Source organism: Thermobia domestica, chromosome 9 (genome assembly GCF_964235325.1).
Source record: "Thermobia domestica chromosome 9, izTheDome1.hap1.1, whole genome shotgun sequence".
In the NCBI taxonomy this organism is placed as follows: Eukaryota; Metazoa; Arthropoda; class Insecta; order Zygentoma; family Lepismatidae; genus Thermobia; species Thermobia domestica.
The window spans coordinates 117,397,625-118,551,057 of record NC_137462.1 but is presented as its reverse complement, the minus strand read 5'-3'; the positions used below and the strand labels follow the sequence as shown (position 1 = coordinate 118,551,057).

At 35.5% G+C, this 1,153,433-nt stretch overlaps 6 protein-coding genes across 6 annotated transcripts; 2 read left to right on the top strand and 4 right to left on the bottom strand.

The window, feature by feature from the left end:
- Positions 1 to 23,522: 23,522 nt before the first annotated feature.
- Positions 23,523 to 46,801, bottom strand: LOC145694069 (carboxypeptidase Q-like). The gene is made up of 4 exons (XM_081770210.1): positions 46,362 to 46,801; positions 33,958 to 34,108; positions 32,152 to 32,401; positions 23,523 to 25,444 (listed from the first exon to the last, which is right to left on the bottom strand). The coding sequence occupies exons 1-4, from the start codon at positions 46,688 to 46,690 to the stop codon at positions 24,750 to 24,752; spliced, it is 1,425 nt and encodes a 474-aa protein (XP_081626336.1). The 5' UTR covers positions 46,691 to 46,801; the 3' UTR covers positions 23,523 to 24,749.
- A 17,816-nt stretch (positions 46,802 to 64,617) lies between these two features.
- On the bottom strand, positions 64,618 to 71,311 carry LOC145694965 (uncharacterized). The gene is made up of 2 exons (XM_081771779.1): positions 65,293 to 71,311; positions 64,618 to 64,746 (listed from the first exon to the last, which is right to left on the bottom strand). Exon 1 carries the CDS (start codon positions 71,065 to 71,067, stop codon positions 65,317 to 65,319), a length of 5,751 nt encoding a protein of 1,916 aa, XP_081627905.1. The 5' UTR covers positions 71,068 to 71,311; the 3' UTR covers positions 64,618 to 64,746; positions 65,293 to 65,316.
- A 188,000-nt stretch (positions 71,312 to 259,311) lies between these two features.
- On the top strand, positions 259,312 to 809,169 carry LOC145694068 (transmembrane protein 151B-like). Its single transcript, XM_081770209.1, has 2 exons — positions 259,312 to 260,220; positions 806,330 to 809,169. The coding sequence occupies exons 1-2, from the start codon at positions 260,179 to 260,181 to the stop codon at positions 808,064 to 808,066; spliced, it is 1,779 nt and encodes a 592-aa protein (XP_081626335.1). The 5' UTR covers positions 259,312 to 260,178; the 3' UTR covers positions 808,067 to 809,169.
- A 117,901-nt stretch (positions 809,170 to 927,070) lies between these two features.
- Positions 927,071 to 928,024, top strand: LOC145660971 (52 kDa repressor of the inhibitor of the protein kinase-like). Its single transcript, XM_081726421.1, has one exon. The coding sequence runs from the start codon at positions 927,071 to 927,073 to the stop codon at positions 928,022 to 928,024; it is 954 nt and encodes a 317-aa protein (XP_081582547.1).
- Positions 928,025 to 1,066,506: 138,482 nt separating this feature from the next.
- Positions 1,066,507 to 1,086,294, bottom strand: LOC145694067 (venom carboxylesterase-6-like). Its single transcript, XM_081770208.1, has 10 exons — positions 1,086,074 to 1,086,294; positions 1,082,649 to 1,082,798; positions 1,081,686 to 1,081,839; positions 1,079,819 to 1,080,004; positions 1,078,050 to 1,078,240; positions 1,075,957 to 1,076,122; positions 1,073,385 to 1,073,569; positions 1,071,333 to 1,071,486; positions 1,070,037 to 1,070,169; positions 1,066,507 to 1,066,963 (listed from the first exon to the last, which is right to left on the bottom strand). Exons 1-10 carry the CDS (start codon positions 1,086,266 to 1,086,268, stop codon positions 1,066,792 to 1,066,794), a joined length of 1,686 nt encoding a protein of 561 aa, XP_081626334.1. The 5' UTR covers positions 1,086,269 to 1,086,294; the 3' UTR covers positions 1,066,507 to 1,066,791.
- A 51,668-nt stretch (positions 1,086,295 to 1,137,962) lies between these two features.
- On the bottom strand, positions 1,137,963 to 1,139,393 carry LOC145660970 (uncharacterized). The gene has a single exon (XM_081726419.1). It carries the CDS (start codon positions 1,139,391 to 1,139,393, stop codon positions 1,137,963 to 1,137,965), a length of 1,431 nt encoding a protein of 476 aa, XP_081582545.1.
- Between the last annotated feature and the right edge of the window lie 14,040 nt (positions 1,139,394 to 1,153,433).

Here is a 1,153,433-nt window from a genome sequence, read left to right as displayed (position 1 = left end):
CATGTTTTACAACTTGACACGATTCGTAACTTATATTTCGGGCTCTGTCAGTCTTTACTTACATATGGCATAATCTTCTGGGGAAATTCTCGAAAAAGTAATATGTTGTTTGTAATTCAAAAAAGGCTTTTAAGAACTATAGCAGGGGCCAAAATAAACGACCCATGTAGGCCAATATTTAAGGAATTTAAAATTTTGACGTTACCCTCTCTTTACATATTTCGACTGCTGCTCTTCGTCAAAAACAACATTGACTTATTTAACACACCATCAACACATAAATATGATACCAGGCGTAAGGATAAAATCCCCAGCAAACATCACTTCACTAAGTTATATGAGAGGAATCCAATGTTCATGGGTACTATATTGTATATACAATAAACTACCTCAGAATATTCGAAGGACAGAACAAAAAGGAGAGTTCAAGAGGTTAATGAAAAGTTATCTGATACAGCACTGTTTTTATTCTATAAACGAATTTTTAGATATGTAAATGAATTTGTCTATTGATAGTTTTGGGTAGCATAGTAGTTTAATTCAATTGTCTATTGATAGTTTTGGAAATATATATTGTTATGTACTGCTTTTATATCGTAGATGTAGCATAGTAGTTTAATTCAATAGGTATGTATTTGTCATTACTACTTGTTTTATATATTTGTACCCTTGACGAGTCTTATTCATACGCACATAATCGTGCGATATGTATGACTAAAAAGACGAAATAAATGAATTGAATTGAATTGAATATTAACGAAAATGGCGAATTATAACTAACTGACTGTGGATAAATACTGAACGAAGTTTCAATTTTAATAATTAATGGCATTTTTTATTAAGAAGTAGAAGACACTACTTATATATATATATATATATATATATATATATTGACAAGAGCAATTGAAACATAAAAATCGAAACAAAAAAGAACTCATGAGCTTCAAATCAAACATTAACACATGTTTGATTTTGACAAAAGGTATGCTTTTATGCTTCATTAAAAGCATAGTTACATGGTATTTTCTAATAATACAATTATGATAATTAGCTTAATTTCTCGTTTTCTTTAGTACTGAAAAATTCATGTTATAGGCCCTAAAGACACCTTTCTGGTTTTCAATTTGGCAAAATTTCCCGGTGGGAGTTCATATGGTTCGGATTCCATGTTAATCAGTAGGTCCCGTCTCATATAGCCTCACTGCTGAAAGGAACGTTTAAACTCCAAATTAACTCAACTCAATTTGGTAAAACCTCTTATTATTGCATACATATCCACTTCATTGAGTATTTCATTTTGAATGGCCATCAAAGCTAGTTCATATAATCGTTCTTGCGATATAATTGATCTCAAATAATTCTTTATTAATTTTAGCTGAACTTGTTTAATACAATACAAATGGCAAAAATGTATGCTTTAATCGATATTTAATTTGTCTTCGATCCAGTGGCGGAACTTCAAAATCAGGCCCCCTCGCAAAAATTCTATTCAGAGTCCCTTAGGCCTATAAAACGATTCAGTCCTTTCATGCCCCTTTCCAACATAGACGTTCGAAATCAGGCAATGAATAACACAATGTAAACACAAGCAGTGGTGCACCAAAGATTTCTCTTTCGGGTCCGAAGATTTTTTTGGAGTAGCTTACAAAATGTAAATAATTTTGTGTATTTGCTCCTTGGAATTGTACAAATTTTCTTTAAAAATTAAAAGTTCTGGAGGATCCAGACTCTCGGATGACCTCCATCGGTGCATAATCAAAACTCTACTTTGCATTAGGACTATTAGCAAATATTTAAAAATATCGCTCCATCTAAATTTAATACGAGAGAATGGGTTGATAATGATTGTTACATTGTTATAATATAACCAGCATGTGTATATGCTGCTGTGATTGATAGTAAGAGTTCTTTAAAAAAAAGTGTTACATATAATCTTAATTACCGTACCTTTGAGTACTATTTCGATTTTGATTACAGTTACCCTTTCGAGTTATATGCTCATATACTGCGTGAAAACTAATTGTATTCAAACAAATTTTGAAATACGTTAAATTTAACTCAGACCCGTAATCGAAAAAGCAGTATCCATTCCATTTTAATTGTAACAATTAAATTATTGCAATCAAGTACAATAAACTTACAGCTGCAAAAGTTTGTCGAGTTGCAAATGCTTCGTTAACAGTATCTGGTATTGACGACTCCCCCACCTCAACATTTGTGTGATTATCACTTTCGAAGTCGAAAGATACTTTTTTTTTTACAGCCTTCGCTTGCCTCTCATCTTCTATCAAGTTTCGTAGCTTTCTTTTCCGATAAAATACTCACTTGTTTTTTTTTTTTTTTTTCATTACATTGGCCATTACTACATGAAAAAATAAAATACTATTGAAAAGTGAAATTACACATCATTATAAATAAAATTAAAAAAAGAAACAACTCAAGATAGAAAAGAAAATGTTGATGAATGACACATGGACTAAGAGGCATTAACAGAATGAGCATTAAGCAGTGGGCACCGATTGTGAAACACTGATATTAGGAACTTAAGTTAAAATTTCCCTCAGAAATGATCAAAAATCCACTTGTACCGTCCGTCTTTTCTTAGTATTCACCCCCCTCCCTTGACCAATAGGCAACAAAAGCGTAGTCGCTTGAACTTCGATAATGTGCATTTCTTTTACGCTGACCTTTCTCATCCCTTAACTGTGGTCATTGAACAGAAGCACTAAGTGGGGACATTGTTTATGACAAGGCAGATCACCCCTAAAGACATTTCTTTTTAGTGTGGTAATGCCACCCAATCCATAAACAACACGTATAGTTGCATTCCTTTTGTTTGTTGGCCCATTCCCGTTTCAAAAACATAATTTGGCAATGATATTCTCTAGCAAGGACGCGGAAGACTTGTTGGGAGAGGAATGAAGAGTCTGGTATATTTGTATATTGTGCATATGGTGGGATTGTGGAAAGAATGCCCCTGTCTTAGTCGTACTGCCGTACTTCTTAATATAACATTTATTAAAAAGCTAAATTTCCCTTCATTTTATCTCACACTCGTCAAATTTTCCTTTTTTCCCTCTTTAAAAATCCTTCCTAAATCTCCCTGCGCCGCGGGAAGTTTTCCTCAAACTAGAATAACTTGTGAATGTGGCATTGGCGCCTATTGATGTACGAGTCCATTACATTTGTAAAATATTGTTTTACAGCCAACCACGCAAAGATTCGACTTTATTGCCCTTTTGATGTATTTTATCTGTATCTCAGTCTGTACAATATTTATTTAAAGCTATTTGGGAAATTTTTCATCATAACATTTTCCCTAATAAAGATTCACATTTAAAACACAAACTTCATTTTCCAGTTTGGCGCCCTATTCACCTGAGGCCTCTTGCGAACGCGTAGTTCGCAGGATTGAAGATCTGGCCCTGGATGGAACCTATTCTTGGTGCACTGAATCGATTGTAGAAACCATCTCTCACCACTTTTGTCTGCAAATAGATTGACGTACGAAAAGAGGATGGATGGATGGAGAGTCATTCACCATTCTAAAAGGCTTCCGACACATAGTATGAAGTCTATGCATATCATAGTATGAAGTTTAAAAGTATGTCATGGTTCGTTTGCTCACGATTATTCACTTAAAACTATCTCTTCTTAACAATTTATGTAAAATTATGAGCAAAGAGTTAAAAAAAAAAAAAAAAAAAAAACTAAGATATGGTTTCTACCGAGTCGATGAAGCAGAATTTATTTTCAGGTTTGAATTTTCTTTTTACCTCCTAAAGCTAGTTACAGAGGTAGTTACAAAGGTAAACTAAAGGTAGTTACAGAAAGGTAAGAAAATGTGATTTTTTTTTCGAAAACGTCTCTAATGATTTCATTTATATTTTATATATCAATATTTCATTAACAACCATATACCTTTTATCTAGGCAAGATCTACGAGAGGTAATTAATGCATAGGAGGGAGTTCTTTCTCGATTATTTTCTCAAAAAGGACTTAGGTGTTTTCATAAGGAGTTTTTTAAATAATCTGACAATATAGCACAACTCATTTGTCATGAAAAATCTACGAGTTTTAGTTTATTGGTGGGAATTTCATGGATTTTATTGTGTAACGTGCACAGCATTTTTCTCCTTTTGAGTAAAACTCTACAATACACAGGATTCATTATTGCGAACTTCTTTTGGCCTAAATTAAGAACCAGAAAAGCACATGAGACAGGGGCTCCGTACATCTGATTTTAAAATATCGTACAACTTTGCCTTCCTCCCACCGTCCTTTATACACCACAGGGAATTTGTAACAACTTTTACAGTTACTTATTGAATTTTACATTTAATTACTGAAACATGCAAAAAGAATAAAGTTTCATTAAAATATAAGTTACATTTTCTTTCTGGAAAGCAAATATCATCTAAACTAAAAATAATGCCTCTTTGCTACTGCATAACACAATATTTCCATTTGTAGACAAGTTTGAATGTCCTTTAATCTACTGTCTCCTTGAACGTTTTAAGGCATCCTTATTCATTGACGCTAGTAGATAATACAAGTTCCCAAACAATTGTGATAATCCAGTTGGTAAGGTTTAAGTATTATTGCAAAGCGCAGTGATTCATTCATCCCGAAGGAGAGAAATCTAGGAAAAATGAAATGAAATCTTTGTTTTACGTCCCACGGTTATGCCGGTTAGGCTAAAGGAGACGACGATAATGAGAAATGAATGAAATGAAGACAGTGGGAGGAAACGGGAGAACCCTGAGAAAACCCACGCACACTGTGTTTGTCCACCACAAAGTCCACATGGCGCGAACCAAGGACCCCAAGCACCGGAGGTGAATGAACGCTCTCCCACTGAACCACCTAACAACACAAACTCACAATAACTAACCCATGACCAATACACTGAATATCATACTGTAGGTTATCGTACATTTTAATTTGTTATGTGATATTCTTGCCATCTGTGAATAATGTATATCAGGGATGCAAATAACCACTCGCCCGAGCCGAGTGGTTCATCGGTGCGGGCGAGTATTTAATACCATACCGAAGATAAGTAAATGATTTCTAGTGTGGGATGTGGGCTAGTAGGTTTTTTTCTTGGACTAGTAAAATTTTGTTGCTTATTTGCATCCCTGATGTATAGTACACATTATTCACAGATGGCAAGAATATCACATAAAAACAATTAGAAATATACAATAACCTAAACAAAATATAAAAACTTTTTCTTTTTTATTATTTTTTAAAGATACAATTTCATGTTCAACCCAATTTTGAATACATAATATGTACTATTTCTCTATTAAATTGTGAAAAAAGCACATTTTCAAATTTATTATTGTAATTATAAAGCCTTTGTTTTACATAATTTGTGGCATATTTTTTAATGATCGGAATAAGTTCTTTAGAAATGGTATCAGCATCACGATTTAGGTTAGGTTTCTTTCACAATGAAAAAAAAAAGGTCTTAGCAACTAGATTGTTCATCAAGTTTCTGAATGTATCTTTTAATTTTGATTCTTCTATTGAGTAAAGTAAGAATAAAGGAGCATGTGAGGGAAATTAAACACGCTAAACAAAAACCGGTCTCATCTCTGACTAAACATTAAATGAATCTAACCACTCAACAGAAGAATCAAAATTAAAACATAAATTCAGAAACTTAACCAACAATTTAGTTTGCTAAGAGTTTTTTTCGTTATAAAAGAGAAACCTAGCGTAAACCGTGATACGGATACTGTTTCTAAGGAATTTGTTCCGATCATTAAAAGAATATGCCAAATTCTGTAAAATAAAGACTTTATATAGTTACAATAATGAGTTCGAAAATGTGGTTGTTCACAATGGGATACGGCTGTTTTGGTGTACGGGCGTCTCGGGGTAAGGACGTTTAGGTGTGAGGCTGGTTCGGTGTGAAGGTTCCAATGTTTACACCGAAACGTACGCTCTTCATAATGAAAATTATTCTTTAAGGAGAAATAAATTCATGAAAAAAATATAAATTAATAAATAAAATAAAAATTCAATGCTGCCATTCACATTCTGTAAGCAAGTAGGTAAGTAAAAGAGTTGGTTCCGAATGCTAAGACTCTGTTCGATGTATTTGGTGACTGATTCAGGACTGTTGGAGAACACTCGTAGCAGCGGAAGAGGGCCTGTAGAGCTCTGGATCCGTGTGACATTGCAGAAATCTACGTTGTTGTTTGTGCATTATTCTTTTATTTCGTCGATGGTGATGTTAACACCTTTGACCACACAGGTATAAGTGTGCATTTTAGACTTTCTGGTGGATGGTTTTCCAGAAAGGGGCTTTCTTCTCATCTGCTATGTCGATTTCTTCTTTTGTAGCCACAAACGACCATCTAGGTTTCGGTCCGAAGTCTAATGGATGGAACTGCTCTTCGAACGCATCTGTTGCTTCTTCAGATTCGATAACGAGATAAAAGCCCTCACCATTGAATATAGGTTGACCTCGTAAGCAGCGTTGGTATTCTTCTGGAATACCTTGTATTATATAATTATTAAAAGCATTTTTCTCATATAAATGGGCGATCAAATTGGTGAAGACGTAGAAGAAATACTGTCTGAGTTCAAGTTTATATTCTACGTCATTTGTATTGGGTGAAGTGTTCTTCATTGTTTGTGGAGGTGTCGCTGGTTGTGTGGTGGTAGTATTCTTCTTGTAGAAACAGTGCTTTATGTGTTAGATGTTGTAGTCTTAACTGCGTTACATCTGTTTCCTTCTTCTTTTTTCACTGCCTTCTTTTGGCTCTTGCGCACCATGGTTAGCTATTTGTATTGAGTGTGATTTATACAAGGTGGTCTGGAAGTGGGTGTACCCCCCCTTTAGTTTCAATAATATAGTGTTAGTTATGGTAGAATGTCTATACACAGTTGCCTTGAAGTCTTAAGAGTCTTAAGAGTCATAAACATAGGTATGATCACCATCCATGTCGTAACACAGCTGAATTCTCGCAGATGTTTTGCGGAGATACTCCGGAGTCACGAGAATGAAGACGTGTTCCACAGCTGCTCGTAATTCCTGCGTTGTGTGATATCGAGTATTTCTTACTTGTTGCTTTATGAAACCCCAGAGAGCATTGTCTGGTGCCGTCAGATTGGGACTACTTGGAGCCCAGGCAAAGCGAGATAGTGAAGATGCACAACCTCTTCCAATCCAGCAGCCAGGAAACGTCAGATTCAGGTAATTGCCAAGCAGAAAACAGCAGAAAACAAATGAACATGGATAGTAATGTTGCCAGACAATGCCAAGCAATGTTACCAAACAAATGTGGGTAAAACCTAAAACCGTCAGAAAACACCAATTAGAGGTACGCCCATTATTGCATTCTAAAAATACTTATTTTAATTATTTGATATATTTATTCTTAAGCTGAACCCAACAGCAACACAATTAATTATTTTCCATGTATTTAACAAATACACGGACACTAACAATACACTAACAATGTTATACATCACAATCTTACTCAAATTACCAAAACATACTTATATCATCCGTCGAATCTTGTAGTCACACATTCTATCTATATTTGCACAGGTTATTACTATTTTCAACGTTCATAATAGTATGGGTTGTTTTCGAAAGCACTTTGTGCCAACTTCGTGCCACTGCAAACGCCCACTTCCGATCCACGCTGTATAACACTTGTATAGAGAGTATGTGAGGAAGAAGGTGGTTCTGAAAAGTGCCAAACTTGCTAGTGTAAAATTGTTCTGTATATAGAGTCAATACTCAAAAATGTGTGAAACAGTGGAGGCAAGTGGCACTGAAAAGAACTGGACTTGCGGTAATTAAAACTGAATTCGAACTATGTAGTGAGGTTTCAAGTGACTCTGAAAAGAGCCGGACTTGTTGGTGTGGTGGTTGTGTGTGTATAGTGTCAGTCTGTGGTGTGGGAAGGAGAGTACTTTACGCCAGACTGTTGGCAAAGCCTTTACAGCTAGAGAGTCAGTGCGAATCTTGACGTCCCTAGGAGCCTATAGCGCCGAGTGCTTCATTTCCACACCAAGATCTGGCTCTAGTGTGTGTGAGTTGTGGCAGCGTGTTTTTTTTTTTTTTTTTTTTTTTTTAATGTAATTCACAGGGGCGCTTCTGTCCTGAAGTGAATTGTGTACTATGACTGTCTTCTGAAGTATTCATTAACTGGTTGTGGGAACTAGGATACGCTCTGTCCGCCATCTTCCACTTCTGTTCCCGAACTAATCACCGTACACATTCTGTGTGAACTAATTCTCTTTTGTGCTCATTTCAGTGTCTAATGAGAAGCAAGCCAATCAGAAGCAAGTCTTAGTTGCATTTTGATTGGCTGTCTTGAGAGCAAGGAGCATTCTGATTAGTTGTTAAGACCGTAACGGCCAATTGTTTGAAAAGCAAACGCGGTGGTGAGAAGTTCGTTGATGAGGGATATATCTACGTGAAGGAAAGGCGTTACAAAGACAAGGTATGTTTGCTTAAATTGTATGCATTAGTAAGATATTTAGGATGTACAGTATGTGATTGCTGCACATTTTAAAGCCGTATTGCACTTAACACTTGGAAAATTCGATTCATATGTAATTGTTTATGTACATTGTTTAATGAATTAATATTGTAAAAATACACCTTGCTGAGTAACCACAGTTATGTTTCATTATATTGGTTTGTGTATTAAGCCATAATGAGGCTACTTTATTTATTTTATGAATCTGACTTTTAAAAGGAACTCTAAACTCTTTTTCCAATTAATTTAGGGCCGCGGTGGCTCAGTGGTAGAGCGTTCACCTCTGGTGCTTGGGGTCCCGGGTTCGATCCCAGCCCCCGCCAAGTGAACTTTGTGGTGGACAAACACCGTGTGCGTGGGTTTTCTCGGGGTTCTCCCGTTTCCTCCCACTTTCTTCATTCCACCATTTTACTCATTTCTCATAATCACCGTCTCCTTTAGCCTAACCGGCATAACCGTGGGACGTAAAACTCAAAGATTTCATTTCATTTTCATTTTCTTTTTCCAATTATATCATTTTTATTTCAAGTGTATTGGCAGTGTGAAGAAAAGGTTTCTTGTAAAGCACGAATTCATACCTTAAATGGTATTGTCATAAGACGAGTAAATGAGCATTCTCACGCTCCAGATTCAGCAATAGGCTTTACATATTCGGCAATGAAGGAGAGAGCTGTGAAAACATCCTAGACTAACCAATGTATTGTTTCGTCTGCATTGTCACAAATAAACTACCAAAGATCGACAACATAAAGAGGAGGCTCAGGTAAGATCTATTTTGCTACTTTCTTATATATGTTTGTTGACTATTAAACTTGTAATGCCATATTGTTAATTTGCTGAAAAAATATTTATATTCAGGAAAAGTATTTATATTTATATTATTGTAAGCAGTACTTGAGCTTGTAAACATATTAAATGGATATGAATTGTGAAAGAAATTTTCGATGAGAGATTCAGTTGGCCAAAGTATTGGGAAAAACCCATAACTATAAAATAATATTGTGAACATATTTGTGAACACATATTGTGAACACATTTTTTTCTTCTTATTATTATTGTATAATTTCAGGGCGGTAAGGTCAATAAATGGTTGTCCAACTCCTTTGCCAAAACACATAAGGGAAGTTGCTATACCTGAGAAATATCAAGTGATAAAATCTGGGGTACTTTCTTGTGGTTTGATTCTGGTACAGATGACGATGAACGGTTCTTGATTTTTGGAACTAAAAAGGTATGGAGAAATTGGAAAGAGAGTCATATTCGTATGCCGATGGAACGTTTAAAGTGGTCCCCCCTCCATTTTTCAACTATATCATACATGTCAATCATTATTCGGTGGTTACACCGGTATTGTATGCACTACTAACAAGAAAGACTGAACGAGCCTGTAGCAGGTTCCTGGAAGCAATTATGCAAATTATTCCATCTGCCGATCCCGAACACATTATGCTTGATATGGAGATGGCTGCCATAGCTGCTTTCCAGAAGACATTTCAGTGCGAAATTCATACCTACTTTCTTCACCTTACGCAAAATGTATGGGGGAAGATTCAGGCTGAAGGTTTCCAGGGATTATACAGTAGGGACGCAGAATTCACCATACAGTCCAGAATAATACTTGCCCTTGCATTTGTGCCAGAAGAGGACGTTTCTACTGCTTTTGAAGTTTTATCTGGAAATTTAGAAAACACATTGCAGCTTATATTGGACTACTTTGAAGACTATTATATTGGACGATCGCTTGGGAGAGGAGCACAACGAAACCCAAGGTAAGTGAATGTGTAAGTGTAGTCTACATAAATTAATCGTCACATTTTGTTCGATTTCGTCTTTCACTGAAGGACTAGAATGCAATTTTGTCACCTAAAATCAATGACAAAAGTTAGTTAGATGCCTCTATATGTTCTAAGCGTAAGCGTAAGGTATTATACCGTAGATACCTTAATTAACGCTGTATGTATTTACAGTGAGTATTGTAGGCTTATATAGATAAATTAAAAGACTGAGATGTACAGAAAAAATATAAATACAAATTAATATTGCACAATCAGTACATACCGTTTGAAAAAGTACACTGAAGTATGTCTTTGAATATGCAATGGAATAATATATTATTTTCCTATTTATATGTATAGTAAGTTTCTACGATGGGCATGTTTACTAATATTATATGAACGTATTTTCAGATATCTCATACACATCTGGAATCAACATTTTGCAGCTGTGATGAAAGTATCCAGAACGAACAACAGCATAAAAGCTTGGCATCAGGGATTAGAGTTGAATGTAGCACCTGCACACCCTTCGTTATGAAATTTCCTAGATACTTTGCAAAGAGAGGAATCTCTTAGTGCTGTTCGAATGGAACAAATAACTGGCGGACAAGAAGTCAGAATAAATAAAAAAGATACGCCGACGTTAAGAAGAGACTGAGCAACGTTTGTGAAAATTACAAATCTGAAGATGTAATTACATTCGTAAAAGAAATTGCATACAATTTTAGATTTTGATTTAAGTGATTCTATGTAAACTGATTCTATGTAGTTTTAATTTTTTTTTTTTTTCAAGAAAATTCCTTTCAAGTATTATTCAGTTTATAAAAAACTTATAAACTTGAAAGAAAATTGACGTGAAGAAATGAATAGGATAAACTTACAGTTTCGATGGTTTCGACGATAGTTTATAAACATAAATTATTACTTTTAGGTTCACCTTAATGAATTACAGTTGTCAATAGAACAGAAACAACCTAATATGTACAAAACCTAGCTGCCAAAACTAGTTTATAGTTTCATTGATTTAAAATTATAAAGTACTAAGTTAAAAGTGTATTAAGTTATAGAGTGTATTTTGGTCTTGCCATTGTTACTTTCTGTGCTTATGTTCTCATATATCATAATTGACAATGAATAAGAGATGTTATGCTTACTTATGATTTTTGTGCGTAATATATGAAAGACTTTTTGTAGTAACTAAATATATGTATTTTAATCAGGAATAAATAGAAAATGAAAATTAAGTCTTTTTTTATTATTGTTTTTGTAATTGTTGATCATAGTATCCTATTCCCTGTTCAAATTTCATATCTCTATGCTATATTCTATTTTCTTCGTTCTTATGTAAAAAGTTTCAAACATACTTCTTTCTACGATGGAGAATGTTGTAAAGCTTTAATATTTTGGTTATTGTGATTGGAATTTTGTAAATTTTAGAAAGGCCAGTGACTGCAACATTTCCTTTGCATCTGTAATGTGTTCCTGGATCTTAATATCTATGTTCCTTTTTGTCTTTACATTCACTCCTAATTTTATAAACCCTACTTAATGAGGGCTGGTCTACAAAATAATCCTTACAATTTAGTGCAACATGTTACCGTATTTTTAGCGGTGTAAAAAAATCAATTTTTGTTCCAAATTTTTATTTCTCTTGTTATTGTTAGCTTTAAAAGATCTTTACGTTAACTGACACCATTTTTCAAGAATGATCATGTCGTAAACATTTGATTTTTCCGCTTTGATAAACATAATTAACTTATTCTAGTAAACAGAGCAATTGATACGTCCTGAAAAACATATTAATCCAAATATTGGCTTTAATCATCTTAGAATGTGCAGTTTTTTTTTTTGTGTGTGTGTGTGTGTGTGTGTGTATGAATATTTTACTTCCTTTAGATTTTTGTAAATGGTGGAAACAAATGTGTGAAAGATTAGGGCCAAAACATTAATAAATTCACTTTTTCGTATACCAATGTAAATTTTATTTCTGAATTTATTTTATTTTATCTTTTTCAGTCCCGACAGAAATGTTTGCATTTGCAAGGACATTTGCCAAAGGGTTTTTATACTATTAAGGTGTCGTCAGCCACGATATATGTTATTGAATAAGTTTAAATTACTTTTCTCCAATATTTTAGTTCCAAAATGGTTAAATAACTATATTAACTAACAAAAGAGGGAAATGAACTTCCCATAGTTAGACCATTCTTTTGCTTGTAAATGTTCTCTTGAAACCTAAAATAATTAGATTGTAAGCCCGCTTCTAGAATATTTATAAGTTCGTAGGTTTCCAAATCATTAAATTTTTTGTACCTTAACCAAGACTGCTGACAGCCAACTTCAGAGGAATATAGTTGAACATATTCTTGATATCGTCATAGAAAAATGTAAGTTAAATCCTCAATCTCTCACTGCAGAAGAAGATAAATCAGTCTTTGAAATGAATAGCAGATGATTAATCACAGATATCTGTCCTCAGGAAACACAGAAGTGAGTATTGAAAATGTAAATACGTGTTCCTTATGTTCTTTGAGTAAGTAACTATGTTTAAACAGTAAGTAATTGGCCTGTCTTGAATGAGGACATCATAAGTTTTTACAGTAACAACATTCAGTGAATTTTACTAAGGTTTTTGAATAAGTCCGGAGCGGTGGAAAACATCATTTAATGAAACAACTGAAAGCATGATTTCATAACTTTTAAATTTAAGCGCTAATAACCTCCATGTTTTATGTGGATGATAACTAATTTTTTTAAAGTTATTGTTAAGCATCATTGTTATGAAAACAATTGCCATCCCGGAATGAACCAAAATTTTTTTTATAAGATAAACTATAAAATCATTTAGTTGCTTTGGTGAAAGAATATGGTGTTGAACTATTTCAAATAACTAAGTTGATGATTATCCATTATTCAGTTAAGAGAATTAGTTAAAATTGTTTGCTAATATCTTATTTCTGACACGATTTTGTAGATTGCTAATTTCCGATTTATGATATACATATGCTGTAATTTAGACTCGTGTCCCAGAGGCAAAATATCTTCCTTTCGCATCTCTGGGAAATAGTTGGCATGATGCAGGTTTGATCTTTTACCTCGAGGAAAATACAAGTAATTAGCTGAGAAACATGGAACATCATACCATATTACGGAGACGAAACAAATAACTGGATTTGTTTAGAATCTGTGAAGATTGATGGAAAAGTAATAGAAAATTTAGGTTATTACATTTGAGAATTTGAAGGAACTGTAGTCTGGGATTGCTAGCTTGAAGTGGCATGATGGGATAGATGCATAGGTAAACACAATGATACATGTCTTTCAATAGATTCTAATTGAATATGCTAATGAGACTTCGTCCATCTTTTGAAAAATTGAGACTCATGATTCGTTTGGCCATCCCTTTAGCCAAATGTAATCTACTAAATTGCTGCGATGGTCCTTCACGTATTTACTGAGTATTCGAAAATTTCTTCATCAATGTTGTACTCAAAGATTAAATTGAAATTTTGCTTCAACCGTGGGAAAAATTATATGTATAGCGCTTCAGTTTGTTTCGAACCATAAAGGAAAATAGCAACACCCAACTATTTAGATACCCACTTGCTCGTTGTAATTCATATTACTAAAAAAACTAAAAATTATATATATTTTAAAAACGTTTTAATTTTCTTTAACAAGTTCTCAACCTTTGTTAGTGTAACCTTCATGTGGTTTGGATGTTTTATATTATGCCATAGTTTTCCCCCCAAAACTATCTAAAATAAATAGTAATTAACTAGGAGAGGAAATTAAATTAAGTCTGACTATTACCAGGTCACCTTCCTTTATTACCATTTTTTCCAGACTTCTGAAATAATGTTGTCTTCTTTCTTGGTAAGAACATCATGGCAAGTCTCAAAATTCTTGAAAGTTTTCTAAGTTGTAAGCAACAAATATTGGTATGTTTACATTTAAGATTTATGTCACGGTAATTTATATGTCACATTGTGTTTGAATTAGAAGAAAAGAAGACAAATTGGAAGGTTGATTTGGTACAACCTCAGATATATATTCCTTGTCAGATTATTTGCTTCAATTTATAAAATGCTGATGAATAACGGTACACAGCAGGTAAAAGATCCTAGATATTATGTCGGATATTGTTACCTCAGTAAGATTTTCATCCCTTGCTAAACTCTGAGCTCATTTATTAAATTCTGAGCCAATTCTCTCCGGGAGCAAAACCACCCAAAGGACAAAGTTATCTTACTAGGCCAGAATTAGAAACGCACTTGCACTTTGGAAAATTAAAGTTTCTTCAAAAAATGTTTGGCAACATTGTACTTATTCAAAGGTAAGTTAGTTTGTACAGAAACAAAACCAACTCTTTTTCTTGAAAATTAAGACCTACGGATGGCATTATCTAATGGGAGAGCATGTCTTCCTACTGCCTCCTGAAGACAATGAGAAAGGATTAATCCTTTGTAACAATCACAACATTCAGATCATTGACAAACCCTTGGATGGCCGCTAATGCTCTTTTCAGTTCTATAATACTTCTGGAAGATAAAGTTAGTTTTGTTTGTAATTCCACTAAAAGAACACAATTTAACACACAGTAATCGGTAGTACTACTCCTTTTAAGTACTTACTTTCCAGACACTCAGTGAATTATGTATTCTATATAACTTTCCATTTGATCTTGGATTGTTCTGAACAATACAAACTTTCTCTTCTACACTGCATTGGGTTTGCCACTATTATACGAAAAAAAAAAATTGCATATGTTGGCAAGAGAAAACATTTTCTAGTTTAAGTAACTAACTAACTCTATGGCCTATGGAACCCGCAGGTTCAGTGCCGCGTTCACAAAAGCTCTCCACTGACTTCTATCCTTAGCTAATTGCATCCAGTTTCTACTTTGTATTCCTATCTCTGCAAGATCCATCTTAATATTGTCCTCCCATCTGCGCCTAGGTCTTCCTAATAGTCGTTTTCCTATGGGTCTTCCAGTCAAGACTTTGAAAGCGTTTCTACTTTCTTCCATTCTAGCTACATGACCCGCCCACCTAAGCCTCCTAGACTTGACGACCCTAACAATGTTGGGTAAACCATATAAATTATGTAGTTCCTCGTTATGAAGTTTCCGCCATTCCCCATTCTCGTTCCTCTTGGGTCCGAATATTCTTCTCAGGATCCTGTTCTCAAATACTTTCAGTCTATGTTCTTCCCTCAGAGTAAGTGACCATGTTTCGCAACCATACAGAACAACAGGCATGATTATCGTTTTATATATTTTAAGCTTCAAATTCTTCGACAGAATTCGCGACGACAAGAGATTTTGAACCGAATAGTAACACGAATTCCCTGCTTTTAGTCGACATTTAATTTCTTCGTGAATATGATTTTCGTCTGTTAATATTGATCCTAAATATTTGAAAGTATCCACTTTATCAAAAGTATTATTTAATATTTTAACGCCTCCACAATTTGCCGTATTACGGTCCCGACGCACTTCCATGTATTTAGTTTTATCTGCATTTACTTCTAAACCCATGTCCCTGCAAGCATTTAATAAGATCTCTGCATTTATTTCTACTGTTCTCCTATCATCCCCTATTAAATTTACATCATCAGCATATGTCATCACCTGGTAAATACCGTTCAACTGTAGGCCCTGGTTGCTATCTTTGATTTTCCTTATAGCGTATTCCAGCACAAAGTTAAATAATAATGGCGACAACGCATCTCCTTGTTTCAGGCCATTTTCGACGTGAAAGCTCGTGGACAAAAATTTTCCTACCCGGACTTTACTTTGGGATTCACTTAAGCATATCTTAATTAATCCAATTAGCTTTCTTGGTATTCCAAGTTCTGTAAGAACGTTGTACAATGTTTCTCTCCTAACCGAGTCGTAAGCCTTTCTAAAATCAATAAATAGTTGATATACCGGGATATTGTATTCCCACTTTTTTTCGAGTATTTGGCGAATGGTAAATATTTGGTCGATAGTTGATCGATTTCGTCTAAATCCGCACTGATAATCTCCAATAATTTCATCTGCGTATGGGATCAGTCTTGCTAATAGAATATTTGAAAGGATTTTATAGGATGTTGACAGAAGAGAAATGCCTCGATAATTATTACAGTCAGTTTTGTCGCCTTTCTTGTGAATTGGAACAATGATTGATTCTTTCCACTCTTGTGGCAATTCTTCCTTGTTCCAGATAAGGAGAATGAGTTTGTGTATCTTGTTCCACAACTTTTCGCCTCCAGCTAAAATTAACTCAGCCGGAATTTCATCCACACCCGGAGATTTGTGTTTCTTTAATTTCTTTATAGCGGCTTCTACTTCTATTCGATTGGGTTCTGGAATATACGGTTCTGCGGTGTGTATCTCCTTTTCTCCACGCGCATTAGTTTTTGGCTGCGTGTTCAGCAAATCGTCAAAGAAATCTTTCCACCTTTTTAAGAGGCTATCCGTATCAGTGAGAACTGTTCCGTCAGCTTTCTTTAATATATAAGCACGAGGTTGATAGCCTTTCTTAAATTCGCTTATTCCCTTATACATATCCCGAATATTTTTATTGTTACTATTATCTTCAAGTTCCTTAATTTTAGCTTTCAAAAAATCGCGTTTCTTTATTCTAAAAGTTTTGGAAGTTTCCCGCCTGATATCTGCGAAATTTTGTGTAGTTATTTCATTCGGATTTTGTAGCCAACGTAATTTTGCCTGTTTTCTCTTCTCTGCTAGTTTAATGCATTCTTGGTCGAACCATGGTTTGTTCCTACGTATTTCCGCGTGTCCCAATTTTTCTATTGCTGAACTTTTAATGCTATCTCTAATTTCAATCCAAGTATCCTCAACACTAGTGCATTCCGAGTCTTCTAAAACCGAGAATTTATTCGAAACTTCAATCTGGTATTCCTTTCTTACATGGCTCTCTTCTAATTTCTTTAAATTAAATCTCTCCGTTTTCGGACATTGAATATTACCTTTATTGAACGATAATCTCTCCCGTATTATCGCTACTACCAGGTAGTGATCAGTGTCACAATCAGCCCCTCTAAACGACCGGACGTCAATTATGCTAGATTGCCTTCTTCTATCTACTAAAACGTGATCAATTTGATTATGTGTTTTTCCGTCTGGTGATGTCCAAGTGTATTTATGAACGTCGCGATGTGGGAATTTTGTACTCTTCACGATTAGGTTTTTGGATGTTGCAAAGTTCACGAGTCTAACACCGTTGTCATTACTTTCCTTATGCAAACTTTCGTTCCCTATAATCGGTTTAAAAATATCCTCTCGTCCTACCTTCGCATTGAAATCCCCTAATAGAATCTTCATATGGTATTGCGGGAGTTGGTCAAATATCCGTTCCACTTCTTCGTAAAAACTATCTTTTATATCGTCACCCTTATCTTCACTTGGAGCATGTACATTTAAAACAATAATATCACACCACCGTCCCTTGAGAGTAATAAAAGAAAGTCTGTCAGTAACAAATTCAACCCGTTTAATTGCTGGTAATATTCGTTTGTGAACGAAAAACCCTGTTCCTAACTGGTGATTTTTATTTCCTTCCCCGTAAAAGAACGTAAAATTTCCGGAATTCTCAGATCCATTTCCTTCCCACCTAACTTCCTGAACTCCTACTAGGTCCATCCTGTATTTCTCTAACTCACTCGTAACAGATTTTAAAGCGCCTGCCCTATAAAGACTTCTAATATTCCATGTTCCAAATCTCATGTCCATTTTCTTTTGCCGAGGTCGTGCCAAGTTATCAGTCCTTGTCCGAGGCTTTTGTGAATGTTTCTGAACAAGTACCTTTTTTACATGATGAGGGTGTTAGCCTTACCCAAACCCCCAAGCTGGAGGACCACTCCTAGTCGTCTGTCCGCGACTGCTTATTCAGTATATTCGCAGCAGCTAACCTCTATATCTAGAGGCCTTTTCCTCGATCCGCAACCTGAGGACGCGCCATGCCGTGGTGACAGGAACCCACGTTATTCTAGTTTAAGTAACAATATAATTAATAATAGTTAGTCTCTTTTACTTTCTTATTCAAGTAAGATGAATATTGAGACCATGGTTAATTAATTAAAGTACACGTCTCCTTCCTCGTAATACCCAGGAAGTAGAGACGACTTCGAACTTTTAAAGTTGAATATGCTAATCTTTGACTGTGACTAAATGATTTGCATTTTTGCTTTGTTAGTGCTTGACTCGTGGTGGTGACTTGAGGTAGGTGACTGAAGATAGTAGCTCATATTCTGATCTTACAATAAACTATAGATTTTCACCTCATATAGTCTCGGTGCTGATAATGAACATTATTGTCCAAATAGGGGTAAAAGCCTGACTGAATGGACGAACATTAGACTGCTAGTACTAGATGAACCTGAACCCTTCAGATAAACGGAAGATGGCTGTAGTCAAGTAGTCTTACTAAATATGATTGTACATTGCTTGGAAAACTTTCCTTCAATTTATCGTTTGCTATACTGTACTTTTCCGCTGCCTTATCTTCTCATTGAAACTTTCTCGTTTAATTTGAAATGCTCTACTAGGCCCTGAGCCCACGTATCTCTTACATTTCTATGTCCTAAAGAACATTGCAGGTTCTTCTAAGAGCATAATTTATATTCATAGATACTAGGTACGTAGATACAGTGAGGAGGGTGAAAGGGAGAAGAGACAGTATGAAAAGAAAAAGAATAAAAAAAGTATCAGTGAAGCACAAGGAAAAAGAATCTACCTAATTGGACACAATGGGTTTAAATATGACCACTAATTGGTCCTCTACAATCATTTTCCTGTTCTCTATTTTTTCTCTTCTACTACCTTTTTACTCTCCACATTTGATGAAGCATATAGCGAAAGTTTAAACAGTATTCCTTTTTCATTTTCGAGCGACATAGGAGAAAAGAAAGTATGGTGATTGTGAAAAAATATCGAATTTGAGATTTCAACGGAATTACACATTTCACGGCCTCTACATGCCTAAAAACAGGTTTTCTAACAGGTTTCCGTTCATCCGTCCGTTCCGATGCAAATATGTTCACTCGCCTAGAAGCCAAATCATTCATCATCTCGAGACCAAGTTTTAAACACAAGGATTTAAAAGATTCTTTTCATTTTGAAATTTACTTTCTATCCACCAAAATAACGGTACTTTACTGAAGGATGAAAATTAACAACGCTATTTTCCCGAAAACGGCTCTGACGATTTTGTTCATATTTCAATCAATGTTTCACTAAAAACCCTATAATAAGGTATAGCTTGTTTACTTAAAAAAAAAAAAAAAAAAAAAAAGTTTATTCTTAGAGGTACAGTACCGTGCTGTGGAAGCGGCACAACGGCCCCGGGCGCTGAAGAATGGGGTGCAAAATTCGGAAGAAAAAGGTAAAAAAGAGTGGAAAAATTACTTGGAATATATGTATGGGGCGCCATCGTGTACTCTCTTTCCGGGAGCTGATTTTCCACGGCACGGCACTGTAGGAGTAGATTCTTTCTGGACGAATATCTCTAGAATGATTCAGGTGATTTTGTTCATATTTCATATATATATATAAATATATATATTATTAATAATAATAATAATAACATTACACGGTTGCTTAAGTGGTTTCCCATTTAAAAATCTACAAGAAAGAGTTTACTCTCATTTTTTAAGAGAATTTTTTTTCAAAATCGACTCAGGCGATATTGTTTATATTTCGTAAATAAATGTTTCATTAATAAGTCTACAATACAGATAAGTCTACATTTCTCATGAAAAGGTCCACAAAAGATAGTTTGCTTTTGGGAGTGAATTTTTTTTCGAAGAAAGCTTTCCAAAAACATTATTTTGTTGTTATTTTTCAAATAAATGTTTTAGTAATAACCTGCGGCATAACATAACTTACTTGAACAAATTGAAGAGAGAAAGCTCAGTGCTGTACCTTTTACTAAAGTTATGTGATATGTATTTACTATTCAAAAAGTTGTGAAAGTATTATGTCACACAACACTAATGCAAAAGCAAAATGTTTTCCATATCCAGCCCGAGATTCCTTTGTTTCATTTTAGAGCATACGAACTTAAAGTGTTTAGTTTGACATGAAATGGTCTTCCAATCAGAAATTCAATTTCTGCAGAAAATAGATCTTAATTATAAAAACCTTGTGAATGTTATAACAGAGTACTTTTAAAAGGACATTTTTTAAAAGTAAAATACAGATTCTATCTTCGCTGCAAATAACTAAAATAGTAAATAGATATTAGAATTTAGCAATTAGTAGATTTGGTTTCTTAGTAGATTTGGTTTCTTAGTAGTCTCTATATTTAATAGAACTCGAAGTACGTTTGCAAGTCATAGTTTTACATGTAAAAATATTCTAGAGGCCATAATTATATTGATGATTGTATCTGTAGAACTTGTGCACTTGTTGAACTGGTTTGGACTATATCCTGCAATATCCTACTCAGGTGATAAAGAAGTAACTTAGGTTCATTATCACATTACGCTGTTAAATAAGGAAAAGAACTTAAGGCTCAAGTTTGCAGCTGCAAGAGGCAGCCCGGTCCAGGTAAGTATTTGATTCCTGTGGACACTACGTAAACAAGATTTTGATGGAAGAATTTGACTAACGGAGATAATGCTAGGTACAAAATAAAACAAAATATTGTCAATAAATTCCTTAAGAGAAAGAATTTTCCAGAAGTCTCACGAGTTTATCTCGAAGTAAAGCCCGTCAAAAAGTACTATAATTCCCTTTTAATAGAGTTTCACTTTCAGATAGCCACGTTAAATACCTTGCTTGCCAAGTCAATGAAACTATATCGACTATAATCTTCTTTTAGATTAACATCAGTTTGCATATAACCTTCCCTCGAGTCTCCGCTCACTGAGGCTCCCACACATTCAGTTAAATATCACTTTCATTCATATCAATGGAAATTGATAAATGAAATTCTAAACTGAAAGCAGCTTATGATTTTAATAATTTTTTTTCTCAAACAAACAAGTATATCATGGGGAATCACAAGCAATATAACTTCTCATTGTATAAACCTACCTACTTATCTTTTTTTTTTCCTTTCACTAAGTATAATATGATGAAACCGAATTGTTTTCTGCTTCCGTATGACAAGTATTTGTAGTGCAGAACGATACCTTTTAATATTACTAGACCTGAAGTGTCTCAAATGTTTTTTTATAACAGGCCTGACTATGATTTTTATGGCGTTCACACTAAAACGAACTTTCACTTCTCAGGGGCGGATCCAGGAGAAGCAATCGCCCCCTCCCCCCCTAGAAGAGGAAATTTTCTTATTTTATATATAAATAAAACCCATCTCAGAGTTTGGAGCTCTTAAAAGTAGCTCTAAGTAGCAGTATTACAACCCGCCGGCCCCCAGAAGTCCGTCCTGGATCCGTTCCTGTCACTTCTCAAGTTCACTACACGGGTTACTAGCAAAACCTAACCAGGATTGATTCTAACGAAGAGTTAACTAAATTCACTACTTGTTGCAATTTCCATTATTAATAATCTGAAGTAATGATTTCTTTATCATTCGTGTTTCCAGTTATCCACTTTTTCTCTATTGTATCACGGAGGTTAATATGAGAATGTTTGCACATAACTAAGTTTTCGTTGAGTCCTCCTTAGTTGAGCTTCTATAAAATTGTTTCAACACGTTATACATTGTTAATATCGGTATCGTCTTGAATTAAGGTGAATTTTTGTTGACTTTTCTACTTTTCTCTCTAATCACCATATGACTTCTCTGTTTCCTTTCTTTGGCAACAACGTTGCTAGCTTCAAGCGTGTAGAAGGATTCACATGAACAATCGCTACCACAAAGCGACATTAACTGAGTATGGAAGATTCGAAGAAGAAAATTTTCTTTTCCAATGACCGAGTAATAAGTTTATGGTTTCGATTTTCAATTCAGAAATTTTGTTTCTTTTTGACAAGATCTAGATAAAAATTAAATAATCTGCTGTACTTATGTATATATATACACTGCTTAGCTAATGCACACTTTTTCTCTTAATAATGGAAGATTCGTCTGTGTGGTTGTCCTGGTTACGCGAGGCTTTAAGAAAATAAGTTACGGACCTCTCACTTTTATATAAGTCTTTAATGATCACTGGTTTCATTGAAACCGAGTTCACAACTATTCAGTCAACTGACTTTTCTAGAAGAGAGATTATCACATCATAGGAAAATTTTCATTTCCTGGGACTTAATGTTTCGTTTCAACGCTGCGATTATCTGAAAAGTAGACCTTCATTTTAATGTGTGATCCGAATCACATATATTTTAATCGAAGTGTTCAGTATAAAATCTATCTTGTTGTCAATGGAGAATCAACCTTGCCCCAACATTCCGTTATACCCAAGATATTCATATAGGTTATTATGTACAGTCTTGTTTGAAAGATTGATTTTTTTTTTTTTTAAGTAAAACTCTGTATTTTTATTTATGAAAGTAAATGAGCAATTGAGACCTTTGGCAGTTTACTGTTTTAATTCAAAGCAATAAATGATCATACTTTGGTTGTTAAAAAAAGATAAGTAGTCAAATTTTTAAAATAAGATTTATACACAGAAAAGAAATCTTAATTTTTTGTTATGTAGTAGAAGTATTTGCTAGAACAAAAGCCCAAGTTTCTGTTGTCTACCTTAAGTTCTTCATATTCATATTTTGTTTCGAATTTAATTATAATCTCAAATTTGTATGAATTGTTTGTTTTGTTTTTTATCCCACGAAAGTACAAAATATTTATCTGATTACGAACCAGTACTTGCTTTCCGAAATATCCAGAAGGAATATGCTTTACTGTTTTAAGCACAATTTGTTGAAATGATCTTTTGGAAAAGAGAGTTGTTTCAAATTTATAGAACAGCAGTAAATCTCTCCCTACAAATAGAATATTATTGTGTTGTTATGAATCTAGATATATATATATAAATGTGTAGGCTTTTACCACCTTGTTGTCCTTATATTTTTACATTTCAAATCGCAAAAGAGTTCTCGAATTCGGAAATTTATTATGAAGGTAAGTACTAGTCATAACATTTTTATTTTAAAGTTTTAAAGTAACCTAGTGATATATATATATATATATATATATATAAAATAAACAAACGATGATAAAAGTTTTTTTATTTTATTTATACTTTAGCTCTGAATTGAATCAGGAAAAGGAAAAATTTCTTCTATATATGAAATAGATTTTATTCAATTGTTCATAGTTTATTTTGTACATCCAATATTGATTTACACCGATAAAGGCAATTGGGTTTGTGAGATCGATACATTTAAACGTAATTTATGATAGTTAACAAATTGATTCGTCTGGATTCACATCAGCATTAAAATTTCAGGTTTCATGAACATTACTATTGCTGACATATTTTGAAATAGAAGAAATTGTATTTTGGTTTTATATTATTATTTTTTGAACGATTTATGCTCAATCAATTTACACTAATTTGTGAAACGTAATTTTATACATTCGACATTTTGAAGCAATAGCGTATCACTTTACTTCGAAAGGAGGAGCTCAGAAGTCAAGATAATGGTATTGTGTGTAAAACAATAATCTGCATATTTTATGGGAAAGTATAGAAACCTTACCTTGAACCTTTTGAAACATTGTCGCAAAAGGAATTGAATGCTTGAATATTTTTGTACTTATAACTTTGTGAGTAATTCAACAACAGAGGATAAATGAACCACGCCGATCAAGGGAGTAAAGTGCATTCTTTATGATTGTATGAAAATACAACACCACGCATCACATTGAGAAATTAAATTTGAGAGTCGATTTAATTATGTTATAAGGGATTCAAATTTTGCATATTATTCACCTCAGATATGATGGAATCTAAAGAAAATTGAATTACACAGGGATATTTTACTAATCAAGACTTTTTATTAATTTTTTTAATATTCGTTTGACTTAGTAAAATGGAAGAAACATCTATCAAGAAACTAAACCATTTGTTTTTTCTATGTGATGAAAGCAATAAATAAGTAAATGCTATCATATAGAAATGTTATTGATAAGCTTATTTGAATTTAACTAATTTTATTTTAGTTGAAAATGTATTAAGTTTGTTAAAATTAATTATACGTTTAATAATATTTATGCACTTACTCATATGAATGGTATACTCGGCATTCCCTTCATCCTTTCCTTCAGTAAAGTGCTACGTTAATTTGAAAAATGTTACGCTGAACTTGAGTATATATTCAGATAAGGTTCTGTCTCAATTGTTATCAGTCTCTTGACATATCCTCGAAATAATAATAATAATAATAAGATTCTGAATCCGTGTAATTTAACTGGAGTAGTAGAAAGAAAGGATTTTAAAGGCAATTGTGCTTCATAGTTCACAACGGCAGGTCGATTGAGCATAGTCTCGCCAAAACTTTCGTTATTATAAACTGTTTCTTATTGGTTCAAAATGTATTATTTATGATAACTTAGGATTCTCTTTTGGAATCGTGAAACTAAGATCTGCAGCAACATACGCAACAACAGCATGAAGAGCTGTGTTTAAATCTAAATCCCTTGGATTTTCCAGATCAATAGTGTCCCCATTTGTATGATGAAACCAAAAATATCTGCCATTTTCAGTGTTGAGGAGTGCCGTGGGAATTCCTTTATCAGCAAATACCCCAACATCTGTTCCTGGAGAACCTCCTAAATAATCAAGAGCTGTGGCATTAATAGATTCCAACAGATTCAAAATTTCCTGCATGACACATGCAGCTTCATCTGTGCCATAAAATCCAAGCCCAAGCGGTGTGAAGGTTCCTTCATCGGCTTGCATTGCTAATACAAAATTATCTGTTTCATTCGCGTGGTATTTTATATATTCCTCTGCTCCTTTTATTACTTGTTCATCTCCAGTCCACAAGATGGCTCTGATTGTTCTTCTTGGTCGCAATCCTAAGCTTTTCAATAAGGCCAAACTATGCCATGATACAAAGGATCCGCTAGCGTCATCATCTGCCCCTGTACCCACATCCCAGCTGTCAAGGTGGCCAGACACAACCACAATTTCTTCAGGATTTGTATTGCCTTGTAGTTCAGCAATTGTGTTTCGAGATATGAATGGCGGTAAATTCTGGGCCTCCATTGTCAGTCTTACTACTATTCGCTCACCTAAAAGAGAAAATAAAATATAAAACTTTTCATGTATAATTGATTTTAACCTTTTCTTTAATAGTATAACGTTTTGATTAAAATAATTGAAACTAAATATCCTAATAAACTGAAAACGTCTAAAGGTGCGTCTTCCTACTAGATGTCGCTTCCTGTGGTTTCAATTGTCTGCCTGATGCTAATAGATGTCGCTATCGGGTATTAATTTATGCAGGCAATTTGCCAATTTAAAACTACTAGCTTTTTAAATACAGAAACTTATAAATTGCAACTATTAACTTTTGACAACGTAACTTTACAACGTAATTCATTTCTACAGTATATTTATTTACTAAATACTTACTGTAGAGTTAATAGTGGAATTTATAAGACTGCTTTCTATTGTTTAATGTAATATAAATGTGTACAAGTTGAAACTAAATATGTATAGAAATAAAATTTGACTATCGTAAGATTATTAAACTTCTAATGTTTTTTAAACTTGATCGGTTGCAGTTAACTGAAAATTATTTGGCTCATGATGCATTACACATGGAATGAATATAACTAATACACAGTACATACCTAGAACAATCGTCGAAGTAAATGTAATACAAAAACATTCGTAAATAAAGTATAAGAAATATCCTAAGAGCTCAAATATGTTTCTAACCACTACCTGATTGACTTCTTCAAAAGTCTAGGGTTGCATAGAATAAATGAGGATGAGAAGACACATACGCAACTAATTTAAACAAGAAAACGCAAATAATTGATTAATTATGGATTTAAAGATGACGTCAGCGCAAAGGTTACATGTTCCGGTCATGGAAAGGTCAATAACTAAAACAAACCCCTCTTCCAACATAAAAACAAGCAACAAAACACGATTTTTAAAAACAAAGAAAAGGCAATGGAACTTCAATCATATATAGATTAAAAATAAATAATTATTGAAATATTTACCATTAGGCACACTAGTGAGACATGTCCGTGTTCGTGGGTTTTCTCTGAGTTCTCCAGTTTCCTCTCACTTTATTCATTCCGCCATTGCATTCATTTCTCATTGTCACCGTCTCCTTTAGACTAGCAGGTATAATCGTGGGACGTAAAACTAAAAGATTTCATTTCAATTTCATTTCACTAGTGAGACACAAGAGTTGCGTTTTTCCAAAAAAGAATCCTCGCTCAGGGAATACACAATTGTAAATATTGTTTGTTTGTGTTTAATTATTTATTTATTTTTCTTGTTTAATTTACTTCTTTTATTATATATATACACACACAGGAACTTATTGTATTTGGAAAGGTTTAATTATGTGTTCTCAGTCTAGGAAAACCTTTTCTTCTTTCATAAACCGTTTTTATGAGTTCTATTTCAGTTGTAGCATGGCATATATTTCCTGTCTATTGTTTTCGCAGATTATCAGACACTACACAATATTAAATATGTGCAAATATATTGATTCTGCGAACATTCCATGTGAGTACTCTGAGTAGGCACGTGTTTTCTGTCAATTGTTTCTGCAGATTGTTAGATACTAATAAAAGAAAGTTTAGGTAGATTGATTCAACACATACAATCTGAGGAATTTGTGCACTGTGTGCAGACACATTTAAAAGAATATTTGTATCTAGTTGATATGAAAGAGAGCAATGTTATGATTGAATAGAAAAAATTCCACTAAAAAGAACATATTTGAAATCTTGAAAATGTTGTGTATAATGAGCTTAAGTATATTTTATTGTTCAGCTATAGCTAGAGATGCAAGGGCTCGGAAAAAAACCGTCTTTTTTGGAAAAAAACTCGGTTTTTTTCTGCTTTGCTTTTTTGCTTGGGAAATTTTGGGCTTTTTTCAAAATTCTGCTTTAAATCGATAAAGCAGACTTTGTTTCGCTTCTCTATAACACAGAAAGTCATTTGATTAGTGGTTGATGCGGATAATAATATAAAACCTCGAAAGTAAACCATGAATTTCGAAAAGATATTTTAAACAATTTTACTTCAACATTTTTACATTATGAATTCCAAAGGATTAACCAATGTATATAATAAACACATTTTAACCTCCTATATACAAAAGTAAGCAGAGCTGGCAAGAACCATGGTTGTTTCTGAAAATGCCAAAAACCCGTTTTGGGGGGGCAGTTTAAACCAGGCTTTTTTTTGGGGTTTAAACCAGGTTTTTTGATTTAGATATTTTGCTTTATGTATTTATATTACATATTCACAGAAATAAGTTTGTTTCGCCTTGGTGTTATTATTCAACAACGGGGTTATGCTGGAAGAGGTCCCATAAGCTTAAAGAAGTCCGGTCAGTAAATTTCTTAAATTGAGAAACTCCCGCCCTAGCCATCGGGAAAATCCCGTCATTCTTTTAAATGTAAAACAATAACAGGAAAATCCTGTAAAATTTAATTTGCATGTAAAATTTAAAGGTCAACGTATTATAGTCAGTACGCTAAAACTGAGTGACACACAATCATAGTCAACGTCTTACGTATAAAATCAGAAAAATAAACACACTGCTGAACAAGACTGCACTTATTTAATATAAAAACACATTTACACGTGACGTTTCGATCTTCTATCCAAGATCCTCATCAGACGTGAGTGTACGTCTGATGAGGATCTTGCATAGAAGATCGAAACGTCACGTGTAAATGTGTTTTTATATTAAATAAGTGCAGTCTTGTTCAGCAGTGTGTTTATTTTTCTAAAACTGAGGTATTAAATTACAAATTTAGTATGTAGGTATCATTGAAAGTCCAATCCAAGCTAATGTTGGAAGCTAAGTAGGCAATCGATAAATTTTACCAATTTTAATCAATATATTTAAGCAACCTTCGCTTCTTTATAAAACAACAGGCATGCAGAAATATATAATTTGGTTTCGTTTTGTATGTTTAGGCTTAACATCCTTACGTAATACCGAGGTTATCAAGGAGAAGACTTTCGCTTAAAGTGACATCCGAAAGAGAACTTGGTTTACACATGAAAAAAGGGTTGTGGTTCGACCGAGAATTGAACATGGGATACCTTGATTAAAAGGTGAAAAGGAAATAAGACTAATGCAGATGGTTTGACATGTGAAACGTCACCATGAAGTTCACACGATTCGCATTTTTGTTCTTTTAATTTTTTTTAGTTTAAACCAGTTATTTAAAAAAAAAAGCTGGTGTAAACGAGCCAACCCTAAGAGTAAAAACTTCTTTCAAAAAATACACAAATAACTAGCAAAATTGTATGTAGTATTTTTACTTCAAAATATTCCATACCCTCTTTTTGAAACAAAATAAAATTAAAATAAAACATAAGAGAAATACTTAGATTTGTATGATACAATTAAAGGCTGCACATGGTTCTGTATATTCTTGAAATTCTACAGTCAAGTTTTTTATAACCACCATCAAGGGCGCCCATCAGGGGGGTTAAGGGGGCGCTTGCCCCCCCTAGAGGAAAATGTACTTCAGCATATTGAAAATCCAATAGGATTTTTACATTAGTTACAGCAAAATTTGAAACTATTTTTGAAACGTCGCTTATACTTGCCCCTCCTTGGAAACCACAACATGGGCGCCCTTGACCGCCATCACGGTTTACCCAGTCCTCAAGGTTTCTTAATTTTTAACAAGAGGGATTCAACATATCATTACGGAAAAAAAAAAAAAGACTACGGAATATATTTAAGTTAAGCTAAATACAACTGCACAACAAACGTGACTGAGTGGTTGGCTTTTGCGCTTCTATCGGGAAGTCCGGGATTCAACCAGCATTCGACCATTCTGACAAAGCCTTCCTTCATTCCATCTGAGAATGTAGAAATAGTGCGTGTACTGGCCGACTAGGAGTGTAGGAGTTGGCCGACTTCCTTTCTTATTGTTTTTAAATCGTTATTATTACTAATTACCAGCAGTGACGGTTTTGCGAAGGTTAGAGGATCGGTCTTTCGGACTGAAGCCTGTTCTCCAAAGTTGTGGAATGTCTAAAACGAACGAAATATCTATTAGTTATGCCTTTACTCATAAACTTTAAGCTCCCGTCAAATAAAAACTACGAATGTTTAGAAAAACTAAACATTAGTAGTAAGAAAACCCCTCCCAAAACACTTTTTTAAATTCGCGACTGATTCTCAGTATAAAATGATCTTCAAGGTTGTATCCGGAAGATTATTGCTAAACATATAAACGAAACGAAATATTAGTTATGTCTGTACTCATAAACTTCAAGCTGCTCCCAAATAAAATTAGGACTTTTTAGAAAACGAAACAATCAGAGAAACCCCTCCCAAAGTACTTTTCTAAATCCGCTATTGATTATTTGTATAAATTGGTATTCAAGGTTGTATCTGGAAAATTATTGCTAAATCATTGCACAACTACAGTATAACAGAAATGTGGAAATACGGTTTGACGGACATATTGAAAAACGTATGCTTTGACGGATATATAGAAAAACGTAAGTTTAACTTTCGTGCTAGAAGCTGGAGTACTAAGCTCTTAGAAATGAAACACGGATGACAAACTAAAATGATCTAGAGAAGGAAAAAAATGTCGATAACTCAAAAGTTAAAATAAAGTTAAATAACCTGTAAAATTGCCCTCAAATACTACATTCTTCATGTTAGCTTTAATTCGTAAAATATGTGCTCCATCCATCTTGATGGTGAATTACAGAGCTAAATATGGCATTCAGGTCGTGGAAATCTTATCTAACTATAGAATATACTATAAGAAAGCTATTTGGATAGAAAAATCATGAAAATGAAAAAAGCCAAAATTTCCAAAATTCTCGGTTTTTTTCCAAAAAAGCCGGCTTTTTATGTGAAAAAAACTATCGATTCAAAAAAGCCGGCTTTTTTGCATCTCTAGCTATAGCATACTAATATTTCTTGACTTTTACTTAATTTCTCCTAATTAAATCTATGAATGATATGTACTTTTGGTCTATCGTTTTGCAGCTTATCACCTTTGCCCTTATTCAATGTGAGTACTCTGAGTAGGCACGTGTTTTCTGTCAATTGTTTCTGCAGATTGTTAGATACTAATAAAAGAAAGTTTAGGTAGGTTGATTCAACACATACAATCTGAGGAATTGTATACGCAAGTGAAACATTTAACATAATAGAGAATTATTATGGCCTGGTTATTGTATAAACATAGATATTGTATACACATAAACACTGTATAGACATAGATACGCTTTAGACATGATACTGTACGAACGGAGACACTGTATAGACATAGATACTGTAAAGACACAGATATTATAGAGACAAATCCAGTATAGACATAAATGCTGTATAGGCATAGATACATAAGTACTGTATACATGTAGATACTGGAGAGATATAGGTAAAAGTGTAGTAGCGTTTCTTCTGAACAACAGTGGTAAGTCTAACTCAAAATTCGATTTTCGGCTTGCCACGTGGATAGTCTACTATTCGAACTACAGCAACATGACCAGTTTTCCCTTTCACTTGTTTAAAAATATTTATTCCTTGACTCATTATTTGGTAATTATTTAAGAAAACAATCCACTATGACGGGTATTGGATTGGGATGCTGTAACATAAGAGTATATATAAAGTTTTTAACTTATGTATGCACTTTTATACCAGTAACTTATATACCAATGTTTGAAATACCTAGAAAAACTTGATTGTTGAACTGGTAAGGAACACTAGCCTCAACATCCGTCTGCTGCTTGGATGCTTAACAGAAAAAGTAGATTTAATATACGTAGTTCGACCTTAAGTACTCCCAATCTGAGTAATGACATGTTTCGAAATAAAAAGATCGTTTGCAGAACAACAGAACAACAGAAATTCTATATAGAAGCAATAATTTTTGACATATACAAAAGCAGATTTATTGTTATAATTAGTTGAAAACGTTAAAATTTTATAACGTTCTTATATTTTTAGTTCCTTTCCTCGGCGTTGAATTTATGCTTTCTCATCTTATTTTATTTATTTATTTACTTTTGTATCCAATATAAAATATAAAAAAGTTTAAGAAGGAATTAAGAGATGTTTATGTTTTTTTATTTCGTAAATGAAAGTGATAAACCATCATGATATTTTGTACATATGATATGTGAGTTTACAGGTCGATTTTTAAACTTATAGCAAAGGTTAAACCTTATACACGGTAGTATATGAAATACTAACTAAACTAACTAACTAACCCTATCGTCTATGAAATCCGAAAGTTCAATACAGCACTCACAAAAGCTCTTCATTGATTTCTACTAGTAAGCAACTGCATCCAGTTTCTATTTGGTATTCCTACTTGTGCAAAACTCTTTTAATATTTTTCCCATCTGCGCCTAGGTCACCCTAATGGTCTTTTTCCGTTTGGGTTTCCAGTTAAAATTTTGAAAGCGTTCCTACCTTGTTTCATTCTGGTTAAAATTATCAGAGAGGTACAGTACAGTCTGCGTAAACCTTAATTAAGATCAGAATATATATGAAAATATTATTATATGGTTTAATGTTTAAATAAATAATAAATAAACACTCGTATGTATTTCAATAATTTTAATCAACTACGCGCTTTTATGATTTAGTATTTTTACTTTGCAAAATTGGTATAAAGTATATAGGAATCATTAAGTTTAACGCCGCGAATAATTTATTTATCCTATTAAATTCTCTAATAAAACTTAAGCAAAACATTTGACTTTACCCGAACAATTACTAAAACTCTGGGTTACATATACGTACCTCTTTTATACATTCTATGAAGTAAACCAGCATCTTCAACTGTGATAGCTGCAGCAGGGATTTGTGGCGCGTTTTCATCATATTGCAATGCTCCTGCATGCGGGCTGCTAATAGAGAAGCCAGTTACTGATCGCACTAGAGCGGCCACAGCTCCTACTTCCGCTGCTCGACTCGCTCCTTGATAACGATAGACAACACCTTTTCCATAGCTCTGATATTCATAATTGTATACCACTATTTTACCTTTAGCCTGCAAATAAAAATATTAATAATCGTCAATTATACCTAAAGAATAGAAGAATAGGTAAAACAACATAGATCCTAATTCAGTTTCTTCTTCTTGTTTGTTAAAGTTTCCTTTTCAGCACCGAGGCTACACGAGACGCATAATTGGAAATGTTCAGGAAAAATATGACGAATTAAAATTAAAATTAACTTAAAATTAATCGATTAACGGATTTAAGAACATAAAATAATCAATAATAATAATAATAATAATAATAATAATAATAATAATAATAATAATAATAATAATAATAATAATAATAATAATAATGCTCAGGTTAAAAGTGTAAGATAGTAAATGTCTACAGATAAGCAGAAACAGCAATTTCCACTATTAGGCAACGATAATTGTCTTGAGTTGTGAAAGTTCGCATCAAATTTAATGGATAAAATTAAGGACATAGAAAAATTAATAGGTTATTATGAAATGTTACTGTTTTCCATCTAAACTGATAATAACTATGACTCCAAGGCAATTTGGGGTAATTTTTGAAAAAGGGAAAATGTTGAAATAAAATCTTTAAGTTTTACATCCCACAGTTATGCCGGAAAGACTAAAGGAGACGGTGATGATGAGAAATGAATGAAATGGTGGAATGAAGAAAGTAGGAGCAAACGGGAGAACCCCGAGAAAGCCCACGCACACAGTATTTGTCCAGCACAAAGCTCACTTCGCGCGAGCTAGGATCGAACCAAGGACCCCAGGCACCAGAGGTGAACGCTCTACCACTGAACCACCGCGGCCCCTTTTCGGAAAAGGGATCGGTATTAATCCACTTCTGTACTGGAACCGCCCATGAACTTTTTGAAATAAGCCTCAAAATAGTTTTCGGAGAGTGTATATTTCACACGCTTTTAGGTGAAAAATCTTTCAATTGTTACGAATTTATTTTAACGATTATCAATCCTGCTGCAAAATTTAATTAATTAAGTTATTAGTACTTAAAGGAGTATCCCTATACCTCAATTTCCTTTTTACAGTTCGTTTCGCCGATAACGGAGGATGGTAAAACATGGATATTTAGATAGTTCGCATACTAGTTCCTTTGTAATTCCTTAAACCGCTTGGGATCGGTCCTGTAGTTTCTAAGGCAAAGCGTTTCGAAACGTGAATTTTCGAATTTTCGGCGGTTCATAACTCTGAAAGGAGACGTTTTTCGTCCCATGTTTATTAGAACTTTTTTCTTTCATTTCATATAAGGAATCACCTCTCAAAGTTTGTCAGTGGAGTTACCTACCACCCTGTATAGTATGTCAGAAAAGTAACGAAACTTTTTTCTCTACAGATAATCACTAGCTCCATCTATTGATGCAACTCTATGCTAGCATTGGTTGAACGTGCCCAGCGGTGTATTGATGCAAAATGAGTATATTTTGAATAAAAAGAACTACAGTTTATAAAATACCCAATTCGTTTTGTTTAATTTAAAAAGTTCCGTTATTTTTCCGACATACTATATATATATATATATATATATATATATAAAGAAAATAATGTTTTTAATATGGAATTATTCTTACCTCTTCAGCTTTCGACAGTAATTCATCAAAATCAGCAACCACAATGACTTCAGCTGTTATACCTTCCGGCGGCGTACCCACACTTCCTCCAAGACCAAGCATAGGAAGAACATGGTAACGTGGCTCTAGAAGCACTGCTGATTCGTTGCCTCTATATTACAAATAATACCACGTTTGTAATTTTGAAATATTCATGAAGTTTTAGTTACTTGTAAATGAACATTTAGCCCTATATAAAACAATAGAATATTATGATATTTTTTTAAAGAAAATCATATGTTATATCAAACGGTAAATTCTGCTGCATTGCTTCGACAGTATATGTTGTTTCCAAGTTTAACAATGTATAATAATAATTTTTTAATACAAAATTGGTTGTTTTAACGTCACCGAGGTTATATAAGAGACTTTGACCTACGTAGCATCCGAACCACGAGCTCTCACCAGAAATGAAACTTGGGGTTCGCAAGTATGCTAACTATATACCCACGAAGAAGCTCGAATATTGCAACATTCAAATATATGTTTACTACTGTAATTATACAAAATACTGGTACATATTACAAATTGAGTGATCTAAGGGAAGAGTAAAAGCGAAAGACCATTTTCTTTCCATCTCTTGAATATATATGGACCCTATTGCCTCATGTTTCACGGGAATTTTTGTTTTAAAAAAAAAAAAGTTGTATCGCTGGTAGGTAAGTTGGTAGTACATCCAAGCGGTAAGAAGTCAGCTTTTTTTAAAGCTATTCCAGTGCATAATGTAAGTGAACAGTATTTATAAAGTGATGTAATAAACTGAATGGTATAACGTAAAGTAAATAATGATAATGAAAATAAGTTCAACTTTTTGCTTTCCAAATATAGGGGTCAAAACGTCAAGTTTTGTGAGCACCCTTACCTTATTATTATTATTATTATTATTATTATTATTATTATTATTATTATTATTATTATTATTATTATTATTATTATTATTATTATTATTATTACTATTATTATTATTATTATTATTATTATTATTATTATTATTATTATTATTATTATTATTATTATTATTATTATTATTATTATTATTGTATGAGCAACACTCAAAGTATACCAAATTCATACGTTCCTGAAATCACATCCACCATAAAATATCCCAGTGTACAATTAACGAAAGTGCTTAAGTACTAGTAGTAATTATATTATTATTTACTATATCAAATTGTCATAATTTGATCATATAACTTTACAAATAAATAATAAGTAAATAAAATCCACATTCTAAATTTAAATTTGTATTTCATCTAGGTGTTACCTTTTTTCTTCCAGGTATTTTCTTATAATAAATTAAAACTTGTCCTTTCTTTCACAAATTGAAATATGTGTGGTAGTAAATTGTATGGAAGTTTACCTGAATAAATTACTATATTTTAATAGATGGTAGTTTTCTCATGGTCATCTAAGTAAAAACTAATTTCTATTGTTGTGTTATTACTGGGAATTTTACTGTTTACTACATAATTTTCTTTTCCATTTCGTGTATGAAGAAAAATTGAAACAAATATACGCAAATCACTTTTTTAGGAGATAATTTCATAGCTCATTATGGAGTGAAACTTGCCATAACAGGAATCTACAGTTGCTTGTTTGTGTATAACATAGTGAAGTTGTCATTTAGAGAGGTTGATACGTAGCACTGCTCTGCAATTCTGCCAAAGTGAAAAAGAAGAAGAAGAAGAAGAAGAAGAAGAAAAGGAAACAGACCGATGAACCGAGATGGTCTAAAATAAAAATGCAGCAATTCTTAATGGAGAGACTTAAAATTATTTAATATGCAGACATACTCAATATATTTGGAAATCTCTGAGAAGAAAATGTATATGTGTGGGAGGAGAGAAGGGAGGGAAGAAGCGTGTGTTCCTCCTAATATTTTCCACAACGTGATTTCAACATCGATTGATTTTAAGAGACTAAAGTAGTTTCAGTAATCAGGGAAAGCAAATAATAACAGTGACTTTACCCAAACGTAAACAACTGGATTAATTAAAGTATGCTTTCCTCTTTCTCTTTCTGTTAAAATTGTTATATGTTTTATAAACATGAATGTCTGCACATTACAGAGCGGATGTAGCTCATGCAAACTGAGGTAAAAGAAATACATATATGCTCTGCATTACACATATAGGAATTACGAGTCTGGTTAAATTACGCCAGATTATCCTAAGCAAGACTTCTGACCGACCCTTAACCTCCATTTTACTAGTTTTACTCTATCCTTCCAACCTAATGAATGCACCTTTCTCATATGGACCTCTATCAGAAAAAAATATATACTTCTTTAAAGAATATTGCGATTTTAATTTACACATTGCTTTTTAAATGTCCATACAACTTTTGAAGAAAGAATTTTTAAAAAATGTGACTTCAGTCAACCAGATGCGTAAAGTTCATTTGGAGAGTGATGCACGGTTTTTAAGCGTTTTATAGAATTGTCAAGTATAGATGGCGCCAGTGTGCAACTATTTACTCTTTTGGTACAGTATTATAACCTTACATGCATTAAATTTTAGATTTTGTAAACATGTTTTTAAAAATATTGAAACAATTAAGTTTAGAGGAATAAACATTCTCTTTTTTTCAGTTTACAAGCTCCAATTATTAAAAATCTTGTTGTTTTGGTTTTACATTAATGCACTTGTATGACAATTCTGTAAGTTATTTGAAGTTTAAATAGCCATTAGTAATCCATATTTTCTAAGGTACAACGTATATCTATTTTATCAGTGCTGGAATTTTCTTCAAATGAAATCGTACTTACTAACGCAGTATTTCAAAAACAGTTCCTCTGTCTCTGATGATGTTTAGTTTTCCTATTTTGAAAGCAACGTAACGCTTTTATTTATTTATTTATTGTCTTTAATCTGAATACATTTCGTATATGGAATGTGCGTCAAAGCTAAAATCTATTATAAAATGTAAATTTATTTCAAGGTGAATTAGCTGGCTAGCTACCTTGCTAATTGAGTCAACGTAATTCAGTTGCTTCCTAATAGCTTCGATATGCTGTTCAAAACTGAATCATGAACTCTTCTTTTACGCAATACCAACGTCTGGTTTTATGAATTTTTTTGGAAAATATTTAAGGAGCAAAGTTGATCTTCTATATATATATATATATATATATATATATATATATATATATATATTGTGTATTGTAATAGGAATCATATACCTTAGCATGCTTATGAATATATTAATTATAGTTTAGTTTAGATCAAGAAACACATTATGGGGTAACTCGATTACTTCCGTTGGTAATATTAAGAATTAGGATGGTAACATGTGTTTCTCGCGAAAACAATCAAAATCAGTATTAGTACATTAACCAAAAGAATGTATTGGAACAATAGTGTGTTAAAGTAGGTTATGCTGGTTAATGTTAGGTTAGATTACTTGAAAATAAGTACCGCTCCAATTTCAATAAAAGTGAAGTGTGCTCACTTTAGCTCGTGTACACAGTTGTACAGTCTTACAGTCTTTGTCGTTGACTAAAGAGAGTACTAGAAAACAAAGGACTTTTTGACAGAAAATTATAGTCGTTATATGTTTTCTGAAAAATAGTAGAAGAGAACCAAGTTCGTAGATAGTAGCAAAGCAAAGGTTAAAGTTGTGTATGAAGAGCAATCAGCTTCGCGAGTTGCACCTTTTCCCTTATAAACATTTTGCAAATCATAATACGTTTAAATTATTTTGTAAAGTATAATATATCTTGAACCAAGGCTCAAGTAACCCAAGCTGCTTCCTCTCTACTTTCCTAAATTAATCTCTTTATCTACTTAACGATTCTGGCAAAATTCTGCCCCTAAATATTACACATGAGAAAACAAATATGAAAGTGAAACTTTCGATTGTCGACAGGTCATTATCAAAGCACAGGAAAGCGCAAAAGAGAGCATAATTGAAGTATATGTCAGCTTTTATGTGCATCAATTTTCAAATCAAAACATCTTGCGAGGACAACAACATTTGGGCAAGACAGTATTGATTGATCGTTCTGTCAATTCAATTGTTTTAGTCAATGCATCTCAGAAAAATTCGGTAAAGTGAAAGGTAATAGAAAATGAATTTTAGTTATTTTGCGTTTAAACACTGTATTTTAAATGATATGGTTATTTTATGTTCTTGATTTTTGATTTAATTCAAGTATTTTCTGCTAACAAAGATAGGTATATTTCATCCATACACAACAAACACACGTGTACGCACACACAAACCACACACTCACTCAAATGGAGAAAGAAAGAAAGAAAGTCGCAATATCGTAGTCCATACAGTAAACGTCTACATAGCAACTAGAGAGAATAGTGTCGATTTTGATAGTGGCGAGAATCTTCTCTCATTCTACCCTCAACCTAATGCCGTTCAGAGCTTCATCCAGACTCTATAAAATGGATACCTGAGAAAATATAGGCTTACCATGGCTGGAACGCAGTGATGACTGCGAACTACATCGCTTCCTGTATGTACCAAAATCTTGAAAGTGTGGAATTTTGAACTCCATATAACCCTTAAACTAGAGTTATCATATTCTCAAATGACAAAATGTGGACTGACTAACTCGTCATATAAACAGTAATCATTTAGAACGTACTGTTCTATTTACCTGGCTACAATAGTACATACTATACAATAATATTATAGTGCCTGGCTACGTAAGCACAATAGTAATAAATAGAATCATGATGTGCCTAGATGTAATCATTTAAGTATTTAATATGACAATATGTTTACAAAACATTATCACACCAAAGTTCGGTAGAAAGAACGGAAGCATAGATTCAGAAGGAACGGAGAAAGAATATTTTTATCCCAAGATAACCAACCCCTGCATTCCCATTTGCACGCTGTTACCAGTATAATAAATTACATTCTTTAAGAAGACAATATACCTGAATTTAGAGTGCGCGGAGAAATTAGAGAATTTCGGTGTCCCAAAAGTCCGGTAACACTTTTCTTAATATATTACACAAAAACTACAAGTGATATAGCTGTCGTGTATATGTAATATGAAAGAATATCTCAAATGTTTTTTATTTATGTATGTATTTATTTATTTTTCAGGCAATGCTTGTAGTTCCTACATTCAACGCAGTTAGCGTTGGCGTCGGCGTGTTGTAAATATGGCGACTTCTGGTGCAGAGAGTACTTTCTGTGTGTTGGAGTTCGATAAAAACAAGAGTGCTACAGATTTGCAACGGAAGTTTAGGACAAGGTACAAGGAAGAAGCACCAAGCAGGAAGTCTATTTATGCCTGGCATGATAAATTTGTGACAACTGGTTGCCTGAGTTCTAACAAAAGAAGTGGCCGTCCTACAGTGAGTGAGGAGACCGTTAACCGTATGAAAGAGTCATTTTAAAAAAGTGTTACACATGATTCCCATATCGAGACATTGTGAACTCATACAGTAAAGAAAACCATTTGAGATACTCTTTCATCTGACATATCCAAGACAGCTATATTACTTGTAGTTTTTGTGTAATAAATTAAGTGTTACCGGACTTTTGGGACATGGTGTATTTGCAGACGGAAATTTTTACTCTCAAAATGCGGACATATGCCTATAAATACATATAAGGAGCGTTTTTTTTAACTTGATAAAGCAATTTTTATTTTTTTCTTATAGGAATTGCATTTTTGAGATTGTGCATAACCTCTATCGAGATTGTCTCAGATGGGAGACACCCTTACCTTTTTACCTTTATACGTACGAGATGTGAAAGTTTTTCTTTGTTCAACTAAAAAAGTACTTTTCTGGTATGATATCCATCGTTCCTGCGTTAATCTTTCTCCTTCCTCTTCACAGATGTATTAATCGGAGGATAAAATAAACTCAGAATATATTTTTCAAAGCTACAGCTTCACACTCTATTTCATTGTGATTTATTTTTTGATTCAATAATCTACTGGTTAGCGAAACGAATTTACTAAGCAATATACAAATTATGTGTACTCGGACTTTTCAGATTATTCCTGTGAGTAATATATAATGATTTCTTCTTCGTATTAGAAAAGATGCATTCTTGATCCTACATTGATCCTACAAGAGAAAGATAGCAGAGAGGACAAATCCTCCTTGCTTTCAGAAAGAAGGTCTCTGTAAGTGCTCTGTTTTTACTGAAAGGAGGAAACCTAGTAGAAGGTTTACTGAAGATTTATGAAACCTAGTAGACATCCAGTTATTGTCTTGTTACATCCAAAATTGCTATGAGACAAAGTAGTCACTATCTTAAAGATACTGGTTATTTCGTCCCATAATATTTTCTTGTACCCCATCTTCCCTTGCAGTATGTAACAATGAAGATGTGGGGAGAAGGAGGAAGGGTATGTCTATGGTGTTGAAACTATAAATCAAATAATTCACATTAGATTACTTGGGTTAAAAATTAGCAATAGTTTCAGTTAATCTTCATACATTGAGCAAGTAGTTTGTTTCATAAACCATTAAAAATAAAATTGGTTACACTGATGCTATAAATTTATATTATACTTGTTCAGTTTGTATTAAAATATGAGATTCTATTTTGGGGGATTTTCCTAATAATAATATAGTGTTTGAGCTTCAAGAAAAGAATAATAACAGTACTGAACGATGCAAGACTAGGAAACCCATATCAGGATAAAACTGCAAATACTGTTTATGAATTAGAGATAAAATAGCTGTATGACTTACTAACTACAAATAAAATTTCAATAAACTATATAAGTAAAGGATTTTAAAAAATAAGTTTAAGATATTGTTTTTATCTATTAAAGAATGTGTTACATCCTATGCATTAATTCATATGAATGTGTGAATATCACTTTTGTGTATTACATTTACAGTGGTACTCAAAAAGGAAAATTTATCTCTAGCGAGAAATAGACAACTACGTTGGTCCCCATGGTTTATTTTATTTCATATATAGTGCATCAAGTAGTCGTTAGATATCACGTAAGTTTAGAGAAGATTATCCTATGACAATCCTCCTGATATCAAATGTCTTTTTCTTTTTTTCTTTTCTCTTTTTTACGTTACCTTTTCCCTTAATGAAATTTTGAAGAGTTTGATAGTAGAATTGTTTCATAGATCTCTATAACGTGGATCGTATGCATCGGTTATCGCAGTGGCGTATTTAGGATTTTGTTTCGGAGGAACTGTACCCAACACGGGGAAGCAGGGAGAGGCAATTCCCCCTGAGTTTGAGAATTAAATATATTTTAATTTATGCATAAATTGAATAAATTAAAATATATTGCAGACTGGTGAATCTTATGATATGGTAACACATAAAAATTTAGCAGTGAATCTAACCTTTTATTCTATTCATAGGAGAAAAAGAAAGCATCCTCTTGGCCTACCTAATTTCCCAGACTACTTACTTCGTCCTCTTCATATTCTTTAATTCAAATATTTACATAACTAAAAGATGTAAATATTCCTTCGTTATAATAACTAAAGTCCCGTTATGTTGATATCTATGCAAGTTGGTGTGGAACACAAGTTTTACTTATCAACTTCTCTTAGTTTTAATGATACTGACGATCCGGGACGGTCGAAAGTATGATTTGATACTTGAATCACAACTAAGAATGGTCGAAAGTATGACAGGAGAAACGAAAGAAAGAAACAACTAAGAAAAAGAAAGAGAAGAGTAGAATGGACGAAAGAAAGAAAGAAAAATAGCAGTTCTTACATGGAATGAAATTTAACAAACACAGTATTATTTTTGAACCAAGAACATAAAAACTGAAAGTCAATGAAATTCTTAGAAATTGTAAGAAGGATTATCGTTGTATGTGGAATGCAAAAAACTAACAAATTTATTTCGAGGACTTGAGTCTAATAGCCCCTTCCCCTAAATATGCCACCGGGTTATCGTATCTAGACTAATTCTTTTAAAATTAAACATTGATTGTTACTAATTAATTGAAGATACAGATTGAAAAGATGCACCAAATCCAAGACTACTTTTTAAGATTAGAAATTAAAGATTCCTATATATTTAAAGGTGCAAGTTAAAAAAATAACCTCAGACTTTATTATTATTATTATTATTATTATTATTATTATTATTATTATTATTAATAATAATAATAATAATAATAATAATAATAATAATAATAATAATAATAATAATAATAATAACACTAAGATCTCCTCATAACCGAAGTTTCAAATTGAAAAGAGAGGGAAAATATATATATGAATGGAGAAAACAACTATCCGTCGTACGTTATTCTGCAATACAAATTCTCATTTTCCAGTAACAATATGTATTTTACTGTAATTAATATGAAACAGTAATTTAATGCATTCTACAAAATATTTAACGAAATGTACCAATTTTTTAAATTACATTTTAGCACCGTGATCATCAAGATAATGGAGTCATGATTGTAAATAAGATATAAAATGGTTTTTATCATCATCCTTTTCAACAAGTCCCATTTTGATAATTTTTTGAAATATACTACTAGCAGAAATAAATCATGCGTAAAAAATAATAAAGGTACAAAGCCTTAAAAAGAAATGTAATTTTTATAATTCGTTGAATTTAATGGATGTTAAAGAAAGTAGCCTAAAATATTAGTACTGTATAAAGAATAAAAGCAAATATTTGAAGGCATTGAAAGTAGATATCAAAATATAAATAACTTCATACATTGTTTTGTATTTCCAAACCTTTTCATGATTAACTATAAAAACCTTTGACAAAATAAAATGGGAATCATTTAATTTAATTACGTATCTTAAATAATAGTGTACAATTTTATCAATTTAAGTTTAAAACAAGCTACTTACAGAAAAATAATGTCTTTAGTTTCAAATTATTTACAATTTAAGTTTAAAATTTTCTCTTCCTGTAATATTTAAACTTGCTGTTTCAAATATACAGAGTCAATTAATTCAAAGTTATTCACTTTGGTCTTTCATATTCTTATAGATCATTCAAAAAATATTATTAAAAGTCGAATTTTCGCTAATAACTGTCAGCAATTTCAAGACAGGGAAGAAGCAATATTTTGGCAGAGACAGAGCTCTAAAAATTAAATGTTTACACTTATAAATAAAGATATATATATATATATATTGTTTTTTCACAGAATATATACATTAAATCTTTCTTCTTCTTCTTGTTCTTCTTTCTTAGTGATTGAATCATATTATTCCAGCTTCTGTCCAGAGTATTAATGTCAAAATTTAATTTTGGCTTCCTCGTTCGAATGAAAAATGTCTCATACCTGTTTCTACGAATGATGAAGATTTTTTTTTGACCAATTTCACTTTATAAAAATCTTAAGCTTTGGGTCTTTCAGATGTTTTCCCTGATTTTGGAACTTTGGTTCCCTGATTTTGGAACATCGTTGTACTTATCATCCTGAATATGTTCTTTCAGCCTAGGGAGTGTGTTCTTTTTGTCATGTTTATATGAGGTCTTGCCAGATACAGTAAAACCTGTCAGCTTGGCCATCTTTCTAAGTTGGTCACCTGCTCATCTTGGCCTGCTTCGTCTTGAACCTGTATTTTCCCATAAGATATTCATTACTTATTATCAGGGCTCAGAAGTTGAAGACCTAAAAATTGCCTAAAAAAGACCTATAAAAAGACCTAAAAGTATCTATAAAAAAAGGCCTAAAAACTGGAAAAAAGGACGTAAAAATAAGACCCAATTTAATTAGAATTACATATTTAGTGAATATAATGCTCAAGAAATACAAACTTCTGGTAGGTTAACGGTCTGTCCTTCCACAAACTGAAGTACAAACTAAAATAAGAAAACTTCCCCATCCTCACCCCACCCCCCGTACTGGAGGACATTGTTACGCCTTCTTATGTGACTTGTGATTGTTGTAGATCTGGTCTTATCAGTCCAGTCGTTGAAGAATGTCTTATCATTGGAATTCTCTTTACTAAAAAAAAAAAGATGTTTAAGAGGTGGTGGTGATTCGAATTAATGGCCAGTAAATTTATTGTCGAAAGATGAAGTGCAAAAAAAGACGTTAAGACCTATGAAAAGCTTAAAAAAGACCAATAAACAAACAAACAAAAAAAAAAAAAAAAAAGCCGAAAAAGGCAAAAAAAGGACAAACAAAATCTACCATTTTCTGGCCTACAATGACTCAAAATGAACATATATTATGTTAATCCTCGTCTTCTGGCACTCGTATAAAGAGGATTTTTCCTCAACTTCCGGGCCCTACTTATTACTCTATAAGTTGGCCACCTGTCTATCTTAGAAGTTGGCCGCATTGAAGCAATGTTTACTCTATGATGTTAATGATAAGTTAAGTTTACCTGCGTATCTTGGCCACGCAAAATACCCTTTTGTTTTCTTAACTCTTTCGTATTCCCATATCAGGGGCAGATGTTTTGTATTTGTGACTGGAGACAAAGAGGCATAAATTTTACCACCAAGTAATACAAGAAATCCTATTCTAAAAAAAATACACCAATCACTCTTATTTTCTGTAAATTGCCCACCGAAGTTGGCCACTTTTCAATGCAACCGATGCTGGCCAACATAGACAGGTTTCACTGTAAATGAAATTTCATAGAATCCTCGAACTCAAGGATTGATAAAGAAACGTTTATAGCATGTTAAATTTTTCTCGATGTTCTTTGGGGTCATTAATGCTGTATTAAAATTATGCTTTCTGTAAACTTTTGTTTTAATGATAACGACAGAAGAGCTGTAAATGGTCGCAGGCTTGACATTTTGCAAAACTAATTACATCAATCCTCAAAACGAACATTATTAAAACAAATGATGATACTAAGAGCTGAATATGTATAGCTTTGTCTCGTTCGTTTCTAAACAAATTACGAAAAGTTTTTAGGAAAAATAATTTTAATATCATTAGTCTCCTCCCCCCAAATCATCGAGAAAAACTTAACATGCAATAAAAATTTCTTTTGCTTTAGTTTGCATATGTCAGAGTTGGATGAAAATTTAAGTACATGCCAAGGCCATAGACATGACAAAGAGGAACATACTAGACTAAAAAGGATATTTGAGATGTCAATTACAATCATGTCTCAACATCGTGCCTTCCAAAACACCTAAAAGGCTCAAAGCGTAACATCGCATAAAGTGAAATTGATTTTTTTAAAAATCATCATTCATGGAAACACAGACATACGAGACATTTTTCATTCAAACGAAGGGATCAAAATTAAATTTCGACATGGACACTGGACAGAAGCTAGAGAAACATCATTGACATCTTCATTGTCACCACTAACCTCTGAAGAAGAAAGAGTTAAGGTGTGTATTCTGTGCAGCAACGATTTTTTATTTACGAGTGGAAACATTTAATTTCTGTAATCTCTATTCTTGCCAAAATACTTTTCCTTCCCAAGTTTCGAAACTGTTGACAGTTAACAACGAAAATTTGATGTTTAATATATTATTTTGAATGATTCGTAAGAATTTGGAGAAGTGAAAATGTGTATTCTTGAATTTATTAGTAAGATTACTCTTCAAGCTGTTCATATTATAAGGCATTTGTAAAATTCGTTTGCAATGCCTGGGTGGTGATTCTACAAATAGAAATAAACAAAATTACCTACAAGACGGACATTACGAACAAAAAGTCGAAAAGTGTTCCTTTCTGTATTAAGGACGTCTGAAACAGCGGAAAAACTGTTGGTGTGAATAGGGGTAAACGAAAGTTCAGAGAAACTACGGCGACAGACGAATCTGCAGAAACATAATATAGAGTGAACAAAGATATAAAGATCAGACATGTACTGTTAGTAAGCAATGTATTCCCCAAATGACGCTAGGAATTGCAAGAGCGTTCTTGCTTAGTAAGAAAGTAAGGTATCTATTCAAGTTACACCTACCCTGCATCTAATACTCGTTCCGAATCGTTGCAAAACGACCTATCTACATACCATCTTCCTTGTGGTTCAGCATTTCTCCTGTTGGGTTATGTAACATTACCGAGTTCCTCTGCAATTTTACACGTACTCGTGATTTACCATATTTATTGATAATCATTGATGATTGATGATTATGTGTTAGTAGTCATTCAAAACATAAGTTCTCGACCAACTCTTCTCAAATGACGCTCGCACAATCCCTTGCGCCCTGTAGTGAATCTCTTGCCCGCTCATTGTACAATTAATCCTTGCATTTTTTGACAGTTCATTCTATGTTTATTCGTGCTCCGACTATCGTCGTAGTTCTATGAATTGTCATTTTGCCACTATTCGCATCGAAAATTCATTTCCCCCCATTTTCGAACAACTGTAATACGGGTTTGCTTTCATCTGTAGAACTACCTCTAAGCGTTGTAAGCAAATTTTAAAACACCCTATAAATAACAATTCGATAAAAAAAAAAAAAAAACTCAATAAATAATATCTTACCGTATCCAATAAGGTATTGATGCATTTTCTGCGTGCACATTTTCTAGTCCAGAATCTTCCAGTTCACCCAGAATATAGTCTATAGAATTTTCCAGTGCTTCACTTCCAGTCAAGCGAGGACCAAACGTATCAACAAAGTATGCTAAAGAATCATATGTTTTGCTTGCATAATCCGTTAGAGCGCTTTCTATAATGCTGTTAGCTAATGAAGCCTTATCTCGGATTTCATTTAGCCATTCTTCAGGCACTGATGAACAATCAATATCTGCACTGTATGCTAATTTTTCTGTTACCAATAATAAAGTTAAAAATATTTGGATGAGTTCCATATTTAAGATGTCTGCACTTATACACAATGAAGTTTTCTAATTGAATGAAGCTTGTATTAATTGCAAATAGAATTGTCTTTGCGACACCATTCGCGAAGGACAATTGATACTTTATCGTTCATTGTCATTATTTGTAGATACGTTGGATAAGATAATGATAGTATTGCGCAATCATGAGTTGCTACTTACGCAAGATTTAATCAATGTTATGTCTGGTAAAGTTAGGTCATATTTTGATAATGCAATGACTCAGCGCAAAACAGACAATAGAAGAATGATTTTCAAAAACGTGTGAAATACGAGATAACATTTGTCTTCTTTATTGTTTAAAAATAGATGGCAGATGTGGTAATGAGATCAGTGGCGGTTCTTGACGGAAATCACATGGGTAAAAATTAAAATTTTATGACTACAAATCAGGGAAGAAAACTTAGCTAATATATTAATTCCTGTATACAAGAATTAGGCTACAAGTTTTTTGCCCTTCACAAGTACCGAAAAAATTTTAATTTTTACCCATGTGACTTCCGTCTAGAGTCGCCACTGAATACGATTTTTCTTTACATACGAGTGTGAGGGCGAAATTAACAAAAGTCACGTGTAATATGAACGCTAGGAAATTAAAATTTGAAGTATTTGAGTAGGAATACCAAACTCTTCTGGAGCAGCTAGTTCTCGTGTTTATATAGACGGGTTAAAATTACAATGGTCTAAGTCACTACAGTATTGTTAAAAAGAAAAGAACTTAAGACATCAGATCTAGATAAGTCAATCTGTGAATAGAAACGGAGCTGAGCTTCATCCAAATGCAAACAGATGACAGTGTAAGTTCTTGTGGTGCAGAAAACACCTGCTTTGTCTCCGAATTTAATACAGTACCTTTTGAGTTAATTTCTGGAAAACAAAGGAAATGTTACTTTATCTGTAACATTAACCCCTCCGTATGTACCAATATAGTTTGTGGAAATTGTTGCTCTTTCGCTTAGAACATACAGTCTCAAAATTAGTGGATGATTGCTTTTACTCTTCAAAATGCATTTTCAGGAAACAAGACTTTGTTAGGTTTACCTTTACTACTTGGGGTACCTCATATAAATTCGCAAGATTTTAAAATTCAAATCATGTATGAAAACTATATAATGTTGCTATTATGTACATGAAGAAAGTAGCTGAAAAACTTATTGTAATATATATATTGTAATGTCGTGTCCAACTACTTCGTCTACTCAAGAGAATTAGAAGACAAGATTCTCATTTCGATTAAACTAAAGTTTCTCCTAGGGCCTTTTCTTGTTAAATAGTTAACGTTCCCAGCTTTTGTGAGGGAGATCAGCTCACCAGCTGTTTGATGTAGACTCTTGTTGGCTTGATCCTGGAAAAAGATGTATAATCCTAAGCAACTTATTTGTTTTGTGCTAGGAAATGCGTACTCATACACAGAGTTGCCAGATCTCCAGACGACTCCCGGAATATAAAGGTTTGAAAAACATTCTACGGGTCTACGGGCTAATGAACAAAATCTACAAGCTCCAATATTCAATTATCTACGGTATTTACATCTTATAATATATGTTGCACTTAATTGTTGTTAGTTATTTACAAGAATTATATTTTTATTGTAACAAATAGTCAGGTTTAAATTCAAATCATTGTTGCGTCTATTGCATGGCAACAACATTGTCTTCATTTAATGATTTGATAGAAGTTTGGCTGAAACTAAAAATTAATTTCAATAGAAATTAACTATATAACAAGTTTCCTGTTTCGAAATCTGTAATATCAAGAGTTGATAGGAAGAGTAGTAATAATTGCTACAAATTATGGGGTACCCTTAAGGAAGCATATGAACCAAATTTGATCAAAGTAGTGTAATATATCATCGTTATACCAGTCAGTAATGCACATGTCAAAGGAGTGCTTAGTGTAATGAAAGCTTTATAGTCTGATGATAGAATGTCAAGAGAACTTACGATGACTGAAATTTCTGTACAGATAAACATGAAAGTAACCTATCTATTTTTCCATAGAACGGTTCTGGAACTCTTATTCACCAGCAAAGAGTTAAAAAAAAATCACGCAATAATAAGATAGGCGTCTATAATCACTAATATTTTGTGTTATTTTCAGTTAGTTAGGAACAATGTAGTTTGGTTAGTACTTGGTATTAGTGCCTATAAGAGTTGGAAGTAACAGTGATAATAATGTGAGATAAAATCAAAAATAAGTGAAACTTCATTTTCAAATTTATGTTTCCACTTGCACAAATGCTGTTGATCTCCAAGTTTGTTTTCAATTTCATCTGCAATCCTACTTGTATATTCTTATGAATTCAGCATACGCAAATACAATTTATATTAAAATGTAAATTTGAGAAAGCTTTGATTTTGACCGGGTCTAGATGTGAAAAATTGCTTGAGTGATTCGACTCGTGAGTAATGCTGAAAATTACTTGAGTGATGACACTAAAATTTTCCGATTGTATCGACATATCAAGATAACAACTACTTTACAATTCATTAATAAATTATGTACTTTAGTCAAATGCTAACATTCAATGATGTTCATACTGTAATGAAAATTAAATCTAAGTTTTACGTCCCACGGTTATACCGGTTAGGCTAAAGGAGACGTGATGATGAGAGATGAGTGAAATGGTGGCATGAAGAAAGTGGGAGGAAACGGAAGAACCCCGAGAAAACCCACGAGCACGGTGTTTGTCCACCACAAAGTCCACACGGCGCGAGCTGGGATCGAACCAGGGACCCCAAACACCGGAAGTGAACGCTCTACCACAGCCACCGCGCTCCTCATACTGTAATTATAATTATTTGCAGACAAGGGTGTTCCTTCGATCCAAGGATTCGGGAACAATTTTCTCGAATTTACCATTCTTCACTCCCAAATTTACCATTTCTGCTCAAATTTACTATTTTCTTCCCAAATTTACTATTTTGCCATTCAAATATATTTTTCTTCTCCCAAAAGTTACCATTGTTCAATTTAATTGTAACATTTTCAATGAAAAATTTTACCTTCCTCAAATACTTTTGTTGGTACCACTTACGCCCTAAAACCTGTCTTTGGGCACCATTGCTTGCAGAGCAGAGTCGAGAAATAAAGTAAAATCCGAATCATTCATTTAACTTACACATATCACAGTTGTAAAAATATCAAACGTGGGATGTTATTAGAAGGGTTATCCCATTATATAAGGATTCCCCAGAATTACCACAAAATTGTAATTAAATTGTACAAATATTCAACATATTCTGTTCAAGAAATGAAAGAATCCTCAAGTATCTATGGAAAAATTATTATTTACACGAATTGTTCGCCAAGACAAGGCATGAAAAAAAAAGTTTTTGTAAATATGCTTCATTAGACAGGAAGGAAAATTTCAGAAAGGAAATTTTATAGTAAAGACTACACCCTAAGAAGCTTATGAAGCGAGTCGGTTGACATCCAGAGTTAAGTAATAATGATGTCGAATTGAAAGTAGAGAGAGTTGGATTAAGAAAACTGGTGGAAAAGGTTGATTGGAAATGGTTTGAAATAAAAATAGTTAATAAAGAGAAAAATATCAATATATTTTGACAAAAATGAATTAATATTATGAAACAAATATGTAAGTAATAATTAGATTAAGTGTAATAATAATAATAATAATAATAATAATAATAATAATAATAATAATAATAATAATAATAATAATAATAATAATAATACGAGTGGTTTATTTATATTGTTGAGAACAGCTATCAGCCAAATACAGCACTTTCTAAAATTCTGACAGTGCATTCACAGCCATAAATGTTTAAAAATAAGTAAATGTAGTGTTAGCTAACTACAGCTCTGGTCAACCTTAAATATATAACTTGATATCTTATATATTGTTGTTTTATTTAAATACCTGAGAATACAATACAATTTTTCATGTTAATTTTCTGGAGTTTTTCTCGTTATAGTTTCTTCGCACTATATCTAATAGGGTGGAGCGTTTTGCACTTTTGTTGGAAATTCGATGTCTGCTAGTGTGGAAAAGGTGCCATTAGTGGCACTGACCCTACTGATTTTTTATTTTTTTTTTTTTATTTTTTTATTTTTTTGGACAACCCCTTACCCTACCCAACGGACTTAAACTTTACAGCTGAAAATTAGTACGACATGATTAATTGGCCTAAATGTCTAACAGAGCCGCCGATCGCACGAAACGTAACGGATCAGCAGCTTAAAGAAAACATCCGAACTTCAGCTACTCTAACAACAACATTCCCTTGCCATAGTCAAGCTGTGGAACGCACAGTGAAGCTGGTGTCCGAGGCAGCGTCAAAAAAGTGCGGCCAGAACGCAAGAGATATCTGCGTTAGAGCCAAACTGAAGTCTAGAACAAGAATTCCCCGTTTCGAGACCAAGAAGAACTACGTGATCTAAGGTCAAATGTCAACGTATGCATACTGGGTGGGTGGGTGGGTGGAACTCGATGTGCAACCATCTTTCCGTGGTGAGTTCTGGGTTATTTTAAGTACAGAGCAAAATAAGCGAAGAGTTGCACAAAGAAAATCGTGTTATATCAAGAGCTATGCCTATAATCATCGTTAACATGGCATTCCAAACAAAATCTGGACATTAATTCCAACAACTGAGCTAATATGGCTGTACTTTGACTCATAAACATTTTAAAATTATTTACTGGCATTGCTATAAGTTTCTTTTAATAAAATAATTGTATTATAGCCATCAGGTAACTTTAAAAACGACCACAAGTAGCTTTTCTGTCAATGGTGTTGTGTGTGTTGCCTAACTAAACACTTAAAAAACTTTAAGTCCGTTGGGGCAGGGTAAGGGGTTGTCCAAAAAAATAAAAAAATAAAATCAGTAAGGTCGGTGCAACTAATGGAACCTTTTCCGCACTAACCGTCATCGAATTTCCAACAAAAGTGCAAAACGCTCCACCCTAATATCTAAAGTAGACTATTGGGCCTTATGCAGAGTCATTTTGACTTATGATTAGCGTCATACTAAAGGCCTGACTACTGCAAGAAACGTATGTTAGTAGGATCTTTAGTGTGGCACTAATCATGCGTCAGAACGACTCTGCATAAAGCCTATTATGTCTTATTCTAAAATTAGAAACATTCAACAAGAAATTTTCAAGTAAATAACTGCTAGACAAGTTTTGTACTAGTTTCCGATCATTTAAAATGTGCCTGGTTTTTAATGTTTTTAAAATGTCCATTGTTCACAACTATATGCAGTAAAACCATATCCTGTTTCAAGACGTAATTATTTGATAAATTTATTTTTAATTCGCTCTAGTTTTCGTGAATTAACTTTAACCAAAGATTTACCATACTGCACACTCAAACTAAACTAACTTTGTTCTAACTAAAACTTGTACAGTGAAATATAAGTTTCAATATTATTAAAATTCTTGTATTGAGATTATAAAAAGTCTAATAGCCTTGTTTTCGACGAAGGAGACCTAAGTTTGAGTCCCAGCGGTAGTTCATGTGGTTCTCCTGCGTATCTGTAGGTCCACGTCTTATATAGCCTTGGCGCTGAATGAGATACTAAACTACAAAACAAGAAAGCGTTCCTATTTTTCTTGTCCATCAAAACAATAGTTTTTCGTGTATTTTTATTTCTAACCTTTGCTAAGGTTTCCATATTTATACAATATCCGGCATCACATAATTTGATTTCCTACTATATTATGTTGTTTTAGTCTTATTTGCATTAAGAAGAAGAAGAAGAAGAAGAAGGTGAAGGTGAAGAAGGAAGAGGAGGAGGAGAAGAGAAATTGTAAAAATATATAAAATATGATATAAAATTAAGACAGTAAAATAATAAAATCCTGGATGAAAATGGGAATAAATGTGTGACAAGTGGAAAGTGTGCGTAATGGAACCTTTATAAACAATCAGGACCATGAAATCGTTTTGCAATGCATGTATCACTGCCCCTCTCTCTAAAAGATGTAGAAGAGATTGCGTAAAGGTTTCGGCTGCTGAATGTGTTGTCGAATATAGTGCTATGATGGGCTGTGTTTTCTAGGAGAGGTAGATCGGAAATCTGAGCATTGCAGAAATATTGGTGATTTTTGACAATGATAGAAAGAAGTGTAAGAAACTTGCTGACATAGAATGGTAGAGTGAATATATTTAGTATGAAAATGTGGTTAAAAGAATGAACAACTACTAGAATATTGGAATATGTATATTATCTTTGTGATGGGATGTTGTAAGGTTAGACTGGTGTCGTATATATGACGAGTTTTACATATAGGTTTCTTTTATTTCTTCAGTGGAGATGAGAGTATTTTATGAGACCAGTTCTCGTAATATGAGTATGAAAGCTGGTGGCCCTCTAGAAAAGCTCAAGGATGGATCACGAAAGACTTTCAGTTTCAGGTGAGGTAATTAATATGTGAAATGCGATATTTGTGAGGAAATAGAGGCTAGGATTGTATTGAGTGAGGAAGTTCGGAACATAGAAGTTAGAGTTTTAAGTAGTTACTTAATTAATTACTTAACTTATTTATTTATTTATTTATTCACGCGGAGGCTCAGTGGTAGAGCGTTCACCTCTGGTGCATGGAGTCCTTGGTTTAATCCCAACTCGTGCCAAGTGAGCTTTGTGGTGGACAAAGACCGTGTGTGTGGGTTTTCTCGGGGAGCCATAATCGTGGAACGTAAAACTTAAAAAGATTTCTTTCCATTTCATTTTATTTATTCATTCAGTATAACCGAATATATGCAAAAAATATTGACACTATACTGGATGTTGATACTGCGTTGAACAATAGTTACGGTATATCAATATCTCTAGCTCTGGATTCCTTAAAGAATAATTCCTCTGTTTCCCATTGATTGATTGATTTCATATTTCTTTTTACAGCACCAAAGCTATATGAGATGGTACCTACTGGTTTATATTGGAATACCAAGTAGTATTACGGTTTGTATCGTGTCAAGTACTTCATCAGGATTGAATTATCTGAACCCGTTTTCAGAGTCGCGCCTCTTCCCTTGCCCAACCAGCAGGTAACAGTGTACCAACATTGAGACAAATATTTTATTTTTTATTGGAGCTTTGTCCAATGAACTATGAATTTGTAGAAATATTGCTACCGTACTAGGTCTATGTTATACAAACTTGGTCTTGTGAACTTGTAAGCAAATCTGCTGTATCCAATAAAACATTGCCATATAAAACGTTATGCAAATGAAAAATATATGAAGAGGAATCCTGAAATTATGTTCACAATAGGAAATCGAACAAAACATTATTCATACATCATGTAACGACATTACTCTATCATTCGTTCTGTTTATTTATTCACTTTAAGCACAATCTTCGTATTTGTAGTCGACACATTAAATAATCATTATTATTTACACACCTTCAAAGTTCATTACATATAATATTTCATTAGTAATCCATTCATTAAATTAACATTTTATACATTACATAAAACGTAAATAGGATGGTTTAAATTTCACTTGTAGAGCGTTAGGATCTAACACAATTCTTCAATCATCTCAATAGTTTTTCAGCATTTGAGAAAAATTTGCAATAACGTATTTGATTTTCGATATAATACATACGACATCACATCGGAATTTACTTGTATTCTAGGAGTCATAGCATCAAACATCCCCAAACGACAGAAGAACAGTATATAAGTTGAGAACATATTTTGTTCATTAACTTTCCTATATAGAAAGAATTTCACATTATTTTCTCTCAAAATAATTTCAATATTTAGATGGTTAAACGTACAATGACTTAAATCTATCAGTTTCCAAGAAGATTATACGATATCTCAATTTGTATTACAAATCAGTCGTTTCTTTATACCTTACAAAATTGTATATATCAACAATAACAAGAATGTAACTAAATTAAAGTTCTGCAGGCCAGCGGTAACATCAAGAGTAACAGTCAGTTACCGGCTGTTAGAAGTGTGCATTTTATCATATTCCTCAGAATACAATTCTTGTTAATTAAAACTCTAATCTATTTACCTTTACTCTCTTTAAAAATTTCAAGCAGGTCCTTCTTTTTTCCCTCCTGCCATTTCTCTTTGATTTCTCTTGCATTCCAAGGAAATTTACTTCATCTTCCTTCATGTCCATATTTTTAACGTTCCCAGTTTTTTTTTTTTTTTTTTTTTTTTTTTTTTTTTTTTTTTAAGGATCTACGTTTCTGGTCAATACAGTGCAATACTCCATACAGTTTATGAGCATTTTCCATAGTTTGGTGCAAGAATGGCTGCAAAGAAAGCAGCGGTGGGAAAGGAAAGCGGAAAGTTTGAAGTGAAAAGTGGTAATGGTAACATGGACACATCCAATGTACATGGATCACGGACTTCTTTTATCCTCAAGTGAACATAGAACAATAGTCACAGTCAATAAGCTTATAATGGAAGCAATACGGAGGAAGTCACGACGCCACCGTTGGGAAGGAACAGGAACAAAGATCAATTAGTAACATGTTTGCACAGATGATTTAACAGTCTACAACTCCTAAATCACCTGAAAATTTAAACACTTAATAAACCAATTTCAGCCATGACAATTACTTTCAACACATAACATTATTTAATGACTCACAACATACCTTTCTTTATTCTCAAAAGATTCTTTTACAATATCAATTATTTGTAGTTATTTCCCGCTTACATTTCATATATTCATTAGCAATACTACTACCCAATGCTAAAAAGTTGTTACCTACGTATTTGTAGTTGTCAGTTTCCTTCCTTCTATTGACCATTGCTTTCGTCTTTCTATTATTGATTTATTCCATACTATCCACATTTTTCAACATTATCTTTATTGTTGATTCAGAGTTATCTACGACAGATGTAACATCTCCTAAGCAAGTAAGTAAATTCTCATACTGAAGTACCTCTTCAGTAAGGACTTCGTTCTTGACTACTTTCTCTAAATAGGTATTAAACAAGATAAAGAACAAAATCCTTGTCTGTACTCTTTCAATTTTATTTATCAGGCTATTTTCGAGAAAATTTTGTCCGGGGCCACAAAACTTAAAATGTGAGAGGTCTGCAGTGGAACAAAATTTTCTAAAGGACATGCACTGCACTAGAATCATATGTAAATTTAATTGCAATTTAATTAATCTTAGTTCCAAGGGGGTAAATCCCCTCGAAAATATTAATAGAAGTATTCCTAATGTTAGTTAATCTTCTGTTCTAACTCTTAGTTTATATTCAAACTCTAACATTGCTCTCCTACTACCTCATCAACAGAAACTAAAACTATAAATAAAAAAAAAAAAAAAAAAAACCCTTCCTCTACTGATTATCCGATCTACATGTTCTACTTAGGAAAACCAGTTCATAGGAATCCTAAAATAATCAATACTTTGCTCGTACTACCGCAATCTTTTTTTTTTTTTCTGGGTTCGATTCATAGATGACATTTTCCCAATATGGATGCACTGTCATTCAACGCTGGAACTATTCCGAAAGTTTGTAAGAAACAAGTGCTTCGTGATATTCACCCATACTAACATCTTTCTGCAAGTGAAAGTCAAATACAGGACGGATCTCTACTTTAGAACCTCTCAACTTTACTACATCAACGTGTGTCTACGTGTTACGGAATTATACGTGAACATACACATCATATTAACACTATCAGCTGTTGAGGAGTTTCATAGTCTAGACCTGAAGATTAGAATTAAATCCTTTTACAGGGACCACAAGAATAGAATACTCTTTCAACCAAAATAATAATAATAATAATAATAATAATAATAATAATAATAATAATAATAATAATAATAATAATAATAATAATAATAATAATAAAAATAAAAATCGGTGTACCTATGTTGAATTATGCGTGGACATATGGATATTAAAATCAGTTCATTACGGTTTGAACACTAAACCCATTGAAGTGTTTCATGGTCTAACTCCAAAGACTATTTTTGAATCCTAATGAAATTTATGTGGGACAAACAGGAAGGTATGCTCTTTCAAACACAGAAAGGAATCATTAAACAGTTCATCTATGTTGAAGTTATGTGCGAAGACAAGCACAATACACACACACACACACACAAAGAAGTCGGTTAACAAATGGAAACTAGTTTATAAATCATATATCTTTAAGAGAGAAATACCTAAATTTTCTATTAAAGAAGTTTTCTTTAAGAGAATCCTTTACTATTTCTTTGACTAATATGAAATCTCTTGCCCGTTGAGCACACAAATCAATCTTTCCGGTTTCCTAAACGTCTTCTCTTCCTAAGTGATTAATACACAGACAAGAACAGTAAACTGAGACTGTGCACAGTTGTTTGCTTTTTCTTCTTTAGAGATTACCTCTGATTTATTTTAATCTCTCGTGGTTCTCCCATTTTCATAATCTGCTAATTCAGTAATTTCTCTTTCTTTCTACGTTTTACTTTCTGTGAAACCTTGCCATTGTTCAATTACGGTGTATGTGTAGTTCAAAATGCATTATACAGCACTGCAACTTCTAGGAGGCTGACATGCGTTCATCAATCCACACATGCCTTCGAAGCCATCATCTAACATAATGCCATAACACAAATATGGTAATTTTCTAAAGCGATATAAATTAACATTTTCCTTATTTTCTTTCTTTATTATGATATTTTCCATTTTCTCAGCATTATTTGTCTTAAGGATCAGAAACGTAGCATCCATTTAACAGAGTTAATCGCAAAAGGGTTTAATTTTTTGTACAATATAAAATTTTCATAACTTATTAAAGAAATATTTCTAATAAAATCTGTTCAAAAGAATCGTGTTTTAGTACTTCTACGTATTTCGTTCTTAAAATTGAATATTTTTTTTTTATTGTCACTCTATGCGCAAACTAAAATAAGTTTTTAAGTGTGGAATCATAATAACAAAACAATAATAATTTTAAAATTATAATAAACACAAAGTAAAATATAATAATAATAAAATAAAAAATGAGAAGAAAGGTAGATGAAAAGGTGTTTAAGGAATTTACAATTATTTCTCTCACATACTTTTCATTCTGCCTCATCTTTCTTATTTATTATTATAGTTTCTTTTCTTATTTAAAATTACTGTTTATTTATTAGTACTTTTATGTTAATTTCTTCATGAATGTTTTATTTTTCAATCCTTATTTCCCCATATTATATTGAATTTTTCTCTTCATTTATTGTTTCTCCGTTCTTCTGCACTCTTACGTACTCACCCATCCTATCCGTTTTATTTTTCTTCACCAAACTACTCCATCTACTTTCAGCCTGGTAAATCTACCACAAAATCATGTGATCTGCATTTCAATAGGACACATACCAGCACACTTTACAGTATTTTCTCTTTTCTTTAATTTTCTTTCTTTTTTCCCTACGTCTTCTTCTACCTACCTGATGAAGTAATTTAACGAAAGTGCTTATAACTACTTTTCTAATAAGTATGATGTATCTTAACAATATGTGGTAGTACTTCTTTATATATAGGAGTGTATATATATATTTGAGTATACTTCTAGGTTTCAGGTAGATTTATCAATTACCTTAATCTGTAAATTTAAACAACATTGTATTCAAAGGAAACAAATTTATCTAAGGTCGGTTTCGAGCTGATAACCAAGAATTCAGATCCAACCGATGTTTGAAGAAAGGAAAAATTATACAAATTATCCTTGAAACTATCCAAAATTGAGAGTAATATGATTTACTTTTCCCTCTTTTTTAAAGCTTTTTGAATCGCTTCGAAATAATGTAACAAGAAAATAAATTCAAGTAAATATTACCACTGTATTGCCACTGCATTAGGAAACCGCTATTTTTCTTTTAATATTCTTGTCCGATAGTTTTACCCTAAATGTTTTCTTAGAAAATAGTACTGATGAAGTTAACGGTAAATTATTCAGCTTCATTTTTGTGATTATTGTTTTAAGGAAAAGAAGGATTTGTTTTAATTTGCAAAATCAATACCTACTTCAGCAAGAAATTATTGTTTTCTCTTTGAAAGAGGAAGAGGGACGGGGGAGGTGTTATTTCGCTCTAATTTACACCAAATTATTATTTTTTTTTTCAATAGCATACCTTCATAAGTGAAGATCTATTTTAAGGACAGTTTTATAAATCATTACTAAACTTGAATTTTTATAAGTTTCCTTTTCCTCCAAATATGAAAAATATTATTCAGTGTTAAATAACAATCTGATCCTGAAGAATAATAAATAAAATGATTTCGATTTTCTAAAACTTCTTGAAATATTTAGGAAATTACCTGTTGATAATATTAAAATAATGTACGCGCATGACAGGATGATCGAGTTTAACAAAAAAAATTGGTTACTTATCAATACATCCTTCCGTGGGAAAACTAAATATTCTCCAAACGTATTGGAACAACAAGCTAGTTCATTCTTCAGTGTTAAGCTAACAAGGACAAAAAAGGATGAGAGATTTATGGTATGGACAAAAGAATATATACCATTAAATAAATATAACGTGAGAGACGGATACTAAAAACAACTAGCAGAGCTAGTGGACAAAAGAAAGAACGAGCTAAGTTGAAGGAAGCGCAGTGTCTATGCTACGTCACTATTGCCAGATCCAAAATATGCATCAAAGGAAGGTAGCCAGATTTTATCAATTTTACCAAAATCCAAATTTAAAGTCGGTTTATATTTATGAATAAAGAATGATACTTTAATCTCCCGTTGCTTTTTGTTTCTCCTAAGCCTTTCACGTTAACCTGTTTCATATTGTGTTGTTTTAGGTGAAGTAAAAATCCGGACATTCCATCTCCTTGTGACTTTTTTGATTGTCTAATGTGTTCTTTAATTCGGGTGTTAATATTATGTTTGGTTTGACCTTTATATGAAACGTCACATTCACACTAAGCTCGGCAAATAATTGACCTACTTAGTGGATCAACAAAATAACTTTTAAAGTCGGTGAACCTTTTCTAAACCTTTTAGGAACTGGAAGCAGATATGTTATGCTTTGCAAGAATACATTGAATAGTCGATAATTGTGGAAAGTAAGTAATTCTTATCCAAGTTTATACTTCTTTGGGACTGTTAGTAATACTATTTTTTCAAAAATCGTTTGTATACGAATGAGTGATAATACATCCAATAAATAGACAGAACTTGGGCCCTCTTTTAGCAAAATACAAGAATTTATATTTTTTTATTACTCGCTACACCTCTTTAATTTATTTTATAATAGTATTTTATTAATTTCTGTTACACTTTACTGGTATAATTAATACGAATGTCACTAATTTAAGACTGAAATTATGTGTTGGCCCTCAGTGTGCCTAAAAGGCTACAAACTCAAACCGGTGGAAGAGCATCGAATCCCCTACATTGGTTCGTATCTACCGACACTAAACCGTAAAAATAAATCACTCAATCTTTCATATTATATGAAAATCCCTTCTTCTTCTGTTCAATTTTAAGCGCGTTTTGAGTTAATTTGACAATGGTTACCTTATATATTACGAAAACGGTAATGCTATTTAAATTGCTTTAAATATTATTATTATTATTATTATTATTATTATTATTATTTATAATAATAATAATAATAATAATAATAATAATAATAATAATAATAATAATAATATGTTTCCAGCACACTTCTTCTAACATTAATATTGTAATATAATATCGATAGCAAGTGGTACGACCATAGTTTTTGATTCTAGTTACCATTTCTTCCGACCATTCCGATAACCACACGGTTTTAAGAACAAAACATTTTTTGTTCTCAGTAGTCATGGTATCCAGCACTCATTTCTTTTCACCTGCACATCAGTCGTCTATAATCTGTTCCACGCAACCTGATAGGAAAAGAAGTTTTTTTCCCAACCACGCTCAAGTACAGGTGAATGTTGCTGTTCCGTCTTCCACCATCAGCCCCACACACCGAAGTATATAGTGTACCTAAATATGTCTAAATAATAAATTACAACTTTCATAATAACACTACGTATTTTAAAATAATTAAATTTGCCTTATTATAATGAGATAAGTAATACGTGTTATTATAATGGAAATTTGATTGAACAGTCGGGCTTGTGGCATAATGTTGGAATGGCAACGGATGGCAGGGTTGGTAATTCAAGGGGTATTTATTTATTAATAGAATAATTTCATAATAATATAAAATTGAAAACCAAGTACAATATGTAGCCCCTATGGGTAAATTATCACAGCGTTAAGATGATAACCATAGAACCTGAAATGCTTAAAAAAAAAAAAAAAAAAAAAAAGAAAGAAAGAAAGAAAAGCGCACTTCTCTTTTCCTCTCTTATTAACAGATGTTCTTACATTAAAAAGAACTATATATATATACACACACTGATAATATTGTTCCAATAATAATTTTCTTTGCTGAGCACGGGGAAATGACTTTTTATTGTCTTAGAAATATTATCTATCTCCATTAATAGGAATAATCATTTACAGTAATTAACTTGCAAGAGAGAGACGTTTATGGCGTGCAGAATATAAAATGAGTTCGACGATCCACGATTATTTAGGATTTAGATTTCTGGGCTTTCAGCATCTAGGGCCATTTAGCCCGTCATGTGCGCTCGGTGAGCACACTATCCGGGGAAAGGGAAGGAAGGAAGCGGCCTGGGACCTGTAAGTTAGGTACCATCTCGGCATTTGCCTGGTGTGAATGAGGAAAACCCAGAAAAACCTCATTCAGGGTGGCTGGCCTGAAAAAGCGTCATACACTTTTTCGACCGAGTGGCCCCTCCGGGAATCGAACCCGGGACCGCTCGCACCGAAGGCGAGAGTGTTAGCGACTACGCTATCCCATGGTTAGGCCGGCTAGGCTAAAGGAGACGATGATGATGAGAAATGAATGAAATGGTGGAATGAAGAAAGTGAAAGGAAATGGGAGAACCCCAAGAAAACCCACGCACACGGTGTAAAATCGAAAACCAAGTACAATATGTACGGGTAGATATTATCAAAGCGTTAAGATGATAACAAGAGAAACTGAAATGCTAGAAAAAAAACCTTCTAGATTCCTCTCTTAATAACAGATGTTCTTACATTAAAAAGAACAAGAAGAAAAAGAATTATATACAGTGAAACCTGTCAACTTGGCCACCTCTCTAAGTTGGCCACCTGCTTATCTTGGCCTAGTTCGTCTTGAACCTGCATTTTTCCATAAGACATTCGTTACTTACTATTCTATAAGTTGGCCACCTGTCTATCTTGGAAGTTGGCCACACTGAAGCAATGTTTACCCTATGATGATAATGATAAATTTACCTGCGTATCTTGGCCACGAAAAATACAGTTTTGTTATTTTTCTTAACTTTTTCGAATTCCCATATGAGAGGCAGATGTTCTGTATTTGTGACTGGGCACAAAAGAAGCATAGATTCGCACGATTTGTTCTTGGAGGTCAATGGCCAGAACACTACCCTCATAAAAGGGTGGTGAAGGAAGATGTGAATAAGAAAAAGCACGTACAGGAATTCAGGAAATGGTTGTACGTATTTGCTTACCCTGTTTGTTTTGGTAAAACCATTAGCTATATCGGCGCCTTTCATCAGTGGGAAGCTTTAGTAATTCCGGAAAATTCTCAAGGTTAAAGCTCAATTGTCATTTATTGGCACCTGACTGCATGTCAAAAGGTAGCGGAGGTTTTGAGATATGAATTCCCTCAAGACTTTTGCTCCGAGGGAAACAAGAGGTAGTTAACTACAATATTAGAATGTGCATATCTGCCAAAAAGAACAAAGCAAATATGTCTAGAATGAACCATCATTCAGTAACAACTGAAAAGAAGTCATATAAATTACATATGAATTTCTCAATTTATAACTGAGCTTTTCTTGTTTTCAATCTGAATAACTCAGTGTGCTATAATATCAATTTCAATAAACTGCATACACAGGCTTCTATTTCATAGTTGTTTGTGTTATTGTGTTTTCAATCCGAATAATACAATGTAGCAGACTATTTTTCAGGAAGAGGAAGGTATGCATATATATATATATTAAACATACTAACTTATCAAGAGTGCCGATCCTGGGGGGACTGAGGGGGCCCGGGCCCCCCAAAGCTCATGTGGCCCCTATTTTATTTATGAGTATACAATATTTGGTATAATTTGAGTGCAATTTGTCTTAAAATTTTCACATATATACCTTCTGCATCTGAATGCCCCACCCCCCAATTTAGAGAGAAATCGGCGCTCTTGCATACTATAGTAATATTTTATAGTACTGTATATTTTTTGATTACTCTATATACATTATTTATAAGTAGCTGTCGTGCGACTGCTTGTTAAAATTTTACAATCAAGTAATACTAGAAATCCTATTCTAAAAATACAGAAATCACACTTATTTTCTGTAAGTTGGCCAACTGTCTAAGTTGGCCACTTTTCGATGGAACCGATGGTGGCCAACATAGACAGGTTTCACTGTATATATATATATATATATACACTGATAATAATGTTCGAATAATAATTGTGTTTGCTGAGCCCCTATTCCAGAAGACGGGGAAATGACTTTTTATTGTCTTAGAAATATTATCGGTCTCCATTACTAGAAATAACCATTTGCAGTAATTAATTTGCAAGAGAGAGACGTATGGCGTGCAGAATATAAAATAAACTCTTTGAGTTTTTCGTCCCACAGTTATGCCGGCTAGGCTAAAGGAGATAGTGATTTTGAGAATGAATGAAATGGTGGAATGAATAAAGTGGGAGGGAACGGGGGATCGCCGGGGAAATCCACGCACATGGTGTTTGTCAACCACAAAATTTACTTGGCGCTAGCCGGGATTGAACCAGGGACCCCATGCACCATAGGTGAAAGCTCTACCACTGAGTCACCGCAGCCCCAGGCGTGCAGGATAGTGTAATGTTGTGACAAGAGTTGATTATTGTGTAAGAAAGAAAGAGTCACAATAAATACGAGTTCGTTCAATTATACAAAAATAAAGAACGCTTTGGCTTAAAGATCTCAAAGGCTCATCGCAGCGGAAACAAACTTTTTCATTAGATTTTAACCTGCAAAAAGTCAATGTACCCATCTTTGTTATCAACCATCCATTAAAGATTCTGCTTTACATTGTCGAAGCCTTCTCTTTCTCCCAGCTAATAGTTTCTTTCGCCTCGGCTTTTTGAATAGGGCTTGGTGACTTGGTGCGTATTTCCCATACAAGCAACGTGTCATGCTGATTTTATACATATTAACTTTACTATCTCTTTAGTACACGGTGATCAGTAGTTGTTGTGAAATAAAAGCTTGTATAGCGTTGTAATTTACCTGAATGTATACCTCTTTTGCTCCAAATATTTTTATCAATGTTTTATTTTCGAAACCTCGCAGTTCCAGTTCTTGTATTCGTCTTAGGGATCAACTTCCACATTCATACAAAATTGGGCAGATTGAGCTCTTATTGATTTTAGTGTTTTCGATATTTGTAAAGACAATAAAATGTTTTACAGTAGTGTAAACTTTAGTACATAAATAATATGCAATACTTTTCTACAAACAAAAATTAAAAACAGTAATTGTTTGTTACTCGGGGTTGATGGCTGAAGGGAACAGCAGTGCTTTCTCAACATTAGGTGCGAGCGAATTGATGTACGAATTTAGAGTTTACACGATTCTGTTTATTGGAAAAGTTTCCCTCCCTGTGAAGGTCAACGATTAGCTTTCCCCTTCTGCAGTGGCAAGTGGTGGGAGGTAGGGGAGTTTCCTATCAGGTTGCCTGGAACAGACTTTAGTTTCTCTTTTTCTTTTTACCAAAGAAAGTTGGCAACTCTATGTATACATGTTTCCTGCAAATAGTTTCCTTTTCTTACTTTAGATATTTTATAAATTGAAAATTCTGGCTGTGAAATAAACTTATGTATTTATTTTTCTCTTTCAAAGGGTTTATTTTGCTTTAAATGTTTACAAGATATTGTTTGTAGTCATTGATAATAGAAATTTTCATTGCATATCTTCAACACATTAACAGCCACAATTTGGAAACAGCTGCACATTCAAAATTATACATGAAGTATATCTGGTGAAAAAAAAAGAATAATATATGATATAGAATAACATAAAAATGATAGCATATTGTGTTTTATGATTTAAAAACTCGTAAAGTAAATCGATACTCCTTTATTTATAATGCTTATAAATTTCCGAAAAATATTAGCAATAAATCATTCGAATCTTAATGGAATAAAGAGAAAATAGTAACATCTATCTATCATATATATATGAAAAAGACTCGATCTCGATAATACTTATTATATCTGTCATGTAATCACAATATGTAAATTCGGTTCAATTTCCGTTAAATTCCACCAATCAAATTTTCCTGTACTGGACCAAAATTCTTTCATGTCCATTAGTTTGGCGTGAAAAGTAAAATAATTCGAATTTATCTGAGTAATTACCTGAAAGAAGTTTTATTGACACCTAAAATATGAGAATTCTTACATTGAATCCATTTTTTTTAGGTAAATTGAAGAAAAAAGAACATTTGAAATCTTATAATGACCATATAAAGCACTTAATATATATATTGAAGAACTTGAGAAAGAAATTCAGATTCACATACCTTTGTACTGCAGTGAGGTCATGTTTAGAAGAAAAACCAAGATCTTCGATTCCTAGATTTTAGCAGTGTATCAGGTTCCCCATTCTCATCAGACAAAGCATCGGTTGGAGTACTTGTCGTATCATCATCACTTTGATATCTCTCCTGGCTCTTCATGTTGTTTTCTCGTCTAGTTGATTTAGTTGTTTCCTGTGTTGAAAATGTCTCATATTGTTCACTCTTTTCATTGCATGATCCTCGTTTCGTACCTTGATCATCAGATCCCTTACTTGTACTTTGGAGTTGGTCAACTGACTGAATTGTAGCTAAATTGTCAGATTCCATTGTCTTTTGCTCCTCATCTTGCTCTCTCTCTTTCTCGGAAGATGATTTACTGGTAGACGACTGTGATTGATCATCTGGTTGTTTTCTAGTAACATCAGATTTCATTGTTGTCTGTTCCCCATCTTGCTCCTTCTTTTTCTCGGCAGATAATTTTTCGATAGATGTCTGTTCATCATCTTTCTCATTGTTTTTCTCAGCGGGTGATTCTTTGGTAGAAGTATGTTCCTCATCTTTCTCTTCGTTTTTCTCAGCAAATGATTTTTCAGTAGATGTTTGATATTCATTTTTCTTTTTCTCCCTCTCAGTGGATGAATTTTCATTAAATATATTTTCCTCATCTTTCTCATTGTCTTTCTCGAGTGATGCCTTCTCGGTAGATGTCTGTTCCACAACTTTCTCATTGTTTTTCCCAGTAGATGATTTCTCGGTAGACTTATGTTCTTCATGTTGTTCTTTCCTTTTCTCGACGGATGGGTTTCCAGTTGATGTATGTTCATCATTGATCTCATCGTTTTTTTCAGTAGATGCCAGCTGTTCATTTTTCTCAGTGGATGAATTTTCATTAGATGCCTTTTCCTCATATTTCTCATTGTTTTTCTTGGTGGATGACTTTTCGATTGATGCCTGTTCCACATTTTTCAAATTGTTTTTCACAGTAGATGACTTTTCGGTAGATGTATGTTCTTTATTCTTCTCTTTCTTTTTCTCATTTGATGATTTTTCGGTAGATGTCTGTTCTTCATGTTGTTTCCTTTTGTCGGTGGATGGTTTTCCGATAGATGTATGTTCCTCATTGTTCTCTTCGCTTTTCCCAGTAGATGACAGCTCTTCCTTTCTCTTTTCCTTTCTCTCAGTGGATGAATTTTCGTTAGATACCCTCTCCTCATCTTTCTCATTATTTTTCTCGGTGGATGACTTTTCGGTTGACGTCTGTTTTACATCTTTCTCATTATTTTCCTCAGCAGATGAGTTTTCGGTCGATGTATGTTCCTCATTCTTCTCTTTCTTTTTCTCATTTGATGATTTTTCGGTTGATGCGTGTTCTTCATTGTTCTCTTCGTTTTTCTCAGTAGATGCCACCTCTTCGTTTCCCTCAGTGGATGAATTTTCGTTAGATGCAATTTCCTCATCTTTCTCATTGTTTTTCTTGGTGGATGACTTCTCGGTTGACGTCTGTTTTACATCTTTCTCGTTGTTTTCCTCAGCAGATGAGTTTTCGGTCGATGTATGTTCTTCATTCTTCTCTTTCTTTTTCTCATTTGATGATTTTTCGGTAGATGTATGTTTCTCATTATTCTTTTCGTTTTTCTCAGTAGATGCCAGCTCTTCCTTTCCCTCAGTGGATGAATTTCCGTTAGATGACATTTCCTTATCTTTCTCATTGTTTTTCTCGGAGGATGACATCTCGGTTGACGTCTGTTTTACATCTTTCTCATTATTTTCCTCAGCAGATGAGTTTTCGGTCGATGTATGTTCCTCATTCTTCTCTATCTTTTTCTCATTTGATGATTTTCCGGTAGATGCATGATCCTCATTGTTCTCTTCGTTTCTCTCAGTAGATGATTTCTTAGTAGATACCAGCTCTTCCTTTCTCTCAGTGGATGAATTTACGTTAGATGCAATATCCTCATCTTTCTCATTGGTTTTCTCGGAGGATGACTTTTCGGTTGACGTCTGTTTTACATCTTTCTCATTATTTTCCTCAGTAGATGAGTTTTCGGTTGATGTATGTTCCTCATTCTTCTCTTTCTTTTTCTCATTTGATGATTTTTCGGTAGATGTGTGTTTCTCATTATTCTCTTCGTTTTTCTCAGTAGATGCCAGCTCTTCCTTTCCCTCAGTGGATGAATTTTCGTTAGATGCGATTTCCTTATCTTTCTCATTGTTTTTCTCGGAGGATGACTTCTCGGTTGAGGTCTTTTCCACATCTTTCTCATTATTTTCCTCAGCAGATGAGTTTTCGGTCGATGTATGTTCCTTATTCTTTTCTTTCTTTTTCTCATTTGATGATTTTCCGGTAGATGCATGTTCCTCATTGTTCTCTTGCTTTCCCTCAGTGGATGAGTTTTCGTTAGATGCGATTTCCTTATCTTTCTCATTGTTTTTCTCGGAGGATGACTTCTCGGTTGAGGTCTTTTCCACATCTTTCTCATTATTTTCCTCAGCAGATGAGTTTTCGGTCGATGTATGTTCCTCATTCTTCTCTATCTTTTTCTCATTTGATGATTTTCCGGTAGATGCATGATCCTCATTGTTCTCTTCGTTTCTCTCAGTAGATGATTTCTTAGTAGATACCAGCTCTTCCTTTCTCTCAGTGGATGAATTTACGTTAGATGCAATATCCTCATCTTTCTCATTGTTTTTCTCGGAGGATGACTTTTCGGTTGACGTCTGTTTTACATCTTTCTCATTATTTTCCTCAGTAGATGAGTTTTCGGTTGATGTATGTTCCTCATTCTTCTCTTTCTTTTTCTCATTTGATGATTTTTCGGTAGATGTGTGTTTCTCATTATTCTCTTCGTTTTTCTCAGTAGATGCCAGCTCTTCCTTTCCCTCAGTGGATGAATTTTCGTTAGATGCGATTTCCTTATCTTTCTCATTGTTTTTCTCGGAGGATGACTTCTCGGTTGAGGTCTTTTCCACATCTTTCTCATTATTTTCCTCAGCAGATGAGTTTTCGGTCGATGTATGTTCCTCATTCTTCTCTATCTTTTTCTCATTTGATGATTTTCCGGTAGATGCATGATCCTCATTGTTCTCTTCGTTTCTCTCAGTAGATGATTTCTTAGTAGATACCAGCTCTTCCTTTCTCTCAGTGGATGAATTTACGTTAGATGCAATATCCTCATCTTTCTCATTGTTTTTCTCGGAGGATGACTTTTCGGTTGACGTCTGTTTTACATCTTTCTCATTGTTTTCCTCAGTAGATGAGTTTTCGATCGATGTATGTTCCTCATTCTTCTCTTTCTTTTTCTCAATTGATGATTTTTTGTTAGATGCGTGTTCTTCATTGTTCTCTTCGTTTTTCTCAGTAGATGCCACCTCTTCCTTTCCCTCAGTGGATGAGTTTTCGTTAGATGCCATTTCCTCATCTTTCTCATTGTTTTTCTCGGTGGATGACTTTTCGGTTGACGTCTGTTTTACATTTTTCTCGTTGTTTTCCTCAGTAGATGAGTTTTCGGTCGATGTATGTTCTTTATTCTTCTCTTTCTTTTTCTCATTTGATGATTTTTCGGTAGATGTGTGTTTCTCATTATTCTCTTTGTTTTTCTCAGTAGATGCCACCTCTTCCTTTCCCTCAGTGGATGAATTTTCGTTAGATGCAATTTCCTCATCTTTCTCATTGTTTTTGTCGGTGGATGACTTTTCGGTTGACGTCTGTTTTACATCTTTCTCGTTGGTTTCCTCAGTAGATGAGTTTTCGGTTGATGTATGTTCCTCATTCTTCTCTTTCTTTTTTTTATTTAATGATTTTTCGGTAGATGTGTGTTTCTCATTATTCTCTTCGTTTTTCTCAGTAGATGCCAGCTCTTCCTTTCCCTCAGTGGATGAATTTTCGTTAGATGACATTTCCTTATCTTTCTCATTGTTTTTCTTGGAGGATGACATCTCGGTTGACGTCTGTTTTACATCTTTCTCATTATTTTCCTCAGCAGATGAGTTTTCGGTCGATGTATGTTCCTCATTCTTCTCTATCTTTTTCTCATTTGATGATTTTCCGGTAGATGCATGATCCTCATTGTTCTCTTCGTTTCTCTCAGTAGATGATTTCTCAGTAGATACCAGCTCTTCCTTTCTCTCAGTGGATGAATTTACGTTAGATGCCATTTCCTCATCTTTCTCATTGTTTTTCTCGGTGGATGACTTTTCGGTTGACGTCTGTTTTACATCTTTCTCATTGTTTTCCTCAGTAGATGCGTTTTCGGTCGATGTATGTTCCTCATTCTTCTCTTTCTTTTTCTCATTTGATGATTTTTTGTTAGATGTGTGTTCTTCATTGTTCTCTTCCTTTTTCTCAGTAGATGCTACCTCTTCCTTTCCCTCAGTGGATGAGTTTTCGTTAGATGCCGTTTCCTCATCTTTCTCATTGTTTTTCTTGGTGGATGACTTTTCGGTTGACGTCTGTTTTACATCTTTCTCATCGTTTTCCTCAGTAGATGAGTTTTCGGTTGATGTATGTTCATTATTCTTCTCTTTCTTTTTCTCATTTGATGATTTAACGGTAGATGCGTGTTCCTCGTTGTTTTGTTCGTTTTTCTCAGTAGATGCCAGCTCTTCATTTCTCTTTTCCTTTCTCTCAGTGGATGAATTTTCGTTAGATGCCCTCTCCTCATCTTTCTCATTATTTTTCTCGGTGGATGACTTTTCGGTTGACGTCTGTTCCGCATCTTTCTCGTCGTTTTCCTCAGTAGATGAGTTTTCGGTCGATGTATGTTCTTTACTCTTCTCTTTCTTTTTCTCATTTGATGATTTTTCGGTAGATGTGTGTTTCTCATTGTTGTCTTCGTTTCTCTCAGTAGATACTAGCTCTTCCTTTCTCTCAGTGGATGAATTTTCGTTAGATGCCTTTTCCTCATCTTTCTCATTGTTTTTCTTGGTGGATGAGTTTTCGGTTGACGTCTGTTCCACATCTTTCTTGTTGTTTTTCTCAGTAGATGTATGTTCTTCATTCTTCTCTTTCTTTTTCTCATTTGATGATTTTTCGGTAGATGCCTGGTCTTCATGTTGTTGTTTCCTTTTGTTGGTGGATGGTTTTCCGATAGATGTATGTTCCTCATTGTACTCTTCGTTTTTCACAGAAGATGACAGCTCTTCCTTTTTCTCAGTGGATGAATTCTCGTTAGAGGCCGTTTTGTCATCTTTCTCATTGTTTTTCTCGTTGGATGATTTTTCGGTAGATATCTGTACCTCATCTTGCTCTTTCTTTTCTTTGTTGGATGATTTTTCTGTAGATATCTCTTCCTTATCTTTCTCACTGTTTCTCTCAATGAATGGTTTCTCGGTAGATGTCTTTTCCTCATTTTTCTCTTTGTTTTTCTCCGTAGATGAGTTTTTGGTAGAAATCTGTTCTTCATTTTTCTTTTTCTTTCTCTTAGTGGATGAATTTTCGGTAGATGCCCTTACCTCATCCTTCTCATTGTTTTCCTCGGTGGATGACTTTTCGGTAGATGTCTGTTCCTCATCTTCCTCACTGTTTCTCTCAGTGAACGATTTTTCGGTTGATGTTTGTTTCCCGTCTTGTTCCTGTTCGGTTGATTTCTGTTTCTTATCTTGCTCTTCCTTTTTTTCGGTGGATGATTTTTCGGTAGATGTCTGTTCCTCATCTTGCTCTTTGTTTCTCTTGGTATATAACTGTTCATCGTCTTGTTCTGTCTGTTTCTTGATTGATGAGCTCTTGGTAGATGTCTGTTCTTGATGAACTGATTGTTTTGTAGTATCGTCAGATTTCATTGTTGTCTGTTCGTCATCTTGCTCTTTCTTTCTCTCGGTGGATGGTTTGTTGGTAGATGTCTGTGGTTGATCATCTGAATATTTTGCAGTATCATCCGATTCTCTGTTGTCTCGTTGTATGTTCGGTCTTTGATGTAGTAGTGGTTCTAATTTTGAATCTAGATCCGCATGCTCATTATATTTTGTATTAGTGGGACTTTTAGGAGTCAAAGTGGTTTCAATTGGTTTTGATAATACAACTTGAATACACAGCTGAAAGAAACAGAAAAAAGCATGTTTAATTTATGGATTAAGTAACTTTATATTATCATGATCCCAATATTATTTTCACTTACGTTTAATTGAGAGTAAATTTCTCAAATTTCTCAATCGATAAATTCTATTATTGTGAAAAATATGATATGGTTGAGCACAGGGTTCGCCCGCATAATTTTTTGCCCCAAAGAGAGTTAAAAGACTGAGTCATGGGGTGGGGAGACCGACACATAAACACAATAGCGAATACCCAAACACTTTCATGTAAGCATACATTATACAAAGCAACAATTACTTACTGACATGTTCTTATTAGCTATAGTAAATAAACGATAGTACTACATGTATAGTATATTAAAACATGTGTAATATAGTATATTAATTTGCTCACATACTATAGTAATTAATATATTTGCATTAACTACTATAGTATGTGAGAGAAAATTAATATTTTTTGACATACATTTACAAGAACTGAACACTTCGAAAATCCAGAGGAAGCAACTGCCTCCCGCTGTAGGCGCCAATGGTTGAGTATAAATCTTCATGGGTAGTTCTCAAAAGAATCGACACACCTTTTTTTCTTTTCCTTCTTTTTTTTAAAAAAAGAAACTTAATTGAATGAAATCTTTTAGTTTAAGTTCTCACGATTAAGCCCTTTAGGCTAATGGAGACGATGATTAAGGCAAGTGAATGAAGATGGAAAGAATTGGTGGAATGAGAAAGTAGGAACAAACGGGAGTACCCCGAGATAACTGACAGACACAACGATGTTGTCCACCATAAACTTACTTGGTCGGGGATCAAACCAGGGACCTTTTTACACACCAAAAGTATCGCGCTCTACCATTGAGCCACCTGTGTTCCTATTTAAACACTTAAAATTGTTGCTGCATTATTACTGCGCCTCTTTTTAAGATGAAACTTTTAGTGAAGTATCTAGTGAAATGACAGTACGTAATATTGTTAATGAAATATCGGTTAAATTTATGATTAATATGATTTATAATTTATGATTAATTTATGGTATACGATTAAACTTTAATGTTTGTTTAACTATAACATTAATTGGTAGATCATATCGAACTGAAGAATACTATATACTTTGAGAATAAGTTCTCATGCTTAGTTTTTTTTAACCCAGAAAACTTAATTTTATATGACGTAATAAAATATGTTGTGTATTTCTAAGAATATTTAAAAAGTGTTTATGCTGCTGGAACAATTTATATATGTACTGAGTATGGAAAAAAAAAGAAAAAAATTAGTAGAGAATTGTATTTGTTATTGTTTGTCTACTCTTGTGAAGATGATACACAAACTTGTAACAGTGGTGTACTGTACTTGTTCCTAACAACAGCGCATGTACCACGGCATGTAATATACATGAAGTAAAAATGAAATTACAATTTTCAACGTCTCGCGGTTTTGCTGTGTGTGCTGTGACTAATACAAGTGAATGTGAACTAACTGAATATTATTCATACAAGCGACTTTAGAATTACATACAGCTAAAATAAAAATAAAATTTGACCAAAGCTTCTACTTATAATTACTAATCTGTGTTACACTTTCGGCACTATATCATTGCCGTCATCAGGCATTTATGAAACTACATAAGGTGTCATCATCAGTTCATGAAACATCATCCGCTTCATAATGCTGTATATCTGATGAATGCAATGTTATATCTATTGCTGAAAATGTATATAATAAAACATAATTAATTATAAGTGGTTCTTTTGATAAGATTTTATTTTAATCATAAAAAATAATTGATGGAATAATATGTGTGAAAAAACTGTGATAGAGCTTCGATATATAGCAAGGATACGATAATGTTTTTCATTATAAACTTACATGGAGCAGGATCAAGACGTGACTAGTTCTAGTCTGTTTACTGTATAAAGGCAATCTAATCTAGTCAGGGTTGCAAAATACCTCTCTCTAAGTATCTACAATTATATTAATTTTTATCTGCTGTAGTTCGTGGTGAGTCGAAGATATTATTAAGACTTCTCAACTAGAACTATATATATATATAATATATTCTCCACTTCAACAACGTGTCAAGAATATTTTACAAGTATCGATTACATATTCAATGTCTTGAGATGAAATTTGAAATTATGCTTGAAAAACGTAATTATTGTTTAATGGAACTTCTAAGTAGTATCCTTGTAACTGTTAGGAATAGCTATGTCCTTATTAGGAATATATGTGTCACTGTTAGGAGATACAACAATATAAAATCTGCTAGTTAACATTGTATTTTTAGTTTACATACGTTCAGAACATAAATAAGTAAATAAACAATCTTTTTCTTTTCAGAAGACTAAAAACTAACAGTTATTTATTGGCAACGAACGCCATGCTTTTTGATACCACAAAAATTAGTTCTCTTCGATTTTCTCGAAACCTACACATGGGAATTTTGTTTTTCTCAAGCATGTCATTTTGCTCAGGACGATGTGATCTATCGGTTGAATAATATGTATCAACTTTTTGACATTATTTTAGTTAAACAAAAGTTTTAAACTTTAAGAGTTTTTTATAATTTTTGAACCGTGATTTCTGTGTGCTGTTATGTTGGTGAAGTTATAACGAAAAGAATTAGAAAATGAGAGGTTTGAAAATAAATTCTGATATGCAATTTTTTGAAAAACAATTGAGGAAAGGATTTTTTTATGGTGTCGCAGGCCAACAAAAATTCATATATTTTATTCGGAAACATATCCCCATTTTATTTATAGTATTGTATCCCATCTACAATTCACATTCTTCATGAGAGAGTAGGTTTATAGAAAGTATTTAAAACCCTTTACCCTTTCAGGATATCTATTTCAATGAAAGTGTAATGATTTAAAAAAAAACATAAGATAATATATTTTTCGTATAAAATTTTGAACCTCCCTCCCTACTTAGGATACGCCTTTAATAAAAATGACATATGATAAAAAGCTAGGTACTGTGCTCTAAAATTCATTTCAAATGAGTCAACCGTTTTCTCGTTTTACAATCACAAACAAAAGACAACCTCAATTTCAATGTGGCAACAAAATACCCCTCTTCCCTCTCTTCTTAAAATAGAAAATTTCAAAAATATCGGGTCACGTTTCTGCTTACTTGTAATAAGGAGTTTATATACCGTATTTTCATGTTTCTAATTTAAAGGGCTCATGAGACAAGTCTATTTCCCGCATAAATTTTCACCCCCACGTATCTCCGTTAGGGTATGCGATCGAATCAAAATGCCGTGATCTCCGTTAGGATATGCGATCGAATCAAAATGCCGTGATCTCCGTTAGGATATGCGATCGAATCAAAATGCCGTGATCTCCGTTAGGATATGCGATCGAATCAAAATGCCGTGATCTCCGTTAGGATATGCGATCGAATCAAAATTCCGGGATAGAAACTTAGCTCAAGGTATGTATTATGTTCCAAAATTTATTTCACACTATTCAGTAGTTTTCCCGTGATCGCAAAATCAGACAATGTCTTTTTTTATATATATAAAGCAAAAAATAAACTGTATATAAAATGCTCTCTTCTTCGACACCTCTCTACCCCTTTCTCCTTGTAACAGGGAGTTTCAGAAGCACTGATGCATTGGCCTGTTTTTTCTTCCTTTTTTTGTATGAGGAGAGTTTCATCTTCCTAACTTGATGGTCTCGCGATATGTATTCAATTTTTCGCGTTAATTATGGCCCTCCTACTAACCTCTTAAAATACACATTTTAGTCAAATTGACATAATAGCGAACCAGTTCAAGGTAGTTGATAACTACATTTCAAAGTTAATTTCATAACAAAGTAACAATGTTTCGCAGGTAGATCTTAAGTATAAATCTGACATATCAATAATTTAACAAAGACGTTAGTGCAGCTAAATTCATATCTTTTACTTAGCCGTTTATTCATTTGCTTATAATTAAATTTAAATTCCACTATACTACCGGTTAATCTGTAAGACTACTTGTTTTTCTAACAATATCTAGTTTTATTTATATTTGCTCTCTCATTAGCTCTATTTCCATGCGACAATCATGTGAAAGTGGCAATGTTCATTATACATTTATAGTTTACTTCCATTCTCATGAACTTGCCCTTGTATTGTAGTGTTAAAAGTTCACTGCTCTTTGTCTCTCTTAGGAAGCACATATATTGCATTGCATTGCTTTATTAAGTGTTCAATATGCTCCTTTTAGCTAAGGTAGAAACAGCATTAAAAAGTGTTCTTCATTACAGTTCAATTATAAATAAGGTAAGCATGCACCGAATTACTGAAGAAGGTAGCTCCGTATCTGTTGTATATATACTTGTACCCTTAGAGTGATAGCGAATAGCACCTGCCTCTGCGCCCTGACTCTCAGTGCTACTGTATGCATTTGCTTGTTATTACTTCTCCGGCTCTTACAATTCCTCTGGGTCACGAAACAAAATAATTATCTTGTGTTATACCTAGTAAAGAGAACTGTAAGTACTAGGATAATCATTTTCAAAGCATAAGACTATTAGTTTGTATCCATATTAAATCAATACCTTGTTGCTGGACAGACGCCAAAAAAATATTCAGTAGTATTCATTAGAATACTATTGCTACCAAGAAACATGATATTAAAGAATTGTCTATTCTTAGTCTGTACGAATAATACTTCGAAACTTGTTTTGACGTCAACCACTTGTAGGAATTTCAATTTTAATTTTTCCTATAGTGTTAATAAATATTATTAATATAATATAATATTAATATACGAAATTTACAAAATAAATATGATCATATTATTTAAAAAATATTTATTTTTCCCAAGTTTTCCTTTACTTCAATTAGTTAGTCATGTGTTATTTAACTAGCTTATATGTGGGCATAGAGTAAGGATGTAATATAAGAGGTTTCAGCTGCTTTTCTCGTTAAAACTAAATCACACGAGTAGAGATTGTAGCGTCACCACTCAAAGCACGAACTATTGAAAATAAGAACGAATCAAATCATTCGGAGCGTGCGAGTTTGATAGAATTAGCCAATGATACAGTTAGTTACTGTCAGTAGCAGACGATGCAATTAGTTACAACTCTAGCCGGCAGTGTCGCCGATATCATTTTCGTTGCATTTTCGTTGCATTGAATTTCAATTAAGTATATAGGGAGTAATGCATCAGGGTGATCAGTATATGTGGGCGTAATGATTTTAATGATCAAGTTTGTTACTCATCGAAATACAATAGTTAGGAAAATTCTTCTAAATTATATGAATTTATACTATTTTAATATTGTCTTATCCTAAATGCTCGATTTCGTTTATTATGTAAAATAGATTATTCATTCAGAAACTTCGATGATTATTAGGAATAGGTGAATTATATTCATAGTCTTGTATATATTTACTTTTCCATATGTTTTAATTTAACATTGCCATGGAAATAGGCTTGTGATCCCCGGATTTGCTGAACGTCTGGCGTTGAGACTAGGTCCTTGGTGATGGCTTACCAGTGAAAACAGTCAATTTTCAATTTTGCTGCTTTTAGCAGAAGTGAGATACCTTATACTCCTGAAGTATAATAGTGCAAAAGCATATATTGAACTGCAATTGTGGCAGAAAATCTACTAAATAAAACAATTGGAAGAATATCTCAAATGCAAAAATACCTATAAATTCTTGTGAGATTCAAAATTTCATTAGTGATTTAACTTGTTTCATATATTTGCTGATTAGTAAAGTTTGAACAGTACAGTAAGATAAAACATTATATTGGTTGAAAATTTCTTAAAAATTAAGGTGAAACTAGATATAATGTTTTGGAGGTTCTAATAGTGCAGTTCAAATTACTTTTACTAGGTAGAAGTTGAATTTTGAGAGCATGGAAAAGGGAACGAACATAATTCGTAGCCAGTTTTACTTCAGTTCCTCCTTCCACAGAGCGAAATGGCTGTATTTTTAGGCATGACAATATTTTACTACATATCTAAATTATTAATATCTCTGCAGAATGAAAGACTCTTGGTGAATAAAAATGTATTTTTTTTTAAAATTCAATGTCTTCAAATTTATAATAATGACAAATTCTTCGAACCAGTTTTGTTCCGCAATAATAATACTTATTATTGTAGATATCTTCACATAACTTTTATTTTATTTAAAATTATTCTTTGTTGGTGTTTACAAAACTTGATTCCCACAAATATTTAGACTTGTGAAGAAAGCATGATGTTATAGTTTGTATAGACACGCAAGACTATTACCCTATTTTTCATTTGGTACATATATTGACATTGCATGTATAGAAAATAGTACCGGTATTTCATAAAATATGCGTATAAGCACAACCTTGTATGAAAATGTGAAATTTATTTTATTTAAAATTTGAGAATTACATAACTATTGAAAATCGATTACAACGACAACTATTAACAAAATTGTAAATTATCTAGACCCGTTGACACTAGAAACTCATTGCGAACTTTCTTTATCTTTTAAAATGCCCATATATAATTTGTTGTGAATAAAGATTAACCTAATTATTATACAATTTTATTTTCGTATTTAGTTAAGAAATTTTCATGATTTTTGGACCTTATTTCATAAGAATCCTTCAGTATATTTTCAATTATTAGAAATTAGTTTTTTTTTAAACTAGTAGACCCCTTACAGCAATAGGATTTCCGTGTGTACAGAGGTGAACGTGGAACATATATTTTGAATTATAATTTGACATGTTTATAATAAGTCAAATTTGCAGTTGTGAAAGTGTTAATTTTTATTTTAAATAGAATTTTGTTTTTAGCATTTGTAGGCATATATTTGCTAATAATGGCGGCCCTATATTAAATATTCAATTTAATATTCAATATTCTTATTATTATCAGCACAAATACAGTTTAAGTATTAGGTTACATACTGTTTGTTAATCACTATCACCTCTCTACTTGATAAGAACATTCTCATTTATCAGGCGTATTTCATTACACCAGTACCAGTGACTTTCTTACTCACTAACAACACTCTGCTTAATAATATCTTTTGCTATATAATATTCTGTCAAATCGAACAAGTAATGAGTTTCCTTTCCTTCAAGACATAGTGGATCACTCCAATGTTGTGGAACCAGGGTGGAAAAAAATCATGATTTTTTTAATAAAAATCATTTTTGTTGATTTTTTTGATTTAAATCGATTTTTTTGATTTAAATCAAATCTTTCTCCTCGTATAATACAAGTCACGAACTGGAGAAAAAACATTAGGAATTAATATTAAATGACAATTATGCCACTTAAGTGAAAGTATTTTGGTTTAATTTCGAATTAATCCTCAATCGGTAAGCTATTTCAATCCGAAACAATATTTCTTAAGCATTAAGGAAAAAACGTACAGCAACGTTTATCAACATGACACTTTTCTTTTCACGAATGTTCCTGATATTTGGCAGGAGTATATTTTTAAAAAATCGAAACTAGCCAGCGGCACGAAGTACATGTAAAGTACATAAATTTCGCCCAAAATTAACTAATTAACTCTATGGCCTATGGAACCCGGAGGTTCAATGCCGCGTTCACGGAAACTCTCCACTGACTTCTATCCTTAGCCAACTGGATCCAGTTTCTATTTTGTATTCCTATTTCTGCGAGATTCATCTTAATATTGTCATCCCATCTGCGCCTAGATCTTCCTAATGGTCGTTTTCCGATTGGTCTTCCAGTTAAGAATGTGAAAGTGTTCCTATTTTCTTCCATCCTGGCTACATGACCTGCTCACCTGAGACATGATGACCCTAGCAATGTTTGGTAAACCGTATAAATTATGTAGTTCCTCGTTATGAAGTTTCCCCCATTCCCGCTCCTCTTGGGTCTGAATATTCGTCTCAGGATCTTGTTCTCAAATACTTTCAGTCTACGTTCTTCCCTCATAGTAAGCGACCATGTTTCGCAACCATATAGAAGCAGGGTGTCTACCAGTCAGGGAAAGTCAGGGAATTTGCAGGGTCAGGGAATTTCATTGTGTGTCAGGGAAAAATCTTTTCCAGGCTGTGACGGGTGAAGGGATGCCACTAAAATAGTCATAAATTACAGGTAAATGAATGGGTTCGTTTGTACGTTCGTAGAATATTGTATAAGCACATAAACAATGGTGAAAACTTACAGTTCACTTTAAATATACGTTGGGGGCGCGGTGGCTCACTGGTAGAGCGTTCACTTCCGGTGCTTGGGTACCCTGGTTCAATTCCAGCTCACGCCGTGTGACTTTGTGGTGTACAAACACCGTGGTCGTGGGTTTTCTCGGGGTTCTCCCATTTCCTTCCACTTTCTTCATTTCATTCATCACTCACCCATCACCGTCTCCTTTAGCCTAACCGGCATAACCGTGGGACGTAAAACTGAAAGATTTCACTTTCATGATTTAAATATAAGTTACTTTTCATGAGTTACTAAGAAAAAAGAATGACAGAGTCAGGGAAAATTATAATTTTGTCAGGGAAAGTCAGGGAATTTGATTATGCTTGCTTGCTAGACACCCTGAGAACAACAGGCATATATATTTTAATCTTCAAATTCCTGGACAGGATTCGTGACAAGAGATTTTGAACTGAATAATAACACGAATTCCCTGCTTTTAGTCGACATTTAATTTCTTCGTAAATATCGTTTTCGTCTGTTGATATTGATCCTAGATATTTGGAAGAATCCACTTTATCAAAAGTATTATTGGATATTTTAACGCATCCAAAATTTGCAATATCCCGAGGAATTTCTATGCTTTGTATTTAGTACATAAATTTCGCCTAAAGTTTTATTATTATTATTATTGGAAAGGGGATCGGGCCCCTCTAAATACGCTCCTATTATCTGGAAACAAACAAACAGACGTGGACATAAAAAAATTTTTGGCTTAAATGTCGATGGTGATTTCTCCGTTGGATTAATTAACGATTTAAAAACCCTATGTTACGAAGAGAAGAAAGCAGGATTTTCCCGTTACCCGTTCAAAACAGGATTTTCCCTAATCATCCTCTACAAGATACTCGTTTTCATACTGTGCTGTACATACATTTGAGTCTTATTGTATTATGATTATTATCTTCCATAATCGAAATAACAGAACAGAAACGGGATTTTACTTATTTTCACTTTAAATTAATTTATTTCAGAATTTGATTTAAATCAACGATTTTTATTAAAAAAATCAAGTGATTTAAATCTTGATTAAAATCGTGATTTAAATCAGACTAATTTAAATCAATCCACCCTGTGTGGAACTGACCTTTACTTTATAGAACACATGCATGAACTCGTTATTCGTAACTGCTTGAATGGCTTCGGCCTCTATTTATTTTCCTCCTTAATTACATTTAACTTGTACTGCTCAACGCAATTCTTCGTAAAGCATCTAAACGAGAGAGAGGGAAGCACTAGTCGAGTCTGAATTAAATATTTTTCTACTTATTGGTGACTTAGCAAAATCGCTCGTTTCTGACGAAGGTAAATCCCCGATGAAAACGACCCTAAAGGAGATGGTGAAGATAAAATGAACGGAATCATGGAATGAAGAAAATGGGAGTAAATTCGAGGAAAAGCAACGCAGATGATGACTGTCCACCATGAATCCCATTTGGTTCGAGCGGGAATTGTACCGGGACCACAAACGTACCAGAGATGAGTTCTGTACCACTGAGTCAGCGCGGCTCCAAGCAGAGTTGCCACATTCGAGACTCGCGATGATGCCAAACACGGGTCTGAATTATGCTAGATTTTTGTAAATTATGCCAGATTTTCAAATTATCTTTCCTAACTAATTTTAAAGACCCGACCCTACTTATCTTCATTATTTTAATGACGTGTTTCAACTGTATTCATGTACAAAGCTAATATGACGCTGTCAGGAATGGTAATGAAATAGATTGGTAAATGGCACATTATAGGGGAGGATGGTCGAATTTATAATTTATGAATAGATAACAGTTTAAGAAATATATACACATCATGCCGCTTCCGACACAGCCCTGATGCATTTCTTTTAGTGTATTACTGGCTGTCCCTGACACTCATATCCCACCCCTCTCAAGTTGTAAATTGAAAGGGACAGAAACATCCCAGATACCCACACATTCAAGTTTCAGTTGACAGTAATAAAACTATGGGTAAGTAAATATGTTTTGTAGAGTCACTTTTTGCTATTTTTGAACATTTCCCTGAATTCAACAATGGGTAAGTAAATATGTTTTGTAGAGTCACGTTTTGCTATTTTTGAACATTTCTCTGAATTCAACAATGAATTACAACCGCCGAGATATTGACTAGTTTCATTGCACCAACCATCGCTTCAACTAAGAATAATAATTCCAGACGGTCCTTGAACATCTAAATTTTCGTTCTTTTTCTGTTCACCAGAGGGAAGAATGAAATTATGCTAGATTTGGCCAAGATGCTAAAGTCAAGATGCTAGATGCTAAATGCATGTGAATTATGCTAGATCTAGCACCAAGATGCTAGATATGGCTTCACTGGCTCCAAGGTTTGTCAGCCTGTTCACAGAAACAACTAGGCCATATTGTACTCCCACAATTCTCAAATACATTTTTAGTATAATATTTTTAAGTCTCTGTAATAATGCTTTTAAAGATAACCATCTCAGGATTTTTAAATGGATACAGCTTTGAACTTAATATTATACATCTATATTTAATTCATTCTAGTAAAATATATATTAATTGTTCTAGTTGTGTACAATTGTCGGGTTTTAGTTTGGTTTAAATCAGTCCTTAATTTTCATTATATAAACTATACAGTAACTACTTATCTTATTGTCCACCACACAAATCCATGCCATATCTCCCTTTGAAATGAGTTCTTGAATATAACTAGTTTTGATCATATCACTTCCATTAAAATGTGTATCCTAACGAAGAAGAAGGTTCAGAATTTGTCAAAAATCGAGTATCTCAGGTAGAGAAATGAAACTTGGTCTCGTTAAAATGAAGAGTAGATTCGTGATAATACTTTCGGAAATTCCACTCCTAAGAGGAGAAGGGAACAATTTTCATAAAATATTTAATTTTCTGCTTTTGTATTCATAAAAATGGTAAAAATAAGGAAGCGTTTGAACCGTTTAAAATATATATATATATTTTTTCAAAGTTAGCATTTAGATGGACTGAGGCTTTTATTAGTTCATTTGCATAAAAATACCTGTTTTAAAGGTAAAAAGAGCATCACAGAGAGTAACAACTTAACTGCTTAAATGAATCTGTGAACACAATTAGCACTTTGGTCGAGCTGGTTTTTTTATAATTTCATTTCGATTCAAATACGCATCCTAACATGGGAAAGGTGTTTCAAATATTTTCCATAAAACTATTATTTTCGTACGAAGGACGGGCATTTCAGCCAGTATGAATCATTTTTTATAAATAAATAAAGACAGAAAGAATGGACTATTGCACTTACCAGTAAACCCAAAACATCAGCTGTTAGGTGCCAAAATAAAGTCATTTTTGTTCCTACTCTTCAAATAGAGAAATTAAACCATCTGCTGGTGATCAGTTATGAAAATATAATAGATACTATAAAGCTACCTTTTATACAGCTACAAATATTTTCTTTTACGTAATCGTACGTATTGTAGAATTACAAAGAACATAATACGAACATAAATAATAATAACATATTTTAATACTTCCTCTCATTAGTTTTAGTAAAGTGCACTCATAACTGTATGTATGACCTTTCGACATATACCGTATTGTATTTTAGTATTCAGGGAAATCATTTACTTTGAATGGGAAGTAATTTCCTCCAAAATGGTTCAATAAGTGAAGTAGTGCGGAAGGAAGTAAATCATCATCTTTATATATTTTCTTAAAATGCTTTATTTGTTCAGATATTCACGCAAAATTGTAATTTGACATATTTCTTGAAAAACCAATGTATTCTCAGAAGATCCTAAAGGGTTCTTTTTCTTTCTAGCGTTTGCACGTTAATATCTCGTACCTTAACTGACGTGGCGGGAGCAGACTAACAAAGGTTATAGCCAACTGAGCAACTTTTAGTTGTAGTATTGTTGATGTCCATTGTTGTTTCTATCTTTCTACAGAATGGACAGAGAGCAACACGCTAGATTTAAAATTTTGTATTGTAAATATTACAACCACACTTGTTTTCTCGCTTATTGTTATTATTTCTTCTATGTTGCTGTCAGCTCTTTCGAAGGCAAGAAACATTTTCTACAAGTTCATTTTTTTATATACCATAAAAAGGAAATGGATAAATACGCCATATATCACTTCAAATATCTTGTTTTCAAGTTCACGAAAAATTTGAATGTATGTTCCTTTCTTCATTCCACTTCCAGAAAAAGTAACATGAAGTTTAAGGTCTAAGCATTGTACAGAAGACTTCTATCGATTTTCAGGGGCCTATTCACCGATTTGGAAAATGCCAAGCCGATTCTCAATCAGTTTTTTTCATCAGTTTCTGATCATTATATGAAAATATACCTGTAGGAAGATACCTGTTTCTACTTTTTACAAAATTCCAGAATTGACTAGGATCCTTCTTTGCCTTGTATTTTAATTCATAAATGAAGAATTTATACGCTAACATTATTTCTGTTTTCAGTTCTTTCCACAATTTATGAAGCACTCATTTATGAAATGAAACATCACCCATATCGTTTCATCATTGTTTTTTTTATGGTGATAGGACTTACATTTCTGGTTTTAAATAATATTAGACGGAAACCAACAGGGATAATTTTTATTCGAGAATGTCATTTCAGATTTTGCTTGGGGGGTGGGGGGCAAAACCCCTTCATATAAGTAACATTTCGCGTATTTCACTGATTTACTACTATTTTATTGATAAAGTCTCTGGAAATCTCAAACTCGGGGGGGTCAATTGCCCCTCCCTGCCCCCCCTAAATGACGCCCCTGATCTTAAGAGGAACACTTCGCATTATAAATAATTTCATAGAAATAACGTAAGTAAAAGGCTAATAGTCACCACAAGAAACAAACCACATCACTAGGAAGTACCTTCGAAGAACATCGTCTTCATCTTCAGCCCAGGCACACTTCGAAAAGGATTTAAATCATAGGAAAGAAATTATGAATAAGTAAAAATGCTTAAAAAGAATTTTAAAATTATGCGAAGCAAAAATTTTCTTGTCACTAGAAATAGATATATGTTAATAGCAATTCACTTGTCACTGTTCACTGTTATTTACTGTTTTTTCTTTTTTCATTACCTTCCAGACGGCGAATATGAGTAGCAAAAACATTGCTCCAAATGACATTTTTGTCATCTTTATCTGAATTGATTGCCGGTTTCTCCTTATGAATGTAATAAGCTTCTTTAATTTTCCGTTCAGTTGCTGTTTTTGCTTTTCCGATCAAACATGAATTAACAATGTTGTGGTTATTTTCTTTGAGATGTGATGCGAATCCAGATAACTGTTGTAAGCTACGAGATTTGAACGTGTGAATGTGCTCAGTGATTCTGGTACAAATATTCCGTTTTGTTTGGCCTATATATATATATATATATATATATATATATATATATATATATATATACAGGGGCGGATCCAGAGGGGGGCAATCGCCCCCCCCCCACAAGAGGAAACTTTCTTATTTTATATATAAATAAACCCATCCATAACAAGTTTGGAGCTCTTAAAAGTAGCAGTATTACCGCCGACCGCCCCCCCCAGAAGTCCGTCCTGGATCCGCCCCTGTATATATATATATATATATATATATATATATATATATATATTGGTCATATTGACATTTGACCCGATAGACGCCACTACTTTGTTGGGGATCAGTAAAAAATGATTTAAAATTTGTAATATATTTTTCTATAGGTTTAGGAGGAACTTCGGAGACCTTGATGTTATATTTATGCATCTTGCCGAAATACGTGAGACTAGGGGGACGCCAATCCATTTGTCCTAGGTTGAAAATAAAGACGATGTTCTTCGAAAGTACTTCGTAGTGATGTGGTTTGTTTCTTGCGGTGACTATTAGCCTTTTACTTGCGTTATTTCTAATTATTACCGTCGCTCGCAATACAGTGATAATTTCATAGAACTTGTAAACACTAATGCATTTGAATCAGTCCCAGTTGGAGTTCTAAAGTAGCTCATTGGCTATTTTAGAAAAAAAGAATGCTTTTCTAAAGTTAAAAACCATCTGAATTGTTTCGCAGTTTATTTCTTATTAATGGTCAATTCAGATACAACGTGCCTCTCAATGCAGGATGATGCCTATCTTCAGAAAAAAAAGCTCTACTCTTTCAATAAAGACATCATCAATATTTGTAATTACTAAATCCAATGTGCAGAGTCAAGGGCGCCCATCAGGGGGGGCAAGGTGGGGCGCTCTCCCCACCCTAAGAGGAAATTGTACTTGGGAATATTGAAAACCCAATAGAATTTTTACATTAGTTACAGCAAAATTTGAAACTATATTTAAAACGTCGCTTATACTTGCCCCCCCCCCCTTGGAAACCACAACATGGGCGCCCTTGTGCAGAGTAACGGTCAGACAGATGTACTAACATAACAATCTTATAAGTCCTCCTAGCGTGAATCTAATGAAATACAGGATACTTGCAAACAGAAGTCTAGCAAAATTATCAGTAATTATGCAAGAGTATTCATGTTTCAGGACCAAGAACTATTCGCAATCAGCAGTAGAAAGCTAAAGAATATTCTTAATTACAGATTACATGGTAGGCCATCAGTGCATGACCGATAAAATCAAAATTGTCAGGTCGAGAATTCATGCTATTACCGGAGAACATGAATATCACGAATCGTGATGAATTTTGCCATATAGTTTATGGTTTCCGCTTACGTTAGTGTCGTAAATGGTGCGTAACAGGAAACATAAATGTAAATTACCTTCTTTTTTCCGGATCATTGCTAATGAGTGTATGCATGACCTCGTGCAAGATTTTGTTTCAAATTCTTATAGGTTATAATACAATCCTAGATGAAATCATCAATACAGAGCGATATTTTTTTTTTTAAAAGAAGTATACAGGGTGGGCCATTTATCTTTCGTGAAATGCTCTTGTAACTTTTAAAGTAATAGAAAGAAGATATTGAAATTTTGCATCATTGATATATCAGCAGGGCGAAATTATTTGACATACTCTGCAATATTACTCAAGTAACAGTGTTTCCAACTCAACATAAAATTGTATTTTTTTAAATGACACTACGTCAGATTATTACACATTTCAAATCTACATGTAAAACGAAAACTAACAACACTGCATTTTTTTATTCAGTGCTACAAACTAAGGACGTTATGATACTCTTTTTAAGAATGCATAAGTATTCATTTTAAGGGTAGGTACTTCTGTACTCTCTCCTCTCTCACTCTGTTTTTTTTTTTTTTTTTTTAGTAGAGTACTCTTTTGTACTCTTTTTCACGTTGTGTGTGTGTGAGTTCTGAAGGGTCGTGACGGGTGGGCACAATTTTACGCTCTCTACATCACTTTAGAGATGGTAACACTGCTCAAAAGAATTTTCATACGTCGCAGTTCATGTTATTACGTATCGTATTACTGCGATGTCATATTTTCCTCGCTAATAGTTTAATAAAATTTTCAAATTCAACTTTCTCTGTCCTATTTACTTTATAATTTAATTCATTTTTTGTATTACCATTTTCTACTCCAAATTAGTTAGAGTACGCGTCCTTGGAGTGGGAGACCCGGGTTCGATTCCCGGTAGGTGCTCATATGGTTCGGATCCCACGTTAACTGTAGGTCTTATGTCTCACATAGCCTCGTTACTGAAACTGACGCTAAACTACTTCAGGTGTATTTATTATTAATTCTACAGTAATTTTGTTGAAGGGTTTATAATAATAATAATAATAATAATAATAATAATAATAATAATAATAATAATAATAATAATAATAATAATGTTCTATTATTATTATTATTATTATTATTATTATTATTATTATTATTATTATTATTATTATTATTATTATTATTATTATTATTATTATTATTATTATTATTATCTGGCTATATTCTCTCAAATCAATGAAAAATACACTCTATTTTGGCTTTTGCAATCTGATAACATTCCTTTTAGCAGTATTAGAAAATTTATTATATATATATATATATATATATATATATATATATATATATATATATATATATATATATATATATATATATATATATATATATATATATATAAAAACAGGTACTGAATCAATCTAAATAAACTTGCAAAAGCGGGACACTCGTATTGCTTCGGTAAAACCAGGTCGTATAGAGAATAAAGAGAAATGATGTAATTTGCTATCCGAACAGTAGATGGCACCTCGGTCAGCAACACTTTCTCTTACATAGTTCCCCCATCTAACAGCCAAAGGGACAACTACTTCTGTGATTAAACGCTCACGAGTTTTTGCTTTCCGAGAACGAAAAATAGGCTATATTTATTACAGCATGTAGGCCTGTAAAATCAAAAAATATAATAATTTATTACAATAAAGTTAAAAAAAGAGAACATTATTTGAAAACGTTTTTATCGTTATTAAGTACTGTATAATTGTCAATTATATTTCACTAATTTTTTAATTCCTTTGATTATTTTGAATCTGCAAAATGTGTTAGCTAAAATCTACTAGCTAAAATAATAATAATAGTAAAATCCTCTTAGCTAAAATCTTTTGCTTCCAACTTGCTTCATAATTTATTTTACACATGTAGCTCATATATAATAATCTGTTAGTTACTTCGCAGTTTAAGATCTATCTTCACTACGGAGGAAATATTAGTCATATAGTGAGGCCCGTAGGTAGAGCAATGAGACGGGGAGGGGGACGAGATTTTTTTTTTTTTTTTAGCGGAAAAGTACTGAAATTCATCTCATACATATAGTTTCTTAGTACATCAATGTTACCATTATTATTACAAAATATAGTTTTCTTAAGGTAAATATAAAGGCTTGACTCTCACCAATAGATGGCACCTTGTTTTAATATTCATCTTTTGAATTTGAATTATTTTTTTTTTAATATTGTCATTTTCTATCAAAACAAATTGCAGAGAACGTACTGCTATCTGTTGGTGATATCGGGCACATAACGTAGGAGTTTATTTCAGGAGGAGTTCAGAGTTTTTGGTAAGCACCTCCTAAAATTAGATAAAAAAAAAAAAAAAAAAAAGAAAAGTAGGGATTTCAGACCCAGCAGGACCCACCCTTTGTGTACGTCTCTGATTAGCACACATTTAGCTTTTGGGCTATGTAGAAACAAAAACATTCCAGATTAGAGGTCTGCAAGGGCTACAAAGAGAGGCCTACAAAGCATATATCACTTCGGACCCGGGCCTGGCTCGGGCCGTAAATTTTCAAATATACAACCATATTTCTCGGGCAATTTGGGCCTAACTTTGTAAATATACTGTAGAACGATATTTATTGTACCGTTCTTTCTGGAAAACTTTTAATGCATAACTGCATAATTAAACCTTTAATTGCTGTAAATAAGAATACTATTTTGAGTTAATTATCAAGTTTCTATAATTCGGGCTTATTTCAGACTCATTTGATTATCGCACGAGCTCGGGCCGGGCTCGGACCTAAATGCTAAAGTATATTTCGGACTCGGGTCGGGCCTCATATTATATATATTCACGATCCGGGCCGGGCTCGGGTTAAAAATTCCCGCCCTTGCAGACCTCTATTCCAATTAAATTGAAAAATTAGTATAGTTTAATGCCACTTTAAGTTCTTGAAAGTTGAAAATTGATTACAAACTGAACATGTTAACTCTATCAAAGTGAATATTATTCACGGTGTAACAGTAGAAGACGAACCCACCTGCAGCGTAGGCACGGTGTAACAGTAGAAGATGAACCCATCTGTAATGTAGGCATGGTGTAACAGTAGAAGATGAACCCATCTGCAACGCAGGCACGGTGTAACAGTAGAAGACGAACCCATTTGTAACGTCATGAAGAAAAAGAAAGAAAGAAATACAAGAGCAGTCAAATTAGAACAATAAATGACAGTCGTCTTTCGTTCATAATAACGACTATCAAATGCCCTCCACATCTTACAATGGACAATATCTGCGTTCTTACTTTTACACCTTTCATATAGAATACACCTATGAACTCAAAGTCTCTAACAAAGTTTGAGTGTTTCTTATGGACATTTTAAGGAAGCACTAACCCCACCCAACCCTTTTTCTTCCATTCTAGGTCAAAGATCTAAAACCGACGAAACTTGTATTTAATTATTTTGAGATGAAAACTCCAAATATTTCATGTCTGTAACCTTAACGGATTTCGAGATACAGACATAGCCCTATAATAATAATAATTGTAATCCTCATCCCTCTTTCTTCTCACATATTTTCTTCCCTACTAGGACGATTATTGAAAAAAACGCTGATTACATGTTAAATTATTTTAAATAGGAAGTCCAAATACCAAATTTTATGTCTTTAACTTAAAGAGATTTCGAAATATAACAACCATCTTATTATAATAACTGTAATGTCACACCTTTTTCTTTCTCATCCATTTTCTTTCTTTGTAAGTCAAATATTAGAGAAAAACAGCTGAAACGAGAAGATCTATACCGAATTTCATGTCTCTAATCCTCAGAGATGCACATTTTAAAGGTGGATCACTACCCGGAAGTGAGTATAAGCATTAGTTTATTGCCTTAACCAACGCGTAAAGAAATGGCACATATTATAAGTATTACACTATAAAATAGAGTTATGCGTCAGCTACAACATGAGATACTATTATTTTCTGTGCTTATGTATTCTGTTAGCTAAAAAAGTAAAATATAAGAGGAAAACTTGATCAGTTTTAAGATGAGTACGCAAGATGGCGTTTGCTGTTAGATTTTGCTACTCCTGTGCTCAGTTTTACGAAATTTTTACTTACAAGCATAAATTAATCTACAAGTAGTTGTCTCATTACAGAACATGAATATTATATTACCATTTTTCGTGTTATGTTTTACATTTTATCCAAATATTATTTTGTGTTTAGGGAAATAGTTTTAGCGGCTGAATCTCATGCTTACGCAGGACGCCATAATGCTTCGTTGCCAAACTTACATGTGTACTGTTGCAGTCACAGTGGTATTGCAATTCCTTGTTAGCGTTTGAAGTCCAGAGGCGGAACCTGTGAACTGGGACAAAACTATTACAAATAATAAAAGTGGAAAATGGGGAAACGGAAGGAATCATACACAAAAAGAGGAATCCAACTCAAAGTAAAAGATCGAAGAGCCAAGGGAAGCGAAGAGAAAGGGAGAATAATTCGAAGAAACAGCTAAGCGCTTTTCAATTTTTAACTGTTTGTTTCCACGTAAATATTATACGCACGTGTAATACGAAGATAGTTTATTTTGACGATCATTTTGAACGTTAAATATGTAATATGTGTTCTTTCTTTTTCTTCTTTTCTTTTCTTTCTTTATTTTTTCTGAAACTCATTTTGGCTAGGTAAAATATTATATCTTCTTGAAAATAATTTATATATGTTTTTGAGCTTTCATACATCCCCGTTAGTGTCTGAACCCGTTAGTGGAAAATAGTAATTAATTCCACTTACTAGAGAAGGTCGTGGGGTTTACTCTGACTTCATTTTGATATTGTCCGTTTACTATAGCTTGACGCTGTGTTTTGATACAAAACCTGGCTAGCGAAGCTTAGCAGTCCTTCCCCTTGTTTCCCCTTCTCGCAGTAGGAACAGTGGCACTAACTCATCAACTTTAGCACTAGTATTTGCAAGTTTCGTAAATTTCGAAACAATTTACTTCTTCTCTAATCATGGCCGTAACTTGTGGGGGGCAGGGGGCAACTGTATTCCCAGGGAGGCTTCTCGCCGTTCGAAGGGGGCCATTTTGAGACAAAATTTTCTTAATCCATATACGATACGAACATGAAATTATACATTAGGCATCAAACAGGTTCACTACATTTCATAAACAAAGCAGCACACGAAAGGTACATAAAGCAAAAATGAGTCGTGTTGGGATGCGCACAAGACAAGATTTGTCTCGTATCGAAAATGTGCTGTAAAAGTGATGTCTCGACTCGAAAAATGTATATTTCACTATTGGAAGAGCCGTGTCTCGACTGTAATTTTGTCAGGAAAATCCTGTATCGACTCGACTCGTGCGCATCCCTAGAGTCGTGGGCCCATTTTAGTAAAAATGTCTACCATTAGGGGCCCTAGAAGTTACATATATTCGTATGGCTTTGAGATTTGTCAATATTGTCCCCTTAATTAATTTGTCATGTATGGAACGGGCCCAGGTGCATAAGTAACGGTCCCGCAGACCTTGCCGTTCGGGAGGGCCAAAAGGTCCCGGGGGGCCCATGAAGAGTAAGAGAAAGATAGAAAGAGGGAGGCACAAGAATTAGAAAAAAAAAACACTTTCTAGCGGGCCCAAATACACGTATTAATGCTTGCCCCTCTCCCAGGAAAAATCTAAGTTACCGTGCCGGCGCTATCTCTAATGTAAATTTATTGATACACTTCTGCTAATAGTTAACTATACCAGGTTGGTCTCTTTAAACCTTGGGCCGTGGAGAAAAACACAGTCTTACAGGAGGACAAAAATGAAATGAAATCTTTAAGTTTTACGTCCCACGTTTATGCCGGTTAGGCTAAAGGAGACAGTGATGATGAGAGATGAGTGAAATGATGGAATGAGGAAAGTGGGAGGAAACGGTACAACCCCGAGAAAACCCACGAGCACGGTGTTTGTCCACCACAAATTCCACATGGCGTGAGCTGGGATCGAACCAGGGACCCCAAGCACCGGAAGTGAACGCTCTATCACTGACCCACCGCTCTCCCTTTACAGGAGGACAGTATTCAGATTTTAGGAAGGTGGGGAAATGAGAGCGAGGATGAGCAAGACGAGAAGAAAGAAAGAAAGAGAATGAAGTAAGCACTTCTACATTTACTTCATACCGAATTTAAGGAGCCATAAAACGAAAAAAGGATATCGGAACCCACCACCATAATATTTGCGAAAGTGTTGGTACATAATATTCTGGCGAAATATATCTCCCGCCAATTTTGGAGCTTTAGTGTTTGACCCAATTCTGGTCTTACAGAAGCTACCACCTAGGCATTCACCTCGTGGGACTGAGGAAAACCTTAATAAGGAGGACCAGCCAGATCCGGGTTTATGTCCACGCTCGATCTACCTATTTCAATGCCTTTGTGTGTGTGTGTGTGTGTGTGTGTGTTGTATAGTCTAGTAAGGACACCCAAACTGAGCAAATGTGTATGTTTTAAAATGTTTACATGTTAAAATTCGCATTATACTGTACTTTGAACATGTAATTCAATGTGTATTATATTCTTCTTACAGCAGCATGCTTTATTTCCTAGTACTTAAGTCTATGGTTTTTAGTAATTATAATTATTGCATCATAACAATCCTTCTCAAAGCTCGTTCAGTTAGTATGAAATTCTAGACTTGGCAGTTTGCAACATTGCAAACCTTCACCAACAGGCAATATGTAGCGAGAATATTTCCACCTATACTCGCATCGAAATTCCCAGCCCTTGTTTACAATCAGTACAATATGTTTCTGTCGCCTTATCATGAAAACAATGCTATCCAGCGAACCTAACGGTCTTTGCTCTCTCTCTTTATTATTTTTACAACACAAACTGAATTTCCCAATGTTGCCAGGCGTACAAGGCTTTCGTACACTTTCAAGCAAGAACACTTGTACAAAATTGAGTGGGCATTGTATGTAAGATTGTTTTACATAATAACTAACTCGATTTGTCATAACGTTAATGTCAAAAGCAGCAATTTATATAGTAATAGTAATTGGTCCATGGCAGTGCAGAAGTAGGTACATTCGGTTCGGCGATTCATGTGCCTGGCAACCATGAATTAACCATGTAGGGGTGAGAAGCAAGGTGTTGACGCTCGCACTACAATTGTTGTTTGTAAACAATCTTCCATCCTAGAGTGAACGGACAATACTATGCTCAGTCGACTCCTTTTTACATATGAAACAATTAGGCAACCGGAGAAATCCTCGATCGCAAGCTTCTGCGAATTATGGACGTTAAAATTTCAAAATTGAACAGATTTTGAAAAAGGTTTGAAGAAACCATTTTTTAAGATACACGCTTCATTTTTGGTACTGGGGTGTTTTCTTGGGTACTCGACGGAATGGTGAGGTCAAAACGTACGCATTTTGCAAGATAAGAACTTATTGGGGAAGGGATGAAGGGTAATGGCGTCTTACAACTTGCAAATTGCATCCTATTTGGCACACCGGATAAATAGGCTAATAAAATTTATTTGAAACCAACTGTATTGTCATTCAAATGTCACTTTCTGCGTGGTCATCTAAACATTAAACAATGACATGTGTCTCCGAAACGCTTTGCCGCGGGACTAACTTCAACGCGACACTCAACCCAGCCGGCCTCTGTGCATTGTGGAAAAAATGAAATATTTCAGTTTAACATCCGATGATTATACCCTTTAGGCTAAGGAAGACGATGATTAAGGCAAGTGAATGATGATGGAAGAATTGATGGAATGAGAAGAAGGGAGGAAACAGGAGTACTCCGAGAAAACCCATGGATATGATGGTATCCATTGTGGAAGACGGTGTTTCAATATTTCATCGCTAGCCATTTTTTAAAATTTTCAACGGATTTCAATGGCGATTGTTTGAAAATAGTGGCCAAACTTCAGACAATACTTTACGGTATTTCGCGAGAAATGTGACCAAAAAACAAACAATCGGCTAGAGGTGATGTATTTATTGAAACAGCGGTTTTCTCGAGAATAAAAGTTAGGGATGCGCTCGAGTCGAGACATGTCTCGAATCTCGACTCGACTCGACTCGAATTCGAGTCGAGATTCGAGTCGAGACACTCTTTGTAAAATTCGAGACGAGTCGAGACAAACGTATTTCTCGACTCGAATTTTCGAGTCGAGACTCGAGTCGAGTCGGGACAGCTGGTAAAAATCTCGACTCGACTCGAATGTCTCGAAAATCTTTCTATAATTTTTAATATTATTTTGAAGAAAGTACTCGCTCAGAAAGACTCGGCACGTGAATTTCGGAAACTGCAGGACTTGTCAGGTGTTCGAGGAGTGCTGTGGTGATTGTCTTCATCAAGTAGCGAAACCAAGAGAAAAAGACGTCCAAATGTCGAGGGGTTGGGCGCCCCCTACTTCATTAAAGATGTGGAGGATAAGAACGAGGACAGAAAAAGAGAAAGAGAACGAAAACAGAAAAAGAACGAAAATTTAGATGGCTCACTGACCGTTGGGAATTATCCCTTAGTTGAAACGATGGTTGGAGTAATAAAACCAGTTAGTATTTCCGCTGTTGTATTGTTGATTTCACAGAAATGTTCAAAAATAAGCAAAACGTGACTCTGCACAAGATGTTTACTTACCCATAGTTTTATTATTGTCAACTGAACCCTGAGAGTGTCTGGGATGTTTCTGTCCCTTCTCACTTTACAACTTGAGAGGGGAGGGGGTATTATCATCAGGGTACCGCTAGTAGTACACCGCTAAAAGAAATGCTTTAGTGCTGCGTCGGAAGCGGCATGTTTTGTATATATTTTTTAAAATGATATCCATTCATAAAGTATAAATTCTCCCTCCCTCCCCTCATTCTGTTTCCAATACAGAGAACCGACTCTTTAAATGAAGAACGAACCCTGAACCTTCCCGAAAATGCTAAAATGATTGATGCGTACAAATAACAAATCTGTGGATGAATCAGAAAATGCAGATACATGAGAAGATGCTTGATGCCGTGCAGAGCAACACATGTAAATAGATTTGAAGTGTTCATATTTGTGTATGTGTACGTGTGTATGTGCTTGTTTCTGAGTATTTATATGCGCGTGTGTTTCATAATTGTTATATTAATATCCACTGGATTAAGTGAAAGTATAAAATGGATTTGATGACTGCCAAATTGACGTCACATTGGTAAGTCATTATTTTTTAATATTTAGTAATATTAAATTAGATTATAGTTTAGCGTCGTTTTTAAGAGCAAAGCTCTACAAGACGTGAACGTACAGTTTAATGTCGGATTTGAAACACATGAGCTCCTACCATGAATCAAATCTCGTTCGAGAAAGGCGCATACGCTAACCACCAGTGTTGGGTAAGTTACTTGTAAAAATGTAACGCGTTACAAGTTACTTTACTTTCTCTTAAAATGTAACGCGTTAGTAACGCGTTACTTGCCCCAAAAAGTAACTGTTACTTTACTTCGAAAGTAACGCGTTACTAACGCGTTACTTTTAGGTCCGAAACTTTAAAAATGTAAAAAAAAAAAAAAAAAAAAAAAGAACTTCAATTTTCCGTACTACTACTACTACCGCTATTATTATTATTATTATTATTATTATTATTATTATTATTATTATTATTATTATTATTATTATTATTATTATTATTATTATTATTATTATTATAACAACACTGTATATAAAAATGAAAGATAGGCGGTTTGTATTTGAATACTAAAAAACTAGTTGAATGCCAACCTCGGTAGTCGTGAAGTCTAGGAGTCAAGGACATTGTTCACGAGCTTCTGAATTTGGGTTGAGGGTCTAGGTTGAGTATTCGGGCTTGAGCCAAACACTTTTAAAAGTTATAAGGCACTGGCCAAATATCTTCAAAACTGCTCGGCCCGGGTTTAGAATTGTCAACTACTTGAGCAGCTCGGCTCACAGCTCATTCACTATCGACCCGAACCGAGAAGTGAGCCGAGCAAATAGCTCACCCAACCGACGCGGCTAGAACCCTCGGCTCAATTGAGCCGAACCGAGCAGATGGCTCATTCCTACCAAGCCAGGTAGAGCCATCTTCTCTGTTGACCCGAGCCAAGCTGAGCTTGTTATAAAAAAAATCTCTTGTGGTCTCTCTACCGAGACGAGACGAGATGCGAGCAGTGTCCCCTCTCGTGAGCAAAACTAAAAGTATTCTATATTACTGTTTAGCTTACATTTCTCATGGCTTTCGTTTTCAGTGTAATCAGGCCATGATTTCAAGACGAGTTAAAACGAACGAGCCATTTATCAAACTCGACTGGACTCGAAACTCGACGGGGGGCCGTGGTGGCTCAATGGTAGAGCGTTCACCTCTGGTGCTTGGGGTCTCGGGTTCGATCCCACCCCCCGCCAAATGAACTTTGTGGTGGACAAACACCGTGTGCGTGGGTTTTCTCGGGGTTCTCCCGTTTCCTCCCACTTTCTTCATTCCACAATTTCATTCATTACTTATCATCACCGTCTCCTTTAGCCTAACCGGCATAACCGTGGGACGTAAAACTCACAGATTTCATTTCATTTCATTTCATTTCGAAACTCGACGCGAAAACCTGAATCGGCTCGGAACTCGACTGGAGGATTACCTTTACTTGACTCGAAACTCGACTTGAATTCGAGTCGAGTCGAGTTTTATCTTGAGTCGTGCTCATCCCTATGCCTTAGAAAAAATGGTTGCTTATTATTATTCTGCTAAACTAATTATATAATAATAACAATGTTGTTATGTAAAATTAACAATACAGAATATAGAGAAACATTACACTACAACTAGTAAAATGAGAACACATGAACTGGGAATGAATCAAAACTTGCCAGTAACTCTAAAATCGACACATGCTTTTTAAATCTAGTTTCAAACTCTATAATCAACGGGACTCTAGGATAAGCAAACTGATCTGAAAGAACTCCAATATTACATACCATCAGCAAACTATTTTCTAGTAATAAAGTAGACCTGCTCATCAGAAGACAGTTTATTCATATTCAGGACCGTACCGTGCGGGGGGGGGGGGAATTCGGGAGAAAAAAGGAAAAAAGATAGGAAAAATTGCTTGGAATATATGTATGAAGGCGCCGTCGTATACTCTCGCCCCAGGCACTGATTTTCCACGGCACGGCCCTGTTCATATTAACCCTTTACTGTAAATCGTTAATTATGGCACCCTAGTTGTTGATAAATATTTTCCACCGGGGCACTTCAGACACTTTACTTGTAAATTCTGTCCACTATCATCCTCAGTTCTTAAGAAAAAGTATTCTTTCAAATGTTCGAACGGTAAAAATTTTCGTTCTCCATCTTTATAAAAACAACACCAAAGTAAAATATACTACCGGTATCATTGCACTCCTAGTTCGCTCACTAAATGTATTGATTTGGAGCTGTCAAAATCTACGACAAAATCTTCCAGGTGCTTGCAATCAGTACACGTGATTTCCCTAAGGCTGTCCTCATCTTCAAAAAACAGCAAGTGGCACTACGAACTTATCTGTTTCTCTGTGTGTCTCTGACTGTCGGTCACTGACATACGTAGTTCATGCTCGATTGTTTCATTCTGAGAAATTCACTTACAGGAAAGAAACATTTTTTTCCGAAAACAAATATACATATATTACAGTTACTCATCCGGAGTGTAACGCGAAAAAAGTAACGCAAACTATGTACGTTACTTGAAAATTTGTAACGCGTTACCGTTACAGTTACTTTGGAAAAAATGTAACTCGTTCCTAGGAAACGTTACTTAAAAAGTAACGCGTTACAAGTAACGCGTTACTTGCGTTACGTTACTTCCCAAGACTGCTAACCACATAGCAACGGGGAGCTCAACATTAAGTGATATGTATATTAAGTTGCAAAATTATATTCGTTTAATTTTCACTAATATAATCTTCACAATGTAAAGCATTCGCTAGACACGTTATCTTGTTTAAAAACAAAAAGCCTATCTCTTATGTTTTCGTCTCGGGGTTGGACTGCGGGATGATAGAAATCCGAAAAAGATGTTTTTATTATATTTTGTACAGTAGATCTGCTCCTTCATAATCTCCGTGTTTGATAAGAATGAACCTCCCTGGCTCACGAAAATGTATACGTAATATAACAAACCATGCACATTAAATGCCAGACTAATATAGCAAACATTGAAGATGCCCCCCTAGAAAATTTTCTTCGGCCGTCCATGTCTGGAGGTAAACAATTTCGCAACTCAGTGGATACGATGTGGATGTATTCAAAGTCCACTGATTTACCCATCAAATTTAAATTTTATAAAAATATTATCAGTGAATACTCACCTGAGGAGAACTATTTGTTTAATTCGATCGCAAAAGTTTTTTTTTTTTTTTTTTTGTTCACCAGGTCTCGGTAATCGTCCGGTACGAAAACTGAAGTTTGTACAATTCTTTGAGAAAGTGGTCCCCAGGAGCGTTATTTATGGGGTAATTCCTGCGTTTGTTATAGATATAAATATAGATATACTGTATACATATAAAGATAAGTAGGAGCGGGTCTAAAATTAGTTCGGAAAGATAATATGAAAATCTGGTATAATTTGCAAGAATCTATCTAGTCTAATATAAATAAAATAAACAGTTTGTTTGTGTGTTTGTCTGTCTGTATGCGGCCTGGGGACCAGACGAGTGGACCGAGAGTTACCAAATTTTGGTCAGGGGTACCTTGGCCTAGGCCCGAGATCAAGACGAAAAGTTGTTTTCAAATTTCGAACCAGGGGAGTCTCAGGGGGAGGCGTTTACCGGAACCGGCTTGGGAGCCAGACAAATTGACCGAGAGTTACCAAATTTTAGTCACGAATACCTTGGTCCAGGCTCCAGACCAGAGTTAAACGATTTTGTCAAAATTCGAACCAGGGGGGTCTCAGGGGTTGTTTACCGGGACATGTAAAAGTAGTAGAAAATAACAGATATTAGTGTTGAATTCATAGTTTTCGCGGTCGCTGAAATCAATGGTGAAACTCCGATCGCATTAACTTCCAAATTCATGCTATGCGGCACCGGGTCGGGGGTCAACGGGAAGGGGGAGTTGAGATATCGAGACATATAAAAGTAATCCACAATGACCGATATTAGTGTCAAATCCATAGTTTTCGCGGTCTCTGAGATCAATAGTGACACTTCCATTAGCGATGATTTGCAAATTCAGCTACAATCACATGTGGGCCGGGAGTCAGCGGGGGGGGGGGGATACCGAAACAAGTAAAAGTAATCCAAAATGACCGATATTAGTGTCAAATCCATAGTTTTCGTGGTCGCTGAGATGAATGGTGACACTTTCATTAGTGATCACTTGCAAATTCAGCTACCATTGTATGTGGGCCTTGAGTCAGCGGGGGGTGGGGATACCGAAACATGTAAAAGTAATACAAAATGACCGATATTAGTGTCAAATCCATAGTTTTCGCGGTCGCTGAGATGAATGGTGACACTTTCATTAGTGATCACTTGCAAATTCAGCTACCATTGTATGTGGGCCTTGAGTCATCGGGGGGTGTGGATACCGAAACATGTAAAAGTAATACAAAATGACCGATATTAGTGTCAAATCCATAGTTCTCGCGGTCGCTGAGATGAATGGTAACACTTTCATTAGTGATCACTTGCAAATTCAGCTACCATTGAATGCGGGCCGGGAGTCAGCGGGGGGTGCGGATACCGAAACATGTAAAAGTAATAAGGTAATTTGGGGCAGTCCCGGCACGTTAAGCATATATTCATTCCTACAAAATATATTTATGACGCGATCATGTTGTTGTTAAGATATATGATACGTTGAGCATTCCTTTATATTTTGATAGTAGTTCTATACCGTTAATATAGTTTCCATAGATGTAAGAGAGACCTAAATACAACTCTACATCCTGCCGTGTTTCCCCAAACTTGTTGGGGAATTCCGTCACGCACTATGGGGAACTCCGGCACCAACAATAAAACGACACTAGTTGAAGGTGCAAAAGAAACAAAATATATGTATTGCATAAAGTGATTATACAAGTGTAATGAATACAAATCAAGGCATATGATGTGCAACAGCAATCATTGTTGCATAATTTTAGGATAAAATGAAAATAGCAATAACAAATGAAATATAGCAGTTTCTAATGTGAGTCTATAGACAGGCTTGCTAGCTTACTGACAATTGTGGCAGACGAACTGTGGATTACAACCATCTATCACACATTTCTCATGAAACCAGTAATAACATTTCGTGCACTGCACCCATTGCCCTCCTCGAAAGCTGGAATAGTACCATTGATGACACTCTCCACAATAATCCTTCTCTTCCTCACTGGATTTTGTCTGAGATTCCGCACGATTTAACTTTCGCCTACAGCCATTACGAATAACAACTGTCTTCTTAGACCCACATGCTTTCTGGCGAGGTGCTGGCTTTTGTCGCAGCTCTTGAATATATTGAAGAGATGTCAAGACTCTTGCTCCTGCTGCGATTCCTCGATGCATTCTGGAAGTTCGAACACGTTTCTTGGGTGTTGGAGCTAATGCTTGAAAAGATGTGCCAGAGTCTTGATCAGCAGAACTTGGAAGCGATCTTTTCTTGTTTGGTGATGTACACCTATTGTTGTCATGTGGTAGGCACAATATTGTACTGCTGTTGTTATGTTGTGATGTTGAACCAGAGTTGGAGACAGTAGCATGATGGTCAGGTAAATCCAAGTTTGCACTACATGATGCAGGCTGGGGTTCTTCACCACTAACAGAAGGAGTATTTATAGTGGCGCTGTAATGAGGTAGTGATGGCTGGAACGCACTGTCTGGAATTTTGTGGGGATCTATGGGAAATATTCCACATGCTTCAAACCCATTAACGGCATTAGCAAGTGTAGCAGCCCTTACCCATGCTCTCCTAAGAAGAGTTCCGAAAACACATTTTGTGATGGATAAGTTTAATCCTGCATTTGTACGCAACCACATACGGCATTCTTCATTGTAAAATTGCTTTAGAGGTTTGAAAAAAGAGACATCTAGAGGTTGAAGCTTATGCGTTCCATGAGGAGGTAAGCACAGAAGGTTGATATTCAATTCGCAGGCTCTTTCCAGCACCTTGAAATCCTTAGAATGTGACCCGTGTCCATCAAGAATCAAAAGAATTTCACCTTGAGGTTTGTACTTTGCAAGATGTTCCAAGAATTTTGCAAAAACTGTAGTTGTCATATACCCAGAATCGGACATTTCAACCACTGCTCCTGGAGGCATTCCATTACTGAATTCGCTCTTTTTTCTTTGGCCCTTCATTACTACAAAAGGAGGAATAAAATTTCCAGAAGCATTTGCACAAGCCATTACAGTCACAGTCTCCCCTCTTTCTGCATTAGATTGACTGTACACGTCTTTCTTCCCTCTTTTGGACAACACTTTTCCTGGTTTAGATATTAATTGTAACCCCGTTTCATCACAATTAAACACATGTCCAGGCTTATCCCACAAATCGTATGTATCATAGCAATCTTCAAGAATTTTGTAAAACGCTTCAACTGTTTCTTTTGTAAGACCCCTAGCCCGAGCGAATGAGAGGTTTTCAGCTTTCCGCACACTAACAGATCTATGTCTCTTTAAAAACCCATAAACCCAATCATAACCAGCCATCTTTGTTTTTTTATTGAAGCGGTTTTTAATGTTGTTTCTTTCAGCGAAAGAAAATGCTAATCGACGTAGGTCTGTAACTGTGAGTCCAAATCCTACAGAATCTAATTTCAGAATCCTTTTCTCCAGTTCGTCTTCTTGGACTTTCGAAAAGGTTGAAATGCCACCAAATCTTTTATCCATGTCAGATCGCTTCAGTCGATCACTTAGGGTCATTCGTGGAACATCATACGCTCTGGCGGCAGCTGCAACTGGCATCCCTTGCATTACAGCTTCAACGGCTGCTTTCATATTTTCGAGGGACCAACTACATTTGTTTGTCGTACGAATGTAATTTCTAACCATTTTTTCCTGGAATGAGAAAATGTTTCTTATTTAGAACTCGCCTTCAAGTGTACACATTAATTTTAGCAGCACTAACTATAACACTCTGATATCACCAAGTGACGAAGTTGCCCCAAAGTCATGTGCCGGGATTGCCCCAAATGCTGTTAATATTAACATACATTTTTATTTGCAATTAGCAACACTGATTCTGGAGATTGGCGATATGCACCTGTTGTGCAATGACGCATAGAAGATTCCAGGCCATAGTTTTCTCATCTACTCGTTTTTAGCTTTATGATACAGATTAGCTACTGAAACATAAATCTTACATCAGTGTATATATTCTGAAAATTCACAGACAACTTACCTGCTTCTTCAATTTTTGTTTTCCTTATAAACGGACGTAGATGTCAGGAACTCACATTGCAAACAGCAACACACTCATGCAAATCACACTACACTAATGGCAAGTGCCAGTCTTGAAGCGTTGAAAGCCAGCTGTGTTGCAAGCTTAGAAGTGACGGAATTCCCCAAATGCCGGGACTACCCCAAATGACCTTACAAAATGACCGATATTAGTGTCAAATCCATAGTTTTCGTGATCGCTGAGAACAATGGTGACACTTCCATTAGCGATGATTTGCAAATTCAGTTACCATTGTATGCGGACCGAGAATCAGCGGGGGGGGGGGATATACCGAGACATGTAAAAGTAATCCAAAATGATCGATTTAGTCTCAGATCCATAGTTTTCGCGGTCGCGGAAATGAGGGTAATACTTCCACAGGCCTTGACTTCCATGCGAAGAATGGGTATATTTATCTAATATATATATATATATATATATATATATATATATATATATATATATATATATATATATATATATATATATATATATTGATCAAAAAATTAGGGAATCAGATGAAAACACGTGTAAAACTTCTTACGAATAATGTGAGAACACTGTATCTTGTCCAGTTCAGATTAAAATCCTGAAGGCCCAACGTGCAAACGAACCGTTTGAAACATCTGTGCACGTGATCAGTGACGTGGCGCTAACAGATATAATTTTGCAGTGTGGCGCTGCCAACACATTCCAGCTCCAGGATACCTTTGTTCTCATTGTGTTTAGTGCGCCACAAATCTACGTAGTGAAATTGCGCAACAACGTGATTTGCCAGAATCGAGAAGGTGGTCTCTTCCTTCCAGAAGGTGGTGCCTTCGAGAAGGTGGTCTCTACGCACGTAGGCCTATGGTGTGTGTCCCATTAGCTGCACGACACCGTGTTGCTTGAAGAGCGTAGGCAGAGGAACATCGTGGGTGGGGACGCAATGAATGGGGCAATGTTTTGTTCTCTGACGAGTCTCGATTCAGTGTGGAGCCTGATAATCGACGTGTTTTCATCTGGAGAGAGTGTGGAACACGACACAATCCCATGTTTGTGCGAGAAAGATCCCAGTATCATGGTGGTGGGCTGATGGTGTGGGCAGGAATCAGCATTGGTGGGCGTACTGAGCTCCACATCATCCGAAATGGCTCTTTGATGGCCCTCGGATGAGATATAGGGATGAGATCATGAAAACTCTTGTTCTTCCTTATGCTGGTGCCATTGGTGATTCCTTTTCATGGATGACAATACTCGTCCTCACAGAGCTCGGTTAGTGGATGAAATGCTGGATGCTGAGGGTATCGCTCGGATGAAGTGGCCAGCATGCTCTCCGGATCTCATTCCAATTGAGCATGTCTGGGATATGCTTGGCAGACGAATTGCCGCTAGGCCAGTAAATCCAACAACTATTCCAGAGCTTTAAGTCGCTCTTCTGGATGAGTGGCACAACATCCCCAAGAACTCATCGATAATCTGATTGAATCCATGCCACGCAGGTGCGAGACTCTGTTGGCTATTCGAAGTGATCATATGACATATTAAGGAACAGTCAGTGTTGTTGCCTTGCCTGTTTGTGAGCAGTTCGAGAGGTACACACATAACCGTCTTGTGTCATGAGCCATGTGAACAAGGTTTTCCGTGCCCCAACACCAGTATGTGCCCCATTTTTCTAGTGTATCTTAAAGCATTCCTTCTTGTATGATATATATGAGTCAAACACAAGCTTATTCATACACTATCTTAAGGTCTTGTGTGACGTTACAGCTGAACCCCTAATTTTTTTTGAGAATTATATACAGCATAGTGGCGGATCCAGGATATGATCAAGGGAGGGGCTAAACCATAGTTTGCAGTTTTATCCAGTGTAAAGCAGGATTGAGGCCCATTTTATGCAGTGTATACTTGAGTGTGAAGAGAGGGGGGCGATAGCCCCCTTGGATCCGCCTCTGTGTATATATATGTATATATATCTACCTATATATATATATATATATATATATATATATATATATATATATATATATATATATATATATATATATATATATATATATTCGAAAATGGCCTCGAATCCATACTCGCTGAGATGAACAGAAGATGCCGTTTAAATCTACAAATTCAGCCCCATTAGTACTCTAAGGGGGATGGTGACATGTAAAGATAATTGAAAATTATCGGTATTAATGTCAAATTCATAGTTTGGGGCTCCACAACTTCATTGGTGACAGTTTTGGTGCTCTTTTGCGTCCAAAATGAAACGTATTCTCACCGTGCGAAGAACGGATATTCTGCTAGTCTGTAATAATAACTAACGGAAGTTTCACTTAATATATTTCTCGCTGCTCAAATTTACTCACTTGTGCGGTATATGTGTGCAAAGTAGAAATAAAACCTGTTGCTTTAAGTACTTTTCCGTTAGCGAAATACATTGTATATATAGTAGGACGTCGATAATCCTAACGTCAAAAATCCGAACGCGGTCCCTAGAAGCTTTTTACATTTTGTCTTAACGCTATAGCGAAAAACAATAGCGTGTCCATCGACGTTATGTGAAGTCAGTGTTTTTACAAAAGTTCATTTATATGTAATTGTTCGTCATGTATTTTTATTTTTATTTTTTTCTTAGGCCTATAAGTTTTAAGTGTGACTTACAAGAACAGTGTTATTTAGAGTACAAGCAGGTTCTTCAGAAACATTAAATGTAAGTAGCCTTACGTACGGTATTGTAATTACTGTATGTACAGAATAACCACTGTATCGATAGAGGAACATACAGTACAGTATATGTAAGCCTAAATGGCATTTTCTTGGTCATTTTCGAAAATCCGAACAATTTGAAAATCCGAACTACCTGTGGTCCCAATTAGTTCGGATTTTCGACTTCCCACTGTATATGTTGCAGACATGTTACAGCAAGTAAGATTACTAGCATTAGGCCAACAAATAGTTTTTAAACTATATTTTCCTGTTTTTGCCAATATTTCCGAACAAATGATTTTTTTCTAATGGTTTCAAAATTTCCGGGATTTTACATAGAACAATGAAGATATCTCTATGATTTAACATATTAACTAAAATGACTCTGTGATTAACAAAAATGATGATTCTGATAATACCCAAATTTTCCGTTTTTTCCCCAGCTCGGGAAAACCGTAAAATAACTGTTTTTTTTTTAACCCAAAATTTCTGTTTTTTTTCACAGACCTTCACAACACTAGTCTGAACACACAGTGTACCGAACACACCTAACGATGGCGAATGTTAACACCACGACATCGGCAACTACAACTGAAATGAATACGTTACGATCGCCACTAGAGCTTGGCACAATGGCAGAGCGTTGCATTATCTGATGAATCCCGATATCATCTTCATCATGACGATGTGAGAATGCGAATCCGTCGAGTTCCAAGGGAACAGCTCCTTGATATCTGTACTGGGAGGCGAAGACAAACTGGCTGCGGCTTAATTATTATCTGGAGAAATTTCAGGTGAGCATCCATGTGTCTATTGGAGCTCGAGCAAGGCACCATGACGGCCGAGGCGTCGCACGCTGCTTGCAGACTACGTACATCCCTTCATGACGGCCATGTTTCTCATCGGCAGTGACATTTTTCGACAAGATAATGCACCACGTCACAAGGCCAGGAATGTGATGGAGTGGTTCGAGGAACACAGGAGCGAGTTCCAAGTGATGTGCTGGCCCCCAAACTCTCCGGATCTGAACCCAATCGATCATATTTGGGATGTGATTGAACGTGACCTGAGGGAGCATCACCCCCTTCCCGGAATTTACGGGAATTTGATGACCTGTGTGTGCATATGTGGTGCCAACTCTCTCCAGCGATTCACCGAGGAACATTGCGACCATGCCAAGACGCGTTGTCGTTGTTATTCGTGCCAAAAGGTGGACATACTAACAATTAGGTAGGTAGTCATAATGGTCTGGATGATGTGTGTGTATATTTTAACTGGTATATTTTGTCTCGACTCGAATTTCGAGACGTCTCGACTCGAATTCGAGTCGAGTCGAGACAGAGACTGTCGAGTCGAGACACGAGTCGAGACAGCAACATATTTTCGAGTCGAGACAGGCTTAAATCTCGACTCGACTCGACTCGTGCGCATCCCTAATAAAAGTCACCTAGTTCACAACTTTGAGTGCACATTTCCGCTAACCATTTTTTTCTTCTTTAAATTTTTTGGTCTATTTTCTCGTTGAATATCTTAAAATATTTCCTGGAATTTGACCAATATTTCCCCATAATCGACATTCCAATTGCTGAAAACTAAGCACATGGCTAGCGATGATGTATTAGAACACCGTATTCTGCGATGCATAAGCATATAGGCCGACAGAATTCGGAGTACCGCGGCAGGGGAAGCCTGTCTGACGCTGCTCGAGCTGTTTGGACCTAGCTACAGAAGGGGAAGTACCAGGCCAGTAGTCAGTCCAAAAATGCGGGGGAGCGGTAGAAGTTAGGGGGAGCCCGGCCCCCTAGACCCCTAGGGATACGGGCCTGGGAAGAACAACAATATAGATCATCACAAGTTTAATTATGAATATCACGTCGTTCTTCATTGAATTTTGCACGCCTGGCAAACCGTTCAAGACAAATGTGATTGTTCAATTTGAAGGTGGCCACACAGGAAAGTGATATTTGAATAACAATATAGTCTAATAGGAGTATCAAATACATTTTATTAGCCTATTGGCCCCAAGGGTAAAAGTGAAGGAGAATGCGCGGACGCTGTACCCCCACCTCGAAAAAAAGTTAGGGCGTCCCCCAGCTTCGAAAAAAAAAACTATAATGGGTATACATAGGCAGGGGAACGGCATGGCGTCATGCTGCTACCTACCGTCCTCCCATCCTTTCCGATCCACTTTTACCACTGGTTGGCCCAGTATGTCAAATGGGAGGCAATTTGCATGGTGTAAGACGCCATTACCCTTCACACCATTCCAAATAATTGCCCTTACATTGCAAAATACATACGTTTTGAACTTACTACTGTGTTGGGTATCCAGGAGAAATCCCTGATATAAAAACTGAAGCGTTTATATCAAGAAATGGTTCTTCAAACTTTCTGCAAAATCTGTTCAGTTTTGCACTTTTAACGTTCATAATTCGAACACGCTTGCGATCGAGGATTTCTCCGGTTGCCTAACTGTTTCATATGTAAAAAGGCGTCGACTGAGCATAATATCGAAACGAAGTCAGAGTAATATCCCGCGACCTTCTCTAGTTAGTACTTAAAAATTCATAAAACCGTAAAGCTTGATTTTTTTTTTCTATAATGAAAAGAAAGTATTCAGACCCTATAGCTTCACTTGAGAAACGCAACAACTCATGTAGAAATCCTTTTTCTACTCCGGAGCTGCAGTGACTCCGTGGTAGAGCATTGACATCTTGTATGCGGGGTCACTGGTTCGATCCCAGCTTAGCCAGGTGAGCTTTTTGGTGGACACGCACCATGCGTGTGTGTGGATTTTCTCAGAGTTTCTTTTTGTGTTCCTACTTTCTCATTCTACCATTTAATTCATTTTTATCATCACCGTCTCGTTTAACCTATATGGCATAATCGAGAGACATGAATGTTTTTGTTTCTGTAACGTGCTATCATTGTGCTTCGAAGGAAAGATAGAAGGTGAAGATGACAACGAATGAAATGGTTGAATGAAAAAAAAGGGAGGGACCCGAAAGAAACTCCACTTATGGTTTGTTCACCACAAAGCTCACTTGGCGCGAGCTGGGATCCAGCCAAAAACCTGACCCACCAGAAGTGAGTGATCTATGTCTAGCTCTTATTGATCCAATATTCTGACGAATATTGTCCGTGAATTCCGATTTGTAAGTGATACGTTTACCGCTTGCGGTTGCAACATAAGAATAAGGAGCGGAGATGGAACCCATGCTTGGGACGCTGAATCTATATCAACAAATAATTTCTTGTTATCGCTTACCGTTTTGCTCTATGTAAATTGGAAGTGTGACAAGGAGCAATGCAGAATGACTGGATGAAGTAGCTACAATCATTGGCATAAGTCACTGTTCAATCTGTAATATTATCCACGCTGTACTCAGATTTCGAAATGTGTGTGCAAAGATGGTATCACGCCAGTTGATAGACGAACTGAAGCAGCGATGTGTTGATGTGTCACGAGATTTTGCTACGCCGTAAACGAGAAGGTAGTGAGTGACTTTCAGAAGAGATTCGTTACTGGGTATGAAACATGGGTGCACTACTACATTCCAGAAGTAAGAAAGCGAGCATGCAATGGCAGTGTCCATTATCGGACACAACCATCTACAGGGAAGTTAGTACTTTCTTCTGGGACCAAAAGGGTGACATTTTGGAGCGTTACAGCATAGGGAACGCATAGTCAATAATATCTTGTATTCCGATCTCCAAAAAAAGTCCTAAACTCACTATACGAAGTAATACGGACTTCTGAACACAAATTTCCTCTATAACATAACAATACTCGCCCTCATACCAGTGCCTGTGCAATGGCTGCGATCATTGAAAATCTTCATTTCATCCTCCTTTCGTACCGAATCTCGCCTCAGTGGTGAAAGGCACTAAAGATAAAGAAGTTGCAATCTGATGAAGAGGTGCAGCGAATGGTGAATGACTGATTGCGTATCCAATTAAAAAAAAAAAAAAAGATCTTTAGAGACATTGGGACACTTTGGAAGTAATGGGAAACTTATATTGAGCGTAGAGTGGATTATGTAGAAAAATGAAATTCATTTGTTCCATGCTCTTTCAATATTTTCCTTTTTTAAGTTTTAAAGGTTTTTTGACACCTCGTAACACTAGAAAATTGTTGTTCCCGTAAGTACCGGATATGGAAGTGGAGATACGATTTTAACAACCGGTTCCAAGAACCTGAGAAATTTTAATAACCGGTTCGGGCGAACTAGGTGAATGACACCATTGAGTAAAACAATAGACCCGTATGCTCTGTCAACGATCAGACTATGAGCGTACGCAATGGAGGCAAGGGGACAATCGCTTTACCCTGCATTTTCGAAAGGTGTTTGGTTCTTTCAAAACGCTTTTACCCAGAAACACACATGAAGGAACATTATATTTGGTTACACCTACTAGAATATTTAATATAGACCTATTTAATGTAGTCCACAAAGATATGCAATATGCCTGAATAATAACTGTTTTGCATCATGCGTTATGCGCATCAATGTATGTCGGGCTTTTGCCCCTTCCCAGGCCTTGGGAAAATCTTGCGGGTGTTTCTGGATAAAAGTGTTCTTATTCGGAACTGTTATTAACTTCAGGTGTGCATAGTATCAAGTATGAACCAGTACTAAAAGATAGTGTAAAATTGTTTTGAATACATGCCACTATAAACAAGAATCACAGAATTCATACTTGAGCTTATTATTGTTGAAGATCATGTGATATATGAAGTACAGCATTCAAGGTTCAAAAGCAAATACTTGCAAAACACATGGAGAAATGAAGTAGGTTGAATATACTAGTAGATTTTAATAAAATTAGCTTGGTAGGTAGATCACCACTGGCGCACGAGATCGCGGGTTCGATCCCACTTTTCGACAGGAAGTCTTTCTGTAGGACCCATAGTGTGCATGGATATTCTCGGTGTTTTCCCACTTCCTTCAGTCCACCATTTCGATAATCATCATCACTGCTCCTTTTAGATTCAGACTATAATCGTGGAATATTAAACTAGAAAATTTCAAATAACGCCTAACACCCGTGCTAATCGCATAGTTTTACTCGCTGCAAGAACTTATGCAGAGTCATTCTGACGCGTGATTACTAAAGAGTTCGACTAACATATGTTTCCTGCAGTAGTCAGGTCTTTAGTATGACGCTAATCATACGTCAAAACGACTCTGCATAAAGCCCTATCTCAGTTTCCTCATTCCACCTGGATTGTGGAACAAATCTGTATGTAAGTAAGCAACCTAGTAAAAGTTGGTGATAGTTTTCATCTAACGTAGCCATGTTTGGTCCAGAAAACTCTGGAATTTTAGCCATAATGATTATCATCCCGGTAGCCACTCCAAAATTGTAGGGGGGGCTCGGCTGAAGTTAGAGGGGGCTCGATCCAACAATATTATAGTTCATTTGCAAGCCTACGGTGAAAAATTTAGAGGAGGCCCGGCCCGCCTAGACCCCCCTGGATACGGGCCTGATGATTATGCCATCTAAAGTAAAGTTACACTAAGGCATTCAACTTACAAAATATATGCACTGGGGAACACAACTTACAAAATACCTGCACGGGAATACAACTGACAAAATACCACGCTTGAAGGAACTAAGTCTGTTTTGTTGAAAAGATCGGATTTGTTTAATGGTTTTGTATTTGGATACTTATTATTGTATTTGGGCATGTAGTTATAGATAAACGTATATCTTTGTAATTTGCAATGAAAATTTTACCATGCAAGTAGTTTTCGTTACCCCTAAATGCAGTTTGAGTCGAATTTTGCTTAAAAAACGCTGGAATGTTAGCCATGATATTTAAGCCCCTAAAGTAAAGCTGCTCCAAGGATTGTCACTTCGCCTATAAAATAACATTTTTGAACCTACTAAGATTATGTTTTGTCCTATCTACCTAGGATTTTGTATTTGTACACGTATCCTTAATCTGCACCGTAGAGGCATCTAATTATAAATAAATGTATAACGTTTAACTGCCGTTTTCTAAGAAACTATTACCATAGAAATGATATGATTTCCCCCTAAATACAAATTGAGTTGCTCTTTGACCAAAAAACAAGGGGATTTTAGTCATGATATATTAAATCTCTAAAGTAGAGAAGTTTTACACCAAGGATTACAACTAGGCTTATAAAACACCAGTTTTGAGCGTACTGAGAGTCTGTTTTGGCCAAAAGATGAAATTTATGTCATGATTTTGTATTAGTATAGGCATTCTTAATCTGCACCGTAAAGACATCTAGTTTGAGAGATATACATAACGTTTCATAAGTTAAAAATCACTTTTGATCAAAGAATATAATTAATTCAAATTTTAAAGCAGGCAGTATTGAGTAAAATGGAAATAAAAGCTCTCATTTCTCTTTGTTGTAAATCATGTATAAAATGCGGCCGCGTCTAAAAACTTTTCTATCCGTAACTCATGTGGCAACATCGCATGTATCGCAATGAGCTCTGCCATCTAGTGAGAAAGTTTTACCCTAAAGGTGACTAGCGATCCAGCTTAAATATAATAATTGCCACTCTTATTCCCACTTTCCTCGTCTAATTTCCAAGAATTCTTCCTTAGTGATACTTTATGTCCCATATCCTATGTACTGTCTAAATTTCAAGTTTCTAGCTTAAACGGTTTGGCCTGGGTGTTCATCATCAGTCTCTCACCCCCTCAGGATATTTTAAAATTAAGAATATGTAAATATTTTCGCCTGAATCTGCAAACCTGTAACTCTTAAATGTTCTGAAATTTCCATATTAGCACCTTACAGACTTACATTTTTGTACTTTATAATAAGGATTACTATTTGCTTGGAACGAAACAAGCTATAGGAATTTGTTTAATGCTTTTCCTGGGAACATATTTATTTAAACAAACAACTGAAAATTTCAGTAGCGGGGATTGAAGATGGTCGTAGGAGATTGAACTACAGGCCTGTGTATAGGGTTGCTTAAGACTTAAAAGCTGATACTGTTTCATCTTAATATAGTGTTGTGAAAATGATATATCGAAAAATGAGTTAGTTTTGTATCGGTTAAGTGTTTCGTCTTTTGTGTTGGTGCGAAAATTATATATCTTGCGCGCAACCTTAGAGACGTGGGTTTATAGCTTAATGTGAAATCCGAACTACATAACATCACTCCAGAATAGGTCCAAAATGTTTCTCTCGCATGGCGTGTACGGTAACCATGTAGCCACGCGGCAGCTAGATTCACTATAAATAAATGCTAGAAGTTTATGAAGGTAACAAATTTAATATACAGCACTTTAAAAATTATTAATTGTATCAAAAATACATATAAAAAGTCATTAGGTGGCTGTGAACAACTTAGCGTAGTGACTTTTCTATGACAAGTGGCATTAAACGTGTCTCCAATGGAAGATATATTATTATTTGTTACAGCAATTATGATTATTAAGTATTCTGCCTGTGGCAGGTCCTGGGGAAAGTCTTTTCTTTTTTCTTATTTCTTTTCTTTATAATTTTCAGTTTGGACTTGGAAATGTTTCTTCCATGTTTCTCGATTATCAGCTTCCTCTTTTAACTCCAAATATTATTTTCTACTCTTCAAATCATCGATCACTTGTGTTCTTCTTCTTCCTATTCCTCGCTTTCCTACCTTCTTTCCTTCTATGGCGGTATGAAGAAGAAAATTTCTTCGCAAGATGTGTCCAATCCAATTGGCTTTTCTACGAAGGATGGTGGCTAGAAGCGTTCTCTTCTCTTCTATCCGTTTTAAAACGTCCATTTTATATTCTCCATCTTCCTCCAACACCACATTTCGAACCTCTCTGAATACATCTTCTCTACCTTCCGTAATGTCCAAGTCTCTGAACCATAAAGTCCAATACTTCAAACATAGCACTTGACCAATTTCTTCCTTAGTCCAATATTAAGACTGCCAGTTAAGAATAACCTTTTCTTATTGAATGCTTCTTTGCCTATGGCAATTCTAGACCTGATTTCTTTAGTGCAGTACTCATCTTTCGTCAAAATACTTCCCAGATATTTGAAATGGTCAACCTTTTCAAGTACTCTTCTCTCGTAGTCGGTCTCTCCAGTTAACCCAATTTCTTTTAGTAATTGCAAAAGTTTCGTCCAATTGACCTTGTCGGAAGCTTTTTGCCAGTCTATGAAGCACAAACACAACTCCTTCCTTTACGTCCAGTACTCGTTCTGGGATAATTCTCATCAACCAAATGGCATCTCTGGTGCCTTTTCCTTTCCGGAATCCGAATTATCTTCGTCCAACATCTCTTTTGTCTCGTTTTCCAGCAGTCTGTTCAGTATGCGCGGAATTATCTTTCCAGTGTGAAAAATAAGGCTAATGGTTCTGTGACCGCTGCACTTCTTTGCTTCCTTTTTCTTGTGTAATGCTATCATTGTAACATCAAGAAAATCGTTTGATCATTCTCCGCTCAGGTAGATCTTGTTAGTAAGTGAAGTCAGTACTTTCATTGCATTGTCTCCTAATCCCTTGAGCAAATCTCGTGGTATGTCATCATCTCCAATGGCCTTCCTCCTTCGCATGTCCTTGATGGCTTGTATTACTTCACTTTTCAATATACTGGGTCCTCTTTCTTCATAATCCACCTCTTCCTCTGCTTCGGTCGCAATTTCTTTGGGGCGGTTCTTCTGGTCATACAGATCTTTTATGTACTCTTCCCAAACTCTAAGAATTCTTTGATGGTCAGTGACTACATGGCCTTGTTGATCTTCGATTCCAAATATGCGTATGCATTTGTTAGCTTCTCCTCCTAATTCTTGTGCTTCCTGGTACATTAGATCACATCTGCCGCACCGTTGAAGTTCCATTATTTCTTCACATACTTGTTCCATGTACTTTTCTTTGGCTTTGTCCGTCTCTCTTCTCAAATCATTACTCAACCTTCTGTATTCTTTCATGTCCGTGCTTTTCGCCCTTCTGCGTTCTTCCATGGTTTTCTCGGTGCTTTTTCCATCTTGCCAATGTTGTTGTGGAGTGTCAAATAGCAATTATGATATAGGCTATATATTCCAGAGATGGCGTGGGTCAATGAAAGCTCGACTTACTGTGACTCACTGTGACCCACCACCCACCGTGACCTACTTTGAACCACCATCCATCATTTTCCATTTTGAACAACCACCCACCAAAATCCATCGACATCAACTCTGATCCATAATCTACGCCCCCACTTCACTGACTAACAAGTTTACACTTGTAATGAAACAAGGCTATAAAATTATTACTAATCTTAGTTTGAATTTCTACCGGTAATCGCTCAAAGACCGCTCTGTTACAATACTGGTGTATCTGACCTTTACGATATGAAATGGTAAAGTGTTTGTCGTGAGCCATATTACGATGAACTTCAATTTATATAATTTATAATTACTTCCTCGTTGAATTACAGATACTTTTTAGTGGAAAATAGGACGAAATTTGAAAGTCTCAAATCAAGGTAAAATAGTCCAACGTAAAAGAAAAAAGTGTAAAATTCGACTGTCTGGAAATCCAATTAGTAAGTCCTATTGCTATTATTATAATTACAAATATCAATATCCAAAAGTACCTGAAGTTCTTTTTTCATTTAGGTATATTCATCTAAGATAAATAAATAGAAACAAATGAAAAAGGAAGAAAAATGGAGGAATTGAAAGTAAAACATAGTGTGTGTCCAGAAGATGCTGTCTATAATGACTGGATCGTGCCACATCCTGTTAACCAACGTTCCACTGACCAACTCAGAAATCTTGATCCGCTCCATCTCTGATATAAGGTAGGCTACTGCGTCCGGCAAATAAGACCCAGTGCAAAATTTGGGGACGCGGCAGAAGTCCTAAAAATCATTTCGCGGCACAAGTCCTAAACGGCAGAAGTCCTAAACTGCAGAAGTCCTAAAAGGCAGAAGTCCTAAACGTCAGAAGTCCTAAACGGCAGAAGTCCTAAAAATCATTTCGCGGCACAAGTCCTAAACGGCAGAAGTCCTAAACTGCAGAAGTCCTAAACGGCAGAAGTCCTAAAAATCATTTCGTGGCACAAGTCCTAAACGGCAGAAGTCCTAAACTGCAGAAGTCCTAAAAGGCAGAAGTCCTTAACGTCAGAAGTCCTAAACGGCAGAAGTCCTAAAAATCATTTCGCAGCACAAGTCCTAAACGGCAGAAGTCCTAAACTGCAGAAGTCCTAAAAGGCAGAAGTCCTAAACGTCAGAAGTCCTAAACGGCAGAAGTCCTAAAAATCATTTCGCGGCACAAGACCTAAACGGCAGAAGTCCTAAACTGCAGAAGTCCTAAAAGGCAGAAGTCCTAAACGTCAGAAGTCCTAAACGGCAGAAGTCCTAAAAATCATTTCGCGGCAGAAGTCCTAAACGGCAGAAGTCCTAAACTGCAGAAGTCCTAAACGGCAGAAGTCCTAAACTGCAGAAGTCCTAAAATTTAGGTCTAGTGCCTATATTTTTAGGACTTCTGCTATTTAGGACTTCTGCCGTTTAGGACTTCTGGATGTCACCCCAAAATTTCCTGTGTTAGAAGCACTGTAGGAGAAATCTGGCAATGTCGCAAGTAGCGACACAATGCCAGCTTGCGAGAGCTCGTCTTCCTGTCCCTGGTTAGACGGAACACTGGCAGTATTGAATCATCGAGAAGTCAGTTTCCATGTGTTGATATAATTTACGGAGGCAAGATAAATTCATCTTTTGTGTGTAGAATAAACCTAATGCGCAATATCTTGTATATTGTGATGATCATAGTGTTAAGTATTTGGGATAGTAGTTTCTTCGTTTTAGTCCGATTTGTAAATAATGATTTATAAAATGACGAGTACATGGTCGGTAAATAAGGCCCACCAAAAATTTACTGGCCCTCATTACACTCAAAACATGTAGCCTATACGTTGTTAAATACTTAGAAACTGGCAACGTGAATGTGTGTTAGTTTGTTATTCTTTCTTGGCCAATGCCAACCTCTGTAGTAGGACGGCCTATCATGTTCAGATCTAGTTGTTGACTATGGGGGTTCGCAGGTTCGAGTTCTACATTGGTGTCTTTCATAATGTACATCTCTAATTATAAAGCATGCGAATGGCTTATACCACTGTTTTGGGGTATATTCTAAGCACGTTTCCGTGCGGTTCTGGGCGTTCGAGGTATCGTGATATCGTTCATTATGCGCTAAGAATGGATCGGTGACATGCGAAGCTGTAAACGGTGCGGTGCAAGGGCGCCGATCCTGGGAGGCCGGGGGGCCCGGGCCCCCCAAAGCTCATGTAGGCCTCCCTATTATATTTATGAATATACAATATTTGGCATAATTTGAATGCAATCTGTCTTAAAATCCTCATATATATCTGTAACTTCTGGATATGAATGCCCCCCCCCAAATTTATAGAGAAATCGGCGCCCTTGGTGCGGTGTATTGATATATGACGAATGCATTGTCTTGGTCGACGTCGATGAAGAAGAATTTATTTACTACAGGTGTTATCAAGTGTAAACATAGTAGAAATTTAGTGTGAAATGTGTTTTCAATGGTGACTTCTTTATTATATGTGCAAGCTTATTCTTTAAGATTCAGTTAGTTGCCACGACTTAATTAACGACTGCATAACACATGGAAGATTGCCTATATCCTTGTTATTTCATATTCATATTGTTACTAAATGTCCTTTTATTATTAGTATTTAAAGTGCTATAAAGATATTACGTGTTAATTGAGTTCCAGTGATCTCTCATGTCGTAAAATATTACTTTTCAAATAGTGGGCCTTATTTACCTACCGTGCGGGTAATAAGGCCATTTTGAATGTTTCTCTTTCAATACGTTTTTCATACAGTTAGTTCAATGTTTAACTTCAAGTAAATATACCATAAGATAGATAAAACATTGACAAATAAAATGAATATTAATTTATGTCTATTACATTACGGTATAAGAATTTATGTAATGAAGCAATTTTTCTTAGATGGGCCCTTATTTGCCTAAAGTACCTTATTCTAAAAGTCATATAAGTAATAGGGTATATCGAAAAAAAACGTTTTTTTTTCGAAATCTTGTTACCCTTAGTGGCCATTTTTGGCCAAATGTGGTTAATAAAACACAAAAAAAAATTCAAATCGATACCTCAATTTTTTGAGGTGCCGCCATCGGCTTGAAATTTTTTAAAAATGATGAAATCGTAGATTTTTTAAGACAATAAGTGAAATAGTTTTTTTTAAAAAAAATGACGAAATCGTAGATTTTTAAGACAATAAGTGAAATAGTTATAACTTTATACTATGTTCCACTTACGTAGTAGTAATTGTTCTCCAAACAGTCCCAATATAATGTAAAAAGATTTCAAGACTCTACTTCAACTTTTTGAGTTGCCGCCATCCCTATTACCTATGAAAAGTCTTAATATCTTGTATATTAATGTATATTTGTAAAAATTTCGTAAAAAAGTATTTAAACATGCTAGTGATTTTTCTGTCAGGTATCAGACACAATGGAGTCAAAAATCAATCAAATGAAATGTATTCAACTTTTTATATATTTGGAAAACGTATAACATTTTAAAAGTTGTAGAAAACTAGCTGAGATACAACATTATAGTTCCTGCACGTCTTAGTTTATTAACAAGTAAATTTATTACATTGGAAATAGCCCACAACTCACCAAGAAGAGGTGGCTTCAGTTCAAGTTCCGCTCTCCCTCCTACTCCTGGATTTATCTTTGATTTTGTATTTGCAGATTATTGGTTTCTCAAATGTCGTCTAATATTTACGTTCAGTTATTCTTTTTAAATTTGTTTTCTGATTTCTTTACCCCCTCCCAAGATTTTAAAGTTGCCAAAATAAGTCCACGACGGGCGTCTGCACCACATACAGAACTAGCCGCTTCTGTCACTAATTTTATCATGAGCTCTATTGCTTGAGTGTGGCAAGGAAAACTTGTTATTTCTTCACTGGCAACTGCGGCAATTTTTATGTTATGTTGCAGCTCATCTTTGCTTACGTGTTTTGTTCATCAAGACACACTCCGACAACTTTATCATGTTAATGTAGGTTTTCACGTCTGATTTGACCTCAGGAAATTTGCATTCTCTCACATTGACAGATAAGGATAATGTTCTTGCTTTCAAAATTCTTCTCCAACCGAGCCTTCTTATGTTCGCATCTGTGTCCGATATCATTGCGAGAAGTAAATTGTCACGATGACTAAATCACACATTTCGGATTATCACTGGATCCTTGATTGATTTAGTATTTTAATCCATAGATCTAGAAAATGGCATAAATTTCAATAAATGTTTAGCTCCTTGTGTGCACGATGGTTTGCTTTTAATAAAGAACCATACAGGAGCATAAACATTCATTATGTAGGAAATCATAATCTTGAACTCTGTTGATGGATTTTCCGTTCCGTTGTAAAGGAGCAAAATTCTATTAATAGCAGTTGTCACCCAGCTTGCCTGATGTAGCTTTCCAGGATTTTGACTAGTCGAACTTGCAGACAATGGCCCAACGGAACAGGTTGACAAATATTCAGAAGATATTTTAGATCCATGCTTAAAATCAGAGCACTGAAGTTCTGAATCCGGTGAACAGCTACAGGTTCAAAATCAACAAGTGGTAAGGACTCACAGTTTTGTAAAGTCAATCCAATTCGTCCGTATGAATTTGGTTCCGTAGTCTTATCAACGATTTCATGAATTAAATTTCTAAGTGGAAGTTCATTTTTATGCAACAGACAATTATTCTTTGAAGTGGCTTTCCTAAATGATTTTCAATATTGGCTATTACTCCATTTTTCTTCCAGTATTAACTAGCATTCCATCATAACCTAGAACAAGTTTTGATGTCAAGATATGTCAAGAAACGGCATTACTAACTTTGACACTCGTCTCTCTTTTTCACATTTAGAATGAATTAGTCGATCAGCTTATTTCCACCAAGCAATATCAAATAAGGTTTCTCTGGGAAATCTTTGATATTGCATTATTTTAGTATCACATATAGGGTTTGATTTTTTCACTGATTTTTAGGAGCTGACGAACTTTATCGTGATACTGAAGAATTAAGGCAACAATTCGTTGTTGACTTAAAGTAGCTTTTCACATATACATGACTTCTTCCAAACGAATTATTTTAGAAGCAACTATGTAAGCAATGTGTGGCTGGCGGATCTTTTCTAGAACTGGAATTCCTCTTCTTTGTTTCCCTTTCCCATAGGAATTATTTCAGCACACTTTTTATTGTAGGCAGTTGAACACAACTGAACTCTTCTGGAGACCCAATAATATCGTGAATAATGTTTTTATGTCCTCTGACTGTAATCGAGTCTTATTCTCCAACTTCAATGATGATTCAAGCAAGGAAATTGCGCATTTACAAACATATATGGGTCGTACTAAGTTAACCCGCTACTTTCATTACTGAAAATCGTGAAAAATTAAAGTTATTGTACAAGACTGAAATTTTGTCTTATATTAGCTTATGATTCAAAGAAACAGGTGCACTATATGATTCCATGAAATATCTGGTACGTCGCTGGGTATACGCACGTCTTTCTGTGCTTGTTTTGAAAATTGTAACGGAGTTCACACTTTCATGATCGAAATAATTTCCAATCAAAAAATGGATAATAATTATGATCCATTTTTGTCAATATTTTTGTGATTTCTTTTGAGCATTTAATTATATAAAAATTTGATGTAGATTGTCAATAAAATGTAAAAATTCATTGTTTTTTTTTTTTTTTTTTTTTAGAAAAAAGAGAAATTTAATAGTTAATTTCCTGCAGTTAATATCGTTGCTAGTGGACCGATTGCTTTTTTTTTTTTTTTTTTTTTTTTTTTTACAGTAAAGCTTTGCAAACCAATTACTAAAACAGTAGAACATTATTAGAAAGTAAAAACCCAATTTATATTAATTATATTTCTTGTGTGATCTCCCGTTACAACGTGACCGCTGTTACAATGCCTGTGACATCCTGTTACTTACCCGTGACTGCTGTTACTTCGACAGTGACATTGATACATATTCATGATTATCGTAACTTTATCAGGTGAGTAGGTCTGTTCACAAGAAGTATTTTACTACCTAATAAAACATTGAACTGTATATGTTAAATATTTTCTGCTTATATTTTTCTCATTAGTTACAATAGTGAAGTACTACAAATTAGTTTGTCTTCAAAATATTGCCCTCCAAAGTTAGTGATGCATTAAGAGATTAAAATGAAAGGCTACTTGTTTCTTAAATAAAATAAAATAAGTTTAAACAGAATACAAAATCTTTGTTCCGAACACTTTCGCAGCTAACATGGCAACTTCATCTCTTTACCGTCCTTAAGTCTAACTTAGAAGAATTACAAAGCAGAACACACTTAGGAAATGCATAATGAACTATAAGCTTCTTTGGTGTCATGACTTTCACTGGGGGATCTATTATAGCCTTCACATCACTTAAGCGATAAGAAGGTGTATCCTTTTTCTTAGGCCAACTGAACTGTCCGGGTCCTGAATACTGCATTACATTTACATGTATCACATTACAGCTGTCCAATTTAGTAATAGTCCCAGGGTACAATATTCCATCGAGCTTCACAATTACCCATTGTCCAATGACTAGATCTTCTGTCGTACTCTCTTTTCTTTTCAAGTTCATCTTGTCATTTTTGCACGTCTTCTACGTCGCCTCTCTCGATCCTTCCTCGTTTTTTCTTCAAGTGCCGAACCACTAAGCTTAATTCTTTGCCTGGCTTTCTTCTGTGAAAGAAGATTTTCATTTCGATCGTGTAAATGCCTCCGTAGGGTGGATTGTGATTTTGAAGATATTGGAGTCTGAACATCCATCTCTATATAGGAAGTAAAAAGAAACAAATACCTATAAAGCAGTGGTTTCAAATTTTAACTTATAAAATGTATTCGTTTAAAAATACTGATCATCGTCTGAAAAGATCTACAAAACCTCGTAGCGTAATCAGTGTTTTGCAGAATAATTCCAGCAAACTAGAAGCAGGCCCTTTTTCCTACCATACACTGTAAGACGAAATAAAATAAAATATCAAACTGAACGCAGCGTCTTGATTCTTTGTTTAGGAAAATTATGGAAAATCTTCATACCATTCTGTAATAGTGCAATACTACAAACTCTGATGCGTTAATAAATTATACTTTCAATTAATATTACATGCACTCACAATAAAATATTAAAAGTGCTATTCTTAGAAGGACCTAAATCAGTTTTCAGTGACCTCCGCTTCTGTCTGTATTTCACTCCACAAAAGGCCGAATGGTTTCCTAAACTTATTTGTATTTAAAAGAAAGTAAAGCAATCAATAAGATTCTGAAACATGGTAAGAGATAAACACAAGCCTCTAATCCATCTCGTATCTCAAATATTTCTAAGAGACTTTTCATTACTCTTTGCAATCTTTAATTCTGTAGTTTTATATAGCTTGATCATTAGAAAGAATCTTCTAATTGAAACATGAAGTATCGGCGGTCACGCATGTAACAGCGGTCATTTTTTGTATCGTCGGTCACGAAAAAAAGTAGCCAATTCGTGACCGCTGTTACAGTGACCGCCGTCTCATTTTCGGGCTATAGCTTCAGCTATCGTTCTCACGTGGGCTTAATCGTGCTGGCCTCTTCAGTAGTGTTAGCATTGTGAATGCGATTTAAAAAATAGTAGTTTATTTTACATACAGGAATCAACTTATTCTTTGAATCAGGCGACCGTTGTTACGTTTTCAAAAGTCATGCCTGAAATTTTTAATATATGTTGCACTTACCTGCGTAATTGATTGCTTATCTGCTCGATTCAGCTGCAGTCACTAATCACACGCGCCATCTTCCTTCACTAGAAAGTGTTGCCAGTTTTGAACAGGTTTCGTGCGGTGAGTAATGACATCGCTTGATGGTATGACCTCCGTTACACAGAAATATCGAGACATTACTTTGGAGGTCTGTGCTATCCACATAAATTGCTTGCGGAGATTAAATGGTACATAAGTTTATATTTCTATATGTTTAGTAAACTGTGACATCAAAAGAATATACTTTCAATTTAATGTTTAATTTTAATAAGGTGCAGAATATCCTATTTTGTGTATCGGGACACGTGACCTTCGTTACATTTCTTAGATTTATAGCTTCACTAGCAGCGTTCACCCCGCTTCGCTGCGGTCACCCCGGAACGCAATAAACCTTGTTAATTAGATAATTTTTACTTTTTCGCTTTCAAGTGATATGATAAAAACCATAGTAGATTCCAGTAAATGTTAACATTATATCGCCTGTCATTTATGTTAACCCGCCGAGTCACATGGTCATGCGGGTTGCATATAAATACGTTTATTTTTACCTATGATGAACTAATAACAAAGGATTTGTACGTATGGACACTTGAATGGTCAATTATCTCAAGACACTGGTAATTAAAAATTAAAGTGATATGATAAAAACCATCTAGGGTCCAAATCCTAATAACCCCCCAAAAATGAAAGAAATTGGTTCAGCCGTATTAGCGTGATGAGTTCACAAAGGATTTGTGCGTTCTCTTTTATATATATAGATAATATAGAGTTCGGAAATATTCTTTGTCATTCACTTGTCTGTAAAGATAAGGACAACAATGGGGATTGTCAATCAACGAAAATCTACTTAACTTTACAATTCAGTAATCCTATGGAAGCCTAGGACTGAAAGTGGCGGGTTAACTTAGTACGACCCATATGGAGAAAACCACAAGCTTATGAACAATAGGATCAAGTAAAAAAGCAGTATCACGCGTCAACGCTACCAAACTAGCAGAAGTACAACACTCAAATGTGATAACTCACCACAAACTGTTATGTCTGAGAAAGGTCAGTCCATTTGTTTAGATAATTGAGTTGGAGGGGAGGCAGCTGCTACAACAAATATTATAAGTTTATCGATTTTTCCTCCAAGTCAAAGCGATGGCGGCACATGAAAAACAAGAGCTAACAATTTTAAATTTCTTTCCTCATTATATTTGGACTATTTGGAAAGCAGTTATTACTAAGAATAATACTATATAAAGTAATAAATGTTTCACTTGTTGTTTTAAAAATCTACGATTTCATAATTTTTGTCCGAATTTCAAGCCAATGGCGCCACCTCAAAAAAATTGAGGTATCGATTTGAAATTTTTTCTGTTGTATTAAACACATTTGGTCAAAAATGGCCGTTAAGAGTAACAAGATATCAAAAGAAACGTTTTTTCGATACACCCTAATAAGTAATCATTATTATTAGCGAAAGAGAGTCTTTATTTTTTATTTGTGTTTGATTATGAATTTAATATTATTCTCATTTCCTGTAATTGTGGAACTGACAGATTTACTGAAACAGGAAGACGGGAAATAAGATTAGTTCTTGAAACTCAAATACCCATGAAACGATCCACATAAAAAACATCTCTGGCTAATGACGAGGCGTAGTCCGTCCTTTTTTTCTTTCTTTTCTGTTCTTTTTCATTGTTTGTTTTGAATGAAGCCCCATGGAAACCAAAGCCCTAGCAGTACGAGAATAACACTTATCGTGAGCGAAGTCAAACTGCCAAGTTTGGTTCCAGGAAAAATGGAATTCGTAAACACCAGATGATGTTGGAGTTGCTTCTTACACTTAGCTCTGTGAGTTCAATCCGGGAGCTTCTTGAAAGGAGTAATTAAGACCACGTTTCCATTTTACATGAATCTTGTAGCTGTCATAAAAAAAATCTCGAAACTCTATAATATTTCTTCATGTAAACATGTCCCTTCTTGAAAGGGACATACAACATTTTTTCCATCTTGCAAGGAGTTGAACCATGTGCAAGTTTCTGGGTCGTCTTACTTGCTACCTGCTATCGCCCTTCCACTGACATACGAGGGTCACTACGAAAGTTTTGAGATGTGAAATAACTTACATACTTAAAATCAATTTAACACTTACATTTTCTCAAAGCATTCGCCATTACACTGTACACACTTTTGCATCCTCGAAAACCACTTTTGGAAGCAGTGTTGCCAGTCTTTTTCTTCAAATGTTGAAATTTCATTCTCGTAAGACACTACAGCTTCTTCAGGGCTGCAAAATCTCTTCCCACGCATGCGATCTTTGATCCTGGGGAACAGAAAAAATCACACGGGGCCAGGTCAGGGCTATACGGCGGATGAGTCATAAGTTTGACCTCCGTAGATTCTAAAAACTAAATTGTGATGTTGGCCGTGTGTGCGGACGCGTTGTCATGATGAAGCAGGATCCCGTGCAATCCAGTTCTTGGACGCCGTTCCCGAAGCTTCTGGAACACTTTTGTTAGGCAAACAGTGGTGTATCACTGAGCAGTAATAGTCCTTTGTTCTTCAGATGGAACAGATGCAACATGGCCAGATTTGGAGAAGAAAGTTGCGACCATCTTCTTCCCCACACTTCGCGGTCGCTTCACTTTCGTGGGTGGATTTTCGTCTGGAAAGATTCAAACTGTAGACTGGCGTTTATTTTCAGGGTCAAATTGATAGATCCAAGTCTCATTACCAGTAACAATGTCAGAGACGCGTCGGAAATTGCCTCCATCAAATCTTGCAAGCATTTCTTCACACCATTCCACACGCATGCGCTTCTGCTGTTCAGTCAAAGTGTGAGGCACCCAACGAGATGAAATCTTCCTGAGCCGAAGATGATCATGAAGAATTTTTGTTACTGCTGGCGATCCAATGTTCACTGTAGATTCAATGTCCTTGAAAGTTGTTTGAGGATTTTCTCGGATCATTTGTTCCACAGCGGCAATGTTTTCATCTGACACAGCTGTTGCCGGACGTCCAGCTCTCTCTTAATCTTTAAGCGATGCCCGGCCTCTTCTGAATTCACCAAACCACCGAAAAATTGTAGCACGGGAAGGAGCAAGGTCCCCAAATGCCCCCTGCAAACGGTCAAGGCTTTGTGTCTCGTTCAAACCACTTTTGAAATCGTAAAGGATCATTGCCCGAAAATGTTCCCTTTCGAGCTCCATTCTAGACAGCCGAATACTGCTCACATCAACAAACAAGTGAAGGCGATACGGCCTCGCCGATAAGCGAGGCCCGTAATATAAAGAAAAAACAGTTTCGCCACTACCGAAACAACGGATTATTTTGGACAGAGAGGGGAAGCGGCCAAATTTTCAAGTTTTTAATGAGGAGGTTCACTATTTGTGCACTAGAGTGCAGTGGTGCATGGGTGGAGATATCTTTCTTACTTTTAGAAAGTTGTAACGTGTAAACAACAAATAAAAATATCGGGTTGCAGGATTTTTTAATGACAGCTACAAGATTCAAGTAAAATGGAAACGCGGTCTAATTCCGATCTAGAAAGGTCGCATTAACAGTGAGGGAAGGTGAGTGTTCTGACCACACATCATCCCAAAAGGGTGAGTGCCACAAGCCAGCTAGTAGGCCATGGTGTCCCAAGGAAATCTTTAGTTTACGTTTAACGTTCGATGACTATGCTTTTCAGGCTGTGAGAGATGATGATTAAGTCAAGTGAATGATGATGAAAGAATTGACGGAATGTGAATGTGCAAGGAAACGGGGTTATTTGGGAAAACGCACGAGCACGAGGTTGTCCACCACAAAAACTTACTTAGCCGGAGGTCGAACCACGGACTCCACGCACAAGAGGTAAGGACTCTAGCACTAAGCCACCCTGTTCCCTGCCTGACTTCTTAAGGGTTGTTGCTCTAGGAGTTTAGTATTTCTATTAGTCTATTTTTTAAAAAAGAAAAAAATGCAAAGTATTTCTTCTTACAGAAAACGAAAATGTTAAATAATTCTAATAATAATAATAATAATAATAATAATAATAATAATAATAATAATAATAATAATAATAATAATAATAATAATAATAATAATAATAATAATAAGACCACTATTTATTATGTTGGTTATTAAGGAAGAGGTTTCATGAGGATTCAAGCGAGCCTTGTTGTCCTAAAATTCATAGTTCTGTGAATGAAACTGTATCTGAAATAATTTGTGTCGGTTTTGTTGTACAATTTCAGAGTTTTCACTATTCTCATTTCTAAGATAAGTAGCAGTTAAATGTTACTCTCTTTTATTGCCAGCGCTGTAACAGATTTTTTTCTGGGAGGGGGACAAGCATTAATACGCGAATTTGGGCCCCCTAGGTGTTTTCTAATTCTTGGGCCCCCCTCTTTCCATGTTTCTCTTAGTCTTTGTAGGCCCTCGAGGCATGTGGGCCCTCTCACACGGCAAGGTCTGTGGGGCCGTTACTTACTCCCCTGGGCCCGTCCAATGCATGACAAATTAATTAAGGTGACAATATTGACAAATCTCAAAGCAATACGAATAAATATTATTTCTAGGGCCCCTAATAATAGACATTTTTTACTGAAATGGGCCCACGACTCATTTTTGTTTTATTTATCTTTTGTATGCTGTTTTGTTTATGTATTGTAGTGAAATTGTTTAATGCTTCATTTAAAATTCCATGTTCGTATCGTACATGGAGAGAGAACATTTTGTCTTAAATGGGCTCCCCTCGAATGGCAAGGAGCTTCCCTGGGGAGCAGTTGCCCTCCTATCCCCCCCACAAGTTACGGCCCTGTTTATTGCTGCTGTACACCTGTCAAATCAAATCATAACCTGGTGACTTGCTGATGAATATCGGAAACTATCAGTGTTTTTCAACCTAATTCCTATCACGACACCCATTTTATCACATCCTGTTGCCAGTGACCCCGTAATAATTTTTGGTTTGTAATAAGCTTGTGTGGGACTTTTAATATACCTAACGCGAAGATCTCACGATATCCACCTTTTTCTATACACTCTAAAAACTATGGCGCTTAACCCCTTTCAGCATGATTCTTTTTCTTTTAGCGAAAAAAAATAATCAGTATTGCAAATCCTCATATGGGAACTTGAAAAATGAATTAAAACTTGAATTTTAGATTTTTCAATTAATTCCGACGAGAAATAAGTAAGAGCCATATATGACACACTTACAACTCACCAAGAACATGCCAGATGACACCAAAATCTCTTATTCATACACGTCAATATCTCACACAGCAGGTAAAACAGTCATTTGGTGCCTTTGATAAATCACACAAAAGCTAAAGTGAAAAAAGGGTATGTGCCATATATGGCACGGCATGCGGTAAGGGGTTAAATGAGCGTTTTCTTACATATAAAATGAATGTAATATTGTTACTTATAAATGGAAGGTCTCATGTTAAATATAAACTGAGCACAATATGACGCTTAAATGAACGTAACAAACTTGATGTATGTTACATATAAATAAAAATGACAACCGTTACACATAAATAGAATGCACACCGTTACGTATAAATAGAAAGAAGATCTCATGTTGGTATATAGGGAACAAAATTTAGGTATATTTATGGTAAACGCGTATGGTAAATAACCCACATTATTAATCACTTGCACTGAAATGACGAGTCTAGCTCGTCATGGCTTCCCGGTGCCAAATCGCACAATTACGAGCTACACTCGTTATAAAATTTAAACTATTGTAGCATGTTAACTTTACAATGCTCGCTCCAGCTGGTATACTCACTCAGAAACAAGACATTACAGTCTATTAATTTTATGAAAATGGATCAAAACTTCCCTAACCTTAAGCTAACCCGTTCCTATTAATATCTTACTCTACCCTACCCTACTATATTATACCCTTTTAAAGTGCCTTACTTATCGATGCGCAGCTGGAGCATGTATTGTAAAATTTACCCAAACTGTGCATCCCGAAATAATGTACTGAACGTAGTGATTCACCTTCTAGGAGAGATTGTAAAGAGAATTCCTACATGCATTTCACCATTATTCACTAACTACTATCAAACGTTATTTTCACATACCTTTATTTAATGTAACAGGTGTCATTGGAGGATAGTCGATGCTGATGCTAAACTTTATCTTTTTCTCTGGTACCGTTATAATAAACGCAATCTCACAATTAATCTCACTGCATCCTCTTGTAATGCCCTAGAGTCTGGCAGAGTCCATTGACGCCTGTTAACAGAAACCACTATTTAATAACTTGTCCAAGGTATATAAAATAAATTGACAAACTACAAATGGTCCCTGTTCGGGTTAGATCGACTTCTTTCAGATTTTCACGAACATTTCAACATAAGGACATGTAATTTATAAAATTTTATACGTCACCGTAAATGCAAAGGCGTGATACATAAACTATTCTTAGATTGCCGTGCCTCTTACGTCTAGATTGTTACGTTCAAATTTTACTATTTGGTGTTTAAATGTAACCAAGTTACATCCATTTTTTCTAGCAAAGCATATTTATACGTTACATTCTATTTTACATATATATTTCTTCTTCGGTTACGTCTATTTATAAGTCATACATGTGAATGAACGTCACAATTTTTCTCTGTGTAATAGTAGAATCAATTTCTTGTGTACAGTGGATACAGTAACTTCCCTAAAAGCGAATGGATTAAAATCAAATTTGGTGAGTTCATTCATATTACAAATATCGAATCCGATCCGTCATACTGTTTCAAAATGGAGATCGTTTGAAAATTTTTTAACTTTATAACTGGTTTAATTTTGGGTCATATGTTAAAAAGTAAAGTGATTTCTAATTTTGTTTTTTTAAAAATACAGGACAGATGTTAAAAACGTTATCGAGTGTTTTATATATGACTTGATAATGTGCGTCACGAAGATTGTGCCGTACTAGTGAAATCACACCATGCTCATACCAGGTATCTCATTAGCTTTCAATAATAATTGTATTTCAATATACAGGTTTTGTTGCATCTGTATATTTCTGGTATTTCAATATGTAGTTTTCATTAGTTTCATATCGTACCTCTTTCATTTAAATTGATTTTTTAAAAATCTCTGCACCTGTTGAAAATGTTTAGTAAACCAATTTTGTTGTTGTTCTTAACAGTATGTATAAAAATGAAAATATGCCTATAAGAACAAAATTCAAAATAATATTTAAAAATACTTTCCGGTATTAGATTCTAACTTTATTTGTCTCTTCCGCTTATCGTTCGCGACCCCCAGGTTGAGAAAGCCTGCTGTATATTTTCAATAATTCCTGTTTCAATAGAGGGATAAAAGTTGAGGAGATGAGAGCTATTGCTGGGACACTGAATCCGTATCAAAAAGCCATTTCTTGCTTTTTTTTTAAAACCATTTGGCTCTATGTAGATCAATATGGAAGCTGGAAATTGCTGCTGGAAACCCTTCCTGTTTCAGTAGAGAGATAAGGGTGGATACCGAATTTATTATTGTGATGCTAAATCGAATGCAGAAAACAGTTTATCGCAGTGACGCTAAATCGAATGTAGAAAATAGTTTCTCGCTGTGACGCTGAATCGAATGCAGAAAACAGTTTCTCGCTGTGACACCAAATCGAATGCAGAAAACAGTTGCTCACTATCTTATCATTTTTTGTCTTACGACAATTTCAAAACCGGAAATGATTAATTTTTACCACCTTCTGGTTTGAATATAAGATTAACGAAGAAAGACGGAACTTGGGACTTGCAATCGATTTAAGGAAATCGCTTCTCATTATATCTTTACTGTTTTTGCTTTAACACCTGTCAATAGACAGATAGACAGACAGACGGACACAGCCATTCTATAGGATTTTTGGTACTTATGTACAACACATTTTGGAAGTCTAAAGTTAAGAAAAACTAATCACTATGAGAAATATTTGCCAATTTACATTTTAAACTCCTCCATGGCAAATTTACGTTTTCTTTTTTTCCTTTTTCTTTTTCTTTTCTTTCTTTTTTTTTTTTTACACTCATTGAAGGAAAATGTACAGTATACTGTACAAGGTTTGCAATTGTTTGTTTTAACAATAAAAACCGCCCAACAGTCACTCAAATAGATTTGTGCTCATTTAATTGCAGTGTTCGGTATTCATTGAAGATTGTTCATAGAGAGTGTTGTTACTTGTTGGTCAATTATTGAACTACTAATGTAGCACTGTCTGTACTTTGTGAAAATTGTGCTTTCCTTGTGTTTTAAAACTGTGTTTCTATTGAGTAATCAGGGATGATCAAAATAAACAATTGCTCGTTTGTGTATTGCAGAAGACTAATTTTGAATGTGATATGTCAAATAACACTCATATTATTTTTTATTTGAGTTAAAGCATATTTGAGAAAAAAACATTACAATATACTGTACATTTTACCTACAGCAGTTCTACTCTGTAAAGTGTATTTTTTCTTTGATTCTGGTTGCAAAGCAGGTAAAAATGAAAAAATAAATCGTTCAGTTTTACGTCCCACGATTATGCCGGCTAGGTTAAAGGAGACGGTAATGATGAGAAATGAAGGAAATGATCGAATGGAAAAGCTGGAGGAAACGGGAGAACCGCGAGAAAACCCATGCACACGATGTTTGTTCACCACAAAGTTCACTGACGAAAGTGGAGAAAGTAGACCATTCTCCTACTCATGATGGTCAGGATGAACCAACCCGTTGCAAATATGAGACATACGGAAAATTCAGGTCTCACATTCTTTGTCAAAAATACCAAATACATTTGTGTTTAAACCAAAAGAGAAATTGTTTCTATGAATTCCACCAAAAGTGATTTCTTATGCTGCGTAATCACAAAAGAGGCTTTTCCATAGTACACTTTTTTATACTCGAAAATCTAGTACAGTGTTCTGAAATTGGTCATTTTATGTGTACTGTATACAAATGCTACAGGGAATATGTACAGTACATTATAGTGAACATTTTGAAAAATATATGTAGATGTATCTATTTTTAAAATTTTCATTATAAAGTGCTTTAAGGGTCCAAAATAAATGTTGATGACCAATAATTATAATTTTTATCTCAACTAAATCAATAAGTGTCCTTCGATGTACAGTATACTGTACAAGTCCACTGAGGAGGTTAAAGGTTTCTTTACATGAGATATTTACATATCTATTTTCACTTCTACTTAACAGATTTAATTAGAGTAGCTTCTCCAAATACTTATGTGATATTACAAAAATACATCGTAACAGCAAACAAATAACAAAAATATTTTTTAAAGTACTTCACTGAGAGAACGATTGTTTTAAGGTTTTCGTTTTTAAGAAAAGCAATTCACTGTATCCAGAGCAACATCTATTAACGCATATCGTTGCTTCTCATTTTGGTTTTCTTTCTATCATACTCTAACAGTGGTTCTCAACCTAATTCCTATCACGACCCCCATTTTATCATATCCTGTTGCCAGCGACCTTCTTATAATTTCTGATTTGTAATAAACTTGTATGAGAATTTTAATATACCTATTGCTGAGATCTCACGATATCCATCTATTTCAATAATAATGGAATCCATTTGTTGTATACAGTGGATACAGTAAGTTCCCTAAAAGCGAATAGATTAAAACCAAATTTGGTCAGTTAATTCATATTACACATATCGAATCCAATCCGTCATGCTGTTTCCGTCTCAGCTACGTACTACATCATATAGACTATCTCTGTATCAACCAAGTACCCCATTTAGATATCCACATAAAACACTAAAGTAGAAAGATTCTTTAGATCTTAAATTAAATCCTCTATAGATCCAAAATTCATTTAATTTTGTTTCACCTCAAGGTGCAACTATAATTTGCAGATATTAGCTCAGCTCAGCTCAGCTTAGCTCAGCTTGAAAGTGTGGTTTTGTGTCGAGTATCGGACAAAAGTCCCTGACTCGATGACAGCTATAGAAAAGAAAATGATTAGACCTGTGGGGGGTGAGTTAGAATATGAGATACGACGACGTCATGTGACCTTCAGCTGCAACTGTCGCAGTGAGGGGGAAAGTGTGGGTAAAGAGTTATGCTACAACCGTGGCGTCCTGTAAGTTCGTCGGTGTGTATGCGCTGTGCCAATGGCTGCTATAGCGGGGTTGACGTGGCGGGGGAGGTTGGCCCAAAAACGAGTATGGTGTTGATGTAACACGTCCCGGATAGGATATATGTTTAAGTCCTCTAAAAGTTGACGATTGCGCGTATATCGGTCATGGCCTGTTATGATACGAGCTGCCCTGGTTTGCACACTCTCGACCGTGCGCAAGTGACTGAGTGCCGCATGTTGCCATGCTGGACATGCGTAGGTGATTGTGGACAAAATTACCATTTTAAAGACGTGGAGTCTTGTTTCATGACTTAAGGCACTGCAACGCAGAATAGTATAGAGGGCAGACAATTTTCGAAGGGCTCGGTGTCGGTGTTTAATGTCCCTGATATGAAGACCAAAAGTAAGACCTCGATCTAATATAACTCCCAAGTATTTAGCATGCAGACGGTGCGGAACTTCAATGTTGTCATAGTATAAACGATGGTTGGCTCTGCTGCGTCTTTTGCTATAGCAGACTGCAACGCTCTTATCCGCGTTGATTTTTAGGCGCCAGATGGTAGCCCAACGTTGAAACACATTGAGTTGGCGCTGCATGTAGTGGTAGGAAAGACGAAGATTGCTGCTGTTCGTAAAGAAAGCAGTGTCATCGGCGTATGTTGCAGGGAAACAGTGTGGCACAATGGGTAAGTCTGCGGTGTATAAGGTGTAAAGCAGAGGCGAAAGAACCGCGCCTTGAGGCACACCAGCTTGAATTGGTTTGGGAGCAGACTTGGTCTGTCCCACAGAGACATGGAAAAAGCGATGAAAGAGGTATGAAGTGAGGAGTTTGAGATAAGGTAAAGAGAAGCCTTGTAAGCGAAGTTTATAAATGAGGCCTGGTAACCACACTTTATCAAACGCCTTCGAGATATCAAGGTATACACCCACAACATATTGTCGTCGATTAAAAGAGGTAGTCAGGTGGTCGACTACCCTCACTAATTGGCTTGTTGTGCTGTGGTTAGCACGAAAACCAAATTGATGGTGGGGGAGTATATCTAGAGTGGTGACGTGCTCGTGAAGTCGGGCGAGAAGCACTCGTTCGAAGAGTTTGCTCACATGAGATAATAGGCTAATTGGTCTATAGTTTTCTGGGAGAGTCGGATTTTTAACTGGTTTAGGGAGAAGAATGACTTTCGCTTCTTTCCAAGCACGGGGAAAATAGCAAACCTGAAGGATGCCTGTAAATAAAGCGGCAAGATAGAGGAGTAGCTTCCGTGTCCCATGTTTCAGTAGTTCTGGGCGGATTTGATCAACTCCAGGCGCTTTGTTGTTGGGCAAGTGACAAATTTGACGCTCAACTTCCCTTGGTGTTACGACCTCAGGCAGGGGAAGTATTGGTTGAAAATGGAGCATGCGCATAGTGGCCCGAACGTCCTGCTGAATGTGGGGAACGACAAGAGTCGCATTAGGTGTAAACTGGCGCTCTAGAGATGCAGCAAATAGGTCTGCTTGCCCTTGGTCGTCATGTATGACCCCATGCGGACCTTGCAGTATTTGAGTTTGACGAGAAGTCTCTCGGCGCTGGAAAAGGCGGGAATACTGCCAGATTTTAGTGTCATTAAGTGTGACCCCACGAAAAAGTGTCTCCCAGTACTGCTCGGTTTGTCGTCTAGTGATGGTCTTGATTTTGCGGCTTAAGGTGTTCCATAGTGTTTTGTAGAGTGGATGTCTGGTGCGCTGCCAAGTACTTCGAGCCCAGCGTTTGAGATGGATATAAAGACGAAGTAATGGAGAGTCACATTGTGGATCGGACTGCGAGTCAGGAATTATTGATGTGCTGAGGGAGTCAGCCGTACGTAGAGCAAGTGTGAGATGGGCGACCGCCTGATCAATTTCCGCAGGAGAATTTGGACGAGCGGCTATGTCGAGCAAAGAGTTTAATTCCTGCTTATAGACATCCCAGTTCGTAGTTCGTGTGATATGAGCGGGTGCAGGACGGGAGATATGACGATGCGAAATTTTGAAAAGGACCGGATCATGATCTGAGTCCAGTGCTGAGATCACGTAAGGACGTGTAGCTAAGATGGTATCTTTGCTTAGAACTATGTCCAACACATCCGGTTCTCCGCCTGCTTTAGGATGGTGAGTTGGATCAGGTGGCCCATAGGCAATGAATGGAGATGTGTGCAGATACCGGTGTAATATTCGTCCGTTTTCGTTGGAACGTCTGGAGTGCCATTCCCCATGTTTTGCATTGAAGTCCCCTGCCAATATGATTTTGGGGCCCAAAGTCATTGGGATCTAAGTCACGTGCTGGAGAACGGTAGCCCGTACCAAGATGAGAGGAATCCCGGGGAGGAAGACTTCTATAGCAAGAGCTTCTAGTGTGTGTAACGGGGGTAAAAGGAGTTGTCTAGCCTTGAAACTTCGTTTCAGGGCAATCAGTAATCCTCCTTTCCGTCCTTGAACTCGATCGAGACGAAATAATTGGTAGTTGGGCAGTCTCCAGTGTGTAACCTGGGCAGTGAAGTGAGTTTCCTGTATGAGTATGATATCGACCTGATGTTCTGCCAAAAAACGAATTAGGAGACGCTTCTGGTCGGTAAGACCATCTGCATTCCAGGTGACAACAGTTATGGTGTGATGAATGAGTGGTTGGTTAGAAGCAGCCATCAGCAATCATGTCAGCGAATGTCTCTATGACGACAGCAGCCTTAGACGCAGGATCCGTGGCTTCCCGAAGTCTAGTAAATCCCTTCTTGAGATGAGAGATAATACGGCCAAAGTTGAAGGTTTTGATGTAAGTGAGGAGTGAGTGGAGATTAAAGTCATTAACGGATGGTGTAGACGCACTTTCTGGTGTGCTGGACGTAGAGGGAGCATCCTGATTTGGTGGTGGAGGACGGTCGCTGCGAGGTGCCTTATCGTCCAGTGAAGTTGATGCAGTAGGACCGGAGCTGCGGCTAGAAGGAGTTGATTTCTTGAGAGCATCTGAGTAGGAGCGAAAGACGGGACAACCGCGATAATTGGCTGGATGGTCCCCTCCGCAGTTTGCACAGGTTGCTGGCGTGGATGCATCTGGTTTGGCACAGGCTTTTGTAAAATGACTTTGCCCACACTTGACACATTTAGGTTGAGTTTTGCAAGTGTCCTGTGAATGACCAAGGCGTTGGCACCGGTAACACTGCAGAACACTCGGCGGTCGATATGGCTCAAATGTAACTTTATAATGAAGCAAAGCTGATACGTTATAGATCTCTTGTATATTTGGAGTTTTCTCGAGGGAGATGAGAAAAAGGGGCATGAGAACCCTATCTCCACCAGTGGGGCCCCGACGAGACATTTGATGAATCGTGAGTGGCTTAAAGCCTAAGGTGAATAGTTCAGACTGAAGGTCGACGACGTCCGTATCAATGGGCAATTTGCGAACGACAACCTTTAGGGGTCGGTCACTTTTGGCAATGCCAGTAGCGTATTCAGTTTTCGTCTGTTCGCAGTAGTTTTTTATAGTTGTGAAGTCGTCCCTAGAAGATACCTGAATCACGATGCGTTCTTTGTTATGCCGAACCTGAGGCGATTCTCTGAGGGTCTTGGAAAGGCTTTTGGTGAAGTTGTAAGTGTTTTTGATGCCGTAAATGTAAATAGGAGGTGGTTTAACCTCTTTGGTGCTTTTGGGCCGTGGCTCTATCACAGGAGACTCGTCAGCTGTGAGAGTAGAGAGAGGCTCAAATCGGTTCCTCATCGGTAAAACAGGGAAGTCTGATGAATATTGTTGGCTCAGTGTGGACTCCAAGGACGAGCGACGTCGCTTGGGTGTAGTAACCAGGGTAAAGTCCATGGCATTGTCGTCCTGCGGTGGAGCAAGGGATGGAACGTCAGTCGTTGACCGGTTAGTCGAGGATGATCGTGACTTGGCAGTAGCGCCGGAGGTGGTGGGCCGCCCCAGCGGGACAAGGAAGTCCTCAGGCCGGTATTGAGATCGGCTGACTATCTTCGTTGGGATTTTGGTCTTCTTTTTCGAGATGACTGGCTTGGACGTTGCCATCATAGGAGCTCGGATGATGAATGAAGCTGAACTGTCAAAAGTATAAGCTACCCTCCGAAGAGGAGAGTAACTTAATAAATCGTTTAGCCAATAGTAATAGCTAGGTCGTCAACAGAAATAATCAATTTGATGTGTTAACCTCCGTGGAGGTATTAAATTAAATTCGACGGTTGTTTCCTCAGCCTCAAAGAGGCAAGTAATCCAACCGTATATACGAAGATCGCGAATAAAATCAACAAATGGGGATGGACACACTAAATGACTTGATTATTTTTCTCCGCCAGCTACGGATACCCTATTTTTTTACCTGGTTAGAGATTCCAGGTGGCCAGTTCAACCAGATATTAGTCCAAACACTCTGTATTAAAATAGAAATTGTATCAAATTAATTGTTGTTTAAACAAGGAATTCATTTGGTATGTTTTATACATTCATTTAATGTTTCAAATTATACATATTTCTAATTGTTCATATTAAGATGTGTGAAAAACTAACAAATATGATAAGGTATCCGTTCGTCATTTTGTATGGCTCCCTCTCTATCAATCTTATTCATTAGTTACATCGCAAGATGTAACTATAATGGCACAAACACAATGATAACACTAGAAAGGGGAGGGGTGGGCAAGAGAGCGGGTGCCTCTCGACGGCGACGCCTCCTCCAACTGCCTCTTAGATATTTTATAATGCAGGTGAAAAAATATAAAACTATCCTCTTCGGTCTACAAAATCAAGTTCCTGCCCCCCGCCCTAAAAATTTGAAGGGTGTGAGGCAAGAACATGGTAACCAACAAATTTTCAATTTCTGAGTTATCCAGCACCCAAGCAAAGCATACCGCTTCAAATTGTGCTCTATAGATCGCAGTAATATTCACTTATGGTAAGCCTCTTTGTAACTTTTTGGAGTGCATAAGATGGTAACCAACAGTTAAGATGGCGGCAATAAGGAACCGTGTATCTAGTGATGTGAGGTGGAAAATTTTCTGCTATATTTTTCCGGAAAATTTTCCGTTCTAAAAAATATCAGTAATCAAGTAGCAATTCCTCAGTAATCATAAAATTGATCGAATTTATGTATAGAAATGTTAAAAAAGTGAAAGATCGTTTAAAGAATCTGAAAATTCTCATGTCTCAGACAATTTTCAGTACTACGTATGTAGGAACAAGCGAAACAATTTTTCATGAATCGAAATATTTTCTGTCTTCTATGGAAAAATTGAAAAACATTTTTATGAGTCGGAAAATTTTCACCATTTTGAAGCAAAAAGTAAAACAACTTTTTGTGAATCGGAAAGTTTTATTGCTTTGTAGAAACAAGTGAAAGGAATATTCATAGATCGGAAAATTTTCATTACGATGTAGAAACAAGTGAAAAAACTTTTCATAAGCTGGACAATTTTGGATATTATATATAGTAATGTTAGGTGGAAAATTTTCAACTATATTTAACTGCACATTGAGCTACAAAATTGAATTTCTGTAGAGGAAAGTTAGTCAGCAACAAATTATAATTTTCCAATTAGCTTTCGGGAACCAGAAAACTTTCTAATATTTCAAGTTGGGAAGTAAAAATTTACATAGTGTTTCTCCCCCCCCCTCTGCGAGCTCCTTTGTTGCTAAGCGGTTAGCATATATACCTTTGGCATGGGAGACCTGCTTCGATTCCCGGCGGGAGCTCATGTGGTTTGGATTCCACGTTAATCAGTTGGCCCCGTCTCATATAGCCTCGCTGCTGGAAGGGACGTTAAACTCAAAATCAACTTAATTCAACTCTCTCTCTCTCTTTCGTATATATATATATATATATATATATATATATATATATATATATATATATATATATATATATATATATATATTCGGTGTATATATATATGTGTGTGTGTGTGTGTAAAGTGCCGAGAACATACATCGAGTTCGTAAAGTACAAATATATATCCCATTCTATTATTTGAAATTTAAATTTATTAAAAGAGATTAATATTTTCCGACTCATAAAAACATACTTTACTTATTCATACATCGTTGGTTAGCCGTAAAATTTATTGGTAATAAAAATTGTCTTAAAAAGTTTCATGAAGTGAAAATCTAACGATTTCTTCATTTCTTCAAAAATGTTTCAAAAACTTCAATGCGTTCTTCCCTCAGAATCCACCTTTGATCTCACAAAATTATATTTCGTCAGTTTAATACGCGTAAGACGAAGTTTTCTCATAGCTTTATTTTTCTACTACTTTTCTAGATTTATATACTGCAATATTTATAACTAAGTAGCGATAATATAAAATGCCTACTGTAAATTTTTGACTATCCAAAATTCGAGTTTAAGTAACTCATGAAAACAAATACTGACCATTTTCTGGAAATAAACATTTATTTTTTCATATATTCATTCAGAAGAGAAAGTGAAATATAACTAATAAAGAAGCTGATTTGTGTAGTTGTTCTTCCAATAAAATAATAAAAGAAACGTAAAAAGCTGCACTATTACCGCTGCGTTCTAAAAGCAATAAATAATTTCATTATAATTTACAAAATAAAAAAAAAAACACAAACATATATTTCTTTTTATATATGTATGTACTTGTTCTATCGAATCGTCATTATTTCCGATACATTTTTATACATAATAATGGTAGTTTTACAATACAAATATCTGCTCTAAGAAGTTGATTATACAAAATTCCAATATTGAAATTGTGATTTACGAGTGTTAAGCATAATAAAATCAAAGCATTTCTTCTTATTTTCTGTTACAAAAATAATCTTTATAAGGAACTTTTATGTAGTTATTTCATTACATAGGCAGGGCTATAAGTAAAGAAATAGTGGAATTTATTGTTTTTCAAATAATTGATAAATTCACAAAGGTTTGTTTTCGATTTATTGTTAAATTTTAAATATTGGAATTGGATACTTATTCTCTACGAACTCGATGTATGTTCCCTGCTCTTCACACACACACACACACATACAGAGAGAGAGAGAGAAAGAGAGAGAGAGAGAGAGAGAGAGAGAGAGAGAGAGAGAGAGAGAGAGAAACACTGTCTAAATTTTTACTTCCCAACTTGAAATATTAGAAAATTTTCTGGTTCCCGAAAGCTAATTGGAAAATTATAATTTGTTGCTGTCTAATTTTCCTCTACAGGTATTGAATTTTATATCTCAATGTGCAGTTATCCAAAACTGTCCCGTTTATGAAAGTTTTTCATTTGTTTCTACATCGCAATGAAAATTTTCCGATCCATGAAAATTCCTTTCACTTGTTTCTACAGAGCAATAAAACTTTTCGATTCACAAAAAGTTTTTTCACTTTTTGCTTCAAAATGATGAGTTTTTTTGACTCATAAAAAGTTTTTCAATTTTTCCATAGAAGACAGAAAATATTTCGATTCATGAAAAATTGTTTCCCTTATTTCTACATAGTACTGAAAATTGTCTGAGCCATGAAAATTTTCAGATTCTTTAAACAATCTTTCGGTTTTTAACAATTTATTTAGAACGGAAAATTTTCCGGAAAAATATAGAAGAAAATTTTCCACTTCACATCACGACTAAACAACGATGTAGGAATAAGTGGAGTATGTTTTTATGAATCGGAAAATTTTCCGTTTCAAAGTTTTCCAGAAAATTTTTATCACTGCGTGTATCACCTTAACATCCAAACGGAAAAGAATTTGCACATTAGATGTTTCTTACAGGAAATTCAATGAAGTTGATTTATTGTTGAGTGACTCAGAAAGTAAGTATTGTCCCGAAGATGACACAACTGAGTCGTCGTGGGGAAATAATGAGGTAAGTTGCACTGTGTTTTCTGTCACGATCTATACGTTGCTTACTATGTTCTGTTTTCATGATTTTGCAGAATTTCATCTGGGTATTTTCCATTTGCTTTTAGATAATCCATTATTGTTTTCGGATAAGGGTTACCATTTGGTGCAATTATGTTGAGTGAATCATGCAGTAATTATAATAATAAATTAATGCGGGATATCAAGTTTTGTATTGTGGTAGTTGCTCTGGGATATCAATTATTGCATTTTAGTAATTTCAGTATACCTCACCCAGATTTTTTTGCTGGACCACCAAGAATCCAGTATGTATTTCCAGCAACACTGCGTGTCTTTTAACACTTACGAGGATCCGTTGCTGGTCCAACAAAATCCCAGGAAAGCATTTTTTTTTTCGCACCAGCAAACTTCCATTAGCACAGTATGTTTTCGCAAATATTCTTCCGGATTCCAGACTGCGTTGCTGGAAATTCATGCCGGATTGTGGCTGATCCAGCAAGATTTTGTAACTTAGACAAACAAATGAACATCTGTGACGCTTGTACTTCAGAAACTGAAAAAGAAAACTATTATTGTTACTTCGCCTCACGTGTTTTTCTTTTATTAATAGTGCTTTCCTTTTTAAAAAAATGACATCTTTTAGTTTTAGTTCTCACAGTTATGTCGGCTAGGCTAAAAGAGACGGTGATGATGAGAAATAAATGAAATAGTATAATGAAGAAAGTGGGAGAAAACAGGAGAACCTCGAGAAAACGCACGCACACGGTGTTTGTCTACCAAAAAGTTCACTTGGCTCGAGCTGGGATCGAACGAAGGGCCCCATGCAGCGGATGCTTTCGTTTTGAGAAGTACAAGGGCATGTATCCCATTTTTCGCATCCCAAGTAACTAAGTTTACGTTTGATTTAGAAAACAAATCTAGTTGTGACAAGCACTCAGGGCTGGCGGAGTGGAACAGGACTACCGTTAGAGTTGGGTTAGCTTGTGTTAGAAATGGGTCTCCGTTGTGATAAACGGAAATAGCACCAATATTAATATTCTAACATGTGTATCAAATTGACATAGCAGAAATTGACGCCACAGAAAAGGACCAACATATCATGGAGTAAAAGAAATATACTCCAAGATTCATTTTTGTGTAAATTTCTGTTTGGATATTGTGAAAACAATTCGTTTTTATATTATATTTTCTTCTTAATTTAGAATCGATTTCTTTAGTTAATAAGGTTTCTCACAAAGTTTGTAATGTTTGCATTACTTGAATTAAAACTCCACTCGTTCGAGTTTTCTTTATATCGTTACCTACATTTCTGTAATACTCATGTTTTTTTTATTAATGAGTCCAATAAATATTTGGTCTAGGAATTAATTCGTGCGGTTGGTACGCACACATTGAAGCTGTAGTACAAACACAAAATACATAAATACCTTAAGAAAAATATTGTCCATCACTAGCCACCACTTTCGCCCATCTGTCAGGCAATGTACGGATTCCGTTGGCGAAAGAAGTCCTCATCCTTGGAAGCGATCCAGTCAGAGACCCATGTTTCGATATCTTCTGAAGAAGTAAACCGCTGTCCAATCAAATCGTTGTTCATGCAATCGAACAAGTAGTAGTCCGAAGGAGCAACGTCTGGTGAATACGGCGGGTGGGGTAAAACTTCCCATCCGACATTTTCTAAATAGGTTTTGACCGGTTTTGCGACATGTGGGCGAGCGTTATCATGTTGAACAATAAGTTTATCATGTCTGTTCTCCCATTCTGGTCGTGTTCTGCCCAGAGCTTGCTTCAAACGCATTAATTGTCGTCGATAACGTTCTCCATTCATAGTTTCATCCGGTTGCAGCAGCTCATAGTACACCACACCTTTCATATCCCACCATATGCACAGCATAACCTTTGCACAGTGAATATCTCGTTTTGGTTGTGATGGACCTGGTTCACCTGGTTTCACCCAGGCCTTTTTTCGTTTAGGGTTCTCGTAATGGATCCACTTCTCATCACCCGTAATAATTCGATGCAGAAACCCCTTTCTGCTCTGTCGTTGAAGCAGCAATTCGCAAATGGTTTTTCGTCTTTCAACGTCTCTGTCTTTCAATTCATGTGGAACCCAATGTGACATCTTTTGAATCATTCCCATGGCTTTCAAGCGTTTGGAGACTATTGTTTGATCAACGCCTAATGCTGCTGCAAGTTGTTCCTGCGTTTGACACGAATCCTGCTCGAGCAATGCTGTCAATTCTTCGTCTTGAAATTTTTTTGGCTGTCCAGCTCGCTCTTGGTCTGCCAAGCCGAAATCACCACTTCTAAACCGTGCAAACCACTTCTGACACGTTCGCTCAGCTAGAGCATGGTCACCGTACACTTCCACCAAAATACGATGACTTTCAGTCGCACTTTTCTGCATGTTAAAGTAATGCAGCAGGACACCCCGCAAAAACACTTTATCAGGCACAAATTGCGCCATGTTCACTTAACTACAAACTGGTGTTGACGCTTTAATCCACTGCCCTATACTACGAACGATACGCGATGACAGGGGTTTGCAACACATGTGTGAATACACGGAACTGTGGGACGCTCCGTTCGTTGCGCCATCTCTTGTCCACCCGCACGAATTAATTCCTAGACCGAATATTATTTCCTCATGTGAAAAACCAATAGAAAATGTAAACCACGATACAAAGTAAATACACATGCTTCAGAAAATAATGTTTGTATCAATTATGGCCTAAATGTTAAAACATGGTAACCCACACAGCACCATACAAAATTAGAAATTCGCTATTTTGATTTGATACAATTATTTTAATCCTTCATGTATACTCTAATGTGAAAAATCAACTTAAAAAGTTTCTTTCATGTATGCCAACAGCTTCAGCTTTTCCGTATGTGCAAATATTTGTCATTTCGGATCTTTCACACGCAGATTAACAAGAGCGGAGCGTAAAGGCAATACCTATATATATATATATATATATATATATATATATATATATATATATATATATATATATATATATATGTGTGTGTGTGTGTGTGTGTGTGTGTGAGTGAGTGTATGTGTTGTCTTATGTGCGCAATAAACTCGCAAGAGCATAAAAACTACTAAACTATTGGCGATGTTCTATTTTATTACTCAGTTATGAACCAAACCCCTCGACCAAGTGTAACCATAAAAAATTAATACTAATATAATAGGAATTTTATGAATATTAAGAGACGGTTTTATGAAAAAATACAATATGTATGTTATGTAATGGCTCTCATTGTTCAACTATACGGAAGGAATTAATTTGTTCATGATCGTTTCATAGTGGGTACAAGTGGCGTCTTTAGGGGGGCTTCCGGGCTTAAGCCCCCCGAAATCTTACTTACTATATTAAAGTATATGAAATATCTTGCAGAATTTTTACATTTTCAGGCAACCCCCCCCGAAACAAATTTGTAAATACGCCACTGGTGGGTACAGTAATGGGATTATATGAATTAAGAAGAAGGCAAGTCTTTACTTTGGCCATTTCATTCAGTAAATCGTTGAATGAACCGAGTCGTAACGAAGACGGAAAAGAAGTGTCCTGCAGGGCTCTAACCCGCCTTCACTCGCTAACGTTCGCTCGGCAATACTATGTGAATTAAATATTAAACTGTGGTACAAAAAGGAACCAACCTAGCTATTAACCTATATATATGGGCTAACAGGCAAGTTCTCAAAACTGGAATTGAAAGATCAAATCATTGAATCGGAAAAAAAAAATGAATGAAATGACCAAAGTAAAGACTTACCAAGAGAATTTGTGAAATCTTTGATAAATGTGTAGAAAGGAATTTTTGATCTGTGTATCACTTTTAGACAGCTGTCAAAAATACAAAATATATGGTAATTGGCATATTACAGCCTCTCACAAGTGCAAAGAAATATGGTTGTTTTAAAAGGAATTTGTTTAGAATCAAAACTAGAAAATTAAATCTATCTACCTACGAATTAACATTTGCAGCTGTAGCTGTAGCTAGAGAGAAATGAATAATCTAGGTGTTCATTATTCTATGCTAGAGTTTAACATTTTAATGCGATTAAAATGTTAAACATACGCGATTAAAATTTGTCATTTTGTGCAAATAGCTGCATTAACGGTATTCTAATTATCACAATTAAGCTACATAATTTATGTAATATTTAAGCACACATGCATTTGTAACATTATTAAAGAAACTATTTGCTTGCTTTCTCTGCATTATTTTAAATTCCATTGCATACTCAAAGAACATAACGTAAATACTTTTGTTACTTGTGTAACATATTTATATTCCACTTGTAGAACCACTAATTTGTATATTTATGAAGTAAATTATTATTATTATTAGATCAGCTCAAAAATATATTCACCTCAACAAAAATATTAAGAATATGCCTTTTAAATTTTATTGTCATTTTACAAGAAAACGGCATGTTAAGCACACAAGTGTACTAACGTAGTGTACATCCTCGCACCCTATGCACTAGGGCTGTTCCGATAATCGAGTAATCTATAACAATTCGATAAAATTTCAAAACCGTTTCATCGATAAATAATTTTAATTTTATCGAATTATCGAACTTTCGAGACTCCCGAAATGTTCGAGACTCCCGAAATGATCGAGACTCCCGAAATGTTCGAGACTCCCGAAATGACCGAGACTCCCGAAATGACCGAGACACTCGAAATGTTCGAGACTCCTGAAATGTTCGGGACTCCCAAAATGTTCGAGACTCTCGAAGTGTTCGAGGCACTCGAAATGTAAGAAACATTAGACAACTTCGAGACACTCGAACTCTTCGAGAGTCTCGAATTGTTTGAAAGCAGCAAATACAGAAATATATCAATATGATCGCATTTGTCGAGTCGCTTGAATATTTTGAAAAGTTCGGGATTATCGGAGTGTTCGGAAGAAACAATGAATTCGAGGTTATCATTGTTGTATATAATATGTATTACATATATGCAGAGTGTTTATTTTAAAACTTCTCTCCTTAGCAATGAAGTGAAGGAAAAGTTTTTTCCCCACAGATCTGTATAAGGTTTAAGCAGTCTGTCAGAAGAGAGAAAGAGGAAGAGAAAACATGCATCACCTGAATGGAATTGGAATCCAAGACACCATTAGTCTACTAATAGTCACTTTGCCGATTGCGCCAATAACGGGGCAGGCAGAAAAATAATTTTAATATGACTTCGAGGGTTTAATTTAAAGTTCTGTATAGAGAGAGCTACTGATATAAGTAGAGGTAAGGAAAGTCGATAAGGCTGAAGACTTATCAAACTTCCGTTTCGAAAATTTACTCTCCGGTGCTCGAATGCCTTCGAGTATTTGAGATTGTCGTGAAACAAACCTTGAGAATTTTGGGTGCGAAGCTCCCTATTACAGGCCGCCCTGTCTGTCTGTTTGCATGTGGCATCCGACGATAACTTTCGAACGGATTGCCCGATTTTGATGGAACTCATTTTAAAATGCTCTCTTTTGCTTTCACCAGACACCTATTGTTTTGGTAGCCATACCACAAGGGGATTTTTCCCGAATTGAAGTATTTGTTCTTACTTTGGGCGTAGGCGTGTGAAGGCTACGATAACTTTCGAATGAATTATCCGATTTTAAAGAGGATTGGTCTAAATGCATATGTCAGGTATCTGTTGCTCTTGGTTACTTTACGATATTTGATTTTGTGCATAAGATGCCGTGCGGCTCTGGGCATTACCAACCTCAGATTCAATGCGTACCTGGGAGGGGGGATGCGGCCGAAGCGTGGTGCCAACAACACCACATTCATCTACGACTGAGGGCACACTCCCTATATGCCCTCATGGCATGATGCTATGCACAAGGGAGAACTTTACATATGACAGAACGAAGACTAAAGAAAAATGAAATGAAGTGAAATCTTCCAGTTTAATGACCTACTATTATGTCTGTTAGGCTAAGGGAGAAGTATGATTAAGGCAAATGAATGATGATGGAATAATTGGTGGAATGGGAATGTGGAAGGAAACGGGAGTACGCCGAGAAAACCCACGGACACGATGTTGTCCACCACAAACTTACTTGGTCGGGGATCGAACCAGGGAGGGACAAAAGGGATGAAGGGGAAAGAGGAGAAAAACACACATCCTCTGACTTACATTTCAATGGCTCTGATTCAATTTCGATATCAAATTAAAATAACTTCCGATCACTTCTTAAGGAAAAATAGAAAACATTATTTCCTCAAGAGTTCTCTCAGCTGCTTCGTATATTGTTGCAAACAGACTTTCAAAGAAAGATGGTGTACAGTTACTTGCTTTGCAGTTGTTGAAAGCAATATTAGACCCTATCTCTCCTGTCGTGTCCTGCATACAATAGACTACTTATCACTGTTTCTTTCTTTTCTGAAACAAGAAGCCAATGTCTTTGAAACCGATTACAATTACATTGCACTTCGGTTGTAATCAGATTTTTCTATGGGAAACAAGGTTATACTGCTAATTCAAGCTGAAACGGTACTGGAAAGTGTGTTCAAGTCACTGAAGTGAAAATGTCATCGAAAAGATCATATAGGATATTTGGATCATTCTGAAACTTGGATATTTGGATAGAGCACATACTAGTTCCTAAATAAAATCTTGACCGGACTACGGTAGATCCTGTAGTATTGGAGCTATGGACCTCTAAAGTTCATTTATTCATGTTTTCGGCAGCCTATAACTCCAAAAGAAAGCATTTGTGCACCCAGGTTGGTCTATACTTTATGTTTTATCTTGGTCTCAGGATAGGGTTGCCATATTTTGAAATTAGAAAAGCGGGGGATTCAAAATCGTAAGTACTGATGTGAATTTGTGTATTAGAAATACTGACGATCCTTCTCACCATTTTTTTTAGTGATTTCTTTGTTAAGTGACACTTCCAATGTACTTTTCTAACAAAACTAAAGTAAAGAAAATTTAGTTTTTGCCTTTAATATTTTATTAAGTTCAACAAATGTGAGTCTCGTATTGTAAAGTAAGTATTAAATAAGTATTACAGTAAAATATCTCTAATAAGGATTTCTCTAAGACAAGTTAAAAAAAAAAAAAAAGCAAGCGATATATGGCAGATGTTCATACGGTTTTCTCTCTAAGGAATACAAAATAATTTCTAAACTTTTATCGTAAGAAAGCTAAAACATATTTAGGAGTCTTGGTCCATCTCTTATAAAATTTCTGATCATTTTCAAAGATTTCTACTTGAAATCATACTAACATACGAAAATACCAGTTTCACAATATATGAAATATACAGTATAAACATTTTAAAAGAAAAAATACTAATAATGAATCTAAACAATATGCTAAGGATCCGTAGGTTCAATTTGCAATCATTTCTCAATATATAAAGACTAGTTGAACATATAGATTACGTAACAACATAGACGTGTTCAGTTGAACTGGACAGAATGTTATCAAAGAAATACGCACCCACGAGATCATACATTAGTATTCATGGGTTGAACCAAAATGTGTATGATTATGCCAAATTTTTTACATTTTTCATTCCCTTTAACTTCCTTTAAAAAATCTCGATGGCATAAAATCTTATCATAAAATTCTACGCATGATACGTCTTTCATATTGTACAAGACCAGTAGTAATAATTTGACAGTTTTTGCGTTCATCTTGTTTCTGTCATCTGCCCATTCGCGATTGAGATTGACACAGAAATGTAGCGGTTTACGTTGAATATAACAACACTTTATCAACAAAGTCGTCTTAGATTTTTCTCCAATCCGAAAAAACGGGTGGTTTTTCATGATTAAGAGATGATTAAGCGGGGGACGAATATAAGACCTGAAAATCCTGTGGTATCCGCTAAAATTAGGTAATATGGCAACCCAAACGTTGGCGGTGTTGTTTTGAAACACTCTATATAAAATAATGCACCACGTTATTCTAAATTGATGCAAAACTCTTACGTTTTTAAAACCTACATCATTCGTCCAGGAAGCAATCTGCCTCCACGAAACGACGCTTCTGAATCCGCTAGTGTGTGGATTCATCATAATGTACAAACCAACTGTATAGAACATATGGTACACTGTATATTCACTGTCGAGGAAATAGATTTATTTCCGTTTTTCACCTTCATTAAACTTAGTGATGATTTCAAGGTTTCCCCCGCGTAGTTTTATCATACGTCCTAGATTCAAGCCCGATCTGGAAAATTGTCTGGGATTAACTAATGCCCGAAATTTTAGGGAAAATGGAAGACTGGGAAATTTCGCTGTGTTTGGTCAAGTGCTTGGCTTGCAATTCTGTGTGCTGATATTTATGAAAAAATCAATAACGATAAGGTGTTCTTCGCAAGAATACTTTACTCAGGAAAATAATTAAGACAATAATATAAAAAATATATTTTAAGTATAGAAAATGAGCATAAGCATTTTAGGAAGTTAAGATAGACTTTTCTTAACTTCTCAATAAACACACACACCATTCTTAAAAATATCCAGAAATTACGGTAACCCTACCCCGGGAGATTTTGAATACACGGGGGGTGAAAGTAGCAAAAATACTGGTAAACCACGGTGAACATGATCAGAGATATGTTTGTGGGGAAATATTCCTCCTAAACAACCCCTGAAATCACCACTGATTTGACTAACATTTATTTTACTGAAAGGCTAAAGGGGAAGTTTGCGCCCAAAGCATCATCATATCTGATTGCGGCAATGTGTGAACTAGTGGCCATTAAGAGAAAGCAAACACGACAGAAGATAATACATTTGGCTTAAAAATAAAATTTTGCTATAACATTTTAGCAACACCATGCGTGATTAATATGGTTGAGGTGTTGGGCGTATACTATATCGTATGAAGAGCAAATTACCCTATTTGTACGTTTAAGACCGTATCTCTGGCAACACTAATACACTAGCTGTTAGCAAATAATAAACAAGAGATAAAATTCAGGGAAAAATAAACGCTTTCTGTGTGTGTGGGGGGGGGGGTGAGGGGACGAAAAAGCAATCCCTTTGTGCACGCTTTCTTTTCTCCTCACAAGTACAACTTTGCAATAACTTATCAGATAAAAAAAGTTGTTTGACTAGTTTGGCTGCAAGAAGGAATCATTGGAAAGGTGAAGGAACCGAACTGTCCATCACTAGTTTTGATAATACCCGAAACTTTGATAATACTCGGAATTTCGATAATACCCGAAACTTCGATAATACTCGAAATGTCGATAATACCCGAAACTTCGATAATACTCGAAATGTCGATAATTCCCGAAACTTCGATAATACTCGAAATTTCGATAATACCCGAAACTTCGATAATACTCAAAATTTCGATAATATCCGAAACTTCGATAATACTCGAAATTTCGATAATACCCGAAACTTCGATAATACCCGAAACTTCGATAACACTCGAAATTTCGATAATACCCGAAACTTCGATAATTTCAAATACTCGAAAGGTTTCGAGTAACCGATGACAACTCGATAAATTTTCAGTCCCGAAATTCGATAGGTCCTCAGCCTTATCGAACACCCCTACTATGCACTAGAGGTCTGCACGGGCTCGGGTCGAGCTCGAGGGCCTCAGCGACACCCACCCGGCCCACGGACCGAGCTGGAGCCTACAAAGTACATATCACTTCAGGCCCGGGCAGTAATTTTTTAAATATACAACCATATTTCTCGGGCCTTTTCGGGCCTAACTTTGTAAATATACTGTACAACGATACGTTCTTTCTGGATACCTTTTAAAGCACAACTGCAAAATTAAACGTGTAATTGCTGTAAATAAAAATACAATTTTGCGTTTATTATTAGCTTTCTGAAATTCGGGCTTATTTCGGGCTCATTTGATTATCACATGAGCTCGGGCCGGGCACGGGATTAAATGCTAAAACATATTTCGGATCGGGTCGGGCCTCACATTGTAAATTCACTGGCCGGGCTGGGCCCGGGGTAAAAATTCCGGCCCGTGCAGACCTATGCACTCAGACTTGCGAACTTGGACCTTTTGACGCACACTAGGTGACCTCAGTTCCGGAAATAAGCGTACTTCGAATGCACACTTGTATCTTTTGGACACGGCCTCTATTATTCAACTATTTTCGCTGTAAAAAAAAAAAAAAAAAAAAAACCTACGCAATTTAAGTGTTTTTCTGAGGCACATTTTATACTTAGCACAAGAGAATAAATCCTATGAAAGAATTTCAATATGTTGTGCCTGTAATCATTCACATAGTGTAGACTTACATGTAGGCGTATGTCTATGCTTGTCAAGAGAATAGGCTCAATACAGAACTAGAAATTTTAAAAATAAATATTACCATACAAATTCGTAAAAATTTCGTGGCATATCAAATGAAAAGCTATTTTATCCTAATAAATTTTAATAAATGGTTTTAATTTGAAAATAACTACAAAATAGTCAGGCATTTTAAATCATTAATATGAATAAGTCTTAGTTTAACACACTTCATCTAATGCTTTAATTCTGCTTCTTAGGTATGTACAAGGGCGCCCATCAGGGGGGTAAGATGGGGCGCTCGCCCCTCCCTAGAGGAAATTGCTCTTCAGAATATAGAAAACCCAATAGAATTTTTACATTAGTTACTGCAAAATTTGAAACTATATATTTGAAACGTCACTTATACTTGCCCCCCTTCCTTGGAAACTACAACACGGTCGCTCTTGGATATGTAAACATAAACAATTGAATTCGCCACAGGTTTTCACTTGTTCATTCAGGTCTCAATAACAAACTGAAATTTGAATTTTGATTTATCATCTTTCTCAGACGTTACAGTCATTTACTACTAAACATTTTGTGTTTAAGTTACTTTCTTAGTTGTATGAAAGTGAAATATTATATACATACAATATTCACCCAAGAAAGTTGTAGCGCAGCTTAAGCCACATGACCAAACGCTCTTCCAACTATTACAGCTACCATTAATTTCTGACTATTAGAGGGTTTGTATTTTTCCTTTAAGAGTCTTCATCCCGGCGAAATTAAAATACCGCTAATTTTACAGTAATTATGTGATATCTTCAAATAGATAAAAGATAGTCGAAATGTGGAACAAGAGCGCCCTAGACAATATTATTTTACATGAGAAACCGTTATCACGACTCACTTATCTGCTTTCGATTTCGAGCCATTTTGAAAATCGGCATTTATTTTCGAGTTTCTAAACAGCTGAAACGGAAAGACACTAGGTGACTTGTGATAACGGTACCTCACGCAAAATAAAATTGTCTAGGGCGCTCTTGTTCCATATTTCAATTATCTTTTATCTATTTGAAGATATCACATAATTACTGTAAAATTAGCGGTATTTTAATTTCGCCGGGATGAAGACTCTTAAGCATTTTTGACGAGAGATGTTGACTGTACCAAAGAGATCAGATCAAGAATTACCATAGCCAAAGAAGCATTCAACAAGAAAAGATTACTCTTACCTAGCAGCCTTAATATTGGACAAAAGAAGAAGTTGGTCAAGTGCTATATATGTAGCATTAGACTGTATGGCACAGAGATTTCGACATTAAGGAAGTTAGAGAAGAAATATTTATACAGCTTCGAAATGTGGTGTTGGAGGAAGATGAAGAAGATAAAATGAACAGAGAGAGAGAGTAATAAATGAAAATGTTTTGAAACGGATAAGAGAGAAGAGGATGTTTCTAGTCAGCATCCTTCATAGGAAGGCCAATTGGGCTGGACACATCTTTCGAACAAATTGTCTTCTTCATACCGCCAAAGAAGAGAAAATGGAAGGAAAGCGAGGAATAGAAAGAAGAAGAATACAATTGATCGATGATTTTGAAGAATAGAAGAAAATTTTGGAAGTTAATCCTTTTCTTGGCAAGGAGACTTGTGTTGCTCAGAAAAAATACTGGATGCGACTTCCGTGTTATTATAAAACAATAGATAATTGCACATTTTAGTTACATGTTTTATTTAGACAAGGTTGTGATGTAATGTATCCCATAGGATACATTGCCAAAATAGGTAGTTAAAGAACGAAAAATGTTCAAAAAATTATGTATTCCAAAGGATACATTCTCAAGAAGAGGGTTAAAGGAAGAAGCTGAAAGTCGAAAAATTTGGAAAAAACACTTCCAGACCCAAACCTAAAATTAAAATTTTTAAAAAAATCATTACTCCCAGGACCTTTCAAAGGGCAAAATACTTAATAATAATAATAAGGCGAGAACGTTAGCGACTACTCTTTACGGAGCCACTCAACACATGAGGATTTATATTCACTCGTATCATTTGGTTCAGCTCGATGAGGTTTATTGTTTGATGCATTGTGTCCCATAAAAATGTGCTCAGTTTTCATCCTATTACTCACATACTTCTTGTTTTGTTCTGAAATGTGTAAACAATTTGCGGAAAAGACTAATCTACTCCATAATGTCATTACTTTCTGTTAATGTATTCTATTAGACCTGGTAATTTGTCAATTATTACCTTAATCAAAGTTGAGTATATCTGTAATGCTTGTTAAAGTGTGAATACATTTTTATGGACACCCTGTATATACACCTCATTTTTTATTTTTATTCGTTAAATGGTAATAATAGGGCTCGTATTTCAAAAACAAATGCATATGCACAAATTCAAATGCATGATTTGAAGGGTAATACATATTCTATGTGTATTCGTATATTTCTGTGTATATTTGAAGATACAAATCGTTTTAATATTCTTAAAGTTTGCAATAGGCATTTCGTGCGTCACTGTAATACTCTGTTCTAGCATGTCTTTAAAAAAAATCCTCTAAGCGATCAAAGAAAATTGAATGGTAGAATAAATGAATGAAGAAGTTGAGGAGGAACAGTTCTGGTTTAGGCTTATTAGGAGTAATCAGTGAATGGTATATAAGAAAGAGGAAACACTTGTATGTAGTGTTTATTGATCTAAAAAGGCTGAGTGAACCAAGAATCGTTAATGGGAGTTCCAAAGAAGGTTGGTTTGTAATGAAAAAAATCGAAAACTTATAAGAAACTTATATATCAACCAACAACATAAATAAGTGTTAGAATATGAGGAAGAATGAAAGAGAAAAGTTTAATTGCAAGGTGAGTTCAACATGGATGTTGTCTCTCGTAACGTTACTTAATATTTATCTAGAGAAGGTAGAAGGCTACACAATGAAGCTTTAAAGCTGGTAACTTATTTCTGATAGTAGCAGTGTTGCCGAGTGAATGTAAGTAAACGTTTTATCATGATAATTTCAAAGTTTGTTTTTCATTGTTTTCAGGAATTGCATAATGTAGACAGATCCTTAACAAACCTTTTGATGCACTGAAACATCAGCAGGGTTGCCAATTCAGAGTGTTAATTTATAAAACTTTGATTTTTCTAGTTCCTCCTTACAGAGGCCTCATCCGATTAGTTATCGGTGGAAATGAAAACTTCTTTTTTCTGCTCCATAGTTTCCAAGCTAATCCAACTAAACAAACTGAAAATTGACGACAGAACATCCATACGAATGAGTTATGAGTCAATTTACATGTTTTGCAAAAAATAATTGATTTACACCTTCGGATACATCTGGCAACACTATGCGGTTCCTAGTGTACTTGAATCCTTGCTTCCTAGTTTAAAAATATATGCATGAACAAGGCTTCATTTTGGTATAGCCATTATTTGTGTATCACTTCAGGTTCAAAAGTTCTATTATCCCAAACTCCGGGTTGCATTGTATATCGGACACCCTATAGAATTGCTCAGTTTTATGAAATGTTATTTGTATATGTAAAGTATTTTAAAGTAACGATCTCATTATGAAACAGATATATTTTTTGACCGTTTTTCGTGTTATGTTTCACGTTTTATTTGAATAATAATCTATATTTAAGGAAATAGATTTTGAGAAGAAACTTGCGCAGAACGCCATAATGTGTCGTTGCCAAATTTGTACGTTTACTACGGTAGTCACAATAAGAAAATTTCTGGATTCTTGCGTTGCAGTTCGAGAAGTGGAACTTAGCTGAGGGATTGTAAACTAATTTCTGCGGTATGTATCCAAGCATAATTCCATGATTACTAAATTTATTATCTGGCATCAGTAAACACTCGACACTATCTGGCAACACCGCACTATTCAAGCAGTGTTTAGCATAGCACCGAGAACACCTAGTGATCCACCTTAATTACTATTTGAAGAAATTAAGAACTCTAGTCTAAGCTTTGGATTTCAGGGCTAATGACTATTAATGTACTGAAGTAATTCATTCTCTAAAAAGTAAATAATGAAAATAAGTGAATCTGAAATTAATAAGCATTATTTTATTTATAATCAGGGTAAAAGTGAGAAGGAATACGAAAGGACGCCATTCTCCACTTACAAAAATATCTATGGCATCACTGCATTTCTTAAAAAGAAATACAATGAAGAAGATAGGCACGGAGGACGGCATATCATCTGTCCCCTACCTTTTTAGATCCACTTTTACCCCTGTTGTTAGTGCATTTTTCTTTTTAAAGAATAGGTTTGCATGCATATTTTGGTTTTTCCCAGTGCTTATAAATCCGGGCCCTACTAATAACATTACAGAGGCGGCTTGTGAAGGAAGTCACTGGTAAAAATTTAAAGTTTTATTGTTTGAAGCTAAGGAAATACAAAGTTTATTTAATGTATTAGTTGTTATATCCAACAATTAATAAATTTTAAAAATTTCAAGCGAAAAAAATATACTGGCGTGATATTCCTTCATGAGCTACCTCTATGAGAATTCAGTCTCATTCTTTAACATGCCTAAAAAATCAATAAATAATTGAACCAATGAGATTAGAGCGTTGGTGATACTCATTGTGTTTTTGTTGTCATTGATGTTTATTGCAACAGTTCCTGTTGGAAAAGATGCCACAAAGTCTAGAGGACGGAAGCTAAAGCCTATTCTTAGTTATCTGTCTGGGGGATAAATGGCGTTCTCAAACAATTTCCCCCGGCAACAGTCAACAACTCTCCGATTCCACTTCGATGCCTTAATCTCAATTCTGGGAACCAATTGGCCTTCCTCCTCTAATCCGGATTACAGTCGCATCGTACCAATGTTATATGCTCCTTTCTTTTGTCTTGCTCTCTGATTCTTCTGTAGGGGAGGACAAAGGTTGCCAGATTTTCGAGAGAAGAATTAAGGGAATGGATTCTTGTGCGAAGTAGTACTAGGAATATCATTAAAATTGAAATAATGTGAAATTATTTGCAAATCTAATTAGAAGTGTAGGATTGAAATAGGAAGAGGAGAAATTACTTTCCCAAGAACAGAACGATCGCCTCTGCTGCTCAAGATCCCTCAATCTTAACCCATGAGATATTGTAGTAGAGGGAAGCATTGGGTCTGTGGATTGAATCCAGAGATGGCTATTTGGTAATAGGGACATTGATATAACTATTTTTTTTTTTTTAGGGGCACCATAAGAAGTCCAATATTTCTTCAATGAAAACATTTTCAGCATGTGGACCAACCATTAACATCATTCAAATTTCTAACAACCGGTTCTGTAATTAATTAATACGCCAATAGTAAGATGACTTCATATTGTTACTACTATATGATTTTATATTATTATTATTATTAGGTCCCGTAGCTAGAATGGAAGAAAGTAGAAACGCTTTCAAAGTCTAGACTGGAAGACCCATCGGAAAACGACCATTAGGAAGTCCTAGGCGCAGATGGGAGGACAATATTAAGATGTATCTCGCAGAAATAGGAATACAAAGTAGAAACTGGATGCAGTTAGCTAAGGATAGAAGTCAGTGGAGAGCTTTTGTGAACGCGACATTGAACCTCCGGGTTCCATAGGCCATAGAATTAGTTATTATTATTATTATTATTATTATTATTATTATTATTATTATTATTATTATTATTATTATTATTATTATTATTATTATTATTATTATTATTACAGAAATAAGCTTCCCAAATTTGTATACGAGTAAAATAAGACATGAAGGTCTACTATACTACAAGAATTAAATCACAACCGTTTCTGAAATATCAAAGTTCGTATATGATACGTCAGAATTGTAATACTATGCTCTTAATTTCGTAGTGGGTCCGCTTAGTGTAGTCGCTAACGACCTCGTCTTTGAAGCGAACGGACCCGGGTTCGATTCCTGGTGGGGGACACTCGGTCGAAAAAGTGTGAAAGATTTTTGAGGCCAGCCATTCTGAATGAGGTTTTCTGGATTTTTCTCATTCACACGAGGCAAATGCCGGAGTAGCATCTGACATAAGGTCCCAGGCCGCTTCCTTCCCCATCCTTTCTTCCTTCCCTTTCCCCGAATTGTGTACTCGCCAAGGGACGTCATCCCTCATACGTGATGGGCTAACATGGCGATAGACGCCGAAAGCCCAGAAATCTAATTCCTAATCCTAATTTTAGTTTCGTAACAACAAATTCCCTTCCGAAGCCATATAGTATGTCCAGATTAGATGCTAAATTTCCTCCTACCTAAAATAGATTATTGAAACAAAGCAGCGGTGCAGGGAGCCAAGGGAGTCAGTGGTTGGGTGCTCACCTCTGTTGCGTTGGGTACGGTTAGATCTCTAGCATTTGCATTGATGACATGCCAAAAGAGTTTCATGTTTTCTGAAAATTCTTAGAGAATTACTTTTTTTTTTCGAGAACCTGAGAAATTTTAACAACCTATTCGAGCAAACCGGTGGGAACCGGCTGAATTGACAACTGGACTCAACGGTGCTCCATGGGGCAATGGTCTTTAAAGGGTTCCTTGCCCCCTATAGTTATGCGTATGAAAGAGTTCACTGGGGCTCAGCCTCTCTATCTTTCAAGGAGTCCACGTTAGCTCTGGCCCTCAAATGTTTACCCTATTGAAATTAGTACGTGCCCTTTTGTTCTAAAGTACACATTTTTTTTTTTTTTGGTAATTTCAGGAAAGCAACTCTAGCTGCGGAGACCTCTATCCTTCGTCTCTAAGCAGTGCAAATTTGTTGTAGCAGGAGTCGAGTGATAGTGACTGAACGAATAAGACGAGTTTCTGATACTGCCCGTGGACATGAAATTTTCGATTGAAGAGCAATGGGTAATTGTGAAATTCCTCAATACAGCTGGACGTTGTCAGCCGACATTCATCGTCAGTTGAAGGGTGTGTGTGTGTGTGTGTGTATGTGTGTGTGGTGATAGTCTTCTTGCAGAGAACATTGTTAAGGAAGTAGATGAGTGAGTTCAAAGGAAATGCGAAGAGTATGAAAGATGAGTAGAGGTCTGGACGTCCACAATCAGCATCAACTGACACTAACATTGCCCGTGGTGCTGAAAATCTCATCATGGAAGATAGGGGTGTCACCATGTAAGATTTGTGATACAATGGGAGAAATAGGACAAATAAATACAAATGAACTGGGCCTAAGGAAAGTTTCATCTCTCTGGGTTCCACGAATGCTTAATAACAATCAAAGAGAGACAAGGATTCGATCAAGTGTTGTACAATTTAACGCGTTTCAGAAGAGAGGGACGCAATTTCTTGAGAAGTGTTGTGATAATGGATGAATCACAGATTTTACTATTCAACCTAGAAACAAAAGGCAGTCGATGCAGTGGAAACACACAGATTCACCCCCCCCCCCCAAATTTCATGAGGTGGCATCCAATAAGAAAGTGCTGTACGCTATCTTCTGGGTAATATTCCAGTGAATAATGTTGTCCCATTCTGTTTCGAACGTCCATACAATTACGGACAAGTATTTTCGTATATTTTGGATACAGAATTTTTGCCAAAATCGCAGACAAATGACCACAAATGGCATTGGCACAAATCTCGGGTGGAGTGAGGGTCACATGTCCCCTCCAATCTTGAAACTAGGGGACTGTCCCCTAATAATCCGATTTGAAATGTGTTTTTTTCGGGAGAAATGTGATTATTTATATCCGATTGCCACAAAGGGAAGTGAGTTGAAATTGATGTCTCACCAGAATGAGCCTCCCAATGTTGCAAACAACTCTGCTCCCCTTATCCTCCACAAAAATGTTTTTCAATTTCATAAATATTTTGAACATCGCTTTAAAAAAATATGTGAACGGTCCTACCCGTCCCTCCAACGTTGAAGACAGATTTGCTCCGCTGACAAATGGCAAAAGGCATTTTCATTCTCCACATGGGTAATGCACCGCCAGAACATGTTAATGTTGTGACCTTCTTCTTGACTGACCACGGTATTAAACTTCTGCCATGCCCAGTCTACTCACCAGATTTAGCACATAACGACTTCTAGTTGTTCTCTAAACCTTAAGAATCATATTCGTGGACGTCATTTTGCCAGCAGATCATCTCTGAGAAATGCTGTATTCCAGTGTCTTGAAACAATCTCAAAGATGACTATTTCACATGATACACAGAGAGATGACAACTGTTATCAACAAAGAGAAATAGACATAGGTTAGTTCCCTTTATTACCTTCTTGGAAATTAGATCGATACGGCATGCACTTTTGGTGTCAACCTCGTATATATACAGGGTGTTTCAAAACAACACCGACAACGTTTGGGAAGTGATTCCTGACACAAAGATAAGACAAAAGTATAGACCAACCTGGGTGCACAAATGCTTCCTTTCGGAGTTATAGGCTGCCGAAAACTTGAAAAAATGAAGCGTAAAGGTTCATAGCTCCAATAGTATGGGACCTACCGTACTCGGGTAAAGACTTCACTTAAGAACTAGTATGTGCCCTATCCAAATATCCTTGTTTCAGAATTCTGTGGTACTTCTGCAACAGTTTTTACAGAGGTAGTTGGTGGGTACTTCAAATAATACCCCTTAGTCAAACTCCCTTTATAAAAATTGTTGCATGAGTACCACAGGATTCTGAAACAAGTATTTTTGGATAGGACACATATTAGTTCCTAAGTGAAGTATTGATCCAACTACGATAGGTCTCATAGTTTTGGAGCTATGACCTTTAAATAAATTGTTTTTTCATGTTTTCGGCAGGCTATAACTCCGAAAGAAAGCATTTGTGCACCCAGGTTCGTCTATACTGTTGGTCTTATCTTGGTGTCAGGAATCACCTCCGAAACGTTGTCGGTGTTGTTTTGAAACACCCTGTATAGGGTAAGACCCCCTTATATGATGACAGGCACCTAAATTGAGACCCCCTACCTATCTTGTGAAGCAAAAGCTGCAAGCTACTGGAGGCTAAAACAAAAGGAAATAGCCCGCCACAGCACCGGAAGTCACGTAAGCTCGTTATGTGGAAAGTTGTTAGTATAGTGGAGGCTGGAAGAAACTGTGTCCCTACAATTTCTTTTTTTAACGTGCACATCTCAGGCGCTGAAAATGAAGGAAAGTTGATATTCATTCCATCTTTACTTTCTTTTATACCACTGAATATGTGTATTGTAACATATAATGAGTTACCGATTTTCTTCCATTTATATTTGAGATGAATTTAGTCCAGGGATGCAAATAAGCAACAAAATTTTACTAGCCCAAGGAAAAAACTACTGGCCCACATCTCAGAATAGAAATCATTTACTTATCTTCGGTATGATATTAAATACTCGCCCGCACCGATGAACCACTCACCCCGAACTAGTGGGCGAGTAGTTATTTGCATCCCTGCTTTAGTCATTTGTATATCGGTCGAATGTCTTATTATGAGACCCTTAACGGGTTCAGTATATGAGACCGGTCTCAATGTGACTCGTATAGTAATATTGGGCCTTATATTAGGAGCTCATTTGTATCGCTATTTCTGTATTCACAAAGTATTCTCTGCCTAATATTTGACTTCGCTGTTCATTGTTGATTACCTATTGTGACATTTACGTTGTACATTAAAACGTTAATTATCTTTACCTCCTGTTTTATGTAGCAAAACACAAACAATGTGGGGCGATTCGGCGATATTTGTCTATAAAAAATGAAAAGAAAACTTCCATTGTTTGAAAAATGTTCATATTTTGTAGGACATACATTTTCGAAAATTGTTTCTAGTTGCTTATAAATCTTAACTAAATGCAGATAGGGCCTACACATTTCTAATTTGAAACCAATGGTGGAAGTTATTTCTCCTTTCTTTTGATGCAAATGATATGCCAAAATCGTCCTAGTAAATCTTTAGCAACGAGGAGTGACTTAGTCCTGTGGATAGAACCAGTAATTCCCTTAGCATTGTGCTATCATTTTGGAGATATTTCTTACTTATTTGCAGTGGTGTCTCGTGACATAATTTTTCGGTAGTTCACAGTCGTTACAAAATTATAGTCTAGATTCTTTCAGTATTCTAAATAAGAAAAACTATAAATAATAAGAAGCACCCATTCATAAACAAATGGTTTATTTCATTCGTACATCAAGTCACTTCTCATGCTATTCTGGACAATCAACTTGTTAATAACTCTTCTGAAGTTTAGTTTTTTCAATTTTTTCTCTATTGATATTATAGCTAACATTTTAAAACACATTTTTCTGACCAGAACAAAATGAATTATTTAGTAATTATACGATTTTTGTTACAGTTTCAAGGACCTAACGTCCTCTTCATCAGACATTGAGAAAAGACAGATGACAGCAAATCTTATATCTTCCTCAGCCGTTAGTTAGCATTTTCATTTATCTAACGGCTGAGGAAGATATAAGATTTGCTGTCATCTGTCTTTTCTCAATGTCTGATGAAGAGGACGTTAGGTCCTTGAAACTGTAACAAAAATCGTATAATTATTAAATAATTCATTTTGTTCTGGTCAGAAAAATGTGTTTGAAATGTTATTGTAATTATCCAGAACCATGGAGTATATTTAATATTATAGCTAATGCACTGAGACTATTTAGAGCTACGATACTCCTTTAAATACTTTCAATATGGTAAAACAACGTTCAGTTTCTGAAGTTAACTTCGGATTATTTGCTATGATTTTCACGAATTTTGTTATATGCCATTCTCTTTCTACAGACTCACCATCAATTTCACAATATACTAAATGTATCAAGATTGCAAACGTCTGTTATCTCATATATTTGAAGAGCTTCTTTGTGGCTAAGTGGTTAACGTGTGTGCTTTTGGCGTGGGAGACCCGCATTCGATTCACGGAGGAGCTCATGTGGTTCGGATTCCACGTTAATCAGTAGGTCCCGTCTCATATAGCCTCGCTGCTGAAAGGGACGTTAAACTCAAAATCAACTCAACTCGTATAGTTGAATTGCCATGTGTGCTCTTTAGTGAAGTGTTAACAGTATACACGAAACATGCAATGTATCAAATTATTATGATAGTTGCTGAGGCACTTTTAATCAGGAACGCCTTGTCCATATACTTTTGCATTGTTATCTCAAGACACTTCACTACTGCTCCGCCCTCCTCCAAACAGAAAACCTTTCTGGTTATAGCTGAACGTAAGTTACTGCAAACCTCAATACTCATTTTTTTCTATTTTGCATGTGTTAAAGATGAATGTTGAAAAAAATCAATTCCAAAATTTCCTTCAGGTTCCCACAATACAGAAGGTAAGATTTTGCCATTGTAGTAATATTACCAAGTACAGCATGTTTTGATAAGCTATTCGCTTTTCTTACAAACATTTACTTTATTTAGGTAGAAAAAACCGTAGAATAAAGAAAAATCAGAGATTATAATATTTTAAAAAGTCTTGAAAATAAATTGAAATTTAATTTTATTATGCGTTAACTTAAAAATCTCTGGGGAAGGGTTTTAAACCTCCCATTCCTCTTGGTACGACCTCAGAAAGCCGTAATTTTATTTGTTCCATTAGTGTATTTTCATTATGAGAAATTGAGATAAAAAGAAATGTAGATAACTGATTGAAAGAATGAGTTATATAATACTACTACATATATTATTCTATATATTTTAAGTTGCAGTTCATTGTTTGATACTGTTTAAAGCGCCAAGTTACTGGAAATTAGTAAACAACAGATGTAAACGCAGAAGTTCATTCTTTGATTCTGTTTAAAGACCACATTACTGGAAATAAGTCAACAACAGTGCTGTCAACGTTGATCGTGCAAATCTTGATTTCAACGTCAGGAGACCGTAGTTCCTCCTCTCAGCTGCCCGCGTTTCCCTTCTGTACTACACAGAGCAGCCTATCACGCTCGCTGCTCTGTTGTGAACGTGATGTGATGATGAAATGCATATACGCAAGGTGTAAAGCAAGCGAAAAATAGAAACGAAACAACAATATAATAATATTCTAAATATTATTAAATATCTTAAGTAGCAACAAACAACCCATGATACTTGGTGGTTCACGTGCTCTTGCGAACTGCACAAGGCGACGCCACTGCTTATTTGATACATATTTGCACATTAAAAGAAGAAATAAAAAATCGTTGTAGTTTATGCGTACAAAAAGTGTATTTTTTTTTTTACACTGTGTACTATATTCTAAAATTGAAGAAAATGAGGTAGATTTAATATGTAACGTTTTATATTTTTGTGCCATCACAGGATTTGGCTTAAAGACAGTGTTGAATGATGAATTAATAAAAGAACTCTTTTAATATTACACAAAAAGCCGGGGTCTCTTATTAGGTACCCCTCATAAAAAATGGCAGTGTAACAATTTTGCTCACATTTTTCAATATATTTTTTTATTATTATATTTTTTATGTATTCCAACAGTTTGCATCGTAAATTAGACACTCCACAGAATATATTAAAGTAACAACAGTATTTGTTTATGCTTTAATTAACCAGTATTAGCATCCTAAATTTTAGGGTCTCATATTCGGGGGTCTTACCCTATATTCTTTCTTATAGAAACTATCGTAAGTTTAAGGTGGATCACCACCCGGAAGTCAGTACATATTTTAGCTCATTTCCTTAACTACTGCATAATGAAACGTTACATATTATAAATATTGTACTATAAGATAGAGTAATGTTTCAGCTACATCACAAGACACAGATTCATTTGGTTGTGTCTCGTGATATCGAAAAATCTAACAAATAAAAGAAAATGATTCGTTTTACAATGAGCACACAAGATGGCACTTACTGTAACATCTTACTGGAAGTGTTCAGTTCTACGAAATGTTTATTTCTATGTGTAAAGTATTTTAAAGTAACGATTTTATTACGAAATATATATTGTTTGACCGTTTTTCCTGTTATGTTTCATATATTATTTAAATATTAATTTACATTTAAGGAAATAAATTTTGAGACGAAACTTGCGCAGAACGCCATAATGCGTTGTTGCCAAATTTGTACGTTTACTGTAGTAGTCATAATACGAAAATTCCTGGATCCTAGCGTTGCAGTTCGAGAAGCGGAATTGCGGTAAGGGTTGAAAACTAATTTCTCTAGTAAGTATCCAAGCAGCATTCCATGATTACTTCTTTTATTATCTGACATCAGTAAACACTCGACACTATCTGGCAACGCCACACTATTCAAGCATCATTTAGCATAGCACTGGGAACACCTAATGATCCACCTTAATAACTAGATATGTTCGACAATATGGGTATAAAGAAGAAAGAACAACGTTAGTGGGTTGGTGAGAAAGATTTAGGAATAGTAAGAGAGAAAGAGAAACATATTAGGAACAGTTCAAAAGAAAAAGAGAAAATAAACCTGGTAGCTAAGTAATTGAGGGATGTAGTGGAGTATATATGGTGAAAGGTAAACGTCAAAGTTGATGATCAGTATTAACGTTGCTAACTCTGACGTCAAGGCAAGGAAGTTAGATATAAACCATATTGCATCGACGCCACTGGTGGATCCACTGGGAGGGCTGTGGAGGGCCCCCGCTCCCCAAGTGCTAACTTTTTTATAGGCGTATATACCGGTATAAAATATTGCACTACTTTATTGTGATTTGATATAAAACTCAGTATTTCAAGTTAACATTAATCGTCCTGGAGACCATCTACCCTCTCCAAACTACTCTTCTGGATCCGCTGGTGATCGAAGCGTTAATATTTCTGACAAATGATCCGGGACTTGGTGGCCTAAAAATACGCGTTCTAGCCACTAGACTACGGATAAAGCAGTGATAATAATGAAGATTGAATACACTCTTGGAAGGAAATACTTGCAAGGGATAGGTTTAAAATTACATTTGTTCTTGTTGAAGTCTTAAAGTAAATTCATTTTCCCTTTCTTTGACAAGATAATGCAGAGATAATTTTTTTTAATTAAAAATATTGAAAACAGAATATGCAAGAAGGATGCAAATATGGCTTATTGATGGCGCCAAAATCACATTAAAAACTTAGCGTAGTTTCGAAACAAAGCTTCAGTTCTGCAAAAAAATGGAATACAAATAAAACGAAATAAAACAAAATAAAATATTTTTTTTATTAAAAGTAGAAAGTAGAAGCTATATCTAAGGTAGTTAACAACAAAATGGAGAATAAAGACAGGCGGATTTAACACAAAATCCATACAAAAGTAAGAGGCGGTTGGTATTAATTTCATACTTGAACATCATAGGTTATATTCCTCTCTCAACTCGGTCTCATTATTAACACTTTCTGTAGCCTTTGTATCCAGTGTAGATTACAGTAAATATGGTTTCATTTTACAAATGTTTTGTTACCTACACTTGTGGGCAATGATAAGATTCGTTTTTTAGTTTATTGCCCCGTTTAGCAGCGAGGCTATATAAGACGTGAATCTACAGTTTAATGTGGGATCCGAACCACATGAGCTCCGCCGGAAATCCAACTCGGATCTCCCACGCCAAAGGCGCGTACGTTAACTGCTTGATTTCGAGGGAGCTCCTGATAAGAATGATTACATTGCCATGTAAGTAAGAGAATAACAATGTTTTCGATTCTTTAGTAAAGGTATTTAATAAGTAGAGCACACTGTTAGTTCAAGCATGGTACAGCTGTTTCTAGCAAAGATTTTTTAAAAACTTTTTTTTTTTTTTTTATCAAATCTATATATATAAAATTGAAAATCACTATGTTTGTGACTCTAAATTTCCTGAACCGCCAGACCGATCTTGATCAAATTTGTAACATGGATGAGGTTCGAGGCTGGGCTGGTTTTAGGCTATTCACTTTGATGTTAGAACTGAGGGACGGGGGAGGGGGAGGAGATGTAAAAAATAAATAACACTTAATAACTTCTGAACCACTCGACCGATCTTGATCAAATTTTTAACATAGATGAGGTTCAGGCCTGGGATCGTTTTTTTTATTTAAATTTGACGGAGCAACTTAGGGGAGGGGAAGGAGGGGGAGATATATAAAATCAACTTATATAAGACTGAAAGTTACTATTTTCGTAACTTAATAATTCTTGAACTATCCGACCGATCTCAATTAAATTTTCAAGATATATAAGGTTCGGATCTGGAAAAGTTTTTGTAATTTCACTTTAACGCTAGATCATAGGGGAAGAGGAGGAGAGGGGGACAAATAAAAACTAATAAAACCTAATAAGTTTTGACCAACCCAACCAATCTCGATCAAATTTTCAACATATATGAGGGTCGGACCTTGGGTGTTTTTTTTTTTTTTTTATCGTTTCACTTTAACATGCGAACCTAGGAGAGGGGGAGAGGGAGATATATCTAAAAAAAAAATAAAATAAAAATGACTGCATTTGTGACTTCATCACTCTTGAACCACCCGACCGATCTCAATCAAATTTTCAACATACATGAGTATAGGGGCAGGGACTACTTTAGGCTGTTCAATTTGACGATGCAACGTAGGGAAGGGGGAGGGGAGATAAATTTAAAAATGATCAAAAATGATCAAAAATGACCGATATTAGTGTTGAATCCATAGTTTTCGGGGTCGATGAAAGAAACAGTGATACTTCTGATGTTGTTTCAATCCAAGTCCAGCCCTGATCGTTGGAGAGGGGGAGGGTACAACGTAGAGGAGGGAGATAAGCATTTAAAAATGATCGAAAATGAGAAATATTAGTGTTGAATTCATAGTTTTAGAAGTAGCTGAGATTAACAGTGACAATTTTGATGCCGTGTGCGGCAGCACGGAGGAGGGGGAGGAAGAGCTAAATATAAGAATGGTCGAAAATGAACAATATTAGTGTTTAATCCATAGTTTTTCGGGATCATTCAGATGAACAGTGACATTTGCGATCCGGTTTAAATCCAAAATCAGCCCCGCCACTTGGGGGAGGGGGAGAAAGAGATATATATAAAAATGATCAAAAATGGCCACTATCAGTGTCGAATTTATAATTTTCTGGGTCCCTTAGATGAACAGTGATACTTTTGATCCCGTTTAAATTCAAATTCAAACCCGCAACTTTGGCTATAGGGAGGAAGACATATTTAAAAATGATCGAAAATGACCGGTATTAGTGTTGAATCCACATTTTTTGGTGTCGTTGAGATGAACGGTGACACTTCCGATGCCATGGACCAAACGTGGGGTATATATATATATATATATATATAGTCGAAAATGAGCGATATTAGTGTTGAATCTTTAGTTCTTGGGATCGTCGAGATGAACAGTCACACTTTTGGTGCTCTTTAAATCCAAATTCAGCCCCGCATCTTGGGAGAGGGGGAGATAATAAAATGATCGAAAATTACCAATATTAGTGTGGAATTCATGGTTTTCGGAGTCGCCGAGATGATCAATGATCTTTCCGATGCCGTTTAAATCGATGCCATTAAAAACGAAAACAGCATATTTCACGGGTACTAAACACATGATATACGCAGTTGTGCATTTAAATTTTATTTCAACCCAGCGAAGCGGATAATATATGCTAGTAGCTCATATAATAAGCCAACTCATTGTAATTTGTCATTTACTCTGATTAAACTTCTGGAATAAAGAAATCCGTACTATTACAAACAACTAGAACACATTATTCTGCAGGACATGATCTGGCCACGATATCGAATAAGCATTTGAAAGGACCCTATTTCTTCGACGGCTCTATTATTCAACACTCGTATCTCACAATGCTAAAGGAGTGGTTTCTTTCACAATTTCAGACGTTGAATGTCAATGTGAACGATTGTTAATTTCAACAAGATAATGCTTTACTCCACCGTGTTATTCGGTTGGAGAATATCTGAATTAAGTTTTTCATGATAGATCGATAAGACGAAAATTGTAACAGCTTCCACAGACCTCCCGATTGGCCTCCCTGAAGTCCAAATTTGAGTTCTTGCAACAACTTCGTATGGGATGATATCAAGGAACGTGTTTCTTAAGAGTGATACCAGGCAGCTCAACATTTTTCAGGGCACACAGAATATGGCGTCACATCACTTTGCGCGATGAGAGTGGTGACAGTGAGACAGTGATCAACTAAATCCGATACATATATCTGGTATTATTTTATTGTTCGTACATCTTTCTGTAAGGGGTGACAAGAGATTTGAACCACCCTGTATATTTCAATTTTTACTTATAACTTCTAATCTGATATTATGGATAATAGAGTCACGGGAAAACAGCTGAACCGCTTGAACTGAAGTTCGGAAAATAGTTATCAACTACCTTGAACTAATTTTTGCTAAAAAATTGATTACCTTACTAGCCCCTCAAATTTGGAAGATGGTACTCGGTACGCAAACTTCTCATTACAAATAAACATACACATGTCACACACTGAGAAAAATCCGTTATCTGGACAGCGGTATGTTGTACAAATATATGGAATCCATATGTTTGCTGCGTAAATATGTACGGAGCATACATTATCTATATGCTACATATGTACTGCCTTTTTCCCGCGTAGATGTTACATGATGCAGCTACAGGATGTCTGATATTTAACAGTCTTCCGTACCTTACATACGTCAGCTAGCCTATATGTAATATACGTCCATTTGTATGAGATCCTTAACGTCTATATAGTCATACGGAAAGTAAGTATCTATGGAATGCTTATACGATCACTATTATAAAACATATGTTTTCAGTTACACAATTGCTGCAGGATGTTATGCTATTCACAGTCGTACTTTTAAGTTCGAAAACTACGGGATTTACGTATGTAACCTACGTTTTACGTACACCACATACATTTTTCCTCTGTGCAGCGTTCTTCAATATTCCTATTTTAAGGGAGAGAGAGAACATGGGCATGATCTATCTATTTATCTATCTATCTATCTATCTATCTATCTATCTATCTATATATATATATATATATATATATATATATATATATATATATATATATATATATATATATATATATATATATATATATAACCACATTGAAAGGAACGACATCTGATATTTGTGATCGTATCAGGGGGAAATGTTTGAATAGTTTGAAATAGTAGCGTGGGTGCTGTTTCCGGCCGGCAACAGATCATCCTTCTCCATCAGGACAAACTCTAAGGTAATGTTAACCCTCTCCTTTGGTGTAGTGGTTAGCGTGTGTTCCTATGTTGCAAATGATCATGGGTTTGATTCCCGGAAATTTAATGACACAATCATTCGCTCTCATTAACCATCCGTTTCTTTAAGTCCGAAGGCGTAACTGTGATACCTTACACTGATAAATAAATAAATAAATAAATAAATTAATTAATTAATAAATAAAAATAAGATAGGTAATATCAGCATCCACGTATGAACATCATGTGCGTGTGTTTCCTTGGCGTTCTGACATTTCCTTCCAGATTCTCAATCCACTATCTATATCACAATAATTCAGTTTCATTTATTATTCCTTACGTCTAAATAACTAGTTTGTGGGACTTTAAATTGAAGATTTATTTACCTTTTTACATGTAGTCTTTCAAAACTGTAGCTGATCGATTTCCAGTAACATCTGTAAATCATAGGAACCCTTTTTCCACCATCCTTATCACGCAGTGTAACAGAGTTCAAAATTGTAACTTATATTTGCTATGACTGTTATTTTGTCACGTAACATTGCTATAAAGGAAGAACTGAAAATTTCACCCTGTATTTCGTCAATAGTAACTCTGCTCTATATAAAGCTGATTAGGTCATTTTGAATTTATTGGAACTTCCAGGTAAAGTCCCTGCGTTTGGCAAATGGGTGGTAAGTTTTGAATCATATTCTGGAATCGAACTTGGCAGTTCAATGTAGTTCATTTTGTTCATTGAATCATCACTCTTCTAAATGTCACACTTTATGTCTTCTAAATTTTAATTTCTGCTTTGTTATACAAGCCTGTGACACCAATCAACCTTTTTTTTTACATTTTAATTACTTATATTATTCAATATTAGTTATCCACTTGAATACCGATCGAACTTAACCGAATACTTTTAAGACAGTAGTAATTAGAGAAGGTGGATGTTAGATGGAGATGCCTTGGGGACAATTCATATGACCCATTATCTAAATGAAAATGATTTTATCATTGATTTCTGAGAAATTCCAATCTCATTTCTCTTAATAAAATAAATTACGTATTTGATTTGAGTTTTAGCTTCTCTTTCAGCACCGAGGGTATATGAGATGTTGACCTACAGCTTAGTATGGGATCCGAACCACACAATCTCCCGCCGGGAATCGAATCCGGATCTCCCACACCAAAGTTGCGTATGCTAACGAGAGAGCTAATCACAAAATAAATGCGGCAAATATTGTCATGTATCCTTAATAAGCATCTGTTTTAACCATCTTGCAGAATTGTAAGTACTTTGAAAATGCCTACTGTAAGATTTTTTTTTTAATTCTGTAAGGTGAAGTTTAAAATAAACCTGTCATTAAAAATATATATTTTTAGTATAAAATTCAGTGAACCAAACGGACACAATTTCATCACTTTCACACATTAGCTGGTTGAATTTTGTCATTGTCTGTGATTTTATGCAAAACAATATTTCTGATCTTATGAGCTTGGAATATTCACCGGCTAGCTATTCTGTTGTCGTCTTGTTTGGAAAAATATATCTAGGAGTAGGGAAAGCTAAGTACTCTTTCCGATACTTTTTTTTAAAGTGATAAAATATCATGCACAACGTTTATAATGAAGGATTAACAAATTGCCTTATTGATTGTAAGAAAGTAAAATTACATGATCGAACTGAACTGGATGCAATACTAAATGTTCACTATGTCCAATACATCAAAGGGAAGCGTTCGACGATACAGATTTTCCACAGCTTTTTCGCTATTCGCTATATTTGTTAAGTTTGTATGTGCTCGGTTTTATTCAAAGGTAAAACATCTTTCTTATTTGATATTGGAGTGGACACGACAAAAGTAAACATGAATTGCTTGTAGTAAGCCAGCAAATTGATTTCTTTCCCTGTAGAAAATGTATTTTTTATGAATTTTAGAACTTTCAAATGAATTTTAGAACTTCGTACCTATATTGAGCTAGATTTTTTAAAATCAAGCCCCTTTGAAAAAGGGGCGTATCCTAAGTTGGTAGGGGGTTCAAAAATTTATGCCATTAATAGATTATCTTAAAGGTTGTTATCATTATACTCTCATTAAAATCCTAAGAAGGGAGGAAGAAGAGGTTCAAATATTTTCCATACAAACCTATTCTCTCAGTGCGAAGAACGGACATTGGAAATAGTTGTCCATATCTAGATGTTAAAGTAACGTAACATTCACTTTGCTTACTATACAATTCAATAGACAACTTAGAATTTTGTTGTTTATGGCTCGCTCCGGGCAAGAACAGAGTCTCTGGCAACACTGAGGGAGGGTAGTTTGAGATGAACATTTTCTCCCCTTCCACTTTCCACTTCAATTTTCTGCACAGCCTCCACTTAATGCAGATGACTGTTTCATATATATATACCTACACTGTATTCTTTACTGTCAAGTCCAAATCCAAAACTATTTACCAAAATCTATGTAATACCTCCACAAATCCGTCCACACGGAATGCAGTCAGATGACAGATAACAAAACGATGTTATTACGCGTAGTCGAGATGAAAACGAAATCGAAAGGACGAAAATGCCGAAGTGGAGGGTTTTGGGAAACGACTGTAGGATAGGGGGCGGTGGCATGTGATGAGGCGAAGATTGCAAAAGCATGGCGGTGAATTGTAATATGCTTTTGCATCTTAGGAATTCTAGAAATATTTTTTTTTAAAGATTTTACTACATTCATCTTTTTTACTATTTTTACTTCCAAGTAACAATAAGAAAAAGGTCTTTTTTTTTTTTTTTTTAAAAGAAGAAGTTGATTTTGAGATATTAATGAATTTGCATGCTTATAACTTCTACAGATCAAGAAAGTGATTTCTGGATGACCGTTCTCTCGATTTAGGTACACAATAAACAGTTATACTTTTAAACGTAATCAGCCAGGATTTCAAACTTTACTTTTTTACTTAAAGAAGATTCTCTTGAAGTATTTTCCAATTTTCTTCCTAATTACCTCCCAAAATTATGATTGGAGGATGAAAATCGAAATAGAATTCCGTCTTTCTTTTTTTTCTCTAATATTTTATTAAGAACCCTATAATCATACTACAAGTTAATTTATTTCTCTGAGAAAATCACCACGGGGTAGTTTGGTTTTGGGTGTGTTTTGTTTGATTTTCTATATAAAAATAGACTCAAGGAATTCTTTGTACACATTTCATAATAAATATCTTATTAATAACTCTACAGTGTTGAATAAGCCATATCTCATGAAAAAAAATCCACCCACCGTAAGTATTTTTACAAACAATTATACAAGTGATTTTCCTTTTAACCTCCTCACGGATATGGTATCAAATGATGCCACATATTTATCTGGAAAATAATCCGAGTTTTTTTTTTTTTTTTTTTTTTTGCACGAAGAAGAGTGAGAACTGAAGGTAAGTAAAAATAATATTCTGAAGCACTTGTTTTTACTTACCTTCAGTTCGCACTCTTCTTCGTGAAAAAAAAAAAATAGGATTATTTTCCCGATAAATATGTGGCATCATTTGATGCCATATCCGTGAAGAGATTAAAATAATCATCAAGAGGTAGTTAATGTGAATGATTAGTATTGTGGATGACTTTTTCGAACAACAAGCATACTATATAGCATGTAGTTCTTGTTATGGAATGCCAGAAGGAATAAATTAGAAGTTGCATGAGTTTTTTTTTCCTTTTAACTTTCAAGCTAGAATATGAAATCTTTGAATTTAACGTCCCATGATTATACCCATTAGGCTAAGGGAGACGATGATTAAAGCAGGTGAATGATTCCGGAAGAATTGGTGCAATGAAAGTGGGAGGAAACGGGAGTACACTGAGAAAACTCACGGACACGATGTCCACCACAAACTTACTTGTTCGGGGATCAAACCAGGTACCCCACGCACTCGGGGGCTAAGCACTCTACCACTGAGACACCGTGCCCTCTCCTTTCAAGCTAGATTAGTAGCGAAGAGAGATAATAGAATAAACAAATTGGAGATTGCACGTTTCATGTCCTGTACATGAATAAAACATGCTTTCGAATACTGTCCACTTATTCGTTTGCACATACTAAGACCTACACCAGAGGCCATAGTCTATCATTCAACTATCAAGTTTAAATTTTTAAGATAATGTTTGAGACTATAACATTTTTCAGGGAGATTTTGTTTGTTTGTTTGTTTGTTTATTGAACTTTTAGTGTCCCTTTTCAATACCGATTCTCTATGAAAAGTTTAAGATAGAATTCGAACCGCTGTAATGCGTTCATTGGTCCCCTATTGGGAATCAAACACTGAACCGCGGATATCAAACGCGCTTGCTACACAACGCACTAAACAAGATGAGAGAGAAATCTTCAGAAGGTGTTTCGAAGTTTCCTCTTTTATATTTAATTATGAGGGAAGTTTATTAATAATAAAATGGAAACCTTCATTTTACAAAGAAAAAAAACTATTACTTTAATATTTCATAAATAAATGGTTGTACTGATGCTGAGGTCCCCATTGATCCTCCTACTCATTACTCATTACTAAAAATATTAAATATTTTTCTCAGAAACTTCACAGAGAGAGAGAGAGAGAGAGAGAGATAGAGAGAAAGAGAGAGAGAAGGAAAGAGAAACGAGGTAGTTTACTAATAAGCTAACTAAACTAACTAACTAACTCTATGGCCTATGGAACCCGGAGGTTCAAAGCCGCGTTCACAAAAGCTCTCCACTGACTTCTATCCTTAGCTAACTGCATCCAGTTTCTACTTTGTATTCCAATCTCTGCGAGATCAATTTTAATATTGTCCTCCCATCTGCGCCTAGGTCTTCCTAATGGTCGTTTCCTATGGGTCTACCAGTCAAGACTTTGAAAGCGTTTCTACTTTTTTCCATTCTAGCTACATGACCCGCCTACCTAAGCCTCCTAGACTTCACGATCCTAACAATGTTGGGTAAACCATATAAATTATGTAGTTCCTCGTTATGAAGTTTCCGCCATTCCCCATTCCCGTTCCTCTTGGGTCCGAATATTCGTCTCAGGATCTTGTTCTCAAATACTTTCAGTCTATGCTCTTCCCTCAGAGTAAGTGACCATGTTTCGCAGCCATACAAAACAACAGGCATGATTACCGTTTTGTATATTTTAAGCTTCAAATTCCTCGACAGAATTCGCGACGACAAGAGATTTTGAACCGAATAGTAACATGAATTTCCTGCTTTTAGTCGACATTTAATTTCTTCGTGAATATGATTTTCCTCTGTTAATATTGATCCTAGATATTTGAAACTATCCACTTTATCAAAAGTATTATTTAATATTTTAACGCATCTATAATTTGCTGTATTACGGTCCCGACGCACTTCCATGTATTTAGTTTTATCTGCATTTACTTCTAAACCCATGTCCCTGCAAGCGTTTAATAAGATCTCTGCATTTCTTTCTATTGTTCTCCTATCATCACCTATTAAATTTACATCAACAGCATATGCCATAACCTGGCGAATACCGTTCAACTGTAGGCCCTGGTTGCTATCTTTGATTTTCCTTATAGCGTATTCCAGAACGAAGTTAAATAATAATGGCGACAATGCATCTCCTTGTTTCAGGCCATTTTCGACGTGAAAGCTCGTGGACAAAAATTTTCCTACCTGGACTTTACTTTGGGATTCATTTAAACATATCTTAATTAATCTAATTAGCTTTCTCGGTATTCCAAGTTCTGTAAGAACGTTGTATAATGTTTTTCTCCTAACCGAGTCGTACGCCTTTCTAAAATCAATAAATAGTTGATGTACTGGGGTATTGTATTCCCACTTTTTTTCGAGTATTTGGCGAATGGTAAATATTTGGTCGATAGTTGATCGATTCCGTCTAAATCCGCATTGATAATCTCCAATAATTTCATCTGCGTATGGTGTCAGTCTTGCTAATAGAATATTTGAAAGGATTTTATAGGATGTTGACAGAAGAGAAATGCCTCGATAATTATTACAGTCAGTTTTGTCGCCTTTCTTGTGAATTGGAACAATGATTGATTCTTTCCACTCTTGTGGCAATTCTTCCTTGTTCCAGATAAGGAGAATGAGTTAGTGTATCATGTTCTACAATTTTTCGCCTCCAGCTAAAATTAACTCAGCCGGAATTTCATCTACACCCGGAGATTTGTGTTTCTTTAATTTCTTTATAGCAGTTTCTACTTCTATTCGGTTGGGTTCTGGAATATACGGTTCTGAGGTGTGTATCTCCTTTTCTCCACGCACACTAGTTTTCGGTTGCGGGTTAAGCAAATCGTCAAAGAAATCTTTCCATCTATTTAAGATGCTTTCCGTGTCAGTGAGAGCTGTTCCGTCAGATTTCTTTAATATATAAGCACGAGGTTGATAGCCTTTCTTAAATTCGTTGATTCCCTTATACATGTCCCGGATGCTTTTAATTTTACTATTATCTTCGAGTTCCTTAATTTTAGCTTTCAGAAAATCGCGTTTCTTTGTTCTAAAAGTTTTGGGTGTTTCCCGCCTGATATCTGCGAAATTTTGTGTAGTTATTTCATTCGGATTTTGTAGCCAGCGTAATTTTGCCTGTTTTCTCTTCTCTGCTAGTTTAATGCATTCCTGGTCGAACCATGGTTTGTTCCTACGTATTTCCGCGTGTCCCAATTTTTCTTTTGCTGAAATTTTAATGCTATCTCTAATTTCAATCCAGGTATCCTCAACACTAGTGCACTCCGAATCTTCTAAAGCCGAGAATCTATTCGAAACTTTAATCTGGTATATCTCTCTTAACTGGCTCTCTTCTAATTTCTTTAAATTGAATCTCTCCGTTTTCGGACAATGAATATTACCTTTATTCAACGATAACCTCTCTCGTATTATCGCTGCTACCAGGTAGTGGTCAGTGTCACAATCAGCCCCTCTAAACCACCGGACATCAATTATGCTAGATTGCCTTCTTCTATCTACTAAAACGTGATCAATTTGATTATGTGTTTTCCCGTCTGGTGATGTCCAAGTGTATTTACGAATGTCGCGATGTGGGAATTTTGTACTCTTGACGATTAGGTTTTTGGATGTTGGAAAATTCACGAGTCCAGCACCGTTGTCATTACTTTCCTTATGCAGACTTTCGTTCCCTATAATCGGTTTGAAAATATCCTCTAGTCCTACCTTCGCATTGAAATCCCTAGTAGAATTTTCATGTGGTATCGCGGGAGTTGGTCAAATATCCGTTCCACTTCTTCAGTTGGGGCATGTACATTTAAAACAATAATATCACACCACCGTCCCTTAAGAGTAATAAAAGAAAGTCTGTCAGTGACAAATTCAACCCGTTTAATTGCTGGTAATATACGTTTATGAACGAAAAACGCTGTTCCTAACTGGTGATTTTTATTTCCTTCCCCGTAAAAGTACGTAAAATTTCGGGAATTCTCAGATCCATTTCCTTCCCACCTAACTTTCTGAACTCCTACTACGTCCATCCTGTATTTCTCTAACTCACTCGTTACGGATTTTAACGCGCCTGCCCTATAAAGACTCCTAATATTCCATGTTCCAAATCTCATGTCCATTTTCTTTTGCTGAGGTCGTGCCAAGTTATCAGTCTTTGTCCGAGGCTTTTGTGAATATTTCTGAACAAGTGCTTTTTTTTACAGGATGAGGTTGTTAGCCCTACCTAAACCCCCAAGCTAGAGGACCACTCCTAATAAGCTAGTGCTTCTATTTTATGTTTAATTTCTCCAAATGCACTAATGATTTTCCTTGATATTTTGAAAATAAAAATTCATCATTAACCGTTTAATATACTCGTTTATCAAAACACCTTCATACAGGGTGGCACCGAGCCGACTGATACATTCCAAAGTTGAATATTGCGCAGGCGCGTTAGCTTAGAATGGGTTGCGGCTGGGGGATGGAAAATGGATAGGATGCCATTTTATAAGAACACTGCTACAGTTACAATGGACCCTTAACATAATATGAGGTAACAATGAAATATTTGAACAACCGCTGCACTTTAATAAGTACGAACACAGAAAACACATTGTTCAACGCTCCATCGCTGTCCATGGTAAGTGTTATGGTATTGCTATAAATGGCATCCTATTCTCTTCCAATCTCCCACTCGTAACCCATTCCAAGCTATCGTGCCTGCGGAATATTCAAGTTTGAAATGTGTCAGTCGGCTCCGTGGCACCTTCTACGAACTGAGGCAACACGATGTTCTGTGCTCCAATGCCCATTGTGACTAACCATATAACGTGGCGTTTTTTCCTTCTTCAGTTCCCATTCCTCCAACCAAGTAAAGTTATTACGCCTGTTCAATATTCAACTTTGAAATGTGTCAGTCGGCTCGGCGCTACCCTGTATATTTATTATATCTGTTCGTGTGTCTATTCATCTTGGAGAGAAAAATCTCAACAACTATTTGATTGATCACCATCAATTTTTGCCAGAATATAGAGGATCAAACGTTATAGGAATCAAGTTCGTTTATGGACGTGATCCATAGAAATTGATCTCAAGATAGAGACAATCGGAAAAGATTGGTTTTCCATGTATTCCTATGAGAGTAATTATGAATATTATCCTTGTTGGTTAAATTGCCTGCAGTGCTGCAGTGATTAGTGTGTTAGTATAATGTTCAGGATAGAAAATATTAATCTCTTCGTAAAATACAACGCTAAATGAAACTGAATTACTTTCTACTGGACAAAATCTCATTTTCAAAATATTGATTCATCTTATTTGGATTTCAACCTAGTATATACTATAGCAAACCAAACTTCTAAATCAGGTGTACAATGTGACACTACTACTTGTTTCTGAAAATCGGAGAAATAATGATCTGTTTTCAGGACGAAGTTTTTGGCAAACGCCTGTTACAATTTTTTCTTTATTTTTCGTTGATTAATATATATAAACTCTGAAAGAAACTATAGATGCCTTTCTATATATAAAAAAAGTAACCATCAAATTTGTTTTAGTTAACTAACTAACTAACTCTATGGCCTATGAAACCCGGAGGTTCAATGCCGCGTTCACAAAAGCTCTCCACTGACTTCTATCCTTAGCTAACTGCATCCAGTTTCTACTTTGTATTCCAATATCTGCGAAATCCAACGTAAATAGCTAATTTGTGGAAACCTCGAATCGATATCCTCTTTACTACAGAAAACTTAGTTCCTGTAATAACATTTATGTCAAATAAAAGGAAGCTAAATGTATCGACAACTTAATATAGCTCTATGGCCCATGGACACAGGAGGTTCAGTGCCGCATTTACAAACTCTCCATTGATTTCCGTCCTTAGCCTACTGGACACAATTTCTACTTTATATTTCAATCTCTGCGAGAACCATTTTCATATTGTGCTCCCATCTGCGCCTCGGTCTTCCTAATTTTCATTTTCCTATTTGCATTTCCAGTTAGAACTTTGAAGGCGTTTCTAATTTCTTCCATTCTGGCTATATAACCTGCCCATTTGAACCTCAAAGACTTGATGACTCTAACAATGTTTTTGTAAACGGTATAAAATTATGCAGTTCATCGTTATGGAGTTTCCCTCTTCCCCATTCCCGTTCCTCTTGGAGTTTGAATATTGGTTTAAGAATCTTGTTTTCAAATACTTTCAGTCTGCGATTTTCCCTCAGAGTCAGTGACAATGTTTCGCAACCATACATCACAACAGGCATGATTATCATTTTATATTTTAAGCTACAAATTCCTCAACAGAATTCGAGACAACAAAAGATTTTTAACTGAATAATAACACGAAATCCCTGCTTTCAGTTGACATCAATTTTTTTTGTGATTGTGGTTTGGTCTGTTGAATAATTCTAGATATTTGAAAGTATCTACTTTGTCGAAAGAAAATATTATTTGGTATTTCAATGCATCCATAAAATGCAGTATTATGATCCCGACAAACTTCCATTTATTTAGTTTTCTCTGCATTTACTTTTAAGCCCAAATCTCTGCAAGCGTTAAGTAAGATTTCTGCATTCCTTTCTATTGTTCTATCATCACCTATTAAATTTACATCATAAGCATACGTCATAACCTGGTAAATACAGTTCAGCTCTAGGACCTGATTCCTGTCTTTGATTTTCCTTATAGTGTTCTCCAGAACAAAGTTAAATAATAATGGCGACAACGCATCTCCTTCTTTCAGGCTATTCTCAACGTGAAAGCTCGTGAACAAGAATTTCTCTACTCGAACCTTACTTTAGGATTCATTTAAACATATCTTAATTAATCTACCTTTTTCGGTATTGCAAATTCTGTAAGCATGTTGTACAATGTTTCCCTCCTACCCTAGTCTAAAGTCAATAATTGATGTGCCAGTATATTGTATTCCCATTTCTTTTCAAGTATTAGTTGAATAGTAAATATCTGGTCGATAGTTGACCGATTTTACCTACATCCGCTCTGATAATCTCCAATAATTTCATCTGCGTATGGAGTCAACCTTGCTAATAGAATGTTTAAGAAAATTTATTGGATATTGACAGAAGAGAAATGCCTCAATAATAATCAGTCTTGTTGCTTTTCTTCTGAACTGGAACAATGATTCTTTTCACTCTTGTGGTAATTCTTCCTTGTTCCAGATAAGGAGAATGAGTTTGTGTATCTTGCTCTACAACTCTCTCCCCAGCTAAAATTAAGTCAACCAGAATTTCGTCTACACCCGGAGATATGTGTTTCTTTAATTTTTTAATAGCGATTTCTATTTCTGTCTGGTTAGGTTCTGGAATATATGGATATGCTGTATGCATTTCACTTTCTCCACGCACATTAGTTTTTGACTATATGTTAAGCAAATCGTCAAAGAAATCTTTCCATCTATTAAAGATGCTATGGTGATCAGTGAGAACTGTTCCTTTAGCTTTCTTTAATATACGAGCACGAGCTCGTATAAGCACGAAATTGATAGCCTTTCTTAAGTCTGTTGATGCATTTATACATGTCCGGAATGTTTTTATTTTTTACTATTATCTTCAAGTTAATTAATTTTAGCTTTCAAAAATCGCGTTTCTTTGTTCTAAAAGTTTTGGAAGTTTTCCGCCAGATGACAGTGAAATTTTATGTAATTATTTCGTTCGGATTTTGTAGCCAACTCTGTTTCTTCTGTTTTCTCTTCTCTGTTACTTTAGTGCATTCCTGGTTGAACCATGCTTTGTTCCTACGTATTTTTGCATGTCCCAATATTTCTTTTGCTGAAATCTTAATGTTTTCTCTAATTTCAACCAAATATTTTGAACACTAGTGCACTCCGAACCTTGTAAAACCGAGAATCTATTCGACACTTCAATCTGGCTCCCCTCTCATCTGACTCTCCTCTAATTTCTTTAAATTAAACCGCTCCGTTTTCAGATATTGAATATTTCCTTTATTCAACGATAGTCTCTCTTATTATCATAATCAACTCCTCTGAACGACCGAACATCAGTTGTGCTAGACTGTTTTCTTCTATCTACTAAAAAGTGATCGATTTGATTATGTGTTTTTCCGTCTGGTGAGGTCCAGGTATATTTATGAACGTCGCGATCTGGGAATTTTGTAATCATCACGATAAGGTTTCTGGATGTTGGAATGTTCACGAGTCTAACGCCGTTGTCACAACCTTCCTTCTGCAGACATTTATTTCCTATAATCGGTTTGAAAATACCCTCTCGTCCTACTTTCGCATTGAAACCGCCTAACTGAATTTTCATATGATATTGCAGGAGATGATCAAATACCCGTTCTATTCTTTCGTAAAAACTTTTTTTATTGTCATCCTTATTTTCTGTTGGGGCATGTACATTTAAAACAATAATATTACACCACCGGCTCTTAAGAGAAGTAAAAGAAAATCTATCATTAACAAATTCAACCCATGTAATAGCTGATATTACGTATTCGTTTGTGGATGAAAAGCCCTGATCCTAGTTGGTAATTTTTAATTCGTTCCCCGTAAAAGAACGTAAAATTTCCCGACTTGATTCCTCCATTTCCTTCTCATCTAACTTCCTGATATCCCACTAGTACCATCTTCTATTTCTAAACTAATTCGTTACACATTTTAACGCGTCTGCCCTATAGAGACTTCTTATCTTCCATGTTAAAATTTTCATGTCGATTTTACTTTGCTGAGTTCGTGCCAAGTTATCAGTTCTGATCCGAGGATTCTGCTAATATATCTGAACAAGCCTTTTTCTTTTATATTGGATGAGTTGTTAGCATCACACCAAATCCCCAAGCTGGAGGATCACCCCTTGTCTTTCCACGACTGCTTATTCAGTATATTCGCAGCTAACCTATATATCCCAGAGGACTTCTCCTCATCCATTACCTGAGGATGCGACGTGCTGTGGTGACAGGAAGACCACATTTTACGGAAATTAATATAGCTATATTTTAGAATTACAGTAGGTACTGATTATCCGAACACTAATTTAAAACACACAGGAACAATCAATATGCTCGGATATATGAATGCATATTAAGACTGTAAAAGCTTTGATGCCGTAAAAATCGTAAATTAGAGACTAGTGTCAGTGTAGTATTTCATGAATGCTCGTACGTTTGACTATCCGAACTATTCTTGATGTATCACGTTGTTTCATTTTATAGCTACATAACTTTACAATATTTTTGTAAGTGATTATACTCTTTACCTGTTCTCTGTCAATAGCAGCTGTATGAACTGTAAAGGGCGCCTTGTATTCTTCATAGCTTCTTTATTAACAATCACCATTTGAATTTATTATATAAAGCTGGTACACAGGATAACTAAAGCCACTTATCTATAGTGTGATGTTTCGTAGGGCGCCTTATGTAAAAGGCGCACTGTACCTTTCACGGGTTCTTTAAAAATATTAACTGTATGTATTTATTGTACAGAAATGTGGTATACAGAAGAGTAAATAAAATCGTTCATCTTTGATGTGGACTCGCAAGGGCGCCTAATGTAAAGGGTCCACTGCACCTTTCACGAGTTCATTACCAACAAAACTGTAAGAATTCATTACTAAAAGCTTGTACCTTTATTTATACTGTGATGTTTCGGAGGGCGCACCGGGATACGTCCCGGTGTCCCGGTGGGCCAGCACGGGCCTGGACATGACAGTGTATGTGGTTCATGCATAATGGCGGCCCTGCCCATTCATGTCACACCATTGGTACATATCTAAATGAAACATTTCCATGCAGGTGGATAGGTCGTGGTGGCAGCAGGGCCGGATTTCCCAATAGGCCCGGTAGGCCCGGGCCTATGGGCGCAAGCTCCCAGAGGGCGCACGGCCGAGAGAAAAAAGTTTAAAAAATATCTAGAAATAAAAATAAATAGCCATAACAACATATTTTTTGAATTGATTAAAAAAATCAGGCTAATAAAGCATTCTGATTTTGAAGTTCATTCGAACAAATAATTGTTGGTAAAGTTAAACTATTTTTCAACATTATGCATCAACTTCGTTACAACATTGATCTCAAACACGGGAGAACTGGCTGTATTTTTTACTTACTTACTTATTTTTTTACTACAGGTTTTTTTATTTATTTGCCCAAATGGCTAAATTGAACAGAACCAAAGTTATTCACCAATCTTTTGTTAATACATTAACGGTATTTTGTTAAGCCCAGAACCAAGTAAATTCCACAAAAAACTTACAATGATAAAATTGCATCGTGGAGTGGTGTTTAAGCAATTAACATATAGGCCTGATTTAATTTTTTAATAAAGGTTTTTAGGAAAGTAACTTTAACCAAACTAGGGGGAGGAAAAAATATTGGGCCCAGGGGCGCCAAAATGCTAAATCCGGCCCTGGGTGGCAGACGAGCATGGCCCCCACGTTCAACCGACCTGAATTCCCTCTGAAGAGACTCGTGTATACACGGCTCATGCATGCCGTTGAAGATCTTCGTCAGCGTGTATGTGCTGCATTTGCCACACTACAACAAACGCCAGCGATATTGCCACCAATCAGAGAATCCTTACGCCATCATGTAACTGTTTGCCTCGAAGAACAAGGAGGACATATTGAACAGCTGCTGTAGGACGGCATTATGTTGACCACGGTAAGTACAATACCTCATGTTTTTACAGTACAGTGGATCTCATTCTTTGTAGTTCCCATGCGCCGCCACTATTCCGCAGTACGTGAGCATAATTTGATTGTTCGGATAGGGTTTCCGTTTTGTCGCAACATTTCTATTTCCCTCCGTTACCAAGATAATCCGCCTTCCACATCGTCCTTACAGCGTAGCCATTGTTGCCTTTGTTCATTAACACTTGTTGCTGTGTGTTCCATGTAACATCCCCTCCTACAGTTTGTCAGTGTAAATTGTTCATTTTTCTCTGCGTTTCATTCACTTTCTTTGTGCCCCCTGGCACCGCCACTGTTTCGGCATCACTTATGCATAATTGGATCCTGCGGATAGGATGTCCTTTGATATTTTTGACCCGACATTCCTATTTCTCTCCGTTCTCGTGATATTGCAAACTGCAGCCTCGGAAGGTGACACATCAGATGCCTCTAGCGTCCAAACGAACCCGCATTCACCCAATATTCATATGACATTTTTGCTTGTTTTTACCCGTAGATTCATCTCCCAAATTTTCCACGATCCATTGATGCACGACCACCCTGTATGTATATACATAGAGACTTACAACATTTCAGTAAAAGGTAAGAAGCCATTTCATTTTGCCTCATCAGGAATTATAGTACGGTACTTACGGAAAATACATTCTAACTGGAAGATAAATTCTTTTGTCAAGGAACTGACAAAATCATGGAAAAACGGCAGCCTAGATTGCCACCAACCTCGCTCGTCGTTCTTCGAAAATTCATGTACATTTTATTGAGACTGGAAGAGAAGACCAAACGAAAGCATTCCTTTGTATGAGTATTTATGTGTGTGCTAGCACATTCAAAGAAACAAATACATCTGTTTCTATTTCGCTCTCTTCTTTCAAGCCATAGAGGCCACTCCTTTACGAGTATATACATGGACGTACCGCAGTAGGTGACATACAAATACTACCTCTCTTTCTTTATACTTCTGATGTCATTTGACAATGCCTGTACGAACATAAATTTTCTTGAACAGTCATCAGATGACACGTTGTGCAGATAAACTAAAACTTGAAAGAAATCAAAAACCCTTAGGAAAGAATCCGAATTCCAGCCAAATATTTTACAACAATTCGTTTTCAACTACATCAGTCAATTTAAAGACCAAGCTATCTGGTTCATTTTTTATTTTTCATATTTTATTTCACACGTTACGTATGAAAAAGCAGAGAACTACAATTTGTGGATTTTGTAATTCTAGTAGTGTACAAATTTTAAAAATCTGCTAGATCTGGAGAATCGATTTTGTCATTAATTTGATGTCACGAAGTAGAACCATAGTAGAAAGATGTGATTAAGAATAGGATGTACTGATTTAGGCCTTAGCGAAGAGCCTCAAATAACCTACTTGATAAAGAACTTGATTTGCCTAAATAATTTTATAAGAAAATCCGAATTTTGAAATAACTTGATGGTAAAGAATAGATATTAATATAAGGAACTACTCTAGATTTCAGCGTTATAGACCCCTGTGTTTAAAGCCTTGTTATGCTAAAATGGCTGTCAACTATTCTATACATTATACCTTGGTTTAATCGTTGAAGTATTTGCTACAAATTGGTGTATATTTAAGAGATTTACGTGTAACTAGGAAAAAGTTATGAGTAAAAATGTACTCAAAACTGTGTATTTTTTTTTAGCCATTTTCATAAACTAACCAGTTTCATATGATATATTTCAGAAACGACGGGCCTCTTAAAAGCGCCATTCACACAGTTCAACATACTATTATTACTGATTGCAATGAGTAAGTTTGGTCATGTTTACTCCTTTCATCTTCATGCAAATACCGATATTGTGATCCCATGCGATTTCCAAATCTAACAAAGCTGCAGGCATATTAAAACGATTTAGATAAAATATGTTATATCTATAAAACAGAAGTTAGTGTAATGTTATAATATCGCAAATAATAAATTATATATTTAATCAAAAAGTTCCGAGCTCTTTCGCAAAAAAAAAAAAAAAAAAAAAAAAAAAAAAAAAAAAAAGCACTGCCAGCTGATTCCCTTTGTGCGACGTTGTTACAGAATTCGCCTACAGAGAAGGCTAACGCATCACCAACATGGGAAAGGACCTCTCTCCGACTTCGCTGTGGCAACGCTGCAGTCCCTCTATTGCCGGACATTCTGCCTCTCTCGAGAGAGCGAGTGTGATTTCGCAGGAGAAAAAAGATATGTAACAAATACTACCTTAAAAAAAGTGCTGTGCATAATTCTATAAACATTTTTTTTTTCAAGAGAATTGTACACATTTAATCAAGCGGTGAGCGTTCACCTCTGGTGCTTGTGGTCCCGGGTTCTATCCCTGCTCCGCCAAGTGAACTTTGTGGTGGACAAACACCGTGTGCGTGGGTTTCCTCGGGGTTCTTCCGTTTCCTCCCACTTTCTTCATTCCACCATTTCATTCATTTCTCATAATCACCGTCTCCTTTAGCCTAGCCGGCATAATCGTGGGACGTAAAACTCAAAGACTTCATTTCATTTTTTTGCATTTCTCCATACACTGACGGGAACATTTTTAAACGTGTCTTTGCAAAGAACACACACATCATCGATACGAAACGTTTTATTTTTCTTTGCAACCTTATTCTTTATATAATACCATATCAACTCTATAGGGTTCAATTCGCAATGTGCCACAGGAAGCCACAAAAGTTTGATTGTTTTGTTTTCAGTATTTCGCACAACTGTTTCTAGAAGACGTTCCTGCTCTTTGAAATAAGGCCTGTCGGTATTCAATAGCACACTTTTGTGAAGTTCACTGAAAGTTTGAACGTAGCACGAATAGGAACTTGATTTTTCTCCAGCCATTTAACTATGTCGCCTTTTTTCCATCGCATAGTTGGATTTCGAGTTTCAGGATTCAGCATAGTATGATATGGTACTTGATCTAAAACCACGACTGATTTGTCCGGCAAAAGCTGAATGATGCGTTGAAACCATTCTGTATAGTGCTTGGCGTTCATCTCGGAATGGTAATCCTGAGTTCCCTTTTTTTTTTTTCCAACAAAACAAACTTCGGCTCCATCGAGAAATCCCTCCTCGTTGCCAATATGCAGCATAATTATTCTCTTCCCAGCACCGGAAGGAGTACGAATGCCCCCTCTCCAACCCGAAACCTGTTGAACAGCACTCCGCTAGTAGTCATACACTGGTGTGTCTTCTTCTGGCAGAATTTGCTCTTGCCATCCATACTTGGCAGAGTGGTTCGCACCTCACCAAGACTCATCGGTGTAAAAGACACTAAAATTATTACGTTTGTAAAATTTCAACAACCGTAGAAACTGATCCCTTTGCCCAGCAATCTTATCACTTTCCATTAGAACTGGTTTCTTGTTCAACTTTTTATACTGAAATCCCAGTTTTCGCAACATACGCCAGAACGAAGTTTCACTCATTTCTGGAGCATCAGTAAAGTCCTTTCTTATGTGTTCCAAGAGCTTCTTTACCGTTGGATACTCTTTTCGCACATAGAATTCGTGGAGCTTACGGAAAATACACCCTTGAAGGAATTCATCTATAACCAACTTGTTTGACGGTGAACCTGTTTTTTTCGGAGATTTTAGGACACTATTATTGCGAAACTCACTTGAAACACGCTTCATAGTTTTTTTCAGACGCCTTTAAGCATTCGGCAGTTCTTTTGACGGATTGGGAGAACGAAAATTGTGGAGCATTGTTTTGTTTCTCCAAATCAAAAAATGATCTAGCATTTATTACAAACTGTTTCTCGAAACTTCGAAAATAATGCTTTTCCATTGTTTATATTACAACCTAGCCAAAAACACACACACAAAGATGAAAAAGAAACCACACGAGAAAAAGTAACGACACGAGAACAAACACAGCCACAATTTCTGTTTCCCGCGCGGCGCGCAACACTGACTCATGAAGTTCCATGCGGCAACGTCGCAACAGCTGAGTGGTAACTGATCGTAAAAAAATATGACTATTTTCATATTGTAATTTCGGACCTTTTGTCTGTATCTGAACTAAAACTGTATACGTTGTTAATATTGCCATTCAAAGTAGCGTACTTCAGTGCTTTCTGTTCTTCACTAATTGAGTTACGGGCAGAAATCGGTACATGTAACAAAATAACTTATTGTAAATTAACTATAAAACTAATTTTAAAAATATTGCTGCACTTTTGTTTAGTATACTTTCGTTCATATTCAGTAAAAATTTCATTTTTGTATTGCAAAAAATAACTGAGATATTTCTCTTTAAACTTCAAGGAAACCAATTTATTGCAAAAAAAAAAAAAAAAAAAAAAAAAAAACATTTTTAAATACATTTTTTATTTTATAACGTAAAGTATTAAGCGGAGAGTAGCAAGCAAATAACCTGTTCAAGTAAACACTTCAGTGAGTAAAATGGTGCATATCTCGTGTCTCTACCTTAACTGGGCTCGAAGATACAGTTGTTTGAACCCAGGGGTCTATAACGCTGAAATGGAGTAGTAGTAGTGACATTAGTCAATGAATCTGTGATGGTACATCCCATGCAACTGTCCTACTACTACATATTTGATTCAGCGTGTTATTGGCAGAATAGATACCTCCAACACCAACAGTCTGTAGAAAGGGGGACAAGCACAATATGTTTGTAACATCTAATATAGAGAAGTAATTTTCGCTTTAGAAAATTGATAAATAAAATATTCTTTACACTTCTGACTAATGTACTTTATAATATTTGGAAAGTATACTGTTTTACTTGTGTATTATATATTTTTGAGTGAGCCAGAATGAGAAAAGTCTAATGTTGAAGTGGGACATAAAACTTTATAACGTAGGGAGTAGGTGCAGCTACTTTGATATCTTGGGATATCAAGCACGTAGCCAAGGGGAGGGGGTCCGGACCCCCCTTCGAGACCAGAAATAAAAAAATTAAGGAAGGAGAAAACAAATTGAAATGACAAAAAGAAGGATCAGCGTTAAAAATTAAAAAGAAAACTACAGGAAGCTTTTGCTTACTCTTTCTTATGAGGAGATTTGTATTACTTGCAATATGGTGGCGAGGTAAGCAAGGTATTCTGGAAAGGTCAGGGAATTTGAAATTTTAAAAAAGTTATGGTTAGAATTCCTGCTACTAGTCAGGGAGATTTCAAGCTTTCGAAAGCATAAGTGCCGTTGTGTAACAGCGTGGATATTTTTAATCATAACTTTCCGTCATCGTATCCTTGCAGTATCAAACATGTTATTTCAAGAACAATTTTCTGTTGCTCCTTTAACCTGTCATTTGGAACCGACAGTAGTTGACGGAATAATAAAAACAAAAAATTATGTTGAAAGAAAGCTCTGTTAGCATTTGATTCAACAGAGAAAGGAACGCATATATTGTAAAACTAGTTGAATATACACATGCTTCGCACAGGGGTTGTATTTGGAAGTCAACCTGTGGGAAGTCAACCTGTGGGAGTATCACCATTGATCTCAGCGACCGCGAAAACTATGGATTTGATACTAATATCGGTCATTTTGGGCTATTTTTTTACATGTCTCGGTATCCACCCCCAGCTGACTCCCCGCATACTTGCAAGTCATCGTTAATGGAAGTGTCACCATTGATTTCAGCGACCGCGAAAACTATGGATTTGACACTAATATCGGTCATTTTGGATTATTTTTATATGTCTTGGTATCTCACCCCCCTCCGGTCACCCCCGGCCCGGAGCCGAATAGCGTGAATTTGGAAGTTAATGCGACTGGAGTTTTACCATTGATTTCAGCGATCGCGAAAATATGAATTCGACACTAATAGCTCAAGTGGTAGAGCGTTGGCTTCGCATTCGGGAGGTCATGGCTTCGAATCCCGCTGCCTACCATCCTGACTGAGGTTTTCCAGGGTTTCCCTCAGTCCTACCAGGCAAATGACGGGATGGCACCTACTAAACAGGCCCTGGCCGATACCTTCCCAAATCCTTTCCATTGTTAATGTTGTTGGATATTCAATGTAAAATGGCCTCTGAGCTGTATCTGGTGATTGTTAAATAAATAAATAAATATCGGTCATTTTCTACTACTTTTACATGTCCCGGTAAACGCCCCCTGACCCCCCTGGTTCGAATTTCGACAAAAACGTTTAACTCTGGTCTGGAGCCTGGACCAAGGTATTCGTGACTAAAATTTGGTAACTCTCGGTCAATTTGTCTGGTTCCCAAGCCGGTTCCGGTAAACGCTCCCCTGAGATCCCACTGTCTCGAAATTTGAAAAAAAAAAAGTTTCGTCTTGATCTAGGGCCTGGGCCAAGGCACCCCTGACCAAAATTTGGTAACTCTCGGTCCACTCGTCTGGTCCCCAGGCCGCAAACAAACAGACAGACAGACAAACACACGAACACACTCTTTATTTTATCTATATTAGAAGATAGTTTACAAGACAGTATTCAGTATGTACTTTTTATAATAATTGAGGTCATAACGAAAGGAAAATTGTTATATTTGAATAAACAGGAGAAGGACGTAAATATTGCAAAATCTTTTTCAATACTTTTTTTTTTTTATTTTGCTCGAAATTTCTTCATAGTTTGTTATTAAAATACTTGTGAACATATCCTCATTTGATTGTCCTAACAAACCAATATATGTTGATAGTAAAGTAGTTTAGATTGATCGAGCTCCTGGGCCTTCAGAATTTCATGTCACCCCGTTACGAAATCCTGGTTAAACGAACGAATATATGTTCCAGCAAAATAGTTTAGAGTGATCGAGCCCCTTTTGTGATGACCACAGTATTTCATGTTACGGACCCCCCCCCCTTCACGAAATCCTGGCTACGTGCCTGGGGATACTTCTTGTTTCCTGTAACAGATACCGTCAGTTTATTGTGAAATACAAGCTTGAAGTTTCTATTTTAGAATTTCTGTTTCCTTTTCTTCTAGTCAAGAGAAAATATCTTTGTGAAAAGGATCTTTGCACTGTCTACTAGCTGAACTTGAATGATGCTGAATAGAAAAAGAGTTTACTTCTTAGTGACTAAAAAAAAATACGCCGATCTTCCGTATTTTTCTGCACATCCAAAATATCTTTAAAAGGTTAGTGAAACGCGAGATTGCGTCTGGCTCTATGTTAAATTAGCCACTGACATGTGAAATAGCAAAGTGAAAAGATTCAATTTCACCTACCCATCCTGTAATTTTGCCAACATTTTTAGTTTGCTTTAAATAAACTATACTCTTGCAATCTTTTTTTGAGATGAAATTCACGACCAAGGGCAAAGTATCTAAATGATCTAAAACTATAGTGCTAAATGTTCCAGTTCATAAAAATGTTATTTCGTTTCTCGATAGAACTAGTGGCTAGGGAGCAATGTTTGTATCCTTTGAAGAATTTAGAGGTTGTCTAAGTACCCTAGAAAGAGTGGATTTCGAGATATCAAAAAATAAAAATAAACGTATTTCTGGTCTATATTTAATGAGAGATGGAGCTGATACCATTGCCTAATTGATTTCATTAATTGCAATTGCCTGTGATACTTTCCAACAAAAGAATGGGTCCATTTTTAACAAACAAATAAGCGGTTATGTCATGTTACTAAAATTAGGAAAAAAAGAACGAACAAAACAAGCTATTCTTTCAAAAACTTTAGACATTCCTGTTGTATTTTTATGTTTATATTAATAACTAAATGAATCTGTTACTCTTTTTCCAAGTGGATATATCTCATGTCTATTGAATGTCTACAATGTCCAATGTTTACTATGTTTTGGTACAGACATTTCTCAGGACAGAAATTAAGACCTCTTTCTTTAATTCCTTAAAGTAGCACCCTATTTAATTCTATGCAGTGTTGCCATACTTGGTACAATTGTACCAAGCTCAGACCATTTTGTCATTCATCGGCCTGTTGGTACCACGCTAACATTTTCAGCCCCTTTTGAGAAAAAGTTCGTACAATTCTATCCAATTTAGCACCATTTATTAATAATGTATTGTGATATCTTTTAGCGAAGGTTCTAGGACCATCGACCGGTTTTACATTTTTTACGAATGTCAGTTTACTTATATTCTTCTTACAGTTTATTATCCTCTATCGGTCGTGAAATAAGCGAGAATAAGGTACAATAATTTATATTTTGATATTTTATTATAACGTAGGCCTACTATTTACACACGATATATACGACCTTGTCGTGTTCGTCGGCGGCAATTCAAAACCTGCTATGTGCATTTTGCAGGAGAAGCGAAAAACAGTATCCTGGTTAGCTTTTTGGCTTTATAAAAGTGATGTTATAAGTAATATTTGATGCTGCACGTAACTTGATACCTTTTCAAGTAACTTGAGATACAACTACTACATGCAAAATGAAAAACGTGAAATAAACCATAAAACAATACATCGAGAATACAAAAAGCGCAGTAGGGAACTTCTTTCTCTGCAAATGTTCATTTTGCATGTTGACCTGTGCACACCTAACTGTATCTGACTCAAGTCCCAGACGTGGTTCGAAGTATACGTTAATAATATATGCTCTCCTTTTTTAACCACTATGTTGCATAAGGATGCAAAACACAGAAACAGAAAAATTTAAACTCAGATATTGCCTATAAACTGGCTGAATAGAACTCATACTTCAATACTTTTCCCCCCAATCCTATGTGCGGCCTCTATTAAAACGTGTTGCTCTGGTATTAACTGTACTTATTTTAAACATATCTTTAAGTTTCTCATTAATTTCAATTAAATTTCTTTTGAAAGATCCTCTCAAATTTCAATGACTCACTATTAACCCATGTAACCTCTGCTGGAAATTACAATCTTAAATCTTTGTATATAAATATAGAATAAGAAGTTCTGACTGATTGATCAACTCCCAGGCAAAACAAACTAGAAACGAAATTTGGACAAGACATATAGGACTTGTGATTTAAGGTCCCTTTGGAAATTCAACGGGAAAAGGGGAAAGAGTGGGTGGTAATTAATATTTTAAAATGTCAATATGGAATTTCTGAATCTTACAGACATGAAATTCGGTATTTGGACTTTCGTTTTAAAATGATTAGATATGTGTTTCACTGTCCTTTTGATATTTACCTTAGGAGACAAGAAAAAAGGTAGGAAGAGAAAATGGTGGGATTTCAATTGTTATAATTGAATGGTCGTATCTCGAAATCGAAGTGAGAAGTGTAAGGCCGTAGGCGGAGCAAATTTGTCGCTCGGCAGCGAAGTTCTCAGTTAACTGAAAGTTAGTATTCAATAAAACATCACGGTATTTGCCAGCTATCCGGACTGTTTCTACATTTGACTTTGTGAAAGAGTGTTCCCCTGTAGCACGTAGGGTCTCTGGTTTGTTCGCAGCTCGCGCCAAGGGGTTTATGGCAAACATCTGCGTGGGTTTTCTAGTTAGGTCAAAGTAAACACTAAATTCATCATTGATACTTTGCCAAAGGAAATGATTAATTAGCTTTTTCGGCAATATCTTGAATCATTTTTTCGGATATTGTGAAACCAGATACTTCACACGTTGATATAACGTGAATGTGCTCACTTATCTATTTAAACCTCTATTCAGCTTTGTCCGTGCATTCATCTTCCAAATCACACGAATAAGTAACGTCCATTTTCTTCCACTTTGGCAGTGATTGTTCTTGCTCCGTTTTAATTTTTTTCCTTCTGGACAACCCTTTATTTTTAGAACATGCTCCATTGTCTACAACACCATAAATTTAAACTGCTCCAAGAATTCTCTTGGAAAACGCTGGATCAGGTTCAACATCACAAAAATTTTCTTCGCCTGCAACTCCATCTCCTGAAGATGGGTGAAAGCAATATCAAATGCATTTGTATCGGTGTCCATACATTCTGTTTCTAATTTGTCACAAAATTTCTTCAAATAATAGGCACTGAAGATGTAGGAATGGGTTGTAAACTGTGCGGAAATAGAGATTTGTAAATTTTCCTCCAGTTATCTCTAAGTTGTCTCTTATGTTCATTCTAATACAAGAGAAACGCGAACCAGAAAATTACCCTCATGCAAATAACTGTAAACTCAGAATCAAAAAAACTATAAAGACTGTTAATGAAATACTTTTGTATGTTTCATATTATATAAGAAAGTCTCTTTAGTTCGGGGTGTTGGAGTGAATTATGTAAAAAAGAGTGGAAGAGTGAGATAAAGTTGGTAGATGGGAGCAAACACACCAATATTGTTTTGAAGTTATAAAAATCGAAGCAATTTTGTGTAGCTTAACTTGATACTGAGTTATAGAATTCTACGGTGCAAGATTACAACATACAGAGATATCTATGTGACATCCTGTAAAACAACAATCTAAATACACACACAAGGGTGGAGCGAAAAAATCAAATTTTCGAGTATCGAATTCTAATAGGGCTCAAATGTTGCGTATTCGCGTGCTAATCAATGAAAAAATAACGAAAAAAAATCACACTTTGTATCTTCAGTTCGCTCAAACGGATTAAAATTTAAAAAAAAAAAAACACTAAAATTTACCTTTACGCAAGAAATATACAGATTACATTTTTCATTTCTATAGCGTCTAAGTATTTTATTTTAGTTGTGTGAGGTTATGCTTGTTAATAATTCGTTAATGTGAGTGATTTTATACACTCTATTTTCATAATGATTTTGCAGCTCTTCGCCCATTTCTCTACGTATTTTTTATGAAATGGCCCAGAATTCATCATGAGAAGGTAGCTGCAATTCGAGTTCCACCTACATCCTAGCCAACCATACTACCAATTAGAGTGTGCTAAATTATGTTGATATAACTCAAACTAATTATGTTAAATTATATTAAATAACTTCCATCCATTAACCGAATTTTACATAGAGAATATCGAACACTGATACACATATCTTCGGCTTGCCTCTCAGGGCCGATTCGGATTAATTAGGGATTAGTTACCTTCATGACCTGGGTCATGACTCAGATACACACATGTTCCATTAGTACACATACATATTAAATATTATTACTTCATATTAAACTTTAGAATTCACCACTTAAAACTAGAGTTACCATTCATTCACACATATCCACACGTATCGGACAATGTATTGGTACAGGTAAACAGGTTAAAACTTACTTGAAAGGGAACTATCACCTAACTACAGTTTTGTAACATTTATTACATATACTAAGGATAAAACATTAGGACAGATATTAATTACATGCATGCATATATATATATATATATATATATATATATATATATATATATATATATATATATATGTGTGTGTGTGTGTGTGTGTGTGTGTGTAGGTGTTTGTGTATGTAGGTATATTAGTATACATTGAATGTTAAATTATATCAATCAACATTCGAAGATGAAGAAAGATAAAATTATAGATTGAACATTTGTAATACTAAATCGTGTCTCATTTGTTAAAAAGTTTAAAAGACAAAGGAAAAATTGTTAAAAGAGTCCTTCTCTCGTCGTTTTAGATAATGTTTTATTTAACGTGTCTATAGTTCACCTATTTGGTGTCCATGCACGCAGTTCTCTTTATTTTAGTATATACATATCGTGATGCTTATTTATTCTTAACACATATTCAGTCTATATAATTATCCATATATCTATATCTGTCTCTAAAACAAAGAAAAACACTTACATTTTTATCATTCAATTTAATTCGACTGAATCATTAGTCTCATTATTTGGTGGGTTACTTTATCGAAATCGATGTCACTAAAGTTCCACATCGAAGTCACACTTGTGTAACTTAGAAAAGAAGAAAATTTAACGAATTCGTAGGGTATTTATTATGGTAGTTGTCCAGGATGAACTTGTTTCAGGATACTTGGTATTATATTATAGACATTACTGATCACTTTTGAAATAAAATCACGATCATTAAGATAGAAGCACTGTTCGGTTTCTGGAGATTCACACATAACAAGGGAAAAGAGATACAATTACATAGTAGGGTTCCAGGTTCACAAGATTTACGGATACACTTTATATTAATTACAAGTTACGATAACCTACCTCCTTCTACATGCATCATGCGATTAGTAAGATAATACTTAGATGTTAGGTACACATATAGGTTAAATTACATTATGAGGACAAGGATATTTAAGTGTAAGGCGGTATACTAAAAATCTGCGTTTTATATTTGTCGAATTTACGAAACTATAGGAACGAACGCAACCGGTCGGGACAGGTAACGAGACAATTTGCTTCTATGAACGGTAACGAACTCAACTTAGTAAAGTAACATTGAAGGGGAAAGAAAAATAATCTCAAAGAGCAATTAGGTACTGTCACGAGTCGGAGGTTGAGGACGAGTATACTTAAACTACCCCATAATTTACGAATCAGTTATACCGTTCTGTACCGCTCTTGAACTGTACGAAAATATTTACTGCACAAACACCACCCACGTCGTCACACCAAATGTATCAGTAACGCATGTAAACATTCACAAATCCAATTTACTTGACTGATTAATATATATATATATATATATATATATATATATATATATATATATATATATACAGGAAATATTTTTATAAAGATTACAAAATATTAAACGTTTCTCGCAATACGATTCCTTTAAAACATTTCTTGGCATCAATTTAAATAATTACGATTAATCAATAGGTTGCGCAGTGTAAACATAGTCTGTCATTTGCACACAACATTCCCTTCCATACGAATTTTGATGTGGAGGCCACTGCTCGAACATTTATTATCATACATAAACAGTCACACAACTGTTTTAAGTCACGACCCTAACCAGTGGCAGGAAAGTAAACTAGGGTCACATATACATTAAGGTGTCCTATGATTCAATTACAGTTCACTATGTTATATGTATATATTATTGCTTACTTATATTGATTCAGTTTTCAGACACCAGACTTTTACACACGCCCAAACCGCAACGGCATTACAAGTAAATATTTAAAATACTTCTTATAACTCATATTAACATTATTCAATAACAGTCATGGAGTAGGTGCTATAAACTTAAATAAAATTTCTTAAGCACTGGCTACGACATGAAAACTGGCATGAACCAAGGTCCACTACTTCCAATACGATCCACACCATATGTTTACACTCTGCAGCCTAATAAACGTATATATACAAGCAAAATTCAGTATTATTTATTTTATTTACACTTCTAACATGCACATTGCTGTGTAAAACCATTGGTATTTCTATACGGTACTCATTTATAGATATATTCCGAAATCAACAATTGGAGTATTTGTACAAAGAAAGGGAAAAGTTTAAAACCGTGATCTAACGAAGGAGTAGCGCTCTGTATAATGGCTTGTAGTTAAACGCGAACGTAAAGTTTAATTTCGTTAACTATTTGATTATTTAACTACAGAATTGATAACAACTTTGAGAATAGGTCATCGGTAATGTACTTTAACGATTTAGCTACTCACTACTCACATAGATTGTGGCCATCAAACAATTCCAAATATGAACGGAAAATAGGCAATTTCAACTTCACAAATTTTCATAACTATTTTGATCAACAAAACACTCACGTTGCTTACTAACGTTAGATGGTGCTGTAAGGTGACAATAAACTTTGTAGTGGAAAATGGTTTGTGCACTATTTACAACAAACTACCCCATGCCGTAAGCGTCGGTGGGACCACCGATAGGCAACTAGCAACATCTCGCAAAAAATTGGAGGCCTCGCAGCAACAATTCGCGGTGTCTCCTCTTCCGTTTTGAAAATTATACCACCAGCGGCAGAGACGCGACAAAACGCCAATGAACCACAAAATTACTCCCCCAAAATATGTTAAATCGCCTATATGTGTGATTTGTTTACATTAAGGTGAGTCTAAAAAACACTAAAAAAGTATCAAAGATGTACCCCGGAGTAGGCTCGAACTACCAACCTTATGATTACTGGGCGGGTGTTCTACCGACTTCGCTACGGAGGCGATGAAGTAAACGTCGCTTGTAAAGGGGTAAATCCATGAGATCTTTCTAATTTGGTCAATCAGAGTGCTATTTTAACCGTGTATATGAAACGATAACTGTTTAGGTTAGGATAAAATGCGTTCACCATGTAATTTTATAACAAAATGACGCGTGTCTATTTACTTTATTTCATAGTTCTCCCATACTCTCTTTCAAATGATCGACGAGAGTTGCCATCTAAATTCATACTATTATCGCACTTATCTCAAGATTATTCACTTCATGATGTTGAGGCAGAGGTTATTCTTGACCCCCGAGGCTCACTTTAGGAACAATTCGTCAGCAAAAAATAACATATAATAATAACCGCATGCACATGACTGGCGATAGTTCGTGTTGGTCTCTTCACGATTCTCCGCAACGAATCGAAGGAGCGCGGACCAAAACGAAGTCCTCGCTGCTATGCGGAAGTAACTTCAACACCCCGACTCAAGATACCTGTTTCGACTCGACGAAACCCTGCCGCCAGTGAGACACTAGCGGCAATCCTTCGACTCGTCGCTATATTGATGATCTACGTTTACCCGCAAGCAGGCCACTAGGTGTTGGCGACGTTTATGGCATGGGGTATCTATTCCATATCACCTGAGAAATCTGTAATATTACAACGTCCTTAATTCAGGGATGAGTTAACTATTAGGTTCGATCGAAAGATACGAATAAGTAATAAACCAGCAATACATTGTCCTTAAATAAGTTAATAAAATTCTCATCATACATCTTACATCGGCTCACAACAAGCTAAAAGTACACATATAATACATATTACTACAGAACATCATATCCTACATATCCACACTAAACACTTCTCAACATCATCACATTTTTAATCAGCTCTGATGCTAAAAAGCAGGGGAATAGCTAGAATCAGGCGGTCCTTGTACCAAAACTAATCCATTCTCTCAATTATATTATTATTATTGCAGACCTAGGAGGGACATATCAAAGAAGATTCCCTTCTTAAGGAGAAGGAACCTTCACGAAATTATTCAGTCAATACTACACTGGAAGCTAGGTCAAATCAAGAGTAAAATAGGAGTAGCTAAAAATGCTAAGTCTGACATTTTAACGTGTAGTTTATCTGATAAAAGAAAATCACGTATACAGCCAGGTCTTAAAAAAATCAAATATACTATCCACAAAACTATGTATGGACAAGGTACCGCAACTTAACTGAAATGTGGATGGAAAAGGAATATTTTGAACGTTTTCAAAATCTCCAGATCTTAGTCTGAAAAGATCACAACCGGAAAAGAGACCGCACACCTATCCTGGAGTGTTCATTATTTCAAACATGGCGATCACGGCACTAACTTTCATATTTCATATCTTCTTATTAGTTTCACAGGTAAAATCTCAATAATTCAGGATTCCTTTTAATGCTGGGTTGTTTATCTAGCTATTTAGACTAATATTACCTGCATATCCTGTAGTTTGCTGCTAAATTTATTGAATTTTACAGCGGCGATGCACATGGCGTTTTTAACTTGACGATGGATACCAGACGAAGAACAAGGTAGAGACGCACCAGAATACTAAGGTGGCATATAGTTCCCAATCACGGCGCAGAAAATTCGCGGCGGAAAATACAAAACGAATGAAAAATAGTAAAAACTGGATCAAACCGGATTTTAGCAGGACGTGGTATCTCATCGGGACAAAAGGGGTCTAAAGTATCCTACCCAATACTGGATTGGTGGAAAAATTCAGAAAATTCTATCCAATTGCTTACCTATGAATTACATCGAAATAAGAATGTATATTTTATAATCATCCAAATGAAATGCCCATACACAAAAATTTACGGAGAAAAATAATATATAAATAAAAGAAATTATTTCCCGAAGATATATTTTTCTTAATTATTCTAAAACTTCTGAATTAATTTTATTTGCAGAAAAAACGGATTTTATATATAAACTGAAAAATTATGCAGTAAGACATGATAATACACAACATTATTACACAGTACGGGCGAAAATTATTCGGACCGAAAAAAAATTATAACACCTCAGCTGTAACTGAGGGTTACAACTTAGGCCTTTGCGCGATCTGAAGATCAAAAGTGTGATTTTTTTTGTTATTTTTCTATTGATTAGCACGCAATTAGGCAACTTTTGAGCAGTATTAGAATTTGATACTCGAAAATATTATTTTTTCGCTCCACCCTAATACCCACTGAGCGCCAAGAAGTTCATGCATTGCGGTGATTATCATTTCAGCCATTACCCAGTTAATTTGAGACTTCACCCACTACAGAGCGTGGGTCACAAGTTGCTTGACACTTGCATTTATTCAGTTCTCAAGTGATCAGAGTAGCAGCTCCAAACCTCGGGGGCGGATGCAAGCTACTGACAGAAATAAACTATGTTCGAAATGTGTGATCGAATTGCGGGAAAACAGCTGAACCTTCTGAAATTATTTTTTGGATAAAGTTATCAACTACCTCAAACAGGGTTTTTATCATGTTACTTTATTAAAATGCGAAATCTAAAAGAGGAAGTGAGGGAATCATAATTTGAACATCTCAGGAGCCCATCAAGTTAAAGAGTTCAAACTCGGCATAAAAGTTCTTCATTAAAAACAATGGGAAACATGTGCCAGTGTTTCTGAAAATTCTGGTTTTAAGGGGGCATTTTCTATAATTTCTTTCCATCTACTTTGGCTAAACAAAGACAGAAATACTTCTACGCTACCCCAAAACACGTAGACTGACTTCAAGCCTAAACTTGAAGAGACGTCATCACCTTATATCATAGAACGCAAAGAGCGGAAAATGCATTTTGTTATAACATTACACCAGTGGCGTTTTTAGGATTTTGTTTCGGGGAGGGCTATGCACAACACGTGAATAAGCACTTATATTTTTTCCCTTTTGGTTGCCGACAAATTTTAATAAAAAGTTGTGCATATAACAAATTTATTTCGAGGAGGGAGGAGCTTAAGCCCGATCGCAACCCCCTAAATACGCCACTGCATTACACCCTCTGCACATAAGACAAACTAAAATCACTTCAAAGTAAGCATATATACCTACATTTTAAGGGATAATTGAAGATATGTGCGCGTGACACAGAGTTTGTGCCAAAAAGGTTAAAAGAAAAGCCGCTTTCTTTCATCTCTAGCTCCTGACTTGAGGACTGACTGGTATTTGACTTGCATGTTTATAGTGAAGTAAAAGAAATCTTACGTCAGAACGTCTGCTCTTGAATCCTGAGTGTAATAAAGGATTTTTATTCCTATTCTATATTATATAGAATTACTCAATGTACCTCACTGTCTACTTCCCCCTTTCTAGAAATCGAAATACAAGAGAATGCCAAGTTTAAAATATGTCCCACGAAACGTGGATGGGTCTTCACTGATTTCCTTTATGCCACAAGAAATCCCAGTTTTTCATTTTAAATATGTACAATAGAACATGAGTGCTTAAGTAGTATTTTAAGTAGGAATACAGTTTTAAATGTAGGATCAAAATTTAATAAAACCCAATTTTGCTTAATAAAACTCACTGGGCTGTGCTTTTTAAAAAATAAAAACTGAGGTTTTTACAACCCTGATAATAATAACCAGGGCCCTCGCGTGGGTTGTAAGCGCCCGGGGCGAGAATTCCTAGGCACCCCCTCGCATTGTGTTGTAAAAAACAACTAGAGTTTATTCTGTACTCCTAGATTTAATAATAGCATAGAAATAACGATACAAATATTAAAGCAAATTGTGTAAGTGATAGCAAAAAGTTTGTAGTTTTATGACTGTCGCTAAAATCCAAAAAAAATGAACTTTTCTTTCCTTGCGATTATCACAAATTTTTCAGTAAAGTTATCATAGCATTGGATAACTAAAGTTACTTTTTCAGGTGACATTTGTAACTATTCGAGAGTATTTGCTTCAATTCAATCCTACATTTATAATTTGTGTTCAAAATCAAAATGTGCGGTTTGTTAATGTTTGTTCTGCAAGACAATGTGAACGATACGTTATTTCAAAACATATAGTGTACAACTCATATAATGATAACATAAAAATACTAATAAATTACAATAGAAGAGCAAAATTAACGGCACAATGACATACACACACTTCATTCAAACACTACATGACATTTTCCTGACTTTTTTGTGAGAAAATGTGGACAATATCTCCTTGAAATCTATCTTTCTGCCTTCATCATTTTCAATAGCTATTATGGCCAATGAAGTAAGTCTTTCTTCGGCCATTGTTGAGCGTAAATATGTCTATTACTTGAGCATTTTTTAAACGGATTAGAAATAAAGAAATGTTATTGAATTCTGTTGAAGTTTCTTTAGTTTGTACCAAACTGTCTTACGGATAAGAAATACGTAGTAGCAAATCTCGGTCAGTTTTCTTAGATAAAAACTCTTTTCACAGAGGGCTGGAGAGAGTTCCAGTTGAATAATCCTACACGATGATTTACATTACCGTTAATTTACTTAGCCGTGGTCTGATCATTAATAAAATATCTGAATTAACATTAAATTTTAAAAGAATTCATTTACTAAGATGACAGAAGAATCTGAATTACTTGAATTTTGTTTATTTGTCGCTCCAGCGCCCCCTTGGTCGCCCCGCCCACGCCACGGCCCTGAAGATAACATACCCTTCGTGAGAACAATCTGATGAATACTGGCTTGTGGCAGGTATTTAATAATCTGGTTAAATAGAGGGTTTTCATAAAGTCTGGACGGATTTAATTTGCTTATAATTTTCATAAAAATGCTCATAATGAAATCAAATAAAGTGCAAACGATAGCGGAAGAATTAAATTTTTAGTTGGCAACACTGTTAGATAAGCGGCAACTCTGAACACGTTGAGAGAGAGAGAGAGGGAGGGCAAGGGTCAGTTTCTTACCAAATTCCATCCATTGTTGTTTTCATTGTTGTTTCAATGTTGACTGTTAAAAGTAAGTTGTAAGCTGTATTGGTGTGTGTGTCTTTTAAAGAAATAAATAAATGAAAAACTCCTCTGAGAAGACTATTTTTTTTACCATATCAAAGATGGCGTCGGTGAAAGAGAAAGCGCAATGTGTTCTGTGGTACGCAGAGCTAAAATCACCAATTCTGGTGTGTCGAAAGTTCACCAAAGAGTTCAAAAAGCCTGCACCGACTGAGAGTGCAATCCGAAAGTGGCATGCTAAGTTCTTGGAGACAAGAAGCGTCCTGGACCGTCCTCGAAGTGGGAGGCCGCCAACATCGCCTGCAACAGTGAGCAGGGTAAGGGAAAGCGCTGCAGCCGTCCAGCGCCGCCTACGCGAATGTGTGGACGTAAATGGCGCCCAGTTGGAGGTGTGGCGGTGAATGAACTGAGCTGGTGCAGGTTACAGGTAAAACTTTAATCCTTCCGCTACCGTTTGCACTTTATTTGATTTCAATATGAGCATTTTTATGTAAATTATAAGCGAATTAAATCCGTTCATACTTTATGAAAACCCTGTATATGACGGAGTTAGATATGGTCACTATACTTGAGTTCGAAGTTGGTCAAATAAACGAGTACAGTTTTGTCCGAGCAAGGACAGTTGCATATAACTGTTGCATGCCAACAGTGGACATGTTAGGATCTGATACGGCGTCCGCATCGCTTCTTGTTCTTCCAGGTTTTTGATACAGATTCGAGAACGAGAGTATGATCTCTTGTAAGTAGGCTCTATGCTTTCCTCAGACAGCTGCCGACTGCAACGACAAACAAGAAGACTAAAAGACGTAAGCTACTAGCACCCGTTTGGATAGATACTAGTTAGCCCCACTGAAAATCAGAAAATAGTAACTAAGGTCCACGGCTTAGTTGCACTCTTCCTTTCACAGCCCTCTATTTGCTATTTCCTCTTAGTTAATGCTTGCTTGGTTTAAACTCTGATCCGTTCTTTCCGATAATATCCTGTGGTCAAATGGGTTTATTTTTGATATTGAGAAGTTTGTTAACCACCACAATTGTTATTATTGGGCAAAAGTGGATCTGAGAGTGCTTGTTGAAAAAAGTCCAACGTTAGAATGTGTTGCGGTATAAAAGTTGTGGATTCATACGTCATTAGTTCGGGACACAATGCACTGCAGAACGATATCTTGCTACGCTTGAAGATTATGTACACTGTATTGTATCCACATGGGACAATTACAACGACCTAATCTTTAGGCAGGATGTGGCCTAGCCCCATTTTGCAGATCCTGCCCATGCGTGGCTCGATACCCATTTTTAAGGACGCTGGCTGGGACGTTGTGGCCCTCTTGAATGGCCAACAGGGAGTCCTGGCCTAAGGCTCTGCGAGTTCAACTTCTGGGGGTGGGCAAACGAGGATGCTTCAGTAAACTTAAGAGACCTCATCCCGGCGAATTTAAAATACCGCTAATTTTACAGTAATTATGTGATATCTTCAAATAGATAAAAGATAATTGAAATATGGAACAAGAGCGCTCTAGATAATATTGTTTTGCTTGAGGTACCGTTATCACAAGTCACCTAGTGGCTTTCCGTTTTGAGCCGTTTAGAAACGCGAAGATAAATGCCGATTTTCAAAATGTCTCGAAATCGAAAGCAGATAAGTGAGTCGTGATAACGATATCTCATGTAAAATGATATTGTCTAGGGCGCTCTTGTTCCATATTTCGATGATCTTTTATCTATTTGAAGATATCATATAATTACTGTAAATTTAGCGGTATTTTATATTTCGCCGTGATGAGGCCTGTTAAAAAGAACCTCTTGATGAATTGGAGGAGTGAATTCGCTAAGAATTCAGAAGTCTGTCGAAAATATCCCGTATCGTTTACGAAAACTGGTGGTGCTTATGCGGGATTTTAGCAATGTATAACAATAGCAATGTATATCATTGTAAAGAACAAAATTATTATATTTTTTTGTATCGTGAAAATTGATTAAGTATTCAAAAAAGTCATAAACAATTTTCAATAGGGAGTTAATTCCCGTAAACCTTGTATAAGCTATCGTATAGCTACGCCACGAACTAAAGGAAAAAAACATTTAATGAAACATGAAGAAGGAATCAGTGAAATTACGCCCTTAAAATTTCAGTGGATTTGAAAGAAAATGGAATAATAATTTCCCATATAGATCAATGGGCCAAAAAGCGAAGATGGCATTGGTAACATCGTTAAATATTTGATTTTATTTGATTTTTTTTTTTTTTACATCACCTCTGACCAGCCCTCATCAAGTGTCCAACATAAATTAAATATCATCACCCAGATTAGTAAGTAATTTGCTATTTCAATTAAGCTTGGAGTAATCTAACACTTTCTATAGTTACAGTACTCATAATTAATTGCTATGATTGAGAGAGGGTGATTTTGATCTAATCACAAACTTGGTGATTTGAAAACAATGAAAAAAATCTTAGTTTTGCACCTCTGAAAGATTAAAAATTCCCTCCGTTTGTTCTGTCTATATATGATTTTTAATACATCATACGAAAATTCCTCTGTCAATAAAAGCAGAGAGAAGGGAGGGAGAAAAGTATGGATGTCATCGTGAACTGCATTCAAAGTCGGAACACTCAATGCCTGGTGGTATTTGTCGTTGTACCCTTCTACATGAGTGGTGCGTTTGAACACCCACTGAATTATGCATGAGATGTTGTCTTTCGCTACCACCGGATGCTGAATCTGCATGTTAAAGAATCTATTGACGAAAATTGCTCTCTCTCTCTCTCCCTCGAACGGAGACACGAAATTTTCCCCTTTTCATGAGTATTCCTTTGCAGTTTCGACATACTATTTTACTTAAGCGCATTAGTGGTACCGAATGTATGGATATATTTTTATTACTAAGCACATTTTTTTTATATTTGTGTATGCGAATTATACTATACTTTTGGAATAATTTATCAGTTACTAGTGTTCCCAATACCAGAGAAAGAGAGAGAGATTGAGGGTTTTAAAGCCGCGGTGACTCAGAGGTAAATAGTTCGCCTCTGGAGCTTGGGGTTGCTGGTTCTAAACCCGGTCTTAAGCCAATTAGTCTTATTGCTTCCAATTGGGTCTCGCGTTAGAGTGTATAATCTACTTTCGGCATGTCAAGTACACACAACATATTTCAATGAGGCATGGACCCGCAAGTTAATGAACCCCTCGTTTTACGAACAATTGGTAGGTTTAGGGACAGGTTTTGTGAACAATAATTTTTCTCTCGAGTTACAAACAACATTTCGGGATACGAACACCCATACACCCCAGTATCAACAATTTCACGTTTTTAACAGTGCTTTGCGTGTTTACCGCAAACATTATCTGCTAGAGTTTTGCATTCAAAATCTACTTTTCCTTTTGAAGTTTTTGTGTTTTTACTCCTCATATGGCTTTGTTTAATTCAATGTTTCTACTTTCTCTTTAAAAAAAGGACAAGATTTTTAATTTTTGATTCTTCATAACATAAAAACACTTTAAAATTCAAAATAGATAAATAATAAATAAATAATGTTTCTGTGCAGTGGCTTATTTAAGGGGGGGGGGGGCTTTCGGTCCCGAAATTTTATATACTATATTAAAGTAAATGAAAAATCTTGCAGAAATTTCACATTTCCAGGAATAAAGTTACCAAAGCCCGCCCCGAAAAAAATCGTAAATACGCCACTGTTTATGTAACTAGAACGGATTCATTGTATTTTCATTAATTTCAATGGGAAAAAATAATTGCTATTTACGAATATTTCTGTTTATTAACAGCGTTACGGAACAGACTAAATTGGTAACCCGTGAATGCATTGTTAATGTAACACCAGGTTTCATGTTTACAGAGAACATTTGTGATTATTGTAATAAAACAACACAAGATATGTTTTTAAGACACTGGGGACTGAACACGAGTGATTTTTAATTGATACCCTAAAATGAATTGTTTCTTAAGCTAATATTAATCATTTGTGGTATAACATTTAGTAGTATGACTATAGGTAGAGATTGATTAAAATTTATCCTGTTGGAGCTACTGTTACCATACTGATAGTTTTAAATTAATATGCAATATTCGTATGATCTCGCCCTTCATATCCTCAGATGATCAAAAGAGGAGGTCTCGTTAACCCTACAAAAGTTATTTTAAATTGTGTTAGCCCATAAGTATACATTTATTCTGGCGCATGAAACACATAAGACTTATTTCGTTTCCTTTACAGGAAGCTCCAGTATTCTTTCTTGAGATATCGAGCTGACAAGTGAAGTGTGTGAAAACAGAAACACCTGCCGCCAACAGTACAAAACTGTAGCCTGATTGGCCAGTGTGGCCAGATACATAGTTTATAAAGGAGACATGAGAAATAAAAATTACATTTGATATTCTGGCTAGATAATAGTCATGTACTTAAATTTGTTTCGAATTTCAAATGAAATGGATTCGGGTTGTCCCAGGAGGGAGAGGGTTATGGCTTCATGAACTCATCACTACCCAATTTTCTATGCTATACAGCTGTTGTTGTTGCTGTTCTTTTGCTGTTGTAATATGGTCGACGTTGAGAACTTGAGTTCGACTCAGGTGACAATAATCCTTAAACTTTCATCCTTTTCAACATGAAAACAAATTATCTCTTTTCTCTCTTATTAAAATAAATAGTCTTGATGTAGTCTAAAGCTCCTTTAAAGCATGCTGTTTACACTCTATTGCATTTCAGGGGGTGCGGTGGTTCACTTCCGGTGCTTGGGGTCCCTGGTTCGATTCCAGCTCGCGCTGTGTGGAATTTATGGTGGACAAACACAATGCTCGTGGGCTTTCTCGGGGTTCTCCCGTTTCCTCCCACTTTCTTCATTCCACCATTTCACTCATTTCTCATTATCACCGTCTCCTTTAGCCTAACCGGCATAATCATGGGACGTTAAACTTAAAGATTTCATTTCATTTTCTCTATTGCATTTGATAAAACTTAGTGCGTAAACAGACTCCTTTTTCTACAGATAGTCCTTCTGACTCCGAGGTATCTTCTGGCGTAATTCGTGCCACTTAGACATTATGTTGATTCCCTGCGCTGTTAGGCGTAGTTTCACAATAAACTTACATGCTCATGTTGCAGTTTTTTTGCTGCGGACTGTACCAATCTAGCTAACTTCATATTATGTGTCAGCTATGTCACCAGCAAGTGTCATCAAACAACGCACCTTTATTGTTCTTGTATGTTAGCAAACACTGCTATCTCATATTTAGTGGTGGGCACAAAAAGAAGTTTTTCGGTTTCGGGTTCTAAAAACCCGAATCTGGTTTTTGAAAATTAAAAAACGGTTTTCGCCGGAACCGATTTTTTTACCGAAACCGGTTTCAGTTTTCCCAAAACCGGTTCAGTTTTCACTGAAACCGATTTTAGTTTTTCCAAATCTGGTTTTATTTCTGACCAGAATAGTGCTTCGTTGTTCTCTGGAAACCGATTTCGTTACCATATAGTTTTATGTGCTTTCCAAAACAATTTTCACTGAAACAAAACCGAAAACGGTTTCGGTGAAAAACCGCATCGGTTTTGAAAAACCGAAATGTAGTTTTTTCTGGTTTCGGTTTTTCTAGAAACCAGTTTTAATATAAACCGGTTTTGCCCATCCCTAGTCATATCTAGATACCAAAGACCTATATTACTTTCATCAATCCTGAGGCTAAATTCTTCAACGTCTATTTTCCTCAAAGTAAAGACATGTGTTTCCTTGTGGTCGACATCCAGCCTGGATGTTTTCTACATAACTGTGGATGAAACCAAGTTCCGTAGCCAGTTACCTAATATGAACTAGGGATGGTATCGAGACGAGACGAGACGAGACTTTGTACAGTCTTGGTCTCGTCTCGGTTGATAAGTAGCGGTCTCGGTCTCGATCTCGTCTCGAGTCAAAAATTGCCGTCTCGGTCTCGTCTCGGTCAGCAGATGTTTGTCTCGATCTCGGTCTCGGTCTCGAAGGACAAGTCTCGGTCTCGTCTCGGGTCTCGTCTCGAAAGTCTCGAAATAAATAGTATGAAATTAAAATTGTGAAAGTATTATTATCGTACAGTCTGTCGTTTCCGGTTCTTACTTTTTGCCTTCATTCTTGACAGAATTATGGTATGATGTATTTCTTCGTAGCTAATTTGCTAGCGCTAATGCTTTCCATGCGTGTGTTCCGGGTTCAATCATCAGTGGGTATAACATACCTGGGATAAAACCCTAATAGTAACCCATATTTCACTTTCAGCAATAGACTTTGTCTCAAATAGCCTAAGTACTGCCTATACAATTAAACTCTATTAAATTAACTCCAGTACTATACAGTAGTTTATTTACTTCCTTTGAATCAGAATTGTTCAATACCTCCTAACAGATAACGCAAGACATAGCAGCACGAATGTATATAATCGTACCGACATTGAAATTTTACAATTTTTCAGTTATTATCCAAAACGCTCTTTTTTGATTGTCATTTTAAAAACAGAATATAACGTTCATTATCTTTGTAATAGAGTAAATTATTACTACCATATATTTTGTTTCAAATTGATCAATTGCTTTATTACCGTTTCAAATTTCAGTGTTTAATTGACACTTTAAAATAGACACTTCCTTAACCTTATGGTGGTAGCTACGGCACTCAACTTTGCTATCTGTGGTCTCGGGTTGGATCACCAAACAAGTTAGATTCAAAGTCTTATGTTTCGTATAGTTCGCGTCTCACTTTAAGTACATTCTGTTTCTTATACAAGTTTATAAGGTCGTAATGTATTATATAAGCATATATCCAGTGCCGTAACATAGATTGAACTTATTTCTGAGTTCTCAGCTGTGCATGGGGCCACGGTGGCTCAGTGGTAGTTAGGCTGACAATCGTGAGGTGAAATCCATTGGGGGTGCGAATCCCTCTGAAGAGCAAGGGTGGAATTTTAACTATCCTCGGTGGTTCTGTGTTCGTGTCCCTGTCGAGTCTAGTAGTCCTGAGAAGTAGTGGAAGTAGAAAATGTCAGGAAGTTAAAAAAAGGGGTAGAGCGTTCACCTCTAGTGCTTGGGGTCCCGGGTTCGATCCCAATCCCCGCCAAGTGAAGTTTGTGGTGAACAAACACCGTGTGCGTGGGTTTCCTCGGGGTTCTCCCGTTTCCTCCCACTTTCTTCATTCCACCATTTCATTCATTACTCATCATCACCGTCTCCTTTAGCCTATCGTGGGACGAAAAACTCGTTTCTTTTTCCTTCATTCATTCGAAATACATTATTCCATAATCATAGTATTTGACGCTAAGATACAAATGATGCGCATTGCACCGTCTATGCTATTTGAGTTATTAGAAAATGTTGATGTTAGTGATACTGTATTGTCCTTTGTTACACTGAAATAATATATGTGGTATTGTGGTTTTATTTAATATCTAAATTAGAAATAGATAATACCTTACATAGTGCAATTTGAGAAAATATAACTTTATTTTGCGTTGGTAACACTGCTTGTTTATATATAGGCGCGGATCCAAGGGAAGGGCTATAGGAGCTATAACCCCCCCCCCCTTAATGTTCAGGTATACACTGAATAAAATGAGCTTCAATCCTGCTTTGCACTGGATAAAGAGGCAAAGTATGGTTTAGTCCCTCCCTTGATCGTATCCTGGATCCGCGCCTGTATACATGCCTGTATATATATATAGGCCTGATATATATAAATAAACATAAATAAACTAAACAAAAACTCAAATTGGAAATACTATGGGGCAAATCGAATAATGATGTCATGGTGTCCCTGGGCCGCTCTTCAAAGGTGCCCGGGGCCCAACTTTAAAATTTTAAATGAAAAAATGGGGCAAGTGACACCTCGTTCGATAGATCTTTAAAAACTGAAAAGGAATGTGGCAAAATATTTTTTTAATATCGGTCACCGTTTTCAAACTGGCAGCCAAGATAATTATGTATGTTACCTGTATCAGTTAATTGTCCAGTAGCACTAATATGAAAACGGTTGAACAAAAATGAACCAAACAAAAGTTCAAATAGGAAAGCCATGGGGGCACATCGAATTGTGTTGTCGCGGTGTCCCCAAGGGTCGCCCTTCATGGGGGCCAGGGCCCAACTTTAAAATTTTAAATGGAAACATGGGGCAAGTGATACCTCGTTCGATAGATCTTTAAGAGCTAAAAGTGTTGCGGTAAAAGATTTTTCATATCGGTTACCGTATTCAAAATGGTAACCAAGACATGGTGCCTGTATTAGATAAAACACCCAGTACCACTAATATGAAAGCGGTTAGAGATAAATGAACAGGATAAAGCTCGTATAGGAAATCGCAGAAGGTATTTATCATTCCAACGGAGAAAAATATTATTAAAGTATAAATGAGATAATGCTAAAGAGGAAATCTAATTCTTAGAAAATTATCTTTCCGATCTCCCTCCGTAAGTGGGTGAAACGGAAATGAATGGTAAAATCTCAAATGAGAACCCCACTTTTACTTGCAATAGGTATGGTTTGTCTGAAACACTTGGGTGTACAAGTGACTGGTACTGTAATGAAGTAATGAACCAATTTTGTGCAGACGACTTTTGAGCAAAACCAACATTTGTACACGTTGTTTTAAAATTGCATTGTTCGACAAATTGGTTTCGCATTTCAGTTGATTCATTTTTGCACAAATCATTGCCTGCAATCAAAATGGAAAGTAATATTTAACAAGAATTTTACCTACCTTTTTTTTTTTTTTTTTTTTTTAAAGACACCTATCTGTTATAAAATCACATTTCAGATAATTTTGTTGTGTAGATACAATTTGCAAAAACTAAGGTTCTCATTTACAATTTCACCGTTTCTTCCCGTCCCGCTTCACCCACTTACGGGACGTTGGAACGATGATTTTCTAGGAACTAGATTTCCTCCTTTGCATTATGGCACTTTTACTCTAGGCATCTTCTCCTCTGTTGCAACATTTTCGAGTCCTGGAATGATAAATACCCTCTGTGATTTCCTATAGGAGTTTTATTCTGTTTATCCGTTATTATCTTCAACCGTTTTCATATTAGTGGTACTGGACGTTTTATCTGATACAGGCACCATGTCTTGGCGGCCATTTTGAAAACGGTGACTCATATGAACAATATTTTGCCACAACGCTGATTAGTGTATGAAGATCTATCGAACGAGATATCACTTGACCCATATTTTCGTTTAAAATTTCTAAGTTGGGCCCTTTGGCCATTCGATCTGCCATTCGACATCGCCATTCGATCTGCCCCATGGTATTTCTTATTTTAGTTTTTGTTTAGTTTATTTATGTTCAACTATTTTCGAGATATTTCCGTGGAAAGAATAAAATGGGCCACCCTATATATATATATATATATATATATATATATATATATATATATATATATATATATATATATATATATATATATAGAGAGAGAGAGAGAGAGAGAGAGAGATATTATATACAACAGCAGTGGATTTTGTTTCGGGAGAGGCTGGATGAACGGGTAACAAACATTTGTGTTGTAGGCCTACTTGCAATGCGAAAAATGATTACAAATTTATTTCGGGAAGGGCTTGAGCCCGATACCTACCCCCGAAATACGCCACTCTGCAGGTACATCAGTCAACTGTTTCCATATTATCTCATACAGCAACAAAAAAAGTTTGAGTCAAGGCAAAATAACTATCAATATTCGAGACGAGACCGAGACTTACGAGACTGACCATGGTCTCGTCTCGGTCTCGTCTCGATTTATAGAGGTCTGTCTCGGTCTCGGTCTCGTCTCGGTATGTAAAAGTCCGTCTCGGTCTCAGTCTCGTCTCGGTATATAAAAGTCCGTCTCGGTCTCGGTACCATCCCTAATATGAACATGCTTAAATATTAATGATGTGCCTTGACTAACAGACGTCAAATAAAACCACCTTATTGTCACGAGTTCAAGAGAGTGCGTTAAAAATTTAACAAAAGATAAATCGTTATCATCAGTGGTTGATCTAGTGCGGGGTTGGGGGGTCCTAGGCCTTGCCAGTTGTTTGAAAAACAAAAACAATTTAAACTATTATTTATATATTTTTGAAAGTTTATAGTAAACTCATGATGTACTTATCATGGTCTGTTTTCTGGCTGCTTCTCCAGTTTTTATCTTCTAGATCCACCTCTGGTTACAACATCAATCTAAAACATAAAATTTCATCTTTGCTTTAAGGCAACGTCCCCACAGCTAACACATTAAGTTATCTTACACTAAACGTTCAATTATTGAAATCCTCTTTTACCCTTCCTATTTTTCGTTGCACTTATTTAGTCAAAAATCGCATTCATGTTTTATTTCAATGCAAACTTATTAATTTAGTTTCCTGAGCTACATCTGTCGCAAGGCAATTAATATATTTGTTTATAGTTAAATGGAATGTTTAGCATAGTTAATTTCCATCAACTTTTGTTGATGGTGGAGAACATCCCCTATATTTACAAGCAATTCAATTAAGGTATTATTCCCAGTTTGCCTTCACGCTTATTTGGCAAAACTAACATTACTAAGCTCGTAACTTAGACCTAACATAGTGAAATTGATGTAGATCGATTCTCTGTAGTACCGCACAGCTCTTAAAATATTTGTTTCAAACTTCTTATAAACTTTTTTTTTACTTCACTATGGGAAATTTTCTAAGTAACTGTAACTAACAAATAACTTTAAAAAGAACAACTGACTGATAATATTTTGTTAGATTTTTAAAAACAAAAACTCCTATGGGATCGGGAGACTCTCTCTCCTCTGGGATTTATAGCGTAACAACGGTCTACTATGAACCGAATATCTGTATGAGGAAGAAAACGGGGATCGTATTATAAAAATGTTAAGTAGAAAGTGAAAACAGCTGTTAGAACGAAATTCAAACCTTTCGATGAGCAATGTAGCCGAGAAAGTAAATATTTCGGAATCTCAATTTTCCAAAGAATTAAAAAAAAAAGCTATTACAATTAACACATTTAGCGACACGTAGGTCCCATGGAACCTACAATTACTTTTAATAGCGGTCCGAATATGCACAGTGGGAACCACACATATACTCTGTTTTGCTACTTCCTTAGGAGGTCGTTTGTCAGGTCTTGGTGAGATTTTCCCATTAGAAGGCGACCTCTTAGAAGGGTTTTGAGATAATGGTCGAGTAATATAATAAATCCTCTTAACTTGGATACTTTTCTTCGGAACCAGAAAAGCTCCTATCGATTTATGTATATTGGAAACCTCTGTAATTTGGGTAACCCACTATCTTGCATCTTGGACACACATCATTTAAGACTTTGGCCAGATACTATAAAACACTGAGAGGACATGAGAATGTAATTATGCCTTCCACAAACGATGGTTCTTTCCTGAATATAGGACATGTAAATAAAAAGCAGGTTGATGTTCTCCCACGCACAAGAGAAGGTGCTTGAAATGTACTTTAAAAAAACATCTGATATCTATTTTGGACTGACCCCCAAAGAAGTTTACGAGTACGCAATAGCTTTGGCTGTTAAAATTCCTTCAAACTGGAGTGATAAATGGCTTGCTGGACCCGACTGGTTTACATACTTTTTAAAACACCATAAAGATCTATCTATTAGAACCTCTGAACTCATGAGTTTAGCCCGGGCACCTGGTTTCAACAGGAACAACGTGAGTGAATTTTTTTCGAATCTGAAAACTGTATTGGATTGTTTGAAGTTACGTCCAAGTGAAGTGTGGAGTATGGATAAGAATGGAATAACTACTGTACAAAAACCTGACAGAATAGTGGCATGAAAAGGGTGGAAGCTAATAGGAAAGATAACATTTGGTGAAAGAGGACAGTTGGTTACCATAGCAATTGCAGTATCTGCTACTGGCAACAAAATCCATCCTTGTTTTGTATTTCTTCAAGTACACTATAAGGACCATTTTGTGAGCAGAGGTCTCTTAGCAAGTGCTGGTGGATAAAATTTGTCTAGTTGAATGAATGAAGCCAACTTCGTTGAATTCATTAAGCATTTTGTAAGAGAGGTGAAGTGCAGTAAAAGCTTACCTGTTCTTCTTATACTAGAGAATCAGACTCCCACCTTTCTTTACAAGGTTTGGACTACTGCAAGGAAAATGAAATTATGACTTCCACTTCCCCTCCACATTGCTCCCATAAGTTAAAGCCCCTAAACCGAAGCGGTTTTGATCCTTTGAAGAAATATGCAAATTCGGCTGCAGATGCTTGGATGAAGAACAATCCTGGCTTTAATATGACGATTTACGACATTCCCGAAATCGTTAAAACTTTCTTGCCTTTAGCTGCTACTGAAAATAATATTCAATCAGGATTTGAAGCCAAGGATGTCATGCCATTCAATCCAGATATCTTTCAGAATGTAGACTTTATGCCAGGATATGTGACCAATAGGCCGAATCCTGAGGAAGTTATCTCTCAGCTCTCTGACCGATGTTCAGCCTGTTGCCGGTTCATCAAGAATTACAGACTTGAGTGTTTCTCAGCACTCTATGTGTACATCGCTTGAAGAAATAAGGCCACTTCCGAAAGGTGGACGACAGAAGCCGTGTCGAAATAGACAAATAAGAAAGCGTCACTCGGCTATATTAACAGATACGCCTCTGAAGAGAAAGTCAGAAGAGTAGAAGGGAGTGACAAAATCCGGAAATGTTTCCCGTAGCAGGAAGAGAACAAGAAGACATCTTTATAAGGATTTCAATATCTCTGAATCATCAGATGAAGACTATATTATTTGTTTGGTTTGCACGAACTTTTACTGCAATAGTAAACCAAACGAATCATGGATCCAATGCTCATGTTGCAAGAACTGGGCTCATGAGGCATATACTGACGGAAGCAAATTCTATTCGTGCAATAATTGTGTTTCAATGGACGATATGTCTTAGTCAAAAACACATGCATGTAACGTTTTGTGATTTAGTGCGGCTAGACCTCCTTTGTTGTGGAATAACTAGTAGGTCTACGTTAGCTATAGGTGAAAATATTACGCATCTTGTTCTGTTTTAGTTGTGGAAAGAATAACCTAAGGTCAATTGTAGACTTATTCCAATCTACAAATATAATTCTTTTAGTTGTAGGAAGAATTAATAAGCGGTTTTGATAATATTTTGTGGTTGTGCTTGTTAGGCAGGAAGCAAGAACTGATTTCTTATTAAAGAAATTGTGAACATTAACGTACAAGTTTTTAGTTGCCTACAGTAGACCTACCATAACACTCTATTTGCATTATTTTTATTCAATTGATTAAGATAATAGTCCTAATAGTCATTTTCGTACTTATCAACTAGAATGTATAAGTTGGAAATACACTGAGTATGAAACAAACAGGTACAAAATATTCCAATATATCGTGTCCTCTTACCCCATATAGTGAGGCAGCCAACCCAGACTCAGGGCTAGTTGACAAATTTCACTTAATGCTATTTTCACGTCTAGCTCCCATAATATAATACAGATAATATTCCACATAGCTATTTTTAGTAGGAGAAGCTGTAAAGAGTTTATCAATACATTCTTTCCTTCTCTAGAAAATTTACCTCACTAGTTATAGCCGACAAATGAAAAAGTGTGTCAACCATGTCCGGTCTCCCCTAATTATGATGTGTAGGTTTCGTGAAAATTGTAAAAACGAATTTTTATGACTTTAAAAATTAGCTGTATCTTTGATTGCTAGTTTGATGCAGTTGATTGTTTTTAAACTGCTAAAATATTATTTATTTATGTACTGTATACAAAAATACAGTATTAAGTAGCAGAGTGTATCTATTGATGTTTCATCCCTCCTAATAGTGAGACACACATACGCCTAACAGTGACACACACTACTTGTAAAGTATGCTAAAAGAAAAAAAAAACTAAAAACTGATCATTGTTCTAAGGAAAGCGTTTGTACACATACACACGTACACAATCAACATACTTTCACACAAATAATAATAAGCTGAAAATACTTGCTCACAGGTTGCAGGAGTATTTTTTAAAAACATATTTTGCATCATAGCCTGGCAAGGAAAAGCACTCGTAAATGGAGGTACCACAGTATATAAATATCCATATACAATATTGTGTAGGTCTATATAGAAAGAAGCCACAATTATTTATTTTAAAGTTTCAGAGTACACTTATTATGCATTTTACATTAAATTTTCGCATGTAAACTATGTTTAAAATTTACATTAACTGAACATAAATTCAGTGTGGTTTTAAGTTCATTTTTTTTCCATTATTTTTTAGCATGTGAACACACATTTTATTCTGTCTACTTCCATCATTCTCACTGTTAAATAAACTACGTATTTTATACGGCAGAACGAAAACGAGGCTACTTTTGCGTGAATTTAGACAATAAATTTTAACTATACTTTACAGTCCGAGAGAATATATTATTTTGTATTCTGTGCTTCACCCAGAAATCCTGCAAATGCTGAGAAATGAAAGCGAACATGTAAATATGATACAACTTTAATATTTACTGTAGATACACACACACACACACACACACACACACACACACACACACACACACACACACACACACACACACACAAACGAACACAAGAATGTTGGGGAGGAGAGAGTGTTATGTTCCAGATAAAATTGGAAAGACTGTTTTACAATGGAGCACCAAAAGTGACTGATGCGGACACACGTAACTACCTATAGGCCAGGGGTGGATCCAGGGGAGGCGATCACCGCCCAGAAGAAGAAACTTTCTTATGTATAAATAAAACTCTTCCCAGAGTTTGGAACTCTTAAAAGTAGCTCTAAGTAGCAGTATTACAACCACTGCCCTCCCAGAAGTCCGTCCTGGATCTGGACGGACACACAGAGTCTCGGCACTGGTATGGGCACACAGTCTCGTCCACCAAACGTTGACATGGTCATGTCCCATAGAATGTTGAGAATATTATCTTTATATTCATAGCGTGCTTTAATAGGTAAAAGTTCTGAAAGGAGGAAAGGAAGGGCTAAGTTTTCAATAACATCTCACAAAAATTAAAAAAGAAATCAAAGAAAATTTCCCACGTTGACACTCTGAAGAAACATATACGGTAGACTACGGACTATTCAGTTTAATGGGTGGAAGGGCAGATCGGATAATAATAATAGTGAGAGTAAAAAAGCCAGTACTGTCAAAGTTCTGTAACTACTTACTTGCAGCCCCCTCCCTACTATTAAAAACACTTTTTATACCAAAAACATGCTATTATTATTATTATTATTATTATTATTATTATTATTATTATTATTATTATTATTATTATTATTATTATTATTATTATTATTATTATTACGATCTGTTCCGGAAACATTGTAGCATGATTGGACTAAGCGCGTGACACATGATAAAGCGAAGTGAAACCAGTTTGAGTGTACAAATAGATGGTAGGTTGAATCTCGTTTGCGTAGTGCTTAAGGTGTGGGAATGGGTAAGCGAAGTGGGCAGAAGAACGTAGAAAGAATCTGTCATTTCTTTCAAAATGTGCGTAACAGAGATCGGAAAGTGACGTATAACCATTTCATCAGTGAAGAGATTGCCCGAAATACTATTTATCGTATTCTACGAAGGTTTGAGAACACCGGCAGTGCCATATACAAGAAGCCACCAGGTCGTCGGGCGCGGGTGATGAACCAACAGGTAGTGAAGAAAGTTGAATTGCAACTCTTGAAGAATCCCAGTGTGTCTGTCCGCCAATTGGCCCGAAAATTGGAGCTATCGCCTACTACCATACACAGAATCAAAAAAGAGAAAATGGGCTTCAACTGTAAAAACAACTTCTGAAAGTGGGAAGAAAAGGCGTTTATGATCCACTAAAATAGTTCTCCATATTGTTAAAGATAATACTAATATGAGTAAATAATAGTTTTGGCTTTCTTTTAGTATTTTTCTTTTCAGTTCCTGCTCGTGGCTTTTCTCGGGTTCTCCCGTTTTCTCCCACTTTCTTCGTTCCACCAATTCACTCATTTCTCATTATCACCGTCTCCTTTAGCCTAACCGGCATAACCGTGGGACGTTAAACTTACAGATTTCATTTCATTTTCTTTTCAGTTCTTTCCAAATGCATACTATATATCTTATTATTATGATTACACTATCTAACAAATTTTGACCTTTGTTCGGTAGAAGTTACACTGATGGGTGATCTTAGCTAATTTCGACCTCCTAAGTACGCCAATGCAGTATGGTAGAAATATTCCAATCAGTATGCCTGTAACTGAAACAATATAGTTCTACTACCACAACTACAATGTCGTGGTTGTGTAATCTACCGTACAGGAAGCAATTATATACAATACTCTCTCCAATGAAGTTCGTGAATGCAAGCAAAAGCGAATGTGAATCCCAGTGACGATAGCGAGTCCGAAACCAATAGGGTAAATGAGTGAGTGCTCGAGCCTCATTGAAAATAGCGAGTCAGAGGTTGAACGAGTATGAGTTTGAGCTAAGTCTCATAAGAGCGAGTGACCTGAGCCCGAGTAAGTCTCAATTATAAAATGGCCAGTTGTAGATAGATTGGTTTTATTTGCTACACACGTTAATGCTTGTGCTTAGCAAGAAATGGCTATTCTATGGAATGGCTGGAATGGAAATTCTTCTTGTCGGATTTTTTTTTTTTTTTTGTATGTAAAATTCAGTTCAAAATTTTTTTGTGCTTATTTTTTAATCAACATAAAATGCTATGTTTTGAAGTTTTTCGTTTGAATCTTTTTAATTGTTTATGTCATGTTTCAAGTCGACAAAAATGTTTCTTATACAGTTATGTTTGGGGTGACATCCAGAAGTCCTAAAGTGCAGAAGTCCTAAAAGGCAGAAGTCCTAAAAATATGGGCACTAGACCTAAATTTTAGGACTTCTGCACTTTAGGACTTCTGCCTCGGTATGATTTTTTAGGACTTCTGCCGTTTAGGACTTCTGCCGTTTAGGACTTCTGCCTTTTAGGACTTCTGCCGTTTAGGACTTCTGCCGCGATATGATTTTTAGGACTTGTGCCTTTTAGGACTTGTGCCTTTTTCATTCACTTGCTTTAGTTCTAAAATTCGCCACCACCACACGAAATTGGGACGATGCAGCAACTAGTTGGCAATAATGTTACGAACGTATCTAATTCCAACAGTAACAGCTATATTTGTACTACTAAGATTATTATTATCACTATCTGTTCTGCACTTATACACGAATTACATAATACAAGCTATTTCATTCTAAGAATTAATTACATAATTAGTTAAGAAATTCGTTTCTTTCGAAAGGAGATACGAGAATCTCAAGACAAATTCCTAAAACAAAAATAAATAAATAAATAAATAATAAAAAAATGTTTAAAAAGCATATTTTACCAGACTTCTGAAACCAAGCAAACATTCAGAATTGCAATATATACTGTGCGGAGCGTATTTTATTAAGAGTAGGACAAAAATCCATCGAAGTTTACTAGGACAATCTAGGACAAAAGCTCACTAGACATTTCACGAATGAACATTAAATACCAACTGTATACATAAAGAACGCAGTAAATTTAAAATTGAGCAAAGAACATTTATTATGCAATACAGAGGGTGACATTCATAAGTCTTAAACGGCACAAGTCCTAAAAATATAGGCACTAGACCTAAATTTTAGGTCCTGTGCCATTTTTGCAGAAATTACTACATAGTCATTTAGGGGTGTAGCCTGCAAATTTTTCTAGGGGAGCATGATTTTTATATAGGCCTATTAAAAGCAAATCAAAAGTTTATTTCCAGATTACGAAAGCTTCAATAAGACAATAAATTTATACATTTTACACATGTACACAAATACATAATATTATTATATTTCCAGTTAGCTCCTTTTTGAAACCTGGACCTTGACAGAGCGTAAATTTAAAATCACAGCTTGTGGGAAATGTACGAATCAGGTAATTATAAGAAATCGGAAACTGTTCATGGAAATCCATTTGTTTGACTATATTTATCTTCTGTACTCTTATATAAAAGAGTAAAGATGAGTAATTTTTTGGGCATACTATTACAAGTAGAGTCGTTAAATTTTAATTATAAAATATAATTTTCTTATGAAAGCAGGACATAAGAAAGAATTTTTGGAAATAAGTATAGTAAAAAGGGTGGGGCAAGATTTTTTTAAGGGTAGTGTATCTCGCAAGTTTCTGAAGCTAGTAAAATGAAACTTGGCATATAAACTTTCCTGTTAAAAAAAACTGAAAATTGAACACATAAAAAGGAAAGAGCAAAGGGAGCACTTTTTAATGTTCGAATTCCCCATTACTTACTCAGAAAATATGTAAATAAATTAAGGAAGGATTTGTTTAAGCTAGATGCGTGAAACTCGGTATTTGAACTTTTAACTAAAAGTAATAAAATACTATATGTTTCAGCATCTTGAAAATTACACTTCTAAGGGGAAGGAGGGTCAATTTCTATAATATTAAAATATCCCACTGCTTATAAGATTTGGGCAGAAAACTCTTTTCCTTTAGGCCTCAGTTCATCCAGTTAAGCAAACGAGAGTACAAAGTGGCTAATTAATTAGGTTCTTTTAATTATTTTAACATGTTGACGTAGTTTAATTCTTTTAAAACTGTATTCTTTCACATTCTATTATAAACATCCTTCATTTGCTGTAATTATTAAACACGTTTAGTAAACATAAAACAGACTAACTCCCGGTCTTGACCAGGAATGTGTTTTTGGTGTTAAGCCATCATTATTAATCATTATTATTATCAAATGAAATAAGAGAGAAAATATATAATGATGATGATTGTTTATTTACATAAGGTATACATACAACAAAAGGGAATCTGTTGGTCACTACTGCGTATCTGCTAAACCAGGGTCAAAATCTGTGTGTCACAAAAGTTAGTTTAACAGAGTTTAAAATAATATATATTTTGTTCCAAAGCAAAATAGGCTTTGGAACAGTGGGTGAGATCCAAAGCTATTGCTAAGAGGTATCAAAAAACTAAAAAAGATTGGCTCTGAGAAACAGAAACGCAACTTCTAGAGACTTAAACATTAAAATGGCTGAGTATGGTGTAGACATTTCGCCTGAAAATGTTCGAAGGGTTCTTTGTGTTAAGGGAATAAAAGCACTCAGGCCAAGAAAGAAAGCAAAAATTACTCCAATCATTACAAAGAAGCGCCTCGAATGGGCACGTGGCAAAGAACATTGGACTGCTGATGATTGGAGAATAGGAGTTTCAGTGATGAATCATATCTTCGTGTCTGATGAATGTTCACAATATGTGCGACTAGTGTTGCAAAGGTCTAGAAAAAACAAAAAAGGAAATTTGAGGTAAAAAAACAGTTTTTTACCGTTTTTCCCGAACCTGAAAAAAACGAAAAGATTGGGAAAAATTGAAATATTCGAATGTTTCACACATTATGCTTTTAAAATGAAAACTACACTATTTTATATTTACTGCTTTACAGTTAAGATCATTGAGTAGTTATGTTTCTTGTATTAGAATAGGGAAATTTAATGGCAATAAATATATTTACACCATTCCTTTAAAGTTAGCACCGTGACAGAATGGAGTTATGACTATAAAAAATTCTGAAATATAATCGAAGTTAGATTAAATAATATAGACGTATTTAAATTATCTTAAGTAATCTTATAAAGTTACCGTTTCATGGCAAGGAAATGTTAAAATAACAGGGCCAGAATCATTTTAGTTAATACCAGTATGTTAAAATCAAATATCTATTTTATGGATACACGTATCTTCCTTGTGCTGTGTAAATTTTTGTAAATTTTGAACCCATTAGAAAAAATCATTTGTTCAGAAATATTGGCAAAACCCGGATAATGTAATTTAAAAACTATTTATTCGCCTGATGCTAATCTTATTTGCTGTAACGTATCTGCAGCATCTATACATACAACGTATTTCGCTAGCAGGAAAAATAGTTAAAGCAACATCTTTTAATTTTACTTTTTAGTTTTCTGATAAAAAAAATACCTCTTTATTATTTGTATACTTTTCGAAGAACTCAAAAAGAGAAAGGATTTTCTTTACATATACACACATACACTGCATAAGTGCGTAAATTTGACCAGCGACAAATATATTAAAGAATTTAACATGTGAAACTTCCGTTCGTTATTCTTAAAGACTAGCAGAATACCCGTTCTTCATACGGGGAGAATAGTTTCATTTTCGGTACAAGGAGCATCAAAACTGTCACCAGTGAACTTAGGGACCCCAAAACTATGAGTTTGGCACTAGTATCAGTCATTTTCACTTACTATTACATGTCATCCTCTCCCTTTAGGAGTAATAATGGGGGCTGAATTTGGATTTAAACGGTATCGGATGTGTCACTGTTCATCTCAGAAACCCAGAAAAGTATGGATTCGACACTGATATCGACAATTTTCGACCATTTTTATATACCCACATCTTCTCCCCCCACAAGTTGCGGTGCTGAATTTGGATTTAAATGTCATCGGAAGTGTCACTGTTCATCTCAGGACCCCAAAATTCATGAATTCAACACTAGTATCGATCATTTTGGATCATATATATATCCGCCTCCAAGTTGCGGGTATGCATTTGGATTTAAAGTGCATCGGAAGTGTTACTGTTCATTTCACCGACTCTAAAAACTATGGATTCGACACTAATATCGGTCATTTTCGATCATTTTTATATATATCTCCGCCTCCAAGTTGCGGAGATGAATTTGGATGTAAACGGCATCGGAATTGTTACTGTTCATCAAAGCAACCCCAAAAACGATGTATTCGACTATAATATCGGTCACACACACACACACACACACACACACACACACACACATATATATATATATATATATACCCCTCTCCTCTGTCCCCAGGTCACGGCGCTTAATTTGGGTTTAAACGGCATTAGAAGCGTCACTGCTCATCTCAGCAACCCCAAAAACTATAGATTCAACACTAATATCAGTCATTTTCGATCATTTTTTAATATATCACCCCCTTCCCCCTCCCTAAAGTTTCGGCGTTGAATTTGGATTTAAACTGCATCGGAAATGTTACTGTTCATCTCAGTGGCCCTGAAAACTATGGATTCACACTAATATCGATTATTTTCCAACATTTTAATATACCTCCCCCTCCCTCAATTTGCGGGGACAAATTTAAATTTTTTAAACAGCATCGAAAGTGTCACTGTTCACCTCAGCGACCTCGAAAACTATGGATTCACACTAATATGGATTATTTTTCATCATTTTTATATACCTCCCTCAATTTGCGGGAGTAAATTTGAATTTAAACGGCATCGAAAGTGTAACTGTTCACCTCAGCGACCCCAAAAACTATGGATTCACACTAATAACAATTATTTTGCATCATTTTTATGTACCTCCCTCAATTTGCGGGAGTAAATTTGAATTTAAACGGCATCGAAAGTGTAACTGTTCATCTCAGCGACCGCAAAAACTATGGATTCGACACTTATAGCGGTCATTTTCGATCATTTTATACATCTTCCTCTCCTTCCCCCAAGTTGCAGTGCTGAATTAGAATTTAAGCTTCATCGGAGATGTCAGTGTTCATCTCAGCAACCCCGAAAACTATGGGTTCGACACTAAGATCGATAATATTTTATATATATCCGCACTTCCTTCCTCCAAGCTGCACCTTCAAAGTGAAATGATAAAACCATCTCAGGCCCGAACCTCATATATGTTGAAAGTTTTTGTCGAGATCAGTCTGGTGGTTCAAGTGTTGTTAAGTTACAAATATAGTTACTTTCATATATATATATATATATATATATATATATATATATATATATATATATATATATATATATATATAGTTACATTCTATCATTTCTAGTCTAGTTAGTTACATTCTAGTATACTTTCATTTATATATATGTTTATAAAAAACTCAGCTATTGCTTCTGCACTATTTCAATGGTTCGTACTTTAATACATCCCTTCCTCAACCATGGTTGCGGAATTGATTAAACATAATGTTCTTGTATTAAATAAATGTATTTTAAATATATATTTCTCATTAATTTCAATTAAGTTGCTTTTCAAAGATCCTCTAAAATTTCAGTGACGCACTATGGGCTATAAGCCATTAACTTCTATGGCCACCCTGCTACAAACTAGACTTAAATATTCGATAAAGCATTTCAGTACTAAGTAGTTGCCACAATACCAATATGAACGTATTTAATTCCAACGGTAACAACTATGTTAGTAACACTAAAATTATTATTAATAATGATAACCAGTAAGGGTTTAGGATGTTTCGGTGTAGGACGTTTCGGTGTACGGATGTTTCAGTGTACGGACGCTACGGTGTAAGGACGGTTCGGTGTAAGGACGCTTGCTGTAAAGGACGTTTCGGTGTATAGCCTAATATTTGATTGCATTAATCATATGCTTGTAATGAACAGGCATGAAGTGTCATAGTGTAGCCACTCTGGAATAGTGTAAACTGATTAACATTGTTATTGAGTCTCATTGTTATTGAGACAGGATGATAATACAACACCAATCCATTCGCAACAATAATTTCTATTCAGAGATGTCCATAGGCGAGTTTTATAGAATAATATTCAAATTTACTGCAAAATATTCAGCATTATTTCTAAATTGAAATAAATATATTGTACAAAGTTCCTGAGACACAATAATAATATATACAAACTGAATAATACCTCAAAGGAATTTTTGGCGTGGGAGACCCGGGTTCGATTTCCGGTGAGAGCTCATGTGGTTCGGATTCCACGTTAATCAGTATGTGGACGTCCCATATAGCCTCACTGCTGAACGGGACGTTAAACTCAGAATCAACTCATCTCAACTCAAAGGAATTTTGTTGAAAAAAATATAACTACATAGAATCACTCAACTAAGAATCTAAAATTGTACACAATTCCTTTTAAGACTGTAATCACATCGTCAGATTTGTAATTTTCACAAACGTTGTTCAGTCTCTTCGTAACATCGGCGTATTTTTTCTTTGTTCTGACTTCATATCCGCCAATTAACTTATTTTTTCCATTTGAACAGCACTAACAAGGAGACTTACGGAAGTGTAATTTACTTATTTTAATGATACTTTGCATACTTGTAGAATATCAAAAAATAATCGTCACTTTTTTTTTTAATTTTAGTTTTGGCAATGGTGCGGGTTTAAGGGTAGAAACCACTCTTTGAACGTTAGAGGTGGCCTCCAAGCATAAACAGAAAGCAATCATTAAAATAGAAGATTAAATGATACGTCCAGCTTACTGTCAAGGAGGTTTTAGGACAGGTGATTCAAACCTGACGTTGAAATTACAAAATTCAAATTGGCGGATCCAATATGATGATTACAATTACAAATAGTCTTCTGGTTTGAAATGTTCTGCAGTTAGCCAAGAACAATTATAATTGGCAGGGGCTACTGAGAGAAGGTGCAGACTGATTTGAAACCCCTTTTTGTACTTATTTTAACAGGACGTTTGATTAAATCTATAACCAAAAAGTTAGAAGCCAATGTCAATGCATTTGTCGCGAATGTGAAGCAACACATATTGGAAAATTAAATATTTATAACTCTGATCAATAGGTTTAATTTTTAAATGCAGACGGGACGTACTCTAGTGTTTACAGGGACGCAAACAATAGAAAGGGTGGTACAGTCAGTAAATTCTATGACTCGTAGCTACATCATACAGCCTTTAATTTCTGCAAATAGTGTTTTGTTATCACCACTTTTAATTGTTTTGTAGGAAAACAATGGAACATTTGGTCTTATAGTCCAACACAGCCTCTTTAAATTTGAAGATATCCTTGTAAAAGCATCAAATCCGGAAAAATTAACATCAAGTCTTGTGAGATCATGGTTCCAAGAGATTTTTCTTCAAGCGTCTAATGCAAAGTCCATTTTGTTATTAGTTTCGTGGAGTGGTCACAATTCAACTTTGACCTATTTTAAGAACAAAAGAGTAACTCATAATAGAAACAATTTCTGCAGGAACAACTGGTAGGATTCAGCCTCTTGTTGTGTTCTTTAGGCCGTTAAAAATTTTCTTGAGACATATTTCTGACACTGTCCTTCTCTACAACTATAACATGAATTTACATCTCCGTAATAATATAATTAAGATCTCATCACTGATTCATAATCAGTTTTCTTTTCCTAGATTTGCTAATCTTATTGGGTATGCATGATATAAAAGCGGTTATTGGAAGAAAAACCACCTGTGTTTGAAAAATTTCTTTCAAAGATTGTGCAGCATTTTGCGATTTGTGCACAGTTATTGCCGTAATAAGGTGTGTGTGGTGTACACAATGTTTATGCATCACACACTTTTTTACTATATATCATTACCGTAAAACGTTTTCCCAATCAGTTAATAATTATAACATTTGAGGATATAAGAAGTTCTGACATAGAGTGAAGCGAGGGGACTCACTATAAATAAGTAACCCTTGCCAATTACAGAAACATTTGATTTTTATTTTATTTATTAATTTATATATTCTACTTCGTGAATTTATTTCTCCCTAACGAATAATTTTCATTTTGAAGAGTGGACGTTTCGGTGTAAACATTAGAACTTTTACACCGAACCAGCCTCACACCTAAACGTCCTTACACCGAGCAATCCGTACACCGAAACGCCCTGCACCAAAACGTCCTACACCGAAACAGCCGTTTCCCAGGAGTAGTTAATTACGAGTATGACAATTATTTGCTACAGAAAGACTTCTGTACAAGAAATATATGTGTAAAAATAATTTACTTCAAAACAACACAAGGAAAGCAAAATTTATGACGTACATAACTAAAACACAATATTATGTTGCTAATATGAAGTCAATGGTGTGGAAATAGAGAAAAACAGACATTATGAAAGATCTGGGAATCACATTTGGTAGAAAGTTAAAGTTTTGTCAACATAGAAATATATCATGGAAAGAGTAAGAAAGAACAATAGGCTTTATTTATTTATTTATTTATTATTTCAGAACGATAGAATATGTATTTATACAAACTACTTGTAAGAACTAAGCTAAAATCTGGCTCTGTAATATGAAACAGTATACCTAAAACTTTGACTAACAGATTGACAGTATTCTTCTTACGGACGCGATGGTAGCGCCACAAGAGATTTTTAGGACTTCTGCAGTTTAGGACTTCTGCCGTTTAGGACTTCTGCCTTTTAGGACTTCTGCCTCGGTATGATTTTTAGGACTTCTGCCGTTTAGGACTTCTGCCTTTTAGGACTTCTGCCGTTTAGGACTTCTGCCACGATATGATTTTTAGGACTTGTGCCTTTTAAGACTTCTGCCTTTTAGGACTTCTGCCATTTAGGACTTGTGCCGCGAAATAATTTTTAGGACTTGTGCATTTTAGGTCTAATTCCGTTTAGGACTTCTGCCTTTTAGGACTTCTGCCGTTTAGGACTTCTGCCTCGGTATGATTTTTAGGACTTCTGCCGTTTATGACTTCTGCCTTTTAGGACTTCTGCCGCGATATGATTTTTAGGACTTGTGCCTTTTAAGACTTCTGCCTTTTAGGACTTCTGCCATTTAGGACTTGTGCCGCGAAATAATTTTTAGGACTTGTGCATTTTAAGTCTAATGCCGTTTAGGACTTCTGCCTTTTAGGAATTCTGCCGTTTAGGACTTCTGCCGCGTCCCCCTTTTTCCTAAGTAATTTTTTACTATAGGTTTACCTTGTAAATACTGTACATACAGTATTATCGCTCTTTACAATAATAATAACAGATTTGTGAGTTTTTTTGCAATGTTTTTACTGTAGAGAACAATACAGTCAGTTTTGAGTTCAGGGATTGTTAATTTTATTGTACATAAATCCGCATTTTTCTGTATTCTCTGATAATCCGAGCTTTTTGAGTTCTGAACATAACCCCAGTCACAAAGGTGAAGCATTAGAGGGGTTCTACTGTAATTTTTTTCTATTTGTATAATTTTTCTAAATTGTTAAACATTTTTTGTATAAAAAGTTTGCTTCCAATTTTTTGTTTTCGAATTTTTCAAACTTTCTTCATATGAGCTACAGAAATAATAAAAATAGATAAATTGATTACTTTTTTTTCCTACAATGTTACGGGACTTTTTTTTTCAGTGTATATCATGGGTATCTCTTGTGTACAATGACATGTAAGGCGATGGTTGTGTCAACCATATCAGACAGGGTCTTTCTTTGTCTCTCCAATCTCTCCCAATTTTAGTACGATTCTTGTTGAGGGAGAAAGCGAAATTACAAGAGATATCGTCCCTTGAAAAAAAAGTACACTCAGTTCTCTATCATTTTTTTTTTCATCTCCCATTACGTTTATTGTCTATTACAAGATTCCCTCTTCATTTCACCTTTACTCCACTAAAAACGACTCCCATTTTCTTTTCTCCACGATATTTCTTTTCTTTTTTTTCGTTTGTTTCTTTCGTTCTTATCAATCCGAAAAGGTAGCTCTGAGCCAAAAATCCAAGAAAATGTCTTCAAGCCTCTTCTAACATCGAAGGCTCAAATAAGGTCCCAATTGTCCTGGGATTCGTCCTTTTTTTCTTCTTTCGTTTTCAGAAAAATAAAAATCTCTCTTCTCTTTCCCGTTACATTTCTTCTCGTCTTCCCTTTCCGGCCAGCCATTTCTTTGTATTTTTCTGCTTTCCTTTGTCCTCCCCCATTCTTGAGCTATTTTTTAATCTTTATCTTGAAAGAATCCCCCACCCTCTCCAACAATAGTCTGCTGTCTGTTGGCAGCCGTTGTGTCCTGAATGCCAATAACAACAATGACATCTTCAGGGCGAGTCTATGCCAGAAATGGCGGTATAGGAGCCAACCAGATTATCTTTACTTTCTTAATGCACTTAACGTTCCGTTATCATGAAAGTCTTGGCAATCAAAGATGCCTCTTCTTTAGTTAAATTGAAAGAATATAATGGCTAAAGGAGTGGAATTAAAGAACTAAGTAAAACTTCTTTTAGTCAGTGATTTTTTAACTTTATTTCAATATTAGAAATACTGTTGGTTAACCTTATGAAGGCCATGCCAATGCTAATAATTAAGGACACAGCGTGAAGTGAGAGTATTCTTAACATTTAGTGGACGAACTATTTTCCCCATCAGACTGAGAATTTTGTTTTTACAAAATTCGTAGAAAAAATAAACCCGCTTAAATTAATTTTGTTTTAAAGACATGTCTGAAAATTCCAAAGCTTGCTATAAAAAATGTAAAGCAAAGGTAGTGCTTTGCTCGTTTTCCTGCTTACTGTATATTAGTTCCACAAAGAGCAGAGCTCAGGTTTCGTTCGGAACATACGAGGGTCACTACGAAAGTTTTGAGATACGCATTGTTGTGGCACAGTATTTGAATTCCAACAATTGCGTTCGGTAGTGGTATCCAGAGCGAAGAAGCGAACCAAGTTTCAACTGGCCTCGCTTATCGGCGTGACCGTATCGCCTTCACTTGTTTGTTGATGTGAGCAGTATTCGGCTGTCTAGAATGGAGCTCGAAAGGGAACATTTTCGGGCAATGATCCTTTACGATTTCAAAAGTGGTTAGAACGAAACACAAAACCTTGACCGTTTGAAGGGGGCATTTGGGGACCTTGCTCCTTCCCGTGCTACAATTTTTCGGTGGTTTGGTGAATTCAGAGGAGGCCGGACATCGCTTAAAGATGAAGAGAGAGCTGGACGTCCGGCAACAGCTGTGTCAGATGTAAACATTGCCGCTGTGGAACAAATGATTCGAGAAAATCCTCGAACAACTTTCAAGGACATTGAATCTACAGTGAACATTGGATCGCCAGCAGTAACAAACATTCTTCATGATCATCTTCGGTTTAGGAAGGTTTCATCTCGTTGGGTGCTTCACACTTTGACTGAACAGCAGAAGCGCATGCGTGTGGAATGGTGTGAAGGAATGCATGCAAAATTTGATGGAGGCAATTCTCGACGCGTCTCTGACTTTGTTACTGGTGATGAGACTTGGATCTATCAATTTGACCCTGAAAATAAACGCCAGTCTACAGTTTTTATCTTTCCAGACGAAAATTTACTCACGAAAGTGAAGCGACCGCGAAGTGTGGGGAAGAAGATGGTCGCAACTTTCTTCTCCAAATCTGGCCATGTCGCAACTGTTCCACTTGAAGAACAAAGGACTGTTACTGCTTAGTGGTACACCACTGTTTGCCTAACAAAAGTGTTCCAGAAACTTTGGGAACGGCTTCTAAGAATTGGATTGCGTGGGATCCTGCTTCATCAAGACAACGCGTCCGCACATACGGCCAGCATCACAATTCAGTTTTTAGAATCTACGGAGGTCAAACTTATGACTCATCCGCCGTATAGCCCTGACGTGGCCCCGTGTGATTTTTTCTGTTCTCCAGGATCAAAGATCGCATTCGTGGGAAGAGATTTAGCAGCCCTGAAGAAGCCGTAGTGACTTAAGAGAATTAACTTTCAACACTTGAAGAAAAATACTGGCAACACTGCTGCCAAAATTGGTTTTCGAGGATGCAAAAGTGTGTACAGTGTAATGGTGAATACTTTGAGAAAATGTAAGTGTTAAATTGATTTTAAGTATGTAAGTTATTTCACATCTCAAAACTTTCGTATCAACTTAGAAAAGGCATTGCTTTTAGACCAATTACCCTATATTTCTGAATCCAATACGATGTTTTTTTTAAAAAGTAATTTCGTGTTCAAAAAATGGGGTTGTTTTGTTTTCGCTATATGATGTGGAGTTTTTCTTTACTGAATAAGATCATGAACTTTCAGCAAGCTCTAGCTTTAAACTCGTCCTCGCCTACCGCTTTAACCTTGAACGTTCACACGTTCAGTGGGCCTTTTCAGTGCAGGCTATATCTGATTTGATTCTTAATCAAAGCAATTTCTGAAAACATACGCAGTATGAGCTGTAGATGTACTTTTATTTTTTTTTTTAAAAAATGAATATATGGGGTCGAAGACATCTTGGATTCAGAAATATACGGTAATAATGTTTCCTTAGAATAATTTTTAGGGATAGGCGCGAATCGAACTAAAACTCGACTCGAATTCGAGTCGAGTCACTGTTTTTGAGTTCGAGTTTGGAGTCGAGTCGAGTTTGATAAATGGCTTGCTCGTTCAGCTCGTTTTAACTCGTTTTGAAATAATGGCCCGATTAGATTGGAAAGCGAAAGCCATAAGAAATGTAACCGAATATTTTTAGTTGCTATAGAGATGGGACACTGCTGGCATCTCGTCTCGTCTCGATAACGAGACGACAATAGATTTTTATAAGTCAGCCTCCACCAAGGGGGAGAGAGCAGATACAAAATAAATTGAATTATATTTATTGATGGCAAACTGCTATCTATGGGTGATGCCGTTAATAAGGAACGTTATGAAAAGGTAGCAGGCAGGATCATTTGTGTAGAACAAGATGTGCGGTATCGTGTGACCATGTGTGCACAACAAGACGGGCAATTCTTGAAATATATGCTACAATTTCCGCATTTACGGAATGTTTCAACGAGTACGTGACTTGTTCTGCACTTACAAGTTCGGCTTGGTTCGGCATCTTTGTGTGAGCGTTGCAGTATTTTCTCCTGATACCATTCATTTGACATAGGAAAAATCACGTTACTCTATTTTTATATAGAAATCGATGTCGGGATGGTACCTTTATTAAAATAGCCCTGACCTGCTCCTTTCTCTTTCCAACGGCATAAGCCAAGATGCCAGTTTGCTGTAATTAAATTTAATCCAATTGCATTTTGTACCTATCCCCTCGCCCTTGATGATGACGTCAGCGCTGTGGAGGATGGACATTGAGTTTTGCATATGATTTTTAATCTTTCATATGCTCGTCCCTTACATTCTCCTTGGCCCAGACTACCTGAAACTACATAAAGGATTTGGCTCGTTTTGGCCACATGACGTAATCATGAAAGTAAAATTAGTTTCTATTGCAAATTCATGTTTTAATTAATTGATTCCCAAACACAGGGAATCACAACTCACAGTTTCAAGGGAGTCAATTAATTTAGAGGAGGGGGGTTACCCCCACTGACCCCGTCTGGCAACAGGTCTGATACTTCTCTGGAATATAAACCATTTGAACGACGGGAGAAAGAAGCGATAGAATTCGGTGGGTCCTGGATCATTTGCGTGGTAGCAAGAAGATTACGGCCTATATCTTGGAACTATTGATGGTTAGGTACCATTTACAACACTACTGCCAAAACGCAAGTTTACTGCAAATATTTCTGCAAGTTTACGTTGATATGTCTGGTGGTGCAGCCAAGAGCAAAGAGGGCTGCATCATCGGTATACTGGAAAGCATGGACATCTGGGAGAAGAGAGGGGGAGTCAGAAATGAACAGTAAATAGAGCTTGGGGACGAAGCTGAGCCTTGAAGGACACCATAATTCAAGAAGATAGTATGTGATAAATGATTGTTGATATTAACATACGATACGGCAGACTAAAAGGAGGCCACATATAGATGGATGTATGCGACATTCGGCGGACATATATAACAGATGTATACGTATATAACATACGGAAAGCTGTTAGCTGTTAAATATACTGCACCAGCATGATGTAACATCTTAGGGGGAAAGGACAGTATGTATGCTTCAAATTTAAGTAGTATCAAATATACGTAGTAAATTACGTATTCCGTACATTATTTAAAGATATAGCTGTTCGGATAAGTGACTTCTCACATTGTTAGTTTTTTTTTGAATCAATTCAGTATCCCAAGAATAAGTTCTATCTCCTCCGTCAATCCTTTATTCAAACCGATGGAAATTAACTGTTTCCGATTTCGTTGTTGATTGACATAGGAGAAAAACACTAATAAATAGCGACAAGTAGTTTTTGCAATCGATTTAGCGTCTTCAGATAATATACTACCACCTCCTGCAACATTCAACCAAAATAGCAAGTGGATAAAATTTACTAGTACTTCTGATTTCAATAGTTATTTTCCTAGTGCAAAACAGGTAAGATATATTAATAGTGTTTTTTTTGGGGGGAAGGGGGCACAGATTCGACGTCTGAAGAATGAGTTTTGTTTCGACTTATCTATCTGTTCAAACCAATAGAAGTAAACAGTGGCGTAGCACACTTTTGCGGGCCCCCCCCGCAAAGTAAAGAGATGGGGCCCTAGTCGTAAAGCCGATAGAAGTAAGGTTGAAGTTCTACTTCTTTAAATCTTTATTCATCGCAAGATTTCAGGGCCCTCTATACCTCGGGGCCCCCCGCACTGCGGGGGTTCCGGGGGCAGCTGCTACGCCACTGGAAGTAAATATATATAATTTCACGGTACAACACTGATCGTGTAGTAGATAAAGTTGAAATAGAGAACGACATCAGTTTTATCTATTGAGTCAGTACCACAAGATATGTTTTACCTAGGATTTTATTCTTATATGGCAACCGGAAGTGATACACATCAATTAACACTTCCGGTTTCAATATTAATCTTCATAGAGAAACAAACAGTAAGAGAGAACAAGCAATGACTTTTTAAATATGGATTCAGCGTCTGAGGAACAGGTTCTATCTTTGATCTTATTCCTATATTGAAGTAGATATAGATGTAGTACTTCAAGTTGAAGTATTGAATTCGCATAGTTTGTAAATCTACTGTAATTTCACATTTTCTCTCTCAATTTTATTATTTTATTTTAAATTTCACTGGCTCCCAATATTGGTTCTTGTTATGTCCTGCTCTCAGTGTAGCATTAATTGGACATTAATGATCTACAGGATACAAAATGTTTGGTTTTAAGTGGCAATTAAGAAGGAATTGAACAGGTACTCAAATTAAGGGACTTAAATAATACCGTATGTTACTGCTCAGGCACATACACACACAGTTCGTATTTTTTAAAGAAAGAAAAAAAACTTACATTGTACTTCTCGTACTCGTGAGAATAATGTAAAAAAAATAAATAAATAAAAATAAAAATAAAATAAAATATCTGACATCAGCAGTAGCCTTGAAGAGGAAGATGTGATTTTTCGGTTTTAAACATTAATGGAGATCATCGTATGAAACCAGCACAACTACTCAGTAGTGCAGAATTGTCTACTGTGCAGGGGTTAACTTTCGGGAGTAAACAATCTTTGAACTCAAGTTTTCAACAACCGACAACAAAAAACACTTAAAAATAGAAAATAATAATATAATAAGAAGAACGCTATTAGAAAGAAATAATAAAGAGTAATTCGAAAGATCTGAAAGCAGAAAAGAGTGAGAAAAGAGTTTAAAAATTACTATTACTGACATATAACTGTATTGTTAATCTAAAATATACAAGGTGTTTCAAAACAACACCGAAACGTTTGGGAGGTGATTCCTGACACCAAGATAAGACAAAAAGTATAGAACAACCTGGATGCACAAATGCTTCCTTTCGAAGTTACAGGCTGCCGGAAACATGAAAAAAAAAAAAAAAAAAAAAAACGAACTCGAAAGTCTATAGCTGCATTACTATAGGACCTACCGTACTCGGGTCAAGACTTCACTGAGGAATTAATACGTGCTCTTTCTAAAAGTGCATGTTTTAGAATCCTGCAGTACTTCCGCAACAATTTTTATGGAGGTAGGTGGTGAGTACTTCAAATTACATGCCCGTAACCAAACTCCTCCAATAAAAATTGTTAACTGAGTACCGCAAGATTCTAAACATATTTTTGGATAGGGCACATATTAGTTTCTTAGCGAAGTCTTGACCCGACTATGGTAAATCCTACAGTATTGGAGCTATGGACCTTTAAATTTCTTTTTTTCACGTTTTCGGCAGGCTATAACTCCGAAGGAAGCATTTGTGCACCCAGATTGGTCTATACTTTTTTGTCTTATCTTGGTGTCAGAAATCACCTCCCAAATGTTGTCGGTATTGAGGGGTCGTTAACTATAATGATGATGATTTGTGTGCGAAACGGTTTGGGAAGTTAAAAAAATAATTTAACTAACCTTGTTGCTAATTAAGAAAAGAATTTAAAATGAAATTAAATTCCAATGAAAATCGTAGACTCTATCTTAGAGTTATTCTCTTTACTTATATTAATCATCAGACTTCCGAAGGTTTTTATTTAATTTCAGTTAAAAGAGCGTGCATTATAGTACACGACGGTATAGACTCAATTATATTTCTTTTTACATTAGAAAAACTAGAAGAGAAAATATACTTAAGAGGAACGTAGAAGAGGAAAAATAATAAGAAGAGTGACTTTTCTAGAAATAGTCTATCTCGAAAGAATAGTAGACAAGAGAATGCAGAGAAATAATTTTGAGTAAGATGGTAAAGATAAAAAAAATGGACAGGGAAAAAGAAAAAGAAAGAAGAAAAGTACGGGATTATTGCCGAAATATAGTCGAAAACCTAATAACATATTACAGGTGTGGTGTGTTTCCGTTAATCTTCATGAAAGAATAGAAAAATCAATGTTAAAACTGTTACAGTTTGACACATGTTAACTCATCCAACAGTGACCTGGATCCAACTATGTACTCAATGTAAATTCACTCAAACCCAACCCAGCTGATGGGAAAGATGAAATTAGTTACTGTAATCATTGTTTCTAACTAGATTTGATCCATACATTGCATTCGCACTTCATGTTCTAGAATCTAGATAACTATTGGAAATAATGGAGAAAAGAAAAAAATCAAACTGCCAAGAGAATGAAGGGAGAATTGATATCGAGTTGGAACTTTGTGCATACATCAATCGAAAGCACTGCTGATTAAGAATTTGTAATAAACAGTTTCCACATAAATGTATTGAAGGAGTTATTTCGATTTGTCACTTTTCACATTTTGCGAGATTTTGTTGTTTTGAAATTAGTTAAGTAGGTGAAAACAAAACGATGAACTCAACTCACAGAGCTTGCTACCTTCTAAAGCTGATCATCTATGTGAAATGCATAGTGAGAAACCATTATAAGCCATATTACACGCATAATAAAGTCCCTGTGTGGTACTGCCATCTATGCGGTAAAGTGCGCAACAACTTCGATTCTCCCATGCCTAGCTTCGGACTGTAAACACACGCGCACAATTGTCAGTGTGCTCTCGCCGAGGTAACAAGGTGCTTGTTTTGATGTGTACTCAAATGTTGTTAATTTGTTACGTCAAGGTGCAAAATGCCTCAAATGAATATTGCCAATGTCTTGGCAATTGTAACTGAACAAGTCAGCGACTATATCCAGCGGAATCGGATGAAGTCTGCTGAACAAACGTCAAGTGAAATTGACTTCGCATCCGCCATTAGTGACATGATTATTGAAGGCTGTGAAAAAGGCGATGTCATATCAGAAACTTTGGTTTTGACAGACTTTCGCGTGATTGACGGTGATTCACCAGTGGCACATTTACATACATCACGAAGGAGCTGTTCGATTTTGGATGAAGACCCTGATTATGAACCATCGACATCAGCAGGTCGTCCGAAAAATTCAGACACTCGGAAATACATAGACGACGAGATTAGGATGGTTCTTGATTGTGCATGGACACCGCGAGGCGAATGCAGAAAAATCACTGCCATCCGTAAGAAACACTCTTGGGCACCAGACTGGCCTGTCATTCGTGCGTGGAAAAGGCAATTCGCATCTGGTGGCAATAGAGAATTGAAACTGAAGCAAATAAGCGACGACACGTTTGCCGATTTCAACGCAACTGCTGCGGCTGGGCATGTAATTCACGACGACGACATACGAATCTGGGCGATGAAAAACGCAGCCAAACTTGATTTCGCTCATTCGTTCGAGGCTTCGTTTTGGTGGGTACAGCAGTTTAGAAAAGCCCATGGAATTACCAGACGCCGAATCACGAGTCGCGTGACGCAGCCCTGCTTCGAAGATCAGGAGCTTTTGAAAACGGAGGCAGACAAATTTGCATCCCGCATCAGCAACACAATCAATGAAAAACGCATCGCTGCCGCAAACGTTTTGAACAGCGATCATAGTGGTGTTCAATATGAAATGACATGAAATCGCACTCTGGCGTTCAAAGAACAAGATAGAGTTGGAAAAGTTGTGCAGTCAACAAATGCTACAACCCACTCTTTCACTATGTTCCCAATAGTTGCGATGAGCGGAGTTGTTCATGACAAAATGATGGTAACACTCCAAGAGTCTAGCTGAAAATTTGGACCAAGGGTGTGGGAAACAATGATCAAACCCGAAAATCTAGTGCTTGATGCATTGAAAAGTGGCATCATGACAAGCGACGGCCGCGACAAGTTTGTTAAAGACTTGCTGTCTGCAGCGATTTCAGCGAACGAAGAAAATATCGTTCTACTTGACAATTGGGGTCCGTTTACAGACCACACGCGAATTGCCGCGTGTTTGTCAAATGGCGCAATGGTGAAGGTTGAGAATATCCCGAAAAACTGCACGCGATTCTGTCAGCCGTTAGATGTTTATGGGTTTGGTGTTTGGAAACATTATTTGAAGAAACTTGAACACTATGTGAAACTCGAACTTGACGGGTATAAAATATTTCAACGAGACCAGCGTATTATATTTGCTTCGATTCTACACAATCAGATGAGTTCGCCAAGATACATTGGGTTGTATCAATATGCATTTAATAAAGCTGGTTATAAGACTGGTGAATATCCTGCTTTTGATTCGCCAAGCAAATTTGGTTTCAGGTTTGGTGTCGCCAACTGTAAGCATTGTGAGAAACTTGCGAGAATCTGTTGCTCTTGGTGCAAAGACATTTTTTGCTTGAACCATTTTCTTGTTGATAACCCTGAGTACGTGCTGAAATATCATTACTGCACATCTTATGCCAACTAATACATTTGATACTCTTATTTATTTATTTGCCATCAACACAACAGGCATAAGCCCAATTATAGTGTTGGTGTATTACATAATACATTTAAAACAGTTTTCTTAAACATAGAGTTCATATTGCAGATGTCGATTTCTTTGTGTTTGATACATATTTTGTTATAAGTAGCACACATTCTCCAAATTGGTGATTTCAATAATACGTTGGTCCTTGCTTTTTTGCAATAAAACAGACCAGAGTTATTAGCACGAGTTTTAAGTGTCGGGACGTGAAAATTTAATGTTGATATGAGATCCATACAATTAAATTCGTTTTGTACTATTTTATGGAGAAAAATCAAATCTGTCACATTTCGCCTTTGTTCAAGTGTAGGGATACAGAAGTTGTCTATTAATGTTAGATAATTTTCATAATATGGATATATTCCAGTTGTCTTGTACGTCAAGTATTTGATAAATTTAGATTGGACCTTTTCCAGTTGGTGTCTGTATTGCTGTTGTGATGTGTTCCAAATCACAGCAGCATATTCCAGTTTTGATCGGACATAGGCATAATACATTTTTGTTGGTGCAGTATTATTGTTAAATTCCTTTCCAGTTCTAATTATGAACCCTAACACTTGAGAGATTCGTTAACTATGTTCTCTATATGGTTATTAAATGTCAGTTTCGTATCAAATATAACTCCAAGATCTTTGAATTTAATCTATTTAGTAAGATCTGATTCATTGAGTAATCAAACTATATTTGACTTTTGTTTCTGGTAAACGATAAAATGTTACATTTGTTTATGTTTACATTAAGTTTGTTAAGAGAACACCAATTAGCAATATTTTCCATGTCACGTTGTAAATCGAGACAGTCATGGATGGTCCTTATCCTCCGTATATTTTGAGGTCATCAGCAAAAAGAAATTTGTTACTTAATAATATATGATCAGGGAGATCGTTAATGAATAAAAAGAACAATAATGGACCTAGATTAGAGCCCTGGGGAATTCCAGAATATGCAATATAATCAGATTACTTATATTCCTTGTAGATAACAGTTTGTTTTCGATTATTTAAATACGATGAAAAGAACTTGATCAAGGGAGAAGAGAAATTATATTCGCCTAGCTTATGTAATAGTACCTTGTGATTGACTCTGTCAAATGCCTTCTCAAAATCTATATATATTACATCAACCTGACATCCTACATCTAACGAATTTGCTATAAAGTCTGTGATAAGTGCAAGGTTTGTTGTTGTTGATTTGTGTGGGATAAAGCCATGTTGATATGGTGAGATTACGGGTTGGATGTGGTCAATTATCCGTCGGTATAGGATTTGTTCAAATATCTTTGCAAAAGGAGGTAAAATTGATATAGGTCGGTAGTTATTTATTTCGTGTTTATCATTGGTTTTTGGTATTGGGCAAACTATAGATGATTTCCATTTATCCGGAAAAACGCATGTTTTTAAAGCGAGATTGAATGCAATCCTTAGCGGATATGTAAACGCATCTATACAATTCTTTACGATATATGGAGGTATTCCATCAGGGCCAACAGCAGTTCTCGGCTTTAATTTTTTGATTGCCATTTCTACTTCGGATTGAGTGATTTCCTCAATGGTAAGTGACTCTAGTTTGTTACTTACATAAGTTAATAAATTGTTCGTGGGAATGTCAGTGAAACCTGTATCTGACACATTTACTGACGAGAAATACTGTGCAAAAGCATTGGCTATAAGTTCGCGTCCCTCATAATTTAATTTGCCCCCAAGAAGATGCTTAGTCTTATTTTTTATAAAGTTCCACAATTCATTGGCATTGTTATTAATATTATCTTCAGAATCTTGTATGAACGCTCTGTATGCCAACTTAATTTCTTTCTTTATTTCCCTACGCAATTCATTGAATTTATTGAGATAATTCACTTGTTTATTACATTTGTATTTTTTATGATACCTTGCTTTAGTTTTGATTTTTTTGATAATTTCATTTGTAAACCAGCATGGATAAGCTGTTCTTGAGTTGTTTATAAGTGGCTCGCACTTGTCAAATACACTATAAATAATATAATAGAGATTATCAACTAGGTCATTGGCGTTTTCATATTTCTTCAGGCAGTTCCAGTCAATAGATGAGAATCCAAGATACAACTCTAAGAAATTAGCTTTCCTAAAATTATATCCTGATATATTAGTTTTCTTTTTAAACTTCGCGGTCCCCTGCTGCGTCACGTTTATTACTAAGAATGGATGGTGTACATCTTCTGGAATTAGTGGACAATATTCCCTACTGACTTCTATATTCGTTATATTAGACAGAACCAGATCTAATGTACGATTATTTTCGTTCGTCACATTATTTAATTATTGCAAATTATAATAAGACATAAATTCATATAAATTCTTACGTTTAGAAGAGCTTGTTTCAAAATTAAATTCCGTACCGTTTATTTCCGATAAATTGAAATCACCAATCAGGAGAACAGGACAATCTTGAGGACAATTAATTTCAAGTCGAGTAAATAAATCATTATACAATTCAATATTAGATCCCGGTGAGAAATACACAACACAAATATATGCTTCAAACGTTATGTTTCCTGAAATATGAGTAACGAAAACATTTCCAAACGATTTCTAGTGCGTAAATTAGTCGTTTGTATGAGTTTGGTAGCGATTGGAATTGAAATAACGTGAAAAAGTGCGAAAACTGTGAATAGTGACAAATCGACATAACTCCTACAATACATTTATGTGGAAACTTTTTATTACAGATTCTTAAATCAGCATCATTAGTGCTTTCGATTGTTGTATACACAACGTTCCAACTCGATATCAATTCTCACTTCATTCCCTTGTGAATGTCACAATATTTAGAAGCAATTAAAGTTCTCAGTAGATCCTCAGGATTTGAGGGGTATAGTCACTAGTTTCTATTCACACGCTCCAGTTAAAGTTGAAGAGCTATAATTTATCAGCAACGAAGCATTTATATTCAGCATATTTGTATTCTTCATAACCTATAACTTGAATCGATAACTGTAAATTCTATGTTATTAGCTATACATTAAACAATTACGAATTCTTTACACTATCGTAGGCTCCTTTGTTTAAAAATTAAGTCACACGCACACCACCATTCATAACACATCAAGACAAAACATTTTCGAACATTTTAGATGTATTAGGTTAGTCATATTTTGAAAAGGAAATCCATTAACTACAGTTTTATATATTTTATTACAATTAATGAAAGAAAAGTAGGAAGAGTAACAAAATTTGAAAATTCATACCGTCAAATGGGGTGAATAGAAACATGGGGGTGAATAGAAACAAACACTCCCAGATTAGTTTTGGATTTATCTGGACGTTAAATTAATCAACAAAACTGAAATTTCTTAACATAGTCTTATATGACTAAAGTGTTCACAGCAGAGACAAAATGTTTTAGTGAGTTGGGAACACTGAGGTAGATGGCAGCAGCGTTAATATATTACTGAAATCCTACACGGTATTTTGGCACTCCGCAAACTTTCTTGGTAAGTATGGCATTTTCATATTTGTTGCGTTTGAACATATGCCTATTTTGTAGTTTGCTGTTTCATTTAATGAGGTTCATAGTAAAAGTTTTCCTTTTGTAAATTATTTGTAATCAAAATTTAACTTTGCTGGGTTAATGTTATGATTTTTAATTAATGATGTGAATAGAAACACTTCTTGAGGAGTGGAAAATTCTTGAGGAGCGAAAAAAAGGTCCTGATAGGAATGAATCAACCATCTGTAAGAACAAATTTCCGTCTTCTTTAAAAAAAAAAAAAAAAAAAAAAAAAAAAAAAAAAAAAAAAACTGAAGGAGGTAAATATAAGGGCTGGATTTGAAAAGTGTGGAATTTTTCCCCTTTCTCGAGACCAAGTACTGAGGATGCTGCCAAAAAGACACACTGAACGAGAAGAAACAGAACAGCAAGAAACATTTCAGACTGTAGACCGTTCCCTTATGAGTCTTCTCAAGAGCATGCGAGAAAATGAAAAAAATTAAACAAGGAAGAAGAGAGTACGAATAGATATTGTTTCTGGTAAGAATTTTGGTTTGTTTTCTGAAAACGATACTTTCATCAAATCACAACGAAACTTACTGGGCTCTCTTACTCCGACAGCAACGGAACGAACGGATCTCTCACGAACAAGAAAGTTGATGCATGTAGAACACTCGTCATCAGAGAGCTTCGACTATTATTGTCTTCACGATAGTGACAAAGATTTAAGTTTAACCCGTGTATTGTCGGAAGAGGATAAAGGCAACACTCCAGAAGACAACATTCCAGACGATCACGAACTAGATGATGGTTTTCTAAAGCTGGTGATTTTGCTGTGGTAGAGGTTTATGGGAAGCTAAAATACTCGGTGAGGCTATTCACTACCCAAGTGCGAAATTGTGAACATGGTGGATATATGGGAGTGTTTTATAAGAGCACCAAAAACAATGAAATTTTCAGAAACTTTTGAAGAATCGTTCTTACTACATGAGGATACTGTGAAGAAACTGTTGGGTCCTATTAGGAGTTGGTCAGCACGCTTTAAGTATATGATAAGTTTCCCTAGTAATTTCAGTGGTTAAGTCTTTTTTTCAAATATCATCAAAACTGTATGGTCGTTTGTACCTACTTTGTACATTGTATTGTTTTATAAGTTTGTAACTTAGATAATGTTGGTCTTATTGAACTTATATCTTGTAGATATCAAATAAATAATTCGTTTCAACAAACACACTGTTTCTTTTTACCTTTCCAATAGTATAAAAGGAACAACAATGAAAATAAAGTCATTGTTTCTATTCACCCCTACCCATGGGGTGAATAAAAACATTAAGAAAAATCAAGGTGAAGAAAAGTGGAGTTGATAAATTAATATGATGTTTACTTAACTTCATTCGCATATTAAGACCGGTTTTTTGGAATACTTTGATACGCGAAATCTTTAACGTCACCAAACTTATATACTCATATAGCCAAAAATGTGTTTCTATTCACCCCATTTGACGGTATATATATATATATAATTGTACTATACTATATATATATGCAATTTCTTTCATGAACCATTTAAGTTATTTGAACTTTTTTCAACATTCAAAATCGACGCTTCGGAATATTGCCTTTTAACTTTGTTAAGATTATCAAGACAGAAATATCTTGCTACTCAAGGTAGGTAGGAATATAATCTTTATGGTACACTCCGCATCAAAAAAATTGTGACAGCTAAAGCCGTACAGTTAGGCCACCCAATATGCACCTTCTTATCCCATAATCGTGTCAATAAAAGAGAGCCCCTCTCTCTCCTCCTTTCTTCTTTCGCACACTAAAATTAGCTAACAACATGAGCGCAATTCTGATTTCAAACTATACGTATATTAGTTTCGATAAAATGAAATAACAAAACCGAGACGAAACAAGATTCATAAGTTGATGTAGGGAGAAACTGAAACACACAATGAAAAGTTGAAACCAATGGATGTCTATTACACAAAGATTCAAAAATGAGCAGAGAGAGAGAAAAAGAAGAAGAAGAAGATTAAGAAAAAGAAAAGGAGAACAGATAAAACTGTGGAATTTACACGTAGTAAGAAAAGAACCTAACATTATAAAGTTCCGTTTCCAGAAATCCAACATTAATATAGAAATAACGTTTGTTTTCACATATTTTTTCAGAATATTTGAATATATAGACGATGATTCAAACATTCATTATGTCACTTTCATAATGGATAGCATACTCAATTTCCAGCAGAACTTTATAACTCCGAGACACATCTAGGATAATGTCAAAAGTTGAACACACATGCTTTGTTTCCGCCTGGTTCGATTGCAAATTCGGTTCTGTTCATTGGACGTACTGATCCAAAAACACACTCTAATATACCCAGTACATAGCCATGGTCATATCATCCATTTCAGACTACTAATGCAAACTGAACAAAAAAAAAGGAAAGAAAAGAAAAAGAAAGAAAGAAAGAGAAAATTGAAGAATGCTATTTTACTGCCAAATTTCTATCAGAAATACCCTATATTAAAAAAAGAAACTGTATCGTAATTAAAGTTACAAATGTTCGAAAGCAAAAGTTTATGTTCCGCTTAGATGTAGCATGTTTCAAATTTCAACGTGAATAAAACACATTGAATTATAGGATGGAAATAAATTTTGTGTCGAACTAGTATAAATAAAATTCTGTTTTCAAATAACGAAAGAGGTTACCATTTTCTAGTCTTTTCCGAAGATTTATCTGTTCCGAACACCCAGCATTGATTTCATCTCTTACGGATATAACGTAATTTGCACAGATAAAATGAACACGTTAAGAGCTCAAACGTATCATGGTGTCAGTCGGATGATGTAGACCACCACTGGGGGTCGATGATTCAAATCCGTAGTGACCCGGTAATTCGACTGAGAGTCGGTAACCCAGAGGATAAAAAAGAGATTTTACTTATTTCCGTGCGTTTAAACAGTATTTCTATCAGAGTTGACCAGGACTGGAGATGTTATCCCCAGAGCAGGAAAAACATGACGCCGAAGTTCCCAGTTAATTAGATTCTCCAGACCAGATATATCGATCTCTTGCTCCGTTTTAACTTTGGAACATGAAGTGCGTGTGTGCGTGAGAGAGAGCGGGGGGAGAAGTGAAAGATGTAAAGACAAGATAGGAAAACATCAAGAAAGAGAGAGAGAGAGGGGGGGACGAATATAAATATAAAACATACTTATCATACGGAATAAAACATACGGAATCTAACCAGGATTTACCATTAGGAAGTCTAGCACGCTACCACTACACCACCGCTTGCTTTAGTCAAACTTTGTTTAACAAATGGTGTAGTATTTCTTTCTGAGAACGATAACAGGAAAAGTGTATACTGCAGATCAATGACATCTTTGGAATGTCCTGGTAATTACCTTGCCCTTTCCCAACCAACATTCGTAAATTGTCTGTATCATGATACATGTGTTTGCGTCCACATTCTTACGTATTGCTTGTCCAGTATGATAAGTCGATTCTTCACAATCACTTTGTAAAAAGCTAACTTTGGCGTGAACAGGATTTGAACCTATGGTAGATAGCTGTATTGTTCATAAGGCCAATACGTTACCCCTACACTATCGGGCCATCTGAAATTACAACCCAAATATTACTTAGTTTAGCTCTGATCTTTGGAACGAAACGGCTTCTTCCTGTAACGTTATTTGCACCAAAGTGCACAATGAAATTCATTTATCCGACGGCCTAGAGAGAAATTAATGCCCACTAATAAAGGAAAAACATATAATTCAGGAAAAAGTAGTGAAATAAAACATATTTTGCAATAAATTCGCCGTGCAAGTTCAATAATTCTTTGAACCACCCAACCGATCTCGATCAAATTTTCAACATTGATAAGGCTCGGAAGCTTTTTTACCATTTTATTTTAACGGTAGAACTTAGGGTTAGGAGGAGGAGAAAAGGATTGATTTATAATAATGAATGAAACGTAATAACTCTTGAACCACCAGACCGATCTCTATCAAACTTTCAACATAGATAAGGTTTGGATCTGGGACGACTTTTATCATTTCAGTTTGACGGTGCAACGTGGGCCGGAGAGAGGGAGATATATGTTAAAAAAATGAAAATGAAAGTGACTGTCTTTGTGACTTCATCACTCTTGAACCACCCGGCCGATCTCGATCAAATTTTCAACATAGATGAAGTTCGGGCCTAAGATGGTATATATATATTTACTTTGACGATATAACTTAGGTTGAAAAGAAAGTGGAGTTAAAAATCATAAATAAAACATGATAACTCGTGAAACAAACGATCAAACTCGTTCAAATTTTTAACATAGGTGAGGTTAGGACCTGAGATGATTTTTATCATTTCAGTTTCACGAGAGAACTTGGGGAGGGAAATGGGAGACAGAAATATAAAAATAAATAAAACTTAATGACTCTTGAACCACCAAACAGATCTCGATCAAATTTCCAACCTAGATTAAGTTTGAACCTGAGATGGTTTCTGTCATATCACTTTGACTTAAGAGATGGGGAGGGGAAGGGGCATTTAAAAAATAACGAAAAATGACCGCTATTAGTGGCGAAACTATAATTTTTGTAGTTGCTTAGATTAACAGTGACACATCTGATCCTGTTTAAATCCAAATTCAGCCAAGCAACTTGGAGGAGGGAGACATATAAAAATGATCGAAATAACCAATATCAGTGTCGAATTTATAGTTCTCCATCTCACTGAGATGAATAATGACACTGCAGATACCGTGCCCCACAACATGGGGCGGGGAGGGGATATATAAAACTCATCGCAAATGACCGATATCGAAATGCGTTTTAGTAATACTAAACAATGACTGAGTAACGGAACATATTACTATTTTTCTCAATTTAACCCAACGAAGCGGGTAATCGATGCTAATAATAATAATAATAATAATAATAATAATAATAATAATAATAATAATAATAATAAATGTTCACATTCACAGTAGTTGTCTATTATTATTATTATTATTATTATTATTATTATTATTATTATTATACTGGAAATAAGTAAAATCTCTTTTTTATCCTCTGGGTTACCGACTCTCAGTCGAATTACCGGGTCACTACGGATTTGAATCATTGACCCCCAGTGGTGGTCTACATCATCCGACTGACACCATGATACGTTTGAGCTCTTAACGTGTTCATTTTATCTGTGCAAATTACGTTATATCCGTAAGAGATGAAATCAATGCTGGATGTTCGGAACAGATAAATCTTCGGAAAAGACTAGAAAATGGTAATCTCTTTCGTTATTTGTAAACAGAATTTTATTTATACTAGTTCGACACAAAATTTATTTCCATCCTATAATTCAATGTGTTTTATTCACGTTGAAATTTGAAACATGCTACATCTAAGCGGAACATAAACTTTTGCTTTCGAACATTTGTAACTTTAATTACGATACAGTTTCTTTTTTTAATATAGGGTATTTCTGATAGAAATTTGGCAGTAAAATAGCATTCTTCAATTTTCTCTTTCTTTCTTTCTTTTTCTTTTCTTTCCTTTTTTTTTTGTTCAGTTTGCATTAGTAGTCTGAAATGGATGATATGACCATGGCTATGTACTGGGTATATTAGAGTGTGTTTTTGGATCAGTACGTCCAATGAACAGAACCGAATTTGCAATCGAACCAGGCGGAAACAAAGCATGTGTGTTCAACTTTTGACATTATCCTAGATGTGTCTCGGAGTTATAAAGTTCTGCTGGAAATTGAGTATGCTATCCATTATGAAAGTGACATAATGAATGTTTGAATCATCGTCTATATTTTCGAATATTCTGAAAAAAATATGCGAAAACAAACGTTATTTCTATATTAATGTTGGATTTCTGGAAACGGAACTTTATAATGTTAGGTTCTTTTCTTACTACGTGTAAATTCCACAGTTTTATCTGTTCTCCTTTTCTTTTTCTTAATCTTCTTCTTCTTCTTTTTCTCTCTCTCTGCTCATTTTTGAATCTTTGTGTAATAGACATCCATTGGTTTCAACTTTTCATTGTGTGTTTCAGTTTCTCCCTACATCAACTTATGAATCTTGTTTCGTTTCGGTTTTATTTCATTTTATTGAAACTAATACATGTATAGTTTGAAATCAGAATTGCGCTCATGTTGTTAGCTAATTTTAGTATGGGAGTGAATAAAGGAGGAGAGAGAGGGGTCTCTTTACCTGACACCTTTATGGGATAAGAAGGTGTATATTGGGTGGCCTAACTGCACGGTGTTAGCTGTCGCAATTTTTTTGGTGCGGAGTGTGCAATGAGGAGACAAATTCTTTTTTAATCCTCTAAAAGAACGAAAAGAAGAAAAAACGTGACTTTTACTTGGTCCAATTATCATTGAACTGTGTTTATTTACAGCCTGATATAATAATTAGGAATCAAGTTGAAATAAAATAAGCCGCACCCCCACCTTATTGAGAAAATAGTGAACGAAAAGAGAGCAGAGATAAATTATAGTAATAAGAGGGATTAAATAGAGCTAGGGGCAGATGGGTTTGCCAGAAAGACCACAAGAAGTGGCTAAGGCAGTGGTAGTGGAGGAAATAAAAAAAAAAAAAAAACTTGAAGCAAAAATCTTATGTGAGTCCTTCATGCTCAAAGATTTAACGATACATATTAAATTGTATTCACTCTCGCGCTAGTCTTAGCGGCCATTCACTATTTATGTTCACTATCTTATTCCTTTCTACAGAACTCAGAATTCAGAATCGACCATCGATTCATCGATCTGAGAACTATTACTAACGCTCTGCGAGCAACTGATATTTTTGTTCACTCAGGGAGGATTGTTCTGGTACAGACAATCGACATCCCCTTGCAGTCCGTATTGTTGACTCAAGTGGGAGCCCGTGGCCATCATCACCTATTATTTTCTTCATCTATTTTGTGGAGGGCCAGTGCTTGCACTGACCGACATCTCGGCGAGGACGTATTGCTGCCTCAAGTGAGAGCCACAGTGGGCTTCCCCTAGCACCTACTCCATACGTTTGCCTCGAACATTCAAGTTATATTCTCCGTTAGGTTAAACCATCATCATGCCCCCCTCCCCAACGGGAGCGAAGGGTACAGCCAAATCCGGTCACTCTGTTGGTACGAAGACTTCTAAAGCAGATACCTCGAAACAACCTGAGTCCCGATCTCGATCACGATCTCCAATTGGACACTCCAAGCAATCAGAGTCTAAGAAACCACGGCATTATAGCTCTGATGGAGAAGGTTCCACTGCCTCAATGAAAGTGAGAAACACCGAGATGGACTGGGCTAATGCCCCACCATCTCCAACTTTGCCAACTAATCAGGATACAATGTATAATTTCATATTAAAGAACTTCGACACTAAGTACCGAACTGCACGAGCAATATTCATACAAATCAATAAATATGTACCGCGCGCAGATGTGCATCAAATTATACCTACGAGAGACGGCATCATCTTAAAATCTCCTAATCCTAATTTTCACATACATGTGCGAAATAAAGCTACCTTTGAAATCTTTGGACCGCAGGCTGTGTTGACGCCTCTTACACCGAGCCAACGAAAATCACCTCCACCTCCTCGTCGTCCACCATTGCTATCAGTTGTTATCAGGGGCATTGAACCTGAACTCACCGACGATGAGATATTTGATGAGCTTCGCTACGAGGGACTCGAAATCAAGAAATGTATCAGGATACGTAACAACACTGGTCCTACCTACCTCGTTCGTGTCTTGACCGACCAACAACAAATCATTGATCCTCTATTAGCTAATGGGGCCTATGTCTATCGCCGCCGTTACAAGGTAGAACCGTCTCGAACGCCTCCTCCGCTTCCAATCCGCTGCGAGAAATGCCAGACGTATAATGATCATTACACTCATAACTGCACCAACACTGTTAAATGCGGATATTGTAGCGGGAGTCATCTGACCCGAAATTGCCCAAATTCAAGTGCACCTCCTCAATGCACTACGTGTCCGGAAAAACATCCAACTTACAGTTATCGCTGTCGTGGCAAGCCTGCACCTACCCCTGATAAGCCAGAATTAGTAGCTCCCATCAAAACTTCCGATGACCCCACTCCACCTGCAAACTCGCTGACACATCCTGTTACAGTAGAAGACCTCTTACGCTTCTTAACTCTCACCTTACAAAACATTCTGCCATTTCAACGTCCGCACGTTCTCAATCAAATCATTCACTCTGCTAAACTTCTCTATAATCTCCAACTACACGCCACATACAGCGGATCTAATGTCCATTTCCAAATACAACCTACTGAAACAACTGTTTGAACATGGCTTATCATCTCTATAGTACTACCATTCTTCTTGTTCTATACATTATGGCATACAACCTGTTATTTCTTAACATACGGTCTCTCCTCACACATCAAGTGCTGTTTCAGCAACTTCTTTTGGAGGAGAATATCGCCGCTTTTGCACTTAATGAAACCTTTCTAGCTCCTTACATTACCTGCTTTGTTCCCAAATATATTCTCCACAGACACGATGGACCTAGCGGCGCACGTCTGCACGGTGGAACAGCCATTGGTTTACAATATCGCATACCACATCGCACTATTACCTTACCACACACATTGCAGCTGCCAGAATATAATGTTGTATTATTATATCTCAAGGGTCATACAATAGCCTTCGCAACCATCTATGTCAGGCCGAGACACGATATACCTTACCAATTCTTTCAACACCTCTCCGATACCTACCGTAAATTCATTATCATGGCAGACATCAATTTTCATAGTAGGCCTCAATATGAGAAACAGCGATTTTTGGATTTTATCAGTCTTCATACCACCGGCACCTTTCATGTTCTACCACAGCCAACTCGCCCTTCTAGCAACTCCACACCAGATATCGTAATTTATTCCACATCGATCAACTCTCACATCACTATTGACGTTTTAGATTCTTTGGGGAGCGATCATGTTCCCATCAAGCTATCATTAACTACCAATACTTCTCCACAGAATACTACATCCAAGAAGAAAGTGTATCTATATCATCAGGCTAACTGGCCAGCCTATCATGAGACCATTACACACTCACTCTCAGATAACTTTGACTTAACGTCACAAGATGACCTTGACAACGCCGTTACCCGACTCACTCAGACTTTACAAACAGCAGCCGAACAGCATATTCCAACTACCTATATTACTCCGCATAAACCTAAACTTCCTCCACGATACCTACCTCTCATTACTGCAGCTCGGCGTGCTTACAGAGAATACACACGCAGTCGTAACTTAGAAGCACTTCGCCTCCATAGACAGTATCTGCGCATCACTCACAATTATATCGTTGCATACAAACGCCTTCTCTGGACCAGAACGTGTAACAAACTCAACGAAAACTCACATCCTACCAAATATTGGCGACAATTCAATCAGCTCATCGGAAAATTTCAACGGACGCCCTATCCATTAGTTGTTAATCAACAAGCACTATCTTCTGATCAAGACAAAGCTAACACATTTGCCCAACACTTTCAACATATCTTCACTCCTCTACCTGGTTGGCATACTCCATTACATCTAAACGAAGCTGTCGATAGTCGATCTGACCCAAACTTACCACATTTACAACCTAATCTCAATCACACCCTGGAGTTAGATCATCCACTTGCAGTAACGATTCAACCTGCTGATATCCAGGCCACACTCCTCAACAAACGAAATTCCGCTCCAGGCTTTGACGCTATTACCTATACACTGATTAAGAACGCCCCTCCTGTTGTCTTCACCATACTAAGTATCATTTATACATTCATACTTCGAACTGGTTTTTTCCCCATAACTTGGAAGTACTCAAAAGTCTTACTTTTTCCAAAGCCTAATAAGCCTCCATCTGACCTCACGTCTTATCGGCCGATACAATTAACATCTACCCTAAGCAAAATTTTGGAACGCATATTAGTTCGCCGCCTCCATGACCATTTGCAGAATCACGAGTTACTTCCGTTGCACCAAGCTGGGTTTCGACCTAACTTTAGCATTCTAGATCCCCTGTTACGCCTCAGTACTTCTATATATAACCAATTCAATCGAGGCAATCCATCTAGCCTGATTACCTTCGATCTAGAAAAGGCGTTCGATAAGGTTTGGCACCAGGGTCTTATATACAAGTTATACTCTTTTCAACTTCCCCGCTCTTACATCAGAGTTATACATTCCTTCCTTACAGCCCGACTTGCCTACATCTCCATCAATGATGCTCTGTCCTTTCCAATCTTTTTGAATTCTGGCGTACCACAGGGATCTTCTCTTTCACCCCTATTATATTTGCTGTACGTATCCGACTTGCCCACTACTCCTAACGTACAACTTTTCCAATTTGCTGACGATACAGCATTTCTGGCTATCGGTCGGACAATTACTTCTATTCAATATAGCCTTCAACTGGCCATTGATGCTTTTGTCGATTGGTGCGACATCTGGCGCTTGGCAATCAATGCTACGAAAACGCAAGCGATCGTTTTCTTACCATCTGGACGACGATCACGGGTCCATCGAAATCCCCAACTGCTACGTCTTCATGTTGATAACAGCCCGGTTACAATCCATAGTACTCTTAAATATCTTGGCGTTGTATTTGACTCCAAGCTCACTTGGATGCCTCATCTTCTTACTGTCATCGAGAAAGCCAAAAACCGACTCAATTTACTAAAGCGCCTAACAGGTACCACGTGGGGTCTAAATTCTTCTCTCCTTCTCAATACATACAAGGTTTTCATGCGCCCAATTCTAACCTATGGTCACACAGCCTGGATATCAGCTCCCTCTAAATATTATCTTAAGTTAGCCATTCTTGAACGCCATGCGTTTCGTTTAGCCTTTCGCATCCGTCTTCCGCATCCGACACGCCTTCTTTATGAACGCATCAATTTTCCTCCACTATTATCACATCTCGAGGCCCTCCGCTCAAAGTACATTCAGAAACGCATTGAAGCTGCTCATCCCATATTCCTGAGCATTCTCCGCAATGACCGAGACCATGACACTCCCGCTGTATATTATCCCACACCTCTTCAGCATCTGATGACCCTTTATCATCTCAACATCGGCCAAGACAACATTGATCCAGAAGTTTATGACATTTATCATCCTGGCACAGTTTCACCACTCATCTATCCATCTCATGCACAGTAAAACCATCCACTAACAGGGCTGCCTTTGTCTCCATCAGTTCCTGCGTCGCCCCAGGAACAGAAGATAACAGCATTTGTCTAACTAACATCACCCATGTGTTGTGGCGTCGTAGCACTTCACCCTCATACCATCCATCATTACAGATCTAATGATTGTCATATACTTAGCTGTTAAAAATCATGCTCTCATAGCTCTTCATGTATTCAACTAACCACTATATGTTTGCTGTATCTATTCATTTCAGGCACCGCAGTTCCAGCAAGATCATAACTTGTATGCCAGCCAGCCAGCCAGTCTGGACCAGCACCCACCGTAACTGAGGCTTGTCCTCACACAATTGATGACCCTCCCTATGCAATATGAAATATGAATAAAGTTCCAAATGATTTGATTATTAAATAGCACCTAGACCCGCTAATGATACCTCTGACCTCTTATGCTTTTCTGTCTCTTACCGAAGAAAGGGCGCAACCCTTTGAACGGTTAAACGTTAAAAAAAAAAAAAAATCCTTTCTACTTAGTACATAATTCAATTCGACAAGAGGGAGAGCGGTGCTCAGTGGCAGAGTTCAATTCGACAAGAGGGGGAGCGGTGGCTCAGTGGCAGAGCGTTCACCTCCGGTGCTTGGGGTTCTTGGTTCGATCCCAGCTCGCGTTGTGTGGACTTTGTGGTGGGCAAACACCGTGTTCGTGGGTTTTCTCAGGGTTCTCCCGTACAAACAAAATCTAAAAGAACATAAATATAGCAGCGAATACGCTAGTCGGGTAGATACTAACCGGGAACTACGAAGCATATCGTTTTATCGACCGATGCGTTAAAGAAATATATCATACATACATTGTCACATATAAACATACATCAATAAAGTATCATCATTTTCATAAATATGACTATCTTTAGTCGCTTCGCTGTTGCATACCCAGTTTTTCACAAATTTTCATATCTATTACTCAAGCATTAATCTCGAAATTCACGACTAGAAAATGAGTAACGGCGTGGGGTCTATACAATGCGTACTTCGAAAACGCATATGTGTAATCACTATACTATATACGTCAAGTCCGGAAAGTGCCACTGCATGTTCACATTCGAACACCAGATTGTCTAAATTACAGATGCGCATATACCCAGGACAAAAGAAAAACATGATATTTGTTCTGTAGTACCATCAATTTATCTATACTTATTCATAATTGTTCCATTCGCGAAGCTATCTAATTTCATGAAATTGCTTTGACATATCAAGTTCCGATCTGTAAACGTAGCCCGCAATAGAGACACATAATAAAAACAAACTTTCAATATCGCGAGCCAATGTTTAAGCACTCATAAACACATACACTTTCACGCATACTCGCACATTGTACCTTACTATGTGGCTAAAAATATAAATGGGCTTACACAAATAATGCTGTCTACATTATGACGCGCAAAATTACACACACATATATAATCTATATATATAGGAAGAGAAAATCTATCAGCTCTTCATTCATTATACAAACATTTATTTACTTAAAGGGGTTCATCCTCAAGACTCCTATCAACTTAGGACGCCAATTAATACTCAGCGCATCAACGCCTTTACATATACTTATGCCACGTTATTTGAGTATCTACTACTCGAAACTATAACTCTTAGAGTTCGTAGTTGTCGGTCCTTTACAGGACAGCCAATTAGAAACTCTAACTCCCGGATAAACATTTCTGTTAAACATCGAATAACGAAACGAAAGTTTTGGAAATACTGATACTGATTGTTACCGAACAAATATCAACATTCCTCTACGTTTACACTTCGAAACTCGGATATACCGTAGTTATAGATTAAGTTATTTACTATTTATTTGCATACATTTCTTAAAAACAATAATCAAAACCAAAGAACTTTTAGGCCTGGTCGCGAATCGAAATTGTCTACACTCGAAAATGTCAACAACATTGTCATCTACCTGTAATACAACTATGAATAACTATTCATGGATGTACTGTTAATAATTATTTACTATTTACATAGTTATACTGGAAGTATAATATATTACCTTTGTTATCATACTACAATCATTTTCACAGTTTCCATGCAATTTGCCGTACTGACGACATGGTTTCAAACAATCACTAAAATTTACTGTTCAAGCTACTCGAGATCAGCTGATTGCTGTTAAACATGAACATGAAGTTGAATTTTACGTATTTACGAGCTATTAATGTTCGGATTGGAACGTAATTTGTGACATAACTAACTAATACAGTCTAGTTACTGATTCTACACATACCTTAGCTAAACTATTTCGTACAAGCTCGTAATGTTGACAAAAATCCTGTTTTAAAGATTGCTTTCGCTATCATAGCCTCTCTCTCCGGGTCAAGAAAGAAAATTAATCTCGCGCTTGAACATACTATGTTAGATCAAAAGTTTGACTTGTAGCACGAACTAAATTCACTCCAATATCTACATAACGATTTTATGCGTATATATTAATATAGGTGGCACTATATCTATTCACATACGGAGTTATGTTCTCTACACAGAGATGAAAATTTTTGCACTAAATAAATATCACTTGCTAACAAATGTGTCTTCACTCACTTAACATTTTCACTAAAACTACATACTACTTTATGCATATAAATAAACATAAATACATCCATACAAATAAATATACGAAACGTAACAGGAACCTATGTATCCTGAACTGAATTACTATTTCAATTTAGGTCATCATATTATTGTCTCAGGCTGTCGTGGGGAGAGAAGATAGATGAAACAATCATTTTTTTTACTTAAAACTTTCATTTTCAAAATCATGCCGAAAGTTTATACGGATGTTTTTCTCTCCTTATGACAGAGACGTTGAAAATGTGGAAATAATTTTGGTACTAGGCGATCACTGACAAGAATCTGAGTAAACAATGTGAGCACTCTTTACTATAATGTGAAGACAGTGTCTTCATTCGTCTTTCTCTCTTCATGTCTTTCTTGACATTTCTTTATTATGTCCTTGTTTCTCTGTCTTCTCTCTCTATCCAACTGTATCCCTATCTGATTAATTCTCTCTTTTACATACATTCTCCCTTCTTGCGCCTGTGCTGTGCCAGAGATAAACCCGGGCCCCTTTGCAAAACGTATTGACGAGGCCTAACCTAAAGATAAGCGTCCCGGTCCACATTTTCAACTTCTCAAAGAAAGAACATTTGTATAAACTTGTTGTAACGGAAGCACTATACAAATTGAATAAATTATATCTTATTTAATGCTTCCTCGTTTTCATTGTTTCCCTTCTCTAATATATGTCACTGGAATTTTTACCTCGTTTTCACTTAACATACTAAACGGGTAATACGCTTTCTTTTACCACCGATCAAGTGCTGTATGCATTACTAACAAAAAATACTCCTTGGAGTGGACGTCCTTTGGATTTATAATCTAGCATCTTAACGACTACCCCAAGATCACTGCTTGATAAGTGTTTAGTTGCTGGTATATTTGTTCACATTTGTATTTTATGTTCCCACTTCGACAATTTTTACTCTTTTTTTCTTCGTTTACCAGCTGTTTTGGATTTTTCTTTCGGTGTTGTCCTTTATTTACACCATGTACTATTCGTATTCAAAGTTTGTGCCAATCTTCAACGTCTTATTTAGATTAGGTTTTTCTCCTTACCCTTCACTACACATTTGATTAATTTATGGCGTGGGAGGCCCGGGTTCGATTCCCGGTGGGAGCGCATGTGGTTCGGATTCCACGTTAATCAGTAGGTCCATGTCTCATATAGCCTCGCTGCTGAACGAGACGTTAAACTCAAAATCAACTCAACTCAACATTTGATTAATTTAATTCTCACATTCTCCATGGTTAGAACGCAAGAATGCTAGACTCAAAAAAAGAGATGTACATTTACTTTTCTGATAGAGAGTATCTAAGATAAACTTCCTCTCATGGATTCACGATGACTCATTTGATGAGCGCTCTTCTCTTGTGTGAAGAGTGCCTCCAATGATCACTTCAGATTTTTCCTGGGAAGGAGGAGGGAAATTTGAATATATATGGGGCAGGGGTGGAAATAGAGTTGCGAAAATACTGGCAACTCATGGCAAGTATGGTCGAAGACAACCCGGCGAGAGTTTTGTTGCTCCGGGAAGAATTTAGCACTCGGACCAACCTCTGAAATCATCACTGAGTGCCTCATTCGGTCTCACATCATGTGTGTTTACGATGGGTAACATCGTGTCCGTGGGTTTTCTTGGGTGTTTCCCTTTTCCTTCGACATTATCATTCCCTCAATTTTTAGTAAGTAATTAAATAAGTCCATGGAGTATCTAGTGCCTCCTTTCCTACCAGAGTCAAACTGTTCCATTGCAGCTTACTCTTCTTTTGTCTTTATTCGACTATATTATTAGGATTAACGAAACATATGTCAGAACTATATAATGAGTTTTTAGCTTGAAATATTCATATTTAACACTTCACAGAAAGGATTATAATAATAGTAAATTGTGGAGTGAGTTTTTCGAGAAATCAGTTGCACCAAACCTGCTAAAAATAGTACAGTATATTCTCACTATATCATAATGCAAATATCGAATTAATATTTGGTGTAATGAAAGTTCTGTGTACAGATGATAGAACAGAATGTCAACAGAATTAGTGTTGCCAACAATTTACACGTTTCCTTACTGTATCAAACAGGTAAAAACATCAGAACACCACTAAAAAGGTTTTAAAATCACTAATAAATGCCAATAGAAGGAACTGATAGCTAAGAAAGAAGTATATCTTTTACGCAATGAAGTCTTCGATTTATTACCGTATTTGATTAGTGTAAATACAATTGTAAGATAAAACAAATTACTTTTCTATCTGGAAGTCAACAAGTAAATCAAATCAGACCATCTTAATGCATGAGATCACAGAATTATGTCTAGCATGAGGCTTCACCACTCTAGCTTGTCTAGGGGCCTTTAATGTTGTTAAGACGGCACTGTTTCGATACCCACTGGACATTCAATGGGTCAATTACTTGTAGGACTACTCCATAATTGATGCATACAATAGACACTTAGTAGAGATCCTAAATAGGTGATCAAAAGTACTGTGTTTTGTAAATTTCTGTTGATGAATACATCAATAGACAGTTATATATTTTAATGTACGATATACATTATGCATGATCATATTCAATCAATGTCGAAACAAGTACTTTTATGGACTCCAAGCAGTGAATACCTATCGGATGCCCACTCTAATTATTCATGCACTCATTAAATAGAGGAATGGTTATTTTTTGTTGATAAAATACCAATGCATTTCTCTCAGAGGAGAGGATCAGTAATCCAAATACTTAATAGAATTGGAAGAATAAAAAGTGTTAGTAATAGGCCATCTTAACACATGGAGCTAATGGTCACTTTCCCAGAGGACCAATGAGCAGAATTACATGTATACCTGTAAAATTTAATCGTAGGGTCTTCAACACACTGTCTATGCCGAGAAGCCCAAATGCAAGACCAAATAATGTAAACTCTCTTTATCTTCGATTGTCTGTACAGTTTGAGACGAGAAGGAATGTTCCACTGCAATGCATAACTTGTAGAGTTATCAATATTCTGCATAACATATTTGAGAACTTCTTACTAGTTTCAACATTGTATCTTCTCATAGAGTCCACAACGAGTGTTTAAAATTGAGTTTACACTATATGAAGTCATTTTGTTTCTCGTTTTCGTTTGTATAATATTTATTTAGCTAAATATCTGACTTCTACATCTAACCAAGGAAGTACAAATACAAACATTCTAAGCGATAATAATTCATAGAAAGTATAGTCAACATTAGCATCTGAGTGTTTTACATCAGAAACCAATAATCTGAGTACTGTATTGCCACTTAATGAGAGTTAAGTTTTGCCACTGAAAAACGAACTTAAACGAGACGTTTCAAGAGAGCCCACCAAAAATTTCAAGTATATTTAAAGCTCATTAGAAAATGAAAGAAGACATACTGAGCGCTTCAACATTGTCTGGAAGTCTCTGATACATTTTTAAGAATAAAATACAGAGACTAACTCACCTTTCTAGCAAACTTTTTTTTTTTTTTTTTTGGTGATTTTGAAAGATCTTCCGTTCTCTTAAATGAATCTCATCGGAGAGTTTTGTTTACTGTTGCTTCACTGAATAAACTGAAGGCAAAATCAAAATGGAAGAAAGCATATACTATGTTTCAGGTGATCTGTTCACTACACAATATCCACAAGTTTTCCACCAAAAATGATTCTTAACTCACTAAATTTTCCCACTAGCTACCAGACTGAAAATTTACCCAGTAAAGAAACATTCAAAACCAAAAGATTTGGTGGAAAATGCTGCTTTTACTTATTTATTTATATATTTCTGGGCATCACAGGTATCTATGGCCTTAAGCCCGTCACGTATGAGAGATTACGTTTCTCGATGAACACGAACGATGCTTTTAATGGTTGAAATTTATGTTCTGATGACTTGGAATGGGCTGCGAGATGCTTCATAAAATATTAATAATATGGTAACCACTATAATCACCAATATTTTGTTATTTTCATTTAGTTTAGTATACTATACGTTTGATGACTATAATACTATAGAAGCGTTACTAGTTAGTAATGTTAGAAACAATGGTAGTAATAACTTGCAGAAAACTTGCTTAAAATTTGTGTCCCTAATTACACTAATGTCATTGGATTCTGGGCTTGCCCCTTATTGAATCTGGCAATACTGTGACTTCAGGGATGGGGTCCAGAACTCTAGTGAGTTCGACTTTGCCTTAAAAAGCTCCCAAAGGATAGGTTTCTGTAAGTTGGGAATACTTTCTTTAATCTTATCGGACGTAATAGGAGTTTATAATTGACATAGTGACATTTAGATACTTCGTAGGCCGAGGTGGCTTAGTGGTAGAGCATTTACGTCTGGTGCGAGATGTCTCAGGTTAGATTCCAGCTCGCACCAGGAGGGTTTGTGGAGGACAAACACCTTGTGCGTGGATTTTCTCGAATGTTCTCCCGTTTCCTTCCACTGTCTTAATTTCACTATTTCATTCATAAATCGTCTCTTTTATCCTGCACTGCATAATTGAGAGATAAAATTTAAAGATTTAATTTAATTATTTTAAATTTAGATTTTTAAAATGCTTTTTTTCTTTGCTGGATGCTTTCCTCAACTTACTGATTTACTTTTCGTCAGTTATTTTAATCAAAAGTAATACATATAGATAATCTGTATGTCATTTTGAAAATTCATGTTTTAGTTTTATTCGGATAAGAGATATATTTTCTTTTAAACTTGCAAATTCTAATATCTAAAACCAGTGCATACGAAATGATTTCATTCTTATTATGTGAATATGATAATTGATTTAAAGTTACAAATGCTAAATATAAACGTTCACGTGCTGTTCAATTATCATGTGCGAGTGGGGGGAGCGACAAAGCGCATGCATATAATATGTGTACGAGAATAGTTTTTATCCGTGTCCCCCTCTTGTTACAAAATGGAGTGCTTCCGCGCGCTCTCCTAGCAACCACGCAACCAACTAAACATTGCCGTCAGTAGGTTGTCTACCCGCTAGGCGAGTGATCAGTAGGAGCCGTGCGCATCGTGGTAGCAAGTCAACAAGGGAGAGGTTTGCCGCGCGTTCTCCCTTTACGTTCGCTTATGTTTGGAAAAGAAGGGTGGCGAAACAACTCGGAAGTTGGGTGTGAATGGAAGAAAGAAAAACAAACCCGTGAGCGGAAAAGGCAAAAGACAACTAAAATTTAAATTTATTTTGTTCTGTGGTATAATGTTACCACGAAAGTTTATTTACATTTTCGTAGCAGTGCAGTGAATTAAGAAGTAAACTATCAAGTGGAATTGAATATACACAAAAGTATTTGTCCGCAAAAGTTATTTAATTAATTTGATATATAAAATTGATTTAGAATATTTGTATTTTAGAGCTTGTCGATAAAATAATTTAAGCTCATTAGCACAACGTAAATAATTTAAACCACGTTTCCTCGCATTGAATAGCGAATGAATGCGAATATGGTATTAAAGAGAAATTTACAGAGTACTTTTCATTGTTTGTGACATCTTGATTGGGAATATGGAGAATTTGTAAGAAGTGATCAACTGGATTCGTATTACCCATTCACAAAATAACGTTAAGAGATAATTAGTTACTCAATGTTGCCAAATCTATTCGTAATAATGAAACGGAAGGCTTTATTTTTAGTGTTCTGTGTTATATATTAAGTTAACGCTACAGTTCTTTCTTTTCCCCCAGCGTATAGTAATGGAGACTAGAAAAGTTTTATTATGAGAAATGAACTATATCATTAACACTGTGAAAGATTATTTCAAAATATGTTTGGTAATCATATACGATAGTGCTGCATAATAACACAACTTTGGGAAGAAATACTTATGAATGGTTTTACTTCGTACTATGATGGAAAATGAGTAGCGGTACCAATCTTCTAGAGCAAGAAGGAGAGGAGGTAAGTGAACATTTTGAGAAGTGTCAGTTTATCAAATGAGTTTTTATATCCTAAAATTTTCTTCACGCAATTTTTAAATAACATCCTACTACAGGCTCGTAATATTGATACGTTCAAATTAATTAACATACGTTAGAACATTTCTTCATAAAGTCGAATTGGTTGATGTCTTCGAAAATTATGTTCTGAGAAACTTATAAATATATGATTTTCTATTTACTATATACAAGCACGATGGGCCAGTGGTAAAGCGCTCATCTCTGATCCTAGGAGACTCTGATTCGATCTCCGGCCTCGCGAGTTTGCGTTGGGCAACATCCTAACCATGGGTTTTCTCGAGGTTCTCTCTTTTCTTCCGACATCCACATTCTAAAAATTACTTCATAATCATTGGTATTCATTAATTTGTTAGTCCCCTTTAATTCAAAGGGCATAAAAGTGCGACGAAAAATAAGAAATTTTATTTCATTTCTGGTTATTACATTACTTTCAAAACATATTCTAAAAAAGTAAACTTAGGGCAGCATGGACAGTGGTAAAAGCATTCAGTCCCAACGTATCCTTTTAGACCTGTATTCGCTACATTATATTTCAAGTTGTTTCTCAATTGTTTCATAATGTTGCGAGAACACTGGAAAGTGTTCCCCAACGGGAACTAAACGTGGTACCATGCAAACGAAGAGCACTAATTATTCGAAATTGGAACACTTAAATCGCATTATAGAAATGAGTGTAAGAACAACCTAAATATATTTATGATGCTATAATTTAAAAGAATGCATCACAGCTTCCAACTATTTTGTTTTGGAAACAAGAGTTTAAACACTTAGTTTCCTCTGGAAATAACAGATTCATTTACTATGTAGAAAACAAAATAGCTTCTATAAATGCGAAAAAAAACATTTCATGGTCTGTTTGGTTTGCTGAGTTAGTTTCAGAACAGAAGAAGTTATAATTCCCCAAAAGTGAACGGATCTTCGATTTTTCCAAGTTTGATAAAAGTTAGTTAATACTTGAGTTTCAATATCTTCTCCTATTTGAAATGAATTTCTTGGAACTAGATCGAAACCCATATTTTCTTATCTTTAAAAGTAAGTATTTTTTCAATGTAGAATGTATGTTATTGAAATTCAAGGATTCATGGATAGTGAATTATGTTTAGGCTACAGGTTTTGATGCTGAAACGTATTTTTAAAACAATCTGAAACAAAACAAAAACATGTAAGCTGCAATTTATGTATATTTATGTCTCTATAAAACAGGTGAAATTCTAAGTACGTGGAAGAAGTCTCGAATTATTATGTTCATGTCTAATATGCTTATATATCCATGGCCTTCACAATGAATTTAAGTTATAATGTATTGCTTCTGTTGACTACTTAGTTCGTAAGTAGGTCAGTATTGTATTACACACTTAAGTTCCCTTTCCTAAGATAACATTTTTTAAAATACTATTTAGCACAGACTTTGAAATGTTTAAGAGGAACAACTAATGGTTTGGTACAAATATTTGCGTTACGTGTCACTTTTTTTGGTGTTACTAAAGCTGAAGTATCACTGATGTAAAAGATATTTTGTGCCTCTGGCACTAGGGTTAGAAGAAGTGGCTTTATCACCTGTACTGATAATGAGTACTATAGAGTGGTTCAAAAATTAGGGAAAAATATTTTTTCCCGAATTTCACCTGCGGCACTCCTAACATTTATTACACGACTGAAAATAGATACATTGGTAAAATTTTAAATTTTTACAACAATTTTTAATGGTTACGCAAGCCGATTGAAATTTTGAATACTATTGGTATATACACTTTGTCATATATATATATATATATATATATATATATATATATTGTTGTATATTTTGTATACATATCGTTATATACATATTTCACAACTCTACATAAAAGCACATAATTGCTGATTGTACTTGTATTATTAAAACTCTGTACAGTTTATTTCTTTACACTATTTATACACTTCACTTTCGCATATTGAGTTTACTTAGATAGGGTATTCTTTGAACAGTATGGATATTGTTTCCTGTGTTCCGCAACAACTCCTAATAGGTACTGTTTCTCTTTCTCGTTTTTTGCAATAATACCGTTATACTCTTTTGTGAGGGCACTGCGTGTTCTGCATGGTCTTTAAGTACTTCATAACCAGCTAAGCAGCCAGTTTTTGATTTCCATGTCCCCGTATTTTGTGCAAGAAAAATTGTTCGAATACTCATCCGTTCAAAAAACTGCATCGTGTTTTTCGTTATCAAATTCTCGATCTCGACATCACTGGCGCAAATCCTGGGGGATGATGGGGACATGTCCCGCTCAATCTTTGAAGTGAGGGATTGTTTCCCCAATAATATTATTTGATTTTTGGGGGGTGGGGGAGAAGTGTGATGATTTGTGTCCGACTGTCATTTCATCTACAGCGCCTGATATATAATATACAACAGGTTCACCTCAGAAATCAGATTCATCTACTGTAATATGAGTTTCATGTCCCCTCCCCCAGAATAAGCCTCAAATCTGCCCACCTCCAAATGTTGGAGAAAACTGCTCCCCAGATTCTCCACAGCATTGTTTTTCAACTCCATGAATATTTTAAACAGCGTTTAAAAAAGAAAAGGTTAAGGGAACGGTCTTACCCGTCCCCTCCCAATGTTGAAGACAGATTTGCGCTTCTGCTTGGCATCCTGTAGTGAAACAAGAGCATCTCGAGGTATATGCAGACGCTTTGGAGGCTCAACATTACAGGTGTCTGTGTTTAAGTTTTTCACCATTTCTTGCTTTGTTTCTGCTGCCAGTTTGTCGTCCAAGAAGCCAAGCCCATGAGCTCTTCGCTCTAGTACCAGAGATGACCACACTTTTTCCGTAGGCTTTGTAAACGGCTAGATTGTCTGTTTCATATTTAAGAAAAATTTTCAGGAAAGATTTCCTATTACCATTGCATTTATGATTTCAACTCGTTTGAAGAACGAACGACTGAGGGTAACTTCTTCCAGATTGTGGCCCAAACCTTTGGCCGCTCCTACTATAAGAAAAATTGCTTTTTCGTCAGTTAATTTCGAGCTGCCTAGCATAGAAGCAAATTCGGGAGTAACAACTTTCCTTCAGGTTTTCTGCTTTTATTTTTGCCTGAGGAATTCTGCAAAGTACGCTGCTGTGTAGGTTTCTATTCGTCATAGTTTTTACTTGATTCCAAATTGCTGCTACTCTCACTATCGATGGAAACAAACAGCGTAACTGCATTAGTGTCAGTGTTAGCATTAGTATTTGCATCCGTCAATTCATGTTTTCGTTTCTTCTTGTTTGCCATCTTGGCTTCCTTTTGAGCAAGAGTTCTGTATACTGACACCGTATAACCACATCGTCCCTCTTCCATGTGAGTAACGAGAAAATCCTTGTCTTCCTTATTTCTGATTAGTCTAAGGGCATCCTCATGTGTTATATCAAATAAATTATTCAAACCTGCATTCATTCTCTTTCTGTTATTGTAGATTTTCGGTTCTTGTTTTACTTTAAATTTGCCCATTGGCCCCTTAATTTTTCGAGTTTCACAGTTGCACGCTTTTCCTTACAAATTGGAATATGAGCCTTTTCCCAAAATTGTACAGTTTCTCATAAAACATCTCTAGCACAATCATGGATTTTTTAAAGGTTAGATGTTGGTGAAAAAACGCAAAACATAGCCGTTCGAAGGTATCTTACTTCAGGTCAGAGTTTCCTTATCTTTTCCTAGTAAATAAAGTCTAGTATTATTTCTAGTGATTTCTATTTCTAGACAGTAACGAAGTATATATTAACTTTATCCCAAAATCACTGTCACACTACAGTCCAAGACAAAACTGCATCACCACACTTCTACCTTTTATTCTGGTAAATAAACGGGAACAATCAGCAGCTATAATTCGGCATATCAGCTTACTACCACCAAATGTCTCACCGACTGCGGTGTTCCTGGATTATAATCGTAAAACAAATGAAATATGATTTCCGCCACCGGAAAACAAAGTATGGCTGCATTTTACAACGCAGATGGTAACAAATTCATCATTGCAGTGAATTGTTTAACATTTGTAAAGTTTACATCGTTTTTTTTTAAATTTGTAAAGTTTACATTGTTTTTAATGGCATGATAAATACAAAACGCAAGGGATGCATCAAAGGGAATGATATACTAATATAACGTGATAAAACAGCCTTTGTTGATCGTTGTTGGAACAACATCTTGTGCAGTGGCATGGTTGATTTGTAATAAATAATTACATGAATTGGATATAGGAGAATAAATGCACAAAACCAGCCATATAGTTACAATAAACCACTAATTTTGTTAAACTTAAAGTGGATTGCGCAACCTCTAAATATTGAATTATTGATTTGAAATTTTGCATGGATAATTTATTTGGAAGGGAGAAAAAATTTAGGGGGTGTCACGATAAAATTTCAAACTTTCGAAATTTTGGACCACCTTAGCGTACTAATATATTAATTGAATTCTATCTTAAAATTACTAGAGATGCAACACTATGTGTTTATGGATCAAAATTATTGGGAAAGACACAAATGTCTCCAGATTTAGAAAATAGGCTTACCAATTCCTGTAGATGAAATTTCCGAAAAACATTATCGTGACTCATAACTGTTTGACTATGATCCGTACAATGCGGAATCGGAGGAAGGCAGCACAGAAAATATTTCACACACAACAATATAACAAACAAAATTATAAGATAGTAAAGTTTAAATAAATTACTTACATTTAAAAACTGAGCAAAATAGTTACTCTCACATTTTTACCTTGATGTTATATTTTTTTCTGTAACCCGTACATATGAGTAAGGATTTTTCTTTTCTTTCCTTTCTTCTACTTAAAAATATTTCTTTAAAAGAAATTCCGGATATTGTACTGTCCAGATAGAGATTCGGTTTGTTGTTGTTGTTTTTGACAGAGACATGTCAATTCCTGACAATCGGGAAAAATTTCGGACGGTTGACAACCCAATTGGAAATAAGACTATTCAAAATCAGTAGTTAAAGATCCGAGCATCCCTCGGATTACACCTATCATACAGAGATGCAAATATATCCTTTGAGTCACCAAAATCCACAAATCCTGCATATATTTATTATGTTTCTCCAGATTAAATTTGAAAAAAGTTTCAATTGTGCGTTAGTGAAGGAACAAACTTATCATCAATGAAGTTTGTCAGCTGCTTAAATTATTATTAAATTCCTTCTGCACGAGATTCAAGAATTAACTAATCAGAGTAAAACATAAATAGCATCTGCTCAACTGTAGAAAACGCTCATCTGGATGTGATGAAACACAAGTTTATCACTTTCCTTATGTATTTGATTTGATTTGATTTTAGTTTAGAGTCCCTTTTAGCATCAAGGCTATAGGTCTATGGGACGTGGATCTACAGCTTAACGTAAGTTCCAAATCACATGAACTCCCACCAGGAATCGAACCCGGATCTCCAAGCCGCTTTCCTTATGGAGATTTCTACTTTATTAATACAAGGTGGCCCATAAGTAGTTATACAGCACCGTACTGATCAGCTCATTGCTTTTTATATCATTTCTTATTGTTATTCATCAGGTAGACTTAGTTTCTTTATTATTTGTTCTTAATGTGTTTTTACTTACACCTTAATCTCGGAACAGCCGAAGCAAGAAAACCCATAAACTAGAATATTATACTCGATCAACGCAGGGGTATATACCTACCTTTCGGCCCTTGCATAATAAGTTACAACTTGAATATGCCCTATGAACTTCCATTAGTACACAGAGAAAAATCCGTTCTCCGGACAGCGGTATATTGTACAAATATACGGAATCCTCTTGCTTACTATAGAAACCAGTATGGAGCATACCTTATGAGTATGCTACATGGGCACTGCCCTTAGATGTTACATCATGCCGTTACAGGATGTCTGACATCTAACAGTTTTCCGTATATCACATGCATATACTTATGTTACCTTCTTCAGCTATATGTTATATACGTCCATATGTATGTGAGATTCTGACCGCCTACATTGTTTCATACGGAAAGTACGTATAGATGGAACACTTATACAGAAAGTATTATAAAACATGCGTTTTCAGTTATACGTCTGCTGTACGTTAAGTCCGAAACTACAGGAATTACGCATGTAACCTATCTTTTTAAGTACGCCAGTGTGGATCTGTAGTTTAAGGTGAAATATCATATAGCGTCATGCATTCAAATTTTAATACTCTCCCATGAAAAGAACCCTGTGAGCAAATACACAAAAGGTGTGCGCTCTAGCCACCAAACCAGCGTATAGAACTAGATAGAAATTAGTATATCTACGGGATAGAAATGGAGAAGTTACCCACCTTATTTGTAACGATAAAAAATCTGGATTCGACTTATGGGGCTGAGGATTTAACTTACTGCTTTTCTCAATGCATGGTATCTTCATCCTTAAAATCAACTCGTCAATCCACTGCTAGAAGAAGGTCTCTCAACTTTAATCTATAAATCTTCTATCCTGAGCAATTCTTTTCTATGTCCCTCGTCAGTGTTTCTTGGCGTCTTCATATCATGTTTTATGAACAAGTTTCATATATTGCATTCTATCTCTTAGTATCAAGCGATAAAGTATTGCTATAATTTTTGGTACGTATACGCTCAAGCGCTTTTTGAAAAGTCTGATTTAGAGTGAGTATATGCAAAACTGTAAAACTATTAGTTGGGTATTCGCTTTATATATATTATACCCTTTATTATATCTCTGATAACAAATCAAGAATTACATTCGCCCTCCGATAATTAGTTTTCCTTGCAATATTATCGATTCACTGGCAGTAACTTCTCTGTACTTTCACGATAATATTCTTGGCGCCTGTTACTTTATTTATTTATTTGTCAATGTTCCAGATACAGCAAGGCAGCCATTTTACACTGAAACTATATAACATAGAATATAAAATTAACAATAACAAGTGTAAACAAAAAGCTATATAAAGGTCTATAAGTGTAGCAATAATTTCCAGTCGGAATACATTCTCAGATTTAAAAATATCCAGTAGAAGCAACGGAGTTAAATTCAGAACCAGTCTATGGAACAAAGAGCGCTGAATAATTGATAATCGAGGCGTGTTGCAATGAAGTAGTTCACTATTTCTAGTTATTCTTGCAGGTACCCGAATATTAAATTTAGAGATTAGTTCTTCAGTTCTAAGTTTCCCATTTAGAATTCTATGAAGAAACATCATATCAAGTAGCATGCGACGCGATGAAGGTGTATGGATCCCAAGAACAGTCAACAATCTAGGTTTACTTAAACAGCGTGCAGATAGTATTCTTTTCCTGACAATGGCAAGAAAGAAATTTAGAACTGAGTCAATGCAAGAGAGATTTGATACGCTAGCCATACTCCAAATGGTGGAACAGTACTCTTTTTTGGTTGAAATAAACGTTTTATAGAATATACTTAAGGCTGTAATATCCCTAATCTCTGTAAACCTGTACAGGAGACCCAATAATCGCATATCTCTCTTGGTCATGGCACTAATGTGATCAGTAAACAGAAGTCTTTCGTCGAACACAACCCCGAGATCTTTCTGAGATGAGACCTTAGCAATGGGATCATCTCCAATGAAGTAGGTAGAAGGGGTTTTGTTTTTCTTTAATGAAAATGTAATAGTAGAAGATTTTAAGAGATTTACTTTTAGATTCCACAACTAAACTTTACTGATGCATGTAATTTTTCCCCTATCTTTACCGGTAATTTCTAATGTACATTTCTCCAGGCTTCTTCAGGCTGCAGTTTAGAGACGGCGAGTATCTGATTTGGTTACCGTTCGCGTCCCCGATCCTTCTGTATAGTCAAGAATACGTTCATTAGAAAAACTTACGCTTTAGACTATGTTATCCACTAGGCGAGACTAGAAGAGACGAGAAATCTTTATTCTGTCATAGCGGAAATTTTCTCGTTCCTTCTCGTAAATTTTTATCGAAATATCACCTCGCGTCTCGTCTCGATTCTCGATAAGCATTTCTCGTCTCATCTCGTATTGCAAATTTTTGTATCAAATCTATATCATGATTTTTCTCTTCACAACACAAACAAGTGGTCCACAAAGGGAGTTATATAACAACATTTAAACCGTATTTATTGTTAAAGTAAATTGCGTATCTTTAAACATTGATAAATCCTCTTTATTATATTCGTACCACCACTTCTAATTTATATATGACATACCGAATCACCCTAGAACAGTGTTTGTTATATAAGACCTGTGTGAACTAGTGTTGCCCACTAGATTTGTGAATTGTGAGTTTCTCGTGTCGTCTTGAATTTGAAAATATACTTCTCGAGTTGTTTTTCGTCTCATTTTCGAGACGAAACTAGAAGTTTCTCATTTCGTGGCCAACACAACTTTAGTTATATTGACCTTTTATTTCTTTTTATTTATTTAAATATAATATGGTTTCTTCCGAATGCACTCTAGCTTAATTTAAAATACGTCTTGATTTTCGAATTAGTTCTTGTACTTTCTATGATATCTTGCAGTCTCTGTGATTTCGCGAAAAAAAAAAGTCATACACGAAGCTAAGACGGGTAAGATGTTCTTCGTTTATAACAACCTCTGTGTTCTCTCTGTTTAGAGACCGAAACACGTATTCAAGCACGTTTGTAAACAGATTGGGATAAATAGTAAAACGGATATACAAATTCTGCAGTAGCAACTGTTCGTTCTCTTTTACTGTTGTTACGAAGAAATGCTTTCGCCCATACTTCAAGTAGAACATAGAGTTGCATTCCGTTATATAATTCAAAGAATATAATTCAATTAATTATTTTGACTGATTTGGAGTTTTAACATCCCATTTCAGCTCCAAAATGTTATAATACAACGTGAAATACGAACCACATGAGCTCCCGTCGAGAATCAAACCGTGTGTTTCACGGCGAAGGCACCTTTGCTAACTATATAATAGTAAAATGGTAAAATCCTCTTGCATGTGATCAGAATCTTCTGGTTGAATCCTTTAATTTGACGGTCCACATTTTTTTTTAACCTGATGTTCGTTTCTGTATTTTAATAACTAGTTATTCATTCCCAAGCCTGCTCGCTGTACGCTTGTTTAAAATTGTGTATAATAAAAAGTTTTAATTCTATACATACAGTTAACTTTTTTTTTCTAGTTTTCTGGCTAACTAACTTACGGTTGCACAAATATTAACTATTGTTACGGCCTGCTTGACATGGAATAAATGCTTCTGGATTTTATATAAGTAATTAGCCAATAACCTTATTTGCATTTAATTTGGCCCTTGTCTTAACAATAAATAGCAAACCTCGTTCATGTTTAGCATAATTACTATCCATTTCTAAATAAATAAAGGCAGACAGGCAGTAGAAGTATCGGAGCGACTACTGTTAACTTAGGAATTAGCGTTGCTTACAGATTGACAGGTTTTCTTTTATAATAAGGATATAGGGTTTAGTATGCTTTATATTGAATTTTATGTGACGTCACATTTTCAGTGCTAGTTACCAGATTACTAGGAATATATCAACACGTCACTTGTTAAATTCTAGGTTCTTTGTGGGAATAAAGATATCCTCATGAACTTAGGTACTTAGGTACCTTAGAAATTCTTACGTACACAATTCTGCAACACTTCTTCGCTCCGAATGCAACATCAACTCCTTCAAAAGCTGGTGTGAAGGATCTATCAATTACAAATAACTCGCAATCTGATTGTATTCGAATTTATCTTAAGAGTAACATAAACATTCTTAAGCTTAAGAAAGATTGCTGGGGTATGGATCCACAATCGAAATCGTAAGGCTATGTGATGATGACTCTCCAGGGCGGCAGGACAAATAACACTTGTAAACAATAAACAGATATTTGTGCTATCACTTTAAATACATATATGAGGTAAACAGAAAAATACACATGATTCTTCTGGTTCATATCCTGTATTAAAGACATTTTCATATCTCTTCTAAATAACTTTGGGAGTTTTCTGGGAGTGTTTCCTGAATATCTCGAATAATGTCAAGTAGTTACCCTTTTAAGGTGGATATTAGTATAGGATTTACTTATTTATTTATTTATTTTCAATGGGTGCTCATGCTTTATACTTAAAATGTAAATCGTAACGTTTCGTATTCTAATTATTACCTCAAATTTAAAAGGCTAATTGTTTTCAAATTGCGGACTCCCTCTGGGAGGTGTGAAAGATAATTAAGGAAACACAACCTACTAAATTAAAATGAACTGCGAAGTGATTTTTAAACATGTAGCAATGTCATTTTTTCATGATTACCTCAAATTTGTTTTGACAAAAAAAAAAAAAAAAAAAAAAAATCAAAAGTAGATATTGAGATTTAGTTTCTCCATTTCAAATGCGGTTAGTAATACTGATCACTGTTTCAAATTAACTTTTAAGCTTGGATCATGTAATAAAATACTAGTAGATTATATTCATTTGTGAGGCTTACACTACGTGGCCTAATTTCTTCATGGCTTTTCCAAATTAATAACTAACTAACTAACTCTATGGTCTATGGAACCCGGAGATTCAATGCCGCGTTCACAGAAGCTCTTCACTGACTTCTATCCTTAGCTAATTGCATCCAGTTCCTACTTTGTATTCCTATCTCTGCGAGATCCATCTTAATATTGTCCTCCCATCTGCGCCTAGGTCTTACTAATGGTCGTTTTTCGATGGGTATTCCAGTCAAGACTTTGAAAGCGTTTCTACTTTCTTCCATTCTAGCTACATGACCTGCCCACCTAAGCCTTCTAGACTTGACGACCCTAACAATGTTAGGTAAACCGTATAAATTATGTAGTTCCTCGTTATGAAGTTTCCGCCATTCCCCATTCTCGTTCCTCTTGGGTCCGAATATTCTTCTCAGGATCCTGTTCTCAAATACTTTCAGTCTATGTTCTTCCCTCAGAGCAAGCGATCATGTTTCGCAACCATACAGATCAACAGGCATGATTATCGTTTTATATATTTTAAACTTCAAATTCTTCGACAGAATTCGCGACAACAAGAGATTTTGAACCGAATAGTAACACGAATTCCCTGCTTCGTGAATATGATTTTCGTCTGTTAATATTGATCCTAAATATTTGAAAGTATCCACCTTATGAAAAGTATTATTTAATATTTTAACGCCTCCACAATTTGCCGTATTACGGTCCCGACGCACTTCCATGTGTTTAGTTTTCTCTGCATTTACTTCTAAACCCATGTCCCTGCAAGCGTTTAATAAGATCTCTACATTTCTTCCTATTGCTCTCCTATCATCCCCTATTATATTTACATCATCAGCATATACCATAACCTGGTAAATACCGTTCAACTCTAGGCTCTGGTTGCTATCTTTGATTTTCTTTATGGCGTATTCCAGCACGAAGTTAAATCATAATGGCGACAACGCATCTCCTTGTTTCAGGCCATTTTCGACGTGAAAGCTCGTGGATAAAAATTTTCCTACCCGGACTTTACTTTGGGATTAATTTAAACATGCCTTAATTGATATAATTAGCTTTCTAGGTATTCCAAGTTATGTAAGAACGTTGTATAATGTTTCTCTCCTAACCGGGTCATACGCCTTTCTAAAATCAATAAATAATTGATGTACCGGGGTATTGTATTCCCACTTTTATCAAGTATTTGGCGAATGGTAAATATTTGGTCGATAGTTGATCGATTTCGTCTAAATCCGCACTAATAATCTTCAATAATTTCATCTGCGTATTGGGTCAATCTTCCTAATAGAATATTTGAAAAGATTTTATAGGATGTTGACAGAAGAGAAATGCCTCGATAATTATTACAGTCAGTTTTGTCGCCTTTCTTGTGAATTGGAACAATGATTGATTCTTTCCACTCTTGTGGCAATTCTTCCTTGTTCCAGATAAGGAGAATGAGTTTGTGTATCTTGTTCCACAATTTTTTTCCTCCAGCTAAAATTAACTCAGCCGGAATTTCATCTACATCCGGAGATTTGTGTTTCTTTAATTTCTTTATAGCGGTTTCCACTTCTATTCGATTGGGTTCTGGAATATACGGTTCTGCGGTGTGTATCTCCATTTCTCAACGGACACTGGTTTTTGGTTACGTGTTCAGCAGTGAGAACTGTTCCATCAGCTTTCTTTAATATATAAGCACGAGGTTGATAGCCTTTCTTAAATTGGCTGATCCCCTTATACATGTCCTGAATATTTTTATTTTTACTATTGTCTTCGAGTTCCTTAATTTTAGCTTTCAAAAAATCGCGTTTCTTTGTTCTAAAAGTTTTGGAAGTTGCCCGCCTGATATCTGCGTAATTTTGTGTAGTTATTTCATTCGGATTTTGTGGCCAGCGTAATTTTGCCTGTTTTCTCTTATCTGCTAGTTTAATGCATTCCTGGTCGAACCATGGTTACTTCCTACATATTTCCGCGTGTCCCAATTTTTTTATTGCTGAACTTTTAATGCTATCTCTAATTTCAATCCAAATATCCGCAACAATAGTGCACTCTGAGTCTTCTAACACCGAGAATCTATTCGAAACTTCAATCTGGTATTCCTCTCTTACCTGGCTCTCTTCTAATTTCTTTAAATTAAATCTGTCCGTTTTCGGACAATGAATATTTCCTTTATTCAACGATAATCTCTCTCGTATTATCGTTACTACCAGGTAGTGATCAGTGTCATAATCAGCCCCTCTAAACGACCGGACGTCAATTATGCTAGATTGCCTTCTTCTATCTACTAAAACGTGATCAATTTGATTATGTGTTTTTCCGTCCGGTGATGTCCCAGTGTATTTATGAACGTCGCGATGTGGGAATTTTGTACTCTTCACGATTAGGGTTTTGGATGTTGCAAAGTTCACGAGTCTAACACCGTTGTCATTACTTTCCTTATGCAGACTTTCGTTCCCTATAATCGGTTTGAAAATATCCTCTCGTTCTACCTTCGTATTGAAATCCCCTAATATAATTTTCATATGGTATCGCGGGAGTTGGTCAAATATCCGTTCCACTTCTTCGTAAAAACTATCTTTTATATCGTCACCCTTATTTTCAGTTGGAGCATGTACATTTAAAACAATAATATCACACCGCCGCCCCTTAAGAGTAATAAAAGAAAGTCTGTCAGTAACAAATTCGACCCATTTAATTGCTGGTAATATTCGTTTGTGAACGAAAAACCCTGTTCCTAACTGGTGATTTTTATTTCCTTCCCCGTAAAAGAACATAAAATTTCCGAAATTCACAGATCCATTTCCTTCCCACTTAACTTCCTGAACTTCTACTAGATCCATCCTGTATTTCTCTAACTCACTCGTTACAGATTTTAATGCGCCTGCCCTATAAAGACTTCTAATATTCCCTGTTCCAAATCTCATGTCCTTTTATTTTGCTGAGGTCGTGCCAAGTTATCAGCCCTTGTCCGAGGCTTTTGTGAATGTTTCTGAACAAGTGTCTTTTTCTTTTTTTCTTTTTTTTTTTTTTTTTACAGGATGAGGTTGTTAGCCTTACCCAAACCCCCAAGCTGGAGGACTACTCCTAGTCGTCTGTCCGCGACTGATTATTCAGTATATTCGCAGCTAACCTCTATATCTAGAGACCTTCTCCTCGATCCACAACCTGAGGACGCGCCATGCCGTGGTGACAGGAACCCACGTTAATTTCTTTCCAAATTAATTCCCAAACAAAACTACAATGAGTGCTGAGCACTTAATAACAATCTCCAATGGGTTCTTAAGCCCAGAAGCACTCATGTGTTGGTGCCTATAATGCAGGAAACAGAACGACATTACCTTTTTTTCGAGGATGTATTTATATAAACATAATTCGTAATCTGTGGCAATACTGTTTAAGAATGCTGTATCATTGACGACTGTTTCCTCCAATTCATTTTCGATGATAATACGATTGTCCTCTTGGTTCTGTGTGGAAATCCTTGGCCCCTTTTTCACAAATACACGCTGCATCTCTCTAACTAAGAACCAGGAGAAATGCAATTCTACATGTAACTCCAATGTAACAACGCAATTTCACTGACAATCAGTTAACAATCGAATATGAAATTGCATTGACCTGAAAAACTTTTCTCCTTATTACGACTCTCCAAAAAGCTGCCAGTGCGGGGAATATCCACCACAGACATTCTTCCAGCTTGGAAACCTGCAAATCACTGAAAGGTTGTTTGTGAGACTTGTTGGTGCATAACTGAATACTACTTGGAGCATTTCGAGGGTCTCTGTATTTCCAAATTTATGATCAAATTTAACGCAGCTTCTTTCTATCGACATTGCACAATCCGATGAGGATGACATAACACCCCACACGTAATCACGTTTTACTTTGAACGCTGTCTGACTTAGGTGAGCGATAATGCTGTGGCGCCATGTTGAGATGTTACCATATGAAGCTACTGTGAGGATTCCGAGCTACAATAAATACTTTAAAAAGTAGACAGTTTCGGAACTAAATGAACAGCCTCTTGCACAACGATAGAAGGTAGGATATGATGTTTTCCATATGATATTTTTCAGTCAAAAATAATTTGTTCAAAATTCTTATCTTTCCAGTTAGGATTTCATGCACTCTAGGGTGCAATCTTTTCCAAATTTTGACATTGTATTCGCTTTATGTTAATTATTCTTAACGTTCTCACTGCAAAATAAGTTTAGTTTTCTATACATATGAATGGACTCCTAATAACAAAAATTAAATATATAATAATAAATGCAAATTAGAAATGAACCTATCGTTAAAACAACATAGTTGAATTAACTCAGACTTTCGTTGCTGAGAATGAAATCATGTTACGTGTCTCTATCGAACAGGAAATCTCCTTAAGGAGACGACGATATAATTAAAGTCACTTGATTAGGAGGACATAATGAAGTGAACGACGTGTGCCTTAAGGGCAAATGACAACAAAGGTGACAAAATTATATAGCTCCGATAGATAACTGGAGGGTAGAGGAAGACGACGGGAGGGGGATCTTGTAGAAGAAGGAGGTATCCTGAATCTTCTCGTCTCGAATGACGCAAACACCATTGTAAATCACTTGGCTTCCAAGTTCAAACGGATGTCTCTCCTTCCCCCTTCTTTACACGTCAGCTGGAGGAGACGTCATTATCGATGTCAGAAGAGGAATTGACTTCAACAACAACTTGCAAAAGCCTTGTTCTGTTCTGTTCTATTTGGTAGACGGCATTCCTTGGTGTCAACATCTCTGTGATGCCTGTCAGAGCATTGCGGTAACAAAAGGATAAGTTTCTTAAGGAAGAAATTATTATATAATTATGATTCGTTGTGGTAATGTTACAATCATCAGAATTGTTCTCACGTCCTAGTTTGAGAAGGCACTTTCGCTAAATTTAATTTGACCCTTTTCGTTAGTTAATTATATAGAAAGAACAGCGCGGATCAGTTGTTTGTGGTGGCTCAGTGGTAGAATTCTGACCTCTTGTGACAAGGATTTTATTACTTACGTGATGACAGAGGTATTTTCAAAATCTCTATCCTTTATTGTTGGTAAAATCTCCTTACTTAAGTATAAAGTATATTAGATTTAGCTTCAATATAGGTCTGTAATCAGAACACTAAGACAGTAGGGGCAAGATAAATTTTCGGGAAGTTAGCTTAAGTTCACCTGTTAACCGTTTATTTTTTGAAAAGAAAAAAATAACAGAAATTTTCAAAGAGGCTGAATTTGGTTGCGTGAGCACTGACAAGTGAGATCCCCTGGCTACCCCGTAACTGCAGACTTACTTTAGTTTATGGATAGTATAGGTTTGTTTCGAACTTCGTGGTTATACAATAGTGAATAGACAATAACTTCTACTGTACTCTATAAAGATAAGAGCCAACAGAGCCGGATTTGGGTTTGATGAATTCCGAAGTTATTAAAGCTAATGGAGGCCATTTATGTGTCCAACCGTTCTCTGTCCATGACAAATTGTCTGCACTGCAGTCTTCAGCTTTATGCTACGTTTTGCCGTATGTAACCAAACAAGGCACCCCCTATATACAGAAATGAGCAAACTAGTGATATTTTAGAAAACTAGCAGGAAATGTTCAATTCTACATCATAAGAGCTTACAGAACACAAAGCACTGTTAAGACGTAAGGCTAGATAGATTTAATTTTAATTGCTTTTATCTTATATTTTCGAAATGTATATCCAGGTTTCTTTCTTTTAAATTTTTTGGGGGTCCCCGAGAGAAAAGGGCCCTAAGGTATAGCTTGCTTAGCTTATACGCAAATCTAATACTGGCAGTCAACTTGTGAGACATTATTTATTTTACTTGATCTGGACTTCCATCCGAAACATACAACCACACTACTTCATCCCGATTACCATAAATCCACTTATCATACGTAATTGTTATTAATCTCAATAAATCCTCTCTGGATTTTCCTACAAACCTCAATTACGGAAATCAATCGCTTCTCCGATCACACATAATCCACAATTCTTATTCAACTATTTCCATAGATCATCTGTTTACATCAATCAGCAGAAAAAGAAATATAAAATATTTCAGTTTTACTTCCAAAGTTTATGCCCTGTAGGCTACAGGAGATGGATGATTATTGAAAGTGAATGATTATGAAAGGAATTAATAGAATGAAAATCTGGGATAAAATGAGGATGAAATATGTCCATAACTCACCTGCCCAGCTATAGAACCAAGGACTCCTTCACACCAGACGTGAGCACTCTACCACTGAACCACCGTGCTCACATCAACTCGTAGAGTACGTGTTATATATTCATAAGATATTCTTTTATGGCAAAACCCGATACTGATTCTCCCATCCAACAGCTCCCTGGTTCAATTTCCAGCCAGGTGAATTTATCATAGATAAAACTATGTTGCTTTCTTCCTCGTTCACATTTCATTTCACCAATTCCTTTATCCTCATTCACTTGTTTTAAAGTTCAGTTCCCTTAGCCGGAAGATTGATCAATGATAAACTTAAAGAAAAATCATTTACTTATTTCTTTTAGTGCAGATATTGTACGGAAGCCACAAAGTAATACGGAATCTGTTCCAGCAGTCTCGTGGCAAGATAGCTCATTGCTTGTACTCCCGTTTTCAACTTAAAAACGTGCTGGAGTACATTTCCTCAGGTGGTAACATACAAACAGTAGACACATCAATGGGAAACGGTAAACTAGCTAACGTTGGCAATAAGTTGCAGTTGACGGCTTCGGCAAGCATTTGCTAACCAACTAAATTGCCAACGTTCCCCTCGTCACAATGTCAGCGGAGGAGATAAGAAGAGCGTGAGTCCTCCGGAAGCTAACTCTGTCCACTTCCGACTGCCCCCAGACATGATATATTTTAATGACAATCAAGTGATATAAACGACACACAAAAAATTGCTGCCACCAACAAACTCTGCCGTCCACTTGCCACCCAAAAGTAAAGTAGCGCCGTCACTGGTATACCTATCAACAAGTAAAAATTTGAAGCCAGAACTGTTCGACAAATGACGCTAAATTATTAGTTGAGTCACAATCTACATTGGACCAATCATTACCCTACCATTAGCCTACGTAGGACTTACTATATGTTTTGCACATGTACAGACACATTCTATGCTGCGAGTTTCGCTTGATATGACAATATGGTGTGTGTCCTTAAATAGGTGTGTTCGTAAAAAGGTGTTTATAGGTGTGTTCTTGAATTAGTTTCCCCCCACTGTATGTCCCAATTTTTTTTTTTACTCATATGCATCAACATGAATATTTGTCAAGAAGTGTTCCGGTGTCTCCTTAAAATAATATAATTTCTATGTTTTTTTCATGTTGGTGTATCCTGGTTTGTATGGATGCATATTAATGAGGAAACACAGATTCTTGAGACACTCAACATAGGTGCAGACCACCAAACTAAATTTGATTGCTCCAAATTTCTTAAAACTAAATCATGTTTTGCTGCAGTTATTACTGAAACACTTATTTGTGAAATACGAACAAAATTATAAGGCATTTTCGGAATACTTCACCCGAAGAAAATACCCCCAAAAGTAAGTTATTCTTTGCGGATTCTTTAATGAGAAACGACTTGTCATATATTAGGATTATTAACGAAAGATGTATTTATGAAACAGGAATAAAATCTCGTAGATGTTTTGAGAAAATCACCCGCAAAAACTCACTCCAAGAGAAAACTACCTCTTGGGCTTTTCCCAGAACAAGTGAACTATGCCACATGGTCAGCTTGTTAATAAAATATTCATTTACTAAATAAGAACAAAATCGTCTAAGTCGGTTTTGAGAAAATCGACCGAAAAAGCGTATCCCTAAGAAAAAAACACCCTTGTAGATCTTTTAGAATTTTAAGGGATTTTAAAGAAGTTTTGTAACATTGTCAGTCGGTTGTTGAAACATTTGTTTATGAAATGTGAATAAAATCACATTAGTCGTTTTTGAGAAATCATCAGGGAACATTCACCGTCAAGAATAACTACTGCTTCCGTTTCCTTTTCAAGAGAAATGACTTATACCATGATATAGGGTTCCCCAACCCTTTCTTCCTTCCTTTTCCACGGTTAGTGTGCTCGCCGGAGGATGTCATCTCTTAAAACGTGACGGGATAACATGGACATAGATGCCCAAAGCCCAGAAATCTAAAACCTAATCCTACTCTAAATGAAATATTAATGTGTGAAATATATACAAAATCATTAACCATTTTTTAGAGAAATCGAATTGTTTTTATTTTCGACCGTCACACAATGACGCCAAACGCTCGAATTCCTAGCAAAAAAAACTATATTTGAGATTCGTTCTTTATAAAATGTAATGGTTGAGTTGATTTTGAGTTTAACGTCCCGATCAGCAGCGAGGCTATATGAGACGTGGACCTACTGATTAACGTGGAATCCGAACCACATGAACTCCCGCCAGGAATCGAACCCGGGTCTCCCACGCCAAAGGCGCGTACGCTAACCACTTAGCCACGAAGGAGCTCCTAAAATGTAATGGAAACACGTATATGCATTAGTAGGTACTTCTAACAACGTTTTGAACATAATTTTATAAAATTTAACACATTCGAGTTGGAGCCTGTTCCTGCAATGTTTTTCCCTTAAGTCGCCGGGTTTTGCGATATTTTCGATTTTTATTTAAAAAAATAGTGTCAAAACATTGGAGCAATGAAATATTTATTTTCTTGAATATGAACTTAGTACTACAGAATACAATATTATCAACCTGTTTTCTCATTTTTATGTACATTTTTATATTTTTAAAAAAATAAATGTATCTTTTTCAATTATAAAAATATCCGACAAGCAATATAATTGATTATAAGTATGTACATACGAGCTTTCTTGGCACATTACAGATCTTGAAATGTAACAAACCATAAATACAAACATTAAATACTTTGAAATGGCAGAAAGGTGTAAGTATAAAATAAATATATAGTGCAAGGCCGACTATTTCTATTTTGAAAGATACCTATGTTTTTGTGATTCAAATCATCAAAGTGAGCAATTTGAAATATGTATGGAGGTTGAAGTTATCGACGCTACACTTGAAGTAAAAGACAGTCTTTATAAACATTATTTGTTTATAGAGTTTCACTACCCTTAGGCACATAGAACATGCAAATGTTTCACTACTGAAACATTTATACTATATTACTTTTCATATCCAGCCTTCTGATGATTGTATATTGAAAAAATCTGGCATACATAGAGGTACCAAGCATTGATCCAACTTCTAGCTTGTTTCTTTTAGTGCTCTTTTACTTATTAAGTAGCTTTTCCTTGATCAGCACATATTTTACATGGACGGTACATATACTTCCTTGTTTTTCCAGGACCAATACTCATTTTGAGAAATGTTTCCCAGCTAACTGATGATATGTTTACAGTATTGTGAGAAGATTCACCACCTTTTATACCTATTTGTTTCAATCTTCATGTATTTGATGTCATTTTCATTAACAGAGTACATGAACAATTCAGCTTTGAACTAGTTGCATTTAGAGGAGCCCGTAATCCCGATTGCTCTCCGAAAACATGTAGTTTTGTCTGAGTGTCATTTTTACTCTAACCACCCGATTTATTTGCATTGATTTGGGCACCTGAAAAGATTTGGAAAATCAGTTTCGAATTATATATTACCTAACCATAATTAGATCAGATTAGGTAATATCAAATTAGGTTAGATCATAATTAGATCAAAATACTTGATAGCTTTTCAACGTATTTACTCTTTCGCAAACTTACCTGCTCCTGTAGATGTCCCTGCACCTGTTGCTTGTCTACCTGGCCTTCCAGCCGTTACCCAGACACTTGTTCTTGGAACAGAGAATACTTTTCTGAACTGCTCCCTTCATCAGATTCAGTCATCACCTGAAAAATAATATAACATCGATATTTCAGTGTACACGTCAATATCTGCACCTAAATGTTTCTGACAAAGTGATGGACTATGCCTTCATTGTAAAAATACTGTTCCTATATAATATTTTGATACTGGATATTTTATTTTATGATGTGCCTAAAACATAACTGAATCAAATCTAACCTAACCTAATCTACCACCTATTTGTAGTCGCTATTCTGGAGTCTCCCTTCTGTCGTTCACCCTTTTTGCATTCGCTCTTCTGTTGTGCTACCATTGTGAGAAAATGTATAAGAATATAAATAAATTTGATTGTTGTACCTAAGAAAATATTACAAAGAGAGATTCCATCCACTCACATAAATGCTTATTGTTACAATCACCTTTATTGGTCTGTAATTACAAGGTAGAAGGGAAAAAAAACTTAACTTACCTGCTATAGAAGCGCCGTGCCAACATAATCTGGGTCAATATCTGAATCATCAATTTCAGATCCAGAATCAAGAGCAAATTCATCAAGCATATTCCGCATTTCTTCTACGGATAAATCTCCCATTTTGAGTCAAAAACGCAAGGGTCTATAAAACCCCGAAAGCTATGACTCACAGCCTTCTACTGGCAAAGCGAGAATGCTACTAAACGCGCGGGAAACGTATACCAAATGTTATCGCTCTAACTCGCTGTGTACCGGATGCACTGCCACCTGGATTTTTTTTGTTTACGAGTATTAAAAAGGATCACAAAGTATATCTGAGAAGTCGAACTTCGTCTACGGATAGCCATCCAGTGTTCAAATTAACGGAAATTTCAGAACGTCGGGAAGACGTAATCCGTCCACTGAGGAAAAAAAGGAAAACCACAGCTACGTGACGTGTTGAGACCCGAATGACGTTACTTCTCTCTAAGTGTTCAAAATTTTCAAATTAAAGTTTCAGATTCGAACTCCCTGTTGTCGTTTTAAACTAAACTTCTGTTGACGATCACATCTCGATTAGTTTCTTCTCAACCAAATGGTAATGTTTTTTTTCTTCGTAGTTTCCCGCAAACTTGAATTAATCGAATCTGATGAAATAGTGTTTATTCTGTCAGTTGAACTATTGGAATTAGCGCGTGTTCGAGTACTTTGGAGGAACATCTTGTGAAGAGTTGAAGCATTAGGTCATCCAAAGGCATTTCTCCACAAAAATACTTGTTGTGTCCAGAGCGTAAATGCAAAATTTTCCTACCTTATCTGGTGACAGTGGCGTATTTACGATTTTCTTTCGGGGGGGGGGAAGCTTTGCTAACTTTCGGGGAGGGCTTTGCCTGAAAATGTGAAAATTCTGCAAGATATTTCATATACTTTACTATAGTAAGATTTCGGGGGGGGGGGGCTTAAGCCTGGAAGCCCCTCCCCTAAATACGCCACTGTCTGGTGACCACTGGAAATATCTTGTAGCACAATTTCTAATTATATTGACATCAATGCCATAAACTTTTGCAAACATTTCTTGATTTGCAAACAAACGTAGGGAAATGATACCATTTTTATTGCTTTCAAATCTTGGCTTTGGTTTGTCGACTAGTAAGCTCACTTCCTTCTTAAATTTGTCCTGAATGCATTTATTTCTTTAGGCAACAATTATGTTATTTTCTGCAGGGCGAACTGGCAACTTTTTAAGAGGTACTTTGTTGCTAGAGTGTAGAAGACATGCGAAGAATCTGATAGTGTGTGAATTACCGACAATCCAAATCCCAGGTTGAGATATCCAGTATTTCTTTATGCCATTTTTTATGCCAGTATTTCTTTATGCCATGTTTCAATGCCATTTTTTGTTTGTGTTGACCTATAGAATCATATGCAATACATCGGAAAAAACACAAACGTGCGCAGCTGCTTTCAGCACTTTTGGCACAAACATGTCTCATACAAAACGTCAGCACTTTTCTTAAAGGCATGATATGCCCTGATATGAAAGAAATCTACGAATCAAGAACGTACATGTAAACAATATTCTATCTTTAACTTCATGTTTTAAATAAACAGAATAGAACAAATGGAAATGCATTACACGATATTTACGAGGGAGAACGGGTAGGAGTAGATAAGTTTCTGGCCTAGGAGTGAAAACATGACGCCAGATACACAGTGATAACATTTTATTCAACGTAGTTGCCTTGTACGTTGATTGATACATTTAATACAACCACCCTGCAGCAATTCTATCCCGTGATAAGAAAACATTTTATCTTGTGCTGCAAACCATGCTATGTTCTGCGGCTGTTATGACATCTTTAGTGTCTCTAAATTCAGTTCCTTTCAGGTGCATTTTAAGTTTTGGGAAATGATAATAGTCTGAGGAGCCAGATCTGGAGAATAGGGGGATAGTCAATGATATCGAACTTCAGTTCACATAGTTTGTGCATTGCGATAGCTACTTCGTGGCAAGGAGCAAGAATGCGATGCATCTGAACAGTTTTCCTCGCCTTTCTTCCTTCAATGTAGTATGCAATTGATCCTGTTGGTTCACATATCTTTCAGCATTCAATGTAGTGCCTTTTTCCGTCACAATCCTTAAAAATGACAACCATCACTTTCCCATCAGATCTTTCTCTGCGACATTTTTCTACCTTGGTGACCCACTATGGCACCACAGCATATACTGAGTTTTGGTCTTGCGTTTCATCAAATTTGTAAGAATTTTTTCAATAAAGTTGGAAACACACACTGAAAAACGGCGCAACACACTCTGTGGACAGCCCCGTCTTGTCCGCTTCCGAACAGCTGTAAGGAGTTTGGGCACCCACTTTGCCGACAATTTTTTCACACCAAGTTATTCATGAACGATGTAATGTACACGTTCTCCACTGATCCCTAGGGTCTCTGCGGTATGTGACAGATCAGTTCACCTGTCTACAAGGGTCATGTAGTGCGGACACGATCCACAATTTCCACGATCACCACTGTTTTAGGTTTTCTTCACCTCTCCTCATCTTCGGTGATCCTCCTGTCTCTCCTGAACTCTCCTAGCCACAATTTCACTGTGATATATGAAGGACAGTCGTTGGCCATTGTCTGTGTTCATTCATAAAAAAATTCCTTTGCTTCCGTATTCTTTGAGAACAATTATTTGATGACTACTCTCTTCTCACATTGGTAAAAGTCACAATGTGCTCCACCGTCGTCACTTCAAACCTGCAACGAAAGAGAAGTATTTGAAATACAATTATGATTTTTTGCAAAGCATCCTCTAAAATATGGTTATATAACATACTATAATTATTTTGAAATATGAGTTCAATTACTGTGTTAGGCCGGAAACACTATCTAATCACCCTAGTAAAGATTAAATCATGGTCTTATTTTATATGTATCTTCAAGCTTAAATTTATCACAAATAGCACTCAAGAAATATGAGCACTCGAACTCTATCTCGAAGGAAATGTTTAAAGGCAATGACGAACAAAACTGTAAGCACTGTTACGTTTAGGCGTTCTATCTACACTTTGGAACTAAGCAGAGCCGCCGCCTAAGGAAAATTAATAATACATTCCGTGCGTTACTTCAATGGATTTCCAAAAACTATTTGTTTTAAATTTTTACCTCAAATTTGAACGTTTGACCCCATTAGATGTCAGTAAACTACACTTATTTCTGGAAGAAGGAAGAAAATTTGTAAAAGTCTTTTGGAGAATCTTCTAAGCGGGCTAACATATTTAAATTGGGTCAGACGGGCAAACAGATAGATAGACATCTAAAAATATCTTTTCAACATGTGAATTCTGTCAAATGTAAACTTGAAGTCTCGATTTTGATTTTTTTTTCAAACACCATAGTTTTTCTCTCGTTTCGTAGTTTCGAATTGAAAAATGTGTCTTTTTATTTTTATTTATTTATTTATTGAAATCTACAATTATACTTGTAATCTTTTATATAAAGTTAAAAGTTTGTTTGCGCCGCATATAAATCGACACCGTTGGCTTGGCATAGATAATAGACTATTTATAACTTTTTATATTCAGGCTAAGCGGAGAGAAGGAGATTCAAAATTTAAGCCTGCCTGTGATCAGGTCAGAATGCATATCTTGTCTGTAATGTAAACAACCCAAACTGCGTTGCCAGGTTTCAGGTTGTATACTGTTCATGTAATTTCGACATATTGTTTCAATAGGTCTTAATCTTCCCGTGCGAAGAGCGGTCTCTCCTGACAGTGCAACTATGAGCTTGTCTAGACGAAACTGGAAGGTATAGAGTTGGACTTACATCAAACTTCTTCTTTTTTCTTTCTCTCTTTAAAAACGTTCAAACAGTAGTAAGCAGAATTATTTGCTATTATTATATTGATTTGTCATAGTCATGATTAGACTGAATCGATTGTTTGTTTGAAAATCAATTGCTTAATAAGAATAAAGTCATCAAAATTTCTTGTTTAATCGGGATAATAATTCATTTAATATTTTGTTTAATCTGGGTATGAAAATCTTTCAGTTTAACGTCCCACGTATAAGCCCTTTAGTCAAGGGAGACGTTGTTAAGGCAAGTGAATGATGATATACGATTTGGTAGAATGAGAAAGTGGGAGGAAACAGGACTAACCCAGGATATCCACAGACACGTTGTCCATCACAAAATTCTTTGGGCGGGAATCGGACCAGAGATAAGCACGAGGCACCAGAGGTAAGCGCTTTAATACTGAACCACCTTAGACGATCTGATTGATCTGAACGAAGAGATATTAATAGAGAAAAAAAATCTCACGCTCAGTTTTGTAAAACGTTGAAAAAAATTGCTGTTCATAGAAATAGGAAGTATGTCGTTCGTTAGGATTAAGATTAGGAATTGGATTTCTGGCTTTCGATATCTATGGACATGTTAGTCCTTCACGTATGAGGGAAGAACTCCCTCGAAGATCACACTATGCGAGGAAAGGGAAGGAAGGAAGTGGCCTGGACCCTGTATTTTAGGTACCATCCCGGCATTTGCCTGGTGGGAATGAGGAAAACCCAGGAAAATCTCATTCCGAATGGCTGTACCGAACAAGCTTTTACACTTTTTATACCGAAAGTCTCCGCCAGGAATCGAACTCGGGACCGTTCGCACGTGTGTCGTTGGTTATCAATAATAATCGATATAATTTTTTATTATGTCAGAACACCTTATTTATTTATTTATTTATTTATTTATTTATTTATTTATTTATTTATTGACTTTATGTGTAAAAATGCAATGTTAAGTGCCAATTTGTATCTATTGTTTGTCCTTTGTTAACGGTAGCACATATCCCTCTTACAATGATACACAATCATAACAGTGACACACAAGCTACTTTGTCTATGCTTATCTACAAAATAATGTGATTCATCAGATTTTCACACAGAAAGTAGTAAACTGGAGCCACTAAATTTGTTGCAGAGGTGAGTCATCACCATATATAATGTTGTACGAAGCCTTTTTTCTCGATTTTTGGTTCGGCTGTCGGATTTGCGGGTGAAAATGTAAACGAAAATATACACACGTTTCTAGAGATTTTTCAGAACGCCTCGTGTATATGCAACCCCATCACACCAAGATCGTGTGGGCTTATATAACAGCAAAGGATAAACAGCGGGGAATGGAGTAAAAAAATCTTGTCTTTTAATCGGTAAGTTGCAAATTAAGTGTACTTACTCGTTTTATATATTCAGGTTCTGAATTAAGACCTGACAACGACGAGTGCTTACTGGTAGTAAATAAATAAGGTGCTAAAACCCGGGAAACTCTTTCTTGTGGTAGGCATTTACAAGATAAATAGAAACGTCATTGAGCTTCTGTTTCGTTAATGATTTTACATTATTTCAATTCCAGCATCACAATTGCATAAACACATTAGTTACGCGTGATTTATTTAGCCCTACATAATGTTAAAGATATTTCAAGCTTTTCTTTCGACCTGAAACTTATATCATAAACTCTTCTGTAAATGTAGAAGCCAAATCTTACAAGTAAGGGACCATATGGTTGTCGCGCAAATCAGATGCAGACATACGCCATCTGATTGAGCAGGAAAAGATATGGAGAACACAGAAATTTAAGGTGCTAAGGGCCATAGGAAGCGGAGCAAGGAAAGAGGAAACATTGAATGTCGGCAAAATTGGAGAAAGTCAGGAATGACGGGAAAAGTTAATTTCTTGCAAACAGGGAAAGACAGTCAACCAAAAGAAAGAAACTAAACATAACAAGGGCATCAAGGACGAAGAAAGATCATAATCAGGGTTGCCATCCGGATCGCAGTGTTGCCAGCTCTGCATAACATTGATATGGAAGATATAGCACAGTATAGCAATTCATGCACAAGGAAAAATATTAGTAACACAAAAGACAATTGAAAAGACTCTGTACAAGTGCGTAAAAAGGTTTAACGTAGTCGCGAGTGAATATTACACCCGCGTGAATACAAATGGAGGAAAATAGAGAACAGTACGCACCATTTGTAGTTTAATTGCAGTTGACGTGAAGATCACGAATGCATGCGTGGTCAACACACAAACATTTCTCTCAGTGAGCACAGCAGATAAAAGCAAGCTGGTCACACGCGCCTCTGCAGCATTCCTCTGTGAGTCCTTTTTCAAAGCAATATACGGAAGGTGTTTCAAACTGTTCAGGATGTTCATTGGAGTAGCCACATTTGAAAAACGAAAAGCATATCATCTTTTGGAATCGCCTAGAGGAAAACTGGTAATGAACAAATGACTGAAGGCGGAGAAAGTTCTCACGTTGCCACACATTAATACTGGAGAACACTAATGTATCTGTGATGAACGATCATCATCATCATCATGGAACGATGCTCCCAAACACTTTCGTTTCTGTGTTATCATGTGTACCCCCTTCACTTTCATGTCTATATTTGTCCTCCCCCATGTACATTATTCACTTACGACTATCGTTAAACCTTTTTACGCACGTGTACAGAGTCTTTTCAATTGTCTTTTGTGTTACTAATATTTTTCCTTGTGCATGAATCGCTATACTGTGCTATAACTTCCATATCAATGTTATGCAGCGCTGGCAACACTGCGGTCAGGATAGCAACCCTGATTATGATCTTTCTTCGTCCTTGATGCCCTTGTTATGTTTAGTTTCTTTCTTTTGGTTGACTTTCTTTCCCTGTTTGCAAGAAATTAACTTTTCCCGTCATTCCTGACTTTCTTCAATTTTGCCGACATTCAATGTTTCCTCTTTCCTCGCTCCGCTCCCTATGGCCCTTAGCACCTTAAATTTCTGTGTTCTCCATATCTTTTCCTGCTCAATCAGATGGCGTATGTCTGCATCTGATTTGCGCGACAACCATATGGTCCCTTACTTGTTAGCTAAAAATATTCAATTACAAGGGTTGATGTAATGCTAGTATTTTTTCTTAGGTACAATATGTTCGACCGTTTTCAAAAGTATTACATTATGCCCACCAACATATACACTCGTTTCTTCGTAACTTTAAAGGTAAGTACACTCTGGATTGTGAAAATATTAGGTTGGTATAAGCCGTATACTTCCTCATATGTACAATATCTATACCTATCTATCTATCTATCTATCTATCTATCTATCTATCTATCTATCTATCTATCTATCTATCTATATATCATTACACCCCTGGTTACAAGCCATTTAATCTCTACAGCAGTTCAGGTTTTATCTGTAGCATTGTTCGAATTTCACACCAAACCAAAGAGAGAGAACTTCATTAGCGCCGAGAAAATCGAAAAGTAGTTGTCAACAACCTGGAAAGAGAGAAAGGATGAAAGAAATGAACCTATTTCCGGTTAGATTAGAAGCAAAGCAATTGGTCGATGCCGAAAGCCAGCTAGTCTCTCTCCTCTGTCTGTCTCTGTGTACTTACATGCGGGGAAAAGGAAGGTGAGCGAGGGAGAAAGTCTCTCTCTCCAAAAGGAGCCAATTAATTAACTAGGAAAGGAAAGGAAGTTCGTGTTACAACGTGAGATGTTTGTTAGCAGTAGCGCTCCCTCCTTCTGTATTCAGCCGGTATCTACAGATCTACTTACATTTCACCTTCTGAATACAAATCCAATGCTCCAGAGATGCCACAACTACGATTAAAGATTCTGAACCAATGTTAACTGAATTTACTAGATTAGTTAAATTAAAGGACATATATAGTCTGGATTAATAATACTGAAATAGTTCATGCTAATAAACTTAATATTTCGTATTCTGCGAAATTTGAAGGTGTTTGTTTTAGTTTCGCTAATTGATTTATTTTTTTCTGAAAAATTACTTAAAGTATTTTTCTTTTTCTTCTTCTTCTTTTCGTTCAGACGAAGCACAAACTGCTTAATTCTGTCAAAATTCTCAAATAGGAAGACATACTCAATCCATGATCCAAACCGACTAATGGACGGGAAATTTGGAAGAATCAGAGATGGTTTCTTTGTGGACAGGAACCACATATGGGGACTTTGGATCAAAAAGATCCGGAGCCAATTATTTTCTTTGCCTGTCTTAAGGTACTAAAATAAAATTAAATCTTTGAGTTTTACGTCTCACGGTTATGCCGGTTAGGCTAAAGGAGACGGTGATGATGAGTGATGAATGAAATGGTGGAATGAAGAAAGTCGGAGAACCCCGAGAAAACCCACGCACACGGTGTTTGTCCACCACAAAGTTCACTTGGTGGGGGTGGGATTGAACCCGGGACCCTAAGCACCAGAGGTGAACGCTCTACCACTGAGCTACCACGGCCCCACCCTTAAGGTACTAGTGGGTGATTTCTGGCTTAGAAATTTGCTCTGAAAACTGTTATTTTTTAGGGAGGGGGAGGAAATTTGATCACGGAAATCAAAGACCACCGAAAAACTACCTTATACCAGAAATTTACGAATAGATTTAAAACGTTTTTTTTTTTTTAAATATATAGCCTTCTACATAAGTTGTTCAGAATTAAATTTTGAACAAATTCCTATTTACACCTTTTTGCCCTAGACTTAAAAAGATTCGGGAAAGTTAAGTGCTGATTAGGTTGTTGTGTGTTGTAAAAGTTCCACCCCAGACCTCTCCCTCTAATAGAGCTACGGGGGTAAACTTGAACATTTCATTTGGCAAAGAGGATCGAGTAATTTGAACAGGCTCGACAAAAGACCTTTTGCTGTAAGGTCTATATTTGCTAAGTTGCCGACATTGAAATTGGCGGTGAAATCAAATTTCGGAATAAAGATCTTTGAAGACTTTTAGTTATCTATGGTATGTAAATGTGATTCTTCTACGTTTTTGTGACTTGTATGTAGGGTGTAAGTATCGTAAATACGTTTGTAAAACGAGAGAATGATGAGTTATTGTATGGAGATTTTGTGTCTGTGCATGTTGCCCCTAGTTTGGGAAACGGAGGCCCATTTTGCTGTTATACTTTATTGCCATGAGAGTAAGGTTTTACGAAATGGTTATGTCAAAAGCGGGAATAAAGAGTTGTAAAAATATAGACATCAGAAAAAGGGATTATTACTACCGGAGTTTAGAGAAGGTTATACCCGTACCCCTTTTTGAGGGTTCTCGGGTGGAACATTTTCAGCACACCATTGCAACCACTTAAAATAATGGCAGATGTTTTTGTTTCTTTCTTTTCTACCCATCATCTTTCTTTATTACCTTCTCCTTTTTCTATCTTTTACAATGTAACAAAATTATACCAAAAGCGATTACATATGCATAGAAGCAGAGTGTACGGGCATCAAATGGAACAACCACCCGAGGCCCCGCGCTTATGGCCCCCCGCTTTTTGAGCATGTTTCGTCCAAGAAGTAGATACAAAAGCACATCGCACAAAATACACACACACATATTATATATATATATATATATATATATATATATATATATATATATATATATATATATATATATATATATATATATATATATATATATATATATGTGTGTGTGTGTGTGTGTGTGTGTGTGTCATACATAAATTTTGAATTCACATGTTCGGCGATTTTTACCAGTATTCTGGCCGCCCGGGATCATTATTGGCACAATGCCCCACCCGCACCTAACGCCGTTTCTGTCTACATCTATAAATATCTATTTATAAATATGCCTATATTTCATTTTCACTATTATTAATATGGATTATTGCAAATTAAAAAAAATCCATATGAGTGAAAAAACGTAATTAAAGTTCTGCTACTCTAGAATGTGCAGTGCGCTTCGTAATACCAACGCAAATTTACTATTGCAGATTAACGTATACTCCTGAAATACAACGGTAATAAATGAAAGCCTTTATGTTAGGAAGAAACATAAGGGCATTTAAAAAGTCATTCATTAAAAATGAAATAAATCCATTTTGTTTTATTCTCTTCACTTATACTCTTGTAGGCTAAAGAACATGGAAAAATCACGAATAAAGGATTATGAAAGAGTAGTAGAATGAGAATGTGAAGGAAAATGATAGCACTCCGAATTAAAATCTACGTATACAATGCTGTCCACCACAAGTTCACATGGTCTGGGATTAAATCAGAGATCCTCTCACTAGAGTTCAGCACTCTTTTACTGAGCCATTGTGACCTATTGTGAAAATGAAGGAGAGAATAAAGCATTGCATATTTGAAATCTTCTGAGTTTTACGTCCCACGGTTATGCCGGTTAGGCCAAAGGAGACGGTGAGGATGAGGACTCTGCATATGGCCCATAAAGATTAGTTAAAAAAAACCTTTGGAATAAAAGAAGGAGAAACTGGTGAGAAACTGCAAATTGAAACACCAGAAGCAAAAAAAATACAACTTACAACTGTAAGCGATTGGCAGCAATAATGAAAAACTTATTGGAAACCCGAAATTAATTATGGGGATTATAAGAAGGGGATCTGATAAAAGGGGTCGTGATATAAAATGTGATGAAAAAGCCCAGTTTATTGTATCGTTAGTAAGTCTTTCGTAGTATTTTATCTTCAGTGATTATTGTGTTAAGGAATCAAACTGCACGAGAATTTAAATTCATTATTATAACAAAAGAATAGCAGCATATATACTTGAACGTGCCGGTATACAGTATATACTTAACGTACAAAAAACTCATACAGATCCTAAATACTAACAGACACATGTAATTTGCAAACAGCTTTACAAAACAAACTGAAATTAAATTTTGTATCCACTACAAACACAATGTCAAATGATCCTGAGTGAACAGAATCTTTCGCCCTTCTAATCTTTGGCGTTTGGGTAAAAGGAAGAGCGAAGGTTGGAGAGGGAGGGTTGGGTGAGAACATGGCAACACCGGCTTGTCAGAGAGAAAGTGGGGAGTATTCAGAGTGCCTAACTGACCCTAGCGCCACGTAGAAATTGGTGTTCAGACATAACGTCATTTGTGTCGTACTATAGCATCACATTGAATTGAAATTTGGAACATAGTTGGTACCAGAGGCTTAGTGACAGCCCCCTCTTAATCGTAGGGGCCACCTACGCAGAATTTTACGATTCACTACTTACATAGCAAATACAAAAATAACGGAGCATTAAAATATTTCAACAGTATTTTTCTGTTTATCTCTCATTATAACTTTTCGAACAATGGTGCTCTTGCAAAGACATGTTAAAGGGGAAAAAAGGCTGGCTGTATGTCGTCTAGGCTGAGTATTTATAAACCACAGTCGCCTCTCCTAATCTTTGGCTACCTTTGAAATGATCATGTTTACCTTAAACAATGTTCACGTAGGCGTCTTTTCTTATAGTCATGGAAGCAAAAACTGAAAATAACATATCTGCTATTTCATAGTGAGACAAACTGTTTTTCGCGATTGTTTGCATAAAGCTGAACTACTCTTGATAATTCTCTTTTTGAATTTGCTTTGTTTGTGAGGTGTCGTTTATGTGTATTTTATAGAGAGAGAACTGGAGATTTTGTTGAGTTCCTTGACTCTGTGATCTAGTGTTTAGTGTGGGCCAGCTGAAATGTCTGGGTCTACCAAAGAACATATTTAAGTGGTGCTATGAAAAGAAAACTGAAACAACAGAAAGAACGTTCTCTTTAAAAACAACCTAAACTTTCTCACTTCCTGAACACAGTGACAGTGGATAGTGCAATGCAGGATTTAGGTTTGATGGAGTCCTAAGCTATTGAAAAAAAAAGTAGCCCTTTATACATTCATGCTTTACTGCCTTTATACGTCAAGCTTTGTTTTTCTGCGACGTTTTTTAGGTTTGAATACATGCCATATGCTAATTTATGAACCTAATGGAAATCTAAATGGAAACAAGGACCCATTACAAACGGGGCTGGATAACAGGGACCTCATTACAAGTGGGGCTGAGAAATAGAACCCAATTACTTGCTTCATAAAAGCCTAGTACATAACAATACAAAACACCATTGTTGTATGTGTGTCTTATCTAATTTGCTTTTCCTTGTTATTTGGAAATTACATTACAATCAGTTTACCTTTAATTATTTTGGGCCCCCAAGCGAGTGCGGCCCTACGCTATAGTTTGTTCAACTTATATGTAAATCCGGCACTTTGGTAGTACAAAAGTCTCAACATCTAATGAAAATCAAGAGTACAGAGTAGTGTCGAGTGCTAGTAAACCAGACTCCTATGAGGTTGGTGCTTCAGATGATATCAACAGAAGAGATGATAAATTAGGTTTCGAGAGTGAGGAGAGTGAGAAATATTGTGACAGAACAAATGATGGTAAGGTAGAGAACGTCGAAACACCTAAAATAAATCCAACAAACAGAGGTCACTTTGAAGCCAACATTACCGATCCTGATTTTTAAATACGTATTACGTTAAGCAAACATCAATTGGTGAAAATATTCCTCGGTTATGTTATGTTATTCCCCTGTTGCTTATTGTTAGCCTTTTTGGTTATTTGCAGATAGAAATTCGAAATATTAGAACGCTGCCTGGGTAAATGGGATTCGAGATTGGCAAGGTCTATCGAAAAAGGTCAAAGAGCATGAACAAACACAAGACCATGTACACGTTTGTATAGCATTTTCGATGTGGAAAGTTGACAACACTATTGATGACATGATTGATTCAGAATACTGGCAAGAAAGTAACTTTTGGAAAGAGGTACTGAAGCAGATAATTGATGTAATGCTCACTTTGGCATCGTGTGATCTTGCCTTCAGAGGGCATAGCGAAAATCTTGGTGAAATAAATAGCGGAAATTTTCTGGCTATTATCTATTTACTAGTGAAATATATTCCAATTCTATCCAAATCGCTTCATATAAGTCGTGAGAAGAGAAGCAGAACATACTTAACTACTAAAATTCAAAATGAAATAATGTGCATGTTGGCTTCCGAAGTGGAATCTGAAATTGTTTCAGAAATTAAGAATTGCCCTTTTTTCTCCCTTATACTAAATACTACTCAAGACATATCGAAACAAGATCAGCTTAATTTTATATTTCGATATGCTACTGTCGAAAACAACATGAATGACGCACCAGCAGAATTGAAAATAATTGAAAGTTTTCTTGGCTTCCTGAATATTTCGGACACCAGTGCAGTAGGACTCGCTAATACATTCTTAAACTTTATTCAGGATAGACATATTTCTATGTATAAGTGCCGAGGTTAAGGATATGATGGGGTATCTGTAATGAGCGGTGCGTACTCTGGTGTTCAAGCCCGAATTCAGAAATTGAAAAATACGGTATCTTATGTCCACTGTGTTGCACATAATCTCAATTTAGTAGTGGACGATGCTGTAAAAATTCCGGAAGTAATCTCGTTTTACAAATACATTGAAGGATTATATATTTTCTTTAGTAACAGCATAAAAAGATGGAAACTTTTGCAAGAACAAAGTGACCGTCTCTAAGCGTATCAGGAAATCCTACATTGAAACGTCTGTGTCCGACAAAATGGTCATCAAGACATGATGTTTTAAAAGTTGTTCGCCATAGATATTGTGACATTATGAAATGTTTGTCTCTTATAGCTTAAGAATCCAAACACTCAGATGAACGAAGAGAAGCCAAATCCTATGAATTTCTTTTGCTCAATGTAATTCAGTCAACTATCCTAGAAACGATAAACTTGATATCAAAAGTATTGCAGTCAAGACATGAAAGCCTAGCAGGAGCATCTCAACTTTTGGGCAGTGCTACAGAAACCCTAGGGGAATTCCAAAACAATTTTTGTAAGGTGAAGAATGAAGCAGAAGAATTATGCAAGTTGTGGGGAGTAAAATCTGAATTTTCATGGAAGCGAGTAATTCGTACGATTTTTTTTATGAAGATCAGCGGCTTACTGATCCTGAACTGTCTCTTAGATTCAATATGTTTTACGCAAATTTGAACATTGTTCTTTCTCAAATGAAAAATTGGTTTTCTTCTCTCAGAGATATACTACACAAGTTTGATTGCGTTCAGAGAAAAGTTTTGTGGAGAAACTGTATGAAGTAAGTACCTAGAAGATTTATCTTCTGCTTTTCCTGACCAGGTGTTGTTAATCCGCACGCAATATTCTAGGTAGAGATGTAGTAACCATGAAAAGTGCTTCGGTTTATGATCTGGCTAACCTAGTGATTATTAGGAATCATCTAATACTTCCCAGTGTTCCCGATGTTGCCGTAGTCTTCAAATTTTCCCTAACGTTTCAGTGACTGTTACAAACGCTGAAAGGTCGCTTTCCAAAATAAAATAAATTAAGAACTACGTTCGAAGTTCCATGATACAAAAACGTGTGGCTGCTTTCAGCATAAAATCTCGCCGTGCCCATAGACTGAATATAGACTCACTAATGGAAACATTTGCTGAAAAAAAATCTTCGAAAAGGCGATTTTTCCAACAGTAAGTTAAGAATTCTTGTTTATTTTCCTTTTAAATTTGAGTAATCTAAAATTGACTTGTTTAGCAATAATGCCATAATTTTAAGCTATACCGATATTATGGTATTCACTGTTTCTTTTCACGTCTATTTAACTTGTTATAAGGCGTTAGGCTATGTTCGGAATGGGGCCCAATGTTCGAGTTCTGCGGGGGAACACGAAGTTTCCGCTACGTCACTGGTTGGTACCTGTGTCAACGATCTTTATCTAGTCGTATTGATCAAAGGGCGTATCCTAAGAGACCAGGAGAGTTCAAAATTTATACCATAAACAGAGTATCCTAAGAGGGGGTTCGAAAAATATAAAAATACCTTTATTCCATACGACGAAAAATCATTTGGATGCTAATGTTTAGCAGAAAGGGTCCAGGAATTGCTTCTAAAAGTGTAACAATTTCGATAATTTATGTTCGCATTAGGTTAGGTTAGTTTAAGTGAATTTGGGTTAGTTTAGGTTAGTTTATGTTAGATTATATTAGTGTATGCGTTAAGCATAATTTTCCAAAAAGATAGAATTTCGCTTATTTCTGTTCAGGTTAGCTTAGATTAGTTTGGGTTAGATTTGGTTACGTTATGTTAGATCTAAGTACTTGTATCTCCTGTAAAATTTGTGTTTTTTTACTTGCTTGTGGACCTCGTCTGCTAATCATAACCCCATTTGAATAATAATTTATAACAATTAATATTAAATTTTTTCGTTTTAAAATTGTCAATTAATATTATATAACAAATTATAAGTGGAGAAACTACTTTCGGATATAAAACTCATTAAAAATGAAATTAGAACTACAATATTATTTTCAACAAACAAATCACAATCTATCTATATAACTACCAGATAAACTAAAACACTTTTCTTTAGACTGATGCTACAGGTTCTACTTTCTTCAGGTTGTCTTCAGGTTCTCCTTATGCCAGGTTAAAGTGTTCTATCTAAGGTAAAAGATTTCTTCAGGCTTATGGGAAGAAGGGAAGGAACTCAAAATACTGACAGCATTGCCTTTTTGTATGGCTATGCTTATACGTTGCAGTAAAAATTGATAGCTTCTAGGGTCTCCTGTTTTTGCTGTCAGACTTGCTCCTAGTTCTTTCAAAAAATCCATTGCTTCTTTGCTGAAGACACCTGTTGTTTCGGTAGCAAAGGCTATAAAATGATGGTCTTCTTTAAGTTTAGAGTATTTTGAGTGTTTGCGTGAACAAGCCGCTTCCGCTGCACTCCCTGCTTTTATACTTGTGGATTGTAGATAAGATGGAGCAAACGTATCCACACATGTGACATCCCAGACTAATCTTAGAACCTTTTTCCACGGAATTAATGTTATTCCGTCTGGCCGTTTACCATCGTTCCTGAACATTCCTGGAGGTTCTAATATACTCGGAAAGTAGATGCTTGCAAGAGTTCTTTTGATTATGTTGTTTAATTTGCTATGACGTGCAAATCTTCCTCCACTTTGTTGCAGCTCAAGGCATGAAGACCTTTCTTGTCCATCTTGTTGTTGCAGGTGCAAATAAATTCATGCCAAATATTCAGGCCTAAGCGCAATCCTATGCAGATTTTGAAAAAGTTGTCATTCAAGAATGTTCCTATGTTTATAGATGATGTTGACTGTAGCCATGCTCCTGATTCCTTCTCTCTTAAAGCTTTGATGCGTGCACTTTCAATGTTGTTTTCAGCGACTATTTCGTGTTCTATTACCTCATTTAGAATAATTTGATCCCATTGTTTCTGTGACTCTTTTAAAATCGGGGTTTTTCCATCGTAAATGCCTTTCCAAATTTCCAAAGCCTCTGCCAAATGGCTTATTCCCACTTCGTCAACTGGATACTTTAAAGTTTTGGAAACGAGTGGCAACGCTCCGTGGCAAGAGGAAATGAAGGCAGGAAGGCATAGGTCTGAAGCTTTCTTATGCCTAAACCACCGACTCGGATGGGAAGACTAGCTTGAGTCCATTGCGTTTCGTTGATATTGAAGTTTATTGTTGATTGTAACGCTTTCTTCAGTATGTGATCCATTTGTAGAAGTCGAGGGATTGACCCATGTTGGAACTGTTCGGAGAAAGAAGGTTTGTTTAGGAATGCCGAAGCAATTTTTGAGCAAAAAGAAAGCAATGTGGGCTGGTAAACTTTCTAATCGGAATGATATTCTATTGAGGTCATTCAGGTCATTAAGGTCATATTAAATTCACTTATTGTTGTGTTTTCTTATATAGATTGTAAAGCATATTTTAACCAAATTCCTCAATTTTACAACAAACGCTCAAAATGTCACATCTATAGATCTAAATTAACATCACACAGTTAAGCAATTAAATAATTACGTAATATCCAAAAAAGTAATGGGAGTTCTTGCCCCGAATAAAGAAAATGATTTAAAATAACTTAGAACTCTAAAATTAGGTAAAATAAACAAGAGACTAAATAATAAGCAAAGTAAAGAATAATAAATATGATATTAAAAGTTAAGTAAGATTGTGAGATTGTATGATCGTTACAAATGGTTTGCAGAGCACTGTATATTATTGTTTGTTTAAATATTCCACCTTAATGTGGCAATCAGGTAGAATATGCAAATTTCGGAGATGAGATAAAAAGGGTAGATTGAGGATTAGGAGGGTGATTACTGATTATAACTGCATTATAACACGTGTTTACTCATTCGTTGTAAGTTAACTTTTAAAAAAAAATACTTCTGCCAACTTGATATATATTGAAACTATTGATCTATTAAAACTTTTTTAGTGATCAATCGATGTATTAATCTATTATATCATAAAATTGAAAGTGACTATACTTGTGACTCTTAATCTCTTGAAGTGGCCGACCGATCTCGATCAAATTTTCAACGTAGATGAGGTTCGGGCCTGTGATGATGGTTTTTATCATTTTACGTTGTTTACTTTGTAGGTGCAACTTAGAGGAGGGGGAGGGGAGAGACACTTAAAAATGTTCGAAAATTACCGAATCTATAGTTTCGAGTTAGTGTCGAATCTATAGTTTTCGGGGTCGCTAAGATAAGCAGTGACACTTTCGATGGCGTATTTTTTGAGGTTGCTGAGATGAATAGTGATACTTCCGATATCGTTTAAATCCAAATTCAGCCCCGCAACTTGTGAGAGGCGAGGGGGAGAATGATAAAAAAATGATCAATGATAAAAAAATGACCGATATTAGTGCCGAATCCATAGTTTTCGGGGAAGCTGTGATAAACAGTGACATTTCTGAAATCGTTTAAATCCAAGTTCAGATACGCAACATAGGAAGGAGGAGTGGGAACAAATATAAAAGTGATCAAAAATTACCGACATCAAAGACAGCTTTAGTAGAATAATAGTAAAAAGTGAGTGACTAATGGAACATATTACTAATTTTCTTAATTTAGTCCAGCAAAGCGGGAACGTGATGCTGGTATCATGCATATATTTATTTGATTTGTTCAAACTCTTATATTGTTTAATTTGTCTTCCTCTGACACATTCACAGATTACAGAACTTCAATACTTCTTCCCTTTTCATTTTCTACCGGTTTTAATGATTTTGTCGTAAGTTCAATACGGTTCGTGTAATTTAGGGCCTGTTTCAATTATATTGCACCGTTTAGAATTAATCTTGGAAGCTCCACCCAAGATTATCATTAATAAACCCAGTTATTTTACTGGTTATTTTTCTTTTAAATGATAAAAATCTTCCGAAATCATATGATCGACTTCTGTAGGTATAAAGTAATCTTTTCTTCTAAAAAAAAAAAAAAAAAGTGAGATGATAATAAATGATTGTACAGTCAGTGACAAAAATTCTTTCAATTTGGCAAAAATTTTATGGTGTTATGGCTAAAACGAACAGAAAACTACATTCTTTTTATAATTTACTGAAAACTGTACTGAAATTATCTTTCCATTCTGAAGTTATTTACGAAAATAATTTAATCAAACCAAAAGAACTTTTTTTTCTCTGTCTGTGCCATCATGAAGATCTGTACATTAATACAACTACTAAAAATACTATGTACAAATACAGTGTGATCAGCGATAACGATTAAAGCGATAAAATTGAGCTATTAGGGAAGTTTGGCACCGAAAGTGTTAAAAATTAATGTTATCTATGATACATGAAAGTCTCGTTTCGAGACGAGACATCTCACAAGTCTAGCGAGCAACACTACTTCGCGTAAATTTTAGATTTCAAACACTTTTTTAGCCTTACATGATTCTTAGTATAAAAACTATAAATTAATAATGTGATTGAACGAACACTATAAAGAAACATTTATCACCGTTTTAAAGATTAGCAAATGCTTACGTAATAGTATATTTCAATAATAAATACGTTTGAGATCTTCTTCCATCGCACATCTTTGGTGGTCGTTTCGTAACGCGGAAGTAGGTAAAAAAAAAAAAAAAAAAAAAAAAAAGAAAGAAAAAGAAACATAACAAATTTTGTATCTACATAAATTTACAAAACGTGACGAGAAGATTTCCAATAAGACTTTCTATATTTCACAGAAAATATTTCAAACTCCTCCTCGGCAATAAAACCTGATTCAAGAAGGTTCGCGTACATAATTAGTTAAACAGTTATTGAAAATAATGGACGTTATAGAAACCGGCAATCAATGTAGAATTTTATAAAATCATTTGATATGCCATCTTAGTTTCGTGTTTTACGTCCTTATGAAGAACAGGATTAGCCTACATCGTCATGAAGGACAGGATCTGCTATTAACGTTACATCCTTGTGTAGGACGAGTTCTTCTATTAACGTTGCATCCTTATGAAGGCTGCTTTTACTATTACAGCAGATTTCAGATGAGAAGCGGCATGGCCTTGAGTTGGCTTTACGCGGCGTCCAATTGGCTTTGAGCGGTGTTGACAATTCGCGACAAGCAGTTCTGCACGCTGACTTCTCGCGCTACTGCGAATCTTGACAATAGCAGAGGCGCTTATTAGTAATATTGTATTAGCACATTAACTGCTCACTTTACGAAGTAGAGAAAAGAATTACGAACACATACGTGAAAACTACATCTTTTTATGATAACTGGTTGTCATGATACACGCTTTGAAAGGTTTCCATATAAAACAATTAGTAAAACGAGCGTTGAGTCCCGTCTAATTTCCAGTGGATTTTTCTTCGATTTGGAAATGGAACTCAACTTTTATTAAAGGATAATCAGGGGTGTAACCAACAGGTTGTTCTAGGGGAACATTACTTTCAGGGGGAGGAAAGCTTTTCACACATTAAAAACAGAACAAATGACCTCTTTCAGAATATGAAAGCATTTTAACTCACCATGTATACTATACACATATTATGTTTTCTCGATGCTACCTTAACAAAAGACGGATCTTAACAGTACTGAAGTTGAAAAGCGGATTGTAAGAGAAAAATCAATAAGCTATTCATAAGAAAACAAATGCTGTTTCTAGCAGTCTGTTTATCCGACTTTGTGTTTATGTAGGTTAAAATACTAAAAGGAAAAAACTCGAAAAAATATCAACTCAGATATTATTATGCAATAATATAGTAGTGAGAGATCCTGGGGGGACTGAGGGAGCCAGGGCCCCTCATTTTATTTGTAAATATGCAATATCAGGCATAATTTGAATGCAATTTGTCTTAAAATCATCATATATGCTTTCTGCATCTGAATGCACCCCCCCCCAATTTACAGAGAAATCAGCGTCCTTGTAATTAGGTACAGAAACTGTATTGATGATGTTTTCTTTTTTCTTTTTTTAAAAATCTTATTTTATTATAAACGTTCCTAATTTGCATTAATTATTAAATAAGTTTACTAAACATATACTAGATGAACCTCATTTCGGGGCTGGAAATAGTTTGGAAAATCAAGGCCCGCTTTTCCCCCGTTTCTACACCCTTGAGAATAGTAAGCGATCGAATTAAATAACAAGCCTCTGCAATTTGATTCATATACATATATATATATATATATATATATATATATATATATATATATATATATATATATATTCGATTCCCGGCGGGAGCTCATGTGGAAGAACAGAAGGTATGGGACATTCGTAATATTGTTTTGAAATTGCCTTCATGCAAGATTCTTCCTTATTCGACAGAAGAAACGCAGTATGATTTTTTTTTCTTCGTTTCAATATCTTACGTATGTGTGGCCAATTACGTACTCCTTCTTTACTCCTCTAGCAGGGATGCAAAAGCACCAGGCGTCTGAGTGGTGTCATAAATTATTGTAACCCAAAACAAACTCGACCATATCGTGTTGCTTACGAATCAGATGGATTGTTGTTGTGAGACCTACATCAAGTATAAGAGTATGTTATTACATGGAAGCAAAGGAGCTGATTGTGTGTGTAGGAACGCAACTTCTCTTCTTCTAGCATAAACAGAATTCATCAGTGTCTAGGTTGCTTTCTTTCGTGGTAGTTCATTTGTTCTTCAAAATTATAGTTGACAATGTCTTTAAGGAAACCGAGTACAAGTGCGGAATTTTCTTTAAAAAAAAAAAAAAGTGCTACGAAGTGAAGCTCGAAGAATTATTTTTTGTGTTTACAATTTTTGGAACTCATAATAAAAAATTTACAAGAGTCAGATTCAGACAATGGCGAAATATTAATTGACATAGACGATAGTGAAAGTAGTGTTGAAGACGAACGTTTAGCAGTTCCACTGGAATAAGTTAATAGGTAGGTTATTCAGTTGCTATATATACTTCTAGGATACACAGCCAAAATCTTTGAGTTTGCTGGAATAGTATATTTACATTGTGAATAATGTTGCCAATGTATGTGTAATAATCTCAACTAGAGGAAGAGCGAGAAGGGAAAGGGGAGTCCGAAATCCGGCAACACCGCGCGGAATATCGCACAGCATTGGCTACTGCCCGTGATGCTTTACATCTGAAAAACACAATAGCATTACATTCTTATGAAAAACAGGTTCTACTATTAACGTTACATCCTTATGAAGGACAGGTTCTCTATTAACGTTACGCCCTTATGAAGGATAGGACCTACTATTAGTGTTACATCCTTCTGAAGGACAGAATCTACTATTAATATTACATCCGTATGAAGGATAGGATCTACTTTTAATGTTACATCGTTATGAATAACAGGTTCTACTATTAACGTTATATCCTTTTGAACACAAGTTATACTACTAACGTTACGCTCTTATAAACAACAGGATCTACTATTAACGTTACATTCTTATGAAGGACATGATCTCTTATTAACGTTTCACCATTATGAAGGATAGGATTAACTATTAACGTTATGCTCTTATGAAGAATAGGATCTATTATTAACGCGGGCTCTGAACCACGACTGGGGCTTCAATCCGGTCTACTTAGTGAGTGTGCGCAGCCCTCACAGTTTATGCTGTACCCCATCGCACTATCTCCCCTCCAATAGAATTGGATTACAGTACATACTACCGGTCTTGGCTTTTATTAGGATCACTTAGGGGGGCTTATACTCAGTTTACGCAGTGTCTATTAGTATGTTCGTATGTTACTCCACACACTAATACTTGCACGGAAACGATTTTTTTTAATTCTGTCTTTTGCAATAGATAACTAGAATGGTTATGTCGTCCATATTCGTTAACGAATTTAATCCGTTAACATCTTAACGGGTAACGGCGACTTTAACGTACTTTATAGTTTAAAATTTACGATATTCCGTAGCTTCTACACAAGCTTACAGAGCAAAGAAGTTGGTTATGATAAAGGGACAAGTAGTTTTCGCATGATCATCAGCTTTAATATATTTATCAGAGTTTATTTCCTATACCATAATGTACAGTGGTGGATCTAGTCCGGGACCGGGGGGAGCCTAGGTCCCCACTTTTTTGAGTGACAAAAATAATTGAAACCATTATTTATATATTTTTAAAATTTTGTAGTAAACTCATGATATATTATCATAGTCTGGATTCAGGCTGCTTCCCCTCCCCCCGTTTTTACCTTTTAGATCCACTACTGTCAATTTATAAGTAATAACAACTATGTCTTTTTTATTTTTAGTGATTCCCTTTATTAGAATATATCTATTTATGTATGTATGTGTAATTTTGAATTAATTCTACCAGTTAAGAGTCAGTAGCTTCCATGTCACTCAACTCAACAATAGAGTGTTTCACTATTGTAACAGAATGCTATTGTAATCGTTTTGTTGTTGTATCTTCTACAACAATACAACGAAACTTTGCTTAGTTATGCATTCTCATGCTTTAACTGGAGAACCAACTCTGCACCGCACACATACACACACATACAATACAATTTACCATTACAATTGTGACTATGTTTGTGTGTGTGTGTGGCCTAAATCGTCACTTGTGATCTCTTGAAACAAGTTGGTATTACGAGGCGTCGACGTATTGATTGCCTGTTTGCGAGAATAACATTTGCATTTAGTGGAGTGTGCTGGTAAATTGTCAACACACGCTATATAAAAGTTTGTCCTCTAGGGGTGTGGCTCACTAGATATGTCAGCTTGAAATATACGTAGGATTCGTATGTGTTTGAAATACGTATATATATATATATGTGTGTGTGTGTGTAACGAACGATCACGATGATGTAATTTCTCTCTGAAAGAGATAAACCACACAAACCAAATTAACATGGCTTCGTTTATTTGTGTGTGCGTGTAAATAAATATGTAGCATACGTACATCGAGACAAGAATTATAACACACTTCTTAGGCTTCAGATAAATTGATGGGTTTGTCAAGTGACTTTCTCATAGAATTGCTGCTACGTACAATAATCTGAAAATATGTATGTATAATGTACATACAATATATTGTGCATTTCATTTATTGTTCTTGTATAGCAGATGCGAAAGTGTTCTAGTTAATCCAAATCATTCGTCGTTTGGGACCGATGTTTGTGAGATATAAACAAGTAGCGATGGCACGTGTACATCATGGGAATGAGTTTGGTTCGTATTTTTCCTGATATTTTCTCAATATTGAAACCGGAAGTGGTAGTATATTTCTACTACTTCCGATTTTAATAGAGAATTTACAGTGGCAATGAAATATAGTTTTGGTACGATTAATTGTTTACAAAAAAAACAACTTTTCATTATCTATTACTGTTTTTACTCTATATTGATTTATTGTTCTGCTACTTTCGGTTTGAACAAAGGATTAATAAGAAAAATTGTTCCTACTCTTTGGACGCTAAATCGATTCAAAAAAATTTGCTTCCTGCTGTCTTTAATCGTTTTTGCTCTATGTAATTTGGAACTGGAAGGCGAAGGAGATTTCTGTCATTTCCTTTTTTAGTAGAAATCTTTCAGTTTTACGTCCCAAGGTTATGCCGTATTAGCTGAAAGACAGGGCTATAATTAGAATGAATGAAATAGTTGAATGAAGAAAATGGGAGAAAGCGAGCGAACCCCGATAAATCCCATGCACACGGTATATAAGCACCACAAAATCCACTTGGCTCGAGCTGCGATTGAACCAAGGACCACATGCATCAGAGGTGAATGCTGAACCACTGAACCACGTCGACCCTTCCCCCCGGTAAAGAATTAGGAATGAAAGTGAAAGGTATTCTTAGGGCTCTTTTAACGATGGCAGGAAACCACTTCAAGCTCTCTATTATTTTTTTACTCTACAGTAATTAATATTAAAACCGGAAATGGTTGATTTCCTCCACTTCCGGTGGATGGACCACCTCCTTCAACGGTGATCCATCAAGTAATTCATGAGAAATTTTTATCTCTCTTGGTGAAACAAACGGGCAGATTAAATATTATATCTAGGTAGGGCTATGAAGGAGTTTTGATAAAACAAACTCCTTAATTATCATCATCATCATCTCTCGATTGGTTTGATGCAGCTTTACACTCTTCCCTATCTTGGGGCAGACTCATTTCTTTGTAACTTTTCTTCCCTATATCCTGTCATTACTGGTCCGTATATTTCAATTGCGGCCCTTCTCTAGGTATTTATTCTTCTGCAACTCCCACCATCTAATCTAATCTAATATAAATAAAATAAAGACTTTGTTCGTCTGTCTGTGTGTCTATGTGTTTGTCTGTCTGTGTGCGGCCTGGGGACCAGACGAGTTGACCGAGACTTACTAAGTTTGGGTCACGGGCACTTTGGTCCAGACACCAGACCTAGACGAAGCGTTTTTTTTTTAAATTCAAACCAGGGAGTCTCACGGTTACAGTTTACCGGGATCGACCTGCGGACCAGACAAGTGGACCGAGAGTTACCAAATTTTGGTCACGGGTATCTTGGTTCAGGTCCCAGACCAAGAAGAAGCAGTTTTTCAAAATTCGATCCAGAGGGATCTCAGGGAGGAGTAAGACATGTAAAAATAATCCAAAATGACCGATATTAATGTCAAATCCATAGTTCTCGCGGTCGCTGAGATGAATGGTGATACTCCCAAAGGCGTTGACTTCCAAATACAGCCCTCATGCGAAGAATGGGTATTTCAGCTAACAGTTAAAAACTCCTTAATAAAGTGATAAAAGAAAATCCCTTTTCTTGGAGAAGCCCTCACTAGGGATAGCCATTTTAAAATCGAGGCTCACTCGGACTTGGGCTCATTATCCTCAACTAGGCTCGTGCTTACTAATCTCATTAGCCTTTCATTAGAAATGCTTTCAAAATCTTTACTGTAAACCCAATTGGGAAAGGATCATTGGGAAGACTTAAGGAAGACCTAATCGTACATATAAGACAATACGTTAAAAAATACTTTCTTAATTCTGAGAAACCGTTTCTTATCTATGCACCGAGAATATCCTTTCTTAGAAACAAGAGTTTGAAACTCTCATTAATGAGAAATGAAGAAAAGTAGAAGACGTTGTATAAAGCGAAACGATAAAATACACTGTTATTTTCCTTATGAATGGGAATTGCCAAATCTCATTTCTAAGAAAATATTGTCTCGGTGCACAGATAAGAAACGGTTTCTCAAATTTAAGAAATTATTTTTAACAGTGTATTAAGATAGATCTTGCAGAAAGAGAAATACAAAGTAGGAACTGTATTCACTTGGCGAAGAACAGAAATCAATAAAGAGTTTTTGTGAATGTGGCATTGGATCTCGGAGTTTCGTAGGCTATATAGTTAATTATATAGTTAGTTTTATGAGCATGTGTGGGGCCACTTCATCTGTAGCAGTGACGCCAACCTGAAAAATAATGAAATCCCATGTCGAAAGGCAAAGAATCCCATTTTACATATGCATTTCCCACGTTATACTAAAAGTATGTTATAATATTAAAAATTAAATTTCTCTGTGTTAGGCACTTTTTACAATACCTAAATGAATAAGCTGTAAATTTCGATCTTCTCGAAAAATCCCGTACATGTCGCTTTTTTATCCCTTTCCAAGAAAATAAAGTCAAAAACTCCCATAATGTGGGATTTTCCTCACAGGTTGGCACCACTTATTCGTATGCAGCCGGCGCACTATTTACACACCAACTATTACTGCCCTGATTGTATTCATCTGTGACCACTGCATTAAATTATCCAATAAGATAAATGAACTCATTCTAAAATAAGAGGCAAATATCCCAATCTGTGAGATTATGTGTTACGCTAATCCCTAATAGTAAAGTCACGCAAATAGATGTATCTATCAGTGCTATTACTTCCTGGTAAATTATGTAAATCATAACTGCTAAATACAAGTGAGATTTATTTATAGGAAGTATGCTTCAGCTTTTGGTATGCGGTACAATTGTGATTTTGCTGACATCTCATGCCTTTAACTACAATAAGCAATACATATGTATCCATTTTCTCTATATAATTAAAATGAATATAACTATTTAGTGGACAACTGCTCCTTGACTACTGCACTGACTTTGATAGTTTTTGGCAGTGTTGAATTCAGGTATGTTCAAGAAGGGGCTGAGCCTCCCCCTAGAATATATTTGCGCACCCCTAGAATATCTATATAGTGATGGATAAATTCCCGGGAAAATATTTTTCGGGGATATTACGGGAATTTATGTACAACACAAAGAAAATTACATTCTGTTACTATATTATGATTTCGAAATAAAATTCGTTTTTATCACAGTATACTTACTTCTGCTGTCTCCAGAGGATTCTTTAAAATGTATATTCTCAACGGTATTATGTTATTTTATTATTATTTTATTTATGCTATTTACAGATTACGCATAAATATATGTTTAGATACAATATGTTTTATGCGAGTAAATATGTAGGAAAAACACGCGTGTCAAGTTAGACCAACCACCAACACTAAAACGACAAGAACATATCTCAGAATAATTTGCTATTTATGGGTTAATTAGTTGCTATAATCACAATTTTTGGGCTCCTAACGTTTAGCGGGAAATCGAAATCAAAATGGGCGAGTCTAGCCTGATATCAAGCTAGAACCCCCATATAGTTACAATCGTCCAATCAAAGCAATTCAAACGCCAGAACTATGGGCTATTTATGGGCTAATTAGCTGCTCTAATCCTAATTTTTGGGCGCCTACTGTTTAGCGGGAAATCGGAATCAAAATGGGCAAGTCTAGCTTGACATCAAGCTAAAATCCTCTATTCGGTTACAATGATCCGATCGAAAAAATTCAAAACCAAGAATTATGGGCTATTTATGGACTAATTAGTTGCTCTAATCCCAATTTTTGGGCTCATACTGTTCAACGAGAAATCGGAATGAAAATTGGCGAGTGTAGCTTGATATCAAGCTAGAACCGCCCCCCATTCGGTTACAACGGTCGGATCGAAAAAATTCAAACGCCAGAGTTATGGGCCATTTATGGGATAATTATTTGATCTAATCACAATTTTTGGGCTTCTACTCTTTAGCGGGAAATAGGATTTAAAATGTGCGAGTCTAGCTTGATATCAAGCAAGAACATCCCCATACGGTTACGGTTACAACGGTCCGATCGAAAAAATTCAAACGCCAGAATTAAGGGCTATTTATGGGCTAATTATTTGCTCTAATTCCGATTTTTGGGCTCGTACTGTTTAGCGGGAAATCGGTAAAAAGCGGGCGAGTCTAGCTTGACATCAAGCTAGAGCACCTCATGCGATAACAATGCTCCGATAAAAAAAAAAAAAATAATGCCGGAATTATGGGCTAATAGGTACTCTAATTCCGAGTTTGGGGCTGATACCGTTTAGCAGGAATTCTTCAAATTGTGGGATTTGGCTTAACTTCTAGCTATAAACCTAGGGCTATAACACTCCGATCAAATAATTAAAATGCCGGAATTATGGGTTATTTGTGTGCTAATTAGTTGCTCTAATGTCGAGTTTTTTCTTGTATTGTTAGCAAGAAATCTCATCCAAGATTGGTATTTATTTCTAAATAACGTGGGATGATAATTTCAAAGTTGCGGTGGAAAAACGCCGATGTCTATTCACGGAACATTGATTTATTTGCATTCTCGGAAAAGGTAAATATACAGTATATCTCTACTAGTAAATCCATGAATTCTCTTCTCACGTGTTAATGTTCATTATGTTTGGAAGTAAGTAGTGTATATATAGAATTTATATAGTGAAATATTATTTTTTTAAAAATATTTTTTGTTTAAAGGAAATGCCTCTTCTCCGTTGCTGGGGACCGCAGTGTCACAGGGGTAGAATGTTTACCTCTTGCGCATGTGATCCCTGGTTCGATCCCAGATCGTGCCAAGTGGTCTTTGTGGTTGACAAACACCATGTGCTTGGGTTTGGTCGATGTTCTCCCATTTCCTCCCACTTTATTCATTCCACCGTTTCATATAGGCCTATACTACTTACTTCCAAACATAAGGAACATAAACACGTGAAAAGAGAATTCATGGATTTACTAGTAGAGATATATATTTACATTTGCAGACAGTGCAAATAAATCAATTTTAGGTTAATAAACATCGATATTTTCTCACTGCAACTTTGAAATTATCGTCCCCCCTTATCTAGAAATCAATACCAATCTTGCATGAGATTTCTTGCTAACGATAGAAGAACAAAACTCGACACTAGAGCAACTAATTAGCACAAAAATAACTCATAATTCCGACGTTTGAATTCTTTTGATCGGACTATAATAGAACTAGGTTTATAGCTAGAAGTTAAGCCAAATCGCACAATTTGACAAAGAATTGTGATAAACTGTAGCAGCCTCAAACTTGGAATTAGAGCATCAGTTGTCCCATAAATAGCCCATATTTCTGGCTTTTGATATTCATCGATTCGAGATTTCTAACCTTCTAGCTTGATGTCAAACTAGACTCGCCCATTTTGATTCCTATTTCCCGCTAAACAGTAAGAGCCCAAAAATTGGGATTAGAGTAACTAATTAGCTCATAAATAGTCCATAATTCTGGTGTTTGAATGTTTTCGATCAGACCATTGTAACTGTAGCCGTATGGAGGGTTCTAGGTTGATGTCAAGCAAGACTCGCCAATTTTGATTCCGATTTCCCACTATACAGTAAGAGCCCAAAAATTGGGGTTAGAGTTACTAAGTAGCCGATAAATAGCCCACAATTCTGGCATTTGTATTTTTTTGATCAGGCCATTGCAACCGAATGGGGGGTTCTAGCTTGATATCAAGCTAGACTCGCCCATTTTGATTCCGATTTCCCGCTAAACGTTAGGAGCACCAAAATTGTGATTAGAGCAACAAATTAGCCCATAAATAGCCCATAGTTCTAGCGTTTTAATTTTTTCGATCGGACAACTGTAACCATATGTTTTTTTTTTTAGCTTGATGTAAAGCTACACTCGCCCATTTTAATTCCGGTTTCCCGCTAAACAGAAGGAGCCCAAAAATGGGATTAGAACAACTAATTAGCCCATAAATAGCCCATTATTCTGAGATATGTTCCAGTCGTTTTAGTGTTCGTGGTTGGTCTAACTTGACACGTGTAGGAAAAACACTTGGTATAGAAAGTCCACATAGCTTTACACAGCTAAAACAAATTAGGTTTGTAACTGCCAGAAAACGTATGTAGGCTCTCGAAAAATTCTTAAGGTTGCCAGTGCATGGGATGGCATATATAAAGAATGTTGATTTGAGGTACACTGTGCTTTGTTACTGTGTTCTTATGTGTACTATTAAATCTCTAATTTAAGAAGATAGGCTATTTCGAGCAATATACACGATGTTACAAAAATTCGCATAGGAAGCTTGGTACATGAATACAGACGTAAAAGGAAACAAACAAATTTTAATTAACACAGGGCCGGAAGCACTGGTACTAATGAAGTATCCTGAGAAGCAATCCTAATTTTGTTATGTAAACATTATATTTTAAAAGTATATGTATTTACAGCTACAGAGACTTCTTTATTAATATCTGATTCTGCCTCAGAGAGCGAAATTCGAATCAGAGACAGCAGACAGACTAAGGATGTTATAAAATAGAGGATCTGTCCATATAACAAAATCGTGAAGCTATACGTCACAGTTTCGCCACACCCACTCTGCCCGCTCCGCGTCCCTAAGATCGCAATGTTACGAGCCAACAATCATGGTGGAAACAGTGGCGGATATAGCTCGGGGCCGGGGGAGCGTAGTTCCCCCAGTTTTCTCAGTAACAAAACTAGTTTAAGCTATTATTTATTTTTTGAAAGTTTATACTAAACTCATGATATACCTTTCATAGGCTGGGGTCTGCCCCCCCCCCAGTTTTTACCTTCTAGATCCGCCATTGGGTGGAAATGAGGGTAGCCTATCAGATGCCGGCTCAGACGACGCTCGGTTGTTTTTTGGCTTTAGTGAGTTCATATGATGAAGATACGTATGGGCAGATTTTATTTTACAACATCCTTGAGACAGACCGATATCTATTAGTGACGGTGGTTCGGGGTGTATTGATAGTACTTCAGCTCTATCTCTACAAAATTACTAGATTACTTCACAAACTGGTTCCTTTTCATCATTTATAAATTAGTACTTTGCCACTTTCTAGTGCAAATGGAAATGGAAATTTAAAAATCATATTATTAAATATTTACATAAAGTACAGTCAACGAATTTCAATTTTTCAACGTCCGAATTATTTAAAACCTAGAAGTAAATGATAATAAATGAAAAATAAAGTAAGTAGTCATATGGTTCTTACAATTTGGAAAATAAAGTAAAGAAATAGAAATAAATTCCTCTCCGGGAATTTATAAGCCAGGGAAACCCCGGGAATATTCCCATTTTGCATTTTCCTTCCCACCGGGAATATTCCCACTGCCTATCACTATATCTATATATATGCATTGAAATATTTGTTTTTTTTTCTGTTTAATTTTATCAGAAATAAAAGTCTTAAAAGCAAAGATTTTTTTAAAAATAAAATTAGTTTCTTCTTTTGCCCAACCTAATTGTTCTAATTAACAAACCGAGTTCTCGTATAAAGTCGAAGTTAAATAATAACTTGAAAACTAGATACAGACGCACACAAACGCTTTACCGCATTAGTTAGGGGAAAATGGCAATATGTTGGTTATTGCAACCGACCAGAGAATAACAAGTCGCGAGTTTTGTTGCGACAGATTCCTGCTGCTCTATTGCAATCTAGAACAGACCCCCCCTTAAATTTTTATTGCCCCCTCTTGTAAAAAAGTCTGAATTCAACACTGGTTTTTGGTACATTATTGCACCATGCCCTAAGTTAGATTAGTTTTCCCGAGAGGGTTCCCTATAGGGAGAAAATGCCCGCAGCAACGACATCTCAATACTAATTATTAGATATGTTTTCAATAGGGTTTTTTTTGGGGGGGGGGGGAAATGCGGTAGCAACTAGTTATTATTTTTTTCATTTTAAACATTTATTTCTCGGATATTAACGCCAATAATTAATTATTACCTACCGCATTTAGATTCTTCTTGAAATATGCAACTACAAGATCATTAACTGTGAAATTAATAATAGTCTTCAGTTCGTACAGGCGAGTTAGAGCGGAAAGCTTTGTATACAAATGAAAAAAAAACTGCATCACTTTCACTGTACCTTTATTGAAATAGTCATTATAAGGGAAGAAAAGTTGTTCAAATGTTTTCAGGAAACCAATTTCCCTCGTGCGAAGAATGTTTAGTACGGTACCGGTAGTTTAGTACGTAACGCGTGTCACTTTGGAGTACGTAATTCTGGGTTCGATTCCCGGTGGGAGAGTACGAAAAATTTAATTTCAAAGTCATTCATTTTCGTAATTTAATTTCACAATCATTCACGTATTGATATCGACTTAGATATTGATATTAATCATCCATCTCCATTAGCCCATTTTTTCCGTGCGAGAACGGGTATTTCAGGTAATATATTTATTTTAACGGAAAATCTGACATAATATTGGGTCTACGTATTTTAATTATATTGTATTTTCAATATTCTTCCTCTGTTGATCATCGCTAGTACTTACAAAGCAGTGTTGATTTCAGAGAGTGACCCAGGAAGAAATTTCCGCCCGGAACCAGCAAAATTCCCATCCGGGAAATCTTCGATAATTTTTCATCCTCTGTGTATTGAAATTTTCCCTCGAGGGAGTGAGAACGAATGAAATCAGCATTGCTTACAGTGGCGGATCTAGAAGGTAAAAACTGGGGTGTAGGATAGCCAGAACCCAGACTGATAAGTATATCATGAGTGTACTATAAACTTTTAGAAATATATAAATAATATATAGTATTGAAATTATTTTTGAATTATTAAAATGTTTTTTTTTCACTCAAAAATCTAGGGGGCCTAAGCCCTCGTCCCTAGGCTAGATCCGCCACTGAATATATGTGTAGCTGTTAGGAGAAATCAAACAACAGTAGATACAGTAGTTAATAATGTATATTTTCCCTATAGAGTACATAAATACATAAATAAACAAATAAAATATTCCAGCAGAATAACGAATGACATACTTTTCAGCCCCAGGAAAAATCCATTTTTTTTTTCATTTTTCTTGAAACTTACGCATGAGAGTTTACTCTCAAACAACACCATTTTGTTCAGCTTGGTGTGATCTATCAACTAATGTATATAATATCTTTGGAGAATACTTTATTTCAACAAATATTAAAGTTAATGACTTAAATCAAGATTTAATGATGATTTTTGGGTTTATTATCCCACTATACCATATTACATACTGTTGTCTTCCTAGCATCGTAGTGAACGGGTTTATTGAGAATATATTTAAGTATGAGTTTCGCCTTGACAGGTGGCATGATGATCCTTGTAGGGCATTAATTTTTAGGTTAATAGAAAAATGTCATTCTTGTTAACATTGGAAAACAACGGATGGGCTTTTTTATATTAGTATAATATCGGTAGACTGATATAGTGACGTACAGGCCCGATTGCATAATATTTTGTTGCGAGGGGTCTAATGCTTGAGGAGGATCAAATTGTACAAGCCAGTACGTCTATCTAGTATTGAATGTTTATTATTCTCCATCCGAACAGGCAATAAGTCCTTGTAATTGTAAAGTGCTTCCAAATACGTATATACTGTATTCAGAAAATTAGATTGCTTTTGTAAAAAGAGAAAGGGTACAAGTGAAATGTAAGATTAAATCTTCATGTTACATCGATCATTTCTCTGCTATACAAGTATAGTTTTATTAAGAAAGTATACAAATATATGTTGAGCCAGGAAATTTGGAGCGGTCCGGCGCCGGTAGACTTCCAACATGGGTGCGCCTCTGGTAACATCTATCTCATTATTTCGTTGCTGTGTTGATTTAAGTAAAAACATATTTTGAGATAAGGCAAAAAACTTTGAAGTCCTGTGAGACTACTATTTTCCAGTTTTCAGATGCAACATTTGTGTGGTGATAAATACGTATGATCATGTACTACGTCAAAGTGGCAAAAACTCAATTTCGAGAAAAAAATAGACACGTCATTATGTCAGGTTATCGACAAACTTTTTTTAAGCTCTATGATATTGGATTGGTATATGTCTTGTTTCTGGACCTTTTTCTTTTACGTTAATCGCTGATATTGTTATAGCTTTTTATTTTGTAAATAGTCTTCAAATGGATATCTGTCCTTTGGAAAATGAGTGTTTAGTTTGGCGTCTCTTACAAGTGTGACTTGTTGGGGTGAAGAAGACGGATGATGATAAATGAATTAATGGAATGAAAACTGAGGGAAAACGGAAGAGTTTACGGCGACAATGTTATCCACAGGAAAGCCAAATGTCTTGAGAACAAACGAGGTATTCTTTGCACTAGAAAGAAGAGATTTACTACTGAATCACAGAATCTCTTCTACCTTTTGGATATCCGTAGATATCCAAATTAGAACATCTATTAAACATAGACAATTAGCTTTTTTTTAAAAAAAAAAAAAATCAAACTAATTCTATGATGGGTTCATAGGATGGAACAATTGTTTAGTTTGTTAAAATTATATTCATTGTATTGTTTGTTTAATGAAGTTTAGCGAACGTTACCAACACCAAGGCTATATAAGACTTGGGTCTACAGTTTAAAGTGGAACGGCAACCAGGAATTGAACCCGGGTACCAAAGGTACAAATACTATCCATTAAACTAATGGGAAGGGGATATTATATTCACAAAATTATTTTTTTCTTGGAGGATCTGTTATTCTTAAGACTATTGACTGACTACATATTGTATAAGTACACCGCAAGGATTTGCACTGGATACCCAATAGATATTCTATCAACACTTGCACATCATCTATTTTTTTTAAGTTTAACGACCCAGGATAATGCTCCGAGCCTAAGAAATACGGTGATGATGAGAATGAATGAAATAATGGAACTGAGAGGAAACGGGAGAATCCCGAGAAAATCCACACACAGTGTTTGTCCATCACAGAGGCCATTTGGTGAGATCTGTAATCAAACCAGGGATCACCCATATTAAAATGACGTAGATGTATGCCCATATAAACTCTTAATGAAAGATTTGGAGGTACAGGTATTCTGGGCATAGAACATGATAAAAATAAATTTATTTCACCAAAAGAATACATCTATAAAGATCTACCACAGTTAAAATATGAAAATACGAGTGCACGTTAGTTAAGTCTGTAATTGCATTACGTATGGGCCATATTTTTGTACTGTGTACTATACCTCCATATATACACATTTGTTTACGTTTATGATGCTACGTATTTTCGACGAATTCGAATCTGCACATGTGTTTTATTAACGTGTCTTTCAGTCATATGCACCTATCAGGCCCGTACTGGCGCCAAAATTGTTAACCGAGCAACTTGTATTGAAAGGGGTGTACCAAAAAGTATTTGAAAAGGCATAATTTTCGTCAATAACAAATGTTTTGAGAGCATTGTCTGACTTCAACTAACTTTAACTATCCTCTACTTTTACTATTCTTTTTTCTAAAATAATGATCAAATTCCAAAAATGTTTATTAGACATTTCAAAATTTACACTTTATATACATTACAAACTTCTAGCAAACAATGTATCGATTTAGAAAAACTTATGGATATTTTCATATTTTCAGAGTAAAGTATGCTAAAATCCATAGAAATGATAGTTTCTACGTTATCACATGAGAAACACACAGTACACATCTGATTTTTTATACGCTTTATTACATGCTAGATTATAACTAAAATAAATTACAAAATTCATATATTTCTACGTTATAAATTACCGGGTAGAGTGCAAAATGACAAACAAAAGGCAACAGGCTTCTCAATATTTTCCTTCTTAACAGAGGAAAGAGTCACGGATTAAGATATGTAGCAAACTCTTTACTTGTAGAATACAAATAGTCTATCACTTTTTTCTGATTCGATTTTACTAGTGAGCTGTCTCTCGAAACTCGTTAGTAACAGTGTTCCCAAATGGACCTGTCTGTCACAATGAACTCCTCAAATTGTTCTTTATTAATTTTAGTTTCGGAAAGGCCTTTTCGCAACAAACCTATGTAACAGGAATTTTTAAAATGAATTCGTACACTTTGAACAAGGTATCAAATTGTGCATGAAATAGTCTGTACTTTAAGAGAACAAGAAAAGCACAATAAACACAGTTGGTTCAAAATTTCTTCTTGTTACATCTTTGATCTCTTTGAACTTTCTCTTGTTCTGAATCTGGTACCACAGAATTCACCTCAAGGAGACCATCAATCTCATCATAATCACCATCTTCGGAGCACCAAATCTAGTAACGGCGTTGAAGCGCGATGAGTAGCTGATGGTTAAGTTCTACGAAGATACATTTTCCTTCAGATTGTTTTCGATCATTAACACCTACTTCATCAGTCCATTCAGTGAAGTTTCCAAAGATTTTTGTTAGAGCTGCTTCTTTACTGAAAAACTTTGTATCGCTGTTTGCAAGTAGGGCGTGTTAATTTCGCGCTTCCAAACCGATTCTCCAAAGCAATTTTCCCTTTCACATGAATCACGGGAAAAAGAACATAACTTCAGATTTTCAAATAAGGAAATTGTTAGTTCAACTGAAGAAGCAACATCACAAACAGATTGAGCATATCAGAACTGCACTATACATGGATGATTTATATTTTCTTTCTTTAATCTACAACACACTTGTGCCGTCCTTGCATGTATCTTGTCCCATTCGAGGAGTCATCAATGCATACAGAAATGTGAATGTCATTTTCCATGCCGATCCAGATCACCCAACACCTCTGTCGCCTCAACACAATTCTTATATATATATATATATATATATATATATATATATATATATATATATATATATATATATATATATATATATATATATATATATATATATATATATTTTTCAGAACAACCGAGAACACTACTAGTTTGATTTGAAAGTCTCATAAGTTTCAGTTTAAAACACTAATCCAATGTGGAAATTCATTGGTTCATACATCTTAAATTGAGTAAAACTAAAGCAGGTGCTTTCTCAATTTATTTCAAACAAGAATCAGATTTCTACACTTTCTGCAAGCCGAGAAATTCTTCCAAAAAAGAAACGTAGAAACGCTGACATCATGCCAGCGAAGAAATGCAACTGACCCTCACATTGTTTCAAAATCCTTGTGAAAGCATCTTATTTCATAGACCCAAGAAACAACTTAAATTAAGTCAACAGTTTTTGATAAGATAAAAGCTTTTAAAAATAAGCCTTGAAAAACGAATCTACCTTGTCTCTAGGCGCTACTTATTGCACTATTATCCACGCTATTCAGATTCCGCCCACAGCAACATACTTCTATCCAGTGGCGCAAATCTGTCTTCAACATTGGGGGGGGGGGTGAGACCGTTCCCATATTCAAAATATTTATGAAGTTGAAAAACAATACTGTGGAGGATCAGGGGAACAGAGTTGTCTTCAACATTGGGAGCCGGGCAAATTTGAGGCTTATTCTGGGGGGACATCAACTTCATCTCTTCTTTCCTTTGTGGGAATCGGACACAAATAATCATATTTCTTCCGAAAAAAAAAAAAACATATTTCAAATCAGATTATTGGTGGGGCAGTCCCCCCAGTTCCAAGATTGGAAGAGACATGTCCCCATCATCCCTCCGGGATTTGTGCCAGTGCTTCTATCCTTTTCTTCGGAATCCAATTCTCTGGTTTGAAGCCAAGAGCATATACACCAAAGACCTTTAAATAAAATAGACTGACCAATGGCGCTGATGTCATGAACGATGGAAGTACTGAACTACATCATTATCGGGTGTATCTAGAGTTCTCCATATAAGCGCGGCGCAACAGCACTTGATATTTCGGAACCATATTTGAGTTTTGTGCAACAATTAACTGCATCCAGCCCCTAATAGGGGAGGGGCGTAGAAAATACCATCCAATGCCTGGTTCCGCCGCCCCCTTTTGAGCAGACTCTGCGACCGGTGGCGACATATGAGGTATCTTGCCACCTGTGCTTTCACATATTCTTTTTCTCTTTTCCTTTTGATGGGGCGTACAGGGCATTTTCCCGATAGGCCAATACGGGCCTGGCATCTATCGTTTTGATCTTTATAAAAGTAAATAATACCGGTACTGTGTTTTTCATCTCGCTGTCTCCTAATTTAAGAGTACTGTTACAATTGTACTTTAGTAACGTATCTTCTCCCGTGACGCTGAAATGAAACACAGAGGGGAGATATTTTCGCCAATGTCTTAACCCCTAAAGCCTTTTTGTATAAGTTAGTAAGTTTCTGAGAATTGCGCCACCCTCTCAGTGTTGTAATTCATCCAATTTCAAAATGGATAGGGAAAGAACATATCGTATATATTCTACTACTTGTCAGAAGACTACACGAATTGCATGAAAGGGGAAAATAGCCTTCATTTCGTTTTCCCATTTTTATTCGTTTCCCGTATAGCAATCAATTCTCTTATGCTTGACGGAGAAAAGAAGAAAAACGCGGATAGTAATAGAAGAAGGGAAAGGAAAAGAAGAAAGGAATAAAATTACTAACAAAACGAGGTCCTTCTTGGGTTGTGAAACATAACAAGTATCCCTCCTCCACCGTTCTTTTGTTTTTCAATCGAAATGATGGGAAACTATACGAGAGAGGGGAAACTTTCAAATGAGTCTTAACACGGACCAACCAATCAGAGAGAGAGACAGAGAGAGCAAAACTTGAAAGGGTTTGGTTGGTTGAAAAGCAAAGGAGGTAGTGGTAGTGTAAGTTGTTTCTAAAGCGGGAAATTCTCTTGAAGCTTTTCAGAAAAAGGGGTTAAAAAAACACCTCTCTCTTTCTCTTGGTATTATTGAATGAAATGAGTGTAAAGTAAACTCGAATAGCGTCAAGAATATAGATCTGTTTTTCAATTATCGTGACTGTGTTTGTTTCTTCCCGCTTTTTAAACACCCATTCATCAATTTCCTATAATGATGACTTGGGGAACCAATTAAACAAGCATCCTACTCCGTATAAAGAAGATATAGAAGGGGGAAACAAATTAACAAGGAGGGATTTTTTTTTTTTGAAAGAACTTTGTGGCACACATAACTCTCTTAATTTGTTAAAGTGCTTTTCTGTATTACAAGAGGTCTTTTGGGAGGGAGGGTTGTCATTGTTATTTTGCTGTTTCCTTCTTATTTATCCTCTATGTCTGTCTCTTCTTTGTCACATGCATTAATAAATGCATTCATTTCTTAAAATCTTTATAGCTGTGTCAGTCATTTTGTTCTACTTCTATCGCCGCAAGATGATTACATGCTTTTCTGCGAGAGATAGTTTGAAAAGTTTTGCTAACTGATGTTTGTTTTTCATGCTAATAAGGGAGGTTTAATTGGGCCTTAGAGATGCTTTTCATATTTACATGTGCACTGAGAAAAAAATGTAGGTGGCGTACTTAAAAAAATAGGTTACATGCGCAATTCTGTAGTTTTTGAACTTAACGTACAGCAGACGTGTAACTGAAAACGCATGTTTTATAATACTTTCTGTATAAGTGTTCCATCTATACGTACTTTCCGTATGAAACAGTGTAGGCGGTCATGAACTCACATACAAATGGACGTATATAACATATAGCTGACAAAGGTAACATAAGTATATGCATGTGATATACGGAAAACTGTTAGATGTCAAACATCCTGCAACCGCATGATGTAACACCTAAGAGCAGTGCCTATGTAGCATACGGATAACGTATGCTCCGTACTGATTTCTATAGTAAGCAAGAGGATAACGTATATTTGTACGATATACCGCTGTCCGGAGAACAGATTTTTCTCTCTGTGTTAATTTTTTGGTGGCCATGCTGACTCAATGGTAGACTGCTAATCTCTTGAGCGAGATCTCTGGTTCGATCATCGACCACATGAGTTTGTAGTGAACAACATCGTGTTCGGGAATTCTCTCAGGGTTCGCCCATTTTCTCCCAATTTTTCAATTTACTGCTTCTTTCATAAACTTTCATGATTTGCATTCGTCTCTTTTAGTCTAAAATACTGTGAGAACGTTATATTACATTTTTTTCATTTCATTTACGATAATTCTGTAAAATAGATCATTCAATTAGGATTGTGGATTTAGGTTTCTGGGCTTTCGGCATTTATGGCCATTTAGCCTGTCACGTATGAATGACGTCCCTCGGTGAACACACTGTCGGGGAAAGGAAAGGAAGGAAGGAGCCTGAAACCTGTAAGTTAGGTACCATCCCAGCACTTGCCTGCTGTGAATAAGGAAAAACCAGGAAAATCGCATTCAGAGTGGTTGGCCTGAAAAAGCTTTTTACACCGGTAATCGAGCCCGTGCCTCTCGCACCGAAGCCGAGAGCGTTAGCAACTACGCTACACGGGGCCACTAGCATTCAATTAGGGTCATACGAGGAGTTCAGAATCAACGGCCGCTACGTGTATAAAGTTTAAGGTACACCTTAACGGCTGGCTGGTTCCATAGATTTTTTGTATTTACTGTATAAGAGCTGACTCCAAAGAATCTTAAAGCAAATATGTCTAGGCTTTCTAACGAGTATACAAATATATACCCTAGTAGCATAATCAACTTGCAAGCCGCTTGCTGTAAGCTTGAATTGTAAGGCGGCCAAGCTTGCATCAAGTTTGATTGGAAAACGTGCACGCATGCCGCAAGCTGTATTCCAGTAACGAAGTTACATGGGGTCAAACATGCATTCAGTGTTCCATTCAAGATTGATGCAAGCGTTTTACAAGTCAAGTCAAATCAATAGCCTATGAACGGCCAGTTATGCTATGACGCTCTGCGAAGGGTCTAAAGCACCGCTTGCAAGTACAAAAAAAAAAAAAGAAAAAAAAGAAAAAAAAAGAAAAAAAGAAAAAGAAAAGAAAAGAAAAAAGGAAAATTGTACGAAAGCAAGCTTTTCAAGTGCAAGTGTAGGAAGACAAAAGCCAAGCACGCGCCAACTGGTCGAAAACTTTCTTACTACTAATAATACAGTACACACAAACACACACACACACACACACACACACACATATATATATATATATATATATATATATATATATATAGGTTCAACCTCTAGAACTCGAAGTTGTGAAAGTTCCTTACACTAAATAACATGAGTAGTGAAAATAAATAATGTATTGTTTTGGAGGAGGCCTTTCATATCTAGACATGAGTAAAACATAATTTCAATACACATTTGTAACAATGACAGTTACATAAAAGCATAGCGCTATAGCTTCGAGTTATCGACGTCATATCAAGAGAAATTCGAACTATAGAGGTAAACTTCGACTTGTAGAGCTTCGCAGATATGAAAGTTAGAGTTACCGAGGTTCTTGAATATGACTATGAAACCCTTAAAATTCGACTTATCGAGGCTGTAATTTTTAAACATTCGACTTATAGACGTTATTTTAACATTGAGTGTTATGGAGGCAGAGATGGAGTGGGCCAGTGGGTCGTGGGTCAAGATTTGCGAGTGGGTCAGTCGGTCCAATGTCAACAGGACGTGATCCACGGCTACTCACCACCCACCGTGACCCACTCTGATCCATTCTAACCCACCGATACACCATGACTTATTACTCTGAACCACCAACCTACTACGACCCATCGACCCATTACGGCCCGCTCTGCTCAGTGCATTGTAGACAGAATCTTGTGAATATTGGTGAATCTGTCTACGATTTACCTTCAAGGTCTTCATTTTTCTTCCTTTTTTCATTTGTTTCTATTTATTTACCTGAGATTAAGTATATTTCTGTAAAAAGAACTTCAGGCACTTTTGGACATTGATATTTGTAACTATAATAGTAGCAATTGGACTTACTACTTGGTTTTCGGGACACAGAACTTTACACTGCTTTTGTTCTTTACGTAGGCCTACTTTACCTTGATTTGAGATTCAAATTTCATCCGATTTTCCACAAAAAGTATCTGTAATTCAACAAGGAAATAATTATGTATGGTAATTAAATTGAAATTCATTGTAATATCGCCAATGACAAGCATTTAACCATTTTATACCGTGAAGTGGGTGGTGGGTCATGGTCAGAGTGGGTCACGGTTAGTGGTGGGTTAGTGGGTCATGGATGAAATTTCCTTCGATCCACGCTATCTCTGATGGAGAATTCAAGGGATAGTACCTTTTAGTCGAATATCGATTAGGAAAGAAGGAAAGAGAATAGATTTGTGTGAGGCAATGATTTAGGCTGTAAAAGAGTCGGGAAAGACAGAATGTCTTATCTCAGAAAGTGTATCAGTCTCTACTGGGAGAGCAGCTCTGTCTCTTCTCAAATCTCAGCACGAAATATCTGTCTTAATTCGTCTCGTATGCAACCCTACAGGGGATAGCCGTGAATAGTTGTCTGGAAAAGAGAAGTAAACAATAACGTGTTTAATAAAACATTATATATACAGTGGAAATGAGAGAGACTATTTATATCTCGCTTAGCGTTTGCATATACCACCTTAACGGTTAAAGCGTTTTCATCTAATGCATTACAACTTACAAAGTTAGAAACTAACTAGTATATTTAAATACCACTAAATATTTCGTCGTAGATTTAAGAACTAACAAGTAGAAGTGCCATATGTATACCACGCGAAGGATATTAGTTTCTATAACGTGCTACTAAGGATATTAATATTAGTAGTGGAAAGTGATACTGGTAGAATGTTATACTAGCTCTGGTTTTAGCAGAGAGATTAGATTAGAGATGGAATATACAGAATGGCCCAAAAGTAGGTATACAGACCTACATATGTAAAACACGCAGGACTGTATACCTAGGGCTACTTTATATATATATATATATATATATATATATATATATATATATATATATATATATATATATATATATATATATGGGGTAAATCTAATAGATGTGCATAAATTCCGAGAGATAATTCGTGACATCAAAAGAAGACAAAAACTCCTATTGCATGTTTTCGAATTCCGCATCGTGCACGAGTGACAGGGGTGGACTTGGAATCGAAACTCGAATCCTGACAATTGGAACGGAATAGAAAGATATGCATATCGTACACGACGCGGAATTCGACAATAAACAACAGGACTTTTTGTCTTCTTTTGATATTACGAATCATCTTCCGAGGTATGTGCACATCTTATTTCTGTTCCGTTCAAATTTTCACGATTCGATTTTCAATTCCAAGTTGGCAGTCCTTTCACTCTTACACGACAACACTCTGAATGCTTAATTGATTGCAGGAAAACAATTGTCGCTATGTGTTACCATTTTTATGATTAATGTTAAGTCAAAATAGGAGGTTTCTTGTTTCTGACATTTTCGGTTTTAGTAGATAGATTAGATTGCAGATGAAATATATTGTTGAGACGCTTCATCGATCACATGAAATCACTTCTCGCTATATATTACGGTTTATACTCAATGGTGATCCGCGTTAAAACCGAAATTGGCTAATTTCTTCCACTTTTGGTTCGAATACGAGGTTGAGAGAGAATATGGTACCTAACCTTGGAGCATTAAATCGATTTCAGGAAACCACTTCTCGCTATCTCTTATCGCTTTTGCTCTATAGATTAATTTTAAAATCGCAAGTTTTACTGGATTTCTACTACTTCCAGTTTTAGTAGAGAGTTAAGGATGGAGAAGAAGTGTATTCTTGAGACACTTAAATTATTGTAGGAAACTACTCCTAGCTATATATTGCCAGTTTTGTTCTATAGCGATGATTATCGTAAAAAAAAAATAAAATAAAATAAAAAAAATAAAAAACCGGATATGATGTATAACACTTTCGGTTTGACTTAATTAAAAAATAAAAATCTGACTAAATCAAATTATTTTTAATTAATAATTGTGCTACAGTTTCGGCAATGTATCACTACCTTCATCAGACACATTGTCATATAAAACGGCATTCCGGTTTAAATATTGCCACCAGAAACGAACTTCATTCCTAACGTTTGACTCTGTACATTCTGCGTAAATTTGGTGATGATTCATTAAGTAGTTTTTTCAGATTTTTTGTCCTCCGGACGGACGGATGAATGGGCGAATACGCATAGATAGGGTAGTTTTTGTAAACCAAACTCCTTAAAGAGTAGTTTTTAAGCTACTGTGCCACTGTATACATAACTCATGAGTAACAAATTCATTGCTGAACTTATCTTTAGTGTTCGTGGTTACGTGTTCGATTTCCAATAAAAGGATGGAAATTTTCAGAGTTGACCTGGGATCATGAGGCAACTGAAGGAGTATTTGAATGAAAAGATAACGCTGACCATATATTACTCGATTTTTAAAAAAAAATGATAGGAAGGACTGTGCATCCTTGTGCCGAAATGGCAAGTAGGGCATAGATTGACCAAGGTAGTGGTTCACAATACCACAAATGTACACACACAAGAGTGTATACCTGCTTTGGTGTTCTCTGCTTTCTCTTCAGTTCTCGACCTGACTCTTCATGGCACACTACCGTTATTTCTACACTGAGGAAAATCCGTTCTCCGAACAACGGTATATTGTACAAATATACGGAATGCCCTTGCTTACTACAGAAATCAGTATGGAATATAAATTATTCATATGCTACATACGCACTGCCCTTAGATGTTACATAATGCCGTTGCAGATTTCTGATATCTAACAGTTTTCTGTATATCACATACATATACTTACGTTACATTCCTCTGCTTTATGTTATGTACGTCCATTTGTATGTGAGATCCTGACCGCCTATATTGTTTCATTTGAAAGTACGTATAGATGGAACACTTACACGGAAAGTATTATAAAACATGCGTTTTCATTATACGTCTGCTGTACATTAAGTCCAAAAATTACATTAATTATGCATGTAACTTGGTAAGTACATTATGCGGTAGGTTACACTAACCGTAACCGTGACTAACCTACCTTTTTTAAGAACGCTACCTACAATTTTTTTTCCCCAGTGTAGCCTACTTGATCAGATCTACCTTTTAATCCAGGCAGTTCCCCCAGTTACCTAAGGATGCTAGGTTAAAACTGGAAAATTTCTAAACTCTCGTCGGGAATAGAATCCGAGACTACATATACCGAAGGTATGCGTACTAACCGTTCCGGCAAGCAAGAGCTTGCAATGGCAACAGTAACAATCAACATCAGCAATGCCTAAAAATTATAAAATATAGCCGTGAAACGTTAAGTTTCGTGTATCAGAAATCTAATATGGATAGAAGACACACATGAAACACAGCAATTAAAACGAATCAAAAGGAAATAAATAAAAAATGGGATTTTTATAATTTATTTACATCACTAATAATGGATATTCCACTCGAAGGTAGCCCCGATAATATTCATTTAATGTTGTAAATATTTTAAGGATTTCGTTTATATTTTTAGATAATGTTATGTATAGATAGATGGAAAGTGGATGAACACGAGCTCATAATGTGTTCTTAATACGAACAAGATATGACCACAAGCTGAAGTTGAATATTTTCTCCCGGAGGACTATGGCTCCCGTCAGATCTAACCGCACCCGACTTTTTCTTGTGGGATCATCTAAAAGGGCATGTCTACATATAAACAAACTGGGCACACTAAGTGAGTTACATGAGAACATCAGCATGAGATCCAGGAAGTGACACCAAAAGTTGTGATAGGAACCTTCAGAGACACGCAACGTCATGTTTAATTGTGTTTGGGCTCTTAGAAAAGACATTTCCAGCATCTTCTGTGAAAAATTCATTTCATTTCATGATATGTATATGCTGTGTTTTATTTCCTCTCTTGCTTTTTTCTACCAACTTTCATGGAGCTACATTCGAATAAAATACACTGTATATTCAATTATTATAGGTAAGATATTCATAAAATATTATGGAGATAGTGTTGTGGTTCCGGTTAAGAGTTCAATTAGGATGTTAATTGTTCACATTAGTATTAACAACATTGAAAATGATTGTTTTAGTATTGTAACAGATTCTTAGTCTTTTCTGAGTATTCCAACGTTTTCCCTCCTGCTACTGACGTGTCTTCGTACGAATTTCTGTATACATTTATAAACACATTACAGGACATATAAATGTTATATTTTAATGTACTATACCTTCAATTCATAACTCTTTTACATGTCTCTTAAACAAGAACTCTTTATTATTAACTTTAAATAGCTTTACGTAAATTTTATAGTTACTTAGTCATAATATAGTATCTAAGTTAAATTATAAAACTCTTTACGTTATACCTTAAAATGTTGCGTCCTTTTTTGAAGTATAAAAATTTATTTTATTTTTCTTCCTTTAAATGGCATCACCCTTCAAATTAACATTTTAGTTACCCTTTACTTACAAAATTACTCATAATGGAAACATTACTCACCAAAATCACTATAATTTTCCTAAAGCTACTTTTATAATTGTTATAGGGATCTCAAGGCATAAATTGGGACATATTATATCTACCGTATCTACCGTAATTCGCTGTCTATCGATCCTATTAATTACTACAAAATATTAAATAAATTAATTGGAGAAAATATGCTTTAACAATATTTGTAACTATATTTATTCCCGTGTAAATATATTTATTCAGAGATAATTAAAACTTTGAAGCTTAAAGAATCTCATAGACGACGCAAACACTTTACTTCACAAGAATTTTATTCAATTGGTAGAAAATTTAAGTCAACGATATTCTGTGCTTGTAATATATATATATATATATATATATATATATATATATGTGTGTGTGTGTGTGTGTGTGTGTGTGTGTGTGTGTGTGTGTGTATATATAATTTTCAGAGCTCTATTAAAACTGATCCGAAAAGAACAAGAAAAAATCACGTGCAACCTGTAATCAAATGAAATATGGTTCTAATGTTCCTAATAATGACAAGTCGATAAGTAATGCTTTTGTTTATTATTTTGGTAGTATGTTTAAACTTTCTACTCCTTCAGATGCTATGTATTCAACTAAAAATTCTACAATATGTAAATGTAAAAGATGTATCTCTTAAAGAACGTATAAAATCAATAAGAAAGTTGAAAAACATCCGATGGATCCGATTGTATTCTCACTTATATTTTTAAAGGTTGTGCAAATGTTCTTAAAAATCCATTAACTTTATCTATAATATTTTATGAACTACTAGTATTTATCCTGATCCCTATAAACAGAATAAAGTTATTTCATTCTTTAGTTAATTAATTATTTACATCAATATTTATATAAGTGAAATCGCATATCACTCCACCCCAACATGGTTTTTATACTAAACAATTCACTTTAACTAATATTCTTACATTTACTTAGTCTCTATCATAATCACTAAATGCCAATTGCCTGTGTGTGAGGAATGTATGATTTTGCTAAGGTATTTTATAAATTAAACCATTCTCTTTTATTGGATAAGTTAGATTCCTTTGATTTATCGAAAACTTCTTAATATTGTCATTCTTATATTTATGCCATCGGAAATGTTCAGTTATTTTTTACAGACATATCGTCTTTCCATTACATTGCATCCCCACAGGGTTCTAATCTAGATCTTTCGTTATTTGTATTTTTCATTAAGGATTTAACATCTTTTGTCAAATACAGTCATTACTTCATCTATGATCTTAAAAAATGATAAAATATTAACTCAATTACTGATTGTAACAAACTACAACATGACATTGATTCTAGTTATCGGTAGAGCAAAATTAGTAATTTATTATTTAATATTAATAAATGCTTTTCATTACTTTTAAGATGTTTGAAAAAATATTATTATGATAATATCAATTAGAATTCAGTAGGACAGGAACGATGTTAGAATTAATTAGGGTATTACACTTTCTACTAAATTTACATTTGAAAAACTTTGTAGATATACAATATAAACGTCTTGCTTTTATTATAAGAATAACGAATTGTATGATTGACATTTCTTCATCTAAAATGTTATAGCTATTACACATTTTTAAGATGTAATTAGAACATGTTTGTGAAATTTGGACGTCTTACATTCAAACTTACATCGATAATATAGAACATGTTCAATATGCATATTTGTCATTTGTATTTTAAAAAGTATAACAGATCAGCTAAACCAAGTAGGATATCATATTCTGCTATGTTGTTGGAATTGTCTCTTCCTACGGTATTAGTTAATTATAGATTGTCTGCTCCAAAGATACTTTTCATTGTATAAAATTGTTAATTATTTTGTTGATGTGTAATATTTATGCAATATAAATAGAACATTTGAGGTCATAAAGTGATAAAGAAGAATTTTTCTATGCCTTATGTGAACATATTTCTGTAATTCGCAATTATGAAAACAATAATATCCAATGTATAATATTGTGTGCTTTGCTATTCTACGAAACATTGAAGTCACTTTTGTGTCTCTACCGTTTTCTCTTCAATTTTTTATGTAATCAGACATAATTTGTTTTGTTTGTATTGGTTATTACTTGTACTTATTTGCATTAGTATCTATTATTTTTGTATTTTTAGTATTAGTTCCTCGTATTCTAATTAATATTACGCTTTATTTTATTTGACACTTGATAAATGGAGCATCTGGCTTTGTCAAGGGCAATGAAATAAATAAAAATATATTGCTAGATAAATTCAAATACTTGCAACATTATCAAATAGCATATAAAAATAGATAGAGAATTTCGAACATAAGAATACAATTTACTTTTATCAGTTTTGGACACAAATTATTCTAATAATATAAATTTTAAAAAATACTTTGCCTGAGGTATGGTTAAACATAGTCAATTAGGCCTCATATTAAATGTCTTATTTACATTATTGCATACACTATTTACACTGTACAGGGTGTTCCAAAATGTACTTTACAACTTCAATGGTATGTAACTCGATATCTGATCTTTTTGTTCTTTAATCAAGTTCTACGTGCGCACCCCCGTGGCACGTACAATATGTAGTTGATATTCCAACTCGGTCCATACCCGTTCTAACATGTCTACGTCTTCTGTCTCAATAGCTGCTGTTATTCTTATCTTCAAATCAGTAACATCATGCACTGACGACAGTACACTAGGTCATTCACATAACATGAGAAGAAGTCAAGTAGTGTAATATCAGGGGCTCAAGAAGACGAGGAAATCGGACCATCTCTTCCGATCCAACGTTGTGGGAAAGTCTAGTTAAGGAGATGTCTCACTGGCAAAGCCCAGTGCGGAGGTGCACCATTTTGCTGGCATAGAACATGAGGTTGCCGGTAATGCAATTGCAATATTAGGTACAGTGCAAGCATCCAAAATAATTTGTGGCATTCACTGTTTCTTCGCTGAAAAAGAACGGTACTATAATGCGGTCAACTAACATGCAGCACCAAATATTACTTTTGGGACTATCACGCACCACCTCCCTTACAGCACATGCAGTGGTCGAGACCCAGATGCGTACGTTGTGTTTATTAACTTTCCCCACACATGAAAAGTTAATTCGTTTGAAAATGCAAAGTGCGTCAGAATTTGTTCATCCTTATATATACGTGCAATAATGTTATCAGCAAATGCAGCACGTTTTGGCTTGTCATTTGGTTTGATTTCCTGTAATAACTGCAGTCTGTACGGAAACAGATGAAGATGCTTTTAGAGTACCTTGTACACTGTCACACGAGGAATTCGCAGTTCTACTGATGCCTTACAAATAGACTTCGGTGGTGAACGCTGGAAAACCTGTCGAATTCTCTCCATATCTTCTTCACTCTCACACTATCTGTTTCAATGTAGTTCCTGTGTCATTTTCTTATGGATGGCCTAGAGGGTAGTGGTTTTCCGTATCACAGTCCAAAATTTCTCTGAGCTTGGGTGTGACTTAGTTTCAAAAATAAACCAAGCCTCAAACTGAACCTTTTTCTGTGCTGACTCCATTTTTCGATTTATTTATGGTGCTCCTACCACGCTGTAAAAACAAAGAAAAAATGTTTTTCACTTGTGTTGCTCCTCTCATCTGGAAAGGCAAAACATTTATTTATTTCCTTTCACAACAAAACTTTTTGAATTAATGCATTAGATGAACTTTACTTTGTTTTTTTTTAAAGTTAATTACAAATCAAGCTATATGACATTGAAGTTGTAAAGTATCTTATAGTACACCCTGTACTTGGTTTCTATTTTAAATATGAAATTGTTCCTTAAGTCAAATTGTATAGCCATAATGAATTTATGAATATGATTCCTGGTTTAATCACAAACAAAAAAGAAAAAGAAAATGCATTTATTGTATCAAAATGCTTGAGCGTTTTGGGAAAGCAATCCCCCCTAAATTCTTACATCTAAGTCACTAATCCCCATGGCCCATCATCTTTGCCTGTGTGATAAGGATTTATTTTAGTACTGAATATAAACTTTCTTGATTTTTACCAAAAAAGATGGGCATACATGTGTCACATAAATAACAGCAAATGTTAACATCATTGCTTGTGAAGTCCATATGGTCATTGATTCACCAATAATCTTTAAAGAAGCTCAGTAACGTACCCAGGGTCAAATCTGGAGCCTCAAGTATTACAGGCATGTATCCTAGCCATTAAACAAGCTGTTAAGGCTAGGGAAAATTTACGATATGGATGAAAAGTGAGGGTGTTATATCTGACAATTGTGGACGAGAGAAATAACTGGATGTTTCGAAACATGTCTGTTACAATATCGAGCGTTTTTGTAAAATATAATTGATTATATGGTGATGTAATATATGCGTACTTGGATGTTTTCAAGAAATGGCAACAGTTCCTGTATTGTATTCACTATACTATAACTCCGACATTACTTGATCACTGTTACTTGACTGTAACTTTTGACTCTGTGTTCTTAGGTTAGTTGGCAATCAGTCATGTAAGGACATTTAGATGGCAGCATTCACTGACTGCAATTTGCTGTATAGTATTCCTTCATTGCAGACTCAAATGCTTTGTGAATGATTTGAAGAAGATATAGATTATTGGGAGTATTTGAGTAGTTCTTACTATTTCTGTTAAAATATGGATAATCTCTACATACAAAAGAGGAAGTCCTTAGTGACTAACTGGGTGAGTGGGTAACTCATCAACGAATGCCTGACCTAAAGAAAAGAAACTTAAAATTTAGACAGCAGATATGATTTGTGATGTGAGGTACCACTACGGAAGGATTCAAAGAAATTAACGTGGAACGGGTAAAATTAGGGGAAGCAGTTACTATAATAAGATTTCCACATCTTGAAGTCCCTTGAAGTTACAGACGTTAAAATTGTAATTAGTTACTAATTTAAAATAATTAAACGCCTGTTGTAGTGCTTTTTGATCTTTGTCCTAGCAAACAAGAGAAGGGGTAGGAAAAAGAATGGGGTGAGGTTGCAATTACAGTGTTATGATCAGTTAACAATATCTCGGAACCCCTTAAGATTAGAGACATGAAATTCTCAATTTAAACTTTTAATTTAAAATAATAAAAGAAGTGTTTTTAGCGTTTTTAAAAATATATTTGCCCTAGGAAGAAAGTAAAAGGCGGTTCACAACGATGCCCATGACTATGATACCAATTTATTAAACGATAAACTAATTTTAAAAATCGTGTTTCTTCAAAATTGAAGCTAAGGAAAGTTTTATCCATTTCCCTTTATTGAAATATCCAGAGTAAACATTGCTGTAGAGAGAATTACATTCTATCTACGTCAAAGAAACAATTAAAATTGCTCAACTTGTTTCGCAGTTATTATAAAACAAACATCTAGAGTGCAATATACTTTTTGTTCTTGCTGTGACTATATTTCCCACTCTTTCACAGAAACTACTTTGTATTCGACAAGATATCGTATCCGAAAACATCCATTAAAACTGAATAGTTTACGGTAATAACGTTGGATCTATTGTTTTACAAATTAATTCATATACTCCAAGGTAATATTAATTTCCAGTTCTGAAAATGGAAGCAATGCCCTGATTAAACAATTAATTATTTCTCTCAGATGTTGCAATAATTGAAAGCAGGTTTGTTATTGATTTATATGAGTTGTTACATAATAAATCGCTTGTTCTGAGCCAGAATCACGAATCTTCTAATTATGTTATTGAAACAGTAGCATTTCAAATGTTACATTTTGTTCTAAAACAAAACTAAAAAGCTCACAGTACTAAAACTCTCCACTACACATGAAAAAGTGAAAAAAATACACTTAAAATGAAAATAACGGCATTCAAAAACACATTAAAAAGCAGAAAATAAAAGCGTTAAAAACAGAAAATAATAATAATAAAACACTTAAAACCAGATAATAATTCATTACTATTATCTATATAAGAAAATGAGGTCTGTGCTGAGCTATACGAATTAATGTCTCATAAAACTACCATCCGAATATCTTAGGTATTCATTTTTGGAGGCGATTGACACAGGCTTAAAAATTTTTTATAGACGATAGTAATGATTTATTTTCTGGTTTTAAGAGCATTTTTTATAATTTTTCTGCTTTTAGAGATTTTGTTTTCTGCTTTCTAATGCGTTTTTGAATGCTATTATTTTTCTTCTAAGCGTATTTATTTATTTATTTATTACTTTTTGATTACCACAATAGTTTAGTTAGATACCTACTAGGACACTGATTTCTTATAAAATGGCAGAGTCTACGAAATATGTGTGACCAAACGTATTTGATTAAATTTCTTTGCGCGCGTTACGGTTTTAACACGATTACCTGTTGAAGAGTTTTATGATTTAACTTCAAAGACTGTTAATAGAGCTTAATAAAATTTATACGGTACCTTTGAGAAAGTGAACTCTTGATCTCAATCAAGTACTCAATCAAAAGTATCTAGTATTACTCAATAAAAGTCGGTTTATTACAATGTTAACACTGTTATCCGTTGAAAAATTTCATGATTTTGCTCTAGATTAACTATAACGAGATCCTACTGAAATTTATATGAAATCACCGTGAAAACGTACTTTTTCAAGCAAATAGTAAATGAATACAAATTGAAGAAGTTCCATTTTCTAACTCCGACGACTATTGTTAGATCCTCATGAAATTTGTGTGAGACCGCCTGGTAAATTCTATTTCAAACAAACACAAACACACATACAGACAAAAAAAAAATATCAAAATTGGTACACTTCGCAGCAAAAAACCTGCAGCATGAGCATGTAAGTTTATTGTGAAACTACGCTTAACAGCGCAGGGAGTCAACATAACGTCTAAGTGGCACGAATCACGCCAGGAGAAACTTTGGCGTCCTACCCTGACACTTACTTTGGAACAAAAGATTTCGTCGTTTCACAATAAACTTACATGCTCATGTTGTAGGTTTTGTTGCTGCGGACTGTACATCTAGTCGAAGAAATACGTAAACATATGAATATTGAAGTCAGTTAATAACGGTTTTCACCGTTGCAATGTTGCGGCATTTCATGATCTAGCCCTGAAGACTATGGTGTTTCATAGTCTAGCTCTGAAGACTATTGTTAGATCCTCATGAAACTTCTGTGAGACCAACTGGTAAATTCTATTTCGAACAAACACAAACACACACAGACACACATTCAGACAAAATATCATAAAAATGTATGCGTCTTGTCGAAATTATAGGTGAACAAATGAATATTGAAATAATTTAATTGCGGTTTTCCCACTGCATCCGTTGCGGTGTTTTATGATCTAGCTAAGAAGACTATGATGTTTCATGGTCTAACTTCGAAGATTATTGTTAGATTGTCATTAAATTTGCGTGAGACCACCTGGTAATTTCTATTTAAAAAAAACACGCACACACACATAAAGAATCATCAAAATTGGTGCACCTATGTTGAAGTTACTCGTGAGTATATTCACAACACACACACACACACACATAAGTTCCAATAAACATAGGGCAAAACCCCATCGTTTACGTGTTATAGGCTGCCGAAAACATGAAAGAATGAATTTTAAAAGTTCATAGCTCCAAAACTATGGGACCTACTGTAGTCGGGTCAAGACTTCACTTAGGAACTAGTATGTACCCTATCCAAAAATGTGTGTTTCAGAGTCCTGAGGTGCTTCCACAACAATTTTATAGAGGAAGTTTGACTACGGTAATATGATATAAAGTACTCTCCAACTACCTCCATAAAAATTGTTGCGTGAGTACCTTAGGATACTAAAGCATGTATTTTTGGATAGAGCACATACTAGTTCCTAAGTGAAGTCTTGACCCGACTACAGTAGGTCGCATAGTTTTGGAGCTATGGGCCTTTAGAATTCATTTTTCCATGTTTTCGGCAGCCTATAACACGTAAACGATGGGGTTTTTGCCCTATGTTTATTGGAACTTTTTTGTTTGTTTTACTCTCAGGAATTACTCTTCTGCTTTTGTACAACGAGTTTAGTGCCATACTGTATATATATTCTTTTTTTGAAGTCTGTTAAAAACAATAGCATTCATACTTGTATGTAGTTTGATTTGAAATTTTAAATATGGAAGTTACGTTGATTTTGACTCCGCATTGGCCTTTTTCTGAAATGTTATACGAGTTTTAATTTTCCATGTATATGCATGCTCCGATGACAAGTGTAGGAACCTCATTTTCATTCTTCTCCATAGTATTAACTTTTAAATCATATTATATTTTGGTATACATTTCGAATATTAATAGTATTTATTCAATTTTTCCAAGTTTTCGTTTATGGTAATTAATTAGTCATGTCGTTATTCAACTAGCTTATATGTGGGCGTAGTGATATTAGTGATCAAGTTCGTTACCCATTGAAATGCATATATTTAGGGAAATTCTTCTAAATTATGGAAACTTGTATTAATTTAGTATTGTAGTGTTCTAAATATTTGATTTCATTAATTGAGATAAGAATTTTCAAATTACTCAGAAAATTCGATGGTTATTAAAAATAGGCAGATCATATGCATAGTCTTGTATACGTTTATTTTCCCGTATGTTTTAATGTAACGTGGCCATGGAAACATGCGTATGAGCCCCTGATTTGCTGAAAGTCTGGGATTGAGACTAGGTACATAGATGGTAATGTTAAATGGAGACAATAGTATGGAATTTCTGTTCCCGGATATATATATGTTTCAAATTTTACTGGTTTTAGCAGAAGTAAAGTATATTACATACCCGAAGTTTAATTAGTAATGTCCAAAAGGAAGGCTTGAACTGAAATTGTGAAAGAAAATGTATTAAATAAAATAACTGAAAACCCAGGGAGATAATTTGTTTTCTATAGTAGTAGGGGCCGCACTATATGCAACTGAGCCAGCAAATTTTTTTTTGACGTTGTAGGTCAAAAGTCAATTTTTGGAGGGGGTATCTTGGCTCATCCACTCAGTTTTAGAAATTGTTTAATATAAGCGTTTGGTATCATAGTACAGGGCTTCAATATGTACCACTATAAATTTGGATGGTCCACATCGTTCCCTTTCATGGGTAAAGAACTACCAAAAATCAAATTTCGGAGATTATTGACCCCTTTGATAAGGATTTAGCACGTTATATGGATATGTACAGAAGTTTATTACCTTTATATGTTTATGTTCCCTCTTAAATTTGGGAATTATCAAATATCAAAATTCGGTAAACGTTTTCTAGGACCGGTTCATTCCCGTTGTGCCTACTTCCCGTTCTGCCTACAGACCCTCCAGCACTTTAAAGAAAATATTTTTAATTATCTTATCTCTAGGCAGAACGGTAATTCCCGTTGTGCCTACTTCCCGTTGTGCCTACTCTTTCGAGACGGGGAATTATGTGCAGGGAGGAATTTTTGTAGGGAATATTTCTTTAGTATTTCTAAAAGCTTCTGTAAAAACAACCACCACCTCTACAAGTTTCATCATACATGGAAAATTGGTTGACTCAGTTGCAAGAATGTTAGACATTGTATGTGAAACAAACATTAAAAAAAAAAAAAAAAAAGATCTAATATCAAGCAATTTCAGAACAAAATTTTATTTGGGTTTCCAGTAGTTTACCTCCAGCATGCTAAGACTTGCAGTACTAAAAAATGCCACAGTTCACATCCCCAAGACATGTCCAGTTCACATCCCCAACACAGTAGCCAATCACCTTCAAGAGTACCAAACTGAAACAAAATCTTATAAATCCCTTTCCCTCCCCGATTATCTGACCTTTTGATTTGAGTTGAAACTCTACAAAAACATTCAATTATGATATTTGTATTTTGTATTCCTGCTATTTACATTGACAATATAAATATGAAAATAGAAGTATGTATGATATTATGGCATATAGTATAGAATCACGTATAGAAGACAAATCAGCTGATAAGGTGATGCCGAAAAAGTAATTTTAATGTAGGAGACTAAGACCCTTTCTTAAGGGCCCCCTTATGCATCCTGTTGCATTAGCCCTATTTGTTTAATATATGGCCATCAAACATGTCTTAAGGATGTGAACTGTGGCACATTTTACGTACTATGAGTCGTAGCACGTTGGAGATGAAATACTGGAAAACCGAATAAATTTTTTTTGTGAAATGACTTGATATTAGACCGAAGAAACTTCGTTTTATGTTCGTTTTCGTTTCAGTTTCAATGTCAAACTGTTTTTTTTTTCAACTGAATCAATTTTCCATTTTCCTGTAGGAATTAAAAAGAAATAATATTCATATTTACTAAAGTAGATGCAAACAACCCTGCTAATAACAGAACTATATCCCAGCAATTTTTCCCAGAAGAAAAAGTAGAATAACATCTAAAATTTATGATGAAACTTGAAGAAATAGTTATTCTTCTTACATAATTTCTTAGAATTACGAAACAGATTATTGCGAATGCAAGACAAAACCCATGGAAAATTTCTGATAAAACTGACAAAATTCAAGGAACAGAATCATAGTTGCAGTTTAATAAAGAGATTTTTTTTTTTCAGCGGCCATGCATCTAAAATGTTATATATAATTCTTCACTTTATTGAAATAACATTTTCTAAATACTGAAAACCCAACGAAACACATAAGACTGTTATAGTAATCAGATGCGTAGCTAGAGGGGAACGAGCGGGGCTGTTGCCCTGAGCGCTAATAGTAGGGGTCGCCGAACAAGCAAGAAGAAAGAAAAAATATGGGAAGTCAGTAAACGACGCGTCGCCCTGAAAACGTATTGGCGTCCGATTAAATCAATATTGTTAGTTTGCAAAGAAATAGATATGATAAAAATTTTCTTGCTTGCTCCGCTCGCAACATAAACGTTTCAATAAGAATCACAACAAGCTTTTACTTATTACGTTAAAAAGTTATTATATATGATTTGTTAGTGTCAGTGTGATAAGCAAGGTGCCTAGTAATGACTTATAGTCTACACAGGAGTGTTTTCAAAATCAGAAACGGTCAAAGTATGAAATACGTGTTCGGCGTTTTGTTGGTGATGAGTTTGCTTAGATAATCACGCTTCTCTACCCAATCGGATTACTCACGACGGTGAGAATGAAAACTCTGAGAAATTCGCAAAGAAGGCTCCTTCTGAATTTCCATTACATTTCACAGAATATTTTTACCGTAAAATAATCGAAATTAAAATGCTATTTGTGTGGTCACATACAGAATAAAATCACAGATATTTACGATTATTAGGAAGGCTGGAACCACGTGTAATAGGCTTGATGGCTTACATAGATGTGGTTGCATACTGTTTACATTTTGAACAACGATTATGAGATCTTTATTTAAATTACATTGGGTATATTGACGATATGTGGTATTTAGTATTTACATTGACAGTATAAATGAAATGAAATGAAATTTTTAAGTTTTACGTCCTACGGTAATGCTGGCTAGGCTAAAGGAGACGGTGATGATGAGAAATGAATGAAATAGTGGAAAGTAGGAGAAAACGGTAGAACACCGAGAAAACCAACGCACACGGTGTTTGTCCACCACAAAGCTCACCTGGCTCGAGCTGGGAGCGAACCATGGACCCCATGCACCAGAGGTGAACGCTCTACCCCTGAGCCATTGCGGTCCCATTTTTTTCTTTTTTTACAATATAAGTACGACATATTGCGTGTAATACAGAATCATGTATAGAGGACAAAGCACCTGATCATATATAGAGGTGATGCCGGAAAAAGATCTGTGATGTAGAAGACAAAGGCTTTTTTTAGAAAAAGAAAAGAGACCGAATTATGCATCTTCTTGCATTGTTTGTTTAATATATGGCCAAATATATTTTGAGGATGTGAACTGTAGCACCTATTACGTACTGCGAGCCTTAGAATGTTGGAGATGAACTACTGGAAAACTGAATAAAATTTTGTTGTGAAATGACTTGATATTAGACCGAAATAAGTTTATTTTCTTGTAACTGAATCAATTAATTTTCCATTTCTCTGTAAGTATTAAAAAAACACATCTCTACTAAAATAGACGTGAATAACGCTGCTAATAACAAAACTGTACCTAGTCATTTTTTCTGAGAAGAGCAAGTAAGATAACATTTAAAATATATGATGAAATTTAAAGGAATAGTTATTCTTCTTACAGAATCTATTAGAATTACTAAAGAAAAAATCCCTAGAAAAGATCCCTCCCTGCACAGAATTCCCCGTCTCGAAAGAGTAGGCAGAACGGGAAGTAGGCACAACGGGAATTACCGTTCTGCCTACAGATAAGATCATTAAAAATATTTTCTACAAAGTGCTGGAGGGCCTGTAGGCATAACGGGAAGTAGGCACAACGGGAAGACACCCTAGGACCCATTCTAAATGTTGGTGTTCCTCTTATGGCCAAATATTCAAAATTTAAAGGTTATTGACCTGTTTTATTTTTTTGATATGGCTATGGAATTGAATGAGTACAGGATTTATTACTTTTTCATAAGACACAGGTGTATATGTGTACCAATCTTAAATTTTGGGAGGGGTACGTTTCTTATTATCATATCAATAATTGGTATTTATTCTTAAAATTGGATAGTATTTCATTCATTGGGTAAATCATTGTCAAATATTAGTATGATCACGTGATCAGTTATTGACCTATGATGGGATTAGGAGTCCAGAACATTGGTACATTTAAACTTTGTAGGACAATTTGAGAATTGTCAAATGAAATTGCGTCATTGGTTATGATTATTCCCGCCAAATATAAACGTAAGCAATACGATGTACCACGTGATTGACCTTGATGAGGCAGTGTACAGGGATTCATTTCCTTTGTTGTGGTACTTCGTAAGTTTGAGTACACACTTCTAGAAAACAGTTGTTCTACTAAGGTAAACAATTGACGGACATTATTGACCTTATTGAACATATAATGATATGATTAATTCTAAGACAGGTATATCAAGAGAAGTATTATTCAAATTTGGGAATTGTGTTAAACAGAATTTTAACATAAGGCGCGAAATTTGAAACAATACTTTGAACTTTAATCACAGCTCATAGTCTAAGATCATTTGTGGTGATTGATTTGACCTTGAGCTTTAGAAATCTGATAGCTAACCTTATTGAATCTTATGACTCATAGTCTTAAGGGAATACATGCTACAACACTGAAATTTAGTCACAAGGTGATGTAATCTGACACTGGCAAAGTTATTGTTGATGCAATTTGATTGGTTGATCACTATCTTTCGTGCAATCTGATTGGCTGATCACAATCTTTCGTGCAATCTGATTGGTTGATGATTTTCAAATCTTTGCTGCATTCAGTTTTAAGTTTTGTTTAACATTTAAAAATCTTGGTTTCGTTCAACATTTTGCACTCATTGATAAATATGATCAAAATCATTTATTTGTTAATCGAATAGTTAAAAAACGGATAAAGTTTGACGGTTAACCGTGAAATTATATTAGTTGAAATTTTTGGTTTGAAATTTTTTTCATTTGAAAATTTTTTGTTTAAAAATTTTTGTTTGAAACTTTGGTTTGAAATTTTTTCGTTTGAAACTTTTAGTTTGAAATTTTTTGTTTCGAAATTTTTGTTTGAAAAATTTTTGTTTGAAATTTGTTTCAAAATTTTTTGTTTGAAAAACTTTTGTTTGAAATTTTTTTGTAAAATTTTTTGTTTCAAAATTTTTGATTGAAATTTTTTGTTTCAAGCCCCTCGAAATCTTACTTACTATAGTAAAGTATATGAAATATCTTGCAGAATTTTCACATTTTCAGGCAAAGCCTCCCTTCCCGAAAGTTAGCAAATCCTCCTCGGAAACAAAATCGTAAATACACCACTTTACTTATTATTTCCAGTATGTTTATTTCAGATAAATATCAATGAAACAAACACAGTTTAATAGATACTTTTATTTAATTTAAAATTGTTCTTTGCTCGTGTTTACCAAAATAATTTCTAGAAGTATTTAGACTCGATTACCTTCCTATTTTGATTCTGATTCAGATGCATGCTTAGTGGACCAGATTTGATATGTATAGAAGGGTCCTAAAACAATGTACTCATTGTTTGTAATTAAATTGTTTTTGGAACAAAACTACTTACACTCATTAATCTAATGCGTAGTGTAGTGTAAGGTATTAAATTTGTCGTAACATGCGGAGTTGATAGTTTATGTCGCGCATGCGCGGGTGTTTGGTGGTGGAACGAGCCAGTCATGTTAGCATTCTGAAAAAGGCAAAGTAGAAAGTCTTATATTCCAAGACTGCTACACGCAATGAATAAAGACGATCCAGATCGAAGGATGGAGCACTATGAATGATTTCACCACATGGTTAGCGAGGAGGAAGGATTTGCAGGAGAGTTTGTGAACCCGGACATCACCCCGTATATACATTTTCAGTAACATACTGTATGTATATTGGAAAAAAAATAGTAACAAAGTAACATAATACGCGAAAAGAAAATGTGTGGGATTTGTCTTAATGAAACAGTAGAAGATCAAAGTTTTAAAAAGTCGTGAATTTCCCCGAGAAATGTCTCGTGTCCTTCAAGAGGTTCTCGTGTCGTGCGGTTGTCAAGGAAACGCAGCTAATCCGTATGTTGTCACCGACTTTTTTTTCTTTCATTCTTTCCTTTTTTAGCTGCAAGTGAAGAAGGAACGAAAGGGGTGGTTTTATATTTCGTGTTCTTCTTCTTCTTCGGCCCTTCGTAAACATCTTTAAATTCATGAAGAAAGGGATCTCAACACTCGTGTACTTTCATTTTTACTTTAATCTACGGCGCATAATGAAATTTTAAGTGGAAGAAGCTTTCCTTTTTTTTTAAATAATAATAATAGCTCTTTTCTTCAAAAGTCAAGACTAAAAAAATTAGTAGTTAAAAAAAAGATTCCTCTGTCTAATGCTGTGTCTCCAACACTCTTTTACCCTCTTTATTTTGCTACCTGTTATGAAAGAACTTAATAAAAGTCCTCGAAGTGGCAAATAAAAGCTTAAAGTGGGTTGCACGTGGCTCCATCTCTTGTTTTGTGTTTCATCTCAGCTCTTTTATTTAGTAAAAAAGAAACGTTAAGTTCATTGACCTTCAGCCAGCGCTAGCTAGTCTTCGTCATTACATGGCGATGAAGATTATCCGTTCTTAACATCAGAGGCGGAGTTTCATATCTTTTTTTCCCCTTCAGACGCATGCGTTTGACGTTTCATTTTCATAACATCGAGATTATTATCTATCATACTTCCCTTCTATTTTTAAAGTTAGATAACAGGCTGTATTAAAATAGATTAATACAAGAAATAGCGGAACAAATATTAGGCCTAATGTAAACACAAACTAGTGACATACGCAACCTTAGAAAATATCTCTAGAACTCTTTATTACCAATTACATTTTTAACAACTTACATGTTGGTTGGATTGGGGTTTAGCAGCTTTTTCAGCACCGAAGCTATATGAGACGTGAGTCTACAACTTAATCTGGGGTCCAATCCTATAATTCAATGCTTCAATAAATGTAAAACTACAAATTCTACAGTATAAACATACACTCAATCCTAACCCTTAATTCTCTAAAGAATCCAATCTTTCAATGGATACAAGTGACGCGGAAGTAGTTACATTCGCAAGGTACTAGAACAGGTGACTGGCACAGACCAGTGACCTAGACAGATCCATTAACCGAACACATTCGGTGTGATCTAATGTAATTCTGACAAGCATGGTACTCTCTTTCTCTTTTTTTTATCATTAAATGTATAATACTTTTTCTCCCTTGCTGTGTGTCTGGGTGTGTGCCAAAGCGCTACAATGAAAGATAACTACAAAATTTATCAAAGTATGACCACTTTGAGAATCACAGAGAAGAAAAGCTACTTATTTTTCTTACAAGTGATATCAAAGCCTAACACAAACCAGCGAGCCTACAGAAATTGAGATGGAATATAACAAATGTCGCTTAGCCCAATATTTGCTTAAATATTCTTGTATGTTGAAACCGCTATATTAGATCATTTTTAGTGTGAGAGGACGAGTATACAAAAATTAATATTTAAAATGTCCAACAGATAATACCTTGATTAAGAAGTGTTACATCGGGAAATAAAATATGTGAATATTCGGCCCTTCGATTAGTTACATAATTAATCAGCTATAAAATATTGCAATGGTGCTGGGGATAAAGTTGATGTCTAGGCTACTACCGAGTCACCCAGTGACCAATAAGTGAAACCCAGATGCAGGTGACAGGTGACCCATTCACTTTTGTAGGACATACAATAGCACCTCTGTTGGAATGCAACGGAAACCGAAACCCTGCATTATTTGCGTTTACCGTTGACTGTACCGAAGCTATGCAACGCACCAGTAAATTTTCGTTTCTACTAGACCGAAGTATACCGACTTTCTCATTGCTTCACTGATTAGTATATGAATAAGATTAAGGCTAAGGATAGTTAGAGTAACTCTGTCCCCCTTCCTTAAGATGTTTGTTGCTGATATGTTTGAAATATAGATGAGAAATTTACATGCACAATTGCATAGAATTTTTCGCATTCATTGTGTCAACAGCATTGAATTCATGCAAGTACGTAAATATAATCATATTCTATGCATTCAGTACCCGTTATATAAAAGTTTGTAATTTCTTGTCCATTGATTTCAGATTTTTATAATAAAAAGAGAGTCTTTTACCCAACTTCCAGTACTTAAGGTGCTGAACTTCTCAAAACCCCGTTATACCAATAGTTTTGGTACGATTCAGTTCGGTTAGTTTAGGTTAGTCCAGGGCCGGCTCGAGGGGGAGTCGAGCCGTGCCACTGCTCAGGGCGGCAAGTCTAATGTAGGCAAAGTTTGGAAAAGAAAAGAATACTATTAAAATACAATGCTTCGTAATAGGCCCACATGGAAAAATAAAATTATGTTTACCTAATAATGTAATTGAACTTACTTCACTCACATTCAGCAAAATACTCACTCAGGAAGTTCAGAGCATTCCCTATCATTTTCAATTATCAAACTACTAGCCACATGTATCTCGTTCAATATTTTCCTTGCAGCGGCGTAGATAAGATTTTCAGCTAGAGTGGATAAGATTACCAAGGTGTCATTTTTTTCCTGTTCAGCAATGTTCTAACGCTCCACTCCAAGTATACATTTCTGTAGCTTTCCCTAGTCATGATAGGCCTCCTATTCAGTTTGATTAGCAAAGAAGGTGGATGGAGCTATTGATAGGAGTGAGGAGTGGTCTTAGAGTTAACGCGGAACACCAGAAAATGTTTAATGCCAAAGCACAGCATTGAAAGAACGTAAACGGCTAGTTGCAATAATACAACTTTTCGGTGAACAATGCCTACCGTTACGCAGAACATCAGATACAAGTAATAATGGTAATTTTCTGAAACTGGTAGAACTCTTTGTAAAGTTTGATACCATCATGGCCAAACATCAAACATTAAAAGAACCATCGGAGGACAAAATAAATACTACCATTACTTATGAAAAGATGTCCAAAATGAAATTATTCAAATTCTTAGTGAACACATTAAAAGTAAACTTTTTTGAAAGCTGCAAAATATTATAGTAATTATAATAACAGACTGTACGCCAGATATTCTGGTACAGAGCAAATGACAATAATAGTTCGTTTTGTACAGATTACATACAATAATGGAGAGCACCTTGTAAAAATTTGCGAACACTTTCTTGGTTTCGTGGTGGACAAACACCGTGTGCGTGAGTTTTCTCGGGGTTCTCCCGTTTCCTCCCACTTTCTTCATTCCACCATTTCATTCATTCCTCATTATCACCGTCTCCTTTAGCCTAACGGGCATAACCGTGGGACGTAAAACTCAAAGATTTCATTTCATTTTACTTTCTTGGTTTCGTACCGGAACAGACATCACTGGTCTAAGACTGACAGAAGTAACAATTAAATAGCTAAAGGAAATGAACATTCCTATTGAAGACATGAGGAGCCAGGGATACGAAGCGGTTCCAATATGAAAGGCAAACTTTCAGGTATTTAGAAGCGAAGTTTAGAAATAAATTCTGGAGCTTTCTATATTCCTTGTAGTAGTAATTCATTAAGCCTTATCGTTAACGATGCAGCCACAGCACCTCAGTACGCTGTTTCATTTTTTTGTATAGTTAAAAAAGTTTGACTTCTTTCTGCGTCAGTTCAACATTGGGCCATACTAAAAGAACATATTAGCAGTCTCACTTTTGAGAGGCGAGTTGATGCTCTGACTGCACTTAGATATCAAAGAGGGGAAGTTTATGATGCCTTACTTCAAAAAAGTAACGGTAATAGAACAGATAGAATGATCGCCCTCTATACTATGTGTATAGCAAACCAACTGCGTGACTTTACTTTCCTTTGCTCACTCGTTATCTGGTATGCTTTTTACCTCACATAAACATGGTAAGCAAAAGTCTCCAAAGCATTGATTCTCATGTGTTGGATGTAGTCGGGTTTCTTGAAAATATATCTGAGTACTTTGAGAGGGGCAGAAATGATGCAAAGTTTCAATCTTACATAATTGATGTGATGCAGTTGCCATCAGCATTATATATGGATGATCCACGGATAGGTAATATAGTGCAAGTTTGAAGTCGAAAGAAGAAACAGTTTCAGTACGAGGCAGAGAATGAAACTATTGAATATCCACAAACAAGATGCAAAGATTGATTTTTATTACAAAGTTCTAGACATGATTGTGTTAGCTTTAAGAGAAAGATTTGAGCAACTTAAACATCACAGCAAGTATTTCGGTTTTCTTTACGATATAAGAAATCTTAAAGATACACCACCTGAACTTTTATCTGAAAAGTGTACTAAATTGCCAGCATTTTAACATACCAAGAATCTAAAGAAATTAATCCCATTGATTTGAAAGACTAACTGAAAGTGTTATCCGCTATAATTAAGCCTAAAAGTTTACCGAAAGAGACTTTAAAATTAATTAAAGAGCATGACTTTAACCCATATATGAGAGTTGCACTTAGGATTTTGTTAACCTCACTGGTAACAGTGGCAAGTGGAGAAAGAAGTTTTTCGAAGCTTAAGAGTCTTCATCCCGGCGAAATTAAAATACCGCTAATTTTACAGTAATTATGTGATATCTTCAAATAGATAAAAGATAATCGAAATGTGGAACAAGAGCGCTCTAGACAATATTATTTTACATGAGAAACCGTTATCACGACTCACTTATCTGCTTTCGATTTCGAGCCATTTTGAAAATCGGCATTTATTTTCGCGTTTCTAAACAGCTGAAAACGGAAAGTCACTAGGTGACTTGTGATAACGGTACCTCATGCAAAATAATATTGTCTAGGGCGCTCTTGTTCCATATTTCAATTATCTTTTATCTATTTGAAGATATCACATAACTACTGTAAAATTAGCGGTATTTTAATTTCGTCAGGATGAAGACTCTTAAGCTTATTCATCTACGTTCTTCCATGTCTGAAACACGCTTGCGTGGTCGTCTAGAGATGATATCAATAGAAAACGAATTGGCTGAAACATTGGACTACGCGAATGTGATAAAGAAATTTGCTCATATCAAAGCAAGAAAAGTTTCTTTCAATTAAGCTGTGTTAAATTTATGCATCTCTATTGTGTTTTGGTACATTATAAGACTTAGGCTAATTAGTTTTACCATAATATCTGATTCACTATATTGTGCTCCATACTTTATTGGAAACACCTTTTAATATAAAATATGCTTAAAATTAAAATTCTTAGTCGTGACTAAAGTATATCTTTTTAAAATTTTATTTTCTGTATGCGCTGCTGTATATCACAGATATACAGCGAAATCGGGCATACTGAATATTGTGTCATGTATGGAGTCGTTTAAATATTACGTAAGCATTCGAGAGAGGTAGTTCAATTTTTTGTTTACTTTTCCATTTCATGTTTTTAAATGGGGCATCTTACTTTTTTCGTGACACTTGATCGTCTTCTGTCAAAATAAGGTTTGCGGATTAAAGAGGGGTGCCATATGAAAGTACCGCACAAGGAGGCAAAACTGCTAGCGCCACACAGTGGAAAATTTTAGTCTTCAAACCCGGACAAAATATTTATTATTTAGTATCATATATATAATAATCGATTAAATTAAATTAATTTGTGTTTACCTACAGTTTTAAAGATATATTATAGCCAAAACCTGTGAAATCAGGGAAATTACATTATATTGTGTGTTAATTATTTTTTTTATTGCGTTAAACTATTTATGATAAATATTTGAAACATTTATTTAAGAGCTGCTACATCACATAATGGATAAAAAAAGTAACAGAAACATAAAATAGAAACAGCAATACACTTTTTTTTAGATATACTGTAGAATGTGTGGCCAAACGTCTGGACCGAGCTAAATATTTAATAAACTGTAAATGCAGTCGATCTGAAGTCAATTGTGGCATGGAGAAACATTATGACGCGGTTAAAGTTGTCGTCCGCCATATTGGAATCAACTTGTTTATTTTAAAATGGCAATATGGGCATATGACATATGAAACAACATCCGCGCTCGAAGAGAAACTCAAGGGTAAAGTTATTTTTCCAAAATCTGCAACGGTTTTGAAGTTGTAAATGAAGTTAGGATAGGTTATGTTGTTTCAGACTTAAATTTTGTTATATGGGTGGGTGGTGTGGAGCATTATATGGGCGAAAACTGATTGTCTCTATTTTTTCTTGTAGGTAGGATGGGATGTTAACTTGAGAGAAAAGAATAGAAATTCTCCTGTTGGGCGGAGGACTTAATTAGGATTGAAGACGGCTTATTGAAAACGGCTGCTATTGTTGCTGGACTGCGTTTTCTAAGTTGAAAATGTTTGTTCCTAGCCTCAGCTGCCTCTTCTCGAATTGCTCAATAGGAAAAATAGCATGTTTTATGATAGCTGGGCCATGAGTTAAAAACTTTATATAGGACTGAAGTCATCGGGTACCAATTATATAGTTCCAGATAAAGTTCTGCAGTGGCAGTAGCGAAGTTCTGAAATTTCTCCACGTCTGTTTCATGGCCACTAGAAATTACCTACGGAATAATCTTGATTTTTTTTTATCAAGCTTAAATCCGCACCAGTTATTCGGGCACCAGTTTCATGGCCAGCAAAAATCCTCCTTGCAGTGTTCTCATCGTTCGTATTGCCCTGGTTTTGCTTAGGGACGTCCACTGACAAACTCATCTCTTCTCTCTCTTCTCTTAAACTAGTTTGAATTTCTTTTCTTCGTCTCTTCAACTATGATTTTCTCTTCTTCTGATTTCCCTTGCCATTGTTTAATAGGGATTTTTTTTAGACTAAGTGTAATATTAATTCGAAAAACCTGATCCTTGTATGAAGGACAGAATCCAAACAAGGACAGACATTAAATTTGATGCGTCATAATTCATGATCCAGTTTATGAACTTAAAAGTTTCAGTAAATGTCATTTATTATAGAGTTAATTGCATGAAACCCTACTTGAAAAAATAATTCTACTTTTCTGTATAAACTCAATGAACTAAAGATTAAACTCATAGGTTTATGTCAGAGAACTGCTGCAAGGTCTTCTGAACTCACGTAAAAAACAAATTAGATATAATTTATAAATATTTTTAAATATTTTTTTTATTTTCATGGGACAATTTCGGGCAAAATTTTATTCTTGGACTAAGTTAACAAAAGATTGAATTTTTAAACGCAAAAGGAATCATAGATCAACTAGAATCAGAAATAAACCTAAAACACTTCTTAACTTGTAAACTTTATAATTTTTTTCTTGCAAAAAGCTCTTGACATTTCATTACATATTTAACCACCAAGACTTAGAGGTAAAATGTTAACGTATCATAAAATTAAAACTTCTATCAATGCCCTTTAAAACAATACAGTTTTTGTTGATAATGATCTTAATACAATTACTAAAATTAATACCTCCAAAACTGTACGCGCGTCCACACTAATTTAAATTCGCATGGCAAAAAAAGAGTGATTTTAACAATTATTATTTGCGTTCTTTTCATATTTTAATAACGGAATTTACGTTTACAAGATTCGCCAGTTATCGAAGAAGAAAACAAACAAAAAAATATTTCAGAAATTTTTCAAATTTTATTTTTTCTTCTTTTGTTCGGGTTTTAAGGTCAAATACTCCACTGTGCACCGCCCCTTGGTTAGTCTAGTACAAATCCTTCCAACTCAGATGCCATGATACTCTAGGATATTCCATACTAGCATCAAGAGTGTCACGAGACTTTTATTTTTCGATGTAAATTCAGATATTTAAATGGATAAAGAACTTGTCATGAAGCAGTACACGTCGCTTTTTCGTTTATCGTATTGACTGCGTGATTTAATTTATTCCTACAATTTTATGTGAGTAACATTCAATGATACCACTACACAGATGTCTCTGTTATTTGTATAAGAACACTAAGCGATGAAGAACGTTTTTTCCTTTTCTTGGTGCATTTGATAGTGGAGAAAACCCTGTAAATGAATAGAGTGTCACCATTAGGGATCAAAAGCACTGGACTAGGTCAAAAGTTAGCTGTATCACACTAACAATTTCAATAGCACTCGCCAATCACTAAGCTGAAATATAGTATTTACAATTGTTCTTAGATTTCAGCCGAAACTTTCGTGTTCTCCTCCATAACTTGATCGCGAGGTCAAGAGATTTCCACTTTACTTGACAACACTAACTCATTGCTCCTCAATGATGGAAGTCCCACACATTTTACTACTGCTACTGGTACCTACTCTCATTTGGACCTCTCCATTTGCAGTCCTCAACTTGGTGCCCATCTTACTTGGCGCGTGCATGATGACCTCTGTGGCAGTGACCACTTTCCTATTCTTGTGCATGGTCTTCCGATCATCCATTCTGCTCCGTTCACTGCCTACAATCTACGTCGAGCAGACTGGGATCATTCTTCCGGCATTTTTCATTTCACTTTAGAACCTCGTTTTACTGTTGATGGTCATTGTGAGGCCTTTCAGCAGCGTATCCTGGCAGCTGCACACGACTCTATTCCTATCTATGCTGGTTCCCGGTGTAAACGCACCGTTCCTTGGTGGTCTGAGGAGATTCGTGACGCTATTCTGGCCCGACGTCGAGCACTCCGTACTTTTCATCGTGCTCCTACAGCTGATAATTTGGCTCAATTTCGTCTTCTTCGTGCTCGAGCCCGCTATCTGATTAAGCAAGCTAAGCGTCATAGCTGGCGCACTTATGTTTCTTCTCTTACTGCGGGCAGCTCCATGACAGCGGTCTGGTCGCAAATTCGTCGTCTACAGGGACATGTTTCCTCCAATGTGGATCCATCCCTTATTATCGGTGGTGTAATGGTCACTGATCAGGACAGAATTGCTGCTGCATTCGGTCGTCATTTTGCGGATGTCTCCAGTTCTACTCACTACTCCGCTGGATTACTCACTTATAAACAACGCACCGAACGTACGCCACTTCAGTTCCGCTCTGCAACCGCTGAAGCTTATAATCTGCCTTTTACTACTGCTGAACTTGCTGCTGTTTTGGATTCTACGAAGGACAGGGCACCTGGTCCTGATGGCATCTGTTATGCTATGCTCCGGCACCTACCTGACGATGGCAAGCAACATCTTCTTGACCTGTACAATCGCATCTGGCTTGAAGACTCCTTCCCCGATGCCTGGCGTGAAGCATACATTATTCCTATTTTGAAGCCTGCTAAACCTGCCACATCGAGTGGAAGCTACCGCCCGATCGCCTTGACTAGCTGTCTGTGTAAACTTTTGGAGAAGATGATCAATACTAGGGATGGCCAAAAATTTTCGGATCCGGATCCGGATCTTGCCGGATCCGGACCTAGATCCGGATCTCGGATCCGAAACTCAGATCCGGATCTCGGATCCGAAACTCAGATCCGGATCTCGGATCTGGGTCCGGATCTCGGATCTGGATCCGAAATTCGGATCTCGGATCTGGATCCGAAATTCGGATCTCGGATCTAGACCCGAAATTCGGATCTCGGATCTGGATCCGAATCTCAGATATTGATTCGTATCCAAACCTACATCTGAAATTGTGATGATAAAATTGAATATCTAAAATTCGTCAAAACTTTTTTTTGGATTCAGTAATATAGTAGGATGCTGTGCTTTTAAATGTTTCCATAACACGTTTGTGCTACCTTTGTTCTTTATGTTATTTTAACCTTGCAATATTTACTTTCTTATATAAACTTTCTTATTTTCTCATATACAAATGAAATATCTTTTAGATAAGACCCTTCTAATCGCAGGAATACTGGACAAAACAAACTCTTTATTAATAGTAGTTTCTGACTCACTAGAGTCCAACCATCAACAAATCTTTCACTTCGAAGGTACAACAAAAAATATAGACTGGTTGGCGTGGAACAACAGTAGATCTTTAAACATACACACGAGAATTTCAGGAGAGCGATATGGTTGTGTAGTATTATTAGTATTAATAAAAGTGTTCGTTGTACGACTTTATTACCTAACTTATGGCTTGCCCTTCTGAGGTCAGGAGTTTGTTGAAGGAGTAAATATAAAAGAGATTTCTGTTATTTCTACTTCACCCTCCAGGTTTCTTTAATCATACATTGGAGGACGTAACCAAAACATATCCATGCATCGTATCATTGAAGCGTTTTGTGTTTTGTATATTAGTGTTCAAAAATATTTAACATATTCGCATTTGTTCATGTGATCTCAGGTTCAATTCTCGGTGGAACATACATGAGATAATTGAAAGCTGAAACAATATGAAAATAGTATTTAAAAGTCAGGAAATTAATATTAAAACTTTAGCTATCTATTGTGACTGTAAGGCTATAGTTAAATTAACCCACACGTTTCGTGAAGATATATTAAGTCGTTATTGTTTATTTACTATAAGCTACCAGATACATCCTCAGAGGCCACTTTACACTGTAATAATCAACAGATGAAAACATTGGGAAAGGAATGGAAGGAAGGTCTCCAGAGCCTTAGATCAAGGTACTAATCTAGCATTTGCCCAGTATAACTGAGGAACAACCCTGGAAAATCCTCAGTCAGGATAGCTGGTCTCCGAATTCGAACTCGGTATAATCCAATTGCGAAGCAAGAATCCTAACAAGTAGCCTGAGCTCACTCTGTATTATTATTATTATTATTATTTAATTAACGTAATGTTCTAAAATTAGTGCAAATTAAACCCTACTTTCTTTATTGCTGATGATATAGTTAATAAGCCTACATGAGACATTAGTCTCCCATTACATAGGCCTTGCTCAAGAAAGAATACCAGAACTGGAATTCAGGAAGCGGGGGTGAAGAGATTAATGAGGATGAGGAAACTATGTGCGATGCAAAAACTGAGAAATTATGACTTCATCACAGATATATTCACTTACATACGTCAATTAATATTTCTCTGATACAGGGCACTCTACTTTCTATAGTGGCAGGGAAATGGCCCGCTTTTGTAAACGAACACATTAAGCACGTGCATATAGGCACAATATCCGTGCAAAGAAACATAGGTAAAACTAGAAAAAAAATAGGGAAAGCGAGGGGAAAGTGATAAAACGCCATTCAGCTTTTCTTTTTTTTTTAAAAAAAAAAAGCTGAAAATAACTTAGAGCTACGAAAGACGCGAGGCGAATTTTATTGAAATGATTGTTTTTTCTTAGTGATTAGCTGTGCTAACTATGAATATGAATTAAAAAGAAAACAAGTAGCTAGCTCTGAGTTTCGCAAACTGGTTGAAAAGAAAATATTGGATAAAATTTAATAATAAAGAAGGCATTTATGATAATTAAAACAAATTAAATTCTTGGCACCACAGTCCTTTGGTTCCTACCATCGGGCTTACGTTCATTTGAAGCGGGATTTGAATGCAAGACATTTACAGTAAAAGGATCCACAGCCTAATGCCGCAGACCACTCGACTATGGCTGTCGGGTTTTCTCGGCTAATCTGTAGCACATTTACAGTAACTGATTATTTTAAAAGTTGCTCCTAAATACTGACAATCTAAGTTTTATGTATCAAATATTTCCTGCGATAATACCATACACTCTCCGACTTCTATAGACGAAAAGCTATAGTTACCCACATTATCTAATACAGAAATAAGTTCTGATTCTCTAATAGCTGCTGATGGTGATAGTCAAGGTTCACCGAAGCATGATCCCAAACCCAAACTGAGATATTGATGTCACTGGAACGCCTGAAAAGTCATTGTGGGTAAGTGAATTGCCCACTTGTCAGGATGAAGGGCGATGGTGATGTGAAATGCAGGGCTGTCAGAGGTACTACTTATAATAATTGGATTTGTAATATTCTATGTTGCCGTAAACCCTCTTCAAGAAGATAACTGTTAATTTTAGCTTTGAAAATGTTACATAAAGAGTTTTATTGCTATCATTAGGTTGCATATAAATCTCTTTATTCCGGAATTATCGGATTTATTTTACCGCTTAACTTTCACATCTCTTCTGATTTACGAATATTTAAATCACGATTATCCCCTTAAGGTCAATTAGTGATATTTTAACTTATTTCGAACCAACTATGTATATGGCTAGTCTTGTTATATGGGAATAATTGAGACTAGAAGCAGTCTACAGGCTACGTTCAAAAGAATCTTGTCCGACCTCCTGATAAACCACGTCTTTCAGCAAGGTGAATTGTGGCAATCCGATACTAACATGAGGAAATCTTCCGGTTCAAATGAAAGCTTCCATAAGAATCAGCACCCTAATCAGTGGTATGTGCCTTGCTAATTTTTCTCCAATGTGAAAGTACCTAACTTTATTGTTAAAAATGAAAAGGTTTTTATTTCAAACAAGTTGTCATTACAGTTTTCATATTTGAACACAACACTCATGAAAAGTCATGTTAAAGCGCGACTTACTCCTGAAAAAGAATATTTATCTGTTTTTAATTTCTCATGTTCCTCAAACTACATGCGGAATTAGTACAAGTGCCTTCCGCTCGCAATACCTAGGTACAAACGCAATGGCGTATTTAGGGGAGAGGCTTCCGGGCTTAAGCCCCCCCCCGAAATCTTACTTACTATAGTAAACTATATGAAATATCTTGCAGAATTTTCACATTTTCAGGCAAAGCCTCCCCCCGAAAGTTAGCAAAGCCTCCCCCCGAAACAAAATCGTAAATACACCACTGTACAAACGGCTACGATCTTGGTACTAGCATATGTTTCGGTTTCCAGATCTCAAATATTTATATTTCAGCCTGATTCTATGTATGAATCCGAAATTTCAAATCTAGATAAGAGGCACCAAAATTCATAGTTTATTCTCGGTGCTCATATTGTGATTTACTAAATAATTATTAAAGCTAATTGTAGGGTATACATTTGATATTTTGAGCAGACTGAGCAAGATAAATTTACGTAAAAAGTAGTCAATACTTGTCTTAACTGTTTATGTTTTCTTAACTGTCAATGAAATAGGTGCATTGAGGAATTTTAAATATTCATCTCGGTCCTGCAACCGAGTGGAACTAGATTCGACATTTGAGCTCTCATCCGGATCATTTTTTTTCTTAAGTAAGCCAAACATTTGATCTTTAGAGTAGAATGAAGGAAACAAATAGACTTGTCAATATTCGTCTTAATTTTCTGTTCTCTTCTTCACTGTCAGGACTTCGTGAAATTACTTTCGGCGAATTTTAGATATTCATGTTTATCATAATTTGGATGGGATGTGGATTTGGATAAGAATCAAGATTCGAGATCCGGATCCAGATCCGAAATCCGAGATCCGGATCCAGATCCGAAATCCGAGATCCGGATCCAGATCCGAAATCCGAGATCCAGATCCGAAATCCGAGATCCGGATCCAGATCCGAGATCCGGACCCAGATCCGAAATCCGAGATCCAGACCCAGATCCGAGATCCGGATCCAGATCCGAAATCCGAGATCCGGATCCAGATCCGAAATCCGAGATCCGGATCCAGATCCGAAATCCGAGATCCGAATCCAAATCCGAAATCCGAGATCCGGATCCAGATCCGAGATCCGGACCCAGATCCGAAATCCGAGATCCGGATCCGGCCATCCCTAATCAATACCCGCTTAGTCTGGTTTCTTGAACACCATGGCCTCATTTCCAATCTTCAGTGTGGCTTTCGGCGCTTCCGTTCCACTACTGATCATTTGGCGCATCTTGAAAGTGCTATTCAGGATGCATTTCGTCATCAAGAACATCTGATAGCCATCTTCTTTGACCTTGAAAAGGCCTATGACACCGCTTGGCGATATGGCATTTTGAGGCAACTCCATCTCTGGGGCTTACGTGGCCACTTGGCTCTCTTCATCCAGAATTTTCTCCAACAACGTTCTTTTCGAGTCAAGCTTGGAGCTACTCTCTCTGCTTCGTTTCCACAAGAGAATGGCGTTCCACAGGGTAGTGTGTTGAGTGTCACATTGTTTGCTATTGCAGTGAACAGTGTGATGTCGCAGCTCTCCCCTTCTGTTCATGGGCTGCTTTATGAGGATGACTTTACTATCTACTGTCGCTCACGTGATCTCCGTACGGTTACTCGCCAGTTGCAGTTAGCGCTTAACCGCCTTCACCAATGGTCTACCACTACTGGTTTCAGCTTTTCTCTCACCAAAACACACTGCGTACATTTTTGTCGCCTTCGTCACTGTGCCTATGATCCTGAGCTGTTCCTTGGCTGTTCTCGATTGTCCTATGTGGATCATGTTCGTTTTCTGGGCTTGGAGTTTGACCGACGACTTACCTGGGCGGTTCACGTTCGAGACCTGAAGTACAGCTGTCTCCGCTCCATGAACTTACTACGTCTGGTGTCCCATCTTTCGTGGGGTGCTGACCGTGTGGTGATGTTGCGTCTATATCGTAGCCTCATCCGCTCCCAATTGGATTATGGCTGTGTTGCATATGGTTCTGCTCGACCTTCCATCCTACGTCATCTGGATTCTGTACATCATCTTGGCCTTCGTTTGGCGCTTGGAGCTTTCCGAACTAGCCCTATTCCTAGTCTCTATGTCGAGTCTCATAAACCATCTCTTTCCCACCGTCGGGACTGCCTGCTCCTGCGCTATTACATCCATATCCGTGCCGTACCTGACCATCCTTCGGCCTTTGCCCTTGAGGCTGGTGCTCGCTATGACAGATATCAAGCACGACCTACTGCTACCCGGCCTTTTGGCATTCGTGCTATAGACCTTGGGGCTTCTCTTGGACTCGATGTCCCTTCCATCTATCCATTGGGCCTCCTGCCCATTCCTCCATGGACAGTTCTTTCACCAGTTGTTAGCTTTCATCTAACGCAATTTAAGAAGTCTGTTACCAGCAATCAACAATTTTGTCAGGAGTTCTTCTCTTTTCTGGACGCGTACCGTACCTACGCTGTCTTCTACACGGATGATTCGAAGCATGAAGATTCTGTTGGCTGTGCCTTCGTCACGGATGATCATAGCGCTGGCTTGAAGCTCCATCCTACTTCCACTGTGTTCACTGCTGAATTGGTTGCTATCCTGGAGACTCTGCATTATATTCGTCGACGCCATCTCCGACATGTTCTCCTGTGCTCTGACTCCAGCAGCGCTTTACATAGTCTCACGGATGTGTCAACTGTGCACCCTATAGTTCAGCAAATTCTACTCTCTTGCCATTCCTTACGACTTGCAGGTTGCGATGTCCAATTTTGTTGGGTGCCTGGCCATGCTGGTATTCCAGGGAACGAGCGTGCGGACCGTGTTGCCAAAGAAGCTGCCCTTACAGGACCTGAGTATCCGTCACCGCTTCCCAGCTCTGATATTCGCCCTGTAATCAACCGTCTTCTCCTTCAGCGCTGGCAGACAAACTGGGATGAGCACCTCCAGAATAAATTGCATGCTGTCAAGCCGCGACTTGGTGTTTGGGCCACGAGTTCTCGTCCTTCAAGACTGGAAGAACGACGATTGGCACGATTACGTATTGGGCACAGCCATCTGACCCATGGCTACCTGTTACGTCGTCAGAACCCGCCTTCCTGCACCCAGTGTGGTGCATTCCTGACCATCCGCCACCTTCTTGTGGAATGTGTTCCTCTTGCTCCTGAGCGAGCCCGCCTTGGCTTACCAGCTGATCTGTCTACCTTGCTTGGAGACGATGTCCAGATGATCCAGAAAGTTTTCACCTACTTGCAGCTTTTGCACGTCTTGCGTGATCTGTGAGTGCATTTCTCCCATTTCTTTTAATTAATTTATTTCTGCTTTTATCTACCGTTTGTGTTTTTCATGGTGGTTTTATGCTTGTCATAGCATTTCCTTGCTTTTATCTTCTTTACTGCACTGTCATATTCATTACTAATTATGGGCTGCCCCACGTGTGTGCACCTATTGCCGAGCTGCCCCGGCAGAGAAGATTAACATGCTGTTGTGTACTAACCTGTCCTTGTGTTTGTGTATCGAGTTTGCACATTTCTTGAATGCTATGACATTTTAATTCATAAATGACCGAACACCTTTTACTTACTCCAGACTTTGCTTTTACTTCATTCTGTCTGTGATACTATGCTTTTTTGTTGTTGGGTACTTCATTTTACTGTCAGAGAAGGGTGCAAAAGACCTCGATGTCGACTCGCCCATATAAACCCTTTCAATCAATCAATCAATCCATACCTTGATAATTGAGATGTACATGATTAATCTAAATCACGAGAATACTTTTGAAGATCATTAAATGTTTTGTGAGTGCATAAATGTTCTTACAAAAAATATATAAGTATGTATATTAAATGTCCATTATTTTATACGTTGTTACGACCAAATTTCAAGTATAAAATACCTATTATATTTAGTTGTGTTAATAGCAGCCAGTGACGTATTTACAATTTTGTTTCGGGGGGCTTTGCTAACTTTCGGGGAATGGGGCTTTGCCTGAAAATATGAAAATTCTGCAAGATATTTCATATACTTTACTATAGTAAGTAAGATTTCGGGGGGGGGGGTTAAGCCCGGAAGCCCTCCCCTTAAATACGCCACTGATTGCAACATTGAATTGAAATTAATCGTGGAACAAATTCTTACCTTTTAGTTCCCATCCGTCCATTAACTGTTGTTTCAACTTCAAACTTGATCTGTGAATTTGTGGAGAAAATAAAGGACGATATCAAAACTTGGACTTAGTTTTATGATTTCATATATTCCGAGGAAACACCGACGTCTTTGAGACATTGATTTTTAGTGGCAGGACTGTATAAGTTGGAGATAGCTAATATCTTTGAGACGTTGTTACACGCTGATGCATTAAGTACATGCCCATGAGGATATCGTTTACCATTATGTGATTATCAACTGAAGGATTATATCAATAAATACTCGCTGAGTAGATACGCAAATTTGATATTTATGTAGAAAAAAGTAAAAGTGTCACGTGTACATCATGTGGAAAAGTTTGACTTGTATGCCAGAATATTTTAGAATATATATACTAGCTATAGAAGTCGTAGGAAACGTGAATATACATTTTTGTATTCACTTTGACTCCTCTATAAACGACCTCCGAGCCTAAAATCGAAAAATAAAACGGCTTCGTACACGATTAGATCTGATGAGTATCCATCTGTGTACAAAATTTGGCCTAAGGTGAATTCTTTCAATTCAAAATGGTAATAACAGAGACACACTTTATTTAATAATAATTCTAAAGATTTAAATGTTGAGAAGAACTTATCGCTTAGTCTTTGACAGGTTTTAGCTTCCCGAATAGAGGTAATCTTTACATATAAAACAATGAACCATTCGTAACATGCGTGGAGGTAGATGTAAACTTGTTCAGTAGGCATTTTATAAAGGTAACCAAAACAGTTCTGTCCTTTTTTACCCACCGCCTTCGAATATCGATATGCCACCTATGACGTACCTGGAAGGCAAGGGCGCCGATCCTGGGGAGCCGAGCGGGCCCGGCCCCGAAAAGCTCATGTGGGTCCCCTCATTATATTTGTAAAATTATAATATTTGGTATAATTTGAATGCAATTTGTCTAAAAATTCTCATATATGCTTTCTGCATCTGAATGCCACCCCCCCAACTTTGCAAAGAAATCGGCTCCCTTGCTGGAAGGTCAAAAATAGTCCCCATCAGTATCGAGGAATTACTGCCGATATTCTGGAATGCTATGGATTCCATCGCGGTAGAACTTTGTGGGCCGTAAAGAGAAGGTATCAAGTGCGTTTTGCACCTTTACTAGTGATTTAAACTGGCGTCCTCTAAGGTGATTGTTCAAGGAATGGAACAGGTGATAATAGGACGGCGCAATGTCCGGGGAGTATGGCGGATGCAATAGTATTTCCCATCCAAGGTGTAGAATGATGTCGCGGGTCATCCTAGCCACGTGGGGCTTAGCGTTGTCCTGTAACAGGAGGGCCCTTTTGCGATTCAGAAAGACTGGCTTCAGAGTTTTGAGTTTTTCTTGAACACAGCTCAACTGTTGACAATACACAGTTGAATTGATGCTCTGACCAGCTGGTAGCAAAATGCCGCGAGCAATCCACCAAACACACAATAGAACCTTATTCTTGTGCAGTGCTGGTTTTGGCTGTTTTGGAACAGGTTCATGGGATGATAACCAATAATGACGGCCCCGTGAAACTTCGTACCTCATCACATGTCAACGTCCTGTCCAGAAATGGCTCCTTCCTCAGACGAGACAGAAAAAAAAGAGGTGTCTGCTCGCGTTGCGTTCTGGCCTGGAGTCAAACCATGTGGCACTCATTGACCCAACTTGTACTGCTTCCCAAGTTTATGGAGGTGCTGCCGTATGGTTTCTCCGCTCACACTGAATTGTAGTCCCTGTTCCTCACATGTCTGGCCACTGTTCGCCTCAATTGCTGCCTGAAGATCTTCATTTTGTACATGTGTTGGTCTTCCGGCACGTGAAGCGTCTTCGAGTGTTTCGTCACTGTCTTTAAACTTGTTAAACCACCGCTGCACTGTCCGCATAGTCACGACACCCTCACCAAAGGCCTGGCATATCTTCCGGGCCATTGCAGTGGCGTTTGACTCCAATTTGAACTCGTACAGCATACACGCCCTTATGACGGTCTGTGGAGGTCCCATGTTCACTCACTCCTTACAAAAGTTTACGGTGTAACTGAACTGCCACAACCAGATAGTATGTTGGATATACCCACACCAACAACTAAATTTCGCCTTACCTCCATTCGCATTCAACTTATGGTGTGAGGGCCAATTGAATACAGAACACCACAAAAAACGACAGGACTTTCTTGGTTACCTTTATAAATATTAGGGAGCTCAGAAATTTGGTCCCCCAAATATGATCCTTCGAAGTTCAAGTTTGGATGCAAGTTAAAATTTTTAAAAGGAAAAAATAAAACATTATTTGCTACTTACAACAATAATTAGTGAAAAATACATGGAATAAATCTGATAAAATGAATGAGGGATGCTCCCCGCAATCGGAAAACACTTCTGTAGTGCTCTTTAATGTAGATATTAAAGTTTAAAAAATACGAATTTTTATTTTTAGCACAGATTCTTGCAGTAGACAATAGATGTAGTAAGTTAAGTGATTGCACATACAATTAATGTATTTTTATTTTTTGATCTAGCTTTAATAAGCCAAATATGACATTTTTTCTTACTTAAAAGTGGAAATTCCATGTATATCCGACGTGATACTGTATACTCAAAAATCACCTATTAACAGTAACAACCGGGAATGGGCAGGAAATTTCTGAAAGGAAGTTGGTGAGGATTTATAGATATTTGGAGGCACTATTCATCATTCAGGAAGTAAATTGTATAAGCGGAATTTGAATACAGAACCAAATACTGAAATTGTAAAGTTACACTGGTAGCTTTTTCAGTATTACTAGCGGAGAAGCTTGAAGTGACCGAATAACGATCCCCATTTTCTCTTCCATGTAAAAACTTCCCCATGTTTACATTTTTTATCGATAAAAGTTGTTTATTAATTCGTTGAAATTTAGCGTGTGTTTTCGGCGTCCAGGGTTATAGAACGTGAACCTACAGTTAAGGTGGAATGCGTAATACCCTAATAGCTGCAAATTTTAATGCCCTTCCACCGGAAGGCGAACCCGTGATCATGTTCACAAAAGCCGGGTGTCCTAGAAATCAGAACAGTGGGTAGAGCAAGCACTAAAATTATATTTGAGCTTGAGAACAAGTACGTTAAATCAGGGCCGTGCCGTGGGAGGGAGGCTAGCGGGGCGACGGCCCCAGGCGCCGAAGTAAGGGGGCGAAAAATTCCGGAGAAAAAAGGAAAAAGATAGGAAAAAATGCTTGGAATATATTCTATGTATGGGGCGCCGTAGTATACTCTCGCCTCGGGCGCTGATTTTCCACGGCACGGCTCTGCGTTAAATATAATTTCAGTACAAATATTTCGAAAACCTTTGCAAATATTTTGAAGGCATACCAGTTCTTCCTGCAGGTCTATTGACAAGTATGGGCGCCTTTCGTATCCGAGGTCTGTAGTTTGATTCCCGAAAAGCAATAAAATTAGAATACATTTTATCTTTAGGTATATATCTCTTATGGTCTCAGTGTTGAAATGAAAAGATAAACTTGAACCAACAATCCAAACAATCGAAGGCATAGGACGCCGCGATGCATAGTTTGGGGAACACTATTTTACTAACAGCTGTTTTATTGTATTACATGTTCATGTAATTGTGTACTGATGGAATGTCAGAACCCTTGTCAATGATTTGGTGTAATTCAAACATTTTAAAATTACATAGATTTTTTTGACTCTAAACAATGAACCAATAACAAACAACGACAAAACATAAACACATCTAACGTCGGAAATAAACATTAAAAGCAAATAGAGATAAAATATTGTTATATTATTGTGGGTATACATCCAAAGTCTCACAGGATAGTCCTCAACATTGTTGTTATTTTCGCAGTTCGTCCACACATAAAGTTGTTGTTTTCTGTGTGTGAAAGGAAATTCGCGTTTTGCACCTCCTTTTTGCCAGTCTTCCACAAATGAGACAAAAGAGAGCAAAATGAAATAAGAGGAGCAAAAATTTCGCGTGGTTGGTGGCTTAGTGGCTTCTACGCGGGATGTTAGATATCGATCTTAGAGCGCGAGAGAAGGGAAGAGAGCGGGGAGGAAATGACCTAACTCTACCACTACTATCTCCACCAACGACCTCCAGGCATGTCTCCACCCTGTTATACGCCTCACACGTTTCTACACTATTTATACACACATACAATACACGCTTACTGTGTAGAAAGATATATTCGTACTCATTTGGTGTCGGTTACATTCATGATACTAATGTTGGAAGTAAGTTTGGTTTGAAAGTAAGTGAAGAAGTGTATCAAAGGGTTGGATTACATTAAAAAGGCAGTATGAATTATTATTATTATTAATATTATTATTTGCTTTATCTGCATATTTCTCTTAATATACACACATGGAAGTAGAGAAATAAATTAGGTCTCTACAAGCAATTCTATACGGGAATATCTTGGATATACGGGGCACCAATCCTCCTCGTAGGGACATGACCCCCGTATTTGTATTAAAGTCACCATATATGTTGTTAGATAAGATTCAACAACGAATACACTTAATTGAGTAAATCTCTTCAAAGTAATACAGAAATCTGTATCACTGCTTGCATAACATGATTTTCAACATTGAGAGTATTCCCTTTAACAGTTTTTTTATATTGTTATACATATATTTACGGATTGGCAATAGATTTTCCAGTTTATTATTGTTTTTAACAAACAAATAAATGTATTAAATGGTATGCACGCACACATTTGTGGATGGAAATTCGGTACAAACCAAGTCAAGTATTAGCTTCTGATATCGTCGTATATTAACTAGAGTTTTAGAGTGGGGCAAGATGGCTCAGTGTAGAGTGCTCACTACTAGTGTGAGGGGCTTCTGGTTTGATCCCAGGTCATATAAGTCTGTGGTGGACAACATCTGTGTCCCAGAGTTTTCTCGGATTTATCCCGTTTTCTCATTCCATCAGTTCTGATCTTTTCATATTCATTCCCTAGTAGCAAGAAAGCTTTCGGCTAGTTGTCACGTGCTTGGGTTTTGGTTTTCTACGCTTGCACTTGAAACGCATGCTTTCATACAATCTGCCTTTTGTTGTACTTGCAAAGGGTGCTTTAAACCCTTCGCGGAGCGTCATAATATCACTGGTCGTTTATTGGCTATTGACTTGACTTGACTTGACTTGTAAAACGCTTGCGTCAAGCTTGAATGGAACACTGAATGCAAGGTTGCCCCCATGTAACTTCATTACTGGAATGCAAGTTGTCTCTGCTCCTAGGGTTATCTTTCATTAATCAGTCCTCTTCTTTAGCCCACAGGGGGTAATCGTGGAACGTAAAACTAAAAGTTATCTTATTTCTTTAAAATTCAAGAAGTATTTATTTATTTTGTTTACAATTTTTATATTTTTAAATAGGATTATCTTTATTATTTGCATCACGGAAGTGGGATTTATAAGATTGTAATGATAGTTATAGATAATGATAGATATAATGATAGATATGTATATACGAATGTTACTCTACACACAATAACTTTTGAACAAAAGTGGGATTTATTAATGAATTTTGTTTGTCGCAATAGATAATTAGAGCGACACTATCTCGGCCGAATTCGTTAATGGAATCTATTCGATAACATCTGAACGTGTAAGGGTGACTAACAATATCCCATTTTCTGCTATGGAAACAAAGGTATACACGTGTTGAATGGTAGAAGATATGTATCGCGCCATTAGATGGCAGCATATATTCTCCAGCGGTTGCCATCTATCGGACGAAACCGCATCTTCTAGTTGTAATACTCTCTTTAGCTAAATTTATTTGATTAATATTAGACCCTATAGAGATATTTAATTCTCATTTTTAAACTTTTTTTTTTACCCTAAATATTTGCGGTAAATAAATTCTATTAAATCCAATTGTATTTATAGCACATCTAATTGGAAAGGAATATGAAGGAATTAATATGTCTTACAAAAATACGTAGGTGAACTTTTTCTGGACCAAGAAAAGTGGTATTAACCAATCTAGGACCAAGAAAGTAAAACGAAGATTGGTTAATTTAAAAAAATACTAAAATATGTGTCACATCAGTGTTTTCCCAATAGACTTTTCCACTTCTATCCGAGCTAAATAGAAGTTGTTTTGAAATTTTCTACAATTTTATGAAGGAGTTTGGTTTATATTTACTTTGTCTATATGGCTGTTCGTGTTTTCCGAGAGACAAGAAAATCTCACGAACTACTTGATGGATTAGTATCAATTTTGAGCAGGAAGTACACGATGAAAAGTTAGAAGTTGAGTTCCTTGGCGAAGATAATCTATTCACCGGAATTGATAGAAATTAATCATTTCCGGTTTTAATGTTGATCACTATAAAGCGAAAACGGTAAAAGATAATGAGAGATGGCCTTTTGGAATAAGTTTATAACAATATATTGCAACAATAGGTAACATCTTGTCTCTTAACTATGCATTTAAACCCGGAAGTGGAAGAAACCACTTCTGGTTTTAACAATGCTCGGTACAGAATAGAAATAGTAACAGATAGCGAAAAGCGATCTTCTGCAATCAATTAAGAGTCCCAAATCTATCTTCACTCCAATCTCTATACTAAAATCAGAAATAGTAGAAATCTTGTATTAGTTTCAGTTTCGATATTAATAGAGAAGTTTTTCACCAAACCAAATTTATTCACTTAGTGAACAGATAACACTGCTACTTTTTTTTTTTTTAAAGTATGTTTGTTAATTTGTTAAAAATGATATAAAGAAGTTTCAGTTGACCAACCATAATATTTTTTGTTATTATAAACGTGATACATTAAACTAAATATTTTCATTCCATTTTCCATTTTCTTATCAATGCTTTGGAAAGCACTGTTGATGCTAGCTCTTAGTTCTATTAGGTTCCTTGATTTAAAAAATATATCTGCAGTTGACAAAGCGCTATTATTTTATAATATACTTGTTCTGTTCCTTTCCTCCATAATTATTCGTTATTTCCATAGTTGTTCGTATAATTATTGCTATTCGAGTTTTTGGTATAATTATTCCTCATTTAATTTTTTATTTTATTTATTTATTTATTTTTGTCAAGTGAAGTAGATCGACAAAACAAAGAAACATATTATAGTACAGAGAACATAAAATATTCTACTTTATTTTCTCGAGATCTGTACAAGAACTTTCTTTTTAAATTTGGAATGAAACAGACAACCGCATCATTCAGTTATTGCTTTTAATAATAACAAATATTGCTGATATCTTCAATCTTTTAAGGTTTTGTATTTCTCACTTACAGAAGCTCATTAATTTTAGCGTATAAGAGGGACTCTAGCATATCTTCAATATATTTTTAATTATCTTGCCTCCAAATTAGTGGGACGTTTATTTCTGTCTCGGTTTCTTCAACTTGAAATACATTATACATGTCATGCGTGTTTTCAGGGTTAGAACGTTTAAGTACACACTTTTTTCTTTTAGAGCAAAAATGAGCTCTCCAAAAGTAGTACAGGTGTCAAATGTTGCTCTTAGTTAGGAATAAAGATTATTTTCTAACATCTTCTTTGGCTCTTTATCGCTTGATTCCTTTATGCTGCCTCCGATTCCTCTTTCTTCTCTTTCAGTGTTTTCTCGTGACTACATGGTTTGCGTACGCACTTTTAACGTGGGAAGCCAGTGGAGGCCCATGTGGTTCGGATTCCAAGTTAATCTGTAGGTACACACTTGATATAGACTCTCTGTGGAAATAGGCGATAAACTCAAACCGAATCTAATTTTTCCCACTCTCCTTTTATTGTTACTTTCTAAAATTGTATTCTAAGTATCTTGGTCATCGGGATTGAGTGTTCTGGTTCTTATGCAAGACCTTTAACAAGATCAAGTTGTTTGTGTTTCCCTGGATAGAAACGGTGCAGGTGCAACTTCGAAGCAGTTTCAAGTTCTTCAGCCTGGAAAATTTTCAGTTAAATTGTTTCGTTATATATATATATATATATATATATATATATATATATAAAGGCTAAGATTAATCTTCAGAATATTGTCGAATTTCTATTACGAGTGGTATTACGAGTCTAAAGACCTGGTATTACGGGTGAATACAAAGTTTACCCCAGTCGTCTCTGTATACACAGAATGAAGCTTTAGCTAAGGCTACTATATTTTCGGAGCGTGAAGTTGGGACAGTTTTCTCAAAATTTTCAACTGATTGATACTAAGTTATTACCACATGGCAATGATTGGTAATTTATCCATTAAGTTATAGTATTAGTAATGAACCTTACAAAAGTGAGATATTTTTCGCGTCCCAACGAAATCTGGGCTCTGATAACAATAATTTTAGCATGTATTTCTTTGATATAGAAACGAGGCGAATAGGACAATTGATGAAAATACAACCTATTTTCCCCCTTTTTCGCCATAATTTAGCATATTTTTCGTTATCTTTCTTTTCTTATGTAGAAAAGCAGCCCCTAAAAATCTTATCCCTGCTTATCTCATTATACAGTAGTCTTGGTCAAACTAAATTTCTTCACAATATACACTTTTTAAATATTTCGTCTCTATAGCATTGTGAAGTAGTAGTAGTTTTCTACAGCATACCTCACGGTGCTATATTTTGGTTTGATACCTTTTGATATCTCATAATGATTTGTTCTTTACATATCTCATTGTGGCTCTCATCACACGCTCTTTTTCACGTGTTTTGGGTCTTCACGGTTTTACAATATAATTTTATTAACATTTTAAGTGGCTTTGAGAATTATATGGGAGTTGTTAGTACAAACAAACACTAAAGAAAACAGTGAGAATTTAGCACTTGATTCTACATTCATTTTAGGAATTCACTGACAATTATGCTTGGCATTTTGATAAATGACTATGTTTTTCTTCTCGGGTCCCAACGAAGTTGTCTCGAAATGGAACAACAGAGAGGTAAAATTGTTCACGCAATGCTGTCTGTTTTCTGGAGTGACTTAGTGGAGTACTGAGACTTAATTTCAGCACATGAATGGAGGCTGATTCGGTTTAATGGACAGTTACTCGCATTTTCCCAGCATTTCCTGCAGATTGGTTTCAAAAGGAGCTATCAGAATAGATTAAGTTATCCAGTTGAATTCACTTCTTTTGTTGTGACTCACGTTTCAAGATCTGAGTTTCTGGAACCATATATAGGAGAAATTCAATTACTTATGGCCAGCTGGCCGAATGTTTTCTTGCTACAAAGGTGTGAATCCAGTTTCAAGCAAACATTAAAACTGCAGGAATGCAATATTGCCTTCACAATCCGAATGCTTTCTAGAACACGAACAACTTGAATTTAGAACGAAAAATTAGTTCAATTTTGTGCCCAGAATGCAAAAGCTATTTTTGAATCCGAACACCCAACATGTTCGAATGCATTTTTGTCTGTACATATCCTCACAAGCGGAGTTAACAATGTTATCATGGAATGTGACTTCACTTACAAGAAATACTCTCTTTCCTCCTCCTCGAGCTTACATATATTCAGATTTCAAGGTATAGCTGTGCTAGTTTTGAGCTGACAGAGTGTAAGGAAACTCCTGATTTTTCATTTTACTTATTATATAGGCGTTTTAAAAGACTAAAAGGGCAACTGTAGTGGACAATATTGTCGATTATTCGTAAGTTTCGACACCAAGTCTGAAGTACCTAATATCTACAATTACATTACGAAAGAAAGAGGAATAATACGGTACTGTGTTTTTAACTAAGCACACTACAATATATATATATATATATATATATATATATATATATATATATATATATATATATAGTTTAAAAGCAAAGAATAGGCTCCTTCAGTCTTTTTACGTTGATCCTGGTATCCAGTAAGTCGAGGTCCGTAAAACCGAGTAGTGAGCTTCGTGCGGGCGATTTTCTTCGAAAGCGGCATCAGCAAGTTATATATATATATATATATATATATATATATATATATATATATATATATATATATATATATATATATATATATATATATATATATATATTTCGGAAATCTCCACTGTTAGGCATGTTAGCGTTTAATGAATAAAAAAGTCTTATGATGAGTCAACCGATGGATAACATTGTGCTGAAAAAACATGCGATGCTTAAATCTAACCTAGGACAAAGGTGCTGTATGTCCTACTTCCGTGCCATGCCAGCGACCATTCACACATAATCGTTCCATTGCGGTGCCGTTACTGCTTTTAAAAACTATTTCCAAAGATGGGCTGCTCTGTGGAACACCATGAGTAAGGGTGTAGTACACTGCCTTCTACATCCGTCCGCTCCCTCTAAGTGAATCGAGGAGGCGGTGGTGTAGTATAAGAGGTTTCAGCTGCTCTTCCTGTTGAAACTAAATCACGTGAGTGCAGACTGTGGCACTGCCACTCAAAACAGTTGGGTAGCACGAATTACTGAAAATAAGAACGAATCAAATCATTCAGAGCGTTTGAGTTTGATAGAATTAGCCAATGATACAATTTGCTACTGCGAGTAGTAGACGATGTAATTAGTTACGACTGTAGCTGAAAGTTTCGCCGATGTCACTTCCGTTGCACTGTGGGAATGATTTGAATTTCAATTGGGTATATAGGGTATATAGGTGTATCAGAGTGATCAGTGAGAAAGACGTTATTGTTGCCTCTAGTCAACTTCGTGACCATTCGAGTATTCCGAGGAAAGTCTAAAAGATTGTGGCCGTCGAACCACGACTGGGGTGGTTTCGTTTAAAGATGGCACTGTCATGGCATGAGAGAGGAACGACAATGATTCGACATGGACACGATACCTGATGTGTGAACTAGGGATGGCCAAAAATTTTCGGATCCGGATATCCCGGATCCAGTGAGATCCGGATCCGGATCTTGCCGGATCCGGACCTAGATCCGGATCTCGGATCCGAACCTCAGATCCGGATCTCGGATCCGAACCTCAGATCCGGATCTCGGATCTGGATCCGAAATTCGGATCTCGGATCTGGATTCGGAACTCGGATCTCGGATCTGGGTCCGGATCTCGGATCTGGATCCGGAACTCGGATCTCGGATCTGGATCCGAAACTCGGATCTGGATCCGGAAATCGGATCTCGGATCTGGGTCCGGATCTCGGATCTGGATCCGAAACTCGGATCTAGATCCGAAATTCGGATCTCGGATCTGGATCCGAATCTCAGATATTGATTCGTATCCAAACCTACATCTGAAATTGTGATGATAAAATTGAATATCTAAAATTCGTCAAAACTTTTTTCGGATTCACTAATATAGTAGGATGCTGTGCTTTTAAATGTTTCCATAACACGTTTGTGCTACCTTTGTTCTGTATGTTATTTTAACTTTGCAATATTTACTTTCTTATATAAACTTTCTTATTCTCTCATATACAAATGAAATATCTTTTAGATAAGACCCTTCTAATCGCAGGAATACTGGACAAAACAAACTCTTTATTAATAGTAGTTTCTGACTCACTAGAGTCCAACCATCAACAAATCTTTCACTTCGAAGGTACAACAAAAAATATAGACTGGTTGGCGTGGAACAACAGTAGATCTTTAAACATACATACGAGAATTTCAGGAGAGCGATATGGTTGTGTAGTATTATTAGTATTAATAAAAGTGTTCGTTGTACGACTTTATTACCTAACTTATGGCTTGCCCTTCTGAGGTCAGGAGTTTGTTGAAGGAGTAAATATAAAAGAGATTTCTGTTATTTCTACTTCACCCTCCAGGTTTCTTTAATCATACATTGTAGGACGTAACCAAAACATATCTATGCATCGTATCATTGAAGCGTTTTGTGTTTTGTATATTAGTGTTCAAAAATATTTAACATATTCGCATTTGTTCAATCTCGGTGATCTCAGGTTCTTTGTGAGATCTCAGGTTCAATTCTCGGTGGAACATACATGAGATAATTGAATGCTGAAACAATATGAAAATAGTATTTAAAAGTCAGGAAATTAATATTAAAACTTTAGCTATATATTGTGACTGTAAGGCTATAGTTAAATTAACCCACACGTTTCGTGAAGATATATTAAGTCGTTATTGTTTATTTACTATAAGCTACCAGATACATCCTCAGAAGCCACTTTACACTGTAATAATCAACAGATGAAAACATTGGGAAAGGAATGGAAGGAAGGTCTCCAGAGCCTTAGATCAAGGTACTAACCTAGCATTTGCCCAGTATAACTGAGGAACAACCCTGGAAAATCCTCAGTCAGGATGGCTGGTCTCCGAATTCGAACTCGGTATAATCCAATTGCGAAGCAAGAATCCTAACAAGTAGCCTGAGCTCACTCCGTATTATTATTATTATTATTTAATTAACGTAATGTTCTAAAATTAGTGCAAATTAAACCCTACTTTCTTTATTGCTGATGATATAATTAATAAGCCTACATGAGACATCAGTCTCCCATTACATAGGCCTTGCTCAAGAAAGAATACCAGAACTGGAATTCAGGAAGCGGGGGTGAAGAGATTAATGAGGATGAGGAAACTATGTGCGATGCAAAAACTGAGAAATTATGACTTCATCACAGATATATTCACTTACATACGTCAATTAATATTTCTCTGATACAGGGCACTCTACTTTCTATAGTGGCAGGGAAATGGCCCGCTTTTGTAAACGAACACATTAAGCACGTGCTTATAGGCACAATATCCGTGCAAAGAAACATAGGTAAAACTAGAAAAAGAAATAGGGAAAGCGAGGGGAAAGTGATAAAACGCCATTCAGCTTAAAAAAAAAAAAGCTGAAAATAACTTAGAGCTACGAAAGACGCGAGGCGAATTCTATTGAAATGATTGTTTTTCCTTAGTGATTAGCTGTGCTAACTATGAACATGAATTAAAAAGAAAACAAGTAGCTAGCTTTGAGTTTCGCAAACTGGTTGAAAAGAAAATATTGGATAAAATTTAATAATAAAGAAGGCATTTATGATAATTAAAACAAATTAAATTCTTGGCACGACAGTCCTTTGGTTCCTACCATCGGGCTTACGTTCATTTGAAGCGGGATTTGAATGCAAGACATTTACAGTAAAAGGATCCACAGCCTAATGCCGCAGACCACTCGACTATGGCTGTCGGGTTTTCTCGGCTAATCTGTAGCACATTTACAGTAACTGATTATTTTAAAAGTTGCTCCTAAATACTGACAATCTAAGTTTTATGTATCAAATATTTCCTGCGATAATACCATACACTCTCCGACTTCTATAGACGAAAAGCTATAGTTACCCACATTATCTAATACAGAAATAAGTTCTGATTCTCTAATAGCTGCTGATGGTGATAGTCAAGGTTCACCGAAGCATGATCCCAAACCCAAACTGAGATATTGATGTCACTGGAACGCCTGAAAAGTCATTGTGGGTAAGTGAATTGCCCACTTGTCAGGATGAAGGGCGATGGTGATGTGAAATGCAGGGCTGTCAGAGGTACTACTTATAATAATTGGATTTGTAATATTCTATGTTGCCGTAAACCCTCTTCAAGAAGATAACTGTTAATTTTAGCTTTGAAAATGTTACATAAAGAGTTTTATTGCTATCATTAGGTTGCATATAAATCTCTTTATTCCGGAATTATCGGATTTATTTTACCGCTTAACTTTCACATCTCTTCTGATTTACGAATATTTAAATCACGATTATCCCCTTAAGGTCAATTAGTGATATTTTAACTTATTTCGAACCAACTATGTATATGGCTAGTCTTGTTATATGGGAATAATTGAGACTAGAAGCAGTCTACAGGCTACGTTCAAAAGAATCTTGTCCGACCTCCTGATAAACCACGTCTTTCAGCAAGGTGAATTGTGGCAATCCGATACTAACATGAGGAAATCTTCCGGTTCAAGTGAAAGCTTCCATAAGAATCAGCACCCTAATCAGTGGTATGTGTCTTGCTAATTTTTCTCCAATGTGAAAGTACCTAATTTTATTGTTAAAAATGAAAAGGTTTTAATTTCAAACAAGTTGTCATTACAGTTTTCATATTTGAACACAACACTCATGAAAAGTCATGTTAAAGCGCGACTTACTCCTGAAAAAGAATATTTATCTGTTTTTAATTTCTCGTGTTCCTCAAACTACATGCGGAATTAGTGCAAGTGCCTTCCGCTCGCATTACCTAGGTACAAACGCAATGGCGTATTTAGGGGAGAGGCTTCCGGGCTTAAGCTCCCCCCGGAAATCTTACTTACTATATTAAACTATATGAAATATCTTGCAGAATTTTCACATTTTCAGGCAAAGCCTCCCCCCGAAACAAAATCGTAAATACGCCACTGTACAAACGGCTACGATCTTGGTACTAGCACATGTTTCGGTTTCCAGATCTCAAATATTTATATTTCAGCCTGATTCTATGTATGAATCCGAAATTTCAAATCTAGATAAGAGGCACCAAAATTCATAGTTTATTCTCGGTGCTCATATTGTGATTTACAAAATAATTATTAAATCTAATTGTAGGATATACATTTGATATTTTGAGCAGACTGAACAAGATAAATTTACGTAAAAAGTAGTCAATACTTGTCTTAACTGTTTGTTTTCTTAACTGTCAATGAAATAGGTGCATTGAGGAATTTTAAATATTCATCTCGGTCCTGCAACCGAGTGGAACTAGATTCGATTTTTGAGCTCTCATCCGGATCATTTTTTTTTCTTAAGTAAGCCAAACATTTGATCTTTAGAGTAGAATGAAGGAAACAAATAGACTTGTCAATATTCGTCTTAATTTTCTGTTCTCTTCTTCACTGTCAGGACTTCGTGAAATTACTTTCGGCGAATTTTAGATATTCATGTTTATCATAATTTGGATGGGATGTGGGTTTGGATAAGAATCAAGATCCGAGATCCGAATCCAGATCCGAGATTCGAGATCCGGATCCGAAATCCGAGATCCGGATCCAGATCCGAAATTCGAGATCCGGATCCAGATCCGAAGTCCGAGATCCGGATCCAGATCCGAAATCCGAGATCCGGATCCAGATCCGAAATCCGAGATCCGAATCCAGATCCGAAATCCGAGATCCGGACCCAGATCCGAGATCCGGATCCAGTTCCGAAAACCGAGATCCGGATCCAGATCCGAGATCCGGATCCAAAGGATCCGGACCCAATCAGATCCGGATCTTCGGATCCGGCCAGATCTGGATCCGGCCATCCCTAGTGTGAACTAGCCTTAAAGGTATATTCTCATGAGTAGTTTTCGAGAAAATAAAAAGTACGAATTTTTATGGCTCTAGAAACTGTTATTCGTTACCAATAATAATTGATTGTATATGTAAAATACATTGGTAAGTAGCAGATTGTATGTACTTTCTGTATTCTTCTAACGGTGACACCCATCTTTCTAACAGTGACGCATATACTGCTTGTAAATATCTCATTAACAACTCTTTAAATAATATGGATTAATTCATTTTCTCACAGAATTCCCGAAAGTTTATTTCCTCGGTGGAATGAGTTCAGTTCGGTCGAATTTCTCTTCAAATTTCATTAAGAATATGAAAAAATTCATCATATTTCATTAAAAATCAGTGGTGAATCTAGCTCGGGGCCGGGGGGCTTAGATCTCAATGTTTTGAGTGACAAAACTAATTTAAGCTATTTTATTTAGACTATTTTTGAAAGTTTATAGTAAACTCATTATATGTCTATCATAGTCTGGCTTTTGGGTGGCTCTCTTAGTTTTTATCTTCTGGATCCGCCACTGTTAAGAATTCTGCAAAATGGCATGATTCATTTATCTATAAAATTAATCTGAAAGGGTCGTTAACTGAGTTCATTAAGAGCAAGATCGTGGAATGAGTTGAGAATCGATATTGCATCAAACTTCAACAACAACAAACAGTCATCACTGTGAAATCATTCATTATCCTCCAGAGAAAGGAAGGCACGGTAGCTTCGTAGCGAAGTCAAATCCAGTCAAGAATTTTCTTTACTTTATGGGTTATTATTGTATATACGCGATAAGTATGTAATATTCTGTGATTTCTCCATCTTCATACTCCATCGTGCATATATACAGTTAGCATTCGGTGCGGGAGACCCAGGTTCAATTCTCACTATATAGTTCGGATCCCATGTTAAGTTGGAGATCCACGTCTCATTTAGCTTCGGTGCTGAAAGGCACTTTAAATTCCAAGTTAGCCAACCTGCTTATTCATAATGCTGTGCAGCGGAGCCAACTGACTGTGCAAAAAGAAAACTTGGCCAATGAGTTATTTAACAAGACATTCTATGCATTTCATTCAGGCCTTGTTGATGAATTACAATGTTTCATTGGTCTCTGAGGGCCTCTTTTCTCCTGACATGATTTCTTTTGATCTCTGTTCCAAAAGTTAAATGTTGCCCTGGCAATGACGTTATTCTTAACAAGTAGACCAAAAGATGTACTCCACTCCTGAAGATATATTCTACGAATGCTTCCCTAAATTGCGGGATGACTGAGAGAACTTTGTGCAATCACAACAATATATATATATATATATATATATATATATAGAAAGAAGATTAGGATTTATATATCCAGAAAAATAATTGTACTATTCCAAGCCAAAAAGTGGAATCCGATTTTAATGAGTGTTGCCAACGTGAAAAGCTATAAAATTGCACCATTAGAGGCAAAAAATCCCATTTTGCGTCTTAATTTCCCTGGTTGTATAATTATTATTGCTAATAATAATAATAATAATATTTATCAAATATGAAAATAAAAATATGTATATCTCGTGTTACTTTTTCAATCTCTAAGTATTAAATTTTGATCATCTACATTTATAAAATAGTTTCTGAGTAACTATTTTCTTTAATCGAAAACAAGTATATTTTGTTATGTTGTCAGAAGTGCGATCCACGTCTTCATATCATCCCATTATATTGAGCCGAATGATAAAATAAAAGTTTTGTTCTCCACACATTTCATGTGGAACGTTTGCAAATTGATTGTTTGTTTCTCGTTTGGTATTTTTTACTTTTTCTATCTTTCATTCGTTCATTATTTCTTTTCTTCTTTCTTCAAATAACAGAGCACAATTTTCGTTTCTTGGTACTTAACCTTTAAGAATTATATAAAGTTAGGTCACTACTCACTAGCTTGAACTTTGCAAATAAAAAAAAATAAAAATAAAAAAATACTTGACTAAAAGTTGACAACATTGACACTATTATTAATCTCATTATGTCTATTTGCTGCTGGAAGAGAATTTTGTTTTCGTGGATTATAGCGTACATAAAGTTATAACGAAAAATCCCATTTGTTTCCAATTTTAACGAAAATTCCCTTTATCCCATTCCGAATAGTTAAGGTAAAAATCTCACAAAATGGAATTTTCCCCACAAGCTGGCATCACTGATTTGAAAAAAATGAAATGAAATATTTGAGTTGTACGTCCCATGGTTATGCCGGTTAGGCTAAAGGAGACGGTGATGATGAGAAATGAATGAAATGGTGGAATGAAGAAAGTGAGAGGAAACGGGAGAACCCGGAGAAAACCCACGAGCACGGTGTTTGTCCACCACAAAGTCCACACGGCGCGAACATCACTGATTTGAATTGACCAGTGAGACATCAATATCAATCATAGGATATTTGTACGCAATTATTTCTTTCCTCGGAACTGCTCATGAAGGGTATGTAGATGTTTTTATTCGAGAAATTATAATAAATGAAATAATAATGAATAAATGAAATAATAATGAATGCGAGAGTCTGAACTTAGTTTATGAGTTGAATTGAATCTTATTCTCCATAGCACTTCATCGAAAACGATCGTATGCTGTTGATCCCTGGTATATATTAAATAGTTCGCGGCTTGGCTGGTTCACTAGGATTGGATTTTTAGCGTTCGTTTCAGTATCGAGTCTTGATGACATCTAGACTTATTCCTTATAAGACAACAATAAGATAACGAACTGATTGTACTCAAGTCCAGATTTTTTTAAAATAAGAAAGGGACAGCCTTTATGGAACAAGCGACGGATATCCAAGGACTATGTGTGAAAGTAAAGGCTCCATAATGTCTTCACATTTTCACTCATGGAGGTAATGTAGTAACGTAGCACCACCACCACTTTACAGTTCAATTACTTCCCAAGAAATACAAATGTCTATTTTAAAAAGGCTAGGAAATCTCAGAGCCGCATAAGAACGAGAGTAGAACGAGAAAAATTCAACCCCAACTGGGGTCCGAACAAGAGTAACGCGACCGCATCTCTAGATATTTGAAGCACTTTTCCTCTAATATACAGATGAGGAGGTATTTTATTCTGATCCTTATCAATAATTGGAAACATGAGGAGTTGGAAACACATAGGATGTCTGAGTTGCCAGCGATCAGGCATGCTTATTTCCCGAAGAAGTATATGATTCGCAGTGTGTTCCTCCAATTGTGAAACATGGCAGCGGCTTCGTGATAATGTGGGCCTCGATATCCTGGTTTTCAGTGAGTCCAGTGCTTATGTTTCCCGGACGCATTACTGCATGTGATTATGCCATCATTTTCGGGGGACAATGCCATCCTATGATCCAGATCTAGTTTCCAGACAAGATGTCATATTGACGCAGCTGGAGCTGTTGCATTGTTGTTTGAAGAACATCGAGCTAAACACCTCCCTTGCGTCCCATAATCTTTGAACCTGAATATAATTGGACATCTATTCTACGTTTTGGCGATACGAAATAGGTTCAGATTTCCGCCTTCCCTCTCTCACACAGAACTGAATGATGCGCAGCAAGCAGAATTGTGTAATATTCTACTTGTTACCATTCACGACTTCTATGACTCCAATCCATTTCGCATCAGAACTGTTCTGTCGGTAGTCCAACGCCATATTAATCTCGTAAACTGAACTTTTCAGATGTGCCAATTGAATTGATAAACATCTATACTTGATATATGCAAAAGTATAAGTTTATATTTGCTTAAGCAACAGTACTGGTGAGTTACTGCTTCTTTTTTTGAGTATTTGTTTTCTCCATCCATTTAAATTTCCTTCCCTACATTTTCTCTCACTAACATTCTCCTTTTTTTTTCACTGTCCTCTGAGTACCTCTTCTACCCTGTCTTTTAGATAAATATCCTATTAGATATTTGAAACTATGGCAATGTCCTTCATTAATTTTTGTCAACCTTGTTTTTTTCTTGTACAAGGTTAACTACTCTGTTATTGTAACTTTTCAACCCACGCTGTTTAAAAATCTTTTTTCTGTGGCTAACAAAAGCCCTCTTTTTTCAACGTGTTTTAATCTCACGTTATTGATTGCCACCTGAATTCATTCAACCATCGATTTCTCTATGTGTACCTACGGATATGCCAGTCCTCTGACTCAGTATCCTTTTTAGACATTGTTTATAGAGAACGCGCATACATTAAAAGCCAAGCGTTCTGCCTCACCTCAGTGAAAATTTCATTTTTCATTCTACTTTCTAACTAGTTCGTTTCTCAATGTTTTCCATTCTTTTTTTAAAAAATAATCTGTCCCACATTATACGAAGTTAGGATAAAAAGGACAGGATCGTCATTTGTATTATTTTCTTTTGTGTTCTGCGTAAGATTACGCCGTCTCTCTAATAGAGATTTTTTTTTTAAAAAATGTATTATTTAAGCACAGTTTACTCCGTCTAAGAGATCACATACTTCGTTCTATCTAAGAGACACGTCTATTGTGGAAGATGAGCGCATTAATTGCCATAGATATTGTTAATTAGTAATTAGTAATTATGCAGTTGCCTGTCCTATAATATCAAAGTAAGTAATACTTTAATATAATACACTGAGTCCTCACTGAATTGCAATCACCTACCTAATATTGTCTTGGTCCACCTTTTGCTCAGATGACGGCCTTGACACCTTCTTAGTACGGATAGTCTAGTAGTAGTCGCTGATATATCGACTAGTAGTTGCTATCTCGTCTAGTAGTTGCTGATATATTTCCACGGGGATCTGACACCATATGTTCCTGATGGTATCCCACAATGAGCCACATATGTCGGTACTGGAGTCATGGTGCGAAGAGCTCGTTCCACAACATCTCATAAATGTTCTACAGGATTAAGATCTGGTGAGTTAGGTGGGAAGATTCATACGCTGCAGCTCAGTGGAATGTTCTTTAAGCCGAGCAAGTACAGTTCTGGCTTGGTAACACCGTACATTGTCGTCCTGGAAGATGCCATCTTCGTATGGATAGATGTGTTGCATTGTAGGGTGTACGTGATCCTCTAATACATGCAGGTATACAACGGATGTCTTGCTGTGGTCCATAGGTCCACTAACGGTCCCAGTTCATGCCAATAGAACCATGCCCAAACCACACAGCCAGCCCCAGCTACCTATACATTACGCACTATGCACGAAGGGTCCATAGCTTCGTGTTTTTGACTCCACATATGCACATGCCCGTCGAAGAAGAGTAGCACAAACCGCTGTGATTTATCGGGCAAACATATCCTTTTCCCAATCATCCTCGGTCCAATTAGCTTGTTTCTGTGCCCAAGCGCGATGAAGTCGGCGGTGACGATTGGCTCGTCTGCTGTGGAACCTTATACATGCCAATGTACTCCGTATAGTTGCACGTTGGGTATTGTACATCCATCATTGTATTGGTCAGGTAATTACCGGGCAGTGATGGTTAGTTTGGCTATCACGAGCTGTTTGACGCGACACTCTGTCCATGTTTTGAGCTTCTGTACGCCCCTGTAGTTCTATCTCTTGAAATCCTTTAGCCCGTTTTCTTCCCATTTGTTGTACATCTTTACTACAAAGAAACGGGTGCATCCGACAAGTATCGCTGTCTGGGTTATTGACGCATCTATTACTCGGGTACCCACAATCATGCCCTATTGGAATGCGGATAAATATTGGCCATCTCCTATTATAACAGTGTACTGTCTGCCTCGAGTGTGTTCTTTCTCGGCAATACTACCAATCGGAGTGATTATATAATGAGCTCGACTGCTGGCCACACTTCCATGTGTGTAGCGGTAGTCGCAATTCAGTGAGCATTCAGAGTAAATACTGGTGATTTTTTATGCAGATAAGAATGCTTTACTTCATATATGTATCATGAAAATGATGTATAGATAAATATCAAAATACCTATATTTTTCAGTACATAAGATATGCGAGGTGATAACAATGAATATGCTTGTGCTGTGCATGGACGTTGTTAGTGATATATTAGATGGTTGTCCATTGCACGTGAAACAAAATAGAACAGAGCCGTGTGTTGAAGCAGGCAGACGGTTGTGGTGCGAAATGGAATACCTTTGACTTTCGAAGACACCAAATGGTAGACTCACAGTTAGTTGGCGTTCGTAAATACTGGCGTATCTAATATGACCAGTATGTCAGGTGTAACTCGAGAAATAGTGTTCAAGGCAAAGACGACCTCCAGAACCCATGCCATAACAGCGGCAAAGATTAATAGTAAACGAAAGAGCAAACTCAGTTCAGATGATTGAGGAGGATTTTCATTAAGAATCATAGTGAGTGTGGTAAAAGTGATTGTGTAGCTCAATCAGCTTCTGGAACAATCTACTGCGACAATCATGTCTGAAGGCTTCTTCCAATTTTCCCAAGAATCACAGAGTGGGTGCGGTTAAAGTGATTGTGGAGCTTAATCAACACCTGGAACAATTTACTGCGACAATCACGGTCATGTGATCCCGAGTCTCGTCCATTTTTTCCAACAACAGATGGTGTTTGTGTACAACGAACGCTCAAAGAAGCCGATGCTCCGAACTGTCCTTTGCGTACAATGAAACATGGCAACAGCTCTGTGATGTTGGCCGAAACTTCCTGGTATTCCGTGACTTCTGTGATTATGCCACAGGACGCATTACTGTCAATGATTATGTAGAAGTTTCGGTGACCATCAACATTTGTGGTCCAGTGAACTGACCCAATTAGCGAAATTTTCCAAGATTAAAATATGCTAATTACCGTTACTGGAATTGTTGAGATGTTGTTTCATGAATATCGGAAGGACTATAGTACATTATGTCCTATTGTCTACATAAACTCCAGTCCTCAATATCTCTGGTTAGTTTTCGAGCTCCAACTTCAGACTAGATATCATTCTGCACCCTCACTGACAGAAATGAGCACTACATTGCATGAGGAATCCAATAATATTGGTATGGAAACAATGTATGACTTATTTGCCTTCATCCCACGACGGACCAGATTTGTTCTGCAGGCTAACGATGATCCTACTCTGTACTATTATAGGATAAAGTAAGCAGAACACCGTGAACTTATCTTCTGGGTTGGAGCAACTCACCACTCACACGAACATAGTGGAGGTTGAAATCAATTAAATCAACACGTTAGTTGCTATATTGGTGCGATCGGACCCACTGAAGTTTTCTAAGAAAATGTCCTCATAGGTTCGATCTGACCCACAATTTCTAATTCGTCGAGTTGTCATTAGCGTACTTGTAAAGTGCTGCCGCTATTGTTAATGAACAGTGGGGTTCCTATCACACACAATACAGAAGAGATTTAAAGCCAGTCCTACAATATCCTGATATTCTTTCTGACTACTATCAGTCAGAATTAGATATCAGGAAGTTGTCAGCTACTTTAACCCGTGGATCGTTCTACAATGTACTATTCCTGATAAATACTCTGTCAGATAGTTAACCCGAAGCAAGGTTATAACAGACCATTTGATTGATTGGTTTTATGTTGCTGATACTGAAAACATTTGAAACGTCAAGTGCGTTTTCAGTGTGCTTGTTTAAAGTATCCTATTGAAAATATGGGAAACAGAAATGAGTACCGGTCTTTTTGTTATTCAGGTAATAGTCTAGGAGCACATTATCGTAAAGGCAAACATTTTTTAGGCTACACTTACATATGCATTGGTACCATATTCATAGAAATGTTGCTGTTTGTCCTTACAACCTAAGAAGCAATACTAAAATATTCGAACTAAAACTTACCTATCGGATTGACCGTGAAACTGGAATCCAATATTCACATATCCCTATCAAGTATCCCGACGTTGCACCAATGGACTTTTTTGCTTTCGGGCGTTTGAAGCAAGCGATTTCCTTACGTCGCCCATGCACATAGACTGGCTTGTGTAAAGTTTGCAAGGAGGAGTGGTCCAAACTTGATCAGATTTCTCTAAACAGAAGCCTACTCCAATGGAAACTTTGGTAACTTTACTGTACCTTTAACCCCTTTTGGCTCATATCCAATTTACAAATAACTTCCGCCACTTACGGCTCCTTTCTAACTTACAAATACCTTCAGCTATCCGATTATTCATTAGAAAACATCTTGCCTCAAATAATTGGTATAATCTAACAGTAGGGATCTGAATTTTTTGTGAAAATACGTTGTTATGTACACAATATGTATGCAAAATTTCAATCTTGTATCTTGAAAACAAAAGGCGGAAGAAATTGTTGAAAGTCTGGATTTAGTCTCTCTCTCTCTCTCTCTCTCTCTCTCTCTCTCTATATATATATATATATATATATATATATATATATATATTCATTATAAAAATTCACTGCATCATTACTATTTGATCCAGAGTCATGGTTCAAATGCCAGTTTCTTCAGCACAACGAGTCCTTTCAAACGGTACCACTCATATGTTCGTATCATATACCTGAACCGAAAAAATCTGGAAAAACCGGAATTTTTTCTGAAAAATCACTCCCTCGGAACACTTTTGCCCCTTGGGCACGGCCTCGGTTTCACGTAAGGATCTCGAAAAAAATTTGAGAAATACCCAAAGGTACACACAATCTGTATGCGAACCTTCAATCTAATATCTTGAAAACTAAAGGCGTGAAAAAAATTTTGAAATTTACCTTAAGAAAAAATAAAAAAGTCACGCTCTTTCGCCCACACTTGGCGCCGCCAATTTTACCATCCGGCTCCAAAACACACCTGGAGTGTTCTTTGGTCCATCCTTGACTTGACTAACAAAAAAGCCCGCTTAAATACCTGTTAAAGGACTGAATAAGCGGTCAAAGACGATACTACGCCTTGGTTACAAAAGTTACCAAAAATCCTAAAAGGGTTAAGAGAATTAAAAATTACCGTACCCTTTATCTGTATGCAATTTTCATTCTGGACTGCTATGTGGTTGCAGAGATCACAGATGTTTCCAAAGTCTTTTCTATTTGGAACAGCTGTAAAGTTAAACGAATTACAAGACAATCGACATGCTAATTTTGTGATATCAGCATTTCAATCAAAAAGTAGTTTAACTTCTTGTTTGTTGTAGATGAATATTTAATGTGCAATTCCCAAGAACTTTTGACGTGATTGCACTTCTTGTAGTAAGTTCTAGAAATATTTATAAGAAATAGATAATACATGGTGTAATAAAATAAATCGGGACGAAATGTGTTATTTTTTTTTTATGAAATCGGGACAACATTTTGTATTCTAAAAACGAGACAATCCCGATCAATCGGGATGTATGGGCACCCTAGACACAGGGAAATAGGTCATGTGTAATCACTTAGGCGTTGAGCACTTTCCATTTTGAATTCTTGAATAAGGATAGTCACAAGTAACCATTTATACAGTTCGTCGATTAGGTTTCGCTTTTTGAAAACGCAAGTCATTTAACCAACAAAGGTCTATGCGATATTGCAATCGATTAATCGATGTTTTAAAATATCAAAAATATTACTAATCTATCTTCAGGTATTGCAACAGTTACTAAATTTCAGTGGTAGTTCGGTAACTTTCGGTAGTAGATCAGTAAATTTAGTAGCAGATATGTAACTTTTAGAATCCGAGTTTGTAATTCTAACAATAGTTTGGTAAATTTGAGTAATAGTAGTACTTACAAATTATTGGGGAAAACGCTGGTTCTCAGGTTGGAGGTTGATGACAGACAGTCGGTTGAAAATACAATTGCCAAATCAAATATGGATCAAGAAAGGAATGTGACTGAAGAAAAGCCAATGGAGTATCCTAGAAGAGATGTACGGACCACCTTAAGGCCGTGAGGAATGAGCAAAGGTTATCTCTGGGCGGCAGGGGCTAAAGAAGTGGGCCCAAAAACAGCATAAGATCAGAATAGCTACATGGAACGTTGTGACCTTGATAGGTAGGAGCTATAAGTTATAAGAGACACTGGTAAGTAGTGTAATATAGCATGGATCCAGGAGAGTAAATGAAAGGATTCAAGATAAAAGGAAATTCCAAATGGTTACAAGCTAAAATACACAGTGAAAAACGACAGGAAGAATGACGTTGGAATTGACTCGGATAAGAATATGAACCAAAAACTGGTGGACTGAAGATAGTAAACGAGAGAATTATTACAGTCAGGCTCGTGCTAGTAGAAACAGAAACCTTGAATACAATCATTGAATACAAACCTTGAAACAATGAATACACCTATGCCCCACATGTTGGGTGTGATGATGAGCCTAAGCAAGAATTTTGGATAGTGTTAGAAAGTACCCTGCAGAATTATTCATTGCATGAGAAGTTTGTACTTGCAGAAAATATAATGGGCATGTGAAACGGTCAAGTCAGAATATGAAGAATGCCGAATATGGTCTTGACAGTCAGAAAGAAGAAAGCCAAAAACATACTACAAGGGGTGGAAATACACGAACTTGCTACCCTAAATACTTTTAACCTAGGTATAAGAACAAACAACAGATTATTAGATATACGAGCGGCACCTCAAGGTCTCAGATGGATCTCATCTTATGTAGGAGACAAAACTTAGGTGATGCAAAGGATTGCAATATAATACCAGGTGAGAGTCTAACGGAGTAACAAGGCTTTCTAGTAGCTGATGTCTGCATCAAGGAAAAAGTAGGACAGAATTAGGTAGTAGACAGAATTAAGAATGAAGTGACCCGGAGAATAGTCAAGGTGAGACTAGTAATAGAAAAAACTGCAAGAAAGTAGACTGAGATGATTTGGGCATGTAAAAAAGACTTTGGGAATGCTTAGTTCATCGAGAGTGGATTCTGTAGAACTGAATAGGAAACGAGCGCGAGACCGAACAAAGAAGAAATAGGGAAGAACAATATGGTACAGTATGGTTTCACAGTAGATATAACACAAGAAAAGCACGTGGAGGAGAGCGATCCGAAAAGCGGATTCCAGCTAACTGAAAAAAAAGGATTTAAAAGAAGAAGAAATAGAAAAGGGTCTTAAACATTGAGGTCAACGTAAAGGGCTCAATTTTTTCCGAAGATTTTTCTCTAGTATAGATTTTGTAACATAAGATCTGTCAAGACTTTACAAGATATAGAATCATGTCCAGTTCGAGGTGAGACAGGGTTTCCAGTATGCGAAGAGTTTTCTTTGATGTGCTCACAAGTTATTTAATCTAAACTTATTTGCGGATATCAACCATAACTTTTTTCTGGCAAGAAACTAAAAGAATAAAGAGTACATTAGCAGGAACTAACCGCCATATATTGGACTTTCTCTCATGCTTTAGAATTTTACACGCCACTTGTGTATTTCAGACTACTTTCAACTTTTCTAAGTTAGAAATATACGGTCTGCATCACATAAAACAAAACTTTTTAAGCCGGTAATACGTTTATATGTCTTTCGCATTCATCTAGTTGAGGGTTCAAAATCCTGTAATAACTTGAGACGTCTTTATATAAAGTTACATAAGTAAGTTTAAAAAATAAAAGAAACAAGAACTGACTTGTCGTGCTCTAAATTTATTCGGAGCACGGCTTTTCTGCAAAAGTTCACCGCATCGATCCTTGTTAATACAGGTTGGTCACTTGCTCAGCGTCGTTCTAACACAACCATAAAAGCTAACCAAGAAGGAAAGAGCCGAAACGAAAGGGAAGAGAGAGAGAAGAGTAGAAAAAGAAAGAGATAAATAAAAAAGAAACCGAAAAACATGCACGCGACGTAGTTGTCGCGTGTCTTGTATAAAATGCCGATTTATTACCCTAAACAGCATTGGTGAGGGGATAGAATCGTTACAGCACTCGGATGTAGCCTACTGTATTACCTATGAGCTGGAAAATGTGCAACAGACACACACACACACTGTCCTATAGAGAACTAATGCTATTCAACTGCAATATCATAAAATTTATACTATATAAGTACATTGGGGAAAAAAAGAGAAGGTTATAACTTTCACGTCAGAATTATTAACTCATAAATTTTCCACCCTTACTTGTTCCCAGATGAGTTAATGGCCACTAGCGGGAAATAAGATGAGTTAATGAATGAAATGAGATGACGAAGACACTAACTGATCTACTAAGTTTTAGTTTATGTCATGGAGAGAGAGAGAGAGATATGAAATGTGTTGTGTAATTTATGTATTCCAAAAGGCAAGCGAGGTGAAATGGCAAGCTTTATTAATGGGTATATACGTTTATTACGCACAAAGAAGGGATAGGGTTAATGCATTTAGTAGTGAGATACACTATCTGTAGATAATGTCATGTAAAAGTAGGTGTGTAATTTTATATATACGCTGTTGTTGAGGATATGTGTGTGTGTGTGTGTGTGTGTCTATGTGTAAATTTTGTTTAAATTTCGTACTGAATTGAAAGTTTGACACTAAAGCGACAATGTTTTAGCACAACTCCTTACGAAAACTTTAAGACCACCCCTCTCTCTCTATTTATGTTTATTTTTTTGTAGGCCTTTCTATACAGTACAAGCAAGCCTATTACGCACTTTTTTTTACTTTTATGTTACTAGTATAAAATCCATTACTCTTACTAAAGGAGGTTTAAAATGCAATTTTATTTCATTGAGTAATAAGTTTTGCGTTGCCACATTTCTTATATACAGCGGCGCAAATTAGTCTTTAACATGTGGGGAGGGGACGGCTAAAACCGTTCCCATAATCGTTTTTTAAGCGATGTTCAACATATTTAAGAAGTTGAAAAACAATGTTGTGGAGGATCAAGGGAGCAGAGTTGTCTTCAACATTGGGAGGCTGGCAGATTTGAGGCTAATCCTGAGGGACATCAATTTCATCTTACTTCCCTTTGTGGCAATCGGACACAAATAATCATATTTCTCCCCAAAAAACACATTTCAAATCGGATTATTAGGGGTGGCAGTCTCCCTCCAGTTCCAAGATTGGAGGGGACATATCTCCCTCATCCCCCCGGGATTTTCGCCAGTGCTTATATATATATATATATATATATATATATATATATATATATATATATATATATATATATATATATATATATATGTCGAAATAATTGGTTGGTTGATTTGTATCTAAGTCCATTGTCCATTTGCAGCGATGTTAATAGGGCAAGATTTTGAACTGAAAGTGTTATCTGAGTTACTCTATAAAGTTTCAAGTTGTTTTCTTCTTTTCAGGGATATTGACATAGACCTTTAGAACGGCTACCAGTGGCGTATTTAGCATTAACAGAACCTAGGGCAAAGTGAAGAATTTGCACCCCTACCTTCTTTCCTTCTCTCCCTCACCAACATTTATATTAATCTCTTGTTTTCTTCATCTCTCAAGAGTAAAAAATAGTATTAATTCAATTAAATTTTATCGTAGGCCAGTACTCAAAGGGCGACTACTACTTTTGTATGTTATGTCAACACCAGGGTTCCAGTGTTGCGATTAACACAGTTTCGTGTGCTACTATTTGACACAAAGACGGTGTTGGAGCGGCGTTACAGAAGTTAAGTGATTTAGAGAAGGAACGCGGAAATAGCATGATCGCGATAGCGATCTTTCTATATAGTATATCTTGTGGTGTTACTAACACCACAACTAGCATGTTAAATAAGATCCAATAATATATTAATACTAGAGTCAATTACCCGTTTCGCTGGGTTAAAATAAAAAAAAAAAATAGTAATATGTCCAGTTAGTCACCTTTTATTATCACTGAAGCGCTCTCGAATATCGATCATTTTCGATCATTTTTATATATACAATAGAGCGTCGATTATCCGAACGTCGGTCAACCTAACGACCGCTTAACCAAACTGTGTACTCGCTCGTACCTGTTACTCTCCCACCCTACCGTCCATCGTCCCCCTCACTCCCAAACCAAGTTTCCCACAGTAGTCGCCGCACTGAGCCACCGCTGGCGGAACATTGCTTCTAATGGGGCCTTCATAAGGCGCTGCTGACCGGCCAAGCCTCCAGTCGCCGTGTTTCAACAATCAGCACACTTCTGTCGGTTTGGCACTGGCTGTAGTAGTACAGTACAGTATAGTACAGTACAGTACAGTTCGATTATCCGAACAAACCAGTTTTCCGAACACCCATGTCCCCCAATTACTTCGGATAATCGACGCTCTACTGTATGTCCCTTTCCCTACCCGCAAGTTGTGATTCTGAATTTGAACTTGAACGGCATTGGAAGTGTCACTGTTCATCTCAGCGACTCCGGAAACTATGGATTCGACACTAATATCGGTTATTTTCGATTATTTTTATATAAAGGAAAGTCATCAAAGTCCGCCCCTTTGGTTTTTGGACCTATCTCTAATGTTATTATGTTTTTAATTGCATTTTATTGGAATAATATCTTTGGCACGTTGTCAACCATTAGACATTAGTCAATACAGCTCATAAGATTTTGCTAAGGAATTATTTAATAAAAAGCGACAAAAATGGCGTTTAGGAAGGTCTCCAAAGTCGGACCTCCCGTAATAACTAACATGAAAGTCACAAATGAAGTATCAATAGAAAAATACACGATATACTAAGTCAATGAAAAACAAAAACAAGCCTCATAAGTCCTCACCTCTGCGACAGAAATCACAAATGTATATCTCACAGCCATTTCCCGTGCACACATCGTGTACCCACATACATTGAACATTGCACATTATATCCATAGTTCATTCCTACAATCCCCACAAAACAAGCAATCAGCGTCATTGTCGTTTGACAATTCTGCTTGTGGAATATCCAAGTCGCTGTCTCCGCTAGGAAGGAACGAAACGTGGCCATTCTCCGAAATGTCGTCCTCCAGATCACGAACTGTGCATGTAAGATCTCTAGTTCGCTTGCTGCACCCTCGTAAATACTTGTAGTGTGTTGTCTTGAGAAGTGTTGTTCTGTTTGTTCATGGGCACCCTTCCTGTAGTGGGCGAAGGTTTCTTTCCCTTTCCCTTTGAACTAGCCACACATTGTAGTAGATCATGTTTGTATGGAGAGGAAGTTATGGCAAAAGATGACGTTGCCTTCCGATCTCTTCTGGACATTGTTTTGCACATAAAGTGTATTGGGCTGATGTTCAATAAACCAATCTAATCGCTCGCTGAGAAGTTAGACGGACCTGGCTGATGTGAGGTTGATGGTGATGCAGACATGAAGGTTATTTCTTGGCAATGAATGTCTATCACCAGGAATTTCTACCTCATCATTGGGCAAGGGGCATGCAGGAGTCTTGTATGCTCCCAGGAAGGAAATTGGAATCCTGGGACATAGGTCTATCGACCTTGAATGCTTTCCTTGACCTTTTCTATTCCATTGTCTTCTTCCTAATTGATTCAATTGCCCTTTCCTTGTTCTGAGCATCCCACTTTCTTCCACCAGCACTGACATTTGTTTGGGACATCTGAAATAACATGTACGATGGCTTTAGTAGTAGACTGCAATTCTTCGTTTACAATACAGGAATGTCTTGTACAAAGAAATCAGGGGGCCGACTTAGGCAAACTTCTTGTTTGCATTTCACTAGACATTTAACCAGTTTCAACGGTATGTACTACCGTTGCACAGTTACAAAGAATAGTACTTTATAAAGATTAAACTGTGCAGTCTGCCCACTAACCTTCTAGAGCTTTCCCAAATGACAGATTTTTGCACGGACGTTAAAACTTCCTTCCTTACGAAAACAAAGAATGTCTCAATTTTGGCGAGTGTTAGTTACAGTTTAATACTCCATCCTTCACAACATAACGATTACGTCGTTGTCTTTTCGTTCCTATCCGTTTTAACACGCAGGGCTACTTGTCTTGCAAAATAAACGGGGGTCCGACTATGGTGACTTTCCTATATTTTTCTCTTCCTCTCGCCTAAGTTGCACCGTCAAAGTGATATGATAAAGACAAGAAAACATTCCCGGCTCGAACCTCATCCATACTGAAAATTTGATCGTGATCGATCGGGTGGTATATTCACATATACAGAAGATTAATAACTTTGTTATTCGTCAACGCTTAGCGAAATCTTTTATAAGAGAACAATGACTTCGTAAAGTTATCACAATCATATCGAAGACGGAGGATTGGAAAATGTTAAGTTCAAAGACACGAATTGCCTTGGATAAATATTATAAGTTTCTAAGCAACTGACATTGAAAGTCTGTATTAGTCCTTACTTTTTTCCATGAGCAAAGCTTTACGCGATACATTTGACTTTTCTGTCAAGTAACTAACAACATACTATATTTCTTGTAATTGCTCACGAAAATAGTTTTGTGAACGAACGAATTTTCTATAACAACACTTTTGTGAGTAGAAATACTGCTATCTGTTGTACCAATGTGCATCATGTTTCATCCTAGTCACCATTTCGTTTCCTCGTAACTGTTTAATAATTTACGACATATTTTATTATCATTCATAAAAGTCATGTCCGTTTAATAAGAAAAACAAAAAAATATTTGAAAAAGTAGTGTTTGGCAATTGTTTATAAAACAACACCAATGGTGTTACTAAAAAGACTACGCATCATGTTAGGAGGTTGATTTAACTGCTGCCATTGTGAAACTGCATTCAAAAGTACGAGGGAGTAAAGTAACAATAGGTTTGTGTTAAAATTTAACACAAGTTGGGTAACAACATGCAAGGAGTACGAAGAGGGTGGTCCTAGGGGCCCAGAACTAATCCCCAAAATCCTGACTTTTCTGTAAATTTAGTCTAGTTTTAGGGGTCATTTTACAAATTTTAATATAATTTTTCCCCATATTGAACTTCGATCTCCAGAAAATTTTTGAACCCTCATCCTGAAATAAATTCCTGGGTAAGTCCCTGATACCGACTCATTGTGTTGAATTGACACATTCATTATTTTAAACATGATTATTTCAATTCTATTTTTTCCTTCTAATTTATTGTTAAAAATTATGCAAAGATAAGATTATTAGCTTGTAGATTGACGAAAATAGTAGAATCAGTGATAGATGGGGATTTGGGTCTTTTGACCTCCTTTGACTAAATGCTGTTCTTAGTTGCAGACACCGTTTCAGAGATAGGAATCACATGTTTGCTACGTTTTAGACTTTCACTTAACTATCAAAGCAATCAAATTCAAATGCGTTCTAGAAGGAGGTAAATTCAATCGAGTTTACTCAGGTAAAGAGTCTACAGGAGAACCAACGTAGTCGTGTGTAAATGATAAGACGAACTACAAGAAGTAAGAAGCTACTCTTGTAAACTCGAGCATATATTTTTCCCCAGCATTTTATCACTTTTACGCTCCTTCATCACTAGTACCCAAGGCAGTGTTCGTAGTTTAAGGGAAATATCCCTAATCTAGGTAAATTAAGTAAAAAGGGAAAAAGGGATTTTTTCGATAAAACGTGAAGATCCAGGGAAATTCTCGGGCTGACTTATTGACCAATATAAAAGCTTATATTTTTCTTTGTTCTCCAGGAATAAACTAACAGAATAATTCGTGTCAGTGGCGGTGATTGGACGTTAAAAGTGGGGGAAAGACATGATAATATTTGTATATCAATCTTAGTTTCCCTAGCTGTTTCTAACACTTTGTTTAACGAAATGTTGTATAACTAATAGGATACTATATTTTTTCAGTTAAAATACCATATATCGTATTTCATATCTTATTAAGTAAATTGACAAGACCAACTCAAGTAGGCACTAGACCTTTGTACTATTAAATAACGAAAGTGTGAGAAAGAAGAGATTTGATTCCTTGCTCATGAACATCTTAAAATTCTGTCTGAAAAATTGTGTAAATTGTGTGATTATATAATAAATTTCCAAACCAAATAAATAGAAAGGATAATATTAATTATAGTAACGAATAACGAGTCTTGTTTTTGTAGATGTTATACTGAAACTGGGGGTAATTGAACAACTTAATTTTTAACTCCACACATGCTATTAAATGTATGTTATTACTCTTAGAAAATGAAAGACAGTAAATACTATAAGGGGCATTCAAATGAAACCCGGTCATTAATGTAAAGTAACGGTAACGATTGTATTAACTCAAAAAAGTAGTTATACACAGTACACTACTCACACATGTAGTGATACACAGTGCACATACTCAAAAATAGTCGCCAAAACTGTTGGCACATTTATCCAATTGCAACACTAGCCTGTCAATTCCATCCTTGAAGAAGCTAGTAGACTGCTGTTGGGTCCAGGCCTGGACCCAGTCACATACTTCGTCGTTCGTTGCGAATCGATGTCGTCCGCGAGTAGCTTGTTTTAGAGGTCCAAACACGTGAAAAATCCCGTGAAAGGTCGGGACTGTACGGTGGATGTTTCAGCGTTTCGCACCGAAACTGCTGCAATGTCGTCTTCACTGCATTGGCCGTGTGTGGACGAGCGTTATCGTGCAGGAGGAAGACGCCATTAGACAACATGCCTGGGCGTTTCGACTTGATGGCTCGTCTAAGGTTCTGTAAAATGGCTTGATAACGCTCGGCATTGATGGTGGTACCCCGTTCCAGGAACTCAACAAGCAGTGGGCCCTTGTGGTGAAAAAGAAGGAGATCATGACCTTACCAGAACTGATGTGCACGGCCTTTGATTTCTTTGGAGGTGGTGAAGTCGCCTGTTTCCACTGCTTGCTCTGACCCTTCATGATAACGTTTCATATGACTCAAAGACAGCGCCATTCGAGTATTGACCTGTTCGGCGGTCAGTTGGTGGGGAACCCACTGCTCACAAATTTTTCGAAAGTTTAAGTGTTGATGCATTATGGTGTGGGCTGTGCCCATGCTAATACCCAGTAACCGTTGGATCTCGTCCACGGTGATTCTGCGGTTGTCCAAGACTAAAGCATTCACTTCTGCAATAATTTCCGGTGTGATGACACGATGAGCCTGTCCAGGACGAGCATCGTCTTCCAGTAACTCGCGCTCCTTAAGGAATCTTTTGCGCCATTCAACAACACTTGTACGACTCAGACTGTACTCACCGTACACAGCCTTCATCCGTCGATACATTTCACGGCCTCCAACGCCCTCCGTCGCGAAAAATCGAATTACTCCTCGTTGTTCCTGCTTACTTGCCTGCGTGTTCGGTAGTGGACGATAACTTGTGTGACCACACTGTCTCTATGCAACGTCAAGCGGTGCGCAAGCGTCAGTCTCTCTACCAATCGATGGCGCCACCGTACCCGCAGTTACGTGATGCTACCTTATATGTAAGGCAAAATAAGACATAAGGCATATGCTACGACATTTAAAGTAATATTTGCTTTTGCAGCTTCCCGAAATATGTTCGTTACCATTAGGTGCAGGTTTCACTTTCTTAGAACACATCAAAACACAACAATACTTACAAGTTAGTATCACTCCACACTCCAGCTATACAAAATAATCCTAAAACCTAGAATTATGTTGAATTCACTAAATTTAATTTTATATACACTTACACCCCTAAACACACACCACTTCACTCGTATATTACATTACAAAATAATGGAAAAGGTAAAAGTTTTCTTATTACGCTCTTTTTAATCAATATTTCTTACTTTAGAAAGAAGAGAAGACATTTTAGGAATTGTCAATTTTTGTGCAATTAAAGAATAACTTGTGGAATACTTTTTTTTTTTTTTTAACGAAATATTCTCTCAATTAGTTTCAAAGCGGCTGACTAACATATCAAGCCCTTGCAAGATGGGGATATAGAAGCAAAACCTGCTAAATCCATTCTTGAATTTTGTCTGGGAACGAAGAAAAAGTGACGCCCTCATGTTTTCAGAATTGTTGAACAACTTTTATTTTTTGTTTAGTGGTTGATTTCGTTGATTAAGTGGTTGATTAAGTAGGGAGCACTAAACAAGAAATTGTTCAACAATTCTGAAACATAAGGGCATCACTTCTTCGTTTCCTGACAAAACTGAAAATGAATTTAGCAGGTTTGGCTTCTATACCTCTGGATTGAAAGTATGCTCGAATTTTTGGATTGTTTTCTGTCGCACTTAAAACGCAATTCCTGTAGCTTTCTTAACTTCAAGGGAAGACAATCAATACGTACTCACGCAACGGCAAATATTATATAGCACTATTTTTCTATGAAACAGTAATACATACAAAAACTTTATATTTCCAAATGAAACTACGGTATAATCGTACATTAATGGGTTGTTCAAAAAAGTGGGGGGCTTTGCAAAAAACTGTTCCCCTTTGCCCCCATAATCGCCACCCATGGTTCGTGTGTATGTCTATTGGTTGAAACAAGCACAATTTGCACCCATTGTTGGCTGGGTGTGTTTATATATATATATATATATATATATATATATATATATATATATATATATATATATATATATATATTGCTAGAAAAATGAAGGAAAAAGTGAAAATTTTGAAGCGAAAAGCAAATGAATAAAACAAGAAGGGTAAGGGGGGGGGGGGGAAGAAGGAATGTCACAAAACTGCATTTTCGAGAAAACTGCGATTTAATATTGAAAACCGCGTAAGAAGAATAGTGTTAGTTACATCTTTTGCTCCTTTTTACATGGACATTTTTACATCTACGTATGCATGGCATACCGTCAAATAGTACCAAGAGTCACCAACAGATAGGACAAAGCACCCGAAAAAGCACATACATGGACATTAATTATTTTTTCCCCTTACCCTTGGCACTCTTTTTAATGTAGCTAATTTTGATAAGAAAAGGGAAAATTTTGTGTCAGTTGAGGAAAATTTTCTTAAGAAAATCTACGAACACTGATCCAGGGCACGTGCTCTACTTGTTTCACCCTAGATACGCCTCTGATGGCTACAAGTAGTCTCGATAAGCACAGCATTCAATAGTGAAACCACTAGCGGATCCACAAAGAGTGCTGAAGTGCGACCCATCCCCAATGGGTGCTCTTTTATAGGCCTATCTATAAATTATTGCATTATATTCTGATTTGATGCAAAACTCCCTATTTCAAGTCAGCATTAATCATCCAGGAGGCGATCCCATCCTCCAAATGGCTCCAGTAGTGGTGATAACGAGGGTTTTTCTAAAGGCATGTAGTACCACCGGCTTTCTACTAAAAAAGCAACTTCTACAAGTCGCTTTTCTTAATTTTTGTCGCTAAAATGAATATTTCAAATTAAAAGACTGAATATTGTATGAATTAATAAAATAATACCGTCAATAGGCGGCAGCATATGTTATTTTTTCCCACATTTTGGGAAACTACAGGGTGTCCTGTTTAAAACGCAAGTTGGAATCAGGTATAGGCTAACTTTTGAACGGAATGAGGTACACGTATAAATGATAACACCAATTTTTAGCTTGATCCATGTAAATATTTTTAAACATAAAAGCAGGTAATGAAATCTACGTGCGTGCATGCAGTGTTGCCACATGTAAGTAAAAGTGTAAAAAAAAATTTACAAAACATGCTTACTCGCATGTTACATGTGCATGGACAGGCAGCCTACAAATTTCAGCGCGGATTTTGTGATTGAATCGGTACTTATCGTAGTCGAAGAAGAACGGATTATTTTCACCGTCAACTTATCCAGAATTCTGCCATTAATGGCGTACCCGCGAAAACGTGCTATGCACTGGCAACATTGCCTGCATTTAAGCAGTGTTTCTTCCAGACCTGTTTTTTTTTGGGTGGGACTGCCTCCCGAAGCAGACCAAAATAATACGTCTACAATAGAATAATAAATAGAATAGTATCAGCAGTGTTCCCCCGGAATACTAAGTGTGCCCCCCCCCAGAAGATTGTTTCTGAAAGAAACACTGGTATTTAAGTGCAACAGCACGTGTGTTTAGGTACTGTTTATCACATGGAATCATTGAAAACACTAAACAAAAACATTAAAAAAAGTAGGAAAAATAGCGTAGCGTCCGAACACCATGTAGAAAGAAGTCAAACCACTTAAGAAAATTACTAAGTATCTAGTAAATTTTTTTTATAGGAAATTCATAATTTAAATAATAGTAATACGTTTTAATTTAAAATAAACTCAAACGGGGGATGTTAATGGAGGTTACAACTCTATTTTAAAGTTTTAAAAGCAAGTACCACTTTTATAGAGTTATATATCAGGAGAATTTATCGAATTGTTCTTCAAGGCTCATGGATGTTATAACGAAATACTTTAGTTTGTATAATATTAACCTGTACCGTGGGCAAAAAGTGCTCATAAATATGTAATATACTTAGTAGAATGTTCATTTTAAAATTAACAGAAAAGAAGAATGTTTTTAATATATGTAAGAGATTATTATGGGATAGTTGTGGCTATGTACATGTTATGTGTTGACCTAGTCAAGTGAATTTATGTATTTTACGGTCTTAAAGAGAATATTTAAGACATATCAAGCAATAAAGGTGAGACTAATAATCTTTGAATATCTGAGTTGATTTTTGCATAAAGAAAAGTAATTATCGCTTCGTAACTGATATTTTACAAGACGAACCAGGTTGACGACGCTTTTCTATAGAGTCGTTATAAAAATTTGGTTTACCAAACCCGGGACTTTTGAAAATTCAGTTCCCGAAGAAGGAAAGTAGGGCTGAATTTACTTGGATATTACCATTTATGAATACGAACTTAACCGTATTACGAAGCGGTAAGGTCATCAAAAGAAAAATGGATAGTGAAATAGTGCAACAGGAATCTAATACCAGTAATCCAGGTGAAATTAGTGCAACACCAAGTTTGTCATCTGAGGATCGACTTTTGTTAGCTGTGCAGCGACAAATTATGCAAATGACGACTGAGATAAAACAAACCATGGAACAGAAGCTCAATGAATCTAACACAAACATGGAACAGAAGTTTTATGAAGCTAACCAAACCATGGAACAGAAGTTCTCTGAAGCTAACAAGACCATGGAACAGAAGTTCTATGAAGCTAACCAGACCATGGAACAGAAGATAGAACTGAAGTTCTATGAAGCTAACCAGACCATGGAAAAGAAGATAGAACTGAAATTTAACGAAGCTAGCAAGCAGTATGAAGAATTAAGTAAACGAATAGAACGGATAGAACTGAAATCAGACGATACGAAAAAAACAATCGTCCAGGTGATGAACGACATATCCTCGCAGTTTGAAGAGAAGTTAAAAAGGTTAGCCGATGAGTGTCAAGAAAAGCACGATCATCAAAATCATGAAATCTGTGCTGTAAAAAAGGATTTAACGTTAATAGAATCTTCCGTTAAACATCAAAAGATCCAGTTGGCTACTATGCAGGAAGAAATTAAAACGTTACAGGCTAGAGATAACATTTATCGCAATAATCTGGGCAGTGATCGCTTCGAGTTTCCCCAATCACCGGATATAAATACGCCTTCGCCGGAATCTGAGGAGGATATTATATTAGAGGAAAATTGTCCGAAGATCACTGATGAACGAAATATAAATGGTATCATGACACAGCACGCTACGGACCGGAACAATCACACCACAAGAACAAGGAGTGAGAAAAGAAAGGTAAAGTTAAGTGTCAACATGAGCGAAATCAAAGCCATGAGTAAATTTAGTGGTAAGTGCAATGAAAATGCTAGTTCTTTCTTAGAGAAGTTCCAAGATTAATGCAATATAATGTCTATCGACCGATCACAATACATGAAATTAATACCCCATGTATTACTCCCACCTTGTTCCTTATGGTTTAAGGCAATACGTGATCACATTAGTACATATGAGGAATTTAAAGCGGCATTGATCGCGAATTACGAAAATGACTTTTTGCTGGCAAACAGAGATGCCACTCTTAGAAATCAACATTTCAATCCTCGATTGCACAAATCTATTGTAGAGTTTGTTGTAAATGTCTATAATGAATTAAAGGTTGTTAATCCCTTGCAATCGGAATCAAGAATAATTGCATCGATTCGCAATTTGCTTCCATTTAAATTACAGCAGATCTTATTTTCCACACAGTGTATGAGTTTCAGTCATTTATTAATGCTTGTACAATGCTACGAAACTCAATACCATGCTATGAATCTAACACAATCAGGAATGGGTAAAAATAAGAATAATACAGATCATTTGGTCCCTGTTCGGAATTTGAATATCCGAAGTGTGAATAATAATGAACCGAACCTAAGACGAGTATACTCTAGCAATCAAAATGAACAAAATAGACAAGGTTATGTAGGGAATCCGCCTAATCTAATCAAATGAAGTAGACACAAAAATAATAGAAATACATGTCGAAATCCTAGAGATGCTACCAATCCTATGTATAGACATAATCATTGTTCACGAGATGGTACTTCGTATCCAAATTCAAATCACGATGAAAGACATGTACAACCTAATGTAGAACCTAACCACGATTGTGCGGTACAATGCACTTTATTAGATTCATATGCCAGTGCGAATGTAACATGATTACCGTTAACGAAATTAGGTTAAACCCATGTTGATTATAGATTCTTGTGAATTTTCGTTTTAAAGTTTGTGTTAATATTAATAATGAAAACGATGGTTATAAATATTTGAAATGCATCTAGTTAAAGAGTTAGTAGCACCCAACATTCTTGATCCAATAAATAAGAATGAAAAATAATAATAATAATGAAAAATGTGTTTATTTAATAACAAAAAGGTGTCTTTTGTTTCTGTAAAATAAATTTATTTACTTCCATTTGATTATTCAAACGTAGGTTATGTTTAATTTTTATTCTTTCTTATTAATGTGAAGAATCATAATTCAATTTATAATTAGTTAAAGGCAAAAATTATTTTATATTAGATTGATTTGTGTTTAATTATCAAAGATTATGTTAAGAATAAGATCCATTCTATAAAATCAATTATTCAATGACTACCTTGAGTGAAATTCTTCTTTATTTTGGACATCTTAGTGCTACTATGTATACATTACAATTGCAACATCTAACTTATTTGTTATACAATGCGCCCGAAAAGAACAAGTATTATTTGTCACATCATCGTTTGTAATAATGATCGAAACTAGTAATCTTGATAATTTGTGTTTCACCCTCGTTAATTATGTTTCTAAGCGACGATGTTTTTAATGATAAAGAATAAATAATAATGTTATAAAAGAGAAATATTAATGAAATCAAAGATTTATTGTAAATGTATTTATGTGAATGATAATAACTAATATTTTATATATATATGAGGGTTAACCAAAAAGTAATGAAGATATATACGAGGTGTGATCAAAATATAAAGAACATATGTAATTTACGAACATTAATCTAATCAGACCAGTGGTTCTTGAATATAAAAGCCAAGCCTACTCATGACTTTTATATTCAGTCCCTTTATCGGGCGACATTTTCTATAACGAAATACTTTAGTTTGTATAATATTAACCTGTACCGTGGGCAAAAAGTGCTCATAAATATGTAATATACTTAGTAGAATGTTCATTTTAAAATTAACAGAAAAGAAGAATGTTTTTAATATATGTAAGAGATTATTATGGGATAGTTGTGGCTATGTACATATGTGTTGACCTAGTCAAGTGAATTTATGTATTTTACGGTCTTAAAGAGAATATTTAAGACATATCAAGCAATAAGGGTGAGACTAATAATCTTTGAATATCTGAGTTGATTTTTGCATAAAGAAAAGTAATTATCGCTTCGTAACTGATATTTTACAAGACGAACCAGGTTGACGACGCTTTTCTATAGAGTCGTTATAATGTTGGGGACTACCATGTACTTAATTTGACAGGAAAAACAGACTCTTTCACTAGATGTCATGTTACCACCTTGTCTAGGCAAATTCGCGCTTACCAATTTCAACTGCGATTACCGGTATTCGATAGAATTACTTGAACTGCAATTATTATTATTTAGTACTATAAGTTTGTAAAGCCTCATGTAGGGCGTTTAGAGCACAAGGGAACCAAGTCCAATTTATAAAGTTATGGAAAAAAACAGATAAAACTTTTACGGTAAGATATTCGTACGGCACTTAAGTAAATAAAAGAGTTAAGAGTGTAAGAATTATATACAATATATGAGCATGAATCTTTTAAGGTCTGAAAGAACCTTAAGACAGCGATTTTAAAGATGAAATGTATCCAAAATGGCCAAATTGTGGACTTGATACTCTTGTGTAATCAACGCGGTGTGTGCATTTGGAACACTGGATAAAAGAAATGAGTCCGTTGCAACATTACTGTTTATACAGGGTCTTCCAAAAGTCCTGCAAAAAAGTAAAATTCTGTAACTTTGTAACCATTTATTGTATTTGTACAAAACTTTTAGTGGACTTGTAAGAAATTCTGAAATTTTGTTTCCAATCATTTTTTCAACGCCAAACCTCCAGCTGAGCACCATTTACGTCCAAACATTGCTGAAGTCTTTTCGGGAATCCAAGAATGGCATTTCGACGTTCATTGAAACGGTACACCACACATTTAACTTTGGAGAATCACGAACATGTGTCTCAAATTCGTGTGGATTCTCAATTCCCCAGATTCTACAATTGTGTCGGTTTACCTTACCAGACACATGAAACGTTGATTCATCTGAGAACAGTAACTTTGAAAGAAGCCCTGGATCACTGTTCAACCGTGCAAGCATCATTTCACAAAACTCACTTCTTATGTTACAGTCTTCTTCCGTCAATTCCTGCACAAGTTTCAACTTGTAAGGCGCTTTATTTTCTTACGAACGATATTGTGTAGCGTTGTCATTGGCACTCGCAGCTTCAAGGATCTGCGTTTCAACGATTTCTTTGGACTTCGCAACACGCTTTCCTGTACGGACTGAATCACACCAACACTGGTTGTTGGCCTTCCGCTACGAGGCAAGTCCAAGACACGTCCGGTACTTAGGAACATCTCTTGATACTTGAACCTGCAGGTGGTTGTTTCTGATATTTTTGTCGGCATTTTCTTCTCACCAAAACACTAGATTTTAACTCACAAAACCATGCAACACACTGCGCTTTCTCTTGAGTAGACGCCATCTTTGTCACGTGATTTGCGGTCATGACGTCAACGTTTACATCCGCTCATTGTTGCCAACAAAAATTTTAACCATTACAAACATTAATTTTAACCATTAATTTTAAACATTAGAAATAAAATACAAAATTGTAAGAAGTACTTTCAAAGTTACAGCTTTTTACATTTTTGCAGGACTTTTGGAAGACTCTGTATTCCATAAATCGCTGTCTAATTTGTCCTTGTTCTAACGCACAGAAATGTTTCCTTTTTTTAAAGAAAGATGAATTGCAAAAAGGAAAATAAATTGCAATTTTAAAAAAGGAAAAATGAATTGCAAATGTCTTTGGATGACAGTAAAAAAAAGGTAAAAACTAGTACGAAGCAGAGCGAAGCAAAATAAATATAAAAGAAATTTAAGTTAAAAAATTAGATTATTTTCATTAAAAATAGATTAAAAGATTAGATAGATTCATATTAACATCATCAATTTATCCTAAAATCCGTATTGATTTAATTTCATTAGTTTTTTTTTTTTTTTTTTTTTTGTAAAGGTTGCATCTATCTCCAAATTCAATTAATATTCCGACAGTTCTTTTGTTGTATTGAGTGAACGCTTAGTCGAAGTGGGGTTAAAGAGTCAGGCTGATACCCTTGAAAGCTGCACACATATTGAGCTTTCATAAATCAGATTTCATAACGATTATAAGAATGCTCTGCTCCCCCTGTCATTCTGAAACGATAGGGGGAAAACGACGTCAGAGCTTAAAAGCACAAGAGAGATAAAAACTATAGAAATTTAGAGATTGAGAGAAAAAGACGCAACTAAAGAATGGCTCCGTAAGTTAGTTTCTGAACTCCATCCACTATCTTATCTTTTATTACTGTCTTATCGTCTAATTCCCTTACCATATTCCGTCTTCTTTCGATCTAAAAAAAGAAGCAGCCCTTACTCGAGTGAACGTCTTGTGCCAAGTCAGAAATGATTGGACCAAGTGGCTCTTGGGCTCGACTTTGTGACAAGTGAGCTGTATAACAGGAGCTCTGGCAGACGGCCAGAAGGAGCTCCCAGAAAAATATCACAAAGAAATCCATCGACAGTGGAAAAAAAAAGAAAAGAAAGAAAGACAGCAAAAGAAAAGAAAAGTAACACTGAAAACCGTATGAATCGTTTGCAAGACGTTACTTAAATGTCAACTTGTCACCGCTAACTGTCTATCGTGTATTTTTGAAGCAGAAAATCCGTTGAGAAACCAGATAGAAAAAAGAAAGAAAGTGATTTCATCTCTCCTATTCACCCATTGTTACTTTTCGAACCATATGCTTCAATGCTCCACTAACAAAAAAATGTGTCAAAGAAATATATGTAGAGTTGGTTTTCGAAGGAAATGTTTTAACCAAATATTATTTACCTTTGTGTAGGAATGACAGTCTTCCGTTGCCTTTATCGTCAGATCGTCATTACAAAACAGGTTTTAGAAATTTCGCATTCAATTCTTTGCGAATTGGGATTTTTATGTTAATGTGTGCTTTTAGGTGTAAATGAGGGGTGAGCGTAACAATGGTCTAACCCACATTTTTAAAATGGAGAAAAATCAAGTTAAGCTTAAACACATGTGGTTTTTTGTACAATATATACACGGGGATTCAATAAGAACGCACCAGGCCTATATCGCAGCTGATACTGCGTAGAGCCTTCAAAAAAAAAAAAAAAAAATGCATTACCAAATCGTATGTGTAGAATACAATAAAATTAGTAGCGAGACCAGTGGCGTCTCGTGAATATCTCCAACGGGGTTCATCTGGAAAATTTGACATGGAAGCAGGGGTTGGTTGTGCCTCCATTGAAACAAGCGCACAATGGGAGAAACGTCGAGAGGAAACATGTTGGCATATTTCTTCCTCTGTGGCAGCAACACGATCGCATTACGAGGTCAAAGTCAGATGATGCGAGGGTTTCTGCATGCGGAACCAAAGGGAAGAGTAAATACTGGTCTGAAACGAACGGGACACACAATTGTACATACGCGGAATCACACCGTGTAAGTGGCGACAACAATGGCGTCAGCAAGAGACCACGACGCTGGGATGGTATATACTGTAACAGTAAGCAGAGATACATTTGCTGGTGTTGAATGAAGCTCTAATAGGGAACCAATGACATACGCAATATTTGAAGAGAGTGGTTTCCGTATGGCTGCTACAGAAGCGCAGTGGATGGGGAGAACTATGATGAGGGACAATGTACGATGCTATAACAAAACGGAAGAACAAACTATTGGTTGCAACGAAGAAAGACGAACCGAATGTGCTGTTGCCAAAGCATGGAACAAAACATGGGGACAGAAAGCTGAGGCGTTGCAATCAAGCCATTGGAGAAAGGTGAGTAAAGAGCTAAAGAATCAGCTTACCTTCTGCGGAGTGTAGTCGACGCCCCCTGGCTTTCACAAATGTTCAAAGTGATGTCCCCGAACAGCAATACAGCGATATATTCGCTGTACGTAATTGTGAGCAACAGCTTCCAACTCGGCCATGTTGATGGTCCGGAATGCGATTATAATGCGGTCTTGCATGTTGTGAATTGTAGTTGGTCGGTTGACATACACAAGATCCTTAAGTCGATCCCAGAAAAAATGGTCCATACAAGTAAGGCCGGGCGACCGCGGAGGAAACTGTGGATTGGAACCTCTTCCGATCCAGCGTTGTGAAAATAGAACATTTAGCTCTTCCCTACACATGGTAGCATTATGGACTGGACAACCATCTAATTGAAACCACCGGTCTGACGTATATGGAGCGGTACGTTTTCCAATAGCGGCTGTATATGGTGTCTCAAGAAATCACGAAACATTGCACCTGTTAAATGACCAGCAAAAAAGCATGGCCCAATGACCTGAGTCCCTACAATGCCACCCCATACATTAATGCGCCATCGGTGTTGCCGGTTGATTTCCCTCATTCAGTGAGGGTTCTCCGCTGCCCAGTAATGTGTTGTAAAGATTCACGTTGCCATCACTGCAGAATGTTGCTTTATCAGTCCAGAAAATGAAGTGAATGAAATTCGGATGTTCTCTCACGCGATTGACCACCCAGTTGCAGAACAGAAACCGTAAATTACAGTCCGCATCACTTAGTTCTTGATGCAGAGAGAGGGTGGTAAGGGTGAAAATGTGATTTCCACAGAATACGCAGGACACTACCTTGACTGATACCACGATCTCGTGCGATTTGCCGCGAAGATACATGAGGATTTACTGCAATAGCGGCAAGTACATCAATGGTAACGTCTTGATTTTGTACGACTCTTCTCCTGACACCATAGCGTCCACACATGTTGCCTGTCTGCCGCAATCGTGCTGCTAATCTCCGCAGAAGATCGCGGGAAATAGCTTATCGCTGTGGATAGCGTTCAGCGTATAATTGAGCTGCAGCCCTATAATTTTACCGGCATTCCCCTAAAATCATGAGCATTTGGAATTCGTATACGACATGAATGTTATTTACTACCGACACTTCCTACTATAATCACTCAAACATCAACACAATCAAAGAGGTTTCACTGCTTGTGGAAGTTTCGTATTCATCCCGTCACGAGCTTTTAATGCACAGGAGTAGTAGAACTCAATGCACGACACCTTGTCCAGACACGGACCAATTTAACTCACTGCAGAGGTTAATCACTCTCGGACTCTACACGCTTGTGTTACCTGTTTTGGCTACAGCATCGCTCCTTCTGCCTTCTGTCGGACATAGCAGCAATCGCAAGTTCGAGGCCGCATAGACTATGTCTTGAGCAAGGTCATGTATGTATTAGCTACTGGATCTACAAGAGTACCACCATACAATCACTGGCAATGATAAATGAGCGTGCTGTACGAAAGAACAACAAACAAGCCCACAACACATGCTCCCAGATTAGGAGATATTCATATTGTACGTACGCACACAAGATACATCGCGCGTCCACGTCATTGTGGGTCTGGGCTACCCTTGCTTAGGCCCCGAGTTAATCCTGCAAAGGCGTCGGCGGTTGTTTGCCAGAGCATGGTTTGCACGTACTCTCCCAGCATTCGCCTGGTGTGACTGGGTACACCCTCGCACCATCTGACTTTCACCTAGTAATGCGACCATGTTGATGCCAACGAGGAAGAAATATGACAACATGTTTCCTCTCGACGTTTCTCCCATTGTTTCAATGGAGGCACAACCAACCTCTGTTTCCATGTCAAATTTTGCAGATGACCCCCGTTGGAGATATTTACTGGTGTCGCTACTATTTTTATTGCAATCTACACATAGGATTTGGTAGTTCAATTGTTTGTTTGACGGCTTTATGTGCATTATTAGCTGAGATAAAGGCCTGCTACGGGTAGTCAGATACAAGTCTACAACAACGCCTCTAGCGGCTAAATGGGAAAGAATATAGCAAAGTTTGTCCTCTAAAAGTCGCATGACAGTTAATGTCCTTTCGAACGATTCCAACAGTTATACCACTTTCCATTTCAAATTTTGAAGTTGCCCCCGTTGGAGGTATTCACGAGACGCCAGTGGTCTCGCTACTATTTTTATTGCATTCTACACATACGATTTAGTAATGCAATTTTTTGTTTGAAGGTTCTACGTGCAGTATCAGCTGCGATATAGGCCTGGTACGTTCTTATTGAATCACCCTGTATATGTATAACGTATGACACATTCAACCACTTGTGGTTGCTTTTGGTATATTGTACAAAAAGCACATATGTTTAACTTTAACTTGATTTTTTTTTCTATTTTTAAAAAAAATGTGGGTTAGACCACTGTTGCGCTCACTCCCTCAAATGAAACCACGCCACGTCTTTGCTCGTTATATCTGTTCAAAAGCAACAGTCTCATAATCATTATCACAACAATTTGTGTTCACTGACAATACATTTCCTACAATTTCTTTCCTAAACTCTTCATTTTGATGCTAGAATCAAATGCTTTACTATCGTTCATTAATTTCAACTTCCATGTTTTTCTTAATATCTTTATCACATACTGTACTATCTATCGTATCTTCTATAAGACTGTTTCTTCTCAACTAATATAATAGCTAGTTTCTCTTAATCGCTTTCAAGATTCTCTGACATCATCTTTTTCTCTATATTTAACTTTCGATAAGATTTACTGAGTCGTTTATCTTTATCCTTCCAGACATTCTTCTTCGTTGATTTCCACTTTTCGGGCGCTTCCGTTCATTTTTATAGCAATTGTTTCTCTGTTAATACGTACAATTGAATGCTACATACAAACTTTATGAATATTTTATGAATCTTTGTCGTAACGTAAGTGTTGGTCACATCTTCAAACAACTTCATTGCTGATAAGAGATGATTAAACTTTAATAATCAACTTTATCACTTTGACTAGTCTCATGATTTGAACCCTTCGAGCTTACTAATTTCGAAGCGAGAATTCTAAGCTTTAACCGTCATCCTCTTGCCATAACTACGCTTTGTAATATAGAAAAACCTTGCCTATTTTGGTTTGTATTCACCCATATATGCCCTTATCATTTTTGTTCTATATTTTGATTTATTTTGGAAAATAGACAGTTTTTAACCTATTCTTGGTGCATTCAGGGTCATTTCTTTTTGTTGGTCTCCCATTTGCTAATTATGATACCGGGTCGAAAACGACCCGCGAGGCGCTTTAGCAATAACAAAATACTGAGATAATTGCTCAAGCTATCTAACTAAAAAAAAAAAAAAAAAAAAAAACAGAATTCAAAAAATCCACTTACATGTGTGGGCTATAAATGGTCACAGTTAAGGCTTTTCCTAAGTTCATTCCCACTTTCTTTGAATTTTAGTGAACACCTCAACTGATATTCAGTGAAGAATATCAAAAATCTAGAAAGTAAGCAAGCCAGACCCCCCCCCCCAAAAAGAAAGAAAGAAAAACAGAATTCAAAAATTCACTTACATGTATGGGCTATAAATGGTCACAGTTATGACTTTTCCTAAGTTCATTCATTCTCACTTTCTTTGAATTTTAGTGAACACCTCAAATGATATTCAGTGAAGAATATCGAAAATCTGGAAAGTAAGCAAGCCAGAATCTGCAAATGCTATTACATAAACTACTGTTGTTATCAAAACCCACGGTATAGTTTATGAATATGGGTGCAGAACATGGCTAAAATGCCATAATTTGCGCGCACAAATTTCTGGTCTACAATAAATTATTTTAAAACAACTATTAGTTTGTTTAAAAGTATTTTGTAGGTATTAGCTAGCTCATTTTACATATTTTTAATATTTGTCATTACCTGTAAGTTATTGATTAGGAATATTGAAAAAAAGTGGGGTAAACTTAGTGAATAGCCGTCGCTGTCCGTTAATATGTTAATGGATTGATTCCACTAACAAAGTCGACCGATATAGGTCTAATCATTCTTTCGTTATTTATTACAAAGGAAACAGAATTGAATACGTTGCTGACATGTTATGTGAGATACTTTAATACCCCATTTGTAAATTTCACGTTTCTCTTCGTAATGATTTGATTGTTCTTTCATAGTTTGTGTAATTAAAATCAACACTAGTGAATTTACAGGGTTTATTGCGATGTATTTCGTAAATTTCATTTTTTTTTTTTTTAGATTTTTGTAATGAATAGTAACGCAAATAAATTTATTACAGGACTTATTGTGATTTATTTCGTAAATTTATCTTCATCATAAATTTGGTTTTATTAATCCTTTATGGGATTGAGTACAGTCATAACTTCGTTATAGTAAAGATATTCTTGCATTGAATTTCTGAGATTTAAGATGAGAACAAGGTATACTTACAATACATGATTTCCATTGAAGGAAATGAAAGTGAATTCAAGATGGCGTCCATCGGCACCACTTTTAATGAAAGTTTTTTTCACCTCCTGTACTACTAACATACAGTGTTAAGTCTGCAATTCTTTTTAAATTTTGCCTTTTATTTAGGTGTTTCCACACTTTTGCACCACCCGTAGTGTATTAGCAACTACGTAAATAGAACACAGTAAGCAGATAATGCAGGAAACTTTTACGAGCAGAAGAAATGTTAGGTTTATAATTAACTTAAACGTTCTTGTCTTTTCGCTTGAAGTAGAAAAAAAAAACTGACTGCTTTCTATTATAAGTGTACCGTAAAAGACGTTCCTATGAAAGATCAGGATTATCTCAAAATGTTGCCATTACAACGTAGCAAAGCGTAAAATTGGAAGAACAATTTTCTTAAGCTACATACTTCTTCCTTCTCTAGAAGCGGACGTCGTAGGAGTTTCTGAAGTACGGAAACTTCTTCTTTTCTCTCTCTTTTGAATTCATTTTCCCTTTCTTCTCATTTCTGCTCTACCTCCTTTCAGTTCCCGTATGACTCATTCTCCTTCGCTTTCCAATTCAAAGGAAGAAGGAGCTGCTATGCTATCTCTCTTAAAAAAAGATTCTTATGTGATATGGATAGGATTTACTGTAAGTGCTCGTAGCGTTCTCGCTCTTTTCTCCGTGTGCTTCAATCTTCTGATTAAAATAAGCGGGTAGGTTGGTTGGAGGGCAATGCAACGTAGGGAATAAATTGTATTTTGCTTGCTCTACCTTCCATCAAAGAAGAATTAAAATAGCTCTACCGTCTTCCCTGAAATTCCTTCAACCATTACTTCTTTACCTCTTTTACTTCAGTACCGTATATACGATATTAATATTTTATATTTTTTTTATGTGTGTGTGTGTGTGTGTGTGTGTGTCTTGGTATGATATTTCCAAGTAATAATGTATCCCATAGTTTTATTTCAAAAGAAAGTAACGACGTGCTACTTCATATGGTAACTAATTGAAATGCCCATTCTAACTATGGGAAGAATAAAATTTAAAGAATATATTTCAAGATGTATTTTAACCCACTTTCTTCTAATGATACATACTTCCCCTATTATGATAATTGTTTCAAGTTAATTTATAAAGACTGGAGGCAAGTGGTACCTATGTTCACAAGTTAGTTTCAAACAGTTCAGCCTTTTTTCTCGTGAAAAGGCGACGTACAAAGTTAAAGATTTTATAGGAAGTGCCCTCTTCCCTTTTGGAGGCTGGTTTTCGAAAACGGTTAGTTTTCGAACCGATTCGCTTAGTTTTAGTGAGAAGTTTATGAGTCGATTGTCATCTCTCTAACGTGAGATACTGTATTTTAACCAAAAGTAAAAACACAATTCTTTTTTTCTCCCTTTCGAAACGCATTTTAGTACAAAAGCCCTACTTGAGCAACTTCTTTGTTCAGATAAGTTCATCCATTTCCAAGTGATGAGGTCCTATCAATATCGGATATTGATAGGATATGATAAACCTGATTTTACTTTAATGTGTAGTGACAAAATATGATTATAATCCCTCCATTCTCCTTTTAGAACTCAATATTCCGTAATTTTTTTCTTTCCCACATCCAAATACGTTTGTGGTGGACAACATCGAGTCCGTAGGTTTTCTCGGGGTACTCCCGTTTCCTCCCACATTCTCACTCCACTACTTCTTCCATCATCTGAAATTTAGAAATTTAATTTAAAATACGCTCTTGTCCTGGGTTCAATGTTCTTAATAATAGCGTCCCTTATGTTGAAATTTAGAACAAATTGTTGGAATGTTCTAGATTTTATATTTACAATATTATTACAATGGTTTTATTCACCTCAAGTGTGTGGGGTCTGCGATTCGAGCGTGGGTTCCAAAACTCGCGCCAAGTGGGCTTTGTGATTGACAAACACCGTGTTCATGGGTTTTCTCGAGGCTCTCTAATTTCCTCCACTCTACTGTTTCACTTATTCTCTGCATCACTGTCTCCTTTATCTATACAACATAACTGTGAGAAATAAAACTGAAAGATTTCGTTTTCCACATTTTATTAGTTTGTTTTTCAATTTATTTGCTTAATAGAGTACAGTAAAGTCTCGCAACCCAATTCCATGCACTTCCCAGTGGCTGATCTAGTTTGAGGGCGCAGGCCTAGCCCCCAGTTTTTTGAGCGACAAAAATAATTGAAGGTATCATAGATAGATAAATAGATATATGGGGTGTCTCAAAAGTCCCCTGACATATGGTAATTCTGTTATTACCAGAGTTACAACGAAATGTAAGACGAGAAACTGCCTCGAAATGTGATGTTTTCAGTCTAAATTGAAGGAGTTTTTTTTAAATCGGACGATTTGGACTGTACACTCTTTATGCTCCCAATGTTAAACGAAAATGCGAAGTTGCCATTTACCTTGACCCACAACATAAGTGAAGGAAGGTACTGTCTTTTACGCTAACGTGTCGATGGCCAGCCCCCTTATCAAATATGCCCCCATTCACCATACTCTTACTAAATTTATCCACTTCCTGGTAAATGGCAACGTTGCATTTTCATTTAACATTGGGCGCATAAAGAGTGTACAGCCCAAATGGCTCGTCCGATTAAAAAAAAATCTTTCACTTTAAATTCAAAATATCATATTTGAAGACGGTCTCCCCTCTTACATTTTGTTGCAACTCTCATAATAACAGAGTTACCCTATGCCAGGGGACTTTTGAGACATACTATATATATATGAAACGAAACAATATATGAAACATTAGATGTAGTTTTAGTTGCAGTTTTTCTGTTATGCAATGTGAAAACACACACACACACACACACACACACACACTTGAGGTCCATAATGTCAATGTTCAGCCTGGTCATAATATCCATTGGGAGAAAGTGAAGTTGGAAATTTAATGAAAAAAGGTAAACTCATGACGTATCTATCATAGCCTGGGTTCTGGCTGTCCCTTTTCCCTAGTTTTCACCATCTAGATCCGGCACTGGCACTTTCATACTAAATAGAGCTCTTAAAATTTTGAACGGACACGTAAAATCAATGACCATAGAAAGTCGTTTTTACGTAATTTTCGCTATAGCGTATCGTTTCGCTCTAAATTTAACTCTCTAGTAACTTTCGTTATAAACCAAAAATGCTCTGGAGTTCACATGAACACCATAACATCCAGAAGATCTTGAAATACGCTTCACATCTGTGGAAGTAAGGTCGAATTCAGGAACTGATTGCATGTGAAATATCTTATAACCAAAAGTAAATTATTATTATTATTATTATTATTATTATTATTATTATTATTATTATTATTATTATTATTATTATTATTATTATTATTATCATTATTATTAATAATAATAATAATAATAATAATAATAATAATAATAATAATAATAATAATAATAATAATAATAACCTAAAATGAACTTTTAAAATCAATTTTTTAATATGAAAAAAAGAAAGTAGTTTTTCGGGTAGGGTAGGATGAAGAAATAGGACTAACACTATGCAAAAGTTGATGGCGATTGATTAAGCAATCACTTAGGGTGCCCAATACTTTGGTTTTCTTAGCCTCATCCATTTCTTCATTTCACTCCACACACAAAAATTATTTTATCCTTTCTTTTGGCGTATTTTATAAAAGCGTTATTCTTGTTTTTCTTCAAAGGAAAAAGGTTATTATTATCGACTCGAGACGTCTCTGATAATGTTATTTTAAACATGAAACTTGATGCCGCAGGCTCCACGAAAATACATACACGATGTTGTTCAACAAAACTCACATGATCTGGGATCGAAATAGAAATCTTTCGCAGATGTGATGGGCAGTCTATCAGTGATTTATGATGCCCTTCTTTGTTATAGAAGAAATTTTTGCTCCCTATCTACGGTTCCAGTAGTATGTTATAATACTTATCAATACTAATACGAATATTTGCAACTTTTTTTTTAAAAAAAAAAAAACTTTTCTTTTTGATTTTCTCTCAGATGAGCAGGTGTACTCATAAAGATTGATAGAATGTTTAAGGTTGCTGACTGAAAACTAGACTCTGCATTTCGTATGCAGGGTGTATCATTTTATTAGGTTAAGTGCATCTTATCACCAAGTGCTTTCGTCACTTCTTCAGCATCAAGAGCATGTAGAATTGAATTTCATCGAGGAGAAGAGGCTCAAGCTACCTCACATTTTTTGCACCACCATCTTATTGAATAAACGTCCTATCAATATCACTGTGAATACTAGAGACATCTAGCAGTATACGAAACTTCAGATGTAGATAATTGAAATAGAAGCGTTGTAAGTTACTGCCGTTAATCCTTTCTGAGTTATTGATGAGTAAAATCCAACAGACTTTTGATACCCACTTTCTTCATGATCACTCGTAGTATTATTTCTGAATTAATAATACATTTACCATCCCTCCAAACTTATCATTCTCTCCTTGAATGTTCATTTCTCTCCCCTCGAAAAGTTACCATTATCATTTTCATTGAAAAATTATGTTACCGCAAGTAATCTCAAAGGGCGTAACCTGCGACCTAAAACTTACCTCTATGGGCATCGCAGAATAGTATTAAGTATTAGCAAAACCACTTGGTGTAAAAACCCTTCTTGTGGGCCTAGGCCGTTCCAATGCCATCTATCAGCGACCACCTGAACTACGTCTAGCCTAACTACGAACATGCGGTCAGCGCGCTGCGTCGTCCTGTCTCTTAACAGGTATATCAAGAGCTTTCTAGAACTAGTGGCCGTCACGTCTTTTATTCAAGTCATTTCCCACTTTGCATCGCTGTGGGTAAACGCTAAAAAATGGGGAAGCACCGGCCAGGAGTTGAACCCGGGACCACACGGGACACAAGTTCAACGCTCTAACTACTAAATTACGATGTCCGCCTAATATTAGGTATTACACACTCTAAAATAACTAAATATACAAATGCTAGCTCAAAAGACGTTTACTTTGGCGTGGGAGACCAGGGTTCGATTCCCGGCGGGAGGTCATGTGGTTCGGATTCCACGTTAATTATTAGGTCCCGTCTTATATAGCCTCGCTTCTGAAAGGGACGTTAAACTCAAAATCAACTCAACTCAACTTAAAAGACGTTTTGAAAAGAATATTTGTAAATGTATATGTAACCAATAGACCCGCAATCAGGTGAAGATATTAGAAGTCACAGCGTTCTTTCACGAAATTCCGAAGTTTATGCAGAATAGAATGGCATTTTAATCCTCTAAAGCGAAAGTGTATTTAAAGACAATTAGTTTCCCCATGATTTTTTCGTGGGTATTGCGATGAAATATAACTATATTTTGCGTTCCTTGCATCTTAAATGCGAGGAAACGAATACCAATTAAAAATAAATTACAAATGTTATATAATTTTGCATCATTGATAGCAAGTAATACGTGGTTGCTGTACTTAGTCCGCAATAGTCTTTTAATGTTAGAACACAAATTGCACAATAATGTATTGTGTATATACATAACAAATTGGAAAGGTTCAAATGCTGATGGAAGCTCATTTGAAGCTAGTACGTAATAGTGTGTGCCCTATTGCATATGTAATACCTTTCCTTTTCTCCCTCTCCCTCTCTCTCTCTCTTACACTCTCTCTCACTCTCCATGCGTGTGTGCTATGAAACCAGCAAGTTAATTAACCTAGGTGGTCGATAGAAAAACACCAAATTTCATTTAGTGGTCACTGTGTCAGGTTAGTGTATAGAATATTAAGCAAATATTGGTATCAGTCTCTCATTAACCCTGCTCCGCACACACTGGCTTTCCTATTATGACCAACTCGAACCATAAAGCAATTTCTGCGTTTAATGTAATTTCCTATGAAAGCTGTATAGTACTGTCAGAAGCTATATAGGTATGATCGACGATACAAATTGGATATAACAATAAGGGTATATGGTTAGCGTAATGTAAAGTGGAAATCTTGTACCCATAAGCTTTTATATCATATCTGAATAAAATATACTCTAATACAGACGGATAAATTTTGAAGTCAGTGTAACTTCCAGAAATACTTCCCAGGAATTGACCTACCGTACCCCCGCCCCCTTTTGAGCTAAGATAAATTAAATTGTAATTACATATCACTCTTGTATAGAGCATGTCCTTCAGCAAATAGTATTCCGATGCATCCCCCTCACATTTTGATTTTGGCCCCTCCTCCGGACAAAATTCTGAAAGATATTCTGCTTACAGTCTTGTAAGACTGTTCCAACCTCAGATATTTGTTTACAGAACAACAATTATAGAATCTTAACTACCAGTGATAAACTACAATTGGTTTTTCTCTCGCTTCTCTTCTTCAAGAATTTTCAGCGTGTAAATATCTAACTTATTTTCTTCATTTTTCTTAACACTTCATAGTATCGTGCCCAATTTCTTCGTTTCTATCCCCATTTACAATATTATTGAAGATTTGTTTTACACAGGGCAGGGAGGGAGTCAAATTTACTTTAAAGGACATAGTACATTAATTGATACTAACAATGCAACAACTATTTGCTATGTACTATGCGCTCTGTATTCACCAGACAATGCTCCACAATAGGCTCTCCACAAATTTTTCTGAGTTTATGGCAGGAGCGGATCCAGGACGGACTTCTGGGGGGGGAGCGGTGGGTTGTAATATTGCTACTTAGAGCTACTTTTAAGAGCTCCAAACTCTGGGATGGGTTTTATTTATATATAAAATAAGAAAGTTTCTCTTTTTTGGGGGGGTGGGCAATCGCCCCGATCGCCCTCTGGATCCGCCCCTGGTTTATTGTAACAAACGCAATAACTGCGTACAGTATGACATGTCATTTCTTATACATAGGAAAGTACAGGGCTGCGGTGGCTCAGTGGTAGAGCGTTCACCTCTGGTATATGGGGTGCTTGGTTTGATCCCAGCTCTCGCCAAGGGAGTTTTGTGATGGACAAACACCGTCTACGTGGATTTTCTCGGGATTCTCTCGTTTCCCCCCATTTTCTTCATTCCACCATTTTATTCATTTCTCATCATCACCGTCTCCTTTAGTCTAGCCGACATAAGCGTGGGACGTAAAACTTAAATATTTCATAAGAAAATACAGTGTCATTTAATATTTTTCTAGTTGTTTCCTATACATCAAAAAGTAGGACTCCGTGCCCATACTTATCGGAAAGTAGACATACATTTAATAATTTTTCAAGCCCTTTTATAAGTTAGGTAGCCATTTAACACTTAAAAGTCATTTCTTACACGTTACAAAGTAGGCTGCCATTTAAATTTTAATACTATTTGTTATACATCAGAAAGCAGAGTTCCATTTAATATTATACAAGTCATTTCCTATATATCAGAAAGCACGTGGCTATTCAACACTTGTCAAATCATTTTTATACGTTAAAAATTTTGTCAGTGGTTTCGATAAAGGTATCAATAAACGAATAGGGTCTACAAATTTACAAGAAAGTTTTAAAAAATTCATAGTAGTGATTGATGGCGTTTCCATACAAAACTACAGGTATATACAATATAACTAAATTTATATGTTAAGTTACTAAAATGGTTACCAAAACAAAGGAAGGATATGAGAAGAAACGACTGTTGGAGAGGAACAGTATCTTTCTTATGCCATTAAGTGGAACAACTGACTTGATATTTGCACTAAGGCAGTTGATGGAACTATATACGGTAATATACGGTAATACTGTAATATACGGCAATACGGAACTATATACGGTATACTACAAACGGAGTTGCACTTTGTTTTCATAGGACTGGAAAAGATGTACGACAGAACCCACGCAAGTGCTATGGCGATGGGTAAGAGAGAAGGAAATTTCTGAAAAATTGGTTGGTAAGGATCACGAACAAAGAAACAGGTGTGAATGAAGACGTAAGGCAATCTTGAGATCTTAAAAGGAAATTTAAGCTCCAATGAAATAACTAACATTTTATAAAAGAGTAGACCCTCTGATTCACTCATTACCAGAGCTCGAAAACCCATAGTGTCTAGGACCTTGGAATTTGATACAAATGTTCTCTTCAAATTCCTTACCATAGACAAAATGAGATTTTTTAAACATTAGAACTCTGGAAGGATAAAACAAGATTAGAAATTTTCCCCGTCCTCTTATTATTGGCCAGAATTGTTACCTTAGTAACTTGAAAGAACACCATTGTGCATATGATACTACTAAACTAGAGAAATTTGCTCCTAAAGGGTTAAAGGGCCTGAACGTTGTTTACTATTATTAAATGTTTCTTATAAATACTAACAACTGAGTGTATAGTCACCAAATTTAGTATGTTTGAATATATAAATGTTATTAACTTGAACATATTTAGAAAATTCCATCCCAATACATGTAATAAATTATAAGGAATGGAATAATAATTTTATAAGTATTACAAATACTTTTAAACACAATAACATGAAATTGATCATATAAAGGTATTTTGCTTAAAGAAGAATACAAATTCGTCACACTGACTTGCTCGAATTTAAGTAAAGCAAGACGTAACGATGATGGAATGGAAGAGGGTTCACAGTATATTGACAGGCACAGGAGCAGACGAGAGCATTTGCTAATTTCCCATATAATTTATTGTCTTTGCATTATGTATTGAAACACTAAAAAAGCAGAGAGGATCATAAAGAAAAGCTTCTGACTCCTTTTTTAAAACTTTATCAAGTTCAGTCGTACAAATGAAATCTTCATCCTGTAACAGTGCCTAACAAATGTTTTACAATAGAATAATATTTCCAAAAACCAATGCTAGCTGACATTCTATCATATCGACTATTTGATGTTCTTAAGGCATAATAAAATAAAATGTGTACTTTTTTTATTTTTGTATATGTAAATATAAAATTTTGTATATACTGGATTTGCGGTAATTTATCTGGAAGCTACACGCTGGCAAATTATTACTTTGGGCTAGAGGTTTAATTTCTGTAATGAGTTCCATTAATTTATACTGTTATAAAGTATTTTTTGTTCATTTTTTTAAAATCGGGACAGTTTTTCATTTTTATAGTTTTAATTTATTTCCTATACGTTCTGGTAATTATATAACGTCCATTCATTGGTAAATTAATTAAAAACGAGTATGAATACAAATATTAATTTATATACTTTTCAAACAAACAGATATTTTTTAAAAAAAACTCTTATCATTCAAACTACAGAAGTGCAGGAAAATTGAGTAATCGCACTTCTTCATTTTAACAAAGTAATGACATTGTTGGCAGGTATAATTTGATTGGATTATTATCCACAAAATTAGAAGACAATTACGTAAAACAATTCTAACTTAAGTCATGTAATCAGTAAATTTAAAGCTATAAAATTAGAAAATAATAGAAAATTATAGGTTAGTATTTTCTATCTTAGAAATGATGGTATTCGAAAGATGGTGAATAGTTTTTCCACAGTTTTAGACTTTCAGCACAGAATATTTTTTTTAAGTTTCCAAATAGAAAATATCTTCTGAAAACCAACTATGTATATTATTAATTTTTTACTTTCGAGCGACAAATAGAAAGAAGAAAGTATTATGACAGTGAAAAAAATTGAATAGGAGATATCAACGGTTTTACACTTTTCGTGGCCTCTACATGCATATAAAGTGGTTTTTCGATGTTTGTCTGTGTATTCGTTCGCCTAGTCTTGGTTCGCCTGTCCGTTCGTCCTGCTGTAAATGTATCCCTTCACCTAGGGGCCGTACCGTTCAAACTATCCGTACCAAATCTTAAACTTAAGGTTTTTATAAGATTGTCTAGGGGCGTTTTTCGATTTTTCCCTACTCCCAAAATTAAGAGTAGTTTACTAACGGGTGAAAATTGAAAATTAGGATTTAAAAAAAATGATTCTAACGATTTTGTTTATATTTCATACATTAAATGTTTCATTTAACAACATAATACTGTGGCATAAGTCGCTTTTCTGGGAAAGGTCTAGAAGGACTAATTTGCTCGTAGGGGTGAGTTGTATTAGAATGATTTTCTCAACAAGAGACTCAGGCAATTTTATTCATTATTAACCTGAAAATATGGCATAACTCATTTGCCCTAAAAATATAACCAAGGAGTAGTTTACTATCGGGAGTGAATTTCTGTTTTGGCAATATTCTCAAGAACTACTGAGGGGATTTTCTTTATTTCATAAATAAATATTTCATTACTAATTTGATGAGATGGCATAAATCATTTACCCTGAAAATGATGGAACATACATAGAAGTACTTTATACTTGGGAGTGAGTTTTTTCTCGAATGATTTTCTTCTAAGCGATTTTGTTCAAATTTCATAAATATTTCATTAAAAACCTCATAACGTGACATATCTTAATTGCTACTGAAAAATCTGCAAGTAGTAGTTTAGTGTTGAGGATGAAGTTTTTCAGGTGATTTCGCATTAAGCAATCAACAAAGAGTAATTTACTCTTGTATGGGGGGTAAGTTCCTTTTCGGGCCTGCTTTCAGAAACGTCTTGGATGGTTCTCTTCATTCGTATTTCATGTTGATGTAGTTGGAAGCAGAACGGGAAGATTTGCTTCCCTTGTAGTCGAAAAATTAATATTCTAATTCTTGGTCCGAAGTATGACGACTCATCCTAGCTGAAGTTGTAGATATGTAGACTAAACGCTGTGTGTTTTAATGTATGTTCCTTTTAATTCAAATTTACGAATTAGTTTTCCATTGCTTAGATCAATAACGTATCATTTCTTTTTACATAAAAGGAAAATACATTTAACTTTTCTTAATTTTTATTTTTCGTTTCATTTTGATTTTTAACAACACAAAGACTAAGTAAAGTACGAGCTCTATAATCTTAAAATTAATGATGAAAAAATAGTCTGGGCCTAACTTCTGAAAATACCCCTTATATCATACAGACTAAATTTAAAAATTTTTCAAGGCGCTAAATTTAGAGAAAGTTTTCTTTGGTGTAATCAAGGATTAACAAAATTAGAAAGGGTTTGAAAATAAAAACGGCAAATTTAAATTAATTAAATTGCGCTTATATGCTAAGTAACTTACGTCTAAAGAACGGAAAAATAGATTAATTATTTCTTTGACTTCTATACTTGTAAACATTAAATTATATGACCATAAAATGCAAAATTATTGTTTTGGTTGCCAAAATGTCAGACATATGAATTGTTCATGAAGTGTTGAACATTAAATTTCCCTCCTGCAATATATATATATATATATATATATATATATATATATATATATATATATATATATATATATATATATATATATATATATACATATATATATATATATATAATATATTACTTTGGTCACTTGGCATCAGAGTGGCCCAATTGTTAATAAATAAAACATGGCATATGATTGACTGGTAATATAAAAAAGATATAAGTGGTGGCAAATCTAGAAAATATGTCGATGGATATTTTTCCGTTCGGAAAATATACTTGATAGGGAGATTATAAAAATGCATAATTGATTTTACGTTGTATCTCTGCAAATAGCTAAATATTTTAAATAATTATCACAGTGGTTTATTTTCATTAAAATATTAAATTGTTTCACATTTTTCAATATTAGTATTGATAGATATATAGAGTGATATTGTAATTTCGTTCTTTCTTTCGGTAGGAGAAGGGAAAATACCTTCAAGCAGATAGCGAACAGTCTTCTGACCATTTATGAGTAATCACTGAATCCCTTGTTTCAGATTGCCTCCTAAAGACTAATGGTTGAAACAAGATCTATATATTATTAAGTATAAAACAGAGGAAACAGATTCCTAAAACTCAACGCTAGAACAATTTACAGCTGTTATTCGTACTCGGATTGAAATTCGTAGAAAAATAGGAAGTCAAGAGAGAATAAGTCATTTATATGATGGTACTTTAAATTCTGCACCCATACATAATGCTGCTACAGACTTTGGCTTGATGCAACATGATGTATAAAATACCTCGTATGCTAGGTTTTCGATTATCTCAATTCTCGATTAATCGCGCTTCATAAATTGATTCAAAAATTGCAGTTATTGCACTCCGAATTCGAAGTATTGCGGCCGCGAGATGTATCCGATATTTACGCAATCAGAATTACATTTTGTGCGAGTCTTCACTCTACAGGTAGCCCTCCTATATGATGTTGGAGCACGGTGGCTCAGTGGTACAGCACTTACTTGCGGTGCATGGGGGCCCTGGTTCGATTCCTAGCCAAGTAAGTTTGTGGTAGACAACATTGTATCAGTGGATTTTCTCTTGGTACTCCCGTTTCCTTCCACTTTCTCATTCCACCAATTCTTCTATCATCTTTTACTTGTTTCAATCATCATCTCTCTTGTCCTAGAAGGCATAATCGTTGCACGTTAAACTGAAAGATTTCACTTCCTTTTTCTTGTATGATGGCATCTATTCACCATTCTACACTAACTGTCCAACGTTGCCTGAAAAGCATATGAATATTTATTTCTCCTTATGTACTACGTATTTATGTATGTTTATTATATGAATATAAAAGTAAAGATTAAAATAATTTTGTTTATTTAATTAAATAAGTTAACTGCAGGTATATAAGCGAGTGCAGCTGAATATGCCAAAAGTTCAATGCTGGGACATTTCTGACGAAATCCGCCAAAATGTGCCTCCAATATGTGCCACGGTCTTGTGCAAGCCCAATTTGACGAATACCCCGAGAGACAGCGCTGAGGCCGTCACGCCATGCAGTCTTGTTTGCTTCGGGAAGGTTCCGTGGAAGAACGTTATTATTTCAGTAGAGGTAAGAATCTGTTATTAGTACCGTGCTAACTCAGAATATTGCCAAATGTTTACAGCAATGTACGCCTTATTTCGTGTCCGTCTAGGAACACTTTGTTTTGTGAGTGTAATTTCAGTATTTGTGATTCCATGGCTACTAAATCAATATCAAACGTGCTGCAGCGAAATACGCTAGGGCTTGTGCAGGACTGACTGCAGAAGACAAAGATGTTTTTAGTTGTCCCACATGTTCCATGTAATATCGGTGGAGTTTCTTAAAGTCCCAGTATAGTGACATTGTTTGTTTATCTTCTTATGAACTAAAACTTTTCAGTTTGGAACTTCATTTCAACTTTGGAATTATCGTTTTTACATTTTATCTTTTATCTTCATCTTGCACTTTGGTTATTCTATTTTTTGCTTCAGCTAGGTTGTGTAGTAATATTTAAGTTCGTATAATACAGATTATGTAAGCAGTTGCAAGATTTATTACAGGTTTATAGTAGTATCCTAAACATGGCGTAATTACCTGCACGTGGTGGTAAATACGCCACTTTGTAACACTTTTTCTTTTATTCTGGGTAAAAAATAGAAGTGAGTCGCAATCATCATCATCATAGGTATTCTGCCTTTATTGGCAGGTCATTTGCCGCAGCTGAGAAGCTTCCATGCTCCACGGTCCTCCGCTAACCTCTTCGTCTTCACGTATGATCTTTCTGTTTTTATATCATCCCACAAAACAGACTTTTCTTTCTCCTAAAGGCTTCTTTCGCCATTTCTATCCTTGCTTTTATTTCACGTTTACACTTCATGTTATTACTAAGAATACTACCCAGATATCGAAAACTATTCACTTGTTCTATTTTCTCCCCTCCTACTTTTATATTTGACACAGACCCCTTCGTTCCAATCACCATGGCTTTTGTCTTTCTAACATTTATTTTCATCCCATATTCTTCAAAGCCCTTTCTCATTTTTTCTAACATTTTATTGATTTTCTTTTCAGATTCTGCAACAAGCGCCATATCATCTGCAAATCTTATGCATCTAATCATCCTACCTCCTACCGAAATGCCATCATCATCATGTAAACTCTTTTTCACTATCTCTTCTAGATAGACATTAAATAGTGTTGGCGAAAGGCAGCATTCTTGTCGAACTCCCCTTCCAATTGCACTCTCTTCCGTCAGTTCTTCCCCTATCCTAACACTTACTTGTTGGTTCATGTATAAGTTTCTTATGAGTCTTCTATCTTTCCATTCCAACCCTATCTTCGTTAGAACTCCCAACAACAATTCCCAATTCACACGGTCAAAAGCCTTTTCTAGATCAATAAATATAACATACACCTATTTCCCTTTTTCTATAAATCTTTCACCGATCGCCCTTAATAATCCAATAGCATCTCTTGTGCCCTTGCCTCTTCTGAACCCGAACTGCTCCTCCTCAACTTCTTTATTTGTTCTTTCATATAGCCTTCTGTTCAGTATTCGGAGCAGAATTTTAGCTGCATGAGATATGAGACTAATAGTTCTATAATCCTCACATCTCTTTGGGTTCGATTTCTTAGCCATCGGTATCATGATCGTCTGCAGAAAGTCTTTTGGCCATTCTCCTGTTTCATACTGTATATTTCATTGCATAGTCGGAACAATTCTTTCTGTCCCTTGTCTCCTATATTTTTAATGAATTCGATTGATATGTTATCTATTCCGGTTGCCTTTCCATTCCTAATCTCGGATATAGCCTTTTCAAACTCATCCCTAAGAATACTAAATCCTTTATCATCCTCGCCTACTTCATTTTCTACTTCAACATTTAGGCTACACGGTCAACCCTACTCTCATATAAGTCTTCAACGTATTCTTTCCACCTTCCTATGACCTCACTTCTCTCGCTGACTACCTTCCCATTCTTATTTTCTACTGCCATCAAAATACCCCCTTGTTTCCTCCGAAATTCCATAGATTTCACCTCCTTGTACATTTCCTCATATTTCTCAACTCTTTCTAATTCTTCTATGTCCTCGCATTTTCTTTTGTAAAATTCTTCCCTCGCTCTGTCTGTTTCTCTTCGTAATTCATTATTTAATTTTCTGTAAATCTTACTGCCCTCTTCTGTATCAACCTCTTTCCACATCTTCCTCTCCCTCATTTTCTGCAACATCTGCTCTGTAACCCATGGTTTCTTAGCAGTTTTGTGTTCTCGGTAACCTACTGCTTCTTCTGCAGCCTGCTGTAAGCAACGTTTAATATGTTCCCACCGTGCGTTACTACCTGCACCTATTCTTTCCTCGTTTGAACATTTTTCTTCGAATTTTTTAACGAAAAGATTTCTTATTTCCTCGTTTTTCAACTTTTCAGTATTCAACACTTTGTTACCTACTTTTCTTCTGCTTACATTTTTCAGTTGAATATCTACTTCGGCCAGCACAAGATTATGATCAGAGAAAATATCAGCCCCGGGAAGGGTCTTCGCGTTCTTTAAGCTATTCCGATACCTGTCCTGAATCATAACATAGTCTATCTGATATCTTCCGCCGTCTATTGGTGATTTCCATGTATATCTTCTTCTCTTGTGCTGATTGAACCAAGTGTTCCCAATTACTAGTGAATTATATCAGATAATGAGTCGCAATATTACCACATTATTTTTTACAAGCGGAAAAGGCTACTCTGCAACGCACATATTTTGTTCTTTGCGTTTCATGAAAATAAAGGCCATAAAAAATCCAATAACCTTAACATGACATATTTATCTGCACCTAACTTAGTCATTTTTACTTAACAGGTTTAGCACACTTCTCTTGAAGGAGTTTGTTTATAGAACTCCTTTATACATTTCCCGCGTCTGTCTGGGAGATAAAAATTTCAAGAACCACTTGATGGATCAGCATCAATTTTGTCCAAGATATAGAGAGTCAAATGTTACAAATCCAATTCGTTGATAAAGGCAATATTTCTACCAGACGTGATAGAACTAAAATATTTCCGATTTCAACATTGATCACTATTAAGTAGTGAGACGGTAATAGATAGCGAGACTGTAATAGATAGCGAGAAGCGGTTTACTGCAATCGATAAAGATATCCCAAAAATATATTTAATTTCCATCTTTAACTCTCTACTAAAACCGAAAGTAGTAGAAATCTACTACAATTTTAGGTTTGAATATTGATCCACATAGAGCAAAGACGTTGGGATAGCGAGAATCCGTTTTCTTTTGCAATCAATTTTACGTTCTAAGAATTCGCTCTTAACCCTCTAGTCAACTGAAAGTGGCAGAAATTAACCACTTCAATTTTCAATGTCATTGTTATAGAGTAAAAAAGGATAATTGACAGCGAGATGCGTTTTTCTGCAAATCAATTATGCGTCTCAACAATATATTCTGTCTCCATTATACTCGCTCTCTACTAAAACTAAAAGTGGTAGAAATCTATTACCATTTCGGTTTCAATATTAATTGAAAAAATATCAGGTCATAAAAACCAAATTCTTTCATATAGTGCACACATGACTCCGTTATTTGTTTACATCTCCTATGGGAGGGTTTTCATCTTTGTACCAGTTTCCTTTTTTTTTCTGGCGTACACCAGAAATGAAATCTTGAAGTGAATAAATTATTACCGAAACCAAAAGCCCATTATATCATTATTTATGACACATACTGTATTTGTCTTAATAAAGCATCAAGAAGTAAATTTATATCACAGAAGAATAAAACTAATATCATCAGTTCATTTATGAAAACTACGTGTAGTTTCCTAAACTGGACAATGCGTTTCTCAGAATGGCTTATTTTCAATGTCAAATTATCAGAACCTGTTTGAACTTCCAAAAGCAATTCTTAGAGAATAAAAGTAAAAGTTGTGAAACCAACGGATCTCCTATATCAAGAAATGTTTAAATGAATTACGTGTAAAGAATATTAATATAAAATTAAAACCAAGTTGAAACAAAATTCTCATACTGTTAAATATTTGCTATATAACATATCCGCAAAAGAAAATAATAATTTTATTGTTTTGGGAGCTGTCAAAGGAAGGAAACACATACTGGTCCGAGTAAATAGCTGGAAAGTTGAGGCTGAAAGATATATTTCTGAACATAACGTAACACTGCAATCTTCAAGTTGAGCACTACGCTAAAGCTTTACCAATACACTTGACATTAATATAATGTTAAATTTTGGGTCTGGTATATTGCTGATGTAAATAAAATATATTACCAATCCATATATTCGCTATTCTCAGCCACACTGGTTTATGGACGAGAGACTATTCGGGAAATATTCCTTTCCTCTCCTGGGGTAATGTGCCTTGGGAGAATGTTACTTTCTTCTCTTGGGGTAAGTAACTCTATTCAAGAAAATATTAAGCAATCCAATTCGAAAACCAACTCTCCACTATGTGAAAAAGTTAATTAATAGAATTGATAAACTTTTGGCAGTAATCTCTTATTTTATACCGGTTGTCTATCCCGATCATCAAGGATTCGATTATTGCAGTATTTTTAGTGACAACACAACCCGTGCTAATCGAGGTATATATATATATATATATATATATATATATATATATATATATATATATATATATATATATATATATATGTGTGTGTGTGTGTGTCAATTGTGTCAAGGATAAGGGATTAAAAGATCAATTCATCCGTAAGTCGTATATTTCGTCATATGATGCGATAACAATATTATTTTCCATTATAAGTTTACTAAATCTTGTTCGACTTTAATGGTATATGATACATATTTTCTCTGTGATTTTAGAATCTTCCTCAGTGCAAGCCTCTATATACATAGAAGTAATAGGAAATACTTTGGGTTGGAGGCTACGTACTTAGTTGAAGACTTTATGATCTTAGGACGTACATAATTTTGTCCACAAAATATGTATTATTGATTCTAAGCAACCATCAGCGTACAAACTAGTATAAAAGTTATAACTGTTCTAAATTGGGCTAGAACTGTTTTGTTTCTCAAAGCATCTGATATGATACAAACTGGGAATTTAAGAATAGGATAGAGCTACAAAGTCAATCGTAAAATCTATTTAAAGACTATTTAACAGCTGATCCAAGTTATTTGATGAAAGGGATTTTGGAGCTGTAAGGTTAAATTTCTTGTGTTTGCACCTTTTTTGGAAGAAACACGGTAAAGATAGAATATCCAAATTTTAGGGGCTCAACCAAGTTATTTTCGATAAACTTATTTAGTGTAATCTATAACGTTATTGAGTGACTTAATTTTCAAAATGACAAGCTAGTTAAACTATCATAGCTCGCCTTCCTCTGATGGAGATGTCTTGCACTCAGATCTACTACACAATGAACTAATACGATACAGTACAGTACTTTACAATGCTTTGAGCAACGTCCTAGCCAAACCACCCCAATTTATCAAAATTCAATGTTTTAAATTATGCAAAATTCAGTGGAATACTTATTTTAAATTAATTTCATATAAAACAAATAAGTCTTGGAGGGCAAAATAAATTTATTGGGAATTGTTTTAGCAAGATATGTTCTCGGTTACATTTTATTTCATGAACTATTCCAGTTATTACACCTTGTTTCAAAAAGAACATATCATACGTATTACGAAGAATTGTTTTGTCCCAACTATCGATCGCTGCGCCTCGGCTCGGCTATTGGAGAAACGAATACATAGTCTAGTTTATATTAATAGCCGCTAGATGGCAGTTGTCTTCTGTTTTGCTTGGTAACCGTCATATGTTTAAAATGGCTACTCCGCAGCAGAAATCATTTTCTGTTCTCGAGTTTGCGATGTGCAATTCCGTGATTAGAGTGCAAAGACGTTTCAGGTTGAGGTACCAAATTATCCTCCGAATGGGTGGAACATTCGCAGATAGCATCGACGGTTTGTAGATACAGGATGTGTATGTAGAGGAAAGAGTCCTGTCCGCCCTCATGTTCCTGAAGAAAATGTTGCACGAATTCAAACTGCTTTCCAACGTAGTCCTTCAAAATCAACTCGTCGTGCCAGTCAGGAGTTACAAATGCCGACAACAACAACTTGGCGCGTTTCGAGACGTCGGTTGGTTATGAAGCCGTACAAGTTACAGCTGTTATAAGCTCTGCGTCCTGATGACAAACGCAAACGTGTTACATTTTGTAAAGAGATTCTGGATGCTATTGACAATGATAACACTTTTGCACAACGCATCGTGTTCAGTGATGAAGCGACTTTCCGTGTTAGTGGTCAGGTAAATAAACAAAATGTTCGAATTTGGGGCCTACAGAACCCGCATGCAGTCATTGAACATGTACGAGATTCGCTCAAAGTCAATGTATTTTGTGCGATATCCCGATCATCTGTTTATGGCCCATTCTTCTTTAATGGAAACACGGTTAACAGTCAGCAGTATCTCGCTATGTTACAAAACTGGTTGTTTCCGAGGCTGCACGAAGACAACTTCATTTTTCAACAAGACGGGACACCCCCTCACTGGAGTCGTCAAGTGCGTGAATATCTGAATAAAACTCTACCGAACCGTGGGATTGGTCGTCAAGGAGTTGGCGACTTAGCATGCCTCTCTGTGACTTCCTGTGACTTCTTCCTGTGGGGTTTCGTTAAAGACAACGTTTATGTACCACCACTCCCACAGAACCTGGAAAAGTTGAAGAACCGGATCCGTACTGCCATAACATCAGTGACGTAGGACATGCTTGCCGGAGTATGGGAGGAATTTGAGTATCGATGTGGTATTGTTCGTGTCGCAGATGGAGGGCATCTTTAACATCTGTAATTTGAAATTTGAACTGTAATTTGAACTTGTGAATGTGTGTAAAATTTCGTATTCGTATGTCTTAAAGTTTAATAAATATATGCATTCGAAATAGTATATTATTTTTGAAAGAGGGTACTTTGAGATAATGAAATAACATGATTGATTTATCGACACTTTGCTTTGATGGATATAGTTTATTTTTTCATTAGAAATTCCGATCTCACTAGATTTAATTCCAGATCTGATTCGTAGCAGTACTAGTTTGTAATATTGCGTATAAAAGGCTCTATATGATGTGTATTTATTTCTCTTAATATGTGTGAGTGACTTATTAATGTTGGAATATGCATGATACTATACTAAAAGATGTGTGTAATTTCATATATATATATATTAGTAAGATGTCAAAGTAATCACAGGACATACTTTCCTGATTACTTTTTTATTTAACAGTTGAGGGCCTTAATTAGATATTATAACGCATATTTGTAGTGTATGGTGCATGAAAAATAATTTTTATTTACGTTAATATTTGAAATGAAACCTTGCCTGTAAACGTAATTTACATTGTAAATTATAGAGATAGCAACTTCATTAAAATAGGAATATTGCTTCTACATTTGATTTATAGCAATTAATATGTAGATGTAGAGATGTCTGTTAGCTAATGTTAAAACTAACCTATCACAGTCAGAGAATCATAAAATAAAAGTAAAAAATGCCCGCATTCAAAATTATTTACGTATCTTATTTGTAGGCCAATAGTTTGTTCAATAACCATACGGTCTACAGGGTGATTTGGAATGAATCTGGCATCATTCTAAACTTGTAATAATGAGAAAGAACGACAAAATTCACCCCCCTGAATACTTCATCTCTAAATTCCGTGTATTTTTATGTAGTCAGGTCTCGTTTACATCAAGAAATATCATCTAAAGATGAGTGACTTATTAATTTATTTTGTTTATGAAACACTCTCTCTTAAAAGTTACGAGTAATTTCCATTTTACTCTTTGCGAAGTAGAGACTTAGATTAATTACCAATTTTATTTGAATATTTATTTATTTATCAATTGTAAAATATTATAAGCTACAACCATTTTTGTTGAATGCTGTCTAAGAGCCCCTGACAACTCTTTTGATTTGTTCATCAGTCTCAAGTTTTGTTATATCTAACACTTTTTCTTTATTATTTAAAATTTAAAATAACCAAAAACATGTGGTGGATAATTTGTATTATACGAAGGTTTCAGTACTACTGTGATATTCACTTCTTGCAAGTAAAAACTAACTGATTGGCCTATGATATATATATGACTGATTGATATGTAGTCTGGTGCTGTCATGATGCAACACACAATTAATTTTAATGTGCGATCATTTTTGTGCTTCCTGTTTCCTCAATGTCTGCGTTACTGTTCTATTGGTCCTAAAAATTTGTCACGAGTTCATCGTTCCGTAGAATAGCGCTTCTAAGATTGTTATTCACCACTACTACAATCATTGCAGACCTTTTTGTGAGTAGGAATAAATCAGGGTTTTTTACGACCGTCCACAAACTCTTTGAGCCACTTTTATTCTTCCTTGTAAGCTCCCCCCACATTCAACTTAAATAAACAAGAAAAGTTAATGGCATATCTCTGCTCTTCTCTGGTATCCAATCATTCCTGGAAACATAAACCGCAAACACTTGTAGGGATTTTGAAAAGCGCCTAAACAAGTTTATTTAAGAGTCAAAATATGCATGATAAGCACCTGCTCTATGTTTATGTAGAATAACCAATCTACATCTACACATTGCAAAACGTGTCAAGGGTATACATAATGTTGCCAAATCTCGATACGGATCCTATTGAAGAACAGTCAAATAGCTATCAATTAAATCGTGTGCATAACGTTTTGCCATAAGTGAAGAATAAAGTAACTGTCTTTATTATTGTTCATAACCAACAAATTAAGAAGAAATACTGTTAAATGTTTAGCTTTACGAAGCTTTTAAGTTATTACTTCATTTTTTTAGTTCAGTTACCTTCCAAATCAGTATGGATTATAGTACTAGGTTAACCCTGAGAAACTCCATCAGCCACACGTTTACAGAATGCAAAACCATTCATATCAAAAGCACAGAAGGTAATAACAAAGTTACTTAAGCATACAAGATAAATTTCTCCATAATTAAAACTTAACATATTTTTCTCTGATTATTTGTTAATTAATATCTTAGTGCTTAATACTCATAAATTCATATGATTTTTACAGTACATGCTCTTTGAGAAGCCCTAATTTAGAAATACTTAAAAAAAAACGATTTTAAAATTCGTGCCATTGCAGTAAATGCATTAAAACTAATTTGATAAATTAGATAGAACAGACAGCCACCAACTCAATTAAGTCGTGTGGTTAAAACACTGACCGAAACTCATTCTATCGCTTCAGTCATTTCATTTTCCAATTAAATTTTGAATATTACATAAGCCACAGAATTAAACTTTTTTTGCACATTCAGCTGCTGTAGATAATTTTTAAAAAAATGTTCAAATGATTCCCTTGGAACATGGTATTAAATGGTTTGCAGCTAAAGTTTTGTCTGCATGATGTCAAGGGAATCTAAAGTTCGTAATGATCGATAATGGATCTCGTCCTTAGCCAGTAGGGAAATCTACGCTTATTTGTTAAAAAAAGGAGAAAAAGATGGCCAGCATGTAAAAGGATTAACAGCGCTGTCGGATTAAAAATTGTACTATTATTATATATATTCTCCTACATTGTAACATTAACTGTTCAATATAAATGCGATTCATCTTCTGAAACTATGGTAGGATTTTAAATAACATGAATGGAAGATTGAAACCGAAATGGTATAGATGCGCATCCAGACATTTTTGTTGGGAGTGTCGAAAGTTTGGAGGATCCAACACTACAAGACACTACTACGAGCACAATGGTGATTCTATGCAGTAGTAGACTGATGATATTCTACACTCGGAAAGACGTTAAAGAATTGTTAAGTACTGCCAGCTATGTTTTCAGATAAAAGACTATAGATTGGTTTTGTAAAAACAGAAAGAGTATAGATAAAGTACACTATTAAATCTTTATGTTAGATAAATAATTGAATCCATTTTCTTAAAATGGCCTATCAAGATTTGGACGAATATTATTTATTTTATTTATTATTATTATTATTATTATTATTATTATTATTATTATTATTATTATTATTATTATTATTATTATTATTATTATTATTTTCCTGTACTATCCATATAGTTCTATCGATTGTTATGAAAAAGACACTTTGTTCATCTTTGGTCCAGTCATAGTTTGAAGGTTCATATTATATATTTGCTTTTAAACGGAAGAATTTCACTGATTTACGGCTATTTAAATATACGTATATACTGTACATAGCAGACGGCAGCACCACTGTCAGTATGCTGTACTTCCCGTGAAAGTTATCACTAGTTCGCACTCAATTTCGTAGTGAGGTAGGTAGAAAAAGTTAAAGCAAGAAATTTTATTCTTAAATACAGGGTAAAGAATCTGAAGAAGGAGCAAAGTCATATTATATCTCTGGCAATTCACTTCATGCAGAATGTAAGTTTGCCGAAGATTCCCATTCAAGATCCTTTTTTTAAATATTTGAGACAGATTACAGTGAATGTGTTTTGTAATGCTGATATTAAGGCAATAAAAATACATGTATATTTACCATGAAGGAATGGAAGGAATCTCCAGATGAGTGTGGTCTTTTCTAGCAGATTATATAAAAAAGATTACAGAAGACAAATTCAAAATATAAGTAAAACGTTTTGCTGCTATTTTTTGTAATTAACAGATGCTGGTCGATTTCATAAAATACATTATTTCCTCATCAGACGTCACAACATCCTACCATGTAAGCGTGATTTCGAAATCATATCCAAACGTCTGGAGAAGCAGGAGAAAATCACAAAATTACTGTCCACTCACGCAACAACTTTTATGGAGGGAGATTTGCTACCGGCATATAAATTGAAGTGTTCAACAACTACTTCTATAAAAATTGTTGCGGAAGTACCGCAGGATTCTGAAACCTGGATATTTGGATAGGGTGCATACTGCGATAGGTCTCATAGTTTCGGAGTTATGGACCTTTAAAGTTGAATTTTTCATGTTTTCGGCAGCCTATAACTCCGAAAGGGAACATTTCTCCACCCAGGTTGGTCTATACTTTATGTCTTATCTTAGTGTCAGGAATCACCTCCCAAACGTTGTCAGTGTTGTTTTGAAACACCCTGTATATAGGAACAGTTTTACCCGTCTCTTCCAAAGTAGAAGATAGATTTATACCGCTGTTAAAGTATACGTAGCAAACTATATTTATTCCATGCACTTCTACTTTCAATCATTTTTTACTTTTTATATGCATAATTTTCCTAAATTTTTCCAATACGAGTACGCCCTTTTTTTTAAAAAAAAAATCAATTTATCTGTTAAAGAAGTATAATTTTACGAGTATTAAGAAAATAAAAATGATGCCGAGTTATAAAGATTTCGGGATCCAGATCCGGTGGATATCTCTGGTTTTAATAGAGAGGCATAGGGTCACGTTGGCTCAGTGGTAAAGCGCTTACCACTGGGGTCCCTGGTTCGAGCTCCGTCCAAGTAAAGTTTGTAGTGGACTATATCGTACTCGTGCGTAATCTGGGTACATCATACATCATACTCTGGGTACTCCCGTTTCCTCCCACTTTCTCATTTCACCTATTCTTCCATCATCAGTCATTTGCTTTAGTCATCGCCTCCCATAGCCTAACAGGCAGAATCGTGAAACTTCCGCTTTCATAGAAGGATAAGGGGGGCATGAAACCGACGACCATCTTGGCATGTTACCAGGAACCCCAGGGTATCATACCAAAATATTTCTTATATGCATTAGTCTTTGAATTATATTATATTTTCCTTTTGGCTTTACATTTTCCATAATATTATGCCTCAGAGCTCATAACCTATTACTAATATTCATTTTCTATTTAAATCAATTGCCATTGCTTTTAGTGGCAGAGGAAGCTTCTGACTAGTTGTCGTTAGTACTGTATTTATTTTGTTTGTGTTTGTTTTTCAAGGGTTTCATGTCTTAAATTACCAATTGTCGACCAACCAGATTCCTAAACATTTAAATTAATTTATTATTTATATTGCATTATCCTCAAAAATCTAAAATCATAATTTTAATTTTGATTACAATTCTATCACTGACTACAATTCTAGTTTACGACAGTACTAGTCCACAATAGAGATACTTCTTCTTTCTCATTTTCTGTCTCCATTATAACAATATAGTGCTTTACTGATGATTTCTGAATCATCTTTATGAATCAAATTTACCGAAGTATGTTGATGCACTTGTTTTAAGCTTTTAAACCATAAATAGTCGCCAGAAATAATGGGAAGTTCCAGCTATGTATACAAATATTTAATTGCTGTATTTATCTCGATTTCTTCTTTTTTAAAATCTTAATTTGTTTGTGATGTCAATTCTTGTTCATTTATAATACATTTTCCATTTCTTGTTTAAAAATTTGTTTTCTTATGTATGTATTTCGAAAGTGTCATCTAGTAGTGGTGTGTTAATTAGTATTTTTATTCTTTCTTAGCAGTGGTTTGCGCATTTTTTTTAGATTAGTCTACTTTATAGGGTGTGGAAAAAGTCTCTAAACGGTCCAATATCTGGCGAAATATACGGATCACCGAAACAAAAATAACACATGTTAAATAGTTTTGAGAAAGCTATCCAATGATACCAAACGCAATGCTATCCCCATCCCTTCGGGGGTACGGGAGATAACTTTAAAATTTTAAATAGGAACCCCCATTTCTTATTGCACATTTGAATTCTCCAGAATAACTGACAGTGATTTGACGCAAAATTGAAAACGTTGTCTTCACTGATGGCGCTTGAATCGACACACAAAGAAAGGTGGTGCACCAAAACGTTACGAATTGTTAGTCATATGCACTGGTTAGCGTATTGCACTGCGGAGTCAGAGGACCTGAGTTCTATCCCCGTTCAATTCATTTTTTTCTTTTGTTATTTCCCCAAATAAATTCCATGCGTTTTATCTTCAATTAGTACTTTATTGACGTTACATAAATACAAATTTCAATATTTGTTTTGAAAACTAGCTTTATGAAGTGGTTCTTAGTAATAGGGTTAGAATTCATAGGGTTATTTACAACAAAAATAAACCATTTTTGTCGCCATTTGTATATTCTCCCAAATGAATAAATATGGATAAATACATTATTTTTATCAAAGTTAAAATGTATAAATTCATTATTTGAGTACAAAAATTCACATGAAAATGTTACTAGGCGCACAAATCGAACTCAGGAACACTGAGTCCTCAGTCCAGCATGGCCACCGTATGTGACTGACAGTTCACATTTTCATAACGTTTTGGTACCCCTTTTTTTGTGTTTCGATTCAAGCGCCATCCGTGAAGGCACCGTTTCCAATTTTGGGTCAAATCACTGAAACTTTTTCTGGAGATTCCCAATGTGCAATAAGAAATGGTTGAGTTTGATATCATTGGATAGCTTTTTCAAAACTATTTAACACGTGTTATTTTTATTTTGCTGATCTGTAAATTTCAAGAGATGTTGGACCATTCCGGGACTTTTTCCGCACCCTGTGTAAGTTTTGTAAGTTCTATTTTACGTGCAAATATAGTACATTTGATTGCTGTTGTGGTGGATGATGTCGGTTGACAGTTAGAAAATATCAAATTAGCCAACAGTCGTTTGATGGAAAGCTCCAGTGTCCATGCTTGTTCAGGGATGAATCTTTAACAGTCTCTGACATCTATGCAACCTCCAGAATAGCAAAGAAATGTTGGTTGCCTATAAGATAGGGATACGTAGCTTTCAATCCAAGTATATTGGCCGAGTTCGTTAATAGAATCAAGGTGTTGGGTTGGATCGGATGCAAGTTTAGCGTCCCTTTCAGCACCAAGGCTAAATAAGACGTGGATCAACAGCTTAATGTTCGGTTCGAACGACATTATCTCCTGCTGGAAATCGAACCCCGTAAGTTAATCTGTTAATATCTTCACGGGTAACGGTGATAATCAATATTTCATTTCCCATATTCGTTACTTACTTTAGTAGAGTTTATTATGTAATAAGATTAGTAAATTGTTTTTCCTTTCAAAGTCAGGTGACAAATATTTTTATGTCTACAGAATGCAGAAACTAAGTATTTATGTAATTATTCAATAATTGTTGTACCTATCTTGATTGTTTTTTCCTAATTCAATGAGTTTGCACATCCTCGCTTCGGAACGGAAATTGTTGCCACTAAGCAAAATAGTACATTGATCCACTTTTGAAATAAAATAATTTTTGAGCATATTAACATACATTTCGCAATTACGGACCACAATTTATTCCCTAAAATACAAACTATAAAATACTCTGGACATTTTTAGTATGGGACAATTAGACGGTTAGAGAGAAAAGTTTAAGGAAGTGATCGCAGAAATAGAGTGCAGGCTGTAAATATCATTGTTACCGTTTTCCTGTTATGATAGGTCAATTTACCACTCATACGGGGAGGTAATAATCAATTAATTGTAACGACAGATCCTTATAGCAATAACAGCTAAAGTAAAAAATCGAAGTCCAAAAATTTATTTAAAAACGCTCTCTTTTCTCGAACTTTGAGCAAAGAATAACAATATTATGTTCGAAAATAGTATTGTCCAAGAGACAGGACGAGACTAAAATAATTTTTTCTCGTCTCCCCTCGTAAATGATATAGAAGTATAATCTCGTCTCGATTCTCAGAAAGCATTTTTCGTCTCGTCTCGAAATCTTCTTGGGGGAGGGCATGGTGGCGCAGTGGTAGAGCGCTTACTTTTGGTTCATGGAGTCCGTGGTCCAATCCCGGGCCACGTAAGTTTGTGCTGTACAACATCATGTTTATGGATTTTTTTCGGGGAATTCCCGTTTCTTCCCACATTCTCATTCCACCAGTTCTTCAATCATCATTCATTTGTTTTAATCATCCGTCTCCTTTAGCCAAAAGGTTATAATCGTGGAACGTTAAGCTGAAAATTTTCATTTCATTTTATTTCTTTTCGAAATCTTCTGGTTTTGTTTAGTAAATTTATATACTTTCTTAATATCATCTAGAAGATAGCAGAATCACGCGAGTCTACAAAGTGTGTGTGATATAACATTTTTGAAATCCTATTTGTTATTGGAGTCTATTATGCATATGTTTCAACGTTGACAAATGCTATTAACTATGTTCGTTCAATCACTTTATCAATTTATAGCTTTTATAATATGCAGTGGCGTATTTACAATTTTTGTTTCGGGAGGGGCTTTGCTAACTTTCGTGGGGGGGCTTTGCCTGAAAATGTGAAAATTCTGCAAGATATTTCATATACTTTACTATAGTAAGTAAGATTTTGGGGGGGCTTAGGCCCGGAAGCCCCCCCCCACCTAAATACGCCACTGATAATATGATTCTTGTATCACTAATAAAACAGTGTTTCAGATTAAAGATTTAGATGAACTAGTGCTGCCCTTAAGACTCAAGAAATTTCTCGTCTTGCCTGAAATTTGAAAAACGTACTTTTCTACTCGTTTCCGATATAAAACGAGAAAATTTGTTGTCTCATAGGCAACACTACTGGAGAACATCTACGTTTAAAGTATCGTATTTCTCTCTCTCATACACTTTTTAGTTACAAAATACTTTCCTTAAACATTTTTTTTAGAAAGTTCAGCCTGCAGGGTTGGTCCCTTATTACTACCCAACTATTACATCCATTCCACACGATAGACATAGTTTGTAATGCTTGCTCCACATTATAGAATATTTCCATAATACACATACATACATACATATACTGTAATTTTTACTTACTTCTGTATCCATCAAATTTTTAGTTGAGTTGAGTTGATTTTGGATTTAACGTCCCTTTCAGCAGCTACGCTATATGAAACGATACCTACTGATTAACATGGAATTCGGACCCATGAGCTCCTACCGGAAATTGAACCCGGGCCTCCCACGCCAAAGGCGCGTAGCAAAAGTTTTAGATATGATCAGAACACAGACAATTTTAGATTTTGGAAACATCAACGTCCTCCATTTCATTTGGTTCTCCATCTCTCAGCAACCTGAAAAGCACTAAGAATTGAACCTATTGGTTGGTCAAACGAGCCATCATGACAATTGAAATCAAGAAGAAATTGTTAGATCGGTTCGTGACAAGTCATTGCAAGACCGCACGAAAACCTAGTATTCACAATGCAATGTAGAAATCTAAGAACAGACATGACATAACTTGTTTGTTGATGAAAATTGCTAAGTTAGAACTAATAGAATTGACGTAACAAACTAATTTTTATCTGAACAAAATTTATTTTACTAGAATCAAAGATGTAACTGAACAATTAATTTTACAAATGTTTAGGATTCGAATATTTAGACGAACAATCAAATATCCAGCATCTCCATAAGTAAACATTTTAATATATCAGGGTTATTGTTGTTACCGTAATGTAACTTTAAAGTGAGTCCAAACTTTAGTAAGTTCAAACTTCAGGATATAGTATACGTAAGACCGTCTGAGTTCCAGAAGAAGCTGGACGCTCATACTTTTAGGGATTATTCATTGAGTATCTACGAACTTAGAAAGGGGGTAACAAACTCACTTTCATTTACTTATCCACTGATACGAAAATAAAAAGAACGTACCTATTTGCCCTTGTACTTTATATGCTATAGCGCATCTCATTATATGCAACAAGGATTTTGGTCTGCCTCATGATATAAATTTAAAAATATTTAACATTTTTCGAATCGAAATCAACAAAATTTATTCTAGAAAGTAAAAATAGAATGTTAAGCACATATAATGAAGACAACGCAGTGATTTAATTTGGTAACGTATAAATATATAATATGAAGTATCCTCGCGCACGGAAGACAGGGGGTTCTCATGTATACTATTACCAAACTTCAATTTCAAACTTTAAAGTAAGTATAAATAATTTTAAAGTAAGTATAAATAATTTTCAACTAAGTATTAACATTGTTATACGTATTATGTTGGATCAGATTAACTTTGGCCTATTTTTGGAAATCTTGGATTAATTATACCGTGATTTTTTTCTGCATATCTAAATTCCTATCTATAGAGAAGCTACATTAAAAATGTGCAGTTTGCTACCATCATTTTGGAACAATAAATTATTCCATTGCATATAGAAGTGTTACGTTTTCGTATTTACAGTTTATTTACTTTTAACACACAAATATATTAACTAGAATAGGTTCACGTAACACCATTAAACTACCTGGTTCAATATGTAATAAGACAAGTCAATATAATTATTTGCTTTTATTTTATTTAATTATTAAAACTTACGAATAATTCTATTCGTTGACTGATTCCTTACACAACATGTCGGATATTCCAACTTATTACATTACACATCACCATAGCAACGGTATAAAAAAATGACAATCGAAAATAAGATTAACACATATTTCTTTCAATTACAAATAGCTGCTCACACAGTTCGCCTCTGATCCATATTCATAATAGCTGGTACAGGTATATTTTAAGCACATTTACAAATAAAATATAAATTAATTACAAATAAATTGCAACGTTATCGTTGTAATTTAACACAGAACGTGACACACTATGATGTTCGTGTTTATTTTATTCATTCTTATTGTTTCTACAACCAACATTACACATTCTTAGGCAGGGCTGTATAACATTCTAGGACATCAAATCTTAAACACAGACTGACATATGGTGCATCCAGAACGCATGAAAATGAAATCACATTACTAACACTATGCGAAAAAGTATATGTAATGTTTGTACAACTAATAAAATACTTAAATTCAAGGAACAATTTACACCGATCTTTCTTCTCTTTTTTCTCCTTATAAGTCATTTGCAATGCCTGGACATGAATCATATAAGCTCTGAAATGAGCTTTAGACAGAGATGTTACAGATGAAATATATCTAAAATGACCAAAAAGTGGACTTGATTTCTGTGTGCACTGAACACCTTATGTATTTGCATTATAAATAGAATTTCTAAATACTCACATTCAAATAATACTTTTTATTTTTATTAAAGTTTTAATATTCACGATTATGTAGCAATGCTAAAGGAGACGGTGATGATGAGACGGATGATAATGGTTGAATGACGAAAGTGGAAGAAAACGGGAGAACCCCGAAAAAATGCACACCCACGGTGTTTGTTCACCACCAAGTCCACTTAGTGAAAGCTGAGATCGAGCTAGGAACCTCACGGACGAAGGTGCCTTTGTAAAATGAATGTGGGAGTATAATTGTTTCTAATCGACTATTATAGTCAAAATTATAACATATAATAGTTAATATATTCCATTTCAATTTATTTCAGTTTTCGAATGAATCGAAAAAAAAACATATTACAAACCAGAAAAACACTATCTTCATATTAATATTACAATTGTACAATTGTTAAGTTCGTCGTATTCGAATTTATTAAAAATATGAAAAAGTATTCCAAAAATGAAACAAATGACTGCATCATAGCCCAAAAATAACCTTTATCAAATTCACTTTTTTACTTCCAATACATGAGTTTAATTCCTTAGCTTATTATATAGTTTAAAACGAACATGCTACACTTAACGTTTTAACGTGGTTTGTTTCACATCAAAATAGTTAATATTGAAAATACAGCTCAAAAAGCGTGAAATAGTGTTACCTTGGTGTCAGAAAAGCATATTGGTTAATATTAAACCCAGAAATCGAGGTTTCCTCGCCTATGAACCTTTCGCAGATGTTGTTTCCCTGGGACCTCCCGTTTGGACGATGAGACGCTAATCCAATGATGTCGCTGGTCTTTCGATATTTCGTTCCTCGAACAGCAGCTGCTCCACCTAAAATATAGACCTAATCTTGTTTTCTTCCGGTCGCATCTTCATACCCTTCCAATTTCCCTTTGCTTAACCCACCTCCATTAATCTTAAGCTTTGGAAGTTATTAAGAGAGAGAGCGCGCGCCTTTAGAACTGTTCGTAGAAACAAACAATATTCATGTTATATGAGAATATTGTATTTTGCTTAACATAATACGAGAGAAATATAATTGTTACAGTTGCAATGAATTACCGTTTCACTGAATAATTGTTATACTTATAAAAGTGGGTAGTTACTACAAAATTCTTATTTATATTTTACTTTATTGTAAATCTCATCCTCCAAGTTTAAGTAAATATCATAAATGGTAAACTGTGATGTAATAAATTTAATCCAGAGTTCTACGAGGTCACCACTATACTACATCAGAAATGATCATCCAATAACTCTAAAGAAAGGATAAAAAACACTACTGATTGAAAAGAAGACGCAATCTTTTGGACCCCATTACACTTTTGGAGAATCGAGGTGGCATTTTTATCCTTGACAGACTAAAATTACAGGTGCCCTTCAGATTGACCCTGTCTCCAGGCTATCTCCACTTTTCATATTACAACCTCCTCTTAAAATTATCATATCCTTATACTAGCCATTCCTATAATTAATTTCTGATTTGTAGTAAGCTTTTTGATTATTGCTGCGTATCACTTGTGAAACCCAGTGAAATCATACCAAGCTCCTGTTTCACACTATCTTTTATTTTGAATTGTATTCCAATTTGCAGTTTTGTTGGATTTGCACTTTCTTGTATTTCAATATGAAATTTTTCACAATTTTCATTTCTCTGTTATTTAAATTGTTTTTAACGATTATTTATTGCTTAATATTAATTGCTGTATTTGATAATCCGTATGGAAATAAAAGATATGTTTATCAAAATATAAAAACTCTAAATCGTCTTTTTAATTTCCGCAGCTATGTAGACTCTAATTTCATGTATCTTTTTCACTTCTCTCCGTGACTCTAATGTATTCTTCTCGCGAATCCCTAAGGAGCCCGACTTCTAGGTTGAGAAACACTCTCTTACCACTTTAAACTGGTTCGTAGTTGACAATGGATGGGAATATGACTCTTTTAAAGTTTCAGTACAAACAACAAACTTAATAAGAAGGGTAATGGAATAGGTTCACTGGTGTGGAGAACCAATACACATCTACAAGGTATATCTAGTAGGAATACCTCGGTACATCCAGTGTTATCGTCAGAGCGTTAAGGCAAGCTCATATTCCCGTTTTGGTGTCAGGAAGTGTCCAAATCTTCAAGGTACCGAATTCCACCTTATAACGACAACCCGGCAGAGTCCAACCCAAAACCCTGAGATCTCTCCAAGCCAAGAGAGTTCAATCTCAGAACCTGCCTATCTCAGATTACGATGAGGTATCTCTTTTTTTAAATATATGATGTATGTATGTATGTTTGTATAGGCATACATGCAATCATAAATTATCAAAACATTTTTTTACCAATAGAGTGCTTAACTGACTCAGTAAACAGCAATAGCTACTTTGGTATATACATAGACCTCTACAGAGGATGCTTCTACCTTATCCATTAATTGAACCTAATAACTAACCTCCTAAGATTTGTGCATCTTCGATGGAAAAGAAAGCAACAAATCTTCGAGTATGAGTTGAACATAGATCATTCATGGATCATCTATCGACGTACCCATAGTATATTCCTATTTTGCTGGTATTTGGAGTAGTAACATGAACTAAATCGAAATGAATTCAAATTAGATCCAAGCAACCTCAGATAACTACATTTGGCTTAAAGATATGCCATACCAGAAAATTTAAACATTTACAGCTCACAACTTACAGGATCACATCTTACTCATCAGGATACCTTAAAATATCTTTGTAACATGATAAACATCTTTCCCCTGACCTTGGATATCAATAATCGATATTCAGGTCAACTTTTTCAGGCATTAATTCTCCAGTATTTATTTTTTTCACGCTTATAAGGCTTTTCCTATGACCAACTCTCATTCACGAACATATAACCTGAGTCTTCCCATCATCAACATTTTATGGAGACCAAGAGTTTCAAAACATCATACAATTCTCCATAAATATTCTCAGCAGCAACGAACACCTATCCAAGAAATCACTCGTCTCATCGAAATGACAAGGATTCTACCTACTGTGCATCCATGACACGGCTTCGACCATTTCGTCAACTATACAATCAAATGTATATCCAGAATCGAAAACAAGATCGTACAATGCTCAAATACGTATATTCTTCAAAGTGAAATGTATAAAAGCACGTACCGATAACGAACTGCTTCATCTTCTTTGTTCATTACAAATCGAGTAGTTTCTCCTTAAGTTTAAAAGTTAAATTATTTTTTGGAAACATAAAGGATATTAATTTTAATGAAATTACTAAATTTTTAAAAAATCAGAACATTTTATATCATCCTCTTACTTTCCAGCCGGAACTCTTATAGCTCTGTAATAAAAAATCCTTGATTGAAAATAGCAAACATATATATATATATATATATATGGCTCTTCAATCAATCTTATCTTTCATATTATGACACAGAATAGAAAGCACAAATGTACAGCCGTAAGTGATTTCCCTCAAATAATGATTTCCATAACTTTTGATTTTATGGGCTAACCGATTGGCAGGAAATAGCATTTTGAAATTGAAACAAGAAATCATTTAAGAGAATAACTATGATCATTCCTGAATTGAGACTCCAGAATAATCAAATAGATAGAATGCTTTCTTCCCATTATTTCAAAAGACTCACATTCTTTCTGTCACGATGATCCCGTTTCTGAAGTCTGCGAAAATATATGATCTTTTCCTTGGTTTAGTACTTGTAATTTCGTGTTCGATTTCAGATGGAGAACCATAGAATAAATAGTATGTTACTCGTCATTTCCTTGAATATGTGGTGAATAAGATGCATCCTCTTCCTGGCCTTTCACACACTCAAGGTTGGAAATTACTGCGAATAGTCGATCATCCGTTGTATTTCTCTATTGAACCCAGTATTTCTCTATCAAACTAATATAAAATTCGGTGATATTGTTAAGTGGGAGACAAAAGAAATTGTGCTGAGCGGAGGCTAGTGCTTCTTGCATAACAATTCAGAGATTCTGGATTAAAATCTGGTGACCATTCACTTCGATTGAAATCCTTGCAGTGTTTTTCCTCAGTTTCATTAGGCGAATGCTGGAATTTTAACCCCCTGTGTATTGAAATTGCTCCTTAGGGGAAATCGCCTGAGATCATTACTGTTTTGAGTAGTGCGGCAACTATCACTCTCATTTCAGCACAAGACGGGATTTGTAAGTAGCTGGTAGGCTTCATCGCTGTGGATGTTAGGAAACTATCAGTCCCGAAGAGAATCTCCCTCATTATAGTGTTCAAAACTGAATTATTGCAAATGAGTTCTAGCAACTTTATTTATGTTTCATAAATTAATACGTTTTTAAGAACCTATTCGGCATAATTTATTTTTTCTTTAAAAAAGATATCTATAAACAGTTAGTTAAGTACAGTTAGTGCAGTTAGTTAACTGGTAGAAGAGAGATACTTTTTAGAATATGTCTCTACCATGGGAAAAGTTTTATTTGTGCTTTTTCACTTTTCGAAAACGGCTATAACAATATTGTCCGTATTACATACGAAAATATTTTATTCGTTGCTCTATACAGTATAGAATGATTCATAATTGAATTTGAAATTGACTTATCTTTAATCCGAAAGTTTGTTTGTTTGTTAAGAATTGAATCTGTGAGTGGTCCTACAACATCTTTTTGATTGTGCTTCTACAAAGTCCATTTGTGAACTAGAAATGGGTATGAAATTGAGCACCGATATCTACCTGTTACCAAACCAGAAGAAACAACAAAGACTGATTTCAGACAGGTAGGCAACTATCACATTTGATGTTTACTCAGGGACAATTCCCGACAGGCATGTTGGTTTCGAAAGGAAGTAAATGGATTTTTTTCATGTTCTTTGAACAAATTTGTATATGACTTCTTATGGATATCATTTTGAGTCATGTGGAACATTTTTCGGTCGTTAGGCAATTAATCCATACAGCCAAACGATATTAGATAATTATTATTAGGAAGCTTCAAGTTTATAGATAACACCTGCGACGATTTCTGTTAACATTTAATTGCCTATAAAACAAGCCGCAATTGGAGGGACTTATTGTAAATCCATAAGCGCTATATAGACTAATCACAATAGAAATCAGAATATGAAGACTCTTACTGTTAATCCATAACCGCTAAATGGACTAATTACCATTTAGCACAAGAACAGTAACATTCTTAGAAGACAAAAAATTTTACACATAAGTCTAAACATAAGCAATCAATCATGTTATTGCTCACTTTTGACATTGGCCTCGAAAGATGTCAGCGGTAGTACTAGAAAGATCTTAAATAAATAAGAAATCTTTTTTGACAGACATTGTATTTATATAACCTTTAAAAGTACTTCGCATGGAAGATAAACAACTTTTTGCTTTTTAGCGAACACAGAAATATCTCCGATTTACGTTGTACCCAACATTGAATTTTGGGCTGTTTTCAAGTTCTAAAGCAGCCCACACACAATAAAAAAAAATATAAAATATCCTGACACTCTTATGGATCCTTTTTATACTAAGGTAATTTTTGTAAGTAATAAACATCTACCTTAGTTTCGAGTCAATACACTGAGTCAAGATGTCAGTAAACTTAATATAAGTTAGCACAAACTGTGTTTTGCTTTTGTTCTCTTCTTTCTTAGAGGAACTTGTTTCAAGTAGAATGTCATAAATACAGTTTCTAAGTTCTCTTTTTTCCCGAAATGAAAACTCAATTACTTACAGTGAGCTTTATAAGCATTGAAAGGAACATAAAATACAGTTTCTTATATATATATATATATATATATATATATATATATATATATATATATATATATATATATATATACGAAGAGGCTTATATATATATATACACGGACACATGTCTTCACAAGGAATCTATAAAATTTCATAACAAGTTTGGATGGTCTTTTACATTACAAGCGGAAAACAATATTTACCAGGAAAGCATTTAAAAGAGACACAAATATTTGCAGTAAGTTGGAAAGCATCGAACATACAATTTTACAGCTTGTGTTTCATTCAGTACATTAAATGCAATGCTCTTTTCTCTTTCTCTCTTCTCTTTTTCCCCCTTTCTCTCTTCTCTCTCTCTTTTCTCTGTCACACAAGCACAAAAAAGTAGTAGAGGTAGACAGCACTTCCGACAGCCAGGCAGCAATTCCATTTGTAAAAAAAAAAAAGGGGGGGCAGGGGAATTTTTCTGAGTTCTGGAAAAAGTTTCCGTCAACTATGTTGACATCAAAAGGAAGGAAATGGGATTTTTTACAGTTTCCCTTCACAATAAAAAAAAACGTAAAATTGTAAGATTTTAAAGAAAAAATGAAAAATAATGTTTTTTTTTATAAAAAAAATATCAAATACGTAGATAGTTGAAATAGCTACGCAGATATGTAGAAATTACATTTTACAAAAGCAAATTAAACTTGCTAATCGTAAGACAAAATAATTCAACATTTTAAAATCATTGCCGCTTTTCTTGAATACATTTTGAGAGCGTTTAGTGAAATATCTTGACTTTCAAAGTAGGTATATTTCGGCACCTCCTTGCTATAATATTAATATAAAACTTAATTATAGTCAAATAAGAACTCTAAATTAGTATGAATCAGTCATTAGCAATTTATAATGTACTGCAGGACAAGAAAACATTTTAAAGGGAAAGTTAAAAATAAGTAGATAAGTAAAAACAAGCATACAAGGTGCGTTCAGAAAGTACGTTTCCCTATAGCGGCAAAGTCTGAAAAAACAAAATAACCTTAAAACATTTATCGCCACAGATACACAATTTTCAACATGTTTACCACCGCAATTCAGACACATGCCATGCCGTAGGACCTACTTTTGTATTTTGATATCGTTAAAGTCAGCCGCCTAGGGGTGGAATTACAAGTAGTATCAGTTGCTTTGATACTTCCTGGCACACAATTTAAGGAAATCCAAGTTGCTATGTCGTGTCGGGAAATCTGTGGGAACTGGCTTCTGAGTAGCGAAGTGAGCTGTCATCTCTTTCGACAGAGGACCTTGTGAACTTAATGTGACATGGCATTTTAGGGAAACGTCGCGATGACCTCAACAGACAGTTCCCACAAACTTCCAAACCCCTGTTCCATAAAATTGTCTCAATACAATTGCGCTTCAAGAAATTCTGTGCCATATAAGAGTTGAAGCAACTGACGCTGAGAATCTAGTTCGGAGAGGCTGACCTTTAGGACATTGGAACACAAAAGTTGTACCTATAGTGTGAAAAGTGTCTGAACTCGTTAGTGAGTATGTTGAAACACAGTGTCACCTGAGCTGTAGGTGTCACATTCTAAATGTTTCAAGGTCTCTGTCTCTATTCTGGGTTTAACGCCCTAGGGAAACTTAGGGTAAAGACATACCGAAGATACCTCGCGATCGAGGTCGAGATTTAAGTCGCGGTCGCTATCTCGACTTAGGCACAAACACATGAATTCAAGTGAATAATTGCATGCTGGAGATGTACGCTACATCGCGACCTAGAGGTTGACAGTGATGGTGGTGAATTAGTGATCGTGATTATAAACAACCGAGTTTGTTTTGACATCGATGTTCAGGTTAAGTATCGCTGTGGCTCGTGTTCTGATTGGGTTTCTTTGAAGTGCTTCACGTAATAAACTCTTAATTTGTTCAAAATTTCGTCTGCAGATGATAGTATCTATGTTTACGAGGTTTTGCAGCACTTCCAATTTGATTTTAAAAGACATATTAGTAGAAATAATTTGGAATGTTCCAGCAATATGGGATAAGAGGCACAAACAACATCATAATAGGCATGTTTTAAATAGAGAATGGGGGGAAATAGCAACTCAAATGAGAATGTCAGATAAATTATTCATACTTATTTGAGAATTATACTGTAGCTTATTATTATATGAGGCAGTGGTGGGTACAGGGAGGGGACTTTCGGGCTGAAGTCCCTAAATTCCGGAATTTCTGAAGAAAAAAGAAACTAGTGTTAATTGTTTAAAAACTTCATACCCCTTCCCAAATTCCACGATTAATAAAACAGAATTTCTTCTAAATTCGTTACTGATATAAGATAAAGAAGTACCTGTAAAGTACTTCCGTGGGGAGGCAACGTCAAATAATGAGATTGCAGTGACAAAACTTCATTTGGTGAAGTTGATATCCCCTCCACCTCGAAACCTGAAGAAACCTGTTTTTTTTATTTTACTAGGAAATGATTTCTCGCCTGAGTGCTGAAGAGAGCATTTCTTCACAGAAAAGTGAAAAAAGGTTAGTTTTTGATTTATTAACAGAGATGGACAAGAGATAAGACTGAAATATTTTTACGAAACAAGAGATGAGACTTTGGCATTTCTCATGTTTCTTTTCGCGTCCATCCCTGTTTATAAACTGTTTGGTCCATTCCAATTTCAAAATGTGTTTTCGCAGTGATTTTTGTGCACTGACGAAATAATTTCACACGCGTCTCAGTAATGTTTCTCCTCAAATTGAGAACTTACATGCGACCTCTTTGGTATGTGCGCCCTTCACCCACCTAGACATCGAGGTAGCGACCACGATTTAAACCTTGACCTCGATCACGAGGTATCTTCGGTATATATTTACCCCTAACATTGTAGAATCGTACAAGACTGACATTTAACAACATTTTAATATTCTATTTTGTAGGTTTCTGTTTGATTTTGCGTATCCTGCTTCTTGTTTCATGTGTTTAGGCCAATTAAGGTCTCAACTACGGACGTTTGAAAACAACACCATGAAATCTGTAGTTTGCTAAAACTCAGCTCCGTACTAACAGCCTTACTTTATTGGAAACGGCCTGAAGACCAAACGGTTAAAGAAAATATTTTGAGAGTTGAAACTCAACAGTCTCGATTCAGGTATATGACGTTTTATGATGAGCAGCATGGAATTAAATAAGTAGTAATATGATGTGTACAGTACGTAAAGTGAAAAATATGGGTGATACTTTTATTAATTAATACTGAAAACGGAAATAATTTTATATTTCTACCAATTCCGCTTTTAGTAGAAAGATTAGAATGAATATTAGGGAACTTTTGAGACCCCCTGCATATGTTACAAGTGATAATTGATAATTTATGTGACGCGTTTCTAATTGTATCAGGGGTTTTCAGAGGGTTCTCGAGCAACTAATACCCCCCGTCGAAAAATAATGATATAGTAAGGAGGGGAGGTGAAAATACGAGAAGTATTTCATGATCAGCAACGGTAAAATCGAAGAAATCCATGGAGATAGGTCACTGATGTCGGTAGTGTGGCCTTCAAGGGGATATAGTGTGGTGGGGAACGGCCTAAGCTGTGTGAGGGTTGATTTTATATAATGGTCTACACATTCACCATCTGCTTTGGGTTCAACCCCTGGTCGTGTTTCGGAGCCCACTTTAACAGTCTGTTCTGTCTCTCATAACCTCGGTGTTGGGTAAGAACGTAAATTACAAAATGTTATAAAGAGATCGTAGGCTAAGGAAAACATAAGATAAGTACAAGAGAATGAAAATGGAAAAATGATCGAATGAAAGAAAATGTGAGAAAACAAAAGTGATGCTTTTCTCAGGGAAAGCTCAGATGGCATGCCAACGAACCAGAGACTCTTTTCACCAGAAAAATGCGCTCTATTTCGCAACCTCCGTGCCCTGGTAGTGCCCAATTGTCTAGTTTTAAGGAATACCACTATTATCCACATGCTTATCAGTACTTCAAATATGTAAATTATTGCAGGGGAAATAGGGATATTTGGATATTTAGAAAATAAATCGTGTAGTGTATACAAAACGCTAGAGGTAAATTAAGGTGAACGATATCTTTAGTATGAAGATTTCTGTTTCCTGGCCAGAAAGAGAAGAAAGTGTGCAGAACATGACAGGTCAAGCACTTAGCTTTAAAAAAAAGCACCAAAATGTGAAATAGAAGCCGTTGGTAACTGTGCAGGAAGACATTATATGCGTCATGATTTCAGCTGGATCTAATGAATTATCACTATGATGTTGCATTATACTGTAATAGTGAATATGTACTGGTATATGGGAAGTTCAGAGCACAAGGGAGTCAAGTCCAATTACCAAAGTTCTGAGAAAGGAAGAAATAAAGTTTGAACGGAAAAGTTCAATTACCAAAGTTCTGAGAAAGGAAGAAATACAGTTTAAGAGGAAAAGTCCAATTACCAAAGTTATGAGAAAGGAAGAAATAAAGTTTGAATGGAAAAGTTCAATTACCAAAGTTCTGAGAAAGGAAGAAATGAAGTCTGAACGGAAAACTTCAATTACCAAAGTTCTGAGAAAGAAAGAAATGAAGTTTGAGAGGAAAACTTCAATTACCAAAGTTATGAGAAAGGAAGAAATGAAGTTTGAGAAGAAAAATCCAATTATCTAAGTTCTAAGAAAGGAAGAAATGAAGTTTGAGAGGAAAAGTTCAATTACCAAAGTTATGAGAAAGGAAGAAATGAAGTTTGAGAGGAAAAGTCCAATTGTCTAAGTTCTGAGAAAGGAAGAAATAAAGTTTGGACTGAAAAGTTCAATTACCAAAGTTATGAGAAAGGAAGAAATAAAGTTTGAACAAAACCCTTAAGTACATGGAAAAGCTAACCTTTTTTACATTATAAGAGTCATTTACACCTTTTAAAGTTCGAAACGAGCTTCAGATAGAGGTCTCAAAGATGAAATATGTCTAAAATGACCACAACATGGACTTGATTCCTTTGTGGACTGAATACGCTATATGACATTATACTTATATGCTACTTCATAATTGTTAGAAAAGGTTTTGTTTAATGACTACAACTTTTCTTTTTATACCAACTTATTTGAACTTTCTCTAATACTCATTCATTTCTTTTTACAGGTGAGTGAAAATTTAAAATAAAACATGTTTCAGTTCCTGTTCCTGTTAAAAAATGAAATTTAAATACGAGCCAAATCTAGTCAAAAGTATATATTAGACAGCGGCCGTAGTGTGAGTGTGGTAAGTACAAAGAGAAATTCTAACTTATTTTAATATTTACCTATGTTCACAATATATCATTTTAGGCTATACTTTGTATATTTTCTGCATTGAAATATTTAGAAGAAGTTTTTAAAGTATTTCTTCCAAAAATATGAATTAATAAATATTTCACTATGTCCTGACATCTTTGTTTTTTTTTTCAGAATATGATTGAAATGGTTCAAGGTTTTTCAATATCAGCATAACTTGTTTTTAAAAGAAATAATTCCATGGAAACATAATAATGTTTAGACTTTTTGAATGGAGGTCATTTAGCACTACAGTAATCTTTCGGGGAGCAGAAGCGGATTGGGAAAGATATTTTGCAGGTGCACCTATTTTTATGTATAGCGAGAATAATACTTTAATATTAGTTATATTACAATACAATATGTGTAGGGGCATTCGGAGGGGGGTGTCGAAGATACTACCAGAGGGCACCTGTTACTTTACCCTCTGTAGCGTCGTTACTGCAACACTCACAAAATACAATAGTTGAAGTAATATTTGGTTTCAAAGAATTTTACATGAAGTACAGAAACTTGAGTGTCATAAACTGAGAATCTAAATGTTAGTCTATAATGAAAGACCTGGAAGCAGCTGTTATATCAGTTAATAGCATTTCAAAGACACTATGTAGTTCAGTTTCTAAATTTTACCTTTTTTTCATTGTGTCTCAATTACTGAATAAACTTTTAAACGCTAGTTTGTTTAATTAAGCTTAGCACCGCTTTCTAGGGGCAGAAGCTATATGAGACATGGACTTCTAGTTTCAGGTAGAACTCGAATTCAACTCCTCTAATTGCTTTCCTCTTCTCCATGTTTAGATGTTAAATCTTTCCTTTATTCAACGATAATCTTTCTGTTATTATCGATGTTGTCAGATTGAATGATCAGTGTCACAGTCGGCTCTTTTAAACGACTGAATATCAATTATGCTAGACTGACTTCTAATATCTATTAAAATGTAATCAATTTGATTATGTGGTTTTCCATCTGGCGAGTCCAAGTACATTTATGAACGTCGCGATGTAGGAATTCTGTACTCTTCACGATACATGGATGTTGCGGAGTTCGCGCCGTTATCATTACTTTCCTTATACAGACTTTCATTTCTTATAATATCTTCTCGTTCTACCTTCGCATCACTAGCGATGAAAATCGTGGAATATCAAATAGAAACCATCTTTTCTTTTTTTTTTTCAAAGTGTTAATAAGGAAATTCGGTTGGAAATAAAAATATAATACTGTATTTCCATGAACTTTTATTCATAAATGAGCGTGAAGTCATAAACATGAATCTCATTTATGATCTTTTACTTCCGAGTTCTAGTCTGCTCATATAGATTTCGAATAGCTGAGATGAGTCTCTGGATTTCACTGCATAGCTAACATGTTGGCTCGTCTTCTGTGATTTATTGGAAACCGATCAATTTCAATTCTTATAAGTCACCATTAGAAATAAATAGTTTATTTTAATTAGGATTCCATATGATATAATTGATGTTATTTATTTCCATCGATGACTGTACTACCAAATATATTTCTCTCCATATCTTCCCGTTAAAATTACATATAAGAACTTTCATGTGTATTTTGGACACTGGTCGAAAACTTATTCCAGTTCTTTGTAGAAGTTGAATTGAGTTGAGTTAATTTTAGTTTAGCGTCCCGTTCAGCATCGAGGCTATATGAGACGTGGACCTACTGATTAACGTGGAATCCGAACCACATGAGCTCCTGCCGGGAATCGAACCCGGGTCTCCCACGCGAAAGGCGCGTACGCTAACCGCTTAGCCACGAGGGAGCTCTTTGTAGAAGTTGACTTTAATGAAATCTTCACTTTCTTTCGTATGTTTGTGATACAATAATACAGCGGTGCAACGACATTGTGCATTTGTTTAAAGATTAGACCGTTGATAATCTCTGTAATCTATGACTTATTAACGAGGAGCAGAAAGTGCTGAAATTGCGCAAATTTCCACCGCGATGCTGCCAACAACAGGATTCAGCGTAATGTGTGAAATTTTGCACCGAAATAAAATGTATAAATGCATTCCTTTGTGAGATATACTTGTATTGAATTCTAATATTTACAAAGCAAAATATATATTTACAGAACATTTCCCGTTTACAGCTTGAATCCTTCGAAATTAAATTCTACAGCTTTTAAAAATATCATACCCACCTTCTCATGATTTGTCTATGAATTCCTAAACTTAGCGTATTTCCTCATGACGAACTCGTTCCTTTTGACTTCTGCCGGTCATTGGGTCTTTGAAATTCCTTTCACTATCGACGTCATTTTCATGGCAGTTTCCGTTTGGATCTCTTGCAAAACAGAAATCACCATATAAACATCAAGAACAGGGAAGTGAAATTGACTATTGTAGAATCTATGAAACTCTTCCGGTCCATTTGTTGTTGTTTGTGCATTTATTGTTGACGCAGCGCGAATGGTGAAAGGACAGTTACTAACATACGTGGTAGATACATCATCTGAAATATATAAACAAATGCTTGTTTGTGATTGGTCAAAACTGGAAAATGTAAACAAATCTTTATCTCTGATTGGCCGAACGCCTGTCCACGATATTTAAAGGGAACTTCTGGAAATATATTTATATTTTTTTTGTTTATTTTATATAAATTTGTTTTCCTTACAGTTTTCCAATAACTATTTGCTTCCAATAACTATTTTCTTACAGTTTTAATCTTACAGGCAATCTCAGATTTAGATATGATACAAAAAATTATTGACTGGGGCATGTTCCCCAGTCCCCCACTCTAACGATGCTCGTGCACACATACAGGGTGTTTCGAAACAACACCGACAACGTTTGGGAGGTGATTCCTGATAGGAAGATAAAACGAAAATTATAGACCAACCTGGGTGCACAAATGCATCCTTTCGGAGTTATAGACTGCCGAAAACATGAAAAAACGAATTTTAAAGGTTCCTAGCTCCAAAACTATGGGACCTACCGTAGTCGAGTCAAGACTACACTTAGGAACTAGTACGTGCCCTATCCAAATATCTGAGTATCAGAATCCTGTGGTAGTTCCGCAACAATTTTTATAGAGGTAGTTGGAGAGTACTTAAAACTATATGCCCACAGCCAAACTCCCCCTATAAAAATTGCTTCGTGAATACCTTAGAATTCTGAAATATGTATTTTTGGATAGCGCACATGTTAGTTCTTAAATGAAGTCTTGACCCGACTACGGTAGGTCCCATGGTTTTGGAGCTATGGACCTTTAAATTTCGGCACCCTATAACTCCGAAAGGAAGCATTTGTGCACCCAGGTTGGTCTATACTTTTTGTCACATTTTGATGTCAGGAATCACCTCTCAAACGTTGTCGGTATTGTTTTGAAACACCCTGTATAATAGCGATAACTGAAAATGCTATTGTTATACATTACTTTGTGTTTTCTCCCTAAAATGACTTGCTTTTTGGTGACTGTTTTTATTACTCGAAATGCTTATGGTAATGATGGCAACGTTACACAACATTTTTTGAGGAAACTTCCAGTTTTGTCACTTGCTCCCTAAGGTTTTATCTGTGTCAACAGATAAGGGAGTGAAAGTTTGCTCAATTTCATTGCACCCTAACACTGATTAGGAGGACTGATACTTCCTTTCAAACTCTACCTAATTTTGTGCCGTGTGTTGAACCGAAGTTCACTCTACCCTCTACCAATCATTTCCGTTTCTCTTAATTATGCTCATGTTATTTAAAGTTAGCTTCGTTCTTTCTAATCATGAAAAGCCCACCTCAACCTCAGTTTCACACCGCAGTAATGGTATTTCGAACTCATTTGCTTCCCACCTAATGAAACACGTATGCTTTAAACTCAGTGTCACTTCACCCTAATATACGCAAATATCTAGGACTCTTACACGTTCCTGCTTAGCGGGATATTCCCAGATTAGTATGATATATCCCCCTGTCTCTAATGAATTGTTTGTGATTCCAAATGCCCGGTTTACCTTCAAATCATAGGTAAATATAATTTGTGATATATATATATATATATATATATATATATATATATATATATATATATATATATATAAACAATAAACATTATGCCATCGATAGTCATCTAACTGGAATAATCTACTATCTGATCAGTAGTGATGTGTATGCAAGAGTCTTGGTCTTGCAGTTTTTGCAAGACCAAGGCCAAGACCAAGACCATACCTGCAAGATCAAGACCAAGACTAAGACTCTTGCGCAAGAGTCTTGCACAAGTACTGATAGTACTTGAATTTTTCATAGAATGTAAAAAAGGAGAAAAATCATTACATCTTTTACCTGAATTTTTTGGCTTTAGTAAAAATGCCACAGGAGTGAATGTGTTCCCAGTAGTTCTATGCAATCCGTTTGAGTCGATCTGCCCCTGTAGCATATAGCTACAGTATATCGTTTCCTGAATTGGTTGTTTGCGTTTTCTGTCGATATTGCTCGTTTTCAAGCCACACAGGTGTCATCTTGCGCCACGTAAGCTATGTTGGTGAACAAACATCGTGTGCGTGGGTTTTCTCAGTTTTTTTTCGTTTCCTTCTACTTTCTTCATTCCACTATTTCAGTCATTTTTCATCATCACCGTCTCCCTTAGCCTTAATGACTTCATGGGCCTTGAATCCGAGACTCAAGCATCCGTTGGAAATTTTTAATGTGTGCTCATAAAATTAATATCGAAATAACATTTTCATGACATTGACAAAAACTTAGTGCATCTGGCCGCAAGTTTGATTTCATGGGCGGATGGTTATACGTTGAATTGTTTATCAATATAACTTTTAGCCTCCTTAGGTATACGGCACATCGAGAATTGAGCTATACAACATTATACTACAACAGTAAATCCATATTATACCAGTTGAGAATGCTCAAAGACCATTCCCAGAACGAGCTTAAAAAGAATGGAGATATGGAGCGGGAAGGATAACTGTTATTGTTCCTAGATGTAAAAGTCCGCACCTTCTTCTCTTTCTCGCAAAAATTAGCAAAATATCATCTCTCTATGATTCACAGTTCTCTAGATATGGCTGCTTAAATATCTAGAAATTCGAACTTTTTTGGCCAATATCTGGGGAAAGGTAGCCAGTTGTCCAGTAGGCAGTTAATCAAATGGCCACCGGTTAATATTTCGTACCAAAATATTTACCATCCTCTTAGGTATTGATCAACATCAATATCATCTCTCTACAACTTAAGGTTCCTCAACTATGACTTTTTAAAATCTAGAACTTGGCCATTTTTGGCCAATATCACGAGAATGGTAAGTCATAGAGAGATATTATTGGTGGCAATCAATCCCTAATATTTGGTCTAGGAATTAATTCGTGCGGGTGGACAAGAGATGGCGCAACGAACGGAGCGTCCCACAGTTCCGTGTATCCACACATGTGTTGCAAATCCCTGTCATCGCGTATCGTTCGTAGTATAGGGCAGTGGATTAAAGCGTCAACAACACCAGTCTGTAGTTAAGTGAACATGGCGCAATTTGTGCCTGATAAAGTGTTTTTGCGGGGTGTCCTGCTGCATTACTTTAACATGCAGAAAAGTGCGACTGAAAGTCATCGTATTTTGGTGGAAGTGTATGGTGACCATGCTCTAGCTGAGCGAACGTGTCAGAAGTGGTTTGCACGGTTTAGAAGTGGTGATTTCGGCTTGGCAGACCAAGAGCGAGCTGGACAGCCAAAAAAATTTCAAGACGAAGAATTGACAGCATTGCTCGAGCAGGATTCGTGTCAAACGCAGGAACAACTTGCAGCAGCATTAGGCGTTGATCAAACAACAGTCTCCAAACGCTTGAAAGCCATGGGAATGATTCAAAAGATGTCACATTGGGTTCCACATGAATTGAAAGACAGAGACGTTGAAAGACGAAAAACCATTTGCGAATTGCTGCTTCAACGACAGAGCAGAAAGGGGTTTCTGCATCGAATTATTACGGGTGATGAGAAGTGGATCCATTACGAGAACCCTAAACGAAAAAAGGCCTGGGTGAAACCAGGTGAACCAGGTTCATCACAACCAAAACGAGATATTCACTGTGCAAGGGTTATGCTGTGCATATGGTGGGATATGAAAAGTGTGGTGTACTATGAGCTGCTGCAACCGGGTGAAACTATGAATGGAGAACGTTATCGATGACAATTAATGCGTTTGAAGCTAGCTCTGATCAGAACACGACCAGAATGGGAGAACAGATATGATAAACTTATTGTTCAACATGATAACGCTCGCCCACATGTCGCAAAACCGGTCAAAACCTATTTAGAAAATGTCGGATGGGAAGTTTTACCCCACCCGCCGTATTCACCAGACGTTGCTCCTTCGGACTACTACTTGTTCGATTGCATGAACAACGATTTGATTGGACAGCGGTTTACTTCTTCAGAAGATATCGAAACATGGGTCTCTGACTGGATCGCTTCCAAGGATGAGGACTTCTTTCGCCACGGAATCCGTACATTGCCTGACAGATGGGCGAAAGTGGTGGCTAGCGATGGACAATATTTTTCTTAAGGTATTTATGTATTTTGTGTTTGTACTACAGCTTCAATGTGTGCGTACCAACCGCACGAATTAATTCCTAGACCAAATAGAATGTTAAACATTTTAGTACAGATATTAATTGGTGGCCACTGGCCAAACCAGTGGCCATAGGGTACTATTTGGTACCAAAAGGTTTACCATCCTTTTAGATATTGATTAACACCAATGTGATCTCTCTATGACACAGTTCCCGAGATATGGATCCTAAAATTTCTGGAAATCGGACATTTTTTGGCCAATATCTCGGGAACGGTAAGAGTGACGCGAAAAATTTAATCACTTTCTCTGATAGTTTTTGATGCTCTATCGAATGCAATGTTCAAAATTTAAAAAAATGCAAATAACAGACAGACAGACAGACAGACATAGAGAATTCAGTAACGAACTTTTTTAAGTTCGTTGTAAATGGAAAGTGACTGTTTTTGTGACTCATAATCTCTTAAACCACCCGATCAAGATCGATCAAATTTTCAATATAGATCAGGTTTGGGCCTGGAATGTTATTTGTCAGTTCACTTTGAAGGAGCAACGTATGGGAGGAGGAGGAGGAGGGGGAGGTATACAAAAATCAAAATAAATAAAAATAAAAGTGACTAAGTTTGTGACTTGAACCACCACACCAATCTTAATCAATTTTTTTAACATGTATCAGGTTCGGAACTGGAAAGTTTTTTATAGTTTCACTTTGATGGTAGAACATAGGAGAGGAGGAGGTGTATATATAAAAATAAATAAAACTTAATAACTCTTGAAACACCCGACCGATCTCTCAAATTTTCAACATAGATGAACCTCAGGCCTGGCACGATTTTTATCATTTTACTCTGATGGTGCAACATAGGGGATGGGAGAGTAGAGAGACATATGTAAGAAATAAAAGTATAAGTGACTGTCTTTGTGACTTCATCACTCTTGAACCAGTCAATCGATCTCAATGAAATTTTCAACATAGATGAGGTTAGGACTTGGGGTGTTTTCTATCATATCACTTTGACGGTAGAATTTAGGGGCGGAGGAGGGGAGGGGAAGTGTACAAAAATAAATAAAACTTAATAACTCTTGAACCACCCAACCGATCTCGATCACATTTTCAACATAGATGAGATTCGGACCTGAGATGGTTTCTGTCATATCACTTTGACGATGGAGCTTAGAGGCCAGGGAGAAGAGAGATATTTAAAAATGATAAAAAATGACCGATATTAGAGTGAAGTCTATAGTTAAGGGGGTCACTGAGATATACAGTGACACTTCCGATGCTGTTTAAATCCAAATTCAGCCCCGTAGCTTGGCGGTTGGAGGGGAGATATCTAAAAATGATCGAAAATTAATATTAGTGTCGAATTCAGAGTTTTTTGGGTTGCTAAAGTGAACAGTAATACTCCCGATGCCGTTTAAATGCAAATTCAGCACCGTAACTTGGAAAGGGTGAAGAAGGAAATATGTAAAAATTATCGAGAATGACCATTATTGTCAATGTCAACTTCATGGTTTTCGAGGTCATTGAGATGAACAGTGATACTTCCGATACCATGCCTTGCAACATGGGGAGGAGGAGATATATAAATTTATTGAAAATGACCCAATATTAGTGCCGAATCCATAGTTTTGCGGTGTCTCTAAGATAACATTGACGTTTCTGATGCCGCAGTTTAACAGAGCAGTGCTTGAGGGATTGACCGCAGAAACTCCAACTCCGATTAGTTAGAATTTCACAACCTAGTTTTATTACAAGTGTATACTCTTTAGTCAGTGAAGAAGAGGGTGTGGATCATGGGTCAGAGTTGATGACGATTGGGTTTGTAGGGTGGTGAGCCAGATTCGGACTGGGTGGGTGACGGGTCACGGTGGGTAGTGAGTCAGAGTGGGTCACCATAGTGGTGGGTCAGTGTGTCATGGATCAAATTTTCATTGAGCACGCCATCTGCAGAGTACTACTCTACAAGTCGAAATAAAGCGAAAACTATATATATTATGCTATGGTATTTGGGTTCAATTATTGATAATGCTACGATACATTATGTTATTGAAAGTAATTTAACTTAATTTTATTTGCATAATCACTTGTGTTTATTAAAATCATGTTATTTGACAAAGGAAGGAGGAAATAGCGTTATGAAAATTATTTACTTTGTTCATGAATTATCTTTGTTACGAAAAGTAAAAACTGCAACTTAGTAAGATTACGTTAAAGAGAATTTACATAATGAGGTTATTATATAACTGTTAAATAATCACTATTAAATCAGCATTTTATTTTCAGAATTGTGTACGGAAATGTTTGTAACACTGTAAGAATTTTGTATTCATCTTTTCCAGAAATTTCTTAGATTGAGTAGAGTAGACCAGGCTAACAATATATATAATTCTATACCTTTTGGGCCCTCGTGTAGAGACACGATTTGCACTGTGTGGCAGATAAGGAACCGCAGGAAAGAGACACCAATTCATTAAATAGTCACATTGATTCTTTCCAGATGGCAGTTAAAGTCAGTAAACGTTGACACTAGCACCACTTATAAGTGTAACAATCGATGTAACCGCTTGATGGATTTGCAGAACAATGCTAATGGTTCCAAGTTAATCCACAACGTTGGTGAAATTTTGATTGTTCATAGTTGCTTAAGGAGACCCCATCGTTATATAGCATCTTTATTAACCACAAGATTCGCGCAACCGGCATGGAAAATGGAATTTTAATTTCAGATTACGTACACTCCACAGTTTTTATTTAGTGATGTTAACCTAGACATTAAAATTAGCGTCAAAGGAAAAAAAAAAGTGGAGAAATAATAACGAACAATATTAAAAATGTAGATTGTGTATGATTGAATATTTAAATTACGGTTCAAAACTTCTTATATTAAAAAAAAAATATTTTTTTAATTACAAAGTTGTTTTTTCAACATTATTTGTTCGTAATTAAAAGATAATGACCATTTGATTTTCACCATCAGAAAGTTCATGCTTCTGAAGGCCTACTGTATGCTTCTGACTGAGTGGTTTTCCAATTTCCACATGCTGCTTTGTCATAGAATCAAAAATTTAATGTATAATAGGAGAGATTTTTAAAAAGAAATCCTAGTGAAAAATGACTCAAAAAACCTGTATTGCTGTGCACCCAGTGAAAATAGAGTTGCTAGTACGTACTTCAAAAAAAAAAAAAAAAAAAAGGAAAATATTCGCAGGAAACTATAATTACCTCCTTTTTAAGCTTACAGTCATTACAAACTAAATAAAAGTTTTCTAATGAAAAATAATAAATAAAACATTAGAACAAACTTTTTAATGACGTACGTACATATGAAAGCACATTTTGCCAGATGGAAGTTACTTACTCATATCGTATATATCAGTTCATGTGTGAAAACAGGCTATGGAAATTAATTCACTAAAAAACATGGGAGAACCGAAAGCCTTATGAAATGCACAGATGTGTAGTGAATATTAGTAATTAAAATACAAGAAAAAAAAGCTAAATATAAAAAGGCAAATGAATCTAAAACAATGATAATTTGATAAAGTTGGATGGAGGATAGTAATTTTCTAGACTAACTGCCAGAAAAGTTTTAACAGATTGGATAGGAAAATGTAGCGTTTACACCACATTAACTTCGTAAAGTAGGTTTCTCATTCACCTCCATGTGGAGAGAATCTTCTCTATCAGCCTCTCCCCTTCCCCATTCCAACCCTCTACCCCCACCTTGCTTAAGGGCTTGTTCGTTTACAAGGTACTAGATTCGGTATTAGTCTAAAACATTGTTAGTTAGTTAGCCGTAGGAACGAAACTGGTTGCAGGAAGTTTTTGTTTCTCTTCTAGTTGGTTGTCCATGAATGATAGCGACATGTTCATGATGGAGAGAGAGGGGGGGCGAGAGAAACAAAAGACTCTCACCTCACGCCTATCTTTCTCTCGTTTTCACACACACATACTCACATACGACTTTAGCTACACATGGATTATTATGCGCATCAGTGCTTAGACTTCTCTAATAAGGGTAATATCAGTAGTAACAAAGACACGCTGCAATAGTAAATTAAAAGTGTGTATCTCGAGTGCAACACACGCACACATACACACAGATGTTTGTTCATTGTTACCACATGACGATGTGGATTACATAATTAACTCACTGTGGGGTTTGAAGCTTGAAGACTAATCAGGAACTTGATTTATTAGGAGCAGATGGGAACACTTGTTCTATATTAATTTGATTTGATTTTTACTTTAGCGAAACTTTCAGCAGCGAGGCTATATGGGAAGTGGGTCTAAAGCTTAACGTGGGATCCAAACTACACTAGATTCCGCCAGAAATAAAACCCGGGTCTCCCATGCCAAAGGTACGTAGGGTAATCGCTTAATCGCGAGGGAGCTCGCCCTATACTAATAACCAGAATAGTAACATCGTAGTAATGATAAAGCGCAACTTTGTTTATATCGCTGGAGATCCCGCCTCTTCCATTTTACAAGCATAAAACCTGAATTTACGCTATGGAGGCTAGTGGCATGTGCAGAATTTCGTTAAGAGGTAGGTTCAAGTTGATATCATTTTAGGGCATGCGAAAAAAAAATCAACTGTTGTCCAACATTCCTTAGGGAGCCAGAGCCTATTTTTTATTTTATTTTTAGTTTAGAGTTCATTTCAGCAGCAGGACTATATGCGACGTGGGCCTGCAGCTTAATGTGGAATCCGAACCACATGAGCTCCCGCCAGGAATCGAACCCGGGGCCTATGAACCAACTTGTGTCAGTCATGACTTTGTGATGACTTGTGGTCATCACATCGCTTCGCCTCGCTGTTAATGCTGGCGTTCCAGATTAGAGTTCGATACGTCTTTCTTCCAAGTAACTTCCCATTTGTTCCCACGACGTTGAATAAATGCTACAATGCCAACACTGTCTGGTGAGTACAAATGGTCATTCATCTTCGCTCTGACCCAGACTCAGCAATGCTTGATTTTGCTGATCTCAAGAGAAGCGATATTTCACTTCTGCTAGGGCATTCTCATGTGATCACGCAATTGGAACTTGTGAGATTGTAATTTTAGCACGTACATCCGTTACTCCATACAATAACTATTGAACGAAAGACAAATCTTTCAATTCTATGTTTTGCAATGGATATAGCTAGAGCGATTATCTTGACCGAATTCATTAATGGAGTCAATCGGTTAATACTTTAAAGACTAACGTTGACTTATTTTTGTCCGTTACTTAACAAGATATTTCTTAAACGAAAGAGAATGCTTTTTTTCTTAACAGATAGCTAGAGTGATATCTCGACTAAGTTATTAAATGGATTCAATCCATTAACAACTTCACAAGTAATGGTAACTTTAACTGTAGTTAAGTATATACATCCGATTTACCACTCTTGAAACAAAGACGTTATTTAGACGTTTTACCGCTAGATGTCAGGAAATATCAGTAAATATCTAACGGAGGAAAATAAAACTTGTACTGCTTGAGCCATCTACTAAAGTTTATTATTTTTAAAAACACAGAGCCATTTTAATCAGTTAAAACACAGAACCCAACCTGATTAAAATTAAAATAAAACCCACTATGGATCAGTCCTGTGCCAAGCAAAAACCAGTACAGTACCCAATCAAATCTTTAGTCTACAACAATCATTTATCTGCTAAACAAGTATTTTTATTAAGAAAAATACAAGTGTATGCCGAATTACGAAGTTTTCGGGTGTCTTGACTCAGTCCCTCCCCCCGCGTGGATGCGTGCGTTGTACTGCTTGATTGAGTGAGTGTGAAGGAGAGACTTAACTGTGATGTCCGTGTTGAGGCTGTGGTGTCCGTTCTCGTTACAATGAGGCTAGTGTCAGATATTACCATTTTCCTGAAATGTTTCTTAACATTATTTCGCAATCTTGTTCAGATCTGTCAAAAACTTTTCTTTCTCAAAGGTTTGTCATCTACATCTTTGTAAACTCGCATACTTTTCTATGTACTTGTAAGCGACTTGCAAAACCTGTTTTATAGATGTTTTGATTTTATTATTCCTAAGATGTTAGGAAAACTATCAAGTTTATTATCTTGAAGTTTCACATTGTGCAACTTTGTTCATTATACTCATATAATCTTTAGAAGAAAGCAATTTGAGTGATTTTTTTTTATATTACAAAGATAAAATTGCTTAAATATTTCCAGTTTCTTATCGATAACTTTTATATTTATGATCATGGCTGTTCTAAGGGCTGCGCAAGCAAGTGAGGGGGTTGTCCCAGGCCCCGCCGAGTAGGACGCAAATGTTAGGCTCTTCAGCAAAAGTGTCAAATATACTCTTCATAATTCATTCTTGAAACTCAAAACATTTAGACATGATGAACCATTATTTTGTAAGGTGTTTTTTCGTCTAATTACTGAAACACCTTTGATTGAACGTACGCCAATTAATGTAACATACGCCAACAAAATGAACGTAATCCAGGCTATTGCTAATATCCAATCACGTATTAAATATCAAAATCAAATCATATCAAATATTAAAATAACATTTCAAAATGACCCAAACACTTAGAAGTACAATATTTTACTATGATAACTATTAACGAATACGCCTTAAATTCTATGATTCTTCATGCATCTACATAGAAATCTTCCGAAAAAGAAAAAAGAATAATACATGCAATCGTTATTTCGGAAATTGAAATATTGCGTTTCAATTGTCTTGGAGTTACGAGAATTAGTTTTTCAAATTTCTGTCATGACAGATACATAAGGCCATTTTGAAATGCGAATTTTTTGTTTCTTTCAAATTTTACCTCCTTTATTACCAACGTATCTATACAAGGCGTATAACTATAATTTAGTGTGAGATTCAAATCAGAAGTTTTCCCAGCGGAGTGGACCCCGAATCCAACGTACAATATGTAAATGTACAATTGTTCAAATGTAGGGTTACCATACGACACAATTTAAAAAAGAGGATATTTGTACAGATTCTACAGAAAGATACACTACTTGACAAGGTGTATGGCCGGATAAGGAGGTGAAAAGTATCGTTACACAGATTGATGTGATATTTATATCAAAGGTACCTCATAGCCAAAGATAACTTTGATCAGAAAATCAATTTTAAATTCCTTCGAATTTCCAAGTTATTATTGAAAATTCGAAAATTAAAAATTATTCATATCCCGGAAACGGTTTGAGTTACAAGGGTGAAACAAAATACTTTGCTCGATGGACCATACAGGAAACAAGAAACCATGTATGTCACTCTTCAAATTACTACTGAAAAGCGAGTCAAAAATATTAAAATTCAAATCTTTTTGCTTTATGACTGAGTAACCACCCTTTGTTTTCCACCATAGAAGCAGCACCAACCCATCTATAATATATTTTGACCACTTTTTGATACCTTCGGTGCAACTTAAGGTAAAATGAAGAAAACCAAAGTCGCAACTCTGTATTTTGCCTACAAGATAGACAACCCTCGTTACGCCATAAATTTTTGCTCGGCACGAATACTGTCAGAAGTCAAAATGGGAGAGTCAGAGTTTCTGACTCGTCTTGAATGGTTCTACATAGCAATATAACTCTCATAAGTACACTCATGTCCAAAATATTGTCGCATGTCTATAAATATGTTGTTGTAGAAATATAATTTGATAACGAATTCTTCCAGTATTTCTTATAATGTTAGTATGTGTATAATTGACAAAGACATGTATGGGGCAAATTTCATGTCAAAAGAGCAGTAAATAAGAACAATAAAACGAAAATAAAACTTTATTGTCCATTTAGCAACATTTTGTTTTACTCATTCTAATTTTCGTATTTATAATTCTTTTCCTATGAAATTTACCACAAATATACATTTCCCGCCTGCAAAATCATTATCAAATTATATTCTTACAAGAAGACAGTTATAGATATTCGGCAATCATTTTGGACATGAGTGTACATCTTCCAGAGACTGTGTGAGAGAGCTAGCGCCACTGATTTTCAGTTTTCCTCAGTACGATATCAATATTTTTAATCGTGATTTACAGAAAACAACTTTTTTGATTATCCCTATTTACAATGTACACCAATAAATAATGCAGAAGATAATGATATTACAAAAATATGCAAAATATTGTCATTGCAATGTCTTTCCTGAATTAGAAAACATTACAAGGAAAATGAAGGACACTATATGTTGAATCTTTAATCTTCATCAATATCTGCTTTATTACTGGAGCAACAAGACCGGCAGCACATTATTTGCTTAAAAATCTGCAGGCTGAACAATCTTAGCAAGGTATCGAGCACTTGAAAGGTAATAAATGATTGCAGAGACATGTGAACAACATCCAATTGTTCGATTCGTATTTGCATATTCACAATAACGCCGCTGTAGACCCGAATATCCTCTTGTATTTGGAACATAATCAATATAAAACTTTTATGTCTTCTTATTAATGTCAGATCGTACCTCGAATTTAAATATGTGGGCCTTCGAGATATCTATCTATCAAAAAATGGATATTGATGCTGTTATCTTCGTTCATCACTGCAACCAAGTGGGAAACAGCCTGAGACACCTGATACGAGCCAGTAAAAATAATTTCTAAGTCTTTTTCTCTAATCTTCGGGAAGTCCAGGATATTTGCAGACGTGATATTTGCGAAAGAACGTATACACTTGTTCCATCCGTGCTCTTCTATTTCTAATCCTAATGTGTTCTCAGGATGTGTTGTCGTTCCATCTGTTGAGCTACCTCATCAACGAGTCCATCGTCAGAATTAAGGCGATTCCGACAAGTATTATGTAGAAAAGAAGCTATTCAGCATCACAATACAACCAGAGGAAGGAACTTTTTGTCCAGTTAGTGATGTAGAAGATGATACTTCTGTCCAAGACTACCGTGAATGGCCTCAACAACCCAGCAAATTTTTGTAACAGCGCGGATAGTTCGTCTCAGCCGTAGTCAAATGCTTACGCATACCTTTCAGTGCAGGCGTTAAAACATGTTTCTTATTTTCTTTGTAACGTTTTCTAATTCTGTTAAGACAGCAATAACAACATTTTGCATATTTTTGTATTATCACCATCTTGTGCATTATAACGTGCAATAGCGATAATCAAAAAAGTTGTTCCTGTAAATCACGATTTAAAATATTGGTACTCTACTAAGGTAAACTGAAAATCAGAGACACTAGCGGTTTCTGAAAGAGGTACAAATATGAGAGTTTTATTGAGATATAGAGCCATTCATTCATGACTAGTCAGAAAAACAAACTTGACTATCTTTGATTTCTGATAGTGTTTGTGTTGAGCAAAACATTTATGGCGTACCGTGGGTTGCCTATCTTGTAGGCAAAATATTGCGTTGCGACTTGGAATGTTCTCATTTTACACCAAGTTGCACCAGAGATATCAAAACGTGATCGAAAGATATTATCGGTAGCTTGGTACTGCTTCTATGGTGGAATATATAAGGTAGTCACTCAAACATAAAGCAAACAGATTTGAATTTTAATAATTTCGATACGCTTTTCGCTAGTAATTTAAAAAGTGACACACATTGTTTCTTGTTTCCTGTGTGGTCTAATGAGCAAAATATATTCGTATTTTGTTCCACCTTCGTAACTCAAGCCGTTTGATATGAACAATTTTTGGCTTTCGAATTTTCAACAATAACTTGGAAATTCGAAGGAATTATAAGTTGATTTTCTGTCCAAAGTTATCTTTGGACATGTGATACCTTTTGTATAACTATCACATCAATCCGTGTAAGGACACTTTCCACCCCCTTTTCCGGCTATACCCATTCTTAATATAGCATAGCAAGAAAGTATAACTTATGCAGCTAACTTTTTACAATAAAAAAATATGGGCATATTGTAGCAGCTTTTTGGATTAAGATCTATTTTATAATTTTTAATTAAAATTTACGTATGTAATATTTCTTCATCTTTTACTTAAATATTTGATATTTCAATAATAATAATAATAATAATAATAATAATAATAATAATAATAATAATAATAATAATAATAATAGAGTAAACATTTTAAGTTGTGTATTACTACTCTTGTCAATTTTAATTTCTAAACTTACACTGAAATTTTAGCATAAGTCTGATCCCCTTTCCCATTATCGTAGAAGATTTTTCTAATTTCTTTTAAAAAACATCTGAAGGGATAATCCGATGTAGGAAACTTTACCAGTTATTCCTAGTTCTCAGAGAGCTGCACACCAGTAGGTTGCAATCCTTGTTGGCTGCTTAAATATCTAGAAATTCGAACTTTTTGGCTAACATCTGGGGAACGGTGGCCAGTTGGCCAGTAGAATTTAATCAGTGGCCACTGGTTACCATTTGGTACCAAGATGTTCACCATCCTCTTAGGTATTGATCAACATCAATATGATCTCTGTGTGACTTACGGTTCCCGAGATTAGGCTCCTTAAATCTCCCGAAATCGGAACTATCTTTTGGCCAATATCATGAGAACGGTAAGTCATAGAGAGATGATATTGGTGTTAATTAACTAATCCCTAATAGAATGTTAAACGTTTTCGTACCGATATTAATTGATGGTCACTATCCAACTGGCCACTGGCCAAACCAGTGGCCAGTTGGAAAGTGGCCACCGGTTACTATTTGGTACCAAAATATTTACCATCCTCTTAGGTACTGATCAACATCAATATCATCTCTACACCTTATGGTTCCCGAGCTATGACTCGTTAAATATCTAGAAATTGGCCATTTTTGGCCAATATCACGGGAACGATAAGTCCCACAGAGATGATATTGGCGTTAATCAATATCTAAAAGGATGGTAAAATTTTGGTACCGATAACAATTGGTGGCCACTGGCCAAACTAGTGGCTAGTTGGAAAATGCCCATCAGTTACTGTTTGGTACAAAAATATTTACCATTCTCTTAGGTATTGATCAACATCAATATCATCTCTCTACAACTTATGGTTCCCGAGCTATGGCTGGTTAAATATCTAGATATTGGCCATTTTTTGGCAAATATCACGGGAACGGTAAGTCATAGACGATGGTAAACATTTTGGTGCCGATATTAATTGTTGGACAGCGGCCAACTGGCCATTGACCAAACCAGTGGCCATCGGTTACTATTTGGCATTAATATTTACCAACCTTTTAGATATTGATCAACACCAATATGATCTATCTATCACTTACGGTTTCCGAGATATGGATCCTTGAATTTCTGGTAATCGGCCATTTTTGGCCAATATCTCGGGAGCGGTAAGAGTGATGCGAGAAATGTAATCACTTTCTCTGATAGTTGTTGGTGCTGTATAAAATGCAGGGTTCAAAATTGAAAGAATCGCAAATAACAGACAGACGGACAGACAGATAGACACACAGACATAGAGAATTCAGTAACGCACTTTTTAAGTTTGTTGAAAAGAAGGTAATGCAAACACAACACTTATGTGCCTATAAAATATGTACAAGTCTAGTGTATATTTGTGTGTCTGTGTGTTATGAATATATTAACGCATTTTATTTTCCACAAATGTATAGAAAATGTATAGAAATGAAGAATGAGAGATAGAGACAAGAATGGAAAAAATAGAAAAATAAAATGTCTCTGACGTTTTGGCTTATTTCGCATTCTTTTGAAAAAATAGAAAAAGAGGAAAGAATTCATATAAGAGAAACACATACACACACATATATACAAATGCAAGATGCAGAACAGCTCTTGAGAACACTCAAAGCGCTCAGAATGGATTTTTGAGTCCGAATAACATTGGGTTTATAATATCTCAGAAGCATCCAGAACTTCTCAAGCTATGGTTCGAATGCATTCTCACAACCTCTTCTTCTACGAGCTTTCGATGAAAAGAAAAACTAAGCATAGCTTATGTTAAATCTGAGACTTAGAGGGAGATATATATAAAGGAAAAGAACTGTAGCCATAAAATGAAATATGAAAAGAATTTTTGACGGAAACAAATCTTTTTTTGTGTGTGTGTATGGTGGAGAAATACAGTAGTAGGTGGTTTGCTCTGAAACTTAATTATTTTTGTTTCACTCTTCGCTGTGTTACACGTTAAAACTTGTAAATTGTCATCTCACTTCAGTTTTCCAATTGCATTCGATGTTTTAACACTTGCGTAAACGTTTCGTTTTGGCTAATTGATTCGTATTACCAAAGGCGCATACACTAGCCACTTGATAACCAGGGAGTGTTCTTGTTAATGAAAATGATGTATAACTTAATAATATTAAGTTTTCGCGATTGGTAACCCTGGACGTAATATCTACTGCTTCTTATTTCCTCCACTACGCTACCGTAAGACTGGGAGAAAGTACCGTTCCCTCAACGGACTGGGCACGAAGATAGATTTCTAACTTGTTAATTTACAATCCTGCAACGAAGAAACAAATACTGTGTCCTATTTTTTAAATCTCTTCTAGTAATAAATATAACAGTGAGAAAACTATAATTGAAAACTTCAGTAATTATTTTTTTTTGTAATGTAAAAAGTACGTATGTAACAAACAATAATTTTAGGAATGATAAAAAAAATGGATCAAAAGATTCTGATCTTGGCCAATAATTAGTTTTTAGATCAGTCGCCACAGATTTTTGAACGTCCCCTACATCGAGTTTTCTTTTTTTTCCTACGGAATAAACACATCATACTGTGTTGAATGATAGTTGAGTTTGGTTACACTATATGTAGTTCTACAGATATAATTTGTACAAGAAAATTTTTGATTGAAACACCGTATATTGAAGTTTTTGGATCAGTTGCCACAAAATTTTTGAACGGCCCCTAATCGAGTTTTCGTTTTTTTTAACGGAATAAGCACATCTTACTAAGTTAAGTGATATTTTGGGTTTCGCTACACTATATGTAGTTCTCGAGATACAAGGCCTACAAGAAAAATCTTTGCCTGAAATATATTGGATCTATTAATCCAAAAAACAAACTCAATTTTTTTAAAGAAATAAAAACTTTCGAAAGAAATTAGTGAAATCAGTGAACCGTGGAAAATTCTTCTTAATTTTAACATAGAAAATAACTTTAACTCTAATTGTAAATCAATTGGTTATTCTTCTCTTTATCTAACAATGGGTATCTTGTATGCAGTGTAGGAGGATTAAATTTCTTTTCAAAAGATTTTTTTTTCCTTTTACATTAAACATGTCAAAACCTTTCTTCTTCCCCCCTCCCCCACCGTTTATCACTTTGCCTTTGAATTTTTTCTTCTTTCTTAATTTCAAGTACCTCCTTGCTCCTGAAGAAAATGAAAGTGTTATTTTTAAAAGAGAGAAATGGAACATTGTTCTCAAATTGTGTTGTGCGCAAAAAGACTAGAAACTGTAGGGAAGAAAGTCATTCAATAAGAATTTCTATTCTATCGTACTGTATAATGCAAGCCCACACAAAAGGCAAGAAAATATATTGTTTAAAAAACGAGTTAAATAAAAAAAAGTAGACTTAATGAGAGAAATCTGTATCTCTTTAGCTATGCTAATTATGTTGCGTTTTTCTTCTTTTCTTTCTTTCTCTTTTTAAAGCAAGAAGTTTTGTTTTCTTTGTAAGAAAGAATAAGCAAAGTAAGATTGATGGTGTTTTACTTTCTCCTCATTTAAGTGTGGGAAGATTTCCTTTCTAGAAATACGAAAAGAAACTGCTACGTGGTGAATAAAAGGAGATAAAAAAAAGAGAAAAGAAAGCAAGAAATTAATGAACACATGATAAAGGCTAGCATTGCCTTTGCAAAAGAAGACTTTTATAAAAAAGAAAAAAAAAGAATTAAGTTTAGTATCAGGGGCTCACCCATGGGGTGATCTACCAGGTTCGAACCCCTAACAAACTTAGTTACTCGGCAGAGATTTCTACGTTATATTGAGAAAATTATGCCCACTTTAGGATAAATTATTGATGCCTTAAAGATTTGATCTTACGCTACATCACTACTATTTCTTTCCTTATAAAAACAATTTAGTTTTGTTTTTTTCTGGGAATATAGGTGGCGGCACTTTAAAATTACGTATCGTTCTATCGGGTGTAGAATAATACCTGTTCAATACTACATAAAAGAAATTAATTACTAGTGCTGCACTCCTCCTCCAACAAACCGGACTTTCCCCAACGCAAATATCAGGGTACGCGCCTGTTTAGTATTTTACTCATACGCACACGGTGTATGTATTTCTTTCGTAGTAATGTTAATGACGTGATTCTTATCAAAATAGAGAAATTAAAAGGAAGTTCTATGAAACATATACCAAAAACTGCATCCTTTCAGTCATAGTAAGTAATATTTCAGTCATCCTAATTCAAAGATTATGAGAACAAATTAAGTTCAATTAATTATTTAAAAAATAATCAAATTGGTAAGAAAAACTTTGTAGATTAAGATCAGGTTAAAGAGTCACTGCCTTTTTACTCTGCTCAACGTTTGCCTGCCATTTTTATTACCTGCTTTACTCTAAATTTTAAAGTTCAATTACTGATAACGAAATGTAAACAAAAAAAAAGTGGTTAGTAAATCTTTGTTGATAAAGATCACATTGGAAATTCGCTCCGTTTTTGCTCTGCTCTAAGTTCGGCTGGCGTTGATATTCCCTGCCTTAAACCAAGCATCTACTTTTTCCCTAGGCTCAAACTAATAGTCTTATAGACATCATGTTATTGCTGAACGTGGCAATGATGTACAGTTGCAGCATGACGTTGAACTACATATTAATTTCAAGCTGTAACTTTAGTCATATTAAAGAATGAGTAACGAACAGAGAAAACGTTAGAAATGTAGAGAAAGCTAGCATCTGAGTCTTGAGGAAGTTTATTAGTTGCTACTGGGATGTTAGATATAACAAATCAATCTAGTGTTCAATAATGAGTTTAACGTGCAAATATGAACATTGATTGATAATGTACGTCGTTGGGGCATCGTATAGACAATGATGGGTAACTGAATTAAAATCATTTCTTCTACAACGAACTTTTACCTGTATATAGCTTACGAGTTATAGAACTAATCACAACGAGCACGATCAGTTGAGTAAAATTAGTGAATCAATCCGCTTATTTTGATTATCGCTGGTCAAATACAGTAATTTGCAAAGAGGGAAAATCACGGTGTATTCTGAACGTGGAAAATACCTAAATATATAAATTTTCTCGAAGAAAGTATATCGATGTGTTCTTCCCTATCCTCGTGTGGAAGTCAGTTCCTATATTTTTTAGAACTTAACGTAGACAAATTCTCAACGACGTAAACAGATGTGGATGCAAATTAAAAATCGAGTTGTCAATGTTTAGAAAATTTACTGACAAGATATGCTACGTCCAGAGGCGGTTCTAGAAGGTAAAAAGTGGGAGCGGGGTAAACATAACCCAGATTATGATAGGTATTCATGAATAGTTTACTACAAACTTTCTAAAATATGTAAATATTAGCTTCAATTGTTTTTGTTACTCAAAAAACTGATTATGCCTAGGTTTCCCGTCACGGGCTAGCCTCTGACTATGCACACTGAAAGACTAACATTTAAGGAACTTACTTAGAGAAGTAACATGCCTATTAATAAGACAAAAATAACATTATAATTACCACATACTCCTCTTTATATAATACACATACTCTAAAAGGTTACTTTTTTTTGCATGCACTGTATCATACCTATGCTGTAAGTGGCAGAGACTGCAAATAGCGCTTGCTCTTACGTAGTGTTGTAAAAAAACGGTTTTTTCTGTGAAGTTTTTTTTCAATAAAAAACATCGTTCTTTTTCATGTTTTTTTCAAAAGTGTTTTTTTCTGGCAACTATTATTTATTGATTTATGTTGCAGATTATTGAAATAATCAATAGAACTTGAGTCGAAGCCCTCGTAACTTACAAATCGTTTGTTTCTTTGTACCGATACGAGCAAAATTGTGTGATTATTCCTTTCGACCCCAGGTCATTTTTGGCGTTTTCCTACATTTCCAGTTAGTGACTTATTGCTCAAAAACTATTCATTCGATTGATATGGTTAAGGCCTTGTTTTTAAGAAAATGGATGTGGCTACTTTTGGTGTAAGTTGTATTGCAGTGTTTCCAACGGGGGGAAATTATTGAGGGAAATGTAGGGGTGAAAATTTACAAAAAATTCCCTAAACGAAATTCAAAAAAATTTTTTTCTAGCACCACTGCTCCTATATGGGTTCAAGTCACCAAAAAGCATCTTTGGTGTGTTGACAAGGCACAGTGAAATCCTGAAGTCGCTGGCTTCCATTCAAAGAGGGAAAGAAAAAATTCTGTCATACACATGAAATTTTGACACTTTTTACGCCTCAGAAGCAAAAATCAAATATGCCGGGGTACAGCTTCTCTAATTATCCTATTGAAACTTTTTATGGTGCGTTCTGTAGGGCAAAGAGGAAGCTTTCAGGTAGTGGTAAGTTTGTTTCAATGTAGCCAGTAAGAGGGTAATGATAGAGGGGAAAAGGGAAATTTTCCGAATTTTTCACCTAATAGCGGGAATTAATTGTTTTGGCTGGAAACGCTGCCATCAGATAGACGAAAACTATCTGAAAATAAACCGTAGTGCTGCAAGAATATATCCTACTAGTATCATGGCAATATAGAACAAAATAAGCATGAAATTTAAAAAAAAATCTCATTCTACCTCAGAAATTCACCATTTTCTTACCATTTCCAGAACATGGTTTATTATAAACCTCAACTGTACTTCCCCTAATTATTCTAGTAAAACTTTTTATGGTGCGCTGTGTAGACTAAGGATGAGGCTGTTAGACACTGGTACATTTGTTCGAATGTAGCCAACAAGAAGGAAATAATAGGAATAAAAACGAGAATTTTTTCCAAAATTTGCCCGTAAAATCTGGAATTAAAATTTTTTGTACCTAGCAACACTACTATCAGACACACACAAACTATCTTAAAATAAGCTTTGGTATCCCTTTAATATATCCTACAAATATTGTGACGATATCTAATAAAGTAATCATGTCAATAAAAAATATCTCATTCTACCTTTAAAAAATCACAGTTATCTTTCCAATTAGAGAACAAGGTCCATTGTAAACCTCAACTGTACTTCCCCTAATTATCCTATTGAAACTTTCTATAGTGGGTTGTGTAGAGCAAAGATGAAACTTCCAGATACTGGTACGTTTGTTCCGATATAGCCAACAAGAGGGAAATAACAGAAACAAAACATATAATTTTTCCAAAATTTCCCCCTAAAATCTGAAATTAAAATATTCTGTAGCTGGCAACACTGCTACCAAACAGACGCAAACTATCTTAAATTAAACATTGGTACTCCACTAATATATCCTACAAGTATTATGGCGATATTTAAGGAACAAAGCTTCTAATTACCAAAAATATATTACGGTAAACAGAAAAGTAAGGGAAAATTAGAAAAATCAAGGGCTAGAACCTAAATACGAATTTTACGTGCGCCCCCTAATTACCCCATTGTAACGATCTGTACTTTCGTTTGTTAAGTGAGAACAAATGTTCGATTGGCGTAAGTTGACTTGCACTCGGACGTATAGGTACGGATTTATAAACAAAAATTCCTAATTTTTTGCCCAAATTTAGGAGAATTTTAATTTCCCTAATTGACAACACTGCGCGCAGGCCCGCCCATTTGATGTCAACAGTTAGGTATCCATCCGAGGTATCTACCTGGCAAGTCTTAAGGATGTCTTTCTACAACGAAGGAAGCTACAGGGGGGGAAAAAAGTAAAGGAAATTCGAAATTAGAAAATTCTCGAATTTTTGACTGGGGTGAAATTTGAGAAGGAAATTAGACACCAGAAGAAAAAGAAATTAATATGTTAAACTATAGTCCAACCACATTTTGCAAGAATAATATCCCGATATCTTAGTGTCCACATTGGAGCAGATTAAACAAGTGACACACCTGTGTATGCCACTTTGGCCACCTGGGCCACCGAGTATACATTTGATTACATTTTTTGACTACTAACTCGTGTTGTTGTTGTAGTTATAGTCTCGACTAACAATAATATCGTTGTAAACAATAACTTTATAAGGAAAATTTTCTCTCCTTTTTACATCTTAGTTCCAACACTGTTGGTGAGAAATGTAGGGTGTTTCAAAATAAATTTTTGGTTTTAAGTCTTCATAGTACTTATTACATTTTACGTACAATTATAAGCAATGCATCAAGTAAAAGAGCACCTCAAACAGTCTTTGCTACAAGTGTTCAATGTGAGATTCATTCGTCATAGGCACACATCTGGTCGATAGGCGAGAAAGGCCCATAAACTTTCCGCCACATGGCACAAAACACATACAATTTAGGGGAGTTTCGTCTCAATTGTACCATCTCCTGAGGATTTGCTGACGTTCAGATGCAAACATTATGAGTGTTCACATTAGCTCTTAGGTGAAAAGTCGATTTATCACTGAAGACGACACGATCCAGAAAATCTTCATTGTTATGCAGGAATATTTCACTTGCGAAATTGGCACCTAAACCGTAGTCTGTAGGCTTTAGACCTGTAGCAACTGCAAACAATAAAGACGTAGTTGCAAGCGTCTCCTTAATATTCTTCACACAGACAGTTGCACTGTACAGGTTCAGTCTTTATTAAAACACAAAAAGCTTTCTGCTCTCTAGTCTCCATCTTTGCTACTTGCTCTTTCTAACGGCAGACAGAAGAAACAATGCATGTACATGCGTGCGTACAAAACTGTTTGAGTTGCTCTTTCATTTGATATAATATTTATAATTGTAAGTTAATTGTAATAGATATTACAAAGTTTCAAAACCCTAATATTAATTTTGAAACACCCTGCATTACTTCAAATTGAGTCATCCTATATTCAAGTCCTAGTCAATTTGTCGCCTCGTGCAATGGCATAATTTGCCGCCTCCCCTTTTTTCCAGAAAGAACAAATCTTTGAAGTCTTGATTTTAAGTATGTTACTCCAGCATGAACAACAAAGGTGAGGGTAAGTGCAGTCGCACTCAGAAAAGCTTAAATACTTACTAAAAATGCAATTCTGTCTGTTTTTTTCTTTAAATGTTAAACTATTATGATAGTGAAAGATAAAGCAAACACACCTGCAGAGGAAAGATGGTAATCCTTTTTATAGAATTCACTATCGAGCTTCAATCTCAATGTATCAGTTTGCAATTCCAGTGCAACGAGCTCTTTTATCTTTATTTCTTGATTTTTCTTCTACATCTTCTAACATTAAAAAAAATATTTCTGTCTTCAATGATAAGGAACTTGCTTCTGACAAAAACAAGACTACTTTCATATCAAAACTGTGATAACTTAATAAATGGAACAGATATTCACTACTATTCGAGAATTGAATTCTTGCATTTGACAACAATCAAGCAATTTGTGCTCGGATTTATTCGACCATTTGCTTTAGGATTGTCCATGTGGCCTTAAACTAATGCAACCTAAACATAATTTATGAATGTAGTATTCTAATAGGTCAGCTTAGTAAATGTAACTATCATCATGAAGTCTGTTTTAAACAAGAAATATTTAATTTAAATAATATACTTATGACAGATTTTGCCGGACCATCCAATCTTGCCGTTCCACGCAAATGCACGTGTTGCATATATAACAGTGGTGTCCAATTATAATGAGCCTGAGGGCCATAACCGTCTTTGCTAGCAAGGTGGAGGGCCGCAGCTAATAATAATAATAATAATAATAATAATAATAATAATAATAATAATAATAATAATAATAATAATAATAATAACTATTATTATTATTATTATTATTATTATTATTATTATTATTATTATTATTATTATTATTATTATTATTATTATTATTATTATTATTATTATTATTATTATTATACTACAAAAGAAAAATATAAAAATGTATTTGAAATATTACATTCAATGGGATAAATGATGGTAACTTGGAGAGTTTACAAGGGCTGGGATATCTACATCCAATCCTGTTATTGCGAAGCAGCAGATGTAAAAGAGAAGAATCTCCAAGGCAGCTTCCGAAGAGATTCTTCACAATTTTCATGGTGAATTGGTATGGTTGGTTTGATTTGGTTAATTGAAGTAATCGTTCCTTTTAGCCTATAGCTACATTACCGACTCAAGTGTTGCCTTGGATGTCCGGGTCTTTTTGTTGTACAGAAGCACTAAATGGATGCCTTATTTCGAAAGAAGAGTGGAAACATTAAAAGAATGAACATAAATGTAATCAGTAATAACAATCGTATGTCGTGAGAGCTTTGTGGGCCGCAGAAAATGGTCTGGCGGGCCGCATGCGGCCCGCGGGCCGCCATTTGGACAGCTCTGATTTATACGGTGGCGTATTTAGGGAAGATTCCGGGCTTAAGCCCTCCCCCCGACATCTTACTTACTATAGTAAAGTATATGAAATATCTTGCAGAATTTTCACATTTTCAGGCAAATCCCCCCGAAAGTTAGCAAAGCCCCTCCCGAAACAAAATCGTAAATACGCCACGGCATATATGGTAGAGCCGGCTCTGCATATCTCATATATCTAGTCGACAAATTATTTATGTATGACATTTAGAAAATACTATTAGGCAAATTAGTATTAGTTTTTACCTTTAGACAAGTTATTGGAATTTTATACTGTTCGTGACATTATTTTCGTACTTATTAAAGGCCTGCATTCGCGAAAAAACAAAATTTCATTTCTACTTTTATTTCTTAGTTGATATTGATGAAAACTGCTGAAGCCCGAATTGTTAATTGGTATGGTATTCATGTAAATTGTAAAATATTTGTAGCGTATCAGTATCTAGCGGTTAATTTATGTTGCATTTTACGGTGATTACACCTACATAAAAATATTTCATACTTAAATAGACGTAAGATGCATTACAAATGACTGTTTGAAAAAAAACGAAATTTAGAAAAAAAACGAGAGCCAATGTTTTTTTTTTTCTAAAAAAACGTACATTTCTGAAAAAATACGAACCGTTTCTTTTTTTTCTATTTACAACACTACTCTTACGTCTTCGGAACCTTAACCCTTTCTAACGCTTGCATTTCTCCTTTCAATTTAACTGAAAAACAAATCCCTTCCTGCAAGTCTACCTAGTCTCCACTCCCACTTATTTCTCAATAGTAATAAGTAATATTCTTTTTTAGCACTTCGCTTTCACTATATTCTAATTGAATAGTAATACTTAACTCGCACGTTTAAAGGGAGGGAACGGCAAATTTATACACGTACCTAAATCTAAATCGTTAAGAAGAGCAAATAAAAAACTGGAATTATATTATTAAATAATCATGTCTTTTTCTTTCTTACAATTATTCTATCAACTCTGCAGAAAATTTAGCACAGGTAACATTGTTTATGGTCAATTTAAAGTAAGGATGGAACAGAAGTTAAATGGTAAAAATGTTAAATGGTAAATATATATATATATAGGATGGTATTTCTTAAGATATTAGACGATTTACGTAAAGAAATTGTATATTTATAATCATTACATAGTAGAACCTGTCTTTATCTGTGTACTCTTATACTAAAAGTGGGAAGTTGCTAATACAATTCATCATCATCATAGGTATTCTGCCTTCATTGGCAGGTCACTTGCCGCAGCTGAGAAGCTTCCATGCTCCACGGTCCTCCGTTAACCTTTTCGTCTTCGCGTATGATCTTTCTGTTTTAATATCATACATTAATTGTAGTCTCCTTCGCCCCTCCCTCTCTTTCCCGCCACCATACTCTCTAGGACGTCCCTCATGATACAATCTCTTCTTAGACAATGTCCCAACCAGTTTCTCTTCCTCTTCCTAATAATATCTAAAAGTGTTCTTTTCTCCCCCACCATTTCTAACACACTTTCGTTCGTTTTCTGCTCGACCCAACTACTTCTTTCCATTCTTCTCGAAGGCTTCCAGTCGATTTTAATAACTTTTACGTAATGTCCACGTTTCCGCCCCATACAGTACAACACTCCACACGAAGCATTTTATGGGTCTTTTTCTCAACTCTTTATTCAAGGTCTCACAAAACAGACTTTTCTTTCTCCTAAAGGCTTCTTTCGCCATTCCTATCCTTGCTTTTATTTCACGTTCGCACTTCATGTCATTACTAAGAATACTACCCAGGTATCGAAAACTATTCACTTGTTCTATTTTCTCCCCTCCTACTTTTATATTTGACACAGACCCCTTCGTTCCAATCACCATGGCTTTTGTCTTTCTAAAATTTATTTTCATCCCATATTCTTCAAAGCCCTTTCTCATTTTTTTCTAACATTTTATTGATTTTCTTTTCAGATTCTGCAACAAGCGCCATATCGTCTCTAGATCTTATGCATCTAATCATTCTACCTCCTACCGAAATGCCATCATCATCATGTAGGCTCTTTTTCACTATCTCTTCTAGATAGACATTAAATAGTTTTGGCGAGAGGCAGCATCCTTGTCGAACTCCCCTTCCAATTGCACTCTCTTCTGTCAGTTCTTCCCCTATCCGAACACTTACTTGTTGGTTCATGTATAAGTTTCTTATGAGTCTTCTATCTTTCCATTCCAACCCTATCATCATTAGAACTCCCAACAACAATTCCCAATTCACGCGGTCAAAAGCCTTTTCTAGATCAATAAATACAACATACACCTCTTTCCCTTTTTCTATAAATCTTTCACCGATCGCCCTTAATAATCCAATAGCATCTCTTGTGCCCTTGCCTCTTCTGAACCCGAACTGCTCCTCCTCAACATCTTTATTTGCTCTTCCATATAACTCTCTATTCAGTATTCGGAGCAGAATTTTAGCTGCATGAGATATGAGACTAATAGTTCTATAATCCTCACATCTCTTTGGGTTCGATTTCTTAGCCATCGGTATCATGATCGTTTCCAGAAAGTCTTTTGGCCATTCTCCTGTTTCATATATTTCATTACATAGTCGCAACAATTCTTTCTTTCCCTTGTCTGCTATATTTTTAATGAATTCGATTGGTATGTTATCTATTCCGGTTGCCTTTCCATTCCTAATCTCGGATATAGCCTTTTCAAACTCATCCCTAAGAATACTAAATCCTTTATCATCCTCGCCTACTTCATTTTCTACTTCAACATTTAGGCTACACGGTCTATCCCTACTCTCATATAAGTCTTCAACATATTCTTTCCACCTTCCTATGACCTCATTTTTCTCGCTGACTACCTTCCCATTCTTATTTTCTACTGCCATCATAATACCCCCTTGTTTTCTCCGAAATTCCATAGATTTCACCTCCTTGTACATTTCCTCATATTTCCCAACTCTTTCTAATTCTTCTATGTCCTCGCATTTTCTTTTGTAAAACTCTTCCCTCGCTCTGTCTGTTTCTCTTCGTAATTCATTATTTAACTTTCTGTACATCTTTCTTCCCTCTTCTGTATCAACCTGTTTCCGCATCTTCCTCTCCCTTATTTTCTGCACATGTGCTCTGTAAGCCATGGTTTTTTAGCAGTTTTGTGTTTGCGGTAACCTACTACTTCTTCTGCAGTCTGCTGTAAGCAACGTTTAATATGTTCCCACCGTGCGTTACTGCCTGCACCTATTCTTTCCTCGTTTGAACATTTTTCTTCGAATTTTTCAGCGAAAAGATTTCTTATTTCCTCGTTTTTCAACTTTTCAGTATTCAACACTTTGTTACCTACTTTTCTTCTGCCTACAGTTTTCAGTTGAATATCCACTTCGGCCAGCACAAGATTATGATCAGAGAAAATATCAGCCCCGGGAAGGGTCTTCGCGTTCTTTAAGCTATTCCGATACCTGTCCTGAATCATAACATAGTCTATCTGATATCTTCCGCGGTCTATTGGTGATTTCCATGTATATCTTCTTCTCTTGTGCTGATTGAACCAAGTATTCCCAATTACTAGTGAATTCTGTCTACAGAAATTCACCAGTCCCTCTTCCCTTTCATTTCTTTCGCCTAAACCATATTTGCCTACGATACTACCTTCCTGTTTTTCTCCCACAACTGCATTGAAATCTCCCATTAGAACTATACATGCACCCTTCTTCTCCCTATCTATAATTTCTTCTATTTTCTCATAATTTTCCTCTACTTCTTCATTTGCATGCGAAGTCGTCGGTGCATATGTCTATATCACCACTAGATCCTTCGTTTTCCCTTTAAGTCTTAACATCATAACTATCATCAATAAATTCTACTTTCACTACCTTCTCCTTTAAGCGCTTACCGAGAATTATTCCTATGCCATTATGCCCGCCCTTTTCATTACCTGACTATAACATTCTATATCCTTCGCTGTTCAGTACCCCATTATCTTCCCATCTAACTTCACAAACGCCTACCAAATCTAAATTATTTTGTTTCATTTCTTCTTTAAGATTTTCTAATTTCCCCACTGTAACATAGTACGTACGTTTCATGTCCCTATCCTAAACCTTTTGCTCTTCCTTGTCTTTCTTTCTCTGTCTGTCTTCCCCCCATTATTACTTTCTCGTCCAATAGTCCTTCCCAAGCCATCCCCCTCCCAGAGATCCGAATGGGGGGATATTTTACCTCCGGAACTACATTTTGACCTGCGAAAGACCATTGTTCATATGTTCTATTTTTGCTGCCAGCAAACTAGGGAAAATAGAGTGGTGGTTTCCCGTTGCCTTTCACCCCGCAGTATCCCAGCCGTTAAAGTCACTCTGACCACGCCTGGGACTAATGTCCAAGTTGCCGTACCAATCACTATGATTTCCGCCAACTTGGCTACTGGAGAACTGCTGCCTTCTCGCAGAACACACTTTATCTGGCTACTCCATTTAGACCAATTCGGCAGGGGTGGCCCTTCTGGTAGTGAACTACCACCGACACAGCTCTAAATTTCACTGTAGCACGCAATCCTCCCCACCCGACACATAAGTGTCTTCGTAAAGGTGGTGTTTATCGGGGAGTGCTAATACAATTAGGCATTAGAAAATGGCGTGTGTAAAGAAATAGTAGATTTATAGTCATTACATGATGGTATTAATTTATATTACGTGTTTGATACATTTATGCAGATGAAATGATATGGAACAAATTTCATGATTTAGAGTGAAAGTGTTGCTGCTTTTACATAAAATTTCTTGCATGTTTACAGATTTAAAAAATAAAAACAATAAAAAGGATAACTTGAACTTAATCAAATATGCATAGGAAAAGTCATATACATACTTTAAATTGTATTGCATTAAATATGTAAAGCTATTTAAAATGGGATCAAATATTAAGCTATCTAAATGGCTGTTAATTTACTTTTCATATGCAAGAAAAAGAATTTCAAGCATTATAGAATATATTTTTGAAAAGCATTAACATTAAAATTATACGTTTACAGTATAAATTTTTACTTTTCTACAGAATTTTAATACTACTTTACATTTTTTTTTTTTTTTAGTATTGAACCGAATTACTTTGTGTAACAATTTGTCTTCCGTTTCCATTTTCCTCTTCAATTAATTCAAAATTGTATATAAAATAAAATAAACGACAAAATGAATATTAAGTATACTGATGTTTACTACTCTTATTTTGTCGCAGCCTTGCAAGTGGTTAACAAACATTCATGTCTCTCCTTCCTTCCTCTAGTAATTCCACATAAACAGAAACTTGCAACTGTACAAACCAAATACAGTAACGCATCAGACACACACTATTTATCTTACGTAGCATCTTGACACCCTTGTACAAATATTGAAATGGTGTGGCAACACTACGACAAATACTGTATTTAAGATAAGACTGTTTATTGAAAGGATTTAAAATACATCATTCTCATCACTTGTACTTTGTAAATAGAAATCGCTGTATACACAGAAGGTTGTTCAGTTTATACTGGGCCAAGAATTTCAATAATATTTGCCTTAGAAGGAACCACGCCACCACCACGTTGGTGTACTATATTGGGGCCCCAACACTGTGGATTATCGCTCGACATAGCAATATTTATTGCATTAAACTATGCTTGAGATTAGGCATAGGAATTTCATCTCGTTCCTAACTGCTGGTTTTCCATAGGCAATGAGCCAATGGTCTAGACGTCGTTTTAACTGTCGAAATGCGCTAAGGTTAGTTGGATGGCATCAGAGATTTTGGTTTAAAAAAAATCCATGAAAGAAAATAACACGGTATTCAATTTCTTGTTTCATATCATGATAAAACTTTGGGGAGGGGGATGGTGGCTCAGTGGTAAAGTGTTTACCTCTGGTGAGGTCCCTGGTTCGGTTCCAGTCCAAGTAAGCTTGTGCTGAAGATCATCGTGTCCGTGGTTTTTTTTAGTACTCCCGTTTCCTCCCACTTCCTTATCCCACCAATTCGTCTATCATCATTCACTTGCCTAAATCACCGTCTCTCTCAGACTAACAGTCATAATTATGGGACGTTAAACTGAACTATTTCATTTCATTTCAAAACTTGAGTTGGGGGATGAGTTGGAGCTTTGTTTACTTGGATTCGCACATGGTTCTTGTTAGCTCAATGGAAACAAGGGACGCATTTATGACAGATTGGAACACGGAGGACTGGAAATAGAGAGCGTTCAGTAGAGAAGATCTTCCGTTTAGTTCGCAGTACATAGGGTACAGCGGGGTAATTAGAATAGGCGGGGAATTTGAATAATGTTAATCATTTTGCTAGCTGGAGTGGAAACACGGTTCGCTATGTTAGTGAACCTGCGGTGAATTTGTAGGTGGTGGTTTGCAGAAGTCAATCTCAGAAATACAAACGATTCTTACAGTTCTGAAGGCCTACATGATTTTTTGCTTGTTGCAAGGTTAAGTACGAATATGTCTATTTTTAGGTCGTTATAATTTTAAACGTTGTTTCCTTAAGCTTTCCTTACTATTAACTGGATAAAATAAAACCGCTCTGGATTATAATCGTATCAGTAACATGTGGTGCGTTGATATACTGTACGCTGACGCCAACCATTGAGCAGTTTTCATTCCACGTTCGGAATGGAATTTTCGTCGACTGCGGGGCAATTTGGATAATTCAGAACGGGGCAATTTGAATGCCAGTGCGATTAGAACTATAGGCCTACTATTTTATATTTGTTTATGCCTCGATTCTGATCAAGCATTTGTAATGATTCCTTATTTCAGATGGTCAGAAATTCCAAGAAAGATAAACTATTAGAATGGAACAAACAGTGTATGAAACATGCTGTTAAATCAGTTGTTAATGGTGGCCTGTCGATACTAGGAGCATCAGCGTTAGTGTCCCTTTCACAAGCTTATACAGACGAGTTAAATATCAAGAGAGGGTACTAATTGATGTTCCTGCTGTAGGCAATAAGTCTAAAATATCGTTCGGTGATATTGGGAGGACAAGAGCTTTTCCGGTGATCTAGAGAAAAAAAAAACTAACAGATAGGGTAAAGTATCTAGAATCCAGGTTGTTTGAAGTTACTCTGTTGGAAGTGCCTGTAGCAGCATATTTATATGTGTCTATATGTGAACTTGACATTCCTCAACCCTGGACTAAAACTAAAATGGCAAGGAAGGATTGGTGTCAAAAGTTTTGTAAGTGAAATAATCTTAGTTTGAGAAAACCTGAAGGTTTGTCAAAAGCGAGAGTTCCTGGTGTTAACAAGGAAACTGTGAATTCTTATTTCGACTTACTGGGGAAAGAAATGAACGAGTATGATCTCCATAACCATCCTAGCCCTATTTACAGTATGGACGAAAATGGATTTCCTCTCAATAACATGTACGATATATACCCCTTTAGACCACAAGCTATTGAGGAGTATCGATTCGCCCCTTCGGAAGCGTATGGCCTTGTTACGAGAAGAAGATCTTAACAACGCACCTCCTTCCGGACATGTCTCTCAAAACGTTGCCTCAACGAAGCCTATAGATGAACCCACACTACAAGTGCTTCCCGGCTCAGAGAGTAAAACAACTCCAAGGAAAGACTAAAGCATCGGGTGCAACAAAATCCAAAAATAATACAAGAAAGAAGAGAGCAAATACAGAACCTGCCAAGGAAAAAACAAATGAACGTTCGAAAGAAACTGATATCCTCTATTTCTTGCAGTGACGGAGACGCAGGCCTAAGTCTAAAGGTGGCTGCAGGGAATAAAAATTGAACATGGAATTGCGGTTTTTGCCTTCTTAATTACTATTCAGAACGTTTTGCTAGAGAGGGAGACTGGATTCGTTGCCAGCGTTGTAAGACATGATTCCACGAAGTCTGTGTCGGTGCAGAAGGTCTAAAATAGTTTATTTGTGGTCGTTGTCGTTAAATACGAATGATGGAAGATGAATTAACCTATTACGTCTCTTTGCCTTAGTGTTCCTAACAATTTTTTTAGCGTACATTCAAAAAGGTGGTTACTGGCGACGCATATTTACAATTTATATACTTCTTTTCATTTAAAATTAGCATATTTCAACTACCGTAGAATTTCCAATCTAACTATTAAATATGCTATACATTATTTCTAGGTATATATATTTTCCTTATTTAAGGCTTTGTTATTTTGTTAGTTATTTATATTACCCCACTTGTTACTCAAATTGCCCCTCGCATTTACGTTTTTCGAAACTTCGGCGGGGAAATTGAATACCTAAATTTTGCATTGATGTATTCCAGATACTATCTTACGAAAAATTGCTAAGTAACAGTAAGATTCAAAGTTTTTGTTCAAAATTTTGTATCTGAATACTAATTACAGTTTCTGAGCTATACAAGAAAATGTCTGAAATTATTAAAATTACCCCACTGTACCCTATCTCAAACTTCCCTTTGTTGGATAATCACGAATGTATCCCATGACAATCACTAATGTTTACGAGAAATTTTCTCTGTGCTTGTAATACAATTTGGTACATCCTTTGCGAGAGGTGTCATGGTAAGTAATCGCACGAATTTTACCATTGTGCGTGAGATAAATGTAAACACCATCCAGCATGACAACCGTCTTCCATTTTTACCCTTCCCCAAGTGTCTGAGTGTCTTTCCTACTGTTTGCACCAGTTTGTCTAATGTTCACTAATGTGACTTCTGAGAAGGTTGTAACTGATGGTGAAACAGTCGAACAGTCGACGAATTCCACGAAGCACTTTAGGCGTCAATTTCTTCCTATTGTAATCTCGAATGGGCCACTTTATGTTGTCGAATGTTTGTGCATGTATGCTTGTACTGTATGGTCATGATATCTTTATGTTTTCACTCCGATCGTTCAACGTTTGCCTGACACTATTTCTATATTCGGTTGTACAAAAATTTTACGTGAAGAAAAGCCATAATATATCTTCCCTAACAATGATTTAATGTTGACGGCATTTCACTAATATTAATACGACACTCTAGCATCTGCAAACTGAGATCAGGAACGGATTCAGGACGGACTTCTGGGGGGCGGTGAGTTATAATACTGCTACTTGGAGCTACTTTTAAGAGCTCCAAACTTTGGGATGGATTTTATTTATATAAAAAATAAGTTTATATAATAAAGTTTCCTCTTCTGGAGGGGACGATTGCCCCGAGGATCCGCCCCTGACTGAGATACCACATTGATAATAACACCGGTTTCATATTTCTGGTGCAACTACACAGGTAGCAGCAGCATTGCCCCAATATAACCAAATAAATGGTGATCTTAAAATTACTGTATATTGAAACAACAATATGGTTATTTGTAGATTTGTGAAAGAAGCAGAAGTTCTTTAGGGAAGTTAACATTTTTATCTCAATTTTAAACGAACATTTATGAACTATAAAGTTACAAGAAAATATTTTGCATTTATACCCGTTTTTGTGTTCTATTATATATATAGAAACTTGTATAAAGAAGACACTTAAGTTTCATAACTTTGTTCCACCAAAAACTTCTACAATAACACGAATTAGTTTCCTCTTGATTAAATTTATGGGCAATGGAACAAACTTTCGTAAAACACAAAACACTCAAGTGCCATCTTTCAGAGGCTTCTCTCTCCCACTCTCATTTGTTGCAACAGAACAAAATTTATAGAAATAAAAAAGAACAAAAAATGTAGCATCTTCAATGTTTAAGTCGTCCTCATTGTTTACAGCAAAATATAATTAAAATGGAAGATGAACACTGGAGAAAAAAGAGAATTGTTTTTAACCAGATGCGTTGGAATAGTTTAGTTAACTTTCACATAATAAGAAGATATACAATGTACTAAGTAGATGCATTGTTTTCCAGGGACATAAAAGTATTGTTTATAAGAAGAATGTACGATGTCATAGCTAATAGCAAAAGTAATTATTCGTTCCTTTCGTAACTTCTTTGATACATAATAAAAATAGTCGAAACTTCTTCTTACTTATTTGTATTATTCATTAACGTCTACAGTTTTTGTTTTAAAACAAATTTACTTCATACATCATAATAAGTTTATATTGTGTTTGAAATATACCGTATGTATTGAACTGGTTCATCGTTATAACAGTGATACCTGCCAACTTCCCTAATCCTTAAAATCTCAACGTAAGAAGCTCAAAACCCGTGCAAACTTTGATGGAGTGCGCTGAAAAAAGTTCAGAAGTAGGGTTTGCGTTTGTTTTTTTCAATTCCGGTTTTGTCGGAATGTTTTAGGCTACTCAATTATCTCACACCTGGGCGGTCACACATCTTCAGTGAAACTGAAATCGCTGTTCTCTGAATGTTGTTTCTCCGAAGACTAGTTCAAGGAAATTATTTCTCCCAAAAAGGCATTTCCCATGAAGGGAAGGAGGAGGTAAGCGTAAGAAAGGGTTAAGGATACGAATTGCTAAAATCAGGAGAAAAATTGTGCGTATTGCATCATTACCATTATATGATGATAGAAAGTTATGGCGGCCAGCAAGTAAACATTTTTGAAGTAGATACAAAGAATGACAGAAAATCTAGGCAAGAAAAGTTATTTTTCTTTACTTTGATGTAATATTATGATTTGGGAATTTAAGGTATATCCGGCAAAATTGACAATATATTTGAATATGCTAGTAATTTTCAGTTTTTACTACATGTCATATAGCACACCTTGCACTTGTTTTGCAATGGTGTCACGAGATGGGTATGCACTGTTCTGGACTATTCCGTTACATGAACAGGGGGAAGGAGTACGCAAGTATGGTTTTGGTGAGAATACGCGCACGTACTCTTGTTTTCAAAAGCTTATTAAATGGATGCAACAATTGGAAATGCTGTGTCTGATTTTGAACAACGTGGTATGGTTCCACAAGATCCAAACATATTCTTCGATGCAATTTTTTTTTCTATCTCTTCTCGAAAGTGAGTCGGGAAACAATTCTAGTGGTCCCGATGATGAAAATATACCTTCAGTTGCAACAAACTTTCCTCATCTCTTGAAATTCAACAATCAGAAGCTGGCTCTTCATTAAAAGACACCATCACTCCCGAACCGTCAACATCATATTGTCAACTAGTTTGAATAAGCCCTCCACCAGCAGCTACACGTTCCTCAACTGTTGAGCGCAAAACCACTAGTGGAATATTAACATCATCACCTTTTAAAAAGAATTTGTCTCAGAAACGTTCTCGTTCGAGGGTTACAAGTAATGACAAGCTTGAAAACATTAAATGTGTCCAAAGAAAATTGAAAATGAAAAGCTCTTCTAATCAAATAAGCAAGAAACGTTATAACGTTTTATACAAGTGTCTAACATGCGATGGCATCTACAGTGATCCTCCAACAGAAAATTGGATTAAATGCAACAAGTGTAAAGTGTGGTGGCATGAGCAGTGTGCATCATCTTATGAAGGAATTCTTAATTATGTTTGTGACTTACGTTAAATTTTCTTAGTGCGTATTTTTACCCCTTCAGATTCGTACTCTTGCCAATCATATAGGAGCAAGTGTACACAAGTGTATGTTCTTGTTTCTTTTACTCCTGCATTGTAAATATTTTATATATGTACGTACGTTACAAATATTTGGTGCTCTAAACTTTAAAGTTCAAAAAGCAAGCAAAAGTTTTTTTCTTGTAGACATTATTTTCACTAATATACTAATTAGAATAAAATTTGCGTATTCTTGCTCCTGCCATGCTTATGCCGCACATAACACTCCACTTAATTGATATTCAGTAAGAATTTTTCTCTTTTTTGATTTCCATGAAATTTCAAAACTAAAGTTGGGCTACTACCTTTTGATTCATTGAACACAAGTTTATCATTAAATTTAGAATCTTGATTTTTATTTTCCGCATTTTCTTATTTCAAAGGAATTATTGTATTAAATCTATATAGCTGACATACATTTAACAAACGGACGATAAGAGAATTCAAGACGTTATTAATTCTCTAGGTTTCTATACTAGGAACAGTCAGAGATTTAAAAAAAATATATATGTTATATATATTTTAGTGCATAATTATTTGGTGTCATTCTGGGATAATGAAGGAAACCTTGTCAGGCAAGATTGATAGTTACGGAATTTTAACCCTCAAGTCACAAAAAACAAAGCTCGCATGTTATCTCCTATATTCCACATTCGTAATCTTCATCAAGACAACTTGCTAATCTGATGTAAGAATCAGGGCTAGGATTTTTGGTGGGAAAAATGACTGAAATTGATGAGTGGAAAGGTGCAAATAAAACCCGCTTTTGGTGGAAATTTGATGGAATGAAAACTATCTTAATTAATAATTAAACTTCATCACAATCATAATTTTGTCACTTGAAAAAGTATGTATTTAATTAAACATCGAAAAATGTAAATGAACATGTCAATTTGACCTTCGATTTGTTGACGTTTCAAGGAGTGAAAATAAAATATGTAGAAAAAAATTAATTAAATTTGACAACATTCATCTGAAGGCTGGAAAAAGACTTCCTCGGTTTTCCAGGAATACTTTGTTCTTTATATTGGCAGAAGGAACATTCAACATCTACAGACACGAACGGAGCATACTTCGTTTCACGGCAAGATCTAGATCTGTCACTTTAGAGTTATATCTCCAACTTCTAAGAGGTCAAGGTTTTTCGCCAAACTATACTTTTAAGTCTGAGTTTGGTAAATTCATGCAGGCTATCCTTTACAACTTGAAGTATGTTCCATTGTCCTTGCTTGGAAATGCACTACTTCGCGATGCAATCAACAAACATTTTGTAACCATAAACTCTATGTGGTTTCTTAATAGCGTCTTCTTTAGCAAAATAAATTTCTGAGCATTTTTCGCAGACTCTGCCTGTGACAATAAGCTTCAACAATTCTTTCAAGAAATGTGAGGGGAGCATAAATATTTGCGTATCTCAGTTCTCCAAATCTTCATCACTTTTTATGTGAATACATTTTATTATACTGGATCTAGAATTGTAAATGCAGAATGTAACCAGTGCCGAATTTAAGTATAAGCTAAACAAGCTATAGCTTAAGGCCCCACTCGCTTGGGGGCCCAAAAATTTTAAGAAAAATCTGATTGTAATGTAATTTCGAAATAACAAAAAAAAATGATAAAACGCACATACAACAATGGTGTTTTGTATTGTTAGGCTTTTATGAAGCAAGTAATAGGGGAGCCCTATTTCTCAGCCCCACTTGTAATGATCCCTCTGTTATCCAGCCTCGCTTATAATGAGGCCCCTGTTTCGCAGCCCTGCTTGTAATGGGGCCTTGTTTCCATTTATACATCCTTTAGATCCATAAATTAGCATAGAACATATATTTAAACCTAAAAAATCTGCAACATTTTGTCGCTGAAAAAGAAAGCCTGAGGTATAAAGGTCCCCTTTCAATAGTATAGGGCTCCGTCAAACCTAAATGTGGCACTGAATGTAACGGATATTAAAGAATATGTACGTGTGTAACTTACAGGTATGTTAAAATACAGAATAAAATTTCTTCCACCAGTTTTTCTATTACAAAGTTCTCTTCTGCTCTGCTCCCTATCAACACATTTGCTATGGATGAGATTTTTTCTAACTTTGATTCAAGCCCTTTTATTTTATCAAAGATAATTTGTGGTTTTTAGCAAACTTTCATAGTTTCAAATTCTTTTTATATTGTCGCGTTATTATTTATTTTCTTTGCAGTCTAAGAAAGACTGGGAAACATTTCCATTTCTAGTCATGCTTCATGTCTTTCTGAGCTTTTGTTTCGATATCTTTTCTAGTTTTTCCTGTCACATTTTAAACAAAACTACGTGCATTGTTATAGATAATGTAAGGACGCAATAGATCAATGTTAATACTGGCGGGGAACATGAAAGAACTGAGACAATATCGGTACCATATGTACAAATTACGAACGAAAACAACATTTGGTGCTTTTTTTTTTTTTTTTTTTGATTGGGTGGAGAAGTTTATTTTAGTGGACATAAATCGCGAGTTTGAAACCCCAAAAAGCATGTGCTAACTTAAAGATATGGTTTCATCAACTTCCCACCACCAAATTCTTTGATTTGACGGAGCACCAAAAATCTGAACTCTAATGGTAATTGAATCAGTCATTGCGTAAAGGCCATGTGCCCATCCTCACCATATTTTCATTATAGTGCAAAGTCGAGACGTAGCCTACATAAAGAAACGCACATCCCCTGCGGAAAGACCATATTGTCTGGTCACATTATGTTACATATCCCACACTATTGTTCAATATCATCGATGTTATTGTACACGTCGAGTTTGCTATCCAAAGTTTTTTCTTTCTCCTCACCAATTGACTTTTGGTGGATATCCGGCCTTTCTGAAATGACCGATTCAATTACACACCAAATCATTTGAAAAATGTTTTGCGGATTAGTACAAGAAAACCGCATGAAACAAATAATCACTTGCAGGTTATAACAAGAAAACAAAAGTCTTGTCAATAGTAAAAAGATTTATTTCTGACAAACTGAAATTTAAATGTAATATAAATGACCGTAATTTATGTAATTTTACAATAGCTTGATATTTTCTACCCAAAAAGGATGCTTATAAAATAACAACAAAATTACATGAGTGGTATTTTACAAAATAATTAAATAAACTCCCCCAAGAGTAAATTATCCCTTGTAGATATTCTAATGGAAATATTTATACCTTATGAAAATAATAATGAAATATTTATTTATGAAATATGAACAAAATCAGCTGAGTCGTTTTTGAAAAAGTAGTCTTAAAAGACTTATTCCCAAAAGTAAACAACCCTTTCTTTTTTTCTTTTTTTTCTTTTGTAAGGATTAACTTACACCATATTATAGGGCTATGATTAAACTAACTATTTATGAAATATGAATAAAATTGCCTGAGTTGTTTTTGAGAAAATCGTCCCAAAAGAAACTCGCCTCCAAGAATAAACAACTCCTCGTAGAATTTTTCATGATAAATGAGTTACGCCATATTGTCAGATTATTGATTAAACATGTATTTATGAAATATGACCAAAATAGCCTCAGTCGTTTAATGAGAAAATAGTCCGTAAAAACTCAGAGTAAACTACCGCTTCTAGATTTTTCATAGAGAAATTACTTATACCACAGTAAGAGGTTCCTATTGAAAAATTGTTAGAGCCATATTTGAGAAATTTGCAATTTATGACTTTTATCCTTCAGTAAACTACCGTTTTTATAGTAATAGGAAGGAAATTCGAAATTATTTCATGGAAAATCGCATAAAAACTTAATATTTGGTTGATATTCGTTGAATGATAAGGCCTCTAGGTGAATATAGGCCTATATAAGAATGAATTGACGAAAAGAAATGTCAAAAACACTTTGTCGGTAACTATGTGCCATAAAATGTGTAAATTTCGAATTCAATTATTTTTCACGATCACATTGAGAAAAATCCATTATCCGTACAGCGGTATAGTGTAAAAATATACGAAATCCATATGTTTATTTGGATAAAACATACGGCATTTGTTTACGTTTCAGTCACTGGCTCAATTCCCGGGGGAACGAGGGGGATATGTCTCCCCAATTTTGGACCTGTGGGGAGACTGTCCCCCAATAATCTAACTTAAAAAGTGCTTTTGGGATAAGTGTGATGATTTGTGTCCGCTGCCACAAAGGAATGTAAGATGAAATTGATTTCTCTTGAATTTTCCATTTTTTTAAAAGAATCGTATTCTGTAGTATTTCAAACTGAACTTCGTGCTGTAGTGCGTTTAGTAGTTTCACCAATATGTGTTAATTCCACTTCCGCTACTTGGGCACAAATTGCAATAAATGCCAGAGGAGGATATGCCCCTCTCCTCATGCTGGAAAGTTGTTCAGCTGTAGATACGGACACAAATTCCGGGGAAATGGGGAAACATGTCCCCCCCAACATTGGAACTGGAGACTCTCCCAATAATCCGATTTGAAAAATGCTTTTTGCAGATAATTGTGATGATTTGTGTCCGACTGCCACAAAGGAAAGTGAGATGAAATTTGTTTCTCTTGGCTTTTCCATTTTTAATGAAAATGAAGGCGTGCGACTGTGCGTGATATAACTTGATATGAAATCTTATCTCCTCCTCTCCCCTAGGCCCTAGCACACGAAGAGTATATAGGCTATCCAATGTCAGTAGAACCCATTTTTTCAGTAAATGCGCATTTTATCTATTTGTAGCATCAGCCTAGGCATCTACTCATGCTTCGTAAGCTAACTAACTCTATAACCTATAGAACCCGGAGGTTCAATGCCGCGTCCACAAAAGCTCTCCACTGACTTCTATCCTTAGCCAACTGGATCCAGTTTCTACTTTGTATTCCTATTTTTGCGAGATTCATCTTAATATTGTCCTCCCATCTGCGCCTTGCTTTCCTTATGGTCGTTTCCGATTGGTCTTACCGCTAACACTTTGGAAGCGTTCCTAGTTTCTTCCATCCTGGCTATATGTCCTGCCCACCTACGCCTCCTAGACTTGATGACCCTAACAATGTTTGGTAAGCCGTATATTTTATGTAGTTCCTCATTATGAAGTTTCCGCCATTCCCCATTAACGTTCCTCTTGGGTCCGAATATTCGTCTGAGAATCTTGTTCTCAAATACTTTCAGTCTATGTTCTTCCCTCAGAGTAAGCGACCATGTTTCGAAACCATACAGAACAACAGGTATGATTATCGTTTTATATATTTTAAACTTCAAATTCCTCGAAAAGAGATTTTGAACTGAATAATAACACGAATTCCCTGTTTTTAGTCGACATTTAATTTCTTCGTGAATATGATTTTCGTCTGTTAATATTGATCCTGGATGTTTGAAAGTGTCCACTTTGTCAAAAGTATTATTTAATATTTTAACGCATTCATAATTTGCCGTATTCCGGTCCCGACGAATTTCCATGTATTTAGTTTTCTCTGCATTTACTTGTAATCCCTTGTCCCTGCAAGCGTTTAATAAGATCTCTGCATTTCTTTCTATTGATCTCCTATCATCCCCTATTAAATTTACATCATCAGCGTACGCATAACCTGGTAAACACCGTTCAGCTCTAGACCCTGGTTACTATCTTTGATTTTCCTTATAGCGTATTCCAGGATAAAGTTGAATAATAATGGCGACAACGCATTTCCTTGTTTCGGGCAATCAACTAATCAAACAAAGCAGGGCAATTTGAATAAAATATTCATTAAATATGCTAAGGAAAATACGGCAAACGTATCATTTTATTCCTTTGAATGTACAGTCTTATTTTAAAAAAATGGCCACTGCCATCTCCTAAAAAGGCGCTGTACTCTCTTTTACAGCTGCAATGAAACTAAACAAACATTGATTTTCTTTCATCAGTTGAAGTGTTTATTTAGATCCAAAGTAGATAATAGAATTGTCTACGTATAATTGCCAAAATTTGACTTTTCTGGTAAAGCAAAGTGCATGACAAAGATTATTTATACAATACTATACATTGTCATGTATTTTATGACAATGTATGAATTACCGTTTTATGAATTACCGATTTTGACTAAGACTAATGTGGTTCTTATTGGAAGACTAACGTGGTTCTTATTGGAGACAAATTACGGATTTTGTGTTTCAGAAAAGTTACTTAGTTGCGATTGTTTGCTTGAAGTTTAACATTCTTTTTTTTTTTTCAACAGCAACGTTAGGGATCCGTAGCTTAACGTGAAATTCAAAACTGTTGTATATTCTAAGTAAGGATCGAACGGAAGATCAAATGTACAGAAAAAAACAACCACCTAGTAGCAAATCTTAATTTTGTTCTCCACAAAACAGCTTGTAATGAACATAATTCCAAAAATACTGAATTAGTTATCATGAATTGTCCTGATCAGAATCCTGCTTTTATTATTTATCCTATATCCGGGGATATATAAAGCAAAGAATATCACTAAAAGTTGGGAAAAATAGAAAAAAAATAGCTGAAATGTTTGAAAGCTACCTGACTGAAAATATGTATTAGACCTTTTTTAAAAACAAGAATAATTACTGTTTTAATCTTCACGTATTAATCTAAGCATGTGGTTCCGGGTTCAGAAAATTTAAGTAAATTTAAAACCAGGTATTTCATGTGTGCAGAAATCGCATGAGAAGAATTTATATAGCCCTTAAATTCTCTTTACATCAGGAAAATCTTTACTTATTTTAAACTTATCCATGTTTCAAATTGCAATAATTATTCCTTTCCTAACTAGACTTTGATTTAAACGTTTAGTTTAAACTTGTGAAAAACAAGGATTTGAAACAAAACGTGTAGTTATCAATGTTTTGGAAAATTCGCAAGAAAATCCTATATTGACATTAATAACTATTTACACTTCCATTCGTAAAGCTTAACAACCACAATCCCTCGCTTATGGGGGCCTCTGAAGCACTGAAGAGGTATTGAAAGGAAAAGTGGTAGCCATGCTAAGAATAATGTTATCGACTAAGTATCCCAATAAGAACTTAAAAGAGAGAGAGAGAGAGAGAGAGAGAGAAAGAAAAAAGAAAGTGTGCAATTGTCCCAGCTTGTGGGGATGTCACCGTATAATCATGTAAACTGATGCGATGGTCTTGACTCGACTTGATTTTAAGTGTACCGTCCCTTTCAGCAGCAAGGCTATATGAGACGTGTATCCACAGCTTAATGTAGGATTCGAACAACATGAACTCCTGCCGGGAATTGAACCAGGGTCTCCCACGCCAATGATGCGATGGAATTTATCGCGATTATCCTTTTAGGTTAAAGGAGACGGATTGTTAATAAAAATGAATCATTATGAGAGAATTAATGGGGTAAGAATGTGAAAGAAACTGTAGAACTCTAAGAAAACTCATGGACACGATGATCTCCACGACAAACTCACATGACCTGGAATAGAACCAGGGATCTCTTGCACTGGAAGAGAGCGGCCTACTACTGAACCACCGCCATATCTCCTAACCGAAATAAAGCTTTATGATTTGCATTCATGCCTTTCGCGTGGGAAATTCGAGTTCGATTTCCCTTGGGTGTTATGTGGTTCAGAAGCCCCATTCATGCACGTACCGGCACTGAAATGAGACGTAAGCTTTGAAATAACGAACCGAACTGAATTTTTGATTGTTAATGGCTAAATAAGTCTATACTATCATATATTGTATAATACAAGCTTTGTTATAATCTCCCTGTATCGCTAGGCCTTATTCTGTAACTGTCAGTGTATATATCACTCCTAGAAAGAGCAAAGATCAATATAGAGTTGTGTTGGTGTTCGGTATCAATTGAAATTCCATCACGTTCCATTGTTTCGGAAATTTCGAACGACTATTACAAGTTGTACCCTGTCTACTTCAGAATTTAATATGCTGCTTTTGTGACTAATGTCATCTTGACAACTCACTCTTTCCATTATACGTATGGACCCATATCCTCCCTATATATATCCTATAGGACAATATCCAATGTATATCCAATAGCACAAAAGGATGAGTGTTTGTCTTTGGAGGACATTTTTCAAACAAAGCTTTTATTCAATGTCAATTTATCAAATTCTTCGCCCAATATGACTGTTATTCTTTTACGTTCATTCCCATCACTTTTTTTTAAAAAGTCTCTCTCTCTCTCTCTCTTGAAATATATATATTGGTTTCTCTTGTTTTATTGTGTATGTTCCATTTGCTGACATCTATTGATTAGTGTGGTTTTGTATGATTCTGAAAAGGCGATGTCATGTGTTATTGCTGTTAATGTTAAAACTCGGTTCTCTTAATTAAAATATGTATGTCAAAGACTGTCAGACTGAACTGAGTTTTTTAAAAAAAAAATCCAGAAAGAAGCAGGAATTACAGATAGAAATGCTTTTCCTCTTTTATTTTATCTCCTTTAACAAAATGTTTTACCATTTTGTTTCTTCTTTCTTAATGAAATTAAATCTTTGGATTAAAGTCCCACATTTATGTCCATCAGATTTTGAACTTTTGTATCGTTTCATTGTTATGCAGCACTGAGATGATGAAGAACTGATCCATATTAACGTGTGGGCTATTAACCACTCGGTGCAGTTGACAGTTGCACAGACTGTCATGCAAGATCACCCCTCATGGTGCAGATCGTTTTTAACCACGCCATCTCACTTCCAAGAGAGCTAGTTCACAGGGTCACATCACTGAATCCGGCTTCTGGCTATAACGCTTATTTATTGAAGATTAGCTTCCCTTTTTTACCACCGAAGCTTTATGAGACGTTGACCTAAAAGTCCGTGCTACTGCTTTGCGTTTAAAGCGCTCTCACCACAAATCGAATCGTGGGTCTCATGCATAACGGGCTCTTAGTAGTCACTAGACCAGAAGGAAGAAAGACCTTTTGGCTAAAAGAAGCGAATGACTAGTGAAAGCAAATTATTATAGAAAAATTATTAAGTAGGAAGCGAAGACAATGAGAGGAACCCCGAGAAAACCCATGAACATCGTATTGATTCAATATAAAGTTACATAAATAGCCTCCTCCGTGGCAAATTTACGTTTTTTTTTAAACATTCATTGAAGGAAAATGTACAGCATACTGTACATAGTTTTCAACTATTTGTTTTAATAACGAAAACCGCCCAACAGTCACTCAAATGCATTTGTGCTCATTTAATTGCAGTGTTTGGTTTTCATTGAAGATTGTGCATAGACAGTGTTACTACTTGTTAGCCAATCATTGAACTACTAATGAGGCACTCAATGTCTGTGCTTTGTGAAAATTGTGCTTTACTTGTGTTTCAAAACTGTGTTTTTATTGAGTAAACAGGGATGATCCAAATAAACAATTGCTCGTTTTAGTATTGCAGAAGACTAATTTTGAATGTTATATGCCAAATAACACACATATTATTTTTATTTGCGATAAAACGTATTTGAGGAAAAAACATGTACAGTATACTGTACATTTTACCTACAGAAGTTCTACTCCGTGCAGTGTATTTTTTTTTGTTGGATTCTGGTTGCAACGCAGGTAAAAATGAAAAAGAAAATTAAATCTTTCAGTTTTACGTCCCACGCTTATGCCGGCTAGGTTAAAGGAGACGGTAATGATGAGAAATGGAGGAAATGATCGAATGAAAAAGTTGGAGGAAACGGAAGAACGGAAACGGAAGTTGGAGGAAACGAGAAAACCCAGGCACACGATGTTTGTTCACCACAAGGTTCACTGACGAAACTGAAGAAAGTAGACCATCCTCCTACTTATGATGGTCAGGATGAACCAACCCGTTGCAAATATGAGACACACAGAAAATTCAGGTCTCACATTCTTTGTCAAAAATACCAAATACATTTGTGTCTAAATCAAAAACGAAATTGTTTCCATGAATTCCACCAAAAGTCATTTCTTATGGTGCGTGATCACAAAAGAGACCTTTCTACAGTACACTTTTTCATACTCGAAAATCTAATACAGTGTTCTGAAATTGGTCATTTTATGTGTACTATATACAAATGCTACAGGGAAAATGTACATTATAGTATACATTTTGAAAAATATATGTAGATGTATATATTTTTAAAATTTTCATTATAAAGTGCTTTAAGGGTCCAGAATAAATGTTGATGACCAATACTTGTAATTTTATCTCTACTAAATCAATAAGTGTCCCTAAAGCATGTCTAAGTTTGATGTACAGTATACTGTACAAATCCACTGAGGAGGTTAGTAGCAAGAACGCCTCACACATTAGAGGTGAATCTTTCATCCTGAATCACCATGACTTGTTTTTATTACGAAGTTTCTAATAATAATATCTTTGTACATTTTATGTTTGTAGACGTATTTGCTGTTCCTTCGTTCTTAAAACACTACGGTACTGAGGTGGGGCTGTTCTTGCGCAGTAACTGCTTACCAAATATTGCACAAAGGTAATCTATAAGATGCTTCGTGTGGCCAAATAGTTCGCGTGTCTATTGCTATTGCTTGTTCTCTCGGGTTCGATTTTCAGTGAAGTTACAATATTCTCGGTTTTGAACTAGCATTGTGAGAGAGCAACTTTAAATAAGCTAAAGCGGATCTACGCTCATGGGAACATAATTCTTTATTTGTCTGTTGCTTTCTAAATTTAAAGCTGCTTGCGACTAATCTACGCTCATTGAAAAATAACTTTATTGTTATTGGTAGTCGTTTCGTATATATGAAGTTATTGCGTCTCACGTACGTTCAATGGAAAGTAACTTATTTGGCTGTTTTTCGTATGTCTAATGTTATTTGCGCTCAATCTACGCTTATTGCGCTTTCATTTGGTTTCGTACATATAAGATTGTTTGCATTTATATTGACGAATGAACGAAACAACCTATTTTTGGCATACCAACTCCTCTATAGATGCGAATTCAATGCTAAACAAAGAGGGAAAAGTGCTTTTCTGGAACGAGACTCAAACACGGGATCTTCTGCATACCACGAGAAAAAACCACTACCAGATGCTTTAAATATTATGATACCCAGTCCGCTCCCAGAACAGCAATACACTCTTTCATTCTTGGAGGCCGGTCTTATTTCACTCAGACTACATGTTCCATACCACAACTATTACTTTTGTGCTTGGACACTCCAATGATTATCTTCGGAATACCTGTGACGGTTGTATTAGCATTATATTAATGAATGGAGGAAGCAACCTACTTTTAACACACCAACACTGACTGGTTAGCTTAGTGGTTACGTTTTGGCACGATTCACGAAACTTATCCATCATCTGCGGCATATATTCGTCGTTGTGCTTCCGATCACTTTTCACCATAGAGTAAGTGTTTCTCCACAGTGACGTCACTGGTATTTAACATTTTTTCTCACCATATACAGAAAGACGCAAGAATCTTATAAAATAGAGGATTTGCCCATATGTATCTTCATCCTATTGAATGAATGAAGCCAAAAACCATCCGAGCATCGGCACGTCTGATTGGCTATTTTCATTTTCGCCATCGTCTGGTTGGCTACTTTCGTTTCCGCCATGATTGTTGGCTCAAAGCATTGCGATCCTATTGGGCGGAGTGGGCAGAGTAGGGGTGGCGAAACTATGACGTATGACTTCAAGATTTTGTTATAAGGGCAGATCCTCTATTTTATAAGATCCTTGGAAAGACGAGAAAATGAACTGGTCAATTCACAGATTTTATTCTCCTCCCTCACCGCGGGCGTCACATGGAAGTTGCATGGAAATCACGTGGTAATTCACGTGATGAACACTGTTGCCATATCAGTGATCAACATTGGGGGTTCGAATCTTAAATATCTTACCATCTTACATTGTAACACGCATTTAGTTCGGGTGTAAATTAAATTTCTGGCCACACTGTATATAGAAGTCAATATTGAAACCGGAAAGATTGTACTATTTCTTACTACTTCCGGTTTCATTTGAAGGATAAGGCTGAGTTTGAAATCTGTTCTTTAGATGTTATATCTCTGTAAGAAACAATTTATCGCCTTCTATTACAGTTTCCTCCCTATGGGAACCGGAAGTAATAGATTTCTACGATTTTCGGTTACTGTAGAGTCGAAGATGGAACTTATTCTTGAGGTACTGTATCCATATGAAAGATCTGTTACTTAATACCATTTCTCAGTATGGTGATCAGTGTTGAAACTGGTAATCGCAGATTTGGTTCCGGTTCCACCAATTCCGGTTCGAATAGGGGAATACAGCTGGAGATAAGACTTATTCTTGGGACGCTGAGTAGATATTAGAAACTCATAATATTTTACTGTTTTTAGTAGTACATTTAAACCATTTCCGGTTATAATACAGGGAGTGAAGTCGTTCTTTCACTGGGTAAGTAATCTGATTCTAAGGAAGCTTGTAATAAGACTAGCAAAACGATCGTAAGTTTAGAATTAAAAATGCATTAGGTATATCTGAAGATCATAACAGAAACTTTAAATTGTCGTTACTTAATACAAGGGTCGTTCAAGGTTGACCGGAACTTTTATTTCTTCAGAGGAAACAGATAGCACAAGAAGCACCAAACTATATCAGCTTTTCAAAGTATTTTCCGTGCGCGTCGAGGCACCGTTGCCATCGTTGTGGCAGCTTCCTGATTCCTTTGGCGTAGAAAGAATTTGGTTGTTGTCGTAGCCACTGGAGGACATTGTTCCGCAGTACTTCATTTGACGTGAATTTCTTCCCTACCAGATGGTCTTTAAGGGGTGAATTGTACAACCATGTTTTATCACACGTGATGATGAATTGCAACAATTCATCACTTTCGGCTCAAAACTGATTCAGAAATTGTTCACAGATCGTCATGCATGTCAACTTCTGATCAAATGTCAGCTGGTGGGGAACCCACCTTGCACAGATTTTGCGAAAGCGTAAGTGGTCGTGAATGACTGTCTCAACACTCCCGAGACTGATATTCACTTCGGCAACAATATCCCGCACTGATAATAGCCGGTTTTCAAGAATCATTTGCTCAACAAGTGCGATATTCACTGGTGTGACTGCAGTCGGGCGAATGTGTCCTTGCGCTTCATTTGTCACCAGCTCCCGTCCTTCGCGAATCTGTTCACACCATTCGTACACTCTTGTCCGCGACATCGTTTGTTCACCATACTGTGCTTGCAATCTTCTGAATCTAGATAGATAAATAGATAGATAGGTAGATATGAAAGTGATTATGTTTGTAACTTCATACCTCCTGAACTGCAAGATCGATCTCGATCGAATTTTCAACATGGATGAGGTTCGGGCCTGAGACGATTTTTATCATTTCACTTTGACGATGCAACTTAGGACTCCGGGAGAGGGGGAGATATATATAAAAATGATCGAAAAAGACGGATATTAGTGTCGAATCCATAGCTTTTGGGATCGCTGAGATGAACAGTGATACTTCCGATGACGTTTAAATCCAAATTCAGACCTGCAACTTGGGGGAAGGGAAGATATATATATCGAAAATGACCGATAGTAGTGCCGGATTCATAGTTTTAGGGGCACTGAGACGAATAGTGACACTTCCAATGTAGTTTAAACAGACATTTGGCCCTTTATGTCCAAAATCAAATGTATATTCCCGGTACGAAGAACGGGTACTGTGCTGGTATTATATAACCACTTCATTTAATCATGTATACCAGTATACGATTCATGATTATGCATAATTATATGAAGTAGCTATATAATATTAAACATAAAGTATATGTTTAGTTGACAAAAGACTTACATTTCACATTTTTTAAAAAAATAAATAAATAAACTTGCATACATTATCATATTCTGTAATTACTTCAGTTTTAACATTTTCTTTCTGAGAATATTCCCTTTAGCAAATAGTGAAAATTAAATTCTGTTTAAACCATTTCCTAGAACTTACGTTAGTAGTCTGTGGTTTTCCCGCGAGGCACAAAATCTCAAAACTTCTGTTTAAAGCCTTCAGCCATTCATTACTTAGGAGACTTGCTTCGTTTCTCGTAAAAAAAAAAAAAAAAAAAAAAAAAAAAAAACTTTTAGCAAAGTTTAAACAGATTAGAGTCAGCTGTATTAAATGCAAAAGCTTTAGATGAAGACGGAAACAAACAAGATTAAACAGGAAAAAAAAACTTGCAGCTGAGAAAGTGAGTTCGTTCTTTTAAATTGTTAAACTTGGTACTTTATTCTCTGGATATATATATAGAGTGACTACTTTTGAAAAGCAGTGGTAAATTTGAATGCGTGAAGAAGCTCTGCTTTTCATTATTTTTAATTATCCCTTTCGAAATGTCAATAAGTCGATATCGACGTTACTGTTTGCGCTGGGTAAATAAGAGCTCACAAAAAAAAGGAGAATTGGAAAGTCTTTTCGATATTTGACAACAAAATTGCTTTTCCAAACTAATTTTCAACAAGATAGAAAATTAACAAAGCTTGTTTGCTTAATATTGTTACCGTTCAATTCTTCAGGATGTCATTTTAATTGCTTGATAATTAACTTAGCCTCAATAATTAGCTTGATACATTTGTCTGTTTGCCTAAAAGAATACATAAGAAATAAGTTTCTTTAAAAGATAAACGGGAATATCGCCTTTATTATTATTTCTTACTTTGCAGCGGGAAAGGAGAGAAGAAAGTACGTGCACAGAGAGAAAAAAACGTATGTAAAGCACGTGAAAACGTAGGGTAAATGAGTAAATCCTGTAGTTTTTGACTTAAAGTATGACTACATACAACAACCTGCAGCAAATGAGCAAATGTATAACTGAAACCATCGGCGCAAATCTGTCTTTAACATTGGGGGGGAGGGGACGGGTAAGACCGTTCCCATAATTTATATATATATATATATATATATATATATATATATATATATATATATATATATATATATATATAAGGTAAACGCGCCGGATTTCGACAGGTTAAGGACCTTTTTCAAAATCAATTGCCTATTGTGGCCATAATATTGGTCGGTGTTGGCCCATTTTTTTTCCTTGAAATGTACAGTCCCTACTAATACTAAAAGTCACTTCAAGGCTCAAATGCTAATGTTAAATTTTTTTATGAAACTGGAACTCGCCAATGGAACCCGAATTCGACACACTTCACCTGGTTTCGACAGTTACGGTATCTGAATTCGACACCTCCAAGTATATCCATGTAAAGCATTAAGTCGGCATTATTAGTAGTAGTAATCTCTTCTCAGCTTCAAATATTGTTTTATTATTATGCAGAAATTATCAGACGGGCAAAAGAACACAACTTAAATTTTCTGAACTGAGTAGTTACTTCGATGATCCTCAATTTGACATGCAGGAACCTGATTTCGACATTCCATATCGAACTAAGGTTACAACTATCGGAGAATTATGCAACAAATAGCTTTATGAAAGACTTTGAACGTACTTGTACGTTTAGATATTCAATTAAAATTATATTTGCACTACTAAGTATGAATTCGACAACCTTGTCGAAATCAGGTTCACGTTACAAATAAAGGCTCGTGTTTTCGACAACCCCCCGTTCATGTTACATCACAACCTTTGTCCTCACAGAAGAAAACAAAACGCAATGATTGAAACTCCTTTACAACATTAAAGTACCACTATTTGCTTGAAGCAAACCTAACTTTAATAAAAGTCTTACGAAAATAGCCTGCCGTCTTATGTTTTCCTTAAGATTATGTGTTTTTTCTCGAAGAGTGTATCACACACACAACAATGTGCTTCTTTTCTCCATGCGTATGACTCATCTACTGTAACCGCACTTCTGACACGAGAAAAGACACTCCCATAATGTTGCCACTTCTATTCACGATCGCAGGGATGACATCTTACGCTTATTTCACAACATTTAAGCACAGGTATGTCGAATTCGGGTGCCTGTCGAATTCAGGCGCGTTTACATATATATATATATATATATATATATATATATATATATATATATATATATATATATATATATATATATATATAAGCGATGTTCAAAATATTTATGAAGTTGAAAAACAATGCTGGGAAGGATCAGGGGAGCAGAGTTGTCTTCAGTGGAGTATTTTGGAAGCTGTCGGGCTAAAACTCCCCCCGAAATAAATTTGTTAGTTTTTCGCATTTCACGTACAACAATAATCCTTCTTACCATTTCTAAGAATGTCATTGACTTTCCATTTTCTTATGCTCTTTGTTCAGAAATCATACTGTATTTGTCAAATTTCATTCCATGTAAGAACTGCGTCCCTTTGTTCTTTCTTTCGTCCTTTCTACTTTTCTGTTTCTTTTTCTTGACGATACTTTCTTTCATTTCGCCTATCATACTTTATCGACTGTTGTCAGTTGTGATTCACATCGGCCGTAATCAGTAACACCAAAACTAAGATGAGTTGATAAGCGAAACTGGTGTTCCACACCAACTTGCGTGGATATCAACATGACAGGACTTTAGTTATTATAACAAAGGAAAAATAATATCGTTTAGTTATTTTTAAAGGAAGGAAATGTTTGAATTAAAGAAAATCAAAACGGGGGAACAATTAGCCCGGGAAATTAGGAAGGCCAAGTAGATGTTTCCTTTTTCTTGTATGAATAGAATAAAGGGTTAGATTCACTCCTAAATTTTTGTATTATATCATATAGGATTTATCGGTGTGTAATTCTTGCCATTATATCTTCAATTTATGCATAAATTAAAATATATTTAATTCTCAAACTCAGGTGGGCAATTGCCCACTTCCTTCCTTGTGTTGGGCATAGCCCCTCAAAACAATATCCCAAATACACCATTGGTTGTCTTCAACATTGAGAGTGGGCAGATTTGAGGCTTATTCTAGAGAAGGGAGATGAAACTCATATTACGGTAGATGAATCTGATCAACTGTTTTGTAGAGTATATTATATATTAGGCGATGTAGATGAAGTAGTAGTATATATCAGTATTACAAATCACTGCCGTGGACACATTCCGAAATCTGAATACATGCATATTTATAATTGGTATGTTTCTAATTAGGCATCCACAAAGATCCACGTTAATTTTTTTATATTAGTATAATAATATAAATAATGATTTCCCAAAACTATGAAGAAAGAATATCAATTATGGATGACGCAACAATACTCTTTGAGAAAAATTATGATAATCTCAATAACATTACAGGAATCGTTACAGAAATCTGACGCATGTCATATACGGTACTCTTTAGTTAACAGATGTAACCTTAAGATTATGGAGAAAATTATTTCAGCAATTGAATTCTTTTCTTTGCTTACGAAGCATCCTCTCTCAAAAGAAAAATTGGGACGCGCGGAAATACGTAGGAACAAACCATGGTTCGAACTAGCAGAGAAGGGAAAACAGGCAAAATTATGTTGGCTAGAAAATCCGAATGAAATAGGTACACAAAATTTTGTAGACATCAAGCGGGAAAATTCCAAAACTTTTGGAACAAAGACACGCGATTTTTGAAAGCTAAAATTAAGGAACTTGAAGATAATAGTAAAAATAAAAACATTCGGGACATGTATAAAGGGGTCAACAAATTTCAGAAAGGCTATCAACTTCGTGCTTATATGTAAAAATACATTTCTCGTTTGTCTTAATCGAAATCAACTGTTGTTGAAACTAAGAGACTAGTTTACACACTAAAGTATATTATACGACACACATGAGTATTTTAAATTTTTGTTTAATGCAGTTGAACCTACTGAATGACTATATATGGTATCTCAATTTCTAGTTACTACGATTAATGGCAAATCTTACATTACAATAGTACTCTCGTGACGCCATCGTCACAATTTCCGACATGAGAACTATCAATTGACACAGACTACTATAAAGTATAGACTATTCATCTTCACCATTAAACAGACAACACTGTTTATATTAAACAAATTACACCCATTTTTGTAATCTATATATATAAAAGAGAACGTACAAATCCTTTGTCCGCTCATCACGCTAATACGGCTGAACCAATTTCTTTTATTTTTGGGGGGTTATTAGGATTTGGACCCTAGATGGTTTTTATCATATCACTTTAATTTTCAATTACCAGTGTCTTGAGATAATTGACCATTCAGGTGTCCATTACGTACAAATCCTTTGTTAGTTCATCATAGGTATAAAAATAAACGTATTTATATGCAACCCGCATGACCGTGTCACTCGGCGGGTTAACATACATGACAGGCGTTATAATGGTTTTTATCATATCACTTGAAAGCGAAAAAGTAAAAATTATCTAAGTAACAAAGTTTATTGCGTTCGGGGGTGACCGCAGCGAAGCGGGGCGGGTTAACATAAATGACAGGCGATATAATGTTAACATTTACTGCAATCTTCTATGGTTTTTATCATATCACTTGAAAGCGAAAAAGTAAAAATTATCTAAGTAACAAAGTTTATTGCGTTCCGGGGTGACCGCAGCGAAGCGGGGTGAACGCTGCTAGTTAATATTATAAATCTACTTTTTTGATACATTTCATGTGCTTCCCGAATCCTGAAGTTATTAATAGCGGAAACGAAATAAATTTAAATATTTACAAAGTTTTTTTTTTCACCGTAAGTACAGTTATCTGTTTTCATCAAATTCAATTTTGTTCCCATATTTAATTATTTTAAGATTAAATGACTGTGTCTTATTGTCATAAAAATAGTAACTAATAAGCAAACTAACTTCGAAATTCGAATATGTGAAATAGTTGCCTTCAGGGTTAGGGAGACAGGTTCGATTCCCTGTGAAGCTAATCTGGTTCCGATCCTACGTTAAGTTGTAGGTTTACATCTCATATAACCTCAGTGCTTGATGAAGACACTAAACTTCAAATCAACCTACCAAGGTAATATATGAAGATCCGAAATCAAACAATATTTTCGAATAAAGTGTAAGCTTAATAATGCCTTCTGTTAAAAGTAATGTTAAACGTTTTCTTTTGGCTTGATTCTTTGTATTTAGAACTCAAATGCATCCTAGAGCTCCTTCATGGCTAAGCGGTTAGCGTACGCGCCTTTGGCGTGGGAGACCCGGGTTCCATTAGCGGTGTGAGCTCATGTAGTTCGGATCCCACGTTAATCAGTAGGTCCCGTCTCACATAAAATTGCTGCTGAAACGGACGTTAAACTCGAAATCAAGTCAACTTAATTTATCATGCATCCTACAAAGATTTGAAGTACTTGTGTGTAATACGAAACACGTTAATATATAAAATTGGTATTTCAGTTTTAACTGCATTGCCCCAATTGATCTCGATAAGACAAACGAAAAGTTTTCTCTACTAGAACAGATTAAACACATTAATTAATCGACTAAGGTATTTCTGTTAATAAAATATACGAAGAAAAAATGTACCTAGTGCATTATTTTGTAATTTCATAATAAATTTTCATGGGAAGAGAGACGTTTGTCATGCACTTTTCCTTCTGATCTATACATACATAGTAATATCCTGACGTAGTAATTAAAATCTAGAAAATAAACTTCTTTCCTAGGTCTCTAACCAATGGATTAAACACACCTCGTTCTATGTATGAATCAAACTTAAGAATCTCTTGCTTCCTGGAAATAACCTTTAATGCGCTTAACTTCTGAGTAATTCGAGATGTCCTTTTGTCCTCGTGGTGTATTCATTCAATGTCAGTCATGTGGCTGCGTCGTTGCTGTCATTCTTACATCGTTTTCTTAAGAGCCTGCCTTACTACAAATAATGCAAAATTTACAATTTTTCTTTTGCTTGTTTATTCATCAGTGAAAGGAGATAATGAAATGCAACTTGCCACAATCATAAATAATGTTATTCTACAACAGAAAATATGAACCTGAAGAATTTTCAGTGTTGCCATCCATAGAAATTACAGTGCTGTCAGGAAAACAACGCCTCTAAGATCTAAGTTAAGGCAGCGAGTAGAGGAACGAACTCAACTGCATTTGGTTACGTATCATATTGTTTTGGTTTCGTGTGAACTACTTATTAAATACTAGTTGTATTTAGTTTGTAATAAACAAAATAGTTTTAACCTACAGTTATTAAAACTAAAGAATAATGTTATTTAAAAAGTAGTTAACAGGAAACCAAAACAACATGATACGTAACCAAATGCAGTTGAAATTGTTCCTCTAGTCACTGTCTTAACTTAGATTTTAGGGGCGTTGTTTTTTTCTGGCAACACTGTAATTTCTAATGATGGCAACACTGAAAATTCTTCAGGTTCATATTTTCTGTTGTAGAAAAACATTATTTATGATTGTGGTAAGTTGCATTTCATTATCTTCTTTCACTGATGAATAAACAAGCAACAGAAAAATCGTAAATTTTGTATTATTTTTAGTTAAGCAGGCTCTTAATACAAGTTCAGTGAGGATCGAATAATTTAAGTCCATGTTTTCAGCATCGCATCTTTTCAGCAAGAAAATTAACTATTAGAAAGTCTCTTTAATTGCATAATATTAAATAATATGTAGTTATTGTTATCATTTTTGTAAATAAATATTAAGTTTTCCCTTACCAAGTATTTATGCCACAATTTGGCTACTAAGACCTTTGAAATTTACTTTGTATCTGTACTCATGTTCCTTGTGTTTAAAGTATAGCTATTTGGAATCCAAAAAGATAAAAGTTTTAGAAGTTAACCATTTCCCTATGATTATAAATCAAGGAAATATAAAATTTACACTCCTGTTTTTTCTTCTTCTTCTTTTTCTTCTTCTTCTTCTTCTTCTTAATAATAATAATAATAATAATAATAATAATAATAATAATAATAATAATAATAATAATAATAATAATATAAGGACTGTGCTGGCTCAATGGTAGAGCACTTACTTCTGATGCTGATGTATGGGGTCCCTGGTTCGATCCCAACCCTGCCCCAAATAAACTTTATGATTGACAAACACCGTGTGCGTGGGTTTTCCCGAGATTTTTCCGTTTCACCCCGTTTTCTCATTCTACCATTATCAACCTTCACATCATCATCGTTTCCTTTTGTTTCGGTGCATAATCTTGGGATATTAAACTAAAAATAAATATATAGTATTATTATTAAGTTTCAGTACTTTTCAATATACTAAACTTTATGAAATAGAACCTTCAAAGATTTTAATACAGTTTTTAGGGAAGAAACTCAAACAAACGAAAGAAAAATGAAAGAAGCTGTTCTATATTCATACGAAGGGAATAGAGAATTTCCTTCTACTTTCCCCCAAAGTGAAAATAACAATAGGAATCACTATTTTTCCCATGTTATACGAAAGTTGTTCTTGTTCAGCATTGCATGCAAATCGTTTCATCAATAATTCGTAACAACCAACCTCCTTTTGCCAAGAAAACGAAAAAAAGATACAGAAGGGGAAGAAAATAAAAAAAGAGACCATTTCTTGGACCCTTTCCCATTGCAAGCCTGAACTTGTACTTATAACAAGAGTGCACCAGCGAAGGACACATTCCGTGGTGTGTCTGCGCCAAGCAAATGACCTGGTTGCTATAGACTGCAGATGCTCAGTGCAGTCAACTACATAGAAAATATACGGCATACAGTCCAGCACAACTACTCTCATGCATATACATAGAAGTAGAGAGAGAGAGAAACGGCATAAAATAAAGACAACCACATCCAAATCAATTCAAATAGATTGTAGGTTCAAGAGCTGTTCCAACTTTCCTGAAGGGAATTGTACATAATTACAGAAGTACTAACTGGAATCACATAGGGGAGAGTTGCCTAGTTTGTGCCAGTACCACAAATTTCTCGTATAAACAAGAAAAGAATGGTTGAAGTAAAAAGAAAATAATTACCGAAATAAGAATCCTATTCTATTAGCACTTACGACACATATTTACCTTAATTAAGAAGTCACGCATTAAGTATATATTATTGGAAAAATAAAACTAATGCCATCGATCCATTTAAGGAAACTAGTTTCTTAAGTTGGATCGTTTTCAAAATTAAAAAAAAACATAACCTATTTGAACTTAATATCCTTAAAAAAATATATTTAGTGATCGAAAATAATATTTTGAGAATAAAAAAATAATTGTTTAAAAAGCGGACCTCTCATATAATGAGAAATTGAAACGAAAAAAGAAAATCTCGAATCTTAATATAAAATTGAAATCAATCTGAAAGAAAAAATCCCAGATAACTAGATTTTTGCTATGTGTAGCATGTCTGTCAACCACGCGAAATATATTAATGTTTGTGTTTCAGTTTGTATTAGTCTTAACATGTTCAAGCCACAATATTGAATATAGTAGTCTATCTTCCTTAAAGGAGGATCTAGGGGGAGATCGGGGCAACCGCCCCCCCCCCAGAAGAGGAAACTTTCTTATTTTATATATAAATAAAACTCATCCCAGAGTTTGGAGCTCTTAAAAGTAGCACTAAGTAGCAGTGTTATAACCCACCGCTTCCCCCAGAAGTCCGCCCTGGATCCGCCCCTGGTCTTCCTAATGCGTTAATTTCATTAACATTCCTATATTTCTGATAAACGTGTCCCCTGATCGTTTCTTGGTCAACTTCATACACCCTACTGCACTCATTCGTACAATAATCCTCATTATGGTAAGCTAAAATGGCCATTTTCAATATATCTTCAGGTCCATTCTCCATATGTTCCCGTTTGAGCTGTCCTGGAAATGAGAATAAGAGCTGAAATTGTGTTCTGTTCTTTTCAGCCAATAAGGATACCATAGTTTATTTCATGATATTCATACAACTTTCAAAAAGTCATTATGAAACGATTGCCTGAAATGGACTGGTCCAATTCCAGAAAACAAAGGTGCAAACTAGGCAAGTAATACAGTAGGTTCAGACTGAAAGACGCGTTTCTAAACTTAACGTTTCGCTCCATCTTGAAGCACAAACACAATGTTGTAACTAAAATAATACACTTGAAGTTAATATAAATTTAAATTGTGTGTCTTGCCTTTACTGATGCAAACTCACTTGTAGTAACACAATAAAAGATATTACCAATCCAGACATACGCTGTTCTCACCTATATTGCGTACACTGACTAGAGAGTGTCACTGAAGCATTTCTTTTCCTTGGTGTGAGCAGTGTATCCAACTAACGTACTTCAAACAACTTTATGTTTCAAAATATTAATTAGTCCAATTCAGGAGACGATCCAAATACGGCAGCCGTCAACTACATTAAAATCAATTCTATTATCGACAAAGTTAAAATTCGTTGCAGAATACTACAACAAAAGAACTAATATGAAATTTACCTAGGTCTACTAGAATTATTGTTATTATTATTAGCTGAAATACTTGTTCTTCGCACGTTCAATTTTTGAATCCTCAACGCTCCTTGTCCTAGGAAAGTGTCTTTGATTTGAAACGAAGTAATAAAATTCCGGGTGACCTAAATGTAAAGATTCATTTCAAACGGTGCAGTTATTGTTCTACACTTACACTTCTTTATCCTATTCGAATAAGCATTTTAATAAAAATGGCATGATAATAGCCCAGGTCTACTCATCTGTTAACTGTTTTTTAAAGTAGATTTTAAACTGCTCAACTGTTTCCTTATATTTGCTAGTTTATGAATACAAAATAAGAAATTAAAATATCTTAGAATTACCCCCTTCTCCCCTATAAAAGTAGAATTTTCAGAAACGCTTCATCAGTTATCAACTTATTTATAATGAGAAATGTATATACCAAGTTTCATCTGCCTAAACAGAAGGGCTCGTGAAATGCTCTATTTTTGGGCATAAAATTTGAATCCCACCTTCAGTCCCTTAGGATACATATTGTAATGAAGGTGATGTAATAAGAAAAAGCGATCCGAGTCTATGTTCAAAACTTAACTTCAGACGAAGACAGGGAGTGGATTTAAGTAGTTTATATATCAAGTTCGCCATTTTGAGGATTGATTCCTTCGCAAACACGTCTGAAAAGTGTAGTAGGATATTACATGCAAGAAAGTGAGGTAGGAATACAAACATAACAAGATATCTCCAAGAGTTAAACTGAAGAAATTCTGAACACCACTAGGAAATCACACGAGAATCCACCAGACTAACAATTAGTTAACTTTATGAGTACATTGCAGCCCTCGATTAAAGAAAGCTCTAACGAAGAAGAAGTACAGCATAGCAGCTGAACTGTAAAATTTTCATAAGAATTGAAAGTGATTCTGAAATAGATGAAGCATGAGAATGATTCTGAAATAGATGAAGCATGAAAATAATTCTGAAATAGATGGAGTATAAAACTGATTCTGAAATAGATGAAACATAAAAATGATTCTAAATTAGATGAAGCATGGATATGATTCTGAAAGAGATGAAGCACGTAGGTATACGAAGAAAACCACAGGCATTGCTACTACATTTATTTATCGTCTTCACTCGATTTTCATAACATAATAATCAATCAAAAAAGTAGAATATATCATACACGATCGATTGAACTTTGACTAAAATTGAGATCGCAATACAACTTTACGAGTTTAGTGTATTTATGAAGTGTGAGAGTTACTACTTGTAACTTCTCATGTACACATACGACTGTAAAATATATATTTGGTCTAGGAATTAATTCGTGCGGTTGGTACGCACACATTGAAGCTGTAGTACAAACACAAAATACATAAATACCTTAAGAAAAATATTGTCCATCGCTAGCCACCACTTTCGCCCATCTGTCAGGCAATGTACGGATTCCGTGGCGAAAGAAGTCCTCATCCTTGGAAGCGATCCAGTCAGAGACCCATGTTTCGATATCTTCTGAAGAAGTAAACCGCTGTCCAATCAAATCGTTGTTCATGCAATCGAACAAGTAGTAGTCCGAAGGAGCAACGTCTGGTGAATACGGCGGGTGGGGTAAAACTTCCCATCCGACATTTTCTAAATAGGTTTTGACCGGTTTTGCGACATGTGGGCGAGCGTTATCATGTTGAACAATAAGTTTATCATGTCTGTTCTCCCATTCTGGTCGTGTTCTGGCCAGAGCTTGCTTCAAACGTATTAATTGTCGTCGATAACGTTCTCCATTCATAGTTTCACCCGGTTGCAGCAGCTCATAGTACACCACACCTTTCATATCCCACCATATACACAGCATAACCTTTGCACAGTGAATATCTCGTTTTGGTTGTGATGGACCTGGTTCACCTGGTTTCACCCAGGCCTTTTTTCGTTTAGGGTTCTCGTAATGGATCCACTTCTCATCACCCGTAATAATTCGATGCAGAAACCCCTTTCTGCTCTGTCGTTGAAGCAGCAATTCGCAAATGGTTTTTCGTCTTTCAACGTCTCTGTCTTTCAATTCATGTGGAACCCAATGTGACATCTTTTGAATCATTCCCATGGCTTTCAAGCGTTTGGAGACTGTTGTTTGATCAACTCCTAATGCTGCTGCAAGTTGTTCCTGCGTTTGACACGAATCCTGCTCGAGCAATGCTGTCAATTCTTCGTCTTGAAATTTTTTTGGCTGTCCAGCTCGCTCTTGGTCTGCCAAGCCGAAATCACCACTTCTAAACCGTGCAAACCACTTCTGACACGTTCGCTCAGCTAGAGCATGGTCACCATACACTTCCACCAAAATACGATGACTTTCAGTCGCACTTTTCTGCATGTTAAAGTAATGCAGCAGGACACCCCGCAAAAACACTTTATCAGGCACAAATTGCGCCATGTTCACTTAACTACAAACTGGTGTTGTTGACGCTTTAATCCACTGCCCTATACTACGAACGATACGCGATGACAGGGGTTTGCAACACATGTGTGGATACACGGAACTGTGGGACGCTCCATTCGTTGCGCCATCTCTTGTCCACCCGCACGAATTAATTCCTAGACCAAATATATATATATATAAAATACGGTAAAACTTTGCTCATTACAAGTTCTACACTAGTATTACAAGGCTTATAACTTCTATGAAACAGACCCATGAGGATTGTAAGCTAGAAACCATTGGGTTTCGTAATGATTCAGTTAAAAATATGTGTATGATGTTAAGTTGCACCAGTTTCTCAATTTATCTGGAGAAAAAAAATGAATTATGAAGCAGAAGACTCTATTATTTGCGAATGTGATTTGTACTCTACGCCTTTCTCTCTCTTGTTCTTCATTCTCCTTATGATGGGTTTCTTTTTTTTTTTTTTTTTTTTGTTTCTGTTGGCATTCAAGAGCTTTAATTAAAAGACTCCCTCTCGTCTGTTTGTTCTTGCGACTTAACAAAGTAGGGAAAATCTTATTATACACTTTCTGTGTCTCGTTATGCGATTTATCCAAACGGAAGATTCGAAGTAGATATCATCAAAGTATAAATAGCTTATAAACCATGACAGATAATTATAGATTTTATCAATACTACGTTAAAGTTGGCTACTCTTGACTAAGTTGGGAAAAAATCTCTTGAGTGCTTGTTAAGAAGATTTTTGCCCAAATGTCTTGTAAGGAAATTTATTTTTTCTATACTTTAGATGCCTCTTAAGACTGCTCCACTTAGATTATTCCATTCCGTTAGATTATTTTAAATAATAATTGATCATTTAGAAGAAAAAGAAACGGCAAAAATCCTTCGCCAAAAGTTTTATGCGACTGAGATTTTAGAAATGGTTGAGAAAAAATAGTTGAAACAGTTCGAAAAGGTTGCAATTTATAGTTTTTATAGAAAGTCCATCATCTCTGTATATAAAAGAAGTCCTAAGTGAGTGAGTGACAGATCAACGCCCAGGCCAAACCACTTAATCTAGAAACTTGATATTTTGATAGGGTACAGGATTTGTGACGTAAGTTACCAGTAAATTTTGAAAATTCGACGAGGAAGGGGGAAGAGAAGTGGCAGCATATTATAGTAGTATGTTCATATCTCCGAATCTCTTAAGAGTGGAGACATGAAATTTGGTATATGGACTTCCCATTTTAAATATAAATAATTAGACACACCCTTCACCGTTTCTTGATATTTTCCCAAGAAGGGAAGAAAAACAGAGTGATGTTACAATTGAAATTACAGGATAGACATATCTCGAAACCCTTTAAGGTTTAAGGACGTGTTTGAGGATTGTTTGACATTTCCCCTAGCTAGAAGGATAAAAAAGTGGGAAGAAAAACAGAATGGGATTTTCAGTTGTTGTAATAGCATGACCATGACCACATCTCAAAACTCTTAATGTTAGAGACATGAAAATTGGTATTTATGCTTTTTTTAAACTTAAAATAATGAAAGACGTATTTGGGCGTCCCTTGATGTTTTTCTTAAAAGAAAAGAAAAAATAATGTCGGAAAGAATAAAAAGTGTAAGGGTTGCAGTTGTTACAATATGGCTATATCTCGACTCCCTTGAAATTGGAGACATGTTAGAAATATGAAATTTTGCATATAAATTGCTTCAAGACAAGTGGGAAATGCCACACCGTTTCCTGAAATTCTACCACAGTATTTCATTTTTAGCGAGGAAAGGAGGTAATTTCTATTGTTTGCTGAATATATAAAAATTATTGCAAGGTTGCCAGTCTCATCACCAGGAGAAAACGGGTGAACCACTTCAAATGAATATTTGAACATAGTTAGCACTGGAATCGACATAGGTTTCTATTATTTGACTTTGACTTTGCAAAAATGCGTATTCTAAGAGGTCATAGGCCGGACAAATGCTGGAGTCTGGGGTAATGTCCTCAGCTAGCCGAAAGCTAGTTTATGTACTAAGATTGAGATGGTGGTATTACTAATTTGAAATAGAGACTTACCAGGAGAATTTGGGCTGATGTACATTGAAGATGATGAACACCTCTTAATCCATACAATCTAGAAAAAGGAAAGTTGTATAAATTATTTCTGATTATTAACTAAATTAAATTATCTGTCAATGCTATCTACTACAAAGTTGCTGTTTATGCTAAATTTGTACTTAAAAGTATCTTCGCGTTCCCCAACTTCCTTTATACAACTCATTGCACCGGTACCGAAGGATTATGAAACATAGAAATTTAGACTAAACTCATTCTAGTTTCTCAGGAACTCTGAAGCGATTACGATGGTTTCCCTAGTTCTCAAAATGTGTAACTTTAAACTTTATTTCCTGTAATTTCGGTGGCTTAAGAGTATAACTTTAAAAGGACGTCATGTTTTTCGTAACTTTCAAGATCCACTTCAAGACGACTATCTCAATTTTCGGCATTATTTTAGCACCCCGTATGTCTGTCGAAAAGAACTCTCTCGGTTGGTTTCACGACAATGGAACAAGAGTGGAGAATGCGTTAAAGTTACTCGTAAACTTACCCTTCTTATATGAAATGAGTTTAAATCCCCATTTTGCAGTAGTCTTGCTTCTGTTATTAACCGCTATTGAATTCAAACTTCTGCACAGTTATTTTCTTTATGAACAATTAGTCCTGATATAATTGTATATAGCTGTTAGTATACGTGTGGTACTTGAACGTTTTGTCCTGGCACCAAATATATAATACGTTTAATTTGAAATCAGCCTCTATGTACCCTCAAAGGATAATACATTGGAAATTTCATTTTTTATTTTTTTAAATTATTATTATTATTATTATTATTATTATTATTATTATTATTATTATTATTATTATTATTATTTTTGGAAATTGTTGTTTCAGTGTTTTTCATTTTTGAATGAGGAGTGTGTGGGGGGGGTGAATGAGGAGTGTGTGGAAGGGAAGGGAAAGAGAGGGAGGGAAATCCTATATTTATTTATTTATTTTACACATTTAAACTCGGGCCGACTTTAAATTAAGCACACTATGTATGTATAAGACGTGGAACTACTGCTTAAGATTAAATCCAAACTGTGTGAGCTCTAACTAAGAAGCAATACTGTCGTCCCACTCTAAAAGTGAAAATCTTAACCAATTACCCATGAGGATTGGTTTGCTCATAAGATGAGACAGCGGCGGATCCAGGGAGGGGGCGATCAAGGCAATCTCCCCCCCCCCCAGAAGAGGAAACTTTCTTATTTTGTATATAAATAAAACCTATCCCAGAGTTTGGAGCTCTTAAAAGTAGCTCTAAGTAGCAGTATTACAACTCACCGCCATCTCCCCAGAAGTCCGTCCTGGATCCGCCCCTGAGACGAGATGAAATTGAATTTTTACGAAGAGATTTGTAGTGATATAGAGCCCCTTCAATAGAAATAGATATGTTTTCGAGACGAGACAGCTCTTATCTCGTGCGCATCTCTACATGAGAATTCGAGTATAGTCCAGAATTTGTACTAATCTTATTCCCTTAGGAACACTTATGAATCTAGTCTTTACCAATATATATATATATATATATATATATATATATATATATATATATATATATGTTACCATACTTAAGTCAATTACCTTAACAAACCGTACGAACAGCGTATGATTCCAAAGATTTGAGCTATATTGCATTTACTTAACACATTAAACAAATGTTTGTATTCTTCATTATTAGATGTTAAAATGTACATTCTCAAACATATAGAGAACATAAATATTTTTCCGTCAGAGTAACGAAAAGAAAAGCCAATTTACTGACTTCAATTGTACGCAAATGCACAATTTCGAAACCAAATCTTATATAAAAAAAAAGAAAAAAAGTTTGTTAAACCTAGCAACTGTTCTTGACGTTTATAGGTAATTTGGTTTCAGGTAATTTGATTCCGCTGTTGCAGAACCAAGGAATTGTAGGCTTCATCCTCAGATTTCTCTCTCTTCGCGAACTACATCTAATTCTAGCGAAGAGAAAGCGACGTTGTAACACAATGGAAATTCTCCTTTTCTGTCGTAGCAACCTCTTCATGTTCTCAGAAATGTAATTCAGAAGAAAGGAAGGAAGGGCGTAGGAATGTACGAAGACTGAATTCCTCAAGAGAAAGAATATGTATTCACTGTGTCACGAATTACGGAGGAAGATAACACTACGACTGTATGAGAAACAGATATTAAATGCAATTCCTTTTGTTAAGATTGACTCTGAATATTTTAACAAAGATTTCGCAATCTCCTTAAACGAAAATATGTAAATGTTTAAACCAGGAATCAATAATGAAATACAAGTTCTGCAATTTGAAGTTTGGCGCAGTTAACCCTTAAAAAGCGGACTTTTAAAATACACTCTTTAAATATGGAGTGATTTAAACTTGTTTTGGATGGTTCATATAACTTGAGACTTAGTTCAAATCTAGTATTTCATCTCCGAGTAGACTAAAAGTCACCAAACAGAAATAATTTTAATCTGTTTGGTTAATATCTTTTTTTAAAAAAAATTGTATCAAGTGTTTTCGTATAAACTCGCTGTTTATAGATTTAAAACATTAAGATCAACCGTAATAAGAAATACAAGACAAAAGACGTGGAATTAATTAACTGCAGGCGGGCTATAATTTACATATTACCACATGACTTACAAGAGAAGTAGGTGAATGCTACGTGGGTATCTGCATGTGTTATATATCGTTGAAATGATCACACCTAGTACACTTCACATGTAAAATATCTCGCTTGAATGAGGCCTGTAAGGGACGTGGTGACCACTTGAAGATCCGAATAAGATACGCTCCGAAACATCAGAAAACGTGGATAAAATAGGAAGCGGTGATGAAATTATTTTGAGATATGGTATACGTAGGTTTAAAAAGTAACTGAATACGAATGTGACATGAGATGATGTTTACAAATCAAAATGGCGCATCTAACATGGCGGACACAAATTACAAAAAGTAAGCCATGGATCTGAATTTGCGTGTATAGAAATATTCGACGTCGCTAAGTACGGGTAAAATCCAAAATGGCGGACAAAATGCAAAACACTGCTATGAAACTTAAAACGGATAGGTAGAGGTTTACGTGGTCACTGAGTACGATTTCACTGTTAAAAGTGCAAAATGCAATACGACGGTTCCAATATGGCGAACTTTTTTGGCTAATATCTGGGGAACAGTAAGAGTGACGCAAAAAAAAAAATGCCATTACTTTCTCAGACAATTTTCGATGTTCCATCGAATGAATGGATCAAAGTTGAAAACAATCGCAAATAACCCATACACACAAACACAAACAGACATAGAGACATAGAGATTAACACATACAGACATAGAGAATTCAGACGTAAAGAATTTTAAGTTCGTTGAAAATTATGATACCACAACGTTTTAAATAAACAATTAAAAAATAGTTTGTAATTCACTCGTACACTTGTTTCTCCAACATCTACAGTTCCATTTTCGTATCTTATTGCGAAGGACATGAGATTGTTCTGTTATATCCGGTTTCAGCTTATGACAAAATGTTTTCTTATACTTCCAATACATCAACATAACTACATGCAAACTGATTTATAGAGAATGCAAGTTTGAAGAAAAATCCTAACCATTGTTACCTCTATGTTTATTTAATATAAAATGCAATTAACAGTTACTCTAAAAGCTCAGAAAATGTCCAAATGTTTAGTTGCATATGAAATTTATGCACCACTTTAAAAGGTACTTCCACAGCAAAAGTTTTCCCACAAATTGTGACCAAATTTAAAAACATCGTCAACCGACATAACAATAAGCAATCATTCATATATAAATATTCTTCGATGCGATTAAAATACACAAATAACGTGTATAAGTTTCAAAAAAGGTGGATACCTGGCTAGTCAAAGCGATCTCCCTCTGTAGCCACCACTTTTGACATCTCCAATGTTTGGATCCATAACGAAAGAATCTGGAGTCGGCGATTCCAAGACGTCCTCAACCGTATGATGTAGCGCGTGATATTCAGGGAAGCTTTATTTCCTACTAAGAACTAATCGGGATGCGGAAAGACATGTTAGTCGGAAGGAGAGATGTCAGAAGAATATGATGTTTAAAGAAGACTCATACTGCAAGTTATGGAGAGTCTGTATTGTTCTTTGAGCACATGTTGGCGTATATTCTCTTGAAAAATGAGAATACCATTACTTATTCATCATTGCTGGATGATTGCGGAAAAATTTGCATCACATGGAGTTCAGAACCGTAATGATCCACAGTGATAGTTTCGCCTCAACGGAGGAATACACAGTATGGAATACTCCAATCTACCAAGAACAACATCTTCTGTAAATTTGAAACATAGATCTGGACTAAACCCTGTCCTGACACTTTACGATTGTCATGATAGTTCCAGCTCTTATCAGAAGTGAAAAATCCCTTGCAGAAGGCCTCATGAGTCCAACTTTTTTGTCTTTACCAATTGCATGGAGCTGCCTACCGACAGTGGTATGATACATGGCTGATTTGACCGCAATTGCAAGTGGTATGGTAAGTGGTTTGGAGGGTTAAATTCATGAGGAACTCATCAGAAGATGCTGTTGGTCGGTAACTGTGGGTATCATTTTTCAACATTGGGTCACTGGAACGAAATTTTACAAAGCAACGACGTATTGCAACCACTCCTGGTCCCAATGCAATGTTGATGTTTTTCGCGGCTAGATGTGTAGCATACCCCACTTTGAACTCGTAAAGGAAAATTAGTCTCCATTGTGTCCTCTCCATACTGAACCCCCACATGGCCCTGTTCAAAATCACAATGCTTTGTAATGACTCGACATCCATACCTATTTTCTGAATATGTACAGTGTTTGTGACATCAACCCACTCATTAGTTGCATTACACAGAGAATTGTTTCCCACCAGACATAAAACTTGACATTTCAATCACACCAATAAAATTTACATTCACTTGTGATATTCTATCTTCGACACTTTTACTTTTGTTATTATGTCAAGCATCTGGCGAAGAGCTCCACAGTATATTTTGCCTTAGACCCCGCAAACGCTAAGGCGGCTTCGGTCTACGGTTAGCTAGCAATAGCTATATGATATTAATTATACAATTTTCTGCGATTCTGAAGAGAATACCTTAAACTTACTCAGAAAAAAAAACTCCCCAAATTGAGATTATTTCTGTAACGTTGTTATATAAACTTTTTTGTTGTTTGTTTAATCGGACATTGGTATCCTACTGTAGCATATGTTATAGTTTTAAGACAATACAGAGCAGAATAATGGTTATGTTTCAGTACATTCTATGTATATTGTTTCCCGTTTCTGACCTTTGACCACAATCGATACAAGTAATGTCGAAGACGTCTGTTATAAATGTCATTAAAACCAAATTTCGGAAGGCAATATTAAAAAAAAAAAAACGAATCTTGAAGGGTTTGTATTGATTTAAACTCTTGTTGTTCAGATATGAGAAATCACTCAATAACAAGGGCTGTTGGTCTTAATATATATCTCTCACTTTATAAATAAATATGAAAGTGACTATGTTTGTGCCTTAATTCGACCAATTTCGATCAAATTTTCAACATAGATGAGGTTCAGCCCTCTTTTTTCTTTAATCATTTTACTTTGACGGTGCAACTTACGGGGAGGAGTCAGTCATATAAACATGATTGAAAATGACCAATATTAGTGCTGAATCTTCAACTTTCGGGGTCGCTGAGATAAACAGCGATACTTCTGATGCCGTTTAAATCCAAATCGAACCCCACAACTTGAGGAAGGGGGATATACAATGATCGATAATGACCGATATCAGAGAGCACTTCAATAATAGTAAAAAGTAACTGAATAACGAAACATGTTACTAATTGTTTTTATTTTAACCCAGAGAAGCATATATATATATATATATATATATATATATATATATATATATATATATATATATATATATATATATATATATATATATATATATGTGTGTGTGTGTGTGTGTGTGTGTGTGTGTGTTATAACGTTTTAGTAGGATATGTACATAAGGAGAAAACTTTCGGAAGATCTACAAGTATTCTACCACTTACATAAAAGTTTCTTGTGAGAAAATCAAAACATCACATCACTTTACCATTTCTTGTATTTCTTTTTAGCCTCAAACGTTTTTCTTATTACTGAAGAGGGAGAGAGAGAGAGGGGGGGAGTTCTTCAAATAAATATACTCAAGTCTTTCTCTGTCTATTTATTTTACTCTATTTTTCAGCTTTCTTTTGTCTTGTATGTTACCCTGTTTTTCTTATTTTAAGGGAAGAATCTCAGTTTACACCAAGAAACCTGTGAACGACTGTTGAAAACACAGTGACGTCATTGGATAAAAATTGTCAACACAACCCAAGTGGAATTCCAAGAAGTGTTCTCTCTCTCTCTCTCTCTCTCTCTCTCTGTTTATCTGCCTCCCTTTGAAGCAATATAAAGATCCAAACAAAAGGAAGGAATAAAGTGCGGAAACTCAAAGGATTCAATTTCCTATACGAAAAGATCAGAAAAAGACAAACGAAAGCAAACAAAAAATAACTGCAAGTCTTCGCATGTTGTATCCTTCAATACAATTTCTAGACAAGGTATTCTAGAAAAAAAAATCTCAGGTGAATCAGAAAATGGATTCCTTTTTTTTACATACGCGAAATAAACAAGACAATGGATGTAGGAGAGTAGTATTGGCGTATCTGATGTGAGGTTCAGTGGAACGAGACTTTTGTTCTTTTCTGAAGAAAAAAAAAACTTCAATTTCTTATCTTCCATCAGCAGATTCGAGCTCTTTCCTACTCTTATACATCATGTATAGTGTTTCTTATGACCACAATTTTCTTGCCTTCTTTGTAGATTATTCAAGTATGAATACCTAAGCAGACACTAATCATTATTCTTACATCATCAAAATCATCGTCACAAGGATTCTGAAGCCTGTTATATATTTGGATTCCGTATTAGACTACGTTGTCCGTTATAATTTTCTTCTTTCATTTTGACATAAGAATCATCTTCTTTAATAATCTTTACCAATTTCACTATTCTTCATTCCTTGCCTGTTTTATCTACTATCACATTCTAAATAAATCATTTCTTCTCACCCATAATATTCTAACAAGCATATTTTCCTCTACCCAAGTATCTAGTTTTTGTGTTCTCCCCCCTACTTAACCAATATTTTTTTAGAAATATTCTTTTCTTTTTTTTCTTTTTCTTTCTTTCTTTTTTTTTTTTTTTTTTTTTTTTTTTTTTTTTGTCCAGAGAGCAAAATTTCTTCATACACACATTTCTACCCTATTTCATATTTCAAGAGTTTCGAACATTTCAAGAGTTTTTATAGCCCTCCCTTAATGTCCAGTTTTCTATTTCAGACAAAACAGCGCTACGCACGAATTGTTTGATTAGTCCCTTCCATTAGCCGATGTTGTTGTACTGCTGAAAGCAATTGCTTACCCAACATTTGAATAATGCACTGCCCAGCAATTTTTCTCCTTGGTATATGATTAGCCAGAGTTAGTTCTTTTGTCACAAGGAATGGTGTAAAGAGCTTCCTTATTCGAAGGAACGTGGTGAAGTTTTCTGGATACAAGTAAAGAAGGAGTATCTTCAATGTTTAGACTACCTTTCGTGTCAGGATTAATGAACGATTCATCTATTAAAATAGCACGGATTCTAAGAGTTACCCATCGATAAGACATTTCCTTGTCAGAAGACCACCGGCAATAGTCGTGCGAGAAATCTTCTTTTCATCCAAATGTTGAGAGACCCAATGCGTACTGATCCTAAGATCCTTTAAATGATCTGTCAAAATTAGTTCCACAGTGCCATAAGAAGATATTCTGTAAGGGTGCAGGCAGATATCCTCAAAAGTTAGCCTGACCAGGGACTAAACATAAGTGATGTTCTCTGAGGTTGTTACACAGAGTAGGAGTCTAGACCATGACATACGTTCAGTTAACCACTCTGTCCCGTAAATTCAGCCATCCACTTCCACGTAGGACAGTCAGCAAGGGTAGTATCCTCACAATCATCTTTCAACTGGCGATAAATATTGACAGCTTTTTCACGAAGTCCAGGCAAAAACTTTATCATGTCACGTTCCTCCTCTACTGTGAAATCTGTCATTTCAGGCTTTCGTTTATAGGTGGACAATGAAAAAGTAAACTGTAAAATTGTTTAGGATTTATTGTTCGAACTTGCAGTATGAAATGTATTTTCTCCCGTTTTACCCTTTATACTTGATGAATTACAACCTAAAAGAGCAAGATACTGAAAGTACATACAAGTTTCATTCAAATCAGATAAGATTTCCTAATATTATAGTGAAACAGACGGGTGAGTAGATGCATAGATACCGATTGAATCGAATAGTAGAGGCTTCGCTACTCTTACATGACTTCAAACAACCAAAGATTCTGGTAATAATGCAACAGATTGGACAGGTAATACTTCGGATACCATTACATGCAATACAATACAAATTAGGTTATTACCCTTATCGAGTCGTCTGTTCTTGTTTTCTGATATTAATCATCATCATCATCATAGGTATTCTGCCGTTATTGGCAGGTCACTTGTCGCAGCTGAGAAGCTTCCATGCTCCACGGTCCTCCGCTAACCTCTTCGTCTTCACGTATGATCTTTCTGTTTTTATATCATTCATTAATTGTAGTCTCCGTCACCCTCTCCCTCTCTTTCCCGCCACCATATCTTCTAGGACGTCCCTCATGATACAATTTCTTCTTAGGCAATGTCCCAACCAGTTTCTCTTTCTCTTCTTAACAATATCTAAAAGTGTTCTTTTCTCCCCCGCCATTTCTATCACACTTTCGTTCGTTTTCTGCTCGACCCAACTAATTCTTTCCATTCTTCTCTACACACACATTTCGAAGGCTTCCAGTCGATTTTCATCACCTTTACGTAATGTCCACGTTTCCGCCCCATACAGTACAACACTCCACACGAAGCATTTTATGGGTCTTTTTCTCAACTCTTTATTAAAGGTCCCACAAAACAGACTTTTCTTTCTCCTAAAGGCTTCTTTCGCCATTCCTATCCTTGCTTTTATTTCACGTTAGCACTTCATGTCATTACTAAGAATACTACCCAGATATCGAAAACTATTCAGTTGTTCTATTTTCTCCCCTCCCACTTTTATATTTGACACAGACCCCTTCGTTCCAATCACCATGGCTTTTGTCTTTCTAAAATTTATTTTCATCCCATATTCTTCAAAACCCTTTCTCATTTTTTCTAACATTTTATTGATTTTCTTTTCAAATTCTGCAACAAGCGCCATATCGTCTGCAAATCTTATGCATCTAATCATTCTACCTCCTACCGAAATGCCATCATCATCATGTAGGCTCTTTTTCACTATCTCTTCTAGATAGACATTAAATAGTGTTGGCGAGAAGCAGCATCCTTGTCGAACTCCCCTTCCAATTGCACTCTCTTCAGTCAGTTCTTCCCCTATCCTAACACTTACTTGTTGTTTTATGTATAAGTTTCTTATGAGTCTTCTATCTTTCCATTCCAACCCTATCTTCGTTAGAACTCCCAACAACAATTCCCAATCCACGCGGTCAAAAGCCTTTTCTAAATCAATAAATACAACATACACCTCTTTCCCTTTCTCTATAAATCTTTCACCGATCGAACTTAATAATCCAATTGCATCTTTTGTACCCTTGCCTCTTCTGAACCCGAACTGCTCCTCCTAAACTTCTTCATTAGTTCTTCCATATAACCTTCTGTTCAGTATTCGGAGCAGAATTTTAGCTGCATGAGGTATGAGACTAATAGTTCTACAATCCTCAGATCTCTTTGGGCTCGATTTCTTAGCCATCGGTATCATAATCGTCTTCAGAAAGTCTTTTGGTCACTCTCCTGTTTCATATATTTCATTATACTGATATTAAAAGAGAAAAAATTAAACTATTTTAGTCTTCCAAATATAATGTGTATAGATATAGGAGTACCTAAAATTACTTCCATCTGTTTGTCAAATAACAGAACAAAAACTATCAGACATATCGACAAACATATTTTCTAGCGTTAAAGAATGATGATGAAAGTGCAAAACCTCGTATATCCACTTTTTATGGAATTTTAGATTTTGGTTGCATTCAATTCCCGACATCTGAATCTACGTGTGTGCAAAAGCTCGCAAACGAATCCCCCCTCCGAAAAAAAACGTGAAAAACTAACTTTAAAACCTCGTATCGCATATAAGATAATGTAAAAGCAGAACGGTTTGATTGGCCTCCTGAAAAGTTTGGTTTTGATGAGTTACGAGGTTTTGCACTTTTATTCTTCTTCAGGCCTTATCACCCCACATTTAATAACTTTTATTTTTAATGTTGAATCCAGGTAGAGAAAGAGCAATAAAAGAGTAGCAAGAAATGTTTCTAATTTATCGAGCAACAGATTTTTAAGTGTTTCAAGAATAAATTTTATTTTAGGCTTTATCACTCTACATTTAACAACATTTAGTTTTGATGTTGAACCCCAATAAAGGAAAAGCGATAAAAGAGGTAGCACGAAATGTTTCTGATTTAGATTCCGAGTAACAAAAATAGTCTATTTTCTACCGATCTTTCTACTGAAATCAGAATTGATATACTATTCCAAGCTGATGTTAATTGCATCTTAGACATAAGGATATTTGTAAGAGGAAGCATTAAAGGCGCGGCTCATACACGAAAAAAAAAAACGATAGTCTTATGAATTTAAGATTGGATATATTTTTCTTTTCTTAGAAATTTCTCCATGAGGTAGGAAAAATGCTACTGAATTACGAAATAACTTAAATACATTTTTTCGTTTCTCAGTTTCCTTAATTTTAGTGATTATGTGGAGCCTTGGTAAATTCAATAAGACATAGTGTTCACACAGGGAGATCCATTATTGATGTTTGCGGGGGGAGGGGTTAAGAAATAGGATGTTGGAAGGAGTTTCCTTGTGTACAGCACGCTTCTCAAGTGTTGTTAGCAACCGCCGATCGCAGTTCGGGTAATCTTCAGCATCTAGAAAATAGGGAAGGCGTTGCCAAGGCAACACAACAAGCTGGGGGGGGGGGTTGAATGATGCGGTTAGGAAGGGGTTGGGAGGCTCAAAACGGAGTAGCATGTTAAGTTGGCCCATCCTACCAAACTTCTAGCATCGCTTATATAGAGACTTTCCTTCCCTTAATATCTTCCCTTCCAAGGAAGAAAGGACAGAAAAAAAAAATAAAAAGTTTTGGAAAGAAGTTTTTTCTTTTCCTGTCTGCTTTTTTCCATGAAAACTTGGCTTAACTCGGTGTTTTCCCTGAGTCTCCAAGTTTACTCTTTTATCTATTTTGCGATCCTTTGTTCTTTTTTATGTTTTGATCTGAGAAATAAGGTAAAATAAAATCTCTACTGGGAAAAGGGTAAATGTAATATATGGTGACCATGTCAGAGTTCAAAATCTGCTCATTTATTTCTTCTTTTTCTTCTTCTGATAACTTAATTTGTCCAATGTTTCTCTCTAATTTATCTTCAGTAAATAAAAGTAAACAAAACACACTTTTTTTGTTTTATTTTGATAAACTTCATGTTTCCCAAATGATGATATGAAACAACTTCTAAACAAAAATTAGTACATTTATTGTCGTAAAGTACATAGTTTGTTTTAATATTTAATGTTCGGTATTTTAATACGAATTATAGAAAGAATGAGAGAATAAAAGCAAGGAAAAAAAGAAGGAAAGCATACTCAGAAAATGGATGATTGACAAAAATTAACACGTACATGCAGAATGAATCACTGAAAGAGACACGTACATAGAAGAATGGATGAATAGCACAAAGAAAAGCATACATAGAAGAATGGATGATTGAAAGGCAGAAACGCATACCAAGAAGAGTGATCATAAGCAGAAATAAATGTATACAGAAAGCAGCAGACACGTACCTAGGAGTTTATTTCGGGAGGGGTCTAAAGCATTTAGTGAGGGTCCAAACTCAATATGAGAATAACTTGTATTAAAATTTGTAAAACTAATCTGATATTAGACATAAATTACGGAGAAGTCGGAATACGGGGAATTTCCCGATGCCCAGAACCAACCCCCTACGTAAGTCTCTGCATAGAAGAACGGATAATTAATAGAAAGAAATTCATACATAGAAGAATGGATGATTCACATAAACAAAAGTTGCATATCTTCGCATTATATACATTCGCATCACATATAATGTCTTTGTAGGTAAGTTTCCTGAAAGCGTATAGTGCCGAAAAAATGGTATTGCGAAAACAAGTAAACAGAAAAAGCTGCTGGAATACCGCCACACAATAGGCCGCTACAAATGTGGAAATTTTAGAGCCAAATGTATTATTTTCCTTAGGAAGACGATTTATGCTCACGACAAACCTTAGGATAGAGTCTTAACTGTATTTTAACCTAATCAATCTACTCCCTACCCATTATTCTACTGTATTCTGAACTTCTCCTTGCTATTACCTTAACGTATCGTACGCTGTGTTGCTCTTCATTACTATCCTGTTCTTCTCTAGTCTTATACTTTCTCGTGGTCGAATAGCGAAAACACATGGTTACCTAGTCCCAGGGTTCGAATCCCAACGTGGGGTATTTGGATAGTAGTTCGAATCCCAGTTTTAAGCAATAGGTTATCGTCATATTTAATCTCGGTGCTGAAAATTGACGTTAAATCAAAATGAATACAAATAAAAAAGAGACGAAATCATGAATGAGGGCTCATTAAACATGATAAAAAGTTATCGAGCTAGATGGACTTGATTGATAGTTGAAAAGGGAGCTAACCCCTAGTGCAGAATGTATATAAAAATGACTAAATAATGGGAATTCCTTCCCTCAGATTGCGTTTCTAAGAACTCAATCCAACTTCAAGAAGAAAGTTTAACTATTCACAAAACTGTACACCAACTTCAAGAAGAAGATTCTACTACTCACAAAACTGTTCACCAACTTCAAAAGGAAGGTTCAATTATTCACAAGGCTGCTCACTTGATCTAAGAGGAAGGTTCAAGTATTCACAAAACTGTTCACCAACTTTAAGAAGGTTCAACTATTCACAATATTGTTCATCAATTTCAAGAAGAAGGATCTCCAACTTTCCTGAAAGAAATCCTGCAACAAAATTAAATGTATTATGTTGTATGTTTCATTTACTACTGCTGCTTTTCTTTATAGTTACTGATTTACTGGTAGTTTTTAACGTATCTACAGGAACGTCTTCGTGTAAAACATAAACCATAAATGACGTGTGCGAAAGATGTAAGGTACGGGAATTACATTAATTAGGTAACATTATTTATCATAAACATTCAAGCACTCATTATAGTGTAATGCAAGTTCTTGTATACCGTAATTTTTGCTGCGTATGGATCCAAATCCAAGTATTACATCTTTTCGTTCTTTCTTTGAATTATATATATATATATATATATATATATATATATATATATATATATATATATATATATATATATATATATATATATATATATAAACGATTACAAGGTTTTGTGTATGAGATGCAGAAACTCGTCTAATATTGAGCGAACTTGGCATGGGTAACTTCAGTTGCTTAGTGTATGCATATGAAATATTTTCCCGTGTAGATTTTGGATACCCAAGCTGTTGACTACCAAAGTTGATTTTTAGACTTACAAGGGAACCTTCCGAAAATGATAGTTGCAGTGAAAGATGTGACCTATGTCAATTGAAAGAGCTGTAACAGAGATGAGCATTCCCGAAAAATTAGCTGCCCATAGCAATAGGCTCAAGAAATATAAGGGGTGGAAGTTCGGGAAACAGCAAGGTTGGACATGGGCGGAAAAGTGCAAATTCCACAAAAAAGGGGGGGGGGTACGGTAAAATACAATGCTGACAAGTGATGTATAGAAAGAGACTTACCACAATAAGGAACGAATGAAGGCCACCAGTGGGGTTAACAGTGTTGCCAACTGCAATGAAAAGTACATGTTTTGCAAAGAGCACTATATGAAGTGAGTGCAATATTCAGTGTCAATCTGTCATGTAGAACATAAGATATGGCGTGTATAATCAGTGGTACAATCTAACAAAAGAGAATTCTAGAAAAAAAACAGAAGTACGAAAAATACGAAAAAGACGGAGTTGGCCATAATGCGCCACATTTGATCACGGGCTGTGCATATTAGAATGAACAAAACAAGAAGCACCGAATATGCAGGAAACCGACGTACCTAGAGTCGAAAAGAAAAACGAGTTCCAAAGTTTGCAACACTGGCCATGAACATCCAGACAAGTCTAATATAGTTAGGCCACTCGCTTCACAAAAAGAAAATTCCGGCAACAGGCATCACTCGGAATGCATCAATGCTAGAGTGATTGAGGCAATGTCAAGTCGGGGAACATGAAATGGTTGGGTTGAGCCAACAACCGATAATAGAAGTAGTGAACATTATGTCATGGTTGGGTCATATGTGGGAATATGCAGGGTGTCTCACCAAACTTTGTGACCTGAAAGATTTGCGAAACGAACAAAAATGTGACGGATCCAGTTGTGCAGGAATGTACCAATATCAGGGGGTGATAAAAGTCTGTGAGAAGCAAGTGCCCCCAGGATCCCCATCATAGGGCCCCAGGAGCCAACTTCAAATTTTGAAATGGCAACAGGGACCGAGTGGTACCTCTCTCAATAGATCATGGAATGTGCAACATCTATAGGAAATATTTGCTATATGAAGCATGTTTTTCAAAATGGCAGCCACAAATATATGTTGTGTCTTAACATGGTATCGAACATTGTGATCTCAAATTGCTGCGAAGCGAAAAGAGATGTTGGAAATCCAATTGCACAGGAATGTACTCATGTCTAGGGCCAAGAGAACATTGTAAGAAGCAAGTCCCTCAGGGCCCCCATCATAAGGCTCGAGGGGTCAACCGCAACATTTCAAATCGGAACAGGGGGTGGATGATATTTCTCTGGATAGATACAACACTGCCTATAAGAACATTTGCTATATGAAGCACGGGTTTCAAAATATCCGTCAAAAATGCACGTTGTTCTTGTCACCGAGCAGATATTTTTGGCGGCCATTTTGAAATCCCATATAGTAAATATTTCTGATATGCGTTGTGGCATATTCCAAGATTTATCGAAAGAAATACAACTCGACCGATGGTGCTATTTGAAAGTTTGAAGTTGGGGCCCCTGGGGCCCTATGATGGGGGACTTGGGGGCACTTGCGTCTCACAGAAGTTTGTCGCCCGCTGACATGGGTACATTCCTGCACAACTGGATGTGTCATTTTTTTCGCTGTGAAACTATTTCAGTCGCAGAGTTAGGTGGGACACTCTGGATATATCATATAGGCGGTGATAGTACTGCAGACAGCAACACATAGCAGATCAAGCCTTTCATTACGTTTGCTTTCTACAGGTGTGGATATGTGATATAAAGACCACCAAAGGTTCCGACACCTCTAGAGTACTGTTTCGAGACATTTACAGGCGATCATTGTACCATGTGTGACGGATTGGCAGTATTCCGCTGTGCTCACTGCAAATATATCTTCTGTTTGGATCATTGTCTCATCGAACAATTGCACGTACAATGTGGACGAGCATGTACAAATGATGCGAAGGCTAATGCCTGTTGCCGGAATTTTCTTTTTGTGAAGCGAGTGGCCTAACTATATTAGACTTATCTGGATTTTCATGGCCAGTGCTGCCAACTTTGGAACTCGTTTTTCTTATCGACTCTAGGTACGTCGGTTTCCTGCATAGTTGGTGCTTTCTTGTTTTGTTCATTCTAATATGCACAGCTCGTGACCAAATGTGGCGCATTATGGCCAACTTCGTCTTTTCCGTATTTTTCGTACTTCTGTTTTTTTTTTCTAGAATTCTCTTTTGTTAGATTGTACCACTGATTATACACGCCATATCTTATGTTCTACATGACAGATTGACACTGAATATTGCACTCACTTCATATAGTGCTCTTTGCAAAACATGTACTTTTCATTGCAGTTGGCAACACTGTTAACCCTACTGGTGGCCTCCATTTGTTTCCTATTGTGGCAAGTCTCTTTCTATACATCGCTTGTCAGCATTGTGTTTTGCCGTATCCCCCTTTTTTTTGTGGAATTTGCACTTTTCCCCCCTTGTCCAACCTTGCTGTTTCCCGAACTTCCATCCCTTATATTTCTTGAACCTATTGCTATGGGCAGCTAATTTTTTGGGAATGAACACCTCTCTTACAGCTCTTTCAATTGGCATAGGTAACATCTTTCACTGCAACTATCATTTTCGGAAGGTTCCCTTGTTAGTCATTTTCGAAAAAAAAAAAAACGAAAAAAACAGATCGCTGTTTAGAACAAAATACATGGAATATACTTGTAACACGTAAAGCCATACGAAAATAAATAGTGAGATAGTTCATTATATATGTTGTAAATCGCAGTATGTGCTTACAATAAAAATTATCTGAAACAAATCAATGAAAGACCATTTCTGCACTTAGGTATCTCAGTACTTAAAAATTTATTTACAGTAGCTATTCATTGAAATAATATTTAAGTTATGTTTTCAGTAGCAGACTTTGCCAACAGTATTACAGCTACCTTTAAAATAACCTAATTATGCTTAACCATTAATTAATATTTTTTAGTCATTCAAAAAAAAAAAAGCAACTATCTACACTGTCTCTTTCATATTTTTCTTTAAAATTGTTCCAACTAAACAAAACTACCTGAATATATTTTTTCATTTACTATTATATGGTCTTCACATTTGCAAAAGCCAACAAACTGTATTATTTCCTTTTAAATAAATAGAGACAAATTATTATAATGGAGTATTATGGGGATGTATATAACCAAACGACAACTGACGCACGAATCTCGTTCCTATGGAAACTGTGTTTCAAAAAATAAATTCTGGTTCTTTTGTTTATTTATTTTTTTCTTTTTCTGTCTGTTTTTTCAACGTTAACCATTTCTCTGTAATATGGTTTCTAAAGAAAAGCTAACTAAAACTACATGACAAAACCAAACTAATATAAAATAAGTTACTAAAAATAAATACTGTGTGTCATCAACTGAAAACATATCACATTATCTGCCTTTCAGCAAAATACTCTTTAAGTATTTTTCTAGTTAATGAGTTTTTTTTTAAAAAAAAGTACTGTAAAGTTATGTGTAAAATATACATGTATGTTTGTATAAAAGAAAACATAGAAAAACAGACATTTTGATGGAATACATGGTGAAAAGCGCATTTCACAAGATCATCTCTCTGCTTTGATGATAGCTCAACCCTTCAAGAGGAAACTTCGTAATGTTATTATTACACGTCTAGTAAATTTGTGCAGACGGAACAGTAGCAAAAACTAATTCTATTGTTTAAAAGTAATGTGTAATGTATGATACTGTTCAGAGTTGGCGTGGGTCAATGAAAACTTGACTCACGACCCACTGACCCACCACCCACCGTGACCCACTCTGACACACAATGACCCACCAGCCAAGGCATTTGACTAATGGTCTCCTTATGTATAATGGTGAAAGTCTACAGTGTAACAGTGATATTGCGGAGGCTTTAGCACATTATTTTAAGTCTGTTTACAATCATGAACCCGTGAGTTATAACACTGATGCTCTAATATCACACGAACCTAGAAGTGTATCACTCGATATTTTCCAAATCACTGAAATAACAATATCAGAAATAGAAAATGCCATTAAAAGATTGAAATCTAGAACTGCGTGTGGCTCTGATGGTATCTCACCCTACATAATAAAGGGAACTATTGATATCATAAAACATCCTATACATATATTATTAAACATGTCCGTAAAATATAATGTTTTTTTCAGACCGAAGGGAAGAAAGCTTGATATGTTCTATTCCAAAAACTAGCAATGCTAAAAATATAGAAAGCTTTAGACCAATTGCAATTCTATCCCCATTTGCAAAAAGTTATGAATATATAATACACAATCACTTACTTAATCATGTTAGATCCAGCATCTCTGTATACCAACACGGATTTCTCAAGAATAGATCCACTTCAACTAATTTGACAATTATAACAAACTTTATAGCTTCAGAACTAGACAAAGGAGGGCAGGTGGATGTAATCTATACAGACTTTCAGAAGGCGTTCGATTTTGTTAACCACGACATTTTACTTGAAAAACTAGCTCTTATGAATCTTTCTAAGCAAGCATTAGTACTTTTCACATCATACTTACGTGATCGTAAACAATCTGTAGCTTACAAAGGTCATATCTCCAACAATTTTAATGCTACATCGAGAGTACCGCAAGGATCAAACCTTGGATCTTTATTATTCCTCATCACTATCAATGACATAACTAAGTACATCAAGAAATCGCATACTTTACTCTTTGCAGATGACTTAAAATTATATACTCAAATTAAATCACTTGAAGACTGTAAAAACCAGGAAGACTTGGAAAATGTAAAACACTGGTGCAAGTGAATAAATTCAGTATAACATAACTAAATGTAAAGCTATTCCATTTACTAGAAAAGGAAAATACATAAATTATGATTATACTTATTGACGGTATAAATCTTTATAGGCCGGAAACTATTCAAGACCTTGGTTTTACCTTCGACCCAAAAGTGACTTTCGCAAATCACATTGAAACTATTGCAAACAATACTTATAAGAGTCTTGGATTTGTTTGTCGTGTAAGTAGAGACTTCCGTAGCCACATGACAATTTTGAAACTATATTATTCGTATATCAGACCCCAACTTGAATACGCTTCTGTTACCTGGACTCCTCATAATGGAAAATATATCCAAATGATTGAAAGAGTGCAGTTCAAGTTTTTGAGATTATTAATGTATAAAAAAATTATTGTACCCAGCATACATATCATACCCAGAACTAACTAACAATTTCAATATACCGACATTAGAGAAACGTAGGTATGTTAATGATTTATCTTTTCTACATAAAATAATAAATAATAAAATTGATTGCATAGAACTAAGTTCTAATTTATTTCTGCATGTTCCGACGTCTAGAACGAGGTTGAGCAATAGTAGTACCATGTATTGTAAGAAAGCACGTATAAATCTCCTTTATGGAGAATGAACTCTCACTACAATAATATTGAAGAGAAGTGTGAAATGATAGACATATTTAATATGTCTGAAAAAAGTTTAGGAATACAATTTGTAGTATGATGAGCTGAGTTAACTAATGAAACAATAAAAATTTCTGTGTTTTTCTTTTGTAAAAATAATGACATTTCACCATATATGTAAACAAACACTGTAAATGGGCAGAACGCCTGTTGTGTTGTTACAATAAATAAATAAATAAAACAAGACTGATATTGTCACTAATGGAAGTTTGAATTTCCAGCCAATCGCTCAAGCACCATTCTCTTACAATAACGGTGGATCTGACCTTTACGATATAAAATGGTAAAGTGTTTGTCAGTGAGGAAATTGAAACAGTTCGAGGTGGGGGGGAAATTAGTGTGTGCCTAAAATATACTTGTACTAAGAGAGTATTCTTGCAAGTGTTGATTCCTGAACGCATTCCAAAAGAAATTTCTATTCGCAGGAAAATACGGTACCCCTGTACAATATGGAAAAGGTTATGGTTTCTCAGTTCACAGTATTTTTCTTACAAAAAACTTGAAAAATCAGTTTTTCATAGTGTATAAATGTGCTCGGGTACCCTATGTGAGAGCATCTCCATAAAGTATGCTCATGATTGTAATTTGTGTAATCACTAAAACACCACGTTAAATTTAAGTTACAAATATGCATAATTGCAATTATTACGAATATTTATTCAAAGTAGTTTACCTAACTCAAAGAAGGGACTTACTAAATATTAGGTACAAAGTTGAATAACACAAATAAGCCATTAGTAATACAAGTATACATTTTCCATAACTCGTAATTTTCCACCTTAATACAAATCTGAAATCGGGTTTACTTCCTGTTAGTAACTTTTTCGTGGTAAATTATCCGCAGCGGAATGATGTCCATCCTTCAGCCAAGAAATAAATAGCTCGTCTATTTCCAGCTTGTCTAGCGGTGGGCCATTAACATTGATGAACAACAAGTTAGACAATGTTTGAGCACTTAGTCTACTTTTAATATCAGTCATATGTAAATTCATAAGGAGAAATCCCCGTTCGCACTCTGTCGTGGAAATTTATAATACTTCTACCCGATTTCTGCAACTCCTCATCGACAATCTGCTTGTTAGACTTAAGTCTGATAACGATTTTTCTTGGTCAGTTTTGAAATACTCAGCAAGAAGTATCATCTCTCTATCACCATACAACATGTTTTCCATATCGACCATGTCAGTTGGCAATGTCGACTCATGGAGAACAGAAACTTCATCTACCAGGCCTTCGATAGGGAATCTTGTGAATAAATTATCAATTAAAGCCTGATAAACTGATGATTTCTTATTTGTTTATAAATTTAATTTTTGTAATTACACATGAAGGTTTGATGCCATTACCAAGTTCCCTACCCCGTCTAGAAAGCGAAAGGGAACGAGGTTCCTGGAAAGTGTTCAGAGGTGAATGGGAATTTCCCTTCTTCTCCCCCTTCAATTACCACACTGCTGTTTGCCATGTGCCAAATTACGATGAATTTCAATTAAATTATCATAGTATAATTATTTCCTTGTTGAATTATCGATACTTTTCACTGGAAAAAAGGATGAAGTTTGAAAGTTCCAAATCAAGGTAACTAGACCAACGTAAAGGGGAAAAAGTGTAAAATTTTCCATATAATTATGCGTACAATCTAAACTTAAAATTTCCGTGTAATTTATGCCTATTTTTCTCACAACTTTATGGGTTGATTGCTCTGTGCTGTAAGCGCTCCATATAATAAACATAAGCTTCAGCAATTATTATAGTAGAAAGCAATGGATATATTAAGCCAAGCAGTGTATTTTTTGTTTCTGTTTTTCCTTAAATAACATCGATCGTTTTCGATCATTTTTACAAACCAATTCACTACCAATTTTCCATATATAGAAAGTGCCCCTCCCCCCCATAAAGGAGAATTTAAAAAAATGCTAGGACACGTTCTGTTTATTTTTAATAAAGAATTAATACACTGAATTTCAGCTCCGTAAGTTTAACGGCTTGCGAGTTACTCATTTTTTTCTCAAAAATTCGGATCCTTACTACCTCCTTAGGATATTATGCATTATAATGAAAGCAATGTAACATCCCAGTTTGGATTAAGGCCTAACTATATACCAAAAGTAATTTCATTTGACTTCGCAATTTGACCGTGATGATCAGGCACACATAGTTACTTTCAGTTTTTTATATAATAATTTATATATTACAGTGATTCAAAAACGTATTTTTTCAGTAGTTAGCTCATCTAAAAACTCACAGGTCTCGAAAGCCAAATAGTAGTATAAGTTCTACTGCTATTATTACAATTAAAAATATCAATATTCAAAAGTGCCTGAAGTTCATTTTAAACTTGGTTAGATATACTCACCTCAGGTAAGTAGACAGAAACAAATGGAAAAGGAAGGGAAATGAGGGTCTTGAAAGTAAAACGAAGACAAATTTACCAGCCTACAGAAGATACTGTCTACAATGCTGTGAGCAGAGTGCGTCGGTAGATCATACTGAATCGGTGAGTCGCAGTGGGTCACGGTAGGTGGTGGGTCGCAGTGGGTCATGGTGGGTGGTAGGTCGCAGTGGGTCACGGTGGGTGGTGGGTCACAGTGGGTCATGGTGGGTGGTGGGTCACGGTGGTTGGTGGGTCACATGTTGTTGACCCACGACCCACTGACCCACTCAGAAAACTTGACCCACTTGACCCACTCCATCACTGATACTGTTGTCAGAGGTATTGCTTTTAAATGAAATTTCTTCCATGACCATAAGTTTTTTTTTTAAATAAAAGGATATGGTGAAATTAATCACATGTGGTGAGACCAATCATTGCACCCAAATTTCCCGTTTTTCTAGCTTTGAGGATTACAGAGAGGAGTGTCGGTATAACTTAAGTTTATTTATTTAGGACACACTACGGTTGAGTACTTACATATACGACCTATATATCCGGTGGATCTGTATCTTCTTCATTGTGCTTTATATGCAGATGTATGCCTCTCCATGACATGTTGCATAGCATCTGAAGAGTTATCATTAGAAAGGCTTCTTCCACACTTTTACGAAGTTCTTGATCTGTCCTGCACCGGCGATGGGAGACACGTGACTTGAGTATTGCCTTTAATAACTTGTCTGATGTTGTAAGATCCGAGTTTCGTGGGGACCATTTCAATTGGGCATAGAATGTTGGAGTCATTCCTAATCCAACGGCATGGAAATTTTCATTAAGGAAATCACGCACTTGGAAATCAAAGTGATGAGCTGCAGTTTAGTTCTGCTGTACCCACACACGATCCTTAATTCCCTTCTCTTATAGCTAGAGATGCAAGGGCTCGGAAAAAACCCGGCTTTTTTGGAAAAAACTCGGTTTTTTCTGCTTCGCTTTTTTGCTTGGGAAATTTTGGGCTTTTTTCAAAATTCTGCTTTAAATTGATAAAGCAGACTTTGTTTCGCTTCTCTATAACACAAAAAGTCATTTAATTAGTGGTTGATGCCGATAATAATATAAAACCTCGAAAATAAACCATGAATTTCGAAAAGATATTTCAAACAATTTTACTTCAACATATTTACATTATGAATTCCAAAGGATTAACCAATGTATATAATAAAAATTGTTTAACCTCCGATATACAAAAGTACGTAGGGTTGGCAAGAACCATGGTTGTTTTTGAAAATGCCTAAAACCCGTTTTTGGGGGGGAGTTTAAACCAGGTTTTTTGGGGGGGGTTTAAACAGGTTTTTTTTACTTAGATATTTTGCTTTATGTATTTATATTACATATTCACAGAAATAAGTTTGTTTCGCCTTGGTGTTATTATACAATAACGGAGTTATGCTGGAGGAGGTCCCATAAGCTTAAACAAGTCCGGTCAGTAAATTTCTTAAATTGAGAAACTCCAGCCCTAGCCATCGGGAAAATCCCGTCATTACTTTAAATGTAAAACAATAACGGGAAAATCCTGTTATTGCTTTGCATGTAAATTAAAGGTCAACGTATCATAATCAGTACGCTAAAACTGAGGTATTAAATTACAAATTTAGTATGTAGATATTGAAAGTTCAACCCAAGCTGAAGTTGGAAGCTACGTAGGAAATCGATAAATTTTGCCAATTTCTATCAATATATTTAAGCAACCTTGGCTTCTTTATAAAACAACAGGCATTCAGGCATGCAGAAATATATAATTTGGTTTCGTTTCGTATGTTTAGGCTTAACATTTTTACGTAATACCGAGGTTATCAAGGAGAAGACTCTCGCTTAAAGTGACATCCGAACCGCTACTTTGTTGTAGTTCGACTGAGGGTTGTGGTACAATAAAGAAGGGTTGTGGTTCGACCGAGAATTGAATATGAGACACCTTGATTAAAATGTGAAAAGGAAATAAAGCTAATGCAGATGGTCTGATATGTGGAAACGTCACCATGAAGTTCACACGATTCGCATTTTTCGTTCTTTTTAATTTTTTGGTTTAAACCAGTTATTTAAAAAAAAAACAGATGGTGTAAACGAGCCAACCCTAAAAGTAAACACTTCTTTTTTTAAAAAAATACAAATAACTAGCAAAATTGTATGTAGTATTTTTACTTCAAAATATTCCATACCCTCCTTTTGAAACAAAATATTAAAATAAACATAAGAGAAATACTTAGATTTATGTGATACACTTAAAGGCTGCACATGTAGAGCGTTGCCTTCTGTTTATTCTTGAAATTCTACAGTTAAGTTTTTTATAACCACCATCATGGTTTACCGAATCCTCAAGTTTTCTGAATTTTTAACAAGAGGGATTCAACATATCATTACGGACCCCCCCCCAAAAAAAAGGACTACGGAATATATTTAAGTTAAGCTAAATACAACTGCACAACAAACATGACTGAGTGGTTAGTTTTTGCGCTTCTATCGGGAAGTCCAGGATTCAACCCAGCATTCGATCATTCTGACAAAGCTTTTCTTCATTCCATCTGTGAATATAGAAATTTGCGTGTACTGTGAGTTGGCCGACTTTCTTATTGTTTTTAAATCGTTATTGTTACTAATTACCAGCAGTGACGGTTTTGCGAAGGTTAGGGGGTCGGTCTTTCTGACTGAAGCCTGTTCCTCAAAGTTGCGGAATGTCTAAAACAAACGAAATATCTATTAGTTATGCCTTCACTCATAAACTTTAAGCTCCCGTCAAATAAAAATTACGAATGTTTAGAAAAACTAAACATTACTAAGAAAAACCCCTCCCAAAATACTTTTCTAAATTCGCCACTGATTCTCAGTATAAAATGAGCTTCAAGGTTGTATCCGGAAGATTATTGCTAAACATATAAACGAAACGAAATATTAGTTACGCCTGTACTCATAAACTTCAAGCACCTCCCAAATAAAATTAGTACCTTTTAGAAAACGAAACAATCTGAGAAAACCCTCCCAAAATTCTTTTCTAAATCCGCTACTGATTATTTGTATAAATTGGTATTCAAGCTTGTATCCGGAAAATTGTTGCTAAATCATTGCACTACTACAATATAACAGAAATATGGAAGTACGGTTTGACGGACATATTGAAAAACGTACGCTTTGGCGGATATATAGAAAAACGTAAGTTTAACTTTTGTCCTAGAAGCTAGAGTACTAAACTGTTAGAAATGAAACACGGATGACAAACAAAAATGATCTAGAGAAGAAAAAAAATCGATAACTCAAAAGTTAAAATAAAGTTAAATAGCCTGTAAAATTGCCCTCAAATCTACATTCTTCATATTAGCTTTAATTCATAAAACATGTGCTCCATCCATCTTGATGGTGATTTTCAGAGCGAAATATGGCATTTAGGTCATGGAATTCTTATCTAACTATACAATATACTATAAGAAAGCTATTTAGATAGAAAAATCGTGAAAATGAAAAAAGCCAAAATTTCCAAAATTCTCGTTTTTTCCCAAAAAGCCGGTTTTTTATGTGAAAAAACCATCGATTCAAAAAAGCCGGCTTTTTTGCATCTCTACTTATAGCTCAGGTGTTACCTATATTTATAAAAGAGAAAGAAATAATAAAGATAAACGTCCGAGTAAGTGTTGTGATGTCATTAGACATTAACTGAAAATAACACTTGTGTCTGTGATCATGAAGACATTGGTAGCAATACCACTACTAAAAGTGGTATCACATCAGGAGGGTACGAACGGAAGGGCGAGGACAGAAAGGCCCTATTCAAAGCAGTCCCGTGTCAAAAGAACTTGAGTCAAAAGGGCCCCCATACGTCAAAAAGAAATATAACCTGAAATGTCTGAAGAGTATAAAAATGCTTTAAAGTAAATTTGTAAGAGCGAGAAATACTACCTGGTTGTTGTTACTCATTATTTTAAATATCTTTTCGAACCCCCTCTATAAAATGTTAAATTGTTATAACGTGCCTTTGAAGAACGGTTTTCAAGTACATTTGTATTTTTGTGTCTAACATCGCACAAAAAAAAAAAAAAAAAAAAAAAAAAAACGGAAAAATTAGATATTGCATTAGCAATGCTACTATTGTATATTTCGCGAGAGTAGAAGTGAGGCAATTACAGTGATTTTCTTCTCTGCGTGTGAGTGTTTACAGTACATTGTATTAGGGATGGTACCGAGACCGAGACTAGTCTCGGTCTCGTCTCGGTATCGTCTCGAATTATCGAGACGAGACCGAGACCGAGACGGCCTTTTATATACCGAGACGAGACCGAGACCGAGACGGCCTTTTATCTACCGAGACGAGACCGAGACCGAGACGGGCCTCTATAAATCGAGACGAGACCGAGACGAGACTTAGGTCAGTCTCGAAAGTCTCGGTCTCGTCTCGAATATTGATATAGAAAACTATTAAAATTGACCTTTACTCAAAATTTCTTTCGTTGCTGTATTAGGTAATATGGGAACGGTTGACTAATGTTCAGTGGCGTATTTAGGGGATGGCTATCGGACTGAAGCCCCTCCCGAAATAGATTTGTAATCATTTTTTCGCATTGCACGTACAACACAAATATTTCCTTATCGTTCTCAAGCCTCTCCCGAAACAAAATCCACTGCTGATGTGTATAGTCATCTCTCTCTCTCCCTCTCTCAACACACACACAAACACACTTATATATATATATATATATATATATATATATATATATATATATATATATATATATATATATACTAGCGGATCAAGGATATGATCGAGGGAGGGGCTAAACCATAGTTTGACATTTTATCCAATGTGTATAACCCCTTTAACACTCCCCTTGGATCCTCGCCTGTATAGATATCTAATATAAGTAAAAGGAAGAGTTTGTTTGTCTGTGTGTCTGCGTGCCTGTCTTTCTGATTGCCTGTGTGCGGCCTGGGGACTAGACGAGAGTCCAAGAGTTACGAAATTTGAGTGACAAGTATCATGTCCCAGGCCTCAGACCAAGAAGAAGCTTTTTTTTTTTTTTTTTAAATCGGGAGGGTAGAAAATGACCGATATTAATGTCGAATATATAGTTTTCGCAGTCGCTGAGATCAATGATGATACTTCCATTAGCGATGACTTTCAAATTCAGCTACCAGTGCATGCGGGCCGGGGTTCACCTGCTGGGGAGGGGGTACCCAGACATGTAAAAATAATACAAAATGACCGATATTAGTGTCAAATACATACAGTAGCGGTTGCTGAGATACTCCCACAGGCCTTGACTTCCAAATACTGGTCCCATGCGAAAAATGGGTATTTCATCATAGTAATAGTCATATATATTAAAAATGCTGATTTTTTTTAACATGCTGTGTGAAATATGGAAGGGGAAATTCTTCCAGATACTCTGCAATACCACTAGATAAACAAGCAATGTTGCCAACGCAACATAAAGTTGTAATTTCTCAAATTGCACTACGTTTGATATTACATATTTCTGTTCAGTTAATTTAGTTTAGTGCGTGAGTTTTCTCGGGGTTCTCCCGCTACCTCCCACTTTCTTCATTCCACCATTTCATTCATCTCTCATCATCACAGTCTCCTTTAGCCTAACCGGAATAACCGTGGGACGTAAAACTCAAAAATTTCATTTCATTTTTAATTGAATTTAACACCTCTTTCAGCAGCGAGGTTATATGAGACTGAACCTACTGATTAACGTTGAATTTAAACCACATGAGCTCCCGCCGGGAATCTAACCCGGGTCTCTCACGCCATAGGCTAACTGCTTAGCCACGAAAGAGCTCTACATATTTCTAATTTAGATATTAAATTAAACCACAATCTTATTCAGTGTAACAAAGGACAATACATATCACTAACATCAACATTTTGGAAATCTCTAATAACTCAAATGGCAGGAACATTATAACATTAGTGTTCAGTAGTTTTAATTACAACAAGTCGCAGTTACATCATTTTAAGCAGTGTTGCGAACTTAAATAAATTGCTAAATATTATTATAAATATAGTGCAAATAACGTACCTAAAGTGCAAAATATTTTTAAATTACTCGTAATTTGTTTAATGATGCAAGAATGTTTTCAAAACACGATGTTTTTCATAGTCTTTGGGCTACTTATAATGTTAATGTCAAAGTTTTCGTTCCAGCAATACATTTAAAAGCAAATTGTAACTGAAATTAAACGTAACTGACAACTTTTCAGTAGCACTAGTTGTTCTCCCTAAGGCTTAGGCCTGGTGTATTTTTTAGATTAAAACACGCTTTATTAAAATTTTAATTACACCCTAACTGCATTTCATTTGTTATAGTTTGACCACCGACCACCTCAAACTCGATCCATACCATATAGCTATATGCAATTATTCAAAGACTTACAGTTAGTAATACACATTGTGTTGATTTTTGGTTTGTTTTGTTTTAGTTTAACGTCTCACGATTATGCTAGGGCGGCTAAAGGAGACGTGGAGTTACTGATCATAGTGGAATCCGAAAAACTTCGGTCGTTGAACATTACCGCCACCGGGAATCGAACTCGGGACCATGCGAATCAAAATCAAGCGTACTAGCCATTACAGCAAATGGGGGTTCTTACATTGTGTTGATTTAAATAATTGAGTCCGTGTTGCCAGATCCGAAGATCAAAAAGTAGCGTGTCTGTGCTCCAAAAGTAGAGGATATGAACTATTTGTAGCCCAAATATATAGAAATGAATTATTTGGCAACTAATGACTGGTACTAATGAAATAATGTTTAAAATAGATCGGAAAATCTTATGGACATATTGCAAGACGAAATTATGATCGATAGACAAAAACAATTTTAGATTGTTTGTATACCACGTGACAAAAACAGCCTAGGAAATGTCCGCATACAAGAAATTGTGACAAAATCAGGAACCACTGGGAAGTAACCTGGAAAAGAATTACCCAAGTTAGATAGTTGTAGAGAAAACTTGGGAAGACTTCATCCAGCAGTGGATTGATAATGCTTGATTATGATGATGGTGATGATTTTATATCAAGACCTGAGAGGTAAACTAAACCAAGTCATAATTTCGTAATTTTACAGGAGAAGCGAAAAACCGGTTCCTTAACTAAGATCTATAATACTGTTTTTCAAACTATACTAAGTAGTTACAAAGTAGTAAGGTGGCTTTAGGCTTACATTATTACATCACTAGAAAGAACATAGTCTATTAAAAAAAAATATTCTAACTCAATTTGACCAAAAAGTGACTTAACATAGTCTACCATTAATGTTATATATATATATATATATATATATATATATATATATATATATATATATATATATATATATATATATATATATATATATTTATACTGTATAAATTTACTAGGTAAGGTGGGATAAAATTGGATCCAAAATTTAACGAAAGTCATACAGCGAAAAAAAAAATATATTTTTGACTATTTAATACTTCATGTTGCTGCAAAACTAAGAAAATGAATACAAAAGAAAACTAGAAAGTTAATAATCACTTGTTTTGGCGAGAGAGAAAAAATAGATACAGCTAGCTCGAATTACCTATATACTTATATAATATGTATGTTTATGTTTCGCAAGTAATTTTCAATCAATATAAAATTTCAACGTAATGAGCGCACAATTGGTTTTCTCGAATAAAGATCACATGCACCGCTAAAAGCTCAGGAATAAGATTAATCTATGTTACGGGAGTGGATATACGTATGCGTATGTAATGCATTACAACTTTAGGAACTTGTATAAGAAACAGAATGTACTTAAATTTAGAAGCGAACTATGCGAAACATCTGACTTTGAATCTAACTTGTTTCGTGATGCAACCCGAGGCCACACATAGCAAAGATGAGTGTCGTAGCTCCCATCACAAAGTTCAGGAATTTCGTGTTATAAGGTGTCAATTAAACACGTTGATGTGAAACGGTAATAAAGCATTTGATCAATTTTAAACAAAATATATTGTAGTAATAATTTACCCTATTTGTTCAGATAATGAACGTTATATTATGCTTTTAAAATGACAGTCAAAACAAAATGTATTGGACAATAAATGAGAAATTGTAAAATTTCAATTTCGGTACGATTAAATACATTCATGCTGCTATGTGTTGCGTTATAAGTTAGAATGTATTGAACAATTCTTATTCTAAGGAAGGAAATAAACTACTGTATAGTACTGAAGTTAATTTAATAGAGTTTAATTGTATAGGCAGTACTGAGGCCATATGAGAAAGTCTTTTGCTGAAAGTGAAATATGGGTTACTATTAGAATTTTACCTCAGATATGATATACCCACTGATGATTGAAACTGGAACACACGCATGGAAGGCATCAGCGCTAGCAAATTAGCTCTGAAGAAGTACACCATACTATAATTCTAAGTCAAGAATAAGGCCAAAAATAAGAAGCAGAAATGACAGACTTTACAATAATAATACTTTTACAATTTTAATTTCACCTATTTATTTCGAGACTTTCGAGACGAGACCGAGACGAGACCGAGATTTGGCCCTCGAGACCGAGACCGAGATCGAGACAAGCATTTGTTGACCGAGACGAGACCGAGACCGAGACGGCGATTTTTGACTCGAGACGAGACCGAGACCGAGACAGCTATTTTTAAACCGAGACGAGACCGAGACTGTACAAAGTCTCGTCTCGTCTCGTCTCGATACCATCCCTACATTGTATTTAATATATTTACTGCAGTTTATAAATTTATGCGGTGTTCGACAACAATAATTGTTCTACATGAAGTATTATGTGCATTAAAGTCTGTATATTCGCGACTCGCGTATGTGTCAGTCTTTATCCCCCTTCGAAAAAAAAAAAATGTTAGTTTCTGACGATATTATGAAATCGATGTGTAAAATGCTTCAAACTTTTTTTTTCAGTTTAGCGTCCCTTTTCAGCAATGAGGCTATATGAGACGTGGAATCGAAACCACCGTAATGCGTTCAAATTTTTAACACTCTTCCAATAGAGATCGAAACCAGTACTATATCAAAGACCCACGCGCTAATTACTATACTAGCCGGAAGAGCTGTTTCGAAAATTCCGTTATTAGTTCATTTAAAGAAACTATTCTTGCCATTGTTACAAGTTACTGAATGCATTTTAAGAGCTTATGATAAAATAGTTTTTAGCAAGCTTTGATCCTTAAAATCTAGATTCTCTACCCATTAGTTGCCTTTACACGAATAGCAACCTGAATTAGCATTGGAAAATAAGCTTGTTAGGTTAGTTTAAGTTACTATACGTTGTAGAAAAGTATTGTTTGCCGACAGCTGATTAGAAAAGAAAATTTAAATTTTGCAACCCTATAATTTACCTAAAGGATACTACAGGATAAATTGAAGGCCAACATGACTATACTGAATATATACGTAGATGCAGGCCAAAGGCGGATGTAGTCATCTTGTGGCCCTAGACAATTTATGACCCGGGGCCCACCACTACACTACCCGATAATGATTTTTTTCCAAAATGTTGATTTTTTTTAAAGAGAAAGAAATAGTTATAAATATAGTATAATGCATTTTTCTAGAACTGAAGGTTCCCAGCACGTTTTCAGTTGCGTATAGCTACATAAGGATGCATACATGTAATTGTATTGAAAACTTCATTTCTTAATTTTTTACATTTCTGGTTCCGAATGGGGGTCCGGACCCCCGGACCCACCCCTTAGCTACGTGTCTGATCCTACGTATGAATTACTGTAATAAATTTGCAAGCTTCTGATAATAATGTAATTTTATTCACCTCAGTAAGTTTTAGTGAGGGATAATTTTCCTCAGTAAGTGGGAGAATTCACTCTCATTTCTCCCAGGATTTCGCAAGCTGCAGAGCACCTCACACGACAATTTTGCTTGTAACCTTTAGTTGGTGAAAGTTTCTAGTCACCTCAATTTGCCTGACCATGATATCATTCAATATGATCACTTCGATAGTTAACATTTTCCGCAACATTTTCGCACTATTCGGTTGCACTAAAAACGTGCGTGAAGAAGAGTCATAGTGAACTCTTTCCAATGACGGTTCACTCTCCGTGGCATTTTATTAGCACCAACTCGACACATAGTTACAAGCAAACTCAAGAGACCACACTGGTAATAATGCCGGTTTCATGTTTCTGACACAATTACATAGATTACAACGTTGTTAATTCGATAGTATATAAGCCGATCAATCTTCTGTATATGTAAATAAATCTTAACAATTTATAATCCAAACATATTATGAAGTAAATATTTCCCTACTGTACGGCAGGGTTTCTCAGCCTGGAGGTCGCGAGAGGGTTTCATGGGGGTCGCCAAGATAAGCGGAAGAGATAAATATAATTAGAATCTAATACAGGAAAAATTTTTAAAAATATTATTTTGAATTTTGTTCTGATAGGCATACTTTTACTTTTATACATACTGTTAAAAAGAACAACAAAAAATAGGTCTACTAAACATTTTCAACAGGTGCAAAGTTTTTTTTTTTTAAAAAATACAATTTAAATGAAAGAGGTACGATATTAAACTAATGGGAACTGCGTATTGAATTAACCAGAAAAATACAAATACAACAAAACTTGCATATCAAAATACAATTAGATCCCAGCCCCCGCCAAGTGAACTTTGTGGTGGACAAACACCGTGTGCGTGGGTTTTCTCGGGGTTCTCCCGTTTCCTCCCACTTTCTTCATTACACCATTTCATTCATTACTCATCATCACCGTCTCCTTTAGCCTAACCGGCATAACCGTGGGACGTAAAACTCAAAGATTTCATTTCATTTTTTTCAAAATACAATTAAAATTGAAAGCCAATGAGATACCTGGTTTCACTAGTTAGGCAATGTCCGGTTCAATTTTCGTGACGCACACTATCAAGTTATTTAATATATTCAATAACTTGTTTTTAACAACTGTCTAAGTTTTTTTTAACCAAAATTAGAAATCACTTTATTTTTTATCATATTACCCAAAATTAAGGAAGTTATGAAGTTTTAAAATTTTCAAACAATCTCCATTTTGAAACAGTATGACGGATCGGATACGATATTTGTAATACGATGAATGTATTGACCAAATTTAGTTTCAATCCATTTGCTTTTAGAGAAGTTACTGTATCCATTATATATATACAAGAAATGTATTCTACTATTATAGAAATAGATGGATATCGTGAGATCTCTGCAATAGATATATTAAAAAAGCTTATTAGTACAAGCTTATTACAAACCAGAAATTATAAGGGAGTCGCTGGCAAGAGGATGTGATAAAATGGAGGTCATGATAGGAATTAGATTGAGAATCATTGCTGTACGCTATTGAGATTACGTGCACCGTAACAAAGGTTTGAATAGAAAGGCAAAAATTTACACAAATATCCTTTCTGATCAAACTTTACTTTTAAATAAGTACGTACTTGATTTTACAAGTTGCTAGGAAAGGCAACTGGAGAAACATTGACTCCCATGGCACGCCAAGGAAGGGAAACAAGCCACTCTGTCTTCTAGCCTCATTGCCACTGAATAAAATAATCAAGAAGGCAAGAGAACGCTTCTTAATTCTTTCTAAATAAGGAGAGATAAGAACTTTTCTCTTTTTGGTCTGTGATTCCAAGGATCGAAATTTTAATTAAGGGTGGCTCTTGGATCTCACCGGAATTTCATCTCATTGATCTAATGACGAATCTTGGTTCTTTCACTTCTCTCCCTCTATTCCTCACACAGGCTTTTCTATATTTCATTACTCCGAACGGAAGGAAGGAAATTCCGATGAGGTTCCATTCAAAGAGGACGTGGGAGGAAGAGAAATAGAAGAAAATATGATAGATTAAAAAGTACACAAGATGACAAAGAACTCGTTGCACCTTTCTTTCTATCTTTTATTCTGTATACACACATATAGCTATCTAGTTAATTAAAGATGGCGTTTTAGTGTTTCTCCCTTAACCTTACTTATAAGCCTCATACGGAGCATATGAGTGCTTCCTATTCTCTTTTTCAACTTTTTTTTTATTTCTGTGTTTCACCTTAATAATCTACGTGATAGATCACTAGACGCAACGTAAATTAAACTGGGAGTTTGGGAGTTGCCATCCGACTTATGTAATAAAGACATTTTAATTAAGTAAAATACAAAATGTTATATCACCTGTGTTATTCTTTCATTTGTATTGTTTTCCCTCGTTGTCTGACGTAAAATTATGAATTGATGATGCAAGGTCTCCAGTTTGTCATGTTTCCAATTGTATCAACCAAGTAGGTAATTCTGTTGAAATTCATTATTATCATTGCTTTTTGAGTGGCGATACTAAGTCTGAATTTGCTATTGATCAAGTTATTTCTTTACTTTTTTATATTTATGACATTATTCTTTCAATTTACATAAATCTTTGAAGACTAAAACAATACTACTAAATAGGTATAATATATATGCATTTAAGAGATAACCGGTTAATAAATGACAGTACATACTAATTTCTTCCAGTTCTTTAAATTTCGACAGTTCATCAAAAACCGATTCAAACAAAACTTATTCCAGTGGCGGATCTAGCCCAAGACCGGAGGGGGGCTAGGACCCCAGTTTTTTGAGTGATAAAATAATTTAAGCTATTATTTATAAATTTTTGAAAGTTCATAGTAGACTCATGATGTATCTATTATAGTCGGGGTTCTATCTGTCCCCACCCCAAGTTTTACTTTCTAGATCCGCCTCTGACTTACACTAAAAGTTTGTGCATCTTACAAAACCGAAAATTTTTCAAATTAAAATTTTTCAACTGAATGCCAGGAATGAGTTCGCAAAAGCACAAAATCGGAAAGACTTATACCAATTTTTAGGATGAGTCTTGTGCACGATCTCCCGAGTTCTGTGCACCTCAAACAGCAAAGACATAGACACTTAAAAATAGTTATGTCAGACACTAGAGTTCGTCTAGAACCATTTATGCAACCGTTAGCATTTATTTCTTGCAATTTTATGCACCACCTCCTGAATTTTTTGTACTTCAGATAGCCGATATATAGTCCCTATAAATTAGTCTGTATGCCAGATACTAGAGTTCGCCTAAAACCGTTTGTGGCAGTAGTTATTAATCGTTAGCATTCATTTGTGCAATACCTCCCGAATTTCGTACATTTTAGATAACCGAGATATAGCCTTTGGAAAATATTTCGTATGCCAAATATGGAAGAAATTCGTATAAAATCGTTTACGGGATCACATTAATCGTTAGCATTCATTTTGAGCAATTTGTGCACCACCTCCCTAGTTTTGTGTACCTTAGATAACCGAGATTTAGGCAATTGAAAATAGTGCGTATCAGTATTCAAAATACTACGATACACATAATACCATTTACAGCAATAGTTATCGATGGTTAGTACTCATCTTGTACGATTTAGTGCAACATCTCTCGAGGTTTACGATAAAACTCCTTAACGGAGATAAAATCCCTTGAAAATAGTGCGTATGCTAGTTGCCCAAGTGTGTACAATGCCGACCAAGGCAATTAAGATGTCAAACATTAGTACTCGTTTAGTGGAGTTCTGTGTACAATCTCCCAAGTTTTGTGTACTTCGGATCACAGAGATAGAACTACTAGAAAACAATGTGTATGCCAATTGCCTAAGTACATACATACAACGTCAACCAAGGCAATTGTTATGTCAAATATTACTGCTATTATAATTTTGTGGATTTTTGTGCTCAGTCTTTTAAGTATTCTGCACTTCAGACAACGGAGATAAAACTCTTTGAAAAGAGTGCGCATGCTAGTTGCCCAAGTGTGTAAAATAACGACCAAGGAAATTATGTTAAACATTAGTACTTCCGTCTTATATGGCCTCTCTGCTAAAAGGGTCGTTAAAATCAAAATCAAAATCAACTCAACTCATTTCGTGGAATTTTTTGCACCGTCTCCAGAGTTTTGTGCAGTATCCCAGTGCTTAAGTGCGTACAACGCCGACGAAAGCAAGTGTTAAGTAAAATATTAGTGCTCATTTTGTGGAGTTTTATGTACCATCTCTCGAGTTTTGTGCAGCTCAGATAACGGGAATAAAACCCCACGGGAAAACGAGGAAACGGGAATAAATAGTGAGTATGCCAGAGATGCACAAAACGCTGGAAATGGTGCATAAAACTCCACAAAATGAATACTAATACTTGGCATAACAATCATTTTCGTCGGTGTTGTACGCAACCGGACAATTAGAATACGCACTATTTTCAAGGGGATTTGTCTCTGTTATCTGAGTTGCACAATGTTCGGGAAATAGTGCACAAAACTGCATAAAATGAGTACTAATATTTGGCATAACATTTGATTGTGCGCACTCAGGTTGTTTGGATACACATTATTCTCAAGTGACTATATATCGGTTATCTGAGTTGCACAGAACTTGGGAAATGATGCACAAAATTACAAAATACTTTGTAAATGCTTATTATTGTCATAGCTTGCTGTAAACGGTTTTATACTAATTCGAATGTGTGGCTATTTTTAAATGGATTTATCTGTGTTGCATGAAGCATACAATACACTGGAGGTAATGCACAAAACTGCACAAAAATCACCCTAGAAATTGGTGTGTGTTTTTCCGATTTTTTTTTTTTTTTTTTTTTTTTTTTTTTTTTTTTTTTTTGTTTCGACAAATCCAGGCCTGACATACAGCTGAATAATTTTAATTAGAAAAAAATTGCGATTTCTTAATGTGCACAAAACTACACAAAATTTTTGCTTAAGTTTTGTTGACATCGGTAATGTGAGAATAACTGATTCGCAAGAAAAGTGTGCACTAAAACATGTGTAATTCAAAGCTAAACATTTTTTTTATTATTGAGAGTTTTGAGAAAATACAATCGTATCAAGATAAGACTTAAAGAAAATATCTGATACAATAATAATTCCAAGAAAGATGCATACCTACGTAGGTATTACACATCCAATATTACAAAATTTGCTTCTTAAAAATTGAATATGAATTGTTTACCGTTTATAGTGTATAGTGTCATCTATGGAAGAAATAGAGTATCAGTTTCAACTGTGTAGTTGCTCATTTTGGTAAGTTCGTTAGAGACACATTTTAATGAATCACTGTGCATTATACTCGGATACTGCATGATAACGTTCCAGTCCACGCGAAAGTTGATCCCAAAGTTACAGAGCTAAATTTGGGCTGCACGATGTGTCCTGAATTATCTCGAAGTCACAGTCTTTCACTGCCTGCAGCATTGGCAAGAATAGCCGCGTGGACTGGAGCATTGGTTAAGATGTCTGCCTCCAACGAATTGATTCAACTAGTCAGTTGAAACTGATACATTATTTCTTCCATAGATGGCACTATAGACCATAAATGTCTTACTAGTAGTGGCACAATATTTTAGTGTAGACTAAAATACCCTAGCATTTTCGACGAAGTGGATGCAGTGAATTGGCAACCACCAGCAATCCATTTCCGTAATGGTTTCGTATTTCCCCAGTTAGCAGTACTTAATTCAACGGAAGAGTGAGAAGAAAGTGGGAATGAATGTTTGGCAAAACACAATTAGGTATCGGGAAAAGAAGCTAATACAGTACGTAGTACAAACAATTAAGTTCGAGTTATTTTCACGAAGGCAGAGATAGTGTTGTGTAAAATGTTCTGAATTTGTTTTTCTTCCTGCAATAAAATTTTCCACTTATTTTATTGTAAGTATGTCTGAAGAATGTGGTATGCTCTTGTTTTCAAATCCGGAGATGAAATGGTATATACATACGTAATAATTAATTTAACCCCTTTGCAAACCTTGGGAAATATACTTCCCACCCAATACTGGAAAGGGTTCTTACTATTTTTGTGGCTAGTATAGTATTACTAGAGAACCACTATTACGAGAAACCTATTCGTTTTCTGATCCCGCACTCGGTCGGTTTATTATGACACAGGTTTTGACATGAAAACGTTTCAAGAAAATGACAGAAATAGTTAATCTTCACGACAATGAGATCAATCCTTCAAAAGATCTTTTAAATTGTAATAAAATTCAAAAGTTCAAGCCACATACTTGAACAATGTCATTGATAAGGTATAGAATACATGTTCTGGGCTGGCTGTTGTTGGAAGTATGATATTTTTCAGACACGTCATCACTGGGAACAATACATGCCGTTGCAATCTTTGTAGATAGAAGACGTGGTGTCAAGTCGATTCTAAAATTGCGAATGTGATGATTCTACCACAGCCGTCGGAAGGAAGAACAAGAATGGAAAAACTTGTCAGATGAGCTGTGATACTCCTATTGCTACATACTGCTATAATGAAATTATGACAAGCGTTGAGCACGTTTCAGTTACTAGAACGTTATCCAATTGGTCGAACGTTATCCGAAAATGGTGGTATCGTGTGCTGTATATCTTCATTGAGCTAGAAATTCTAAACGCATTTGTACTCTGGAAGGTGATCAAAACAGATCGCTGTTCTCAAGACTAGCCTAGTTCCCGTCCTTGTCTAGTAAGATATAATTGATTACAAATTTCTCAAATCTAAAACATAACGGGCGATCTTTCACTTTCTAAAACAACAAGAAAATTGTCCCAGAGGAAGTAAAGTTAAACACAGTTGTTGATCACATAATTGTTTTGGATAAAGCTTACTGATGTTGCCATTGGTGATCACGAAAAATAAAAGAAAATAAAATCCGACATACCCATATGTCAGAAAAAAAAAAGGGAAGCAAAATGTGGTTATTACATGCTAAATTATCTCATTAATATTATCTGTGAGGATCTACGTTGTAATAAGCTCCGTAAGTATCATTTGTTTTTCTGAGACTTTAAAAAAAGAAATAAGAAACGGCTTATATTTATAAAGTAACGCACTGTGGGAAGTATACTTCCCCTGCTAGATGTCAAGTAAACGTCTCCTAAGTCAGATCAATGTCTTTCGTTTCCTACATTCATTCAGATCCCTACTGTAATGGCGGTTCTAGAGGAAAAATTGGGGGAGGGGCAGCTCTCAACGTTGTATATTATATGCTGTTCTGCTGTCCATAACATAAATTCTCTTTCTTTCCTCTTTTGCCTTCTCACCATTCGTTCCAATGCGTTTTTCAGTACAAGCTCTTCTCAGACAATGATCCAACAAATGTTTGTTTGTGTGGGTAGGTGTGATACACATTAGTCATTTTCAGTCATTTTTTTTTAAATTGCATATTAATACCCCTTAGGTATATCTATGAAGGCTTCCTACACACAAGCACACTTAAAAATTTATAAATACCACACTGCATATATGTATTAGTATAATTCAATACCACTTTAGACCTAAATAAGACGATTTGACAAAAAAGCAACAAAGATCTCCACTTTTTATTTGTATAGGTCGAACTAGAATTTCTTGTATTATTTTTATAGTAAGAAGTAAGTCGGACAACAACTAGCGTTATGTCATTTTCGGTATAAGCTGCTGCTGGTATAATTTCGAAATGACACCACATTGCCTACAAGCAATAAATTAAATTTTTATATGACGTAGTCTTCCCTTGTTACAACGAAGTTGATAGTGAAGACTTCTAAAAGGTTTTAAAAACAAAAAATACTGTTACATAACTAAAAAGCAATAAAATCAGTAGGGGAGGCCGGGGCTGGTTGGGGAACTTTTCATTCTTTATTTTTTATGAGCAGCTTGTATTGCAATGTAATTGATGTGTACGGACAAACCAATGTTTTCTCTAATAAATTCAATTTTTGTTTTTGTTTTGTTACTTACGGTTTTCGAGAAATAATTTTTCCTTTCTTTTAAAATGGAGTATGCCAACCGACCCCTAGTAAGGGGCTGGTTGGCTGGTATTATGGGGCTAGTTGGCATATTTTTTTAAATATAGCAAAACAAACAAAAATTGTATTTATTAGTAACAAACGTCAGTTTTCTAAATTCTATTATATATATTAAAAGTAGGTTATTTGAAGTTTGAAATGACTTCTATTCACAACATTTAAAAGAATCAGTATTATGAAATATGAAACATTCTTTCTTTCATTCTTGTTTGGTTTTCATGACATTGAAAGCTACAAGATTACCAAACCACATCAGTTTTAATAGGATTTGGTGAAGGTTAATTCATCATATTATTTCAAAATGTAATTAAAATAACTGAACTATCATCAAGAAACGCAGTTTATTTCCTACTGTTCACAAAGTTGTTAAGAGAAACTAAGATACTTTTTAGCTGAATTATCGAGAAACGCAGTTTATTTCCTACTTTTCACAAAGAAAGAAAAAGCAATAGCTAGGCCTATATTTTTGTAACAAAAGAGCACATATAAATTATTATTTTGATCCTGAGAATTAGGCCTATTCAGAAAATTCAGAGTCCGAAATCCAGTCTTTTCTCGATTTCTAAAGTTTGACAGTAATCCAATGGTGCATGTTATTCTATAACATGAAGTAAAAGATTGATAGAACTGTAAACAACATAACAATAAAACAAACAATGTAACAATAAAAGTAAAATAAAATAAAATTCCACACAGGGTTGGTGAGCACACTTGCCAATCAGCCCCAAATGTTATACGCCAACTAACCCCAAGCACATGTTGTGCAACAAAGTCGTAATTACTCGATAATTGTTTGGCATTTACGTTTAATTGTTTGAATATCCATAAAAACAAAGTTCAGAACTAACTAATGTTATATGACGTACCTCTGTATTCCAAGTAGTGACGGTTCTACGATGTTGTAACGGAAAACTGAAAAAAAAATACTTCAGACTGGCAAAAACACTCTTTATGTAATTAACGCCATTATCTGTAAGATATAAATTCCGTATGAAGGTGGCAGCTGCATCCATAGGTCGCTCTTTTATGATAGCAGCAACAATTCATGTTAATTAATGGAAGAGTTATATGCAGTTCGTCAACCAGCCCCTGCTTAGGGTTGCCAGACGTCTGGCGTTTCGATATAAAAATTGATGTCCGGCTTTGTACCCAAGCCGGACGCGCTTTTGTCCTCCTTTTCGAGTTTGGAGACTATTTAATGAAACAGGTTAACTAATTAATCGAGCAGGAATGAATCAGGAGATTAATCAATGAACAGGTTTTCAAGATGCTTAAAATATTGCCTGAATGCAGACAGGATAAATAAGTTGTTAGTACCATGACTTCATTAAATACCATAACTTAAAGTATCAGTTGCCTGCAAGTGAGTCATCATTTTGTAGTTTTACTTTTTGTGTTAGTTTACTTTAATAATGTATTAATTTCTATAATTTTTTTACTTTTCCTTAAAAGGTGATGTTTGATATAATCTGGAAGCAAACTTAAGTTTTGGTAAAAAGCAACCTTTTTAGTGATTCTTTTTAAATTCAAAATGTCCTCCTTTTTGATTTTACAAATCTGGCAACCCTACTCCTGCTGCCAACCAGCCCTGATCTCTCCTACTTGAAACTTGTTCCAAGAAATTAAAAAAATCGTTTAAAACTCTTCCAAATACAGTTTCTAACATACACGGTGACTTCTTCCCCCACCCCATGTTTATAGAAGAAGCTTTTCATGGTATACTCCATTTCATGTTCAAGTTTCGATAACATAAACCTTCTTTCAAAATAAAGTATTAATTATACTAAATATTTCAAGACAATTGAAAATATTAGTTTATCTTCATTGCAAAAAATTGGGGGCAGGCCCCCTGGCCCTGGCCTAGAACTGCTACTGTCCTACTGCTCATTGTTGTACCATTTCTAAATTAAAAAAAAAAGGCTTTTTAAGGGTTAACTAGTCATTTAACTAGAATTTACTAATGAGCACGGTGAATAAGCACGGTGAGTAAGCGCTTACCTCTAATCCTGGGGGCTCCTGGTTCGACTTTAGACAATGTGTGTTTGTGGTGGACAGTATCGTATTCTTGGGTTTTCTAGAAATGCATTTCCTCCCACATTCTCATTCCCATAATTCATCACTCTTCCCATTCCCATAATTCTCATTCCCATAATTCTCATTCTCATTCCCATAATTCTCATTCCCATAATTCATTTCACAATCCATCACTTTCATCAGTCGTTTAGGTTAAAGAGGATAATCGTGAGACGTTAAAGATTTAATTTAATTTAGTTTCGATTTTTATCAAGGGAGATCGTATAAGCAGAAAACAGTTTTGTGTGTTAAGTTGGCAACCGCGCATGAGAAAAACAAGTTAAAGAGTAATCGTGGAAGCACCTAGCTGTGTCCGCCTCGCCTTTACGACACACTTCAGCTGTCAGTGTGGCGTTGCAAGCACTTCAACAGCCGGGGCACCTTCTCTCTCTCTCTCCCTCTCTCTCTCGATCTAACGTTCTCTCACTTTGAGTGTGTCTCTCTTTCCTTACAAAGCGGCTGAAGAGAAAGCTATCAACAGCTAGAAGAGGCAGCAAAAGCATGTAACAGAGTCGCTCAGAGATACTTTGGTGGGAAAGAATTTCGCTCTGTCTGAGATATTTATTCTTCGAGATATTCTTAAGCATCATTTCCATAGACTCTTACAACGTGAAAGGGTTACCCAAAATAGATATTTATGATTTTTCAACTAATCTTATACGTACTTCTTTCCTAGCAGCATTTTCTACATCTGCAATTGTATTTAGAGCATTTCTTAGTACAATGTTTATGAAAATCTATACTTGTTTTGTACAGTCATGAACATAAATAAGTAGAGGTAAAAGTTTTTATTTCTTATGGCTCCAACCTCTACTTACTTATGTTCGCGGCTGTACATGGAAATACAAATCAATACTTGTTTTGCACTTAGAAATGCAAATTTATACTGGTTCTGCACATAGGAATGCCACTCTATACTTGTTTTGCACGTAAAAAAAAAAATCAAATCTATATTTGTTTCTAGTAGTAGTTCGAACCTTTACTTTAAGCACTATGCCTTGTCTTATATAGTCTCTGTGCTGGAAACGGACGTTGGATAAAAATCAATTAATCTTTGCAAGGCGTTCAATAACAATAACTTTTAGTTTCACAGGCTTTTGTAACCCTGTAACAAACAGTGTAAGCGCCCCTTTAATTAATATAGATGGTATTTATTTTCCTTGCAAAGTTGCAATAACCACTTCTCATATTAAATTTCTTTCCTGTTAAATTTATTGAACAAAGCGATCAGACCTTATGCGTACGAAATTTAACAGTTCTTGACATTTTGTTTCGTTTCGAAATGCTGGATGAATCTTGACCAATATTTGCGTAACGGTCAAGGCCATTGATAAAAGAAAAAAAAACGTCAATTGAACAAAGCAAAGCCTAACATATACAAACTATTTATGCGTGTTCGTTTTCAATAATGTATAGCTTATTGAAGTATGGTATTTAACAAGCGAATAATACTTCCTGAGCCATTGGAAAGCCGGAGTGAATGAAAGCGAGTAGAAGAAAGCAAGCATTTGACATTTCTTAATTTATTAATTGTTATTTATAATTATAGTATAACATAAGGTACATATTTAACATTTCTTAAATTTCTTTTAAGCCTTCAAAAAATCGGAGTGCTCTAAATATTTACCTATTTGTTTTCGAGATAAGTATAGAAGTGTGTGTGATTTATAAGAAAAACAAAGTTTATGAGATATTGTTGGTATAAAATCAGTTGCTAGCAGGAACATATTTTAACATATTTTACACCCCTGGGCCCCAAAAGATTTTACCTACCTTTTTTTTTTTTTTTTTTTTTTTTTTTTTTTTTTTTGTATTTAGTAGAGACTTAAATAATATCACCGTGTCCGTGTACATTGAGTGTCACCAGCAATGAAGCGGGACGCACTACAAGAGCAAGTGCACGACCTTAAGCTGTCATCTTCGGCTTCGTCTAGCACCAGTAGCGCCGTAATACGGACAGTTTACGTCTGCCTTAAACCCTTATCTCTTTGACAACGCCCTTGTCTTTATGTACTTAAATCTCGATTTTTAAAAATGTACTTTCCCTGGAAATTTCCCGCTCTGGGCTCTGAATGTAATTTCCCTGTGACCCGTAAGTAAACACGGACCTGATTGTTAGGATTATTCGTTTATCAGTTAGAAGTTACGAGTAACGTGTACAACTGACGAGAAATATTCCACATTAATAACCGAACTCTGAGTCATATTTAAAACTGTTTATGAATCCTGATATTCGGGTATTTTAAAATATAAATAAGGGAATTTCATCAAATTAACATTGTAATATTTCAAATGTGTGAGAGTTAGGGGTATTGAATCTTATGTCTGTGACTATTTTCTATTGAGGATATTAAAAAAGGTCTATCTTGATGTGTTTTGTTGGTTTGACCCTTGATCTGTAGATGTTAGTATTCCATAATTAGCTCAAGATTGCGTTAAGAAATCATATTAAGATTAGCTTTTTTATGGTTGGAAGAGTCTTCTCTAGTATTTGGCAAAATCTCGAACTTTTCTACAGTTATCGTGCTCTTAATCAGTCAGAAGTAGTTGTGTATTAAATTTAAATATGAAAAAAAGTATGAATAAGAGAAGTTGAATAAGCGAATCTGGAAAGAACAAATCGTCGCATGAGAACCAGAGGAACATAACTCGAAAAATGCGATTTTCGTTTTCTTCATCTTTGGACATAATTTTGAAAGCCCCACTTGGTGTAAATGGAACGTAGCGCCATCTGTTCTCCTTGTCGATCATCTGTTGTAATGTAGCTCAATTGCCATCTTATTAAAAACACACCTTTCTAAGAAAATAATATTTTTGTCCTCTCGCCTGTAAACCTACGGAAATGGAGTTACGTTCCTCTGGCTCTCATGAAACGAAATGTTAGCAGATATCCAAATTTCTTTCTTTCTTAACTACTAACAGGTTATAATAATAAAAGTAACAACTATAAGCCAAAGTCAACTTTACCCTTAGGTATAGATTTAAGTGCGAATTCGTTAAATTTTAAAAATTGAAACAAAGGAATTTAATATACTAAAGTAATAGTAATTTTGACGCAGATATATTCCATAAGATACATTATAAAATGTTACCTAGGAGTATAAACTGTCCAAAATAGTAGAAATTGTATCATATAGCATAATAAAATTGTATTAAATTAAACGTGAGTTCAAAATTTTTGTACTGATCCCTCTTCCTTTTTTTTCAAAACCTTGAATTGCATTGTGTATTTCCTGGGAACAGTGTCAATGACCAGGCCCGTAGCCAGCCCAAAAATTAATGGTGGGGGGGCGATCCAACCATATTATAGTTCGTCACCATATTATAGTTCATTTCCAATCATACCGCGAAAATTTTAGGGGGTACCAGCAGAAATTTATGAGGGCCCGGCCCACCTAGACCCCCTGTATACGGGCCTGCCAATGACGTTCCAGAACGTTTTCTCAAGATTTTGCACTGTTTCTCTCGACTTTATTTTTCCTTTCTTTTTATTACACCCAATTCAAGGAACTTTCTCAGCTTCATTTCTTATTGGATCAAAAGATCCAATATATTTCAGGCAGAAATTTTTTTGTACGCCTTATATCTGGAGAACTACATATAGTGTATACAAGCCAAAACTACCACTTAACTCAGTATGATGTGCTTATTCCGTAAAAAATACGAAAACTCAATTTAGGGGCCATTCAAAATTTTTGTGGGCCCTCATCCAAAAAATTCAATGTTTTTCATTCATTATAAATTTTCTTGTAAGAATTAATATCTGGAGAACTACATATACTGTATCCAAACCAAAACTACCACTTAACTCAGTATGGTGTGCTTATTCCGTAAAAAATGTGAAATCTCGATTTAGAGTCCATTCAAAAATTTTGTGGCCACTGATCCAAAAAATCCAATATATTTCATTCAATCAAATATTTTCTTGTACGCCTTATATCTGGAGAACTACACATAGTGCAGCCAAACCAAAACTACCACTTAACTCAGTATGATGTCCTTATTCCGTTAAAAAAAAAAAATAATACAAAATCTCGATTAAGGGCCATTCAAAATTTTTGTGACCCCTGATCAAACAAATCCAATATATTTCATTCAACCAAACATTTTCTTGTATGTATTATATCTGGAGAACTGCATATAGTGTATCCAAACCAAAACTACCACTTAACTCAGTATGATGTGCTTATTCCGTAAAATGTACGGAAACTGATTTACAGGTCGTTCAAAAATTTTGTGGCTGATGACCCAACATCTAATTATTGGCCAAGATCGCAATCTTTTGATCCATTTTTTGGATCATTCCTATAATTATTGTTGATTTTTTAAACTTCGTTTATGTCTTTGTTTTATTGCGATCAGTACCAAACTTAGAATTAAATTAGTTTAGGTAATGTAAATTTAAAAAACTCAAAAATGAAGAGTAATTAAAGATACTTCCTGCGTGTGGAGCCAAAAGATATCTGTTAACAGAACGCTACTAGATTCACGGACAAAAAAATTATATGTGGCGTGACTAAAAACGTAGGTCATGTGTATATTTCCTGTAGTTTTTGGACTTAACGTACACTCCTATGTTACGTCGAGTAGCAAACGTATAACTGAAAACGTATGTTTTATACGTACTTTCGGTATAAGTGTTCCGAATTAACGTACTTTCCGTCCGAAAGAAACAACTATGTATCGGCGGTCAGGATCTCACATACAGACGGACGCATAGGATCTATAATTTATAGCTAACGTAAGTAACATATGTATGTGTATGTAGTATGGAAGACCGTTAGATGTAAGACATCCTGCAGTGGCATGATGTAACATCTAAGCAAGAAAAGGGCAGTATGTATGTAGCATATGCATAACGTAAGCTCCTTACAGATTTCCGCAGTGAACATAAGGATTCCGTATATTTGTACAACATCCCGCTGCCTGGATAACGGATCTTTCTCTGCGTTCTTGGAAGAGATTACATCTTTAGAAGAATAAAATGCATTCTTATTGAAATATAATTATTTGTCTATTGAAGTTTAGCGTTTTTTACCCACAGCTTAATAAGAGGTTCGAATCACATGAGCTCCTGCCGAGAATCGACCCCGAATCGCCAGAACTGAAGGCCATATTACAACGTGAGACTTCTTGGTAGGGTTTAGAGATAGGAGTGGAGTCTTACAGAATATACCAAATTATAATTTTGTGTACACTTAGAACATATTCCTGGACTCTATGTGAAAAAAGAAAACTGATTAACTTACAATAGAGAGATAATTGTATTCCTCGTTCTTTTAATGCATATAATCCTTTATTTTCTCTTCACATGTAAACCGGTATACAAAATGCGGAATCATGATTGCATCCGTTCCGCATAGTAACCCGCCAAATTGGAGGATAATGGGTCACGTGACTTTAATTATCCCCTTCATGCACAAGAATTGGCAGAGCTCCAGTTCACCAAATGCGAAAGGGAGGGAGAGAACAGACGTACACCATAGAGGGACACGAGAATAGAACAGAAGGTTTCTCCCCCATTTGACGGTACAAACGCTGTTAAATAGCCATGACGTACGAACATGCTCCAATGGGAACGGTGCATTGTTCCGATGGTAACTGCCTACCATCAGCGTGAATACAGACACACATATACTCTACGATTCAGGTGAATGTTACTGGGGCATTCCACAGCAAAAGAGGAAAAAATAGGAACAATAGTAACATTAAGGTATAGGGGATTGATAGAAAGCTGAAAATACCGAAGCTAGACAGGTGATTACTTGCCTTCAATAACTACAACATTCCACGAAAATTGTGGGGGGAAATCTTGTTTTCGACATAACCACTGTCTTTGAACCGCATGTGGCCGTAGTCAATAACATGACCTTCGCTATTGGTGTGAACTTGTATGTACTTTTTTTTTTTCATTTCGAGACGCCATAGGGGACTCTCACAACTCAATTTCAAATGTCCACATTCACAGTGAACCCTCACTCTTCACTTCACAAACTATGTATTTTCAATGAAGTGTCAACAAATTTAATGTTAAAATTGACATTCAATTATTAATTGTCAATTAGTTTATGTATCGGGAATAATATATAGATATAAGCATTTGCCTCTGGAGGAAATGTATTCGTCATTTTTACCGAGATGATAAGAAAGATATTTTACAATGAAACTATGTAATATAATATATAACTCATACCTGTAGCTTACAACTGATTGATTTATGGTGTGAAAGCATGGATTTCTGCTCGAAGCATTGACTTCGAAAATCGTTAAGAGACGAGGATGGAAGAAGGTGGGGTGATTGGTAACTGTTCAAAGGTTGCCAGAGTGTAAGAAATCATGAACCAACGAGTGGTGTGCTTGAAAGATCGCAAACACCAATATCGAAGTTATAATTTACTGCCAACACTGGTTCTAAACGGTGAACTTGGTCTGCCTGTTCGGTATACTACTTTTTTGAGTTTACTGAAAACACTCTTCCGAATCTAATGAAATCTAAAGAAATTAGATCTAATTCCGGAATCTAAAGATATTTTCTGATAAAAATAAGTTTCGGACTCGGTACAAAAACAAACTTTTTTGAGAATTTTCTGAAGTTCTTCTGAACCAAAAGCAATATCAAAGTGGAAACGAATTTGCAGAGAAAAGAAGAAGAAAAGTTTGGTAACAAAGCTGCTGTAGGTGGTTTCGTGAGGTTACTTCACAGTTGATCACCATGATTTGCTGCTTGTGATAGAAACTCACCAAATTATGCATTTTCGGTTTTGTGAACAGATCCAACACGTCGATGTACACTTCGATTCTCTTTTCGAAGCTAACCGTAATAAATCGTTTATGTAGATCACTTGATTTTTTGGCGCCGTTACTATACCAACAAACCTAAAGAATGGGATTAGCGAACCATGATGTCAGAAAAGAAGAACTAATAGCAATCAAGTGGGTGGGATTCCTGGTTCGATCCTAGCTCGCGCTAAGTGGGCTTTGTGGTGGACAAACACCGTGTGTGTGGTTTTCCGCGGTGCCCCCTGTTTCCTCCTACTTTATTCATTCCATTAATTCATTCACTTCTCATCATTACCGTCTTTTTTAGCCTAGCCGGCATAACCATGGGATGCAACTGAAATATTTCATTTTTCTAATATGTAGCAATCAATTTGATAAATGGAAATATCGTTCAGAACAAAACAGTGTTTGATAATTGAAGCACACATTGTGGAAATTGGTGGATTATTTGTCCATTACATACCTTCTGTATTTTTTTTTATTATTATTTATTTAGTTCATGTTCTTTCCGTTGAGCCACAATTGGTAACACGTATATACGGTACAGACAGTATAATAAATCGACCTAGAAACGAAATCTGCGGTTCACTACAGAGTAGCTTTCCACAATTTCATTAGCTACTAATGGCCAGATCATAACCCATAATGGATACCTCACAACTTACTTTCACATTTCTCCGATGGTCACAGAGGGCGTTAAGAGTTGAAAATACGTGACGGTTTTAGCAACTCCAACAAACTCTGCTGAAAATTTCCTCAGTTATCTGCTAACATTTCTATTTAAAAGGAATCATACATATATTAGATGTGTTTTTCACGAAAGTTTTCATACATTTTTAAAATACAGAATGTGAATAAAGGGTGAATAAATGGTTTAATAAAACTAGGTGAAATGAAATGCATTTTATTTATTTAATTTTAAGTTGAATGTCCCTCGGTAATGTATTTTAGACTAAAGGAGATGGATGAATATTGAAAGTGAATAAATGTGAAATTAAAATTTTGTGTTTCCCCGCCGGAAGTCGAACCCAAACCTGAACCGCGAGCCTCTAGACAAGGGGAAAATTAGGAAAAGTAGATGTTTTAGCAACTTGTACAGAATCGGAATTTTATATGTTGGATTTACCGTTACTTCTTCTTCAGCAAGTTATTTATTATTATTTTCAAGCAGCAGTAGCGATACCATTCTCGATTCCCATTGAAAAATCCTTTGTTTCAATCATTCTCATTCGGACAGATTTCACTAGAGTCTAACCTGGTTCTCCTCAGCTTTATACAGGGTGTTTCAAACTGAATATCGAGGTTTTAAGGCTTTGTTGTATTTATTACATTTAATGTACAATGATATACAATACATCAAATGAAAGATCAACTCAAACAGTGTTTGCTACAGGTGTTCAATATGAGCATCATTCGTCACATGGCACATATCGAGTCGACAGGCGAGAAAGACCCATAAAATTTCGGCCGGGACATATCACAAAACACATTCAATTTATGAAGTCTCGTTGCAATTGTTCCGTCTTGTGGGCATTTTCTGATTCTCAAAATGTGAACATTATGAGTGTTCACATCGCTAGTGAGATGAAATGTCGATTCATCACTGAAGATGACACAAGCCAGAACATCTTCATCGTCATGCAGCAACACTTCATTTGCAGAGTTGGCACGTCAACCATAGTCAGTAGGTTTTTAAGCTTGTAGCAACTGCAAACTGTAAGGACGTAGTTGTAAGCTTCTCCTTAAAATTCTCCACACAGACGGTTGCACTATAACTACAGGTTTAGTCTTTGCAAAATGTAAAACACAAGAAGCTTTCTGCTCGCTAGTCTCGATCTTTGCTACTAGCGCTTTCTAATGGCAGATAGAGGAAACGGAGCATGTGCATGCGTACTAAACTATTTGAGTTGCTCTTACATTTCGCCGCATGAAAACCAGAGGAATGTAACTCCAAAAATGCAGTTTTTGTTTTCTTCATGTTTGGACATAATTTTGAAAGCCCTACTTTGTGTAAATCGAACGTAACGCCATCTGTTTTCCTTGTCGATCATCGGTTGTAATGTAGCTCAATTACCATCTTATTAAAAACATATCTTTCTAAGAAAATAATATTTTTGGCCTCTCGCCTGTAAACCTACGAAAATGGAGTTACATCCCTCTGGTTCTCATGTGACGATTTGATGTATTGCATATAATAATAAGTTAATTGTAATAAATACTGAAAAGCCTTAACACCACGTTTATTATTCAGTTATTCATTTTGAAACACCTTGTATAAATCATATCAGTATTTATTATATAATAAATAACATATATCAGGCGATGAAAGCATGAAACAAAAAAGTAAAATAGGGAAATGTCACAGGGCACAAAAATTGAACGGGGCGTTCAGCTTGCCCTACAGGGCTCCCTTAGTTGTTTAACGGAAACACACGTCTTGCGATACATCAATGAACAGATAGTGGAAAACAACTAAATTTGCAGGATGAAGTTTGTCATGGTGAACCATTTACAAAATGACCACCATTTAAATCTTCCCGAAGCTCACCGCGACTTATCTGGATATTAGTGAACAACTTAAAAAGAGAATAAAAAATACACAAATTTAGAAAGTAAGCCTACTATTGTGTGTAAAATGCTATTACATAAATTAGTAAAATGTTTTGAAGACTTTTTGTAGAATGTACAAATTTATGTGTCCAAAAATTATGTTATAAGCTATAGGTATAAGCGTATACGGTACTGTGCACCAAAATATCTGGTCTATAGAAAAAGATTTGGAAACAGTTATTTATTTAATAGCATTTTACAAGTATACCTGGATCATTTTTATTTTTTTTTTTTTAAAAAAGTTGCTTAATAACATTGAAAACAAGTTACAGATTGAGCTCAGCGAAGACCATTTAGCTGTGAGTTTTCCCTGACTAATCAATGTAGGTTCCATGTAATTTTGAGATCTACCGTAGTTACATAATGCGACACAAAACTCACTTATAATTTAGGATTAGGAATTAGATTTCTGGGCTTTCGGCATCTATGCCCATATTAGCCTGTCACGTAATGGATAGTGTCCTTCGGCGATCACATTATCCGATGAAAGGGAAGATAAAAAGGATTGGGGAAGGAAGGAAGCGATTTGGGACCTGTATGTTAGGTACTATCCCGTCATTTGTCTGGTGTGAATGGGAAAAACTCAGGAAAACCCCACTCAGGATGGCTGGCCTGAAAAAGCTTTTATACTTTTTCGACCGAGTGTCCTCACCGGGTATAGAACCCGGAATCACTAGTATCAAAGACGAGAGAGTTAGCGACTACGTTACGTGAGGTCACTCTCTTGTAGTTTGTAGAAGCACTAATAATAGGAAATAATACCAAAAATATTCTACAAATTCTTGGGTAAATCTAAGATTTTAACAAATCTGGAAAAAGTTCATAAAATTCTACAGTGGTTAAGTCACTGCACTTGTATATGCCCTACACAGAATTACCGCCTTAAAAAAACTAGAAGTCAGTTCAAAACTAGATGATGCGTAATAGAAAGTTACTTTCTTACTTTCCTGATTCACAACCCACTAATTATTTAGGAATTCAAATAATACCTCGGTTGCTTTACAATCGGTCATCATTGTAAATTATACCCTCAAAAGATATCGAGCTTAATACCACGAGGAACGAAAATAACGTGCACTGATCACTTGATTTATTTATCTATTTATTTCTAGGCACAATAAGCTACATGATAGGGGCGGATCCGCCCCTGGTTGTCCGTTAGATGTATTAAGCAATTATAACACATCCACACATTCATATTGTAATACACTTAGTATGGTTGCAATATCATTAATATTCTTTCATTTACAATTATTTCTTATTACAATACGAAGAATTGCCATGAATTGATTTATGCCACATATATTAATGTCAAATCTAATCTGTATTTTGTTAACCTATTGTAGATTGTATTCAATCTCCATACTGGTAACCTCTTGTTTGCATTTCTGTATAATCTGCCACTCTAAAAGAAATTGAAATTTTCAAGACGAGTTATATTTGTAGGAGTGCGTATTTTAAATTCTTGAAGTAAGTCGGTGCAGTCGATTTTATTATTAAATAACTTATATAGAAACCACATACAGTACAACCCCTCAAATCCGAACCCCGGAAATCCGAAAACCCGGCAAAACAGCTGGAAAATAAAAAAAAAAATAGATTTAATCACACAAATTTAGTTTTTTTTAAGGTTTTAACATATTTAGACTTAATGCTTATTCAAAACGTTATAAAATACAGTTAAGTTTAGATAAAATAGGAAATAGTTTACGCTTACTTACGTATTTCAAAAAATCCAAAACAATGAAATCATTTTAGGTTAACTGGATTACGATTCACACGAAAAATAACAACACAAGATTAAACAAACACTGATTTTTCACTTGAAGTCAGTTATCTTTAACTGCCGAAGATTAGAAAATCTTCCCGCGGAGGCAATTCCAAGCCAGCGTCGCATGAACATCACGTCGTTTGGAGTGCCTGACGGGTGTTGTTCCATCATTTTTGACATGAGTGTACACCCGCCAGTCAAGGTCACTGCCCTTTCGACCACTGGGCCACCCTGTCTAACCTCAGTCGTTGTTTACCGCCAATTCAGTGACGAAATAAGTACGTAATATTATTTCCCGGGTAATCCGAACTTCCCGAAATCCGAACAGGCTTCAGCCCCAATTAGTTCGGATTTGAGGGGTTGTACTGTATCTTGCATCACACCGGCCTGCGAAAATTTTCCGGCAAAAATAATTTTATGTGATATACGTTAGATTTAGCATCCTTATGTAAAAAATAATACCAGTTGTTTCGTATTATGTACAGATTTGTAACAAGTCCTTCTCATGTTTATGCTAATGGAGCTTCGTTTTAGTAAATAAGGTTTGGATTGGGTGTATGGAATGCAGGTATGGACATGTCTGACCCCGGATGTACTTGAACCTGAACCTACAAAGTGGTGGTGATGTACATATTTCCTAAAAGCTTGGGTCAAGGTAAGATCAAAACCAGTTACCAAAATTGGGGAGGTATCTTGCATTCCGATTGGGGTCAGCACATTACTCATTATTATTAAAATCTTTAAACGGGTGGGGTGCTGACTGCCACAGCCAATTATTGGTGCTGATTGCCACGACTGGCGATGATTGCCAATATCAAGGTGCTGACTGCCACGATGGCGTGCTGACTGCCACGAGCCTGAGAGAAAGTTGCTAGACGTAACATTACCGGACGTCAAGAAGCATGAAAGAAACTAGATGATCCTTAGGATCGTGTTGTTCAGACCAACATCTAACAAAGGTAAACAGGTCTCTGTATGTACACTCATGTCCAAAATTATTGTCACATGATTATAAATATGTTGTTCTAGTAATATAATTTGATAACGAATTCGCCCGGTATTTTTTATAATGTTAGTATGTGTATAATCGGCCAAGACAAGTATGTGGTAAATTTCATGTCAAAAGAGCAGTAAATAAGAACAATAAAACGAAAATAAAATTTTCTTGTCCATTTAGTTACATTTTATTTTACTCATTATGATTTTTGTATTTATAATTCTTTTCCTATGAAATTTATCACAAATATAAATTTCTTGATTATACACATAATATAAGTATTAAAAGTACTCTGCAAAATTATCAAATTATATTCTTACAAGAAGACAGTTATAGATATGCGACAATAATTTTGGACATGAGTGTACTTTCAGTTTTGTCAGGGAACGGTACGTACAAAATTGGTACGATTTATGTATTCTCACTTGAACTCCCTATGTCAGCATGAACTGTGAAAGTTCTCTTGAAAGTTCCATCAAGAAAGCACTGCTGCCTGTACCTCACAAGGGAAGTTCAGGAGAAGGCACTCGCCTGCAGAGAAACTAAGCATGCCATTTAAAGTCCCAATTCATGCTGATTATAACAAGCTAATACAATTCCTGTACGGTTGTGAACGGTTCGAGATATTCAACTTGGAAGTTTATATGAGAAAATGAGGATATACGCATTTATACGCGTTAAGTACAACATAATTAGTAACGAATATTAACATACGAATTGAAAGCTATCGGAAGTAACAGAAAAAAGTGTTTCGCAATAACTAACGGGTTTGTTAGATACAATTAGTCATTACATTGTTTACAATAATCATAGGTTAGAGATGAAAATTGATCACTGTTGTTGTCAGGGGTGCCCATCCCCCCCAAAGCTGATGGCGCACTTCCCCCCAAAACTAATAATCTCTTCCCTCCTCAAAACTCAAGTCTTCTAAAAACAATTGCCCAGTGTAGCAGTAGTTTTTATAGTACTAGTAATTGTTATTTTTGTTGTTGTTTTTATTTCCTGTAGTAGTATTATAGAATGCTTGTAGTAGTAGTAGGGGCAGTAGTAATTATAAAAATGGCATTACTTTTATTAGTAGTCTTGGTAGTGTACAATACCAAATATGTTCTACAAGGATATTGAGGGGTATAAAAACTTCTACACACTGTGTATGGCACAGGTATTCTTTTTTTACAATTAGCAGTATTATTTTTTTCTTTACAAAATATTGATATAATTCCCTTGTACATGAAAAGTAAGATGCAAGTTACAAGTTATTGAGTTTGATACCAAAAGAAAATGTTATCCTCGAAATTAGCCTACAAAAAGAAGTGATATCCAACAAAAAATATTCCTGTAAAAGAGCCAAGTACGAGTGGCCTTAAAAAGAATTGAAATCACAAAAATAGGCGCCAAGTTCTGGTGAACAACAGTCACAAACACTCACTGGCTCACTTCAAATTTAGATTTGAAACTTGACTGTTGTCTGTATGGTTACCACTAGCTCACAATTATGTCAAACTACTTTATAATTTTCAACAGACAAGATAGGAAAGTTTCAAATCTAAATTTGAAAGTGATTCCTTGAGTGTTTGTAACTGTTGTTCACCAGAACTTGGCGCTATCCTTTCATATAGCAACTTGCGCGGTACTTCATTCATAGAGTTTCTAAGCAGGGAAAGGGGGATTCATTCTCGAGATTAAAAAAAAAAATCGCATCGTGTTCCAATGTTATTCTGACGACAGCAAAATTACTTATTCGACATTAGAGTAAAATTCTTCCCCATTTTTTTTTTCTCGATGGCACAACTTGCGCCATTAATCCTTCTCTCTTAAAACGAACCAACCTTTCCTTTCATACGGCTACTTGCGCGGTACTTCATTCATCGAATATCGAAGCAGGGGGTACGGGGGTTCACCCCGGAAAATTTTTGAAAATTAGCTTCTCAAAATCGTGTTTTAATGCTATTCCGACAGTAAAATTGCTAGTTCGAAAGTAGAGTAAAATCCCCCCCAAAATTTTTGTCAATGGCGCAGCTTGCGCCATACATCCCCCCTGTGGGCGGCCCTGGTTGTTGTTCTGTTTTATGAAGAAATGACGCAGGCAAAATACTCCCTTGCACCATGAACATTTTATATGCGCAATTGTGTTGCATCCGTCAAGAGAACAGTTCGCAGAACCCAAGCAAAAAGCAAATTCGACAAGTGATTCAAAAGTTATAGGCCTATAATTTGATCGTAACCTGCCTTACAGAACGCAAACTGAAACAATCAAATGTATCGCGGTGATCGGAAGTGATTCATATGGACACGAACTTTATTTGATTGTTTCGTTGGTACATTATAACGTCCAGATGAAGAAGATTCCTACTATGTAAAATGTATCATAATCTTTGATTGATCGGAATCAAAACACATCAAATGGTTGCACAACTCGTGTGCAATTCTTTGGTATCTTTTCAACCATTAGGTCTTTGCCATCCGTCATGCAACTTGTAGGCCTAATGGACAATTTGTCTGTGAATGGACCCCAGTGATCACGCAATAGCAAGTTCAAACCATCAGGCTTCGCCATGGGTGAGAATACTTAACGCATTGAAACGTGCATCCACTCATTTTCTCATATAAATTTCCAAGCTGAATATCTCGAACAGTTCTCAACGTACAGGAGTTTTATTCCTGTTGTGGCCCATGTTCCGTTTAGGGGGTCCAAAACTACACTGGGCCCCCTTAAGCTAACCTAACCTGACCTAACGTAACCTAACCTAACAACCTAATATAACGTTATTTTATGTAATCAAACGAAAATCAATAGAAAGAAGTGGTGTCAAAGAGACTGGACCCCCTTAACGGAACATTGACCCTGTTGTAATCAGCATGAATTGGTCCTTCAAATGAATGCTTATTTCTCTGCAGGCGAGTGCTTCTCCCAAACTTCCCTTGTCAGCTGGCTTCAGACCATCATATCCATTAAATAATACAATAAAACAATTAATATAAACAATGAAATGTGCAAATTGTACATATAACAGAAAAGACAATCCCTTTATAAACATCCAAGTGTATGTCGTTCCACTTAGTGAGCAACTTTGTAACTTATAGGATGCCACATAGATTTGCTGTGATGATTACTACATTAATCCCTACTAAATTAATTAATAATCATAAATTTAGTATGAGGGATAATTCCTCTCTTTCCAAATAGAGTTTCTCCCAGGCTCGTGGCAGTCAACACGCCGTCGTGGCAGTCAGCACCTTCATATTTGCAATCAGCGACAGTCGTGGCAGTCAGCACCAATAATTGGCTGTGGCAGTCAGCACCCGTGGCAATCAGCACCTATCCCTTTAAACGTGTCCATAAAGTCCGTTGCAACTCCGAAAAATCTGAAACGGTGAGACAGATATGAAAACAGAAAAACATGTCTTTCATCATTTCGAAAGTACAACATATCAAAGTAAAATAAATTGTCCCGGGGTCCCCGGAAGGGGCCCTGACCGAGTCCAACTCAAAATCTTTAAATGGAAAGGGGGTCAACTTGCATATCGTATGAAAGTTGGTGTTAAACGAAAGAAGATAAATCAAGTCTCGGCTGTCCACGATAAGCCTGTGCAAAATAGCGATGGATAAAAATATCAACAAAGTCTTCATTGCCAAGTTTATAGCCACTCGTATGAACCTGAAACGGTGGGATAAGTGTAAAAATAAAAGCACCAATATGTCATTATTACAAAAGTATAATGATTGAAAGTAAAAATATATGTTACATAGTCCCTCGCAGGGTCCCAGACGGGGTCCAACTCAAAATCTTGAAATGGGAAAGGTTATCAAGTTGAGCTTTCACATGATATGCTTATTTGCCCCCTTCCTATTTGAAACTTTATAACAAAATACTTTGGCTTGAGTAATATTTACCTGTACCCTGGGCAGAAAGTACTCATACATATGCACTATACTTAGTAGAATGTTCATTTCTTATTAACAAAAGAAGAATGTTTTTAATATATGTAAGTGATTATTATGGGATAGTTGTTGATATGGACATGTTTTATGGTTACCTAGTCAGTGAATTTGTGTACTTAACAGTTTTAAGAAAAGGATACTATAAATTATATCAAATAATAAACCAGTTTAACATCGTTTATAGACGTTGTCAGTTTTATTAAAAAGGTGAGATTAATGGTATTTAAAGATCGAAGTTAATATTTTTAATGTCAAAGAATTACTACCACTTCGGATTTTTATCTCAGCAAACGAACCAGGTTTACGACTATCTTTTTGATAAGTCGTTGTAAAAATTTGGTTTACCTCACCCGGGACTTTGTAAATTCAGTTCCCGAAGAAGAGTAAGATTGAATTTACTTTTATACTACAGTTAATGAATAAGAACTTAACCATATTGCGAAGTGGTAAAGTAATCATAAGAAAAATGGACATCGAAACAATGCAGCAGGAATCAAATACTAGTGACCAAGGTGAAACTAGTGTAACACCAGGTTTGTCATCAGAGGATCGACTCTTGTTAGCTTTACAGCGACAATTCAGGCAGATGTCTACCGAGATAAACAAGCAAAATGAAGAATTAAGTAGACGAATAGAACAGAAGATAGAATTGAAGTTTGACGAAGCTAACAAGCGATACGAAGAATTAAAGCAGACCATGGAACAGAAGTTTGTGAGGTGCTAGGTGGCCAGAGCCGAAGCTACTATATACCTAACGACACCAACACAATAAAACTAAAAAAAAAAATGTTGAAGGAGAGTGGCTGGGAATATTTAATTAACTGAAGATTTACATAAACTGCAAATATCAAAAATACTATAAACGTAGTTATTTATTCCCTCTTGGAGATTAGGTTCTCTCCTGTCAGGGCCGCCACTCTCTTATGAATTCGGTAGAGCAAATATTAATTATTTCTGTAGAACAGCAGATCTCAGGGCCATCTGCATAACAACCATGCTCAAGGATGCTATAAATAGTGAGTCTGTAATAAGTTTCAAATTTATGTGAAAAAAAAAATCTATAATTTAAATTTTACAGGTAGCAGCCTGTAAATGATCTCACTATTTCATGGCTGTTAGTTGTTCTTTTGGGCAGTAATTTCTCTCTGAGCCCCATGCAGAGAGATGGTCAACATACACAATCAAGGGGAAACTGTCTCCTTGAATCACACTCCTGAAACAAAATTGACATTAGTGCAGGTACTCACCCTACAGCAATTGAATACACAGTTGTTCCGGTAAGAGCTGACAGATTTATTTTCCATGAAGAAAACAGGTATCTCAACCATGGTAGATGAGATGATATCACTCATTATACACTATTTCTTATCACCCTTTTAGTGCACTATCACATAACCACTTTACTTGTAAATGATATATATTTGATATTTAACACACTTAAAAAGAAATAAAATGAATGAGAATAAACTGATAACTTGAAAAGGCCTGTCTGACCTTTAAAAAAAAAAAAAAAAACTTATATAGAGATATTTATACAATTATTTTTATCTCCTCATACTTTTCTAGTTTCTCGTCTCTAACAGTTCTAGAGGAGAGATGTATTAAAATGTTGATGAAAACTATTTCACTATTATTTGTCACTTAAAAACACCGAGTGACGATAAAAAAAAAGAAAATTTTAAATGCTGATACACTGTTCCAAACCGTTACTCAACGTACTCAAAGTTCCAATTCGCTGACACAGTCTCCTCCAAGATGATCATTCCACCACATGAAAATGTTCTGCTACAAAATAAGGTACACTGAATGTGAAGCATTCTATAAAGGAATGTTCAGTAGCTCCAATTTTAAACAAGCAAATGGTTACTTGTAAGCCTTGTGCTAAAGTGTCCAAGGACAGGCCCAGTAAAATAGCGTTACTGGCCTCGATGTTGTATCTCTATTTGAGATATGTAACGATATATAGATTTCTCCCATATTGGGGAAACTCCAATTGTCTCATATTAACTCTGGGGTTGTGAAGAGATTTTAAAGTAAATGATCTCCACTGAGAGTCCTAAGCACCCAGAGATAGATGAATGTTAAAAATGATTTAGAAATTAAATTTCCATTATCACTGAAGAGAATAGCACCACTGACGTATAACTAAAATAAGTTAAGTTATACACTGTTTATCACTGTACTATTTTATGTTCTTTGAAGAATTTTGTACAACTCACTCGCGATACTGTAGTTCACAGGACAAATCCCGGGGAACCGAAATTGTTCTCACCGCGTCCTGGGTCTTGAACTCTGTACTGGAAGTCGGATGACTCCCTTTAACACTGCAAAACTACCTCTTGGTACTTCACGAGTCTAGCTTCAACTGCCCCGTTCTCCACAGAAAACGAGTATATGTTTCGGGCAAAACACAGGAAACGAAGAAACTCGCTTCTTCCACCACCCTTTGACAAAGGGTTCATGCCTTGCGGCGAATATTGCGGGTGGTCTCCCGTGTCAATGCCCTTCTTCCAGCTACCATCCGTAGCCAACTTTACCTTTCTTGGCTGATACGTGCTGCCCCTCCCTGATAGCGGACAACACGGAAGCTTATTGCTCACAGCAGAAACTATGTATGATTTCCGCCTACTTTTGTTTTCCTTTGCTAGTTACATATGAATGAAATACAGAAACATATGATATTACACATAAAAATAAAGTTAAACATACAAAGATTACATATTGATACAATTTATTAACTGACATCTCTCCCAGAAGCAGAATTCTACCCAATTACTGTGGCAGTCGTTCAAACCGTCTGCTTACTAATGCAGCCATGCTTTCTTGGAGAGAGATTGAAGGAAACATCTTTGATAATTATTTAATTTTCACAAATACAAGATCTAAGTGTCTTGTTCGATAAGGGAAACACGTTGTTAAAAATAAACAGAATTTTATGCGGTCTTTCCAAGAACGATTATAGCTTAGTACGTAAATATTAATATTAAACACATAAAATGAGTCAAATTAAAGTATACATTTTCAAATTGGTGTTGCCTACTGGGAACCTAGCAAGAGGCTCGCTAGCCAGGTTACTGGTTTTTGGTGAACAGGGGGGGAGGAAGAGACGCTGATGCTAGATGCATTGGAAGTCACACGTATAGAAACCAATATTTTCACATGTAGACGTGAAAAAGTTTATGGCATTTTAAACAATAAGGAGTCCGTGTTTCAACACATTGTATCAAACCCAGTGTAAATTCACCAACGGAAGTCTTTAGGCTACTTCCTGGGTATACGATACTTATTTAGTTTCTATTCTGGGTCTTTCTTTCCGTGTTGAGTTGAGATAGGCCTCCCAACCTGTAGTATAGGCGACAGTCAGTCGGGAAAGAAAAAAAAAAACTTTTTTCAGCTCTAGCTCTCATCCAAGCGTTCTGAAAAATCAAGTATGATTCTAATAGATTCTGCTCATTTCCTCTTTAATTAATCCTTCATCTCTGATTTTATATTCATTTTCTTCCAGCATTCCCTGTTAGTTATGCATTCTGCAACAATGACGTAATTATATGCAACCCATAGTACATTATCTAAGGTCTATAAATGGAGTAAACACAATGAAATACATACAATATATTACAATATTGTATTAATATTTACGTACTATGCTAGGTGTTTCACACTTCATTACTAATAATATCAAATAGATATGCACAGAATGTGCTAAATTAAGCAAATAATTAAATCACAAATTATCCTATTTACATATACATATGCAAATGTGCCCCTCATCTGCATTTTGATATGCAGATGATGTAGACGGGCATCGGCCCTCTACAAGTTCCACGAATCTAACAAGACCATGGAACAGAAGATAGAACTGAAGTTTGACGAAATGGAACAGAAGTTTGACGAAGCTAACAAGACCATGGAACAGAAGATAGAACTGAAGTTTGACGAAATGGAACAGAAGTTTGACCAAGCTAACAAGCAAAATGAAGAATTAAGTAGACGAATGGACCAAAAGTTCGACGAATCTAATAAGCAATATGAAGAATTAAGTAGACGGATAGAACAGAAATCAGATGAAACGAAACAGACAATTGTCCAGGTGGTGAACGACATGTCCTCACAGTTCGAGGAAAAGTTAAAAAAGATATCCGATGATTGTCAGGAAAAGCATGATCACCAAAATCAAGAAATCTGTGCTGTAAAAAAGGATTTAGAAGTAATAGAATCTTCCATTAAACAGCAAAAGATCCAGGTCAGCAACAACTCTAATAACATACGTGTAAATACACAGTTGTTAGCTACTATTCAGGAAGAGATTAGAACGTTACAGGCTAAAGACAACATTTACCGTAATAACTTGGGTAGTGATCGCTTTGAGTTGCCCCACTCACCAGAGATGAACTCGCCTTCGCCGGGGTCTGATGAAGATATTATACTAGAAGAAAGTTGTCTGAAAAGCACTGATGAGCGAAACATAGATGGTGTCACGACACAGCATGTCACGGATAGGAACTATCACTCAACAAGAACAAGGAATGAGAAAAAGAAGGTAAAATTAAGTGTTAAGATGAGTGAAATCCGCGCTATGAGCAAATTCAGTGGTAAGTGTAATGAGAATGCTACTTCTTTCTTAGAGAAATTCCAAGACGAATGCAATATAATGTGTATTGATCGAGCACAATATATGAAATTAATACTCCATGTATTACTCCCACCTTGTTCCTTATGGTTTAAAGCAATACGTGATCACATTAGTACATATGAGGAATTCAAAGCGGCTTTGATCGCAAATTATGAAAATGACTTTTTGCTGGCAAATAGAGATGCCACCCTTAGAAATCAACACTTCAATCCTCGATTGCACAAATCTCTTGTAGAATTTGTTGTAAATGTCTACAACGAATTAAAGGTCGTTAATCCTTTGCAATCGGAATCGAGAATAATAGCATCGATTCGAAATTTGCTTCCATTTAAATTGCAACAGATATTATTTTCCACACAGTGTATGAGTTTCAGCCATTTATTGATGCTTGTCCAATGCTACGAAACTCAATACCATGCCATGAATCCACAATCAGGAATAGGTAAAAATAAGAATAATTCAGATCATTTGGTGCCTGTTCGGAATTTAAATATTCGGAGTGTGAATAATACAGAACCTAACCTAAGCCGAGTATACTCTAGCAATCAAAATGAGCAAAATAGACAAGGTTATGTAGAGAATCCGCCTAACCTAATTAGTCGTAGCAATTCATATGTTAGACCATATAGTCAAAATAGATTTAAAAATCGACGTAATGTATGGCGAAATTCCAGAAATACAGCGAACTACGTGGATAGACGTAATTGGAGATCAAGAGATGGGACTTCATACCAAAATCAGAATCACGGTGAAAGATATGTACAACACAATGTAGAACCTAATCATGATTGTGCGGTACAATGCACTTTATTAGAACCGTATGCAAGTTCGAATGTAACCTGATTACCGTTACTGAAATTAGGTTAAATTCATGTTAGTTGTAGATTCTTGTAAATTTTCATTTTAAAGTTTATGTGTTAATATCAATAATGAAAACGATTCTTAAAAATACTTGAAATGCTTAAATAGAGTTTTAGGTAGACTGGAAAATTAATTTTCAAATGATTTTTATTCTTTCTTGTTAATATGAGGAATTATAATTCGATTTATAATTAATTAAAAGCAAAGATTATTTATATTAGATTGATTTGTGTTGAAAATTTAATTGTCCAAGATTATGTTAAAAAGAAGATCCATTCTATAAAATCAATTATTCAACGACTACCTTGAATGATATTCTTCTTTATTATAACATCTTAGTGCTACGATGTATACCTTTAAATGCAACATCTGACTTATTTGTTATTTAATGCGCCCGAAAAGATTAATCTTATTTGTAACCCACGTTTGTCCTTTACGATTTTTGAAATCGCACCCTGCGACGACTAATTAAATAAGCGACGATATTTTAATAAGAAAATATATTAATAATATAATGGATAATAAATGAAATAAATATAATTAATGTAATTAAAGATAAATAATGATGAAATGAAAGAATTATTATGAATGTATTTATATATATATGTATATGTGAAATATAATGAATAGATATACAAGGTGCGATCAAAATATGATGGACATATGTGATGTAAACAACACTAATGTAAACGGACCAGTGGTTCTTGAAGATAAAAGCCAAGCCTACTCATGACTTTTATATTCAGTCCCTTTGTCGAGCGACATTTTTATATAACAAAATACTTTGGCTTGAGTAATATTTACCTGTACCCTGGGCAGAAAGTACTCATACATATGCACTATACTTAGTAGAATGTTCATTTCTTATTAACAAAAGAAGAATGTTTTTAATATATGTAAGTGATTATTATGGGATAGTTGTTGATATGGACATGTTTTATGGTTACCTAGTCAGTGAATTTGTGTACTTAACAGTTTTAAGAAAAGGATACTATAAATTATATCAAATAATAAACCAGTTTAACATCGTTTATAGACGTTGTCAGTTTTATTAAAAAGGTGAGATTAATGGTATTTAAAGATCGAAGTTAATATTTTTAATGTCAAAGAATTACTAAAACTTCGGATTTTTATCTCAGCAAACGAACCAGGTTTACGACTATCTTTTTGATAAGTCGTTGTAACTTTTGAGTCGAACCCCGTCTGTGATCCTGTGGGTGACCCTTGAACATTTCTTTTTTACTTTGATACGTTCTGTTTTTTTCTTACACCTGTCTCACCGTTTCAGATTAATAGGCCATAGACTTTTCAATGACGATTGTGTTGACATTTTGATCCACTGCCATTTTGCACAGGCTTATCATCAAGAGTCGAGAATTGTTTCATCTTTCATTTAACATTAGCTTTCATGTGGTATTCAACTTCAACCCCTTTCCCATTTCAACATTTTGAGTTAGACCCCGTCTGGGACCCTACGAGGCACCCTGGGACATTTTTGTCTTTGAATCATTATCCATTTGAAATAGTGATGTATCAGTGTTTTTGTTTGTACACCTATTCTACCTTTTCAGATTCATACGAGTGGCTATAGACTTTGAAATGAAGATTGTTTTGATATTTTGACCCATCGCTATTTTGCACAGGCTTATCGTAAAGAGTCAAGACTTGATTTATCTTATTTCATTTAACACCAACTTTCATACGATATGCAAGTTGATCCTCCTTTCCATTTAAAAATGTTGAGTTGGACCCCGTCTGGGATCCTTCCGGGGACCCTGGGACAATTTATTTTACTTTAATACGTTGTACTTTTGAAATGTTGAGAGACATGCATTTCTGTTTTCATATCTGTCTCACCGTTTCAGATTTTTTGGGGTTGCAACGGACTTTATGGACACGCTTAAAGATTTTAAGAACAATGAGTAAAGTACTGCCCCCAAGCAGAATGCATGAGACTTCTCCAATTTTGGTAACTGGTTTTGGTCTTACCTTGACCCAAGCTTTCAGGAAATGTATACATCACCCTCACTTTGTGGGTTCAGATTCAAGTACACCCATAAAATATTGTATGTCCTCTGTTTTGGAGGGGATTAGGTAATTATAAAGTAACACCTGAACAATAAATATAACAGTTCTAGTTCGCGCATGTGCAGTGCCAGACAAAGTCAATATTCCAATAGTCTGAGAGGGGATTCTGGGAATGTATATCACGCCTTTGTCTACTAGTTACAACTTGCACTAGAAGTCGATCCGTCAGTGAGTTTGTGTTAAAAAGGCAAGTGGCCCTGATGTTCGGAGGCGAAAATGTGTGAACAATCCAAACTCTTTCTGTTATATATGTGGTCATTATACAATTAAAGGCCAGAAGCGAAATACTACGCCATTTATTGTACTTGGCATATTTTAACATGAAGTTAGATGATCAAGAGAAGAATTTTGCACCTCATAGTGTGTGTAAAATGTGTGTAGAAAACCTGCGGCAGTGGTACAAACGAACCAAAGAAATCATGTTGAAGACTAAAATTTTTGTGTATGTAAAAGTGTCCGGTTTCAATACGAAAAACAAAAAGCACATTGTGTATCCGAACCTACCATTAGCCATAACCCCCGTAGCACATGGGTCCGATATTCCTGTCCCAAACCACCAATATAGTTACCAGAGAGTGTATATTCGTCATCTTCAAGTGCAGAGGATGGTGATGATGATACCTTTATATCGGATGTTGAAGATAAAACTTCACTTCTTTATAATCAGTGTGACTTAAATGATTTGGTGCTTGACCTAGACCTCACTAAAGAAAAGAATGAACTTTTAGGATCAAGATTAAAAGAAAGAAATCTTTTACTTCCTGGAACAAATCCATATTATTACAAAAATCGAGAGTAAGAATTCAGGAAATTTTTTGTTCAAGAAGAACTTGTGTTTTGCTGTGATATCCCTGGCTTGATTCGTCATCTTGGAATAGTTTGCCCAGCATAGGACTGGCGTCTATTTATTGATTCGAGTAAAATAAGTCTCAAAGGTGTTGTTCTGTACAATTGGAAAAAAAAAACTTGCTTTAGTGCCAGTCGCCCATTCAACATCTCTTCGTGAAAACTATCAAAAGTTATCTATGGTTTTGCAGAAACTGAAATACAATGAACACAGATGGTTACTGTGCTGTAATATAAAAGTGTGCAGAATCATATTTTGACGGGAAGCAGGTTATACAAAGTTCCCATGTTTTCTGTGTGAGTGGGAATCTCGGGACAAGGATAAACAATGGTTTGTTTCTGAGTGGCCCAAGTGGAAACAATTCTTGCCAGGAGCAAACAACATTGAAAATCGACCATTAATTGATCCTCAAAATATGTTATTGCCCCCATTACATACAAAATTGGGAATTAATAGTTTGGTTAAAAGTAGTCCCTGCTTTCGGTACCTCTGTCAGAAATTTCAAGGACTGTCGGATGCCAAAATTAAGGAAGCAGTTTTTGACGCCCCCCAAATTCGGAAGCTTATGGAGGATCCTACATTCACTACGACGATGAATAAAACACAGCTTCAGGCATGGGAATCACTCAAGGATGTTTCCAGCAAATTCCTGGATAATGTTAAAGATGACAACTACCAACAGATTGTCGAAACCATGCTGTACAACTTCCAGAAATTAGGTTGCCACATGAGCTTAAAATTACATTTCCTGCACAGTCATCTTTATTATTTTCCTGCAAATTTAGGAGCATTCAGCGAAGAACATGGCGAGCGGTTCTATCAAGACATAAAAGAAATGGAACGAAGATATCAGGGGCAATGGGACGTCTCCATGATGTCAGATTACTGTTGGTGTCCAGTGAAAGATAACCCTACTCAGGAACACAAACGCAAATAAACACAGCGTTCATTCAATCAAAGCGCAGCAAAAGATAGTGTTCTTGTAGTGAGATTCATACTTTCTAGTAATGAACATGTTACATTAAGTAGTGCTTTTTTCTATATTTGCTACAATTTGATCATGTTCTATTCACATTGCAGATATTGTCTATTATGGTGAACTGTGTCTTGAAATTAAAATAGTATGAAAAAAACTGATTTCATATAGTAGTAAACTGTATGCAATAGGCAAATATACAGTGTACTTTTGGTGAGATTGATATCTTTTACAAATGAACCTGTTACATAAAGTAGTGGTTTGTATATTCGTTGCAATTTGATCATTTCCCATTCAAATTACACATATTCTCTATTATGGTGTTTTCTATCAAAATTACAATAATATATAAAATTTCGATTGCAAATAGCCAAAAAAAAAAAAAAAAAAAAACAACTCTACGTGATAGGCATAAACGGTTTCGATATTTGAAATCAACACACCTAAATTAGATTAAATCACCTCTTCAAGCTTTTACCAGAGAAAAAAGATTTTATGTCGCAATCCTGTGAATATTCGTCGCTGTTCTAGAAGTAATATATTGAAGTTTAAATTTAAAGATTGACTATTGTATGTCTTCGGATATATTTGTGTCTCTCTATATGCCAAATACCTTAAATATTTATTCTAAACTGTTTCTATATCATTTATGTTTGTTTTTATGTGAGGGTTTCATATAGTGGCTGTGTGTTCATGCTTGGAACGAACGAATAGATTTTGAATAGTGGTAATACTTGTAAATTCTTTTCTAATCTTTATAATGAATCCAAGGTTTCTATACTCCTGGTCAATCATATAGTTTATGTGATTGTTAAATGTTAAATTTCTATCATACACCATCCCTAAATCCCTGACAGTGTCCACGGTCGGTAACATAATGTCATTTATCTTATACGAAAATTTCTGTGGGGTTTTGCTATTTGTAAAGGACATTACATTGCATTTGTTACTGTTCACGTTCATGATATTCTCTTTGCACCAAAACATTAGCTCATTCAAGTCATTTTGAAGCATTTTACAGTCTTTTAATATTTCTATTGCCATGTATATTTTAATGTACCGGTAATCTGCAAATATCAGCGTGTGAGAGTATTGTGTACTTCTCGGTAGATCATTGATAGTAGAAACAATAGTAGAAACAACAATGGTCCTAAGATTTATCCCTGTGGCACCCCTGATAGCTCTACATCCTGTGGAGACTTACCATCTTTATATAAGATGAATTGTTTTCCATTTTCCAATTAAGATTTATTAAATGGATCAATTAGTTCGCTGCTGAAAGTGACCTACTTAAGTTTGCTGATTTGACAGGTGAACTATCTACAACTTACAGCAATACGACGACTCTTATTGTCAGATATAATAGAAAAAGAGAATAAAAATGGACAACTAGATACGTAGGGCCTATAATATCCCCTGAAAACCGTCAAGAAATCCTAATAATATATCGCAAACGTTTCAACCTGTGAGTCACACATAATCGTTACCTGCTGTATCGCTAACTTGCTGTCGCTATCTACATTGCCACTTGCCTGTATAACGAAGTTCTTTAATAATTGTGTAAATATGGGTGTTGCATGTCAACAATTAGAATTTTTAATTAAGAACCATTTTAATTTAGGCCTATAGTGTACAGCGGGCTGAAGGCTTGGATGCAACAGCTACTAGTATACCAGAGTATTGTCAGACGATAGATCATTTTATTGAACTTTTAACAAATGTTAATATAACAAAAAGCGCTCACAACAATCATAAATTGTCTTGCTTCGTTAAATTTCGAATTGCATGTTTCATACTAACTTGAGGGCGCTGAACTCAATAAAAATATTTTAAAGTACATTTTCCTATTGTGTTATAAGGAGAAATACCTCATAGTTGTGACACTTATTTTCAATTTTTATAAATTTCTACCTTGATTCATTTTTTATTATAAAATTAATTTTGTTCTTTTATAATTTCAGGTAAGAAGGACAGTTTCTGCAATACATTGTGTAAACATTGTATAAGTAAGTACTATTTCATAGTTGTAGTAAAAATCAAAATTCCTGAATATATTTTCATATACACGAAATAAATACGTATTTCTTAGTCACATTCACAGCATTTCAATTTTGCTTGTTATGAATATCAAATTACTAAACAGGCCCGTATCCACCGGGGTCTACAGAGAGCCGGGCACCCTAAAATTTTCACAGTAGGATTGCAAATGAACTATAATATGGTTAGATCGGCCCTCTAAATTGTATGGAGCCTCTGGCTTGTAACAAGGTCTCTCACTCTTACACAATTCGACAATTAAACTTATAGTGTGATGTTATAGTCAAAATATGTTCTTTGATAATGAGAAACATCCACAAAACAGTTTATTTGGAGTACGTTTAGTACAAGGGGTCCAGAAGCACGTAAAAAACACAAAATTTACAGGAGAAATAAGTAATGCAAGTACTTAGACGTAACATAACGTAACCAAATCTAACTTAACCTAACATAAACTAACGTAAGCTAACCTGAACTAACCTGAACTAACGTAATATTAGTAGAAATAAGCGAAATTCTATCATTTTTTGGAAAATTATGCGGGACTCCTACACCAATATAACATAAACTAAACTAACCTAACGTAACCTAAACTAGCCTAACCTAACTTAAACTAACCAACCCTACCATAAACTAACCGAATGTGAACAGAAATTACTAAAATTGTAACATTTTTAAGAGAAAAGAGCTGGACCCCTTCTGCTAAACATAGGCCGTTTATTTTACTAACATAAGTAGTAACTTAATACATGATTTAATTTTTCTCTTAATAATAATCTAATAAGAGTGTTGCGCTTCACTTTGTTAAAACTACGGTAGACTTTCAAAATTATGGAGAATGTGTAGGCCTACAATTTTTCGCTAATAATTTTCTAGCTTGTTATCATATTGAAACCGGATGTTGTATAACTTCTGGTTGTAGTACAGAAATATGATCGGAGATAGAACTTGTTCTTTGAGACGCAGAATCAATATGTAAAAACAATTTCATGTTATTTACGAGGGTATTTCTAAAAGCCTCGGAACTGACACTTAAATATCGCGACACTGGAAATAAGCCATCTACGTTATAGAGTTGCCATCTATGAGATAAATACGAGGGCGGGGTAAACAGTTCTCGATGTGACCCAGAGATGGCACTCCAATCACCAAAATTTTATTGTTCTTACCTGGAGGGCGCTTTTCAGTTGTTCGTACAAGTGTCAACTTGTTCTCTCAAGTAGTTTGTGTGCAGGCATTGTTGCAGTTAGACGTCTTGCGTATTAGTTGTGAAAATGGATAAACTTGAATATCGTGTGGTAATCAAAGTTTTCGTTTTGGATGCGGATTCATCCGAAGTTGACATAAGTTTACGGGGGCTCTGCTCCTTCCATGTCAACCATTAAAAAGTGGGCAGCTTAATTTGAACGTGGTCGCACATCCCTCGAAGATGACCTACGTTAAGGAAGGCCGAGAACCGCAACCACACCGGAAACAATCGAAAAAGCGCATGATAACGTGTTGGACGACAGGCGAGTGAAGGTGAGTGAGATAGCTGAGAGTGTGGGGATATCGGAGGAACGGGTGCGAAACATCTTGCACAAAGAACCAGGGATGCAAAAGCTCTGCGCAAGATGGGTGACGCATTTACTAACTGCCGCCCAAAAGCAAATGCGAAAACGATTTTCGCAGCAATCTTTGGACGGATTCAAAAGGGATTCGACCGATTTTGTGCGACGATTTATGACAATGGATGGGGTTCACCGCTACACACCAGAAATGAAACAGCAGTCCAAGCAGTGGGTGGAAGCCGGTGGTGCAGCGCCGAAGAAAGCGAAGACGTTCGTATCGGCCGGAAAGGTCACGGCCAGTGTGTTTTGGGATGCGAAAGGGATCCTGTTAATTGATTATCTTGCAAAAGGGAGAACAATTACAGACGAATATTACTCCAACCTTCTTGACCAGCTGGATGGCAAAAAAAGCGAGAAGAGCCTGACCTGAAGAAGAAGAAAATCATCTTTCACCAGGTTAACGCACCTGTGCACAAGGGTGCGTTGACGATGGGAAAACTGTGGGATTTGGGGTACGATTTGCTCGGCCATCCCCATATTCTCCTGATTTGGGACCCTCGGACTTCTATCTGTTCCCAAACTTTTCTCTGGAAAGAGCTTTCCATCGAATGAAGAAGTTGAGAGGGTTGTGGACGACTATTTTCACAACCTTCCAGACTCTCACTTCCAGGGAGGAATACTGTCGTTGTAGGAACGCTGGACCAAGTGTGTTGAAGTTGAGGGAAATTATGTCGAAAAATAAAATAATTTTTGAACTGAAATACACAGTTTTTCATTGTTAAGTCGAGAAATTTTCGCCCGCCCTCGTAATATATCAATTTGAACTGTGTAGCTGCGTCAGTTCGTTGAAGTTAATCAAATTTGAGTCAGTCGCTGCATGCTTTGAGCTCGCATAGTGCATACCAATGCTACAGTCCACACTGCTGTTCTTGCCTGGCTCAGTGTAATGCAATTGAATATCCGTTGTAAGGCATTGTCTTTCATACATTTATATATATATATATATATATATGCAGTGGCGGATCCAGGATATGATCAAAGGAGGGGCTAAACATAGTTTACAGCTTTATACAGTGTAAAGCAGGATTGAAGCCCATTTTATCCAGTGTATACCTGAGCGTCAAGGGGGGCTATACCCACTATCTATATATACATATATATATATTATATATATATATATATATATATATATATATATATATATATATATATATATATATATATATATATATATATATATATAGGGTGTTTTTGAACTATACTAGGTGTAATTCTCAGATATGCTCTCAATAGAGTTTTCAGATATACCCTGATTTCAAGGAGGGTCTAAGACAATGGATACCTATTGCTTCAGAGGGAAGGTGGAAGTGTTAGGAACCAGCAGACCCATGTTTTTTTTTGTGTGTGTGTGTGTTCAGAATAACGTGTGATGATACGTATTTCGTCACGGTATATTTCACGTTTTCTTCACTTATAAGCGTGAAAGAAAACATCGCAGCATGCGTTTTCCCGAGTACGAGAGACCCTGCTGCTGACGATCCTTAACACTTCCGACATCGTGTCAAAGGATTCCGTGTTCACTGCTATCAAGGCGAAATTCTACACTACTGAATGGCTACATCATTTGGCATATTCTCATTTGATCCGCCTCAAGTTCAGGAACATGAATTTCTTTTGTCGAATGAACATGATCCGCCAGCAGCTGGAAACAATTCCTTTTCTGTTTCATCATACTCATCCCCAAGCACGTCTCAATCGCCTTCAGAGTCCTCAATTAAACAGTTCCCATCTTTCCCTGCTGTTCCTTCTTCCAAACCCACATCCCAAAGGCCAGGTGTTGGTAAAAGATTAAGTGTCACGAATTGCAGTTTGTTTCAAACTGTCTCCTCAAACACAATCGAAGGTATGGATGGAAACAATTGTGGATTTTGTGGGAAGAATTATTATGCACCATCATCTAGCAAATACCTTTCATGGGTGTCCTGTACTGTGTGTAAGACCTGGTTTCATGAAAGATGTGTGGGAGGTGATATGGAACTTTATTTTATCTGTGGACGATTTGTCTGAATTATGACTAGTGTTTCACGAATCTGGGAAACGTCATTAACGCAAAAAAAATAAATGCTAGTCTCAGTGCACACATACAAATTGTACTAATAATCTAGTTCCTACTAGCAAAAAATAGTAGCACAATGTAGTTCTAATGCAAACAATGTGATTACTATGTTTAGTGATTAAACACTATAGTGGTAGTTACACTACTGTGCATTTAACTTACAGTTTCAACAGTAATTAGTATGGAAATTGCTATGTTAGTAATTTGTATGTATTTATCATGTATTTGTATTTATATTCTGTACTTATCATGTTAGAATGTTAATGTAGCAAGATGTATGCTTTTTTAATATATATATATATATATATATATATATATATATATATATATATGGGGGAAGATAGAAGATACTCTTACGACACCCAATCTATGTATTTAAATATATAAACTTCTTCTCGCTATCAATTAACGCTTTTTTCTTTATGATAATTAGCGTTGTAATCAAAACTCGGAGATTTTTATGACTGGTTTTAATAAAGGGATAGATGTGAAGAAATAACCTGTCCTTCAATTGATGAACCTTTATCAAATAGTCATTCCCCGCTCTCTATTACCATTTTTGTTCTATAAGAATCGATATTGCAAACAGAAGTAAATTAAATGCAATCTTTCAGTTTAACATCCCACGATTATGCTCTTTAGGCTAAAGGAGACGGCAAGTCAAGTGAATGATTATGAAAATCGATGGAATGAGAATGTGAGAGGAAACGGGAATACCTCAAGAAAATTCACAGACATGGTGTTCTCCACCACATACTTACTTGATCGGGGATAGAACCAGGGACTGCAACCAGAAGTAGTACTACATTTTTTCTACATCTTTCGCTTTCAGGAGAGGGTTAAATGACCTATTCTTGGAACGCTGTCTCAATTCCAAAAATAAATAAATAAAATACATTAAATAAATCTCTCTAAATTTCACCGTTTTTTTCCTCAGATACCCATCGACAAACAGAGGGCTGGACATAGCTGTTTTGTAAGACTGATCCCAGTTAACCATAACAAGTAGAATGCTACAGTGTATGCCACGTGAAAGAGTTTGGTTTGGTCACAGTGCGTACAATGTGTGAAAATTAAAGTTTCAATTTTTGCGCTTCAGCTCATATCCTCCATTTTCCACTCAATAACTTGAATAAAATGAATGAATAAATATAAAAGAGAATAGTTTTAATCCTTTAAATTTCTCGAGTAGAAGGTCATTTAGTTTGATTATAATGTTGTACTGCACAGACAGATTAGTATTTTGTATCCTGAGCAATTATGCTAACCTGCTAATTTCAACAGTACAGCGAGTGGTCTATAAAGCAAGGATAATACCCATAATTACTCCCATACGAATACATGAGGAATCCATTTTTGATTATTCATATCTTGGGATTAACTGGATGGGTCACGTCGGTCAACAACCTCGATCCCTACCTTCTGATCCTCTATCTTTTGGCCAAAATTAATGGAAGATCTATCAGTTAGTTTTTCAGATTTTGAGTTGCCTAACGGACGCACGAATAGACAGAATAAATATAAAAAAGGAATTTTTGGTATGCCAAACTCATTAAAGGAAATTTTCTCTCAAAAAGCTTTTTCGATAAAAATTGCTTCATATACCGTATTTACTCGAGTAATTTTTGGCACTTTTTTAGACGAAAAAAGTTGTTTTGAAACAAGGGTGCGTAAATTATGCGGGGAAAAAATTACGAGCTTGTAACTGGAAGTGGGATGAGAAAAAGATAAGACGAGCGAAACAAGCTCCTTCGCACAGCAGACAAGGGGTGGGGATGAGTACGGAAGTACTTGTTTTGTTTTGTTGACAGGGCTCAATGAAATGCAACAATGGCTTTTCTGCGTTCCCAATTGTTCATTAGCTACCGTAATTGATTCCTGGAAAAATGCTGTTTCATAAAAAGTTTCCGCGTGCGCAAATTACGCGAGGAAAATAAAATATACAGAAAATGCCCTTCAAAATTGGGATGCGAAAATTATGCGAGGGCGAAAATTACGCGCGTATTTACGGTAAATAAAATTAGTTAGTTGTAACCATCGAAAATCAGTCATACGAAAAAATGTTTGTAGCTTATTTGCATATAAATTAACCAATTAATTAAAAGATAATTTAATCAAATACAGTTATCAAATTATCGTTTTATTCATCAACCTGGTATAGAAGAAGGAAACAGAACTCGTATCAAAACATTTATTATACCTTCTACTTTCAAATGAAATGTTTTTTGCAATGTTATATCCTGTTTAACGTTTCTAATAAAAAAGCTTTGAATGTGAATATGCGCAGTCAAAATATTGCGAAGCTGTGTAGTACAAAGTAAGATTCGCTTTTAATTTATTTTCTATGAGGTAAAGTCAATACGTATAATGTATTTTAATGTGTTACAATATAAAGTGAAACTATGAGAAGCGTTTAGCAACATTGAAAACATTGTGCAAATAAATCGACCAATTAACAGACCTTTTTTTTTAAAAGATGATAAAGTAAACATCGAACATTCACATTCGCAAAGTTTAATCGTGTACACTAAAACATAGGAATATTCTAAATAAGTAAACATTAATAAGCAATTATTTATATTTTTTAGACATTTTGTCACAAAAAATGAACAAGCTTGTCATTTTATACTTTTATTCTTTCAATAATTTGTTTAATTATAATTAATTATAATTATCCATGATTATCATTTAGTTTCAATCAATATTTTCTATCGTAATAATTCCACTTTTGAAACAAACCTTCAAAATTAACTCAATCATTATACTACTATGTTAAGCTACTGAAAGTAAAATGAGGTGTAGAAGTGGAAAATGCATAATTCATATATAGATTAATGGTAGCAACTGGGATTTTGATATAGCTAAAGATGGTAGAGCTGGGGATAGCAACTTTATTTTAGAAGTCTTACCAAAGTTGTTGTTCCATGATCCTTCCTCTAGTTGATGCTGTTGTACGTCATTGTTGAAGTTTAGAAATCTCGCAGAGCTTGCGTTCAAAATGACCAACTCAGAATGACCAGAGACGAAAGGACCATCCAAATGACCAAGATCATGCTCGCTCAATATTGTTTTTGATCCGACTGTTTCTTGATGTCATAAGCGTACTTTCTTGTCGCTGCGATGTGAGGCAGGTCAATGTTAGGTTGTTATATGACTGCGAAGGCCAGTAAGATACAAATTCATTCAGGAAGCACCTGATCTAATCATAATTAAAGTTAAAAGCAGCACGTGTGAGACTCGTAGACCTGATGAAGCAAAGTGGAAGGTGAAGACAGGAGTGAAACGTTTGGAAAACTGCTAACACAGTTTCGACGTGCTAAAGCCGAAAATGCCCTCCACTGCCCTGCATCACGTCAGGTTTTCAGACAAATGAATGATTCCCTTAAAATTCCGTCAATTTTTTCGTGTTTTGTGTAAGTTTTTATTTAAAGACCTATCACTCCGCCCTTGATTATCGTAGAGGAATAAATCATACCTCATTTTAATCATCCAAGACCGCACCTTTAGAAAGTGTACGAATAGTTTTAGGCAGATGTACCGGTGGGAAGTTATGGGCTGAAAACTGGAAAAAAGTGTACTTTTCTAAAAATTAAAAACAACGATTTTTTGTGGGCTAGCAACCCTGCGTGGTAAAAATATAATTTATATTCGAAAAATAACTTTTAAATACTGGTAACATAATCTGCAAGTTTGGTCAGGATCGGATTAAACTGAAGTGGGGAAAATATTATATTTTGTACCTATTTCATCCTGAAATTTTCCCCAGTACATTCTAATTAATTTAGAAATTTCCTGTGCCCTCCGTGATTGCAGCAGAGAAATAAAGTCTATATCAACTTATTCCCCTAACACAATGATTCCATACAATATTACAATCATTCCGGTACCCAATACCAGGAGGGAAATTATTTACCGAGAATATATTAAATACGAAAAAATCCTTTTCTTTAAAAAGATGTTTATTTTTGGTTGGCAATCCTGTGCTATACTTGGATGTGAACAAAATGTCACTCAAATCATTCTACGCATCACGAAATATTATACCCAATATCCTTCCAATACCTATCGTAGATCCAGCGAAAAGATTATATTAATAACTACAAGATATTTATGAAGTTGGAATAAAGCTTACCTGTCATTGATGGTTGTGGAAGCGTTTCTTTTTGCCTTGTAGACTTCTCCCGGTAGATTTCTGTTTTTAGGATGTTACTGGAATGTCTCTGACAATCATCCAACATCAAGTCCACCATCATGTTAAAATTCCATTTGCCTTGATATCTTCTTTCCATTACCCTTAAGTCCTGATAGAACCGCTCCCTTAGTTCTGAGCTTACCAAGTTTTCGGGGAAGTAGTCTCCATGAGAATGCAAGAAATGGACCTTTAAGCTCAATTAACAACCAAGAACTTTGAACGCTGCCAACATATTTTGAACACTTTCCTTGTAATTTCGCGCTTTCAGATTGGCCAAGAACTTTTCCACTTCTGAGGTTCAGCGATGTCCAACCAAATGCCCTCCTTCAGTTTTCCATCTGATAAACCCGAAAACTTGGCGCATAGATAGGCTACTTGAAACATTCACCATCTTTAAGGAGAACTTTGATGAATTGCTTTGTAAGATCTAACTTGATGTGGAGCGGTGGTAGCAGAACTTTATTAGCAGGAATTAGGCCTTTCCTCATATCATTTGCCACAACATGTTTGAGAGCATCTCTTTGTGGCCACTGTTCGTCAATACAATGACTTTCTTTGTCACGACTGTCCCATAAGCAAAGGAAACATGAATACTTAGTATAACTCGCTTGTTGTTCCAATAATATATAGAGCACTTTAAAGTGACCACATACCAACCACCCGTGTTCTTCATTTTCTCCAGTACTAATTTCAGACTCTCAAACGTTTCTTTCATGTGAGTGGAGTGCCCAATTGCAAGAGATGCATATGTATTGCCATTATGCTGAACGATAACTTTTAGACTGTTTTTACATGAATCGATGAACAACTTCCAATCAGATGCATTGTATTGTATTTGATACTATCCCATTAAACCACAAATATCATTGCAATATACAATAGTTTGGTCTTCAGCGAAAAATGGAGCAAATAGTTTTTCACGAGACCGGTACCAAGAAAACGTTGTACCTGTGGTTTTCTTTGATTTCAATCGAGATCCTAATAACTCAGCAGAACCCTTACGCAGTGCAAGAACTTTTTTTTTTTTTTTCAAAACTGTGTTTTTCTTAACTTTGGCAACACTGCTACTGCTTTCTACTTTTTCTAAGGGTATGGGACGGCGGGGCATGAGTGATACTTCGTTGGAATCTGTGTTTCATAAGTTTTCGAACGAGGTATCATTCATGTCGCTATGACAATTTGGCGTCGCCAGGGCTGCCAAACGAGGGAAAATGATGGTGGTGGGGAAATACAAGATGACCATAGTAAAGTCGATGTTCCGAATTTTTTTCTCCCATGCCAATGCCATCTACACCCCTCATTTTTTATGTGCGTGGACCCAATGTCTGATCTACATGTGAAATTCTTTTTGCGTGCGTACGCCAACGATCAGGGTTGCCAGCACCCCGAAAGTAAAAGAAAATAAGGAAAACAGTCTTCTTCTTCTTCTTCTTCTAAGGGTATGGAACGGAGAAGCATGAGAGATACCTCGTTATAATCTGTGTTCCATAGCTTTCCAACGAGGTATCGTTTATGTCTCTGCGACAATTAAGGACGTTGCAAGGGCTGCCAACGGAAAAGTCTACTAAGCTTTTGAAATCCCTATCCGGCGTCTCTAGGATAATAATAATAATGATTTTTTTTAAGGAAAACGTGACGTGATGCGCAAATTCTGACTTCATTTTCGGACTCAACGCCCAAAAATCTATAAGAAACGACCAAAATGTTCAGGGTATCATTTTGGTCTCAGAACTGCGATAATCAAAGTTGCGAGTAGATTCGATACTTTTGGTCCCAGATTTCCTTTTCTTATATTTCCTTTTCTTCCTCTGTCTAAAGTCGCAGTCTAGCACAAAATCTGAACGTCTCGTGTCATGTTTTAGTGAAGAATCCCCACCCCTTTTCTTCAATTGTAAGTCAAGTATAAGTTCTGCTTCAAGACATATCTATTCGTTTATATTTGCTTATTTAGTTGATCGGAGTATCACTTTTTGATTTGATTTGGTTTGATTTTGAGTTTTAACATTCCTTTCAGTAATGAATCCACATGAGACGTAGACCTATAGCTCAACGTGGGATCTGAACTACATGAGTTCCTGTCAAGAATCCAACTCAGCTGGAGTGTTGCCAACTCAGCATAAAATATTTTGTTTGAAATAGCACCATATACAAGTGTCCACAGATTTAAAATGCACTATTATCACTAAACATAACAGTTAAGTGTAGTGTTACAGTGTTGCTCAGAATTGAAGCTACATGTGATGAAAATGTACAATAGAGAAGTCTGATATGTGGCAACAAAGAGTAATAAAGTAATGCACTAGAAACAGTGTGGATTTTGAATTATACTTCTGGAGCCTCGATGAATAAGCATACAACTCACGAAAACACGTGTTTTCTAATTCTGTAAAATGGTTCTTGGTTATCTTACCAACACTTGGAAGGATACTTTCTTGGTTTCTGTCTTTCGTGTTAAGTGACATATTCTTTTACTTCCTCCCCTACATACAATATGATTATATTTGTACGCTGTAATATTACCGTATTCACATTGCAATATATAATTATTTTATTACTACCTCATTTCGCTTTTAGTCGACCAGGATAGCCGTGTGGTCTAGAAGGCTAGAGAACCGACATATTAGGCATCGCGGGCTCCAATTCCGCCTCGGACATGTTTTTGTTGTACTTTCCGCCTTACATTTTATTGTAAACTTTCTCTTTCATAATGATTCGGATCCCATATAGATTCGGAGCTGACACAGGACGTAAAAATGGCATAACTTAATTTCGTTTTTCAAATGTATCAATATTTTGTGACACTGCTGACATTTTGCTATGTTATACTATCTGTATTATGCATTTGAACTAAAGTCATAGTATGAGACCCAGATTCCTTTATTACCATCTGTTGCTACATATCAGACTTCTCCATTGTACATTTTCAGCACATGTAGCTTCAATTCTGAGCAACACTGTACCACTACACTTAACAGTTATGTTTAGAAATAATAGTGCATTTTAAATCTGTGCACACTTGTATATGGTGCTATTTCAAACAAAATATTTAAGCTGAGTTGGCAACACTCCTTCACCTATGGCAACACTGTTTGTGGTTTTCGATAAAACATTTTGTTCTCATTATATTGTGCAACTTTTGTTTTGATTGCTTTAACGGTTTCAAAATACTTACTTTAAACGTACATAATCCCATTATATAATTTTTTGAATATTCAAATTTTGAAGCCCCGTAGCTCCTATCCTTCTGGTCCATAGCACCTTAAATTCTGCTCATGTTTATTTCTCATGATGCTGTATCAGATGAGCTATGTGACAATCAGATTTTACGACAACTTGTGGGACCCTCCCATGTGAGTCGTCACACACGGCCTCAAGAAGACGAGTACTCAGAACACTTGGTTTTACAAAATTAATAACTATAATAGCCAATGGGAATGCCTTCGTCAGGTTCTCTAGTCAGATTTTTGCAGCTAAGATTTATCTGTGAATTAAGCAGTGCGAACCAATAATTGAAGAATTTCTGTCCTTGAATATTGTGTTTTAAATCGTTAGAGAAAAATAAACGGTTCAATATATTTGAATACATCAAATTAAATAGTGCGAATCTTCACAAAGGAAATGCTGGTTATTGAATATGCACGAATAATAAGGTAAGACATTTGAGAAGAACAGAGCCATTTTTTCTATCCTAATAATAAATATGTACGAACAGTGACGTATTTTGGGCGGCTTCTAGGCTTAAGCCTCCCCCGAAATTTTATTTATTATATTAAAGTAAATGAAATATCTTGCAGAATTTTAACATTTTCAGGACTAAAGTTAGCAAAGCTCCCCCCGAAACAAAATAGTAGATACGCCACTGTGTACGAAGTATGAAGGATTTTAGTTAGATAATTCATTCCTATGGGAACGAGATGTTCAAAATAAGGCAGAATATTGAGAAGTGCGTAATTATCGTCCATAAACAGTCTTTGAGGTAGCATAGTGGCAGAGTAGTAGTGAGCTTATGTCTAGTGTGAGGAATTCTTGGTTCGATACCAGTCCATGCGAGTTTGTAGTGGACAAAATCGTGTCTGCGAATTCTCTCGATGCCTTCTCATTTCCTTTGACGTTGTTATTTTACCAATTCTTTCATAATCATTCATTTCCATTAATCATCCATCTTCTTTAATAAAATAACATAAAAGTGTTAAGTGTTTCATACAATTTGTATATTGCAGGATGAGATAAATGTTTCTCTTTATTTATTTATTTATTTATTTATATGAAAGTACACAGGCTTTCATATAAAGTACACAGGTACAAAAGTACACAGGTATGAAAGTACCTACAGGCTTCTTGAGGCATAGAGTTATTGTTTTGTTATCATCATAATCAGAAAGTAGGATACAAGGTATGAACAAAAAGTACGGTGAATGTAGTTGCACAGTGCCATCTATCGACGTTATGTTAATTTCAACTAGTAAGCTCGGTAGCCTAAAGCTTTGGTACAGTCAGTGTCGAGTTTGAACTAGTTGTGACATGTTAGATGGCTTCAAGGGACAAAAGAGTGAGAACGTGTTAAGAGTGTCTGTCACGCGCCAATATTAAGTTTTGTTCTTTTTACTAACATTAAAAACGTGCTTAAAGGAAAACGTTTTCATGCCATTCCTGACACTGAGAGGGCCACGACAGAGCTGCAGAACGCCCTTCCAAAGAAACTTTCCAGAAATATTTCCAATCATGAATTCAACGCTGGAATAAGTGCATTGCTGGCCAAAGACAGTACTTTGTAGGAGATTTAATTAAATTCCATTCTAACAAAAATGATTCACCGCACTTTTAGATCACACCTCGTGTATTATTAAAACGTTACACTTTTCAAAATATTGCAGTTAACGTCAGATGTAACAGAAATTCATGTGTTGAAAATTATATTCGTTGTACTAGCCAAAACAATAGTTAGAAGTAAGTGATACTGGCATGAAGCTAATCTGTGCTCAGCAGAAGTTTGTGTTACTTTGCTAACAACAGATTTTAATATCCATCGTGAAAGTATAATTAAGCATTTAAATGTTTAGAGAAGAGCTACATTTGCTTTTAGCGTTGCTTTATGATGAAGCAAGCAATACAAAAGATTCTGAGAGAAATAAATGTCAAGGAAACGTCACATATTTCTTGCATTTTATGTGCAATATATTTCGACTACAAGATTTAATTAACTTATGTACAACAATGAACTTGGATGATAAATTTTAACTATTATTCTCACATTTACCTATATCCTACTAGACTCTTCTCATTTATTTCCATTTCATAAACTACTACTCTTATATCCTCTTTTGATACCAAAAGGAAACGAATCGTGTTTGTTTATATCGCAATGTTGCCAGTTGCAGTTGTAAATAATACTAGGATTTTTTCATGGAAATTCTATTTTAGTAAATGGAAAAGTAAAAGGAACCAAACATTTCCTGGATTGAGAACATATACTTGTTGCAAGTAGTATGTAGCACTATTAGAAGTATATGTATCACTGTTAGAAGTATGTATGCCACCTTTGAAAATGAAATGAAGTGTTTAACGTTATAATAATTGTGGCATTTAGGCTAATAGAGACGCCTAATTAATGAAAGTGGATGATGGTGAAATTATTATTTTTCCTTTGTGTTCTCTCAGCGTGAATCGACACCAGGACTACATGCATCAAAGACACACCACCCATTAGACCAGAGGGGAGTGTCAAGAAAACATGAACAACAAACATTACAACTTGTTACTTAACAGACAAAAATATAAGTGTTTACATTTTACTTATACAGTACACGTAAATAAATAATTAAATGAATAAATAAATATGTTTCTACATTTTTATACTTAATGGCTATAAAATTACTATACGTGCCTTTGGCACGGAAGACCCGGTTTCAACTACCAGCGGGAGTTCATGTGGTTTGGGTTTCACTTAAGCTTAGGTCCACGTCTCATATAGCCTCGTTGCTGAACTCAAACCTAACTATAGGGAAAAATAGTAGAGTTTCAGAGTTAATTTTCTTTTGACCTATAACTCGTTGACACATTATACTATCCTCTATATATGATTGCGTTCTACGTGATCATCTATAACAACAAAGGAAAGACGAAGATCAACAAACAACATGTGATCCGAAAAAGGGCGAACATCATCACCATCCGGCGAGGTACTACGAAAACTCTTGAGAATAGGGTACATAAGAAGTGACACCTTCGAAGGCATCAATCTGCTATAAAACTGATTACCTTTCCTTATCTGTACGGACCTTGAAAACTACCTTACCCTCTCTTGGCTGTGGCTGTGGGTGGTCTGTGAGACTACCAATCTATATCCCTTGGCTACGACTGAGGCCTGGGAGATACCTATCCTTTTCACTTGGCATCTGCAACTGGGTTTTGAGAATCGTATATCACACGCTCTTGGCAGCGATTGGGACCTGGGAGACTCTATACACACACCTCCTGGCTGCGAGTGGACCTTGATGTTCTCCCAAACCTAGCTCTGGGGTGAGACTGGGTCTTGCGGGACATCCCTAATCAGCAACTACCAAATTAAGGGGCTCTGTTTGATCTTCGGACTCCCTTTAGAATTGTAACTACATTGTATCATAATAAATTTCATAACAAATGTGGTAAAAGTCCAAATCCCATGTACTAATTGCTTTACATACTGTCTCAGCAGGTTTTTTTTTTAATTTTGTTTACTATCATCTTGCTATTATCACAATGAGAACCTTGTGGGTACGAATATTTCTGTATCAATTTCATCTTAATATGTGACGTGATTATTTTACAGCCTCATATTTTTAAGGTTATAAGCGAAGTTTGTTTATGTTGATTTTCTCTGAAACTACGCATGAATACTTAAGCTCACCTCAAAAAGATATGACGATTTGTTTATAGTTCAGTCAATATATACATTAACCCGGTAAAGAATATATAAGTTGAAATTTTGCACACACTTTTGAAAAAGTGTAAATAACAGCATAGTAAAAGTCCTTAATTAGGTGACAGGTTTGGCCGCCATATTGGAAAATGGCCGCCAAACTGTGGTTTTTAAAGGTAATAACTGGTTCTCACTTGCACTATTGATATTTTTACTTCATTCGAATAGCAAATGATTGTGTTTAAAGATCATGCATCACACTTACCAGTTACTGCACATGCGGGAAGAAACAGAGGGATTTTTTTTTAAAACCCCCAAAATTTCCCTTCTTCTAGTGAGTTTTCTTATACATTAATCTAGAAAAAATCATAACAAGCTAAAATTTTGTACATTCCTTGCGAAAGGTGTATATAAAAACATACTGAAAGTCCTTAAATATCCGGTGACCGGTTTCGCCGCCATATTGGAAAATGTTGGCAAACTAGTTTTAACTGGTAATAACTGGTTCTCACTTTAATAGCTATAACTCACGTTGTATTTGCACTAGTGACATTATTTTTACTTCATTCGAATAACAAAAGACTACGCTTACAGAACATGCATTACACTTATCAGTCTACTCCACACGCGGGAAGTAAAGGAGGGATTTCTTTAAAAAAAAAATACGTTTTCGGCAGCCTATAACTTTGAAAGGAAGCATTTGTCCACACAGGTTGGTCTATAATTTTTGTCTTACCTTCGTGTCAGGAATCACCTCCGAAACGTTGTCGGTGTTGTTTTGAAACATCCTGTATATGTATACATGTACTAGGATAACTCTGGGACGCCTGGAGCATTTCAACCAAACCTGGTACATGTATGATTTGCAATATGAAAAATAATATTGCGACGTAAAACAACCCTACAATTAGGGATAGAAAGGAGGGGTAATGTAGAAATAATCGACTGATGAATTCATAGGTTTCGTGGTAACTGAGCTGATTGCTGACAATTCCGATGATGTTTAAGCTCGCCCGAGCTACGCTAGACAATCAGCTTTTTCATAATATTGTTCACAATTTTCCTCTAATACTCTAACGATTTGTTAATTCTTGTCTGATATTATTCTGCAAAAGATTTCGGTAAACAAAAACACACAAGCCATCATCGAAATACTGTCTTCACTAACAGGACGATCCGTAATTGTATCTATTAGGTCGTTACACTCGAAATGTCTCTTTTATTTGTATAATGATAAACTTTTATCACTTATTTAGAATTTACAAAGTAGCACCTTTCTGCTTCAATGACCATAGTTTTCCCAATGATTTTATTTCATTGTGGTAAATGTCTTTGTATTTAGAAGCAATGAAATAATTAAGTGTATTTTCCATAGCTTCCTCTTTTCTGAATTGTCAATTTCGAAAGAAAAAAAGATGGAAATTAGTTGGAGAAGTATCTGAGTGGTATGGGGAAGGTGAAAGAGTTTCATTGCCACATGAGGACTTGATTTATTATACAGTGCTTGCTGTGTAATAAATACTTAGTTGTCAATGCTCGCATTTTTATGCACAATTTCCCATGCTTTTCTTCAGTATCATCGCAATAACTTTGTGCTGTTATGGTTTGAACTGCTTGAAGAAACGAAAAGTGGACAACACCCTTAGCATTCCACCTGGCTGTCACCATAATATTCTTGGTATGGAATGTAGCTTTTGAATATTGTTTAGGTACTTCTTTAATATGAAATCATTATGTTGATCTTCTACAATTATCGTATAGAACTCATTTTTCATCACAGGTGACAAATCGATTCAAAAAGACTGTCTTTGATTCCTAAAATTGAAAGAACTGCAGATTTCGAAGCGATGCGTTTTTAAGTATCAGTCAGTTCATGGAGTGCTTTGCACAAGATAACCAGTTTACCAGTCACAGTTGCAGAAGAGAGATCAAGGTCCTCTGAAATTTTACAAACGATTGTTTTAGGATCTTGTTAGATAGTTCCTCTAAATCCCCGTACAGTAACTTCAGGGTGCATTTTCAAGATGCGATCTCTACTCTAAATTTGGTAAACCAATGTTAAATGGTGCACACGCTTGTTGCGCCTTCAGTAAATGAGCGGCATGTGTTTGAGATTACTTTTCCAAAGTTATTTCTAATTTTATGTTCATATAACATAATGATTTATACATCCTTCGTTTTATCCACGGGTCCATTATGCTTGAAAAAAATACTATTAGAGTTTAAAACGGTAAATATTATTGAATGAACATGATTTCAGATTTTACACAAAGTATTGTTTCATTAAAAATAGAATTCGTTTAAACTGCTCATATTTTCAAGTATAATAAAAATTATGTGAACCAATATATCTCATTTCAATTTAGTTTTGTCAACAATGATGTTTTGGTAATTAATTTCCTGTGTGTTGATATACAGAAAACCTACAAGATATTTGGTTGCTGCACGAATAAGAACAAATAAGCAAGTTCGTGGCAATTTTCTTATTTTGTGACCATATTCGGGTTGCAGCGAGGATGGTGGTCTATCAGTTTCGCTCTAGTATCACGGAAATTGTTTGAAGATGCTTTTCCACTTCGAAGCATCGAGGACATTTTGAGTGGTAAGTGAGTTAACACTATTGGATTTTCCTATGGAGGTATCTTAAAGAAGAAATGTTAGGCAAAAAGTGGATACTTTGGAGAGTATTATTAGGTAGGAGTATCAGGAGATCTGCTTTAACAAACTTTAGACAAAGTTCGTCTCATTTGCTAACTAATGTTTACCTAAAAACTGAAGAATTGTGGACCATTGTGCATCTTATACGTGAAAGGATCTCTGCAGCATAATTAGCGAAAGAGCTAAACGTCAATAAGAGTAGGGATAGGAGAAAGTATGCATTAAGTTTTATCGGATCCAAATCATGTTTACGTAGTTCCTACCAAAAAATGATATTCTTTAAATTTGCTGTATGGAGGGGATTTTATTCCGTTTTACTTCCCTATTTTTGATAGATTCTTGCGACATCAAACAATTAGGTTATTTTCAAAGATTGGAAGAAGGTGTATCCCAAGTTTCAATAAAATCGAATAAATCTTACGAGAGGTATGGTGAAACAGACAGATGGTCGAACAGAGATACAAATACTAGTTGAGTCAATTGGTAGGTAGTTGCTACTTTCGTTTCAATTACGTGTATATTTAGTTTCCGATGTACTTGTAAGCTTATGTCTATATTATAAAATCTAGAACATCCTTACTTTTGATTTAGAATCGTACTTGTGTTATTGTTATCTTAGAAAAAATATGAAAAATCAAACAGAATAAAACCATATCTTGATCTTCAATACTAAATTAAGTAGTTGCTTCTTCGACGAAAAGAAAAAAATATACTTGATGAATATTCGAACACGAATCAGCTTATTGGTAGGTAAGAACGTTACGAGTAAACCCTACTCTATTTATGCACGTGCTGTGCTTTTAGTATAAACTTTCAATTATCAAGTGATTCTTATGTTTCTGTTATGGTATTTATCATATAACAGTTCTTCTGTTTTCTCTGCTTGTTAGACTATTTGTGATATATATTGACCAAATTTCATTTGTAAACGTAATATATTTTGTTATTTTATCAGGATCCAACGCTTTTAAAATTTTAATAAGGTCAATTACATTATTAAACGATCTGATTTTCTTATATCTTCCATTGTCTTGTAGGAAAATGGATACTATCCCGCAAAGAATAATGCATTTTCTTTTGTGACAGATAATACGTATTTTGTGGAAAAAACATTTATATTTAAATGCCCTTGAAGACATCTAAAAATGTCTCCAACCCTGCACATTCCTTATGTACATTTGGTTGCATATATTTCAAGGGGAATTGCATCATAAGTAAGGCTGCAGACGTTGTTAGCAACGAGAGACACTGCCGTGCCGTAAGCAAAGAGAAACCATATATTCAATTCAAAGTAATTTATGGTGTTTGTCGTTGCTGTTGCTTTTTCTAGTTTCTTCTTTCCTTTTCTACTTTTTCTAACACTAAACAAGAGGAATGAGTTAACAGGATAGAAGGTAAAACACAAGAGACATCTTTTGTAGATAAATTAGATCAGAGAACACCACCACACATTAACATAGAGGAACTAAATAAAGAAAAAAAGTAATGCAAGCATAATTACCGTCACTGGATTGTAATGTGAGTATAGCAAAAGGCAACATAGAATGGGGGAAGAAACTTAATTTATGCACATTTCCACAACTAAATAAAGAGTTAGGTAGCAACAAAAAGAAGGCCGGAAAATTTAGGAAAAAAAAAAACTTTAACAACACGGTGTACTGAAGTAATGTTCTCTGTTTTCGTACATTCTCTTAGCAACCAGGACAGGAAATGTATATCTTGTGAGGAAGGAACTATGTAGAAAGAGGAAGGGAGGGAGAGAGATAGAAACATGTAACGGTTAGAAAGCGGAGTGAATGAAAGAAGTTTAAAGAAAAAAAGGAGTAAAAAGACGGTATAGAGGGTACTAGATTTGAATTTGCGGTTGATGGCTGGTTAGGAGAGCGGGTGGTTGGTGGTTATTATGAGCATCTAGGGAGCCACTTGACAAGGCTCAGCAAGAGTTCGGAATTAGTAGACTATTCTTAGTTCTCGTTCTCCAGCAAACGCAAGAATAGGGTTTCTTATCTTTCGTCATTAAGATCTGCTATTGTGAAGCAAGGCCTTTCTCTAGCAAAATAATATTCTCCTTGTATCTAACTTTTCCCTCTTTATCCCTTGTACAGAATTTCTTTTCAGACTTCCAGGATGGTGATAATGATTATGCCTTTATTGTGCGTATATCTTTTTTTTTTTTTTTTTGGTAATATAAGCAGAAAACAGCAGTGAACTATTTTGTAGTTTCAACGCCTCAACTTAACGATGTATTGTTCTCGTATGCACAGATTCTTCCTTTGTATTGTGAGACCAACTTGCTGTTTCATTATCCCTTGGTGCCAGATTTCAACTTTCGTCTTCATTTAAACTCAGTTCTCTTGATTCTTACTCACTGTTTTCGTGAGTTTTTTTTTTAAGAAAATACTTTCCCATACTTTGTTTAAGACATCTTTATTTATAGTCAAGTTATTTTCATACATTAGATTCAATAACCTTATATATATATATATATATATATATATATATATATATATATATATATATATATATATATATATATATATATATATATATATATATATATATATATTAGTTTCATATATCGTTCAAAATTGCCAAACTTTCAACTGGTAACATGATCCTGAAATTCAAGTGTTTTGAAGGCTACATTGCCTCATGGTATGGGGCATTGATCGTGGATGATGATCTGTACACCCGACAATTTTACCTGATTCTAATTTAAGTCTTGGTTCGGAACTCATATTAATAATCTTTTATAACTTCTGTCTTCCATAACGAAAGAAATCATAAAAATACTCAAACTTAATTAAGATACTAGCACATTTTTTTTAAAAAAAATCAATTTTATGTTAAAACTATTTTACTAATATACCTAGATACAAGGAATGTAGATAAAATATAGCTAACATGGTACGAAATCAAGATTAAAATAATAGTAAGGGTATACTAACATAAAGTGACATCTAAATGACTTCGCCAATAAGTTTTAAATTAACTTTGTACTTTACGGTAAGATAGCGTAATTTGGTGTTTGTTTTATACGCGCAGAATGGTAACATATTGTGAACTTTTCTGTCTCCTTGCGATGATAAGTATATTTAAGTTGGGTCAAAGCAAAAAGATGCTTTAAATGTTTTCGTTCTAAAATTTATGTCGTGTATATGGGGTTCTCAATGCACAATGAATTTCAGTTCACTTTTGGTCATTTTGGACATATCTCATATTTAAGATATCTACCTGAAGTTCCACTCAGTACTTAAAAGATCCATTTCCAGAAATTATAAATAGAACTTATAATGTAAAAAACAGACTTAATCTTTCCATGTATTTAACACTTAGCTGCCAAGGGTGAATTTAGTTGTTCACCGCTAGAATGCCAAACGTATTTAATTATATTATTTTTGTTTTGTTCATATTTTTTGTAATGTAATTTTAAAGCTGAAATATAATCTAAGGCGATGTATTGAATACGCGCACATAAAAATTGGGGATACGATCAGACCTACTCGTGTATTTTTTTATATGGGCAAGCGGATAAATTACAGTTGAACTGGCAACTCTGTTTGATAATCATTTGTTCATTATTATTTGAAGAAACTAACTTTGTGTGAGAAGTGTAGATGAGTTCCTATTGGATTTAGTGCTAATAAGTAGTTTCTTTATGCAATGAAAAACGAAGGAATATGCGCAGAACTTGATATCATTTGTAATAACAGTATAGTGATCTAGACCTTTCTGAAGATTTAGTAAATGACGGACTTCACAATACTGGCATCTTGTCAAAATAAATTAGAGTAAGTCATTCAAAAAGCAGTACGTAGGCCCGATCGGCCCTACAGAAGCAGCGAATACATCGTTAATTGATATTCAGCGCCTCTAGCGGCATTAGTCAGCAACATCTAACAACAGAACCTACAGCATAAGTATCTCCTATATTGTGTGTGATTAAAACATTACAGTTCATTAACACTTGAGACAGCACTTTAAAATACGAGTTCTCCAACGACAACTCGACAAATTAGAAATTGTGAGTCCGATCGGACCTATGAAGAAATTTTCTTAGACCAGTCCAGTGGGTCCGATCGGACCCATATGGCAGCTAACGTGTAAAGGAACTTTGTCTTTTTCAAGGAGTTTACTTTACCAAAAAAGTCCTTTATATATTTACTCTCTCTCTCTCTCTCTTTCTCTCTCTCCCCATGTGTCCGTTCGGAAGACAATGTCCGTTCTCTTGATGGATCAACATCAATTTCGGTCATGGTGTAGATGGTCAGACGTTAAGAGATTAGTTCGTTAATAGAGGTGATTCATCCAGTTGATTCCAAGATATGAACAATAAAAAAATAGTATTTTCCTAAGGTAGTAATTACGGATATCCTCTTTGGTTGATAGACTATCTGCAGTGCTGTTCAGATAATAGTTTTAGTGTAATACTTAAGTAGCAAAATATAAGTCTGCTCATGGGATACAACGCTAAAATAAAACTAAATTACTTTCGACTCGACTCTTAAATATTTTATATTTTTAAATATACAAAATGCCATTAAAATTTATGACAATTTTGGTCGTTTATTTTGCGTTCCTTACTTTAGATCATGAGGAGGAAAGTTAAATATTTACCGTATTTACATATTTTTCGTAACACACTTACCTACATTTCCGACTTTAACATGTAAAATTTGCATGAAAAGTGAACCTGGTTATTCAATAGAGAATTCTCGTATTATAGATAAGATATTCAATCCGTAAATTATCTCGTTTGATTTAATTAGCTATCTATATAGATTACTTAATTTAAAGCTTCCTTTGTTACAAAATAATAAATTATTTCCAATAATTGTTGTCAATACGCACAATTATAAAGGTAACCAAGAAAATTCTGTCGCTTTTTCACCTACCACTTTCGAACATCGATATGTCACCTAAGACGTACCTGGAAGATCAAAAATAGTCCCCATCAACATCAACGACTTTCTGCCAAGGTTCTGGAAGGCCATGGATTCCATTGTGGTAGGACTAGGCCGTGAAGCGAAGAAGGTATCAAATGCATTTTGTACCTCTACTGGAATTTGAACTGGCGTCCTCTAAGGTGATTTTCAATGATTGAAACAGGTGATAATCGGAGGATAAAAGGTTCGGGGACTACGGTGGGTGCAATAATGTTTCCCATCCAAGGCGTAGAACGGTGTCCCGGGTCATCTTAGCCACGTGGGGCTTAGCTTTGTCCTGTAACAGGAGGACCCCATTGCGATTCAGAAGTGCTGGCTCCAGAGTTCTGAGTTTTTCTTGAACACAGCTCAACTACTGATAGTACATAGTTGCATTGATGCTCTGAGCAGCTGATAGCAGTTCCTGATGCATGCTGCCTTGAGCAGGCCACCAAATATACAGGAGAACATTCCTCTGGTGCAATACTGGTTTCGGCTTTTTTGGAACCGGTTCATGCGATTGATGACGGCACCGTGAAGCTTCGTACAGGACCCACTTCTGATCACACATATTATTATTATTATTATTATTATTATTATTATTATTATTATTATTATTATTATTATTATTATTATTATTATTATTATTATTATTATTATATTAAGAGTGACCAAGGAAGCTCTGTCGCTTTTTCACCCACGGCCTACGAACATTGATGTGTAACCTAAGACGTACCTGGAATATCAAAAATAGTCTCCATCAGCATTGACGACCTTCTGCCAACATTCTGGAAGGCTATGGATTCCATCGCGGTAGAACTTAGTGGGAAGTGAAGCGAAGAAGGTATCAAGTGCATATTGCACCTCTACTTGCGATTTGAACTGGCGTTCTCTAAGGTGATTGTCCAAGGAACGGAACAGGTGATAGTCGGACGGTGCAATGTCCGTGGAGTATGGCGGATCCAATAGTGTTTCCCATCCAAGGCGCAGAATGGTGTCTTGGGTCATCTTAACCACGTGGGGCTTAGCGTTGTCCTGTAACAGGAGGACCTCTTTGCGATTCAGAAGTGCTGGCTCCAGAGTTCTGAGTTTTTCTTGAACACAGCTCAACTACTGATAGTACATAGTTGCATTGATGCTCTGAGCAGCTGGTAGCAGTTCCCGATGCACGATGCCTTGAGCAGGCCACCAAATATACAGGAGAACATTCCTCTGGTGCAATACTGGTTTTGGCTGTTTTGGAACCGGTTCATGCAATTAATGACGGCACCGTGAAGCTTCGTACAGGACCCACTTCTCATCACATCTCAACACCCTATTCAAAAGTAGCTCCTTCCTCAGAAGATACAGCAAAAAAAAAACATAGGTGTCTGCTCACGTTGCCTTCTGGCTTAGAGTCAAATCATGTGTAACCCATCGACCAACTTCCAATGTTGATGGAGGTGCTGCGAGTGGTTTCTCCACTCACATTGAATTATAGTCCTATTTACTCACCTGTCTGGCCATTGTTCGCCTCAATTGCTGCCTGAAGATCTTCATTTTGTACAGGTGTTGGTATTCCAGCATGTGCTGCGTCTTCGAGTGTTTCGACACCGTTCTTAAACTTGCTAAACCATCACTGCACTTTCTGCGTAGTCACGACACCCTCACCAAAGGCCTGGCATATCTTCCGCCCCGCTACAGTGACATTTGTCCCCAGTTTGAACTTGTACAGCATACATACCCTTAGGACGCTCTGTAGAGGTCCCATGTTCACTCTGTCCTTACGCAAGTTCAAGGTGTAACTGAACTGCCACAACTAGGTAGTATATTAGATATACCCACACCAACAACTGACCTTCGCCTTATCTCCATTTGAATTCAACGCACGGTGTGAGGGTCTATTGAACACAGACCTCCACAAAAAATGACAGAACTTTCTTTGTTACCTTTATAATATATATCTATCAAACATTGTTATTTACAAAAATCTCTTTTCTAAAATCGCTCTGTCAAAAAAAAAAAAAAATCTACTACAATTGTTTCTTTAAATGAACTTCTGGTGCTAAGAAACAAAATTACTTTTATAGATTCCCCCTTTTGCTCTGTTTCCTTTAGAATTTTACTTTCTTTGTTCATGAGTCTTCTCGCACACTAAGGTGCTCCCATTATAGTAAGAGAAAAGATTATCTTTATATATATATACGTATGTATGTATGTATATATGTACAGTTTAAATGTATTATTCATAAGTTTTTTTTAAATCTATTTTCGGGAGTCTAAAATGGTTGGAAGGTAAAACCGAAAGAGTGAAAAAGGGTGATGTGCTTCTAAAATGCCAGCCGTTTCTTTTTTATTTTTTTATTTTTCTTTCTTTTCTTTTACAAAGAAAAGAACTTTGTTTTAATTTATCTTCAAAGATCTCGGAAGCACTCAGTATAAAAAAGAAAGGAAGGAAATAGATAAAAAGAAAAGAAAGAGAAAAGAGTGCACATAAAGGAGGATAAGATGAATTTCAAATACAACGAGACCATCCCCCTTCTGATCCCCTCTATTTGCTAATTTAAAGAAGAAATGAATGTAAAGGTGCGTGTGTTATTATTACACACCTTTTTCTCTGCTTCAATTTGATTTTATAATTTAATATCCCTGAGGTGTGAAATCTCACAAAAGAAGATGACAATGAAATATTTACGTCTATTTTCATGAGCTTAGGACTGTTTTTTTTAACCATGAGAATTATCAAGTACCTCGTAAAAATAACATGGACAAAAATACACATTTTGTCGCATTGAATCGTGTCAGAAACTGGTTCATCCATTCGGAAGTTCTCAGTATTTTGAAATACGAGGAGGGATCAAAATGTAATGTCTCCTTTGTCATAAAAATGTCTTAATGAACATAGAACAAGACAAGCTATTGCAAAGCATAGTCTGAACTGTCCTCTACAGAATCCTACTCTTCAACATATTCTCCATGAATTTGAACACATTTGCGCCATCTTCGAACCCAGGCGTCAAAACCTTTCTGGAAAAATTCAGGAGGTTGCTGTGTATCCCAAAAGACTGTTGCCATAATCTTCTAGGTTGATCTGGAAGACTTGAATTTCTTGGGACGGGGAGAATCACTGTGGCGTCATTCCTTGGATTGCACTTTGCTCTCAGGGTCGTACAGGTATGCCCACGTCTCACCTCCAGTGACCACATTTCTGAAGAAGTCTTGATTTTCAACTGCAAATGCGTCTAGGAGCTCTTGACAAATGTCCACTCGCCTCCTCCGATTCAACAGTCAATTGCTTAGGTACCCACTTAGCACACACTTTGTGATACCCCAAGTCAGCAATTATTCCTTGAGCAGAGCCATACGAGATGTTCAAAGCATCAGCAACACTCTGAGCTTTAATGCGTCTGTCTCCTCGAATCAATTCCTCAGCACGTTCTCGATTTTCATCTGTGATCGATGTTGTCGGCCGGCCGCTTCTTGGTTTATCAGCGATTTCTGTTTCTTCGTTGCTAAACTTCTTCACCCAACGCTTACATTGCTAATGTCCATTACCGGATCCCCATAAACATTCTTCAAGCGCATATGGATTTCCTTAGGTGGACAACCTTCTTTCGCCAAAAATTCGATTACGACTCTTTCTTTTAGCTTCAGATCCATGGTTCCAATAGCTCAATCTGAAAAAGAAAAGACTACATTAGTGGAGGAAGGCTACCTCTATAACGTCATGCATAGATAAGTCGGTAGCTGTAATAGAAAAAAAAATGTGAGGGAGGCACAACTTTTTGATCCTCCCTCGTATATTGTATAAATTGTTTAAAATTAAACTACCTCCAAATGTTCGGTTTGCTGTACACTATAGGCCGAAATCATGCTTAATTAAATGCTTTAATAGTTTATATTGAACTATTTATGTAGGCCCTATTTATTTTTGGGAGTACTCACTCATCTCAAATTCCACCATACCATATGTACAGAACTATCCAAGGATTTCGTTATTCACAATATCGTGTTGATTTAAATCATTGAGTAGCAAGTGATATTGAGGGTAGTGACATCTATTAGCAACAGGCAGGAAGCTATAGCACAGGTAACGATATCAATTAGCATCAGGCAGAAAGTTATAACACAGGTAGCGACATCTATAAAGCATCAGGCAGAAAGTTATAACACAGGTAGCGACATCTATTAGCATCAGACAGACAGCGTAGTTAGAGACATGTATTAGGACCATTGTTAGGAATCAGCTAAACGCAAAGAATGATATATTTTGCTTTTCAATTAAGGATAATAATGTTTAATTTCAAATACTGGTTAAAGAATATTGAAGTGAAGTCCTTTGTCTCTTATTTTTGCTTTTGTATTATTAACTACCTGATAAATTGAGTGCTTGAGAGTGAGAAGGGGCTATACCACAAACAGATAGTTTTGAGAAAAATGAAGTTTTATTAGACTAAGTACAAAATGCATAACGTATGGTTATTGTTATTGGGCAATGGCTTATTTGCCTTCAAATATCAACAGGGTAATTGGAAAAAATGTTAGCAGCACCAACAGGAACTGTATCTACATCAAAATTTCAGGTTGTGTGGCATAGCCCCTTCTCACTCTCAGGCACTCAATTGAATTTCAATATTTTTTTTGAATAGGATTGTTTTTATTATTTTTATTTATATGAAATATACCCGTGAATTATTTTCGGCAATTATTCCATTCATTAACACTAATGGAGTAATGTTTTCATGTTTAAAAATGATCGTTATTACCGCGAAGCCTTAACTGATGTGTATATTGAGAATTCCCGCTATTTTACTCAAGGCTTCGTATTACTTTCGTATTTGTAAATATATTCCTTTCTGAAATTATTGAGAGTCTGTAGTGGACAATGTTTCCTCCATCAAACATAAGTGTGATGAATGAAAGTAAATTAGTATTAATAAAGCTATACTATAAGATTTTTCCATTCACATCACAAGAAAACTACTAGGAAATTGTCCTATTTTATATAATACAATTAAGCATAAAATGAAGAATATGGTTTTTATGTTAAGTTAGTAAGGATTGATACTAATCAAATAATTAATTATCCAATATTATTTATTATCAGTGTTCGATTTTAATGGGAACATACGAAGCTGTATAGTTAGTGCCTTCAGAACCCGGATTCGATTCCAAGTGGTAGCTTTTTTGGTTCAGATTCCACATTAAACTGTAGGTGCGCTTTTCATCTCATATACCTTTGGTGTTGAATGAAACGCTAAACTTAAAAACAACCAACCGATTTTAATGAAATAAGACATTTCTTTTCATTGAAGTTTCGCATATAGGCTAATTGCTTGAAATTGGAATTAGTCGCGCAGAACCAAAACTGGTTTTTGAAAACTTTCATAAAATATTCTTTTAAAACAGGTTTGATTTTCAATAAAACCTGTTTCGATTTTCCAAAACATTTTTGATTTTCTATCAAAAATGTTTTGCTTCCTCGTTGACTTGCTCGAAAATGAGTATTACAAGCACAAGAACAGATACTGGATTCGGAAAAAAAATACGGTTTGTAAAAACCCGAAACTCTTTTGGGAGAAAACGAAAAATGTTTTTCGTGAGAAACCGAATCCGGTGTCTATGTAAAACTGAATCGGTTTTGGAAAAAGCTGAAAACCAGTTTCCGATTTTTATTTAAAGGAAACTATTTTGCCTTTTGCTAATAATAATATAACAACGAATCAGGAAACAGAAAAAACATTTCCAAACTATTAATTTATAGAGATAATTAAGAGGTAGAAAGTATATGATTTCTTACAAAACTACCGGTAAAAAGAAATGCCAAGTAAATGTTCTTACCGGTAGTTTTGAAAGAATCATATACTTTCCGATTCATAATTATCACTATAGCTTGGTTTTAAAATCGGTAAGGAATATAAAGCTAAGTTTAACCCCCTCATCTAAACAAAATTCTGCATGACAATTGTATTTTTTTTAAAATATTTGACTTTCCTGAAGCATTCATGCGTGTTTCTTGAAAGTTAGTTTGAGGTTTAAAATTAGTCGGAAACAGTGAGAACGGAACGCTCAAGTTTCAAATTAATAAAACATCATTAGATGACACCCTTTATACACATTAGGCGATTATTATTATTATTATTTATTTATTTATTTCTTTTGGTAAATATAGCACGTTCTTTTTTCAGCTTTGTAGTGGAAATCATTGTTTGGGATTGAAATTGGTCAAGGAAAATGGGTGAATGTCATCAACGTTTTTCTTAGAAACCGTTTTTACTTGATCTCAGAATTTTAACTTAGCAGCATATTTTCCAGTGATTCCAGCATATTTTTATGATGAACTACTTATAAAAAGGCATGAAAGTTAAAAACTATTACTTGTTTAATATGGAGATATGCTTATCTCATTATAAACGAAATGTTTTGCGTTTTGCTCTTTGCATCAATGGAGAATGGATCTATTTATTTTCTGAGAAAGAAACTATTCAAGAAGAAACCCTTCTTGCTGTTGATAGCATTACATGATGAGGTTACCCTCATTCGTAGAAGGAACAATGTAAAAGTTTATTTTCGAAAGGCTTACAATTTCTTCGAGTGCTATTGTGACATAGATAACTGCAGCAACATTACGTTTCACTAAATGTGTCTTACGCTCCCTATGCTTCACTAAAATAATAATAATAATAATATTAATATTAATAATAATAATAATAATAATAATAATAATAATAATAATAATAATAATAATAATAATAATCTGTCTTGGTTTGGAAACATTTATGAATCACAGAACAACAAGCTATGCAACAAAATAGTACGTTTCATTAGAGGACAGTAAAACGACTTGGTAAAAGCGATAATCTCGTGCTTATTTCTATTTGAAAAAAGAAAGAAAGAAAAACAGCAGACAGGAATTGTTCATTCAAGGATTCGCTGCGCAAATTACCTGAAAATCTTTGCACGTCAGCTGAAACTAAACGTATTATAATGATAAAGTACTGTTTACTTTTAGGTCAACAGAAAATCTGGCGTAATAACCGTGAAACATTAGATTGACATTTAACAATAGACTTCCAAATCTGATTGAAAAATGTTTAGTGTGGAAGGTCTTAAAATACTCACTTTTCTTCTCTTTTTCTTCATTAAGTCTAGTAAACAAACGACACTAACCAGTTTACGAACCTTGAAATAGAGCAAACACTAAAAAAAAAGTATTTTTTAAAAAAAATCCTTCATTACGCTATGTAAATTGCACCCATTATCTGAACTAGGCAAAGCAGCTAGCAACACGCTCTTTCTCTCTCTCTCTCTTTTTCCGATTCCCGAAAGAAACTTCATTATATTGAGCTGTTTCGACAATCAGGAAGCTGAAGCTGTTATTGAGGAAAAGAAGAAGAAGAAGAAGAAAACGTATTTTGAAACTAGAAGATTAATGGTAGCAACTGACACTCCTCACGTTTTTCATTATTGCCTCCTCGATTCTCTTTCTTTTTTGTCTCCCTATCTTCTTTCTTTCGTTTTCTCTGTCTTTCGTGAATCTTCCTGCAAACGATATAGAAGAGCCATTGTGAAAAGATCTCATAGCCTTTAGTCGTTAAAAAAAGAAAGTATAGGAAATATATATATGCACATGGAGATTGAAACGAAAAGAAAAAAGAATGCAGTATTTTTTTTTGGTCTAAAATCTTTTAAATAGGAGGCTATTTGCCTGCCGATATCTCTCGTACATCAAGTCCGCTAGCTTCTTCAATGTAATCACTCACTTCTTCGGGTTAAAGAGGCAACTGGCGACCTGAGTGGCTGGTGATTGATTGCTCCTGACAGGAAAATTTCCTCTCCTCTTTTTAAACGACTGCTGAAGATGATTTTGAACATCGCGTAGACAGTGGTTGATAGGCATTTGCTAGTGGTTGTGATAAGGAGGAAGCAGAGAAGCAGCAGCCAACCATATAACCCTCGATTTTCTCTTATGTTTACTCTTCTGCTATCGAACGTGCTTCAAAGTCAAAGGCCCTACTCAAGAAATTTTAAAATGGAACAGGCTCAAGGGTTAGTCATTCTTTCTCATTTTCGTTCAATATATGGTAATTCCACTCCCCGCCATACGAATTTCAAGTTGGGAGGTTGTGTTTGGACTTCCCTTGCAAATGGTATATAAAATATATAGCCAATGACATTTTTCTTCGAAGAGTTTGTGGGGAAGCAAAGAAAATACGATAATGATAAAACTATTTTATATATATATATATATAGACCCTATATATAAAGCATACAGTTTTATAGCATGAATTCTTCATCTAGATTTTTCTTGAAAAGAGAATATTATCAGACAATGCAAAGTTATAGCCTTAGGTTGCTAAATCTAACTTTATTGCAGCTTATACGAATTGATAATGTTAAAATTAAAATAAATAAACTCTGGTAAAGATAATACAGAGGATCAGTATATATACAGGATATTGGTAGCTTCCGGTTTCCGTTAAAATGTTAAGAGCTTCATTTTATTAATGAACTCGTCCGAGATGAGCGTTCTAACTATCTATTGCAAAAAACATAATTTAAATATTCTGTTATATGTATGGGATATGGCATGTTGGCTCACTGGTAGAGTGCTTGCTTCTGGTGCGTAGGGTTCCTGGTTCGATCCCAGATCAAGTAACTTTGTAGTGGACAACATCGTGTCCATGGGGTTTCTCGTCCTTTATTCTCATTCCATCAATTCTCCCACCATCATTCACTTGCCCTTAACCTAAAAAAAAAACAAAATTATGATTCGATGAACTAAAAAGATTTTATTTCATTTCATTACATGTATGGAATATGGACTCTAGATTGTCACCGTTAAAATCGCTGTTATCTGTTAATTTGTTAACGGGTTGACTGCAATAACGAATTCGGCTGAGTTAACCGCTCTAGCTATCTATTGCCGAAAGCAGAATTTAAAAATTCCGTTATATAAATGGGATATTTGATTTAGATACCTACCGTTACAGTCATCACTTTCCGTTAATATGTTAACGGATTAATTCTACCAGGGGTAAAATGAATCTGAAAAGGTATGCGGACGCATGGCGTCCCCCGTGCCTATCTTTGTCCATTGTATTTTTTTTAGAAACTAGAGGAACGCGAAAGATATTTTCTGGAAGTGGGGGAAAGGCGTACCTCGCGTTTCCCCTCACTTTTACCCCTGAATTCAATTAATAAACCCAGGCGATATAATCGCTCTAGCGCTTTGTCGCGAAGAATAGAATTCAAAATTTCGCTTACATGTATAGGATATTGGCTACAGATAGCCTCCGTTAATCTGCTATCCGTTAATACGTTAACGGATTGACTTCATTAAGGAATTTGACGGAGGTAATAATTCTTATCCCTTTAATAGTTCTTGCGCGAGTAACGGACGGATGGATGTAAGTACTAACAATGCAATCTTATGTCTCACTGCGTGTTCGTAGTTTAAAAAAAAGCAAACTACTTTATAAACTCATGTGATAGGCCCCATCACGGCGAAATTAAAATACCGCTAATTTTACATTAATTATGTGATATCTTCAAATAGATAAAAGGTTATATAATTATATAATTATATAATAGATTATATAATTTTGCATGAGGTACCGTTATCACGACTCACTTATCTGCTTTCGATTTCCAGCCATTTAGAAAATCAGCATTTATTTTCGGATCCCTAGTTTAGCTGTAGGTCGCGTCCTTAGTTGTCATCGTCATCCCATGGAAGACAATGGCAAACTACCACGGGTTCACCTTGCCCAGGGACCTTCAGGCAGAACACCATGCCAGAATCATCATTGAGAAAATTAGGCCACTTAAAATTGCGTTGTAACTTTTGTAACTTGTAATACCTAAACTGCTACTCAATAGGAACTGGTATGTTTATTTCCTTATTTGAGACATAGATTTGTGTGGGGAGGGGCGGTTAATTATTTAGAGCATACGGGCGCACAATATATAAATACGGGCCTGCCAATACGCAGTCGAGTTAAAACTATTTTTTTACGATGAGACTGTCGGGAACTAGAGATCCAGACTCTGAGGCGTGGTTTAATGGCATGCAATTTGTTGACATGTGCAAGATCCCATTCCGACTGCCATTGTTGAAGAAGACGAGATGTCAACACCGGGTAAAAATCAGTCAAGAGTGAAACACCGTGAAGAGCTGCATTTTTTGCCACGGAATCCGCCTGTTCATTACCAGGAATGCCACCACGGCTAGAAATCCAACAAAAGTGGACAACTGAGCCTGCACAAATTAGAGAGTGACATTTTAAAGAAATGCACTGAACCAAAGGATGCCTCGTGTAAACATCACTTAGGCTGGTAAGAGCACTCTTGGAGTCAGACTGGACCAGAATACGGGCAATATTATGGGACATAGCATAGTCTAATTCTTCAAGAATAGGCAGTAGCTCAGCACTGAAGATGGATGCAAATGAAAGGAATCGGTGATCATAGCGGGCACGGCCAAAGACAAACCCATAGCCAACAGAATCTTCCTGTTTCGAGCTATCTGCATACAATTGTGAGAAGTCTGCATAGTATTGTAACAAAGAGCGAAATTTCTGCTGATATTCGTAATCAGTCGTGCTAGACTTACTGAAACACGCTAACTGACATGAAACATGATTACTCTGGAGCTGCCAAGATGGAACGGGAAAAAAAAGCACAATGGATAAAAATTGGTACATCAAGAGCTAATTCATCTGAAAGTTCTCATGCACGAATCCCAAAAGGTCGGCTGACACGAGATCGCGCGACATAACAACGATAGCGATTATCTGCTTCAAGAACGAAAGAACAAGGGTGACTATGAAGGGCTTTAAGACATGCAAAATAACGGAGGATTGAATATGTGCTTAAGAGAAGAGATAGAACCTAATCTCGGAAAGCTGAATCAAGTTCAAAAAACTGCATCTCAATATCAATATCTTTTGTTCTACGGGAATCGGGTTCTCTTGACATACAGAATCGATTGCAGAAAACCGCTTATCGGTATATATATTACCATTTTTGTTCTATTACGATACATGTTGAATCCAGAAATAGTTTATTTAAACCACTTCTAAATCAATAGAGGGTTTAGGGGGAAGATAGACAGTATTCAGATCGAGAGTAGTAGAAAATTTCAACCACTTCCGTTTTCCGTAGAGTGCTGCGGGTTGTGATGGTATGTTCTCTTAATACTCTTAATCGATTCCAGAAAAACATTTCTCGCTATATATTATCATTTTGTTCTATGACAATAAATATTGAAACCGGAAATCGTTAATTTGAACCAGATAATAGAAGATTATATGGAAGACACGAATTATTGGAACGATGAATCGATTGCAAAAAGCCGCATCTCCATATTTCCTATATTTTTTTGGTTTATGGAAATCGTTATTGAATAGTAGTGAATTTCAACCATTACTAGTTTTAGTAAATTGTTATGAATTCTACTGTTAGAAGGCTGAATTGGTTGCGAAAAGCTGCATCTCAATATTTCTTACCGTTTTTGATCTACGGAAATCAGTATTAGAACCAGAAGTAATAGTAAATTTGAACCAATTCGGGTTTTCGTAAAGTGTTGCAGATTGTGATGGTATGTTGTCTCGAGACCCTGAATCATATACAGAAAACCTTTTATCGGTATCTAATACAATTTTTGATCTATGATTATAAATGTTGAAACTGAAAATGGTTAATTTGAACTAATTCCAGTTTGAATAGACTTAATGGTGGAAACAGAACATATTCTTCGGACGCTGAATCAATTGAAAAAAAACTGCTTTTCGATATCTCTTACTGTTTTGGTCTATGGAAATCAATATTGAAACCAGAAGAAGCAGTAAATTTGAACCAATTCTGATTTTGGTAAAGTGTTACGGGTTACAACGATATGTTCTGTTGAAACACTAAATCGATTGCTGAATTTCGCTTGCCGCTATGTATTACCATTCTTGTTGTATGGCGATAAGGGTTGAAACCAGAAATAGTTCATTTTTACCACTTCCGGTTTGAATAGAAAATTAATAAAGAAGGTAACACATATTCTAATGAATCGATTGCAAGGAACTGCGTCTCGATATCTCTTACCTCTATTCTGTGGAAATCAGTATTGAACCGGAAGTATTATCAAATTTGAACCACTTCCGATTTTGTTATAGTGTTTGGTATAGTCATAGTAGATTTCCTTGAGATGCTGAATTTGTTTCCAAAAAAAATCTGTGTTCGTTATCTGTTACCATTTTTGTTCTAATGGAATATTCGTTGAAGCTAGAAGCTAGAAATAACTAATTTTAACCCCTCCCGGTTTGAATAGAGAGTTAACGGAGAAGGTGGAACCTATTCCTGGGACGCTGAATCGACTGTAAGAAACACATCTCGATATCTCTTATCGTCTTTGCTCTGATACCTGTCGACAGCGGGACGGACGGACAAAGCCGTTCTACAAGACTTTCAACACTTATGCATAGCATAGTTCGGAAGTCTAATAATTTCAATTATTCAATGATCAAAATTTAATGAAAGTAATATCAAATTTATTGTATATAATGAATATATGGTTTTGAAAAGAAAGGGACATTTCACTAGAGTTGAAATGGAAATCAATGGAAACCCACATCATTATATACAGATTATTTGAAATTAAACATCGAAACAATTCCTCCTCATATGTAAATGGACTGGAAAAACAAAGCTACCCAGCATCGTTAAGGTTTCCATCTCAATTTCCGGAATTACTTTTTGTTCTACTCTCCTGGGGTGTTGTTTCGTAAGTTCTTTACGTGTACGATGAAGCAAACTTCGATGCACTTCAGACCATTTCTTGTTACGTAGAATTACCTGATGTTCTATAGTAGTTTAAAGTTATTTATATAGAATCACATTTTTAAAGAGTTTAGTTTACCAGAAAGCTTAATATTATATATATTTATCCCGTATGTCTGAGTTTCCGTCCGTCAGGGAGACAAGAAATCTCAAGAACTATTCAATGGATGTCCATCAATTTTGGCCAGAGTGTAGAGATTTAAAAGTTAAAACTCGAGTTCGCTGATGCATCCGAACTGGTAGAAATCAACCACTTCCGGTTTTCAGTTGATCACTATAAAACAAAAATAGTAACACAAGGTGTGATCAAAAAGTACGGCAAACGTAGTTGCATAGTGTCATTTATCGATGGTGTTCGGTAGTCTAAACTTTTGGTACAATCAGTGTCCAGTTTGAACGAGTTGTGACACGTTAGTTGGCTTCTAGTAGCAGAAGAGTGAGAACGTGTTAAGAGTATCTGTCGCGCGCCAACATTAAGTTTTGTTCTAAGCTGCAAAATATGTGCCAAAAAGCTTACGAAATGTCAAAATCAGTATATCGCGATGAAGTGGTGGCATTCGAGACTGTTTACAAATGGTACAAATACAAAAGCGGCAAGGAGTCGGTTGAAAACAAGCAACAATCGAGAAGTACTTCGACATCAAAAATAGATGAAAACGTGCAAAAAGTGGGACAAATGATTTTTCATACGGGCGAATGACTATTCGAAAGCTTTTTCGAAGAACTAAACATCTCGTATGGGTCAGTGGAAAGCATTTTATTGGCCGATTAAATGGGCAAATGGCTTCATTCTTCACCATGAAAACTCGCCGTGCTACACCTTGCTTTTGATCTGCGAATTTTTAGCCGAAAAGATATTCCTGTCTGTCCGCACTCACTTTGCTCTCCAGATATATCACCATGCGACTTTGGCTCTTCCCCAAAATTAAAAATGACCTTAAAGGAACACGTTTTGACACCATTCTTGACATTGAGAGGGTCACTTCAGAGCAGCTGAACGCCCTTTCAATACAAGTCTTCCAGTCATGGATTCAACGTTGGGATAAGTGCCTTGCTAGCCAAGGACAGTGCTTTGAAAAATATTAAATCAAATTCTATGTAATCTTATTACTTTGTTTCTAATTAAATTATTCAACATATTGTTTGATCATATCTTGTATTCAGACAAAACTGTTTCATAAAATCGATAAAGAGACCCAAGAATCCATTTCCTTTCTGCTCGCAACAAAATAAGCCATAAAAATTTCGTTTCTGCTTATTTGTTTTAAACCATGTGTTCATCTAGACCAGTGTTTCCCAACCGGTGTGCCGCGAATGGGCCGCTGGTGTGCCGCGAGAAGATCGAAACAAAAATTATTAATCAAATTGCAAGATATTGGAGAAAATGTATATTTGTATTTCACATTACTATGAACTTCTACTATAAATCTACAATTTTTAAGTTTCATGCTGTGTTACTTTTCTGTACATTTTTAATGTTGCAAAAAGTATTTGTTATCATTGTTATGACCATTATCGCTTCTTTACTGTTGCAGACTATTTCGTAACTTGAAATTTTAAAATATCATTCAATCCTTTTGCAAAGCAAACATGCATACAAATTACCTACATTTATGTTTTGAAAGTAAAAGAGATTTGTTTGTTCGTTCCTTGTTTAGTGATCTTCGTTCTTAGTGAAAGGTTGGATACAGTTTTCGAAAAAGAAAGTGTATTTTTAAAAAACCTGAGTCATTTTTATTTCATTGCAATTGTTTTCTATTTTTAAATTAGAATGAAAAATAAGCATAATGATTTACCACGGGTGAAAAACAGTGATCGAGCTTTCTTCTCTGTGAAAAGGATATCAGTAATCACAGAAAAAATTACCACTGTATTTTATATTTATAAATAATAAAAATAATAATAATAATAATAATAATAATAATAATAATAATAATAATAATAATAATAATAATAATAATAATAATAATAATAATAATAATAATAATATCTATATGAGTGTGCCGCGAGAATTCAAGTTACACCTTTAGTGTGCCGCAAGTTGAGAAAGGTTGGAAAACGCTGATCTAGACGAATAACTGAGGTTTCAGGAGAAGTGTTAATTCGCCCTGTCCACCTGAGTACGGGACTGGTGATAAGGGTTATTGAACTGACGACATAACATTGCTACACGTCTTGCAAATAAGAACAGAAGTAAAACACTAAACTACTCAACAAGACTGTACTATTCATAAAAATAAATACTTTACATGTTACGTTTCGATCTTTTAACCAAAATCCTCATCAGGCATACACTATTATCATATCTGATAAGACATCAGAGTGTATGTCTGATGAGGATCTTGGTTAGAAAATCGAAACGTAACATGGAAAGTATTTATTTTTATGAAGAATTATTGAATTCGAATTTCTGGCAAAATTCCACTAGTTTTGTAGTTGTCCTGCAATAAGCAGATAACTAACCATCTTTGGGACCAGTCTCAAAGAGAATAACCTAAGAATATTTGATAATCAGTTTTTGGAGAAAGAGAACTCTTATTATCTATTACTTTGATCTTTCTAAAGTCTATACAGTATTTGATTAATGTAAATTTTACGTGATAATTACTGCAATAATTCACCAAAATCATACCAACTGCTCTCTTTTTTTCTGTATTGGAAAATAAATATTACATTTCCTATTGCAATATCATTCCTTTCCTATTGCGTGAAAGTTCTCCTTGATTCCCACGCAACACACACACATACACAATGACACAGACTCGCACACGCGCGCGTTCTTTCAGTGCCCTTTCCGATAGAGGTGGAAATCGGGAGAGAAGAAGGGGGAATCCCGAGGGAATCTAGTTATTCCGACACATGTCTCTTGACATCAAAGAAACTCTAGGAAACCGGAAAGTAACCTCGGTAACTGGAAGGCCCTTTTGGTCACGGCTCTGAAAGTGCATGTCTTCCAACCGTCTTAATTCTAAAAGCATATAGTACTTTTCCCTTTCCAAAGCGTGTTCTGCTGTTAGCTACGATGTTATAAATCTCTCTCTCCAACTGACGTTATCATTTCTTTAGAAGAAATATTTTCATACTCGAACACGAGCATAAAAATAGAGTAAGTTCTACAGAAAACGCTGCCGACAACCATCGAATGTGTTTCATTGTGTTTCATGGCATCGAGAATTCTAATAGATTTAGTTAATTATTCTAAAATATCATTACTATCTACAATAACAGTTTACAATCATAATTTCTCTTCTTGAGAAACTCATACGAAAGCAACTTATATCTCTAACATAACTATTTTACTTTTTATCATTTTTTTAGTTTTTTTAAAAATAATTTAATGTCCAGTTCTATCACCAAGAGTACATATGACATCATCGGCGCAAATCTGTCTTCAATATTGGGGGGGAGGGTAGGACCGTTTCCATATTATATATATATATATATATATATATATATATATATATATATATATATATAAGCGATGTTCAAAATATTTATGAAGTTGAAAAACAATGCTGTGAAGGATCAGGGGAGTAGAATTGTTTTCAGTGGCGTATTTAGGAGGCTATCGGGACAGTCCCTTCCCAGGTCCAAGATTGGGGGGACATGTCCCCCTCGTCTCCCCGGGATTTGGGCCAGTGTATGACATACATCTTCAGATTTTATTTTATTTATTGTATATTGAACACAACACATGTGTACCCATTGACAGTGTTCAGTAGTATACCTAGGTACATTAATGATTACATTACATAATATTTATTCTACATGCTAAAGTATGAAGTCAAAGTATTTTTATATGTACATCAAGTATATCTATCGTAGGGCATATTTGAACATTATTATATATTGTGCACATTCTCCTAATAGGCGATATACTTAATCCGTTAGTACTGTGGTGGTTTATGTGTTTGTAGACGTGAGCGCATTTTCATGTTCGGAACATGAAGAGACATTTCGGACAATAATATTGGCGAATCTATTTCATACATAAGTTTATGTAAAAATACACAGAAGGAAATTAACTCTTCTTGTTTTCAGAGAGTGGTTGTTGGTCTTGTTGGTCTATAACTTTTACATCCATATTATTTCTACTGGTTTTAGAAATTGGACAGATATCAGCAATTTTCCACCTTGTTGGGAAGTGAGAACTAGCTAGTGACTTATTGAATATGGCTTGCAATGTATGTTTAAGTGAATGACAACAGTGAATGTGTGTTTAAGTGTATGTATGGTTGGATTTTGTCAGGTTCTTGAGAGGTTCGAGGCCTGAGTCGCTTGATAGAATCTACGACTTCTTAGACTTTGAGATGAGAGAATATGAACTGATTAAGTAGTTCAGAGTCAACATGATGCGATAAAGGCTCACGATCATACTCGAATTTGTTATATGAGACTTGAAAGGGTTGCATAAATGCATTAACAATATCTATTTCGGTGTTTAATTTGAAGTTCTTCATAAATCAAAGTATTGCTGTCGAAATTGCGGTTTTTGTTCTTAACGTAAGTCAAAACAAAAATTGGATTTGCTAATATATTGGATTCGCAATCGTTTACGTATTTATCATGAGCACTTGAAGTTTCCCATTTAGGTATTGCCCGTTTAGGTTTGACGAAGGATCCGAACTACATGCACTATTTCTGGAAATTTCAGCTAGATCTCTTGCGCTGAAGAACAAAATGCTTATCATTCAGTCACGAGAAAAATTTACATTTTATACTCCTATTTCGTTTACTTTCTTTACTTTTAAGTTGGTTTTGAGAAAGAAAACAATATGAGAATGGGTTGTCAAATTAAGTAAACATCCTTTAACTGTGACAACAAGTCAGTTATTTATCTTATATTACCAAGGAACAAAGTAAAAAAGGGAAAGATCAATTTTTGCTACAGAAAAGAAAATTGGATAGGGGAGGAAGAAGTAGTAAGAAGGTTTCCAATTAAAGTCAGTCTTAACGTAAATCTAATTATGCATGGAATCTCCATTGATTACTCTTTTACCCTTGAAGACTTTCTCTCCCTCTTTCGTGGAGAAGAAAAGTTTTATGTGCGTAGTAGTAAAAACAGGATGAAGTGAATGGGAAGAGAAAATGAAATAAAAGATAATAACAAAGAAGAAAAGCAATTCACGAAAATAGATTCCTTATCTTTTCCCCTTAAAACGCTTTGTACAAAATGAATGTGTTTAAAAATTTCTTTTTGGCCAATCCAAAGGGAAGGAAAGAAAATTAAAAACTATATATATATATATAGTGAACTGTTAAGGAATTTAACAGCTTAACCTGCTAATGAAGTTTCACTTTTTATACACAATATAATAAAAGTGTAAAGGGAAATGAAAGTGAATTTATAACTTATTTTAGGTTAATTATTTCAATGGTTTTCTTTTTTATATTATATATTTTCCTTGAATGGAAATTTTAAAATTTTAATTCACATTCAAAAAATATAGATAATCCTTCAAAAATGGAAGATTAAGACAAATTAAATTAATAGAAGAGAAATACAGTAATTTATTTTTTTTTTTTCGTTTCCAAATTTCTGTGTGTTTCATAGATTGCTCTGTGAGAGGGAGAATGAGGAGTAGATGAAATTTTTTTCATAAAAAAACAAGAAAGATTATTTAAATGAGTTTCTCCGAAGCTGGCCCTCAAGGCAAATTGCCTTGTTACTCCCGAAAAAAAAAGAAATTTAAATGTAGCCTATTACATAAATATTAATAGTCTATCCTCCCCGAACGGTATTTTTAAAAAACTGTCTGTAAATAAATTTTCTACACGTGTCCAAACCTAGGCTTTTCTTTTACTCTCACTTGCAAATTACGTCATCATATTTCATGAAAAGTTTCTTCCTCTGTCAAGAAGACATCCCAAAATAAATTTTGAAATCTCATGCGATTTTTAGGTATCCATATGTCTGAATGGTTAGTTGCTTGGTGGCAGGACCGCCCATAACGGGGTGGGCAACTCGACAAATTTCGGGGAGCCTGTGAAAATGTTTTCTTTCTTTCTATATATATATGTGTGTGTGTGTGTGTGTGTCAATTGTGTTTCTTGAAGTTTCTTGAAGTCTTCCCGCTGAGTTACCTTTGATGAACGGTCATACGTACATACTTATATATATAGTCACTGTCAAAAGTGCACACTAACCATTCTTCAGAATTTTCCAAACAAAATACTGTAGCAATAGAAACCCCTGTTTGTTGGACCTATTTTGCAAAGTAAACGAAAACACATAGTTCTGTTTTCATTGATACAATTTTATTGAAGAAGTTTGCGTTCATCGAAGTGCCGATTCTTAGCTTTGATAAAATCATTACAAATTGCAAGCATTTGTTTGATATATTTACCCAAGTGATTCTAACAGTTTTGAAGAGCTTTTCAGAGATATTCAGTATTCGCTCGCGTGTGTTCACCGACTGTTACGTGAAATTTCATTCCACAAGAGCTCGATGGATGACAAATCTTGCGACTATGCCGGCTATTCCATTTTTGTGATGATGTGAGCCTATTCTGTGCTTTGCATATAATTACTGCATAGCTTAAGAGAATGTTCGGGATTGTTATCCTGTTGTAGTACTAAGTTATGGCCCAAAATTCGCGTTCCTAGTGGAATTCCATGCATCACTTAACCGTTGTAATTTACGTTTTTGTCAATTATTTTGTTGATTTGATTTAAATTACCAACTTAATTGCCTACAAAACATTCCCACACAATGACATTTTCATTTCGTGCTATTTTCGGAAGAGCAACGCAGAAATATCTGGCATTGGGAAACCAAAGGTTGAAATTTAGATTTGACAATGTAGAGTACCCTCTTCCATTGTTCATCGATCCATTCTTTAAGTTTTGCCCAAGAGCATGTTTTTGCAATATTTTATGCTCGAATGAGTGGTTTCGTTACTTCAATCCCACCCGAAGACCATAAATCTACAGGTTTTGGACCACCGTCCCATCTGATGTTGATTTGGAACGACTCTTGTGTAGTTCTGTTATTATTTCCTGAGTTGTTAAACGTCTTTTCCCTCTGCTTTTACGTCTTTTTCCTTTGCTTTTAGTTATAATGAACTTGTCTTTATTGTTATTGTTTGCTATTTGTGAAAGAGTAGTTTATTTCCGTGCAATATTCACATCAGTTTGTGACTGTCCTTCAAGAAACAAGACACGTTGCTACGATTGATACCTGCAACCACTAAACGATTTTCCGCATTTCTTCTGCATTTTACAAAGGGTGTCTCAAAATGAAAGCCGGATTTGAAGCTACTATAAATCGAATTTATTAATTTGAAAGAAACAAACAAAACACACCATTCTCTTCAGGAGATCTTGAGGTTTAAACATGAAACACAATATCGTTCATATGACATCCCCTATTAGCCCTACACGCTATCGCTCGGTCCATGAAAATAAACCACCACCCGCTCGCACATTTCCCCATCAACTTTATCGAGGACACGTCGAATTTATTGTTTGAGTTTCAACAGGTCACGAGTTTCATTCTGGTAAACTCGTGACTTAGCGTATCCCCATAGGAAAAAGTCATAAAGTGTCAGGTCACAAGATCGAGGTGGGTAGGTTTGGCCTCGTCGTAACGAGATTAGTCTGTTCAGGAACTTTCCACTCAACAGAACGATTGTGTCTTCTAAAGTGTGGCAACTTGCACAATCTTGTTGGAGTCATAAATTGTCGATGTTCATTTGATCCAAACGGTGCCAAAGGAAAGCAATGAGCATCGCACCATAACGAACCCTATTCACCGTGACAACCTTCTTTGTTCATCTTCAAAAACGTAAGGACCGATTAAGCCACCAAACCGTAACTCGGTCAGAATGCGTATCTTTTTCGTGAATTACTCTTTGGTTTTCTGATCCCTATATTTGGCAATTATACTTGTTCACAAAGCTCTTTAAATGGAAGTGAGCTTCATCTGAGAAAATTATGTGCTTGGTGAAACCATGTGTTGCATATCCAAACAAGCTGTGTTATTTGGATACATTTGATTGCCAGAGAGAGAGAGGATCTATCTCAAGACCAGCTGCCTGGAACACCTACGGTTAATGCCCTTGCCGAGGACATCACCTATCCATAGGACATTGTGTAGAGTCTTGTCATCATCAGGAAGACATTATTCTTCATAAAAATTGTAGTCTCAAGCATCAGTTGATGCATGAATGTAAAATTCTTTAAGAAACAATAAACTTAGAGCGTCAGTGACTTCTTCCTTTGCCTATAGTTTCTTGTACTTTCTTATCACTTTTCTGTTTACCTTCTGTCTTTATTTCTTGCTATTTATTTCTGCTAAGTTAAGTGGTCCTGTATTTACTGCATGTCATCAGGTTCAATACTTTTGGTTTTCTGCGACATTGTCACAGCGTCGAGGACAGCGTCCTGCGAATCGATGACCAACTTGGAAGCAGCCGTCGTTAGTGCACTTGTACTAAGCCCATTTTGTGCCGCCATCGAGCTGAATTTGAATTTTCATCAGAAAGATACCACGAAGTCAGGGCAACAACCAATTGCACTCGAAAGCAATAAAATCTTGTTATTTTCGTAAATCTTGGGGAGATCTATTCAGAAAGAGGAGAAGAAAGCGTCGCAGCTCACGTCGAACCTCATTCTGTCGTGAGAATAAGCCTTGTCTTATATCTCACAAACAGGACACCTTAACGTTTTATATCTTACATATCTTAGACTTATAACTGACTCTACTTTCATCCCCATGCTTTATTAGTCGCTCTTGTCTCTTAAATTTGAATTTTGTTTGTTTTTATTCCAGTATACCTTATTGGTGGAGAACACATTGGTGTGTAAGATGCTCGCAGTGAGCAAGAGTTAAGGTACAAGTACGGCATTCATCCCATACTTTATTTTAAAACAACTCATGCTATTTCTGGCATGAACCCATAGTTTCGTACTGTTACACATGGCTATCTCGTTCCTTCTCCAGGATCCATTGCACAAGTATCAGTCGTTTTCTGTGATCCACTGATTTAAGTTCCTGTGTTTACTGAACTCTGTAAGAGTGTAAGTGCAAGTCTTTTTTTAAGATTCTATGCATTGTTGCTGGACACATGCATTTCTTGAGCACGAAAGGGACATGATTTTTCGGGACTCACAGTAACAGAATCACGCACAGCGTCAACATTTGCCTCACTTCGGCCACTTCGAGGGCATACAGGACTTTCGATATCTACTGTTAAACCGATTTGTTCAAATTTTTTGATCAACCTACGAACAGAGAATTCATTTGTTGCATTGTTGTGTCCAAAATCGTACAGAGTTTTCGAACAGTTTTTTGCGGAACTTTGATCATCCTTGTAGTGAGTTTTAATAATCAAGCCTCGCTGTTCCGTACTGTATCTTTCCATGACGATATTACACAAGGATTGACCTGGAAAATAAAAACACATTACCAAACATAACCTCAATGATCGGCAAAAACAATGTTGCCAACAACAATAAATAAAAATAACGGGCTTTTCACGTCATTTGAGCAAAATAACGAGCTTTTCTATTTGAGACACCCTTTACTACTTTCACGTTCTTCACATTAACTTACCGATTCACGCTGCTGAAAGCAGCACGATCGCATAGTACACATTCGCACCTAACTTTACCCATACAAGATTCTATTAAATAGAACACACAACTGCTCATGGTAATAAACAGACAACCACTGATAAGGACTTGTACGAACATTACCAGATGTCATTGTAAAGAAGCATAATCAGATAAAGTTTGACATTAGTTGCCTATTCGTTATTTGTTTGTTTACTGTACAACGATTTCCTCAATAAAGGTACCTCAATGTAAACAGGATCATGCAATTTTGAATCCGTATATGAACAACGTTGCTCATTATACAAAATAATTCCAATAAACATGTCACAATGTCTTTTAAGCTTCCTTTGCAACCGAAGATTATAGAAATTTATTACTTCCAAGTTTCAATATTGATCCATATGCATACCAACATAATAAATATATAAATCAAATGAAAACAGGATACAATAAAATAGTTTGTGTGAAACACTGAAATATTTTCCGTTTTCTACCTAACATCTCCTTCTGGCTTCTCACAAAAAGAAATTACAAGTGTACAATATATTTTACTTCTTGTTCTTTAACACTATTTAATGTTGTGATTTTTCTCACAAAGAACAAGTAAACTAACTTTTATACTAAAAGTAGGTTAAGAGAAATGAAAGAGCAATTCCACATACGTAGATGGCCGAAGATTTTCACATCCTGAGATAGATCACTGAAGCAAAAAGTTTGGCCATACCTGCTTTACAATATCTTTGAGTCAAAGTTGAAAGTTATTTGAAATGTACATAATCTAACTCATTTAAATCAGTGCTCACAAACTCGGAACTCATTACACACTTAACCTTAACTCACTAAGTGAGTTCTGAAGTTGAGTTTGAGCGAGTTCCAAATCATGAGATGAGTATGAAGTAGAGTGTAGAGTGTAGGTAGAGTAGTTTCGAAACGACGTAGGGAGCTGGATGTAAGCATGATATCGAAATAATGTGAATATGAGATCGAGTGAGCGTTATATGAAATGGATAGCGTGATCATTAGGTTGCTGACAGGGTTACATCAAAATACGTAATCTGATTATGGAAATTCTGTAGAATTTTACAAACTTACCTCTGAAAGTTCTTTGAAAACAACACGCGCAACAGGAGAACATTGACAAATAAAGGAAACATTTCCGTCATTTTATACACCTTTCCTCATTTACTTGTTTATATCATTTTTTGTTTAGTTCAAAGAATATTCCCATCCTAGAAGAGTATTATTTTATAAACATATTTTCTGTAACTTCATATAGGATCTTGTGTGTATGTCTTTTCCATCCCGCTAGCCTTAAAAGCAAAACAAGATAAAAGGAAAAAAATATGAGAGAACAAGAAGAAAGGGAATTTTTTCTTATTCCCTGAAGGAATTCACATACAAAAGAACTTATTCTGTGGAGAAAAAAAGAGGGACTTACCATTCATTTCTTTTGCCCTTCTTTTCTAATAGAAAGGACGGGGAATTATATTATAAAAGAAAAGTTCCCTTTTTCCTTAATTTCATTTTATCAGAAGAACAACTTCAAGTCGACAAAATGAAAGAAAAAAACTAGGAACTTTTTTAATTTAAAAATATTATTATAAGAAGCCTCACAAAAGTCTTGTTCGGGCAAACTTACAATATTATAACCTTTAAATTTCGTCGTAGATTTTGTTCGAATGAAAATTATCATTCTTTTTCTAATATATAAGAGAATATTTGTAACAGTGTTTTTTTTATTGAAATAGTAGAGCATACTCGTAGCTAAAGATTATTATTAATGTGAACATGGGATGTAAGTAGTGTAATAAGTGTTACCACGCAGAGCAGCATCACCGGATCCTTGGCCTTTTCAATTTAAGGCCAGCCCAATAACCCAAATAGAAGTACTTTTTAAGAAACATGGAACAAAATATAGACCTATATGCCGTTTCGCACAATGGAATACTTTTTATACAGAGTATTTGGTCGAACTGTGAATTCCGGAACTTTTACGTTCTTTTACGGTAAAAGGAAATAAAAATCACCAATTAGGAACAGGGTTTTTCGTTCACAAACGAATAATATCAGCAATTAAGCTGACTGAATTTGTTAATGACAGACTTTCTTTTATTACTCTTAAGGGTCGGGGGTGTGATATTATTGTTTTAAATGTACATGCCCCGACAGAAGATAAGGACGACAATATAAAAGACAGCTTTTACGAAAAAGTGGAAAGGATATTTAATCAACTCCCACGATACCATATGAAAATTCTATTAGGGGATTTCAATGCGAAGGTAGAACAAGAGGACAGTTTTAAACCGATTATAGGGAACGAAAGTCTGCTTAAGGAAAGTTATGACAACGGTGTTAGACTCGTGAACTTCGCAACACCCAAAAACCTAATCATGCAGAGTACAAAATTTCTACATCGCGACGATCATAAATATACTTGGACCTCAACAGACGGAAAGATACATAACCAAATCGATCACGTTTTAGTAGATAGGAGACAATCTAGCATAATTGATGTTCAGTCATTTAAAGCAGCTAATTGCAACGCTACCTGGTAGCAGCGATAATAAGAGAGAGATAATCGTTGAATAAAGGAAATATTCAGGGTCTGAAAATGGAGAGTTTTAATTTAAAGAAATTAGAAGAGAGCCAGGTAAGACAGGAATACCAAATTGAAGTTTCGAATAGATTCTTCGTTTTAGAAGATTCGTGCTTCGTGCTTATATATTAAAGAAAGCTGATGGAACAGTTCTCACTGACACAAATAACGTTTTAAATAGATGGAAGGATATCTTTGACTGATTACTTAACACGGAGCCAAAACTAACGTGCGTGGAGAAATGGAAATACACACCGCAGAACCATATATCCTAGAACCTAACCGAACAGAAGTAGAAATCTCTATAAAGAAATTAAAGAAACGCAAATCTCCGGGTGTAAACGAAATTCCGGAGGCGAAAAGTTAATTTTAGCTAGAGGCGAAAAATTGTGGAACAAGATACACAAACTTATTCTCCTTATCTGGAACAAGGAAGAATTGTCACAAGAGTGGAAAGAATCTTTCATTGTTCCAACTCACAAAAAAGGCGACAAAACTGATTGTAATTTTATCGAGGCATTTCTCTTCTGTCAACGTCCTATAAAATCCTCTCTAACATTCTATTAGCCAGATTGACCCGATACGCAGATAAAATTATTGGAGATTATCACTGCGGAGTTAAACAAAATCGATCAACTATCGACCAAATATTTACCATTTGACAAATACTCGAAAAGAAGTAGGAATATAATACCTTGGTACATCAACTATTTATTGATTTCAGAAAGGCTTACGACTCGGTTAGGAGAGAAGCATTGTACAACATTCTTAAAGAATTTGGAAAACCGAAAAAGCTAATTATATTAATTAAGATATGTTTAAATGAATTCCAAAGTAAAGTCCGGGTATAAAAATTTTTGGCCACGAGCTTTCACGTCGAGAATGGCCTGAAACAAGAAGATGGGGTGTCACCATTATTACTCAACTTTGTTCTGGAATACGCTATAAGGAAATCAAAGATAGCAACCAGGGTCTAGAGTTGAATTTGGTTCACCACATTATGGCATATGCTGATGATGAAAATTTAATAGGGGATGATAGGAGATCAATAGAAAGAAATGCAGAGGTCTTATTAAACGCTTGCAGGGACATAGGTTTAGAAGTAAATGCAGAGAAAACTAAATACATGGAAGTTGGTCGGAATCATAATACGGCAAATTATGAAGCCGTTAAAAAAATCGAATAATACTTTTAATAAAGTGGATACTTTCAAATATCTAGGATGAATATTAACAAACGAAAACCATATTCACAAAGAAATTAAATGTCTACTAAAAGCAGGGAATTCGTGTTATTATTCAGTTCAAAATCTCTTGTCGACGCGAATTCTGTCGAGGAATTTGAAGCTTAAAATATATATAACGATAATTATGCCTGTTTTTCTGTATGGTTGGGAAACATAGTCGCTTACTCAGAGGGAAGAACATAGACTGAAAGTATTTCAGAAGAAGATTCTGAGACGAATATTCGGGCCCAAAAGAACCGGGAATGGCGGAAACTTTATAACGAGGAGCTGTATGATTTATACGGTTTACCAAACATTGTTAGGGTCATCAAGTCTAGGAGGCTCAGGTAGGCAGGTCATGTAGCCAGAATGGAAGAAAGTAGGAACGCTTTCAAAGTCTTAACTGGAAGACCAACCGGAAAACGACCATTAGGAACACCTAAGCGCAGATGAGAGAAGAATATTAAGATGGATCTCGCACAAATAGGCATAGAAAATAGAAACTGAATCCAGTCGGCTAAGGACAGAAGTCAATGGAGAGCTTTTGTAAACGCGGGATTGATCCTCCGGGTTCCATAGGCCATTGAATTAGTTTTAATATATGGTCAAATAGACAAACATAGGCAGAAATGAATGTCTTCTTCAATGGTAGAAACTCATTTTCGGTTGCTTCAATCCATAAACGCTGGATTTAGCACATACTTATAAATGAACATATTTCGTTTCTTTCGTGCATGATTACAGATGCAAAAATGACTTTTTGGAGTGGTGTTCTTAATAAAAAGTCAGACAGACTTCTTGAGAAAATTGGGCATTTTCGCTTTTTGGGCTTGTGACTTTTTTATTTAATCCAAGCATCACTTTTCTTTCCCTGTAGTGGGTTCTAGAATTTTAAAAGGTTCCTTTACAACATTCACTACTCCAGAGCCCTATTTTCAGTCCGAGGCTGGCTATTTTTGATTGGTTTTCAAACCGAAGTTTAATCGGTTGCCACCATATGTGTATCTTATGCAACCCAACATATCAAAGTGTCAATTTGGTTGCCTAACAACCTCACTGAGTGTCTGAAAGATATGCACACACTTTGTCATTTGTGTTCACGAATTGATTAAATTCAAACTGAAAGGAAAGAAATAAAGTATCATAAGCGAAGAAAAGAAATAAATGCAAAACAAATTAATTTTGTTGTAGAAATTTTGCTTATATTTTGTTCACTGTTGAGTTACACTATTGTGCGTTCATTTTTTTTAGTAGTAGCTAACACAAGCACATTTTAACAAAATTAAATCTATTAAAGGCAGTTTTGGTCATGATATTAGTTTAAAGATAGTAAAACTTCGTTATTTACCCAATAACTTCTTTCTTCACTGTTATATCGTTTCAACATACAGTAAAGCCCAGATTACCGGTAGAATTGGGAGGCAAGGGCATGTGGATAGCGAAAATCACGGATTGCCCGGAAAAGGTAAAAAAAAAAAAAAAAAAAGCGTGATGCAAACAAGAAAAAATACAGTATTATTTGTATTGTTCGGGTTATTAAGATCAGTACTCAGAGAATATGAAAGCCATAACCAAAACAAAAGAGGAAGAGCCTGCCACTCACCCACAAATTCCGAGAAGTCCTACAGGATTGTGATGCATAATTAACTTGTCAGTAATTTTAAACTTCAGCGTTGTAGGGCCTATTCTATTTTCCCGGTTGTTGGCTTGGATTAAAATATAGGTTCGTAATTATGTTTCTAATGAAAGATCTCTTCTCGTCACGAAAGCTTTGAGTCATTTCGTGAGAAACTCCAGCTCCATAGAACGACTGACAATTCTTTTTTCTTGTTATTAGTTTAACAGTTAACCAAGAGATAGTTAACAAACTAATTAGATAAACTTAGTTTAACCAAGCGCACTAAGCACAAAAATATGTCTGCAATGTAGCAGTATGAGAACTTTTATTACGCTAATTTAAGAGCTTTATAATGTAAAACTATCCCAGTCTGTTAATAGCAACAATATGCAAACTTCAAAACATTTATAAGCTGCATAAATATTTAGGCGAAAATATTTCGATATTCATAATCTTTATTATAAACGTAAGATACCAGAGTCTATGAGTCACTGTAATTATCAATATATATTTACGAGCTTAAAGAGACGGTGCATTACAGTGATGGAGTCTACACTTGCAAATTATCTTGGCATTGATTATCAATGATGACAGATTGAATGAGTACTCAGATGATACATGAATTCCTCTTTTTAATTAAATTAAACTTTTCAGTTTGGGATAACATTAAAATATCTTTAGTGCATTTCAATTTATTTGTATGACATTCTGGGATATTTATACGTAGTATAACTAGAAGTTCGTGGTTTACAGTGAGAAAATCTAAAGTTTTTTTAATCTCGGGACGTATTGAGTTCTGCTGTGTTCAGATATTCTTCTCTGCATTCTTAAAGACCTAAAAGGCCGCTTTTAGCTTTGCAGAACAGCCAGTGCAACCTTATTAAACATTATATACGAAATAGATATTTATTCTTAAGGTCCCAGATATATGGCGCCACTCTGTAAATTACTTTAGTGTTGAAAATATTAAAATGAAATGTTTTAGTTTAATAATCCATAGTTAAGCCTTTTAGGCTAAAGGAGACAATGATTATCGTGAGTGAATGATGATGGAAGGATTGGTGATATGAAAAAGTAGGAGGAAAGAGGAGTACTCCAAGAAAACCCACTGACACGATGTTGTTCACCATAATCTTACTTGGCTGGGGGTTGAACCAGGGACCTCGTGCAATGGTGTACCACTGAGCCCCCATGCCCCCATTCACTAGGGTTGTGAATAATTATATATATTATAAAGAACTTTCTATTACGAAAGGACTAATTAAACAATCTATGTAGATTCATTAAAATCTATTTTTTAAAAAATTAGATCCTATTTGTTTTAAATGTTTACTAAAATGATGTTCTAAGATTCCTAATGATCCTAATACGTGAACTTGAATGAGGTTGTTGGTTGTTACATGGTGAATTTTTACATCATACGATCATCTTGTGATGTAGTACTGTAAAAATACTGTACCTTTACTACTTTAATGTTTCTAAAAGCATATACACAGTACGTACCATTTTGTTCATGAAACAAGAAACAGAAAAAAGCAGTTTTCTTCAAGTAATATTTTAAATAACGTCAATTGATTGTGCCTTCAGGATAAGAAAAATGAATCATAAATGAAAGTTAATGGTTATTGGTGAAATAAGAATGTGGAAGGAAACCGGAGAACTATAAGATAGCGTACATGATGTCGTTTACCACTAATTCAGGTCTTCTGAGTTTGCACCGGGGATTCCAAGCATCAGAGATAAACGCTCTATCACTGAGTTACCCTGCTTCTCTCTTCAAGCTATTGTAGGAGTAAATGATACGAAGTGCATGAAAGCCACATACTTTCAATTGAATTCGTTACTTACAATTGATGGTATAATACTAAATTATATTCATATATCAAACTGCCAAAGTATGTAGCGAGAAAACCTACTAGTAGAATATAGAAAATTAAGATAGAAAACGAGAGAAATTATAATTTTTTTTTTCGAAGCCGCATTCAATTCATGAGAAAATATATTATATATGATCAGAACTCTCATCCACGTTTCGATTTTCCTCTTCAGTACGTAAATATTTGGTCGCAACTCGTCTATCAATGTCAACATCAGGGGGGTAACATCTATAATCGAAGCACATGGAATGGTTTCCTTTCCTTTCGTGATATTCAAACAATTTTTCCATGTCGTTTCCACAAATTTACTTTCGTGTTTTTTTTTAAGACACAATTTATTTCTGTAAAATATTAACCTCTATTAAACATTTGCACACACTTTTTTTTTTTAAAAAAATTAATTGTAAATAAGTTTTATCTTTGTACGGATTTACAAGGTATTATAGTATTGTTAGTTTGTTGTAGTCAGTATCCTTCCCTTTTCGACAGTGACGTTACATGAAACATAGACCTACAGTTTAAGGTGTATTCCGAACCACTGAATGTTTTTTTTTAATTTTAATGATATCCCGCTGAGAATCGAACCCAAGGCAACATTATACGTGTATGAAAAAGACATTTACGCATCAGAGATATTAGAGCTAGTTTAGAGACACGGTTTATAGTTTGTGTTCACGGATTAACTCGTTTAAAAGAATATAGTGAAATCAGTGGAGCCATCCACCCTAAAGATCATTACTCGGTTCCGAAAAGTTTTGCTGACTTACCAATTGTTTAAAGGAAAGTAATGAAATCAAGGGACCCCATCCTCACTAAGGACAAAGAACCACCCCGAAAAAATTCTACTAAGTCACTGAAAAAAGTCAGTACCAATTTCTAATTTACCTAATGACACTGACTTCCAATACACTTATCATGAGTACCCAGTTTACAAGGTCCGTGACATACCCCGAAATTCTCATGACATGTTCTTCACAAATAAATAAATAAATAAATAAATACTTTGAGACCTAGCCAGTTGTTCTGACCTACAACAACATATTTTAAGAGAATGGGGAGCAGGTCACAGTCACCACTTGACAAACATAATACCACAAGATCGGTCATGAAAGCTAGAGGACCACACGTAACAGATCATAGATATCAATGGTAGTGTCAGTTGGTACCTATGACCGATGATGTCAGTAACTAGTGGCTGATCTGATCAGTGGCTTGTCTAACCAACTTTGACCTTTGTGTGTGATGTGGCTTCTACGATATGTGGGCTACTAAGACAGAACGTGAATGGCTTGTATGACCGATTTCTCTGCTAGTGATCACCGCCATCTATGGTCAGTGCGATTTGTGTCCATGGCTCCTGTGACCAATTTTGTGATGTGGCTTCCTAGCTTGCGGTCCAATGACCTAGATTAGTTACCAATTTTGTTTCCATATTTATTCATCAATTGTAGAATATTATGGGCTACATGAGTTGAAAATGAAATGAAATCTTTCGGATTAACGTAGTATAATGCTCTTTAGCTAAGGAAGATAGATGGTTATGGCAAGTGAATGATAATACAGGCTATCCAATATACAATGCAACCCGGAGTTTGGGATAGTAGAACTTTTGAACTAGAAGCGATACACAAATAATGGTTATACCAAAATAAAGCTTTGTTCATGCATATATTTTTAAAGTAGGAAGCAACGGTTGAAGTTCACTAGGAACTACACAGTGTTGCCAGATGTAACCGAATGTGTAAATCACTTTTTTTTTTTTTTTTGCAAAACATCTAAATTGAATCATACATCATACTAAGAACCACACAGTGTTGCCAGATGTAACTGAAGATGTAATTTTTTTTGTAAGCATGTAAATTGACTCATAACTCATACATATGGATGTTCTGTCGTTAATTTTCAGTTTGTTTAGTTGTAGTAGCTTGGAAACTATGGAGCAGAAAAAAGAATTTTTCATTTCCACGATAACTAATAGGATGATGCCTCTGTAAGGATGAACTATGGAAATCGTAGTTTTCCTAAATTAACACTCTGAATTGTCAACATTGCTGATGTTTCAGTGAATCAAAAGATGTGTTAAGGATCTGTTTACATTATACAATTCCTGAAAACAATGAAAAAGAAACTTTGAAATTATGATGATAAAACTTTTACTTACGTGCACTCGACAGCACTGCTACTACTACGCAATGAGTTATCAGCTCTACAGCAGATGCTGGAAGTGCCCCCTGTTTTGATTAAAACACTGGTTCACAGTTTCACCACGTTGGCAGCAACTTTACGAAGAGAAGTGTTATGCTCTCAATGGCAAGTTTTATCATGATAATTTCAAAGTTTCTTTTTCGTTGTTTTCAGGAATTGCATAATGTAAACAGATCCTTAACACACCTTTTGATGCACTGAAATATCAGCAATGTTGCCAATTTAGAATGTTAATTTATGAAAACTATTTTTTCCTTAATTCCGCCTTACAGGTGCCTTATACGATTAGTTACTGGTGGAAATAAAAAAATCATTTTTTGCTCCACAGTTTACAAGCTACTCCAACTAAACAAACTGAAATTTAACTACAGAACATCCATATGTATGAGTTATGAGTCAATTTACATGCTTACAAAAAAAATTACATCTTCAGTTACATCTGGCAACACTGTGTGGTTCTTAGTGTACTTTAATCGTTGCTCTCTACTTTAAAAATATGTGCAAGAACAAAGCTTCATTTTGGTATAACCATTATTTGTGTATCACTTCAGGTTCAAAAGTTCTACTATCCCAAACTCTGGGTTGCATTATATATTGGGCACCCTATAGAAGAATTGATGGAATGAGAATATAGGAGGAAACGGGAATACAACGAGAAAACGAACGGACAAAATGTTGTCCGCTACGAACTTAATTAGTTGGAGATTGAATTGAACCAGGGACCCTGCGCACCAGAGGTAAGCATTCTATCACTAAGCCACCGTGTCCCCTAAAAGTAAGTTAGAGAAATATAGGATGAACCCGGTAGGTTGTTAGATGAAAAAGGAAGATAAGGATAATGATGTCAAGGACAGCCTTTACAAAGAAGTGGTGTCTTCCCGTTGTGCCTACTTCCCGTTATGCCTACAGGCCCTCCAGCACTTTGTAGAAAATATTTTTAATGATCTTATCTGTAGGCAGAACGGTAATTCCCGTTGTGCCTACTTCCCGTTCTGCCTACTCTTTCGAGACGGGGAATTCTGTGCAGGGAGGGATCTTTTCTAGGGATTTTTTCTTTAGTAATTCTAATAGATTCTGTAAGAAGAATAACTATTCCTTTAAATTTCATCATATATTTTAAATGTTATCTTACTTGCTCTTCTCAGAAAAAATGACTAGGTACAGTTTTGTTATTAGCAGCGTTATTCACGTCTACTTTAGTAGAGATGTGTTTTTTTAATACTTACAGAGAAATGGAAAATTAATTGATTCAGTTACAAGAAAATAAACTTATTTCGGTCTAATATCAAGTCATTTCACAACAAAATTTTATTCAGTTTTCCAGTAGTTCATCTCCAACATTCTAAGGCTCGCAGTACGTAATAGGTGCTACAGTTCACATCCTCAAAATATATTTGGCCATATATTAAACAAACAATGCAAGAAGATGCATAATTCGGTCTCTTTTCTTTTTCTAAAAAAAGCCTTTGTCTTCTACATCACAGATCTTTTTCCGGCATCACCTCTATATATGATCAGGTGCTTTGTCCTCTATACATGATTCTGTATTACACGCAATATGTCGTACTTATATTGTAAAAAAAGAAAAAATGGGACCGCAATGGCTCAGGGGTAGAGCGTTCACCTCTGGTGCATGGGGTCCATGGTTCGATCCCAGCTCGAGCCAGGTGAGCTTTGTGGTGGACAAACACCGTGTGCGTTGGTTTTCTCGGTGTTCTACCGTTTTCTCCTACTTTCCACTATTTCATTCATTTCTCATCATCACCGTCTCCTTTACCCTAGCCAGCATTACCGTAGGACGTAAAACTTAAAAATTTCATTTCATTTCATTTATACTGTCAATGTAAATACTAAATACCACATATCGTCAATATACCCAATGTAATTTAAATAAAGATCTCATAATCGTTGTTCAAAATGTAAACAGTATGCAACCACATCTATGTAAGCCATCAAGCCTATTACACGTGGTTCCAGCCTTCCTAATAATCGTAAATATCTGTGATTTTATTCTGTATGTGACCACACAAATAGCATTTTAATTTCGATTATTTTACGGTAAAAATATTCTGTGAAATGTAATGGAAATTCAGAAGGAGCCTTCTTTGCGAATTTCTCAGAGTTTTCATTCTCACCGTCGTGAGTAATCCGATTGGGTAGAGAAGCGTGATTATCTAAGCAAACTCATCACCAACAAAACGCCGAACACGTATTTCATACTTTGACCGTTTCTGATTTTGAAAACACTCCTGTGTAGACTATAAGTCATTACTAGGCACCTTGCTTATCACACTGACACTAACAAATCATATATAATAACTTTTTAACGTAATAAGTAAAAGCTTGTTGTGATTCTTATTGAAACGTTTATGTTGCGAGCGGAGCAAGCAAGAAAATTTTTATCATATCTATCATATCTATATTTTATCATTTTTATCATGTAGTATAGAATCGTGTTAGAAGACAAATTACCTGTTAAGGTAATGCCAAAGAAGGAGCAGTGATGTAAAAGACAAAGGCTCTTTTTTTTTCAAAAGGGCCGCCTTATGCATCCTCTTGCATTGTTTGTTTAATGTATGGCCGAACATGTCTTGAGGATGTGAATTGTGGCACTTTTTAGTACTGCAAGCCTTAGTATGCTGGAGATAAACTACTGGAAAACCGATTAAAATTCGGTTGTGAAATGAATTGATATTAGCCCGAAGTAAGTCTGTTTCGTGTTCGTTTCAGATACAATGTCAAACGGGTTACTGGCAACTGAATCAATCAATTCGAGGAAAGAGATATATGGAGACAAACACTCTTTTTAAAGGCCGCCTTATGCATCCTCTTGCGTTGTTTGTTTAATAGTTGGCCAGACATGTCTTGGGGATGTGAACTGTGGCATTTTTTAGTACTGCAAGTCTTAGCATGCTGGAGGTAAACTACTGGAAACCCAAATAAAATTTTGTTCTGAAATTGCTTGATATTAGATCTTTTTTTTTTTTAATGTTTGTTTCACATACAATGTCTAACATTCTTGCAACTGAGTCAACCAATTTTCCATGTATGATGAAACTTGTAGAGGTGGTGGTTGTTTTTACAGAAGCTTTTAGAAATACTAAAGAAATATTCCCTACAAAAATTCCTCCCTGCACATAATTCCCCGTCTCGAAAGAGTAGGCACAACGGGAAGTAGGCACAACGGGAATTACCGTTCTGCCTAGAGATAAGATAATTAAAAATATTTTCTTTAAAGTGCTGGAGGGTCTGTAGGCAGAACGGGAAGTAGGCACAACGGGAATGAACCCAAAGAAGTAGAACTTGTATTCGACCAATTCCTGTAATACTATATACAAATTCTATTAAGGGATTTCAATTTGAAGGTAAGACGAGAGGATATTTTCAAACCAAAAGAGAAGGAAAATCTAAGGTAAGCAATGACAATAGCATTAGACTCGTCAATTTTACGACGCCTTAAAACCTTATCGTGAAGAGTGCTAATTCCGCATGGTGAAATTCATAAATATGCTTGAATCTAACCGGATGGAAAAACATATAATCAAATTAATCACGTTTTCGTAGGTAGAAGAAGACAGTTTAGCATAATTGATGTTTGATTGTTTAGAGGTACTGATTATGACACTGACCCCTACCTATAGCAGCGACTATAAGAGAGAAGTCATCGTTGGAGAAAGGAAATCTTCAGCATCTGAAAACGGAGAGGATTAATTTAATAAATTAGAGTAGTATTAGAATTTAATAATAATAATAATAATAATAATAATAATAATAATAATAATAATAATAATAATAATAATAATAATAATAATAAAAAGAATACCAAATTGAAGAAACGAATGAAACAAACAGGCTACAAAATTCGAACCATGGAACTGCACAAAACTTTGTTGATATCAGCCAGGAAACTTCAACAAAGAAACTTGATTTTTTGAAAGATAAAATCGTTGAACTTGAATGATAATAGTAAAAGCAAAAACATTCAGGTCATCTATATAGTCATCAACTAATTTAAGAAACTCTAACAATCTTACATATTAAGGAGATACGTACATGTTAAAGAGATCGGATGGAACAATTCTCATTAATAGGGTCTACGGATAATATTTGAATAGATGGAAAGATTTATTTGACAATTTGTTCAACACGCAGCCCCCCAAAAAATGTACGTGGAGAAAGTGAAATCCATACAGCAGAACCATATATTCCAGAGCTTAACCGAACAGAAATAGAAATCACTAAAGTTAAAGAAACACAAATCTCTGAATATAGACCAAATTCATGTTAAGATAGTTTTAGCTCGAACGAAATACACAAACTCATTTTTCCTCCGGAACAAAGAGGAATTTCCACAACAGTGGAAAGAAATCAATATTATTCCAATTTACAAGAAGAGCAATAAAGTTGATGTAATAATAACCGATTCATATCTTTTTGTCAACATCTTATTAAATACTATGAAACGTACTGTTAGCAAGATTAATAAATATCCCAGTGAAATTATTAGAGATTATCAGTGGAATGTAGGCGAAATTGATCTCTAAAGATCATTTTCAGTTCTACAAAGAATGAAATCTTATCTCCGGAGTACCATGATCCAACATAGGCTATATCACTTGATGAATCGTCGCTGCCACAAAGATCTTCTAGAGGAAGTTAAGAAATTTGCCAGTACATTTAATTATTTCTGTATATATATATATATATATATATATATATATATATATATATATATATATATATATATATATATATATATATACATAACGTGAGAGAAATGAAAGCTTTTCAGTCTTGATTATTCATATTTGGGCCTAATATAATGTTCTTGTAAGTTTTTTTCCTATTGATAAATATAAAAATAACCAAGAAAGTTCTGTGGCTTTTGGTGGAGGTCTGTGTTCAATCGACCCTCTCGCCGTGAATTGAATGTGAACGAAGATAAGGAAAAAATTCAATTGTTGATATAGGTATATCCAACATACTACCTGCTTGTGGCAGTTCAGTTACACCGTGAACTTGGGACAGAGTGAACATGAGACATCCACAAAGCGTCATAAGGGCGTGTATGCTGTACGAGTTCAAACTGAAGTCAAACGCCGCTGAAGCGGGCCGGAAGATATGCCAAGCCTTTGGTGAGGGTGTCGTGATTACGCGAGCATTGTAGCTGTAATTTGACAAGTTTAACAAGAGTGACGAAACGCTCGAAGACGCACCACATGCCCTAAGACCAACACTTGTATAAAATGGAGATCTTCAAGCAGCAGTTGAGGCGAACAGTGGCCAGACAAGTGAGGAACTGGGACTACAATTCAGTGTGAGTGGAGAAACCATTTGGCAACACATCTATCAACTAGGTAATTCTTCGTTCAAGGCCCACCAAATTCTACCGCGATGGAATCCATGGCCTTACAGAATGTTGAGAGAAAGTCGGTGATGTTGATGGGGACTATTTTTGATCTTCCAGTTACGTCTTAGGTTACATATCGATGTTCGAAGGTGGTGGGTGAAAAAGCGACGGAACTTTCTTGGTTGCCTTTATAGAAGTGCTTTAAACTGTTTTTATTTCTTACTGTTTCTGAACGTTAATGAAATGAAACCTTTGAAGAATTAGATAAACAGTGATCGCAAAAAAGTCATGAAGTTTGTTTACTATATATGACTATACTTTACTATACTTTTATATACTATCTACGGCTCTGTTACAGGATTCGTAAAAATAAATAAATAAACAATTTCGTGGTATTCATTGATTTTCGTCATTGCCCCATCAGTATTTATTTTATGTCTCTCTAAGAAGTTGGACTGGCTACTGACCTACTATATACAGTAAATTACATTCCCTTCATTTACATACTTATTAAAATGTATGGTAATTTTTTTTAGAGATGGGGGGGCCAAAATTAGTGAAACACAGGGTGATTTACAGGAGAAATGAGTTGATAGTGGTGAGAAAATATCGTTCACATTTTTTAAAGGCAGTAGGGGAACCTCTACAAACCGTAAAGATAAGTGGAAATGATTTATGTGAGAAAAGAAAGTGAACTGTTCGTAAAGAAGACAAAAAACAACGTGCCCTGCGGGGCTCTAACCCGCCTTCAGTCGCTAATACTCGCTCGGCAATATTGTCTGAACTAAATGTTGGTAACCTAATTTAACGTATGAAATCATAAAACGATCGAATTAGAATAGAATATCACAAAAAAGTAGGTAAAACAGGTGGTCTTCCCTCGTACCGTATTGTTGTGTGTACGATTTTTTTTCGTTTGTCTATTCTTTAATTCTTTGTACGTGTATTACTGCTTTCTACTGAAGTTTTTCTTCAACAATCTTCATCTCTGTTTAACATTCCACACATACAGAAATACTCACTTACATAGAAGTACAAATGAGACATTATTTATGTGACTACCAACATTTTATAATTTGAATGGTTAATATTTTCTTTCGGAAATGGCTAAACTAAATCATATGTCTCATGCTTTGGCCCTCAAATATCAAGAGCCACCCTCTACACTCCTCTCACACTCTGAAGTTAAATACCAGGTAAACAGTTTAAATCCTTTATAAATCGCTTGGAAAAAGTACCAGGAACCCCAGATTTAATAAACAAATAGCAGTTTTCTTAAAACTATTGCCACCCAATTAATATTCTTCTAGCCTCCTATAAGAGGAGAGGATATCCAATCATATAATTATCTTCCTGTCATATCCAATCTACGCAAATTTATCTCTATAAATGGGGCAACTATGTTCTGCTAGTGTAAGAGCCAAATATTTAGCAATTCCATTGAACAGACGCATTCTTTTAACAAAGCAAATCCAACTAAATAAACAGAAAAACCAGTCGAACCATATTATAACTCATCAAAATCTGCAGCTCAGAACTTATCGACATAAGTAAAATGGTATATTTATACAAAGCCACAGCTAGACTTCTTGTCTCATATGATTATTCTCTGTTCAAAATGTATCTTCAATTGCCTCTGCAAGATTCATAATAACTTCATATCACCGACTGACCAGCTCGATACAAAGACTATTTTACAACAATACGCCAACCATTCCGTGCATACACCAAGAACCTAAACGGAAAATACACCCTTAGACTTCTTCAGGCAGATTTCTACCTGAACAACCTTGAGCAAGCAGACAAAGATGCTACCTTTTCTGTCCTTTCTACCCTTCAGGCTCTGACTACTACCATAACTACCCCTTAACCATACAATATTAGTCATTATCCTATTAAAATAAAAATAATAATAATAAAAAAACAATTACAATAATATTTACAATTTTTACCATTATATCCAGACTTATCCGCCTTATTTCTACTGTACAGGGCTCTTCCTTTCATGCTAGAGTAGTGGGTAGCTCTGGTTTCGTGTGCACAAATTTGTGCTCTCAGTTTGACTTCTGATCCTTATTTGAAGTAATTAGAGTAGGAAAAAATTGTAACATCATCTGAATCTGGTCCGTTTATAAACTATGGCGGCTAAACAAAACTGCCAATTACACATTATTGCAATTCTGATAGTTAAGTGCAACAGATCCGGAAAGTTTCGCAGAAATTATAATAACGTGTTCATTATATCATCTACAATAATTTGCCTCACAAAATATTGCCCAGTGACAGGGTTGGACGTTACGTGCTAATTATCATTCACTTTTCCTTATGCATTTTCTATATATATAAAATTGAAAATCACTATGTTTGTGACTATAAATCTCCTGAACCGCCCGACCGATCTCTATCAAATTTGTAATATGGATTAGGTTCGCGGCTGGGCTGGTTTTAGGCTATTCACTTTGATGGTAGAACTGAGGGGTGGGGTAGGGAGAGGGGTATTAAAAATAAATAAAACTTAATAACTCCTGAATCACTCGACCGATCTTGATCAAATTTTCAACATAGATGAGGTTCAGACCTGGGATCGTTTTTATGATTTAAGTTTGACGGAGCAGCGTAGGGGAGGAGAAGGAGGATGGATATATAAAAATCAAGTTATATAAGACTTAAAGTGACTATTTTTGTAACTTAATAACTCGAATTATCCGACCGATCTCAATTAAATTTTCAAGATATATGAGGTTCGGATCTGGAAACATTTTTTGTAATTTCACTTTAATGGTAGATCCTAGGGGAGGGGGAATTCTAAATAAAAACTAATAAAACCTAATAACTTTTGAACCTCCCAACCAATCTTGATCAAATTTTCAACATACATGTGGGTCGGACCTTGGGTGTTTTTTATCGTTTCACTTTGACGAGCGAACCTAGGCGAGGGGAGAGGGAGATATATGTTTAAAAAATAAAATAAAAATGACTGCCTTTGTCACTTCATCACTCTTGAACCACCTGACCGATCTCAATCAAATTTTCAACATACATGAGTTTATGGACAGGGAATACTTTAGGCTATTCACTTTGACAATGCAACCTAGGTGAGGGGAGGGGAGATAAATTTAAAAATGATAAAAATTGACCGATATTAGTGTTGAAGCCATAGTTTTCGGAGTCGGTGAGAGAAACAGTGACACTTCTGATGCTGTTTCAATCCAAGTGTAGCCCTGATAGTTGAGGAGGGGGAGGATACAACGTAGAGGAGGGATATAAACATTTAAAAATGATCGAAACTGACTAATATTAGTGTCGAATCCATAGTTTTGGGAGTAGCTGAGATTAACAGTGACAATTTTGATGCCGTGTGCTGCAGCACAGAGGAGGGAAAGGGATTAACTATATGTGATAATGATTGAAAATGACCAATATTAGTGTCTAATCCATAGTTTTCGAGATCATTCAGATGAACAGTGACATTTCCGATCCGGTTTAAATCCAAAATCAGCCCCGCCACTTGGGGGAGGGGGAGAAAGAGATATATAAAAATGATCGTAAGTGGTCACTTTAATATCGAATTTATAGTTTTCTGGGTCGCTTAGATGAGCAGTGATACTTTCGATCCCGTTTAAATTCAAATTCAAACCCACAACTTGGGGGAGGAAGAGATATTTAAAAATGATCGAAAATGACAGATATTAGTCCAGAATCCACATTTTTTGGGGGTCGCTGAGATGAACGGTGACACTTCCGATGCCATGGGCCACAACATGGGGTAATATATATATATAGTCGAAAATGACCGATATTAGTGTTGAATCTATAGTTCTTGGGATCGCTAATGATGAACAGTGACACATTCTGATGCTGTTTAAATCCAAATTCAGCCCCGCATCTTGGAAGAGGAGTAGATAATAAAATGGTCGAAAATGGCCAATATTAGTGTCGAATTCATGGTTTTCAGGATCGCCGAGATGATCAATGATCTTTCCGATGCCGTTTCAAACGATGCCATTAAGAACGAAAACAGCATATGTCACGGGTACTAAACACATGTGATACGCAATTCTGCATTTAAATTTTCATTTCAACCCAGCGAAGCGGGTAATATATGCTAGTATATATATAAAGGGTGTCCCAAAAGTAATGGTAAAAATGAAACCACAGATCCCTGGCACCCAAACAAGAAAAAAAGTTTATACGACGTATAGTCCGAAAGTGGAGAGAGGCGGAGCTAGGCAGCTCCGAATGTGGGGAGAAAGGAACTTCACACCTGCCAGCGGAATAATGATAGGAGCTAGGATGATGGTTCATAAATACATAAAAATCATATTGGCTTGACATGTTGTATACATGTTACATAACTGCGCCAGAGATTGTCCTTACATCAATTAGGCATTCACCGAATGTCTGTACGGTAGGGTCATGAAACAGTACAGCAAAGATGGAAAGCATACAGGAGAAGTTGTTATCCATGGCACGAAGGCTCGCTCATGTACAATGGGAGTCAATGTAAAGACTGCTGAGCATGATTGCATAATCTCAGGGAGCAATGGAAAGTAATAGACTATACTAGATATAAATTTGCAGAGAGGGGGTGGAAATAAAAACAAGTGTAACTAATCGTGTAATGTAATGAAATAACAGACAAAATACAGAACAACGTACTGTATTTGTAACTAAGTATCTAAGACAGAGTAGCACTACAAACTACTAGGTCGTACGTGCTAACAATAAGCATCCTACAGAAGATGTTCAAAGTGGTGTCCCTAACACCCCCCAGATCTATGCAACGTGCTAATAGTGAGTTTCGAATGCATTCCATCACTTCCGACTGTTGTGTTGTGTAACTGTTTTGTAAGTCGGCAAATTCCTTTCCCCAAGTGTGAAGTTCCTTTCGCTCCACATTCGAAGCTGTCTAGTTCCGCTCCTGTCCACTTCCGGACTATATATCATATAAACTTCGTTCTTCTTTTGGTGCCAGGACTCTGCGGTTTCATTTTTTACCATTACTTTTGGAATACCCTATATATATATTTTCCGGGCCGGACTTTTCACTTTCTGGAATGGGAAAAAAATTCGGGATTTCGAAAAAAAATCCGGAAAGTTTAGATAATTCAAAGTTTTCTAAATTCCAGAATTTTATCTATTTTAGTTTCCGGATTCCAGAAAGTAAAAATTCCGGAATTGGCCCTCCCTAATATATATATACACAGAGTGTTAATGAACTATACCGACAAACTGTAACAAGTGATTCCTTACATCAAAATCAGAGAAAAAGTTCATATGGACCTGTGGAGAAAACTGCATAGTTTCGGATCTAGGGCTGTTCAAAACCGTGAAAAAGCAAAATTTCAAGAGGCCCTATTCCGAATTCGAGAGACTGTGGACGGTGGTCCTTATCAGCGTAAAGGAAGTAACGAATACGAAACCGCAAAATGCATATTTCATTAATGTTCAGTTGGTGAGTATTCCCTGCTGAGTGAAATTCCCAGATATGCCATCAACCGAATTTTGAGATATGCTCTGACTTTATGATTGGACCAAAGTATGCAAACGATAAGCCTTGATAGCAGTGAACACGAAATCATTTGGCGTAATGTCGGAAGTGTTAAGGATCGTCAGCAGCACGTTCTCTCGTACCCGGGAAAACGTATACTGCGATGTTTTCTTTCACACTTATAAGTGAAGAAAACGTGAAATATACTATGACGAAATACATCGCAACACACGTTATTCCGAATATATATATATATATATATATATATATATATATATATATATATATATATATATATATATAACATGGAGCTGTCGGTTCCTAACACTTACGACTTCCCTCCGAAGCATTGGATGTCCAATGTTGTCAAGGATTACCTCCTGCCTATTTTGGACCCTCCTTGAAATCAGCGTATATCTTAAAATTCTTTTGAGAGCATATATGAGAATTACACCCTGTAGGGAATACCTTGTAAACTTATTGATTGATTTTGAGTTTTACGTACCGTTCAGCAGCGAGGCTATATGAGACGTGGACCTACTGATAAACGTGGAATCCGAACCACATGAGCTCCCGCCGGGAAAGTAAACTTATTGAAAATTGATGAAATATGCACTTTTGGATTGTGTACGTTGATAAGGAACACCATCCGCAGTTTCTGGAATTCGAAATAGGGCCTGTTGAAATTTAGCTTTTTCATGATTTTGGACAGCCCTAGCTCTGAAACTATGCACATTTCGCCATAGGTCCAAATGAACTTTTTCTCTTATTTTGATGTGAGGAATCAGCTGCTACAGTTTGTCGGTATAGTTCATTAACACCCTGTATATTGATCATACATAAAGATACCCCGAAATACACGTTATTTTAATGTTTCTAATGAGTACAATGCGTATTTGTTCTGCCACTGTTCTCTCACAATGAGCGAAAGAATGGTGTAATCTGTTACTGAAAATTACAAAATTTTACTTTATAAGTACACATAACGTAAATATAGATTAGGATAATTTGTTTGAATACTTAAAATGGGTCTTACAAGTTAAGCCTCCATTTCATATTTGCCTTGTTGATCTGCTTACGTTATTAAAATCTAAACCAAAAGAGATAACTCATGATATATATTCGGAAGTTGATAGTCTAATAATGCTTTACCTAATAAATGAGAGAAGAGCAGATTATTGAATTACTGTACAGTGTAGACAACTAACTACAACGACTGGTGAGTGTATATTTTTCATCTTGAATATATTCTGATAACGATCAATTCTAATTTAATAACAGATAAGATATTATTTGCTATAACTTGCTAGAGCCTACAGATTAAATCTTATATTGTGTGGTGGTTGACGAACAGGGGTTACAACAGGAATGCAAATAGGCAACAATATTTTACTAGCTCAAGAAAAATGCTACTAGACCACATCCCACAATAGAAATCATTTACTTACTTTCAGCATTTTAATAGTGATATTAAAAACTCACCCGCACCGATGAATCACTCGCCCGGGCGAGTGGGCGAGTGCTTATTTGTATCCCTGGGTTACAACCTACGATGCACTTTGCTTCCTATGCAATAGACAAAAATTTTCTTTATGTAAAATCCAGCCCAGGCAGTTTTTCATCTTCCGCCGCCACTGGTGATCGGGCTTATTGAACACACGAAACATAAAAGTGACTGAGAGTTTTGTATCTACACTTGTTATAAGATCGAAAGGAAGAAATGAAGGTGTGTGGGGAAGGTAGAACGAAAAAGTGGAAAGTGAAAAATAAACATATGGACGTTATTACAACTTACAAGTAATTCGTTATATATTCAAAGATAGAACTATGAAGTAATAATTAAATGTAGCAATTACATTTTATGACAAATAATTCTAAAAGAAACAACTGTAACTTAAAATACATATAGAATACGATGTTGACTCTTTTTTTCAAAGTTATGATCTTATTGACGATTCTCACAAACATGCTACTTTTTTTAAGACACAATAATAAATATAACATTTTTGTACGAAAATTCAGTATAATGTAATTTTGTGACTTAAGTCTTTATAGAATGTAAAGGTCTTTCCTTCATCCCATTTCGTTCCTCCTTCCCTATCAAAGCAACCCTTCGGAGCCATTTTCTGGGCATTTATTCCCTGCGTGCCATACATACGGTCTCAGAATATACCTTCCAGAAGGCTATAAAAAATCGTAAGAGACGGATTCGATTTTTTGGAAAGAGAAAAAAGGAATGAAAAAATATATGTATAAAAAGGAGGGAGCAGAGGGTTATAACCTTTCGTAACTACCACTCAGTCTCTGCTCCTTGCACGACCTTTTTCATACATATATATATATATATATAATGTGAAACCATGGAGGGTGCTGACCTGGGAAATTGGAAGGCAAACTAAACTCTTTACTGTTTCCTCGTATTGAAGCATCCATTTCGCAATGCAAAAGGGTAAGCCCCCACCCAACCTACTATCGAGTTTCAAACAAAAGGAAAAAAAAAAGTAAACTCCTGAGGAATGTCGTTCCTGCGTATAAAAGCAGCAGTTTCCCATCGTGTAGCGGAAGATCGTATTATCAGTGCGTAAATGAAAAGCCCTGAGTTGAGTGAACAAGTGACATCAGCTGGATTTATATTCAAATTGCTGTTTCTTTCTTTAATTTTTCCTTTTGTTTCTTTCTTTACTTACTTTTTTCTCTCTCGATTTCTCGGTCTTTGTGTAATGCTCTTTGATGTGTTTCTTATAAGAATGTTGCTGTTGCATAAACTAAAATATTGTTTGTTGTAATAATTAATAACATGAATTTTCTTTCCCTTCTTGATTCCATTGTATGTTCTCTCTTTTTTCTTCTATCAAGAATAAAGTCAGCTTTTAGAAAAAAAAAAAGGAACGGAAAATGTAAAGCTGGAAGACGGATTACAGCATTAATTAAGTTTTCTTTGAATTATCACGTTTATGGTATTTGTATTTAACTCAAATAGTTTTTAAAAAAAAAAAACAAAATCATTGCTCTCCTCTGACTCTTCTCTGCACTTTCTTATGACGTTTTTTAAGGACGTACATTAATACTAAGACTACGTATATAACATTCAAAACAACTTGGCTTTGTGTTATCATTACAGTGTAAGACTTTTGTAGTAAGATTACAACAAAATACTGCCAATTATTCTGGCATACTAATCCTGTTAAATTATAACTGAACTAACTGCAATGAATTATACAATGTTATTTAAGGTTGTTAATGAAATATATACTTCTTAAATGTAAAGTAATCATTAGCGACATTTTCGAGAAAAACTTAGCATTCATACTTCCAACTTATGCTATTCACAAGTAATTGTATAGAAAGAACCACTATGTTTGTCCAATTGTCTATGTGTTGAGAGATATTAACTAAATGCATAACCGAAAATAAAATAAATCGAAAAATTATTCTCCTATATCGATTCAGCGTCCAAGAGATAGGTTTCGTACGCACTGTTAACCGTTCTATTGCATAATTACATGGTAAAAATGTATGAATCGCAGTTATAATATTTATCGTTATAGAGCAATACTGGTAAGTGAATTCGAATGCAATATACTTCCCAACCCTTATAGCATTCCAAACATGCAATAGCCTTAGTCAAGCCTCCAAGGTTAAGTTTGCAGGCGTGCACAAGCTTGCATTTACATGGCTGCATACCTAACCAAGGCTACCTCGATTGCTTGTTCCTCGATTGTAAACTTGTTACGGACTTCTCACTAGCCTTAAAAATCTCTTAAATTCATACATCTATCTACCATGACTTAAAATCTAATTTGACGAAGTCGTGCGCATAGATAACCTCTCAGGCTGAGTCACGTGCTTTTGCGCAGCTTCACCTAATCTAAGAGTAAACAAGTTTATACGTCAAGGCTATCTGGACTCGAAGCTTGACTTAAAATTTACAATTGGCAAAGGTATATGCACAGAGATTCTTTAAGTTTAAGTCTGTCAAAGGAAATTAAAGGCAAATTGAGACTTGCCGAAGAAAATGAAATGAAATATTTAACTTTTACGTCCCACGGTTATGCCGGTTAGGCTAAAGGAGACGGTGATGATGAGAGATGAGTGAAATAGTGGAATGAAGAAAGTGGGAGGAAACGGGAAACCCCAAGAAAACCCACGAGCACGGTGTTTGTCCACCACAAAGTCTACATGGCGCGAGCTGGGATCGAACCAGGGATCCCAAGCACCGGAGGTAAACGCTCTACCACTGAGCCACCGCGCCCCCAAGACTTGCCGAAGACATGGCTGCTTACTGGATAGGGTAGATTTCATCTCCACCTTTTTATTCCTCTATCAAGGCCTGAACTAATACGAATTTATTAGTTTCAACATTGTAATTTCATAAACCGGAAACAATAAATAATAGTTAAAAATTATTATTTTGAAGTGTATTAATTTTAAGAATAAGATACAATATTTATACTTATATCTATAGTTTGGAAATTTACTGGAACTTGTTTTTCTTTCATTCTTCACTAAACTATCCTTATATTTTGATAACGGGATGGGGATCTGATTAAAACAATCTTGAAATTTGTTTTCGGTAAATTGAAGGGTGTGTGCTCCAGTTTTCTGTACTAAGAAACTGTCGAAATCTTAAAGAAGAAAGAGAAAGCTTGTGAAACGAGTAAATGCCTAGAAAGATTCTTTTTCACGATTACAAGACCATCAGTACAAATGTCACTACATTTAAGTTAAAAGAACTCACTACATTTAAACCAGAATAATTAGTTTACAACGATTTTTTTTAAAAACAAACTTATTTTAAAAAATCATTCCACCTGTACACTAATTATTGTGGCGTTTTCTTTTCAAGGTAAATGATATATATGCTATATGTTGTAGGGATGTTAATTAAATATTTGCAAGTTAACGAGCATTATAGACTATAACTCATTAACTACGTGGTGTGATTGGAAAGTTTTAAGACAGTTGGCAACACTGCTCAGGAGGAGTATATATAATCGCCCGTTAGCATGGAAGCGGTGGCTTGGTATGTCCTTGAGACATGTTGAAACATGCACCGAGATAACTTTATTCAGTACGACGTACCAACCAATTGAGTGCGGGCGTGTGTGTGTGTGTCTTGGAGGATTTTTAAGTGCGCAAAATGGATGAAAAATTGGAACAACGCGTTTGTGTGAAATTTTGTTTTGAAACTGGAAAATCTGCTTTGGAGACTTACGAACTCTTAAAAACAGCTTTTGGAGACAAATGTCTGAGCCCATCAAACGTGTTTATCTGGTTTCACAGATTGAAAGATGGCCGAGAGTCAGTAGGGGATGAGCCCTGGTCTGGCCGGCCTTCAACATCAAAAACTAACGAAAACATTGCGAAAGTTGGCGATTCAGTGCGCTCGAACCCTGGACTTACAATTAGGGAGATGGCTGAAGACCTGAATTTAAGTTTCTATGCAGTTCAGTAAATTTTAACTGATGATTTGAACATTCGTCGAGTGTCCGCGAAATTTATTCCAAAAGTGTTGTCACATGAGCAGAAACAACACAGACTTGAAGTGTCCCAAGAACTGTTTAATGGAGCCGAACTGGACTCAGATTTCTTGAATAGGGTAATAACAGGTGATGAAGCCTATTGTTTCAGGCCCAATCTTCTCAGTGGAAGAGCCCAGATTCACCAAGACCAAAGAAATCGCGAGAAAATCGGTCGAATGTGAAGACAATGTTGGTGTTTCTTTTTTTTTTTCGATTCTAAGGGTATCGTGCATCATGAATTTGTCCCTAGGTTGCAGCTAGTCAACCAGGAATACTACAAAAGTGTCCTTCAGCGTCTGCGCGAAAATGTGTGGCGGAAATGGCCTGCCCTCTGGAAAGAAAAGAATTGGATTCTCCACCACGACAATGCACCAGCGGATTGTGGGTTCTCGATCCAGGAATTTTCAGCCAAATTCAACATTCCTGTTCTTCCTCAACCCCCGTATTCCCCAGATTTGGCTCCGGCCGACTTCTACCTCCTTCCTAAATTAAAATTGCCATGGAAAGCTAAGAGATTTCACTATTTGAGGACATTCAAGCAAATACGGAGAGAGTGCTTCACACCATCACGGAAACTAATTTTCAGGAATGCTTCCAGAAGTGGAAACACCCTTGGAATCGGTGTGTTTATTCAACAAGGGACTACTGTGAAGGAGATCCATCACAACAGCCTGTAAGTACTGCTGCCATTTTTAAATTTCAAGCCCAGTCTTAAAACTTTCCAATCACACCTCGTATACCATGCGCTATAGTATTTCTAATGTTGTAATGAAGAGCTTGAAGAGTTTGTATATCAACACAGTATTAGTTCCACATCAATAGATTGATGCGTGATTCTAGTGTTCATAGTTTGAGGGAATTTTCACTAATCTAGGGAAATTTTGTAGGTAAATTTAGTAAAAAGGGAAGATTTTTGGATAAAACGTGAAAATCCAGGGAAATTCTCGCGCAGACTAGACAAATATAAACGTTTAAACTTTTCCTTGTGCTTCAGAAACAAACTATTCCATTGCAATAGTGTGTGTGTGTGTGTGCGCGCGCGCGCGCGCGCGTGTGTATGTGTGTGTGTGTGTGTGTGTGGTGTTCAATGTAGTATAATTTATACCCACTCTCAGCTGGTGTATTTGTACGTATTTTTATATTAAAAAAGTAAAGGAAAAAGTAAAACATATGGAAGCGAAAAACAAATGAACAGAACAAATATGGTTGGTACTGCCTTTAATATAGCTACATTAGTGTTATCACATATCTTCTGTTGTAAAAATTGGACATTGAATAAGCTAGTGAAAATTTGATAAGAAAAGGGAAAATTTTGTGTAAAGCTAGGGAAATTTTCTTAAGGAAACCTACGAACATTGCATCGTTCTTGCATTGCGTCTATTCTTAGGTTTACAAATAAATCTATTTTTGTTTATTCTCCCAAGCAAGATGAGCGTCAACTTTTACACTAATACATATCATTTTTGTTCAGCTCAATAAGAACTATTGATTATTATTTGCCTCATCTTTGTTTCCTTTAAACACGAATAATAATGTAGAATTTATGAACTATGGATAAAATTGCCTACATTGTTTGTGAGAAAATTACCCTAGTAATCTCATCCCACGAGTAGACTACCCCTTGTGGGTGTTTCGAAAGCAAATAATTTATTCGATATTTTTGTAATTATAAGAGTGCTACCATACTGAACGAATCACATGAGGGCCAAGATCTGGATGGAAAGTAAGATTTCACACCTTCTAGACTTCGGCACATACACGAGATGATATAGTCAGCTCAGCATCACGCTTTGACCTTTAATTCCCATGTTTCTCTAAACACACACACTTTACAGAGGCTTTTGAATCTCTTACCAACATTCGAATTAGTGTTAAAGAAAAAAAATCCTTGTCTAAACCGCGAATTAAACCATTCAATGCTCAACTGGTAAGTAGATACCTTGCCAACAATGTCTTTTTTTTTTTTTTGAAAATTGTCCAAAGATGCTTTTCCTCAAGAGTGAATCAGCCATTGTGTATCTTTCCCAAAGAAATAGGTACTATATTATAGATTTCTTAATGAAGTATTGCTTTGTACAGGTGAGGCAAAAGTCCATCATCACACTTTTATTTTTAAAACTGCTTGAGGAAAGATGATGAACCTTTGGATGTCGAAACCGACCATTTTGAATTCAGGTTCAATATTTCAGATGGCAAGGACCATGTGATACATAATTTTAGGGTAGAATTTCACCAGTAATACGATTCTGAAGTTATTTTTCACATAACTTTAATCAGTAATAAAATTTTCTAAAGTAAACATTGCATATTGAATCCTAGAAGATATGTTCTATGTGTTCCCCGTAGTGTGCTATATATAATGCAAGAAGTTCTTTCCGTCATGATGGAAACGTAATAACACTTTCGGCGTCACAGAGTCACAAGCGTGCTTGATTCGTTGTTCGAGGTGTTGGAGATTAGTGATTTTGCTTGATAAATAAGTGCTTCGAGATGTCCCCATAGATAAAAGTCTAAGGGTGTTTGGACTGGTGAACGGGGCCTCGACGACCAATTCAGTGGTACGGGAACTGTGCATCCAACCACTCCCTGACACTTAATGCATATGGAGGCGCACCAATTTGTTGGAAAATTGCAGGGAAATCACCTTTTGAGTTCAACAGTGATGGGAACGCCTGCTTCTGCAGCATTTTCAGATATATGTCTCTATTTGGGTTCCCATGAATGAAGAACGGTCCGAAGATACGAGTGTTTCATATCTCACACCGTACTACCACCGTTTTCGCACTTATTACCCTCGAGGTATCTCTATGATGGGTTTGTGTCTGACCAATAACGGTGATTCTGTTTATTAATCTCATCGTTAACATGGAACAAATACTAATCACTAAACAACACACTAACGAGGAAGGTCCATAAACCGTGAGAGTTGATTTTTGATGAAAATTTGTGACAAAATTCAGTTCGACTTGCTAAGTAACGTAGTAATAGTCACTCGATGCGCAAATGCTTCGTTCAGCTGCTACATCGACGCCATCTTGAAATCCAGTAGGCAATGTCCAAGAATACCCTTTTGGCACAAAAATGAAAAAGCTTTTGATAGATCTTACTTCAGTATTGTAAACCAAGATAGAGCATCTATATATGGGAGTACTTTCAGTGCATGATCGCCATCTTGAAAAGCGCCATATTGAATCGCAGTCAAATATGATAAATAGCAAGGGGGTCATGTAGGGTATCAAATAACACTGGAATTTACTCCTGATCCATTTTCATAATCAAAGTTTACATATCTGTTTTCACTTCAGAGTTGAGAGCTCTCTTACCCACAGGAACATATAAAACTGTGTGAGTTAGACTTGTGTTATGAAACACGGTCGTGCGAGCACTTGCAGGATTTTAACTAATGCAGTAGTTAATGCAGTATAATAGCCACTATACCAATCAAATCTTGAGACTAGTAAGAGAAATCGTTAATTAAATTGAAATGTCTGTAGTGAAAAATGGAATAGCAGCACTGTAACAAATAATACCTATTTCAAAGTGCGCTATAAACATGAGTATGTGTGTGTTGCGATTATGCACAGCATTTAAATGCTGTAATATAAGTGAGGTGCAACGGCACATATGACTTTACAAGAATATGTCTTGAAGTTATTAGAAAATTAATAGAAAAGTTATTAGAAAAATAATATAAACTAGTGCACATTAGCAAATATTATCCTACTAACCTTTTTGCTCTTCAGTTATGATGATGGAGATCCAAAACGAAGTGTTCAGCACACATCATCATGGAGCAGTGCAAACACTTAACAAATGCACTTTCGTCATAATCTTCATGACCACATACACTAACTTTTACTAATCTCCAGGACATTTGTAAATGAATCAACTATTGCTCCTGTGACGTACCCATATTTCTGTCATGCATATGCAAGCATGTTCTTTAGGACTGGCGCACAAAATTGACGATACACAACATAATGCATTTTCATTATGAAAATTCTGCCATATAAAATGTACACCGAACAAGTGAACACCTGCTACAATCAGTTACTTATAACAGTTTTGATATGAAAGCTAGTCTTGCCCTTATTATAAGCAAGTGTTTTATCGTTCAAGGTAAAAAGATGCAGATATTTAATTATTTAATATTGTAGGGAAAAGCAAGAAAGAGGCTTGTTTTATGGATTGCAACTTTGTATTGAATCTTGTAATATTTATTGCCATCTATTTTTAGCAGGTGTAGATGCATTCTCTTATCACTAATAGCAGAACAGACACAAGAAAAGTGAATTCTAAGTTTCCAGGTGTCTCTTCTTCTAAGAATTGGATGTGAACTGATAATTTAAATCCTCTTCATTGTTCCCTGCGACATCAATAAATCGATTGTATTTTGACAAACTGTCAATAAATACATTAAAGTATTTTAACTTGGTAATATACACGGTAAATTATAGGTTGTCAAGTATGATTATAGTAAAAGAATCCAATATTCTGCAACAATTATGGTCTTTGCGTAAGGTTTCAAGATTGGAGAAGAAAACTTAACACACTATAATGGACTATGTAAAATTGCCTAAAATAGATTTTTGGTTTGATACAATTCAACGTCCCACACTTATGCCTGCTACGCTAAAGAAGACGTGGACCTACTAATTATAGTGGGATCCGAACCATTTTGGTCGCTCAAAATAATATGCACCAGTTTATATCTTTTTTGTCATATAGATCCGAACAACCCCTTTGGTATTCTCTGCTCGTCAGCACTATTAGGCATGTGTTTCATCGACCAGCAGTCTATTCCATCGCACTTTGAAATAGGTATAACTTGTAGCATGCTGCTATTCCATTTTTCACTGCAGGCATTTCAATTTAATTAACGATTTCTCTTACTAGTCTCAAGATTTGATTGGTATAGTGGCTATTATACTGCATTAACTACTGCATTAGTTAAAATCCTGCAAGTGCTCGCACGACCGTGTTTCATAACACAAGTCTAACTCATACAGTTTTATATGTTCCTGTGGGTAAGAGAGCTCTCAACTCTGAAGTGAAAACAGATATGTAAACTTTGATTATGAAAATGGATCAGGAGTAAATTCCAGTGTTATTTGATACCCTACATGACCCCCTTGCTATTTATCATATTTGACTGCGATTCAATTTGGTCTTTTCAAGATGGCGATCATGCACTGGAAGTACTCCCACATATAGATGCTCTATCTTGGTTTACAATACTGAAGTAAGATCTATCAAATGCTTTTTCGTTTTTGTGCCAAAAGGGTATTCTTGGACATTGCCTACTGGATTTCAAGATGGTGTCGGTGTAGCAGCTCAACGAAGCATTTGCGCATCGAGTGACTATTACTACGTTACTTAGCAACTCGGACTGAATCTTCATCAAAATTCAACTCTCACGGTTTATGGACCTTCCTCGTAAGAGGAAACATGAGATCCTTGTTGTACTTCGTCACAGTCCTTTCTGCAGATTGCATTGTCCTATCTCTGTCATTCTCCATTAGATGTTGCTGCAATTGGAGTTCGTATTGATGCCACTTTTTAGTGTACAATACACGGAGTATCGATCTCTGATTTACTTGAAAATGAGCTAAACGTTTAGTACTGCGTTTCGAACTTTTTACCAAGGGTGCTACAACTGCCGTTACTGTTGCATAATCCACTGCAGTTCCCGGAAGTTCACTACGTTGCTTGTCATGTACAGATCCAGAAACTTTAAAATTCTGTAGTGTAGTGTGCGCAATGTTGTCCCTATCTGGATGCCTGGCAATGAAGACAACAGCAATTTCTCTGGCACTGCGTTCCCCACTGATGAGAATTTCAATCCTTTCTTGGCGGGTGAACGCCATGTAACATCACCTGAAAAAGACAAATCAAAATTCATTACATGATGGAATATGCAATGTTTATTTTTAAAAAAGCATTACTAATTGAAGTTCTGTGAAAAATAACTTCAGATTCATATTTCTGGTAAAATTCTAACCTAAAATAATGTTTCGCATGCCCCCTATAAATTTGAAGTACTGGACCTGAATTCAAAATGGCAAATTTCAAGATGGCCGCCAAGATGTCAAATGGCATCGTCTTGTGCGCCCCTACCCCAATTACCAATATCCAAAGTTTCGTCATCTTTCCTTAAGTCGTTTCAAAAATATAACGGCGGTGTTGGACTTTTGCCTCACCCTACATAAGATAAACAAAATCGTTACAATTATTTTCGAGAAAATGGCATTTTAAAAATTTTAACCTGCACTTCATTTTTAAGAGTGAGAAGCAACTTTTCTAAAAAAAAAATCTAGAGAATTTTCAAAAATTTGTAGACTGTGCCCTCTAGGCGAATGTACATACACTCGTATGAACAGACTGGATCCAAAATATTTCTTGTTTTAAATGCAGGGGTATTGAAACTTGTAAATGTCGAATTCTCAAATTCATTTGTTCGCACAATCACAAGACTTTTGTGTTTATGATCGGTCGAAAGTGAAAAAATGTAGAGAACGAATTAAATAGATTACCAGTATCATTCTAGCATACGCTAATGTTGATCAAATTGGTGTTGATTATTTTCTTGAATCCAATAAATTATGATACCGTTATTACGATGTTCAACTTGTGAGTATTGGTCTGAAGAGCATAGCTGAAGTTGGTGTAGTGACCTTAAGGAAACTTGCGAAAAACTGTCATTGTAAGTAATTTTCCTATTCTCGGGAACAATTGTAGGTAAGAGTTCATCTGTTGGGTCAAGCCTAGAAGGAGTTGAGGGATTGGAACGAAACATGTAGGATTGATAGCTCCTCGGCCTGTAATAAAGGAATAAAAAAAACTTTTTAAAAGCATTTTCTTTTTAAGCATTTTCTTTTCCCACACTCGAAGGCGGAAAGAGGCATGCTTTAAAAATTATTCCTGTTCTCAGGACATTAAAATTTGTAAGTTTTATCCCATTTGGACAATTTTTTAGGGTCATGCCCACCGTCCCCTCTTTGTATGTGCAAATGGAAACTTTTATTTTTTTCATGTTTTTATTATAGGCTGAAGAGCTATGAATCCTGCAAGTTTTGTTCCAATCGCTCAACTCCTTCTAGGCTAGACCCAAGAGTCAAGTGGTAATCAAGGATCAATGGATCGTATCCAGATATCTCTTTCTTCTGTTTTATTTGGACCTTTTATTCTTGTAACTTTCAACGTGTATCAAGATTGCACCCAGATTTTTTGTTGGGGGTCCAAGCTTTAGGGAAAGTCCGATACTATAAAGAAAACCACTACGTCTATGTGGTATCGAACGAGTATTATTCTGCATCCGAAAATACGATGGGTAATTGCAAAATACTTCCACCTATATTTTCAGAAAAAATAGATTGTTTTCATAAGAGAAAAAGTATAGATGAAGTGTAAGATCAAATTTCCATGCTACACCTATTATTTTCTTGTTAAACAAGTATAATTCTATTGAGAAAGTGTACAAATGTATATTGAGTTAGGAAATTTTGGGAGGAGTCCGGACCCGATGGACCCCCTCCTCTGGATGCACCCGTAACACATCTTCAAAAGTCAGTCAAAAAGCAACACACAACCCACTATAGATTGTTTGTAAGCACTATAAGGATGAAATTTTGTAGGCAAGAGCATTGGTCCTTTGCCACCTAACATTATGTCTAAGTTTTATTGCTTATTTTACAGAAAATACTCCATGCGTGATTGACATAACAGTTTACTATGCCAACGTGGAATGATAGAATTCCTGTATAAATCTCAGGATGACTCAGCAACATCGATTCACTTTAGACTCATACTAGTCTATGGGGATAGCACAGCGAATCGAAGTAATGTGTGTCGATAACTTAAGAGGTTTCGCCGAGGTGATTGAAGCATCCAAGGACAACCAGTCATGTAATGTTAGACGGTCACAACCGATGAAAACGCATAAATCATTGACGAACTCATCCAAGAAGACAGATGTATTACCACCAAACAGATTGTGGAGCACTCATGTACGGCAAAAGGATTTACTTCAATGCTAATCTATCGGCAATGAAGATTATCCACATCAAGAAGAATCTGAGTCATTAACTTCTGCAAAGCTTCTCTGGTGATCGTCAAGTATACTTTCATGGAGTCGAGTATGCTTATTAGATGTAAGAAAGACTTATTGTGTAAGTAATGAGTAAATCAAACTTACTATGTAGGAACAAAAATGGTGTAATGACCAACCACAAGAGTTTTATTGCGTGTATTCGTGCCATGGAAACAAAGATAGTTACAGTACAGTGAAGTACATTAGCGATATATTGAGTGACAGTTAACAGAACTACAAATTTTCATTTCCCTAGTGTTTATCATTACCTAACTACAGTGTGTTGTGCGTTGGGTATTGGCTGACCTCTCCTTAACGTTGAAACATTTCGAAAGCAAAATGTAGAGACACGTCATCCGGCTAATGGAGAAGAAATGTTCTTTTTGCCGTAATAAATATTTTTAGTGAAAAGTAAATGATAATTAATCGATAAAAATAACGTGAGTCATATTACATTATATAGTTCCTATATCATGTAATACTTAATAATAATAATAATAATAATAATAATAATAATAATAATAATAATAATAATAATAATAATAATAATATGATCAATCTAAATAGTATACAGCTTATGTACAGGTCTATGCGTTACATACTGGCGCTGTTGTGAGAATTATTCTTGTTTCAAAAGGATCTGTACAATTATGTTGCGGCTATATAATCCTAACAGTAACAGTCACCATCTTCTTCAATAAACAGAAAGTTGGGACATTTTAAAGTCCAGACAGAGCAACGTCAGAACGCGGGACATTTAATACGAAATCGGGACTGTCTCGACAAAATCGGGACAAGTGTTAAACCCTACCTCTCGTTGAAGTCTATATGTCAATGTATTTGACACTACTTTACTTACTAGGGAAGGTCGCTAGGTGTTACTCTGACTTCCGGTATCGATATTATGTTCAATCGATTTCTTTTTACATAAGAAACAATTAGGAAAGCGCGGAGAAATCCTCAATCGCAAGCGCGTTCGAATTAAGAGCAGTGCTGGATCTAGAAGATAAAAGCTGGGAGGCAGCCATAACCCAGACTATTATAGGTATATTGTAACCGCTTTCTGGATGTGCTCCTGTCGTCCAACCAATGTGTACTTTCAAAACAGCGCAGCTTACCTGATTAAGACATTGAAGGATGTTTCCAAAACGGAATTACAGAACTTTTCCCGGATCGTTCTCAGGTCTCGACAATGAGATGAGCATAAAGTACCGAGAGATTCGGATGTCTCGTCTCGAAATCTTCATGAATATTCAGATAATCGCTTAGACCGCGACACACAAAAATACTAGTCACACATGAGACGAAAACACATTGAATGAAATGAAAAAATGCTTATTTATTAGATGCACTATATGTATAAAAAATAAATTATGCAGATGAAAATAATCACAACACGAAACACTGGTATAAATGTGAACAATTAACTACTTCAATAAACACAAAATTACACTTCGCATTAAAATACACAGCCCTTTAAATCTTTATCACATATATACACGTAGGAAATTTTATATTTTGAAGATCACACTATAAGCACTTTTGTTACACCAGTAAATGATGCACATTGCGGTTAATGCTGTGAGGTAACACTGAAAATAGTCCCACGACGTGCGTTCCTAACAGCTGCGATGAGAATCCAACAAAAATTCAAATGTAATTCTCTGGGAAAGATGTCTGTAGTCACCGTATAAAAATTGGAAAGTTGCTAGAAACCGATAACTGTTATTCGAACTTGGTCAGAGGACCAGGGAACTAACTAAATGAGGCTAGTCACTGACAACGTCCTTGTGCGACTACCTACTAACTTCTGCCCCTTTGCTAAACTGTATCACGAACCAAACCAGCCTGGTGGCTGCGTCAATGCACAGAGAAAAACTCCCTAAGTTGAGATACTCGAGATAAGAGCTGCGCTAACCAACTGGTCAATGTTGGTAATTCATTTTAAAATGTAATTTGGTATAAGTCACCTGTATGGATGATATAGTTGGCGTCGTTCTGACTGACCTGGGATCTAGTATTTTCACAAGTAATTGAAGAAAGCATTTAATTCAGTTCCAAATAATTATTGAAAGTAGTCTTTGCATATTAATCAGTAAGAAAGAAACACTGAAGTGTCCAAGTAGATAAAGTAGATTCTCACGCATGTAGTTCACAAAATGAATGTTATCTTTGTCACTCACTAAAATTCTTCCACTGCGAAACAACGTTTTACACCTATGTGTTGGTGAACAATAAAAGGATCTATTGTTCTTACTGGTGGGAGAGAAGTCGAGTTGTTCGCTATTTCCACCAAAGAAAATAAATGATTTTCGTTGCAAGAATAAAATATAAATCAAAGAATGGATTCTCTTCTTCAAAAGTACACAAAGCATCAGAAAAATTACTTATATAACCTGGTAACGGTCATAATATCATGAGTTTACTATACATTATTTTTGTCACTCAATAAACTCGGGGCCTAGGCCCCCCGGTCCTGGGCTAGATTCCTCACTGATTACGAGCGTTAAAAGTTCGGAATTGTAAAGATTTTGCGAAAAGTTTGAAGAAACCAAATTTAAAGATACACGCTTCAGTTCTGGAATCAGAGGGTTTTCTTGGGTGCCAAACACAGAGGTCAGACCAAAACGTTCACATTTTGGAAAATAAGGACACTTGTTCGGGAAGAGATGAAGTGTAATAGCGTCTTATAACTTGCAAATTGACTCCAATTTCGCATACCGGCTGATAAAAATTTATTTCCACCCCTATTGAATTGTGCTGTCATTCAAATATCACTTTCTCGTGTGGCCACCTTCAAATTGAAGAATGACTGCTATGCGTGCTAAATTCAATGAAGAACGCGTTAATCTTCATAATATATACCAAAGGTATAATATCTAACAAACCCCGTAAAATAAAAAAGTAATTACGGAAAAACGCATTGAACAATCGGCACATTCTTAATACGTATGTTAATATATAGAAATTATATACTGTAAACAGCCGACTGTTATTACAAGCAATTTCATAAAATATAAAATAAAAATAAAGGAAAGTTATATTGAAGAATTGCTACTACATTAATCTTGATTAAATAAAAATAGCATGTTGTAAACAGTAACGTTTCGGTAAAAAAAAAAAAAAAAAAAAAAAAAAAAAGACAAAAAATTCTTTAAGATATTTTATACAAAACAAAATGTCAGAAGTATTGAACAGTTAGTTCAGCAGTCAACCGGACATGACTCCAAAGAAATGTTATATTTTCAATTGTTCTGTGGTTCTAAAAAACGATGTATAAACATATAAAATGACAATAATAATACAAGAACATTTACGTTAGAAGAACTATTACAATATTTGTAACTAAAATTACGGTACAATGTCATCCTTAAAAAAGGAAACTTTCTAAAAAAAAAAACATGATATTTGATAAGACTGTACGGTCCAATAGGGGTGGATAATACATTTTATCAGCCTAACGATCCGGTGTGCTAAAATAGGGGGCAATTTGCAAATTGTAAGACTTAATTACCATTTACTCCCTCCCCAATAAGTGCCCTTATCTTGCAAAATGCGTACGTTTTGATCTCACCACTGTATTGGATACTCAAGAAAACCCCCTGATATCAAAACTGAAGTAAATTGGTTACTTCAAACTTTTCGCAAAATCTGTTCAATTCCGAAATTTTGACGCTCATAATTCGAACGCGTTTGCGATCAGGGATTTCTCCGATTGTCTAATTGTTTCATATGTAAAAAAGAATCGATTAAACATAGTATCGATATGAAGTCAGAGTAACACCCCACAACCTTCCCTAGTAAGTTTAATAAGGATGGAATATTATCTCGTTTCCGAGTAATTTCTTTGTGACTTTTCAGAAATTTAGAACTTACGCTTAAGTATGTAACGGTAGGGAAGTTTATGTATACAGCAAAAGAAAAAATAGATTTCCAATATATTACCCAAAACTGAGACATTCATCAATCAATATATCTCACTGAGTTGTTGAAAAAACTTTATAGGTAAGTTTAAATTTTCATGTGTAGTTTTCCAGAAAACCGTTTTTATTTTTATTTTTTTATTTTTTATTTTATTATTATTATTATTTTTTTTGGTAAATCCCAAAATTGGTACTACACGATAACTATGGCACCTAAGATGAAACGTGTATTTACGGATATATTCATTAAGCTTATCGTTATAATAACGTTAGCAAGACAACAATGTTCAATATGGTTAATGAGCTATTCCCCAAAATTATGATTTGCTCATAACTTTAATTTCTGTTTAAGTATAACACTGTTCAAATGCACTATAAGACATCAATTGACAGATTACATCGGACAGAACAAAACGGAGTATTCGACGGTAGATTTTTATGCGTGATCTTCGAGGAAATTAGCAAAACACGTTTTTCTGATGTTAGAAAAACAATATCTATCACGGCCAATCTGATGCAATTGAAAGTTTTTATGCTGCCGGAATTGGTTATATACATATTGCGAGGTTCTACACGTGCTGGCTGTAATCACTTTTCAGACGACAACCACGAAGAAGAAGACGTCGGCAACCATCGCCAACGATCGGCAAGTGTCGAACATTCAAGGAGTCAGCAACGTTTCTGGATAAAAGGAGTCAGAACACCAATTGCCGTGCCATGGAAAATCAGCACCCGGGGATAGAGTATACGACGGCGCTCCTGTACATATGAGTGAGGTCGATAGAGGATACCTACCTACACCTTGGATGCAAGAGCCTTGGTTTCAGTCACTTTAAGATACTTGGTCACTGGGCTCTTACAAATTCAGCAGAAAATCACCAAGATATCTAAAGAAACTTATATTTTATCTGTAACATTTATTAGTAATGTATATAAGAAGAAACTTTTATAATAAAAGGTGGTTGAAAAAATCCAAATTCCCTTTGCCCCTTTTTTAGCTGTACCCTAAAAAGTCAGAATTTTACAATATTTATGAACTGTATATGAAAAATATGCATAACAGAGGCATATATTGTTTATTGAGGCGCATACTACTAATAAAAACTCCGAGTTTTGAAAACGAAAGTACACATATTTTCTTGCGAAAGATAGTGAAACAATCTTTATGAAAGTATCTTTGTTGAACAACTTTGCTATTCCCCCAAGTGGAGATGACTTCTGGAAACCGCAACTAATTACCACGAAAGTGTGTGGAAGACATCAAGAGGACGGAAAATTGCGATGAAAGAAAAGTAGATGATGAAGAAGAAGACGAAGAGAGAATAAGGTTTCTGATGACATGGTAGGGGTAGTTGGTTACTCGTGGATTTTTTATTTTTTTTTCTCTCAGTTCAGAAACCAATGTTGATGTCCTGTTACTATGGAAACCAATAGTGGACTGCGTTGTCTGGAAAATTACCTATCGTTTCTGATCACAAGCTCAAAGAATGAAATATCTGGCTACTTCTTTGCTTCTTTTCATTCTTGCTAGTTTTCATGCATCATTGGCATCATACATAGAATTAGATAATTCCAGTATATTTCCATTGTGCCCTTATTTTTCTTTCTTTCTTTCTTTCTTTCCTAAATCATCTTTACAAGCAAATTCTACAATATTATGAATAGCACGTGTGTCACTTTAGGGGAAGACAAACCACGTGCAATCTGCTACTTAACACTGTATGTTTGTGTGTATACAAGAAGATCTACAAGATTATTAGTTTGCACGGAGAAAAATGTTCAAAGATGAAACGAACCTATTGTCTCATCTTTGTGGTTCTGGCCAGGTGAGATTTTGAACTACGAGCTTTTGGGTAACGAGGTTCTGGCCACACGAAATTTTGGCCAATCAAGATTTTAGCCATGCGAGATTGCAACCAGGGAAGTTATGTACTAGAAAACATTCTTTATGTTTTAAATCACACTGTAATCGCCAAGATTTAAGCCAGAGAAGCCATGGTGAAATGAGAGACAATTATATATACAATAATGCTTGTTTTTCTTTTTATATCAACGCGCTTTCGTAGTCGCCGTGTCTGACGGTTTCCTGCACTTACAAAAACCATCTTCACTTCGTACTTGCTTTGGACTGTTTTGCCTGTATCAGTTATTACTGATTTGTCACTCAGCAGTCTGCAACGAGTGATGTAAAACAATTTGAAATATTAGCTACACGCTACAGATGTTTTTTTCTTTTTTCACAGTCTCTGTTATTAATGTAAGCTCTGCATCTTTACATTTCGCTTCACTAGATACTAGCAAATTTGAAGAAATTGTATTTTGTGTTCAACTTTTGACTGTGTCCTGTTTTTGAATAGATTTATTATTTTTTTTAAGGAAAATAGTCTTTTTTACATCTGCGTAAAAAAAAAAAAAAACTCTTTTCCTAAGTGACGCAAATTAGTAGTAACTTGCGCGTAAGTTTTCGAAAAAAAAAAACTAACGAGTAAATTACCTTGCCAACCATGTGTGCAGGGCTTTCTCTTACCTTTACAGCCATCACGCTGTCTTTCAGTGCTCATAAAGGTTCAAACTCTGTCGGGAATTCTGAGTCTTTAATAGAAACCTGAATACATGGTACTGGTAGCTTTTATCATTGTAATAATAAGTCAAATGCTCCTTGACCCGCAGAAGGGAATGAAACACTCTAGCGATAAATAGTTAGGACTATTACATTTGGAATACCTCTTTTTGGTATTGGTGTGGGAAATACCTCTTTTCGATTCCCAATAGAATATCCCGAGTGTTGAATTGTAAATGAACGTCTCATATAGTCTTAGTTAGAAAGGGGAAGTGAAACCTCAAATGAATATTAACTATTTACGTCTATCGTAGAAAGTCGTCATCGAAAGTTCAAATTCGCTACAATATCGGAATACTATATTACCGAAGTTGAAGTGTAGTTAATACGCTTTTTTGGGCTCCAAAATGGTTATTCAGCAAAATGTCTCAATAGGTGCTACATGATACTATAATTATTCCTCCCCTACAGAAGTAGGTTTCCTAAAAGTGCTCAAAAATGAATGTATTCAAATCGAAACCGTTATGCAATTTATTACCGGTTTGGTTTCTTGAGATTCTAATGGTAATTAGGGCTTCCAATCAGTTCGGTGGTTTTCTAGTTAAATGTACTCATACACACATATATTTCAACTGTAAATACAGGGTGTTTCAAAACATCACCGACAACGTTTGGGAGATGATTCCTGACCCCAAGATAAGACGAAAAGTATAGACCAACCTGGGTGCACAAATGCTTCCTTTCGGAGTTATAGAGTACCAAAAACACAAAAATTGAACTTTAAAGGTTCATAACTCGGAGATTATAGAACCTACCATAATCGGGTCAAGACTTCACTTAGGAACTAGTATGTGCCCTATCCAAATATCCATGTTTCAGAATCCTGCGGTGCTTCCACAACAACTTTTATAGAAGTGGTTGTTGAGTACTTCAAATTATATGCCCGTAGCCTAACTCCCTCTATAAAAATTGTTGTGTGAGTACCTTAGGATTCCGAAACACGAATTTTTGGATAGGGCACATATTAGTTCCTAAGTGAAATTTTGACCCGACTGCGGCATGTCCCATAGTTTCCGAGCTGTGGATCTTTAAAATTCATTTTTTTTATGGTTTCGGCAGCCTATAACTCCGAAAGGAAGCATTTGCGCACCCAGCTTCGTCTATACTTTTCGTCTTATCTTGACGTCTGGAATCACCTCCCAAACGTTGTCGGTGTTGTTTTGAAACACCCTGTATATTTCATTAGATATAACTGTCCGATGTATGACATTAGAGATCAACTTTGAGATTTGAGAATGAACCATGGGAAGCAATTAGAATCATGGATCTAATGGGAGGGGCGGTGTTCAAATGTTGGGAAATGTAGTTGGTGTATGACCAGACATGAATACGCTTCTTATATACTAGTTACAGCATTATTATTCCTTTTTTCCTGCTGCCTCTGCTTTGACATCATTAAATTGCCTAGTCCGGTTTTATTTTTCCTCCGTGGGTTTATTGGTAATGTCAGAAGCAGACAATGACGTCAGAGGGTACTGGGTTAGAAATGGGGGCTTTAGAGTTCGCCAGGGTAAGTCATAAATTCGTTCGTTTCTGAACTCATGTGAATGTGTCACACTGTTGCTCTTATATGTAAGCACTAATCTTAATCATGAGCTAGTATGACGTGGAGCGCATATTACAGTCATCACTTAAACAGCTGCCGTTTCGGTATCACAATCAAACGCTGAAACAGCCTGAAATAGAGCGATCAAGTGGCCTTCGTACGTATGAGTATATTGTTAAGACATTACTGAAATAGACAGATGAAACAATGGGAGCTGCAAAGAAAATATGTGATATGGAAAGGGACGAAATTGTAAAGATTCGAACAGCCCAAAAAAATTGTTTACCGGTTTTAACTCCAGCGATACGAACGTTGAAGATAAACTTCATGCTCAGAGACCGATTTAATTAAGTCTGACTTGTTCTAGTAGATTGTAATGTTCTATACACGCACAAGTATACGTCAATTTAGAAACACATGTAAAATCATTTCAAACCTGTAGAAGCCTGAACTTTCCTACACAGTTGACGATTTTGAAACTGTTGACAATATGGAAAATGGGTGCGCGAGTTCTTGGTACCCAAATTCTCTGAATGGAATTGGTGTGGGATTGTAGCTCTCATGAGACAAAGGTACAGGACCATCGAACAAAATAGACTTTACTTTGAAAATTAATATAAGGCTCAACATTATGCATATTACAAATTATCAGCATTTTGCAACAAAATAGGAACAACATTATGACTGGTATAGATATAGACTGGCATGTAGCATCAGTATGTCTATCTTTTCTATATAAATATCTATTTTTCTATATAAATAAAAATAAAAGTGTCTCCTCCCTCGAACAGGGTATTAACACTAGCAAGCAGCGTAGAAGTCAGTTTTCATTTACTCAAAATACCTTACATGTATAATCAGCAATCCGGCCGCCATCTTTCCCTAGATTCTTCGGGTCACGTCTTACTGAAGCTGGGTGAACCTCCAAGCAATATTTGGAGCTAGGGTATAACGACAAATATATATATATATATAGTTAGCCCAAAACGTCGCTCCGTAGTGGATAAAGGTACTTGTAATGATTGAAACATTGTGCTTTTTCTCCTTTTTCTTCTTGTGTATGTGTATGATATGTTATTCAAATCTCCAACAGGAAGAAAGCTAGACTTGAACTTTCAACTCAGGAGAGACATATACGGCGTTGAGGTAAAGAGGTTCGCCTTACATCATAACCAGTTGTACGCTTCAACAGTATTAATTGAACAGTATCAGGGTTGACCTAAAACTATGGTAAAATACTGAGGGATGCTATCACATATAAGGTACATACAGTTTTATCTTTACTTCGAGTCTTTGCAAAAATGTGCAGAAGAATTGGTCTGTGCTTGCAAGCCAAGATAAACAATTTTCAACATTTACTGTAGTGGACTGTTTCTATGTATCTCTTTGATATAATCCACTGCGGAACAAATTTCTGAACACATTCTGTATACATATCGCACCTTCACTGGGTATCAAACCAAAATCGTCTAATGACAAACAGACTTATCGACTTATCGACAAACAGACTTCAGACCTTATCGACTATACCACCACAATTCTAGATTAACTATATGTCGAAACAAAATATGAAAAATGCAAATCCTGGTCATTTTTCTTGATGCTTCTCTTTGTTTCTGTGGTTTACAACTCTTTTAAGGTGCTTTATTTTAAATACAAATATTATAGTTATAGAATGATGTTCCATACAAAATAAAAGAAAAAGTAATATAGTTGGGAAAATCACAATCTAGTTCGCTGATGCTAGAGACAACAAAACTTATGGTTGTGTAAAACCATATTATATTGTTGTTTTAGTTTGGTTGAGTGAACGATATAAGTTGTGTTGTTCTTGCTATCAAAATATGTGGTAACCTAGATAATGTAATATTTTGTATTGTACTTGGAACTCTACATGGCTATTATAGCTAATTGTGCAATACAGTATTGACCATACAAGAAACGTAAGTAGTATTAGAACAAACTAAGAGCGGTTTTAGGAATCACAAAGCACCATTACTGAGACAGGCCTGAATAATACAATATTTTAGAAATAATATAATATTGTTTCAAACATACATATATTTAAGTGTATCAGTAAGATTTAAAAATCCTAATGCTTCCAGTACATTGATCCAGTAAGTAGTCATTTAACATGTATGGATTATCTTATACACTCTTAAAAAAATACCGGATTTTTTCCGGTGAAATATATGGCGATCGGGGATGCCATATTTTCACCGTAAAGTTTGCAGTAATATGAATGGCAGTTGGAGGAACTTTTTGACATTTCACGCATGCGCAAATGTAGTATCGTCTGCAACACTAATCATATTGTTTGCACAACTATGCAGTTAAAATGACAATTCTATTTTACAGCACTTTTATATTGTAAACAAAGTATTGTTACACAATTGTTTTTATAACTTGAAAATGTTTAACAATATTTTGTCAGCTCTTTTTCATGAAAGTAACTACGTTTGTAACTTAATAACTCTTGAACAACCCGACCGATCTCGATCAAATTTTCAACATAGATGAAGTTCGGACCTGGAATTGTTTTTATCATTTCACTTTGAAGGTGCAACTTAGAGGATAGGGACGGGGAAGTATACAAAAATGATAGAAAACGACCAATATTAGTGTCGGATCCATAGTTTGTGGGGGTTGCTGAGATGAACAGTGAAACTTCTAATGACGTTTAAATTCAAATTCAGCCCCTCAACTTGGAGAGGGTATATATATATATATATATATATATATATATATATATATATATATATATATATATATATATATGTGTGTGTGTGTGTGTGTGTGTGTGTGTGTGTGTGTGTGAACAAAACAAAAATTAGTGTCGAATCCATAGCCTTCGGTACTATTTTTTTCTTATAATCCAGCGAGGCGGGTAATTGACGCTAGTTCATTATAATACTTCCAGCAACAAAATATGCTTTGCACAACTTTAATCTTGTTCTCATTGCAATCCAATTTGCAACTATATTTTTATTGTAGCCAGGCCCGTATCCACGGGGGTCAAGGGGGCCGGGCCCCCCAAACTTTAGCTGGCTCCCATAAAATTTCACAGTAGGCTTGCAAATGAACTATAATATGGTGATGAAGTATAATATGATTGGGTTGGCCCCCCCCTAAATTTTTGGGCTGGCTACGGGCCTGATTGTAGCCACAACTCATCTATTTTTTTCCAGTGTAAAAAGAGGAGAAATTGTACTTTTTAAAAAAGAAGTTAATCATAGATCATTTCTTTAAACTATAGAGGATTCATTTCTAAGAATCCTCTTCATTCCAGACAATACCAACGACAACAACAAAAAAACTTCCGTCATTTTTCTTACAAAAAACTCCGTATAGGAATGTTGTTATCACTCACAATTAACTTGACAAGTGTTACTTTTTGTCAAATAGTTTTCCCCAATTTTATAACAGGACTAGTTGTAGCTTCTACTATTACGTCACATAGTTTTAAATCCACGCTACTGTTATCTGTTGGCATCAGGCAACGCAAATAGCGACACATACTTTAGTCCGACTGTTAATTGTAGCGGACAGAAATAATCATTATTTAAAAGAGGGTCAGATTGCAACATGCAGAGTTAGAGTTGGGGCAACCAGTTCCGTAGATTGTTGAGAACAGTTCTGTCGATCGAAGAAAACGTTTTCGAAAGAAATGTTGTATTGAACGGTTAGTAATAATAATAAAAAAGTATCATATGTCTGTAAACCTACGTTACAGACAGCCTTAAATATTATCCGTTCATGAGTGAGTGAGAATCAATAAATGTGGTTTAGGGGTAGTCGATAAAAGTACCGTATATTTTGATTACAGTATTTGAAGAGTCTAAATAAGGATAATTATAACATCGTAGGCATTATGTTAACGTTTGTAATAACCATTGCTTAGTATACTGTATATGAGATTGACAATACAAATAACAGGAAGTAATTTCAATTACACTAAATACGAGGAGATTTTTTCTTAAGTAAGATGCGATTGTCAATAGAAACAAAAGTTGTAAAGATAGTGTCATATAATTTTGGTTATTTCTTCTGTTCACATTATGCTACTTTTCTACATAGTCACCATTTTGTTTAAATATTTATCGTAACGTTCGACATTTTTTTGGTATGCTTACTTCGTAGAACTTATCCGCATGTGTCCGAAGCCAATCTTCAACCGTTGTTTACACTTCTTCATCGGTGTCAAACCACTGACTAGCGAGAATCTGCTTCAGGTATGGAAACAGATTATAATCGCTTTGCACAAGGTCCGGGCTGTCCAGTAGTCCAGTAGCTCCTATCCAAAAGATCTGAATAACTCTTGAGCTTGAGCAGCAGAGTGAGGTCTTGTATTGTTATGCAGCAACAAAACACCAGATGACATTAGGATATGGCACTTATTCTGTATAGCATGTCGAAGCTATTTCAAGGTCGCGCAGTACGCAGCAGAGTTGATGGTTGTTACTCGTGGCATACATTCGACTAACAGGACACCATGGGGATCTCAGAATACGGTAGGCACAATCTTGCGTGTAGACATTGTCTGTTTGGTTTGCACTTTGACTGGAGATATTATGTGTCACCATTCCATTGATTGCCGCTTCGTTGGTGGAATTATGTGGAAAACTTATGGTTAGTCCCTATATGGTCCAATAGTTGATCTCCTTTCTCATTGTATTGGATTTAAAAGATCAAAGCACAAAGCCAGTCTTGTCTTTTTGTGATTCTCAGTAAGCAGTCTGGGAAACCATCTCGGTACAATTTTCTAAAGTTCAAGGACTCAGAAACGATATAACATCGACAGTGAAATGTGTGGAAATTTCAGTGGCAATATGAAAACCGTGAAAAGACGGTTTTCGTGGATTTTTGCGTCAACTGCACACAGCAACTCGTCTGTGATTACAGAAGGTCGAACCGATCGCTGCTCACCATGAACATTATCCGGGCCGCTTTTAATAATCGCACCTTGTTGTCACTCATTGAATTCTTGCCGTAAACGTCACATATCTGGCGAGGAACTTCCACTGTTCACACGTTCCTTGCTGTCAAAAATCGAATCACAGACCTCATTTCACACTTGGCGGAATGCTCAATTTGACAAAACATTTTAACTGCCCACACTGAGCCACACACACATTGACGCTACGATTGCAACATGTGTCGCCCCATGCCCAAAGCATGCTGATAAACAGCGCACGTGCGCATTTCGACAGGGACAACAAACATAGCCGATAACTGCATTGAAAATAACGGTTGAAGATTTGCACCGGTCAGAGGCGGGTGATTACTACGATCTGGGCGTACAAAAACTTCTCGAGCCCTAATTATAGATGTTTCAACAATCATGATAACTATGTAGAAAAATAGCTTAATGTGTACCGAAGAGGTAACCAAAAATGTGTGACACTATCTTTACTAGTTTTATTTCTATTGACAATCGAAACTTAATTAATAGCCTCCGTAATATTAACTATTAGGCATTGGCAGACACGTGAACAGGAATTTATTTTATGAGGCGTCCAAAGCTTTTAGGAGGTTCCAAATTAATTATGCATAAAAATTATATTAACATTTGTAAAAAAACAACCCTAAAATTAATACTAAATATACAGAAAAGCAAGGATTTTAAGAAACCTGGAACCCCAGGACTCACCCTACGCGAACGTCTCTGCGAATTGACGTTACTCTCAGATTGACATGATTTGCTTTTAAAATATCGATTTTAAATGTTTTTAAGCAATTAATTCTTTAAAAATATAAAATTGAATAAACTCAGAAAACAGTTTTCCGTTATTAAAAACCTATAAATACAATATTTTTATATTTTTGAAAAAAAATCACATGGTTTAACATTGAATATGTTTATGGGTAGCAAGCAGCTCATATAATCAAAATTTATTGTAGCGAAAAGGCTAAAAATGCAAATGGACCTTTTAAACTCGTAAATGGATTCATTAATATTTTCAAATTGCTCTCTCTGTTTTTAACTCCAAATGGAAAACGACCTTCAGGGAAAACTGCAATCCACATTTTTTTTTTAAAAAAAAAAAGGTAGAACGGTTACGTCATCAAATGGATATTTCTTTGTTTCTGTTGTATACGTTATTTTCTGATTTAAAAGTAGTATTTTTCTGTGTGCATGTGTATGTGTGTGTGTATGTGAATGAAAACAGCAAAATGTGTTAACGTCGGTGGTGTTGAAAAAGCGGGAGTAAACGAAAAAGGTAGAATTAATTACAAAACCAATTAGCAATCTAATTAGGTCGTGAAGTGAACTAGAATAAATGTCACATTTTCTTTAACCTTATTTCGGTGCCTGTGTGTGTGTGTTCACATTGAACGTTGTGACCTACCTATGTTTCCAAATAATAACAGAAACAAAAGCAAAAAAGAATAGAGACAACATCCGGGTAGTTAAGTCTCATTAACACAGGGGCCCTCTCTTTTTGCAACAAGAATGCATTAAAACACCCAACAAAGTTTCTAGAAAGAAAACCCGAAACAATCTCATTTCTAAATGGGAATAAGGCGTTAAGTTCACCGCAGAGCAAATTGCGTTTTCTACTAAGATTGTTTTGTCGTGGTGACTAGCATGTAATAAGCTTAAACACAAAATTACTACAAACCCTTTTCTATCTATAATGGTTCTCTTATCGACTTAATAATAAAATGCAGTTGCATAAAATCTGCTACTGTCTTTTTCTTTAATTTCTAAGATGAAATATGTCACACAAGAATTTGTGCGTTCCGTTCTATGCGGATAGCACGTGTCTTTAGTATGCGTGATCACGAGTTTAATTCTCGTTGATAGCATAGATTTTATAAATTTTGCCAAATTATTTTTGAGTTTGATTCTCATCGTAGGCACAGATTCTTTTATGTTAGTCAGTCATTTTTGTGTTTGTTCTCGTTCATATATATAGATTTTTGTTAGTCAATCATTTTTAAGTTTGACTCTCGTTAATGGTATAATTTTTTAAAAATTATTTGTCAGTCTCCTTTAAGTTTGATTCTAGTTGATGGCAAAGATATTTTAATGTTTGGCAATCATTTTTTTAAAATTTGATTATTGTTGATGGCCTAAACTTTTATAATATTTGTTAATGATTTTAGGTGATTAGAGAGCTAATTGATTTAAGAATTGCCAGCTAGCTATGGATTTGACAGCTAGAAATAAAAGTGATGGGATTTGATGTGCTAACCACACATTACAAAATTCAAAGTCATCTGGCAGGCCTTTGAAAATAAAATTATATATATATATATATATATATATATATATATATATATATATATATATATATATATATATATATATATATATATATATATATATATATATATATATATATATATATATATGTATACAGTAAAGCCACATTATCTGCGAGTGCCGCATAATTTTATTTTTAACCTTGCTGCAATCATGCTCAATTATTTTTCATAAGTAGTCTAGTCGATGCGGACTGACACTCCGCATGCAAATAAGTATTATATGTTCTAAAGCATAAAAATTAACTGCATTGTACAAATGAATATTTCCAAAAATAGTGCACATTTTGAAGTGCAATTTTACTCCTGATAAGCAGAAATTGATTGTTGTAAGGCATAAAAAAAATGGGAATTGGGAAGAGTGATTTGCTGTACTGCACATATTTTAAAAATTTTATTATGTTTTTTGTACAATAAAACATGGTTTTTATGCTGATTTTGTTCCATGTTTGCACCTCATTTTTAGTCTTTTTTGGGTTATCCACAATTGTCAATATCCGCGGTACCCTTGCTACCCAATTCCGCAGATAATCTGAGCATTATATATAGTAAAGCCGCGATTATACTGTATTATTTAACGACTTACGGATATACCATTTACAGTAAAGGAGATGGATGATTAATGAAAGTAAATGATTATGAAGTAATTAGTAAAATGAGAATGTGGAAGGAAACGGTTGAACCCCGAGAGAACTGATGAATATGATGGTGTTCGCCGTTGATCTTACATGGCCTTGGATTGAACCAGAAACAACTATCACTTGTTTTTTCAAACTGTTTCAACTCTTTCTTACATTTTTCAATTTCTACCGAATTAAACACAGCAACATCGAGGAAGCTAAAATAACGACCATGGTTTCCAGAGGGACTTCAATTCGCGATTGTTAGCTTAAATCTTCTGACTTCTCCACACGACTGTGTCTTCTGCTGAGTTTAGTTTTAGCTTACGATATCATTTGCAAGTTGTTGTAATGCTTAGAATCTGTAAATTTGTTTGAAGTTACATTTGATTGCAAAGAACGTAACATTTTTTTTTAAATGATGTACCTTACTTGTTTCATAATCTTTGTTGCTAATCTTTATATACGAAAGGCAGGATAAACTTACGTGATTTGATACATCATTATCATAGTTGTCACTGGCAGCTCACTATTGGAGATTCCATGCCCTAGAGTCCTCAACTATAATCTTGGGTAATAGTATACATGAGAATCCCCTGATCTGCGTTTCTTCTGTGTTCTATTACCACTTCTACATTAAATACCATAAATTTTCTACGTAGTGCAATAGTAAGAAGTATCCATGTGCACAAGACATACGATATGCGTTAAATCCCCCTCCACACACACATAGTCATAGATAAAGTACAAGGGCACTACACATGCAGATATAAAGTACAGATACGTTCTTTTTTATTTTCGTATCAGTCTATAAGTAAATAAAAATCGCTTTGTTACCCCCTTTGTAAATTCATACATACTCAATGAATAATCCCTAAAAATATGAGCGTCCTGCTCCTTCGGGAACTGATGCAGCTTCATGTATACTATATCCTAATCTTGATTTCGATGTAGCATCTATATGGTTAATATCGTCATCAATTACAACGCTCTTTGTGAAACGAAATGCTCGTAAACCGAAATTATTTTCCCCGTTGAAGTTAATGTAAATACAATAAAAATGTTTTAGCCGCTGAAATATTTTTCTTTCTTCCTTCTTTTTGCTAGTTCATTTTTAAATATTTTTCTGTGATGAACAATAGAGAATAAAAATGTTTTGTCCATTGTTCTTTCTAAAGACATATACGCAACAAAACATTATCAGAGCTAAAGCAATTAAATTAGAAAGTGCAAAAAATTACAAAAATTAGTTTTTAATCACATCACTATATCAAGATAATATTTCCTACGAAGACACTAAAGCTCTACTGGGCACGTAAAATTGTGAAAGTTGCGCGTGTGTGAGTTCGTGTTCCAAAATAATGTTCGTAATATGAGCGAAAGTTTGTTCACAAAGCTTTTCGTAAACCGATTTCTTCGCGAACCGAGCAGTCTCGTGGGTTCACTATATAGTCCTTTGTTGGCTCTATCTTTTTTTCTTTTCCACTGTATCTTATATTATGTTACTAGTACAATTTCTTTTTAAGAAATCTAGAAGTTTATTTTGCTCCTCTTTTAATTACCTCTAATATTGTTGGTTTCTCTCCTACCATTTCTGGCAAATCTTTTAATTTTTACTATATTCAGCTACACAATCTTTCTAATATTTTTGCAGAACGACGGGTCCATTCTAATATGTCGAAGAAAGAGTTTTCTGTAAGTTGCCGTAGGCCATACTTAAATTGATCAAATACGTTCATGCACATTGATAATAATAATAGTAATAATAATAAAAAGCAACATGTAGCCATGGGGTAGTAAGCTAATCGAAGAATAGATTGGAAGATTTACTAGAATGCCTAAAACAAAAGTTTTATTTTATATCTTTTTCTTTTTTGAATTGTCTTATATTAAATATGAAGAAAATTCAAAATCTTTCTTCCGTTTCAGCATCACTCTACAGTTAACGATCAATTTTATGGTGTATTCACCGGAAGCAATGATACCAATGATTTTGTCCATAAACTTTTATATTCATTTTTTTTAACCATCCAGCTCGTATATAGACCCTAATCAAATCAGATGAAAAAAATCTTTGAGTTTTACATCCGACGGTTATGCCGGCTATGCTAAAGGAGATGGTAATGATGAGAAATGAATGAAATGGTGGAATGAAGAAAGTGGGACTAAATGGGAGAATCCCGAGGAAACCCACGCACACGGAGTTTGTCCACCACAAAGTTCACTTGGCGCGAGCTGGGATCGAACCAGAGACCCCATGCACCAGAGGTAAATGCTCTAACACTGAGCCACCGGAGTCCCCTCGTATATAATCAATGTGTATTATACGTACTCCTATTAAAAATACATTTTCTAGAAAGCAAGTATTAGCAAGTAACTCTTGGTTCTTATATGTTAATGCATTGCTATTTGTCAGAGAAAGGTTTCTCAATCTGGGGGTCGGGACCCCTAGGAGGCCGCAAGAGGAATACATGGAGGTCACGAAGAGATGTGAAAAAGGTTCATGTTAGAATCTAGTAGTTGAATATATATATATATATATATATATATATATATATATATATATATATATATATTAATTGTTATTTTGAAAGGATATTTTTATTTCCATACTTACTGTCAAACACAGTAAAGAATATTAAACAAATAAGAAATTGTTTTTAAAAAAACAATTGGAATAAAAAAGAAATGAAATTGGTTAAAAACTGCAGATTGAAATACAAGAACTCCATATTTAAATAAAGTTAAAAATGAATGCTAGTGTGGAGATTCTTTGTTATTCATTGCAAAGTTGTATGCGTGTGTGTAACAGTCATACATATATAAATTTGTAAGTAATAAGCAGAAATAATAATAAAATCTGATTGCAAACTGGAAATTATGTATGGGGTCGCTGACAAGAGGATATGATAAAAGGAGGTCGTCACATGAAACAGGCTGAGAAAGCATGGGTTCGTGAATATATTGTGTATTTGGATGAAGAATGTTCTATAATGTCAGCACATGCACTGTTGTTAAAATTATATATTAAGTAGTCGTAATTAGAATAAGAAGATATGAGAGTTGAGATAAAGGTTGCATTTGCTAAAGACAATTTGGATTATACGCGTAGAAGATGTTCTCTTATGGGGCGTTTACACTTTGTCGATTTAGTCGCACGGCTAAATCGACTCGCTGCATTTGCGACTAAATCGAAGCAACTAGGCCGAATCAGATCGATGGATGTGTTCAATTGTTTCAACCGAAATTGAATGATGCTTGTCGACTCGCTCTCCTCTGGTCGATTCGAAGTCGACTGGCAATTTTAAAGATGTCCAAACAAAAAGTAATTGGTACAATTTGCGGTGTTATAGCAGAAGAAAATAGAATCGACCACAGAAAATAGAACGTCTTTCAATTCAGTTGCTAGTCGATTAGTCGCTTTCGATCAACAAGCGATTAAGTTGAAGTCCTGTTTACACGGTCGATTAAGTTGAAAGTGACGTCAATTCAACTGAATCAAACGCAAATCGACTAAGTGTAAACGCCCCGTTAGTGTGACAAATTATGTAATTGTTGTAATGGTAAAAGAGTGGATTACCTCGGAGAAATAAAGAATAATAAAGTGGAATGTAGTAACAGAAATCGAGCGTATGCTTCATGATATCGTCGTATAAGAACCAGTGGAACGTAACTCCACTTTCGTAGGTTTTCAGGAGAGACGGGAGAAGTTGTGTTTTCAAACAAATGTTGTTTTAATATGATATTAAATACATTATTGCGTAGCAGAAAAGTCAATAACAAAGTCAACTTCAATAACACTCAAATAGCACCAAGAGGGACTTTCAGAATTATGTTCATAATCTAAGCAAACAAAACTTCCATTCTTGGAGTTACCTTCCTTTTGGTTCTCATATGACGATCTGAATTGAGGTATCATTATTATTTGGTTAATATCTCCTGTCGTATTGCATACATGTTCTAAGTTATAGAGCGATATCCTCACTAGGCATATGTTAATAAAACCTTGAGTTAGGAATATGTATATCATTACATATAAACGACACTACAAATCTTATCCTAGCATCCAAGTTGAACATTTATGAAGTAACGCTATTGTCCTTAGAGGGTTTAAAGCTCTGTTCTACACTGAAACAAATCCATTATCCGGACTGGGCATATTGTATAAATATATGGAATCCTTATGTTTACTACGGAAATCTGTAAGAAGCATATGTTATCCATATGTACTGCCTTTTCCTGCTTAGATGTTACATCATGCTGCTACAGGATGTCTGACATCTAACAATCTTCCGTATATTACATAGGTATACGTATGTTACATATGTCAGTTATATGTTATATACGGCCATCTGTTTGTAAGATCCTGGCCGCATATAGGCACTTTTTGTTCGAGTGGAAAGTACGTTTATTCAGAACACTTATACGGAGAGTACGTATAGAGATACTTTCAGTTCTACGTTTGGTGCATGATATTACATAGGGCTCTCCGTTAAGTCCAAAAACTTCAGGTTTTATGTATGTAACCTACGTTTTTACGTATGCCACATAAGTTTTTTCGCAGTGTGATTTTCAAGTTTTTTTTTCTCAATGTAATTTTCTGCAAAATACTGTTTTCTTCTTACCAAATGGTAGAGTAAATGGTATATATTTGGTATAATAACTGAACATTTTTTGATACATAATACAGAAGGTAACAGATTTAAGTTTATTTAACAAAATTGTAAAATTCTAAATCAACTATATTTTTTATATATTAATTTTTTCAATTTTATTTCACATATCCAACGTTGCAATATTGCTATCCAACGTTGCAATAGATTTTATTTCACATATTTTCTGAAAAAGTAAGTGTATTTTATATATTTTTTTATTACAATTCAAAATTATTCGACATTCAAATAAAATAACAACAGGCATAAATGAGGAATGGAACAATAATTGCTAACAGAATAACAGAAAAATATAATAATTTGAATAAAACTGTAACAATTGCATTAAATAAATTTATGAAATAATTGCGGAAAAATAATTAAGTCAGCAGGAAATATATTTTGATAGTCGAACCAAAGGAAGGGGTAAAAAAACCACCTATCAACGGCATCATATCTAGTGTTACTGTCTGCTTTTCTACGCCATCCAATGATATTACACCTTATTTGTATAGTATGTCGTCCAGTTGTATAAATGTTCAGTGTTGCCCTTTGTGTTAGAGAAGAAACACCTCATCTAGTTCTTTTCCACGTGGTAAGGTGCCAAGAACCGACGACACATTGCCACGTTGGATAGCAATAGATATGCGTTGAATTAGGAAAGATGTTGAACGAATATCTCCAGTAACGATAGAAATGCGTCTGCCTACTTCTCTAATAAAATCAAGGCTTGCAGATCCCCAAGCACCACTAGTCTTGATGGCAATTGGAGCAAAAATAAATTTATGAAGGAGGTTGTTATATTTCCTTTGCTTTTCTACTTCTCTACGACTAGCAACAGCTCCAGCATTCATAACAGCTAAAGGGAGACTTGAATGGGCAAATGTACCTGAACACGTAAAGTCCTATACTAGTGATTTGCCTTTCAACCAAGGAACTAATGTCATGCCATCAGGTCGTTTACCATCTGAACGACAACATCGTGAAGGTTCACGTATGGAAAGAATTCCAGCTGTGGTAAGGGCTCGTAAAATGATATCATTCACAGAGGAGTGTCTAGCGTGTCTACGCATGCTCTTCATGCATGAAAGGCCATGCAGGGCTCGTTGGTTAACTTGATCCCCGTAAGCTGGACAGCGATGTGGCTCACAAATCTGGCGTGCGTGTGTAAAGTCGGATATATGTCAGAAAAACATAATTGAGAAAAATAAATTTGAAAGTTTGAAAAATCGCTGTAAATCCCTAAATGAGGCCACAGTAATTTTATTTATTTTTATTGTTATTTTAATACAAGAATAACGATTTTACACGTACATCTCAGCAACTTGAAAGTTATTTTGGATTTTAGACAATACTTGAAAAATATACTTCAGTTCAAGCTTGGACTTGTCCGACTTTACACGAAAAATAATATGACTTGTCGTACTTTACACAAGACTTGAGGCAAGCTTTACGGAATATAATTTATGATTTTGTTTGTTTTTATCGCTGTACTTAAGTATATTTCAATGACATTAAGGACATAGCTGTATGTGTTTCATACAAATTTACTTCAAACAACAGTCAAAAGAATACTAAAACAAAAAAGAAATAAAAATACTTTATAATACTTGACTGACTGAATTCTTTGCAATCAGTTTTATTATGGGTTCATCTTTTAAAATATGAATTGTCGATCTATATGTTGCTGCAAACTTGTTTCTATTTTGACATCGATAAAGTATGTTCTTAAATGATTAAATTACCATTCTGCATTCCTCTATTCCTTGCAAAATTCGGAACTTCTTTGGTAATATAACACAAACTTGAAAAAAAAAATAATGCACTGAAGCTTTATCGTCACTGAACACATGAATAATATCAACAAACACTATGCTTTACGAAAAAGCTGCACATCATGTTTAAGACTTATCACAACATTACTAAAATGACACTTGTAGGCTCCTAGTCTTCTAATATGAAAAATATACTAAATTTTATACACTTATTATTTTGTCTCACTGTAGAGCTCTAGCATTTGCAAAATAGGCACTTTCTGCTACATATAGCACAGAAACTTGGGGGCATAATGCACAACTACAAAATATACAATCACTTCTGGAACACACAATGCGTAATGAAAACTAATATAAATAAAAAGAGTAAAATGAACATACATTATTTGGATAAAAGATCAACCACATTTCACAGCACAACACAGTATCACCACACTGACACTTGGCTTAAGGAATATAGTCTTCCATGTCTTCATCTTCAACCGCATCAGGCAAAGTGTTGCGGACATCTGTGCTTGTTTTCAGGTTCCTATAGAATTCCCAAAAAGTCTCGGAGATGAATGGCAAAAGATCAAGTAGATCCCTCTTCTTTTCCACCGATATAGGATTTGGTCCATTGTAGCAAACCTTTGGTACAAGCTTTCTTGTCTGTCTCCCTCCCCTCCTGAAGCTGACCTTTCTGAAAATTCCGTCCTTGTCCAGATGTGTTTTAAAAGAAAAGCTGCCAGGATTCTGCTGATCGTAATGAAGCCACTGAATGTCTCTCCAAAAGATCCGTTCTCCTTCCATGTCAGTTTTTCGTAAAATTAAATCCTGTTTCAGTAGTGATGAGAAGTCAAGGAAGTCTGCAGTTGACATTTCTGTAACAAGGAATGGTGTTTTCCTGCCTGTAACACGAACTAATTGGGCCCAATCATGTGGATGATGTATTGGAAGTCCATACTTCTTCTTTTTTTCAATTAAGCTGTGGTCTCCATCACTTTCCATATGAGTGTGACCAGGGATTAAAAATTTATGGTCGATGGATAATATATTTGGATTGTTTTGGATAGCGACCATGCACATCACAGCCATATGGCTAGTTTTGTTTTGTCCTTGGCAAGAATATGAGTACATTATTACATGACGTACATTAGGTTCTAGTCCCATTAAATACTTGTAGATACAGGAAGCAATTTCGTTGGCTCCTCTTGCAGCCTGCCCTTCATGCCACATGAAACAATGCGCTTGTTGCGTTTTACAGTTATGAACTGTTAGGTTGTAGGTCCAAAGCTGCCTCTTATAGAATGCAATAGAGTTAGTAACAACTGGTGTCGGAAGGCACTGTTGAAGATCGAAAGTGAGGGTAAGAGTATCTGGATTGTTCCTTGATATTTCCTTATCTCTTCTTTTTTCTTCGTATGCCAAATCTGCCTTTTCAGTGTGCTTTTCCCACTCTTCTTTCATCATTAATCTATCGTTACCTTCGGACAGTTTCATTCTCATTTGAAATTTGTCACATACATGGCATGTATCAGTTTTATTTTTCTTAATAGCTATGTTAAATTCATGAAAAATAGACTCGTAAATTCTACGACTCACGGGATTCTCTGGACATTGTTTTGTGTATTCCCTGTATAGATCTGACAAAGTAAAGTGACTTGGTAAATACGTTTTGTCAGATTTTTTCCGAGTATAGTGACTCTCGTAAGTTGGTATAGAGAGAATATGTCTTCTAACTGCTTCTGTTGTCTGATCTGGCAATTTAGAAACTGCTGGATGTTTCCCTCTCATGTCCTGGTCTGGAATTCCAGATAATTGTGACCGTTTCTTTTGAATAACTGTTTCAATGAAAGCCTTTGTTTCACCGAATGTTTTTATAAAACACGATTTACAAATTCCCTCAAGTTTTCCATTTATACTTAAATTGTATTTTACAGTTATCTGTCTAAATCGGTGTGTATTAGGATCATTTGTCCGTATTCTTGTATTAGCCTTATCTTGAATATCGATCAAACTGGAAATGTACAGAACCCGTTTGTCGAAGCTTCCCATATTCCAATAGTCTTTGTGTAGTTCTACTCTGTATTCGTCTTTTATTCTTTCACTACAATTCATTCTGCATGTTCCTAGCGGTTGCATAACTTTTTCCTTCACTACTTTTCCTGATTTTGTTGTGTATTGTTTTCCTGTGTTTCGGGCTTCTTTTCTTTGTTGCTGTACTTCTCTTGTATCACCTTTGCTTCCTCTCTTTTCTATCCCTTCATGAACTGATTCGTTTGTTTCTTTCTCAATACTAATATCTTGACGTTGGCTGAAGAGATCTTGATCACGTGTTACATCTTGATTAGAAGTACTGGGTAGATGTTCGTGTGGTTCTCCAAAAATCTTCAAGAATTCCTTATAGCGTATTTCTTTACCTCTCACCATAACTGTACTATTGTCTTCTATTTCGATGTTTTTAGCAAACTGACGTTTAACCTTCTTTCGTCTTTTTATTCCACCACTTTTCTTTTCTCTCGTTATTACCTTCCTATCATCCACGTTTTCATCTAAATCCGAAAGTGTTTCTGAATAGTCGTTTGGGTTAAAAAGAGGATCTTTATCGCTATCATCAGAACAGTCAATTATTTGCCTTAAGTTATCTGATTGCTGAATGTCATCAAGAGAGTCTTCCATTTTGCGTTTTTTAGCTAACGCAACAATCATCTTATTCCTGGAAAGCATTTCTAACAACTGCTGCTGTGGAGTGTGCTATTAATTTCACGTAGAGAAGGAAATAAGTAAATTTTCCGACCGTAGTCATATTAGTGATTAAATAACATTTCGAATGAAAGATTTCTATTGTATTGGCGGCGGCTTTATTAGAAATTCTTGAAGCTAGAATTTCCTTTTCAGCTTTGCCTTTCAAAAGCTAGCTTTAAAAAAGGAAACAAAACATATAAAGGAACCGACATTTTATTTTGAGCTTTGCTTTTATTTTCAATCTAAAGAAACTACACGAAGCTATTGTTGTGTTATTACTATTATTGTTTTCGGCTTGTAACATGAGTATATCCCTCGCACCACCTGCAAGCATAGTAGAATACTCTTATATACACACACTACTAAAATATTTTTTCAAGGACAGAAGAAATAATACCAAGTTTCATACAGCATATCGATGCAACTTAACCGTATTTGGACACTCAGTATAGCACAAAATCAGGTGTAAAATCGGACAAGTCATTCAATCTTGACTTAACCTACTACGCACATAAAGTAAGAATAGTTCAAAGTCAGACAAGTCACGTTTTTCTGACTTAACCGTCTTTACACACGCAAAACATTAACTTTGCCCATTTGTATGATTATGCACAGTTCCATATCTCTCTTAAATGTGAAGTTATGACTTAGCCGACTAGACACAAAGATGCAGATTTTTTTTTTTACACAAGACCTTGCAAAAATCTCAATTTCTGATTTTTTTGACTTAACCGACTTTACACACGCACGCCAGAAATATCTGCACCTAATCTTAAGGCGACAGAGATTCGAAATGCCTCATTAGTCATATGAAGACCTAATGGTGGGGAGGGTATTGCATTTAACCATGCCCCAGCATGTAGGGATGAGGCAACATGTAGGGATGAATCCTGGCTTTATCCTCTGGAGCAATAACTGACTGTAAGAGAAGTTCATGAAAATGCGCTACAATTGGTGCGTACCAAGATGTCTCAGAACATCTTTTGTTAATTTCTGGAAGATCTGTATCTGTTAAATTTTTCCATTTGGTAGAGCCTTCTTGAACTGTGCCATCTGGGTCTAGGTGGTAACCTTGCGGAAGAAGAGCCTCGACTAAACGAAGAGATCCGTGGTAGGACGCTAAAAAGGAAGGAATCGCCATTTCCACGGATCGCCGAATACCAAGACCCCCTAATCTCACAGGTAAGGATGCTTGAATCCAAGATTCGTCGCTTAAGAAGCAGTTTAAAATTGACCCCAGACCCATTTTAAGGATATGATCATATTTCTCCAGTAGTGGAGTCTCATTCCAAGATGGAAAGCATCGTAAGAAGTAGTTTAAACGAGGGATCGACAAAGAGGCACGTAGAAGAAAGAAGGCTGCATGGACAGAAATCGAGGCGAGTCGAGACAAAAAAATTCTAAGTTCGATATTTTGCTTAACAGGACATTGGTAAAAGCTTTCTTTGTGAGAGCAGTGCCTAGAAGACAAGCATCCTGGTTAGCTAGGAGACGTATTCCTGGGACAGTTTCGTCAATTTTTAAAAATAATAGGTCCAACTTGGCTTCGTCTGACCCAAGGCCAAGTGCTGATGCCTTCTCATTTATTTGTGCTAGAGTTGAAAGAACTACTTCAGGTTCATCAGCGATAGTTCCATAATCCAAACACCAAATGTTTAATTCGCTGTTGATTGATTTCACTCAGGAGTGAATGGTTATAGCAAAAAGTGCTGGGCCCAGGGGATCGCCTTGTTGTACTCCTCTCTGGGATGAAATAGTGTCTTGACTTAAGAATAGATCACTGGGTTGAGCGTAATATTGGTAAACATATGGATAGATTGAAGGAAATTCATTCAACTTTTTGCTTTCTTTACTATTTGCAAATTTCAATCTGACCGCTCTACCATATAACTTACCCAACAAATAAAGTAATATCATCTATAGAATAGTTAATCAGAAATGATGAATTACTCGAAATAATGATTTCAAATAATATGAAAAATAATACAGAAAAGAGTTAGGATATAAGATGAAAGAAAGAAAGAACCTCAAAGGATGTAAATATTTTCAAAGTACATATATATATCATAACTGAAGACATTGATATTACTCAAGGGACGATAAAACCATTACAAAGCGTTTGATGTGATGAAAAATATTAGGAGTGAAGTGGATATTATGTTTGCTCCCTCACGTATTAGATCAATCGCAGGACATGGTGTTAGTTGGACGAAAAGAGATAGGACAGAGAACGAGAGGAAAGATTTTTTTTATCAACGATGTCGGCACTGCGTCTTTTTAATCCTTCTCCTGTTCAAACGGGACAAAGATTGATGAAGATGGATGAATGGAGATGTACTATGTCGCCATACATACACGCAACCAGACATAGGACGCTTAATACATTATAGAAAGGGTCACACACAAACTCTTCTCTATGTAATTTTATCTTTATAAAATATTTGAAAAAAAAATCCTACATGAAGTTATAATATACAAAGAAAATTAGGGGAGTAAACTTAGAAACAAGTTAAGTCTTGTTTCGGTAAAGTTTCTCTCAGTTAGCGAACGAAGACTTACAAGTTACGTAAAGACCTTCTAACTTAATTTAACTCTACCTTGTATAAAATCGTTCTCGTAATCTATACAGACAAGAAGTTACAACACTGTTCTAAATATGTATCTTAGTTTTTTAACATCAACATTACCATACAAAATTTTATCCCAGATTTCAATATTAATTTTAAATATTGTAGCATTTTCCAATTCTTACTCAATTCCGTTACAAGTATGCTTGTAACAGGTGAACAATTATTTTAAAGTTTTAGTGATCTAAGATTGTAACAGATATCAGTGTTATATACAATATCTGCATAACCGGAAGTTAATAAACACATAATTATCATTAACTTTTGTGAGAAGATTTGTTTGTCAATAATATCCATTACACTTCTTTACCTCCGTAGTTTTGTTTGTTTGTTTGTTAATTGAAGGTTCAGCGTATCTTTTCAGCATCAATTATTTACTGTCATCTCCCTTAAATTCCAACTTTGAACTCGATAAAATGGTACTTAATGCATTACGTCGTACTTGACACTGGGCAAAATACACAAATGGAATCATTTTCTTAACAAATTCAAAACCCACGCCTATGTGTGTATATATAAAAAATAAAAAAATGTTTTTTTATGTAATCAGGTAGCGTGTATAATATATACATAATTCTCCTAATCGAATTTCATCATTGTTATTTATGGGTTTCGTGGTCTAGAGTTCGCTGCTGCTCCATTTAAGTAGTTCTCCGAATATAGGACATAGGTCATCACCTGAAACTTCTGACCGGGAATCAAACTTGGACCACTTTTACGAAAAGTGCACGAATCAACCAACCAGCCACCTATACGGAAGAACTTCAAGCATACAACGCTATAGATGATCCGAGTGATTGAATTAAGACTTTATATTAGAGAATCGTTTATTTCATAATGTTTCGCTTCTGAGCAGCCTGCATTGGGTGGGAATTCCTGTCACCGTTGCTTGTTTTCTCTCAATAAACTTGAAACTCCAATCGAAAGTTTGCTTGTTGGAACTGCGTTCAGTAATTTTGTTTCCCCACGGAACCGTTAACTAGTTTTCGGAAGATAAATGTTCTTTTCACTTGTTAAACTTCTTTTCTCATTTTTGCAGACGCTTTCCTCTCTGGTTCGTTCCATAAATTTGTCACTTTCACACTGTTTTCTCCAAGTGACTCCAATCATTCTGTGGAAACACGTTAATGGACTTTGTTACTGTAGTTTCGTTCATAGCATGTCGAAGTGTTCATTTGTTAACCAATGTTTGTGATAACGGCTCTTTTTTAGAAATTTTAACAACAGTTCACGTGTATATGTTTAATTTTTATAACATGGTATTACTTCATGTTTCAGTTGATCTCTTTGTACATAGGTCAATCGTTACTCCTAATTGTTTCGAGGTGTACTCTTATGTAATTGGTATCCAATATTAAATTGTAAATCTATGTCTTTTCCTTTCGACGTCCCACAGATCCCAAAACTTGTACGCAGACATTCAGGTTTTCAGTACAAACTTTAAAAATACAGCAAATATTCACAAGATTTCCCTTGGAATACAATGATATTAGTGATGCCAATGAGACGAGATGAGACAAGAGATAAGGTTTTCTCATAGTAAAGTAAATATTGAAGAAGTCTCTTATTGATTCTCGAATATTTCTTTCTCCTTTCTTTCCATTTTATAAGTTTATATACAAGATTTACGTATGACTATTTTGATCTTAATTTCACCTAAAAATCATCAGAATCCTTCCGCGTCAAGAGAGGTTCACAAAGGGTATGGCAACATTTAAGTCATATCTATTACTGAAATACTTTGTGTAATGATTTACATATCTTTAAAAATTGATAAATTATATTTTATTGTATTCTAAAAAAATCACTTTATCAATGTATAGTTTTTATACTATGAATCATGCAACACTAAAAGAATGTTTGAGATCTAAGAACTAGTGTTTACCACGTCAGTCGTAAAATTTCACCAACTCGTCTCGAAAACAATAAGACCATCATCATGTTGTTCGGCTCGCCTCAAATCTAAAAATATGGTTTTCGTCTCGACTCCTTTTCAAGACGAGATTCGAAAGCGAAATGAAATGAAATATTTCAGTCCAGTGTCCCATGATTATATATTTTAGGTTAAAATAGACAGATGATTAAAGCAAGCAAATAATGATAGTAGAATTGGTGAAATGAGAGTGTTGAAGATGACGGGACTACTACGAAAGAAAACATGGAAGGGAGTACTCCGAGAGAACCCACAGGAAGGCGGGAATCGAGACAAAATGAAAATTTTCTCGTCTCGTTGCAACACTAATCGTTGTGCGCTTCTCGCGGGACAATATTTAGATGGTCAAAACTAGTCCTGTGGTTATCCACACAAAAAAGTCCAGAAAAACGCAACAGAAATCCCACAAGGAGTCTTATTTCTAAAATATGAATGAATCTCCCGCGACTGGCGTCTCTTAGACCGTCCAAGGAACTTTTTCTACTATGTAGGTTGTAGCTTTGATGCTGGAAGTGAATGGTATGCTTAAAACAAACAAATTATCACGGATAGATATGGGAACGCCGAACTTATAATTGTTTCTCATAGGATACAAATGACATTAAAACACCTGCTTGAGCTATTTCGCATAATACAAGTTCTTTGGGTCGGTATAGAGTATCTCAAGATAAACAGGCATGGAGAAGGGCAATAAATTTGATAAAATTGCAAGAAAAGTAAAATTTATCATCCTGATAAGTAAATAAAACCATGCGCTCGAAGATAATCTTATTAATCATGCGATCCAATCTGAAATGAAAACTGCTCTATCACATACAGGTTTGTAACAAGCAACAGTGTCACATGTACATGTTTTTGTTGTACGTATATCAATATTGAAACCGAAAGTTATAATGGATAATTATTCTTTCGGTTTTAGTAGACAGTTAAAGGATGGAAATGAAATGTATTCTTGGGATGTTTGATTGATTGCAGAAATCGTTTCTCGCTATCTACCGGTATTACAGCTTTTGCACTAAAGTGAGCGACATTAAAACCATAAATGACTTATTTCTACCACTTTCAGCTTAGAGTATCACCTCTATCAACAAACTCGATTGTTAAGTACTGATGCTCTATATTTTGGCCAAAATTGATGTTTATCCATTAGATAATTCTTAAGACCTTTTATCTCCTGAATAGACGCACGGACAGAATATATAACTATAGAATCTTTTGTAAACCATACCTCTTAGAAAGCAATGTTTATTGTAATTGTAATTATTGTTATTAACTTATTGTAATTGTACGTTACATTGCCATATAAACAAAAGCATCTTATCTAACAGCACAACCTACCTGGAGTCCTTAAAATTTGCATATATCTTTTCTTGGTCTTTTTTTTTTTTTTTTTTTTTGCTTCAAACCGTTCTCTGTAGCCTCTCTCACAACGAATGAACAGCAATCTGCAACATTGGTTTCCAGCTAGCATTCAGCGAATTCCAATCTTAAGGTAGTCATTAGCATTTAGAGCCATTCTTAAGTCGAACTGGAAAAATAACCACTCGGAGCCTTATATCTGAAGATAATGAAATCTCTCTAATTAAAAATCCCATTATTACGATAGTAACTGTCGTTTTCCTGTGATTAGACTATCTTGAAATCTTTTTCTCGTGCTTACCCTAACATAATTAAGAGTTTCACGAAAACCAAAGAATTCGAGAAGGAATCGTAGCTTAAGCGATATTTCATTACTTGAAAGCGTTAAAACTGGATTATAATGCGTTTCTAGAATGTTGTTTTGAGACCTTGAAGGAAATTACTGAATAATTTTATTCTTTCATGTTGGCCTTTTGGTATCACTGAAAACATTCAAGGACGTTCCTTCCGCTTTAATTTACTGCCTTAGAGTGATGAAAATCCCCAATTTAAAGTTAGATTTCTCCTCAGGAACTCAGGAATATTTCATGTCTGGATGCGTGACTAACCCGTGTAATTTCTATGTATGTGATGCTGAGTTCGATTCCAGGCGTGTATGCAAACTCGAGTAATAGTTCGGGACCGCGGTGACTCAGTGATAGAGCGTTCAACTCTGGTGCATGGGATCTTTGATTCGATACTAGCTCGCGCCAAGTGAAATTTCTGCTGGACAAACGCAGTGTGCGTGGGTTTTCTCGGGGTTTACCCGTTTCCTCCCACTTTGTTTATTCCATCATTTCACTCATTTCTCATCATCACCGTTTCCTTTAGCCTAGCCGGCATAATCGTGGGACGTAAGATTTAAGTATTTCATTTTATTTTTTCGAGTACGTAGTAGTTCGGATCCTACTTTATACTTCAGGTCCAGTTTCATAAAACCTCTTTGATGAAATGAGACGTTAAATTTGAATCAAGATAATTAAGAGCTATTTCTCTCAAACGATAACTTCAACAACGAAAGGTAAATATCTGGATTTACTAGTGTATAAAAAGACGTTGGGCGTTTCAAAAAATGTATCTACTTTATTCACAAGCTTACAAAAGTATCAATTCTCAATAAGATAGCACAACACTATGCAATCTGCATTATTCTGCCATATAAATGTCTTTTTCTCATTGATACCTGAAAGTAAACAAAACAATAAGATTATTATGGTAGAGTAATATTCGAATTGTACAATACAGTATTACGTTAGATAAATCACAACATGCAAACAGTTTCTCGGTAACATGCAAACAATGCTCTTATTATATTAGTATGTCGTATATATATTCTTCGCTAGAGCAGATGATTTCATTTGTAGAGAATAAAATTTTAAAACTTAAGTTCTGGGAATCGTAGTATATGGCAAAAATGTAGCACCATTGTAGTGTGGTTGCGACCAATTGCAGAACTACGTCCTTTCAAGTGTTTAAGTGTTTCCACCAGAGTCCAGGGTGAACGAATGACTCCCAGTCAGTCATGAATAGTTTTTTTTAACTTTTAATTTTCACTTTACCTTCCTAATTGCTTGCTTACAGTACACAGCATACTTCAGAACCGCAAATGAAAGAAATTAGATGCTTTCCAAATCCGTCTCATCTATCTATTTGAAACGAAAGTGACAATTATCTTTGTACTGTAACTTTCTTTGTCCCTTTGTACATAATAATTTGTACAGTACAATCAAATAGATAATCAATATATAGATAATATATTAATTACCATCAAATTAAGGATTAAAATTATTGGGCAATAATACAACGATACTTGTATTTTAACATCTTTATTATATCTTTATTTGTATTTATGGGCAAAATGTGCTTTTAAATTATACACAAGCTGTTCAAGAGAGGAAGAAGAAGAATATGAAAAGAGTACAGTTTTTAAAAGAGTGTACTTATTTAACTTGTTTTGTACTACAATAAAAGGTAATATCTTGTTGCAGTGTGCAAAATGGGTTTTGATAAATCAGTAGCCTTATTTATATAAATATACGAACTGTGGACGTTATAATAACATATTTAAGTTCTACTACAAATAATGTTAAATGCATCAGGGGGCGAGAAAAGGGACAAAACAACCTATTTCTTTACACTAGATATGGTTTAAAAAACCGTAGTTGAGAAAAACAAAAAATACAATAGCCTTTGCCACTAATCGTGTTCGCTTTAATCAGCCCTAGCAATACACGCGTTTGGGTATTCAAAAAATAGCAACAAAAAGGCAAGAAAACAAGTGAAAGAGGATTTAGTTCCATCCAACACAACATCCTTTATCATCCCATTCTCTATGTGAGACTCACACTTCGCTTGCTGCTAACCATATTGATTTTTTCTTTCTTTTTTATCAACAGGCTAATCTATTTATCAGCACGAACCCTTTGTCAGCGGCGAAAAATAAGCTTCAACTTAAGAAAAGTACATATGTTCTGAATACATACGTACATTTACATTACAGAGAAATAATAGATGTAGGAACATGTATACAGAGAAACATTACAATCATCTCCCTCGTCTATCTTTTCTGAACACAGTAATGTTATTAATTTATTGGGTTAAAATCCAATTAACGTTTTTTTCTCTGCTACTAAATAGCCTCTGTGTATCATGAAGAAGTCAGTATTTCCGTGCTCCACTGACGTCGTAGTTTTGTTTTGTTTTCTCGTGCCATTGATGTAACACAAAGCTAACCTTAATAAAGGAGAATATTTTTAACGCTGCTAAAATACACTTGGATACATCACAAAGAAATCCCTTTTCAGTCTGCAGATGGTATGTAAAAGCAAAAAAAAAAAAAAAAATCAATTTTATCCGCAGGTAACCTGTTCTCATCATTGTGTGTGTGTGTGTGTTTTAAATGTAGCTGAATGCTGTGTTACTAGAAACCTCTTGCAAATTTAATATAAAGATTTGCAAGGTATTAAGTGGATGGGGAGAATCTATGCCTTATCTCTTATTTGGTAAGTTAAGGAATATAATTATTTCAGTTGTTTGCAATTGTTCCAAATACGAAGTCTTGCCAATAATAGAAGTTTAAATCAAGTGTTAAATATGACGTTATATTTTAAGCAGTTATTATTAAGGAAAATAATAAGTATATATATATATATATATATATATATATATTATAGTGTACTGTATTCAAAGTCATATTTAATTAAAAATAGTACGTGATGAAAATTCAAGATGATCTATTAGTTGCTAAACTCTGCTGTAGCTATATGATCAGCGTACTCGCCTTTGGATTCGAATTATATGATACGTTCAAGTTATAGGGCCACGTAGCTTCGGTGTTGAAAAAGACACTAAATACCAATCAATGGTCAAAAACTATTACATTGCTATAATGTACAATTTACCAGTAAAATAGTAACAAATGATTGGCAAATTTGATGACATAAAAAACTCATTGATAAACACTTTAAATGTTAGTAAAATATACGATTGCTATTAACATTTTTCCACCTGGGTTTGTATACTTTAGTTTGCTGCAGATTAGTGTTTTTTTTTAAATATATATATTAAGTAGTATCGAAAAAGGTTGGACGTACGAAATACACAGACAATATATCTAAATATTCTATTTTAGTATGAATACCTTTGTTGGTATTGTTAGGTGGAATTGTCACAATATTTTCCTCAAGTAAATATTCTATCACTTATATGAAGGAAAAGCTTTTACAACAGAATCATAATAACGTGCAAAAGATACAAAACTTGCTTATCATTCTTATCATTGGGTGTCAAACTGCTACAAATTCGCTGTTTGTCCTTCATTCACTTATTTATCCTTCATACTCTATAATACTAGAGAAGAAAAAAACTAAAACGACCTTATCATTTCCAACGGATATATTCATCAGCGAAGTGCTGTGAAACAAATAACAGCTTTCGCCTTATTAGATATTCACAATTTCGTTACTAGATGTCAGGCAAATAATGTTTTCACTTAGAACAAATACATTTCTCAGAGAACCGACCACAACCCGCGGAAGGAATCTTGAGAGTTTCATGTATGTTTGAGCTTTGTCCTTTTGAATTAGAAAGGTACCCTGAGTCCGTGTTCGGCTTTAAATTAAAAGTGTTAAAGGAAATAATGATTATTTATTACTGTATTTATTTGTTATTTTAAAATAAATCTTTGTTATGCTAATATCAACCGTTTAGCTAGAGTTACCTTTGATTTAATGTAATAGCAATGTAATGCCAGCACATTTCTCAGCCAATCGTGGTAGCTTTACTAAAAAATCTATAATGTAGGGTTCAACCAAACGCACGTCTCTTTTCTAAATGTAATTTCTGAAATATAAAAAGAAATCTATATCTAATTAGGTCCTAAATACTCACGAATTTTAGACTTAGAATTCATTTTTAAACAAATGACTTCAATGAATTCAGAGTGCAAATAAGTATATAGCTATTACTAAAAGATTCCTAGCAATTTTGAGTCTGAAACTGGACGAATATAACTTTTGGAGCAAGAAACGTACTGCTTTTAATTTGGAAATAGTTTGGAACGTTGAAAATGATGCAACCAACAATACAGGACTGTTGTTTCGGTTGCGTACAAGTTCAGGCGTTATTCCTATTCCGTTAAGTGTACTCAACTTTGAAATATGTAATGAAATAAAAGAATAATGTTTACGGTTAATATAAGTTATAACATATTTCCATTGATTGGTTGATTTCACTGATTGAAACATTGTATACAGTTTCTTTAGAGAATTCAGATCGTCCGCACAGTTTGGAGTTACAATCTTCCAAGAATCAAGAAACGATAACCACCACTCTCATTTTAAAATATATTCCATCAGAATTTTCGTAAAAAGAAATGTTAATTTAGGTCAATTATGTTGTGTATTTTCTTTGAGTTTCCCCAATCATCCTTTATGCATGCAGTTAAAAAGAATAAAGAATAAGGTAATGGGTTTACTCCTCTTCCCCATTTTTTAGAGTTTCACAATAACTTAAGTAAAACTCATTCCGTTGTGATTATGCAGTTTACTCTATTAAATATTTTCTTTGATTCTTTTACGTAATTCAAACTGCTTACAAATAAAATCAGTCAAGGATTATAAATTTAGCTCACCAATGTAAGATGGATTACTCTTCCTTTCTCTCCCTCCTCCTCATGATTAAAAATATGATCCACTATAACTTTTGTAAAAAAAACAAATATTAGGTTTTCATTCGTTATGGCGCATATATTTGAGACTTCATTATCATTTCCATCACTTGTATTTAAAATAAACCGAGAATGAGAGAGAGACCTTTTTCCCTCGAGTTTAATATCATATATTCTATGATAACTTTCGAAAACATTTGGTTTTGGTCGAATATGAAGTAAAATTCTTGATCATTTTCAATCGTTGTAACTGCCTGAAGTTGAAATGAGTCAATAATGAGAACATTTCCCTAGAATTTGGGAATTTATATTGTATATCTCCAGTGAAAATTCGTTAGAAAACTCAGTTTTATATAACATAGTTTTTTTTAGGCCAATGACCTATTCCTATAAGTATGATTTGAGGTTAAAATTTGTGAGAAAAAAGAGCCGATCTCTTCAACAATTCACGATAACACGAATTGCACGTCAGTCTAAAATGGTTGATTATCTAAGGCGCAATAACTTAGTCATGATTTGTTATAAACTCTTCTCATTTCTCAGGTCTTAATGGTGTGTGTAAATAAGGAGTTGTGTCTCCGTTGTTAAAGTAAATTGAAGATATAAGATGTTGACAGATTTTCTAATTTTTTGCCTTAAGATTGTAGACTATAAGGTATATTGTCTACAAGAGGAACTAGAATTATCAACAACTAAAATCATTGAACGAGAAACTTTCCAATTTATAATTTCTTGATGGAACATGTAACATTTAACTCCCAAGGTTTCTGTATGTGCTCCAAATCCTACATTAAAATGAAGGATAATTTTTTCATATGTCCTTGGTACTGAAAATAATACTAAACAAGAAGCGTAAAAATTAAAACAAAAATGATAAACCAATTTAAATGTAAATAATTAAAACCTAATTTGTAAACAATTTGTAAATGAAGCTTTAACGATGACTCGTATTTTAATAATAGATGAACTTTACTAATTTTGGACCACTTTGGGAGACATGTCTAATTAATTATGAAAAAATGTTTTGGTAGCAAGTGATTTAGTAAATTTATTTTAAAATGTTATTTTATTTATTTATTTAACATTCAGCTTTTAAGTCCATCTGGTTCTAGTATGATTCATAGAGTCGAGAATACCATAGTTCTTTTAATATCACTTTTGCTTCTAGTTTAATAATGGACGTAAATCATATAATAAATTGCGATCTGAAAGTCAAATGAATTAACTTCGAAGATAAAAATGTATTATTTATCAGGTTTGTGATAATTTTTATAATTAATAAGAATGATATAGAAACAAAGTTCTCGTAATTATACAAATCATATTTTTCTTTGAATTTCAATGTTCCGTTTTCTTAGTACCAAGAACGTACCAAAGTTTAACGTCAAATCCGAAGAATTATCATAAAGAGTCAAATATGGGTCCCTTCCCAGACAGCAGAAACAGATTGTCACAAGCATGATATAAGGTTGTCGTGACAAGGATATAAGCTTGTTCCAAGCTTGTTATGACAAGTCTGTAAGCGTATATCAATGCTGATTCAAGCGACGAAGTTGACAGGCGACAAGCATATTGTAGACTTATACTGTAAGATTGTTTCAAACTTGTCAGCTCAAGCTTATTTCAAACTTGTTACATAAAGCATGTTACAGGCTTGTGAACTCAAGTCTATTTCAAACTTGGTACGTAATGCTTGCTACAGGCTTGTCAACTCAAGCTTATTTCAAATATATAAATGATGGTGTGTATTTTTTTGCCATCTGAGGGTGTGTATTCTTTTGCCATCTACCACTTTATTGGTATACTTTTAAATATATATATATATATAGGGGAAACCATACCATACTTACTATTAATAGTAAACATAGTAGTAAGCTATGGTTTCTGCAATATTTTTAAGAGAATACCAATAAAGTGGTGGCAATATCCAAACACCCTCAGATGGCAAAAGAATACACACCATCATTTATGCAACTTACACATTGAACATTATACTAACCTTCACATCAAACATTATACATGACGCCAACCAGTTGAGTCATTTTCTCACGTGCAGAAATAAATTTGTGTCAAGCTTTACTGAGAAGCTTGCAATAAACAAGACATATCAAGCATGTGCTACGCTTGAAATGGAAAGCTTGAAATAATAAATTGTAATAGACACTATGGCAAAGTAATTAAATTGTAATAGGCACTATGGCCCAAATCTTACGATTTGAATTGGCCTGTGAAACATGAAGTAATAGTCAAAGAGGCCCAGATAAAATTTGTATTGGCCTGGTTCTGAAACGTACCACACCGTGCCTTTCGCAAGAAATCAAGCGCCAAATCTCTGAGACTACTCACCAATTCTACAGATGGCTCCAATTTCTAAAGAATCGACAAACGTCAAGGGCTTTGAACAAAGCTTGAAATAGACTTAGTAGAAAGTTGATAAATTCATGCTTCTTTTCAAGTTAAAAACAAGCTAAAATAAACGTTGATTGCGCTTGTCGCATCAACTGTACATTGCTAAGCCAAGATCAAGGGAAAGCGACCGTTGATTTATGCTTACGTGCTATCTGGGTTGTCACTTCAATTACCTATAAGAGTAAGCTGTATGTTGGTTCATAGATTATTTATATGGTTCATAGAAGTTTGTATCTTAACTTTTCATATTTGAATTCAGTTATGAGTGTAAGTAATCATTTATTAAAATCTTAGTTATATTTTTTGGTAATTTATAATTATCTTTTTTTATTTTTTGCAGGTAAGTGGTGTGCCGTTTTTCCATTGTCAAGAATTATTTAAAGAAAAATTATATGAAGATACTTCTTGGGTACGTAATACAGTAGTGTAACATTCTTACGATGATATTATTGTTAAAAAAGATCTTTGTAAATATTGACTCTCGTATATTTATAGTAAATATAGTAAATATCCCTCCTATATTTACCCTGTCTGTTGTTCCGTCCATCCGAGAAATAAAAAGATCGCAATAACTAATTTTGATGGTTAACTATCAATTTTGGCAGGGATGTAGAGGCTCAATAGTTAGGGATAAAGTGATTCATAAAATATTACTAGATATTGTAGATTTTGTTTGAGATTAATCATATAATATAGATCTCTTCCATAGCTCAGATAATATTTACTTGATTCTGTATGGAGCTCCTCCGTGGCTAAGCGGTTAGCGTACGCGCCTTTGGCGTGGGAGACCCGGGTTCGATTCCCGGCGGGAGCTCATGTGGTTTGGATTCCACGTTAATCAGTAGGTCCACGTCTCATATAGCCTCGCTGCTGAAAGGGACGCTAAAACCAAAATCAACTCAACTCAATTTTATTCTGCATGCCTTCGCATCTATGAAACAAATCGTATCCTCAAGAATTTTCTTAAGTGTCTATGGGTAGTACTATGCGTAAATGAACTCTCTTACACTGATTCAAAAATAAAGTTAATAACATTAGTATTCGATGAAACAAGACTACTTTATTTGCAGATGATAATTGAAAGATCATTTTCAAAATTTATGCATTTAAAAGTTTTAATCACCATAAAACTTTGAAAAACAAATTTATCAAATTCATCTTTACGTGGATTGGATTGTTTCTGGATAAAGCTATCCCAGATTGCAAGATCATATGAAACTTGCAATTAAAAGAAACTCATGTTAAGGGTTAATTCATCCTTAGATTTTGTAAGTTTTTATTAAAGTAAAAATCATCTATTTTGGTTTTCAAACCTCCATATACAGAACGATATATATAAATTTTCAGCGTGATGCGCCATAATATAGTAATACCGGTCGGAAGTAGGGTATTGACTGCAAACCTACACAGTAGAAGGAAATTGGGTTTGGTGTTAGTAGTCGTGGCGAAAAGTAAAAGTCCGTGCGGCGTGATGACCGTTTCAATCACGTTAGTTGCAAGGTTCAAATTTGTCATTGGAGGAGAGGGTGTTTTTGTTAGAGGCGTACTTCAAAACAAAATCGTACAGCGTAAGAAATGATGAATTTCTGAATCATCTCGGTAAGAAAGTAAGTAAATCAATTTATTCGACACCAGATTTTGTGAATTCAGCAATAAATCTCAGAGTGGGAGGCCGATTGCTTTGGTCTTGGCGAATGATATTTGTGAAGCACTGTCTCTGGTTCCAACAGTTCCGAATGTTTCTGTACTCGGTAAGAGGTTCCGTTTGACGGATCAAATTAATGTACGAAACACGAGATATTAGTCCACTTAAAATCATCATCTCTTACGTGAGACTCTCCGGTGTGCTGTGTCCCTTTCGCGAATTATTTGATCTCTCTTTTTTTATTATTCTTGAAAGTTCAGCTCTGGACATTAGGACATTATTCAACAGTTCGTAGCATTTTTCAGAAATTGGCGAATGAGATGTATGACTGCAACAAGAAGTGGCAACGTGTTATACATCAGATGAGACAATCGCATTTTTACGTGGATTTCTTGCTGGCCGTCTGATTTTAAGAGAATTTTAGGTGGCAAGGTCACTCAATTTAAAATCAGCATACTTCTTTTTATGAGGTTATTTAAAAGGTAAAATCTACGAAAATAACACCAAAGATTTAGATGAACTGAAAGACAGCATCAACCCAGTGCATAACAGCTATTATGTGCCTATTCTATGTCGTGTGGCACGAAACGCAGATAGACACTTTGAGCATCTGTTGTAATATGTTAACATCTACTCAGAAGGCTACTGAGAGTGACAATATCATCTCTACACCTGTTTGTAAGATTTTATCACTTGTAGAATTTCTTAAAGCTTGGGTGCGAGAAGTTTTTCATCGCTCTGTACTATACAATAAAATTACAAACGTTTCTATTCTTCTACTATTTAATAAATAAGTCAAGGACTAATATCCATTTAATTTATTAATTCATCTCAATTTGTTAGTGTTCATGACAGTATATACATAAAAGAAAATAACTTCAAAATCCTGTTAGAAGAAGTTTAAAGGTCAAAGTGATACGGACAGTCAGTAGTGGGCAGCCAGCGACATTTGAAACAAAACTAATGCTCGTTATATTTGTGCTAGTTTTTGTTTCTATTCTGCAGAATATATTTGTTGTTCTCTCACTACCAGTTCCCACTAGCCCAATTAAAAATCCATTCACTACATTCAAAGCACTAAGAGAGTTTTCGCTCACTTATTAGGAATGTGTTTATTTATTTATTTTATAAAATGCAAAGAAGAAAAAAGTAGGAAATAAAAACTGAAAGGGCTTTCATAGCTATATCAAACAAATTTACGTAGATTTTCTCTTAGGTCTTATCCTTTTTGTGTTAAGTGGTGCAAAACATTGAAGGGAAGGGAGAAGTATTAGTGAGAAAGGGGATGGAGAAAATGAGAAATGAATGTTTGGCGCCAAGCTGACACACAAGCTGGTTATGATCCTCCTAAAAACAGAAAATGGCACTCTTATTTCGTCAGTGCTTTTTTTTGGCTTTTTTTCTTTCCCTCTCTTCATCATTGAAGCGTAACAAACTGCCATTAAAAGGAGTAATGGACCAGATGAGGTCGTTAGATGATAAATATCCCATCTGACCAATTCACTGTCCTCTTTAAACATGTTAATGTTTGTGTGCGTATATATATATATATATAAGCTTGTTACTTTTATATATAGCTAAATGTCTTCGTTACATTTTAAGCTTCGTATGTATACCGTCATTCATATAAAGTTGCAAAAATAAACTATGTTTAATCGTTTCAAGTTTACTTTCCCATATATATATATATATAGTGGATAAATCAACTTGTCAAAGAAAATAAAAGCTAAAAGTTAGGATTACTTCAGTAATTTATAATTAATTTGTTAGAATAAATACTATACATATTTAATGAAGTGTTTGATTTTTTAAAAATTTTGAAATCATCATGTATGAAAGAAATTTAGTTGTAAGTACATCAAATAAAATAAAACAAGTGAAAATGTTACGGATTTCTATCAAATTCTACAAATATGTCGCTATTTTAATATATTGTTCATATAGAAATTATTTCAGAGCACGGCGTGACGCCGTGAAAATGAAAATATGCACCGAAATATAACAGGCGAAACTATCAGGCTGTGTTAATATTTGCATGCATTTGTAAGTATATATTTACAATATCTTCCTGTGTACTTGTATGTAAACAGAGTCGGGCTTAGGGCTTTGCCGACTGTAGGCTAACTCTGATTGGCCACACCTACTGCAGTTTTCTTCCTCGCGGAAAATTTTGAAAATTCTCGTACTTAAAAACGGGCTTTTATCTCATTTAAACGCTCAAAAGTTTGTTTCAAAACCTAATATTTTACGTGAAACTCTATTTAAAAAAAGATAAGCACTTAAATTGAACAATAGTATAGAGAAATTCTACGTATGGTTCAATGTCATGAAGCAGAAGACAAAACACTCACCTAGTTTCTTCTTCCCATTTAAATATAGAGATTGTAAATCAACTTATCTATTTTGTTGTCTTTTCTTTGACCTTGAGCCTAGCATAAGTAGTCTTACATGTAACTACAAAAATAAAATAGAGAAAAATAAAATAATCTTTTTATAATTTATGTTCCTTTTTTATGAAAATTAATATAAATAAATAAATTATGTTCTCTAGTTCAATAGAAACAAGCGAACAATAGAATAATAAAGATAATACATCATCGTTCAGAGTAATTTAACAGTATTTTAGATTTAAACTTTAAATGTTGATCCATCCACCTGTAACATAATATTTATTCAAATTGCGTTTGCTTCTTAGAAATCATGTTTAAATTTCATTTTTGTTATTGTTATAAAATATTATTATAAAATGAAGCATTAAAATGCAATTGTAGAGATCATCATATGTATTTTGACATTATTGTTTCCTGTATTTCCTGTTATTGTTTCGTTTTTCGGCTTTCACATGCTTTTCTGTTATTGTTTCGTGTATTTTCTGTGTATATAGGAGAATACCCTGTATATTTTCAAATTCACTATCCTAAGCAATAGACTAAATATCTATTATTGTTTTCACTTTTTCTGTGTATATGCAATATATCCTATTCGTGTTTTTCCTACTTATGTACATTATGTAGCTTATTATCTTGTATTTCAATTAGTGTTTCTGTATTTGTGTGTCTGTTTGCTCAGTGCATTGATGGACATATGTAACAATATTTAACAACAACTTAATATAAATAAACATTATATTAATGCATGGCATAATTGAAAATATCATGTTTAGCAAATTGTTTAATAAATTGGGGACAAATTAAATACATCTATCTATGGTATACATTTAAGTACCCATTAATTTTCTGTAAATAAACTAATTCAGACTCAATATTACGTAAATGAAGTACAACAATTAGTTTTCCTGAATCAGATAATTTAATTCACCTATATAATTAATCCCTTTGAGAACAATTAATATCAGTCAGAGATGTAACATCAATAAATCAAGACAACGTGAGGTGAAAAGGTACTTGCATAGAAAACGAAGAACTGATCACTATAGCCAAGTTTACAGGATGAGGGTTAGTCTTTTGTACCCACCTCATGACACTGTAACAATTTTTTATATTGTTGTAGTTACCTATGAAGACATTCAACTCTCACATTTCTGAGATTAAGTAAGGTAGTAACCAATGCATTCTTGAAAAAGTTGGAAAGACAATGATCTACCAACGTAAAATTTTGAAATGATGCTGACTGTTGACGTTTCAAGACAGTTTGCGTTTGTTTTTGAGTTTAACGTCCTACGTTTATGCCTGGGCGGCTAAAGGATACGTGAACCTACTGATTATAATGGAACCCGGACCATATTTTTCGTTCAACTGTACCCCCACCGGGAATCGAACCCGGGACCACGCACACCAAAGCAAGCGTGCTAGCCACTAGGCCAAGCGGGGTTCCTGTTTCAAGACAGCTAACAACGAAATCTGCTTATAAGATTGTGAATAGAAATAGTTTGATTTCTCTTTATTTAAGTCAATGGCCTCTTATAAGTGAATAACCTGCGAACATAAGAACTTTGTTGTTAAAATTCAAATTAATATTTTATTAAAAATGAATTCATTATAATATTATGTCAAATTACAATGCTGACTGTAACTTGGCCATCAGTAATTGGCGGTTTGTTTTCTTTCCTTTTTTTTTTTTTTTTTTTTTTTGGATTAGTGACTTCTAGAAAAAGAAAGACATTTGTTGTTTTGTTCTGAATTACATTTGTTTTAAGTTTGCCTACAATATAATAGATTGGCAGGATTAACAACTTGTATTGGTTGTTTAAATAAATACACTGAATTACCTTAAAATTGATTTATTAGGTAAAATAAACACACGGACTTAAAATTGATTTATTTAGTAAAATAAACACATGGAATTTACTTAAAATTGATTTATTAAACATATTTAATAGCATTAATAGTGAAGGAGTTAACTCAAATTTGGTTTGATTAGTACCTAATATTCAAAGAATGAATTATTTGATTTAAGGTTTGAAGTAATTATAGAAAAAGTTATAATGGTGAATCCAAAAATTAAACTAATAAGTCACACATAAAACTTATTAAATCTTGTTCACGTTCTTTAAAGATCTTCTTTACGTTTTGTACTACTGTTTAAAAAAAGGAGAAAACTTTGGTGAATTACACTAACTAAAAGATACTATGGAACATCAGAAATTTAAAAAGGACACCGTAAAGTGCTTACGAAGTGCTATTAAATAGCTTAATTTTGTTTCAAGTTTTTTCTTATACACAAGTACTGGATGCACAGTTTGTTACACCATAATTGTTGAACACTCAATTTCTACAAAATTTGTTTCTTTTGGAAGTATTAGTCAATTCAGTACCTTTCATTAAATGTTAAAACGGCTATTTTTTATATATAAAAAAATAACATTTCTTGTTGTTATTGGGTTATTTACAAAAAAATTAGAAAATGTGATTCGATGCGTAGTTAAAACCTTAAGAAATCGGATTGTCACTTAGAGAAACAAGTAGCAGTGTACATCACGTAAAACAGTTTTGTTTACTATAGTGTACACAACGTAAAAGTTGAAGCTTTGGATTTCCTCTCATCCTTCATTCCTCACTCAAAAAACCTTTAGAATTAATGAATGAATATTTGATAATAGAAAATATTTAAATCAAATGTTTAGATTTATCGAGAACAAAGTCATTTAGTTTCAATATTGCATTGTATTTCATGGGCAAATTAGTATCCTGAGCACTATACTAACCTGCTAATCTAAGCAACATTGCGGGTAGTCTATCTATCAAGGATAATGTCCATAATTACTTCCATAACAATACTCAGGGAACAGATTTCTGATTGTGTATAACTTGGGATCAACTTGATCAATCACCTCCATCAAAGAATCGATTCGTAACCTCTGACCCTGTACATAATGACAAAAAATTATGGTGACCCATCAAGTAGTTGTTGAGATTTTGTACAAGATAAACAAGGTAAATATTGAAAAGAGATTTTGGTAAAGGAAGCTCCTTTAAAATAAATGTGTTATTTGTTTAGATTTTTTTCTGAGTATCGTGTTTTCTTATTTAACACTAAGAAAGATGGATTTTTTTTTTTACATAGAAAGAGCTGCAAAATGTTTTTAAAAGTACAAATTAACAAACTTTCTGTAGTTGAAGCATATCAACATACTTAAATGTTTGGTGGAAGTTTCTGATCCATCTAATACCTCTTTCCTCTCCTCTTCTAACACCACTTTACTGGAAAGTTAACGTCTGGTGTTAACAGTAAACCTCATCCATCATTCGTTTAAAAGATGGAACGAAAGTCCTTCCGTTTTAGCGTTTTAAGAAACATTTTATTCAACAAAAAGTAGTAGCAGTAGGAGCTACGATACATGTGTGTGTGTGTGTGTGCGTTCGTCAACAGCTCTCAAAGGCGCCACCCTGGCTTTTTAGCCGCGACAGATTTACAACCAACGCGCTGCTCTTGGCTTCTGTTGTGGATGGAGAGACGCCATTTAAGAGAACTTTCTCCTTCCCCCCTCCCCATTATATCTTCGCTTCACATGGTTTGTTCAAGACACGCTTCACGTGACTTGATGGACATGGCTTATTTTGTTGGTGACATGTGCACATAAGTATAAACAAAGACATAACAGCCAATAAAAAGTTTTGAAGCTTTATATATATTGGCTTTTTCCAGATATAAATGCAAGTAAGAAAATAAGAATGCACAAAAGACTTGTTTGAAACTTCAAAGGTTTTCAATACCCGCCCCGCCTTAGTTTTAGCTCATTGACTTGTATGGAAATTATTCTTTTTTTTTTTTCGAAATAGCAAGGATTTCTTAATGGTTTCATTTTAACCCATTTTTTCTTCAAGTTTAGTTAAATTTCAAGGTATGAGTATCAGTTATATTTTTGAAAACAATCGAATGTTTATCTTCCAAAAATTTTAGCGTTACGCCACTGTATAAATTTAATATGGTTTAAATTATATTTGGTTCATAAATATAAAAACGTACATCGCAGAATTTAACTGTCACAAAACAAGGAAATTTAAATATATTTCTACCTAATGCCCTTAAGAGATCACTACAGTGCAAAATGTGTGAGGCAAAATACTTCTTTTTGGTACTAGATAAAAGTACTGTAAAACTGGAAATAGTAAGAAATTCAACTTTACTTCCATGAAATGCAGACATCTGTCATTATTCTTTTAGTATTCGAATGAAATTTGGCAGTAGAAGTATTTCAAGGTATGATTATTCACACAACAAAAGAATTCTAATTATGAGCATTTGAGGTTCATTTTTAGGGATAACATTCCAGCTTATGCGGTAGCTCTTAGGTGGTACAATACATTTCAACGGTACCTTGCGTCTGTGAGAAATGAATCCTGTTAGGATCACGCAGTGTAATAAAGCCGAACAATGTCACTGCTATGCAAGACGTGTTTTCCAAGGATCGAAGTGCCGGGAAAAGTTTAACTCCGAAACTATATTTTGCACCACAAAAGACTATCCATTTTATCAGTTTCAAATCTATAACTATATATTTCTTCGAAATTTCAAGCATGCCTATCATCTTCAATTAGATTTAATCATAGCTTCCCACGATTGATGTCACGACTAGGACTCAGATTTTTCGTGTTCTACCGAATTATAGAATTTCGTGGGTGATTGCTGAAATAATATATCCAAGTTAGCACATAATTTCTTTTCAAACTTAAAATTAATATCCACCAGTAAGAATCTTCCCCAATCAATCACTAAATTCTTAATAAAAAGCACCAAATTTTAAGTTTTCATTCGTTATCTGTAGAATATTATACTGATATACACTATGTGATCAAAAGTATCCGGACACCCCCAAAAACATACGTTTTTCATATTAGGTGCATTGCGCTGCCACCTACTGCCAGGTACTCATTATCAGTGACCTCAGCAGCCATTACACATCGTGAGAAAGCAGAATGGGGTGCTCCGCAGAACTCACGGATTTCGAACGGGGTCACGTACCTGGATGTCACTTGTGTCAGAAGTCTGTACGCGAAATTTCCACACTCCTAAACATCCCTAGGTCCACTGTGTCTGACGTGATAGTGAAGTGGAAACGTGAAGGGACGTACAACACAAAAGCGTAAAGGCCGACCTCGTCTATTGACTGACAGAGACCGCCGACAGTTGAAGAGAATCGTAAAGTGTAATCGGCAGACATCTATCCAGACCATCACACACGAATTCCAAACTGCATCAGGATCCACTCCAGGTACTATGACAGTTAGGCGTGACGTGAGAAAACTGAGATTTCATGGTCGAGCGGCTGCTCATAAACCATACATCACGCAAGTAAATGCCAAACGTCGCCTTGCTTGGTGTAAGGGGCGTAAATATTGGACGATTGACCAGCGGACAAACGTTGTGTGGAGTGACGAATCATGGTACACAATGTGGCGATTCGATGGCAGGGTGTGGGTACGGCGAATGCCCGGTAAACGTCATCTGTCAGCGTGTGTAGTACCAACAGTAAAATTCGAAGGTGGTGATGTTATGGTGTGGTCGTGTTTTTTTTTTTTTTTTTTTTTTTTTTTTTTTTTTTTGAGGGGAATTGCACTCCTCGTTGTTCTGCGTGGCACTCTCCCAGCGCAGGCCTACATTGATGTTTTAAGCACCTTCTTGCTTCCCACTGTTGAAGTGCAATTTGGGGATGGCGATTGCATCTTTCAACAGGATCAAGCACCTGTTCATACTGCATGGCCTGTGGAGGAGTGGTTACACGACGATAACATCCCTGTAACGGACTGGCCTGCACAGAGTTCTGACTTGAATTCTATAGAACACCTTTGGGATGTTTTAGAACGCCGACTTCGTGCCAGGCCTCACCGACCTACATCGATACCTCTCCTCAGTTCGGCACTCTGTGAGGAATGGGCTGCCATTCCCCAAGCAAACTTCCAGCACCTGATTAAAAGTATGCCTGCGAGAGTGGAAGCTGTCATCAAGGCTAAGGGTAGGCCAACACCATATTGAATTCCAGCAGTACCGATGGAGGGCGCCACGAACTTGTAAGTCATTTTCAGCCAGGTGTTCGGATACTTTTGATCACATAGTGTATCTATGAGCTCAGTTCTTTCTCATCCTACGCCAGTATTAACTATTATTTATTGTATTCTTACATTATCTACAACGATGCATGTGATTTTCTTTAAAATATGGTACAACATAATAGAATAATATTGAAATACTGTATTAGCGCAGGTATGCATGAGGTGGAGAAATGAAAAGCTTCCCCGGCCTCTCTTAAAATGCGGAGAATGTACGAGTAAATAATAACGCGACAATATAAGAACTTACTACAAATATGAAATTTTGCTAATCCTGACTAAAGCGAATGCAATAAAAAATATATTTTTTAAAAGAAAATAGCTTGAGTCACTGTTAGAAAAATTCTCATTCATAGCAAACGTAGCGATGAGGAGCATAGAACTTTATAGCGTAGAAAAACTGGTCAACTCAAATTGTATTTTGTATTTTATCTTACCTGTAAGTTATCCACAAACATAGTATATAATATCCCTTATATTCTCCATTTACATTTTTAGATCCAGTATAAAATGTATTAACATAACAAGGAATATGTTCCCATATTGACTGTAGACGTTGAACACCCCTCCTTACAATATAAAGTACTGGTACATACTCCTGGATAATCGACTAAGTCTTGACATATTCTCCATAAATCTTGAAACCGGAAATGTCTAACTTGAACAACTTACGCATTGAATAAAGGGTTAACGAAGGAGATGAAACATAGTATATCATTGGGGCATTGAATCGATTGCAAGAGACCGCATCTCGATACCTCTTACTGTTCTTGCTCTGATACTTGTTGATAGACGGACGGACGAGCAAAGCCGTTCTATAATATTACCGACACTTATGCATAGTATAGTTTGGAAGTTAAAAAGAAAAAAACGGAACAAATAATTCTTTTCGGACGAAAATGTCACATGAATTTATGGGAGTTTGCCAGATAATATGAAGAGGTGTGTGACTGCGTTTAACCTTTTTAAAAAATGTATATGATTTAGTCATAGTTATAATACAGAAATACAGTAATTGAAGGGCCCTCTGCAATAACAAGATAATTCGAGTTACCTTGATTTCTGGTAAAACATAGATAAAGAAGGTGTGTGGACTTACTTTCCTTTTCCGTCACCTGTAGTGCATATTCAAAGCGTCTTGTTGCGAGAAAAACACTATTCATCTCCACCGAGTCGCCGTTTTCCGATGCGAATAACAGAGGGCGCCGCTCTGTGCAGCTAGTGAAGCAAGCACTGGTAGATGCGAGGAGGCGATGCGACGTGCCTGTAACTTTGTTTTCACGGGTCGGTTGAAGTGAAAGCACTGGTAAGGAAACATACTTGACCATTTTGTTTCGAAATGGACAAAATCGAAGCAGTCGAATCAGAATGACAGACGCGGAAAGGATGAAAGAAAGTTAAATCGTAAACTCTGGCAAAGGAATGTAGTGTTTTGTGTTTTTTTTCCTTTCTTCGATGTTAATATGGAAACTCAAACAGTGCTGTCAAAAAATCCGAATATTGGAATATTCGGGTTTTGAAAAATGCGAATTCGGAATATCCGGATTCGAATCTGGATTTCAGATTTCAGATTTGAAAATCAAAAATCATGGTTTGTAATTTACATATCTAATACGAATCCGGTTTTCGGAGTCACTAGTAAATCGTGCAAGGGGATGGGGATGAATCCCCCACATAAATCTGTTTCAGTTTCGTAAACGTATAGTGGTGTAGGAGAAAAAGCTTATTCACTGCAGGCACCACCACTGGACACCATTCTGTTATTCCTCACGAAACCAGCCAAACCAGGAATCAAGAACCCAAAGAAGGATGTGGAAGCTCTGCTATGATTTGTTACTCTTGCCAAGCAACAGTTTTACAAGAACACACTTATTTATTATATTTTATTTTATTTTTGTATCTGTGCTCCCGGTTTCTGAATCTAAAATAGGCTGTGAACCTTGCAGTTTCCAGATTATTTTGCTTACAACGCTCATATTATTGATATTTTGTATTCTCATGTGTTGCGATACATAATCGTTGTCACACACGTCGTTGTGTATTCCTACTGTGCTTTTTCTTTTTACCATTAGTTTAGGTTATGCAATAACAAGGTAAATGCTCACTTTTCCACCGTCGTTTTTTTTTATTATTCCGCATTGTCGATATTCGCCATTTTATGATCCAAAACACAGATTAGGTGCTACATCACTTTTCTCCATAGGCATATATAAACAGATTTACTCTTGTTAATTAGCATGTTGCACTTTAAGTTTATAAGCTTTGTAACTCAGAACCTCCATTTTTCACTTACCTTGTTATTGTAGAGGGCCCTTCAATTGCTATGCTCTGTTATAGCTATTGCAAAATATATGAAATAGATCGTAGCGCTCTGATTGCTCTTTTGCCCATGTTACTGGAAATCTTTGTGCTTTTTCCTTGTGTCTCTTCGCTATTTTCTCCTGATATACCCCTTCCCCCGTTCCCGCCCTTAAAAACGATCTCTTTAATCCTCTTTTGGTTGATGTACCTTCTTTTCCTATCTGTCTGACGTGCTCTCGAAAAAGGGAGCATCAAAGGAAATAATTCGTGTTTCTACATGTAGGAAACATTCAAGTGGAATGCATGTGTCTTTCTTGGCCTCTGTTCGATATTGTGGTTTTACCATACGCGTAAGTACCTCTCCGCTTGAGTGCCTAGATACTGACTTATTCAAACGCTTGCCCACTAGCCTTTCTATTCCAAGTATTTTATGCTCTTTTCCGGTGGTAGAATTGTTTTAAATGGAGCAAGTAATGTTTGTGTCTCCTAGTTCTCGTCGCAAGGCTATATTAATTTATTAATTTATCTAGTAGCAAACATTTGGATGCAGCAGCAGCAGGATAAGGCTGTTTTTCGCTGCAGAAGTAATAGAAGATAGGAAGAAATATTTAGCCTCCGGATACTCTATTGTTTTTGAATAGGCAATACGCATGTCTTTGTTACATGTAGTCAAAGGCTCGATTCCCGGTGAAATTACAGCTATTTCTGTGTTAACCTGGAATAGCTACTTGAATTAATGAGTTACTAGAAGTGATAATTTTATGTTAAACAATGGGCTTTGAGACTTCTTCTTTAAGTGACCCTAGACTACAATATGTATCTTATTACTTTATTACCTAACCGCCACCCATCAGGAAATCGAGTGGGTAATTAATCCAGATAGGCTTCATAGGGGGAAGAATATTGTCCGGTTATTTGTTAAGGATGATAGTTAATTGCAAACTAGAAAGGAGAAGAAAAACTTCAAATACAATTCAGATTACGATTTGTAAAACCAATTTGCACGGAAAAGCTACCACACCTTTACCAAAAAGGAGGTCAATTTAGTTCGCGTGCACCAAAACGAAGCCTTATCGTACACCTTAAAGTTCATAGTTTCCTTTCTTTAAGATAAAGTAACTACAAGCGGATTTTTAAAGAAGCTATTCAATTCTATGTTATCCCAGTAGAAAAAAAAATGATGATACGTTGACTTCTTTAGGTTCAGATTCATGAAGGGTAAACAGGTTTTTGCTTTAAAATCTTACGTGTCCTGAGAAAGATTGTCCGGAAAAGTCAGATAAAGAGTTTACGATAGTAAGTCTTATTTACTGAGCGATATTTCGGAGTATTGAAGAAGACATCAAATATGCCAGATGAGCTTTTTTGCACAGTGTTTGTTTGTTTGTTTCAGGTGCTAAACTTCGATTGTTCTTATAAATGTGACTCAGCTCTCGATAGAGTATGTGTGATGAATACTTTCACAAAAGTACATCATCAGGTGCGCACCCAGAAATTTTTGTTGGGAGGAGTCCAATACTACAAGCTACTACGTCTACGTAGTATTGAATAGGTATTATTCTGCACCCGAAAAGACGATAAGCAATTCTAAAATATTTCTTCTCTATTTTCAGAAAAAATATTTTTTTTTTAATAAAAGTAAGAGTACGGATGAAGTGTAAGATCAAATTTTCATGCTACATCACTCATTTCCCTGTTAAACTAGTATAATTTCATTTAGAAAATGTACAAATATATGTTAAGTTAGCAAGTTTTTTTGAGTGGGGATCCGGACCACGTGATTACACCGCTGTACACCATCTTTTACTTTTGCGAGACAGACATTATAATCAATAGTTTTATTGAGAAAGTGTACAAATGTATGTTGAGTTAGGAAATGAGGGGAGGGGGGTTCGGCCCCGTGGACTCCCTCGTAGGTGCGCCCCTGCACACAACCTTTTACTTTTGCAAGACAGACATTATAATCAACTTGACCCAGTTGAGTTTTGCACCTATTTCCATGTTGGAGAACCTCTTACCGAAGTCTGTGAGTTAAAATTATCTTTGCAGCTAACAATGTAAACCAAACATGCCTACCCACTGGCCCAGTGGCCAATGCGTGCGCTTTTGTTGCACGCGGTTGCGGATTTGACTTCCGATGTACAGTGGGAGAGCACTAACCGAATTTTGGTGATTGGGATTCGACTTTAAACTCTAGGTCCACGACTCAGCAGCATCGGTACTGAAAAAGGATAGTAAATTGCAACAAACAAACAACAAAATAATAGATTTTAAAAGTAACATGATTATCAAGTTTATTAGTGCATAACATTTTCTTGTTTGTATGAACCATTTATTCGAACTGTTCTGAACCAGAATGTAGCAACCACAAGATATTCTTTCGATTCAGCTGCTAGAGCATTTTTAAAACTGGATTCTGCTCGAAATGGATAACCGATTTCCGTCAACATCGATCCTTTATGCCTTATGGTGAAAATGTGTTCCATTAAGGGATAGTGCGTAGAAGTTTTCGGTGAATGTGTGTATGTATATATGTAAGTTGCTTACCTACTTAAACGTATATATAGGTGTACGTAGAGCGATGAGCAATATAGACTCTATGTTGCAGTAAAGAAAAATAAAAAAAACTTCCACCTACATTTTGTCCGTTAATGTTGCATCCTGTTCTTCTCTATATAACCTCTTTTTTCTGTTCTCTGAATCCATTATGGCGCTCCCAATATTACAACCTCTGAGATGTATACTCACTCACACACACTCACAAACACGCACACATATGGAAGATCCAACAGAATACATGATGCGAGTAGTCATAAATATTTCTCGTAATATCCACATAAAAAAATGCATCTTTCAGCTCTTGGATATCATAGATTGCTTCTCCCTTTCTGTTAGATGGGACAGATTGTGTGTAAGGGGAAGAGTAGTGGTGAAGTGTATGATGGAGAAGATACCGAAAGAAAGGATGATACGAACGAAGCTTAAGAGAAACAAGGGACATAAATATATGGATACTACCATCTCTCCAATTTTTCTTCTTTTTATTATTTCTCGTCCATTTTGTGAAACATGAGTACTGGAAAGATACAAGCTATAAAAGAAGTTTCAAATCGTGAAAATACTAAAACTAAAATGAAAAAGTCAAGAAAACATTCTTTAAAAATATATAAATTATTGACAAAAATGTTTTATCAACCTATACTGAGGATTTTTGCCGATCTTGCAACTTTTCTCTTCATTCCTACATCTAAAATCTAAGAACAAGTTTACAAGAAAATTGTAATTGGTAAAACAATAATTAAACATTTTTCACTGAAAATGAAGCACATTCACTAACAAAAGTTACTGTTTAATCCTTTCCATGTGTTTGTTTATTTAAACTTTTGTCACACTCAGTGGTCAAGGGCCCATCTCTGATACGTGGGGTCTCTGATTCGATGCCAGCTTACGACACGTAAACTTTCTGGTGGATGTTGTTGTAGTGGAACATCGCTTTTTTAGTTAGCTTCGGTACATAATTGTGAATACATATAAAATTGTAAGAGATATGAGGTCATTAAACGATTATGCCCTTTAGGATAAGAGAGACGGATAATTAAGTCAGTTGAATGATGATGTAAGAATTGGTGGAATGAGAATCTAGGAGGAAACGGCAGTACTCCGAGAAAACTTACGGACACGTTGTTGTCTGCCACAAACTTACTTGGCCGAAGATTAATCCAGTGACACCACGCACCAGAGATAAGCGCTCTACCAGAGAATCACTGTGCCCCCTACAGTTAAAGACAACCATTGAAATAGCAGCAAAAACACCAACAACATACTATTTCCTGTTCAGCGTAAGCTCTAAACTCCGATAAACAAAATATTTGTACCCTTTCGCTTGTCACAAATACGATTGGCTAGTGATGTGTAACTCTCACTCCCCACGGGGAGGAGCAAATTGTACACGTGCATTTTGATAATACTGTCTCGTGCTGTCCAGATACTTACAGCAGCAGCAGAAAAGAAAGAAAAACTCGAAAGATTTTTTTAAAAAATATTTGAATTTCGCTGGTAAACAATTATTGCTTAGTGTTAAAGGTTTACCTTGTTGGTGTTTCACAACACTCGCGGAACCGCGATTCATGCCAGCCGTTTTTCAGGCTTGAAAGCAGAACAAGCGTCCGCAGTTGAATTGGCGCCATAATTACTGCGCATGCTTAAGGTTTATTTCTATTGTTTCATTAACCACACTCAATTGCAGTTTTATTAGATAATCCGTATTATATTTTTGTAATTTATAATAACGTAGCAGTTTTATATTGAGCTTCATAGTAAAAGTAATAATCCAATCATACAAACTACTTTGCGGAGCAGTACAAGCGTTGGTAGGCCAACAGCAAATCAGCGACAATTAGTTTCACATGGCTTTGTTTATGGCAGTTTAGAGCTTAGGCCGAACAGGGTTTAGTCCCACCTCAACTGTACATAAGCGTGAAAAAATAATGAGGGATCTACAATATAAATAATTAATTATTAAGTGTTAATAAGATATACATAATTAAGGGGCAGAAGCAACTGCTAGTAAGACCTTCATAAAGGTGCGAAAGTAGAGGCATGTTGATGACATCGAAACAAAAATAGTGTTCCAGTAGTACGAGACATTTAATATTTCAATGATAAAATTGTAGATCAGGCTTTTCCTAGGATTATTATCTGAATAGTAAAAAATTTATTCTTAGCAATTCTTTCTAAACTTTAATGAATAAGTTGTCGGTATAATATTCTTGACCATAACAAAAGAAAATAATATACGATTACTGCTTAATGAGAAAAAGACGTGAAGGAAGAAACAAACCGCGTAGTCTATCCACGTTCTAAGTGCCCGCATGTCTTGAATGCCAGCAGACAAGCCTTAGAAGGCTGAATTAACAAGCAAGAACAACCGTGGGGATTAATTGAGTCTCCATCCTCCAGGCGTCGCAACTGCCAAGTCAAGGGCAAAGCAAAAGTCAAGAAGCAAAAGTTCTCGGTCAAAGAAGAAGAAGTAATAAAGAAGCGGAACGTTGTTTTTCCTTTTCTTTCTTCCTTTATTTTTCTTTTATTTTTCAAAGTCGTTGTCGTATCTTCATTACATATTACAAGTGGGGCACTAACAACCGTATTTCATGGCTTTTTAAGCAGGAAATACGACACTCAAATTGGAGTCGATATTTTTTCTAGTAATCCTACATACTTTTTTCCTATTAAACCTAAACAGGAACGCTTATTTAAAAATAAAATAGTTATATAACCCCATTCAACGATCAGACAATCTAGAATATTAAACTTAATCTTGCAGACGCATTGAAACCAATACAACCTAACTTGAAACTCTACTCAAGTTTGACCAAGATAATACAGATCCAAAGTCATAGCGGTGCCAGGATTTTGGTAATGTGGGTGCAGGCTAGGATGGGACAACACATTCTAACATTGTTACCAGAATGCTCTGAACTATTGAGACTTAAGATCTCAAAAATAATCCCTAAGTTTTACTTTTAAAAAACTAGAAAAACACGATATGATGGCAAGTAACTTATGAAAGACTTAAGAAGTCCCTCAAATATATCCAAACATAGGAAACAAGAAATATACTAAATAGAAAGGATTATTGTAGGAAATCTGAAAATCAAAGTTAATGTGGGTGCAGCTGCACCCACTGCACCCACTGTGATGTCGCCTATGTCCAAAGTCAAATAGTTCCTAATTCAGTTGTTTGTAAATTACTAATGATACAACTTTTTTTTCTTTATTTCTTTGTTAGAATTGTTGGTTGGCTGAAGTTTGGTGTTTGGTGTCTCTGCAAAGGTCAAAAAGTGACCCATTTTGTGAAGGGGTATCTTTTTAACTCTCAGAAACATCATAGAAAATCTTGTTGCAAATCAAAGATCCCAGATTCGAATTACACAGTTGCTAATGTAATTAATAACAGTTTTCAGGAGACTTTTAGTCTATTAGGCCAATACATAAATCTGTATATTTATACAGAAAAAAACCAGGTTCACTGCCTTCCAAAAATGTATTACACTATCATTACTTTATTTATCGGATAAAATTGCTTAATTACTTGTACTTAGAGTTTAGCGCTTGTTTGGAAAATTTGCATGTGATAACCACTACTTACATGTGATAATAAAAGACACCACTTACACATAAAGCACATTAATATGAGTGATAGAAGTTTTTTTTTCACCGTAACATTCCACAATTATGTTCCAAGTCTAAAGGAGACGCTGATGATGATAATCAGCGAAATGGTGGAATGAAGAAACTGGATAGAAAACGAAAATAACCTAAGCTCATGGCAGTGGCTTTAAAGCTCACTTAAAGCGAGCAGGGCCACCCAGAAATCTCACTCACCTGAGATGAGCATGTCAGAAGTTGAAACAAACTGTCAGAAATTATATAATATACTATACACCTCTTTTCATCATTACTATGGAACGAATTAAACTATTAATATTAATGACCGAAAAGTTTAAATTGAATAAAATAGTTGTTTTGACAAAATACAGAAGGGGAATATTGAAAAATAATGTGTACCACAAATTTTAAAGAGCTAAAACTAACGTAAGTAGCTAGAGATTTTTTTTATTATGATTATTTATTTACTTATAGAGCATCAATATATAAGGAACTGCTCTTGACATGTTCTTAAACGTAGTGACAATACGAAGGTAGGTCAAATTCTTAAGCTTCATCGTTTTGAAATGCATTTCGAGCACAGTAGTAAGTTTTCTAAAGATGTTTGTGTCTGCATGGCATGTTGTATCCATTCAAGTGTAAACTGCATGGTCTAATTTGAGTTCTTAACACAATAAAAATGGAATTAAGTTCAAAGTGTTTCGATAGCTACAAATACGAATGTCTATCTCGCATCTGTTTTCCCCTAAATTCTCCTGGCACTCGTACCGGCAAAAGTAATATTTACTTGTAGACTCTTTGTGTTTCTAATCCTCAATACATGATTCTCGTTTGAATAAAAGTATTGTTATTGGACAAAGTACGGTATATATTTTTAATACAAACGTTTAGTTAACAACTTGCTTATATGAATCTTTTTCTTCGCACTCTAAAATTCCAATCACGCACTGTGGGTCATGATTTTCTTGTTAACATCCTTGATTACGAGTGTAAGTTCCATAACTTTGATTACTGCCCAAACTATATGTTTCAACTAAAATTTATTACTGTAATGTATTTCTCCTTTTGGTACATTTCTAGTTGAGATAATTTAGAATGTAATCATTTAATTTGACTGTGCAGTTTGGAAATAACACGTACAATCAAATATGTAATAACATAATCTGAATCTGAATGATTATAATATCTTCGCAATGTTTTAGTATTTGTTCGTTCCGGACTTCATAAAAGTGGCATTACCCTCCTGATGACATTATTCACAAATGCAAATTAATGTACACTATAAAGCTTACCGGGAATTCCAATTATATTCCAAATAACTAAGCAATCATTACTGTATGAAGAATTAAGGAGTAAATTGCTCTAATCATAAAAGTAAGTAGACCTATAAAATAACAGTGGAATAACTGCATGCAACGACTTTTGTTTCTGGTGTCGTGAATATTAATATTCATTTACTTGCAAACCTTAAGGTAAAAACTTGAAAAATAAAATAGAAAATTGAAAGTTCAAAATTGTAAATTAAAATTAAGTATCGCAATAAGCTAAGGTAAAGTAGATAGCATTATCTAACTTACAGTAATATTTTCTACAGGCACTGGAAGATAAATTCTTGCAACATTTGAATTATTGAGAAGTGTTAGAGAAGGATCTCTTCAAATTTACGTGTATGCTAGCTGATAGTTGCTGACTGACAATAATAGTAGAGCGCTTACTGGGGTCTCTGTTAAGATCCTCGGGCAAAGAAGTTTGTGGTGGACAACATCGTGTTCGTGGATTTTCTCGGGATACTCCCTTTTCCTCCCACATTATCATGTCACCAATTCTTCAATCTTCATTTTTACTTGCCTCTGTCTCCTTCAGCCTAAAGAACATAATCGTGGAACATTAAACTGAAAGAGTTTGTTCCATTTTCATTTTTACTGACAAACCTTAGTAGCGTACAGACGTATAAAACGTTTGCAAAATTAGATCTCTTCATTATATATCTCTGGTGGATCTAGTAAAATAAATCTGTACACAAAATTATCCGGATGTTCTTCATTTGAACTAATATTGACAACTTTTATATTTGTGACTAAATCTCAACTATCTATCGAGTATTGTATTTAATTTGTATCCGGCTCACCAAGTGCAATGTGTATTTTTTTAAAAAATAAAATGAAGACATTTTATTTTACGTAACTGCATCCGCTTAATTAAAACCTTCAAAGGGCCATAGTTTTTGTGGAGATGACGAAGCGATGTCGTTTAAGCAAAGTGCAAGCATGCACACAACGTTGTGAATGGTATATCCACCGGAGGGAAAAACAGGATGGTTTGACATATGTGTAATAATAGTGAATGGAGGGACAAACCTTTTCACTCGTCACGACACGTCTACCGCAACTGCACGCTCCTGTTTCACTCGCGAAATGTGCTTCACTAAAACCACAAATCCGACGGGAAATGCCTCAATTTCCTCTCGCATCATACGCTACACTTACACATAGACCCAACCCCCTTCACTAGACATATACAATACAAATGTGTGTGGACACATATCAGAAACACACGAAATGGATAGATAAATTTATTCTTTCAGTTCGTTCATTTTATTTCGAAACCACTAGTGGGTACACGAATCCATAGCTTGTCATAGGTATTTACACTTGCAAACTTTCCATTCCTTCGGTGTAGTAAACGTCAAATATGGTAAACGGAAATTGTTACATTGTACTTAACCAAATTCTGCGCAATCATATTATCGCTTTATTCTGTTATTCTGGAAACTACAATACACTGAGATATTATTTTACAATAGGTAATTTAATAAATTTTGACAAAAAACATGGGACCACATTCGCACCGAGAGAGACGTAGGAGTGAGACGTGCTAGCGCAGATTTCGTCGAAACGAGTAGTGTTATATCACTATTACAGCAATTACAGACCCCCACTCCCCTCAATAACCCATTCAGTTCAGTTTTTTGCTACATTAACTTACTAAATCATTTACATACACCATGCGTAGAACATGCTTCTTGACGAACAGGGACTCTAATCCCTTTTATAAAGGACGTCGGATTGCAATTATCAACCTTGAGGAGAAATTTCTTCAAGATAACATTACCACGGAAGACATTCTCCGGGAGAGGCTCGGCAAGAAGTGTTTCATCTTAGGAGGCATAACCCAAAAGAAGAAACATCTTATTCTTAACTTTACGGACACACCCACCAAAGATGCCTTCCCCCATCAGTTTTAAGAACCTGACTTTGGACCTCGTGTCAAGATAATTATCCTACGATCATAAGAATAAGCAAATAAAATCCATTCTCTGTATGCTGATGCGCAACCAAAAGAAAGACCAGATGGATCATCACCTGACACTCCCACCAACTCCACCAATACGTCTGTTATATATATTTATCATGAAAAGTGCTTACAAACTACATCTTCAGAAAATCGTTTCACTAAGAAGAACATTGACATCACTCACAAAGCTCAGTCGTCTGCACCACCAAAGAAGAACACTGAAATAGCACAACCAATACCATGACTGCCCACAAAGAAGAATACTTACCTAACTCAGTCACAAAACATTCAACAGTCTACCAAGAAGAACTCTGACTCCGATCTTCCAAACAAGAAAACTTCACCGCCAAAGAAGAACATAAACCGCACCACATATACATGTGTCATTAAAGGCTTGGACCCTCAGATCCCATTACCACGCATCAAGACCGAACTCACCAAACAAGTAGTGGACTTCGAAAACATCACTCACATGCAAGGCAAGAATGGTCCTGAACCTCTAGTCCGCCTCTTCTCTACTAATCCTACGCAGATTAGTCATCTCATCAAGAGTGTAATCCAGCTATTCTAGACTCACTTCAAGGTTGAAGCATCCAAGGCCACAGCAAGACCACAACCATGTTGAAATTGTTACAAGTACGATCATGCAACTCATTTTTGTGTTAATCAGAAGATTTACTCCTGGAGAGAGCCATGACGAGGAGTCCGACAAGCCTATCCATCCAAAGTTTTGTGCTACCTGCAAGATCATTGACCACCGAACCGGCCACAATACCTGCCCTAGAAGACCCACTCAAACAGTCTACAAACGAATTCCACACATCATTACCACCAAACCAACATCAGACCACAGTGATTCCGGCTCTCATCAGGATCAGTTCCCCAATCGCAACTCAACCAGGAGACAGCATCCGGCCAATCAGAGAAGAGTAAATTCTCGAAACTCAACCAATTGAAACAATTCTTCAATTTAAATTATATTGATTATTTATGTACGAGGGCAGTCAAAAAGTTCACAGAATTCTGTTGTGGCTCCTTATTACCAGAACACAAGTACACATTTACTTAATTTCCTTCAAAGGTGGCGCCTTCGGAACACACAAACACTTGTTCCATCGTTCCTACCATTGGTGGAAACACCGACGAAAGGTCTCTTTTAGTATCTTCCAAAGTTAGGCGTCTCGTTGGTTTTGATCTCTTCTGCGTTGGCAAAACGTAAAAGGCCCATTTTCGGCTTTGAGAAGAGACAAACATCTGATGATGCTAAACTGTTTTTAAGGCTATCAAAGTCTCTGAAGCAGATTTTCCTCCAATTTCCACATAAACTTGATGTTTGGTTATTTCTCGATCTGCAAAATTGCACCAACTGATCACCACAAACTCGTTCGTTCTGTCACATTACTCGTACATTGCCTGTTATGACGTGTTAATTCTTCTCGAATTAATAACTGGGCAACCTAAGGGCTGTACTGTACAGTGATTGCATCACTAATGGCAAAACTATAACAGCATTCCGACAACTTATTGACTGATCCTCGTATAATTCTATAACTTTTCATAGATTCACTGACAAAAATGTTTTAATTAACTATTAACAAAAACACAAGCCAATGGTATAAAGTTACTCAGCTTTTTCTCGCCATAAACACAATAAATAGCAGACCATTATCAAATATGTTTGAAATTTCAAACAGAGCCGCCACTAATTAGCTTTCAATCACATTTGAAAATACATTATTAAATATAAAAGAAAAGTTAATGAATAAAATTGCTGAAACGCGTCGAACTGCTATTTATACGTCAACAGTGTGCATTTATTGGGTTTCGTTCATTAATTTCTAAATTTCTTCGTCTATATTTAAAAAACTGATTAACACTGACATTGAATATATATATATATATATATATATATATATATATATATATATATATATATATATATATATATATATATATATATATATATATATATAAAGATCCTATTTATACATAATTCCAGAAATCATCTGTCTCATGAATTATTGAATATTTCAATTACTTTAGATCGAAACTGGTACAAAGTGTAATGGGAAAACATTAAACATTATTTTGTGATAAGTAACCAAGGTAACCTTTGTAAACCTTGTCGATTGTGATGTAATATGGTAAACACTTTCTTTGAAACTCCCCACTCATTTCTGTAACTTGAGATTGAATTCGGTCAATATTGAGGGCAATGAATTTACTCCAATTATAATATGTATGTTGTTATTGTAATTTTTAAAGTAAAATTTCTTCAGTAAGCTTAGGGTGTGTTAAGTTTGAAACATTTTCACGATATCTTCACGACATTTGTTTGTGGTTTCTTCGATTCTTAAGATTACTCATTTTTGGTTTTAATTAGTCATGTGCAATGGAGTAAATTCACCCCATCTTGAGAGCTAAATTATGTTTAATTGAATATTTTCCTTGGGAATTATCAGATTTATATGCGTGATTTTTTCAATACTTTCCAACACAGACAATTGTTCAGGGTTCTAATTGTTAGCGGTAAAATTAGTGAATTCACTTCTAACTTTAAGAATATATCTCAGAATTTTTTTGACACAGGAGACCTGGGTTTGATTTCCGGTGGGAGCTCATGTAGTTCACGTAAGTTGTAGCATTACGTTTCATATAGCCCCACTGCTTAACGGGACGCTGAAGTTTCAAGTCAACAAATATAAATAACTTTCATTGGAAGAAAAAGCTTTGCATCAAAGTGATGCAAATTTCTTAGTTGTAATCAGTGGCGTATTTACGATTTTGTTTCGGCGGGGCTTTGCTAACTTTATTCCTGGAAATATGAAAATTCTGCGATAAATTTCATTTGCTTTAATATAGAAAATAAAATTTCCTGGGAGGGGCGCTTGAGCCCGGAAGTCCCCCATTAAATACGACACTGGTTGTACTGATTACTGTAAAAAATTGACAAAGACACCCGACAGCAGCAACTCTACTTTCGTAATTGGTTTTAATTCATTCATTTAGGAGCTCATGACTTAGTCATCCCTCTACTTGCAGAAAAGGTAAGTTCCAACGAGTAGCGTCATTTTTAGATGTTGCCGTGGGGCGGGGCAAGATTGTTCATCGACTTCTGTGCATATATACTAGGGTATTTCCAAAAGGTTCCGGACTGAAATTTCACGCCATTGGTAATAAATCGTTTATGGCATATAGTCCCATCTATGGAAGAAATAATGTATCAGTTTCAACTGTCTAGCTGTCAGTTCGTTGGAGACAATCATTTAAATCAGTCGTTGTGCGTTGAGCTCGCATATTGCATGGCAACGCTCCAGTTCACACAACTTTTTTTGCTAAGGCTGCAGTCAGTGAAATACTGATTTTTTTTGTTTGGTTTGATTACGTATATGTATTTTTGATTTGGGTGGTCGAGGAAATTGTATTTTGTACTGCCTAACATGATTTTTTATCGTCGGGGAAATAATAAGTGATTCTGAATGATTTTGGTCCGTATTAAACGAAAATGATAACAATCCTTGCACATCACATCACAGTTCTGAGATATTACATCAGATATATTTCGATCAAACATGTAATTCGTTGAAATGAAGAACGTAAAATAAACTCAGTTAACCGTTAAGAATCGAAAAGTGAAAGTTAAGAATACTTTGCCATAAGAACAATGTGCCTCTCTCAAAACCCTCTTATATATTTTTCCAAATATATAACAATTATAAGCAGTGTTGTCAACAACGTTACCAATACCATCACTAAACGTACTGCGAAACGTCGCTAGAATCCTTAACTGTAGTGAAAATAATGCTAGTTTATTCTCTGTACATTTCAAAAGTCGCTAAAGCCCTAGTTTAACAATAGTAAACGAAACAAATATCTCTAAAATGTGTTATCAAATTGCTAGATTTAGCGACAAAATCTCCAATTAGCAACAATAATTGTAAGTCCTTTAGGTTATAAACATTTCATTTATTTGGTCACTCGTGCCGCATATCACTATTTCGTTCCTATAGACCATCGATGATTCAAAGTGAGAAAACCTATGCACCATCGACTTATCGCGTTCTTCTTTCCTTGCAAAGAAAAATAGATTCCTATGTGAGGTATCAGAATAATTATTCAGAGCTATTGACAAGATCATTTTAACGCGTGGCAATGGCACGATCTCTTCGGGTGTGTATTGTTTAAGTGTGTTTGAAGCATATTGTTTTAAAAATCGAGTGTTGTGCTGCGTATCAAAGTGAGTTATTGGTACAAAATGAAACGAACTTGTTCAAGCCGAACGTGTACTAATCATCCGGATAACTTTTATTATGTGTGTGGTAGATTTACACCCAAACCACAAAGGAAGAAAATATATAACATTACAAAACTTGCTTATTCTTTGAAGTTCGGTTTTCGAATTGTTGACCAGGACAAGCCATAGGATCCTCATCAGTGCTGCAAAACTTACACAACAAATCTTAGGTTGTGGTTACATGGGAAACTAAAGGCCTTGCGTTTGTTGTACCAATGATGTGGAGGACACCAACAAACCACATTTATGAGTGTTACTTCTGCATGACTAAAATCCCCGACATGTCTAGAAAAAGTAAACACGTTATCCAGTAGCCTGATACTCCTTCGGTTATACGACCTGTGCCTCACAATGACGATTTACCAATACCTGTAGCCTCTGACACATGGACAGTGGAAGAAGGTGACCGGAATGAATCTGACTTTTCACTGAAGTCAGTAGCTTCTACATCAAAAGATCCGGACTATATAGCAATACATATTGAGTGATACACATTGTATAGAGCAGAAAGACTTAAATGATTTAGCACTGGACTTAAATTTGTCGAAAGCAGCATCCGAACTTGTACGTGGGTTCTAGACAACGGCAATGGAAATTACTTGCTCCTGGTACAAAAATTTCTGAGTTTCGACATAGACATAAACCGTTTGCACAATATTTTGTTATGGAGGAGAATATGTGTTTCTGTACAGACGTTACTGGTTTGATGAACAAAATAGGTTTTATACGATCCAGATGAGTGGCGATTTTTTATTGATTGCTCAAAATTTAGTTTGAATGTCGTATTGATTCATAATGGTAATGCTTTGCCATCAGTTCCGGTGTTCCATGCTGTTGGCTCTTAAAAAAGAGAGAAAAAAAGATGAAAATATGTCTGTTATTTTACGTGTTATAAAATACAAGGATCATGGTTCTAAAATATGTGGTGTCTTGATTAACTTGCTGCGTGGGTTACAAAGTGGTTTCGCCAAATATTGTTGTATTTTGTGTTTGTGGGATAGTCGTGCGAAAGACAAACATTATGAGGTGCAACACCGGAAGAAACGGGAATAATTTGTTCCAAGAATATGTAACTTAAAAGCAGAACCATTGGTTCCACCTCATAAAATTCTTTTCTCTCTTGCATATAAAACTTGGGTTGATGAAGAACTTTGTGAAGGAACTCAACAAAGATGGTGACGCTTTTACGCAGCTGAAAAATATGTTTCCTGAGATCACGTATGCTAAGTTGAAGGAAGAAATTTTTATTGGGCTCCAAATTAGGAAAGTTTTTTTTTTTTTAAGAAACGTTTGAAAATTTTTCTACAAGAAGCTATGTTAGCAGCTTAGGAGTCCTTTAAAAGCGTCGTACGCTGGTTTCTTGGAAACAGAAAAGAAGAAAATTACCAAACATTGGTCAGAAATTTGTTAGAATGCTACACAAACGTGAGTTGGAGTATGTCCTTGAAAATTCGCTTCCACCATTCACATTTAGACTTTTCCCTGGCATTATAAGACATGTTAGTGATAAACAAGGGGAAAGGTTTCGCCAAGATATTTCCGTGGTGGAGAAGAGATACAAAGATCGTAAGAATAATGCAATGATGGGAGACTATTGTTGGTTTCTTTTGCGCGAGAGTAAACAGGATTACATGAGTCAGCACAGACGCAAGCGCTTGTAAAGACTGTAAGAGGCATATTTCATTGCAATATAAGGTATCAATGGTGTAGATATACCCTGACAAAGGGGGACACTTAATAATGAAATCATCATCAAAAGTTTGAATGGATATTTCCAGGGCCTTTTATAAACATCTTATGTCCGTGAACTCCAAAGTTTTTCAGTTCTTCTCCAGGCCGGTAGCCAGCCCAAATATGTAGGGGGGTTGAAGTTAGGGGATCCGCCCCTAGACCCCCCTGGATACAGGCCTGTTCTTATCTACGCCATTGTTACGAATGATTGCATGCATACAATTTACATTTGTAAGCTGATTTAAAAAGAGAGTTGCATGACTTATAGGTGTGTTAAAACCTTACAGGCGAGACTATGTAACAATCTGTATCGCAGCGTTTCAGTGTACGTGTAGAACCTCGATTATCCGACACAGTTTCCGTGCTATTTCTCAGCTCCTATTTAATCGATCTGCTTCAAATTTTGAAGGATAAAACTAGATAGCCTTAGAAGCTTATCCTTTAAATTCACTGTAAATCGATTCAATAGGGCTGAGAAATATCCCGAAAACTGTGTCGGATAATTGTGGTTGTAAAACTCTGTCGGATAATCGTGGCTGTACTGTATATAATGAGAATAATAAATCTGTTCATATCTTTTGAACCTGACGTGACAGAGCATTCTTATGGTGATTTTGGAAATCAGCATGACTATTTTCTTAAGAATCATTTAGTTTGATCGTGGAGGTATAAAAAAAAACTTTTTATTTGTTCAGCAGTGTAATTATTACTTTTAAAACAGGGAAAATATGAGAGAAAGCGAAAAGAGTGGAGAGAGAGAGAGAAAAAAGAGTAAGAGCAGTAATGACTGCCATATAATAAGTCTTCAAGTAACGGTAATATATATATATATATATATATATATATATATATATATATATATATATATATATATATATATATATATATATATATATATATATATATATATATATATATATTAAATACTGTATAGTACCCTCGAGGAGATTCAGGACATACTCTGCAGCCTTGGCATTAACAGACGTATGGAGTGGAGCATTATCATGCAGTATGCGAGATCAACGTACAGTGACCGATTCAATTGACTGCCTCCAACGAACTGATGCAGCTGAATAGATAAAACTGTTAGAAATACATTATTTCTTCCATAGATGGCACTATATGCCATGAATGGCTTATTACCAATGGCGAGATATTTTAATCTTTAACGCCCAACAATTATGCCCATTAGACTAAGGAGATGATGATTAAAGCAAGTCAATGATGATAGAAGAATTGGTGGAATGAGAAAGTGGGAGAAAACGGAAGTGCCCAGGAAAACCCACAAGTACGATGTCCACCACAAATTTACTTGGCCGGGGATCGAATCAGGAACACCACGCACCAGATGTAAAAGCTCTACCGGGATATTTCACTGGCAGGCCGGAAACTTTAGAAATACCCTCGTAGTATTTCGCATTGGTGTCTAAAATAAATTTACATTTTATTTATTTCTTTTTCTTTTTTTTGCATCTGAAATATTTTTGTCAATAAAATTCATTGTTTTCAGTCAATAAGCAGATAATGGTTCATTACAAGAAATCACCAATCAAACTCAATATATCATGGTCAGTGTTACCACAGTCCTAGCCCTGGAGTGGGCTGAAAAATAGTACCAAATTGAAACAAAAAGGGCTGAATTCATTTCTTTATACCAATTCTAATACATGGTTCTACGAGTAAAAGAGTAAAGTTCTAGAACATTCTTCCCCTCTTCCGTGAGTCTAAATATAAAGAAAGTGCTCTTTTTAAAAATTACTTAAAAGAAACACCCAAATAGGAGGATCCCGAACAACCATGGAAGTATATGAAGCTTTTCTCATACGTAGGAAGTATAACAGAAGCGGCAAATTAAAAGGGATAACAGTTATCTATGTATTATAAGGAAATCAAATGCGCCTCTATTTCAAACTGACCAATAAACCTAAAGGATATTATGGCTATATATGAAAAAATACATAAAACGAGGAACAAATCAATCATCTCTGAGTTCGCGTGTAAACAGTACGTTATAGTAAAATATTAAAATATAAATTATCAGGATGCGCCCATCTAGTATCACTTGTTTGCCGGTATAGTTCGAATTACGAATTTCGCACACAAAGTTCATGGCGTTATGCGATGCAACGTCATAGAATAAATGTTCAACATCATTTTTTTAAAGAGTCCAACACACAGTATGGGTAACGTGAGATGTAGGAAACGTCTTACTGACACTTTTGAAAATGTGTATTTATATTTGTTAAATAGTGCTGAATTGGGCAGAATTGTACCAACTTTTTCACAAAAGGGGCTGAAAATGCCAGCTTGGTACCAACGGGCCGATGAATGACAAAAAGGGCTGAATTCGGTACAATTGTACCAAGTGTGGCAACAGTGATCATGGTAATGAATGAATCTAATTATGAGAATCGACTAATACAAAGAATTTAGATAATGCTACCTTAAATTTGATATTGCGACAGAAGAAAATAAAAGTACAACAATTGAAGATAGCTGCACCGAGATAAGTGGCTAGTACAACAATTGAAGATAGAATAAATTTGAACAAATCGTAACTTTCGCCGTTTGATGCAGAATGTCAGAATTAGTTAAATACAAAAATTTTACGGAGATATATCTACACCAGGGTAGGATCGGACTTAAAGCAGATTGTGTCCAGTTGCTCCCAATCAGCCCTCACGTTGTACTGTAATATACTTTCATTTGCAGGCTAGTAGCTAGGAGGTGACAAGGGGGACTCAGCCCCTATTAAGCTTTAAATTTTTTTGTTAGTGTTTACTATTTACGTATGAGTGTGAGGTGAACTGAAGCCAATTTTCCCCGAAAAGATCTCTCTTCCTCTTGTCGTAGTATTCTGGCCACGATTTGCTCGATTGTCAAACACAAACAACAATTGCAAGTTGACTAGGAACCTGGGTCCTATCAAAATTGTTTCCAAATTGAATGTCGTTCCTTCTAAGGCCTGCTCTTTATGAAAAATTTATAACCACAGAGAAAAAAAAACTATGTGGCGTACTTAAAAACTTAGGTTACATGCTTAAATCCTGTAGTTTTTGGACTTTACGTACGACTATATGTAACAGTTTGCAGCAAACGTATAACTCGAAACGTATATTCTGTAATATTTTCTGTATAAGTGTTCCATCTATTCCTACTTTCCGTATGAAACAAAGAAATGTATATAGGCGCTCGGGATATCACACACAGATGGAAGTGTATAACTGATGTATGTAAATACGTATACGTATGTAATTTATGGAAGACTGTTAGATGTCAGACATCTATGATGTAAATCTAAGCGGAGAGACGGCAATACGTATGTAACACATCGAGTACGGATATCCGTAGTAAACTTATGGATTCCATATAATTCTATAATATACCGCTGTCTTGATAATGAATTTTTCTGTGTCAGCCAGTTCGTAATCAAGCTCTTTTCATTCTAATAATAATATTTTAGAAGGTGACTGCTAGATAACAGGAGATTGGAGATTTAAATTTTTTATTATAATTAAGGTGTATATTACGGAAATGATGATCCTGAAGCTAACATTGTGATTCTTTCTGCCTTTCAAAGCGTGCAAAGGCTTATTTTTTTTTACAGTTCTATGCCGATTTCAGGTAGAATAATATACATAATTTGTAATACTTGCTCTTAGTATAGTATTAGTTGTACATAATACTTGAACCAATGACTAAAGTCACATAAAATGTTGCAGTATCGCTTCATTCTTAGTTGACGTACGACAACTACCTTACTGACTTACTTATGATGTGTTGGATGACTGATATTTTTTTTTAATGTAATATTTTCCCCTAATTTTTTTCAGGAAATTACGCTATAAGGTTGTTTTCTCCCCACTCATTACTAATTTCATGACCGCTCTCAATGTTAAACTTTTTTGTGGAGTATCCAGGCAACTCGACCAAATAGCAATATAACTCCGAAGAATCACACGTACTAAAAATAATACAAAATTTACCATTGTTTTTGTTTGTTTTTCATAAGCGAAAGGAGATAATGAAATGCAACCTACCACAAGTATAGGTAATGTTATTCTACAAGAGAAAATATGAACCTAAAGAATTTTCAGTGTTTCCATCCATAGAAATTACAGTGTTGCCAGAATAATAACGCCCCTAAAATCTAAGTTAGACAGCGACTAGAGGAACGAACTCAACTGCACTTGATTATGTATCATGTTGTCTTGGAATCCTGTAAACTATTTTTTAATTAATAGTAGTATTTAGTTAGTAATAAAAATAGTTTTAACAAATAATAATGTTACTTAAAAGGTAGTTCGTAGAATACCAAATACCAAAACAACATGATACGTAATCAAATGCAGTTGAGCTCGTTCCCCCAGTCGCTGGCTTAACTTAGATTTTGGTCGAAATGTTATTCTGGCAATACTGTAATTTTCATGGATGGCAACACTGAAAATTCTTTAGGTTCATATTTTCTGTTTTAGCCAAAAATTATCTATAATTGTGGTAAGTTGCATTTCATTATCTCCTTTCACTTATGAAAAACAAGTAAAAGAAAAATGGTATTTTTTTTTATTACTTTTACTGTGTCAGACTCCTAACAGTGCCGAGTACATACGCCATCTTTAATTACTAATCCTTGATTTATATGGAGAATTTTATTTAGTTTTCTATGAAATGAATTTGAATTTTAATGATGTAGTTTTACTAATTTTTTCTTCAAGTCTAGTTAAATAGACGTTGCTATCTGGAAATGAATTTCTGTTATATCAATCACAATGCTCACTTTTAGGTCTGTGCCCTGTATCTATATTCGACACAAAAACAGACAAACATTTGTCCTACCGTCTTACAGCTGATATTTAGTTTAGAGCCAAATTTTAGGGACAGAATGTAGTTATATAATATTTTTATGAATAGGTATTTTCAAGTAATTAGTGATCATAACCTTGATGATGAAAAACTATTAACAACTTTTATTGAGTTATATATTCATGATGTAATGTGCAAAGCAACAACAGAAAGCATGAGTTCTTGTCATGCAAATGTAGTCAGAAAATTTGTATGTTCACAGGGCTATTTTCGTGAAATATTATAGAAAATATCAGTTGCTCATTACTGCGTAAAAATGTCGAATATGTCACGTAAACCATTGTGCATAGCAATAAGTAAATAAATAAATAAAAATAAACATATCAACTAATACACTAGATTCTCACTGTCAGTTACTAGATATTTATGACATGCTAGGAAGGCGATCGTCTTGTTGAAATAACACAGAAAAAATTCATACGGTGTACGTAAGAACGTATGTTACATGCGTAAATCCTGTAGTTTTTGGACTTAACGTACGACTATGTGAAGTATCCTGTAGTAAACGTATAACTGAAAACGTATGTTTTATAATACTTTCCGCAAAACTGTTCTATCTATACGTACTTTGTGTATGAAAGAAAGAACTGTATGTAGGCGGTAAATATCTCACATTCAAATGGACGAATATAACATATAGCTGACATATGTAACATACGTATACGTATGTAATATACGGAAGACCATTACATGTCAGACATCCCGCAGCGGCATGATGTAACATCTGAGAGGGTAAAAGGCAGTACGTATGTAGCACATGAATAACATATATTCCGTACAGATTTCCGTAGTAAATATAAGCACTCCGCATATTTGTGAAATATACCGCAGTCCTTATAACGCATTTTTTTAATGCACTAACAGTGGTAGACAAATTGAATTGTTTTAACACTATCGGTTTTTGCTGCGTAGGCGAGTGAATTAGATGTGTGAAATGTCTCCATTGATGCCACGAAGAATATATTATAATATTTGCGGAAAACAAGAACACTTGGCATTATGCGTCACAACCGTGTGTTCTGACATAAATAAGTAATTTATAAAACATAATGTAAACTGGATTTGTTTGTGATTATATGAACACTTTCTGGTTGTTACAAAAGTACGATGAATTTCTAGATGATGATCACATTATCATTATGTCTTGTTATTATCAATATTTGTATGAATAGGTAAGCTTTTTTTTTTGTAGTTCTCTTGTCTCGCCCACATTCGTGTTCTTTATCTTACAGACGCTGCATGTTTGTAATTAAAATTAAATTTTGTAAATATATATAAATTGATTTAATATTCTGAGTTGCATTAAATTGAATTGATTTGGGTTTAGCATCCTGTTCATTAGTAAGATTATATGACATTTGTACCTACCGCTTAACGTGGGATCCGACCCACATGAGCTCCCGCTAGGAATCGAACCCGGGTATTCTACCCAAAGGTTCATACTCTATCTACATAGCCATGAAGGAACTCATGATTTTAGTAGTAAATGGGCGTTTATTTTCCATACATATTATTGCAATATTAGAACCATTAACGAAACTATTAGTATTATTATTATTTGAGATACATTACACGTAATTTGGAACAACTTATGATTAAGAACGAAGTGAAGGATAATATGAGTAATTTTCGCGTAGATTACTCCTCTTTTCTTGTAATTACGCGAATTAATTCCTTAATGTTCGCGTATTGCCCCAAGTGACTACATACGTTCTATCTTTGGATAAAGTGTGTTATGTTAAACATTAGTAATGCTGTTGAATTTATGTTGTTTACATACACAATTTAGCATTTTCTAAAACTAAATCTTTCTTTCTTGCCATTAATTTGTTTAACTTAATGGTTGATCTAAGCATACTTAATTAGTTACGTAATTAATTACAAATATGATAAGTAGAAAATGGTTCCAGGATTATACTTGTTAGGCTAAGACAGACGAATGATTACGAGAAGTGAATGTGAAGGAAAAATTGGCACAATGAAAATAAGGAAGAAAACGGGGTACCCTGAGAAATCCCACGGATACGATGTTGACCACCAAAAATTTACTTGGCTGGAGATAGAACTGTGGACCTCACGCACCAGAGGTAAGAGCTCTACAAATGAGTCACCGTGCTCTCAAGTAGAAAATGGTGTTTCAACCTGCTGTTAAACTAGGATTTAATCGAATGGCGTTATAATTTTGCAACCAAAAAATATGTGCGAAATGAGTGTACACAGTATTACGCGAATATGCGTGTCATTGTTAGATGTTCCATGTGTGTCACTGTAAGAACTACGTGTTTCACTCTTAGAAGTATGTGTTAAGAAGAAAATAACTATGTTATTTTAGTTTAGCGTCCCACGATTTGCTTCAAGTCTAAATGAGACGGAGTGACGACATTGTACAAAATACTGGAATGAAGAAAGCAGAAGGAAACAGGAGAACTCCGAGAAAATTCAGCCCGGCGAGAGTTTAAGTCGAACCAGGGACCTCATGTACCAGAGATGAGCGCTCTTCCACTTTTTCATTTTTAAAACTCATCCCAACCGGGGTATTGTTTTCTCCATGGGCACCTCACGCATTTTCAACGTATTGCAAACATGATAAGGACACGAACACAGGAATATCGAGGACAGTTAAAATTCTGACCTTGCTCTTCAGAGGATTCGAACGCCCAATGAGCTTCACCTCACAATCGTCAGCCTAACTCCTCAGACTGCTCGGCTATCACTAAGCCATCCGCCAGCTACCACTGAGCCATCGCAGTTCTAGCAACAATGGATATAATATGTTATCTAACACTGTATTTTGCATTCATAAGACATATCTTGCAATATATTAAAATCGATCAATTATTAGCAAAGACACACATTTTAGTGCCAGAAAAGTGTGTTTTACTCGAAAACTATGCATAAGGACTCGTACTGAGTCATGTCATTTTTTTCAGCTCAATAGACAGATCGATTGATATATATATGTCTCAATGCTCTTTCATTAAATGCTAATATTATGGTAGAATATTACTAGTGACTCCCCTACTATTAACGCAATTCTTCTCTTATATGTGAGCGACACACACAAAAAAAAGGATTAAAGACACTTGTTATCTTCCTTGAAATATAATTTGGGAATTCTACCATAGTTCCCATTCTATTAATACTTGAGCGACAGTCATGTTCAGCGTTAGGAGAGTTATACTAAAGTTTGAGGAGACCCAAGCGAGTGAGAAACTGTCTGCAGGGTATATGAGCTCCATCCAGAACAACAAGTGAACTTTGTCTGTGGTTTGGGAATGTGAATTAGATGAACAAGGGAGAGAAGATAATTTGCCTTAATTCCCCTTCACATTTTACCCACAGGTCACAGGCAACTTGTCTCTCCCTCAAAAACTAATGAATATTCTCTTTACGCCACTTTCTCCCATTTAATACTGTACGTCAGAGTTCTCTTTCCAAATAAATACTTAATCTATATTAAATAAATGAAGTGCAGCTTTAATCAGTAACGCTAACTCGTGGAAAAATTCTTTTACGTCATAGATTTTATAATTGCACAAACTTATTTCTTTCTGCAGAAAGAATTGTTCCGACTATGTAATGAAATATATGAAATAGGAGAATGGCCAAAAGACTTTCTGAAAACGATCATGATACCGATGGCTAAGAAATCGAACCCAAAGAGATGTTAGGATTATAGAACTATTAGTCTCATATCTCATGCAGCTAAAATTCTGCTCCGAATACTGAACAGAAGGTTATATGAAAGAACAAATAAAGAAGTTGAGGAGGAGCAGTTCGGGTTCAGAAGAGGCAAGGGCACAAGAGATACAATTGGATTATTAAGGGCGATCGGTGAAAGATTTATAGAAAAAGGGAAAGAGGTGTATGTTATATTTATTGATCTGGAAAAGGCTTTTGACGTAAATTGGGAATTGTTGTTGAGAGTTCTAACGAAAATAGGGTTGGAATGGAAAGATAGAAGACTTATAAGAAACTTATACATGAACCAACAAGTAAGTGTTAGGATAGGGGAAGAACTGACGGAACAGAGTACAATTGGAAGGGGAGTTCGACAAGGATGCTGCCTCTCGCCAACACTATTTAATGTCTATCTAGAAGAGATAGTGAAAAAGAGTTCACATGATGATGCATTTCGGTAGGAGGTAGAATGATTAGATGAATAAGATTTGCAGATGATATGGCGCTTGTTGCAGAATCTGAAAAGAAAATCAATAAAATGTTAGAAAAAATTAGAAAGGGCTTTGAAGAATATGGGATGAAAATAAATGTTAGAAAGACAAAAGCCATGGTGATTGGAACGAAGGGGTCTGTGTCAAATTTAAAAGTAGGAGGGGAGAAAATAGAACAAGTGAATAGTTTTCGATATCTGGGTAGTATTCTTAGTAATAACATGAAGTGCAAACGTGAAATAAAAGCAAGGATAGGAATGGCGAAAGAAGTTTAGGAGGAAGTAAAGTCTGTTTTGTGGGACCTTGAAGAAAGAGTTGAGAAAAAGACTCATAAAATGCTTCGTGTGGAGTGTTGTACTGTATGGGGCGGAAACGTGGACATTACGTAAAGGTGATGAAAATCGACTGGAAGCCATCGAAATGTGGGTGTGGAGAAAAATGGAAAGAATTAGTTGGGTCGAGCGTAAAACGAATGAGAGAGTGTTAGAAATGGTGGGTGAGAAAAGAACACTTTTAGATATTATTAGGAAGAGGAAGATAAACTGGTTGGGACATTGCCTAAGAAGAGATTGTATCATGAGGGACGTCCTAGATGGTATGGTGTCTGGGAAGAGAGGGAGGGGGCGAAGGAGACTACAATTAATGGATGATATAAAAACAGAAAGATCATACGCGAAGACGAAGAAGTTAGCGGAGGACCGTGGAGCATGGAAGCTTCTCAGCTGCGTCAAGTGACCTGCCAATAAAGGCAGAATACCTATTACTATTATTATTATTATTATTATTATTATTATTATTATTATTATTATTATTATTATTATTATTATTATTATTATTATTATTATTATTATTGTATGTTCTTGTTAGTTTGTCAGGTGCAAATCTTGCAACTTCAATATCCCGCACATCCAAACTTACACTGAGATTTTGTGCAGATACGTAAACCCGATAATAATACAATATTTTCTGATAACTGTCACTGTAGCTTATAATTGTACTTTAAAGTTTATTAAATTATTATAAATGTATTTAGATTGTGTATATGCGTAGGCAACGTAAGTTTATTAAGCATTACTCCAATAGATGTCAGAGTGCATTCAGTGCTAATTAGAGACCTTTATATGGTGCCTAAGAGTATTGCACTAGATATTGTACTAGTACATACGTCTACGTGATTTGACATGCCTTGGTGAATTATTGACTGAGATATCGTGGCCAGCGTTTTCAACAATGGAATGCTCACAACAATGGAAATAATGACTTAATCAAAATTTTGTATGGGTAATGCATTAGATATTGTACTAGTGTATACGTCTGCGTGGTTTGACATCCATTGGTGAATTACTGACTGAGATATCGTGGCCAGCGTTTTCAACAATGAATGGCTGTAACAATGGAAATAATGATTTAATCAAAATTTTGCATAGGTAATGCACTAAATAATATTGATGTACGGTAATGTTCTAAGTTCGGTTTCATTATTGCTGTAAATAAGTTATTGTGACCCAAAGTTTTTTTATTATTATTTTCTAGTATATTTCTATTGGGCGAGGGTTGCTCCATCTAATAGCTCAGCTTCAAACTACTTAGAGATAGGGAAGAACCTTAAATGGAAGAATTGGGCACTATTGCCAATGAACTGTTGTGTGACTCTTGTAAAATCTTCATTAAGTGTTGTAAAATGTTCTTAGAAAATAAAATATGCAAACTTATACATTGAAAGCATGTAGTATTTCAATTTAAGAAAATTTTCAGTAAATAATTGATTGCAAGACTTTGAGTAAAAAGACTTAAAAAGTAAATAATAATAATAAAATACTTTTGAAATGAAATCTTTCAGTTTTACCTCCCATGATTATACCGTGTGAGCTAAAGGAGGCAGTGGTGATGAGGTTAAATACAATGGTGGATTAAAGGAAGTGGGAGAACTCTGGCAAAATCTAAGTACACAGTATTTGTCCACCGTATATCAATATTAAAACCGGAAGTAATAGTAAATTTTAAATCACTGTTGGTTTTAGTGCAGTGTTGTGGGTGTAAATAATATCTTTGCTCGAGGCTTTGAAATATTTGCAAAAAAACATAATGTCACAATCTATTTCCCCTTTCTGCTCTATGGAGATCAATGTTGAAACCGGAAATGGTTGATTTCTACCATGTCCGGTTTGATTTTAGCGTCCCTTTCAGTAGCGAGGCTATATGACACGTGGACCTACAGTTAACATGGGATCCAAACGACATGAACCAAAAGCGCGTACGCTAACCACTTAGCCACGAGGGAGTTCACACGTCCAGTTTGAACACAGAGTTAACGGAAGAGAAGGAACCTATTCTTAGAACGCTGAATCGATTGAAAAAAAAAAAAAACACTTCTTGATATCATTTAACGTTCTTGCTCTGATAGTTGTCGACAGACAGACTAACAGACATACCCTTTCTATTAGACTTCCAAAACTTAATAATGGCATAGTTTGAAAATCTAATATAAAAAATAAATTTTAATTATAAATATTTTATGACATCACACAATATGTTCGGTTTATTGCTGCATTCAAGTGACAGTATTTGGGAACAAATTTCTACAGTGATGTCAATGTAACATTTTTGATTTCGACAAGCAGCATAAAATGAACTATTGAGTGAGTGGATAGTAGAACTATCTAATTGCAAATAGTAAATTTCATCAGAAATTGCTTGTTTGTTTATTTGTTGGTTGAAGGTAAAGTAGCTTTTCAGCACTGAGACTATATAAGACGTGGATCTACAGCTTAAGATGGAATCCGAATGATCGAAATGCTCTCCAACCAGTGGCACGTGCACGGAATGTGCAAGCGCGAGCCACTAGGCCAACGGAGAGGCCCTTAAGAGCCTGCCTTACTAAAAATAATACAAAATTTACCATTTTTCTTTTGCTAGATTATTCATCAGTGAAAGAAGATAATGAAATGCAAGTCACCACAATCATAGATAATGCTATTCTACAACAGAAAATATGAACCTGAAGAATGTTCAGTGTTGCCATCCATAGAAATTACAGTGATGCCAGAAAAACAATTTCCCAAAAATCTAACTTAATGCAGCGAGTAGAGGAACGAACTCAACTGCATTTGATTACGTATCATGTTGTTTTGGTTTCTTGTGAACTACTTTTTAATTAACATTATTATTTAGTTTTAATACCTGTAAGTTAAAACTATTTTGTTTATTACAAACTAAATAGAACTATTATTTAAAAAGTAGTTCACAGGAAACCAAAACAATATGATATGTAACAAAACGCAGTTGAGTTTGTTCCTCTACTCGCTGCATTAACTTAGATTTTAGGGAAATTGTTTTTCTGGCAACACTGTAATTTCTATGGATGGCAACACTGAACGTTCTTCAGGTTCATATTTTCTGTTGTAGAATAGCATTATCTATGATTGTGGTGACTTGCATTTCATTATCTCCTTTCACTGATGAATAAACAAGCAAAAAAAAATTGGTAAATTTTGTATTATTTTTAGTAAGGGCTAAATTGCAGTGAATAAGTATTTGAATGATTCCAGTAATTTAAGCATCGCTTAATACCACGACACTGTTAAGAACGTCCGTGATAGTCAACGCAATATCAAACATGTATAAGGGAGTACCTAATCAATTAACAATAGTTTATGGAATATGACTCAAGCGTTATGAAAAAATATTTAGTAACATACCTTAATAACGAACTAAAACGAACTGGAACTGCTCAGAACTAGTTCTTAGAAGTTGAATTGGAACAGATTCAGAAATTCACGTACTGGAGGGGCACAATTCCTGTTTAAGACTTATCATATTCATTTATTATCTCTATTGCTGTAGACGGCATAATCGTCCAACGTAAAAACAATGTAGAAGAACGTTTTGAAAAACTTATGCGTAATAGCTACAAGTATTATTCTGATGAAGAATGACAGAAGCTTCAAGTGAAGTTTATTTCCTCTTCATTAAATTTTCCTTTCAGGTTAGCAACAAGAAACGGAAATCACTGAGAATGGAAAATTTTCCTTTTAGTATTCAACAAAAGAAGAAACATTTCGCTTATATTTGATCTATCAGCTAAAATAATTATTTAACTCTACACATTTCTAAAATATTTTGTTCAAATTATTATTTCAATAATGAGCAATGTTCAAACATTTATTTAAATAAATTATAATTGTTCAAATAATTATTGGAATAATATATAATTGTTAGAATAAAAATTTGAATACTGATGATTGTCCAACTAATTGTTTTCAACGTATATGATGGTTCAAACAATTGATTGGATCATAACAACGTTCAAATAAAGAATAAATGATAAATAGTTGTTTGAATAATGAATAATTTTTTAACTAATGACCATTGAGGTAACATTCTTCTCTGTTACAACTGATATCCATTAAAAAAAGTTTTCCAATTTATTTTAAAATGTCAACAATTATAAACCAAAATAAATTAACACAACAATACTTTCAATTTCAAGATATAGTCTGGTAGTAGTTAAAAAATAAAAAATTGATTTTAAAATTAAAAAAAAAGTTTTAACTAATTGTTTTCAAGGTGTATAATTGTTGAAACAATTGATTGAATCATAAAAAATGTTCAAATAATGAATAAATGATCATATAATTGTTTGAATAATGAACAACTGTTCAAATAATCGTTGAAATAATGAATTTGTGTTCAAGTAATTGTTTCAATAACAAATAATTAATAAAATAATTGTTCCAGTAATGAATTATTGATCAATAATTATTGAAATAATGAATGATTGTTCAAATAATTGTTTCAAAAACTAATAACTGTTTAAATAATTATTTGATTAATGAATAACATCAAATAATTTAATAATGTAAAACTGTTCAAATGATGGTTTAAATAATAAATAACTATTCAACTATCTATCGTTTCTGGAGATGTTCGTTCAGCATCCTTCTTATTCCAACGTATATCCATTGCGGTCCAACGTGGCAACGTTTCGTCAGTTCTTGGTACGTTGCCGCCTGGAAGGGAACTGGAGGAGGTGTTTCTTCTCTAGTACAACAGAAACAAGCGAACAATAGAATAATAAAAATAATATATCATCGTTCAGAGAAATTTTACATATATATTATATTGTTATCCATTGTTTCTAAATACCACAATTATATTATTTGATGTTTTCACATTGATCTGATTGTTACATTCATATAAACATTATATTGAAAAAACAAACTTAATGATATAATATTTCGAAATTATTTACTGTTACATTCTGAAATATTATTTTTGAAAATCAATATACAAAATATAAAGTACACTATTCAAGTAATTGTTTGAATAACTTAACTGACAAAATAATTTTTGAATAGTGACTAACTCATAAATAATTGTTGGAATAATGAATAAGTGTTCAAATAATTGTTGGAATAATGGATAACTGTTCAAATAAGTGCTTGAATAATGAATAACTAATTAAATGAGTGTAATAATAATAAGTAACTGATAAAATATTTTGAGGGTAAATGAGTAACGGTTAAAGTAGTTGTTTGAGTAATGAATAACTGATCAAATAACTGTTACAATAATAAATAATAATTGTTTTTGAATAATAAACAACTGTTTAAATAATTGTTTTAGTAACAAATAACTAATTAAATGATTGTTTCAATAATGAATAACTGAAAAAATAACTGTGTTAATAAAGAATTAACTGAAAAAGTAATTGTTAGAAATGAATAACGGGTCAAACATGGTAACTGTTATAAACGTATAATCAATTAAATCATTGTTTGAACAATGAATAACCAATTACATAATTGTTCTTATAATTGATTATATAATACACTTAACTTGAATAATTAATGATTGATAGAAATGATGAATAACTGAATGAATGAATGAATGATGAATAACTGATTGAATGATTTTTGAATAATAGTCAATTGATTAAATCATCATACGAAAAATAAATAACTGATCAAATAGTGATACTAATAGTGAATAATTGATTCAATAATTCTTTTAGTAATGAATGGCTGATCAGATATTGGTTTAAATAATAAATAATTGTTCAAATTGTTGTTAATAAAGTATAATCATTCTTTAATAAAGTATAACAGGAAAAGAATTGTTCGAACACACTCGAGTGATTCTACCATAGTTGTTCCTGACATTTTAAGCTGTTTATGCTTACTCTCACATTAGATTTTTGTTCAATGTATTGATTATACTGAAAGAAAGTACTCTGTCATAGAAAAAAAGTAAGAAAACCATAACATACTTTTTTCTACCGCGTTTGATTGTATTATTTTCTACGATAAAGTCTTTCCTTGTTTCTTGTTGCCAGAAGAAAGATAGAGAGACAACGAGCTAAGAAGGGGAAATTTGAGGTTCCCCGATGTCATTTCGTGTAATGGTTACCAAACTTCTACAAAACTCAATTATAAGCAACAACAAGTAGCGAGAGTGCTAACTTTGGAAACAAAATTAACAACTTTGCGTAACTGGTATTATTGTGATGATGATGGCGTATTGCAATAGAATAAACTTCATGTTTTATTTAAATAGCATTTCATATCTGTAGAGTTGATACTTGCAGGAATTTCTGTGTTCCTTTCTTAAAAAGTCGGTAGAATCTATCATTTTCTTATGCATATATGATTACAATATTATGGAAATGAAGTCTTAGTAACACATGCAACCTACTATGAAGAAAAAATGTTTATTTTGAATGAACTTGGCTTATCACGCTCTTACTTCAACTTTCTCTGAATAATTTTAATAGAACTCACGTTCGTCAACTTCAATGAAACTCGAGCTTTATCGAAGTCGCGATACTGCAACTCACGTTCAATTAATTAAATGTGGTCATCGAACAGATTTTCGAAATCATGAGTTTCAATATTCACTGCTACAGCAAGTAAACATGACTTTTTTTCCTTAATTTTCACTTTCTTTTGTCATCTCTAAAATTACAGTGCATCTCTAAAATTTATTAACAAACGCAATTGAAAGTAATGTCGCTTCAATGTTAGGAAAATGTTTATCATTATTTCGAGTATTTGTATCACTATTAATAGTAGGTGTCACGATTAGAAAAAGACAAATAACAGTACGTACAATATGTTGGTTAACAATACTTTCTATTATATTTTCAGTACATGAACAAATAAACATTTTTTAGCAGAAAAAATTTCAGCTAATAATACCTTTTTTTAGCGTCATAAATATTCGATATGTTCCAAAACTACGTTATGAGAACTTTCTTTCAAGTATCTCAGTTTGTTGAGTTTCGATATGCTCTTTCTGGCCTCATAAATATTCATTTTTCTCAGTATTCTCCTTCTCCAAAACTACGTTATGAGAATTTTTTTCTCAAGTATTTCAGTTTGTTCAGTTTTGATATGATTGTTTAGTGACACAAATATTCGTTTTTCTTGATATTCTCCAAAACTACTGTATGATAACTTTCTCTCAAGTATTTCAGTTTGTTCAGTTTTGATATGTTCTTTCTGGCGTCATAAATATTCCTTTTTCTCAATATTCTCCTTCTCCAAAACTACGTTATGAGAACTTTCTCTCAAGTATATCAGTTTGTTCAGTTTTGATTTGATATTTTAGCGTCATAAATATTTGCTTATCTCGATATTCTTTATAACTGCGTTATGAGATCTTCCTGTCAAGTATTTCAATTTGTTCAGTTTCGATATGATCTTTTCAGCGTCATAAATATTCGTTTCTCTCAATATTCTCCAAAAACTACGTTATGAGAACTTTCTGTCAAGTATTTTGGTTTGTTCAGTTCGATATGATTTACAGATTGATTATCTTTGTCTTATCATTGGGCAATATTGCAGTTAAATAAAAATTAAGAATTAATCATAATTGTGCACTATAATTCATTAAACATACCGCGTACTGCCATCTTGATAGCATCATACTGAAAAGCTTGATTAAATCATACTTCAGTATAAGCTTTCACTTAATAAGTGGCTTGGTTACCATACAGCATCATCTTTCTAGTTGTAAAAGAGATTGCTTTTATCGTTTTTTTCCTCAAAAACTACACATGAGGATTTAAACTCATGGTTGTGTTCAGCTCAATTAGATCTATTGATTGATACAAGTCTGATTTTTTGGATATTATTTGTCCTTGAACGCTATTAATGTTGCGGAAATGTGGCAATCTATATAAGTTAATGAAAATCAAAAATGAAAATGAAATGAAATCTTTAAGTTTTATGTCCCACGCTTATGCCGGTTTGGCTAAAGGAGACGGTAATGATGAGTAATGAATGAAATGGTGGAAAGTAGGAGGAAACTGGAGAACCCCGAGAAAACCCACGCACACGGTGTTTGTCCACCACAAAGTTCACTTGGCGGGGGCTGGGATCGAACCCGGGACCCCAAGCACCAGAGGTGAACGTTCTACCACTGAGCCACCGCGGCCCCTTAATGAAAATCAAATTTACACTATGATTCGTAATGAATTTGTTGGCAAAATTTGTGCTGCTACAACTATTGTATGCATTTTTACACTAAATAACGCTGTTCTATAAAACAAGAAACTTTTATCTTATTTCTGAAGAAATCAAGTTATGGTCATGATGACATTTAATAGCTGAATGTAAATACACATGTTTAGTTTTTCTTCTTCTTTAGGTAGGCTCGTATCCAGGGGGGTCTAGGGGGCTGCCCCCCCCCCCTAAACATTTTCGCTGGCCAGCCCTAAAATTTTCATGTTAGGCTTGCAAATGAACTGTAATATGGTGATGAACTATAATATAGTTAGATCGGCCTCCCCCTAACTTCGGCTGGGCCCCCCCTACATTTTTGAGCTGGCTACCGGCCTGTCTTTAGGTTTTTCTGGACAGTTTAACAGTAATCACATTTTTTGTTTATTAGAACACTCCAATAATTCTAAACCTTGTGTTCATATTGTGATAGATATAGCCGACTGCCTGAAGTACAAGAAAAAATCTATAACGTTTAGAGAATAACTAAAGGCAATATTTGACACACTTTTCGTATACTTACTCAGAGTTCTTAAACAGAATATGTTATTGCCTTTCTTATTCACATTGCTCTTAGTTTACTGTGAAATGAGTAAAAAGTATATTTTCAAAAAACAAATTAGATTTTTTCGCTGCACATTTTAAAGCTACTATTCCGCCAATATATTTGTTTACAAACGCACTGAATATGAACACAGTAAATAAAAATCATACAAATACCAGGGATATGCATTTACACTCACTTTTTATCTCCAAAGAATCATAATAAATCAATTTTCAGTGCATAGAAATCGATGCTTTATCACTCTGATTTCAAATTTAAACACTACTTGAACAGTAATGTCAAAATCCGAAAATGTCAGAAATTTAAAAGTAATGTTGTATACACAAATTCACTATATTTGTTACAAATGCATATTACTCACATGTTCGAATTATATTCAAAAAATAAATAAATTTAAATTTCTCTTGAATTACTAATTTTCATTCCAGAAGTAGAACCTTTGTATAACAGTGTAATAAAATATGATATCAAAGGGTGAGAAGGAAGTTTTGACATGAGTCATCTCGAGATTATATTTAAATAATGCAACCTATCACTTTGGAACGAAGAGGAAAATCTTATTAACCAACATGATCATTCAGGTAAATTTAACGCGGGGCCTTTTGGATCCGAAGCATGATTCATATCCGTTCATCAACAACCTCCTCTTCACTTTGTGTTTTTTTTCATTACTATTATTCTTTGAATATTCAAAATATTTTTTTAGATAAACGTAATAATTTTGTTTTACTTTTTCTATGAGCTTTAAACATAAAGATTAATTATTGAATATTATACAAGGCAAGTCAAAATGATAGACCCGATATCAGAGATTTTTATTGTGAAACATGTGCAAAAAAGGTAAACTATCAAAGTTTTCTTTAAACATAACATACGTGTTATATGAGTATCTTGTGTAGCACAGAACTCAACAAGCCGATAGATAGTCTATCTCCTGCCGAACCTTTTGTAGCACGTTGCGGTCAATATCAAGCCTGCCTATTTTCGTTTACAGATAAATCTCTAATATTCATATTATTTACGAATGGGATCCTTGTAGGTAAGTTTATCCGATATTTGGTACGGAAATTCAGTTGGACACTAATCACAGAATTGTTTACGTGATAATCAAGCACACAGAAAAATCTATGTTCTCTAATCAACGACATTTTCCATATTGTTTACGTGATAATCAAGCACACAGAAAAATCTCTGTTCTCTAATCAACGCCATTTTCCATATTGTTTACCTGATAATCAAGCACACAGAAAAATCTCTGTTCTCTAACCAATGCCATTTTCCATATTGTTTACGTGATAATCAAGCACACAGAAAAATCTCTGTTCTCTAATCAACGTCATTTTCCATATTGTTTACGTGATAATCAAGCACACAGAAAAATCTATGTTCTGTAATCAACGCCATTTTCCATATTGTTTACGTGATAATCAAGCACACAGAAAAATCTCTGTTCTCTAATCAACGCCATTTTCCGTAACAGCTCGCTGCTGACTTTTAGTGGCAGTGACTGGAAAAATTGTGGGAAAACTGAACTTTGAATGTTAGTCTTTCGAAGCGCATGCCTCACAATAACAAGCGGAGTTCCAAAACCATGTGTTTATTAGATTTCACAGAATACATTTCTGAAATCGGGTCCATCATTTTGATTTGCCCTGTATTTGTTTAGCCATACCAAATGGAGGTCTTTCCATACAAAATATAACAATTCTTAAAAAGAAAACTGACGTTTTAAGAAATTTTTGCAATTTCAGAAATTTTTCAAAGGTCTCATTACTTCATTTTTTTTTTTTTTTTTTTGCAATATTTGTCAAAATTTATGATCCAGTATTTATTTAAATTTTACGTCTCACATTTTGCCCTTTAGATAAATAAGAAGGTGATAGATAATATTTAAACTGAAAATTGATGGCGATATCTACATAACCTACCCCATGCCCTGAACAGGATTCAAACCTGCATCACCCAAGTATTGTGATCGCTAACCTAAGTCATTACACCGCTCCACTATGGCAGCTAACTTGTCGCTCTGCATTGTTTCAGAACTTTTGTAGATTAATAAATTCTGAAACTGTTTTGTAAATCATTTATAGACACCGTGGAAATCTAAGTCTTATAATCAACTAAGAAGTAGTTCTTTAAACGAAATTATACTTTTCTTTCAAACATGAAATAGGCCTACTTGTAACACGTTGGCCGCCATGTGCATACTTCTGATGCACAAATAGTGGGGTACAAAATACTCCGAAAAATGGCTTGGCGGCTATTATTCTTTCCAAGTTTATTTTCTAAATTTTTGAATGTTTTAAAGTTATTTAGTAAAATTGAAAAAAGAAAGTTACGGTGCAGTAGTGAGAGACCTTAAATACTGTAATATTTTTGTAAGAAAAAAAGTAAAAATACAATTATTTTCGTGAATATCTGAAACCTATTATCAGAATCGATTTTATAGAAAGGACTAGTGAAAGCACCTAAATTTATATTACAAATTTATCTTCCCATCTCCTCTAGGATATTCTTAAATGTCAGGAAAATATCAAACTGAAGACATTTCTGAACTTAGCTTAGCTAGGCGATTTATATATATATCTTCGTCAGCTCTCAATGTAGGACCGTGGTTGCTGAATGTTACCGCTGAAGGACAAAAGACGATCGTAAACAGGACTAAAGCTTGTCAGAAGATCTTTGAAAGAAACATCATCTACTTCTGTTCCTTTTTTGCTGGGAGATGGAGCATAAAAGGTCAATACTTTCAGATATAATAAGCTTTGGCAGAAGTCCTCCCGCGTTTTTGTCCCAAAATCCCTTTTCGCAACAAGAAAGTTCCAAAAACATGAAGAAAGAAATAAAGAAAAAAGCGGATAACGTGAGATAGGTGATGTAGCGCTACGGAATGGAAAGAGGAGAGAGAGACATTGAGAAAGAGAGAGAAGGGCGAAAGGTCAATACCACTGGGTCAATCGATAACTGTCTCCTACTCCCACAGTCAATCGTCCCTGACTCGGAAGTTTCTCCGGGAGACACGAAATGCGCTTCGAGATGTAATCTAATGGAATTCACAAAGGCCAATGAACCGCACAGGCCAAACATTTATTCATCTGTTAGATAGCGGGAGGCTTCTTACGTACTATGGTTACTTTTAGTTCATATATTCATTAAGGGTACCTTGGCTAATGGAATAACATTTTTTTAGGTGGCAGGCATGTAGTAGTTGTACGCACACGATTTAATACAATAATTAACATATACCTTCATGCATCTGGATTGTCAGTGTCTTCGCTGAATTAAAGTTATTTAGGAGGAGTAAATGGTAGTGTATTTGGATATAAAGGTTTTTATATGCAGAAAACGGAGTGCAATATATGATATGAAATATATGATCGTTATTTTATATTAACCACTAAACTACTTAGCGCAACAGTTCTTAGGGAGCCATGACGTACCAGCCGATAGAGGTGTGCACGGGCGTGAAATTTTAGTTTACAATAAATTTACATTGTTAGGCCCGACCCGAGTCCAAAATATGTTTTAGCATTTAGGCCCGAGCCCGGCCTCAGCTCGTGTGATAATCAAATGAGCCCGAAATAAACCCAATTACAGAAACTTAATAATTAACGCAAACATTTATTTTTATTTACAGCAATTAGAGGTATAATTTTGCAGTTGTGCTTTAAAAGTTCTCCAGAAAGAACGGTCCAATAAATATCCTTATACAGTTATATTTACAAAGTTAGGTCTTGGAGCTTTGATCCAAAGGTATTTCAACGATTTCTCAATACAATGGTTGTTTCAACGTCACACAACTGAAGCCACCCTGATATTAAAATTGGCTCTCTCTTTCTTGTAGACGTTCGATATAACCAGTGTTGAATTCAGACTTTTGTACAAGGGGACAATAAAAATTTAAGGGGTACGTTAAAAAAACACTTCCGGATTTGGTAAAGCAAGGCCATTCTAACTCAATTTTTCCAACTACCAGGCGAATGAAGGAATGCATAAAAAGTAAAAAACACAAAAGAAGAAAAGAAAAAGAAAGAAACATAGAAACCTTTCTTTAAAAACTAAACCCTGTTCGGCCTAAGCTCTAAACTGCAATAAACAAAGCCACGTGAAACTAAATCTCACTGATTTGCTGTTGGCCTACTCCTCCGCAAAATAGTTAATATGATTTGTTTATTACTTTTACTATGAAGCTCCATATAAAACTGCTACATTATTATAAATGACAAAAATGTAATACGGATTATCTAATAAAACTGCAATCGAGTGTAGTTAATGAAACAATAGAAATAAACACTAAGCATGCGGAGTAATTATGGTGCCAATTCAATTGTGGAGGCGTGTTCTGCTTTCAAGCCTAAAAGACGGCTGGCATGAATCCCCGTTCTGCGAGTGTTGTGAAACACCAACAAGGTAAACCTTTACTCACTAAGCAAGAATTGTTTACCAGCGAAATTCAAATATATTTTTTTTTAAATCTTTCGAGTTTTTTCTTTCTTCTCTGCTGCTGCTATAAGTATCTGGACAACACAAGACAGTATTGTCAAAATACACATGTATAATTTGCTCCTCCCCGTGGGGAGTGGGAGTGATACATCACTAGCCAATCGTATTTGTGACGAGCGGAAGAATACAAATATTTTGTTTATCGGAGTTTAAAACTTACAGCGTTTGCACACGTCCCCTGCAATGCCGGATCCGGTTCCGACAATGCCGGCGATGGAGTCGGCGGCAATGTAATCAAATGGTAGCTGGCACACGCTTTCCGACCCGGCAAAAAAGCCGGTGGAACTCCCGGCTCCGGCAAATGCAGCCGGACTAGCCGCCGACATGTCGGTGCCGGCTCCGGCTCCGGCTCCGGTTTTGTCGGCGGCAATGTTTTATTATGCGTAGATGCACACGCAGCCGGCAAAGACGGAGCCGGCTTGTTGATAGGTTTCTTCAATCTAGCTACAGTGAGTGAGTGGCAAGGCGTTGTGTATTCTTGTTTCTTTTCCTGTATTTGGATTTTTTTGTTTACTTCAGGTTTTTTGTTATTTTCTTTTTTCACATCATATGAATATATAATGAAGAATGAAATAATCAAAATGGCTGTGAGGTACCACAAATATAGTGGCTTGCTATTTACATAAATTCTCAGCAAGGGAAATTCGGATCTTGTTTGAATTATCCAACTACGGCAACGCGGAAAGTGAGTTTCACACATGTATGTATGTATATTAATTTGTTATCTTCTACAGCTGAAACTTACTTAAACGATTTAAACAAAGGGGTCATTGGATTCGTTTTGATAGAGAATATGTCTTAGCATATATGAAGTCATAATTTTTAAAAAATCAATATGGCGGAAATGAACAAAATGGAGATACGAAGAAATTATGAATCTAGGATAGTTGTCCAGTGCTTATCCTGTTAATTATGCAACCTAGTATGTACGGTATAAATATCCATCATAATCGTAGAAGTAGGCATTCCCAAGCGTAACAAAGGTTTAAATAAAATTAAAGTAAATAAAAACTACAACACAACTACAGAAAGAAATGAAAATGTACAAACAGAACAAGAAAATTTCCATTCTTCTGTTTGCATACTGTTTTACCTTATAGATCATAATAAAAATATGTACTCTGTCTTGTCTGGTATTTGTTCCATAGAACGATTGTATACTGAGTGAATAGGCAGCCGCAGTGTTGCCTTTCCAGAACTTATTATTATTATTATTATTATTATTATTATTATTATTATTATTATTATTATTATTATTATTATTATTATTATTATTTTAAATAGCTTGATCTCAGCCTGTTTCAATTTTGAGAAATTTAAATAGATGTAAAAAATTATGGCAACAAAAGTGAAAAAAAGAGAAAGAAACCAAAAGAAGGCCATATACCTCGTGCGCACACATCCACACACACAAAGAGCAAATAACCTTTTTTTTTTTTAAAATCTTCTGTTTAGTCTCCCCCGAGGAGAAAATATAGAAAAATAATAGTTTGCAAGACTCCTTCCATCAATCATTGATAGGGATTAGGTTTCTCCTAAACATTTTCCTTCTGTGTGGATTGTCTTTCTTGGCTCCTGCAAGATCATAGTACGTAATTTGGAAGGGGGGGGGTTGTTGAAAGAGGGAAAGGAATGCATAAAGAAGAATATCATGTATAACAGTATGATTTGATTTAATCAACACAACAGGCTACAGCCGAAATTGCCTATGTTTTTGTTTTACAAGATGCAAGATGCATTGCAAAACGTTATCTATGAATGTCATATCGGACATACTACATATGTAGGCCTATCTAGATCAAAATCTCCACTGGAAAAAATCCTCCTATGCTGAAGAAAATTACAATTTAGTTCCGTTTCCTCCGTTCGATTCCAGGAATGTACTCAATTCGTCTATCTGTATGCAACTATGCAAGCCCACAGGGGATCAAGGACAGAAGTAGGTCAATTTAACAGGGGGTGGATTAAACTGACGTTTATCATTTATATGAAACTATTCTGAAGTGCCATACTTTCTGCGTGAGTGTAGCTATATGTTACTTATTTCCGCTTGAAGTGCCTTTTTGATTTAGTGGATTGTTTTCTGCAGTGCACTGAAGTCTTGCTTCAGTGACAATTCATTTCATCGTTCATCGAGTGACAATGACTAAAGTGTTTCAGTACGATGTTTCGAATTTCATTGAATTAGTGGAAATGAGACCTTGTCTATGGGACAAGACTACAGACTCATATAAAGACAAGGTCGAAAAGCAGAAAGCCTGGAAAGAAGTATATACAAACCTTGCACAAGACTTCGACACTATGGACAAAAAGAAATGAGAAGCGACAGGTATGTATAGGATAATATAAAACAATAGTGACTCAAACGCTTTCTGTTTACTTACAGTTGATACATAAAATGTAGATTATATATAAATGAAAATAAAATGTACAGTACAATCGAAGACATAAAAATGGGCCACTTCGATGTTCGGGGTAAGGACAATTTACCAGCTGTCAATTTGCCACCAAAATTCGACAAAGCGGACAATTTGCCACCAGTTTTCGCAAATTCTTGACAATTAGACACTATTGGATTGTGGGTTTAAGTATAGGGTTACTACCTATTGTAACTTGTCAAAATTATTAATTTAGCCATGTTTTTCTGCGAATGCTTTTGATTAGGAGTATATACGGACCAATTTACAATATACCTTTGTGTACTAAGAATAGATATTTGGGGATTTAGACGTTAATGCTCCTACGTCACTTGATTGACGTAATACAATTAACCTTGTTCTTTGCATTGAGCTATTTCTCAGATATTGAACGACCCTTCCATTTATTCAAATCAGTCTGTAATATTACACGGCTCTTGCAAAAAAAAAAAAAAAAAAAAAAAACTGAACAGCGCTGAATATGATTGCTAATTCGTTGTACTAAGAAATCGAACGTTTGTTTAGACATGCGAAAGTAATTAATTAAAAAATTTCGAATCATATGTACACAGCTTTTCATATAATGTATAAAACGGACTCATGTTCTCTCCTTCACGTTCAAACTCAAACTACTTTCGGCACCGGCATTACCGGGATGTGTGTGCAAAGCAGCGCCGGCACCGACATTTCCGGAGCCGGCTCCGGTTTTGCCGGCTACGTGTGCAAAGCAGCCCCGGTTCCGGTTCCGGCATTGTCGATGCCGGATCCGGCATTGCCCGGGACGTGTGCAAATGCTCTTACGCTGAACAGGGAATGGTGTGGAAAATCCCCACACTACACCTTCATGTGAGAGACTCTCGTTTTCGACATTTTGCCTTCCTCCCTTGCTCCCAACAATGCAAGAAAGCTTCTAAACAGCACGTCTCGAAACCTACATAACAAGAACGTGAAGAATAAGTCAGGAGGAGGAAGGCTAATTTGAACCTTGATCGGGGCTGTTTTATTTTGTTTACGAAGTCCTTACTATAGTGCTTCACCTTCCAATCTTTTTATTTCAACATTTCATGACAATGCTTTCTCTCTTTGTGCTATATTTACAAAAGAAAATCATAGAATAAGGAGATAGTGGGTACGGTATGAAAAAAATAAAATATTACGTCATTAATAATTTTATCACAAAACATCACGAGTCACTTTACCTGCAAGTTCGATAACACAGGCCTACAGAAAAAAAATTTTTTCTTGGTGCCTAAAATTTTAGAGCTGATTTTAACTATGTATGGGGCGCTGAATCCAATAATGTAAGCAGTATTTTTCTATCAGCTCTACTTTGGTAGATACAGGCTACTGTACCAGTAGTGTTATTTACGTTACAATGTATGTGGAAGAAATATTACAATCCAAAATAAATATGTAAATTATAAATGATGTAACCACTATTTCTGCATGCTTCTTGCAATAGTATACAAAATAAGCAAAAGAAATACAAATATTCTCGTAATAACAAGTTTGAATATGATCTTATAAACTCTGCAACTCAAATAAATCCTACTGTGCTCTATAGAGATTTCTATTTGGAAGAACGGCGCTCTTTTCTCATTAGTGCTGCTATCTGTCGGTACTAAACGGAAACTAGTCATATAGTAGTTCCAGGAACGTCCACTAGATTGCATTGGTATTCTACTTGGCTAGTGGATCGTAGTTGTTGTCTTGCAGGTGGAGTGACATGTTGGAACATGTGAGTTTTGCTCTGAAATCATAACTTGTATCGCGTATACTAAGGCTTTATATTTAACATCCGTGTTAGTGGCCTGAACATAAAATGAGTTCAAGTCGAAGAAGTTGTGTTAACCATCCTGATGTGTTTTGCTACATATGTGGTGAGTACACATTTAAAGACAATAGAAAACATATCAGTGACTTTGTAAAAAAAGCATATCATGCATATTTTAGTGTACGCCTAGGGGACCAAGATAAAACGTGGGCTCCACATATTGTGTGTAAAATGTGTACTGAACACTTGCGACAGTGGACAACTGGAAAAAGAAAAAGTCTTAAGTTTGGTGTTCCAATGGTTTGGAGGGAACCCACAAACCATGTTGATGACTGTTATTTCTGCCTGGTAAATGTTATGGGTATGAATAGAAATAACCGGAACAAGTGGACATATCCTGATCTGCCTTCAGCAAGACGTCCAGTTGTTCATTCCGATGAAATACCAATCCCAACGTTTCACCACTTGCCAGAGCTTTGTGAGACTGAAAACGAACGTAGTGAACATTCTTGTGACATGGATGATGGAAGTGACAGTGATTATGAGGGAATGTCAACAATTCCTCAACGTCTAATCAAGATGAGCTAAATTACCTAGTTAGGGACCTTAATCTTTCAAAAGAATCGTCTGAATTACTTACTTCCAGATTGAAGGAGAAAAACGTACTAGAACAAGGAACTAAAATCACATTCTACCGAACAAGGGAAAAGGAGTTTTTACCATTTTTCACTGAAGACACAAATCTCGTATTCTGTCACGATGTTAGAGGTCTCCTAGAACACATGGGTCTTCCAGAATACAATCCAGATGATTGGCGCCTGTTTATTGATAGCTCCAAGCGAAGTTTAAAATGCGTCCTTCTACACAATGGCAATAAATATGGCTCAATTCCAATCGCTCATTCAACACGACTGAAAGAAGAATATGAAGCAATTGCTTTGGTTATGGAAAAAATTAAATATCAGGACCATCAGTGGGTGATTTGTGTGGATTTAAAGATGGTGAACTTTCTTCTTGGACAGCAAAGTGGCTACACAAAATATCCTTGTTTTCTATGTCTGTGGGATAGCAGAGACAAAGCAAACCATTGGTCAAAAAAAGAGTGGCCGCAGAGAGACGACATGGTTGTTGGTAAGAAAAATATTATTAACATGCCTATTGTTGAGTGTGACAAAATCATTTTGCCACCTCTACATCTCAAGCTCGGTTTGATGAAGCAGTTTGTAAAGGCGCTAAATAAGGACGGGCCGTGCTTTGCTTACATGGGAAAGAAGCTACCTCAGATCAGCACAGAAAAATTAAAAGCTGGAATATTTGATGGTCCCCAAATAAGACAACTCATGAAAGATCCGGCTTTCGTGGAGTCCATGAATGAGACTGAACGTAGAGCTTGGACCTCATTTGTAGAAGTTATCAAGAATTTCCTTGGCAATAATAAAGCTGATAACTATGTTGAGCCAGTGAACCAGATGCTTAATGCATTCCAAAAACTTGGATGTAATATGAGTATCAAAATTCATTACCTGCACAGCCATTTGGACCGTTTCCCAGACAACGTAGGCAGTCTGAGTGAAGAACAAGGTGAAAGATTTCACCAAGATATTAAAACAATGGAGGACCGCTACCAAGGAAGATGGGATGCCCATATGATGGCAGATTACTGCTGGAACCTAAAAAGAGACTGTGCAAAGAAACATTCAAGGATGTCACGAAAACGAAGCTTCCGAAGTGTTGAATAGATCGTTTTGAACAAATTATTTGATTTTTTATTCATAAAAACTATTATAAAATGTAGTTACAGAGTTATTATGTACTTGATGTTTGTGTTTATATGGTTTTCATTATTTTCAAAGTGTTCCAAATAACAGATTTAAATGTCATAGTTTTCTTTTCACTTACAGTAAAACAGCACCTATGCAATTTTCAACGTTGTAGCAGGTCAGTCTTGCAATTCCTATATCTCAAAAACTAAAGCTGTTAGGGGAAAACTAACGCCATATTTGGATTCAGCGTCCCAATTCTACTTCAAATCAGCTAAGAAACACCCGGCACCAAAACCACTGTAAGCCAGTGTAATGCTTGACTGACGTGTTATATGTAATCACCAGCTGTTTTCTTGTTGCACAGGGTTGCTAACACACCAAACTTTTCCGGAGGTTCATACGTATTTACTGTTCAATTCTTTAAAAAAAAAAAAAACATATATAAAGGATTCCTATGTAACGCAATGTAAATAGGAGGGAAAAATGCAAAAAGAGAATAGCTTTAAAACAATAAGTTACAAAGAAATAGAACTTAACAGAAAAAGATCTTAGCTGTTTATACAAGACGTATCCTCCGTGGTTTATTAGCAGCGTATCTGTCGATAATTATAGAAATAAAATCTGAAGATGGGTCGTCAGGGCCTTCGATGGAAATACGCATACGTTGATCTAATGTTTCTTCTCTCATTCGATTTCCCAACTTAGTTAACACCGTGTTCATAGAACTGAAACTTCTTTCAACCGTAGCTGTGGAGATAGGGATACACAACACTAATTCCAGCAGTGATTTCAAGTTTTCATACCCAATCGACGCATTAAATAAGTTTGTTGTAATCCTAACGTCACTTGACATGTTCTTTAAGTAAAACTTGTAAGATTTGTAATCCGCTTTTAATCACTTCTATGTTCAAGTCATGACCACATAATAAATTACAAAAGTTTACAATTTGATCTTCCGTTAAATTGCAAAATTCACTCGCACTTTCAAATATAGCTTATCCACTTATAAGACACATAGCGGTATCACTAAACCTTTTGCTCATCTCATCCATCATGGAATCAATAAATGCTCCTCCATGACGGAGTGTTTCTTTAATGGACTCATCACGAACGAAAGATCGGCCAGCTGTGTTTTTGATACTTTCCACACATTTTAGAAAATCACTTTGCATATCAACACTTACACAAACAGCAGAAATGCTTCGTAAATGTTCAACAGTTGACTTAATCAAAGAAGACAAAACTGATACTTCAAGTTGTGGTTTCTGCAGCTCGGAAAAGTTCCGAGGGCTTCATCTAGCAAACAAAGTGTTATTAGAAAATCTTTCCTTTTCCAGTTCCAACAAAATTCTCCCTGTTAACGAAGCTAAGTCGGCACCTTTATTATGCAAGTGTTCACAGGTAATTGCAATTGAATTGTAGCATGACTTAATGGCATGCACTGCCCTATGATGGCTAAGCGATCTAATGTCAGTTGCTTCTGGAATTTTTATAACCGGATCTTTCAAAATCGTCTGCACATTATGAAGTGTACCCTCTCTCTTTGGACTCTGATGAAAAAGTGTGTAAATATCTTTAACAGTGTGTAATACTTTCTTAATTTTAATGTGTTTATTTCTTTGACCTGTTACAGCTGAAGAGAGAATGTGCGCTCGACAGTGTAGCTACAAATGGAATATATCTGCCTATTGACTGAGACAATTTACGTCTGACGCCTGCAACACTTCCGCTAAAATTTGCAGCTCTATCAAACCCTAACGTAACTACGTTTGATAGAGACATGTTTTTTTTAATTAAGTTCTTGTATGATTACGTTTGTGATTGTGTAAGCTTTGGTATCATTTACCTTTACGATACATAGAAATTTTTCTATTGGTAAACCGGTGTCCGGATCAACGTAACGCACACAAATAGAAAGTGCTGACTCGTTTTTAATGTTTGTTGATTCATCAGCAAGCAACGAAAACTTTTTCCTTGAAAGTATTTGTGTTGCTTTTTCATCTATTTCTTCGCTAATATAGTCAAGAAACTCACTTGCAGTTGCCTTACACACGTATGTTTGTGATTCAACCCACTCGTCTAAGCTAGTATTGCATTTCCTCACAACTCTTCCTTCGCTAAGAAATAAAGTCCCCGAATCAGTAACGTAACACATTCACGATTTTTCAGTTTTCCAGTTGGACTTTGATTTAAAGTTCCTTGATGGACAGGCTTTACCTTACCTTGCTTTGCCAAACCTTCCGATTCTACACTACGTAAATGTGACGAAGAGCGTTGATATCTTAGCAGTTTCCCATTTTTGCCCAAAGCTTTCTTATAATTAATGAATGGCTGCGTAATCAAAACCACACCACACTGCACTCTGACTACAGAGTTAAATACTATCGACTTATTCGATACCACCAAATCGATAGTTCTTGATGCACGAGGAGAGCAGCAGAGTTGCCAGACGCGCATATGTCCGAAATCCCTGTTTTGGGCTAGCAAATATTATATATATATATAATTTCAAATTAGGAAAGAGAATTTTATCACACACACACTACTGCTTTCATAAGAGATGAGAATTTCATAATGGGCGGGAAAATAAGGACATGAATCTTTTTCAAGGTTACTGCTTCAGGAACTTCTTTTATAGTATATAGGTTTCCATGTTGTGATTGAGAAGCACACACAAAACTAAATTCATTAAATTTCATTTTATTAACTATTTATTGGTAAATATTGAACCTCTCACTTCTCTTTAAAGTATGGATATACACAAACATAGGCTCAAACAATTTCTGTACTAACTTTCTAGTGCAATTCACGGAAGTGTAAACTGTGGTTACGGATTACAACATCCCAGCTAGTAACTTGACTTCTGCGTTCCTAAACTTTACTTATTGGAGAATGTTTGTCGCAAAGTGAGTAGACACTACCGCAGATATAACTATCGTATCCCGAAAAGATTTCAAATTTGTTTGTAATGTATGGCCTACCACCGTGAGCCATGGAAAAATTAGATCTGCACGTGCTACATCGAACATAGGAGTCCTCGTCTGGTTTCACTTTCTTAATGTAAGGATATTCACTTTTGAATATCTTTTTTAAACTAAATGCTTGTTTACCCATTGACGGTAAAACCAACAGGAGGCAAATTCTAAACCAGCACATCCTAGTAAGTGCTCAAATTTTTGCGTGTGTCAAAGGTCTTCAGATCAAGATAGGACATTAGTGCGCCTCACCCCAAAAATTGTAGGGGAGCGGTAGAAGTTAGGGGGACCCGATCCAACCATATTACAGTTCATCACCATATTATAGTTCATTTGCAAGCCTACCGTGAAAATTTTAGGGGGGCCCGCCCTGCCGGCCTGTGTCCCGGCAATCCTTTTTAGGGTCACAGCGCTACAACAGTCTTAAATGCGGGATATATGGACACCTTATTTATCTAGTAAAACACTAAAGGTATAAATGCCAATCCTAAGGTATTCGAAACAAGTCGTACATTAGTTAAATATGTGTTGCACTTAGCTAATTATACATTGCATTGGAAACGATGGAGTTGCTGGAATTCAGTTTGGTTGTGAGACAGTGACACGTAGGTGAATGGAATGATACAATCAAGATACTTATTGTGGTGTAGCAATTCCCATTTGGTTGTGAGACAATGACCCATAGGTGAATGATACACGTAAGATATATATTGTAGTACATCAAGTCACGTTTTGTTGTGAGACAGTGACGCATAGTCGAATGATACAAGTAAGATACCTATTGTAGTATGACAATATAAGCGTTCCTGCAAAAGCAGGATTAGATAAATATTATGTTGCACTTTGTTACAATTCGATTATTTTTCTAAAAGAAGTTTTAACTCGAATGGGGATTCTAATTGCTGCTATGAACAAATAGCTAGAAATTGGGAATATGAATGCATAATTGGTCAAAATTATAGCTAATAGATAAATCACAATTCTACTAGCTAACCAGCATGTGAGAAATGGCTAAATTGACAACATTGCCTGTAACTAAGCATCCAACTTTAACATCCGTACACTACTAACGAACTCTATCGCTTAGGAAAGTCAAAGTTTCTTTGCTGCAAAAAGAAATTTTAAAAAAGAATATCATTACTAACAGACAAAATGAAGTAAAATATTCTGTGTTTTGTCTAATTTTTTCAACAGTGTATGTGTGACCACTCACATCGTTATGAAAGCAAATGAAGATTAATAGATAAAAAAGCGTTTGGTCTTGTGTGCATTGAATGCGGAAAGCCGTAGTTATCACATCATAATAGATTATTTATATTTCTGCTCCAAACACTCGAAGCCTTTCATTTGCATATAAACAGATTATTGATGAGGATTTCGTGTGCATGTGAGAATAATAATAGTATATAACATATGCATAAACAGATACTGTATATATCATATTTAGGACAGAACGATACAGTAGTAGAAATACGTCCATTGACGCTGTAATTAATTTACGAAGCTTAAGAGAGAAACCCCGGACCACAAGGCAAATAACATGGCTGCACAAACAATGCCCTCTAGGTGTTTGGACACAAACCTCAACGTGAAATAATTAATTGAATTGTTGTGGTGCGGGGAGAGGAGAGAAAGGAGTGAGACAATAATCGTTCGTTTCGTGGAACACATACAGTGGGAAGAGGTTCAATAGGGTACAAGTGCTCTTCGATACAATGTTAAAATGGGTTTTATTAGAATCAACTTGTTATACATATATACCTACTCTGTCGAACATAAATCGGTTTTTGTTTTATACTCTTGCGTTCTGTCATTGCAGGAACTACAGCAAATCAAATGCATGGGCTAGCCAACATCAAATAAAACGATGCAACAAAGAACGGACGTCAGAATTGATTAATTTGAAACCCTGAACAGAAATTGCATGTGATCCGTCACGTGTCGGTTTGGCCTAATAAGAATTCTAATATACAGCAATTAATGCATTGCCACCATATTATTGTATTGGAGTTTCGGTTTGATAAATTTGCAATGGTTCAAGTTTTCCTTTCTGACTTTATACTCAGTTGCAAGGCGAAAAAAAGGTAATTTCCTTTATTGCAGTATTTGTGAAATGTCAGGAGCTATCAGTGAAAAAAAAATATAACATGGTTTAATTTTTGGGTTGAATACTACAAAAAGGTCATTTATATAATATATAGAGAACCGATATGGGGGACACTGTAGCTGAGTAGCAGAGCGTTTACCTCAGGTGTGTGGGAACCCTGCACTGAGAAAAATCTGTTCTCCGGACAGCGGTATATTGTACAATCCGCGGCAAAAAACCTGCAACATGAGGATGTAAGTTTATTGTGAAACTACGCCTAACAGCACAGGGAATGAACATAACGTCTAAGTGGGACCAGGATAAACCTCGGCCTCCTCCCGTGCACACTTATTTTGGAGCAAACGACTTCGTCATTTCACAATAAACTTATATGCTCATGTTGCAAGTTTTTTTTTGCCGTGGATTGTACAAATATACGGAATCCTCTTGCTTACTAAAGAAATCAGTACGGAGCATTCGTTATCCGTATGCTACATAGGCACTGCCACACTGCCATTAAATGTTACATCATTCCGTTGCAGGATGTCTGATATCTAACAGTCTTCCTTATATGTTATCTTCTTCAGCTATATGTTATATACGTCCATTTGTATGAGATCCTGACCGCTTGTATTGTTTCATACGAAAAGTACGGTACGTATAGGTGGAACACTTGTACCGAAAGTATTATAAAACATGCGTTCTCAGTTATACGTTTGTTGTACGTTAAGTTCAAAAACTACAGAATTTACAAATGTAACCTACCGTACGCTTTTACGTACACCAAATACGATTTTTTTCTCAGTGTTGTTCGATCACCGGCCAAGTAACTTTGTGGTGGACAACATCGTGTCCGTGGGTTTTCTCGCGTACTCTAATTTACCCCCTCTTTTTCATTCCACCAATTCTTCCATCATCATTCACTTGCTGTAATCATCGTCTTCCTTATCCTAAAGGACATAGTCAGTGGGACGTTAAACTGAAAGATTTCATTTCATTTATATAGGGAACCGATATTTAATGGTCCATATCTTGAGATGAAGTAGATGGATCATCTCCATCAACGAACTCCACTCCTAAGTTTTGTCACTTTACATACTCCTCAAACTCGATTGTGATCCATCAAATTGTTTTTGAGATTTTGTGTCTCCCGGACGGAAAGACACATTAAATATATAGAGTAATTTTTCTTTTTAACGAAATACTTAAGAAATACGAAAGTTTTCTTCAGCGTCACTTTAAACTTATTAGGCCTTATGCAGAGTCGTTTTGACGTATGCTTAGCGCCATACTAAATGCCTGACTATTGCAGGAAATATATGTTAACCGAACTCTTTAGTATGGTACTAATCACGCATCAGAACGACTCTGCATAAGGTCCATTATTACTCCTGTTCATTTTTATAGGACATTTCTGAGAAGAGGATTCTCATTTTTTTTAAGTCTTTATCTTCTTACGATTATCCTCTTCGCACTAAAAGAGACAGAATATTATTGGAAGTCAATGATTATGAAAAAATTGGTGGAAGGAGAATGTAGGAGGAAACGGGAGAACTGTGACAGATTCACGGACATGATATTGTCCAACACAAACTTAAATGACTTGGAATCGAACTAGTTACCCCCCCCGAAAAGGGATAAGCCTTCTACCACTAAATTACCGTGTCACCTGAGGAGGACTATGTGTTTTTACAAATGTGCAGTGGCGTATTTAGGGGGGCTTCCGTTCTTAAGCCCCCCCCCGAAATATTACTTACTATAGTAAAATACATGAAATATCTTGCAGAATTTTTACATTTTCAGGCAAAGCCCCTCCCGAAACTGCAAATGTGGAAATTAAATGTGTTCATAAACGTATATTTTTACATTTTGATTGTAAAAAGCCTACAGTTTAAACATGGTCTCTATATCCTATACGCGCAAGTTATTGACTGTTAGTGAAACGTTTTAGCTCTTCTAATGCTTCGCAAACCTAATAATTTCAATAAACTGATTCTTAATTATTTTACAGAAACTATTTTATTAATCACAAACTAAGATTTCACTTGATATTTCCATGTATCTTTGTAAAGATGTAAAATAGTTTTTCATGTTAGATATTAAAAATCTAATCTTTCTTCTTCAAGGAATGTAAAAGTTTCTTTTACTGTCCCTCCTTTGTGATCTTTCTAGGCTAAAGGAGACGGTTGATTCATGAAAGCGCATGACCATGTGAAAGAATCTCTGTGCAACAACAAACATATGCATCAAAACTTTGGGCTTCATTCTTTCAGCTCCCAAATATTATCGTTGAGAGTCTGAGCTTTCCTTCTTCTAATCGTTCAGTGTCATTTTCTTGTTATTATTTGTTTATTTCCCTTCAGTATGACTACTCAGTTGCATTTTTATTTTAAGGACATAATATTTACATTTTCTTATTTGCCTATTAGAAGTTCTGTTGTCTCAAATAAATATTATATTTCTTTTCTTCAGCCAGGATGAGACAGATTGTTCTTAGTTGTTCTTTTCTGTTCCTAGCTTCAATTGTTTACTGGGGAGCACTTTTGTTGAATTGTTAATGCCTACAAGGTTATGACGACTCCCTTGTTTCTCGCTCCGAAAGACTATATTCAAGATTTCTTATGTTCTGTTATTTTAGCTATCAGTAGTTTTAAGCTATTACTGCAGTGATTTGTTGCTGTTTCGATTTTCTGAAAGTGGATTGCAAGTTCTAGTGAAATGCACACTTTCTAGTTATTTCCGAGCGAATAGTGTTAATTGCATACATTTGGCTTGTTATAGTGAGAAGGATAAATAATGCTGAATTAATCTTCTTTTGGTCACTGTTTTAACTACATTATGTCAATCTACTAGTGATTTATTAGCGCACAACATCTGGGTACGGGAGAAAGCGTAGGCGATACAAGAAGCAGACCGAACGAGTGGAAGAACATTTAAGCAGAGTAAAGGAATAACTTCTTATTCTGCCCAGTGCTTAGACTAAGGATTGTCTAAGACTGTAAGATGTCTCAATTCGTTTTTCATTAAGATTATTTGGACTTCTAACAATTCTCTTACTTCAATTTACAGTAACTAAGTCCCCTATGTTTAAATATGAGACAATAATTGAGACTGTCCTATCTCGAAAGAGATGTCTCGTCTTGAAAAGTATATCTATTTTTATTGTAATGGGTCCATCTCATATCGTGTTGTCACGACACTTCTGTCTCGTTCCGTCTTGTGGGTAACCCTAGAGTTTCACCAACGTATTCTTCGCGTCAGCACTTATGACAACGAATAGTGTTTGTAGAAAGTTATATGAGAAGCGGACCTTTTAAGGAAACCTTTAAACAAATGTATTACCACTTATTACTGTAATAATTATAGTAATAGAGCACTGTTATTTCAGTTTTATTTCATGGCTCACGCCATACATATGTATATGATTTCAGTAAGTGTGCAGATTTTAGGGATTTCATTCGTTGGCTCCTTGGTTTAGTAATAAATCCATTTAGAATCAATACTATTGAGTGAACGAAATTTCCGTATTTCTGTTTACTCTAGTGTTGATTTTTTAAAACTACCTATGCGGAAAGGAAATACATATTTATTTTGTGCATATTTTGGAAAAGAAAAAACTTAAAACCATTATTCACACATCTGTTGTTTCCCAATGATAAAATATGCGGGTAGACTTTCCAGTAACAGATGTTTCTGACAAAGCTTTTAAAATTCATTTTATTCATTTCTTTTCAGTATATTTTCTTCATTCTTCAGGAAAATCTATCCATAAATACAAGTTTACATGTTTTGTATAATATAAAAATCCAAGTTATTTCCGTTTAAATTCCCTAACAATTTCCTCTTCATTAACTCAAAAACATGTATGTCGAAATGGTAAATTTCATCCTACGCGTCTATATATCATTGGCCAATTATCCACCTACTTTTATATACAGCATTTTAAAACTACATGGAATTAACAGGACAATATACAGCCTGAAGCACATCAGAGCCATGTGTAATATCTAACTTTAGGGGCTTCTCATTTAATTAAATTTTGAGCTAAAGTTTGTATATGCATTTTAAACATTCTAAATAACATATGGTCCCTTTTCAACAGTTACCTAAAAGTATGCTAAGCAAAAGGTGTAAATTTGTGTAAAGAGCAGTCCAAACAAACAAACATTCAGCTTTATGTATGTAAGATTAGAACAAAAGATGCAAGTCTTGCAATATTGCTTATTTCAGCAGGGACATTTCAATCCATCGAGAAACCGTAACATGGTATATATGTATAACACATTTTGCTTTGCGTCGAACACGCTGCGGGCAACACCTATATCTGCCGTTTTCCGGTTCGAACGAGGAAAAAAGGGAACTCGATAAAATAGTTTAATTCGTAGCACCAGTGGCTGTAGGCCATTTTTCGTTACTTCCTCTCTCTCTCTCTGTCTCTCTCTCACTCACTCCCCCCTCTCTCTCTCTCTCTCTTTCTGTCTCTCTCCCTTCGACGTACACACATGTGTCCAAATTCACATTCACTCCTTCGATACTGAATTCGAGGAACTGTTCTGTAGGTATATGCAGGGGAATTTGTAGTAGTGCACTGCAAGCCAGGCTCGTCTGAAAGTTTTTCTCCCGTGGGGGCTGTTCCAAACGGCGGGTTCCTATAGATTGATTTTTTGCTTTCAAATTGGAAGCGCCAAATTCCAATCACGAGACCAATCTTCTCGCCTACCTCCTAAAAAACAAAAAAACATGCTTCTTTTTTTATCACATTCTCTCTCTCTCTCTCTCTTTCATTTTGTACATCCAACGTCGCTGGCTTAACCACGCAAAAAACTACCGATGGGTTTTGTTAGTCGAACAGTTTTTCGCCTTACAGTCACAAAAGTTCACCTCACGTACGTACACACAGGGTTATTCATAATTTAGTGAAACAGCTATTCATTATTTTAAAAATTGCTGTTCACAGATTGTTAAATAACGATTAACATTCATAAAATTGTAAATAATAATACCGAATCCATTAGATTCAATTCTAACATACTTCTACCTAGGTATTATTGCATGTAAAAATTGAACTGACGATAACAATATATTTTACTGCGTGTATTTGGCATTCTACCTAAAACTTCTATTTCGCGAATTAGTGCTCCCGTCAAGAACATGAAATCAGTAGATTTAGATATTGACATTTGGAATGAATAAAAGTACATTTAGAATTGCATGTAATGGGACGAATGTAAACCTACCTAAGGGTAGGGACATGCCGAAGATACATCGCGATCGAGGTCGAGGTTTAAGTCGCGGCCGCACCCTCGGCACTGGCACAAACCCATGGATTCAAATGAGTAAGTGCATGCCGAAGATGCACGCTACATCACGAACTAAAGGTCGACCGCGAGGGTGAATTAGTGGTCGCGATTATGAACAACTGAGTTTGTTTTTACATCGATGTTCAGCGGAAGCATCGCTGTGGCTCGTGTTCTCATTGGTTCTTCCTGAAGCGCTGCACGGAATAAAGTCTTCATTTGTTTAGAATTTCGTCTGCAGTGGATTGTGTGTGTCTAGGGTCGAGAGGTTTTGCTGCACTATTATATTTGATTATGAAAGACATATTAGTAGAGCTATTAAGGAATGTTTCAGCAATATGGAATAAGAAACACAAACAACATCATAGTAGGCACGTTTTAAATAGAGAAGGGAAGAAAATAGCAACCAAAATGGGAAGGTCAGATAAGTTATTTATTTGAGAATTATACTGTAGCTTATTATTATATAAGGCAGTGGCCGTCACAGGGAGGGGGCTTTCGGGCTTAAGTCCGTAAATTGTAGAATTTTTAAAGAAAAAAAGAAGCTACTGTTAATCATATATATGCTTAAAAACTACACACACACACAATTGCGAGATTAATAAAAAGGGTTTCTTCTAAATTCGTTATTGATGTAAGGTAAAGAAATTTCTGTAAACGCCGGCACGTATCCATAGGAAGGAAACGTCGAATAATGGAATTTCAGGGCCGAAACTTCATTTGCTGCAGATAATACCCCCTCCACCTCGAAAACTGAAGATATACGTGATTTATTTATTTATTAAATATTACTGGGAAACGATTTCTCGCCTGAGTGCTGAAAGAGGGCATTTCTTCACAGAAAATTGAAATGAAATTAAATGAAATCTTTAAGTTATACGTCCCACGTTTATGCTGGTTAGGCTAAAGGAGACGGTGATGATGAGTAATGAAAGAAATAGTGATGAATGAAATGGAGAAAGTGGGAGGAAACGGGATAACCCCGAGAAAACTCACACACACGGTGTTTATCCACCACAAAGTTCACTTGGCAGGAGCTGGGATCTAACCCGAGTCCCCAAGCACCAGAGGTAAACGCTCTACAACTGAGCCACCGCGGCCCCTCACAAAAAATTGAATAAAAGGAAAAAATCTTTGATTTAGAATATTGATAGAGATGAACAAGAGATGAGGCTCAAATATTTTTGCAGTGGGCACAGTGGCTCAGTGGTAGAGCGTTCACTTCTGGTGCTTGAGATCCCAGGTTCGATCCCAGCTCGCGTCGTGTGGACTTTGAGGTGGACAAACACCGTGCTCGTGGGTTTTGTCGGGGTTCTCCCGTTTGCTCCCATTTTCTTCTTTCCACCATTTCATTCATTACTCATCATCACCGTCTCCTTTAGCCTAACCGGTATAAGCGTGGGACATAAAACAAATATTTCATTTCATTTTTTCAAATCTTTTTGCGAAACAAGAGATGAGACTTTGGCATTTCTCATATCTCGTCTTGCGTCCATCCCTATTTATAAACTGTTTGTTCTTTTCAATTTCAAAATGTCGTTTCGCAGTGATTTTTATGAAGTCGATTTTGTTTGGATAAACTTGGAAATCTACAGTTGATTGTGGGTAAGGGAATTACATAGTTAAATTGTTCATATTCTATGGTATAAAATTAATTTGAGTGAAAATATTTTCTCTAAGGAAAGATTGTATGTTTTGAATCATCTTACTGATAAAGCGAAGTGAGGTTCAAGTATGAATAAAACTCGAAGTGAATTTGTAGGCTTTACGAAGTTCAAATTGTTTGTACTCGGATTACTGGGAAATGCTACCCAATCTTTTCGATAATTTTAATATTTAGCCCAAATCAGTAATACTACCAACTTCTACTGCTAGTTGATTTTTGGTTTTCTTTCAACTAGCAGTTAACCAAATCATATTGAGTTTCTTAGTTTATAGTGGTTTTGTTACATCGTGTTCTGCTGTATTTACATACGTATTTCGAAATGGTTTACTTGAAGGAGCAAAGGGTCTGTAGGTGTTTTTAGTGAGCAATTTTTAAGCGAAGTAAAAAAGAAAAAAAGTGGTTCAAGAGTTTCAAAGATGGCGGGAGATTGGGTGTGGAGGATGACACACATTCGGGTTGGCCGTCATGATACACAACTCCACGATCACGAAAGTACGTATAGTAGACCTTGAGAAAATGCAGACAATAATGGTGTTTGTAAATAGAGTCAAACTGTAATAAGCGCATGAAAACTTACTCTAGCAAATGAAATAAACTTGGTCCTGATAATTACCAACGGAATAATCGGATTGGATCCTGGTTTTATAAAGTAGCTAGTGTTTCCATCCCACTCTAATCACCCAATCTTGTCCCTTGCGACTTCTAATTCTTTTCTAAAATTAAATTCCAATTCAATTAAATTCCAATCTGGATGTTTTCTAGGGTAAACAGGGATTTCCTTGCATCAGTTCCATGAAGACAGTCCTTGGTTAATTGCTCTTGGTTTCAAGAGTCCCATGTAGATGCGTTCGGACAAGCAACCATCTGGCATTGATTGTAGGACTAACAATTTTCGAACTGAATTGCTATTAGAGCTGGTGTTCACGAATGATTAATTTATGACGTCGTTTACGCTGTAGATGTAAATTCAGTTGCGCACCAGATGGTTAATTACCTGTTGACTAGTATTTAGGACTCACACTAAATATGTGGGACTCGATTACGTTTACAACGTACACTTACGAATATATACACCTCCAGCTAAATTATTCGTTCTGTACCTTTTGTTTTGTCAGATACTATTGTTTTCTTCTCTGGCATTAGTGGTTCTAGAACCAAACTTGGTTTGCGACAAACAAATCTGTAAAATTAAAGATCTTGTAAGTTGAAAATCAGATGTTTCCTTAGTATCTGATTTACGGAAAAGCTCTAAGAACGTATTTACTAAGTTGAAGCATACTCTGCTGTTCTGATCAAAATCATGACTTTGTAGATTGGTAGATACTATTTTGAAGATACTTTTTGGTATATATATAATATTAGAATTTACATTATTTTCAACCTCAATACTTGTTGTACCTTGGAACTGCAATTAAGTTGTAGCTCCAGTTCCTTCAACAGTAAAATTTTTCTTCGTCTCAGTGGCGCTGATTGGCAGTTTATATTTTAATTTGATTTTTCCAAAGGAATTTCATTCTTCCCCTCCCTCACACACACCAAAAAAAAAAAAACGGATAAGATTTAAAAAGTTGCGCCTTCATTTTAGTCAGCAATATCGAGGTGTATGTATCTAGATATTAGATTTGAAAGGGCCGTATCTAGATATTAGATCATTATATGGAGGGCCGTAATTTGTGGGGGAGAAGGAGGGGCAACTGCCCCCTAGGGAACTCCCCGCCATTCGAAGGAGGCTCACTTTAAGACAAAATTTTCTTACTCCATATGCGATACGAACATGAAATTATAATTGAAGCATCAAACAGGTTCACTACTTTACATAAACAATACAGCACACAAAAGGTAAATAAAAGCGTTACACATTTCAGTAAAAAATGTCTAATATTAGGGGCCCTAGAAACAATACTTATTCGTACGGCTTTGAGATTTGTCAATATTGTCCCCTTAATTAATTTGCCATGTATGAAACGGGCCCAGGGGCGTAAAACGGCCCTGCAGACCTTGAAATGCGGGAAAGTCTGACGAGACGAGATTCAAACCATGGACCTCACGCACCGAAGGTAGGCGGCCTACTTGCCACCTTGTCCCCTTCTATTTTTTAAAAAAGAAAAACATACTCAAATACCATAAGTAATTACTGATAACATAGTGTATTTATTGTGCAGAGTGCATGACACTACTTTCGAAAGGATACCTATTGAAATAAAAGTGTTTACATATACATCATTATTTCAGATTGACAACTATGACGAATGTGTAACACAGTTATGGCAGTCCACACTTCAATTACGCATTTTTAAGCATTTGTATTGAAATGAAAGTAAATTCTTCAAACTTTATGTAATGTATCATATAAATGTTGCCAAGCAGGGGCGTCATTTTAGATTTCGCTTGAGGAGGACAAGGGTACCACCGACGTAAGACTCACGTTTTGTACTAGTATATTAATGGACAATCGATTAAAGAATATATATTCCTCAAATTCTTGGTGGGGAACCAATTTCCCCTCTTGCCCTCCTTAAATGACGCCCCTGTTGCCAAGGTTGTGTTCAGGAGAGATGTCACTAAGTTTCGTGTCTTTTTTTTAATCTTATTTGAAACACCTAAGACTGATTGTTAATTATTTTTTTTTGTTCAATGTAGACTCGAATACATTAGTTCAAGTGAAATTCTAATTGATGTGTCTTCCAATATTGCTCCACGTTACAACATTAAATACTGTATAGTAAGTGTCAACCATTAGCAAGGATTATTAGGCAGTTGTTTTTCTGTTATATATGGAGTTTAATATCTCAGAATCATGCACCGAGGCTAAGGAAGACGATAATTACAGGAACGATAATTGTGGAATGATGGAAGTGAAAGCAAACGGGAGAATCCGCAGAAAATCCACGTCCTTGGTGTTTGTCCACTACAAATCCCACTTGGAGGGAGCTGGGATAGAATCAGGGGCTCCACGCACCAGAGCTGAGAGCTCTACCACTAAGCCGTAATTGTCTCGGTATCTTTTACTCAAATTCTAAATATTTACTTCTATTATTCGAATATTCATTATTCGACTGACTACATATTTATTTATTTGAATAATCATTCAAACAATTATTAATTTATTCGATTTTTTAAGACTTGAACAATTGTATATTTTTGAACCATTATTTAGTTTGATTATGAGATTATTCAAATTTTAAGACTTACCATTTCGTTTTCCACATGAGGATATTATGATAGATAAAAATCAATTCAGGAGATAAAGTTATTAAATTGGGTGGGCTTGTACTGCTTTATTTGTGCCGACAGGTAGTCAATTGTGTATAATTGCTTCTCACTATGGCAAGTTAGATGGTAATATGATAATTATGTGTTTTCTGCATCATTTCTTTACTTACTTGTTAATAGTGTGGCGCCTATAGAAATAAGTTTCTTAGATTGTTACTCTTTCTTTATGAATTACTAGATTTTGCTCGTAAATTTTTCTAAACAGTAGACCCCATATTATCAATCTTCACTTTTCCCACGATTTTACTTCGTCTTCAAAACAAGATACAGTAGAACGTCGATAATCCGAACGTCAAAAATCCGAATGTGATTTTTAGAAGCTTTTTACATTTTGTCTTAGCGCTAGTGATAGACAAACAATAGATTGTTCTTCGCGTTGTGTGAAGTCAGTGTTTCTACGAAAGCTTATTCATATATAATTGTCATACATATTTTTATTTTCCTTTAGGTCTATACAAGTGAAGTTTTAAGTGAGAGTTACAAGAACACTGTAATTTAGTGTACGAGCTGGTTCTTCAGAAAAATTAAATGTAGACTAAGTAGCCTTATTTACGATATTGTAATTATTGTATGTTCTGTATAACCACTGTATCGATAAAAAAAAGCGTGCCGTACAGTATATTTAAGCCTAAATGGCATTTTCTTGTAAATTATTCATTGTAGCTTTGGAAAATTCAAGATTACTAATAAAACTCCAACTGATCAAAGCAGTGTATATATTTTAAGATTATATATTTGTGTTACAGTTTCGGCTATGTAACATAACCTTCCTCAGACACCTTGCTCAGATAATGTGTCTGAGGAAGGTTATGTTACATAGCCGAAACTGTAACACAAATATATAATCTTAAAATATATATATTAGAATTTACATTATTTTCAATCTCAATAGTTGTACCTTGGAACTGCAATTAAGTTGTAGCTCCAGTTCCTTCAACAGCAAAATTTTTCTTCGGCTCAGTGGCGCTGATTGGCAGTTTATATTTTAATTTAATTTTTCCAAAGGAACTTCATTCTTCCCCTCCCTCACACACACCAAAAAAAAAATAACGGATAAGATTTAAAAAGTTGCGCCTTCATTTTAGTCAGCAATATCGAGGTGTATGTATCTAGATATTAGATTTGAAAGGGCCGTATCCAGTGTTGGGAAGTAACGTAACGCAAGTAACGCGTTACTTGTAACGCGTTACTTTTTAAGTAACGTTTCCTAGTAACGCGTTACATTTTTTCCAAAGTAACTGTAACGGTAACGCGTTACAAATTTTTAAGTAACGTACCTAGTTTGCGTTACTTTTTTCGCGTTACATTTCTGATGAGTAACTACAATATATGTATATATTTTTTTCGGAAATAAATGTTTCTTTCCTGTAAGTGAATTTCTCAGAATGAAACAATCGAGCATGAACTACGTTTGTCAGTGACCGACAGTCACAGACACACAGAGAAACAGATAAGTTCGTAGTGTCACTTGCTGTTTTTTGAAGATGAGGACAGCCTTAGGGAAACCACGTGTACTGATTGCAAGCACCTGGAAGATTTTGTCGTAGATTTTGACAGCTCCAAATCAATACATTCAGTGAATGAACTAGGAGTGAAATGATACCGGTAGTCTATTTTACTTTGATTGGTGTTGTTTTTATGAAGATGGAGATCGAAAATATTTTACCGTTCGAACATTTGAAAGAATATTTTTTCTTAAGAGCTAAGGATAATGGTGGACAGAATTTAAAAGTAAAGTGTCTGAAGTGTCCCGGCAGAAAATATTTATCAACAACTAGGGTGCCATAATTAACGATTTACAATAAGGGGTTAATATGAATAAACTGTGTTCTGATGAGCAGGTCTACTTTATTACTAGAAAATAGTTTGCTGATGGTATGTAATATTGGAGTTCTTTCAGATCAGTTTGCTTATCCTACAATCAAGTTGATTATAGAATAGTGTAATGTTTCTCTATATTCTTTATTTTTAATTTTACATAACAACATTGTTATTATTATATAATAAGTTTAGCAGAAATATTAATAAGCAACCATTTTTTCTAACGCATAGGGATGAGCACAAGTCAAGCTAAAACTCGACTCGACTCGAATTCAAGTCGAGTTTCGAGTCAAGTCAAGGGTAATATCCTCGAGTCGAGTTCCGAGCCGATTCAGTTTTTCGTGTCGAGTTTCGAGTTCAGTCGAGTTTGATAAATGGCTCGTTCGTTTTAAGCCGTCTTGAAATCATGGCTTGATTACACTGGAAAACGAAAGCCATGAGAAATGCAAGCTAAACAGTAATATGGAATACTTTTAGTGTTGCTCACGAGAGCGGACACTGCTCGCATCTCGTCTCGTCTCGGTAGCGAGATCACAAGAGATTTTTTATAACAAGCTCAGCTCGGCTCGGCTCAGCTGAGAAGATGGCTCGAGCCGGTTCACTTAGGGTGAACCATCGGCTCGAGCTGGCTTGGTAGGGATGAGCCATTTGCTCGGTTCGGCCGAGGGCTGTAGCCGAGTCGATTGGGTGAGCTGTTGGCTCGGCTCACTTCTCGGTTCGGATCGATAGTGAATGAGCTGTGAGCCGAGCTGCTCGAGTCCTTGACAATTCTAAACCCGGGCCGAGCAGTTTTGAAGATATTTGGCCAGTGACCTATAACTTTTAACATTGTTTGGCTCGAGCCCGAATACCCAACCTAGATCCTCAACCAAAATTCAGAAGCTCGTGAACAATGTCCTTGACTCCTAGACTTCACGACTACCGAGGATGGCAATCAGCTAGTTTTTTAGTATTCAAATACAAACCGCCTATCTTTCATTTTTATATACAGTGTTGTTATAATTATTAATAATAATAATAATAATATAAGTTGTAGCAGTAGTAGTGTCATTGATAATAATTATACTGTCTATGTAATATACTTGAAGAATGTACTCGAAACTACACACCGGATTTGGCTCGAGTCGACTCGAAACTTGACCTCAATTCGAGTTGAGTTAAAGGAAATTTTTCTAGTCGAGTTCTCGGGTCGAGCTCAATGATGTCTGTTTCTAGTCGAATCGAGTGCCAAAGAAAACTCGCTCGAACTCACTCGTTTCCATCCCTACGAGTAACGCAGTATGGCATTTTATCAATGTTACATTATATGAAAATGTTCATATATCAAGTAAAAATTTGTCCATGCATTTACATAAAGCGATTCAGAACGTGCAATAATAATAATAATAATAATAATAATAATAATAATAATAATAATAATAATAATAATAATAATAATAATAGCGGTAGTAATAGTAGTACGGAAAATTAAAGTCATATTTTTTCACATTTTTAAAGTTTCGGACCTAAAAGTAACGCGTTAGTAACGCGTTACTTTCGAAGTAAAGTAACAGTTACTTTTTTGGGGCAAATAACGCGTTACTAACGCGTTACATTTTAAGAGAAAGTAAAGTAACTTGTAACGCGTTACAGTTTTACAAGTAACTTACCCAACACTGGCCGTATCTAGATATTAGATCATTATATGGAGGGCCGTAATTTGTGGGGGAGAAGGAGGGGCAACTGCCCCCTAGGGAACTCCCCGCCATTCGAAGGAGGCTCACTTTAAGACAAAATTTTCTTACTCCATATGCGATACGAACATGAAATTATAATTGAAGCATCAAACAGGTTCACTACTTTACATAAACAATACAGCACACAAAAGGTAAATAAAAGCGTTACACATTTCAGTAAAAAATGTCTAATATTAGGGGCCCTAGAAACAATACTTATTCGTACGGCTTTGAGATTTGTCAATATTGTCCCCTTAATTAATTTGCCATGTATGAAACGGGCCCAGGGGCGTAAAACGGCCCTGCAGACCTTGAAATGCGGGAAAGTCCAGAGGCTTCGGGAGCCCATAAAGAGTAAGAGAAAGGTGGACAGAGGGGGCCCAAGAATTGAAAAAGCAACTTTTTCTAATGGGCCCAAATACACGTATTAATGCTTGCCCCCCCCCCCCCACCCCAGAGAACAATATAAGTTACAGCACTGATTACATGCTTAGGTGAAGTAAGCTCCGCTAAACGTCTCATATTATTTTGCTTCCACATTGCTAGACAAGCTTCAAAATAACTTACTAATAAACGTGTTGTATACTGTTCTGCTGTAGTTGTTTTGTTTATGTTTAGCGTTCCATTCCAGCACTTACGTGTTAGTGGGGATGCGCACGTGACGAGACGAGACAGAATTTTCCTGACAAAATTCGAGTCGAGACACAGCTCTTCCAATAAAGAAATATACATTTTACAAGTCCAGACATAACTTTTACAGCACATTTTCGAGACGAGACAGCCTCACATCTTGTCTCGTGCGCATCCCTGGCGCCTAGGTTATGTGTGGAATGTGAACCACCATAATCTGTTTAAATAGCAGTGCTCCTTCACCGGGAATCAAATCTGGGACCTAGGACGTAAAAGGTGCATGCACTAGCCATTAGACGAGCGAGCAGGTTTATATACTCTTTTTCAAGTTCAAAGAAAAACTAACGCATTTTTGTTATATGATTTTAAAACAAACTTCGAAAGCTCAACATTTTTGACATTGTGCTTAAGCCGTTATGTACTCAACTTACTTGTAATTATAGAATTTACATAAATTGGTATTATTAAAATTTTAGCTCCCAATTTGGATTACAGAAAGTTGTTGTGAATACTTATATAGAGACGAACAATAATTAAAAATTCCACTTTTTGTATATTTTTATCTCCTGGATTAGGGTAGTATTGGAACTGCTATTGTTCAGACCATTGTCTGCTTCAAAATGCTGCAAATGTTTCAAATGCTTAAACAATATCTATTTTATATTCCTCCGCTCTGCGGCATGAGCACAAATCATGTGGATTACGCACAGTGAATCCTCACCGTGCTTTACACTTGAAACACGGAAAATTCTGAAATAAAATAGAGTTACGCCTGGATGTATATGCAACCTTAATAGCTTACGCGTTGTTAGGGTTGCGTCCATGAAACAACTCAATAAAACTGGGTAATGGGTTTTTAATAAACGAAATTTTTTCTTTTTCTTTCTCTTTTTCCTTTCTTTTTCTTTTCTAAAGAATGAAAATGAAATTAAACTTTTCACTTTAACGTCCCACGATTAGGCTAAGAAAGACGAGTGATTAGGGCAAGTAAATGATGATGGGCGTTGGTGGAATGAGAATGTAGAAGGAAACGGAGTACCTCCCGAGAAAAACCCACGGACACAATGTCGTCCACCACAAACTTACTTTGACGGGATTCAAACCATGGACCTCACGCACCGAAGGTAGGCGGCCTACTACTGAGCCACCTTGTCCCCTTCTATTTTTTTAAAAAAGAAAAACATACTCAAATACCATAAGTAATTACTGATAACATAGTGTATTTATTATGCAGAGTGCATGACACTACTTTCGAAAGGATACCTATTGAAATAAAAGTGTTTACATATACATCATTATTTCAGATTGACAACTATGACGAATGTGTAACACAGTTATGGCAGTCCACACTTCAATTACGCATTTTTAAGCATTTGTATTGAAATGAAAGTAAATTCTTCAAACTTTATGTAATGTATCATATAAATGTTGCCAAGCAGGGGCGTCATTTTAGATTTCGCTTGAGGAGGACAAGGGTACCACCGACGTAAGACTCACGTTTTGTACTAGTATATTAATGGACAATCGATTAAAGAATATATATTCCTCAAATTCTTGGTGGGGAACCAATTTCCCCTCTTGCCCTCCTTAAATGACGCCCCTGTTGCCAAGGTTGTGTTCAGGAGAGATGTCACTAAGTTTCGTGTCTTTTTTTTAATCTTATTTGAAACACCTAAGACTGATTGTTAATTATTTTTTTTTTGTTCAATGTAGACTCGAATACATTAGTTCAAGTGAAATTCTAATTGATGTGTCTTCCAATATTGCTCCACGTTACAACATTAAATACTGTATAGTAAGTGTCAACCATTAGCAAGGATTATTAGGCAGTTGTTTTTCTGTTATATATGGAGTTTAATATCTCAGAATCATGCACCGAGGCTAAGGAAGACGATAATTACAGGAACGATAATTGTGGAATGATGGAAGTGAAAGCAAACGGGAGAATCCGCAGAAAATCCACGTCCTTGGTGTTTGTCCACTACAAATCCCACTTGGAGGGAGCTGGGATAGAATCAGGGGCTCCACGCACCAGAGCTGAGAGCTCTACCACTAAGCCGTAATTGTCTCGGTATCTTTTACTCAAATTCTAAATATTTACTTCTATTATTCGAATATTCATTATTCGACTGACTACATATTTATTTATTTGAATAATCATTCAAACAATTATTAATTTATTCGATTTTTTAAGACTTGAACAATTGTATATTTTTGAACCATTATTTAGTTTGATTATGAGATTATTCAAATTTTAAGACTTACCATTTCGTTTTCCACATGAGGATATTATGATAGATAAAAATCAATTCAGGAGATAAAGTTATTAAATTGGGTGGGCTTGTACTGCTTTATTTGTGCCGACAGGTAGTCAATTGTGTATAATTGCTTCTCACTATGGCAAGTTAGATGGTAATATGATAATTATGTGTTTTCTGCATCATTTCTTTACTTACTTGTTAATAGTGTGGCGCCTATAGAAATAAGTTTCTTAGATTGTTACTCTTTCTTTATGAATTACTAGATTTTGCTCGTAAATTTTTCTAAACAGTAGACCCCATATTATCAATCTTCACTTTTCCCACGATTTTACTTCGTCTTCAAAACAAGATACAGTAGAACGTCGATAATCCGAACGTCAAAAATCCGAATGTGATTTTTAGAAGCTTTTTACATTTTGTCTTAGCGCTAGTGATAGACAAACAATAGATTGTTCTTCGCGTTGTGTGAAGTCAGTGTTTCTACGAAAGCTTATTCATATATAATTGTCATACATATTTATATTTTCCTTTAGGTCTATACAAGTGAAGTTTTAAGTGAGAGTTACAAGAACACTGTAATTTAGTGTACGAGCTGGTTCTTCAGAAAAATTAAATGTAGACTAAGTAGCCTTATTTACGATATTGTAATTATTGTATGTTCTGTATAACCACTGTATCGATAAAAAAAAGCGTGCCGTACAGTATATTTAAGCCTAAATGGCATTTTCTTGTAAATTATTCATTGTAGCTTTGGAAAATTCAAGATTACTAATAAAACTCCAACTGATCAAAGCAGTGTATATATTTTAAGATTATATATTTGTGTTACAGTTTCGGCTATGTAACATAACCTTCCTCAGACACCTTGCTCAGATAATGTGTCTGAGGAAGGTTATGTTACATAGTCGAAACTGTAACACAAATATATAATTTTAAAATATATATACTGCTTTGGTCAGTTGGAGTTTTATTGGCATTTTCTTAGTCACTTTCGAAAATCCGAACAATTTGAAAATCCTAACTACCTGTGGCCCCAATTAGTTCGCATTTTCGACTTCCTACTGTATTAGAATTGTAAATAAGTATGCAATCATAGTTCTTGTTTATATACTTCATAATACACCTTTCACTTAAGTGTAGTATAGTAAAACTACTATATATTAAGTATAGTTTTTAAAAAAAACACGGTGACCATCATAGTAACGAAAAAGCAATGCCAACCTATTTTAGTTTATAAGAAACACGAAATATTCTGCAAGCTGGCATACTTTGACAATCAACCTAGGTAGAATCAGTGTTATGCCCATATTCATGTCAATGAGGAAGTTTATTTAACCTTATTACAATGTTACTCGTAATTACTACATTTGAGCGGGATTAGATTAAAGGCATCTGTTCGAGAAAGAACTAACTAACTCAATGGCCTCTGGAACCCAAAGGTTCAATGCCGCATTTACAAAAGCTATCCATTGACTTCTGCCCTTAGCCAACTGGTTCCAGTTTCTACATGTATTCCTATTTCTGCGTGATCCATCTTAATATTGTCCTCCCATCAGCGCCTAGGTCTTCCTAATGGTCGTTTACCGAGTTAGTCTTCCAGTTAAAACTTTGCAAGCGTTCCTACTTTCTTCCATTCTGGTTGCATGACCTGTCCATTTGAGCCTCCTAGATTTCATGACCGTAACAATGTTTGGTGAACGATATAAATTATGTAGTTCCTCGTTATGAAGTTACCCCCATTTCCATTCCCGTTTCTCTTGAGTCAAATATTCGTCTCAGGATCTTGTTTTCAAATACTTTCAGTCTAAGTTTTTCCCTCAGAGTAACATGTTTCCCAACAATACGAAACGACATGCATGAATATCACTTCATATACTTTAACCTTCAAATTCTTCCACAGGATTTGCGACGACAAAAGAGTTTGAACTGAACTGGCAGAAAAATGTTAAACTATTTTACGAAATTTCGAAATATTCTGAGACGAAGACTCATCTATGAGGTTTAAGTACAACACTTTAAAAAAATCATGTATAAAAATTACTCAACGTTATTATGTTACCAAAAGAGGGACGCATTTTTTCTTTTTAAAAAGGGGGCATTTTACGTGCCGTTTTGCATTTTTATCGGGACACTGGATAACTAGCTGAGAGATGGGACAATTTAATTCAAAAGCGAAATCTCTTGACACCCTCTTGTAACATGCTCCCTTTCCTTTCTTGTAACATGCCAATCAACTATTAGACGCGATTATATCATCCTTTAGGTATGCAATGAAATATTCAATAAAAAACTTAAATGTGATGATATATCAGAACTTCAATACGTTAAATAATTTTCTATAGTACTTGTAAAAATCAAATATAAAATCAGAAATAAATATTTTAAAAATTAATGTTATAACAAAAAAGCTGAATTCAGATCTTAGCAAGATATTTTATTGTTGCTAAGATCTCAAATTAGCATTAAAAAACTAAGTTTTAATATTTTTTCTCCTGATTTTATAATGATTTCTTACAAATTTTATAGAAAGTTCTTAATTGCTTTATTGTAATAAATAATAATAATAATAATAATAATAATAATAATAATAATAATAATAATAATAATAATAATAATAATAATAATAATAATAATAATAATAATAAATGGAACATTAGCTCAAATTCTTCTCAAGACACTAGAGATTTAAAACTTCTTCTATGGCCTTTCCCCCATTGAATTATTATTACCATTATTTAGGATTTTTCAGTAAGATTGATCGACTTCGTATACGTGCTTACTCCTTCCCATGTTTTCTTATAGTTCTGCATTTTCTTTCTAGTAAATCTAGAATAGAAATGTTAGAGGATCAGAGGGTGTTAGACAAAAAAAATTACATAGAGGATGATTTTGTGATGCGTGGCCCTGTGATTCATCTCTCCTGTAGGCGCAATAGTGTTTTTAGGGAACGACCTATATTGTAAGGATTAGTCTTGGTCTGTGTGTGATAGTTTGTGCAGTGCAAAGTGTACCGCATTCAACTCCCGGTCGTAGTTTGGTGCCACGCTTAACAGTAGATCACAGTCGTCACAATCTTTGATATTGCTGAAAGGACGTAGAACATAAAAACTCAAATTCATTGGTGCTCACGTTAATAGTAGATCCGTGCCCTCACGACCTGGATGTTGTTGGAGGGATTAAAACACAAAACCTCAAAGTTATTGGTGCCAACGGTAATAGTGGATCCTGACCCTCACAACCTTGATGTTGCTGGAAGGACGTAAATAAAAAAAAATCAAACTCATCGGTGCCCACGTTAATATTAGATCCTGGCTCTCACAACCTTTGATATTACTGGAAGAACGTAGAACATAAAAAAAAAAACTTAAAGTCAAAGCAAATTTGACATTATTTCTTTTTATATGAACTACATAATACGGTATTATCACTTGTTTTCTTCCGCAAATAACGGTGATCTCTTCAGATAGCTATAAATAAGAGAGAAATTAAAGAAATAAGAGAAAACGTCCAAAAGCTACTTAGTTAGTCAATTAATATGCATCATTTTCTTTCTAAGAGAAGAGAATGCAAAATTCGTTGTCTTATTGATGCAATAGCCTCAGGATATATGGCACATATAATTTAACGTAGATCACATTAGATACATGAGCATGTTATATCCATATTACTGTAGTGACTGTTCAATAGAATATTCTGATATTATACTTTCAGATTCTAACTTGATCAGAGCAAAGCTTTTTTTTTTTAAAAAAAAAAAAAATTATTCCGCTCCACGTTATGCACCAAGTTAAGGGATATAGTGATAATGAGATGGATGGTAATGCTGAAATGAAGAAAGTGAGATCAAACGGAGGGACCCAGAGAAAAACCATGCACACAATATTTCTCCACCACAAAGTCCACATGACAGGAGCTGGAATCGAACTAGAAACCCCACGCGCCAGAAGTGAGCACTCTACACTGAGCTGTCGTAATCTCTTGCCACCGCTTCTTTTAATATTGTACACGGGTATATCTTAGACTGGAAGTTGCTGTTGAATATTTTACGTCATAATGACTCCAGAAGTAGTTCACTAATTAATGATAGAAATGAAAGTTAGACTTAACCCCATCAATGAGAATTTAGCTTATTATTATGAAAGAAAAACTCTTCAATGTTAATGGATAATAGATCGACATTGTTTTTATGAAGATAAAACTGCTTACTTACGTAATATAACGAAGGAAAAAGGCATTGGCTGGAATATGAGCACCGCGTGTGTACAAACATCTGGTTTCCATAGAAATGTTTCTGATAGAACGTCTATCAGGGGGAAAAAAAATAAAAAGACACAAAATCTCGCCCGCTGAAATTACATCCATATCATGGCTTCTGTGATGTGAAGGATGATGATGGGGGGGAAGTAGCACAGAAAGTGGTGAGATTGTTGAGAGAAAGAAGGCCACCTTCCGAGTTCACCAAACGAGAAAAAACCATAAATGACAGTCTTTCCTTCTTTTCGTTTTTTATTATTTTTTTCGCTCTATCTCTCTCTTCATCTCCATCTTTGCTTAGTCAACAAAAAATCAAAGAGAGGAAAGAGAAAAAAATATGATTTCTGGTTTTTGTAAAGAGCGAGTCGTTTTAGAGAAAAAGCGTCCTGTGGTCTTCGGTAAAGGACGAACGAAGTTCTGTTAAAAAAAATACAGAAAGCTAAATAAAATCCTACAAAAGAAAAAAAGATTCGACAAGGAAATTCAATTATTGAGTGGCAGACGTGAACTTTAAGCCACATTTAGAAAATAAAAATAAAAAAATAAATGTATTTTCCTATCTGCGTAGTGAGGGCATAGAGTACGGGATAAACCTTATTGAAAAGTAGTTTCGTTAAAAAAATATTTTTTTCAATGTTGAGAAACTAATCTAGCGCATTTAATAGGACTGCAGGTAATTAGATGGATCAGATACGATCTATTCCTGCTGTTTCCTCATCCACAATTCATCCAGTCTCTGAAAAAATGCCTACCTCGGACAACGTAGTCGAGAAATGGAGGTCGGGCTGTAAATGTTGACCATATTTCAATGTATTAAAGAGCTAGAGAAGTGAAAATGTTACATTCATCTACAGTCCTAGAGTCAAGGAAGTAGGAGAACTACCTTTGTAACTTCTGTATTAAATTGCATATTAATTCTTAAAGGTATGAATATCATTTTTCAAATATTTATTTAAAACAAAGAGTTAAGTAAACAATCTTGTGAAATGTTTCGTGTCTTAGAGCAAATATCCTATTTTTTCCTTATATGGCTTTAAAGAACATTTGGCAGAGGACAATAGAAGCAGGGGTTACGATTGCTTAATGGACCAGCGGTCCTCTCTGCTGTGAGATGTTTCTGCTCCGATCCGCCAGGACAACACTATATCCATGATTGTTTTTTTTTTTCGGGGGGGATTCTTTCACTTTCTTCAGCGTTCTTACTCCAGCACCTACCCCGTAATAGTTTAGCTTCCTTTCATGTTAAGGGCTTAAATATGGAACAAAGAGCAAAAGATTCATTTCATTTCAAAAGCCAATAGAGATTATCATATTAGTGTCAACTTTTAATTGTACGGTGTTCTCCACTGTAAACTTCCAAACTATGATATACATGTGTATGGGAGAAGTCTTATCGAATAGCTATGGATGCCCGTCTGTCTGTCGATAAACATTAAGAGCAAAAAAAGGTTAAGGGAAAAGAAAAGTGGTTTTCTATTTGGATGTAGCGTCACGACCTTATTTGAACTTACAGTGCTAGAAATCTGTGATTTTCCATTTCAATGTTAATCACAATAAAGTGAGAACAATAAGGGCTAATGAGAGACTGTTTCTTGATATGGATTCAGAATCTCAAGGATAAACAAATTCTTTACCCTTTTCACTCTTCTATAACCAAAAATGGTTAAAACCTAATGCAATTTCCAGTCTTAATATCATAGAGTAAAAGTGGTAACAAATAGTGAGAAATCACTTTTTTCAATGAATTTACAGTGCAAAAAGTACGTTCCATCCCTGACTTTTATCCGAAGCAAAAACTGTATAAATCTACCATTTTTCAGCTTCAATATTAATTGGAATAGAGCAAAATCAGTGAAAGACAGCGATAAATGGTTTTATTTAAAGTTGTGCCGCTATATGAGTTGTCCTCCAATCACGCAGTACTATCGTTTAAACAGAAGACAGTGCGCTTATCGTTGGCTCCTGATGACCTCATGTCCTTGAAGCCACTCGCCTGTTGCCATTACACCAGTAAACAAAAGTCTACAACAACCGTAACTGATTGGGAAAGTTCAGGGTTGTAGAGTAAATTGCAATACAGCATCAGGGCTAAGTGCTTGCACGCTAGTGGTGGACACAAAAACAGGTTTTTTGCTTTACGGTTTTTGGGAAAAACGAAGCTGGTTTTTGAAAGTGTTCAAAAAGAAACAGTTTTCACCGAAACCGGTTTCAATTTTCTTCAAAACCGGTTCGTTTTTTACCGAATCCGTTTTCGGTTTTCTTCAAAACTGGTACAGTTTTTCATCGAAACCGATTTCAGTTTTTCCAAAACTGGTTCTATTTCTGACCAGAAGAGTATTTCGTTTTTCTCCGGAAACCGATTCCGTTTCCACAGAAATAGTTTTGTGTGTTTTCCAAAACAGTTTTGGGATTTTACTTTCGGTGAAAACTGAATCGGTTTTGAAGCAAACCAAATCCGGTTTCGGCGAAAAAACCGAACCTGTTTTTGGAGCAAACAGAAATCAGTTTCGGTGAAAAACCGAAATGTCGGGGTCTCGGATTTCGGTTTTCCCTAGAAACCGGTTTCCGACTTCTAGAAAAACCGGTTTTGACCATCCCTATTCCATCCCAGCGAGGGCCAGGCCAGGAATAAAAGTAGCGGAAGTATAGTATGAATTTAATATCTGTAGAATAGATGGTATCTCGTTTTGTAATCCTTTAACTGAAACCGGAAGCTGTTAAAATCTATTTTCTATTTGTCCCAATTTTAAAATGAAGTTTTTCATAGATCAACAAGTGAGTTTCGTTTCACAGTGCGAAACTACTGCAGACTTCTAAACTATGAGAATTCAATACTCAAACTTCAAGTAATAAATCTATAACTCCTGGTTGCAGTAGATTTAATAAAACCAAAGATAGAACCTTTTCTCCGGACGCTCAATTTCTATCAGAGGGTCATTACTCGCTTTTCTTCTCTGTTTCTGTTCTGTAGCAATAAAAGTTCAAACCGGAAATCGTTAGTTTGAACCACTCCCAGTTTTAATAGATGGTGAACAGAAGCTACTCGTGAAAGGATGAATCGATTGTAAAAAACTGCATCTCGATTTCTCAAACCGTTTTTGCTCTACGGAAATCTGGTAAATTTCTACCACTTCTGATTTTGGTAGAGTGTTACGGATTGTGATGGTATGTTCCATTGACTCCCTGATTCGATTGCAGAAAAGAGCTTGTCGATATATATTAACAATTTTGTGCTATGGTGATAAATGTAGAAACTGAAAATAGTTATCTGAATTACCATTCCGGTAGTTCCGATTTAAATAAAGAGTTCATACTAACCTATTCTTATAAAGCTGAATCAATGGCAAAAATGAAGTTAATGTAGAAGACGGGAGCCTACTTTTGGGACAGCAAATTAATTTCAGAAAACTGCATCTCGATATCTCTTAGCGTTTTTCCTTTGTAAGTCAGTATTGACACTGGAAGTAATATTAAATTTGAACCATTTCCGATTTCCGTAGAGTGTTCGTGATAGTAATGGTACGTTGCTTTGAGACGCTGAGATCGTTTGTAAAAAAACCGCTTCTCGTCCTGTGTTTCTGTTTTCATTCTATGGCGATGAACGTTGAAATTTGAAATGTTGAATTTAAATCCAGCTTAAATAGAGAGTTAAAAAGGAGATAGAACCTATTCTTGGGACGCTGAATCGATTGCAAAGAAGCGCACTTAACTACCACATATCATTTTCTTCTACGGAAACCAATATTAAAACTGTAAATGGTTTGCTTATATGAATTACTTTTGGTTTGAGTAGATAGTTGATGAAGAATGTGGAGTCTATTCTTGAGATAGTAAATCGATTGCAGAAAACTGCATCTCGATATCTCTTCCTGTTCTTCCTCTGTGAAAACCAGTTTTGAAATCGGAAGTAATATTAAACTTGAACCAATTTCAGTTTTAATAGGATGATGAAAAAACCACATCTCGGTATCGCTTACTGTCTTTGCTCTATGAAAATCAAAATAGAAATCAAAAATGGCTAATTTGAAGTACTTCCGGTTTCAATAAAGAATTAATGAAGAAAATTGAATCTATATTTGGAACAGCAAATCGATTGCAGGAAACTACATCTCGATATTTCTTATTGTTCTTCATCTGAGGATATCAGTATTAAAACCAGAAGTAAGATGTTCTTTTCAACAATCGATTCAGGGTGTCAAGAAACATATTGTCACAACTTGCAACACTGTGCCAAAACCGGAAGTGCTTGTAATTTACTTTTACTTCAGGTTTTAATACAGATTGCCATATAGCAAAAATGGTAAGAGATATCGAGATACAGTTTTTTGTAATTGATTCAACCTTCCCAGAGTAGACTCTTTCTCCTTCCTTAACTATCCATTCAGTCCGGAAGTGGTTCAAATTAACGATTTCCTTCTGATTTCAACCTTTTATCGGCATATAACAGAAATCATAACAAGTAATGGCTTTCTGATGTGGTTAGAGTGTCCGAGGAATAGGCTCTATATTTGACCTTATTAATCTACTGCAACCAGCAGTTATAGACATATTATTTGAAGTTTGAGTATTGAATTCTCATAGTTTAGAAGTCTACGGTAGTTTTACACTCTGAATTGAAATTCACTTGTCAGGTTTCTAAACTATGCTATGCATAAATGTTGAAAATCTTCCACAACGACTTAGTCCATCCGTCTGTCTGCTTACAGATATCAGAGGAAAATCAGCAAGAGATACCGAGATATGGTTTCTCACAATCGATTCAGCGTACCAAGTGTAGGTTCCATTTCCTCTGTTAACTCTCTATTCAAACCAAAAGTAGTTCAAATTAGTTATTTCCAGTTTCAACATTTATCGCAATGATAACGTATAGCAAGAAGCGGTTTCTTATAAATGCTTCAATGTCCCAGGGCAATGTACCATGACTATCCTGAACACTCTACCAAAACCAGAAGTAGCTCAAATTTAATATTACCTCCGGTTTCAGTACTGATTTCCACAGAACAAAAACGGTAAGAGATATTGCGTTTACGTTTTCTGCAATCAATTCAGCGTCCCAAGGACAGGCTATATCTTCTCAACCAACTCCATATTCAAACCGGAAGTGATTCAAATTAGTAATTTTCTGTGTTAACGTTTACCACCATAGAACGAAAACGGTAATAGATAGCAAAGAGCGGTTTCTCGCAAATGTTTCAGCGTCTCAAAGAAACTTGTCATTTCTTTCTCAAACATTGTAACAAAATCGAGAGTGGTTGAAATTTGTTACTACTTCCGGTCTCCATACTGATTTGCGTTGAGCAAAAACGATAAATGATATCGAGATGCAGTTTTCTGCAGCCGATTCAGCGTAGTAAGGGCACGTTCTATCTCTTCCTTTAACTATATATTCGAACCAGAAATGATTGAAGTTACAGATTTCCGGGTTCAACCTTTATCGCCATAGAATAAAAAGCAATAATGGCTTTCCAATATGGATTCAGCGTCTCCAGGAACAGGTTCTATCTTCGATTTTATTCCTATATTAAAGTAGTTATAGGTGTACTACTTGAAGTTTGAGTATTGAATTCGCATAGTTTCGAAATCTAACGTTGTTTCACACTACATAATGAAACTCGCTTGTTTTCTTTTTTGTCTCAATTTTGTACTGTACAAGTGTAAAATAATATTTCCAATTTTAACTGTTTTTCTTATCATAATGCATGACAAGATTTAGAAAAAATGATGTCGCAAGTACCCAAGTAATAGAGCATTCATTGTAAATAAGAAACCAGGGTTCAGTTCTCTGCCATTTGAACGACAAGAATTTTGATCGTAATACATTAGTATTTTCTAACAACTAATCCATAAATTTCCTCACTCCTATAAAATAGTAATTGCAATCACAAGTATTCATTCCGCATAAGAATGATTATCGAACTCTAATAAAGACGTACCTATTGTAGTTTTTATTCTTAAAGAGGAACAAATTAGTAAATACATGTTCTTAAAAATGTTACCACATCGTATTTTATTATCGAAATTTGTTTTTGATATATCTCCCTCCTCCTCATCTCGCAAATTTGGGGATTGAATTTAAAATTAAACGACATTGAACTGTCACTGTTCATCTCAGCTAATATCTCCCATTTTCGATTATATTTACATATCTCTTCTCCCTCTGTCCTAAGTTGCACCGTGAAAGTGAATTGATATAATGATGTAAACCATCCCAGGCCCGCTCCTCATCTACGATGAAAATTTGATCAGATCGATCGGGTAGTTCAAAAGTTATTAACTCACAAACATAGGCAATTTCATTATATCTATATCTATATCTATCTATCTATCTATCTATCTATCTATCTATCTATATATATATATATATATATATATATATATATATATATATATATATATATATATATATATATATATATATATATATATATATATATATATGGGCCGGATTTAGGGGGTGCACCGTGCACGTGCACCACTTCGTTGTAAATATACACTACCTTAAATAAGAAGCTAGCACTGAAAATAGCAACACTTTCCGAAACTTTCCGCTGTCATGTTTCCTTTTGGGGCTTAAAAGAATGAGGGGTTTTGAAAACCAATAGTTTAAGTCCATTTTCTGGAGGTTGAAGGAAAAGGATTCACCAAGCAAAGCAATATAACATTTGTCAACTAGGGAAGAAACCAGAAACCAGGAAGAAAGAACAATTTCTCCTGTATATTACTTGCGACCCTGTTTAAAATACCCCACCCCGTTCTATGTATTAGGTGTAAAGAATATTGTACTGTCACATGTAACTTTGAAGAGTTTTAATGAGGCTGGTTATTTTGATATTTATGGTGCACCCCTCCTTAGAAAATCCTGGATTCCGACCTTTTATATATATATATATATATATATATATATATATATAGTAAAACCTGTCTTCAACGGAACCTTTATTAAACGGAAAACTATCTTAAACGGAAATATTTCACGGTCCCATGAATTTTGGAGAACAAAACGTGTAAAATTCCCTTCATTAAGCGGAAACTGTGTTATGAGGACAACGGAAAGAAAAATAAACATTTAACGGAAAATTCTTACTTCCGGACTACAGCGTTTGAAAGATGTTTAGACATTTTGTGAGACACATACAGATGGTGATCAGAAAAATGGAAACACCTGTAGTTGGCAACACGTCAGATGTATGGGTTGACAGTGGTGTCGTGGCGCCCGCAGCGCCGAACCGCTGGTGGTGGTGTGTTAGGTCGGTCTCCATACTACGTCAGGCGCAGTGGAACAGCAGTGTCCAGTGGCTGCAGCAGACGGAGGTAGTGTAAAATGGGAGACCTCTCAGAGTTTCAAAGAGGGCAAATTGTTGGTGCGCAGTTATGTGGAGTGAGTGTGACGGCAGTGGCTACTATGTTAGGTGTGTCGTGTGGGACAGTGTCGAAGGTGATGACGGCCTGCACAACACACGGGAAAATCACATCGGGGAAGCGGAATAGTGAGCGGAAGAAAATCATGAGTGACAGTTCACGCTGGGTATTAAAGCGCATTGTCACGCAGAACCGTCGTGCCACTGCGGAGCAAGTAACGGAGGAACTCAATCAGCACCTCCCCCACTCTGTTTCGACAATCACAGTCCGCCGCGAATTACATGACATGAACTTACGGGGTCGTGTTGCACGGGCCAAATCGCTCATCAGGGACCATAACGCTTTCGCACGCCGCAAATGGTGCCGCGACCATGCAACTTGGACCGTTGAGGACTGGAAACGTGTGATATGGTCGGATGAGTAATCCTTCACTCTATTCCCAACCACGGGCCGTGTTTGTGTGTGTGGAGAGCGCCCAAAGAAGCATATGATCTGCGGTGTCTCCGCCTAACTGTGAAACATGGCTCGGTGATGATGTGGGCCGCCATATCATGGTTTTCATTGGGTCCTGTGGTCACACTTAGCGGACGAATCACTGCCAACGATTATGTCGCAATTTTAGGAGAGCACTTGCATCCTATGGTCCGGATGTTGTTTCCGGATAATGACGCCATCTTCCAGGATGATAATGCACCCATTTACACAGCTGGCGTTGTTGCAGCATGGTTTGAGGAACATTGGAATGAATTTCATCACCTCCCCTGGCCCGCCCAATCCCCAGATCTCAACATAATTGAACACCTGTGGTCCGTCCTAGAAACACGACTCCGGGACGATTTCCACCTCCATCCTCTCTCACAGAACTGGCCGATGCCCTGCACGAGGAATGGTGTAAAATTCCACTTGCTACCATTCACGACCTCTATGCCTCCATCCCACGTCGCATCAAGGCTGTTCTGAAGGCGAAAGGTGGCCCGACACCATATTAATCTGGTAAGTTGCAATTTCGTTCAGGTGTTTCCATTTTTCTGATCAGCATCTGTACATTACACTGTCTGCGATAAAATGTTCGTTCTTTTGTTAAATATTTCTGGACAGTGTTGACCTTCCCCAATCACTACTCATATTTAACCCCACAAATTGTCCTTAATCCCCGCAACTTAATCAAGAATCATACGGAATGTCGGAAAGAAGAAAACGAGATAGAGGAAGAAGAGGAATACGATACCGAGTTCGAAGAAGAGTGTAGAATAAATACATATCAAGATGCTCTCAGAAGTTTAAAGGAACTGCAAAAATTTGCCTTACGGAAAAATGATTCTGATTCACGTAGTATAATTTCTCAGGCTAAAGTGTATGTGGAAAGTCAAGCAGCCAAGCAGCAATGTACACAGAAAACCCTGCTTGGCTATTAGATAAATAAAGAAAACGTGTGCATAGTATATTTTATATTAATTTTAATTTTTGTGTATTTATTCGTAGAAGAAAGAAGTACTGTAATCGAACAATGTACGTACAGTAATATATTTTCTCAGTAAAAAAAGAAAGAAAGGAAAGGTCTACCTCCACTAAGCGGAAACCTGACTTTAACGGAAATTTTTGCAAGTCCCACTCGATTCTGCTAAAGACAGGTTTCACTGTATATATATATATATATATATATATATATATATATATATATATATATATATATATATATATATATATATAGAGAGAGAGAGAGAGAGAGAGAGAGAGAGAGAGATAAATAAATAAATAAATAATGTTATGTGTGGTTGCATACTGGTAACTCTTGAAAATTGTATTCGCTGCCGCATGAAAGGGGAAGTTATATTAGTCATTTTCTATTACTGAGAGAGAAAAGAAATGATTTTTAGATAGAATTTACTTGAATATTGTCATTTATGCTTAATTAGTATTTAAAAGTGACTCCCGTCTATATAGCTCATTACGCTGGTACCGGAAGGTTTTTTAAACAGAGTGCATACTAGTTCCTGGGTAGTTCTTTGGCTCGATTACGGTAAGTTTCGTAGTTCTCGAACTATGGAGCTGTAAAGTTTATTTTCTGTTTTAAAGTTTTCGGCAGCTTACAGCCCAGCTCAGATTTTGTATTTTCTCCATACACTCAAAAATAGGAACTATCAAGAGTTTGTCGTAGGAGGAAGACTAAAAATTGCAATTTGATTAGTGTTTCATCGTATAACTGTAATCTTACAATATATATAGCATAACTCATTTTTGTCGAAAAAGTCCAGAGAGTGTAATTTGCTGGTGAGAATGAGTTTCTTGCGATTATTTTTTTAAACGGCTGAAACAATATTGTTCATGTAACATACGTATTTTATTAATAACCTTGCAATATACCAGAACTTATTTCTTTCTGGAAAATATTCAGAAACATATTGATACGTATGAGCAATGTTCAACCGATTTTGTACAAAATGGCACCACCAATTTTGTTCATTTTTCACAAATATTTAATTAACAACCTACAGAATGTCATTATTCATGACTCGATTTTTAAAAGTTGGATCGAGAATGTTGACATATCTGCTCGTGCTTTTTTTATTTATGGAAATAGATATATTACCTAGGTATTACATATGTCACATATTTTATGTTTCATGTTACATCAAATCACAAACATTTTGATACTAGAGTATGTTAGTCATTACATTGCCGCAATTCAGAAAATCATTCCATACATTAATGTTGGTTTCCCTGAATCAACTTGAGACTTCTCTTCGGGGAAAATTTGCGTGAACAGAGAAAATAGGTATATATTCTCACATCTTTTGTAATATAGGTCCATTTTTTCTTACAAAGTTTTTCTTCTTTGTGTCTGATTTATTCATCTATTTTTTTCCTTTTTCCTTTCTTGCTTCCTCATTCATTCTTTCTTCTCTGTATTTCATGCTAAAGCCTTAAAGAAGCCTAGAACGCAAGTGATGTGCGTTCTTTGTGTAATATGTATATTACGAAGGAGTGTATGGAAGCTGATATACCCTAGAGACCAGTGACTGTCAAGATAAAATAGCGTAGAGAAGTTCTCAGAATATAGCTTCTTCTTTCTCTTGTACGCAATAACAGCCACGTAACATTCTTCTTTATGAAAAGTGTTGGATTTTTCTTCCTTATATACATAATTTTCTTAGAGTATGCTTTGATGGTAGATGGCGTCAAGAGGAAACTGTTTCATATACTCTCATGAGTCTTTGATTACTAATTTTCAAACACATATATATTAAAACTTGTACTGCAACTACGCTACTTAAGTATAACTGTTGTGCTACCTCTTTATATGAAGGACTACTGACATACTAATTAACTAGCTCTATGGTCACATAACAAATCCTAAGATTCATCACCATGTAAACAAATACCTTTTATGGATTATGTTTTCTGCCAAACCATTTTAATCAATATTATTAATATCTGTGGTAAGTAAAATATCAATCGATTTTTTATATACATCGCGTCTTCCACAGATGGGAATTCCATGAAAATTGAAAGAGTAAGGAAATACAACTATGTCAGGAATTGAATCAGGGTCTCCTGCTTATCGTGCCAAAGTGTTACACACCTTGTTCCTGACCAGCCACATGCTCCACTCCTGAAGACAGTGATATCTCATTTAGAACACAGGGACATAATTCACGTTTAACTTGAATAACGTATTCATCTATATTAATGATCACTACGATTTATCCTCCTAATATACACATTTACATTGTCTTCTTGCCTGCGAGCACGATCGAGTGGTTTTAAATGCATCAATCCTTGACAGCATATAAAGAATACTGTTATTATATTACAATATATTGTTGTGCCACGTTCTTGCTGCCTACAAGCACAATATTGGTCAAACAGAGCATTCGTCATATTTAGCCACTAGACCAACGAGTTCAAGACTAACGGGAATATACGATTGCAAGATTTATAAGATTTTTTATAGATATAAGATTTTTTTATAGATTGCAATGTTAGCTCTAGACCCTTCTAAATTCTATATCCTTTGATGTCTGCCAGGCAGATTTCGTATTTTTACTAATTTATGTTGCTACTTTACAAATATATATACAGTATATCATGTATGGATTCCCGATTCTTTGGTGAGAACGTTTACTTGTAAGATCTTGCAGTACTTCTGATGCTTATCTTAACCTACCATACACTTTAAACTTGTTTCTTCTACACACCATAGCCTGTTTTAGTATTTATAATAAATAACTATTTCTATTAGAAATAAGGGTGTCCAATTTTCATGCCTCGAATATGTTGGCGTTTTTGAGATATGCGAAAAGAACTGACTCAGCAAATAGCATTCTCCATGGGTAAGCGGGTAACGTTATGGCTTCATCACCGAGAGATTCTTGGTTCGAAACCTGCCTATAAGCTATATATTTTGAATTTTTAGTTCTCCAAATGATATTTCTCTACCTGTGTAATCATCTGATGCTTCAATAAGAGTTCTACACCTTAATTCATCAATTGCAGGTATGATGCTTGCAGGTTCGATTAAGGAACTTTGATGCTTCTCCTTCAAAAATCACAATTTTCCTGAGAATGTAGATGTTGTCCGATTTGTTTCTCCAATTTTAATCTTACATATACGAACGTATTGATTTCTGTCCCCATATTGGAATTTCTCTCTCTTTATCTCTCAGCCAATGTCGTCCACCGTGAACTCAAATGGCCTGGGATCAACCTCTGACCCTTTGAACCAGGTGTAAGCGCTCTACCAATTAGCTATTGTGATTACTTATAGGTTTCGTGTCAGTAGGGTGCGGTATTTAGGCAGTTATAAAGCTGATAAATGTTTCCATTTTTGAGGTTTTCCATCCCTTATCAGCAGCGAGGCTATAGGTAAGACGGGACCTACTGGCTTAATGTGGGATCTTTTTGGTTAAACATACAAGCTTAGTAACTGTAGACACTATCTTACGTTTCTTCTTGAGTTTATACTCTAGGTAATACAATTTCCTTGAGAACAAACCTGTTTTGTTCGAAAACAGTTTCTCAAACACGACTAAATAATTTTTACATTTTGTAAATGTGTAAGCCTGATTCACGATGTAACAATCGATTCAAAAATCGTTGAAGGCGAATTTCTCTTTAAATGAAAAGAGTATATTGGGTCACAACAGCAATGAGTTGATGAAGACTGCTTTAGACAAAGCAAGGAGAGCGAGAATTGAAAACCGGACTAACTAAATACTCGACATCATAAATATAGGTTGCCTTTATTAGGGACGGCCACAAAGTTCCACGAGGAACCGGTTCTCGGAGATCCGGTTTTCAGAACCGGTTCTGGAACCGGTTTCGGACCTGGATCTGAAAACCCGGTTCAAGAACCCGTTCTTAGGGACCGGTTCCAGACCTGGATCCGAAAACCCGGTTTCAGAACCGGATATTACGAACCGGTTCCAGACCTGGATCCGAAAACCCGGTTCCAGAACCGGATCTTAAGAACCGGTTCCAGATCTGGATCTTAAAATCCTGTTCCAGACCTGGATCCGAAAAACCGGTTCCGGCACGACCGGATCTTCTAGAACAGGATCCGTTTAGACTCGAAAACTGGTTCCACCAGGAACCGGTTCTGGCCATCCCTAGCCTTTATGCACCTGCATAACAACGTGTTCTAGCAATTTCCATGGCAAAATCTTGTATCAATCTGGGCACGTTCAGTACAATTAGAAAAATACAGAGGGTGTTTTTGATATATACTGACGATTTTCAAAAGCGATAGTAGTGTCTTCAGTTGACATTATCTATCATGGGTCATAAAAATTCATGTTCAGGAATTACCATTGAAGGTTAACCTGCTTAGAAGGATATATAATGACATTTTCCGATACTAAATATACTTAAGGATCCATAACCAGGATTTTCAAAGAATGTGGATTCACCGTATCGAAGAATAGCGTATTACTTGTGTTAAAAGTGGTAGTAAAGAAGAAGAATGGAAATGATTCATACAGGATAGAACCAGTGGTCGAAGTGAGACGATATGCGGTCGTATGCCATACCGCCTCTGGTTTTTCAGTGATGAAAGCATACCGCCTCTGGTTTTTCAGAGATCAAGACATACCGTCACTGCAAAGTAGGTATCTTTAATAATCTATTTTATGTACAGTAATTGACGAACCGCTTTGCAAGTAAAAAGATGTTATTTTTTATGTAGAAATAATTTCTAAGTTGACAGCACCGATATTTTTGTTATCTTTTTTATAACTTTTGTTTTCAAAATGAGGGTCTCCAAAGAAGTACACACAGTTTATTGTTACATATCCAAATAACACAGCTTGTTTGGATATGTAACATTATACTGATGTGCCACATTAAATTGTTTGTATCTTCTTGTCTTAATGCATAAAAAAGCCGTGTTTTGAGCATGGGTGGATTTAGGGGTTGTCTGCTGTGGGGACGGATCTTCCCGGGGTTTGGAATACCTCACAGTCGAGGGAAGTCCGGAGTTTTCTCGCAGAAAGTCATTAATATCTTCATTCGGTTTTTGAGCGTTTTTTCGTGTATAATTCTCTATAATACGACATAAGGGTGTATATATATATATATATATATATATATATATATATATATATATATATATATATATATATATATATATATATATATATATATATATATATATATACCCTTATGTCGTATTATGTCCTATGTCGTATATATATAGGATGTTTCAAAAGTAATGGTAAAAATGACACAACAGGTTCCTTTCACCAAAACAAGTATTAAAGTTTATATAACATACGTATAGTCTGGAAATGAACAGGAGCGGACCTAGACAGCTTCGAATGTGGTGGAAAGGAACTTCACAAATGACTACTGGGATAATGATCGGTGCAGGAAAACGGGTCAAAAATACATACATATCACATCGGCTTGTCCTATTAAACGCATGTCCAAATGTTTGACATAAGTGTGCAAGGGATTCCCCATACATCGTCTAGGGATTAACGCAATGACTTTCCGACAAGGGTAATGCAACGGTGCAATGAAGGTAGACAAAATACAGTACGAAGTTGTGATACATCCGTGTAACGTGGGTTCCTGTCACCACGGCATGGCGCGTCCTCAGGATGAGGATTGAGGAGAAGGCCTCTAGATATAGAGGTTAGCTGCGAATATACTGAATAAGCAGTCTCGGACAGCCGACTAGGAGTGGTCCTCCAGCTTGGGGGTTTGGGTAAGACTAACACCTATACAAATAAAGGCACTTGTTCATAAACATTCACAAAAACCTCGGACAAGGACTGATAACTTGGCACTACCTCAGCAAAAGAAAATGAACATGAGATTTGAAACATGGAATATTCTTTGCATTGTCTCCATTGCATTGTGTATCTTTCACTATTTTCACGATTCAACAGTTTATTTGATGTATTTCTATAACATAGCATAGCCCTTCTTCCACCAACTTTGACCTCCTCCGTTTCTTATGGAGCTCAGCCGCTATAACTTTGCACATATACATATTTTTACATCCTCTATCAGGCGCACTATATTTCATCCTGCAACTCTATTCACCCATTTGGACCCTTTACTTGTCAAATATATTCTGTCACTCTCATTCGATGGGTCACTTCCTTTAATAAATAGCAGCATATCCTAAAATGGGCCTTGGCACAGCGGAGACCCCGCATCATAGATGGGCTGCGAAAACTGTAGGAAGAGGAGCGTTAACCACTGGACATGTTTACAGTGATGACATCGTCTAGCTTTGATGCCGAACAATAGCCACAGTGCAGAGCCATTCAACAGAACATCATCGGTTGTGGTGTCGTGGAATTTTCTGCGGTAGGTACATCACGAACTCGTCATTATAGATCGGAAACTTCTTCTGTAAAATTAATCTATAATAGTTAGTTCATCGAAAATAAGAGAAGCCTACAAAAGTACCTACTTCCAGTCGAGAGTTCCTGTGATTCCACTAATATAATATTTTCTTGAATCAAAGGTTTCAAAAGAACTTCTTCGTGGCTATATTCTGGTCCCAGGAGTGTTCGAGTCCCTTTGAAGAATATGGGCGTACTTTTAACTGTCCTCAATCATTGTATGACATAGGAGTGGGATTTTACAATGAGTGCCAGGAGAGAGAGAAGTTTTCTGTCTTCTTGTTACTCTCTGTGAGGTAGTTACTGAGAATACAGATAACAAACTATTGTGCCGTTGGAAATAACTGCTTCAAATCATAGAGACAAATGTCCCGGCTGTGGAGAGCTTCTTTAAAAACAAATATGATTAGCGTATGCACTTTTGACACGGGGGAACCAGGTTTGATTCTGGATGAAAGCACATATAGTTTGGATCTTACCTTAAGTTGTAGCTCTAGGGCTCATATAACTTCATACTAAAAGAATAAATCCCAATCCCATCCATCAAGTAGAGGATTTTTGTTTTTACTTTTTTAAAATAACAGTCATGTTTAACTTTAATATATACATTAGAACTACACCTTTGGAAATCATATTATCCGTCACTAAATTCCAACAGAATATTGTAAAGGCATAATCTTATTTTAACATTTCTTTCCAGCACGGAGATTATAAGATGTGAATTTCATCTTAACGTTGCACTGAAGTCAAATCAATGTCTGAGCAAAGACAAGGACATGAACTGAAATCTACAATAGAATTCAAATCATTTACTGGAGTATTTACGGGGAAACATATTGTTAATTCGCAGTTCTATTTCCGGAAGGAAATGAAACTCAACATACTTCCTGTTTTTTGTATTTTTTAAAATGTAATCATGTTGACACAATGTTAGTTTAACACATGTTCTTGAAGGTTAAAAGGGAAGTCGCAGAACTATTGGAAAACATTTTAAGGATGATATACGTTTTTCTTATACAACACATTTTGGTGACAAGACTTTAAATAATAAATTGCACAGAAGGTATTTGAAGAAGGCCAAGAAGGTAGGAGCAGAAAAAAAAATCCAAATTAGATCAAGGCGAAAAAAAAAATATTTGTTCTTCAAACATTGGCAAGGAGCCATTGCGAAGGGGGAAAACGGTCTCATTTTATTGTCATCAAAAACAAACTTTTCGTGAGGCAAACTGTAGAAGAAGTGAAATACGACCCCACGTGTGCTGTTGCAGGCAGATTCCACATCGTAAGAGTTGCTTCAGCGTCACACGAAGGAGTTGAAGAAGGGCTGTTAAGTTTTCTGGAAGGTTAGGGAAGACTCGGAGCCTCTCCAACTATTTATGTGTTCAATGTTCAGTCATGACTTCAAAGAAACTAGGGCGTAGATTTCATTGATTTTATTTTGGCACTAAGATGACTTGCGTTTTTTTTTTTTTTCAATGAAAGGTTTGATCCAAAATCATCAATACTCATATTCCATTCGTTTGTCTTTTCTAATCTATAAAAGAAGAGTGTGGGTGTGGGAACTTCATTTTTAATTTTTTTTATGATTAATTTTTAATATTATCATATTGGTTGCAAATTTCGTATATTAATAATATTGATTTAATTTTCCCAAATTTTCTTTTATGGCGATCAGTTTGGATGTGTCGTTATTTAACTAGCTTATATATGGACGCAGTGATACTAATGATCAAGTTTGTTACCCATTGAAATATACATACTTCAGAAAATTCTTCTAAATTATGTGAATTTATGTTATGTTAGTATTGTCGCATTCTAAATATTTGATTTCGTTACTTGCGATAAATATTTTCAAAATTATTCATTTAGGAACCTCAATGATTATTAATAATATTCTAATTATGAATATATGTTGAATACTGAAAGACAGTTTTGTATATGTTTACTTTCCCATATGTTTTAATGTAACGTTGCCACGAAAACAGTCGTGTAAGCCCCTGATTTGTTGAACGTCTGGGGTTGAGACTAGGTACTTGATGGTGATTTTAAATGTAAGTCAGTCGTAGATAATTTCTGCTCTTTTTGCAATATTTTACCATTTTGCTACTTTTAACAGAAGTAAAGTGTGTTAAACATCTGAAATTTAATTAGTAAAGTCCAAAAGAAATTATCTAACTGAAATTGTGGAAGAAAACTCACCAAATAAAACAATTGGGAAAATATCTGAAGTGTCAAAGTACATTTAAATCCTTATGAACAGATTAGATAGACTAGAACTTCATCAGTGACATAGTTTGTTTCGTCTGCTTGCTGATTAGTAAATCTTGAACAGTACCGTAAGATGAACCTTTATTTTGATTGAAAGATTCTTAAAAAATTAAGGTCAAATTAAACAAAACGTTTTGGAGGTTTGAATAGTGTATTTCAAATTATTTTTTCCTAGGCAGAACTTGACTTTTGAGAGCACGTAAAAGGCAACGAACATGATTCGTGACTAATTTTATTTTAGTCCCTTCTTCCACAAAGTAAAACGACTGGATTTCCGAGCATTGCACAATATTTTGCTACATATCTAAATTATAAATATTTTGGAAGAATGAAAGAGGCTTGGTAAGAAAAATGTATTTTTTTTAGGTTAATGAAAAATTTATATAATGACAAAATTCTTCGAACCAGTTTAATTCCGTAATAATTATACTTATTACCCATATCTATGAAACAAATACAACGGATACTTTTATTTATTTTGAATTGTCCTTTGCTGGTGTTTACAAAAATATTCACACAAATATTTAGATTTGATTACCTCCCTATGTTGATTATAGTATAGATGTATCTTAGCGGACCAGAAAAAGAAATGAAATCTTTTAAGTTTTACGTCTCACGGTTATGCCGGTTAGGCTAAAGGAGACGGTGATGATGAAAGATGAGTGAAATGGTGGAATGATGAACGTGGGAGGAAACGGGAGAACCCCTAGAAAACCCACGAGCACGGTGTTTGTCCATCACAAAGTCCACACGGCGTGAGTTGGGATCGAACCCAGGACCCCAAGCACCGGAGGTGAACGCTCTACCACTGAGCCACCGCGCCCCCCACCAGAAAAAGAATGGTTAGATTGTGTTTTGATTATATCTATGTTTAATTATAAGTAATGAAATGTGAATTATAGAATATGAATAGTACAAGAAAGTTCTGTTTACGTATAGGTCAATATTAGAGCAAAGTAGTAATGTAGGTTATTATATGTGTAGAAAGCATGTAAGGCGATTACCCTGTTTTTGATTTGATATACATATCAACATTACACGTACACAAAATAACAATTTAATCTTTCATAAACTATACGTGTAAACACCTAAGCACAACCTTGTATGAAAATGTGAAATTTATTTTATTCAAAATTTGAGAATTACACAACTATTGAAAACAGATTATTGTAATAACAAAAGTGTAAATCAATCTAGATCAGTTGCCATTAGAAATTCATTGTAAAGTGTCTTTATCTTTTAAAATGCCCATATATAATTTGCTGTGAAAAGAGATTAACCTAATTACTACATAATTTTATATCCGTATTTAGCTATGAACAATTGTTTTTGGGCTGGTAACAGCAGTAGGGTTTTACTGTGTACAAAGACGAACGTGTAATATCATCTGAATTATAAACTTTTAGTTTTACAGTATTTAATTTTTATTTTAAGTAGAATTTTGTTTTTAACATTTGTAGGAATATTTTTCCTTACAGCTGCTATAATGGCGACCCCATATAAATCCAATTTGCAAAATTTATTACACGCTTATTATTATTATCAACACATATACATTTAAGTAGGTTTACGGTGGCTTCTTAGTAGTGCAGTCATCTATGGTACGAAGGGTCCGTGGTTCAATATCTAGCGATGTGAGTTTGTGATCGATAATACTGTTGTCTGTGGGTTTTATCGAAGTTCTTCGTTTCCTTACCCTATATTTTATACCATCGACTCTTTGCTCGTTAATGGTGCTACTCAAGACACGAAAAATGTCTCGTCTCAATTCTGAACGAGACGATAAGCATGACAATTTTCGTATTGTTTTCGAGACGAGATTAGAAATTTAACAGATCTCATGGACAACACTCTTTCAGCAAATTAAAAATAACTTTCTTACAAGGCTGTCTATATTCTTTATTATAAATTAACAAGAAATGTAACAGTTTCGGAAGTATATCACTTCCTTCTTCAGACTACTACTCCAACTGAAATCATAGATAACTTCCGATACTGTAACATTTCTTGTTAATTTATAATAAAGAATATAGACAGCCTTGTAAGAAAGTTATGTTTAATTTGTGTTTAAGATGGACACAAGGCCTTTTTATAAAAATATCTTTCAGCAAGTATTAAAATAAACGCAGTTCTAGTATTAAATGGTTCATAATACAAAAAGAATATATAAATTGATAAAAGAATTGTACACACATAATGAAGAGCATTTATGAATGTTAACAGATATGCGAGATTATTACACAATGGCATCCAATAATAAATATGGTTTGAACTTTGATATATCATAACCTTAGTGCATCTCTCGTAATGCGGAAGGGTTATGATCAGTTCTAAATGAAATTAAGAAAACAAAATTCAGGACACAAACTTTGTACATACTTTTACAAAACTTATCTCGTCACGTGAAGATTTCGTGACGAGATAAGTTTTTCGAGAAGAGAGTCGAGACGTGTAAGAATTTTTCGAGAACTGATACGAGACTTGTATAAAAATTTACCAGACGAGAAGAGAAAGTTTTATTTCTCGTGTCGTCTCGTGGATCAAAACTATTTGTTATTCACTTTGTTACAATGCTTTTATGATGTTACTTTTCAGTTGTTGGAATCAAATATTACAACTTAAAATTCACGCACTTTCGACCTAATTAAAGCTTTGATACTCATGTACTGATACTCATGAAAGTAAAATATATTTCTTTTGCATAACTTTTCGGCTGGTTTATAGTTTGGCTGCAAAATTAATAAAATTCTTCAATTACAAAAACAATTAACTGAGCGCATGCTGTTTAAATAACGAAAAACCCTCTCAAGAATTTTGGGTGGTTGAGCGAAGAACTGGGCTTTCACAATTATCATAAACAAGTTTGAAGGATGCAATCAAGCACTGACTAACATTTATAATTTAAAAAAATAAAAACTAAATAACTGCAAAAAGAACTTTAAAAATAATATTTTTTTAATAAAAGACACTAAAAGGAAAAATTAAACATTTAAGTGGGGTAAAATGAACAAATTACACTAAGATTAAAAGCATTGGGGACAAAGATTAAAAGCACTGAGGACTAAGACTAAAAGCATTAGGACTAAAAGCATTGTTTAAAGGTCGAGTGCTAAAGTTTTTGCCACAATTGGAACGTCATTTAACCATTAAATTGCCTTCAGTGATTTTAGACTTCGTCTAATTTGTTCATTTTACCCGGCAAAAATTAAAAACAAAAATTCTCATTTTAATGCATTTTATGGAATTGTTGTTTTATTTTTAAAAGTTTTTTTTTTATTATTGTTAAGCATTTGTCTTACAATTTTTCGTTGAGATTAAATAGTGTTCTCGTATTCGTTGTACGTGTCGAGAATTTGAATTCCCAGATGGGATACGTGTGATTCCACGTTAAAAATCTAGGTCCATGTTTTGTATAGCCTCAATGGTCTAACGGGACGCTAAACTTGATTCATGCAATCAGTCTAACGGAACGTTAAACTCTGTTCAATGAATCAAACATTTTTAGATTATTCTTCCGGAAGAAGTTTTTTCTTTTGTATTCTATTCTCTTTCTGTTGTGCCTTGCATCTGTAGTACTAACATGACGTATAAATAATTTATTGATCGATTTCATTCGCTATTATAGCTTTAAGAAGCTTCATATATTGCAATGTAAAAGATTTTAGTCAATTTACAGCGAACTATTGCCAAATGTGCTAGTGCTGTCATTATAATCTTGTTAATTTACGATCAAGCGTGTCATCAGATATCGGTGCGAGCTCATATGGTTCAGATCCTACGTTGAGCTGTAGGTCAACATCTTATGTAGTTTCTGTGCTGAAGAGAAACGTTAAACTCAAAACATCCTAAACCATTGATTCATTGTAATTTAGTTAAAGCTCTTGCAGTCTAATACTTAGGTTATTGTATTGTATCTTTATAATTACGAAGCATTTTCGATGAATACCAGAATAATTGATATATTTAGTTCTTTTGTCCGTATATAGAAGTAATTATTTCTTCTCTACATCAAATATATAAAATATAGTAAAATTTCATTGTAAGGAGCACATATAACGAAATGTTGAAAAATTATTTTTGATCATTTTCCTATTAATTTTCACGAATTAAAATATTTTATTTTTTTCAAAATTTCTCTATGACGAAGAAAAATTTCGTGTTTTGCCTAGATATTGAACTTTATTTTTGTTGTCTAGTATAAATATTTTAGGTTTTGTTGAAATATTACTCGAAATCATTCTTTACATCCACTATCCGTGCATGGAATGATCTTTCACCCAATATACGACAGTCTGTCAATCAATCTATTCAAGAAGTCAGTTGAGCAGACCATCCATGAATCTCTTGAGACTTACTGATGTCGGACAAAAATGCTGGTTTTCATTCTTCTTACTTTCGTATTTGTTTCACGTATTCCACTAAATGCATCTGAATATATTATAGGTTTATTAGTATATAATGTAATCTTTGTCATTTTTAATTTTCAATAATTATTCTATAAGTACTTGATATTATCATATTAATCCTCATGTCTGCATGGTCAAATGGGAGACAAAGCATGATTAGCCTTAACGTCGCCATGTAAAATAAGACTAAATAAATAAGTATTTTTTCTTATTATACTGCTTTATTGTTCAAATGATATGGATATATATTATTCAAATGTACGAAATTAGTAGAGTACGACAACGAATTGAAGGCATCCAATGAGCGTTATTCCATTACATAAACTTTACACACATTCTAATGTAGGAAATAAAGATCCAAGTTGGCCAATGATATTCCCTTCGTTTTTTTTAAAAAAATATATATATATATATATATATATATATATATATATATATATATATATATATATATATATATATATACAAATTAGCAGTAATTATTAATAATTAGCCTTCATGTTTCTAACTCTAACGGATTTCGAGATACGACTATCTTACTTTAACAATTGCAACCCCCACTCTTTTTTTCTACTCACCTTTTTTCTACTCTTCCAGGGTTTTTTTTTTAAATAATGAAACACGTCTTTAATTATTTTAAATGAAAGAACTAAATGCCAAATATCATTTCTCTTACCTTAACGAATTTCGAAATATGGTCGTCCAAGTTATAACAATTGTAATTCCATTCTTTTTTCTTCCATTCTAGGGCAAACAAAAAAAATGATGAAAGACGTGTCTAACTATTTTAAATGAAAAGTCCATATACCTAATTTCGTGTTTCTAAAATTCCCTATACCCTATCCAAATTTGAAGTTTGTAGATTAAGTGGTTTAGACTGGGCGTTAACAGACAGTCAGTCAGGTCTTCTTTTATATGGAGAGGTTTGTTTTATATACATGTTTATTTTAACGTAACATTTTTCCTTAAGAATGGTTTAACACGCACCTTTACTTAAAACTGGCAGTTTCACAATGAATGAATGAATAAATGCTAAGAGTCTAAGCTTCATGCTGTTGCACTTTCATTGTTTAATTATACATTTTATATATTTTGCCGGTAAATTCAAATTGTGGTAATATAGATCCTGTAGTGGATATAACAACAACTGAGCTCTTGATCTTGAGAATTATCTTTTTTCAGTTTAACATTTCACTGTAACAAACTAATTTCTGAGATTTCCAAAAGCTAATTACTCTGGTATTTTACTGTACTTGTTTTATTTCATTGCATTGAAATTTACATCTCGACCTTTTCTATTTCTCTTTCCAGCAAAGACCAATCCAACAGACGCTATGTGGAACGTTGCAGCGGGGAACCAATTGGAAGTGCCTGATCCTGACGCTGTTGATCTACGGTTGTCTCGGCGCCATTACGTGGTGTCGCACCACCGAGGTTACCAAGGTCATCCTCAACTTCTCCAATTACCCAATCACGAGCAAGAAGCAGATGTCCCCCTGTGACGATGGATACATCTATATCCCAGTGGCCTTTATGGTGATGTTATATATGGTTTATTTGGTCGAGTGTTGGCATTGTACGACTCGTATTGAACTTAGCTATAAAGTAGATGTCAGTACTGTGTACGAGAAAATTCAACAAATGAGGGACGCGCAACCTATCATCTGGTGGAAAGCCATTTGTTATCATTATGTGCGTAGATCGCGACAGGTTACTAGATATAGAAATGGTGATTCATATACAACTACCCAAGTGTATTACGAGAGAATTAATTCACATGCAGCCGGCGCATGTTTCATGTTCACCTATTGTGGTGTTAAAGACATTTCGAAAAATTTAGTGGATTTGGGGAAACATCCCGCAACTAAAATTAGATTTAGTAAAGGTTTCGCGTTCGCTAATTTGGAAGCTGCTACTGAGTTTGAGGATCAACGATCGCGTTTCTTCCAAGAACATGAAAGATATGACGATTACATGGAAATGAGGGAAGGGTTAGATTTGTCTAATGTCAATTTTAAAGAGTATATGATTGCTTATGCAGATCCTGAGCACTTGCCTTGGTATTCGAATAATCTAGTGTTTTGGATTTTTAGTTTCTTTCTATTATCGTGGCCGCTTCGAGTGCTTATAGAATACAACACCGCGTACGTCCATTATCAGGTGACTAAACTCTTTGGCGTCAATTACATGACTCCTCCGGGACTTTCGCAATCACGCGGACAGCTGTCCCGTGGGAGTACTATTGATAGCGGTGATCTTGAATGGTGTATAGGTGATAATTACACTATAGTTCCCAGTTACTCGGAGGCATTGTTAATGGATAGTGAGGACCGAAGTTTGATCAACAATGCGGACAACAATAGGGATGACACCAATAATGGTAGTAGCAGTGGTGATAATGGTGGTGGCCCAACAAGTGGTCAATTATCTTTAAATCCAGATCCTAATGGAAATATCCCTAATGGACATCTCCCTGTGACGTGTTCATCTTATAGCATTCGGCAGGATTGCACGTCCGCTAGTGCCTTTTGTCGAGGTAGTTCTACAAGGTCACACATTTATCACAACAACAGTAACAACAAAAATAATAACAATAATAACAAAAGTAATCGTCGTTCTTGGGGTTTCTTCAGTAGTAGATCGTCACTATCTAGGAGCATAGCTCAGGTCAATCAAGGTCAAGCCCCAATTTCAAGGTCATCCACACAAACGCGTCTTATATTGTACTATCCGACACCTTTAATGGACAGATTTCCTGCAGATCCATTTCAGGGGCGAACGGTCACGACTCCAACAGAGGACCCTCCAACGTACGAAGAAGCTCTACGCACAAGTACTCCAGCATTCCCTGCTCTTTCAAGACTCAGGCGGTCGTTTACAGACAGAGACATCTGTCGGAGGTTACGAGAGCAAAGGCGATCGTGTATTGAAACAACACAGTTTCAGGATCTCCAAGAGGAGGACAGCCCCTCTTCGCCTGTGGCATCTACGCCTGCAACTGGTACTAGGCGGGGTCACGCAGTCATAGCTATAGAAACAAGTTTGTAGCAATCACTGATTCGTCTTTATTTTTGTTTTTGTACTTTCAGAAACTAATATATATTTACCTCATTTGCTTCAGAATTACGTAACAAATAGCACAGTGAACCGCAAATTTGTTTTCTTAATTTTCCAACCAAATCTTACTTAGTAGGATTTAATTGAACTGGGTAAAATTGATAGACAAGAAAGCCTAACAGTTATGAAAGGTGACACACGCACAAATAATTTCTATTTGTATAATATTTGAGCCGAAATCACCATAAAATTGTATTCTAGATTTTAGGCTTTATATTTCTACTTTAGGACACTATTTTAAAAATTGAAAATAAATAAGAGAAATAAAATTGCTAATCTTTCTCAGAAAACAAAAGTTTGGAAAAATCTTTATTGTGCTTAATCATATATCGTATTTTACGGACTATAAGACGCATTTTTTTAAAGCATTTTTTTAAAATACCGTAACATTTTTCCAGTTTTTCGCAGAGTTTACAGTTTGTATATCTTAGTCTGTGGTTCTGGGTTTGTAATCGCGGGGCGAGAGGGAGACAATGTTAGCAAGCTTGTGAATCCCCGCAACTCATGTTCGTCGCACCGGTGCACTGCTGCTGCCAATTGAATCCAATGTTGCCAGATAGAAATAAGTTTCCCGCAGCATCGAATATATGGTTATTTTTAAGACTGGCAGAAATTTTAAATCAAACACTAGACATTTTTATATTAATTTCGAGTATAAAACGCACCTGAATTTTGGAGCCCAATTTTTCGAAAAAGAAAAAAGTGCATCTTATAGTCCGTAAAATATAGTATAGTTCGCGTCACCCGAATTGACGTGTGGCATCAGCCAATAAGCTCTACTAAACCTCCAGGGAAGAATCTAATCATTCATAATTCATTTTGTTCGTATTTATGGACAGTTATGAGTGATTAGATTCCTCCCTGAAGATTAAGTAACAGCGCACTGCGAGCTTATTGGCTGATGCCACGCGCCAATTCGGGTGACGTGGACTATAATACTATATTATATGAATTAAAATATACCTAGGTACAGCCGAGTAAGAGAAATTAGTATATTTGTGTAGATTTGTTTCATTACAATAAATTCTTGTCAAAATTGATTCAATAATGCCTATAATTCAAGGTTTTCTGAATATTTTAAACAGGTAAGATACATTTCCAGATATTCAAAAGTTACGTATTTTCTTGTCAATTATTATGTATCCATTTGAAGAAAGAATTCTATTGTATAAGTACTACTATGTTAAATGTCCATTTTTATTTTGTTTTGTTTTTGAACATAGGAAGGTAAGTTGAGGTAAGTTTAGTGTTTTGAAGAATTCTGCTTCTGTTGCATTTCTTTTATGCTATATAATATCATGCGCAGTCAAATAATATAAATTGATATGCAAATCTGCTACAAATATGTCTATAAGATATTTTATATAAATATGATACAAAAGCTTCTATTTTACATTATTATTATTATTATTATTATTATTATTATTATTATTATTATTATTATTATTATTAAGGAATTTTTTAAAGGCTTGCTCATTTATTTGTAGGTCAAAGTTAATTACTCATCGATAGTTACAAGTATACATGTTTGTTCTTGCAATTTTTTTGAGAAAGACGGTGTAATATGATCTTTACCTAAGCATATCCGTCAATCATCAAAAAAGCTTTCCACTATAGGATCTTGTAATAAATTTCAGGTCTTTGCACCTTTTCATTAATGCCTCTTCCATTTATGAATATTATGGGGAACTCCAGTTGTCTAGAACTATGAAGCTCACTTTTGTAAAGAAATCAAATCATGAGTTAGTAAGTAAACCTGGTCATATCATATACCCGTTCTAATAGATGAACACTAAATGCGTTGGTTTTCTTGGCCTGATCAACTTTATCATTCCATCCTTGCACCACCAATGGTGATAAAGAGTTCCGGGGCACGAAAACTTGCGAAGTTCGTGAACGTGTGTTTTCTCGGGAGTTCTCTATGGCTCTTTATTTGTAGGGGATAAACTTCAGGCATATCTCAGACGAACTTTCTCCTTCTGATTTCCTATTATGCCCCACCTCACTTCCTTATTGAGAAAATAGGTAATTAATATACTTTTGAGTTTTTGTATATCTTTTACTTATATAACACCAAGGTTATGAAGAACATGACTCAGTTTTAACTCGAGTTCCGAACCACAAATTCGATTTGAATTCTGTGCAGTTGATGGGGCGCGGAGACCGTCATGAAAGATCAATCATCATATTATAGGTCGTTACCCACCAAAATAAGTCGCCTTCAAGAGAGCTGGATTACACGACTACTAAACTCCAGATCATTTCAGACACAACCACCAGCACTGAAATTGAATACTGAACTGAAATTTTTCTCCTTTTTTTCCTTTACTTTCTCTTTTAAATTTGGTTAAATTAATCAACATTCTTCCTGCTTGAAATTAGTACTTGAGTGTCATTTGTCGACAGACAAGAATGACAAGACGACTTGTTCTCCTCTTCTATTTTCTTGTTTGTCATATTTTGTTGTCCTTTCGTGTACGAATATACAACAATGTAATATTTTTTTGTCTCTGATGACATCCTCCATGAACATTCCAGAAATTCCCGAAGAAAAGAAGGGAAAAAAATCTGAAGAAGAAAAGATGAACCTTATTGGGCCTCCCGCTCTGTCTCCATTTATATCTACTAGCACCACCGTCATTTTGCTTTGATATTATTATTATTATTATTATTATTAGTGTTATTATTAAAGGATGTTGGAAACCTCGAGCATTTTATATATAAAGAGACCTAGACGAAGAATGAAGGACGAAAATCGAATTCTTTTCTTCTCATGTTTTGTTAAGAGCAAAGAAACGAGAAAGAAAGAAAGAAAGAAAGAAAGAGAGAGAGAATAGAATCATCTTTGAGTTCTATTTCCTTTTATTCTCCTTTGTGGAAATATCTTCGCATGGCGCTCACGTAACGAAATTCTTACCTTTTCACTTTCAGGATTCATATAATCTAGTCACTCATTGCAACGATTTTTTTCTCTTTTCTTTTATTTTCATTATTCATCATCATCCCCTCTCTTTCTCTTTGCTTTATCTCTGCCTTGTTCTGCTAGTTCTCAATTTCACAACCACGTCATCATCTATCTCCTCGTTTGTTCCTAAAACTTCCTTTTCTCAACAGTGAGAAACGAAAAGTTCTTTGTGTGTAGCCCGTTTCTAGTCATAGCTGCATATAACAAGCAACGTGAACTAACTGAAGAAAAAAAAAATGCTCATAACATTATGCTAGCTTGCGGATTTTGTTGTTCTCTTATAGTAGTTTCTCATATTTCGTTGTATACAGAGACAACTTCAAAATAGCATGGAACGAAGAAAGAGTTAAAAGGAAACTAATTCATATTTCTTTTACGAATGAATTTCTTCTAGAATTGTTGGTCTTTCCTTCAAAACGCTGTCTTGAAATCCATAAAAGAAATTGCTAATATATTACGTAATTACGAGTTAAAAATGGGACGCTCTTCTTTTTTTTTTTTTTTTTTAAAAAAAACACTTAGCGTCCCGTTTGCATTTTTCTCGGGACACCGGACGACTCTTTGAAAAAACAAAACAGAGAGAATCCCGACTAGTCTGCCTATAAGATGTGTATGCCTAAAGCTTAATAGTGCTATCCACGTAGGGATTTGTTTTGAGAAGCATTGGTGAAAGTTAGATAAGTGGTCCTATACATAGACTGTTGCCCACCCATCCCCTCTCTCTCTCTGGGTTTTTGCTTTGTTCTCTTCTCGTCGCTCAGTTACTAGATATAGTGTACTACCAACATAGCATGGTCACGCCCCTTCACTCTTTAGGAGATTAATTGATTCCTTTATGGAATTTACAACTTGAATATGTCCCATGAAACTTTCATCAATACATCTACATTAACGTATCGGTCATTTACCTAAAAAAAAAAATTGGGCCATTTTTTTATACGTCCAAACTATGCTATGCAAAAGTGTCGTAAGTATTAAATGATGGATACGTCCGTCTGTCTGTCAACAGATATCTATATATATATATATATATATATATATATATATATATATATATATATATAAAGAAAAGATTTCTTGGAATCGTTTCAGGGTTTCAAGGAAAGATACTATCTTCATCTGTATCTCTCTCTTAGAACTTGAAGTAGTAGAAATTTCTCATTTCAATATATATTTCCATAAAGTAGCAACAGTAAGAAATAGCCCACTTCAAACGGAAGTTGAAGAAAACTACCATTACCCGTTTGAATATTTATCTTCATATTGCAAAAATAGTATGAGATAACGAGAAGCAGTCTTCTGCAATCGATTAAGCGTCTGAAGAATATGAAGCGTCTGTCTTCGACTATATTCCTCTAATTCAACCAGAAGTTGTAGAAATCTATCATTTCTCGTTTGCATATTAATCTTCATATAGCAAAAAAAAAAAAAAAAAAAAAAAAAAAAAAAAAAAAAAGCTTTTTGATGTAGCTTCAACGTCCCTTCTGTGCCTTTATTCCTATATTACAGGCTGGGAGTTATAGATCGACTACAATCAGTTTCATTCAATATCGAGTTCGCATAATCTCGAAGTCCGTAGTTGTACAATGTAAAACAAAACACGTTTGCTTAAAAAAAATCATATACCCGCGATAGTGTGTTTTTTTTTTTCTAATGAAAAGCGCACATAGCCATGTTAAACCGCAGCCCTTAATCCTTAAACCGTTATCTATTTCTGTCCCCTCTTAAATAAACCTTGTATAGACTATATATTTTTTTTAGATATGGGTTATGTATGTCTTACCACTTTACATTTTATCCTTTAATACCGGAAAGTAATCATGAGCAAGGAGATGAAGCTTAATTGGTAATGCGGATGTTCGTGTTAGTAACTTGCCTAGAAGTACCATTGTCATTTCAGTTGTTCTCCAGGTATTGCCAACAAAGAGTGTTTGGTTTGTTAACTTGGTTATGCTCGTCGATAGAGTATTGTGGAGACATCTCGTGAGTGCCACTTGAACTCTTTGATTGCTCTCGGTCCAATTCTACGAGAAAGGTCCAAAGGTAAACCACTTCAATCTTTCCATTTATTCTCTCTCTCTCTCTCTCTCTTTTCCTTTCCAGAGATGACGCCTTTTTATTTGTATTATTGTTCAGCCCCTTAATGTGTCATTTGCATGTCAAAGGCAAACAAGTGAAAGTTCTGTCCCAGTGTGCTTTATTTTCTCTTATATCTAATTACGTTTCTCCGGCATATACACTCACACCAACATTTATACGCATCGTTGTTTATGTTCTTTATGTTTTGTAGTTTGTAGTCCATACCTAGAGTTGCTACCCATGTCGTTTTCTACGAAAATGTTCCAAGTTTTATCATTTTTTTTTTTTTTTCACGCAGGAAGAAGTCATCTTCCAAGGTCAGATCTGTCGTTCTGAAAAATTGCATTCTCTGGGTTAAGCTTTATTTTTTGTTTTGAAAAAGAATATAAGTATTTCGAATGCATATATTTATTAAACTTTAAGACATACGAATATAAAATTTTACACACATATATTAACGAACCTCTCAAGTTCAAATTACAGTTCAAAGTTCAAATTACAGATGTTCAATATGTCCTTCATCAGCGACACGAACAATATCACATCGATACTCAAATGTCTCCCATACTCGGGCAAGCATGTCCTGCGTCACTGATGTTATGGCAGTACGGATCCGGTTCTTTAACTCTTCCAGGTTCTGTAGGAGTGGTGGTACACAAACGTTATCTTTAACGAAACCCCACAGGAAGAAGTCATAGGGTTTCAAATCCAGTGACCATGGAGGCCAGCTGAGACATGCTAAGTCGCCAGCTCCTTGACGACCAATCCAACGGTTCGGTAGAGTTTCATTCAGATATTCACGCACTTGGCGACTCCAGTGTGTAGGTGCCCTGCCTTATTGAAAAATGAAGTTGTCTTCGTGCAACCTCGGAAAAAACCAGTTGTGTAACATAGAGAGATACTGCTGACTGTTAACCGTGTTTCCATTAAAGAAGAATGGGCCGTAAATAGATGATCGGGATATCGCACAAAACACATTGACTTTGAGCGAATTTCGTACATGTTCAGTGACTCCATGTGGGTTATGTTGGCCCCAAATTCGAACATTTTGTTTGTTTACCTGACCACTAACACGGAAAGTCGCTTCATCACTGAACACGATGCGTTGTGCAAAAGTGTTATCATTGTCAATAGCATCCAGAATCTCGTTACAAAATGCCACACGTTTGCGTTTGTCATCAGGACGCAGAGCTTGTAACAGCTGTAACGTGTATGGCTTCATAACCAACCGACATCTCAAAACACGCCAAATTGTTGTTGACGGCACTTGTAACTCCTGACTGGCACGACGAGTTGATTTTGAAGGACTACGTTGGAAAGCAGTTTGAATTCGTGCAACATTTTTCAGGAACATGAGGGCGGCCAGGACTCTTTCCTTTACATAGACATCCTGTACCTACAAACTGTCGATACCATCTGCGAATGTTCCACCCATTCGGACGATCAATTTGTTACCTCAACCTGAAACGTCTTTGCACTGTAATCACGGAATTGCACTTCACAAATTCGAGAACACAAAATGATTTCTGCAGCGGAGTAGCCATTTTAAACATATGACGGTTACCAAGCAAAACAGAAGACAACTGACATCTAGCTGCTATCAATATAAACTATGTATGTATTCGTATACTATGTATTCGTTTCTCCAATAGCCGAGCCGAGGCGCAGTAATCGATAGTTTGGACAAAATAATTCGTAATACGTATATTCTTTTTGAAACAGGGTGTATATCATCACCAGAATCCATTCTTTCATCAGGCCTCTTGGTACTTTTTAAACTTTTCCTATGATCCTTCGTTTATCTTTAGTTTTGATATACAAATAACTTGATTTTTAGTTCAGCATCGTTTCAGCAGCGAGGCTATATGAGACATGGACCGTACAGTGAGACATTAAGGTGAGATCCGAACCATATGAGCTCCCGACGAAAATCAAATCCGAGTCAAACCAACGTTTCACCTTATTTATTAGTATATTGATAAACAATTTCTTTTAAAAACGTTCATATGTATCTTGAAACCCAAAAAGGGATTGCAACCTGCCATACCTCTGGTTTGGTCACTGGCCACCTGTTATTATTAGTACCAAAATGTTTATCATCCTCTTAGGTATTGATCAACACCAAAACCATATTTGTATGACTTACCATTTCCGAGATATTGGTAAAAAAAATTCCGATTTCGGGAGATTTACGAAGTCATATCTCGGGAACCATATATACAGGGTGCGGCACGTAAAACCGGCCCGTAAAGTGAACACATAAAATGAAATATAATGTATTAGATATTATTAACTACAACACATAAATGAAATGTAATGTATTGAATATGACTACTCACCTTCACAGCAGCCTTCACAGCAGGTGCTGAAAGTGTCCTCCGCCCAATTCAACACACATGTGAGCACGATTGAGGAGATTCATATATACCCTTGTCAGTTTTTGTGTTGTAATGCTATTGGTGACATCCTGGATCCTGATCTTGAGTTCTTCAATTGTGTGTGGATTTGTTTCGTATACTCTTCCCTTTAACAGTCCCCATAAGTAGAAGTCACACGTGGACAAGTCTGGTGACCGAGGAGGCCACAATCCTTTGCTGATTGTCCTCTCTGGTGTAAACATCTCATGCACAAGGGACAATGATGCAGCTGATGTGTGGCATGTTGCACCGTCCTGCTGAAAGTAACATAACTGACGCTCCTCTTCGGTCAAGTGTGTATAAAACTCCTCCAGGATTCCCATATACACGTCACTGTTCACTGTCGTCTCAAAGAAGTGTTGCCAAAAACACAATATACCAGAATATTACGACGGGCCGGTTTTACGTGCCGCACCCTGTATATATATATAATAGGAACAATAAAGAAAGTACAGTATTTAAGCTTTCAAGCTTTTATCTAGTCTGGCAATCACATTGTTTCTATATTAACTATTTCTTTTTAATAAAATTCAGACACACACACAACACCAAAATTTCTGTGCAGTGGGCCCCAGGATATGGATTTTATGTATTTTGTTACACAGAATCCAAATTTCGAAATCCCAGGACGACTGACCGTATCAATCTTGTTAGGGGGGAAAAACATGTCTCCTCCCTATTCAAAATCGCTCAAATGTTTCACGCATATATAAAAAAGACACAGTCTATCGTCCTGGGCTTTTTACATTAGTTATAGCAAGATTTGAAACTATATTTGAAACCTCACTTATATTTGCTTCCCCTTGGAAACCACAACATGGGCGCCCTTGTACGTGGCTGTGTAATTTATGTAACAATTTTGAAAATGTTTTCTTAATTATTTTACATTCAAAGGTGGCAACCCTATCTCGGTCTGATAAGTTCTGTTAGATCTCCTCAGTCTATTCCTTTGTCATATGCGTTTGCCTGCGTATGTGTGAGTGTGTGCGGGAGTGATGTGTTTGTTGCTCTCCTAATAATAATGTCGATCCAATTCATCCTGATTGAATGCAAAACCGCGCTCGCTTGCTTGTTGCTGTGATGGATTAATTGCTCGTTTGCATCAAAGTCCATTGTTGACGGGCGCAATTTCTCCGAGCGGAAAGGCGTTGCCTTTTTTTTTTTTTTTTTTTTTTAGTCTTTTTTTAGTTTGTGGGTATTCTTGTGGATGGGATTACGAGGGATTTGTGGGGGAAATGAAACAAAAGAATGTGAATTTTGATTGAAGTTCCATTTCTTTTTTTTTCTTTTTTTTTTTAGTAGAACATCACATTTTATTTCAAAGTTAAAGGGAAATGAAATCTAACAAATTTATTGAATCAAAATATGTATTCAAGTTGTGTTTTTCCTTGTTTCTTCGATTTTTCAATCTTTTTTCTCTCAGAATTCGTAGGGAGATGATTATTATGTCTTTTCTTTCCTCAGGCTACGTACATGTATGAAACAAAAAAAAAGTTATTAAAACCTTTATTTTTCATTTTGGAATGTTCTTTGAATGTGATATTTTCGCCCCATCCTACGTTCCACAATATATTTTAAAAACAAAAAATGAAAGCTATTTTTTACATTACATTCAAAATGGCTCAGTACTAGGAGTATGTGCGTGTCTATTGAAAGGAGATAATCATATATATATATATACCATTTGCTTATTAACAATGTATTTTTTACACATACAGTTCACAATTAAAAAAGCAATTTGTTACAGCAAAATAAAAAAAAAAATGAACTATTATGATTGCAAACGAAACACATATACCATATAAAGTAATTTTTCTCAAATTTCTCGAAAACTACACATTAAAATTCACCTTCAACGCATCTCAGTCTGTTCAGTTTGACTTGTTCCATTAATTAATAGTTGAAAACAAAAAAAAAAATAAAATAAAATAAAAATAAAAATAAATAAATAAAATTGAATAAGAGTTAATTGTAATTTGGGTTTGTTATCTCATAACTTATACTATCTACTGTCTGTCTGTTGCCTTGCTAATATCATATCATCAGGAGTTATTAGAAAGTAAAGTTACAAAGTCTGCAGTGAAACATGTATATATTATGCCATACAAAGACATGGTGGATTATGGCAAAGACATACATAGAAACACCCCACGCCAGTAAATGTTGAAAATGCTTTATCTTAGGTCGAAGACACAGTTACACTCCATAGATTTATGATTGATTAATTATGGACAGTATATATCATATAAATCAGTGTTTATTCTCGACCTTCTCAAACCTAGTGCTCTTCTCGGTGATTATGACTATCCTGAGCAACCCCCATCATCTTAATCGAATGGACCCATGCAAAGGCTAAATGTAAGACTTGGATGAAGGACTCTAAAAACTTTAAAAAGAACCAAACAAAAAATAATCCTAAAATTAGCCTTGAAGAAGATATATTTTCCTTCCTTCCATGATCAAATGCCCTCTGAATACTCTATCGCCCCCAATCACCCCTTTTTCTTCCACTGCCTCATTCTTAACTAGAACGTCCACGCTGAGAGCCACTATTAGGGAAAAGTCGTCTGGTATCGGACAGCGGGTGGTATCGGACAAAAGCAGTTTTCGTTATTTCCTGCTTAAGGCGGCACATATCAAGCATTCAGTGAGTTGATCAAAATGAACTAGCCAAGCCCACGCCATAGTGGATTTGTTCGATGAACGGTGTATCTCGTGCTTCAAAGTTTTTGTATTTTTGCGAGTAATGAGGTGCACGGAGATAGATTTGTGTGCCTGCAATTTGTCACAAAATAAATGTATTGATATATTATTGCAATCATAGCATTTATTAGGGTGTGTATATATTATAATTTAGGCGTATAGTTGCCTTCGTGTTGTTACAAGCCGGTAGATAGCCATGCATAAGTTGCAAGTTTTTCGGCTGGTATCGGACAAAAGGGAATCGGGTGGTATCGGACAAAACACTGGTAAGTAAACTTGACGTTTTTTAATGGTTTCTGGCTTTTTCAGAAAACCATGGGGAAAATACCCGCTATTGCGATGAAGAAAGTATAAAGTTGGTCATGGACAAAGTTATTTCCAAAAACGCACGTGCAGCCAGTGCTAGATATGGTGTTCCTTAGAGTACATTAGGAGATCGTGTCTAAAACTGTCGGAAGGGAAAGAGGTAACAGCTAAGCCTCGCTGCTCGTATAACAAAGGCACATTTAGTAGAACGTGACCAAGAAGGAATACTATACAATCATGTAAAGGCTTTGTATAGTTAACTAGTCTAATGCCACTAAGAATACCAGAAGTTTTAAAACTAGTTTACAAACTTGCTGAAAAACATTATAATCTGCGGGGAGTCTTTTGATGATTGGATACAGCTCAATATGTGTAAAGACTTGGTCCAATGTGACTTGAACAATTTTGAAGGCAGACTGATTTATCATTGTGATTTGTGTCAGAATAGAAAAATAACATCTATTGATGAGACTAAGAATTTTAAGATCTATTTTTTTACTCTTATTTTAGGCTGTATTTCAAAGTGTAATAAAACTCTATTTTGAGTGTAAGAACACTTGTAAGTAAACAGCTAATATTTGCAATTAGTTCTGTTATTAAATTACCTCAAAAGACAAATTCTCTATAGTTTTATGTTTGTCCGATACCACCCTCCACTTTTTAAGAATGCTAATTTGTATTACCTTTAATTTTTTACAAAAATATATATTATTAGTTTTTACCTGTCAAATCACCTTTAGCACTTTGTGTGTAAAATACCAAGGTATCAGTTTGTGCATTAAGTAATTTGATATAGCTATTTTTCAGAATGACAAACTGAAAAAAGCTACGGTGTCCGATACCAGACGACCTTCCCCTATACATGATAGCGTACCTTAGTACTTAAGTAGTTCTAGATCGATCCTGATAGTGTTCAACGAATACTGTTGAACCAATTTTCAATGAATAGTGTTTCACATGTTCTCTATACTTGTGTCCTCCACGAAACACATGTTCAGTCAAGAGACACTTGTTGTTCCTTTGTTATCATTATAATACACACATACACACCTGTACTACAGGATATAAAACGGAACTCTAACCTACCGATGAGAGAACCACAACTAGCTATAACAATGTAACGCGTCTTTATTACGCAGTATACGTCCATATTGAGTTGAAAGTTAAAGCTTAGCTACATATCTGCCTGTCTCGGACATTTACATAACATACCATACGCATTCACAAAGAGAAAAGTAAATGTTTCAATCATTGTCTCACAATACAAAGTACATACATCCACTACGGACCTACATTTTGAACACACTGTATTTTTCAGTTATTATTGCATGTATTTCTCACAGTTACGAAATACCAGGATCCCTAGCGTAATAATAATAATAATAATAATAATAATAATAATAATAATAATAATAATAATAATAATAATAAAGTAAATTTCACAATTTGTTACTGACATATCCGACAAAATAAGGGGTGAGAAGAATGTGTTATTTAAAGTGTGTTTGGCCATCCAACCCTTCCAAGAAAATTCCATACGATTTATTACGTTGGCATCCAATCAGTAATCGTAATATCTTCTTGTGAAAACATGTTGATGTTATTTATAATTAATTACCCAGAAGAGTTCTGCAGTAAAATTGAAAACTTTCCCTGGGAAATGCTAAACTATTTTATCCTTTTAAAGCTGCAGTTTCGTAGTGCGAGGAATACGATTCACATTAAAATAAAAGATTCATTACAAATGACTGCAGTTTAACAATGCTGTACTTATATTTATCAGTCGTACGCTGTAATTTTACTAGAACATTTTTGTTGTGAACTTAGTTAGTTGATTGTTCTAAATGTAATAATGTAAATCTTTAAGGTTACTTCTGTCTTTTCTCTATGAATAAGTGAATGCCGAAGCTATATTGGATATATATATATATATATATATATATATATATATATATATATATAGGGTGTTTTAAAACAACACCGACAGCGTTTAGGAGGTGATTCCTGACACTAAGATAAGGCAAAAAGTATAGACCAACCTGAGTGCACAAATGCTTCCTTTCGGAGTTATAGGCTGCCGAAAACATGAAAAACTGAAACTGAACTTTAAAGGTCCAAAGCTCCGAAACTATGGGACATAACGTAGTCAGGTCAAGACTTCACTTAAGAACTAATATGTGCCCTACCCAAATATCCATGTTTCAGAATCCTGCGATGCTTCCGCAACAGTTTTTATGGAGGGAGTTTGGCCACGAGCATATAATTTGAAATACTTGTCAACCACCTCTATAAAAATTGTTGCGGAGGTACCGCAGGATTCTGAAACTTCGATATTTCAATAGAGCACATACTAGTTTCTAAGTGAAGTCTAGACCCAACTACGGTAGGTCCCATAGTTTCGGAGCTATGGAACTTGAAATTCAGCTTTTCATGTTTTCGGCAGCCTATAAGTCCGAAAGGAAACATTTGTGCACCCAAGTTGGTCTATACTTTTCGTCTTATCTTGGTGTCAGGAATCACCTCCCAAACGTTGTCGGTGTTGTTTTGAAACACCCTGTATATATACTTCGAGTTTCTATGGATATCACTACAGTAGATCTTAACTCACACCAGAAACACGTGCCACTATTCTTATGAAAGGAAACTTTCGCGTACTTTAATATAGCATTTCTGTATTATTAAGAAAGCTGTTTTCATTGATTTGCATAAGGAAATTAGAAATAAATATTCTTGGAAACACAACAAAACTTATCGTGAGCTCTTCTTTTCACAAAAGTTTTGATTTATTCGCTTCTAATGAGAAAAAAAGTTGCAAAATTAACACTTCGTCGTCAGACAGCTAATGAGCTGTTTTGCTAAAGAGTTTCAAGTTTTCTTTTTCTTACTTTTTCCCTTTCCGTCTTTTAATGTGGGTATATGAGGGGAAAAGAGGAAAAAGCAGTATAGTTTAAAAAGAAATTATTTTGGAATGTATGAGACTTTCGTTGTTTTGCTTCTGTAATTTACGGCAAGAAGTTTATATATATATATATATATATATATATATATATATATATATATATATATATATATATATATATATATATATTCCAACTTTCCGAATATATATATATACTCCAACTTTCAAGGATAGAAAACCAGAAACTTTTATGCATGCAGTAAAATAACCATCGTACCCCTAAACATTATATCATTACATGGACGAAAATATGTACTACGGTATATCTTTAAAAAAGTAAGTTTCTTTTTCATCAATAAACATTAAAAGAAGAGGGAATGTATATGATATGAAGAAAGAGTGTGAAAAAGTGACGCAGAACAACCATCAAGCTCATCAGCTAATGTTAGGAACATATATATTAATCCTTCCGAAAATGTATCCCTAGAGATGCATAGATGACGGAGAAGTTTTAAGAGTTGAACTTCATAAACAGTCATCGCCCACTCCAGCAGCCATCTTTTGCTATCCAACAATTGTTTCGACTTAATTCTTTCTTGACACGCTTGGGTGAGAAACTTTGAAGAGGATGTCGCCTTGAAGCTGATGTTGGTGGCGGTTTATTATTGCACATATTTGTAGGACCTTCGAACAAATACTCCCATGGCTCGAACAGTTACATTCAGGGGTTAAAGTGGGTCTGAAATGGCGGAGGTGAAGGATGACGTCACGCCGTCTCCGTTGCCTATCTTTGCTCATTGTAATTGTTTAGGAAATAAAGGGACGCCATAGATATTTTTTCAAAGTGGAAGAACAGCGTCCTCCAGCGTTTCCCTTCACTTTTCCCCTTGGTTACATCTCTAGAATTTAACAATACAGTAGCCAAACCATTTCATAACTTTAATGTACTAAGTATTGTTTCTGATACTCTCAATGCTACAGTATTGTTTCTGATATTCTCAAACCAAATACTTCTACCGTTCATGTTTAAAATGTTTATGGTACATTTTCCTCCCTCATTTACTAGAAATGTAAAACTTTCTTGAATTAATTTCCTCGTTACCAATTGTTGTAGTATTACTGGTTTTATTTTGGAAGAAGTACAACACAAAAATACAGTCCAAAAGAAAATCATTTTCAAAGTATAGGAAAATAAGAGTTTCCGACACGAAAATAAGTCTCTTCCATCATCATTCATTTGCCTTAATTATCGTTTCACTTAGTCTAATTGTCGTAATCATGGAACGTTGAACATTTCATTTTCAATTAATTTCTTATGCCCCAAATTATATTTTAATAACAGGTTTCGCTTCATCTATTCAGAGGAGATATTTTGTATTTTTAACTTCAAACCCAACGTCTTAATGATAAACTTCAAACCCAACGTCTATAACACAAGATCCAAAGACCTTAAATAATAATAATAATAATAAACTTCATGTGCATACTAAAAATTCATCAAAATTTACCATCATGCGAAGTTTGAAGATAGGGTGAGGTTTCTTGATGGCATGCCTTATATATGCAGTCTTCGTGATTATTTTCTTCTAAAAAAAAAATTAAGTAAAGATTGAAAATAACTTACCTACTAATTAGAGAGCTTAATTCAATGTCCAGAACAATGTAGGTTATCTTTGTTTGATGTAAGTAACATTTTTGATAAAATTGCGGACAAATATTATCAAAACACTGTTTCGTTATCATTGTTAAATTACAGAAATATACTGATATTAAAGTAATAATTATTGATTTTAAAAAACTCAAAAACGGTGATAAATAATAAACCATATCATATCAGTTATTGCTTTATTGTAAATCATATTTCGATGAAGATGCATTGTTGTAATTTAAAGATGGCGGAATGACAGGACACTAGTCAGAAATTTTATGTAATGTTAGTGAAAGATCTTAATGTGTACATACATTTCAATCCAGAAAATTTTACAGGCAAAACACGATAAAAGTTAACCACAAATGTGTACTCTAAGCAGCGTGTATTGATTTTCTTCTTGCGTGTATTACGTATGCATCGCACCTGCTGTGAGCATTGAATTAGTTCTATGAATCCATAATTAGAAACACCAGCCTGTCTGGCAGGTAAGCTAACTTCTTTATGTAGTGTTCATTAGAGCTTCAGTTCTTCCTCTTTTGTAATATTATGAAAGCAAATTATCATAGCGGTGATGTGTGATATAACACTTGCGTCAGATACACGCAAACATAGCAGTATTACTTCTGACGTGTGTGTCATGAATTTGTATTTACGTTTGAGGGTAATGTGCCGGGTTGGGATTTAATTAAAGGCATATGAAATTGCACGAAATATTTCAGCTTAAATATTAACTTTATGAAATAAATAAATAATTATATATATCGAATGTATAATATATAAAATTATTAAGTATTCACTAAATGCTAAGATAGGATGTATGGTTAGTGTAATTGGCAGGGATGGATCCGAACACCGATATGTGAAGTTTTATCATTGGTGAAGGCATCCCTTCCAACCTTGTTCAAATGCACATCAGGAGTTTGCCGAACCTTTTACAAAATAGGTACCTGGTTATTAAATATGTAGGTAAAGGCAGCTATAGCGTTTTCCGAAGTACAGAAAGTGCGAAGTCTTACGTCATAGGTTCATATTTAGGCGTTTTACGCCCCTGCGCCCGAGAAAAGTTTTTGCTCGTTCTTTTTTATATACAAAAAAAAAATTACGCCCATATTCGTTATTTTTTCGTTTCCAGTATAGGTCTAAACAAGCCGCGTACCCTACATTAAGCCACCAGCAACAGAATGGGTTGTACCGCACGGATTAAGCTGTCAGTCAATAAGTATAGCCTCAACGACTTCTAGTGCCAGTAGTGTCGTAACAGGAACACTAGGTCACGCTGTAGTACATCATGATTTTCAGTATAGATCTCCCTGAAATCTCTCTCTCGTTGACATTTCCGTTATTTTGCATATAATACTTCAATCTCAATTTTTTTTCTAAATACATTGTTCCTGGAAATTTGACGCCGGCCTGAAATGTCTTGTATTGAATTAATCAGTTTTGTTTTACGGTTTTATGTTTCTCGAAAAATTGAAACCCGTTTTAGATACTTTCAAATAATATTTTTAAAAAAAGTTTGATTTTCTATCAAAACCGACTTTATTTTTAAAAGTGGTTCTGTTTCTTATCAAAATTGGTTTCTGCTTTAAAAGCGGTTTGGAATTCTATCAAAAACCGTTTCCTGTTTTCAATCAATACTGGTTCATTTGTCTTCCAAAACTGCGTCGGAATTCAAACAAATCCGGTTTTAAGTTTCACTAAAGTTTTCGTTTTTTCTACAAACGGTAAGTTGGCTTTGTGGTTGACAAACACCGTGTATGTGGGTTTTATAGGGGTTCTCCCGTTTACTTCTACTTTCTCCATTCCAACATTTTATTCGTTCTCATCTTTCTCATCTCCTTTAGCCTACATGGAACAACTGTGGAACAACAAATGCTTTTTTTCGCAATTCTTACCATTATTTTGGGGCCGCGGTGGCGCGTTCACCTCTGGTGCTTGGGGTCTCGGGTTGAAACCCTGCTCCCGCCAAGTGAACTTTGTGGTGGACAAACACCGTGTGCGTGGGTTTTCTCGGGGTTCTCCTGTTTCCTCCCACTTTCTTCATTCCACCATTCCATTCATTTCTCATCATCACCGTCTCCTTTAGCCTAACCGGCATAACCGTGGGGCGTAAAACTCAAAATTTTCATTTCATTTTTTTATTATTACGTTTATTATTATTACGTTTATTTCATGTTCGCACTTTATATCTTTATGTGTCAAAAACTAGTACGTGTTCTATTTTATGAAATACACATACACATACACATATTAGCTATAAGGTTCCACATTGCCCTTACAGACATTTTAAAGATAATATGGCTATTATCACTAATATGAGTGTCTGAGAATTTTCTCCTATTCCATATTCTGAACTTTCTCATCTTCCTATCTCCCTCTTTACTTCTCTCTCTCTCTCTCTCTCTCTCTCTCTCTCTCTTTACGACACGAGAGGTTATCACAGTCCCACGACGTGGACATTTTCTTCCCCAGAACCGCGATGTAGTCGAACAGAATCGACTTTCTCCTTTTGGTCGACGAAACGCAATCAAGATGAGAACAAGTTGCACCCTGGGGGCTGATAAGGAGTCAACTAAATTTTCTACAACTATCAACCCAAAGCGAAATGTAGGGGAACAATCAGTAGTCATTTATCTACAAACTAAATTAACTTTGATAAGGCAAACACCTTTGTCTCTATAATGAACTGAAAAGGATATCATTGCATTAGCTTGGATACGAACACATGTCGCTTTCTCTTGCTGAAGACTACAAAAATTCATATTACATTAAAAGAAAGTTAGTGAGAGTTACAGTGGAATGCCTACAGCATGTGTCTTAGATTTGAGTGTTCTTGGTTCGTTTCTCAGTGAATATATAGAATTATCAATATTGACTTAGCAACTTGAGATAATTGAAGCCATGACTTCCGTAACCACACAAGTCCAGCTGAAGAGATATTGAGAAACTCTATAAAAACTGAATATTTGTTGGAATGTGAACTTGGAAATCAGATTTTCTTTTCATATTTAGTGACATTTGTTATTCAGCAAAGTGTAAGTGTGAAAAAAGTGTGATTTCCAAGTTCACTTTTCCAACAAATATTCAATTTTTGTTGAGTTTCTCAATACCTCTTCAGCTGGACTTGTTCGGTTATGGAAGTCACGGCTTCAATTGCAGAGTTGCGTTGATTAAAATGTAGCGAACTCAGGTCTAGAATGCAAGAAATAATTGTGCTGACAGTCAATGTGTAACCACTCACCACACAATTAAAAGCTGTTTGGTGTTATATATTTCTTTTTGTCCTAAACACCAGGAAATCTAGTTTAAAATTTAGTGTGGAAATCCTTAAGGCGGCACTTCTCAAATTTTCTTTCAAGTGAGGGACATTTGTATTGGTTAAAATGTTCTACGAACATTTCGGAAAGTTAATTTGTCTTTTTTCTCCTTACCTCTTGAGCATATGTAAATACCAGTATAGTTATTTTTTACGTACTATTAATATAAATTCCATCAATTTTATCTTGGAATGAACAGAAGAAAATACACTTTTTTTTAAAAAAAGGAAATGATAACTATCAAGAATAGAGTAGATAGAGTAATAGATTTTTAGGGTATAGTCCTGGTAGCATGGAGATTTGAGATTTCCTCTGGAGGTGAAAATAATAGTGCGAAAATGCTGGTAGTCTACATTCAGCACTATCGCAGGTGTGCATTGGAGAATTTTATAGCTCTGAAAGGGAAACTTCCTCATATCACCTTCTGAAATCATCACTGCCTGGGAGAGAAACTGCAAAATCCTTCTTTATATAAACTTCAAACTAGAGACCGCGATGACTCAGTGGTAGAACATTCACTTCTGGTGCACCGGGTCCCTGGTCCCTTCCCAGCTCCTGCCAAGTGGACTTTGTGGTAGACAAACATTGTATGCGTGGGTTCTCCTGTTTCCGACCATTTATGTCATTCCACTATCATTCATTTCATCATCACCATCTCTTTTAGCCTTGGTGCGTCACCATGGGACGTTAGACTCTAAAAAAGAAATGTAAATTTCAAATATTTGAACTAAAGTGTGCGATATTGATTTTTTACTCTAATTTTTTATTTTTTCCTGACGTTTCTGCACTAACATTCAACCTAAAAAGATCATAAAGACAGACTTCAAGGACCACTTTTGGATCGCCGACTACAGTTTAAGAAAGGATAACTGAAGAATTTGTTCATAACTACAAACTATGTCCAATGAGAGAAAATAACTTGTAACGAACAAAATTTGATGCAGTAGTGCACGACGTTTTGCAAAATTATTTTCCATTAGGTGTAAATTGTTTCTCTGTTTCATTGACCTTAGTAACAGTGAAACATGAGTATCAAGAAAGGATTCAGCAAATAGCATTTTACTACTATGTCTGAATTGATCATAATAACTATATATTTTCATATATTTTCTCCACGTCGAAAAACTTTTCCACAACGATAAATGATGTAATTGCATGAAACACTTTGCTCACATCAGCCAAAATCCTCTCTCTGCTACCATGTTAAGTAGTAGGGAAAAAAAGATCAGTTCTTTTCAAGCTTTGCTTTACATTAGGCAACATTTGGAAAATAAAATAAAAAAGAAGTGAGTATGAGATATTTAATTTAGCTTGAAGCTGTTTCCCTTGTAAACTGATGGAGACTAATAACCTGGAATCGAATTACAAACTCTTCGCACCACAGAGAGAGTGCTCTACCGCTGAGCCAAAGTACTTTGTAAACTTACTTGGCATCGCGTGTACTCATAAATGTGTTAGTTCCTCACTTTTAATAGACTATGAAATTTACTGTTGTAATTATATAACGTACACTGGGGTTTCTCAACCTGAAGGTCGGGATTCCTAGAGGGTTCGCAAGATGAATACATGAGGATCGCGAAAGGAGCTGAAGAAGATAAATGTAATTAGGATTCAAAGCGGAGAAATGTATTTTTAAAGATTATTTTGTACTTTGATAAACATAGTTTTATTTCCGTAATTACTGTCAAACTCTTGTTCCTAATCCTATAACCTATAAAACGTATATACAAATACAACTGTAAGCAAAAAATAATTAAAAGACTTATTACAAACCAGAAATTGGTTATGGGGATCACTGGCAAGAGAATGTGATAAAACAGGTTCTTCTTATTAAAAAGGTTGAGAAAGCTTGTTTTACGTACGATGATTAGGGTATACGTGCCAACTGAGTTGCAACTGACATGAATATATCTCATTCCTCCTTTCTTCTTCTTCTTTTCGTTTCTATGTTCGAAATCTCTAAAATTTTAATAGGGTTACTACAAATCAGAATTTTCGTAACCGTACTATTTTCCGTAATTTTGAAATAAAAAATAGACTACCGCAATAACTCAGTCAAGCTGTTTCATCAAAATAAAACAGTAAACAGTTAAAAGCAGATGAAATAAAATTTAAAAAATTTAAATTATAAATTAAATATCAATAATTAAAATAAAACCAAATGAAAATATTGTTAAAATGAAATTGAATACTAGTAAATTAATAAATTACAATACAGGAGATAAAAGATCATTTTTTAAAAAGTCTTTTTGAGAACTTTGATTATAGCAATTCCATGAATGAAAGCGAGAACATCAGATCAGTGTCATCAGTCAAATCACGACTGAAATCATTCAACAGTCTACAGCTTTGAGTGATATCTGAGTGTACAGAATATTCAATTAGAATATACCCAACATTTAGAAATTTGACAGCCTTCACAATTATATAATATTCGAATACTCAGATGATGAATTATTAGAAATTTAACAGCACTACATACATATCACGGATTGACTTAATCTTTGAGGAAAGTGAGTATTGCGCTCGCATTGCCGTAAGTTCACTTACAAGGGGAAGGCAGAGTTTGGTAAGTGAACTTCGGGCCATTTTTTGCGAAGTGGTGGTGTATATTTAAAGAGTTAATATTATAAATTGGGAGAGCACAATGGCCAAAAATAACGGAGAAAAACCGTCTTAAAGTTTTCTACTCGCCGCATATATCGTACGACGAACGAATTTATCAAGTGACGGTGTGGCAGATTGAGTAAAATCTGTAACTTATGTGTAAAGTGTCCCGGGTTCGATTCCTGTTTGAGTAATACACCTTTTCTTTTTTGCTTCAACCAATAAAGTAGGCATTTGTAATTATAAGTAAAATATGATATTAATTAATCGTATGTTTATAATGAATAAAACAATAGAAATTTTCAAATCACTTGTAAAATCTTTTAATGTTCCATGTTAACTGGCAAACAAAATTTAATCTATTCCGTAAATATACTGATATCACGAGTTATATTATGGTTACGACCAGTGGCGTATTTACGAATTTATTTCGGGGGAGTTTTGCCAACTTTAGTCCTGGAAATGTGAAAATTCTCTAAGATATTTAATTTACTTTTTTACAGTAAATAACATTTCGGGGGGGTTAAGCCCGACAGCGCCCCCCTTAAATACGCCACTGGTTACGACAGTCGTTGTGTAATAAATGCTTTTGACGGTATGTGTCTACATCTGTTGACAGTTTGCGAATTACAAAGGAGTTGAGGGGGAAAATCCCTTTGCTGATACTGAATGTTGCTATAACCAAAGGAGATTTCCTCCTTATTCCCCTTGTAATTCGCACACTGTCTACTTTATTGGTTGAAGCAGAAAAAGATGTATGACTTGAACAGGAATTGAACCTGAAACCCTTTACTCGAGTCAGATTCCTTTGCCACGCCGACACTGGATAAATGTGTGCGTCGTACAATATATGCAGCGAGTAGAAAACTTTAAGACGGTGTTTCTCCGTTATTTTTGGCCATTGCGCTCTCCCAGTTTGCAATATTAATTCTTTTAATGTGCACTACCAACTCGCAAAAAATGGCCCCGAAGTTCACTTATTAAAGTCTGCCTTCTCCTTGTTAGTTAAATTACGGATTTTAAATTACTTCAAATATCATTAGTAAGATTAGGATTTTGAGTTGTACACTGTTTTTTCCTTGAGCAAAAAAATGGGCTCTCTGGAAGACTTGAGGTGTGAAATGTTGTTCCCTGTTGAGAATAGAGATAATTTTCCAGCTCAGTTTCACCTCTTCTGAACCTGTTATTTCCTTAATATGTCCCAACTAAATTTTATCCCAATCTTCTCGCTCATCGTAGATAGTGTGTGGTGTTTCTTATGCGAGAATTTTGTTAAGATCAAGCAGTTTGAGCTTCCTCTGGATTCAAATGACGCTCTGGATCATGCACCAACTTCTTCAGCCACAGAAACCATATCACTTGCAGACAGAATTGTTTTGCATTTAGGGTTAAAAATATGTAACAATTGCCACTGAAAACTTGGAACAAAAACATTTTTAAAAAAGAACAATGTTCTATCTACTATCGTGAGACAACAGTTAAAACTTGAGGGTTATCTTCAGAAGAATTGGAATGTTATCGAATTTACAATATGTACTGAGTTGACACTCCGAGTTAATACGAAATTCTCACTAATCTCTGCAGATGAGGAGAAAGTCTTGAATATCTGTAAAGACGCTTTACCTCCAAATTCATAGAAACACTCTTGCATTTACCAACTTAGAGATATTTACTATTCTTAAATGCAACAGTTTTATGCTTTGCCATCCTAATGTAGATATATAGTCCATTGAATATATTATAGAGGGAAGTACGTAGTTTATATTTAGTTGTTTTCAATTAGATAAAAGAGCAATTGTTAATATGGTTCACGCAACTTGTATACCTTTTTTACTCCTTTTTTGTTGACTTACTTTAGCACCTTTCCCCTGCCTATTCCCCTATGAAAACTGATCCTAAAAGTACTTACCTTGTTGCCTTGATTTGAAAATATATCATGAAGCTACAATAGAGGAAAAAAGACGAGACATAATAATAATATATGAGAACCACACTCTCTTAGTTTACCAACATTCTAAATTGGACGTAATAAAATGATCCGTGCAAGATGAGAAATCGACAGATCCATATTGATTGCACTGATAACATGAGTTCTACATACTTCACTTACTGTACTACGCGTGATCTTTTGTCTTTGAAGATCTTTCAAGATGTGGTTTCTCTGTTTGCTTTTCTAATCCTTCCTAATTTGGGACTACTCCTTCCTCATTTTTAAATTACCACTAATATTTAGATATTCAACCTCGTTCGTCATACGTGTACATAAATCGTCAAACGTTGAGAACAATCTAGCGTAAAGCACGCAATGCATGATGAGATAATCTTGTAAAAGCTCACAAGATAGATAGAGTGGCTAAGTGAAGAGGGAGGAAGTGGATTAATCAGATGGAATAGAGTAATGCTTCTTCAGTGCTTGACAACAAGATGATTAATGCAGTAGTTTAATTGCCAAATAGCAGTGGTGGAAGAATGGCTTTCCTATACAATTGAATGTGGAGGCAGACTCTCCCGAGAAGGCCTTATTTCCTAATGGACATCTACTTCAAACCATTCACAGAAATGAATGCCAACGGATGGAGAGGACTCACTGAACGTTCACTTAGGCAACGCCAATAAACTCAATCAACTTCATTATTCTCCCTCATACTGTACCAGTTTCTCCAGCAAACCCAATATGAGAAATTGTATCACCAATAGCATTTATGTGCGAGAGTCTCTAAATAGTACTTAGTACTAAAACACAATATTATCTAAATTACTGAGATTATATTAATAATAATAATAATAATAATAATAATAATAATAATAATAATAATAATAATAACAATAACAATAAATGTCTAATTGTTGTTTAAACGATGATTTGGGGATATATATGTGGAATAAACCTGTTAAACTTTGAATAAATCGAGAGTATAGTTAAAATACAGATTTCCTCAAATCAACGAAGCGTGTTATCGAGAAATACACTCGTATCATTTAGTACGTCAAGAATCTTATACATTCTACTGAAGCGCCAGTAATATGTTGGACAGAAATGAGAATGAAATGAAATCGTTCCAAGACTATGCCCTTTAGGCTAACGGAGACTACGATTAAAGCAAATGAATGATGATGGAAAAATTAGTGGAATGAGAAAGTGGGATTAAACAAGAGTACCCCGAAAAAACCCGCGGATATGATGTTGTCCACCGAAACTTACTTGGCCGAGGTTCGAACGAGGGACCCCCCACACATCAGAAGTAAGCGCTCTATCACAATGCACCTTATATTTCGGATAGAATTGCAGCAGAAATGTCAATTTTAAAAATAATCTACATTTTGTATAAAGTGTTATATTTACGAAAGATTAATATAAATGACTAGCAGCGTTCACCCCGCTTCGCTGCGGTCACCCCGGAACGCAATAAACTTTGTTACTTAGATAATTTTTACTTTTTCGCTTTCAAATTGCAGTAAATGTTAACATTATAGCGCCTGTCATTTATGTTAACCCGCCGAGTGACACGGTCATGCGGGTTGCATATAAATACGTTTATTTTTATACCTATGATGAACTAACAAAGTGATTTGTACGTTATGGACACTTGAATGGTCAATTATCTCAAGACACTGGTAATTAAAAATTAAAGTGATATGATAAAAACCATCTAGGGTCCAAATCCTAATAACCCCCCCAAAATGAAAGAAATTGGTTCAGCCGTATTAGCGTGATGAGCTAACAAAGGATTTGTGCGTTCTCTTTTATATAATAGATTATATAATTCATCTATATTTTATATTTTGTTTGCTTAAAAGTTTTAGAAATTCTTTTGAGTACATTCGTGATAGATATCTTAGATACACATGTCTCTAAGGAGAAGGATTTTGTATAAAATGTTCATTATTTTATTGTCATAAATAAAATAAAATAATTGATCCATTTCTTCCCGTGTTTGCGTAATGTGTTGTTAGCTCGGAAGCAAAGAATCGAAGAACTAAAGCTTCTCTTTACATTTTGGGATTTGAATACCTATCAGTTAATGTCTATGCGACAAGAAGTTGTAGCAGATTTGTATATCAAATTTCTTCTTGTCTTCGTATTTAAAAAGACGGTAGTTTTAAACAATAAAATAGTGTTGCAGCTTTATCATTTATAGATGTGTTATTCGAAGCAAAATCAATTATGTACAAGCTGGCTTAAAAATGTCAGAAAAAAATGCTATTCTTATTCTCATATCCTTTCAATTATCACTGTTCAAATTTATTTTATAAAAGGATTTTCAACGAGCAAGAAGGAACGCAGTCTCCTATTTATTATGGTTACAAATGAATGTATATAATGTGCGAGTATAATGTTCCAAAAATCAAAATATTTTTCACTTATCCTTCTACTAGTCTAGGCGGTCTCACAGGGAGTGTACAGGCTGCTTATAGTCCTGTTTGTTTTTGTAGTCTTAATTGATTTAACCAAGGACTATAAAAATGTTTACATATACTTATTATATTTTTTTTATTTCTCGAATGAATTATAAATCATAAAATCAGTATGAGAACAGACGAGTATGAACTTTGTGGAAGTAGGCGGTAATAATTTCATTATTCTGTGATGCAATAAATAAACAAGAATAGTTACTCATACCCTACATTTTTGTGTTAATAGCTTTCAAATAAATAACCGATTTGAATTGAATGCAGATTTCAGTTTGTAGAGAGAATAATGTTCTCCGCACATTAAATAAAATGTTGACTCGTTCCGAAGTTAATATGTTCAATTTCTGTAGCCGATTCTCACTGTTTAATGTGCTTGTGCTTAGCTGAAAAAAAAAGCTAAATGATTAACTCAAATCATGTTCGTAACTTGTGTCGTTTACAGCTTCCATTGCTGACACAAGTAAGTCGATAGTAATATGAATTGAAAATTAAAAGTACAAAAGCAGAAACGTCATATATAAACAAGCAAAAATTTCTGAACCCTATGAAGCTTGTGTACCGCCTATCATGGGACCGCCAACACTTCTTTGTTAAAAAGAAAGTGTATCCTCTATTTTGGATGGTTTAAGGTGTTATTCAAATAAATTATCAGCAAGAGACACTTGGTAATAGTTATCACGATTTAAGTAAAAGTGTTTAAATAGAAATGGGTTAAGTTTGAACTTATAAATTAGTATGGTGTTTGTTTGTACACTGTTGTACGTAATAGACTTATAATACTTGCTGTATACTTAATGTAAAAATTTAGGTGGCAGTTAGCAAGAAGGAAGACAAAGATACATATGTGGGACCTGAGAGGTATGACATATCCTATATGTTTATTAGATTTTTATTTATTCATATTTAGTTTACAGTAATTCAAATCGCTCTATTAAGCACTGGATTCCTGTGCTTGCTAAGTCATAATTGGAGTAATTTATTTTGTCATACGAACATAACTGGAAGTCTTGTAGTTATTGATTGCTTAACAGCGTTGTAGATATAAATAAAATAATTATGTCTCTGGTAAAATCGAATATTTTACATAGTGAAATTGTATCTAAAATGAACAAGTACTATTTATAATGAAACTGATAAATATATGTACTGTACAATACGATTGTCATTTAAAAGATTATTTGATGAAAGTATTGCAAAATTTACAGGATTAGTTGTGCATATTTTTTAAACAATATGGACATAAAATATCATTAAAACAGAAACATAGAACTTTTTTAACAGTGAAAATGAAGGATGATGGAATAAATTTGTTGATTTTTTTATTATGTACTGATGAATGGAAAGATAGAATTAGGATCAACTGTTTATGCAGAGAATATGAAACTATATAGCGGGTTAAAATAATCTTAATTTGGTTGCGATCGAATAATAAGATTCGACCGTATGATCCAAAAACAAATGTAAACACATTTACAGAAAATGTAATACCAGTATGAAGTTTTAATTAATGATAATGAGTTATTTTAGAACAAATTAGAACTAAAACTGTAGTCAATATTTCATTTATAGTTTATCTAGTTAATTAAATATTTTGAAAACGGTTACCTAATGAACCACAAGGAAAGCATTAACCTAGATAGTATACTCAACTTTACTTAATTTAATCTAATTCGCCAGAATGATGGCAGACTTTGTCACTAAAAAAACATTTAAAAATATAAGCAAATGTTTTTACTAATGTTATGTTGTAAACAATTTGGACAAAATGTAATGTTTCCTCCTTTAGGTGGTCGTCCTTCTAACTTATGTCTTCAAGTTTTAATGTTATTTGTTGATTGATTTTATTCGAATGCCATTGTATAATTTCAAAACTGAACCTTCCGAATGAAAATAGTATAATTGCGTCTATTAATTTATATTTGATTATCTTTGCTTTTAGTTACATTTCTTATAGTGTTTTTCGTTAACTGTAGCTATAAACGAGACTATTTCCAGCATCAATATAATGATGAATGCGACAACAGTAATACATCATCATCCATAGTAATTTAATAACATAAGATAAAAACTTCTATTAGTACAAGAAGTAAGAGATAATTGGAACTAAAAGCAAAACAGTTTATTTTCAAAGGGAAACACAAATAATGTAAAAGAAATTAAAAATTAAGTGTAATTTTTTTTTTAAAAATGTAAAAATTAATGTAAAAATTAAAAAGAATAACAATTTTGTTTACTACTGATTGTAACATCAAAGACTTAAAATCTGAATTCATAGAAAATTTTGTAAGCATACAAATACTCTTGATTTCTATAGAAAACTTTACATCTCATAGTTGTGAACTAGAAAATATAAAAATATTTAATCTCTAGAAATCTAGTTAAATAAACTGTAGGAATGGTATTACTTTTATAAACTGAACTTATCAGTTTATACTATCTGTATGCGTGGCCGAAATATCTAAGCTAATAGACTGAAATAGATGCCTTTTCTCAAGAAAGGACGTAATTCTATATTTACAATTAATGATATATATTAGGTTTCCTTCCTTCTAGAAATATAAACAAGCATATTTCCCTAGGTTTATGTAAGAATCTGTATTTGAAACAGGTTGATATTAATTGTTATAAGGACGGACGATATTTTATGATCAAAAACTTAAATTATTCATATAGCTGATATAAACAATATTTGATATAATATAGATTCAAAACTCTCACAAATAAATCTCCGAGTTGGAATATATTTCTTCTGGTTTTCAAGAAAAGTTTAAGAAGAGTTAAATGTTTTAGATTTGAAATTAAATTTAACTGAAAACCAATTTATGAAAACTTGATTGGAGTATAGTTGTTAGCAACATCTTTGCCTGCCCATCAGGAAATTCCAGATAGGCTTTCTCAATCCACTAATGTAAAATCATCATCCCATTGGTATACTGTCTGTAAGAAAAAAAAAACAAAAATATGCATTACAGAATGGTTATATGAGCAAATAGTTGCGAGAAGTGGCTGTAATTCCACGTTTCTTTAGTTTATTTTAGAGCAGACATTACTGTTATTTGGAAATATAAACTTAAACTTATTTATGTTAAGTACTTTATGTATAATGTTCATTGAATTTTTACATCAGGAACGGAATCAATATTTGTGTCTCCTTTCAAACTTAATAAACAAAAGATGTTGCCTTTCTGAGTTTATCTTTTTAATTATAATTAACAATGAACGATAATATATAAAGTTATGATAGTTGTAATTCTCCCTCCTTGGTTCAAAGTTTCGAATAAGGTTTTGGAGCAATAACGAATTAATGAATTTTTGAAGAAAAGTATTTGTTATAACAATTATAGATACAATACCCTGTTAAATGATAAAACCTTTCTGAGATCTATGGTAAATTAGTGTTTTTCTTATTCTTCCTATACAATAATCAAGTATGGGTTAGTAAATACATAGAGTTAAAATATTAAAGATATACTTTAAAATTTTATTAAATTATAGATATTTTATTTTACATTCGTTACTCAATGCGTTATTTTATAATCAGTAAGCATTATTAAGGGAAAACAACATTAATGTAACTAATTAAAATTTTGTTGTTTTAAAATGTGTTAAACTCCAAAAATTATTTTGCAGTGATATTCAATAGTATAATACATGATGGTGTACTATTTACTTGTTTTATTAATATACGGAGACAATATAGACATTCTATTACGTAGAAATATTTAGTTTTTGGAGAAACAGGAACTGGTTAAGAAAAGCTATATTTTAAGTTCTGTTCTATTGTTTGGATAATATAACATCAAAATCATTATTTTATTTGATGTTATCTGATTATATAAAAGCAATTAAGAGTTTGTCCCTACTTTTTATTTGTAAGGAATATTTATAAATTATTACTTTATTTATGAAATGATGTCCTTCCGAAAGTAGGGGAGAGTAGCCGAAACCGCACCACTTTTTACAAAAACGGTTTTAATTCGAAACTTTTGAAGAAATTTAAAATGATTTTTTGATCATATTGAACTTTATAGTTTCCCAATTCTTTCACAGCGATTTCATAACAATACTTTATTATTATCATGATAACAATGATATTTTAGAAGCCTGCGACTGGTGCGATTTACACAACAGATTTGCAAAATCGCACTATGTGAAGCCAAAATCGCACGGCCATTTCAACGCATGCAAATTTTACAGCAAAACATATGGATAAAATAAGTTATCATTTCCATGGAATATCACATTATTTTATTCATGTTATATTAAGATGAGGAATAATACATCTTTAAAGAAAAAAAATACTGCAATGTAAATAACCAAGCACAGAAATTACACCTTAGAAATAAGATAAGTAGAAATGCAATCTCTAAGTAAAACAAATTAATATTTCTATATCACATTATTTTATCTCAGTGTGTTATTAATAGGTGGGAGAATATATCATTAAAGAGAAAATATCCATATTGTTAATTTAATGAGCAATAATTTATTGGCAATGTTGTTCATAATCCTATGATAAACGTAAATTATCTGTATTTACGGAAAACACGCACAGCTACATTTTATGTGCACAAAAATCACATTGGAATGCATGTTTATCTCCTAAAACACCTGCACAAGACTCATGTATCCAGACTTTACAGAAAATACACTGTACCAAATCTTCTACTAAATTTTGTTGACCAAGGATACAAGACCAATCTTGTGCATTGATTTCAAAAGCCACATTTGAAACACTGCGAATATATAACTCGGAACACCATGATTTGAATGTATCTACTTTTCTAATACACTTTTTGGTGTTAATATTTACTGAAGCACGTGCAGACTTAGCTGACGGTTAAGAAAGATTAAGTCTCTCCACACATTGGGATACTTTTGATTGCCTTTGCCGTTGTTCTTCAAGATGATTTTTGAAAGGACTCGATGAAAGAACTTCTGTTCTTTGTGGTTGCCTGTTGGTAGTCCTACTTTATCCTACTATTGGATTCAGCGGCGTCATTTACGGGGTGCAGGAAGGGGAAATTGCTCCCCTAAGTTTGAGATTTATATAGATTTTATCAATAAAATAGTAGTAAATCAATGAAAAACGCGAAATTTTACTTGTATCAAGGGTCTTGCTCCTCCAAACAAAATTTGAAATGACGCTGCTGATTGGACTGCGCAGCGTCACTTTATTGTTTTCTATACACTCTTTTAAAGCACGACTCACAGACCGCTGAGACCATTTTCCATATTATTGTGTACCCACTTTGTGTGAACTGTAACGAGAAAGAAACCAGGAAAAACAATTACACCATTGAAGCCAAGATCGCACTGGTGCGATTTCGGACACACGTTAGTAGTGCGATTTGAGAAACTACGTCATTTTTTTAAAAAAAATATGATTCTTTACATACCTCACAAATTTAAAAAAGAATAACTTGAGTTTGTCATTATAATATTAATGTTATTTTGTTTGTTACTACTTATTGAAACATAAACTAATTCTCTTTCCTTAATCCCTATTCTACTGTGAAATACCCCGAAAATTAGTAAGGAATACTCCAATTTTATTGTGCTGCAACTATACACACATATAACTTACTGGGCGTCGTCACTTTACTGTGAAATTATGGAAGTATACTGAAGTATTTAATTTATCTACCAGATGAAGTGTTAGTACTACGGTTCTTTTCAAATTAAGGGTTGTGCAATTTAGAACCCGGTGCGATATCGGGAACTCTCCCCTATCACTGGAGCAATTAAATTTTTGTATTATGTATAATACCTCTCACAATTGGTAGCATAGAAACGTAAAGAAGCAATATGCTGGGTAGCTATTAAAATTAAAATTATTATATGTTTTCTATATACATCGTGGAATATTTTATTTCATGTCAATATGCTATAGCTATATTTTAACAAACTTTGTTAAACTCTGTCTCATTTTCTAAAATACTTCAACTCTTTATCAACAGGGATGATCATAGTATATAATTTATTTATTATATCCAGGACAAAATTTCAGGCGCAGTATTACTTTTGATAATATCCAAGATGCAAAACACGTATTCTGAAAGTAAACTGCTAAAACAAATAATTGTTGTTCTTTATTTTACATAACAAAAACTCTTGAGAAAGATAAGAGTAATTCATTCGGATAACATTCGAATTGCGAGTTTCTAAGTTTAAATTATAAATACTATGTGGAGAGTCTCATCTTTTTTTTAATTCCTTTCTCTATTTTGGGAGATAATATAAGATGTGACTTACATTTAAGGAAAAACTGAGAATGTTAAAATTATAGACCAATCAATCTAAATGAACTAAGAGTAGATTAACCAATTATGATTGGTGTAGAAAGCTCATTTTAGATAAAACAATAATTTAGTGTCTTACTGACCATACAGCATTGATTTTTTTTTTAAATAAAATATCTATATCTGAACATATAATAAATTATCAGTACACTTTTTTATTTCACAATAAACTTGTAAAATGTCTCCTTTTTACTAAATATTAAGTGAAAGTTGTAAAAATTAATGTACTATTTTTATTAAATAACAGGAAAGTGTTGTGAAAATATTATAGTGATACAGTCACTTATGAGAAATAGTAACTTACAGACAAATGCAAGTTTAAAGATAATGAACATAAATTTTTAAAAAAGAATAGAAATTTAATGATCCACTCAAATTTCAAATCAAGTACACATTTAAGAAGATGAACACAAATTTATAGGTTAATGCAGATTGAACGGTAATGGATGTAAATTTAAATACTGTAAATAGTAATTCAAAGATGAAAGATTTAATTGGATAAATTCAATTACAAAACAGAATTCATAAGTTAATAGTACAAATCTAAAAATAAATAGAATTTTCAGAATTGTAATCATAAATTTCTCTTTTATAACAATAACTTGAATTATTTTATTTTAGATTGCATTATCTGCTCCATTAAAAATGTTATACCATCATAAATTATACATCACGTTTTTTTCTCTGTTATTAGAAATACAATGGAAGTTAATTAATTAAAAGCTTCTTTTATTTTTAGTTATTTATTGTTTATACAGTTGGAAACATAAATAAGCTTACGAACACATAGGCACTCAGGTATTTCAAATCAACATAACATGCATAACTTCACATTATTAATTTAAAAAGAACTGTATAACGCAACAGAGTAAAATAATCAAATCGTACTTCACATTCTGTTGTTTAACTTGAATATTTAATAACTGGAATAGTTAATAAACGAATAAATAAATATACTCTATTTATCCTGCGTATCCCAAAAGATAACTTTAATTAAAAATTTAACACATTAAATTCACAATTACAATTCTATCATATTACTTTTAAAATTCGGTTCCATGCTGCTTTGATTGTTATATTTATGTTAAATAAATCAAGACTTTTTTCATATAGAGAAAGAAAACCGTGTACACAATATTGTGATTGACTTTGGAAAAGGATTTATTATATTAGTTATGATTGAATGACTATTTGTATTAAATAATTTTCCTTCTCTAACATTTGAATATCAAGTAAAAGAATGAGTTTTATAATTATTTCATGGAAACAACTAAATAATGTAGTAATTGTGTTTCTTCTCTATTTGTAGTACTCGGTATTTCTGTTGCACCACATTAAATGTATATGTGCTAGTCTGAGTGTAATAAGTTAGATTTACAGTGAACAAAATTTAATATATATCAACTTCATTTAATAATAGAATTTTTATTATTGAAAACTAGAAGTATTTTATAGTACTTGATAATGGATAAAATTACTACGTCACTGCATACAGGGAATATTTTATTTAGAAATTGTAAAAGAATTTTTTCATATAGAAAAATATGTGGTGTGAGGAAGGAACAAAAAAATATATATATATTAAATAAAGCTGAACTCCACGATTTGTAGCTAACTTGCCTGCAAAAACGTTGCAGATATTTCAGTCAAGATGTCAAAATGAACGTACAGGACTTACTGTTAAAGCATACTCACCCAAGTTAATAGAATTTTAACTAGAAAAACATTTCAAACCATAAAGATATAATTCCTTCGGTTGAAAAGTATGGAGGATGGCTGTCACTTTGCCTCAAATTGTTTTCCGGAAGTATAGTGATGGCGAGGACTCGTGAAGCTTAGGCTCTCCCACCAATCATATATTGTTTTGCCTCTCGTGTGATACATTGGAAGAGATCGGCACGATTCATGGAGTGGCCTTCCGAACGCACACTTGAGAAAACGTAAAACAACCGAAGTGTACCAATCATGTTGCCAAGTTTAGAAGATATGGCGACCGAGCAATAAAAAAAAAACAATAAAATACTGTATCACGAATACTAACAATTATTCGAATTAATCGGTAAGAATAATAATAGCAAAATTATTAACCAACAATAATAACAAGAACAAAACAAAATTTAGCTGCATTTAACAACACTACACCCTCGGGAGATGTTCTCCGTATAGCGCGAGAGATAACATTAGCAAAATTACACTAGATGGGGGTTGACGACAGGGACACACCCTCACGTTCTATTGGATGCTAAAATTAGTAAATCTAGGTCTAACTTCACGACTTCGTGCGATCAGTATAGTTCAAATTCGTTATCCATAACATGACTATAGCCTTATTTTGGTTTAGAACTTGGCATAATTTTACATATTACAACCAAATATAGTATGAGGGAAAAATAATATTATTTTGTGTTCCCAAGTTTCCAAATGTGTACCTGTCTCTGTAAAAGCTGACGTACAATAACAATCCAATCTACAGTAGCATTAGTAAAGATAACAATTTGTTTGAGGCATAATTTTCAAGTATCTTGACATTTCTTTCACTGTTAAAAATCTCATATAAAGCTTTGGAAAACTAAATGTGTAAGGTATGAAGCTAAGGAAAGGAGCGAGTTGTGTCCCATAACTAACAGAAGTGTTACTAAAACTTGGTTACCTATAGTACCAAGTTTGTTTCCTCAAACATCCTCATTCTACAGATTCTTCTATCAACATTCATTTGTCCAGGGGTAAAAGTGGATCTAAAAATTTACAGAGGTACATGACGTCATGCAGTCCCCCGTGCCTATCTTTGCCCGTTGTCATTTTATAGGAAGTGGAGGGACACCATAGACGTTTTTCGGAACTGGAGGACGACGTCCTTCCGCGTTCCCCTTCACTTTTACTCCTGAATTTGTCTTAATCATCCGTCTTCCTTAGCCTAAAGGGCATGAAGTGGGACGTCAAACCCAAAAATTTTTTCTAAGGGTTCATTAGAGACTTTTCACTGAAAGAAATAAGTGAATAGTAAGGGAATAAAATTGTTTCAGTTTTGACGTGATGGAATTAAGCAAACATCTCGATTAGTAAATACAACCCACGACCGTCAGGGTATGCAATCTATTTCGTTATACAATCATCACTCTACAATATATTGTGTTTATACGAACGGAAAGTAAAAGCAAAATCAAATGCACACAAACATACAATGTAACAAAGGCTTGTTAACTATTGTTCTATAAATAACAAGCTGAATGCGATTATATATATATACAAAGATAGTTTCTTTTTTTTTGTTATCTTCTGGAAATAATGGCCGCGAATAAAAGTCATTTTCAGGGAAAATCCTCTCTGGAAAGCCACATTGATTTCCATCTACGTCCCCCTTCCTCCACCCGTACACCCCTTGTTCACATTGTTTGTTTCTAGATATCTCAACGATGCAATTAAGCATAGATAACAATGGCAGTCTAATTATTATTGCTTTTAGTTCCATGGAACCAATAATTGGAATGGAATGATTTAATGGGGTGAACATGGCAAAAGCATGGAAATAAGAATTTAAGTTCTCTTTTGTAGCTGAAAAACAAACGTTATTTACATATATACAGTAAAGTTTATTCTGGTTGGTTGGTTGGATTGGAGTTTTTGGTAACGAGGCTATGAGATCTGAACCTAAAATTTAACGTGGGATCCTAACCATACGAACTCTCACTTGGAATCGAATCCAGGTCTTCCACGCAGCAGGTATGTACGCACATTATGTAGCCAAGAGGCAGCTAATGTTATTTTTAAAACATAATAATATGAGTTTGCTTTCCGAGTAAGGTCTGATATGTTTTTACATTAGCTTAGTTTCATTTATACACAGAATGGCCCAAAAGTAGGTATACACTCCTACATTGATCTAGTACAACATTTTGGCTTATAGGTTTGTTTGCTACGGCTGTTCCGAGCTTAAGATATAAGTAAAAATACTTTAAGAACAAATAATATAAAGAAATTAAGTCTACCTGCTAAATAACAATAAGAAATGATATTAAAAGCAATGAGTTGATCAGTACGGGACTGTATACCTGCTTTTCGGCCATCCTGTGTATAAATGGTAACGAATAAAAAATCTAAAATATGCAAATTGAAGGTTAGTTCATATGGAAACATTACATGTAGGGAGATGGATGAACATACACACCACCATAAAGATATAGCAGGAGAAAAAAGACGAAAAAAATGTTGTTTCAAGCGTGTTTTACGGCCTATTGCAACAGTACACAATAGTACAGGGCAGGAACATGTGCTGTGACATCTTAGAGTCCCTAACATCTTGTGGATTCATGGGGAGACTCCTGATGCCTTGGAATGCACGTAGTTTGTAAGGTACTATTGTGCACTGTGGCAATTGACAGTAAAATACGTTTGAAACGACAAAATTTTTTCGACTTTTTTCTCGTGCTATATCTTTATGGTGGTGTGCGTGTTCATCCTTCTCCGTACATGTAATTATTACATATGAACTAACCTTCCATTTGCATATTTCAGAACTTTTTAATTCTTTATTATTTTCGAGAAAAAAATAGTTGTCATTACTTTTGCAGTTTTCCTCGTATATATATATATATATATATATATATATATATATATATATATATATATATATATATATATATAAAGTGTAAACATGTACAGATATTTCCACGTAAAGTTCTTAACATAATTTTAACTATTTTCTATAGATGTAACGGTTAAAATACATTACTAAAGATGATCCACTCTTGTGAATCATAGATCAGTTAAGGTTATCATATGACAAGAAAAACTGGGTGATTTCTGCTTTTGTTTTAGTATATTGTATAGCGATACACTTCGGTTCTTATTCTTTTAAAAGAAATCCGAAACACTTTTCTTGATAATCCTTGGATTTTCTAATCGTTTTGAAATAAATTGGCAACAATTACAAACCAGCAAGGACATTGGAATTTGACTCTTAACATTTTTTTTATTAAAATTTCCTATACATAAAGTTCACAACCAAGTGAAAAAGAAATATTTTAATGCCTTAATACCTAACATTCTGCTGTTGAAGTAGACATAAAATTATAGTAACCAACTCGGTTTAGAAGATAACTAAATTTAAAAAAGAAATGCACCAAAATATCTTCGTCCAATGCACTTAACTTGTTGCCCACGATTTCCTGTCTGTCCGTATGTCCTATATACAGTATAATAGTAGAGAATTCTTACACATTGTAAGCTTCGATATTTTTCTAAAAATGTTTTGTATACAACAATGACTGTAAACAATAAATTTAAGTAAATATCTTCTTAAATTTCACTAGAAATGCATAACTACTAAACAGATTTTTTTTTTTTCAAAAAAATGAAATAATCTTTGTAATTGTGGTTTACAAATACTACAACAGATACAAAATTTAAAAGAGAAGGGCAAAAGCTAATAACCGAGCTGTATAGTATGACGTATTAGGTGCGTAAGATGTCTAGCTACAGCAAGACAGTAAATTACTAAGTCGCAAATGCTTTTTAAGTCCCATCTTTTAGAATGAACTTGGCAAGCAGGATGTAGAGTCACTCAACGATTGGATAATGTGAATCTTGTAACCCCATTGTACGTACACTCCTTTAAATTTTGTATCTGTATAGCGTATGATATATATACTTGTATATTTATACTCAATATAAATGACAAACTGTTGTAAATGTATGAATATAATGTAAAAAAAAAGAAAATAACCTTTAATTATCGCATTATGGATGTTAAGTAGCTTATTTCAAAAGAGAAACAAAAGAGAGAATATTTACCCAATGAGGTTTTACTATACCAACCCTACCTCTCAAAATGCTTTGTGTTATGTAGATTATATACTGAATATTCTTATTCTGTAGTAATTTTCATTTCTTTTCAATTATAATTGTAGACATATTTTTCCTAATTTTTAGATTTAAGCACTTGTAACGCTTTGATTATCGCACAAATATTTATTGTTGTTATGATTATAAAAACATATAAAATTATATGTATTGTTATACTATATTTAAAAGAAGACAAAATGCTTAATAGAAAACTTTTTTCAAATAATAAATTGTAGTTTTAATTATTATTAGATACCCTCTCCTCTTGCTTTCGGCCCAATTACACTGTAGGTTAAATTTTTCCTTAACTAAAGCCTTTAATAAGTTTCTACTATTTAATTATTTTTTCCAGTTTCAACACCAACTACTTCAAACTCCATACAATATTTACGCAATTGTTTTCAAGAGGGTTTCGTTATACACAACATTGAGTTGATTTAATCATTGATTGATTGATTGAGTTTTAATGGGGACATCAGTATCGAGGTTACGTCACGATCAACACGACTGCTCATACACGAACTACCCTTATGAAAATACTAAAACGAGCATAGTATAAGAAAATACTAAAACGAAAAAAGTTGCGCAATAAAAATACAAAAAACAGAGAAAACAGGTAAAAGAATCAATATATTATTGAGACAAAACATATAATGATAACGATAAACAGCAAAAAAAAAAAAAAAAACAGTAAAATGTAAGAAGAAAAGAAAAAAGGATTAGCAACAGAAAAAGTAACAACGGAGAAAAATGCTCAGAGAATGTGAGTAAGGTGAAGAACGTCGACGAAGTCAAGAAGACGAGTACTAGCACATGTCTCATCCCTCTAATCACGGTCAAGGATACGGGGCGAGTCTGTGGCGTTCTGTAAGATCTGAGTATTCAGGACATTCGATAAAAATGTGCCGAATACTGAGTGGGACAATATATTGATCACAATACGGACGATTTACATCACGCAGCAAATAACTATGCGTCATACGAGAGCATCCGATACGCAAACGTGTCAGGAGCTTCATTTCGACGCCCAGGGAGAGAGAATGTATACCGCTCTCCATTAAAATCATTGAGCAAGCCCAGGTAGCGACATTTATTATCGTCAGGTAGCGAAATGACAAAGCATCTATTAGCGTGACTCATTATTATTAGGAGATAGCGTGACTGAAAAGATTGCCGTTTATTGTTAGGATATTCTACAATAGATATTTTCTTGATTTCTTCTTTTTCTGACAAGTAGATAAAATATTGTCATCTCAATATTTGCAGCAGGTTAGGGTGTAGCAAATCCTTTCCTAATCTTCGGTACTGAATTGTTGCAAGGAAATTGCACTATTCTTATTTACGTCGCATTATATATTCACATAATAGGGATTTACATAATATACATAAAATAGCATTGCAGCTTTTCTTTTATTAACTTTTATGTTGCATCAGAACATTTTTATTTTCGTATCGGGACACTTCAGGTGCAACGACATAACCAGTTTCTCTTCGTCACTTGTGGTACTGTTCAAAGGCTCCTCTAGAAAGGGAGATATTTGTGCTACATAACATGCAACGTGTGCAGCAGCACGATTTATGTCTGGTCACACCGGGGTGGCCAGGAAGATTTGATATCTCATTCAAGATTTGCGAGATCATTCAGTAAAGCATGGATATTCTGAGCGTTTTGCTGTTATCTCACTCGTCATGACCTCTCAGAGTTTAATTTTATTTCGCCGAATGTAATATTATGCCGACTAGCCTTTTTTTAAAACTTTTCCATTTTTCCTCTACGATGTTGATTTGGTGCTGAAGATTTTTATCTACCGTTTTATATGCCGCCAGACATCTTTGAAAGTTTTCACTGCATCATTGACATTGTATGAATACATTACTTCTCATGGCTTTATATTTGATCCGACAAAAGTTTCCATTCGCAAACACTTTACTTACAAAAGGCTGCTAGTGACCCGTTTCGTTTCCTCTCGTGAACAACCAGCATGGAAGGCAAATTACTGAATTCGTCCTAAAAGAGTAGTGATTGATGGCCATTGTCGAGTTCCTTTTGGTAATAAGAATTGTCAAAATGCCGTTTACATTCGCAGATGGGAAAATTAATTTGTTTTTCATTTAACTGCTGTGGTGCAATGAAGATCATGGAAAGAATATTCCTTTCTTGCAGAGTTAGAATATTGTCCTGTATCACTTGGTCATGGTGGATTAATGAATACAAGGATGCTGTCACCTGTATGGGCACTAAGTGGCTTCTTTTGCTCAATTTTCTCCTCTGTTGTCACCACAGCTTTTTTCTATTCTAGTATTACCTTCGATACTTTCTGCAATAACGTTGGATTTGTTGACATTTCCCCATTTTCTGCGTATTCAGTTGTAGATATACTGTACGATAACGTTTGGTGTTGCGAGGTGTCGAAATTGAGAGATCAATTTTGTTTTGACCCACTATTTCATTAAATCGTAAAAATTATTTCATTAATCCGCGAAGCTTCTCATTTCCTTCCATTTTTCTCCGTTCCCGAACTAGACGTTTGTTGTCCTCCAAGGGCGCCCATTAGGGGGGTAAGGTGGGGCGCTCACCCCCTAGAAGAAATTGTACTTCGAAATATCGAAAACTCAATTGAATTTTTAGAATAGTTACAGCAATATTTGGAACTATATTTGAAATGTCGCTTATACTTGCCACCACCCTTGGAAACCACAACATGGGCGCCCTTGTTGTCCTCTTTCAATTTTGACCAGACTCTGAACTGGTAATTGTTTCACTGGGTAGTCACGCGACATCGTGCTCATTGGTTGGTAATTCTGTTCTTCAACAGCTAGTCATATCAAAATAGGAAAATTAAGATTACACCAATAAGCTTATTTACATTTTTTCTCAATTCAGAGCTGAATAACAATGGAAATAGTGCTTCTTAAAATAATTGTCTATATGAAAAATAGTTTGCTATAAAATAAATTAAGTGCGATTTCAAAGATTAGCCTGCAAAAAAAGTAAAAATCTCAACTCCTTTTCCTACGTAGTGAACTAGGGTTTAAAAAAATAGCCTTCTTCAACATCTCCTAATTCGTATCCTTTTATTTGATACTTTTACATTCAGTTTTCATATTTTGCTTGCTTTAAAAAGGAGTATTTATCAGGGCACTATATTATATTTAAAAGAACATTTTTTATTTTTTAGAACTAACTAATTTCTTTTCTATAAATTATAACCGAAACACATGAAGTAGCCTGTATTTCTTATGGGAAAGAGAAAGATTATTATTCATCGAAAATAATATTTTCTTAGAGTTGGTGGAGGTTCGAGGACACCTCATGTTCTAAAATACAGATTTTCAAAATCTGACTCTTCCAGGTTCTAGTACATTTTCTTCAATCCTTTCAACAAAATTACACTAACTCTATACATTATTATACGTAAAGATTTTAATCCTCAATATATTTAATAATTCAAAATAATATTAGGCTAGCATTTATTTCCTAGTACATGTGAAGAGCGATTTTTCAAAACTCGATAGAGCACAAAACATTTTTTTTCAGGAGTTGTGTTTTTGTTACTATTGTACATAACCTTAATCGATTTCCGACAAAACGCTCACGATTTACTATTCTATACACACTGCATATTTCGAGATTTGCCAATTCTGATTTCACAGCTCGATTGATAGCATAAAAACATAACTAACTAACTCTATGGCCTATGGAACCCCGAGGTTCAATGCCGCGTTCACAAAAGCTCTCCACTGACTTCTATCCTTAGCCAACTGGATCCAGTTTCTACTTTGTATTCCTATCTCTACGAGATCCATCTTAATATTGTCCTCCATCTGCGCCTAGGTCTTCCTAATGGTCGTTTTCCGATTGGTCTTCCAGTCAAGACTTTGAAAGCGTTTCTACTTTCTTCCATTCTGGCTACATGACCTGTCCACCTAAGCCTCCTAGTTTTAATGACCCTAATAATGTTTTTTATACCGTATAAATTATGTAGTTCCTCGTTATGAAGTTTCCGCCATTCCCCATTCCCGTTCCTCTTGAGTGCGAATATTCGTCTCAGGATCTTGTTCTCAAATACTTTCAGTCTATGTTCTTCCCTCAGAGTAAGTGACCATGTTTCGCAGCCATACAAAACAACAGACATTATTACCGTTTTCTATATTTTAAGCTTCAAATTCCTCGACAGAATTCGCGACGACAAGAGATTTTGAACCGAATAGTAACACGAATTCCCTGCTTTTAGTCGACATTTAATTTCTTCGTGAATATGATTTTCCTCTGTTAATATTGATCCTAGATATTTGAAACTATCCACTTTATCAAAAGTATTATTTAATATTTTAACGCATCCATAATTTGCTGTATTCCGGTCCCGACGCACTTCCATGTATTTAGTTTTATCTGCATTTACTTCTAAACCCATGTCCCTGCAAGCGTTTAAAAGGATCTCTGCATTTCTTTCTATTGTTCTCCTATCCTCACCTATTAAATTTACATTATCAGCATATGCCATAACCTGGTGAATACCGTTCAACTGTAGGCCGTGGTTGCTATCTTTGATTTTCCTTATAGCGTATTCCAGAACGAAGTTAAATAATAATGGCGACAATGCATCTCCTTGTTTCAGGCCATTTTCAACGTGAAAGCTCGTGGACAAAAATTTTCCTACCCGGACTTTAATTTGGGATTCATTTAAACATGTCTTGATTAATCTAATTAGCTTTCTCGGTATTCCAAGTTCTGTAAGAACGTTGTATAATGTTTCTCTCCTAACCGAGTCGTACGCCTTTCTAAAATCAATAAATAGTTGATGTAGCGGGGTATTGTATTCCCACTTTTTTCGAGTATTTGGCGAATGGTAAATATTTGGTCGATAGTTGATCGATTTCGTCTAAATCCGCACTGATAATCTCCAATAATTTCATCTGCGTATGGGGTCAGTCTTGCTAATAGAATATTTGAAAGAATTTTATAGGATGTTGACAGAAGAGAAATGCCTCGATAATTATTACAGTCAGTTTTATCGCCTTTCTTGTGAATTGGAACAATGATTGATTCTTTCCACTCTTGTGGCAATTCTTCCTTGTTCCAGATAAGGAGAATGAGTTTGTGTATCTTGTTCCACAATTTTTCGCCTCCAGCTAAAATTAACTCAGCCGGAATTTCATCTACACCCGGAAATTTGTGTTTCTTTAGTTTCTTTATAGCAGTTTCTACTTCTATTCGGTTGGGTTCTGGAATATACGGTTCTGCGGTGTGTATCTCCTTTTCTCCACGCACACTAGTTTTCGGTTGCGTGTTAAGCAAATCGTCAAAGAAATCTTTCCATCTATTTAAGATGCTATCCGTATCAGTGAGAACTGTACCGTCAGATTTCTTTAATATATAAGCACGAGGTTGATAGTCTTTCTTAAATTCGTTGATTCCCTTATACATGTCCCGGATGTTTTTATTTTTACTATTATCTTCAAGTCCCTTAATTTTAGCTTTCAGAAAATCGCGTTTCTTTGTTCTAAAAGTTTTGGATGTTTCCCGCCTGATATCTGCGAAATTTTGTGTAGTTATTTTATTCGGAGTTTGTAGCCAGCGTAATTTTGCCTGTTTTCTCTTGTCTGCTAGTTTTATGCATTCCTGGTCGAACCATGGTATGTTCCTACGTATTTCCGCGTTTCCCAATTTTTCTTTTGCTGAAATTTTAATGATATCTCTAATTTCAATCGAAGTATCCTCAACACTAGTGCACTCCGTATCTTCTAAAGCCGAGAATCTATTCGAAACTTCAATCTGGTATTTCTCTCTTACCTGGCTCTCTTCTAATTTCTTTAAATTGAATCTCTCCGTTTTCGGACAATGAATATTAACTTTATTTAACGATAACCTCTCTCGTATTATCGCTGCTACCAGGTAGTGGTCAGTGTCACAATCAGCTCCTCTAAACGACCGGACATCATTATGCTAGATTGCCTTCTTCTATCTACTAAAACGTGATCAATTTGATTATGTGTTTTCCCGTCTGGTGATGTCCAAGTATATTTATGAATGTCGCGATGTGGGAATTTTGTACTCTCCACGATTAGGTTTTTGGATGTTGCGAAGTTCACGAGTCTAACACCGTTGTCATTACTTTCCTTATGCAGACTTTCGTTCCCTATAATCGGTTTGAAAATATCCTCTCGTCCTACCTTAGCATTGAAATACCCTAGTAGAATTTTCATACGGTATCGCGGGAGTTGGTCAAATATCCATTCCACTTCTTCGTAAAAACTGTCTTTTATATTTTCATCCTTGTCTTCAGTTGGGGCATGTACATTTAAAACAATAATATCACACCACCGTCCCTTAAGAGTAATAAAAGAAAGTCTGTCAGTGACAAATTCAACCCGTTTAATTGCTGGTAATATACGTTTATGAACGAAATCCCTGTTCCTAACTGGTGATTTTTATTTCCTTCCCCGTAAAAGAACGTAAAATTTCCGGAATTCTCAGATCCATTTCCTTCCCACCTAACTTCCTGAACTCCTACTACGTCCATCCTGTATTTCTCTAACTCACTCGTTACGGATTTTAACGCGCCTCCCCTATAAAGACTCCTAATATTTCATGTTCCAAATCTCATGTCAATTTTCTTTTGCTGAGGTCGTGCCAAGTTATCAGTCCTTGTCCGAGGCTTTTGTGAATATTTCTGAACAAGTGTTTTTTTACAGGATGAGGTTGTTAGCCCTACCCAAACCCCCAAGCTGGAGGACCACTCCTAGTCGGCTATCCGCGACTGCTTATTCAGTATATTCGCAGCTAACCTCTATATCTAGAGGCCTTCTCCTCGATCCGCAACCTGAGGACGCGCCATGCCGTGGTGACAGGAACCCACGTTACACGGAGCATAAAAACATACCTATCATATATATATATCAGTTTCTCAAAATTTACTAAAGTTATCAGGACATTGCCCCTGGTGCACCGGTGTTAAAGCATCACTGATCATCGCATCGAGTAGCAATGTTAAACAATATTAATAGAATAACGGGGGATCAAGTGGAGAGTGTTTGAAGAGGGTCACTGCTAAGGCTATTGGTTTTCTGTATTTCACATGTGAAAACATTCTAAAGAAAAGTAGATATCAACTGTCAATACAAGTCAGAGTCACGGTGTTTGAGATACAGTACTTTTGAGAGTCAGGAATGCTACCGGTGGAACGAAGAGGTATCAACTTTTTAAGATAAGTACACAAGTAGCATATCTAGCATGTTACCTGATATAAAAATCAGAAGCTAGTGGAAAAGCTGTAAATACGTATTATCTGTGTAATGGTTAAAAGTAATGACTGCGATAAATAGAGAGGTTTTCAGAAAGAAGACAATTTGGTGTAAATCAATCTTTACCATCACACAGATGCAACTAATGTCAAACACACGAGTAATTTGAAATCTGATAGAGATTTGGTATGACGGGATTGGTTAACAGGATTCGCAATATTACCCAATAAGGTCAGCTATTATTATACATTATAGGATTCGCAAAACATTATAGGATAGATCCTAGGAAATCTCTTACGATTTTTTCTAGAGGCAAAATCTCAAAGTGTGTGGCATCAAATCGCATGTCATTTGTTATGTTCTGAACGATCCTATGAGATTTCTTGTATTTAGGGCACGCTCTATTTCGTAACGAAAATTCATAAGATTTCGATTTAAGCGACATCAGGTGAGAGAAAGTGAAAACATTTGTTTTCTTCCTGCCAGGCGTATGTGGGTGAAAGAGCAAAAATACTTGACAAAATGAAGTGTGGTGCAGGGGCTGTTTCGCTAATTTATCTTCTGATTTTTATGTTTTTTTTTTTATAGGTGTGGAATTTATCAACATCAGTAGGACGTGCAGTTTAGTTACGTGTTTGGCACAAGTGGGTAGGATTTCCTACAAGATATGTCATAACATTTTTCCTCAGATAAATATTAAGCTATTTCCTACTACTTATCTCATAGTGTATAGCAGGCCTATAATATCACTGAGAAAATCGGCAGGATTATTGCATTACATGCTAGTACAAAGGCATTTCATTATCCTTATTATCCATATTACCCTAGCACTGATGCACTTCATCCTGAACTTTGTAATGAAGTAGAATTTTGTATACATCCGGAAAGTACAGTTTTCTATAGCTCATTATTTAACCTAGTTTCACATAAATTTTATCCGTTAATATTGGTGTTTCAAGTACTATAATGTGTTCATTTTCGTAATTTCCGACTCTTGCTGATTTACAGTATTGTACAATGCATTGGATTGGTGAATGTCTAAACTGAACCATTTCCCCAGCGGTTACTTTAAACCAGAAAGTTTTGTATTTGTAAAACAGACTGACAAATCGGTAGACGCGTTTTGTATTCATTACTAGGTATTTTATTTGCTTATAAAGAGCTCGATGTGTTATTAATATTTAGAATGATTATTGTACTGTATTCATTATTGGTTATTTTTTATATATGTAATAGAGTATTTAAATTTCGCACAGTAATTGTATTTTATTTGGGAATTTTCAGTGATTGTCATTAAAATACTGATTGAATTCTTTTTCATAAAGCACGAAAGTAAATTACAAATTGATTAAAAGTTAATTTTGACTTCGTTTATTACACTTGATAAGGCCTGGGATTTATGTAACAGTTGAGACATTGTATCTGTCTTCTAAATGAACGCCCGAAAACGCCCTTTTCTCACGTTGGCAAATAAGAAGTTATTTTGAACAGCAACCCAAATGTCGCAGTACCGCAAATGCCGATACCAAAAGTGTAACACTTTCTTTTATTTTACATTTTAAAAATTATTATTTGGCTCATAATAACAATTATTTAATATTTCACACAACAGACTCTTACTTTTATTTTCAAAAAAAAAAAAAAACAAAAAAAAAACAAAAAAAACAGTTACAATAGCTGGGAATGAACTGCCAAAAATGACGTGAACGTTTGGATAGTTGGTTTGTAGTTTAAATTCCTTTTCAGCACCGAGGTTACATGAACAATGAACCTACAGTTTAAGATAGAATCCGAACCACCACCGTAATGCGTTCAAATTTCAAGGTTCTTGCATTGGGAAACGAACCTGGGACCAGTTGAGTTGAGTTGATTTTGAATTTAACGTCCCGTTCAGCAGCGAGGCTACATGATACGTGGACCTACTGATTAACGTGGAATCCGAACCATATGAGCTCCCGCCGGGAATCGAACCCTTGCCTCCCATGCCAAAGGCGCGTACGCTAACCGCTTAGCCACGGAGGGAACCTGGGACCAGTGTTCCAATGGTACGCGACCTAAACACTAAACCAGCGGGGAGAGTAATGTGAATTTTTATTTTCTTGTAAACCTCAAAACAAAAACTTGATCGACAACATTAAGGAGAAAGCGTGGGGACTATGTTATTAATAGTGTGTGGCCAAAAGTTATCCCTCAAATGATTAGACCCGACGGGAACAAAACCAGGCGTGCACTAATTCAACAGCGGGAAACGGCTATTCGATATCGAATTATGCATGCATGCACAAGATGCATGCATAATGTGGCATATAATTACGTGTGTGGAAGTAGATGGTAGTGTGAAAGTGTCATGTAACAAATAAATTGTCGCTAACATAAAATACTTCCATACCCATTATGTTTTTAAACTATGTGAAAAATTGTATCAACATGCATAAAGTTATCCATTTTATGGATACTACAATGTTATATTCAGTATAAATCCACGTTTATCATTCGACCTTAATAATTCTTAAAATTCAGTCTTAATTTATTAAAAAATGTCTTAAAAGCATAGTCATATTCTTCAAGTTTGAAGTCCATACTTATGTTATGCAATAATAGCACTGAGAGTTTAAAAATTAGTAAGCGTGTCAGATCCCAGACTTTTCTGTACTAATTTTGTATGACACTCATATTTTTTTTCAATGAAAATCTTCTCTTTAAACAATATGTTCTAACACCTCTGAATAAAATACCTCCTTTACTGGACTATTAAAAATATTATGGGAAGACGAAACCAAAGACTTTAGAAGAATATCAGAGATTCACTAGAAGAAATCATCATCATAGGCATTTGCTATTATTGACAAGTCAATTGCAGCAACTGAGAAGTTTTCACAGACCACGGTCTTCCGCTAACATCTTCGTTTGAAAATGGAAAGCTAATTATAAAATAATCTATGTAGCTTACTAGTTCTAAATGAGAAAGGTGACTCCTAAACAAACAAACAAAAAAAAATGTCATACGCAAGAATAGTTGGATATTGTTTACAGCCACCAAGGCTTTAAGAGAATTTCAATCGAGAGTCAAATTTATTAACGGACTACAGAAAAGAGAAGAAGTTCAAGTTTAACAAGAACTGAAAAGAGAGAAAAAGAGAAATATGTTAGGAATAAGGCAGAAGAATTAACATCTTTAAAAGTTATCATGACACACTGTGTTTTTTTTAATACTGAAAGTTCCCCTTATTGATCAAGCCACTAAGGGTATAGTTTCTCTACAAATAGTATAGTTTCTCTCTACCAATACAAGTTCTATCTCACCTAGAGTCTATTTTATTGGATAAAAATTCAAGTAATGGTTCGAATCCAACTTGAAACAAGTATTTTCATACCTTGGGGGGAGGGTGAAAAGGTATGTATCCCCAGCCTGGTAAATGTGATCAAGATTATGGTTTCTGTATAATACATGCATACCGTAATGACTAGAAATCACACGGAAGGATCATACAAAATTGTACTGATTCGATGACGAGTTTGAAGGACACAATTGGAACACAGCATGCCATAATATCCTTTAACGGTTGATTAATTAATTCAAATATTTAACGCCGACTTAACACCGAGGTTCTTTGTCCCTGTTACAAGAAAGTCTATTGCCGACATAAGTTTCTTATAAAAATGCTACTGAAATCAAGGTTACTGCAATTGGCGAGAGAAATAACATACATGAAATAGAGATTGATAAAAGATTTGTATCGACATAAAAATTTGCACCGAAAACTCTTGAACTTCTTTCTTCTAGACAGACTTCTAAATTCTCAAATATTATTAATCTTCCTCGTATATCTATATCTATCTATCTATCTATCTATCTATATATATATATATATATATATATATATACGAGGAAGGTTCAGAAGGTACGGTTACAAGGACGATATTTCTAGAGTTTCGCCTGTTATAGAGGAATGAGTGAGAGGTGGGCGATAATTTTACTACATGGATTTGGCAATTGTGCAGAGTTTCATACACCCGCCACCTACGGCCGCTAGTTGTAGGTAAACACAAATGGCGACTCGCTTGGTAAACTGATCTCACGAAGAAGTCCGCTCAGTTATACGATTTCTGTGGGCGAAACATGTAACTTATTCACTGCTGGTAGAGGTAGCGTCATTTTCCTTCAAGCGCCTACATACAGCCCAGAAGACTACCACGCTGTTGAAGTGGTTTCGCAGGGACATAGTGGATCACCCTCCTTACATCCCGGACCTCTCTCCAAGTGACTTTCACCTGTTCCCGCACTTGAAAGAGAACCTAGGAGGATGTCACTTCGGTTCAGACGGGTAGGTGAAACACTTCGTGACAACGTGGCTGAACACGCAAGAACAATAATTTTAAAAGGAGTGAATATTCACACTAATCCCAGGATGCGACAAGTGCTTCAACCTATATGGAGACTCGTATGTCGAAAAATAACCTAACATTTAGAAAATCTGTTGACTCTATTGGTTCTATGAAATAATATACACACGTTTCACTGCAGGCTTTGAAACCTTACTTTCCGATCACTCCTCGCACATGTATGTTACATAATGTCGTGTTTGAGGTTAAATTTTCATGCATAGTTTTTGAGAAAGTCGAGAAAAACTTTCTTTGGTTTTAGAAAGTGTTTTTCACTGCTAATTTAATGATTGGTTTTATTCTGGTATAATAGATTATTAATTGATCGATTTATGTACTAAATATGAAGTCAATACACTATGAACTAACAGATTGTATCTATTGTTTGTTTAATGCTCTTAACAGTGACACACTGCTACCAGTGTCGGCATACTACTTGTGGCATCTATAAATACAGTATTTCTACGAAGATTGGATGACAATGAGAGCTGATACAGAACGATATGAAAATAGGAATTTAGAATTTGTTTATATCTAAAAAAAAAAAAAAATATTATGCTATGTGGAAAAATTCTTTCTATACAAAACAATGCTTCAGTACTTCTTTTGCGAAGTGGCCTTTTAATTATTTACATTTTTCCTATGGTAAAATAATAAGAAAAATAAAGAATGGTAATTGTTTAAAAGCAAGATAGAAGGAAAGAAAGATTCATGAGGCTTCGCCAAAGAAAGCTTTGTGGATAATCCTTTTAGGAATGCCTTTGTAAAGAGACGTTTTTCGTTGTAACTGTCACAAATAACGAGATTGGTATGGCAGTTTTCATGTTTTTCTCTCCTTTACTCTCTTAGAAGCTTCTTTCCCAGCATCTGGGATCAAACAGAACAACTGCACTGGTTACATTCTACCAATCACAACACAAACACAAAAAGTGATATATATATATATATATATATATATATATATATATATATATATATATATATATATATATATATATATATATATATATATGTTCCTATCTATGTGTAAAGAAACACATATCTCTTTTTGACGTACTCAAATTACGCCATCGCTTTTGTGATAATATTTTTGCTATAAAAACAAGATAAAAAAAACCAGATAGTTATACCCTTTTTTTAAAATTTTAACTTCAATGTCAATTTCTTATTTGGAGTTATTTCATTTTATTCGTTTCCATTTTTGTTATACTTGGTGTAGTTCTTTTTTTAAAAAAAATAAAAATCACATGAAATAAAATGTTTTAACTACGGAAAATGAAACCCACAAGCAAAACGATGTCAGCGCCATCTGTATGAATGTCTCTGAAAACACATTACCTCTGAAATCCGCGATTAATTATAATTTCGTCAGGAAAAGAAAGACACGTTAACCTTATCTCGGATTTATTTTTCCTTTTTCTCTTTAACATTTAAGCAGAAAATATCAGAATTACAATTTGTCAAATGCATTACCGGAAAAAATACTCCACTGTTAGTTACAGCGAGCTGCCATCATTCTCTCAACAGACATTTCTATGTGTTTGTGTGTGTGTGTGTGTGTGTGTGTGTGCGTATGTGTCTGTGTGTTTGTCCGTCTGGCATTTGTCTACGTTTTCCTTTCGCGACAACTTTCGCAAAATTGTTCGTTTTTCACTAAACTCGCAATGTGCTTTTCTTTGCTTAAGAAAATAAGCACATTCTTTGGGGTTGAAATTTGACAAGAATAAAATGATGAAAGGAGGAAAAATAAACTGCATTTACAAGTTTTCAAATATACATATTGTGATTTAAAAGAACCAAATTTTTTTTACTGCAACTTTGGCAAAAAGTTATTCTATTTTGACAATGTGATGGATATTTTCTTTAGAGCTTCTCGATCGTCTCTTGATGTTTCTGGTTGATTTATATCACAAACAAGAGGTAAAAAGCATAAATTCACCCCAACTTAAATGTCTTTATGTGCTTAATACATAGTATAAGAACAGACCTGGAGAGTCACGGAGGCTCATTGATAGATTTCAGGTTCGTGGGGTTTCTAATTCGATCCCCGGCCGAGTAAGTTTGTGGTGGACAACATCGTGTGCGTAGGCTTTCTCAGAATACTCGTGTTTTCTCCCAAATTCTTTTTCCACCAATTTCTTCCATCATCATTCACTTGCCCTAATCATCCTCCTCCCTTAGCCTAAAGGGTTTAATCATGGGATATTAAACTGAAAGATTTCATTTCATTTCAAGAACATAATATTTAGTGATAACTTCAGCAAAAAAATGTTCGATTTTGAGGTCTTATAATTTAAGTTTTCTCTGAGGCTTCCCAATCACTCCTTCTGTAAATTCATGTATCTCTCCAATTTAAAATCAAACAGATGTGTAAAGTGAGGTAACTTGAAAAAGTTTAGTTTGAGATAAATGAAATTTGAAGTGCCGATCTCCGTATGATCGCACAGGTACATAGTCAAGTTCGTTCCCAAGCACTGCCGGTTTGTGATAACCACCGTGGTGGAAGAATACTAGCTATCTTTGCTGATAGGTAACTCAATTTTCACCATTTCGGAGGTATCTTTCTTTACATTCCTACCCACTCGAAAAATATGTTCCACAGTAAATTTCATAAAGGAAGGCACGAGAGTTTAATAGTAGAAAGCTCACCTTCGGTGGAAGAGGCCACTGGTTCGATTCTAGTCTATGTAAGTTTGTAGTAAACAACTTCGTGTCCTTGGGTTTCCTCAACGTTGTCCCGTTTTCTCCATTATTCTCAATCCAATAATTATTTCAGAAGAATTTGCTTTCATAAATCAACCATCTCCTTTAGCCTAAATGAAATGTAACCATGAAATGTAAAAATATAAATTTGAAGGAAGAATTTAATCAGTTTTATTAAACATGGCGTTTGTTTTATTTCAAACTTGTGAATTACCAACATCTTTAAGGTTAAAAATATTCTTTCTTGCTTTAATGTGCAAATGACACATAATAATAATAATAATAATATTTTTTTAAAAAAAGTAAAAAATATGATGGTTTTACGGGAAAAATGGCAAACCAAAGACTAGAGACAAACCACCTTACACGACGTGATATTTTTTTCATAAATTTTCAGAAACGATATTAAAGCTGTAAACTAGCAAAAGTGAAGATAACGTTTAAAGGAATTATGTAAAACATCCAAAGATTTCACAAAATACTGTATCCTATGAACAAAAATGAAAGTTTGTATAACGTTGACTTTTCCTTGGTATATCTTACATTAAATAAGATCACTTTGTAACTTTCTGATGACATAAATCACTTTGTAGACACTAAACGGTGTCTTCTTCCCAATTCTTTTATTTGGTGCAGAGGCATTAATATTATTCCACTTCTTTCAGTTTGCTACACTGGCAGCTTTAGAAGAAACTAGAGCACTTGTAGTATACCATACTCAGTTCTCAACCAAACAACCCTCACTGCATTGTAGATTGTCTAACGTTGAAGGATGTGAAAAAATTGCAAGTGTGAATGCACTTTTGTTTGCGATCATACAAACTTATTAGATATATATGTAACTTGAACTTTAAAGGTTATATTAAATATATAAACTTATGAATTCTTAGAGTTTAATGAGTTAGTGTTGCTACTCAAATATCACGAATAAAGTAATGATGCAAAGTCTTTCAAAATTTAAATTGAAATACAAATTCTGGTCTGTGTTTTGATATGTTTTAAAACTAATTTAAGAAGAAAAAAATTATGTGTGTACTTCCATGACAAAAATATCAAGCAAACCAAAAGCTTACCATTAAGACTGATCATTTATCGAATTTTGGTTTCTTGGACTTTCTTTCGTTTACCACTTTCCGTTTCAATGCGCCAAAAAAAGTTAGTTATTTGCTTTAGTCTCTTCTGTAACAAGAAGAGAACGAGAGCAAAAGTAAACATCTTTTAAGATTTCTTTTCTGCACTCATTTCTTTTTCTGAGTCCGCAGCCCACTTATAACTCTGCTGGTGTAGCAATTTCAGTCCCCTTGGGAAACACACAGCAGAGTAAAGAAAGGATAAAAAAGAGAGGAATTTCTGTGAAGAAACATGCTGATTCACGCGGAAGAGAAGTTGCTAGGGACAAGAAGGAACGTCATGATGCATGACGGGGAGAAGGGGGGCATCAAATGTTTCACGTCTTTCATAATAATCAGCACACCATTTCTGCTTCTGCCTTCTCACATCTCTACACACAATTTTCCTCTTGCTTCGCCATGGCCGTCCCTTCTAATTAAACAGAACGAAATTAGTAACATAGAAGTAGCACATAACGATATTCTCAGAAGTCCCCTTCATCCTCTGTTTTGAGTCCCACTGAGAGAGAGGTATGAAGAAGGGCTAAAACTAATTAACAAAGTTTTCATTTCATTTCTTCTCAGAATGAGGGAAAAGGGGGAGAGAGACTGCTAACGTGTTTTGATACATGCATTAAGGTGTGCATCGCTTGGAAACGTCCATGTCATATGAGATGGTGACAGGGCTTCTTTGATTTTTGAGTCTTCGACATATTCTCCTCTGGGTTTAAACTACATACGTACAAAGATTGGAATTATCTGTAATTTAGGCCAATCCATAACGACTTCTGTGTATCACGAGACTGTTAGATAGATATATTTCACTCTGTTTAAACATCTCTTGCCGTCTGTCTTTCCTTTTCCTCATTTCAATAAAACCAGGACACAAATATACACACTTTAAGTATTGGCAGATGCTTTGAACGTACAATGTAATGCTCATACAATCTTAGGGCACTGTGTGTCTATGGTAGAGTGCTCACTCCTTCAGATTCTCAGTTCGATTCCAGGCAATGTGAGTTTGTGATACATAATATCGTGTCCATGAGATTTCGGGTTCTTCCGTTTCCTTACAATTCTCATTGCACAAATTTTGTTTTCTATAATCATTCCTAGGAGATACTGTTTTTTTCTGTATAGGATTCGAAGCTTTCTCCTCTTAATTACTGCTGTAATTCTGTGTACATATCAAAATTTTAATGTTGCGTGTTGTTGGAAAAGACACAGTTAATTTCTCCTTGACCTACATCGCTTTCCTCCTTTTGTACTATAGTGAAGAAAACACATGGCTTAGGAATGCATTTGTGTAGGCAAGTTCCCGGTGTTATTTACTATTTCAGCATACTTACCTAAATCTTTCCGGTAATCCAGTTCGCACCAAGTGGGCTTTGTAGTGGACAAACATGGTGTGCGTGGGTTTTCTTGGGTTTTTTCTTCATTCCACCATCCCATTCATTTCTCATCATCACCATCTGCTTTTACCTAGACGGCATAAACGCGGGATGAAAAACTCAAAGGTTTAATTTAATAGCATTTTCTATTACCCGTTTCCCCCATTCAGTACGTTTATCCCTGCAGATTATTTTATTTTGCCTAACTTGAAGAAATATTTAGAAGAATAACAATCCTCGGGCATCCAACTCAATTTGAACGTTTAACTCAACTGTATCCCACAAGCTGCTTTGGCCCAAAGTATGCGATACTACAACACGCGTTCTCAGAAGTAGATAACCATGGAAAGCGATTATTTCGACGCACAATAAGCTGTATTCATTTACACATGCAGCTCCTTTCCTGCAAATAAAACACCATATAATTATTTGATGATCACAAGTTATATATTCAGAAACTAATGATGTAAAAAGAGTTTAAATATAACATATAACACCTTTATCTACCTTATCCTCCTTTTCTACTATAGTGAAGAAAAACACATCTTTCAAATTTTCTATGTTAAATTTAATGATACATTATATTCTTACTGACTGCATTTACTATTCAATTTTTATTTCATAAAACAAGAAAGAAACAAATAACAATACACAGCAAAGCGCTCGTTCCTGGTCTGGTGGCTTAGGCATCTTTTTGGTTCAAAAGATATAGGGTTCAATTCCTTGTAGGACACTATCAAACGCTTGCGGTGATTCTGGTTCATTTTAAACTCTATATCTCTTCTTTTACAACCTTGCTAGTGATTAACTAACTAAAACTATGGTGTATGGAACCATAGATTCAATAGCGCATTCACAAAAGTTTTCCATTGACTTCTGTCTTTAGCCAACTGGATCCAGTTTCTACTTTCAGTTCTTTTTTCTGCAAGATCCATCTTAATATATTCCTCCAATCTGTGCCTAAGTCTTCCTAATGATTCTTTTTCGATTAGGTTTCCGGTTAAATTTTTGAAAATGCTTCTACTTTCTCCATTCTAGTTACATGATCTGCCCACTTGAGTCTCCTAGACTTAATGATTTTAACAATGTTTGGTAAATGATATAAACTATGCAGTTCCTCGTTATGAAATTTCCGCCATTCCCCATTCCCTTTCCTCTTGGGTCCGAATATTCGTCTCAACATTTTATTCTCAAATACTTTCAGGCTATCATTTTCCCTCGAGGTAAGAGACTTTATTTCGCAACCATACAACACAACAGACATAATTATCGTTTTGTATACTAAAGCATAAGATCCTTCAACAGAATTCCCGAAAACAAAATATTTTGGACTGAATAGTAACACGAATTCCCAGTTTTCAGTCAGTATTTACTTTCTTCGTGGGTATGGTTGTGTTCTGTTAATTCTGATTCTAGTTATTTGAAAGTATCACTTTGTCGAAAGTATTATTTGACACTTTAAAGTGCCCATAACTTGCAGTATTACGACCACGATGCATTTCCATGTATTTAGCTTTCTCTGCATGTGCATGCAGGCATTTAATAAAACCTCTGCATTTCTTTCTATTGTTCTCATATAATCTATGAGATTTACATCTTCAGCATACGGCAAAACCTACTGAGTACCATTCAGCTCTAGGCTCTATATTTGATTTTCATTTTAGCGTATTCCAGAGTAAAATTGAATAATAATGGAGACAACGTATCGCCTTGTTTCAGGCAATTCTCGACGTGAAAATTCGAGGACAAGTATTTTACTACTTGAACTTTACTTTATGATTTATTTAAACACACTTTAATTAATTTAACTATGTTATCCAGCACACCAAATTCAGTAAGAATAATGTTCAATGGTCCCCTTCTAACCGAGTCGTAGGGTTTTCTAAAATCAATAAAAAGTTAGTGCACCGGGGTATTGTACAAAGGTTATTCAATAAGATTTGCACAAATGTGTATAATACTTTTATTAGTTGCAATAAGATGATGAAATTTCAGGTGAAAATACTTTAATCCTTTAGCTTTAAAATGCTAATAATTGTTGTTTCCTTTCCTTACGGGTAAACCGCAATAGACACTAAAGTAGATAAGACACAACAACGGTCCACAATGGAATTCCTGTTCAAAACCGATGATGAATCAGCCACATCAATTCATAGGAATTTCCTTCCGATTTATTAGGATAATCATTGGACCGTGCTACTATTCAACGTTGGTTTCAGCAGTTTAAAGATGATGATTTCACTATTTTGGCCATAAATTTATGGCTTTATTTTTATGAGATCAGTGCAGTGTCATTTTCATAGACTTTTTGGAATATGGCTCGAAAATTGACAAGGAGCGTTAATGTTCGTCACTGGATAAGGTACGACATGCTCTCCAGACCAAAAGACGGGAGCTGCAAGGTAAAGGCATCAAACTAATGCACGACAGTGCCAAGCTTCACATAGCCATAATGACAGAGCAGATAATCATGAAAATATGATGACAAGTCATCCCTCAGCCTTCTTATAGTCCGGACTAGGCTACTCCAGATTTCTTCCTGTTTGGTCATCTGAAGGCCCACCTACAAGGAGAAACATTCAACAGTGACAAGGCACTCATTTATTGTATGAAACAATGGTGTAAAGTTCAGGCAGCTGAATTTTATCAAACTGCATTCAAGGCATGGAAAGAACGTTGGATGAGATGCAATACAGCTGATTGAGGTTATATTAAGTGCCATGGTCTTGTAACCAAAAGATCAAAGTATCGTCACCTAAAACTTTCAACTAATAACAATATTATGGGCAGAACTTACTGAACATCCATTTTATTTCAACTATTTTTCAAGTATTTGACGAATAGTAAATAGTTGGATGATAATTTGATGATTTCGCCTAAATCCGCACTGATCATTTCGAACAATTTTATCTTCATATGAGGGTCAATCTTGGTAACTGGCTTGCTACAGTTTAAGGACAAAACTACAAATTAATCAATAAATGGCAAATTTAGATCTTGTGCTTACGTTAGGATATAGTAAATACTTGTGATAAAAGGATATAGTAAATACTTGTGATCTCAAGATATTTACATTACTTAGATCTATTAGTCTCCTTCGAATTAAAATGCACTCTGAAAAGTAGCCGGTTTAGGTAAATTAACGCTATTCAGGATAGTTTGCTAATGAGCTGTATATTACACCAAAGAGAAGCAGGGACCGCGGTGGCTCAGCGATAGAGCGTTCATCTCTGGAGCATGGGGTCCTTGGTCAGATTCCAGCTCGCCAAGTGAACTTTGTGGTGGACAAACACCGTGTACGTGAGTTTCCTTGGAGTTCTCCCGTTTCCTCCCACTTTGTTCATTCCACAATTCAGTCATTTCTCATCGTTGTCGTCTCCTTTAATATAGCCAGCATAACCGGGGGACGTGAAACTTAATGATTTCATTTTCAAAGAGAAGCCTTCCTCAAAGTTGTTCTTCCATGGCGAAATAAGTTGGCTTCGGTGCATAGTAGATACGACAGGACTCTGCTTCATAGTCGACAAAACTCGAGATCGACAATCTTCTCCGTAGGTGCAAACAATTTATATTTGCAAAGTTTGCGAAATTTCCGGATAAGTCTAGTATACTATTATAATTGACAAAATACTATATCTATTTCATAAATTCTTTCTTTCGTGTGCTCACTCGACAGATCTCATCTTTAATATGACTTTGATGCTTTAGCAAAGTAAACTTTAAAACCATAGTTTAATAACTTTCTAATTACATCAAAAAATTAAAAACAAATTAATTGTTCGAACTTCATTAAATTCTATTTCTTTTTAAAATGTTCAAAATTTAAAATGATACTTTAATAACTGTTACTTTTGCTTTATTTTTGTAGTATTTATAAGGAATAGAATGTCTTTGTTACAAAGGAATTTGTTCTTTCTTTCAACCATATCGGTTGTACGTTTATCTTCCTTTAAATTCTTTCATTTCTAGAGAAGGAAAATATACTATCTTTAGAAACAAGAACTTTGTCTTTTAATTTCACCGAAAGAAGAAGTTTTTAAGTGACTTTGTCTTACTGGATTCTTTTTCTTTTCTTTGTGCTTCCTTTCTGTCTGTTTCTTCCTCTCTCTCTCTCTCTCTCTATCTCTCTCTCTCTGTGTGTGTGTGTGTGATTTCGTTTTCTCTTGTCCTTCCCATACCATCTCCAATTTCACCGTTTCCTTTGGTTTCCTGGATAAATATAACTTTTTTCTTTACTTCTTTTCCTTGAACAGTTTATAGACTAGAACAACTTTTAGTCAAAAAACAACGAACTAACCAGTGTGATTACTTTGTTATCTTGTTATCGTCAAGTATTGGTTCCGCTTGATTTTCATCCTCCACGTTCTAAGTGAAAATAAAATCTTAAGGTAAGTTTAAATTACTTCGCAGTAAATACATGGTAGTTCTTACCTTTTCCTGTCTCATATTATATTAGTTACGTAACTACAAAACACTATACACTCTCACTAATTCGGCATCTCTCAGTAATCCGACCATCAAAACGGTTTTGCTATTACAAGAGCAAGTCAAAAGTCCTGCACTATTCTGGTACAAAAGATAGCTGTATTTATTACACTACAAAGAAAGTAGGTTACCATTTCAAGTATAGTCTTTCGTGTTGAAATGTCTACAACCACTTCTTTCAGTTCTTTGATTCCAAGTCGATACCAAGTCTTGTCCGTAGGGAGAAAGAAGTCAGTCACTGTTGTTTCCACTTTCTGCTTGTTGGTGAAGCATCGTTATTTCAGGAAGAGCGCCATGGAGGAAAAACAGGTAGTAATCCGAAGGAGCAAAATCAGGACTGTATGCTGAGTGCGACATAAATGTTATGCGCATCAAGTTTCTGCATGTTTTGTTGTGTTCTTCAAACCAAATGTAGTTTTGCTTTATATTGTTGTAGCAGGGTGTGCTTTCGGCTTACCAATGTTGGATCTATTTGGTGTAGAACATCATACTTCCACTCCAACTGTTCGGAATAAAGAACTGCATCGATGGAACGATTTGTAGGAATGAATTTACCCTTCATAGTTTTACCACAAAGAGAGCATGATTTTATGCTTGAAACTGCCCTATTTGTTGATCGGTTTGGTCCTTGCTCAACCATTATTTTCCACATTCTAATTTCGTAAAAAAAAAAACGCTCACTTTTTCATAGCATGTGACAATCTGTTTCAGGATACGCTTATCACACGGATTTTGTGGCAGTTATCGGCACACATCCACTCTCTTGTGGGCCTCAGCCATCATCTGATGTGACGCAATGCGGTTCCTCCTGGTAGTTTTACCGAGTTCGTGAAGGTGATGCACTATAATGGATCGAACCCTGTCGAGTTGGTTTGACAATCTTCTTGTGCTGGTGGTTGGATATTCTTCAATGCTGTGTCGAATAACCACAGAACCTGTTACGTGGGACGGCCAACCTTCGCTGAGTTTCGACATTTTTACAACCTACACGAAATTCTCGAACTAACAAGTTGTTGTTCTGTAGTTCATTGCATCTTCTCCTTTCGCATGACAAATGTTTCGCCATGCTGCCACAGCGTCGACTATCTCTTAGTGCTTTTTCTTTTTATTCTGGGATTTGCAAGACATTTCTTACTCAAACCAGAAATTACATCCTTGTATATTGATCATTATGATTTTTTTCCTTATATCCCAATTTTTTCAAGTGCCTTTTTCAGCGCCTTGTTCCGCATTCCACTACGTATATGATATTACTTCTGGTATTACAGTAGTTTCACATTTTTGGTTCTCACTAGTTGTCTGTATTCTAGTTTTCCCATCATTACTTTTTTTCTAGTTTTCAGACTTCCAAATTGTGCTATTCGTATATATCGAAAACCATACGTCAGTCTGTCGACAGGTGTCAGAGTAAAAGTGGTCAGAGATATCGAGAAGCGATTTATTGTTATCAATTTAGCGTCCTAAGAATAGGTCCCGTCTCCTCCGTTAACTGTCGATTTAAACCAGGAGTAGTAGCAATCAATAATTTCTGGTTTCAACCTTTATTGCTATAGCATAGAAACAATAACGGATAACGACAAGCGTTTTCTTGCAATTGATTCAGCGTTTCAAAGGAACTTATCATTATCATTCGTAAGACTCTACTAAAACTCTCGAAGTGATTGGAGTGTTCCAGTACTTCCGGTTTCAAAGCTGATTTCCATAGAGCAAATCCAGTAAAAAATATCGAGAAATGATTTCTTGCAATTGATTCAGTAGTCCTGACAAGAACTTTCGTTTCCTCCTCTAACCCTCTCTACTCAAACCAGAAGTGGTAGAGGTCTTTTGTTTCCGGTTTCAACGTTGATCAACATAGAACAAAATCTGTAATAGATAATAATAACCGTGATTTTTTGGAGGGAGGATCCATGCAACGTCTCAAGATAACATATCATCACCACCTACAACACTCGAGCAAAACCGGAAGTTGTTGTAATGTTTAGTACATCCGGTTTCAATACTTGTTTCTAGAAATGAACGTGAGAGCATAAGAGATGAGAAATGAAGAAGCTCTTTCCTTGTTTCTCTATCGCCTCGCAGACGCCAGTTCTCGCCTCGCATCTCACAAAGTTATTTTACTTCTTGTCTCGCAGAGAGACTTCTCCCATTGGTTTCACGGTCTCGCAAACTTAAATTCTACTTTCTTATCGTATTCCTATTCTTTTAATATTACATTTGAAAACTTAAATATTTTGAGGTTCTGTTATGCTAGTCAAATAGAGGAGACCAGGTATATTTAAGTCAAGGGGCTATTTGAATGAAATTTAAAAATAAGGCATTCATTGCGCATTAACTGTTCCCAGTAAAGCCATAAATTTCGTTCAGTTTTGAGTTTGTTGTTCCTTTTAAATGTTGGTGTTCTTATTATTCTCAATTTATTTAACAGTTATCAGAAATGTGATGATTTTATTAGCAAGTTGATTTTTCAAACACACACATTTTGACTTGATATAATGTTATGTATACAGCAAATAAGGTGCCAAAGCTGTGTGAATGCATATAAGTAGAGTGGGGTCACTTGGGGGTGTTTTTTCCTACTTTGCATGCGCAAACAAACCACGCCCCCTTCCCGCTGATTGGCTGGTGCAGGTCACGTGACCCCCAGGCCCTTCACGCTGATTGGCTGGCGCCGGACCCGTGAACCCGCTCACGGCCACGTCCCCGGCCACGCCCACCTTGAACCGTCCAACCACGGTCTTTTACGGCCTCCATTTTAGGAGTGTATTTGTTCCCTACTGCGCACCTCGGGTCATGCCGCGCTGATTGGCCGGCGCCACCCCCCGCCCACTGGACTCACGTACTGCGCACCTCGGGATATGAGGGTTTTCGAACAGGCCACCACCCCTTATTTTAACATTGCAGTGGAGACTACATACCATAGCAGATAATACATAAGATTCGTTCCCTTTTATGAGCACTTTTAACATAGCAGAAATTACACAGAGACTATGAACATAGCAGATCGATAACACAGCAGAGCTAATAAAAGAACATGGCTTATTATCAAGTGGAGACTAAGAACACATAGTAGAGCAGATAATCTTTAAGGGATGTATTCGTTCCCTTTTATGAGCACTTTTAACATAGGAGAATGATAACACATTTTCCATCCACGTATTTAACAAAGCACATATTACATAAGAATATGTAATATTATGGCTTATTTTTCAACCCATGTTTGCGCATAGCAAAAATATAAGGGCGTGTACTCGTTCCCTCTTATCAACCCCCTGTGTAACATAGCATTCGTCAATTACTGCATGACCCAAAAGTGTTGACCATCGTGGTAAAAGGTCAAAATCGAAAACGGAGCCATGTATTGAGGTACTGTTTCCACCCTCGGAGCAGACGACGTGCAACGAGTAGGTCGTAAAAGACTATGACCTATTTTTCATCCCCTAAATAACATAGTATACACACTTGTTACCCCCCCACTTCCGGTTCTGAATAAACACACACACACACACACTCACACACACACACTTGGTTGCGTAAGCCAAATTCGATTAACACGCATGCGCACAAACATTTACATTTCCGATTCGATAGCCCTTTGAACCGATTTGGATAAAACTCGGCATATGGGTTTTTTCGACCATGCTGATCACGAATACTACACTTATTATTACCTGGGTCTTATAGTTTATGTGGGATACGCCCTTCCTATGACGATTTTATCCTATTTGAATGAAACTCGGCATATGGGGGTTTTCGGACATGCTGATTACGAATATCATATTTATTTCTACCCGGGTCTTATAGTTTATGTGGGATACGCCCTTTTGTATGACAATTTTAACCGATTTGGATGATACTCGGCATATGGGGGTTTTTGACCATGCTGATTACGAATATTATATTTATTTTTACATGGGTTATATAGTTTATGTGGGATACGCCCTTTGTATGACACTTAAAACCCAATCAGTCGTAAACGAAGCAACATATTGAGGTGCCGTTTCTACATTTAGTAATTGGTCATCAACAGCTACAAGACCCAAAAGTGTTGACCATCGAGGTCAAAGGTCAAAAATTTAAACGCGAATAACTCTTAAACAGAGCAACGTATTGAGGAGCTGTTTCCAAATCTAGTAATACGTCATCAACTACTACATGTTCCAAAAGTATATCGAGATCAAAGGTCAAATATTTAAGCTTTAATAACTTTAAACAAAGCCTGTGTGACTTATTCAGTTTTGTACCAAGCAGAGAGAAGTGAAGAATGAATAAATACGACTGGCTTACTTCGAGAAAGAAAGCAAAGATATACCATTTTAACTAGCTGAGCATTTTAAATCATCTTGTACTATTTAAATATACGAAAGAATAAATTTAAGTGACCTATTCAATTTTATACCAACGAGAAATGCCATTTTATGTAGCTCAGAATTTTATATCATTTTGTACTACTCAAATAAACAAAAATCGAAGAAGGATCATTTTAACTAACTCAGACTTTTATACCATTTTGTACTACTCCAATAAACGAAGGAGTAGAGTATTTAGTTTTGTACCAACCAGAAAAAAAGAAGTGAAGAATGAATAAAATTTAGGTGGATTATTTTCTTTTGTACCAACTGGAAAAAAGAAGAAGAGCTACTTTAACTAGCTTAGAATTTTATATCATTATGTACTGTTTAAACAAACGAAAATTTGCCATTTTAACTAGCTCAGAATTTATGAAACTTTTAAACTACTGAAATGTTCTATTTTTGTATCAATCAGAAAAAACCGAAGAACGATCATTTTAACAAGGTCATAATTTCTGTAACGAAAGAATAATTTCGATTTTCTACTTTTTATACGAACGAGAAAAAATGAACTAGCAGAATATTTTACATCATCTTGTGCTATTTAAATATACGAAAGAATAAATTTAAGTGACCTATTCAGTTTTGTACCAATGAGAAATGCCATTTTAACTGCCTCAGAATTTGAGTGGTCTATTTAGTTTTGTACCAACCTAAAAAAGGCGAAGAAGGACTATTTTATATAATTTTACTACTCAAATAAGCAATGGAGTATTTAGTTTTGTACCACCGAGAAAACAAAGAAATTGCACCAATTTGGAGTATTCAAATAAAGAAAGGAATAAATTTGAGTGACTTATAATTTGTGTCAACTCTAAAAAGGATCATTTTAACTAACTCAAAATCAATTAAACGAAGTAATGCATTTGAGTCAGCTTTTTAATTTGAAACACCGAAGCAGAATCATCTTAACTAGCTGAGTATTTTATACCATTTTGTATTATTTCAACAAACAAAGTAATAAATTTTTATTAACCAGAGAAAGCAAAATAAGGACCATTTTAACTAGCTGCGAATTTTATATCATTTTAAATTAGGCTAATAAACGAAGGCATAAATATGATTGAGCTATTTAATTTTGTAGCAACCAGAGAAAAAAACCGAAGAAGGCCCATTTTAACTAGTTCAATATTTCTGTACAATTTTGCACTACCCAAATAAACGAAAGAATAAATTTGGATAATCTATTTTATTTTTGTACCAATCAGAAGAAAATCAAAGAAGGGCAATTTTATACTTTTTTGTACCATTAAAAAACTGAGAATAACTTGAGTAGTCTAACTTTTTGTACTCATTCGAAGAACCTTTTTAAGTAGCTTAGCTTTTTCAGACCTAATGTTGCCATTTAAATATGGGGGTCCTAACCATTTATATCAGGCTTAGATTTTTATGCCTTTTTGTAATATTTGTACCAGACAGAAAAAAGCTACACAGATAAACAAAGGAATAAATTTTTAATAACCACAAAAAAGCGAAGCTCAGCTTGATATATCATTTGAGTGGCTTATTGAATTTTGTACCAACGAGAAATCTCATTTCCAGGCCATGTTTTACTATTTAAACAAACGAAGGGCTAAATTTGAGAAAGCGAACATGGACTCAGAATTTATATCATTTTGTAATACTCAAATAAACGAAGAAATATATTTGGATGGATTATTTAGTTTTGTACCAAGCAGAAAAAAGAAACAAAGATATAAATTTGTACTGACCGGGAAAGCGAAGAAGGATCATTTTAACTGGCTTAGAATTTTATATCTTTTTGTAAAATTTGTACCAAACCGAAAAAAGCAAGGAAATACCATTTAACTAACTAATAATTTTTGTGCTAACCAAAGAAAACGGAAGAAAGACCATTTTAACTAGCTCAGCATGTTATAACTTTTTGTGCTACACATTTGAGTGGTCTACCCAATTTGTTGACCATGTTGTACTATTTAAACAAACAATGGAATAAATTTGTACTAACCAGACTCAAAATTTATATCATTTTGTTATACTCAAATGGACGAAGGAATAAATTTGTGTGACCTATTCACTTTTGTAGCAAGCAGAAAAAGAAAGAACTAACATTTCGTACTAATCAAATTTGGGTGGCCTATTCACTTTTATAGCAAGCAGAAAAAGCCCCTTGTCCATTCTTTAACTATCTCAAACAAACGAAAGAATAAATTTGAATGGCTTAAGCAAAGAAGGTCTAATTTGTACCTTTTTGTGCTATTAAAATAAACGAAGGGTTAAATTTGAGTGACCTATTCAATTTTGTACCAAGTAGAAAAATTGAAGAATGAATAAATTTTGTTTGCAATTTAAAAAGCGGAGAAGGTCTATTTTTAAATAGTTCAGTATTTATGTACATTTTGCACTACTCAAATTCTACTTTCTGTACCAACCAGAGAAAAACAAAGAAAGACCATATTCTGCTACTCAAACAAACGAAGAAATAAGCTCAGAATTTCTATACCTTTTTTGTGCTATTCAAATAAACGAAGGAACGAAGAAGGATAATTTTATATCCTTTCGTACTAATCAAATTTGTGTGACCTATTCACTTTTATAGCAAGCAGAAAAAGCCCCTTTAAGTTTTTTACTAACCACGAAAAAAGGAAGAAGACCCCATTATAACAAGCTCGGAATTTTTATACCACTTTCTATTACTCTAATAAATTTATGTGGTCTATTTCATTTTGTAACAATCAGAAGAAAAGTAAAGATGATACATTTTAACTAGCTCAGAATTTTATACCTTTGTGAGGGATTAAAATAAACGAGTGGTTCATTTAGTTGTTGTGCTACATTTTGTATATTTATTTCATAAAACTTAAATAAATTATTACAAAATAAATAAGTTATTACAAAATAAGTAGAAACATTATTTAAAAGGTAGTAAACAAGGAACATAGACAGCATGATAAGTCATCAATTACCGTTGAGCTCATTTTTCTAGTCGCTGCCTTTACCTAGATTTTTGAGTAATTCAAATTCTGGTCATACTGTAATTTCAATGGATTTCAACACTGAAAATTTTTCCGATTCGTATTTTAGGGGGTAGAATAACGTTATTTATTATTGTGGTAAGTTACATTTTATTACCTCTTTCCGCTTACGAAAAACGGGCAAAAGAAAAATTATTAGTTTTTCCAAAATATTTAGAGTCTGCCCCCTTAAAAATCAGGCCCTCCAAAGCCAAAATACTTGTTTCCTACATTATACAAGCATGTTCGACAGCGCAAATTATTTTCCGTCAAATTCTTATTCATATGCACTCAAACATTTTAAGAGTAAAATTAGTATTTGTTTGACGGGCTATTCTAAATCAGTACCAAACATGGGATAGATTAGTGCAGAAAGTCTGATCCATATATGGGCGCTAAGTCCAATAGCTGAAAAAATATCATTGGTTCTTTTCTTTTTTTGTTTTTGTTTTTGTTTTCAGCCTTTTCTTTAAACAGTCTTCGATCCGGTAGCATAAATAACATCAAAAGGCAGTCATTGCCTCATGTTATAAGCAATTTTGGGAATAGTTCGATTTTTTCTTGAGTATAATTCTGTCATCAGTACGAATCATATGAAGAATCAGATTTTTAAGAAAGCTTAGAGCAGGGAACGACTTTATGCCTAAGCAGCACTTTATTCTTTTAACGTAAGCTAACCTAACTCTAATTTAATGCAAAAGGGACAAAATACTTAGTGAAAATTCGATGGCGTTACTACAAGATCAATTAATCTGTTTTTTAAATTATTTAAAATAATATATTAAATTCCAAATGCCTGGAAAAAGTTAGGAAATAAATGCTAATATAGTTATTCATGCACAGGTCTGAAGTAGATCAGTACGCAGTTTCGCTTTCATTTGTTTTCGTAGGATCGGTTAATTGGTTTTTACTGCCACCTATCAACAAGTACATAAAACGTGATTCAATGCCTCTATGATCGTGTAAACGGTGTTTCAAGTTCATTCGAGACTCTTGTTCAAGTGTCTTGAGCAATATTCCTTTGAACATGTAAATTTGGGGTATTGAATGGTCTTGTTCAAGCTTTCTTTGACGGTGTACAAACAACATTAGAAATACAAAGGAAAGTTTATTTTCAATAATGTTTACACCAATTTAAAGCTTGTATACTTTCAGCTATTTTTCTACATAATCATCATTTTGGTTGTGCATTTTTGTATTCTCATGTCACACAGCTCCCCATCATGTGTTTGTGGAAGCGTTAAACCTCATCTTTCACCCCATCGTCGTTGCTGAGGCGCATATCTGTCAAATATCCTTTTAATCAACTTAGTAAAGGAGCTGCTAGTCACTGGTTTGCTCAAACTTAGCCAATATCTTGTCGGAAATTGACGGTCTCTCTCTATTTGTCCGTCTTGAATTTCAGTACAACTAGCAACAATTTCCCTACGTCACTTGCGGACATCCATGCACGACTCGACCTACAATTCCATCAATTGGCAATTAATTTCAATCGGTTTAAAGTCTTTTACGATCAAAGTCCGAATTCGCATTTGGAGGTAGCACCAAGCAAGAGGTCTATTACGAGAGCTGCCAATTAGTGTGTCTTTTTTTCTGTGAAGTTATTTTTCAGTAAAAAACATCGTTCTTTTTCATGTTTTTTTAGATGTTTTCTTTTATGGTGACTATTATTTCTTGATTTATCTTGCAGATAAGTGAAATAATCAGCAGAACTTGAGATGAAGCCCTCGTAACTTACATGTCCTTTGTTTCTTTGTACCTATACGAGCAAAATTGTGTGATTATTGTACTGTTTGTCAGGAAAGTAAATGTACATTTGTTTTATTAGCCTGGCATTCCTGCGCTTCACCCATGGAGAATATGATAATTAAATCAATCAAATAAGAAAGAAGTAAAGCCTAATCTAAATTAATACTGAAGAGGGGGACAAGCTATGAATACGAATAGTGCATAGTGAAAATAAAGGACGACACCGAAAGAGAAATACAGAAACAGTTTATATATATATGCTCCCAGAACTGAGAGTGAGATGCTTTTCTTCAAATCAACGAGTTGACAAATAGATGCTTACATAATAAGAATGCCTAATACAAACAGCTATAAAACATAAAAGTGATAATTGCAAGCATTATCACCTACGGTTCCGAGGTCCGAACAGCATACCACTAATATCTCCAATGCTAAAACATTGTAATTTACACAACTCGCCCCCTCTCCATAAGTGTTCTGTGAAAACAATTACAATTTTTGGGATAAGGGACCATATTGAGACCACAATATTAAAGTATATAAATAGATTATTAGCAGATTCGTATTCAGTTATTTTTTACCACAATCAGTTTTATTCATATTCAAGACAGCAAAAGCACTATATTCGTTAACCACAAAATGAAGTTATTACAACACTGCGTTATACGTGAATCATGCATATTATACTTATGACTTGTGCTATGCACAGACTAGCCACCGAGACACACTGAGTCACTCCTGAAGGAAGCAGCGATGGCAGATAGCGATACAGTGGACGGAACAAGCGACGCAAATCAGACATTTCAAAAGAAAGAAAAAATAAAAATGAAAAGATCCCTCTTTCACACACTTCATGCTGTAATTCTAACTTCAATTTCCTCATCAAAGTTACGCGCCTAGATTATTATACAATTAGGGTGGCCAGATATCGTGCTTTTGACCGGGTAGTCCGGCTTTTGGAGGTCCTGTACCATGTCCGGCTTAGTACTCGAGTTGGACGCTCATTTGTCCTGCTTTTCAGCTCCCGTTACAAATGTTTAACTTTCCATTATTCTGATGGTTCGATGGCTCCAGTCTCAGACATTTCAGAATTTGCAAATTATTTCAACAATTACATTTTTTAAAGTTGTAAAGTAAGAAAAGTTTAGAGTTCCAAACTTTTGTTGGAAAACCATTATATTGGCATTGAATTTTAACATGTGAATGCAACTATTTCTAAATGTAGTTTTCCCAGCTTGCTTGAACCAAAGGAATGAATTGGTTTGTCGTATGTGGGGAAAAAGTTTACAAATTTATAAAGTCCGGCTTTCTAAGTCAATGTGTCCGGCTTTTTAATCATCGCCTTCTGCCCACCCTATATATAATCCACCATTACACTTAACCCAGAGCCTTCAGATAACTTTGTTCGACGAAGGTAAACGTAGAACACTACACTTAAAGATATACCATACCATACATAGACAGATAAGTAGTAATAGATGAATGCAATTAACCTCACATAATATCGATTGTCTAAATATACACTAGTTTCAAACAATTAGACACATAACAAACATTAACAACATTATAACCTATCATATGTGAATTTCACTTCACAAGTGGTAGGATGAAAATCATATATTGACCAGTTGACAGAATTTTCTTTTTAATAAATTACAATTATTAACAGAAGTTAGTGAATGAAACAATGACGGTCAATGAAAAAAAAAGTGATCCGACTTCGGACTTCGAGAAATAATTTGGTAATGAGATGAAAACAGAATTTTATAAAAGAAATGGTTATGATGTGCCAGACACAACATGATTGCCTGTTTCGTCTCCTCATGTGAAAATGTCTCGTTTTAGAGAGGCGAGACAAAACCTGTGTCACGTCTCGTGGCTATCCCTGTGTCATATCGTGTTTTCAAAACGAGATAAATTGTTATCTCATCTCATTTCGTAAACCTCATAATAATAGAAGTAAAATTGTCAGCCATGCAGCTTCGAAATGTAAAGAAATTTACCAGTTAGAATTGATAATGGGACAATAGAGACCTATTGAATGCTTTCAAGACACTTAAAATGCAACGAGTCGAGACAAGGATCTGTCTCGACTCGTCTCGGATTTAAGAAAGCCTATCTTGTCTCGGCCATCCTGAATTGGAAGCTTCTCACTAGAAATGAAGTGGGTCGTGGGCCAAGTGGGTCCCGTGACCCACCATAAACTACTGACCCACTACGACTCACCGACACACTCTGCTCAGTGCATTGTATATAGCATCCTCTGAACAGTGATGAATTTGTCTACATTTTACTTTTTGGGTCTCCATTTTCCTTTTTCTTTCTTCCTTTTTTCATTTCTTTCTATTTACTTATCTGAGATGAGTGTATCTAACAAGGAAAAACCAGACTTTTGTAAATGAAATTCGGGGTCATCTTTCGCGAGGTAGTAGTGCACATTTAAAGTGTTAATATTGCAAACTTGGAGAAAGTAACAGCCATTAATAATCTAGAAAAAGCATCATAAAGTTTCGACTCGTCGTATATATGATACGACTCCTTAAATTATCAACTGACGGTGTGGCCGATTCGGGAGCATCCATGATTCCCATGCGTAGGGTCTCAGGTTCGATTCCCACTCGAGTTACCTTTTTTGCTTTTACCAATAAAGTAGCTATTTGTGACTACAAGTAAAATATTAACTTACCATATGTTTATAATGCATAAAACAATAGAAATTTTCAAACCAGTAGTTGTGGAACTTTTCAATGTTTCATGTTAACAAAATGTAACCTATTTCGTAAATATATTGATATCACTAGCTATATCACGGTTACCACAGTCGTTATGTAAAAATGTTCTTGACGCTTCGTGTCTATATCTGTAGACAGTGTGCGAATTGCAATAGGGGTAATTCGGAAATCAAGTTTGGCTATAGCATACATCCAGTATTCCCAAAGAGGATTTCTCCCTCATTCCTTTTGCATTTCTTTTATGAAGTTCAGGTTTCATCTCATTACCAAATTATTTCTCAAAGTCCGACGTTGGATCATCTTCTTTTCATTGATCGTCATGGTTTTGGAACCTTAGATGATAATGCTTGCAATTATCACTTTGATGTTTTATAGCTGTTTGTATTAGGTATTCTTATTATGTACGCATCTATTTGTCATCTCGTTGATTTAAAGGGAAGCATCCCACTCTCAGTTCCGGAAGTATATATATATATATATATATATATATATATATATATATATATATATATATATATATATATATGCATACACACACACACACATATATATATATATATATATATATATATATATATATAGAGAGAGAGAGAGAGAGAGAGAGAGAAACTTTCGAATTGAGGGTGGTTCAGAGCGTGATGATAGACAAAAGTGCTTAAAAATTTTACGGCATTTGTAATATAATAGTCTCTGTAATAGACACATTTCACCGGAATTTTTAACTCGTTTCCACTTAACATATTAAACGGGTAATACGCTCTTTTTTTACTACATCTCATGTGCTGTATGCATTATAAAAAATAAAAAAAAGAAATATACTCTTTAAAGTAGATTCGAACTGACGTCCCTTGGGTTTGTAATCTAGCGTCTTAACCACTACACCAAGATCGTTGTTTGGTAAGCGTTTAGCTGTTGATGTATTCGTTCGCATTTGGATTTTGTTTCCCACTTCGACAATTTCTACTCTATTTTCTCAGTTTACCATTTGTTTTTTTTTCTTTCGGTGCCGTCCTTTATTTACACCATGCACTATTTGTGTTCACAGCCTGTGCCCCTCTTCAATATCTTATTTAGATTAGGCTTTTCTCCTTACCCTCTGCTTTCTTGATTGATTTAATTTTCATATTCTCCACGGTTAGAGCGCAGGAATGCCAGACGCAAAAATGAGATGTACATTTACTTTCCTGACAGACGGTACATTTGATTATATTTTCTTCACTAGTAACTCGTGTTATTGTAGTAGTTATAGTCTCGACTAGTAATAGCCTCGTTGTTGTAAACAATAATTTCATAAGAAAAATTTTCTTTTTACATCTTAGTTCCAATAGTGTTTCTGAGAAATACAAGGTGTTTCAAAATGAATATTGGGGTTTAAATGTTTGTAGTACTTATTACATTTAACCAACAGTTATAAACAATGCATAAAGCAAAAAAGCAACTCAAACATGGTTTCCAGTAAGAATTATATAAAGAGATGATTTACTTTAAAGTGCGATGCAAACGAATATTCGAGTTTTAATCCGATTGCAAATCGATAACTTACACAAGAATATTTACTTTATTAGTTCTATAAATCTTTATGCTTATCGTATTATAATTCTCTTTAAAATTATGATTTTTCCATTTCAAAACGTAGAACGAGGAATAAATGTAATATTCTATCGACATAAATTTCCCCCTTCGTGGCCATAAGTTATCTTCGATCATGCTCAAAGTGGACTAATAATGTTTATCAGTTTTCTCTCATTCATATATTGATCATCCCCCGGGAAGAATCTTCTGAATTCGTCAATGCTTATAATCAGTTTTTCATTACATATCAAAGGATAATAATGAAATATTGAACATACTTAATATTTTGTTCTCAGCTGTGGATTTTAGATTTGCAATTCATATAATGTTCGCTTCTAATCGAATTTGAGAAAAAAGTAGTTGCCAAAGATTTATTCAAAGAAATGTTCTCAATCTTCTGATGAAAGTGGGAACTCACTTTTAAGAAAAAAAAACAAAACGAATATTTCCACAGGGTTTGAACACATAAACTTCTGATTGATAGGCTAGTGACCCAAACTGTTCGAGCACTGTCGTATGTCTTCACTGAGCCTCTTTTGACTTTTATGTAAAGGGGTTTCCTGCTCCACACTTTTTTGTTTATGTCGATACGACTATAAGTTTGTGGTGAATATTTGGACGTTACAACTTTTGCAATGCATAAAAGTCTTTTTCGTATAAATTATATTCAATTTTATGTCCTAATAACTTATATACAACAGGTTTAATCTGTGAAATGATTGGGATTGGAGTGATCATAAATGTTTTCATAGTTAGGAACCTGGATATGCAAACCCGCTTAACGTGGAGATTTACTTCTGTGAAATTTGGTACATATCAGGGCCGGCCCTAGGCAATATGCTGCCCCATGCAATAGCATCATTCAACGCCTCCCCCTTTCTACAGAAAGAACAAATCTTAAAAGTCACGATTTTAAGTATGCTATCCCAGGATGAACAACAAAGGGGAGGGAAAGTACACATGCACTCAGAAATGCTTAAATACTACATATACAATTTCGTCGTGTCTGTTTTTTTTCTTTAAATAATAATCTATTATGTTAGCAAAAGATAAAGCAAACACACCTGAAAGATGGTAGCCCTTTTTATAGAATTTAATATCGAGCTTCAATCTCTATATATCAGTTTGCAATTTGAGTGCAACTAGCTTTTTTATCTGTATTTCTTGATTTTCCTTCTACATCTATTTTTTTTAAAAAAAAACGTGTTTCCACCTTCAATGATAAGGAACTTGTTTATGACAAAAAGACAAGACTAGCTTTCATTTCAGAACTGTGATAACTAACTAAATGGAACAGGTCTTCACTACTGTTCGAGAATTGAGTTCTTGTATTTGACAACAATCAAGCAATTTATGCTGGGATTTATTTGACCATTTGCTTTAGCATTGTCCATGTGACCTTAAACTAATGCGACCTAAACATGATTTATGAAGGTAGTAGTCAAATAGAAGGTCAGCTTAGTAAATTTAACTACCATCGTCATTAAATCTGTTTGCAACAAGAAACATTTATATAATATACTTATGACAGATTTTGCCGCCCCTCCAAACTTGCCGTTCCGTGCAAGTGCACGTGTTGCACATATGGTAGAGCTGGCCCTACATATCAGATATATCAAGTCCACAAATTATTTTTGTGTGATATTTAGGAAAATACTAGTAGGAAAATTAGTATTAATTTTTTACCTTTAGACAAGTTATTTCCATCTTAAACTGTACCTGATATTATTTTCGTAGTTATTAAAGGCCTGCTTTCACGAAGAAGAAATTTTCATTTATACATTTATTTCTTTGTTGATATTGGAGAAACACTACTGAAACCCGGATTATTAGTAGGTATGCCACTCATATATATTATATGCGTCTCTTTTAGTGTAGCTAGCATAATTGTGGGACGTAAAACTGAAAGATATCATTTTCATATATATTGTAATATATTTTTATCGCACCAGTATCTATCGTTTATGTTGCATTTTATGGTAATTACCTACATAAAAATACTTAGACGTTAGATACATTACAAATGACTGCCGTATTTTACGCACTATAAGACGCATTTAATTTTTAAGCAATTTTTCAGAAAAAATACCGTAAGATTTTTTTTATCATTTTTGTTATTAGATTCCAAAGCCAAACAGTGTTACCAACCTTATGAATCACCGCAACTCATGTTCGTCGCACCGGTGAAATTTATTAATCTTTTTTGCAGGGCCGAGATTTTTATGATTGTAATTGCTTGAGTAGTTTAACTGCTGCTGCCAGTAGAATCCAATGTTTTCAGATAGAGATAGGGTTCCTGCGGCATCGAATATATGGTCATTTTTTAAGACTTTCAGGAATGTTAAATCAAACACTGGGCATTTTTATATTAATTTCGAGTATAAAACGCACACGAATTTTGGAGGCAATTTTTCGAAGCAAAAAGTGCGTATTATAGTCTGTAATACACGGTATTTTTTTTAAAAAAAGAGGCAATGTATTTTTTTTTAAAAAAAAACGTACATTTCTGAAAAATACGAACGCTTTTTTTTTTATTTACAACACTGCCAATCCAATTCTAAGTGTCCCAGAGTGGTGGGCGAGGCTTGTTTGGGAGCGGTGGAAACAACAGACACAACAGTGTTACCAACAGTTACACGAACAGTTTCCTTGTGTTCCCAACGCTTTTAGGATCCCCGTACATAGTCTTATTAAGAAAACAAGGATAATATCCTAATGTACTTGTTATTAAACCTGACGGCCAAGTGCACACACAGAGGTCCTACGCAGTGCAATTACTAACGCTCTCGCCTTTGAAGCGAGTGGTCTCGGGTTCGATTCCCGGTGGGGATACTCGGTCGAAAAAGTGTGGAAAGCTTTTTCAGGCCAGCCATTCTGAGCGAGCTTTTCCTGTCTTTTCCTCATTCACACCAGGCAAATGCCGTAATGACACCTAACATATAGGTCGTAGGACGCTTCCTCCCTTCCCTTTTCTCGCATAGTGTGATCACCGAGGGACATCATCCCTCATACGAGACAAGCTAACATGGCCACAGATGCTGAAAGTCCAGAAATCTAATTCCAAATCCTAATGCCCTATACACATAAATAAGGAATATATCAATGCGGAAAATATCGAATGTTTTAGTATGGATATGGTTGTAAAGCATTTGAATTATTATTTAAATAAAATATTTTTTTAAATTGCATTATAATTGTAACAATGCCATTGAGTATTACAGACCCTATGTTTATATTTTGTCTTACACCGTTACATTTTAGTACTATCCAAAGAATGAGGAACAAACTTCTTTCACATCATAATCCCTTTTTTTCAGTTGTCGATTTTGATCTCGTATTAATGATGTTTTAGTTTAACTAATACTTTGTATACTTAGACCGAAGAAATAATAGAAAATAAAATTACAACTTCAAAGCTCATGTATAACATTTATCATTCAGGACTGTTGGTAAAAGCGATGCGCAAAAACCTTTCAATTAGTCCTTGTTGAATTAATTTTTGGAGCATTAGTCCTCCTTCTTTGATCAAAGCCTGATAAAATCCTCCTTCTTTGATCAAATCATTCTGAATATCACCGTCACATTCCTCCGTATTCTCATCGAGTGTTGCCAACAAACAATTAAATTCTCTAGAATCCATTTCCAGCAATGTCTTGCTTAGCGTTGTTTCTTGTTCTTCCTGACAAGCGGATTCATGCACAGCTCCTCCAATAATCTTGTCAGTGACTACTGATTGATTACATGGATTAGTTTGTAGATCTGCAATAAAATAATTGGTCGCATCCGTGTTATTTTTGAGTACATCTTTTAAAGAAAGACAGTTGGAATACGTTTTCTGCATGTCGAACAAAGATGTTCCCGATGACTCAATATCTGCGTCGTATGAAGAAGTGTCATGGGGTGATTGTGACCCGAAATTTGAGAGAATTGATGATGAAGATCGTTCCATTTGTAATTGGCAATTATCAAAATTGGTAAGGGATGTTTTTTCATAATCATGACTACCCATTTCATACAAAATACCGTAGAGTCGTCCAGTAGGTGGAGGTTCCTTGGTGTGAGAAGTTTTAGTTTTCTGGGGTGTATCATTCGTTTCATTACTCACTAAACCGAGTCCCTTACAAAACTTCTTTTTTTCACTCGAAATCTCGTTTTCATTATCTGTAGTATCATTGTCTCGATATATAGATGAATTTCCTTTTGTAATATTATTATTACCATGCTGCTCAACGAGAAACTCCATGTTTTTAGCTTGTGCTAAAGTGTCAAAGATTCCTGAACCCATTCTAAAACGTTGATTATTTATTGCAACACCACAGTCACTTGTATTCATGCCATGATCAACATGTGGATTTCCCTCTTTAGACTCTGAATTGCACCCGAATATTTTATTAATAATATTTGCCAAGAGGTTTTCAAATTCTTTTGTCTTCATTGCATACAGTATTGATGTTTGCACCATTTCTTGTAATTCTTTCCTGCTTAGTTCCACCGCCTTGGGATTGTTGTTTGTTTGTTTCTTTTGCTTGACATTTATTACAGAATCACCAACATGAGCCATCATATTTTTCGTGTCATTCGACATAGGTTTACGGTTTTTATTAGGACGAGAGAAACATCCAGAAGAATCAACGGAAATCAAATTTGATTTCACAGCGATTTGAAGGGTTTTGTGCACTTCGTGTCTAATACTATCCGTGTTGCAGTCATAATTTTCTTTAATAAATGCTACAAGTTGTTTAAAATTAGGTTTGCATTTCCATGAGTTAAAGCAGTCAATGGCATTAATAACAGTTACGCCTATTGGTGGAAGCTTCGTCATCTCTTCTACCGTGTTTTCCATTGTATAGATAGATTTTATTGAAGGAAAATCTCAAGAAATGTGGTAACTTAAAAATTTTCATTTAAAACTAATGGTGACGGTGTATCCATAGAAATATTGCATAATAATGTGTTCTCTTATTTATTTTAATGAAGCAAATTGTTTAATTTAGTTTATATCAATACCATAGTATAAACTCACGAAGTAATAAATCAGTAATGCACCAAGATCTTATGTTCGCATTGCAGAGTCTCCCTCCCAGTTATGGTCATGGGATAGAGAAGTTATCTTTTGTTTGGAAAAAGAAGAGGCATATTTTCAATCCTAAAAGACGTTTCATTTTATCACTTATTAACTCATTTATGTCAAGTATTTGTGCTTCGTAGTAACATAGCTTAAAGTTTTTTTTTTCGTTTACTGTTTGCAAATGCTTTTCTTCCTGTTGTGCATCTATCTCATCTTTTCTGCCATTTTTTTCTTAATTTTTCTTGTTATTTCTTTTTCTGAGCACGCAGTTGATCCTATGTTAAGAATTACTTTGCTCTGATCATTTCATTTTAACCAGCCAATTTCCGTTCGTTTTCTACTCAATGATAGGACTGGAATTCCCAAAATAGCCAATAGTGAGCCCAAATGTGTTACAATGAATGCTCCTGTGAGCCTGATCGGAATTCCTCTTTGGATTCTGTCTACAACTTGACCCATTTTTAGTATTTTGTCTAAGTCTATGCCCCAAATGTTGCTTCCGTACCCTGTTATTGACTCTGATATTGTTTGATGATATCTGGATATTGTTTGTAGTGGAAGATAAAATTTCTTCTAGCCAATGCTCATTATGTTGTGCATCACTTCGTTAGTTTTTTTTATATGTTATTGTAATGCATTGGTTGGAGTTTCATTTTTCATTCAGTATGATCTCTAGCCACTTATGCTATCTTGTCCTTTTTATGTTAGTTCTTCCCATTTTCATTGTTGTTTTTCTATTCAAGCTTCCGTGGAATAGCTTGTATTTTGTTTTCTAGGCTGAAAATTGCAGTTTACTGTTCTCAGACCAAGTTGAGTCGGACAATGATAATGATTCCTTTTTCTTCTAATTATCTTTAGTTGTTAGCGTTGATAACGAGATATACCGTATGTATACCCTTTCACTCCTACCGTTTGTGGCAAATTGTTTAGTTGTTCCAGACAGGATTGAAAAATTATAACCCAGAAAATTTGGCCAGGACTGATCCTTGAGGATAGCCTTTCGTAGTTATTTTATCGATGTTGATATCAAATATCTTTGTTTTTCTATTTTTGCAATAGTCTTTAAGTATGTAGTATAGTCCAGTTGGTATTTTTAGGTTCCTTAAACTTTTAAAAAGTGATGCCCTCCACACGTTGTCGAATGCCTCAGAGATGGAAGCGAATAAAGCTGTAACAAACTTCTTATTCTCTGTTATTTCTAAGTCTATTACGTCAAAAAAATTTTAAGTGCATCTTCATTTGTCTTCCCTTTTCTGAATCTAAATTGTAGCTAGCACCCTTCGATGTTTGGTTTATATTTGTTGATTCTGTACGGCAGTATCTTTTCACAAAGTTTTCAGGGATAATTTAACAGACATATTGGTCTGCATCATTTCTGTTTTGTTTTGTTTTTGTCTATATCTTTTAATATTATTATTAGTTCCCCTTCTATTTATGCATTTGGAAAGGTTTCTTCTTTTATACACTTATTGTAGAGTCAGATGATATATGGGATCCAAAAGTCTTTGTTATTTAAGAATATTCCTGTTGTCGGGTCCTGCTGCCTCTTTCCATTTTTAACGTTTTCAAAATATCTTCAATTTCTTCATTTGTTACTGGAATTATTTCTGAGTCTTAGTCGTTGTGAGTTGTAGTCGTTGATGAATTCATTTCTTAGAATTTTCTTTCGGTGATTGATTTTTTCTGAAGAATTATCTAGGAGTAAAGTGTCTGCTAGGAGCTGCTGCATTGTTTTATTCAGGGATGTCGGCATTGAATGGTCCTCCATTTTCAGAGTTATAATGTTGGTCTTCTTACTTCTTTACTTACTATTTTAGATGGTATTTCCCAGATGTTTACTACTAGATGTCTTTTAACATAGTTTTCTCAACTTTTTTTTTCTTTTGATATACTTCAATCATTCTCAAGGTTTCTTTTCGCTTCAAAATAATTTTTGAGTCTTGTTCTTCTAAGGGATACAATGCATTTTAATAATTTTTCCTCTTTGCTCTGTATATTCTTTTTTGCCTTGTTAGTTTATCATTTCGAAAAAAGGAGTAGGGAAAGTTTACTTTTCGTGTGTTTTTTTTATTACTGTGATAATATTTTCTGCTATTTTTGAGGTTAATTCTTCCGTGTTGCTTTCTCTTGTTATTTGAGGTAGTTTTAATAATTATATAAAATTTGCCCGGCCTTTGTTTTCTGGATTGTATCTTGTATCTTAGATTCCTTCTTCTATTTCTTCTGAGACGTCATCTTTGTCCGGTTCGAATAGGATAACGTTATGATCACTGATTGTTCGCAGTTCGAACACTTGCCAATTTCTAATGATTCTTGCTAGATTTGGAAAGGTCAAAGCAAGATAATTATTTGACTCTGCACTTGCACTATTTTTGATAGTAGGTGGATATCTTTCAGCGTTCATGGCATGTAAGTTGAATTGATTAACTGATGCGTCTATTTCCGTACCTCTCTTGACTGTTACTTTACTACGCAATAAAAATTATTTGGCATTTGTATCTAGCGTGATTAGTATATTTTCGTTTCTGAATTAATCTCAAATATTTGCTACTTTATTTATGTAAGGGTAAATATCGTGGCTAAATTGTAAGTAACTGTTTATGAAGATTAATTAAGTTGAAGGAAGTTTTTAATTTCATCACTACAATTCATTTGCCGCAGAATTGATTTATTTGAAGCGTTGATTTTTTTCCTGTTATGCACTATGACCACTTCTTGTGGTGTTCATCCAATACTGTATACTTTTGCGTTGATTGCAGTATTGGTGAGATTTCCGTATCTCACATGAAGTTCTTTCATGCCTGTGAAAATCATAGTATCCTCTTCTTCGCATTTTCTCAGCTCATTAATCATAGTCTTGAATCTCCTGGTATTGAGCTATAAGAGGTTGATACATTTTCTTGCATTTGTCTTTGATTTACTATTTGATTACATTTCGGTGATTATAGTTGAATAGTATTCGACCATGAATTTGGATAAACTGCTTCTGCAACTTTCGTAAATTCAACTCTTGACATCTTGTTAAAAATAGATCTCCACTATCTCCAAGAGTTATTTCCAGTTTACTGGCATTCCATTCGACCCAGGAGTAAAAGTGGATCTGAAAAGGTAGAGGGACCGTAGGTATCGGCAGGACGACACGCCATCCCCCTACTTATCTTTGCACATTGTAATTTCTTAGGAACTGGGGGGCGCCGTACATTCCCGCGTTCCTCTGCACTTTTACCCCTGATTCGAGCATAACTGGATTCTACTTCTTCTAGTGTTTTAAAGATTATTCTGTCACCGTTCTCACATAAGTATCTCACTAGGTATCGCAGCATGATCATCAATAGTACTGCTCCTCAACTCCTGAAATGTGCAACTTTCTATCCAAGTCTAAGTATGCTCATGGGGTCCATGTTTTTGTAGTTTACTTCTTTATTACCTACATTACTTTTTGTTTCTTCTTTGGCGGCTAAGCTTATTTCTTCATACTTTTGGTCTTCGAAGTTCGCTGAGTTTAAAGAACTCAATTTTGTTAGTGTTTCCTTTTCTTTCTCCCCCTCTTTTTTCCTTGCTAGTATTCTTTTTCCATGATCCTATTTTTTCTTTTCTCCAACTTTCTTCAGATTTTACTTCCAGTTCTTTTTGATCTTCATTTGTTTTTCTCTCATTCTTTTATTTTGTTTTCTACAAACTCCCATTCTGACTTTATTTCATTTCATCTGATTTGATGATTTCTCTCTGTTTTCTGCGGATTATTTCATTTATTTTTTTACCCATTTTGCGTGTTTTGGTTTTGTTTATAGTCTTTTTGTTGATTATTGTCCATAATTGTATTTAGATATTATTCTGTTCCTAATTGGTTTGTAGCTTAAGTAGTCATTTTCGGTTTGGGATTTGCATTATGTTAACTAATATTGAATAGAATACATCTTGCGTTATCTTTTTATTTTTCCACATGACTGATTTTTGAGTTCTTTCTTTCCACAATGCGCACTCTTTTCATCTCTTTCATAGTATCGTGCGACATGTCCTTAGTCTCTATATTTTAAACATCTTTGTGTGGATATAAATTCCTTTATATTGTGTGCTTCGTGCTGATGTTTAATTTTGTTGTTCGCTATCACGTGATAGTGATTTCTCAATTTTCTTGACCTCTTTAACAATATTTGTTCTTAGGTCCGGTTCTCAAGCGGAATTTGAGTTCTCTCTTGGCTTCTTCATATAAGTCTTATCGAAGTTCTGTCCTACTATAGTACTGAGTATATCCTCTTTGGATGAGTTGGATAAGTTTGATGGAAGACCATAGATAATCATGAGTGTTTCTCTTTTGCTTCGTTCTCTTAAAAGTTGTTATTTGATGTTTCTCTTGTTTTCAGTTTTACCATTGCTTCTGAATTGAAGTTTCCACTATCACAACTGTTTTCATAAATCTTACAGAAGCGTTTTTATTTTTCTTCTTTGCTGAGTCTAGTTTCACTGTCAGCTTTGATTCTTGTCATAGCTTTCTGTATTGTTTTTGTCCGTTCGCTTGGTTACGTTTTTTTATAAAATCTGCACAAAAAAGTGGAAGTTGGTTTAGTCGTTGCCTCCGCTGTTCTTTTATTCATTATCATTTCTTCATACATTTTGTTCTCTTTTTCTCGGGTGTTTTTTATTTGCAATTTTCTTTCTTTCGTTCTTTCTTTCTTTCTTTTTTTTATTTTTTCAATCTTGGTTCGGCCTATTTTTGATACTTTGTATTAGTGTCTTGTCGATTTAATTTAAATCTTGATTTAAGCCCTCCAAAAGTTTATATTATTCTTCGTTTAGATTGTATCTGGATATATATTCTTCATTATCGGTATCTTCTTCGTCTGAACCTTGTTGGTGCTTATGGTTTCTCTTTATTTTTGTAGAGGATTCAGTCCTATTTTTCTTTTGGTCTTGTTTTTCGACATATTCTCCATCCATTTTTCTGTGGCTTTTAATGGCGTAAGGGATCTTAAATCTGATCCTGATGCTTGGAAATTTTGCTGTCTAAAACGATCATCTAACATTTCATTGTATGTTGTGTAACTATGCAAAGTTGCTTTCCTTGTAAATTTTTTTCTCTACTTTCTGCTCCTCTTTTTCGCCTTGATTCTTATGCAACCCAAACTGACCCGATTGAAAGGCTGGTTGCATAAGCTGTTTCACTTGTCGATAAGATGTGTAGCTTGAAAATTGATTGTTGGAGAATTCTCAATTGATGCTTGCTGTAATATTAAGTTTGCTTTCTGGCTCGAAAATCTTTTATAGAGACACCATTTAAACGTGAGTGGTTCTGTTTTTGTCGTTTATTCCTTTTATTTATGACTGGAACTTGCAGAATTTAATTCCACGCATCAAATAACAAGGAATCCTTTAATTGTCGAAAATTTGGGGATCAACTACAAAAAAAAAAAAAAAAAAAAAAAAAATGGTAGTATCGAAATCATTAATTTTTTACCCAAGTCAATGGAAGAAACATCTACTCTGCCTAATACTTTGTAGTTCGGTTATGATTCATGCAACAACCATGTAAGTCCAAGATACCACGCGCACTAGCTATAATCCGCTACTCTTTCTACAGGAAGTCCACGTTGATTGTGTACGTGTAACTTCCAGTGTATTACTACGGAGCAACTTGTAAATCTGCCAGCCATGGAAATACCACCACCGATTTTTTTTTATGTAGCCACGTACCATTTATGATGGCTACTTATCTTTTAAATCTCTGGTTCACCCTGCTTTAACCAGTATTTTTTTAACTTTATCGGCGCAATATCTAAATACATCCAAACACTTCTACATCCACTAGTCAAAAAAAGCAATGGAACAAGTTATCTTAACCGTAATGTGTAGTAATCAAATACTTTTTCCGATGCGATTAGATGAGTGGGATAGAATGTGTTTAAATTTAGAAAATTGCCGCGAGAGCAAAAAGCATGAGATAGACTTTTTACAACGCAAGGGAGTATGACTACAGCTGCAAATATCGTAAGATGAGAGTCACTTACAATCCTTATTCTGACACAACATCTTAGCGGTGTACTGTTCTAACATATGATGTGAATAATAGTAGTTAACTTTAAACCACAACATCCAGTTACTATCCTTATACAGACAGGAAAAGTATACAGACAGGAACAGGACTGAGTTAGACGTATTTAACGTTTCAAGGAGTTATTCTATCTTTACAAAGACGGCATGAACTGCGTAAAAATCTATCACCAACCTGCGGTAGCGTTAACTACAATTTAGTATTGCATCTAATCCGCTTCACAGCAGAGTGAAGCAGAAAGGATGCGTGGAGATGTGCCCGTACAGACCAGGCACGTTAGCAAAGGTAAGTACCGTTTAAAGAAAGATGTCTTTATTTCGATATTGCTAATATGATTGTGTGTTCTCATGGTTGAAAAGTGCAATGTTTCGTGTCTCCATAAGGATACCAACTGCAGCAGTCTTTGTAAAGTCCACCCAATAACACTACCGAAAAGTCGTTCTGGAACTTTGTTAGAGAAGAGAGTTGGAGTTAGTGTGGTTGACTACATAAAATATATTAATAACCGAGTTAACAGCACCAGATACTCAGGCTTTCTGCCAGATTTTTTTTCAGGAGCGCAAATCAAAATATGAGAGAGTTGAACTGGAATACTATTTACTAAAGGACATGCCCTGCACAAGAGACACATGTGACCGCAATTTTATATTTACGTTAGCTCCGGAGAGGGAAAAGTTAATTTATCTTTAGTCGACATCTCCCGGTCAAAGCCATCATAAGTTTCCCTGGAAGAAATACTGCATGTTACTGTCTGCAAAATAATTGCCTTTGACATACCATTTTGAGCGCCATTTTTAGCAATGAAGACAAAAAAAGCACTTATCTTGCTGTAAGGACTATACTACGTTCTGTTCTTAGCAAAATCGTTCAAATGTGCTACAACAAAAATTTCACTCGTTCACTTGTCAAGCGAAAGCCTTTTTCAAACTTTAAATAAAGCCACATAGGAGAACTTGATTCTGTCTTTTTAGAGTTCTTGCGGAATGTCATTCGTACAAAATGAATGCATGAATTATCCGAAACATTTCGTAATTTATTCTTATTATTCAAGTAAAGCGAAACTTTTCTTTGCAAAATACCTTAGCCTTGGACTCTGTCGCAATACACCAAACCCATTGGCTACCTTAGAAGAATTTGTAATTATGCCTCCACAAAGTAATTATGTAATTATGTAATTGTGCCAAACAAATACTTATTCTTAACTGGCCTTAACTATTCTAAATATACCTGTAAGTATGAGTAGGGAGCTTTTAAAGGAAATATTACTTTTTAAAATATTTCCTTTTCAGCATAACACACAAAGTCAAGTTTCTCAACAATTTTTTAATCTTCCAGGGTTATATTCAGAAATAGTGGGACTGATTTTTTTTAATATTGAACATTTTGGTACATCGACTTCATACTCTTCAAAATAGGCCCCTTGGGCATTCACACACTTCTGGTAGCGAGCTTTCGAGGTCGCGAAACCTTCTGGAAGTCGTCCTCCGGGATGCCGTTCAACGCCCAGCGTCCTTGGACTACTTCCACCGAGTCAAAACGATACCCCTTGAGCTGCCTCTTGATACGGAGAACAGGAAGAAGTCCGGCGGTGCCACGTGAGGGCTGTAGGGGCAACGTGGAAACGCCGAATTTGGTCATGGTCAGGAGATCCATGTGGCACGGCGCGTTGACATGGTGGAGCTTCCATTTCCCCACCAGGTCTGGTCGTACGCGTGTGATCCAATTTCGCAGCCGTGTGAACACTTCCACGTAAAATCTTGCACTTAAACTCTGTCCAGGAGGTACAAACTCCTTATGGGCAAAGCCACGACGGTCAAAAAATGCAATCAACATCGATTTCACTTTCGATTTCGACATTCTGGCCTTCTTTTTACGGGGTGATTATGCGGCTCATGGTATTCTCCTTGTAGGCCTGGGTAAGCATGTCTTTGGTTTTGGTCGCTAATGTTCCCAGTTTGATGCAAAACTTGATGGCGTACCACTGCTCCAAATTTCGTTCCATCGCAACTGACGACGAGACGTCACAACAGGAGGTCACTAACACAATGGTCCACACTCAACTAACGTACGCAGGCGATTGCCGCCGATCGACAAGTGTTCCCAAGGCTCCCCTCCATAACATCCGGCCTTGCAGCCCCCCCCCCTACATTGCTCCGCGCGCGCAGGAAAAAGTCAGTCCTACTACTTCTGGATACGACCCTGTAGTGTTGATTAGCAATACTGTCCTTCAAAGAGGCATTGCTATTTTAGAACTAGGAAATGTTCTCTGATAATTCAGGAACTAAAATCGGAGAACGCCCTTTGTGAATATGGAGAACTAACAATATGTGACAATAAAAAGTAACAAAATCTACCCAAAAAATGTTTCAAACATATGTTCTCTAAGTTTGGAAAAACTTACAGAGTAAACGGTTAACTGGGTTCATAAGCCCTGGGTTTGACTCTCACCTTGAAATATGTCGACTGTTGGCGACTCCTTCCCAAAATGCTTTCTGCTTGTTTTCTATTCATATAGATAATAATTCATTACTGATATTCTTATTATGAAACAGCTACTTTTGGTACTTAAATTGCAATTAAAATTTACCAGTTGACAGTTTAACAAGTTTAGCTACTAATCCAATACAATGCTATCTAAAATTATTTTCTGAAATCTCAGCCCTACCATTTTGCGAAGGATTAGAACTCATTTCATTCTATTGTTAATGTACCGGTTTTACTGAAATTGTGTTACACCCAGCGGCGTAACGTTAGGACCTGCAAGACCTGTAATGCAGGCAGTGCAATATGACTTATGGATCCGCAGACTCTCCTCTTTCCTGAATGAGAAAGGTTAGATTTTGTGTTACGGCCATTTTGTAGGATAGTCCTAAGTGTTTCTTACGAACAGAACAGAGAAATGACCCAAAGTTGAAATAATTCCATATTTTAGTTTTGTGCTTAGGTGCATGCAGTTGTTAAGATTGCCAACAATCTCGAAAACGGATCAGTATTACTGCTGGTATATCAATTCTCTTGTGCACATATTGCTTTCCTTTCCCATAGCGTTGTCATGTATAGGCCTTCTAGACGTGAAATCAAGAGATTCTAACATGACAAAACTTATGAAAAACTGTGTATTAACAGTGCGGTAAGTGTAGTTAACGACATACAAAACTATAACAAACTTTATATTTACAACAATCTTCTCTATCCCACCCAATTAAGAAATTTAGGGTTAATCTGGTCAATAATTTCCGTGCTAAACATACTTTAAGTTAATTTTCATTAGAAAATAATTTGCTACCGTGAAAGGATATGACTGGAATTTTAATAATAATGTTATCGTTTACAGAAGTGATAAAAATACATGATAATTGATAATGGAATTTCCGTGCTTTATATTGTACAAGAATTATTAATAATTTACCCGTTAAATAATTAAATAGCTCCCACGGATAATAACATAGTGCATTAATTTGCATTTTTGTCTGCTGCTCATTTAGTTTCTGTAAGTTTTTGGTATAGTTTTACGGAGTCGACATTTATTTCTGCAGGCAGTCCTTATCATTACGCTACTGGTTACACTGTGTCACCAGAAAGTAAACCAACAAATAACTTGGCGTTCTTTTTATTTTTAAAAACAACTTTATTTATAGGAAGAATATTTTTTTAAACAAGCATCAAGTATCTATTTCCTCCTTTTTCTTTTTGGATAGTGTGGTGCGCTTGTTACAAGCGTTACGCTTTATTTCTTTGAAAAGAACTGCATTGCGCTACTTCGTAAATTCTATTCTACCTGAATACACTGTCTCGTTCTCTTCCTCTTTTTCTTGGCAAAGTGCCATCTGGCCTTCAAACTTCAGTCTTCTTTTTATGCAGATTCGGTTATGTAAATTAGCTGTTTGAACATACATACATAACGGAGATAATGGCCTAATTTGTTTTCGTGTATACAAATCGTAAAACTGCGAATTTTCAGACCTAATTATAACCTCTAACATAGTAGGAGTTAAATATTTTTGTTGTAAAAATCTTCTTTCCTGCTTTCCTGTTGGCTGAAAGAAGTTATATTACCTTCCAGCAAAAAAGTTTTTCGTCTATTGAATTTTATTTTTACAAACTGTATTTTCAGTGGCTGCTTTTGAGGGAAGTCAGTCATCTTGTTAAAAATTCAAACTTTATCACTACATGCTGAGGAAGGAAAGCTTACCCAACACATTAATTTTGGTATACAGCTTTCTAAAGCTGTATGAGTAAGGAATAGGAAGAAGAAGAACACAGCTGATCGATGCTTTGAAAGATAGAAGAAAATATTGGGAGTTAGAAGAGGAAGCTGAAGATCGACAAAAGTGGAAGAAACATTTTCAGGTCCAAATCTAAAATTGAAAAAATAAAATCCTCATTAGTCCCAGGACCTGCGGAAAGGCAGAATACTTAACAATAATAATAATAATAATAATAATAATAATAATAATAATAATAATAATAATAATAATAATAATAATAATAATAATAATAATAATAACAATAATAATAAAGCTCTCTGTTCTTAGTTTGTACTGATAACTACCAATATGACTTTCCTCAAGATCCGCCACTGTGTGTTTCATTTCTCAAAAAATAATTGGAAAATATCAGCAGGAATCCAGGGTTTTGAGGAAGAACACACAAAACGTCAGATTTCATGCAAAATATAGGTCCTTTGCATTACACTCTTCTGCTTTTAAGTCAAAAGAATAACAATAAAAAAATAACTTACCGGGAATCAGGTATAGATCCATATTTTACATATTTAGTCTCAATATCATATGCCTTATTGAGTACATAATTACTGTATCCACAAACAACAGAATATTTTGAGAAGCTTATGTGACAGTAGAAAGGAAGTGTTGAATAATGAGCTTCTTAAATCCACTTTAGCGCCTTGCTCCGTTTACTTACGTAGTACTTACGGAGTGTATCTACAACTGTAGTACCGGTAACTTGAATCAGTACTCACTTTGAGTTGACTAATTACACAAGATTCGAAACACTCCCATTTCTTTCCAGAATTTCCATGATTTATATTTAGTGGAGTATTCGGAAGAAGCAGGGACGTATCCACAGGGTCAACTGGGTCCAGACGCCCGCCAAAATTTCCTAACTCAACATACATCTGTAGACTTTCTCAATAAAACTATATTTGTTTAACGGGGAAATGATTAATGTAGCATGAAAATTTGATCTTACACTTCATCTGTACTCTTCCTCTTATAAGAATAATCTAGTTCCATCATTTTTTCTGGAAATATCATATAAGTGGAAGTGTTTTAAAGTTACTTATAGTCTTTTCGGGTGCAGAACAACACTCGTTCAATACTACATAGGTGTATTGGTTTGTAGCATTAGAAACCCCTTCCTTAAAGTTGCGACCTCTCCCAACAAAAATTTGTGGGTGTGCACCTGGGAAGCAGGAAACAAATAATCAAACAAGAAATTTCCAAAAAGCGTTATATGACTGCGTTTATGCCTTATGAGTTCAAATAGAGAACACACGCTAGTGAAACGTAAAGAAAAATGCTTGGATATGGATGTGAAAAATGAACAAATATAACATAAACATTTTAAGAAATTTAATATCGGCAATACTATCTCCAGAATGCACCACATTTTACGTCCACAAACTAAAAGCAACGAGGTAATCAAGGACGATAATAACACAGTTCAACAGAAAAAAAAACTTCTTTTCACAAAAGTAGGTGTTCTTTATGTATTTCGACCTCCTGAATTCGACAGTGACACTCAAAACATCCTATCACCCACTGTTTTGGTACAAATTGAATACTTTGCCAATATCGATAACACATATTGAAGTATTACATGGAACACGAACCATGCTGAAGTAGAATGTAAGTTTAAAACAACAAAATACTGAAATATGCACAAAGTGAACAGATGCATACAGAGAATGTGGTGCAAAACATGCATTAAGCTCATTCATCCCGTATTTTTTTTAGTGGTTATGGTGTGGTCCCTCCTTTTCATCTTATGCGGCATTTCCAGATGCTCACAGTGAAGCATCCAGACGTAGTCGCCCAGCATCCGAACATCTCAAGTGCTATGGTATCGATGTTCCATGTCCTTGATATCCTCATGGAATCTTTCACACTGTTCCTCACTTACAGCACCCAGATTTGGAAGGAAGAAGTCATGATGCGAATGTAAAAATTGTAACTTCAAATTCATTGAGCATCCAAGCATTTTGAATTTCGTCAGCATGTTCTCAACTATGTCGATATAATCTGGGCTACGATTGCTTCCCAGGAAGTTTTGAACCACACACTTAAAGACACAGGCTTCTCGCTCCACGACATTCATTGAATGAAGGAAACCTTCATCCAGCATTAGTTTGCGGATATCGGGACCAGTAAATACATCTTCTTTCAACTTAGCATCTGATAGATTAGGAACTTGTTACATAGATATTTGAAACAGTTGCCACTTAGATAATGCATTGACATACTGTTTCATTATGCCTAATTCCATGTGCAATGTGGCAAGAGTATTCTGTCTCTTTCCACTAGAGGGTCACACTTGATGTTTTTGTCCCTGGAATCAATTCCAACCTTCGGGACCACAGTTTTTACTCCCAATGCTTATCACAACCCGACTGTTCCATTCACAGATGAAACAAGGGAACTTGGTATATCCTGATTGTTGTCCTAGAATCATACCAAGTACCTTCAAATCACCACAGACCATCCAATTGTGATCTTCATAACGTCTGGTAGTAAGAAGCACCTTCATGTGTCATATGTTTCCTTCAGGTGCACAGAACGGCCGATAGGTATTGAGGCATACATACTATCATTGTGCAACAGTACTGGTTTCAGGCATTTTTAGATGAGTCAATAAATAGTCTCCAGTCACCTATAACGGTGACGGTAACGGTGGAAGGTATTAGTGGTTAAAATATGAAACAAATTTTTAAAACCTCCAGTTATCCGGAATCTCGGTAGCAGGAGCGCACGCTCCGAAAACGGGTACACAAATGCTGATGGGGCGGCGTGTCCTGTCACACACCTGCCGTGTGCGTAATGTTCAACTGACCCATTAAACCTTGTGCATCACTGCAGTACACTAACAAGTCCTCTGACCAAAATATTGTGTGAATATCAAGTCCCTTTGCTGTAAAATGTAATGGACGTACCAGGTGCTAACAAATGTTTTTCACGCAGTCTTGATTCCAGGAGCTCTGCTTTGTCCTTTGTCAGTCCCAGATCACAGACTAAATCATTTAGATCTGACTGAGTGAAGAAAATAGGGCCCTCGTCTATGCATACTTCAAACTCAGTATCATCCGTCTCCTGCACGGCATTTATGTCATCACTAGGGCCCGGATAATTATTTAATTACATATTTTTGTAGGGGTTATATTTTTATACCAAATCAGGGTAATAATGTCATTTGTGACCCATAGTGCCTAAAAACACCCATTTGAAAGTACATATATTTACATGTTTTACATTTATGTACATATAATTACATATTTTACTCATGATCTCATAATTTTACATATTTCATGGGATTTTTATGTTTTATAGGGATTTTTCGTACAGAAACTGTTCAACAATAGACTTTGAAAAGAAGAAAACAGTCGCCTCTCTTTGAATTTAAAGTGCTTGCTTTATTTTTAATTTTTAATTTTTATTTATTTACTTATTTATTTATTGTTTCACTGCGTTTCACCCTTTTAAAATAGTATTGAAGCGTAGTTTGGCGGATTGGTAGAGAGAGTTGGACACAACCTGATTTGATTAGCAATCGTACACTCTCGGTCGCGGCAGTAGCGCTCACATCCTTACGTGAAATTAATAATTCAATCGAATTACTATCGCGACGCGGCTTTACGATTGCCTATCGTGTTTTTGTCGCAAACTCGCCCCACTAATATTTTCCTTCAGCGAAAAATATTAAATCAGATGGGGAAGTTTGCATTCACGCAATTGATAACACTGAACTCTTGATTTACAAAAGTGAATCGCCTGCCGCCACAACGCATGTCGTAGGGAAAGTGTGAGCTATTTTATTAATATTTAATCTCCTGTACTGTCAGCAAATCCTGTTTCCAAGATGCCAAAGGACAAAACCTCGTTGTCAATAAGACTTAAGCATTTCACGGAAGAGTTTGAGCATTTTTCCACAGATGGAAAAGTGCTTTATTGCCAGGTTTGTGAGAAGGGTGTCTCATGCGCTCAACATTCCCAAGTTGTGCAACACATATCCACATCACGCCATCAGACCCGAGTTTCAAAACCTAAACCACAAAAGCAGTTGCTAGTAACTGAATCTCAAGCTCAAAGTAGTCCAGGGCCACGGAAGTCTCAGTTTTCAAGTGATCTGTGCAGTGCTAAGGTATGTGCTGATACCCCTATTTTACTAAACAATACAGTACTTCATGAATTTCTGCAACAATACACACACGAAACAGTTCCAGATGAATCTACAATCAGAAAGCATTACGTGCCTGATTTATATGTGGACACAATGAACTCGATTCGTGGGGAAAGCGATGATGGTTCTATTTGGGTGTCAATTGGCGAAACAACTGATGTAGAGGGGCGACATGTTGGTAATGTTGTAATAGGTTTGTTGAAAGATAATGAAGTCACCTAGCCTATCCTGTTAACTAGTGATTTGTTGCCGCGATGCAACCATCAAGCCATTGCAAAACTCTTTAATGATGCTATGGGACTTTTGTGGCCTGATGGTATCAAGGATAACAATGTCTTCCTTCTAGTGACTGATGCAGCACCGTACATGTGCAAAGTTGCAGAAGCTTTGCAAGTATTGTATCCGAAGCTGTTACATTTAAACGTCTTGCCAACGCATTTCATCGTGTTGCAAAATTTGTTCGTTCTAGATTTTCACAAGTGGATGCATTAATTTCAAATACAAAGAAGGTATTTTTGAAGGATCCCAGTAGAGTTGAGAAATTTAAAGAATTGTTCCCTGAACTAACTCTTCCTCCTCAGCCGGTACTAACGAGGTGGGGAAGGTAGATTGATGCTGTGTGTTACTATGTTACGAACTTTGATGCAGTGAAACAAGTGTTACATTTTGATTCTGAAGATGCATCTTCCATAGAAATAGCGAAACAAATGTTTGATGACGGGAAGTTGAAGCATGATATTTCCTACATTCAGAGCAATTTTTCATGTCTCAGTAGTACTATTTAATCCTTGGAGAAATCATCATCTACCCTTTCGGACAATCTTGAAATTGTTCGCTCAACAGTTGTTTCTCTGGTAGGTGTGAAAGGACCGGTTGGGAATGCATTGAATAAGAAGATAGCTTTCGTTTTGGAGAAAAATCCAGGCTATAAGATAATCTATGTTATTAGTGGAGTGTTAAGTGAAGCTAAATCCATGTCGTGGCTATTGAACACTCACCTTCTGATTTGTGCAAGTTTAAGTATGCACCAATTAATTCGTATAATGTTGAACGATCGTTCAGTCAATAAAAAGCTCTGTTGCGTGATACCAGGAGAGGTTTTGTGTTTGAAAATTTTAAACACATTTTCGTTCCTTACTGTTACGGAGATCGACTGTTGAAATAGTGAAAAGATTAATTGAGAATGTTTTGTTCTTCACGATATTTTTTACTAAAATGTTTTGAGTGTGTAATGTACGGGAAGGTTCTATAACGCTGGACGCTCATTAGATGTACAATGACATAAACAAAGTTTTCGTAAAAATTCCTTCCTAAATAAAGTTAATTAAGATTAATTAGAGATTAGAGAGGTTAGGCTGTGTTAGGGTAGGTTACTATCTGTTGTACAGGTAGGCGGGCCAATGTTCTAGAATTCTCCCGTAATGTACAGTTGAACGACCTTTGGATGATTTCTGAAAGTATAAATATGCAGCAAGACTTTGTGTGAAGTGAAACGACCATTTAGTGCATAGAAACTCTTTTATACGCGATAAGTTTTCTGACTGAAAATTTGAAACTCATTCTCTTTCTTAGTGTTGCGGAGATCATGCTGGAAAAGTAACAGGTAGTAAACATTGTAATTGAATAAATATTGTATTTACCACATCAAATGTAGAAAACGTAATAGAAAATGCTGGTATTTTCATTTTACATATTTTGCTCTTTTGGAAGGGTTTTATTACATATTGTTGAGATTTTATGTACATATATATGTACATATTTTCATTGTTTTTAGTACAATGAAACATTGTTTTTAGTAATTATCCGGGCCCTAGTCATCACTGTCGTCCATATCTAATGGTATAAGTATATGGTATATGGAGGCTGTGGTATAAGTATATCCGGGCCATGTGGAACAGAGCGAATCGCTCAGCTAATGTTGTTCGGATACTCAATAGTCCTTTCGTTTTTCAAGGAAACCAGTAACCTTACAAGAGCAGAAGTGGTAGTCGTCGGTACGATTCTGTTACTCCAGCTAGACCATAGGGATGCCAAATCGTAATGACTTCTTTCCTGACTCACACCGTCGTAAATCTTCAACACACACAACACACACGACCAGTGAAGTCCATGGTTTGTTGATGTTGCCAAGTTTCACTCCGATATATGCGTGATAGAAATTTTGAAGAAATCAGTAATGTTTCTACGGTCCTTTTTCACCACAAATATAACAAAAACTGTTAGGAGAGTTTACACAGCCTCAGGTAGACATTGTACACTAACACTAACACGTACTTCCTTCCTCAAACAACACAGTGACGAACAGGAAGCGCCATTTCCAATGTGACAGTTCTCTGTGTGCCGCTAGGTGCGCAACTGTTGAACACTTGAAAGAGATGCGTCGCTTCTGAGCTTCATATAGTATTTTCTTATATATTATAGCATTATATAGCATTGTCATCAATTGCAAATGTAAGACATTTGTGTCAAAACTGTGGGTGATACGATAGTTTGAGTACCAATTTCGAATTCAGGAAGTCGAAATACATAAAGAACGCCCACATTTTCGAAAAAGTTTTTGTGACCTTACAATTTCTTGTATTGTGTAATTAGTGAACACCTCCACCAACTTACGAAACTGATACACGAGCTCGTAAAGTGAGACGACTTCTCTACAAGAGCCCTACATTCGTGATCACTGCATCAAGTGCGACACAGCAATATCCCTGTGTTGTTTTTCTTGTTTCCTTGTTCAAAGGGTTACGTTCCTGGACTGAGTGCTTACATGAAAAGGAAAATTTGTTCTTTACGATATGCCACACCCACAGAACTATCATCACTTGACTGGTACCTAGTGATGTGAGTTGGAAAATTTTCCGCCTATATTTTTCCGGAAAATTTTCAGCTCTAAAAAAATATCAGTAATCAAGTAACAATTCCTCAGTAATCATAAAATTGATTTAATTCATGTATAGAAATGTTAAAAAGTGAAAGATCGCTTAAAGAATCTGAAAATTTTCAGGCTCAGACAATTTTCAATTCTATGTAGGAACAAGCGAAACAATTTTTCATGAATCGAAATATTTTCTGTCTTCTATGGAGAAATTGAAGAACTTTTCATGAATCGGAAAATTTTCATCATTTTGAAGCAAAAAGTAAAACAAGTTTTTGTGAATCGGAAAGTTTTATTGCTCTGTTGTAACAAGTGAAAGGAATATTCACAGATCGGAAAATTTTCATTACGATGTAGAAACAAGTGGAAAAAACTTTTCATAAGCTGAACAAATTTGGATATTATATATAGTGATGTTAGGTGGAAAATTTTCCACTATATTTAAGTGCACATTGAGCTACAAAATTGAATTTCTGTAGAGGAAAGTTAGTCAGCAACAAATTATAATTTTCCAATTAGCTTTCGGGAACCGGAAAATTTTCTAATATTTCAAGTTGGGAAGTAAAAATTTACATAGTTCTTCTCTCTCCCTTCCCCCTCTGCGAGCTCTTTCGTTGCTAAACGGTTAGCATATGCGCCTTTGGCATGGGAGACCTCCTTCGATTCCCGGCGGGAGCTCATGTGGTTCGGATTTCACGTTAATCAGTTGATCCCGTCTCATATAGCCTCGCTGCAGAAAGGGACATTAAACTCAAAATTAACTCTTTCCCTTTCTCTGTATATATATATGAAGTGCCGAGAACATACATCGAGTTCGTAAAGTACAAATATCCTATTCTATTATTTAAAATTTAAATTTATTAAAAGTGATGAATATTTTCCGATTCATAAAAACATACTTCACTTATTCGTACATCGTTGGTTAGCCGTAAAATTTATTGGTAATATATATTGTGTTTCATGAAGTGAAAATCTAACGATTCTTCATTTCTTCAAAAATGTTTCAAAAACTTCAATGCGTTCTTCCCTCAGAATCCACTTTTGATCTTACAAAATTATATTTCGTCAGTTTGGTACGAGTAAGACGAAGTTTTCTCATAGCTCATAGTTACTACTTTTCTAGATTTACACACTGCAACATTTATAAATAAGTAGAGATAATATAAAGTGCCTACTGTAAATTTTTGACTATCCAAAATTCGAGTTGAAGTAACTCATGAAAACAAATACTGACCATTTTCTGGAAATAAACATTTATTTATTTATATATTCATTCAGAAGAGAAAGAAATGTAACTAATAAGGAAGCTGATTTGTGTAGTTGTTCTTCCAATAAAATAATAAAAGAAACGTAAAAAGCTGCACTATTAGCGCTGCGTTCTAAACGCAACAAGTAATTTCATTTGAATTTACAAAATTTAAAAAAATCATTTCTTTTTATATATGTATGTACTTGTTCTATCGAGTCATCATTATTTCCAATACATTTTTATACATAATATTGGTAGTTTTATAATACAAATATCTGCTCTAAGACGTTGATTATACGAAATTCCAATATTGAAATTATGATTTAAACACAATAAAATCAAAGCATTTCTTCTTATTTTCTGTTACAAAAATAATCTTCATAAGGAACTTTTATGTACATATTTCATTACATAGGCAGGCCCATATGTGAAGAAATAGTGGAATTTTGTGTTTTTCAAATAATTGATAAATTTACAAAGGTTTGTTTTCGATTTCTTGTTAAACTTTAAATATTGGAATGGGATATTTGTTCTCTACGAACTCGATGTATGTTCCCTGCACTTCACACACACACACACAGACAGACAGAAAGAGAGAGAGAAACACTGTCTAAATTTTTACTTCCCAACTTGAAATATTAGAAAATTTTCCGGTTCCCGAAAGCTAATTGGAAAATTATAATTTGTTGCTGTCCAATTTTCCTTTACAGGAACTGAATTTTATATCTCAATGTGCAGTTAAATATAGTGGAAAATTTTCCACCGAACATCACTATACATAATATCCAAAACTGTCCGGCTTATGAAAGTTTTTCCACTTGTTTCTACATCACAATGAACATTTTCCGATTCATGAAAATTCCTTTCACTTGTTTCTACAGAGGAATAAAACTTTGCGATTCACAAAAACTTGTTTCACTTTTTGCTTCAAAATGAAAGTTTTTCGACTCATAAATAGTTCTTCAATTTTTCCATAGAAGACAGAAAATATTTCGATTCATGATAAATTGTTTCCCTTGTTCCTACATAGTACTGAAAATTGTCTAAGCCATGAAAATTTTCAGATTCTTTAAACGATCTTTCACTTTTTTAACAATTTGTTTAGAATGGAAAATTTTCCGGAAAAAATATGGAAGAAAATCTTTCACCTCTCATCACGGCTAAACATCGATGTAGGAATAAGTGGAGTATGTTTTTATGAATCGAAAAATTTTCCGGAAAATTTTCATCACTGCTGGCACTAAACATGAAACAACGTCTATATCAGAAAAAAATACATCGATAAAAGGACATGCTTTGTGTTTAATCGAAACACTAACTACGTCGAGTCAATGTACGTATAAGGAAAAATAGCGCAGTCTAAACGAAGGGCAACCAGGTGTACTGGGCGGAACCTCGCTGTAACGTAGGAGAGCATATAGACCAGACCACAGTACATGTACAGAGCAGACGGCATCTCTTGTTGAAGGTACGCGATTTTTGCGGTGGTATGTTGGAAACTACATTATTTTTATACTTGTCTTTAGTATTATTGAGTAATTAAGAATGACAGTCACACACCTTGCGAGAGTATATTCCCGTATGTAACTATATGGGAAATCCCTTCTACTTGTGCTATTGTGGCTAGTTCGAACAATTCTAAGAAGACAAAAAAGTTATAGAGTTTTTTGTCAAATCACGTATGTTCCATTTTTAGAACTCCTGGACTTTCAGACTGAAAAACTGAGAGCCCTCAGTCGTCGTAGTTAATCCTATGCAATTTACTTTTGCTAAAATATCAGAATTAGTTCATTATAAAGAGTGCTTAGTCGTGAACAGATGGTAGCATGTGTCTCCTATATTTCCAATGCATTTCCTAGGAAGATACAGTATTCAAAATTTGAATAAACTTCAAATGACGAACATTAAAATTTTGTTCAAAGACAAAATTGTTTAAAATATATAAAGCTTTATTCATTATACTCTGAGTATTAACTAATGCACATATTTTCCCTATTTGTTACACAAAATTAACATTCTTCATGCTTTGATATGGGAAACATGTATGAAAATGTTCCCGAAATAACGTAATTCATTTTTCAATTGAAATATCACTCAAATTTACATCATAATTTACAATAAAAATACAATACATATAAAAAAACTGTTATAATGAAAATTTAAAATGAAACAGTAAATATCTATTCTTCGGTACTTTGTTCCCATAATGTTCGGCAGGTAGTACTAAATCTTCTGCTTTCAAAGGCTCCAACCTGTCTTGTTATGTCACTGTCTTGACGTATGGTACAGCATTCGTGCCGTAATTTTTCATATAAACTTATGGACTGTGAGCTGTCTCTCCATACTCCTTGCTCGGTTGCTACATAAATTGATGCACCAATGATGTCTGATTTTACTCCTAACCTCACTTCTCCGCAATTACAGAAGAAAGACTTCTTCTAGCTCTTTACTAGTGGGTAACGTTCCCATTATAGCCGACACGTTCCCACGTTGAATGGCTATGCTTATGCGTTGAATCAGGAAACTTTTTGCTCGATTATCTCCTGATTTAATTGATAGACGGTGGCCGATTTCTTTTATAAATTTGAGGCCTCCTTCTTCCCAAGAACCGCTAGACTCAATTGCTATTGCGACAAAGCAATAGTTATCGAGTAGATTGTTATATTTATTCATTTTTTCTTTCGCTCTTCGAGCAGCTACGAGTCCAGCTTGTACTGAGGCATATTGTAGGTTGGAGAGGGCATAGGCGTCTGAACATGTGAAGTCCCAAATCAATGCCTTTCCTTTCTTCCAAGGTACTAATGTCATACCATCGGGTCTTTTTCCGTCAGATCGGCTACATCCAGTCGATTCCCTCACTGCTGGGACTCCTGCTGATATTAATGCTCTTAATATTATATCATTTACACTTGAATGACGAGGGTGTCTGCCTGCGCTGCTTTTGCACGACAAACCGTGTAATCCTTTTTTATCTACTAAGGTGTTACAAATGGGGCAGTGGTGTGGTTCACATATATCTGCTCCCAACCGTAGTGCAACTGATACTCGGAAGCTCTCATTGGATAGGTGTAGGCCCAGAGATGGTGATGGTAGAGCTTGAAGCCATGCTCCGTTTTCTGAGGACATGACCGCTAAAAGTCTGCCTTTATCTTCAATGTTATTTGTAGTCTGCAATAAAGACGCTGCCTGGCAATTAACGATGGGCTCGTCCCAAGCCGACTGATTGTTACGATTTTCGAGAGCCGGAGGGTCTAACCCAACTAAATTTGTCCATTTAGCTATGCAGTCCATCACATCTGGATTGGAGATTTCGTTGTTATCCCATTCAAGAAGAGAACTAACTATTTGACTTGCACCGTAGAAAGACGCTAAAAAAGACGGAATAGCCATATCTGAGGCGCGACGGATTTTAAGGCCTCCATTTTTGACTGGTAAAGAAGCTTGTATCCAAGAGTTTTTCTTAAGAGAACAATTGAGGATGGATTCCAGACCAGTTTTAAGAGTATCGTCATACTTTTCTAATAGGGCATCTTCCTTCCAAGATGGAGAGCATCGGAGGAAAGAAAATAGTCTCGGCATTCCAAATGAAGACCTTAACAGGTAAAAAGCAGAATGGGCTGAAAGCTTGGAAAGTCGTGACAAAAAGAATTCTAGTTTTGAGGTTTTCTCTAGTAACATTTTGCTCACAAAATACTACATGCAAAATAATGATTGGTACATCATTTGAAAAAGCACATTTTCAAGTTTCTTTAACACCATTACAAATGTTCTATGTGCACTTCTCGTGTTACATAGCACACATCTATGCGGTAGTCAAGCACAGTCCATACACGTTAGAGCATATCCCTGTCAATGTTCGCTAGCGCAGGAGTGTCCTTAAACTGCAGCCTGTTTTTAAACTGCCGATACCATCGCAAAATGCTTTGGTGGGTTGGTGGTTGTACGCTGCACGGTGGTGACGGATTCCGTCTTTACATATTCCATCACACAAAATGCTTTTTGTTCATTATTCGCCATTTTGCAAACTGTTATCACCTTGCCACCTGGTGAGTCATAATGGAATCTGCAACGACATAAACAAAACTTTAAAGTATGCTCCTTCGATTGGTTATTAGTACAAATAGATAGGCATTAAATATTTGAACTTATAAGACTTTAAAACCTGATGATTTATTTGTAATAACCCTGTATAATGTAATTTTTGATAAAATAAAGATAATTTTCCATGTTTATTACCATGACAAGGTCAGTTCATGTTCACAGATTTCCCAAACATAGGCAATCCAACTCTTTTCTACTCACCCACTTCCTGTGTGCTTTGATGTAAAGTCCAACATATGGTAGAAGTATTAATCGTACGGAAGTATTCATCTTTTTCGTCCTCTCTCGGCATAACATATCTTCACAGCTTCTGTGTTTTTTCCTTCTCCTTTTCTTTACCTGTAGGCCAGTCAATAAAGGATGATTTAGGGTCGAATAAGAAAAAAATAACGGAAAGCTGGAACAAATTTTCTTTTTTTTTTTTACACACAACTGTCCATAACAACATACTAATTTTGCACCATTCTACCACCCCGGATTTGGCCGCCATCTTGGAAAAACGGTGCCAAAAATTATTTTTTTGTAAATATCTCGCATGGAAAGGATTTTAGAGCAAAACATGTTATTACAAACAATAATCTACATTAAATTCTCTACAAGAAATGTTCTCTTCATTTTTCCTCTAGAATGCACCGTTTAGATGTTATAAGCATGGCAAATTACGCCAGCATCGCTTTATAGCAGAACCTCAACGAAAATTTTCTGATACTACTTTGTTTTAATGATTTTTCTTATATAAAATATAAATTAATATATTTATCATTCATTGCAGGTGTGACTAAGGATAAGTAATCAGGTCTATTAGATCATCTATGTTCAAGATGTCAGCTAAAAAATGTTTTATCTGTGAGAAAGTTCTCGGTGATGGTGTTACATGTATAGTAAAACAACATTTGTAGACTGTAGTATTAAAGTGAAATATGGAAACGACTGTCAACTTAAGGGACTGAGAAGTGTTACATTTCATGAAAAGAGTAGGAAAGTTTGCACAAAAATAAGAAGTAGCAAAGCGTTGCTATTACAACGTACTTTACCTACGCCGGTAACTCTTAGGTGAGAAGTACTAAGATTTAATTTTCAAGAAGCCTATCTGTTTTGTAGACAATGCTAATCAGATGAATTTTTAAAAGGACAGGATAAAAAAATTGTGAGTGAGCGTGCGAGTGTACATCGCGTCGAAACATTTCAAGTTAAAGATTCTATTATGGAAGCTATCAAGGAAGAATGCCAATTTTCATTCAATGAAATTTTTCAAGATTATAATGATACATTACCAACTAAAAAAAACAATAATAGATAAACTGAAAGAAAATTACTCAGAAGATATTATAATACCAACAAACGAAAACATGAAGTCCATAGTTTGCTTCCGTGATACAGGGCATAAAATTCTCACGGATGCATGGTATGATCGTCAAAAGCGTAAGTATATGGACGAAGAGAAGCTGAGAATCATAATGACAGTCGGGCAAATTGATGAAGATACCAGATCCCAGGTTTATGAAACTGATGAATAGCCATCAGCAGATAATCTTTGAATGACGTTGATTTATTCATTCCTGAAACCTTAAAATGTCTACTCGATGCTATTATCTTGAAAAACAAGACAGGGAATAGCACAAAATGGGGGGTGGGGAATATAACAATTTCTCATGTCATAATTGCAGCAGCTACACCAAAATATATTTCAGCCTCATCGCAAGTAGGACTTGCGGTGTTTCTTAATCAAAAGTATGGTAGTAAGCATTTTCTTAATGTTCTCTCTTCGTTAGCACTGTGTGCACCATATTCTCAGGAGGCTCTCTTTCAAGTTTCGGCTCTTCTGCATCCTGCATTCTATGATTCTTGATATGAAAATATCTTCTGAGTTATTTTCTTTCAGTTTAGTTCTTATTGCTTTTTCAGTTGGCAGTGTATCATCATAATCTTGAAAAATTTCACTGAATGAAAATTGGCACTCTTCTTTGTGAGCTTCAAGGTATTTGAAAGCATAAGCCATGACATCTGAAACAACATTATCTTTCGGACGACCACGTTTCATTCCAGAAAAAATCATGTAGAACTTTTTCATGCATGAGGAATGATATCTGGCTTCAGCAGCAACTAAATCATGGACATTGCCAATCCTAATACTGACTTCTTTGCCCCAGTCGTCATTTCTTGTGTCGGCTGCTTCCTTAATATAATCTTTAACTTGAATGGTTTCGACGCGATGTACACTCTCACACTCACTCACAAATTTTTTATCCTGTCCCTTTAAATTCATCTGATTAACACCGTCTACAAAACAGATAGGCTTCTTGAAAATTAAATCTTAGTACTTCTCACCTAAAAGTTATCGGCGTAGGTAAAGTACGTTGAAATAGCAACGCTTTGCTACTTCTTGTTTTTGTATAAACTTTTCTACTCTTTTCATGAAGTGTAACACTTCTCAGTCCTTTAAGTTGACAGTCGTTTCCATATTTCACTTTAATACTGCAGTCTACAAATGTTCTTTTACTATACATGTAACACCATCACCGAGATGTTTCTCACAGATAAAACATTTTTTTTAGCTGACATCTTGAACATAGATGATCTAATAGACCTGATTACTTATCCTTAGTCACACTTGCAATGAATGAAAAATATATTAATTAATATTTTATATAAAAAAATCATTAAAACAAAATAGTTTCAGAAAATTTTCGTTAAGGTTCTGCTATAAAGCGATGCTGGCGTAATTTGCCATGCCTATAACATCTAAACGGTGCATCCTAGAGGAAAAATAAAGAGAACATTTCTTGTAGAGAATTTAATGTAGATTATTGTTTGTAATAACATGTTTTGCTCTAATATGCTTTCCATGCGAATTATTTACAAAAGGAACTAATTTTTGGCGCTTTTTCCAAGATGGCGGCCAAATCCGGGGTGGAAGAGTGGTGCAAAATTAGTATGTTGTTATGGACAGTTATAAAGAAAAGAAAATTTGTTGCAGCTTTCCACCATTTTTTTCCTTATTCGACCCTTCATTGACTGGCCTACTGTTCACTTTACTTCATCTTGTTATTTAGCACGAGATACACAATTTCTTCTTTGCTGCTTTGTTCTTCTTCTTTTCTTCCATATCCATCTCAGAATATCTCAGAATATTGCTTGTTGCGCTTTGATTTGACATGATTTCCAATTCCCTTTTGTCTATTCATCGCTTTCTTATTTTCATCATGTAGCTATGTTCACTTTTTGTTTTAGTAATGAACGGTAGATTATTTCAAAGATGAACTCTGCCGTGATTTCCCATAGTTAGCAATCTTTCGATATCGACAACATAACACTTTTGTTTTCCAGTAGATTTCCTTTGGCATTCCCCACAATAACAAATTCTGCACATGTGAGCATGATCGAACTTAATACCATCAATAAGATCGTAAAGTGATTTACTTTTGCCATCTCAGTCTGATATTACAATGTTGGTAAATAACATTCGTATCTAGAGTTTTAAGATTAGTTTCATAATCAAAAGAAGATTCTAGTACATTCGTCGCTGACGTGGTTTTGACCCCCTCCACGTCGCCGGGTCTAGTTTAAATTACGATGGTCCACGCATTCTATTAGATCATACTGTATTCCGCAATCTTTCTGTTCTTTCTTGTCTATATTTTGATTTCTGTTTATGAAATTTCTGCCATCTATGATTCGATTTCGTGCAAAAGCCCCACGGTTATTATTTCTATTATAATTTCTGTTGTCATTTCTGAAGCTCCTGTAATTATTTCTGCTATTAGATTCGGTTCGGTAACCGGTAGCATTTTGCCCATTCGTTCTACTATTAAAACAATGGTTACTATTTCCTCGTGGATTTGACATATCTTCATGTTGGATTTTAAGTTACGAATAGAAGCATAATTGACATGATTACGAGTACAATTACTCTGCCCTCTGTTATTGTTTTGCTTTAAGGGCTGACTTTCAAAGTTCTGAACTGTCATCACAAGATGATTGAAATTAATACATTGAGCTGACATCAACATTTGCTGTAACTTGAAAGGCAAGAGTATACGAATTGAAGCTATTATTCGAGCCTCAGGATGAAACAGATTAATAGATTTCAGTTCATTGTAGGTAGATACTACAAAATCAGTAATACTTTTATGAACCTTAGGACTATAATATCTACTACGGATTAAAGGGTCTCTATTAGCTAACATGAAATCATTCTCGTAATTAGATAACAGTGCATTCTTAAAATCAGAATATTTACGTAAATTATCTCGAATGGCTTTGAACCAGGTTAAACAAGGAGGCAGTAATACATGTGGCAGGATTTTTAAAAACTGTGATTCATCGACCCCCATTAACCCACACTCGTCTTCGAATTTTTCTAAAAATGTACTTGCAGGCATATCCTCAGATATCCCACTAAATTACGTAAGAGATCTGATTTCACTAAACCGCAGAGGTTTACCTGTGTCAGTAGATTTCAAATTCCCGGATCCCATATGTGCAGCCTTTCGATGCCGAGATGTACGGTGAGCTCTTCCTTCCTTATCGGAGCTGGCTTCGCTGTACCCTGAGGATTCGGTATCTTCCACTGTCATTCTTAACGTAAACTGCAACTGTTCCGCACTATTAGATGGAAGACCATTCCTGTGATCAGTGTTACGTTCTGCAATAATGGTGAAACACTTTTCCTTCCTCCTGTAACTCCCTAATTTGGTTGGAATGTTCATTAACAACAGTTTCCATGACTTTCACTGAATCCTGCACTTCTGTGAATCTATGCAATATCTGTTCTACTTTCCGATCACTCAGTTCAATTTTCGCGCTGATTTGCTGCTTCATTGATTCCAACTTACTGTCAATTTGCTGAGATAACTGTTGTTTCATTAGCTCCCGTTTATTGTCAATTTGTCGCGATAATTGCTTAACTTGTCGTTTCGCTGGTTCAATTGTTCCAATTCGCTGTGACATTTCCTAGTTACTCTGGTGCATTAGCTCTAATTGTTGTTGAAATTGGTTGGATTTTTCCTGGTTACTCTAGTTCATTAGCTCCAATTGCTATTGCATTTGCTTTAAAACATCAGCTATATTCTCAGGAGTTTTTGTCACAGTTTCTCTATCTTCTTTCCCAATAATTTCATTCATTGGAGCACTCATTTTAATGTTCCTAGATATTTTAGTTCCACTTCGTAATAAAGTATAATTTACGTCGGGCTCAATTGTGAAATTGATTTACTATACTTCTAATCAATATCACACTTCCTGGCGTTTCGGCACCATTTATAATATAACAATAAACAAACGTTTACACAAATTTCCCGAGCTTTTAGTTACCATTTTACGTTATACACTGACAAGGGAAGACAGGGAGATTATATATCGAAGTGGAAGATAGTTTATACACCAATCGAAAGTACTAATGTCACGTATTACGAAACTGTAATAAACATTTTCCGAATACACATACGACAGATGCCAAAACAGGAAAACATGTTTTTGATCATTTTAAAAGTACAATGTATCAAAGCAAAAATTGTTGTCCCAGGGTCACTCTCAGGGTCCCAGGCGGGGTCCAACTCAAAATTTGCTAATGGTGACGAGATCAAGTAGCGTATCGTTGGAAAGCTGATGGGAAATGAACGAAGACGAAACAAGTCTCTACTCTCTAAAATTACCATGTGCAAAATGGTAGCCGGTCAAACTGTCAGCATAAACGTCATTGTAAAGTCTATGGCTACTCTCATAAACCTGAAATGATGCGACAGATGTCAAAACAGGAAAACATGTGATTCATCATTTCGAAAGTAGAATGATTGAAAGTAAGAATATTTGTCCCAGGGTCCTCCACAGGATCCCAGACGGGGACTTCCAACCGAAAAGTTTCAAATTTCAAGGGGATCAAGTAGCATATTGTTTGAAAAGTCTCAGTGATGCAATTTTACCGACTTGTTACTGAACAACTATAATCTATTTGGTGCAAATTTGAGATTTTTCACTTGTGTCCTTCCTGAGATATTTGATGGTGAAAATACACGATTTTCGAAAATTTGCAATGTTTAAAAATTCCCCAAAAATTAAGTATATGGTTCTCAGGTCTGATACTTGTTTGGGACGTTGTCTGCTATCTAGTCTCTATGTAGACAAACAATTAGAGGTGAGTCTCATTTATTTTGTTTCAAAATGAACATTACAAAATGACCATTTCTAGGTTTCCAACCACAATGTTCAAAGCTTTTTTTTTCGACGTTCTGAAGTACGTCTCAATGTGCACAAAACACAGAATGCTGTTCATTCCATTAACTTTCATATGATTTTGGTTTGAACTCATTATCTTTAAGACCTAAAAAGTTACAACGTTTAACGGAATTCTCTGAAAAGTTCAAAATACACTCAGGCGCCTATACAAAATGGCCGCTACGACAAAACCAGCGAGGCTAAAAAGTAAATGAATGCCCGCTTTCAACTCCCTCAATGTGGTACAAACTTAGGTAAAAAAGTAATAAAAAATAAATTTTCTCAGCAAACATCATTGGTCGATTTCATTTGGATTGCCCCTATGATGTTTCATTAGTGAAGAAGTTGAAGGTTTCCAAAGGGTGATTCAGGATAATGTATCTGCTCCCAAGTAATATTTCTTCATTTCAACCGTATACGATTACTGGTTCGCATCAGACTGAGATAGCAAAAGCAAATCACTTTACGATCTTATTGATGGTATTAAGTTCGATCATGCTCACATGTGCAGAATTTGTTATTGTGGGGAATGCCAAAGGAAATCTACTGGAAAACAAAAGTGTTATGTTATCGATATCGAAAGATTGCTAACTATGGGAAATCACGGCAGAGTTCATCTTTGAAATAATCTACCGTTCATTACTAAAACAAAAAGTGAACATAGCTACATGATGAAAATAAGAAAGCGATGAATAGACAAAAGGGAATTGGAAATCATGTCAAATCAAAGCGCAACAAGCAATATTCTGAGATATTCTGAGATGGATATGGAGGAAAAGAAGAAGAACAAAGCAGCAAAGAAGAAATTGTGTATCTCGTGCTAAATAACAAGATGAAGTAAAGTGAACAGTAGGCCAGTCAATGAAGGGTCGAATAAGGAAAAAAATGGTGGAAAGCTGCAACAAATTTTATTTTCTTTACATAACTGTCCATAACAACATACTAATTTTGCACCACTCTTCCACCCCGGATTTGGCCGCCATCTTGAAAAAATGGCGCCAAAAATTAGTTTCTTTTGTAAATATTTCGCATGGAAAGCATTTTAGAGCAAAACATGTTATTACAAACAATAATCTACATTAAATTCTCTACAAGAAATGTTCTCTTCATTTTTCCTCTAGGATGCAGCGTTTAGATGTTATAGGCATGGCAAATTACGCTAGCATCGCTTTATAGCAGAAACTTGAAAATTTTCTGATACTATTTTGTTTTAATTTTTCTTATATAAAATATAAATTAATATATTTTAACACCTCATCAAAGGGAATAAATTTGGTCAAAAACCTCCGAAATTTGAATTGTTGGCAATTTTTTACCCGTAAAAGTGAACGAAATCGACCTCCAATACTTATAGAGGTACATACCCTGGTTTTAGGCTACCATACCAAATTTTTAGATTTGGTGATTTCCAAAATTTAAGAAGGTGGTTCTATGTACTGTACCTCTGCCAAAATCTAGGAGGTGGGTCAAGGTACCCCCTCCCAAAATCTAGAGGGGTGGTCCTAATTAACCCTAGGTCAGTAACCCCGGGCTAAGTGCATTGACCTTTGACCTATGACGTCAGAAAAATTTTGCTGATTCAGCGAGATATACGGGGCCCCTACTACTTCAAACCTGCTAATACGTAATACTTGTAATACAACTTGCTAGATGATGGGTAAAATTAAATTATATAAAAAATGTAAAATGATATTTTTGTACAATTCATCTTGCAACTTTTCTTCTCCTTCTCTCTTTGTTTCTTTTTCTTTTTGCTAGCAATCAACAAACAACAACAACCTTGAAAGACATGCACTTGTAATTGATTTATTATGTAATTGAAATAATGTAATTGCTGTCATATTGAATAAGTAATTTTCTTCCACTAATAGTTGAGTAATGCTTCATTAGCCGAACAAATTAGAATAGCTTGCTCTTAGTAAATTGGTTAATGATATTGTTACCATGGTAATGTACAGCACTGCAATATACCAGAACACATAATAAGACTTTTTAAATTCTGTTCGGAAATGCTGTTGACGTTATTCTATTATAACAAAACTTCTCATAATAAATCTCTAACAGCATGTTGGTTCTTCATGAGTGACTTTCAAATTTAAATTGATTATTAATTTGAACAGAGCAAATGTGAATTGTATTGAAATATCAGATATATATGTATATGATAGGCATTAATGTTATGTCAAACCATTAAGTTTTCAACCAATATGTATATTTTTTTTAAATTAAAACAAGTTGTATTCTTTTATAACAAGAGTAAAATATACGAGGAGGAGCTGAAAATTTCCTGGCTTCATCCCCTTCTTTCACATAAACTTTGACTGCAGGTTCTTATGAAAGCTTTGCATGTTAATACGAAATGATGAAAATATATGTTCCTTGTGATTAATCTAACCAAGTATGATTGAGACTATTCTCGATATTGTATCGTCTCGTCTGTAAATTTCGAGACTAGACCAAGATCGAAACAACACTTTATTCTCGTCCTTCTCTCGATTTTTAAACATATCGAAACCCGCTTGAGATAAGACTGAGATGAAACAGACACTTACAATTCGAGACGAGACCCAATGCAGTCCTAAAAGTGTCCTGGTCTCGTCTCAAATATTGACAAAAATTACAAAAATATCCTGGAATCAAACTTCGTTGCAATGATAAGTTATAACATAGTTGAAAGATTGTCCATGAATGGCCGCAGTTATAGACGTATACATTAAGAAAGGGGAGACAATTCCCCCTTTTTAGCACATGGTATATCTCAAGTATTTTAAAGAACACACATTTTTAAGTTGGAATTCAATATTTCAGTCATTTAAATTCAGTCATTTCATTTTCTTTCAGTCATTTAAATTAAACAAAAAATATTGGCAACATAGTCCGAAACTTAATTTTGTGAAACAAACTCAACTTCCGAGCAGTATTTTTTCATGCCTACAGGAATTCTCCAGGGAAAAGAGTATTTTAAAATTTCTTTTACTACAACAGTTCGTATAACTAGTGGTACCGACCCGACTAAGAGTAAAATTTTAGAATGGAATGGGATGTTCTAGAATAAAATAGAACAAAACAAGATCGTTGAAATATGAAGAGCACCAGATTAAACAGAAATTTTTTTATAACTATCAAGAGCAAGTTCGCACTAAACGTGAAATAAACCGTATAATAATATTTAAAAAATGTGTTTCACTAGCCAATAAAAGTGGCAAATTATTATTTTCTCCTTTTCGCATTAAACCTCCTATAGTTTGAGATATAATCCCAATATTTGTTGTGAAATTAGGAATCTTTTAACTTTTTAAACAAACTATTGGAATCCTCGTCATCATATAATAATATTTGCCGCAGCCATAATCACAAGCTACAGTTTGCTATAAATATCCAGATTAGCAGGAGGTTCTTACCATTTCCTTTTTTCTTTTATTCCATTTTGCCTTTTATATTCCTAACTTTCAAGACAATTAGAGCCCCATATGTTAAAGCTCCTCACTTCCTAGCAATCTTGTTTCTTAAAATTTTCAAGTTGGAAGAATTTTTTTCCCTATAATTACAAATTTATTGTTTTGGGTGAAGAATTTCAAAACTGAATAGATAAATAGATAGATATTAATAATTTGTACTAACCATCAAAAATTACTTTAAGTTTTGGTACCATAATAACCTAAATTTGAACATTCATTATGTGTTATTCCCTGTATGTCACAACCTCTAGACCTTTAGATTATGAAGGAAATAGCCATTAGCAGTTTAAGATAGTCCTCAGGTTCGTAAGGTTATAGGCTAATGGCCACGATTTTGATGCATACAGCAGAAACATTTATATCATAGCTACAAATTATCAGCCTCACCGAACAAGGAATAATTCCTTCACTTCCAAGTTGGCCTAGATTTTCTTATTTCTGACAGCAGAAAGAGAAAACATGTACAATGGTCATTCGCAAGTCAACGTATAGTTCCGAAGGTAAAATTTAACCTATTCTGGTCTTCAGTAGTGCGTTGTGTTGTGAAAGACTACAGGACAAGTAACAGTAGTGGGAATATCTGCAGAAAAGAAGACAAGGAAGAGGAAAAGGTTTAGGATAGACATAGAATAGGGGCAAGAAGGGAAATTAGAAATTTCATAAGAAAATAAACAAAATAATCTTGATTTAGTTGGAGTTGGTGAACTTAGATGGAAGATAATTAGGAATTTAGAAGCGAATGATATAAAATGTTTTACAAAGATAACGAAAAGGGCGATCGTAATGGTGTTAAAATAATTCTGGGTAAGTACCTCAAAGAGAAGGTAGTGAAAGTAGAATTGGTTAATAGAGAATTATGATGTTAACACTTACAAGGAAAAAGAAAGACCTATTTAGTGATACAGACATAAGCACTAAACACTTCGCACACAGCTCAAAAAGTAGAGGAAAATTACGAGAAAGTAAAAGATACTATAGACATGGAGAAGAGTGGTGTATGTGTAATTTTAATGGGAGATTTCAATGAAGTTGTGGAAGAAGGACAGGAAGATAGTGACGTCGGCAAATTTGATTTAGGTGAAATAAATTGAAGACAATAGAGCCTGGTCATTTTTTGTGGACAGAATGCGCTAGTAATTTGGAATACTTGGTTCAATCTACGCAAAAGAATAAGATATACATGGAAATTCTCAATAGATGGACGAAGATATCAAATATACTATGTTACGATTCAGGACACGTATTGGAATAGCTTTACGCGCGAAGATTTTTCTCGGGGCCGACATTCTCTGATCATAACTTTGTGCTGGCCTAAGTGGATATTGAATTCAAAAATTTAAACAGAAGAAACGCAGGTAACAGAAAGTTGAATATTGAATAGCTGAAAAATGAGGAACTAAGAAATTTTTCTGCATAAAACTTCAAAGAAAAGTAATCAAATGAGGAAAGGGTGGGTGCAGGTAGTGACATACGGTGGGAGCATATTGAACTTTTCATAAAGTAGACTGCAGAAGAAGCAGTAGGTTATCACAAACATAAAACGGCTAAGAAATCATAGGTTACAAAACGGAGGTTGCAGAAAACTAGGAAAAAGAAGATAGGGAAACAGGTTAATAGAAAACAGGTTAAGAACTTCGAAGAAAAACAGACAGAGCATGACAAATTTTACAAAAGAATTTGTTACGATATAAATGAACATGAAAGAGTCAGAAAATGTGATACGAGGAAATGTACAAAGAGTTGAAACCTATAGAACTTCGAAGGAAACAAGGAGTATTACGATGGAGTAGAAAATTAGAACAGAAAGGTAGTAAGCGAGATAAATGAAATATTAGAAAGATGGAAAGTACTTGTTGAAAGTACATGTTGAGGCCGCATGGCCTATACGTTGAATCGGAAAGTGAAGTAAGTGAGGATGATAAAGAATTTAATGTTCTTCAGGATGAGTTTCGAAAAGTTATATTTAAGATTAGGAGTGGAAAGGCGACCAAGGTAGATAATGTACCAATCGGATTCATTAAGAATATATGAGACTAGGAGAACAAATAATTATTCCAACTCTGCAATGAAACATATGGAACGGTAGAAAGTCCAAAAAGTTTGTGAAAATGGAAATGATATTGTTGGTCTAGAAATCGAACCAAGAAAAATGTTACGACTACAGAGCTATTAGTATCATACCACTTGCTGCAAGAATGATGCTTCAGATTCTGAACAGAAGGTTATATGGGGGAAGAACTAAAGAAGTTGAACAAAAACAGCTCGAGTTTAGGAGAGGTAAGAGCACAAGAGATGCAATTGGCTTATTCATAGTAATCGATGAAAAGTTTATAGAAAAGGTATATGTAGTAAGGTTTTCGACTACGTGAACTGGGAATTTTAGGTGGAAGTTCTGAAGAAGATTGAATTATAATGAAAATATTTAAGATTCATGAGAAATTCATACCTGAACCAACAAGTAAATGTTGAAATAAGAGAATAAATGACAGAGAAGTGTACAATTGGAAGGAGAGTTTGACATTGATATTGTCTTTCGCCGTCTTGTTCAATATCTTTCTATAAGAGATCATGCAAATGAGCCTACGTAATGAAAATTATATTTCGGCAGAAGGTAAAATGGTTAGGTGTATATGATTTGCAGATTATATAGCGCTCTTGTGGAATCTGGAAAGAGAATTAATAAGATGTTAGAAAACTTGAGAAAGAGTTATGAAAAATAAAGGATGAAAATAGCTAGACAAAAGCCATGGAGATTAAAACGAAGTTGTCATTGACTAATATAGTTAAGTAAAAGGGTAGAAAGTATAACCAGTGACTTGCTTTCAACCTCAGCAGTATTGTTAGTTATGACATGAAGAACGAACGTGAAATAAAAACGAAACTAAGAATGGCGAAAGAAGCATTTAAGCGGAAGAAAATTATATTAGTGGATCCTTGAAAAAAAGTTTTAAAAAATACTTATAAAATGCTTCATGTAGATTATTGTACTAATGGGGAAGAAACATGAACGTTAGTCACAACAATGGAAAATGTAAATGTGTGTATGGGGAAGAAAATGAAATGAAATGGAATCTTTAAGTTTTACGTCTCACGATTATGCCGGTTAGGCTAAAGACAAGGGCGTACGCAAGTGGGCTGATGGGACTACAGCCCCCCCCCCCGAAATTTTGAGAAATCAAAATGTTCAAGTTAAAGTAGTAAAAAGACTCTAAAAACCTTTTAAAAAATCGAGAAAATGCAGCCTTTCCCGAAAGAGAACTGGAATTTTCTTTCCCATTAGTAAAGAAAAGATATATACATAGACTATATTTTAATTTGGAGAAGTAGACTCTCAGATTTTGGAAAGGATATGCACACTATTAACTGAAGTCAATTCTTTAATTTTATAAAACTCAAATAAACGAACAACGTAATACACGGTGTATAAGTTACATTCGAGTTTCATTGATATATTCGCGGAGAAAAGTTGAATTATCCTGCCCCGGCGGAGAAGCTAGCAGGTAAATAAGTTTTATTGAACTTACATTGTTCTATAAAAGGTGTGTCTGTTTCAAAGCGAAATAGTACTTTGAGAAATGGTCTGCACCAGGGGCGCATAGAGATGGAGGAAGGAGAGGAACATTTGCCCCTTCCTGATCTATACGATTTCCTTACATTTTCAGGGATTTCGGGAGAAGATTGCATACTTTACAGGGGCTTCCCCCATGGAAAATCCTCCCCCCTTAGAAATCTATTGCGGACGCTCATGGTCTACACTGTGATGTGATCTCGTGTCATAGTTGGAGAACCCATAACTATATGCTACTTCCGAGTTAATTGATGTCACTACAATACCTTGTTTGCTTTGTTTCCAGTTTTACGTCCCTTGTCACTTGCTAGCACCGAGGTCTACAGCTAAAAGTGACAACCCAGCTACTACTCGGGTTTTTATTCGCTTTTAGCTCCCAGGGGGACTTGAACCCTCCAATAAATAGTTCGTATATTCTAAAATAGCCAACGTGAGATAGAGATATACGGCCATGCGTTGGCTATTTCCACTTTCCCGGTGATGAAGTTGTTAACTAACTTCATTAAAATCATTTGAATATTTTGTCATGGTTTGGTTATCTTACCGTACTCCATACTACCTTAAGCTACAATGTTACAACACAGCAAAATTATTATTATTATTATTATTATTATTATTATTATTATTATTATTATTATTATTATTATTATTATTATTATTATTATTATTATTATTATTATTATTATTATTATTATTAAATGATCTAGTTGAAAGGTAGTTATTCTGAAGCAATGACATTAATGGAATAGCTACTGTATCTTATTCTTTCTTGACTACGGAAAGTTGTGTTTTTTCTGTGCAAGTAAAATGTTTATTCCATTAAAAAAAACTGAGGGGCGAAAATTGTTTTGTGTTTATCAAAGGAAAATAAACAGCTGCATATGATAACGATAGTATAGCTTTAAATATTCGTCTCATTCTAGATGGTGGCTTCGGAAAAGAGGACAGTGCCCGAAGGCTGTTCGGCACACGAGGTGTATCGGATAATGATCTTGAATTGCGGAATTTGGTTACGGGAAATTCATCCCCCTTGCTCCTTCCCTTGAAGAAGACGACATTGTCTCCCCGTTTCGCGCGAATGATCGTAAGCTATAATTATCTCTTCATTTGATGAAAGCTCGCCTTCTCATTGGTCGATTCTTCTTTTGTTGCAATCTTTTGCTTATCTGCTTCTATTATCTAGAACGTTCCAGATGTAAGTACGAGAGGGAAACGTCAGGGAGAGTTCTAAAATCTGTGTTTTATGATTGAAGAATTCTCGTGGGGAATCAGCCTAAGAAAAATCTTCTTTGCAAAAGAAACCAGAAAAGAAAGAGAGTTACAGGTAAGTTCAATAAAAGTGTAGTTACATTAAATTATGAATGATGATGAGTGCCCGCAGAATACACATTTTCTCTGCAGTGGGCTGTGTAAATTGCCATGTTGTGTTCACGAAACATTTACATCTCTTATATGTTTACCTGTATTGTTAGGTGGTTCTTATACGTGGTCCATGTCTTCCTTCCCGTTTTGACAGCCCACCAACGATGGAAATATACAAGCCAGCTTCATCCAGCAAATATGGATAGAATTTGAGAAAACGCTTTACACTATCCAACTAATTTATCATCCAACTTTTTTATTCGAGTATCTTTTCTGAATCTGAATTACGGGTACACAATCAATTACGAGTTAAAGACAGGGGCGTAGCCAAGGAAGGCCCAGGGGGTCTGTACCCATCTCCGAAATTTATGGAAGTTGTTAAAATAAGGCCTAAAGTTGCGTTTTCCTTCCAATTTTTTCCGGGGAAGGACCTCCTCGAAATGAACTTCTAGCCAACGGACTTCCCCGAAACCAAATCCTGGCTACGTCCCTGGTTAAAGATCATAATAGGTTCTGCAAATATTTAAGAATGTACTAAAAATCAGTGAAGTTGTTATTATTCATTTTTTTTTTTTCATAGAACCCATCTTCTGGAGGAAATTCGGCTCAGTGCTTCGAACACAGCTGCTTGCAAGAGTAGTTATATTTGCACGAACACTGTAGTGGGGCCCCGCGAGGCGTAGTCGCCAACGCTCTCGCCTTTAGTGCGAGCGGTCCCGGGTTCGATTCCCGGTGTGATCACTCAGTCAGAAAGGTGTAACAGCTTTTTCAGGTCAGCCATCCTGAGTTCTCCTGCGTTTTCCTCACTCCCCCCAGGCAAATGCCGGGATGGTATCTCACATATAGGTCCCAGGAAGCTTCCTTCCCCACCCATTTCTTTCTTCCTTCCCCTTCCTCGGATTGTGTGATCGCCGAGGGACGTCATCCCTCAATCGTGACGGTCTTAAGGCCGTAGATGCCGGAGTGCCCATAAATTGCATCAATTGAATCAACGAACACCATACGGGCCACACAAACGTGGTTCAAAAAAGCTTTCGAAATTTTCATAAACCAGTAGGTGTTTCGATAATCCTGAAGAACAGTTCCCTCAACTAATGTCGCGCCTAGCACTTTTGTAGACAAGCTTTAAAAAGTGAATTGTTCAGGTTATTTTTGTTCTTAATAATTAGAATAGTTCGAAAAACACGAATTCACTTTATGAAGCTCTCATACATAGAATACAAAGGGGGAGCTGTTCTTAAGGATTTCTGGAGTTTCTACTCATGCAAGTACAGAAGTGAGCCCAATAAAAAAATTTTTTACTTTGTACATATATTTTTCTAGCTTCAGGCGCAACAATGATACATTATTTACAGTCTTATTAATTCCTTATACATGTATTTTCCTACCGTGTAATTATATGTCATTACAGTACATCTGTATATTTTATTTTTAAACAACATTTAACTTTATACCTATATAAACTTGAACGGCCTCTTTCGCGTATGCAACTAGCATTTCACTACTCCTTGGTTGGGTAAATAAATGAAAGGGTGTTGCAAAAAAGTAAATTGATGAATTAATTTTGTAGACAACGTTATTTTCAGTTTTAAGGTGTTGTTTAGAGAGAACATTAGTCTCCTTTCCTTTTCAAGACTTTCAAAAAGATTTTCCTGTCTCCCCTTAGCGTAGTGGCTGGCACGCACATCTTTGGTGCACGTTGTGCATGGTTTCATTCCTGATGGGGACACTCTTGGAAAGCAGTGGTTTGGAGCCCAAATTTAAATTGTCGGTGTCGTACTATATAGCCCCGTTGTTGACATAGGACGTTAATTCAATCAAACAGAAAGATTCTGATCGAGATAGTGATAGTTAACTGTGTCCACTATGCAATTAGGTTTTAGCTTTTAACTCTATTCATTATGACTCTGGAAATTATCAGAAAACTTAAATAAAAGACTTCTGACCAGAGTAATACACTTTTTATTTTAGTTTTTGTAATAAAAGTGTATTAATCTGGTCAGAAGTCTTTTATTTAAGTTTTAGCTTTTAACTGTTTGTTGAAAGATTTACGTCCTGTGTCAGCAGCTGGGCTATTAAGAACGGGTACTATAGTACAAAGCGGACTCCAAACTATTGCACCCAAAGTATCCTCATCGGGAACCAAACCCAGGACCACGCGTACCAAAAATGAGCGCGGTAGCCATCGATTAAGTGGGGGTTTAGCTTTTGAAGCATAAGAAGGATATTCAAAATGCCGTATACTGTGTGCAGAATAATTTAGTTTTTATGTCAATTTTTAATGCGTAGGTAAGCGAACTGGTGACACTATTTCCTGTGCGTAGCCCTAGTTATATCCCTATTTAGTTATTATAACAGTTATGTTAAGTGTTAGGGTATAATGGTTTTACATGGTCGAAGTAAAGCAGTTTTAAAATTCTGAAAAAATACTTAGTGAAATACTATTTCAGTTGTTAACGAATTAGTCTATTTTGTAAAAAATAGAGAATGACCCGTTTAGATTGCCTTGCCCTTATATGGCGGCGTCCATGGATTTTTCCAACCGATAAATATGTTATAGGTACGTTATTAGAATCAAATTTTATTTTTGATATCAGTGTCTCGAGATACTTCTTCATGTGTCTATCTTATATTTTATTTTTTATTTTTCAGATGAAGAGAACAATCCTGACTTATTTTACTCCACGCAAGAAGGGAAATACTGGAGACTAAGCTGGCACTTCTTCAAGATCAGACTTCGCTGGAGATGAAGCTGGCCCTTCTTCAAGATCAGACTTCACTGTAGATGAAACTGGCCCTTCTTCAAGATCAGACTTCGCTGGAGATGAAGCTGGCACTTCTTCAAGATCAGACTTCGCTGGAGATGAAGCTGGCACTTCTTCAAGATCAGACTTCGCTGTAGATAAAGCTGGCCCTTCTTCAAGATCAGACTTCGCTGGAGATGAAGCTGGCCCTTCTTTAAGAACAGACTTCGCTGGAGATGAAGCTGGCACTTCATCAAGATCAGACTTCGCTGGAGATGAAGCTGGCCCTTCTTCAAGATCAGACTTCGCTGTAGATGAAGCTGGCACTTCTTCAAGATCAAACTTCGCTGGAGATGAAGCTGGCACTTCTTCAAGATCAAACTTCGCTGGAGATGAAGCTGGCACTTCTTCAAAATCAGACTTCGCTGTAGATGAAGCTGGCCCTTCTTCAAGATCAGACTTCGCTGGAGATGAAGCTGGCCCTTCTTTAAGATCAGACTTCGCTGTAGATGAAGCTGGCACTTCTTCAAGATCAGACTTCGCTGTAGATGAAGCTGGCCCTTCTTCAAGATCAGACTTCGCTGTAGATGAAGCTGGCCCTTCTTCAAGATCAGACTTCGCTGGAGATGAAGCTGGCACTTCTTCAAGATCAGACTTCGCTGTAGATGAAGCTGGCTCTTCTTCAAGATCAAACTTCGCTGGAGATGAAGCTGGCACTTCTTCAAGATCAGACTTTGCGTGTGATGAACCAGTCATTTCTCCAAGATCTGACTTTACGTATGATGAACTTGTCACTTCTACAAGTTCAGACTTCGCTGGTGATGATTCTGGGACTTCCACAATGGACTTCACTCACGATGAATGTAGCTTCTCCGCAAGATCAGAAGTTACTAGGGTTGGTGATACACTCAATTATGACGGGCCTTGTTCAATTTCTATCGGAATCAGAGAACACTTTCATTCTTCAGTAAATGATATATCAAATTTCATTAACGTTGAACTCAACAATATTGAAAAATTGGACAAATTGAAGTATCCTTGGACACTACCTTTGAGTTACCAGTTTCCGACTGAAGATTCTAGGGGTTTCAAGCGTCATTTTCAAAGAAAATGGATGGACGAGTATAAGTGGCTTGCCTACTCGAAGATAAAAAGTGGATTGTATTGTAAAAGTTGTGTATTTTTTTTTAGATAAAGGAAACGTTAGCAAGGGTTCTCATCAAAAAGCTGGCCTCTTCATATCCAAGCCCTTTAACAATTTGAAAAAAAGCTTTAGAATCATTTAGAAATCATCAATCTCTGCAGTATCATAAAGATGCAGTTCTCACTGAAAGGACTTTTTTGGACTTCGCAGAAAAGAAGAAAGTATCAATCGACCAAGTACTAGATGTAAAAAGGAAGAAAGTTATTGAAGATAATCGGCTGAGGTTGAATGGGATAGTGGAGACAGAGACAGTGAGACTATGTGGCATGCAAAACATTCCTAAACGAGGACATTCCGATGCACACCTGTCAATAACGATGGAAATTTCCGAAGCATTTTAAAATATCGGGTTAACGGAGGTGATCTACTACTCAGAGAACAACTCGAGAACAGTGCCGAGTCTTTTGGGAGCCTTATTCAAAAGAAGATTATAGAAGGAATGTGTCAGAGCCCTTTTTACACAGTGTTAGCTGACGAAACAACAGACATTTCTCAAGTTGAACAATTTTCATTGTGCCTCAGATATATTACTGAATCCAAACCCTTTGCTATAAAAGAGGACTTCCTTTCTTTTGTGCCTGTTTACGATGTCACGGGTCAAGGTTTAGCGAGAACATTGCAAGAAAAACTCATAGAACACGGGATTGATTTAACCTATATGAGAGGTCAAGGCTATGATGGAGCATCTACCATGAGAGGCGAATTCAGAGGTGTCCAAGCTATTTTAAAGAAATCCTTCCCAAAAGCAATATACACTCATTGTGTGAGTCATTGCTTAAATTTGTGTATATCTGATACGTTTAAAGTTCAGGCTGTTCAAAATGCTATGGGCGTACTATCAGAGACGTGTTCATTTTTTCGAGCCAGTGCAAAGCGTACCTCCATTTTAAAACAAAAAATTAAAGAATTGAAACCAGTCTGTGATAATACAAGAATGAAAACACTTTGTGAAACTAGATGGTGTAATAGGCATGATGCTGTATTACTTTTTAAAGAAATGCTTATACCAATTGTTTTAGTTCTTGAGTGCGTTAACCAACTATCTGGTGAACATTCGAAGAAAGCATTATTAATTTTAAATAGCATTGGAACACCGTCCTTCATTCCAGCTCTGATTGTCACATCAAAATTGTTGGGACTGGCCTACAATCTTTCAAAATACCTTCAAACGAAAGGCATCGATTTATGTAGTGCATTAGAAAAAGTAAAAATGACAAAAGAAGTTATACATGATTTGCCACAAAATGCTGATTCTGAGTTTCACAAACTGTTCAAAGATTCTCTGGAACTTGCAGCGCATATAAATGTTGAAATAACAATTCCAAGAACAGTTGGTCTCCAAAAGAATCGAGCCAATCCACCTTGTAAAGACCCGGAAACATATATATTATAGAGTGACACTTTTTATACCATGCTTAGACGACATGATTTCTTCTCTAGATGAAAGGTTCTTAGCTCACCAGGATACTGTGTCATCTCTTCTGTATCTCATACCAACTAACTGTGATGCGCCATTTGATAAAGTTCGACAAGCATTTGAATTCTATAGAGACGACTTGACTGACTCTTACGATGAAGTACTTTTGGGAGAGTGGGTTTTATGGAGACAAAAGTGGAAATCAAAAGAAAAACTTGGAAGTGTTCTGGCCGCATTAGACGAATGCGATGAAAATATTTTCCCAAATATAAGCATACTATTAAAATACTTGTTGTAGTTCCTGTTTCTACAGCTTCAGTTGAACGAAGCTTTTCTAAAATTAAATATAATTAAAACGTATTTGAGGAGCACAACAAGTTAAAATAGATTGAATGGAATTGCGTTACTCTCTATTCATAGAGACTTGGCTTTAGAAATCACAAATGATCATGTCATCGACCATTTTGCTGGATCTGGGAACGCAAGACGTTTGCAACTCGCTTTATAAAACCTGTGTATAAATTACGAGTATTTTATATAAAATGTTATTGTTTTCTAGAGTCCTCTTCCTACAAGAGCTTACAATATCTATTACGATACTTTGACCAATTGCCTTCGTTATATACACTACTATAGATATAGAAATAAATTATACTATTGGAAAGAGGATTTTGTTTAAATAAAAAAAACTTTTGTTTTAGATTAAGCTCGGTATTGTAGTAAAATAATTTAACTTTTAAGTGCACAGTTGTTTTTGGTAGATAAATGTTAAATGGAATTATCACTTTACAAAGTTACTTTTTTGTGAGACATTGATGTTCTCGTTCTGAATGGATGTAGCAAATATGCCGAATATACTAAAGATTTTATTGTTAAGGCTACTTGGTTTCTTTCCTAAATTAAAAAAAAAAAAAGTTGCACATCAACAGGTAAAAATATTTTCAGTGGGATTCATCCAAGCTTCGACTAAAGTAGGAAATGTAATATTATACTAATTGCCCCTAAAATTATGCTAATTTTTTAAAAAAAATAAATAAATAAAATAAAATAAAATAAGAGCCCGAAAACATTTTTGTGTATGTCCCTGCGCACCAAGAATGTGTGTCATCTCTCCAGCGATTTATTCCAACCTACTGTGTCATGTTATTTGACAAAAGTTCATTTAGCTACTGTATGTACTATATTCTTCACAACTGATTTCAGCCCCCCTCCCGAAAATAAATCCTGCGTACGCTACTGGCTAAAGGAGATGGTGATGATGAGAGATGAATGAAAATGGTGGAATGAAGAAAGTGGGAGGAAACGGGAGAACCCTGAGAACACCCACGAGCACGGTGTTTGTCCACCACAAGTGTATAGAGAAGAATGAAGATAACTGCCTAGGTGGAACGAAAAACGAATGAGAAAGTGATAGGAAGAGTGGGGAAGAAAAGAATGGTTTTAGATGTAATTGAATAGAAAAAGAGAGATGGATTGAAACATCAGCTAAGAACAACTGCATCATAAGGAACGTGATAGAGAGGTGACAGAAAAAAGCGGGGGCTAGTGAAAGAGGTTACAGTTGAGAGACGGAGAGATAAAACAAAAAATCGTACATGAAGACGGAGAGATCAGTTGAAGACGAAAATGCATAGAAGCTTCTCAGTTGCGGTAAGTGACCTGCCAATAATGGGACAATACGTGTGATGATGATCATTATCATCATCTTTTTCGTCATTTTTACTGAATGATGGAAACATCCTTCCTTGCAAAGAAGTTTCCTTGATTACTTCAACAATTTAATATGAATAAGTTCAGCTAAACGTTGTAAATATTATACGTAATTCATAGGTTCCAGGTGCATTCTGGTCTGCATTTTTATTCTTACTAAGTGTTTTTATCGTGATTGTCTCCTACGAAAAAAAAATGTGGTTACATAACTGGTTTGAAAGTTCTAAGAACCACCTTACGCTCGTCTGCATCGGTTTTCGCTGGCTCCCAAATTGAGATTATAGCGAACAATTGTTTTTAATTCCCGTGTAAAGTAGGTAAACAAATCAAGAGAGGTGGAGAATGTGTTCTTCATTGCTTAATGCTACCTTTCACTTCTTTCTAGCAGCAATTTCCGGACAAACGTTTATTTATTTTCTTATGGTGGCACGATATTGACCAGTGTCTCTACACACTTAATATTTTCTAAATATTAAAATGTTAAACATTTTGGTCTTGTCTTTCGATAACAAAATATAATACTTCTTTTAACAAAAATAGTGAAAGTAAAATGTTTTGTTATTTTAGGTAATTGATGTATGTAATATTTTGGGAAGATTTAACGCGAATAAATATAAGTTAGAACTGATGAGTTTTGGAGAGTAATACTAATTCCTTTCGAGTTCTTTAAGTTCTTTAGTCGTTCGATCAGTTTAATTTTCTAGTCCTCACACAAGATCTCTCATTTGAGGAAGTAGACTCAACATCTTCAACCTATCGAAGTGAAAAGGAAGGAACAGAAAGACAGACTCTAAAAGAATTCAATTAGGTATGCAAATATTTACCTTCCATTAAATTACATTCTGTTTTCGTATCACAAGATGGGAGTATCTGTAAATATCTGGGTGCGCACACTCACCCAAAGACACACATGCAATTTCTTTAGAGCTATGGAGTCAATTTCATCCTATAGAATTGTTTTGCAAGAAGAAGATACAAACCCATTTGACAGAGGAAGAATGTAAATCGTGGTAATAAGGGACAAGGTTCTAGCAATATGTTTCCCCCATACAATTTTCTCATGACAGCTGACTACAAATTTCCAGCTATAGTCAATTCTTTCTGCTTGTTATCCTCAAGTACGCGTCCATCTTGTTCATGGAATTTCCCTTCGGAGTCCTCCAAAATGAATTCTCAAACGATGTTGGTATACTTCCGAAGCAGCAGTGTCTTTCGAGATTTTGCATCCGCCTGCAAGATTATAAACCGATATAAGAATTACATTTCTTTTATTAGCACACTAGCTGAAATGTCCGTTCTTCGCACGGGGAGAATAGGTTTATACACTATATTTGAACCCCCTTTCCCTCTTACAATACTTATTTCAATGAGAATGTAGTGATAAAAATACAGAAGATGCTACTTCTACTTTTGATATAAATATTGAAACACTCTACCCCAACAGACTACACGTTTAATCAAGTTGATATGATTAAGAAAAACAGCTTGTACTGGATACTATCTTCCAAGGGTCATTTGAAACAAGCCAGTTGTATTCCCGACCCCAAAAATTATGAATTTGACATACATCTCATTTATTCTTCAATTTTATTTTTCACCTTAGTCAATCTATTGGGTTGGCAACTAAGTTCCCGCCGTTTTTTAATAATGTTAGTTAAAAGGTTATTTTTCAATAAACATATACAAGTCGTTAATCAAGAATGTATTCTCTTTTGTTGATTACAACGTTTTCCCAAAGTTCAATAAGTTTTTCAATACCTCGTTGGTAGAAATCACCTGTTTGAGACTCGAAAAAGTCATCTAACCAAGATCTCATTTCTGCATCAGTATTGAAAGAAACTCCTCGCATAGCATTTGAAAGAGATTGAAAGAGGTGAAAATCCATTGGTGCCAAATCGGGAGAGTATAGTGAGTGTGGCAGCACTTCGCAACCATGAGTTTGAATGGCTTCCTTGGTCATATTGGCGATATGAGGGCGGGCGTGTCGTGCAGCAAAAGAACACCATGCTGCCGATTAGGTCTTTTCTCTTGAATATCCGTGTTGAGTCGTTAAATTTGTTGCACATAGAGTGCCGCGTTGATCGTTTGGTTCCTTTCAAGCAATTCGAAATGGAGAATCCCTTCCCAGTCCCACCATATGCACAACATCCTTTTACGCGGATGAACGTCCTGTTTCGCGCGTGCGGTCGCTTGTTTACCGGGGCTAAGCAATTCCTTACGCTGCTTCACATTCATGTAGAGGCGCCATTTTTCATTGCCAGTAACGATTCGGTGAAGAAATAATTCCTTGTGACCATGGGTTGCACGGTGACGAGCAAGCAAGCCAGCGGAGATTGTGGCTCGTTGATTTTTGTTGGTGAAACTTAAAGCATGAGGCTCTCATGCTCCACACTTCTGAACTTTACCCATCGAGTGAAGATGCTTCTCTACAGTAGTGTGGGAGCAATCCATTGTCTCTGCCAGTTCCCTTGTTGTTTGACGCGGATTTTCATGCAAAAGGTGGTTCATTCGCTCTTCATCGAACTCAACTGGACGGCCAGAACGAGGTGCGACTTTGAGATCAAAATTTCCTTTTTTGAGCTTTGCATATCAATCACGGGCGGTTCTTTCAGCTATAGCACCCACTCCATACGCAGCACAAATGTTACGGGCAGCTTCTGCGGCCTTAGAACCTTGATTAAAGGCAAAAAGAAGGAGGTGTCGAAAATGCTCATTCTTCTCAACTTGACATTCCATGTTAATGACCTGTAAATAGCAAGAAAATGTATCTTAGTAACAACGAAACATATATTTACGTAGAACAATATATTCTCTTTCGAATGATGTACAACTTCGTGCCAAAAGTATTTAATGTCATACAGATTTTTCCAATTTAAAAAAAAAACGGCGGAAACTTAGTTGCCAACCCAATATTACAAATCTATTAGAAACCAACTTATTAAAAATCTATTGTTACAGTGATCAGTGTTACGGGATTTTAGCTTTGTATTCCTCGAAGGAATTGGTTCTTTAGACAATCACGAGCTTTACTGCTTTTTCATAATTCGGCGTTTTCTACGCAATCTATAAGTGAATGTTTAATCTTCTAATATGTATAGTTGGTAATTAAATTGTTTACTTTCTAAAATTATAGTATTGTTTGTAGTTACTGGGCTACTGTATTTACGAAAAATGAGAGAAGTGTGGGAGAAACGTAGTGAAGATTTTGAAGATCAAAGATAAATTCTATCGAAAAATAAAGTATAAGAAAAGCCTCAGACTAGTATTTATTAATTTATTAATTTTGATTTTTAATTCAATTAATCAATTTCCTCTTCCACAAATTGTACATTCATTAAGAATACTTGTATTACATACATTTTACCTATGGACTATACTGTCATTTTAACGAAAATAACAATTTTCGATACAACAATTAACTAATGTAGAGTCTGTTTAAGAAGGGAAAAGAAACAGTGTCTTAAAATAGGCCGCTGTATGATGACTGACAAAAAGAAACCGTAGTCAATGAGAAGCAAGTGTTTCAGAAGTGATGCTAAGATAACTTATTGTTCTTATCTAGGTTCCCACATCTTACACACATGATCTGAATTCATAACTGAAATTTTGCTTTATGCGTTTTAACACTCTTTGCATATTAATTAGAGATAATTTGCTGTAATGTATTTCTCCACAGTTAAGATTTTTAACTGAAAAATGGATACAAATCCCTGCAATCTCCAAAAACCCGTTTCAGACATGCATATCGTATCGTGGTCTTTGTGCAATTTCTACTAATGTTATTGAAGGGAAAATTGTAAATTTTAACAATTTAAATGAACAGGATCAGATGGAAGCTTAAATCTAATTAGCTGAATTTAATTCTTCTGTCCATAGTTGTCCTGCAGAAACACGAATGTTGCAGGAAATCAGGGCTTCTTGGCTTCCTGCATCCCATCTTTAAGAGTCCCTGTGGTAAATAGGGTCCCGAGACGAGGGATAAGGACTTTATTTTATTTCATCTTTTGTATTAGTTTGAGCCCAGCTCTTTACATGGGAGTATTTTAAGTGGAGTTAGGGTATCGTCATTCCATGACGTTATGACAGGAATACACAACTTCCTCTATTTTTGTTAGTCAATCTTTCACAACTTAATTAGTCTGTTGTCATTGAGAAATTGAAAAGAATTTGATTAATTTTAATTTATAGCAATAAACCTTAGGACAGCAAGTATTCCCACTACTCAACATTTACCTTTGCCTTAATTAATTGCAACTATTTATTTCTTAATTATTCAGCTACGTGAAATTCAGCTTTCTTGCATTTAATTCGGTCATTGTTTTCATTCCGTCCGTTCAATTGGGACATTCTTTGCTCGTGTTTCACAAGTTATGGAACGTGCTTTCTTAAAAATCACCTCTTCAATTCTACAGGGTGTCTTGAGATTAAGCATTGGGGAACTGCGAAGTTTGGAATTCTTTTCAAGCTTTTGTGATGTAGTAAGTTCCTGCCACCTTGAGGCGAACTCATTTCATGCCTTTTTTGAGATTTGGACATTTGGGCTCAGTAACGAGAGGACAAAGAGGACAAGCTGATTTTGTGTTTGGTAAAATTGTACGGTGATTTTTGGCCACATGTAGAAATCTTTCAACTCTTCCTATCTTACATCACACACGAGTTGAGAACAAAACCATTGGAATTACCTTGCTCGGGGTCTCATTATTTAGTGTTGAAAGTACATACTTTTTGAGTGTGTGAAGGAGAAGTAGGATTAGCCTATTCATAATAGCATGGTAAAAATATGTACAGAATAGTGGTCTAATTCGTAAGTGCTGGTAAAGATATACCACATTGACTTGATCCCTAGTCTTCCATTGCAAGCGCTGCTATCGGCTGACTGAATTCCACTCCCTTTCTCTCGCTTAGCAACAGCTGAACCCTTATTGGCTCAACGCGTGGGTGTGTGAGGGTGTCAGCTTTAGTTCGCAATTTTGCCACGGCTCAAGGCATTTTGGCAGCACAATAGTTGTCCAATAGTAATAATAATAATAAATACAATTCAAAGTATTTTTTTAAATTAAGTAATTATGCCATACTAGCGTCAGTTACCTGCTTTACTGAATTAAAGTAAGAAAACTTAGTAATATGATTCGTTAGTCAGTCACATTTTACTTTTACTGAAGCGCTCTCTGATATCGGTCATTTTCGATTTATATATATATATATATATATATATATATATATATATATATATATATATATATATATATATATATATATATGTACAGAGCGTTCAAAAAGTCTCTATACACCTGAATCGTGGCAAGTCAAAGTCACATTTAATAAAATTTTATGCGAAGGTTTATTAAGGCGATAAGAAACTGCGTCTTATTCCGTAAAAGTGAGAGCGGTGCAGCAGTTACTTCCTCCCGACAGTGTAAAACGAGTGCAGTATTGTGAATGGTTTACACGGTTTGTTATGGACAAGTCTGACGATGTTTTGGATAATGTATTTTTTTTTCTGATGAGGCCTGGTTGCATTTATCAGGTTACGTCAATGCCCAGAACTCACGTTTGTGGTGTGCAGAAAACTCACATGTCATACATGAAGTTAATCTGCATGACCAGAAGATAGGGGTGTGGATTGCAATATCCAGAAGAAGAATAGTCGGCCCCATATTTTTCAGACAAACAATAGATTCAACTCGTTATTGTGAAATTATTCACCAGTTCATGGGAGAACTAACGGAAATTCGTAATGCTTGGATACAACAAGATGGCCCTACAGCACATACAGCTCGCCAATACATGAGATTACTGCAAGAGGTTTTTGGAGATCGAATAATTTCAAAGGGATTGTGGCCACCTCGGTCTCCTGACTTGTCTCCTCCGGATTTTTACTTCTGGGGTTATGCAAAGAATTCTGTTTATAAAGGGAACCCCCACACGCTACAAGAACTCGAAACAGCTATTCGAGATTTTGCTCATAGCATTCCACATGAACAACTTGTGAGAGTATTTGAGAACGAGAAGAAACGTGTGCAAGCATGTTTGGAGCCTCATGGAGGACATTTCCAACATTTGCTGTGAAAATGTGTGTTAAAATGTGTGTGTATATGCTACGCCCTGTACATAGTGTTTTATGCCATAAAATATAATAAATTTTGAGTAAAATAATTTTCTCGTTGCTTTGAATATGTGACAATTCAGATGTATAGAGACTTTTTGAACGCTCTGTATATATCCTCTTCGCCCAAGTTGCGGGGCTGAATTTGGATTTAAATGACATCGAAAGTGTCACTGCTGTTCATTTCAGCAATCCCAAAAACTATGGATTCGACACTAATATCGGTCATTTTGTATATATATATATATATATATATATATATATAGAGAGAGAGAGAGAGAGAGATACATACATATATATATATATATATATATATATATATATATATATATATATATATATATATATATATATATATATATATATACGCCTTCTCCTTCTCAAGTTACACTATCAAAGTGAAATGACAGAAACCATAAAAGGCGTAAACCTCATCTATGTTAAAAATTTGATCTAGATCGTTTGGGTGGTTCAAGAGTCATTAAGTCATTTTTATATTTGTAGATTTAAGGTAAAGTAAAACCATCCAAAAAGGTAAAGTATAAGTACAGCGTACTATCCAATGTGTTCATTCAGAAATGTGAAGGTTTAGAAACACATTTCTATAAGTTAGGGACATAGGAGGCAATGTAGTTAAAACATCACGCCCCATCAGTTTTTAACCTACATGTTTCCCCAGGTAATCATTGGACAAAGGCTGTGCGAATCCCTCTAACGTATTTGTACAAGAGCTCCCTCGTGGCTTAGCGGTTAGCGTACGCGCCTTTGGCGTGGGAGACCCGGGTTTGATTCCCGGCGGGAGCTCATGTGGTTCGGATTCCACGTTAACCAGTAGGTCCACGTCTCATATAGCCTCGCTGCTGAACGGGACGCTAAACTAAAATCAACTCAACTCAACTCAACGTATTTGTACAAAAGCAGAACGCAGATTCAAGGACCCTCAGGCTTATGGAATAAGTAATTAAGAATAGTATTCTAATCATAGTCTAGGCTGAAAAGTAATTGAAAGAATGGTACTCGTCTTAGCTCTCTAAATTGATATAAACTGTTTCATTGCGCGTGATCCCTTATAATACAAATATCTAAAATACAAGGCTGACGTACATTGATCGTCATCTCTAGGAGCAGCGAAATACTTGTAGACTATTCGACATTAAAACGCAATACCAAAAAAGAGGCATTTGGAGAAATGTACAGTATACGGGATGGAAGGACAATAAAATGAAAATCATGGGAGTTCCCCAGCGTATCACGTCCGCCGGCGACGCTCTCTGGAAACATCAATCAGAAGTAGGCCAAAGGGATATTTCAGTAGTGATTGAGTTTTCAAGTGAGATTCTCAATAAGTTAGTAATAAAGCGCTCCCTTCTGATTTGTGGGGTCTCTGGTTCGATCCCAGCTTCTGTGGGCCTTCTCGTTATCAAATATTGTGTGGGTTTTTCTAGGTTCTCCCTCTAATCCCATTTTCTTCCTTATATTCCCATAAACACCGTCTCCTATAGTATGTACAACATAACTGTAAGATGTAACACTGAAACATCATCTCATTTGAGTGCAACGTTACATGAATGTGTTTCTAAGGTCAAACGATATCTTGTCATGGAATACAGGAGGAATTCCAGTTGGTTTCCACTTTTGATTAAGGAAGAATTGTAGAATGTCGCGATTGTAGATTATTATCCCATTCCGCAATGGACCAATCTTGGAGGAGATGTAACAACCATGGTATGAGTATGTAGCTGATGACTCCAGAAAACCAATATAGAATAATGAACAGCCTAACCTAACCTAACCCAACCTAATCTAACCTAACCTAATGTCTACATGATTTCATGGACAGAGAGGCCTGTTATTTGTTTGTATGGCTATAATAGATCGAACAGACACATTTCGAAAGCTGGTGCACGATTTTGAAGTTGTTACACAGTAATCAGCATCTCCACAAACAGTTCAAACCCGTCTGGCAAGGCCGATCATTTACACCAATTGCTGAACCTTCGTTTGCCTTCAAAACATGAGACTTTGCGGTCACAATAATAAAGTGAACGTCTTTCAGGAAGATGTAATAAGACATCTTCTTTTCGGACGAATCCTGCTTCTATATGTTGTTCTTGATGGTTTGAATCAACACAACGGTACGATTTTCGTACGTTATGGTTTAGAGTGCCATTGTATTCCGTGTCTAGTAGTGTCTAATATGTTTTGACAAGTTTTTCATGGAACAACTTTTCAACATAATAACGGAGATCGTAAGTGGCGCACAACGTAGTATACTCACCTGGGAGTTCATCTGATCTCTCACTAATAGAATACGTCCATTATTGCTCAACGCCTCTCAAACCAGAGACCTTCCCTGGCTACTGTTGAAGAACTTTGGCCATGTGTGTCAGACACTTGGCTTCCCGCTCTAAAGGAGAATATCTAAGATTTTATCTTCTCTATACCTCGTTGTATCGTAGCCACTCTGGATGCCCATGGTGGTCCCACACAATACTTTCGGCTACGCTTTTGAGGCGCTATCACACAAGGCAAACGAAGTAAGCTAAATCATTTCATACTTGTATCTTAAACTGTTTTCCACATTTAGAACTGATGCCTATTATTCTTCTTGGTTTACAATATTAATGTCCAGCAGTGTAGAAAACCAATAATTATGGTTTTTAATTTATCCTTCAATGCTATCAATGGTAAAAGTAAATATTTCTTAGATAGGTAAGTGACTAGTGCAGGATCAAAGTTACTTTGAATATATTGACCCAACTGAGAGATTCCAATAATAATAGTATTTGAAGTAAATTGCGGTGCTTCAACTACAGTGATGAAATGACAAACGTGGTTCTGTAGTAACTCAGCTGTAAATGGACGTAATTAGCAAAACAAATGAAGGATAAAGCATGTGAAAGTCAACTATGGCGATGCACATTGTGTTTGTAGACAAACCGTCTACTGGGCTCATTATACAGAACTAGTTTAGCGTGAAGTTTAATTAGTGATTGCCGTTGAAACATTGATGGCACTGGCCGGGTGAACGCACTTCCAGATTTAATTTCAAATTGAAATAGCACATTTTAGCTCCGAAAACAAATCACAAGAATAATTAACACTTTTTGTTTGGAAAAAAACTTTCTATCACATGTGTCGTTTTTCATTCGTAGGGAAGAATGCTAACCATTCACCAGGTGACGTAAATTTTTGACTGTTTATAAACACAATGTTTTGTAAAACTAAATGTATGCTACATGAAATTTTTAAGTGCAAGTTGAAAATAAAAAAGGTTCGCAATAACATATTCCGTACATGTAACTACCAATCTAGTGGTCTGGCCAGGTAGTGGCGGTCTTACCTTGACGCAATTGACTCAGTGAGTCACTATAATTTTTGAAAAATGAAGTAGTTTTCTATTTAGTTACGTTTTCCTCATCAAATATTCATCACATAAAAATCAAATATTCCCCTGTTAAACCACTTACCCCTGTCAAAATCTTAACCACTGACATCACTGTGATTCCCAATGCTGACTCGCATATCTTATTCCCTAACACAACGTTTCTTTTCGGATCTTGCACGGAGTTGAGGAGTGAAAAGTGCGAGCGACGTTACCATGGTTATGTGGCCATGTTGAAGTACTGGTCAAATATGTAGCTCTTGAGATTCTTCAGTTCAGTTAGCCTCACGAAAGATTCTTCACATCAATTGAAAACCGTGATGCCAGTGAATTCTAGCCATTACTAGAAGACAATCACTGGCATAAATTTAGCATAAATTTAGCCATTTTAGCCACTTTTGTTTTATCAATGAATACAAGTACATCAGATACCCTTGAACATAGATCATATTAAATGTAATACTCTTGGTGCACATACAGTATATCAGTCAACACTACTGAAATACTGTTCAAAAAGCTGATTTAATTAGTTACATGCGTATCGTCAGTGAAATTATATTATATGAGTGGAAGTTAAATGTAATGTTTTGTATCTATATTCCAAAGAGTATTTTCCTAGTACTTCTGAGTTCCGTGAAGTTCGAGGCAAGCACATACACTTTTGGAAGTAGTCTTGGTAGAATTTTTCAGTTACTAACAAGAAATTTATGTGCTAGATAAGGATGAATATTGAATAATTAGCATTATTTTTAAAAAAAAAAAAGATACATATCATCCAATTTCCTTAATCAATGTTCAAGCTCAAACGAAATAAAAGTCATTCACAACAAATCAGAACTACCAGTAACTTAGTTTAAGAAGACAAATTATCGGAAAGTATGCCTTTTTTCAACACTGAAAAAAAAAATATTAATAAAAAAAGTCCCATAAATAGTTTAAACAGTTTAATAGTTCAACAGTGTTGCTTAAATAGTTTGACCTTAAGCCAGTAAATCATATAATGACAAAGAAGTTGAAAGTTTATGGTGTAACGAGGGTTTGGCTTATGATATTTTTTTCTTATCTAGTATCTACAACAATAAATTTTTATTTGAGTATATGATTAAATTCTGATATATGTATAACCACAACTCAAATAACAGTCTTGTATACAATTTAAACAATTTGTAAAAAACATAATTTGTATAACTTTTTACAATTTTAATTTGTTATATTAAAAATTTAAAACACAAGTACATAAATAAGTTTGTTAAACATAATAAAGATCATGTGGAATTCCCAATGAATGTCACTGACAATTTCCGTCCTCGTGGTGAGATATCGCACACTCCCCTTTTCACATTGTTTGGAGTTCATTCCACTTATGGTGTATTTCGATAGATGCTTCCATATTTATTCCATAGATGGGTTTGTTCACTGAGGCATTTTTCAAAGGAGTAAGACTTCGTCTAATTCTTTTCCTGGTGGTGTAGTTCCCCGAATTGAGGCAACAGTGCCTCTTTGTACGGCCATGTTTATACGTTGTGTTAAAAAGGAACTGACTCTGTTATCTCCAGTTAGCAGAGTAATTCGTTGACCAACTTCCTTGATAAAATTAAGACCTTCTTTGCTCCAAGCTCCACTGGTTTCCATAGCTATAGTTATGAATTGGTATTTGTCAATTAGGTTACCATATTTGTTTCTCTTTTCTGTTTCTTTTCTACTAGCTATGGTACTAGCTTGAACCGATGAAAAAGAAATATTGAAAGGAGCGAACGTGTTTGCGCATGTAAAGTTGCAGACCAAGGTATCAATGTTAATCCATCAGGTCCCTTGCCATCTGATCGATTGCATCCAGTTGGATCTCGTATTGATGGTATTCCTGCTGAGATAAGAGCTCTCATTATTAACTCGTTAACCATAGAATGTCGTGGATGTTTGCCAGCACTTTTTATACAAGAAAGTCTGTGTAGTCCTCTATCACCTACTGGGCTCCTGCAAGCGAAACATTTATGAGGTACACAAATCTCTGCACCTAAACGTAATTCTATAGCAATTCGGAAACTTTCATTGGGTAGATGGAGTCCTAGCGAAGAAGATGGTAAGGCCTTAAGCCAATCGCCTTATCCAACAGATGTGACAGCGAGTAGTCTGGCTTTGTCCTTTAGATTATTGGTTGAGTGCATTAGGTAAGAGAAGTGCGATTTGATGATGGGATCATCCCATGATGATTGCTTTGTCCTTGCGCTTAGTGGAGGTAGTTCAGAGCTGATTAGTAGAGCCCATGTAGAAGAGCATTCTGTGATTTCTGAGTCTATGTATGGGTGAAGGTCCTGTTTTAGTAATGATCCTATGAGGCTTCGGGAACCGTAGAGCGAGGCCAGAAAGGCTGGAATAGCTATATCTAAGCTTCGACGAATGCCCAAACCGCCATTGTTATCTTTCAGATCACAATTGAGTATAGACTCTAGTCCAGATTTTATGGCGTTGTCATAATGTTCTAGAAGGTCTTCATCTTGCCATTGAGAAAATATAATATTCTTGGAATACTGAATGAAGACTTTAGTAAATAGAAGGCGGGGTGTGCTGAGATCAGAGATAATCGTGAGAAATATAATTCTAGTTTGGCTGTTTTCTCTTTTATTAGTGTTTTTCGAGCTTCTGTTGAAAGGGGAGCTCCGAGAAGATAAGCATTTGACGGTGACATTAATTGAATTCCTGGGGCTGCTTCTCTGTATGATGTAAAATATTTCTGCGTCTGTTCCTTTGTTGCTCTGAGAAAACTAACCTCTCATTTTGAGAAGTTGAGGTGTAGACCAATTGTTTTAGCTTGTGAGTAAATCATGTTTAATGCGTTTAAAACGTCATCTGGGTCTCCAGCAATACATCCATTGTCTAAATACCAAGTATTTAGATCTGTACGTATTTTATTGACTATTGGTTGTAAGGTTATTGCAAATAGAGCTGGTCCCAAGGGATCGCCTTGCTGTACTCCTCTTTGTGAGAGAATGGTGTCCTTCCCATAATATGAATTGCTAGCTTCTGAATAGCTCTGATGAACATAAGGAAATATCGAAGGGAAATTATCTTTACCTGCTGATATCATTGAGTTTCTGTCTAACTCGTTGAAAGCGTCCTTGAAATCAATTTTTAGGAAGGCTTTAGGTTTTGGATGAGAAAAAGAGAAATATACACGTGCTGCGCGGGCCGCTTCTTCGGCTCCATGTTGTATGCCCACTCCCAGTTGATGTGGAGATAGAAATAGATGCAGTTGTTGTTTAATTCTGCTGCATATGATTTTAAATGAAAGTCTTCTCCAGGTATTTCCTATTGCGATAGGTCTGATTCCTCCCGATTTCTTCTTTAGTGCTATCAGAGAAGCTCCGAAGACCATGGGTCTTACTTCTTTGGGAACGTTTCCTGATATTATCATTGAGGGAAGATCGCAAATTATTTTAACCAACTTATTTTTGCAGTCTTGATTATTGTATGGAATTAAATCTTCGAGAATAGATGGACGCATATTATCTATACCTCCTGATGAGCCTGGGGGGAAGGATTTGAGTAATCTTAGAAATTCATTGGTTGAGACTCCATTGATGTCGATTTGAAAATTGGATGTATCAGGTGGTGTAAATTCATAAGTATGTGGTGGATGTTTTTCTTTTAACAATTGCAAAGTTGAAGCGTTTGTTGAAGCTAAGGTGTCTTCAGAGATAAGTAATCTTATTGTTCCATGGATGTCGCCGTCGGCTAACTTGTTCTCTATGTGTTTGACGAAGATGTTATTGATTAATTTCTTTGAAGTTTTATACTTTTTTGTCTTTAAATTCGATTGATTTGCGATATCAACGTGATTGCTATTTGACCAATACTGAACTTTTTGCTTCACCTATTTTGTGAGGTTCTTGATATTTTCAGCATGTGAGGGCATGCAAAGTACTAGCTATGGAAAAAAGAAGAAATTTATCCAGGAGACAACACTATTAAATATCACAATTTGCTGAATAACTTCGTATAGAGCTTCTGCCACAGTATGTCTTTCACCTCGAGGAACTCGGCGTAGAACTGGTGTTGATGATTTTCTGGGAAGAGGTACCGTGTTGCTCACGTCGATGTTATTTGCGTTATTATTCTCTGTATTAAAAGAGGTGTTGAATACAGAGTATCTTAATTTAGAACCAACTGATTTTATTTTTCCTTATTTGCTTCGTTGTGACATTTACTATTATGTATTGACATACCTCTTGAATTCACGAAATATTTGTCACATTTGGAACAAAAGTGATCGTTTGGGTTATACCCAGACTTAGTGGCTATATTTGGTGTATTTATCGATTGTGTGTTCGATTCCTCTTGGTTACTTGGAAATACATCTATGTTGTCTTGGTTCCGTGATTTCTTGATTAGTAGCATGTAATTCGTTAACTGGGAATATTGAGATTATGTTAAATTATTGTATATAGGAAATAAAGAATAATTACTCGTACATTTAAACCATATTTATAATTGAGGTATATTCTCTTTATGTAACGACTTGCGTGACTTTAGACGTTAACAAATGATATTCATTGTGTTCGAGCAATCATTTTATTAGTTTAGTTTTTATATCATGACTCATGTAACACGAAAACAGTGTCAGAAATCTGAGACTAGAATGAACTACTGTTGCCTATAAGATTCCTGAAAGTCCTCATCTTCTTTAAAACGAGAGGAAAACAGTAATGTTTCTCGTCTCATCTCGAATTTTGAAAGATACTTCTAGTATCATTTTCAGGATAAGTTTTGAGACGAGACCATACATTTCTTGTCTTATAGACAATACTACTTTCTGGATAATATTATGAAAAACTTATTTTTATAAACTTATTCCAGATATATACGTACGTCAAACTGCATGGCTTCTATACGAGTATACAGTCAGCGACAAAAGATCTTTCTGTTGGATTAAATTAGTTTCGTAAATAACTCCAGAATGGAAGGATAATTTGAGTACAGTTTTCAGTAAATTAAACGGAATGTAATTTTCTATATAATTTTCTATACGTTCCAGCTATACTATCGTTATTCCCAAAATAAATTTTATCAAATGGAAAGAACTTTTGTCGGTGACTGCACATGCATCAGGATGAACGGACACACACACCCACACACACAAAAAAATCAATTTTTAATTGTACGGTCAATTAAACATGTAAATTCGTTAAAATTTCAAATTCAACCTTTTTTCACTTTTACTATACTTTATTCTCTCCTATCGTCACTTGAAAGTACAGGGTGATTCTTTTAAAATTCACTGATTTCATTAGGGTCTAGAATTTCCAACTGAACTCACTGATTTTCATGCGGTTTGTGGCAAATGATCAAGAAAGGATGGGAGATCTATGGAACTATGTTTAGTGTTTAAATTCATCCGGGTTAATATCGATCAAGCCTCAAGAAAAACAGCAAATATTCTCCAGTGTGCCTTACAGTTTGAATGAGGTTCGATGTGGTTTGGAGATTTGAGGTTTTTCGTTAGATGGCAACCTCACCAAGATCAAGAAGAAACTGGGCCGCTGTATTGGGAATTGTGCTGTACTGTTCTGTGCTACTGTATCAGTATGATCAGGGCACGGAGAGAACAGTGTTTTCTTGGAACAATACGACTTTGTCGTTAAAAGTATTGGAGAACGGAATTTGTTGTTGCTATGCAAAGGGCATTCAGAAACAAATCTGTTTCACGTTCTGCTCCAGACACGAACATAATGTGGTCGCTAGTAAATAAATTGGAAGAAACAGGATGGCTTCTGAGTAAGACAGGGACGCATCGGACTCCGCAGGCGGCTATTGTGGAAGATGTCAGTTATCGTTTCCTTAGGTCGCCCAAGAAATCTCTCCGTCGTTTGTGGCAAGAAACTGGCCATAGCTATCCACATGTGATTTATGGGTGTTACTATTAACACTTAGTTTGTATTCTGACTAACACTTAATGTGTATTCTGCTTAAAAAATCCCAAACCTCGCTGCAATTGTAAGGTGCACCGGCGAAAATTTGCTGTTTTTCTTAAGGCGTGATCGATATTACCCCGGGTGAATTTAAACCAGTACACATAGTCCCATATCCTTCCTTGATCATTTGCCACAAACCGCATGAAAATCGGACTTCAGTTAGAAATGCTAGACCCAAATGAAATCTGTGTTTTTTTTAAATCACCCTGTACAAAAAGAAAGGAAAAAAGTAAAAGGCTTTTGAAAAGTATTTTCCTTAGATGTAATACAATCTAACAAATGTGAGTCAATTATGTACTTTATTTCAAATCAGAATTTTAAAATTTTCTACACAGAGTGGTGAAAATATAGCGTTTAAAAATACAGGAAAACAGGATTTTTTTAAAACAAAACAGTAGATGTGCGTTTTTTAAACAGAAATGCTCATAAAATCGTTATTCGTAACTAATACGGTCAATATCAGTAACAACACTAACAACAGTTGAGTTGTGTCAAAGAATGGGGGGAAAACTCGGATTAATAGCAACACAAATAATAACAGACTACGTGAATAAATACAGATGGCAGCACTGATGCTCACACATTCATCTGTTCGACGCTCATTGCGAAAATCCTCTTTGATTCGTGAGACGTCGTTCACTTCGTGGACAGGTGTAATCCATCAAACTCCAACGAAATCCTTCTGTTGCTAAGCCTAATCTTCAGTCATCGTTTAAAAGAGAATGAAGGAAAATAAAATGAAAACTAAGTACTTTGAAAACTCAACACCAGAAAATATGCAACTTCTTCCTGTTTGCAGTACTTGAAATCCTATTCAAATAACGAAGGCAGAGAAAGAAATGCTTTAGAATTATTTAATTTACGTAATCAAATCATAGTTTATTCATCATTCCTCCCGGATATAACTGGAAACTGGGTGCTAATTACTTTTCGTTAATTCTCCTTTCTCCCCTCCCCTCTCCATCTCTCTTCTATCCCAACTAATACCGGTCATCTTTTCCTAGTTTCCTCTCCAAATGAAGGACTCTAATTACATATTGAAGACGCCATTGGTCGCCTTGACTACCAACAGGAAATTTGCATCTCGAACAGAATTCCATCTTCATTTTCTTTCCTCGCTTCTTCATCTTCATTCTCCCAACGTTTTTTGTTTCTCTTTCCATCTATCTTGAGTGGTTATTAAAATGGATTAACAGCTTGAATAAACCATTTTTCTAATAGCATTAGTTACTAGTAGATAGTTTGATTTACTGACGTACAAAGCTGTATTTGCAAGCATTATATGAGTTCAGATTAAGTTTGTCACTCAGTGTTGTGGCTACCAAATAATTCTGATGGAAACATGACTTTTCGAGGAGATCAGAGATTTTACATAAAAGTGAACCAAAAATTATCTTTAGAATATGACATTGCCCAGAAGGAACTGTATCACGTCCTTTATGATACAGTTCCTTCTCATTGTCCCAATCAGTTTCTTTTCATTTTTATAACTACCTCCAATATTATTCTTTTCTTCTCTACCATTGGTAACACTTTCTTGTTGCTTACCGTTTGACTCATCTAACTTTTTTCCTTCTCCTCCACACCCATATTTAAAAAGTCTTTAATTGTTCTTGGTCGCTTTTGGATAATGTCTATATTTCTATCTCGTGTGCAATACCCTACACAAACAAATATTTCTCGCAATTCCTTGTTTAGAGACCTACAAAATGTATCCTCAACATCAAAAGTGCGTTCTCAACCCATCGCCTTAACAGTATGTGACCATAACTTACATAGAGGAAAATAGATTGAGAATCTGTGACGAAATGATTAATTTGACTAAAGAAGTAAGAAGTAGGTCTATATCAGTGCAATATCATCTCTGAAAAGTTTCGAGTTTTTTATTTTTCTCTATTTTTTTTGTCATACGTTAAGGTAAGCACGACAATATGTATCAGTGACAGTGTAGTTATTGTTATTTTTGAAAATCGACTCTGGAGCCTATTTGCCAGAACATCCATCTCTAGATATAAGCTGAATATATATATATATATATATATATATATATATATATATATATATATATATATATATATATATATATATATATAACGTCTCTAAAGATCTATTTGATTCACTAAACAACTATTCAAATTAAAAAATTCAATTTGAAGGCAGATTAGATTGAGGAGAAGAAATTTTAAAATCTTAGCAACTAAAAATGTCCTAGACAGTCGCAAATATGATTAAAATCGCTAATATAGTAATTAACTTCTCTCTCTGTTTCCTAATCTTCTATTACACTGGTATACAAAATTTTGCTTATTATTATTTCTTGATGAATTTTTATGTATTTTGACCCCCTGAACACGAATCTGGCACTTATTTTTATGTAGTGTCAATATTTTCAGTGATATAAGCATGTTTTATTTTTCTCCTATACTGATTTATGCATAGCAATTTGCGTGCTTTTATTTCGATACTCGCTAGTGGTATCGCATTTGTTATTGAAGATAATTGTTCGGAGTAGGAAACAGAGAATATAGATTTTAAGATACATAGCAGAATTGTAAATTGATTAAACAGAGTTATTCAAGTGTGAAGCTGATGTTGGAGAAAACTAAATATGAGGAACATCAAAGGGATGTGTGTGGGGATTTCAAAATTATTGGTTTGCTTCTTGGGTTGCACAGTGGTTATATGAAATATTCCTGCTTTCTATGTCTGTGTGACAGTCGGACAACTAACCAGCATTATGATCAAACCGTGTGGCCTGAAAGAACGGAGCTTATTCCAGGAACACATAATGTGATAAATGAAGCATTACTACCCAGGGAGAAGATTCTCATGCGAACATTACATATTAAGTTGGGATTGGCAAAACAATTTGTGAAAGATCTGGGCGTGCCCTACAATGAATCAAACAAATGTTTCTAGCTTTAGCAGAGGCAAAAGTTCTGGCTGGCATTTTCACAGGGCCTCAGATTCATGTCATGCTTAGTAGTCCTACACTTAAACAAAAAATGACGGAGTTGGAAAGAAACGCATGGGAGGCCTTTCATAAATTGGTGACGGGATTTCTGGTGCATAACCGAAGTGAAGCGTTTGATCACCAAGTTACGACACTCATTGATCAATATCGAGCAATGGAATGTAGAATGTCTTTAAAATTACATAGGGTATATGCTTCACTCACACTTGGATTTCTTTAGGGAGAATTAAGATGTTAGCGAAGAGCAGGGGAACGTTTCCATAAGGACATTCAAGTAATGGAAAGCAGATACCAAGGAAGGTGGGACTGTGCAATGATGGATGATTATATTTAGAGGTTAATCCGTGACGAAGTGAACGTTTCCCACAAAAGAAAGAGAACCACTAACCTTCACTTTTGATTACGGAATTCCAGTACTTGATGAACACTTTCCTCCAATCTCAAGTACTTTTGTATATTTTTTTATAAATGTAATATTCATATATTTTGGTATTTAGGTATTATGCAGATTTTTGTTACCCAAAGAGTTGATGTCCAAAATGTGTGTGTTATGTTTGTAGTTCAATGTTCCTCTAAGACACAATTGTATAATATATTACTGTTTGAGTAAAATCTAATATGCTTATATCATTACAAATTTTGACATTACGGGAAAATAACTGCCATACTCGTGTTCAGCGGGTGCAAGTCATTAAGAAAACAATGAAAAATCAACAGAAGCACTACTACAATGTTTGTGTTATGCTTGTAGTTCAATGTTCTCATAAGATACAATTGTATAATATGTTACTGTTTTAATAAAATCTGATATGCTTATATCATCACAAATTTTGACATTACGGGAAAATAACTGCCATATCCGTGTTCAGCGGGTGCAAATCATTAAGAAACCGACGAAAAACCAACATAAGCACGACCTTGATCAAAATTTGTATACCAGTGTTATGCTTACTTGAGCATCTTAACCTGTTCTTCCAACATTACTAGTTAAGCGGAACATAGAAACATCTCCCCTTCAATGAACCTACGACCTCCTGATTAAGTATCCACCACTACCGCCCAGCTAAGAACGACAACTGTCTAACTAACAATGTTCCAGAAAAAATTCTAATCCTGGAACGTGTAATTCTGGTTAGTTAGATTTAGAAATTTACTCATACTCATATACAAACGACTGTCCGTTGAGTTTTCCTGTGATTAAACACCGCTTATTGCCATGAATTATAACTATAAATGCTCAAATCTAATTAATAGCTTATTATATATTAAACTAAACGATATTTGTTTTTTCCTTCGTATCCGTGGGTTCTTTCTTTCCCTCCTACATTCTCATTCCACCAATTATTTCATTGCCACGCTAATTCATTAATCACCCGTCTCCTTTAATCTATCATAACTGAGAAACTTAAAACATGAAATGTCATTGTACCTTTATGTCCTTCATAGAAATTCATACAATTGGCTGGTATAGATATATGTGTGACATACTCTTAGTAACTTGAGAGAAGATACCGTAAGCCATTAATAATTAGAATTAGAATGTGACTATTATAGATACTAGCTGCAATTCCCGTTTATCGCATGGAAAGCATAGTTTTATGGGTAATATTAGGAAGAGCTTTCCGCCTTGCAATATATTTATTTGAATAAAAATGGAATGAAAAAACTCAATTCGACCCAAGTGATAAGTTTATTCAAAAATATTTTTATACAATGGAGATTTTATTCTTTGCGGGAAATTTAAACTTCTTTCTCCCATTAGAATAGTTTTGATCGGTCGTAAGCCTAAAGTGCATAAAAAAGTCTGTGTCCCATCGTGGTGTAAAGTATCGTGACTGCATTCGGTGTTTCAAATTGTTTCATACAGTTTTTAGCATTAATACACTCACTTTTAGTTACAAAAGCATCCTTCACTACCATTTATACTTTAATAGAAATCTTATGTTCAATATTACTCCCATCCACAATTTATTTTTATGTAAGGATAACAGAACTATCCAGAACATAAATCCACAAGATTACGTCTCAAGATGTACTTTCCGAGGATGGAGAGGCGCGTCTATAGATACTCTTCCCGACTTAGTCGTCTTCCTAACATGTTTGAAAATGAATCCACCATTAAAGGGGCACAGAGAAAAATATTTGCATTATTCCATGTGCACAGTCCCTTGTAAATTAGAAATAGAATAAATAATACACATTGAAAATGATAATTTGTTATGTGTAAGGGAAGAGGACCCAGTGGAATATATATCAATATATTTGGGGAAGAGCTTTACGTGACTTGTGCTCGGTGGGCAAAAGTTCCATCAAATTCATAGTGGGAAGGTAAACATATCTTAAAGATAAGTTAACATACCATGTTTCACGATATATTCGAATGTTCACTTCAAACGATTCAGTCGTTTTTCTGCGATGATGTAATACACAAAGTGTTGATATCAGTTTTACATATTGACAAAATATTATTGGAATTGCTACCTTAAAAGTGGAATTTTTTGATAAATTTGATGACAATTTGCTTTTAATATGAACTTTTTATATATGCACACGTACTGTATTTTTATCTCCCCAGGATTGGAACTTTCGAAAGCATTGAAATATGCATGTCATTAAGTATAATTAGAAGCTAGACAAATTTAAGACCTCTAACTTGAACGAATCAGTGTCGAATACAGTAGAGCCTCGATAATCCGAGTTAATATGGACCTGACTAACCTGTGATAATCAGGGCTCGGACAATACAGACTTTTTTCATAATGAAGGGCATTACTGCTCATATTATGTGAAGCATATCAAGAAGCGGGTTTTCAGAATCGTTCCGCGACGGAAAAATAGGTTCAATCTTCTCTATCAATTCTCTAATTCAAACTGGAATTCGTAGAAAACCACCGTTTCTAGACTCAACGTTGATTGCCATAGGTCATAAAAGATAGGGAGCAAGTGGTTTTTGGAGCTGATTCACTATCTTATCAAAAGATATCATCTTAATCCGTATTACTCTATTAAAGTACAGAAATGCTAAATATTTATTACTATTTCCGCTTTCAACTTTAGTTGCAAACGATCAAAAACGGTAAATTCCGGTCAACAGCATATCTCAACATTTTAAATCAAGGACTAGCTTGTAACTTTCCAGTGTTGTAGTCATGACATTTTGATATTTTTTAGTTTAACGTCCCACGGTTATGCCGGTTAGGCTAAAGGAGACGGTGATGATGAGAGATGAATGAAACGGTGGAATGAAGAAAGTGGGAGGAAACGGGAGAACCCCGAGAAAACCCACGCACACGGTGTTTGTCCGCCACAAAGTTCACTTGGCGGGAGCAGGTTTGAACCCAAGACCCCAAGCACCAGAGGTAAACGCTCTACCACTGAGCCACCGCGGCCCCAAGTGTTGTAGTCGAAACTATTATATTCATCAGAAAGATATCGCTTGTTTTATGTTCATATTTGGGGGGTAAATTAAAATTTTCCTTAGGTGACCGCCATTCCCTCCATCTTCCCTGATATATGGAACTACACAGACGAACAAGTTATGTACGTAGAAAATTCTTTTTTAAATAACTACACAAAGTGACTTGTGTCATTCTTCTTTTTATTCTACAAATAGAGGCAACAATCAAATTTTAAAGAAATGCTGTATTACATGCACACATATAATTGTGATAATAATCCTTCAACCTCTCTGAAAGAGAAGCGCACTATTTGCTCTTACGGTGCTATGACGTATTTTACATACTCTCGTTTTAGAATGTTTTAATCTGAAAGAGATTTGAGAGATCCTCTTTCATTTCGGTCAATAACTTCAAGCCTAAAGTTTATATGAGTAAGACGTAATCTCCAACGAGACACATATAGGAAGGAGGGGCAAGAATATGCAAATTTTATCGTAATAAGTGTATTATTGAAAATAATGTCTACAAGAAAAAAACTTTCGCTTGCATTTTAAACTTTGAAGCTTAGAGCACCAGATATTTGCATCACACACATATACGAGTATATATAGTTACGGTGCAGGATTATAAGAAACAAAAACAAACAATCGTGGGGCAAGAGTACGAATGTGAAGGGGCAGAATGGTACACACTAAGTTAATTTAATGTAAGTCACAAATATAATTACAAATTCCTTCATAAGTTGTACATCCTCATGCCATCACAGTTTACACTTGTTACATTTAATCCAATCTTCTCTTGGAAGATCACTATAGATACCATCGTATGCTAGACACTTGTATAAAATGTTATAACTTTTTTGTTTACTTTATTAGAAGAACTTTTCATTTTCTATTTTCTTTGGACACTTTTAATGTTCTCCCGCTTGTCATTACTTGCTGTAACCCTTGAACGAGAACGTTTCTGAGACATTTTTTTTAAAGTGATGCTCTTAACATTTCAGACTGTCCGAAAGTGGTTTTGCGTTTAACAGCTGAGGAGCGTGTGGCTGCTGATGGAGGGTTTATTGAAATGACTTTGGCGGTCCCGCAGTGATGGTGTCTTTTGATGAACAGTGAGCTTCTGATTGTTGAATTTCAAGAGATAGGAAAATTTTTGTTGCAACTGAAGGTATATGTTGATTGTCAGAACCACTAGAATCGTTTTCCGACTCGCTTTCGAGAATTGATACAGTACATGCCAAAAAGTCTGCATCGGTGAATACGTTTGGATCTTGTGGAATTATATCACATTGTTCCATACCAGACTTACAAGGAACCTCTCTGAGTGCAAAGTCGGGAAAGGAAGAAATCGTTGGTGGCATTAAAAGCTCCTTCCCATCAGATAACCGTGTACAAAATATTAGCTGCTAATGGCCACCATAGGGGGAACAAGGGGGGTTTTATCAAAGACAGACGCATGTGATGCAACTTCAGGAGGACGTGATGGACACGAGACAGGTGAAAGGAATGTGAATCTTTGGAAATGAATAGACAAGGCAAAGATAAGGAATACGTATTGCATGGAAAAAGTAGACAACGATAGGGCCGGGGGAATAAGCCCCGGAAATGATTGACATTCGACGAAGTGAAGAAATGGTATCCGGTCACAGCAGAAGTTGACAGAGCGACTGGGAAACGTTGTTAAAGGCGACCGAAGCTCCACTAGGTATTGACGGCGAATACGTGTTAGTAGTGGACAAGACGAAGACGGGTTCGCCCGAGAAGTAGTGGTATAGAGTGAAAGATGCGGACAGTAAAATACGTGAACGGGCAGTGGCAAATGCAACAGTGTAGTGATTTGTGTTCGCGTAGCAGAAAAGGTAGGTTGCAATGGAAAGCGTTAATATGGCTAATATTGCATGGTATTTGCAACAACAGTTGCCAAAGTTGCTATTTCGCGTGCCAAGAACAGAAGAGATATCCGATAAGAAAAGGAAGTGGCTAATGAAATTCTCGCATTTTATCAGGACGATACAGTTGATTTCATAATAGCAGATACTCTGGATTGTGACGACAACTTAAAGCTGAAAGCACATGAAGACGAGGCATATAATAGAGACAGTGATACAGCAACCGATATTGAGGCGGGATCGTCATCAGCAACATCAGATGCCACTATCCCCTCCCCACAAAGTAAACGCCGGAAAGGGGAAGCAACGGTAGTGGAAAAGATACAGACTATTATTACCTATATGAATAAACATCCATGTCATAAAAAGAAAACAATTATGAACAGATTTCGTATTAGTGAACAGCAATGTAATCGAGTAGTACATAAAAAAATACGGGAGTCACAGGAGGATAATGCAAGATTGTTACACAAACTGATGGTCATGCGATTCAAAGAGGCTCGGGACGAATTACACGACGTTCATGATAGTGATATACAACGTTATGGGTTTCAATGTGCACGTAATATTGGGTACACTGATTTTCAAGCAAGCAAAGGGGGGCTAGAGAAGATTAAGAAACACTACAGAATAGGGAGATGTAAAATCACAAAATTTCAAACAAGACGACAGTGTGCCGATGAACAAGCAACTAGAGCGTCTGTACAAGCATTTTAAATTAGGTGAACGCACTAATTCCCACGTTCCGCAGGAACTGTGTTTTCAATGCAGACCCATCAGGATTCAAAGAGGAAATGCATAAAAAAGTACCCTGGCTATTCGTGGTATCAAGACAGTTGTTGCACGAGCAACGTCCATCAGTGATTTGACCCACTCTTGCATCATAATGCCAATTATTCGGTTAGATGGGACATTAGCAGGCAAATTATTTATTGTTCTGCGTGAAGTTGCGGGTTCTCTACCCCCACAATTAGGCCCTGTGTGGACCAACTTACAAATGCATTAGGAACTGTGTACGTCACTGCCAGCAAGAGTGGTAAAATGGGATTGCAGGAACTGCGACTTTGATATGAACATTGCTTTTGGCACATAGCTAGTGACAATAACTTGCTTCTTCTGGGATCCTGATCTGCGTATAAAAATCACAATACATGCAGCACTTCCAGGGCTTATGCCCCCGGCCTCTGTCGTTGTTCAGCTTTTTCCATGAAATACGTATGCCTTATTTTTGCCTTGTCTATTTATTTCAAAAGATTCACATTCCTTTCCACCTCCCTCTGTCCATCACGTCTTCCTGCAATTGCATCACACGCGTCTGTCTTTGATAATCCCTCCCTCTGGTTCCCCCTGTGGTGGCCATTAGCAGCTAATATTTTGTATACGGTTATTTGATAGGAAGGAGCTTTTAATGCCATCAACGATTTCTTGCTTTCCGAACCTCGCACTCAGAGGGGTTCCTTGTTAGCATTTCCAATAGTTGCAGCCTTACAATAAGCTTCCGAAAACAAGAGTATGCTCGCTTATACTTACCCTAACCATATATACGTACTCCTTCCTTCTGTCCATATAATGAACTAGTCCAGAACACTGCATACCCATCTCGTGACACCGGTGCAAAACAAGTACAAAGGTGCTCTACGATATGCAGTAAAAACTGACTGTTACTAGCACATTCAAATATATTGTCAATTTTCTCAGATATACCTTAAATTCCTAAACCACAATATTACGTCAAAGAAAAGAAAAATAAATTTTCTACCTAGATTTCCTGTCCTTCTTGGAATCTACTTCACAAATATTTACTTGCTCGTCGCCATAACTTTCCGTCGCCACATGATGGTAGTATTGCAATACGCATATTTTTTCCCCTGATTTTAGTGATTCTTATCCTTACTTCCTTCGTACGGTTGCCCCTCCTCCTCTACTACCTTCTATAAAAATCGGATTATTTTAAACTAAATATCATTGATTATTCATCGATAATTTCAAAGATAATATACACTTTATTGAATAAAAACAATATTTTCTAAGGAAAACATCGTGGAATGGCTCTTTTGAAATATCAAAGGAGAATTCCATTTCCAAATGGTTAACTGATTTTCAACTCAAGGAAAGATGGGAATAGTGAAGATTACGAAATAATTTACGACACATTACACACAACTGATATTCTATCAAAGATATTGAAGAACACTTTAATTTTAATCAGGGGAAGATATGAAGTACAGTTTGCTTTGAGTACCAATGAAAGAGTTGAGTTGATTTTAGTTTAGCGTCCCTTTCAGCAGCGAGGCTATATGAGACGTGGACCTACTGATTAACGTGGAATCCGAACCACATGAGCTCCCGCCGGGAATCGAACCCGGGTCTCCCACGCCAAAGTACCAATGAAAGAATTGATGGAATAAGAGTGTAGGATAAAACGGGAAAACTCTGCAAAAACCTACAGATATGGAGGGTAAACAAACAAATATATAGCGAAAAATAAACAAATAGTTATTTGGACATTTTCTGTAACTGGTATCAATAAGCGGTGGCAAAGTAAAACTCAACTGTCGGTGGATATAAGTCAGCTACCAAAAATCTGACAAATCAGCATTCCAGGAATACTATTTTTAAAAAAATAGAATAAAATATTTGTAGTTAGCTCAGCGGCAGAGTTCTGGATTCATAATGAGATGGTCATAGTAAATGCAAGTCTCTAAAGAAAAGTGTTCGTGAATGTTACAACAGCATTATTTTACAACATCTATGTGGCACTATTTCAAATTAGTATCTATACTAAGGATTGTAACCACTGTTGTACGTATGTTGTAGCCACTGTGTATGTAATGACTTGCCTTCGTGGCAGTTTTCATTAACCACGATTTGTATGAGTAATGGATAATTTAGTACATGTTTCAAATGATAGTTGAACTCTGTCCATCCCTGTAGTTATCGTTTGTATTTTCAATCCTATGTTCCCACGAAGGGCTATAGCCAGTGGTTTCTAGAACTTTGCAGGTTTTTAGGCAGTAGGCAGGTTTTTAGAACTTTGATACGTGATCTGTAAATTAACAGTCATACATGCAATAGCTACTCTTTGAATTTTAGTCTAGAGTTCTTAATTTAAATACCTCTGCAAACACGTCGCGATATTGCGTTAATATCATAAATTTTGTGCCTCTCCCGGGATTTGAACTAAGTACCACTCACAAAAACCACACGTGCTTGCTCTCTTCTTCAGAGCAGTATTCAATTTTAAACTTTCACAATAATACATATGAGAGTTGTTACCACAGTTTTTGAAATCAGAACGTTCATAACTAAACAACCTATTTTGGAGAAAATTTTGGAACCAGATTATTTGTTTTAAGTCTGCAGAAGGATTCAGTATCGATCCTTTCTATCTCTCACTTTCTCATTCAGAAGTGGTGGTGGAAGTGTGGAGTGAGAAGATCGAGTAGAAACATGACTTTGAACAAAGTTAGTTTTTTTTTCCGGCCGCTGAAGCATGGTATTCCTCCGGAGAGCTACAATTTAAAGGAAAGTACTGCTGTGACATAGAGTGTCTCACAGTCTCCATGGACTATGCTATCCTTTTACTTCCTTTTTTACTGAAAAAAAAATCGAAGCTATCTAAGTTGCAGTTAAACTAGAATTTAACTTCGTATCTGGAAACTTTTCTTCTGCTTATTCTTTATATGTAAAGTTTACCCATTTGTAGAAGCGCCAAAAAAGAGGAGAATATTATGATAAATAGTTACATCTAGTGAGAAATTCTTTGTAACACATATGAATTTTGCATAGCTTAATATTTCCATGTTCATATAAACTTCAAGGCTTCGAGATAATATTTTAAAAGTATGAGGCTAAGAGGATGTTCAGTTCTTAACACGATCACTTATACTGGGACTGAGCTTCGAATTTGATTCCCTGCAGTACATTATGGTCCTCGTTAATTATAGTATAGAAGATGAAACTAAAAACCCTCAATTAGTTCAATTTAACTAAAGATTAGTATGGAAATACTATACGAGCCTATACTCGTATAGCCTATACAAACTCCATTTGACGATTTTGTTTCGTTTTCATGTTATAAAAAAACAACTTCTCATTTAATTCAAAGTATTAATTAACATAGCAAAAATGAAATTTGTAAAAAAAAAAAAAAAAAAAAAAGGTGCCTTTAAATTAACGATAAACATTTGTATATTGCTAGATATAACAGAATGTTTTATTACAATACCATCGTTTCTTTTCATTTTATGTGCTTATCATGAAAAACTATTACAAGATAGGTGGTTAGAACCGTACAGGGATTTTGAAAACAAACAGTTCACGTAGTATTCCGCGTTAATATCATATGTGATTTTGTTCAGCATATTTCTTATGTTTTAATAGGATATCGATTTCGGGAATACGAAAAAGAAAAAAAAAAACATCCATTCCCTCTGGATCCATTATCAGTCGTCTTGACTGATTGACCTAAAATATCCTATGTTCTTACGAGAACAGGATTGCCAGTAGTTTCCCAGGAACTGCAATAAACGTTTAAAAGATTTTGATACACAGAACTGTAAGAGTAAAGAAAAGATGATGCAAGAAACGTCTTATTGCATATAAACGTTATAATATTATCGTATTTAATTGGTCATCGAAATTACTATAAACACTTTGATTTTATCTGCTTTTAACAGAAGAATAATTGGTTTTATTGATATCAATATTTCGTGTTTCCACTGGCATTTTTCAAACTTTCTCTCTCATCTTTTCACCTCTCACCTAACGCTTTCTCTGAGTTCTTTCTGTAAAAATAACAATAATGAGAAACGATATCACATTGTTTTTTTTTAATGTAGTCCGATTATTAATAATCGCAAAAGGCTTATGATATTATAAACTGAGTCCATAGGAATAAATTGAAAATAGTTATTTAGTTTATTTAATGACATCTTGTAAATATAAAAGGAACACCTTCTGTAAAAGTTATACTATTAGGTCTAATTATCTTGGCTTATCTCTTTAAAATTTCCAGAAATTGATGGTAAGCATAGTGAAAATTTTGATATTCACTATTTGATAATCACTATTTGAACAATTTGAAATTTTGATATTAACTCAAGAACATTTTACAATAACTCTCTTCTCGAGATAAGTTCAAGTCTCTAAAACAAATTTCAGACGACGACCTATCGACAGATCATGACAAGAAAATTCTTGTAATCAAGGATACACACTCGAGATGAAATCCGATTGTTATATTTGGCTAGTTCTACTACTACTACTACTACTACTACTATTATTATTATTATTATTATTATTATTATTATTATTATTATTATTATTATTATTATTATTATTATTATTATTATTATTATTATTATTAGATGAAGAGTTTTAAACACAGTCAGGTACGTAATAGATTTCTGACGACATCGGTGAACGATATTGAAAACAAGTGAAGACATTGAGGAATCCGAGTGTGAATAACATTTATCGAGATCTCTAGATACAGTCATAGCCCCTTCAAATACAATGACTTTCTCCAGGGCTGTGCGATATCTGGATTATTAAGAAATCAATATTGATAAAATGTCGAAACTTGATCGAAATATCAATAATTTTTGAGAATAGCGAAATATCGCTCGTTGAACGTGTTCCATATCGATATTACCACGGCCAATCGATCAATAAATTGAAACAGCGCACAACCCTAAGTGTAGGTACATTACAACGAACATAAATATAGACATTCAAAATTAACCTTTTCGCCACATAGGGATCATAAAACATGAGAATCTGTCGGAATCTTGAGTTATATTTTTCCACGATCATCATACTTTTCTCTCTCTGAAGCTCAAAAATAAATTCGATCCAGGAAAGTATGCAAAGTATTGTTCAATTATTGAATCTTTGAGAAATTGAACTATTGATTCCAGTAGAGGGTATCATCAAATATAAATAAATTTTTAGAAGAAAATGGAAAATATGGAAACATCGAATATATTGAAAATTATAGATATATCGATCAGAAAAATTCCTATATCGATATTTCGATATATGAATATTTCTTTCTATTGATCGATATAAACCCTATTCGGGAATTCTATCCCTAACTTTGCCATAAACACAAAGAGGTCGAAGATAGAGTAACTCTAAGAAGTCATGGTTTCGATTCTGAATATCGTTTATCGATATTATTTTCAATCTGGACAAACAGGGCGTTGCAGATGAGCAGACAAAGCGAACGTTAAATGCTTTTTTCCTTCTTCTTCTGTTTTTTCTTACAAAGCTATTGAAAATGTATGTTGATTATAAACATTATTTAAATGTAATCTTATTTAAGTTTACGAAATTACCTTCGAGGATCCGTGATGAAAGACACTCTTCCCTAGCTCCTCAACAGTGCAACATCTGGGAAAAAAAGCTCTGCCCTTCGCCACTGTTATAATATTAGACTGCTAAACTATTCTATGTAGGAGTATAAGAAGTATTACAGAACCTCTGTGTGTCCATCCGGCCGTCTGTCTATGCGTCTGTCGATAAGTTTAGGGAAGAAAAAGCCAGAGGTAGCGAGAAAGAGTTTTCTGATATGGATTAAGTGTCCCTAGAATAGCTTCCATCTCCATTTTTCTATCTCTAATCTAAACGAAACTTATTGTAATCTACCAGTTCCAGTATCAATGTTAATCGCAAGATAGAGCACAAACGATAAGAGCTCAAATAAACTGTTTATTAGTGTGGATTCAAGAGAATATTCCTGTCCTTTTCTCGCCTTGCCAGTCTTCTAAAATCGGAAATGGTTAAAAACTTAGGTTTCAATACTGACCCCCGTAGAGTGAAAGCGGTAAGAAACAATAAGAAACGACTTCTTTTTATATGAACTTAGTGTCCCAAAATTAAGTTCAATCTAGCTTCTAACTCTTTCTATTGTAACGGAAAGTGAAGGAAGTTTACTACTTCCGGTTTCAATTCAGAAAAGAAAAAGAACGGTGAGAAATAGAGAAAAATGGTTTTCTTATATGAATTCGGCATTTCAAGAACAAATGTCATCCTCGCTCTTAATCCTCAACCGATGCCGGAAGTGTTTGCTACAACTTCCAATGTCAGTATTAATTCCTATATAACAAAAATAATGTTAATACAAGGTTTATCCTCAAAGTAGTATGACTTAATTTTCTTTCAAAAAATGTATTCACAATTGTGGCATATCGACTTAAGTGTTTTTAAAATATGCCCCTTCTGCATCAACACAACGTTTCCAATCATTGAAGGCTTCCTGAAACGCAGAAACTGGAATTTTCTTCAGCTCCCTTGTTACGGCCTCTTGAATGGCCTGGGCCGAACCGTGCTGCCGTCCTGTCATGACCCTTTTTAGTTGAGGAAAAAGGAAGAAGTCTGCAGGAGCGTCATGCGGGCTGTATGATGGCTGGGGAAGCTATGTGATGTCATGTTTGGTCAGGAAGTCCAAGACAGCAAAGGCAGTGTGGATCGGCGCATTGTCGTGATGAAGTTTCCATGATCCAGCAATTGCTGGACGGACACGGGCGACTCTTTTTCGGAATCTATCAAATACTTCCACGTAGATGCTGCCGCGTTGATGCAAAACTTCACCACGTAACGCTGCTATAACAAACGATTCAATGTGGAGGTGACAAGACACCTTGAAAGTTATTCACCTTAAACTCGATCTACATTCCGTGAAAGCTTGGAGAGGACTGGCGATTGGTGCGCTGGTAGCTAAGACTCACCACCACCCAACCAGCTCAGTAACATTCCCCTCCTTCACCACGTTTTGGCGGGGGGGAAATCAGTCCAACTACTTTTCGGTCAAACACTGTAGATATCGAATGATGAATTGTTTCATGTGAATTTACTGTTCCAAGGATAAATTTAGTCTCGTCTCTAATGCCTATATTGAATTCGGAAATAATAAAAATCTACTACTACTTTCGGATTCGATAATGATTCTCGTAAAGCAAAAAATAGTAATTGCGAAAAACAGTTTCTTTGAAGTGAATTTAGTATCTCCAGAGTGCTCTCAATTTCCACTTATTTATTTAGCTATTTATTTTTAATTTTCCGTCCTAAGCTGTTGATCTAAAGATGGTGCGAAATGAATGGTGAGAGAACAAAACATTTTACACCCGTGCCTTAAACGGGATTCTAATCCACGACAAATATGTATGGCGATTCCGAGTTTTAATCTTAGATGGCATGGTCATGCCAGCTGGCACACACACATTATATATTGAAGTTTAAGTACACAATCTTAATTGTGTAGTTTCCATAATCATGTTTTCTCATATAATGTTTATCCTAGATAGTCTACATGTAAATATAGGTATACAAGGCAAATATTACATGGAATATTTTACACTACAGTAAAAATTGTATCACTGGCAACTCTGTTTTCTCTTTCCAGGAAAACCGTGTGCTAAGTCCACTCCTATTTTGCTCACGTGTACTTCAAGTTATGGACGGTGCCCAGGAGAACGCGAGGAAGCGGTCATGCTTGAAATTCGGGTCTTCTAAAACGTTCTGATAACACGCAGTAAATGTTCCATCGGAGGCATGTGCAGCGAATACAGTAGTAAATTTTGCGGCAGGCTGTGTGGTTCATTGGGGAGAAAAAGGGGGCACAAAGCGGGCGTTCATACTAATAAGACCCCCATAACTCTCTTTTAACCTGTCAGCTACATAGCATATTTGTATTCTCCACCAATCTCCGCTGGGAACGGCATCCAGAGTTACAGCCTAAATGAAATAAAGGTAGAAAAATTGGTCCGAGACAGCTCAATATATACCACTTTTTTTTTTTTTTATCAGTGGAAAACAGAAAGGATCTGTTCTTTCTCTTCACTCCTCTCTTTTCTCAACTCTTTTAGAAAAAAAAATTATTTTGTGATTCCACAGCATGTGTTATTGCGTATGCCAGTGGTTATCGTTCTTGCAGCACAATTAGAAAGTACGAGGTTTGAGTCCAGTAGCTGAATATTCTTACCATATAGATTTTCCAAGGTTTTTCTGTTTCACTAATATAATGACAGAATGGTACCTAACATGGTCCTCACTTACTTCTTGTAATTCTTTCCCTACTCTATCCTTGTTTCCCTACCCTATCTTCAATTAAATAGAGGAGTTGCGGGATAATACAATAACTAGTGGTGTCATTCATTAAGCCAGCAATGCTTGTCTTTAAGTTCAGAAGGATAAAATTATGTCTTATTCATCATAACCAAACACATACAGTGGTATATATATATATATATATATATATATATATATATATATATATATATATATATAGAGAGAGAGAGAGAGAGAGAGAGAGAGAGAGAGAGAGATGGATATAGATAGGTGAGAGTAGTACACAGTGGACCAATTTTTAAAACTTACAGCATAAATCCGTTTAATGTGAAAATGAAATGAAATCTTTAAGTTTTACGTCCCACAGTATGCCGGTTAGGCTAAAGGAGAATGGGAGAACCCCGAGGAAACCCACGAGCAGATTTTTGTCCACCACAAAGTCCACACGGCGCGAGCTGGGATCAAACCAGGGACCCCAAGCACCGGAGGTGAACGCTCTACCACTGAGCCACCGCGTCCCCATCCGTTTAATGTAAGTATCAGTGAAAGTTGTTTAGTGTAGAACATGGGCACATGTCTTCACTACATTCTTATGTAATTTATTATTTTCTAGCGCTGCTCTGTATCACACTGTTATAATTGCTGCTAATGCTTTGCAAATTGTTTCGCTGTGTACCACCATCATATACAGTGGATCATATATAAGAAAACAGTGGATCAATGGAACAATGTAGTGAAAGTAATGAATACAAACATTTGATAAAAGGATTCATCATCTTAAAATTTCCAAATCCACATGAAACCCTACAGTATTGGTCAAAATAAGTGATGAAATTCTAAATAAAAGTGAGAACTAAACTATTACAAGCGTCTTAATAGCGTACTTATTAATTGCAAGAGTTTAATATCAGAATAAACAACACAAATGACTTTTTTTTTATAAAACAAACTTTTTAAACAATTAAACTGATGTCTTGTCCAGAGAATTATTAGTTTTGGATATTTAAAACTAGTAGTTCAACTAATTATGTATAACAACATAAAAGTTTTTTTTATCAGAAATGGAGAATACAACTTTCACTCTTTGCATTGAATTATATTAGTCTGATTATCCAAACTATTAGTTTTACTATGACGCGAAAAAATATAAGTCTAAGTCGACGTTATGACTCTTCTAAATTTTAAAAGATTAGCGGAGATCAATTTCCTGGAAGTCCATCGGAACCCTGATATAACCAGGCAGTCTTTTATTTTTCACAACAAGAGGTTTTGGAAGCACCCTTACTATGAAAATATTGTGTATAGATGAAATATCTGGTTTATTTGGTTTGACAAAACTTCCATGCAGCTTCTCACTTTTCCTCAGAAACTAAATCTTAAAATCTCCATCATCGTCTTTTCCTTTCCAGATTTGACCAACGTAATGTATCCGTGAAAGAAATCTTATAAGAACATAATCACAAAGTTCAGGTTCTCTTTGGTTTTGTTCCAAATCATCATTAGTAGTAGTGTCTGTCTCTAAAATAACATCGTCATCTGAAGAATCTTGTACACGGAGAAAAATGCATAATCCAGTCAGCATGTAAATGCTATTTTTACCAGGTTACGCGCGTCGCCACATTAAGTAATGTTGTTTCATCCGTAGTACGATCTAGACCACCGTCCAGCTAAAATTTTGTATTGTGTGACCACCATTTCAAATCTAGAATTAATGCCATACCCTTTCTGACGGTGGTAACTTACGTATATAATGTTGTTACCACCTTCCTACGACTGTCCCCTCTTTGTTCTTTCTAAATCTGTAACTCCCTACCTTACGAGAGTAATAAGACATCATGTCATTCTGTGAGAAGGAAAGAGAGGAAAGATTTTTTTAACACGAAATCCAGACGCCGAACTCCAGACTTGGCATTATGTTCCTACCTGCTGTACTTTTATACATGAAATTACATTACTTAAGGAGCGCACCCGCGTAAATATGATGTATCCACCCGGAAATCTTAGTCCTTTTTTTCTCAGAGTACGTTGAAAATCATCACTTTCAGTTGAAGTACCGCTTTCTTCCCTTTCTTCAGGTTGGCACGTCTTATTTTTCTTGCTTTCTGTTTTGGATTGCCGCTGAGTTTGGATCCCTTGCGTTTACTGGCTTTCTCTTCAAAAAGTTTAGCTCTTTCCCGAGTGTCTGTTAATGTACGGCTTCTGCCTTTCGTTCTACGAATTTCTTTTCTTGTGGTAAAACTTTGGAATATTCACGAAATTCTTGAGGTTACGCAAAACCACAGTTACGTTCTTCTTTCTTGAAAGTATTTTCTCCTGGATCTGGATCTATATTCTCTATTTCTTGAGTTGGAGGATTGTTGCTTGAGGAAATTGCACTAATTTGGCCTTCTGTCTGTTCTTGGATACGTACAGCGGACGAAAGAAACTCCATGTCTGTAAATACATTTTGATTGTAAGGAAATATTCTGGTCTTTATGGAACTTGCTAATGTTAGTTGGAATCACTGCGCATGTAAACGATACTCCCAAGCACTGAACTACAGTAGAGCGTCGATTATCCGAAGTAATTGGGGGACATGGGTGTTCGGAAAACTGGTTTGTTCGGATAATCGAACTGTACATGTTTATTTGCCAAAAAGAAGTACTGTACAGTAAATTTATTCATAAAAACAGGCATCTCTTTAAGTATTACAAAGTAACGTACAAAGGCAACTTTAGTAGGAATATATAGTATGTGGTACAGTTTATTAAACAAAAATATGTACATATTACATACGCATTTTGCATGAACAATACACACAGTACACAAAATTAACGTTTAAAAAAATCCTTTATTTTGGTCTGTCTAAGCAAGCCTACACGCTTACGAGCAGCTAAGTCACGTACTTTTTTCATTACAGATATCTGAAAGTGGACGGTAGGGTGGGAGAGTAACAGGTGCGAGAGAGTACACAGTTCGGTTAAGCGGTCGTTCGGTTGACCGACGTTCGGATAATCGACGCTCTACTGTACTTCATATATTGTCAGGCTACCCTGGACTTTGTAACAACCAAGCATCCACAGCAACATTGTAATGTGCTTTCAATGGTCCGAAAACAGACAGAAATGGTCCAACTGTTGTATGTTATTGCTAGAATTTGGTGGAAGAATCAAGATATGTACTCCAGCTTCTTTTGCTATATCTATTGCAGCAATAATTTTGTGACTTTGGTTATCTAATATAAGCAAAGAAGGGTTTGTTAGTGTTAGAGGTAGATTATTTTTGGAACAGCTGTAAGCATTCGTACTTGCACCTCTGAATCGAGTCGCACAACATGACGTTTCCACAACAGCGCGAAAGCAATTGGCGAACAGCTCACACATACTGACACAACGCTTCCACTATGCGCAACTCATCACGTAACAGAATTTCCCTTTCCATGTCCTGGCTCGCTGACTAGCTTCGCGCCAGAAGTCATAGCTGTTCCGAAAATACTCTACCTATATGTAGCTATATTTTAAAAAATGTTTTAGGACTTCCATGAACAATTCTTCATTCAACCATCCTGACGGAGTTCTCAAACCAAGTATGCTATGTGATGCCCTATTGATCATATGTTGTTTAAAATATGTCCTAGGCAAAAGTATAGCTGGTGGTAAAAATTACCAGATACGCTCACAGTCACAAACGTTGTAACGAGGAGCCTATTTGCCATTTGTGCATTGATTTAATTGCTTGGCTCCTTTCTCTGCTATTACCTTCTTGGGTGTCTGAACTGTTGTAGTTCTCGTCTCATCTAAATTGAAAATACGTGGAGGATTACATAATTTGGGATATTTCGTGTATGAGTTATGTAAATTACTAAAGAATGTTTCAAAATTGTCTTTGTTGAATGACATCAATCTTGAAAGACTACAAATTTCTGAATTTAGAATACTAACATCTTTATTACGATAAGGAAGCTCCCTCATCCACTCCAGACCTGCAATTTTTGCTCTTTCCCACGACGCAGGGCGCCAAATACCTAACACCCACGGTAGACAAATCGTAACACATTTTGCTTCACGTTTTTATATATTTCGCAAGTAAAAGCTCCAACTCCAATGTAAATATTTGTCGTACAGGATAATTCGGTTCCATTTTAACATTATCACCTGGTGCACTCTTATATTTGGGCACTTATCTGTAAGAAGTTGTGTAACCAATGTTCTTCTAGTTGGCAATACTTGTAATAGAATGTCCCTGCTCCACCACTAATTGCATTGTTTCTCTCATTGAAATGTATGTAATATTGCCTATTTTGCGTGTCTTTTCTCGTAGTCGAACCATTATTCTGCAACCTGTAACATAAAAGCAAAATTCCGTGAGATGCCAATACTATAACGTGTTTTAAAATGAGTATGCCAAATATATTGAACTACTATAAACACGATGAGATGCAGAGTGGATCAGTCCACTGTGTACTTGTTGGTGCTAACACAAACAGTTGCTTACTACAAGGAACGATTAAAGCAAAAAACCAAAATAAACTATGCTACATTACAAATACATTCTTACCTACTTCCCCAGTCCGTAATATTATAAATTACAGAATAATTCACATCGTCCAGCATTCACTTCTATTACTCTATTTTTTACTTTAGCATGAGCATCACAAGAGAAAAACATCCATTCTTGTTGACATTTCACTCGCAAGTGCAAAATGAGAAAACAAAACAAATGACATGAACTAGGTGAATTTGTGCTGTATATAAATGAACAACGTCTTCCGATCCACTGTGTACGACTTTCCTATATATATCCACTGTGTACGATGGGGGGAGTACGAGGGATCAGTCTAAAAGTTCTCGGAATGTTGTTCTGGTTTTGGCATTTGTGATTCAATCAAATTTAATCTTGTACAGTACAGTCCTCAGCTTGCCTAATTATGAATTTGATAAGCATTAACACGTCGTAACAGACAGTGTACAAGTATTGTAGCTGAACGAAGGAGTGTGTGTGGTGATCTGTTGGTGCAATGCCATAGATCGAGCAAAGCTCAAACAAGCTCAAGTTTATGTGCAAATTGAGGAAAATCTGCTTCACAGACTTGAATAGCCCCAAAAACACTTTAGCATCATCGCATATTTAACTTTTCCCAAAGCCAAAACTGGGCCTTTCTGTTTTGTCAACGCAGAAGCGATCAAAACCAACGCAAGGCCTGAACTTCGGAAGATACCACAAGAAGACTTTCGTCGGTGTTTCCAACAATCGCAGAGCCGTGGGGTTAGATCAAGTGTATGTGTGTTTCGAAGGTGCCAACTTTGAAAGCGATTAAATAAATGTGTAGTTATTTTGTGGCAATAAAGAGCTACAACAGAATTCCGAGAACTTTCTGACTACTTTTCGTATGTCAATATTCAGACTACAGAGTGTGCTATTTATCTTGAATTGTTCTTGTAACTTTTAACGTAATAGATAATAAAATGCTGAAATTTTGTACCATGCAAATATCGGCAGGGAGACTTTGTTTGATATTTTCTACAATACTACCAGATCAGCAGTCCTGCAGATGTTAATAAAATTTACCTTGGATTTTTTTTTAAAATGAGATGAAATATTTAGTTCTGTATTTCATATTGATTTTGAGATCTATCCAGAGAAAAACACGAATAACATATTGTATACCACAAACTCACATAATCCGGGACTGAACTAGTGACCACTCATACCAGAAATAAGCGCTGTTCCTTTAACAAACCCTTTCTCATTCCATTTTTTTAAAGATAGGATAGATTCTTCCCTCTTCTTGACTAATTTTTACCCCAACGAATAACCTTCATGGAAAATTGCTATTGTATTATGCATATAACAAACTTCAAAATGTAACGACTTTTAACCTTTATAAATTGTTGCTCGATTTCAACTAGAAATAGTAAATCGATTTTGCAGATCTCAGAGAAATCAGTCGCTAATTCAAATTCAGATGAGAAAAAAATACTTAAGTTATAGCTAAACCTACAAATACACAAGTAAATGTTGTATCGAATTATAGAGGAATGTGTACATTTATATCATGTTTATTTATTTTTCTTTCCTGTATTTTTACATATTTTTGAAACAATGATGTGAAACTACAATATCTAAAGGATTAGTTCGTTTCAGAAAGGTACTCGTAGCAAGAAAATCTAGTGTTTTAAATTAAAAATTATCCATATAAAAAAATAGATGTTATTAATTCTTTCTATATCTAAAAAGTCAATTAACATGTTATTTTTATGAATTTAACATTTTTTTTTCAAATAACAACAGTAACAACAATACAGTAAGCAGTGCATACAAATGAAACACAAACAAATGGAATAACTGAATTGTAATCAAAATGTGTTTTATTTCTCAAAATAGTTCATGTATTCCTGGAGAGAAAAGATAAGAGGATAAGAAAGAGATTATTGTTTAGGAGGCAAATCCTCTTCCACGAAAACTGTGGATAACCCCATCTTAGGGCGTTTTTTTTCTTCTCGGACGTTTTATTCATTACGACCAGGGGTTAATTTCTAATTGTAGAATTAGTCATTTTCGTAAGTTCAATAGACGTGTCTTCTGAGAATGCGTTTATATGCTGTTTAGGGTAGTCCTAAGCAATAAAACTGGGAAATTTGCCGTTTTTACATTTCTTTATGAATGTCAGGAATTTGGAAGGGGTGAAAAATACACTATCTCGTAAACCCCTTTCGAAAGCTCATGATTTGATGTAACTACAAATATTCTCCTTCTGCGACGCGCAGGAAACAGGAATATAAAGAACGTACAGTAGGAAGTCGATAATCCGAACGTCAAAAATCCGAACACGGTCCATAGGAGCTTTTTACATTTTGTCTGAGCGCTAGAGATAAACCAACAATAGGGTTGTCCGTCGGCGTTGTGTGAAGTCAGTGTTTTTACAAAAACTCATTAATATGTACCCTAAACTTCGTCAAGTTCTGAGCATATTTTTGTATGCAAACTTTACAACACTGGATGCACACATCATTGAAATCCATAAGGTATGTATATCTAAATCGTAATGAATTCATACCATTAATGTCATAAAGGTATCCCGTTCCCACAGTTCCCAAATTGATACTTTATTGAAAATGGGGTAACTTCGTCAGGTAGGTGTTTGTTAATAACTTGACGAAGTGTCCGCAGATATGGGGTAAATTCGCATACGGATACAGATATGAAGGGTTTGTAAGGTTCGTAAAGTACCGATACCATACGGTAGAGTATTACAAGCACTTATTGAGTGTTGTCAAGTAAGAGAAAAGACTACATTCCTACAGTTTTAATATGATAAGTCGCAGTACAAAGTTTTATACTGGTAATCTTGGTTAGTCATGAAGTGTTCAGTCATCATCCTCACAAATAGCGCGCATGTAGTGAACGTCTTTGTTTCCCTTATTGCTAGCGTCTTCGAATGCTTCATAACTCGCTCAACACTCTTGGTGCCTCGAGGAACAAGGATCGTCTGTGATGTTGGTTTCGTCAAAGTTGTACATATTCTCCGGTGGCGTGGTGCGCAACTGGGGTTCGATGTTTGTGAAGAAGTTCCGTACATCGTCTGCAGACAAGACAGCTCTTGCGGAAGTGATGTTTGTGGCAAGCCGGGTGGCCAGATTGTGACGGCGAATGAAGTTATTTAGGAAATCTTCACCGAGAACGTTGTTTCGAAACTTCTTGATTGTAATTCCCTTCTTATCCAAGTACGTTTTGATTCCCTTTTTATCCAAGTAGGACAATGTCAGACCTTGGAAATGGAATGCTCCACGCTGCAAGTTCTACAAGAGTATCAACAATGGCTTTCTCTTCCAGTTCGTCCAACGTCAAAGGTCGTCCCACAGTTTAACCATAACGCTCATGCTTTTTGTTCTGGAGGGTCGTTCGCGGCACACCTGTCACTTTCGAAGCGTAAGAGACGGATTTTTCCTGTATATTTAAGCCTAATTCCATGGCCTCCTGCATTTTTTCCCTTGTGCTAGTTTTGATAGCTTCGGCCTCCCACAACTTTCTGCTACTTTCGCGACATGTTTCCAGTTTACCTGAAAGTAGAAAGACAACAACACTTTAGTTTCGCTACTGATGACAGCACGAACGCGTGTAATGTGACAACATTGCAACTATGACGAAGTTACCCCGGTTTACGGTAATTGTTTGTCATACATATTTTTATTTTTATTTTCCCTTAGGTTAAGTTTTAGGTGTGAGTTACAAGAACAATGTAATTTAGTGTACAAGCAGGTTCTTCGGAAACATTAAATGTAAGTATCCTTACGTACGGTATTGTAATTACTGTATGTACTGTATAACCACCATATCGGTTAAAAGGTATACCATACAGTATATTTAATACTCAATGGCATTTTTTGGTCATTTTCGAAAACCAAACTACAATTGGTCCCACCTAGTTCGGATTTCCGACTTCCTACTGTATTGTTTCCTGACAATAATAATTAAATGACATACTGGGAGATTCGGATACGTTTGAAGGCAAGTTCGTATGAATACAAGTCCTATACAAAAATGAATAGCGAACCAGAGATGAAGCCCGAGAAAGTGAGCCCCAGTGAAGTTACTGTACGCGAGTACGAGTCAATGCGAGCTTTATTGAGAATAATGACCTCGATGAATTAATGACCTCAAGCTTAATGAGATCAATCTAGCGTGAGTCTTATTGAGGGTAGCAAGCCCGAGCTGAAAAAGGGTGCTAGTTTGAGATAGTGCGAGCCCAATCCAGATAAATGAGCGCTTGAGTACGAATGAGAACCGGTTATAAAATAAGACATATTTGCAACGAAGGCGTTTATTGCAGTAGTGTGTCTTCATTGTTTCGCAGCATTACCACTTAGTAAGTGGAACAAACAGGGTGGTCGCCTCCACGTCTTGCAGCATGGAAGGAGAGAAGAAAAGTAGCTCTTGAGGAAAAGTAACAAGTTTACTGTTTTGAATTAATTCTTGGAATTGATTGTATTTAGATATATAAAATATCATTTTACGATTTATTTTAACTACGAACTGTTAGTGTCATGAGGTGCAAGTTGTAGTGGCCACTTTATGGTTCCTGTCCCAATGGCTCCTGGTTCAGTACCCACTGTCAATGATCTAGGAGTACGTAGGACCACGCCCATAAATTTTGGGAAGGGCACATTGGACTACCTCTAAATTTAGAAATTGTCAAAAAATAAAATTTGGTAAAAGTTCTTTAGAACTTCAATATGTAACTGTAAATTTATATGGTCCTGTTTATTCTTTTCTGCGACTAAAAAAATGCCAAATGTTAGTATTGTTATGAATTTATACTTTTTTGAAGAGCCTTTAATACTTTATGTGGTTATATGTTCCAGTGCCGGTGCCCATTCTCTTACATAACACGTAGATACATTGATGTCCCTTCTCAAAATTTGGGAGAGTTTATTGATTCCACATAAATTTGGAAACTAGAAAATAAAAATATTCTCTAGGCCTCAATACATTTATGTAAATTTGGATGGTCCTGCTTATTCTCTTCTAAAAATAATGCCAATATATTTGTCATGCCACGTGGTTGTTGGTAATTGACCTAATTATTTTTTTTATAAATCTTTATCACATTATGTGGATATATAGTTAAATAAAGGAGTCTATTCTACTTTATAGGACATGAATACATTGATGCATGATTTTCAAAATTTGAAAAGAGTGCATAGGACTATACCCTTAATGTAAGAATTGTCAAAAAAGTTAGTAAATATTCCTTACGACTCGAATATTAACAGTAAATTTTCGTGGTTCTGTTTGTTTCCTTCTATGAATAAAAAATTGTCAAATATTAGTATTACCATGTGTTCACCGCCTGGTCGATTATTAACTTAATGTATCTTCTTGGATTAGGGATATATCCAGAACTTTGAACTTAGGGAGTGTTCAAAAATTTAAGGGATGCATTCTAGCATTAAGGTTGTATACTATTATCATCTTTTTAACATTTATTTTTAACTTTAAGAGAAGATAATCTTTAAAAAATGCAAAGATTTTCACCGCTCTGAGAAAGAACCCAGGTTCTAGTGACTGTCTCAACAGCCGAAAAATCTTAAGAATGGTGGTCAAACACAATAAATAATAGTAATTCATAACGGAATAAATATAAACAAACTAACAAGAAAAGGTCAGGAACTGGTTCCGCTGAGATCCGAACGAGACAATTGTGTTTGCATTTGATATGTATTAACTAGACGAATCCCAAAATTATACTTGCCATCGGTCAGGATATCATGAGTTAGAACAAATTTTATAATGTAAAAGCTAATAGCTAACAGAATAGTTTGAACCGGGTCATTTGTTCGGAATAAGTTTAGATATATGGAAAACTCGGCGAACTCGTATCCAATCATTTTCAAGAGCACAATTTTTGTTATAAAAGTTTGGCCCTTGGACCCCACAGGGTGCTAGACGGGATGCAACTCAAAAGTTACAAATGGCAAGGGGAGTTAAGTAGCACATTGTTTAAAAGCTGTTGTTAAATGAAAAAATATGGAACAAGTCTCTCGACTCTACGATAAACGTGTGCAAAATGACAGAGGGCCAAAATGTAAACACAAACTTAATTGAAAAGTCTGCAGCCTTAAAGAGATCTAAGAGTGACCCGACCGAAATACAGAAATTGCTGCCACCAGGCGGAAGCTCTAACCACCACAGCAGACAAATGAAAACATTATACAACGGAGTTTTTATTTACCATTTCTATTATTTCTTATTTCTTTGTTATTCTCACTTTCATTTGCTATCATGTTTGTATCATACATTAATTAGACCGTCATTATGAACTCATCTTCTTGCATTTCACAACAGCTTTCAAACGATGCGCTACTTAACTCCCTTGTCTTCAAAACTTTTGAGTTGGATCCCACCTGGGACAAAACGTTTCTACTTTAAATCTTTGTACTTTGAAAATAATGCCACATGTGCTTTCCTGTTTTCCCATTTGTCTCACCTTTTCCGATTTGTAGGGGTGGCCATGGACTTTTCAATAAAGTTTTTGTTTACATTTTGACCCACGGCCACTTTGCATAGGGTTGTCGCAGAGAGTCAAGACTTACTCCACCTTCTTTCATTTAACAACAGCTTTCAAACGATGTGCTACTTAACGCCTCTTGCCATTTGAAACTTTTGAGTTGGACCCTGTTTGGGTCCCTGCAGGAGTTCCTGGTGCAGACTTTTTTACCCCAAAAAGTGTGGTCTTGAAAATGATGGATACGTGTTCGCAGAGTTTTCCATATACCAACCGTTTCCGAACAAATGACCCCGTTCAAACTATTCTGCTAGCTAATAGTTCTTACGTTACAAAATACGTTCTACCTCACGATATCCGACCTGTGACACGTACAACTTTGAGATTTGTCTAGTTACAACATGTCAAATGCAAACAAAATTGTCTCGTTCGGATCAGCGGAGCTAGTTCTTGACCTTCCATTGTAAGCAGTAAGCCAAATGAAAGAATGAACATAAACTGTATTTTCCTGCCTTATAATTGCCACAAGAGACAAATGCTCTCTGATTTTTTGTCATGTCGCCTTCAAGAGCACAACACTGCTTGACACACTCTAATTAAATACAATTATATATGTGACATCCTAGAAGTATACCCATGTCGGTGGTTAATTGAGATTACTGCCATAATGCTCTTAATTGCACGTACAATATGACAAACTGAAATCACTTACTAAAATTTACATCGCAAGCCACCACTTAATTCTATCGCTCGCAGACATCTGTTCTTTATAAATATGTATTTCAATATAAAGTATTGAATTTTACCTGTAAATCTTTCAAAATGTGGTGAGCCAAAAGTACATCAGTATCCATTACGTATTATATTACGTTAGTCCGAAAATATTTTCTTTTATGTACATTACATTGTGTTTTAGAAGGTTCTCTTTAGCTTTCTTTGGTGGATTATCACAAGGATCTGTGTCACAAATGTTCTTCCTCTCCGATTTCAACAACCAGTTGTCCATACATTTTCCAGCCATATTAAGAAATATAACAATGTAACACAATGATTACACACAAAAAATCCTTTTATCTCCAGATGTTAAAATATTGTAGCACTCATCATAAATAACAATAACAAAAGACCAAAAAGCTATGGTTTTCGTTGTTGTCTTGCTTTCTTTAATATACTAGTTCCAATTGCAGCGAAATTGGAAAGGGCCTTTCCAATTGCAATGATATGAACAGACTTTTGGGAGAGATGGCTGAAATTCAGTTCAAATGTAGACGAGACTATGTAGATTCTATATTACGAAAGCAAATCGTCCAAAAGTGGATGGAACATATCAGAAATAACGAAACATTAACATAATTGTCAATGGAAAATCAATGAAAAACAAATAATTCATCCACTTATCTCAAAAACCAAAAGAGGGAGATGGCTGACATTCAGCCCAAGTAAAGAAGAGACTATGTAGATTCTATATTCCAAAAGCAAATTGTCCCAAAACGGATGCAATATAGTGTAAAAATGCAAGAAATATTAACATTAATGTCAATGGAAAATCAATTAAAAAAATGAACTCACCCACATAACTCAAAATGTATAACAAGGAATGGCTAATTAAAATCTTATTCCAAAAACCTAATGAAAAGCTTAAAAACGATTTAAAGCACTTCAGGTAAATAAGAGTAAAGCATTGTCAAAAATCAAGTTGTTTGAGTAAAATCAATAACAAAGTATATGCACATTCTGCGAATCATCCAGGGCGCCCCATGCGGAGATTACGCTTGAAATACCTCACATCTGGATTTAGAATCTCCAGACCCGATTTAGCACGTAACGTGACTTTTGACCTGACACGTGACACAGTCTAGTCCTTATGGCAAACCGGATAAGCACTTCCTTAAACACGTTGATGAGTCTGTTACAAATTTGTTGATGCAACGAACGATTGCATTGGATGTCCTTCCTCAACCAGAGCCTATCAGCGTCAACCTTCTTTTGCTTGATGTGACGTTGAAACGAAATCGTTAGCAATCGATTGATCAAACGTTGTTGTAAAGATGTAAAAGTTGATTTCCATTCAATCTTGCCTTGCGTGCTTTGCTTAAAAATTTATTTTGTCGGGCACTTAAAAACAAGAATTCAAAATCTTTTATAGACCAAAATAGTAAGATTATTAATATTGCAAATCCCTAGTTGGGGGCGTAAGGAGTTTTTTCGGGAGGGTGTCCGAAAATTTTAGGGGGTGCTGAGGGGGTGTTAGGAGTGTATGGATAAATCACTATATTGGATGAAGCTTTACTAGAATATATTGTTATGTGGTTGAGTATAGGATGCATTATCTTTCATAGGACATATACACTATTTACCAGAAAGTCACCGCTCAATCTGCTGGGACATCGCCATAAGGAATTCAGAGCAACACCCCCTGCACGACGCCAGTCATTTGTTTTGGTGCAGCAGGCATTATCAATGATCTTGCGTCAGGCGATGAGTCAGTTAGATTGAGAATGGTGCACAGACAAGAACTTAGTGAGTTCGATAGGGGAGTCATCATCGGTTGTCATACTGCGGGTTTGTTGAATCGTGCCATTAGAGCCCAATTACGCCATCCAAAATCAACGGTTGGTGATGTAATCCTGATGTAACACCGTGGCATTTTGTTGGTTTGGCTTAGACCCGCTTGTTGTTGTGCCTATATCATGACGAGTGCAAATTATCTGGACATTTTGGACAATTCAGTGATTCCGACATTTGAAAATGGAATGGACCCATGTTACTATAAGGGTGATAATGCCCCTTGCCATAAAGCTGCCAATGTTATGTCGTGGTGTGACGAGAACAATGTGCAACGACTCCAGTGGCCTGCTCAATCGCCTGATTTGAACTCCGTGAGGGATTAATTGTAGCGTGCAGACCAACTCGTCTAAATTCACCTGCTGCACTTGGAACCGCCTTACAGGATGAACGGGCTGCCATCCCACCGGGTACCTATCAGAAACTGGTGGAAAGATGCATGCTGTGATCCAGGCCAATGGAGGCCCTATCCGATATTAGGATTTGCTTCATTCCGAAAGTTGTGGAGTGACCGGTGACCTTTTGGTAGATAATGTAGGTACATTAGTGCACTCCTCTTAAACTTTGGAATTGTGTGTTTGCCAACCTTAAATTTAGAAATTGTCAAAACAATAAAATTTGATAAATGTTCTCTAGGATTCTAATATTTTTTCTGTAAATTTTGGATGGTTCACCTTGTATACTCCTATGATTTTGGCAGAATTTTATATGTTGGCGGGAAATTTGAATTAGCACGAGGCTAGATTTTCAACGTGGTGTCCCAAAGTTCACTAAGATGAGACATTATTGTAAGATATGACATATGAGTACATTAGTTTCTTTTCTTGAATAGAACATGAGTTCCAATACGTACATCCCTATAAAATTTTGAGAGGCGTACATTGGGCCATACTTAAATTTTGGAAATTGTCAAAACTAAAATTGATAAAATAGTCGCTAGGACTAAGGTATATAACTCTGTAAATTTGGATGATCCACTGCCGTCTTGCTTGTGTTAGACTTAAAAAGCTTGATCAGAGTATATTTTAGTGCCAGTTTTATCTAAATAGGCTGTGCGATTATCATATCTCGACATTGTTTAGGTTTACACGAACATTTGTTTTCTCGAAAACTGCGCATTAGGGTTTACACCTGGGCATCTCTGTTTTTCAGTTCCACGAGATCTATCGACTTGTAAGGCTATGACTCATTTTCGGACATTTTTGTTACATGTAATAATACTGTAACCCTCTTAATAAAACAGAGAGAAAGACCTATTTAAATATTCACACAGTTCCATCACATATATGAAACTAAAAAAGAAGAGCGTTAGTAATCCAGGAGACGGAAAATGTAACAAACAGTTCGTCGTGTCTAAAGTAGAAATAACTTGCGAACTAGAAGTTTTGCGTTCGTTCGTAGCTGGGTTACGATGCCACAGACCTCACAGACACAAAACAAAACGAAAGAGAGACTTTTACTTTCACTGAATTCATATTCATAATGTATGTGATCATCTGCCATGAAAAAGCTGTAAAACCACTGTTCTCTCTTCTATGTATAAATTATGAGGTATATTCTAACATCTCACTTTCATATCGTAAACTACACATTCATGCATGCATAATGTCTCTCTGTGCTACATATGAAAATCAGTGTGTGCATTTCTCATCCCTTCTCTTGAACAAAACTGACATAAGAGAATATCACTTGCACAGTTCTAGTAATTTGTATGATGATTAATATCGTATCTCAGTTTCAACGCAAAAATCTGCATTTAGCAGCAAATGGTAGAGGAGAGGATAATATAAAATATCTGTCATATACTGTTTCTTTCGGATCGTAATTAACAAAGGCAGGGCAATTTTATGATAACTTTGATTTGCAAACTCTTCTGGCTTATAATAGCTACAAGTACATATTATAATGAACACCTAAAATATACAAAACTCACAATAGTAATGTTTGGGGAGTAAATTCTTGGCGTCATGCTGAGTCTACTTACCTTTGGTGCAAAAGACCTCAGTTTGATACGAAGTTAGAACAATGTGTTTCGGATCCGAAGGTGGACTGTGGATTCATTTATTTTAACTTAGTATAATTGACCTTTAGACTAAAGGAAACAGATGAGCAATGAAAATGGCTGACGATTGAAGCACTGTTGAAACAACTAACTGAAAGGAAATACAGAGAAACCCGAAAAAAGTTTGGGCCACAATACAGCCATAGTGCTCGTTTAGAATAGAGGTGAGTAGCGTTTTAAAATTTGGCTCCAAACATAGTGTTTGTAGGTTTCCATGGGGTTATGCCATTTCTTTCTACTTCCTTCATTCTACCTTTCGTTCAATGTCATAATCAGTAGCTCCCGTAGCTTCGGAACATAAACGTGAGTCGTTAAACCCGAAGAAAAAAAACTGTCTCCACGACGCATGAGAAGTTTATCTTAAAGATAGACACAAAATTATTTTGACGACATTCTGGAGATTTTAATAAAATACGCTGGTGGAAATATATTTAAGAGTACAATATAGGAATTCACATATCTTGCCCGAAATTGGTTCACAACAAGAATATGATTGTTGGTCGAACTGAAGTCAATGAAATTAAACCTAACATCAAACGATTATGCTCTTTACTCTGAAGGAAATGAATGATTAATGAAAGTAGAATATTGTAATATAAGCATTGGAATAAGTTTGGCAAGAAATTGCTGAAGTCCAAACAAACGCATGGAGACAATGTTCTGCAGTAAACCCTCACATGACCTAGAATCGAATCAGGGCTTCTTCTCATCACAGGTGAGTGTTTTACCACTGACCCTACGCATCCACTTAGACAGATAGTAGTAATTCCACCATGGCGCCCGTGAGACTTTAAGAACATGGTATACAGAGTGTTCGAAAACAATATCCACCTGAACAGAACGTGCAACTTGCCTGAGCTTCCACATAACAGTGATGAAATGAGTCACGGGGAACTGCGTCATAACTTTTGTCCCGATCTTGAGTCATGGCCTCACTTCTCACAAGGAAAGTTCGGGAGAAATCCTTGTCAGTCCAGGTCTGAGCCGATGACCCGCAAACAGCTGAAATATCATCTCTTCAGCATTGCTGCAGATCTCTATAGTTGATCAATAACAATGTCGAGTTCAAACATTCATTTATTTGATTTCCAGTGTGACATTTCTTAACCAGTGCACCATATCTTGACTGTTTAAAATACAATTTCATCTTTATTCGACTTTACATATAGAAAAATAATGTAATGGTTCTGAACACAGATTTAAAAAAAAAATTAAACCAACACTGGACTCAGCGGTATCTCTTATATTCTACATGACAAGTTTTACAGGATTGCTCGATTAAACTTTGAGTATTCCTCATAAGAAAAATATTTAATTTTTCTGTGTTTTTCACACGTTTGATAGACTTTGCAGTTATCTCTCGGTTCAATGCTTTGATAGGCACAGACCCACACAACAAGCGTGAAAATCGATTTAGTAGGATGGAGAATCATGTTTGTTAGAATTTCTTTAACAGCTTCACACGTGCTCTTTATGTACCGGTATATTACGATGTAACGTCCTCTTCAAGTTACACCAAGGCTGTGTGCCTCACTCTGTCTTACGAGTCTCTCCGGCTTACTTCGCGTCACGAGTCTGATTGCTCTCAGATCTTCCGGGTTACGAAGTTCGTAATCCGTTCGATCACTGTTACATAAGCAACTGTTCGGACAGGTAGCTCATTCATACACACGTCGACTTTCTGTCTGGGTTATACTGTAAAATCTGATGCTCGCTGTAGACTTTTAAGTAACTGATCGATGATGGTTGCTGGAACAGATACAGTAACACAATGTCTCACACATTTTCAATAGGGCTTAAGTGTAAGGACCGGCGGAACCTTAAGAATATGTTATATAAGATATTCAAAAATATACTATTCACCTTAATAGAAAGTGTAATTTCCCTGAGCATCCACATGAAAGTAAAACCACCAGTCACGGGCAAAGATGTAAGTGACCAACGTAAAAGAATACATTGGTATAGTCTTGCAGCATGGGGATACGCAATAACCTGCTGGAATGTTCGGTTCCCAAGTGTCAAGAGAAAGTATGATGATAGGTTTGAGGACGTTGTCCGTCATCAACATTGTCCCCTGAAAAAATATATGGATTAATTTTACTTTAACATATTGCTCATTTCATGAAAGTATTTGATAATATGTTAGTTCATGTAAATTAGAATTATCACTACATCCCAGAGAACGAAGGATCAAACATCTATATCTTATCCTCAGCAGAGCGTGAACCATTCTTATATTTTAATGAAATATATTGTCAATTCAATCCCTACTGATATCATAGGAAGAATGTAGATTGCCAAACTTCCACTTCTGTTTTGTAGACCGAGAGGTGTGTAGCAGATAGATGTGTATAAGTTTGTTCTTTTTACGACAGTTGTATAAAATGTGTCGTATTCACAAGTACATTATTCATAAACATTTCTCAGATATTTTAAAACATTTTCTTTTTATAAAGTTATCATTTTTAAACTAGCAAACTGTACTAAACATTTCTGTTCTCTTTTAGCGGCATGTTAATAATCTGCTCCCATATCTATAATTGTGTGGTGATATTCTAGTGAATATAGTTGACTTTATCATCCTTACAACATTGCAACCTGACTCTATCTATGGACCCACCGAACTTCGTTCCTGATGAGTATTATAATTATTTATTTATTTATTTAGGAAAAACAACAGGCAAATGCCTAATTACAGTTTTCCCTTATTGTAAAGTGTATTTAATACACTGTAAAATACATATATAATAACATACTAATATGACCTCAATTCTATTGTAATACACTCTAAAATACACACATAATAAAATAATAATATTAAAGTAAAATATACGTTAAAATACAAATAGCACGATATACAGGATACAACAAATTTATGTAGAATGAAAATTTTGTTTGTAACTATAAATATCTATATCTGGGTATTCTTGTGACATCTTATTATACAGTATACACATTTTTCTGATAGGCGATACATCTAATGCATTAGTCCTTTGCGCTGAAAGATGGAATATGTCATTATGGGGTCTCGTTGCTCTATGTGGGACGCGAATTTTGATTTCTGATAACAAATATTCTGAATCTATTGCACCATGAATTAATTTATGTAAGAAAGATAATATGAAATGACTTCTTCTGCTTTCAAGAGATTGTAATGAATATTTGTTTCGAAGACCTTCGTAGTTTTCAAATTTTGGATATATACCTGTTTATTTGTATGTCAAAAAGCGCAAAAAATTTATTTTGAATGTTTTCGATTTTATTTATATATTTCTTACTATTAGAACCCCATATTATCGCTGCATATTCCACCTTAGACCGTACATAGGCAGTGTATAATGTTTTGAGAGCACTAGTATTAGAAAAATCACCTCCTAATCTCATCACAAAGCCAAGATCCCTAAAGGCCTCAACAATTACTCTGTTGACATGAATATCGAATGATAGGTTTGACTGCAGAGTGACTCCAAGATCAGTAACATAATCCACTCTCTCAATTGGCGTTTGATTAATAGTATACACATTGCGTACATAGTTTATTTTCCTGGAGTATGATACTACTTTACATTTTCTAATATTTAGTAGTAACTTGTTCGATTCACACCATTGGGAAATAGCATTAATGTCATTTTGCAAAGAAATTGCGTCTAATTCCGTGGAGATACTGCTATAGATTTTTAAATCGTCAGCAAACAAAAGTTTGTGGGAAGATGTTATTACAGGTGGTAAATCGTTAACAAATAGTATAAATAACAGAGGTCCTAAGTTCGATCCCTGAGGCACACCAGAGTCTACGACATATTCCTTAGTTAAAATATTCTTGTATCGAACGCGATGTTTCCGTTGGTAAAGATAGGATGCTATAAGTTGTTGAAGATTTTGTGAAAAATTGAATGTCACAAGTTTGCTTAGAAGTATATCGTGATTAATTACGTCGAACGCCTTGGAGAAATCTGTATAAATTACATCTACTTGTTCCTTTTTATCAACTTGATTAGCTATAAAATGTGTAAGTTCTGAGAGATTAGTTACAGTTGACCTCTTTGGCATGAAACCATGTTGAAAGGGAGATATTACTGACCGTACATGTGAATAAATTTTTTCGTATATAATAATTTCAAATATCTTAGATGGGGCAGATAGTAGGGTTACCGGTCGATAATTTTTTATTTGGTCTGTAGAACAGCCTGTTTTGGGAATGGGACAGACGTCACCAATCTTCCATTTCGTAGGAAATGTAAAAGAAGCTATTGACTTGTTAAAAATAACTTGTAGGGGATGTTTCAGTATTTCTGAGCAGCCTTTAATGATATATGGCGGTATTTTGTCTGGTCCACAAGATGACCGTGGTTTAAGTTTTTTAATAGCATTCTCCACATCTTCGATATCTATAAAGTTAATGTTTAATTTGTCCAGGTTTTTTGAATTATTGTGTTCCTCCGTAGGAATAAGATTGTAGCTCGATTTATTGTGTGTCACTTGAAAATTTGTCATAAACGCGTTTGCAATATCAGCATCGTCACTCAAAGTTTGATCATCATAATGAAAGATATTACTTCCCGAATTACTCTTTTTATTCTTAACAGACGCCCAGAAAGTCTTAGGATTATTTATATTATTGGTCTCACAGTTGTTTAACCCTTATCCGGGCAAGACATTTTTGTAACGTAAACGGGCAACCGGGGCCTGTGAGGCCCAGTATATATTTTAAGTGCAGAATACACAAAATCAATGCCTATTGTCACTTACTGTTTAGACTAGTATAGAATGTACCGGTATATATTTTTGTCAAGTAGCGAAACTTCGTGTCACGCTTTTGTAAGCCAAGCAGAATAGCAAATCCGGTCCAGACATTTTTGTAACGTAAACGGGCAACCGGGGCCTGTCAGGCCCAGTATATATTTTAAGTGCAGAACATTCAAAATTCAATGTCTGTTGCCGCATACTGTTCCGACTAAAGGTTACAATAATCACGTGTTCAATATATAATTATGTGACAATTTGATCTAATACTTGACAGGAATTTCACTAAAGTTATACGGGGCCTCCTAGGCCCCGGTTGCCCGGTTACGTCAGGAAAAGATTTTCAAATTAAAAAAAAAAACATTAGCTTTACCAACTCGATATGTTCATGATTTTAACTTCGACGAAATATAGAAGAATTCAGTATTTTATGTCTTTGAAATATGTATGGTTATTGAGAAATTTTAGAAAAATGAAGCTACTGGGCCTGGGAGGCCCCAGTTGCCCGGATAAGGGTTAAATATATATTGTATGCATTAGAAATGTCTTTTTTAGAAAGAGCTCTCAATTCTATAAATTTATTATGGTGGTAATGTGCGTCCCGAGAACCCTGCTTCCATATCTTAGGGTGATATGATTTGCTCTTAATTAATCTAATTAAGTCACTTGAAAACCAAGTAGAATAATTGAATTTAGCTCTTTTTCTCGGGATGCATCGGTCAAAAATAGAATAGAGTATATTATAGAAAAATCCACTGAGTCATCTACAGTCAAACTATCTGTGATAGGTTTCCAATTTGTTAGTGATATTTCGCGATACAGTTTATCAAAGTCAGTTTTAAAAAAATTATAGTCTCTTGCTTCGCTTTTGTTCGTACACTTAGCATTTCTAGAATTAATACATTTATATTCAGCTAGGAGGGCTGGGTGATGAGCATCCTCCGGTAAAAGGGGAGGGTGTTCGTGTATGACCTCTACACTGGTAAGGTTCGAGAGTATGAGGTCAAGCGTTTTGTGGGTCAAGGTGCGTATGAAGTCAAGCGTGTCTATAAAAACCTAACTAAGGTTGCGTACGAGACAAGAGTGCAAGCAGTCTCATCTCAAGAAGATGTCAAATGAATGTCTCGTCTCGGATATATTGGAAGAGCTTACTCTCGTCTTGTCTCATTGGCAACCTTAAGTCTACAAATTCAATAGTGACTTCGTTTAACACTTTTATGCAAAATCTAAAATGCATTGAGATGACAGTATTTCTTTATTTGAAATCTCTCTGGTTACCTCATAGCTAGTGACGTGTGTGTGACGGTAAATTTAAACTTTTCTGCGGTTACCCTGTCTCAGCGGTTTATCTCCCACTTTAATAAGTAAATTATAACCTCGGTGTGCGCACAGCAGTACCATTTTGTTTATTTGTCTGCAACTGAAAAGCATAGTTATTCTTGTGTCTGCAATTATAAGAACTTATGTTGTAGATTGTTTTTAGGTTATTCAAAATAGGAATGAAAATTTCTTAATTTGATAGTTTCGTACCTTTTACTGCATGAAGTAATCACAGCTCCAACAACTTCAGATATGAGCTTTCTTAGGAAGATGGCAAAGAGCTTATAAGAAAAGGAAGGTAGACCATATGAGAAAGTTTGCAGTGAAGCAATATCCTTTTGTGAGAAGGCAGCTTGTGTTCTCATTAGTTTTCTCCTCAACCAGTTTAACTCAGTATCTTCACAGACACAATACTATGCATATTAATATTCCATGAACTGCCCATGCTGAGAAGGACTTCTACTAGAATAACTTTTACCCGATGACATAATATAATGTCACAGAAATAAATGTAACCTTACATGAGAGTCAAGACTTTGTTATATTACTTTAAATACTGTGTTTTTTATTTGCCTTAGTAAATAACATACATGCCTCTGTACTTTATTGTTCAATAGATCCTAAGTTTGCAAAATATCCCTTTCTTATAATTACTGTAATTTGAAAGTGACGCATACTATGCTACTTGACATACAATATATACACCAGCGATGCCTATTGCCCTTAACTTTACCATTCTGCTCCCTACATTTACCATTCTTCCCCTTAAATTTACCATTCCTCTCGCTAAATTTACCATTTTCCCCTTAAATTTACCATTCTTTTCCCTACATTCACCATTTTCCCCTTAAATTTACCATTCTTCTCCCTTAGTTTGTTGTGTTATATTATTGTTAAAATGGTTGTGATTTGAAAAGTGGAAAATGAAAATAAAAGAAATTAGCACATAAGGTAATGCATTCCGATATTAGAAGAACTACATAACTTTGTAGAAAAGAAAGAAAAAGGTGTACTCATATTGCATTTAATGAAACAACAGAGACAGCTACTTGTGCAGTAGGCAGAAGTGTGAGAATTTTTATTAAAATTGGTATATACTATTCAATCATACTATGCAAAATATATGCATAAATCTTCACTGTAGACCAGTGGCGTACGGAAGGCGCCGACGCGCTCAAGCCTGCCCCCTTTTAGTACAATGATACCAAAAAGTGATTATGCTAATTTGCAGTATATTCTATTTGTAATCCCTCATATTGCGATTTTTTTATAATTTATTAATGAGTTTTGTACATGTATAGTAGTGTTAGCAACAAAACTTATTTTTCACAAACTCCTTATAATTCTATATAAGATTTCAATAAATTGGTTATGTACTGAATTCTTCTTTTGGGCGGGAGTCTATTTCTTGTCAGTATAAACATCAAAATGTACCGTCTGCGGGTGTAAGTAAGAGCTTAAAAAGTAACAGATTGTTTAAAGGTTTTGTTTCCTTTTTATTTTCTTGATCTGCTTAGACGAATTGTTAGCACACGTGACTTCGTTGCGCGTGGTTTCTAGCTTTACTCTGAATTGAATCAGTAACATTTTCTGGTGTTTACCCATCATCATGAAGGACCGCGGTGGCACAGTGGTAGAGTGCTCTCTTCTTGTCCGTGAGGTATCTGGTTTGATCCCAGCTCCACCAAGTGAGCCTTGTAGTGGACAACTACCAGCAACAACCATCACGTAGCTTTTCTCGTGGTCTTCCGGGTCCTAGCACTTTGTTCATTCCATCATTTTGTTAATTATCGCCATCTGTCTTAGCCTCCAAGGAGTAAAACTGAAAGATTTCATTTTACTTTTTCATCATCAGGTCAAGAAAATCCAAAATAATGACACCTGAATACTGATGCACTGACCACACATCAACTCGTTCAACATGGTACAGCTATGATCTTTCATGGATTGTAGAGACAAGGAGTTGAATACTTTTTATCTGTTAACTAATTTAATCAGTATTTCAACCCGTATGACTATAAAGAATTCTTTTTCAATTAGACTAGTTTGTTATCTCTCTCTCCTGCAGTTCGCCTCGCTCGCACCTAACGTGATATCGCAAAAGCACATGAAAGTCTGTCTGACCATGAAAGGTGTGATCAAAAATACAGTGTATAATTTTATTAGAAACAAAGTAATCAGCTTACGTGAAATTTGATTTAGTCTCCTTCAAAGCATTATACCTGGCTAGCAATGCATTTATCCCAACGTTGAATCCATGACTATAAGAATTTCTGGAAGACTTCTTTTGGAAGGGCGTTTAGCTGCTCTGTCGTGACTCTTTCAATGTCAGGAATGACGTCAAAACGTTTCCCTTTCAGCACGGTTTTAATTTTTGGGAAAAGTCAGAAGTTGCGTGGTGCGAGATGTGGAAAGCACAGCGAATATGGACAGACAGGAATATTTTTTTTCGGCCAAAAAGTCGCGGGTCAAAAGCAAGGTGTGGCACGGTGCATGTTCGTGCTGAAGAAAGAAGCATTCGCCCATTTAATGGGCGGTTAAAATGCTTTTCACAGACCCATATGAGATGTTTAGTTCTTTGGAAAGCTGGTGAATAGTCATTCGCCTGTTTGAACAAATTATTTGTGTCACTCTTTGTATGTATTCTTCTGGTTCTGACTTCGAAGGACCTTTTGATCGTTGCTCGTTTTCAACCGACTCTTTGGCGCTTTTGAATCACTCATAATGCTTGTAAACGGTCTTCAATGCCATCACTGCATCGCCATACACTGATTTTGACACTTCGTGAGCTTCTTTGGCACTTTCTTGCAGCTTGGAACAAAACTTAAAGTTGGTGCGCGACAGATACTCTTAACATGTCCTCACTCTTCTGCCTCTGAAAGCCAACTAACGCGTCACAACTCGTTCAAACTCGACACTGACTGTACGAAAGATTTAGACTACCGGGATAACTAGTTGAAAGGGACACAACACCAATAAATGGCACTGTGCAACTCCATTCACCGTAGTTTTTGATCATACCTTGTATATGGTTTTCCGTGCTCCTTCCACATAGCAGATTGTTATCCTCATAATGTTTTTTTTTTCTCCGCCACTTCTGTAGATGTAATTAATTAATTTTTTTCTAATAGTATTTAATATTCTTTAAGTACTGTGAAGTAACTGTGTATTAGATGTGAAGTGACCATGAGATAATTGTGTAAACTCCTAACTTAATTCGCTAAATTCAATTATTTTATTAAATTGCATTATCAACGACAGAATCATGAACTCTTGAAAATCCAAAGGAATAAAAACTTTGATCAAGATTGTACATTCTCAGACAGTCTCTGCAAACACATATTTGTTAATAAACTCGACTAGTTTCCTTATTACCTTTCCGCATACCTTCAAGCATAGCCTGATACTTCACGATTCATTGAACTGCTAAGTCATCATTCTTCAGCCACACAAAACCAAGGATGACACATCAACAGGGGGTATTCGCCACGAAGTTAAGGAAGGTGCAGAATCAACGGAGACAAGCAGATCCCACCATTGGAGGACGACCGATTCCATGGCTAAAGAACACCATTCTGCCCTTCATCGCCGCAGACACTTTTGAGTTTGTCGGCTCAGTAGTGGAATGAAGGTGAAGAAGAATATTATCGCAGAGACGTATCACAGAGAGAGTTCGACGCCCCTAGCAGTCAGGCAGGATTGAGTTCCAGTTGTTGGCTGTTACCAGAACATCCAGGTTCCTCCAGGGCAAACCCTTCATCGTTCCAGATGACCAGGACGACGCCAGCCTCGTTGGAATTATCAGGCTAGTGCTCATTCCTATTTCATAATTACATCCTTTTTCTTTCTCACCTGATTCCACAACTAGTCATTTTTCAAATTAGAAGCATTTGAATTTTATTTAAATTCAACCACAATTTTACAGTTAAGTACCGTGTTGTGCATCAGTTTCATCCCCATTTGGTTGCATTCTTTTAATAAGTATTCTGAGCTACAACTGATGGCACAGTACTATTTTCATATAGGAAAATTAAGTTTGCAACTATCTACGTGCTTTAGTGTTTCATCCCATGTTAAATAGTTTTGCGTATTGAGTGCACAACGCTTTAAAATATGAACAGGACTGCTTCAATTCAATTAGATTCGGTTTAGCATATCATTTTGATTTTATTGAAAACTTACATATGAAAAAAATACCCAAGTAAAATCAGTATCTCTTGCCATTCTGCCGTGTGATTGAAGTCACTTGTAAACAAGGAAATTAGTTTGCAATTTTGTTGCATGCACAGGTAACTTAAATGAGTAACATCTATTTAAATTCGAGAAAAGATTAGAAATTTCCGGAGTCTCGTGCGCAACACTAATTCACCCAAGTCTTGAACCTCAAACACTGTTTTAGTGCTACATGATTTATAGTATAAAAACTGTAAATTAACGAAGTGATTGTTCGAACATAATGAAGAACATTTATTAACATTTAAAGATATGCAAGTCATTAGACAATATTCTTCAATAATAAATATCTTTTAAATGTTGTTGTACCCTCCATGCATTTCTCTTGACGAGAAAGTATTCTGGTATGTTCTAGATGAATTTGAGGATAAATCTAGACATAAATTTTGTACATAAATTTACAAAATGAGACGGGGAGAGAAATAATTTTTCGAGAATCGAGACGAGACGAGATTTCTACTGGAGGATCATTGAAGCCAGAGTGTAGACCTTTGCGGTTGAGTATATAGAAGAAAAAAAGATTGCTGTTAGGAGATTATTATTCACAAATACAGTACGGGTTGTGGTGACATGCTTTATGGGATTGAGTCGGTTATTAATTATAACACAGTCAGAGAAAACAAATACTTGTAGAAACAACACATGGCAATAGGATAATTTAGTGTAAGATAACTTTGGTTGAAGGAGAAAAAGAAACAGGAAGGTAGAAGGTAAGACAAAGATTGAATCATAGGTTGTGAAAGTGAAACGAATATATATAAGATTTTCATATCATTATATGGATAAAGTTAATTATTTTATCTAATTGTCTGGCTCTGTATATCAAAATAAAAACCCTTACCAATAACTTTAATGAAGCCCTAGAAACTGAACTAGAAAGGTCCATCAGAAACTAACCATTTATTGATATAGAGGATGCGCAGAAGTATGTCTAACACTCATAAACTTTAATATATAGATAGTTCAGAAAGATATATATATATATATATATATATATATATATATATATATATATATATATATATATATATACTTACCCACTTAATTGAAGCGCTTAGAGGATAGAGGTGTTATGTTACATTTTTTCGAAACGCTGAATTCTGGTTGTTCATCCCCGTGTTATACGTTACTCATGCTACATAACACACCATTTAGTAAATGCACTTCCCAGTGAAGAGATTTGGAAACGATGAAGGGTGTATGTTAAAAGACTTAGTTGTGAAAGTCAATTTTATCGAAATGTACAATTTGTTACATAACACATTTATCCTCTAAGTACTTCAATTATTAGAATAAGTTGATTCACGTACTTCTTGTGAATCCAAAAATATGTGCTTGTGTATGGTCTATGCATGGGTAAATGTACCGATAGAGGTGCAATAAATAGAACATTTTTATATATACCTCTGAAATTTTCTTCCTATTCTATTTCGTTCTCTCCCCATCTCAAAGAGTTTACTTTAAGTCTGTACTACCGGTGGAAAATGTTGCCAAGATCCTAAGCATGCTGTTAGGAAAAATAGTTGTTTCCTGTCCTACTCATAATATATCACTAATCACTAGGCTTCTTGCTGCACACTTGGCTATACAATGCTAGTATTGTACTAGTAACTATTATTTTCAGTATTAAGTCTATTGTTACGTAAAAGATTTCAGTTTCTCTCGTATTTAAAAAACGCATGTTCTGGTTACCGTTAGCAGAATCATTTATTGATTAACAAATTTTAACCTTTGCTCTTCTTTACATTAGAACTTAAATTATTTCTTACAGACTGCATGGCTCCCTACCAGCAGTAAATACGAAATTCCAGGTCAATTACAGTCGATCATATGAATTATCAAATATCAAGTGTTGCTTTTTCTGAATGATTCGTTCAGGATGTACTACTTTACATAGGAATGAGCACATTTTTAAAAGGAATATGACTAAATATTTATTAACAAAGTGTACGAGTAATATTTCTCATTCTAAGTGGTACTCAGTTTGTTTACTAGGGCTGCGGTGGCTCAGTGGTAGAGCGTTCACCTCTGGTGCTTGGGGTCCCGGGTTCGATCCCAACCCCCGCCAAGTGAACTTTGTGGTGGACAAACACCGTGTGCGTGGGTTTTCGCGGGGTTCTCCCGTTTTCTCCCACTTTCTTCATTCCACCATTTCATTCATCTCTCATCTACACCGTCTCCTTTAGCCTAACCGCCATAACTGTGGGATGTAAAACTCAATGATTTCATTTCATTTCATTTCAATTTGTTTACTGTTTTTTGGGAAGGTTAGAGAATTTGATGATTTTAACGGGCACAGTGTTGCTTATGATTAAACATATGAAGTTGCTGGTCTTGTTTCTAAGTTAAACAAGTTAAGTTAGAAAATTTATAATGAATTTTAATTGACAGAAGATTATTGTTAATTAAAAGAGTTTTGAACAGTGTTGGTTGTCATAAAGTTATTTACAAAATGTATACTTTGCATGTAAGATGTTGAGATTGTATACAAACATCTCAATCGATTTCTTTTCGAATGTTCTTGCTCATAAGGCCTGATTTCTGATTAAGTTTGTGTAATTTCCATGTATATTCATGATTTCTGCCATTTTCTCAATATTAACACTATTCAATTCGCAAGGTTAGCTTAATAAAATCTGGTAAAATAAAGAAGTGATAGAGCCCTCACCTGTGGTGCGAGTGGCCACTGGTTTGATCCCAGGCGAAGGGAGTTAATGGGGGAACATTGTCTAAGTTTTCTCAAGATCCGTCTATTTCCTCCTACATACTCATTCCACCTTTATTTTTATTTCATAATAATTTACTTTCATTAATCATTAGTCTCCATTAGCCAATAGAGCATAATCGCAGAACGTAAAACTTTCATTTCATTTGGCTACGTTAGTGACGTATTATTTTTGAAACCTCCCACACTGTTGATGCTGAGTGCAACGTTAGACAACTTGACCAATACTTCGTATCCTCTGCTTAATTGAAAGTATACTTCTACACGTAATTGTAAGCGCACGATTACAAGTACTAATTTACGATTTAATTTGTTGCTTCCTCTGGTTGTATTACTACGTTTAATTTTGACTCCCGCCATCTTTACACCAAGAACTGATCCGAAATAATTGAAACACAACATCAAATTCAGTCCAATCACATCAAGTAACCACATCCGTGTGTCTTGTGTGAGGAGGTGACATCGGAAAATTCATTTGTCAGCAGGGTTACAAAATAGTGGTTGTATATCATTGTCCTTCTACCTTTAACACTGCCGCAGTTTCCCGTCCTATAATATGACCCTAATTCACCAGATGACGCGTCACCTGTTCCCGAAATGCCATATATATTTATTAAAAAGAAAAAACAAGAGACACGATCACGTTGCGACAGGTAAAATTCATTTCAACTGTCACTGCGACATGTTTTACCAACACAATAAAACGACCCTACAACACAGCACACGTACTGAATGGAGTGATCCAGTCAAGCAGTCAGTGTCATAGTAAATGACATTCGCATGGCATTGAAGTCTTTCATAAACACGGCCATTTCATTTCTCAAGATTCAAATGGTGGAGAGAATATTGCGAGAATAGCCTATGAAACTGAGAGCTTCGAAAAATATTTTCCACGAGTCTTTGGATGAAAAACCGTTCTCCCCTAAGGATGTTTTTTATTTTCCGTTCTCTATGAGTACTAAATCATATAAATATGGTGAAAACATTGTCGAATTTGTTGTGTCGTTGTACGATCTCACCGATCCAAACAGTCAAACTAACTAAATTAAATAATAGCTTAGGACACAAAGTAGACATAACAAAGGCATCTAAGCCACTCAATGAGCTAAGCATGTAATATCGCAAATCCTTCAATATCTCGTGGTTACGGGCGAACTGAGTTCCCAGGAATAACCTAAAGTGTTTCAACTTATAATTAGGTGAAATGGTGTAGAGCAAGGTAAAGAAATATGACCTGTAAACTACATATCTAGCGAGCAGACAATCTTGGCTGAGAAAAATGACTCTCTGAATGACATAGGAGTAAAAGACAGCCATGTGTGTTAGGTGTGTGGAACAGCAGTACAGCATTACTACTACTAATAAAACAACGTTTCTGTCATATATACAGGGTGGCCCAAAAGTAGGTATACACCTCTGCATTGATCAAGTATAACATTCTAGCTTTTGGATTTATTTGCTTCGACTGTTCCGGGCTTAACTTATAAGTAAAAAGACGTTAAGAACAAATAATGAAGAAACTAGGTCTACCTGTTTTAAAAACAATACGAAATTATATAAAATACAGTGAGCTGATCAGTACGGTACTATATATCTACTTTTGGGCCATCCTGTATATTGCAGAGAAAGGAGTCTCCTAGAACCACCAAATTTTGTATACAGATCTTCACCAAATCTGAAAGCGTGCGAATACATTTTCTCGATTTTCGGATCGGCGTCATTAGGGGGAAGGGATTAACACTTAAGATGCTTCTGGTTGTTTCTAGGAACGACTTCCAATATACAAAGAACGTTACATATAAGTTGTGCTGGAGGAGTACATAACAGAGAGGATAAGTGCCTTGACAACTGCATGTTTGTGGGGACCTTCCTTTAATATAGAATGCCCAGAGGAGTCATTTTGAGTTCTTATTAAACTGTTTATTATAATTTTCCTTCTATGCGAGCAGCGCCGTAACTTAGATTTCTTTCTGGGGGGAAGCGTTAATATGCGTATTTAAGCCCCCTAGAAAAAGTTATTTTTCTAATTCTCGGGCCCCCTTCTCCTTCTTTCTCTTACTGTTTATGGGGACCCCGGAGCCTATGAGCCCTCAGGCATGGCAAGATATTCGAGGCCGTTAGTTACGCCCCTGGACCCTTTCCATATATGACAAATTAATTAAGGGGACAATACTGACAAATCTCAAAGCCATACGAATAAATGTTATTTCTAGGGCCACTAATAGTATACATTTTTAATGAAATGGGCCCAGGGCTCATTTTTTGTTTTCTTTACCTTTTGTGTGCTGTTTTGTTTATGTAATGTAGTTAATCTGTTTGATGCTTCATTTTTAATTTCATATTCGTATCGTACATGGAGTAAGAAAATGTTGTCTTAAAATGGGCCCCCCTCGAACGGCGGGAAGCTTCCCTGGGAGGACAGTTTCCCCTCCTGCCCGCACAAATTATGTCCCTGTATGCGAGTGATGATTTTATAATAATCTCTGTGATTTTTAATCATTTTCACTTCCATATATGATGAAAAAATTCAAACCTGTAACTAAATATTTTGGCGCTATTTTGCTATATTTACCTTGAATGCCCAATGGAGTCATTTTGACTCCTTTCATAATTTCAATAACAATATGTGTTGAAATACTTACTGTTGATCGGACTATTATTAAAAAAAAGTCCCATAATGATCTAAATGGGTGCCTTAGTGGTAGAGGGCTCGCCTATGGTTCATGATGTCCCTGGTTCGATCTCATAACACTGATGAGGTAGGATTTGTGACAGACAGACATCGTGAGTTTAAGTTTTCTGAGGATTCACCCGTTTTCTCCTACTCACCACCATCTCATTATCATCGTTTCCCTTAGCCTCGTGCATATTCATGGGACGTTGAACTAAAAAAAATATGATACTAAAGCAGCTTGTGGATTGATCTTTGGGATGAGCGTTGCGTAAAATAGCAATATCCTGAAACCAGTTATGTGATATTCTTCGGTAGGCCTACCTAGGTTTCGACAAGAAGACTAACCGTTCGTTCTTAAATCAATTTCTGTATGTGGTAAAAGACAAACCTTGTGATAGTGAAAGTTCATTATACTCTATATAGCGATGCAGAGGATGACCCTGCAATTTCGCAAAAGCCAAATGTGACTACAGACAATTCTTACTTAAACTGGTGCTTCGAAAGAAATGCACTATCCTTGTGAAAACAGTAAATAGCGATAAGAAGTTATATTATTCTGAAAATTATCAAAATTGCTTTGTATTACACTGTGGTTCACAAAAGTGCTGGACTATGCTCCTCTTTACGCACAGTACATTTCCATGCTGACATCTGAAACAACGTAAAGGGAACTCCAGATACAGTGAAACATCATAACGACATATTTGGCGTGGACATTGTCAACCAGATAAGAAGAAAATATTCGGTGCAAGCAGGCTCTACAATGTTGTAATCATTGTCAAACAGATGACAAGAAAATATTCGGTGCAAGCAGGCTCTACAATGTTGTATTCATTCATTTCAGAACGAGAATCTAGCACCCAAACAGTTCAGTCCTCTATAATGAAATACCAGGGAAAATAGGCCTACTAGACGCCAGGAATTCGTCAAGTTACTAACAACATAACTGACACTCTTGAATATGGTTTGTAAAGTAATAGTGCAACACAATGCACTGTGTAAAAAGTCACTATGACGAAAGTGTAGCTGAAACGTTTAGCGTAAATGTGGAATTTGTAGTTTTGCCAACGGAAGGAGATTTTGAGCTATCTTGTCTTCGTCTCATATGTTATCACAAAAAATCTGGTTTGTCTTGTCTCGTGAGGAACACTGATAATTCGTGACTAGAAAAAGATAAAGAAATAGTTTATAGATTATATTTTAAGTGTATTTATAGTTAGAGGTCTTGATAATGCAATATATCGGTTTTTCACAATTTTTAATTAAATTTTGTTTCGTTCAGTAATTGAGGTGGATTATTATTATTATTATTATTATTATTATTATTATTATTATTATTATTATTATTATTATTATTATTATTATTATTATTATTATTATTATTATTATTATATATGGAATGCTCTTCGTAATTTCATTAATTTAGGTACTCAGTTGTGTTGCAATGATTAATAATAACAAATGAAGTTGTTTCCGTGTTCACATTTGATTACATTATTGTAAAAAAAAAATAATAACAAAATATCATACTTTCGTAGACGGTATTTTTCACAAAGAAACAAACCAAAATTCAAAATTATGAAAAATTATATCCGAGTCCTTTGAAATATGATGATTCTAGATACGATGATTCTGTTTACTAAAAATCAATTCTAAATTCAACCTGAAATCAACAAATTGTCGAGGTAGTCAAAACGACTTCATCGGATATTCTAGGTAAATCTTTTTCTTGGGAATCCTAGTGTTAAGGGCATTCTTCTTCCTCTCTTTTTATCCAGGTTCTGAATTACGATCCAGCAATGACGGGTACTTATAGCTGGTTTTAGCAGTGGCGGACCTAGCCCGAGGACGGGAGGCCTTATGAACCCCCCCCCCAGTTTTTTGAGTAATTAAAATAATTTAAACTAATATTAATATATTTTTGAAAGTATATAGTAAACTCATGATATACGGTACCTATCATAGTCTGGGTTCTGGCTGCCCTCCTCCAGTTTTTATCGTCTAGATCCGCCACTGGCTGAAATCAGCTAGATCGCTTCTTTTGGGACTGGCCATAGCTTTTCCGTCGCTTCTGCATGATTTCTTCTCTGTACTAAAATCTGCTTCCTTTCAGAGGCATTTCAGGTTGAAGAAAAATCAGAAGTTACGCGGAGCCGTGTTATTAAAAGTAGGAAGACTGATGAAGCATAATTTTTCATTTCCTTGAGGCCAAAGACATGTTTATCCAAAATTTTAAAAGTTTATAATTTTTTCTCCTATTTTGCTTAATTACAATGGACTATAATTACTTAGAAGATTGGACTTCCCAATGCAACTTTACATACTAAAACTATACTGTATATTAACAATAGAATTTATTGTATCTCAATGAAACATGTCTATACTGTTTAAGATTATTGTTACTTCATAGCTTTAAACAATGAACAAGCGAACAGTTGCTAGGAATTAGTTTATCTTATTCGTGTAGTTAAACGTAGAGTATAACGTAGGTAAGCTACATGTATTTCCCAACTTTTTTTTTCTAGTAGCATTGAAACTAAAAGCATTACTAGGAATGAGATTACAAATTTGTGTATAAGAACTAGCATGAATGTTAAATCAATATGCTAGTTTGTAACTTCGCTGTTAAGATTACTTAGAGGCAACAGAGAGAAGGAGAAGAGCGCCCTGGAATAAATCCCTCTATGAAACGGAAGCTTTGACGGTTGTTTACCTTAATGGTATCTTCGTCAGGTTCCTTTCCTGTTTGTAATTTGCAGGGAATGAGGGAAAGGAGTTAGCCAGAGTCTATTCATTTAGTTAGACTGAAGAGAGAACAGAAGTTAGGATTGCAGGTGGTACAACCAATTGATCTCCTTCGACATAATTTGCTTCTTAGATCCAAGTTTTCGGATTCACTTGAATGTGACTGTCACCTCTCAAGTCTACCTCCAGTTATTATTACTTATTCTCCTCGAAAATGACAGAAACTCCTTTTCAATGACGAAATATTTGTTTTTCTAGGCCAGATGTAGGTGCGGACAGTGGATATAAAGATGAAGTATGATTGCCTGCGAGGAGGATGAAAGTCAAAGAAAAGGATCAGACTGCGGAAGGAGAGACGGCAACATTTCTTGGAGAACATACTCCAGCAATTCGTATAAATGGAGTTTGCTTCAAGTCTTCATATAAGAGATTAGTGAAGAATCCTGAGCGACGTAAAATAATTTGACCAGTATCTGGACTAACTTTTCTAAAGAGGCATATTTAGAAACTAACCTCAAATCAGGAGAATGTTTTAGGAAAAGGTGTTATTCTTATAACAACAAGGACTACACAGAAGTAAATCGTCCAATCGACCAATACAACACATTAGAGACCTGCACGGGCCGAATTTTTCGGCCCGAACCCAATCCAGCCCGGGCCCGAAAAGTTTTGGAGATTTTCGGCCCGAGCCCGGCCCGGCCCGATAAGTTTTTTAAAATTCTTGGCCCAAGCCAGGCCCGGGTTCGATAAATTTTAAAAGTTTTTGGCCCGACCCCGGCCCGACAATTTAAAAAAAAAATTAGCTCGAGCCCCAATCTCAAAATTTTGTACTAAATTTGACCTAACATCAGAAACATTTTCTAAACTCTGGTTCACAACCTGACGCTTGCCTCCCGAATGGTACCATTGCCTCTTAGAACTTTGCCTGTCATCGAGAAAACAAAAACTTCATTCCCTGTAACAAAAATCTAACTTAATTGATTTTTAGCCTAAAGTGAAGATGGCAATATTGTTTAGCGACAGGCAAAACATTCCCACCCCTTCTTGTTATATTTTGAGTTCAGTGAAGGTCAAGGTCAGAGCTCAATTTACCGCATAATGCCTGCAATCCTCTATAGTGAAAGTGGAGCCGCTAAGCAACACAAACTGTAAATAGCTATTGTATTCTTTGTAACATTTTTCACGGACACACTTTTTCAATGTTTGGCTTTATTCCAATTATCGTTTAACGAAAGTCAATAATTATTAAAGAATTGCAATTGATCGGCCCCAGCCCAGCCCGACCTGAACAGAAATCAGTGTCGGCCAGCCCAAGCCCGGCCCGGCCCAAAGAAATAATAGTGTCGGCCCGCCCAAGCCCGACCCGGCTCAAAGAAATAACAGAGTCGGCCTGCCCAAGCCCGGCCCGTGCAGGTCTCTACAACACATATACGTTTGGTATGGATTTAAAATATAACTTCTTTTAGTTTACCCGATTTATCGAAAAAAGAATTGGACAGTAAAGTCTTTGATTTGATTGAATTAATCCTGGTGAATTCCTAGTTTCAGTACAGGAGAGAAATAAGAGAATGTGATTCGACAGAAAGAACGTTCTTAAGTTTATGGACTTCAGATTAACTATTGCTTACAGTCTGCTGACGTTACATCAGACCAATACTCATCTAGCGCAGAGGATGAAGAACGAATCCTAAATTCATCTTTGCAGAAAAAAAAGAAACCCAAATCACAACCCAATGCACAAAAGTAAAAATATAGTATGCATTTGCTAATGTATGTTGTAAGGCACTCAGTATTATTATTAAAAGAATAAAAACTTACTTTTATACACTTTAGTGGTAGAAATCGAACTTCTAAATGTCATATTTCTACATTGAAGTCTACTTAGAAAATATAAACACAGATCCAGTGGTCGATATATAGACACTCCCTTAACCACTGGCCAATGGATGGTCAACTAACGCATTATTAAAATTTTGACCTTAAAGCACCCTTAAATATAACGAATCATAAATAATTATAATTTTTAACGAAAAAAACTTCGGGTCTCAGGACGGTATACCAACTTGGGTGTAGAAATGTTTCTTTTCGGCGCTATGACCAGCCGAAAATTTGTCGGGAAAATTCAAAAACAACTACTACTCGAGAACAAAGTGTCGGATCGTATTCAGTTACAAGACAATATAAATCATTTTTAGTCGTAGATTTCATTAATGCACAATTGGATGTGATGTAAAGGCAGTGCAAGGGTGACTACCAAAGAAATATAAAAATTGAGTGAAGAAAATAAACAACAATCAAGCACAATATTTCAACAAACAAAAGCCATAGTACTTCGTCCAAGTTAGAAGGACATCCTAAAATTCGAGAGAAGGGATACAGGAGACAGAAGTGATCTATTTTGTCTCACGAGGAAGGTCCATAAACCGTGAGAGTTGAATTTTGATGAAAATTTGTGACAAGATTCAGTTCGAGTTGCTAAGTAATGTAGTAATAGTCACTCGATGCGCAAATGCTTCGTTGAGCTGCTACACCGACGCCATCTTCAAATCCAGTAGGCAATGTCCAAGAATACCCTTTTGACACAAAAATGAAAAAGCTTTTGATAGATCTGACTTCAGTATTGTAAACCAAGGCAGAGCATCTATATGTGGGAGTACTTTCAGTGCGTGGTCGCCATTTTGAAAGGCGCCATATTGAATCTCGGTCAAATATGATAAATGGTAAGGGGCTCATGTGGGGTATCAAATAGCACTAAAATTTACTCCTGAATCCATTTCCGTAACCAAAGTTTACATATCTCTTTTCACTTCAGAGTTAAGAGCTCTCTCGCTCACAGGAACATATAAAAACAGTGCAATTAAAATTTGTGTTATGAAATGCAGTCGTGCGAGCACTTGCAGGGTTTTAACTAATGCAGTAGTTAATGCAGTACAATAGCCACTATACCAATCAGATCTTGAGACTAGTGAAAGAAATCGTTAATTAAATCGAAATGCCTGTAGTGAAAAATGGAATAGCAGCATGCTACAAGTTATACCTATTTCAAAGTGCGATGGAATAGACTGCTAGTCAGTGAACCACATGCCTAATAGTACTGACGAGCAGAAAATACCAAAGGGATTGTTCGGATATATATTAGAAAAATGATATAAACTGGTGAATATTAGTTGAACGACCAAAATGGTTCGGATTCCACTATAATCAGTAGGTCCACGTCTCCTTTAGCGTAGCAGGCATAAGTGTGGGACTGAATCTACTTTGGACTGAATCAAACCAAAAATCTATTTTAGGCAATTTTACGTGGTCCGTTATAGTGTGTTAAGTTTTCTTCTCTAATCTTGGAACCTTAGGCAAAGACCATCATTGTTGCAGAATATTGCGTTCCTTTCCAATACTCATATTTGACAACCTATAATTTACCGTGCATATTACGAAGTTAAAATACTATAATGTATTTATTGCCAGTTTGTCTATACACAATCGATTTATTGCTGACGCATTGAACAATTGACGCAATGGGTTCAGGAGTAAATTTTAGTGCTATTTGATACCCCACATGAGCCCCTTACCATTTATCATATTTGACCGAGATTCAATATGGCGCCTTTCAAAATGGCGACCACGCACTGAAAGTACTCCCACATATAGATGCTCTGCCTTCGTTTACAATACTGAAGTCAGATCTATCAAAAGCTTTTTCATTTTTGTGTCAAAAGGGTATTCTTGGACATTGCCTACTGGATTTGAAGATGGCGTCGGTGTAGCAGCTCAACGAAGCATTTGCGCATCGAGTGACTATTACTACATTACTTAGCAACTCGAACTGAATCTTGTCACAAATTTTCATCAAAATTCAACTCTCACGGTTTATGGACCTTCCTCGTCAGTACAAAATAAACTCTCTGAGGGAGAACTTCCCTCCAATGGATAAATCTTTTGAGTATCGTACGACTTACAACTTACGAAAAATATTGAAACATGAATTATACATGGAAGTTCACAGCTTTTTTAAGTGTAATTATTAAATGTCTTGTACCTAGGTACTTTACGAACAATCTACCACATTACTTTCTCTCTTTTTCTTTGTTTCTGGTAGAATCTTTTCTTGGTGTGTTTACATTCCTAAACTAATGCACTATTGAGCTTCCTATTGTAGGACACTTTTACTTTCATTATTATGTCACAGTCTTTTTTTCCCCTCTTACTGTAGAGGGTCTACTAGTTGAAGCTTCATAGCCATATTTTCTTTGCGGTACCTTTCTAAGTTTTAGGAGCTAATACATTTGCGATACCCTGAATTATGTCATTTTAAATTTAAGTCCGATAAACATGATCTTGAGCAAGACACTTATGTATCCGGTGGAGAGGGTTGCGTATACAGTGAAATTTAGAGCTACGTCGGCGGCCATCCCTACCGAATTGGTTTAAATGGAGTAGCCAGACGAAGAGTGTTCTGGGAGAAAGCATTGGTTCTCCAGAAGCCAAGATTGCAAAAATCATAGTGACTGCTACTGCAATTTGGACATTAGTCCCAGGTATGGTCAGAGTGACTTTAACGGGTAGGATATGGGAAGATAACGGTGCAGGGTGGAAGATAACGAGAAACCACCACTCTACTTTTTCATAGTTTGTTGACAACAGAAAGAAAAGATATGTATAATGTTTTCTCGCAAATCAAAATATAGTTCCAGAGGTAAAATATTTCCCATTCGGATCTCCAGGAAGAGAATGTCTTGGAATGGACTATTGAACAAGAGAGTAATGATATGGGAAGATAGATAAAGGAAGAGAAGCAAGAGCAAAAAGTTTAGGATAGGGACATGGAACGTACGTATCATATTGCAGTGAAGAGGGCGCAGTGGCTCAGTGGTAGAGCGTTCACCTCCGGTGCTTGGGGTCCCTGGTTCGATCCCAGCTCGCGCCGTGTGGACTTTGTGGTGGAGAAACACTGTGCTCGTGGGTTTTCTCGTGCTTCTTCCGTTTCCTCCCACTTTCTTCATTCCACCATTTCACTCATCTCTCATCATCACCGTCTCCTTTAGCCTAACCGGCATAGGAGTTTGTGAATGTTAGATGGGAAGGCAATTGGGAGTTTAACAACGAAAGATATAGAATGTTTTACTCAGGTAATGATTTGAGAATAATTGTTATAAGCGTTTAAAAGAAAAGGTAATGAAAACACAATTTGTTAATGATACAATTATGATGTTAAGACATAAATGTAAAAGAATTTAATGGTGATACACGTATACACCCTGACTACTTCGCATACAACTGAAGAAGTAGAGGAAAATTATAAGTAAAAAGAAGAAATTATAGACAGAGAGAAGAGGTTGCATACGTAATTGTAGTGGGAAGTTTTAATAAATCTTTTCGTTAAAAAATTCGAAGAAAAATGCTCAAACAAGGAAGGGATAGATGCATTTAGTAACAGACGATGGGAGCATATTAAACTTTGCATACAACTAGTTGCAGAAAATGATAGAAAACATGGCGTGGAAACATGTTGATACAGAAAAGGTTAGAAAGATGTATAGGCAGTTAAGCAACGAGTTACGAAGGGAAAAGACAAACCAAGGGAAGAATTTTACAAAAGAAAATGCGAGAACATAGAACAATTAGAAAGAGTTGAGAAATATGAGGCTATGTACAAGGAGTGAAGTCATAGGAAGACCTTGCAGGAATTCACAGGTAAGTTCCGTTTCTCGAACTGCAATGCCTGAATCCAAGAATTTTCTTATTGTGACTGTCACAGTAAACGTACAAATTTGGCATCAACGCATTATGGCGTTCTGCGCAAATTTCTTCTCAAAATCTATTTCCTTAAATGTAAATTAATATTTAAATAAAACATGAAACATAACAGGAAAAACGGTCCAACAGCATATCTATTCCGTAATAAGATCGTTACTTTAAAATACTTTACACGTACAAACAAACACTTCATAAAACTGAGCACTTCCAGTAAGATCTAACAGCAAGTGCCATCTTGTGTGCTCATTGTAAATGAATCAAATATTTTATTTTATTTGTTACCTTTTTCGATATCAGAAGACACAACTAAATGAATCAGTGTCTTGTATTGTAGCTGAAACATAACTCTATCTTATAGTCCAATATTTATAATATGTAATGCACAGTAGTTAAGGGAATGAGCTAAAATATGTACTGACTTCCAGGTGGTGATCCACCTTAAATAATTCAGATAATCATTTACATAATTACATACCCTTTTTCGTGAGTTCTTTCTTTATGCAGGTACGAATGAGTAATAAAACCAGATTATTATGAAATAATTTGAGGAGTGTGAAAAATTGAAACTGAGGAACGCAGGGGCCTAGTGTTGTCCTCCACAATCTAATGTAGACTAAGATCGAACCAGAGATTGTTCGTACCAAAGGTGAGCCCTTTTCCATAGTGCCACTGTAACTTTATACAATAACCGTTAGAAATAAACGTTGTTGATAAATTATTATTTTTTCATAGAGGCGTATTTAAAAAAAAGAGAAAGTAACTATATATCAACATAATCCGAATCGCTTTGGGACATTGAACCGAACATGAGTCTACTTTTCATTATCTTTCCTTTTCTTTTTCTTTCTTTCTTTTTTCTTCCGTATTATATTAAAAGGAAAATGTACACATATACTTTTATTTCTTTGTGATTTGTTTCTGAAATAATCACATAATGAGGTTTCTATTGTAACTCTTTTCTATAACAATCAAACCTCTCCTCGATGTCTTGTTTATCTTATTTTACTCGTCATTACTGTGTCTCTTTCATCCTTCTGAAAGCAATAAAGAATTTTTCGGTCCAATATGTGATCGGAAATGAAATAGAAAGAACAGTAGCAAGCGTAGAATTAAACATGAACAGAACAAATCAATTTTGATATATTAAAATGATGTTGAACTCCTCTTTCTTCTTCATTTCGAAGGCAAAAAGTGTTTTCAAGAACAACAGCATCTTTTTTCGATCTTCTCCTGTAGTTCATTGATCCATGAGCAGAGAGTTTCAATCTCGTTGTTAAAAATAATATTATATATATCAAAACATACAAAAAGAAAGTCTTATACTACTGAAAGACATTTTACTTAGCTTCTCGCTTTAGTTTGCAAAATGTTGTTTCTCTTTACGTTATTCTATGTTTAGAACTCTACACAGTACTTGTAATATTTGACCAACGAGTAAATCATAGAAAAACAAAATTCAAAGAAATATAGGGTATTTCTATATTTGGATCTTTTGGAATAGAAGGAAGTTTTATTTTAAAAACTAAAATAAGTTTAATATTGCATTTTGAAAGTACTGTGTTCTAATAGAAAAAAACAAACTTGTTTCAGAAATCTTACATGTTTGTCATGAAAAGTGTACAAATGTTCAGAAAGTTACTTTTACAAACCAAACTTTTTGGTTAATTTCCTTTAAAAAAAAACAGTGGAACTTTGTTGTTTGTTGTTCCTTAATAAGGAAACAACTGTTTTCATAAGTATTTCTCGAAGGTTATATATATATATAAAGATGATGGACAATTTATCTTGAAACGCACTTGTACCTTTTAAACTAATAAACGCAAAAAGTTTGCCTAAACTAATAACAAGAAGGAAATCATTTGACATATTTCTGTATTTCCTTCAGGTCAACAGTGTTGCCAGCCCAACACATACCAGGGCAGTCAAAAAATTCACGGAATTTTGCTGCAGCTCTTTACTGCCACAATATAAGTACACATTTACTTAATTGTCTTCTAAGTAGGCTTCTTCGGAACACGCACACACTTGCTCAGGTGTTCCTGCCATTGCTGGAAATAAAGACGAAAGTCCTCTTTTGTTACCGTATTTTCCGCAGTTCAGTCGTCACATTGGTTGATCGTCTGCTATGGTGAATAGTGCTCTCAACGGGTCGGGTCGGGTCGGGTTGAAGACCGACCCGACCCGACCCGTGACCCGAATTGACTGACCCGACCCGATGACCCGACCCGACCCGACTGACCCGAACCGTAATCCGATCTGATTGACCTGACCCGATAACCCGACCCGAGCTGACCCGGTTGACCCGACCCGACAACCCGACCCGAGCTGACCCGATTGACCCGACCCGACAACCCGACCCGAATAACCCGACCCGACAACCCGACCCGAGCTGACCCGATTGACCCGACCCGACAACCCGACCCGAATAACCCGACCCGACAACCCGACCCGAGCTGACCCGACTGACCCGACCCGACAACCCGACCCGAGTAGACTGACCCGACAACCCGACCCGAACTGACCCGACTGACCCGACCCAACAACCCGACCCGAGTTGACCCGACCCGACCCGTAACCCGACCCGAACTGACCCGATCCTAGTCGGGTCGGGTCGGGTCGGGTCAACCCGACCCGTTTGAGAGCACTATGGTCACGGCACTGGGTGAAAGCCAAAGTGCACTCACATTGGGAAACTAGTTTTAAAAGCATTATTTTAGAAAATAAAGCATAAAGCATAATTTAAAATATATAGCACAATTCTTGGAAAATTCTCTTTAACTGAAAGTTTAACATACTGTGTTAATATTTTTTAAAGCCAATATTTACAATGCAAAATCATTGAGAACGTAACAATGCAACAATGAAAAGCTTATTTTCATTTCTGTAAACTTTTCGGTGTAATCCTTTGATGTGGAGAAAAGAAAGTAAACGAAGAAATTTTTCCGCCAACAATGAATAGTATGCAAGAACTCCATACCATATTGTTCGAGTGACAACGCCAGCTTTAAGTTGTTAGGGGGGCAAAGGAGGGGCAGATACATTTTCGGGGGCGGCTATTTGCCATACCAAAAATAACTTATTTATTACGTTTGACTTATTTTACATTACATTGTGTATTTCGTTGCTGTTTTTATGTTAGATCTATATGATTATAAATTAAACTTATTTCAAATAAAATTTGTAACTAACAAATAAATAACGTCTGCACATGAAATATTTTTCAATGAAACTTTTGAAGCTTAAACATAAATTTCGTTTATATGCTACGTATCTCTCTCTCTCTCTCTCTCTCTCTCTCTCTCTCTCTATATATATATATATATATATATATATATATATATATATATATATATATATATATATATATATATATGTATATTTATATACAGTGGCGTATTTACGATTTTGTTTCGGGAGGGGCTTTGCTAGCTTTCGGGAGGGGGGCTTTGCCTGGAAATGTGAAAATTCTGCAAGATATTTACTTTACTTTACTATACTAAGTAAGATTTCGGGGGGGCTTAAGCCCGGAAGCCACCCCCCTAAGTACGTCACTGTATATATATATATATATATATATATATATATATATATATATATATGTAGAGAGAGAGAGAGAGAGAAAGAGCCAGAGAGAGAATTTACGAGGAGCTGCTGAAAATGTCGTAGTCCAATCCAGAAGGAGTGTAGGTACTAGGTAGAAAAATGAAACCGTAGTTTAGAAAAACATATCTCTGTATGTACAAATATAAATTTTCATATTAATAAGGAAATTAATATTGTTTCTCAGGCCTCTGAAGTGATTATGTGTGCCCAAACAGATAATTTCACTAACATCCAGATTCTTACTGTTATAACATTTTTGTTCCACCAAGGAAAGTCACCGAAGTAAATTAATTAGGAAATCAGTGAAACACCACGGGACTCTCCTCCGTTATATATAGTGGTGAAGAAGTAAGTGGCTTAGTATAAACGTAGCAATTTCTCAACAAATTATGCTTTACATCCAGGATGATTAAAAGCAATGACTCTTCCTGGAATCATGGATGCAATTTGTGACATTATTCTTGAAAATTGCAGCATTTCAGCCAGTGGTGGATATAGCCCGGGGCCGGAGGGCCTAGGCCACCCCAGTTTTTGTGTGACAAAAATAATTTAAGCTATTTATATTTATTATAGTCTGAGGTCTGCACCCCGCTTTCTCAGTTTTTATCTTCTCAGAAAAACTTGTGTCAGGGATTCTGGGCATTTCTTTGGAACTCGTCGGTAGCATAATTCAGAATGGCTTGGGTATGCGCAAGTTTTCGGCATAATGGGTTCCCAAAATATATGTCAGGATAATAAAAGGGTAACGGCATTAAGAGAAGTATTCTTCCAATTTGACCGTAATGCTGATCAATTTCGCTGACGAATAGTAACCACAGATGAAATATGGTTGTACCACTATGATCCTGAATCGGAACAACAGTCAATGGAGCAGTAGCACTCATTTCTCCATCGCCCCAAGAAGTTCAAGACACAGAAGTAGGTTGAGAAACTGTTTGGAACATTCTTCTGGTATAAGTATGGACCGGTAGACTACCTCCTCAATGGTCAGATATTTAATCCAGAATCTCTACATTACTTACAAAACTGAAAGAAAAATTCAAAGTTCAACGCTGCGGAAAATGAAAAGAAAGGAATTCTGTTTCTTCAGGAGAATACACCTGTCCATCAAGCCCCTGCGAACATAACTGACATTGCATAATCCAGGATTTCAATGTCTAGATCATCATTCTTATTCCGCAGATTTAGCTCCGTCTAACTATTACGTGTACTTATTTCCCAAACTTAAATAACACTTGAAAGACGCCATTTTAGATCTGATAGGGGTAGTGCTATGAACAGTGGTGCGAGGAAATCTAGATTTTTTTAACTTTTCTGCAAAAGCTGGAGCACTGTACAAGGTAGTATATTGACTCTCGGGGGAAGAGAAGAAGAAGTAAAACTTCACCAATCCACGTGCACTCCTTCTGGGTTGGGCTACGAATTTTTCAGCAGTTCCTAGTCAATATGGTAGACGTCACGTCAGTACTTTGAAACAAAATAAGTAAAGAAGCACTAGTATAAACCAATTACTAACTAAAGATCAGCACTCTGACAATACATTTTATTGGGAATCAATTTCATTCCATAATTTTATTATCATTTGCAGGAAGGGAAAACACAACTCTTTTTATCTCCTTCAAAAAATTAAGCCCTGGTAGTTGCAAACTAAGCTGTTATAAGCACATTCTCTGAATATTGGAAGCCGAGAATAATGTTTCAGAAAAAAGAAGTTTTAAATAAAACAAAATATGAAACTGAAAACTTAAAACCTGGACAAATACAAACAAGTTACGTAACTGGTTTTACCTTTCTTTTGTTTCCAATCGAAGTTGATCCAATGAGAAGAAAACAAGTCGACCAAATCTACTATTGTTCGCTAGGCACAACTTCTAGTTTTGTTCTAAATCCAGACTCCATATTGGCGTATATATTAATATTACAGTCGATTGGTAAAATCAATCTTCCACATTTAAAAATTAAAGTACACACAAGTAGAAAAATAAGCATTTATCATAAAAACACTAGCTGCAAGTGTTCAAAATAGATTTATGGTTTCTATAAAATCAATTGAAAATTGCTATTTTTAATTAGGCAGCTAGTGAAAAACAGCAGCTTTCGACTCCAGCCGAGTTTAAACTCAACCTAAACTCAGTTGACCAAAGTGAACTGACCCGACTGACCCGACCCGACAACCCGACCCGATAACCCGACTGACCCGACCCGATAACCCGACCCGATAACCCGACCCGAGTTGACCCGATTGACCCGACCCGATAACCCGACTCGAATAACCCGACCCGACAACCCGACCCGAGTTGACCCGATTGACCCGACCCGACAACCCGACCCGACAACCCGACCCGAGCTGACCCGACTGACCCGACCCGATTAGCCTGACCCGACAACCCGACCCGAGCTGACCCGACCCGATAACCCGACCCGAGTTGACCTGACCCGACCCGACCCGTAACCCGACCCGAACTGACCCGAACCGACTCGCGTCGGGTCGGGTCGGGTCAACCCGACCCGTTTAAGAGCACTAATGGTGAAGCGGGCATCTTTGATGCCAATTTTTCCTTAAAACATTCTCACCGTAAACTGCTTTAAGACTATCTAACCGTAAACTTGATATTTGGGTGTTACTTGAACTGAAACAATGTACCAACTGATCGCCAAGCACTTCTCCGTCCAGCTACACTACTCGTACAAGCCCTATTTCCTGTTATGATCTGTTCACACTTGTCAAATTCATAGATAACCTAACCTAACAGCCTAGTAGACAACCTAAGGATTCAAGTCTATCTAAGGATTGTCATTGAAGTGATTGTGATTGTATTACAAATACCAAAACTACAACTTTCCGGGAACTTTTTAGCTGCCCTGGTAATTGTATTTTCCAGTTTATTACATATTTCAAATCTATATGTTAAACAAAAGCTGCGTTCCACTTTTTTCTTTATTCAGTGGTTCAAACTAAGAATGCTACAGTATTATAATACAAACATTCACAAACATCCAAATTTTGGAGACCTCTACGACAGTGAGAACGTAAGTGAGATGTACAATGCAATGCATATCGAAAGTACATTAATGTGAATACTATTTCAAATGAATAAGAAGAAAGTTACAAAGGATTAAAAATTTTACTTTCTTTAAAATATTTTATTTAAAAAATTACTTAGACAAGTATCACATCAAATGACATAGATAGTTTTGAATAAACATGAAGATCATAGTGTCGTTTACAGCAATTTGATATGTAAAGTCGTTCAGGAGATATGATGAACGTTGATAAAATTTGCAACACTGCATAAAATGCAATTCTGAGAACTTGTTGTAGAAGAACTATCTACAACTATTGCTGTACTGTTATGGAAGCATAGGAAAGCAGCAGTTATTTTTTTTAATTAACTTCAAATACATTGTTTTAAGGAGCATCTCAATGTCTATCTGTGTTTTAATGAACTACTAATATAAGATATGATTACTATTTCTTTTATTATTATTAAAAACATCACTTAATTCATGACACCACATTATCTAATACATATTACATCCAAATAAATGTTTATATAGTAATGTACATTTACTCAAAACGCGATTTGCAGAATGATCGAAAACGAAGATAATGTTTTTTTTTTTTTTTTTTTTTTTTTGACGTATGAGATTGGCGTACAGCAAAACGTGTCATCCGTACCACCAAAGCTCCCCCCAGAATAGAATCTTGATCTCCTACGCCAATGACATAAATGCTAACCACTCAACCATTAGGAAGCTCTAAACAAATTCCAAGCCACGTTTTCCTTCTTATATGAAAAATATAAATTCAAGCTTTACGATATATGCTGCTATAAAAGGATAGTTATCCTTTCAAACTGTTATTTCGACTTCTCCCAGTTTTATTATGGGATGCGAAAATATCCGGTTTTATTACAAATATTAAATAAGTTATCACTTCTGTGAGGGCTCAAATGAAAGTACTGGTAGCACTGTGCTCATAATGCACATAAACAAGTGAGGTCTTTACTGTTCTCAGCATATATAACGGAAACCAAGAACTCTTCACTGCTATAAAATGTTGATTTGACCTGTGGCAGAAATGCGACGAAATTTTATGTAAACACGTTACACTCTTGCATGTGATAATGTGGCATGTTACAACTGTGAAGGACAGTTCTTTCTGGACCAAATTATTCGCATGAACGAAACCTGGACTTGTTCATGCAAGCTGGAATTGAAACGACAGTCCAGTAATGTTGACTACATATCGTCTCTCGAGTCCAAAAAATGGTCGGCAGTCCCATGAATCTGAAACTGATACTGATAAAATGATAACAGCATATGAATGGAATGTGGTATACTACTGTCGGTCATACTCCATCATACGGTTCCTCCACGTCAGACTGTGAATGACCCACATTACCACTAGCTCTTAGAACATATTATCTCCGCCCTACTTTACGGAGAAAACGGCGACAGTTCCAGTCATGTTCACTCATTGCACTCCATGACAATGCCTTTTTCCATAATACTGCTTTTATGGAGAATTTACACTTACACTGGAGATGGGATGTCTTTGAGGTTCCTCTGTACTCCCTGAATATGATATTATTCCTGTAACCTTGTTCTCTTCTCCCAACTGAATGAATTCCCTACCATAAATGAAACTGCTTATGATATGGAGTTATGGTGTGTCACTGAAAACGGAACTGCTAGTGCTGTTTAGCGCCTTCCATTAGCGCGCCAGTAAGTTACAAATATGCCTGACCCACTACAATAAGGATTTGTATACTGCAAATATACAGCAATGACTTTTTCAATCATCGTATTGTATTCATTATTTTAATTAATTTTGTTGTCATTGATAATCCATACTTCATTACAATTGTGGAGCAGTTATTTATTACCAATCATAAACAAATTCTGATATAAATATTTATTGATAGAAGCAGTGGCGTAACTACAATGGACCGAGTGGAGCAGTTGCTCCAGCGAACACAGTAAAAGGGCGCAAGAGTGAAAAACAAGAATACGAAAAACTGCTCCTTACGCAAAGAATGTTTGAAAACAAATAGAAAAGGTACGCTATGACTATAAGCAGTTAATTGGCAACAGCCGATACCGGGGGCGGATCCAGGAATATTTGAGGTGGGGCGAAGATATGAAAAATAAACCTGAGACATTTTTTATATTTAGTTCGCTAACTAAAAATGTGGATTGCAGTGCTTCATAATACGTATTTATCTCCGCCCTTCTGGAGGTGGAATTGAAGAAAGCCGTGTTGTTCAACACGAGAGAATCCAGGATTACCATGAACTGGAAACGCATATATTATCTGCAATGAGTGGAGAACGCACTCAGAATATTCCTTTTGAGAGAAATTTTGAAAGTTTTTGCCACAGCCTTTGAACAAGCGCTTCATTAGGGACTAGTTTATATATTTTACTCCTCATTGAGGGGCACGCGAACCCCGCGACCCCTTTCTGGATTACCACTGGGCGATACCCGAACAATTGTCACTGGAATGTTTGTCTAGCTAGCTACCTAGTGAAAGCTTTGCATAAGGAGTCATTGTTATTTTTTATTAAATTGGACAGTAAACCATTTTTAATTTAATTTCCTATGAACATAATTCATATTAAGTATGTAGTGATAACTTAGGAAAAAGATAAGAAAAAAACTTTAGGTTTCTTAATAGAAATAACTTTGTATACCGGTACTGCTAGTATACAGAGGTTGTTCAGCCTACATTTGGCCGATTTCGTTCCTTCCCCCTCCCGGGCAGAATGGACTCACCCGCCCTGGTTCGTGGCGTCCTGCAGTGTTGTGCAGTGGCTTCCTGGGAACGGAGTTGCATTTCCGTGCGGAGTTGCCTAGGAAGCGGGAATGCACCAAGGCCACCTCCACCATGCAAACCGAGAGCCATCGTGTACCGAGAGAAAGGCGCAAGAACTTCAGAAGGTGGGCCCGTGTCTGTAAAGAATCCTTCTCAAAAGGGTTCATGGTCGTTACTGGCTACTGTTACCGAGGTAAACTGAAGATTCGTAGGGTGGCGAAGAACTGCAAAATAAATTCGCAATATTTTGAGGAGCAGATCATGTGGTCGATCTACGAGCATGAGATTCCAACAATGTACGGAAATGACTCCAATCTGATGCGCATTCACATGGACAAGGCCTCATCATACACCTCACGATTGTCCCTCGCATTCTACAGGGAGATGGAGTAGGCAAGTGGTATACAGGTGATACCTTTCAATGAGGTACCTGTTAAATCTCCAGATGCAAGTCCTATGGACTATTGTGGATTTGGATCGCTGAAGCGGGCTTTGGGAAAACGGCGTGTGACAACTGTGGAAGGACTTTGGAAAGCTGTGCAAAGGGAATGGGAGAATATTCCACTCCCAGTTCTTCAGTAAGCCTATTACAGTGGAAATTACGCTGTCGGACTATTGTTAGGAACCAAGGGAAATACATCGAGCACTTACGGACCTGGCGCCATGGATTCTTCTAAATTTTTAGGTAAGTCTAAATTGGCCAAATGCAGACTGAACAATCTCTGTATATAACGCAGCAGCTGAAATTCGTGGGGCAGGGGGTGGGTATTTATAAATCGATGATCGATCGATACAGGACGCAATAAAACTAGTTACGCCAATGGACAGAAGTGAGGAGCACGAAAAGAAAAGGGATTACTTAAGCTCATTACGCCAGATAAGAAAAATTTATTCAATGTATCTACTTGTTCAGCCACAGGGGTGCTCACAAAGTACATTTTCAAATGACGCAATAGTTAGAAGTATGGAAGTTAGTTGAGTGTATACATTGGAAACATAGAAGTAGAAGTTAGTTATTTCATTCAATCATTTGTATGCTGTACGTCCTACGATACGAGTAGTATTAGAACACATTTTTTTTTTTTAATTACGTGATATGTACTGTATTATAGTGTTCATTGCGTGGTGAAATTAGACACCTTTCTTCATTACATTCTAAGATATTAGAGTTCAATACTCCGTTTGAGAATCAAAATGTGGAATTCTTTTAAATTTCAGCGTACTGGTATCTGTAAGTGTAACGGATGAAATAGGTATGTAATGTCTATTACGTGTGCTACCTAACTGTTTTTGAGAAACTCCGGTATCTTCATTATTTCCTGAGGTATGTGTCTTGAAAGCAATGTGTACCGAATACAGTAGTCTGTTTATTGATATGTCAATATCTCGGAAACGAAGAGCAATAAACCCATGATTTATAAAGTATTTTTGCTTCGTATGACCCATACTACCATTCCTCAAAATATGGACCTTTCCTGGTGGAACACCTTATATTTAATTACTAGTCCTACACAATAATATTACATCGACAAGTTTAGAAAATTATAAACTTATTTTAGCAGGTTAGGGAACTCGTAATAAACATATTATGAGGATAAATCTTACTGGTTTACGACTAACTTGTTACATGCATTAAATTTACAATATACCTTTCAAGTTCTGTGGTATTTCTGCTACTGAGATACAGGTCAGAATAGAATTTGTTATTTATTCCTACGTGTACTTTCATTTTAAATGGCTTACTCTTTCAGATTTTCTCTTATGCAATAGCAGAAAGAAAGTTATTTTCTGTTTGCTTACAAAGTAAAGAAAGAACAGCATTTAAAAACAAATAATACTTTCGAATGCATGCAAATTGTGTCCTTTATTTATTGCATATTATTCAAGAGTTTATATACATTTATGTTTTTTTTAAAGGTCTTTTCATGGCCAGTCTAGTTATAAAGGTCAACTCATGGAAGCATAAATAGTATTGAACCGAAAATTTTCATTATAATCACTCACAAATTCAACTATATTGCTTTCCATAAACTGAGTTTCCAATGTATACACTCAACTAATAACAATGTTTACTTTTCTCATTTCTTCATCTCTCTCTCTCTCTTTCTTACGTAACTGGAAGCAAATGTTATGTTTACAAAGCCCTTGCTTCCGTAACTACAAACAAAAACAAAAAATCAAAAAAAAAAGGCAGATACATAAGGAGAAAGGATCTCTATATTACTCTTCATATCTGTAGAAGCGAGTTTACTTTCAACAAAAGACGAGGTAAACTCTATCCTCCTTATACAAGCCCACGGCAACAATAACTGTGTGGATGTAGCGTTTGCATTCTATGGTTATAAATATTATCTTTATAACGTTTTATACAAGAACTTGGTATGGTTTCGCAAAAGATGTTGCTACAAGAAACTTCAACGAAAAATACATAATAAGTTGTACGAAGGAAGATAATGCATATCGACTTGTTTGTACGTATGGCAGAGAGAGAGAGAGAGAGAGAGAAAGAAAGAGAGAAAAGACAAAATAAAAAATTGAACAAAGTCGACAAACTTCCTAAAATTTATTAATAAAAGTAAAGTACAAGTACAGGTATGTTTTTTTAGATACCATGCACATTAAAACCTTTATGGTCTTTATTCAAAACCGCATTCAAAATTTATTTAGGCCAGTCTGACCAAGTATATGGCAAAGCGTGACTGCTTAAAACTCATTAAATCTCCTGAAGTATATTCAAGAAATAAAGTAATGAATGTTTTCGAGTTCTTTCGTCTAATATCCAACGTAAAAATTGATTGATTACTGATTCGTTTCAAAATGTAATGTTCCTTCTCATCTCCAAGGCTAAATGAGATGGGCCCTGCTGACTAAAATGATATCTGAACCTTTATTTATATTTCTATATGAAGCAAATACCCCTAGCAGGATTATGTGCACAGAAAATATGCATTTTAACTACTTAGCTACAAAATCAATAAATAAATTTTACAAATTTTCATCAATATTTGATTTTTGCATATTTTTATATTTTATTTATTTTTTATTTTATTTACATAATTCCAGATACAGCTGAACACCAATTTACACTGGAATATCTAACAAATCTAAGAGATGGTGACATAATAATAATAATAATAATAATAATAATAATAATAATAATAATAATAATAATAATAATAATAAAACAACATCAAGTAATAACAAGAAAGGTTGACAATAAGTGACCAGAATTTATCCATTAAAATGACGTCGTAGTGCAGAATTATATGCAGTTTCAGAATTAAATAAATCAACAGGTGTATGTGATATTTCATTGTATAACTTAGGAAGCCTGTAGAACAGAGAACGTTGAACTATTGACAGTCTAGGTCGTACCAAATGAACATCGTGGTAGTTCTCTATCGCGAAATTAAAATTTACATTACGTAATTAACACTGTTTCTCTTGACGTTATTTAAAAAATCTATTGAAATCTCATTTATGAAATTTTATCAAGTGCTTTCAGTTTTACATAGAGACAAAAAAAAATTCTACACACACACACACAATAATACTGTTGTAGAATATCATGGTTCTCACCACATAATTCCTCCTTCCGGGTGTAGGTATACAGCCTTTTTTATTGTGTATTGTTCCTGTATAAATTATACCACTTTTGTACAAAATACTAGGTTTTAATCAGCAACAATACGGCTTACCTACGCAAATAAAGCTTATAAGTACTATAGATCATTACAGTATCAATAATGGATTAAAATAATAATGATTTATACCTGAATCTTTGAAAGGAAGGTACGGGCGCTTATTTAAATAAATGAGCATAACAAAAATACAAGAGAATTTAGGAAAATGATAATTAAATAAAATATAAGACAAAGAATTTTAAAAATGAAGATGCCAAAGGCACAGAAATGCATTCCCTTCGTCGTTTTGCCAACGCTGGAGATGAATATACCTTGAAAAAGCAGCTGCAGGTAGTTGATGAAACGCTTTTCTCAACTCCATTAAATCCCTCTTGATATATTTTGGTAAATCTCGATGAATTTAAAAACCCATTCATGAAATATTCATTCGCATAAATCATCTGAAGTCCACGAAAAGAATAAAGGTGGGGGGTAGCTAGATCATTTTTTTTTTGGAACCATAGCTTGTTTTTCTTTCCATTATTGCTTAGAGATAAAAAAAAAAAAAACGCCTAAGTCTAAGAAACATATCGTAGGATAACTTTCAGAAGTTGATGAATTTATTTGGATTTTTCTTATATGCTGGATGGAGAAATTGTTGCAGAGTTTATGAAATTAGTTTGTTTCAAGTATATATAATAGTAAATGTAAGTTCCCTAACAGTTACAGAATAGTGTGAACTTCTGCTTTTACCGAAGAGAAAGAACTACCCAGCCACTACTCTCACTTGGTTTGTCTCACTTTGTACCATTGTTGAGTCCTCTGCTCTACTGTCATTGTTGTTAATGGTAAGCCATTCATAGGCAAGCATTTTTTTTTTATGAACTGTTGCTTGAAATTTGGAGATATACCCAGTTAGATTAATATGTGGCCATCTACAACGTCTGAACAAGTTACGCTTAAAACTCCCCTCACAGTGTAAAAGAAAAAAATGGGATATTAGACAGAAGATATTAATGAAAAAAGAAAACTGACTGATCTATGAATTTTAATATATGATCAAATATACAGATCATAATTCATGGTAATGCTTCTGTGAATTATATTGGGTTTTAGGTTTTATCTTTATTGGGTCTGTAAAATAGGTAGTTATGTCATAGCTGATAGCAACGAGTTAAAGACTTCTAAGTTAATTAGAAGATATGGCTATATATACTTCTTCTGGCGACTTGATAATAAAAATCTTTCATTTGAATAATAGTAACAAATCTATGTTTTTGTACCTTAGCAATCTTGAACATTCTTATAAAGGTTCGTTTAACTTCAGATGCTTGCAGTGTTTCTTCCAGACATGTTTTTGGGGGGAACTGCTTCTCCGGAGCTCTGAGAGTGCCCCTCCGGAAAAGACCAAAATAATACGTCTATAATATAATAATAAATAGAATAGTACCAGCAGTACTATAGAATAGTACCCCCCCGGAATACGAATTGAGCCCCCCGAAACATTGTTTCTAAAAGATGTTGCTGTGTTGCTTGTGTCTGAGTTTTACCTCCCACGATTATGCTGAGGAGTCTAAAGGAGACAGTGATGATGAGAAAAGACTGGAATAGTGGAATGCAGAAAGTGGGAGGAAACGGGAGAGTCCAGAGGAAACCAACACAGTTTCCTCGGGGTCCTTCCGTTTCCTCCCACTTTCTTCACTCCACCGTTTCATTGGGAGTAATATATGAATATGAAAAATGTGTTCTCAAAGACGTTCAAAGTAAATTCAAAGTTACTTTTTGAAGATATACTACTCTTCCCTTACGTTTTAACGTAACTAATAAATAACTAACAAAAAAATGAAGAACGAATGTCTTACTCTTAAGAAAATATAATAAATAAATGGTACTGAAACAAATGTTTACACAAAAGTAACACACTAGTAGTTCGTGTAATCACCTCCGAGCCAATAACATTTTGGAGTCTAGGTGGAGTACTGCATATAAGTCTCGAGTAATAAGATGGTGTGTCAAGCAATAATTGTCACAATACCATAACATGATTTTGAAGAAACGTTTAGTCTGTTCTGATGCCTCTCTTCCCATTCATGCACCATATAGGCCCATAGATGTTAAATTGGGTTGAAATTTGAAGATAGAGGATGCCCATCTATGCAAATGAACTCCGGGTGTTAATTTAGCCACTCTCGTGTTTGCCGAGAAGTGTGACACCACTATTACCATGCATAAATACACACTCTTCCTGTTTGGGGAAATTTCTATCTAAGGAAGGCAACAACGTATTTTCGAGGCTATTAACGTAAATACTGATGTTCGTTCTTCCAGGCACTGCAACTAAATCTCCAGGATCAGCAGTCGTCATATATCCCCAGAAGTGTGTTGCTATTTGTTCTGAACAAGAAGTTTTGATAATATTTTCTTCGGCATACCTGGTTCCGTGTGGTCTACACAATATATAAAGGTAGTCAAGAAAGTTCTATTGCTTTTGTGCAGGTCTGTGTTCCATTGGCCCTCACACCGTGAGCTGAATGCGAATGGAGATAAGGCGGTCAGTTGTTGGTGTGGGTATATCTAACATACTACCTAGTTGTGACAGTTCAGTTACACCGTGAGCTTGCATAAGGACAGAGTGAATATGGGACCTCCACAGAGCGTTGTATGCTGAACGAGTTCAAACTGGAGTTAAACGCCACTACAGCAGGGCGGAAGATATACTTGGCCTTTGGTGAGGGTGTCGTGACTATACGGACAGCCTCGGTTTAACAAGTTTAAAAACGGTGACGAAACACATCACATGTAAAAAATGAAGATCTTCAGACAGCAATTGAGAGGAACAGTGGCCAGACATATGAAGAACTGAGACTACTATTCAGTGTGAGTAGAGAAACCATTAGGCAGCACTTACATAAATTTGGGAAGCACTACAAGTTGGGCCGATGTGTCCTACATGATTTAACTCCGGGCCAGAAGGCAATGAGAGCAGACACCTGTGTTTCTTTGCTGTCTCATCTAAGGAAGGAGCCATTTCTGGACAAGGTGTTGACATGTGATGAGAAGTGTGTCCTGTACGAAGCTCAACGGCGCCGTCATCATTGGTTAGCATTCCATGAACCGGTTCCAAAACAGCCGAAACCAGCATTGCACCATAAGAAGATTCTTCTGTGTGTTTTGTGAGCTCCACGCGGCATTGTACATTGGAAACTGCTTTCAGCTGGTCAGAAGATCAATGCAATTGGTACTGTCAGCAGTTGAGCCGTGTTCAAGAAAAACTCAAAACTCTGGAGCCAACACTTCTGAATCGCAAAGTGGTCCTCCTGTTACAGGACAACGCTAAGTCCCACGTGGCTAGGATGACCCAGGACACCATTCTGCGCCTTGGATGGGAAACACTATTGCATTCGCCATACTCTCTGGACATTACACCGTCTGATTATCACCTGTTCCAATTCTTGGACAATCACATAAGAGGACGCCAGTTCAAATCCCTAGCAGAGTTTCAAAATGCACTTAATACCTTCTTCGCTTCACGGTCCACCAAGTTCTACAGCAATGGAATCCATGGCCTTCCAGAACATTGGCAAAAGGTCGTCGATGCTGATAGGGACTATTTTTGATCTTCCAGATACGTCTTAGGTGACATATCGATGTTCGAAAGTGATGGGTGAAAAAATGACAGAACTTTCTTGGTTATCTTTATACTTCTGCCTTGCTGATTACCACTTCTTGGCCGAAACATGAAATATTCAATACCTTCTTTGAGCATAAGCATCTTGAATTTAGAATGGCAAAGGATGCTAATGGTTTATTTGGGAACTATCGTTAAACATTTTATAACGTAAAAATTTATAAAGGTAAGTAGGCTAATGTAATTTCTTGAGGTAAGAAAGTAATACTCATATTCTTAAGATAATTAGTAAACTGAGTACCGACATCTAACTGTTTCCAGTGGTTCGATTCCGTGAGAAAATAAGTTGGATTGAACTGCGTGTATTTCGATCATGGAAAAACCAAGTAATGCATTTTAATGCTCTCACTTCTAATTCTACAAAAGTAATTTTAAGACTTTGTCTCCGAAGCGATACAGCTAAAATGTTGCACTTTCATTCAGCACATTTTTATTTTTTAATTGTTATTCCCATTTTTTTCTAAACATTGTGCATCAAAATTACATAGACTGAAAAGATACAAGGAAACCTGACAAGATAAGCTACAAGTAATGTTACTTTTCCTCAAAACAGCGCCCCAGAATGCAAAACTTAGGTCTTAGTGGCAGAAGTTGTCAAATACGATTTCACACTATTTTCCGTGCACCCTACTCCGCGACTTAGCACCATGAGTGAATCTGTCTCATAGTCCGTAGTTGAAATCCCGCCTCGGTGATTGCCATTTTCAGGACAATAACAAGGTTATTGACACTCCTTAGGATGTTTGAAGGCTTAATATGTAACCTTTTCCTACACAGGAATAGCGAATCTGAAGTATGGATAAAAGTGCATTGGAATTGCAGGACACTACGTGAAAAATATTGAACAAACTATCTCGTACTTCTGTTTTCTGAACACCCCTCGTATAACTACTTTCTGAACACCCCTCGTATAGTGTAATTTTGAATAAATTATGTACTTAAAATTCTTTTTGTTATATACGCATTTTATATCATTTGAGCTGAATATTACCGAAATTATACTTGTTGAATGTAACTGTTTCTAGATGCTGAAAACAACTGACGAATCTTGTGCAATAGATCCACGGACGTTATTCTCCAAATGGGGTCACAAAAGAGCAAGAGCTATGGATGTTATCTGTTCAAAGATGATAGCTATGAGTCATTAATTTTAGCTCTGTGGACCAACAGAGCATCAGTGTTATTACAGAACCCCAAGAGACAAGACTTAATTGCGTATCTTCCATTAATTGGTTTCTGGGCACTCTCTATCGGAGGCTGTTGTCTTCACGTTGCTCTTCGGATCAACAACCAACTTTTGACATCAATTTGTAATTACTGCTTCTAACTGCTATAAAACATAATTACATATATAATAATGACAAAAATAAATCACTATATTTTGCGAAGCTTACGTTCAACTTTGACTTAGTAGCTAATGAACTTAGTTTGTTCATTTTAACTATGAAGAAAATACATCTCATCTATTTTGGTTTTAAAACTTCTTTTGATTAATTACACTATCAAAATCAATATGTAATTTTTTAAGTGGATGTTAGTAAGTTTATTTATTCCCTTTCAAGTTTTTTTTTTTTTTTTTTTTTTTTTTAATATTATGTTCCTGTTATAAACTCCAGTACTGAAAAGAAGGCTTGTAGAGAAAAAAAAAAGAATCTTAAGTTGTTTCGAATATGAGAATGAATATCAAAAATAAAATCTTTTCTAACTATTTAATTTGGAACTAATTTAAAACTACTTAATATTACGTTAATAAGTAAACAATTTAAGTAAAAAAAAGTTCCTGTTGTCAAGCAACAGTACGATTTTGTATAATCTACGAAACTAATTTATCTTCGCATTAAAAGATAAAATTATTGTAAATAGTGTTTAGCATACGAAAAAACGAGTCTAACTGGTAAGTAATGTATACAGTGGAAACTTTACAAAACGGACACAGAGAGGACATGACTATTTGTGCGCATATAAGATGTTGTGTCTGTTACAGAGAAGTTGGCCAAATTTGGATTTAACACAACGCTTTAGTACTTGTAACTAGTGTAGAATAAATACATAAATGTATAGGCTAATCTGTGTATAGTCTTATTAGCCTGCAATCAATATTCACATCAGTGGGAAGTTACCTTCTATAACGAAACAAAAGTATCGACAAGGAAGGAGTTTATATTGATTTGCACTTCGTTGTTTGTATCACAATTTTCTTCTCAAGCTACAAGTCAATTCAACATAACATCCCTTAATTCGCCTAGTGACTGTGTTAATAGTAAAAGTAACCGAATAAGAATATGAAACATTATTATTAAATATTGAAAATGTAGAGAAAACTAACCAATCTTAATTGTTTACGAAAAAAGTCTGCAATAATTGTCTGTCGCATAATCCTGTGAACATTGGTTTCTGATCGAAGTTTGCTTGTAACGGTTCGATCTGTTAATGGATTAATTGAAGAATTATTTTCAAACTTGCCTACATCTAGCTGGTGGCTTCGACTCCAAATCCCGAATTTGCTCGAGCTACAGCCATACATATATTTCAGCCTCTGCTTCCGTTCTTTGTTCTCTCGTTAAACGCGAAGTTTCGAGAAACGCTGTGACTGATTTTCCTGAAACGCTCTGGCATATACCTACTTGGTTTGAATAAGGAGCTTATATACCAAGTTCGATATCATTAACATGTCTCTAATGTTAAAAGATTCCGAAATATAGTCATCTTATTATAAGAATTGCAACCCCATCCTTTTTTCTTCCCGTTTTCTCCTTCCCTTCTAAGTGAAACATCAAAAAAATGCTGGAACACGTTTTTCATTGTTTAAAATGGTAGTCTAAATACTAAATTTCATGTCTCTGATCTTAAAGGATTTCAAGATATGTTCATCCTGTTCTAATAATTATAAACTATCATCTTTTAAATTCCTCTAGGAAAAATATCCAAAAAGGATTCAATACGTTTGTAATCATTTAAAGCCTTTATTTGGCACTGATGCTTTCAAGCGACATAGCATTCTATTGCGTTATCCGCACAAACTATAACTTCAGTGATCATTTAATTGGCATTATTGCTTTCATACAATATTCTTATACATGATTTGCTGGTCGCTTGTTTAGATATTTCTAATCTTCGCAACAGGGGACAGACAAACTTAGTATTGTAGAAGCTTATCTCCTACGTTCCGCGAAAGTTCTTTTTTTATTTATTTTTATTTTTGGTTTCTAGCTCTGTAAGAAGATATTTCAACGAAACTGCTGCTAATTACTGAAAGTATTCTTATGATATTTGACCATATGAGAGCAATGCTGTTCAGTAGCAACACATAAGATCTATTTTATGATAATGTTGCTTTGAAATAAATACTATCGCCTTGGTGAAAGGGGGGTCGTACAAGCTTATTTACGTCTCTCGTTTACACTAATTTTGAACTAGAAATTTTCCCAATCATCCCTTCCACCGGGAAGTATACGCATGCTTTGCCAACTTTCCCCTGAGCTTGGGAAACACTCAAGCGGAAGAGTTGGTGGCAACGTGTTTGGTTGCGTCCGAACTATCCAAATATAAAAATTAATAAATGAAAATATCGACTTAACCTTTCTTATCTAACTGGAAGTTTGGCGCGAGGGATAGTTCACTACATAAATATAATTAAAATCATGTACATTCCGCAACCTGTTCTCGCGTCTCTGTTCAGAACTAAAAACAATCACAAAAAAAAGAAATATCAGGCAAACAATTGAAACACTGGGACTTAGATATCAATCTTTCATATTTAACAGAAAGCAAAATTAATAACTTTACATGCACTGGTTTTTTTTACACGGAAAGTTTGAATACTAACATATATCTGAGCTGGAATGAACAATAAGTATCAATCATTTATATCACTAAAACAACACTTTTATCAATGACGTCAAATACACAATAACATTCAAAGTAATACTTTAGCTGACAACTCTTTTTTATTCTTTTTTCTTTCTTTTTTTTTTTGATGGAATTCCCTATCTAGCTAAACAACATGTAAAGAAGAAAAAAAAATGAAAATATTTACATGATATAATTATACGCATGCGTTTTAGTTGGTTGTGACCGATTATGTTGTAAGCTTACGTTTAGTATCAATTCTTTTTATTTTTTTTTTTTAATTCGAGGTTCACTATTTAATGGCAGACGAGATATCTGGCGGATAAAACACAATTCCAAAGCTAGACTCACTTCTTCATTCCGTCAATAAGTTCCTGAATTAGGCAGACTTGATTTAATGCTCGCGAGACTTATTTTTCCGATTGCTCCTATTACTTTAATTCACATTTACTTACAGTACATTGTCCTCAGAAATGGCGTGGTAACTTCGTTGTTCCTTTGGACCTGCAGAGCTCTAATGGAATCAATTGCATAAATTTCAAGTCTTCTTGTCTAATAAGGTGATCGTTACTTCCAAAAATCATTTACACACGTTAAACTTTTTTGTGCATATTGTTCAAATCACGATGCTTTTAATAAAATGAAATTTCACTGACAAACTGTTTTAATGGATCGGGTCATGTCCACACCTGTTGAGTCTTCCACTTCGATTACTTAGCGTCCCTCAGGATTACACCAAGCATGTGTGCAGAGTACACTTAGGACGTAACATAGTTCCTGATTGGTCAGTCATTGAAAAGTTGTCCAATCACCAGTCACTTTAGAAAATCACCGGAAGTACGAAATGATCTAGTAGCTTCTAGAACTTTCTCGAAGCTGTTCAACCGGAAGTTTCAACATCTTTGAGACAAAGAATCTCTGCTTTGCACACACACATTCACAAGAAAAGTCAGTTTGTGGCGTCGAAGAGAAGTCATGTGCTGAACGAGCACGCACATAGTTGCCAACTACTATGTTTTATCACCAAAAGTCAATTATAAATTTAATAAAATATACGCATTAATTTTTCTTGCTGTCGGTGGTCGATAGCATAAACATCCTCTATTTTGTAACCAAAGTACAAAAATACTTTAAAAATTACCAAATTATGATCAGGAAGACATGCTTCAACCATAAAAGCAAACTAAATATTTTAATGGTAATGCTATCAATGCTTGCCAATTAAAGGGTTAAATGGGTAGTCCATACGCAAAATTTCATGTCTTTACCCTTCAGAAATTCGAAGATATGGACATTTTACTAAGAAGACATGCTACTCCTATTTTCTTCCCTTCGTCGTCGAATTTCCAAATATTTCTGATTAGTGATACTTTACGTCACAATTCCTGTGCACTGTCAAAATTATAAGTGGTTTGGTATGGACATCGATCACTCACTCACTCAGGACTTTTTCTACTGCTGAATACGTATGAGCTGAGTATAATTCCTTTTATTTATGAGGAAGCTAATAAATCATTGGAGGTTAAAGAAGATTATTAGTTTTCATATCTAAGTGTGTAAAAAGACGGTTCTTTCTCTCATATATATTTTTACCAGCATATTAAAATTAATCCCGTATTATGAAAATGTTCGCTATTGAGAGGTGTTCGTTAATGGATGCATCACTGTTTATACACACACACACACACACACACATATATATATATATATATATATATATATATATATGGTAAGTACCGTAAGTCTTGTGTCATGAATTGGTAATATATGTATCATGGGATAGTGCAAATCATAACTTGACCGCAGGTAAGCAGCGATACACATCATTTCTCGGCATAAATGTGGCATATATTGTCCTGTTGAAATATGGCGTTCGAAAGTGTTTGAAAGAAGTGCATACTCTCAGACTCTAAAACTTCTCTGAGCTTATGCTCAATGTGTAGTAGTCTAGACCGCGTGTTGTACCCAATGGCATTCCTTAATCAATGATGCCGTTTGACCACTGTGAGATTTGACAATGCACGCTGGCACATTGTAAGTCACAAGGATAACACACACATATATATCATCCTACTCACAAACACACCATTCATAATTATGTGTTTGATAAATGAAATTCTACACTTGTAATGCAAATGATGGTATATACTAGTGCATTTTCTCAAATACAATGTAACAGTAGGTTTGTTAGTTTAAAAACATGTGTGCTTATTCTAGCGCAAGAGAAAACATAATATTTTGAAAGGAAAACAAGAAAATGAAGAATTAATAATACGAGGTGGTGCTGATAAAGATTGAATCTTACCAAGAAGAAAATGAGCTAGAAAGCTGAAATTAACAGGGTATATAGGGCAGGATCTGTATATAGGGCTATGTTACAAAATGCAATGTTCTATGATATTAACATCCTTTTCTTTTTCATTTCAGAAGTGAACATGGCTGCACTGCAGACCATCATGAAGTTTCTCTTCCTCCAAGGAAAAGTGCCACGCAAATCTACGATTAAATGAAACAAACTTTGGGCGACCGTCAGCCGTCATATGCTAATGTCAAGCATCAGAACTGGCCATTTTGATGTTGAAAGTGCGAAACCCAGAAAATGTGGCAGGCCTGTTACTGTTCTGTTCCCGAAATTGTGCAAGCCATCCAGGACATTATAATGGAAGATCGTCTAATATCAGCCAAAAGGATTGCTACATGTTTGGACATATAACATGAAAGAGTTGGTATCATTATTAATAATTATCTTGATATGGAGAAGGTTGCAGCAAAATGGATCCCCAAACTTCTGACGAAGGAACAAACCAGAGAAAAGTGAGAACTTCGCGAACAGTTTTGGAACATTTGGCTCGAGTGAGGTTGTTTTTTGGAGAAACTCGTAACTGGTGATCTATTGTTATGATTCCGAGACTAAAGAACATTCTAAGGAATGGAAGCACAGTTCTTCTCTCCGGCCAAAGAAGTGCAGAGGTCTGCACAGAAAAAAATGGCAACAATCTTTTGAAATAAGGTGCCACTATCTTCGCTAGTTACACCCATTCATGTCAACCATATTTCCAGCTGACAATGCAATATTTAAATAGGACAACTTCCTTTGTCACAAGGTAACGTTGTACTGTAGTGGTTCGAGAAGTACGGGGCTGAATTTCAATTGCTGCAATGGTGGCCAAACTTACCTGATTATAACCCAATTGACCAACTTTGGGATGTCATTGAATGTCAGGTGCGAGCTCATTGAGCACCTTCGAGGAATTTACAGAAATTAAGTGACTTTTGGGTAAAGATGTGGTGTGCCATGCTTCCAGCCACCTACCAAATTCCCATTGCTTCTATGTCAAATTGCATTCCTGTTCTCTTGCAAGGCAAAGGTGGACTTATCAGAATAGGTAGTCATAATGTTCTGCCTGGTCAGTATATACGCAAGATGGATCATTGTAGATCATTGTAAGTTTTCATTTAACATGGAGATTTGAAATATGTTATAACCTGACGTAGGATCATTTGGTATATAACTTCATGTTGGGTAGCCAACATTGTAAATATGATGGAATAGTGGATTATGTCAAACAACAGCACCTGTCCATATTTGCATGATACGAAACTTCAGCGTTGTTTTTTCTTAAGTTTAAAAATTACAAGGGCGTATCAGAATGAATGGTTCATCCTATATATCATCATTGTAATATTGCTCTGCTAAAGTGAACATATACGCAATGGGACAAATATTCTGTCGTTCACTGCAAAAGTGTTGCTAAAGATTAAATGCATGAAAGTTGTATTTTTAACAAGTACTTTTAATAAGTACTCCTTCTTGTTAAAAATTTGTTTCCCATGATGATGATGGTTTAAATGTTTTGATTCAAATATTAACTTAAATACGTCCAAAATGAACTCTGGCATTAAGCATTCTTGGAAGTTGATTACAAAATCTGGCAACTGAAATTTTAGCAAGATGTTTACCTGTTCATCTGCTTTCTTGTTGATTATATTCTGCGCTCACTGACCATTGACAGGAAGTTGACTTAGTTTCTTCGGTCAGTCGGTAAGAGAAAAGTTTAATTGTTTTTTGGGTGCTTCCTCCTAGTTCCTCAGATTTCTAAAAAAAATCCATTTGTCATATCTTGCTTTCCCCAATTTATCATCGGAGCTCTTGATGTCATCTCGGCTGGTAAATATCTCTGTGTGTGAGCAGCGTAGAGAAATGAGAGAGAGCGTGAACAAATATTTGGTTTCACTACTTCTTGAAAGGGGTACAAGAGGATAATATTCTCAGACCCAATAAATTGACCGATTTCATGATTCTAGCTGATGCAATCACTTCCAGAGTAGGATAGGATTTCCTCTTTATAAAAAATCTTATAGCTTATGTTTGGTCTGGTGACTGAGGACAGAAAAGTACATTTAGGTTCTGCTCCTTTTCTTCAGTAAAATCAACTAAATCAATATTACATACCCTACATACCTTATTATATATTTCATATCCTTCTATAGAATAACTACCAGCGTGAAGATTTGATAAGAAATAAAATTATTCTTTTATTTATTGATCACTCGAAATTTTACCGCATAATTAGCATTCAGTATAAACTTAAAATATCAAGATATTGTTGCCATGTCGGTAACTCTTTACTTTGGGCAAGGCAGTGATATCCTGTCACTGATAGCATTGTTCCTGATTCACATAGTATTGCCAAGCGAGCGTTAGCGAGTGAAGGCGGGTTAGAGCCCCGCAGGGCACGTTGTTTTGTGGCTTTCGTCCTTGGGAACAGTAAATGTAACTGCGGGAACCGGTTCAGATGAATCAGTTATTGTCACTGCCTTGCCTAAAGTAAAGACTTGTCGACATGTCAATTACTATTCTCCCGCTCAAAGTGTGAATTCAGACTTCCTTTCTATTTCTCCTACTTCAGCACCTCAATGTTAATAATCCATAAACAACAATGATATTCACAGTTCAGTAGTTGTCACAATTCATTCTTTTCTAACAGATAAACCGAGGTTGACAAAGTCAAACCGTTAAAAGTGGCGTTTTCCTCGCTAGTTTAGTGACTGTAGCCGAGCGGTAATTTTGAAGCAAAATCAATTGTGGGTTCGAGTTCTACAAAGAAATGTAGCTTCAAGTCTCATATAGCCTTGGTGCTATAAAAAAAAGGCCTTTAAAATTTAAGAAAAACAAAGGAATTAATATACAGGACCTTTTGCACATTTTCCTTTACTATTTGTAATTTAACTTAATTGCTTTATTGTCAGATTCTCAGTATGTCAATTCTTAATTACTCTATGTTCTCATTATCTGATTATAGATAATCGACGAAAATCTCAGTCAGAAGGGTTAATGTTGAGAATTAATTATAATACTTTCTAAGTAAAGTGGCCTACCCAATAATTACTTACCTTTCTTCATTTTTTCCTATCAATGGAAACTCTTAGGATCTAAGACCTAAGATCTATCATCACTCAAGATAAGCTATTAATTACACTGTTCGCTCATTCATATGGATAAACACCGTTATTCGCCGTATGCTATGTTCCGTTCAGATGTTCAAGGGCTGACTCTACTAACGAAATCAGCCGAGATAATTGGTCTATCTGTTGAAAAAAAAAAAAAAAAACAGAAAATTCACATATATGAATGGGATATGGCCCATAGATAGTCACTATTAAAATAACCGTTATTAAGAAATTGACTCCATTAATGAATTCGACCGAGATAATCGCACTAGCTACCTATCTGTTGTAAAGAAAAAATGCGTTTAAATATATGAGATAGGGTTATAGACAGCGACAGTTAAATGTGCCGTTATCCGTTAATACGTTGACCCCGTTGACGAATTCTACTGATATAAATATTCTAGCTATCTATTCCAAGAAACAGAATTCAAAAATTCGATTGTATATGTGCGAAATGGCCCATAGATAGCCAGCGTTAAAAATGGCGTTTTCCGTTAATTTAACGCATTGACTCAGTTAATGTAATTGCTCTAGCCAGCTGTTGCCCCCCCTCCCCCCGCCTCCCCAAAAAACAAATTTAAAAATTCGCATCCATTCAAGAGTAACGGACGGATGGACTACTACCAACACAGCTGTGTGATCCTTATAGTATTTTGATCTGAAATATCTCAATAGGCTATAAAAACTTTACATTTTTATTTGTATTTATATAGTTCTATGCATAAATAAGAATAAAAGACTTTTTACGTTCACATGAATGACTGTTTTGAAACATATACATCATAATTGAGCTGTACTACGAAAAGGAGCGATATGTGAAGAACGAATTACTTAAAAAATAATCATGTTTCTTTTTAAAAGGATATCAACGTTTCAGTACCATACTCTTGCAAATTGGTATATGCCGTTAGTTGAATTCGACGGTAATTTCATTCCTTTTGGGAGGACCGAGGTAATGTTACATTTTCCCTATAAGATTTTTATCGGGTCGCAGTGAGTTTTTTTTTTTCGACAAAAGTATGTGTATTACAATGGAACAGAGCTCTATCGTCTTTACAGGAAGAGGTGGCAAATTTAGACAAAACTAAAGATGAGTAATACACGAATTAGACCCTTATAAATAGAGATACAAGGGTTCAAAAATTAAGCTGCTTTTTCGAGGAAAAATCCAAAATTTCCAGAGTTTTTTGTCTGAATTTTTTTTAGATATTAAAAATTTGATATATTCTTTTGTTAATATCTAACTTCCCTTTTCATCAGTAAAGCTATATTGAGATATGGGCCTACCGCAATGGGTTCAAATTTCAAAGCTCTCCCACCACGAATTGAACCCGGGAGACCGTGCACCAATTCGCTAGACCAGGGACGTGGATCTCCAAGTATTTGATTTTTAATAAATAAATAAATAAAAATGAAATGAAATCTTTGAGTTTTACGTCCCACGGTTATGCCGGTTAGGCTAAAGGAGACGGTGATGATGAGAGATGAGTGAAATGGTGAAATGAAGAAAGTGGGAGGAAACGGGAGAACTCCGAGAAAACCCACGAGCACGGTGTTTGTCCACCACAAAGTTCACTTGGCGGGGGCTGGGATCGAACCCGGGACCCCAAGCACCAGAGGTGAACGCTCTACCACTGAGCCACCGCGCCCCCCAATAAATAAATAAATAACAAAACATTCTACAATTCTTTTCTGATTATAACAAAGAAACATTTATGCTAATTACTTTATCATGAAAAAAATAAACATGAAAAATTCAAGTATATATAGAAAAAGCTTTCATTCGATAGGAAAGAAATAGGGTATATCGGTGGATTCTGTAGCTTTCCTAGATCCAAGGAATTATGTAACAATAAAACTAATTCTGTGTGACAAAAATGAAGTAAAAAAGACCAATAGTGGCTGTGGTGGCTCAACGATAGAGCACTCATCTTTGATGTGTGGGGTCCCTAATTCGATCCCAACTCTCGCCAAGTGAATTTTGTGGTGAACAAACACTGTATGCATGGGTTTTCTCAGGGTCCTTCCGTTTCCTTCACTTACTTCATTCGACCATTTCGTTCATTGTAATCATCATAATCGTCTCCTTTAGTCTCGGAGCAGAATTGTTGGGTGTTAAACTAAACTAAACCTTTAAATAATATTAACTGTATTATTAATAACTGGTCTGAAAATGAAATAGATTTTCTTCCACAAAATCATAATTTACAAGTTATACATAAACCAAAAATGCAGTTAGTAACGTGTTTTAGGATCTAGATACATTTTTGCTTAGGAACGTATTCGGAACAAGGATATATATAAAATTATTTATTGCACCCTTTAAAACTCGAGGGAGTGAAAGTTGAAAACACTATACCCAAGTTTCCTATTCTAAACATAGCATTATGATATAAGTGTAAAGAAATAAATTATTTGAGTAAAGAACTTTTACTAGAGTGTTGTGTTAAGATCATTAACTATGATGGCCGTTTATGGTTTTACATAACTAATTAGCCATCGGCAATCTGCGGACTCCTTCCCCCAGACCCACACATTTGCTCTGTTATGGCCTCGCAACTCATGTTTCAACCTTTGCTCCCGTTCTTCGCACAGCAAGAATACGTTCATAGCATTATAAATTGCGAGAAATTAAACCTCTTCACCCTTAGAATTTTCTTTTCTTTAAGTCAAAGTCAAATAATAAAAATCTATGTCGGTTCAAGTGCTAACTGTTTTCAAAAATTTATTTCTAATGATTTACTCGTTTTCCATGTGATGACGGGGTTTGCCACTTAGAGATCATTTTTAGATATTGAAAAAAATAGAAGTTTTCTATTGAAGAAAAATGCTCTTGTTAAAAGTGGATTTTTCGGGCTTCGAAATATGGTAATCTTATTGTAACAATTGTAACCTTCATCCTTTTTCTTACTGCCTTTTTCTTCGGTTCTTCCAACGGAAATAGCAAATAGCGTTGAAGCAGGTATTAAATTATTTTAAATACAGTACCTAAATACCATATTTCTATTCTTTAACTTTAAGGGATTTCGGGATATGATCAACTTATTTTAACAATTGCAACCCATACTCTTTTCTTCCCTTGTAGGGTGAAATAAAAAATGATGAAGCATGACTCTAATAATTTTAATTGACAAGTCTAAATACCAAATTTCATGTCCCTAAAATTAAAGGATTAAGAGGTATAGTCATCTTATTGTAAGAATTGTAACAGAAAACGGGGATATATCTGAAAACGGTGAAGCACATGTCCATATACCAAATTAAATGTCTCTGCCCTTAAGAAATTTGGAGATAAGATCATTTTACTATAATTGACACCTCTTTCCCCCCCCCCCTTCCTAATCGAATTTTCAAAAAATCCTTCCTTAGCGGTATCTTACGAGCTTTTTTTTTTTTTTTTTGGTACTTTCTCCTTGTGAGCCAGTTTGAATTTAGACAATCTGTAAAATACATACGACAAAATGTACTGTATAACAATCAGAAACTCATGAAGAGATTAGGCAACCGAAACGACTCTTGTGATATTTTGGATTGCATAAGTTGCATTTCCTGGTAAGTAATGTAATCCCAGGTTGAAAATTAATCAAGACAGGCAATCCCAAATTGAATATAAGACGTGTAAGTACTGAATATTCTAAAGTACTGAATATTCTTTCTTAATTGTAAAATCTGCCACAAGAAAAAGAAAGGTGGTACTTAACCATTAGCCTTTCAAAACTGACCCCTACAATTGTGGAGACTATGTTAATTTACTTTTGTAGACATTGGGGAGTTTTGAAGTGAGAAATTACACTTCCCCACGCTTGTGGGAGCTTTGCTTTCTGATGTGCTTTTGTTTTGTCCGGGAAGCTACTAGGAGGTGGTAGCTAGAGCAGTAGAAGAATAGCTTCTAGAAGCACAATGGCTTCATGCACAAGTAGTAAAGGTAAGTTTATTTTTTAAAATATTTAAAAGGCATTAATATTGATAACTTTTCCCAATTCTATTGTTGAATGTTCAAAGATTAATTACACATACATTTACTTTTGTGTGTTTACTTTATCCGCTGGTAATTAGATCGTAAATAATGATTCCCACAAATGTGTGGGTCAGGATGCAACTACAGTAAGAGCTAAAACAGCAAAACATAGAAATGCCCTATTTATGTTTTGTAGGTTTCTTGCAAAGTACAAAGAAAATATTCTTATTAATTCATACTTACCAATAAAATTAGAGGCTTATCTAGGGGTGGGTTCAGAGGGCTAAATTTATTTTCTAGTTAAAAATAGTAAAAATTAAGGGGTAATCATAAATATTCTACAAGTAGTTTATACACACAGCGAACTTATACTCTCCCACAAAAGGTTCAGAAGCCACTGCAAAAGCATTGCTAGTTGCAGCTATAAATGAAATAATTTTGCTGTACACGGAAATATTATGTTTTTAATTATTTTCACATTAAATTACAGTTTTATTAAGTGTTCTCATTACTTTTCTCTATCTTTCATTTTCAGAGTGTTTAGATGTCGAGAAAGATTGGGAAAGAATTGAGAAATTGTTGGAGGTTTCCGACAGATAATTTGCTCGCTGATGGTAAAGAAAGTGATAAAACATGGTTACTAGCACGAGAAGATATATCTCATCAAACGAACATGAAATTCGCAATCATGATTTGAAAACAGTATTACAATACTCAATAGATGAGCAGATGATACCATTTTCTGGCAGATGCCCTGTCAGACAGTATGTGAAAGGCAATTCCCGTCCATTAGGTCTCAAAAATTTGTTGTAACAACATCGGATGGATTGGAAATGGTGAGTTATATCAAGGTAAACAAACGATAATGGAAGATACGGGATTGGATTTGGGACCAAAAGTTGTTTGTCGACTTTTGAAAACTATCCCTGCAAACAGCTTCGTTTATTTTGGCAGATATTTTATAACAATTCCGCTTCTGGATAGAATAAAAGATTTAAAAATTGAAGGAACAGGAACTATATTGTTGAATAGAACACAAGGTGTTAACTTTACCTCTAACAAGAACATGAAGAGGGGTGATATATCACTGACCAAATGATGGAATATTACCGAACCTGTTTGAAAACAAAGAAATGGACTCTAAAAGTAGTGCTTCATGCTCGACCATACACTAGTAAATTCACGGATAGAGTGCGATGAGGATTGTGTGAAAAATGGAAACGACAAGTTCTTTGACCTTTTAGCATTTCGTATGTCAGTTGGGGAAGCATTAATAGCATCAATGGGGAAGTTGAGAACGTGTGTGTAACATAAGAAAAAATGCCAGGAAAGACACCAAGGTGTATGTCAACTGCTGCAGCAATGCCAATCCCAGAAAAGAGATTTGATGGTCTGAACCATTGGCCAATCTGCGAAGAAATAAAACATGCAGGATAGAAGGTTGTAAAAGGAGAACAAAAAAAGTGTGAGAAATGTGAAGTTTTTCTCTGTCTCACAAAAGATATGAATTGTTTCAACAACTTCCATATCAAACAGTAAACAATGTCCAAAAAAATTGTACTTGTGCAATTAAACCATTTAGAAACAATATATAAATCGCAAATTTAAATATTAAATAGTGTAATTTAAATTTAAAAATGTCATTTTGTAATCTGAAATATATTCTTGGTAATTATATAGTGTCATTTTTTAAAATATTCGAAACATATAACTGAAAATGTTAAGAGCTATCCTAGAAATATGTTAAAATGCAAATAACAAAAATTGTACTTCAAAATACGATGTCCCACAAATGTGGGGGGTCCAACCCTGTGTATAATAACAATAATAAAGATACAACAACACTAAATTTTATTTATTAATAATCCAAACAGGCTAAAAAAAAAAGTCACTGAAAACAAAAAATGAGGTCAGGCTTTCCCTCAGGTCTGAAAGGGATAAAAGATATCATGAAATAAATATCCGAAAACTTCCGTTATCCCCTTCCTCCAAACAAGCAATCTCTTTTGCATTTCTACTTAGACATATTGGAAAGCTGTCTACATGAAGTATACAAAGGTGACCAAGAAAGCTCTGTCGCTTTTTGTGGAGCTCTATGTTTATTTGGTCCTCACACCATGAGTTGAATGCGAATGGAGATATGGCAAAAGTCAGTTGTTGGTGTGGGTATATCCAACATACTACATGGTTTTGACAGTACAGTTACACAAGGACAGAGTGGACATGGGACCTCCACAGAGCGTCATGAGGGCATGTATGCTGTACGAGTTTAAACTGTGGTTAAACGCCGCTGCAGCGGGCTAAAGATATGCCTGGCCCTTGTTGAGGGTGTCGTGAGTACGCGAACAGCCTCGGCTTAACAAGTTTAAGGACGGTAACGAAACACCCGAAGACGCACCACGTGCCGGAAGAACAACACATGTAAAAAATTAAGATCTTTAGGCAGTAATTGAGGCGAACAGTGGCCACACATGTGAGGAACTGGGACTGCAATTCAGTGTGAGTGGAGAAACAATTCGGTAGCACCTTCAGCAACTTGAGAAGCACTACAAGTTGGGTCGATGGAACCCAATGATTTGACTCCGGGCCAGAAGGCAACGCGAGCATACACCTCTGTTTCTTTGCTGTCTGGGGTTTGGTCTGAGGAAAGAGCCATTTCTGAACGGAGTGTTGACATGTGATGATAAGTGGATCCTGTACGAAGCTCAACGGCGCTGTCATCATTAGTTAGCATCGCATGAATCAATTCCAAAACAGACGAAACCAGCATTGCACCAGAAGGTCCTCCTGTGAGTTGGTGTACTACTCGTAACATCGTACATAGTAAACTACTACCAGCTGGTCAGAGTATTTATTTATTTATTTATTTATTTATTTATTTATTTTGACTTATTTTACATGTCGAGGTTAAGGCTATATGTAGCCTTATCTATCACCTAAACATGGCACAAAATTGAAAAATCAAAGGATATAGCTAACAATAGCAAAAGAAAAAAAAGTTAGAAAGTAAAAAAAAAACACACAAGAAACAGACTGTCACTTGAACACACACACACACACACACACACACATACACACACACACACACAAATATAATATAGTGCTACACGAAAGTACATACATGTTATAATATGTAATAAGTGTTGAGTTTCATATCTTTATGACAGGCTTCTCTATTGGCTCTTCTGTCTCTGTGTCCATTCAACCCTGCTTCGATAACAATAAATTATAAACTGCTCTTTTAAAAGATGCTAAAGTTTTTGACTCACGTACCGAGGTTGGCAAAGTATTCCAATCACGACACGTTGAAATTATATATGATTTGGATGAATAAGTTGATCTATGAATAGGAATTGCAAGTTGGCTATTAAAACGTGATCTTGTGTCCCTCTCATGGAAATCGCTTAAAAAATTAAGATGTTTTAGAAGATAGGAAGGTTCTGTAAAAGTAAGTGTTTTATACAGCAGTACCAACGAGTGCAATTTTCGCCGTTGCTGCATCTTCAGCCATTGCAGCTTTTTAAAGAATGGCGTAACATGATTTGAGAATTTTAAGTTAAAAATAAAACGTATACAAGCATTTTGTACTCGCTGCAAACGCTTTTGTAAATGTATATCATCGTCAGTATATCAGTATCAATGCAACTGTGTACTGTCAGCAGCTGAACCGGTTCAAAAAAAAAAAAAAAAAACTTAAAACTCTGGAGCCAGCACTTCTGAATCGCAAAGGGGTTTTCCTGTAATAGGACAACGCTAAGCCTTACGTGGCTAGGATGATCCAGGACACCACTCTGCGCCTTGGATGGGAAATACTATTGCATCTGCAATACTTCCCGGACATTGTACCGTCTGATTATCATCTGTTCCATTCCTTAGACAATCACCTTAGAGGACGCCAGTTGATATCCCTAGTAGAGGTGAAAATTGCACTTGATACCTTCTTCGCTTCACGGCCCTCCAAGTTCTACCGCGATGGAATCCAGGGCCTTCCAGAACGTTGGTAGAATTCCATGTCCGACTTCCTTCAGTTTTAAATTATATACTATTGACTTCAAATGTAATTTTCCTGTAATTTTTTACACTGGTTTCTCCTGAAAAAATCAACAGCTTTTGTGTTATCTAGTACCAGGAGTTATTTTCTTATTGTGTATTATTGTTGAATTGATTGTTTTGGTTTCAAGAGAAAACCTTCTCGTCTGCAAAATATATCGCAAGCGTAATACCCATAAAATTAGAAAAAATAAAATGAAATCTTTGAGTTTTACGTCCCATGCTTATGCCGGTTAGGCTAAAGGAGACGGTGATTATATGAGAAATGAATGAAATGATGGAATGAAGGAAGTGGGAGAACCCAGAGAAAACCCACGCACACGGTGTTTGTCCACCACAAAGTTCACTTGGCGAGAGCAGGGTTTGAACCCGGAACTCCATGCACCAGAAGTGAACGCTCTACTACTGAGCCACCGCGGCCCCCCATAAAATTAGAAGATTGCAAAATCACAAAACCACCACAATCCACCAAATTCAAAAAATTCTACTACACATTTTTTTCTTTTGTTTCGAAGTTCTTATTGAAATCTCAACGCTGAAGCACCCTGTGTGGGGGGAGGGGGGGAGGGAAGGGACTACTGTGCGACCACGCGCTGTCTCCCTTTTCCTGAGGTCGCTAGTATAGCTTGTTTATATGGTAGCAAACGGTGATTTTACAGAATTGCCAACGGCTTAAAGCATTAGGAAACTAAACGTGCTACAGACAAAACTAGAAAGTAATCGAGTGGGAGAGGCAGTATCAATAGTAGATAATACATGTTGTTAGTATGCTCGGAATCTCATCTTTCTTAAACGATCGGCATAGGAACAACGGAAAGAATGATTATTTCAGAAATAATAAAAACTTGTGCTTTCTTCTAATATCAAACAAGACGGCATGATCATTTGACAATATTTTATTATTATTATTATTATTATTATTATTATTATTATTATTATTATTATTATTATTATTATTATTATTATTATTATTATTTAACAGTTATGATGCATTTGATCATTGGCGGATTAAACCAAACGTCTTGGAGGGGGCTCTTTGTTGTGGAGTGGGATAAGTTCCCCGAAATCCCCCCCCCAAAAAAAGAAAGGTAAAACGGATTCAGGAAAAGAGGGTAAAATATATAGTTGTTACGGAATTTTCACCACAATGCCCCCTCCCTCAAAACGATATTCTGTCTACAGGCCTGGTCGTGTCTATGCTTTACTAAATATTTCGCAAGAAAAAATATCAGGTTAAACATTTTCTTAGAACGCTCATAATGTTTCTGTATTTTAGTAAAATAAATTAAACAAAGGGACAAAAGAGCTTAGAAGTTACACTCAAAACACGCTTTTCGGTGAACACTACCCAAGGCGTATCTGTCAATATAATTTTGTCGCGATCTACTACAATGTCCCTATGACATTTAAAAGTGCTAGTCCCTTCAGCCGCTTTTTGCCAGAACGAGATCGCAACCACGTTTTCAGTCGGTGCAATGTGGATTAAGATCGTTCTGCACTGACCACGCTCGAATGCAGGATTACAAGTTGAGTTAAACGTCCCTTTCAGCGGCGAGGCTATATGAGACCTACTGATTAACGTGGAATCCGTACCACAGGGTTACAAGTATGCGCAGCAGTTTTCGAATAGTTACGTGAAGATCGTCGCTGGTGGGCAAGGCCTCCAAAGCAGTCCGTGATAGAGTTCCACCTTCTTCTTTAATTCTCTTCCATTTCGAAGTGCAGATTGCAAATTCAGAACTAAAGAGGGAAAACAGCATTTTTTCTTGAGTTCTGATAGTTTTGTAAAGTCTTTCTGCTAGAATGCGGAAGTTGTTGCTCAGAGTGTAGTCAGTTGCGTGTGTTGGCAATAAAATGTTGAGTCCATGTACAAATAAAACTTCCTGCGCAAGACTAGTTTTGAGGTCCTCTACAACCGACTCTATAAACGGAATGTAGACAGTTCTTCAGTAGTAAGATGTCGTGTCATCTGCCCTGAAGTTCGTACGATGTGTTTGTCTTTGAGTGAGATGAGGAGTTTGAATCTGCAAGTCGACACTAGCAGCCATTCTGGATATTGCTTTGAAAGTTGTCTTGAATTCTTTGCTGTTTGAACGCTTTTTGTTTAATGCTACGATAGTGTCCTGAATGGCATCTGACATTGCGTTCATGTCTAAATTTGTCTTCTGCAAAAGTCGATTGAGGGGAGGGTTATCGTGAGAACACCCTGAAGACACGTAATAGTTACGATAAACTCACTGTCGTGCATGGCAGAAGAAAGTGCCCATGCTTTGGCTGCTGCATCTAACTCGGACCACTTGGAACACACTGTAGAACCTCACTTATTTATTGAAATTACAAGTGAAATTGTAATACCGCGTCGTTCCGTTCAACCCATCCCGTTTCACACAATGTCTCTAACTGGCCACTAACCGTAAGCTTAAGGACAGTATTACGTTTTGAGATGCGGTGAAAAACGCAGTGATCTCTTTCGCTTTTCCCAGACAGTTCCTCACGCACTGTACCGACGACAAACTGAAGATGGAAAAGTTAAGGCTGTGACTACAATATGAACAGTGCAGCGCGTTTGAAGCCTCCTTCTGGATCTCCTGCACTGCCCGACGACTTTGAGAAGTCGTGACGGCGCAACCATCTGTACCAATACCAACGCAGTTTTTCGGGTCGAGTGAAAAATCTCGTAGCAAAGATAGAACAATTTCTCCAATTTTCCTTCCAGTCAGTGAGAGTTTGGGCGGTTCTGCGTCTTCGGATTCCGAACTCGAATCAATGTCCTCACCTTTCAGATCTGCTGGTGGAGGATCAATGAAACCGAAGCAGTCTTCTTTTATTTCACCCATGTGTTCGTACTTTAGAATCAAAAACAGCTGAGATGTGTGCGAAACGACCGCAGTCTCATCAAACGTAATAGAATAAAACTGATTCTCTCGCACTCGATTGACAATTTTACAGACGTGATTTCTCATCCACAACCCTCAATGAGGGCATTTTGTGTGGTTTTATTGGCAAAAATGGTCCTTTTCGATGCTTTCTTCCAGTGATTCTTTAAGAGATCGTCACTACAAGCCATTCTAAATTTGAGCAATTCTCGAAAATGGCCCCGTTGAACTTAGTTTCTGCACCGTCACCATCTGAGGTCCAATTATCCGCACAAGCATCGTCCCTGTGGCCTTGAAAAGCAATGCCTTGCCTTCCAAGGAATATCACATTCCGCAACATTAATTTCAGTTTGTCGCGATTTTGGATGACTTGTCTTCTTGACGAGTTGATTTGATTCTCAACTGATTTCACTGGTTCCTTGTAGTTTTTCAAAAACGCTTTTCCGACCCCAAGAGCGTTAATGTGATATTGTGCCTTCTTGTGAGTTTCTAAAATACCGTAGAAAGTAGCGAATTTCTTCAAAGGTTTAGTCCCAAGAGTTTGGAGGGGCACGTTTCTTCGATAGCTCCGCAAAAATCCCGTTGCAAAAAGTGAGCAATATTTACAAAAAAGATCCCTCTCCTTATGGGAAAGAACCAGCTATAGATAGTTTTCCAGATGTTCTAGCCTCAAGTAACACCGTCCTTCTTCCTGAGATTTATCTGTTATTATGACTCGAGTTATCGTTAGCGTAAACGCGTCATGCCGGATAGAGACTTTTTAACCTTTGAAATAACGCAAGAACGATCCCAAACTTTCGTTTTTATAGCGGTAAGCTACAAGCGGCAGTGTGTGTAATTTTAATACTTTATAGGGCTCTTGGGGGGGCGATTGCCCCCCACGCCCCCTCCTTTAATCCGCCCCTGCATTTGATGCATTTGTTGTGTCAGAGGCGTTGCAAGCGGTAAGTGATGTCCCAGGGCCTCGCGCTTTTAGAGGCTTCACAAAGCCAAAGAACCTAAATACAATTTGACTCTGATTTTATAAAGACCCATCGATTCAATGTCAATACAAAGAATTATGAATTCGGATTTGTTTACATGAAGCATTACATAATAGTGACTTAAACAAACTTATAATCTATTCTTGTAATAGACTAACATAGGCGACAGACAGTGAACTTACTTTAACATTGCAATAATGAAAGCAAACAAATCTTTAATTTGTTTAGCACAAATAACATCGTTGAGATTAATTGATTTCGAAAATGTATTATTATTATTATTATTATTATTATTATTATTATTATTATTATTATTTTATTATTATTATTATTATTATTATTATTATTATTATTATTATTATTATTATTATTATTATTATTATTATTATTTTATTAGCAGTAGTAGTAGCAGCTATTTAAAAACCATAGGCGTTACAAACTTTTCGTGCCCAGGGATCCGCGAATATTTCTCGCCAAGGTCATCGTAAGAATTTACTACGGCGCAGCTATATGTTGCCATACTAAATTGAAATTAAATTCTTTATAATAAGCAGCGTTCGAAAAAAATGCTTATGTCCAACCCAAGTGTAATGTTATACTGCAGTGTATCATTTCTGTCAACCTCTCAGATTTTACTATGATTCGACTGCCTACTGATTTTGTTTTTCTTTCTGGTTCTTTGCCGGAAACAAAGGAGATACCTTGGATAGATAAGGCATGAAGCAGAGGTTAAAAGTAATGTTCAGGTGGTGAGGTCAATGCATTCACCCCGCAGATTTCGGTGAACTACAAACACCTGACAACTCCTTGTCATACTTTTCGTGGAAACACTCCAGTACGAACAATCCGTTCGCACAATTTCATATTAGTGACAGAGTGTGAAACTACACGAGTGATTAAACGGAACGGGTCTTGTGATCTTAGTGAACTCTGGGTAGATATCTCCTTCTCATTAGTGTCCGTAATTTGTTTCGAGTTGTGTTTTGTGTACTCGGTGTGTGTACTTGGTGGAACAAATAAAAGTTAGCATTTTGCATTCTGGTTTCAAAATCGCTGAAATCTCGGGTTCATATCCTAGATTCGTCTATTAGTAGTAAGAACCAGCGGCGTAGCGTAAGGGAACGCCGGTATGCCCGGCATCCCCTATTAATAAGAAAAAATACGTATTTCATTGTATATAAATTGTTTGCTTGTAATTATCACAATTATTTCCACTGCAATCTTCTGGATGTGCTCTCTCGCCTTACTTTGATAAGCGGAACCTACGCATGCGCGTCAGTCAGATGCACATTTTCTATCTTTCCTCTTGTCGTATGCTACGTTCCTTGGGCATCCAGGCCTACTGCAAGAAACGGGGTTTTCGTCTGCTTTCTGTGGAGTGCGCATGCGCAACTACTTGCTTTTTAAACTCCCTTCACCCCTTGCAACTCTACATTTTGCTTTAGATATACGCTGGCATATCTTCAAGTATTTCCAACTCTATCTATTTTGAACTAATGTACGAGCGCTAACGTCAAGGAAAGACAACAAAACAGAAATGGCTAGTTCAATGCATTTTTTAAGCATGTCGGTTATGTAAATAATAGTATAAAAAATAGTTATACTTTAATCGTAATTAAATGCATCGTAATTGTAATCGAAATTAAAGGCAAACTATTAATCTTCATCATAAACACATAATATGTCCAGTGGCGTGGCCAGAAATTCTTTGAGGGAGCTCACACACACAAGCATAAATATAAAGCATTCTGTAGAATCACGATCACCGATCTGGTAGACCAAGAGAGCCAGCATTCTCGCCCCTCGCAAAGATTGCTTGAGCCCTTCAGTCATTAGCACATATCCCGAGGAGATAAGGGGGACATTTCCCCTCCACCCGATTTGAAATTGTGTAGATTTGTATCCGAATGCCACAAAGGAAAGTGGGATGAAATTGTTTCCCTTGACTTGTTTCATTTTAAAAAATAGAATCGTGTTTTTTAATATTTCATTATCATTTATTATTGTTAGTCTATTCTCAACTATTTGTTTAATTCCTGTAACGATTCCTATAATGCTATTGTGATAATCATAATTTTGCTCAAATAAGAGTATTGTTGCGCCATACATAGTTGATTTTCTTTCATAGTTTTGGGGAAGTCATTATTTATATTATTACAAAACAAGTGTCCTAAAATTTTAATATGGATCATTGTGGATGCGTAAATAGAAACATATTAATTATAAATATGCATGTATTCAGATTTCAGAATGTGTTCACGACACTTGATACGTATCACAATTTTATCTACATCGCCTGGTATATAATAGAGAACAGGTTCACCTCAGAAATCAGATTCATCTACCGTAATATGAGTTTCATCACTCCTCCCCCCAGAGTAAGCCTCAAATATGCCCTCCTCCCTCAAATCTGCCCTCCTCCAAATGTTGAAGACAACTCTGATCCTCCACAGCATTGTTTTTCAACTTCATAAATATTTTGAACATCGCTTTAAAAAATGGGAACGGTCTTATCCGTTCCCCGAACGTTGAAGACAGATTTGCGCCCCTGCCTTCAGTATCTGGATATTTGACAACGAAATAGATACTCAGAAACAGGCCCCCAGAGCTGGTTTAAGTGTTTTCTATTTACATCTTCAAATGATATACGTATACACTCAGGCCCATATTCACGAATGGTGGTCTGAGTTTCGGACTCAAGATGACAAATTTCTAGGGGTGACTTTTTAAAGAACGAGATTGAAGTATGGTATGCGGAGAAAGAAGCTGCCCACGAGAAATAAATAAAGGGAACTATACTGGAAACAATGTTCATACAACAGCGGGGCCGAGTTTTTTTGTCACACGGTAGTGGTAAGAAGAAACTGAGAAAATTGCTTATTGGCTTCTGACGTAATCCACGCATTTGCTTCTGTATGCCCCACTAGGCCACCAATTAGGGGGCCTCCCCCTAAATTTTTTACAACCCTATATTTCCCATCGGTATAGCTATGTATTGCTGATTTTAGTAGTATTGTATCACACAAGTGACTAACTTTGGCATCTCCATTTCGGAACATCACGCTACGCTACTGGTAAGAACTATTGTACGAACTACGAATTATAAATCAATGTTACTGGCGAAAAGTACAAATTGTCCAACATTATTAAATTAATAATGTACTGCACAATATTTCAAAGTTCTCGTACATTTCCCACGACATTCGATCCAACAAAAATGCGTGGATGATATTTTAGTTGGGAAGCAGATTATTGAAACATATTCTGTAGTTGGTAACCCTGCTGACAAGGGATGTTTTGATGTTAGTTCCACATATGGCCACGACCCGCTCAACGCTCTGTCGACCACTATGTGTCTGTGTAAAACGTATTTTTTACTGTGCAACTTTTTTCAGCACGCATAAATCTTTTCTTCCTCTTTAATAAAATATAATTTTGTATTTCTATTTTAAGAATTGTTCATTTATACTGTATATAACTTACCAATACACATTTTTCTACTATTATTGTGCTAGTTTTTGTTATTGTTGTTACTAACCTCTTCAAGCTATTAAAGCTTCGCTCATTAACGAGCACTCCGTAATTAAAACAAAGATAAAGGAAGCAAAAAAAGAGAGAGAAAGAAAACTTTTATCTTCTTCCAATTTACGGTGCGACTGAAAACCGAACTTCCTTTTTTATCTTTTACAATAAGCACTTAATTATCTTTTAATAGGATTTGCTAAAAACAAATTTCGTGGTTGCTCTACAATTAATGGTCAAAGGAATTATTGCTATTGCTGTTATTGCTGTTAGTGTTATTATTATTAATTTGTATTTACGTTCTTTGGGTAACAAGGCTATAATTTATATGTATGGAACAAGACCTATAGTTTAAAGCGAGATTCAAAGTAGAGTTGTCTACGAGCTCTTTTGTCTCAAAAAGATGTGAAAATGATGATTCGTCTCGACAGATTCACTTCTATTGGAAGATGAAGGGGTCTTTCACATCACGTCTGGTCTTTCGGGTAACCTTCATCTGAACCACTGTACAGCATTCTTTTCTTCCTTATTGCCTTATTATTATTATTATTATTATTATTATTATTATTATTATTATTATTATTATTATTATTATTATTATTATTATTATTATTATTAATATTAATAATAATAATAATAAAAATAATAATAATAATATAACATATAAACGTAGTTACCATTTAAAAATTTGAATTCTAAAATATTAATCAAGCGAACGTTTTCATATATAGTTATTTCATTGCGTATTGTATTATTTTTGCACTGATTCTGTGTCTTGCTGGTGTCTTGTAGAGAATATTTTAAAAGTAAATTCGAATTTGAAAGCACCGTGAATGAAAGTGAACTTGAAAGCGGCAAAGTGTCTTATCACAATGAAATAACTTATGGATGTGATAATTTAAAATTTTGAAATTAGCAACGTTGTGAAAGTATTGTCTCATGAACCATCAGCAGTCAGTTGATTAGCAAATGACAACGGTTCAGAAGACGCAGTGTGTCCCATTGCTTGGTAAATTTAAATTGTGTGTGTTGTGCAGATAGTTTCATAAATGAGCAAAAGATCCATGACTTGAAAAGTAAATATTGTGTATCAGTTATATCCAGGGGTAAAAGTGACGGGGAACGAGGGAGGATGTCGTTACCCCACTATATACAGTAATGAATCGGCAAACATATACTTTGCTAGTTTCCAGCTTTCTCACTGGAGGCATTCCATTGTCAAGTCATCAAAGTAGAGATGGCCTTACCGTACACACCAGTGTACATATTTTTTGAAGCTTACGTTAGCTTCATCATTCATACATCATCTTCACCATCTTCATCTTCATTCACTGTGACATACTACACAACGGAGATTACCATCAGCCCAGATGTGCCTTATGGCATCCCAATCTGAGGGTAGCCAACACTTTGGTTTACTACCACTTGTACAGCAACCCTCCTGCTCTACCGAGAAATCGGTAAGACGATGTCAGTCACTGGGACGGATTTTTGCCAGCCATACCTCTTCAGCTCGTTCCCGTTCTCCAGTAGAATCAACAAAACTGCCACCTGTTAAACGACAGTATAAGATCAGTGACACTAAAGATATACCACATTGACTTGACATCTTGTCTTCCATTCCAGGCGCTGCTATCGGCTGAAAGAATTCCACTCCCTTTCACCAAAGCTCTCTCGCTTAGCAACAGCTGAACCCTTATTGGCTCAACACGTGGGTGTGTCGAGGGTATGAGCATTAGTTCGCATTTTCAGACATTTTGGCAGCACTATAGTTCTGAATACGCAATGAATATCGACATTAGAAACGATAACCAATTTCCTTATCTGTCTCCACCGAGTCGACCTGCAATATATTCTTATATACTTCAGAACTTTAATCCTAAATTCACTAATACAACACTTCTTTTTGTTCAGATTACTATGTACGTACCTCATGCCAATATCACCCACACCATAAAGACCAGGAACGGAATGATTATCAAGACCCTAATTCAGAATTTCACAGTACAATACGTAATATGTTCAGTTTCAAGATTTGTCGGAACAAAATCTACCATGACCAAGCTCAGTGACCAGCGCACCAAACAGCTACCACCACCGAAAAACTCACCCACTCTATCTGTTGTTATTCGCGGGGTAGATCCGAGTTATACCGATGATGAGATCCTTGAAGAACTCAAGTTAGAAGGCTTAAATATCATCAAATGCATTCGGACGGTCCTACATACATGGTGTGCGTCTTTACCAATTCACAGCAGACTATTGATGACTTGCTTACTACAAACAGCTCCATCTGGTAAAACCGTCTCGCACTCCTTCTCCATTACCTCTTCGCTGTGAGTGCTGTTAGGTTTATGGTCATTTCTCTACTATTCAGTGCAGAAATCCGTTTAAGTGTGGCTACTGTTCGGATCCACATTCTAGACGCAGTTGTACCAATTTGAAATCACCTCCGACGTTCTCCACATGTCAAGAAAATTCATATTCAGCATATAGTTACAAATGCTGATCCGAACTAGCTCCTGAGCCATCGAAACCAGAGACAGTAGTGCCACTGCGCATACCTGAACAAGTCCAGCCACCTACAAATCCAGCAATCCAACAGCTTGTAACTGCCCATCAGCTTTTGACATTTCTTACTCTCTTTACAAAACATCAACCCGTTCTTACGTAACCACATCGTTCAAGAAATTCAGTACGCAGCTTAGGCAATTTTCCACGCCAACCTTTGTCCTACACATTCCGGGAATAATGTATACTATCATTCAAATGTACTGGAAACCGAAGTTTGAAAGCCATCTTATCTTTCTTCATTGCACTATAGCGCTCTTATTCTTGTTTCTGAACATACTTTCTCTGCTACAACACAGCCCGCTCTTTGAAGTGCTTTTGCTTGAAGAAAAGATCCATGAATTTCTTTTTAATGAGACACACACAACCTGACATGCCGCATACCTGGATTTCAGTTGTTATGGCAGGATAGCAGCATAGCAGCCAGGCGAGCCCACGGGGAGTAGCGAATGGGTTCTCTCCTTCAATTCCATTTCGCAGTCATTCAATATTTTTATAAAATATTCCTGAGCATCTTATCACATCCTTATACTATAAGAAACTACGTGACAATTGCAACTTTGTATATCCGTTCTGGTCATAATATTCCATTCAGTTTCTTTCAATACATCTCTAATAATTTTCGCACCTATATAATCATGGCAAACGTGAATTTACATACCCGTCCAGAAAATCAGCGAGACCAGTTCCTCAATTACATCATTAACTATACTACCGGTGTGACATTACCACTGCCGAAACCTTGCAGACCTTCTAGCCAGAATATCCTTAATATAGGGTACAGCGGGGTAATTTGAATAATTTCAGACATTTTCTCATATATCTCGGAAACTGTAATTGGTATTCAAATATAAAATTGTAAACAAAAACTTTGAACGTTACTACTATTACTTAACAGTTTTTCTTAAGATAGTATCTGAGATACATCATTGTGAAATTTGGGTATTCAATTTCCCCGCCGAAATTTCGAAAAACGTAAATGTGAGGGGCAATTTGAATAATGAGTGGGGTAATATGAATAACCAACAAAATAAACAAGTCTTATAGAAATAATGTATAAACTATTTAATAGTTAGATTGCAATTTCTACGGTAGTTGAAATATGCTAGTTTTGAATGAAAAGAAGTAGGCCTACATAAATTGTAAATATGCGTCGCCTATTGCTATCTTTTTGAATGTAGGCCTACACTAAAAATAATGTTCAGAACACTGTCTAAGGCAAAGAGCCGTGATTGGTTAATTCATCTTCCATCGTTCGTATTTAACGACAACAACAACATATAAACTGTTTTCGACCTTCTGCACCGACACAGACTTCGTAGAACTATGTCTTACAACGCTGGCAACGAATCCAGTCTCCCTTTCTAGCAGAACGTTCTGAATAGTAATTAAGAAGGCAAAAACAACAATTCCTTGTTTGACTTTCATTGCCTGCAGCCATTTTTAGCTTTAGGGCTACATTTGCGTCACTCGAAGGGGTAGAGGATATCAGTTTCTTTCGAGCATTCATTTGTTTTTTTCTTGGCAGGTTCTGTATTAGCACTCTTCTTTCTTGTAGTGTCTTTGGATTTTGTTGCACCCGATGCTTGCGTCTTTCCTCGGAGGTGTTTTATTCTCATTGCCCGAAGATTTTCAGAAGTTGAGTGGCATGATTTTCCTGCGACACGACGTGTCTTCTGCACTTAAACTTTTTCTGGGCTGGGAATCACTTGTTGTATGGGTTCATCTATAGGCTTCGTTGGGATAAAGTTTTGAGAGCCATGACCGGAAAAAGAAGGCGCGTTGTTAAGATCTTCTTCCCAAGAAGACTGCTTCTTAAAATGTATAATAAGGCCATACGTTTCCGAAAGGGGGAATCGAAATTCGTCAATAGCTTGTGGACTAAACGGTTAGATACCAGTACATGAAAACCCATTAACTGCCAGTCCAACAGAAGCTGTCCACTTCTAGGCTTCAGTGAACAAAATGCAGAACTGAGATTTACTAATCACTGACCTCGGGTTTTAGTGAATCCAGATAGTTGCCTCTTGGTGGTAATTGACTTTAAAGGCCTTAAAAACAGAGCGATAGAGTGGTTATAATACGTGTGTTGTGTGTGGAAGTAGGTAAAGCATTTCGATGTCGAGACTGGTAGAACTCTAAGGACAAACGTTGTGAGTGAGATTTTGGGTTTTAAAGTCCGGATTTAGGCGTACGCGTTTGAATATTAATACAGGAGATATAAAAGACTTTCTGGCATTGCAGCATGCTATCACCGTTATATTTTCCCCTCGCTCAACAGATGTTAAACTTACCACCTCTTTTCTACCCTTTTCTGCAAAAATTTTAGGGGTCTGTTATTTAGAGGAAGATTACTTTCGTCCATATTATAAATACGGTTACGATGGTTTATGGAGATCATACTCGTTCATTAATTTTCCCAGTAAGTCAAAATAATAATTCGCAGTTTCCTTGTTAACACTAGAAGCTCTCTCTTTTGACAAACAAATATAAAATAGCAGGCCTATAGTTCTAATTTCACTGCTATTCAAATTGCTCCGTTTTGAATTATCCAAATTGCCCCGCAGTCGACGAATATTCCATTCAGAACGTGGTATGAAAACTGCTGATTCGTTGACGCCAGCGTACAGTATATTAATGCCCCACATGCTACTGATACGATTATAATCCAGAGCGGTTTCATTTTATCCAGTTAATAATAAGGAAAGTTTAAGGAAACAACGTTGAAAATTATAACGACCAAAAAATACACACATTTGTACTTACCTTACATTAAACAAAAAATCGTATAAGCCTTAAGAACCGAAGGAATAGTTTGTATTTCTGAGAGCGACTTCTGCAAACCACCACCTACAAATCCACCACAGGTTCATTAACATGGCGAGCCGCGTTTCCACTCCACCTCGCAAAATGCTTAACATTATTCAAATTCCCCGTCTATTCGAATTACCCCGCTGTACCCTATTTCTTGTGTCGAGCAACATATCTCATCGTAGCTCTGTTGAGGTTCTTGATCTCATTGGCAGCGATTATACCCTTATTAAACTCCTTATTACAACTCGTTCAACCACTGCTTCTCAGAATACACATACACGAACTATCTATTTCTATGATAAAGCAAATTGGACTGCATGTAGATCATATCTCACGGATCATCTTTCTCATCTATCACCTCCAAGTACCGACTCAGAACTCTACCATTGTCTCGAATCTCTGATTACTGTCATGCAAAATGCTACAGCCAAATACATTCCTAAATCTACTACTTCTATTTTTCGACCATCCTTGCCTCCACAATACCGGCCGTTGATCAAATGTTCTCGTCAGTTTTATAGGAATTTCGTTGCTACTGACAACCTAGACTCCCTGCATCACCATCGACAACTTCAACGTACCTTTCACAACTATCTCAGAGTTTACAAACTACGGTGCTGGATCGAAACTTGCAACCATCTCGGTTCTCTTTCTCATCCAACGCGGCATTGGAAGCGTTTTCGGCAAATTACTGGACAAAAACTAGAACAACTTACCCTCTTATCAACAGTAATACACCTCTTCACAACGACACTGACAAGGCTAATGCTTTTATACAGTACCTTTAGGACATATTCACAACACTGACACCTCATTTACCTCATCGTCCTCATCCCACCGACAAGCTGAATCTGGACTCTCCGCATTTACAACCTAATATTCAGCACACTTTTCCCGAAAATAATCCTCTTACTGCACCAGTTTTGATATCTGACATCACTTCTGTTGTTGCTCATAAGCATAACACCGCTCCCGGCATGAACTCTATTACATATAGGCACGTTCGAGAAAGCCATACGCTATCTTATATTTGCTTTCTCTGACATATACATTTATTCTTCGTACTGGCTATATCCCTGCCGACTGTAAAACATCCAAAACCCTTATGTTTCTTAAACCATGCAAACCTGTTCGCATTGTTAGCTCTTACCGCCCCATTCAATTAACATCAACATTCTGCAAAATTCTGGAGCGTATGATCATCAAACGTCTTCACTGCTGGCACTTCACAAGAGCCTTCCCCTCGAGACAAGAGGTAAAGCTGGTTTTAGACCCTCGTTCAGCATCAACGACCAACTACTTCGCGTTACGAGTTCCATCTACAACCATTTTAACACAGGACACACATTTTACTTGGCCCTGTTGACGTACAAAAGGTATTCGATAAGATCTGGCATCCAGCTCTTATTTACAAACTGAAGCAACTCAGATTAACTATTGCATATCTTCGCTTCATTTTTATTTTTTTTTTCACTTGTCGCATGGCCTACGTCTATATTATTTCCAGTTACTCCGTTCCAATTTTGCTTCATTCTGGGGTCACAAGGATATGCTTTGTCACCATTACTATACATTCTGTATGTAGCCGACTTCCCTGCTGTTCCAGCACAGTACAACTCCTTCAGTATGAAGATCACTGTTCCCCACTGGTAAAACTATCCATCAACTCAATTCGGCTTTACAAGACGCTATCAATACCTTTGCCAATTGGTACTCTCACTGGCGCCTGAAAATAAATCCGAAGAAACCGTAAGCTATTGTATTCCTATCTCCGAAATACCGTTCACGAATACATCGTAGCCTCAGTCTCTTGAATCTCACTGTTCAGAATGTGCCACTCAAACCTTGCACTGTCAAATATGCCTTACTTTTTGATCCCCGCCTTACTTGGTCAGCACATCTGCAAGATATCTCGAGAAAGGCGCATGGTCGTTTAAATTTGCTAAAAAGCCCTGCTGAAACAACTTGGATGCTCAATGCCACTATTATCCTATCCTATAATGTTTTTCTCTGACCTATACTTGTCTACTATTTCTGCACCTTGGTTATCTGCACCACCATCATATTATGAGAAACTACGCATTCTTGAACACCATGTCTTGAGCATCGCTTTTCGTATTAAGTTGCCCAGTCCAACCTGGAATCTCTATGATCGCCTTACATTTCCGCACATCCTATATCAATTCGAAACACTTCGCACAAAATATATTATCCGCCGTCTGCAGTCCAATCATCCACTCCTATAGCAAACTTTTGAAGAACACACTCGTAATCTCTCCCCTCTGCTGTACTCATTCCTCCGCTTTCATTTCTGCAGTCTGCGACAGTCAGTACTACGAACCATACTCTTCAGTTGCTCATCTCCCTCATGTCTAGTCATCATATACAACGTAACACCTACCGTTCTATCAGGGAACCCTTGTCTTTATTGATGTGTGGCGTCGTCCCTAGGATAGAAGATAACACACATTTGTCTTACTAACAGAACCCATGGGTTGTGATGTGGTCTACACTTCATTTCATCTACTTACATCCTTAAATGCTTCTCCTTCATCTGTACCTATTGCACTTTAATAATGATCATGGTTAAAGGCCATAATTGTAACGATATTTTCTTATTTTCGTTACATTACCCCGTTCGATATACAATACATATAATATTAGGTTAAATGAAGTCACACAACACTATCAAACACTTGTAGTTTTATATATATTTATTCCGCAAGAAATGTCAACTGCAATACACTGAAATAATACACATCAATTTTATGCCATGTCAACTTTTTAATAACTATCTTCTCAGTCATCTAATCAAGAACAGGTTGTCATAGCAACCCCAAAACAGTAAATCTGTTGTTACAGTAACATCGGGTAAAAATCATACACCAACATATTGTTCTATGTATATTCCTCTTCTTCGTAATCACAGCTTTGTGCACTTTTAAATAGCACCTTTTGCCCAAAATAGTTGAAAGAACAATGGAAGTAACTTACAAATATACAATATCGTTTTATAATGGTCTCTAAATTGATTATAAATAAAGTTATTTCTCTTAACCACCCACATACCATCTACTGTTTGCTCTGATTGCAATAATGTTTCTGTGTCTCTTTCCCTACAGAGGGCAGAACCCTCTTCGGGCAGTAGCAAAAACATAGGCAATGTCGCGATCTGGTGAAATGTCTTCGCAGGTCAGTGCGATATTCACGATAAGCAGAGGAGCTGGAGAATATCCATAATTACCAGTAGCGTGTGGTGCCGGCCAAAGAACACGTCATGAATGTTAACACGCTTTTCCATTGGCAAAACTTGAATTAACGTGGACAGCGAATGCTCTGGCTGCACTGGAAAAATACCGCTTCTCGTGTAATCAACGAAGTCAAATAATGTCAAGTCTGCTCAGAGAAAGGATGAATGATCATTCATACTAACAAGATGGTAGTGGAATTGCGGCTCTATCCAGAGTTGTGAGGATAATTTGGAAGCTACTTGAAAGAAAGAAATAGCAAACTCCGGGTTAGAAAGCCAACATCAACAGCGAGGGAAGCCAATGTGTTGACCATACATAACCTCAAAGGTATGAGTAGGCCATGGCTTTGTAAGAGTTGTTTCATCAGGTGCTGGTTTTAATGATGAAACATACTGCTAGACTTTGAAACATCTTCGCCATGTAATTTAAAACAAACAGAGGGTCATGATGTAATGTGCTATTCACTGTATTCATGACAATAGTAGGCCACATTCAGCAAATGACATCAAGAAATTGCTCCACAATTTCAATAAGACGTCCTGAAACATCCACTATACAGGTCTGACCTCCTTCCAAGCGACTATCATGTTCCTATTCATAAAGAAACATGGTAGAAAAACTTTGACAACGATGATGAAGTCAAGAAAGAATCATAATGTGTTGCAAATGGACGTGTTAGATTTTTAGGATTCTGGAATACAAAAACTTTGTTCCACGTTTCATCAGATATTTGGACAATGGTGGCACTTATGTAGAGAAATAACCTCTATACTAGTGTATCCAGCTTCCTTAGCGTCCAATACATTTGTGTATATATTTGTTTCTATCTTTACTTTCCTAACAAGCCTCGTATATCCATTACAGAACTCAAGAAACAAATTAACTTAAATTCTTGTATTCTCTCAGCTTATTCTAGTCTCGTAATTTGGTTCAGTCTGCACCAATTTTGCGAAATTTCTATTACAAATTTATGTCGCTTTTGTTATCGATCTCGTAACATGTAGCATAAAAGCGGCAGGAAACTCATTTTTATTTATTTTTTTATTATTTTATTTTATTGACATTTTGGTAGTGGTGTTCTACATGTGATGACAGCAGCCGTAACAACTTCCTGGTCAAATAAATCAGGTTGCTGCACAGACATAAAACAGAAAACATAAATCTCTGTTTCCTTCAGCCATTTCTAGTAGCAAATCTTCTTCCTATATACATTTTATTAGCTAGTTCTTTTTTCAACTCTCACATATGGCGAAATATCTTTGATTCTTTAGGTGGTGAGTTTGATTCACTATAACAAATCATATTGAAGACATGTGACGAAATCGTAACAAGAATATATATATATATACTTTGTACATTTTTTTCCTAATTTGTTCTACGCGCACAGAGAAAAAACGTGTGGCGTACGTAAAAATGTAGGTTGCATGCTTAAATCCTGTAGTTTTTAAACGTAACGTAAGACTATAGGTAACATTTTGCAATAACTAATTGTGTTGAATACCACGTTATCTTTGTTTTTCAATTTAATGACTTTACGGGAATTTATCTTTCTTTTTTTATTGAAGTGATTTATTCTTTGAATGTACCACTGGCGTGACAACCTTAAGCCTGCTCTAAGGCCATCTGTTAGCGACCGGCGGAACTATACCAGAATAGCAATGAACACGTGGTGAGCGTCTAGTACGCCCTGCTCCTTAGCCGTAACTTGCGTGTCACGATCTTTCTGGAGCTGGTAACCGTCACGTCTTTACTCACGTGACTCCCCAGTTTGTCTCAACGACATTGGGTATACGTCGAAAATTTGGGTGTGTACCGGACCATGAACCCGAATCTGGACATCTGATCTTCTACATCCTGGCGACTAGACTACAGAGACACGCATTTAAATATCCTTTAATTGTTAACAATAAAATATTGTTATATAAAATTTATAGATTTAATAATCAAATTTCATTCAAGTAATAATAAATCTTTACAGAACGCAAATTGACTTTGAGAAGATAACTAGACTTGAAGGAAAAATCAGTAAAATCATAACATTAAAATTTCAGTTCATTAAAAAAATAATAGTAATTCTTAATATAAATCAATGGACTAAAAATAAAAATGGCGTCAATACCCAACATGTTATGTTTTTCTGCACGATATTCCTTATCTTTAAAAATGAAGAAAAAAGAGCAATCACAGCACAAAATTTTTATAACATTACAGTTCGTCTCTACAGCTCTGGAATTGGGATTTCAAGTACCTCTCGACATAACAATCACGCTAAATTATATCTCCTATATCTGCTCCTCATACCGAACACATAGACTTTTATTGAATTTACATCATTTCTCAGAAAAAAATGGCATTCATTTATACATATCAATGACTCTATTCATTTCGTTATTGGCAAAAGCCCTGCACGATATGCTAAGATACGCTCCTTTAATTTAAACAATGAACGCATCGTCACGTAACTATATTTTTTTCTAAATTTCTTGAGATGAGAGAAGATAAAGTCTGACAATTTCACAGTTTCGCACTAATGAAGGAACCTGCACTTGGGATGAGAGTAGATATTCAACCTAGATTCTAAAATCAGTAACGAGAAATTGGAAGAAATCGATCAGAGAAAAGAAATTACAAAGTGCAAGAAGCAAACAATTTCAAAGAACACGTATTATACTGTAAGTATACGTGGATTGAATTATAAGAGTGCTTGCCATGAACAAGCATATATTCTTGTATTAAAATATTTTATTACACCTTAAACCTCCTTTACGTTTTTACGAAGGAAAAAAGTTATCATAGTCGCTTAATATAGTGTATAGTTATTGGAAAGCACCGCCATTTCGGAAGTTATAACACTTTTTAAGTTTCTAATACTGTTGTTGAAGACATGTAGTCAGTCAAAGGGGAAACACAGTATAGAAAATGTCGCAAAGAGGGCAGCATTCTGTAGAATAGCCATGAGCAACAGCCGGCCCATAACCCCACTGAAACCTTTCATTTGGTCCGCCTGATCCGCTATTGAAAATGTTTTTCTTAAGCAATGTCTTAAACCGAATTGGAAATTTTTCTAAGCCTGGATCTCGCAGTGTGTAAATTATTCAAACTGGTTCAGAGCATGAAAGATCAAATCTATCTCACTAAAATAACAAGTAAATAGATTTTTCTCGTTTTCTTTAGTGAATGTTTTTGTACCGTTATAATACTTTTTGTGTTCGTGTAATATTAGTGTACGAGAAACGAGTTCCTCCATTGAATATGGCTATTCAATTATTGTGAAAATGTTACATATTATCTCATACGGCTCTCGATGAGACATAGTAAGTCCTCTGTAATTGACCCTGTCTTGTTCCAACTTGCACATGACAGATGTACACCATACCACAAATGAAACTGAAATACAATAAGGAATTTTAAAAGAATCCATTTCTTAAGTTAAAGCAAGTCATACTGCAGTGCAGCTATTATTGAATTGTTTAATTTTGAAATATCAACAAAATTATAATAGACGTTTTCGGCAACCTTCAAACAAAACTCATCCCCAAGAGTAAATTACTATTGTGAAGATTTTCATTAAACATTGTTGGTGTCATATTGTACTGTTATTGAGTAAATATGTATGACCAAAATCGCTCGAGTTGTTTTCTTCAAAACGAATCGTCCATAATAACTCTGCAAAGTACAGTAAACTAACCTGTGAATAATTTTAAAGGAGAATTCATTTACGACACATTGTACGATCATTAATAACATGTATTTTTATGAAACATGAGTCTTTCTTATGGAACTCATTCAAAAGAACTCATCTTCCAGAGAAAACTACCCCTACTGGATTATTCATAGCAAAATGGCATATTATATTTTTATGGGACTAATGAAATATTGGTTTATGATACACGGAATGCTCATTAAAAGTTTCCTTGGTCTAGTTGTAGTTTATTAGAATACTGAAATTTTACTCCTGTATTGATGCATATCATTACAAGTTATGGGGAACTTTCCATCTTTTAAGCCCAACATTTTCTGTGATATATATGCACTAAAGTGAAAGAAAGTGTAAAGATGGATACAATTTAATCCCGAGCGGTGATGAAGTTTCTGCACTTGGGAGGCCGCACAGTAAACGAAACAATTCAATAGATAGAAGGGACTTTTGGAGAGGAAGGCCCATCATATGACATTGTTAAGCATCGTCAGTATAAGTGTGGTCGGACTTCCGTAGAAACAGATCTCATTCCAGCGTGACCTCAGTCCGCCATTGATGAAGGCACGATTGAACAAGTGGAAACCGCCACCTTGAAAGATCGCCGAATAACCATTCGCCAATTAGCTGAAGATGTCCAGATAAGTGTGAAATCTGGGGGGAATGATTCATGATCATTTGCACATGCACAATGTATCTTCTGGTTGGGTCATCCGACTACAGACACCTTTCCAAAAGCAGGAACGATGGAGCCACTTGCTCCCAGGAAATTTTCTTTCTGTGCCACGGAAACCAGGAGAACCTTTTTGACAGACTCATTATTTAAGGATGGAACGTGCGTCCATCACTATGACCCAGAGAATAAGACCTAGTTAAAGTAATGGAAGCATACTTACTCTCCAACTCCAAAAGAACCTTGCGTCCAACCTTCAAACGGGCAAATCATGCTGACAGATTCTTGCAACCAGGATGGAGTAGTGATGATGTAACTCCTGGCGAAGAGTATCACAATTACACGGACATACTACAGAGACTTCACTGCTGCAAAAATGAGATTATTTCATACCAAGAGGTGTGGAAGGTGTCTGTATCCGTCAAGATAACTCATCAATCAGTTCACATGTTACCCAGACAGAAGTACGGTTCTGCAAGCAATAAATATTACCCCATCCCCAATACTTTTCTGACCTTCCGTCATTTAACTTTTATCTCTTCTCAACTATGAAGTAATTTTTAATGTGAAATCATTTTCAAAGCGATGAAAATGACGCTGATTTCTGAGGTCAAGTTAAGACTTCAAGAACAATCTTTGAACTTCTACAAATAAGATCTTCACAAATGTATAAAGCGATGGGAAATAGTATGGAAGTCAGGAAGTATGGAGTATGGTGTTTGGAAATCTAATAACCAAACTTAAGCATTTACGTAATATTAATATATATAGGGTGTTAATGAACTAAACCGACAAACTGTAAGAGGTGATTCCTCACATCAAACTAAGAGGAAAAGTTCATATGGACCTATGGCGAAAAGTGCATAGTTTCGGAGCTAGGGCTGTCCAAAACCACAAAAAAGCCCAATTCCAACAGGCCCTATTTCGAATTCGAGAAACTGTGGATGGTGGTCCTTATCAGCGTAAAGGAAGCCCCGCATACACAGTCCAAAAGCGCATATTTCATCCATTTTCAATAGGTGTATAGGGTATTCCCTACAGTGTGTAATTCTCATATATGTTCTCAATAGAGTTTTCAGACATACCCTGAGTTCAAGGAGGGTCCAAAGTAGGCAGGAGGTAAGTCTTGACAACAATGGGCATCCAATGCTTCGGAGGGAAGTCGGAAATATATATATATATATATATATATATATATATATATATATATATATATATATATATATATATATATATATATATATATATATACTGCAAGTCGATTTCGAGAATAGCAAGAAACATTTAACTAGGCTTGGAGAAGAAAGCAATAAAATCATATAATTTAAATTCCAGCTCATTTCAGACAAAACAGAAAAATATGAGTAATTCCCCAAATAAATCAATGAGCTGACAAATAAGCGTAAGTAGTCAAATCCTCAACAATTTGTCTATTCTGCCAACTTAATTTTCTGATTTAATTTTCTTTCCCTTTCTTATATGCGAGGGTCTCTGTTTCAAACTCAATGGCAGGATAAGTGAACTTGTGGAGAACAACGTCATCACTCATCGTTATGGTGGATTTTCTCCCATTCCTTCCCAGTACCTTCATTCAACCACTCATTTCTTCCATCACCACTCATTTTCATTAATCAACTGTCTCTTTTGACTATTTTCACAATCGTGGAACGCTAAGCCAAGATTTCATTTCATTTGTCCTACTACATTCCGTTCCTGCAACACGATATGATTATTTTCATTCCCCCCTTTTTTTGTCTTTTTTTTTTAAAGACAATCACAAGGGTAGTAAATGTCGTACGCGATCGATAAAATTCCGCTCCGATCTTGATTCAAAATTGGGATGGCGATAAAACTTTAGTACATACATGAAATATTTTGGTGTGCAGGCCTTTATTACTTTGAATTATTGTCCATAAACTTGTGAAAAAATATTACACATGGCGTGTTATCGACAATACTAGTCCCATCTTGACCAAATTTGACATAATAGTGTAGACCTTTCGCATGGTACAAATTATTTTTCTTCAAGAATGCAATTACAGGTCGCTTGGTTTAAAGGTAAACCGACTAACTAACTCTATTGGTTAAGAAATGCGAATGCTCCTTGCACTAGACACGAAAGTGCTACTATTTATTCTATCCTCAGTCAAATTGATTCAGTTACTTAATTTCCTAATGTCCATCTCACCATATATCTTGTTCAACTCAAACATATCTTGTTGCTTTTTCCTTAAAGATTTTCGAAGAAAAACTTTATTCATTTGTCATGTGATGCAGGGGCGGATCCAGGATCGACTTCTGGGGGGGGCGGTGGGTTGTCATAATGCTACTTTTAAGGGTTCCAAACTCTGTGATGGATTTTATTTATATATATAAAAGAAGAAAGTTTCCTCTTCTGAGGGGGGGCGATCGCCCCGATCGCCCCCCCCCCCCTGGATCCGCCCCTGATGTGATGTTCGTAGTAGAACACGTTCGGGCCATTTTAAACTCTCTATCCTATTAACGACGTAAGATTTGGTGGGTAATATGTAAAGCACCTAATAAAGATTCTGCCTATTATAAAGCGCTTTATCGATCAGTTCTTCTATTCATCCAATACAATACATTTTTTAAAGAATTTGTTTTAAAATACGTGTACCTTTTACATTTTTTTCTTAACTTTAGTAACCAGCTTCCACATGCATACCTCTCAAAAGCTATCTGCTTTAACTCTATAAAATAACATTTCTTTTTTAAAAAAAAAATAGTTCTGGAATTAAAGGATCTCTGTTAGCACATCGCTGTAGTAGCAAAAGCATCCGTTCTCACTGTTGAATTTTCATGCTCTCACACTCGTTGCTTCAATATCGCTTGCTCGATTTTTTCATTTTCTTCTTTCTTTTTCCCATTTTTCAGAATTAGCGACTGATTAATACATAGATCGAAGTTAATAAATCAAAGCGTTGAATATGCATGTTCTATTCATACTGGGTTCACCTAACGTTGATATATCATCGTTCTTAATTTATGGATCTCACACACTCTAAACCACTTTTTGTCCAGTATGAACATTACATAGAAACTATACTGTGCAGTGTCCTGGATAGTTTGTCCAGTGTGGAAAGTTGTGAGAGAATCCTCGTACAGCCTGCATAGAAACTGTACTTTGTCTAAATGAATTAAGATTAAAATAAAGGAAGTATCAATTATTTTAAGTTTTAAAATAATCTAAAAAGCAATATAAATATGTAGGATGATTCTTACAATAATAAGACTGAAATTGAAAATACTTCAGCAAGTTATGAGTATATACCATTTACGTCAAAGAAACATGAGGTATACGGAAAGAGGGAACATTTTTGTGTCGTCGGAGGAAAGATTATCTTTTGGTGCCATGTCGTACACTGCCGTGAGTATACCGGTTTATAATTGTGTTGTGGGATAATGAAGTAGAATGGTCCACACAACAGGGAAGCATGAATGTATCGTTCTATTTACTGGGTGATAGGTTCCTTTAAATAGTGTTAGATCGCATTTATATATATCAAGTGATAAAAAGCCTTGTTGAAGATCGATTATTTTTAAATAGTCACTTGGCAGACACTGAGTTGACAAATCCGCAATGGACAGCGGAGTAACATGAGAGGTTGATTTGTAGAAAGATGTCCATTCGGAGCAGCCATTTATAACACGAAGTTGACTGTTGTCTTTATTGATAAAAGGTAGGAAGGTGTTTTCCACATCTCTAGAGGTGGGACGATAGCAACATTGTGCAATATACACCACCGGTAAGTTTGTATGTGCTTTTCTGATTGTTCGCTGGACTCCTATTGGCGGCTGATGTGTGATCTCAGGGACACAGCAAAACTCACTGGATATTGGAAATGTACTTGTGTAGGGAGAATAACATTATTACGTACAGATCTGTCTACCACAAAGGCACTGATGAAGGTCTCCGTGGAAGCTTCGTCTTCTGGTGAGTCCTCTAATTCAGTGGGATCTCGTGATCTTCAGCATATTGCTGGCTGTCTGCGGGAGGCTCATCAGATGGCTTCTGTGGAGGGAATATGCCGCTAACATGTTGATCAGGTCTCTCTAAAAATTCCAGTCTGGCAGTACCGTGGTTTCTGGATATGCAGATTATGGAGGACATCTATACTGAATTAGTGAGCTACAAAGAGAAAGCGCGGGTCTTCCAGTGGCTAACGCATGTCTTCAAGCTGAAGGTCCAGGTCCATGATCAAGTCTACTAGAGGATCCAGCAGTTGTATTGAAGACTGGATATTATCTGAATCTTCAATAGGGTTCGCTGGCCTAACGTCAATTGAAAGCGGGGTCCAAAAATTAATGACGTCATTAGTGATTTTCGGATTTGGTATTAGTCGATGTTTATGAAATCTTCTTCAAAATCGCTGAGGACTGGAGCCAAAAGATGAGGCAGTAGAGTAGCAGTAATGCCCCTAACTTAAAACGCAGTACCATAAACAGCCACAGTTCTTAAATTGAATTGAGTAGCGATAAGAAGAAGGCGTACTCTTTCCAGAAAAAAAAATATTTTTCTGTTGGTTCCAGCCAGTCACAGAATCGAAGAATTGTAAGGATATATTTGATTTTGGCGAAGTATCGTTGTGAAGATTTTTATCGTCCACTCGGTAGCGAAAGAAGGCAATAGCACCATCGATATCATAAGTAGGCTATAATCTTCTTGTTTGGAACACTCTTCTCTTTCGCGCTGTCTATCTTCCTTTGCTTGTTCTCGGATTTCTTTGTTACTTTCAGCCAATTACTGAAGGATAGCCACCAGTGTGTTTCTTTCTGGCTCACTATATTGCAGGGTTGTTTTGTTTAAAAACAAAGTGTTTAAAACAAATGATTAAAACTTGTTTTAAACAATTGATTTTGTTTAAAACAAATTTTGTATACGTTTTAAACATTTTGTTTTAAACAGGTGTATTTTTTAAGACTTGTTTTAAACATATTTTTATTTTTATTTTATTTTTGTAAAAAAAATCTGCCAGAGAACGAAAATTGTCAAAAGTGCTCCCCATTCAGAAGCCTATTTTCTTCTCATGTGAACGTTTTGATTTTTCGTTGCTACAGCAGGTCAATGTGGTGATCTACAACTTGTCTCTTTTTTCCCCTTATTTTATAAAGTATATCGTGTTGTTTAAATGCTTCTCAGTTAACTTGCGAGAAAGTGTCGTAATCGAAGATTGGACTACTTGTAAAACTGACATTAAAAAATAAATAAAATAATTATCATGGAAAGAAATTTTTGTGTTGTATTCAGAAAACAAGCAAAAGGTTATTTGCTAAATTGTGGTTCTAAACTTAAAGTATCACAGGCATTCGTTGATACAGTACACGTTGGTTCGTACAATTTGAAATCGTTTAACATGAGTTTTACGGGAAGAAAAAAAGGACATCATTTGGAGCAAATTTATTAAAGTAACTCAAACTCCATCAGATAAAACGACCATACGAGCTCGTTGCAAAACTTTTAAGAAAAAATGGTTGGTTTAGTTCAAACAATGTCAGTGATGTGGTTGAGATGCAACTCGAAACTTCAAGTAAGAATTATTTTTGTATCAACAATATATTTTGCATTATATTATGAAATTTTTTTTCGTCCCTCTTCCCCATTTCAGTTCTAAATTTTCTTTAAAAAAAACTTTACACTTTAGCATAGTTTGTAAGGGGCCAGGCAAGAAAGCGCAAGATATGGCAGTCGCCCTCGTAACTAACCATTAAAGCGTGATACTTATTGTTACATTAGTGCCGAATGTCAGTGTCTGGGACAATTTGATCTCAACTTGTTCGTCTGTCTGTATGTATGCACCACGCTACAGGGCGCAATTTTCGGTTTTTAAACATTAAATTTTGAGGGTAGAGGCACGAGACGTCAAAATTTGCTGTATGGATGTTGACTGCGATCCAACGTAAAATTTCAAATTTAGTGGTTCAGATCCCACTTTAAACAGAAAGCCCTGTCTCATATAGCCTTGCTACTGATGTAAGACTGCAATCAATCAAACTAAACAAACTAATTTTATGCGTTTTGAACAAACTTGGGTTACAGGATATATTTGGCTCCAACTCAGTTTTTATAAAATATTTTTAGATATGGGGCGTTCAGAGCACAAGGGATCGAAATCCATTTTCAGAAAGGTTCGCTTTTGCTCAGCAAACGAAGTATCTTCGTAGCCAAGGGTACGAAATAAATTAAACAAAAACCACGTGAAAGGGTGTGGACTAGAGTTTCATAGGACAACTGGTAGACAAGGGATCCAATGGGGGAGGAGGGCTAATTGCCCCCTCCCTTGCTCATAAATTTAAGATATTAACATTACATTGAGTACGCTGCAGCGTGGAAAGGATTAACAAGTCAAGCTCCGAATGTCAATCAGCGATGCACAATTATGTTAAATAAATATACAGTTGTGTCCAAAAGAGTACACCGACAGAAAACGTCATATTTTCACAACCACGAATCCGAAATGAAAGGAAGAAAAACTACATAAGATGCAATCTAGAATTTTATATAATTGCAGCCAGAGAGGGGTGTTCGTTTCGAAGTCATCCGCCCCTTACCCTGAATTTTAGATTTTGGGGGCAGTAATGCAGATTCAGAAACCTTTTCCTGAGCAAAGTCCAACATAAAAAATTTGAATTCCTTACACTGAATAAATACGGATTTTGATCAGTTATAATCCATTTCCATTGGTGGTAGGAGCTATAGGCCTATATTGCTCTCTTGTATAGTTTTTGGCCCAAGGATTCCAAAGATTGGGCCTGCTTAAAATTCTGGAAATTTTGCCTAAGCAACTTTCCAGTTTTAATCATCTGTATGTTCTCCGTATGTATTCATTGTAAGGACCTCAAGCTTGTTCTGTTGGACTTTAGTTATCGAAAGATTTCTAAAACTGCCTTACTGCCCCCAAAATCTGAAATCCAGAGTGGGAATGGGGCGGTTGCCCTCCTGTCCCACTGATGCCCCTGTCTAGCGGCATTCATATGAACCTAGCCCACACCCTTTCTCATGGTTTTAGTTACATTTGTTTTGGACTCTTCACTGTGAAGATATTATGTTTTGAAATAGAATTCATTTGCAGAGCAAAACTTAACTTTATTGAAAGTGGATTTCGATCGATTGTGCTCTGAACTCCCCAAATATTACCTTTCTTCAATAAATTATTGAGCCAAAAACAAGCCATTACATAGGCTTGCAGAAAATATTCTAATGTTAGCACAACATGAAGTGTGCTTCAAACATTACTTTTCGAAAATTTGTTATTTTAAAATAAATTTATTAGCATCAGTGTTCTTAAATAGTAATCAAATTTTGCAACAAAAATCTGACTCTCCTCCATGAAACGCGAACTTAGCCCCTAAAGACATTAGAAAAGTTTCAGAAGCGGGAACTCCGAAGTGACTTGCTTTAGGGCTAAAATAACCGCACAACCGTATTTCTGGTAAAAATTCTAGCCGTAAAATATGTAAAATGACTCGCTTTGCATTTGAAATTTCGAATACCAATCAAAGATATCCGCCATGATGCTTTATAGCACCATCTGATGTGTCAGACCACTTCCAAGTTTCATCATTCTCTTGCAACCCGTTCTCAATACACAAGGATGGCGAGAACTTTTGTTTTGCCATGTATATTGATAGATTGTGTGAAATCTCTATAGTAGGTAGATTTTAAAGTCTACCTAAAAAGCTTAATACAACCAAGAAGGTACTTACGAGAGTCACTGGCAAGAGGGTGTAATAAAAGAGGGTCGTGATATGAAATAAGTTGAGGATTACTAATCTATGTTGAAATATTCTGTAGCCAACACAGTGTAGTCTTAACAAGAATAAAATAAATGGAAAGATCGATTGCAAGAGAAAAAAAAACTTAATAAATGTTATTACACGATTTTGAAATATGTTTAAAAAGCATGTTTTAAACTGTTCAAAATGTTTAAAACATGTTTTTTATGTGTTTTAAAACATGTTTAAACATTTTGAACACCTTTTTCGTGTTTTAAACACATTTTGTTCTTTTTTTAAAAAAAGAAACTGTATTTTTTCCAATCCTGCTATATTGTCCACTGTGAAATAATTTAGCATGGAGGTTAGACGAGCAGATTTTTGAAACCCTAACACCCTAGAAACACCAGAAGCACTGGAAGGTGTATTCCACTTGTGTAGTACGAGAACCACTGTATATCTTGGTCACAACTGGTGATATAAACACTTCAAATGGAATTGCAAACACTTCAACTGGAATTGCAAACACTTCATTGCTAGTGGAATTACTTTCAATTGCTTGATTAATTGCAGTTGATTTTAATTGTTTAATGCAACACTGGTATGTAGTCAGGTATACACGTTCAAAATCTACCCTATAGTCTTTGATATAATTTGCATTATATTAGGTCTAATACCGAAAGTTTTACCTTGCATGTTTTTAAAGTAGATCTATTCGAGGATTTTTTTTTAAAATAAAGGAGCCTGCACTAGTAGATATATATATATTTTTTTTATTTCGAAGTAGGTATCCTAAAGGAAATATGAAAATATCTCTACACTATTTAATGTAATAAGGCGAAACAACACTTAAAAATACGAGTTGTCTGATTTTCACTGGATTACCGTTTATGTACCTTAAAATCGATCAGTTGAAAGTGGATTCACTGTTACAGGGATAAGAGGATTGAAAAAAAATATGACTTCACTGCAAAAGATTGTGATTTGACAATTTTTTCTGAAAAATGTAAAAACCTGAGTATCTTCGCTTTCTATTTTATCATATAATGGATAAATAGTGTGCAGAACAGAAACGGCAGAAAACTTTACCTTGTCCTAACCAGTGTCGTAGGCAAGGGGAGTTTCGGGGTTTAGCCTCTCTTTAAACAAGATATGAAAAGTTTTACATACATATATATATATATATATATATATATATATATATATATATATATATATATATATATATATATATATATATATATATATATAGTGTCTCAAAAGTGCACTGACATAGGGTAATTTTCTTATTATCGGAGTTACAACAAAATGTAACAGGAGAAACAGTCTCCAAATATGATGTTTTCAATGTAAAGTGAAGGATGTTTTTTTAAATCGGACGACCAGTTTGGGCTATACAATCTTCATGCGACGAACGTTAAATGAAAATGCAACGTTGCCATTTACTTGAACCCCAACATAAGTGAACGAAGTTACTGTCCTTTACGATGTGTCGATGGCCAGCTCCTATTTCAAACATGCCCCCATTCATATTTCGAGACGGTTTCCCGTCTTACATTTTGTTGTAACTCTGATAATATATATATATATATATATATATATATATATATATATATATATATATATATATATATATATATATATATATATATATATATATATATATATATATATATATATATATATATATATATATATAAACTCATGATTGTTCTGAAAGGACTTAGAATTGAGTGTTTGAACCCCTTGATAACATTTTGTGTGGGTCACTGATGGTAAAACTCAAAATTTAATAATCAAAAGGCAGTTGTTTCCTTTAATTAAGAAAGAAGAAGACTCCTATCATTTAATAATTTCTGTAAGGTACACATCCAATAATACAAATCTGGTATAATAATAATAATAATAATAATAATAATAATAATAATAATAATAATAATAATAATAATAATAATAATAATAATAATGCCAATTACTTCAAGTGGTTCTAGCCAGACGCATCTTTATCTTTGAGACAAATGCTTACATTTGAACTAGACTTTTCTTTACAAGGGTTTCATATTCATGGAGCTGATTCAAGCTATATATGAAGAAGATTTATATACTTCGTGATTCTTTATTTGAATTAAATTACAGCTTACATAAAGTTACAACTGTATCAACAGCATTTTGAATTTTGTGCATAATTGGAGTACTTGCTACTGTGAATGTCCCTAGCTCCTTAGAGAGAAGCACCGATGTGTGAAAATATCTTTCATGATTAGGCGAGTTTTTACAGGCCTCTTTGGTCATTAAGTGGCAAAGATCTCCAAAATTCGGCATTTCCGATACTTCGATTGGATACCTTCAGTAAAATGTCAGAGCCAGATTTGATATTCAAATATTTTAAGTTTCCATCAGCTGCTACAGGTTCCCAACTCACTCCTCTGCCTGGATTTGGAACACTGTCAAGGTAGAATAAATAAGACACTATTTAATTTTCCTTCCTCGTTCAAAAAAAAGAAACAGAAAAAAAGAGTATGATTCTTTTCTTACCTGTTATCTTAACAATCTTCGTAACAAATATTCATCGATTAGACACATAATCTTATTATTGACTTAAATATATAATCTACATATAAGTACATTCTAAACTCTGATAGTGAAAAGGATTTTGCTCAAACAATTTTGTGTAAATTGAAGTTTAAATATTTTCCAGAAATAAAAACAAGAAGAAAATGTATTCTTGTTGTTAAAAGTGCACAAATTCAAAAGAAATACCACGAGGTTCCAGTTCTAATCGAAGCGGATATAGTTGTACCTTTGAGCTATTTGAACCAATTAGAATTGTGAGTAATCACTGGAAATTGCAAAGATAATGAAGATCAGAAGAAAAAATTTAAGCAGGATAAGCGTATCTGTTTTCAATTTGAAATTTCTCAGTTTCATCAGTCTTAATTAAACTCTCATAGCTATACTCTAAAGTAACTTCAAAAAAATTAACTTTATTGAACTATGCGCCGCAAAAGGTTAACCGGCTACATGTCGTACACTCAACTGGGTGATATTTAGTCATCACATCGGCTCTAGTAAATCGGCTAAATTTAAAAGAAACGTATTTTCTAGAACTCTGTATTGCCTTTGTTGGAATATATATCGAGACTGGAGTTGTAGAAAAAAAAAGAGTGGACATAGAAAGTATTTTATCTTGGATCATTCAAAGTATGACCCTCCTGTGTCCATACATCGTTGCGCCATGGCCGTCAGTGCATAGAAGGATGCTGAAGTCCTTTTGTGGAATACTGTTGAAATCCAAACCCTTGTCGTAGCCCTGTTCATGGCCGTTACGTCATCAAAGTACGATCTCTGAGTGCAGACTTGAGTTTAGAAAATAGAAAATAATCGCATGTGACCAGGTCCAGTGAATAGTGAGGGTGGGACAACATACAAATTCCCTTTCAGCTTGTACAATCACTGCCGTGACTTGGGGCGTTGTCATGAAGCAGACGCCACTGAACATCACCCCGATACTCGGGCCTCACATCTGTGATACATTACAGTAACAGTTTTAATACCTGAAGGTAAAATGAGGCATTAACTATCTGTCTTGTAGACACAAATTCCTTATGCACAATTTCCTTACCATCTTAAAAATCAATGAGTACAAGCTTGATTTTGGATTTTGACTGGCGTAGTTTTTCTCTCTCTCTCTCTCTCTCTCTCTCTCTCTCTCTCTCTCTCTCTCTCTCTCTCTTATGAAAAATTAGGAGACTTCCACTCTACAGTCTGACGTTTTGTCGACGGGTCATATTGAATAACCTGTCTCATCCCCAGTAACTATATTTAGAAAGAAGTTAGGATCCCTATTGGCGGTAGCAATCAGTTCTTCGCAGTGATCAACGCTTCCTTTATTTGTTATTTGTTAAGGAATGAGGCATGAAGCGGGCACAGACCTCACTTTTGTTGGGATCCTGGGTTATTATTTGCTGCACAGCTTCTTTATTCACATGGAACTCCTCAGCAAGGATTTGCCGTGTCGCATTTCGTGATCAATATCCTCACTTTCTCCACCGATTGCTGTGTTCTCAGTGTTCTTGCTGCATCCGGATGTTCGCCGTCTTCAATTGACGCCGTCCCTTCCTGAAACTCCTGTGCTATGCAAATACACGGGCACGGGATAAACAAGTGGCCTTATACCCTTGTTGCAACATTTGATAAGTTTCTATAGCAGTCTTATCGAGACACGCACAAAACTTGATGTTCGCTCTTTGTTCGACGTCGAACTCACGTTGCAGCTTAACATCTGTCCACACTCAATATACCTACATACGTAACTCTCAGTCAAGATTAATGCATTTGATATTAGTTACTCATTTTGTTTGCACCACACCTCACTTGGATAGCTGCGTCACTAGTTGAGAAAAAGGACCAGTCTCGGTTTAAATTTCCGCGCTGTGTATTCCTTATGCAAGTAAAAAGAAGTTTAAAAGGCATTTTTAGCGCACTCTGGCTTATTTGAAAAGAATCATCAAGTAATCTTGGATATTTTAACGAAACTTTCTAAAAAAACAAAGGCCGATCAATTTTGCCATTTTGATGTTTACGAAGAACTTGAATAACTTGATATATGTTTAATCTGCAATCTTGTAGTGGTATGTTCATATTGTTTTAGAAGTAGTCTGATTTAGAATTCCACGATACAATCATTATGCAAAATATCAATTATTCATAAAAATTTAGTCCCGAAAGAATTAATCTACTTTATCTATTCATATTATTTTTTATCGGAGTAATTAGCCTGACTTTCTAATCGTTCAAATTAACTTTCGAGTTCCTATTTATTACATCCGTTTACGTTGGCGTTTGTTTATCCACACATTAAAACTATGAAGATTACTTGATTTTAAGTTTAAAGTCCTTTTCTGTCGAAGATGGTACGAGAGGTGGACCTACAACTTAACGTGAGATCCAAACTACATGAGCTTCCGCTGGCTATCAAACTCTGGTCCTTCGCGCTTTCTAATTCTATAACCAGTATTTGAATTAGGCTGTATAGGTAAAAAAAATGCTTTAGTTCTATCCCGTGATATTAATAACATTGAGCAGTGCCATAGCCAGACTCTACTTGAAGATGGAACGGCTAAGAAGAATACATCCCTTACATGTACCAAAATTTAGTTTACTATCTATAAACTATACAAAGTTATTTATCTAAGTTTGGAGGATTGAGCTTCCAGAAACACCACCTGATTACGGTATTGTATCGAGAATTCATCGGCGATTTAAAGTAAATTACTGCAAATGAATTTCTATTCTAGTTGAACGCTAAATATGGTGGTAATTTTGTAGCTTATAAAAAGTTGTTTCATGCAGTTTGTTCTTTTTTCACATTTCTTGTACTTACAGTGTACTCTCTATACTACAATATCTAATGCTATATAATTCTACACTACAAATAATGTGCATTTCATTATAGTTTCCTTGGCGTTCAAATGGCCTTTTGATTTTTTTTTCTCTTGCAGATAATGAATATCTTACCCAGTTTTTGCAAAGCTGGTCCATATGTCAAGCATGACATCTGATACTTTTTGGTCTTCTCCTACATGTTGTTCATTGGGCACAAGTCCTGACGAATCAAGGAGGTAAAGCATATCATCACCATGACTTACACCTAGAAAATATAAAATTTATTGCAGGCGCTATGAGTAAAGTCCTCCGTATTTCCTTTATGTATTCGTTATATTACACGAAAACAAATATCAGCATCATAAATTACATTAAAACTTATTATATGAGAATTTTCTCATTCCCAGAAGGAAATTTGTTAACTAGAAAGAATAGAATATAACTAACTCAAACAAAATTTTCAAGAAAGTTGTTTTGGTTGGGAGAGGAAATGATGATAACGTGGGATTTGTTCTGAAGTGTTAAAAAAAGGTGAACGTACTCAGAAGAGAGTGTGATTAAAGGGCGTTAGGTTTAATTTGATATCAATTGTTATTCGTAAAATGTTTGATAAGCAATGATTTCTTTAAAACTTTGTATTAGTTACAATCAAATCATATTAAAAGTAACTTGTGGAACACCTTTCTAGACATAATATCATACCAATATCGTTAATATCAAGGAGAATGAAACATTGAGTAATTGTACGATTTCAAAGGAGAAGCAAACACAAGAAAAACATTAATTCAAATATGAATTACCTTGTCTTAGTTTTTTGGAATTGAACAAAATATAATAAATATAAACATTAGTGCACTTTTATTATCTATGACAATTTGCACGGATAAGACAATTCTTACTTGAAACAAACCGTGATAGACTAATAATATTAATTATACATACTTTATGTAACAAGGTTCAGTGGCATAGATAACTAGGACAAATGTCCGCATCTTCACTGTATATATATCTCGTATAAGAAAAAATAAATTAATAATACTTTTTTAAATATGTATTCGTCGGCAGAAATTAATAATTAAAGAATGAACTCAAGATATAGTAAATGATTAATAGTTAATGTATTGTAGCTGTAGAATTAACTATTCTTAGACTTTTGAACTGTACATATCAAAGATTCCTTAGATATCTTATCTACTTGTCTATATGGATACTTTCTGTACAATGAATATGTAACCATAATCGTCGACGAGTACATTGCAAGGGAAATCAAAACTTATATATATTATTCATTTCCTTTTTTTTTTTTTTTTTTTGGTGCAAAATTCATGAAGACCAGAAAGTTATTTTCTATGAATTTCCAAATACCTTACTTCCGTTTTGACCTACTCATCAATTGATTGGCTACAATAAATAAGGATTCATACTTACCGAAATCTTCCTGCAATCCTCCACTCAGATATTCCGATAGACTGTGGTTACCTCTGTAATCGAACTGGTAGAAAAATACGGAGGATGGGTCTACTGAGGCCTTCAGCTTAGCAGCTTGCTCGACACATGTGAGCAACAATCTGTCTCCAACGCTCTGAAAATATACATACACCAATTATTTCCTCATACATATCTCTAATTAATAACTTTCAAAAATATATCAAGCAAACCCAATTAAAGTGTTTGTTATATAAGTTGTTCCTCGAAACGCAATTTCAAAAGAAAAACGTGTTCAACATATTAAAATCAACCTAATGTTTAATATAATTTAAGTTAATTATAATCCTTCATTTCGAAGCTATGAAAATATTAAATTTAGATATTATTCTCATAATAGTATTATTAAGATAAGGAAAGAAAAATATAGCACCAAAAGTAGCAAATCCACATTCTATATCATACAAATATCTAATTTTAATAAAACTTCTTTGGTAACTTATGCACACCTCAGTAATACAGAACGATAATTTCTGAAAATCACAGAAAGTTAGATCCCACGATTCTTTCAAGAACTGCTGAAGTTCGAGAGAGGCTCTTGATGGAACATTTGAACTTACATAACCGTGTATGCAGGGAATTATATTGGAAAAAAGGAAAATATTTACGAGGTTGAATGCTGTCTGACATAAATAGTTGGTCACGTTGAGTTGCATAGAGAAATTTACTTCTCTATAGACGATAACAACTCCAGGAGCATTAAATCTGATTTAAACAAACTCGACTAGCAATGCTAGATAATAACTGTCGGCATTTTAACCAGATATTTATTAGAAACTTCTTGGTTTATATATGGGGAGAAACGAGCTTCAGGTAGATAATTTACATAAATATTCATTAACTTCCAATCTTGGTTTCCTTTTATTCGGAAGGCGCCATTTCTTTTATCTCTGATAGATTTTGCAGTTTAAAGAGGTCTCCATGATTTTCTACCGCGAAGTCCTGAATATTTCAAAATACCACCAAACATTAAAAAAAAAACACTACCCCTCCAATATTACTTTTCATATTTGCATAAAACACTATTGATATAATCTTATTCGTGCTTTGGATTATTAGCTTAGATGTTGAGTTGTTAGTTTAGAAATCAATTCAACTGGAGATAAGGTATCAAAGAAGTTACTCTCAAATTTTAAATAATAAATAACACTCCGCGTACACCAACCAGTGCTTTTAAACTATGTAAGAATTTTGTATTATCAGTTACAAATTTCGTTTTAAAATGTTAGCCTGTTCTGAAATGTTATAAAAGACTTTTTTTCAAAAATGAGGGTAAACTTACTACATCTGACTCAGAATTTAATTCGGGTCAAACATCAGCTCATGTGGATGCTTTAAGAAATGGCCAAATTTACTACAAGTTTGAAACAGTATTATACATGAAAACAATTTTGAACATCAGTACTTGCTCATACTTGAACCTAACTAATACGGAGCCAGATTTAGGATGTTTCTCTTACTTTTGAATAAGTGTTTGTGCAATGCATGTTTAGAAGTTTCACGAAAAAACTGTTAAAATAAAAGTAGAAACTCAATAAGATCATTTAAACATTGTCGATCAAGCAAACGAGGATAGACGCGGTGTATGACAATTATCATATACAGTATATATTACAATAATTTACTATATATTGCTGTCAAACAGCTGACATCATGAAATTCAATATAGAAGCGTCCCGAATTGATACTCATGGATCCTAATCTGAACAAAACCACTTATTTTTCATTTATTATACTAAATACATACAAGAATGATCTATATAACAATATCAACCACTGCTCTTACCATTCTTTACTAAATGGATAACAAAATAGGTAAAATATAGTACCAGACATTACACTAAGACAGACGCGATTAATATCACTATGAGTTGCAACATAAAGAAACAACTTGAAATTTTAAAAATAACAGTAAATAGATATAAAATTATAATTCCATGATACACCATAATGTAAAGTCACTAGTAAACAAACTAATTCTATCAAATTATTTACCTGAGTGATTTGATCAATTGTGATATAACTGATAGGCTTTGTGCCAACGTAAAACTGACGAATCATCTGGGCTATTTGGCCAAATTTCTCTTTGGGTGCGGTGTAGTTATAATCATAGAAAAATGGTGCAATCACTTCAAAATTTTCTTCCATCTCTTGGAGTTTATCAGGATCTGCTGTAAGAGCTTTAAAAGAGTAGATTTGTAAGTAACAATATATGTATTTAAATTAAATATTATGATAAATATATCAAGAAGATATGATTTCAAGTTAGGATTTTCTACGAAGAATAGAGAACAGAGTATCATACATCATATATTTGGATTACTGTCAAATGTAGGTTTCGGAATAGAGAACAGATTTGATATTACGTGTACTGCAAATAGGTATTCAGAAAATAAGTGTGGGAAGCAGGGAGTGACAGTTTGCTATCACAATTTTATAAAGAACCAAAATATCAGCGTTGTATAATACGTACAGCAATTACTATATCTATTATATATTGAGTGTTTCCATGCTTATTTCACTACTGGATCTACGTAGCTTTGAAACTCTCTGTCTGACAATGGTTAAAAAGAAGTTAAGAACGTTACCTAGCCCGGACAAATGTGTGATACAGGCCATAAACCAAATAGACCAGGCCAAGCATTCAACTACATGAGAAATCAAGATTTTGTAACAAGTAGCTTATACTTGCGAAAGTTGAATTTCTGAAAATCTATACAGTATTCCTAACACCAACATAAACATTTTCTTGTAATAATAGCAATAAGTTAGCTAACAGTAGGTTTGCCATCAATAATAACACAAACTAATAAGATCACTACGTACTTGTGTATTTTGAAGAATCATATTGCCGGTAGTATACATTTATATAATATGATATTTCTTTAGGGTAATTATGAGAAAGATGTATTTATTGAGAGTTCAGTTCAATTATCAATTCTCGCTCCAAAAAAGAAGTCGTGAAACATTATTTTAAAAACAAATGGAATTCTGTTATGCAGAAAGTGTTCTGTCGAATTATTTGTCATCCGAATTATTTTTGGTTTTCGAAGATATTTAAGTATGTGACTTGTGGTTTAGCATATAAATGCGGGATAACATTTGATCAATAAAATTATTTAAAAACATGACAAAAATTTAAGATTCAAGAAGATACTTGAGACAAATTCACTACCAATCTATGTTGAGTTTATTGCCGCAAGAACGAAGATTGTACGTGAAATTTAACGCGATTTTAACATATTTTAAAAAACCTAACTGAAATGCCTGTTCTTCACACTGAACTAGCTGAAATGGGGAAAATAAGTTATGTAAAATATTTGAACTCCTCCATTCTTTGAATATCCAATTAAATTGTAATGATTTTAAAAAAACTCAATGATACTGTATTTCTGAGATAATTTTTGTACTTCTCTTATCCCTTAAGAATGTACCTTTAGTGAAGGTATCATGATAAAAACCAAGGTTGAGGTAGGTAAAACTGTTGTACCATTTTCTTGTGATCGAGTTACAAACAACGGACAAAGTCAATTTCAATCTGGAGAAAGTAATTGTCCCCTTCCACTCTTAAAAGTGGAATTTTCGAAAACTCTAGAATATCTGTCCACTTATCGCTCTATTCTACTAAACTTGGGCTTAAATATCATCGGGTTTGTCACCAATCAGCTCAGTGACCTGGCACTAGATTCGACACTAATCTCGGTCATTTTGAACACTTTATTTTTCATCTTTCCTAAATTTCATGGCAACGGGGGTAAAATTGAACTTAAACGGCATCTAGAGTGTCACTATTCATCTCAGCAACTCCGAAAACTATGAATTCGACACTAATAGATCCTATTTGTCGTTTCCGATTATTTTTACATGTTATCCCTCTCCCACATTCTACCCTTAAATGTGATAGGAGTGTCTAATTCCCAAAATGTTTGCTCCAAGTTACAAGTCATATGCGTACTAGCTTTAGTTGAAGTTGCTCCAGGCCTTCCGGAGTTATGATGGAACGTTCATACATACATACAGTACACATAAATATATATACGCCATTGGTCACCTCCGTGATAAGTAAATACAAGGTATACGAAAAACTGGAAAGAGAAGAAAATTATTGAAAATAAATTGTTTTTATCCTTAAATTCTGCATGATGTTCTCCACACTGGTAAGGCAGCTTATATTAAATAAAAAAGCAACATTTCCAGGCTGTTGGCTGTTAGAACGGAACGTTAAGGTGCACAAAAATAATACGGGGAACGTGCACATTGTTGTGTGAAGGAGCCTAGAACACCTCGAATCCGTTTCCAGTATTGTTGGCATAGTGAGGGCCCAAGGACTGCTTAAGTGGTACTTTTTTCATTTAGTAAAGGGTACCTTACAAGTGTAGAGCCCAAACGGCATGCGCGATTGGAAAAAATTCCAGCATTTTATAGTAGATTGAAATCCACGTATTTCCAACAACTTTATTCTCTTCTTCGTTTCTTTTTCGTAGTTTTACTCATATCGAAGTTGGCCTATGGCCTCGGACTTTTGATACGCAATGTATATAAAGTAATACACTTTATTGAACCATACCTGCAGTAGACCAGAGACCTTCTGCAGTAGTAACACTTGTTAACCAAGGGATATTTTGCATCTTTCCGTCCTTCATGATATCATACGGATGCTTGCTCAAGAATGGTTTAGCTCCAGCTACCTCCACTACGGGAGCAAATGGACTGATAGGAGTAAACTCCCAACCCTATAAGAGATGTACACAAGAAAATACATTTATAAAAACATAAAATAAATATGATGATATGTAAAACGGATTTTTTTTTCAATTTTAAATTAGTTCATTTGTTATAATAATAATGTATACTGAAACCACATTTGAAAATACATTCGTTCGTTGAAACACGGCTAATAAATAGAGATCGGGGTTCGATTCCTTTTCTATACTTGTTCTCCAAAGGTAACTTATACGTGAACTGTCCTTTGCACGAAATATGAATTCCAAGAATCTGTACGTATAAGAGGGAAATTGATTTTCTCTTTACTTTCTCTTTAATTTAGCACCTGAATAGTATCTGAATACATAGAATTTTAAAGTAGATTAATATATCTTTCAAAATCCAAAAGCGAGCTCAAGAATAATGTCATAATCAACACTGGAAAAATGGGATGATTTTTATCGCTTCAAAGAGAACTCTGAGGGTTTCTAAGCTCTACCTTTTTTCCCTTTCGAATGCTATGTTTGAATACATATAAATAAAGTAGACGCTTCTGCTGTTATGCGTTTATATTTTAATTTGACATATTTGCGCAGTTTAAAAACTCATGATTAGGATCTGTGGACTAACGAAAAGGAAAATTGAATCCTGAATCAAACGAACCAAAGAGAAGCGTAAGTGCTACATCCTTAGAGTGTAATATAACACTTAATCTTGAAATTGTGGTTGATACATATACGATTCGTCCATATCATAAAGCCTGACATACAGTTATATTTCGTTTAATTTCTTCCATAGTGTAGTTCATAATTCTTTTCTCTCATTAGAAAGGCCACACAAGGGGAAACAATCTTCATTTTTACTCTTATTGCAAATGTTTGTAATAGGTATACATGTACTTATATAATAAGTATATTTCTAAAGATTTTTCCATATGTTTTGCTTAATGAATCGTCATATCTTTCAGCCGTAGCGCTTCACTTTACCGGTGACGATCGTAAGAAAAAGGTCAAAAGTAGATATCATATGAAGAAATTTCATTCGATGCACTTTACCACTGACCACATACTTTTTCCACTATGACCTCTGTTGAAAAATGTCTGGGACTATATGAACAAAGTCAATTATGTGCTCTGTTTTTTCTTCATGGTTCAACATAGAGTGGCTCCTTAAAATTTTTCTTCAATTCTCCAAACGCACCGAAACGGAATGGGAATAAATCAAGGCTACAGATAAAACTTCTCAAAAGGCGTGGTTAGTATTAAGATTAGGAATTAGATTTCTGATCTTTCGGCATTTATGGTCATGTTAGTCTGTCACCGCTCGGTGATCACACAGTCCGGGGAATTGGAGAGGAAGAAATGAATGGGGAAGAAAGGAAGTGGCCTGGAACCATTATGTTAGGTATCACCCCGGGATTTGCGTGGCGGGAATGAGAAAAACACAGGAAAACTTTAATTAGGAAGGCTGACCTGAAAAAGCTTTTATACCTTTCTGGTGGAGTATCCCCACCAAGAATCGAACTCTAGACTGCTTCACCAATGGTGTCAAAAGGCGTGGTCTAGCGCTATCGTGAAGTAAAATAGTGACCCTTGTTAGAAGAGTATATATATATAGTGACCCTTGATCTCCTGCTGAATAAATCAAAATCGTTGCTTTATCAATGAGCATTGACATTGCAACCGTAAGTATAAGTTCAGAGTGATCTAAGAATGCCAAAGTTTACCAGCTTCTCCCGAATTGCCTTTGGTTATATTTTATCCTCAATAATATACGTAGAAAGGAGGAACTAAACAGTAATTGGACAACGCGCGTCTTTCGTATTTGCCCTGTATCTTTTTTTTTAAAAAAAAATAAATCTAGAATAAACTTTTACTTGCAAGAAATCACGTTATTAGCCACCCATTTATTCTCATTTTCACATACGAGAATGAAAACAACGCACATATCACTTACCAGGAAATTTTGAACATCTTCAACAATATGTCTTGCTGGTCGCTGACGCAAACATTCTACCAATGCTTTGGAATCCTTTGTGGAACATCCTAAGTTTGCTCCTAATTTCTGAGCTTTTTCTCTGCCAGCCTCCATTAAAGCCCAAGGGCACAAAGCAGATCCACTGACTGAAATTGCTCGCTGGAAAAGGCCTAAAGCAAAAATAGAAGAAAAATTACCAAGTTTGTCTTTCATATCACTTTATTATAAATTATTTTGCCTGAATATTTCAATTATCATAGTAACAATTAACGGTTTCTAGAAGCTGTTTCTTCCACTCGCTTACTGGGCGTGAAGCTGAAGCTTTACAATGTTAAGTACTTTTGGGAGAAAAAGCAAAAATTTTATTTATTATTATTATTTTGCTTTTATTCTTCTTTTATAATTACCAAAAACTTTATAAGTACCCCAGATTAAATCCTATTAAAATAAGATGACAAAAATAATACCGTTATCCAAATACAGAAAGTTATAGGTTGTGTATTGTACAGTATATATAGTATATTATATATTTAAATCATATTTGAATGTTCAATACTCATCTAAAAGGATACAAAATGTAATAGTATCTTTCTTTTTCTTTTAAATAAGAATTATACAAAAGAAAAGTACCATCACATTTTTTTTTTATCCTTATTGAACATTCAAATGTAATTAAGAAGATATAAAACAATAACGTTTTAGCGTTAAAATTCCACTAATTGAAATTTACGTTTTAGTATTACTATGAATATTCATATTTCTGATCCTCTGCAACTAATTTAAGTAGTCATTTAAATTTGTTGAAAAGGTATTTGAATAAATAGTAATGTGAGTTATTAAGATTTAGAGTATTTGATTGTTGTTATGTACGTATAACTGAATATTATTGATCGAAATTCTTAAATAAGAACCAATCTAATCATTACAGACTATCTGATGTGATTATTTTTTAAAAAAATAAATAAAAATGTAAGGTAAAGAACTTTGTTCTTCAACATATTAAGTTCAAGAAAATAACCAATAAAGAAAGAAAATTATGACGGATTGAAGCTACAATTACCTCTATTTTAAATATTATGTATTTGTCTTGTGATTATTTCATATTTACTAGGAAAACAAAAGAATTTGCGTCTATATGTATATTCGCACTCTTGAGGAAAAGTTGATGTCGAGTTGCTGCTAGGACAAAAGGGTGGCAAAGTTCCTTGGAGTTTCATTATTTATCTTTAAATTCGGAAGAGGGATTGATTTCAGAGAATTCATTTGTCTGAATATATGTCAAAAATTGTACAGAGAGTCTGTAAAATCTTCTGCCATTATTTGTTTTACTAATATATCATAATACGAATTATGTGAATTGCTGACTTACATCACTTTTGTAAGAATTAGTCATTAAAGTTTGGAGAAATAATACAATTAAAATAAAATAGCTAAGAAGAAAGGAGAAAGAAATATACATACAAGAAAAATAAGATAATTAAAAGCAGTTTTCTCATTAAAAGCATCACCTTTGTAGTTGACTGTATCATTTGAGTACCCAAGCAAAAATAATTTATTATTCTTAATTATGTGCAAAACTTCCAACTTTTCTGAAGCTTCTAGTTAACGATCTGTTGAAGTTGACAGTAATATCTAAAAGTTATTCGTCAAAAACAAATTTAAAGTTTCAAACATCCAAGTCTTTTCTTTTTCATTTCATTACTTAATTATCTATTATACAGTATATGGAAATCATGACACTCCATTACCTTGAGACATAGGTGATAGCATGTGATAATGTACACTTGCGGCTCCAGCTCCTAGTCCGGAAATAGTGATATTGTTAGCATTTCCTCCAAAAGAGGCAATGTTTTCTTTCACCCAACGAAGAGCTAGAGATTGGTCTTTCAAACCATTGTTACCGGGAACTACCTCATCTTCGGTGCTCAGAAAACCTTGAAACAAAATGAATATTTAAAATGTGCAGCAGTTTCAACAAGGTAGACATAAAATCTCAGTCAACAGTAATACCTCAGTCAACAGTAATAATAGTAACTACCACATGATTAGCTAATTGTAAATAGAAGTTTCATTACTAATCGTAATAGAAACAACAGTAACATACAGAAAAAATGTAAAACAGAAAATATTTCATCATTGAATGTTCTTAACAAAACTGACATCGCTAAATCATGCTGACTTCGAAATCGAATTAAGAACAACAATACATTAAATTTTCCTTCAATAGCGAATGAAATTTTGACTATGAGAACGTTCATTCTTCAGAACTAGAAGTAAATTTAATAATGTAAGTGTACTAATAGAGAATGCTCCATTTAGCCGAATAGTGAGCACAAGTATCTTTGTGGTGTACGTTGTCTCATATTCTGGGAGGGACACAAAATTTTCGGCGTTATAACCTGAGGAAAATGACGGGCTATTTGTTTTAAGAAGTAGAAAGCTCGACTCTAGAAAATCAGTAATAACTACATTGGAATTCAATAAATTGACCGCGTACCATCGAGTTGAATGTGCATCAACTAATTGGCAATATCCCTTCTTCACAGGATGTCTTTACTTTACTTAAATAGTGCTAAACCACTGCAGTGAATTTGAGTTCAATTTCGAAAATGCAAACACAGTATGATAGTTCTTTTACAAGGAATTAAAGGAAACATAATCTTTTTCTGTGCTCATCGTATAGCAAATAGGATTATATCTAAGTTTGGGATATTGTATAAATTAATTATTTTCCAAATGATTTCGTCAAAACTTTCGTGTCAAGACATCAAATTTTCCCCTTAAGCCGAAATTTAAATCCATACTTCCCTATCCTATTGGCGGGATTTAAATAATGCATTGCTAATAAGACTTTTATAGCTTCTAAAGTGTACAAGAAAGCAACTTTGGTGGCGAGTGCGTGCTCGTACTTTGGGCTTGAAGGGTCAATGTGTAGTCCCTTCTTCAAAATATTTAACCGACGAACCTTATCCCGAAATTGTTTTATTACATCGAAAGAAATGCTTCTCAAAATGATTTTGATCCCACCAAAGCGTTTTTCAAGAATTTAACTTCATCGAACAATTTTCTTATAGCGTATCACTAAAAAAGAATAAATATTGGCTAATAAAGATTCATTACAATAAACCTCAATTGAAATTTACAGAGCATAGAGAAATTCAGGAATAATAAATTCTAATAAAACTTCAATACAATAGATAAAAAATGAATTGAGAACTAAACTTTCAAGAAGATTAAAGTATAATAGCATTTCAATATATTCGTTTAACTTGGATTTTACTATTATTTTTTCGTAAATTTATTTTAGTACAAATTCATACGTTTTCCTCTGGGGTTCAATTCTGAAAAAAAAAAAGTTTATCGACACGATAGGGTCGGGTTTTTTTTTTTTTTTTTTTTTTTTTTGTAAAAATATCAAGTAACGGTGTTCAACATATTGTTACTTGGTGCATCTCTCGATTAATCAAATACCCTAGATTTGATTTCCGGTGATAATAGGGTCTTCATTAGTCTGTGCAACATAATCAAGTATTAATGTTGTAGTTGAATAAAATGTTTGATGCAATCAAATCAGTTGTTTTCCAAATTGATTTCAATTGATATATAATTACTTACCTAGTGGTCCAAGTCTATAGTTGATGGTTACCAGAATGACGTTTCTGTCAATCAAAAAATTGGGTCCATAATTTTTCCAAGTTCGTAGAGTAAAGGCTCCACCATGGATGTAAACAATCACGTCAAGATTAGGGGATTGGTTTCTTCCGGGTAGCTGAAAAAATTTAGTTTTCTAAATTCTACAATATTATTAGCAGTTAACAGGTAAAAAGTATCAAAAGATGATGCAAATATTAATCGATAAATCTTCTTCATATGATAAAAGTCGCTTGTAAACAATAGAAGTAGAGTTTAAGCTGAAAGTGTCGTTTGTTATCAATAGTACCAGTAGAGGTAGAGTTCAAGCTGAAAATGTAGGTTGTAATCAATAGTACCAGTAGAGGTAGAGTTTAAGCCGAAAATGTTGTTTGTAATCAATACTACCAGTAGAAACAGAGTTGAAACTAAAAATGTCATTAGTAACATATTTTCAGAGGAATGTGTGCGAATTATAGTAACCAGCAGAAGACAGATTCCGGCTACGCTTGTCTATATTCGCACTATAACTTTCTCGATTCATAGTAGTAATTTGATAACTTTGATCCGTATTGTGTACTTATTTTATGATACCTACATTTCTACTAATTTATTTCTTTTTAAAAATAAATTGTATGGTTAACTCAAATAATGTGTCTAACAACTCAAATTTGTTGTCACTTGAATTCTCAGAGTAACACCAAAAATTGCTGAATTTAGTTATACTCCACATTTTTTGCACTATTTTAATGATAAATATTTTTAAAAATTTTTATTAGAAAAATACTTATTGACTTTTTTATATGTATAAAATATTATTTTAAAAAAGCAATATGACTTTACCCATAAATCGTTTGTTAAATAATGTAACATTCAACTAGTATCTTTTTTATTGCAAAAGAAAATTAATTTTTGATTAGAACTACAATGTAATCATTTTTCGCTTACCTTTGGTGTGTAAATGTTGAGATATAAACAATCCTCGTCTCCTATAACATTGGTTGTTGTATTTCTATCTAGTGGATTGTATTGTAAGCATACAGTTGAATTGTGCAATGCATTCCATGTACCAGTCCAAGGTTCAGCGGGTTGAGGTGGCTAATGAATAAACAGAAAGTTAGAAAGCACAATTTTAGAACGTCATAGATTTTTTGTCTAGGTACCGTACTACTCTAGATATAATTTCTATGACACTATAGTTAAAATCTAATAAGAGCTCCGATGGAAATGAAAGCTTTCAGTTTAACGTTACCACGATTGTGCCATTTAGGCTAAGAGAGACGATTATTTAAGTAAGTCAATGATTATGGAAGAATTGTTGGAATGAGAGTGTGGGGGAAACGGAAGTACCAAGAGAAAACCCATGGACATGATGTTGTCCACCACAAACTTACTTGGCCGGGGATCGAACCAGGGACCACATGCACCAGAGGTAATCTCTCTACCACTGAGCCATAGTGTCCTCCAAGAGCTCCATGTAGCTATACTGTGGACATTACGTGAGGACTTGGGTTTGATTCCCGAAGAGAGCTCATAATTCAGATTCCACATTAATAAGATTAAAAACTTTGTTTTACATTTCGTTGAAACTGAAATAGAACCAAATGATCAACCAAAATCCAAAAGTTCTCGAAGATTTTCTTATTACAAATTATTACGAATTTGCGAGCTATCAGTTACGTAGTTACGGACCTTTTAGTTATACTCCACAATAGTCAGCCATAGCCGATAGCAAAGAGACACTAGTAAATATATTCTTACCCGCATAACATAAAGTTCACTCAGTATTAGAGCGTGGTTATAGCTAAATTTCCCTTTTTTTCATCCTTCCCTTTTCCTCTTTCAATAGGACGGGAAAAGTAACACAAACATATTGTTTTAAACGGAATCTGGTTATATAGCACCTGTGGTAGCATATCCGTGGCTTATAGGTAGTATATTCGCCTTCGAATGCGAGAGATCCAGGTTCTGTTCCTGGTGGAACTAGGAGCTCATATGGTTCGAGTCCTGTGTTAAAATGTCGGTTCATAAAGTCTCGATGCTGCAAGGGACTTACAAATCCAAATTAATCAATCAGTGTTCTTTCGAAGTTACATGCTAAATGCACTTAGGGCTAAACGTGAGATGAAGATTTTTAATCAGGAAATAGAACCTACGTTCGCAATGACAAGTATGTTTATTACTCAGTAGTAGTAGTAATAATACCACAGATATAGGAGTAGGATTATTATAGTCAAGAGTCAAATGGAACACGTTTTATTTAACTTATACTTTGAAGCAAAACATAAGGATTAATGGATTCATCTTCATACAGATATGAAAAACAGCAATATCTTTCCGATTCTATAATAGAAAGCAAAATCTACGTTTATATAATACATTTGTGGACTACAGAACAATATTTAATAGACACTACACAAAAATCTACTTCGTCTGCCCCTTAAAGGGCATGGTAGAACTCGACTAGGGTTTTATTAATGTAATATCCTAGGGTTTATTACATGCAAAGAGTATCGATGAAGTTTTTGTTTGGATGTTCTACCAGTTGACCTATTTTGGTTATCTATTTTATAAAATTTTTAGTCACGATGATATAGTCAATAAGTTGTGTACTAATCGATTAGTTGACCCAGATTCGATTCTCGGTTGGAGCGGGAATTTATATTCTAGTTTTACCCTTGTTCCAATACGGTTCAAGCATTTACCTAGTCACTTGGGAAAAACTAGAACTTAGAACGAGAATACCCAATTTTTAATTTGTTTTAAGATGACAAATACCGAAACATTAATCAAAAGAATAATTTATTTACAAACTGCGTAATACTAATGAATACTTATTGTTTGTTTTCTTTACACGATCGCTGCTTTGAATCTATAACTGATATACTTCGAGATTGAAAACTATCACTAGTTCATGGATAGAGTAATATTTTTTGTTGGTAGACACTGAATGGGAATAGTATCTGCATTTTATAGTAAAAACACCTGAAACACCCGTTTTTCGCACGGAAAGAATAGGTTTATGGGAAATATTTGAATCCCCTTCCCCTTAAAATATTTATTTCAATGAAAGTGTAATAATAAAACTACAGAAGGTACTCTACTTTTGGCACAAATATTGAAATATTCTACCCCCACAGAATACGCCTTTGATCAAATTGATGTGAATAAAAATCCAGCTTGAATTTTTGACAATACTATAGGTACTAACTACCTTCCAAAAGTCATTTCAAACGGCTCAGACGTTTTCCTAACCCCGAAAACTATGAATTCGACATAAATCTTAGTAATTATTGAAATTTTATTTTTTACCTCTCCACCCCACCCTCTGGAAATTACTTAAATGGCACTGTGAGTATCACTATTCATTTCAGTGACCCAGAAAACTATGCATTCGACGTTAATATCAATCATTCTCAATTATTTTTACATGTCACAATTCCCCTAGGTGCTAATGGAGGTTGAACTTAGACTTAAATGGCATCAGAATTGCCATCAAGTAACTTAGCAACGCTTAAAACTAATGATTCGATACTAATACCAGTCGTTTTCGATATATTTACATGTCATCATGTCGCCCCTTACCCGTGTGCCAATGAGGGCTTAAATCAGGCTTAAACGCAATCGGGTGCGTCACTATTTATCTGAGGGAGCCCGAAAACTATGGATTCGACACTAATATCGATCGTTTTCAATTATTCTTATATGCGTTCTCTTCCCCTAGGTGTGCAAAGGAGGTCTTATCCTCACTGGTGGACTGATCTTGGATTTAAAGAGCATCAAAATTGTCACCAATCAGCTCATTGACTCCGGAAACTATGGATTTGACACTAATATCGATCGTTTTCGATAATTTTTTAAATCATTCCCCTCCCCCTCGGTGTGCCAGGAAGTCTTACCCCAACAGTACTCTTTCTCAGACTGCAAGTAATATGTATACCAGGTTTAGTTAAAATTGCTCCAGGCGTTCCAGAGTTATGGTTGAATACACACATACACACACACACACACACACACATATATATATATATATATATATATATATATATATATATATATATATATATATATATATATAAACATAAAAATAGAGAAATGAAATTTGAGTGAGCGCAGACTTGTGCTTATTGTTGTTGTTTCATAACTGGAAGGTATTACCAGGACTTATTCTCACTTCCAGCTGTCGAATGCCGGGATAGTACTCATAAATGTGGGCTGTGGCTGACTTCCCATCTTAATACCGTTACTCTCCCCGTCTCCTCGTGAATTTTAATTATAAAGAAGAAAAATAATTTCCGAATCTTAAGGCATGAAGATTTGAGTTGGACTAAAAATAAATCGTAAATTAGAAACAAACTTGGAGAATTGTTTACCTGGAATCTGAGCTCTCCTACAGGAGGTTTAGCGAAAGGTATTCCCTCGAAAGAGAAATACTGTTTTCCTGTTAACGTGCTCTGTATAGATCCTTGCAGAGACCCTTGAGTCACACGCACAACTGGAGACCTTATTACATGTTCAGAACACCACGCCACAGACAGAAAAAACACAATTGTATATATACAGTTCATTTTGCCAGTAAAGCAAACAAACGTAAGAGATTGGATTGAACTAAATTGTAATTCATATCATGTTATGTGAGCCCATATATATATATCAAATCTTCAAGGATATAATTGCTTCATCGTTTTATTTTAATTGTCAAAACGTGGAGTCAACAGGAACTGACAATGTAGAGGTCATTAACATAACACTGAAAATTTACGGAAATATACGTAAGGAGTTATGTGGCTTCCTATTCGCAAAGGGGAAAGTAATTTTACCCCATAAGACATAAATGAAAGTTTCAATTATTTGTTTGCTTGTGTAACCTCGGAGTTTTTTTTTCTGTCTATGACCTTGGAGAAAGCAAACGGCTATAAAATATATTAATTACTCCTCTTTTCACATCTTGGGAACTCATTATTCATGCGAAAATGAACTTCATATATGACTTGTAGTTTCACCATGAACGTAAATTAATTGGTAATCATCTCTGCTAACTTTATTTTGAACTTAATTATAGAAATTTAGCACCAGATTAATATGGGTAATGTGCCTCGGGATAAAGTGCTTACCTCTGTGCAAAAGGTGTTTGGTTCAATCCCATATCATTCGTGCTTATAGTGCACAACACGTCTGTGGGTATCACATCTGAGCTTTCCTTGTTGTCCTGTACTATCTTCACTAGACTGCTTCTTTCAGTATCATTTATCATTCCTCTCCTGTCTGTAGAATCTGTCCTTCATAAGGATGTAAGGTTAATAGTAGAACCTGTTTTTTCATAAGGATATAACGTTAATAGCTGATCCTGTCTTACATAAGGATGTAAAATTAATACAAGAACCTGTCCTTCATAAGGACGTAACGTTAATAGCAGAATATGTCATTCATAAGGATGTAAAGTCAATAGTAGAACCTGTCTTTCATAAGGATGTAACGTTAATAATAGAACCTGTCTTTCATAAGGATTTAACGTTAATAGTAGAACCTGTCTTTCATAAGGATTTAACGTTAATAGTAGAACCTGTCTTTAATAAGGATGTAATGTTAATAGTAGAACCTGTCTTTCATAAGGATTTAACGTTAATAGTAGAACCTGTCTTTCATAAGGATTTAACGTTAATAGTAGAACCTGTCTTTCATAAGGATGTAACGTTAATAGTAGAACCTGTCTTTCATAAGGATTTAACGTTAATAGTAGAACCTGTCTTTCATAAGGATGTAACGTTAATAGTAGAACCTGTCTTTAATAAGGATTTAACGTTAATAGTAGAACCTGTCTTTCATAAAGATATAACGTCTCCATAACCACGATGTTGGATCATAAGGATGTAAATCGCAAACTGCAACTTAACGCACAACGTTGAACTAAATGCTCATTTCATTCTTTTTTTACCGAGCCTTCTTATAGTTATATGGTTAGGTTATACGCCTTTGGCGCAGATGACAAGGGTTCGACTTCTGATGGGAGTTCATGTAATTCGAATCCCGTAGTGAGGTCTACATATCATATAGTTGAAAAGGACGTTCAAAGCTGGCAATCGTTTCATTTACCAGTACTTTAGTAAATAAATACTAATCCTTATTTTCTCTCATTTATTTATGTGAAAAGGAAACTTATCCACCATGAATTTGCTGACTAGTACTACTAATAATATAGATTATTTTCCAGCAGCTCTAACTATGACTAACAGAAAGATGACAATCACAGAAGCTAATTTCAGATAACTTGCTAACTGCACTGTACACAAATATGAAAAACGTTGTTACCATATCTGATCGTAATAGTACTGTGAACCGTATCACATATGTTAGCAGCCTATAAAACACGCAAGTTACGCAGCGTATCACACGAAGATGTAAAAATCTGATAGCCTCTTTTAATTTTGACTCCAGCGCATAAAATCTGAGTAAGTTCATGTTAAACTGTGTCTATACGTATGGCCTTTAGGTTTCCTCTTATGGATAAATATATAGTAATAAATTTTTTGTTTAATTCATATAAACATGATTGGTTGAATTTACCAATAATGTGTAACCAAATGTTTCGTAGTAAATAATAACCAAACAGGAGGAAACATTTTGTAATCGGAAACAGATTTTCGTAAGAGTATACAATACCTTTGCTGGTGTGCCACGATTTCATACCTATTGAAACTCCTCACGATGTAATATCAGCCTAAATTGGTAATTCGTACGTTATTTTTGCATTAACTTGCCTTTATGCATGAGTCAAATTATGTAATGAATATTAATTTCCTTCTACCGATTGGTCTAATGATCTTCACGTTTAGCACTTACTTGACTTATTTATTTGACAGTTACAGATACATTAACAATTACAGAAACACGCAGATGGTTAGCCTCCGGATTCGATGCAAAAATCTTAACTCCTAGCGTAAGCTATCTCCGATGATAATACAATATTTATTTAGTCAATTTTCACCCAAATCCTATAAGTTACGTTAAGTTATTAAAATAACGTTAAAATATGTTTTCTGTTGTTGCTGGATCTTACTTGCCACAAACTAACAAGGAACGAACATGAACCTGTCATCCGGACATCCGAATTAAACATAGTAAATTCAATAAACATAACAAAGATATGTTCATGCACAAAAAATTAGGTGCCATGGACAAGTCCCTGGGGCCCATTAATCCTATTAGTATAAAGAAATCGTAGGCTCTCAGTGAAATAGCTATTGTATCAACACTGTTCACTGGAAAGTCATGGTTTATAAGAGAGAAACTTGTATACCAATACACACCTTCCTCTCATACCTATTCTGTCTATCAATACAAAACTTGGTACACACATTTCTTATCTCGTACTAGCAGCGTTCACCCCGCTTCGCTGCGGTCACCCCGGAACGCAATAAACTTTGTTACTTAGATAATTTTTACTTTTTCGCTTTCAAATTGCAGTAAATGTTAACATTATAGCGCCTGTCATTTATGTTAACCCGCCGAGTGACACGGTCATGCGGGTTGCATATAAATACGTTTATTTTTATACCTATGATGAACTAACAAAGGATTTGTACGTTATGGACACTTGAATGGTCAATTATCTCAAGACACTGGTAATTAAAAATTAAAGTGATATGATAAAAACCATCTAGGGTCCAAATCCTAATAACCCCCCAAAAATAAAAGAAATTGGTTCAGCCGTATTAGCGTGATGAGGGAACAAAGGATTTGTACGTTCTCTTTTATAATATAGATAGTATTTTTTGAGATACATTTGGATTGTGTGTTTTTACCCGGGGCCACTCCAGAAGGATCCAAAGTTGATGGAACGAATTTCTGGAGGGAATTTTCCCGTCATTCTCTGCTCAAGTTCGTTATGGGCCCCAATACATAACACCTCTGGAAAGTTTGTTTCATGCTGAAGACAGTGAACTATAAACCATGACTTTCCAATGAACAGTGTTGATACAATAGCTATTTCACTGAGAGCCTAAGATTTTCTTTATACTAACAGGGTTAATAGACCCCAGAGACTATTGTCCGTTGTCCATGGCACCTAATTTTTTGTGCATGAACATATCTTTGTTATGTTTATTGAATTGACTAGGTATGGTTCGGATGTCCGGATGACATGTTCATGTCCGTACGTTGTAAGAAGTTACCACGGTCACGAGCTAACTTCAACAATCCTCTTAACGTAGCAATTATTATGCACCAATTGTGGCGTTCTTTCATCCTTTCACTCTTTTGCTTTACATCGAATTTTCTATCACGTCCATCAGGACATTGTTCCATTTTCACCTTATATTGGTCACCTATTTTTTCTACTATTCCCAACACTTCCTTATTCACTTTTTTGTTTTACATCAGAAGATTATGCGTAATAGGCTAAAATAGATAGATGATTAATGAAAGTCTATGATTATGAAAGAGTTGATGGAATTAAAATGTGAGAGGAACAGGAAAACACCGAGGAAATACACGGACTCGATGGTCGGAAAAACACCGAGAAAATATACAGACTTGATGGTAGTGCTCTCAAACGGGTCGGGTCAGCTTGAGTCGGGTTACGGGTCGGGTCGGGTCAGTTCAACTCGGGTCGGGGTGTCGGGTCGGGTCAGTCGGGTCAGCTCGGGTCGGGTCAATCGGGTCAGCTCGGGTCGGGTTGTCGGGTCGGGTCAATCGGGTCAGCTCGGGTCGGGTCAGTCGGGTCGGGTTGGGTCAGTCGGGTCAGTTCACTTTGGTCAACTGAGTTTAGGTTGAGCTTAAACTCGGCTGGAGTCGAAAACTGCTGTTTTTCACTAGCTGCCTAATTAAAAATAGCAATTTTCATTTGATTTTATAGAAACCATAAATCTATTTTGAACACTTACAGCTAGTGCTTTTATGGTAAATGCTTATTTTTGTAATTGTGTGTACTTTAATTTTTAAATGTGGAAGATTGATTTTACCAATCGACTGTAATATTAATATCTACCCCAATATGGAGTCTGGATTTAGAACAAAACTAGAAGTTGTTTAAGTAACGCCAAAAGAGAGATTGGATATGGACGACCAAGCCCAATCAGGGCAGCGGTGGCTCAGTGGTAGAGAATTCATCTCTGGTGCATGGTGTCCATGGTTCGATCCCAGCTTGTGCTAAGCAGGCTTTGTGGTGGAGAAACGCCGTGTAGTGGGTTTTCTCGGGGTTCTCCTGTTTCCTCCCACTTTCTTCATTCCTACATTTCAATCATTTCTCATGGCCACCATATCCCTTAGCCAAGGTGCAGAATCGAGGGACCTTAAACTGAATATTTCATTTTATTTCACCAAGCCCAAGGACATCGATACAAGAACAAGATAAAGATTCGATAAGCAAGACGAATTGCATAGTAACCTTGCTCTTGGCCTTGTTTTGGTTATCACCAAGTAGCGATGAGCGTATTTTCTTGCTTTCCGTATAGTATGAAAGACCATAATCAAAATCACACTTGGTCTTCATTTGTACCGATGAGGCGAGCATTCTTGGCTCTTGTATAGCATGAAAGACTACCAAGACTACGAAATGCACGACCAAGACTTGACTGCAAGACAAAGAATAAGACGTAGTATTGATGACCAAGACCCAAGGAGCGAATTGTTTGAATTTCATTTGTTGGGCTGAAAGTGATGAAATAAACTTAGTACTTTGTAATTAAATATCATACTGTATTTTTAAATTTTAAATTACAAAATTCATATTATGTATCTTCTTACGTGCAACGTAAAATACGTTTTAATTACCGAGAAAGAAAAATCAAAGTGCCACGTGTCCCGGAATCATAAGAACCTATTTTGGAATGAAAGTTGAAGGGTTGGAAAAAATCACAGATGTTCTCCTGTTTCCTCAACCCTTATCATTGTAGTTAAACGATTTCCTTTTGTCTCCGCCAAGAGACTCTTGCTACTGCCTTCCGAGAAGACCCCCTGCCGTCCGAGCAGGTGAGAGCACTGACCTTGAAGAAAAATTTCGTCACATAGAACTAAAGCAAGAAAAAAATTTATCCCACGTCGGACATTGGTATCAGTTATAAAAAGGAATAACCAAACCTCAAACGTGCCAAATATTCATTAAGATGCATATACAAATCCCCCGCTTGATCTAGCTAGTGGTTAACGTGTAAGACTTCGGTACACATAGTCCGGGTTCAATTCCCAATGAGAGTGCATTTTGGCGTTCACCCAGTGTCGTGACCATAGTTCTCTCAAACGGATCGGGTTGACCCGACCCGACCCGACTCGGATCGGGTCAGCTCGGGTCGAGTCAACTCGGGTCGGGTTGTCGGGTCAGGCTACTCGGGTCGGGTTGTCGGGTCGGGTCAATCGGTCAGCTCGGGTTGGGTTGTCGGGTCAACCGGGTCAGCTCGGGTCTGGTTGTCGGGTCAGGTCAATCTGGTCGGATCACGGTTTGGGTCAGTCGGGTCGGGTCGGGTCAGTCAATTCGAGTCATGGATCGGGTCGGGTCGGTCTTCAACGCGACCCGACCCGACCCGTTGAGAGCACTATTTGATGGTATCAAGCACAACTCATATGACATGGGATGGGATTTGAGACCCCTCGCACCATTTGTTATGTGACTTTTGCCCATCGTGGAGTTTCTCCGTCGTGGCTGTCTCCCTTAATGGTTTTCTATTCGTGTTATTAACTGAAAGTGATGAATCAGAGTCTAAAGACGAAGAAATCCTTAGTTCTGTCTGATTCGGAAACAAATACAACCAAATAGAACAATGAGAAATTATATGAATTTGAATCCTTTAATCGTCAATGAATCAAAGTGATACTTCATAATCGAAAAAATAGTGTATCAATTATATTTTAAATAAGGAGCTATATATTTTAGATTTTTGAGACGAGAGAAAAATAACCATTACTTTTGGTAATGCGTGATTTATTCCCTGTTGACTGTATGGCATCCTTACTTGTTTTGTTACTAACATGGAACATCCGTAAAGTGTTGCACGCCGATTTCAACGAAATTTTGCAGGTAAATACTAGACACAAAATAAAGTGACCCGTATTTTTCGTTTCTGCGGAAAAACGGTTTAAAGGGCCTAAGCCCCTCCCGAAGTATTTTCAAAAAAAGCTCGAAATCTCCAAAAGAGCAGGTGCAATTTGCAGAAAATGGCGTATACACATACTAGATAGAAAATTAAGGAATACGGGTATTTTCTTTTGTGTGAGAAAATGGTTGCAGGGGGAGCAACGGCCCCCATTTAAATATCTCCAAAAATAATGACAAAGGCCAAACTGGACAAAAGGGCACAAGCAATTCCGAGGAAACTATGCATGCAGATACTAGACTTAAAAGGAAGAAATACGTATTTTTTTTCATTTCTGCGGAATTACGCCTGCTGCACAGTCTTTTTGGAACTACGACGTTACAAAATTGCTTACCCTTGTTCTCGTTACTTTCATATCTAAGAAATTTATCACACCATCTTCTTCTATCTCCCTCTCCAGAATAATTCCCTTCCTTTCATCATTCAATTCTCTAATAAAGTTCTCCAAATGCCTTCTAGTGCCTTTCCACACTCCAAAACAATCATCCACGTACCTACAAAACACTAGTAATTTATCACCACCCTTTTCCGCCACGGTATTCTCCCAATCATTCATTACTAGATCCGCTATTACTGGGCTTATACACGAACCAATGCTTAACCCATCTTTTATTTCCACTATCCTGTCGCTTATCTTGTAGAAACTATTGTCCCACAAAAAAAACTTAAAGCTTTCTTCATTCTATCCTTATCCCAGTTTTCAATTTTCCTGTCCTTCATCGCACTGTCCACTACTCTGAGAATTTCTTCTCTCTTAAGGCTGGGGAACATACTTTCTACGTCCACACTAAACATGAAAGTCCTTTCTTTTCTAGTCCCTAAATTCTTGATCAATCTTTTCACTTCTGCTGAATTAGCTGCTATCCTGATCTTCTCTCAGAGCTTTCGCAATCTTTTTAACCTTTTTCTCCAGGACTTCCATGAAATTATCAATACAGTCTAAAACAGGTCTCAGTTTCTTGTTCATTCTCTAAGTTTCTTGATCGTGAAGGGAGGATACCGAAGATGAAAGGTTTCCTAAAATTCATAACAAGGAAGTGAAACTGAGACCTGTTTTAGACTGTATTGATAATTTCATGGAAGCCCTGGAGAAAAAGGTTAAAAAGATTGCGGAAGCTCTGAGAGAAGATCAGGATAGCACGAGGCTAGATAGTTCAACAGAAATGAAAAGATTGATCGAGGGTTTAGGGACTAGAAAAAAAAAGGACTGTCATGTTTAGTGTGGACGTAAAAAGTATGTTCCCTAGCCTTAAGAGAGAAGAAATTCTCAGAGTAGTGGACAGTGTGATAAAGCACAGGAAAATTGAAAACTGGGATAAGGATAGAATGAAGAAAGCTTTATGTTTTTTGTGGGACAATAGGTTCTGCAAGATAAGCGACAGGATAGTGAAAATGAAAGATGGGTTAAGCTTGGTTCGTGTATAAGCCCAGTAATAGCGGATCTAGTAATGAATGAATGGGATGATTGTTTTGGAGGAATTTATTGGGATCATTTCTTCAAATACTTGTTGCCAGGATTTTTTTTTTTTTTTTGCATACGTGGTATCTAGTTGTATATATATATATATATATATATATATATATATATTTGGTCTAGGAATTAATTCGTGCGGGTGGACAAGAGATGGCGCAACGAACGGAGCGTCCCACACTTCCGTGTATCCACACATGTGTTGCAAACCCCTGTCATCGCGTATCGTTCGTAGTATAGGGCAGTGGATTAAAGCGTCAACAACACCAGTTTGTAGTTAAGTGAACATGGCGCAATTTGTGCCTGATAAAGTGTTTTTGCGGGGTGTCCTGCTGCATTACTTTAACATGCAGAAAAGTGCGACTGAAAGTCATCGTATTTTAGTGGAAGTGTATGGTGACCATGCTCTAGCTGAGCGAACGTGTCAGAAGTGGTTTGCACGGTTTAGAAGTGGTGATTTCGGCTTGGCAGACCAAGAGCGAGCTGGACAGCCAAAAAAATTTCAAGACGAAGAATTGACAGCATTGCTCGAGCAGGATTCGTGTCAAACGCAGGAACAACTTGCAGCAGCATTAGGCGTTGATCAAACAACAGTCTCCAAACGCTTGAAAGCCATGGGAATGATTCAAAAGATGTCACATTGGGTTCCACATGAATTGAAAGACAGAGACGTTGAAAGACGAAAAACCATTTGCGAATCGCTGCTTCAACGACAGAGCAGAAAGGGGTTTCTGTATCGAATTATTACGGGTGATGAGAAGTGGATCCAATACGAGAACCCTAAACGAAAAAAGGCCTGGGTGAAACCAGGTGAACCAGGTCCATCACAACCAAAACGAGATATTCACTGTGCAAAGGTTATGCTGTGCATATGGTGGGATATGAAAGGTGTGGTGTACTATGAGCTGCTGCAACCGGGTGAAACTATGAATGGAGAACGTTATCGACGACAATTAATGCGTTTGAAGCAAGCTCTGGCCAGAACACGACCAGAATGGGAGAACAGACATGATAAACTTATTGTTCAACATGATAACGCTCGCCCACATGTCGCAAAACCGGTCAAAACCTATTTAGAAAATGTCGGATGGGAAGTTTTACCCCACCCGCCGTATTCACCAGACGTTGCTCCTTCGGACTACTACTTGTTCGATTGCATGAACAACGATTTGATTGGACAGCGGTTTACTTCTTCAGAAGATATCGAAACATGGGTCTCTGACTGGATCGCTTCCAAGGATGAGGACTTCTTTCGCCACGGAATCCGTACATTGCCTGACAGATGGGCGAAAGTGGTGGCTAGCGATGGACAATATTTTTCTTAAGGTATTTATGTATTTTGTGTTTGTACTACAGCTTCAATGTGTACGTACCAACCGCACGAATTAATTCCTAGACCAATATATATATATATATATATATATATATATATATATATATATATATATATACTGCAATGAGTACTTCAGGCTCATTGCTATTTTATTCTTTTATTATACACAAATCTGCTAATTGATCGTATGTTACGAGTGACTTAAAGATTAAATTCAGCACCATTTGGACAGAGCTGAATTCGCTTTGACGGAGTTCGTTTAAGTTTTGGTTAGCCAATAGTAAACGAAACCACGTTTCAAACCCCATTTACTCGGTTTGACGACAGTTTAGTTTGTCAAAGTTCTACCGACAATTCTGAACAGTACGGTTCGGTTCGGTTCGGTTTGGGATCGGTTCGGTTTCGGTTAACCGTTCCAGACCGGTTTAAGTGGCAAACTGTAACAACTGTTTACGTTTTCAGGAACTGTCCACCCCTAGCCTGGCCTCCAAGATGTCTCGAGCTGACGACACCAGAAACCTCTCTTGGCCTTCATAAAGCAACAAGTAAGAAACATTCTATATTATACAACGCAGGAATTACGAGCAGCTGTTGAACACGCCTTCACATTCCTGACTCCGGAGTATCTCCGCAAAACATCTGCGAGAACTTGGCGCAGAATTCAGCTGTGTTACGACATGGATGGTGATCATACCGATGTCTATGACTCTTAAGACTTCAAGGTAAGTGTGTACAGACATTCTACCATAACTAACACTATATAGTTGAAACTAAAAGGGGGTACACCCACTTCCGGACCACCCTGTACAATAAATAATGTTGGTAAGTGGAAACATTTCTGTCAAATTTCTCTTCCAACTGCACTCTCTCTGTCGTTTCTTCTCCTATTCTAGCCTTACTTGTTGCTTCATATATAAGTTTCTTGTCAGCTTTCGGGTTTCACATTCAAAATAAATTTAAGAACAAAACATAAGCTTCCTAAACATTCCCTGTTATTCCCAAACGCATTTTATTAAGTCAATAAACAGAAGATACACTTCTTTCCCTTTTTCTATAAACCTCTCACCGGAAACTCTCTTGTAGCCTTACCTTTATTAAACTCAAACTGTTCCTCCTCTGCTGCATGCAATATAAGATTAATTCTTCTTGGTTCTCTTATCTTTCTGAGAGGGAGTTCGATATCTTGGCCAGTTATATCTTAAACAATGGCTATTCTTATACGTCATATATTTCAAAGAATCGGAATAATTGTTTCATGCCCTTTTTCTCTACATTCTAAGTGAAATCGATTGGTGTTTTATCAACCCAAGTTGCGTTTCCATTCTCATCTCGGATAATATACGTAGATCCTTCAAACCCCAAGTATCATAAATCCTTTATCCGCGCTAACTGTAATTTCTTCTTCAGCATTTATTCTACGCAATATACCTTTATTCTCGTACAAGTCCTCTATATGTTCTATTCAACTTCCTAAGACTTCGTTTCTCTTGTTCACTATCATCCTATACTTCTACTACCATCGTAATACACACTCGTTTGCTTGAATTTACATAGATTTTACGTTCTTTTCTCCTAGTTCCATATTCTTTCCAACTCTCCTTTTTATCCTCAAACTTCTTTTTAAATTCTTTTCTTGCTGTTTGTTTTTACCGTTAATCGTTATTTAACTTCATGTAAATAATTTTGTCTACCTCTGTATTATCAGGTATCCAAGCTTTCCTTTCATCTTCTGCAACTGCTTTCCGCAACACGACTTCTTGTCCGTTTCCTTTTCAGATTAACGTATTTCTTCTGCAACCTGTAAACCGTCCATCTATTCTTTTTGAGTTTGAATCCTTTTCTTCGAATTTTCAAATTAAGACAGCCCCTATTTCTTTATTTTCTAGCGTCTCAGTATCTTTTTTTTAACATACTGTTCCCTGAGCTAGATTTTCACTTGGGTATCTACTTCGAAAAGCACAAGGTTACAATCATACAAAATTCAATTCCATAAAGGGTTTTTGCTCGCCGTCTTCTATAGACCCATTGTACATATTTTATACCCAGTATGCGGGAAAATAGTGTGATAGTTTCCAGTTGTTTTCCACATTGTAACTTACTGGCACTGCTAGCGATTTGCAATATCAATCAGTATGATTTCTTGACTAGTTGATTAACAACCGGAAGAGCTGTTGCATTCTATAAAGATTTTTTTTCTAGCTACTGTTCCTCTTACTTCAATTAAAATTTACGTACTCGGTCTTAATTACTCGAAAGGTCTCAACCACTTTGCCAGTTGAAAAAAAAAAATGAGTCTAGCAGCTTTAAAGTATGTGTTGGATGTCTTTTTTTATTTTAGACAGAAGTTGAAATTAAAAAGCTTTCTCGGTTAAAGAATCTGGTGACCTCAATAAAAGTGTTGTACGTACTACCAGTAGGATTATGGGTCGCGAACTCGTACAGCGAAATCTCGTGCTCTATCTATGATCCTCAGAATATTATCTTCCTACCAAAAATAAGAATAGTTTCATTTAATGTGATAATTTATATTCTTATATTTTAAAAAATAATAATAGTATTCAGCATTTCTGAGATTTGTTTTTAATAGTTCTGTTCAATATACCTGTTGTAGAAAAAAAAGTCTCTTCTTTGTAGACGAGAATCATCTGTCGTTTACGATGTATCAAGACAGACAACTTTGATGACAGTGCGTGAATAGAAGAAGACATTCAGTAGTTCTTTTACGAGTTGGCTGACTGTTTTGTAGCTTGAAAGATGACATTCGTCTCTTCTTTAGTCATCAAACGTCACAAACAGTTCAAGTGCTTTGAAACGTACGGATCAGGGTTATAAAGAGTTTAAAACTACTTCTCCCACTGACTCCACGTGGAAGGTGCCGCACTGTAATAAAACGAGACTTCATCTTACAGTATGTATGTGTGTTGTGATGTGAATACGTAGTTATACTCCTTGGTTATTTGTGTATGTATGTGTGTGTGTGTGTGTGTGTGTGTGTGTGTGTGTGTGTGTGTGTGTGTGTGTGTGTGTGTGTGTGTGTGTGTGTGTGTGTGTGTGTGTGTGTGTGTGTGTGTGTGTGTGTGTGTGTGTGTGTGTGTGTGTGTGTGTGTGTGTGTGTGTGTATGCCTCAACTTAGCTTCTAGATTCCACCCTTTCCCACTGTTTGATGTATGATGTTTGGATCCTCCCAGTCTATATAATGATCTTTAGAAGAATATCTAATAGCAACACATTACTGGTTACAGCGAAGGTATAACGATGTGTCCAAAGATTAGACATATACTGATGGCTAGGTTTCATTGAATTGAACAAAATGATATGTGTAGACTATAAGGAAATCAAGAAAAAGGATTTTTTGTAAACCTGTAATGTACTATTACACGCCACGTATTAAGATTACGTTGATACTGAAATATACTCATATGAAGCTTTTCTTTATGGTGTAGCAAGACGGCAGTTACATATTATGGTTAATAACTAACTAACTAACTCTATCGCCTACGGAACCCGGAGGTTCAATGCCGCGTTCAAAAAAGCTCTCCACTGACTTCTATCCTTAGCGAACTGCATCCAGTTTTTACTTTGTATTCCAATCTCTGAGAGATCAATCTTAATATTGTCCTCCCATCTGCGCCTAGGTCTTCCTAATGGTCGTTTTCCGATTGGTCTTCCAGTCATGACTTTGAAAGCGTTTCTACTTTCTCCCATTCTAGCTACATGACCTACCCACCTAAGCCTCCTAGACTTGACGACCCTAACAATGTTGGGTAAACCATATAAATTATGTATTTCCTCGTTATGAAGTTTCCGCCATTCCCCATTCCCGTTCCTCTTGGGTCCGAATATTCGTCTCAGGATCTTGTTCTCAAATACTTTCAGCCTATGTTCTTCCCTCAGAGTAAGTGACCATGTTTCGCAGCCATACAAAACAACAGGCATGATTATCGTTTTGTATATTTTAAGCTTCAAATTCCTCGACAGAATTCGCGACAAGAGATTTTGAACCGAATAGTAACACGGGTTAATTGCTCACAAAATTATGATTAACTCTAAAACTTTTATTTTTATTTGACTATAATTAGACAACAATTTTTAGGAGGGAGAAAAATCTATTTTGTGGGTTCTTGACTAGAGACTTGAGGTAAAAAAAAAAAAAAAATGATTCATGTAGAGTATTGTACTGTATGGAGCAGAAACATCAAAGTTTCGCAAAACTGATTTTGAAAAAAGACTGGAAGCTTTCGAAACATGGATATGGAGAAGAATGGGGTGAAGTGCTAGAGAGTACGGTGGCAGGAAAGAAATAGAAGGGAAGAAGGATACTACAAAATGAAATGAAAATGAAATCTTCAAGTTTTACGTCCCGCAGTTATACCGGCTAGGCTAAAGGAGACGGTAATGAGAAATGAATGAAATGGTACATGACGAAAGTCGGAGAAAACGGGAGAATCTCGTGAAAACTCACGCACAGGATGTTTATCCACCACAAGGCTCACTTAGCGCGAGCTGGGATCGAACCAAGGACCCATGTACGACAGGTGAGTGCTCTACCACTCTACCACTCTTCAGCTATACGCCCCTGAAGGAGACTGCGGTTGATAGGTGGTATGAAAATTATAACAATTGTACGTGAAGACGAAAAGGTTAAGCCGAAGATTGTGGAGCATGAAAACTTAGTTGCACCAAACGACCTGCCAATAATGGGAGAACACTTACGATAATAGTAATAATGTTGTGCATGACTAGTCGAAAGATAAAATCGAGCTGAACGAAATTACATGCTTTGCGATTAAATTACGATGCTTAATTTTCGAGAAAATTAATAAAAACCAAAATTTGTAGCACTAAAAATTGTTGTTTATTGTCAAGAATAATTGATAAGTTTTATCCTTGTGGAACAGACAGTTTATTTGTTTACTTATTTCATATGTAAAAATACATTTAGTTAAGTAGCAGATTGCATGCATTGATGTTTGTTCTCTCTCCTAACGGTGACACAACTACTGCCAACATTGACACATACACTTGAAAAGTTTGTTAAAAATCAAGCTTCAACGTTTTTGACTTCTAAGAAGTACGTGGTCCACCCCCTCCACCTATAGTTGGGTCAATTTAGCGAAAAAGAAACGTTAACCTAAAACAAATTCCAACAAAAGGTCTGTGAACGGTTTTTGTCTTTACCAGGTGCGCTGATTGACAGAAAAAAAGTTTACCAAAATCTGGCAACCGGAAGTGACTTTTTCAAGATGGCCGCCAATAACCTCAGAAATCGCAACAAAAAAACTATAGTTTTCTTATTTTTAATGGCAGAACAATTATTTTTCTATCAACCTTGCGTGTTTCCTCTCTACCAGATGCACTGATTAATAGAAAAAAGTCTACCATGATTTGGAAACCGGAAGTGATTTTTTTTCAAGATGGACGCCGCTAATCTAAACTCTCTGTTTGAACGTAACGAGTTATTTGACTCTTCCTGATTGTTTGTTTGTGACAATGTATATTACAATGCTATGACAGTAGACTGTAAAGGAACATTTCATGAGATGAGCATAATTGCTGCATTGATACCAGGAGTAAGGTGAACATGTCTTGTGAATAGGAAAAAATGTCGAAAATTCATATAACAGAGACGATAAATAAATATTAAAATAGTGGAGTACAGTTTTGCCAGAAATACATTACGAGAAATAAAATTTAAAGATCTTGCATGTTATCAAAACTGTAACATTACAACTCATTTCGTATATTTTGTAGAGTTTTCGTTTCGTTTCAAGCACCCTGTACCAAATTGGTAGGGAATCATGTATATAATTCACTAGGGAAATTCTCATCCTGGCCAGTCCTCAATTTTATTTTTGCCCATGATCGATATTTCTTCCAGTGACAAAACGTGTATTCTATCAACATTAGAATTTATCAACAAATTAGTCAGCAAACACTACGTCCCTCCTATAATAATTTTTGATCAGCCCTTTTACCTAGTGAAATAACCAAAGCTGCACCACAGGACTCCCACTTAAAAAACATCGTACTTATTATTGGCAGTTTTCACCATTTCATGACTTTGCTTGGAGCTATAGATACATTAATGGACAAGACAGGTCTGAAAAATTTTTTAGACGTGTTGCATGATGAAAATGCTGTAGTGCAAATAAACGGAAAAGCAATTCCAAGAGCTTCACTAACAAGAATAAATGAGGTACTTCAAGTGAAGAAAACTGAAGTTAGTCCTCAATCTAAAACGAGCAAGTTGTAAATAGCATATCAGCAAATGATAGATACTGTACGAGTAGATCACACTGTGATAGTGCTGACAAGAGTAGATCACACTGGCTCTTGGTTCGATCATCTGCATGCGATTAACAATGCATTGTTGATATTTGCAGCAGCAGGGCACTACAACTATCAGCAACCAGCATCTTTGTACCTTCAGGAAATGAGTGAAATGGAGAACAATAACCCCGAGTTCTACAAGTTATTTCAAAATGGGTTGTTTGTCATCCGTCGAACAAATCACTTTTGGGCTTGTCTAGGTTGCGTTCTCGCCACTGAACAAAAACTTATGAGATCACTTATAACCTCCGGCGGTTTAACTCATGAAAGCAAGATGACAGAGGATCAGCTAGCATTGTGGACTATGTTAGCCCACATGATATCTGATTAAAATCTTACCATACTTTAATGAACTCTCAGTCCACCAAACACAGGAAAACCTTCTTCTGGTGCAGTACTGGTTTCGGCTGTTTTGGAAAAGTTTCATGGGATGCTAACCAATGACGACGGCGTCCCAGAGCTTCTTACAGGACCTAGTTCTCAACACATGTCAACACCCTGTCCAGAAATGGCTCCTTCCTCAGACGAAATAGCAAAGAAACACAGTTTTCTGCTCGGGTTGTCTTCTGGCCCGGAGTCAAATCATGCGGGATCTATTGACCCAACTTGTAGTGCTTCCCAAGTTGATAGAGGTGCTGCCGAATGGTTTCTCCACTCACATGAATTGTATTCATGAGGCCGCGGTGGCTCAGTGGTAGAGCGTTCACCTCTGGTGTTTGGGGTCCCGGGTTCAAACCCTGCTCCCGCCAAGTGAACTTTGTGGTGGACAAACACCGTGTGTGTGGGTTTTCTCGGGGTGCTCTCGTTTCCCCCACTTTCTTCATTCTACCATTTTCATTCATCTCTCATTACCACCGTCTCCTTTAGCCTAACCGGCATAATCGTGGGACGTAAAACTCAAAAATTTCATTTCATTTCATTTTGAATTGTATTCATAATTCCTCACATGTGTGACCACTGTTCCTAACCGCCTCAATTGCTGCCTGAAGATCGCCAATTTGTACATGTGTTGGTCCACTGGCACTTGGTGCATCTTCCAGTGTTTCGTTACCGTCCTTAAACTTGTGAAACCACTGCTGCATTGTCCGCGTAGTCACGACATCCTCACCAAAGACCTGGCATACATTCTGCTCTGCTGCAGCGGCGTTTGACCCCAGTTTGAACTCGTACAGCATATATGCCCTTAAGACGCGCTGTGGAGGTCCCATGTTCACTCTGTCCTTACGCAAGTTCATGGTATAACTGAACTGCCACAACCAGGTGGTATGTTGGATATACCCACACCAACAACTGACCTTCGCCTTATCTCCATTTGCATTCAACTCACTGATGAGAGTCAATGGAACACAGGTCTCCACAAAAAGCGACAGAACTTTCTTGGTTACCTTTATACAAAGATTTCTAGACATTGAAGCCACCATCAGAAAAGAATAACCTTCTAAGGACTTTAAATTGGGAAATAAAATGAAATAAAATTTGTTATTTAACGTCCCAAAAATATGTCCTTTAGTCTAAAGGAGACGTTGATTAGTGAAAACTGAATGATTATGAAAGAGTTGAGTTGATTTTGAGTTTAACGTCCCGTTCAGCTGCGAGGCTATATGAGACGTGGACCTACTGATTAACGTGGAATCCGAACCACATGAGCTCCCGCCGGGAATCGAACATGATTATGAAAGAATTTGATTGGATGAGAATGTGGGAGAAAACGGGAGAATATCATGAAAACCCCTAGGACACGATGTTAGCCTCAAGCTCACACAGACTGAGATTGAACCAGGAACTCCCGGTATTAAAAGTGAGCACTCTAGCACTGAGCCTTGGTAATAAAAATCCTCTTGTGTAAATTTAGTTTCAATTTCCTATTTACTGGTACCGTTCTTGGTATTTAGCTTCATTTTCTGCTGTTTATTAGCGCAATTGATAGAAGATAAATTATATAATAATTTGAGTTATTTGACCAAAATTGTATATTTATAAGTGGTATCCGACAATATAGCACTCCTCTAACTACTTAGAAGTTACTAAGGGAACTGTTCGTAGCTTCAGTTTTTAAAAGAATAGTTGGAAATCATCATAAAATGTTGTCGAAGGTAAGTTTGAAGAAAAACTCTTAGTTCTAGCTGCAACTGAAATTAAATACTAAGAACACTCTCCCTTCTCGACATAGGCTGACATTTTCACTCAGCTAAGTAAATACTGTTAATATCTTCTATATACTTTAGTTTTGCCAAAAGTTGTGCAAACTGTTCTGTTTACCAAGTACATTAGTCTCAGTTTCTTTTTTTAATGTTATACAGAGTGTTCAAATAGTTACACTGCCTTATGGAAAAATATCTTGTTATTACATCTTACTATTTTGTATATTTTCTACATTAAGTGCTGGGAGTGGCCCCCGTTTTGTTCCTCACACAAGTATAAGCGATGAACCATGTTGTTAATAAACCCTTTTCATTGTTATCTGTCAGATGTTACGAATATAGAAAGAATATTGTCTTTCAATAGCAGAATACTGTGGGGATAGGTAATGTAGACGTATTCTTTAAGATAGAGCCACAAGGAGTCTGCAGGATATAAATATGGAGGTCACAGTGTCCACTATTCCAACTAAGACTTTGTGTTCGTAACTGTATGGACTATGGCATTATCCTTTGAAACCACGTGCGTTCCAACTTCTCAACTGACAATGTCATAACGAATTCTCTAACCATTGTTACATACCGTTCAGAGATCACTGTCTGCTCTAAATAATGTAATAAATATACGACTACGTGATATGGCACACCAAGCGCCAATGTTCTATGAATACTGAAGCAAGTCCTTCAGCATATGCGAGTTGCTTGTCAATGGCCCATACCCGAGAATTTTGGGAATTTGTGTATCCATCCAGATTGAACCATGTCTCGTCGGTGCAGTACCAATCATCGAGTCTTTTCCCCTTACATATTCCATGAACAAACGACAATAGTCTTCTTGGACATCCATGTCTTTAAGCAGTAATTGCTAATCCACTCTAACTTATAGGGGTAAAATATCAAACACTTGCATAAGGCCGTGTGTGCACTGCCAATAGAGAGCCGGCGGGACTGGCTAGAAAGTCGTCCCATTGACTTTTTTTTTTGGGGGGGGGGGATATTCACACTATACAGTTTGCACATGGATCAACCGTTTTCCTGACAACAGCCTTGGTCGGAGACTTTACTATCTGTCTCCTGGATCTTGTTGTACAACCACCTCATGCAGGATTTGTTTGCAGCATCTGTTCAGTATTTCTCCTTTGTAAGCCTTTTAGGTCAAAGGTCACTGCTGGTATAAATTTACTCTGTCACAATGAATATATGTTGTTTCAATGTATAATCCATGGTTATTTAGCAACTATAACAAAAGCAATTCACGAAATTTTCCCATATCTTTGCATACTTTTTAACAAGCTGTATGGACAATGTCTGGTATTATTAAATACGTCAGCCTTCAGTCTATCTTGAATTTTGACGCCCGGGCCAGATTGCAATTTTGCAGTTTTATGTAACCTCGTTTAATATTTCATGAAGACATGTATTTATGTGCACATATATGTATGGAATTTAATTTAATTTAATTATAGCATTGTCTTATTATTTTACTAGCAGCGTTCACCCCGCTTCGCTGCGGTCACCCCGGAACGCAATAAACTTTGTTACTTAGATAATTTTTACTTTTTCGCTTTCAAATTGCAGTAAATGTTAACATTATAGCGCCTGTCATTTATGTTAACCCGCCGAGTGACACGGTCATGCGGGTTGCATATAAATACGTTTATTTTTATACCTATGATGAACTAACAAAGTGATTTGTACGTTATGGACACTTGAATGGTCAATTATCTCAAGACACTGGTAATTAAAAATTAAAGTGATATGATAAAAACCATCTAGGGTCCAAATCCTAATAACCCCCCAAAAATGAAAGAAATTGGTTCAGCCGTATTAGCGTGATGAGCTAACAAAGGATTTGTGCGTTCTCTTTTATATAATAGATTAACAATAATAGAAACTTTTCGTCTCGAATAAAACATTGTCCTGGTCTATTGTGGCCAGCGGCCATGACGTAGCTTTCAGACAGCACACATGGTGCACCCTCAAATTTTGGGAGGGGTACACAGAGCCACCCATTAAATTTGGAATTACATAAACTAACCAGTTGAGAATGCTCCAAGAGCATTGCCAGAAGAACTTAAAAAGAATGGAGAAATGGAGCGGGAAGTATAACTATCATTGTTCATAGATGTAAATCTTTTTATCCGCACCTTCTTCTCTTCCTCGCAAAAAATGAGCAAAATATCATCTCTCTATGACGCACAGTTCTCGAGATATGGCTGCTTAAATATCTAGAAATTCGAACTTTTTTGGCAAATATCACGGGAACGGTAAGTCGTAGAGAGATGATATTGGTGTTAATCAATACCTAAGAGGATGGTAAACATTTTAATACCGATAATAATTGAGTACACACGAATTATTTGCTGAGCAAAACTATATATATTCATTAAAAATTCAACACGTGTTACAGTTTCACCAACTAACTCTTTGGCTTCATCAGACACTATGTGATACAGGATAACTGTACAATCTTATATACATACAACAGCTGAGAGATCTTTCTTCTGATTGGCTCCTAGCAGCAGCAAATCAATTTCAAGTATACTTATTTGAAAATTCCTATATAAATGGTTTCTATTGTTGCTAATTACACAAAATGACGATCTTAACTAACTAATTTAAACTAATAATTAATTAACAAAAAATAAGTAGCTAATTACACACACACACACACACACATATATATATATATATATATAGAGAGAGAGAGAGAGAGAGAGAGAGAGAGAGAGAGAGAGAGAAAGAGAGAGAAAGAGAGAGAGAGAGATACTCAACGATAATTTTCGTTAGAAAGTATTCGATTTTGGCGTAGTATGTCGTACTTTTCTTTGAGGCTTCCCGATTATTTCTTATGCAGTGAGTTAACATCAGTAAGTACTAAGTTAGTGGGTTTACCCTCGTAGCCCCCCTGCATTTCTTTTAGAGGTCAACGATAAATTTTCTCCAATTCATTCGGTTTCGATACAATATGATGTATATTTTCTTTGACTCTTTTCCGTCATCCCCATGGCTTGGGATTAAAATCACTCAAGAACGAGCGGTGAATTTAACCCTTTCATGCAGTATGATTACCCTCTTCCCCTATAATATGTCATATTTTCCTTAAGGCTTCACAATCATTTCCACTACTTCGATTTAAACTGAGTGAACTTATCTCCCTCTCACTAGGTTAATACATAAATTACTAGCTGAAATACCCATACTTCGCATGGATCAGATAAAATATCTATGTAAACAAACTGAACAACGAAAGAAAAAATATCGATCATTTTCTACTACTTTTACATATTCCGGTAAACTCCTCCTGAGACCCCTTGGTTCGAATTTTAAAAAACCGCTTCTGGCCTCCATCCGATAGGGGCTGTATTTGGAAGCAAATGTCTGTGCGAGTATCACCATTCATCTCAGCGACCGCGAAAACTAAATACCATGAGTGTCTAGGTAAATCTCCCTCCGCAGGTGACTCCCGGTCCGTATACAATGGTAGCTGAATTTGAAAGTCATCGCTAATGGAAGTATCATCATTGAACTCAGCGACCGCGAAAACTGTGCATTTGATACGAATATCCGTCATTTTGGATTATATTTACGTGTCTCGGTATCCCCCAGTGACTCCCGGCCCGCAGCCGAATGGGGTGAATTTGGAAGTTAATGCAATCGGTGTTTCACCATTGATCTCAGCGGCCGCTAAAACTATGAATTCGACACTTTGTTATTTTCTACTATTTTTTATGTGTCTCGGTAAACGCCTTTCTCCTTGAGACCCCAGGCGGCACACAGACAAACACAAAAACAAACTCTTTATTTGTGTATATATATATAGAGAGAGAGTATGTGTTCTGTGGTAACTCTCGTATGAGGGGAGAAAAGTCCCTCCAATCATTTTGTTATTGGGCCAAAAGAAAATGTTCATTAATGCAAAGCATGAGCACCAGAAAAGATTAGAAGTATACACATACGTGCATGATCTGAGCGAAAATTTGTATCATGCAAACAAATACACAAAATAAGGGAATGCGCTTTTCTCCTTTCTCTCAAAAATCAGGTTAAGGGGCCAAAGGCCTTCCGGAAGGTTTTGGAGCTACTTTTAAATAATAGAGAAAACCACATCCAATTTACTTGAAACTTATTGTAAACATCGCAACAATACCATGAGTGTCTCGGTAAATCTCCCTCCCCATTTTCCTTTTCTGTGGAAACTGGTATAAAGAGTTAATGACCCCTCTCGAAATATTTCGCAGCTAAATCCGACAATAGATCAATATGGCTAATTCAGTTGTAGCTTCTTTTATATGTACATTACAACGATAAAATAAGATAATATGAAGTTTGTCTTTCAATGCCAGTGCGAGAAAAGGTAGAACACGTCCAACTCATTTGAACATGTATATACGTACACTCATGTCCAACATGATTGTCGCATATCTATAACTGTCTTCTTGTAAGAATATAATTTGATAAAGATTTTTCAGGGTACTTTTAATACTGATACTATGTGTATAATCGGGAAATGTATATTTGTGGTAAATTTTATAGGGAAAGAATTATAAATACGAAAATTAGAATGAATAAAACAAAATCTTGCTAAATGGAGAAGAAAGTTTTATTTTCGTTTTATTGTTCTTATTTACTGCTTATTTGACATGAAATTTGTCACATGCATGTCTTTGCCGATTATACACATACAAATATTATAAGAAATACCGGGCGATTTCGTTATCAAATTATATTCCTAAAACAACATATTTATAGACATGCGACAATAATTTTGGACATGAGCGTACATACTAACGATAAAATATGAAGGCTTTTGCCTTTCCTGAGGAAACCCGCGAAAGGAGCAACACATCTAAACATTTTGTAGCTAACTCCGTAAGTGGCAATATCCCTTTCAAATTATTAAGCAGAGATTGTCGAATACGTCATATTAATATGTACCATTAACTTGCAACTTCGTACAGCAGCTGAACAGGACTGAATCCAGAGGTCAGCCTGATGGAAAATACCCCAGAAGTTCAGAATTCTCCCGGAAAACCCATATAACAATTTTATATTATCTAGGTTTGAGTTTTATGTATTTTAAACCCAATTCCTAATTCTTGACTCTTTGTATTTTTACCAAATTTGGTGATAATCCATGAAATTATTTATTTATTTATTTATTGTCACACACGAACACACGCGAATATGGTAAATATATAATGGAGTTTTGGTAAACCAAACTCTAGTTATTCAAAAAACTTACAACAAAAACTTGATTTTTGCCATCCCTGTACACAATTAATCCGTTCTAACCACAGAAACATCGTACTATGTGTTTTTGGTGATAAATATTATAAAATGAAAAGAAATCTATCCTTCCAGAAAACAAAAGAAATAGGCAAATATATAAGAAACCTTTAGACTTGGTTGTATATTTGTGAGTGGAAGAGATTAAAGCTACTGCTTCGAAGGAGAATCCATCCGTTTCAAGCAACAAAAGATGTAGAAAAGCAATCTTTGTTCTATGAAGTATTTTGTTGACACGTGAATCACATCAACTTCCGCCGAAAAAGCAAATTCAGATAGTTGCCGTCGTAAAGTTGTGGGGACTCAGTAGGGAAGTGGGGGTGGGAGTGGGAAGGGAGACTGCTCAAGGCGTAAATGATTATGAAACTGGAGGGGTAGACACGGGTTTCACTTTTCAAATTGTCATAATACATCCCTCCTCAGCATTTGTTCTTCAAAGAATGTCATTCGTAGTAATGCATGAGGTTTGCAAGTCGTCTTCTGACTCTTTACCTGCAGTAACTCAATACGGAAGAATGCATTACAACTAACCCAAGTAATTAGGTGCAAAATTGTGACAGTCATCTGAATTGTATTACTCTTTGGCAACAAAATTACCAACTTTGTACAAAATTACAAGTTCCTAAATGCAGTATTTTATAAGATATTTATGAATTAAATTTTACATGTTATGAAGATTCTGAAGCCTCTGATGATGGGAAGACATCCCCTTAAGCTGTAGGTCATGTCTGACAGTGGCGTAGCCAGAGAGGATCACCCGGCTCAAGCCCCCACCCCCCTTATTAGTGCTGCGATGTTGAAAGTGGATTCCGCTTACATACAGTATGTTCTATTTGTGATCCTGATGTTAGGACTTTTCTTTTTAGTTCCCGGCGTAAGCCAACCGGATGTAGTTTTACTCCAGATGTACTGTAATTTTGTATGTATGTATGTAGTACTTTATTTCTCGGTAACTATCAGCTAAATTTAAACCAAAGTTGATGCGCAAATACCCAATCATCTAAAGAATAAAGATCACTACATGTGATGGCCGAGCTCGGCCGTCGATAGGCTCGGCTCGGCTTGCCTTGTATGTTCTATTTTATTTCTCCGTAACTACTGGCCGAATATCATCGAAATATGGTGCGCAGATAGCCCATTGTCCAAAGAATAAAGATCGCTATACTTTACAAAGCGAAAGGGCAAAGGACAGGTTCGCCTTTACAACAACACAAGAACTACGAATATATTTTGTTTGACGGAAGGGGAAGGGGCTGAAGTATAATCTTGGGTGTGAGAATGTGTTCATTTGGCCCTGTACATTGTCAGTTATTCGCTTCAAACGCCATATTTCTTACCTTTTCATGCCGGTATATGTAATGACTTCTATAGACTATATTGATTTGCTATATATTACAGGCACGCCACGAAACTTCAAGTCTGAATCCAGCAACAAGATCACAGTTTTTTTTTTTTTTTTTTTTTTGCAAGATATAATTTATGCAAATGTCTATCGCCAAACTGAAATATTCAGTCACCAATGGCGACCTGACGATCGAAAGTTCCAACCTGGCGACCAATTTGGTACATGGTTTTGTTTTATTTAGGCACCAGATCAGGGTTGGAAAAAATATAGTTTTATTTTTTTAAAAAAGAACAAAACCTGTGTTTAAAACAAAAAAAAAAGATGTTCAAAATGTTTTAAACATGTTTTAAAACACAGACGAAAAAAACATGTTTTAAACAATTTGAACAGTTTAAAACACGATTTTTAACATGTTTTAAAATCATGTAATAACTTATTTCTTAGGAGTTTTTGCTCTTTACTTGCAACCGACCTTTTCATTTATTTTATCCTGATTAATAACACTGTGCTGGGTACAGAATATTTCAGTATAGATTAGTAATTCTCAACTTATTTCATATCCCAATCCCTTTTTATTACACCCTCTTGCCAGTGATTCTCATAAGTACTTTCTTGGTTGCAATTAGCTTTTTAGGTAGATTTTAAAATCTACCTACTGTGGAGATTTCACACGATCTATCAATATGCATGGTGAAACAAAAGTCCTCACCACCCTTGTGCGTTGAGAATGTGTTGAGGGAGAATGATGAAACTTTTAAGTAGTCTGACACATCAGATAGTGCTATCAAGCATCATGGCTGCCATCTTTGATTGGAATTCAAAATTTCAAATACAAATGGAGTCATGTTACGTGTTTTAAGGCTAGAACTTTACCAGAAATACGCTTGTGCGGTTACTTTAGCCATAAAACAAGTCATTTCGGAGTTACTGCTTCTGAAAATTTCCTAATTATACTCTTAGGGGCTAAGATCGCGTTTCATGGAGGCGTGTGTGATTTTTAGTTGCAAAACTTTGATTACTATTTCAGAACACTCATGCTAATAAAATTATCTTAAAATAATAAATTTTCGAAAAGTAATGATAGTTTGAAGCACACTTCATGTTGTGCTAACTTTAGAATATTTTCTGCAAGGCTATGTAATTGGTTGTTTTTTTAAGCCAATAATTAATTGAAGAAAAGTAATATTTGAGGCGTTCAGAGCACTATGGATCCAAGTCCATTTTCAAAAAGATTTAGGTTTGCTCAGCAAATGAATTCTATTTCCAAACATAATATTTTCGCAGTCAAGATTCCGCAATAAATATAGCTAAAATCACGTTAAAGGCCGTGGGCTAGTTTCATATGATAGCCGCTAGATAGGGGCGTCAATGGGGCAGGAGGGCATCCGCCCCCATCCCACCCTGAATTTCAGATTTTGGGGGCAGTAAGGCAGTTTTAGAAACCTTTCGATAAGCAAGTCCAACAAAATAAGTTTGAGGTCCTTACACCGAATAAATAAGGAGGAAATACAGATGATCGAAAATGGAAAGCTGTTCCAAATGATGTCGTTTTTTCTTCCCGTAAAACTAATGTTAACCGATTCCAAGTTGTACGGAGACTGACAAGGTAGATTCTCGAAGTGTCCACTCGGGATTCGTGTACATTGATTCAAATGCAAAGTTCTCCGTGGCCCAATGTGTATTGTTCTAATTTAAGCGGCCCATACCAGTAATTTCCATATTTATGGGCCTTCATATATCCGGAATTCAATCATACATTACTATAACACTCGAACACAAAGTTGCTTTTAGTTTCTTTAGATGTCACTGGACATGAATATGGGCATATGCAGAACAAATTGAATCAAGTATTCCTTCTCTGACATATGTTACCAACCTTGGCTGCCATCTTGAATTTAACTTTTGGTTTTTCAAATGGCAATAGGTGCAAATGATACATCAAATCAATATAAACTTTTCTCGGAATTTCATTGGCGTACTGAGTTTTATCATAGCTTGTATATACCATTAAATGTCAAGCACTTCATATTGAACCAAATAGAAAGTTGTGCAGGGCCCCGTGTGTATATGCAATCTTTTATGTGAATTGTCGTTGATGAAATATTCTCTGAACTTATATGCATGCAGACACACAGATGTCAATACGGAAATGGTAGGTCTTCACCCAAATCTGGCCGTATCTGGATCTACATTAGGCATTTTGACCGTAATACAATACAGGGTGTTTATAAAAAACTCCGGGCTTTTAAAAATTCATATCTTATTAACGATAAAAGAGAGCAAAATTTAATTAATTTCTCTGAAACGACTAGCTCAAAAAGTTTTAGTCATACTAATTGGAAATGTTTTTATCAACAGGTGGCAGCGCTGCGGAGCGTTGACCTTGAGACGACGTAGCGGCTGCGGTAGTCAGTGAATCAGTGCCGTACCGTGTGGATTGTTGCGCTTCGCGCTATGGTGATGCCACAACAAAAGGCTGAATGTGTTATTTGGCTCATAGAAACTAAGTCTGTTGTGTACCGTGCCATTCACGGGGCTCATATTGAACTTTATTAAATTGTTAAAACAAACGTGAAAATGTAAGCTTTCCAATCATGTATAACACATGTATGTACGTTTTTTACTTAAATAAAATATTTTGCCTCAAAACCCCGGAGTTCTTTTATAGACACACTGTACTTCATTATTATAGTATAACATGGAAAATAATCACTCACGGAAATGTAATAAGATTAGGACACCTATGTTGTAAGGAGTTTTCCAGTTAGAAATTGTTTTGATTTGTCAACATCAAAAACGGAAGCGTAACTGATATTAATCTGCAATGTCTATTTGCGAAGTGCCTGGAGGGAATGAACATGTAATACCTTCCAAACGGTACAAGCTACGGTAAGACACATTACACCAGTGAATGTAAATGTAAATGTCCGATGTAACACTTGCACCTATTTCCATTTGAAAAACCAAAGTAAAATCTAAGATGGCGGCCGGGGTGGGTAACATGTGTCAGAAGCAGTACTTGATCCAATTTGTTTTGCATATGCCCATATTCATGTCCAGTGAGTAACATCTAAAGAAACTAAAAGCAATTTTGTGTTCGAGCGTTATGGTAGTGTATGATAGACCGGATATATGAAGGACCACAAATATGACAATTACCGGCATGGGCAGCAAAATTTAGTACAATACACATTAGACAGCAGAGAACTTCGTATTTGAATCAATTTTATATGAATCTCGAGGGGACACTTCACGAATGTACCTGCTGAGAACCAACATATAGGCTACTATATCAACGAATGTCTGCGATATATTAATTTCAGAACCGCAATTTATAACAGCAAGAACCCTTTGTTTTCTGAATACAACACAAAAATTTGTTTCCATGATAATTCTTTAAATTTACTTTTTAATATAAGTTCTACAAGTAGTACAACCTTCGACTATGACACTTTCTCGCAAGTTAACTTATAAGCATTTAAACAATACAATGAACGTTAAAAATCAAAGGGAGAAAATGAGACAAAATAAACTGTAGATTACCACATTGCCACGAGAAGTCAAAACATGCACATGAGAAGAAAATAGTCTTCTGAATTGGTAGCACTTTTTGACAATTTTCTTTCTCTGGCAGACTTTTTTTTTTTTTTTTACAAAAATAAGACAAAATATAAATATGTTTAAAACAAGTCTTAAAATGCGTGTTTAAAACAAAATGTTTAAACCGTATATAAAATTTGATTTAAACAAAACTAATTATGTATTTGATTATGTTTTAATTATCATAATCTAATTATGTATTAATTAAGTATTTGATTTATAAACTAAATTGCTTGCAAGCAAATGAAATGTCCTTCCTGCTTCCTTGGGGGCCAGTGTATGTGTAACTTTGGTGTATGTAGCTCCGGGTTCGATCCTTGGTGGGAAGTGAGCTCGAGCTTCAACCACATTGGTCAGTGCAAGTCTGTTGTAAAATAAACATATATGGTGACTACCGGCAGTGAGCTCCTTCATGCCTAAGCGCTTAGCGTACGCGCCTTTGGCCTGGGAGACCCGGGTTCGATTCCCGGCGTGAGCTCATGTGGTTCTGATTCCAAGTCAATCAGTAGGTCTCGTCTCATAAAGCCTCGCTGCCGAAAAGGACGTTAAACTCCAAATCAACTCAACTATCGGCAGTGTCACCACAAGAAGTAAAAATCTTATCAATAAGCTTATATTAAAAACTTCACTCTTTGATCATTTCTCTTTTTCCTCTTTTTAAATACAGAACAATCAAAGTAATGCTATCCTCAAAGGACATGTGCCTGGGGGCCTAAGGTGTTTACTGAATCTTAAGTATGAAGAAAAAGAAAACAGACTGAAAAACGTGGAATTTATTTACTAGTATAATGGATATTCTTTTAAAGCCAACCTTAGACTCCCTGTCGCCAAGTGTAACGAGTCGCCTTGAGGACACCCCCCGGCTCGCTACTCAATGGACTCGTCCCAAGATGATGACGACTAACGAGAAGCAAGAAAGAGTAAAAAAAAAAAAAAAAAAAAAAGAAAGAAAGAAATATAAATACCATATGTTATACTGTTATATAATCAAGCTAAATTTAACTGTTACATATATATATATTTATTTTCTTGTATCTTTGTCTGTTAGTTTTTTTAAAAAAAAAATAGAAAAGAAAGAAGGAAAGTGTAGGAGTGCGCGAAAACTAGAGTCAATATGGAAATCATTCAAACTTGCTAGCGCGTCACGTGATGGTTCGTAGCTACGTGGTATGTGGTTGCCTTCAGCCTGCATACTCTTTCGTGATTCACCAACCGAGACGGATCGTAAATTCGTAGTTTCTTCGGACAGGATGGAACGTGGTTTCGTAGCTGTAGTTTGTCAGCCAGCATGGATTATTAAATCACGATTGCATTAGTGGTGACGGTTGTGAAAGAAACGTGTACAAGTCTTTGCATGTTTTCGTTGTTTGTGTCAGAGTTTAGCTGTGAAGTTAGACTGGGCCAATGAATGTATTGGGCATTACGGCAAAAAAAGTGAAAAGTGTGGAAAAAAGTGCTTAGTGATATGAGTATAATCACAGTTTCTCAGAAGCTAGTATTTCTGTTATTTTTCTTACTTGTTTTAAGCCGAAAGATAATAGAAGTATTGGAGCCGAGGCAGGAATTGAACGGGGGACCAAAAGGAGGTCAACTTGTGCCCGTTTAGGCCTATATGTTACGAGTTTGTTCAAATAGCCAGGGTAATCTTTTGATTACTATAACCTTAGTTGTCTGGTTATTTGTGGAGCATTTTTGCCCAAAGGACGAACTCTACACATTTTTGTGGGACGTTAATTTGTTAAAAGAAAGAAAAAGAACTGAGAAACTATAGTTACTTGCTCTGATGATTTTTTTTAATGCAGGAAGCTTTACTCTTATTAAGCTCAACTGTTTTATGCAAGTAACTGTTTGCACGCTGAAACTAAGTTTAGTTTGAATTTGGCGAGAGAGTTTGAAAAAGGGTTTTTAGACCAAGTGCCGTTTGACCAATATATTTATTCGCTTCGAGTTACATCTCAGTCAGACAACGAAGCCAATCCCGTTACCGTGACACCACAAGACAAGGTAATTAGAAGAAAGAAAATTTGGGTGAGTGAATTTTTTGATTTAAGTAGTATATGGGTCATTTTGTGAACAATTGCAGATTGGTTGTGGTTAAGGTCGTTTCCGCTTTGGTTAGGACGCTATTATCATTTGTGTTCAATTGCCACTGTAGGGATCTTTTTCTTAACCTAGTTAAATCCTCCCCAGATTGTAATTTAGAAATTAGTGGAATGAAAATCCGGGAGTATAGATCCGAATAATTACGAAGAATATTATGAGTATCGAGATTATTTCCTTGTGGATATGTTTATAACCTTATAGCGTGATTCTGGATCGTTAATACGTTCATGTTGCATTCATTCTTAATGAATGATTTCCATTAAGATTCTATATCGAGCCATTAAGAGTAAATAATTGGGTTTTTGATAAGAATCGAATACTGAAGGTTCATTGTGCGATATTTTGTGCATATTTAAGATTAGTAATTGTGTAATTACCATATAATACGTTATTATCATAAATTGATTTTTGTGTCGGTACAGTCACAGTCAATAAAATAGGACTGGATACAACTTTAGTAAAGAGTGTTATAATTCGAATAGGTGGTTTATTCTAAAGAATTTTAAAAGAATAATTGTGATCTTACTTTCTTAACCGAATTGATTGAAGAATCATTGAATTATTGAGTAGGATTCTCAGTTTTGTACAGTCGGTGTCAAAAGTTAATGAAACGAATATTTACTGGTAAACATTGAAATTTGCTTACAACATTGAAAGTTGATTATCGAGACTGATTAACTTCAGACTTTATTTTATATTCAAGCGAATTTGGATTTAAATTAAAACATTGAGATTGTTGTTAGGTATTACGATTACATTAACAGTTACTATTAAATATTTTGTTAATATTTGAGAAATTACCTTCTTACTTTATTTTATATTCAAGCGAATTTGGATTTGAATTAGAATATTGAGATTGTTTGATATTACGATTAAATTAACAGTTAATATATTTGAATTAAATTATTATAACTTTTGAATTGGATTTCTTATATATTGCTACGCGAAATATTAATATCTATTTACATTTTTTTTATTTTTTATTATTATTATTGTTGTCATTGCTGATTTGTGCATTTATATTAATCTAACGTATTAGTATATATGCACAACCAACGCTTTGAAATAAATATTGTTATTGAAAATTTGAAATCTGGTTGTACAATTATTTATGATTATTTGCATATCCTATTTATTGGTATTTGTCAATAACATATTCACAAGGAATTGCAATCCGTCTAGTCTGATAAAGCTGCTTTGGGTTTATGTGTCTGTTCGGTCAAGACTCTTCTTTCAGGTTTGCTACTCGAGTTTAAATCGATTGTTGAATTTTTTTTTCTCTATTAGAGACTCTCGATTTGGATTCGTGTGGCGTGACTAGGGGGAAAGGGTCGTTACATAGTCACGAAAGAGTATCTCAGAAAAAATTTTTTTAGAAGGTGTCCAAACAAAAAAAAAGAAAAAAATTAGTAGAAGAAATATATCTAGTCCTTATTATAACAGTAAATATAGAATTAGTTTCCAAATATTTGAGAGTAAATTATGTATTTCAATTCCCTTTAAATTTTTGCTTCTCTTATGCAAAGGTTTTGCAATTTAATAGCAATAATTGGAAATATTTGTGATTTCTTATCTCTTCTGAATCTTTGAATTTTCGCAGCTAGTTTTTGGTCGATTCGATTTTCATTTGTGTAGTGTAGTAGTAGTCTTAGACTTAGCTTGTATTTATGTTAATATTAAGTAACATATATTATATATTACTTGTATTGTGTATATACATATTGAAATTCAGTGCAATGGAGAATCTTAGAGACCATACAGTTATTGATATTCCGGATTCCGAATATTTAACGTTGGATGCCACAGGGAATGTCGATTTAGATAGAACTTTAGAATTTGGTTCTGTTAACATGGAATTAACTCCTCCTACACAGGGTAGTTTATATATACATCAAATACCATCGCCTTTTGTAAATTTATCTAATCGATCCACCCATTCATCGAATGGTTCTTTTGGTTTCAGCCGCATGGTTAACGCTACTAGTTTAGATGGTTCTAGAATGGAACAAAGACAAGTGTCCTTTGCTGAACCAATGTTAAGTGAAAATAATTCAATACCTTCCGGGAATAATGCTGTAGGCGATGAGCGATTGCGTCATCGATACCTTAATTTAGGAAACTATTACAAAAGGGTTTCTTCTATTAGAAATTCGACTCCTCGAGTGGGTAGTAATAGAAATTTTGTAGGGAATGTCAACTCCAACTTCCGGTCAGAGGAAAGAAACACCGAATCCTGTAGACCTAATGTTGTTTTTTCAAACCCAAGTTCTCATGTAGGCTAATCGTTTTGATTGTGATATTGAGCATAAGCTAATGATCAAATATACTCATATGCGATCATTGAGTTACTTAGAAAACAGGTTACGAGACATAAAGAATGTTAACGGTAAAAACAGTATTCAGGTTTTTGAAATGCTATTCAGGTTAGAAGAAATATTAATGGATAGCAATTATTCCTTAGGAATGCTACTTTCTGTCTTGATACCTAAATGTGAAGCGGAAGGAATAAAAGTAGTAACTTCAGCACTAAATGAAAACATGAGCTGGGTAAATTTTAAGCAAAATATTTTGATGAAGTTTGTAACTCCCATTACTATGCATTCGCTAATAGGAGAACGTGTATATAGAAAACAGCGATTAACTGAATTTGTAAATGATTATGTGAAATCAATAATAGTTTCAATGTCTGTGTTGAACATGAGTATTGAGGAAGGGGATTTGGTCAAAACAATTTTGTGCGGAATGAATCCAAGCATTAGGTTCAAAATGTTGAATTATTATGTGCCATCGAATAAGTGGGAATTGTTAGATATTTCAGAGAAATTTATTTCAAGATTTAGAGAACAAATAGAATACAATAAATATTGTGGGATTACCAAAGGCAAACCAAATATGGTATTATCAAATAATAGTTCGGTGACTCGAGATATTAAGACGAAAGATAGTGTTAAACCAAATCATAATGTACAACTGAATTCAATGAATGAAATATCTAGGAGTTCGATTGCTTCAGGGTTTCGTTCATTTAAAAATAATCGGTCTGATCAAGTATTGAATAAAAACTTTAGCAAAATTCCATCTGAAATGGACGGAGTTGTTGCGACCTTTGTAGTTGGCAAAGTGAATAATATTCTGACTAGTGTTTGTGTCGATGGGGGGTCAAGTTTCAACCTCGTTACCATTGATATGGTCAGGCGTTGTGGTTCCGAGAAATTTATTTACGAAGTAGAAGAAAAAACTGTGAATGCTCCTTCGGGTTTAAACTTCGTGACAAAAGAAGAAATTGTGTTAACTATTAATCTTTCGGGATATTTCCAAACTGTAATCTTCAAGGTGGTCGAACAATTGCCTTGCGATTGTTTGCTTGGGATGTCATTTCTTCGGACTACGTCTGCTATATTAGACTATGATAAAAACCTTTTAATTTTGAACAATGGAAAAAAGAGGTTGCGACTTCAATATCGGCGGGATGTGTTCAAATAGAATATTGATGGATTTAGATCCAGTGATCGTGGTGGCCAGCGAAGGTTTTGGCAGAATAAGTCGTCTTCAGCGAAAGCGGCTAATGGGAATTCTTCAGGCCAGACTTCATTGTTCTTCAGGGCCGATTTATCTTCCATGGGGATTAAACAAAAAGGGATCCAGTGTGATTTGGATTTAAAGCAGCTGGAATCTCAGATGTTGACAATCAACGCTCCGAGTTCTTCGCAACTTTTGGAACTGCGAGATTTAATCGAGTGCAACTTGTCAAAGGGACATACTGATGCAGTGGTAGCGCAACCCAAGATGGAAGAAAAGCTGGTGATAGTTGATAATCAGGACTTAGTAACGGCTTCAATCATCGAGCGGATACTTTGGTTGATTTAGCCATGATTTCAACTAACTATGAATCAGTTGAAAGGACAGATGATCAACCTATATCGACTAACAGTGCGAGTCCAAATGGTCAATTGGAAGACAATACTTCGTCAGTGTTGGGCCACAAACAGGATTCTACTGTTTGTAATGGATCTTCAGGTCGATCAATTTTGAAGAAAAAGAAGACGAAGAAGAAAAAGAAGAAACATTCCAAAGAGGTTCTAAATCGAAGTGAAGAAATTAAGTCAAAGATTGAAGAAGACAAAAGCGCTTCGGTCCATCAATGTTCAAAGCCAATTGTAGAAAAGGAAGTGAAAGGCAGTTCATCGGAAGCTTCAGATGCTGACGTCGAATTAGCTGAAAATTTTCATACGCTTCTAAAACGAAATAAGAAGTATGTGATTGAGAACTTACCTCGTCGGACTTTAAAACTTGATCATTCCGGACAGGTGAAAAACCGTGATAGCATACAGGTTGAAAAACCTAAACGCGACGATACCTGGAGTTATCGGGATCCGGATGTTGAATCATTTATTGATTCGGTTAGAAATGAATATGCTGATGTTAAATCTGAATGCGTTAAATATATTAAAGATCTCGTCGGAAGGCTTATAAGTATATATTTATTTATTTGTATTATTAGCTTTACTCTTGTTAAAATTATTAGCGAATACTCTGGACTAAAGGTGTGTCCTATCGAAGCTTTTTGTGGACGTCCGAGTTATACCCCTTTAGAAATCCGATGGAACATCTGTGAGTCCGATCTCGCTGGTAAAACTTCCCAAGAAATTTGGCTGAAAGCTTTGGTAAATATGGAAAAGAGCTGGAATAACAGAAGGAAGCTCATGATGCAGCGTAGAAGAGAGGTGAACTTCAATATAGGAGATAAGGTTTTACTCCGCACACATGTTAAATCGTCCTTAAAGGATCAAATAGCCAAATCTCTAAGTGACAAATGGCATGGGCCTTATGTTGTCAGGAAGTTCCTCACACCCAATACTATTCTTGTCTCTGACGAGAACGATACTATGACTTCTTATAGAAAAAGTCATGTATCAGACGTAAAGATTTATCGTGAACCACGGTAGAGGGATCATTAGATCGGAATCATTTCAGGAAGAGATAAGAAAATTTATGGTAAGAGATAGGTAATACAATTAAGAATATTGCAAGGAATTATATGTACATGTATATTTTTTTGAGAAGTTACTCATCTCAACTTCTTTGTTTTGTTGAATGAATTCTGAAGCAGTGGCCATGAATTCAATCAAAATTGTTAAAAAATGGTAAGGTGAAGAGTATGTGTTAATATTTATTATAATAAATTGTAAATAGTATTTATTGAATTATATATATATGTTTTGTATAAATGTTAATGCTTTCTTGTATTTTGTAGCCACTCTATATTCCTTGCCAATTGGAGGAAAATTTTTGCATGTTGCAAAAATTTTTTTTACGGAGGGGTGATTGTAACGAGTCGCCTTGAGGACACCCCCCGGCTCGCTACTCAATGGACTCGTCCCAAGATGATGACGACTAACGAGAAGTAAGAAAGAGTAAAAAAAATATATAAATACCATATGTTATACTGTTATATAATCAAGCTAAATTTAACTGTTATATATATATATATATATATATATATATATATATATATATATATATATATATATATATATATTTATTTTCTTGTATCTTTGTTAGTTTTTTAAAAAAAATAGAAAAGAAAGGAAAGTGTAGGAGTGCGCGAAAACTAGTCAATATGGAAATCATTCAAACTTGCTAGCGCGTCACGTGATGGTTCGTAGCTACGTGGTATGTGGTTGCCTTCAGCCTGCATACTCTTTCGTGATTCACCAACCGAGACGGATCGTAAATTCGTAGTTTCTTCGGACAGGATGGAACGTGGTTTCGTAGCTGTAGTTTGTCAGCCAGCATGGATTATTAAATCACGATTGCATTAGTGGTGACGGTTGTGAAAGAAACGTGTACAAGTCTTTGCATGTTTTCGTTGTTTGTGTCAGAGTTTAGCTGTGAAGTTAGACTGGGCCAATGAATGTATTGGGCATTACGGCAAAAAAAGTGAAAAGTGTGGAAAAAAGTGCTTAGTGATATGAGTATAATCAGTTTCTCAGAAGCTAGTATTTCTGTTATTTTTCTTTCTTGTTTTAAGCCGAAAGATAATTGAAGTATTGGAGCCGAGGCAGGAATTGAACGGGGGACCAAAAGGAGGTCAACTTGTGCCCGTTTAGGCCTATATGTTACGAGTTTGTTCAAATAGCCAGGGTAATCTTTTGATTACTATAACCTTAGTTGTCTGGTTATTTGTGGAGCATTTTTGCCCAAAGGACGAACTCTACACATTTTTGTGGGACGTTAATTTGTTAAAAGAAAGAAAAAGAACTGAGAAACTATAGTTACTTGCTCTGATGATTTTTTTTAATGCAGGAAGCTTTACTCTTATTAAGCTCAACTGTTTTATGCAAGTAACTGTTTGCACGCTGAAACTAAGTTTAGTTTGAATTTGGCGAGAGAGTTTGAAAAAGGGTTTTTAGACCAAGTGCCGTTTGACCAATATATTTATTCGCTTCGAGTTACATCTCAGTCAGACAACGAAGCCAATCCCGTTACCGTGACACCACAAGACAAGGTAATTAGAAGAAAGAAAATTTGGGTGAGTGAATTTTTTGATTTAAGTAGTATATGGGTCATTTTGTGAACAATTGCAGATTGGTTGTGGTTAAGGTCGTTTCCGCTTTGGTTAGGACGCTATTATCATTTGTGTTCAATTGCCACTGTAGGGATCTTTTTCTTAACCTAGTTAAATCCTCCCCAGATTGTAATTTAGAAATTAGTGGAATGAAAATCCGGGAGTATAGATCCGAATAATTACGAAGAATATTATGAGTATCGAGATTATTTCCTTGTGGATATGTTTATAACCTTATAGCGTGATTCTGGATCGTTAATACGTTCATGTTGCATTCATTCTTAATGAATGATTTCCATTAAGATTCTATATCGAGCCATTAAGAGTAAATAATTGGGTTTTTGATAAGAATCGAATACTGAAGGTTCATTGTGCGATATTTTGTGCATATTTAAGATTAGTAATTGTGTAATTACCATATAATACGTTATCATAAATTGATTTTTGTGTCGGTACAGTCACAGTCAATAAAATAGGACTGGATACAACTTTAGTAAAGAGTGTTATAATTCGAATAGGTGGTTTATTCTAAAGAATTTTAAAAGAATAATTGTGATCTTACTTTCTTAACCGAATTGATTGAAGAATCATTGAATTATTGAGTAGGATTCTCAGTTTTGTACAGTCGGTGTCAAAAGTTAATGAAACGAATATTTACTGGTAAACATTGAAATTTGCTTACAACATTGAAAGTTGATTATCGAGACTGATTAACTTCATACTTTATTTTATATTCAAGCGAATTTGGATTTAAATTAAAACATTGAGATTGTTGTTAGGTATTACGATTACATTAACAGTTACTATTAAATATTTTGTTAATATTTGAGAAATTACCTTCTTACTTTATTTTATATTCAAGCGAATTTGGATTTGAATTAGAATATTGAGATTGTTTGATATTACGATTAAATTAACAGTTAATATATTTGAATTAAATTATTATAACTTTTGAATTGGATTTCTTATATATTGCTACGCGAAATATTAATATCTATTTACATTTTTTTTATTTTTTATTATTATTATTGTTGTCATTGCTGATTTGTGCATTTATATTAATCTAACGTATTAGTATATATGCACAACCAACGCTTTGAAATAAATATTGTTATTGAAAATTTGAAATCTGGTTGTACAATTATTTATGATTATTTGCATATCCTATTTATTGGTATTTGTCAATAACATATTCACAAGGAATTGCAATCCGTCTAGTCTGATAAAGCTGCTTTGGGTTTATGTGTCTGTTCGGTCAAGACTCTTCTTTCAGGTTTGCTACTCGAGTTTAAATCGATTGTTGAATTTTTTTTTCTCTATTAGAGACTCTCGATTTGGATTCGTGTGGCGTGACAAGGGGGAAAGGGTCGTTACACAAGGATGTTTAAACGTTTCTCAAGTGTAACCCCAAGACCCTCAGAATTGAAAAAGATGAAATACAGGTACGAAAGGTAACCAATAAAGAAAAGAGAAACATAGAAATGGTACTCATCATAACAAAAATATGTCTACTTACACAAACATGTTCTGCAGAATTTTAATACATTTCATATCGCTAAAATCAAGGAACAAAACACTTTGGGTTCGAGAGAGAACTGGTATTCATTGAAACCAGTTTTATCTTAACAATCTCAAGCAGGTATGATATAGGTGGGTATTTCGAGTAACGCTAATCCCTTGGTGACTGCAACTACAGTACCAAAATGCAGAATGTTCCATTGAGAAACGTTACTCAGTGTAACGTAATTCAGAGCGTACCATTTTAAAAGTTACACTGACTAATAACGTTATTAACTAGGTGCAGAAATGGGTTACAAAATAGTAACCGTAACAGATAACGAATTTTAAATATTGCACATTTCGTTAAGTTATCCACCCTTGGTTATAGTATTACCATGTGGCCCTTGTCTACCGTTTCAAAAGCATAAATAATAAGCCAATTTTAGCAACGGTTTTGTTTATTTTTTTTTACACCAAAAATTATGACAAATTCATCGCAGATGTTCCATTTAATATAGTATGGGGTTAGCAGTAACGATTGATTTTCTTTCTTTCTTTTCCTTTTTCCTTTCTTTTTCTTTCTTGCTTTCTTCATTCTTCATCTGAATAATATTCCAAATACTACTAACAGAATAACTCGATCCAATACTTTTCCAAAATATTCTTGAAAGATAAATGAACATTTCCAGAAAACTTTTATCCAGTTATCAACACTCCATAACAATATCAGCTTCTTCTCCTCTTTTTTGTCCTCTGCTCTAGGTCCTAGTATTCTTCGAAATATAAGCATTTTTTCCAAACAAGAGTTCCCTTGCTTCACTACTATTCAATATGGGCAGTCACATGGGTTTACAGGTGATGACGTATCACAAAATATCCGTAATACATTAAACCACCAATACATTAAATAATCAGAAACAACGTTTCTTCACAATTAGAGTACAATAAAACAAAGTACAAGAAACCATACAATATACAACATTCCCACATGTGGTAGACCATATATATATTCATGAAGAAATTCGAACCATTTCCTAGTAACCAGATTCAATTGTTTTTTTTTTTTTTTTTTAATAATTTCAAACAGAAGAAACTGATAACTCCCACTTCGTAGTTGGAAATTTTTCTCGTTCATCATTCTTTATGCTTTCTTTTCCTTTTGTGATTAAATAATCATCAGTATATATCAAAATGTTTCCAAGATCTCTTCTCTTAAAGAAAATTTGTGCCAAGGCACGGAAGCTACATTAAAAATTTTCTTTTGTTTTGTTTTCCAAAAGAGTAAAGTGCGTTAAAGCATCTAGTCACAATCAGGGTTTTTAAAAAAGAAACATCAAACAGTGACAGCACAAAGGTGTAAAAAGCTGAAGTTCAACCCTGTTGCAAGGGCTTCAGTAGTTGTTTGAAGAGCCTCTTAATGTTCATCGATTTCCTGTGAAGCAACACAGTAGGCGCCGCCACCACGATCTTTTCTTCCTTGGATGTTCTGAAGTTTCAGGAAAGGAATTGCGTATCACTGCATCAATTTCTGATTCTGGGATGTCATCTAACCACTGTTTCTCAGGAGAGGAATTGAATATGATTCCATCGAGCTCTGATTCTGGGATGTCACTTAGCGCATCATTGTCTGAGACATCGCTTTTATCATCATCTGAAGCTATTGTTGTAAGTGAATTGCTGCAATGTATTAGATGCTCAGGCATGTTGTTGACGAAATCGAGTTCTTCACCGCCGCATAGTAACATGTTCCGTTCGCTCTCGTTATCTTCAGTAGCATTTGGATCGCAGGAAGCATCTTCTGGAACATACTCAATGGAAGGCTCCTGATGAAGTACAAAGGATCGTAAATCAGTGCGGATACTGACATATGGCAACATGCATTTTACACACATGTCATTAACACAGAACCATGTAATTGAGTAAGCACGCAAGGTGTATATAAAAACACGAGTAACCACCTCTTCATCATATTTATAAGTATATATTATATTTCCATTCGCATCCTTGCTTTGGTACTCTGTGCAGCGCCTGTCACAGCATGATGGTATTCCTAGGGTTATCGATGAACGGAAATCTAATTTGCTTTGAGTAGAGAGCCATGAAAGAAGTCTTAAAGTAGTCAGCCATAATAAAATTCAGAGCGTTTCTCTCATACGTATAACTAGATTGCCTATTGTCACCGCACTAAATTTTCCAGCTCTTAGTAACAACAGTGGACACAAGAATCGAAAATCTAGTTTTACCAACAATGATTACGATATTTTGTATTAGGTATAATATAAACAAGAACAGGAAAAAATAAAAATAAAATATGTTTAATAATTTTTGGTATCACCTGACCAGGATAGCAGTGCAGTTTTGGGAGGATGGCGCTGCTGTTGTGCTTACATCAGTTTCTTGGCAAGCGCGGCGGGACAGGGAAGCGGAGAGTTTCACTCTGCAGTGTATCCAATGGTTTTTAAAAGTTGCAGTTTGGATGTTATGCATAGCCTAATCTCTTTCCGCTTAATAAAGAACGCCGTAAGTATGTGGTTGTAGTGAACCATTCCTGCAGTAATGCAGATGTATTGTGAATAGTGATATACGAATGGAAATTACCAATTTAAGAACAACATAGTACAATTGACAATTCAGTGAGCTACTACCATGTATTAAGCAGATTATATAAAAATTGATTACGTTTTATTCGGTGTCATTATAAAACAGGAGCACCCTGTAAAACGCTGCTCGCTAGTTTGTTCGCAAGTTAATATGAAGGGTGTATATATATATATATATATATATATATTTTTTTTTTTTTTTTTTTTTTTTGCTTGCTTGTTACTTAAGATGTTCTGCAAATAACTTCAATAACTTTTGAAACTGTTTGTCTTAACTTGAGCCAGGGGCGGATTTAGGCTGAATGTTTCGAAGTTAAATCAAGGTAAGAGTGTATTGCAAAAAAAAAAAAAAAAAAAAAAAAGTAAAGCAACTTTAGAAAAGGAGAAATAGCTATTGTCTGCAATTTCTAGAACAGAAATGGCCACCTGCGATTCCAAAGGTGGACATTTTTTTTTAGCAAGAACGCCAATGTAAGTAATTTCTTGCAATTTATTGCTTTATTTGACTTCTGCAACGTAAAACAAAAAAGTAATTCCTACCTATTTTAGGTTTTATTTTACATTTATAATACAAAGGTGAAAATTCTTAGGTTTTATTTTTAAAATAAAAAAAAATATCCCATTCTGGGGGAGGGGCAATCTGCCCCCATGAATCTGCCCCTGACTTGAGTATATGCGTGAAGTGGTTTATTACGAACAGGACAAAAAGAACTATGATAGATTGATTACAAGTAATCCGGTTAGAAACACTGCTGCTTGCTTTTTAGTTTCAAAACCGGCCGCCCGCACTCGTTCGCTGGTCAGGTAATATACTGAAAACAGTTAAACAAAAAATTGTTGAAATTTACGTATATAGTATATCTTTGTGTATGAATATTCTTTCGGAAAGCAAGTTTTATATCTGTGCACAATTTCATTCACTTTGGATCACTTCCTCTGGTCGGACCTCAACTTTCAAAATTTTGGATGGGGGCTTTTGCCCCCCTAAAACCGTTTTTCCGCAGAAAATAAAAATACACGTATTCGTGTATTTTATGTGTAGTATTTACCTGCTAAATTTTATCAAAATCGGAGTGTTACACTTGGGAAGTGTTACTTGTTAGTAGAGATGCAAGGGCTCGGGAAAAAACCGGCTTTTTTGAAAAAAAAACTCGGTTTTTTCTGCTTTGCTTTTTTGCTTGGGAAATTTTTGGGCTTTTTTGAAAATTCTGCTTTAAATTGATAAAACAGACTTTGTATCGCTTCTCTATAACACAAAAAATCATTTAATTAGTGGTTGATGCTGATAATAATATAAAACATCGAAAATAAACTATGAATTTCGAAAAAATATTTCAAACAATTTTTCTTCAACATATTTACATTATGAATCCCACAGGATTAACCAATGTATATAATAAGAATATTTTAACCTCCTATATACAAAAGTAAGCAGAGTTGGCAAGAACCATGGTTGTTTTTGAAAATGCCAAAATCCCGTTTTTTGGGGGATGTTTAAACCAGGCTTTTTTGGTTTAAACCAGGCTTTTTTGACTTAGATTTTTTGCTTTATGTATCTATATTACATATTCACAGAAATAAGTTTATTTCGCCTTGATGTTATTATGCAACAGCGGGGTTATGCCGGAAGAACTCCCATAAGCTTAAAGAAGTGCGGTCAGTAAATTTCTTAAGTTGAGAATCTCCCGCCCTAGCCATTGGGAAAATCCCGTCATTACTTGAAATGTAAGACAATAACGGGAAAATCCTGTTATTGCTTTGCATGTAAAATTTAAAGGTCAACGTACCATAATCAGTACGCTAAAACTGAGGTATTAAATTACAAATTTAGTACCGGTACGTAGATATCATTAAAAGTCCAATCCAAGCTAATGTTGGAAGCTACGTAGGCAATCGATATATTTTGCCAATTTCTATCAATATATTTAAGCAATATTGGCTTCTTTATAAAACAACACGCATTTAGGCATGCAGAAATATACAATTTGGTTTGTTTCGTATATTTAGGCTTAACATCCTTACGAAATACCGGGGTTATCAAGGAGAAAACTTTCGCTTAAACTGACATCCGAACCGCTACTTGGATTACGCATGAAAGAAGGTTTGTGGTTCGACCGAGAATTGAACATGGGACACCTTGATTAAAAGGTGAAAGGGAAATAAAACTATTGCAGGTGGTTTGATATCTGGAAACGTTACCATGAAGTTCACACGATTCGCATTTTTCAGTCTTTTTATTTTTGTGGTTTACCCAATCCTCGAGTTTTCTGAATTTTTAACAAGAGGGATTCAACATATCATTACGGAACTCCTCCCCCCCCCAAAAAAAAGACTACGGAATATATTTAAGTTAAGCTAAATACAACTGCATAACAAACATGACTGAGTGATTAGCTTTTGCGCTTCTATCGGGAAGTCCGGGATTCAACCAGCATTCGACCATTCTGACAAAGCTTTTCTTCATTCCATCTGTGAATGTAGAAATAGTGCGTGTACTGTGAGCTGGGCGACTTCCTTTTTTATTGTTTTTAAATCGTTATTATTACTAATTACCAGCAGTGACGGTTTTGCGAAGGTTAGGGGGGCGGTCTTTCGGACTGAAGCCCGTTCCCCAAAGTTACGGAATGTCTGCAACAAACGAAATATCTATTATTTATGCCTTTACTCATAAACTTTAAGCTCCCGTCAAATAAAAATTACGAATGTTTTAAAAAACTAAACATTAGTAAGAAACCCTTCCCAAAATACTTTTCTAAATCCGCCACTGATTCTCAGTATAAAATGATTTTAAAGTTGTATCCGGAAGATTATTGCTAAACATATAAACGAAACGAAATATTAGTTATGCCTGTACTCATAAACTTCAAGCACTTCCCAAATAAAATTAGGACTTTTTAGGAAACGAAACAATCAGAAAAAACCCTCCTAAAGTACTTTTCTAAATCCGCTACTGATTATTTGTATAAATTGGTATTCAAGGTTGTGTCCGGAAAATTATTGCTAAATCACTTCACAGCAACAGTATAACAGAAATGTGGAAGTACGGTTTGACGGATATATTGAAAAACGTACGCTTTGACGGATAAATAGAAAAACGGGCAAGTTTATCTTTTGCGCTAGAAGCTAGAGTACTAAAAGCTCTTAGAAATGAAACACGGATGACAAACTAGAGAAGAAAAAAGATGTCGATAACTCAAAAGTTAAAATAAACTTAAAAAGCCTCTAAAATTACCCTCAAATACTACATTCTTCATGTTAGCTTTAATTCGTAAAACATGTGCTCCATCCATCTTGATGGTGAATTTCAGAGCAAAATATCACATTCAGGTCATGTAATTCTTATCTAACTATAGAATATACTATAAGAAAGCTATTTAGATAGAAAAATCATGAAGTTGAAAAAAGCCAAAATTTCCAAAATTCTCGTTTTTTTCCCAAAAAAGCCGGCTTTTTATGTGAAAAAAAACCATCGATTCAAAAAAGCCGGCTTTTTTGCATCTCTACTTGTTAGTAGCTTTCTAAGTTCATACTTGGACGGGGGAATTTGTTTCGTAACTCAGTAACCGTTTTGGCAATGGGAAGCATGCAGGTGTATATCAAGAGAGATATAGGGTGCCGAAAGCGTAGTGAAGTTCATGCAAATATCGGAATGTATACAATGAACATTATTCCATTTAAGTAGGCTTATAAGATAATAATCTTACATAAGTACCTGAGTAGTATTTTTACCACATTACTTTAATTAGGTTTATCCACCTTGAGTATATGTGACCCTTATATATTGGTATTTTATAGTTACATACCGGTAATAGCTTTTTCCTGTAAATTTTGGTTCTCGTGTTGTTGAACTGTACCACTTCTTTCCTTGTTATCTTTGTAATCAGATTAAGAATATGGTGATTTTTGATGCAGATTAAGATTATGGAGACACTGTTTCAAAGATTTACGTGTAAAATCTATAGATTCACAAAGAAAGAGTAACACATAAGGAACCTAATTATAAGCTCAATATGTTAGAAATAGTCCAATCAGTATGCCTGATTATCAGTGTCAGTAACTGAAACAATACAGTAAAGCTAACACAATTGTAGTGTCATTGTTGTGTAATCTTCCGAACAGAAAGCAATTTTACACAATATGAACTCTCTAAGATCTGATACATTATGTATTTCCAAAAGTAGTTTTGCACCAAATTATTCTAAATAGCTCTCCCCTCAGTACTTTCGATGTTCTAACACTCTTTCAAGTTGCTTGCTCTCGCTTGCAATGAATTTTCTAAGCTACTTTTAGGGACTAAGAAATTAAGTGACAACCGCAACATCATTATCAGCCCCCTAAACACCAGTGCTACTCTCCTCACTGTGTATTAATAAATATACCCTCTCTCAAATATGTCAGATAAAATAGAACATCGACAATAGTTTAGTGGTTTTTATACTGTTACCAGTTTATTGTGCACATAACAACATATGTATATAGTTATTGTCTTTACGCTCCACTCATATTAATATGTGCGTGAGAGATTTGAAATGACAAATATGTAAAGGTACGGCAAAACTGAAGCTGTTGGCATGCATGAAAGAAACACTTAAGAGGCCTTATCACTGCGAAATTAAAATACCGCTAATTTTGCAGTAATTATGTGATATCTTCAAATAGAAAAAAGATAATCGAAAAGTGAAACAAGACCTCCCTAGACAATATTATCTTGCGTAGAGATACAGTTATCAAGACTCACTTATCTGCTTTCGATTTCCAGCCATTTAGAAAATCAACATTTATTTTCGCGTTTCTAAAAAACTTTAAACGCAAAGCTACTAGGCGACTCTTGATAACGCTACCTCATGCAAAATAACGTCGTCTAGGGAGGTCTTGATACACTTTTCGATCACCTTTTATCTATTTGAAGATATCACATAATTACTGTAAAATTAGCGGTATTTTAATTTCGCAGTGATAGGGACTCTTAAAGTCATTTTATGGTTGTCCCATATTGTCAATATGTACGATATATTTATCTTTTATATAACTGGAAAGTCAATCATCTAAAAAAAAAAAAAAGCATTATTTCATTTTTTTTTTCACATTCGAAATTCTCCTTTCTTTTCTTATATAAATGTTCTATATTCTACCACGATGAGGCGCTGGAAAAAAGTGCAGATCAACAGAATAATTTGACGAAGTGTACACTTCCTATTGTGCACTCCATTTGTATACTTCAAATGTGTAGGTCGAAGTGTGCACTTTGCACTTTTGGACACGGCCTAAATTTCATCATTTCTGTCACTCTTAAGTTTGAATATTCATCTGAATAATGTATTTTCGAATACTTTCAGTTTGCGTTCTTTCCTCAAACTAAGCAATCATGTTTCGTATCCATACAGCACATCAGACATAATTATAGTTTTATATCTTTTAAGCTTTAAATTACGAGTATTCGACAGAATTCGTAAAAACAAAGAGTTTGGATTGAATAATAACTAATTTCTTACAGTCCTTTGACATTTAATTTCTTCGTGGATGTAGTTTCCGATGTTGGCGCTAGACAAGCCCGTATCCAGGGGGGTCTAGGGCGAGCCGGTACCCCTAAAATTTTCTCGTTAGGCTTGCAAATGAACTATAATATGGTGATGATGTATAATATGGTTGGATCGGGCCCCCCCTAACTTCAATTGGACCCTCTACATTTTTGGGCTGGCTATCGGCCTGGTGCTAGATATTTGAAAGTATCCAATTTGTTGCGTTCATAACTTACAGTATTTACGGTCACATCGAATTTCCATGTGTTATTTTCCTCTGGATGTTGAAGTGGAAAATGAAGTAGGCGAGGTGATAAAGAGTTTAGTAATTTTCGGGATGAGTTTGAGAAAGTTATATCCAAGTTTAGGAATAGAAAGGCAACCGGAATAAATAATATAGCAATCGAATTCACTAAGAAAATGGGAAACAAAGGCAAGAATGAATTGTCTTGACTGTGCAATGAAATATATGAAACAGGAGAGTGGCCAAAATATTTCCTGAAGACGATCATGATACCGATGGCTAAGAAATCGAACCCAAAGAGATGTGAGGATTATAGAACTATTAGTCTCATATCTCACGAAGGCTGAACAGAAGGCTGTAAGGAAGAACAAATGAACAGATTGACCCCATACGTAGACGAAATAATTGGAGATTATCAGTGCGGATTTAGGCGAAATCGATCGACTATTGACCAAATATTTAACATTCGCCAAATACTCGAAAAGAAGTGGAAATACAATACCCCGGTACATCAACTATTTATTGATTTTAGAAAGGCTTACGACTCGGTTAGGTGAGAAACATTGTACAATGTCTTTACAGAATTTGGAATGCCGAGAAGGCTAAATAGATTAATTAAGATATGTTTAAATGAATCCCAAATTAAAGTTCGGGAAGGAAAATTTTTGTCCACGAGCTTTCACGTCGATAATGGCCTGAAACAAGGAGATACGTTGTCACAATTATTATTTAACTTTGCCCTGGAATACGCCATAAGGAAAATCAAAGATATCAACCAGGGCCTAGAGCTGAACGGTGTTCACCAGGTTATGCGTACGCTGATGATGTAAATTTAATAGGGGATGATAGGAGAACAATAGAAAGAAATGCAGAAGTTTCAGTAAACGCTTGCAGTAACTTGGGTTTAGAAATAAATGCAGACAAAACTAAATACATGGAAGTGCGTCGGTACCGTAATACGATAAAAATTATAAAAGAGTTAAAATATTTAATAATACTTTTGATAAAATGGATACTTTTAAATATCTGGGATCAATATTAATAGAGGAAAATCATATTCACCAAGAAATTAAATGTCGACTAAAAGCAGGAAATTCGTGTTATTATTCAGTTCAAAATCTCTTGTCATCGCGAATTCTGTCGAGGAATTTGAAGCTATAAATATATATATATATATATATATATATATATATATATATATATATATATATATATATATATATATAACGATAATCATGCCTGTTTTTCTGTATGGTTGCGAAACATGGTCGCTTACTCTGAGAGAAGAACAGACTGAAAGACAGTCTGAGAGAAGAACAGACAAAAACAATTTCCTCTACACCAGCGTTTCCCAACCGGTGTGCCGCAGCACACTGGTGTGCCGTGAATGAGCCACTGGTGTGCCGCGAGGAATCGAAGCAAAATTATTAATTTTATAGCAATCAAATTGCCAAACATAGGGAAAAATGTATATTTGTATTTCACATGACTATGAACCTCTACTATGAATCTACAATTTTAAGTTTCATACAGGGTTAGTGTTCTGTACATTTCTAATGTTGAAAAATGTATTTGTTATCATTGTTATGATTATTATTGCTTCTCTATTGTTGCAGATTATTTCGTAACTTGAAAATTTAAAATATAATTCAATCCTTTCGACAAATTACCTACATTTGTGTTTTAAAAGTATAAGAGATTTGTTTGTTCGTTCGTTATTTAGTGATCTTCCTTCTTAGTAAAAGGTTGGATATAGCTTTTAAAAAGAAAGCGTATTTTTAAAAACCTGAGTACAATATTCACTGCAATTGTTTTCTATTTTTAAAATAGAATGAAAAATAAGCATAATGATTTACCACGGGGAAAAACCTCTCTGAGAAGGAGATCAATAATCACAGAAAAAATACCACTGTGTTTTATATTTACAAATAATAATATTTATAAGTGTGCCGCGAGAATCCAAGTAATATCTATAAGTGTGCCGCGAGATTCCAAGTAACACCCGTAGTGTGCCGCAAGTTGAAAAAGGTTGGGAAACGCTGCTCTACACCAATCAGCAAATAGTCGTGCGCGCAGTGATACAACATCAAGTTATTCGGATTGTTTTTGAAAGGTGCAAAGGACTGTGAAAAACGCTTTTTTTTTTTTTTTTTTTTTTAAGGATCTCATAAGTCCCACGTTGGTTGCCTAACCATGATATCAAGTTCTTGAAATTTATACATCTTGAAATCTGTTTTTTCGGGTTGCTTAAAGTCAAACTGACAAACAAGAAAAAAATATCACCGCCGTTCCAGAAACACTATTGTTTCAGATACTCTTCAATACCTAATATTGGAGCCGAAAAGGCTTCATAATTTTGTTCATATTTCAGAAGAAAATGTTTCAGTAATAGCAGCAGCATAATATGATTTAGTTTAAGGAACTGGAGCAACAAAGCTTAGTGCGGTGGCTCTTATGTTTTATTTTTCTTCAGAATACATTTTTTTTTTAAGTTAGATCTTAATGGGAAAAGAAAGCTGGAACACACTGTTGTTTCTTCGCTAAATATGAAATATTAAAAGAAATAAATCCCAAGCCAAAAAAGCATGGAAAAGATATTCATTTTTTTTAAAGTTTTTTTCGAGACCTTAAATCATTATTCAGAACAGTTATTATTCCCACCACTAACTTTTCACTAGACCTTTTTTGTCGTTAAACATTATTCTAAGAACTGTACAAACAATTCGCGTTCGAACTAGAAAACCCTATACACTAACCCTTTTGAGATTTCCACTTTTTAAGTTAAATTTTAGACTTTCAGTCAAGCAGCTATTGCGTCGAGACTATTTATCGTAGAATCGTGGTTCATACCCCGTTTTATTCGGAATGAAACAGTGTTTTCCTAACTTGTAAATTTCACTAATATGTACCTAAGGCAATAAAATTCCTGTCCAAATTCGGAAAAAAGGATTTTAAAAAAATCCCAATTTCCTGCGAATTTCTTCCCTCCGGTACACAACATGGGCATGCAAATGTTACAAAAAAAAACTTTGCTTCATTCCAAACAACACGAGGTATAAACCGTGATACTGGGGTAAATAGTCTTGGTACTAAAATTCATTTACTATTTTTTCCTAATATCTACTATCAACAAGCTCTAGTGTCAGTCAAGACTCTTTATCGTAGGATCATAGTTCGTAACTCTTTTTATTTGTAATGAAGGAATGTTTCCAACTGTACCATTTAAATTTTCCCATTATGTACCAGAAGTGAAAAAATCCCGCTCAAATTGAAAAAAAAAATTGTCAGGAAAAAATAACCTTTTTGAGAATTTCCTCCCCCAGATCATTCTAGCGCCACGGCAGTGGTACAGTTCGAAACGTTACTTCATTACAAACAAAATGAGGTACGATCCATGGTCTACAATGAACACTCTTGACGCTAGAGCTTATTGAATAACAATACATTAGTAACTATTACCCAAAAATGGGGAGGGAAATTTAGTAAATCAGCTCTAGCACCAAGACTATTTATTCTAGGATTATGGTTTGCACCTTTTTGTTTGTAATGAACCAACGTTTTAAATCGTATCACTTGCATGTCCCTATCATGTACCTGAGAGGAAAAATTCCCGCTCAAAATGTATAAAGAAAAGCGGGAAATTCAAATTTTCAAAAATTAACTATCTCGGAATCTTATCTACTCAGGTATATGATAGCGCAATAGTAGTGGTGCCGTTGGAAACGTTGCATCAGTACGAACAAAATTAGATGCAAACCATGATCCTACGACAAATAGGGATTACCTGTAGCTACTTTACTAAACACGTCGACTAAAATTGTGCAATAGGGGAAAATTTTATATTTTTTTCTTTTGAAAAATCACTATTTATCCTACGATCATGGTTTGTACCTTGTTTTGTTTGGAATGGTGGTAGGTTTTAAACGGTACCACTCACATGCTCCTAAAGGGAGGAATTCCCGAAAAAAGAAAAGATCTGAAATAATCCCTTTTCCCACTTTGGGTAGGATATTCCCGCTTCTGATACACAATAGAGAAATGTGAGTGATACAGTTGGAAACATTTCTTTATTACGAACACAACTAGGTATGGACCATGATCCTAGAATTAATTGCGATGTGTTAGGTTAAAGCGAATAAACACTTTAGCCCTAATTCGCAGATATATCAAGTTATTACAATAAACCTATCAACTTCAGATTAATATGTCATAACATTATACATACCAACTAACATCGATTTATTCCTTTTATTTACACAAACATATTCCATCTATATTCGTCCATTTCGTGTATACGTCCATAATAATCTTTTCCATGACAACATGTCATGTCAATAACAATGTTTTTTCTTTTAACTATATATAGGCTATATGCTTGATTATTGCGCCTCTGATCAATGTTGATAATATAGGTATAGATTAATTATAATAGGGATATATCGCTGTAAATGTCGCCCAGAACGGGAATTCCGTAACAGTATTACAGTGAAGGAAAGAACCCTGTATATTTTCAAAACATTCACTTTTTGAATAGCCCTCGTACTAATTATTATTACATCAATCCTCGTATTAATTATTATTATTATTACATCAATATAAATAGCTTTCTCTTCTCTTCTTTCTCCATATATATATCAATTCATTTATAACAACATTTTTCTTTTATTACTAATTACATATCATAAAACGTCGATTCACTATAAATATCATTTATGGGTCTATTCAAAATTATAACTAATTGATGACTTACGCAGAGTTACTAGTTAATTGTTCCTCTTTTACATTGAGCGATAACATCCATATACAAATAACATTATTTACAATTAAGATCGTCATCTTATCAAAACAACAACAAGATCAGAAGGCAATAATTACGTTTAAAAGCTTCAATTTAAGTTCACTGTCATGAATTTCAAGTTAATACAATCGAATCTCTTTTGAACATGTAAAGTAAAATAAAGGTAAACATAACACTCAAAGTTAATACAAAGATAAAATAAATTAATCACATCATAACATGTTGCACAAATATAAAGTCCAAATGAAGTATTCACAACACAACTCGTAACATCTGAGAGAATAAATTAAGAATTGTTATCCAAGTTTAACTTAGTTAACATATCAGGGTTGAAATTTTAACCAACTTTAATCTGATACTTATTTTCCTGTTCTTGTTCAACCTTTTCATTACGTTGCTGAAACTTCTGATGAAGTCCAACTCTAGGTGGATCTACAATAACAAATATCTTCTTTCCAGCTACTTTCTCCACTACGGTGGGCAAAATATCTTCAGTCCGTCCGACAAAATATTCGCTGTTTGTGATGACATTCTTTACAGCATTGGCTCTTGTATCTTCAATTGCCTGGTTGGACATTTCTATGCCAAGAATTTGAGTACATTTCTTAGCAAGAGTAAATCCAATTCCTCCAGTGGCATAACACACATCTATCAAGGAAGTTTCTTCGTCAACTTCAATCATTCCCCCAATGGAAGTATAAAGCTGCTCGGCTCGCGAAGTATTCACTTGAAAATAAGAATCTGGAGATAATCGGAAACAAATGTCACAGATAGTTTCTTTCACATATTCTAACAGCTGCAGTGGTGGAGGTTTCTCATCTTCTTCTTTTTCAGTGAAGATCTGGAAATAGAGCGATGTTACATTCAAGCTGTTTCCTTCTCTGTTTTGAAAATAATAATCTTTCAAATCATCCGTAATCTTCCCTATAGGCAAATGCCTCAGAAAGTTTGCAAGTCCTTCACTCTTCTTTTTTCTTTCTTCTGCCCAACCTGCTAAATCCAGATTCCTTCTCAGCAGCAAATCCGTCAGTCGCGTGAGTGATTTTATTTCTTCAGTCTTCTTCTTCAACTGTTCTCCATAAGTAATATCCCACAAAGGTATTGTAGCCTGTTTTATTCTATCTTCTACAGGTAACTCAACTTTCACCTTTTTAGAATCGTTATCATCAGACTTTTCCAATTTTCGCTTACGTTGACCAGTTTCTGCAACTTCGGCTGAAAGAACTCGCTTCTTCCAACTGTATCCATTCAAAGTCTTTACTGCCTTCTGTTGGTCTTTTTCAGTTTTGAAGATCAAATAAATCCAAGAACTCGCTCTTTTCGGTGACCTAATAGTATGGCTTCCCAACTTCAAATCGTCTGTCAACAATTTCTTCAATTCCCCTAACCTGTATAATCTCGGCAGACCTTTAACTTCAATTTTGAATACGCCTGTAGTAGTGGTGGTGGTGGTCTCCTTGGCCGGAGATGACGGTTCTTCTTTAATTGCGGCATTTTCCGCATCCCAATTCACCACAGGTTCAGTTGTTTCGTTTACATCCTGTTCTTCAATATTTTCATTTCGTCCATCGACCTTCTTCTGACCTTCTTCCGGTTCTACTTTCATATTCACACCAGTACCATTTACTTTTTCAATCAATACTTGCAAGTCCTCTTTCAAATTACGCTGTAGCCTATCGAAATTTTCATGGATACCCTGAACTCTATCTGCAAGAGATTTGTGTTGGGTCAATATTTGCTCGAACTTTTCATCATTCAATTTCTTCATATGCTCCAGCTTCTCATCATTCAATTTCTTTATATGATCCAGCTTCTCATCATTCAATTTCTGTATCTGTTCTAGCTTTTTATTGTATTGTTCGCATTTAGCATCTAGTAGTTGACTAATCATATCAATAAGATTAGAATGGGAACGTTCGGACACAGTTACGGCATTTCCAGACATGGTTTCATCTAAAGTACTGGGCACTTCTTCAATCTCCGAATCCTGCATATTGCCAATTCTTTGGATTTTCTTTCCACTTCTCAAAGTAGTGAAACTCATAAAAGGTAAAATATATGTATGCACATAAATTCCGTTCTTACTATCCTTCGGAACTAAAGGTTTTCGGTATAGTCTCGGGTTTCGGCACCAGATAAAGCGAATAAACACTTTAGCCCTAATTCGCAGATATATCAAGTTATTACAATAAACCTATCAACTTCAGATTAATATGTCATAACATTATACATACCAACTAACATCGATTTATTCCTTTTATTTACACAAACATATTCCATCTATATTCGTCCATTTCGTGTATACGTCCATAATAATCTTTTCCATGACAACATGTCATGTCAATAACAATGTTTTTTCTTTTAACTATATATAGGCTATATGCTTGATTATTGCGCCTCTGATTAATGTTGATAATATAGGTATAGATTAATTATAATAGGGATATATCGCTGTAAGGTTTTTTTTTTTAAAAAAAAAAAAGCTCTAAAATTTACCTTTTCTTTCTTCCTTTGTTCATGTTTGTGACGTCACTGCCCCTAGGCATCGCAATCATGACTGCAAAATGCCCATGAAACATATTCTTTGATGCTTCCCCGCTCGAATGAATGATAAAAAAACACGATGTGAAAAGCTTTACTAGAAATTTATAAAGCAAATTCTGAAGGTCGACGATATGGTTCAGATCTGTACCAAAAGTCCCCAAAGGGTTAAAATATTTGCCCTTCTTTTTCTTATGAGTGATCGATTATTCTTGATTGTTGAACTTCTCATATTTATTTTTCTTCAGAATGCAGTAATTAAGTATCTTTTTCTTCTTATAATGGGGAACAAAGGTGGAAAGTACTTTCTTCATTAAAGTTGAAATATTAAAAAAAAAAAAAAAAAGTTTAAAATTTGACAGCCATAAAAGCGGTGAAAGAAACTTTTTTAAACGCCGGATTTTGAGCCCTTGCGTACGTAACCTCTAACTTTTAATATATTAAACAAGAACGGAATAAGTTTCAATTTGATTAAATGTTCAATGTAAAAAATAACTAGCCACTGTGATCCTATAGCTCATTTTGACACAAATACTACACACTTCAAAGAGCAGAATTTACACTTTTCCGATGGTAGTTGCACGGTAGGAGCTATTTGTGAATCCTCTAGACAGTTCCTTCACGTCCAGTGAATCAAGCCTGTCTAGGTATGCATTGAGAACTGCAAAATGGTTCAGTCTTGCCTGGGTCATTGTGGACCTCAGATAAGTTTTGAGATGCCGCAACATTGAGAAACTTCTCTCGGCTCTTGCAGATGCCGCCAGGATGACAAGCAATAGACGAAGGACTTTCAACACAGGGAACAACTCTCTTGTTTCTTTACAGAGTTTCTTGAAGTTCTCGAGCAGGTATCTCAGACTTTTTGAAGTGGGAATAGTGGTAAGTAACTGTTGCATCTGTAGTTGTAGTCGGTCCGGATTGACATAGTATTCTTTTAAAATGTCACTAATGTAACGAGAAAAGTTACCTTCGAGAATTCCATCCTCTATTGCACGATACTTCTTCAGTTCAGGCGAGTCAGGAATAGACTAAATTTTGCAAATGATATTGTCCAAACATTCATAAGAGGTTGCGCGTAATTTCTCTCCTGCGGTATTGAACTGGTAATTTTTCGCGGATGTCTGCGAGTGTTCTAGTCTTTTCTGGGTCTGTCTCCTGTGCGGTAGCTGAGGAGATTCTTGTTTGTTATATCGAAGGCGCCCCTATACAATCAGGGGCGACAAAATGAATAATTAATATATCTACAGCGCCCTTGGTGCAACATTACATCCTTGTTTGTTCTATCGAAGGCGCCCTTATACAACCAAGGGCGACAAAAGGAAAAATTAATATATCTTCAGCGCCCTTGGTGCAATATTACATCCTTTTTGTTCTATCGAAGGAGCCCCTATACAATCAGAGGCGACAAAAATAATTAATATATCTACAGCGCCCTTGGTGCAATATTACATCCTTTTCTGTTCTATCGAAGGCGCCCCTATACAATCAGGGGCGAGAAAAGGAATAATTAATATATCTACAGCGCCCTTGGTGCAATATTACATCCTTGTTTGTTCTATCGAAGGCGCCCCTATACAATCAGTGGAGACAAAAGGAATTATTATATCTACAGCGCCCTTGGTGCATACATCCTTTTTGTTCTATCGAAGGCGCCCCTATACAATCAGGGGCAACAAAATGAAAAATTAATATATCTACAGCGCCCTTGGTGCAATATTACATTCTTGTTTGTTCTATCGAAGGCGCCCCTATACAATCAGTGGAGACAAAAGGAATTATTATATCTACAGCGCCCTTGGTGCAATATTACATCCTTTTCTGTTCTATCGAAGGAGCCCCTATACAATCAGGGGCAACAAAATGAATAATTAATATATCTACAGCGCCCTTGGTGCAATATTACATCCTTTTTGTTCTATCGAAGGAGCCCCTATACAATCAGAGGCGACAAAAATAATTAATATATCTACAGCGCCCTTGGTGCAATATTACATCCTTTTCTGTTCTATCGAAGGCGCCCCTATACAATCAGGGGCGAGAAAAGGAATAATTAATATATCTACAGCGCCCTTGGTGCAATATTACATCCTTGTTTGTTCTATCGAAGGCGCCCCTATACAATCAGTGGAGACAAAAGGAATTATTATATCTACAGCGCCCTTGGTGCATACATCCTTTTTGTTCTATCGAAGGCGCCCCTATACAATCAGGGGCAACAAAATGAAAAATTAATATATCTACAGCGCCCTTGGTGCAATATTACATTCTTGTTTGTTCTATCGAAGGCGCCCCTATACAATCAGTGGAGACAAAAGGAATTATTATATCTACAGCGCCCTTGGTGCAATATTACATCCTTTTCTGTTCTATCGAAGGAGCCCCTATACAATCAGGGGCAACAAAATGAATAATTAATATATCTACAGCGCCCTTGGTGCAATATTACATCCTTTTTGTTCTATCGAAGGAGCCCCTATACAATCAGAGGCGACAAAAATAATTAATATATCTACAGCGCCCTTGGTGCAATATTACATCCTTTTCTGTTCTATCGAAGGCGCCCCTATACAATCAGGGGCGAGAAAAGGAATAATTAATATATCTACAGCGCCCTTGGTGCAATATTACATCCTTGTTTGTTCTATCGAAGGCGCCCCTATACAATCAGTGGAGACAAAAGGAATTAATATATCTACAGCGCCCTTGGTGCAATATTACATCCTTTTCTGTTCTATCGAAGGCGCCCCTATACAATCAGGGGCGAGAAAAGGAATAATTAATATATCTACAGCGCCCTTGGTGCAATATTACATCCTTGTTTGTTCTATCGAAGGCGCCCCTATACAATCAGTGGAGACAAAAGGAATTAATATATCTACAGCGCCCTTGGTGCAATATTACATCCTTTTCTGTTCTATCGAAGGAGCCCCTATAGAATCAGGGGCAAGAAAATGAATAATTAATATATCTACAGCGCCCTTGGTGCAATATTACATCCTTTTTGTTGTATCGAAGGAGCCCCTATACAATCAGAGGCGACAAAAATAATTAATATATCTACAGCGCCCTTGGTGCAATATTACATCCTTTTCTGTTCTATCGAAGGCGCCCCTATACAATCAGGGGCGAGAAAAGGAATAATTAATATATCTACAGCGCCCTTGGTGCAATATTACATCCTTTTTGTTCTATCGAAGGAGCCCCTATACAATCAGAGGCGACAAAAATAATTAATATATCTACAGCGCCTTTGGTGCAATATTACATCCTTTTCTGTTCTATCGAAGGCGCCCCTATACAATCAGGGGCGAGAAAAGGAATAATTAATATATCTACAGCGCCCTTGGTGCAATATTACATCCTTGTTTGTTCTATCGAAGGCGCCCCTATACAATCAGTGGAGACAAAAGGAATTAATATATCTACAGCGCCCTTGGTGCAATATTACATCCTTTTCTGTTCTATCGAAGGAGCCCCTATACAATCAGGGGCAACAAAATGAATAATTAATATATCTACAGCGCCCTTGGTGCAATATTACATCCTTTTTGTTCTATCGAAGGAGCCCCTATACAATCAGAGGCGACAAAAATAATTAATATATCTACAGCGCCCTTGGTGCAATATTACATCCTTTTCTGTTCTATCGAAGGCGCCCCTATACAATCAGGGGCGAGAAAAGGAATAATTAATATATCTACAGCGCCCTTGGTGCAATATTACATCCTTGTTTGTTCTATCGAAGGCGCCCCTATACAATCAGTGGAGACAAAAGGAATTAATATATCTACAGCGCCCTTGGTGCAATATTACATTCTTGTTTGTTCTATCGAAGGCGCCCCTATACAACCAAGGGCGACAAAAGGAAAAATTAATATATCTTCAGCGCCCTTGGTGCAATATTACATCCTTTTTGTTCTATCGAAGGAGCCCCTATACAATCAGAGGCGACAAAAATAATTAATATATCTACAGCGCCCTTGGTGCAATATTACATCCTTTTCTGTTCTATCGAAGGCGCCCCTATACAATCAGGGGCGGGAAAAGGAATAATTAATATATCTACAGCGCCCTTGGTGCAATATTACATCCTTGTTTGTTCTATCGAAGGCGCCCCTATACAATCAGTGGAGACAAAAGGAATTAATATATCTACAGCGCCCTTGGTGCAATATTACATCCTTTTCTGTTCTATCGAAGGAGCCCCTATACAATCAGGGGCAACAAAATGAATAATTAATATATCTACAGCGCCCTTGGTGCAATATTACATCCTTTTTGTTCTATCGAAGGAGCCCCTATACAATCAGAGGCGACAAAAATAATTAATATATCTACAGCGCCCTTGGTGCAATATTACATCCTTTTCTGTTCTATCGAAGGCGCCCCTATACAATCAGGGGCGAGAAAAGGAATAATTAATATATCTACAGCGCCCTTGGTGCAATATTACATCCTTGTTTGTTCTATCGAAGGCGCCCCTATACAATCAGAGGCGACAAAAATAATTAATATATCTACAGCGCCCTTGGTGCAATATTACATCCTTTTCTGTTCTATCGAAGGCGCCCCTATACAATCAGGGGCGAGAAAAGGAATAATTAATATATCTACAGCGCCCTTGGTGCAATATTACATCCTTTTTGTTCTATCGAAGGAGCCCCTATACAATCAGAGGCGACAAAAATAATTAATATATCTACAGCGCCCTTGGTGCAATATTACATCCTTTTCTGTTCTATCGAAGGCGCCCCTATACAATCAGGGGCGAGAAAATGAATAATTAATATATCTACAGCGCCCTTGGTGCAATATTACATCCTTTTTGTTCTATCGAAGGAGCCCCTATACAATCAGAGGCGACAAAAATAATTAATATATCTACAGCGCCCTTGGTGCAATATTACATCCTTTTCTGTTCTATCGAAGGCGCCCCTATACAATCAGGGGCGAGAAAAGGAATAATTAATATATCTACAGCGCCCTTGGTGCAATATTACATCCTTGTTTGTTCTATCGAAGGCGCCCCTATACAATCAGAGGCGACAAAAATAATTAATATATCTACAGCGCCCTTGGTGCAATATTACATAATTTTCTGTTCTATCGAAGGCGCCCCTATACAATCAGGGGCGAGAAAATGAATAATTAATATATCTACAGCGCCCTTGGTGCAATATTACATCCTTTTTGTTCTATCGAAGGAGCCCCTATACAATCAGAGGCGACAAAAATAATTAATATATCTACAGCGCCCTTGGTGCAATATTACATCCTTTTCTGTTCTATCGAAGGCGCCCCTATACAATCAGGGGCGAGAAAAGGAATAATTAATATATCTACAGCGCCCTTGGTGCAATATTACTTCCTTGTTTGTTCTATCGAAGGCGCCCCTATACAATCAGTGGAGACAAAAGGAATTAATATATCTACAGCGCCCTTGGTGCAATATTACATCCTTTTCTGTTCTATCGAAGGAGCCCCTATACAATCAGGGGCAACAAAATGAATAATTAATATATCTACAGCGCCCTTGGTGCAATATTACATCCTTTTTGTTCTATCGAAGGAGCCCCTATACAATCAGAGGCGACAAAAATAATTAATATATCTACAGCGCCCTTGGTGCAATATTACATCCTTTTCTGTTCTATCGAAGGCGCCCCTATACAATCAGGGGCGAGAAAAGGAATAATTAATATATCTACAGCGCCCTTGGTGCAATATTACATCCTTGTTTGTTCTATCGAAGGCGCCCCTATACAATCAGTGGAGACAAAAGGAATTAATATATCTACAGCGCCCTTGGTGCAATATTACATTCTTGTTTGTTCTATCGAAGGCGCCCCTATACAACCAAGGGCGACAAAAGGAAAAATTAATATATCTTCAGCGCCCTTGGTGCAATATTACATCCTTTTTGTTCTATCGAAGGAGCCCCTATACAATCAGAGGCGACAAAAATAATTAATATATCTACAGCGCCCTTGGTGCAATATTACATCCTTTTCTGTTCTATCGAAGGCGCCCCTATACAATCAGGGGCGAGAAAAGGAATAATTAATATATCTTCAGCGCCCTTGGTGCAATATTACATCCTTTTTGTTCTATCGAAGGAGCCCCTATACAATCAGAGGCGACAAAAATAATTAATATATCTACAGCGCCCTTGGTGCAATATTACATCCTTTTCTGTTCTATCGAAGGCGCCCCTATACAATCAGGGGCGAGAAAAGGAATAATTAATATATCTACAGCGCCCTTGGTGCAATATTACATCCTTGTTTGTTCTATCGAAGGCGCCCCTATACAATCAGTGGAGACAAAAGGAATTAATATATCTACAGCGCCCTTGGTGCAATATTACATCCTTTTCTGTTCTATCGAAGGAGCCCCTATAGAATCAGGGGCGGGAAAAGGAATAATTAATATATCTACAGCGCCCTTGGTGCAATATTACATCCTTTTTGTTGTATCGAAGGAGCCCCTATACAATCAGAGGCGACAAAAATAATTAATATATCTACAGCGCCCTTGGTGCAATATTACATCCTTTTCTGTTCTATCGAAGGCGCCCCTATACAATCAGGGGCGAGAAAAGGAATAATTAATATATCTACAGCGCCCTTGGTGCAATATTACATCCTTTTTGTTCTATCGAAGGAGCCCCTATACAATCAGAGGCGACAAAAATAATTAATATATCTACAGCGCCCTTGGTGCAATATTACATCCTTTTCTGTTCTATCGAAGGCGCCCCTATACAATCAGGGGCGAGAAAAGGAATAATTAATATATCTACAGCGCCCTTGGTGCAATATTACATCCTTGTTTGTTCTATCGAAGGCGCCCCTATACAATCAGTGGAGACAAAAGGAATTAATATATCTACAGCGCCCTTGGTGCAATATTACATCCTTTTCTGTTCTATCGAAGGAGCCCCTATACAATCAGGGGCAACAAAATGAATAATTAATATATCTACAGCGCCCTTGGTGCAATATTACATCCTTTTTGTTCTATCGAAGGAGCCCCTATACAATCAGAGGCGACAAAAATAATTAATATATCTACAGCGCCCTTGGTGCAATATTACATCCTTTTCTGTTCTATCGAAGGCGCCCCTATACAATCAGGGGCGAGAAAAGGAATAATTAATATATCTACAGCGCCCTTGGTGCAATATTACATCCTTGTTTGTTCTATCGAAGGCGCCCCTATACAATCAGTGGAGACAAAAGGAATTAATATATCTACAGCGCCCTTGGTGCAATATTACATTCTTGTTTGTTCTATCGAAGGCGCCCCTATACAACCAAGGGCGACAAAAGGAAAAATTAATATATCTTCAGCGCCCTTGGTGCAATATTACATCCTTTTTGTTCTATCGAAGGAGCCCCTATACAATCAGAGGCGACAAAAATAATTAATATATCTACAGCGCCCTTGGTGCAATATTACATCCTTTTCTGTTCTATCGAAGGCGCCCCTATACAATCAGGGGCGAGAAAAGGAATAATTAATATATCTACAGCGCCCTTGGTGCAATATTACATCCTTGTTTGTTCTATCGAAGGCGCCCCTATACAATCAGTGGAGACAAAAGGAATTAATATATCTACAGCGCCCTTGGTGCAATATTACATCCTTTTCTGTTCTATCGAAGGAGCCCCTATACAATCAGGGGCAACAAAATGAATAATTAATATATCTACAGCGCCCTTGGTGCAATATTACATCCTTTTTGTTCTATCGAAGGAGCCCCTATACAATCAGAGGCGACAAAAATAATTAATATATCTACAGCGCCCTTGGTGCAATATTACATCCTTTTCTGTTCTATCGAAGGCGCCCCTATACAATCAGGGGCGAGAAAAGGAATAATTAATATATCTACAGCGCCCTTGGTGCAATATTACATCCTTGTTTGTTCTATCGAAGGCGCCCCTATACAATCAGAGGCGACAAAAATAATTAATATATCTACAGCGCCCTTGGTGCAATATTACATCCTTTTCTGTTCTATCGAAGGCGCCCCTATACAATCAGGGGCGAGAAAATGAATAATTAATATATCTACAGCGCCCTTGGTGCAATATTACATCCTTTTTGTTCTATCGAAGGAGCCCCTATACAATCAGAGGCGACAAAAATAATTAATATATCTACAGCGCCCTTGGTGCAATATTACATCCTTTTCTGTTCTATCGAAGGCGCCCCTATACAATCAGGGGCGAGAAAAGGAATAATTAATATATCTACAGCGCCCTTGGTGCAATATTACATCCTTGTTTGCTCTATCGAAGGCGCCCCTATACAATCAGAGGCGACAAAAATAATTAATATATCTACAGCGCCCTTGGTGCAATATTACATAATTTTCTGTTCTATCGAAGGCGCCCCTATACAATCAGGGGCGAGAAAATGAATAATTAATATATCTACAGCGCCCTTGGTGCAATATTACATCCTTTTTGTTCTATCGAAGGAGCCCCTATACAATCAGAGGCGACAAAAATAATTAATATATCTACAGCGCCCTTGGTGCAATATTACATCCTTTTCTGTTCTATCGAAGGCGCCCTTATACAATCAGGGGCGAGAAAAGGAATAATTAATATATCTACAGCGCCCTTGGTGCAATATTACATCCTTGTTTGTTCTATCGAAGGCGCCCCTATACAATCAGTGGAGACAAAAGGAATTAATATATCTACAGCGCCCTTGGTGCAATATTACATCCTTTTCTGTTCTATCGAAGGAGCCCCTATACAATCAGGGGCAACAAAATGAATAATTAATATATCTACAGCGCCCTTGGTGCAATATTACATCCTTTTTGTTCTATCGAAGGAGCCCCTATACAATCAGAGGCGACAAAAATAATTAATATATCTACAGCGCCCTTGGTGCAATATTACATCCTTTTCTGTTCTATCGAAGGCGCCCCTATACAATCAGGGGCGAGAAAAGGAATAATTAATATATCTACAGCGCCCTTGGTGCAATATTACATCCTTGTTTGTTCTATCGAAGGCGCCCCTATACAATCAGTGGAGACAAAAGGAATTAATATATCTACAGCGCCCTTGGTGCAATATTACATTCTTGTTTGTTCTATCGAAGGCGCCCCTATACAACCAAGGGCGACAAAAGGAAAAATTAATATATCTTCAGCGCCCTTGGTGCAATATTACATCCTTTTTGTTCTATCGAAGGAGCCCCTATACAATCAGAGGCGACAAAAATAATTAATATATCTACAGCGCCCTTGGTGCAATATTACATCCTTTTCTGTTCTATCGAAGGCGCCCCTATACAATCAGGGGCGAGAAAAGGAATAATTAATATATCTACAGCGCCCTTGGTGCAATATTACATCCTTTTTGTTCTATCGAAGGAGCCCCTATACAATCAGAGGCGACAAAAATAATTAATATATCTACAGCGCCCTTGGTGCAATATTACATCCTTTTCTGTTCTATCGAAGGCGCCCCTATACAATCAGGGGCGAGAAAAGGAATAATTAATATATCTACAGCGCCCTTGGTGCAATATTACATCCTTGTTTGTTCTATCGAAGGCGCCCCTATACAATCAGTGGAGACAAAAGGAATTAATATATCTACAGCGCCCTTGGTGCAATATTACATCCTTTTCTGTTCTATCGAAGGAGCCCCTATACAATCAGGGGCGAGAAAAGGAATAATTAATATATCTACAGCGCCCTTGGTGCAATATTACATCCTTGTTTGTTCTATCGAAGGCGCCCCTATACAATCAGTGGAGACAAAAGGAATTAATATATCTACAGCGCCCTTGGTGCAATATTACATTCTTGTTTGTTCTATCGAAGGCGCCCCTATACAATCAGGGGCAACAAAATGAATAATTAATATATCTACAGCGCCCTTGGTGCAATATTACATCCTTTTTGTTCTATCGAAGGAGCCCCTATACAATCAGAGGCGACAAAAATAATTAATATATCTACAGCGCCCTTGGTGCAATATTACATCCTTGTTTGTTCTATCGAAGGCGCCCCTATACAATCAGTGGAGACAAAAGGAATTATTATATCTACAGCGCCCTTGGTGCATACATCCTTTTTGTTCTATCGAAGGCGCCCCTATACAATCAGGGGCAACAAAATGAAAAATTAATATATCTACAGCGCCCTTGGTGCAATATTACATTCTTGTTTGTTCTGTCGAAGGCGCCCCTATACAATCAGGGGCGACAAAATGAATAATATATCTACATCGCCCTTATTGCAATATTACATCGTTGTTTGTTCTATCGAAGGCGCCCCTATACAATCATTGGAGACAAAAGGAATAATGAATATATCTACAGCGCCCTTGGTGCAATATTATATCCCTTTTTGTTCTATCGAAGGCGCTCTATACAATCAAGGGCGAGATAAGGAATAATTAATGTATCTACAGCGCCCCTTGGTGCAATATTATTTCTTTTTTATTCTATCGAAGGCGCCCCTATACAGTCAGGGGCGACGAAGGAATAATTAATATATTTACAATGCTCCATCATTGTAACATTATTTCCTTTTTTATTCTATCGAAGGATTGTGTCGCGCGTACATAGGCATAATAAGAGGCGATAAAGGATTAAGAAAATGTTTATATCGCTGCTTGATTGTCATATAGGTAATTTTTATTTCTTTATTTTATTGTAACAAAGGCGCCCTAGAAAATCAACACAAAAGGAACAGAAAAAGTTTCAATTAGTTATAATAATACAAAGCACTGCACTCTATATTTTGTTGAAGATTTGGCAGTGCATACAAAACACTGCTTTTGTACATTAACTTTTCATTATTCAATCGGCTTAAAAAAGGCAAAGTAATCATTAGGCACCTTCGGAGCCCCCAATAACTTCTACCAGAACTTTGGGAGGGAATGCCCCCTTGCCCCCCGTCTTGTTACGCCACTGATGATGAATATATATTTGTTACATTATAAACATTATATGATTGTTCTTGCTTTTTCTGAAAAATGAACAGTTATTTCATTTAAAAAACTCATAGACTTTGATCACCGTTTGACCATGCTGGGTGTGTGTGCTGCCCCGTGCTAGAATTGGGCTCCTGAGCTGTTGATTCCACGATGAGACACGTGGCAATGGGAATGTGTAACAATGGAGTGGGGCGACAACGAGAATCGTGTCACAGCGCTACACAAGGTGGACCTTCCAAAGTCACGGATCTTCGTTAGCCTGAAACCCCTGCAAATCAGTAAACAATTTGTTTTCCGCATCATTTAGCGTTACAATAAAACCGGAAATGTCAAAGTGCTAATGACAGCAGCGTAGTGTCAGATCGCGCACAGTGAGGACACCAAAGGCAGTTAAAGCCGTAGCTGCAAGGATTCAACGAAAACCCGTCAGTACTAAATCAGTGATGTTCCGGGAGATATCCATTTCGCGATAATGTCAACAGGGCTCAAACTGGAAATGGGATTCAGAGCCTACAAAACGTACAGATCACTCCCTGATTCATGCGTTAGTTACGTCAGCAGAGTGTGGTGAAAGCCAAACGTCTCCTTAAGCGTTACGCCGAAAATGGTATAGGACAATTCTCTTTTCCATCGAGAAACTGTTTACAGTTGAACAGTTCTTTAATGCTCAAAATGACCGTGTGTATACATCATCATCCTGCCAAACGTGTTTGTAGGGTTCATAGGACTCATCATTCAGCATCAATCATGGTGTGGTAGGGATTGAGCGTCAACGATAAAACACAGCTCAATTTTCGTGAGCAAGGCTTCCGTGTACATAGCCAACTAGTGTGTAGTGTTTGAGCCCATTGTGAAACTACTGAGTACCACCTAACCTCCAGTGTTCCCCAACCAACAATGGATCTTTCAACAGTATTCTGCTCCTACTCAGAACGCACAGTCTACACAGGATTTGCTACGTGTCAACGTCCCAAATTTCATCTCCACTTCAGATTGGCATCTAGCGACCCGAATCTGAACCAGCTTGACTACGAACTATGGTTAGTGCTTCAATTAATTTCTTCCAAGAAGTGATCACTAATTTCAACTCCCTGAAGAGCATTCTGGTCCAGGGAGCCCGCCACTTCCCCATCAACACCGTTTGCAATCACAATGACGAATAGCCCGCCGAACTCTACTCCTATATCAGGTTCAAGTAAGACATATTGAAAACTGATTCGTGCTCTTAATACTCCCCACTGCATGCATCATCTTGCAAATTGATATCAATATATCATCAACATTGTGTCTGTATTTCATTTCCAAATTTCTGACGGTATTTATGAATTAATTAGGCATACTGCGTGGTCCTTATTTTTCGATTTCCAAACTTTTTGAGTCTCTCCCCCTAAAACAATTTCTTATCAGTCCAAAGTAGTCCATGAAACAATTTAGTTGAATAATGATAGATGGTGCCGTAAGGGACTTCAAGCTCTGATTGCACTTGCAGAATGCAATATGAGACAAAAGTATCTTGTTAGTTCGGAATGGAAAGAGAGAGTGAAACCAGACGTTAGATAGGGGTAACGAAGGTAGATTCGTATTTACCACTATATAATACCAGCATGGTCGTAATCTTAAAATCCACCATTTTGGTTTTAGATCCAATTTTATAATAGGAAGAGGGTCATGGGATGAATCATTTTGAGGTTGTTCTGCACCACAAACACCATAAGACATTATTTCCAAATTATCTCTAAACTTCTGATTGTGATTATCTTCATAATATATGCGTACCAACTTTCACTAGTCTTTCCACACTTACAGTGTACTTTCACCTCATATATTATAACTACATTCAAAATATAAGATTGCTTGAGGCTCTAATGATATTATTTTTGGAATTTGGGAAGGCAGTCACAGGCATCTAGGACCTTCTTCTGCCAATTGGGAGCGCCACTGGCAACGGGGACGACAATAGCGGCCTGAGCAGCCCATTTGTTCAACTTCTGTGAGTATTACAAACGAACAACATGGAAAATGATTATGAAGGACAGCACTGGACGTTATGGTTCCTCTGCTATTACTTTTTCCTTACTTTAGAACTTTTTAAAATCATTATTTTCTTCTTAATTTGCTTTTCATTAGCATACTTGTTTGTGAGACAAAAAAATGTTTATTACTTCATACAAAAGAATAAAGTAAATAATTAACGAAATAATAATAATAATAATAATAATAATAATAATAATAATAATAATAATAATAATAATAATCTAATGTTTTCTTTAGCTGCCGAAAATGGATACAAA

Coding starts and splice junctions, on each gene's coding strand:
- LOC145694067 (XM_081770208.1), bottom strand. CDS start 1,086,268: ATGAACTGTATATATACAATTGTGTTTTTTCTGTCTGTGGCGTGGTGT. Junction 1,073,570..1,075,956: donor AGGTCTCTGGTCTACTGCAG/GTATGGTTCAAT, acceptor ACTCTTTTAAAG/CTCTTACAGCAGATCCTGAT. Junction 1,071,487..1,073,384: donor CAATTGATCAAATCACTCAG/GTAAATAATTTG, acceptor GTATATTTTCAG/AGCGTTGGAGACAGATTGTT.
- LOC145694068 (XM_081770209.1), top strand. CDS start 260,179: ATGAGTAGCGGTACCAATCTTCTAGAGCAAGAAGGAGAGGAG. Junction 260,221..806,329: donor TAGAGCAAGAAGGAGAGGAG/GTAAGTGAACAT, acceptor TTCTCTTTCCAG/CAAAGACCAATCCAACAGAC.
- LOC145694069 (XM_081770210.1), bottom strand. CDS start 46,690: ATGGAACTCATCCAAATATTTTTAACTTTATTATTGGTAACAGAAAAA. Junction 34,109..46,361: donor TCAATACCTTATTGGATACG/GTAAGATATTAT, acceptor TTTGTAATATAG/AGGCAACGAATCAGCAGTGC. Junction 32,402..33,957: donor TACTGTCGAAAGCTGAAGAG/GTAAGAATAATT, acceptor TTTTATTTGCAG/GCTAAAGGTAAAATAGTGGT.
- LOC145660971 (XM_081726421.1), top strand. CDS start 927,071: ATGTGTCAGAGCCCTTTTTACACAGTGTTAGCTGACGAAACAACAGAC.
- LOC145660970 (XM_081726419.1), bottom strand. CDS start 1,139,393: ATGAAGAAATTGAATGATGAAAAGTTCGAGCAAATATTGACCCAACAC.
- LOC145694965 (XM_081771779.1), bottom strand. CDS start 71,067: ATGAAATCTGACGATACTACAAAACAATCAGTTCATCAAGAACAGACA.